At 47.9% G+C, this 1,153,433-nt stretch overlaps 5 protein-coding genes and 1 pseudogene across 6 annotated transcripts; 4 read left to right on the top strand and 2 right to left on the bottom strand.

Moving 5' to 3' along the window:
• Positions 1–9,614: 9,614 nt before the first annotated feature.
• Positions 9,615–31,034, bottom strand: LOC147715135 (cerebellin-1-like). Its single transcript, XM_086920412.1, has 3 exons — positions 30,716–31,034; positions 30,049–30,168; positions 9,615–10,900 (listed from the first exon to the last, which is right to left on the bottom strand). Exons 1-3 carry the CDS (start codon positions 31,001–31,003, stop codon positions 10,703–10,705), a joined length of 606 nt encoding a protein of 201 aa, XP_086776538.1. The 5' UTR covers positions 31,004–31,034; the 3' UTR covers positions 9,615–10,702.
• A 15,465-nt stretch (positions 31,035–46,499) lies between these two features.
• LOC147715134 (homeobox protein notochord-like) lies at positions 46,500–51,605 on the top strand. The gene is made up of 6 exons (XM_086919766.1): positions 46,500–46,531; positions 47,255–47,352; positions 48,961–49,164; positions 50,025–50,033; positions 50,298–50,500; positions 51,381–51,605. The coding sequence occupies exons 1-6, from the start codon at positions 46,500–46,502 to the stop codon at positions 51,603–51,605; spliced, it is 771 nt and encodes a 256-aa protein (XP_086775892.1).
• A 58,780-nt stretch (positions 51,606–110,385) lies between these two features.
• Positions 110,386–110,634, top strand: LOC147715133 (centromere protein X pseudogene; annotated as a pseudogene).
• A 371,421-nt stretch (positions 110,635–482,055) lies between these two features.
• Positions 482,056–893,665, top strand: LOC147715132 (NEDD4-binding protein 1-like). Its single transcript, XM_086923616.1, has 7 exons — positions 482,056–483,325; positions 576,489–578,323; positions 664,122–664,252; positions 774,119–774,215; positions 848,429–848,536; positions 849,962–850,063; positions 892,253–893,665. Exons 1-7 carry the CDS (start codon positions 483,062–483,064, stop codon positions 892,557–892,559), a joined length of 2,844 nt encoding a protein of 947 aa, XP_086779742.1. The 5' UTR covers positions 482,056–483,061; the 3' UTR covers positions 892,560–893,665.
• Positions 893,565–992,172, bottom strand: LOC147715131 (epimerase family protein SDR39U1-like). The gene is made up of 6 exons (XM_086923617.1): positions 992,112–992,172; positions 974,205–974,311; positions 972,956–973,038; positions 937,844–937,965; positions 915,210–915,362; positions 893,565–894,482 (listed from the first exon to the last, which is right to left on the bottom strand). Exons 1-6 carry the CDS (start codon positions 992,125–992,127, stop codon positions 894,073–894,075), a joined length of 891 nt encoding a protein of 296 aa, XP_086779743.1. The 5' UTR covers positions 992,128–992,172; the 3' UTR covers positions 893,565–894,072.
• Positions 992,173–992,661: 489 nt separating this feature from the next.
• On the top strand, positions 992,662–1,153,118 carry EMC4 (ER membrane protein complex subunit 4). 2 transcript variants are annotated; one of them, XM_086920410.1, is made up of 6 exons: positions 992,662–992,753; positions 1,015,988–1,016,082; positions 1,030,488–1,030,602; positions 1,101,189–1,101,342; positions 1,102,393–1,102,553; positions 1,152,789–1,153,118. In XM_086920410.1, the coding sequence occupies exons 2-6, from the start codon at positions 1,015,997–1,015,999 to the stop codon at positions 1,152,822–1,152,824; spliced, it is 552 nt and encodes a 183-aa protein (XP_086776536.1). In that variant the 5' UTR covers positions 992,662–992,753; positions 1,015,988–1,015,996; the 3' UTR covers positions 1,152,825–1,153,118. The 2 variants fall into 2 exon arrangements, with proteins under 2 accessions (XP_086776536.1, XP_086776537.1); XM_086920411.1 differs by having other exon boundaries at positions 992,706–992,824.
• Positions 1,153,119–1,153,433: the final 315 nt, after the last annotated feature.

Below are 1,153,433 nucleotides of genomic sequence, written 5' to 3'. Positions count from 1 at the left end.
AGGGATCAAACAGTCCTCTTCAACAAGTCAGCTAGCCAAGTCAGGTTCAATTAGTAAGGAAGACTGATAGGAACTAGAGTTGGCTCTAGGAGCTCGCACACCAAGATCCACAAGCTGTGGCAGTAATCGCTCTCACAGGTACAAAGAAGTTTGATATGACCAGGTCAAGGCATGATGGAAACTCTGTCATAATTACTTAGATTTCTCCCATGCCTCAAGAGTTGGGAAAATGCAACTGCATGAGTTGTAGATTGTTCTTCACTGACCTCTCCCAATGAGGCGCCTCCTCTGAGGGTAGATGTACTCTGAGGTAGGTCTTGTACCCACTGGAGACTCAGCTAGTTGTACAATAATGGGAAAGGACAGCAGTTGGCTCATCACCGGTCTGGGTAGGGCACTGTGTCCCTGACATTAATCTTTATGCTCTGTTGATAATGTTTAATTCTTCCTACATAGCTCCTTCTTAGGCCTTGTCTAGGCAGCGCTTGCGCTGTCTCTTTGAGATATGCGAATTCAGGTATGGACTTTAAGCTCCATCCATTTTCCGTCCATCTTTCAATTGGCGCCTGTTACTGTCCTTTGTAAATGGTGGCTTTTTATTTTTTAATAGGCTTAGTACTCCCTCCTTAGTACCTCCCTCTCTTCTGTTGTTATCTCCCATGACGACAGCCCCTCTTACATGTGTACTTACTCTCTAGGTTTCACTAACGGTTAGTGAGCACTATTTAGTTAATGTCTTGCTGAAGCAGGCATGACATACTGTCCTGCTTCTGCAACTGTGACGCTACAGAGGAGGCATTTTTTTCAAATCTGCTTTACTGTGAAAATTACAAAGTAAAGCTTTTTTTCTATTTATTTAGTTTATTAGTAGCTTTAAAGTCAGCCCCTAGCGTTTTTTGTTTGATTAAAATGTGCATCACGGCACACTTTAGCTTCACACGTTTAAAGCTAAACCTTGGCATGCCGCGATTGCTACAAAAGTAAAGAAATAGAAAAATAAGCGGACGGCCACCGCATTTCTTTACTTTTGTAGCAATCTCACATGACGCTATTGCTACAAAAATAAATAGATTTTTAAAAAGGCAGGCGGACGCTGCATTTCTTTTCCATTTATTTACTTTATAGCAATTGCAGCACGCCGCACTTTAGCTTTAAACATCTAAAGCATTGCAGGATGTGATTGGTTCAAAAATTAATAAATATTGTACCCTACCCTTAAAACTTGTATTAGTATATGTTAACTTGACCCTAAAGCAAGCCCAAAACGAGCCATGGAATAAAAAATGTTTCTGTCACTTCAAAAAAGCTGGGTCTATTATAAAAATACCGGCAGTTTCCCTTTCCCAAACGCTAGGACATTATATTCATTTGTAAGGGCGGTTGTGGTGAAGTGAGATCCGCTCCCTTGTAGTTTTATTTCACAACACTCGGTCACCTTCTGCCCCGCCCTCCCACTCTTCCTGACACACAGCAACCTTTCGCCATATAAATAGTCAAACATGGACCCAATTAAACACAAAACGATCACACACTCTTTTCAAAAGCCTCGTTGTTACACACTTGTCTGGCGTCAAAGATGTCGCTTGGTCAGGTGATCCAGGCTTTCGAGTTAAATGTTTTTTGGGTCCTCAGTCACTAAGGGTGTACTTTTTAAACTAATCTTTCCGTATGTTTTGTAGCCTACCACGTCCTGCCTTCCTAGCTGTGACTCATGATGGCCAATTCTATGGCAAGAGCAAAGGGTCAAAAACAAAGAGCCATGACTGAGGTGCAAAGTGCATTGCTTGCTGAATTGTAAACAATGTTTTGTGATGCAAGGCTGTTCCCAGAGCTTCATATCTTTGGAAGTAAGAATGAATAAGAAAGAATATATCATTTTGTTTAGACTTGAGGTGATTGAGTATGTGGTGTGGTTGATCACATTCAAAAGGTGTTTATTGAGCTGGTGACACAGAGGCTTGTTTATTTTAATTGATTTTAACGTGTCTCCTTTCAAGGCGTAGTCTAAAGGCTGCATTTGTATTCCAAACACAGCTTTGAGATTCATTTTGTCAATAGGGCTTTGTTTGGGGAGTGGCCGACCAGCTGAAGGCCTGCTGCCCCCAGGGGCCTTTGGGACCCCGGGAGGGGTGGGGGGGGGGAAGGTATAGCCAGCACCGTACGTGGGCTGGGTGCCTTTTTGGGCTGGGGGCAGGCTTGGGCTAGTTTTGGGCTGGCTTGGCTGCCTTGGGCTGGGGGGGGGGGGGGGGGGGGTAAAACCGGACATTTTGTGTCACTGGCCACCATTTTGGTGGCAGTGACACAGCAGCCGGGCTGGGATCTGTACACAAGTGTTTTTCCCCGCCCGCCCACCCTATTTTCATGTGGTCTGTTTTTGCGTGGGGGGGTTCCTTGGGCGAGGTGGTGGCCAGGGGGTTTTCCTGTGTGAGGGTTTTTTTGGAGGGGTTTTCTTGGGAGCCGGTGCATCAGGGGGGTTGTTGTTTTAAGGGTTCTCGTGTCGCTGGAGCAGGTGATGGTGTCCTGGACGACACGAGGCGTTTTTTCCTAGTCTATGGGGGTACAAGGTAGGAGGCCTGGGGTGTTTTTGACAGGGGGGGGGGGGAGATTACATATGACAAGTTATTTAGTCAGGTAGTCAGGCATTGTGTAGTTGGTCATTTGTGGTTAAGTTGTTCTTGGGAGAACCATTTTAGGGGTGGGGGGCTGTTAGGTAGTTCATATTTAGTGAGGTCTAGTTTTGTACGGCACAGGCCAAGGGTTTTGTGTTTGTAAAGTGCACCTGCTTCCAATAAAGCGGTCCTTATATTGTGTCTGTGGTCGGTGCTTTCCCCCCCCCCCTCCTCTCCCGATGGGCCCCAAAGACGAGCTCTCTACTGAAAACTGTTATGACCTCCGATTACGGGTTATTCCGCAGGTTTTCATCGGGGGGACTTCTGGATTCGATGGTTATGTCTTCTCTAAGACCTTTGAGAGGAAAGGCAATCATAATATAAGACGACAGTTGTTAAAATCATCCTCGTCCACAGAGGTTTTTTTAGGTCTCCTCTACAGATAGTGTTTAGCTTTCTTACAAGGTTCATGTTTTCTAACACATTCATATTTTATGCTTTTGGTCAGCATTGTCATCCTTTGGCATGCTAAGTGTCATTCATATTTCAGTTTGCTTCCTCCCACCACATTATGAAGCTGTGGTCCAATACAATGAAACTACTGACAGTTTTCACATTGAGTTGTGCACTTCCACTAGCAATTGGTACACTGCAGTGCAAGTGCTGATGGACAGTCCCTTTCATTTCATGTTTAGTTTACAAAAAAACACATGCACTTGTGATGGGCTATGTTTTTCAAACATACTCATGCCATGTTTAGCCAGCAGCACTTTTTCTGACCTTTAAACCCTTAATGCCTGCAATGTATAATTGTAAATATATATACAAAATATGCATTTCTACAATGAAGGCTTGACAAGGACAGAAATATAAGCTTTGACAATGCTTGATTCAAATGGGGCTTGAATTGGCATTGTACTTAGCCAACTTTTTAGCTCTGGGTTGGAGGGGAAATAAAGCTAAACAAACAACAATGGTGCATTTTTAAAAAGCAAGCTAACAAAAATCTCTCTTCCAATACAAACAAATAGAAACGTATGCTCGGCTGCTATTTTTCTCTTTATAATTGCATTAAGGGTGCAGTACCTTATGTGGCTAATAGAAGTCCCCTAACAACTCCACATGGACACCAAATAACAGCTTGTGGTACTGCATCCTTGATCCTTGGAATTGCTTTGATTACTTATGCTACTGATGAGATATTTTTTGATAAAAAAAATTAATCTAACAATGTTTTTCATTTGCAACACCAATAGCTCAAACTGTCACTAATGCAAGATCTATTGCATTGCAAATGCCTGTTTCCTTCGTGCAGCTGGGATGTGGGTAAAGGCAGGTCCTTGTTGTAGGGATACTTCAATACTCCACTGCTCCTTATGTCTAGCTTCTTCCCTCAAGCACTTCTGGGCTGCTGCAGGACATTTGGGTCTGTTTCTGACCAGAGAAAATGGCAAGCTACCAAGACACCAGCGCTGGAGCTCAGAAGTCTGTTCTAGTTTACAGCTGTAGACCACCTTGACATGGCTGATAAGAAAGCACTGGAACACCAGTCTTGGCATGCCATTCTATAGTGGTAATATGCTGGCAGACACACCTCTGGACTCCAGAGCTCCTCTATGTTGAAGGGTAAGCCTTCTTTCAGGAACTGGGTTTGATGTCTCAGTTCTCAACTTCTCACTGGTTACTCTGCCTCATGCTTTTGTAATGCAGATTTGGCAGGCAGGGGGTTGCCGGGTGTTTACTGACAGTGAATTGTGAGACAATGGCACAAACAAAACTGGGCTTCCCTGACTTGGCGGATGAACCTCTGGGGGAAAAATTAAGCAGGAGAGGGCAGAGACTGTTTTTATACCTTATAGGTTCTTCTGTCACCCTCTGTCCTTTCACAGACCCCTGTTTTACTACGAGGAACTCTTAGAAATGTCGTAGAGGCTACCTACCATTCTCCTCAATGTGTGGCAGGCTCTCTCCATCCCTTGCTTTGTCAGCCACTCTTGCAAAGGGGTTCCAAAATGGATTCCTCTGCCCCTGCAGTTACACACACTCGATGCTCACTCTGATACACACCCACCGAGCAAGTGTCTATGCAACATCCACACCTCAAACAGAAGAGGTCAGTAGGCCACACTCCAGTCAGGTAACATGAAAAATGCTGGTTCTTATATATGTGATCAAGTGCTGCCACCGTTCTCAGGATTCCTCAACCCAACAAGAGGGCAATAGTCATTCTCGACAAAGTAGGGATCCAGTTGGTGTTCCCCTCCAAGCCAAAGAACTCCACACTTTGTCTCAGAGCTTGCCACAGGCCCTGAGTGTACGCGTGGGATGACGCTTGTGTGCAAGTAGGAAAAATAAATCATCATAAGGGTCATTAATCTTGCGATGGTGGACCCTAGGCCAGGGCAGACACTCTACACAGCCACAGTGGACATTCTCGCCCCAATATCTCCTGTATATGCTCACTTATCCTGCTATAACAGGTCCTCTGTCTCTGCTAAGTAGGAGAAATGGGAGGCAGCCGGAGAGAGGAGGTCGGAGAGGAAAAGAGAAAGGTATAGCAAGAAAGGGAATGCAGATGTCGGAGGAAGGTAGGAGTATGTGGTACTGAAATCTATAAGGTAGAGATGGAGACAATGAGGTAGCCTGAAAGAAAAATACAGAGGCAGAAAGATGAAGATGTAAGAGAGAAAAAACACCAGCTAAATATTTAAAGTGAGTTAAAGAGATGGGGTGAAGGAAGTGTACACCTCCGGGTTATGTACAGATAGAGGTGAGGTAGAGGTATGGGCTACAAAGGTAGATAAGTGAATAAGCGAGTGAAGCGTAGAGACATGTAAGCTAGAAAATGATATCGGTTACATTGAGATGCACCAAGAAAAGAGATCTAGAAACACTGGTCAGGTAAAGACAGTAGTGAAGAAGAGAGAAAAATAGATAGGAGGGGGGGGGGGGAGTAGAAAGAGAAATGAAGTGTAAAGAGAAAAGAGCAGATGCAGAGAGATGATGATGTGAAAGATTAATGAAGAAGAGGTAGAAAGGGGGAGTAAGAGACTGTTGTGGTAAAAACAGAGACATGAGGTAGAGAGCTGTAGAAAGAGAATGGAGCTAGAGAGAGATGTGATAGAACGAGAGATGAAATAGAGAAGCGGTAAGGATAAAGATGAGAGAGAGTGCAAAGGTAGAGGAAAGGAGATAAAGGGAAACAAAGAGGTAGTATGAAAGAATCAAAGTAATGCGAGAACAGAGGTGAAGTGTTTGCAATCAGGAGACTGCCTTAGGGAGCGAACCCTTCCTCAAAATTCAACCTCTCTTGGTCTAGAAGGAGTTGGTACAATCTAGGCCTTCAAAAGATTGTTTACTTTCTGCTCAGGCTGCCATCTATGATTGCTCACCCTATTGTTATCTCGGTCATTGGGCATAAAATGTAGACCAGGAGGCCCTCTTCCTGCCCTGTTCAGGCTGCATGACTGCTGCAACTTTGGTTGTCCTTCCATCTGTTATTTCACCTATTGGGTGTGATGTACCTTATGTTGCATTATCTTCACCTTGCACGTTACCATTTGAATTATCGGGTGTTTTATGATTACACACTGTTGGTGTAAACTCACACAGGGCTCTTTTGCCCCTATGGCCAGGCTAGGTCTATGCACATTCCTGTTTTGACATCCCTACATCCAGCAGATACTAGTGCACAAAACATCAGGCCATCTTGTGCATACATCTATCTGTAACAAAGAGAGCAAGGATCTCGGGTGTCCACACAGTGCAGATGCACCTTTTAATTAGGTATCACTGCACTCCCCTCTGAGTAACCAGGCACAAACAGATACAACTCAGTACCTTAGATACAGACACTGCCCAAAGCGGCTAAGCTGCTCCCTGTGCTGGGCATCACCAGGCTCAAGCAGCATGAAAAGGCTGGACCACGAGTGGTTGAGGCGGAGAAGAATGAGAGATGAGGTAGCAAGAGATGGGAGACTTAAAGAGGAGCATTAGCTAGAGGTGGACATTGGTGAGGTTGAGAAAGAGCTGACAGAGGTTTAGAGAGGTGAGGTCTAGCGAGAGAGAGACGAGGGGAGAGAAGTGACGTAGAAAGAGTATATATGCAGGGAGCAGAGATGGGAACAGCAGTGAGATGCAGAGAGTGGGGTGAGGGAGAGAGGTGATGTAGAGGGGGTAGAGAGGTGGAGCCAGGTGCAGAGTGGTAGAAAGGCAGGTGAGGTGGGGTAGAGAGGGCTGTAAGTAGGGAGAGCGGAGGTAGAGTGAGTTGAGCTGGGGGGGGGGGGTAGTTACATAAAAATACAAGGATAGTTAGAGATAAAAAGAAAAAGGTGAAGCAGAATAAGTGAAGTAAAGAGAAAGACATGAGACAGAAAGATTTAAAAAAAATGTAATTGCAACCAAGTACTGGAGAAAGCACATAGTTGAGGGCAGGCCATAAAAAACACCGCTTGATGTAGACCTCCGACTACACACACCAATTAATACAAACTAATGTAACACGTAAAATCAAACATATACATTAAAGTGGCATATTATGCATACCCACACAGCTAATCGTCCAATTCAAACAATAGGAAGCCAGGCTCTGTCAGTGACGGAATCCTGGCACCCATGGTGTGTAAGTAAGTACCCGAAATCCAACAGCGCCTAGAGGCCATCATAGCAAAATACACACTACACAAATCTCTGTCACATAACATAACTCATCCTCTGTCTTCTGTGCGCCTTGATAACCATAAAAGTCTATTTTCCTTGTTGACAGACACTTCACAGCATAACCCCCAGCCTAGACATTTCCTCATGTATCAGCCTTTGTGGGAGTTGACAACGAATGATCAACATACATTCAGAAGCCTCCACTCCCCCCCCCCGCTCTACACAAAGTTTAAGGACCGCTAGTGGCCCTATGAAGAGCCCCGTTGCTGTTCAGCTCCACAGGTCGAATGCTTTCAATCATGCACCTCTCACAAGTACCAAACCCGCATCGAAAATCTTCTTAAGTGCAAATGGTGATTGATTTCACAGTGTGTGTTGTACAAAGATTGACTCGTCTAACAAGCAACTCTAAGCGGCAATGCGATGATGTGTCTTCTGTGTAAGAACCACTCTGTACCCGGCAGGAACCTGGTGGCGATGCTTGCCCTCACACCAACCAGCGCTTCTGTGGAAGCGCACCAGCTCTACATACAGTAACCGTAGTGCTGTGTCCCGAGTTACGGGTACAACATGTGCTTAAGGTGGTGGGCGTATGATGTGACATGTTGCGTGGATTGATCAGTAGATGTGGTGGGTTGTTGGTGGCGTGTGGTGGCTCACGAGGGAGCGGGGTTTGAAAGCGAGGGAGGAGCGAGTGGTTGAGGATGGAAACCGAGCAGGAGCCGAGGCAGGGGGTGAAGGCAGATCATTGTTAGATGTGAAGGGAGTTACACCTACTAGCACAGTGTTGCTGTCATCTTAATACGTAGGCCCCTACACACAGTGATCTTTTGCCACTACAAAGGTCCTTCTGACCATGGAAACCATCTAGTTCTTTCAGTGACTAGCCATGCTGCTCACCCAAAGGCCAAACTGTTTAATGCCGATTAGCCTGATGGCCAACCAGTTCACTTGGCTAACAAAGCTAGTGGACGCTTCTTACAAGCCATTGACTTCATTCTCTGATCAACGTACTCATCGCCTCCCCGCCACTTCTCACAGACTTCAAGATCTGATTGCCCCCTCCCCCCTTGTCTAGACAGTGCACCCATCTTCTAAAGGATAGAAACACATTACTTGAAGGAACAATCCATTTATTGATGAAGCGTACAGTTATTTTGGCAATTAATTCACTGGATGAACAGCCAGTTCCAGCACCCAACTCAAACAACTGACTAGGCTACTGCAAACTGGTTTGATGGGTCACCACCGGGCACAACACGTACCTACCATTTAGTTCGTCCATCCACAAGCTTTTTTTGCTGGTGAAACCATCACATTAAATAAAGAGTGTACTGGTTGGTAAACTATACAGCTTACGGGTTGACCATCCTATGAGACCAACTACTTTATCTGTTGATCTCTAACTCTACCTAGAAGCTCGTTCGGTGCCCTACCTGTTCTTGTCTTGTTGACCAAGGCCATTAATGTGATGGGAGAACCAGTTCCTTTCATTGGTCGGCGTCCATTTAATTTATATGGATAGTCAGTTTGTAGGGTTGGCCAAGAAGCACATTAGAATGACAAGCAAGCTTGTTGAGATAGGCAACAAATGCAAGTTTGCAGCAATGTCCAATCATGTACTCTTGATAACTGGCGAAAGAAGGTCCAAGTTTAAGCCTGCCTGTGGAGTAAACAATCTACCTGCCAATCTCTGTACACTTTGTTCGCTCAATGAAGGTGTGCGATGAACATGGTCACTGCTAGTACTGCAATCTGTTATTTCCTGGGGAATCAAGGTCTGAACACAGGCACCACATGGGATGCAGAATTCAGTCTTGATACTCAAACAGGGGAAACGTATTCTCTTCTTACTAGGTGAAACTCAATATTACTACTTTTCATATGCCAAGAAATCAACACTGTAGAAGTCATGGTGCTTGTTATGGCAAAGCCCTTGTTACGCTGCATCACCCTTTGATTCAGCCTCGATGCCTACATACCAAATAAAATGACTCCATAAAGAACATCAGGGCACAAATTCTTGGCCTAAAAAGAGCTGCTGTTTCTGCATCAACTCAGATGTCTAGGATGGACTGTCTGTACTGTCAAAAATCCCTTGCAAGAGTGTATGCCTACTGGTGTCAACCATTTGGAGTTACTCAGAACCAAATGCAAGACCAAAAAACACAGATGCTTCGCTGCCTCAGTCTATGCCTCTGGAACACCTTCACCAGTGATGCGCAACATCTCCCGTCTGATGCACTTCAGACCAAATCTGAAAAAAAACACTTACTCTGAAACCCTAATGTTTGCCACCACACAACTCCCCAATGAAATGTCCCCTCCCTACAGGATAATGAAATGATTACGGCCTGCAAGCTCCATGGCTAGATGTCGAAACGTTTCTCCACCATTCTTAGTTCGGTGCTGGCATTGCCTTTGTTGTAATTCTCACTTGTCTCGTGTTTCTCCCATGGCAGAAAACGTTGACACCTCTTTGCACAAACATTGCTGGTTGCTTTTTTCAAAGGTTCTGAGACACAATTAAGGCTTGGAGTGCACACTGCACAAGCAAAATTAACATACGCTTTCACATAATGACCAGGAGAAGTGTAGAATGAGGATCCTACTACAATGGCAAAGAATTTGCCCCAACTGTTTTATAGGTTTATCAGTGGTGCTTGCTCTGGTGGTTGAATATCCGCAGTTTCTCCGTAGAGCAGTGACTAATCTATGAACCATACCAGCAGGGTGTCAAATCAATGGCTGTCCACCATGGAATCCAACATGTTCGTGGGCAATGCAACCGGTCAGTGTGTCCATCCACAATCTTTCAATGACTAAGCCAACATTTGTCTGAAGTCAGCCAATAAACCACCAGGCATCCACGAATAACAGTGGTTGACCATGTCATTAGACTGCAAATCAGGTAGGTAAGGAGTGATGGAAGCCTTTTTGTATAGAAAGAATGACCGGCAAATCTAAGCAGCTCAGATCTAGATTGTAAAAGGGCGTGCGTGAACCTATGTGTTTATCTGACCTACCAGTCAGTGAAAGGTATGGCTCACATCAATCCATAACTTAATATTTACTATTTAGTTTCTCCTCTTGGAGAGCGACTTCATTTCAAGATGTACGCGTTGTGGATGAGATAGTTCCATCCCTGGCAAAGAAGTTGCACAATGTCTTAGACAACCTAAAAACACTGACATTTCAGATCCTTCTTTTAAAGGACACATCAGGTGTTTCTATCAGTTTTCATCCACAGACCAGCAACTAAACATTCATTTGTAACAAAGAGCAGTGTTTCATGATGGATACGTGGACGGAGGTGCCCACCGTCCCCCATTTCTGCTTTTTGTGTGATGTTTCTTCCTTCTGAGCTTCCTTGCTCATCCTTCTTGGGGGCTGACCCTCTCGCCCCCTCAGTGTTGGTCCTTTGTCCAATTTGATCAGAGGGGAAAGACCAGGAATCCTGAGAAGGTGGAGTACTTCCAGCCTCCCATCAGGTTTCCCCTCTCCAGCTTTAGGTAGACCTCGTCTCCCTTCTCCATGTGCACCAGTGCAGAGTTGGTGGCAGCTTCCCTGGTGACATCCTTATCGCCAGCGAAGGCAGAGATAACTGGGAAGCCGTTCAGCATTAGACTCACCTGTGGGCAAAAAATCACAATTGAGCATATAGGAAGTCTTATGAGCTGATGCATCCTATAGATTCATTTCTTTAGTTATTTTGTATTTTTACATAGTGCAAACCACAGAGGCAAGTTCAACTAAGCCCAAAACAATCTACATTAAGTAACTAGAAATGGCAACAACCACAAGAGGCAAGTTTAATCAGAAGACAATGTAGCAACAGAAAGGATAATCCATATAGCTGCAGCAAATAATGGGAAAACGGTACTCTTGCCCTATAACGTTGTACCATTTCTGAATAGGTTCTTTAAGTACGGTTGACATTTTATGAAGTGCATGCTGAAGCAAGCGTGCATATAGTATAATGTGCACATCAATATTTTTGGTCTATAGGGACCTCATTAAAATTGTCTGGGTAACATACAATCCTCATTTGTGATTCATTTCGATTATTAGTGTTGTTTACTGTTTTAACATTCTTGTTTAAACTACATATGAAATAATGACTTACGTTATAGTTACCACACCAACAGTTTTGTAAGCAATGAACACTGTTATGTAGTGGTTTATTTGTGCATATACCACTATATAAAAGTGTTCATAGATTACTATAATGTTGGTGTGATAACTACTGCTAAGGGAGGTGTGAGAAATTGGGTTGCTGGTTGAGGGGGGTGAACCTTACTCAAGCAACATTCACAATTCCTGTCAGGGTGAACCACAAAAAGTCACTAAATTAACCTGGGCTTAACCCTCTGCTAGGTTGGCACAAAAGCAGCCATGCTTAACTTAGATGTAATGTGTTAAGTGTTTATGCAGCACTTAAAGTGTAATAAAGTGAAAACACAATGCAAGAAAAAATCCACACCAATTTAGAATAATAGAGTAAAAATGAACACATTGTTTGACACAAAAATAATATAGAAATGCAATTTTCAATCTCAGATTTCCAATATTATAGGTTTGGTTAAAAATAGTGCTTAAAAGCACAGAGCACCAACTGCGGTTAACTGGTCGTGCTGGACCAGGACAAAGTCACAAGTTCAGGCCAACTGTGATAGAATGCGGGCTGAACACAGGCACCAGGTTAGGCCTGCTGAGAATTGTAGCTTATGTCCTTGATGTGGGGCATTGCGGCACATAGTGGCGGTTCCGAGCAGCGATAGGGCGCCCTCTGTTGAGTTGTGTTGCGCTGCATAGGTTTCGATTAGGAGCTGCGAGGGCTACGATGTGACGTCTGCATCAATTTGCATTACACTAAGTCGGTTCTGATGAGGAACTGCAAGGGTTGCGATGCGATGTCCTGCGTCGAGTTACATCGCGCTACATTAGTTCAAAGCACCTTTAATCCCACTTCCTAGGGTCCAGGGCTGGAAAAGCACCACTTGGGGGGTCAGGACTCCCAGCAGGCAGATATCAGGTGCAGGGTTTAAAGGGACTCGAGCTTGTTGTATTCCTTTAGCTTCAGAACAGGAGACCAGCACACTAGCCCTTGGAGTCACTCTTGTGTTCCTGGGATTAAGATGCAGTTTCAGACCTTCTTCCTGAGGCAGTGGGGCAGCAAAGCAGTCCTTGCAGCAGTGCAGCAGGACAACAGAGCAGCTGGCCTGTACTTCTTGCAGCAGACCAGCAGGGCAGCAGAGCAATCCTTCTTCTGAGTATTCCACAGATCCAGACGTGATCTGAAAAGTTGAATCGGAGGGTCCAAAATGTATACTTGATGCCCAGTTTAAAGTGGGAGAAGCCTCTACAGAGGTGTCTGCAATTTATTGTATTCCGGTCCTGTTCCTAGTCTGTCTGGGGGCACAATAGGCTAGTGTGAAGTCCTTTGTGTGTGAGCTGAGCCAGTGCATGTGAAGTGCAAGTGTGTTAGGTGACAGCTGCGCCAGCCCACCATCCTATCAGAGATGGCCCATCCTGCCATCATCCAGACCCTCTATTGTTATGCTGTCTGGAGGAAAACACAAAGCCAAATGCCAACTACACCTAGTCATGTGGCCCAGGAACAGGCTCCAGGCACCAAATGGTTAGGACAAGAAAATGGCAACTTTCCAAAGGTGGCATTAGCAGAATTGTGACTTAAAATCAGACGTTATCTTTAAAAAGGGGTTTAAATGACAATTCCTCAGACACCAAACATGACTTTCCAACCTGCTCCCAATCAAACGTCATCACTTATTAACTGTAATAAAGTAACCCAATGTTATCCTATAGGTGAGGTAGGCCTTGCAGTAGTGAAAAACGAATTTAAGAGTTTTTCACTACAACGACATGTAAAAGTTAAAAGTACACATCCACATGTTTAAATACAGTGCACCCTGCCCTATGGGCTGTTTAGGACCTACCCTAGGGGTGACCTATATGTAGTAAAAGGAAGAGTCAGGCCTGGCAAAGGATTGATTTTGCTTGGTCAAAGTTGCAGTTTAAAACTGCACAACACAGAAAACAATGGCAAGCCTGAGACAAGTTTAAAGGGCTACTTCAGTGGGTGACACAATCAGTGCTGCAGGCCTACTATTAGCATTTCATTTACAGGCCAAGGGTACATGTAGTACCACTTTACTACGGGCTTCCAAGTAAATTAGATGTACTAATTCGGTGTAAGCCAATGCTACAGTGTTTAAAGGAGAGAGCACAAGCACTTTAGCACTGGTTAGCAGTGGATAAGTGTGCAGAGTCCTAAGGCCAACAAAAAGGGCTTCAGCAAAAACAGGAGTAATAAGGCAAATAGTTTGATGGAAGACCACCCTAAGGCTGACAGGTCTAACATTTCCTCCCCCCAGCTGGCAGTAGGGACATTTACCCAACCTCCTGGCGGTTCTCATCACTAAGACGGAAGAACCTGGAGAGACCATCAGTATTAGTGTGTTCTGCCCCAGGGCGGTATTCCATGGTATAGTCCATTCCCTGCACTGAGATGGAACACCTCAACAGTTTGAGATTTTCCCCCCTCATTTGCATGAGCCATATGAGGAGCCTGTGGTCTATCTGAACCCAGAAGTAAGTTCAAAAATAGGTCTGGCCACCGCTTCTCTAGTGCCCAGACCACAGCAAAAGCCTCCCTGCTGATTCACACTTCACCTCTGGTGCGGAGAAGTAACCTTCTACTTACGAAGGCTACAAGTTGGTCTAGGCCCTCCTCTTTTAACTGTGCTAAGACAGCCACTATGCCATGCTCTAAAGCGTGTGTCTGCACAATGTATTCCTTTAGAGAAATCATGAGCCTTGAGTACAAGTGCTGTACATATGATCAACATTTTGGGCTACTTCTTGAAAGTCAGCTCATTTAAAGGGGCAACAACAGTGCCATATCCCTTAACAATCCTGTAATATCCTGTGAGACCCAGGAAAGCCCTCACTTCAGGCTGACTTTTGGGGTTTGCCAGGCCAGGATGGTGTCAATCTTGGCCTGGAGGGGCTGTACTTTGCCCCCGACCACCATGTGGAACAGATGTACCGAGTTCCATGTCCTATCTGGCTAACTGTACTCACTCCTCTGACGCACCTCTGAAAAGAGAATGTTTTCAGTTTACGTGTTTCACAATATCTTTCACTAAGCTAATATAGTTCCATGATGCTTTTTACTTAGCTGACATTTTCCTCTCGGCTGCCCTTTTTCGATGGTGTGTTTTTTGCAAAGCTGACCTTTCCCTAAGATGACATTTTGCTAGGCTGATATTTTTCAGTGTCTTTGTACTGACGCTGACTAGATTCTATGATGTCTTTTATCAAGGTGATTTTTTTAATTATATATTTTTAATATGGCGCCTTTTTCTATGATGGATTTTCATCTATATCAGGATGTTCACGGTATGTCGCTTTCTTGTCTACAACCTGAGCGATAGTCTTTTTGTAAATGAGTTTTTACAGTTTATGCATTGTTTCATTGAATATTTTTTTTGCATTTCTTTTTTTTTTATTTCAATATTTTTTGTATTGTTTTTACAACATATAACATATAACATATAATCATCAACGCATTGTCATGACCGTATTTTTATAAGGGTTTCGTGCTGACCTCTGTGTGCCGTCACAAGCCTCAGAGGACCTGCTCCTGGTGCCTGTATAAAGGGCTGGTATTCTACCCAGTCAAAGCACGAGGTAGCACAGAAGAATAGGAGGCTGGGGTGCTTGAAAAGACAAACAAAAGAAGATGGCAGAGAAGAGGACGCTTTCCATCAACTGGAAAAGGGCACCACCACTCTCGAGGCCAATTACTGTCAACATGAAGACACGAGATGCATATATAGGTGAGTGGCTTTAGTGCAAAACAGGAAGATCAATTCAGAAATAGAAACATTAGCAATTAGTAGATGGACCTGCTGGAGCCAACCACAGAGTCAGATGGCTGCTCCATAAACCTTTCATCCAGCTGTAACCTTGGGGCTTTTCCACTGTCATACAGAAGTATGCCGCATGGGTGGGTGGCCCTGGCAGAATCAATCCTCCATTTGCCTCGCCAATGTGGGGTGAACCTGTGCTGACCGGTGCTGAGCCCCTCTCGTCCCAGTACATTCTGTGCCACATGGTACTGCCTGGAGCTGATGGGCTGGCTCGTAACATATTCTGGACTAGCGTTCTCTTCTCCATCAAGCAACCGAGAAAGGCTCTGCTATCAACGATTTTGAGAGACAACTTCATGCTTAGCCGAATTGAGGTTAGGGAACTATGCCATCTGAGTCGTGAAATCACAGATATGAAGGGGCAGTCGAGTAGAGACAACATCACCTACACGGTGTTCCCAAACAGCTTGAGATTTTTGATGTGATAACATTTTTGAAAGCTTTTCTGTCTCGCCCGGGGCCGGACTGGCCATAGCGGGCACCGGGAGATTCCCCGGTGGGCCGCCAGGGTAGGGGCTGGTTGTTGAAGCTGCAATTCACTAAATCACTTGGCTTTCAGAGGGCCTGTAGGTTGTAATCACAAGGCCCCCGGATATCTGACAGCATGAGGCCGGTGATAGCGTGGGCGTGGTGTCATCAACACTTCTCTGCCATGTAGCAATCTGTTAAAAAGAAGGCGGAACCCTCCACGTATGACAGAAAGCCTATCCATACTAATACCGACTTCTCTCGTGATACGGATCGAAAGAGGAACCAGGTCCTTCTAATAATGGCACCAGGCTCCCTCAACGGAACATCAAAGCTGAAGCAACTAGCTCTGAGGTTTCCTTACAGATACCGTTTCTCTTGCATCTTGCATTTAATAACTCGATAGACCCCAGCCCGTTAATTTTCAAAGTTTTAACGTATTATCATAGGTCATTTCAACATTATAGTGTTCATAACATTGTAATCCTTATGCGTTATGCAAGCAAGTTACATCATAGACCATCTTATGTCGACTCTTTTTATTCATACTACGCACGCTATTAGGGGGCTTTTAAATCCACTAATTATTGTTAAAAACAGGTGGGTTTTGTAAAAATAGGTTGCTTTAGAAAGAAAAATGTTGTCCTTTTCTATTTACAGATCTTCTTTGTACACGTACCTCTAACCGAGCCCTAGCAGGAGGGCAAAATGAATAGAGAAGCATACGATGATGGGCACTGGAACTATGCGACTCTGCGGTTATAGTATTTTCATCATAATCATGGGTTTGCAGCTTTGCTGCATAGTTCATCATCTGCATAATTTGCTGATTTTAACAAAGAAATCTTGTTTTCAGCTCAACCAGACCAAAAGTTACTAAAACAAAACCACATGAGTTGATGTGCAGAGGCAGGCCAGCTTTCATTGCAGATTGCTATTTTTAGATGTTAAAAGCTATATTTAGATGTTGAATGCTATATTCAGGTGTTAAACTGATATGCATGGAATCTGTGCCCATACAGTGTTAACATGTAATAAAAGAAGGCAAAGGCACAATATGTTGTGCAGTTGCATTGCACAGCATATTGTGCCTTTGCCTTCTTTTATCGCATTTTAGTCTACCTGCACAATAATTTGGTCCACACCTGCTACATAATTTCAGTGACCCTGCATACGATGTGCTAATGGGCTTGAATCTATTGAGTTTGTTAGGACAATTCCCTATTTATATGCAAATAAATGCATAAGAATACTAAACGTAGTGGCAGCAAACACCAGAGAATAGCCCGCTCCACTCTTGAACGCAACCCTTATAATTAGGGTATTGCGCTACCTGATGTCTGGTCCTATTATTGGGCAGCACGCCTGGTGGCCCTGAACAACTGGCTCTTTGCACCCCAAGATCATTCCACTTATAGGCTGGAGCAGAAGAGATTGCGAAAATTGTGCCGGTCACCCAGGTGGCGATGGAGGCCTGGTGAAAAGCTGCCGGCCGCATAGGCTGGATTGGCAAGCTGACACGGAGACCCCGCTTTGGGAGGGAGCATAGCTGAAGGAGATCGGGAAACTAAGAGGGTTACAGAACCTGGGATGAACTGGGGATCTCGCGGGTGGGAGAACTCCTTGAAAGCAGCGAGTTGATAGCATTCGCATTGACCCAATGTGATTACTCCATGCACACTAACCAATTTCTGAAATACGCCCACCTGCGCCATGCCTGGAGGGCAGAGGGCATAGCGATACAGGTTCTTTCTGAGTTTTCCCAACTTGAGGGACGGTTTCTACAGGATGAGCTGCCTTCTAAGGCTATATCCCTCACATATAAAACGCTCAATAATCATGCCAGACATACTGCTCAAACTGCGAGAGAGGTGGGGTCTAGAGAAAGGGAAACTGGAAGACGTGGACTGGGTGGCGGCCCTGATGCATCCAAGGGAAGTGGCGATAAATCCAATCAGTAGAACCTAAGATACGATTTAAAAAAAAGATTTTAGTGAAAATAGTGACAAAAAGCACCAAGCACCAACTAGGGGTTTCTGGTCCTGCTGGACCAAGTTAAAATCATACTTTCAGACTCACAGCGGTGGAGCACAGATCGGATGCAGTCTCAAGGTTGGGTCTGCTGAAGTTTACCACCTCAAATCCGTGCCAAGTTCCATTCGCGTTGGAAGGGGCTGCGAGAAGCAGGGTAAGCACTGCAGGAGGTTGTCGGCATAGGGCGAAGATCAGGTCAGAGTCCCGGGCAGGTGGTGTTGGAGCTTCATGTTGGCGATCCCCTGCTAGCCGTCAATGCTGTAGCACAATGAGGCAGCTGCCAGAGCTAAGCTTTGAATTGCAGTGAGAGCGGTGAAGTCTTGGTGCGAATGGGCCCTTATGCTGGCGTGAAGACCCCAAAAGTTTCAATTCAGCTCTCTGAGCCACACCAAGGGTCCGGGACTTGAAAGGCACCACTTAGGCGTCAGGAATTTACTGCAGGTGGGTCCAGGGTCTGGTGCGGGATGTTGGGGAGGGGAGCCTATTATATTCCTGAGGCTCAGATCAGGAGGCCAGCAGACTAGCCATTGGAGTCACTCTAGTGTTCTGGGTTTAAAGATGAAGTTGCAGGTCTAATTCTCTGTTCACCCAGGCAAGAGCGCAGTGAGCAGCAGGTGAACACAGCAGGGCAGCAGTTCCTTCACAGCAGCAGTTCAGCAGAGTGGCAGTCCTTTCAGCAGTTCAGCTGTCATTTTTCCTGGCAGAGTGTCCACAGGCCCAGAATTTTACTGAAGAGTTGGTGGCTCAGGTCCAGAATGTATACCCAATTGTGCCTTTAAAGTGGGGGAGAAGCTTCTAGATGTTTCACTCTGAAGTACCCAGACATCCCACGTCTTCCCTGTCCTCGCTCCAGACTAACTACAGGGGATATGCAGCCAGTTAGGATTTTAAATTAGGATTCCAGAGACACCAAACATGGACTGATTACCTATTTCCATTTGAAAATTGCAGGCATAAGATGTAACAATGTAACTCAAATGTTATACTATGGAGAGATAGATCTTGAAGCAGTGAAAACCTAATGTAAGAGTTTTCACTATCAGAACATGTAAACCTTAATAGTACATGTTCTACTTTTCAAATACATTGCAACCTGCCATCTGGGCTGTCTGGGGCCTACACTTAAGGTGACTTATATTTATTGAAAAGGAATATTTGGGTCTTACTTTACTTTGTCAAGTTGAAATGGCTATTTAAAACTGCACACACACAGGCTCCAGTGGCTGACCTGAGATATTTAAAGGACTACTTAAGTGGATGACACAATCAGTGCAGCAGGCCTGCTAGTAGTATTTAATTTACAGGCCCTGGGTGCATTTAGCACCACCTTACAAGGGACTTATAAGTTAATTAAATATACCAATTGGGGAATGAGCCAATGGTACCATGTTTTAATGAGGGAGCACATGCACTTTACACTGGTTAGCAGTGGTACAGTGTGCAGAGTCTTAAAGCAAGCAAAAACAAGATCAGCAAAAAGTTGAGGGCAAAGGCAAACCATTTGGGGGTGACCCTTCAGACATGGCCACGAACAACAATAGGCAATAGAAGTCAAACTTTCTCCGAACAGGAGGCCCTAAAACCTGTCTGGCCCGGGGCCCAAAGAATTCTCAGGCTGCCACTGCACAGGCGAATGGCATCAACAGAGTTTTTGAGTCTCTTGTGCAGGATAAGTAAAAGTACCATTCTCCCCTGAAAGATCAAGCCTCTGAATGGCATGCCTGTGTTCAGTCAGCAATATGAACTTTCTGATGTCTTTTCCAGATTTGGCTCTGTGTGTTCGTTGTTATAACAGATGCTATGCCTGTTGTGCTTGTCTGTTTTCTCATGCCTAATGTCCTTTGACTTAGCGGTGTGGTGCACTAACTTCTGCTATTATTCTACTATCCCGTGAACGCCCTTCCTCAGGGTCCTTCTTTTGAGTGCCATCGGTTGTCCAGGCTGCCTACCCAGGCCATCTCATTATTCATTGTGGTTATACTTCTTGACCTTTTGCACCCCATGCACCCCACATATTCCCTGGGTGCTGGCTGTTGTACATGTTGTCTATTTGGACCCACTGATCCCTCTGTCCCTGTTTCACCTTCTTGGTACCCCTACATGTATAATATTTTCCTGATATGCCCGAGGAACCCATCAGACAACAATTTGGGATCTGGTCTGCAGTGTAGAGTTTTGTAGTTTGCTGTTGATAATCTGAGCATTGTTTCATTACTTATGTGGACACATAATGCCATAAATGCAGCACTCTCACACTTTGATCTCTCTCCCCTAGACCATCTCTATGGTGCAAGCATTGCACGAACCACATATTTCTTTACCACTGTCTGGGCGGGGGTTTCTTCACTCCGTCACACCACTTTGCACTGTCCAGTACTATTTCTGACATGCCTGGTTACGTGGAAGTCTCCCTAGTCTGCTGGAATGTCTTCTAGGTCATCCAGTGCCCGACCCATGCTCGTATTTCATTAAACGTCAATGGCATGTCTATCTTTGCTAAAAGGATAATGGTTGTACACTACTTTAATGACAAAAGGGCAGATATAGCATTAATGTGAAAGACCCACCTCCTGACCAAGGAGGCAGACAAGCTAAAAAGGAATTGGATAGGCAGGGTGATCAGTGAATGCTGACTGTATAAGTTCTGCAGTACAAAAAGGGGTGGTGATGGACGCCATAAGTGTGGCAGGGTATGCTCGGACGTGAGTCCCTTGCTCACTTTGCCACTGGATTCAAGCAAGCCGGGCTGAAGACGGCTGGAATACCAGAAACCGATCCTCGGAGGCTTGTTTCCGGTCCAGGGAAGACATGGCTTGGCAGTTCGGGCTGGACTGTTCCCATGAGGCACAGGGTCAGACTGATTTGCATATAGGCATGTCTGAACTGGGGTGGCAGAGTGGGCTAAAGAACGGTAATGGATTAAACCCAGATCTTTTGACTGGGTGTGAGTGTTTGATTGATTCAGATGCTCCGTCCATCACCATCCTCTTTTGTACCGACTGTATAAGTTCTGGCAGTGCTGCATTGATGATGGGCTCCAGTCTTTCTAGGATGTGTGAAGTAGTGATATTGATTCATTATACTATCCCTCACTCAATTCTCAACACCAGTACGGACGTCGAGGACAGAGATGACCTAATGAAATTAAGAACAGCTGGACGGAAGTTAGTGCTGGGCTCTGTCTATACCTCCAAAGTTAACAAGGTGAAATTCTTTGTACAACTATCCATATTTCTTCTTGAATTAGGCATGATGCAAACCATAATTGGAGGTGACTGGAATTTGGCTACGGATCCAGTATTGGAGAGGAATGGGGCCTTGGACAAATGCACCATGGCTTACAGACTTTTGCTGTGAGATGTCTTGGCTGTTCACAATTTGATGGAAATATTGTGACTCACACACCTTACACACCCTTCCAACAAAGTGTATACCTTTTCTGTCAACAATCCACTGCACCATATCTGTCATGTGCTCTACCACTTAATGCACAGGAGCAGAACGACATCTAGTCCCAATGTCCGTCTCCAATTTCCCCTGTCATCAATTATATCTAGAATAACGGAGGAAATCAAAGGGAGGAAAGGGGATGGGGATAGAGAAGAGACAGCCAAGCCTTCTTTCTGGTTCTTCTCCCTTTCTTCTTGTACTCCACCACTCACAGTATTTCAGTCCTCGGTGTGTACTTGGGAAATGGAGTGAAGAACTGCATGTAATAGAATGCAACAACCTTACTTTAATAATCTGTAACTTAAAACAGTACTTTTTAATTAAGAAATAAACTACTTAACATATACATTGTTTACATACCCCAAATTGGCTTGACCAATGCCGCTCCTCTTTTATACTCTACTTAAATGCAATGTTAATAGCAGAGAATGCTGCTTCGTGGCTTCTTGGTTTATTGAGATATATTCTTATATATCGATTTTTTCTTTTTATCTTTCTGCAAACGTTAAATAGATATAGTTGTTTAATTGTAACCTTTCCTTTTCATGTCTTCCTGGAAATGGAATTGCGACTGAAGGAAAGAAGATTGGAAATATACAAAGACTCCGGAACACGGGAATCTGGTAAGTATTTGCTTTTTATCTAAAATCCTGTCTTATAAGCGAACATTTAAGCCACTCACTTCACTAAACTAAATATACTCCTCACTACAAATGCCACTTAACATTGCTGGAATTCTTATGTGCTGGGAATTTCTTTTGAGAGAAAGGTAAGGCGAGTAACCCCCACTAACTACTAGTGCTGATTCTGATAGTTTATTTCCAAAAGACATGCGTAGGAATAGGATGCTAATCCCTCTCGAGGATTGTAACCTCACCCACTAAATAACAGACAAGGAAGTTTTATTGAATACCTCACTGGGTAAACTGAGAGCAGAGACTATAAGCAAAGACACTCTCTCTAGTTGTCAGACTATGAAACTATGAATTACTAGGAAAACCTTACTTGGTCAACTCAGGACTGAGACACTACTCTCAAAGCACCTGGAAACTCAAACGCGACGGAAACTAAATGTCGAAACACATGACGAACTACTGTGACTGACTTTTCGCGCCGTATGCTGGAAAAGACTCCTCCTCAGAGATTTCAGGTGAAGGGCAAGGTTCTAAGGGAAAGGGAGAGCCCACCGAACATTCCATCACTGTTTTCAGGTTTGCAATACTAGAATGCTGCACTGGAAGCCGCTTTTTGGTGGCCTTCCTGTTACTTTTTAGCCTCAATTGTGCATGTTTCTTTGTTTTAAAGGGTGTTTTCAATGAAATTATATTTAATGACCTTCTACCCTTACTGGGATGCTGAGGGGTTATGACAATATCCTGCATTGACTATTTTCTCATACAGGGCCACCTCACCTCCTCCATCTGACACTCTGGTTGAGATCTTGCCTGGAGGCTTATCTACGCACTTCCCAGTCCATATGGACATTTACTCTAGGTCATATTACTCTTTCATTTGAACAGAAAATGGTAGTGGGTCTATTGAACAATTGGCTCTAGTATGTGTCTGCAAAGGTAGGCATGAACTAAGTCAAAAAGTTGAGCATCTTTCCTGTGTGGAAAAATACCCATCAGTTGTCGATCCTGGGCGCCCTGTTCATCATTTGGGTTTCCTTCACACCGGGAAGGTAGGTTTAAGGCCCATAATAATGATGGAAATGGAAACCTTTTTCTTGTTCTCATATTTCAGGGTAAGGATGGACAACTCAGGAGCAGTGCATATGTGAAGTGAAAGGGTGTGAACTGTGATTGTGAACAGATAAAATTAGGTAAAAGAAAGCCAAACAGACTTTAATAAACACCTTTCTATTCCTAGTGTAAAAAAGCGTGCGATACTAGTGGTTTTAACAAATAGCCACTACACTTTATAAAGTGTAGTGTCAAACTCGAGACGAAGACGGGGTCCTTCATTCTCTCACATCAGGTAATGGAGTTGGCTCTATCCTAGGGGCATTCTTGACTATACACCTACATACATGCTAGGTAAACTTAGGTACATCTAGTTAGGGCTTGCATCGTAGGAGTACGCATTATCACTGTCATGTACTTATATGCCTGCATATATTTACAGTTTTATCACTATGGTAGAATTCTACCTTTTATTTACTCGTTTTGTGTTTGTAATTGTATATATCTGTTTCTGTCTCATGGTTGTTGCAGCACGTGTATTTTATACTTGGATAATGATGGTTCAATAAATACTTATTGCAAACATCTACACTGTTTATTCTGTATATCTCTCTGAGACAAGTGAGCACGAGTGACTGAGCAAAAAGTACTGTACTGTTTCACGATCCCTGAGGGTTCAGGGTTGTCATGTTCAATAGCTGCTAGAAACAAATCGCTCCTCTGTAAGGTTGTGGGGCTTATAGTGGCACTGTGAGCTAGCTGGTTTACAGACTATCATATCATATGGGATGTCTGGAATCAGTCTGGACACCAATATCTCAGTTTATGTTGTCTAAACATGCAGTTCCTATATAGAGTTGTGGGAACTACATGACAGTAGTAGAACATACATCATGACTCCTTGACACCGATACTCTGTTCAGTGAAAAGGCAGCCTGGGGGTGTCAGCTAATGTGTGGCTTGAAGTTGTCTAGGAGGAAATCCTCTGAGGAGCACCTCAGATTGGACTGCAACATCCTTTCACTGAACTCTGATTATGGAACAAATCACACCCTTGTCCGATTATAGAACCAGTCCCACCCTTCTCAAGTGGGAAAAGTAAACAAATAAGTTTGCTCTTAATGCTTTCCATAACATCACAACTGAAAGGCCTCTGGTGAGACTCAAACACAGACACTATGTGCAAAGGTAGGAATTGTGCTAGTGTACCAGCCACTGCAGTCTGAGGCTAAACTAGCCGTATGCATGATTCGAGATGCTTAGGGCCATTTGCTAATACACCCAGAGAATATCTCAGTCACTTTTGACTCTTTCTATTAGAACTGTGCAACTTCACAAAGAGTAAAGATTGGGGGGAGGAACTCTTGAGAGGTGAGATCACCATAGACGAGATTAAGGGAGCGGTTTCTGCTTGCCGACCTGTACATCCTTGGGGAAAGACAGCTTCCCTAGAGAATTCTTTAGCACTTGAAAGGTGTAATTGTTTCTTTATTATATAAGGTCTGTAAGGGAAGCAATGAGTTCTGGATCCTTTGGATCTATATCTAACAGAGTTATCATAAAACTTATACCCAAGAGGGGAAGAACTTGATGAATAGCAGGAGCTACAGGCCCAACTCCCTCAATGAAGTAGATGCGAAGATAATACTGCCCAAAATCCTAGCTCCCAAACTAGAATAAAGTCACCCCTTCCATTATTCACAGTTCACAGGTGGCATTTGTCACAGGACACTCCTCTGTGAATAACCTGAAGGCACTTGCTTGTTTGTGCAGGGAATCCAAGGACCTACAGGAGGATGTGCTCCCTCTCTCCCTAAAAGCTCAAAAAGTGTCTGATCAAGGGAAGTGGGGATTCTTCTTAAAAGTCCTGGACAACTTCTTTTAGGCAGGATTTAATTTCATGAGTCTTATACCCGTAGCTGTCACTAAACTGCAAAGACAATATGGCTTATGGCTCCGTCCTATACAAATTGAATGCTGTGTGAGACACGGATGCTCCTTGTCTACACTTCTATTCCTCCTTGCCCTGGAACCTCTAGAGGCCACCACCCATACTGGATCTTAATAAAGGGTGTGCTCTACAGGCCATGACGTATAAACTCTTTCCTTTGTGCTGATAATATTCTCATGATGATTATGGATCCCTATTTGTTGTTTGCTGAACTGATGTCCTTAATTTACTTCTCACAGTTCTCTGGTTGCGAGGTGAACTGGGAACAATGCGAGGTGCTGCCAATCTCCTCCTCTGCCACCAGGACCAGTTTTGTCAGTCTTCCCCTGAAATGGGTCCAAAAGGGCTCACACTGCTTCATATGCCTGGATAGAGACCTCGATGATTGGTCGAGTATAGCGTCCTATCCTTAATAGCTCAGATTGACTATGGGAGGGGGTCCCAGCTTCAATTCTCTTTGTGAGGCAGGGTTCATTAAGATGATGGTCATCTTGAGATATAACTATGTTTTTTGGGATATTGCCCCTTGTGATATGTAAGTTGGTCCTCATTCAAATTGACTTTGATATTTAGTCTTTCATTTGGGGGAATGAGGCTAAAGCCTACTAAATAGCCTGCTCATGTAGAGTCAGATAGCTTATGCCTGGCCCACATGGCATCTTATTTCATCCAACACCTCTTCCTGCAGACTTACTTTGTACCGGTGATCCCTAACCCTCCCCTCTGGGTCTCCATGGAATGGAACATGCTAGGGTGTAAATGCAGCCTTGATGCTGTGTATTAATAAAAATTGCTGCGATTGAAGGTTGACAGTCCCCTTGTGCAGAGTACGCTCCTGCATTGGAAGCTAGTGCATAAACGTCTTAAGCTTGTCCTGTGGTTCCTTGTTCAGGAGCACCACCTTCATGTCTTGGGGTGCATGGCGCTCAGTCAGCTTTACACAGGTCAAGCACCTTATTGAGGATGATTCTCTGAAGCTATTTCTTGTTCTTGAATATGAATATGGCCTCCGTGTTACACAATAATGACGATATAAGCAGATGGTCGTCCATAGTGTGCTTGGTCTATTGAACCAAGACTGATTTACCTTGGACAGAACTTCTCCCTCTAGGAAGGTGGCCTGGTACTTGCTCTTCTAATGAAAGTGAAACTGTGAAGTGCTGTTAAAGCCCTCACACCCTTGGTGGTAGCACCTTGCTCCATGGCTTCTAGGCTCTGCAGTAAACCCCTTAAGGGCATCCTACGTGCCTCAGCACATGCCATCCACGGGCTGAAGAAATATGATCACATCACCCCCATTTTAATGGAACTCCATTGGCATCCCTTACTGGCCCGCACCCTCCTCAAAACCAGCTGCATCATTTACAAAGCCATCACGAACAGTTCCACCACTTATCTAGCAGATAGATAAAGTCAGCATCTCTGGTGGTTCTCGGCACACAAACAGCCAGCAGACTATCTGACTTCCGACTAAGAAAGGAGAAAAAGAAAAAACAAGACACCAGGCCTTTTCGATCTGTGTACCCAGGATCTAGAGCACCATCCCCATGTCCATCAGGACCCCCGCCCCGACGATGCTCTAATTTAGGAAACAGTTGAACACACACCTCATCACAGAATGCTACCACACAATGCATTAACAGTCCTCAAACTAGCTATCTGCTTTTGCTTATTGACTTTAAGCTTTTCCATGACCCTGTACAGTGCTCATCTGTCTTTTGGCTAAAGACACCATATACATGCACACAGGGGCTCGATATCCATTTCAATTTCTCCAGTGCTGACTTACCTGGAAAGGCTGGGAAGGTTTACAGGACTGTTATTGGCCTGTTCAAAGAGCCTCTAGCGACTTACCGCGAGCTACCATTACTAAACTTTCAATCTTGGACCAACTTACTCACTCTTCGTAGTAAACTCCATAGGGAAACCAGACTGAAATGTTTTTATTTCGAAATTTTTCGCAATTCGTATTGATCAGCCCTCCACTTACACAACCTGGGTCTGAGCAATTGCCTCACTCTTGATGCTAGGGGTGCAGACTGCCTGACTGTGATCTCTTCCATGTACTTTGGGGTTACACTAGCAATAAGCAATGCTGGCCTGAGGTATGGTCCACAATGTCCTCTATCGGTGGCATGATACTGACCCCATCGAACTCTCTGCCACATTACATGACATGCCTGACAACATGGCTCCATTCTCTTATAAACGTGAATGTTGGTGACCTCGTGTGCTGCTGCCAAACCAGCTTTTTGTGCCACTGCAGGAAAACCTTGGCTCTGTCCCCTAAAGGAATAGTTGGCCAAGTTGACAAGGACGGTTTACTGTGAGCGTATTATTTATGAAAACAAAAGACCAGACATCTTTCTTAGATGTGTTGTTGGAACCCTTCATTAGGCACTAGTCTGCAGATGCCTTGCCCTAAGCATGCCTCTCGACTTCTCATCCTTCACCCTGCTTTGACTGAGCCATCCGTATTGACTCTCTGTATGGTATGCCATTACCTGCATGCCACCCCTTGCGTTCACTGCCCTCTGATTGGAAACAGTGTGACTGAGGAGAAACCTGATGGCACTGTGGTCGGACGCTGAGGATGTACCTCGCTGCTTGTCTGATATACATGGCTTTGTAGAGCTGCATAGAGGTCTAGTGTCTTACACCGGTCATTGCTATATCTGTGTTGCACTGTTAGCTTCTGGAAACATTCTTTATGAGTATCTTTGCTGAAGACTGATAGCTTGACAATGATTGCGTCCAGATCCAGGTTTGATTCCTGTGTCTTTCAACATGCAAATAAAGAAGTATTCCAACAAAAAGTAGTAGCTGGTAGGCACTAGATAGCATAGCGCTTCATGCTACAGATTAATACACATACCTAGAATCCTAAATACACATTTATGTATATAAATGATATGCCTTATGCGTTGCCTGACCTGACTTGTCTTAAGACAAATCATGGTTTTATATATTAAATATTTTGGGTGGTAGGGGGGATAGACAATATTAACAACAAGACACACTTCTGAGTCTGAGTGGGGGTATATTATGGAGGTATTTATGTTCCATTACAAACCTTACTGGAGGTAAAGATTGTTGCTCCCAGGCCTGCCCATAGAAGGAGACAGGTAGGCAGCTATGATTATCCCAGTTACCTTGGCATTGTGCGCATGCACGTTCCTAACCACGCGTGTCTTTGTGGCTTCCATCTTGGTAAAATTATAAAGACAGATGTAAGAACTGCATGCCTTGCTCCCTCAATGTGAGAAGCTCCAGACTGAAGGATTTGTGGGTTTGTGTGATCTGATCACACACCTGTTCCTCGGGGTTTGTCGCTTTGCATCTCCATATGCTGTCTAGTGCCTATCAGCTACTACTTTTATAGTCCTCAGTCATGCATTGAAAGCATTTGAGGACTCAGCTTGTCCCTGATGTCCTTCCCGCCGCAGAAACCATGCCTAATCTGTGTTCTTAAGGGGGCTGCAGTTAGCATAGACAGCTTCCACCTCCAGCGTTAAGTTGTCACCAGTGCCCTTGTTTGGGAGTGGCAGGAGTAACTTGTGAATCTGCTCAAATTTGAGCAACATCAACTTCATGTTGGGACCTTCCATGCATCACCTTTAGATAGATGCCTAGACACATCAGCCGCAGTTTTATTTCACATGTTTGTCAAGGATGAAGCACTGTGAAGAGAAAGGCAGAAACTCATTCACCAGGGGGCTCTATGCAGGTGTGGCTCTTGTATAATCAAGAGGAGCTTGCATGGTAAATTGATCCAAATCTGGGTTTGGGTGGGATCACAACAGGAACCTACTGTACAGGAGATAAGTTAGTAGCATAGGAATAACATAACTGGGTTCTGAGCAGGCTTGTTGGCTGCTGTGAGACCCTGAGGCAAACTCCATCAGAGGTCTGAGGGAACCTATGTGAGCAGAGACCATGCAGCAGCCAAAGACGCAGACATCCATTAGCTCTACCTTCAAGGTCAGGCCTTATATCGAGGATGGGTGCAGCACCCTTCCTAGAGAAACTGCATACCTCCTGTACATACCACAGTATTATCCACAGTGCCAGACAACTTGAGGTTCTGTCTGTTTTAGTGATGGTATTATACCCAATGCATTGCACCCAGAGGATCTGCCTCGCTTGATGTGACACCGGGCATCAACAATACTCCATCACCAGAGGGTAGGCATGGGCGGAAAATCCGTTCCGCTCGCGGATTTTGCGGATTTTCGGGAAATCCGCAATCCGCGAGATTTGCGAATTTCCTGAAAAATCCGCAAATCCGCGAGCAGCGGATTTTGCTCGCACTGCTCGCACTGTTCGCGTGAGTTCGCGCCCCGCGAATAAGTGCGAAATTGCAGAAATACGATCTAAGCAAAACTGAAAGTAACTACTTACCAGGTTCAAAAGTTCAGGCACATCATTAGTAGCCATTTCCTGTAGTGCTTCCTGAGGGGCCCCTCCAGAGTTCAGTTGCCAGTTGCAACTATTATGTGACCCTGCTCTGAACCTCAGAATAGTTACACATATGCCACAAAGGTCCTGAATTACAGCTAAGGGAGACAAGCAGGAGCCAGGCTGGAAGTTAAAATCCATTAATCAGCCCCTAATTCATTATTGTCAGTTGGGGCAGGGCAGGTGTTGTAACTAATTTTGCAACAATGAAAGCACTTAGCAAGTGCAAAAGATCACTAATCAGGGCGCACTAAGGAAGCAGGTGCCAGCTAAAAAAATATTCTGTGACACATTAATCAGCCCCAAATTAATTCAGGTCACTTGAGGCAGGGAAGGTGTGCTTTGCTTTGCCGAAAATAATGTACACTGGACAACCAGAGGGTGTGGTGATGAAACAGAGGGTGGCATGGGTGGGCCAGAGGGTGGCATGAGTAGTCAGAGAGTGGCAGTGGTGACAGAGAGTGGCAGTGATGAAGAAGAGTGTCCCAAACAGGTTGGACACGTAGAAACAACAAGTTCGCAAAACTTGCGACCCGACAGGTAAGTTCGCAAATTGCGAAATTGTAAAAACCCTCGCGAACTGGCAGAAACACGGGCGAACACAAAAAAAAAAAAAATCCGCAAATTCGCGGGAATTCGCGGATTTTGCGGATTGCGAGTTTGCAAATCCGCAAATTCGCGGATTGCCAATCCGCAAAATCCGCTCATGCCTACCAGAGGGTCTGTCTCCTAAAATATGACACAGGTCCCCCACTAGGTCCCCCACTTCTCCTTACCTGAAGGCTCTGTCTGCTGTAGGTTTTCACCACATTAAAGCTGAAGCTGTATATACCAGTCCATGGGGCCAAGAATTTGCTTTTCTCAATGTCAAAGTTGTGTCCAATGTTGACTAATGCCTAAAAAAAGGAAATAGAGGGTGAGAGAGACTTTAAAAGGACAATTAAATACAGAATCAGGGGAAGAGATAGAAAATGGGATGAAAGAAAAAGGAGGGTGAGCAGTGGAAAAAGGAAGAGAGAGACAGAGACAAGGAGACGAAGATATGATGTAGGAGAATAGGGAGACAAGGAAACTAATTTGTGAGAACTAATAAAAAAAATGGCACGAGGGAAGAAGAAAGTAAGATCTGGATAGGAAATTGAAGATCAAGGATCTACGGAGAGGAACCTGGTAGGGCAAGGAGATGGTGGAGAAGACGAGACAGGGAGGATGAAGTGGAGATAGGGAGGAGGATATAAAATACAGAGAAAGATTAAAATATATAGGAAAGTATATTGGCTGCGACTGAGACTAGATAAGAAGAGACAGGGATGAAGATACAGATGTAGATTGATAAATGATAGAAAGAAGACGGATGAAGATGAAGAGAAATTGGTTTAGATAAATAAGTTGAGCCACATCACTCAAGAGCTGGTGTGAGCCCTTGATATCTCCACTGCTCACCCGGTCAAAAAAGATGACCATGGTCCTGTTGCTCAGCTCAGAAGGCTCCAGGTTGTTGTCCCTTATGGCAGAGAAGGCCACTTTGCCAACTCCAGAGCGGACAGACATGCCGAGAATACTAGTGTTGCCCATTTCACTTGTGGGATCCGAATCACAGACCACCAGACACTTCCCTTCCAGAATAAAAGGATCTGTGCCATTGTGAGCCTGATCCTGTCCCACAACAAAGCCAAAAGCCAACGTGACAGTCACAAGCACATAGAAGGACATCCCGTTCCACTGAGACATTTATCCTGTAAGGCTAGAGAGGTCCTCAGCAGTCAAACCCTGGGGAAACAAGAAGCAGATTATTAGTGAAGGTTGAAGCTAAAGAGAGGAATTGTAGAGATATTTGCTATAAAAATGAAAGAAGCTTGATGTTACGAGCAAGAAGGTAATAGAGAAAGAAGAGAGACCGCTAGCTGTGCAGACTGACAGAAGATTTTTGCTGAGACAGAACAAAGAGCAGGTTTCCGGTATGAAGAGCCAAAGAGGAGCATCTGATTTTGGCTGTTGTTAGGGAAAGATGAAGCGTAGGAGGAAATGTTAGCTGTTGTGAACAACGGTGTTGATCTGGTTGGAGTGATGAAGGAAGGGAAATAGAAGTGTTTGGGGTTGCAAGAAGAGATTTTAGAATTGGCATTAATGATCAACAGTACGATATTGATTTGGATTAAGGGCCTGATTTAGATATTGCCGGACAGGTAACTCAGTCACAACGGTGATGGATATCTCTTCCGCCAAAATATGAATCCCATTTTATCCTATGGGATTTATATTTCGGCAGACGGGATATCCATCACCATTGTGACAGAGTAACCTGTCCGCCAGGATCTAAATCAGACCCTAAGTATTCCACAAAAAGATATAGATTTGTTGGAGTTTAGAGTATTTTTGCTTAGCTAAGTGGATTGAATAAAGAATGTTGAGTTAACTGTGTTGACTCAAATGAGCATCTAGGTTATTTTGTATTGGTTTAAATGATGTACAGGAGAATGTTATGTTGGATGACAAGCTAAACTAAAGTAGGTTAGGTTACTTTAAGCGATGAAAGATAGATTGATGGGTTGTTTGGCTTGATGAAAGAGATGACAGAGCATTGACTTAAGTGATCAACAAGAGGATGTTGAGTTCGGTGAAGTGTTTGCTGAAAGGATGTGGCATTAACTCTTTCCATTAAATGGAGTGTGCAGGGTTGTCTGACCGGATCAAGGAAAAGATTTTGGGTTGGCTGAACTGAATGAAGATGGAATATTGGTTTGGATTGTGAGAAGGTGGCCTGATATGCAGTGCTCACTATTCTAGTGAACACTATGTATCAGTCCAACAACCCTTATTGATGATTGGTTGTAAGTCAACCTTATAGACCAGCTATCCTAGTAGCGTGGATACGAGCAGTCTAAGGCTAAAGACTCGAGAGGGCGTGTTAAGCCAGCTGTTATACCACACATATACCCCTTGAACACCAAGTGAAAGGACACCACACAAGTGTTATGAAAATAAACAGTGTATTTATTAGAATCACAACAGCCCTGTACTCTTTATGAGGACAGGGTACTAAGCACAAACAAAACTCTTATGAAAATACTTAAGTTAGCACAGTATATACAAATGCCCGAGGGGCACGGAAAACCATATACTCTGAAAGTGGAATGCGAAATTACTAGCAGGTAAGTACAGTACTAATAGGCTTTGGAATCGCTAGGACTTGACTATAGAATCGTTAGATTACTTCTAGGAGACCCAGGGGACTCGGGTGCAGAGTGTGCACTCTCACGCGTGATGCGGGACAAAGTCTATGGTAGCTAGTAAATGCAAAGTTAGTGTTCTCGGGCGAACCCGACCTGGTAGGAGGAAAACGAAAGTGGATTCTGACCCTTGGATAGTGAGGCTATGCTGGGGCACCGAAATGCCGAAGTTACCTAGCCCAGGGGCTGCAGCTGCATAGGTCTCAAAAGACGTCGGGAATCCTCGTAGACGGACCAGGAGCCTGGAAGAAAGATGCTGGCAGGCGACCAGTTGAAGAGAGTTCGAAGTGATCCAAGCCTGGATCTTGAAGAGAGATGACACCTGAAAGCAGAGGGGACCAAGTTCGTGACTACTAGCCAGTAGTCAGGTGGCACCAGGAGGGCACCGGATGGTAGTCACCTCGACCAGGTGAGTGGGCGACGCTGGGCTCTGCTGATCTCACGGACCAGGAGGCGTTGTCGGCGACCAGGATGGAGGAGCGAGCTGTCCCACGATGGATGAAGCTGTCGGCGTCACTGGACCCAGGATTGAGCAACAAAGCCTTGGCAAATTCAAGCCCACGCGGTGGACCTAAAATGGCGTCTTGAGTGGACCAGGAGGGTCCGGGGTGCTTCTCTTTTGGAAGGAAGCAAGGGCCAGTCTGGAGCAACCAGACTAGCAGCAGTGATGTCGTCGGGCGTCGTTCAGAAGGCCACAAGCCAGCGGGCTAGTAGCCAAACAACGCGGTGAGCAGCAAAAAGCAGAAGGGCCCCACGCAGATCGTGGAGATGCTGGGAGGCTGATCTTCGGTGCTGGAGCTGCTCAGGGTCGGGGCTTCTCGGACCCCAAAGCACTCACCAGAGGGTTGCTCGGCGGGCTTGCTGTAAAGAGGTCGTGCAGTCTTGGCGATCGTCGGTCCCTCGAGGTCTAGTCGCACTCACGGTTCTCAGCTTGGCTGTAGAGGTGAGTAGAGGTCAGAGGTGCCAGGGAAGCCGTGTCTCGTCGTGCTGGGTCGTCGGATTCCTGAGGAAGGACTTGCAGCAGACCGCAGTGTTCTTGATGGTGCCTGCGGATGCAGGGTGACTACTCCTTAGCCACAAGGGAGACTCTTGAAGAAGAAATCTTGATGTCCTTTCGCAGAAAGTCGTGTCTTGATTCCAAAGATGATCTAATTTGAACAGGGGGCCCGCTCCTATCTTTATACTAAGAAAAGGGGCTGACCCGGTGACTAGGTCCTGCCTATGGGTGGGACTAGGAGGGGGGTGGTTACACCCCTCTCCCATGCCGGACTTTCCCCAGGCCAGGGGCTGGTGTGCCCCTGGAACTGGTTCTGACCGGCCTACTGTTAAAAGCTAGGCTGCAAACGTCAACATTATCGGCGCCATCTTGCCTCCCTTTTTTTGAGCCCATTCGTGCACGTAAGCGGCAGCCATTTTGAGCACTATGGCCTCCCTGCCCCTCGCTGATAGCTAGCGCGCCTCTCTCTCTCTCTCCTAACCTCGCAGGCATCCCCCGCACGCTGACAACCCCCCCGCTCTCACATGCCTTGGGTCATAAACCCCTCTTCGGCGCAGCTCTGCCTCGGAATCCCATCCTGTTCCCAGCGCGACACCTCCCTTCATTCCTTTCATGGTCCCAGGTCCTTTGATACAAACCCCCTTTTCCTGTGTGCCCGTTTGTCTTCCTCGTTCCCAGACCACCACCTGTCCCTGCGGATACTGTTTATTGCCCCCCCCGTACAGTAGGAAGCTCCCCCCATTAAAGGACCCTCAAATTGATCAAAGCCCCCACCCTATGAGATCCGATCAACCCCACACATTCCGTGAGTCGGCGGAATGTCCAGCTGCGCGATAATCATCACCTGTTGTGACCGGGGTGGGACTTCAACTGTAAATGTGTGTGGGAACGGGCCTGAAGGGGAGATTCCGAGGATATCCTTTCATACTTCAAAGCATTGCAAGAATGTGTTACATGCAATAAAGATCATAAACTTGTGTATAAGAGGCCAGGCCTCAGAGATGCGGTTAGAGCACCTCGAGAAGATACCCTGCTGTCTGATTTTGATGTGTTCTGCTCCGTCGGAATAAAACTTCTGTTTCCTGCCTTCCAGTCTCCAGCGCCTGCCTCTTTGTTTGGTAAACTTGAGTGGGTATAGAGGCGGCTAACGCCGGGCAACTTCGAAAAAGGTCTTCTGCCTGTACCTTTTTCAACAATTGGCGCCCAATATGGGGCCCATCAGTGACAAGTGGATCCAGTGGGAGAGGTCCTGACGACAGAGTGAACGACTGCAACGATCGGGAGTGCACCTGTCCGATAGACCCTCGTCTGACAGCCGATCATCCGAACTTCACTGGTTCCGAACAGACCTCTCTCGAGTGATCTACGGTCCTGACTGGGAACCATCAGGAGTGCCGCGAGGAATACGAAGAATAGAGGACGACCGGGCGCTGGATTCGGAAGACAAGAAACTGTCCATGCGGTCCGGGTAAGGTCGTGTAAACACGACGAACTGCGAAATGATTGTTTGATTGTTTGGAAAATACTAGTATTACTCTTTGATTGATTTATTTGGAGATTCGCTGTCTGCAAACGGAGAAACAACAGGCTCTCTCTTTGCAAACAGTGAAGGATAGGTAACGCAGCCGCCGTGCCTATTTTTCTCCCCCACTGATTAATTGATTGAACCCGAACTACTGTTCGCGGATTGCTTTCTGGAGATTCTCTGTCTACAAACAGGAAAGAACAGGTTCCCTCTTTGCAGGTAGTGAAAGGGTAGGGAACGCAGACCTTTGCGTGCCTATTTAATTCTCCCCACTGATTGTTTGATTGACCGAGCATTGACTGTTTGATATTGGTTCTTGAGGTATTCACCGCCTGCAAACAACGTAGAATAGAAATATTCTGTCTAGTCTTTGCACGCAGTGATAAGATAGGTAGTGCTGACTTTTGTCCCCATTGATCCGTCATGCCTGTCTTCTCCCCACTGATTGGTAGCCTGTTTAGCCCGGACCGCTTATTAGAGATGAACCATCCGGCTCCACTGGAGGGCACCCCTAATAAGGACATGTTCATGAAACATGGATTGATCGCTATAGCCTATAGCAAGCTGTGGCATAAATATACGCAAAAGGATCGAGAAAGTCAGTGGCCACTGATAGGATCCTTCGATGATGATAAAGTGAACGCGCTAGAAACAGCCCTTGGTAAAAACAAGACAACGCCCACTATGCTTGATAGTTTCGGCATGTGGCGCAAAGAAACTGAACAACGTAAAAAGAAAACTGAGAGTAGGTTGGGAAAAGAGCTGCGAAAAGCAGCCCACCTAGCTGCTCAGAAACTAGAAGAAGAGATAAAAGAAAGAGAGGAAGCCAAACAGAAACTAGAAATAGAAACATCAAACCAGTGTCCGGTTAGAACGCCCCCTACGCTCTATCCTGAATTACCCTCGAAACAACGAACCAACGATGATCTGCTGTTAGGTCCTCCGATCATCTACATGCCCCCTCCATATGCCCCTTCCCAACTCTTAGCACAGCACCCACCACCCCCAGGCACAAACGAGAGTAGTGCCACAGCTTCGGCCCCCACGGCCTCTGTGCCGGCCGAACTCCTTGTATTAGATACTACACAAACAACAACGTTAGGCGACCCTGAGACCCGAAGGGCCGGTTCCGCTAGAACAAGCAGACTAAGCAAAGATGAGCGAGCAGGGATTGACAAGATAGCAAGGACACTGGTAGAAAGAAAGGAAGATGAAGAGTATATCACAGATATGTTTAACTCGTATACAGGAAGTCACCAACGACATTTTACCGTTCAACTGTGTTACCATGTCCTAAACGCATACGAGGACCGATATCGAGACAAAGGTCCCGGGAGCCTAAGGACTCTGTACCGAAAGGTCGATATCGGGGATGAGGGCGAGTGTGATGTGACGGACCTCCTTATGCGTACGTTTGAGGTTTTCCGCCACCTCACTGAACAAGAATCGGAAACTAAAACAACGACATCCGTAGTGACCGAACCACAAACTGGGCAATCTAACGCCATGATGCCGATACGAGAAGCTGCCCCTTACTGGGTTCCTCCACGAGGTGAAGGGACTAACGATGATGCAAACCACAAAGATGCAAAAGGAAGGGTAGTGTACAACTGGGTCTACCAGCCGTGGGACCGGCAAGAGATTCTGACATTCCGGAAATCTCTGCCTGATCTACTTAAAAACCCCACTGCCTTCTATACTGAGTTAGCTACAGCCCTAGGTTCAACGATTATGACCCTGGCTGACATCGACTTGTTTTTCGGGTTATGTCTACCAGCTGATGTGTGGAAGCAAATCCGGAAGGTCGACCACCTTGAGCTGTTTGGACATACCTGGTCACAACTCGATGGCATCGACAAACAACGAGAACCCGGACAAAAGCCTTTGAAACCCATTTTAGACCTACCAGATAAAATCGTCCAGAAATTAAAAACCCTAATTCCAGAAAAGAAAGTGGACTGGTCGATAGTAACGGCCTGTCGCCAGAAACCCCAGGAGGATGTATCGGACTACTTCTCCCGGTTCGAAACGGTGTTCTCCGATTACAGCGGCCAGGACATGACCACTGCAACCGGACACCATCTGTTTGTCCAGAATTATGTTAAGGGTCTGTCACCAGAGGTCTCCCAGAAACTGCAGGCCAGCGAGAGTAGTTGTGCAGCCTCCAAACCTACGGCTATCCTCCAAATGGCCCAATATTACGAACATCAGAAAAACGAAATAGATAGAGCCACAGAGAAAAAGAAGAAAGATTTGAAAGAGAGGGTGATGATCGCACAACTGCAAGGGGTGACTATAGGACGTGACCAATACAGGGGAAACTATCAGATGAACGTCCCTAAGACTGCACCTCCCAAGGACCGTACTTCGACTCCCCACATTGGACGTACAGACATTAGAGAGGACCAGTGCGCTTTCTGTAAAGGAACCGGCCATTGGAAATCCCAATGCCCGATCCTTTTGGAAATAATCAGAAACAAAGACTCCAAGGACATAGCAAATGGACCGAGAAATAAGGGACAGCAGCGAGGGCCCTCAAATGACACGACTAATGACAGATCAGGCAGACCAAATACATTTGATCGACCCAGACAGAACCAATGCCAGCAATCGGACTATGATGACGCCCACGACTTTGCATAGGACTGCCAAGGGCAAGGGAGGGATCCAGTCGAGCTCTATGTTGACCAGCAAGGCCCTTACATCACTGCTAAGGTCTTGGGTACAAAGTCTCCATTTCTGGTAGACACTGGCGCAATACGTAGTGCGTTATCTAAACGACTGATTCCAAGGGCACCCTTGTCTGGCTCACTCATAACATCGACAGGTTTCGATGGAACGCCCTCCACTAACCCTTTGTCCGCCCCGATCCTCTTCGACTTAGAGAACAACACTACTGACACCACGTTTTTGCTTTCCTCCAATAGCCCTGACGCCATTATGGGACTTGACTTATTGAAACACTTCCGAGCGACAATTAGATGTTCTCAAGACGGAGTTCGAGTTTTCCTTTACGACAATCCCGTCCTGCTTAGACATTGCCCTCCCCGACGCATGTTTTCCATCACTGACGCTGACATATCCCCGCTTGACACTCTGCCTCCGCATCTGTGGGCCAAGACGGATTCGGACGTAGGGCGCATGATGATTGACCCAGTGCACATTACTGTCCGACCAGACGCAACACTCCCAAAACTTCCACAATATCGGATATCACCCGAGGGCGAGAAGGCATTGGTAAAGATTATTCAGTCACTGATAGACGCAGAAGTGGTAGAGGAAGTGGTTAGCAACGTTTGCAACAGCCCTATCTTGCCCATCATCAAGAAACAGGGAGAGGGAGATGAGAAAGCATACCGCTTTATCATTGACCTTCGAGAGATCAACAAAGTGGTGGTACCCCAGTACCCCGTGGTCTCAGACATCACCACCATCCTGACTTTGATTCCTTCTACTGCCACCACCTTCACTGTCATTGACCTAAAAAACGCATTCTTTTCCATTCCCATCCACCCAGACAGCCGATATCTCTTCGGCTTCACCCTAAAAGCCCGCTCATATAGATTCTGCCGAGCACCCCAGGGCTACACAGAAAGCCCTAGCATCTACAGCCAGGCCCTCAAGAGACAACTGGATCAAGTCCAGTTACCCGATGGAGTGGTGTTAGTGCAATATGTCGATGACATCCTTTTGGCAGCCGACACCACTCCATTAGCAGTTTCAGCCACCATTCAACTCCTGCATTTCCTTGCGGAAAACGGCCACAAGGTCTCCAAGAAAAAGTTGCAATTCTGCCAACCCCAGGTCACTTACTTAGGCCACCTTTTGTCCAAAGACGGAAGGAAACTCACTCCCGACCGGATCCAAACCATTCTCGAAACACCTGTCCCTAAGACTCAGAAACAGGTTCGCTCCCTACTAGGCCTCACCTCCTTCTGCCGACAGTGGTTGCCAAACTTTAGCCTCATTGTGAAACCGCTGCTTTCTCTGCTAGCCAAAGACGTCCCCTTCCCACTCCCTTGGACCCCTGAATGCCAAACCTCCTTCACGGAACTACGAGATGCCCTTTGTTCGGCCCCTGTCCTAGGTACCCCCGATTACACAAAGCCCTTCTCCCTTTACACTCACGAAAGGGAGGGGTGCGCTTTATCTGTCCTGACCCAGTCCATTGGCCCAAAGCAACGACCGTGCGCTTACTTCTCTGCCACTCTTGACCCTGTAGCCAGAGCCCTGCCTGCCTGCCTTCGAGCTGTAGCTGCCGCTGCAATCTCTATCCGACAGAGTGAGGGGATCGTGCTCTCGAATCCCCTCACGGTACTGGTACCCCATGCGGTTGACACCCTCCTGAACCAAACCAAGACGCAACACCTGACGAGTGCACGACTGACTGGATACGAATTGACTTTGCTTGCACCCCATATCACCCTGAAAAGATGCACCACACTGAACCCAGCAACTCTGTTACCCTTACCAGAGAACGATCCCAACGTGCACCCTGTACATGACTGCGTGACTCTTACGGACGAACAGACTAGAAGTAGGGTTGACCTCAGAGACACAGCTTTTCCTGACCCTGACGGAGAGCTGTGGGTGGACGGTTCTTGCATCAAACTCCCCGATGGCACCACTTCAGCTGCCTATGCGGTCACCACGGCTCGAACTGTAGTCGAGACAGCCCGCATCACGCAACGATCTGCCCAGGCAGCGGAACTGATTGCCCTGACACGAGCCTGCATTCTAGCAGCAGGAACCATAGCGAACATTTACACTGACAGCCAGTACGCCTTCGGGGTGGTTCACCATTTTGGGCTCCTTTGGAGAGAAAGGGGATTCTTGACCTCACACGGCACCCCCATCTTGCATGGAGATCTAGTCTCCGCCTTGATCGAAGCTGTCCTTCTCCCCAAGAGGCTTGCGGTCATTAAATGCCAGGCACACAAGAGGGTGACGGACATTATTGGACAGGGGAATGCACTAGCCGACATCACTGCCCGAACGACAGCCGAAAATAGGACGACAACACGTATGTACGTGACCAGGTCACAAGCAGAAAAATGGACTGACACTAGGGACACTATTAGAGACATTCGAATGGCTAGCACACAACACGAACTAACTGAATGGACACGGGTGGGATTAAAAGATGACGAAGGCTGCTGGCGGACAAAAGACACAAACAAATGGTTGCTACCTGACTCGTACCTGATTCCCATACTGACTATGGCACACTCCCCTGCCCACATAGGATCAGCCCCCATGATTGAACTTGTCTCCAGAGTTTGGCACAATGATAAAATCACAGACTCTGCCAAACGTCTGGTCCAACAATGCTTGATATGCCTGCAACACAACCCCGGGAAAGGAACTGTAGTACCCCAGGGAGGGTTTGGGGTCCCAAATCATCCGTTTGAAGTCCTGCAGATGGACTACATCCAGCTAGACAGATGCCAAGGCCTGAAATATGTACTTGTAGTAGTATGCGCATTTAGCAAGTGGGTGGAAGCATACCCAACCCGTGACAACACTGCTATGGCCACTGCAAAAGTACTATTAAAGGCATTTTTCCCTCGCTACGGCCTTTGTCGTATTTTATGGAGCGACAATGGCCCCCACTTCATAGCCGAAGTCATCCAGCTCATCATAAAGGGGCTGGGCATCAAGCAGAAGTTCCACGCAGTTTTCCACCCCCAGTCTGCGGGTCTCGTTGAGCGACACAATGCCACCCTAAAGCTCAAATTGGCCAAGATAGTGGCTACCACGGGTCTGAAATGGCCAGACGCCCTCCCACTGGCATTGCTATCGATGCGTTCCACCCCCACCAAACACCACTTGACACCTTACGAAGTTGTTTTTGGTCGACCCATGAGTGTCTGGTCTGCACCGAAACCAACTTCCATTCATGACGTCCCGGACGTCCTAATGTCTGATTATCTGTATAAATTGACTGAAACTCTGTCTGTCATTCATCAGCAGGTGCAGCAGGCCATCCCCGATGCTTCCAGGGGTCCGGGTCACGCCATCCAACCTGGAGATTTCGTGCTGATCCGGAATTTTCAGCGAACGAAAAGTCTGGAACCCAGGTGGACGGGCCCCTGGCAAGTGCTGCTCACCACCCGGACGGCTCTTCGTGTGGAGGGGAAACGGCACTGGCTGCACGCGCACCACTGCAAGAAGGTCTCCTCGACCTTGACCACAACAGAAAACATCGACAACCAAGAAGAGCTCCTGAACAAGGACCGACCGTCTTTAGCCTGCTATCCTGATTCCGAAGCCCTTGAACTTGCAAAATTCTCTGATCCTACTGTGCCATCCAGAGAAGGGTATTTCCTGCGACGAAAAGGAGGGAGCTTCGGCTAAGTAGACCACAGACTAAGTTAAATCTCAGAACGGTGACCTAAACACCACCAAGGGTCACCCGGAGAGACGCTAAACGAAGTCTGTGGTTCTGCCCGCTACCGAGCACCTTGAAGATGATGGAAGCGCCAAATAAGAAGGTGATGGAAGCAACAGGAAATACCCACTACAGAAACCCGAGAGCAGACAGGCTCCACAGCTCAAAGACAATTGCACTTTTCATCACGATCCTTTTCTGCTTTCTCCTCATGACCACGCTCTGGATTGTGGAAGAAAATGCACCTGCTCATGAAACATTCCTGACCACTGCTCAGCCTACCACCATGAAGGAACATTACCTGATTTCGCTCTCTCCTCAACTCAGAGAGAGGCGAAAGGAATTTTGGAATAACTCCTTTGTACAGTTGCTGCACCAGCACAATCTTGCCACCAACGCCACCAACTGTTGGATCTGTGGGTTGCTACCTCACGCCACTGGACACTCGATACCATTCATCCCTTCACCCTTCTCAGTTCACGGCTCTTGCCTTGCTTGGCTGATCCTCCTGCAAGAAAGCTATAAGGACAATGCCACCTCCAGCAAAACTGTAACGCATTTCTTCCACGAGGTCTGGCGAAACAAAACAAAGACACACTTCTGCCCGCAGACCTCCAACGACTCAATCCACATGGACATCCCTGCTAAAGAACGAATTGAAATGCAGGTGTTCAACAATCCAACCAGACCCACCTTCTCCTACCTGCGGAAACGAACGGCTGCCACTCTGACTGTGGCCCTGTCAGTCATCAACGTCACAGGCCACATGTGCATAGAAGGGCTTGGGACACAGCTGGTAGGCCGCAGTGCTTGCCGTTTTACCAGAACTTTGGACTCCACTGATCCACCTTCCTTTGTGTCGTCCCCAAATTTGTATTTCGTCTGCGGCACAAAAGCTTACACCTGGCTCCCCAAAGGCTGGGGGGGCACTTGTTTCATCTCCTTCATCCTTCCTCCGACTTATGTGGCTCCAGCGAATCATCATAGACAAAAACGAGCCAAGGACATTGAACAAGCCGACTCAACAGGAGCGCAGTTCCTCGATGCTATGAAGGGACTTGTTCCACTCTGGGGCCCGATGGCAAACAGCCGTGCCATCCGACATCTGACCCAGGCAGTTGAGACAACAATGAACATCACAGCTGGTATCCTTGCTAACAACACCGCCGAACTTCAAGCGGTCCGCTTGGTGGCCCTTCAGAACCGCCTTGTCCTAGATGTGGTTCTTGCGGACCGTGGTGGAGCATGCCGCATTATTGGGTCCAGCTGCTGTACATACATACCGGACAACTCACCCTCAGTGTATAAGGCCATCGAACATCTTCACAGACTCTCTTCAGAAGTCCACCAGGAACAGGAAGAATGGTCGCTTGGTGGTTGGTTCTGGAACACCGTTAAGAACTGGGGCTGGAGACTGTTCACCATTATCCTGATTCCTGTAGTTGTAATATGCGGTCTATGCTTAGGAATTCAATGTCTGCCACCTCTGTGTTCACTATGTGCAAATTGTATTTGCCCTAAGACTGTGGACTTTGGAAACGAACGCATGGGAGCATTATATGATGCCGAGGTTAGGAATTTGATGAAGATTGACATTGAGTAGGCAAGTTGGCTAGATATGTTGAAAAGGGAGGACTGTTAAAAGCTAGGCTGCAAACGTCAACATTATCGGCGCCATCTTGCCCCCCTTTTTTTGAGCCCATTCGTGCGCGTAAGCGGCAGCCATTTTGAGCACTATGGCCTCCCTGCCCCTCGCTGATAGCTAGCGCGCCTCTCTCTCTCTCTCCTAACCTCGCAGGCATCCCCCGCACGCTGACAACCCCCCGCTCTCACATGCCTTGGGTCATAAACCCCTCTTCGGCGCAGCTCTGCCTCGGAATCCCATCCTGTTCCCAGCGCGACACCTCCCTTCATTCCTTTCATGGTCCCAGGTCCTTTGATACAAACCCCCTTTTCCTGTGTGCCCGTTTGTCTTCCTCGTTCCCAGACCACCACCTGGCCCTGCGGATACTGTTTATTGCCCCCCCCCGTACAGTAGGAAGCTCCCCCCATTAAAGGACCCTCAAATTGATCAAAGCCCCCACCCTATGAGATCCGATCAACCCCACACATTCCGTGAGTCGGCGGAATGTCCAGCTGCGCGATAATCATCACCTGTTGTGACCGGGGTGGGACTTCAACTGTAAATGTGTGTGGGAACGGGCCTGAAGGGGAGATTCCGAGGATATCCTTTCATACTTCAAAGCATTGCAAGAATGTGTTACATGCAATAAAGATCATAAACTTGTGTATAAGAGGCCAGGCCTCAGAGATGCGGTTAGAGCACCTCAAGAAGATACCCTGTTGTCTGATTTTGATGTGTTCTGCTCCGTCGGAATAAAACTTCTGTTTCCTGCCTTCCAGTCTCCAGCGCCTGCCTCTTTGTTTGGTAAACTTGAGTGGGTATAGAGGCGGCTAACGCCGGGCAACTTCGAAAAAGGTCTTCTGCCTGTACCTTTTTCAACACTATGCGTAGTGAGCACCGGGGTGCCACTCAGCAGTCACCTTCCTGTAAAGCCCTGCCTACCCAGGATACACAAAACCCTGTCTGGGACGGTGCTAGCACCGCCCTCGACAGGAAACCCTTTGTCCAGGCTCCCCTCGCTGGAAGGACTCCCAGCTGCAGGGGGTCAGACTCGTGTCTGTGGTGGCAGCATCCATTTTGTGGAGCTGAGGCTTCGTTTAACTTTAACCGGGGTTCACAGTTACATACATGTCGTGTCCCTCTAGAAGGGTGGAATGCTAACCCCGTCACCAGAATTGGCGAGGGGTTAGTATTCCAATTCGTATGACACCTTACTCGACATGTTTTGATAAAGCAATACCAAAGATAGCATTTAACCGCGAGGATTATAATGCACTTAAGAGTATATGGTATGCGTTATCATGGAACAGCTATTAGGACTTGGTTCCGCAAGCTGCAGACAGGCTCAGCTCATGCCAGAGCACCATCTCACACGATTCCAAGCACTCTGCCTTCAGGATTGTCAAGGCCTGCCATAGGAGTGACTGATAGGAATCTGTGTGTCCATTTTTAGGGTTAGATATAGGTATACTATATCTACAGCAAAGGGTGATTACACGACTTTGCCCCAGCTGTCATGCAGCCAGTTGTGTCAAATTTAGATGGCCATCCAGGGGTGGCATAATACATGCTTCAGCCCCTGGTAGGCCCTGGGTACACCTATGCCCTGAGTTACAGGGTCTGATAAGGTGGCCCAGTACCAATTGGAAATGTACCTAAGGTACATGGAATCCATTTTAGAGAGAGAGCAGTAGGCCTGGGGTCCTGATTGGCAGGGTCCCAGGTCGACTATGTCAAAAACCAGCTAAAACACAGGGCAAAAAGTTGGGGGCAACTATAGTCAGGAGGTACCTTCCTACATGGATGGACTCACCAATATGAGTAGGTTTGGTTAATTGGCTGAAGTTGAGGATCTTGGAGTGATGAAATAGTGGGGTGTTGATCTGAGTCATGATGAAGAGTATATATGGTCGGTATGTCTGATGAAGTTGGAGATGTTGGGTTGGCTGGAAGGATCAAGCATGTCGAATCAATAAGTGGTCCTGTTATATCATCAACATACATAAGCATTCCTCCCAAACTGGCTGATGTAGCTTGACCATCTTCACCTAGGGCCATTGTTGAGAATGCCCTTGAAAGAATCCTATAGGTTAAATGTAAAACATGAGGATAGGTTGGTGTGAACCAGGTTTAACAAAATCTCGACATGAAGGAGGTGGGGTTGGAGTGATGAAAGAAATTGTCATAGCTATAGTGGGATGAGGGTCCAATGTGGGGTTCTGGAGTTTACAGATTTGAAACCCAGGAGAACAGACTGAGTTTTTCATTGTTTCAATATGGATAAAATCACCCTACTTGAGCTGGCTGCGGATGACACCTCATATTTGATGGCTTAGGCACAATTTAAGGTGTGGTTATTAGTTATTTTATTATCGTGACTATTATAATTACAATTAATATGTATTATTGTTGTTTTGGTTATTTTTTGTATTGCTATTGATGTCCTCATTATTATTAATTCTATTTTGCAGGGATTCCAAATGGCACTGTTATACACAACAGGTCCCCTATCCCAGTTGGTGACTGCTAAATAGAACTTGGTGCCCTCTATTCTGTAGTATGCAGGTGAAGGCCTATAAAGTACTTCTCTTTGTGCATGGCTAGGCTAGTGTTGCCTCAGCCAGGTATCCTTGTTGCTGACTCTCATGCAGGTTTCACTGGAGGTTTATTGTCCTCTTGGGCTGGTCATCTCCAAAACAGAGTTAGTACTAACAGGAGGGTCAGCTAATCCCGGGAGTTCCAGTTTTTGGACCTTCGTTCTAGGCACTCCACCTTGCCCTGTCAATTTGGTGAAGAGCCTTGGGGTAATCATATCTAGTGACCTATCCATGAGACCTCAAATCAATGCAGTTACATCTTCCTGCTTTTTCCATCTACGCAGGATCTGCAAAATCCGCAGATTCCTTACGACTGAGGCTCTCATACTGGTCATCGTGGCTCTTACTCTCATACTGGCATCGTTACCTCCCGTATTGACTATGCTAACTCTCTCTATGTTGGAATTCCTGCCTACCACCGTCACCGGCTTCAGCTGGTTCAAAATCAGGCGGCGAGACTGATTTTTCAACAGCCCAAACACCAGCATGTCTCGCCCCTGCTGAGGAAATTGCACTGGCTCCCAGTGGCTTCCCGTTGTATTTTTAAGTTGGGCTGTACTGTCTTTAAGGCCCTTCTTGCTCTCGCTCCGGCCTTCACTTCCTCCAGCCTCAAACGTCACATTCCCTTAAGAAACCTCCGGTCTACTGCTCACAATCTCTTAATCATCCCCAGGTATAAACGCAAAAAGCATGGTGGCTCGTGCTTTTCATTTCTTGCCCCTGCACTGTGGAATTCCCTTCCTATCTCACTCCGACTCTGCCCCAACTATCTCTGCTTTCGTAAATTACTTAAAACCCATCTTTTCTCAAATAGCTTTTAATTAATCATGTTGTCTGTCCCTCCGCTGTTGTTTATGAGCGCCATGAAACCATTTGGTGACCGTGCGCGGGAAAAGTGATTTTTACATAACATAACATAGTATCTACAGCCTGTAGGCAGTCTGTGATGTATTCCTTACAGTGTTATCAGCCTGTTAGTCCTAAACTGCCTTTCTTGTTCTTCTCGTCTTTTGATGGCTAACTGGTCATCTTCCTGGTGGTACGTACTGCCTGTGTATATGTTTTCATTTTGCAATTTGGATTACCAGCCCACTGGTAGTAAAGGATTGGTCCTTCATTCTGATGCCAACTTGCTGCCAACCCTGCTAAAGTTCTCGCGGCCTTGACACCAGTCAAGTGGACATTAACCTCTCCATTATGCAAGATCTACAGCTTCCAAGTCATGGTAAAATAGCTACTAACAAACAAGAGGCGAGCCGTCTACACTACACAAGGAAAGGTGGGGCCGACATCGGCCCTGCCGCAGGTTAGGCGAGTACCACCGGCCCGCACCCGCTACCCGCTAGCGCTGTTGGGGCGCACACCCATCGCGTCACCCTGACACGGCTGGGCGTGACTCAGCGTAAATTGCATCCCGGGTCCCGAAGTGACCTGGAAGTGATTGAATCACTTCCGGGTCACGATGGAACAAAGGCCAGGCCGGTTAGATCCGGCCTGGCCGAAGAGGGGTTAAAAGGCCGTGGAGCGCTGGAGTCCGCCTCTTTGACTCCGCGCGCCATGGCCTGCCCCTCCAGCCTCTAGGAGGCTGTAATTCTTTTTCTTGTTTTTTCCCTTGCAGGTCTTCGCGATCGGGGCAGCGTATCGTCGCAAGACGTGGCCACTCGTGGAGTTTCGCAAATGAATGGGCAGTGCAGCTGGATCGGGGTGTGCGGCACGGTAAGCCGGAGAGTGAGCCCAAAAGAAGTTGGGCGTTTCCGGGAGAACTGTGCCGAGCGGGGACAACGTCATTGCAGCATGGAGCCCGGGTGTGGGCATGACGCTGGGGCTAAAAGGTGAACCGTGGTGCCGTGTTTGCTCTGCGTGGGTGTTGTTTCCATGCAGGTGACACATAGGGGCTTTCACCGTGCACCGGATCACGGAGCCATAGAGCCTCAAACTGGAGTCGGCTGGTAGGTTCGAGCCCCCGCGAACGCTTTCTCTTTTAAAAGCCATCACTTTCAAGGAACTCGAATGTTTCGGCACATGTTGTGCCTGCCCTGTTCCGTGGGGAAACCGGTTAGCGCTATATGCCTCTTCATGATTAGAGAAAGCGCATTCAGAGCATCTGGCTGTTATCAACTTTGAGCATCAGTTAATTGAGGGAGCGGACCTGGTCTTAATTTTTTTGTGGTAGTGTACAAACTGACACTGTAGTGTCTGCGTCGCTTACTTAGGCTACATGTACACTGGCATGACTGTCTGTGCTTTGACTACTGGAGCAGGAAAGAGTCAGTTTCACTTGCTGCACTCACTTGGTGGGTGCAACATTGGTGTTTTTAAATTATTGTACAGGCATTCTTTAACTTCCATGTGTATTCAATTCAGCTTCCATTTGAAAGTTTCTACCATTCCGGTTTAAACAAGGATTCCGAAAGACGGGGCAATCCATTCTATAAACCAATTAGGTGTAGCTAGAGGCACGTAGGCGGCCTAGGTCAGGTCACCCGTGCCGACAGCCTGCCCTGCTTTTTAGGTTTTGCCTGGGGCCGGAGCTCCTACTCCGCCCAGGAGAAATCTTATGTCCCTACAGTGTGGGGCTTAGTCCCGCCTCTGCTTCCATTGGCTAGCTCCATAAATGGAGGCTAGCCATTGGAACAGAGATCTGTCCGTCATAGCCGGACCAGATTTGTGGGCGTTCCCGAGATTTTTTCGCTCTCCGCCTCTGCTGCGATGTCATCATCGCGGCCGTGGGCGGGGTTTATTTTTGTTTTTGTCGAGGTTGCTTTTCGTCATTCCGCCGCCGAAGGAAGTCCAGGTGAGTGCTTTCCGTGTGTTCCCGCAACCCCCTCCAACGGAGGAAGCCTTCCCGACCACCCCCCCGCTGTCCGTTCCCGCTCCCCCCCTGTCCGTGTGCTTCTCCCCGTTCCCGCCCCCCTCCCGCTGTCCGTGTGCCCCCCGCTGTCCGTGTGCCTCCCTCCAGCGTTGTGGGGTTCACCGTGGAGCGTGTTGTGGTTGTTTATGAGTGCCAGGCCTGGAGTTCGTGGTGAGTTGTGGGTTTACATTAGTGCTAAGGCCAGGATTTAACTACGTTGCGTCCCAGTGCCAAGGATGCAGACTAGAGTGATTGTAGTCGAGTACGAAGGTCAGGACTAGGGTCTGTGGTGACTCTTCTGTTTTTATCGGGGTGGTCGTGAAGTTGTGTTTTTTCCTCAGTGCTCGAACGCGGGTCCGCGGTGAGTTGTGATTTTGCCCCAGCGCCATGACTCGTGCCTGTCGTGATAGTTTTAGATGTTGTGTCAGCCCTCGAGTTGCGATCTGAGTGGCGTTGTTGTGCGTTGGTTTCAGTGCCGCAGCCGATGCCACCCTGGACCCATCAACTGCAGGCCAAAGCCCCCCAGCCTGGGAAATCCTTCACCATCGAGGCCCTGCTGGGCAGAGCGGACCCGCCTGCGCCGCAAGCCAGGGCCAGTCCTGCCTGCTGGGGCTGGGAGGAGAGCTGGCTCCCCAGAGCCCCTGTCCTGCAGCCGCAGCCGCTCTACCCCTCCCGGAGCGCTCTACAGCACAGGTGAGGCCCGGCCCGACTTCGCTCTGGTGCTCTCGCGTGTCATCTTTCACTCCACCCTGCCTGTCCTTTTGTATCACTAACGTGTCCACCCTGCCTGTCCTGCTGTCTCACGAACGTGTCCACCCCACTGTCCACCCTGCCTGTCCTGTCTCACCAACGTGTCCACCCTGCCTGTCCTGTCTCACCAACGTGTCCACCCTGCCTGTCCTGCTGTCTCACGAACTTGTCCACCCCACTGTCCACCCTGCCTGTCCTGCTGTCTCACTAACGTGTCCACCCTGCCTATCCTGCTATGTCACTAACTTGTCCACCCTGCCTGTCCTTCTGTCTCGCTAACGTGTCCACCCTGCCTGTCCTGTTGTCTCACTAACGTGTCCACCCCAATGTCCACTCTGCCTGTCCTGCTGTCCCCCGAAAGTGTCCACCCTGCCTGTCCTGTTGTCTCACTAACGTGTCCACCTCAATGTCCACCCTGCCTGTCCTGCTTTCTCACTAACGTGTCCACCCCACTGTCCTGCTGTCTCACTAACGTGTCCACCCTGCCTGTCCTTCTGTCTCACTAACGTGTCCACCCTGCCTGTCCTGCTGTCTCACGAACGTGTCCACCCTGCCTGTCCTCTGTCTCACTAACGTGTCCACCCTGCCTGTCCTCTGTCTCACTAACGTGTCCACCCTGCCTGTCCTCTGTCTCACTAACGTGGCCTACCCGCTCTCGTCACCCCTCACTCTTGGACCTCGCGCCCGTGCCCTTCCTCAACCCTGGGTGCCCTTTCACCTCTGACCGCTGTCCTCAGCCTCGTGCCGGTGTGCTTAACCCCCACCATGCCTGCTGCCCCCTCTGCAGTGCCTCCTCGTTTAATAGTAATTCCCTATTTTGGAGCGCTGCCTGTGCACGTTATAGCTCCTATAATACTATTTGTGTGTACGGGGTAAACGTGTCTGTCCTTAGGTGTGTCCGTCCGCAGTGTTCTGATCTCTGCGTGCCTGCTCTTTACATATGGCTTTCTTGACCTTACTCCGGCCGCCTGTACGTGGTGATAGTTTGTGGTGATCTGGTGTGGGATGCCGAGCGCGCCCCTGCTGCCAGTCATGCGTGCTCTCTTCTGTCTCTCACCAGCCTCTCTCTTTCCCACAGGACACCCCGTGCCCCAGTACTGCTACCCGGCCCTGAGCTCCAGGGCCGGCAAGTGCAAGCGGATCCGCACCATCTTTAGCCCCGAGCAGCTCTCCCGCCTGGAGCAGGAGTTCTCCCGCCAGCAGTACATGGTGGGCAGCGAGAGATTCCTGCTGGCGGCGTCCCTGCGACTGAGCGAGGCGCAGGTGAGTGGCTCGGGCACGCACACACACACACCTGTCTACCCCGCCCATAAACTCACTGACACACATGCAAACACACACACAACTGACAGCCCTGCTCCTGGACCCACTGACACACATGCACACACCTGTCAACCCCGCCCATAAACTCACTGACACACATGCAAACACACGCACAACTGTCAGCCCCGCCCGTGGTCCCACTGACACACGTGCATTTATTGAAACATACAAACACCAGTCAACACCACCCGTGAACCCACTGACATGACATGCATACATGAATATAATGTATATACTCGCACCCAGCTGTTAACCCGGCCCTTGAACTCACTGACACATTTGCACACGTGCACACACGTGCATACATTCATACATACACGAGTCAGCCCTGCTCATGCGCCCACTGACACACGCGCAAACATTCATACACACAATCACCGATCATCCCCTCCTTTTACAACTACTAACTCGGGGGTCGCGGCGTACATGCACCTGCTGCAGAGGTACAAACATGTGCGTCCCGCTTTCAGGAAGCAATTACCATGCCATGGTGACTCTAGTGATTAATGATCCTGTTAGAAAGAGAGCGCCTCGTTTCCACTAGTGGCAGGTTCTCTCCCCGCATGCCTGCTGCAAAGAACAGATCTGTGTTTTATGGGGACAACTGAGCGGATTAGTAAAGCCAGGCTCTACCAGTGCTTTGAAAGAAATGCATGTGCGAGGGGCTATGGCGGGGTGAGGGAATCCGAGGAGGTCATTGGGGGGGGGGCTGAGTTCATCACATCTCATGTGTTGCTTCGAGGTGCTGTGCAGCGCGCCCACCAGGGGCTTGGAAGCCCCTCTGGTCAGTGTCTAACCCCTCCTCTCCTCTCCTCCGCAGGTCAAGGTGTGGTTCCAGAACAGGCGCATCAAGTGGCGCAAGCAGGGCGTGGAGCAGCAGCAGGCCACGCTGGCCATGCTGGGCCTGGCACCCCCTCAGGGAGACCCGGAGGACCCCCGCACAGACACCTCGGAGGACGAGCTGGCCCGGCAGAGGGCCCGGGGCCACAGCTCGGACGACTCCGACTGCGAGCTGGACGACACGCTCTCCCAGAACTCCGTGTAGAGAAGCGCTTGGACAGGCTGGCACCGCCGATCACAGGCTCGCACCGCAGCTCACAGGCTCCCGGACCGGCTGGCACCGCCGATCACAGGCTCGCACCGCAGATCACAGGCTCCCGGACCGGCTGCCACCGCAGTTTACAGGCGTCTGGACAGGCTGGCACCGCAGCTCACAGACTGAGTCCTGAAAAGACTGGCACCGTAGCTCACAGACTGAGTCCTGAAAAGACTGGCATCGCAGCTCACAGACTGAGTCCTGGACCGATTGGCACCGCAGCTTACAGACTCCTGGACAGGCTGGCTCTGCATCTTACAGAGCCCAGGACAGGTTGGCACCGCAGCTTACAGTCTCCTGGATAGGCTGGCACCGCAGCTTACAGAGCCCAGGACAGGCTGGCACCGCAGTTTACAGTCTCCTGGATAGGCTGGCACCGCAGCTTACAGAGCCCAGGACAGGCTGGCACCGCAGTTTACAGTCTCCTGGATAGGCTGGCAGCTTACCGACTCTTGGACAGGCTGGTGCCGCAGTTTACAACCTCTGGGACAGACACTGTCACCCCAGTTTACAGACTATTGAGTGGACCCTTCCACCCCACCTTGCATGCTCTTGAGAAGGTCCAATCACCGCAGCTTACAGATGAGCTGGGATCACTACATACACGTCAGGTCAAATAACGACCATAGACCTCCCTCTGGCAATGGGGCCTTATTGACTGCTTAAGGCCCACACCGAGTGTCCCTCTCGACTGCCTTGAACGGCTCTCTGCGGCATTGGCGAATAACTGATTCTCACTCTCCCTCATTCCCTACCCCGTGGCACGCACAACGAATGCACTTTAATATTGCATATTTTTTGCAAAGCAAAAATGTGTTGAAAGATAATTGTTTTAAAATAAAACACCTTTTATACTGAACTGTGACTGCCGGTGGTGACTGGGGGTTGTGGGGCGTAATCTCACCGTTCGGTGCCTGGCATGGGTCATGTGGCACCTCCATTCAGGTGCTGTGCTTTATTCCCCTGGACTTGTTGTTCTTGGGGTTATTTCTAGGTCAAGTGGACTTGCAGGCCTCAGCATTCCAAGGGCTTCACAACCAGGACTGACGGAATGTGCCACATATGGGGGGTGAGGGCGGGGTCACTTGGTGGCCACAGCAGCAGGTTAAGTCTCCCAGGTGGTTGCAGCTACTCTTGACGGCTGTAGGGGGCGCTCAACACTTCTGGGGGGCTGACCATTGTGATTAGCAGCCGGGAGCTATCGACCCTGATTAAACGAAACACAGCATGAACACTTTGTACCTGGGGGAGCCTAGAAGACAATGGCGCCTGCTCCACTTCCCAGAGGCGGCGCTAGTGAAAGGCTAGGGACAATTGCCCCCCAGATGATTGCAGTACCAGCCGAATCCAGAGTACAGGCGTCTTTTTAAAGTCGGAGGCCATTTGATACCTGCCTTGAGGCCAATCACGAGTCTACCATGAAACATTAAAACATCTGAAAAGAGGTAACATGGTGGGACTTTCCCTTCATTATCCATCCCTGCTTTTCGAGTAAAATTGAGTAAAGTCTTGCCCCTTAAACAATTATTGGGTGACGGCGATTCCCGCGCAGTGCACGTGACGTGGGGCACATGCCGTATTGAGGGAGTAGTTGTAAAGAATTGTATTTGTTTTTTAAAAGCGGATGAACAGTGTTCTACAGTGCCGGCGCCTAGTGAAGCTTTAAGAAAATGTAGGGTAGCGTTTGGAAATACAAAACTGGAGTTTCGTAGCACTGCATGTCAAAAGTGTTGCTGTTACTGAAGTGAACGATCATGTCCACTTTTGGAAGAAGAATGATAGACTGACAGTCTCGCTGTGATTTAAGTCTGTGGGCTGCAGGTTGCGCGAAGATGTCGCAGTGAGCGTTTCATCCACCGGATTTATTTGACAAATCGATGATGTCACTTAAGGCGATGCAGGGGCCCCTCGAGCATGACTGAGTAATATGGCCCCTGCGTGCCAGGCTTTTATCAAGATTTGTAAGTTTAGGCGCTTCGCACTGTTTAAGAAAAGACTTGAAAAGAGGGTGGTAAACTGGTAATCTAGAGAAAAACGTTTGTAAAATAAACACTGTGTAAGTACTCGTCTCACATGAATTTTCCTTCGGGCGCCCGTTCCCTTTTAGTATCCGCCCTAAGTCACAAACTCATTTAAAGTTCTTCTCTAGATGTGCGCTTTACTAGGTGCCTGCAATTTGTCCTGTAGCTCATCCTGTACTGGTAGTGTCAGCCCATCGATGCACACAGTCCACCTTCTCCGCTGTGTGACCACACGACTTTCATGTTTTTTATATAGCACTTCTACTATTTCTATAAGCACTAGACCTTAGTAAAGTCTTCCATTTTGCCCGTTCTTCTATATTTGAAAACACCAACGATCTCACCCGCTGTCTACACATGAGGGATCCCGAGTGTGTGCGTGTGTGATTGCTCCAGTGTGTGCGTGCATGTGACTGCTCCAGAGTGTGTGTGTGTGTGACTGCTCCTGGGTGTGTGTGTGTGTGTGTGACTGCTCCAGGGTGTGTGTGTATGTGACTGCTCCAGTGTGTGTGTGCGTGTGTGACTGCTCCAGTGTGTGCGTGCATGCGACTGCTCCAGAGTGTGTGTGACTGCTCCTGGGTGTGTGTGTGTGTGACTGCTCCAGGGTGTGTGTGTATGTGACTGCTCCAGAGTGTGTGTGTATATGACTGCTCCAGAGTGTGTGTGTGTATGTGACTGCTCCAGATTGTGTGTGTGTGTGTGTGACTGCTCCAGTGTGTGTGTGAATGTGACTGCTCCAGTGTGTGTGTGTGTGACTGCTCCAGTGTGTGTGTGTGTGTGTGTGACTGCTCCAGTGGGTGTGTGTATGTGACTGCTCTGGTTGTGTGTGTGGCTGGCTCTGGGTGTGTGTGGCTGGCTCTGGGTGTGTGTGGCTGGCTCTGGGTGTGTGTGGCTGGCTCTGGGTGTGTGTGTGGGTGGTAGTAATTGCTGTCTGCTGAGCTCGTCCGTAGGGTACAATAGTTCTCACATTTGCGAGAGATTAAGCTATTGGCAATGTAAATGACAATGCCATTTATTTATCTGTTTTCAAAACCAACACATACATACAAGTTTTGTCATTTACAATGCCAATAGCTCTAACTTCTCCAAAGGCGAAACTGTTGCATTGTAAATGCTTGTTACTAGATTTGTATGCTCTGTAAGTTTTGCTTACCGGCACACGTTGTTTAGTACTTGTGCTTTAAAAATATCTCTCCATCTCTTAAGGCAGGGCTTTTAGTGGGCCTGGTCTCCCAGGTGCTGAGCACGGGCAGTTTGTTGTAGAAAGGGGGAGGGGGCTTGAAACGGTACTCTGTCGGGCCCCCGGACTGCAGGCACATCATGTGCGGGTGCTCACACTGCTCACCTTCACTAGTGGAAAAGTTACGGCGTGAAGGCATGCCAAGTGAGCGTTGTAGTGGGAGGGAAATCCTTTAAGGAGTAATTTTGTCTCCGGATTTTCACTTTCTTTTTGCAACCTAGGAGCAGCAATATTGTCGTGGTGTCCCCAGGGCGTCAAATGTTAGCTTTTACAATATTATATACAAGCCATGGTTGCTGCTTATTTATCTTATGCAACGAATAGCCATTGTCAAAGACAATAGTCCTGACTTATAGGTATGATACTTGTAATATATATCTTGGCATAATGACAGAAAAAACTACAAGTTGTGCGGCACACTATGCTAAGCACGGATGTTAGCCACGCTCCTTTGAGACTCAAGCAGAAACCCATGAAGGGATGAGAATATTTCATTTAAAGACAAATAACACCGTTGTGGGCCTAGTAATGAATTCAATTTGATGTATATCTGCAGGAAGTAAGCCTTTACATCAAAAAGTAAGTACCAGCAGCTGGATTCATATGAGATTTACCACTGTTGTAGGTAAGCGCTTTACCATATGTGTGCTATGTTAGAAAGAGGCCACATGCCCGCGTCCTCTTGCTCCTTTCCTGGAAAGTGAAGGACATTGAATCTTCAATGTGACATTCACAGGCCTATTTTAAAAAGAGCTGATTTTTATATGAAAGATCTTATTTCCTGGAATGTTATGAGGATCCACTCTTCTTGTCAGAAGGGTGCCGGAAGTAACATGTCATTGTACAGCCTTCTGTTCATTAATGCAGGAGCGATAATAATGTGAAATACATAAGGGGATACATGTTGAGAAATTTGAAGGCCTCTCCTTAACATTAGTGTAACCTTGGCTAGACTGATTATTCCATTTGCTTGTGATCTACATTTGACCTCTGATCCCCTTTTACACAGTGTTTTCGATTCTGAAATGGGACACACTTAGGTATGGTGAATATAAGTTGTGATGTGCATTTTAGGAGGGAAATACAAGCACATCAGTGAAGGAGTTTCAGCTATATTAGGCTAAGGATTCCTGAGTGCAAATCATGGTGTGCTGTGAATTGTAGTAAACAGATAGGATGCAGCCATTTTCATTGCTGGCTTGGTTTGCATGTCAAAGGTGCTATGCGCGATGCTCATACCTTCTGGCCTTTGTGCTGTGAATTGTAATCAACAGATAGGATGCAGACATTTTCATGGCTGGCTTGGTTTGCAGGTCAAAGGGGGCTATGCACGGAGGAGGGGCTTAACACTATTGATCATGTCCGTCTTGGCATGACTACATCGCATGATATGCAGGAGTAAGGTAGGAGACCTCTTAATCTCCCCGTGCTTATTTATTTATTTATTTTTGACATTTTCTATTGCGCAAACAATTACCCGGAGGTGTCTCGGCGCATGTGTGGGCTAGCAGGACAGCAACAACAGAATTCACTGGTTAAACAGCCATGTCTTTAAGAGCCTCCGGAAGCTCATCAGGTTAAGGGCGTTTTTGATACTTAGTGGCAGAAGGTTCCAGAGTTTTGGTGTGGCAACCAGAAAACGTCTGTCTCCCCAAGTTGCCGTTCTTGTGCGAGGTACCGGTAGGAGGCAGGTATTAGCAGATCTCAGCAGCCTTTTAGGGGTGTACAGCTGAAATGCCTCAGTCAGAAACTTGGGTCCGATGCCGTGCACTGCCTTATAGGCAATGCAGAGGGCCTTGAATTTAATTCGGCTCTCTACTCGAAGCCAATGAAGCTGGCGAATGGCGAGAGTGGTAGGCTGGCGGCGAGGAATGTCTAGGAGGATTCTAGCAGCCGCGTTCTGTATAGACTGTAGCTTAGACAGCACAAGTTTCTGGGAGTTGAGAAAGAGGGCATTTCCGTAGTCAGTTTTGGAGAAAACCAAGGTAGTGACTAGGGTCTTCCCAGCTGAGATGACATACAGATGTGTCCTCATTTTATGCGATTAGGATATGTTATGGGCTCTCAGCATATTGCCTTAATTCAGCTATGCTGGATTTACAACGCTCCGAGTTCCTTAGCTTCAGGTCAGCCAGCCCTGGAAAAGAGCAGACACATTATTACACTAATTGTAAGCGCTCTTATTCCAAAATAAGACATCAATGTTACGCGTGTAAGGAAAATGGTACTGGGATTAGCGGGGGGAATCTTTAAGAAGGGCACTGAAAGAGCTCCAATTTATACTCCATACCTTCCTTAAGTAACCATGAATGCGCTATTGATTCATTGTAGATACGGCATATGCCCTCAATGGAAATTTTTGTTATAAGGAACAAGGGAACCCAAAATAGCAATCGGTCTGGGACCTTTGGGAGTGTATAATGTTTCTAAAGACAATGGTCCCAAACATTAACAAGGATGGAAGAAACCAAATGAATATAGACCAAGATTGAAATCTATAATTGCTGTCCAACCGGACAGGTTTTAATAGCATGTATAGTTATATGTAACCAGGTTGTTGAACAATTTCCAAGCGGGACACAACCTGTGTCCAACTATCACATATGTGAAAACATATGACGTACATATAAGTGAGAGGCAAAGGAGGGCAGTCTGCGAGTTATTCAGAGTTACAACAGACAATTGATATAAAAGTACACTTTGTGTGATTTTTTCAATTAAGCATTTAAATCATCAAGTGTATGCTGTCGACGACGTTTCGATCCCTAATTAATATGGGATCATCATCAGGACATATTAATACATGCCTAGAATAATAGTAACAGTTGCCCAACATGTAAAAACACATATAAATTACATATACAACATTGGGAAATAAACGGGGAGGGTAGGGGGAAAAAAGGAACATACATACACGTTAGAAACATTATTATTGTACTTTAAAAATGTCTGACTCAGTTCCGGGGTGAAAGAGTGGAACATCTACACATCCCAAGTGAGCCTGAAGGATTAACGACGCAGTGACGTGAACCAGTTGGTGAAGGCAGTGAACCCGGAGATTAGGATGGTGTGTCTTGGTGAAAACAACCAAACGATGAACTGTGAGGCCATTAGTTAAGAGATCGAGTGGAGACATTGTGGTGCTGTGACCGAGTGAGTGCGGCGATCTGTCTGGGTGCTATGGATATTGCAACCCATACGGTGAGTTCAGGAACCATGCCGGCGAGAATTATTAGATAGAATGAAGGGATATATAGTGAGATAAAAACGGAATGCTTTGATTCAGACATAGTGCCGAGAGGTCAACAATTATAACCGTGAGTTGACATAGTAGTGATGTGAATTCTACCAAGTGTGGAATCGATTCGTCGCTGAATACGAGGAACATATCTCGATGTTGAGCAAGAAGACAGTGTTGTCTATTGGTGCATGGCACTGACGCCTATGCATATAGTGACCTAATGGGAAGAAACGGTAATTTGATCCCGTCCTTCATCGTGACCTGAGCGGAGAAGTAACCAAAGGTGAAGCTTACCGCTGAAGCGTTCCAAGGGTGGAGAACAAATCATGGACGGTAAAACTCCTATAAGTGAAAAGGAGCTATCAGTTTAGGACTCGTGATTAGTGAGGATCAGCCGGAAAGAAATTGCGGACAAAGGCTTTCCCGCATTCCGGTCTGGAGCCGGGTGGGGGGGACGGATGGTTCCTGCGTGATAAAGCAAGGGCTGAATTGTAGCGCAATTGTCGGTTGGAAAACCGAAAACAAGTTAAAAATAGTGACAAGCATTCACTTATAGGAGTTTTACCATCCATGATTTGTTCTCCACCCTTGGAACGCTTCAGCGGTAAGCTTCACCTTTGGTTACTTCTCCGCTCAGGTCACGATGAAGGACGGGATCTAATTACCGTTTCTTCCCATTAGGTCACTATATGCATAGGCGTCTGTGCCATGCACCAATAGACGACACCGTCTTCTTGCTCAACATCGAGGTAGGTTCCTCGCATTCAGCGACAACTCCATTCCACACTTGGTAGAATTCACATCACTACTATGTCAACTCACGGTTATAATTGTTGACCTCTTGGCACTATGTCTGAATCAAAGCATTCCGTTTTTATCTCACTATATATCCCTTCATTCTATCTAATAATTCTCGCCGGCATGGTTCCTGAACTCACCGTATGGATTGCAATATCCATAGCACCCAGACAGATCGCCGCACTCACTTGGTCACAGCACCACAATGTCTCCACTCGATCTCTTAACTAATGGCCTCACAGTTTCTCATTTGGTTGTTTTCACCAAGACACACCGACCTAATCTCCGGGTTCACTGCCTTCACCAACTGGTTCACGTCACTGCGTCGTTAATCCTTCAGGCTCACTTGGGATGGATAGATGTTCCACTCTTTCACCCCGGAACTGAGTCAGACATTTTTAAAGTACAATAATAATGTTTCTAACGTGTATGTATTTTCCTTTTTTCCCCAACCCTCCCCGTTTATTTCCCAATGTTGTATATGTAATTTATATGTGTTTTTACGTGTTTGGCAACTGTTACTATTATTCTAGGCATGTATTAATATGTCCTGATGATGATCCCATATTAGTTAGGGATCGAAACGTCGTCGACAGCATACACTTGATGATTTAAATGCTTTATTGAAAAAATCACACAAAGTGTACTTTTATGTCAATTGTCTGTTGTAACTCTGAATAACTCGCAGACTGCCCTCCCTTGCCTCTCACTTATATGTACGTCATATGTTTTCACATATGTGATAGTTGGACACAGGTTGTGTCCCGCTTGGAAATTGTTCAACAACCTGCTTACATATAACTATAGATGCTATTAAAACCTGTCCAGTTGGACAGCAAATATAGATTTTAATCTTGGTCTATATTCATTTGGTTTCTTCCATCCTTGTTAATGTTTGGGACCATTGTCTTTAGAAACTAAATGGAAATTATAGCAGTAACCAGGTTTACAGTTTTTATGGAGTTATAAGGGGGGGTGCCATGGCCTGTAAGCCAAATGCTGCTAGAGGGCTTGCACCACCCGAAGGGGTGTACTGACCTATCACTGTAGGGTCAGCTCACGAAGTTAGTGAATTGCCAAAAAATGGCCCATATCTCTTTGCTTTACATATAGGTTACCTCTGGGGCAGGCTCCAGGTTTTAACAAGGGGTCGTTACTTACTGAGGGAGGTATGCTTAGCATATTACAGCAATTTCTTTACATGGTGGGGAGGTCAGGCCTACTTGGCAATGGCCTCGGGGAGGGTCACTCAGGTACACTCTCAGCACTGACGACGTCTAAGCAGTACACCCCAGGCCCTGTTGTCATACCTTCAAAGGTATCCCGGCGCGCAGTTGCGGCGGTACATAGGAATTTGGGGCCTGTGTCTAAAGCCCTAGGCACCATGTGCTGGTACACGTAAGCTTTTGGTGGGTGTCATGTCACACAGATACGCTCATACACGTATTTGTTGACAGACTTCGGGAATACCAATAGCATTGGCCTGGCAAGAAATGTGCTTGGCTGCAGCATACCTTTTAGTAACCATGAATGCGCTATTTCACTGCACTTCACACTTTGTACTGTCCTTAAGTAATCATGAAGGTGCTATTGCATTCACTGTAGACTCCAGGTCTATTCTTTAAAGAAGGTCATACTACCAGGCTCTCTCACTGTAACCCTAATTGAAATGCTCCGCATGTGACACAAATGATGCTATACTACACACTCGCAGTTGCAAGTTTGATGCAATGCTGCTGGTGCTAATCTTAGCTAAGGCTTAGCATGTGACAGTAATGTAATAAGGGCATGTGGACTGAATCTTTCATCAGGAAGCCAGAAACACAAATCGTTTGTGTTTGTTTTTTCATTTATGTATGACCGGATCCATGGCGGGTACCTGAGAAGTGCTCCACACCCAGTGCTTAATTTGTAAAATTTGAAGTGCAGGTTCTCAAATCTTTGTCAGAGACCACACCCCCAGCCTCTAATGATAAGCTCGAAGGGCTCACGTGATTGCCTTTTGGTTTTGAAGCTACGAAAGCCTTTTTTTCTTTTTTTTTTATCTATGCTTTGCTTGCAGGCCAGCCCAACAGACAATCAACCACATTGTTTCATTAAAAAAGGCTGAGTAGGCACATATTTGATGTAGTGCTCACTGTAGTCACTTGTGGGGGTCTGTCAATTAAACCACTTTTGAATTGTAAACAGATGAGATTCTCGGATCCACGAGGCCACTGTGAACCCCCAGAACAAAGGCCAGAAGCATGCCTCGTGTGTTTTTCTTGTTTGTTAAAGCTTTTATTAACGATTAAATGTGCCCGACCAGACATACAGTAAAAAGGAAAAGAACAAGCATGATTCTACTCATCTGAACTCTCCTAACAGCTCTCTAGAGGCTAGCAGGAAAAATGTGCCGTCCAAGACATTCTGTGAAGTACGAAAATAGACAATGAGCAAGGTTACGTAATTTGCGCAGGTGCCAGGCTATTTTTGCATCAACATTTGCCCCAAAATAGAAAACACCAATGCAAAAACGACATTAGTAAGGAATGATGCATGTTAAAGCCGAAGTGCCAATGTCATTTTAGGGGAGTGCTTGGTTGGAAGAGTGTTAAGTTGTAGTGTAACTCTGCGGGAAGTGTTTTGGTGTTGTGAGTGACCAACGTGATGCGCTTAACTTGTTGTAATAAGGGGTCATTTTGTACTAGAGACTAGCTCAAATCCCAGCAGATTTAAAACAGAATATCAGTGGAAACCCGAGAAGGTTGGAAACTAGGCGGAAATAATAAAAAGAGGGACAGCTTTTATTGGAAAATGTTACATAGGTTACCAATTTTTGCTTGGTGCACTTCTATTATTTGTGTGGCCTTTTTAGCGCTTTCAGTGCCTGCTTGGAGTGCACGCAGCAAGGGGAAGACACGCATTTACAAAAAGACTGAGGTGGGAGAGAGACAGGAAGGAAGGGAGACAGAATCTGGGGGACAGAGAGAGCGAGAGATAAAGAGCGATGGAAAAGGCAGCCGAAGCGAGGCAGAGAAAGACAGGGAGCGACAGAAAGATGAGATTTTGTGTAGTGACTGGAGACTGTGGCGTACGATACACAATAGATCTCATGTGATGTCAGAGAAGGCCGTCCATCTACAGCGCATGTTTGGCATGTCACCCTTGGAAAGGTGTATGAGCGCTTTAAGGGGGTGGGTTCTGCCGGCAGCCGGTGCCCAGCACTTACTAAGCAATAAATAGAGTGAGCGAGGTCCCTACCCCACTGTGTCTTCAATGTTTCTCCACTAAGAATGGAAATCTAGATGGTGCCAATGGTTCTAGCTGTGCTGTAAAGCACTCCCGATGCTGTGCTTTAGCCTTTACAGCATGGCTTCAAAAGACGCTTTGTTTTCCAATCCTAGTTGGATTTGTGAACAAAAATGAATAATAAAAAAAAGCATGGGTAAGGGTAAGAAAGGCGAGAGGGATGGGGAGCGGAATTACGGAGGGCTGGGGAAGCAATACAGGTGAGCAGGGAAGCAGCACAGAGGATTGGGAAGAAACACGTAGGGCGAATAGGGTGACCCACTGGCATTGGTGCAAATTCAGGACGGTGAGTGTAAAAATTCAGGACAAAGGGTCAAAATTCAGGACACAAATTCAGGACAGGAGGTCAAAATTCAGAACAAAACTTCAAGACAATAGGTTCGTTTTACAAACACATCAGAGGCCGCGCAATAGTATATAAGTAAGCCCAGCCATTTCCAAACATATTCAACCATTTGCAAACCTATCCATCATGTATCCTTCCATCTATCATTTCACTCATCCATCCCTTCATCCATCCCCTCATCCATCCTTTCACTCATCCTCCATTATCCATCCATCCATCCATCCATCCTTTCACCCTATCCATCTGTACACTTATCCATCCACTCTTCATCCCATCCATCCATTCACTCATCCATTCAGCCATTTTCCCCCTTCACCAATCCAGCCATCCTTTCACTTACTAATCCTTCCATCCATCCACTATTTTAGTCATCCATCCATCCTCCCTTTCTCTCTCCATCGACCCTTTCACTTAGCCATCCATCCTTCCTTCCATCCATCCATCCATCCACCCATCCATCCATCTACTCATGAATCCATCCATTGACCCTATCATTCATCCATCTATCATTTCACTCCTTCAAACATCTATTCATCCTTTTGTCCATCTACCCTCCCTTTCACTCACTCATCCATCCTTACATCCACCCTTTCACTCATACGTCCATTCATTCACCCTTGCACTTATCAATCCATCAATCCATCGATCATTTCACTCATCCACCTACCCACCCATAATCCACCCAACCATCCACCCACCATCCACTCACCCACTCATCCATCCTTTCACCCACCCACCATCCAATCCACTCATCCATCTTTTCACCCACCCACTATCCACCCACCCACTCATTCATCCATCCATCCTTTCACCCACCCACTCATCATCCATTCATCCTTTCACCCACCCACTCATCATCCATCCATTCATCCTTTCACCCACCCACTCATCATCCATCCATCCTTTCACCCACCGACTCTCCATCCATCCATCCTTTCACCCCCCAATCATCCATCCATCCATCCATCTCCTCATCCATCCATCCTTCCCCTCCATCCATCCATCCTTCCCCTCCATCCATCCATCCATCCTTCCCCTCATCCATCCATCCTTCCCCTCCATCCATCCATCCATCCATCCTTCTCCTCATCCATCATCCTTCCCCTCATCCATCTTTCCCCTCATCCATCATCCAGCTACCCTTCCACCCATACATCACGCTATTTACATTTTCTCTCCATCCTTCCCCTCACTCATCAATCCATTTATCCTCTCTCATTATCCATTTATTCAATCTTTCGTTCATACATTCACCCTTTCACTAATCCATCCAGCCATTCACCCATCCCTTCACTTACTTACTCGCCGACCTTTCCATATTAATTTTGAGCTGAGCCCTTTTGAGAAGAGGCCCATCAAGAACTTCACCCTCGCTGCAGGGGCCATTCCAGGACTGGGACAGAAGCCACCCAGGGCGGAGACAGAATCCACCACAGGGGGGACAAGAGCCATCACAGGTGGGGGTGGACTGGAGCCACAACATGGGGGGACAGGAGCCATCACTGAGGGGAGGGCAGGAGCCATCACAGGAGAGGGAACAGGATCCACCAGGGTGGGCACAGGGGTGGGCATGCAGTATTCTAGTATCATTTTGGGCTCCTCGCCCCCTCCTGCACAAGACAACGAGAAGACAGGCTCTCTGTCCAAAATGCCATCCCCCACTGTGATGTACAGTACTTACAGGAGATACTCTAAGAGAATTGATTTAACTGATTGTCCTCCATACTTTGTTAATCAGTGTGGGTGCGATTGTGCCATTTCTTTATTTTCTTACATTATAGACTGCATGTTTGAAGAACCGAGGTTTGCTTACAATTTAGTGACAGTAATTACGCTCTGTGAAGAGAACAACGTGCTGCCTCGGTGTAATCAGGGGTGTAATCTGGCCGAGTCTCAGATGTTTGGGGCCCTGGGTAGAAATGGACCGTGTGAGCCCCCCTCTAAATAGCAGAGACATGACACATTCAGGGCTGTTTGCATGTGAATAGATGTCGCTGCTCCTGAAGCTGCAGCCCCTCCCTCTCAGTCACCTTCGAAGCACCTCTTAACAGGTCATCAAGGGATGGAGGTGTGAGGGTTGCCATACTGCTTGAACCTCCCACTTTCAAGAAGGAAAGAACAATGGCCCAATCCTTTTCAGGCAACGCAGTGAGAATCTGGAACTCGTTTCCGCCTGAGCTCCGGACCACCGCCTCCTCCCAGGCCTTCAAAAGGGACCTCAAAGTTCTCCTCCTCCAGAGACACCTCCAAAAGTAATTCACGTCCTCTTGCTATTCGGAGGAAGACTTCCCACTACTGATATTTTCTACTTTCCATGACCATGGGAGTGCCTTCCCAGTGTTTTCCTGTGGTGGGAGTGTCTGCCTTTTTGCAGTATTCTCCATGTACTTGTGTTCGGTGCCCTTTTTGTAACATGCACACAACACTTTGCCCTTGTAACACACGGTTGCTACCTCTCACATGTTTTTACCTTTGATACTTGCACAAGTGCCACCTTGCCTACGTAACGCCTGTTCTTGTGCCTAGCACTTATTGCAGTATTATACCTCAAATTATACTCTGTTTTCTCTTATAACTGCCCACTTGTCACTTTTCCTCTTGTGCACTTTTGACTACCTCATGTATTTTTGGTTGTTCACAATTTTTACTACCTCAAGTATTTTGTTTGCTCACAATTGTCACTATTACCTTTACTACCTCATGTATTTTTGGTTGCTCACAATTTTTACTACCTCAAGTATTTTGTTTGCTCACAATTGTCATTATTACCTTTACTACCTCATGTATTTTTGGTTGCTCACAATTTTTACTACCTCATGTTTTTTGTTTGCTCACAATTGTCACTATTACCTTATGTAAGTAACGTATGTTTTAGTAATCTGCTCTTCTGTAATGTTTCTCATTATGTTTCATTTCTGTTCCTAATGTGAAGCGCTCTGACGCCTTCGGGTAAAGTCCGCGCTATATAAAAATGCATAAATAAAATAAATAAATAAATAAATAAATAAATCCCGCTGTGCCTCTCCATTGCTGCTGAGTATCTGAGGAGCTTTGGTGCAGCATCGGAGTGAAGAAGGGAGGTGGGTGCAAGCCGTGCCGGCTTTAGGGTGAGGCAACCGGTGCCCTGTTAAAATGACGGACAAATGGCGTCCGTTAGAGATTCCTTCACGGACAACGGACAGACGGCCGAAATTACGGACTGTCCGTGAAATTTACGGACGGTTGGTCACCCTAAGGGCGAAGGTGGAGGTGGTGAACTTGGAGAGAGGAACGTGGTTACATGGAGGCAGCAACAGGCAAGAGAGCGCAGGGTGGAGCTGGGGTGCAGAAGCACACAGGTTCACAACTCGGTGGTATAAGCACACAAGCAGGGTATCACATGAAAGGGAGTGAGAAGCACAGAACAAGGGCAGCGAAAGGCCAACACGAGCAAGTGCAGCGGGGTGGGAAGAGCTGTACACAATCAATTAATCGATCAGTACACCAAAACACAATGCGCCCGCGGCCCCTCTTTTCTAAATGCACTTATTGGGGACCAATTCAGCGGGACCGGACGTGGGTGGCCACGCCGTGGGAGCGGGACTGAGACTCTGTGCACTGCCGGCTCCTGCGCAGCTTTATTAACTTTTTCATTGATTAGGGTTTACTTAGGCCTGCCAGGAGGCCCTGTCTCACCTGGTGCAGCTGGCTAACTCAAGGCTGAAGTCTCCCACCCAACGTCCTCCGGCCGCCTGCCTGGTCACTCACTCTGTAGTAGTGAGTGCAGTCAACGGCCCTTAAAAGAACCTGCACGATGGAGAACATGGTGTGGGGATACTGAGGCGTGGCACTAACTGTGAAAATGCATGCGCAGTGCGCACGCTGCCGCGCACGGACCCAACGCCGAGAACCAAAATCCAGCCCTGCCCAACGGTGTCCCGCCCACTGGGCCAGCGGCGACACTAGTTGCATCAACATTCGTGCCACGCCCACGAGCCGACTCAGCCGAGCAAGATCAGAGAGAAAATAATCTGATCAGAGAGCTTGAAGAAGTTAGTGAAGTGAGAGTGACAATATTGCAGACAGTGTCTCGGGAGTCACTGCAAACAAGTAAATTACGAGTATTATAAATTAATTATGTGCAGTGCACTAGCGTGTGTAGACCCGGCCCTGATAATTAGGTGCCGGTGCTAAGCACCGGAAAGCACCGGCACAAATTAAGCACTGTCCACACCGCAACAACTGCAAGGGGTGGACAGCCAAGGGGGACCTGTACATCCGGAATGGGAGTGGCAAGTAACGGCATCCAATGTGATGGGCGATCGATCAAGGGCTCAAGAGGTGCCAACACTGGGTTAATTGTTTATCGGTGTGTTAACCATAGATTGTGCTAGCCGCAGTAATGTAGCAGTATGTTGCTTCACATAATATGGCAGTATGTTCCTTTTCGGGAAACAGTATTTCTACCGTAAAGGCGCCTGTGCTCGCGGGTGCCACCGTGGTCATGGTGGTATATCAGTAGGGTACCAATTGGTGGTGCCAGGCTTAGTAATGTGGCAGTACACAGGGGTGTGCCTTGCCAGCTTGGCCAAACCCAGGAGTAATAGGTGTATGCAACACCTCAGCACCCCTTGTCGGGAAGCAGTACTCTGCCTTTACAGCGCCCGAGCCCCCAGTTGCCAACGTAGTAGGCATACACGGAACATTTCCCAGAAGCGTAGTGGTCTGGTGTAGGTGGTTCAAGGTCTTCACGATATGCCAGTGGGCGATTTTGGGGGCCTGTGGTTCCCCGGGTAGCCTTGCAATTGCACCAATAGTGGGTGTCAGTGTCGGGAGTGCCGTGTCTTGTCGGGCGCAGCAGGATGCCATCAATTAGCCCCATCTGGTGGCCCCATGGCGGCAGGTCCAATTTCCATGGATAAGACAGCCCTAGCATATCTATCACGTACTTGGGAGGGGGTGTGAAAGGAACAGGTACACCGGGATGCCTGGGTAGAAGTGGGGGGTGACATGTCTGTGCCCGGGGTACACCCTGGCGCAGACATTCCAGAGCTTCCGATAGGGGAAGCGAGTCTGTGAGGCCATTGTGCCACTTGAAGAAAATACCTAGTAACAAAAAACAGTGAGGCTAGCCAGGGCTTGCTACTTACAGACCATAGCCCAGGGGTGCATCTGGGGGGAGTCATGCTTCTTAAAAGACGGCGTCCATTTGTCCACAAAGGGGGATGAAACCATTGCAGAGAATCTTCTTGCCTAGTTAGTGGTGTATAGGGACAAGGCATGACCTTGCAGTTGGGTGGTAGGGCCCGATAGTCAGACTACAAAAAATATAATGGCTAGGTTTATGAATTGTAAGGATAGGGCATGACCTTTCAGTGTAGGAGGGTGGGGGGGTTCCAGATAGTTGGTGAACTACGCTGGCCTGTGGCGGTAAGGTCATGATTGGTGAGCAGTTAATTTAAAGTCCTTAGGGGGCGGCGCAATTCTTCAATGGGGTCGCCCAAACTGAGGGACAAGTGTTATCTCCTAGAACTCGAGGGGCAGTTACAACCTGTTGGCTACATGGGTGCGGGGGAGGGGAGAGTCACGCTTTCTCTAAGCTGGTTGGCTACCCCGCACGTGCACAATGACGCCAGTAAACGGCGCAGAGATGCAAGGGCCCCCTTTAATGGAGTTAATAGGGCGTACGGGGGTAACCGGGGGGCGGAAATACCCTCACGGTAAGCGTGCCCTCTGCGCATGCGCACTTCAACAGAAGGGCGTGGTTAATCGGACGTACAGTGGTAACCGGGGGGAGAAGTACCCTCACGGTAAACGGGCCCTCTGCGCATGCGCACTTCGACCGAAGGTCGTGGTTCATCGGGCATACGGGGGTAACTGTGGGAGAAGTACACTCACTGTAAACGGGCCCTCTGCACATAGGAACTCCTTCAGGAGGGCGTGGTTTAGTGATAAGGATCTGACACCAGTTATTGACCTTGCCGTAGGCCCAAATAGGATCCGCAGAAAAGAATTATTGTATAATGTGATTGATATGTTAGTTTTGGATAGAAAATACTTTGTACTAGAAGTATGTTAAGGTTATCCATCTGATATCTGTATATATCAATTGTAACGTTTTCTGCGTAATTGTGTAAATATTGTTTATTTCAATTTTTGTTTTATTTTATATGTTTTAATAAATACGGCAGAGGGATCGTAAGAAATCCCTCTCATGTCCTGGTTAATAATGTTTGTTAACGGAAGGGAGGGGGGTCCTCCAGCAGTCCCTGACCATAAGGAAAGACGGGCCGACATCTGCCCCGCTGCAGGTATGGCGGGGCACACCGGCCCCCACCATCTACCCGCTAGCGCTGTTGGGGCGCGCCCCCATCGCGACATCATGGCGTGGCTGGGCGCGCCTCAGCGTAGATTGCATCCCGGGTCCTGGAGTGACCCGGAAGTGATTGAATCACTTCCAGGTCACCATGGAACAAAGGCCAGGCCGGTTAGATCCGACCTGGTCGAAGAAGGGTTAAAAGGCCGTGGAGCGCAGGTGTCTGCCTCTTTGACTCCCCGCACCGCGGCCTGCCCGTCCAGCCTCTAAGAGGCTGTGATTCTTTTTCCCCACCCCATCCCCTGAAGCAGATGATTGGTATTGTGTGTTATGAAGGTTTTTGCAGTTTTTTCCACTAATGTTTATGATGACAAGAGTGTCTGACTAATACGTTTCTGTTCCTTCGAACTTTCTCCCGTTTACAGGTCATCAATCGTCGTATTTATTGCTATTCCTTGATCAGACAGTAAGGTCATGATTGGTGAGCAGTTAATTTAAGGTCCTTAGGCGGCGGCGCCATTCTTGAATGGGGTAGCCCAAACAGAGGGACAAGTGGAATCTCCTAGAACTCCAGGGACAGTTACAGCCTGTTGGATACATGGGTGCGGGGGAGGGGAGAGTCACGCTTTCTCTAGGCTGGTTGGCCCAACCGCACGTGCACAATGACGCCATTAAACGGTGCAGCTATGCAAGGGCCCCCTTTAATGGAGTTAATAGGGCGTACTGGGGTAACTGGGGGGAGAAGTACCCTCACCGTAAACGGGCCATCTGCGCATGCGCCCTTCGACAGAAGGGCGTGGTTAATCTGGCATACAGGGGTAACTGGGGGGAGAAGTACCCTCGCAGTATATGGTCCCTCTGCGCATGCGCACTCCTTCAGGAGGCTGTGGTTTAGTGATAAGGAGCTGACACCAGTTATTGACCTTCCGTAGGCCCAAATAGGATACGCAGAAAATAATTATTGTATAATGTGATTGATATGTTAGTTTCGAATAGGAAATACCTTGTACTAGAAGTATGTTAAGGTTAGCCATCTGATATCTGTATATATCAATTGTAACGTTTTCTGCGTAATTGTGTAAATATTGTTTATTTCAATTTTTGATTTATTTTGTATGTTTTAATAAATACGGCCGGGGGTCCTAAGACCCCCTGCTTTCCAAAGAAATCCCTCTCATGTTCTGGTTAATAATGTTTGTTAACGGAAGGGGGGGGGGTCCTCCGGCAGTCCCTGACCATACCACTGTCCCTGATAATGCTGGCGAGAGAGTCTTCGAGTTGGTTTCAGTGATGGAAGAGCGGGTGTTGGGGTGAGGTAAAGGAGAGGATGTTGGATTGAGGTGAAGGATGCGATGTTGGAGTTATGAAAGTGGGTGATTTAAAAGATGATTAAGAACATATTGGGGAACATGATGAAGAGGAGGGTGTCCGGGCGGGGGGCAGTGTCCAAAGTGTTAGGATGGCCTGGAGGGGGGTTATTTAAAAAGGAGATTTTTTTTAATCAGACATCTGGACTCGATGCTCTTTGCATAAGGTAACCAGACGATTGTGTGGCGTGAAGGACACATTTTCAGCCCTTGCCGTTAACAAACTATTACTTTCTTCTGGATTGACCCACCGGCCAATAATATTGGGAAAACGGAAAACGTTTTCCTGGAGCGTGATGTCCGTGATGTTACTGAGTGTTCTGGTAGCCTCACACCTGCATGGTAAGTAGGGGTTGTTGTGGGCTGGTGAATGATGGGTGTTGACTGGTTGAGAAGCTAAAGAGGGCTCGAGGCGGATGAGGCTGCCAGAGAGAGGACTGATAATAATAAAGTCTATTGCTAATGGATTGGACAAGGCTGGGGTGAACACCCTCTCCCCTCTTTATGGATACCTCCCAAACTCAACACAAATTACAGGGGACAATTGACTGCAAGTCCATCGTGAATCAGAGGGTGAAGTCCCACGAGGTCCTGGTTGTGCAGCAGCCTGTAGAGCTCATCTCCCTTGGTGGCCTTGGTAGCGAGATGGATGCGTCGCCGGCACGGTCCTCATAGCACAAAGAGTCGCTCTTTGTGGGGTTGTGTTAAAGATGGTCACAGGTGACCTGTGGGCAGTGGTGCGGTTGGGAGGGGGACGATCAGTGTCCCCCTTCGCTAGGTGTCCACTTTCTGCCCTGTGCCCGTACCTGCCCCATACAACGCCTACACAGCCGGAGGCTGGTGGTAGCTTGTGCGGACGGTGGGTGGCACGCGGCCGTGCCAGAACATTCTTCTGAAAGGGGTTTGTACTCTCTTTTATTTACTTTTATGTATTAATTTTTGTACCTTGCAGGCCTTTATGCGGTGTTTTTCTGCACATTGGAAACGATAGTGTTGTTTGCGTGGGTTGCCATGGAAACAGGTTCTTCTGCTGCGCCGATTGTGTTCAGCCTTGATCCCTTGCAACCCGGGCCCCGCTTCCTGCGCAGAGGGAAGTGCACAATGGAGAGCAGGCACTTCAGGGAGAAGCGTCATTAATCATCAGCACTCTCTATAGACTCCAAGGGCTGCGCGGGAGCTGGCGAAATAAATAATACACGCACGACTCATCGCCGACACGCACCACAGGTACAGCACAGCAGGCACAACGGTGCAAGCTTCTCTCACAAACAGGCCAGGCCCAGCAGAGGTAGCACAGCTGTGAACTTCCCTAACACACGCAAGAGTATCACCATGGCTGGGAACATTCCTTCAGTCTGCTAAAAAGTGCAAACAGATGGCAGCAGCAGTGCAAGCTTCCCACAAACAGAGAAAGGGTTCGGCGCAGCCACGACGCACAGTTGTGCCAGGCATGGGCAGCAGGAGTGTAAGCTTCATATACACAGGAATGGGCACACCACAGCCCTCGCACACAAAACAACCACACACAGGCAGCAGTGCAAGCTTCCCACACACAGAGAAAGGGCACAGCACAGCCCTCGCACACAAAACAACCACGCACAGGCAGCAATGCAAGCTTCCCACACACAGAGAAAGGGTACGGCGCAGCCACGACGCACAGTAGTGCCAGGCATGGGCAGCAGGAGTGTAAGCTTCATATACACAGAGAATGGGCACACCACAGCCCTTACACTCAAAACAACCACACACAGGCAGCAGTGCAAGCTTCCCACACACAGAGAAAGGGCACAGCACAGCCCTTGCACACAAAACGCACAGGCAGCAATGCAAGCTTCCCACACACAGAGAAAGGGTACGGCGCAGCCACGACGCACAGTAGTGCCAGGCATGGGCAGCAGGAGTGTAAGCTTCATATACACAGGAATGGGCACACCACAGCCCTCGCACACAAAACAACCACACACAGGCAGCAGTGCAAGCTTCCCACACACAGAGAAAGGGCACAGCACAGCCCTCGCACACAAAACAACCACGCACAGGCAGCAATGCAAGCTTCCCACACACAGAGAAAGGGTTCGGCGCAGCCACGACGCACAGCAGTGCCAGGCATGGGCAGCAGGAGTGTAAGCTTCATATACACAGAGAATGGGCACACCACAGCCCTTACACTCAAAACAACCACACACAGGCAGCAGTGCAAGCTTCCCACACACAGAGAAAGGGCACAGCACAGCCCTCGCACATAAAACGCACAGGCAGCAATGCAAGCTTCCCACACACAGAGAAAGGGTACGGCGCAGCCACGACGCACAGTAGTGCCAGGCATGGGCAGCAGGAGTGTAAGCTTCATAACACAGTGAATGGGCACAACACAGCCCTCGCACATAAAACGCACAGGCAGCAATGCAAGCTTCCCACACACAGAGAAAGGGTACGGCACAGCCACAACGCACAGTAGTGCCAGGCATGGGCAGCAGGAGTGTAAGCTTCATAACACAGTGAATGGGCACAACACAGCCCTCGCACATAAAACGCACAGGCAGCAATGCAAGCTTCCCACACACAGAGAAAGGGTACGGCACAGCCACAACGCACAGTAGTGCCAGGCATGGGCAGCAGGAGTGTAAGCTTCATAACACAGTGAATGGGCACAACACAGCCCTCGCACATAAAACGCACAGGCAGCAATGCAAGCTTCCCACACACAGAGAAAGGGTACGGCGCAGCCACGACGCACAGTAGTGCCAGGCATAGGAAGCAGGAGTGTAAGCTTCATAACATAGTGACTGGGCACAATACAGCCCTTGCACACAAATTGCACAGGCAGGATTGCAAGCTTCCCACATGCAGAGAAAGGGTACGGCACATCCATGACGCACAGTAGTGCCAGGCATGGGCAGCAGGAGTGTAAGCTTCATCACAGAGAATGGGCACAACAGAGCCCTCGCACACGAAATAACCACGCACACGCAGCAGTGCAAGCTTCCCACACACAGAAAGGGTACGGGGCAGCCACGACGCACAGCAGTGACAGGCATGGGCAGCAGGAGTTTAAGCTTCATAACACAGAGAAAGGGCAGGGCACAGCCCTCACACACAAATCGCACAGGCAGCAGTGCAAGCTTCCCACACACAGAAAAGGTACAGCGCAGCCATCACACACAGTACTGGCAGGCATGGGCAGCAGGAGTGTAAGCTTCATATACACAGAGAAAGGGCACAGCACAGCCCTTGCACACAAACCGCAAAGGCAGGATTGCAAGCTTCTCACACACAGAGAAAGGTTACGTACGGCGCTCCCTCTTTTCTCGTCGGAGCTGCGTGATATGCCTGTTGGAGTACCGCAGGCTTAACTTTTCTGCCTTACTTTATTCAACATCTAGCATACTCCTCTAGCGCTTCTTGCGGAGGCCTTGGGAGCCAAAAAATTTAATATGTTGAAGACACCCAGCTACGCTTTTGATGGGACTGTAAGGAGACCCTCCAGGATTTCGTGATTTCGCTGTATGCTGCGGAATCGGCACTTACGTAAAAATGCAGCGCTTTTTACAAAAGTCCAGCGAAATTGGCACTTTTGTAAAAATGCGCGATTTTTACAAAAGTACCCGCGAAATCGGCACTTTTGTAATTGCATGCGAAATCCAGATATCTTCAGACTCCCCTTCTATTGGCCCTCAGACAGGAATTTCCGGCCACAGAGACCAAGCTGAACCGTCTTCTAATTCACAGATTCTTATTTACAGGAACATTAGTAAAGGTTGGATATCCCTATGATTTTCCTTACAATGTTCGTTTTTCGAGGTTCACAAAGTTGCACAAATCTGTGCTTATAATACTCGCTAGAGTTTACCTCCTGAGCACAATGTTCAGGAATAAAAAATATGGCGCAAATGGGCAGTCTCCGAATGTAATGTTTTGGCCCTTTTTCTCGACTTAGAAAGTACATGAGGAGAACTCCCTTCATTTTCAGTTGCTGAGACTACTGGTGCACCTGGCCTATTTCACACTCTATGGTCACACTTACAACACTATTTTTAGCATTACAATGGGCAAATTCAGTTTGAAATGCCAGAATAAATGTTTGGGAAGACTCAAAAAGTTTTATAGGAGACCATCACATTCCATTCACTCACCTCTCTAAGCTATCCTGGATGCACCCATAACCCCAACCTAAAGTTTCAAACTTAGGACTGCGAGGATCCTGCTCTATTGGCATATTTGTATTTATTTGCGAGGACCCAGGTATATTGTGGTTTTCTCAGTAATATTGTGGGTATTTACAGATGGAAAATGCCACAAATTATATGTGTATTACAGTGTGCGGTGGGCTCTGGGGGCATAAATTGCAAAATAAAGTGCCGCAAAATGCAGCTAAATTTCCATATTTGTGCCGCTAAATTACCATATTTGTGCCGCTAAATTTGCTAATCCATGCCGCTATATCCTGGGGGGGGGGTCTGTGTAAGACAGGGTTGTCTGGTGAAAATATTAGAACCTGCCTGGCAGCGATCCTCCTGTGGCTAACGTTTCATCAGCTCAAATGCAATGCAGAAACAACAGAGCTGTTATGTTTTTTGGAACTAAGGCACAGGAACCATGGCAATCCTAGCCAGTGGATGTGTCCTTTCAAGGGCACCAAGCGAAGTTGGTGAAGAACCTAGGTATTAAAATGGATGAAGACCCCCCATTCTCATTGCAGGTGAACACAGTAGTAGGATCCTGCTTCGGTCTACTACATGTCTGAAGAAAGTTTCTTCATTTTTTGTCCTTCTCAGCCAAGAAACAGGTGATACAGGTGTTGGTGTCATCTAGGCTGGATTATGGCAATGCCTTGCATCTAGGCCTGCCGGACTGCCTTAGTACCAAACGGCAGGTGGTCTGAAATGCGGCAGCATGTACACTCCTCAGTTTGCCTCTGAAAACACACGTGTTGCAACATCTGAAGACACTACATTGGCTCCCTAAAAAGAGAGAATCTTATTTAAGACTCTAGTCCTGATTCATAAAAGCCTTAATTTGACAGGTGCCGAATATCTCAGGCACACATACATTTTTATGCTACCTTCAGATGCCTTTGGTCAGCTAAAGCCTTCTTAGCCGAAACGCCTAAGTTTAGGCATGCTAGGACTGGTGGTAGATCTTTTTCCTTCTTAGGTCTGTCAGCTTGGAACAAACTTCTCTCTAAGATTCATAGCCTTCCAAATATGTCTCATTTCAGGAAGATTAAAGACTTGGTTGTTTAACCAAGCCTAAGTTGAGTAGGCCTTTTACGTGTGGGCAGAGGTGCAGGGTTCCAGGTCACTCCTTGGAGTAACAATGCACTTTACAAATGCCTATTCATTCATTCATTCATTCATTCATTCATTCATTCATTCATTCATTCATTCATTCATTCATCAGCAGCAGCATAATCTTCATATACACAAAGAAGAGGCACAGCAAAGCCATCACACACAGTACTGCCAAGCAAGGCCGGACTGGTCGTACTGGGCGTCGGGCATTTCCCCTGGAGGCTGGAAGGGTGAGGGAGCGCTTTTGTTACTGGGGGATGGTTTTGTAGCAGTGCGGTAGTTTTAAAAGCACTGCAGAGTTCCTTGTATACCCAACAGTTTTCTGGGAACAATAGAAGTACCAAGATAACTCTGATGATTAATGTACCTGCTAAAGAGGGATTGGAGTTGTGTCTAGTGGTAGTTTTGATTCATCCAAGGTAGCCCTGAGGGTTAATATGCCTGTTGCAAAGAGCGTGTACATGCTGATCGCATACCAGTATTTTATGTACATAAATCAGTTGTTTACCTCTTTGGTCACTAAGATTATTTTGTTATTGTGCAGTTCATAAATTGCAATCGTAATCTGGGTTAGAAAGTTATTTTTTTTCCCCTGTCTTTTATTGGTGCAGAGAAAGAATATTAAATACAAAATATCGAGTTGCACAAATATCGAGATATTAATATCGTGGGTCAGGAATATCGACAGCAAGAATATTGTGGTCAAGAATATTGACGTAAGATAAGAAATATCATTTTTTAAAATATCGAAGTGTTAAATATCGTTTGCAAAACTAGTTGTAAAAAATATTGTCTTTTTATTATTGTTATGTATTTTAGTAAACATTTTATAAGTATGTCATGTATGTTTTTTTGTATAAGATTTGTTTGTATTTTTAATATATGTGTTACATTTTTTGTAGTTATTAATTGTTTTTATTTGAATGTTGCGCTTTTAGTCCCGTAGCGGGTTGTGGGAATATAGGGGAGTAGGGTGGGAAGTAATTTAATTATATTTAATGTATTGATTAATTGGTATTTATTAATATTTGTTTAATTGAGATGTTATAGTGTTAAATGTGTGCATTAATTTATTATTAATTAATTAATAATTGGCTGTGAATTAATTTTAATTATTTAATTGGTAATTAATTATGGTAATTGTGTAATTATTTTAGGTGTGAGTTGTGGAGTTTACAGGTGTAAATGGTGTGAAGAAATGTATTTTTAATTTATGAATCAATAATTGGTTGGTAATTAATTTTAATTAATTAATTTGTAATTAATTTTGGTAATTGTGTAATTAATTATATTTGTGTGTGGTAGTTTTTATAGGTGGAAAGAGTGGGAAGGGTGAGGAGTAACATTTTTTTCATTGATGAATTAATAATTATTTGTTAATAATTTTAATTAATTAATTGGTAATTAATTTTGGTAATTGCACAATTATTTTTATGTGTGTGTTGTGGTGTTTATAAGAGTAAAGGGTGGGAAGTAATTTGTGTATAAATAATATATATAGTTGGTAATTAATGTTAATTATTTGATATTTATTTTGGGTAAATGTTTATTTTTTAGTGTTTTGTTTTTATTTTTAAAGTAGTAAAAGGTGGGTATTAAAGAACATTTTGTTAATTAATTATTAGTTGTGAATAGTTATAGTTTTTCTCTTTAAAAAATAATATATAATTGTGTTTTATTATTTTATAGTTTAACTTAGATGTGTGTTGTGTTGTGTTGTGATAATAGAGTGTTAACGCTTGTGTACTCAATGAATGTGTTTTTTACATTTTAGTATGGTTAGACAAAAAGCTCTCCTTCTCCACCCAGGCCATCAAGTTGTCCGCCACCTGTTTTGGCCTACTCAGAACCTTGAGGAAGGTCCACCCATTTCTGCCTCTAGAGGCCAAAAAAGTGGCAGTACAAGGCCTCATTCAGTCCCGCCTGGACTCAAACAATGCTCTATACGTAGGGGCCCCTGAGATGACCCTCCGGAAGCTGCAGGTGGTACAAAACTGCGCTGCACATACCTTACTCCAGATTCCGCGAACCCAGTCAGCCAGACCTGGACTGAAAAGCCTGCACTGGTTGCCAGTGAGGCAAAGAGTGGCATTTAAGGCGCTGTGTATTGCGCATCGGGCCTTTTGGAAGACGGGATCAGCAATCAATAACAACCTTGTCATCCCCTACCACCCAAACAGGAACCTTCGGTCTACAGAGGCTTTCCTGGCAGTTGTTCCTAGAGTGAAGAGAGCCAGGACTGGGGGTAGGCTGTTCTCGTTGAACACCGCCAAGCTCTGGAATGCTCTGCCCCTCTCACTTCGGTCCAACCCTGACCTGCTCTCATTCCGGAAAAAGCTGAAAACACTACTGTTCGCCAAACCCTCCTAGTCCTAATCTCCCCTGTTCCGTCACATTTCTGCTTCAACTCAGCGCTTGGACGCCCGTGGGCAGCAACCGCGCTTAATAAATTTATTTTCATTTCATTTCATTTCATTCAAGATTTTTTGTTAAATGTATTATTAATTATGTTAATTATTGAAATACGTGTAATTAAAAATGTTGACGTGTTTTGTTATTTGTGTGGTTTTATAGGGTATGAAATAAAATAAATACATTTATGTTTTTAATATTTTTTTTAGTTTAATATTTGCTACTTTTAAATAATTATTGTTTATTAATGTAATTATTAATTTTTTTTAATGTTATTTGTAGGTTTTTGTTATATGTAATTATTATTATTATATGTGTTCTTTTTATAGGTTTAATAGATTTAAATGTATATATTTTAAATATTTATTTTATTATTATGATATTTTAAATGTTGTAATATTTTTTCAACTGTTTAAGTGGTATTAGTAGTTTTTGTTTCTCTGATATCCAACACTTTCCCCCAATGCTTCACTCACTGGAGTGGGAATAGTAATCATTACCTCTTCGCTATCCAGCACTTTCCCTACTGTTGCATTCACTGGACTGGAAATATACATTTTTACTCCTTCACTATCAGGACGTTCTCTAATGTCACACTCACTGGAGTGGGAATGAAAATCTTTACCCCTCCGCTATCCAACACTTATCCTACTGTTTTATTGAATGGAGTGGGAATAGTAATATTTACCCCATCGCTATCCAACACGTGCGCTACTGTTGCATTCTTTGGAGTGAGAATAGTAATTTTTACACCTCCGCTATCCAATACTTTCCCTACTATTGCACTCACTGGAGTGGGACTAGTAATTTTTGCCCCTCCGCTTTCCAAAACTTTCCCTACTTTTGCACTCTTTGGAGTGAGAATAGTAATTTTTACCTCTTTGCTATCCAACACTTTCCCTACTGTTGCACTTCCTGGAGTGGGAGTAGTAATTTTTACCCCTCCGCTAGCCAACATTTTCCCTACTGTTTTACTCACTGGAGTTGGAACAGTAAATGTAATTCCTCCGCTATCCAACGCTTACCCTACTTTTGCACTCACTGGAGCAGCAATAGTCACTTTTACGCCTCCACTAGCCAACACTTTCCCTACTGTTGCACTCTTTGGAGTGGGATCAGTAATTTTTACCCTTCCGCTATCCAACACTTTCCCTACTGTTGCATTTACTGTAGTGGGAATAGTCATTTTACCCCTCTGCTATCCAACATTTTTGCTACTGTTGCACTCACTGGAGTTAGAATAGTAAATTTAATTCCTTCGCTATCCAACACTTACCCTACTTTTGCACTTACTAGAGTGGGAATAGTAATTTTTACCCCTCCGCTATCCAACACTTTCCCTAATGTTGCACTCTTTGGAGTGGGAATAGAAATTTTGACCCCACCTCTATCCAACACTTTCCCTACCATTGCACTCTTTGGAGTGGGGACAGTATTTTTTCCCCTCCGCTATCCAACACTTTCCCTACAATTACACTTAGGGGCCGATTCTGATCTCGGTCGGAAGGGCTCCGAATCGGGTTTGGGATTAGCAGGTCGGATTCGGAGGTTGAATTTCCGTCCAGTTCGTACACGGGTCCGGACGACGAAGTACGATGCGGACAAGTGTGAAATCTCCGTCCGAATCATTTCCGGGTCCAAACTCCTTCGTACGACCCGGCCGTAAGCTTACCGTGGCGCGCAATGGAGGCGAATTCCGACCGAGCCAGTACGATGCTCGATTCAGACAGCTGGATCGAGTCAGAGCTTCCGGCTCCCAATAGCTCCCGGAGCTGGACTTTGGGGGTCCGCATCGGACCCCCGTTACCCGCAGCCTTACAGCTCGGATACAGGGGGAGACCCATGGGTCTCCCCAACACAGGGATGTATGGTGCGGATGGCACTGGCGCGTACCCACTGTAGGGGGCGCACTTGTCCGGAACATACCCATTCAGTCAATGGAAGCCCATGTACGCTTTGTACGACCGGCTCCCATTGACTTCAATGGGAGTCCGACCGAAACGGGTCCGACAGTGTACGGCCGCATCGTACTCGCTCGGTGGGACCGCAGGAGTCCGGGTCGGTCGGAAAACACCCCGGATCCGGCTCGGTCAGAGTGATTTCCGACTCAGATCGGAATCGGCACCTTATTGTATTGGGAAATGTTAGTTACAATTTTTTTTATAGTTTAATGTATTAATTTATCATATAATGATTTTATTTTATTTTAAATTATTGATATACATATTACTTTTTATATAATTTTAAAGTTTAAAAATTAAATAAAGATAATAGTAAATAAATTATTTTTAAGTAAATATATATATGTATAAATTATTTTTGTGTGTTTATATTTTTTAAAGTAAGTTTATTTCTTATATTTGTTTCAAATGTATATTAAATTTAATTTATTTAGTTAAAAATAATATTATTATTTAATATATTTAATATATATTATTTTATTTTATATATATTTTTTATCAATATTTTTTACAACTATATTTTTTACCTCGATAGTTTGGAGTCGATATTTTTGTACTTACCTGTTAAGGTATTGAAGTCAATATTTTTGTAGTCGATATTTTTAACTCGATATTTAGAACATCGATGTTTGTGACATTGATATCCTATCAGTGAACCTCTTTTATTATCCATATTTTCCTAAAAATAGTTTGTTTGGGAAGAAATAAATTCTCATTAGTAAAGTCAACCCTAACCACTGTGTTACATTCTGAATCCTGATTTGTGATTCCCTTGACCATCGCTCTTAAAAAATGCAGACCAGTATGTATGACGTGAATCCTACACCTTGTAGTCACCTTTGCCTTATGTAAAGTTTTCTATACACTGATTTGCACACATATGATTCATTGTCTCTGTATGTGTGTGTGATATAAAATACTCCATAAAAAATGTGAGGAACCGTCGCACACCTAAATGGATAATCTAATCCAACTTCATCCAAAGGAAGAATAGTTCGGGTGCTGCAGATGTTCACCTCCTGTTCGTAGAGGTGCAAAATGAGTCTACAGAAAAGGAACCCTTCCCCGGGAAAGGTTAAAATCTGAAGCACTCCTATTGGCGATGCGAATCGCTGTTTCAAAAAATTCAATGTAAGCAAGTTTGCTAATTAAGGAAAATCCAAAATGTATTCATGAATATGTCATTTCATATTTTTGCATAGGAAAATAGTAAGTCATCAGAGGATCAATGTGTATTAATCCATTCCAATCGGAAATACGAAAAACTTTTCTAAATGGTTGATTCATAAACACATTGAAGACACGTTGAGAATATGGCCCCAATGCATTTCGAGCAGTGGCTTTTCTTCAGGGGGAACTTTCTGGTGGAATAAAGAATATGAACCAAATATATCGCTGTCCAAGCGGAATGCCTTAACCAAAATGGTCAAACATTTCAATACCGGGGGCATTTACCTGATAGGATCTCGCCGCCACTGCCTCTGAGTCACTAGGCACTCTGCCGCATTTTGCCGACTTCACCGGGACCACAATACCCGGCAGCACATGCGGCGCACACGCCACGAACGCGACCAGTAAGCACCAGGAGGCGCTTAAAAGGCTTACAGGGCTCCCGCGTCGCAGGACGTGCGCGGGCAGCGCCCGGCAAAGCCTGGGCCAAGGGCGGGCCCGTCCTTGCCCGGAGGAGGCAGGCTGGGCCATCTCCCTTGGCTTGAAAATTGTGCCCAGAGGAATGTAATAGGAGCTGAGGGGTTTTGAACAGGGGTCTGGCAGAGAAGAAGCAGGAGAGAACATCCACCACAACTGTAGGTGCTACTATTTAATCTGCTTATTTAAGTTGTCCCTCCGGGCTTGTTGTCATTTCCAGCATCAAGAAAGCCCCCACAAATTCAGCTGACACTATAAATTTGAGCATGGGCAAACAAACTGTAAAGGCTTTATGCCATGCCCCCCTTGTTCCACCCCTCCACTTCTCCCTCAGACATCAACATCGATCGGATGCTACAAAGGGCGATAGGAGTGGTGGCCACAGAAATTCAGCCGTCTGAGCGCAGACTGTCTATAACTCCGGACCTTCTCCTGATTTAACCTTTCCCTTCCCCTTAAAAGGGGTGACAGTATACAAAGCCAGGTCTCTCCGTCTAAGTCACCTGCTCCAACCATAGGAGCAACATGCAAGGCAACTACCAGAAATAGAGGGCGCACCAAACCCCCGCTAATTCTAATGTGGCCAATCATTATCCTCAACCTAAGAATGTGGGGGGCAAAAAGAGGGATAATAAACAATAGAACCGCTAGGTCGGTAGGAGCCGACCAGAGTGTCTGGGAGCCTCCAATTCAAATGGATTTGACGCTTCCTGCATGGGCTGCTTCATTTTCTAATGCATTATTCAATCAAATCAGCGGGCTTCTAAAAGAAGAATTTGCCCTAATCCATGCCCGTCTGGACAGTATGACTAAGATCTGCACATGCATAGACATGGTACAACCAAATCCACTACTCCCAGACAACATACAAGGGAGAACTATGGCTCCAGCTTTGTGTACTAGTTTGAGAAATAAAGCTGCTGAGAAAAGTAGAGGGGAAGGTCTTACAGCCCATATTGCAGATACAGGGTCAGCAACCTCTAGCAACACAACAGCTCGCACTACATAGGCTAAGGCATTGGGTCTCATTGGCCGAAAGGAGATTCCTGCAGCCCCTACTCCTCAAGGTCACCGAGGCCAAGAGCTCCCTTCCAATAATCTGTCCCCTGCAAGCGTACCATATGTATTAGTCCTTGCTGGTGTGCCCTCCCTGGGTCAAGATAAAACAGAAACTCACTTGGAACTTAAAAATAAATGTCTTCATTTGCTCGCTAGACAATATCGATTTTCTTATGCCAATGCAGTTGACATTTTGATGACCCGAAGGGTGAAGTGGATTGGCAACCGGGCTAAAGACATTAGTGGGGACAGTGTAGTTGTCAACTTCAGGAACCCCCATTTGGTACAACAAGTCTTATATCTGAGCAATGGGGGCTCTACCATCAGACTCCTTCCCCTCACTTATTTCTATAATCATGGTTTTGCTTGTGGTCCAGGGGTCGGTCTATGTTATGGCACTAGGGAGTGGCCTTGACATCGACCTGGGAGGGGTCAGGTGGAAGGCATGCAACGGCGACAACCTTTCAACTTACCCCTCTTTAACAGATTTGAGAGTCTGGAGGAGGTGGACTGACTTTTGATCTCAGGGTCTCCATGCATTAACGCTGGGCCAGCAATGCTCGAAGGCAACATAGGGAGGGCAGCGGGAAAATCGAAGACTGTCATTGATAGTGGAAGGGTAGCGCACAAGATCCCATCTACCTTTTTAGCAGATTCTTATAAGCCCGTTAAACTCAGCTGAAAGCTTCGTAGAAAACGCAGTGCACTTTGGTCCTCCTTTCACTCAAAATTCTGTAATTGATCTTGTAGTCCCTCCAACGAGGGAATTAGTTATAAAGGCTTCAGCCGACAATCAGTCCACCCTCCATAGAACGAAGATACTATCCTGGAATGTGGCTGGTATTAAAAATAAATTACATTGTCCAGAATGGGGAGTTTTTGTAGAGTCCTGTGATATATGCTTATTTCAGGAAACATGGGCCACAGACCACCCCGTTCGTAGAGGCTTCGCATCTTTCAATATCCCTGCCATTGCTGGAACTATGGGCAGGCCCTCAGGCGGACTTAGCACTTGGGTGGGATGCCATCTGAGTTGTGACGTTAGGCAAGTGGATTCACACAGTCCAGATATCCTTTGCCTAATATTATTCTTTTCTAATAACCGCACATTTAAAAAAATTATTATTTACTCTAGGCCTGTAAAGACGGGCAAGGAGTCCCCTGTACTTGCACATTTAGAAGATCTCCTCACGGATATTCCTGTGGACGCTGCTCTGGGAGGCGATCTGAATTGTCAGTTTGAGCCCCTACTGGAATTTGAGGATTCGGTCGGTGCAGAAGAGGATGAGATATGGGCTATTCCTGAGTCCAGTATCCCTCAGATTAGGGCATGGTCCCCCTTAGCTCTTCAAATCAAAGCTCTAACTTTCAGATATTCACTGACCACTGTGTTACATTCTGAATCCTGATTTTGGGATTCCCTTGACCAAACACTCCTAAAAAATGCGGACCAGTATGTATGACGTGAATCCTACACCTTGTAGTCACCTTTGTCTTATGTAACGTTTTCTATACACTGATTTGCACACATATAATTCATTGTCTCTGTTTGTGTGTGTGTTATAAAATGCTCCGACAATATACACTGGTATGAGAGGCGCATCAAACAAATGAAATACATGTGAGAGAGGGGCTCTGGAGAGGCAAGAGGCTCTGTTGGAGGGTGGCAGTGTGGAAATCATTGAAGAGCCCTAATAAAGTTTACGGTATCCTGGTGGCCTGTAAGGTCATCATTTACTATGCTTTAAAAACTAATACAACTGAATAATCAAAAATGTGTTGTAGAAATCACCATTTTTGCCAGCAGCAGCATTAGCTTCATATACGCAGAGGAAGGGCGCAGCACAGCCCTTGCACACAAAACAACCATGCACAGGCAGCAGTGCAAGCTTCCCACACACAGAGACAGGGCACAAGGCAGCCATCACATACAGAACTGCCAGGCATAGGCAGCAGCAGTGTAAGCTTCCCTCAGTCATGAAAGGCCATCACTTAGCAAGGCAAGTTTCTTCACCTTGAGAAAAGGTACAAACAGATGGCAGCAGCATTGCAAGCTTCCCTTACACAGAAAAAGGTCACAGCGCAGTCATCACACACACAACTGCCAGGCACAGGCAGCAGCAGTGTACGCTTTGTTTACAGATAGAAGGGGCACAGCTGCAGCACACAGAACTGCCTGGCACAGGCAGCAGTGTAAACTTCCCTCAGTCATGCAAGGCAAGGTTTCTTCACCTCGAGAAAAGGTGAAAATAGATAGCAACAACAGTGCAAGCTTCCCTCACTTAGAGAAAAGGCACACCACTGCACTCACACACATAACTGCCAGGCACAAGTAGCAGCAGTGTAAAGACATCCGACAATGGTGGAATGTTCTAATTCCCCTCCGAGCACCAAGGGCGGCTTTAGGTTCATGGTGGCCCTGGGCAGGGAGCGTAGGTAGGGGGCCCCGTAAGAGGGGGTCCGGGCGGGCCGGAGCCCTCCCGAGCTCAGGAAGGTGTTTCAATCAAAACGGCTGCCAAATCCCGGCCAGGGGCCGCCACGCAAATATGTATCAATCCGCAGAGGATTATTATATTAAGGATATATATTGGCGTGGCGGCCCCTGGGGTTTGGCGGCCCTGTGCAGGTGCACAGCTTGCACGTGCCTAAAGCCGCCCCTGCAGCACAGAGAACTGTAATCCAGGCCCTTGTAACTTCAAGGCTTGATTACGGTAATGTCCTTTATTTGGGAGCTGATAAATCGACCATCCAGAGGCTACAGCGGGTGCAAAACACAGTAGCAAGGCTTCTTAAGCACCTGCCGGATTATACCTCTTTTTCAGGGATTCGTTGAGACTTACACTGGCTGACCGTGTCGAATCGGGTCAAGTTTAAGGCTCTGTGCTATATGTTTAGAATCAAAACAGGCTTGGCCCCTAAATACCTGCAGGACCTGCTGCAGGTTTACCATCCCTCCCGCCCCGTGCGTTCCGCTCAACATATCCGGTTCGTGCTTCCAACAGTCAGATTGACAGCATGAGAAGCCGGTCTTTTTCTTACCTTGGATGGACTCTGGAATTCCTTGCCAGCCTCCCGCGAGATGAAACCTCTTTTCTCGCTTTCCATAAGGGATAGAAAACCTGGCTGTTTTAATTAGCTTTTCGTGTAATTCCCTCTCTCTCTTCCTACCCTTGCCTGGTGGCGGGAAACCCCTAGTAGTAACTGAGCTCCCTACAAATTTTGAAATAATAATAATAATGGTAATATAGACCCTCTGCCTCGGGCTATAGCAGTTGTTAAAGGCCCTTTCCCTCCTCGTTGTAGGCCCTTGCGTGTGGCTCAGGCCTATTACTCCGGATCTGTCCCTTCAATAACTAGTAATATCCTCTTCACTGGGCTATAGTGCTACTGTAATGCAGACTTCCATCACCCTCAAAAGCACATACAAGCTCCCATTAAACCGATGCCCGGTACAGTGCAGAGAGCTAACCACTCGTGTTCCCATAACAAACACACAACAGGCATAGGAAGGAACTCGTTCAACTCAGGCAGCAATAGGGCAAGCTTCCCACACACACACAGACACACAAAAATACAACAGAGATATGTGAAAAACCATCTCGTAGAAACCCGTGGTGTGATGCTTTTCACCCTTGGTAAAAAGCTGGCACTAAAATAAATGGTAATTCGTGGCATATTATGGTTATCCATGGTACAATAATGACTATCTCAGGTGAAATGGGGGTAATTCTTGGCATGTTTAGGGCATTAAGCACGTGGTGGTGCCCGTTTCTTATATAATGCAGGTTGTAATTCCTGCCATAATGTGGGCATTCATGGCAAACGTGGCCTAGAGACAGAGCTGACAACTTTGGAACCTCGAGACCGGGGTTCTACTCCCATCTTCTGCCCCTGACTGAAATCATGGGAATCCTAGCTAGTCACTTTGTGTAATTCAGTTGTGAATGTGTAATTAAAATATGTAACCTTTCCACTTGACGGACATGATTTTATATTGTCTCTTAACCTTCCCAAATAGATTAATGTACAGGGTTCCATTTCTTATCAGCTTACAAACATGCAGGCTCCCAGTGAAATAGTGGTTATTCTTGGCATACTCTGGGCATCCATTGCACTTAGTATTGCAGGCCATGGCAAATGGCAGCATTTCCTGGCATACTGTGGCTACCAATAATGTGAAAAGGCTGGTCTTGGCATAATGGTGATAATTCCTGGCAGACTATTGGCACCCGCAGCATGATGAGGCTCACCCTGAGTATTCAGCTGGCCCTCTCACAATGGTAGTATTTCATGGCACAGCATTGGCATCCACGGAGATGATGACACTATCTGTGTGCTGCATTACTACAGGACAGTACCTGAAGAAAGTGAACAACTGCCATTTGGACACCAAATATTTATCTACTGAAAACAAAAAGCTGGCAATTTAGGACCCACATTTTGTTTTTTCATCAGCTGAGGTATTGCCACATAGCTAAGTGCTCAATGGTCGAGGATCAAAGTTCAGGTGGCAACTCAGCCATGGTGTGCTTAAAGTCTGGCAGACACCAGTAGACGGGTCCATCACCAACCAGATCAGAGTGCCACTACGTTGCCACCAGAGGTTCAGAACCAGGTTCAGCTTGCTGCTGTCTACCGCCCCAGGTGACTGGGTGATTGGGGAGGACATTACTTGAGCAGTTTTCCCAACCTATGTGCCACTCCCTCGTGTTTTAGTATGAAGGACAGAGTTGACTATTTTTAAAGTCATTCCAAGGTTCTATTTCCAAATAAGGTGCGCGTAGGTGCCACATTATGAATGAAGGAAGGGGGGAAGACAGCTCGGCTGTACCCTGCTGCCACAGGTACCGGTACTATACCATCACACTATCAGCCAGTGCTTAATTTCAGCCGGTGGTTTCCGGTGCTCGGCACCGGCACTTAATAATCAACACCGGCATTTATGACAGTCTGCCACATATGAGGCTGTGTGAGGCTGGCCTCTGTCGTACCGCAGGCCTTGCCTAAAGTCAGCAGAGAATTGCGGCTGACGCGACTCCATCAGGATGCCACATCAAGACCCGCTTCACTGCTGCAGAGGCCAACATACACCCGCTACCCAGTTATGCAGACAACACGCCCAGGGCCAGACACTGCTCCAGATCTGCTCACTAGCCCTGCCCTGCCTGTTGTCAGGCGGCCCACAGTGAGTACCGGCCTGGGCTCTGAATTGCCTGCTGCCATCGTTCCAGCGATAAAGGACAGCTCAGAACTCCTTCCTTCCTCGACCTGATGTGCAGAAATGCACACTAGAGAGAGCCATTGGGAAGCAAAGAACAAGCATACAAGCATTGGCACATCCAACTCTGCAGAAGCTCACTTTAGACTCAGGAAGGCCCAAGCAAACAAGTATTGGCGTGCATAACCGGGGGCGGTCCGAAGCAATCAACACTTGCCAAGTAGTAGCCCTTCACCCTTATGAAGCACATCATGGCTGATGAAGCAAATGCAACACAACCTCAGCAGAAGTTCACGACAAACCACACGCTCACAGGGGTGTTGCCTCCATTCAGTGAACTTGTAGACCCAGCAACAGCGTCTCCTCGCTGGAAGACCTGGATAGGAAGGCTTGACAAATACTTTATTGCAACAAGGGAGATGGACGGAGCCATCAAAAAATCCTTACTACTCAATTATGCAGGAGAATAAATATACAAATTATTCAAACTTCTGCCCAATACTGCCCCCGCCACAGACTATGACACAGCAGTTAGAGCGCTCAATGCTCATTTTGACCCCCAACTGAACCCAGACTTTGAGCGTTTTTAACTGCACCAGACCTGTCAGCAAGAGGGAGAGTCAATTGATGCATTCTACACAAAGTTGCACGAGTTGGCAAGTACATGTACCGCAGATGACCAGCTAAAAGAAATTTGAGCACTAGTGATCCAGGGGTGTCGTAACAAGACCCTACAAAACCTCTTCCTGAGACAACCGAACATTAGTCTCAATGACATTTTGATTTTGGCAAGAACCTGTCCGCAACCGGAGCTAACAAAATGGATTTAGCCATCACCCAGACACCAGAGAAAGGCACAGCCGTTAAAGTACAGCTGGAAGATACCGTCTGCAGAAAGAGTAAATCTGAGACTGACGAAATGCAAAAATCTCCACCGCAAGGCCTCAGTGCGGATATTGCAGTTGTGAAGAACACCCAATAAACAAATGCCTGGTCCAAGGCTGTACCTGCTCCAATTGCGGCATCAGCAACCACTTTGCATCTGTCTGTCGGAAGACCAGGAGCAAAAACTCCACAGGAAACAGACTACCAGTGAGAATGGTACGTCAACTTTCCCTAACAAACCTAGAAATGCAGGTCAACACCAAGCCTTCTCAGCAGCAGAGTTGTTGGCTCAAAGATTCTTCTCCCAATGAAGAGGAAGAGGAGGCCTTTCTCATTTTCTTCACGAGAGAACTAAAATGACATCGGAGGCCACAGCCTACGTGCGTCATCCGCATTCCTGGATCTGAACAAAAAGCCATCATCGACACAAGGCCTCAGTCAACGTGGTGGTGGGAGTCCATCCATACAACTGCCTTTTACCAAGGCCCCAATTGGCCACCTCACACACCAAAATCTATGCATACAGAAGTTCCTCGCCCCTACCCCACCGCGGACGCATGTTTGTGCAAGTACAATCCACTGACCAAGAAGTCACAATGACCTTCCATGTCATAGACCAGGAGGCTGACACCCTAGTAGGGCGCCACTATGCGGAAGATTTGGGCCTGGTGTCATTTGTCAGAAGCGTAAAGGCACATCAAGTCGACGACCTACTAGATCAGTTCCCAGGACTTTTCAGCTGACTTAGATGCCTCAAGTCCCCACCAGTCAAACGACACATAGACCCCACAGTCACACCACTGGCACTATATCACAGCCGCATTTTGTTCCATCTCCAGCCCTTAATTTAACAAGAGCTCAAAAAACTCAAGAAGCAAGGAGTGATTGAGAAAGTGGTCGGACCAACTCCTTGGGTCTCCCCAATGGTAATAGCAGAAAAGCCAAAGCAACCAAGGAAGATACGCCTGTGTATCGACATGCAGCTCCTGAACTGTGCCATTAAGCACAAACGCCACATGACACCAACCATGGATGATATCATAGCAGATGTGAACGACTCGCTGTGGTTTTCCAAATTGGATCTAAATGCCAGATATCACCAGCTACTCCTGGCCGAAGAAAGCAGATATATCACCACTTTCAGTGTTGCGTGTTTATCTAGGTTCCTGATCGATACTGCGACCTTATGCCCCTATTCGGCTATAAATCCATTTATTCCCTATATTGGCATAACCGTTCAAGTGCGATATTCAGAAAGTCATCTCTGGCCTCACACGAACAGAGCCACATTCCAGAATAGTTCTCTGCCACTTCCTTTGCAACCAATTAGTGCAATGACAGAGCAGAAGTCACTATCTGATATTCCTAGATTAACACTCCGAGTTCTTCAACAAGATAAAAACTCAGCAAACCTGGAAATCCCCGCTTGCTGTGTTTTGATTAGTAATGGAACTCTAATGAGCAACTGATAGCTATCACTTCCTAGTGACATCTTTAATTGACGTCTTATGTCCAGCAAACTTGCGTCAAACCAGGCACCTGTCAGGTATAAATATTACCAACGTTGCCTTAAGCAATTGCTGTTGTGTAGCCTGTTGCTGCAGCCTGCTACCCTTTTGCTAGCTGTTGTATGCTGTTTGCACCCTGCTGCTGCAGCCTGTTGCCCCGCTGCTGTTGGTGAAGCTACTGATACCATTATCGCTGCTAAAGCGCGAACGATGGTGTGGTGAGCTTAGGAGCTGAACAGCTGTCCCTCTGCGAAGAGCCCAGCAGATGCCAAGCTGCCCGCGGACGCTGTCCCCCCTCCTCCTCTCGACGCGCTGAACAGAGAAATCCAGCTCCAGCGCTTCTAGTCTGCCCTTGCGGGTGACTGGGATACCGAGTTCCCCCTGAAGGAAATACCAGACTTCCATCATTCTATTCAGAGGTATGGTGTTGACTAAACCCTTAGAAGAGAATTCTTGAAGCAAACCTTGGCAAAACCAACTTAACTTAAAGCTACTTACTTACTCCCCTTCCACGTGTTAGGCTTAGGTCAGGCACACTGGGGTAGGCTTAGTTAGAAGCACCAGTTGAGTATTTTAGCCTAATGTATATATGACTGTATATATGTTTTATTACTTTTAAACCATTGTATGGCTAAGAAACCATATCAATGCTTTTACAGTATTATTTCGCAATCCTTATCTTACTGTACATACTTTTTATAATAACAAGTCTTGCAATTGTGGCAATACATTTCTCTTGTACGAGAAGAAAGACTGTTCAATAAATGTTAACCCTTTATTGACAAAACGCCCGTCTCTCTATTCTCTACATCTCGTGAAAGTAAACTGCACTAATCTGACTGAGTGAAATACATGTCTATTGTTTCACACGACCCTAGAGATTGACTCTTGATCTGAGGAGCAAAGTTGTCATGTTGCACGGTTGTTGGAAAGCTGAATCCCTTCTTGTCTGTGCCAGGGAAGCTGATCACTTCCTATACAGAGAAGAAAGTTTCCAGTGACCTCTGAGCTAGTTGGTAACACACCCAATTAAGTTTAGCATAGTCAGTGGAGGCCTGGAATATCCGCAGTTCCACCTCGATACTACTGTTTATGTTATTCCAATGCGCAGGGCCTAGTGGGAAACTAGGAACTACACTACATGGCGCCCAAACGTTTGGTAAGGCGATAAACTAACGCAAGACGTTAGAGTAACTCAGTCGTGCATATTTCACACAGACCCCTTTCTCCCGTAAATACTCCAATAGATGTCTGGAGTGGGTGAAAGGTTAAAATCCGCCCGACCTTAGTAGGAAGAGATTCCTATGTAAAGCTCTGGTTTATTCAACGTTGAAGGATACAGTGTTCCAAAATATTGTGCACCTAATCTTTGTCTCCTTGGAGACCAACTCTGCAAAGCCTGCATTTATAAAAAATGACAGACAGTGAAGAAGAAAGGGAAGCAGTTAGACTGGCATCCCTACTAATAGAGGAGGACTCGAGTCTCCTACAGACTGACCCGGATGCTATTAACATCCCGGTCCACTTAAGAAAATCTATAACTTTAAAACTTATAGAAAACGGACTGACACCACAAGGTGGTACAGTAATTTTCGTGATAGAGGCTCACGAGTATCGGCAGACAGAGGTATTCTATTCATGGATAAACTTTCCAGCGGCAAACGCTACAACAAAAGAGTTTCACTATTACAAAATAGAGGAACCTCCGGAAGAGTACGCTCCTTTCGAGGAGATTGAAATTCCACTTAAATTCCAAGAGCACCTGCTCTGGTTTAATGGCGCCCTAAAACATAATGATCACATTACCAGGCTCGGTCCACTAGGTAGACCAGGAGCAACGTGGCCGGTTCTAGCCAGCTACACACCACATCCGGACATTGGAAAAATGTCAAGGGAAGATCTCTTAGTTAACATAGGAGAATTAACAAAAGCATATAGAGAGTTAGTAAAATTATCTAAAAATAATTTAAACACTCCTAAAAAGAGCTGGGATGGAAATAAACAATCCACTCCCAAGGAAAAAGTTTTCCAGTCCAGAGGAAGGTCTCCTCGACGGAGGGAAAGAACTCCGACTCGAGAACGCCAGTCTCCCCAGAGGGAGCCCTCTGAGAAAAGATATAACCTTAGAAATAGGGATAATCTGAAAAAACCTGATAGATATCAAAGTATTGATACACGTCCCTTTCGATCTTTTCCACAGAATTCGGAAAGAAGAGGACGGTCAGACCCAGGAGAGCACACCAAGTCCAAAGACAAGGAACCTGCTCAGAGTAAAAAATCTCAATTTCAGAAAAAGAAGGTAGCCAGTATTAGAGTAATCAACCATGCCGAGAATACTGAGGACACAGTTGAAAAACGGGGAGTGGGCATTGACAATGTTGGACAGTGCAGCAGAAATCAGTATAGCGCGCAAGATCTTGATGAGTCAACTGGAGACAGTGGACACGAATGAATACATTCAGGTTGAAACTGCCGACACCAGACTTAGCGAGCCCCATAAAATATACGAAATAACATTGCGTATAGAGGGTGATAAGACTAGGAAAATAAGAGGTCTATTTTGGGATAAGCTCTCAAAAGGCTATGATATTCTGTTAGCTGAAAAAGATTGGCCCCCAGAGTTTGTCAGGGAGTGCCCTCGTGGCGAAGAAGTGATTATGCCTGCCTTCTCGAATCACATTCCGATTCACAAAAAATATACATATGCAAGGAAATGGGCAGTGGCCCAGGCACCTGCATTATATAAAAATCATGTAGGATGGGATGAGGACTCAACTCCTCATAAAATCCAATTAAAAAGTGAACCAACTGCCCAACGGCAGTATCCCATTAAGCAAGAAGCTAAAAAACAAGTCAGGGAGATCTTAGATCAACTTGAATACCAGGGGGTGATTGAAACATGCACCTCTCAAATGAACAATCCTTTGTTTCCTGTCTCCAAGCCAGACAATTCATATTGTCTAGTTTTGGACTACAGACACCTTAATACATGTTGTAAAACTTTTGCAGTACAAAACTCGCATAGTGCAGCCCTAATGAATAACATAGTTAGGAAAAAATACAAAACGACATTAGACATATCTAATGGTTTCTTTTGTCAAAACATTGCACCAGAAAGCAGATATTTGACCGCTTTCTCTGCATTTGGGTCGCAGAAAAAATTCTGTCGACTCCCACAGGGGTTCAAGAACAGCCCAGGACTATTCTCAGCTAGGGTAACAGAGTTACTACAAATATATGATGATGAGGCATTATCTTACGTAGATGATATCTATCTCACAGACGACGACTTGGATACTCACTTGAAAAGAGTGAACACCATTATACTTGGGTTCGCAGCAGAGGGTTACAAATTCAACTTTAAAAAGTCTCAAATTGCCCATCTGACAGTACTATTTTTAGGGTACGAATTATCAAGTGAAGGGAAAAGCCTAGCGGACAACTTCTTAGAGAAGTGCGCTGTATTACAAGCTCCGAAAACGCTGAAGAATTTACAATCCATTCTAGGTTTTCTGAATTTCGGAAGAACTTACATTCTAAATTACGCAGAGAGGGTTAAACCTCTCTGCGAACTAATTAAACCTGATTTTAAACAAATCAATTGGACTCAAAAACACACAGAAATTTTGAGATCACTGCAAACAGACATGTTAGCAAAAACAAAATTAGATACACGTGACAACACACGTGATCTTGTAATCCGAGTCATCCCAGGAGGATGCGGATTCACATACCTGACCTCTAATGAGGGAGAAAAGGTACCAATTTCAATGAAATCTCACTTGTACACACAAGCAGAAAAAACATTCAGTCACACAGAAAGAAGTGTGAAAGCAGTGCAAATCGCATTAGCAAATGAACGAGAACTAGCACACGGCAAAAGGATTAATATCCTCACAGCGGAATCCGCCTTCGAGGCGCTATTCAGCCCAGTAAACTTGCCTACAGTGTCACTGGATCCGAAATGGATACAGTATGTAGATTCTCTAGGAGCGGAAGATGTGAAATACTATTTCGCCCCGCAATTCAAAGAACTGAATGATTTAGAATATGAAGAAGGATATCCTCTGCCAATCGAACTTCTGCCTCTCCCACAATACGCATGTATAATCTATACAGATGGATTTTTACAGCATTTCAACGTAGAGAGCAAATCCTACGATGCAGCCTGTGCGATAATTAAAGGTCGTTGGCTGTGCGGTAAATTCAGACCGAAAGTAACAAAAACTGAATCTGTAAGAAACTGTTCGGTTCAGAGAACTGAAATCAGATGTTTAAAGATGGCGCTCGAAAATGCAGAACGTGAATTCCCGACACTTATAGTGTGCGATTCTCATTTTTGCATCAACTCTTACAACAATAAGCTGCAGAGGTGGATTGAAAACGACTACAAAGATGACACAGGTGCCACAATAAAGCATAAATTGCTCTGGAAACAAGTAGCTCTTTTACACAAAGAACTACAAAAGACTCACGTGATTCACGCACAGAGTCTTCGACGTGATGGCGTTCACGTTGCAGGGAATTAATTGGCTAATACAGCCATAGTGGAAGCAACTAAACCAGCTTCCGTAGCCACAAAAAAAGCGTACAGATAAATACATTGACGGGGAAACCATGCTGGCAGTAAAAACGACCGTAAAAGTCGACTGTGCAGCACTACCCGTAAACTATCCACTCAATTATGCATACGTAATCGATGCAAACTCCGTTCCTTTTGCTCGAATCCCTGGAGTGGGGGACAGAGTGATTCCAAACACGAACAGGAGAATATTTTTAATAGCAGACGCACACATGGGTTTGGGTCCTAGGCACAGAGAGATCAAGGAATCACTGACTGAATTACAATCAGTATACTGGTGGCCGGGAATGAGTGTAGAACACCAAATATATGCAAACAACTGTGAAAACTGCAATAGGGATCGCAGTAGTGAACCATGCTACCGGCTACCGATCAGAAACAGCGTAACGCTGCCTACACCCCATCCTGCGTCCTATTAAAAGTTAAGGCTAAACACACTTAAATAATGTAGCCTCCTGCGCTCGGCTGACGCTAGAACTGTTATAAGAGAGGTCTGCAGGTCCATATCGGCATATACGCAATTACCACGTTCCATTCTGACCAGGGCCCTGCTTTCAGCTCACGAGCTTATAAGGAGGCCATGGCTAGCATGGGAATTGGGTTGCGGTATTCTTGTCCGTCGCACCCCGAAGGGAATAGTGTGGTTGAAAGAAAAAACCGGGACATAAAGCGATCTATAACAGCGAAGGTATTAGGTTCAGGCGCTGGGTGGGTCAAACATTTAATAAGTGTCCAGACTAGTCTTAATAACTTGCCAAGAAATTCTCTAAAAGGTTTCAGCCCATACGAACTATTGTTCGGAATTAGAATGAACGTTCAGGACCTCGATAGTCAGATGTCAGTGGTACAAGAAAAAACAACAGACTTTGACATCAAAGATCGTTTGGCTGTTTTACAGGAACTGAATGAAACAAGAAAATCCTTAAGCAACATAAAGTTAAAGCAACAGCCAGATACCACTGACGAGGCACCACAAGCAACAGCCCCAGCAAGGCCTGTCTGGATTCCAAAGATTGGGGATCTAGTCAGAGAAAAGATCGCGGTGAAGAAGGAATTTGGGCCTTCTTACAGAAAAGCAGTACCTGTCTTAGCAGTCACCGGAACAAGATCAGTTGTACTACCGCCCCTTGCTGGTAAAAAGGAGAACAGAGTCGTGTCCATCGACCTGGTAAAACCACAAGCATGTGGCCTATAATCAACAGTAGGCCCAGTGGACTCCCAAGAAACAACAGAATACCCAAACTTGCAACAATCCAAGAGGTTCAAACTGAAAGACTAATCACATTCGATCAGCCTGCAGTGCACAGAGAAGGACTATGCAATAATGCCATGGAACTCGTGCCTCTTGAGACACAGATTGAAACAGTTCGTCAAGAAACAACACCAGTCTACACTAATGTGGCATCAGAAAATGCTACCGAAAGACAGATTGAAAGAACAATCCCATCAATTGACAGAACTGCCTCTGGTTATTTCATCAACTTCGACAACTTCTCTGAAGATCAAAACGACCCCGAAGTGATGCCAGAAACAAAAAAGACTTTTAAAGAAAAAGCAACGGAACTCTTTCATCAACTAAAGGAAATCTACCTTATTTCACCTTGGTTAGAGTTCTGGTTCGGTCTAGGTGTGTTTTTCCTCCTGCTTTGGCTCATCATGGTACTTTGTTTGGGAAAATTCATTGAGGGAAAATATATTGCAATGGACACAGCAAGTCAGAACATCAACCTAGTCCTGAAACCACACAGATCATCCCATGTGAAGAAAAGAGAACTGTCAACAGTAAATGTCACAGCAATTCCAATACCTGGTGGGGTAGTATGGGAGAAAACAGACTATGAAATATATGGTCCGGTCGAAATCCTGAAGTATCCTCATCAACTGAAGGTTTCCTTGAGTGACTTTGTAACACCTAGTACATTCTCTGATGATTGGGACTTTAAAAGTATTAATGACATGATGTCTGATTTAGTAATGTCAGCTAGATTCACAGATCATGATTATTTACAAGGTTCATCTAGTTATGAGCAGTTATTCTGTTACACACTCTGGTGATCATTACTTGCATAAATCTGCACAGCCTAGAAATGTTTTTATGTATAATCAATGGGAACATTGTGCTACACCACCTAAAAGCAGTTCTAAAGCATTTTTTGAGAAATTCAAATACTTCTCAGGGTTTAACACTAGTGATGCAGAAACATTTTATTACAAACTGTTAGATAAAACAGGAATGAAAACAATGCTGACAAATTCTAAATTGATATATTCAGAAGCATTTTATGATAAAATGATGACATTTGGTTTTTATTATTGGAAAAATAACATTGAAACGAAAACAATTTGGGGTACAAAAGATTGGCAGGTACAAGGCATTGAAGCACTATTTAGAACCTGCATGATACCAGAACAAATGTTGTTTTTAAATGACACAATACACCAAACATCCTGTCTTGGCCTAGCTAAGATCAAAGACCTTAAAACACCGTCTATTCCAAAGCCAATACCTGAAAATACAACTGCGGATATTGAGTTAGACGTTAAACAAATTTTACATTTTAACAGAACACATCCTGATTGGAAAAAGTGGTTAATCTGGCCTACTGACACAAACAGCTGTCAAGATAGATTCCTGAATAAAACACAGGGGTTAAAAATGACCAGACTAGACCCGAGATATTCCCAGAGACAACATCCAGGGATAATAACAACATACAGTGTAGGGAAACTCTGCCTTGAATGGCTAACATCATCCACACTGGCTGAAATTAAGCAACACTTGTCTTTACTAAAAGATGGTGCTGATTTGCGCGATTTCATTCTTGGACCACGCAAACAGGGTCAAAAGCGATTCATAGCGACCGGTATCTATGCTGCGTACAACGAGGCTTGGAAAGTCACACAAATTGAAACAGCAGAAAAAATACGAGAAATTGATCGTATTAATTTGGAAAAATCACTTTCTGTAGTAGACAATGGGTTAATGACTCTGTCTTCCAGAATATATTCGTTGGACAATATTGTATCCTCTGCCTTTGATGTGATAGATAGAGACTTGCTAATGTTACAACATGGCCAATCTCAATTACGTTCTATTATACAATTAGGCTGGACGCTGCAAAATCTTCGTTCAGGCTATGTGCCTTGGCGTTTAATCAACACAACGTCATTATTTTCCATTTTTAACCTTACTGATAAACAGATCAGTTTGGCACAGAAAGGAGCAGACTATACAATCCTGAGCATCGAAAAACTTGAGAGATTACCATTGACAATGTCAGAGAGTCCTGTCATTGAATGGATAATACACGGAATTATCACTATTCCGATAACAACTTTCCGATTTAAAAAATGCCTTGAGTACATACCTGCTGGCCAGTATGAACAATTGGGTAAAGGATATGTAAAATCAGAATGGAAATTACCATACACATATTCTTGCTATAGTGACAGCGACAAAAATGTATTTCTTAGTGGTGTCAACTGTAAACATTCACTAAGCGGTATACTTTTGTGTCAGGGTATTAATTTACACGGAGCATGTGATGGAAATTCTAACAACCTTTCATGCCACCAGCTAGTCACACCTGCAACTCAGATAGAGCCCTTCTTTATGCAACTCGCAAACGGGAGTTACATTCTTAGAACGGATCACAGATGTTGTGGCCTTGTGCCAGGGAAAAGTTATCTAGTAAGCGTAACATCCATGGTCAAATGCTGTATGCAAGCATTGTTCCCGAGTGGGCCTGCAGACACAGTGACTCCCATCTGGCCTCGTCTGAATCTCTATTCTATACGAATTGATACTTGAAGCAAAATCTCAAAATAAAAAACCACGAAAGTTCACTTTTCCCAGACACTTATTAGTTGATCTAACATTCATTTCATTAATTAAAAAACATATACAGGAGTTTATCTTACTAAACGTTAATTCAGCTAGTATTAATACGGTATGGGACACCTGTAAGTGTAGTATTAGGGGGTTTGTCCAGCAGTATGTATTCAGGCTCAATGCAGAAAGCCGCAATAAGAATAAAAATATGACATTTAAATTATTAGACCTGGAAGCGCAACTGGCTGAAGCAACATTGCACTCAAAAAATAATATTGAGCTGCTTAGAGCACATTTGGCGGAATTACAAGCCGGACTTAAAAAAACGTTGAGAGAAAGGTATGTAGTAAAACTACAAAAATACAAATTAGATCAATACGAAGGCGGCGATTGTATTGGAAAAATATTGGCCTTTAAAACTGCGGATAGAAAAGCGAAAACCAAAATTAAGGAAATAATTGGATCAGATTCAGTGATATATGGACGAGAGGATCAAATACTAAATCAATTTGTCAAATTTTACCAACAACTATACACTCCAGAGGAGATACCAAATAAAATAGAGATAGTAAAATATCTTGATCAATACTTAGGACCACCGCGAGCGTTAAACTTTGAAGTAATCCAACAATTAAACTCTAATATTACTACTGAGGAGATAAAACTTGCTATTGACCATCTACCAGTTGGAAAGGCGGTCGGTGAAGATAGTATACCAGGTGAACTTTATAAACTATGCTCTCAAGAATTGTTACCATTACTACAAAAGGTAATTAATTCAATTATTGTTTCTAAACAAGCACCTTCCTCATGGAAAATTGCCAAAATTATATTTTTTCTGAAAAAGGGAAAACATGAAAAAGAGTGTGGTTCGTATCGGCCCATATCTCTACTTAACTCTGACGTGAAAATTTTTGCTAAAATTTTAGCTAATCGGTTAGCTCCCTATATGCCTGATATTGTCAACCCTCAACAGCATGGCTTTGTAGTGGGTAGAGATACCACTTTGCATGTAAATACTTCAATAACAGCTTTTGATGTAGCAGAAACCACAAACACCCCACTCGGTATGATAATGTTAGATGCTGAAAAAGCATTCGATCGAGTGGGGTGGGAATATCTGTGGACAGTATTAAGCAAAATGGGTATAAATGGCTCCTACTTAGATTGGGTTAGGTCAATTTATGACGAACCACGGGCGGTGATTAGTTATGGAGACATAGACTCTGCTAATTTTAACATAGCAAGAGGTACAAGACAGGGATGCCCTCTTTCCCCACTATTGTTCGCCCTTTCTTTAGAACCTTTTTTAAATGCTTTAAATGACCAAATTAATATAATACCAGCACACCATGGGGATATAACTCTCAAATTAACCGCCTTCGCGGATGATATAGCAATATATACATCGGATGTTAATAAAGCTATGCCAGCAATTGTAAAAGAAGCACAAAATTATGGGAAAATCTCTGGGTATAAACTAAATGTCAACAAAACCCAAATTATACTCAATTATACCCCGGCTACATGTACTTATGAAACCCGCAAAGAAGCCGTATACTTAGGTATTAAACTTACTGCTAAAGTGGGGAAAATTGTGGAACTAAACTATGAGTCATTCCTTAAAGAAACCGCTGCTAGCTTTAAAAAATGGCATAAGATACCCTTGAGTCTGTTAGGGAGACTTAATCTGATTAAGATGAAAATTTTACCCAAGTTGCTGTATTTGTGTAGAGCCATACCGTTACAACCAAATAAGCTTGTTTTTAGAAAGTTGGATGGCATTTGTAGTAGTTTTATCTGGGGGTATAAAAAGGCACGAAGGGCGGTTAAATTCTTGACACTACCAATTTCTAAAGGGGGACTTACCTTTCCGAATTTTAATCTTTATTTTCTAGCTACCTTTCTTTTACGCATTAGGAGCTTATTAAAAAATACTCCTTCTTTATTTTTCCATCAGTATATGTTGGGGGCTGACGCCAATCAATTTCTATTACGGGTCCACGATCCAAACTACTTTAAAAGAGTAAAATTTAAGACTGCAAAGCATGCTATAAGAATCTGGGACAAAATTCTGCACATTAGTAATAGCTCATTCTACAACGCTGAACTTAGACTATGGAACAATCCTGGCCTTCCGGGTATATTTTCGGACGGTTTGGGGAATCGGTGGATAAGACAGGATATAAATACACTAGGAGACCTTTACGGTACTAATGGTTTGATTGATTTTGAGAACTTAAAAATTACAAACGGGCTTACGGATGATATGCACTTTAAATATAGACAATTGAGAGATTTTTTCTGTAATAAATTGAGAATAACGGAAGTCAAACAATCTGATATTCTTGAGGGTATTTACTCTGATAAAACTAAATCGTTAATCAAATTGGGATATCAATGGCTCATTAAGGATAAGGGAGAAAATACAACTCAAATCGCAGCCAAATGGTCCCGTAGACTAAATCAAAACATAAATTCAGTACAGATCGGAAGTGCCTTAACTCATCTAAGTGATATAGTTCATTCTTCTAATCTTAAAATGCAACTATATAGGACAATCACTGAGCTGTACTATACGCCACAAAGAATATCCAGCTGGGCGCAAGGTAACTCGATATCAGATAAATCTATGTGTGTTAAATGTAATACTGCTGCGGCTGGAATTGAACACATGTTATTCTCTTGTCCAGCACTCTCCAATTTCTGGAATCGAATATCCTATCATCTTCGATTTAACCAGATAAATTCACCGGATCTTACAGTACAAATGGTTTTACTAGACATCCAAGATAGTAACTGTCTCAATAAGGATCTTTTAACGATTTTGTTAGCATGTGCTAGATTAATAGTAGCTAGGGTATGGATATCTAAAGAACCCCCTAAAGTTGCGGATTGGCTATTATTGGTTCACGAAATTAGAACTATGGAGTTTTCTTTAGCTAAACTTAGAGGTCCAAAAGCCCTTCTGAGAAAAGAAAGGATATGGAAGCATTTCTTTGAAGGCCAAGTAAGGTAATTAGGCCTATACTTACTTTGTTCTTTTTGCTTTAGTAGTTCATTACTCCAAGGGTAGAGCTAACATGAAGTTTAGCTTGCATTTTACTTTGTATTGTTTCCTCTCATCTATTCTATGTCTGTATCAAATGTATATGTATGTTTAGTATGGAATTGAAATGCAATGATTTTTGTCACTTCTTGCAACAATAAAAATGTTTAAAAAAAAAAAAAAGATACTTTAAGCAAAATGAAGTCTGTGCTTTTGCAGACAACAGTGCCTATAACGTCATCAAAAGAGACGTATGATCTTCTAGTTGCAAGGACAGCTACTGAAGTTCATGAACTTTTATCAACAAATTGCCCCGTGCATTTCGTAGAAATGCTCAGCCAACTCCTTAACATGTCTAGTGCCACAAGCATCCCAGGCATATTTAAGACAGTCTTTACGGGACTGCTAACACCTTTTCAGGCAATTTTGGGAATCGTTCCTAATTTTGTACACTCTGGGGCCGATCAGGATAGCGGTTTTTCCGCATCCTCGGGGCCGGCGGAAGCCACCGCCGGCCCCGAGGATGCGGAAAAACCGCAGCGGACTGACCAAGGACCCACCGCCACATTAGGATGGCTGGTGGGTCCTGGTTTCCGTCCGCAGCTTTTCCGCCGCGGTTGGCTTACAACCGCGGCGGAAAAGCTCTAATATGGTGACGGTGTCTCTCAGACACCGTCCACCATATTAGGATGGGCAGTGAATTATGCTTTTCCGCGGCGCGTTTCCCGCCGTGGAAAAGCATACGGAACTTCACTGCGGGGGCCCGTTGCGGGCCCCCTAGGTGAAGGGGGGGTGGGGGGTGCACATGGGGGGTACCTATGGTACCCCCCTGCATTTGCATGCAGAAAGCGGCAGGCACCGCACGGTGCCTGCCTCTTTCTGCATGCAAAAGCAATGCGTGCATTTTTAACAATGCCGCGGGTGCAGCTTGAAGCTGCACCTGCCGCAATGTTATAAATAGAGGATGTGACCGCCAGGGTGGCGGTCACATCCTAATTGCACAGGAGGGAACTCCGCATGCCATGCGGAGGTTCCCTCCTGCTCTGGGGTCGCGGACGGACGCAAGTCCGTCCGCGATCCTGATCGGCCCCTCTGTTTTTGGCGGCATACCATTATTTTTGGGACTCGTTGCAGGGATTTTATTTTTGACCCTCCTGCTTCGTTATGGCAAGCCGAAACTCAGACATAGCTCCCATGGGAATGGAAGAGACAATCCTAGCAATGCGCTACCGGGACAGGATAACTAACGTCCTCGGATTGGCCAGGCTGAGAGAACTAAACATGACCTGGTTCCTTTCATTCAGACCTATATGGCAGAACTGTATCTTACCGGTACTTAGATGTATGCTATGCGGAGATGAATGCGTGTTGGACATCTGTCTTTCACTTCCATCAGCAGTACCAATGGACGTCGATACTTTGCTCAGTCCAATAACGGCTCACGCATTGTGTTGTCCCCAGCGGCTACCAATCCTGATGACGGCATTCGTTGAGACTCCTGTACTACGACTAGGTGGTAACAGTGGAGCGAGTGACAAAAGCAACATCACCCAGGTACGACCTTCTGTGAGCATTGCTGCTCCCGACTATGATGACAGCGATCATTCTCACACCTGCCAAGTTACAGCGCTATCGAATTTGGTTGAACTGTCACCTGATTTTGTAGACCAATTCTTTGAGAGCCTGTCTGATACGATGTTCTCACCCGTACAGAAACAATAACTTTTGAGAAGCTTTCCGACACACAGCGTTCCCATGAACTCTGAATTCGGCCTTCAGTTTTGATCAACAAAAACTGCTAAAAGCGTTGGAACTCTATTTCCCCGTTCAAGCATTAATTTTTTTGAATTGGACATTTTTAATATTGACCTTTTTTTGGCACGAACAATTCTTTGCTTAAGGTAAAAACTATTCTTAGAGAACAGAAGCTTCAAACTTCTATTTCTAAACACATCTAGAGACATAACAAACTTACATCAGCCTCTAGCACATTTATTGCAATGCATTTATATGTGATGATTTATCTCGCCCTTCTTCTGTTTCAGAGATACTTCATGTGTAATTCTTTTTGCATAATCGTTCATTGATTTCATATGCAATAATTTTTGAATGATTTCTATGCTTCAAAAAAACGTACAGTACCTAAATTTCACGTATTACATTATACGCCTATTTCGAATGCATTTATGTATTTTGGGGTGGGCAATGTTACACATGCATCCTATTGCTCTAGTTTTAGTAATTTGAACATGGACATGAAAACGTGGAGTGGGTGTTGCGTGTTTATCTAGGTTCCTGATCGATACTGCGACCTTATGCCCCTATTCGGCTATAAATCCATTTATTCCCTATATTGGCATAACCGTTCAAGTGCGATATTCAGAAAGTCATCTCTGGCCTCACACGAACAGAGCCACATTCCAGAATAGTTCTCTGCCACTTCCTTTGCAACCAATTAGTGCAATGACAGAGCAGAAGTCACTATCTGATATTCCTAGATTAACACTCCGAGTTCTTCAACAAGATAAAAACTCAGCAAACCTGGAAATCCCCGCTTGCTGTGTTTTGATTAGTAATGGAACTCTAATGAGCAACTGATAGCTATCACTTCCTAGTGACATCTTTAATTGACGTCTTATGTCCAGCAAACTTGCGTCAAACCAGGCACCTGTCAGGTATAAATATTACCAACGTTGCCTTAGGCAATTGCTGTTGTGTAGCCTGTTGCTGCAGCCTGCTACCCTGTTGCTAGCTGTTGTATGCTGTATGCACCCTGCTGCTGCAGCCTGCTGCCCCGCTGCTGTTGGTGAAGCTACTGATACCATTATCGCTGCTAAAGCGCGAACGATGGTGTGGTGAGCTTAGGAGCTGAACAGCCGTCCCTCTGCGAAGAGCCCAGCAGATGCCAAGCTGCCCGCGAACGCTGTCCCCCCTCCTCCTCTCGACGCGCTGAACAGAGAAATCCAGCTCCAGCGCTTCTAGTCTGCCCTCGCGGGTGACTGGGATACCGAGTTCCCCCTGAAGGAAATACCAGACTTCCATCATTCTATTCAGAGGTATGGTGTTGACTAAACCCTTAGAAGAGAATTCTTGAAGCAAACCTTGGCAAAACCAACTTAACTTAAAGCTACTTACTTACTCCCCTTCCACGTGTTAGGCTTAGGTCAGGCACACTGGGGTAGGCTTAGTTAGAAGCACCAGTTGAGTATTTTAGCCTAATGTATATATGACTGTATATATGTTTTATTACTTTTAAACCATTGTATGGCTAAGAAACCATATCAATGCTTTTACAGTATTATTTCGCAATCCTTATCTTACTGTACGTACTTTTTATAATAACAAGTCTTGCAATTGTGGCAATACATTTCTCTTGTACGAGAAGAAAGACTGTTCAATAAATGTTAACCCTTTATTGACAAAACGCCCGTCTCTCTATTCTCTACATCTCGTGAAAGTAAACTGCACTAATCTGACTGAGTGAAATACATGTCTATTGTTTCACACGACCCTAGAGATTGACTCTTGATCTGAGGAGCAAAGTTGTCATGTTGCACGGTTGTTGGAAAGCTGAATCCCTTCTTGTCTGTGCCAGGGAAGCTGATCACTTCCTATACAGAGAAGAAAGTTTCCAGTGACCTCTGAGCTAGTTGGTAACACACCCAATTAAGTTTAGCATAGTCAGTGGAGGCCTGGAATATCCGCAGTTCCACGTCGATACTACTGTTTATGTTATTCCAATGCGCAGGGCCTAGTGGGAAACTAGGAACTACACTACATCAGCACCCATCTAGGTTTACGCAGGTACAAACAGCTGAACTTCGGGGTATCATCAGCAGCCAAAGTATTTCAGAATGCAATACGTGAGACACTGTCCGGACTACCTGTCATCATGAATGTCAGTGACAACATTCTCATCCACTCAGCAAAGGCAGCCAAACACCACAAACACCTCAGCGCCACCTTGAAACACCAATGGGAACAGGGGGTCACGCTGCACAAGGAAAAATGCTCATTCTTCCAATCATCCATCAAATTCTTCGATTATGTATTCAATCAAGATGGAATCCAGGTTGATTCCTGGAAATCACATGCCATTAAGCAAACACAGGCACCGACGACCGTCTCAGAAGTGAGGAGCTCCCTTGGCATGGACACGTACTGTGGTAGATTTATTCCAGACCTTGCCACCCTAGTGGAACCTCAGAGAGCCTTGACAAAGGCAGATGCCAAGTGGGCGTGGTGTCAGAAGGAAGAGGACGCGTTCCAGAAAATCCAAGATGCGCTGCTTGATACCACCCCCAGGGCATACTTTAATCCGGACAAGCCTTCAGAACTGCTGGTAGATACCAGCCCTGTGGGGCTCGGGGCAGTACTTACTCAGGAACACGAACCTGGCTGGTGTGCGACACTGATATTCGTCAGCAAGGGACTGATGCAGATGGAAGCACAGTACTTTCAGATCGAGAGAGAGGTCTTGGTGATCAAGTGGGCTTGCGGACACTTTCACCTGTATCTGAGCGGACAACCGTTTAAAGTAATTACCGATCACCAGCCTCTCATCCCGCTGTTTGGGGATCCGCACTGCATCGACCACGGAGGATTGAGAGATGGGCCATCCAGTTACAGCACTACCAGATGGAGGTGGTGTATCGACCTGGAGCCAAAAATCCCATTGATTTTCTCTCTCGACATCTGGTGGCACTAGATTACCTGCGCTATTTATGCCGTTGAAGAGTATGTTGATATAATTTTGCAAGCTGCCTGTCCCAAGGTCTTAAGTCTGGGTGGCATCGAAGAAGCAGCCAGAACCGATCCAGTACTCAGCCATGTGAAAGCTGCTGTCCAAAAGGGTACATGGAGGGACTTCCTGCAAGATGCCAATAACTGACCCAGCAAAGACAAGGAGAGATTGACAGAAATGTGGAAGGTAAGGGACTAGTTCAGCACCACACTAGACGTACTCCTCTTCCAAGGACCCCGTATAGTAAATCCAGCTGCCTTACAACACCACTTGACGCTGTTGGTGCATGGAGGACATCGAGGTACCATGAAGATGAAATCCTGCATGAGAGAAAAGGTGTGGTTTCCGGGACTCGAAGCCATGGTCAAATAGGTTGTCTGGAAGTACCAGGTTTGCCAACTGACAAGCTGGCGTGAGAAGCCAGCACCTATAATCACAGAGGATCCGTGCACCATTCTGAGGTCCAAGCTGAGTCAGGATTTTGGGAGATTTCCTGGTGGAAGGGCCATGATGGTCCTGAGAGACAGTTACTCCAAGTAGTTGAGGTGGTTGAGTCAACAGTGTTTATGCACATAGCCCCTGTCCTTGAGAAGACGTTGGCCAAGTTTGGTCTGCTGTCCGAAATCAAGACGAACAATGGGCCCCCTTTCTACGGGGTAGAGTTCGGGGACCTCCTCAAACACTTAGGAATACATCACTGCTGCATCGCCCCTGGGTGGCCTCAAGCCAACGTGAGGCTGAAAGATTCATGTGCGCCCTAAACAAATCTCTCTGAATTGCAGTTGGTGAGCAAGCCAATCCAGAATGCCTCCTCCAGATGTTTGTCCTTGAGTGTCAAGGAACTCCACACTACACCACCCAACAAGCTCTGTGGACTCTGATGTTTATTGTATCCCACTGAGATACCGTCCCAACGTATCTATGCTAGGCACCACCACCCCATGACATCCATGAAGCACAAGTTTGGCACTCATGGCGCAACAGCCACATGAGGCAATAGTATGGTCGATCCTGCCAGGAGACCAACTAGTGATCAGAGATCGCAAGCCAGGATAGAAATTCAGGACACCCTATTAGCCAGGGGTCTGGATCATGCTGAGGAGCGATGGGACCATGGTGACAGCCAGGAAAGGTGGGGAGACTGTTGCCAGGAAAATCTCCTGGTTCAAAAGGGTTGATATCACGCCCCAACAGGAGGATCAGTCAGACAATGATGATGAAACCGACCAGCCACATCCTGAAGGTGATGATTGTTTGGCCAGTGAAATGGACCAGACCCGTGGGAGAAGACAGGGCGCCGAATGATAGCACACAAGCCGATTCATCACTGAAAGCCTGCCGAGTAGGAGCTAACACCAACAGTACCACTTTTGACCCAAACCTCCACCAAGCCAAAAGTGTGAAGACATTGTGTGCTGCCTAACATAAACATGAGTATTCAAGACTGAGTTGGGAAGGGATGTAGCAGGTCAGTGGTCCTGCTTCATCTGTCCTGACTCCCTACCTGGAACTACGCCAATCGCATCCTACTGCCAGGCTTGGTCAGAGGCTATAATATCAATGGGCATAGACTGTATATGATCTATTGCCACACCTGACACACTCCCGTGCGTGTACGTTATTTGTGGAGTGCGTGTGAGGCCTGCCCATCCAGGGGCCTGCACTGACCCCTTCATATCAGGTTCAAGTCTCGGAATCAGCTCAACAGCCTGTGATTCTGGGCAAATCAATTAATCTCCTTGTACCACCAGTAACTGGTGCTCATGTAATGCGTACCAATACCTTTGGGTCGAGTTCGCGCTACATTATATATATACATATATACATATACATATATATATGCTCCCAACGAAATCCTGCAGTAATCCCGATCACATCCACCTCACGGGGCCGGCGCTGAGCAGACGGGCGCAGGACCCATCATACATGATGCAATTTGCTAGCACCACCGCGCTAGCAAGAACGCCCGCACTCTAGGGTAAATCCTTATCCGCACTCTAGGGTAAATCCTTATCAGTTTATTGTAGCTGAGGTATTTTGACAGCTCGGGTCTTTGTCAAAGCAGACAACAGTGTTGAATAGTGCCCTATTTACTATAAAAAACAAAGCATGCCTGATGCAAAGACATAGATTTCATCATATATTTCCTGCATGTATTAAAGTCCAAAGGAAAGACTTATTTAAAAAACTATTTGTAAAAATAAAATAAAATCAACTAAATTAAATTATCAAATGTCGTTGATTGCCTCTCAATATCAGATTACAAAGCAATGTTGGATGATGGCTATGGGCATAAAGAATGCTGTTCCCTGCAGGATGATTCAGAACATAGAACATTAGCATTCGGAGTACTTTGCTCAGACTGAGCATTAGTAAGTCACTTGACTTTATTGTGCAGTCATGACTCTGGCTGTGTCTATTTTGCAATGTATTAAAATCTATTTCAGGTACATAAGCTATGTTACAATGAGGATTATAGAATGTTGTGTGAGTATCACTTTTGCTTATTTCATAATGAGAACATTGCTTTGTAATGTCATATTGAGAGGCACTCAACAACATTCAATACTTTAATGTAATTGATATTATTTTTACAAATAGTTTTTTAAATAAGTTGCATTGAATCATAATGGACACACTAAACAAAATGTGCGGAGTCACAGGGAAACGGGTCAGGTGGAGGTTTGACTACAGGCGTCCCTTCTTCCCACTGGACTCATGAGGCCTATTTATGGTCTCTCTCATGATTTTTTAAATTTAAGCAGACCAATTAGGTTCTGTATAATTTTTTGTTTTCACACATTTTGTTTATTGTGTCCATTATGAGTCAGTGGGAGCATTCCCCCTTTTTGGTCCTGAAGAAAAGCCTTGGGATAGGGCTTGAAACTAGTAGAGCAGGGAAACGGTGGGTCATATACCTTCAGCGTTTCCCGGCATCCCCAGATTTTAACATATCAACTAGGGGAGTGAATAAAGTTATTTTTCCCCCTAGTTAGATATTTTTAATGTATAAGTAACCCACTCCATAATTCCAATCAACATAGGTGTATAGGAACATTTGTTTGTGAAGTGCTCCCACTGCTTTGCAGGTCGTAGCACGCCCCTGTCCGTAGAAGGTCAGGGATAACCCCTATGATGAAGCATGCCACCATGGGGCAACCCTGGTGGGTGAGGGTTATTTAAAAGAAAATGTTCTTTTCCCGTCCTACAAGAAGGTTGTATCTCCATTCTTCTCTAGCAGGAGGGACTCTTTTTATTCAATGTACATGCTGTACAATGCCTGTACCTTGTGTGCGCTTGTGTTTGTGTACAGTTATATTGTGTGTTAATTAGTATCCAACTAGATCATATTGACAGCAACCTCAGAAAAATGAACATTTAAGTTGGCCATCTCAAGATCCATGCTCACTCTTTGGTGGTTACATGGAGATATTTACCACAGGTTCATAACCCAGTGAACTATTTACCAAAATAGCAAGTTTTTAACTACAGGTTTCACAAAAAGCTCTGTAAAATGATGGAACTCGCTATCCAGAGTTAATCAAACTGTGGGGCGCGCCCCCCTGGTGGGGGTGAGACGCCATCTGGGGGGGGGGGCGCACTCCACCATAAAATGTCACCTTTCATTGTATCCCACGGGAGAGGCAGAGTGGAGCTGCAGGGGCCCTAAGAAGGGGTGAAGACCATCAAAGCCTCATTAGCAAGCAAAATGTCTTTAAAAGACCTGTGAAGAGACGGCAGAACAGCAGGTGAAAAGGAGGGCAGACTATTCAGAAGTAATGTTGAAATATCCTACCTTCATTTGGTGACATAAACATCCAATTAGCAGGGAGTATAGGAGTCTCGAAGACCTTTCCGGTTTTTTATATAGGCGCAATAAAATACATTTGTTGGCAAGAAACTTTGGTGCGTGAGGAGGAGCGGAGACTAACGAAACCGGAGATGGAGGGCGAAAACGAAGAGGGGCCCAAGTTCAAAAAGTTGACCGTGAATAAGATACTACAGCTCAATTTCAAAGATGATAAAATTCGAGTCAGTAATGACGCACTGCTTCTGATGTCTGAGATGCTGAAAGTTTTCGTCCGAGAGGCAGTCGCTCGGGCAGCAAGACAGGCTGAAGCAGAGGAGGTGCCAATTGTTGACATTGAACATCTGGAGAAGGTGCTACCGCACCTGCTTCTGGATTTTTAAGGACATAGCACTTCTTTATTCTATGGCAGTGCTTCATTTCACCTTGTTCTCCAGGGTTCAGCCTTCGCGGTGTTCCAAAGTGCCTGTTGTGTCCAGAAGGGCTGCCGCTACAGGAAGAGTGAGCCAGAATGAAACCTCCCCTCCCCGCCCTATACCACATCAGGTAGAACCACCCATTGGTTCATATCCCTTTCACGTTGGAAAGAGGCTCACGTGGGTGTTGTTTTGCTGCCTGATCCATACTGCCCTGCAAGTTCCAGCTCAGCGCCTCTCGGACACACTTAAACCAGCTGAATACTACTCTTTTATCCACACTGCCCTGCATTGAGGCCACCAAGTGACCCTTCTATTCCCTCTGCCCTCTCAGCGCAGAGCGTCCCTTACTCGCTTGCTGTGCCACTTGCTGCTTCACTCCAAATTGCCCTCTTTTAAGTTAGCTCACCGTCCATTCCCAATTTGGGCCAGTCCAGACCTCCCCTCCCCTCTTCTGGTCGCATACTGTCCTGCTTTTTTTCCGCACAAAGCCACAGACTTCCTCTTTGTCCTTTTAAGCTTGCAGCCATGCTTGCTCTTCAGCACAGTATTTCTTAATAAATGTCTTATGTCCCCCCCCAAAAAAAGACCTATGAAGTACTCGAGTGCGGCTGTGTGTGCGCCTGCAAAGCTGTCTCATCCCGGGCTGCCACCCACAGACGCAGGAGGGGGGGAAGAGGGAAAGTCCTTTAAGTCCAATGGGCGTTGCGCGCCTGTTCTTCACTCATTTCAAATGGGGCTTTTGGAATAGAGAACAGCAGCCAATTAGCACATAGGAATGTCACCACTGACGTGCCACCAATGAAGTGGACAGCACCATAGATGGCAGGAAGTGCCGCGAAATTTGCGTGCACAAAGCTCCTGCATACTACTACCTTTTGGCAGTGTGGCACTTCTTCACTCCTGCTGTTTACCCTCCGTGCTGCCTCGCTGTGAAGGATTATGCCTCTGAGTATTTTAAAATCACCAACAGGTAAGTCAGATCTGAAGAGAAAGCAAACAGACAGTCCTTCATAGGGCATTTGCTTGCCTGAAAGTAGTTGTTCACTTTCGGTTTCACAGCATAGTGAACATCGCATACTCCCTGTCTCCTATTTTTGACTGTCTCACTTAATGTCTGCCTCTTTCTTTAGTTCCCTTGTTTATTTATTTGGGAGTTTTATAAGCCCCTGCCAGTAAACGTTTGGTTACTTCACTGGGCAGTATTGATTTAAGCCTGGCACCCTCAGGCATAAAACACCCTAATTAAAGCCCCCCACAACATCCATTTCACAATAGGCAGAGGCTTTGCACCTTCAGGTTTAGCACCCTACTCTAACCTCAGCATCCTAGTCCCTCACCTAGATACGGTGCAGGGTTATCCTTTTCAGAGGGGCACCTCCAAATACAGCCCCTTTCTCCAATCTTCACACTCCTGGGACAGACTTGGCATCTTGCGTAAGAGCACCCATAAATACAGCAACATACTAAAATGTACCCCCCAGAAGGTTGAGGAGCTACGTCAGCAAGCAAGATGGCTGCTTAGGCTCCCGGCTCCCTCGACCCTCGTAACCCGCCGCGATATCCTGCATGCTATCCTGACTTAACGCCTAGTCTCTGTGTGCATGAACTGTCCCGCACTCCGATGGTGGAATCCGGAAACTTTTATCAGCTTGTTTGACGGAGTTACATCGAGTGTAAGTTTGCGGCCTGCTCCAGCGATGAAGCCGGGGCCTGGAGTACTTTCACAGCCGGGCTGTAGTGCAACAACATCGGCCAGGAGACTCAGGCTGGGCCCGGTCGACCGGAGTGGAGGCTTTGTTTCAGCCCGGATTTGGTGGCGATCGTCTTCAGTGCTCAGTATCGACGGAGGAGTGAGTCTGCGTGCTGCTATCTGCAGGTGGGGGCCCCCGTCCCGCGGCCCCGGTTTGCTCCCGCCGGGGTTCGGTGGTTCGGGGTCACTGGCCTGCGGCCTTAACTGGGTTGACCGTGGTTGCGAACAAAGACTGGTCACCCTTCGCAATTGCACGTTCGAGATCCTGTCTATCCCCCTCGTGGGTGCCGGAATCACCCGGGGAGGTGATAGTGATTGATACCGAACACAAGATTATGGATCGTACGGTGCATGAGCCATCGCTGCCGTTAATATTGGCAGAACTTTGGGCATTCCGCTCACATGTGGATACTTTGCTGAGCAAGTTGGACTCACGTCTATCTGACATTCTCCTGGTGGAACCGGGCCCGGCCTTATTGTTGAAACGGGATTCTGCAGCCATTCAAAACGCGGCCATTTTGACTCCGTGCGAGGACCCCGTGAAGAAAAGAGTAATGCAATCATCAGATGGTGCCCTGGTGGACTGTGTTCCCGAGGATGGCATGGTATTGCTGAACTTTTCACCACTGCCGGCTTTGGAGATATCGTCAGGCGTTCCCCTCCCTGTGACTTTCCATCTCTTTTGTGGTCATCTTCTCCTTTCCTGGCGACGCTACGACTCCTGTTCAAGACACATTGGGACTGTTCATCTCAGAGGGAGAGTTTGTCTGCATCTACGGTTCTTGAGGACTCACTGCCTGCTGGTAGCCATGGGCTGATCTCTGCTGACTCTTCTCTTCTCTATTGTTTCTTTGTGTGCCTCAGGGTCTCGCTGGAAGGGGTTTGTGTTTTTGTTCGGAAGGGTCAAGGTTAAGATCGGCTGGATCGGGATGGGTTGGCATGGCTTTTACTAGTGTTGGACCTGCAACTGTTTGCTCTAAGAGGCTGAGCGGTGTCTCACGGTACCCTCTAATTTCTCTACATTGCTGTCATAAGATTATCTTTTACTGATAGGGGGTGGCTGTTTCAAGCGGGGGGTCTAAAGGGGCTGGGAGCCCACATGGATATGCCCTCCTCCGCTCTTCTTTTTCCTACCTTTGGGGTTTTAGTTGTTAGGGGCGACAGACACGCTGCTAGTGGGGCCAGGCTGTAGCCATTTGCAGGGGTGCAGGGTAGAGGGCTGAAGGGGAGGGGTTTTATTTTGCCTTTTTTATTTTCTATGGCCTTCCTTCTTTTTCTTTCTTCTTGTAGGGTCAGTATAACTACGAATCATTCGGATTCTTATCGTATGCTTGTACTTCGTGCTTTCGCTTTTATGATATCTTGTTTTGTGGGTGGGCAGGCCTCGAGTATTGGCGCAACATGGAAATGTATATTGTGTGTTCTTTTGTATCGACCTATATGCTCCTGCGCCGAATCCCCATTATAGTGGTCATTATATGTATATCCTATTTTTACCCTGCCCCCGCTTCTTCTGTTTGATTGTATGGCACCTGATCCTCTCTTATATAATATAAAATGGAACCTCTGTCTTATCCTGAACTCCGACTATGCATTCCAATACAAGCTTTACTCTGAATCGCTGCCGGACCTGTGGGTTGTCGGCTGATGAGCTGTGTCGTATTGTGATACTGACGAATGTTAATTTGTCTAGCGGCCGGCCCCCGCGGTTGTAGGCCCATGCTTGTATTTCTACTGAATGCTAAAATAAAGGCTTTCAAAAAAAAAAATGTACCCCCAGGGGCACCCTTCTCCATGTGGTATACAGAAGTGTGGCTCAATGCTTAGAGCGGCAGACCTTGATGCAGAACGCTGGCCAGGGACCAGGGTTCGATTCCCGCCTCGGCGGGTTCGGGCTTAAATTCCTCTGACCGGATATTCTTGCCTCAGTGCCGATTCTAAGCATGGGTCACACGCTGCAACTCTGGGCAATAGCTTGCTTAGTCTCCACAAAGGCCCCCTGATACACAAGGGATGCCTGGTTTCACCATGGGATGCCCAGGAGTGGACACCCCACAAGGAAAAGCCAGGAGGGGTTCCCTTGTGGTAGGAGTACAAGCGCCGGGATGCCTCCGGGTCACTGTTCGCGCTATACAAATACGCCACATTTACATTTACATTTTACATTTTAAGCACAGCAGCTGGGATATTAACCTTCTAGGTCACACATCCCAGACACTGGGTATCCTTTGGCCTATTGTTCTATTTTCAAACTTGCACCCTTCAGAAGCAAATCGCTAGCATTATGATAAAAATGCAGGGTCTAGGGTACTACAGAAGTAGGAAGTTCCTTTTCATCGGCTGTGAAGGAGAAAGCCTTCAGCCTCAAAGTCTATTCCAGTGATGAACTTGTACCAATCACTACCCCAGAGGAGCAACCTGCTTCACCTGATCCCAGAACTCCTGGCCACTACCATTGTCCCAAAGAAGACACCTGCCTCACTCCCAGGTCCAGGGAACAGGGACATCTTAAGGATTTGGGGGGGGGGGGGCATATTCAGAACAGCTTTGAATTTATGATCCAGTTTCAGCTCTTTCATGCCCTCTTCGATCTGGTCACTGACCGTGCACTGGCACACTGGTCCAAATTCCAAATGTGTTGACATTTCATATTCAGGGATAGTGACGTGTGTATGCAATATTGTAACACAGCGGCAGCTCACTAATATCACTGCAAATAATCTCTGTGACACCCTCCCATTTCTTGTGGATGCAGTGCTGTTTTTTTCTAAAATAAACTTTTCTATGGGTGTTGCATGAAACTTAAACACATTTGTCTGCAAAATGTCTTTAGTACACTCTCACACATCACCACAGTAAAAATAAATTAACGGAAAATGCTATTTAAAACAATCTGTTTAAGAATGATTCAAGATAGTCAGGGTAAGACTCTCTCCAGAACAAAGCTGGCTCTATCTGGGGTCCATATAATATTTTCATCAGAAGGTAGGGAGGAGGAATTGGTGTCTAGTCTGTTCCCCAGGGTAGTATTATTTATCATAAGTGGACTAAGACACTTGTAACTGCGTTACACACAGTCTTGTAGATAACCCTCATAAATGCTATGTATTAAGGTGATGCGGTTTATCTTGATTCTCCGCCCACATAGGCGTTATGGCATTTATCATTGGGTCATCTATTGTGCTGTATGCCTACCTCAAGCCTGAGGTCAACTCTGGAGTAGCGCAGTAGTGTCCATAGAAAAGGTGAAGCCACATAGGAGGGTTAATATTAAGAAACACACCTACATCAAAAATTCACTTTATTCTAGGGCGGATGTGGTATGTTGTTAAAAATAACATATGGGTATACAATTGGACCAAGTTACTGGGTCCTTGTATATCACTTAAAGACAAACTGTCAACATGTTTCTGCTCCCCTTGGCCCAGCCGGGTCTATGGAGCATTCGTCAGGACAAATACACATTAAAAGTTATACTCACACTCTTTTAGTGTGGTATGTCAGTGGTTCAAATTCTACTCACTGTTGTTAGATTCTGAAGGTTCTATTAAACCTAGAAAAGAAATCGGAATTATATACATATATTATAAACAATTAAAAATTAAAAAATAGTATTTCCATTGCTCAGTGGCTAGTACACCCTGTTTGTATACAGCAATTAATCGCACTTTACTATTATTTACGGTGCGGGAACATTTTTCATTATTCCTTCGATAAGTTTTAGCAATAATGGGAGACTGTTTGGCGAATTACTCTATCTGGGGTCCCCCTTAAAGGCTGGGGCACTGGGCCAGAGCCCACGTTGCCTATGTCTTAAAACGTCTCTGCTAGGGAAGACACCTGCTACATACAACCTGTGTATCAAATAAACGGTAAACAGACAAAATATCGAATACAAAATATCGAATGGACATAATATCGAGTACAAAATATAGGCTGGACAGAATATCGAATGGACAGAATATAGACATCAAAAATATCGTTTTGAAGGTAAGTAATGTAATATCGAATTTTAAAATATAGATAGTCAAAATATCGAAGTACATAATATAGGTTAATAAAAATATCGAACATTTAATATTATCGATTTTTTATAGTGTATTTTATGTGTTAAAAGTGTTTATTTATGTTATAATGTAATATAGTTAATGAATTTAATGTTATTTAAATTTTGCGTAATTTAATTCTGTAGCGGGTTGTGGGTTTATAGGGGAATAGGGTGGGAAGTAATTTAATAATAATTAATTAAATATGTAAATTTATTTATTGGTATTTGTTTATAATTAATTGTTAATTAATTTTTATTTTGTAAATAATTACATTTTAATTGACAATTAACTTTATTTAATTGATTAATTGATAATTATGTTAATTTAACTAATTTATTTTCTGTAGTGGGTTGTGGGTTTATAGGGGAATAGGGTGGGAAGTGATTTAATTATAACTAATTACATATGTTAATTTTTTGGGGTATTTATTAGATTTTAATTGTTAAGTAAGTTTTTAATTACAAATTAATTAATTGTTAATTTGTAATTAATTAGTATTACTAGATAACTAATTGTAATGATTAAATTAAATTAGTATTTGTAATTAATTAATTTTTATATTATATTAAATTGGTAATTACTTTTAAGTAATGTTTTAATAGATATTAATATATATATATTTTTAAATAATATATGAAGTATCTACTTTCCCTACTGTTGCACTCTTTGGAGTGGGAATAGTAATTTATACCCCTACGCTATCCAACGCTTTCCCTACTGTTGCACTCTTTGGAGTGGGAATAGTAATTTTTACACCTACGCTGTCCAACGCTTTCCCTACTGTTGCACTCTCTGGAGTGGGAATAGTAATTTTTACCCCTACGCTATCCAACGCTTTCCCTACTGTTGCAGTCTCTGGAGTGGTAATAGTAATTTTTACTCCTACGCTATCCAACGCTTACCCTACTGTTACACTCACTGGCTTTGGAATAGTAATTTAAACCCCTACGCTATCCAACGCTTTCCCTACTGTAGTACTCGCTGGAGTGGGAATAGTAATTTTTACCCATACGTTATCCAACGCTTTTCCTACTGTTGCACTCACTGGAGTGGGAATAGTAATTTTTACCCCTACGCTATCCAACGCTTTCCCTACTGCTGCACTCACTGGAGTTGGAATAGTAATTTTTACACCTACGCTGTCCAACGCTTTCCCTACTGTTGCAGTCTCTGGAGTGGTAATAGTAATTTTTACTCCTACGCTATCCAACGCTTACCCTACTGTTACACTCTCTGGAGTGGTAATAGTAATTTTTACCCCTACGCTATCCAATGTTTTCCCTACTGTTGCACTCGCTGGAGTGGGAATAGTAATTTTTACCCATACGTTATCCAACGCTTTTCCTACTGTTGCACTCACTGGAGTGGGAATAGTAATTTTTACCCCTACGCTATCCAACGCTTTCCCTACTGCTGCACTCACTGGAGTTGGAATAGTAATTTTAACCCCTACGCTATCCAACGCTTTCCCTACTGTTGCACTCTCTGGAGTGGGAATAGTAATTTTTACACCTACGCTATCCAACACTTTACCTACTGTTGCACTCACTGGAGTCGTTACAGTAAATGTAACCCTTTCGCTATCCTACGGTAAAAATATTGTATATGTTTTGTAAATAATATGTATATATATATATATATATATATATATATATATATATATATATATATATATATATATATATCAAGTCAAAAGAGGGTGCCCTCGTGAGGAGGTCTCTCTGGAAGAGGTTACAGCACACCAAGGCCGGCAGCAGCAATGACAGGATACCTTCGTGCCTCCAAGGCCAAACGCGTTTCGAGCGGTCTATCCGCTCTTCATCAGTGGCAAAAATGTAAATGCAAATGCAGCTTTTTCAAATCCAAGTTTTTTATTTAAAAGTCCCGCCCCAAATAGGCGCTAGGCATTCTGGTCATTATAGTCCACAATGTGAGTGCCAAGGACTCTGGATTCATGTATAAACTCCAGTGAGTGTCACATATTGCATATTGTCCCAAGTGGGTTGAGGTGCACGAAGATATACTGCCCAGCTCCCAATAAAGTCCCGGACAGCGAGGCCCCCTTCCCTCCACGCAGTGCCGCGGTTGCAAGCACGTAGGATCCGCTCAGAAGCGGCGGGACCTCCTCGCGGCCGGACGAGCCGCATTACATCAAGTCAAAAGAGGGTGCCCTCGTGAGGAGGTCTCTCTGGAAGAGGTTACAGCACACCAAGGCCGGCAGCAGCAATGACAGGATACCTTCGTGCCTCCAAGGCCAAACGCGTTTCGAGCGGTCTATCCGCTCTTCATCAGTGGCAAAAATGTAAATGCAAATGCAGCTTTTTCAAATCCAAGTTTTTTATTTAAAAGTCCCGCCCCAAATAGGCGCTAGGCATTCTGGTCATTATAGTCCACAATGTGAGTGCCAAGGACTCTGGATTCATGTATAAACTCCAGTGAGTGTCACATATTGCATATTGTCCCAAGTGGGTTGAGGTGCACGAAGATATACTGCACCTAATATATATGTATTAAAAAAATGTTTTAAAGATACATTAATTATTTCTCAATTTTACGTTTATTTAAGTATTTTAAATATGTTTAAATTAATTTAATTTATTATTATATTACTTTTAATTTACTTTTAAGACATTAAAAAAATTCGATATTTTGACAGTCTATATTTTTTACACTCGATATTTTGGAGTTGATATTTTTGTACTTACCTGTTTGAAGATAGGAAGTCGATATTTTTGCAGTCGATATTTTGACCTCGATATCTTGTCCTCTCGATATTTTGTCTGTCGATGTTCTGTCAGTGATCCCAAGTGCAGCAGCAGTGCAAGAATTCAACACACGTATTAGAGGTGAGTACAGCAAGTGCAGCAGCGGTGCAAGAATTCAACACGCAGGAGACTTGTATAAGACAAGTGTAGCAGCAGTCCAAGAATTTCGCACTTGCAGGAGAGGTGCATGCAACAAGTGCAGCAGCTGTGCAAGAATTCCACACACGTATGAGAGGTACGTACAGCAAGTGAAGGAGCGGTGCAAGAATTCTACACACCTAGGAGAGGTACATAAGGCAAGTGTAGCAGCAGTCCAGGAATTCCCCACTCACAGGAGAGGTGCATACAGCAAGTGTAGCAGTGGTGCGAGAATTCCACACACGCAGGAGAGGTGCATCCAGCAAGTGTAGCAGCACTGAAAGTATTCCACACATGCAGGACAGGAGTGTACAGCAAATGCAGCAGTGGTGCAAGAATTCCACATATGCAGGAGGTGCGAACAGCAAGTGCAGGAGCAGTGCAAGAATTCCACACACACAGGAGAGGTGCGTACAACAATAGTAGCAGTGCAAGAATTCCACACATACAGGAGATGTGCATACAGCAAGTGCAGGAGCTATGCAAGAATTCAACACACACAGGAGAGGTGCATACAACAATAGCAGGAGCAGTGCAAGAATTCCACACACACAGGAGAGGTGCATACAGCAAGTGCAAGAGCAGTGCAAGAATTCCACACACACAGGAGAGGTGCGTACAACAATAGCAGGAGCAGTGCAAGAATTCCCCACACACAGGAGATGTGTGTACAGCAAGTGCAGCAGCTGTGCAAGAATTCCACACACACGAGCGGTGCATACGGCAAGTGTAGGCGCAGTGCAAAATATTCCATAAACACACAGGAGAGGTGCGTACAGCATGTGTAGGAGCGATGCAAGAATTCCATGCACACAAGAGAGGGCAAGAATTCCATGCACACAAGAGAGGTGCCTTCAGCAAATGTAGGAGCGGTGCAAGAATTTCACACACACAGGAGAGGTGCATAAAGCAATTGCAGCAGTAGTGCAAGACTTCCACACACAAGTAAAACCTGAGCTCCACATCCTTCCAAAAGGACTGCTCCACGTCTTTTCCTTGCAAACAATCTACAGGCATGGTAGGACTAACAACCACCCTCAAGGGACCTGAGACCACCCCCATTCAATGGGAACCTGCACCACCTTATGCTGGCATCCTAACTTGTCCACAGCAACTACTTGGTGGAATGCCCTGGAAACTAGGAAGTCGGGAAGTCCCGCAAAACAGTACCTATAGAAATGCAGGGCATCAAGGACCTCTCGTTGAGCTCCGAAGAGCCGGCAGGCGTTGGTTCCGGAGGTCAGTGCAGGAGTCATCAGGCCCTTGAAGTCACATACGTGGCAGATCGAACTCTTCGCAGTTGAAGTCTGGAGCGCTGGTGTCGGGGCTGCAGTGCGAAGTGCAGCGGTGCGGCCTGCGGTGCTCTGAAGTCACGGTGCAAACAGTGACAGTTGTACAGCAGTGTTGGTGAGACCAGGGCTGCGGTGCAAACTGATGCAGTGCTCATCACGGTGCTGTTAGGTCACGGTGCAAGTAGCGGCATCATCGTTGCTGAAGCACTTTGTCGGCTGACGATGGCGTCTGGATCAGTTGGCTACGGTTGTGGTGCGGGATGAGGGCCGTGCATTGTGCAACTTACGAGCGGTACCCCGAAACCACGATGCTGCAGTGGCATCGATGTCGGCATTGAGCGGCAGCGTCTGGGATACCATAGCGGCAGCATGAAGTGTAGCGGTGTGAAGTGCAGTGCCCACAGGTCGCCGTACAAGCAGCGGATTGGTGGTGGCAGCAGACGTCGTCGTCGGTGAGACCAGGGTTGCAGTGCAAAGTGCAGCGGTGCCCTCTGCGGTGTTTTGAGGACATGGAGCCGGCATCAGCATTGTTACAAAGTATCTCTCATTCTATCCTATAGGACAGATAACCTTTCAATAGTGAAAAACAAAATACAGTGTATTTCACTATCAGGACATGTCATACACACCAGTACATGTCCTTTCACACACAGTTCATCCGGCCCATAGGGGTGCCTTGGGCCTACTTTAGGGGTGACTGCAGGCCAACTAGTAGCATTTGATTTACAGGCCCCTGCACTTTCAGTGCACTTTACTAGGGACTTACCAGTAAATCAAACATACCAATCATGGAAACTCCAATACATAACATAATTTACAGTAGGGGCACTTGCACTTTAACACTGAACAGCAGTGAGAAAGTCTGCAGATACACTAAACTAGCAAAAACAGAGTCAAAACCATGAGGTCAAAAAGACAGGGGAAATACGCCAAAAGATGCCAGGTCTAACACATGTCCCCTGGAGTTCTCTTCATTACGGCGGAAGCACATGGACAGACCATCAGCGTTGGCGTGTTCTGTGTCAGGGCGGTGTTCCACAGTAAAGTCCATTGCCAGTGGGGAGATTCACCACCTCAACAGTTTTGGGTCCTCACCCCTCATCTGCATTAACCATCTAAGGGGTCTGTGGTCCATCTGAACTCTGAGGTAGAGTCTTAGCTTCTTCAGTGCCCAGACCACAGCAAAAGCTTCTCACCCTATGGCACTCCACTTCATCTCTGTCCCCTGGGGAGTTGTCTTCTGCTAAGGAAGACTAGAGGCTGGTTTAGGCCCTCTTCGTTCAGTTGTAAGAGCATCGCTTTCACACCATGCTCCGAAGTGTCAGTATGCAGTCTGCATGACGAATTCCTTGAGCACAGGCGCCAAGCACATGGCTGCCTTCAGGGCGTCAAAAGCTGTCTGGCAGGCATCAGTCCAGATCACCTTCCTGGGCTACTTCCTGTATGTCAGCTCAGTCAAGGGAACAACAATGGTGCCATATCCCTGGACACATCTCCTATAATAATATGTGATACCTAAGAAGGCTCTCACCTCTGTCTGGGTCTTGGGGGGCTCCCAAGCCAGAAAGGTGTCAATCTTAGGCTGTAGGAGCCCCATCTGGCCGCTACCTACCTGGTGTTCTAAGTATCACCACAGAGCCCTGCCTGATTTGATACTTACTGGCCTGGATTGTGAAGCCCGCCTTCTGCAGAGCCTTCCCCACTTCCCAGAGATGTTGCAAGTGATCTTCCCAGTTTGAACTGAACACTGAAATGTCGTCCAGGTAGGCAGCACTGAAATTCTCCAGTCCAGCCAACACCTGGTTGACCAATCTCTGAAAGGTTGCAGAGGCATTCTTAATCCAAAGTCCATCAGCTGGAACTGGTAGTGCCCCTCTGGGGTTGAGAATGCTGACCTCTCATTGGCTACGTCAGTTGAGGCAATCTGCCAGTATCCATATGTCAGATCAAACATGCTGAGGAACTTGGCAGCTCCCAACCGATCTATGAGCTCATCAGCTCTGGGGATGGGGTGTGCGTCAGTCCTGGTGACAGCATTGAGCTCACCATAGTCCACACAGAACTGCAGTTCAGGAGTGGCACAGGGTGCAGCAGCCGTTGGGGCCAAGACGACTGGGCTGGCCCAAGGACTGTTGGAGGGCTCTTTCACCCCTAACTCCAGCATCTTAGAGACCTCCTATTTCATGCTAGCTCTGACCCTGTCAGTCAGTCTGTAAATCTTGTGTCCACATCATGGGTACACCAATGGGTGACACCTGGGGTCAGGGAGAAGAGGGTGGCAAACTGCTCCAATAACTGGCAACAGTCATTCTGCTGTTCTGGAGTCAGTGTAGGGAAGAGGATCCCACCTTTCACTGACCCATCATGCTCCTTGGCAGACAGAAGGCCAGGCAGAGGCTCACTCTCCTACTCAACCCCATCATCTGTCGCCAAGAGCATGCTCACTTTGGACCTCTCAAAGTGCGGTTTGAGGCGGTTCACATGGAGGACCCTAAAAGAGTTCCTGGGAGTCTGCAAATTCGCCATGTAAGTGACGTTACTTTTGCACTCCACCATCTCAAAAAGCATTTCATCTCTTCTTGCTGGCTTATAAGTTCGCCTGAACAAGTTTCCTGAAGCAGGCACTATGAATTCTGAAGGCCAGCATGTAGCTATATACATCCTGGGGAGTTTACTGGGAGCTATTTCCCAGCCTTCCTTCACCAAACTGAGAGGACCTCTAAAAGGGTGCCCATACAGAAGCTCAAAGGGACTGAAACCTAAAGACTTTTGTGGTACCTCCCTGTATGCAAAGAGAAGGCACGGTAAGAGAATGTCCCACTTACGCCTTATGGGTTCTATTAGACACTTGATCATGCCTTTTAGCATTTGGTTGAACCTTTCTACCAACCCATTACCTTTGGGGTGTTAAGGAGTGGTGAACTTGTAAGTTACACCACACTCCTCCCACAAGAATGTCAAATACTTCAATAGGAAATTGGTACCCTGGTCAGATACTACCTCTCTGGGGAACCCCACATGGGAAAAGATCCTCATTAAAGCCTGGCCCACCACTGGCGCCGTTGTTGTCCTGATAGGGATAGCCTCCGGGTAACGGGTGGCATGGTCCACCAAGACCAGGATATACCTGTTGCCCATTGCAGTCTTGGGGACCAGTGGCCCCACAATGTCCATCCCTACCCTTTCAAAAGGGGTGCCTACAACCAGAAAACATTGAAGAGGAGCCTTACACTTCCTCCCACTCTTTCCACTTGCCTGACAAGTTTGGCAAGACCTACAAAGTGTGTCTGACTGCCTTCACATTTGAGGCCAAAGGAAGTGGGTTACAATCCTGTCAACAGTCTTCTCCTGCCCCAAATGTCCTGCAAAAAAGCACGTCATGAGCCAGACCCAGTAGAAAGGTCCTGAAGCGCTGGGGTACCACCAGCACACGGGCTGACCCAGGCTCCACAAACTTAGGCTGGCTGTATAGGAGGCCATTCTCCCAGTAGATCAAGTGTGATCCAGACTGATCACCAGCTGCCTGGTTTGCAGCCTGTTTAGGAAAAACCCTCTATAGAAAAGCATTCCTTCTGCTCCCTGCAGAATTCCTCCCTGGTGGGACTCCCTTCTTGGTGCCAATGGGTCAGCTCAGATAAGTCCCCCAGTTCAGCCACTTGCTCTTCTGTAGGTACCGAGGCATCCCCTTCAAGGTCAGCCTCCTCCCGGACCCTGGGAACCTTAAGGGTGGGTTTCCCGCACCCACTTCCTTTCCTATTGGCAGGCACCTGAGCCACTGGTTCAGGGACATGGTACTTCTGATCACCCTTACTGTTGCCATGGACTGAGTGGTCATGCATTCCCACTCTGACAACCCAAGCATCTCCAAGTGAGACCTGAGTTCCACGTCCTTCCACAAGGACTGCCCCAGGTCATTACCTAGCAGACAATCTACAGGCATGGTAGGGCTCACAACCACCTTCAAGGAACCTGAGACCCCCTCATTCAAAGGGATCCTGTGCCACCTTACACTGGCACTCTGAGTTGTCCACAGCAAATACTTGGTGGAATGCCCCGGGGAATACTTGCTCCTCGGAGACCAGGTACACCGGACTGAGGTCACACTGGCTCCAGAATCTCTGAGAGCCTCTACCCTTCTCCCATTGATGGTAACCCCAGGCACTGTACTTCTTATTGTGTGCAGGTACCTGATTTCCTGGGACTATCTCACTTTCCCCTAGTGAGACAACAGTAATTTCTGGGGGATCGCCACCCTCCTCTGGGTACCCCTCCTTCCCAAACGCTGCACTAGCGAAAACCTTGGACTGCCCACCAGTGGGAAGCTGCACCTTTTTGGGGCACTTTGGATCCCCCTTTCAGTGACCCACCCAATCACAGGCATTGCACTTGGGAGGACCAGTTTCTGCAGGCTTCCCTTAAGAGACCCCTGGTTTCTTATCTCCGGGAGGATGGAAACCTTTACCCTGGGTTCTAGTTTGGGGACCTTTTTAGAACTTCAGTGATTTACCCTTGTCCCGCCCACTCTCCTGCTCTGGATCCTGCACACCTTTGGCAGATTCTCCCCATTCACCTTCTTCTAGACCCTGGTGGTACTCACCCAGCAGTCCGCCTCTTTAGCAAGCTTCCTGGAGTTAGTCAGTTTACTATCAGTCAAATGCTGGCACAGCTCTGCAAAACATAGAAACATACATTGCGTAGGTGCTCCTATGCTATCAAATTGTAGAGCCCCTGAAAATCTGTCACATACCTGTTCTTCACCGAACCATCCAGTGACCTACAAAAAAGAATCTACACATTCCAACCAAGTGTGTGCATCAGGTAATGTAATTCTGAAGGGTTTTTAGTCAGGGAAAAGGGAGAAAGGGCACACTGCTAAATGTGGATGCAAATAGGTCTGGAATCTTGGGTAGGAATGTGGTGCAGAAAGGGTGAGGAGATAAGCCCTGTAACCCCCGAATTGTGTGTTAGCAAAGGCCAACACACTAGAAATTAGCAACGGGATACCCTTGCACACAACAGTTACATATGACACAATAAGTCTGTGTAGACACTTGTACATTTAAAAACAAAGCCTGTGGATAAACAAGAAATTCATGATATGGTTTGTAAGAAATGCAGTGTTTTAATGTTCTTTAGAGCAATCCAGCCGACACGTGTTTCGTCGCAAGTGGGATTGTTCTCCTGCGACTCCTCAGGGCTATGATGAATTGAAAAGTCTCAAGGGAAGTCGCTCTGCAGGTGATAATTCCGACCCGACAGGGCCCAGGACTCAAATGGCAAGATGCACATGCTGTAGTAGAGGGATCAGTTCAAAGGTTGAGTCAAATGTGTCCCTGGGTCCTGGAGGAATGGGTTGCCCAAGCGTACACGTCAGTGAAAATATATTCGTTCACCGTCAGAAATAAAAGCTATCGGATTCTGTCAATTTGAAAATGCATCTGAGTTTTCATAACGTCTGTGAAAGTGGCGTTTACGGGAGCGGATAATTCCTTGTAATAATCGCGCTGTTTCAAAAGGGAGACTTGTGTGTGTTCAAGACTGCAATCGTCCCGTGTTCCGGATACGGACTTATCGTGTCATATGTAACTGTTGTGTGCAAAGGTATCCCGTTGCTAATTTCAAGTGTGTGCATCACTTTTCCTACTAAACCTAAACTGATCCCTGTACCTGTCCGGAGTGTGACCATACCGGGCTAGAAGAGTCTCCTTCATGTCATCGTAGGTGAGGTTAAACCCCTTATCCAAAGCCACTAAAGTGTCCCTCCCCTCTTCTGGTAAAAGAGGCCACAATCCTGCTCCCCAATTCTTTTCATGAACCCCATTCATGTGTATAGCTGCCTCATAACCCTGAAAACACCTTTGATTATCATCACCCCTCTTGTACTCCTTGCCTAGATTTTTAGGACTGTGCACTATCCTATCTGAGTGCACTGAGGAATTGCTGCCACCATCTGTGCGGGATCTACTCCTCTGATCTAGCTCCTTTACTCTACGCTCATGGTCTAGCATCATCCTTTTCTCTTCCATTGTCAACTTGAGCCTCTCCAGTTCCATTGCTTCTCTCCTTGCTTCTCGCCTGTCCTCCAGGTCCTCAGGGGAAAAACCACTGCTGACAGACCTATGGGGTGCCCCCTTCTTAAATGCACATCAACACTTGGAATAGACTTCTCCGCCTCAATACTAAGATCTCCAGATTCCTCACCAGCATGTCTGGCTGCTACCCAGGCCCTCGTTGCATTTTGTAGCTTCTCCTTTCTGGTGAGGCCTCTCATTTGGCCTTTAAGATTTTTGCAAATAACCTTCAACTCCTTTACGTTGTAGGTTTCCACCCTTTCCTCCACAAAAGGATACTTCCAGGGATGCAACTGATGATGCAATAGAAAGTTCAAGTTTCCAACAAATGGCTAGTTCAACAATAAAGCAAAAAAGAAACAGTATGTGGTACGTAATGTCTGCAGTATAATAGTAGTGCACACCAATCACTGTAGGTCAAGTGCAAATGCAAGTCCTATCCCACTGTTGCCACCAATGTTAGAAATGGGGGTATCAAGTTGACAGGTTGTTACCCTGTCCATGTAGCGACCCTTCTTCCTAGTCAGGATAAAGGCTGGTACACCACTGAAATAACCCCTGCTCAACCCCTTGGTAGCTTCTCATGAGCAGTCGGGCTTATCTCAGAGGCAGTGTGTAAAGCATTTGCACATGACCAACAGTAATACAGTGAAAACATTACAAAAGGACACCATACCAGTTTTAGAAAAATAACCAATATTTTATCTGTGCAAACAAGACCAAAAATGTTAAAAATCCACTATACAGTTCTCAGAAATCTCAATAATCAAAAATAGACTTAAAATACAGCTCCTTGAAGTCGATACCTCCATCAGTGGCTATCACGGCGTCGTGAACAACAAGTCCAAACAGTCCTGGCTGACAGCGGTTTTGCGGGTCAGCTACGGTGTCAGGAAGACCCTCAAAACAGTAACTTTAGAAATGCAGGGTGTCAGCAACCTCTCCTTGAGCTCTGCAGAACCGGCGTCGGCAGACGTCTGTTTCTGAGATCAGTGCAGGAGTTGTCGGGTCCTTGAAGCCGCGCGCGTTGCAGATCGAACTCCTTGTAGTTAATGTCTGGAGCTCCAACATCAGCAGGCATTGGGGCTGTGGTGCAAAATGCAGCGGTGCAGTGTGCGGTACCCTCAGGTCGCGATGCAGGCAGTGGCTCCGTGATGGTCGTCCAGTAGTGCCGGTGAGACCAGGGCTGCGGTGCGAACTGATGCGGTGCTCGTCGGGGTGCTGGGAGGTCACGGTGCAAGCAGTGTCGTCATCATTGCTGAAGCACTGTCATCAGCTGACGAATTGGAATCAATGGTGCCGGCATCAGTAGGCCGAGGCTGCGGTGTGGGGTGAGGGCAGTGCATCGTGTAACTTACGAGCAGTGCCCTCAAACCACGGTGCAAGCAGCAGCTTACGTATATTTTTTTAATGGAGTTTTATATAGCGCAAACTTGGCCCGAAGGTATTGGGTATCAGATCGCTTTACATGAGCACCAATTGCATTATATGAGGACACATTCATTTTTGTTAGGCACGAGGAGATTACGTGATGTGCCCAGAATCACAGGATGTTGCGCGTCCTTGCCGCGACTCAAACCCGGTTCTGCAGATTTGAGGTTGACCGCCCTAGCTGTTAGGCCAAGTCCTCTCCTGTCCAGCTTTGATGTCGGCATGGAGATGTGGCATTGTGGATACCAGGGGGGTGGCATGAAGCAAGGCGGTGTGAAGTGCGGTGCCCACAGGTCATGGTGCAGGCACTGGCCTGGTGACTGCAGTGGGCAGCGTCATTGGTGAGACCAGGATTGCTGTGCCCTCTGTGGTGCCTTCAGGACACAGAGCCAGCAGCGGAATCGTTGATGACGTTGAGTTGCTTTTTCTTCTGTTGCAACACAAACACACAGTCCCCAGTGCTGGTAGCCGATGAACTAGAAGTCTTAGCTGTTTCTGAGGCTTCTTGAACAGGGGGCAAGCTCTAACTCAAGCCCTTTGAGAAACTCAAATAAAAAAGTTGCAGAAAGTTCAGTCCAGTCTTTTCTCTGACCAAGACAGAAGCAACTACTGTCGGCCAACACAGCAAAGCGCACAGCAAAGTGGTAGTTCCTCCTCACAGCTTCTCCAGCTCATTTTCTTGGCAGGTTTCTGAGTCACAAAGAGTTCTAAAGTTCTGGGGTGTGGGCCCCGGTATTTATACCACATTTCCCTTTGTTCTCTTGTGGCAGAGAGTGTCTGTGCTCAGTCCAAACCAGTTCTGTCCACTCTGGCCCAGCATCCTGACAGGAGGTGGAGACATGATTGTCCAAGGCAGACCAGACCTATTCAGGTGCAAGAAAATCTCCTCCCACTACTCTAAATGCAGCCCAGGTCTATTCAGCATAGCCGTGACTCATCCAGGCGAGGCAGGGCACACCTCAACCCTACAGTGGCTGTCTGAAGAGAAGGCACATCCCCAGCCCATGTCATTCCAAAGCCACACAGTCAATCCACAACCCAGAAGAGGCACATAAGATGATTAAGCAAGAAAAAACCTACTTTCTAAAAGTGGTATTTTCAAACGCGCAACATAAAAATCATCTTTACTAAAAGATGCATATTTACATTCTGAGTTCAGGCATACTAAACTCCATTTCTCTTTCCTGTTCCAATACGAAGTTATACTTGTAAGATGTTACAGGGTATCTCCTATTCTATTCTATGGGACAGATAGCCTTTCAATAGTGAAAAACAAAATATACTGTATTTCACCATCAGGACATGTCTCACACACACCAGTACATGTCCTACCTTTCACATACCCTGCACCTGGCCCATAGGGGTACCTTGGTCCTACCTTAGGGGTGACTTACATGCAATAAAAGGGAAGGTTAGGGCTTGGCATGTGGGTGCACTTGTCAAGTCGACATGGCAGTGAAAACTGCACGCAGACACTGCAGTGGCAGGTCTGAGATACCTTTTCAGGGCTACTTCTGTAGGTGGCACAATCATTGCTGCAGGCCCACCAGTAGCATTTGATTTACAGGCCCTAGCACTCTCAGTGCACTCTACTAGGGACGTACCAGTAAATCAAACATACCAATCATGAAAACACCAATCCATAACATAATTTACAGTAGGAGCACTTGCATTTTAAATCTGAACAGCAGTGAGAAAGTGCACAGAGACACTAAACCAGTAAAAACAGAGTCAAAACCATGAGGTCACAAAGCAAAAAGACTGGGAAACACACAAAAAGATGCAGGGTCTAACAGGTTCATACAGCAAGTGTAGCAGCGGTACAAGCATGCCAAACACACAGGAGTGGTGCCTAAAGCAAGTGTAGGAGCGGTGCAAGAATTCTACGGACACAGAAGGGGTGCATACAGCAAATGTCGGAGCAGTGCAATAATTCCATACACACAGGAGAGGTGCGTACAGCAAGTGTAGCTGCAGTGCAATCACTTTGCACACACAGGAAATGTGCATAAATCAGAATTCCACAGATACAGGAAAGTTGCTAACACCAGAGTCAGCAGCAGTAGAAGAATTCCACACGCAGGAGAGATGCATAGAGCAAATGTAGCAGCAGTGCAAGAATTCCACACACATGGGAGAGGCACATACAGCAAGTGTAGCAGCACTGCAAGAATTACACACAAACACACAGGAGAGTTGCATTCAGCACGTGTAGCAGCAGTGCAAGAATTCAGCACACACACAGGTGAATACAGCGTGTGTAGGAGCGCTTCAAGAATTTCACACACACAGCAGAGGTGCAAGAATTCCGGACACAAAGAGCAGCATACTGTCCCAGCAACATTAGTGAAAGATTTCCATAGGCCAAAGAAAACTGCATACAGAAAACGCAACAGCAGTGCAAGAATTCTGCACACACTTGGAAGCTATGTACAACCTGTGCAGCAAGGGTATAGATCATCTGCATACATAGGAAAGGGGCACAAAGCGTGTGCAGCAGCAGTGCAAGAATTCCACACACAGAGGAGATCCACACAGCATGTGCAGAAGTAGAGCATAATCTACCCAGACAAGGAGCATGTAGGGTGAGCAGCAGCAGTGCTAGAATTCACACGCACGTGTATGTACATTCAGCCAGAATAACAGCAGTGCAAACATTCTGCATATCTGCATACAAAGGAATGGAGCATTCACCATAGACAGGTGTCATGGAAGAATGCTGCACAAACAGGAAACGTTTAAACAAAACAAGGGAACCCTTAAGGTATAGTATAGGGACCTTGGGCATTATGTTTTTACAAACTAGCACCACTAGCACCACTGCAAGTATGACAGTCCAGGGTGGACTGTCATACTTGCAGTGGTGCCGTCGCACCTTCGCAATAGCCTTTGTGCTCCTCCGCTAATCTTAGCGTCAGAGTCATGTATCCGGTAACATAAATTGCCACATGGACTCCCAATAACTGAGAGCACAGACTGGATGATCGAGTTCAGATCCATCCGGAACTGTCAGCCTCGGACTCACCCCCGCTAGGAAAGCCTCAACAGGTCACAATTAAATGTGATGAAAAGGTTTTTAAAAAACTGCTTATGTTCAAGACAACAATAAGGTCAACCTTTGTCCTGATGATGATGCCTTCATTTTTATAGGCATCGAAACGCCGTCGACTTGTAAAACCCATATGCAAAAAAATCTTTATATGTAACTTTCTATTGCAATGGAGTGTTCTCTTGATACCTAATGTCTGCCCTACTGAAGTACTAGTACGCAGACCTATTTGCCTGCTTTGTCTAATATTGTCTCTTTGTTGTTTTGTCTTGCATGTTAAGGGTCACGGCTGTGCCCGCTTGACATTCTCCCCTAGAAATACTTTTTATTTCTGCACATATTGAAAAATAAATCCTGTCCGGACGGACAGAAGTCATATTACTTATCAAGTATATGCTCATTTTTATGTATATTGACTTCATATAGGGACCACTGTTCTTTGTAAAAGCACAAACAGGAAAGGCATACAGACCCCAAAAAGCATCAGTACAGCACAAATACACTGCAGCACAAGCAGCCGTACAGGTACAGTCAGACTGGATATTCACTTCCTGAAGCTGCTGAGGAAGATCTTCAAATGGCTCCAGAGCAACACCAGCAAAACAATCACCCACGAGCTCATCTCCAGCAAACTGGACTATGGGAATCACCAAGGAACTTACCAGAAGACTACAGCTCATAAAGAATGCAACAGGCAGACTCATCTTCAAACTTCCTGGTAGTGCTCACATCACACAAAACCTCAGAGAACTCCACTGGCTCCTTATACACAGACACGGCCAGTTCATGCTCCTCACCCTCGAAGCACAACATAACAAAGGACTGGACTGCCTAAACAATCGCATCTCCTTCCACCAACCATTCAGACACTTCCGTTCAGCCAGACTGCCCCTCGCACACATCCCGCGCATTCACAGAAATAGAGCCTGAGGTTGATCTTTCTCATACATCGCACTAAAGTGTGGAACGACCTCTCATCGCACATCAGAACCTCCTCCTCTCTTCTTGAAACGAGCAAGAAGCTGAAGACATGGCTCTTTGAGGAACACACCTTTGGGCAAGGTCCATATGCACAGGGTCAGACTGGGGCAAACTATAGTCCATGCAGCAACGAATAAAAGTGGTCCCCATTGGCAAACCTGGTATCTAAAAAAGTGCCCCACATTTGTAGGTTAGGACAGTTTTAGAATGTATGGGTATTTTGCCAGGTATGGGGGACTGCATGCATTTGTGTTTGCTGCAGGCAATGTTTGACGTAATATCATGAAAATCAAGTTAAAACTGTCCCACCTGGCCATAAAACCAGTGCACACACTGCTAAAAATACTGGCCCATACACTGATCTGTCAGACCAGCCCATCAGGCACTGCATGATTGTCCCAAAGGACAGTCCAGTCCTGCTGCTAAACACCAGGATACTCTCACAGGTGATAGCACGCCATACCTGCAGACTCACACGGTGCCACAGTGTGACACACGATATTGGCTCCCATCATATAGTATCCCAGAGAGGAGCCGATATCACATGCTGGCAAGAAAAACTAGCTGAAAACATTTGTAAATAGTGGTTTTCCAGCTCGTTTTCTGAGGCTTTGAACTGCAGACGTCCATTTAGGGGCGTGAAAACACTCCAGGACATTGGCACCAATCTCAGCAAGCTTTTTTTGGTGGGGTGGAGGGGTGTTTGAGGCGGGGTGGAGTTCAAAAGTACCCCATAGGTACTTGGCAAAAAGCCCCGCCCCTGTCAAGGCCCCAACCCCGCTTCACACAGTGAGATTGTTCTTCAAGTTTTCAGGTATGAAATACAGCAAAATATTAGCAGTGAAACCTTCCTACACACAGCGAATGATGCAGCACAGCAATGTTCCTATGCACAAAACATGCTGGAGTGCTGCAAGGTTCCTACACAGTGCATGCTGCAGCTCTGCACAAGATACCTACACACAGAGCATGCAGCAGCACTGCAGGGTTATTACACAGGCAGCATACAGCAGCACTGCAAGGTTCCTACACACAGAAAATGCAGCAGCACTGCAAGATTCCTACACACAGAGGACCTGATTCACAAAGGTAAAGTGAGACGAAAGTCTAACTTTACGACGTTTGGTATTCACAAACGGCATTTACTTCTTGTAAAGGCCCTTTGTGAATACCAAAAGTTGAACTTTACGACTTTTGGTATTCACAAAGGGCATTTACGTGTTGTAAAGTTAGACTTTCGTCTCACTTTGCTTTTGTGAATCGGGCCCAGAGCATGCAGCAGCACTGCAAAGTCCCTACACACAGAGCGTGCAGCAGCTCTGCAAGGTTCCTACACACAAAGTGTGCAGCAGCACTGCAAGGTTCCTACACACAGAGCATGCAGCAGCACTGCAAGGCTCCTACACACAGAGCATGCAGCAGCACTGCAAGGTTCCTACACACAGAGCGTGCAGCAGCACTGCAAGCCTCCTACACACAAAGCGTGCAGCAGCACTGCAAGGTTCCTACACACAGAGCATGCAGCAGCACTGCAAGGTTCCTACACACAGAGCGTGCAGCAGCACTGCAAGCCTCCTACACACAGAGCGTGCAGCAGCACTGCAAGCCTCCTACACACAAAGCGTGCAGCAGCACTGCAAGGTTCCTACACACAGCATGCAGCAGCACAGCAAGGTTCCTACACACAAAGCGCTCAGCAGCACTGCAAGGTTCCTACACACAGAGCATGCAGCAGCACTACAAGGTTCCTACCTACAGTATATGCTGCAGCACTGCAAGGTTCTTACACACAAAGCGTGCAGCAGCACTGCAAGGTTCCTACACACAGCATGCAGCAGCACAGCAAGGTTCCTACACACAAAGCGTGCAGCAGCACTGCAAGGCTCCTACACACAGAGCATGCTGCAGCACTGCAAGGTTCCTACACAAAAAGCGTGCAGCAGCACTGCAAGGTTCCTACACAGAGAACATGCTGCAGCACTGCAAGGTTCCTACACACAGATATGCTGCTGGAGCACTGCAAGGGTCCTACACACAGAGCATAAAGCAGCGCTGCAAGGCTCCTACACACAGAGCATGCAGCAGCACTGCAAGGTTCCTACACACAAAGCGTGCAGCAGCACTGCAAGGTTCCTACACACAGAGCATGCAGCAGCACTGCAAGGTTCCTACACACAAAGCGTGCAGCAGCACTGCAAGGCTCCTACACACAGAGCATGCAGCAGCACTACAAGGTTCCTACACACAAAGCGTGCAGCAGCACTGCAAGGTTCCTACACAGAGAACATGCTGCAGCACTGCAAGGTTCCTACACACAGATATGCTGCTAGAGCACTGCAAGGGTTCTACACACAGAGCATAAAGCAGCACTGCAAGGTGCCTACACACAGAGCATGCAGCAGCACTGCAAGGTTCCTACACACAAAGCGCGCAGCAGCACTGCAAGGTTCCTACACACAGAGCATGCAGCAGCACTGCAAGGTTCCTATACACAGTGCATGCTTAAGTACTGCAAGGCTCCTACACTCAGAGCATGCTGGAGGACTGCTAGGTTCCTACACACAGAGCATGCAGCAGCACTGCAAGGTTCCTACCTACAGTATATGCTGCAGCACTGCAAGGTTCCTACACACAGAGCGTGCTGGAGGACTGCTAGGTTCCTACACACAAAGCATGCAGCAGCACTGCAAGGTTCCTACCTACAGTATATGCTGCAGCACTGCAAGGTTCCTACACACAGAGCGTGCTGCAGCTCTGCAAGGTTCCTACACACTGAACATAATGCCGCACAGCAAGGTTCCTACACACAGAGCATGCAGCCGCACAGCAAGGTTCCTACACACAGAGCATGCAGCAGCACTGCAGGGTGTCTCCCCACAGAGCATGCTGCAGCGCTACAAGGTTCCTACACATAGAGCATGCATCAGCACTGCAAGGTTCCTAAACACAGAGCATGCAGCACCACAGCAAGGTTCTTACACGCAGAGCATGCAACAGCACTGCAGGGTGCCTCCCCACAGAGCATGCTGCAGCACTGCAAGGTTCCTACACACAGAGCATGCAGCCGCACTGCAATGCTCCTACACACAGAGCATGCAGCAGCACTGCAAGGTTCTTACACACAAAGCGTGCAGCAGCACTGCAAGGTTCCTACACACAGAGCATGCAGCACCACAGCAAGGTTCTTACACACAGAGCATGCAACAGCACTGCAGGGTGACTCCCCACAGAGCATGCTGCAGCACTGCAAGGTGCCTACCCATAGAGCATGCACAGCACTGCAAGGTTCCTACACACAGAGTATGCAGCAGCACTGCAAGGTTCCTACACACAGAGCATGCAGCACCACAGCAAGGTTCTTACACACAGAGCATGCAACAGCACTGCAGGGTGCCTCCCCACAGAGCATGCTGCAGCACTGCAAGGTGCCTACCCATAGAGCATGCAGCAGCACTGCAAGGTTCCTACACACAAAGCGTGCAGCAGCACTGCAAGGTTCCTACACACAGAGCATGCAGCCGCACTGCAAGGTTCCTGCACACAGATATGCTGCTGGAGCACTGCAAGGTTCCTACACACAGGGCATGCTGCAGCACTGCGAGGTTCCTACACACAGATGTGCTGCTGGAGCACTGCAAGGTTCCTACTCACAAGGCATGCAGCAGCACTGCAAGGTGCCTACCCATAGAGCATGCACAGCACTGCAAGGTTCCTACACACAGAGTATGCAGCAGCACTGAAAGTTTACTACACACAGATCTTGCTGCAGCACTGCAAGGTTCCTACCCACAGAGCATGCGGCACTGCAAGGTTCCTACACACAGATATGCTGCTGGAGCACTGCAAGGTGCCTACCCAGAGAGAATGCTGCAGCACTGCAGGGTGCCTATGCAGTATACCTGGCACAGCGTGCTGACGAGGAGTCCGCTAGAAGGGTCCATTGACTCTTACCCCTCAGCCGTGCACTCTTTAGCAGTTGGTCTTTTCTCTTCGGTGCCGGCATCTACCTCTGCTGCCTCCTCCCTCCGTCCACGTGCTTGCTCTCCGATGTGATATTCTTTCACCCGCCAACCGGTCTCCGCGGGCTCCTACTTTCACCTCCTCTGGCTGGTCTCCTAAGCCTGGCGCTGATCATCACCAGCGGGCGAACTCTGCTGCTTTCTCCTTTCATCAGCTCGTGGCCGGAGGCTGCTGTTTCCTCACTGCACACAGCGGCTTGTTCAGTATACCTCCTTATATCACCAAGAGATGGTCCCCATCTACTGTCTCCCACTTTCACCCATCAGTAGACGGTATTTGTTCCCTACATCAATCCACTTGATGTTGTCTCCTCCTTTCATCTTCCGGCGTATCATTGAACGCCCACCTTTCGGCAGCCGTATTTAGACTGTGTTCTTTTTTGCCATTCATCCACCGGTGGATGGTCTCTTCTGGTTCCTTTCGCCAACCAGTAACCGACCTTTGCTGTCTCCTCCTTTCATCCGTGGGTCAAGCGAGCATATACACCCTTCACATCCGCTGCATTGTCTTGTCTTCCACCCTCTCCCTTTAGGCCACTCTTTCACTCTGCATCCACCGCCTGTGTTGCGGTTTGACTTCAACACACACTTCGCTATCACTAGTTTTCCCCTTAAATCTTCCCCCTCGATCTCCTTTTCTCAGACCCTTCTGCCGTCCCCACTGTACCTGTTTCCTCCCTTGCAACTCTTCCCCCTCACTGTTCCCTCTCTCTGGCTGGATGCCTCAGCGCGTTACTCCCCGCCTCTTCCCGCCTCCCTTGTCCCTCCTCACCCGCCTTCACTCTCTTACTCTGTGCTCCCCTCCTCTGTTTATGCTCCATACCCCATATGTTCTCCCCCTCCCTTCTTTTCTCCCCCTTTCCCTCGCGTTCTCACATGCTATATATCCACTGCCTCTCCACTAGTTTCTCCCCCACCTCTCTTCCCAAAGCTCTCTCCTTTTAGTTCTCCTTTTATCCTGTGCGCCCTATGTTCTCACGTCACCACCACTTTGTTGTATTCCCTTCCCTCTCCTTTTATCTACCCTACACCCCCCTCTCTTTCTGTCTTACTTTCTGTCTTTGTGCTAGGGGGCATTCTCGCTGGTGTGGAGGAGGGTGGGGGGAGGGCGGGTGACGGGGGATGTATTGTCTTTCCAGCACAGGTTTAGCCAAGAGATCACCTCTTAGATAGCCCCTCCTTTGCAAGCAGTATTTCAGAAGCATTGCTCAGTTGGATAATGCGGCGGCAGCTGAGATCTGTAAATAACTTTCAGGCCCCGTTCTGGTCGCCGTTGGCCACGTCTTTCAACAGTCGAGACACTGACCTGCCAAAATTCCTTGTCCAGAAGGCAGGACGTCTCCGTGACGTATGCGTTCACGGCTCATATTATTTACAGTCATGACCGGTCCTCACCCAGGAATCACCAGTGGTACGGTTGTCTCCAGCTAGGCCACCTGTTTATGGAGCCCTGAAGCGAGTTTGTGGTTCACGGCAGGAAGGGGACTGCAGAGGAAGCAAGACTTGTTCATATACATTTTATTTACCAGAGCACGAGGGTTTTTGAAGATCAGTGAACAGCTCCGCACTCACCTGTCTCAGTGCAACGTAGGGCCAGAAATCAGCGATCCGTTCAGACCAGCGCATGCGTGGAGGTCAGAGGTCAGAGTCCAGCGCACGGGAGGAGGTCAGAGACCAGAGCATGGGTGGAGGTCAGAAGCCAGAGCATGGGTGGAGGTCAGAGACCAGAGCATGGGCTAGGGGTCAGAGACCAGAGCATGGGTGGAGGTCAGAGACCAGAGCATGGGTGGAGGTCAGAAGCCAGAGCATGGGTGGAGGTCAGAGACCGGAGCATGGGTGGAGGCCAGAGACCAGAGCATGGGTGGAGGTCAGAAGCCAGAGCATGGGTGGAGGTCAGAGACCGGAGCATGGGTGGAGGCCAGAGACCAGAGCATGGGTGGAGGTCTGAGTACAGAGCATGGGTGGAGGTCAGAGACCAGAGCATGGGTGGAGGTCAGAAGCAAGAGCATGGGTGGAGGTCAGAGACCGGAGCATGGGTGGAGGCCAGAGACCAGAGCATGGGTGGAGGTCTGAGTACAGAGCATGGGTGGAGGTCAGAGACCAGAGCATGGGTGGAGGCTAGAGACCAGAGCATGGGTGGAGGTCAGAGACCTGAACCTGGGTGGGGGTTAGAGACCAGAGCATGGGTGGAGGCCAGAGTCCAGAGCATGGGTAGAGGTCAGAGACCAAGCATGGGTGGAGGTCTGAGACCAGAGCATGCGTGGAGGTCAGAGACCAGAGCATGGGTGGAGGCCAGAGACCAGAGCATGGGTGGAGGTCTGAGACCAGAGCATGCGTGGAGGTCAGTGGTCAGAGCATGGGTGGAGGTTAGAGACCAATGCATGGGTGGAGGCTAGAGACCAGAGCATGGGTGGAGGCCAGAGACCAGAGCATGGGTAGAGACCAGAGCACGGGTGGAGGTTAGAGACCAGAGCATGGCTGGAGGCCAGAGACCAGAGCATGGGTGGAGGTCAGAGACCAGAGCATGGGTGGAGGCCATAGACCAGAGCATGGGTGGAGGCCATAGACCTGAGCATGGGTGGAGGCCATAGACCTGAGCATGGGTGGGGATCAGTGACCACAGCATGGGTGGAGGTCAGAAACCAGAGCATGGGTGGAGTTCAGAAACCAGAGCATGGGGGAGGTCATAGACCAGAGAATTGGATGGGGGTCATAGTCCAGAGCATGGGTGGAGGCCAGAGCACGGGTGGAGGTTAGAGACCAGAGCATGAGTGGAGATCAGAGACCAGAGCATGGGTGGAGGTCAGAGACCAGAGCATGGGTGGAGGTCAGAGACCAGAGCATGGGTGGAGGTCTGAGACCAGAGCATGGGTGGAGGCTAGAGACCAGAGCATGGGTGGAGGTCTGAGACCAGAGCATGGGTGGAGGTCAGAGACCTGAGCCTGGGTGGGGGTCAGAGACCAAGCATGGGTGGAGGTCTGAGACCAGAGCATGCGTGGAGGTCAGTGGTCAGAGCATGGGTGGAGGTTAGAGACCAACGCATGGGTGGAGGCTAGAGACCAGAGCATGGGTGGAGGCCAGAGACCAGAGCATGGGTGGAGGCTAGAGACCAGAGCATGAGTGGAGATCAGAGTCCAGAGCATGGGTGGAGGCTAGAGTCCAGAGCATGGGTGGAGGCTAGAGTCCAGAGCATGGGTGGAGGTCAGAGACTGGAGCATGGCTGGAGGCCAGAGACCAGAGCATGGGTGGAGGTCAGAGACCAGAGCATGGGTGGAGGCCATAGACCTGAGCATGGGTGGGGATCAGTGACCACAGCATGGGTGGAGGTCAGAAACCAGAGCATGGGTGGAGTTCAGAAACCAGAGCATGGGGGAGGTCATAGACCAGAGAATTGGGTGGGGGTCATAGTCCAGAGCATGGGTGGAGGCTAGAGACCAGAGCATGGGTAGAGACCAGAGCACGGGTGGAGGTTAGAGACCAGAGCATGGGTGGAGGTCAGAGACCAGAGCATGGGCTGGCGGTCAGAGACCAGAGCATGGGTGGAGGCTAGAGTCCAGAGCATGGGTGGAAGTCAGAGACCAGAGCATGGGTGGACGCTAGAGTCCAGAGCATGGGTGGAGGTCAGAGTTCAGAGCATGGGTGGAGGCCAGAGTCCAGAGCATGGGTGGAGGTCAGAGTCCAGAGCATGGGTGGAGGTCAGAGACCAGAGCATGGGTGGAGGCCAGAGACTACAGCATGGGTGGAGGTCAGAGACCAGAGCATGAGTGGAGATCAGAGTCCAGAGCATGGGTGGAGGTCAGAGACCGGAGCATTTGTGGAGGCTAGAGTCCAGCGCATGGGTGGAGGTCAGAGGCCAGAGCATGGGTGAAGGCTAGAGACCAGAGCATGGGTGGAGGCCAGCGACCGGAGCATGGGTGGAGGCTAGAGACCTGAGCATGGGTGGAGGCCAGAGACCAGAGCATGGGCTGGTGGTCAGAGACCTAAGCATGGGTGGGGGTCAGAGACCAGAGCATGGGTGGAGTTCAGAAACCAGAGCATGGGGGGAGGTCATAGACCAGAGCATTGGTTGGGGGTCATAGACCAGAGCATGTGTGGACGTTAGAGACAAGTGCATGGGTGGAGGCTAGAGACCAGAGCATGGGTGGTGGTTAGAGAACAGAGCATGGGTGGAGGTCAGAGACCAGAGCATGGGTGGAGGTCAGATCCCAGAGCATGGGCTGGGGGTCAGAGACCTAAGCATGGGTGTGGGTCAGATACCAGAGCATAGGTGGAGGCTAGAGTCCAGAGCATGGGTGGAGGTCAGAGTCCAGAGCATGGGTGGAGGTCAGAGACCAGAGCATGGGTGGAGGTCTGAGACCAGAGCATGGGTGGAGGTCTGAGACCAGAACATGGGTGGAGGCTAGAGTCCAGAGCATGGGTGGAGGTCTGAGACCAGAGCATGGGTGGAAGCTAGAGTCCAGAGCATGGGTGGAGGTCAGAGACCAGAGCATGGGCGGAGATCAGAGACCAGAGCATGGGTGGAGGTCAGAGACCTGAGCCTCGGTGGGGGTCAGAGACCAGAGCATGGGTGGAGGTCAGAGGCCAGAGCATGGGTGGAGGCTAGAGACCAGAGCATGGGTAGAGACCAGAGCACGGGTGGAGGTTAGAGACCAGAGCATGAGTGGAGATCAGAGACCAGAGCATGGGTGGAGGTCAGAGTCCAGAGCATGGGTGGAGGCTAGAGTCCAGAGCATGGGTGGAGGTCAGAGACCAGGGCATGGCTGGAGGCCAGAGACCAGAGCATGGGGGGAGGTCAGAGACCAGAGCATGGGTGGAGGCCATATACCTGAGCATGGGTGGGGATCAGAGACCACAGCATGGGTGGCGGTCAGAAACCAGAGCGTAGGTGGAGGTCATAGACCACAGCATTGGGTGGGGGTCATAGTCCGGAGCATGGGTGGAGACTAGAGACCAGAGCATGGGTAGAGGTCAGAGACCAGAGCATGGGTGGAGGTCAGAGACTAGAGAATGGGTGGAGGTCAGAGACCAGAGCATGGGCTGGGGGTCAGAGACCAGAGCATGGGTGGAGGCTAGAGTCCAGAGCAAGGGTGGAGGTCAGAGACCAGAGCATGGGTGGAGGCTAGAGTCCAGAGCATGGGTGGAGGTCAGAGTTCAGAGCATGGGTGGAGTTCAGAGACCAGAGCATGGGTGGAGGCCAGAGTCCAGAGCATGGGTGGAGGTCAGAGTCCAGAGCATGGGTGGAGGTCAGAGCCCAGAGCATGGGTGGAGGTCAGAGACCAGAGCATGGATGGAGGCCAGAGACCACAGCATGGGTGGAGGTCAGAGACCTGAGCCTGGGTGGGGGTCAGAGACCAGAGCATGGGTGGAGGTCAGAGGCCAGAGCATGAGTGGAGGTCAGAGACCAGAGCATGGGTGGAGGTCAGAGGCCAGAGCATGGGTGAAGGTTAGAGACCAGAGCATGGGTGGAGGCTAAAGACCAGAGCATCGGTGGAGACCAGAGACCAGAGCACGGGTGGAGGTTAGAGATCAGAGCATGAGTGGAGATCAGAGACCAGATCATGGGTGGAGGTCAGAGTCCAGAGCATGGGTGGAGGCTAGAGTCCCGAGCATGGGTGGAGGCCATAGACCTGAGCATGGGTGGGATCAGAGACCACAGCATGGGTGGAGGTCAGAAACCAGAGCATAGGTGGAGGTCATAGACCACAGCATTGGGTGGGGTTCGTAGTCCAGAGCATGGGTGGAGGCTAGAGACCAGAGCATGGGTGGAGGTCAGAGACCAGAGCATGGGTGGAGGTCAGAGACCAGAGCATGGGTGGAGGTCAGAGACCAGAGCATGGGCTGGGGGTCAGAGACCAGAGCATGGGTGGAGGCTAGAGTCCAGAGCATGGGTGGAGGTCAGAGACCAGAGCATGGGCGGAGATCAGAGACCAGAGCATGGGTGGAGGTCAAAGTCCAGAGCATGGGTGGAGGCTAGAGTCCAGAGCATGGGTGGAGGTCAGAGACCAGAGCATGGGTGGAGGCTAGAGACCAGAGCATGGGTGGAGGCCAGAGACCAGAGCATGGGTGGAGGCCAGAGACCAGAGCATGGGTGGAGGCCAGCGACCAGCGCATGGGTGGAGGCTAGAGACCAGAGCATGGGTGGAGGCCAGAGACCAGAGCATGGGCTGGTGGTCAGAGACCCAAGCATGGGTGGGGGTCAGAGACCAGAGCATGGGTGGAGTTCAGAAACCAGAGCATGGGGGGAGGTCATAGACCAGAGCATTGGTTGGGGGTCATAGACCAGAGCATGGGTGGAGGTTAGAGACAAGTGCATGGGTGGAGGCTAGAGACCAGAGATTGGGTGGTGGTCAGAGAACAGAGCATGGGTGGAGGTCATAGACCAGAGCATGGGTGGAGGTCAGAGACCAGAGCATGGGCTGAGGGTCAGAGACCTGAGCATGGGTCGGGGTCAGAGACCAGAGCATGGGTGGAGGCTAGAGACCAGAGCATGGGTGGAGGTCAGAGACCAGAGCATGGGTGGAGGTCAGAGACCAGAGCATGGGTGGAGGCTAGAGACCAGAGCATGGGTGGAGGTCAGAGACCAGAGCATGGCTGGAGGCCAGAGACTAGAGCATGGGGGGAGGTCAGAGACCAGAGCATGGGTGGAGGCCATATACCTGAGCATGGGTGGGGATCAGAGACCACAGCATGGGTGGCGGTCAGAAACCAGAGCGTAGGTGGAGGTCATAGACCACAGCATTGGGTGGGGGTCATAGTCCGGAGCATGGGTGGAGACAGAGACCAGAGCATGGGTAGAGGTCAGAGACCAGAGCATGGGTGGAGGCCAGAGTCCAGAGCATGGGTGGAGGTCAGAGTCCAGAGCTTGGGTGGAGGTCAGAGCCCAGAGCATGGGTGGAGGTCAGAGACCAGAGCATGGATGGAGGCCAGAGACCACAGCATGGGTGGAGGTCAGAGACCTGAGCCTGGGTGGGGGTCAGAGACCAGAACCTGGGTGGAGGTCAGAGACCGGAGCATGGGTGGAGGCCAGAGACCAGAGCATGGGTGGAGGTCTGAGTACAGAGCATGGGTGGAGGTCAGAGACCAGAGCATGGGTGGAGGTCAGAGACCAGAGCATGGGTGGAGGTCTGAGACCAGAGCATGGGTGGAGGCTAGAGACCAGAGCATGGGTGGAGGCCATAGACCAGAGCATGGGTGGAGGCCATAGACCTGAGCATGGGTGGAGGCCATAGACCTGAGCATGGGTGGGGATCAGTGACCACAGCATGGGTGGAGGTCAGAAACCAGAGCATGGGTGGAGTTCAGAAACCAGAGCATGGGGGAGGTCATAGACCAGAGAATTGGATGGGGGTCATAGTCCAGAGCATGGGTGGAGGCCAGAGCACGGGTGGAGGTTAGAGACCAGAGCATGAGTGGAGATCAGAGACCAGAGCATGGGTGGAGGTCAGAGACCAGAGCATGGGTGGAGGTCAGAGACCAGAGCATGGGTGGAGGTCTGAGACCAGAGCATGGGTGGAGGCTAGAGACCAGAGCATGGGTGGAGGTCTGAGACCAGAGCATGGGTGGAGGCTAGAGACCAGAGCATGGGTGGAGGTCAGAGACCTGAGCCTGGGTGGGGGTCAGAGACCAAGCATGGGTGGAGGTCTGAGACCAGAGCATGCGTGGAGGTCAGTGGTCAGAGCATGGGTGGAGGTTAGAGACCAACGCATGGGTGGAGGCTAGAGACCAGAGCATGGGTGGAGGCCAGAGACCAGAGCATGGGTGGAGGTTAGAGACCAGAGCATGAGTGGAGATCAGAGTCCAGAGCATGGGTGGAGGCTAGAGTCCAGAGCATGGGTGGAGGCTAGAGTCCAGAGCATGGGTGGAGGTCAGAGACTAGAGCATGGCTGGAGGCCAGAGACCAGAGCATGGGTGGAGGTCAGAGACCAGAGCATGGGTGGAGGCCATAGACCTGAGCATGGGTGGGGATCAGTGACCACAGCATGGGTGGAGGTCAGAAACCAGAGCATGGGTGGAGTTCAGAAACCAGAGCATGGGGGAGGTCATAGACCAGAGAATTGGGTGGGGGTCATAGTTCAGAGCATGGGTGGAGGCTAGAGACCAGAGCATGGGTAGAGACCAGAGCACGGGTGGAGGTTAGAGACCAGAGCATGGGTGGAGGTCAGAGACCAGAGCATGGGTGGAGGTCAGAGACCAGAGCATGGGCTGGGGGTCAGAGACCAGAGCATGGGTGGAGGCTAGAGTCCAGAGCATGGGTGGAAGTCAGAGACCAGAGCATGGGTGGACGCTAGAGTCCAGAGCATGGGTGGAGGTCAGAGTTCAGAGCATGGGTGGAGGCCAGAGTCCAGAGCATGGGTGGGGGTCAGAGTCCAGAGCATGGGTGGAGGTCAGAGACCAGAGCATGGGTGGAGGCCAGAGACTACAGCATGGGTGGAGGTCAGAGACCAGAGCATGAGTGGAGATCAGAGTCCAGAGCATGGGTGGAGGTCAGAGACCGGAGCATGGGTGGAGGCTAGAGTCCAGCGCATGGGTGGAGGTCAGAGACCAGAACATGGGTGGAGGTCAGAGACCGGAGCATGGGTGGAGGCCAGAGACCAGAGCATGGGTGGAGGTCTGAGTACAGAGCATGGGTGGAGGTCAGAGACCAGAGCATGGGTGGAGGTCAGAGACCAGAGCATGGGTGGAGGTCTGAGACCAGAGCATGGGTGGAGGCTAGAGACCAGAGCATGGGTGGAGGCCATAGACCAGAGCATGGGTGGAGGCCATAGACCTGAGCATGGGTGGAGGCCATAGACCTGAGCATGGGTGGGGATCAGTGACCACAGCATGGGTGGAGGTCAGAAGCCAGAGCATGGGTGGAGGTCAGAGACCGGAGCATGGGTGGAGGCCAGAGACCAGAGCATGGGTGGAGGTCTGAGTACAGAGCATGGGTGGAGGTCAGAGACCAGAGCATGGGTGGAGGTCAGAGACCAGAGCATGGGTGGAGGTCTGAGACCAGAGCATGGGTGGAGGCTAGAGACCAGAGCATGGGTGGAGGTCAGAGACCTGAACCTGGGTGGGGGTCAGAGACCAAGCATGGGTGGAGGTCTGAGACCAGAGCATGCGTGGAGGTCAGAGACCAGAGCATGGGTGGAGGCCAGAGACCAGAGCATGGGTGGAGGTCTGAGACCAGAGCATGCGTGGAGGTCAGTGGTCAGAGCATGGGTGGAGGTTAGAGACCAATGCATGGGTGGAGGCTAGAGACCAGAGCATGGGTGGAGGCCAGAGACCAGAGCATGGGTAGAGACCAGAGCACGGGTGGAGGTTAGAGACCAGAGCATGGCTGGAGGCCAGAGACCAGAGCATGGGTGGAGGTCAGAGACCAGAGCATGGGTGGAGGCCATAGACCAGAGCATGGGTGGAGGCCATAGACCTGAGCATGGGTGGAGGCCATAGACCTGAGCATGGGTGGGGATCAGTGACCACAGCATGGGTGGAGGTCAGAAACCAGAGCATGGGTGGAGTTCAGAAACCAGAGCATGGGGGAGGTCATAGACCAGAGAATTGGATGGGGGTCATAGTCCAGAGCATGGGTGGAGGCCAGAGCACGGGTGGAGGTTAGAGACCAGAGCATGAGTGGAGATCAGAGACCAGAGCATGGGTGGAGGTCAGAGACCAGAGCATGGGTGGAGGTCAGAGACCAGAGCATGGGTGGAGGTCTGAGACCAGAGCATGGGTGGAGGCTAGAGACCAGAGCATGGGTGGAGGTCTGAGACCAGAGCATGGGTGGAGGCTAGAGACCAGAGCATGGGTGGAGGTCAGAGACCTGAGCCTGGGTGGGGGTCAGAGACCAAGCATGGGTGGAGGTCTGAGACCAGAGCATGCGTGGAGGTCAGTGGTCAGAGCATGGGTGGAGGTTAGAGACCAACGCATGGGTGGAGGCTAGAGACCAGAGCATGGGTGGAGGCCAGAGACCAGAGCATGGGTGGAGGTTAGAGACCAGAGCATGAGTGGAGATCAGAGTCCAGAGCATGGGTGGAGGCTAGAGTCCAGAGCATGGGTGGAGGCTAGAGTCCAGAGCATGGGTGGAGGTCAGAGACTAGAGCATGGCTGGAGGCCAGAGACCAGAGCATGGGTGGAGGTCAGAGACCAGAGCATGGGTGGAGGCCATAGACCTGAGCATGGGTGGGGATCAGTGACCACAGCATGGGTGGAGGTCAGAAACCAGAGCATGGGTGGAGTTCAGAAACCAGAGCATGGGGGAGGTCATAGACCAGAGAATTGGGTGGGGGTCATAGTTCAGAGCATGGGTGGAGGCTAGAGACCAGAGCATGGGTAGAGACCAGAGCACGGGTGGAGGTTAGAGACCAGAGCATGGGTGGAGGTCAGAGACCAGAGCATGGGTGGAGGTCAGAGACCAGAGCATGGGCTGGGGGTCAGAGACCAGAGCATGGGTGGAGGCTAGAGTCCAGAGCATGGGTGGAAGTCAGAGACCAGAGCATGGGTGGACGCTAGAGTCCAGAGCATGGGTGGAGGTCAGAGTTCAGAGCATGGGTGGAGGCCAGAGTCCAGAGCATGGGTGGGGGTCAGAGTCCAGAGCATGGGTGGAGGTCAGAGACCAGAGCATGGGTGGAGGCCAGAGACTACAGCATGGGTGGAGGTCAGAGACCAGAGCATGAGTGGAGATCAGAGTCCAGAGCATGGGTGGAGGTCAGAGACCGGAGCATGGGTGGAGGCTAGAGTCCAGCGCATGGGTGGAGGTCAGAGACCAGAACATGGGTGGAGGTCAGAGACCGGAGCATGGGTGGAGGCCAGAGACCAGAGCATGGGTGGAGGTCTGAGTACAGAGCATGGGTGGAGGTCAGAGACCAGAGCATGGGTGGAGGTCAGAGACCAGAGCATGGGTGGAGGTCTGAGACCAGAGCATGGGTGGAGGCTAGAGACCAGAGCATGGGTGGAGGCCATAGACCAGAGCATGGGTGGAGGCCATAGACCTGAGCATGGGTGGAGGCCATAGACCTGAGCATGGGTGGGGATCAGTGACCACAGCATGGGTGGAGGTCAGAAGCCAGAGCATGGGTGGAGGTCAGAGACCGGAGCATGGGTGGAGGCCAGAGACCAGAGCATGGGTGGAGGTCTGAGTACAGAGCATGGGTGGAGGTCAGAGACCAGAGCATGGGTGGAGGTCAGAGACCAGAGCATGGGTGGAGGTCTGAGACCAGAGCATGGGTGGAGGCTAGAGACCAGAGCATGGGTGGAGGTCAGAGACCTGAACCTGGGTGGGGGTCAGAGACCAAGCATGGGTGGAGGTCTGAGACCAGAGCATGCGTGGAGGTCAGAGACCAGAGCATGGGTGGAGGCCAGAGACCAGAGCATGGGTGGAGGTCTGAGACCAGAGCATGCGTGGAGGTCAGTGGTCAGAGCATGGGTGGAGGTTAGAGACCAATGCATGGGTGGAGGCTAGAGACCAGAGCATGGGTGGAGGCCAGAGACCAGAGCATGGGTAGAGACCAGAGCACGGGTGGAGGTTAGAGACCAGAGCATGGCTGGAGGCCAGAGACCAGAGCATGGGTGGAGGTCAGAGACCAGAGCATGGGTGGAGGCCATAGACCAGAGCATGGGTGGAGGCCATAGACCTGAGCATGGGTGGAGGCCATAGACCTGAGCATGGGTGGGGATCAGTGACCACAGCATGGGTGGAGGTCAGAAACCAGAGCATGGGTGGAGTTCAGAAACCAGAGCATGGGGGAGGTCATAGACCAGAGAATTGGATGGGGGTCATAGTCCAGAGCATGGGTGGAGGCCAGAGCACGGGTGGAGGTTAGAGACCAGAGCATGAGTGGAGATCAGAGACCAGAGCATGGGTGGAGGTCAGAGACCAGAGCATGGGTGGAGGTCAGAGACCAGAGCATGGGTGGAGGTCTGAGACCAGAGCATGGGTGGAGGCTAGAGACCAGAGCATGGGTGGAGGTCTGAGACCAGAGCATGGGTGGAGGCTAGAGACCAGAGCATGGGTGGAGGTCAGAGACCTGAGCCTGGGTGGGGGTCAGAGACCAAGCATGGGTGGAGGTCTGAGACCAGAGCATGCGTGGAGGTCAGTGGTCAGAGCATGGGTGGAGGTTAGAGACCAACGCATGGGTGGAGGCTAGAGACAAGAGCATGGGTGGAGGCCAGAGACCAGAGCATGGGTGGAGGTTAGAGACCAGAGCATGAGTGGAGATCAGAGTCCAGAGCATGGGTGGAGGCTAGAGTCCAGAGCATGGGTGGAGGCTAGAGTCCAGAGCATGGGTGGAGGTCAGAGACTGGAGCATGGCTGGAGGCCAGAGACCAGAGCATGGGTGGAGGTCAGAGACCAGAGCATGGGTGGAGGCCATAGACCTGAGCATGGGTGGGGATCAGTGACCACAGCATGGGTGGAGGTCAGAAACCAGAGCATGGGTGGAGTTCAGAAACCAGAGCATGGGGGAGGTCATAGACCAGAGAATTGGGTGGGGGTCATAGTCCAGAGCATGGGTGGAGGCTAGAGACCAGAGCATGGGTAGAGACCAGAGCACGGGTGGAGGTTAGAGACCAGAGCATGGGTGGAGGTCAGAGACCAGAGCATGGGTGGAGGTCAGAGACCAGAGCATGGGCTGGGGGTCAGAGACCAGAGCATGGGTGGAGGCTAGAGTCCAGAGCATGGGTGGAAGTCAGAGACCAGAGCATGGGTGGACGCTAGAGTCCAGAGCATGGGTGGAGGTCAGAGTTCAGAGCATGGGTGGAGGCCAGAGTCCAGAGCATGGGTGGAGGTCAGAGTCCAGAGCATGGGTGGAGGTCAGAGACCAGAGCATGGGTGGAGGCCAGAGACTACAGCATGGGTGGAGGTCAGAGACCAGAGCATGAGTGGAGATCAGAGTCCAGAGCATGGGTGGAGGTCAGAGACCGGAGCATGGGTGGAGGCTAGAGTCCAGCGCATGGGTGGAGGTCAGAGGCCAGAGCATGGGTGGAGGCTAGAGACCAGAGCATGGGTGGAGGCCAGCGACCGGAGCATGGGTGGAGGCTAGAGACCTGAGCATGGGTGGAAACCAGAGACCAGAGCATGGGCTGGTGGTCAGAGACCTAAGCATGGGTGGGGGTCAGAGACCAGAGCATGGGTGGAGTTCAGAAACCAGAGCATGGGGGGAGGTCATAGACCAGAGCATTGGTTGGGGGTCATAGACCAGAGCATGGGTGGACGTTAGAGACAAGTGCATGGGTGGAGGCTAGAGACCAGAGCATGGGTGGTGGTTAGAGAACAGAGCATGGGTGGAGGTCAGAGATCAGAGCATGGGTGGAGGTCAGATCCCAGAGCATGGGCTGGGGGTCAGAGACCTAAGCATGGGTGTGGGTCAGATACCAGAGCATAGGTGGAGGCTAGAGTCCAGAGCATGGGTGGAGGTCAGAGTCCAGAGCATGGGTGGAGGTCAGAGACCAGAGCATGGGTGGAGGTCTGAGACCAGAGCATGGGTGGAGGTCTGAGACCAGAACATGGGTGGAGGCTAGAGTCCAGAGCATGGGTGGAGGTCTGAGACCAGAGCATGGGTGGAAGCTAGAGTCCAGAGCATGGGTGGAGGTCAGAGACCAGAGCATGGGCGGAGATCAGAGACCAGAGCATGGGTGGAGGTCAGAGACCTGAGCCTCGGTGGGGGTCAGAGACCAGAGCATGGGTGGAGGTCAGAGGCCAGAGCATGGGTGGAGGCTAGAGACCAGAGCATGGGTAGAGACCAGAGCACGGGTGGAGGTTAGAGACCAGAGCATGAGTGGAGATCAGAGACCAGAGCATGGGTGGAGGTCAGAGTCCAGAGCATGGGTGGAGGCTAGAGTCCAGAGCATGGGTGGAGGTCAGAGACCAGGGCATGGCTGGAGGCCAGAGACCAGAGCATGGGGGGAGGTCAGAGACCAGAGCATGGGTGGAGGCCATATACCTGAGCATGGGTGGGGATCAGAGACCACAGCATGGGTGGCGGTCAGAAACCAGAGCGTAGGTGGAGGTCATAGACCACAGCATTGGGTGGGGGTCATAGTCCGGAGCATGGGTGGAGACTAGAGACCAGAGCATGGGTAGAGGTCAGAGACCAGAGCATGGGTGGAGGTCAGAGACTAGAGAATGGGTGGAGGTCAGAGACCAGAGCATGGGCTGGGGGTCAGAGACCAGAGCATGGGTGGAGGCTAGAGTCCAGAGCAAGGGTGGAGGTCAGAGACCAGAGCATGGGTGGAGGCTAGAGTCCAGAGCATGGGTGGAGGTCAGAGTTCAGAGCATGGGTGGAGGTCAGAGACCAGAGCATGGGTGGAGGCCAGAGTCCAGAGCATGGGTGGAGGTCAGAGTCCAGAGCATGGGTGGAGGTCAGAGCCCAGAGCATGGGTGGAGGTCAGAGACCAGAGCATGGATGGAGGCCAGAGACCACAGCATGGGTGGAGGTCAGAGACCTGAGCCTGGGTGGGGGTCAGAGACCAGAGCATGGGTGGAGGTCAGAGGCCAGAGCATGAGTGGAGGTCAGAGACCAGAGCATGGGTGGAGGTCAGAGGCCAGAGCATGGGTGAAGGTTAGAGACCAGAGCATGGGTGGAGGCTAAAGACCAGAGCATCGGTGGAGACCAGAGACCAGAGCACGGGTGGAGGTTAGAGATCAGAGCATGAGTGGAGATCAGAGACCAGAGCATGGGTGGAGGTCAGAGTCCAGAGCATGGGTGGAGGCTAGAGTCCCGAGCATGGGTGGAGGTCAGAGACCAGGGCATGAGTGGAGATCAGAGACCAGAGCATGGGTGGAGGTCAGAGTCCAGAGCATGGGTGGAGGCTAGAGTCCCGAGCATGGGTGGAGGTCAGAGACCGGAGCATTGGTGGAGGCTAGAGTCCAGCGCATGGGTGGAGGTCAGAGACCAGAACATGGGTGGAGGTCAGAGACCGGAGCATGGGTGGAGGCCAGAGACCAGAGCATGGGTGGAGGTCTGAGTACAGAGCATGGGTGGAGGTCAGAGACCAGAGCATGGGTGGAGGTCAGAGACCAGAGCATGGGTGGAGGTCTGAGACCAGAGCATGGGTGGAGGCTAGAGACCAGAGCATGGGTGGAGGCCATAGACCAGAGCATGGGTGGAGGCCATAGACCTGAGCATGGGTGGAGGCCATAGACCTGAGCATGGGTGGGGATCAGTGACCACAGCATGGGTGGAGGTCAGAAGCCAGAGCATGGGTGGAGGTCAGAGACCGGAGCATGGGTGGAGGCCAGAGACCAGAGCATGGGTGGAGGTCTGAGTACAGAGCATGGGTGGAGGTCAGAGACCAGAGCATGGGTGGAGGTCAGAGACCAGAGCATGGGTGGAGGTCTGAGACCAGAGCATGGGTGGAGGCTAGAGACCAGAGCATGGGTGGAGGTCAGAGACCTGAACCTGGGTGGGGGTCAGAGACCAAGCATGGGTGGAGGTCTGAGACCAGAGCATGCGTGGAGGTCAGAGACCAGAGCATGGGTGGAGGCCAGAGACCAGAGCATGGGTGGAGGTCTGAGACCAGAGCATGCGTGGAGGTCAGTGGTCAGAGCATGGGTGGAGGTTAGAGACCAATGCATGGGTGGAGGCTAGAGACCAGAGCATGGGTGGAGGCCAGAGACCAGAGCATGGGTAGAGACCAGAGCACGGGTGGAGGTTAGAGACCAGAGCATGGCTGGAGGCCAGAGACCAGAGCATGGGTGGAGGTCAGAGACCAGAGCATGGGTGGAGGCCATAGACCAGAGCATGGGTGGAGGCCATAGACCCTAGCATGGGTGGAGGCCATAGACCTGAGCATGGGTGGGGATCAGTGACCACAGCATGGGTGGAGGTCAGAAACCAGAGCATGGGTGGAGTTCAGAAACCAGAGCATGGGGGAGGTCATAGACCAGAGAATTGGATGGGGGTCATAGTCCAGAGCATGGGTGGAGGCCAGAGCACGGGTGGAGGTTAGAGACCAGAGCATGAGTGGATATCAGAGACCAGAGCATGGGTGGAGGTCAGAGACCAGAGCATGGGTGGAGGTCAGAGACCAGAGCATGGGTGGAGGTCTGAGACCAGAGCATGGGTGGAGGCTAGAGACCAGAGCATGGGTGGAGGTCTGAGACCAGAGCATGGGTGGAGGCTAGAGACCAGAGCATGGGTGGAGGTCAGAGACCTGAGCCTGGGTGGGGGTCAGAGACCAAGCATGGGTGGAGGTCTGAGACCAGAGCATGCGTGGAGGTCAGTGGTCAGAGCATGGGTGGAGGTTAGAGACCAACGCATGGGTGGAGGCTAGAGACAAGAGCATGGGTGGAGGCCAGAGACCAGAGCATGGGTGGAGGTTAGAGACCAGAGCATGAGTGGAGATCAGAGTCCAGAGCATGGGTGGAGGCTAGAGTCCAGAGCATGGGTGGAGGCTAGAGTCCAGAGCATGGGTGGAGGTCAGAGACTGGAGCATGGCTGGAGGCCAGAGACCAGAGCATGGGTGGAGGTCAGAGACCAGAGCATGGGTGGAGGCCATAGACCTGAGCATGGGTGGGGATCAGTGACCACAGCATGGGTGGAGGTCAGAAACCAGAGCATGGGTGGAGTTCAGAAACCAGAGCATGGGGGAGGTCATAGACCAGAGAATTGGGTGGGGGTCATAGTCCAGAGCATGGGTGGAGGCTAGAGACCAGAGCATGGGTAGAGACCAGAGCACGGGTGGAGGTTAGAGACCAGAGCATGGGTGGAGGTCAGAGACCAGAGCATGGGTGGAGGTCAGAGACCAGAGCATGGGCTGGGGGTCAGAGACCAGAGCATGGGTGGAGGCTAGAGTCCAGAGCATGGGTGGAAGTCAGAGACCAGAGCATGGGTGGACGCTAGAGTCCAGAGCATGGGTGGAGGTCAGAGTTCAGAGCATGGGTGGAGGCCAGAGTCCAGAGCATGGGTGGAGGTCAGAGTCCAGAGCATGGGTGGAGGTCAGAGACCAGAGCATGGGTGGAGGCCAGAGACTACAGCATGGGTGGAGGTCAGAGACCAGAGCATGAGTGGAGATCAGAGTCCAGAGCATGGGTGGAGGTCAGAGACCGGAGCATGGGTGGAGGCTAGAGTCCAGCGCATGGATGGAGGTCAGAGGCCAGAGCATGGGTGGAGGCTAGAGACCAGAGCATGGGTGGAGGCCAGCGACCGGAGCATGGGTGGAGGCTAGAGACCTGAGCATGGGTGGAGGCCAGAGACCAGAGCATGGGCTGGTGGTCAGAGACCTAAGCATGGGTGGGGGTCAGAGACCAGAGCATGGGTGGAGTTCAGAAACCAGAGCATGGGGGGAGGTCATAGACCAGAGCATTGGTTGGGGGTCATAGACCAGAGCATGGGTGGACGTTAGAGACAAGTGCATGGGTGGAGGCTAGAGACCAGAGCATGGGTGGTGGTTAGAGAACAGAGCATGGGTGGAGGTCAGAGATCAGAGCATGGGTGGAGGTCAGATCCCAGAGCATGGGCTGGGGGTCAGAGACCTAAGCATGGGTGTGGGTCACATACCAGAGCATAGGTGGAGGCTAGAGTCCAGAGCATGGGTGGAGGTCAGAGTCCAGAGCATGGGTGGAGGTCAGAGACCAGAGCATGGGTGGAGGTCTGAGACCAGAGCATGGGTGGAGGTCTGAGACCAGAACATGGGTGGAGGCTAGAGTCCAGAGCATGGGTGGAGGTCTGAGACCAGAGCATGGGTGGAAGCTAGAGTCCAGAGCATGGGTGGAGGTCAGAGACCAGAGCATGGGCGGAGATCAGAGACCAGAGCATGGGTGGAGGTCAGAGACCTGAGCCTCGGTGGGGGTCAGAGACCAGAGCATGGGTGGAGGTCAGAGGCCAGAGCATGGGTGGAGGCTAGAGACCAGAGCATGGGTAGAGACCAGAGCACGGGTGGAGGTTAGAGACCAGAGCATGAGTGGAGATCAGAGACCAGAGCATGGGTGGAGGTCAGAGTCCAGAGCATGGGTGGAGGCTAGAGTCCAGAGCATGGGTGGAGGTCAGAGACCAGGGCATGGCTGGAGGCCAGAGACCAGAGCATGGGGGGAGGTCAGAGACCAGAGCATGGGTGGAGGCCATATACCTGAGCATGGGTGGGGATCAGAGACCACAGCATGGGTGGCGGTCAGAAACCAGAGCGTAGGTGGAGGTCATAGACCACAGCATTGGGTGGGGGTCATAGTCCGGAGCATGGGTGGAGACTAGAGACCAGAGCATGGGTAGAGGTCAGAGACCAGAGCATGGGTGGAGGTCAGAGACTAGAGAATGGGTGGAGGTCAGAGACCAGAGCATGGGCTGGGGGTCAGAGACCAGAGCATGGGTGGAGGCTAGAGTCCAGAGCAAGGGTGGAGGTCAGAGACCAGAGCATGGGTGGAGGCTAGAGTCCAGAGCATGGGTGGAGGTCAGAGTTCAGAGCATGGGTGGAGGTCAGAGACCAGAGCATGGGTGGAGGCCAGAGTCCAGAGCATGGGTGGAGGTCAGAGTCCAGAGCATGGGTGGAGGTCAGAGCCCAGAGCATGGGTGGAGGTCAGAGACCAGAGCATGGATGGAGGCCAGAGACCACAGCATGGGTGGAGGTCAGAGACCTGAGCCTGGGTGGGGGTCAGAGACCAGAGCATGGGTGGAGGTCAGAGGCCAGAGCATGAGTGGAGGTCAGAGACCAGAGCATGGGTGGAGGTCAGAGGCCAGAGCATGGGTGAAGGTTAGAGACCAGAGCATGGGTGGAGGCTAAAGACCAGAGCATCGGTGGAGACCAGAGACCAGAGCACGGGTGGAGGTTAGAGATCAGAGCATGAGTGGAGATCAGAGACCAGAGCATGGGTGGAGGTCAGAGTCCAGAGCATGGGTGGAGGCTAGAGTCCCGAGCATGGGTGGAGGTCAGAGACCAGGGCATGGCTGGAGGCCAGAGACCAGAGCATGGGTGGAGGTCAGAGACCAGAGCATGGGTGGAGGCCATAGACCTGAGCATGGGTGGCATCAGAGACCACAGCATGGGTGGAGGTCAGAAACCAGAGCATAGGTGGAGGTCATAGACCACAGCATTGGGTGGGGGTCGTAGTCCAGAGCATGGGTGGAGGCTAGAGACCAGAGCATGGGTGGAGGTCAGAGACCAGAGCATGGGTGGAGGTCAGAGACCAGAGCATGGGTGGAGGTCAGAGACCAGAGCATGGGCTGGGGGTCAGAGACCAGAGCATGGGTGGAGGCTAGAGTCCAGAGCATGGGTGGAGGTCAGAGACCAGAGCATGGGCGGAGATCAGAGACCAGAGCATGGGTGGAGGTCAAAGTCCAGAGCATGGGTGGAGGCTAGAGTCCAGAGCATGGGTGGAGGTCAGAGACCAGAGCATGGGTGGAGGCTTGAGACCAGAGCATGGGTGGAGGCCAGAGACCAGAGCATGGGTGGAGGCCAGCGACCAGCGCATGGGTGGAGGCTAGAGACCAGAGCATGGGTGGAGGCCAGGGACCAGAGCATGGGCTGGTGGTCAGAGACCCAAGCATGGGTGGGGGTCAGAGACCAGAGCATGGGTGGAGTTCAGAAACCAGAGCATGGGGGGAGGTCATAGACCAGAGCCTTGGTTGGGGGTCATAGACCAGAGCATGGGTGGAGGTTAGAGACAAGTGCATGGGTGGAGGCTAGAGACCAGAGATTGGGTGGTGGTCAGAGAACAGAGCATGGGTGGAGGTCAGAGACCAGAGCATGGGTGGAGGTCAGAGACCAGAGCATGGGCTGAGGGTCAGAGACCAGAGCATGGGTGGAGGCTAGAGACCAGAGCATGGGTGGAGGTCAGAGACCAGAGCATGGGTGGAGGTCAGAGACCAGAGCATGGGTGGAGGCTAGAGACCAGAGCATGGGTGGAGGTCAGAGACCAGAGCATGGCTGGAGGCCAGAGACTAGAGCATGGGGGGAGGTCAGAGACCAGAGCATGGGTGGAGGCCATATACCTGAGCATGGGTGGGGATCAGAGACCACAGCATGGGTGGCGGTCAGAAACCAGAGCGTAGGTGGAGGTCATAGACCACAGCATTGGGTGGGGGTCATAGTCCGGAGCATGGGTGGAGACAGAGACTAGAGCATGGGTAGAGGTCAGAGACCAGAGCATGGGTGGAGGCCAGAGTCCAGAGCATGGGTGGAGGTCAGAGTCCAGAGCTTGGGTGGAGGTCAGAGCCCAGAGCATGGGTGGAGGTCAGAGACCAGAGCATGGATGGAGGCCAGAGACCACAGCATGGGTGGAGGTCAGAGACCTGAGCCTGGGTGGGGGTCAGAGACCAGAACATGGGTGGAGGTCAGAGACCGGAGCATGGGTGGAGGCCAGAGACCAGAGCATGGGTGGAGGTCTGAGTACAGAGCATGGGTGGAGGTCAGAGACCAGAGCATGGGTGGAGGTCAGAGACCAGAGCATGGGTGGAGGTCTGAGACCAGAGCATGGGTGGAGGCTAGAGACCAGAGCATGGGTGGAGGCCATAGACCAGAGCATGGGTGGAGGCCATAGACCTGAGCATGGGTGGAGGCCATAGACCTGAGCATGGGTGGGGATCAGTGACCACAGCATGGGTGGAGGTCAGAAACCAGAGCATGGGTGGAGTTCAGAAACCAGAGCATGGGGGAGGTCATAGACCAGAGAATTGGATGGGGGTCATAGTCCAGAGCATGGGTGGAGGCCAGAGCACGGGTGGAGGTTAGAGACCAGAGCATGAGTGGAGATCAGAGACCAGAGCATGGGTGGAGGTCAGAGACCAGAGCATGGGTGGAGGTCTGAGACCAGAGCATGGGTGGAGGCTAGAGACCAGAGCATGGGTGGAGGTCTGAGACCAGAGCATGGGTGGAGGCTAGAGACCAGAGCATGGGTGGAGGTCAGAGACCTGAGCCTGGGTGGGGGTCAGAGACCAAGCATGGGTGGAGGTCTGAGACCAGAGCATGCGTGGAGGTCAGTGGTCAGAGCATGGGTGGAGGTTAGAGACCAACGCATGGGTGGAGGCTAGAGACCAGAGCATGGGTGGAGGCCAGAGACCAGAGCATGGGTGGAGGTTAGAGACCAGAGCATGAGTGGAGATCAGAGTCCAGAGCATGGGTGGAGGCTAGAGTCCAGAGCATGGGTGGAGGCTAGAGTCCAGAGCATGGGTGGAGGTCAGAGACTAGAGCATGGCTGGAGGCCAGAGACCAGAGCATGGGTGGAGGTCAGAGACCAGAGCATGGGTGGAGGCCATAGACCTGAGCATGGGTGGGGATCAGTGACCACAGCATGGGTGGAGGTCAGAAACCAGAGCATGGGTGGAGTTCAGAAACCAGAGCATGGGGGAGGTCATAGACCAGAGAATTGGGTGGGGGTCATAGTTCAGAGCATGGGTGGAGGCTAGAGACCAGAGCATGGGTAGAGACCAGAGCACGGGTGGAGGTTAGAGACCAGAGCATGGGTGGAGGTCAGAGACCAGAGCATGGGTGGAGGTCAGAGACCAGAGCATGGGCTGGGGGTCAGAGACCAGAGCATGGGTGGAGGTCAGAGACCAGAGCATGGGTGGAGGTCTGAGACCAGAGCATGGGTGGAGGCTAGAGACCAGAGCATGGGTGGAGGCCATAGACCAGAGCATGGGTGGAGGCCATAGACCTGAGCATGGGTGGAGGCCATAGACCTGAGCATGGGTGGGGATCAGTGACCACAGCATGGGTGGAGGTCAGAAACCAGAGCATGGGTGGAGTTCAGAAACCAGAGCATGGGGGAGGTCATAGACCAGAGAATTGGATGGGGGTCATAGTCCAGAGCATGGGTGGAGGCCAGAGCACGGGTGGAGGTTAGAGACCAGAGCATGAGTGGAGATCAGAGACCAGAGCATGGGTGGAGGTCAGAGACCAGAGCATGGGTGGAGGTCTGAGACCAGAGCATGGGTGGAGGCTAGAGACCAGAGCATGGGTGGAGGTCTGAGACCAGAGCATGGGTGGAGGCTAGAGACCAGAGCATGGGTGGAGGTCAGAGACCTGAGCCTGGGTGGGGGTCAGAGACCAAGCATGGGTGGAGGTCTGAGACCAGAGCATGCGTGGAGGTCAGTGGTCAGAGCATGGGTGGAGGTTAGAGACCAACGCATGGGTGGAGGCTAGAGACCAGAGCATGGGTGGAGGCCAGAGACCAGAGCATGGGTGGAGGTTAGAGACCAGAGCATGAGTGGAGATCAGAGTCCAGAGCATGGGTGGAGGCTAGAGTCCAGAGCATGGGTGGAGGCTAGAGTCCAGAGCATGGGTGGAGGTCAGAGACTAGAGCATGGCTGGAGGCCAGAGACCAGAGCATGGGTGGAGGTCAGAGACCAGAGCATGGGTGGAGGCCATAGACCTGAGCATGGGTGGGGATCAGTGACCACAGCATGGGTGGAGGTCAGAAACCAGAGCATGGGTGGAGTTCAGAAACCAGAGCATGGGGGAGGTCATAGACCAGAGAATTGGGTGGGGGTCATAGTTCAGAGCATGGGTGGAGGCTAGAGACCAGAGCATGGGTAGAGACCAGAGCACGGGTGGAGGTTAGAGACCAGAGCATGGGTGGAGGTCAGAGACCAGAGCATGGGTGGAGGTCAGAGACCAGAGCATGGGCTGGGGGTCAGAGACCAGAGCATGGGTGGAGGCTAGAGTCCAGAGCATGGGTGGAAGTCAGAGACCAGAGCATGGGTGGACGCTAGAGTCCAGAGCATGGGTGGAGGTCAGAGTTCAGAGCATGGGTGGAGGCCAGAGTCCAGAGCATGGGTGGAGGTCAGAGTCCAGAGCATGGGTGGAGGTCAGAGACCAGAGCATGGGTGGAGGCCAGAGACTACAGCATGGGTGGAGGTCAGAGACCAGAGCATGAGTGGAGATCAGAGTCCAGAGCATGGGTGGAGGTCAGAGACCGGAGCATGGGTGGAGGCTAGAGTCCAGCGCATGGGTGGAGGTCAGAGACCAGAACATGGGTGGAGGTCAGAGACCGGAGCATGGGTGGAGGCCAGAGACCAGAGCATGGGTGGAGGTCTGAGTACAGAGCATGGGTGGAGGTCAGAGACCAGAGCATGGGTGGAGGTCAGAGACCAGAGCATGGGTGGAGGTCTGAGACCAGAGCATGGGTGGAGGCTAGAGACCAGAGCATGGGTGGAGGCCATAGACCAGAGCATGGGTGGAGGCCATAGACCTGAGCATGGGTGGAGGCCATAGACCTGAGCATGGGTGGGGATCAGTGACCACAGCATGGGTGGAGGTCAGAAGCCAGAGCATGGGTGGAGGTCAGAGACCGGAGCATGGGTGGAGGCCAGAGACCAGAGCATGGGTGGAGGTCTGAGTACAGAGCATGGGTGGAGGTCAGAGACCAGAGCATGGGTGGAGGTCAGAGACCAGAGCATGGGTGGAGGTCTGAGACCAGAGCATGGGTGGAGGCTAGAGACCAGAGCATGGGTGGAGGTCTGAGACCAGAGCATGGGTGGAGGCTAGAGACCAGAGCATGGGTGGAGGTCAGAGACCTGAGCCTGGGTGGGGGTCAGAGACCAAGCATGGGTGGAGGTCTGAGACCAGAGCATGCGTGGAGGTCAGTGGTCAGAGCATGGGTGGAGGTTAGAGACCAACGCATGGGTGGAGGCTAGAGACCAGAGCATGGGTGGAGGCCAGAGACCAGAGCATGGGTGGAGGTTAGAGACCAGAGCATGAGTGGAGATCAGAGTCCAGAGCATGGGTGGAGGCTAGAGTCCAGAGCATGGGTGGAGGCTAGAGTCCAGAGCATGGGTGGAGGTCAGAGACTAGAGCATGGCTGGAGGCCAGAGACCAGAGCATGGGTGGAGGTCAGAGACCAGAGCATGGGTGGAGGCCATAGACCTGAGCATGGGTGGGGATCAGTGACCACAGCATGGGTGGAGGTCAGAAACCAGAGCATGGGTGGAGTTCAGAAACCAGAGCATGGGGGAGGTCATAGACCAGAGAATTGGGTGGGGGTCATAGTTCAGAGCATGGGTGGAGGCTAGAGACCAGAGCATGGGTAGAGACCAGAGCACGGGTGGAGGTTAGAGACCAGAGCATGGGTGGAGGTCAGAGACCAGAGCATGGGTGGAGGTCAGAGACCAGAGCATGGGCTGGGGGTCAGAGACCAGAGCATGGGTGGAGGTCAGAGACCAGAGCATGGGTGGAGGTCTGAGACCAGAGCATGGGTGGAGGCTAGAGACCAGAGCATGGGTGGAGGCCATAGACCAGAGCATGGGTGGAGGCCATAGACCTGAGCATGGGTGGAGGCCATAGACCTGAGCATGGGTGGGGATCAGTGACCACAGCATGGGTGGAGGTCAGAAACCAGAGCATGGGTGGAGTTCAGAAACCAGAGCATGGGGGAGGTCATAGACCAGAGAATTGGATGGGGGTCATAGTCCAGAGCATGGGTGGAGGCCAGAGCACGGGTGGAGGTTAGAGACCAGAGCATGAGTGGAGATCAGAGACCAGAGCATGGGTGGAGGTCAGAGACCAGAGCATGGGTGGAGGTCTGAGACCAGAGCATGGGTGGAGGCTAGAGACCAGAGCATGGGTGGAGGTCTGAGACCAGAGCATGGGTGGAGGCTAGAGACCAGAGCATGGGTGGAGGTCAGAGACCTGAGCCTGGGTGGGGGTCAGAGACCAAGCATGGGTGGAGGTCTGAGACCAGAGCATGCGTGGAGGTCAGTGGTCAGAGCATGGGTGGAGGTTAGAGACCAACGCATGGGTGGAGGCTAGAGACCAGAGCATGGGTGGAGGCCAGAGACCAGAGCATGGGTGGAGGTTAGAGACCAGAGCATGAGTGGAGATCAGAGTCCAGAGCATGGGTGGAGGCTAGAGTCCAGAGCATGGGTGGAGGCTAGAGTCCAGAGCATGGGTGGAGGTCAGAGACTAGAGCATGGCTGGAGGCCAGAGACCAGAGCATGGGTGGAGGTCAGAGACCAGAGCATGGGTGGAGGCCATAGACCTGAGCATGGGTGGGGATCAGTGACCACAGCATGGGTGGAGGTCAGAAACCAGAGCATGGGTGGAGTTCAGAAACCAGAGCATGGGGGAGGTCATAGACCAGAGAATTGGGTGGGGGTCATAGTTCAGAGCATGGGTGGAGGCTAGAGACCAGAGCATGGGTAGAGACCAGAGCACGGGTGGAGGTTAGAGACCAGAGCATGGGTGGAGGTCAGAGACCAGAGCATGGGTGGAGGTCAGAGACCAGAGCATGGGCTGGGGGTCAGAGACCAGAGCATGGGTGGAGGCTAGAGTCCAGAGCATGGGTGGAAGTCAGAGACCAGAGCATGGGTGGACGCTAGAGTCCAGAGCATGGGTGGAGGTCAGAGTTCAGAGCATGGGTGGAGGCCAGAGTCCAGAGCATGGGTGGAGGTCAGAGTCCAGAGCATGGGTGGAGGTCAGAGACCAGAGCATGGGTGGAGGCCAGAGACTACAGCATGGGTGGAGGTCAGAGACCAGAGCATGAGTGGAGATCAGAGTCCAGAGCATGGGTGGAGGTCAGAGACCGGAGCATGGGTGGAGGCTAGAGTCCAGCGCATGGGTGGAGGTCAGAGACCAGAACATGGGTGGAGGTCAGAGACCGGAGCATGGGTGGAGGCCAGAGACCAGAGCATGGGTGGAGGTCTGAGTACAGAGCATGGGTGGAGGTCAGAGACCAGAGCATGGGTGGAGGTCAGAGACCAGAGCATGGGTGGAGGTCTGAGACCAGAGCATGGGTGGAGGCTAGAGACCAGAGCATGGGTGGAGGTCTGAGACCAGAGCATGGGTGGAGGCTAGAGACCAGAGCATGGGTGGAGGTCAGAGACCTGAGCCTGGGTGGGGGTCAGAGACCAAGCATGGGTGGAGGTCTGAGACCAGAGCATGCGTGGAGGTCAGTGGTCAGAGCATGGGTGGAGGTTAGAGACCAACGCATGGGTGGAGGCTAGAGACCAGAGCATGGGTGGAGGCCAGAGACCAGAGCATGGGTGGAGGTTAGAGACCAGAGCATGAGTGGAGATCAGAGTCCAGAGCATGGGTGGAGGCTAGAGTCCAGAGCATGGGTGGAGGCTAGAGTCCAGAGCATGGGTGGAGGTCAGAGACTAGAGCATGGCTGGAGGCCAGAGACCAGAGCATGGGTGGAGGTCAGAGACCAGAGCATGGGTGGAGGCCATAGACCTGAGCATGGGTGGGGATCAGTGACCACAGCATGGGTGGAGGTCAGAAACCAGAGCATGGGTGGAGTTCAGAAACCAGAGCATGGGGGAGGTCATAGACCAGAGAATTGGGTGGGGGTCATAGTTCAGAGCATGGGTGGAGGCTAGAGACCAGAGCATGGGTAGAGACCAGAGCACGGGTGGAGGTTAGAGACCAGAGCATGGGTGGAGGTCAGAGACCAGAGCATGGGTGGAGGTCAGAGACCAGAGCATGGGCTGGGGGTCAGAGACCAGAGCATGGGTGGAGGTCAGAGACCAGAGCATGGGTGGAGGTCTGAGACCAGAGCATGGGTGGAGGCTAGAGACCAGAGCATGGGTGGAGGCCATAGACCAGAGCATGGGTGGAGGCCATAGACCTGAGCATGGGTGGAGGCCATAGACCTGAGCATGGGTGGGGATCAGTGACCACAGCATGGGTGGAGGTCAGAAACCAGAGCATGGGTGGAGTTCAGAAACCAGAGCATGGGGGAGGTCATAGACCAGAGAATTGGATGGGGGTCATAGTCCAGAGCATGGGTGGAGGCCAGAGCACGGGTGGAGGTTAGAGACCAGAGCATGAGTGGAGATCAGAGACCAGAGCATGGGTGGAGGTCAGAGACCAGAGCATGGGTGGAGGTCTGAGACCAGAGCATGGGTGGAGGCTAGAGACCAGAGCATGGGTGGAGGTCTGAGACCAGAGCATGGGTGGAGGCTAGAGACCAGAGCATGGGTGGAGGTCAGAGACCTGAGCCTGGGTGGGGGTCAGAGACCAAGCATGGGTGGAGGTCTGAGACCAGAGCATGCGTGGAGGTCAGTGGTCAGAGCATGGGTGGAGGTTAGAGACCAACGCATGGGTGGAGGCTAGAGACCAGAGCATGGGTGGAGGCCAGAGACCAGAGCATGGGTGGAGGTTAGAGACCAGAGCATGAGTGGAGATCAGAGTCCAGAGCATGGGTGGAGGCTAGAGTCCAGAGCATGGGTGGAGGCTAGAGTCCAGAGCATGGGTGGAGGTCAGAGACTAGAGCATGGCTGGAGGCCAGAGACCAGAGCATGGGTGGAGGTCAGAGACCAGAGCATGGGTGGAGGCCATAGACCTGAGCATGGGTGGGGATCAGTGACCACAGCATGGGTGGAGGTCAGAAACCAGAGCATGGGTGGAGTTCAGAAACCAGAGCATGGGGGAGGTCATAGACCAGAGAATTGGGTGGGGGTCATAGTTCAGAGCATGGGTGGAGGCTAGAGACCAGAGCATGGGTAGAGACCAGAGCACGGGTGGAGGTTAGAGACCAGAGCATGGGTGGAGGTCAGAGACCAGAGCATGGGTGGAGGTCAGAGACCAGAGCATGGGCTGGGGGTCAGAGACCAGAGCATGGGTGGAGGCTAGAGTCCAGAGCATGGGTGGAAGTCAGAGACCAGAGCATGGGTGGACGCTAGAGTCCAGAGCATGGGTGGAGGTCAGAGTTCAGAGCATGGGTGGAGGCCAGAGTCCAGAGCATGGGTGGAGGTCAGAGTCCAGAGCATGGGTGGAGGTCAGAGACCAGAGCATGGGTGGAGGCCAGAGACTACAGCATGGGTGGAGGTCAGAGACCAGAGCATGAGTGGAGATCAGAGTCCAGAGCATGGGTGGAGGTCAGAGACCGGAGCATGGGTGGAGGCTAGAGTCCAGCGCATGGGTGGAGGTCAGAGACCAGAACATGGGTGGAGGTCAGAGACCGGAGCATGGGTGGAGGCCAGAGACCAGAGCATGGGTGGAGGTCTGAGTACAGAGCATGGGTGGAGGTCAGAGACCAGAGCATGGGTGGAGGTCAGAGACCAGAGCATGGGTGGAGGTCTGAGACCAGAGCATGGGTGGAGGCTAGAGACCAGAGCATGGGTGGAGGCCATAGACCAGAGCATGGGTGGAGGCCATAGACCTGAGCATGGGTGGAGGCCATAGACCTGAGCATGGGTGGGGATCAGTGACCACAGCATGGGTGGAGGTCAGAAGCCAGAGCATGGGTGGAGGTCAGAGACCGGAGCATGGGTGGAGGCCAGAGACCAGAGCATGGGTGGAGGTCTGAGTACAGAGCATGGGTGGAGGTCAGAGACCAGAGCATGGGTGGAGGTCAGAGACCAGAGCATGGGTGGAGGTCTGAGACCAGAGCATGGGTGGAGGCTAGAGACCAGAGCATGGGTGGAGGTCAGAGACCTGAACCTGGGTGGGGGTCAGAGACCAAGCATGGGTGGAGGTCTGAGACCAGAGCATGCGTGGAGGTCAGAGACCAGAGCATGGGTGGAGGCCAGAGACCAGAGCATGGGTGGAGGTCTGAGACCAGAGCATGCGTGGAGGTCAGTGGTCAGAGCATGGGTGGAGGTTAGAGACCAATGCATGGGTGGAGGCTAGAGACCAGAGCATGGGTGGAGGCCAGAGACCAGAGCATGGGTAGAGACCAGAGCACGGGTGGAGGTTAGAGACCAGAGCATGGCTGGAGGCCAGAGACCAGAGCATGGGTGGAGGTCAGAGACCAGAGCATGGGTGGAGGCCATAGACCAGAGCATGGGTGGAGGCCATAGACCTGAGCATGGGTGGAGGCCATAGACCTGAGCATGGGTGGGGATCAGTGACCACAGCATGGGTGGAGGTCAGAAACCAAAGCATGGGTGGAGTTCAGAAACCAGAGCATGGGGGAGGTCATAGACCAGAGAATTGGATGGGGGTCATAGTCCAGAGCATGGGTGGAGGCCAGAGCACGGGTGGAGGTTAGAGACCAGAGCATGAGTGGAGATCAGAGACCAGAGCATGGGTGGAGGTCAGAGACCAGAGCATGGGTGGAGGTCAGAGACCAGAGCATGGGTGGAGGTCTGAGACCAGAGCATGGGTGGAGGCTAGAGACCAGAGCATGGGTGGAGGTCTGAGACCAGAGCATGCGTGGAGGTCAGTGGTCAGAGCATGGGTGGAGGTTAGAGACCAATGCATGGGTGGAGGCTAGAGACCAGAGCATGGGTGGAGGCCAGAGACCAGAGCATGGGTAGAGACCAGAGCACGGGTGGAGGTTAGAGACCAGAGCATGGCTGGAGGCCAGAGACCAGAGCATGGGTGGAGGTCAGAGACCAGAGCATGGGTGGAGGCCATAGACCAGAGCATGGGTGGAGGCCATAGACCTGAGCATGGGTGGAGGCCATAGACCTGAGCATGGGTGGGGATCAGTGACCACAGCATGGGTGGAGGTCAGAAACCAAAGCATGGGTGGAGTTCAGAAACCAGAGCATGGGGGAGGTCATAGACCAGAGAATTGGATGGGGGTCATAGTCCAGAGCATGGGTGGAGGCCAGAGCACGGGTGGAGGTTAGAGACCAGAGCATGAGTGGAGATCAGAGACCAGAGCATGGGTGGAGGTCAGAGACCAGAGCATGGGTGGAGGTCAGAGACCAGAGCATGGGTGGAGGTCTGAGACCAGAGCATGGGTGGAGGCTAGAGACCAGAGCATGGGTGGAGGTCTGAGACCAGAGCATGGGTGGAGGCTAGAGACCAGAGCATGGGTGGAGGTCAGAGACCTGAGCCTGGGTGGGGGTCAGAGACCAAGCATGGGTGGAGGTCTGAGACCAGAGCATGCGTGGAGGTCAGTGGTCAGAGCATGGGTGGAGGTTAGAGACCAACGCATGGGTGGAGGCTAGAGACAAGAGCATGGGTGGAGGCCAGAGACCAGAGCATGGGTGGAGGTTAGAGACCAGAGCATGAGTGGAGATCAGAGTCCAGAGCATGGGTGGAGGCTAGAGTCCAGAGCATGGGTGGAGGCTAGAGTCCAGAGCATGGGTGGAGGTCAGAGACTGGAGCATGGCTGGAGGCCAGAGACCAGAGCATGGGTGGAGGTCAGAGACCAGAGCATGGGTGGAGGCCATAGACCTGAGCATGGGTGGGGATCAGTGACCACAGCATGGGTGGAGGTCAGAAACCAGAGCATGGGTGGAGTTCAGAAACCAGAGCATGGGGGAGGTCATAGACCAGAGAATTGGGTGGGGGTCATAGTCCAGAGCATGGGTGGAGGCTAGAGACCAGAGCATGGGTAGAGACCAGAGCACGGGTGGAGGTTAGAGACCAGAGCATGGGTGGAGGTCAGAGACCAGAGCATGGGTGGAGGTCAGAGACCAGAGCATGGGCTGGGGGTCAGAGACCAGAGCATGGGTGGAGGCTAGAGTCCAGAGCATGGGTGGAAGTCAGAGACCAGAGCATGGGTGGACGCTAGAGTCCAGAGCATGGGTGGAGGTCAGAGTTCAGAGCATGGGTGGAGGCCAGAGTCCAGAGCATGGGTGGAGGTCAGAGTCCAGAGCATGGGTGGAGGTCAGAGACCAGAGCATGGGTGGAGGCCAGAGACTACAGCATGGGTGGAGGTCAGAGACCAGAGCATGAGTGGAGATCAGAGTCCAGAGCATGGGTGGAGGTCAGAGACCGGAGCATGGGTGGAGGCTAGAGTCCAGCGCATGGGTGGAGGTCAGAGGCCAGAGCATGGGTGGAGGCTAGAGACCAGAGCATGGGTGGAGGCCAGCGACCGGAGCATGGGTGGAGGCTAGAGACCTGAGCATGGGTGGAGGCCAGAGACCAGAGCATGGGCTGGTGGTCAGAGACCTAAGCATGGGTGGGGGTCAGAGACCAGAGCATGGGTGGAGTTCAGAAACCAGAGCATGGGGGGAGGTCATAGACCAGAGCATTGGTTGGGGGTCATAGACCAGAGCATGGGTGGACGTTAGAGACAAGTGCATGGGTGGAGGCTAGAGACCAGAGCATGGGTGGTGGTTAGAGAACAGAGCATGGGTGGAGGTCAGAGATCAGAGCATGGGTGGAGGTCAGATCCCAGAGCATGGGCTGGGGGTCAGAGACCTAAGCATGGGTGTGGGTCAGATACCAGAGCATAGGTGGAGGCTAGAGTCCAGAGCATGGGTGGAGGTCAGAGTCCAGAGCATGGGTGGAGGTCAGAGACCAGAGCATGGGTGGAGGTCTGAGACCAGAGCATGGGTGGAGGTCTGAGACCAGAACATGGGTGGAGGCTAGAGTCCAGAGCATGGGTGGAGGTCTGAGACCAGAGCATGGGTGGAAGCTAGAGTCCAGAGCATGGGTGGAGGTCAGAGACCAGAGCATGGGCGGAGATCAGAGACCAGAGCATGGGTGGAGGTCAGAGACCTGAGCCTCGGTGGGGGTCAGAGACCAGAGCATGGGTGGAGGTCAGAGGCCAGAGCATGGGTGGAGGCTAGAGACCAGAGCATGGGTAGAGACCAGAGCACGGGTGGAGGTTAGAGACCAGAGCATGAGTGGAGATCAGAGACCAGAGCATGGGTGGAGGTCAGAGTCCAGAGCATGGGTGGAGGCTAGAGTCCAGAGCATGGGTGGAGGTCAGAGACCAGGGCATGGCTGGAGGCCAGAGACCAGAGCATGGGGGGAGGTCAGAGACCAGAGCATGGGTGGAGGCCATATACCTGAGCATGGGTGGGGATCAGAGACCACAGCATGGGTGGCGGTCAGAAACCAGAGCGTAGGTGGAGGTCATAGACCACAGCATTGGGTGGGGGTCATAGTCCGGAGCATGGGTGGAGACTAGAGACCAGAGCATGGGTAGAGGTCAGAGACCAGAGCATGGGTGGAGGTCAGAGACTAGAGAATGGGTGGAGGTCAGAGACCAGAGCATGGGCTGGGGGTCAGAGACCAGAGCATGGGTGGAGGCTAGAGTCCAGAGCAAGGGTGGAGGTCAGAGACCAGAGCATGGGTGGAGGCTAGAGTCCAGAGCATGGGTGGAGGTCAGAGTTCAGAGCATGGGTGGAGGTCAGAGACCAGAGCATGGGTGGAGGCCAGAGTCCAGAGCATGGGTGGAGGTCAGAGTCCAGAGCATGGGTGGAGGTCAGAGCCCAGAGCATGGGTGGAGGTCAGAGACCAGAGCATGGATGGAGGCCAGAGACCACAGCATGGGTGGAGGTCAGAGACCTGAGCCTGGGTGGGGGTCAGAGACCAGAGCATGGGTGGAGGTCAGAGGCCAGAGCATGAGTGGAGGTCAGAGGCCAGAGCATGGGTGAAGGTTAGAGACCAGAGCATGGGTGGAGGCTAAAGACCAGAGCATCGGTGGAGACCAGAGACCAGAGCACGGGTGGAGGTTAGAGATCAGAGCATGAGTGGAGATCAGAGACCAGAGCATGGGTGGAGGTCAGAGTCCAGAGCATGGGTGGAGGCTAGAGTCCCGAGCATGGGTGGAGGTCAGAGACCAGGGCATGAGTGGAGATCAGAGACCAGAGCATGGGTGGAGGTCAGAGTCCAGAGCATGGGTGGAGGCTAGAGTCCCGAGCATGGGTGGAGGTCAGAGACCGGAGCATGGGTGGAGGCTAGAGTCCAGCGCATGGGTGGAGGTCAGAGACCAGAACATGGGTGGAGGTCAGAGACCGGAGCATGGGTGGAGGCCAGAGACCAGAGCATGGGTGGAGGTCTGAGTACAGAGCATGGGTGGAGGTCAGAGACCAGAGCATGGGTGGAGGTCAGAGACCAGAGCATGGGTGGAGGTCTGAGACCAGAGCATGGGTGGAGGCTAGAGACCAGAGCATGGGTGGAGGCCATAGACCAGAGCATGGGTGGAGGCCATAGACCTGAGCATGGGTGGAGGCCATAGACCTGAGCATGGGTGGGGATCAGTGACCACAGCATGGGTGGAGGTCAGAAGCCAGAGCATGGGTGGAGGTCAGAGACCGGAGCATGGGTGGAGGCCAGAGACCAGAGCATGGGTGGAGGTCTGAGTACAGAGCATGGGTGGAGGTCAGAGACCAGAGCATGGGTGGAGGTCAGAGACCAGAGCATGGGTGGAGGTCTGAGACCAGAGCATGGGTGGAGGCTAGAGACCAGAGCATGGGTGGAGGTCAGAGACCTGAACCTGGGTGGGGGTCAGAGACCAAGCATGGGTGGAGGTCTGAGACCAGAGCATGCGTGGAGGTCAGAGACCAGAGCATGGGTGGAGGCCAGAGACCAGAGCATGGGTGGAGGTCTGAGACCAGAGCATGCGTGGAGGTCAGTGGTCAGAGCATGGGTGGAGGTTAGAGACCAATGCATGGGTGGAGGCTAGAGACCAGAGCATGGGTGGAGGCCAGAGACCAGAGCATGGGTAGAGACCAGAGCACGGGTGGAGGTTAGAGACCAGAGCATGGCTGGAGGCCAGAGACCAGAGCATGGGTGGAGGTCAGAGACCAGAGCATGGGTGGAGGCCATAGACCAGAGCATGGGTGGAGGCCATAGACCTGAGCATGGGTGGAGGCCATAGACCTGAGCATGGGTGGGGATCAGTGACCACAGCATGGGTGGAGGTCAGAAACCAGAGCATGGGTGGAGTTCAGAAACCAGAGCATGGGGGAGGTCATAGACCAGAGAATTGGATGGGGGTCATAGTCCAGAGCATGGGTGGAGGCCAGAGCACGGGTGGAGGTTAGAGACCAGAGCATGAGTGGAGATCAGAGACCAGAGCATGGGTGGAGGTCAGAGACCAGAGCATGGGTGGAGGTCAGAGACCAGAGCATGGGTGGAGGTCTGAGACCAGAGCATGGGTGGAGGCTAGAGACCAGAGCATGGGTGGAGGTCTGAGACCAGAGCATGGGTGGAGGCTAGAGACCAGAGCATGGGTGGAGGTCAGAGACCTGAGCCTGGGTGGGGGTCAGAGACCAAGCATGGGTGGAGGTCTGAGACCAGAGCATGCGTGGAGGTCAGTGGTCAGAGCATGGGTGGAGGTTAGAGACCAACGCATGGGTGGAGGCTAGAGACAAGAGCATGGGTGGAGGCCAGAGACCAGAGCATGGGTGGAGGTTAGAGACCAGAGCATGAGTGGAGATCAGAGTCCAGAGCATGGGTGGAGGCTAGAGTCCAGAGCATGGGTGGAGGCTAGAGTCCAGAGCATGGGTGGAGGTCAGAGACTGGAGCATGGCTGGAGGCCAGAGACCAGAGCATGGGTGGAGGTCAGAGACCAGAGCATGGGTGGAGGCCATAGACCTGAGCATGGGTGGGGATCAGTGACCACAGCATGGGTGGAGGTCAGAAACCAGAGCATGGGTGGAGTTCAGAAACCAGAGCATGGGGGAGGTCATAGACCAGAGAATTGGGTGGGGGTCATAGTCCAGAGCATGGGTGGAGGCTAGAGACCAGAGCATGGGTAGAGACCAGAGCACGGGTGGAGGTTAGAGACCAGAGCATGGGTGGAGGTCAGAGACCAGAGCATGGGTGGAGGTCAGAGACCAGAGCATGGGCTGGGGGTCAGAGACCAGAGCATGGGTGGAGGCTAGAGTCCAGAGCATGGGTGGAAGTCAGAGACCAGAGCATGGGTGGACGCTAGAGTCCAGAGCATGGGTGGAGGTCAGAGTTCAGAGCATGGGTGGAGGCCAGAGTCCAGAGCATGGGTGGAGGTCAGAGTCCAGAGCATGGGTGGAGGTCAGAGACCAGAGCATGGGTGGAGGCCAGAGACTACAGCATGGGTGGAGGTCAGAGACCAGAGCATGAGTGGAGATCAGAGTCCAGAGCATGGGTGGAGGTCAGAGACCGGAGCATGGGTGGAGGCTAGAGTCCAGCGCATGGATGGAGGTCAGAGGCCAGAGCATGGGTGGAGGCTAGAGACCAGAGCATGGGTGGAGGCCAGCGACCGGAGCATGGGTGGAGGCTAGAGACCTGAGCATGGGTGGAGGCCAGAGACCAGAGCATGGGCTGGTGGTCAGAGACCTAAGCATGGGTGGGGGTCAGAGACCAGAGCATGGGTGGAGTTCAGAAACCAGAGCATGGGGGGAGGTCATAGACCAGAGCATTGGTTGGGGGTCATAGACCAGAGCATGGGTGGACGTTAGAGACAAGTGCATGGGTGGAGGCTAGAGACCAGAGCATGGGTGGTGGTTAGAGAACAGAGCATGGGTGGAGGTCAGAGATCAGAGCATGGGTGGAGGTCAGATCCCAGAGCATGGGCTGGGGGTCAGAGACCTAAGCATGGGTGTGGGTCAGATACCAGAGCATAGGTGGAGGCTAGAGTCCAGAGCATGGGTGGAGGTCAGAGTCCAGAGCATGGGTGGAGGTCAGAGACCAGAGCATGGGTGGAGGTCTGAGACCAGAGCATGGGTGGAGGTCTGAGACCAGAACATGGGTGGAGGCTAGAGTCCAGAGCATGGGTGGAGGTCTGAGACCAGAGCATGGGTGGAAGCTAGAGTCCAGAGCATGGGTGGAGGTCAGAGACCAGAGCATGGGCGGAGATCAGAGACCAGAGCATGGGTGGAGGTCAGAGACCTGTGCCTCGGTGGGGGTCAGAGACCAGAGCATGGGTGGAGGTCAGAGGCCAGAGCATGGGTGGAGGCTAGAGACCAGAGCATGGGTAGAGACCAGAGCACGGGTGGAGGTTAGAGACCAGAGCATGAGTGGAGATCAGAGACCAGAGCATGGGTGGAGGTCAGAGTCCAGAGCATGGGTGGAGGCTAGAGTCCAGAGCATGGGTGGAGGTCAGAGACCAGGGCATGGCTGGAGGCCAGAGACCAGAGCATGGGGGGAGGTCAGAGACCAGAGCATGGGTGGAGGCCATATACCTGAGCATGGGTGGGGATCAGAGACCACAGCATGGGTGGCGGTCAGAAACCAGAGCGTAGGTGGAGGTCATAGACCACAGCATTGGGTGGGGGTCATAGTCCGGAGCATGGGTGGAGACTAGAGACCAGAGCATGGGTAGAGGTCAGAGACCAGAGCATGGGTGGAGGTCAGAGACTAGAGAATGGGTGGAGGTCAGAGACCAGAGCATGGGCTGGGGGTCAGAGACCAGAGCATGGGTGGAGGCTAGAGTCCAGAGCAAGGGTGGAGGTCAGAGACCAGAGCATGGGTGGAGGCTAGAGTCCAGAGCATGGGTGGAGGTCAGAGTTCAGAGCATGGGTGGAGGTCAGAGACCAGAGCATGGGTGGAGGCCAGAGTCCAGAGCATGGGTGGAGGTCAGAGTCCAGAGCATGGGTGGAGGTCAGAGCCCAGAGCATGGGTGGAGGTCAGAGACCAGAGCATGGATGGAGGCCAGAGACCACAGCATGGGTGGAGGTCAGAGACCTGAGCCTGGGTGGGGGTCAGAGACCAGAGCATGGGTGGAGGTCAGAGGCCAGAGCATGAGTGGAGGTCAGAGACCAGAGCATGGGTGGAGGTCAGAGGCCAGAGCATGGGTGAAGGTTAGAGACCAGAGCATGGGTGGAGGCTAAAGACCAGAGCATCGGTGGAGACCAGAGACCAGAGCACGGGTGGAGGTTAGAGATCAGAGCATGAGTGGAGATCAGAGACCAGAGCATGGGTGGAGGTCAGAGTCCAGAGCATGGGTGGAGGCTAGAGTCCCGAGCATGGGTGGAGGTCAGAGACCAGGGCATGGCTGGAGGCCAGAGACCAGAGCATGGGTGGAGGTCAGAGACCAGAGCATGGGTGGAGGCCATAGACCTGAGCATGGGTGGCATCAGAGACCACAGCATGGGTGGAGGTCAGAAACCAGAGCATAGGTGGAGGTCATAGACCACAGCATTGGGTGGGGGTCGTAGTCCAGAGCATGGGTGGAGGCTAGAGACCAGAGCATGGGTGGAGGTCAGAGACCAGAGCATGGGTGGAGGTCAGAGACCAGAGCATGGGTGGAGGTCAGAGACCAGAGCATGGGCTGGGGGTCAGAGACCAGAGCATGGGTGGAGGCTAGAGTCCAGAGCATGGGTGGAGGTCAGAGACCAGAGCATGGGCGGAGATCAGAGACCAGAGCATGGGTGGAGGTCAAAGTCCAGAGCATGGGTGGAGGCTAGAGTCCAGAGCATGGGTGGAGGTCAGAGACCAGAGCATGGGTGGAGGCTTGAGACCAGAGCATGGGTGGAGGCCAGAGACCAGAGCATGGGTGGAGGCCAGCGACCAGCGCATGGGTGGAGGCTAGAGACCAGAGCATGGGTGGAGGCCAGGGACCAGAGCATGGGCTGGTGGTCAGAGACCCAAGCATGGGTGGGGGTCAGAGACCAGAGCATGGGTGGAGTTCAGAAACCAGAGCATGGGGGGAGGTCATAGACCAGAGCCTTGGTTGGGGGTCATAGACCAGAGCATGGGTGGAGGTTAGAGACAAGTGCATGGGTGGAGGCTAGAGACCAGAGATTGGGTGGTGGTCAGAGAACAGAGCATGGGTGGAGGTCAGAGACCAGAGCATGGGTGGAGGTCAGAGACCAGAGCATGGGCTGAGGGTCAGAGACCTGAGCATGGGTCGGGGTCAGAGACCAGAGCATGGGTGGAGGCTAGAGACCAGAGCATGGGTGGAGGTCAGAGACCAGAGCATGGGTGGAGGTCAGAGACCAGAGCATGGGTGGAGGCTAGAGACCAGAGCATGGGTGGAGGTCAGAGACCAGAGCATGGCTGGAGGCCAGAGACTAGAGCATGGGGGGAGGTCAGAGACCAGAGCATGGGTGGAGGCCATATACCTGAGCATGGGTGGGGATCAGAGACCACAGCATGGGTGGCGGTCAGAAACCAGAGCGTAGGTGGAGGTCATAGACCACAGCATTGGGTGGGGGTCATAGTCCGGAGCATGGGTGGAGACAGAGACTAGAGCATGGGTAGAGGTCAGAGACCAGAGCATGGGTGGAGGCCAGAGTCCAGAGCATGGGTGGAGGTCAGAGTCCAGAGCTTGGGTGGAGGTCAGAGCCCAGAGCATGGGTGGAGGTCAGAGACCAGAGCATGGATGGAGGCCAGAGACCACAGCATGGGTGGAGGTCAGAGACCTGAGCCTGGGTGGGGGTCAGAGACCAGAACATGGGTGGAGGTCAGAGACCGGAGCATGGGTGGAGGCCAGAGACCAGAGCATGGGTGGAGGTCTGAGTACAGAGCATGGGTGGAGGTCAGAGACCAGAGCATGGGTGGAGGTCAGAGACCAGAGCATGGGTGGAGGTCTGAGACCAGAGCATGGGTGGAGGCTAGAGACCAGAGCATGGGTGGAGGCCATAGACCAGAGCATGGGTGGAGGCCATAGACCTGAGCATGGGTGGAGGCCATAGACCTGAGCATGGGTGGGGATCAGTGACCACAGCATGGGTGGAGGTCAGAAACCAGAGCATGGGTGGAGTTCAGAAACCAGAGCATGGGGGAGGTCATAGACCAGAGAATTGGATGGGGGTCATAGTCCAGAGCATGGGTGGAGGCCAGAGCACGGGTGGAGGTTAGAGACCAGAGCATGAGTGGAGATCAGAGACCAGAGCATGGGTGGAGGTCAGAGACCAGAGCATGGGTGGAGGTCTGAGACCAGAGCATGGGTGGAGGCTAGAGACCAGAGCATGGGTGGAGGTCTGAGACCAGAGCATGGGTGGAGGCTAGAGACCAGAGCATGGGTGGAGGTCAGAGACCTGAGCCTGGGTGGGGGTCAGAGACCAAGCATGGGTGGAGGTCTGAGACCAGAGCATGCGTGGAGGTCAGTGGTCAGAGCATGGGTGGAGGTTAGAGACCAACGCATGGGTGGAGGCTAGAGACCAGAGCATGGGTGGAGGCCAGAGACCAGAGCATGGGTGGAGGTTAGAGACCAGAGCATGAGTGGAGATCAGAGTCCAGAGCATGGGTGGAGGCTAGAGTCCAGAGCATGGGTGGAGGCTAGAGTCCAGAGCATGGGTGGAGGTCAGAGACTAGAGCATGGCTGGAGGCCAGAGACCAGAGCATGGGTGGAGGTCAGAGACCAGAGCATGGGTGGAGGCCATAGACCTGAGCATGGGTGGGGATCAGTGACCACAGCATGGGTGGAGGTCAGAAACCAGAGCATGGGTGGAGTTCAGAAACCAGAGCATGGGGGAGGTCATAGACCAGAGAATTGGGTGGGGGTCATAGTTCAGAGCATGGGTGGAGGCTAGAGACCAGAGCATGGGTAGAGACCAGAGCACGGGTGGAGGTTAGAGACCAGAGCATGGGTGGAGGTCAGAGACCAGAGCATGGGTGGAGGTCAGAGACCAGAGCATGGGCTGGGGGTCAGAGACCAGAGCATGGGTGGAGGTCAGAGACCAGAGCATGGGTGGAGGTCTGAGACCAGAGCATGGGTGGAGGCTAGAGACCAGAGCATGGGTGGAGGCCATAGACCAGAGCATGGGTGGAGGCCATAGACCTGAGCATGGGTGGAGGCCATAGACCTGAGCATGGGTGGGGATCAGTGACCACAGCATGGGTGGAGGTCAGAAACCAGAGCATGGGTGGAGTTCAGAAACCAGAGCATGGGGGAGGTCATAGACCAGAGAATTGGATGGGGGTCATAGTCCAGAGCATGGGTGGAGGCCAGAGCACGGGTGGAGGTTAGAGACCAGAGCATGAGTGGAGATCAGAGACCAGAGCATGGGTGGAGGTCAGAGACCAGAGCATGGGTGGAGGTCTGAGACCAGAGCATGGGTGGAGGCTAGAGACCAGAGCATGGGTGGAGGTCTGAGACCAGAGCATGGGTGGAGGCTAGAGACCAGAGCATGGGTGGAGGTCAGAGACCTGAGCCTGGGTGGGGGTCAGAGACCAAGCATGGGTGGAGGTCTGAGACCAGAGCATGCGTGGAGGTCAGTGGTCAGAGCATGGGTGGAGGTTAGAGACCAACGCATGGGTGGAGGCTAGAGACCAGAGCATGGGTGGAGGCCAGAGACCAGAGCATGGGTGGAGGTTAGAGACCAGAGCATGAGTGGAGATCAGAGTCCAGAGCATGAGTGGAGGCTAGAGTCCAGAGCATGGGTGGAGGCTAGAGTCCAGAGCATGGGTGGAGGTCAGAGACTAGAGCATGGCTGGAGGCCAGAGACCAGAGCATGGGTGGAGGTCAGAGACCAGAGCATGGGTGGAGGCCATAGACCTGAGCATGGGTGGGGATCAGTGACCACAGCATGGGTGGAGGTCAGAAACCAGAGCATGGGTGGAGTTCAGAAACCAGAGCATGGGGGAGGTCATAGACCAGAGAATTGGGTGGGGGTCATAGTTCAGAGCATGGGTGGAGGCTAGAGACCAGAGCATGGGTAGAGACCAGAGCACGGGTGGAGGTTAGAGACCAGAGCATGGGTGGAGGTCAGAGACCAGAGCATGGGTGGAGGTCAGAGACCAGAGCATGGGCTGGGGGTCAGAGACCAGAGCATGGGTGGAGGCTAGAGTCCAGAGCATGGGTGGAAGTCAGAGACCAGAGCATGGGTGGACGCTAGAGTCCAGAGCATGGGTGGAGGTCAGAGTTCAGAGCATGGGTGGAGGCCAGAGTCCAGAGCATGGGTGGAGGTCAGAGTCCAGAGCATGGGTGGAGGTCAGAGACCAGAGCATGGGTGGAGGCCAGAGACTACAGCATGGGTGGAGGTCAGAGACCAGAGCATGAGTGGAGATCAGAGTCCAGAGCATGGGTGGAGGTCAGAGACCGGAGCATGGGTGGAGGCTAGAGTCCAGCGCATGGGTGGAGGTCAGAGACCAGAACATGGGTGGAGGTCAGAGACCGGAGCATGGGTGGAGGCCAGAGACCAGAGCATGGGTGGAGGTCTGAGTACAGAGCATGGGTGGAGGTCAGAGACCAGAGCATGGGTGGAGGTCAGAGACCAGAGCATGGGTGGAGGTCTGAGACCAGAGCATGGGTGGAGGCTAGAGACCAGAGCATGGGTGGAGGCCATAGACCAGAGCATGGGTGGAGGCCATAGACCTGAGCATGGGTGGAGGCCATAGACCTGAGCATGGGTGGGGATCAGTGACCACAGCATGGGTGGAGGTCAGAAGCCAGAGCATGGGTGGAGGTCAGAGACCGGAGCATGGGTGGAGGCCAGAGACCAGAGCATGGGTGGAGGTCTGAGTACAGAGCATGGGTGGAGGTCAGAGACCAGAGCATGGGTGGAGGTCAGAGACCAGAGCATGGGTGGAGGTCTGAGACCAGAGCATGGGTGGAGGCTAGAGACCAGAGCATGGGTGGAGGTCAGAGACCTGAACCTGGGTGGGGGTCAGAGACCAAGCATGGGTGGAGGTCTGAGACCAGAGCATGCGTGGAGGTCAGAGACCAGAGCATGGGTGGAGGCCAGAGACCAGAGCATGGGTGGAGGTCTGAGACCAGAGCATGCGTGGAGGTCAGTGGTCAGAGCATGGGTGGAGGTTAGAGACCAATGCATGGGTGGAGGCTAGAGACCAGAGCATGGGTGGAGGCCAGAGACCAGAGCATGGGTAGAGACCAGAGCACGGGTGGAGGTTAGAGACCAGAGCATGGCTGGAGGCCAGAGACCAGAGCATGGGTGGAGGTCAGAGACCAGAGCATGGGTGGAGGCCATAGACCAGAGCATGGGTGGAGGCCATAGACCTGAGCATGGGTGGAGGCCATAGACCTGAGCATGGGTGGGGATCAGTGACCACAGCATGGGTGGAGGTCAGAAACCAAAGCATGGGTGGAGTTCAGAAACCAGAGCATGGGGGAGGTCATAGACCAGAGAATTGGATGGGGGTCATAGTCCAGAGCATGGGTGGAGGCCAGAGCACGGGTGGAGGTTAGAGACCAGAGCATGAGTGGAGATCAGAGACCAGAGCATGGGTGGAGGTCAGAGACCAGAGCATGGGTGGAGGTCAGAGACCAGAGCATGGGTGGAGGTCTGAGACCAGAGCATGGGTGGAGGCTAGAGACCAGAGCATGGGTGGAGGTCTGAGACCAGAGCATGGGTGGAGGCTAGAGACCAGAGCATGGGTGGAGGTCAGAGACCTGAGCCTGGGTGGGGGTCAGAGACCAAGCATGGGTGGAGGTCTGAGACCAGAGCATGCGTGGAGGTCAGTGGTCAGAGCATGGGTGGAGGTTAGAGACCAACGCATGGGTGGAGGCTAGAGACAAGAGCATGGGTGGAGGCCAGAGACCAGAGCATGGGTGGAGGTTAGAGACCAGAGCATGAGTGGAGATCAGAGTCCAGAGCATGGGTGGAGGCTAGAGTCCAGAGCATGGGTGGAGGCTAGAGTCCAGAGCATGGGTGGAGGTCAGAGACTGGAGCATGGCTGGAGGCCAGAGACCAGAGCATGGGTGGAGGTCAGAGACCAGAGCATGGGTGGAGGCCATAGACCTGAGCATGGGTGGGGATCAGTGACCACAGCATGGGTGGAGGTCAGAAACCAGAGCATGGGTGGAGTTCAGAAACCAGAGCATGGGGGAGGTCATAGACCAGAGAATTGGGTGGGGGTCATAGTCCAGAGCATGGGTGGAGGCTAGAGACCAGAGCATGGGTAGAGACCAGAGCACGGGTGGAGGTTAGAGACCAGAGCATGGGTGGAGGTCAGAGACCAGAGCATGGGTGGAGGTCAGAGACCAGAGCATGGGCTGGGGGTCAGAGACCAGAGCATGGGTGGAGGCTAGAGTCCAGAGCATGGGTGGAAGTCAGAGACCAGAGCATGGGTGGACGCTAGAGTCCAGAGCATGGGTGGAGGTCAGAGTTCAGAGCATGGGTGGAGGCCAGAGTCCAGAGCATGGGTGGAGGTCAGAGTCCAGAGCATGGGTGGAGGTCAGAGACCAGAGCATGGGTGGAGGCCAGAGACTACAGCATGGGTGGAGGTCAGAGACCAGAGCATGAGTGGAGATCAGAGTCCAGAGCATGGGTGGAGGTCAGAGACCGGAGCATGGGTGGAGGCTAGAGTCCAGCGCATGGGTGGAGGTCAGAGGCCAGAGCATGGGTGGAGGCTAGAGACCAGAGCATGGGTGGAGGCCAGCGACCGGAGCATGGGTGGAGGCTAGAGACCTGAGCATGGGTGGAGGCCAGAGACCAGAGCATGGGCTGGTGGTCAGAGACCTAAGCATGGGTGGGGGTCAGAGACCAGAGCATGGGTGGAGTTCAGAAACCAGAGCATGGGGGGAGGTCATAGACCAGAGCATTGGTTGGGGGTCATAGACCAGAGCATGGGTGGACGTTAGAGACAAGTGCATGGGTGGAGGCTAGAGACCAGAGCATGGGTGGTGGTTAGAGAACAGAGCATGGGTGGAGGTCAGAGATCAGAGCATGGGTGGAGGTCAGATCCCAGAGCATGGGCTGGGGGTCAGAGACCTAAGCATGGGTGTGGGTCAGATACCAGAGCATAGGTGGAGGCTAGAGTCCAGAGCATGGGTGGAGGTCAGAGTCCAGAGCATGGGTGGAGGTCAGAGACCAGAGCATGGGTGGAGGTCTGAGACCAGAGCATGGGTGGAGGTCTGAGACCAGAACATGGGTGGAGGCTAGAGTCCAGAGCATGGGTGGAGGTCTGAGACCAGAGCATGGGTGGAAGCTAGAGTCCAGAGCATGGGTGGAGGTCAGAGACCAGAGCATGGGCGGAGATCAGAGACCAGAGCATGGGTGGAGGTCAGAGACCTGAGCCTCGGTGGGGGTCAGAGACCAGAGCATGGGTGGAGGTCAGAGGCCAGAGCATGGGTGGAGGCTAGAGACCAGAGCATGGGTAGAGACCAGAGCACGGGTGGAGGTTAGAGACCAGAGCATGAGTGGAGATCAGAGACCAGAGCATGGGTGGAGGTCAGAGTCCAGAGCATGGGTGGAGGCTAGAGTCCAGAGCATGGGTGGAGGTCAGAGACCAGGGCATGGCTGGAGGCCAGAGACCAGAGCATGGGGGGAGGTCAGAGACCAGAGCATGGGTGGAGGCCATATACCTGAGCATGGGTGGGGATCAGAGACCACAGCATGGGTGGCGGTCAGAAACCAGAGCGTAGGTGGAGGTCATAGACCACAGCATTGGGTGGGGGTCATAGTCCGGAGCATGGGTGGAGACTAGAGACCAGAGCATGGGTAGAGGTCAGAGACCAGAGCATGGGTGGAGGTCAGAGACTAGAGAATGGGTGGAGGTCAGAGACCAGAGCATGGGCTGGGGGTCAGAGACCAGAGCATGGGTGGAGGCTAGAGTCCAGAGCAAGGGTGGAGGTCAGAGACCAGAGCATGGGTGGAGGCTAGAGTCCAGAGCATGGGTGGAGGTCAGAGTTCAGAGCATGGGTGGAGGTCAGAGACCAGAGCATGGGTGGAGGCCAGAGTCCAGAGCATGGGTGGAGGTCAGAGTCCAGAGCATGGGTGGAGGTCAGAGACCAGAGCATGGATGGAGGCCAGAGACCACAGCATGGGTGGAGGTCAGAGACCTGAGCCTGGGTGGGGGTCAGAGACCAGAGCATGGGTGGAGGTCAGAGGCCAGAGCATGAGTGGAGGTCAGAGACCAGAGCATGGGTGGAGGTCAGAGGCCAGAGCATGGGTGAAGGTTAGAGACCAGAGCATGGGTGGAGGCTAAAGACCAGAGCATCGGTGGAGACCAGAGACCAGAGCACGGGTGGAGGTTAGAGATCAGAGCATGAGTGGAGATCAGAGACCAGAGCATGGGTGGAGGTCAGAGTCCAGAGCATGGGTGGAGGCTAGAGTCCCGAGCATGGGTGGAGGTCAGAGACCAGGGCATGAGTGGAGATCAGAGACCAGAGCATGGGTGGAGGTCAGAGTCCAGAGCATGGGTGGAGGCTAGAGTCCCGAGCATGGGTGGAGGTCAGAGACCGGAGCATTGGTGGAGGCTAGAGTCCAGCGCATGGGTGGAGGTCAGAGACCAGAACATGGGTGGAGGTCAGAGACCGGAGCATGGGTGGAGGCCAGAGACCAGAGCATGGGTGGAGGTCTGAGTACAGAGCATGGGTGGAGGTCAGAGACCAGAGCATGGGTGGAGGTCAGAGACCAGAGCATGGGTGGAGGTCTGAGACCAGAGCATGGGTGGAGGCTAGAGACCAGAGCATGGGTGGAGGCCATAGACCAGAGCATGGGTGGAGGCCATAGACCTGAGCATGGGTGGAGGCCATAGACCTGAGCATGGGTGGGGATCAGTGACCACAGCATGGGTGGAGGTCAGAAGCCAGAGCATGGGTGGAGGTCAGAGACCGGAGCATGGGTGGAGGCCAGAGACCAGAGCATGGGTGGAGGTCTGAGTACAGAGCATGGGTGGAGGTCAGAGACCAGAGCATGGGTGGAGGTCAGAGACCAGAGCATGGGTGGAGGTCTGAGACCAGAGCATGGGTGGAGGCTAGAGACCAGAGCATGGGTGGAGGTCAGAGACCTGAACCTGGGTGGGGGTCAGAGACCAAGCATGGGTGGAGGTCTGAGACCAGAGCATGCGTGGAGGTCAGAGACCAGAGCATGGGTGGAGGCCAGAGACCAGAGCATGGGTGGAGGTCTGAGACCAGAGCATGCGTGGAGGTCAGTGGTCAGAGCATGGGTGGAGGTTAGAGACCAATGCATGGGTGGAGGCTAGAGACCAGAGCATGGGTGGAGGCCAGAGACCAGAGCATGGGTAGAGACCAGAGCACGGGTGGAGGTTAGAGACCAGAGCATGGCTGGAGGCCAGAGACCAGAGCATGGGTGGAGGTCAGAGACCAGAGCATGGGTGGAGGCCATAGACCAGAGCATGGGTGGAGGCCATAGACCCTAGCATGGGTGGAGGCCATAGACCTGAGCATGGGTGGGGATCAGTGACCACAGCATGGGTGGAGGTCAGAAACCAGAGCATGGGTGGAGTTCAGAAACCAGAGCATGGGGGAGGTCATAGACCAGAGAATTGGATGGGGGTCATAGTCCAGAGCATGGGTGGAGGCCAGAGCACGGGTGGAGGTTAGAGACCAGAGCATGAGTGGATATCAGAGACCAGAGCATGGGTGGAGGTCAGAGACCAGAGCATGGGTGGAGGTCAGAGACCAGAGCATGGGTGGAGGTCTGAGACCAGAGCATGGGTGGAGGCTAGAGACCAGAGCATGGGTGGAGGTCTGAGACCAGAGCATGGGTGGAGGCTAGAGACCAGAGCATGGGTGGAGGTCAGAGACCTGAGCCTGGGTGGGGGTCAGAGACCAAGCATGGGTGGAGGTCTGAGACCAGAGCATGCGTGGAGGTCAGTGGTCAGAGCATGGGTGGAGGTTAGAGACCAACGCATGGGTGGAGGCTAGAGACAAGAGCATGGGTGGAGGCCAGAGACCAGAGCATGGGTGGAGGTTAGAGACCAGAGCATGAGTGGAGATCAGAGTCCAGAGCATGGGTGGAGGCTAGAGTCCAGAGCATGGGTGGAGGCTAGAGTCCAGAGCATGGGTGGAGGTCAGAGACTGGAGCATGGCTGGAGGCCAGAGACCAGAGCATGGGTGGAGGTCAGAGACCAGAGCATGGGTGGAGGCCATAGACCTGAGCATGGGTGGGGATCAGTGACCACAGCATGGGTGGAGGTCAGAAACCAGAGCATGGGTGGAGTTCAGAAACCAGAGCATGGGGGAGGTCATAGACCAGAGAATTGGGTGGGGGTCATAGTCCAGAGCATGGGTGGAGGCTAGAGACCAGAGCATGGGTAGAGACCAGAGCACGGGTGGAGGTTAGAGACCAGAGCATGGGTGGAGGTCAGAGACCAGAGCATGGGTGGAGGTCAGAGACCAGAGCATGGGCTGGGGGTCAGAGACCAGAGCATGGGTGGAGGCTAGAGTCCAGAGCATGGGTGGAAGTCAGAGACCAGAGCATGGGTGGACGCTAGAGTCCAGAGCATGGGTGGAGGTCAGAGTTCAGAGCATGGGTGGAGGCCAGAGTCCAGAGCATGGGTGGAGGTCAGAGTCCAGAGCATGGGTGGAGGTCAGAGACCAGAGCATGGGTGGAGGCCAGAGACTACAGCATGGGTGGAGGTCAGAGACCAGAGCATGAGTGGAGATCAGAGTCCAGAGCATGGGTGGAGGTCAGAGACCGGAGCATGGGTGGAGGCTAGAGTCCAGCGCATGGATGGAGGTCAGAGGCCAGAGCATGGGTGGAGGCTAGAGACCAGAGCATGGGTGGAGGCCAGCGACCGGAGCATGGGTGGAGGCTAGAGACCTGAGCATGGGTGGAGGCCAGAGACCAGAGCATGGGCTGGTGGTCAGAGACCTAAGCATGGGTGGGGGTCAGAGACCAGAGCATGGGTGGAGTTCAGAAACCAGAGCATGGGGGGAGGTCATAGACCAGAGCATTGGTTGGGGGTCATAGACCAGAGCATGGGTGGACGTTAGAGACAAGTGCATGGGTGGAGGCTAGAGACCAGAGCATGGGTGGTGGTTAGAGAACAGAGCATGGGTGGAGGTCAGAGATCAGAGCATGGGTGGAGGTCAGATCCCAGAGCATGGGCTGGGGGTCAGAGACCTAAGCATGGGTGTGGGTCACATACCAGAGCATAGGTGGAGGCTAGAGTCCAGAGCATGGGTGGAGGTCAGAGTCCAGAGCATGGGTGGAGGTCAGAGACCAGAGCATGGGTGGAGGTCTGAGACCAGAGCATGGGTGGAGGTCTGAGACCAGAACATGGGTGGAGGCTAGAGTCCAGAGCATGGGTGGAGGTCTGAGACCAGAGCATGGGTGGAAGCTAGAGTCCAGAGCATGGGTGGAGGTCAGAGACCAGAGCATGGGCGGAGATCAGAGACCAGAGCATGGGTGGAGGTCAGAGACCTGAGCCTCGGTGGGGGTCAGAGACCAGAGCATGGGTGGAGGTCAGAGGCCAGAGCATGGGTGGAGGCTAGAGACCAGAGCATGGGTAGAGACCAGAGCACGGGTGGAGGTTAGAGACCAGAGCATGAGTGGAGATCAGAGACCAGAGCATGGGTGGAGGTCAGAGTCCAGAGCATGGGTGGAGGCTAGAGTCCAGAGCATGGGTGGAGGTCAGAGACCAGGGCATGGCTGGAGGCCAGAGACCAGAGCATGGGGGGAGGTCAGAGACCAGAGCATGGGTGGAGGCCATATACCTGAGCATGGGTGGGGATCAGAGACCACAGCATGGGTGGCGGTCAGAAACCAGAGCGTAGGTGGAGGTCATAGACCACAGCATTGGGTGGGGGTCATAGTCCGGAGCATGGGTGGAGACTAGAGACCAGAGCATGGGTAGAGGTCAGAGACCAGAGCATGGGTGGAGGTCAGAGACTAGAGAATGGGTGGAGGTCAGAGACCAGAGCATGGGCTGGGGGTCAGAGACCAGAGCATGGGTGGAGGCTAGAGTCCAGAGCAAGGGTGGAGGTCAGAGACCAGAGCATGGGTGGAGGCTAGAGTCCAGAGCATGGGTGGAGGTCAGAGTTCAGAGCATGGGTGGAGGTCAGAGACCAGAGCATGGGTGGAGGCCAGAGTCCAGAGCATGGGTGGAGGTCAGAGTCCAGAGCATGGGTGGAGGTCAGAGCCCAGAGCATGGGTGGAGGTCAGAGACCAGAGCATGGATGGAGGCCAGAGACCACAGCATGGGTGGAGGTCAGAGACCTGAGCCTGGGTGGGGGTCAGAGACCAGAGCATGGGTGGAGGTCAGAGGCCAGAGCATGAGTGGAGGTCAGAGACCAGAGCATGGGTGGAGGTCAGAGGCCAGAGCATGGGTGAAGGTTAGAGACCAGAGCATGGGTGGAGGCTAAAGACCAGAGCATCGGTGGAGACCAGAGACCAGAGCACGGGTGGAGGTTAGAGATCAGAGCATGAGTGGAGATCAGAGACCAGAGCATGGGTGGAGGTCAGAGTCCAGAGCATGGGTGGAGGCTAGAGTCCCGAGCATGGGTGGAGGTCAGAGACCAGGGCATGGCTGGAGGCCAGAGACCAGAGCATGGGTGGAGGTCAGAGACCAGAGCATGGGTGGAGGCCATAGACCTGAGCATGGGTGGCATCAGAGACCACAGCATGGGTGGAGGTCAGAAACCAGAGCATAGGTGGAGGTCATAGACCACAGCATTGGGTGGGGGTCGTAGTCCAGAGCATGGGTGGAGGCTAGAGACCAGAGCATGGGTGGAGGTCAGAGACCAGAGCATGGGTGGAGGTCAGAGACCAGAGCATGGGTGGAGGTCAGAGACCAGAGCATGGGCTGGGGGTCAGAGACCAGAGCATGGGTGGAGGCTAGAGTCCAGAGCATGGGTGGAGGTCAGAGACCAGAGCATGGGCGGAGATCAGAGACCAGAGCATGGGTGGAGGTCAAAGTCCAGAGCATGGGTGGAGGCTAGAGTCCAGAGCATGGGTGGAGGTCAGAGACCAGAGCATGGGTGGAGGCTTGAGACCAGAGCATGGGTGGAGGCCAGAGACCAGAGCATGGGTGGAGGCCAGCGACCAGCGCATGGGTGGAGGCTAGAGACCAGAGCATGGGTGGAGGCCAGGGACCAGAGCATGGGCTGGTGGTCAGAGACCCAAGCATGGGTGGGGGTCAGAGACCAGAGCATGGGTGGAGTTCAGAAACCAGAGCATGGGGGGAGGTCATAGACCAGAGCCTTGGTTGGGGGTCATAGACCAGAGCATGGGTGGAGGTTAGAGACAAGTGCATGGGTGGAGGCTAGAGACCAGAGATTGGGTGGTGGTCAGAGAACAGAGCATGGGTGGAGGTCAGAGACCAGAGCATGGGTGGAGGTCAGAGACCAGAGCATGGGCTGAGGGTCAGAGACCAGAGCATGGGTGGAGGCTAGAGACCAGAGCATGGGTGGAGGTCAGAGACCAGAGCATGGGTGGAGGTCAGAGACCAGAGCATGGGTGGAGGCTAGAGACCAGAGCATGGGTGGAGGTCAGAGACCAGAGCATGGCTGGAGGCCAGAGACTAGAGCATGGGGGGAGGTCAGAGACCAGAGCATGGGTGGAGGCCATATACCTGAGCATGGGTGGGGATCAGAGACCACAGCATGGGTGGCGGTCAGAAACCAGAGCGTAGGTGGAGGTCATAGACCACAGCATTGGGTGGGGGTCATAGTCCGGAGCATGGGTGGAGACAGAGACTAGAGCATGGGTAGAGGTCAGAGACCAGAGCATGGGTGGAGGCCAGAGTCCAGAGCATGGGTGGAGGTCAGAGTCCAGAGCTTGGGTGGAGGTCAGAGCCCAGAGCATGGGTGGAGGTCAGAGACCAGAGCATGGATGGAGGCCAGAGACCACAGCATGGGTGGAGGTCAGAGACCTGAGCCTGGGTGGGGGTCAGAGACCAGAACATGGGTGGAGGTCAGAGACCGGAGCATGGGTGGAGGCCAGAGACCAGAGCATGGGTGGAGGTCTGAGTACAGAGCATGGGTGGAGGTCAGAGACCAGAGCATGGGTGGAGGTCAGAGACCAGAGCATGGGTGGAGGTCTGAGACCAGAGCATGGGTGGAGGCTAGAGACCAGAGCATGGGTGGAGGCCATAGACCAGAGCATGGGTGGAGGCCATAGACCTGAGCATGGGTGGAGGCCATAGACCTGAGCATGGGTGGGGATCAGTGACCACAGCATGGGTGGAGGTCAGAAACCAGAGCATGGGTGGAGTTCAGAAACCAGAGCATGGGGGAGGTCATAGACCAGAGAATTGGATGGGGGTCATAGTCCAGAGCATGGGTGGAGGCCAGAGCACGGGTGGAGGTTAGAGACCAGAGCATGAGTGGAGATCAGAGACCAGAGCATGGGTGGAGGTCAGAGACCAGAGCATGGGTGGAGGTCTGAGACCAGAGCATGGGTGGAGGCTAGAGACCAGAGCATGGGTGGAGGTCTGAGACCAGAGCATGGGTGGAGGCTAGAGACCAGAGCATGGGTGGAGGTCAGAGACCTGAGCCTGGGTGGGGGTCAGAGACCAAGCATGGGTGGAGGTCTGAGACCAGAGCATGCGTGGAGGTCAGTGGTCAGAGCATGGGTGGAGGTTAGAGACCAACGCATGGGTGGAGGCTAGAGACCAGAGCATGGGTGGAGGCCAGAGACCAGAGCATGGGTGGAGGTTAGAGACCAGAGCATGAGTGGAGATCAGAGTCCAGAGCATGGGTGGAGGCTAGAGTCCAGAGCATGGGTGGAGGCTAGAGTCCAGAGCATGGGTGGAGGTCAGAGACTAGAGCATGGCTGGAGGCCAGAGACCAGAGCATGGGTGGAGGTCAGAGACCAGAGCATGGGTGGAGGCCATAGACCTGAGCATGGGTGGGGATCAGTGACCACAGCATGGGTGGAGGTCAGAAACCAGAGCATGGGTGGAGTTCAGAAACCAGAGCATGGGGGAGGTCATAGACCAGAGAATTGGGTGGGGGTCATAGTTCAGAGCATGGGTGGAGGCTAGAGACCAGAGCATGGGTAGAGACCAGAGCACGGGTGGAGGTTAGAGACCAGAGCATGGGTGGAGGTCAGAGACCAGAGCATGGGTGGAGGTCAGAGACCAGAGCATGGGCTGGGGGTCAGAGACCAGAGCATGGGTGGAGGTCAGAGACCAGAGCATGGGTGGAGGTCTGAGACCAGAGCATGGGTGGAGGCTAGAGACCAGAGCATGGGTGGAGGCCATAGACCAGAGCATGGGTGGAGGCCATAGACCTGAGCATGGGTGGAGGCCATAGACCTGAGCATGGGTGGGGATCAGTGACCACAGCATGGGTGGAGGTCAGAAACCAGAGCATGGGTGGAGTTCAGAAACCAGAGCATGGGGGAGGTCATAGACCAGAGAATTGGATGGGGGTCATAGTCCAGAGCATGGGTGGAGGCCAGAGCACGGGTGGAGGTTAGAGACCAGAGCATGAGTGGAGATCAGAGACCAGAGCATGGGTGGAGGTCAGAGACCAGAGCATGGGTGGAGGTCTGAGACCAGAGCATGGGTGGAGGCTAGAGACCAGAGCATGGGTGGAGGTCTGAGACCAGAGCATGGGTGGAGGCTAGAGACCAGAGCATGGGTGGAGGTCAGAGACCTGAGCCTGGGTGGGGGTCAGAGACCAAGCATGGGTGGAGGTCTGAGACCAGAGCATGCGTGGAGGTCAGTGGTCAGAGCATGGGTGGAGGTTAGAGACCAACGCATGGGTGGAGGCTAGAGACCAGAGCATGGGTGGAGGCCAGAGACCAGAGCATGGGTGGAGGTTAGAGACCAGAGCATGAGTGGAGATCAGAGTCCAGAGCATGGGTGGAGGCTAGAGTCCAGAGCATGGGTGGAGGCTAGAGTCCAGAGCATGGGTGGAGGTCAGAGACTAGAGCATGGCTGGAGGCCAGAGACCAGAGCATGGGTGGAGGTCAGAGACCAGAGCATGGGTGGAGGCCATAGACCTGAGCATGGGTGGGGATCAGTGACCACAGCATGGGTGGAGGTCAGAAACCAGAGCATGGGTGGAGTTCAGAAACCAGAGCATGGGGGAGGTCATAGACCAGAGAATTGGGTGGGGGTCATAGTTCAGAGCATGGGTGGAGGCTAGAGACCAGAGCATGGGTAGAGACCAGAGCACGGGTGGAGGTTAGAGACCAGAGCATGGGTGGAGGTCAGAGACCAGAGCATGGGTGGAGGTCAGAGACCAGAGCATGGGCTGGGGGTCAGAGACCAGAGCATGGGTGGAGGCTAGAGTCCAGAGCATGGGTGGAAGTCAGAGACCAGAGCATGGGTGGACGCTAGAGTCCAGAGCATGGGTGGAGGTCAGAGTTCAGAGCATGGGTGGAGGCCAGAGTCCAGAGCATGGGTGGAGGTCAGAGTCCAGAGCATGGGTGGAGGTCAGAGACCAGAGCATGGGTGGAGGCCAGAGACTACAGCATGGGTGGAGGTCAGAGACCAGAGCATGAGTGGAGATCAGAGTCCAGAGCATGGGTGGAGGTCAGAGACCGGAGCATGGGTGGAGGCTAGAGTCCAGCGCATGGGTGGAGGTCAGAGACCAGAACATGGGTGGAGGTCAGAGACCGGAGCATGGGTGGAGGCCAGAGACCAGAGCATGGGTGGAGGTTTGAGTACAGAGCATGGGTGGAGGTCAGAGACCAGAGCATGGGTGGAGGTCAGAGACCAGAGCATGGGTGGAGGTCTGAGACCAGAGCATGGGTGGAGGCTAGAGACCAGAGCATGGGTGGAGGCCATAGACCAGAGCATGGGTGGAGGCCATAGACCTGAGCATGGGTGGAGGCCATAGACCTGAGCATGGGTGGGGATCAGTGACCACAGCATGGGTGGAGGTCAGAAGCCAGAGCATGGGTGGAGGTCAGAGACCGGAGCATGGGTGGAGGCCAGAGACCAGAGCATGGGTGGAGGTCTGAGTACAGAGCATGGGTGGAGGTCAGAGACCAGAGCATGGGTGGAGGTCAGAGACCAGAGCATGGGTGGAGGTCTGAGACCAGAGCATGGGTGGAGGCTAGAGACCAGAGCATGGGTGGAGGTCAGAGACCTGAACCTGGGTGGGGGTCAGAGACCAAGCATGGGTGGAGGTCTGAGACCAGAGCATGCGTGGAGGTCAGAGACCAGAGCATGGGTGGAGGCCAGAGACCAGAGCATGGGTGGAGGTCTGAGACCAGAGCATGCGTGGAGGTCAGTGGTCAGAGCATGGGTGGAGGTTAGAGACCAATGCATGGGTGGAGGCTAGAGACCAGAGCATGGGTGGAGGCCAGAGACCAGAGCATGGGTAGAGACCAGAGCACGGGTGGAGGTTAGAGACCAGAGCATGGCTGGAGGCCAGAGACCAGAGCATGGGTGGAGGTCAGAGACCAGAGCATGGGTGGAGGCCATAGACCAGAGCATGGGTGGAGGCCATAGACCTGAGCATGGGTGGAGGCCATAGACCTGAGCATGGGTGGGGATCAGTGACCACAGCATGGGTGGAGGTCAGAAACCAAAGCATGGGTGGAGTTCAGAAACCAGAGCATGGGGGAGGTCATAGACCAGAGAATTGGATGGGGGTCATAGTCCAGAGCATGGGTGGAGGCCAGAGCACGGGTGGAGGTTAGAGACCAGAGCATGAGTGGAGATCAGAGACCAGAGCATGGGTGGAGGTCAGAGACCAGAGCATGGGTGGAGGTCAGAGACCAGAGCATGGGTGGAGGTCTGAGACCAGAGCATGGGTGGAGGCTAGAGACCAGAGCATGGGTGGAGGTCTGAGACCAGAGCATGGGTGGAGGCTAGAGACCAGAGCATGGGTGGAGGTCAGAGACCTGAGCCTGGGTGGGGGTCAGAGACCAAGCATGGGTGGAGGTCTGAGACCAGAGCATGCGTGGAGGTCAGTGGTCAGAGCATGGGTGGAGGTTAGAGACCAACGCATGGGTGGAGGCTAGAGACAAGAGCATGGGTGGAGGCCAGAGACCAGAGCATGGGTGGAGGTTAGAGACCAGAGCATGAGTGGAGATCAGAGTCCAGAGCATGGGTGGAGGCTAGAGTCCAGAGCATGGGTGGAGGCTAGAGTCCAGAGCATGGGTGGAGGTCAGAGACTGGAGCATGGCTGGAGGCCAGAGACCAGAGCATGGGTGGAGGTCAGAGACCAGAGCATGGGTGGAGGCCATAGACCTGAGCATGGGTGGGGATCAGTGACCACAGCATGGGTGGAGGTCAGAAACCAGAGCATGGGTGGAGTTCAGAAACCAGAGCATGGGGGAGGTCATAGACCAGAGAATTGGGTGGGGGTCATAGTCCAGAGCATGGGTGGAGGCTAGAGACCAGAGCATGGGTAGAGACCAGAGCACGGGTGGAGGTTAGAGACCAGAGCATGGGTGGAGGTCAGAGACCAGAGCATGGGTGGAGGTCAGAGACCAGAGCATGGGCTGGGGGTCAGAGACCAGAGCATGGGTGGAGGCTAGAGTCCAGAGCATGGGTGGAAGTCAGAGACCAGAGCATGGGTGGACGCTAGAGTCCAGAGCATGGGTGGAGGTCAGAGTTCAGAGCATGGGTGGAGGCCAGAGTCCAGAGCATGGGTGGAGGTCAGAGTCCAGAGCATGGGTGGAGGTCAGAGACCAGAGCATGGGTGGAGGCCAGAGACTACAGCATGGGTGGAGGTCAGAGACCAGAGCATGAGTGGAGATCAGAGTCCAGAGCATGGGTGGAGGTCAGAGACCGGAGCATGGGTGGAGGCTAGAGTCCAGCGCATGGGTGGAGGTCAGAGGCCAGAGCATGGGTGGAGGCTAGAGACCAGAGCATGGGTGGAGGCCAGCGACCGGAGCATGGGTGGAGGCTAGAGACCTGAGCATGGGTGGAGGCCAGAGACCAGAGCATGGGCTGGTGGTCAGAGACCTAAGCATGGGTGGGGGTCAGAGACCAGAGCATGGGTGGAGTTCAGAAACCAGAGCATGGGGGGAGGTCATAGACCAGAGCATTGGTTGGGGGTCATAGACCAGAGCATGGGTGGACGTTAGAGACAAGTGCATGGGTGGAGGCTAGAGACCAGAGCATGGGTGGTGGTTAGAGAACAGAGCATGGGTGGAGGTCAGAGATCAGAGCATGGGTGGAGGTCAGATCCCAGAGCATGGGCTGGGGGTCAGAGACCTAAGCATGGGTGTGGGTCAGATACCAGAGCATAGGTGGAGGCTAGAGTCCAGAGCATGGGTGGAGGTCAGAGTCCAGAGCATGGGTGGAGGTCAGAGACCAGAGCATGGGTGGAGGTCTGAGACCAGAGCATGGGTGGAGGTCTGAGACCAGAACATGGGTGGAGGCTAGAGTCCAGAGCATGGGTGGAGGTCTGAGACCAGAGCATGGGTGGAAGCTAGAGTCCAGAGCATGGGTGGAGGTCAGAGACCAGAGCATGGGCGGAGATCAGAGACCAGAGCATGGGTGGAGGTCAGAGACCTGAGCCTCGGTGGGGGTCAGAGACCAGAGCATGGGTGGAGGTCAGAGGCCAGAGCATGGGTGGAGGCTAGAGACCAGAGCATGGGTAGAGACCAGAGCACGGGTGGAGGTTAGAGACCAGAGCATGAGTGGAGATCAGAGACCAGAGCATGGGTGGAGGTCAGAGTCCAGAGCATGGGTGGAGGCTAGAGTCCAGAGCATGGGTGGAGGTCAGAGACCAGGGCATGGCTGGAGGCCAGAGACCAGAGCATGGGGGGAGGTCAGAGACCAGAGCATGGGTGGAGGCCATATACCTGAGCATGGGTGGGGATCAGAGACCACAGCATGGGTGGCGGTCAGAAACCAGAGCGTAGGTGGAGGTCATAGACCACAGCATTGGGTGGGGGTCATAGTCCGGAGCATGGGTGGAGACTAGAGACCAGAGCATGGGTAGAGGTCAGAGACCAGAGCATGGGTGGAGGTCAGAGACTAGAGAATGGGTGGAGGTCAGAGACCAGAGCATGGGCTGGGGGTCAGAGACCAGAGCATGGGTGGAGGCTAGAGTCCAGAGCAAGGGTGGAGGTCAGAGACCAGAGCATGGGTGGAGGCTAGAGTCCAGAGCATGGGTGGAGGTCAGAGTTCAGAGCATGGGTGGAGGTCAGAGACCAGAGCATGGGTGGAGGCCAGAGTCCAGAGCATGGGTGGAGGTCAGAGTCCAGAGCATGGGTGGAGGTCAGAGCCCAGAGCATGGGTGGAGGTCAGAGACCAGAGCATGGATGGAGGCCAGAGACCACAGCATGGGTGGAGGTCAGAGACCTGAGCCTGGGTGGGGGTCAGAGACCAGAGCATGGGTGGAGGTCAGAGGCCAGAGCATGAGTGGAGGTCAGAGGCCAGAGCATGGGTGAAGGTTAGAGACCAGAGCATGGGTGGAGGCTAAAGACCAGAGCATCGGTGGAGACCAGAGACCAGAGCACGGGTGGAGGTTAGAGATCAGAGCATGAGTGGAGATCAGAGACCAGAGCATGGGTGGAGGTCAGAGTCCAGAGCATGGGTGGAGGCTAGAGTCCCGAGCATGGGTGGAGGTCAGAGACCAGGGCATGAGTGGAGATCAGAGACCAGAGCATGGGTGGAGGTCAGAGTCCAGAGCATGGGTGGAGGCTAGAGTCCCGAGCATGGGTGGAGGTCAGAGACCGGAGCATGGGTGGAGGCTAGAGTCCAGCGCATGGGTGGAGGTCAGAGACCAGAACATGGGTGGAGGTCAGAGACCGGAGCATGGGTGGAGGCCAGAGACCAGAGCATGGGTGGAGGTCTGAGTACAGAGCATGGGTGGAGGTCAGAGACCAGAGCATGGGTGGAGGTCAGAGACCAGAGCATGGGTGGAGGTCTGAGACCAGAGCATGGGTGGAGGCTAGAGACCAGAGCATGGGTGGAGGCCATAGACCAGAGCATGGGTGGAGGCCATAGACCTGAGCATGGGTGGAGGCCATAGACCTGAGCATGGGTGGGGATCAGTGACCACAGCATGGGTGGAGGTCAGAAGCCAGAGCATGGGTGGAGGTCAGAGACCGGAGCATGGGTGGAGGCCAGAGACCAGAGCATGGGTGGAGGTCTGAGTACAGAGCATGGGTGGAGGTCAGAGACCAGAGCATGGGTGGAGGTCAGAGACCAGAGCATGGGTGGAGGTCTGAGACCAGAGCATGGGTGGAGGCTAGAGACCAGAGCATGGGTGGAGGTCAGAGACCTGAACCTGGGTGGGGGTCAGAGACCAAGCATGGGTGGAGGTCTGAGACCAGAGCATGCGTGGAGGTCAGAGACCAGAGCATGGGTGGAGGCCAGAGACCAGAGCATGGGTGGAGGTCTGAGACCAGAGCATGCGTGGAGGTCAGTGGTCAGAGCATGGGTGGAGGTTAGAGACCAATGCATGGGTGGAGGCTAGAGACCAGAGCATGGGTGGAGGCCAGAGACCAGAGCATGGGTAGAGACCAGAGCACGGGTGGAGGTTAGAGACCAGAGCATGGCTGGAGGCCAGAGACCAGAGCATGGGTGGAGGTCAGAGACCAGAGCATGGGTGGAGGCCATAGACCAGAGCATGGGTGGAGGCCATAGACCTGAGCATGGGTGGAGGCCATAGACCTGAGCATGGGTGGGGATCAGTGACCACAGCATGGGTGGAGGTCAGAAACCAGAGCATGGGTGGAGTTCAGAAACCAGAGCATGGGGGAGGTCATAGACCAGAGAATTGGATGGGGGTCATAGTCCAGAGCATGGGTGGAGGCCAGAGCACGGGTGGAGGTTAGAGACCAGAGCATGAGTGGAGATCAGAGACCAGAGCATGGGTGGAGGTCAGAGACCAGAGCATGGGTGGAGGTCAGAGACCAGAGCATGGGTGGAGGTCTGAGACCAGAGCATGGGTGGAGGCTAGAGACCAGAGCATGGGTGGAGGTCTGAGACCAGAGCATGGGTGGAGGCTAGAGACCAGAGCATGGGTGGAGGTCAGAGACCTGAGCCTGGGTGGGGGTCAGAGACCAAGCATGGGTGGAGGTCTGAGACCAGAGCATGCGTGGAGGTCAGTGGTCAGAGCATGGGTGGAGGTTAGAGACCAACGCATGGGTGGAGGCTAGAGACAAGAGCATGGGTGGAGGCCAGAGACCAGAGCATGGGTGGAGGTTAGAGACCAGAGCATGAGTGGAGATCAGAGTCCAGAGCATGGGTGGAGGCTAGAGTCCAGAGCATGGGTGGAGGCTAGAGTCCAGAGCATGGGTGGAGGTCAGAGACTGGAGCATGGCTGGAGGCCAGAGACCAGAGCATGGGTGGAGGTCAGAGACCAGAGCATGGGTGGAGGCCATAGACCTGAGCATGGGTGGGGATCAGTGACCACAGCATGGGTGGAGGTCAGAAACCAGAGCATGGGTGGAGTTCAGAAACCAGAGCATGGGGGAGGTCATAGACCAGAGAATTGGGTGGGGGTCATAGTCCAGAGCATGGGTGGAGGCTAGAGACCAGAGCATGGGTAGAGACCAGAGCACGGGTGGAGGTTAGAGACCAGAGCATGGGTGGAGGTCAGAGACCAGAGCATGGGTGGAGGTCAGAGACCAGAGCATGGGCTGGGGGTCAGAGACCAGAGCATGGGTGGAGGCTAGAGTCCAGAGCATGGGTGGAAGTCAGAGACCAGAGCATGGGTGGACGCTAGAGTCCAGAGCATGGGTGGAGGTCAGAGTTCAGAGCATGGGTGGAGGCCAGAGTCCAGAGCATGGGTGGAGGTCAGAGTCCAGAGCATGGGTGGAGGTCAGAGACCAGAGCATGGGTGGAGGCCAGAGACTACAGCATGGGTGGAGGTCAGAGACCAGAGCATGAGTGGAGATCAGAGTCCAGAGCATGGGTGGAGGTCAGAGACCGGAGCATGGGTGGAGGCTAGAGTCCAGCGCATGGATGGAGGTCAGAGGCCAGAGCATGGGTGGAGGCTAGAGACCAGAGCATGGGTGGAGGCCAGCGACCGGAGCATGGGTGGAGGCTAGAGACCTGAGCATGGGTGGAGGCCAGAGACCAGAGCATGGGCTGGTGGTCAGAGACCTAAGCATGGGTGGGGGTCAGAGACCAGAGCATGGGTGGAGTTCAGAAACCAGAGCATGGGGGGAGGTCATAGACCAGAGCATTGGTTGGGGGTCATAGACCAGAGCATGGGTGGACGTTAGAGACAAGTGCATGGGTGGAGGCTAGAGACCAGAGCATGGGTGGTGGTTAGAGAACAGAGCATGGGTGGAGGTCAGAGATCAGAGCATGGGTGGAGGTCAGATCCCAGAGCATGGGCTGGGGGTCAGAGACCTAAGCATGGGTGTGGGTCAGATACCAGAGCATAGGTGGAGGCTAGAGTCCAGAGCATGGGTGGAGGTCAGAGTCCAGAGCATGGGTGGAGGTCAGAGACCAGAGCATGGGTGGAGGTCTGAGACCAGAGCATGGGTGGAGGTCTGAGACCAGAACATGGGTGGAGGCTAGAGTCCAGAGCATGGGTGGAGGTCTGAGACCAGAGCATGGGTGGAAGCTAGAGTCCAGAGCATGGGTGGAGGTCAGAGACCAGAGCATGGGCGGAGATCAGAGACCAGAGCATGGGTGGAGGTCAGAGACCTGTGCCTCGGTGGGGGTCAGAGACCAGAGCATGGGTGGAGGTCAGAGGCCAGAGCATGGGTGGAGGCTAGAGACCAGAGCATGGGTAGAGACCAGAGCACGGGTGGAGGTTAGAGACCAGAGCATGAGTGGAGATCAGAGACCAGAGCATGGGTGGAGGTCAGAGTCCAGAGCATGGGTGGAGGCTAGAGTCCAGAGCATGGGTGGAGGTCAGAGACCAGGGCATGGCTGGAGGCCAGAGACCAGAGCATGGGGGGAGGTCAGAGACCAGAGCATGGGTGGAGGCCATATACCTGAGCATGGGTGGGGATCAGAGACCACAGCATGGGTGGCGGTCAGAAACCAGAGCGTAGGTGGAGGTCATAGACCACAGCATTGGGTGGGGGTCATAGTCCGGAGCATGGGTGGAGACTAGAGACCAGAGCATGGGTAGAGGTCAGAGACCAGAGCATGGGTGGAGGTCAGAGACTAGAGAATGGGTGGAGGTCAGAGACCAGAGCATGGGCTGGGGGTCAGAGACCAGAGCATGGGTGGAGGCTAGAGTCCAGAGCAAGGGTGGAGGTCAGAGACCAGAGCATGGGTGGAGGCTAGAGTCCAGAGCATGGGTGGAGGTCAGAGTTCAGAGCATGGGTGGAGGTCAGAGACCAGAGCATGGGTGGAGGCCAGAGTCCAGAGCATGGGTGGAGGTCAGAGTCCAGAGCATGGGTGGAGGTCAGAGCCCAGAGCATGGGTGGAGGTCAGAGACCAGAGCATGGATGGAGGCCAGAGACCACAGCATGGGTGGAGGTCAGAGACCTGAGCCTGGGTGGGGGTCAGAGACCAGAGCATGGGTGGAGGTCAGAGGCCAGAGCATGAGTGGAGGTCAGAGACCAGAGCATGGGTGGAGGTCAGAGGCCAGAGCATGGGTGAAGGTTAGAGACCAGAGCATGGGTGGAGGCTAAAGACCAGAGCATCGGTGGAGACCAGAGACCAGAGCACGGGTGGAGGTTAGAGATCAGAGCATGAGTGGAGATCAGAGACCAGAGCATGGGTGGAGGTCAGAGTCCAGAGCATGGGTGGAGGCTAGAGTCCCGAGCATGGGTGGAGGTCAGAGACCAGGGCATGGCTGGAGGCCAGAGACCAGAGCATGGGTGGAGGTCAGAGACCAGAGCATGGGTGGAGGCCATAGACCTGAGCATGGGTGGCATCAGAGACCACAGCATGGGTGGAGGTCAGAAACCAGAGCATAGGTGGAGGTCATAGACCACAGCATTGGGTGGGGGTCGTAGTCCAGAGCATGGGTGGAGGCTAGAGACCAGAGCATGGGTGGAGGTCAGAGACCAGAGCATGGGTGGAGGTCAGAGACCAGAGCATGGGTGGAGGTCAGAGACCAGAGCATGGGCTGGGGGTCAGAGACCAGAGCATGGGTGGAGGCTAGAGTCCAGAGCATGGGTGGAGGTCAGAGACCAGAGCATGGGCGGAGATCAGAGACCAGAGCATGGGTGGAGGTCAAAGTCCAGAGCATGGGTGGAGGCTAGAGTCCAGAGCATGGGTGGAGGTCAGAGACCAGAGCATGGGTGGAGGCTTGAGACCAGAGCATGGGTGGAGGCCAGAGACCAGAGCATGGGTGGAGGCCAGCGACCAGCGCATGGGTGGAGGCTAGAGACCAGAGCATGGGTGGAGGCCAGGGACCAGAGCATGGGCTGGTGGTCAGAGACCCAAGCATGGGTGGGGGTCAGAGACCAGAGCATGGGTGGAGTTCAGAAACCAGAGCATGGGGGGAGGTCATAGACCAGAGCCTTGGTTGGGGGTCATAGACCAGAGCATGGGTGGAGGTTAGAGACAAGTGCATGGGTGGAGGCTAGAGACCAGAGATTGGGTGGTGGTCAGAGAACAGAGCATGGGTGGAGGTCAGAGACCAGAGCATGGGTGGAGGTCAGAGACCAGAGCATGGGCTGAGGGTCAGAGACCTGAGCATGGGTCGGGGTCAGAGACCAGAGCATGGGTGGAGGCTAGAGACCAGAGCATGGGTGGAGGTCAGAGACCAGAGCATGGGTGGAGGTCAGAGACCAGAGCATGGGTGGAGGCTAGAGACCAGAGCATGGGTGGAGGTCAGAGACCAGAGCATGGCTGGAGGCCAGAGACTAGAGCATGGGGGGAGGTCAGAGACCAGAGCATGGGTGGAGGCCATATACCTGAGCATGGGTGGGGATCAGAGACCACAGCATGGGTGGCGGTCAGAAACCAGAGCGTAGGTGGAGGTCATAGACCACAGCATTGGGTGGGGGTCATAGTCCGGAGCATGGGTGGAGACAGAGACTAGAGCATGGGTAGAGGTCAGAGACCAGAGCATGGGTGGAGGCCAGAGTCCAGAGCATGGGTGGAGGTCAGAGTCCAGAGCTTGGGTGGAGGTCAGAGCCCAGAGCATGGGTGGAGGTCAGAGACCAGAGCATGGATGGAGGCCAGAGACCACAGCATGGGTGGAGGTCAGAGACCTGAGCCTGGGTGGGGGTCAGAGACCAGAACATGGGTGGAGGTCAGAGACCGGAGCATGGGTGGAGGCCAGAGACCAGAGCATGGGTGGAGGTCTGAGTACAGAGCATGGGTGGAGGTCAGAGACCAGAGCATGGGTGGAGGTCAGAGACCAGAGCATGGGTGGAGGTCTGAGACCAGAGCATGGGTGGAGGCTAGAGACCAGAGCATGGGTGGAGGCCATAGACCAGAGCATGGGTGGAGGCCATAGACCTGAGCATGGGTGGAGGCCATAGACCTGAGCATGGGTGGGGATCAGTGACCACAGCATGGGTGGAGGTCAGAAACCAGAGCATGGGTGGAGTTCAGAAACCAGAGCATGGGGGAGGTCATAGACCAGAGAATTGGATGGGGGTCATAGTCCAGAGCATGGGTGGAGGCCAGAGCACGGGTGGAGGTTAGAGACCAGAGCATGAGTGGAGATCAGAGACCAGAGCATGGGTGGAGGTCAGAGACCAGAGCATGGGTGGAGGTCTGAGACCAGAGCATGGGTGGAGGCTAGAGACCAGAGCATGGGTGGAGGTCTGAGACCAGAGCATGGGTGGAGGCTAGAGACCAGAGCATGGGTGGAGGTCAGAGACCTGAGCCTGGGTGGGGGTCAGAGACCAAGCATGGGTGGAGGTCTGAGACCAGAGCATGCGTGGAGGTCAGTGGTCAGAGCATGGGTGGAGGTTAGAGACCAACGCATGGGTGGAGGCTAGAGACCAGAGCATGGGTGGAGGCCAGAGACCAGAGCATGGGTGGAGGTTAGAGACCAGAGCATGAGTGGAGATCAGAGTCCAGAGCATGGGTGGAGGCTAGAGTCCAGAGCATGGGTGGAGGCTAGAGTCCAGAGCATGGGTGGAGGTCAGAGACTAGAGCATGGCTGGAGGCCAGAGACCAGAGCATGGGTGGAGGTCAGAGACCAGAGCATGGGTGGAGGCCATAGACCTGAGCATGGGTGGGGATCAGTGACCACAGCATGGGTGGAGGTCAGAAACCAGAGCATGGGTGGAGTTCAGAAACCAGAGCATGGGGGAGGTCATAGACCAGAGAATTGGGTGGGGGTCATAGTTCAGAGCATGGGTGGAGGCTAGAGACCAGAGCATGGGTAGAGACCAGAGCACGGGTGGAGGTTAGAGACCAGAGCATGGGTGGAGGTCAGAGACCAGAGCATGGGTGGAGGTCAGAGACCAGAGCATGGGCTGGGGGTCAGAGACCAGAGCATGGGTGGAGGTCAGAGACCAGAGCATGGGTGGAGGTCTGAGACCAGAGCATGGGTGGAGGCTAGAGACCAGAGCATGGGTGGAGGCCATAGACCAGAGCATGGGTGGAGGCCATAGACCTGAGCATGGGTGGAGGCCATAGACCTGAGCATGGGTGGGGATCAGTGACCACAGCATGGGTGGAGGTCAGAAACCAGAGCATGGGTGGAGTTCAGAAACCAGAGCATGGGGGAGGTCATAGACCAGAGAATTGGATGGGGGTCATAGTCCAGAGCATGGGTGGAGGCCAGAGCACGGGTGGAGGTTAGAGACCAGAGCATGAGTGGAGATCAGAGACCAGAGCATGGGTGGAGGTCAGAGACCAGAGCATGGGTGGAGGTCTGAGACCAGAGCATGGGTGGAGGCTAGAGACCAGAGCATGGGTGGAGGTCTGAGACCAGAGCATGGGTGGAGGCTAGAGACCAGAGCATGGGTGGAGGTCAGAGACCTGAGCCTGGGTGGGGGTCAGAGACCAAGCATGGGTGGAGGTCTGAGACCAGAGCATGCGTGGAGGTCAGTGGTCAGAGCATGGGTGGAGGTTAGAGACCAACGCATGGGTGGAGGCTAGAGACCAGAGCATGGGTGGAGGCCAGAGACCAGAGCATGGGTGGAGGTTAGAGACCAGAGCATGAGTGGAGATCAGAGTCCAGAGCATGAGTGGAGGCTAGAGTCCAGAGCATGGGTGGAGGCTAGAGTCCAGAGCATGGGTGGAGGTCAGAGACTAGAGCATGGCTGGAGGCCAGAGACCAGAGCATGGGTGGAGGTCAGAGACCAGAGCATGGGTGGAGGCCATAGACCTGAGCATGGGTGGGGATCAGTGACCACAGCATGGGTGGAGGTCAGAAACCAGAGCATGGGTGGAGTTCAGAAACCAGAGCATGGGGGAGGTCATAGACCAGAGAATTGGGTGGGGGTCATAGTTCAGAGCATGGGTGGAGGCTAGAGACCAGAGCATGGGTAGAGACCAGAGCACGGGTGGAGGTTAGAGACCAGAGCATGGGTGGAGGTCAGAGACCAGAGCATGGGTGGAGGTCAGAGACCAGAGCATGGGCTGGGGGTCAGAGACCAGAGCATGGGTGGAGGCTAGAGTCCAGAGCATGGGTGGAAGTCAGAGACCAGAGCATGGGTGGACGCTAGAGTCCAGAGCATGGGTGGAGGTCAGAGTTCAGAGCATGGGTGGAGGCCAGAGTCCAGAGCATGGGTGGAGGTCAGAGTCCAGAGCATGGGTGGAGGTCAGAGACCAGAGCATGGGTGGAGGCCAGAGACTACAGCATGGGTGGAGGTCAGAGACCAGAGCATGAGTGGAGATCAGAGTCCAGAGCATGGGTGGAGGTCAGAGACCGGAGCATGGGTGGAGGCTAGAGTCCAGCGCATGGGTGGAGGTCAGAGACCAGAACATGGGTGGAGGTCAGAGACCGGAGCATGGGTGGAGGCCAGAGACCAGAGCATGGGTGGAGGTCTGAGTACAGAGCATGGGTGGAGGTCAGAGACCAGAGCATGGGTGGAGGTCAGAGACCAGAGCATGGGTGGAGGTCTGAGACCAGAGCATGGGTGGAGGCTAGAGACCAGAGCATGGGTGGAGGCCATAGACCAGAGCATGGGTGGAGGCCATAGACCTGAGCATGGGTGGAGGCCATAGACCTGAGCATGGGTGGGGATCAGTGACCACAGCATGGGTGGAGGTCAGAAGCCAGAGCATGGGTGGAGGTCAGAGACCGGAGCATGGGTGGAGGCCAGAGACCAGAGCATGGGTGGAGGTCTGAGTACAGAGCATGGGTGGAGGTCAGAGACCAGAGCATGGGTGGAGGTCAGAGACCAGAGCATGGGTGGAGGTCTGAGACCAGAGCATGGGTGGAGGCTAGAGACCAGAGCATGGGTGGAGGTCAGAGACCTGAACCTGGGTGGGGGTCAGAGACCAAGCATGGGTGGAGGTCTGAGACCAGAGCATGCGTGGAGGTCAGAGACCAGAGCATGGGTGGAGGCCAGAGACCAGAGCATGGGTGGAGGTCTGAGACCAGAGCATGCGTGGAGGTCAGTGGTCAGAGCATGGGTGGAGGTTAGAGACCAATGCATGGGTGGAGGCTAGAGACCAGAGCATGGGTGGAGGCCAGAGACCAGAGCATGGGTAGAGACCAGAGCACGGGTGGAGGTTAGAGACCAGAGCATGGCTGGAGGCCAGAGACCAGAGCATGGGTGGAGGTCAGAGACCAGAGCATGGGTGGAGGCCATAGACCAGAGCATGGGTGGAGGCCATAGACCTGAGCATGGGTGGAGGCCATAGACCTGAGCATGGGTGGGGATCAGTGACCACAGCATGGGTGGAGGTCAGAAACCAAAGCATGGGTGGAGTTCAGAAACCAGAGCATGGGGGAGGTCATAGACCAGAGAATTGGATGGGGGTCATAGTCCAGAGCATGGGTGGAGGCCAGAGCACGGGTGGAGGTTAGAGACCAGAGCATGAGTGGAGATCAGAGACCAGAGCATGGGTGGAGGTCAGAGACCAGAGCATGGGTGGAGGTCAGAGACCAGAGCATGGGTGGAGGTCTGAGACCAGAGCATGGGTGGAGGCTAGAGACCAGAGCATGGGTGGAGGTCTGAGACCAGAGCATGGGTGGAGGCTAGAGACCAGAGCATGGGTGGAGGTCAGAGACCTGAGCCTGGGTGGGGGTCAGAGACCAAGCATGGGTGGAGGTCTGAGACCAGAGCATGCGTGGAGGTCAGTGGTCAGAGCATGGGTGGAGGTTAGAGACCAACGCATGGGTGGAGGCTAGAGACAAGAGCATGGGTGGAGGCCAGAGACCAGAGCATGGGTGGAGGTTAGAGACCAGAGCATGAGTGGAGATCAGAGTCCAGAGCATGGGTGGAGGCTAGAGTCCAGAGCATGGGTGGAGGCTAGAGTCCAGAGCATGGGTGGAGGTCAGAGACTGGAGCATGGCTGGAGGCCAGAGACCAGAGCATGGGTGGAGGTCAGAGACCAGAGCATGGGTGGAGGCCATAGACCTGAGCATGGGTGGGGATCAGTGACCACAGCATGGGTGGAGGTCAGAAACCAGAGCATGGGTGGAGTTCAGAAACCAGAGCATGGGGGAGGTCATAGACCAGAGAATTGGGTGGGGGTCATAGTCCAGAGCATGGGTGGAGGCTAGAGACCAGAGCATGGGTAGAGACCAGAGCACGGGTGGAGGTTAGAGACCAGAGCATGGGTGGAGGTCAGAGACCAGAGCATGGGTGGAGGTCAGAGACCAGAGCATGGGCTGGGGGTCAGAGACCAGAGCATGGGTGGAGGCTAGAGTCCAGAGCATGGGTGGAAGTCAGAGACCAGAGCATGGGTGGACGCTAGAGTCCAGAGCATGGGTGGAGGTCAGAGTTCAGAGCATGGGTGGAGGCCAGAGTCCAGAGCATGGGTGGAGGTCAGAGTCCAGAGCATGGGTGGAGGTCAGAGACCAGAGCATGGGTGGAGGCCAGAGACTACAGCATGGGTGGAGGTCAGAGACCAGAGCATGAGTGGAGATCAGAGTCCAGAGCATGGGTGGAGGTCAGAGACCGGAGCATGGGTGGAGGCTAGAGTCCAGCGCATGGGTGGAGGTCAGAGGCCAGAGCATGGGTGGAGGCTAGAGACCAGAGCATGGGTGGAGGCCAGCGACCGGAGCATGGGTGGAGGCTAGAGACCTGAGCATGGGTGGAGGCCAGAGACCAGAGCATGGGCTGGTGGTCAGAGACCTAAGCATGGGTGGGGGTCAGAGACCAGAGCATGGGTGGAGTTCAGAAACCAGAGCATGGGGGGAGGTCATAGACCAGAGCATTGGTTGGGGGTCATAGACCAGAGCATGGGTGGACGTTAGAGACAAGTGTATGGGTGGAGGCTAGAGACCAGAGCATGGGTGGTGGTTAGAGAACAGAGCATGGGTGGAGGTCAGAGATCAGAGCATGGGTGGAGGTCAGATCCCAGAGCATGGGCTGGGGGTCAGAGACCTAAGCATGGGTGTGGGTCAGATACCAGAGCATAGGTGGAGGCTAGAGTCCAGAGCATGGGTGGAGGTCAGAGTCCAGAGCATGGGTGGAGGTCAGAGACCAGAGCATGGGTGGAGGTCTGAGACCAGAGCATGGGTGGAGGTCTGAGACCAGAACATGGGTGGAGGCTAGAGTCCAGAGCATGGGTGGAGGTCTGAGACCAGAGCATGGGTGGAAGCTAGAGTCCAGAGCATGGGTGGAGGTCAGAGACCAGAGCATGGGCGGAGATCAGAGACCAGAGCATGGGTGGAGGTCAGAGACCTGAGCCTCGGTGGGGGTCAGAGACCAGAGCATGGGTGGAGGTCAGAGGCCAGAGCATGGGTGGAGGCTAGAGACCAGAGCATGGGTAGAGACCAGAGCACGGGTGGAGGTTAGAGACCAGAGCATGAGTGGAGATCAGAGACCAGAGCATGGGTGGAGGTCAGAGTCCAGAGCATGGGTGGAGGCTAGAGTCCAGAGCATGGGTGGAGGTCAGAGACCAGGGCATGGCTGGAGGCCAGAGACCAGAGCATGGGGGGAGGTCAGAGACCAGAGCATGGGTGGAGGCCATATACCTGAGCATGGGTGGGGATCAGAGACCACAGCATGGGTGGCGGTCAGAAACCAGAGCGTAGGTGGAGGTCATAGACCACAGCATTGGGTGGGGGTCATAGTCCGGAGCATGGGTGGAGACTAGAGACCAGAGCATGGGTAGAGGTCAGAGACCAGAGCATGGGTGGAGGTCAGAGACTAGAGAATGGGTGGAGGTCAGAGACCAGAGCATGGGCTGGGGGTCAGAGACCAGAGCATGGGTGGAGGCTAGAGTCCAGAGCAAGGGTGGAGGTCAGAGACCAGAGCATGGGTGGAGGCTAGAGTCCAGAGCATGGGTGGAGGTCAGAGTTCAGAGCATGGGTGGAGGTCAGAGACCAGAGCATGGGTGGAGGCCAGAGTCCAGAGCATGGGTGGAGGTCAGAGTCCAGAGCATGGGTGGAGGTCAGAGCCCAGAGCATGGGTGGAGGTCAGAGACCAGAGCATGGATGGAGGCCAGAGACCACAGCATGGGTGGAGGTCAGAGACCTGAGCCTGGGTGGGGGTCAGAGACCAGAGCATGGGTGGAGGTCAGAGGCCAGAGCATGAGTGGAGGTCAGAGGCCAGAGCATGGGTGAAGGTTAGAGACCAGAGCATGGGTGGAGGCTAAAGACCAGAGCATCGGTGGAGACCAGAGACCAGAGCACGGGTGGAGGTTAGAGATCAGAGCATGAGTGGAGATCAGAGACCAGAGCATGGGTGGAGGTCAGAGTCCAGAGCATGGGTGGAGGCTAGAGTCCCGAGCATGGGTGGAGGTCAGAGACCAGGGCATGAGTGGAGATCAGAGACCAGAGCATGGGTGGAGGTCAGAGTCCAGAGCATGGGTGGAGGCTAGAGTCCCGAGCATGGGTGGAGGTCAGAGACCGGAGCATGGGTGGAGGCTAGAGTCCAGCGCATGGGTGGAGGTCAGAGACCAGAACATGGGTGGAGGTCAGAGACCGGAGCATGGGTGGAGGCCAGAGACCAGAGCATGGGTGGAGGTCTGAGTACAGAGCATGGGTGGAGGTCAGAGACCAGAGCATGGGTGGAGGTCAGAGACCAGAGCATGGGTGGAGGTCTGAGACCAGAGCATGGGTGGAGGCTAGAGACCAGAGCATGGGTGGAGGCCATAGACCAGAGCATGGGTGGAGGCCATAGACCTGAGCATGGGTGGAGGCCATAGACCTGAGCATGGGTGGGGATCAGTGACCACAGCATGGGTGGAGGTCAGAAGCCAGAGCATGGGTGGAGGTCAGAGACCGGAGCATGGGTGGAGGCCAGAGACCAGAGCATGGGTGGAGGTCTGAGTACAGAGCATGGGTGGAGGTCAGAGACCAGAGCATGGGTGGAGGTCAGAGACCAGAGCATGGGTGGAGGTCTGAGACCAGAGCATGGGTGGAGGCTAGAGACCAGAGCATGGGTGGAGGTCAGAGACCTGAACCTGGGTGGGGGTCAGAGACCAAGCATGGGTGGAGGTCTGAGACCAGAGCATGCGTGGAGGTCAGAGACCAGAGCATGGGTGGAGGCCAGAGACCAGAGCATGGGTGGAGGTCTGAGACCAGAGCATGCGTGGAGGTCAGTGGTCAGAGCATGGGTGGAGGTTAGAGACCAATGCATGGGTGGAGGCTAGAGACCAGAGCATGGGTGGAGGCCAGAGACCAGAGCATGGGTAGAGACCAGAGCACGGGTGGAGGTTAGAGACCAGAGCATGGCTGGAGGCCAGAGACCAGAGCATGGGTGGAGGTCAGAGACCAGAGCATGGGTGGAGGCCATAGACCAGAGCATGGGTGGAGGCCATAGACCTGAGCATGGGTGGAGGCCATAGACCTGAGCATGGGTGGGGATCAGTGACCACAGCATGGGTGGAGGTCAGAAACCAGAGCATGGGTGGAGTTCAGAAACCAGAGCATGGGGGAGGTCATAGACCAGAGAATTGGATGGGGGTCATAGTCCAGAGCATGGGTGGAGGCCAGAGCACGGGTGGAGGTTAGAGACCAGAGCATGAGTGGAGATCAGAGACCAGAGCATGGGTGGAGGTCAGAGACCAGAGCATGGGTGGAGGTCAGAGACCAGAGCATGGGTGGAGGTCTGAGACCAGAGCATGGGTGGAGGCTAGAGACCAGAGCATGGGTGGAGGTCTGAGACCAGAGCATGGGTGGAGGCTAGAGACCAGAGCATGGGTGGAGGTCAGAGACCTGAGCCTGGGTGGGGGTCAGAGACCAAGCATGGGTGGAGGTCTGAGACCAGAGCATGCGTGGAGGTCAGTGGTCAGAGCATGGGTGGAGGTTAGAGACCAACGCATGGGTGGAGGCTAGAGACAAGAGCATGGGTGGAGGCCAGAGACCAGAGCATGGGTGGAGGTTAGAGACCAGAGCATGAGTGGAGATCAGAGTCCAGAGCATGGGTGGAGGCTAGAGTCCAGAGCATGGGTGGAGGCTAGAGTCCAGAGCATGGGTGGAGGTCAGAGACTGGAGCATGGCTGGAGGCCAGAGACCAGAGCATGGGTGGAGGTCAGAGACCAGAGCATGGGTGGAGGCCATAGACCTGAGCATGGGTGGGGATCAGTGACCACAGCATGGGTGGAGGTCAGAAACCAGAGCATGGGTGGAGTTCAGAAACCAGAGCATGGGGGAGGTCATAGACCAGAGAATTGGGTGGGGGTCATAGTCCAGAGCATGGGTGGAGGCTAGAGACCAGAGCATGGGTAGAGACCAGAGCACGGGTGGAGGTTAGAGACCAGAGCATGGGTGGAGGTCAGAGACCAGAGCATGGGTGGAGGTCAGAGACCAGAGCATGGGCTGGGGGTCAGAGACCAGAGCATGGGTGGAGGCTAGAGTCCAGAGCATGGGTGGAAGTCAGAGACCAGAGCATGGGTGGACGCTAGAGTCCAGAGCATGGGTGGAGGTCAGAGTTCAGAGCATGGGTGGAGGCCAGAGTCCAGAGCATGGGTGGAGGTCAGAGTCCAGAGCATGGGTGGAGGTCAGAGACCAGAGCATGGGTGGAGGCCAGAGACTACAGCATGGGTGGAGGTCAGAGACCAGAGCATGAGTGGAGATCAGAGTCCAGAGCATGGGTGGAGGTCAGAGACCGGAGCATGGGTGGAGGCTAGAGTCCAGCGCATGGATGGAGGTCAGAGGCCAGAGCATGGGTGGAGGCTAGAGACCAGAGCATGGGTGGAGGCCAGCGACCGGAGCATGGGTGGAGGCTAGAGACCTGAGCATGGGTGGAGGCCAGAGACCAGAGCATGGGCTGGTGGTCAGAGACCTAAGCATGGGTGGGGGTCAGAGACCAGAGCATGGGTGGAGTTCAGAAACCAGAGCATGGGGGGAGGTCATAGACCAGAGCATTGGTTGGGGGTCATAGACCAGAGCATGGGTGGACGTTAGAGACAAGTGCATGGGTGGAGGCTAGAGACCAGAGCATGGGTGGTGGTTAGAGAACAGAGCATGGGTGGAGGTCAGAGATCAGAGCATGGGTGGAGGTCAGATCCCAGAGCATGGGCTGGGGGTCAGAGACCTAAGCATGGGTGTGGGTCAGATACCAGAGCATAGGTGGAGGCTAGAGTCCAGAGCATGGGTGGAGGTCAGAGTCCAGAGCATGGGTGGAGGTCAGAGACCAGAGCATGGGTGGAGGTCTGAGACCAGAGCATGGGTGGAGGTCTGAGACCAGAACATGGGTGGAGGCTAGAGTCCAGAGCATGGGTGGAGGTCTGAGACCAGAGCATGGGTGGAAGCTAGAGTCCAGAGCATGGGTGGAGGTCAGAGACCAGAGCATGGGCGGAGATCAGAGACCAGAGCATGGGTGGAGGTCAGAGACCTGAGCCTCGGTGGGGGTCAGAGACCAGAGCATGGGTGGAGGTCAGAGGCCAGAGCATGGGTGGAGGCTAGAGACCAGAGCATGGGTAGAGACCAGAGCACGGGTGGAGGTTAGAGACCAGAGCATGAGTGGAGATCAGAGACCAGAGCATGGGTGGAGGTCAGAGTCCAGAGCATGGGTGGAGGCTAGAGTCCAGAGCATGGGTGGAGGTCAGAGACCAGGGCATGGCTGGAGGCCAGAGACCAGAGCATGGGGGGAGGTCAGAGACCAGAGCATGGGTGGAGGCCATATACCTGAGCATGGGTGGGGATCAGAGACCACAGCATGGGTGGCGGTCAGAAACCAGAGCGTAGGTGGAGGTCATAGACCACAGCATTGGGTGGGGGTCATAGTCCGGAGCATGGGTGGAGACTAGAGACCAGAGCATGGGTAGAGGTCAGAGACCAGAGCATGGGTGGAGGTCAGAGACTAGAGAATGGGTGGAGGTCAGAGACCAGAGCATGGGCTGGGGGTCAGAGACCAGAGCATGGGTGGAGGCTAGAGTCCAGAGCAAGGGTGGAGGTCAGAGACCAGAGCATGGGTGGAGGCTAGAGTCCAGAGCATGGGTGGAGGTCAGAGTTCAGAGCATGGGTGGAGGTCAGAGACCAGAGCATGGGTGGAGGCCAGAGTCCAGAGCATGGGTGGAGGTCAGAGTCCAGAGCATGGGTGGAGGTCAGAGCCCAGAGCATGGGTGGAGGTCAGAGACCAGAGCATGGATGGAGGCCAGAGACCACAGCATGGGTGGAGGTCAGAGACCTGAGCCTGGGTGGGGGTCAGAGACCAGAGCATGGGTGGAGGTCAGAGGCCAGAGCATGAGTGGAGGTCAGAGACCAGAGCATGGGTGGAGGTCAGAGGCCAGAGCATGGGTGAAGGTTAGAGACCAGAGCATGGGTGGAGGCTAAAGACCAGAGCATCGGTGGAGACCAGAGACCAGAGCACGGGTGGAGGTTAGAGATCAGAGCATGAGTGGAGATCAGAGACCAGAGCATGGGTGGAGGTCAGAGTCCAGAGCATGGGTGGAGGCTAGAGTCCCGAGCATGGGTGGAGGTCAGAGACCAGGGCATGGCTGGAGGCCAGAGACCAGAGCATGGGTGGAGGTCAGAGACCAGAGCATGGGTGGAGGCCATAGACCTGAGCATGGGTGGCATCAGAGACCACAGCATGGGTGGAGGTCAGAAACCAGAGCATAGGTGGAGGTCATAGACCACAGCATTGGGTGGGGGTCGTAGTCCAGAGCATGGGTGGAGGCTAGAGACCAGAGCATGGGTGGAGGTCAGAGACCAGAGCATGGGTGGAGGTCAGAGACCAGAGCATGGGTGGAGGTCAGAGACCAGAGCATGGGCTGGGGGTCAGAGACCAGAGCATGGGTGGAGGCTAGAGTCCAGAGCATGGGTGGAGGTCAGAGACCAGAGCATGGGCGGAGATCAGAGACCAGAGCATGGGTGGAGGTCAAAGTCCAGAGCATGGGTGGAGGCTAGAGTCCAGAGCATGGGTGGAGGTCAGAGACCAGAGCATGGGTGGAGGCTTGAGACCAGAGCATGGGTGGAGGCCAGAGACCAGAGCATGGGTGGAGGCCAGCGACCAGCGCATGGGTGGAGGCTAGAGACCAGAGCATGGGTGGAGGCCAGGGACCAGAGCATGGGCTGGTGGTCAGAGACCCAAGCATGGGTGGGGGTCAGAGACCAGAGCATGGGTGGAGTTCAGAAACCAGAGCATGGGGGGAGGTCATAGACCAGAGCCTTGGTTGGGGGTCATAGACCAGAGCATGGGTGGAGGTTAGAGACAAGTGCATGGGTGGAGGCTAGAGACCAGAGATTGGGTGGTGGTCAGAGAACAGAGCATGGGTGGAGGTCAGAGACCAGAGCATGGGTGGAGGTCAGAGACCAGAGCATGGGCTGAGGGTCAGAGACCTGAGCATGGGTCGGGGTCAGAGACCAGAGCATGGGTGGAGGCTAGAGACCAGAGCATGGGTGGAGGTCAGAGACCAGAGCATGGGTGGAGGTCAGAGACCAGAGCATGGGTGGAGGCTAGAGACCAGAGCATGGGTGGAGGTCAGAGACCAGAGCATGGCTGGAGGCCAGAGACTAGAGCATGGGGGGAGGTCAGAGACCAGAGCATGGGTGGAGGCCATATACCTGAGCATGGGTGGGGATCAGAGACCACAGCATGGGTGGCGGTCAGAAACCAGAGCGTAGGTGGAGGTCATAGACCACAGCATTGGGTGGGGGTCATAGTCCGGAGCATGGGTGGAGACAGAGACTAGAGCATGGGTAGAGGTCAGAGACCAGAGCATGGGTGGAGGCCAGAGTCCAGAGCATGGGTGGAGGTCAGAGTCCAGAGCTTGGGTGGAGGTCAGAGCCCAGAGCATGGGTGGAGGTCAGAGACCAGAGCATGGATGGAGGCCAGAGACCACAGCATGGGTGGAGGTCAGAGACCTGAGCCTGGGTGGGGGTCAGAGACCAGAACATGGGTGGAGGTCAGAGACCGGAGCATGGGTGGAGGCCAGAGACCAGAGCATGGGTGGAGGTCTGAGTACAGAGCATGGGTGGAGGTCAGAGACCAGAGCATGGGTGGAGGTCAGAGACCAGAGCATGGGTGGAGGTCTGAGACCAGAGCATGGGTGGAGGCTAGAGACCAGAGCATGGGTGGAGGCCATAGACCAGAGCATGGGTGGAGGCCATAGACCTGAGCATGGGTGGAGGCCATAGACCTGAGCATGGGTGGGGATCAGTGACCACAGCATGGGTGGAGGTCAGAAACCAGAGCATGGGTGGAGTTCAGAAACCAGAGCATGGGGGAGGTCATAGACCAGAGAATTGGATGGGGGTCATAGTCCAGAGCATGGGTGGAGGCCAGAGCACGGGTGGAGGTTAGAGACCAGAGCATGAGTGGAGATCAGAGACCAGAGCATGGGTGGAGGTCAGAGACCAGAGCATGGGTGGAGGTCAGAGACCAGAGCATGGGTGGAGGTCTGAGACCAGAGCATGGGTGGAGGCTAGAGACCAGAGCATGGGTGGAGGTCTGAGACCAGAGCATGGGTGGAGGCTAGAGACCAGAGCATGGGTGGAGGTCAGAGACCTGAGCCTGGGTGGGGGTCAGAGACCAAGCATGGGTGGAGGTCTGAGACCAGAGCATGCGTGGAGGTCAGTGGTCAGAGCATGGGTGGAGGTTAGAGACCAACGCATGGGTGGAGGCTAGAGACCAGAGCATGGGTGGAGGCCAGAGACCAGAGCATGGGTGGAGGTTAGAGACCAGAGCATGAGTGGAGATCAGAGTCCAGAGCATGGGTGGAGGCTAGAGTCCAGAGCATGGGTGGAGGCTAGAGTCCAGAGCATGGGTGGAGGTCAGAGACTAGAGCATGGCTGGAGGCCAGAGACCAGAGCATGGGTGGAGGTCAGAGACCAGAGCATGGGTGGAGGCCATAGACCTGAGCATGGGTGGGGATCAGTGACCACAGCATGGGTGGAGGTCAGAAACCAGAGCATGGGTGGAGTTCAGAAACCAGAGCATGGGGGAGGTCATAGACCAGAGAATTGGGTGGGGGTCATAGTTCAGAGCATGGGTGGAGGCTAGAGACCAGAGCATGGGTAGAGACCAGAGCACGGGTGGAGGTTAGAGACCAGAGCATGGGTGGAGGTCAGAGACCAGAGCATGGGTGGAGGTCAGAGACCAGAGCATGGGCTGGGGGTCAGAGACCAGAGCATGGGTGGAGGCTAGAGTCCAGAGCATGGGTGGAAGTCAGAGACCAGAGCATGGGTGGACGCTAGAGTCCAGAGCATGGGTGGAGGTCAGAGTTCAGAGCATGGGTGGAGGCCAGAGTCCAGAGCATGGGTGGAGGTCAGAGTCCAGAGCATGGGTGGAGGTCAGAGACCAGAGCATGGGTGGAGGCCAGAGACTACAGCATGGGTGGAGGTCAGAGACCAGAGCATGAGTGGAGATCAGAGTCCAGAGCATGGGTGGAGGTCAGAGACCGGAGCATGGGTGGAGGCTAGAGTCCAGCGCATGGGTGGAGGTCAGAGACCAGAACATGGGTGGAGGTCAGAGACCGGAGCATGGGTGGAGGCCAGAGACCAGAGCATGGGTGGAGGTCTGAGTACAGAGCATGGGTGGAGGTCAGAGACCAGAGCATGGGTGGAGGTCAGAGACCAGAGCATGGGTGGAGGTCTGAGACCAGAGCATGGGTGGAGGCTAGAGACCAGAGCATGGGTGGAGGCCATAGACCAGAGCATGGGTGGAGGCCATAGACCTGAGCATGGGTGGAGGCCATAGACCTGAGCATGGGTGGGGATCAGTGACCACAGCATGGGTGGAGGTCAGAAACCAGAGCATGGGTGGAGTTCAGAAACCAGAGCATGGGGGAGGTCATAGACCAGAGAATTGGATGGGGGTCATAGTCCAGAGCATGGGTGGAGGCCAGAGCACGGGTGGAGGTTAGAGACCAGAGCATGAGTGGAGATCAGAGACCAGAGCATGGGTGGAGGTCAGAGACCAGAGCATGGGTGGAGGTCAGAGACCAGAGCATGGGTGGAGGTCTGAGACCAGAGCATGGGTCGAGGCTAGAGACCAGAGCATGGGTGGAGGTCTGAGACCAGAGCATGGGTGGAGGCTAGAGACCAGAGCATGGGTGGAGGTCAGAGACCTGAGCCTGGGTGGGGGTCAGAGACCAAGCATGGGTGGAGGTCTGAGACCAGAGCATGCGTGGAGGTCAGTGGTCAGAGCATGGGTGGAGGTTAGAGACCAACGCATGGGTGGAGGCTAGAGACCAGAGCATGGGTGGAGGCCAGAGACCAGAGCATGGGTGGAGGTTAGAGACCAGAGCATGAGTGGAGATCAGAGTCCAGAGCATGGGTGGAGGCTAGAGTCCAGAGCATGGGTGGAGGCTAGAGTCCAGAGCATGGGTGGAGGTCAGAGACTAGAGCATGGCTGGAGGCCAGAGACCAGAGCATGGGTGGAGGTCAGAGACCAGAGCATGGGTGGAGGCCATAGACCTGAGCATGGGTGGGGATCAGTGACCACAGCATGGGTGGAGGTCAGAAACCAGAGCATGGGTGGAGTTCAGAAACCAGAGCATGGGGGAGGTCATAGACCAGAGAATTGGGTGGGGGTCATAGTTCAGAGCATGGGTGGAGGCTAGAGACCAGAGCATGGGTAGAGACCAGAGCACGGGTGGAGGTTAGAGACCAGAGCATGGGTGGAGGTCAGAGATCAGAGCATGGGTGGAGGTCAGAGACCAGAGCATGGGCTGGGGGTCAGAGACCAGAGCATGGGTGGAGGCTAGAGTCCAGAGCATGGGTGGAAGTCAGAGACCAGAGCATGGGTGGACGCTAGAGTCCAGAGCATGGGTGGAGGTCAGAGTTCAGAGCATGGGTGGAGGCCAGAGTCCAGAGCATGGGTGGAGGTCAGAGTCCAGAGCATGGGTGGAGGTCAGAGACCAGAGCATGGGTGGAGGCCAGAGACTACAGCATGGGTGGAGGTCAGAGACCAGAGCATGAGTGGAGATCAGAGTCCAGAGCATGGGTGGAGGTCAGAGACCGAAGCATGGGTGGAGGCTAGAGTCCAGCGCATGGGTGGAGGTCAGAGGCCAGAGCATGGGTGGAGGCTAGAGACCAGAGCATGGGTGGAGGCCAGCGACCGGAGCATGGGTGGAGGCTAGAGACCTGAGCATGGGTGGAGGCCAGAGACCAGAGCATGGGCTGGTGGTCAGAGACCTAAGCATGGGTGGGGGTCAGAGACCAGAGCATGGGTGGAGGTCAGATCCCAGAGCATGGGTGGAGGTCTGAGACCAGAGCATGGGTGGAGGTCTGAGACCAGAACATGGGTGGAGGCTAGAGTCCAGAGCATGGGTGGAGGTCTGAGACCAGAGCATGGGTGGAAGCTAGAGTCCAGAGCATGGGTGGAGGTCAGAGACCAGAGCATGGGCGGAGATCAGAGACCAGAGCATGGGTGGAGGTCAGAGACCTGAGCCTCGGTGGGGGTCAGAGACCAGAGCATGGGTGGAGGTCAGAGGCCAGAGCATGGGTGGAGGCTAGAGACCAGAGCATGGGTAGAGACCAGAGCACGGGTGGAGGTTAGAGACCAGAGCATGAGTGGAGATCAGAGACCAGAGCATGGGTGGAGGTCAGAGTCCAGACCATGGGTGGAGGCTAGAGTCCAGAGCATGGGTGGAGGTCAGAGACCAGGGCATGGCTGGAGGCCAGAGACCAGAGCATGGGGGGAGGTCAGAGACCAGAGCATGGGTGGAGGCCATATACCTGAGCATGGGTGGGGATCAGAGACCACAGCATGGGTGGCGGTCAGAAACCAGAGCGTAGGTGGAGGTCATAGACCACAGCATTGGGTGGGGGTCATAGTCCGGAGCATGGGTGGAGACTAGAGACCAGAGCATGGGTAGAGGTCAGAGACCAGAGCATGGGTGGAGGTCAGAGACTAGAGAATGGGTGGAGGTCAGAGACCAGAGCATGGGCTGGGGGTCAGAGACCAGAGCATGGGTGGAGGCTAGAGTCCAGAGCAAGGGTGGAGGTCAGAGACCAGAGCATGGGTGGAGGCTAGAGTCCAGAGCATGGGTGGAGGTCAGAGTTCAGAGCATGGGTGGAGGTCAGAGACCAGAGCATGGGTGGAGGCCAGAGTCCAGAGCATGGGTGGAGGTCAGAGCCCAGAGCATGGGTGGAGGTCAGAGACCAGAGCATGGATGGAGGCCAGAGACCACAGCATGGGTGGAGGTCAGAGACCTGAGCCTGGGTGGGGGTCAGAGACCAGAGCATGGGTGGAGGTCAGAGGCCAGAGCATGAGTGGAGGTCAGAGACCAGAGCATGGGTGGAGGTCAGAGGCCAGAGCATGGGTGAAGGTTAGAGACCAGAGCATGGGTGGAGGCTAAAGACCAGAGCATCGGTGGAGACCAGAGACCAGAGCACGGGTGGAGGTTAGAGATCAGAGCATGAGTGGAGATCAGAGACCAGAGCATGGGTGGAGGTCAGAGTCCAGAGCATGGGTGGAGGCTAGAGTCCCGAGCATGGGTGGAGGTCAGAGACCAGGGCATGGCTGGAGGCCAGAGACCAGAGCATGGGTGGAGGTCAGAGACCAGAGCATGGGTGGAGGCCATAGACCTGAGCATGGGTGGGATCAGAGACCACAGCATGGGTGGAGGTCAGAAACCAGAGCATAGGTGGAGGTCATAGACCACAGCATTGGGTGGGGTTCGTAGTCCAGAGCATGGGTGGAGGCTAGAGACCAGAGCATGGGTGGAGTTCAGAGACCAGAGCATGGGTGGAGGTAAGAGACCAGAGCATGGGTGGAGGTCAGAGACCAGAGCATGGGCTGGGGGTCAGAGACCAGAGCATGGGTGGAGGCTAGAGTCCAGAGCATGGGTGGAGGTCAGAGACCAGAGCATGGGCGGAGATCAGAGACCAGAGCATGGGTGGAGGTCAAAGTCCAGAGCATGGGTGGAGGCTAGAGTCCAGAGCATGGGTGGAGGTCAGAGACCAGAGCATGGGTGGAGGCTAGAGACCAGAGCATGGGTGGAGGCCAGAGACCAGAGCATGGGTGGAGGCCAGCGACCAGCGCATGGGTGGAGGCTAGAGACCAGAGCATGGGTGGAGGCCAGAGACCAGAGCATGGGCTGGTGGTCAGAGACCCAAGCATGGGTGGGGGTCAGAGACCAGAGCATGGGTGGAGTTCAGAAACCAGAGCATGGGGGGAGGTCATAGACCAGAGCATTGGTTGGGGGTCATAGACCAGAGCATGGGTGGAGGTTAGAGACAAGTGCATGGGTGGAGGCTAGAGACCAGAGATTGGGTGGTGGTCAGAGAACAGAGCATGGGTGGCGGTCAGAGACCAGAGCATGGGTGGAGGTCAGAGACAAGAGCATGGGCTGAGGGTCAGAGACCTGAGCATGGGTCGGGGTCAGAGACCAGAGCATGGGTGGAGGCTAGAGACCAGAGCATGGGTGGAGGTCAGAGACCAGAGCATGGGTGGAGGTCAGAGACCAGAGCATGGGTGGAGGCTAGAGACCAGAGCATGGGTGGAGGTCAGAGACCAGAGCATGGCTGGAGGCCAGAGACTAGAGCATGGGGGGAGGTCAGAGACCAGAGCATGGGTGGAGGCCATATACCTGAGCATGAGTGGGGATCAGAGACCACAGCATGGGTGGCGGTCAGAAACCAGAGCGTAGGTGGAGGTCATAGACCACAGCATTGGGTGGGGGTCATAGTCCGGAGCATGGGTGGAGACAGAGACCAGAGCATGGGTAGAGGTCAGAGACCAGAGCATGGGTGGAGGCCAGAGTCCAGAGCATGGGTGGAGGTCGGAGTCCAGAGCATGGGTGGAGGTCAGAGCCCAGAGCATGGGTGGAGGTCAGAGACCAGAGCATGGATGGAGGCCAGAGACCACAGCATGGGTGGAGGTCAGAGACCTGAGCCTGGGTGGGGGTCAGAGACCAGAACATGGGTGGAGGTCAGAGGCCAGAGCATGAGTGGAGGTCAGAGACCAGAGCATGGGTGGAGGTCAGAGGCCAGAGCATGAGTGGAGGTCAGAGACCAGAGCATGGGTGGAGGTCAGAGGCCAGAGCGTGGGTGAAGGTTAGAGACCAGAGCATGGGTGGAGGCTAAAGACCAGAGCATCGGTGGAGACCAGAGACCAGAGCACGGGTGGAGGTTAGAGATCAGAGCATGAGTGGAGATCAGAGACCAGAGCATGGGTGGAGGTCAGAGTCCAGAGCATGGGTGGAGGTCAGAGACCAGAGCATGGGCTGGGGGTCAGAGACCAGAGCATGGGTGGAGGCTAGAGTCCAGAGCATGGGTGGAGGCCAGAGACCAGAGCATGGGCTGGTGGTCAGAGACCCAAGCATGGGTGGGGGTCAGAGACCAGAGCATGGGTGGAGTTCAGAAACCAGAGCATGGGGGGAGGTCATAGACCAGAGCATTGGTTGGGGGTCATAGACCAGAGCATGGGTGGAGGTTAGAGACATGTGCATGGGTGGAGGCTAGAGACCAGAGATTGGGTGGTGGTCAGAGAACAGAGCATGGGTGGAGGTCAGAGACCAGAGCATGGGTGGAGGTCAGAGACCAGAGCATGGGCTGAGGGTCAGAGACCTGAGCATGGGTCGGGGTCAGAGACCAGAGCATGGGTGGAGGCTAGAGTCCAGAGAATGGGTGGAGGTCAGAGTCCAAAGCATGGGTGGAGGTCAGAGACCAGAGCATGGCTGGAGGCCAGAGACCAGAGCATGGGTGGAGGTCAGAGACCAGAGCATGGGTGGAGGCCATAGACCTGAGCATGGGTGGGATCAGAGACCACAGCATGGGTGGAGGTCAGAAACCAGAGCATAGGTAGAGGTCATAGACCACAGCATTGGGTGGGGGTCGTAGTCCAGAGCATGTGTGGAGGCTAGAGACCAGAGCATGGGTGGAGGTCAGAGACCAGAGCATGGGTGGAGGTCAGAGACCAGAGCATGGGCTGGGGGTCAGAGACCAGAGCATGGGTGGGGGCTAGAGTCCAGAGCATGGGTGGAGGTCAGAGACCAGAGCATGGGCGGAGATCATAGACCAGAGCATGGGTGGAGGTCAAAGTCCAGAGCATGGGTGAAGGCTAGAGTCCAGAGCATGGGTGGAGGTCAGAGACCAGAGCATGGGTGGAGGCTAGAGACCAGAGCATGGGTGGAGGCCAGAGACCAGAGCATGGGTGGAGGCCAGCGACCAGCGCATGGGTGGAGGCTAGAGACCAGAGCATGGGTGGAGGCCAGAGACCAGAGCATGGGCTGGTGGTCAGAGACCCAAGCATGGGTGGGGGTCAGAGACCAGAGCATGGGTGGAGTTCAGAAACCAGAGCATGGGGGGAGGTCATAGACCAGAGCATTGGTTGGGGGTCATAGACCAGAGCATGGGTGGAGGTTAGAGACAAGTGCATGGGTGGAGGCTAGAGACCAGAGATTGGGTGGTGGTCGGAGAACAGAGCATGGGTGGAGGTCAGAGACCAGAGCATGGGTGGAGGTCAGAGACCAGAGCATGGGCTGAGGGTCAGAGACCTGAGCATGGGTCGGGGTCAGAATCCAGAGCATGGGTGGAGGCTAGAGTCCAGAGCATGGGTGGAGGTCAGAGTCCAAAGCATGGGTGGAGGTCAGAGACCAGAGCATGGGTGGAAGCTAGAGTCCAGAGCATGGGTGGAGGTCAGAGTCTAGAGCATGGGTGGAGGTCAGAGACCAGAGCATGGGTGGAGGCTAGAGTCCAGAGCATGGGTGGAGGTCAGAGACCAAAGCAAGGGTGGAGGCTAGAGACCAGAGCATGTGTGGAGGTCAGAGACCAGAGCATGGGCTGGGGGTCAGAGACCTGAGCGTGGGTGGGGGGCAGAGACCAGAGCATGGGTGGAGGCTAGAGTCCAGAGCATGGGTGGAGGTCAGAGTCCAGAGCATGGGTGGAGGTCAGAGACCAGAGCATGGGTGGAAGCTAGAGTCCAGAGCATGGGTGGAGGTCAGAGTCTAGAGCATGGGTGGAGGTCAGAGTCCAGAGAATGGGTGGAGGTCAGAGACCAGAGCATAGATGGAGATCTGAGACCAGAGCATGGGTGGAGGTCTGAGACCAGAGCATGGGGGGAGGCTAGAGACCAGAGCATGGGTGGAGGTCAGAGACCTGAGCCTCGGTGGGGGTCAGAGACCAGAGCATGGGTGGAGGTCAGAGGCCAGAGCATGAGTGGAGGTCAGAGACCAGAGCATGGGTGGAGGTCAGAGGCCAGAGCATGGGTGGAAGTTAGAGACCAGAGCATAGGTGGAGGCTAGAGACAAGAGCATGGGTGGAGGAGAGAGACCAGAGCATGGGTGAAGGCTAGAGACCAGAGCATGGGTGGAGGTCAAAGACCAGAGCATGGGTGGAGGTCAGGGACCAGAGCATGGGTGGAGGTCAGAGACCAGAGCATGGGTGGGGGTCAGAGACCAGAGCATGGGTGGGGGTCAGAGACAAGAGCATGGGTGGAGGTCATAGACCAGAGCATTGGGTGGGGGTCATAGACCAGAGCACGGGTGAAGGTTAGAGACAAGTGCATGGGTGGAGGTCAGAGACCAGAGCATGGGTGGAGATCTGAGACCAGAGCATGGGTGGAGGCTAGAGACCAGAGCATGGGTGGAGGTCTGAGACCAAGGCATGGGGGGAGGCTAGAGACCAGAGCATGGGTGGAGGTCAGAGACCTGAGCCTGGGTGGGGGTCAGAGACCAGAGCATGGGTGGAGGTCAGAGGCCAGAGCATCAGTGGAGGTCAGAGACCAGCGCATGGCTGGAGGTCAGAGGCCAGAGCATGGGTGGAGGCTAGAGACCGGAGCATGGGTGGAGGTCAGGGACCAGAGCATGGGTGGAGGTCAGAGACCAGAGCATGGGTGGGGTCCGAGACCAGAGCATGGGTGGGGGTCAGAGACAAGAGCATGGGTGGAGGTCATAGACCAGAGCATTGGGTGGGGGTCATAGACCAGACCACGGGTGAAGGTTAGAGACAAGTGCATGGGTGGAGGTCAGAGACCAGAGCATGGGTGGAGGTTAGAGACCAGCTCCTCAGATGGAGGTCAGAGGCCAGCGCATGGGTGGAGGTCAGAGGCCAGCGGATAGGTGAAGGTCAGCACATGGGTGGAGGTCAGAGGCCAGTTCAACAGATGACAGTCAGAGACCAGAGCCTGGGTGGAGGTCAGAGACCAACCCATTGGTCGAGGTCAGAGACCAGAGCATGGGTGGAGGTCAGAGACCAGAGCATGGGTGGAGGTCAGAGACCAGAGCATGGGTGGAGGTCAGAGACAAGAGCATGGGTGGAGGTCAGAGACCTGAGCATGAGTGGGGGTCAGACACCTGAGCATAGGTGGAGGTCAGAGACCAGAGCATGGGTGGAGGATAGAGTCCAGAGCATGGGTGGAGGTCAGAGACCAGAGCATGGGCGGAGATCAGAGACCAGAGCATGGGTGGAGGTCAAAGTCCAGAGCATGGGTGGAGGCTAGAGTCCAGAGCATGGGTGGAGGTCAGAGACCAGAGCATGGGTGGAGGCTAGAGACCAGAGCATGGGTGGAGGCCAGAGACCAGAGCATGGGTGGAGGCCAGCGACCAGCGCATGGGTGGAGGCTAGAGACCAGAGCATGGGTGGAGGCCAGAGACCAGAGCATGGGCTGGTGGTCAGAGACCCAAGCATGGGTGGGGGTCAGAGACCAGAGCATGGGTGGAGTTCAGAAACCAGAGCAAGGGGGGAGGTCATAGACCAGAGCATTGGTTGGGGGTCATAGACCAGAGCATGGGTGGAGGTTAGAGACATGTGCATGGGTGGAGGCTAGAGACCAGAGATTGGGTGGTGGTCAGAGAACAGAGCATGGGTGGAGGTCAGAGACCAGAGCATGGGTGGAGGTCAGAGACCAGAGCATGGGCTGAGGGTCAGAGACCTGAGCATGGGTCGGGGTCAGAGACCAGAGCATGGGTGGAGGCTAGAGTCCAGAGAATGGGTGGAGGTCAGAGTCCAAAGCATGGGTGGAGGTCAGAGACCGGAGCATGGCTGGAGGCCAGAGACCAGAGCATGGGTGGAGGTCAGAGACCAGAGCATGGGTGGAGGCCATAGACCTGAGCATGGGTGGGATCAGAGACCACAGCATGGGTGGAGGTCAGAAACCAGAGCATAGGTGGAGGTCATAGACCACAGCATTGGGTGGGGGTCGTAGTCCAGAGCATGGGTGGAGGCTAGAGACCAGAGCATGGGTGGAGGTCAGAGACCAGAGCATGGGTGGAGGTCAGAGACCAGAGCATGGGTGGAGGTCAGAGACCAGAGCATGGGCTGGGGGTCAGAGACCAGAGCATGGGTGGGGGCTAGAGTCCAGAGCATGGGTGGAGGTCAGAGACCAGAGCATGGGCGGCGATCAGAGACCAGAGCATGGGTGGAGGTCAAAGTCCAGAGCATGGGTGGAGGCTAGAGTCCAGAGCATGGGTGGAGGTCAGAGACCAGAGCATGGGTGGAGGTCAGAGACCAGAGCATGGGTGGAGGCCAGAGACCAGAGCATGGGTGGAGGCCAGCGACCAGCGCATGGGTGGAGGCTAGAGACCAGAGCATGGGTGGAGGCCAGAGACCAGAGCATGGGCTGGTGGTCAGAGACCCAAGCATGGGTGGGGGTCAGAGACCAGAGCATGGGTGGAGTTCAGAAACCAGAGCATGGGGGGAGGTCATAGACCAGAGCATTGGTTGGGGGTCATAGACCAGAGCATGGTTGGAGGTTAGAGACAAGTGCATGGGTGGAGGCTAGAGACCAGAGATTGGGTGGTGGTCAGAGAACAGAGCATGGGTGGAGGTCAGAGACCAGAGCATGGGTGGAGGTCAGAGACCAGAGCATGGGCTGAGGGTCAGAGACCTGAGCATGGGTCGGGGTCAGAGACCAGAGCATGGGTGGAGGCTAGAGTCCAGAGCATGGTTGGAGGTCAGAGTCCAAAGCATGGGTGGAGGTCAGAGACCAGAGCATGGGTGGAAGCTAGAGTCCAGAGCATGGGTGGAGGTCAGAGTCTAGAGCATGGGTGGAGGTCAGAGACCAGAGCATGGGTGGAGGCTAGAGTCCAGAGCATGGGTGGAGGTCAGAGACCAAAGCATGGGTGGAGGCTAGAGACCAGAGCATGTGTGGAGGTCAGAGACCAGAGCATGGGCTGGGGGTCAGAGACCTGAGCGTGGGTGGGGGTCAGAGACCAGAGCATGGGTGGAGGCTAGAGTCCAGAGCATGGGTGGAGGTCAGAGTCCAGAGCATGGGTGGAGGTCAGAGACCAGAGCATGGGTGGAAGCTAGAGTCCAGAGCATGGGTGGAGGTCAGAGTCTAGAGCATGGGTGGAGGTCAGAGTCCAGAGAATGGGTGGAGGTCAGAGACCAGAGCATGGATGGAGATCTGAGACCAGAGCATGGGTGGAGGTCTGAGACCAGAGCATGGGTGGAGGCTAGAGACCAGAGCATGGGTGGAGGTCAGAGACCTGAGCCTGGGTGGGGGTCAGAGACCAGAGCATGGGTGGAGGTCAGAGGCCAGAGCATGAGTGGAGGTCAGAGACCAGAGCATGGGTGGAGGTTAGAGGCCAGAGCATGGGTGGAGGTTAGAGACCAGAGCATAGGTGGAGGCTAGAGACAAGAGCATGGGTGGAGGAGAGAGACCAGAGCATGGGTGAAGGCTAGAGACCAGAGCATGGGTGGAGGTCAAAGACCAGAGCATGGGTGGAGGTCAGGGACCAGAGCATGGGTGGAGGTCAGAGACCAGAGCATGGGTGGGGGTCAGAGACCAGAGCATGGGTGGGGGTCAGAGACAAGAGCATGGGTGGAGGTCATAGACCAGAGCATTGGGTGGGGGTCATAGACCAGAGCACGGGTGAAGGTTAGAGACAAGTGCATGGGTGGAGGTCAGAGACCAGAGCATGGGTGGAGATCTGAGACCAGAGCATGGGTGGAGGCTAGAGACCAGAGCATGGGTGGAGGTCTGAGACCAAGGCATGGGGGGAGGCTAGAGACCAGAGCATGGGTGTAGGTCAGAGACCTGAGCCTGGGTGGGGGTCAGAGACCAGAGCATGGGTGGAGGTCAGAGGCCAGAGCATCAGTGGAGGTCAGAGACCAGAGCATGGGTGGAGGTCAGAGGCCAGAGCATGGGTGGAGGTTAGAGACCGGAGCATGGGTGGAGGTCAGAGACCAGAGCATGGGTGGGGTCCGAGACCAGAGCATGGGTGGAAGCTAGAGTCCAGAGCATGGGTGGAGGTCAGAGTCTAGAGCATGGGTGGAGGTCAGAGTCCAGAGAATGGGTGGAGGTCAGAGACCAGAGCATGGATGGAGATCTGAGACCAGAGCATGGGTGGAGGTCTGAGACCAGAGCATGGGTGGAGGCTAGAGACCAGAGCATGGGTGGAGGTCAGAGACCTGAGCCTGGGTGGGGGTCAGAGACCAGAGCATGGGTGGAGGTCAGAGGCCAGAGCATGAGTGGAGGTCAGAGACCAGAGCATGGGTGGAGGTTAGAGGCCAGAGCATGGGTGGAGGTTAGAGACCAGAGCATAGGTGGAGGCTAGAGACAAGAGCATGGGTGGAGGAGAGAGACCAGAGCATGGGTGAAGGCTAGAGACCAGAGCATGGGTGGAGGTCAAAGACCAGAGCATGGGTGGAGGTCAGGGACCAGAGCATGGGTGGAGGTCAGAGACCAGAGCATGGGTGGGGGTCAGAGACCAGAGCATGGGTGGGGGTCAGAGACAAGAGCATGGGTGGAGGTCATAGACCAGAGCATTGGGTGGGGGTCATAGACCAGAGCACGGGTGAAGGTTAGAGACAAGTGCATGGGTGGAGGTCAGAGACCAGAGCATGGGTGGAGATCTGAGACCAGAGCATGGGTGGAGGCTAGAGACCAGAGCATGGGTGGAGGTCTGAGACCAAGGCATGGGGGGAGGCTAGAGACCAGAGCATGGGTGGAGGTCAGAGACCTGAGCCTGGGTGGGGGTCAGAGACCAGAGCATGGGTGGAGGTCAGAGGCCAGAGCATCAGTGGAGGTCAGAGACCAGAGCATGGGTGGAGGTCAGAGGCCAGAGCATGGGTGGAGGTTAGAGACCGGAGCATGGGTGGAGGTCAGAGACCAGAGCATGGGTGGGGTCCGAGACCAGAGCATGGGTGGGGGTCAGAGACAAGAGCATGGGTGGAGGTCATAGACCAGAGCATTGGGTGGGGGTCATAGACCAGAGCACGGGTGAAGGTTAGAGACAAGTGCATGGGTGGAGGTCAGAGACCAGAGCATGGGTGGAGGTTAGAGACCAGCTCCTCAGATGGAGGTCAGAGGCCAGCGCATGGGTGGAGGTCAGAGGCCACCGGATAGGTGAAGGTCAGCACATGGGTGGAGGTCAGAGGCCAGTTCAACAGATGACAGTCAGAGACCAGAGCCTGGGTGGAGGTCAGAGACCAACCCATTGGTCGAGGTCAGAGACCAGAGCATGGGTGGAGGTCAGAGACCAGAGCATGGGTGGAGGTCAGAGACCAGAGCATGGGTGGAGGTCAGAGACAAGAGCATGGGTGGAGGTCAGAGACCTGAGCATGAGTGGGGGTCAGACACCTGAGCATAGGTGGAGGTCAGAGACCAGAGCATGAGTGGAGGTCATAGACCAGAGCATTGGGTGGAGGTTAGAGACCAGAGCATGGGTGGAGGTCAGAGACCAAAGCATGGGTGGAGGCTAGAGACCAGAGCATGGGTGGAGGTCAGAGACCAGAGCATGGGTAGAGGTCAGAGACCAGAGCATGGGTGGAGGCTAGAGACCAGAGCATGGGTGGAGGTCAGAGAACAGAGCATGGGAGGAGGTCAGAGACCAGAGCATTGGTGGAGGCTAGAGACCAGAGCATGGGTGGAGGTCAGAGACCAGAGCATGGGTGGAGGTCAGAGACCAGAGCATGGGTGGAGGCTAGAGACCAGAGCATGGGTGGAGGCTAGAGACCAGAGCATGTGTGGAGGTCAGAGACCAGAGCATGGGCTGGGGGTCAGAGACCTGAGCATGGGTGGGGGTCAGAGACCAGAGCATGAGTGGAGGCTAGAGTCCAGAGCATGGGTGGAGGTCAGAGTCCAGAGCATGGGTGGAGGTCAGAGACCAGAGCATGGGTGGAAGCTAGAGTCCAGAGCATAGATGGAGATCTGAGACCAGAGCATGGGTGGAGGTCTGAGACCAGAGCATGGGGGGAGGCTAGAGACCAGAGCATGGGTGGAGGTCAGAGACCTGAGCCTGGGTGGGGGTCAGAGACCAGAGCATGGGTGGAGGTCAGAGGCCAGAGCATGAGTGGAGGTCAGAGACCAGAGCATGGGTGGAGGTCAGAGGCCAGAGCATGGGTGGAAGTTAGAGACCAGAGCATAGGTGGAGGCTAGAGACAAGAGCATGGGTGGAGGAGAGAGACCAGAGCATGGGTGAAGGCTAGAGACCAGAGCATGGGTGGAGGTCAAAGACCAGAGCATGGGTGGAGGTCAGGGACCAGAGCATGGGTGGAGGTCAGAGACCAGAGCATAGGTGGGGGTCAGAGACCAGAGCATGGGTGGGGGTCAGAGACAAGAGCATGGGTGGAGGTCATAGACCAGAGCATTGGGTGGGGGTCATAGACCAGAGCACGGGTGAAGGTTAGAGACAAGTGCATGGGTGGAGGTCAGAGACCAGAGCATGGGTGGAGATCTGAGACCAGAGCATGGGTGGAGGCTAGAGACCAGAGCATGGGTGGAGGTCTGAGACCAAGGCATGGGGGGAGGCTAGAGACCAGAGCATGGGTGGAGGTCAGAGACCTGAGCCTGGGTGGGGGTCAGAGACCAGAGCATGGGTGGAGGTCAGAGGCCAGAGCATCAGTGGAGGTCAGAGACCAGCGCATGGCTGGAGGTCAGAGGCCAGAGCATGGGTGGAGGCTAGAGACCGGAGCATGGGTGGAGGTCAGGGACCAGAGCATGGGTGGAGGTCAGAGACCAGAGCATGGGTGGGGTCCGAGACCAGAGCATGGGTGGGGGTCAGAGACAAGAGCATGGGTGGAGGTCATAGACCAGAGCATTGGGTGGGGGTCATAGACCAGACCACGGGTGAAGGTTAGAGACAAGTGCATGGGTGGAGGTCAGAGACCAGAGCATGGGTGGAGGTTAGAGACCAGCTCCTCAGATGGAGGTCAGAGGCCAGCGCATGGGTGGAGGTCAGAGGCCAGCGGATAGGTGAAGGTCAGCACATGGGTGGAGGTCAGAGGCCAGTTCAACAGATGACAGTCAGAGACCAGAGCCTGGGTGGAGGTCAGAGACCAACCCATTGGTCGAGGTCAGAGACCAGAGCATGGGTGGAGGTCGGAGACCAGAGCATGGGTGGAGGTCAGAGACCAGAGCATGTGTGGAGGTCAGAGACGAGAGCATGGGTGGAGGTCAGAGACCTGAGCATGAGTGGGGGTCAGACACCTGAGCATAGGTGGAGGTCAGAGACCAGAGCATGGGTGGAGGATAGAGTCCAGAGCATGGGTGGAGGTCAGAGACCAGAGCATGGGCGGAGATCAGAGACCAGAGCATGGGTGGAGGTCAAAGTCCAGAGCATGGGTGGAGGCTAGAGTCCAGAGCATGGGTGGAGGTCAGAGACCAGAGCATGGGTGGAGGCTAGAGACCAGAGCATGGGTGGAGGCCAGAGACCAGAGCATGGGTGGAGGCCAGCGACCAGCGCATGGGTGGAGGCTAGAGACCAGAGCATGGGTGGAGGCCAGAGACCAGAGCATGGGCTGGTGGTCAGAGACCCAAGCATGGGTGGGGGTCAGAGACCAGAGCATGGGTGGAGTTCAGAAACCAGAGCATGGGGGGAGGTCATAGACCAGAGCATTGGTTGGGGGTCATAGACCAGAGCATGGGTGGAGGTTAGAGACATGTGCATGGGTGGAGGCTAGAGACCAGAGATTGGGTGGTGGTCAGAGAACAGAGGATGGGTGGAGGTCAGAGACCAGAGCATGGGTGGAGGTCAGAGACCAGAGCATGGGCTGAGGGTCAGAGACCTGAGCATGGGTCGGGGTCAGAGACCAGAGCATGGGTGGAGGCTAGAGTCCAGAGAATGGGTGGAGGTCAGAGTCCAAATCATGGGTGGAGGTCAGAGACCAGAGCATGGCTGGAGGCCAGAGACCAGAGCATGGGTGGAGGTCAGAGACCAGAGCATGGGTGGAGGCCATAGACCTGAGCATGGGTGGGATCAGAGACCACAGCATGGGTGGAGGTCAGAAACCAGAGCATAGGTGGAGGTCATAGACCACAGCATTGGGTGGGGGTCGTAGTCCAGAGCATGGGTGGAGGCTAGAGACCAGAGCATGGGTGGAGGTCAGAGACCAGAGCATGGGTGGAGGTCAGAGACCAGAGCATGGGTGGAGGTCAGAGACCAGAGCATGGGCTGGGGGTCAGAGACCAGATCATGGGTGGGGGCTAGAGTCCAGAGCATGGGTGGAGGTCAGAGACCAGAGCATGGGCAGCGATCAGAGACCAGAGCATAGGTGGAGGTCAAAGTCCAGAGCATGGGTGGAGGCTAGAGTCCAGAGCATGGGTGGAGGTCAGAGACCAGAGCATGGGTGGAGGCTAGAGACCAGAGCATGGGTGGAGGCCAGAGACCAGAGCATGGGTGGAGGCCAGCGACCAGCGCGTGGGTGGAGGCTAGAGACCAGAGCATGGGTGGAGGCCAGAGACCAGAGCATGGGCTGGTGGTCAGAGACCCAAGCATGGGTGGGGGTCAGAGACCAGAGCATGGGTGAAGTTCAGAAACCAGAGCATGGGGGGAGGTCATAGACCAGAGCATTGGTTGGGGGTCATAGACCAGAGCATGGTTGGAGGTTAGAGACAAGTGCATGGGTGGAGGCTAGAGACCAGAGATTGGGTGGTGGTCAGAGAACAGAGCATGGGTGGAAGCTAGAGTCCAGAGCATGGGTGGAGGTCAGAGTCTAGAGCATGGGTGGAGGTCAGAGACCAGAGCATGGGTGGAGGCTAGAGTCCAGAGCATGGGTGGAGGTCACAGACCAAAGCATGGGTGGAGGCTAGAGACCAGAGCATGTGTGGAGGTCAGAGACCAGAGCATGGGCTGGGGGTCAGAGACCTGAGCGTGGGTGGGGGTCAGAGACCAGAGCATGGGTGGAGGCTAGAGTCCAGAGCATGGGTGGAGGTCAGAGTCCAGAGCATGGGTGGAGGTCAGAGACCAGAGCATGGGTGGAAGCTAGAGTCCAGAGCATGGGTGGAGGTCAGAGTCTAGAGCATGGGTGGAGGTCAGAGTCCAGAGAATGGGTGGAGGTCAGAGACCAGAGCATGGATGGAGATCTGAGACCAGAGCATGGGTGGAGGTCTGAGACCAGAGCATGGGTGGAGGCTAGAGACCAGAGCATGGGTGGAGGTCAGAGACCTGAGCCTGGGTGGGGGTCAGAGACCAGAGCATGGGTGGAGGTCAGAGGCCAGAGCATGAGTGGAGGTCAGAGACCAGAGCATGGGTGGAGGTTAGAGGCCAGAGCATGGGTGGAGGTTAGAGACCAGAGCATAGGTGGAGGCTAGAGACAAGAGCATGGGTGGAGGAGAGAGACCAGAGCATGGGTGAAGGCTAGAGACCAGAGCATGGGTGGAGGTCAAAGAACAGAGCATGGGTGGAGGTCAGGGACCAGAGCATGGGTGGAGGTCAGAGACCAGAGCATGGGTGGGGGTCAGAGACCAGAGCATGGGTGGGGGTCAGAGACAAGAGCATGGGTGGAGGTCATAGACCAGAGCATTTCAGTGGGGGTCATAGACCAGAGCACGGGTGAAGGTTAGAGACAAGTGCATGGGTGGAGGTCAGAGACCAGAGCATGGGTGGAGATCTGAGACCAGAGCATGGGTGGAGGCTAGAGACCAGAGCATGGGTGGAGGTCTGAGACCAAGGCATGGGGGGAGGCTAGAGACCAGAGCATGGGTGGAGGTCAGAGACCTGAGCCTGGGTGGGGGTCAGAGACCAGAGCATGGGTGGAGGTCAGAGGCCAGAGCATCAGTGGAGGTCAGAGACCAGAGCATGGGTGGAGGTCAGAGGCCAGAGCATGGGTGGAGGTTAGAGACCGGAGCATGGGTGGAGGTCAGAGACCAGAGCATGGGTGGGGTCCGAGACCAGAGCATGGGTGGGGGTCAGAGACAAGAGCATGGGTGGAGGTCATAGACCAGAGCATTTGGTGGGGGTCATAGACCAGAGCACGGGTGAAGGTTAGAGACAAGTGCATGGGTGGAGGTCAGAGACCAGAGCATGGGTGGAGGTTAGAGACCAGCTCCTCAGATGGAGGTCAGAGGCCAGCGCATGGGTGGAGGTCAGAGGCCAGCGGATAGGTGAAGGTCAGCACATGGGTGGAGGTCAGAGGCCAGTTCAACAGATGACAGTCAGAGACCAGAGCCTGGGTGGAGGTCAGAGACCAACCCATTGGTCGAGGTCAGAGACCAGAGCATGGGTGGAGGTCAGAGACCAGAGCATGGGTGGAGGTCAGAGACCAGAGCATGGGTGGAGGTCAGAGACAAGAGCATGGGTGGAGGTCAGAGACCTGAGCATGAGTGGGGGTCAGACACCTGAGCATAGGTGGAGGTCAGAGACCAGAGCATGAGTGGAGGTCATAGACCAGAGCATTGGGTGGAGGTTAGAGACCAGAGCATGGGTGGAGGTCAGAGACCAAAGCATGGGTGGAGGCTAGAGACCAGAGCATGGGTGGAGGTCAGAGACCAGAGCATGGGTAGAGGTCAGAGACCAGAGCATGGGTGGAGGCTAGAGACCAGAGCATGGGTGGAGGTCAGAGAACAGAGCATGGGAGGAGGTCAGAGACCAGAGCATTGGTGGAGGCTAGAGACCAGAGCATGGGTGGAGGTCAGAGACCAGAGCATGGGTGGAGGTCAGAGACCAGAGCATGGGTGGAGGCTAGAGACCAGAGCATGGGTGGAGGTCAGAGACCCGAGCATGGGTGGGGTCAGGGACCAGAGCATGGGTGGAGGTCAGAGCCCAGAGCATGAGAGGAGGTCATAGACCAGAGCATTGGGTGGGGGTCATAGACCAGAGCATGGTTGGAGGTGAGAGACAAGTGCATGGGTGGAGGTCAGAGACCAGAGTATGGGTGGAGGTTAAAGACCAGAGCATGGGCTGGGGGTCAGAGACCAGAGCATGGCCTGAAGGTCAGAGACCAGAGCATGGATGGAGGTCAGAGACCAGAGCATAGGTAGAGGTCAGAGACCAGAGCATGGGTGGAGATCAGAGACCAGCTCAGCAGATGGAGGTCAGAGACCAGAGCATCGCCTGAGAGTCAGAGACCAGAGCATGGATGGAGGTCAGAGACCAGAGTATGGGTAGAGGTCAGAGACCAGAGTATGGGTAGAGGTCAGAGACCAGAGCATGGGTGGAGATCAGAGCCCAGCTCTGCAGGTGGAGATCAGAGACCAAGCATGGGTGGAGGTCAGAGACCAGAGCATGGGTGGAGGCTAGTACCAGAGCATGGGTGGAGGTCAGAGACCAGAACATGGGTGGGGGTCAGAGACCAGAGCATGGGTGGGGGTCAGAGACAAGAGCATGGGTGGAGGTCATAGACCAGAGCATTGGGTGGGGGTCATAGACCAGAGCACGGGTGAAGGTTAGAGACAAGTGCATGGGTGGAGGTCAGAGACCAGAGCATGGGTGGAGATCTGAGACCAGAGCATGGGTGGAGGCTAGAGACCAGAGCATGGGTGGAGGTCTGAGACCAAGGCATGGGGGGAGGCTAGAGACAGAGCATGGGTCGAGGACAGAGACCTGAGCCTGGGTGGGGGTCAGAGACCAGAGCATTGGTGGAGGTCAGAGGCCAGAGCATCAGTGGAGGTCAGAGACCAGAGCATGGGTGGAGGTCAGAGGCCAGAGCATGGGTGGAGGTTAGAGACCGGAGCATAGGTGGAGGCTAGAGACAAGAGCATGGGTGGAGGCCAGAGACCAGAGCATGGGTGAAGGCTAGAGACCAGAGCATGGGTGGAGGTCAAAGACCAGAGCATGGGTGGAGGTCAGGGACCAGAGCATGGGTGGAGGTCAGAGACCAGAGCATGGGTGGGGTCCGAGACCAGAGCATGGGTGGGGGTCAGAGACAAGAGCATGGGTGGAGGTCATAGACCAGAGCATTGGGTGGGGGTCATAGACCAGAGCACGGGTGAAGGTTAGAGACAAGTGCATGGGTGGAGGTCAGAGACCAGAGCATGGGTGGAGGTTAGAGACCAGCTCCTCAGATGGAGGTCAGAGGCCAGCGCATGGGTGGAGGTCAGAGGCCAGCGGATAGGTGAAGGTCAGCACATGGGTGGAGGTCAGAGGCCAGTTCAACAGATGACAGTCAGAGACCAGAGCCTGGGTGGGGGTCAGAGACCAACCCATTGGTGGAGGTCAGAGACCAGAGCATGGGTGGAGGTCAGAGACCAGAGCATGGGTGGAGGTCAGAGACCAGAGCATGGGTGGAGGTCAGAGACGAGAGCATGGGTGGAGGTCAGAGACCTGAGCATGAGTGGGGGTCAGACACCTGAGCATAGGTGGAGGTCAGAGACCAGAGCATGAGTGGAGGTCATAGACCAGAGCATTGGGTGGAGGTTAGAGACCAGAGCATGGGTGGAGGTCAGAGACCAAAGCATGGGTGGAGGCTAGAGACCAGAGCATGGGTGGAGGTCAGAGACCAGAGCATGGGTGGAGGTCAGAGACCAGAGCATGGGTGGAGGTCAGAGAACAGAGCATGGGTGGAGGTCAGAGACCAGAGCATGGGTGGAGGCTAGAGACCAGAGCATGGGTGGAGGTCAGAGACCAGAGCATGGGTGGAGGTCAGAGACCAGAGCATGGGTGAAGGCTAGAGACCAGAGCATGGGTGGAGGTCAGAGACCCGAGCATGGGTGGGGTCAGGGACCAGAGCATGGGTGGAGGTCAGAGCCCAGAGCATGAGAGGAGGTCATAGACCAGAGCATTGGGTGGGGGTCATAGACCAGAGCATGGTTGGAGGTGAGAGACAAGTGCATGGGTGGAGGTCAGAGACCAGAGTATGGGTGGAGGTTAAAGACCAGAGCATGGGCTGGGGGTCAGAGACCAGAGCATGGCCTGAAGGTCAGAGACCAGAGCATGGATGGAGGTCAGAGACCAGAGCATAGGTAGAGGTCAGAGACCAGAGCATGGGTGGAGATCAGAGACCAGCTCAGCAGATGGAGGTCAGAGACCAGAGCATCGCCTGAGAGTCAGAGACCAGAGCATGGATGGAGGTCAGAGACCAGAGTATGGGTAGAGGTCAGAGACCAGAGCATGGGTGGAGGTCAGAGCCCAGCTCAGCAGGTGGAGGTCAGAGACCAAGCATGGGTGGAGGTCAGAGACCAGAGCATGGGTGGAGGCTAGTACCAGAGCATGGGTGGAGGTCAGAGAACAGGGCATGGGTGGAGGCTAGTACCAGAGCATGGGTGGAGGTCAGAGAACAGGGCATGGGTGGAGGCTTGAGACCAGAGCATGGGCAGAGGTCAGAGACCTGAGCATGGGTGGGGGTCAGAGACCAGAGCATGAGTGGAGGTCATAGACCAGAGAATTGGGTGGGGTTCATAGACCAGAGCATGGGTGGAGGTGAGAGACAAGTGCATGGGTGGAGGCTAGAGACCAGAACATGGGTGGAGGTCAGAGAACAGAGCATGGGAGGAGGTCAGAGACCAGAGCATTGGTGGAGGCTAGAGACCAGAGCATGGGTGGAGGTCAGAGACCAGGGTATGAGTGGAGGTTAGAGACCAGCTAATCAGATGGAGGTCAGAAGCAAGTGCATGGGTGGAGGTCAGGGGCCAGCAGATGGGGGAAGGTCAGCACATGGGTGGAGGTTAGAGGCCAGATCAACAGGTGACAGTCAGAGACAGAACCTGGGTGGAGGTCAGAGACCAAAGCATGTGTGGAGGTCAGAGACCAGAGCATGGGTGGAGGTCAGGAACCAGTGCATGGGTGGAGGTCAGGAACCAGTGCATGAGCTAGGGGTCAGAGACCAGAGCATGGGTGGAGGTCAGAGACCAGAGCTTGGGCTGGGAGTCAGAGACAAGAGCATGGGCTGGAGGTCCAATACCAGAGCATGGGCTGGAGGTCCAATACCAGAGCATGGGTGGAGGTCAGAGACCAGAGCATGGGCTGAGGGTCAGAGACCAGAGCATGGATGGAGGTCAGAGACCAGAGCATGGCCTGGGGGTCAGAGACCAGAGCATGGATGGAGGTCAGAGACCAAAGCATGGGTGGAGGTCAGAGACCAGAGCATGGGTGGAGTTCAGAGACCAGAGCATGAGCTAGGGTCAGAGACCACAGCATGGGGGGAGGTCAGAGACCAGAGCATGGGCTGCGGGTCAGAGACCAGAGCATGGGCTGGAGGTCAGAGACCAGAGCCTGGGAGGAGGTCAGAGACCAGAGCATGGGCTAGGGGTCAGAGACCAGAGCATGGGTGGAGGTCAGAGACCAGAGCGTGGGCTGGGGGTCAGAGACCAGAGCATGGAGTGGAGGGCAGAGACCAGAGTATGGCCGGAGGTTAGAGACCAGCTCAATGAATTGAGGTTAGTGGCCAGACCCGGACTGGCCGTTGCGGGCACCGGGCAATCCCTCGGTGCGCCACAAGGGTGGGGTTCGGTTTTGGGCCCCTGGGGACCGTTTTTGTTGCAGGGCCGTTTTTGCAGAATCGAATTGGCCCTGTAACAAAATCGGCCAAAAACCGGCCTGGCAAAGAGCTCGGCGGCAACCCCAAACCCTGGGTGGGGTGGGGGGAAGGGGGCCAGCCAAGCACTTTGCCAGGGCCGGTTTTGGTTCCCAGTCCGGCCCTGTTAGTGGCCAGCAGATGGGTGAAGGTCAGAGGTCAGCTCATCAGCTGGAGGTCCGAGACCAGCGCATGAGTGGAGGTCAGAGACCAGAGCATGGGTGGAGGTCATAGACCAGAGCACGGGTGAAGGTTAGAGACAAGTGCATGGGTGGAGGTCAGAGACCAGAGCATGGGTGGAGATCTGAGACCAGAGCATGGGTGGAGGCTAGAGACCAGAGCATGGGTGGAGGTCTGAGACCAAGGCATGGGGGGAGGCTAGAGACCAGAGCATGGGTGGAGGTCAGAGACCTGAGCCTGGGTGGGGGTCAGAGACCAGAGCATGGGTGGAGGTCAGAGGCCAGAGCATCAGTGGAGGTCAGAGACCAGCGCATGGCTGGAGGTCAGAGGCCAGAGCATGGGTGGAGGCTAGAGACCGGAGCATGGGTGGAGGTCAGGGACCAGAGCATGGGTGGAGGTCAGAGACCAGAGCATGGGTGGGGTCCGAGACCAGAGCATGGGTGGGGGTCAGAGACAAGAGCATGGGTGGAGGTCATAGACCAGAGCATTGGGTGGGGGTCATAGACCAGACCACGGGTGAAGGTTAGAGACAAGTGCATGGGTGGAGGTCAGAGACCAGAGCATGGGTGGAGGTTAGAGACCAGCTCCTCAGATGGAGGTCAGAGGCCAGCGCATGGGTGGAGGTCAGAGGCCAGCGGATAGGTGAAGGTCAGCACATGGGTGGAGGTCAGAGGCCAGTTCAACAGATGACAGTCAGAGACCAGAGCCTGGGTGGAGGTCAGAGACCAACCCATTGGTCGAGGTCAGAGACCAGAGCATGGGTGGAGGTCAGAGACCAGAGCATGGGTGGAGGTCAGAGACCAGAGCATGGGTGGAGGTCAGAGACGAGAGCATGGGTGGAGGTCAGAGACCTGAGCATGAGTGGGGGTCAGACACCTGAGCATAGGTGGAGGTCAGAGACCAGAGCATGGGTGGAGGATAGAGTCCGGAGCATGGGTGGAGGTCAGAGACCAGAGCATGGGCGGAGATCAGAGACCAGAGCATGGGTGGAGGTCAAAGTCCAGAGCATGGGTGGAGGCTAGAGTCCAGAGCATGGGTGGAGGTCAGAGACCAGAGCATGGGTGGAGGCTAGAGACCAGAGCATGGGTGGAGGCCAGAGACCAGAGCATGGGTGGAGGCCAGCGACCAGCGCATGGGTGGAGGCTAAAGACCAGAGCATGGGTGGAGGCCAGAGACCAGAGCATGGGCTGGTGGTCAGAGACCCAAGCATGGGTGGGGGTCAGAGACCAGAGCATGGGTGGAGTTCAGAAACCAGAGCATGGGGGGAGGTCATAGACCAGAGCATTGGTTGGGGGTCATAGACCAGAGCATGGGTGGAGGTTAGAGACATGTGCATGGGTGGAGGCTAGAGACCAGAGATTGGGTGGTGGTCAGAGAACAGAGGATGGGTGGAGGTCAGAGACCAGAGCATGGGTGGAGGTCAGAGACCAGAGCATGGGCTGAGGGTCAGAGACCTGAGCATGGGTCGGGGTCAGAGACCAGAGCATGGGTGGAGGCTAGAGTCCAGAGAATGGGTGGAGGTCAGAGTCCAAATCATGGGTGGAGGTCAGAGACCAGAGCATGGCTGGAGGCCAGAGACCAGAGCATGGGTGGAGGTCAGAGACCAGAGCATGGGTGGAGGCCATAGACCTGAGCATGGGTGGGATCAGAGACCACAGCATGGGTGGAGGTCAGAAACCAGAGCATAGGTGGAGGTCATAGACCACAGCATTGGGTGGGGGTCGTAGTCCAGAGCATGGGTGGAGGCTAGAGACCAGAGCATGGGTGGAGGTCAGAGACCAGAGCATGGGTGGAGGTCAGAGACCAGAGCATGGGTGGAGGTCAGAGACCAGAGCAGGGGCTGGGGGTCAGAGACCAGAGCATGGGTGGGGGCTAGAGTCCAGAGCATGGGTGGAGGTCAGAGACCAGAGCATGGGCAGCGATCAGAGACCAGAGCATGGGTGGAGGTCAAAGTCCAGAGCATGGGTGGAGGCTAGAGTCCAGAGCATGGGTGGAGGTCAGAGACCAGAGCATGGGTGGAGGCTAGAGACCAGAGCATGGGTGGAGGCCAGAGACCAGAGCATGGGTGGAGGCCAGCGACCAGCGCATGGGTGGAGGCTAGAGACCAGAGCATGGGTGGAGGCCAGAGACCAGAGCATGGGCTGGTGGTCAGAGACCCAAGCATGGGTGGGGGTCAGAGACCAGAGCATGGGTGAAGTTCAGAAACCAGAGCATGGGGGGAGGTCATAGACCAGAGCATTGGTTGGGGGTCATAGACCAGAGCATGGTTGGAGGTTAGAGACAAGTGCATGGGTGGAGGCTAGAGACCAGAGATTGGGTGGTGGTCAGAGAACAGAGCATGGGTGGAGGTCAGAGACCAGAGCATGGGTGGAGGTCAGAGACCAGAGCATGGGCTGAGGGTCAGAGACCTGAGCATGGGTCGGGGTCAGAGACCAGAGCATGGGTGGAGGCTAGAGTCCAGAGCATGGGTGGAGGTCAGAGTCCAAAGCATGGGTGGAGGTCAGAGACCAGAGCATGGGTGGAAGCTAGAGTCCAGAGCATGGGTGGAGGTCAGAGTCTAGAGCATGGGTGGAGGTCAGAGACCAGAGCATGGGTGGAGGCTAGAGTCCAGAGCATGGGTGGAGGTCACAGACCAAAGCATGGGTGGAGGCTAGAGACCAGAGCATGTGTGGAGGTCAGAGACCAGAGCATGGGCTGGGGGTCAGAGACCTGAGCGTGGGTGGGGGTCAGAGACCAGAGCATGGGTGGAGGCTAGAGTCCAGAGCATGGGTGGAGGTCAGAGTCCAGAGCATGGGTGGAGGTCAGAGACCAGAGCATGGGTGGAAGCTAGAGTCCAGAGCATGGGTGGAGGTCAGAGTCTAGAGCATGGGTGGAGGTCAGAGTCCAGAGAATGGGTGGAGGTCAGAGACCAGAGCATGGATGGAGATCTGAGACCAGAGCATGGGTGGAGGTCTGAGACCAGAGCATGGGTGGAGGCTAGAGACCAGAGCATGGGTGGAGGTCAGAGACCTGAGCCTGGGTGGGGGTCAGAGACCAGAGCATGGGTGGAGGTCAGAGGCCAGAGCATGAGTGGAGGTCAGAGACCAGAGCATGGGTGGAGGTTAGAGGCCAGAGCATGGGTGGAGGTTAGAGACCAGAGCATAGGTGGAGGCTAGAGACAAGAGCATGGGTGGAGGAGAGAGACCAGAGCATGGGTGAAGGCTAGAGACCAGAGCATGGGTGGAGGTCAAAGACCAGAGCATGGGTGGAGGTCAGGGACCAGAGCATGGGTGGAGGTCAGAGACCAGAGCATGGGTGGGGGTCAGAGACCAGAGCATGGGTGGGGGTCAGAGACAAGAGCATGGGTGGAGGTCATAGACCAGAGCATTTCAGTGGGGGTCATAGACCAGAGCACGGGTGAAGGTTAGAGACAAGTGCATGGGTGGAGGTCAGAGACCAGAGCATGGGTGGAGATCTGAGACCAGAGCATGGGTGGAGGCTAGAGACCAGAGCATGGGTGGAGGTCTGAGACCAAGGCATGGGGGGAGGCTAGAGACCAGAGCATGGGTGGAGGTCAGAGACCTGAGCCTGGGTGGGGGTCAGAGACCAGAGCATGGGTGGAGGTCAGAGGCCAGAGCATCAGTGGAGGTCAGAGACCAGAGCATGGGTGGAGGTCAGAGGCCAGAGCATGGGTGGAGGTTAGAGACCGGAGCATGGGTGGAGGTCAGAGACCAGAGCATGGGTGGGGTCCGAGACCAGAGCATGGGTGGGGGTCAGAGACAAGAGCATGGGTGGAGGTCATAGACCAGAGCATTTGGTGGGGGTCATAGACCAGAGCACGGGTGAAGGTTAGAGACAAGTGCATGGGTGGAGGTCAGAGACCAGAGCATGGGTGGAGGTTAGAGACCAGCTCCTCAGATGGAGGTCAGAGGCCAGCGCATGGGTGGAGGTCAGAGGCCAGCGGATAGGTGAAGGTCAGCACATGGGTGGAGGTCAGAGGCCAGTTCAACAGATGACAGTCAGAGACCAGAGCCTGGGTGGAGGTCAGAGACCAACCCATTGGTCGAGGTCAGAGACCAGAGCATGGGTGGAGGTCAGAGACCAGAGCATGGGTGGAGGTCAGAGACCAGAGCATGGGTGGAGGTCAGAGACAAGAGCATGGGTGGAGGTCAGAGACCTGAGCATGAGTGGGGGTCAGACACCTGAGCATAGGTGGAGGTCAGAGACCAGAGCATGAGTGGAGGTCATAGACCAGAGCATTGGGTGGAGGTTAGAGACCAGAGCATGGGTGGAGGTCAGAGACCAAAGCATGGGTGGAGGCTAGAGACCAGAGCATGGGTGGAGGTCAGAGACCAGAGCATGGGTAGAGGTCAGAGACCAGAGCATGGGTGGAGGCTAGAGACCAGAGCATGGGTGGAGGTCAGAGAACAGAGCATGGGAGGAGGTCAGAGACCAGAGCATTGGTGGAGGCTAGAGACCAGAGCATGGGTGGAGGTCAGAGACCAGAGCATGGGTGGAGGTCAGAGACCAGAGCATGGGTGGAGGCTAGAGACCAGAGCATGGGTGGAGGTCAGAGACCCGAGCATGGGTGGGGTCAGGGACCAGAGCATGGGTGGAGGTCAGAGCCCAGAGCATGAGAGGAGGTCATAGACCAGAGCATTGGGTGGGGGTCATAGACCAGAGCATGGTTGGAGGTGAGAGACAAGTGCATGGGTGGAGGTCAGAGACCAGAGTATGGGTGGAGGTTAAAGACCAGAGCATGGGCTGGGGGTCAGAGACCAGAGCATGGCCTGAAGGTCAGAGACCAGAGCATGGATGGAGGTCAGAGACCAGAGCATAGGTAGAGGTCAGAGACCAGAGCATGGGTGGAGATCAGAGACCAGCTCAGCAGATGGAGGTCAGAGACCAGAGCATCGCCTGAGAGTCAGAGACCAGAGCATGGATGGAGGTCAGAGACCAGAGTATGGGTAGAGGTCAGAGACCAGAGTATGGGTAGAGGTCAGAGACCAGAGCATGGGTGGAGGTCAGAGCCCAGCTCAGCAGGTGGAGATCAGAGACCAAGCATGGGTGGAGGTCAGAGACCAGAGCATGGGTGGAGGCTAGTACCAGAGCATGGGTGGAGGTCAGAGACCAGAACATGGGTGGGGGTCAGAGACCAGAGCATGGGTGGGGGTCAGAGACAAGAGCATGGGTGGAGGTCATAGACCAGAGCATTGGGTGGGGGTCATAGACCAGAGCACGGGTGAAGGTTAGAGACAAGTGCATGGGTGGAGGTCAGAGACCAGAGCATGGGTGGAGATCTGAGACCAGAGCATGGGTGGAGGCTAGAGACCAGAGCATGGGTGGAGGTCTGAGACCAAGGCATGGGGGGAGGCTAGAGACAGAGCATGGGTGGAGGACAGAGACCTGAGCCTGGGTGGGGGTCAGAGACCAGAGCATTGGTGGAGGTCAGAGGCCAGAGCATCAGTGGAGGTCAGAGACCAGAGCATGGGTGGAGGTCAGAGGCCAGAGCATGGGTGGAGGTTAGAGACCGGAGCATAGGTGGAGGCTAGAGACAAGAGCATGGGTGGAGGCCAGAGACCAGAGCATGGGTGAAGGCTAGAGACCAGAGCATGGGTGGAGGTCAAAGACCAGAGCATGGGTGGAGGTCAGGGACCAGAGCATGGGTGGAGGTCAGAGACCAGAGCATGGGTGGGGTCCGAGACCAGAGCATGGGTGGGGGTCAGAGACAAGAGCATGGGTGGAGGTCATAGACCAGAGCATTGGGTGGGGGTCATAGACCAGAGCACGGGTGAAGGTTAGAGACAAGTGCATGGGTGGAGGTCAGAGACCAGAGCATGGGTGGAGGTTAGAGACCAGCTCCTCAGATGGAGGTCAGAGGCCAGCGCATGGGTGGAGGTCAGAGGCCAGCGGATAGGTGAAGGTCAGCACATGGGTGGAGGTCAGAGGCCAGTTCAACAGATGACAGTCAGAGACCAGAGCCTGGGTGGGGGTCAGAGACCAACCCATTGGTGGAGGTCAGAGACCAGAGCATGGGTGGAGGTCAGAGACCAGAGCATGGGTGGAGGTCAGAGACCAGAGCATGGGTGGAGGTCAGAGACGAGAGCATGGGTGGAGGTCAGAGACCTGAGCATGAGTGGGGGTCAGACACCTGAGCATAGGTGGAGGTCAGAGACCAGAGCATGAGTGGAGGTCATAGACCAGAGCATTGGGTGGAGGTTAGAGACCAGAGCATGGGTGGAGGTCAGAGACCAAAGCATGGGTGGAGGCTAGAGACCAGAGCATGGGTGGAGGTCAGAGACCAGAGCATGGGTGGAGGTCAGAGACCAGAGCATGGGTGGAGGTCAGAGAACAGAGCATGGGTGGAGGTCAGAGACCAGAGCATGGGTGGAGGCTAGAGACCAGAGCATGGGTGGAGGTCAGAGACCAGAGCATGGGTGGAGGTCAGAGACCAGAGCATGGGTGAAGGCTAGAGACCAGAGCATGGGTGGAGGTCAGAGACCCGAGCATGGGTGGGGTCAGGGACCAGAGCATGGGTGGAGGTCAGAGCCCAGAGCATGAGAGGAGGTCATAGACCAGAGCATTGGGTGGGGGTCATAGACCAGAGCATGGTTGGAGGTGAGAGACAAGTGCATGGGTGGAGGTCAGAGACCAGAGTATGGGTGGAGGTTAAAGACCAGAGCATGGGCTGGGGGTCAGAGACCAGAGCATGGCCTGAAGGTCAGAGACCAGAGCATGGATGGAGGTCAGAGACCAGAGCATAGGTAGAGGTCAGAGACCAGAGCATGGGTGGAGATCAGAGACCAGCTCAGCAGATGGAGGTCAGAGACCAGAGCATCGCCTGAGAGTCAGAGACCAGAGCATGGATGGAGGTCAGAGACCAGAGTATGGGTAGAGGTCAGAGACCAGAGCATGGGTGGAGGTCAGAGCCCAGCTCAGCAGGTGGAGGTCAGAGACCAAGCATGGGTGGAGGTCAGAGACCAGAGCATGGGTGGAGGCTAGTACCAGAGCATGGGTGGAGGTCAGAGAACAGGGCATGGGTGGAGGCTAGTACCAGAGCATGGGTGGAGGTCAGAGAACAGGGCATGGGTGGAGGCTTGAGACCAGAGCATGGGCAGAGGTCAGAGACCTGAGCATGGGTGGGGGTCAGAGACCAGAGCATGAGTGGAGGTCATAGACCAGAGAATTGGGTGGGGTTCATAGACCAGAGCATGGGTGGAGGTGAGAGACAAGTGCATGGGTGGAGGCTAGAGACCAGAACATGGGTGGAGGTCAGAGACCAGAGCATGGGAGGAGGTCAGAGACCAGAGCATTGGTGGAGGCTAGAGACCAGAGCATGGGTGGAGGTCAGAGACCAGGGTATGAGTGGAGGTTAGAGACCAGCTAATCAGATGGAGGTCAGAAGCAAGTGCATGGGTGGAGGTCAGGGGCCAGCAGATGGGGGAAGGTCAGCACATGGGTGGAGGTTAGAGGCGTTATCAACAGGTGACAGTCAGAGACAGAACCTGGGTGGAGGTCAGAGACCAAAGCATGTGTGGAGGTCAGAGACCAGAGCATGGGTGGAGGTCAGGAACCAGTGCATGGGTGGAGGTCAGGAACCAGTGCATGAGCTAGGGGTCAGAGACCAGAGCATGGGTGGAGGTCAGAGACCAGAGCTTGGGCTGGGAGTCAGAGACAAGAGCATGGGCTGGAGGTCCAATACCAGAGCATGGGCTGGAGGTCCAATACCAGAGCATGGGTGGAGGTCAGAGACCAGAGCATGGGCTGAGGGTCAGAGACCAGAGCATGGATGGAGGTCAGAGACCAGAGCATGGCCTGGGGGTCAGAGACCAGAGCATGGATGGAGGTCAGAGACCAAAGCATGGGTGGAGGTCAGAGACCAGAGCATGGGTGGAGTTCAGAGACCAGAGCATGAGCTAGGGTCAGAGACCACAGCATGGGGGAGGTCAGAGACCAGAGCATGGGCTGCGGGTCAGAGACCAGAGCATGGGCTGGAGGTCAGAGACCAGAGCCTGGGAGGAGGTCAGAGACCAGAGCATGGGCTAGGGGTCAGAGACCAGAGCATGGGTGGAGGTCAGAGACCAGAGCGTGGGCTGGGGGTAAGAGACCAGAGCATGGAGTGGAGGGCAGAGACCAGAGTATGGCCGGAGGTTAGAGACCAGCTCAATGAATTGAGGTTAGTGGCCAGACCCGGACTGGCCGTTGCGGGCACCGGGCAATCCCTCGGTGCGCCACAAGGGTGGGGGTCGGTTTTGGGCCCCTGGGGACCGTTTTTGTTGCAGGGCCGTTTTTGCAGAATCGAATTGGCCCTGTAACAAAATCGGCCAAAAACCGGCCTGGCAAAGAGCTCGGCGGCAACCCCAAACCCTGGGTGGGGTGGGGGGAAGGGGGCCAGCCAAGCACTTTGCCAGGGCCGGTTTTGGTTCCCAGTCCGGCCCTGTTAGTGGCCAGCAGATGGGTGAAGGTCAGAGGTCAGCTCATCAGCTGGAGGTCCGAGACCAGCGCATAAGTGGAGGTCAGAGACCAGAGCATGGGTGGAGGTCATATACCAGAGCATGGGTGGAGGCTATATTCCAGAACATGGGTGGAGGTCAGAGACCAGAGCATGGGTGGAGGCTAGAGACCAGAGCATGGGTGGAGGTCAGAGACCAGAGCAGGGGTGGAGGCTAGAGACCAGACCATGGATGGATGTCAGAGACCAGAGCATTGGTGAAGGCTAGAGACCAGAGCATGGGTGAAGGTCAGAGACCAGATCATGGGTGGCGGTCAGAGACCAGAGCATGGGTGGAGGCTAGAGACTACAGCATCGGTGGAGGTCAGAGACCAGAGCATGGGTGGAGGTCAGAGACCAGAGCATGGGTGGAGGTCAGAGACAAGAGCATGGGTGGAGGTCATATACCAGAGCATGGGTGGAGGCTATATTCCAGAACATGGGTGGAGGTCAGAGACCAGAGCATGGGTGGAGGCTAGAGACCAGAGCATGGGTGGAGGTCAGAGACCAGAGCATGGGTGGAGGCTAGAGACCAGAGCATGGATGGATGTCAGAGACCAGAGCATGTCAAGTCAAGTCAAGTCAGAGAATTTATATAGCGCGCTACATACCCAGAGGGTCTCAAGGCGCTTGAGGAGGGGTGGGGAATTACTTGTCAAATATCCACGTTTTAAGTTGCTTTCTGAATGCTAGGTGGTTCTGGGTAAGGCGAAGGTAAGTGGGAAGTGAGTTCCAGGTTTTAGCTGCCAGGTAGGAGAAGGATCTACCTCCCATGGTGGTTTTGTTGATGCGAGGTACAGTGGCAAGGGCTTGGTTGGATGATCGTAGCTGGCGGGAGGGGGTGTAGAAGGACAGCCGTGTGTTGAGGCATTCTGGTCCGATTTCGTAGAGTGCTTTGTGTGCGTGGGTTAGGAGCCGGAAAGTGATCCTCTTATTGACGGGAAGCCAGTGGAGGTTTTTCAGGTGACTAGAGATATGTTCTTTACGCGGGATGTCTAATATGAGCCTGGCTGAGGCGTTTTGGATTCGTTGGAGTTTTTTCTGGAGTTTAGCGGTAGTACCGGCGTAGAGGGTGTTTCCATAGTCCAGTCGGCTCGTGACCAGAGCGTGGGTGACCGTTTTCCTAGTTTCGGTGGGGATCCAACGAAATGTTTTTTTGAGCATGCGAAGAATGTTGAAGCAGGATGAAGAGACGGCGTTGACTTGTCTGTTCATCGAAAGTGAGGAATCCAGGATGACGCCCAGGTTCCGTGCGTGGTTTGTCGGGATGGGTGCTTTTCCAAGGGCTTCTGGCCACCAAGAGTCGTCCCATGCAGAGGGGGAGGTACGTAAGATGAGGACTTCTGTTTTATCTGAGTTCAGTTTCAGACGGCTGTGTTTCATCCATTCGGCTACTTCTTTCATTCCTTCGTGTAGGTTAGTTTTGGCGGTGCTAGGGTCATTGGTGAGTGATAGGATCAGTTGAGTGTCATCCGCGTAGGAGATGATGTTGAGGTTGTGTTGGCGGGCGATGGCCGCGAGGGGGCTCATGTAAACGTTGAAAAGGGTGGGGCTGAGTGAAGATCCTTGTGGTACGCCGCAGATGACTTCAGTGGCCTCTGACTTGAATGGTGGAAGGCGGACTCTCTGGGTTCTTCCGGTGAGGAACGAGGTGATCCATTCTAGTGCTTTTCCTTGGATTCCGATGTTTCTGAGGCGCTGTAGAAGGGTGCTATGGCAGACTGTGTCGAAGGCTGCGGAGAGGTCGAGGAGGATGAGGGCGACTGTGTCTCCATTGTCCAGTAGAGTTCGAATGTCGTCTGTTGCTGCGATGAGGGCGGTCTCCGAGCTGTGTTTTGCTCGGAAGCCGGACTGTGAGGAGTCGAGGGATTTGTTGGCTTCGAGGAAGGCGGCGAGCTGGTTGTTGACAGCTTTCTCGATGACTTTGGCCGGGAATGGAAGGAGCGAGATGGGGCGGTAGTTTTTGAGTTCGGTGGGGTCCGCTGTGGGTTTTTTCAGAAGGGCGCTGAGTTCAGCGTGTTTCCAGCTTTCCGGGAAGGTGGCGGAGTTGAGGGAGCAGTTGATGACGTCTCGGAGGTGCGGTGCTATGATGGAGTCTGCTTTGTTGAAGATGTGGTGAGTGCATGGGTCTGTGGGGGATCCTGAGTGGATGGAGTTCATCAGGCGGATGGTGTCCTCAGTGGAGATTGGGTTCCAGTCATTAAGGATGTTCGAGGGGGGTGAAGGTCCAGCAGATGGTTGGGTGGGTTGGTCTCCGGGTTGGTTGTAGAAGCTGTTGTGGATGTCTGCAATTTTGTTGTGGAAGAATGAGGCTAGGGAGTCGCAGAGGGCTTAAGAGGGGGTGATGTCGTTAGAGTTGGTCGAGGGATTGGTAAATTCCTTGACGATGTAGAAGAGTTCCTTGCTGTTGTGGGCGTTGTTATCTAGTCGGTCCTTGAAGGCGGTTTTCTTGGCCTTTCGGATCAGTTGGTGGTGTATGCGGGTGGCGTTTTTGAAGGCGTCCTTGGTGCTGGTGGTTGGGTCTTTTTTCCAGGCCTTCTCAAGGGAGCGGCAGAGTTTCTTGGATTTCTTAAGATCATCGTTGAACCAGGAGGCCTTCTTGCTGCCAAGTTTGCTTTGTCGTTTTTTCAGTGGTGCTAGGATGTCGGCGCTGTTGGATAACCATAGGGTGAGGTTGGTGGCGGCTTGGTCGGGGTTTGAGGAGTGGGCTGGGGGGTTTAGAAGAAGCGATGAGGAGATCTGGTCGATGGTGATTTTGTTCCAGTTTCTTTGCAGAGTTGGTTGGGGGTGGTTGTTGGGTTTGGGATTGTTGTAGGTAAAGTGAACGCAGCTGTGGTCAGTCCAGAGGAGAGCCGTAGTGTGGCTGAAGGAGACATGATTGCTGGAGGTGAAGATAGGGTCGAGTGTGTGACCTGCGATGTGGGTGGGGGAAGTGACCAGTTGTTTAAGTCCGAGGTTGGCGAGGTTGTCCAAAAGGGTGGTGGAGTTGTGGTCGTTGTTCTTTTCAAGGTGAAAATTGAGGTCTCCCAGAAGGATGTAATCTTTGGAGGGGAGCGCGTGTGGAGTGATGAAGTCCGTGATGTCCTCACTAAATTGTGCACGGGGTCCTGGAGGTCTGTAAAGGAGGGTGCTTCTGAGTGTGGTCTTGGGGTCGATGTGGATCTGGAAGTGAAGGTGTTCAGAGTTGGCGAGATTGACGTCAGAGCTGGTTGAGATGTGGATGGATTTCTTATGGACGATAGCGATTCCTCCTCCTGTGTGGCCGGTACGGTCCTTGCGTATGATCTTATAATCTTCTGGGATGGCAATGGTGATGTCTGGGGCGGAAGAGGCGTTCATCCATGTTTCTGTTAGGAAGGCGACGTCCGGAGAGATGGTGTCTAGTAGATTCCATAGGTCAATGGCGTGCCTGTGGACCGATCGGGTGTTGAGCAAGATGCATTGTAGGTGGTTGGGGACGGGAATCTGTGGTGTGATCGTAGCGGAGTTGTAGTCGGTGCCGATGAATTTGCAGGAGTTGCATGAGAAAGGTCCATGGGTGTGTCCAGGAGCGGCTTGGGCGCAGTTGGGGGAGCGGCCGGGGTTAAGGGCTAGGAGGGTGGTGGCATCGTAGGTAATGCGGGAGGGCTGAGCAAGGCGAGGGCCAGGGGGTCTGGCGCTGGGCGCGGTCCAGGCGCGGACGGGCGTAGACGGGCTTACCTTTGGCGCACCTTCGGCGCGAATGGGGCGCGATCACTGCGCGTAAACGCTGCGCGCGGGAGCAACTGTCATATATGGATAGTGGAGGGGGAGGGGCGAGGGCGGCTCAGCTGGGAGGCGGGGCGGGCTACAGAGGACGACAACAACAAACAAAATGGAGGCGGAGGGGTGAGCACAGCAGAGCGCTTGGGGGAAAACGCGCAATCAGCGTGAAAGTAACACAGGCAATTCAAAAGAGCATACAAGCAAAGCGGCAACCAAGGCAGACAGCAGGCAATAAATATGAGGCAGTTTAGATTACAAAGCGCTGCACAACGATACCAAATGTCGCCAGGGACACTGGGGAGCGACCACTCAGCCCAAAAGCGAAGAGCGAGTCACAGCGCTTCCAGGTAAGGGAGCGCTGTTTGTAGTCTGTGGGAGTGCGGCTCAGCTGGGAGGCGGGGCGGGCTACAGAGGACGACAACAACAAACAAAATGGAGGCGGAGGGGTGAGCACAGCAGAGCGCTTGGGGGAAAACGCGCAATCAGCGTGAAAGTAACACAGGCAATTCAAAAGTGCATACAAGCAAAGCGGCAACCAAGGCAGACAGCAGGCAATAAATATGAGGCAGTTTAGATTACAAAGCGCTGCACAATGATACCAAATGTCGCCAGGGACACTGGGGAGCGACCACTCAGCCCAAAAGCGAAGAGCGAGTCACAGCGCTTCCAGGTAAGGGAGCGCTGTTTGTAGTCTGTGGGAGGGCGGCTCAGCTGGGAGGCGGGGCGGGCTACAGAGGACGACAACAACAAACAAAATGGAGGCGGAGAGGTGAGCACAGCAGAGCGCTTGGGGGAAAACGCGCAATCAGCGTGAAAGTAACACAGGCAATTCAAAAGTGCATACAAGCAAAGCGGCAACCAAGGCAGACAGCAGGCGATAAATATGAGGCAGTTTAGATTACAAAGCGCTGCACAACGATACCAAATGTCGCCAGGGACACTGGGGAGCGACCACTCAGCCCAAAAGCGAAGAGCGAGTCACAGCGCTTCCAGGTAAGGGAGCGCTGTTTGTAGTCTGTGGGAGGGCAGCTCAGCTGGGAGGCGGGGCGGGCTACAGAGGACGACAACAACAAACAAAATGGAGGCGGAGGGGTGAGCACAGCAGAGCGCTTGGGGGAAAACGCGCAATCAGCGTGAAAGTAACACAGGCAATTCAAAAGTGCATACAAGCAAAGCGGCAACCAAGGCAGACAGCAGGCAATAAATATGAGGCAGTTTAGATTACAAAGCGCTGCACAACGATACCAAATGTCGCCAGGGACACTGGGGAGCGACCACTCAGCCCAAAAGCGAAGAGCGAGTCACAGCGCTTCCAGGTAAGGGAGCGCTGTTTGTAGTCTGTGGGAGGGCGGCTCAGCTGGGAGGCGGGGCGGGCTACAGAGGATGACAACAACAAACAAAATGGAGGCGGAGGGGTGAGCACAGCAGAGCGCTTGGGGAAGGCTAGAGACCAGAGCATGGGTGAAGGTCAGAGACCAGATCATGGGTGGCGGTCAGAGACCAGAGCATGGGTGGAGGCTAGAGACCACAGCATCGGTGGAGGTCAGAGACCAGAGCATGGGTGGAGGTCAGAGACCAGAGCATGGGTGGAGGTCAGAGACAAGAGCATGGGTGGGGTTCATAGACCAGAGCATGGGTGGATGTTAGAGACAAGTGCATGGGTGGAGTTCAGAGCATGGGTGGAGGTCAGAGACTAGAGCATAGGTGGAGGTCATAGACCAGAGCATGGACTGGAGGTCAGAGACCAGCTCAGCATGTGGAGGTCAGAGACCAGAGCATGGGTGGAGCTCAGAGACCAGAGCATCGGCTGGGGGTCAGAGACCAGAGCATTGGTGGAGGTTAGAGACCAGGTGTTCGGCGCACCCTTCCCTTATTCAACAGATTGCCAGACCGTGTACTTACGGTTCGGCACACTTACAGCCTTATGTGTAAGTAAAAAAATATTTGAAAGAGATAGAGCAGAATATATGATGCACAGTTATATACTTTCTTCACTGTGAGCAATTTGCTCCACTCATCGTGTATCGGCTCTCCATGGTTCAAGGGTGGGAGAACTTGAACTTTTACACATTCTACATGTCACGGTAATCTGTTGAATCAGGGAAGGGTGCGCCTTAGCGTGCGTAGACCTCCCGGTTCATACACTTGGTCCTGACGAAAACCTTGCACTGTCATTTTTTTAAAGGTGAAACATGTTGACCACATTTTCACAGAACCACTGATACTTCCTGGTCAATTAAGCCAATATAAGTATCTCACTTGGTTTTAACTGTGTCTCGTGACTCCAAATTAAAACTTTAGGGAGTACAACAAAGACATCTTTAACTCACTCACTTACAACACTGTCAGACTTTCAAAAAACCTAGCTCTGCTGTAGTTACAGGCGTCGAAGCACACCCAAGTGGCACTCGGTCACTTGAGTGGACCCCGATCATGAAGCTTGTCTCCAACTAGGTTGGTGAGTGAGGGGTTTCTTAAATAAAGAAAGAATCCTTTCTTTACTGTATCTCTCTCCACTTCTATAAAATCACTTGGACGCTGTGTCCTGGGGATACTCCCTCTTTAGGTGAAATTGTAAAATAATGTTTTTCATTAAACATAGTATACTAGAAGGGTCTATAAAGGATCCCTCAAACATGTGTGAAACTTCCTCTGACTCAAATAACACAAATCTTTCAAGAATATGATATCTAAAGACCACTGACACAGCGCAACCATTAACTTGTTTTAAATATAAGCAGGTATGGCGCTGTCGATGTGCTGTCCGATCGTCTGTATTTTCTTTACTGAAGAAGAGATTTGTTTTCAGTGGCGTTAGGAATGGATTGGTCTGGCAAGGAATTGAGGCAGTGGTTGTCTTTCTTTCTGCCTCTGTTAATGGTTTCATTGATGGTGTTGGTATAGTACTTTGCTTATGCTGATGCGATGAGCTGTCTGCTTGCTGTTGAGCAGAGAGACTTCATTGTCAAGAGGTCCTCCGGAGTTCTGTTTTTCTTCCATTTTCTTTCCTGTAAATTGGATGGATCCCTTATTGTCAGCAAAGCCTTTATAGTAAAAGGATGCTGAAGGCTTTGACTTGCTCTTGCTTGTTGTAATTAGGGTGTGGAAGTTGACTGGGTGAGAGATGAGTTCAAGATTTTGTTGTCTATGAAGAAGTCTTTGAAGGATCCAAAGGTTTGGTCTTCTCTTTTGTGTTGACCTTGGTTTGTTGGTAGGACACTGAGCATGGAGATATGGATGGCACAGTGGTGTGGATGGTTTGCATTGGATTGTTGATGTTGAGTAGACAAAGTTGAGGATGTGGCCTTTGCAGTGTGTTAGTCTTGGGACAAACTTTAGTACATTAAGTATATCGATGAGGTCAAGGACGGTGTCCATTGTTTTTATTTTAGCTTGTGTTGTCTCAGAGTTTTAAGTCACCCTGTAGGGTATGGATACTTGCAAACATTTTCTGAAGGGCCAAAAAGTTCGATGTGTGATGTCACCGAGGCGTGCACTGATGCCAGCAGCGTGGCAGCCAGGGGCAGGGGAAGTGGAAGTGGAAGGTGGGCATAGGGGAAGCGGCACATGTAATCTAGTGTTTGAATTGCACCTGAGATCAATCCCGGCTTCCTCACTTGACCAATTGTGTGATCCTAGGCAATTGTTTTATTTCAATCGGCTACTTTTTTCTTCAGTATCGCATACAAGAGGACTTAAAAATACAATACTTCAGGATATGCCCTGTACAAAACCTTCTCTTGTGTTTGATTTAATAAACTATAATGTTAGCTATATGTATTAGTAACACAGGCCAGTCAGAGGGTGCACATAACAACTGACTTGACTCTTAATTCACTATTGGCATTGTTGCAGGGTGGGGAAGGCATGCATGTTTCTAAATTCCTGTTTGAAAACTGTCAATTAAAAAAAAAAACACTTATGAATTCACTGATTTATGCCCGATGTACTAAGGTGAAGCAATTTTGGATGTTAATGAAATTAAAAAATTTGAACTTTGAATTGACATTATCAAATTTTTACAAGTTTGTTGCAGGATGGCTTCAAAAACAAGCATTGGTAATGCATCAGTTTCGCCCATCTAACGAATAAAGAGCTGTTTTCATCAATCATCGTCCGGGAGAAAGAAAGAGCTCCCTGACAGATAACACATGAGTGGAGAAGATGTGGTGCTGCGGCCAGAGCTGTTGTCTCGAGAACTGAGGAACCCGATTCGAGTATCTGCAGTGCAGCATGACATCCTGTGATTTTATGCAAATCACGTAATCTCTCCAGGTGATAAATTGTAATATAAATATGCTGCAAGAGTAGAAGGCAAAACTTTATGAAAATATATTTCCACCAATGTGGATGTTAACTATTTCGGCAGGGCAAAACTGATAAGAGAAGCAGACGAGGAACAAGCATTGGTAAATGCAGGAAACATGCTACAGCCAATAGAAATGGAGGAAAGCTAAGTGGCACACACATGAACCAATGAGAAGCCAGGAAAGAGAGGAGGCGGGATTCTTAAAAACAATAGATTTCTCAAGCACTGCGAAAGCAATGTGCAGGCGAAACCTAATGAAGGTGTTCTTAAAGTTAAGTGGTACAGGACACCTTTTGTGCTCTTTTTTATTTTTTACTTTAGTACGCCTGTAAATAAGTGCTTGATATTTATTTAATATCTTATATAAATGTTAGTGCTTTGTAAAGTAAAGAACAGCCTAGTGCTGCTGTTCTACTGGGGGCAGCATGTAAAGGTCAGGAGAGTCACATGGGGCTCCTGTGCCATACTTTATGTATCACTGCTGTAGGGTGTTGTGGCCATTTCAGATGGATGAGGTGGTGAGGAGAACCGTCAAAAAAATCCTTTTTCTGCCTGGTATTTCTGTAGATGAGGTGGAAGGTGGCGGTCTAAGGTGAAGAATGTGGGAATTGTCATCTCAGCAGCTCCACGAAGTTGAGTGCTACTTGTCTGCCATGGGTGCAGGACCTGGAGGACTTATGGATGGCAGCAAGGTCTCCTCCCATCTTTTGTGCATGGACCGCACGGTGGATCCTGTGGCCTGTAGGAAGAAAGACGTCTGAGATATGCAAAGACGTGGGTATGAGCCATGTTTCTGTGATGAAGAGGGTGTCAAGCTTGTGGTAAGTGATCAGGGCTGCGATGTTTAGTGCATGGAGTACTGCAGAGCGACTGTTAATTAGCAAGAGTTGGAATATGTGTTCTGTAGTTTGAGGGTATGTGGTAGACCGTGGGATGTGTAAGAGGTGGGTCTATGTGTTGTTTGAATGCTATGCGAATGTCTAGGTCATCTCTACTGGTGGGGATTGGCAGCATCAGGTGCTGGTGATGCACATGATTGTATCTTACCTTGTATGTTTCACTGGAACAAGGGTTCTGGCACAAGGCCCTGTCTGCCCTCACAATAACTCAGCACAGAGAGCTCTCAGAGCAGCTCAGCACAGGGGCGAGCACAGACTGAACTCAAAGAGATCTCGGAACAGCCCAGAACACGAGCTCTCGGAGCAGCTCACACAGGATCCCTCGGAGTATATCAGCTCCCAGAGATCTCAGGGACACCAGCAGAGAAGCTCCCAGAGCAGCTCAGTAAAGGACCTCTCAGTGACTGAGCTCAGGGGCTCTAATAGTAGCTCAGCAAAGGATCTCTCACAGCAGCGTGGCACAGGAGCTCTCACAGCAGCACAGAACAGGAGCTCTCACTCTCAGCACAGGAGCTCTCACACTCATCACAGGAGCTCTCTCTCATAGCAGCTCATCACAGGAGCACTCTCTCAAATCAGCTCATCACAGGAGCTCTCACAGCAGATCAGCACAGGAGCTCCCACAGCAGCTCATCACAGGAGCTCTCACAGCAGCTCATTGGAGGAGCTCTCTCTCAAAGCAGCTCATCACAGGAGCTCTCACAGCAGCTCATTACAGGAGCTCCCTCTCAAAGCAGCTCATCACAGGAGCTCTCACGGCAGCTCATCATAGGACCTCTCTCTCAAAGCAGCTCTTCGCAGGAGCTCTCACAGCAGATGATCACAGGACCTCTCACAGCCGCTCATCACAGGAGCTCTCACGGCAGCTCATCACAGGACCTCTCACAGCGGCTCACCACAGGATCTCTCACAGCGGCTCATCACAGGAGCTCTCACTATGGCTCATCACAGGAGCTCTCACAGCAGCTCATCACAGGAGCTCTCTCTCAAAGCAGCTCAACACAGGAGCTCTCACGGCAGCTCATTACAGGAGCTCTCTCTCAAAGCAGCTCATCACAGGAGCTCTCACAGCAGCTCATCACAGGAGCTCTCACAGCGGCTCATCACAGGAGCTCTCACAGCAGCTCATCACAGGAGCTCTCTCTCAAAGCAGCTCAACACAGGAGCTCTCACGGCACCTCATCACAGGAGCTCTCACTGTGGCTCACCACAGGAGCTCTCACAGCAGCTCATCACAGGAGCTCTCACTGTGGCTCATCACAGGAGCTCTCTCTCAAAGCAGCTCAACACAGGAGCTCTCACGGCACCTCATCACAGGACCTCTAACAGCGGCTCACCACAGGAGCTCTCACAGCAGCTCATCACAGGAGCTCTCACTGTGGCTCATCACAGGACCTCTCACAGCAGCTCATCACAGGACCTCTCACAGCGGCTCACCACAGGATCTCTCACAGCAGCTCATCACAGGACCTCTCACAGCACCTCATCACAGGACCTCTAACAGCGGCTCACCACAGGAGCTCTCACAGCAGCTCATCACAGGAGCTCTCACTGTGGCTCATCACAGGACCTCTCACAGCAGCTCATCACAGGAGCTCTCTCTCAACGCAGCTCAACACAGGAGCTCTCACGGCACCTCATCACAGGAGCTCTCTCTCAAAGCAGCTCATCACAGGAGCTCTCACAGCAGCTCATTACAGGAGCTCTCTCTCAAAGCAGCTCATCACGTGAGCTCTCACAGCAGCTCATCACAGGAGCTCTCTCTCAAAGCAGCTCATCACAGGAGCTCTCACAGCAGCTCATTACAGGAGCTCTCTCTCAAAGCAGCTCATCACGTGAGCTCTCACAGCAGCTCATCACGTGAGCTCTCACAGCAGCTCATCACAGGAGCTCTCACAGCGGTTCATCACAGGAGCTCTCACTGTGGCTCATCACAGAAGCTCTCACTGTGGCTCATCACAGGAGCTCTCACTGTGGCTCATCACAGGAGCTTTCGCAGCTGCTGAACCTCACAGCAGTTATTACTTTTTTAAAGGTCTCTGCGATGTCGCCTCGGGCCTCATAGGTGGGGTCATCATTAATAGATCCGAAGGGATGCAGCATCTCTGCAGATCAGGGCTGTTCTGGCGCGACCCGCAGATGGTACAGTACAGAGCCGGTCACCTCCACACGGCTCCGTCGGGAGCCCGCCCTTTCAGTATCAACACCCTTCCCAACCCCACACTCTCCACCGCTGACAGCGCAGCACTAGCGAGAAAGGGGCGCTGGGTACCTACCTACTAGAGATGCAGGGAGAAGAAGATGCTGTTTGTTACCATGGGGGTGCGCGAGGAGGAGGCAGGGCTCACGGCAGCCAGAGCCTCGAGTGGGCGATGATGCCTCTCCCCCAATAATAATGGCACTATTTAGCGCGCGCCACTCTGAGTGTTGCATATATATTGTTTATGATACACTATCTGTTCAAGTGTGAAGTTGTAGACAAGGCATTTAACCAGAAGAGAAGGCGCAAGGAGGCATAAGCTCCATAAAGAAATAGATATCCCCCCAGTGCCTTGAGACCCTCACGGGAGAGTGGCGCGCTTTAAAACCCTTGATTGATTGACTGATAATATGCAGTGAAGTAGGGGAAAAAAGTAGGGGAATTAGAGGGTGGCAATAACCTGAGGGTTGAGCCAGTGGGTGGAGTCAGAGGTGTGGCCAGAAAGAGCAAATCATCCCAATTTTTTGTATTTATTTGGCATGTCACAGACCAATTACAGCGTATTACATTATTTGGCAAATGGGCAAAATATCGATTCCAAAATATAGACAAACCAAAATATCGAGTCCAAAATATAGAATGGACAAAATATCGAATGGACAGAATATAGACATCAAAAATATCATTTTGAAGGTAAGTAATGTAATATCAATTTTAAAAATATAGACAGTCAAAATATCGAAGTACATAATATAGTTTATTAAAAATATCGAATTTTTAATAATATTCAATTATTTAAAGTGTTTTTTAATGTTAGTATATGTGTGAAAAGTGTATACATGTTTGTAATTTATTTTAAGTAATTAATTTTATGTTATTTAATTATTGTGTAATTTAATTCTGTAGCGGGTTGTGGGTTTATAGGGGAATAGGGTTAATTAAGCAAACCTTATGCAGAAGGTGCAGCGATGTGGCATCTCATTAAAAATGTGAATCTCACACTGAAGGTGCAGTGAAGTAGCATTGCCTTAAATAAGTGAATCTTATGCATAAGTTGCAGTGATGTGGAATCTCGTTAAAAATGTGAACCTCCCACTGTAGGTGCAGTGAGGTAGCATTGCATTAAATAAGCGAACCTCATGCAGAAGGTGCAGCAAGGTAGCATCTCATTAACAATGTGAATCTCACACGTAGGGGCAGTGAGGAGCATTGCATTAAATAAGCAAATCTAACTCAGATGGTGCAACGAGGTCATATTTCATTAACATTGTGAATCTAGCACTGAAGGTGCAGTGAGGTAGCATTGCATTAAATAAGCAAATCTCATGAAGAAGGTGCAGTGATGTGGCATCTTGTTAAAAAAGTGACTTATAGTGTGTGTGCAGTGATCTAGCATTGCATTAAATAAGCAAGCCTTATGCTGAAGGTGCAGTGATGTGGCATCTTGTTAAATATCTGAATATTATAGTGTAGATGTAGTGAGGTAGCATTGAATTAAATAAGCAAACCTTATGCAGAAGGTGCAGCGATGTGGCACCTTGTTAAAAATGTGAATCTCACACTGAAAGTGTAGTGAGGTAGTGTAAGACCTGGCACCATTGCGTGGGTATTCAGTGCTACAGTGCAAGTGCTCCCTATTGTAAATTGATGTATGGATTAGTGATTCCATGTTTGGCTGCTTTGGTTTACTTGTCAGACCCTAGTCTAGTGCACTGAGAGTGCCAGGGTGTGTAATCCAAATACTGCTGGTGGGCATGCAGGAATGCTTGTGCCACCAACAGAAGCAGCCTTGTAAAATGTGTCTAAGGTCTGCCATTGCAGAGCCTGCATGCAGTCTGGTACTCTCATGCTGACTGGGCAAGTGCACCCACTTCTCAGTCCCTAAACCTTCCCTTTTCTTCATATTAGTCACCCCTATTGAAGGCCCAAGGGCAGGGTGCATTGTACGTATAAGGTAGGGCAAGCCCTGATGTGTGTGGCATGTCCTCATAGTGAATTACAGCCATTTTCGTTTTTCACTATTGCAAGGCTACCTGTTCTCCATAGGCCAGAATGGGCTGTTAGAATTGTTACATTTTATAATCCTAACAGGCTCAGAGAACATGGTAGAAATTCGAGTTTAGTATGCCTGAACTCAGAATAATAAAATACATCTTTTAGTGAAGTTTATTTTAATATTCTGTGTTTGCAAATACCACTTTTCGAAAGTAGGTATTTGCTTGTCTAACTATTCGAACCTGCCTCTGCTAGTTTGTGTATTCCTATGTCTCGTTTTGTGAGTGACAGGGCTGGGGAATTCCAGGAGACAGGCTGAGTCACCCAGTGGTGAATAGAGAGATCTGCATCCAGATGGGAGGGAGGAGTTTACCTGAACCTTGAATAGCTTGCCTCCTGCTGAAGCCTCAGGGACAACAGACTTCACCCCCCAGCTCCCCAGAGTTCTTTTGGAAGTGCCTGCTGCTGTTTTGGGCCTTCTGAGGAACTGCGTGTCGCAAGGAGCTGGATGCGCGACTCAACGAGAATTAGCGTGTCGCCGTCGCTGTGCCTGCCGTCGCACCTCCGGAGAAAGGAGGGTGTCGCTGGAATTGTCGTACTGCATTGTATCGGAGAGAAGCGTGCCGCAACGAAGAGGAAGCGTGTCGCCATCGCTGCTGCTGCCGTTGCAACTCCGAAGAAGGAGGGTGTCACCGCTGAAGCTGTTGCACTGCACCACATCAGGAAAAGAATCTCGCAACGAGGTCGGAGCGTGTCGGCGTCGCTGTGCCTGCCGTCGCAACTACAGAGAAGGAGGGTGTCGCCACTGGAACTGTCGCACTGCACCGCATCGATCAAGAGCACCTCGCATCCCCGAGAAGCGCACCGCCGTCGGAGCTGCTGCCGTCGCATCTTGGATGTCGCCGCTGTAATTGTCGCATCGAGCGGAAGCTTCACGCATCGTGGAGAAGAGCGTCGCCGCCGGAGCTGTTGCTGTCGCATCGTAAGGGTGTCGCCGCTGCAGTCCACGAATCGAACCGAGAGCTTCTCGCATCTCCAAGCAGCGTGCTGCATCTGCAAGATCTTCACGTCTTAATTTCTTTGCACCTAACTTTGCTGCATTTTCCATGGCTGCGACATTGCATGTCGTGGAAGCGCAACGCAACTTAAGGTACATTGACGCAGAGTGTCGCATCTAAGAACTGAACTGAACTAAGCTTAATCTACCATCTGAAAGTAATCATAGTGTGTATTTTTATCGTTTATGGTCTTGTGGTAACTCTATATAAAGTCTACTTATTTTTTATATAAAACCTGTGTGGTGTCCATTTGTAGTGTTGTCACTGTGTTACTGTATGTGGTCACAACTGCTTAACTTACAACCCCTCTTGAAATAAGCTTTGCCTATTCACGCCACCCAACCTAGAGGGTGAGCACGGGTTATTTTAGGTGTGTAATCCCCTTTCCCTGACTAGAGGAGATGATCCCTCTTTGTCACAAGTACCTACCTGTGCCAACTAGAGACCCCCACATTTAACAGGTAGCCTTGCATTAAATAAGCAAATCTAATGCAATCTCACACTGTAGGGGCAGTGAGGTAACATTGTATTAAATAAGCAAACCTTATGCAGAAGGTGCAGCCGTGTGGCATTTCGTTAAATATGTGAATCTCACACTGACATGCAGATGGGGCATCGAGGTAGCATCTCATTAACAATGTAAATCTCACACTGTAGGGGCAGTGAGGTAGCACTGCATTAAATAGGCAAATCTCATAAAGAAGGTGCAGCGATGTGGCATCTTTTTTAAATTGATGTGAATCTCATAGTGTGTGTGCAGTGAGGTAGCATTGCATTGAATAAGCACATCTTATGCAGAAGTTGCAGTAATATGGCTTCTCGTTAAAAAGTTGAACCGCACCCTGTAGGCGCAGTGAGGTAGTATTGTATTAAATAAGCAAACCTTATGCAGAAGGTGCAGTGATGTAGCATCTCGTTAAAAATGTGTATCTCACACCGAAGGTGCAGTGAGGTAGCATTGCATTAAATAAACAAATCTTAAGCAGAAGGTGCAGAGAGGTAGCATCTCATTAACAAAATTCCCTATCCCAAAAATGTCTGCCTTTGCTGTATGTGTGGCGCTAGCAATACCCACCTCATCACTTCATCTATCTTGCCTGACCTTTGTATCCAGTGAAAAACTTCATGTAAAATGTTACTAAATAGCAACCTTGTGAAGATTTTTGTTTTATTCTGATCTACAAGTTAACAATCAAAACCACATACATTAGTTTCTTTTGATTGTAAAGTACCCTTGTGTATTTGTGAAATGGGGTGGATGAAGCAAACTGATTACCCTGCAAGCTGAGCGTCCTCCCATCGCACACCCATCTGTGGCTTGAGGGGTGTGAGGGTGAGGGGTGTGAGGGTGAGGGGTGTGAGGGTGAGGGGTGTGAGTGTGAGGGGTGTGAGGGTGAGGGGGTGTGAGGGTGAGGGGGTGTGAGGGTGAGGGGGTGTGAGTGTGTGTGATGGTGAGGGTGAGTGAGGAGGTGTGAGGCTGAGTGTGTGTGATGGTGTGTGAGGGTGAGGGTGTGTGAGGGTGAGTGATGGTGTGTGAGGATGAGTGAGGGAGTATGAGTGTGTGGGTGTGTGACGGTGTGTGAGGGTGAGGGTGTGTCAGGGTGAGTTATGGAGTGTGAGGGTGTGTGAGTGGGTGAGTGTGAGAGTTAGGGTGTGTGAGGGTGACAGAGGTTGTGTGAGGGTGAGGGGATGAGGGTAAGGGTGTGTGAGGGTGAGGGGTGTTGATGGTGAGAGGTTGCCAGGGTGAGAGTGGGCAAGTGTGTGTGAGGGTGTGTGATGTTGAGTGTGTGAGGTGTAGTGAGGGTGAGAGTGTTGTGAGGGGTGTGAAGGTGTGAGGAGAGCGAGGGTGTGTGAGGGTGAGGGGTTGTGAGGGTGAAGGGGTGTGAGTGAGTGTGAGTGAGGGGGTGTGAGGGTGTAGGTGTGTGACGGTGTGTGAGGGTGAGGGTGTGTGAGGGTGAGTGAGGGAGTCTAAGGGTGTGTGAGTGGGTGAGGATGAGAGTTATGGAGTGTGAGGGTGTGTGAGTGGGTGAGTGTGAGAGTTAGGGTGTGTGAGGGTGACAGAGGTTGTGTGAGGGTGAGGGGATGAGGGTAAGGGTGTGTGAGGGTGAGGGGTGTTGATGGTGAGAGGTTGCCAGGGTGAGAGTGGGCAAGTGTGTGTGAGGGTGTGTGATGTTGAGTGTGTGAGGTGTAGTGAGGGTGAGAGTGTTGTGAGGGGTGTGAAGGTGTGAGGAGAGCGAGGGTGTGTGAGGGTGAGGGGTTGTGAGGGTGAGGGGGTGTGAGTGAGTGTGAGTGAGGGGGTGTGAGGGTGTAGGTGTGTGACGGTGTGTGAGGGTGAGGGTGTGTGAGGGTGAGTGAGGGAGTCTAAGGGTGTGTGAGTGGGTGAGGGTGAGAGTTAGGGTGTGTGAGGGTGAGGGTGTGAGGGTTACTGAGGGTGTCTGAGGGTGAGGGGATGAGTGTAAGGGTGTGTGAGGGTGAGGGGTGTTGATGGTTAGAGGGTGCGAGGGTGAGGGGGTGAGTGTATGTGAGGGTGTGTGAGGTGTAGTGAGTGTGAGATTGTTGTGAGGGGTGTGAGGGGAGTGAGGGTGTGTGAGGGTGAGGGGGTGTGAGGGTGAGGGAGTGTGAGTGTGTGTGAGAGTGAGGGTGAGTGAGGGGGTGTGAGGCTGAGGGTGTGTGACGGTGTGTGAGGGTGAGTGATGGCGAGTGAGGGTGTGTTAGGCTGAGGGTTTGTGACGGTGTGTGAGGCTGAGGGTGTGTGAGGGTGAGTGAGGGTCAGTGAGGGTGAGTGAGGGGGTGTGAGGGTGTGGGTGTGTGACGGTGTGTGAGGGTGAGGGTGTGTTAGTGTGAGTGAGGCAGTCTGAGGGTGTGTGAGTGGGTGAGGGTGAGAGTTAGGGTGTGTGAGGGTGAGGGTGTGACTGAGGGTGTGTGAGGGTGAGGGGATGAGGGTAAGTGTGTGTGAGGGGTGTTGATGGTGAGAGTGTGCGAGGGTGAGGGGGCTGAGTGTGTGTGAGGGTGTGTGAGGGTGAGGGTGTGAGGTGTAGTGAGTGTGAGAGGGTTGTGAGGGGTGTGAGGGTGTGAGTGGAGCGAAAGTGTGTGAGGGTGAGGGGGTGTGAGGGTGAGTGAGGGAGTATGAGTGTGTGGGTGTGTGACGGTGTGTGAGGGTGTGAGGGTGAGGGGGTGTGAGGGTGAGGGGGTGTGAGTGTGTGTGATGGTGAGGGTCATTCACAATGGGGGACATTAAAAAGGCAAGTATGTCTTCATAATCTACAAGTTGAGTTTAATGTAACTTTCCCATGAAGTCGGTGGTGTCCTTGATGTAAGTCCTAAAGTACATAAACACCCCACGAAGCCACCTTGTAGACCGATAGTGTCAGCGGGTGGAAGTCCACACGAACCTAAAGGTAAAAACCTAGATCGATTTCTATAAACAAGTGTTATGTCAATGAGCACAAAGGTGTTCCTTATGGAGCTTTTAGAATTTACATTATTACAATATTACGATTATTGAAATCTAGTGGTAGAGATTGAAACCGCACATCCGGCATAATGACACACCCACTGAACCCGATAACGGAGAGAGACGCGACATACGCGCTGAACGGAAGACAGCGGTAACCTTAAAATCCAACAGCGTAGTAATGTTGGTAATGGTGCGCCTTTAATAGTATTACCATTTCTTTAAACACCGCTAAGCACCAACGCGGCTCAACAAAGATCATGTTACCAACAGGAGTGTAATTTTCACATAACTTTATTTATCGCGGCTATCCTACCGCGAGTATAGTCCGTTTTCACTGATCATTGAAATCTAGCGTTAGAGATTTAAACCGCACATCCGGCATAATGACACACCCACTGAACCCGATAACGGAGAGAGACGCGACATACGCGCTGAACGGAAGACAGCGGTAACCTTAAAATCCAACAGCGTAGTAATGTTGCGCCTTTAATAGTATTACCATTTCTTTAAACACCGCTAAGCACCAACGCGGCTCAACAAAGATCCTGTTACCAACAGGAGTGTAATTTTAAATAATTCACGGAACGCATAGAGCACATTTTGTCGCTTATGGATTTGAACAGGAGTAACTTCTACCGTTGCACTGCTTGTCATCAAAGATGAGCATAATATTTAACGTATAGGTTAACGTTTGTATATAGTTTTGAACCACTCACGGAGCACAGAGCACTTCTTAGTCGCTTACGGACCTGGAAAGTAAACAAGACGGAGGGAAGGCAGCGAAGGGGAGGGGGGAGGAGAAATGCGACATGGCAGGCAGGGGAGGGGGCGGAGCGACAGAGGGAAGGCACAGAAGGGGGGGAGGAGAAATTCGACTTGGCGGGCAGGGGAGGGGGTGGAGCGGGGAGAGGGTGTGAAAGCAGCAGGGGCCTTTGAAGTGAAGCTAAGCTTCACTTCAAAGGTGTGGGAGGAGTGCGGCTGAGGGAACAGACGGTGATTTGATGATGTGCATGCGCATTTTAGGTCAAACCCACGGGCACAGCACCAAAACGCCCAGTTAGGTAAAGTCTGTTTAAGACGCTATAGTCTCGCTCTGCTCAATGCGCTTGCGCATTGAGAGGCGAGACCTAAGAAGTATTGAGACTATACTACTTATCAATAAACATCACAAACCCTGACTACAGGCTTGTACATCATTAAGGGAGAGACACCTCAGGAACCCCCATTGAGTCAAATCCATTACAGGATTAACAACTCTTATGGAGAAGGTGCAGCGAGGTAGCTTCTCATTAACAAGCATTTGCAAGGCAATAGGTCTCGCATTTACGCGAGTTTAAGCTATTGGCATTGTAAATGACAATGCTTTCTATTAATGTTTTGAAAAACCAAAACATAAATAAAAGGCTTTGTCATTTACAAGGCCAATAGCTCAAACTCACGTACATGCAAGACCTATTGCATTGCAAATGCAAGGCATCACGGACAACGGGAGGGGGGACGGGGAGGGAAAAGGCACAGACAGCGGGTGGGCTCTCTGGGAGGAAGTAGACACAGACAATGGGGGAGGGCAGTGGAGGGTAAACAAGGCACAACAACGGGAGGGGGGGTAAAGAAAACACCATAGCACGTTGTGCCTGCAGTAAAAAAAGTGAATAAAAAAAAAATAGTGCTCACAGTCTAAATAACACGTACCATGTAACAACCGAAGTAAAGGGGCCAATCGCCATGGGAGGTGACAAATGAAGAGGAGGCTGTACTAAGGAGGGACAAACAAGCCTATTTTCGAATCAGAAGCCAGCATTTACGACAGACAATGACACAAGCCAATGGCAAATATGGGCAGAGAGGGGGAGGGGCTTCTATTTGCTACTCCACCACAACAAGTCTTGTAGAGCAGCACATGTGCACTGGCTCTAGGCTCGACCTAAAAATGTGAAACTCACACTGAAGGTGCAGTGAGGTAGCATTGCATTAAATAAGCGCAGTTTTGCCCAGCGAAATGAGGGAGGGTTTGGGGTCCCTGGAATAGTTACCGTGGAGATATTTGTGTTCCTCCAGTTGTTCGGGAAGAAGCGGTAGTGCATGAGTCCCTGTGATCCCTAATTTTAATTCTGTGTGTATTATTTTGTAGTATGGAAATGTATATATGACAAATGTGATAGCGGTATATGTCACCCGATGCCTTCTTTCTTTTTTTTGGTCTGTTAATAAAAATATATTTTGTTTTAAATAAGCGCAGTTTACGCGGACGGTACAGCATAGTAGCATCTCATTAAAAATTTGAATCTCAAAGTGTAGGTGCAGTGAGGTAGGATTGCAATAAATAAGCTAATCTTATGCAGAAGGTGCTGTGAGGTAGCATCTCATTGAAATGTAAATTTCGTACTGACGGTGCAGTGAATTAGCATTGCATTTAAAAACGAATCTTATCCAGAAGGAGCAGCGAGGTAGCATCTCATTAAAAATATGAATCTCATACTGGAAGTTCAGTGAGGTACCACTAAATTGAATAAGTAAACTGTATGCAGAAGCTGTAGTGAAGAAGCATTTCATCAAAAATCTGACTCTCATACTGTAGGTGTAGTGAGGTAGTATTACATGAAATAAGCAACTCTTATTTAGTAGGTGCAGCGAAGTGGCATCGCAGTAAATAAGTCAATCTCTAAATCTCATGCAGAACATGCAGTGAGGTAGCATTGTATTGAATAAGTGAATCCCTGACTCTCGTGCCTAAGGTGCAGTGAGGTAGCATCTCATTAAAAATGTGAATCTCATAGTGTAGGTGCAGTGAGGTAGCATCTCATTAAAAATGTGAATCTCATAGTGTAGGTGCAGTGAGGTAGCATTGCATTAAACAAGTGAATCTTATCCAGAAGGTGCAGCGAGGTGGCATCTCATTAAAAATATGAATCTCATACTGAAACAGCAGTGAGTTACCATTGTATTATAAAAGCAAATCTTATGGAGAAGCTGCAGCGCGGTAGCATCTCATTAAAAATCAGTGAGGTAGCATTGTATTAAATAAGTGAATCCTTGAACCTTGTGCAGATGGTGCAGTGAGATGGCATCTCATTAAAATGTGAATCTCATACTGTAGGTGCAGTGAGGTAGCATTGCATTAAATTAGCAAATCTTATGCAGAAGGAGCAGTGAAGTAGCATCTCATTAAAAAAGGGAATCTCATACTGAAGGTGCAGTGAGGTAGGACTGTATTAAATAAGCACATCTTATACAGAAGAGGCAGCGAGGTAGCAGCTCATTAAAAATTTGAATCTCATAATAAAGGTGCACTGAGGAGGCATTTAATTAAATAAGCAAATCTTATGAAGAGGGGGCAGCGAGGTGGCATCGCAATAAATAAGTATATCTCTGAATCTCATGCAGAATGTGGTGTGAGGTAACATTGTATTAAGTAAGTGAATCCCAGATTCTCATGCAGAAGGTGCAACGAAGTAGCAACTCATTAAAATGTGAATCTCATACTGAAGGTGCAGTGAGGCAGCATTGCATTACATAAGCTGCTCTTATGTAGAAAGTGCAATGAGGCCGCATCTCAATAAATAAGTGAATCAATACATCTCATGCTGAATGTGCAGCGAGGTAGCAACACGTAAAACATGTGAATCTCATACTGAAGGTGTAGTCAGGTAACATTGCATTAAATAAGCAAATCTTAAGCAGAAGGTGCAGTGAGCTGGCCTCGCAATAAATAGGGGACACTCTAAATGTCAAGCCGAAGGTGCAGTGAGGTAGCATTGTATTTAATTAGTGAATCCCAGATTCTCATGCAGAAGGTGCAGGGAAGAAACATCTCAATAAAAATGTGAATCTTATACTGAAGGTGCAGTGAGGTATTTTTGCATTAAGTAAGCAAATCTTATGCAGAAGGTGCAGTGAGGTGGCATCACAATAAATAAGTAAATCTCTAAATCTCATGCAGAATTTGCAGGAAAGTAGAATCTCATTAAAAATATGAATCTCATACTGAAGGTACAGTCAGGTAGCATTGTATTAAATAAGTACATCTTATGCAGAAGGTGCAGCCAGGTAGCAGCTCGTTAAAATGCGAATCTCACACTGTAGGTGCCGTGAGGTAGCATTGCATTAAATAAGCGAATCTCATGCAGAAGGTGCAGCGAGGTAGCGTCTCATCCCATGCGGAACTGTGTAAATTGACCTTTATTCTGTTCCCTTACCGCACCTAAATATTCATGTTTTATCTTGAAATCATCACTGGATTGATTTAAGTCTGCAATCCTTCATATTAATTTCTTTTCACAAAACTCAGCAGGGATTTAAAACAATATTTAAGTTCTATGGCGCAACTTTGTCTTCCCCAGTGTGAGAATGAAAATGATTAAGGTTTGCAGTGGTGACGGGAAGCGTAAGAAACACAGCGATCCTTAGCGTCTATGTGAGTGAGTGGGAAAAATAAAGTGTGTGTGGAAGAAAGGAGGCATGACAGAGAGATGCGTGAAGGAGAGGGGGCAGAGTTGAAGATAGGTGTAGGTGAGTGAAGGAGGAGGAAGTAATAGAGTATGTGAGAAGGGCAAGAGGGCTTTGCGAGGGAAAGGAGATTTCAAAGAGCAGATGATGATACGTGTGTGTATGTGCGAGGGGAGTTTTTCAGTGAGAGAGCATCTTAGAGAGAAAGTCTGGGAGAGAGAGTTGGATGAGAATAGTACGTGGGAAAGAGAGGAGGATCTTAGAATCTGCAAGAAGAAGCCAAGACTAGAAGATAAGCAATGTGAGGGAAGAAGATATGAGAGACTATGGTGAGATAACTGCCAGGGAGATTACAGAGTAGGATGTGTGTGGGTGGTGAGCATGAGGAAATAGAAAGGGAAAGGGGGAGGGGGAGGGGGAGAGACAACAGGGTGTCAGAGGATGGAGAGAGATGAAGTGTGCAATTGAAAGGTATGAGACAGGAGGATGAGAGAGGAGAATATGTTAAGCAGAGAAGTTGCTAGATCTTGAAAAATTAGCTGAAAACAAATATAGAATACAAATAATAACAGTATACCTTACAATTTACAGTAGCAATACAATTTGATGTCAGCATTTATCCAGTCAAGAACCACGCATGACCAAGCAGAGACGCTTGATAGCTGTAATCAATTTGCATAACCTTTCAATTGAATTTATGTTTGAGTCCTCATGCCCATCCCACCCTGGAATACCCATACTCTGTGGTCAATTCTGGGCAACTGATACTAGACATTAATTCCCAAACCAGATCCATTCTTTTCACTTCTTAGACCTCCTGTGTGGGGTCTGCAGGGGTCAAAAGCCTGGCCACCACATCCTTTTTCCAAAAACTACCAGCCCCCAGTGGCCTATTGTGACGCTCTAAATTGCTCATGCAAGCCCTGTTATGTGAAATTGCAAGAGGTAAAGTTCAACAAGAGCATTAATAACCAACTAGAGCTATACCAACCCAGCCATAAGGCAGCAATGACCACCATCATTCATCCACTGCCCTACATCCACAGTGAAAGTAACAGTGCCTTGATGAAGACATGTCCCCAAATGAACCCCATCTCTGTGGAATATTGCAAGGTATGATATTCACGTCTCCAGACCACTTATCAAGGTGGCAAAGCTAGAATTTAACCTCCGACCCAATACATTCGGAGCCCTGTGGTGCACCTCCCTAACCCGATACCTCCTTAGAATTGTGGCCAACCACAAAAACAGGTCAAACACAAAGAGATGATGAACGGTGTGCTGAAACTTTTCAAACACTCACCCCCAGTCACAGATCTGGGTTGAATCCATCATCATTCTGTAGCTCACTTTTCCACCCCAGTTCAGACACAGCTATATGCAAATCAGTCTTGACCGTGTGCCTCATGGAAACAGTCGAGCCCGAACTGCCAATCCATGTCTTCCCTGGACCAGAAACAAGCATCCTGGGACTGGTTTCGGGCTAACAGCCCTCATCAGCCAGGCTAGCTTGAATCCAGAGGCAAAGTGAGCAAGGGACTCACGTATGGGCATACCCCGCCACTGAAACTTTTCAAACACTCACGCCCAGTCACCAAGAAACCAGGGCATATGGACAGACACTTTGTAAGACACTACATTGTTTTAAAATTCAATTCAGAATCTTCCTCCCTAGAGGAGTCCACCATGTTGATACCTCCTAAATGAAACATTACCACATCCGGACCCCTCGCTCTCATTACTGTCCCTTGCAGCTGACTCAGACAGGACCCTACAATGTTGAACCTATGGTATTGCAAGCCTGGCCTGTGCCTTTCCATTCTCCTTTCTCACCTGACCTCTGCAAAACATAGAATTTTAATTTGCCTATTTTCTGCTCGTTCAATGTTATATTGGATTATATGTAAATTGTTACACAAAAATGAATAAAATATGTCTTGCCCAGAGCCCAAAAACTCTTTAAATGAGAGTCAGAGATAGGGGAAGGCAAAGAGAGGGGGAATGTTTCTCTTGGGGAAATCACCAAAGTTACGCTAGAGTAAGAGAAAGGTCACTTTACGGGGGAATGTGGGGGTCCTAGACCATTCCCAACCTTTGCCTATGCCTTAAAACATCTCTGATGGCCAAACACCAAACAAAAACAGCCGTCATCACAAAAAACTAGGCTTTAGGGTTCACAAGAAACTAGTAGTAGTGTACGAAAAAGAAATCCAACCGGGTTGGGTCAGGCATACCACTTGTAACAATCTAACTCTTATCTACCAATCATCCTGATTTCCTGAGATTTAATCCCGCCCCTGCAGCTGTGGTTGCTGCCACCATCTAACAAGAGAGTGGGTGAAACATCTGGAGTGGATTGCATACTCTCTTTAACACCAACAAGCACACTCTAGCTAATTCAAAGTGAGTCCAATGAATGAAGCTTTCATCAATAAACAAAGGCGGTGTTTGCATTTCCATTTAATCCTTTAAAATTGCAATGCATCAAGAAGGCTAAAAAGAGGCCGTCCTCAGTCTGAGCCAATGTTCTTACCCTCTGATGGGTTTTGATCTCCTATGCAGCACTCTTAGCTTACATGATCTGGTCCCAAAATGGCGTCTTTCCTTTCTAAGGCTCCCTGAAAGTTACTTTGGGCTTTTGCCATTAATTACTCAATGCTGAATGATTGCATAAATGGCCTGAGTAAAAGCTAATTTGAAGAGTGACACCTAAAGACATAGAAGCATGCCACAGGCATACTGTCAATAACAAGCATTTGCAATGCAATCAGTCTTGCCTTTGGGACCTTATATGTATTTAGCTAGGCAGCACATTAGCCTGGGTGCTGAAACATCTACAGTTCTTTAACATGGAGGGAAAGTAAGCACCAAACTGCGTGACATGCCATGGATGGGAACACATGTAGAGAAATATTGCCTTTCAGCTGGAAATGGTATAGTCCAAAGCTCAGTTTTTAATATTAAATTAGGGCCTTTGGTGGTCCTATCACTGAAAATACAAGATTTGAAAAAAACATTATTGTCTATTGGTGCTTGTGGAAGACAATTTCTACGGACTGGAATTTAGAAAATGCTAAAGTGATTCTGGTATTTTACTGACCTCTGCTGGTCGTTTTCTATCAAGAAAGTTAAATATAGGCAGTTGTCAGAAAAATGAAAAGAAGAAGGTCTCTCAGCAGATAGCAATTCTGGTATTTTACTGACCTCTACAGGTCGTTTTCTATCAAGAAAGGTAAATAGAGGCAGTTGAACAAGCAGAAAGCAATTCTGGTATATTACTGAACTTTGCTGGTCGGTTTCTATCGAGACGGTTAAATAGAGGCAGTTGAACAGAAAAAAGTCCCTAAGTGGAAGCAGACAAGTCCTAGGGTTGATCTCCAGAACCCACAAAGTACATACACATATAAGTATATACTAAAGTATATATAAGAGGTCTCAAATGCTTGACCTAAAAAGGGGTCATTTCTGAAAATCAGTTGGCCTTTTCTTGTTTTTTGGGGCATTATCCAAGCAGTTCCAACCAAAGCTTTCCTCACTATAGAATTACCTCAATTATTAGGCTTCGAGGCTGCTTGGCAAAGAATGCAATCACTGCCAAGGGCGTATGTCCATGGGCAGCAGAGCACCCTGCCACTCTCATGTGCCCCATGCATGCTTTACCCACCTTCAGTGAGGACACATGTTTGATACCCTCTATTACAGAAAATGTACTACTGGAACCCGAAGCCTCTCATAGGCTTTCTTAGTCTTAGTGGCTACGAATGCTATCCTGAGCCCTGGTAAACTGGAGCACCAAGATCCCAGAGCTTTTCATGGAAAGTTACCATGTTCTTCACCTCCACTGTATGAAAATCCCTGCATCCATCCCTGCACCTTAGGACAAGTTAGAACATCAGCAGCATTATTCAGTGGCATCCGGACCCAATGCTGTCTTCTTTCAAATAAGTGAGCATCAGCTTCAGTGGCATCAGCACCCAGTGTTGCCTTCGTTCAAATAAGTGAGCACCAGCCTCTTAAGCAAGCTCAAACCCAGCCGACAAGATGGCACCTCTTGGAGATAGCGCTTAGCTACCACAAATCCTATCGTGCCATCAGACCTAAGTAGGGCACTGCAGTATAGAGTCGCTCCTTCAAGGTGTGTAAGCCAAACAATATTAGGAATAACTCCAGAAAAGTGCCATTCTTGACTAACTCAAAGTCATGTAAAGTGCCAGGCTAACAGCAGGCACACCAGCCTCTGCCAAGTATTTCACCAAAACCAACATTGCCCTCACAATTGGTGCATATATTTAATTCCTCCCTGTCTTCAGGAGCCAAACACCGAATCACTCTGCGTTGGGAGTCACCCAGAAAGCTCCTCCAGATTTTCAAATGTTCGCATATTTTGGAAGATAATTGAGACTGGTGATGCTCATCTTTCAGGTAAGGCATTGCCTAAGCAATGGACTTGGATGATGTGTAACCCAGAGGAATGACCCGCAATGAGAAATTCATTTTCTCGCCCTATTGTATGGTCGCCTTTGTGGTCCCCAAGCAGCTTTCTATGGCAGTCCTAAAATTCTCCACCTTGTTTAAGCGACGTCGGCACACATCCAGTACTGAGGCTGGACGCATGGTTTTATTTGTAGCAAAGGAAGCTTCCAGCAGTTTGAGTCATGTTCAATCGGGTAAAGTTGCTGAAGGCCCAAACGCCTATCTCGGCCACCACCAGACCAAAACGCAGATGCAACCAGATGACGTGCTTTCGGCTCTCCTGCTCCAATGAAAAGGGTCATGAGGAAACCCCACCATCCCTGCTGCCAGAAGGGAGGTGTTTAACACTTCAAGCAGCCAATGTTTTATCATTATTAGAGAGGGGTGATATTTAAAAATGTGCTTTTAACTAGGGAAGCATTTGACTTCCCCATACTAAAACATTTGTAAGGCTCTGATAATGCACCTTATACTTACTTAAACATTCCACCACTAGGCCAGTACCGGGAAAAGAGCAGAACTCTTATTAAAGTGCCCTTCCATTTTCACTTCCGCCATGATCAAAGGTCTCCAGTGCACATGCGTTCTACACTGCAACCTTCAAAGCTCTCCCAAAAATGGAAGATAGTGGCATATACAGGATCTACAGGAAGTGACAGCAGCAAGACTGCAGGATATGACAACAGTAGGGAGAGACCACTATCTTGCGGAGATTTAAGCAAAGAAAGCTATTGATACAGTCAATATGTTCAACACATTAGTTGCTGCTTCAATTTTCTTTTAATTTATGACTTCACATATGACTGGCGAGAAAACAGCCCAAAAGAAATATCTCATACAACACTCACTTCAGCCGAAGCGGGTGCTCTTTATTTGCAACCAAGATAGATGAAAATTTGAAAAATATACAAAATAAACATTTGCTGTGTAATGACACTATTTTCATATACATTAGGAAAAAGATTGTGACTTATGTGACCCCAGTGGAGTGACCATAACAAACAGGTGAGTGAAGCTAAAGTGACAGTTTTTAAAACAAGGAATTGGTTCTTGGAATGAAAAGGATGTCCATTAAGATTTCAGAATGAATCATGTTCTCAAGAGAATATTCTACTGTTCTAGACTATCCTTTGTAAATGTTGACGACGTTTTGACCCCCTCTTGTCTCTTCAGGACGGAGATTCTGGAGACCAAGGCACTAGATTAATGCCATATGTGCAATAATATAAAGTCATCCAACGTCAAGGAATCAATTGTGGGTGCAGTCTCAAGTAGCCTTCCAAGACTGTCCTAGATAGGAGTTCCCATAATAATGAAGGCATAGTGTGCACTTGCTTCTGTAATCTGATTAGATGTATGGCAACGTATGAGAGTAATCGATTGTCCCTCTATATATGATAGCAATGATATATATCTAAAGCCAGTATGCTAGGTAAGTCCTGCATACGCTTCTAATTAGGCATTCAATGGATGACCGCCATGTAAGGAATCAGCTTCAAAAGGGGTAGAATTCTATCCCTCTTGGCAGTATCTAAAACTGATGAAAAGCGATCTGTGCGGTTCTTGAGAGTGAGCTGCAACACACATGGAAAGAGAAAAACCCCTCTTGGGATTGTTTCAGTGCAGAGAGTTGCCCCTTCTTGCTCAAAATCAATCCTGTATGCAATGCAGACACCCTTGCACCAAGGTGCAATGGTGCCTGTGTTGGCACTAGGCAGCAAATTGTGTGCCAGCGCTGTGAAAGAGGACAGGAACGAACCGTATTTCATAAATACGGTGCATTCCTGCCCTTTCACATTGGCGTAGGGCAGAGCAGCAAGGAGACTTGCGGTGCTACCCTATGCCAATTCCCCATAAATGAGGCGCTATGTGGGGCACACGAAGAAAACGGCTGCCTCTTGTTTTGGAATCCTCCGGGCTTTGCGACCAGTTCTGAAGTTCTTCGACCCCCGCACCCGGCAGTTGGTAATACAGGCGACTGTTATATCGCGTCTGGATTACGCCAGCTCTCTCCTGGTGGAGGTTAACCTGGCCGAAGTCACCCGCCTCCAACGCGTGCAGAACGCTGCCGCCAGAGCTATTGTTGGTCTTCCTAGATCCTGCCCTGTTTCCAGCACTTTGAAAGCGCTGCACTGGCTGCCAGTGAGGGCCAGAATCCAATTCAAGGTACTGTGCCTAGCCTTCAAAATTCTAAAGGGTCCGGCTCACCAAATCCTTACGGACCTCCTGTCTTGGTACGTCCCCACCCGGCCTCTGAGATCTCTGGGTCAAGCGCTTACTATCACCCCCCGATATAAGCTGTGCCGTGTTGGTGGCCGTTCCTTCCGGGTCAAGGCAGCCGAACTGTGGAACTCCCTCCCGGTGGAAATTCGGCTGTTGGAGGATCTCCTTTCCTTTCGTAAAGCAACCAAAACGTTTTTATTTTAATCCTGGTTTCTTCTTTTAGTTGTTGGTTCCTTTCTTTTAGCTGTTGTGTTTCTTGTGGCTGTTGCGTGTTTCCTTGCCATGTGCCAGGACGCCCCTTAGCTGGAGCAGCTGTGCGCAGTACAAATGCACGTAACATAACATAACATAACATAACATGTTTCTTGTAATGCTGCACTGGTTCTGTAAGGAACCAAAACTTGCACTGCTGCTGCTGGAAGCTTTGTCTGTTCTGCCTGAGGGAAGCTTGCAGTGCTGCTGCTGGAAGCTTTGTCTGTTCTGCCTGAGGGAAGCTTGCAGTGCTGCTGCTTTGCAGTGCCACTTATATGTGCAAGGATTATTTCCACTGCTATTGGACTAAGTGTACCTGTTCTTAAAGGAAGTAAAGATTGCACTGTTAATGCTTGTTAGATCTATTCTGTTAGCATCGCTTGCTTGCGGCCCACTTCTTGCATGTGTTTCATCTCTTTACTTCCTTCGCTGCTACCTGTCCTGCCCCTGTTCTTTGTGTTAGGGAGGCTTCAACTGCAGCTGCCCATACTCAGGGCCACTAGAATTATGCGATTGTACGGCTGCTGCAATTTTCGCATGATTATAGATTTGTCGTATTTGCCACATAATCCATCATCTGCAGCATAATTTATTTTTATTTATATCTGTTATAATCTGCAGATTTTAACAGGAAAAAATGTGTTGCTATCTTAAATGGTTTAAAAGTTACTAAAAGCGCAGCAACACATGTTCTAACGCAGTGGAAGGAAACTTGACTGGGCAGCTTTATGTTGCTTATTGCTATATTTCGGTGTTAAACTGGTACTAATGAGGTGCAACAAATGCTCAGACTATGTTTACCAAGTTAAAAAATGACGAAATAATAAAGTAATACTATTAGAAAACGTGCTGCATTAGGCCACATAATTTGCCTTTTCTTGCTGAAGAATTTACTCAACCCTGCATCTGTTTGGCATCTTTTTGGGGCAGTGTAAATTGCACTTTATGTGTAAGCCTGCCGTCTTTCCAAACGACCAGTCAAAGACAGCGTTTGTCATGTCCTATTTGGGGGGCAACGCTGCCACTTGGTCCTTTCTGTTGATAGAAAGGAACGACCCTGTTCTGTTGCATTTTGATAACTTTTGTGAAGAGATGAGGAAACTTTTTGATAGGAAGGCTCATTCGTTGTCATTAGGTAGGGAACTTATTACATTGAGACAAGGAACACAAGACCTTTTAACCTATATCACTAATTTCAATCGATTGGTTAGAGAGACTGAGTGACCATTGAAGAAGCGTACTTCATTGTTCTATCAAGGACTGCGCAGTGAATTAAAAAATGTCTTGGCACAGGTTGTTCATATGCCTGACAATTGTGATGAACTTATAGATCTTACAGTCCAGTTGGATCACCGTTTATTAGAGAGGAAAGGAGACAAACAGCGCGGTGATTCTAGACTTTTGTTTACTAGACCACGTCCGATGACAGACGAACATACCACCTCATCAGATGGCACAGAGCCTATGCAAGTAGGAGGTATATGTGGTCCCCTTAGCACAGAAGAAAGGCCAAGAAGGAGGCAGCTGAAGCTGTGCATGTCTTGTGGTAAAGCTGGTCATTTTATTAAGAACTGCACTGCCAAAACCAAGTTCCCCTATAAAGAAAAGCCAGAAGGGAAGAAGATGCCTGTGGTGGGATGGATGGAAGAGCCGGCGGAAAACTAAAGTCCTCAAACTTGATGGAGACTCCTTGTTTGAGGTTGGAGAACAATGAGGTCTCTACCGCTTTGATCAACACCATTCAAAATTCTGTGGCTCACATGAATGTGTGTGTAACCTTGGAAGTGTCTACAGGAAAGGTCGAAATGGTTCATGCACTATTGGATTGTGGAGCCACTGGGAATTTTATTGACCAGAAGTATGCTCATGAATTGGGAATTTCCTGTATCCGGAAGTTAAGGCCTGAACCTGTAAAGGCAGTAGATGGCACAGAGCTGACTTCTGGACCGGTGTGTTATCACACTCACCCTATTCCTATGCAGATGGGATTAACACATTTTGAACATATTCAATTTGATCTTATCGATGCTCCGAATTTTAAATTAAAATTAGGCATGGCATGGCTAACTATGCACGATCCACATGTGCAGTGGGCAGCGAGGACCATCGATATGAATTCTTCATTTTGTGCTGAGAATTGTACAAAAGAAAGTAACAGACCAAGACCAACCAAGTTTAAACAGGACAATCTAGCAGCGCTATTGGCATTGGGTTGCAGAGAGAAGAGTGTGTGTCTAGTCTCTTCCTTACCTGACATTTATTCTTCATTCGCGGATGTATTCAACGAACAAGAAGCGAGCAGACTGCCTCCTCATAGGGCGTATGATTGCGTTATTGATTTGGAACCTGGAGCAAGCATCCCATGTAGTAGAATATATGCTCTTACCAAAGCAGAGAACGCATATTTGCAGATGTATTTACAGAAGATGTTGGCCTCTGGGTTCATACGCCCTTCTACTTCACCTGCATCTTCGCCGCTTTTTTTTATTCCGAAACGGGAAGGCGGCTTGAGGGCGTGCATTGACTTCCGAGCGATTAATAAGGTTACAAAGAAGAACAGGTATCCTCTCCCCTTGATACCGGTGTTGTTGGATCAGTTAAAAGGAGCCAAGGTGTTCACTAAATTGGATCTAAGAGGAGCATATCACCTGGTAAGGATTAAAAGGGGGGATGAGAGGAAAACAGCTTTCCGTACAAGATATGGGTTGTACGAATACCGAGTTATGCCTTTCGGCCTGTGCAATGCCCCCGCCGCCTTCCAGTTTTTTATGGATGACGTGCTAAGAGGATTGCTGGATGTATCCTGTATCGTCTATATTGATGATATATTAATATACTCCCAGACGGAAGATCAGCATGTACAAGACGTGAAGGCTGTGTTACAACGTCTGCAGCAACATACGCTGTTTGCCAAGCTTGAGAAGAGTTTGTTTCACACCAGAGAGGTGGAGTTTTTGGGGTATGTAATCGGCCCAGGGGGCAAATGTATGGATCAAAAGAAAATCGAGGCTATTATCGAGTGGCAATCTCCTACAAGTTTGAAAAGTCTGCAAAGCTTCCTTGGGTTCTCCAATTTTTATAGGAGATTCATCCAGGGATTTTCTTCCATTATACAACCCATGACGTTGCTCTTGCGAAAGGGAACTCCATTTCTTTGGAATGATATAGCGGAAGCAGCCTTTCAAACGTTGAAAAGGTGTTTTACTAGTGCTCCTATTCTGCGACATCCTGACCCGGACCAACCATTTGTGTTAGAGACAGATGCTTCGTACTATGCGTTGGGTGGAGTTCTTTCCCAATGGCACCCTGAGACTGGGCAAATTCATCCAGTTGCTTACTATTCGAAGAAGTTGTCTCCCTCAGAAATCAACTATAGCATCACCGACAAAGAATTGCTCGCAATAAAACGAGCATGCGAAGAATGGAGACACCATTTGATGGGGGCCAAACACACAGTCGAGATTTTTACGGACCATCGTAATCTCCTGTTTTTAAAAAGTGCGAAGGCCTTAACTCCTAGGCAACTTCAATGGTCCCTGTTTTTTGCCGATTTTGATTTTTTTATCAAATACAGACCGGGACCCCAGAATGGGAAGGCGGATGCCTTGTCTAGACCGGAGTCTAATACTGATTCCCTTTTGATGAATGACGATCCTCCTTCTATTTTACACAAAGCTCTGTTCCAGTCCGATCCGGTAGCTGTGATAACAACTGAAAGCTTCTTGGATGAGGTGAAAGAACAATGCGACGTCATTGATGTACAAGCACGGTTGGCTGAGGATCCTGATCATTTCTGTACGAAAGAAGATTTGCTATTTTATGATAAGCAGCTCTACATTCCAGCGGGTCCGTTACGGCTGTTAGTACTACAGTGGACTCATGACTCACCATTAGGGGGCCATCTGGGGCAACAAAAGACATTGCAGAATTTGTCTCGCTTTTTTTGGTGGGTGTCGATGAAGAAGGACACAATGGAATATGTCACTGAATGCTCTGTTTGTGCTCAAGCCAAAACCAGCCATCAATCCCCTGAAGGGTTATTACGGCCAATCCCTGTGCCCCCTGCACCTTGGCACACGGTTTCTATGGATTTTATCGTAGAAATGCCTATCTCCAGAAGTTATACCACCATTCTTGTTGTCATCGATCATTTAACAAAGATGGGGCATTTTGTAGCACTGAGTAAATTACCAACCTCAGGAGAATTAGCTACTATATTCTTGCAACATGTGGTAAGATTACATGGACTACCTTCGATCCTGATTACTGACAGGGGTACGCAATTTACATCTAGGTTTTGGAAGGCTCTTTGCACCAGCATGAACATCGACGCTCGTCTGTCTACGAGTTATCACCCTCAAACAGACGGTAAAACTCAGAGGTTGAACTAAACCTTGGAACAATATCTTAGATGTTTTACCATCCAACATAGTGAAGAATGGAGTACGCTATTATGGACTGTCGAATTTGCATACAATAATGCCACTCACTCTTCCTTGGGTTGTTCCCCCTTCTTTTGCCTAAATGGATATCACCCTAATATGTTGCCCATGACACAACCAATCACTTCCTCCCATCCTACAATACAGGGTCACCATGAACATCTTAGAACTGTCCTGAAGGAAGCTAAGCAACATCTGAGCGAATCTCGAGATAGAGACAAACGTTATGCTGACAGAAAGAGACATGAAGAGCCTTCCTATCAAATAGGGGACAAGGTGTGGCTTAGTACAAAACACTTGAAGTTTATGGGAAATACTAGATTGCAGCCTAAATTTGTAGGGCCTTATGCTATCCAAAGTATTATTAATCCTGTGGCGATGAGATTCGCTCTTCCTTCTTCCTGGCACATTCATCCTGTGTTCCACGTTTCATTATTGAAACCTTGTAATCCTGGTGCTAGGTTGTCTTCAAAACCTTGCCCCTTTGTAATAGAAGGTGAGCTGGAGTATGAGGTGAGGGCTGTCCTTGATTCCAAGTGTATGAGAGGGAGGGTCCTGTACCTGGTGGATTGGAAAGGGTTTGGCCCTGAGGATCGTTCCTGGGAACCCCGTTCCAATCTGCGCTGCCCGGCATTGCTGCGGCGTTTCCGCACACGGTTTCCAGGAAAGCCAGGTGGACCGCCGGGACATCGGTCATAGTGAGGGGGTTCTGTCACAATCTGCCCTGTATGTGTGATGTATGCCTTTTGGACTACATGTCCCAGAAGTCACAGGGCCAGTATTCCCCAATCTGTTTTCTCTTTCTATGGTACAAAAGCGCTGTCTGCCTTTACACGGGTGCTTGTCACCTGATTATTGTGCACTCCGGCAGGGACTCGTGTTTTGTGATAATCCAGATTCTTGGAGTCGTTTCTCCTTCTTTTGCTGGAGCGCGTGCCGCGCTGGATTTTGGAGCTCTTACGAGCAGGAAAACTGAAGCCCTCTGAGTGCAGGAGACTTTCGACAGTTACGCGTGTATTCAGAAAACGCGAAGACCGGATTGTTATGGAGGCGTTTGTTTGTGCCTACTATGGACACGGGACTGTAGTTAGAAACGCTCATGCCGTGCGGGATTAGTTAGGCTTGTGGAGATGATTGTTTGCGCCTACAACGGATACGGGACTGTAGTTAGAAACGCGCATGCCACGCTGGATTAGTTAGGCTTGTTTTGCCTCACTTGAACGTGTGTTCACGGAGAACACTGCATTTCTTGGAAGTCAGGAATATGGCCACCATTATTCAAGACGCTAATTTCTGCTGCCATACAGTTTGAAGGATTGGGTTCAGATAAGTACTTTAGCGAATGACATTGTGGCCATAACCTCTCCTTACAGTAATTACGAACTACTTCTAGAAGTAGAATTACTTTGGTGTTTTTTCTTTTCTATTTGATTTATTTTTCTATTTTTGTGGTTTATATTATGTGCAACAGCTGCAGTGTCCAAAAGTAAGTGTTCCTGCACACATAGTTTGATTGTTATACAACGGAAGAGGGTGTATGTGTGCATGACCTGTTCTCTTGTCCTTGCAGGGTTCCTGGGTAGGAAGGAGTGCTTCTTAACGTCTTCTACAACCAGACCTGCTGATTTACACTGCATCTATTTTATGTTTTTTTTATCCACTTTTTCCCCTTCCCCCGGCTGTGATACACTTGTTGGTGTTGTTTACATTTCTCGCAAGAGGTGTTTCACATCAGGGGAGGTAGGAAACAAGCATCAGAAATCGCTCCTGCTGTATCCGGATTTATGAGGTCAGTTACCTTCTGATCAGTATATGACAGTGGGTGAGGGAGAGAGGGTTTGTGAGGGTGAGAGGGTGGGTGAGAGGGTGAGGTGGGTGTGAGGTTGAGGGGATGTGAGGGTGAGGGGGTGTGAGGGAGAGGGGGTGTGAGGGTGAGGGGGTGTGAGGGTGAGGGTGTGAGGGAGGGTGAGGGTGAGTGTGTAAAGGTGAGGGGGTGTGGGGGTGTGAGGGGGTGAGGGTGATGGGGTGTGAGGATGAGGGGATGTGTGAGGGTGAGGGTGAGAGGGTTGTGAGGTTGAGGGGGTGTGGGTGTGAGGGTGAGTTAGGGTGTGTGAGGGTGTGTGAGGGTGAGGGGGTGGGGGTGAGGGTTTGTGAGGGTGAGGGTGTGAGGGTGAGGGGGTGTGAAGGTGAGGGTGTGTGAGGGTGAGCAGTGTGAGGGTGAGGGAGTGTGAGGGTGAGAGGGTGTGTGAGGGTGAGAAGGTGTGTGAGGGTGAGAGGGTGTGTGAGGGTGAGAGGGTGAGCAAGGGTGAGGGTGTGTGAGGGTAAGGGTGTGTGAGGGTGAGGGTGTTTGAGGGTGAGGGGGTTTGAGAGTGATGGGGTGTGAGGGTGAGGGGGTGTGTGAGGGTGAGGGGGTGAGGGTGAGGGGGGTGTGAGGGTGAGGGGGTGTGGGGGTGTGAGGGAGTGTGAGGGGGAGGGGGTGTGAGGTGTGTGTGAGGGTGAGGGTGTGAGGGGGAGGGGGAGGGGGTGTGAGGGTGAGGGGGTGTGAGGGTGAGGGTGGGTGAGAGGGTGTGTGAGGGTGAGAGGATGTGTGAGGGTGAGAGGGTGGGTGAGGGTGGGTGAGAGGGGGAGTGAGGGTGATGGGGTGTGTGAGGGTGAGGGGGTGTGAGGGTGAGGGGGAGGGGGAGAGGGTGTGAGGATGAGGGGGTGTGAGGGTGAGGGTGTGAGGGAGGGTGAGGGGATGTGAGGGTGAGGGGGTATGTGAGGGTGAGAAGGTGTGTGAGGGTGAGAGGGTGTGTGAGGGTGAGAGGGTGTGTGAGGGTGAGAGTGTGAGTGAGGGTGAGGGTGTGTGAGGGTGAGGGTGAGCAAGGGTGAGGGTGTGTGAGGGTAAGGGTGTGTGAGGGTGAGGGGGTATGAGGGTGAGGGGGTTTGAGAGTGAGGGGGTGTGAGGGTGAGGGTGTGTGTGAGGGTGAGGGGGTGTGAGGGTGAGGGGGTGTGGGGGGGTGAGGGGGTGAGGGTGAGGGGTGTGAGGGTGAGGGGGTGTGAGGGGGTGTGTGAGGGTGAGGGTGTGAGGGGGTGTGAGGGTGAGGGGGTATGAGGGTGAGGGTGGGTGAGAGGCTGTGTGAAGGTGAGGGTGTGAGGGTGTGTGAGGGTGAGAGGGTGGGCGAGGGTGGGTGAGAGGGGGAGTGAAGGTGAGGGGGTGTGTGAAGGTAATGGGGTTGTGAGGGTGAGGGGGTATGAAGGTGAGGTTGAGGGGGTGTGAGGGTGAGGAGGTGTGAGGGTGTGAGGGAGGGTGAGGGGATGTGAGGGTGAGGGGGTGTGAGGGTGAGGGGGTGTGAGGGAGGGTAAGGGGATGTGAGGGTGAGGGGATGTAAGGGTGAGGGGGTGTGAGGGTGAGGGGGTGTGAGGGTGTGTGAGGGTGGGGGTGTATGAGGGTGAGTGTGTGTGAGGGTGAGTGTGTGTGAGAGTGTGAGGGTGAGTGAGGGTGAGAGGGCTGTGAGGTTGAGGGGGTGTGGGTGTGAGGGTGAGTTAGGGTGTGTGAGGGTGTGTGAGGTTGAGGGGGTGATGGTGAGGGTTTGTGAGGATGAGGGTGTGAGGGTGAGGGGGTGTGAAGGTGAGGGTGTGTGAGGGTGAGGGTGTGTGAGAGTGAGCAAGGGTGAGGGGGTGTGAGGGTAAGGGTGTGTGAGGGTGAGGGGGTTTGAGAGTGAGGGGGTGTGAGGGTGAGGGGGCAAGGGTGAGGGGGTGTGAGGGTGAGTGGGTGTGGGGGTGTGAGGGTGTGAGGGTGAGGGGGTTTGAGGGTGAGGGTGGGTGAGAGGGTGTGTGAGGGTGAGGGTAAGAGGATGTGTGAGGGTGAGAGGGTGGGTGAGAGGGGGAGTGAGGGTGAGGGGTGTGTTCGGGTGATGGGGTGTGTGAGGGTGAGGGGGTGTGAGGGTGAGGGTGGGTGAGAGGGTGTGTGAGGGTGAGGGTAAGAGTATGTGTGAGGGTGAGAGGGTGGGTGAGAGGGGGAGTGAGGGTGAGGGGTGTGTGAGGGTGATGGGGTGTGTGAGGGTGAGGGGGTGTGAGGGTGGGGGTGAGGGGGTGTGAGGATGATGGGGTGTGAGGGTGAGGGTTAAGGGAGGGTGAGGGGATGTGAGGGTGAAGGGGTGTGAGGAGGTGTGAGGGAGGGTGAGGGGATGTGAGGGTGAGGGGATGTAAGGGTGAGGGGTGTGAGGGCGAGGGGGTGTGAGGGTGTGTGAGAGTGTGTGAGGGCGTGTGAGGGTGGGGGTGTATGAGGGTGAGGGTGTGTGAGGGTGAGTGTGTGTGAGGGTGAGGGTGTGAGGGTGAGTGAGGGTGAGAGGGTTGTGAGGTTGAGGGAGTGTGGGTGTGAGGGTGAGTTAGGGTGTGTGAGGGTGAGGGTGTGAGGGTGAGGGGGGTGTGAGGGTGAGGGGGTGAGGGTTGTGAAGGTGAGAAGGTGTGAGGGGGAGGGTGAGGGTGGGTGAGAGGTTGTGTGAGGGGGAGGGGGAGAGGGTGTGTGAGAGTGAGAGGGTGTATGAGGGTGAGAGGGTGTGTGAGGGTGAGAGGGTGGGTGAGAGGGTGAATGAGGGTGAGGGGGTGTGTGAGGGTGAGGGGGGTGTGAGGGTGAGGGGGTGCGTGGGTGAGGGTGTGAGGGAGGGTGAGGGGATGTGAGGATGAGGGGGCGTGAGGGGGTGTGAGGGTGAGTTGATGTAAGGATGAGGGGTGTGAGGGTGAGGGGGTGTGAGGGTGAGGGTGTGAGGGTGTGTGAGAGTGTGTGAGGGTGTTTGAGGTTGTTTGAGGGTGTGTGAGGGTGTGTGTGTGTGTGTGTGTGTGAGGGTGAGGGTGTGTGAGGGTGAGTGGGTTGTGAGGGTGAGGGGGGTGAAGGGTGAGGGTGAGTGAGGGTGTGTTAGGGTGTGTGAGGGTGAGGGTGAGGGTTTGTGAGGGTGATGGGTGAGGGTGAGGGGGTGTGAGTGTGAGGGTGTGAGGGTGTGTGAGGGTGAGGAGGTGTGAGGGTAAGAGGATGTGTGAGGGTGAGAGGGTGGGTGAGACGGGGAGTGAGGGTGAGGGGTGTGTTAGGGTGATGGGGTGTGTGAGGGTGAGGGGGTGTGAGGGTGAGGGTGGGTGAGAGGGTGTGTGAGGGTGAGGGTAAGAGGATGTGTGAGGGTGAGAGGGTGGGTGAGAGGGGGAGTGAGGGTGAGGGGTGTGTGAGGGTGATGGGGTGTGTGAGGGTGAGGGGGTGTGAGGGTGGGGGTGAGGGGGTGTGAGGATGATGGGGTGTGAGGGTGAGGGTTGAGGGAGGGTGAGGGGATGTGAGGGTGAAGGGGTGTGAGGAGGTGTGAGGGAGGGTGAGGGGATGTGAGGGTGAGGGGATGTAAGGGTGAGGGGTGTGAGGGCGAGGGGGTGTGAGGGTGTGTGAGAGTGTGTGAGGGCGTGTGAGGGTGGGGTTGTATGAGGGTGAGGGTGTGTGAGGGTGAGTGTGTGTGAGGGTGAGGGTGTGAGGGTGAGTGAGGGTGAGAGGGTTGTGAGGTTGTGGGAGTGTGGGTGTGAGGGTGAGTTAGGGTGTGTGAGGGTGAGGGTGTGAGGGTGAGGGGGGGTGTGAGGGTGAGGGGGTGAGGGTTGTGAAGGTGAGAAGGTGTGAGGGGGAGGGGGAGGGTGGGTGAGAGGTTGTGTGAGGGGGAGGGGGAGAGGGTGTGTGAGAGTGAGAGGGTGTATGAGGGTGAGAGGGTGTGTGAGGGTGAGAGGGTGGGTGAGAGGGTGAATGAGGGTGAGGGGGTGTGTGAGGGTGAGGGGGGTGTGAGGGTGAGGGGGTGCGTGGGTGAGGGTGTGAGGGAGGGTGAGGGGATATGAGGATGAGGGGGCGTGAGGGGGTGTGAGGGTGAGTTGATGTAAGGATGAGGGGTGTGAGGGTGAGGGGGTGTGAGGGTGAGGGTGTGAGGGTGTGTGAGAGTGTGTGAGGGTGTTTGAGGTTGTTTGAGGGTGTGTGAGGGTGTGTGTGTGTGTGTGTGTGTGTGAGGGTGAGGGTGTGTGAGGGTGAGTGGGTTGTGAGGGTGAGGGGGTGAAGGGTGAGGGTGAGTGAGGGTGTGTTAGGGTGTGTGAGGGTGAGGGTGAGGGTTTGTGAGGGTGATGGGTGAGGGTGAGGGGGTGTGAGTGTGAGGGTGTGAGGGTGTGTGAGGGTGAGGAGGTGTGAGGGTGGGGGTATGTGAGGGTCCGAAGTAAATGGTGGCAGGGCAGACATCATAAGACAGAGAGAAACACAAATGTTAAGATAACAGTGCTCGAAGGGGTTTTGAGAAGGTGGAAATGGGATTAAAGGAGAAAGGATGAAAAGGTAAGTAGGAAAGAGGCCAGAAAGGAGACACAAAGGAGTGGAGTGTGTGGCGGAAACAGGGAAAAGCAGAAAAGAATGAAGATGGATCAGAGAGGGTGAAGTAGGGTCACATGCGGGAGAAGGAACACTCGTTAGGAGAGTGTAATGAGGGTGATGCTAGAGAGAACAAACAAGAGGACACGAGTGTGCAGAAAAAATTACTATTTTGCACTGGCTCGTTTGTGTAAAGCTCCTGAATACCATCTGGTGCTTGTGCGCTGTGTATGACTCATAAGTAAGCAAAGATTCTGCATTGCCTGTAGCCCAGTACTGAACCAACCCCTGCAGCTGCTTCTTAATTCCCTGCAATCGCATGCAGATGTGCCAGGGCACACCAAAAACAAGCTCTGGCATTGCGCGGAGGGGGGCGGAGGAGCGGCTTCCTTTGAAGTCTGTTGGGGGGGCGGGGAGCGGCTTCCTAAGAAGTCTGAAGCCGAGGCATGGTGTGGGATGTGGCTGGCGATGTGCACACGCCTGCCTCACATGAACTGTACCTAATCTGCAGTTTGGGGAGACTTTTTGGAAGCCTTACTATAAATCTCGCCCACCATCCCTACGGGATGGCATAGGCTCGACCTAATGAACGTGTTGCCAGTGTTATTCCAGTGTTATTCACACGCTGTTACAAGAGTTTCTCTCCTTCGTCTGGGCGGAAAAGAGGTCCGGGTCAACAGAAAACTGAGCTATAGGCCCCCGAGGGAAGGGAGGCCTTGGAATACCAAACTTCTACTGCTACTATCAATCTACACAGCTCCGAATCCTGCTGGAATGGTCCCGTAGTAAATCCAAAAAAATCAGCGTGTAGGGCCCACTGGCCTTCAAGAGCCTTCATTCAGAGCATTTCCTTCATAGCAAATCCGGAAATTGAAAGCTACCATTACCAACAGGTGCGACATTGGGTCATGCAACCTCCAATTCGTCCTAGCGTCCAAAGGCCCCCACTCCCTATGAAAAATGGTTGCTTTCCAAAACCTCTAACAAAGCCTCATTACCAAGCTATACAATCTTTTACGCCCCCCGGAGCCAACTTCCAAATCCCCAGGACAGAGACGCTAGGAATCAGAATTGAGACGTACTCTAACACAAAGTGAATGGGGTGATATTTTCCATTGTGCATGACACACAGCTCACAATGCTTCTAGCACTGAAACGGTGACCAAGATTGCTAATTATTGGTATCTCACATCCCGCAGACTACACAAAGGCAATCCAGCTTGTAAGCACGACATTTGGCGAAACTGTGGGTCTCTGGGCACACTAACTCATCTGTTGTGGAATTGTCCCACACTCACACCCTACTGGACGCAGGTCCTCGATGACATTCACAACCACTTTGATACACAATTGCCTCACTTTCCAGCATATGTCATTTTGGGCCTACCCAATGCACTTACATTTCCACTTAAATGGTGCAAAGGTAGACAAATAGGTCTAGCTCTGGGCACGCATGGGGCTCAGATCGGATCACCACCTATTAAGGGTGGTCATACAGAATGTGGAATGTGCTAGGCATGGAACGCATATCCCTTTCACTACTGAACATGGGGCCACCCTTCCAAGACCTTTGGCACCCTTTCCTTGTTGAGCTCGGTGCTTCGTGAGCTTACCTTCTCTAAATACCCACACCTTCTACGGCTTATGGAGCCTCCTACTGGCCCTCCTACCGCTACATTGACGAGCCAGAGCCTCACAGGGGTCCACCACCCCCTTCCTTTTTCCTCAACATGGTTTCCTGGGGGGAGGGGTTTGGGAAGGGTTGGGGAGGGGGAGTGATAGTTGGGAGTGGAGGTTGGGGTTTCAGTGTTATCATGAGAATGAATATATTTACATGCCTTTGTCACCAAATGCTGCTGTTTGATATATTTAATAAAAAGATTTAAACCTAAAATTGTTAAATCTACTCTTCTACTGCAGACTTTGGACTAGGTAAATCTTTGTTAAATAAAAAAGGTGAATTAGTTAGTGTCACACTCTTTTAATTCTTTTAAACTGCTTTTTAGCTTTCTCAATGTATTTTTGTAATTGCAGTTTGTTCTTGTCAAGTATCTTTTTCCCAACAATGCTCACTGTGGTGGTATCATGAAGGTTCAAGCAGTTCAGATTTCACATCACACAACTCATCTATTGTGGCATTCACTACTTTGTACACGTAGTAGGACCACTCAGTTGCTGAATATCTTTGACAAGGCACTCTTGCTTTTTTTGATCTTCTCAGTTTCTGTTGATCTCCTTCTGTATCACTTTCATCACTTGACTCTGTGGGTAGTTGATGAAATCTGATTGACTGATATGCTCTTTCTCAGACTTTCTTGATTACAGTTCTGTGGCCATTATATTCTATGGGTGACTCTTCTCATTTCAGTGCTTGTTCCTTCACCCGGATCTTTTGACTGTACAGGTGTTGCCTCAGTATCATTTCCAAGTTGAGGGTCAGTCTCTGCTTCTCTTTCATTAGATACTTCAATGCTACTGAGTGAAACAACTGGCACTTGGATTTGTGTTGCAGTTTGCAAATCTCCACCACTTTCTTCTCGTTGCTGGTGCCGTGATCTCAAAATCACTGCTATTTGTGCCCTCACAACTAGTGGTGGTGCATTCACCAGTGCTCTTCGTTCAGGTTCAAAGGGCACAATTTCTTCTTCTGGATTTCTCACTTTCTTGGTGAGAGGGGTGTGCACCCAATTTGGAACTCCAGCACGCTTAACAGCAGTGTTGGTCACCAAAATTACTTAGAAAGGGCCTCTCCATCTTGGTTCCAAACAACTCTTCTGAACGTGCTTCTTGATCATACCCAATCACCAAGATTGGGGTACTGTTCTTTATGCTGATCTTTAGTCACAGTTGAAACCTGGCAAGAAACAGAACATACTATTTCAGCCAGCCCTTTGCAGTAATCAAGTATCATATCATCCACTCTAACGTGAGTTATTGGTGTTGTATGTCCTGCACTCAATAATACTGGCTGTTTGTAATTTGGGACTGTATATTATATTGTCTTCTCTAATCACTTCAGTCGTATAATGCATCCTTGTATGTTTAACAAAAAGGTCTGTTAAAAAAAGTATCATATCATCCACAATGTTAACAAGTGCATGTGCAGATAAGCTGGCAGCCTCACTGCACGTCCCATCAGTATTTCATGCCGCAATACTGCAGTCTTCCTATTAGGGATACTTTGAATACTCATCAGCACCAAAAGTAAAGAATTTAGCCATTTCAGTGATGTTGGAGCACAGAGTTTAGCTAGCCGAGACTTGATATTCCCATTGAGTTGTTTTACTATTGCTCAATCTGTAATGCTGTGCAATTCATCTTCATGAGCTTATTTTTAAAGTGGGTCCCCGTACCTGATTCTAGAGAAACCAGCATTCCATACCTGGATATCAGATCTCGCAATAACAGTTTTGCTAAAGTGAGACTGCAATTTCTAATGGCTGGGTACTCAAGAAGAAACATACTATGACAGGGACTTTTCTCAGCCCGTTGCAGGCAGGCATGTTGATAAAGTCCATCCATGCATTCATATGTTGACATGTCACACCTCTATGACACACTTCTTCTGCCAATGTCCTAAACTTTGGGTTCTACCAGTTCTGTCTAAAGAGTCGTATCATAGAGCCCCTTCCTAGGTGTGTGTATCCATGAAGGTATTGTGTCATTGGGAACAGAAAACTATCAGGTAACACTGGTCTCCCATCAGCTGACATCCAGATGTCATTCGTGTTTTTCTTAGAACCTACTCTGATCCAACTTTGTTGTTCTCCTTCTGAAACAGTTTCCTGTACTCTTTTCAACTCATCCCAAGTATCTGTCAGTATCATCAACATAGAAAATTAAGTGCCTCCTCAGACTCATATGCTGAAGTTCCATTAAGTGCCCAGGCTAGCAGGGCACAATACCATGCAACTGAATCAGCATACCTATTTCCCATGGCAATGTAACTGTTACCATTTTTATGTGCTGCACATTTAATAAGTGCAGTTTTTTGTGAAGGCAAGTGGAGAGCTTCCAACAAGTCCTCACATGTATTCCATTCCTAATTGGAGTTGTTGAAGAGGTCATAAAACCTCTTTGTGACCACAATTGCCCAAAATCATGGACAACACCAATGACTTTCTGTAAATATACTCACTGTCATTTTAGCAGTTAAACTGCAAGCTCTGGTAAGAGCAATTCATTCTGAAACGTGTACAGAGGTAACCCTTGAAGCCATGAAGCTTTGATAGAATAATTTATTGTGCACACAGTGTAAGCTGCTGTCAGGATACCTTCATTGTTTCTCAGACATGAGCCATCCACAAACATTACATAGTTGGGCTCATTCAGGGGTTCATCCTTGATATCAGGTCTAGGCTTTGTGCATAAATCCATAACATCTAGGCAATCATGTTCAACTTCATCACAAACAGTGTCATTTACAGGCACTAACGTAGATAGGTTCAAAACTTGATATCTTTTTAGCACAACATTTTTGGATGACTAAATCTTCTACTCCTATTTCGTGAATCTATTATGAGTCATGTATTGGGTCTTGGTTTGTGTCAATATTAATTTGACAGAGTGAGGGGCTATTAAATTTAAAGGTATCCCATCATTACCCCTGTTCTTAACCCTCTTTGTTAATATACCCATCCCACTTACTAATGCCTTCTTTACACTATTGAGGGGTCTGCTTACCTGATTTAGACCGCGGATAGCATGAGACACTCTAATACTTCCTTACGACCGGGATGAGTTTGCAGTCCCAGATTTTCACCTTTACTATTTGGTTGCAGAGGCTCAGTTTGCCCGTCACTGGTTCCATCCGGAGGCCCGCATACCATACACTGAACAAGAAAGTGACTTAGCAGCTCCCACCCCCCTGGGGGCACTGTTTCCACAGGGTATACCACTTGACCCAAACGATATACAACCCCTATCTACCATATTCTGGGCCTGGCGTAGACTTAGTCGAATGTCGGATACTGGCTCCGTGTACTCCCCAGATCTACCACTACAACAAAACCCCTTTCTGCCACTCATATCCGAGACGGTGGTACAATGTACACTTAACAAATTAAAGCTGTGTACCCTTGGTTCCCTATTCCCAGATGGACAGGCAGTAACCATGACGGATATATTGACACACTCTGAACTGATGTATATGAATACATTAGTATTAAATAGACTGCTCGGACACTCTCTCTGGCACTCCTACGTTCCCATCCCTGCCTCTGGAATTTACACCACTCATTCTACTTGTAACTGACAAAGAAGGGGACCACCTGGTCACTAAGTTGTACCAAGCGTGTTTGGAACTTAAAACAGGCCCCGGGACAGGGTGGTGAGACAGCGATGGGAGGAAGACCTGAGGAAGCCACTAACTGATAACGAATGGACCTGTTGTCATGAACAGATACAAAGGGTATCTTCCAACCATAGGCATAAACTCCTCCATTTCAAGTTCATACATAGGGCATAGATCATGCCGCAGCAACTGACCAAATATGACTCCACTAAACCTTCCAACTGCCCCAAATGCCAGGCCTTGTAAGTGGACTTTGCCCATATGACTTGGACATGCCCAAGGATAGCCACATTTTGCGTTGACGTATTCCAGACGATCTCTGACGATATCTCCATGATGCTTCCCCCTCTCCAAAACTGGCCTTTCTGGGAACAGTCCGTGCTACAAAACTGTGCCACTGCAGGTACGTCGCCATAGCACTGTTGCAAGTGAAAAGGGAAATTGCTATTCACTGGGGAACAAAAATATTCCCACGAAAAATATATGGCTCCGAAGCCTATCGTATTGTGATATGCAAACCGAAATATATGCAACACTTCAACCCGGACTTCAGGGCCCAAGGATATATGGGATATTAATCGCCGTTACCTGCAGCAGATACAGAAGCCCTCCCCAACTTCCTCTCCCGGGCACCAGCTGGCATCTAGAGGACCCACATCCTCCACTCCCATAGGCCCAAACACTGTGTTGGCACCCTAGTGCGACAAACACTTGTACTCAAGATTGATAGGGCATAGATAGTTCTTTGGTTTTGCAATTCCCCACGGAACAATACAATATAGCTGTTTCCCCTCCAGCTTGATAGGCACATTGCATTGAAAGAGAACACATAAGAAGAGACCTCCCCACTTTGCTCCTGCCCTAGAAATCATTTTTATGTTAGATATTTGATTTAGGTTGAACATCAATATTTGAACAATGACACTGTGTAAGGAAACACTGCAGATAATGACAACTGTGATTGTATGTAAGTTTATCACTTCATTTAATAAAAAATGTATAAAATAAAAAAAAATATCCCATCACTCTGCTCTCACTCTTTTCCAGACTAGTGCTCCCTGCGGCAACAGCTTTAAGACAGCTGGGTAGTCCTGCTGCAACAGGGTCAAAGGTAGTCGAGAAGTATGCCACAGGCTATTTGAGCATCCCCATTCATCTGCGTAAACACTGAGAGAGTGCAGCCCTCACTCTCACTGCAAAACATTTTAACTCCTTACTGTAATCTGGCATTCCTAGTGCTGGAGCACAACAACATTTTTCTTTCAGCTCTAGGAAAGCTTTCAAACATTTGTTGTCCCAAGGAAGCAGATCAGACACATTTTTGTGCGTCAGCCTCAGTAAAGGCTTTGCCACTAGGGAAGTGTTTGGTATCCACTGTCTACAGTAGTCAACCATTCCCAGAAACATTCGGACCTCGAGGTGGATTTATCTGAAGAATTGCTTCCACTCTCTCCGGTGACACCCTTCTAGCTCCTTTCTCAATGATGTGTCCTAGATATTGAACTTATTTTTGACAGTACTGAAGTTCACTTGGAGACACTTTGGGGGCCATTATGATGTAGGGCGGATCGCCAACCGACGGTGCCGATCCACCCAACATCTTTCCCCGATGCCAGCCATTTACCCCCCCCCCCGCCCTATTAGAATGGCGGGGATCAAAGTGGCGGACGGAAAGACTGTCCGCCGCTTTACCGCCGGCCGTTACTAAAGCCTGCTGTGCTCTCCTGGCACATAATATGAAAGTGGTGCCTAGCAGGCACCGCCCTCCATATTATGATATGTACGGATTTGTGCCTTTCCAAGGCGGCAATGTTGCCATGGAAAAGCATGCAGTCTTTGATAATGGGGCACTGCAGCACGCCCCCCTGGGTGTTGAGGGGTGCACATGGGTGGGTACCTATGGTACCCCCCTACATTTGCATGCAGATGGTAGCAGGCATCGCGCGGTGCCTGTCACGTTGTGCATGCAAATGCACAACATGCATTTTTTACATTGCGGCAGGTGCTGCTTACAGCACCGTCCGCTGCAATGTAAAAAATGTGGGATGCGACTGCCATGGTGGCGGTCGCACCCTGATTGGCATGGCGGGACCGCCGCACCTATGGTGTCGGTCCCGTTTGCCATTGCAGTGTCCCCCCACCATCGTAATGATGCCCTTTATGCCATTTTCAGCAGGTGATTCAATAACGCAATGGTATCTTGCTTACAAACTTCTCGTGTAACTGATGCGACAAGTAGGTCATCATTATATTGCAGAGGGATCACTGAAAGAATATCGGCGGACAGAATATCGACCTACACAAATATCGACGCTGGAATATCGAAGGTAAGTATATCGACACCCTATCTACAACATTGTAAGTACAAAAATATCGAGAGAGAAAATATCGATGTTAAAAATATCGTCAGTAAAAATATCGGGTTTTTTTCTGTAAAAAAAAAGTAAAATTAAATAAATAATACTTATAAATAAAATAAACATATTTAAACATATTTAATAATGTTTAAAATTAATAAATAATACATATTTAATAATAAACTTTAATTAAAAATATACATACTATATATAATATATACTTACTGAATAATAATTTGTAATAATTATTTTAATTACTTATAAATTATTAAAAAATATTATGAACTACAAATACATATAAACACATAAAATAAAACATAAATAAATATAAATACTTATATTTAATAAATTTAAAAAATTTAATATACTTTCAATATTTTTAAAGTTAATTAAATACATTATCTAAAAAAAGTATATTAAATACATAAATAAATAAAACTACTATTTAAAGTCCCAAAAAAACTACAATGCTGAAAACATTGGATAGCGTAGAACATAAAATTACTATTCCCACTCCAGTGAGTGCAACAGTAAGGAAAGCGTTAAATAGCGTAGGGGTAAAAATTACTATTCCCAAAGCAGAGAGTGCAACAGTAGGGAAAGCGTTGGATAGCGGAGGGGTAAAAATTACTATTCCCACTCCAGAAAGTGCAACAGTAGGGAAAGCGTTGGATAGCGTATGGGTAAAAATTACTATTCGCACTCCAGTGAGTGCAACAGTAGGGAAAGCGTTGGATAGCGTAGGGGTAAAAATGTATATTCCCACTCCAGAGAGTGCAACCATAGGGAAAGCGTTGGATAGCGTAGGGGTGTAAAGTACTATTCCCACTCCAGAGAGTGCAATAGTAGGGAAAGCGTTGGATAGCGTAGGGGTAAAATTTACTATTCCCACTCCATAGAGTGCAACAGTAGGGAAAGCGTTGGATAGCGTAGTGGTAAAAATTGCTATTCCCACTCCAGAGAGTGCAACAGTAGGGAAAGCGTTGGATAGCGTAGGGGTAAAAATTACTATTCCCACTCCAGTGAGTGCAACAGTAGGGAAAGCGCTGGATAGCGTAGGGGTAAAAATTACTATTCCCACTCCAGAGACTGCAACAGTAGGGAAAGCATTGGATAGCGTAGGAGTAAAAATTACTATTCCCACTCCAGTGAGTACAACAGTAGGGAAAGTAAATACTTCATATATGAATAAAAATAAATTAAATATTAATACCAATTACAAATTAATTAAAAGTAATTACCAATTTAATGTAATATAATAATTAATCAATTATAAATACATATACAAATTAATTATTAAAAATAATTACCTATTAATACAAATTAATTACCAATTACCAATTAATTAATTAACAATTGAAAAATAATTAGCAATTAATTCAAAATAAATACCAAATAAATACATTTTTTTAATTAATTACAATTAAATTACTTCCCACCCTATTCCCCTATAAACCCACAACCAGCTACAGAAAATTAAATTAATTAAATTAAAATAATTATCAATTAATAAATTAATAAAAATTAATTACCAATTATAATGAAATTACTTACCAATTAAAAATTAATTAGCAATTAATTCAAGATAAATACCAAAAAATAAATTAAAACATTTAATTAATTATAATTAAATTACTTCCTACCCTATTCCCCTATAAACCCACAACCCGCTACAGAAAATAAATTAATAAAATTAACATAATTATCAAGTAATCAATTAATAAAAATTAATTACCAATTATATTTTAATTTATTACCAATTACAAATTAATTAACAATTAATTCAAAATAATGACCAATAAATAAATTAAAATATTTAATTAATTATAATTAAATTACTTCCCACCCTATTCCGATATAAACCCACAACCCGCTACAGAATTATATTATGCAAAAATTAAATACCATAAAATGTATTATTTAAAATAAATTATAAAATACACACACACTTTTCACACATATACTAACATAAAAAAACACTCTAAAAAATTCGATATTATTAAAAGATCGATATTAACTTACTTACCTCAGATTCTATATTTTTGTTGACTATATTCTGTCCATTCGATATTTTGTCCATTCTATATTTTGAATTCGATATTACTGCAATTCAATTCGATATTTTTGTTGACTATATTCTGTCCATTCGATATTTTGTCCATTCTATATTTTTTATTTGATATTACTGCAATTCTATATTTTTTACTCGATATTTTGAGTGTATACCATTGCACAGGTACTGATCTGTAGGGCATCTGTAGTAGCTCTAAATTCTTTTTCAAGATCAGATTGAAGATAGACGACTCTCCCTGTACTCTTGTGGGACTCAGCACCATGCCAAAACTCTAGGAAAGCCTGGCAAAAATTAATGACGGTAAAACTTTCTGCAGCACACAGCATTTTAAATAGTATTGTGGTTGGATTTGGTATCATTGGGTAACATGAGACAACTATTTCGTTAATCTTCCTAAAATCTTGGACGATCCTTTACTTTCCATTGGGTTCCTGTAAACCACGATCGGAGAGTTACATGGACTCCCAATCAATTCCCTCAAAATGTCTTTTTTTATCATGTCTTCTATTACATTACAGGCATGATTCCGGCATTTTTTTCTGGCGTCAAATGGTATGGTGGTGTTCTTGGTTACACTGCATTTGCCTTTAAAGTAATTAGGAGAAGCTCTAACAGGATAAATACTTTCCGGACAGCCATCACACAGGAAGTGTTGGGTCTGAAAGGGTTACATCTGCATACTGATAGTCTTACTGGGCTGGGAGAGAGGGAGGCGGGAGCACGTACATTTGTATAGGCTGTGTCCTGCCCTCACACAAAGGACTGATTTACCCCCTACTGATGTCTGGAGCCAGGCCTGGGTTGAAACGGACTGTTGTGCACTCCTACAAGTTTTGTGACGTCACCCCCTACATCAAAGACATTGTGGAGTATGGGTAGAGTGGCCCTGACCCCATATGTTTCATATAGGGTTTTCGCGCCGGGAAACCCTTTGTGGGTAGCTGTTGCTCGTAACAAATGCACTAAATAAAAAATAAAAAAATATGTTCAGTTCACTTGGGGGTCCTGAGGAAACTCTGCACCTAGGAGGAGCTACACTGTCAGGAGGGACTGCCACTTTGCCACTGGTCAGCTGTGTTGAGCTGCTACAAGCTGATTGCTAAGATGCCAGGAGGGACTGCCACTTTGCACTTGTCTCTGCTGTGTTACCATGCTGCCTGCTACCTCTGCAGTGAGAGAGGAAGGATCCTACCCTCTACAATCTATATCCCCCAGTACTCCAAGGGCTTGTTGGCTGGCCTCTAGGTTTTCTCAGAGGTCCCCGGGACATCAAGGACCTTATGTTTTCTACTGCTTTGTTATTGGTACATAAGCATGCCTGGTCACTGTCAGAGGACCCAAATGTGGTGCTTTAATTGAGCCCTGCACCGCACTCACAGTATTGGGACTGCCTCGTAGGCACTAAGCACTCCCGTTTTCATCTTCAGTCACACTGAAAGCTGCGCGGCTTAAAAATCCCTGCTTAATTGTGTCCCAAAGCGCTGCTGCACCAAAAACAGCCCAAGGGGAAGCACCGTGTTGTCAAGGAACCCTGTGGCTACTGACGCCACGGCAGCCCTCATCACGTGGTTTTGTCCTCAACTGCCACTGCAAGCATCATTGTTATGTTATGTTATGTTATGTGTTATGTTAAAAAATGTTGTACCGCGCACGTTCACCGAAACGGTTTCTTGGCGCTCATAACAGATAGGGGGGGCACGGCCAGGAGTTTCACTCATAAGCAGCTGTAAAAAGGAACGTCTTCAGTGACCTACGAAAGCATTCATAGGGGAGACAGTGACGGAAGGAGGAAGGGAGGGAGTTCCAAAAGGTGGGGGCTAGGAAAGAAAACCGGAGACCACCATGTTTCTTACGTTGAATTTGAGGGATACACATTGAAGCCTCCCCCTGCATCTGGCCTGACTGGTAAGAGTGTTTGAATCCAGGAACTACAGGCTGACGACGCTGCCGTCAGCTAGTAGCAGGCACTGGTATTCGTGGACCAACACTGATCTCTGGCAGGGCCCGACTGTTCGTAATGGGCAACGGCATTACCCCGGTGGGCTGCCAGGGTGGAGGCCGGTTTTGGACCCCTGAGGGGCCGTTTTTGTTACCGGGGCTGGTTTTGCAGGATAGCTTCAATACCAGACCCCTGTCACAAAAGCAGCTGCAGTGTTTTCCATGCCCTCCCCTCCCGCCTGCCAGGGCCGGTTTCTGTTCCCAGTCCGTCCCTCATCTATGGGCCCATTCCTTGCAGCCCATGTCCACCGCTGTCAATCCTGCTACCCTGGTCAGGACCCTGGGGACTTGCCATGAAACAGGCTAGCGTTGCTAACATTGGGAGCATTACATTCCCCCCATCCGCGGGGCATGAGGCCCACATTGCTGCACTGGCCAGAAGAAGCCTGGGTAGAAAGGTACTGGGTTGCTGCGGCTGCACCGCGAGTTCACAGGCAGCAGGCTTTGTGAATTGGTGGTCTTTCACATGCCCCCTCCCCCACTGGATTCTACAATGCGTGTGTGCCCCCGCTTGTGCACGCACCTTGGGTGCTGCATCTCATTTTACTAGTCGCTGCACCACGCATTCATGTGCGGCTTCATCTGGCTATTTTAAAGACAGGGGACCCACTGAGGCTTCCTCATAGATACTGCAATGTGTACCCCCAACCCCCACTTATACAGCTAGAATGTACCTAGGGGCACTTGTGCTGTGATTCGGTACTACAGGACGGATCCTCAACGGAGTCTCTGGTAAAATGTTGCATGTAGGAAATCCCTTTAAGTATCATATTACATGGATTAGGCACGCAGTTGCCTCTGAGCCCTTTGCTTGTTCCTTAATTACTGCATCTCTACTAATAGGAGGAGAGGTGGGCCTATGTCTGTGTTTTCCCTCTGAAATAGTATGCTTTACTGTTACATGCCACGCACTAATGTTTTGTGATGTACAACATTTTAGACTTTGGCAGTACCACGATAATGAGTAAGGTCACAAAGTGTGTCACATATGGCCAGATGTAGGAGCCCTAATACCGGTCGGAAACGGCCGATTTCAGCCGTTTACGACCGGTATTAGGGTTTTCAGATGTAGGGGGCTGAAAAATACAGAATCGGTATATTTACCGAATCGGAAAAATTACCTAATCGGTAAATTACAGAATCGGTAAAATACCGATTCTGTAATTACAAATGTAGGTGGCACAGTTTACAGTGCCACAGGCCTTTCAGATTCGGTATTTTACCACCCAATCCAATTGGGTGGTAAAATACCGAATCCATGTGTACATGCACACCTATGCCATGTGACAGACAGACATGCCCTTAGGGCTTGTCTGCGTGCCACATGGCACACATGCCTGTATTTGGGGTGCTAGAGGGTGTCAAAGTGACACCACCTGCACCCTTGCTGGAATCGGTATTTACCAAATCGGTAAATATCGATTCGGTAATGCCCATTCATTCCTATGGGCTTCAATACCCATAGGAATCAATGGGCATTACCGAATCGGTATTTACAGAATCCGTAAATACCGAATCTTAACGATTCGGTATTTACCGATTCTGTAATACCTACACCCCCCCCCCTCTCTATTTTACCACTTCTTAAATACCAAATCGGTAAAATTCGGTATTTAAGAAGTGGTAAAATAAAATTACCTACATCTATCCCAAAGTGTGCATAATGTGCCCAGTTGTCGCTTCATGTTTTTCTGGTGACGTGATGATTTACGTGCTGTTTCCTAAACTGCAGCATTTTCATGCCCTGGTAGTATAATGTATAGCATTCTAATTACTGCATGGTCAGGATAATGATTATCACCTCAGTATTTGCATAATATGCACAGTTTTCATGATTATGTCGTTTTAGTCTATGTTATATATACAATATATAGTATATTTGTATATATTTCTTGTGTGGAATCTCTTTTGTGGTGTATTCATTGTGTTACTGGTGTGAGTGTGTTACACAAGAGCTTTAAAACATTGGCCTCGATGATAAGCCTGCCTGCTCTGAGCTAAGCTACAAGAGGGTGAGTAAAGGCTATCCTTGGTGTGTAACTGACTTGCCCTGACTAGAGTGGTAGGTTCTGCCAGGCTTAGCTGCATACCCTAGTCACGCCATAAACCCAATTTTTAACAGCTGGTCTCAACCCTAGTGAACTGAGATACAAAAATCCCAGTGACATTCTCATCCAGATATTCTCTTCCACTGTGCTGCTGAAACAGCTGCAACAACTGCTCATAGAATCATGTACTGATTCTTTTGTTTCTTGTGAAGTTCCTATGATTTTTAACCTATCATGATCTTTTGGGGGCACTTTGCCTTTCAGGAAAGTAATCACTACCTCATATTTCTCAATAAGTACACAAGATGGTGCACTATTCTTGTTGGCTCTTCACATGGCCATTGTATAGCAATTTTACATTTAGCCCACAAATCACTTGGCACTACAAGATCGAAAAATGTATTTAAATCCATCCACAGCACTTTTAAAATATTTACGAATCGATCAACTTGTGTGTACCACTGCACAGGTTTGTTAATTTTGGCAAATTGTTCATAAAACCTGCAAGAGCACCTCTGCTCCAAGACAAATGAACATATACTCCTTCATCATTTTAATTATTTTCCCCTGTTAACTTAGGATGGTTCTTTTCTTGTTTTGTTTTCTTGGCCATTTGTACTCTAATTTTTCAAAATCGCTCCATTTACAAATGCATTTTTATTAATTCTGTAATGTGTAAACGCATTTCTGGAGAACGCATTGCTTCAATTGCTTTATCAACTAATTGAATCCTGTAACGTCTCTGCAAATGATAAATTTTAGTAAGATCAAACTCATGTGTAATTGCAACTCATCCTGTAATTTCTTTACATAGGTAAATCAATTCTTCCTCTTGATATAAATTCAAATGCTCTAAATCTCGACATCCCCTAGTGATTTCTTATAGTTACATTTTTAATTTGGGAATATTTGGTGGCTTCTCTTTCTCAGGCTCTGTGCTACCCATCTGCTCAGTGTTCTCTGTCTTTTGAATCACTGTAGCTTCATCAAATCATGGTGGACAAATTCCTTCCTCAAACAAATTTGTTTCCTCTGGGGCTATGGATTTTGTAAAAACAATACTTCCCTCATCTCTTAATACTTGGACCGCCTAAAGTGATCTCCATGCATCAATCTGTGAATTCTGAGAAGTTGGAATGAATCCTGACATAGGTAAACCTCGTTTAGCTCCTTGAACCACTGCAGTCAGGTACAAATTTACTGGGCCATTTGTAATGCTATTGGTGGAATTTGCGCCAGACCAGTCATAAAAGATGTAGTCATCAGAGGAGGAATAGAAATTTGTGGCTGAGCAACACGTGGTGGGGCAATCTGAGGTATTTGAAGGAGTCTTTCAACTTGCACTACATTGGCTTCTACAGGGACAGTAGCTATTGTACTGCTTGTAATGGTATCATTACCAACACTAACTGATGGGGTTGGACAAGGCAGGAGTTCTGCAGCTAACATTTCCTCTAAAATATCATCTTCTGATTCACTATCTGTCTCACATTCCTTTTCCTTTTTCTCTTCCATGTGCAAATCAGTCTTCAATGTGCCTCATGGGAACAGTCCAGTCCGAACTGCTAAGCCAGATCCTCTCTGCACTGGAAACAAGCATCCTGGGACCGGTTTCAAACGGGGGTGGCGTGGTGAGCAAAAGAACGATGGATTAAACCCAGATCCTTGTGACTGGGGGTGAATGTTCCCATTGTTCAGCATCCCGTCCATCATTTGTTCCTTTTACTTTTGTCACCCTAAGTGGGAAGGGTATGCCCAGACGTGGGTTTCGTGCTCACTGTGCCACTGGATTCAAGCTAGCCTGGCTGAGTTCTGGCTGGACAGTTCCCATGAGGGGCAGGGTCAAGACTGAGCAAAAGAAAGATTGATTAAACCCAGATCCTTGTGACTTGGGGTGAATGTTTGCATTGTTCAGAATTCTGTCCATCATTTGTTCCTTTTGCTTTACTCCACTTTATGCCACTTCACTCTACAACGCTGTTTGCTATGCCATTCCACTATACATAACTATACCCTACCTCACTCCACTGTATGCTATTCCACTCTATGTCACTGCACCATACGCCACTCCAATCCACATTATTCCACTGTATGCCACCCTACTCAATGCCACTTCACTCTATGCCACTTGACACTCAGCTATTCCACTGTATGTCACTCCACTCTATACAACTCCACTCCACGCCACTCCACTGTACACCGCTCAACAACACTGTACTCAGTTTATCAACATTCTACCCCCCTCCACTCTACCACATTATACTACACTCTATAGAACTTCATTGTACAACAATGTACTCCTTTCAATACAAGTGTACAGCACTGTACTTTACTCGATACAACTGTACCCACTCTACACAACTTCCTCTATGCTGCTCCACCCCACTTTACTATATTCTACTTTATGAGACATGACTCCATTCTATTCCACTGTACGTCACTACTGCACTCTATGTCGCTCCACTCTACCATACTGTGTATTTTAAGTTTTGTTTGTTGTATAGAAAAAATAAATAGAGTTACAGTAATTTAAAGGTGATGATTAAATTGTAAATTTAAGGTATAACTGTAACTTTAGCATCTCTGATGTTTGTGTGGTTTACATTTGGTTTGTATAGAAAGAATAAATAACGTTTTCCTTCTATAACAAAGAATTGACCTTGGTTTTTCCATTGAATAGATACATATGTATAATATACATACATATAGTGGCTTTTGATCAGTTTTCTTCAACCAATGGTCCATTTATATGTCACTTTATTCTCAAACTACTTCAGCGTATACCATAGGGCAATGGGTCAGCCCACTTCTCCCATTTGCTTGCCTCATTGTGAGTGATGGCATTTTGCTTGTGCACAGCTGCCTCTCAGGTAGTTCACTTCAATAACAGTGCTTTTTGGGAGGCTGCTAGATGGTTGTTTATCTTGAGATGATATATGGTAACTTACAAGAATTGGCTTTGTTAAAGATGTTGTTGTATTTATCTGTTTACAGTGGTGAAGAATAAAGTGACCACAAAACAACATGAACTAGAATGGCACCTTGAGCACTTTACAGCTCCATGGACTTAAGACCAACCTAACAGGGCTGCACTTATTATAATGCACAAACTTGGAAGATGTTTTCCACCCTGCCCCGTTGCAGGCTACACAACACCAAGAGCTTTAACTACAATCTGCTCACTAAGAGAGTTTCTAAACTATATAACCATTGGTTAATATTTGTTTTTATGTCCATATTACATATTCTTCCTCATTCAAGTTGAATGTAAATGTAACCTTTAGGATGCTATTAACATGATTTCCTGTTCAAGAGGGCTCCAAACCAGGCACTATTGATGTGGAGGTTACATCAAAATGCCAAGGCTAAGGAAATGCACTGGCCCTGGCACTAGCGTGATTCCCTTTTTTCCTGTTTCAGGTTAGCGCCAAGCTGTTTTTATTTTAGTATTGACGCATGACAAGCTGATGTCATTACTGTAAAAGTGAAAGTGTAAGCTACTTTTAATTGCATCAGTCTCAGGACCATATCTTGGTCCCCTGAGCACTGATTCTAATGGGAGAGGTATTGTTGGAAAGAGAAGAATCTCCCCCTTTCCAAAGGCAATTCTCTCTGTAGTAGATTCCTGCTTGGGGATCGAACTCAGAGCGGGATTCCCAATCAGGGTTGCACGCCACTAGAGCCAAGGAGTTATTTTTATGAGGAGGGGTGCAGGTCCTTGGGCAAGGGTCAAAGCCCCTCCCACCCAAGCCCCCAATCTGCCTTCCAGTGCATCAATGAGTTTCAGTGGGTAACAGATAGCACAACCACCTTCTTCAGGACAAACAGATATCTCCCACATAACATATATGTAAAAACAGTTCGCTCCAATTAAGGGTTAGAGGAGTAAGAGGGCTCCTTAAGAGATCTTGTGGATCTTCACTGATCTCTCGATGTGCTGACATGAGATGCAGTCTCTGTATTAAGAAGGTACAGAGAACTCGGGTGTATTGGCGAAGCGGGATAGACTCTTGATAAAGAAGAGTGTTCAGAGCATACGGGTGACTGGAAAAAAATTGCATTTAATGTAATGATCATGAGGATCTACCAGATCTCTTAAAGAACCTTCTTACGGGGGAAGGAGCTACGCGGGCATCCAAGATGGTCGCGTGAGCAGAGAGCTCCCGAGACCCGCGCCGCCCTTCTTGATCTATCCTTCTGATATCCTGGTTACTTCGATGGGCTGTTGAAGTACTACTCGTACTGGTGCTGCTACACTTTTCTGGGCCGAGATCGGACTTCGGGAACCCATTCTACGTCGTCCTAAGTTTTCTGGCCTAGCCCCGGACGGGACCGGGGACTCTGCTGCTTTGGATGGCCGAGCAGTAATTCAACAACAACGGTCGCCTGGCATTTGCTCTACCGGTGGTGTCGCCACTTTCACTTTCGGTTTCCGTTTCTCTGTCGAATTGATTGCCGAGGATCTGATCTGCATTCCTGGCTCCGGTGGTCTAACCTGCTGTACGTCCGATCAAGCCTTGGGCCGGCGATCTGTGAATTTTTCGCGAAAGTGTGGCTTTGGAGTCCAGTGGGTCGCTGCCATCTTATCGCGACCGGGAAGACCCAACGAGGTGCCGATTCTAACATGGCGATGAAGCCCGAGCTGGAGAAGCGCAGGAAAGTCACCAACCGTGGGGGATCAGTCCAGACTAACGTGATAGATCGTTATACTCAGCCAAGAGGCTCCCCCAGTGCTGCTGGCCGCAGTACTGAGGACACGAGGACGGACCTGATGACTGCATCGGAGGTGTCCCTTCAAGATCTAATGGCCGCCATCTCAGGACTCAAGGCGGATATGGGTCAACAATACGAGGCCATCGCACCCAAGATAGACACGGTGGTGGTCGATGTCACCCTTATTCGAGCCGACCTGGCTAAAACAAATGAGAGGGTCAAGGAATAGGACCTTAAGGCTACCAGTCTGGTTACTGATATGGCGGAAGCACAATCGGAGATCGGGAATCTCCGGTTATCGCATGATCTCTTGACCAGACGTATGAAGGAGTACGATAACCGGGCCCGACGGAACAACATTCGCCTGGTCGGGGTGCCGGAGGACAGTGGTGCTGCTTCGATCGATTTACTGGTCGAGGAGTTGATTGTTGGCAAACTTGCTCCCGCAGGTCTTAGTAAGTTCTTTACGGTGGAGCGGGCGTACCGCTTCCCAGGTGGACAAGTCAAACCGGGGGCACCCCCGAGGCCTATTATTGCTAGGCTATTTCACTTTTGGGACAGGGACGCCATCCTTCAGGCTTCTCGTAGGCATGGCCCGCTGAAATTTGAGAACAGCTCCATTTCCATCTACCCTGATTTTACTCCTCAGGTGCAGCGGCAACGATCGGGATTCCTGGGAGTGAAACGTCGCCTGAGAGACTTGGGACTCAAATATGCGATGCTGTTCCCCGCTCGTCTACGTATCGAGTACAGGGAACGTGCTTTCTTTTTTGATCAACCGGACAGTGTTAGTGACTGACTGGATTCATTGCCGAAGGACGACGCCGAGAGCGGAGGCCCCGGGGGCGCGGACGGAGGTGCATCGGCACAGGAATGACTTTGGGCCCTGAGGTCCGATTCTGGGTTGTAACTATCTGCAGAGTATTTTTATACGCTTTCACTTTTTAGCCCAGGGGTGGGGCGGGTTGGGATAGTCTCTCCCTTCCTCCTCAGGGGTTCTTTGTGTAGATTTTTGGAAGGGGCGACAGGCACACTGCAGTTTGGGGTGGCTTATGAGTCAGCAGGGGTGCAGGGTGGGGGGTGTTGTAACGGGTTCTTGGTTGGGGGGTGGGGGGAGGAGTTTTGGCTGTTTTTGTGTTCTATGTTCTTTCTCACATGGTACTTTATCGCTTACACATATCCTTGTTCTGAGGTTTTGGGAGGAGGTGGTATGGGAGTCATACTGGAATGGGGGGGTGACATGAAAGTGCTGTCTTGGAACGTTAATGGTTTGGGAGATAGGATTAAACGTGGTATTGTGCTTCAATTTATTAGACGCCATTCCCCTGATGTTGTTTTACTCCAGGAGACCCACTTGATAGGGAATGCTTGTAAAGCTCTTGACCGCCGAGGTTACCGACTTGTGGCTCACGCTGGATTTACATCCGGTTCCCGGGGGGTTGGCATAATGGTGAAATCCTCTTTGGCCCTTGCAATTGATGACGTCACCCTCGATGATCGGGGTCGATATGCTGCTGTCTCGGGGAGATGGGAGGGGAGGCTGGTTGTAATTGTTGCTGTCTATATTACCCCGGGACTGCAGGCTACCACTTATGCTGACCTTGGTAGGGCTCTTCTAGGGTTCCCAGATGGTCTCCTGATCATGGGTGGGGATTTTAATTCGGTAATATCTGGCGAGTGTGATCGGCTGCCCCCCAGGGTTCTACCATCGTCCCAGATGTGGCTGACTGACTTGCTTGAGACCTTTGGGCTGGTGTATGTTTGGCGGATGTTGCACCCCACGCAAACTCAGTACACTTTTCACTCCGGTGCTCATGGTAGCCTCTCGAGGATTGATTATTTTTTTATGTCAACTGCCAATTCCTCCTTGGTTAGTGGGATTTGACATCTCCCTAGGGGTATCTCTGACCATTCCCCTCTGTTACTTGAGGTCTCGGTGGGCGGCTTTTCTGGCTGTATGGTCCCTCCTATTCCTCCCTGGCACTTTGGGAATCCTCAGCTTCGCTCAAACTTGGTTAAGGCGATCGATTGTTATTTTGATGAGAATGTGGGATCGGTCGCCTCCCCTACGACTCTGTGGGAGGCCTTCAAAACTGTCATAAGGGCTCCGCATTGTCCCTTATTGCTGCTGATAGGAAGGCGAGGAGGGAAGCTGTGTCAGCTCTTGAGGCCGAAATAACAGAGCTCGAAACTGAGTTGGGTAGTGATGATACACCTGCACTTTTACACTCCCTGGAGCTGAAACAGGCAGAGTATAGAGCCCTGGTCACTGACGCTGCTAAGGTGATGCGTATGAATCAGTTAGGTCGTCTATATGATGTGGGTGATAAAGCTAGTAAGCTCCTGGCGTGGTTGGATAAGGCTGATAGATTGAATCGTGTGGTGCCAGAAATAATTTGTGAAACGGGTGAGAGTGTGACTGACCCGGGTGAGATTGTTGAATGTTTTGTGGACCATTTCCGAACGGTATATAGATCTGTGAGTGACCGTGATGAGGCTGACTCCTGTTTGCTTTTGCGCGACATCACACTGCCTTGTGTGTCGGAGGAGGACAGATTGGCCCTAGAGGCACCGATCACGGTGGATGAGATTGCTGTCGCCATTAGGTCCTTGCGATCGGGCAAAGCAATGGGGCCCAACGGTTTGCCTATCGAACTCTACAAACTGCGACCGGACAAAATGGCTGCCCATTTGCGTACTATGTTTATTGATGCGTTCGAAGCGGGCCTCCTTCCCCCCGAACAGCGCTTGGCTACCATAGTGGTCATTCACAAGGATGGCAAACCTCGTGACCGATGCGCCTCGTATCGCCCCATTTCTTTGCTCAACGCTGAGCCTAAGATTCTGGCCAAGGTTCTGGCTAATCGTCTATTGTCAGTGATCTGTGACTTGATCCATCCGGATCAGTCCGGTTTTATTCCCCATCGGAATACTGCTCTCAATCTTCGTAGGCTCCACAGCGTCCTCGCGAGAGCTGAGACCCTCTCTGAACCCGCAGTGGTGGCGTCCCTGGACGCCACAATGGCTTTTGACACCATTGAGTGGCCGTACTTATGGGCTGCCCTTTCTAAGTTTGGTTTTGGTCCTGGTTTCATTGCATGGGTGCGGCTCCTATATGAGCAGCCATTAGCCCAGGTTGTAGTAAACGGCAGAGCTTCTGAATCGTTTCCATTGGGACGTGGCACCCGTCAGGGGTGTCCACTCTCTCCACTTCTTTTCGCATTGGCGTTGGAACCCCTCGCAGCGTGGCTCCGCTGGGAGCCCTCGATAAAAGGGATCCAGTTGACACCGGATCTGGAGGATCGCGTCTCGCTATACGCAGACGATATCCTTCTTTATTTCACTTCACCTCAGAAGTCACTCAATGTGCTCTTCGATGTTCTCACCTCCTTTGGGAAGAACTCCGGGCTTGTTATTAACTGGACCAAATCATGTGTCTATGTTATAGCGGGGGTACTGCCTCCGCTACCTCGTAGATTCCCGATTCAAGTGGCTGCGGACGTCTTTAAATATTTGGGCATTTTTATTTCTATGGACTCCTCCGTGCGTTATGACCGTAATCTCTATGCTCCTCTTCGTCGCCTCAAGCAGGATGTACGAAGGTGGCGTGATTTGCCTTTATCTCCGCTGGGACGAGCAGCACTTTTTTAAAATGATGTCCCTCCCCAGGTTTTTATATGCCCTACAGAATTTCTTCAATCCTGTTCCTTCCCGTTATTTCCGTGAGGTTGAAGGCCTTCAGAGGCAGTTAATTTGGGACGGACGGGCCCGTATCTCCCTATCAAAACTCACGCTTCCATGGTACGATGGCGGTATAGCTCTGCCTGATATCAGGTGTTATTATTGGGCCTCGCAATTAAGTGCGATCAACCATGTGACGTATTCTCCAGGGCCCACTCCCGCTTTCGCCATGGATAAACTCTTGCTGCCGGGCGGCAACTTCAACAGAGCTTTATATTCGAAGCCACCACTCCGGCTTCTGACTGGCCCGACGAAGTGTGCCGTGCGTGCCTGCAAGGACGCGACTGTGGCTACTGGTTGGAGTGATAGATTGACGCGCATGACCCCGCTGTATGATTCTGAAAGGCTGGGTAACCTGTGGCGTACGAAAGGGCTTGATAGATGGGATATGATTGGTATTAGCAAGGTGGAGGATCTTTGGGCCAAAGGCACAGTCAAATCCTTTGAGGCCCTGAAGTTAGAATATCAACTGGGCGACAGGGAATATTTCCGCTACCTTCAGGTACGGCACGCCCTGCTCTCAACCTTTCCCCCTGGGACGGAAATTCCCCAGTCGTCCCCGCTGGAAGACCGTATTCTGGATGGCCATGTCCCGGATAGTACGATTTCTTTAATCTACAAAAAGCTCATTAACACCAGGGCGGACCTTCTGGTGAAACTTTGAGCCTCATGGGTGGCGGATGGCCTCGAATTGGATGACGAAGACTGGCAAATGGCGATTTCCTCTCCCAAGGAGGTGGCCATCCCGGCTCGGCTACGCTTTGTACAACTAAAGATCCTCCACCGAGTGTATGTGACTGGTGTGCGTCTGGTACGGATGGGGCTCGCGACTGATGGATTGTGTAGGCGTGGCTGTGGAATGAACTGCACCTTTCTTCATATTTTGTGGGAATGTCCGGTTAAATTCGCCTTTTGGTCTAGGGTGCATGATGTGATGGGGCGAGTTACTGAGGTCTCCCTCCTTCCTGAGGCGCGACGCTGCCTGCTTAATGTGTGGGAACCCACGGACTGTACGACCGCTCAGACCTTCTGTGTCACCCTAGGCAACATGATTGCTAAACGAGACATAGCGCAACTTTGGGGCTCCCACAGACCACCGGGAGTAAGTGCCTGGAAAGATAACATGGACTGGTGCATGTTTCGGGAAAAGACAGTCTATGAGGCCCGAGGTCCTCCTAAGAAATGGGGTAGAATCTGGGCACAGTGGAACGAATACCGGGGAGACATTTGTACCCCACCACTTGATTATACTGAGCCTATTCCCTCATCCCCGTAATTAATATTCCCTTAGAATAGCATCCCTTTCTTTTTAACATCCCTTTCACTGTCTCCCTGCCCCTTGCAGAACTGGTTCCATTCTTATATATTGATTTCCCCCGTCCCTTCCCTCCCATGAACTGGATATTGTTACTACCATGTGAATGTCTTTGTTGTTTGTTTGACTTTTGACAAAATTACAAAATTGAACCTTCCTTATCCTTTATATGATGTTTATACCGCTGCACCGTACTGAATCGACTTTTGTCCTTTCCGCAGCGCAATGAGGCTTGTAATTCACTTTGATGTCATAGCGGCCGGCCCGATCGGGTTGTAGGCAGACGCTGTGTACTGTGCATTTGTTTAATAAAGGTTTTCAAAAAAAAAAAAAGAACCTTCTTACTCCTCTAACCCTTTATGATTTTGAGACTACACAAGAGCTATATCTGTGGGTCTTGCATGATTCATCGCTATACAAAAGCTAAACAGAAGGTAAACAAATCCAGAATTTTGGATATTGGAGCGATCTGTTTTTACACACATGTTTTGTGGGAGATATCTGTTTGTCCTGAAGAAGGTGGTTGTACTGTAGTGTGGGCTGGGCTTTGTTATTCACACTACTAAGTTAGCATAGGCTTATTAGAAGTTTAGACGCCATTTTTCCTATTTGTTGCTTTTGCACACGACACTGCATATGACTGTTGTTGTAAGTTAGGCTGTGTGAAATGCTTCACATGAGAATGGTTTGTTTTCAGCATCCCTAGACTTACATCGTGACTCTAGTCTGCACACTGAGTGCTAAAGCCTCCAAGGTTATCATAACAAGGTTGCTGTTGTTCGAGCTGATCGGCTCACGTTCTAGCCATAGCATATATGCAGCTGCAAGCCAACGTGATTCTGGCGCCTTTAATATCACACTGTAAGCATCCTTTCAGGCACTTGGGAGTAGCCCATTTTTCCAGAGAGACAGAGAGCTTTTGCAGATCCTGATGTGATTCACACCTGCTAATCTTGGAGGTATGGGGCCCCCTAAACAAGCTTAAGAGACCTTCTATATTTTATAAAACATAGTTCCTTTATTTATTAGGCGCTAAAATATCTATTTTCACCATCATTGTAATATGATTTCTCCTTTTGTGTTTTATAGAATTATAACAATACTGATCAAAAAAATTTCTAATCATATGTCTGCTTATGCTTATGCTTATGGCGGAGTGACCAGGAAATGGGGGGCTTCAGATAAACAAGCTTTCGCGGATACACTGGCCAGTTCAGTACCCACCTTTAACTCAGATGTTAACTCCATGGAAGCGAATATCTCCACTTGGTTACAGTCAGCCTGTAATACTCACGCCCCACTTACTAAGTTCACCCTTGCTCGTCATTCCGACTCCCAAAAATGGTTCTCTGCTGAGCTAAAAAAACAGAAACTTGAGCTCCGCCAAAAAGAAAGGAAATGGAGGTCTTGCTTCTCCTTGGAAGACAAACTCCAGTTTTCATTAGCTCATAAAGAATACAAAACTGCTATTCTGGGAGCTAAAGCAGCTTATTTTTCTCAAAGAATATCAGACGCCCAGAATAAGTTGAAGGAAATTTTTTCAATAGTCAATGACCTATGTAATTCCGAGAGAACCCTTCCATTCCAGACACCAACCCAAGATTTATGTGATTCCCTGAATAACTTTTTCCTGTAAAAGATCTCCAACATCAAAGCCAGTATTCCAATTCCAATTTCATTGCATAGAGAATCCCTGGATAATCTGATAATTAATGTATCCACTCTGGATCATCTTCCCACTATTTGCCCTTTGACTTTGACCTTTCCAGATTTTCTGACTCGTGTCAAATCTGGCTCCCCTAATGACTGCTGCTCCCCATATCATGAGGGACGTTCTTTCCAACCGAATGTATGATGTTACAACACATACTTTTACAACGCATACCATCACACCACATTTTTTACAACGTAAATACCATTACAACGCATACCTTAGCTACGCATACCATTACAACGCAAAATAAGTAAAACACTCTAAAAGTGCCATCACAACGCAATACAATACTCCGCATACTATTACTACGCATATTTAAAAAAAAAAAAAATGTTTAGTAACCTTAAACCTGACACGGGATGCAGGGAAAAAAGGGGTTTTGGGTGGGGTAGAGTATTAAAACGGTAAACCCAACTAAGCATATATTTTTAATAAAACAAGCATTAAAAACATAATTAATACTCTGGCATTAAAATTAATACTTGGGAATTAAAATTAATACTCGAGTAAAAATTAAGTAAACATAATATTTTTAAGACAGAAACAGAGCACATAAAGTTTCAATAAAATAAAGTAAATAAAATAACTACATAATATATGCCATCTTTCATAATAAAGAAACGAGAAAAAAAACGAGCCACCATTTTCTAACCTTGCTGATGCTGGAGTCCTACAACAGTTTTTATGAAACGAAATCAAACATTCTGCAAACAAAATGGAGGACTCATCTCAAAAGAACACATGATATAGACACTTTTTAACCAATAAATTAAATTATACATTCTCACATCAAATTAATCACCCCAAAAAAACAATTAAAATGAGTATTTTTATGTAAATAATGGTTTTACACACCAAAAATTATAAATACAGCTGATCCACCATTTTGAAGTCAGTGGTCAGATGACTACGAGCGAGAGCAGATGCATTTTACGCCACTGCTAACGTTACAACAGAAACACCAGAGAACAATTTCCTTACAACGTAATACAAAAAAACAAGTAAATAAGATATACTTAAGTTTTATTATTTTAACAAAAAACAACCTACTTTTATCAAATATATTAATACACAGAAATTATTTGTGCAGTTTCAGACAAACTTGGTAGTGAAATAATTTTAGAGCCAAACATATCAAAGCACAAGAAAAAATTTATAGTAAGTGCATAAATATTGAAAATTATATTATCGAATAATTTTTTGCAAAATCAAAGTCACATTATAATAAAGGATTGTTTTCAGTATAATATTTCTGAAAATGTTTGAATTGGAAAACAAATTATAAACCACATTACCATTAATAAACAGAAAGAAATAAAGCTTTTTTTTAAATATTTTAATGAAAAACTATTCCATCTCGGGAGAAGATGGCGGCCGGATAGCCAGTCCGGTCGTGAGCTCCCTGTTTGCTCCACCAAAAATTGCGCTTAATCTGAGGAGAAAGCATTAAAAAGTTCCAGGAGATGCCTGCTGGCGCTAAACTAACCCAGATCTCATTAGCAATATTAGTCTAAAACTTAATCTAAAAAGTTCTACTGCCAGGACCCAAGACTCGAGACCTGGGATCTCTCTCGGTAGCAAAGAGGTTTTGAGCTGCCTTCGGCAATCCCATCAAACTCGCCAAGATTAGAAAACCACCCTCATCAGTAAAAAAGACAGCGCTCGCATCCTCGAAACCCGAATAACAAAGTCGGAAATAACAAGACTACAAAGCTACGAGCAGCGTTCGGGCAATGCAACAAGCCACAAAGCTTTACTCATCAGAGAAAGTCGCTGCACCCGGGCGAAAATAAGCACCCGCTGAATAGTGCGCTCAGGGCTTATGCAGGACTGTGGGAGGCGGCGTTGATTGCTCAGAGGAATTGCCGGAGAGCAGTGGTGAAGATCTTGTTCCTCTTCCGGGGCAGGGAAGACGGCGCGAGCACAAGCAGAGGAAAAAGAGAATCTGAAATATGCGGAGCTACCCTTGAGCTGAGTGAAGGAAAAAGACCTACTAAACATTACACAGATGGTGTGGAAACCACAAAGCCTACACAGAGATTTACAGAGCAGCACATGAGCAGGGTAAGCAGGGGCTACGGAGGGAAAGGTGTGGAAGGGGTCAAGGGTAGAGGAGGATGAGAAAAGGCAGCTTCTAAAGTCAGGGTCACCCCCCCTTCTTTGAGGTCATTTTTTAAAATACAACAAGTGCAGCAACAGGCTCAGAATCAACAGCAGGAACAAGGACAGAGGCAGCAGGCAAAATCTGTGGTACAGACAAGTATGGAGAACTTTACAGGTCCAAGTCCTTCAGTCAGTACAGTATTGAACAGAATCGCCAGGAAACCCCACATATAGCCCAGCAGATAATCCAAGCCAGAGCTTGACTGACCTTTTCCTAGAAAAAATGTTGGAAGAAATGAGGTCAAAGTTCGCAATCTCAGAAGGTAACCAAAACAAGATTCAAGACGCTTGTGAAATACTAGATACTAAACTCAATGCTCTAGGAGACAGAGTAACAGCGGTAGAAGCTACAGTAGACTCACTAAGTAAGAAAGTGGACTCAAATCAAAAAGAGATTAGAACCCTGAGGGCACAGGACAAAAACATCAACGAAAAAATCGAGGCGTTAGAAAATCAAGCCAGAAGGAACAATCTCAGAATCCTGAGTGTACCAGAGGGCCGAGAAGGTACAGACATTAAGAAGTTTACTGTCTTACTCCTCGAAGAACATTTCCCTTGGTGCAAAGCACTCGGGCTAGAGGAAGATATTCAGAGGGTTCATCGAGAGCCTTTTGGGAGAAATAAAGAAAGGAAAACCCTGAGGAAAATATTAATCAATTTCAGAACATACACTCTTAAAGAGAAGATTCTAAGTGAAGCCTTGAAAACAGGGTCATACAACAAAGATGATTGGTCCTTTAGAATTCGTTCCGACATTGCCAAAGTAACCCAAGACAGGCAGTGGAAGCTGGGGCAGCTAATGTCGGAGTTAAAGTCCCTTGGGGCTTCAGTTCAGATGAAATTTCCAGCCTCTCTCAGGATTATGTGGAGGAATAAGATGCATAATATTAGGGATCCGAGAGAAGTCGAACAGTTCCTGGAACAAATGCGCGACCAAATGCATGACCAAACGCATGACTAATTATATCTGAACAAAACAAGTAAAGGAAAAATGTTTAATTAATGACAGAGAGACAAACACGGAGCTCAAAGTGGGCTATTAATACAGCCCAAAGAAGAAAGAAGGGAGGCTTCTCCAGGGAGGGAAATTTTTTAACTTGCACAAAATAAAAAAGAAAAGGTAAATTAAAAATATGACAAACACTCGGTAACCCAGGAAAAGGGGGCGCTCTGCAAATTAGGGTAATTAGGATTCACAATATACTTATCGGTGCTCAAAGGAAGGGTGTGGTCACCAACACCCCACACAACCTGAAGAAGGTCTACTGAACAAACTGGTTCTCCTGAGCACTCACAGTTTATATAAGCACAATACACAACAATGTCCTCAATATATCCAAAGCAGTTGCTGGTGTGCAATCCAAATGATGTATCACAAAAGGGGGGTATCCTCCAAATCATAAGACCTTTATTGTCCTTCAATTAAAGCTTCTCCACATTCCATGTACAGATATCATACGATATATTCAGCCAGAATGTGGAGAAGCTTTAATTGAAGGACAATAAAGGTCTTATGATTTGGAGGATACTCCCCTTTTGTGATACATCATTTGGATTGCACACCAGCAACTGCTTTGGATATATTGAGGACATTGTTGTGTATTGTGCTTATATAAACTGTGAGTGCTCAGGAGAACCAGTAAATTAAAAATATGCACTTGGGTTGGGAGCAAGTTAGGGGAAAAAACAAAAAAATATGTCCTCAATACGATACAAGAAAAAGGGGGGAGTCGGTGGCTGGTAGATTGAACTGGGAAGGTCTGACAAAAACTAAAAGAAAATGAAAAAAGATCCGAAGTTCGTGAATATAATTTTGTGGAATGTTAATGGCCTACGAACTAAGAGTAGAAGAAGGAGAATACTTGAGTATTTGAAGACAATAGACAGCGAAATTATAATACTACAAGAAACTCATCTTCTAAAAAAGGAGTGGGAAGATATTATAAAGATACTATACTGGGTGGACACCTATGTTTGTACAGACCAAGACTGTGTTATCAAGGGGATTGCCATCCTATTTAAAAAATCTCTTAAAGCAAGAGTGGAATCGGCGGAAACTGTAATATACAGTAATCTATTCACGATTGCAGGTTATTATGGCCAAATACGGACGACCCACCTCCCCTACAAAATCTATATATACGCAACTACTCTCTGTCTCCTCCCCGATAATGTTAGGAGGGGATTTTAACATTATCCTCGATCCAAAGGTGGATCGTCTCCCCCGAAAAAAAAACAAGCTTGCCAAAAATGAGGGAATGGTTGGGGTATTGCATAAAAGATCTGAGTCTAGCGGACATCTGGAAGGAGAAAGGAGATAAGAATATAACTTTACATTTCAGAATAAAAAACCTGGCCTACAATCCAGAATTGACTACTTTCTGGTGGACCAGTGTTTAGTAGAAAGAACACAGAAGGTGGAACATATTCCAGCACACCTTTCCGATCATTCAGCTGTTCAAATTACAATGCAACTTAATGATAACACCTTAGGATCAAGGTGGACAATTGATCGCACCATCTTTTCAGACCCTCAGATTATTGAGCAGCTTAACCACATCCGCGCTAGTGGAGTTCTCCTCCTGTGCTCAGATTTTGATGATCCCATTATTCATGACGAGCTGGGCTCGTCATCAGTGTGCGAGGAGGCTACACCATGACGAGCCCAGCTCATCATGAGCCTGGAAGGGGTTAAGCAAGAGACTGAGTTTTACTTTGAAAACAATAAAGCTGGTGTCTCAATACAAATTGCATGGGATGCGTATAAGACAGTAATCAGGGGTAAGATTCTTAGCCTAGCAGGGCATAAATCTAGGAGGACAAAACAGGAGATCTACCAATTAGAAAGCAACATTAAATCACTCGATTTACAGATATCAGCAGAAATAACATCTTCTAGAAAAGGGCTTTTGGAGGCAGACAGATCAAAACAAAGAGAACAATTCAACTTAATGATAACACCTTAGGATCAAGGTGGACAATTGATCGCACCATCTTTTCAGACCCTCAGAATATTGAGCAGCTTAAGCAAGAGACTGAGTTTTACTTTGAAAACAAGAAAGCTGGTGTCTCAATACAAATTGCATGGGATGCGTGTAAGGCAGTAATCAGGGGTAAGATTCTTAGCCTGGCAGGGCATAAATCTAGGAGGACAAAACAGGAGATCTACCAATTAGAAAGCAACATTAAATCACTTGATTTACAGATATCAGCAGAAATAACATCTTCTAGAAAAGGGCTTTTGGAGGCAGACAGATTAAAACAAAGAGAATTTCTAACAGAAATTCTAGAAGACAGGGTAAGAGAAAAATGGGAAGCCAGCAAGCTGGCCCACTATGAATACGGGGAAGGATGTGAGAAGATGCTAGCATGGAAAACCAAGACGGACCAGTTTAGAAATAAAATTGCCAGCATCAATCCCCGTAAATCTACGAGTCCCAGCTCAGATGATGCTGTAATAAGACAAGAGTTTACAGCTTTCTTTGCAGATCTCTATACTGAAGATGGTAATCCAACAAGAGAAGAAATAAAGCTTTTTCTGGACGCTCAGGACCTCCCAACCCTATCCATTGTGGGGAGAGAAGAACTAAATGCAGAAATCACAAATAAAGAAGTGGAAGAAGCTAAAAAAAAGCCTGAAGAGAGGAAAAGCAGCAGGCCCAGACTCTCTTCCGAACGAGTTCTTTATAAGGCTGAGAGATTCTCTGGTTCCATCATTAACAGCTCTTTTAAATATAATCTTCATAGAAAAAGGTGAACTTCCAGACTCCTGGAACGGCGCTACCATATCTATCCTCCTAAAATCGGGCAAAAACCCCAGAAAATGCGAATCTTATCGCCCAATCTCTATCTTGAATTGTGATCCAAATATATATACGCAAATTATGGCAAAAAGATTGGGGCGACTAGCCGGCTCATTGATCAACATTGACCAAAAAGGCTTTGTGCTAGGAAGACATTTACAAGATCTAACACATGAACTTATCGGGGCAATTGATCTAGCTATTAATGAAAATCTTCCCCTATCCATAATCACCATTGACGCAGCCAAAGTGTTTGATAGGGTTAATTGGGCATACTTAAACGAAGTCTTGGAAAAATTTAATCTGGGTGAAAATTTCCAGGGGATGGTCAAACGGATTTACAGCTTTCCCAGGGCCAACATTTTAATCAATGGAAACCTTACTGAAAATATACAAATAAAAAGAGGAACAAGACAGGGGTGCCCCCTTTCCCCCCTACTTTTCAATTTATATATTGAACCTGTGGCAGACAGACTTAGAAATCATCCTTCTATATCTCCTTTCTCATACCAAGGTTGGCACAAAAAGGTCGCTTTATATGCAGATGATCTTATGATCTTTACTAGGGACCTGAATGGATCCATTAGTGCAATAGAAGACACACTGCACAATTTCGGGAACATTTCCGGCTATCAAATCAACCAGTCTAAAACGGAAACCATGAGCTGGAACGAATATACCAACAGTCCCTATAATAAGGAGAAAATTAGATACTTGGGTATCGATCTTGTCAAAGACCTAGACAAAGTGGCACAAATAAATTATCCACAGGATTGAAGGGGATGTAAGAAAGTTGCTAAAGGTATGGGGGCCTACCACTTACGCTGCTTGGAAAGTCTAATATAGTCAAAATGTCAATCATCCCAAAATTTACTTTTGCCTTCAGTGTCATCCCGCTAGAATTTAAAAGAGATACAATAAAGAAAATCCAGGGGGAACTTACAAGCTTTATCTGGTCTTCGAAAGGATCCAGAATCGCGTGGAGCAAACTAAGAAGGAAAAAAGAGCACGGGGGATTGCCAGTCCAGATCTCCTAGAGTACTACAGAGCTTTCCAACTTAAATTTAGTAGGCCTCTTTTGAACACGCTTGATAATTACCCGCAATATCTCCAAGCAATGACTACGGAACCAGTCACTTCCTTCATAAATTCGGTCATCTGAAATATTTTTAAAAAGTGAAGCTAAAGACTAAAATCTGCTGCAAAATATGGTATCACATAAGGAATACTCTTGATATACAATATTTCAGCGAACTAGCCCCAATATGGGAGTCATCAGGCACACCTGACTGCCTTAAAGACAGTCTTGCACTCCCCTTGAAAATAGCTGGGATAGAGAAGTGGGGTCAACTAATGTCGCAGAACTGGGAGCAGTTATCATTAACAACAAATGCATCTTTAGCAAAATTCAAATTTTACCAACTTTCAAGCTAGGCAAAATCACTGAAAGAAAACAAAAAGGGAAATCTAACTCTAGAGACTGAGATGAGGAAGAAGGAACCCTTTCATAAAGAAATTTCCCATTGGTACTGGGCCCTCATTTCAGCAGGATAGAAGGATTTCCAGATTCCGGAGAGAACCTGGGGGCAAGAACTGCTGACGCTGGATATAAAAAAAACTTGACAAGTATCTATGGATAAATGTTGGTCTATTGTAACATCTGCTGCCCTAAAGAGGAATCATTTATTTACCACTCACAGAGCCTACTGGACGCTGAGGTGGCTTTTCAAGTTCAACGGGGCCAAAGTGAAGAACTGCCCAAAGTGTGGACTGGAAAAAGCAAATGATCTACACATGTTTCGGCCGTGCCCTCATCTCAATGGTTTCTGGAATGAAGTGGGTAAGACACTAAGGGGTCGATTCTGATTCTGGAAAAAATGCTCCGAATAGCTGTTCGTAGCGTTTTTCCCATACGATTCGTACCCTACCACGTCCCCCGCATGTACGACGAAGTACGATTCGTACCGGGAGCAGGACTCCGTATGAATCGTACAAAGACCGTACGATTCAAATCTCAGCACGATTCTCCCTCGGATCCCGCTGTACGCAACATCCGTACGGTTTGCGGCTGGTTTTTCCGACCCAGCAAGTACGATTCGTGTCGGGTACGCACCGTACGACCCTTTTCCTATGACAGCCAAAAACAGCCGTAAAAGCAGAGTTCGCCTCTAAACAGGTACAGAACGACCCCCCACGTATGGTGCGTACCCCCCATGATCGCCGGGGTACGGTGCATACCCCTGCAATCATGGGGGGTACGCACCGTTTCCCACAATCATGGGGCGTACGGACCATACCCCATGTTCGCAGGGTGTACGCACCGTACACCCTGAGATTGCAGGGGTACGATGCGTACACCCCATGATCGCAGGGGTACGCACCGTACCCCGCGATCATGGGGCGTACGGACCATACGGTATGTATGTGATTGTGTGCTTTTCCGTATGAGTCACGTTGACCGTACGAATCGCGTCCTCATAACACGTTCTGGATCGTACTCGTCGGGTCGTACGGCTTGTGTACGAGTCGTACGGTTCACGGTTACAGCCTTGCTATACGTACGGATCGCGATGATTCGGACGGATTCATGAAATACGGATCGTACTACGCGACTCGGACAAACAGGATACAATTTGTACGGAGAGGGCTCCGGATGCGAATCGTACGGACGTTTTTTCTCCCAAATCGGAATCGACCCCTAAATGAGGCACTAGGAAGACACCTGACTGTAAGTATTGATGTAGTTATTTTTGGGGTAGTGGGTTCTAATTTTCCAGAAAAACTATCAATAAAACAAGAGAATCTGCTCTTTTTATTGATTTTATTGGCTAGAAGAGAGATTTGTGTTAAGTGTGTAAGCCCGGTTCCACCTCTTCATGGAGAATGGTTGACCTCGATATTAAGAACATACAAATTGGATAGAAAAAGGGTACCTAGTTAAAAGTATAATTTTTGGGAGATATGGGAAGACTATCAAACTAGCTAACGCTCTCAAGCCAGTTAAATGCTATAACCTACTGGTCATGGTCTGCTCACTACTTCAATGTCCAATGATTATGCAATGGCAATAATAGACCAGGCAAAAGCCTGTTCGAGTAGCCAGGATGGCTAGCTCAACCCCCTCAGAGAAAGTTATTGAAATAGTAATGGAAATAAGGGGATTCCATCTTCTCTTAACTCATAGGGAAACTGCCCAGACAAAGTATGCGAATTAGGGGCAGGGAAGGACCAGGACAAAGAGAAAAGGGGCCCGACAACTCCTTACTAAAACTATTGCACAATGAGGACAAAAAAAAAACATGAAAAACTATTCCAGAAATGTACTAAACCAATTGAGATTCTGTAGTAAAAACATTTATGAAGAAAAATAAACATTAAAAATTTTTTTTTAAGAAAACCTACAAATTAAGGAATAATATTTAAAAAAAATAACTACCTAATTATTGGATATTCTGTAACAGATATTGGACTGAAAGATCACCTGCAAATCGACCGTGAAGAGAAAACTGCAGAAGATTTCCTTCTAAACAAAAAACCATCTTCCATACTTCCAAAGACCAAACTTTAAGGTAAATATATTTCAATTTTTTTTTAAATGTAATGTAACCCATATTCACAAGAAAGAGTAACACCTGTCGATAAAATATGTTCTGCATTTTGGATAATAAAAATATAATACGAACAATTTTGAAATAAAACGTCAATTAATAACAAAACTGTCAAACAATATATCCATGAAAAGCACCTTTTCTTTTTTCCCCAAAAAAGGGAATTATTAATTAGAAAATTAACAGTCTATAAAAAAGAATTCTACAGATATCGTCCTTACACATCAAAGCTGCACCTGAAGAACATCTTCATAAATAAAAGCCCCAGCAGTAGGACATCGAAAAAGCAAACGTAAAGGTAAATATATTTTGTAAAAATGAAATGTTAGAAAAGGAACTATTATTTACCAGATAGAATAAAACCTTTAATTGAACTTTGAACTGCCTTTTGTGTTTAAAAAGAGTAATTTGACTTTCTTGTCAAAAAAGGTTTTCATCTCCAAAATGTCATGCATACTAACCATGAAATGAAGCATTTTTTAAAACAATAAAATAGGGAATTAATCATGTATAAATCAACAGCCTATACTTTTCTTATTCTACTACAGATATCTTCAAAAATAACTCTAAAACAGACACTGCAAAAAAACAACCTACAGACAACTAACTATCCAAAGAACAAACTCCATCTTAAATACAACTTAAAGTTAAAGAACAAGGTAAATATAATAGAGCCATGTTTTTCAAACAAATCAAATCCTTTTTCTTCAAATATAGTAAATGGAAACTAGTAAATCAAATGAAATTGCACAATATTGATAACATTTTAACAGTAATTATTTTCAACACCTTTTCCATTACTTTTTTTCATTTCAGAACATGTCAACTGATAAAGCAGCCAAATACATATCCAGAAGCAAAGGAAACCAACTCCTACAGCATGCAGGGTATATTTATTGCAAGGAGAGAATTTCAGAACCAAGGAGACATTGGAGGTGCGTGTAATACTACTCATCCCATTGCAAAGGCAGAGCGGTAACTCTGGGTGACACAGTTGTTAAAACATCTGAGCACAACCACTCTGCCTCTGCAATGAAGATTGAAGTTAGAGTAACTATTAACGAAATGAAGGATATTACAAGCAACTCCAATGACTCCTCTGGTTCTATTTTGAGGGAGGTTGCTCAGCATGTCCCTAGTCACGTTGCTAGCAGTATGCCCATTATACCTAATCTGAAACGAATTATGCAACATAAAAAACAGGCAAGTAATCCACAAAGAGTTAGACCACAAACATTCTCTGACATTCTGATTCCTCCTGAACTCTCTCTTTCTATTTCTAACGAACCTTTCATCCTGCATGACAACCAAAACCCTCAAAAACAAATAATTATCTTTAGCACACCCCGTAATCTAGCCAAGTTAGAGAATAATGATATTTGGATGATGGATGGGACGTTTAAAAGCACGCCCCATCCTTTCACCCAAATATACACTATTCATGCAAAAATTAACCATACAGCAGTGCCCCTAGTTTACAGTTTGCTACCAGATAAACAATCCACAACCTACACAGAACTTTTAACAGTGGTTAAATCTAAAACATCGAACAAAAGTCCTAGGAAATTTATTATTGATTTTGAATTCGCAATGATAAATGTTATTACCAAAACGTACACGGATACCCAAATTCAGGGATGTTTTTTCCATTTTTCCCAGGCATTTTGGCGTAAGATACAAAAAACATCCCTTGTTGTAGATTACGTATCAGATAGCAAATTGCAATTCGAATTAAAAAAACTAACAGCACTTTGCTTTGTTCCTCCTGATAGTGTAGACGAGTACTACACTGCAATTACAGAATCTGATTTTTTTTTTACAACAAATGAAGAAAAATCGGCACCCCTGTTAAATTATTTCGAAGACACATGGATTGGACATCTAAGCAGGTCGGGTCACAGGAGGAAGCCACTTTTCCATGTGGAGTGGTGGAACTGCTGCACGAGCTGCTTAGAAGGAGAAGCAAAGACAAACAATGCCATAGAGAGATGGCACAACTACTTCAACCACACAATTGGAAAACCACACCCTAACTTTTATCAGTTTTTGGAAACTTTGAGGAAGGAGCAAAGTTTCCAAGAAATGAGAATGTCACAAGCATTAACAGGTAGTCTGAACACACGCATCTCTAAAAGATCAAAATAAATGTATGAACGACTATTGGCTACATTACAACAATTTTCGTTGTGTGCGGCTTCCGACTACCTGCACAATGTTGCACACATACTCCATTACTAATACACCCTACACTATTACTTTCCTGTTTTGCCCTAAATTAAATTTCCACATATTAAAATTGCCATTTTTTAAAACATTTTTTTTTAATTTAAAGTCAGGTCACCTTAACTTAGATCCCTTCTTTTTTCATCCATTTTCTTCTTTAATCCAATCCAAAACCATGCTTGATTTTTATTCCAATTTTAGAATCCAGAACAAACCCCCCCAAAATCTTCTTTTTCTAAATCTTTTTTTTAATCCCATTTCATAAAAAAGGTACTCCTTTTGAAAAGATCGATTTGCAACACCAAATCCAAGGAAGTAATTCTTCTGTTATGTTATGTTATGTTATTGACTTTTGTACAGCGCATGAATCACCCGGGGGCATCTCAGCGCTTGTACCTGGGGAGGACCTCTGGAGGAATGGAAGTAGATTCACAGGAGAAAGGTGGCTTTAGAACAAGAAAGTTTTCAGTAGTTTCCGGAAGGGTTGGAGAGATGTTGATTTACACAACACCTCCTGTAACGAGTCCCAGTATTTAGGGGCGACATATGAGAAAGCCCTGCCTCCTGTGCGGCTCAGGCGAATACGAGGGACCCTAAGGAAGGCCTGAGAGTAAGATCTGAGGTTACGTTCTGATGCGTACTTGTGCAACTTCTCTTGTAGGTAACGGGGTCCCTCCCCTTTGAGAGCCTTAAAAGAGAGACAGCAGGTCTTAAAAAGGACTCTCTTTTTCACTGGAAGCCAGTGAAGTTCTCTAAGTAAGGGAAGGGATGGGGATCCTGGGGGGCAGTTCAAGACCATCCTGTCTGCCGTATTTTGTATAACCTGCAGTTTCGCTAGCGCTGTGTCTCTAACTTTGGCCAATAGTGCATTCCCGTAATCGAGTTTGCTCATAACCAGAGGTGGACAAGGGTTCTCCGATGTTCTAATGGAAGGTAGGGGAGAGTTTTTCGTAACAGCCGGAGGCTGTAGCAGCATGACCCTGCAATGGATTTGATGTTGTCTTTCATGGAAGGTTTATGATCCAGTTGAATACCCAAGGATTTAACTGGGGAGGAGGAGGTAGGGGCCTCGCCCAACTCTACTGGCCACCAGTCGGTTTACCAGTAGTGGGCGGCTTTACCTAGGAGCATCAGCTCTGTTTTCCCAGGGTTGAGCTGGAGGCATCTTTCCTGCATCCACTCCGAGATAGCCAACATTCCTCTTGAGAACCGGGATTTCTCAACCACATGGTTTGAGCCTATCGGGAATAACAGTTGGGTATCATCGGCGTATGATACAATCTCAAAGCCGAAAGGTTGCACAATTTTTGCTAGGGGGGGGCATATAAACATTAAAAAGCGTTGGGCTCAGACACGAGCCTTGAGGAACGCCTTTCTCTAGCAGGAATTCTTTAGATGTAAAAGTACCTAGAGAGGTAGTTTGGCATCTATCCGTAAGGAAGATCTTTAGCCATTTCAGGGCCATGCCTCCGATACCACAATCCTGTAGTCTGTCGGCTAGCAATGGATGAGATTTAGTATCAAAAGCCACCGAGAGAACTAATAAAGTCAGAATCATAGAGCCACCGGCGTCAAGCGTAAGACGTAAAGAGTCAGTACAGCCAAAATGGCTGTTTCTGTGCTGTAGCCGGGGCGTAAGCCAGACTGGGACGGAGCTAAGAAGTTGTTCCGTTCCAGGTACTGGCTAAGTTGTTTATTTATAGATGATTCTAATGTTTTTCCCAGAAGTGGTAACAAGGATATCGGTCTGTAATTCCCCAACACCTGTGGGTCTGCTGATGTTTTCTTCAGTATGGGGCGGACATGTGCTTCCTTCCAGGTGAAGGGAATATGGCGGAATGGATGGAAGAATTAAAAATGTGTTGTATTAATGGGGCACATGTAGGGGAGAGCAATGCCATTATGCTTGGGGGCAAAGGTATGTTGGGGAGCCAGATTTCGCAGCCCAAACTAAATTTTCAGTCTCCTCAATCGAAATGTCAGCAAACTGGTTTAAGCGGCCCGTAGTAGATGTCAGACGGTTGTCTTCGGACAGAGTGCGGTCCGAGATGGTTGAATTCATCGTTGAGAAATTGGAATAGATTGCAGCTATTTTATCATGAAAAAAATTTGCTATTGAGTCACACAATAGTTGAGATTGAGGAGGTGTCTGTCTACATGCGGGGGGAGGAGAAATCCTTAACTATATTAAAAAGAGTCTTGGCCGAGTTTTCCGCTTGTTCTATTTGGGTGCGGAGGTGAGAGCATCTAGCTCCTTTAATTGATTTATGATAATGCAATAGGGAGGATTTAAAAGCTTGTTTATCTAGACTGTTATTTGTCCTCCTCCAGTGTCGTTCTAACGCTTTGCATCGAGACTTTTCGTTTTGTAGGTCTCCTGAATACCAGAAGTCATGGTGTTTTTCTCTGGTATAATCACATCAAGAATTTTTACCAGAATGGTGTTAAACGTATCCAGCAATTCTGTGGGATCCTGCTGGGAATTTCCTAGGTCCGCCCATAATTGGTTAAAAGTAATATCAAAGGACTCCAGAGTGAGTTTTTTCCAGGGCCTAATTTTTCTCTGGTTCGATGAGTTTGCGGGGGTCCGGAGAGCCACTTTAGCCTGGAACTGGAGAGAAAATTGGATCATAAAATTATCTGTCCAGACCAAGGGGAGTGAGGGAGATACTCTAACTCCATCAGAGTTGGAGAAGATAAGATCTAGTGAGTGGCCAGCATTATGTGTTGGACCACTTACCCTTTGTGATAAACCTATATCACTCAAGGAGGAGATAAGTTGTAGGACTTCCGGGTTTGTTATATTTTCCCCATGAAAGTTAAAATCCCCCAATAGCGTAAAATTACTCGAGGCCAATACAAGGGTAGCAATATGTTCCGTCAAATAGTTGGTGAAATTTGTGTTTGGGCCTGGGGGCCGATATAGTAATGCCCCGTCCCAAGTTGTTGGAGGGAGAGAAGGAAACTCTAAAAATGCCCAATTCCATAATGGCGTCACTCAACGTAGACAGCCATTTCACTTTCAAATGACTCTTGAAGGCAATCCATATGCCACCTCCAGCTTTCTTTGTTCTATTTAGGTAAATAAATTTGTAGTCTGCGCTGATGGCTAGTGTAATAGCGGGGAGATTGGTAGATGTTAGCCATGTTTCGGTGAAGAAACATAGGTCAGGGGAGTGCGAGGAAATGAGGTCCCAGATCTCAAAACGGTGTTTTACCAACGATCTGACATTACATAGGATATAATGTAATCCATTTCCCTGTTGGGTTCGAAAGTATCTTCTACTCTCAAAATATCGATGACACAATCCATCTTCTTCCTGTACTCAAAATCAGCAATCCTTCAAAAACCATTTACTAAGATTGGTATCCATCTTAAAAAAAAGCCCCAAAAAACATTCCATAGATGTGTTCCTCGATTCCAAATTGACTCCACGAAAAACGATCCATTTTGTCCTCTCCAAATCCAATGTTCGTAAATCGATCTTCTTCTGTATCCGATTTTTCGAAAGTAAACAATTTTCCAAAAAAACATCCAAATTGTTTAACTATTTTTTTAAGTAAATAAAAACAAACATTGCTTTTTTTTTCAAATGATAGTGAAATAAACACGTGACCCGACGAGGACATAAACTAACAATATGATCGGGGACATTGCTGAAACATAAATCCAAACTTTAATTTCACTAATCTAAAACTACAACTTCTCTCCTTGCAATAAATATCACTCTATACATGTATTACTTTAAATTACAACTTATAAAACTTTCCTACCTGAGCGCTGGTCTCCTTGCTTCTGCTCTGTCCAGCGACGCTTCTCAATATGGCTGCCTACGTGATTGACGTTCACGCGTATACGTCATCTCAAGCTGCAAACAAAGAAAAAGGACCATTTTTTTAAACTTTATTTATTAAAACAGTATACTAAAAATATATTTTATAATTTAAAACAGTATTGAAAAAATTTTGATAAATGTTCAAAAAATAATAAAATTATTTTCTTTTATTAAATAAATATTTTTAAATAAAACTTACAAAAACTGTGTTGTATTCCATTTTTTAATATATTAATTTTCATGTACAATGTTCAAATGTAATTTTACAAAAGTAAATCTTTATAAAATATTAATTTTACTCTCCAACAAGCTTCCTATTTCATAGACGCGACATTCAAGTAGTCAGCTATGAAAATAAAAGAAGGACATAACTTTACATTGAAAGCTATGTAAAACCGTGGGAACTAATATTAAAATAATTTTTTTTTGTAAAATGTTTATTAAAATAATTTTTACAATTTTTTACAGACAGCAATTTAAGTTAAAAATAATCAATTAGTAAAGAAAAGATTCCAAAAAATGTTTTTTAATTTACCATTCAATATTAAACAATTTTACAATTTATTTTAGAGGTGTGTAAATGGAGGGTAAATTTAGGATGGTTTGGGGGTATAAATTACTATTCTAACTCCAGGGGGGTGTAATAGTAGGGTAAGTGCTGGATAGTGTAGGGGTTAAAATTACTATTCTAACTCTGTGGGGGGGTGTAATAGTAGGATAAGTGCTGGATAGTGTAGGGGTTAAAATTACTATTCTAACTCCAGGGGGGTGTAATATTAGGGTAAGTGCTGGATAGTGCAGGGGTCAAACTTACTATTCTAACTCCAGAGGGGTGTAATAGTAGGGTAAGTGCTGGATAGTGTAGGGGTTAAAATTACTATTCTAACTCAAGGGGGGTGTAATAGTAGGGTAAGTGCTGGATAGTGTAGGGGTTAAAATTACTATTCTAACTCCAGGGGGGTGTAATAGTAGGGTAAGTGCTGGATAGTGTAGGGGTTAAAATTACTTTTCTAACTCCAGGGGGCTGTAATAGTACTGTAAGTGCTGGATAGTGTAGGGGTTAAAATTACTATTCTAACTCCAGGGGGGTGTAATAGTAGGGTAAGTGCAGGATAGATTAGGGGGTTTCAAATAATTAATACTCGGGTATTAACATTAATACTCGAGAGCATTTATTATAATAAATTAAATTATAATTACTTTACTTTCATTAATTTAAAATTAAATTAATATTATTTTAAATAAATACTTACCCATACTTATGTTGTAATGGCATGCGTTGTAATAGCATCTGCGTTGTAATGGCATGCGTTGTAAAAGCATGCGTTGCAATGGATCCTGCGTTGTAAAAGTTTAGTTGTAATGGTAGTGCGTTGTAAAAGTTGCGTTGTTATGGTTGTTTCCCTTCCAACCTACCTCACAGCGTGTTACCCTTTCTTAACGAATCTCTCACGCAGGGTAGGGTCCCTTCTGCTTTTAGGAATGCTATTGTTGTCCCTCTACTTAAAAAGCCGGGGGCTGATCCTTTGAACCCCTAGAATTAAAAGCCTATCTCTCTCCTCCCTTTCCTTGCTAAGATCTTAGAGGCTCATGTGACTAAGAGCCTCTCCAACTTTATCGAACAGACAGAATATCTAGAGCCGCACCAAGCTGGCTTTCGTCCCGCCCACTCTACTGAGGCTGTGATTCTGGCTATGATGGATACTATGAGAGCCAATGCGGACAAAGGTGGCCCTTAGGCTCTGGTGCTACTAGATCTGTCGGCCGCGTTTGACACTGTCGACCATAAAATCTTGTTGGACCGTGTCAGGCAGGTTCTGCCTACAACTGGATTAAATCCTTTCTTGAGGGAAGAACCCAAGCTGTTCGCCTTGCTTCTTTCACCGCTCCCGAGCTTGCAGCTTCATGTGGAGTCCCACAGGGTTCGTCCCTTTCCCCATTCCTGTTCAATCTTTATCTCTGGCCTTTGATTCATTCCTTAAAAAACATGAAGGTTACTACCTTTAACTATGCGGACGACCTCCAGCTGGTTTTTACCCTGGACAGTTCCTCTGAATCCATCCTTCAATTCCAAACCACTATGCTCCATATTCAGAGCTGGATGGACTTAAATCATCTGAAACTCAACCCTGGCAAGACTGAATTAATCTTGCCTGGGAAGAGCGAACTCTCCTTGGGCCCTCATTATTGGCCGGTGGAATTGGGTCCCTCTCCTGTCCCCTCTTCATCGGTAGAAATTCTTGGGGTCATCATTAACGCTGACCTCTCTCTCAGAGGCCAAGTGGGGCAGTGGTCTCATCCTGCCTATTTCAGCTGTGCAGGATCAGGAAAATTGCCCACTTGCTTACCCACTCTGCCCTGATACAGGTTGTGATTGCTTTGGTACTGTCCCACCTAGACTTTTCCAATTCCATCTACCTGGCCTTCGCTTGTGCCTACTCAAGCGCCTCCAACTGGTACAAAATCAGGCTGCTAGGTTAGTCCACAAGCAACCTAGATGGCTTTCTGCTAGAGCTCTGTTGGATAAACTTCATTGGCTGCCTATTGCCCAATGCATTGCCTTTAAGTCAGGATGTATAATCTTTAAAGCCCTGTACGGTAGTAGCCCCAAATTCATCAGCTGCCTAATAGTAAGGCACCCTCCTCTTCGCAACCTACAGTCCACCCATTTTCATCTCCGGTCTATTCCTACCTTCAAGCTCAGACACCAGGGAGGGCTTAGGTTCGCCTACCTCGCCCCAAAACTCTGGAACTCCTTGCCATCAGCAATTCGGATGAGCAACAATCTCCTGGGGTTCAGAAGATTGCCTAAGACCTGGCTGTACGAGCAAGCTCTTGTGTAACTTCCCCTTGATGTGACATCTGCCTAATCAGCACCATGAAACCTCAGGGTGACCGTGCGCTATAAATTCCTATTAAGATTAAGATAAGATATGTTAGCAAAGATACTGCATCTTAGAGCACGTCGTTAAAATAAATATTTTAACCTTTCCATGTCTCTTTTTTACTCCTGTTGTGGACTGGTATGAGAGTATAACGAAATAGTGTTCTTGCTTCCCACCATTCCTAAGTATAACCTAAGTCGCATATTCTGGGTTGTGTAATCATTGGTTCCTTTGCTATAGGATGAAGAGCTAATGTGACACTGATGCTAGCTGGTTAGGGTTTCTAGGCACTGAGGTGAGTTTTTTGGTACACCACAATTCATTGAGGTCCTGGGTCTCTGTGCACAGTTCTGTGTAGGAGCAGAATCCCTGTGACATGGCGCACCTCACATTGTGGTCTTATTGTGAGACTCTCGAGTAGTGCTTATATCAGTCCACGACCCTCTCACTATTGTTTCCGGTTGACAGTGGTGACGGATAAACCTACCTATAGTTAAATAGGTATTTTCAAGCTTGATATTTTAAAAATGGTTTCTATTGAATTACTACCCGGTTGTGCTATTTCATTGCATTGTTCTTTTTTCTTTCTGTGTCATTATGGCCGTTTACATCCCTCAGAATAGTAGGATGGTGGTCCGTAATCATTTTCAAGGCTATAACGTCGCCTTGGAAGGCATGGCAGTCGTTTTTGTTGTGAGTGCTGATGCGGCTTACCCGTTTGAGCTTTTCTACTCATGGGTTACGTTTCCTGCGGTTAATGCAGATACCAATTTGTACTTACACTCCCACTGCCGTGCCTCTGGTGTATACTCCATATAGGACACAGGAGATTCTGATTTCTGCTTGGCAGCATCGCATTTGGTTTGCTGCGCCCTACCCCACCCTCTAACAGCAATTAGATTAGGTCCTTTGTCCATTCCAGGCGCTTCTTGGCCTGTTTTGGCTGGATTTACCCCGCACCCACGTGCATGGGAATGTCCCTTACTTGAATTGAGGCGCCTTTATACCTCTGCAGTAGCGGTTATTAGGGCTTTGGTTCATTACACTTCCCGCAACATAACAGGCGGGGGCCCTGGTGTTTCGGCGCATCCAGTTGGGCCAAACGTGTTGAAGCTTAGTCCAGTTATGGTTAATACAGTTATGGGAAAGCAGCCCCAAGATAAGGATGAAATGCCTTTTTGGCTTGCCGAGAAGTTTGACCAACTGGAGGCAGTATTTCCTAATACGACTCCTGTGGAGAAACACAGGATTCTTACAATTATTTTTCAGAAAGACTTAGGCCCCGATGTAGGTAAATTAGAAATACCGACTCTAAATTACCGAATTTTACCGATTCGGTAATTTAGAGTAGGTATTTCTAATGTAGGTACCAATTCGGTAAATTTTACCGAATCTGTAAAATTCGGTATTTACCGATTCGGTAAATACCGAATCGGTATTTGCTATTGATTCCTATGGGCCTTGAAGCCCATAGGATTCAATATCAAATACCGATTCGGTATTTACCGAATCTGTAAAACCCGATTTTTGCAAGGGTTCAGGGGGTGTCACTTTGACACCCTCTGGCACCCATGTTTTAGGCTCTCGTGCAATGTGGCACACATACATGCCCTAAGGGCATGTATGTGTGCCACATGGCACAGGTGTACATGCACAGATGTGCATGTACACCTGAATCGGTATTTTACCATGCAATTGTATTGCATGGTAAAATACCGAATCTTGGAGCCCAGTAGCAATGTAAATATTGCTACCTACATTGCAATGACACATATTCGGTAATTTTACCGGTCGGAATTTTTACCGAATCGGTAAAATATACAGAATCGGTAAATTTACCGATTCTGTAATTTTACTAATTCAGTAAAATTACCGAATTGGTAAAATCACCGATTATGTGCCATTTTTCATCCCCTACATCTCCATGGCTATTTACCGATCGGTAGCGGCCAAAATCGGCCGTTACCGGCCGGTAAATGGCCAAAAATCGAGACCTACATCTGGCCCTTAGTACCTAAAGTGACTGACTGTACCACATGGGGTATGATTTTTGCGGCAGTCTATATGAGATGCTTCGGCAACCCGTCAATGTCTGTCCTACCCTTGGTCATTAAGCCTGTTCAGGATGAGCACGGACCGGAAGCGGCTGTTGAATTGGGAATGAGACTCTTTGGAGTGTTATACGTAGTTTCCGATCTTGTCCTTGCTAATGTTAAGGGAGATGCAGTAAGCTTCCAGGTGTCGAATGCTTTGCGCGATGTCCCCGATGCAGAGAAACCCCGTCAGTTACCGAGAATAATCATGGCGGCTTATAAGACCGTTGGCCGTAATAGTTTAGGTATTAAGCCTTTTGCCAAGGCAGCGCAAAAGCAAACACAGGTGTTGGAGTCTGACAAAGATGATCGCCCCACATGTCTTAAACAGACTTGGACTAAAAATAAAAAACAGGGGAAAAAGCAACAGAAACATGGGTCCCATTCCAGCTCGCCAATAGCTGTGTCTACTGAGCGCACTTATGAATTGCGCGACCGCGCTACGATTAAGTCACCTGATCACTTTCAGGTTTCTGAACAACGTTCTCCTCGCTCTTTGCAGGATTCATCGGTCTCACCCACCGTTGGAGGAGATGGCGGCCGGGGAGGGGTGCGAAGCAAGACCCACACAATAAGACTGACTGTAAAGGCAAGCAGGACGACTCTTCACGTCAGAGACCCCATTTCCAAAAGAAGAAAGTTGCTACTGTAACAGCGAGATATGCCACAGATAGTGAGAACGCAGCTTCGGAATCTGACATGGGCGCTGACGATGTTGGACAGCACGGCGGAGATTACTATAGTATGAGAGGCCCTGCGTCCACTACTGAAGCTGACAGCGACTGACACATTTGTTGTAGTTGAGACAGCTGACACTAGAGTGGGTCCCCCTGAAAAACTGGTTTAAATTGTCCTTTTAATTGAAGGTGACATACAACGTACCATAAAAGGGTTATTTTGGGAAAATCTAACTATTACCTATGACATTTTGTTGGCGGAGGTCAACTGGCCCCACCTTTTGTTTTAGCAGCTCCGCAAGGAGAGGAGGTGAAACTCACTAGTTTTGTGCACACCGTGCCTAAGGAGCAAGCCATGCATTTTGCAGAAGATTGGGCTAAGGCGCTTGCGCCGGCTTTGTACCGTACTCACTGTGGTTGGGACAAATTTTACCCCAGACATGAGATTCCCTTACGGTCTATGCCACAGCCTCAACTCCAATAAGCCATGCGGCGTTAAGTGAAAGCACCCGTTGCAGAGATCCTTGAACAATTGGAATATCAAGGTGTAATTGAAACGTGTGTGTCTCCGATGAATAACCCTCTTTTTACTGTGCTAAGCCTGATGGCTCGTACCGTTTGGTATTGGATTACCGCCACCTGAACTCCCACTGTTGTACGTGTGCGGTATAGAATACTCACAGTTGGGCTCTTGTGGATAGTCTTGTGCGCAAAAGGTTTAAAACCACACTAGACATATCCAATGGCTTCTTTGCCCACAATCTGTCCCATATTAGTAGTCAATGGACAGCTTTTACCAGCGGTGACAAACAACGCCAATTCCGATGTTTGGCTTTGTGCTATAAAAACAGTCCAGGCGTCTTTGCCGCCCGCATAGGCTCTCCTTTAGAGGGGCTCAACCCAGATGCCTGCTCTTATGTGGATGCAAAAGGGGATGATGGACGGAGCGTTTGACCCAATCAAACACTCACCCCCAGTCAACTGATTTGGGTATAATCCATCACCATTCTTTAGCCCACTCAGCCACCTCAGTTCAGACATGGCCATATGCAAATCAGTCTGACCCTGTGCCTCATGGGAACAGTCCAGACCGAACTGCCAAGCCATGTCTTCCCTGGACCGGAAACAAGCATCCTGGGACCGGTTTCGGATTCATAATCCTCATCAGCCAGGCTATCTTGAATCCAGTGGCCAAGTGAGCAAGGGACTCACGTCTGAGCATACCTTGCCAACTTAGCGCGAATAAAGCGATGCAAAAGGGGATGATGAATGGAGCGTTTGAGTCACTCAAACACTCACCCCCAGTCAACTGGTCTGGGTTTAATCCATCACCATTCTTTAGCCCACTCAGCCACCCCAGGTCAGACATGGCCATATGCAAATCAGTCTGACCCTGTGCCTCATGGGAACAGTCCAGACCGAACTGCCAAGCCATGTCTTCCCTGGACCGGAAACAAGCATCCTGGGACCGGTTTCGGATTCATAATCCTCATCAGCCAGGCTATCTTGAATCCAGTGGCCAAGTGAGCAAGGGACTCACGTCTGAGCATACCCTGCCAACTTAGGGCGAACAAAGCGATTCAAAAGGGGATGATGGACGGATCATTTGAGCCAATCTAACACTCATCCCCAGTCAACTGATCTGGGTTTAATCCATCACCATCCTTTAGCCCACTCAGCCACCCCAGTTCAGACATGGCCATATGCAAATCAGTCTGACCATGTGCCTCATGGGAACAGTCCAGCCCGAACTGCCAAGCCATGTCTTCCCTGGACCGGAAACAAGCATCCTGGGACCAGTTTCGGATTCATAATCCTCATCAGCCAGGCTATCTTGAATCCAGTGGCCAAGTGAGCAAGGGACTCACGTCTGAGCATACCCTGCCAACTTAGGGCGAACAAAGCGATGCAAAAGGGGATGATGGATGGAGTGTTTGAGCCAATCAAACACTCACACCCAGTCAACTGATCTGGGTTTAATCCATCACCATTCTTTAGCCCACTCAGCCACCCCAGTTCAGACATGGCCATATGCAAATCAGTCTGACCCTGTGCCTCATGGGAACAGTCCAGCCCGAACTGCCAAGCCATGTCTTCCTGGACCAAAAACAAGCATTGTGGGACCGGTTTCGGATTCATAATCCTCATCAGCCAGGCTATCTTGAATCCAGTGGCCAAGTGAGCAAGGGACTCACGTCTGAGCATACCCTGCCAACTTAGGGCGAACAAAGCGATGCAAAAGGGGATGATGGACGGAGCGTTTGAGCCAATCAAACACTCACCCCCAGTCAACTGATTTGGGTTTAATCCATCACCATTCTTTAGCCCACTCAGCCACCCCAGTTTAGACATGGCCATATGCAAATCAGTCCGACCCTGTGCCTCATGGGAATAGTCCAGCCCGAACTGCCAAGCCATGTCTTCCCTGGACCGGAAACAAGCATCCTGGGACCGGTTTCGGATTCATAATCCTCATCAGCCAGGCTATCTTGAATCCAGTGGCCAAGTGAGCAAGGGACTCACGTCTGAGCATACCCTGCCAACTTAGGGCGAACAAAGCGATGCAAAAGGGGATGATGGATGGAGCATTTGAGCCAATCAAACACTCACCCCCAGTCAACTGATTTGGGTTTAATCCATCACCATTCTTTAGCCCACTCAGCCACCCCAGTTTAGACATGGCCATATGCAAATCAGTCCGGAACTGTGCCTCATGGGAATAGTCCAGCCTGAACTGCCAAGCCATGTCTTCCCTGGACCGGAAACAAGCATCCTGGGACCGGTTTCGGATTCATAATCCTCATCAGCTAGGCTATCTTGAATCCAGTGGCCAAGTGAGCAAGGGACTCACGTCTGAGCATAACCTGCCAACTTAGGGCGAACAAAGCGATGCAAAAGGGGATGATGGACGTGGCGTTTGAGCCAATCAAACACTCACCCCCAGTCAACTGATCTGGATTTAATCCATCACCATTCTTTAGCCCACTCAGCCACCCCAGTTCAGACATGGCCATATGCAAATCAGTCTGACCCTGTGACTCATGGTAACAGTCCAGCCCGAACTGCCAAGCCATGTCTTCCCTGCTCTTATGTGGATGACATTCTCACAGACAACGCATTATGGCCGCATCTGTGTTGTGTTGACCGCATTATTTACTGTTTTGCAGACTTCGGATATAAATTCAACTTTGCGAAATCACACATTGCAGAATACACAGTGTTGTTCTTTGGCTATGAGCTCTACAATGAAGGTCGAGGTTTGGCTCCTCACTTCCTGGAGAAATGCGCACAGCTGCGCGCTCCTACAACACTGAAAAAACAACAATCTCTACTGGGCTTTTTTAATTTCAGGCGTACTTATATTCCCGATTATGCCCAGCGTATCAAGCCTATTTATGCTTTGTTACAACCTACTTTCTCCAAATTGTGCTGGCTGCCTGAACATTCAGCCATTTTGCAATCTTTGCAGGCTGATCTTCTAGAATCCAAATTCTTGTTGACTCGTGATAACCACACCAACCTGGTGATAAGAATCGTGCCAGGGGTGGTGGGTTTCATGTACCTCACTTTTAATGAGGGTGACACAGTCCCTATCGCTTACAAGTCACACTTGTACACTTCGGCTCAGTTGCGGTTTTCCACTATGGAAAAAGTTTTGACAGCAGTGCAAATGGCGATTCTTAAGGAACGTGCACTGTCGCAGGGAAAACACATTTTGGTTGTCACTCCGTATCCTGCCTTGGAGGCAGTGACGGAAGCCAGTGTACCAAATTCAAAAGCTTTGCACCTGAGGTGGATACAATGGGCCACGTCCTTGACATCTCCGGATGTCACGTTCATTTTTGATTCCTCTCTGCAGACTCAGGAGTTTTTGCAGTATGAATTTGTTCATCCTTCTCCTCTGACCATGCGGCCAGATTGATGATGACATCTTGGCAGCTATTGCCGCAACAGAGAAGGGAGGTAATTACCCGAAAGGCTTCCCTTCTAAATACTCTTATTATTTAAGTCCTGAATAAGTTCCTTATGTGAGAATTAACGACGTTGGTGGCAGGTTGATTCCCAACACGGACCGCAGGCAGACTTTGATTACAGCAGCTCACGAGGGCATGGCCTCAGTGCATTTCCATTGTATCATTTACACTGACGAATCTGCGCAAGCGGCTACGGATTCAAAGCACGCATATTCTTCAGCCTGCGCAATAGTGGTTGGTACTATGATGGATGGTGAATTCAAGTCCGATGTTGTGCATACACAGACATTAGGGGACTGTACCGTCCAATTGGCAGAGCTTCGTGCTCTGATGCTTGCATTGAAGTACGCAGATCCCAGTGTGACTACTCTTATTGTAATTGACTCTTACTACTGTGTTCAGTCATACAATGACAATTTATCCTTCTTGACTAAAAATGACTATCGTGACTCCAAAGGTCGCACAATAAAACATAAAATGATCTGGGTTTGAGTGGCTGAGCTTAAAGAGAGGCTCCCACTCGTCTTTGTAATTCATACTTTTGGTCACCAGCGTGTTGGAGTTCACGCTGTTAGCAATAGTCTTGCCTATGAAACGGCCAAGATGGCAGTTGCAGCATACTCAGTAGCAGCAGTTACACGTTCCAAAAGTAAGATTGATGATGACATCTTGGCAGCTATTGCCGCAACAGAGAAGGGAGGTAATTACCCGAAAGGCTTCCCTTCTAAATACTCTTATTATTTAAGTCCTGAATAAGTTCCTTATGTGAGAATTAACGACGTTGGTGGCAGGTTGATTCCCAACACGGACCGCAGGCAGACTTTGATTACAGCAGCTCACGAGGGCATGGCCTCAGTGCATTTCCATTGTATCATTTACACTGACGAATCTGCGCAAGCGGCTACGGATTCAAAGCACGCATATTCTTCAGCCTGCGCAATAGTGGTTGGTACTATGATGGATGGTGAATTCAAGTCCGATGTTGTGCATACACAGACATTAGGGGACTGTACCGTCCAATTGGCAGAGCTTCGTGCTCTGATGCTTGCATTGAAGTACGCAGATCCCAGTGTGACTACTCTTATTGTAATTGACTCTTACTACTGTGTTCAGTCATACAATGACAATTTATCCTTCTTGACTAAAAATGACTATCGTGACTCCAAAGGTCGCACAATAAAACATAAAATGATCTGGGTTTGAGTGGCTGAGCTTAAAGAGAGGCTCCCACTCGTCTTTGTAATTCATACTTTTGGTCACCAGCGTGTTGGAGTTCACGCTGTTAGCAATAGTCTTGCCTATGAAACGGCCAAGATGGCAGTTGCAGCATACTCAGTAGCAGCAGTTACACGTTCCAAAAGTAAGATTGATGATGACATCTTGGCAGCTATTGCCGCAACAGAGAAGGGAGGTAATTACCCGAAAGGCTTCCCTTCTAAATACTCTTATTATTTAAGTCCTGAATAAGTTCCTTATGTGAGAATTAACGACGTTGGTGGCAGGTTGATTCCCAACACGGACCGCAGGCAGACTTTGATTACAGCAGCTCACGAGGGCATGGCCTCAGTGCATTTCCATTGTATCATTTACACTGACGAATCTGCGCAAGCGGCTACGGATTCAAAGCACGCATATTCTTCAGCCTGCGCAATAGTGGTTGGTACTATGATGGATGGTGAATTCAAGTCCGATGTTGTGCATACACAGACATTAGGGGACTGTACCGTCCAATTGGCAGAGCTTCGTGCTCTGATGCTTGCATTGAAGTACGCAGATCCCAGTGTGACTACTCTTATTGTAATTGACTCTTACTACTGTGTTCAGTCATACAATGACAATTTATCCTTCTTGACTAAAAATGACTATCGTGACTCCAAAGGTCGCACAATAAAACATAAAATGATCTGGGTTTGAGTGGCTGAGCTTAAAGAGAGGCTCCCACTCGTCTTTGTAATTCATACTTTTGGTCACCAGCGTGTTGGAGTTCACGCTGTTAGCAATAGTCTTGCCTATGAAACGGCCAAGATGGCAGTTGCAGCATACTCAGTAGCAGCAGTTACACGTTCCAAAAGTAAGATTGATGATGACATCTTGGCAGCTATTGCCGCAACAGAGAAGGGAGGTAATTACCCGAAAGGCTTCCCTTCTAAATACTCTTATTATTTAAGTCCTGAATAAGTTCCTTATGTGAGAATTAACGACGTTGGTGGCAGGTTGATTCCCAACACGGACCGCAGGCAGACTTTGATTACAGCAGCTCACGAGGGCATGGCCTCAGTGCATGCCGGCGTGTCAGCTACTGTTTCTCTCCTACAGCAGCGTTACTGGTGGCGCAGATTGTACAAACAAACGTGTGATTATGTCCTTCATTCTGACATTTGCTAGCAGATTAAACCTTCTACTGCTACACGCCAGCCCCAGACACAGTTGTACATATCTAATAAACCACTTGCTGGTGTTTATTTAGATCACTGCGGTCCTTTCTCCTCTAATACTACGTATGAGTACATCTTAGTTGCAGCTGATTTGTGCACACGCTTTGTGTGGTTGTAGCCACAACGGAGTGCTGATTCTCGAACTGTCTTAAGGGATTTGCGTGTCTTTGTGGGAATTTTTGCATGTGGTACCTTCCATTCGGACCAGGGTCCAGCGTTTGCCTCTAAGGCATACAAGGATGCCATGCGTTCTTTGGGAGTTCAAGTCAAATTTTCGTCTCCATATCAGCCTGAGGGCAACAGTGTTGTGGAGTGGATGAACTGTGACTTAAAGCAATCCTTGACAGCTAGGGTATTAGGTACAGGCCGGAACTGGCTCACCCACCTCAATAGCGTTCAGCATGCACTTAATAATCTCCCTAGAAGGTCGCTGGGTGGGCAGACCCCATACGAAACGCTCTTTGGCATCATAATGTTTGTTACGGACCTTGAGGGTCTAGACATGGGCCTCATTCTTTGACGTAGATGAACATGGTAATGTTTTACAGAACCTACAAAAGACCAGAGAGAGTCTTGCAAAGGAACATTTGCCCTCCACTTCTGTTGCTGCTTTGCAGATATCGGTAGTTGGCTGGCTACCCCGAGTTGGTGAACTCGTCCAAGAAAAGGTCGCAAACAAGAAGGAGTTTGGTCCCTCATATCGTGCTCCAGTTCCTGTGCTTGGCGTGCAGGGTACAAGAACAGTCATTTTACCACCACTTCCTGGCCGATTCTTCTTAGTATGACACCTGCGGTCTCTTGTCCAGCTATGGTGCGAAGCTCTGTTTTGGTGCCTGTTTTGGCTCCGACACCTGCTGCCAGACCTGATGTTGCCATCGAGATGACTACAGTTACAAATCCTTTATTGAATCCTACTGCTGATGATCATTTTGATGTTACTGAGTACGCCTATCCCACAGACTTATCTATGCCGGATTTAGAGATTTGTGTGGCTAATCAATCACGTTTTTCATTTGATACTAACTCTACCACATCAAAGTCCCCTTCAAAAGTTTTGATTTTTGCTGTTTGGTTTAAAAATCATTGTTTTTAATTCCCCCCATGGACTTAAATTTGGCTGGTGCTTTTTTCAATTTTTTTATACATGTCCATTGGATTTGTTGTGTATTTTTTCTGTTTTGTGAATGGACACTATGTTAAAGAAAGAACTACAATTAGACTAATTGCTGGAACTTTGGCACCCCACTCCACATCACACAGAATGAAGAGGGACCAGACTTTTGTGAATATCACTGCTTGGCCTGTCTTTGATGGGATAGTATAGGATGCTGTAAAATTTCAAATCCACGGACCCACAGAGGTTATTAATGTCCCTAATGTACTTCGTGTTTCAATGGGGGATGTGGTTAAACAAAATATTCACTCTGATGATTGGGACGTCCAAGCCGTAGAGGCTTTGTTTTCCGATTTGAAATATCATGCTGCCTTTGATGCTGAAGATTTGTACTTAGATTCTGCTCATTATGAAGATTTGTACTGTTACCAACACTATGGCAATCATTTTCTGCACAAAACAAACACATTTAGAAATCTGGTTAATTATACACAATGGGAACATTGTCCCGCTCCTGTTAAAGGCTGCTCCAAAACTCTTTTGAAAAAGTTTTCATACTTTACTGATTCTAATCAATCAAATCCTGATGCATTTTAATTTAGGATGACTGAGAAGTCCTCTTCCAAGGTTAGACTCACCCACACGAAACTATTGTATTCGAAGTCCTTTATCGAGCAATTAGCTGTAGGGGGCTATGAGCTGTGGAGAGATACTATTGATCTTAAATCTGTTTGGGGTTCTAAAAGTTGGCAAGTGCAAAGCACTGAGGCTTTGCATCGTGCATGTCTCATCTCGAACCATACAAACAAAGCTGAGCTCTCGCAACTACATGTGTGGTCACAAAACAGGGTACAATGACCAAATTAGAAAAAGAAGCGCAGAAGCAGGTTCTTTGGTGTATATCTTCTTGTCACAGCAAGATGTAGTTTTATTTCCTCCAGACTTGAGAAATGTAACATTCGCCGACACGTGTTTCGTCGTGTACGGTTGAGTCAACACGACTCCTCAGGGCTTCAACTCCATTTCCAATTGTAAGGTTGGAGTAAGTCTGGGTCTTGTAATCTCTGTTCTGGCACTAAGTAATCTGTATGACTAAGTTATAGTCAATACTATTGAGAGAATGAACCAGTAGGAATATAAGGGTGGTGAGTCTCTCGTTTGGTGTACGTACACGAGAGACGACCGCCGGGAACCAACAGAGGAGGGATTGCCTACAGCGGCATACCGCCGTAGAGGAGACGCACCCGTTTCCGTCTTGTGGCACATCAGTAGAATCCCCTCCCGGCTTTCCGCTTGACACCAAAGCGTGACCCAGCGCCTAACTCGAGACTCATCACCACCAGTGGGAAGTGATCATCCAACAAACGAGAGACTCACCACCCTTATATTCCTACTGGTTCATTCTCTCAATAGTATTGACTATAACTTAGTCATACAGATTACTTAGTGCCAGAACAGAGATTACAAGACCCAGACTTACTCCAACCTTACAATTGGAAATGGAGTTGAAGCCCTGAGGAGTCGTGTTGACTCAACCGTACACGACGAAACACGTGTCGGCGAATGTTACATTTCTCAAGTCTGGAGGAAATAAAACTACATCTTGCTGTGACAAGAAGATATACACCAAAGAACCTGCTTCTGCGCTTCTTTTTCTAATTTGGTCATTGTACCCTGTTTTGTTACCACACATGTAGTTGCGAGAGCTCAGCTTTGTTCATTTGCTTTGTCTTTTGACTTGTTTGGACGGTTAAGGGTGTTTGCCGTCTGCTCTTCACGCACTACACAACGATATTTCATGTTTTTTTCACACACTGTAACGTTCAAACCTAGGCAGCGCGCCCCCGGAGTCCGAATTTTCTAAAAACCCCTTTGTACAGTACTCATCTCGAACCATATGTTGTTTCTGAATTTGACTATTTCACAAACCACCTGCTTTGGATTGGCTACATCTAAAAAATTAAATGCTCACTCTATTCCTGATTTGGGAGAATACTTCAATTGGAATAGTCAGACAAGTGGGTGCATTAGTGATTTACAGGCTCTGTTACATAATTCATCCTGTAACATTTCCAGTTTGGATCCCAAAGGTTGGCTATTATGGCAAAAAAGTGCTTATTCATGCCAGCATGGTTTTCTAGGTTTGACCCCTGGCTATACACAAGTTTGGGTTGATATCCATTTTGCAAAAGGACATTCAGTCACTACCTACTCTGTAGGCAAGCTATGTCAGTCCTGGCTCAAACATTCCACCTTAGCATCAGTTAAACTCCATTTGTCCAAACTGACTGACACTTTTAACTTGAATGACTTTGTAAAAGGTCCTGCAAAAGGCAGGGCCAAAAGATGGATCTATGCAGTTTACAACGAAGTTTGGAAGCTGTCCCAAATTGAAGCTGCTTCTAGGTTACGTGCTATTAATCAAGCTAATTTAGAAAAAGTGCTTGCAGTTGTATATAATAGCATTAACACACTTTCATCCCGAATTCACACATTAGATAATATTGGTTCCTCTGTTGTTGATATTGTGCAAGATGAAGTCTCATTTTTGTACCATGGTCAAAATCAATTGCGTTCTATTATGCAGTTTGCATGTACTTTACAAACGTTACAGGCTGGAAAGGTGCCTCGGGACTATATGAACACTTCTTCCCTGTTCTTACCATTGAATCTGGCTGTTAAACAACAATTTATGTTGATGAAAGATGCCGCGTATTCACTTTTGCATATTGAAAAGTTAGAACCCTTACCATTTTCTGTGGGCGAGACAAATTCTGCAGTTTGGCTTATTCATGGGTTAATAATGCTCCCTTTCCCGCTGTTTAAATTTGAAGCATGCATGAAACACTATGCCATAGGCAGATATGAACCATTAGGTGGCGCATATCTCCATGAAGTTTGGTCTCTTCCGTTCACCTATAGGTGTCTGAGGGAGGAAAAAGAAGTTTCTTTAAAAGGTGAAGATCGCATATCCACACCCGATCACTCATTGGTCTGTAGGAATATACAATTGCACGGTTCTTGCAACCAGGAAGCACCGAATTTAGCGTGCATTTTAAAAGGTACACCCACCCTGGCTATTACACCTACTTTCACGTTATTAGCAAACAGTAGTTATTTACTTTTAAGTAATGAAGATTGCTGTGGTATGCTGGCAGGAATTCCGTACATCGTGACTGTTTCCCAACGTGTTGTCTGCTGTAAGAATGTACTGTTTCCTCCTCCACATGGGAAGCTCGATGTATCATCTGACCTTGAAAGCAGAGTTCAACAAGATGAGTCGAATAAGAGCGCTTTTGTCTCAAAAGTAAGTCTCCCTTACATCTGCCCGTGAAACATTCGTCCTTCACGTGGCTAATACTCATACTGAGGTACACGCTTTATTAAACACAGATCTCCCCCTGCATTTTAGGGCATTGATTCACACAATCTTTAATGCCTCTTCGACCATAGGCTTGGCACACTTTTTTAAAGTAGTAAGTTTTGGCCTTGTCACTTCATTCCAGACTATATTTGGTGTGATACCGGCATTTTTTCATTCTATTTTTCCAGCATCTTTGGCGGTTTACCGTTAATTCTCGCCTTAGCTTCCGGTGTACTGCTGTTAATTTGCTTGCTGCAAAATGGTAAGACCTTCTGTGCCCCACAACAGTCTGCTCCTGCTCCGTAACCGGATGCTTGAATACTATGGATCGCTACCTCTGGCGACTCTGAGTGTGGCGTATGGTTTATCTTTCCGGTTTTCGTATTTTACATGCGTGCAGCCAGTTTTCCACTGCTTGGATTGCAGATTTGAATGGGCTCTGGATTCGTGACTCTGCCACACAGTGTCTCCTAACCCGGATTATGATCCACTAATGAGTCCCTTAGTTGCTCATGAACTAGATTGATCTGGAGTCGGGATTATGGCCTGCGCAGCGGCTCATGGGGTCCTGGGCAATTGGAACATATGGACTGCAGCCTATGACTTTCTGGCACGCAGTTATCTCGAAGAACATCCGAGTTGTCCTCTGATGGTGCTAGAGGCTCCGGCTGTTGAGGAACATGTGTGTTCTTTTCCATTGTTAAATTGGATGGCTGAAATGTTCATTGACGAAAACAACGACTTACTGTTGGAGGCGGTTGCAACGTACTGTGCCTATGTTGGATTGAAGTTACAACTTTTTATGCTTCATAGACACGTATTGGTATGATGACCTTTTTACTTTTTAATTTTTTTTCATTAACTCTACAAGTTACAATGTGTTTTGACACTATACATTCCTATTGGGTTTTAAAAAACAATTTTTGGTTACTAATTCACTATCCACTTTGGCGAACTTTTGAACTTGGTTCTGTCTCATTTGATCTTGAACTCTGCGTTCTAAAAATTGCCCCCACTATTGTGCGTTCTCCGATCAAGGGAGGGTGTAGTGTGGGCTGGGCCTTGTTATTCACACTGCTAAGTGAGCATAGGCTTATTAGAAGTTTAAACACCAGTTTTCCTCTTTGCTGCTTTTGCACACAACACTGAATATAACTGTTGTGGAAAGTTAGGCTGCGTGAAATGCTTCACATGAGAATGGTTTGTTTTCAGCATCCCTAGACTTACATAGTGACTCTAGTCTGCACACTGAGTGCTAAAGACTCCAAGGTTATCATAACAAGGTAGCTGTTGTTTGAACTGATCGGCTCACGTTCTAGCCATAACATATATGCAGCTTCAATCCAACGTGATTCTGGCGCCTTTAATATCAAACTGTAAGCATGATTTCAGACACTTGGAAGAAGCCCGTTTTTCCAGAGAGACAGAGAGCTTTTGCAGATCCAGATGTGATTCACACCTGCTGATCTTGGAGGTATGGGGTCACCCAAACAAGCCTAAGAGACCTTCTATATTTTATAAAACATAGTTCCTAGCTAGGGAGGGTGATTTATTATGAGCTATAATACCTATTTTCACCATCATTGTAATATGATTTCTACTTTTGTGTTTTATGGAATTGTAACTATGCTGATCATATTATTTCTAATCATATGTCTGCTTATGTTAGCATAAATACTGCATCTTGGAGCACGTTGTTAAAATAAATATTTTAACCTTTCTATGTCTCTTTTTTACTCCTGTTGTGTACTGGTATGAGAGTATAACGAAAGAGTGTTCTTGCTTCCCACCGTTCCTGAGTATAACCTAAGTCGCATGTTCTGGGTTGTCTAATCATTGGTTCCTTTGCTATAGGACGAAGAGCTAATGTGACACCGATGCTAGCTGGTTAGGGTTTCTAGGTACTGAGGTGAGTTTTTTGGTACACCACAATTCACTGAGGTCCTGGGTCTCTGTGCACAGTTCTGTGTAGGAGCAGAATCCCTGTGACAGTACTGTATGTTACAACAAAAGAAGAGATGTCCGGTCAAATAGATGTGTGTGCTATACTAGAAACTAAAGAAAAAGTGGGATCATATAGTAACCACAAGAAATAACACAGGGGTGATAAACTCCCATCAGCCCACCCTTTTGGCGGAATATCATCATGTGGGATACAGATAGTAAATCCAAACCTCGCCCAACCCATCAGTCGATGGTGCAAAGATGGATATCTGAGGTGGAACTCTAGCCACAGTGTTGTTCAAATGGTGCTGATGATGTGCAGTGCTGTGAGGATGTGTGTGAAATTATAAAATTGGCTACTAGGGCAAAAAGTCAAGTTTAATAAGGATTGTCCTAGTGTCAAAATTAAAATGACGCCTGATAATCTGAAAGTATAACTATATTCTGGCGCTGTGCAGGGAGGTCAACATGTTTCAGCCGAGCGGAACAAACTGTCCAGCTTTCTTCAGGACCCAGGATGAATAGCTACTGCAAAAAGTGAAAGTAAGAAAAGGGTTACTGTGCATAAAATGTTCAATTATTCCTACCAGGAACTTGGGTCCCCAATGTAATCTGGTGGGAATGAATTAGTTGTCCTTTCCTAGAAGGGAAAAAAAGGAGACAATGCACAAAGTTTGCATACATATATCCCAAAATAACATAAAGAGACAGTACAGACAACACACACAAAAACGAAGAGGAACCTTTCTTCGTTAAGCAGAAGGCTATAGTCCTTCTGTTTCTCAAATTCTGTTAGATTAGATAGTTTTATTTGATATCTTACTCACCCAGCATTATGTGGGAAATAACCTCACCTCGCCCGGCAACCGCTCGGGAATATGAGGCCCCGCTCTGTTATGCAAAAATGAAAATAAGGACACAGTCAATACCTTGTTTGTTGTATCCAGCTAGATTGCTATATCATTTTTACTTTAAAATACCCAGTTGTTGGGGGCGTGGCCAAGATGGCGGCGTGAGCAGACGTGCTTTGTCGGAGCTCCCGCCGCCGGCCGTTCTCCATAGCGCTTCTCTCAGCAAAAGCCCGGACCCGAGCACTTCCCCGGCGGGCTGAGGCCGGCATTGCTGCGGGGGACTGCTGGACAGCTGTGTGGGCGATTCCCGAGGTAGAACCCCGGCTGGGCCCGGCCCGGTGATCTGGCGGCACGGACGGCCTGAGCGCGGAACGACAGCGAGGCCGCGAGGGGCGGAGCCTGCAGGCCGAGTCACGGACGTCTGTGCCCGGCCGCTGCGTCGGTGAGCCCGGCCCGCGCGACCAAGCGCGAGGCCCCCGCGACCATCTGACGGGGGCTTCTGCGGGCTCGCCACGCGGACCTACTGCAGCCTGACTGGTGGCGCCTGGTGGCGGACTCGGCCTGGGTCGGGTGGACGACCCGTGACACGGAGGTGAGGAGAGGCGGCGAGGGAGGCCCCCACCCCCCAGCCCGGCGGACCCCCCCCCACGTGGGCTCACCGGGAGTCGGCAGGGACCGGCAGACACCCCCACGGTCCTGTCCGCTGGCAGCGAGACGCGTCGGCAGGCCGAGACACCGGAAAGCACACTCAGCCGACACGGGGTCGGTTGGCAAGGTCCACAGCAGTCACCCATCCCTGCCTGCGGTACTACCCGGTCCCTAGCTGCATCTGCGCACCTGGGCCTTCGGCGGAGGAGGTGGTGACAGGTCGGTGCGGGGGGTGCGGAGAGGCGCCATAAGAGCTACGCACGTGGTGGGACAGCGCGAGGGCCCTCATCCTGACCGGGCACTGAAGACGCCCACACGAGCAGCCAAGCCCCCCCCGGCCACAACCCCCACGGAGGTGAGCGGACCCCCCTCGCCGCGAAGAGGCCTCAACGACCACTCTGGGCTCTCGCCCCCAGAACAGTACATCGTGGTGTGCCGCGGGCGCCATCTTGGGTGGCCTCCCACCCGGCCCGTCCAGCGCTCTCCGTCCTGCCCTCCACAGCCGGTGCTCCTGCTCCTGTCACGCGGCCCCTATACCTGGCTATAGCCTTGTGGAGCGTCCCACGGCCCCCCTGACCCGGCCACGGGCTTGTAGAGAGGCCGCGTCACACTGCTCCCCCGGAGTGGTGGAAGATTGAGGGGATCGCGGGGGAGCCACTCACGCGGCACTGGTCGTCCCGGGGTCGGAGCGGTGCCCACCAAGATTGAAGACCGGTCTGCGGCCAGCGGAAGGTGTCACCGGCGGACGCAGCTGGGGTCTCGGGGACGACATGTCCGGCGGAAGGCCCAGGAAAGATCGCACTATCAAGGATCTCTTCACCCCCCCCACCGTGGGGAAGCGGACTGGCCCCGGGGGGTCAAACCCCCGAGGCGACACGGACAAGCAGACGGTGGACCTACCACCCCCAGGGGGGGCAGACCCCGAGGCTCCAGTCACGCGGTCCTTTCTGGAGTCCCTGTTCACGGGGCTGAGGGAAGACATCCACGCCCTAAAGAAGGAGCTCCAGGATGAGATCAAGGAGGTCCGCCGCGACACCGACGCCATAGGGGAGAGAGTTGCAGACCTGGAATCGAAGAGCGCCACCCGGGACGCCGAAATAGAGGCCCTACGGCAGGAGTTGGCCCGCATTCACGACCAGCAGGTGGATCTCCAGACTCATGCTGAAGATTTGGAGAACCGCTCCCGGCGGCATAATATCAGGATCCGAGGAGTGAAAATGGCCCCGGACACGGAAGACCTCTTTCGGTTCACGCAGGGCCTCTTCAACCACATCTTGGGCCGACAGGCGGATGCCCCCCTGCGACTGGATAGAGCCCACCGAACGGGCCCGCCGAGAGCCGATGCAACGCACCCCCCAGACATCTTGGTGTGCGTGCAGGACTTCAGGACGAAAGAGGAGATCCTGAACAAGGCACGCCGCATGGACAGGATTATCTTCGGCGACCATGCACCAGCGCTCTACCAGGATCTGGCTGCACTCACCCTCGAGAAACGGCGCATTTTTCGGCCAGTGACAGCGGAACTGAGGCAGCGCAACATTTCCTACAGCTGGGGGCACCCCTTCCGCTTAGTCTTTCGGCTCGGCAATATCCTTCACCAGCCACGCACCCTCAGGGACGCTTGCCGCGTGCTGGGCCTGGAGGAACCGGTGGTCGACGATGAGTCACCGGGAGACAAGGCTCCTGCTGAGTCCGGCCCGGGCCGCTGGCAGCAGCAACGACGCAGACGCAGACCGAAACGCCCCGCGGCGACCGAGATAGAAGAGGGCCAGAGGGCCGCGGTGGAGACGGTGGCGCAAGGCCTGGCGCCGTCGAACAACAACTGAACGCTGGGAGAGCGACACACCGGTTCCACAAGCCATGATGGGTCCGGGCTAACCTAGTCCGGCGGCGGGGGCGCGTGCAGAGCGCTCCTGGGTCTTCCCTGATGGTGACTTTGTCTTTTCGTCTGTGGCGGAGTGCTTCGAGCAGGCCGACCTGCTCGCGACGCCGCCACGGCCCCCACTCTACGGACTTACCTTACCACGGGTCCAGTGGCCATGAGTCTGGACCTGGGACAATCTTGGACTATGTTTCTTTACCAGTTGGGGAGATGGACGGGGTAGGGGGGGGGGTACCGGGAGTTGGATGGGAACTGTTTGCACTACGTGAGGGGGGGTTCCGGGTGGGGGGGTTGCTCCGATTGCTCCGGTTGAGCGGGGACCAGGGGGGACAGCTTGAGTTGGGGGGGTCCTGGGGAGTGAAGGGGGAGGGGCGGGGGGGTTCTCCTTGTCCAGAACGTTCGGTCGCCGAGGGTTGCCCTACCGCAGCCCCTAGCGCAGCGACTTCCACGACCCGTGGGCCCACACTCACGGCCACCGGGCAGGCTTGGCTTCCCTCGTACGATCCCAGATATGTCACGACACCTCATAGTGCTTACGCTTAATGTGCGGGGCCTCAACAGCCCGAACAAACGCAGGGCGATCTTATCCTATCTCGAGCGCTCCAAGGCGGACATCTGCCTCCTCCAGGAAACACACCTAGTGCGCAGCGACCAGCATAGACTCAAATCCCGCGCGTTCCCGTGGCAGTTCTTTTCCTCTTCCCCGAAGAAGTCTGCGGGGGTGGCGATCCTAGTGGCTAAATCCTTTGAGGGGAAAGTCCTCCAGAAAGAAGCCGAAGTTAGAGGGCGGCTCCTACTCTACAGCTTCCAACTCGCGGGTCACACCCTGCTTGTGGGCTCAGTCTATGGTCCGAATGAAGGCCAAGAAAAGTTCCTGCACACAGCCCTGGAGACGATCACAGCCACCACACACACCCACTTGCTGCTAGGGGGGGACCTCAACCTAGTCTTTCATAACACGGTGGATCGCTCGGGACAGAGATCGGGTCAAGTAGGGGCGCTCACAGCGGCGGGTCACGCGCACCTGGCGGACCTGGGCCTCATCGACCTCTGGCGGCACACGCACCCCCAGGTCACCGCCTACACGTACTACTCGGCCGCTCATAAGACGTATGCGCGGCTAGACTATTTCCTGGGCTCTTCGCAGCTAGCGCTACATGTGGAGAGCGTGGAGATACTGCCGGCCTCGCTCTCAGACCACTGCCCAGTGGTGGCGACACTTCGGGTGGGTGCCATGCCGGCACCTCAACGGCACTGGAGACTGCGGGACGGTCTCTTACAGCTGCCTGACACCCAGACCAGACTCACATTGGCGATCGACCGCTTTCTGGAGCACAACGCAAACGACGATACCTCCAAGGCGACCCAGTGGGCGGCCCTTAAGGCGGTCTTGCGCGGGGAAATCATTTCCATTGCCACGGCCAACAACAAGGAGAGGGAACTGAAACGTGCCGAGCTCTCCCAGCGCGTGGCGGAATTAGAACAGATGCACCAGCGCACGGGGGCGTCCAGGGCATGGCGTCAACTGTGCGCCGAGCGGAAAATGCTGGCGGCCTTGGATCAAGATGTGGCGGAATACGCCGCGATGCGCCTCAAACACGTTTACTATACCGGTGGCGACCGTTGCGGGAAACTGCTGGCGAGTAGACTTCGTGCGCAGACTCAGAGGCAGCAGGTGAACTCTCTCCGGTTGCCCAGTGGCGACCTGGTCACGGAGAACGCGGCGATTGCGACGGCGTTTGGGGATTACTATGCGGCGCTCTACGACGCGGATCACCTGGACCCTGACACCAGCCCAGCCTATCTGCGAGGCGCGGACCTCCCCGCCCTCACCCAAGCCCAGGCGGACTTCCTGGAGCGGCCCATAGGCCTGGAAGAGGTCATTTCGGCCATTGCCCGCCTAAAAGTCGGGAAATCCCCGGGACCCGACGGCTATACCGCGGCGTTCTACAAGACCTTTTGCCAGCGACTTGCCCCCCTCTTGCGTGACCTATTCAACACATTCGACACGCCTGGTGCCATACATCCGGATCTGCTGGAGGCGTCTATCTCTGTCATTCCCAAACCGGGTCGCGACCCGGCACTCTGCGGCTCCTACAGACCCATATCGCTACTGAACATAGACCTGAAACTTTACACTGGCATACTCGCGAGCCGCATCGCCCCCTATATGCAACAACTGATAGACCCCGACCAAGCGGGCTTTATCCCCCAACGGCAGACCAGCGACAACACTAAGCGGGTGCTACACCTCATTGAGGCCGGATCACGCACTAAACCCGGCTGCATGCTGCTCACCATCGATGCGGAGAAAGCCTTCGACAGAGTGCACTGGCCGTACCTTGACCAGGTCCTCCGCCACTTCGGCTTTGGGGAGAAACTTCGCCACTGCATCTTCAACTGCTACCGCCGGCCCAACGCCGCGGTGCGCGTGAACGGTCACACCTCCCCGAGGTTCGACATTGGCGGAGGCACGCGCCAGGGCTGCCCGCTGTCACCGCTCTTGTTCGCATTGTACATGGAGCCGATGGCTCAGAGGGTGTGGCAACATGCTCTCATCTCCGGTATTAAATTTGGGGCCGACACGCACACAATCAGCCTATACGCCGATGACGTCCTGCTGTCCCTCACTGACCCGATGCGGTCCCTGCGCGCTCTCTTTGTGGAGCTACACACCTTCGCCCTGGCCTCGGGCTTCAAAATCAACGAAGCCAAATCTGAGGCCTTGAACATCTCCCTGAGCCCGGAGGTGGTGGACGAGATTAAATCGGAATTCCAATTCCAATGGTCGGACGCTACCGTCCCTTATCTGGGCGTTCGCCTAGCTCCTACTGTCCGTGGCACCGCGCGAGCCAACTATGAGGCCCTCACCCGCAAACTCCGGGAGCAACTCCGGCGTTGGAAGCCGCTTACGCTATCGTGGTTGGGCAGAATTGCCGCGGTCAAAATGACACTGCTACCGCAGATTCTGTACCTGTTCCAGACGCTTCCTCTGAACCCCCCGGCGGGTTGGCTCCAACAGACTCAGTCGGAATTGTCACGGTTTATCTGGAACGGCCGACGACCCAGATTCAAGCATACTCTCGCCACCCTACCCCCCGCGAACGGGGGCGTCGGCGTGCCGGACCTTACGCTGTACTTCCAGGCAACACAGCTACGCACCTTTGTGGAGTGGTTCCAGCTGGAGTCCGGTAAGCACTGGCTCTTCCTGGACCAGGCAGTGGCCGGCCGCACGCTCCAAGGCGTGCCCTTCCTTCCGCGCCGACACCGTCCCCCTAACCTGTACGCCTCTGAAATCACCAGCACCGCCCTGCGAGTGTGGGATAGGGTAGCTGTGGCCAAGGGGCTGACCACCTTCCCCTCGCCCATGACCCCCATCTTTGCGAACCCAGACTTCACGCCAGGCTTGGACACCAGCGCGTTCACGACGTGGCGGACGACACCCTGCCGCGCGGCGGGACACATGTTCGACACCAAGGGCATTCTGCCGTTCCGGCAGGTCAAAGCAGACTACGGTGTGGCCGAATCGGAACGCTTGCAGTACCTACAGGTGCGCCACTGGGTGCTCCACCCCTCGGTCCAACCCGGAGCCCAACGGCCCCTCACACCTTACGAACGATGGCTGCTGACGCGCACCTCGGATAAGAAGTTGATATCGGACCTCTATCAGCAGCTGCTCCTCGCGCAAGCACACACCTACAATGCAGGCCAAGTCCGGTGGGAGAGGGACCTGGGGAGGCAGCTCACTAGGAAGGAATGGGAGGGGGTGTATCATAGAGCCAGACACTCGGCGCACCACACCGGCCTTACCGAGACTTTAACGAAGGTAGCAACATACTGGTACCACACCCCTGAGAGACTACACCACTGGGATGCTCGGATCAGTGACAGATGCTGGAGGGGATGTGGGGAACTGGGGACGCTGGAACACCTGCTGTGGAGCTGTAAGGCGCTGCGCCCCTACTGGGACCCTATCCTGGATCTTATAGATGCGCACCTAGACACACAACTGCCGCGCTTCCCAGCGTACATCCTGCTAGGCCTCCCAAACGCACTCATGTATCCTCTGAAATCCTGGCGCGGGCGCCTGATTGCACTTGCGCTTGGGGCTGCGGTCCAAAACATTGTGGCACACTGGAGGGCGACCCAAGCTCCGCAACAACTGGGGTGGCTTCATAGACTATGGGCGATCCTGGGGATGGAGAAACTATCGCTGGCAGCGTCAGGGAGGGGGGCGGACTTTGCGGAACTCTGGCGCCCATTCCTCGCCTTGCTCACCGGGGAGTTTCGGGAGGTGAGCTGCCCGCGCTACCTGCGTCTGCTACGCTTAGCCGAAACACCTCTCCCGGATCCCAGAACACATACCCGCAAGCGCACGGACCCCACACGAGTGGCGTCCGCTGACTGTTGAGAGTGACTCGCGACCTAGAGCTGGATCCCGGACATGGACAAGGAGAAGGGTGGGCTGGGGTGGGGTGGGTGGTGGGGTTGTTTACAGTTCTTTGTTCCTCGTGTTTTTTCACAATGCACTTGCACTGACCAGCTTGCACCGTATAGCACCTCTTAAGACGCGGCCGGCCCAATGGGTTGTAGGCGGCTTGCTGTGTTAATGAAATACTGTCCCCGCTGGCCCTATGGTGGGTACCCGCGGGGTCACCGACCCCGGCCTCCCTAGAACAGTGGCGGCCCTTGCAGAAGTACCTGAGGTGCATTTGTTTTTTGCATATGCTCAATAAAATATTTAATACATAAAATACCCAGTTGTTACTTAAGGACCTTCCCTCTATGATCAAAGAGGCTGAATCTTAGCAGTGAGGTCGCTAGTGGCATGGAATGATCTGCCTCCTTAACGATCAACAATTTAACTATGGCAAAGGGCACCTAAGTGACACATAATGGGGATAAGTTAAAAATAGCAGAAATCCCCATGCCTCCATGCTCGTAAAATGAGGAAAGAATTGCTCAAAAAGTAGCTGGCTGGAAAGCTCGAAGCTCTATTCGTGTAGACCAACATCCTCGAGAAAGCCCCGGACCTACCTATCCGTCGGTACCCCTCTCTGACGTCCGAGAGGAAGTGGAGGTACCATAGGGCACAACAACCGAGAGGCTCTTCTGGACAGGCGGCCTGAGAAACCTCCACTGGACAGGCTTACCTTTGTCAGCACATTCAGTGTCCTCTCCAATAAAATTCAAAAAACAGTACGGAGACATTGGGGAATCTTAAATGTAGCAGACACCAATGTACCACTTCCCCTATTCTCCTTCAAGAGAGCACCCAGTCTACGTGACAGTTTGGTCCATAGAAGATCAAGAGTACAAATCATGGACAGTACCACCACACTTTGGAACCTGCCACCTGTCCAGGGCCACTATCCTTGTGGCTCCTGTAGTGTCTGTCCACAGACGTACAAAACAGACAGAGTGGATCTAGGAATGGGAGCTGGTCAGCATTCCTGACCAGTGACCAGTGGACTAAGAGTAAAGCCCTACCTTTCCTGCATTTTCCCCTCGCCGCAGTTGCATTTGTGATCTGTGCACGGCCGCTGAGCAGGGAAATACTACATTTCCCAGCATCCTCTGCTCCAGGAAGCCCAACGGGACCACGCCCACAACGCGCCTGGTGGCGCTAAAAGCGCGAGAGTCTGCCGGTGGAGCGGGGCACTATCTAGCATTCCTGACCAGTGACCAGTGGATTAAAAGTAAAGCCCTACCTTTCCTGCGTTTTCCCCTCGCCGCCGTTGCATTTGTGATCTGTGCACGGCCGCTGAGCAGGGAATACTACATTTCCCAGCATTTTCGGCTCCAGGAAGCCCAACGGGACCATGCCCACAACGCGCTTGGTGGCGCTGAAAGCGCGAGAGTCTGCCGGTGGAGCGGGGCACTATGCAGCATTCCTGACCAGTGACCAGTGGACTAAGAGTAAAGCCCTACTTTTCCTGCGTTTTCCCCTCGCCGCCGTTGCATTTGTGATCTGTGCACGGCCGCTGAGCAGGGGAATACTACATTTTCCAGTATCCTCGGCTCCAGGAAGCCCAACGGGACCACGCCCACAACGCGCCTGGTGGCGCTAAAAGCGCGAGAGTCTACCCGCGTAGCGGGAGCGCGTGGGAGCGCCGGGCGAAGCCCGGGCCAAGGGCGGGCCTCGACTATGGCCGTCCAGGACCGGACAAGGCCGGGCTGGGCCACCCCCCTTGGCTCCATTTCCATAAGGACACAAGAATAGTAAGCACTGTATTGACATTCTAATCTACTGGGACTGTTTATTCGCATAGTGGGAGCTCTCACTTTTGATATTACCACTGCTCAAATTTTGTATAGCAGGCTTAATCTCTTAGAGGTCATTTGTTAATATTACAACCTTGGGTCAGCCTCAGTGTTGCCTGTGGACATAAGACAGATAATGCCTACTATCACAACCAATGGGACAAAAGCTCAGGTGGGAGGGGGCTTCAGAGGGACCTTGGACGCTTTTCTAATAAAAGCCGTCACGACACTGGATCGAGAAATTTCTGCTGCTGAGAGCCGCTTGTCATTTGAACTCCAGAAAAACAAGAGATCCTCACTGGGCTCAATAATGTTATCAAAGTGCCCATCTATACATAGTACGCAATCCAATGAAAATACTGCCACTTCAGACACTGGTATTCCCCTATTATTCCAAGACCACCAGCCCTCGCAGATATCAATCGGCGGAATCCCGGACGAAGTGGTTAATTTGGATCCCTCCCTAGAATTTTCCCTGGAGGAACCCTCCTTGTTACAGCTCCCCAAACCCACTCCTAACAGCTTAAAGAGCAAAACACCACTCACAAAGCCACTCATGGGAACCTCACAGAAAAGGAAGAGAAGGGGAACCGTCCATCGGGGGAAGAGACCCAAAGTATCTAGAATCTCCGAAAATTCAAATTCAAATGAGGGGGGGACCATAGCAGACAAAAAGAATCAACCAAGGGAAAAGTTAAAATCACAGGACAACACACACCTGTTTAAACCCCACTCCCCACAGAAAGCTCAACAGGACAAAAGCTTGGATAAGATGGAGCATCTAGTAAGGTCACTACTTTTGCCAGTAACAGAAAGGGTAAAAAGAATTGCCAGCAATCTAAGCACCTTAGTTGAAACTACTGCCTCAAACACCAAAGCTTTAGAAGAACTATTAACACTCACAACGGCTCACACCAATAGTGGCCATACCCTGAGTAATACCAATGGCATCTCCAAGGGGGACACAATCACACTTTCATGCCCTACCTTACTTAGGAAGACAGCTGAGAAGCCATTAACTGTAGGCGGGAGAGCCCCTAAATCCCCCAAGAATTTAAGTGTAGAGGGGTGAATATACCACCTAGAGCAAAGAAAGTCACAACTGAGGAGTCAGGAAACATGCCGACAAAGAGTAGAGGGCCAGACGACCCCACCGCCAAACAACATCCAGTCTCTAAGGAGAATGATATAATTGCACATACTGAAAAAGCCCACTTCACAGACAGAGATTTAAAAAGTACAGATCGTCATATAGATCTGCCTCCAGAGGCGGCTTTGTACTTTATCGTTCTCACAGCGGTGCCCGAACTCATGGAAGGCAGGAGGGAAGGCTACCATGAATTAAAGAATAAAGCAGTCCATTGGCTTAGCAACAACAGACCACTGCCCCCCAACTTAGATGGGGAGATATTACATGTGAGAAGGCTGGCCTGGGTGGGACAGAGACCCAAGGACTTAGCAGGAGACATTATAATTATCAACTTCAGAGATCCCAGAGTCACCACCTACATAACTGATTGGTATCTAGAGCGGGGAGGTAGTGGTATATCGACAAGGGATCTGAGCTACTTCTACCCACAGCCTCTAGTGACACAATGGGGAAGACGAGATACGATACTTATAACAACTTTAAAACTGCCAAAGCTCCTTTCACAAGGAATACACACATGAACCACTGGGAAATGACACACAAAGGGCGTAGGGGTACAGAAAGAACAGACAGCCTATGGGGCGGAAGCTTACAGCGTGCACCACTCACCCCACACACCTCACACTGGTCTATCCTCCTACGGAACAGATTTAATGTATTTTCGGGATTGGATGATCTTGATTGACAGGCCATGAAACCCCCGGAGGAACACTCAATTAGTCCAGTAACCCCCCCCAACTAAAATCCCTTGCCAGCCCATAAGGGACGACACTCACGGTGCCACTGAGGATTTACATGCACCACATGAAATGTCCACAATTAGTAAAACAGTGGTGGAAGCAGTAGAAGAAGTAGGGGACACTCACCATCTGAGTACATCAAACATGGCATTTACTAACTTCCTATTTGTCCCCCAGACAGTGAAGGACCTTTCCCCATCAAAGGAAAGTAGGTCAAGAGCAAACCCCCTTACAAAAACTATAGGGCCCAAGTTGAACGATTCCTTTCACAGTCTCCTTACCTGGAATGTAGCGGGTTTGTCAACCAAGGTCTCCCAGCAATCATGGCTAGACGTTTTCAAGAATCATAGTATAGTCTGCTTACAGTAAACCTAAACGATAGAGGAAATTCACATTATAGGCTTTCAAACTTTTCACTCACCAGCACTTGCTAGTAATCAAGGCCGGAATAAAGGAGGTCTCTGTATTTATGTTGCAACTACTGAGGACATAAACGTTAGCAAGTTTCTAAGCACAGTGTTTTATCAGATATTGGTCTTCAGAGGGTACCACTCATTTAATGTAATGTTAATAAATCTGTATAATAATGTACCTCCCAATATGTTAGAGCCTATATTTTACAGCCAGTTAGTAGGAGAGAAAGTGATAATCTGGGTCTGTGATTTTAATTGTACTGTCTGCCCTTATTCTGCAACTGGTTTGTGCGGCCTGGCTGACTATAGGGAAGACAGTCCAACCCATTTTGCCCACACTAAATTAGGCAATATCTTTAACAACATCACCTTCCACCTTAACTTGTCCTTTGTGAATGAGCTATGCAGCACGATCGTCCCTTTCCAACCGACTTTTAACGGACGGGGGTGCAACTCTACTATTGATTTTACTTTAATGTCCTCGGCCCGCGCGGGTTGCGTGTTCACTTGGGAAACTGGCACGGCTTTTTTTGGCGACCACTACCCCATATCTTTTACACTAAAAAGAAGGGGGGTGTTAAGACCATCAAAGAAGGATCTTAATTATACACCAAAGGTCAAACTAAGCACTACTAACGGCTATGTCGTTAAATGGGAGACGGTTGAGCCCGTTGGGTTCTTAAGAAATCTAATTTCTTCATCTCTTAAAGACATTTTGATATGTCTGACAGCTGACGAAATGCCCGACAAGGTTATGGCTTCTTTTTCTAAAATCCAATTAGCGGTGAAGAACCTCCTATTTAGAGAACATAGACGAGTCGCTAATAAAGCGTAAGGATGGTTTGATAGTAAATGCACCAAAGCATTAACATCCTTAAAAAAGGCACTACAAAACAAACCCAAAAATCAAGAATTAATTTGGCATGCCAGAAGAGTATATAAAATGACTATTAAGACCAGGAAAGACACTTTAAAGAGGGAAGCCTGGACATCCCTACGGGAGGCCTCACAACAGCGCGACAACACGGCCTTCTGGAAAGTGATAAACACCCCATACCTGCAAAGCAGAGTGGAGGACTTCATAGATGTAGCTATACCAGGGGACACATGGGTGACCCATTTTAGATAGCTTTATAACAGACCGATCGATGGGCACAGTCCGTTCACTTCTAAAGATAGCATACCAGCATCTAGCGAAACTGACGATTTAAGCGTATTTCGCCTAGATATAACCTTTAGCTGCCAAGAGGTCATTATAGCCATTACAGAAAGCTCCTCCGGCAAGGCCCCCGGACCCGACGGCGTCCCGATCGACGTATATAAGACAGAGATGGATCTCTGGGTCCCTTTACTCACGAACGTACTAAATAAGTCCAACCAACATGGATTCATTCCATCTTGGCTAGACGCCATCGTCGTGCCAATATTTAAGAAGGGCAATAGAAATGACCCCACCTGTTACAGGCCAATCTCGCTCTTAGACGCATTGATGAAAGTAGCCGGCAGAATCATCCTAAATAGGATACAAAGTTGGGAGGAGGAAAATCAGGTTATATCCAATCTGCAGTATGGCTTCAGAGCCGGGAAAGGGACGGTGGAACAGTGTTTGAATTTGGCCTTAATCACCGCCAAATACACACAGGCGAGGAGCAGAAAATTATGCATCACCTTTGTAGAACTCAGTTCCGCCTTCGACTCTGTGGACCATGAACTTCTATGGAAAAACTGTTCGACCTGGGCATCAATGGCCAAATTCTTACCTTTATTAAAGAAATATATATAAGGATGCAGGAGCCAGGGTGAGATTTGGCTGTCAGGGGGAATGCTCGGATAAATTTCCCATCCGGAGGGGAGTTAGACAGGGGTGCATACTAGCACCACTGTTGTTCACTATTTATGTCAAGTCTATCGGCCAACACCTAAGCGCTTTCCAACACGACTACCCCTCTATAAACAGGTCACCTATCCCAATACTACTGTATGCCGACGACGCGGCAATAATGTCACGGACCAGAATCGGTCCACAGCGGGCAGTGGTCGAATTCACTAGCTTTATGAGGGACAGAGGCTTAAAAGTAAATATCCCTAAAACGTACACAATGTCCTGTGGCCGTGGGTTAAGAAAGGTATTCCGTCCCATCTTTCTAGAATGCCAAAGTATCGAAACTACAGACAGATTTAGTTACCTAGGTGTAACGTTTGATAGGAGGGGGAGCTGGCATTCGGCAGTAGCTGCCAGGAAATTAGCCTTCACTCGGTCCATTGGCGCTTTGAGTAATTTCTCAGCCAAAATAGGGGTGAAACCCGCGAAGTAATTGATACACATCTATAAGGCCAAATGTGTTCCTACCACCACATATGGGACTGGGCTATGGGGGATAGAAAACGCCCAGATGTTACAAGTTTGTGAGAATCAGTTTATCTGTCATCTACTTGGCGTTTCTAAATTCACAACAACTTATATGACTCACATAGAAGTAGGTCTTCCTTATATCTGTGACATCATTAAGATCTCCCCCTTATTGTTGTGGCACAAGGCCTGGGTGACTGAAGAGACCGCTTTAAATAGAGAGGTAATAACAGATTGTCTCGCAGTGGACGAAAATGTAATTTATGCAGTCTCAAGCTTTTCAAAACTTGAGGTAATGGGGTTGTGAGGGTGAGGGGGTATGAAGGTGAGGTTGAGGGGGTGTGAGGGTGAGGAGGTGTGAGGGTGTGAGGGAGGGTGAGGGGATGTGAGGGTGAGGGGGTGTGAGGGTGAGGGGGTGTGAGGGAGGGTAAGGGGATGTGAGGGTGAGGGGATGTAAGGGTGAGGGGGTGTGAGGGTGAGGGGGTGTGAGGGTGTGTGAGGGTGGGGGTGTATGAGGGTGAGTGTGTGTGAGGGTGAGTGTGTGTGAGAGTGTGAGGGTGAGTGAGGGTGAGAGGGCTGTGAGGTTGAGGGGGTGTGGGTGTGAGGGTGAGTTAGGGTGTGTGAGGGTGTGTGAGGTTGAGGGGGTGATGGTGAGGGTTTGTGAGGATGAGGGTGTGAGGGTGAGGGGGTGTGAAGGTGAGGGTGTGTGAGGGTGAGGGTGTGTGAGGGTGAGCAAGGGTGAGGGGGTGTGAGGGTAAGGGTGTGTGAGGGTGAGGGGGTTTGAGAGTGAGGGGGTGTGAGGGTGAGGGGGCAAGGGTGAGGGGGTGTGAGGGTGAGTGGGTGTGGGGGTGTGAGGGTGTGAGGGTGAGGGGGTTTGAGGGTGAGGGTGGGTGAGAGGGTGTGTGAGGGCGAGGGTAAGAGGACGTGTGAGGGTGAGAGGGTGGGTGAGAGGGGGAGTGAGGGTGAGGGGTGTGTTAGGGTGATGGGGTGTGTGAGGGTGAGGGGGTGTGAGGGTGAGGGTGGGTGAGAGGGTGTGTGAGGGTGAGGGTAAGAGGATGTGTGAGGGTGAGAGGGTGGGTGAGAGGGGGAGTGAGGGTGAGGGGTGTGTGAGGGTGATGGGGTGTGTGAGGGTGAGGGGGTGTGAGGGTGGGGGTGAGGGGGTGTGAGGATGATGGGGTGTGAGGGTGAGGGTTGAGGGAGGGTGAGGGGATGTGAGGGTGAAGGGGTGTGAGGAGGTGTGAGGGAGGGTGAGGGGATGTGAGGGTGAGGGGATGTAAGGGTGAGGGGTGTGAGGGCGAGGGGGTGTGAGGGTGTGTGAGAGTGTGTGAGGGCGTGTGAGGGTGGGGGTGTATGAGGGTGAGGGTGTGTGAGGGTGAGTGTGTGTGAGGGTGAGGGTGTGAGGGTGAGTGAGGGTGAGAGGGTTGTGAGGTTGAGGGAGTGTGGGTGTGAGGGTGAGTTAGGGTGTGTGAGGGTGAGGGTGTGAGGGTGAGGGGGGGTGTGAGGGTGAGGGGGTGAGGGTTGTGAAGGTGAGAAGGTGTGAGGGGGAGGGTGAGGGTGGGTGAGAGGTTGTGTGAGGGGGAGGGGGAGAGGGTGTGTGAGAGTGAGAGGGTGTATGAGGGTGAGAGGGTGTGTGAGGGTGAGAGGGTGGGTGAGAGGGTGAGTGAGGGTGAGGGGGTGTGTGAGGGTGAGGGGGGTGTGAGGGTGAGGGGGTGCGTGGGTGAGGGTGTGAGGGAGGGTGAGGGGATGTGAGGATGAGGGGGCGTGAGGGGGTGTGAGGGTGAGTTGATGTAAGGATGAGGGGTGTGAGGGTGAGGGGGTGTGAGGGTGAGGGTGTGAGGGTGTGTGAGAGTGTGTGAGGGTGTTTGAGGTTGTTTGAGGGTGTGTGAGGGTGTGTGTGTGTGTGTGTGAGGGTGAGGGTGTGTGAGGGTGAGTGGGTTGTGAGGGTGAGGGGGGTGAAGGGTGAGGGTGAGTGAGGGTGTGTTAGGGTGTGTGAGGGTGAGGGTGAGGGTTTGTGAGGGTGATGGGTGAGGGTGAGGGGGTGTGAGTGTGAGGGTGTGAGGGTGTGTGAGGGTGAGGAGGTGTGAGGGTGAGGGTAAGAGGATGTGTGAGGGTGAGAGGGTGGGTGAGAGGGGGAGTGAGGGTGAGGGGTGTGTTAGGGTGATGGGGTGTGTGAGGGTGAGGGGGTGTGAGGGTGAGGGTGGGTGAGAGGGTGTGTGAGGGTGAGGGTAAGAGGATGTGTGAGGGTGAGAGGGTGGGTGAGAGGGGGAGTGAGGGTGAGGGGTGTGTGAGGGTGATGGGGTGTGTGAGGGTGAGGGGGTGTGAGGGTGGGGGTGAGGGGTGTGAGGATGATGGGGTGTGAGGGTGAGGGTTGAGGGAGGGTGAGGGGATGTGAGGGTGAAGGGGTGTGAGGAGGTGTGAGGGAGGGTGAGGGGATGTGAGGGTGAGGGGATGTAAGGGTGAGGGGTGTGAAGGCGAGGGGGTGTGAGGGTGTGTGAGAGTGTGTGAGGGCGTGTGAGAGTGGGGGTGTATGAGGGTGAGGGTGTGTGAGGGTGAGTGAGGGTGAGGGTGTGAGGGTGAGTGAGGGTGAGAGGGTTGTGAGGTTGAGGGAGTGTGGGTGTGAGGGTGAGTTAGGGTGTGTGAGGGTGAGGGTGTGAGGGTGAGGGGGGTGTGAGGGTGAGAGGGTGAGGGTTGTGAAGGTGAGAAGGTGTGAGGGGGAGGGGGAGGGTGGGTGAGAGGTTGTGTGAGGGGGAGGGGGAGAGGGTGTGTGAGAGTGAGAGGGTGTATGAGGGTGAGAGGGTGTGTGAGGGTGAGAGGGTGGGTGAGAGGGTGAGTGAGGGTGAGGGGGTGTGTGAGGGTGAGGGGGGTGTGAGGGTGAGGGGGTGCGTGGGTGAGGGTGTGAGGGAGGGTGAGGGGATGTGAGGATGAGGGGGCGTGAGGGGGTGTGAGAGTGAGTTGATGTAAGGATGAGGGGTGTGAGGGTGAGGGGGTGTGAGGGTGAGGGTGTGAGGGTGTGTGAGAGTGTGTGAGGGTGTTTGAGGTTGTTTGAGGGTGTGTGAGGGTGTGTGTGTGTGTGTGTGTGAGGGTGAGGGTGTGTGAGGGTGAGTGGGTTGTGAGGGTGAGGGGGGTGAGGGGGGTGAAGGGTGAGGGTGAGTGAGGGTGTGTTAGGGTGTGTGAGGGTGAGGGTGAGGGTTTGTGAGGGTGATGGGTGAGGGTGAGGGGGTGTGAGTGTGAGGGTGTGAGGGTGTGTGAGGGTGAGGAGGTGTGAGGGTGGGGGTATGTGAGGGTCCGAAGTAAATGGTGGCAGGGCAGACATCATAAGACAGAGAGAAACACAAATGTTAAGATAACAGTGCTCGAAGGGGTTTTGAGAAGGTGGAAATGGGATTAAAGGAGAAAGGATGAAAAGGTAAGTAGAAAAGAGGCCAGAAAGGAGACACAAAGGAGTGGAGTGTGTGGCGGAAACAGGGAAAAGCAGAAAAGAATGAAGATGGATCAGAGAGGGTGGAAGTAGGGTCACATGCGGGAGAAGGAACACTCGTTAGGAGAGTGTAATGAGGGTGATGCTAGAGAGAACAAACAAGAGGACACGAGTGTGCAGAAAAAATTACTATTTTGCACTGGCTCATTTGTGTAAAGCTCCTGAATACCATCTGGTGCTTGTGCGCTGTGTATGACTCATAAGTAAGCAAAGATTCTGCATTGCCTGTAGCCCAGTACTGAACCAACCCCTGCAGCTGCTTCTTAATTCCCTGCAATCGCATGCAGATGTGCCAGGGCACACCAAAAACAAGCTCTGGCATTGCGCGGAGGGGGGCGGAGGAGCGGCTTCCTTTGAAGTCTGTTGGGGGGGCGGGGGAGCGGCTTCCTAAGAAGTCTGAAGCCGAGGCATGGTGTGGGATGTGGCTGGCGATGTGCACACGCCTGCCTCACATGAACTGTACCTAATCTGCAGTTTGGGGAGACTTTTTGGAAGCCTTACTATAAATCTCGCCCACCATCCCTACGGGATGGCATAGGCTCGACCTAATGAACGTGTTGCCAGTGTTATTCCAGTGTTATTCACACGCTGTTACAAGAGTTTCTCTCCTTCGTCTGGGCGGAAAAGAGGTCCGGGTCAACAGAAAACTGAGCTATAGGCCCCCGAGGGAAGGGAGGCCTTGGAATACCAAACTTCTACTGCTACTATCAATCTACACAGCTCCGAATCCTGCTGGAATGGTCCCGTAGTAAATCCAAAAAAATCAGCGTGTAGGGCCCACTGGCCTTCAAGAGCCTTCATTCAGAGCATTTCCTTCATAGCAAATCCGGAAATTGAAAGCTACCATTACCAACAGGTGCGACATTGGGTCATGCAACCTCCAATTCGTCCTAGCGTCCAAAGGCCCCCACTCCCTATGAAAAATGGTTGCTTTCCAAAACCTCTAACAAAGCCTCATTACCAAGCTATACAATCTTTTACGCCCCCCGGAGCCAACTTCCAAATCCCCAGGACAGAGACGCTAGGAATCAGAATTGAGACGTACTCTAACACAAAGTGAATGGGGTGATATTTTCCATTGTGCATGACACACAGCTCACAATGCTTCTAGCACTGAAACGGTGACCAAGATTGCTAATTATTGGTATCTCACATCCCGCAGACTACACAAAGGCAATCCAGCTTGTAAGCACGACATTTGGCGAAACTGTGGGTCTCTGGGCACACTAACTCATCTGTTGTGGAATTGTCCCACACTCACACCCTACTGGACGCAGGTCCTCGATGACATTCACAACCACTTTGATACACAATTGCCTCACTTTCCAGCATATGTCATTTTGGGCCTACCCAATGCACTTACATTTCCACTTAAATGGTGCAAAGGTAGACAAATAGGTCTAGCTCTGGGCACGCATGGGGCTCAGATCGGATCACCACCTATTAAGGGTGGTCATACAGAATGTGGAATGTGCTAGGCATGGAACGCATATCCCTTTCACTACTGAACATGGGGCCACCCTTCCAAGACCTTTGGCACCCTTTCCTTGTTGAGCTTGGTGCTTCGTGAACTTACCTCCTCTAAATACCCACACCTTCTACGGCTTATGGAGCCTCCTACTGGCCCTCCTACCGCTACATTGACGAGCCAGAGCCTCACAGGGGTCCACCACCCCCTTCCTTTTTCCTCAACATGGTTTCCTGGGGGGAGGGGTTTGGGAAGGGTTGGGGAGGGGGAGTGATAGTTGGGAGTGGAGGTTGGGGTTTCAGTGTTATCATGAGAATGAATATATTTACATGCCTTTGTCACCAAATGCTGCTGTTTGATATATTCAATAAAAAGATTTAAACCTAAAATTGTTAAATCTACTCTTCTACTGCAGACTTTGGACTAGGTAAATCTTTGTTAAATAAAAAAGGTGAATTAGTTAGTGTCACACTCTTTTAATTCTTTTAAACTGCTTTTTAGCTTTCTCAATGTATTTTTGTAATTGCAGTTTGTTCTTGTCAAGTATCTTTTTCCCAACAATGCTCACTGTGGTGGTATCATGAAGGTTCAAGCAGTTCAGATTTCACATCACACAACTCATCTATTGTGGCATTCACTACTTTGTACACGTAGTAGGACCACTCAGTTGCTGAATATCTTTGACAAGGCACTCTTGCTTTTTTTGATCTTCTCAGTTTCTGTTGATCTCCTTCTGTATCACTTTCATCACTTGACTCTGTGGGTAGTTGATGAAATCTGATTGACTGATATGCTCTTTCTCAGACTTTCTTGATTACAGTTCTGTGGCCATTATATTCTATGGGTGACTCTTCTCATTTCAGTGCTTGTTCCTTCACCCGGATCTTTTGACTGTACAGGTGTTGCCTCAGTATCATTTCCAAGTTGAGGGTCAGTCTCTGCTTCTCTTTCATTAGATACTTCAATGCTACTGAGTGAAACAACTGGCACTTGGATTTGTGTTGCAGTTTGCAAATCTCCACCACTTTCTTCTCGTTGCTGGTGCCGTGATCTCAAAATCACTGCTATTTGTGCGCTCACAACTAGTGGTGGTGCATTCACCAGTGCTCTTCGTTCAGGTTCAAAGGGCACAATTTCTTCTTCTGGATTTCTCACTTTCTTGGTGAGAGGGGTGTGCACCCAATTTGGAACTCCAGCACACTTAACAGCAGTGTTGGTCACCAAAATTACTTAGAAAGGGCCTCTCCATCTTGGTTCCAAACAACTCTTCTGAACGTGCTTCTTGATCATACCCAATCACCAAGATTGGGTTTGTGGTACTGTTCTTTATGCTGATCTTTAGTCACAGTTGAAACCTGGCAAGAAACAGAACATACTATTTCAGCCAGCCCTTTGCAGTAATCAAGTATCATATCATCCACTCTAACGTGAGTTATTGGTGTTGTATGTCCTGCACTCAATAATACTGGCTGTTTGTAATTTGGGACTGTATATTATATTGTCTTCTCTAATCACTTCAGTCGTATAATGCATCCTTGTATGTTTAACAAAAAGGTCTGTTAAAAAAAGTATCATATCATCCACAATGTTAACAAGTGCATGTGCAGATAAGCTGGCAGCCTCACTGCACGTCCCATCAGTATTTCATGCCGCAATACTGCAGTCTTCCTATTTGGGATACTTTGAATACTCATCAGCACCAAAAGTAAAGAATTTAGCCATTTCAGTGATGTTGGAGCACAGAGTTTAGCTAGCCGAGACTTGATATTCCCATTGAGTTGTTTTACTATTGCTCAATCTGTAATGCTGTGCAATTCATCTTAATGAGCTTATTTTTAAAGTGGGTCCCCGTACCTGATTCTAGAGAAACCAGCATTCCATACCTGGATATCAGATCTCGCAATAACAGTTTTGCTAAAGTGAGACTGCAATTTCTAATGGCTGGGTACTCAAGAAGAAACATACTATGACAGAGACTTTTCTCAGCCCGTTGCAGGCAGGCATGTTGATAAAGTCCATCCATGCATTCATATGTTGACATGTCACACCTCTATGACACACTTCTTCTGCCAATGTCCTAAACTTTGGGTTCTACCAGTTCTGTCTAAAGAGTCGTATCATAGAGCCCCTTCCTAGGTGTGTGTATCCGTGAAGGTATTGTGTCATTGGGAACAGAAAACTATCAGGTAACACTGGTCTCCCATCAGCTGACATCCAGATGTCATTCGTGTTTTTCTTAGAACCTACTCTGATCCAACTTTGTTGTTCTCCTTCTGAAACAGTTTCCTGTACTCTTTTCAACTCATCCCAAGTATCTGTCAGTATCATCAACATAGAAAATTAAGTGCCTCCTCAGACTCATATGCTGAAGTTCCATTAAGTGCCCAGGCTAGCAGGGCACAATACCATGCAACTGAATCAGCATACCTATTTCCCATGGCAATGTAACTGTTACCATTTTTATGTGCTGCACATTTAATAAGTGCTGTTTTTTGTGAAGGCAAGTGGAGAGCTTCCAACAAGTCCTCACATGTATTCCATTCCTAATTGGAGTTGTTGAAGAGGTCATAAAACCTCTTTGTGACCACAATTGCCCAAAATCATGGACAACACCAATGACTTTCTGTAAATATACTCACTGTCATTTTAGCAGTTAAACTGCAAGCTCTGGTAAGAGCAATTCATTCTGAAACGTGTACAGAGGTAACCCTTGAAGCCATGAAGCTTTGATAGAATAATTTATTGTGCACACAGTGTAAGCTGCTGTCAGGATACCTTCATTGTTTCTCAGACATGAGCCATCCACAAACATTACATAGTTGGGCTCATTCAGGGGTTCATCCTTGATATCAGGTCTAGGCTTTGTGCATAAATCCATAACATCTAGGCAATCATGTTCAACTTCATCACAAACAGTGTCATTTACAGGCACTAACGTAGATAGGTTCAAAACTTGATATCTTTTTAGCACAACATTTTTGGATGACTAAATCTTCTACTCCTATTTCGTGAGTCTATTATGAGTCATGTATTGGGTCTTGGTTTGTGTCAATATTAATTTGACAGAGTGAGGGGCTATTAAATTTAAAGGTATCCCATCATTACCCCGGTTCTTAACCCTCTTTGTTAATATACCCATCCCACTTACTAATGCCTTCTTTACACTATTGAGGGGTCTGCTTACCTGATTTAGACCGCGGATAGCATGAGACACTCTAATACTTCCTTACGACCGGGATGAGTTTGCAGTCCCAGATTTTCACCTTTACTATTTGGTTGCAGAGGCTCAGTTTGCCCGTCACTGGTTCCATCCGGAGGCCCGCATACCATACACTGAACAAGAAAGTGACTTAGCAGCTCCCACCCCCCTGGGGGCACTGTTTCCACAGGGTATACCACTTGACCCAAACGATATACAACCCCTATCTACCATATTCTGGGCCTGGCGTAGACTTAGTCGAATGTCGGATACTGGCTCCGTGTACTCCCCAGATCTACCACTACAACAAAACCCCTTTCTGCCACTCATATCCGAGACGGTGGTACAATGTACACTTAACAAATTAAAGCTGTGTACCCTTGGTTCCCTATTCCCAGATGGACAGGCAGTAACCATGACGGATATATTGACACACTCTGAACTGATGTATATGGATACATTAGTATTAAATAGACTGCTCGGACACTCTCTCTGGCACTCCTACGTTCCCATCCCTGCCTCTGGAATTTACACCACTCATTCTACTTGTAACTGACAAAGAAGGGGACCACCTGGTCACTAAGTTGTACCAAGCGTGTTTGGAACTTAAAACAGGCCCCGGGACAGGGTGGTGAGACAGCGATGGGAGGAAGACCTGAGGAAGCCACTAACTGATAACGAATGGACCTGTTGTCATGAACAGATACAAAGGGTATCTTCCAACCATAGGCATAAACTCCTCCATTTCAAGTTCATACATAGGGCATAGATCATGCCGCAGCAACTGACCAAATATGACTCCACTAAACCTTCCAACTGCCCCAAATGCCAGGCCTTGTAAGTGGACTTTGCCCATATGACTTGGACATGCCCAAGGACAGCCACATTTTGGGTTGACGTATTCCAGACGATCTCTGACGATATCTCCATGATGCTTCCCCCTCTCCAAAACTGGCCTTTCTGGGAACAGTCAGTGCTACAAAACTGTGCCACTGCAGGTACGTCGCCATAGCACTGTTGCAAGTGAAAAGGGAAATTGCTATTCACTGGGGAACAAAAATATTCCCACGAAAAATATATGGCTCCGAAGCCTATCGTATTGTGATATGCAAACCGAAATATATGCAACACTTCAACCCGGACTTCAGGGCCCAAGGATATATGGGATATTAATCGCCGTTACCTGCAGCAGATACAGAAGCCCTCCCCAACTTCCTCTCCCGGGCACCAGCTGGCATCTAGAGGACCCACATCCTCCACTCCCATAGGCCCAAACACTGTGTTGGCACCCTAGTGCGACAAACACTTGTACTCAAGATTGATAGGGCATAGATAGTTCTTGGGTTTTGCAATTCCCCACGGAACAATACAATATAGCTGTTTCCCCTCCAGCTTGATAGGCACATTGCATTGAAAGAGAACACATAAGAAGAGACCTCCCCACTTTGCTCCTGCCCTAGAAATCATTTTTATGTTAGATATTTGATTTAGGTTGAACATCAATATTTGAACAATGACACTGTGTAAGGAAACACTGCAGATAATGACACCTGTGATTGTATGTAAGTTTATCACTTCATTTAATAAAAAATGTATAAAATAAAAAAATATCCCATCACTCTGCTCTCACTCTTTTCCAGACTAGTGCTCCCTGCGGCAACAGCTTTAAGACAGCTGGGTAGTCCTGCTGCAACAGGGTCAAAGGTAGTCGAGAAGTATGCCACAGGCTATTTGAGCATCCCCATTCATCTGCGTAAACACTGAGAGAGTGCAGCCCTCACTCTCACTGCAAAACATTTTAACTCCTTTCTGTAATCTGGCATTCCTAGTGCTGGAGCACAACAACATTTTTCTTTCAGCTCTAGGAAAGCTTTCAAACATTTGTTGTCCCAAGGAAGCAGATCAGACACATTTTTGTGCGTCAGCCTCAGTAAAGGCTTTGCCACTAGGGAAGTGTTTGGTATCCACTGTCTACAGTAGTCAACCATTCCCAGAAACATTCGGACCTCGAGGTGGATTTATCTGAAGAATTGCTTCCACTCTCTCCGGTGACACCCTTCTAGCTCCTTTCTCAATGATGTGTCCTAGATATTGAACTTATTTTTGACAGTACTGCGGTTCACTTGGAGACACTTTGGGGGCCATTATGATGTAGGGCGGATCGCCAACCGACGGTGCCGATCCACCCAACATCTTTCCCCGATGCCAGCCATTTACCCCCCCCCGCCCTATTAGAATGGCGGGGATCAAAGTGGCGGATGGAAAGACTGTCCGCCGCTTTACCGCAGGCCGTTACTAAAGCCTGCTGTGCTCTCCTGGCACATAATATGAGAGTGGTGCCTAGCAGGCACCGCCCTCCATATTATGATATGTACGGATTTGTGCCTTTCCAAGGCGGCAATGTTGCCATGGAAAAGCATGCAGTCTTTGATAATGGGGCACTGCAGCACGCCCCCCTGGGTGTTGAGGGGTGCACATGGGTGGGTACCTATGGTACCCCCCTACATTTGCATGCAGATGGTAGCAGGCATCGCGCGGTGCCTGTCACGTTGTGCATGCAAATGCACAACATGCATTTTTTACATTGCGGCAGGTGCTGCTTACAGCACCGTCCGCTGCAATGTAAAAAATGTGGGATGCGACTGCCATGGTGGCGGTCGCACCCTGATTGGCATGGCGGGACCGCCGCACCTATGGTGTCGGTCCCGTTTGCCATTGCAGTGTCCCCCCACCATCGTAATGATGCCCTTTATGCCATTCTCAGCCAGGTGATTCAATAACGCAATGGTATCTTGCTTACAAACTTCTCGTGTAACTGATGCGACAAGTAGGTCATCATTATATTGCAGAGGGATCACTGAAAGAATATCGGCGGACAGAATATCGACCTACACAAATATCGACGCTGGAATATCGAAGGTAAGTATATCGACACCCTATCTACAACATTGTAAGTACAAAAATATCGAGAGAGAAGATATCGATGTTAAAAATATCGTCAGTAAAAATATCGGGTTTTTTTCTGTAAAAAAAAAGTAAAATTAAATAAATAATACTTATAAATAAAATAAACATATTTAAACATATTTAATAATGTTTAAAATGAATAAATAATACATATTTAATAATAAACTTTAATTAAAAATATACATACTATATATAATATATACTTACTGAATAATAATTTGTAATAATTATTTTAATTACTTATAAATTATTAAAAAATATTATGAATTACAAATACATATAAACACATAAAATAAAACATAAATAAATATAAATACTTATATTTAATAAATTTAAAAAATTTAATATACTTTCAATATTTTTAAAGTTAAATAAATACATTATCTAAAAAAAGTATATTAAATACATAAATAAATAAAACTACTATTTAAAGTCCCAAAAAAACTACAATGCTGAAAACATTGGATAGCGTAGAACATAAAATTACTATTCCCACTCCAGTGAGTGCAACAGTAAGGAAAGCGTTAAATAGCGTAGGGGTAAAAATTACTATTCCCAAAGCAGAGAGTGCAACAGTAGGGAAAGCGTTGGATAGCGGAGGGGTAAAAATTACTATTCCCACTCCAGAAAGTGCAACAGTAGGGAAAGCGTTGGATAGCGTAGGGGTAAAAATTACCATTCGCACTCCAGTGAGTGCAACAGTAGGGAAAGCGTTGGATAGCGTAGGGGTAAAAATGTATATTCCCACTCCAGAGAGTGCAACCGTAGGGAAAGCGTTGGATAGCGTAGGGGTCTAAAGTACTATTCCCACTCCAGAGAGTGCAATAGTAGGGAAAGCGTTGGATAGCGTAGGGGTAAAATTTACTATTCCCACTCCATAGAGTGCAACAGTAGGGAAAGCGTTGGATAGCGTAGTGGTAAAAATTGCTATTCCCACTCCAGAGAGTGCAACAGTAGGGAAAGCGTTGGATAGCGTAGGGGTAAAAATTACTATTCCCACTCCAGTGAGTGCAACAGTAGGGAAAGCGCTGGATAGCGTAGGGGTAAAAATTACTATTCCCACTCCAGAGAGTGCAACAGTAGGGAAAGCATTGGATAGCGTAGGAGTAAAAATTACTATTCCCACTCCAGTGAGTACAACAGTAGGGAAAGTAAATACTTCATATATGAATAAAAATAAATTAAATATTAATACCAATTACAAATTAATTAAAAGTAATTACCAATTTAATGTAATATAATAATTAATCAATTATAAATGCATATACAAATTAATTATTAAAAATAATTACCTATTAATACAAATTAATTACCAATTACCAATTAATTAATTAACAATTGAAAAATAATTAGCAATTAATTCAAAATAAATACCAAATAAATACATTTTTTTAATTAATTACAATTAAATTACTTCCCACCCTATTCCCCTATAAACCCACAATTAGCTACAGAAAATTAAATTAATTAAATTAAAATAATTATCAATTAATAAATTAATAAAAATTAATTACCAATTATAATGAAATTACTTACCAATTAAAAATTCATTAGCAATTAATTCAAGATAAATACCAAAAAATAAATTAAAACATTTAATTAATTATAATTAAATTACTTCCTACCCTATTCCCCTATAAACCCACAACCCGCTACAGAAAATAAATTAATAAAATTAACATAATTATCAAGTAATCAATTAATAAAAATTAATTACCAATTATATTTTAATTTATTACCAATTACAAATTAATTAACAATTAATTCAAAATAATGACCAATAAATAAATTAAAATATTTAATTAATTATAATTAAATTACTTCCCACCCTATTCCGATATAAACCCACAACCCGCTACAGAATTATATTATGCAAAAATTAAATACCATAATATGTATTATTTAAAATAAATTATAAAATACACATACACTTTTCACACATATACTAACATAAAAAAACACTCTAAAAAATTCGATATTATTAAAAGATCGATATTAACTTACTTACCTCAGATTCTATATTTTTGTTGACTATATTCTGTCCATTCGATATTTTGTCCATTCTATATTTTGAATTCGATATTACTGCAATTCAATTCGATATTTTTGTTGACTATATTCTGTCCATTCGATATTTTGTCCATTCTATATTTTTTATTTGATATTACTGCAATTCTATATTTTTTACTCGATATTTTGAGTGTATACCATTGCACAGGTACTGATCTGTAGGGCATCTGTAGTAGCTCTAAATTCTTTTTCAAGATCAGATTGAAGATAGACGACTCTCCCTGTACCCTTGTGGGACTCAGCACCATGCCAAAACTCTAGGAAAGCCTGGCAAAAATTAATGACGGTAAAACTTTCTGCAGCACACAGCATTTTAAATAGTATTGTGGTTGGATTTGGTATCATTGGGTAACATGAGACAACTATTTCGTTAATCTTCCTAAAATCTTGGACGATCCTTTACTTTCCATTGGGTTCCTGTAAACCACGATCGGAGAGTTACATGGACTCCCAATCAATTCCCTCAAAATGTCTTTTTTTATCATGTCTTCTATTACATTACAGGCATGATTCCGGCATTTTTTTCTGGCGTCAAATGGTATGGTGGTGTTCTTGGTTACACTGCATTTGCCTTTAAAGTAATTAGGAGAAGCTCTAACAGGATAAATACTTTCCGGACAGCCATCACACAGGAAGTGTTGGGTCTGAAAGGGTTACATCTGCATACTGATAGTCTTACTGGGCTGGGAGAGAGGGAGGCGGGAGCACGTACATTTGTATAGGCTGTGTCCTGCCCTCACACAAAGGACTGATTTACCCCCTACTGATGTCTGGAGCCAGGCCTGGGTTGAAACGGACTGTTGTGCACTCCTACAAGTTTTGTGACGTCACCCCCTACATCAAAGACATTGTGGAGTATGGGTAGAGTGGCCCTGACCCCATATGTTTCATATAGGGTTTTCGCGCCGGGAAACCCTTTGTGGGTAGCTGTTGCTCGTAACAAATGCACTAAATAAAAAATTAAAAAATATGTTCAGTTCACTTGGGGGTCCTGAGGAAACTCTGCACCTAGGAGGAGCTACACTGTCAGGAGGGACTGCCACTTTGCCACTGGTCAGCTGTGTTGAGCTGCTACAAGCTGATTGCTAAGTTGCCAGGAGGGACTGCCACTTTGCACTTGTCTCTGCTGTGTTACCATGCTGCCTGCTACCTCTGCAGTGAGAGAGGAAGGATCCTACCCTCTACAATCTATATCCCCCAGTACTCCAAGGGCTTGTTGGCTGGCCTCTAGGTTTTCTCAGAGGTCCCCGGGACATCAAGGACCTTATGTTTTCTACTGCTTTGTTATTGGTACAGAAGCATGCCTGGTCACTGTCAGAGGACCCAAATGTGGTGCTTTAATTGAGCCCTGCACCGCACTCACAGTATTGGGACTGCCTCGTAGGCACTAAGCACTCCCGTTTTCATCTTCAGTCACACTGAAAGCTGCGCGGCTTAAAAATCCCTGCTTAATTGTGTCCCAAAGCGCTGCTGCACCAAAAACAGCCCAAGGGGAAGCACCGTGTTGTCAAGGAACCCTGTGGCTACTGACGCCACGGCAGCCCTCATCACGTGGTTTTGTCCTCGACTGCCACTGCAAGCATCATTGTTATGTTATTTTATGTTATGTTATGTGTTATGTTAAAAAATGTTGTACCGCGCACGTTCACCGAAACGGTTTCTTGGCGCTCATAACAGATAGGGCGGGCACGGCCAGGAGTTTCACTCATAAGCAGCTGTAAAAAGGAACGTCTTCAGTGACCTACGAAAGCATTCATAGGGGAGACAGTGACGGAAGGAGGAAGGGAGGGAGTTCCAAAAGGTGGGGGCTAGGAAAGAAAACCGGAGACCACCATGTTTCTTACGTTGAATTTGAGGGATACACATTGAAGCCTCCCCCTGCATCTGGCCTGACTGGTAAGAGTGTTTGAATCCAGGAACTACAGGCTGACGACGCTGCCGTCAGCTAGTAGCAGGCACTGGTATTCGTGGACCAACACTGATCTCTGGCAGGGCCGGACTGTTCGTAATGGGCAACGGCATTTCCCCGGTGGGCTGCCAGGGTGGAGGCCGGTTTTGGACCCCTGAGGGGCCGTTTTTGTTACCGGGGCTGGTTTTGCAGGATAGCTTCAATACCAGACCCCTGTCACAAAAGCAGCTGCAGTGTTTTCCATGCCCTCCCCTCCCGCCTGCCAGGGCCGGTTTCTGTTCCCAGTCCGTCCCTCATCTATGGGCCCATTCCTTGCAGCCCATGTCCACCGCTGTCAATCCTGCTACCCTGGTCAGGACCCTGGGGACTTGCCATGAAACAGGCTAGCGTTGCTAACATTGGGAGCATTACATTCCCCCCATCCGCGGGGCATGAGGCCCACATTGCTGCACTGGCCAGAAGAAGCCTGGGTAGAAAGGTACTGGGTTGCTGCGGCTGCACCGCGAGTTCACAGGCAGCAGGCTTTGTGAATTGGTGGTCTTTCACATGCCCCCTCCCCCACTGGATTCTACAATGCGTGTGTGCCCCCGCTTGTGCACGCACCTTGGGTGCTGCACCTCATTTTACTAGTCGCTGCACCACGCATTCATGTGCGGCTTCATCTGGCTATTTTAAAGACAGGGGACCCACTGAGGCTTTCTCATAGATACTGCAATGTGTACCCCCAACCCCCACTTATACAGCTAGAATGTACCTAGGGGCACTTGTGCTGTGATTCGGTACTACAGGACGGATCCTCAACGGAGTCTCTGGTAAAATGTTGCATGTAGGAAATCCCTTTAAGTATCATATTACATGGATTAGGCACGCAGTTGCCTCTGAGCCCTTTGCTTGTTCCTTAATTACTGCATCTCTACTAATAGGAGGAGAGGTGGGCCTATGTCTGTGTTTTCCCTCTGAAATAGTATGCTTTACTGTTACATGCCACGCACTAATGTTTTGTGATGTACAACATTTTAGACTTTGGCAGTACCACGATAATGAGTAAGGTCACAAAGTGTGTCACATATGGCCAGATGTAGGAGCCCTAATACCGGTCGGAAACGGCCGATTTCAGCCGTTTACGACCGGTATTAGGGTTTTCAGATGTAGGGGGCTGAAAAATACAGAATCGGTATATTTACCGAATCGGAAAAATTACCTAATCGGTAAATTACAGAATCGGTAAAATACCGATTCTGTAATTACAAATGTAGGTGGCACAGTTTACAGTGCCACAGGCCTTTCAGATTCGGTATTTTACCACCCAATCCAATTGGGTGGTAAAATACCGAATCCATGTGTACATGCACACCTATGCCATGTGACAGACAGACATGCCCTTAGGGCTTGTCTGCGTGCCACATGGCACACATGCCTGTATTTGGGGTGCTAGAGGGTGTCAAAGTGACACCACCTGCACCCTTGCTGGAATCGGTATTTACCAAATCGGTAAATATCGATTCGGTAATGCCCATTGATTCCTATGGGCTTCAATACCCATAGGAATCAATGGGCATTACCGAATCGGTATTTACAGAATCCGTAAATACCGAATCTTAACGATTCGGTATTTACCGATTCTGTAATACCTACACCCCCCCCCCCCCTCTATTTTACCACTTCTTAAATACCAAATCGGTAAAATTCGGTATTTAAGAAGTGGTAAAATAAAATTACCTACATCTATCCCAAAGTGTGCATAATGTGCCCAGTTGTCGCTTCATGTTTTTCTGGTGACGTGATGATTTACGTGCTGTTTCCTAAACTGCAGCATTTTCATGCCCTGGTAGTATAATGTATAGCATTCTAATTACTGCATGGTCAGGATAATGATTATCACCTCAGTATTTGCATAATATGCACAGTTTTCATGATTATGTCGTTTTAGTCTATGTTATATATACAATATATAGTATATTTGTATATATTTCTTGTGTGGAATCTCTTTTGTGGTGTATTCATTGTGTTACTGGTGTGAGTGTGTTACACAAGAGCTTTAAAACATTGGCCTCGATGATAAGCCTGCCTGCTCTGAGCTAAGCTACAAGAGGGTGAGTAAAGGCTATCCTTGGTGTGTAACTGACTTGCCCTGACTAGAGTGGTAGGTTCTGCCAGGCTTAGCTGCATACCCTAGTCACGCCATAAACCCAATTTTTAACAGCTGGTCTCAACCCTAGTGAACTGAGATACAAAAATCCCAGTGACATTCTCATCCAGATATTCTCTTCCACTGTGCTGCTGAAACAGCTGCAACAACTGCTCATAGAATCATGTACTGATTCTTTTGTTTCTTGTGAAGTTCCTATGATTTTTAACCTATCATGATCTTTTGGGGGCACTTTGCCTTTCAGGAAAGTAATCACTACCTCATATTTCTCAATAAGTACACAAGATGGTGCACTAATCTTCTTGGCTCTTCACATGGCCATTGTATAGCAATTTTACATTTAGCCCACAAATCACTTGGCACTACAAGATCGAAAAATGTATTTAAATCAATCCACAGCACTTTTAAAATATTTACGAATCGATCAACTTGTGTGTACCACTGCACAGGTTTGTTAATTTTGGCAAATTGTTCATAAAACCTGCAAGAGCACCTCTGCTCCAAGACAAATGAACATATACTCCTTCATCATTTTAATTATTTTCCCCTGTTAACTTAGGATGGTTCTTTTCTTGTTTTGTTTTCTTGGCCATTTGTACTCTAATTTTTCAAAATCGCTCCATTTACAAATGCATTTTTATTAATTCTGTAATGTGTAAACGCATTTCTGGAGAACGCATTGCTTCAATTGCTTTATCAACTAATTGAATCCTGTAACGTCTCTGCAAATGATAAATTTTAGTAAGATCAAACTCATGTGTAATTGCAACTCATCCTGTAATTTCTTTACATAGGTAAATCAATTCTTCCTCTTGATATAAATTCAAATGCTCTAAATCTCGACATCCCCTAGTGATTTCTTATAGTTACATTTTTAATTTGGGAATATTTGGTGGCTTCTCTTTCTCAGGCTCTGTGCTACCCATCTGCTCAGTGTTCTCTGTCTTTTGAATCACTGTAGCTTCATCAAATCATGGTGGACAAATTCCTTCCTCAAACAAATTTGTTTCCTCTGGGGCTATGGATTTTGTAAAAACAATACTTCCCTCATCTCTTAATACTTGGACCGCCTAAAGTGATCTCCATGCATCAATCTGTGAATTCTGAGAAGTTGGAATGAATCCTGACATAGGTAAACCTCGTTTAGCTCCTTGAACCACTGCAGTCAGGTACAAATTTACTGGGCCATTTGTAATGCTATTGGTGGAATTTGCGCCAGACCAGTCATAAAAGATGTAGTCATCAGAGGAGGAATAGAAATTTGTGGCTGAGCAACACGTGGTGGGGCAATCTGAGGTATTTGAAGGAGTCTTTCAACTTGCACTACATTGGCTTCTACAGGGACAGTAGCTATTGTACTGCTTGTAATGGTATCATTACCAACACTAACTGATGGGGTTGGACAAGGCAGGAGTTCTGCAGCTAACATTTCCTCTAAAATATCATCTTCTGATTCACTATCTGTCTCACATTCCTTTTCCTTTTTCTCTTCCATGTGCAAATCAGTCTTCAATGTGCCTCATGGGAACAGTCCAGTCCGAACTGCTAAGCCAGATCCTCTCTGCACTGGAAACAAGCATCCTGGGACCGGTTTCAAACGGGGGTGGCGTGGTGAGCAAAAGAACGATGGATTAAACCCAGATCCTTGTGACTGGGGGTGAATGTTCCCATTGTTCAGCATCCCGTCCATCATTTGTTCCTTTTACTTTTGTCACCCTAAGTGGGAAGGGTATGCCCAGACGTGGGTTTCGTGCTCACTGTGCCACTGGATTCAAGCTAGCCTGGCTGAGTTCTGGCTGGACAGTTCCCATGAGGGGCAGGGTCAAGACTGAGCAAAAGAAAGATTGATTAAACCCAGATCCTTGTGACTTGGGGTGAATGTTTGCATTGTTCAGAATTCTGTCCATCATTTGTTCCTTTTGCTTTACTCCACTTTATGCCACTTCACTCTACAACGCTGTTTGCTATGCCATTCCACTATACATAACTATACCCTACCTCACTCCACTGTATGCTATTCCACTCTATGTCACTGCACCATACGCCACTCCAATCCACATTATTCCACTGTATGCCACCCTACTCAATGCCACTTCACTCTATGCCACTTGACACTCAGCTATTCCACTGTATGTCACTCCACTCTATACAACTCCACTCCACGCCACTCCACTGTACACCGCTCAACAACACTGTACTCAGTTTATCAACATTCTACCCCCCTCCACTCTACCACATTATACTACACTCTATAGAACTTCATTGTACAACAATGTACTCCTTTCAATACAAGTGTACAGCACTGTACTTTACTCGATACAACTGTACCCACTCTACACAACTTCCTCTATGCTGCTCCACCCCACTTTACTATATTCTACTTTATGAGACATGACTCCATTCTATTCCACTGTACGTCACTACTGCACTCTATGTCGCTCCACTCTACCATACTGTGTATTTTAAGTTTTGTTTGTTGTATAGAAAAAATAAATAGAGTTACAGTAATTTAAAGGTGATGATTAAATTGTAAATTTAAGGTATAACTGTAACTTTAGCATCTCTGATGTTTGTGTGGTTTACATTTGGTTTGTATAGAAAGAATAAATAACGTTTTCCTTCTATAACAAAGAATTGACCTTGGTTTTTCCATTGAATAGATACATATGTATAATATACATACATATAGTGGCTTTTGATCAGTTTTCTTCAACCAATGGTCCATTTATATGTCACTTTATTCTCAAACTACTTCAGCGTATACCATAGGGCAATGGGTCAGCCCACTTCTCCCATTTGCTTGCCTCATTGTGAGTGATGGCATTTTGCTTGTGCACAGCTGCCTCTCAGGTAGTTCACTTCAATAACAGTGCTTTTTGGGAGGCTGCTAGATGTTTGTTTATCTTGAGATGATATATGGTAACTTACAAGAATTGGCTTTGTTAAAGATGTTGTTGTATTTATCTGTTTACAGTGGTGAAGAATAAAGTGACCACAAAACAACATGAACTAGAATGGCACCTTGAGCACTTTACAGCTCCATGGACTTAAGACCAACCTAACAGGGCTGCACTTATTATAATGCACAAACTTGGAAGATGTTTTCCACCCTGCCCCGTTGCAGGCTACACAACACCAAGAGCTTTAACTACAATCTGCTCACTAAGAGAGTTTCTAAACTATATAACCATTGGTTAATATTTGTTTTTATGTCCATATTACATATTCTTCCTCATTCAAGTTGAATGTAAATGTAACCTTTAGGATGCTATTAACATGATTTCCTCTTCAAGAGGGCTCCAAACCAGGCACTATTGATGTGGAGGTTACATCAAAATGCCAAGGCTAAGGAAATGCACTGGCCCTGGCACTAGCGTGATTCCCTTTTTTCCTGTTTCAGGTTAGCGCCAATTAGTATTGACGCATGACAAGCTGATGTCATTACTGTAAAAGTGAAAGTGTAAGCTACTTTTAATTGCATCAGTCTCAGGACCATATCTTGGTCCCCTGAGCACTGATTCTAATGGGAGAGGTATTGTTGGAAAGAGAAGAATCTCCCCCTTTCCAAAGGCAATTCTCTCTGTAGTAGATTCCTGCTTGGGGATCGAACTCAGAGCGGGATTCCCAATCAGGGTTGCACGCCACTAGAGCCAAGGAGTTATTTTTATGAGGAGGGGTGCAGGTCCTTGGGCAAGGGTCAAAGCCCCTCCCACCCAAGCCCCCAATCTGCCTTCCAGTGCGTCAATGAGTTTCAGTGGGTAACAGATAGCACAACCACCTTCTTCAGGACAAACAGATATCTCCCACATAACATATATGTAAAAACAGTTCGCTCCAATTAAGGGTTAGAGGAGTAAGAGGGCTCCTTAAGAGATCTTGTGGATCTTCACTGATCTCTCGATGTGCTGACATGAGATGCAGTCTCTGTATTAAGAAGGTACAGAGAACTCGGGTGTATTGGCGAAGCGGGATAGACTCTTGATAAAGAAGAGTGTTCAGAGCATACGGGTGACTGGAAAAAAATTGCATTTAATGTAATGATCATGAGGATCTACCAGATCTCTTAAAGAACCTTCTTACGGGGGAAGGAGCTACGCGAGCATCCAAGATGGTCGCGTGAGCAGAGAGCTCCCGAGACCCGCGCCGCCCTTCTTGATCTATCCTTCTGATATCCTGGTTACTTCGATGGGCTGTTGAAGTACTACTCGTACTGGTGCTGCTACACTTTTCTGGGCCGAGATCGGACTTCGGGAACCCATTCTACGTCGTCCTAAGTTTTCTGGCCTAGCCCCGGACGGGACCGGGGACTCTGCTGCTTTGGATGGCCGAGCAGTAATTCAACAACAACGGTCGCCTGGCATTTGCTCTACCGGTGGTGTCGCCACTTTCACTTTCGGTTTCCGTTTCTCTGTCGAATTGATTGCCGAGGATCTGATCTGCATTCCTGGCTCCGGTGGTCTAACCTGCTGTACGTCCGATCAAGCCTTGGGCCGGCGATCTGTGAATTTTTCGCGAAAGTGTGGCTTTGGAGTCCAGTGGGTCGCTGCCATCTTATCGCGACCGGGAAGACCCAACGAGGTGCCGATTCTAACATGGCGATGAAGCCCGAGCTGGAGAAGCGCAGGAAAGTCACCAACCGTGGGGGATCAGTCCAGACTAACGTGATAGATCATTATACTCAGCCAAGAGGCTCCCCCAGTGCTGCTGGCCGCAGTACTGAGGACACGAGGACGGACCTGATGACTGCATCGGAGGTGTCCCTTCAAGATCTAATGGCCGCCATCTCAGGACTCAAGGCGGATATGGGTCAACAATACGAGGCCATCGCACCCAAGATAGACACGGTGGTGGTCGATGTCACCCTTATTCGAGCCGACCTGGCTAAAACAAATGAGAGGGTCAAGGAATAGGACCTTAAGGCTACCAGTCTGGTTACTGATATGGCGGAAGCACAATCGGAGATCGGGAATCTCCGGTTATCGCATGATCTCTTGACCAGACGTATGAAGGAGTACGATAACCGGGCCCGACGGAACAACATTCGCCTGGTCGGGGTGCCGGAGGACAGTGGTGCTGCTTCGATCGATTTACTGGTCGAGGAGTTGATTGTTGGCAAACTTGCTCCCGCAGGTCTTAGTAAGTTCTTTACGGTGGAGCGGGCGTACCGCTTCCCAGGTGGACAAGTCAAACCGGGGGCACCCCCGAGGCCTATTATTGCTAGGCTATTTCACTTTTGGGACAGGGACGCCATCCTTCAGGCTTCTCGTAGGCATGGCCCGCTGAAATTTGAGAACAGCTCCATTTCCATCTACCCTGATTTTACTCCTCAGGTGCAGCGGCAACGATCGGGATTCCTGGGAGTGAAACGTCGCCTGAGAGACTTGGGACTCAAATATGCGATGCTGTTCCCCGCTCGTCTACGTATCGAGTACAGGGAACGTGCTTTCTTTTTTGATCAACCGGACAGTGTTAGTGACTGACTGGATTCATTGCCGAAGGACGACGCCGAGAGCGGAGGCCCCGGGGGCGCGGACGGAGGTGCATCGGCACAGGAATGATTTTGGGCCCTGAGGTGCGATTCTGGGTTGTAACTATCTGCAGAGTATTTTTATACGCTTTCACTTTTTGGCCCAGGGGTGGGGCGGGTTGGGATAGTCTCTCCCTTCCTCCTCAGGGGTTCTTTGTGTAGATTTTTGGAAGGGGCGACAGGCACACTGCAGTTTGGGGTGGCTTATGAGTCAGCAGGGGTGCAGGGTGGGGGGTGTTGTAACGGGTTCTTGGTTGGGGGGTGGGGGGAGGAGTTTTGGCTGTTTTTGTGTTCTATGTTCTTTCTCACATGGTACTTTATCGCTTACACATATCCTTGTTCTGAGGTTTTGGGAGGAGGTGGTATGGGAGTCATACTGGAATGGGGGGGTGACATGAAAGTGCTGTCTTGGAACGTTAATGGTTTGGGAGATAGGATTAAACGTGGTATTGTGCTTCAATTTATTAGACGCCATTCCCCTGATGTTGTTTTACTCCAGGAGACCCACTTGATAGGGAATGCTTGTAAAGCTCTTGACCGCCGAGGTTACCGACTTGTGGCTCACGCTGGATTTACATCCGGTTCCCGGGGGGTTGGCATAATGGTGAAATCCTCTTTGGCCCTTGCAATTGATGACGTCACCCTCGATGATCGGGGTCGATATGCTGCTGTCTCGGGGAGATGGGAGGGGAGGCTGGTTGTAATTGTTGCTGTCTATATTACCCCGGGACTGCAGGCTACCACTTATGCTGACCTTGGTAGGGCTCTTCTAGGGTTCCCAGATGGTCTCCTGATCATGGGTGGGGATTTTAATTCGGTAATATCTGGCGAGTGTGATCGGCTGCCCCCCAGGGTTCTACCATCGTCCCAGATGTGGCTGACTGACTTGCTTGAGACCTTTGGGCTGGTGTATGTTTGGCGGATGTTGCACCCCACGCAAACTCAGTACACTTTTCACTCCGGTGCTCATGGTAGCCTCTCGAGGATTGATTATTTTTTTATGTCAACTGCCAATTCCTCCTTGGTTAGTGGGATTTGACATCTCCCTAGGGGTATCTCTGACCATTCCCCTCTGTTACTTGAGGTCTCGGTGGGCGGCTTTTCTGGCTGTATGGTCCCTCCTATTCCTCCCTGGCACTTTGGGAATCCTCAGCTTCGCTCAAACTTGGTTAAGGCGATCGATTGTTATTTTGATGAGAATGTGGGATCGGTCGCCTCCCCTACGACTCTGTGGGAGGCCTTCAAAACTGTCATAAGGGCTCCGCATTGTCCCTTATTGCTGCTGATAGGAAGGCGAGGAGGGAAGCTGTGTCAGCTCTTGAGGCCGAAATAACAGAGCTCGAAACTGAGTTGGGTAGTGATGATACACCTGCACTTTTACACTCCCTGGAGCTGAAACAGGCAGAGTATAGAGCCCTGGTCACTGACGCTGCTAAGGTGATGCGTATGAATCAGTTAGGTCGTCTATATGATGTGGGTGATAAAGCTAGTAAGCTCCTGGCGTGGTTGGATAAGGCTGATAGATTGAATCGTGTGGTGCCAGAAATAATTTGTGAAACGGGTGAGAGTGTGACTGACCCGGGTGAGATTGTTGAATGTTTTGTGGACCATTTCCGAACGGTATATAGATCTGTGAGTGACCGTGATGAGGCTGACTCCTGTTTGCTTTTGCGCGACATCACACTGCCTTGTGTGTCGGAGGAGGACAGATTGGCCCTAGAGGCACCGATCACGGTGGATGAGATTGCTGTCGCCATTAGGTCCTTGCGATCGGGCAAAGCAATGGGGCCCAACGGTTTGCCTATCGAACTCTACAAACTGCGACCGGACAAAATGGCTGCCCATTTGCGTACTATGTTTATTGATGCGTTCGAAGCGGGCCTCCTTCCCCCCGAACAGCGCTTGGCTACCATAGTGGTCATTCACAAGGATGGCAAACCTCGTGACCGATGCGCCTCGTATCGCCCCATTTCTTTGCTCAACGCTGAGCCTAAGATTCTGGCCAAGGTTCTGGCTAATCGTCTATTGTCAGTGATCTGTGACTTGATCCATCCGGATCAGTCCGGTTTTATTCCCCATCGGAATACTGCTCTCAATCTTCGTAGGCTCCACAGCGTCCTCGCGAGAGCTGAGACCCTCTCTGAACCCGCAGTGGTGGCGTCCCTGGACGCCACAATGGCTTTTGACACCATTGAGTGGCCGTACTTATGGGCTGCCCTTTCTAAGTTTGGTTTTGGTCCTGGTTTCATTGCATGGGTGCGGCTCCTATATGAGCAGCCATTAGCCCAGGTTGTAGTAAACGGCAGAGCTTCTGAATCGTTTCCATTGGGACGTGGCACCCGTCAGGGGTGTCCACTCTCTCCACTTCTTTTCGCATTGGCGTTGGAACCCCTCGCAGCGTGGCTCCGCTGGGAGCCCTCGATAAAAGGGATCCAGTTGACACCGGATCTGGAGGATCGCGTCTCGCTATACGCAGACGATATCCTTCTTTATTTCACTTCACCTCAGAAGTCACTCAATGTGCTCTTCGATGTTCTCACCTCCTTTGGGAAGAACTCCGGGCTTGTTATTAACTGGACCAAATCATGTGTCTATGTTATAGTGGGGGTACTGCCTCCGCTACCTCGTAGATTCCCGATTCAAGTGGCTGCGGACGTCTTTAAATATTTGGGCATTTTTATTTCTATGGACTCCTCCGTGCGTTATGACCGTAATCTCTATGCTCCTCTTCGTCGCCTCAAGCAGGATGTACAAAGGTGGCGTGATTTGCCTTTATCTCCGCTGGGACGAGCAGCACTTTTTTAAAATGATGTCCCTCCCCAGGTTTTTATATGCCCTACAGAATTTCTTCAATCCTGTTCCTTCCCGTTATTTCCGTGAGGTTGAAGGCCTTCAGAGGCAGTTAATTTGGGACGGACGGGCCCGTATCTCCCTATCAAAACTCACGCTTCCATGGTACGATGGCGGTATAGCTCTGCCTGATATCAGGCGTTATTATTGGGCCTCGCAATTAAGTGCGATCAACCATGTGACGTATTCTCCAGGGCCCACTCCCGCTTTCGCCATGGATAAACTCTTGCTGCCGGGCGGCAACTTCAACAGAGCTTTATATTCGAAGCCACCACTCCGGCTTCTGACTGGCCCGACGAAGTGTGCCGTGCGTGCCTGCAAGGACGCGACTGTGGCTACTGGTTGGAGTGATAGATTGACGCGCATGACCCCGCTGTATGATTCTGAAAGGCTGGGTAACCTGTGGCGTACGAAAGGGCTTGATAGATGGGATATGATTGGTATTAGCAAGGTGGAGGATCTTTGGGCCAAAGGCACAGTCAAATCCTTTGAGGCCCTGAAGTTAGAATATCAACTGGGCGACAGGGAATATTTCCGCTACCTTCAGGTACGGCACGCCCTGCTCTCAACCTTTCCCCCTGGGACGGAAATTCCCCAGTCGTCCCCGCTGGAAGACCGTATTCTGGATGGCCATGTCCCGGATAGTACGATTTCTTTAATCTACAAAAAGCTCATTAACACCAGGGCGGACCTTCTGGTGAAACTTTGAGCCTCATGGGTGGCGGATGGCCTCGAATTGGATGACGAAGACTGGCAAATGGCGATTTCCTCTCCCAAGGAGGTGGCCATCCCGGCTCGGCTACGCTTTGTACAACTAAAGATCCTCCACCGAGTGTATGTGACTGGTGTGCGTCTGGTACGGATGGGGCTCGCGACTGATGGATTGTGTAGGCGTGGCTGTGGAATGAACTGCACCTTTCTTCATATTTTGTGGGAATGTCCGGTTAAATTCGCCTTTTGGTCTAGGGTGCATGATGTGATGGGGCGAGTTACTGAGGTCTCCCTCCTTCCTGAGGCGCGACGCTGCCTGCTTAATGTGTGGGAACCCACGGACTGTACGACCGCTCAGACCTTCTGTGTCACCCTAGGCAACATGATTGCTAAACGAGACATAGCGCAACTTTGGGGCTCCCACAGACCACCGGGAGTAAGTGCCTGGAAAGATAACATGGACTGGTGCATGTTTCGGGAAAAGACAGTCTATGAGGCCCGAGGTCCTCCTAAGAAATGGGGTAGAATCTGGGCACAGTGGAACGAATACCGGGGAGACATTTGTACCCCACCACTTGATTATACTGAGCCTATTCCCTCATCCCCGTAATTAATGTTCCCTTAGAATAGCATCCCTTTCTTTTTAACATCCCTTTCACTGTCTCCCTGCCCCTTGCAGAACTGGTTCCATTCTTATATATTGATTTCCCCCGTCCCTTCCCTCCCATGAACTGGATATTGTTACTACCATGTGAATGTCTTTGTTGTTTGTTTGACTTTTGACAAAATTACAAAATTGAACCTTCCTTATCCTTTATATGATGTTTATACCGCTGCACCGTACTGAATCGACTTTTGTCCTTTCCGCAGCGCAATGAGGCTTGTAATTCACTTTGATGTCATAGCGGCCGGCCCGATCGGGTTGTAGGCAGACGCTGTGTACTGTGCATTTGTTTAATAAAGGTTTTCAAAAAAAAAAAAAGAACCTTCTTACTCCTCTAACCCTTTATGATTTTGAGACTACACAAGAGCTATATCTGTGGGTCTTGCATGATTCATCGCTATACAAAAGCTAAACAGAAGGTAAACAAATCCAGAATTTTGGATATTGGAGCGATCTGTTTTTACACACATGTTTTGTGGGAGATATCTGTTTGTCCTGAAGAAGGTGGTTGTACTGTAGTGTGGGCTGGGCTTTGTTATTCACACTACTAAGTTAGCATAGGCTTATTAGAAGTTTAGACGCCATTTTTCCTATTTGTTGCTTTTGCACACGACACTGCATATGACTGTTGTTGTAAGTTAGGCTGTGTGAAATGCTTCACATGAGAATGGTTTGTTTTCAGCATCCCTAGACTTACATCGTGACTCTAGTCTGCACACTGAGTGCTAAAGCCTCCAAGGTTATCATAACAAGGTTGCTGTTGTTCGAGCTGATCGGCTCACGTTCTAGCCATAGCATATATGCAGCTGCAAGCCAACGTGATTCTGGCGCCTTTAATATCACACTGTAAGCATCCTTTCAGGCACTTGGGAGTAGCCCATTTTTCCAGAGAGACAGAGAGCTTTTGCAGATCCTGATGTGATTCACACCTGCTAATCTTGGAGGTATGGGGCCCCCTAAACAAGCTTAAGAGACCTTCTATATTTTATAAAACATAGTTCCTTTATTTATTAGGCGCTAAAATATCTATTTTCACCATCATTGTAATATGATTTCTCCTTTTGTGTTTTATAGAATTATAACAATACTGATCAAAAAATTTTCTAATCATATGTCTGCTTATGCTTATGCTTATGGCGGAGTGACCAGGAAATGGGGGGCTTCAGATAAACAAGCTTTCGCGGATACACTGGCCAGTTCAGTACCCACCTTTAACTCAGATGTTAACTCCATGGAAGCGAATATCTCCACTTGGTTACAGTCAGCCTGTAATACTCACGCCCCACTTACTAAGTTCACCCTTGCTCGTCATTCCGACTCCCAAAAATGGTTCTCTGCTGAGCTAAAAAAACAGAAACTTGAGCTCCGCCAAAAAGAAAGGAAATGGAGGTCTTGCTTCTCCTTGGAAGACAACTTCCAGTTTTCATTAGCTCATAAAGAATACAAAACTGCTATTCTGGGAGCTAAAGCAGCTTATTTTTCTCAAAGAATATCAGACGCCCAGAATAAGTTGAAGGAAATTTTTTCAATAGTCAATGACCTATGTAATTCCGAGAGAACCCTTCCATTCCAGACACCAACCCAAGATTTATGTGATTCCCTGAATAACTTTTTCCTGTAAAAGATCTCCAACATCAAAGCCAGTATTCCAATTCCAATTTCATTGCATAGAGAATCCCTGGATAATCTGATAATTAATGTATCCACTCTGGATCATCTTCCCACTATTTGCCCTTTGACTTTGACCTTTCCAGATTTTCTGACTCGTGTCAAATCTGGCTCCCCTAATGACTGCTGCTCCCCATATCATGAGGGACGTTCTTTCCAACCGAATGTATGATGTTACAACACATACTTTTACAACGCATACCATCACACCACATTTTTTACAACGTAAATACCATTACAACGCATACCTTAGCTACGCATACCATTACAACGCAAAATAAGTAAAACACTCTAAAAGTGCCATCACAACGCAATACAATACTCCGCATACTATTACTACGCATATTTAAAAAAAAAAAAAATGTTTAGTAACCTTAAACCTGACACGGGATGCAGGGAAAAAAGGGGTTTTGGGTGGGGTAGAGTATTAAAACGGTAAACCCAACTAAGCATATATTTTTAATAAAACAAGCATTAAAAACATAATTAATACTCTGGCATTAAAATTAATACTTGGGAATTAAAATTAATACTCGAGTAAAAATTAAGTAAACATAATATTTTTAAGACAGAAACAGAGCACATAAAGTTTCAATAAAATAAAGTAAATAAAATAACTACATAATATATGCCATCTTTCATAATAAAGAAACGAGAAAAAAAACGAGCCACCATTTTCTAACCTTGCTGATGCTGGAGTCCTACAACAGTTTTTATGAAACGAAATCAAACATTCTGCAAACAAAATGGAGGACTCATCTCAAAAGAACACATGATATAGACACTTTTTAACCAATAAATTAAATTATACATTCTCACATCAAATTAATCACCCCAAAAAAACAATTAAAATGAGTATTTTTATGTAAATAATGGTTTTACACACCAAAAATTATAAATACAGCTGATCCACCATTTTGAAGTCAGTGGTCAGATGACTACGAGCGAGAGCAGATGCATTTTACGCCACTGCTAACGTTACAACAGAAACACCAGAGAACAATTTCCTTACAACTTAATACAAAAAAACAAGTAAATAAGATATACTTAAGTTTTATTATTTTAACAAAAAACAACCTACTTTTATCAAATATATTAATACACAGAAATTATTTGTGCAGTTTCAGACAAACTTGGTAGTGAAATAATTTTAGAGCCAAACATATCAAAGCACAAGAAAAAATTTATAGTAAGTGCATAAATATTGAAAATTATATTATCGAATAATTTTTTGCAAAATCAAAGTCACATTATAATAAAGGATTGTTTTCAGTATAATATTTCTGAAAATGTTTGAATTGGAAAACAAATTATAAACCACATTACCATTAATAAACAGAAAGAAATAAAGCTTTTTTTTAAATATTTTAATGAAAAACTATTCCATCTCGGGAGAAGATGGCGGCCGGATAGCCAGTCCGGTCGTGAGCTCCCTGTTTGCTCCACCAAAAATTGCGCTTAATCTGAGGAGAAAGCATTAAAAAGTTCCAGGAGATGCCTGCTGGCGCTAAACTAACCCAGATCTCATTAGCAATATTAGTCTAAAACTTAATCTAAAAAGTTCTACTGCCAGGACCCAAGACTCGAGACCTGGGATCTCTCTCGGTAGCAAAGAGGTTTTGAGCTGCCTTCGGCAATCCCATCAAACTCGCCAAGATTAGAAAACCACCCTCATCAGTAAAAAAGACAGCGCTCGCATCCTCGAAACCCGAATAACAAAGTCGGAAATAACAAGACTACAAAGCTACGAGCAGCGTTCGGGCAATGCAACAAGCCACAAAGCTTTACTCATCGGAGAAAGTCGCTGCACCCGGGCGAAAATAAGCACCCGCTGAATAGTGCGCTCAGGGCTTATGCAGGACTGTGGGAGGCGGCGTTGATTGCTCAGAGGAATTGCCGGAGAGCAGTGGTGAAGATCTTGTTCCTCTTCCGGGGCAGGGAAGACGGCGCGAGCACAAGCAGAGGAAAAAGAGAATCTGAAATATGCGGAGCTACCCTTGAGCTGAGTGAAGGAAAAAGACCTACTAAACATTACACAGATGGTGTGGAAACCACAAAGCCTACACAGAGATTTACAGAGCAGCACATGAGCAGGGTAAGCAGGGGCTACGGAGGGAAAGGTGTGGAAGGGGTCAAGGGTAGAGGAGGATGAGAAAAGGCAGCTTCTAAAGTCAGGGTCACCCCCCCTTCTTTGAGGTCATTTTTTAAAATACAACAAGTGCAGCAACAGGCTCAGAATCAACAGCAGGAACAAGGACAGAGGCAGCAGGCAAAATCTGTGGTACAGACAAGTATGGAGAACTTTACAGGTCCAAGTCCTTCAGTCAGTACAGTATTGAACAGAATCGCCAGGAAACCCCACATATAGCCCAGCAGATAATCCAAGCCAGAGCTTGACTGACCTTTTCCTAGAAAAAATGTTGGAAGAAATGAGGTCAAAGTTCGCAATCTCAGAAGGTAACCAAAACAAGATTCAAGACGCTTGTGAAATACTAGATACTAAACTCAATGCTCTAGGAGACAGAGTAACAGCGGTAGAAGCTACAGTAGACTCACTAAGTAAGAAAGTGGACTCAAATCAAAAAGAGATTAGAACCCTGAGGGCACAGGACAAAAACATCAACGAAAAAATCGAGGCGTTAGAAAATCAAGCCAGAAGGAACAATCTCAGAATCCTGAGTGTACCAGAGGGCCGAGAAGGTACAGACATTAAGAAGTTTACTGTCTTACTCCTCGAAGAACATTTCCCTTGGTGCAAAGCACTCGGGCTAGAGGAAGATATTCAGAGGGTTCATCGAGAGCCTTTTGGGAGAAATAAAGAAAGGAAAACCCTGAGGAAAATATTAATCAATTTCAGAACATACACTCTTAAAGAGAAGATTCTAAGTGAAGCCTTGAAAACAGGGTCATACAACAAAGATGATTGGTCCTTTAGAATTCGTTCCGACATTGCCAAAGTAACCCAAGACAGGCAGTGGAAGCTGGGGCAGCTAATGTCGGAGTTAAAGTCCCTTGGGGCTTCAGTTCAGATGAAATTTCCAGCCTCTCTCAGGATTATGTGGAGGAATAAGATGCATAATATTAGGGATCCGAGAGAAGTCGAACAGTTCCTGGAACAAATGCGCGACCAAATGCATGACCAAACGCATGACTAATTATATCTGAACAAAACAAGTAAAGGAAAAATGTTTAATTAATGACAGAGAGACAAACACGGAGCTCAAAGTGGGCTATTAATACAGCCCAAAGAAGAAAGAAGGGAGGCTTCTCCAGGGAGGGAAATTTTTTAACTTGCACAAAATAAAAAAGAAAAGGTAAATTAAAAATATGACAAACACTCGGTAACCCAGGAAAAGGGGGCGCTCTGCAAATTAGGGTAATTAGGATTCACAATATACTTATCGGTGCTCAAAGGAAGGGTGTGGTCACCAACACCCCACACAACCTGAAGAAGGTCTACTGAACAAACTGGTTCTCCTGAGCACTCACAGTTTATATAAGCACAATACACAACAATGTCCTCAATATATCCAAAGCAGTTGCTGGTGTGCAATCCAAATGATGTATCACAAAAGGGGGGTATCCTCCAAATCATAAGACCTTTATTGTCCTTCAATTAAAGCTTCTCCACATTCCATGTACAGATATCATACGATATATTCAGCCAGAATGTGGAGAAGCTTTAATTGAAGGACAATAAAGGTCTTATGATTTGGAGGATACTCCCCTTTTGTGATACATCATTTGGATTGCACACCAGCAACTGCTTTGGATATATTGAGGACATTGTTGTGTATTGTGCTTATATAAACTGTGAGTGCTCAGGAGAACCAGTAAATTAAAAATATGCACTTGGGTTGGGAGCAAGTTAGGGGAAAAAACAAAAAAATATGTCCTCAATACGATACAAGAAAAAGGGGGGAGTCGGTGGCTGGTAGATTGAACTGGGAAGGTCTGACAAAAACTAAAAGAAAATGAAAAAAGATCCGAAGTTCGTGAATATAATTTTGTGGAATGTTAATGGCCTACGAACTAAGAGTAGAAGAAGGAGAATACTTGAGTATTTGAAGACAATAGACAGCGAAATTATAATACTACAAGAAACTCATCTTCTAAAAAAGGAGTGGGAAGATATTATAAAGATACTATACTGGGTGGACACCTATGTTTGTACAGACCAAGACTGTGTTATCAAGGGGATTGCCATCCTATTTAAAAAATCTCTTAAAGCAAGAGTGGAATCGGCGGAAACTGTAATATACAGTAATCTATTCACGATTGCAGGTTATTATGGCCAAATACGGACGACCCACCTCCCCTACAAAATCTATATATACGCAACTACTCTCTGTCTCCTCCCCGATAATGTTAGGAGGGGATTTTAACATTATCCTCGATCCAAAGGTGGATCGTCTCCCCCGAAAAAAAAAACAAGCTTGCCAAAAATGAGGGAATGGTTGGGGTATTGCATAAAAGATCTGAGTCTAGCGGACATCTGGAAGGAGAAAGGAGATAAGAATATAACTTTACATTTCAGAATAAAAAACCTGGCCTACAATCCAGAATTGACTACTTTCTGGTGGACCAGTGTTTAGTAGAAAGAACACAGAAGGTGGAACATATTCCAGCACACCTTTCCGATCATTCAGCTGTTCAAATTACAATGCAACTTAATGATAACACCTTAGGATCAAGGTGGACAATTGATCGCACCATCTTTTCAGACCCTCAGATTATTGAGCAGCTTAACCACATCCGCGCTAGTGGAATTCTCCTCCTGTGCTCAGATTTTGATGATCCCATTATTCATGCAGAGCTGGGCTCGTCATCAGTGTGCGAGGAGGCTACACCATGACGAGCCCAGCTCATCATGAGCCTGGAAGGGGTTAAGCAAGAGACTGAGTTTTACTTTGAAAACAATAAAGCTGGTGTCTCAATACAAATTGCATGGGATGCGTATAAGACAGTAATCAGGGGTAAGATTCTTAGCCTAGCAGGGCATAAATCTAGGAGGACAAAACAGGAGATCTACCAATTAGAAAGCAACATTAAATCACTCGATTTACAGATATCAGCAGAAATAACATCTTCTAGAAAAGGGCTTTTGGAGGCAGACAGATCAAAACAAAGAGAACAATTCAACTTAATGATAACACCTTAGGATCAAGGTGGACAATTGATCGCACCATCTTTTCAGACCCTCAGAATATTGAGCAGCTTAAGCAAGAGACTGAGTTTTACTTTGAAAACAAGAAAGCTGGTGTCTCAATACAAATTGCATGGGATGCGTGTAAGGCAGTAATCAGGGGTAAGATTCTTAGCCTGGCAGGGCATAAATCTAGGAGGACAAAACAGGAGATCTACCAATTAGAAAGCAACATTAAATCACTTGATTTACAGATATCAGCAGAAATAACATCTTCTAGAAAAGGGCTTTTGGAGGCAGACAGATTAAAACAAAGAGAATTTCTAACAGAAATTCTAGAAGACAGGGTAAGAGAAAAATGGGAAGCCAGCAAGCTGGCCCACTATGAATACGGGGAAGGATGTGAGAAGATGCTAGCATGGAAAACCAAGACGGACCAGTTTAGAAATAAAATTGCCAGCATCAATCCCGGTAAATCTACGAGTCCCAGCTCAGATGATGCTGTAATAAGACAAGAGTTTACAGCTTTCTTTGCAGATCTCTATACTGAAGATGGTAATCCAACAAGAGAAGAAATAAAGCTTTTTCTGGACGCTCAGGACCTCCCAACCCTATCCATTGTGGGGAGAGAAGAACTAAATGCAGAAATCACAAATAAAGAAGTGGAAGAAGCTAAAAAAAAGCCTGAAGAGAGGAAAAGCAGCAGGCCCAGACTCTCTTCCGAACGAGTTCTTTATAAGGCTGAGAGATTCTCTGGTTCCATCATTAACAGCTCTTTTAAATATAATCTTCATAGAAAAAGGTGAACTTCCAGACTCCTGGAACGGCGCTACCATATCTATCTCCTAAAATCGGGCAAAAACCCCAGAAAATGCGAATCTTATCGCCCAATCTCTATCTTGAATTGTGATCCAAATATATATACGCAAATTATGGCAAAAAGATTGGGGCGACTAGCCGGCTCATTGATCAACATTGACCAAAAAGGCTTTGTGCTAGGAAGACATTTACAAGATCTAACACATGAACTTATCGGGGCAATTGATCTAGCTATTAATGAAAATCTTCCCCTATCCATAATCACCATTGACGCAGCCAAAGTGTTTGATAGGGTTAATTGGGCATACTTAAACGAAGTCTTGGAAAAATTTAATCTGAGTGAAAATTTCCAGGGGATGGTCAAACGGATTTACAGCTTTCCCAGGGCCAACATTTTAATCAATGGAAACCTTACTGAAAATATACAAATAAAAAGAGGAACAAGACAGGGGTGCCCCCTTTCCCCCCTACTTTTCAATTTATATATTGAACCTGTGGCAGACAGACTTAGAAATCATCCTTCTATATCTCCTTTCTCATACCAAGGTTGGCACAAAAAGGTCGCTTTATATGCAGATGATCTTATGATCTTTACTAGGGACCTGAATGGATCCATTAGTGCAATAGAAGACACACTGCACAATTTCGGGAACATTTCCGGCTATCAAATCAACCAGTCTAAAACGGAAACCATGAGCTGGAACGAATATACCAACAGTCCCTATAATAAGGAGAAAATTAGATACTTGGGTATCGATCTTGTCAAAGACCTAGACAAAGTGGCACAAATAAATTATCCACAGGATTGAAGGGGATGTAAGAAAGTTGCTAAAGGTATGGGGGCCTACCACTTACGCTGCTTGGAAAGTCTAATATAGTCAAAATGTCAATCATCCCAAAATTTACTTTTGCCTTCAGTGTCATCCCGCTAGAATTTAAGAGAGATACAATAAAGAAAATCCAGGGGGAACTTACAAGCTTTATCTGGTCTTCGAAAGGATCCAGAATCGCGTGGAGCAAACTAAGAAGGAAAAAAGAGCACGGGGGATTGCCAGTCCAGATCTCCTAGAGTACTACAGAGCTTTCCAACTTAAATTTAGTAGGCCTCTTTTGAACACGCTTGATAATTACCCGCAATATCTCCAAGCAATGACTACGGAACCAGTCACTTCCTTCATAAATTCGGTCATCTGAAATATTTTTAAAAAGTGAAGCTAAAGACTAAAATCTGCTGCAAAATATGGTATCACATAAGGAATACTCTTGATATACAATATTTCAGCGAACTAGCCCCAATATGGGAGTCATCAGGCACACCTGACTGCCTTAAAGACAGTCTTGCACTCCCCTTGAAAATAGCTGGGATAGAGAAGTGGGGTCAACTAATGTCGCAGAACTGGGAGCAGTTATCATTAACAACAAATGCATCTTTAGCAAAATTCAAATTTTACCAACTTTCAAGCTAGGCAAAATCACTGAAAGAAAACAAAAAGGGAAATCTAACTCTAGAGACTGAGATGAGGAAGAAGGAACCCTTTCATAAAGAAATTTCCCATTGGTACTGGGCCCTCATTTCAGCAGGATAGAAGGATTTCCAGATTCCGGAGAGAACCTGGGGGCAAGAACTGCTGACGCTGGATATAAAAAAAACTTGACAAGTATCTATGGATAAATGTTGGTCTATTGTAACATCTGCTGCCCTAAAGAGGAATCATTTATTTACCACTCACAGAGCCTACTGGACGCTGAGGTGGCTTTTCAAGTTCAACGGGGCCAAAGTGAAGAACTGCCCAAAGTGTGGACTGGAAAAAGCAAATGATCTACACATGTTTCGGCAGTGCCCTCATCTCAATGGTTTCTGGAATGAAGTGGGTAAGACACTAAGGGGTCGATTCTGATTCTGGAAAAAATGCTCCGAATAGCTGTTCGTAGCGTTTTTCCCATACGATTCGTACCCTACCACGTCCCCCGCATGTACGACGAAGTACGATTCGTACCGGGAGCAGGACTCCGTATGAATCGTACAAAGACCGTACGATTCAAATCTCAGCACGATTCTCCCTCGGATCCCGCTGTACGCAACATCCGTACGGTTCGCGGCTGGTTTTTCCGACCCAGCAAGTACGATTCGTGTCGGGTACGCACCGTACGACCCTTTTCCTATGACAGCCAAAAACAGCCGTAAAAGCAGAGTTCGCCTCTAAACAGGTACAGAACGACCCCCCACGTATGGTGCGTACCCCCCATGATCGCCGGGGTACGGTGCGTACCCCTGCAATCATGGGGGGTACGCACCGTACCCCACAATCATGGGGCGTACGGACCATACCCCATGTTCGCAGGGTGTACGCACCGTACACCCTGAGATTGCAGGGGTACGATGCGTACACCCCATGATCGCAGGGGTACGCACCGTACCCCGCGATCATGGGGCGTACGGACCATACGGTATGTATGTGATTGTGTGCTTTTCCGTATGAGTCACGTTGACCGTACGAATCGCGTCCTCATAACACGTTCTGGATCGTACTCGTCGGGTCGTACGGCTTGTGTACGAGTCGTACGGTTCACGGTTACAGCCTTGCTATACGTACGGATCGCGATGATTCGGACGGATTCATGAAATACGGATCGTACTACGCGACTCGGACAAACGGGATACAATTTGTACGGAGAGGGCTCCGGATGCGAATCGTACGGACGTTTTTTCTCCCAAATCGGAATCGACCCCTAAATGAGGCACTAGGAAGACACCTGACTGTAAGTATTGATGTAGTTATTTTTGGGGTAGTGGGTTCTAATTTTCCAGAAAAACTATCAATAAAACAAGAGAATCTGCTCTTTTTATTGATTTTATTGGCTAGAAGAGAGATTTGTGTTAAGTGTGTAAGCCCGGTTCCACCTCTTCATGGAGAATGGTTGACCTCGATATTAAGAACATACAAATTGGATAGAAAAAGGGTACCTAGTTAAAAGTATAATTTTTGGGAGATATGGGAAGACTATCAAACTAGCTAACGCTCTCAAGCCAGTTAAATGCTATAACCTACTGGTCATGGTCTGCTCACTACTTCAATGTCCAATGATTATGCAATGGCAATAATAGACCAGGCAAAAGCCTGTTCGAGTAGCCAGGATGGCTAGCTCAACCCCCTCAGAGAAAGTTATTGAAATAGTAATGGAAATAAGGGGATTCCATCTTCTCTTAACTCATAGGGAAACTGCCCAGACAAAGTATGCGAATTAGGGGCAGGGAAGGACCAGGACAAAGAGAAAAGGGGCCCGACAACTCCTTACTAAAACTATTGCACAATGAGGACAAAAAAAAAACATGAAAAACTATTCCAGAATTGTACTAAACCAATTGAGATTCTGTAGTAAAAACATTTATGAAGAAAAATAAACATTAAAAAATTTTTTTTAAGAAAACCTACAAATTAAGGAATAATATTTAAAAAAAATAACTACCTAATTATTGGATATTCTGTAACAGATATTGGACTGAAAGATCACCTGCAAATCGACCGTGAAGAGAAAACTGCAGAAGATTTCCTTCTAAACAAAAAACCATCTTCCATACTTCCAAAGACCAAACTTTAAGGTAAATATATTTCAATTTTTTTTTAAATGTAATGTAACCCATATTCACAAGAAAGAGTAACACCTGTCGATAAAATATGTTCTGCATTTTGGATAATAAAAATATAATACGAACAATTTTGAAATAAAACGTCAATTAATAACAAAACTGTCAAACAATATATCCATGAAAAGCACCTTTTCTTTTTTCCCAAAAAAAGGGAATTATTAATTAGAAAATTAACAGTCTATAAAAAAGAATTCTACAGATATCGTCCTTACACATCAAAGCTGCACCTGAAGAACATCTTCATAAATAAAAGCCCCAGCAGTAGGACATCGAAAAAGCAAACGTAAAGGTAAATATATTTTGTAAAAATGAAATGTTAGAAAAGGAACTATTATTTACCAGATAGAATAAAACCTTTAATTGAACTTTGAACTGCCTTTTGTGTTTAAAAAGAGTAATTTGACTTTCTTGTCAAAAAAGGTTTTCATCTCCAAAATGTCATGCATACTAACCATGAAATGAAGCATTTTTTAAAACAATAAAATAGGGAATTAATCATGTATAAATCAACAGCCTATACTTTTCTTATTCTACTACAGATATCTTCAAAAATAACTCTAAAACAGACACTGCAAAAAAACAACCTACAGACAACTAACTATCCAAAGAACAAACTCCATCTTAAATACAACTTAAAGTTAAAGAACAAGGTAAATATAATAGAGCCATGTTTTTCAAACAAATCAAATCCTTTTTCTTCAAATATAGTAAATGGAAACTAGTAAATCAAATGAAATTGCACAATATTGATAACATTTTAACAGTAATTATTTTCAACACCTTTTCCATTACTTTTTTTCATTTCAGAACATGTCAACTGATAAAGCAGCCAAATACATATCCAGAAGCAAAGGAAACCAACTCCTACAGCATGCAGGGTATATTTATTGCAAGGAGAGAATTTCAGAACCAAGGAGACATTGGAGGTGCGTGTAATACTACTCATCCCATTGCAAAGGCAGAGCGGTAACTCTGGGTGACACAGTTGTTAAAACATCTGAGCACAACCACTCTGCCTCTGCAATGAAGATTGAAGTTAGAGTAACTATTAACGAAATGAAGGATATTACAAGCAACTCCAATGACTCCTCTGGTTCTATTTTGAGGGAGGTTGCTCAGCATGTCCCTAGTCACGTTGCTAGCAGTATGCCCATTATACCTAATCTGAAACGAATTATGCAACATAAAAAACAGGCAAGTAATCCACAAAGAGTTAGACCACAAACATTCTCTGACATTCTGATTCCTCCTGAACTCTCTCTTTCTATTTCTAACGAACCTTTCATCCTGCATGACAACCAAAACCCTCAAAAACAAATAATTATCTTTAGCACACCCCGTAATCTAGCCAAGTTAGAGAATAATGATATTTGGATGATGGATGGGACGTTTAAAAGCACGCCCCATCCTTTCACCCAAATATACACTATTCATGCAAAAATTAACCATACAGCAGTGCCCCTAGTTTACAGTTTGCTACCAGATAAACAATCCACAACCTACACAGAACTTTTAACAGTGGTTAAATCTAAAACATCGAACAAAAGTCCTAGGAAATTTATTATTGATTTTGAATTCGCAATGATAAATGTTATTACCAAAACGTACACGGATACCCAAATTCAGGGATGTTTTTTCCATTTTTCCCAGGCATTTTGGCGTAAGATACAAAAAACATCCCTTGTTGTAGATTACGTATCAGATAGCAAATTGCAATTCGAATTAAAAAAACTAACAGCACTTTGCTTTGTTCCTCCTGATAGTGTAGACGAGTACTACACTGCAATTACAGAATCTGATTTTTTTTTTACAACAAATGAAGAAAAATCGGCACCCCTGTTAAATTATTTCGAAGACACATGGATTGGACATCTAAGCAGGTCGGGTCACAGGAGGAAGCCACTTTTCCATGTGGAGTGGTGGAACTGCTGCACGAGCTGCTTAGAAGGAGAAGCAAAGACAAACAATGCCATAGAGAGATGGCACAACTACTTCAACCACACAATTGGAAAACCACACCCTAACTTTTATCAGTTTTTGGAAACTTTGAGGAAGGAGCAAAGTTTCCAAGAAATGAGAATGTCACAAGCATTAACAGGTAGTCTGAACACACGCATCTCTAAAAGATCAAAATAAATGTATGAACGACTATTGGCTACATTACAACAATTTTCGTTGTGTGCGGCTTCCGACTACCTGCACAATGTTGCACACATACTCCATTACTAATACACCCTACACTATTACTTTCCTGTTTTGCCCTAAATTAAATTTCCACATATTAAAATTGGCATTTTTTAAAACATTTTTTTTTAATTTAAAGTCAGGTCACCTTAACTTAGATCCCTTCTTTTTTCATCCATTTTCTTCTTTAATCCAATCCAAAACCATGCTTGATTTTTATTCCAATTTTAGAATCCAGAACAAACCCCCCCAAAATCTTCTTTTTCTAAATCTTTTTTTTAATCCCATTTCATAAAAAAGGTACTCCTTTTGAAAAGATCGATTTGCAACACCAAATCCAAGGAAGTAATTCTTCTGTTATGTTATGTTATGTTATTGACTTTTGTACAGCGCATGAATCACCCGGGGGCATCTCAGCGCTTGTACCTGGGGAGGACCTCTGGAGGAATGGAAGTAGATTCACAGGAGAAAGGTGGCTTTAGAACAAGAAAGTTTTCAGTAGTTTCCGGAAGGGTTGGAGAGATGTTGATTTACACAACACCTCCTGTAACGAGTCCCAGTATTTAGGGGCGACATATGAGAAAGCCCTGCCTCCTGTGCGGCTCAGGCGAATACGAGGGACCCTAAGGAAGGCCTGAGAGTAAGATCTGAGGTTACGTTCTGATGCGTACTTGTGCAACTTCTCTTGTAGGTAACGGGGTCCCTCCCCTTTGAGAGCCTTAAAAGAGAGACAGCAGGTCTTAAAAAGGACTCTCTTTTTCACTGGAAGCCAGTGAAGTTCTCTAAGTAAGGGAAGGGATGGGGATCCTGGGGGGCAGTTCAAGACCATCCTGTCTGCCGTATTTTGTATAACCTGCAGTTTCGCTAGCGCTGTGTCTCTAACTTTGGCCAATAGTGCATTCCCGTAATCGAGTTTGCTCATAACCAGAGGTGGACAAGGGTTCTCCGATGTTCTAATGGAAGGTAGGGGAGAGTTTTTCGTAACAGCCGGAGGCTGTAGCAGCATGACCCTGCAATGGATTTGATGTTGTCTTTCATGGAAGGTTTATGATCCAGTTGAATACCCAAGGATTTAACTGGGGAGGAGGAGGTAGGGGCCTCGCCCAACTCTACTGGCCACCAGTCGGTTTACCAGTAGTGGGCGGCTTTACCTAGGAGCATCAGCTCTGTTTTCCCAGGGTTGAGCTGGAGGCATCTTTCCTGCATCCACTCCGAGATAGCCAACATTCCTCTTGAGAACCGGGATTTCTCAACCACATGGTTTGAGCCTATCGGGAATAACAGTTGGGTATCATCGGCGTATGATACAATCTCAAAGCCGAAAGGTTGCACAATTTTTGCTAGGGGGGGGCATATAAACATTAAAAAGCGTTGGGCTCAGACACGAGCCTTGAGGAACGCCTTTCTCTAGCAGGAATTCTTTAGATGTAAAAGTACCTAGAGAGGTAGTTTGGCATCTATCCGTAAGGAAGATCTTTAGCCATTTCAGGGCCATGCCTCCGATACCACAATCCTGTAGTCTGTCGGCTAGCAATGGATGAGATTTAGTATCAAAAGCCACCGAGAGAACTAATAAAGTCAGAATCATAGAGCCACCGGCGTCAAGCGTAAGACGTAAAGAGTCAGTACAGCCAAAATGGCTGTTTCTGTGCTGTAGCCGGGGCGTAAGCCAGACTGGGACGGAGCTAAGAAGTTGTTCCGTTCCAGGTACTGGCTAAGTTGTTTATTTATAGATGATTCTAATGTTTTTCCCAGAAGTGGTAACAAGGATATCGGTCTGTAATTCCCCAACACCTGTGGGTCTGCTGATGTTTTCTTCAGTATGGGGCGGACATGTGCTTCCTTCCAGGTGAAGGGAATATGGCGGAATGGATGGAAGAATTAAAAATGTGTTGTATTAATGGGGCACATGTAGGGGAGAGCAATGCCATTATGCTTGGGGGCAAAGGTATGTTGGGGAGCCAGATTTCGCAGCCCAAACTAAATTTTCAGTCTCCTCAATCGAAATGTCAGCAAACTGGTTTAAGCGGCCCGTAGTAGATGTCAGACGGTTGTCTTCGGACAGAGTGCGGTCCGAGATGGTTGAATTCATCGTTGAGAAATTGGAATAGATTGCAGCTATTTTATCATGAAAAAAATTTGCTATTGAGTCACACAATAGTTGAGATTGAGGAGGTGTCTGTCTGTCTACATGCGGGGGGAGGAGAAATCCTTAACTATATTAAAAAGAGTCTTGGCCGGGGCGTGGCCAACTGCCGAGCATGGCGGCAGCTTAACCCGGGAGCTCCGCTAGGCACTCCGGCCCGCACACTAATCCGAATACCCATCCGTGTATCGACCTGCCTGAAGGGGTGAAATCGGCCCCGGGAACCGAGCGGCACAGAACGAACCGCTCCCAGCGAAAATCCGACGCCGGGAAGTGCCCCATCCGTCGATGGGGAGGCGAGGCCTGCAGCGACTCAACAGCACCGGCCCTGGGTTCGGAGGCGAGCCGACCGGAAGCGCACCTCACCCGGCCGGGAGGGGACGGAACTAGCCGGCGACCGGTGCTCCTTGATTGGCAATGAGCTCCGCCTCGGCGCTCACACAACGTTGCACCTGAGGGCGCCCTTCGCCCAAGACTCCAGTAGAAGCAAGGTCAGTGGGGGCCCCGCACACCATCGAGGAAGCGCCCCAACGAAAGCGGCGCGAGTAGGCGGACGGCGCCTGGATCGGCGCGGTCCCCCCACATCACAAAATATCACCCCGGACTGCCATTAGTCAGAGGGGCTGCCCACACCGTAGTGGCACCAGCCCCCGGAGGCACATTGCGACCTTAACGCGCAGCGGCGCGCTCCACGTGGAGGAGTGAAAGAATACGGAGTCAGAGACCTATGCGCGCCGCCATTAACACAGCGGGAATCTCTCCACTGCTTCCAAAGGCAGCCACAGACCGGCCGCACCACGGGCTGAGACGAGTCTAAACCCTGCACCTTTAACCGGCTGCATCAACGACACACAGCGGGGGGAAGGCCTGCATAGACACTGGTAACGCTAGCAAGCCATCATGGCGGGCAAGAACACGAGGAGCATGTCTGCGACGCAATCAAAGCTGGACAAGTTTGCTTACGCCCACACCAGTCATTCGCAAGGGCCTGGTCGGCACTCAGCCGGAGCTTCCTCTGACACCAACGGGACTGGAAAAGTCACACTGGAGGCCATCATGAGAACCCTCACAGACGTCCAAGCAACGGTCGGCACAATCTCCACGGAAGTGACCCTGCTGCGAGCAGATTTCAAGAAAATATCGGAGAGGGTGGCCCAAGTAGAGGTGGTCACGAAATCACTTATTGAGGACACCTCGGACCTGCAGGTGGCAATGGAACGACTAGAAAAAAACACCAAACAACTTCAAGAAAAGCTGGACGACCAGGAAGGACGCTCAAGAAGAAACAACGTCCGTATTCTAGGCCTTCCGGAATCGGAGGGGAAAGGGGCCATGGACCTGTATATAGAGGACCTTATCAAGACAAAACTGCAGCCTAAAGGGCTATCAGCCTTCTTCTCCGTTGAAAGGGCTCATCGAGTCCCCGGGGGTACACCCCAACCAGGGGCCACACCGCGACCGGTGCTGGCCAGACTCTTCAACTATAGAGACAGGGACGCCATTTTGCAAGCGGCCAGGGTGGCGCCGCCGGTGAAGATCCTGAACTCCACGCTGGCGTTCTTCCCGGACTACACGGCCGAGGTGGCCAGGCGTCGAAAATCCTTCAATGCAGTCAAAAAGACTCTGAGAGACAGGGAACTACCCTACTCGATGCTGTTCCCCGCTAAACTGCGGATTGTGGCCGAGGGGAGGACGTGGTTCTTCGACAATCCTGAAGTAGCGCGAGAATGGCTGGACGGCTGGAGACCGGCGGGCAAGCCTCAACGCCCGCGCAAAGACCGCCAAGATCACCGTAAGGAGAGAACACCGGAACGCCGCACGCCCAGCCCGGCCACTGAACAGGGCGCAGCCGGGGGACTGGACTCCGATCTTGAAAGAGATCCCTTTGATTCGGGACAGCCTAACAGGGGATGAATGACTACGCTGGAAGCATCAAGCATTGATCACTACACTTGGGACCTTGGGCCGATGGAACCGAGTAGGGCGGGTTCTGGCCGGTGCCTGTAGGGGACTCACCAACCCCACAAGCAAGTAAGACTAGATAGGGGGGGGGAATCAAGCACTCTGCCAAGTTGGGGATGCGGGCGGGAATTCGTCCGTGGTGCAGGGGAGCAGGGAGGGGGTGGTGGGTTGGGAGTTCTGAAGTTCGAGTTCAAGTTAAGTTACACGGTCATCACAATTGCGATCTCACAGGGCATGAATACACCACACACTATGGGTGGCGTGCACCGCCTCCGCACTCTGGCACCCTTCTCCTCCTGACAATGGAGACCTCGGTTCAATCATACACATGGCACAGCATAATCAAGCTACACCAGCGATGGGTACCCAGGCGACGACTGCAGTGCCCCCACTGAAGCTCCTTACTTGGAATGTCAGAGGGTTGGGAGACAAAATAAAAAGGGGTTTGGTGCTGCAAACAGTTAAGCGTGCTCGGTCAGACCTGGTACTGCTGCAAGAATCACATTTAGCGGGAACCACCTGTAAAGCCCTGAACAGGCGTGGATACACCATGGCGGTACATTCCGAATTCACCTCGGGTTCCAGGGGCACTGGGATCCTCCTCAGGAACAGCTCCCCCTTCCTGGTCACTAGCAGCAAGACGGATGACCAGGGCAGGTTTGCAGCACTCTCAGGCCAATGGGAGGGAAGGGCCTTGAATGTGGTATCAGTCTACATCCCCCCTGCACTGCACGCTACGGCCCTCCCGGCGCTTAGCCGATTCCTTATTGATCTCCCCGAGGGAGATGTGATCATGGGGGGGGATTTCAATGCCATCGCGGACCCTCTACTAGATACTTTTCCCCAGCGAGCTCGCCAGAGAGGAGCCGCAGCACTCCCGGGCTTTTTATCTGCTATGGGCCTCACAGATGTCTGGCGTCACCTGAACCCGACAGCGCAGCATTACACACATTTCTCCGCACCACACAACACCCTCTCCCGAATTGACTACTTTTTCATTCTGGGGGTTGGAATGAGCTCTGTGGATAGTGTTGACATTATGCCGCGGGGAATTTCTGATCACTCCCCGGTCTCCCTTCACATTTCCACTAAGGAGTGTAGGCGGGGTAGGATATACCCGATCTATCCCACTTATCTGCAAGTCCCTGGTATCAAAAAGAAGCTCAAGTCAACCACCACACACTATTTCAAGGAGAACACTGGGTCGGTCGCCTCACCTTCAATTCTGTGGGAGGCATATAAGACGGTCCTCAGAGGGGCGTCCATATCTGCCATTACTGGGCATAAGAGGGAATCCAGGGCTACACTGGCCAATTTGGAAGCTGCCTTACACACGGCGAACACTGCACATATGACAGACCCCACTCCGGAGACACTCCATGCACTACAGCTTCGCCAGCAGCAACATCAGGCGCACCTTACAGTGATCACAAAGGGACACCTCGCGAGTACAGCGCACAGAATCTATGACGTGGGAGATAAGGCAGGGAAGATGCTAGCGTGGCTAGACAAGCGGGGTGGCAGCAACAAAGGGATTCACGGACTCTATGATACGAGCGGCGTGCTGCGAACTCACCCAGAGCACATAGTCCAGACTCTAGCCTGCCACTTCCAGAACATCTACACACCGACACGGCTGGTCACTGAACGGGAGGCCTTAGATTCACTTCGCAACATCCATGTCCCGGTGCTCTCACCAGAAGCACAGCAGGAACTAGACGCAGACCTGACTGTAGGAGAGGTCCAATTGGCAATACAGGCGCTACAATCCGGCAAAGCCTTAGGCCCGAACGGGATTCCTGTGGAGTGGTACAAGGCGATGGACTCAGTCCTGGCCAAGCCCCTCCTTGATATGTTTAACGACAGCCTACAGAAGACGCTGCTCCCACTAGATCAACGCACAGCCACCATTGTGGCCATCCCAAAACCGTCCAAACCACCAACCGATTGTACCTCATACCGACCCATCTCACTGCTCAATACAGAAGCGAAGGTCCTGGCGAAACTTCTGGCCAGCCGCCTCACCAAACATCTCACTACGCTGATACACCCTGACCAATCGGGCTTTATGCCACATAGGAGCACGGCACTTAATCTGCGAAGGGTGCACGGGGTGTTGGCAAGGGCGCATCTCCTTCAGGAACAGACAGTGATACTTTCCTTAGATGCTAAAATGGCATTTGATTTGGTTGAGTGGGAATACCTCTTTGCTGTACTAACCCGCATGGGCTTCGGGCCCCTATATATGGCGTGGGTGCGATTACTATACACCCGGCCGATGGCGCAGGTAGTAGCGAACGGGCATATATCCTCAACCTTTCCACTAGGAAGGGGAACGAGGCAGGGATGCCCACTATCGCCCCTGTTGTTTGCGATAGTGCTAGAACCACTGGCAATCCTGCTACGAGCGACGCCGTTGTTTAGAGGGATCACGTGGGGCGACGGGTGGGAGGACAGGGTCTCCCTCTACGCCGACGACATGTTGGTATACATGACTGACCCGACTGCAGGGGTGCCCGCCCTGCTGGAGATCTGCGATGAACATGGTAAAGCATCCGGGTATACCCTGAATTGGGCCAAGACGGTGCTCTATGTGCTTGCCGGCCAGGCCCCGGTGTTGCCGGCGACCTGCCCTCTTACAGTGACCACCTCTTCCTTCAAGTACCTAGGTATTTATGTGACGAGAGATGCTAAACAGTTCTATGTCGAAAATTTGCAACCGCCTCTGCAGAGGTTGCGTGCAGATGTCCAGTATTGGGCTACGCTGCCGCTGACCCTCCTAGGGCGCGCGGCTCTCTACAAAATGATGGCTCTCCCGAGGTTTCTGTATGTACTAGAGAACTCCCCATATGTGGTTAGCCCGCAATACTTCCGGCGAGTGGCAGCGCTGGTCTCCAGCCTGCTGTGGAATAACGGGCCGGCACGTATAGCGCAGGCGAAACTAGTGAAGAGTTGGTACGAGGGGGGTGTTGCACTACCTGATCTCCAATTATATTACTGGGCGGCACAGCTTACAATAATTAATCACTGGATTCACGTTTCCAGAAGCGATCCCGCATACAAAGCAGACTGGTCGCAACTGGGGACGGCTGACATGCTGTCAGTACTGTACAATCGCCAGAAGGTAAAGACCCTGCTGGGCCCAACATTCCACACTGCGACACTCTGGCACATGGCGCAGACCCGCCTGGGATGGAAAGGGAAAATCACTAAGCTGACGCCCCTTTGGGACACCAAGGCACTGGGCACACTTAGGGCCTGTAAAGGCTTTGCGAGATGGGATGACATAGGAATCTCAGTAGTTGGAGACCTCTGGGACAAGGGCACGGTTGTTCCCTTCCAGCACCTCCAGCAACAATACGGCCTAGGGCCCACTGAAACATTCCGCTATGTACAGATTCGACATGCACTATTGCGCGCAATCCCACCAGACACGGCACTCCCAGAGTCCTCACCCCTTGAGGATAGACTGCTCACCGAATACATGGAACAAAAAGCGACCTCGCTCACGTATAAGAAATTAATTAATAACACGCCTGATCCCACACTCAAGCTTAGGGAGAAATGGGTAGCTGAGCTAGATGATATGGATGAAACGGAGTGGAATGAGGCATTGGCCTCCCCGAGGGAGGTGGGCATATCAGCTAGGTTCCGCCTGATACAGCTCAAGGTGCTACACCGCACCTACTACACCTGCACACTGCTACACAGAATACAAAGGGCGCAGCACCCATACTGCCTTAGGGGATGCGGGGAGGAGGGGACTCTCCTACACACGTTTTGGGAATGTCCACGCATAAGGGAACTATGGCGCCAAATTATGCGCACAGTCTCTCAAGCCATGAATGTGTCTGTCCTTCCGGAACCTCGCAGGTGCCTGCTGAACATTTGGGAACCTACGGACTTGAACAGGTACGAACAATTGTGGGTCACCCTCGCAATGACGGTGGCCAAACGAGACATTGCACAGAGGTGGGGTGCTCCGGAGTTACCTACGGTGACGGGATGGGTAAGAAATATGGACCTTCTCATGATTAAGGAAAGGGCAGTGTATGTGTTGAGAGCCTGCCCTCGTAAATGGAACCGGGTATGGCTGAAGTGGAACGCTTATAGAGGTGACCCATGTGAAGCTTTGCCAGAGGGTGAGGACTCGGATTCGGAGGAGGAGGAAGACTAGTGGCTGTAGAGGGATACTGTGAACGAGGGAGGGACCAGGGGGAGTGATGCACGCACTGACACTCTAAACGAATTGCTGATTTGTTAACCTGTGAGATGGTATAGCAGAACATACGCAGACTCTGATGTAGTGATGACAGTTGTTTGGTTTTATGAGTAATTTTCTTTATTCTTATGAGTACCCGCTCATGCGCTGTAAGAGACAAATCAGCCTTCTGCCATGGAACTGTGTGGGCGGGGAGGAATTTAGAGGAAGGGAAGACGCTGGGCATGGTGCGGCATATATCTGTTTATTAACTTTTGACTATCAGGCCCTGCATGAACACGGTAACTGTTACTATACTCTATGTTGCATACTATCCCCACCCGGGGAACTAGCTACTGTTCTGTTACGGCAATTACAAATGTCATACTGCTATTTCTTCTAAATTCCTGACAATAAAGAATTTAAAAAAAAAAAAAAAGAGTCTTGGCCGAGTTTTCCGCTTGTTCTATTTGGGTGCGGAGGTGAGAGCATCTAGCTCCTTTAATTGATTTATGATAATGCAATAGGGAGGATTTAAAAGCTTGTTTATCTAGACTGTTATTTGTCCTCCTCCAGTGTCGTTCTAACGCTTTGCATCGAGACTTTTCGTTTTGTAGGTCTCCTGAATACCAGAAGTCATGGTGTTTTTCTCTGGTATAATCACATCAAGAATTTTTACCAGAATGGTGTTAAACGTATCCAGCAATTCTGTGGGATCCTGCTGGGAATTTCCTAGGTCCGCCCATAATTGGTTAAAAGTAATATCAAAGGACTCCAGAGTGAGTTTTTTCCAGGGCCTAATTTTTCTCTGGTTCGATGAGTTTGCGGGGGTCCGGAGAGCCACTTTAGCCTGGAACTGGAGAGAAAATTGGATCATAAAATTATCTGTCCAGACCAAGGGGAGTGAGGGAGATACTCTTACTCCATCAGAGTTGGAGAAGATAAGATCTAGTGAGTGGCCAGCATTATGTGTTGGACCACTTACCCTTTGTGATAAACCTATATCACTCAAGGAGGAGATAAGTTGTAGGACTTCCGGGTTTGTTATATTTTCCCCATGAAAGTTAAAATCCCCCAATAGCGTAAAATTACTCGAGGCCAATACAAGGGTAGCAATATGTTCCGTCAAATAGTTGGTGAAATTTGTGTTTGGGCCTGGGGGCCGATATAGTAATGCCCCGTCCCAAGTTGTTGGAGGGAGAGAAGGAAACTCTAAAAATGCCCAATTCCATAATGGCGTCACTCAACGTAGACAGCCATTTCACTTTCAAATGACTCTTGAAGGCAATCCATATGCCACCTCCAGCTTTCTTTGTTCTATTTAGGTAAATAAATTTGTAGTCTGCGCTGATGGCTAGTGTAATAGCGGGGAGATTGGTAGATGTTAGCCATGTTTCGGTGAAGAAACATAGGTCAGGGGAGTGCGAGGAAATGAGGTCCCAGATCTCAAAACGGTGTTTTACCAACGATCTGACATTACATAGGATATAATGTAATCCATTTCCCTGTTGGGTTCGAAAGTATCTTCTACTCTCAAAATATCGATGACACAATCCATCTTCTTCCTGTACTCAAAATCAGCAATCCTTCAAAAACCATTTACTAAGATTGGTATCCATCTTAAAAAAAAGCCCCAAAAAACATTCCATAGATGTGTTCCTCGATTCCAAATTGACTCCACGAAAAACGATCCATTTTGTCCTCTCCAAATCCAATGTTCGTAAATCGATCTTCTTCTGTATCCGATTTTTCGAAAGTAAACAATTTTCCAAAAAAACATCCAAATTGTTTAACTATTTTTTTAAGTAAATAAAAACAAACATTGCTTTTTTTTTCAAATGATAGTGAAATAAACACGTGACCCGACGAGGACATAAACTAACAATATGATCGGGGACATTGCTGAAACATAAATCCAAACTTTAATTTCACTAATCTAAAACTACAACTTCTCTCCTTGCAATAAATATCACTCTATACATGTATTACTTTAAATTACAACTTATAAAACTTTCCTACCTGAGCGCTGGTCTCCTTGCTTCTGCTCTGTCCAGCGACGCTTCTCAATATGGCTGCCTACGTGATTGACGTTCACGCGTATACGTCATCTCAAGCTGCAAACAAAGAAAAAGGACCATTTTTTTAAACTTTATTTATTAAAACAGTATACTAAAAATATATTTTATAATTTAAAACAGTATTGAAAAAATTTTGATAAATGTTCAAAAAATAATAAAATTATTTTCTTTTATTAAATAAATATTTTTAAATAAAACTTACAAAAACTGTGTTGTATTCCATTTTTTAATATATTAATTTTCATGTACAATGTTCAAATGTAATTTTACAAAAGTAAATCTTTATAAAATATTAATTTTACTCTCCAACAAGCTTCCTATTTCATAGACGCGACATTCAAGTAGTCAGCTATGAAAATAAAAGAAGGACATAACTTTACATTGAAAGCTATGTAAAACCGTGGGAACTAATATTAAAATAATTTTTTTTTGTAAAATGTTTATTAAAATAATTTTTACAATTTTTTACAGACAGCAATTTAAGTTAAAAATAATCAATTAGTAAAGAAAAGATTCCAAAAAATGTTTTTTAATTTACCATTCAATATTAAACAATTTTACAATTTATTTTAGAGGTGTGTAAATGGAGGGTAAATTTAGGATGGTCTGGGGGTATAAATTACTATTCTAACTCCAGGGGGGTGTAATAGTAGGGTAAGTGCTGGATAGTGTAGGGGTTAAAATTACTATTCTAACTCTGTGGGGGGGTGTAATAGTAGGATAAGTGCTGGATAGTGTAGGGGTTAAAATTACTATTCTAACTCCAGGGGGGTGTAATATTAGGGTAAGTGCTGGATAGTGCAGGGGTCAAACTTACTATTCTAACTCCAGAGGGGTGTAATAGTAGGGTAAGTGCTGGATAGTGTAGGGGTTAAAATTACTATTCTAACTCAAGGGGGGTGTAATAGTAGGGTAAGTGCTGGATAGTGTAGGGGTTAAAATTACTATTCTAACTCCAGGGGGGTGTAATAGTAGGGTAAGTGCTGGATAGTGTAGGGGTTAAAATTACTTTTCTAACTCCAGGGGGCTGTAATAGTACTGTAAGTGCTGGATAGTGTAGGGGTTAAAATTACTATTCTAACTCCAGGGGGGTGTAATAGTAGGGTAAGTGCAGGATAGAGTAGGGGGTTTCAAATAATTAATACTCGGGTATTAACATTAATACTCGAGAGCATTTATTATAATAAATTAAATTATAATTACTTTACTTTCATTAATTTAAAATTAAATTAATATTATTTTAAATAAATACTTACCCATACTTATGTTGTAATGGCATGCGTTGTAATAGCATCTGCGTTGTAATGGCATGCGTTGTAAAAGCATGCGTTGCAATGGATCCTGCGTTGTAAAAGTTTAGTTGTAATGGTAGTGCGTTGTAAAAGTTGCGTTGTTATGGTTGTTTCCCTTCCAACCTACCTCACAGCGTGTTACCCTTTCTTAACGAATCTCTCACGCAGGGTAGGGTCCCTTCTGCTTTTAGGAATGCTATTGTTGTCCCTCTACTTAAAAAGCCGGGGGCTGATCCTTTGAACCCCTAGAATTAAAAGCCTATCTCTCTCCTCCCTTTCCTTGCTAAGATCTTAGAGGCTCATGTGACTAAGAGCCTCTCCAACTTTATCGAACAGACAGAATATCTAGAGCCGCACCAAGCTGGCTTTCGTCCCGCCCACTCTACTGAGGCTGTGATTCTGGCTATGATGGATACTATGAGAGCCAATGCGGACAAAGGTGGCCCTTAGGCTCTGGTGCTACTAGATCTGTCGGCCGCGTTTGACACTGTCGACCATAAAATCTTGTTGGACCGTGTCAGGCAGGTTCTGCCTACAACTGGATTAAATCCTTTCTTGAGGGAAGAACCCAAGCTGTTCGCCTTGCTTCTTTCACCGCTCCCGAGCTTGCAGCTTCATGTGGAGTCCCACAGGGTTCGTCCCTTTCCCCATTCCTGTTCAATCTTTATCTCCGGCCTTTGATTCATTCCTTAAAAAACATGAAGGTTACTACCTTTAACTATGCGGACGACCTCCAGCTGGTTTTTACCCTGGACAGTTCCTCTGAATCCATCCTTCAATTCCAAACCACTATGCTCCATATTCAGAGCTGGATGGACTTAAATCATCTGAAACTCAACCCTGGCAAGACTGAATTAATCTTGCCTGGGAAGAGCGAACTCTCCTTGGGCCCTCATTATTGGCCGGTGGAATTGGGTCCCTCTCCTGTCCCCTCTTCATCGGTAGAAATTCTTGGGGTCATCATTAACGCTGACCTCTCTCTCAGAGGCCAAGTGGGGCAGTGGTGTCATCCTGCCTATTTCAGCTGTGCAGGATCAGGAAAATTGCCCACTTGCTTACCCACTCTGCCCTGATACAGGTTGTGATTGCTTTGGTACTGTCCCACCTAGACTTTTCCAATTCCATCTACCTGGCCTTCGCTTGTGCCTACTCAAGCGCCTCCAACTGGTACAAAATCAGGCTGCTAGGTTAGTCCACAAGCAACCTAGATGGCTTTCTGCTAGAGCTCTGTTGGATAAACTTCATTGGCTGCCTATTGCCCAATGCATTGCCTTTAAGTCAGGATGTATAATCTTTAAAGCCCTGTACGGTAGTAGCCCCAAATTCATCAGCTGCCTAATAGTAAGGCACCCTCCTCTTCGCAACCTACAGTCCACCCATTTTCATCTCCGGTCTATTCCTACCTTCAAGCTCAGACACCAGGGAGGGCTTAGGTTCGCCTACCTCGCCCCAAAACTCTGGAACTCCTTGCCATCAGCAATTCGGATGAGCAACAATCTCCTGGGGTTCAGAAGATTGCCTAAGACCTGGCTGTACGAGCAAGCTCTTGTGTAACTTCCCCTTGATGTGACATCTGCCTAATCAGCACCATGAAACCTCAGGGTGACCGTGCGCTATAAATTCCTATTAAGATTAAGATAAGATATGTTAGCAAAGATACTGCATCTTAGAGCACGTCGTTAAAATAAATATTTTAACCTTTCCATGTCTCTTTTTTACTCCTGTTGTGGACTGGTATGAGAGTATAACGAAATAGTGTTCTTGCTTCCCACCATTCCTAAGTATAACCTAACTCGCATATTCTGGGTTGTGTAATCATTGGTTCCTTTGCTATAGGATGAAGAGCTAATGTGACACTGATGCTAGCTGGTTAGGGTTTCTAGGCACTGAGGTGAGTTTTTTGGTACACCACAATTCACTGAGGTCCTGGGTCTCTGTGCACAGTTCTGTGTAGGAGCAGAATCCCTGTGACATGGCGCACCTCACATTGTGGTCTTATTGTGAGACTCTCGAGTAGTGCTTATATCAGTCCACGACCCTCTCACTATTGTTTCCGGTTGACAGTGGTGACGGATAAACCTACCTATAGTTAAATAGGTATTTTCAAGCTTGATATTTTAAAAATGGTTTCTATTGAATTACTACCCGGTTGTGCTATTTCATTGCATTGTTCTTTTTTCTTTCTGTGTCATTATGGCCGTTTACATCCCTCAGAATAGTAGGATGGTGGTCCGTAATCATTTTCAAGGCTATAACGTCGCCTTGGAAGGCATGGCAGTCGTTTTTGTTGTGAGTGCTGATGCGGCTTACCCGTTTGAGCTTTTCTACTCATGGGTTACGTTTCCTGCGGTTAATGCAGATACCAATTTGTACTTACACTCCCACTGCCGTGCCTCTGGTGTATACTCCATATAGGACACAGGAGATTCTGATTTCTGCTTGGCAGCATCGCATTTGGTTTGCTGCGCCCTACCCCACCCTCTAACAGCAATTAGATTAGGTCCTTTGTCCATTCCAGGCGCTTCTTGGCCTGTTTTGGCTGGATTTACCCCGCACCCACGTGCATGGGAATGTCCCTTACTTGAATTGAGGCGCCTTTATACCTCTGCAGTAGCGGTTATTAGGGCTTTGGTTCATTACACTTCCCGCAACATGCCAGGCGGGGGCCCTGGTGTTTCGGCGCATCCAGTTGGGCCAAACGTGTTGAAGCTTAGTCCAGTTATGGTTAATACAGTTATGGGAAAGCAGCCCCAAGATAAGGATGAAATGCCTTTTTGGCTTGCCGAGAAGTTTGACCAACTGGAGGCAGTATTTCCTAATACGACTCCTGTGGAGAAACACAGGATTCTTACAATTATTTTTCAGAAAGACTTAGGCCCCGATGTAGGTAAATTAGAAATACCGACTCTAAATTACCGAATTTTACCGATTCGGTAATTTAGAGTAGGTATTTCTAATGTAGGTACCAATTCGGTAAATTTTACCGAATCTGTAAAATTCGGTATTTACCGATTCGGTAAATACCGAATCGGTATTTGCTATTGATTCCTATGGGCCTTGAAGCCCATAGGATTCAATATCAAATACCGATTCGGTATTTACCGAATCTGTAAAACCCGATTTTTGCAAGGGTTCAGGGGGTGTCACTTTGACACCCTCTGGCACCCATGTTTTAGGCTCTCGTGCAATGTGGCACACATACATGCCCTAAGGGCATGTATGTGTGCCACATGGCACAGGTGTACATGCACAGATGTGCATGTACACCTGAATCGGTATTTTACCATGCAATTGTATTGCATGGTAAAATACCGAATCTTGGAGCCCAGTAGCAATGTAAATATTGCTACCTACATTGCAATGACACATATTCGGTAATTTTACCGGTCGGAATTTTTACTGAATCGGTAAAATATACAGAATCGGTAAATTTACCGATTCTGTAATTTTACTGATTCAGTAAAATTACCGAATTGGTAAAATCACCGATTATGTGCCATTTTTCATCCCCTACATCTCCATGGCTATTTACCGATCGGTAGCGGCCAAAATCGGCCGTTACCGGCCGGTAAATGGCCAAAAATCGAGACCTACATCTGGCCCTTAGTACCTAAAGTGACTGACTGTACCACATGGGGTATGATTTTTGCGGCAGTCTATATGAGATGCTTCGGCAACCCGTCAATGTCTGTCCTACCCTTGGTCATTAAGCCTGTTCAGGATGAGCACGGACCGGACGCGGCTGTTGAATTGGGAATGAGACTCTTTGGAGTGTTATACGTAGTTTCCGATCTTGTCCTTGCTAATGTTAAGGGAGATGCAGTAAGCTTCCAGGTGTCGAATGCTTTGCGCGATGTCCCCGATGCAGAGAAACCCCGTCAGTTACCGAGAATAATCATGGCGGCTTATAAGACCGTTGGCCGTAATAGTTTAGGTATTAAGCCTTTTGCCAAGGCAGCGCAAAAGCAAACACAGGTGTTGGAGTCTGACAAAGATGATCGCCCCACATGTCTTAAACAGACTTGGACTAAAAATAAAAAACAGGGGAAAAAGCAACAGAAACATGGGTCCCATTCCAGCTCGCCAATAGCTGTGTCTACTGAGCGCACTTATGAATTGCGCGACCGCGCTACGATTAAGTCACCTGATCACTTTCAGGTTTCTGAACAACGTTCTCCTCGCTCTTTGCAGGATTCATCGGTCTCACCCACCGTTGGAGGAGATGGCGGCCGGGGAGGGGTGCGAAGCAAGACCCACACAATAAGACTGACTGTAAAGGCAAGCAGGACGACTCTTCACGTCAGAGACCCCATTTCCAAAAGAAGAAAGTTGCTACTGTAACAGCGAGATATGCCACAGATAGTGAGAACGCAGCTTCGGAATCTGACATGGGCGCTGACGATGTTGGACAGCACGGCGGAGATTACTATAGTATGAGAGGCCCTGCGTCCACTACTGAAGCTGACAGCGACTGACACATTTGTTGTAGTTGAGACAGCTGACACTAGAGTGGGTCCCCCTGAAAAACTTGTTTAAATTGTCCTTTTAATTGAAGGTGACATACAACGTACCATAAAAGGGTTATTTTGGGAAAATCTAACTATTACCTATGACATTTTGTTGGCGGAGGTCAACTGGCCCCACCTTTTGTTTTAGCAGCTCCGCAAGGAGAGGAGGTGAAACTCACTAGTTTTGTGCAGACCGTGCCTAAGGAGCAAGCCATGCATTTTGCAGAAGATTGGGCTAAGGCGCTTGCGCCGGCTTTGTACCGTACTCACTGTGGTTGGGACAAATTTTACCCCAGACATGAGATTCCCTTACGGTCTATGCCACAGCCTCAACTCCAATAAGCCATGCGGCGTTAAGTGAAAGCTCCCGTTGCAGAGATCCTTGAACAATTGGAATATCAAGGTGTAATTGAAACGTGTGTGTCTCCGATGAATAACCCTCTTTTTACTGTGCTAAGCCTGATGGCTCGTACCGTTTGGTATTGGATTACCGCCACCTGAACTCCCACTGTTGTACGTGTGCGGTATAGAATACTCACAGTTGGGCTCTTGTGGATAGTCTTGTGCGCAAAAGGTTTAAAACCACACTAGACATATCCAATGGCTTCTTTGCCCACAATCTGTCCCATATTAGTAGTCAATGGACAGCTTTTACCAGCGGTGACAAACAACGCCAATTCCGATGTTTGGCTTTGTGCTATAAAAACAGTCCAGGCGTCTTTGCCGCCCGCATAGGCTCTCCTTTAGAGGGGCTCAACCCAGATGCCTGCTCTTATGTGGATGCAAAAGGGGATGATGGACGGAGCGTTTGACCCAATCAAACACTCACCCCCAGTCAACTGATTTGGGTATAATCCATCACCATTCTTTAGCCCACTCAGCCACCTCAGTTCAGACATGGCCATATGCAAATCAGTCTGACCCTGTGCCTCATGGGAACAGTCCAGACCGAACTGCCAAGCCATGTCTTCCCTGGACCGGAAACAAGCATCCTGGGACCGGTTTCGGATTCATAATCCTCATCAGCCAGGCTATCTTGAATCCAGTGGCCAAGTGAGCAAGGGACTCACGTCTGAGCATACCTTGCCAACTTAGCGCGAATAAAGCGATGCAAAAGGGGATGATGAATGGAGCGTTTGAGTCACTCAAATACTCACCCCCAGTCAACTGGTCTGGGTTTAATCCATCACCATTCTTTAGCCCACTCAGCCACCCCAGGTCAGACATGGCCATATGCAAATCAGTCTGACCCTGTGCCTCATGGGAACAGTCCAGACCGAACTGCCAAGCCATGTCTTCCCTGGACCGGAAACAAGCATCCTGGGACCGGTTTCGGATTCATAATCCTCATCAGCCAGGCTATCTTGAATCCAGTGGCCAAGTGAGCAAGGGACTCACGTCTGAGCATACCCTGCCAACTTAGGGCGAACAAAGCGATTCAAAAGGGGATGATGGACGGATCATTTGAGCCAATCTAACACTCATCCCCAGTCAACTGATCTGGGTTTAATCCATCACCATCCTTTAGCCCACTCAGCCACCCCAGTTCAGACATGGCCATATGCAAATCAGTCTGACCATGTGCCTCATGGGAACAGTCCAGCCGGAAACTGCCAAGCCATGTCTTCCCTGGACCGGAAACAAGCATCCTGGGACCAGTTTCGGATTCATAATCCTCATCAGCCAGGCTATCTTGAATCCAGTGGCCAAGTGAGCAAGGGACTCACGTCTGAGCATACCCTGCCAACTTAGGGCGAACAAAGCGATGCAAAAGGGGATGATGGATGGAGTGTTTGAGCCAATCAAACACTCACACCCAGTCAACTGATCTGGGTTTAATCCATCACCATTCTTTAGCCCACTCAGCCACCCCAGTTCAGACATGGCCATATGCAAATCAGTCTGACCCTGTGCCTCATGGGAACAGTCCAGCCCGAACTGCCAAGCCATGTCTTCCTGGACCAAAAACAAGCATCGTGGGACCGGTTTCGGATTCATAATCCTCATCAGCCAGGCTATCTTGAATCCAGTGGCCAAGTGAGCAAGGGACTCACGTCTGAGCATACCCTGCCAACTTAGGGCGAACAAAGCGATGCAAAAGGGGATGATGGACGGAGCGTTTGAGCCAATCAAACACTCACCCCCAGTCAACTGATTTGGGTTTAATCCATCACCATTCTTTAGCCCACTCAGCCACCCCAGTTTAGACATGGCCATATGCAAATCAGTCCGACCCTGTGCCTCATGGGAATAGTCCAGCCCGAACTGCCAAGCCATGTCTTCCCTGGACCGGAAACAAGCATCCTGGGACCGGTTTCGGATTCATAATCCTCATCAGCCAGGCTATCTTGAATCCAGTGGCCAAGTGAGCAAGGGACTCACGTCTGAGCATACCCTGCCAACTTAGGGCGAACAAAGCGATGCAAAAGGGGATGATGGATGGAGCGTTTGAGCCAATCAAACACTCACCCCCAGTCAACTGATTTGGGTTTAATCCATCACCATTCTTTAGCCCACTCAGCCACCCCAGTTTAGACATGGCCATATGCAAATCAGTCCGGAACTGTGCCTCATGGGAATAGTCCAGCCCGAACTGCCAAGCCATGTCTTCCCTGGACCGGAAACAAGCATCCTGGGACCGGTTTCGGATTCATAATCCTCATCAGCTAGGCTATCTTGAATCCAGTGGCCAAGTGAGCAAGGGACTCACGTCTGAGCATAACCTGCCAACTTAGGGCGAACAAAGCGATGCAAAAGGGGATGATGGACGTGGCGTTTGAGCCAATCAAACACTCACCCCCAGTCAACTGATCTGGATTTAATCCATCACCATTCTTTAGCCCACTCAGCCACCCCAGTTCAGACATGGCCATATGCAAATCAGTCTGACCCTGTGACTCATGGTAACAGTCCAGCCCGAACTGCCAAGCCATGTCTTCCCTGCTCTTATGTGGATGACATTCTCACAGACAACGCATTATGGCCGCATCTGTGTTGTGTTGACCGCATTATTTACTGTTTTGCAGACTTCAGATATAAATTCAACTTTGCGAAATCACACATTGCAGAATACACAGTGTTGTTCTTTGGCTATGAGCTCTACAATGAAGGTCGAGGTTTGGCTCCTCACTTCCTGGAGAAATGCGCACAGCTGCGCGCTCCTACAACACTGAAAAAACAACAATCTCTACTGGGCTTTTTTAATTTCAGGCGTACTTATATTCCCGATTATGCCCAGCGTATCAAGCCTATTTATGCTTTGTTACAACCTACTTTCTCCAAATTGTGCTGGCTGCCTGAACATTCAGCCATTTTGCAATCTTTGCAGGCTGATCTTCTAGAATCCAAATTCTTGTTGACTCGTGATAACCACACCAACCTGGTGATAAGAATCGTGCCAGGGGCGGTGGGTTTCATGTACCTCACTTTTAATGAGGGTGACACAGTCCCTATCGCTTACAAGTCACACTTGTACACTTCGGCTCAGTTGCGGTTTTCCACTATGGAAAAAGTTTTGACAGCAGTGCAAATGGCGATTCTTAAGGAACGTGCACTGTCGCAGGGAAAACACATTTTGGTTGTCACTCCGTATCCTGCCTTGGAGGCAGTGACGGAAGCCAGTGTACCAAATTCAAAAGCTTTGCACCTGAGGTGGATACAATGGGCCACGTCCTTGACATCTCCGGATGTCACGTTCATTTTTGATTCCTCTCTGCAGACTCAGGAGTTTTTGCAGTATGAATTTGTTCATCCTTCTCCTCTGACCATGCGGCCATTTGAGGATTTCCATTGTATCATTTACACTGACGAATCTGCGCAAGCGGCTACGGATTCAAAGCACGCATATTCTTCAGCCTGCGCAATAGTGGTTGGTACTATGATGGATGGTGAATTCAAGTCCGATGTTGTGCATACACAGACATTAGGGGACTGTACCGTCCAATTGGCAGAGCTTCGTGCTCTGATGCTTGCATTGAAGTACGCAGATCCCAGTGTGACTACTCTTATTGTAATTGACTCTTACTACTGTGTTCAGTCATACAATGACAATTTATCCTTCTTGACTAAAAATGACTATCGTGACTCCAAAGGTCGCACAATAAAACATAAAATGATCTGGGTTTGAGTGGCTGAGCTTAAAGAGAGGCTCCCACTCGTCTTTGTAATTCATACTTTTGGTCACCAGCGTGTTGGAGTTCACGCTGTTAGCAATAGTCTTGCCTATGAAACGGCCAAGATGGCAGTTGCAGCATACTCAGTAGCAGCAGTTACACGTTCCAAAAGTAAGATTGATGATGACATCTTGGCAGCTATTGCCGCAACAGAGAAGGGAGGTAATTACCCGAAAGGCTTCCCTTCTAAATACTCTTATTATTTAAGTCCTGAATAAGTTCCTTATGTGAGAATTAACGACGTTGGTGGCAGGTTGATTCCCAACACGGACCGCAGGCAGACTTTGATTACAGCAGCTCACGAGGGCATGGCCTCAGTGCATGCCGGCGTGTCAGCTACTGTTTCTCTCCTACAGCAGCGTTACTGGTGGCGCAGATTGTACAAACAAACGTGTGATTATGTCCTTCATTCTGACATTTGCTAGCAGATTAAACCTTCTACTGCTACACGCCAGCCCCAGACACAGTTGTACATATCTAATAAACCACTTGCTGGTGTTTATTTAGATCACTGCGGTCCTTTCTCCTCTAATACTACGTATGAGTACATCTTAGTTGCAGCTGATTTGTGCACACGCTTTGTGTGGTTGTAGCCACAACGGAGTGCTGATTCTCGAACTGTCTTAAGGGATTTGCGTGTCTTTGTGGGAATTTTTGCATGTGGTACCTTCCATTCGGACCAGGGTCCAGCGTTTGCCTCTAAGGCATACAAGGATGCCATGCGTTCTTTGGGAGTTCAAGTCAAATTTTCGTCTCCATATCAGCCTGAGGGCAACAGTGTTGTGGAGTGGATGAACTGTGACTTAAAGCAATCCTTGACAGCTAGGGTATTAGGTACAGGCCGGAACTGGCTCACCCACCTCAATAGCGTTCAGCATGCACTTAATAATCTCCCTAGAAGGTCGCTGGGTGGGCAGACCCCATACGAAACGCTCTTTGGCATCATAATGTTTGTTACGGACCTTGAGGGTCTAGACATGGGCCTCATTCTTTGACGTAGATGAACATGGTAATGTTTTACAGAACCTACAAAAGACCAGAGAGAGTCTTGCAAAGGAACATTTGCCCTCCACTTCTGTTGCTGCTTTGCAGATATCGGTAGTTGGCTGGCTACCCCGAGTTGGTGAACTCGTCCAAGAAAAGGTCGCAAACAAGAAGGAGTTTGGTCCCTCATATCGTGCTCCAGTTCCTGTGCTTGGCGTGCAGGGTACAAGAACAGTCATTTTACCACCACTTCCTGGCCGATTCTTCTTAGTATGACACCTGCGGTCTCTTGTCCAGCTATGGTGCGAAGCTCTGTTTTGGTGCCTGTTTTGGCTCCGACACCTGCTGCCAGACCTGATGTTGCCATCGAGATGACTACAGTTACAAATCCTTTATTGAATCCTACTGCTGATGATCATTTTGATGTTACTGAGTACGCCTATCCCACAGACTTATCTATGCCGGATTTAGAGATTTGTGTGGCTAATCAATCACGTTTTTCATTTGATACTAACTCTACCACATCAAAGTCCCCTTCAAAAGTTTTGATTTTTGCTGTTTGGTTTAAAAATCATTGTTTTTAATTCCCCCCCTGGACTTAAATTTGGCTGGTGCTTTTTTCAATTTTTTTATACATGTCCATTGGATTTGTTGTGTATTTTTTCTGTTTTGTGAATGGACACTATGTTAAAGAAAGAACTACAATTAGACTAATTGCTGGAACTTTGGCACCCCACTCCACATCACACAGAATGAAGAGGGACCAGACTTTTGTGAATATCACTGCTTGGCCTGTCTTTGATGGGATAGTATAGGATGCTGTAAAATTTCAAATCCACGGACCCACAGAGGTTATTAATGTCCCTAATGTACTTCGTGTTTCAATGGGGGATGTGGTTAAACAAAATATTCACTCTGATGATTGGGACGTCCAAGCCGTAGAGGCTTTGTTTTCCGATTTGAAATATCATGCTGCCTTTGATGCTGAAGATTTGTACTTAGATTCTGCTCATTATGAAGATTTGTACTGTTACCAACACTATGGCAATCATTTTCTGCACAAAACAAACACATTTAGAAATCTGGTTAATTATACACAATGGGAACATTGTCCCGCTCCTGTTAAAGGCTGCTCCAAAACTCTTTTGAAAAAGTTTTCATACTTTACTGATTCTAATCAATCAAATCCTGATACATTTTAATTTAGGATGACTGAGAAGTCCTCTTCCAAGGTTAGACTCACCCACACGAAACTATTGTATTCGAAGTCCTTTATCGAGCAATTAGCTGTAGGGGGCTATGAGCTGTGGAGAGATACTATTGATCTTAAATCTGTTTGGGGTTCTAAAAGTTGGCAAGTGCAAAGCACTGAGGCTTTGCATCGTGCATGTCTCATCTCGAACCATACAAACAAAGCTGAGCTCTCGCAACTACATGTGTGGTCACAAAACAGGGTACAATGACCAAATTAGAAAAAGAAGCGCAGAAGCAGGTTCTTTGGTGTATATCTTCTTGTCACAGCAAGATGTAGTTTTATTTCCTCCAGACTTGAGAAATGTAACATTCGCCGACACGTGTTTCGTCGTGTACGGTTGAGTCAACACGACTCCTCAGGGCTTCAACTCCATTTCCAATTGTAAGGTTGGAGTAAGTCTGGGTCTTGTAATCTCTGTTCTGGCACTAAGTAATCTGTATGACTAAGTTATAGTCAATACTATTGAGAGAATGAACCAGTAGGAATATAAGGGTGGTGAGTCTCTCGTTTGGTGTACGTACACGAGAGACGACCGCCGGGAACCAACAGAGGAGGGATTGCCTACAGCGGCATACCGCCGTAGAGGAGACGCACCCGTTTCCGTCTTGTGGCACATCAGTAGAATCCCCTCCCGGCTTTCCGCTTGACACCAAAGCGTGACCCAGCGCCTAACTCGAGACTCATCACCACCAGTGGGAAGTGATCATCCAACAAACGAGAGACTCACCACCCTTATATTCCTACTGGTTCATTCTCTCAATAGTATTGACTATAACTTAGTCATACAGATTACTTAGTGCCAGAACAGAGATTACAAGACCCAGACTTACTCCAACCTTACAATTGGAAATGGAGTTGAAGCCCTGAGGAGTCGTGTTGACTCAACCGTACACGACGAAACACGTGTCGGCGAATGTTACATTTCTCAAGTCTGGAGGAAATAAAACTACATCTTGCTGTGACAAGAAGATATACACCAAAGAACCTGCTTCTGCGCTTCTTTTTCTAATTTGGTCATTGTACCCTGTTTTGTTACCACACATGTAGTTGCGAGAGCTCAGCTTTGTTCATTTGCTTTGTCTTTTGACTTGTTTGGACAGTTAAGGGTGTTTGCCGTCTGCTCTTCACGCACTACACAACGATATTTCATGTTTTTTTCACACACTGTAACGTTCAAACCTAGGCAGCGCGCCCCCGGAGTCCGAATTTTCTAAAAACCCCTTTGTACAGTACTCATCTCGAACCATATGTTGTTTCTGAATTTGACTATTTCACAAACCACCTGCTTTGGATTGGCTACATCTAAAAAATTAAATGCTCACTCTATTCCTGATTTGGGAGAATACTTCAATTGGAATAGTCAGACAAGTGGGTGCATTAGTGATTTACAGGCTCTGTTACATAATTCATCCTTTAACATTTCCAGTTTGGATCCCAAAGGTTGGCTATTATGGCAAAAAAGTGCTTATTCATGCCAGCATGGTTTTCTAGGTTTGACCCCTGGCTATACACAAGTTTGGGTTGATATCCATTTTGCAAAAGGACATTCAGTCACTACCTACTCTATAGGCAAGCTATGTCAGTCCTGGCTCAAACATTCCACCTTAGCATCAGTTAAACTCCATTTGTCCAAACTGACTGACACTTTTAACTTGAATGACTTTGTAAAAGGTCCTGCAAAAGGCAGGGCCAAAAGATGGATCTATGCAGTTTACAACGAAGTTTGGAAGCTGTCCCAAATTGAAGCTGCTTCTAGGTTACGTGCTATTAATCAAGCTAATTTAGAAAAAGTGCTTGCAGTTGTATATAATAGCATTAACACACTTTCATCCCGAATTCACACATTAGATAATATTGGTTCCTCTGTTGTTGATATTGTGCAAGATGAAGTCTCATTTTTGTACCATGGTCAAAATCAATTGCGTTCTATTATGCAGTTTGCATGTACTTTACAAACGTTACAGGCTGGAAAGGTGCCTCGGGACTATATGAACACTTCTTCCCTGTTCTTACCATTGAATCTGGCTGTTAAACAACAATTTATGTTGATGAAAGATGCCGCGTATTCACTTTTGCATATTGAAAAGTTAGAACCCTTACCATTTTCTGTGGGCGAGACAAATTCTGCAGTTTGGCTTATTCATGGGTTAATAATGCTCCCTTTCCCGCTGTTTAAATTTGAAGCATGCATGAAACACTATGCCATAGGCAGATATGAACCATTAGGTGGCGCATATCTCCATGAAGTTTGGTCTCTTCCGTTCACCTATAGGTGTCTGAGGGAGGAAAAAGAAGTTTCTTTAAAAGGTGAAGATCGCATATCCACACCCGATCACTCATTGGTCTGTAGGAATATACAATTGCACGGTTCTTGCAACCAGGAAGCACCGAATTTAGCGTGCATTTTAAAAGGTACACCCACCCTGGCTATTACACCTACTTTCACGTTATTAGCAAACAGTAGTTATTTACTTTTAAGTAATGAAGATTGCTGTGGTATGCTGGCAGGAATTCCGTACATCGTGACTGTTTCCCAACGTGTTGTCTGCTGTAAGAATGTACTGTTTCCTCCTCCACATGGGAAGCTCGATGTATCATCTGACCTTGAAAGCAGAGTTCAACAAGATGAGTCGAATAAGAGCGCTTTTGTCTCAAAAGTAAGTCTCCCTTACATCTGCCCGTGAAACATTCGTCCTTCACGTGGCTAATACTCATACTGAGGTACACGCTTTATTAAACACAGATCTCCCCCTGCATTTTAGGGCATTGATTCACACAATCTTTAATGCCTCTTCGACCATAGGCTTGGCACACTTTTTTAAAGTAGTAAGTTTTGGCCTTGTCACTTCATTCCAGACTATATTTGGTGTGATACCGGCATTTTTTCATTCTATTTTTCCAGCATCTTTGGCGGTTTACCGTTAATTCTCGCCTTAGCTTCCGGTGTACTGCTGTTAATTTGCTTGCTGCAAAATGGTAAGACCTTCTGTGCCCCACAACAGTCTGCTCCTGCTCCGTAACCGGATGCTTGAATACTATGGATCGCTACCTCTGGCGACTCTGAGTGTGGCGTATGGTTTATCTTTCCGGTTTTCGTATTTTACATGCGTGCAGCCAGTTTTCCACTGCTTGGATTGCAGATTTGAATGGGCTCTGGATTCGTGACTCTGCCACACAGTGTCTCCTAACCCGGATTATGATCCACTAATGAGTCCCTTAGTTGCTCATGAACTAGATTGATCTGGAGTCGGGATTATGGCCTGCGCAGCGGCTCATGGGGTCCTGGGCAATTGGAACATATGGACTGCAGCCTATGACTTTCTGGCACGCAGTTATCTCGAAGAACATCCGAGTTGTCCTCTGATGGTGCTAGAGGCTCCGGCTGTTGAGGAACATGTGTGTTCTTTTCCATTGTTAAATTGGATGGCTGAAATGTTCATTGACGAAAACAACGACTTACTGTTGGAGGCGGTTGCAACGTACTGTGCCTATGTTGGATTGAAGTTACAACTTTTTATGCTTCATAGACACGTATTGGTATGATGACCTTTTTACTTTTTAATTTTTTTTCATTAACTCTACAAGTTACAATGTGTTTTGACACTATACATTCCTATTGGATTTTAAAAAACAATTTTTGGTTACTAATTCACTATCCACTTTGGCGAACTTTTGAACTTGGTTCTGTCTCATTTGATCTTGAACTCTGCGTTCTAAAAATTGCCCCCACTATTGTGCGTTCTCCGATCAAGGGAGGGTGTAGTGTGGGCTGGGCCTTGTTATTCACACTGCTAAGTGAGCATAGGCTTATTAGAAGTTTAAACACCAGTTTTCCTCTTTGCTGCTTTTGCACACAACACTGAATATAACTGTTGTGGAAAGTTAGGCTGCGTGAAATGCTTCACATGAGAATGGTTTGTTTTCAGCATCCCTAGACTTACATAGTGACTCTAGTCTGCACACTGAGTGCTAAAGACTCCAAGGTTATCATAACAAGGTAGCTGTTGTTTGAACTGATCGGCTCACGTTCTAGCCATAACATATATGCAGCTTCAATCCAACGTGATTCTGGCGCCTTTAATATCAAACTGTAAGCATGATTTCAGACACTTGGAAGAAGCCCGTTTTTCCAGAGAGACAGAGACTTTTGCAGATCCAGATGTGATTCACACCTGCTGATCTTGGAGGTATGGGGTCACCCAAACAAGCCTAAGAGACCTTCTATATTTTATAAAACATAGTTCCTAGCTAGGGAGGGTGATTTATTATGAGCTATAATACCTATTTTCACCATCATTGTAATATGATTTCTACTTTTGTGTTTTATGGAATTGTAACTATGCTGATCATATTATTTCTAATCATATGTCTGCTTATGTTAGCATAAATACTGCATCTTGGAGCACGTTGTTAAAATAAATATTTTAACCTTTCTATGTCTCTTTTTTACTCCTGTTGTGTACTGGTATGAGAGTATAACGAAAGAGTGTTCTTGCTTCCCACCGTTCCTGAGTATAACCTAAGTCGCATGTTCTGGGTTGTCTAATCATTGGTTCCTTTGCTATAGGACGAAGAGCTAATGTGACACCGATGCTAGCTGGTTAGGGTTTCTAGGTACTGAGGTGAGTTTTTTGGTACACCACAATTCACTGAGGTCCTGGGTCTCTGTGCACAGTTCTGTGTAGGAGCAGAATCCCTGTGACAGTACTGTATGTTACAACAAAAGAAGAGATGTCCGGTCAAATAGATGTGTGTGCTATACTAAAAACTAAAGAAAAAGTGGGATCATATAGTAACCACAAGAAATAACACAGGGGTGATAAACTCCCATCAGCCCACCCTTTTGGCGGAATATCATCATGTGGGATACAGATAGTAAATCCAAACCTCGCCCAACCCATCAGTCGATGGTGCAAAGATGGATATCTGAGGTGGAACTCTAGCCACAGTGTTGTTCAAATGGTGCTGATGATGTGCAGTGCTGTGAGGATGTGTGTGAAATTATAAAATTGGCTACTAGGGCAAAAAGTCAAGTTTAATAAGGATTGTCCTAGTGTCAAAATTAAAATGACGCCTGATAATCTGAAAGTATAACTATATTCTGGCGCTGTGCAGGGAGGTCAACATGTTTCAGCCGAGCGGAACAAACTGTCCAGCTTTCTTCAGGACCCAGGATGAATAGCTACTGCAAAAAGTGAAAGTAAGAAAAGGGTTACTGTGCATAAAATGTTCAATTATTCCTACCAGGAACTTGGGTCCCCAATGTAATCTGGTGGGAATGAATTAGTTGTCCTTTCCTAGAAGGGAAAAAAAGGAGACAATGCACAAAGTTTGCATACATATATCCCAAAATAACATAAAGAGACAGTACAGACAACACACACAAAAACGAAGAGGAACCTTTCTTCGTTAAGCAGAAGGCTATAGTCCTTCTGTTTCTCAAATTCTATTCGATTAGATAGTTTTATTTGATATCTTACTCACCCAGCATTATGTGGGAAATAACCTCACCTCGCCCGGCAACCGCTCGGGAATATGAGGCCCCGCTCTGTTATGCAAAAATGAAAATAAGGACACAGTCAATACCTTGTTTGTTGTATCCAGCTAGATTGCTATATCATTTTTACTTTAAAATACCCAGTTGTTACTTAATGACCTTCCCTCTATGATCAAAGAGGCTGAATCTTAGCAGTGAGGTCGCTAGTGGCATGGAATGATCTGCCTCCTTAACGATCAACAATTTAACTATGGCAAAGGGCACCTAAGTGACACATAATGGGGATAAGTTAAAAATAGCAGAAATCCCCATGCCTCCATGCTCGTAAAATGAGGAAAGAATTGCTCAAAAAGTAGCTGGCTGGAAAGCTCGAAGCTCTATTCGTGTAGACCAACATCCTCGAGAAAGCCCCGGACCTACCTATCCGTCGGTACCCCTCTCTGACGTCCGAGAGGAAGTGGAGGTACCGTAGGGCACAACAACCGAGAGGCTCTTCTGGACAGGCCGCCTGAGAAACCTCCACTGGACAGGCTTACCTTTGTCAGCACATTCAGTGTCCTCTCCAATAAAATTCAAAAAACAGTACGGAGACATTGGGGAATCTTAAATGTAGCAGACACCAATGTACCACTTCCCCTATTCTCCTTCAAGAGAGCACCCAGTCTACGTGACAGTTTGGTCCATAGAAGATCAAGAGTACAAATCATGGACAGTACCACCACACTTTGGAACCTGCCACCTGTCCAGGGCCACTATCCTTGTGGCTCCTGTAGTGTCTGTCCACAGACGTACAAAACAGACAGAGTGGATCTAGGAATGGGAGCTGGTCAGCATTCCTGACCAGTGACCAGTGGACTAAGAGTAAAGCCCTACCTTTCCTGCATTTTCCCCTCGCCGCAGTTGCATTTGTGATCTGTGCACGGCCGCTGAGCAGGGAAATACTACATTTCCCAGCATCCTCGGCTCCAGGAAGCCCAACAGGACCACGCCCACAACGCGCCTGGTGGCGCTAAAAGCGCGAGAGTCTGCCGGTGGAGCGGGGCACTATCTAGCATTCCTGACCAGTGACCAGTGGATTAAAAGTAAAGCCCTACCTTTCCTGCGTTTTCCCCTCGCCGCCGTTGCATTTGTGATCTGTGCACGGCCGCTGAGCGGGGAATACTACATTTCCCAGCATTTTCGGCTCCAGGAAGCCCAACGGGACCATGCCCACAACGCGCTTGGTGGCGCTGAAAGCGCGAGAGTCTGCCGGTGGAGCGGGGCACTATGCAGCATTCCTGACCAGTGACCAGTGGACTAAGAGTAAAGCCCTACTTTTCCTGCGTTTTCCCCTCGCCGCCGTTGCATTTGTGATCTGTGCACGGCCGCTGAGCAGGGGAATACTACATTTTCCAGTATCCTCGGCTCCAGGAAGCCCAACGGGACCACGCCCACAACGCGCCTGGTGGCGCTAAAAGCGCGAGAGTCTACCCGCGTAGCGGGAGCGCGTGGGAGCGCCGGGCGAAGCCCGGGCCAAGGGCGGGCCCCGACTATGGCCGTCCAGGACCGGACAAGGCCGGGCTGGGCCACCCCCCTTGGCTCCATTTCCATAAGGACACAAGAATAGTAAGCACTGTATTGACATTCTAATCTACTGGGACTGTTTATTCGCATAGTGGGAGCTCTCACTTTTGATATTACCACTGCTCAAATTTTGTATAGCAGGCTTAATCTCTTAGAGGTCATTTGTTAATATTACAACCTTGGGTCAGCCTCAGTGTTGCCTGTGGACATAAGACAGATAATGCCTACTATCACAACCAATGGGACAAAAGCTCAGGTGGGAGGGGGCTTCAGAGGGACCTTGGACGCTTTTCTAATAAAAGCCGTCACGACACTGGATCGAGAAATTTCTGCTGCTGAGAGCCGCTTGTCATTTGAACTCCAGAAAAACAAGAGATCCTCACTGGGCTCAATAATGTTATCAAAGTGCCCATCTATACATAGTACGCAATCCAATGAAAATACTGCCACTTCAGACACTGGTATTCCCCTATTATTCCAAGACCACCAGCCCTCGCAGATATCAATCGGCGGAATCCCGGACGAAGTGGTTAATTTGGATCCCTCCCTAGAATTTTCCCTGGAGGAACCCTCCTTGTTACAGCTCCCCAAACCCACTCCTAACAGCTTAAAAAGCAAAACACCACTCACAAAGCCACTCATGGGAACCTCACAGAAAAGGAAGAGAAGGGGAACCGTCCATCGGGGGAAGAGACCCAAAGTATCTAGAATCTCCGAAAATTCAAATTCAAATGAGGGGGGGACCATAGCAGACAAAAAGAATCAACCAAGGGAAAAGTTAAAATCACAGGACAACACACACCTGTTTAAACCCCACTCCCCACAGAAAGCTCAACAGGACAAAAGCTTGGATAAGATGGAGCATCTAGTAAGGTCACTACTTTTGCCAGTAACAGAAAGGGTAAAAAGAATTGCCAGCAATCTAAGCACCTTAGTTGAAACTACTGCCTCAAACACCAAAGCTTTAGAAGAACTATTAACACTCACAACGGCTCACACCAATAGTGGCCATACCCTGAGTAATACCAATGGCATCTCCAAGGGGGACACAATCACACTTTCATGCCCTACCTTACTTAGGAAGACAGCTGAGAAGCCATTAACTGTAGGCGGGAGAGCCCCTAAATCCCCCAAGAATTTAAGTGTAGAGGGGTGAATATACCACCTAGAGCAAAGAAAGTCACAACTGAGGAGTCAGGGAACATGCCGACAAAGAGTAGAGGGCCAGACGACCCCACCGCCAAACAACATCCAGTCTCTAAGGAGAATGATATAATTGCACATACTGAAAAAGCCCACTTCACAGACAGAGATTTAAAAAGTACAGATCGTCATATAGATCTGCCTCCAGAGGCGGCTTTGTACTTTATCGTTCTCACAGCGGTGCCCGAACTCATGGAAGGCAGGAGGGAAGGCTACCATGAATTAAAGAATAAAGCAGTCCATTGGCTTAGCAACAACAGACCACTGCCCCCCAACTTAGATGGGGAGATATTACATGTGAGAAGGCTGGCCTGGGTGGGACAGAGACCCAAGGACTTAGCAGGAGACATTATAATTATCAACTTCAGAGATCCCAGAGTCACCACCTACATAACTGATTGGTATCTAGAGCGGGGAGGTAGTGGTATATCGACAAGGGATCTGAGCTACTTCTACCCACAGCCTCTAGTGACACAATGGGGAAGACGAGATACGATACTTATAACAACTTTAAAACTGCCAAAGCTCCTTTCACAAGGAATACACACATGAACCACTGGGAAATGACACACAAAGGGCGTAGGGGTACAGAAAGAACAGACAGCCTATGGGGCGGAAGCTTACAGCGTGCACCACTCACCCCACACACCTCACACTGGTCTATCCTCCTACGGAACAGATTTAATGTATTTTCGGGATTGGATGATCTTGATTGACAGGCCATGAAACCCCCGGAGGAACACTCAATTAGTCCAGTAACCCCCCCCCAACTAAAATCCCTTGCCAGCCCATAAGGGACGACACTCACGGTGCCACTGAGGATTTACATGCACCACATGAAATGTCCACAATTAGTAAAACAGTGGTGGAAGCAGTAGAAGAAGTAGGGGACACTCACCATCTGAGTACATCAAACATGGCATTTACTAACTTCCTATTTGTCCCCCAGACAGTGAAGGACCTTTCCCCATCAAAGGAAAGTAGGTCAAGAGCAAACCCCCTTACAAAAACTATAGGGCCCAAGTTGAACGATTCCTTTCACAGTCTCCTTACCTGGAATGTAGCGGGTTTGTCAACCAAGGTCTCCCAGCAATCATGGCTAGACGTTTTCAAGAATCATAGTATAGTCTGCTTACAGTAAACCTAAACGATAGAGGAAATTCACATTATAGGCTTTCAAACTTTTCACTCACCAGCACTTGCTAGTAATCAAGGCCGGAATAAAGGAGGTCTCTGTATTTATGTTGCAACTACTGAGGACATAAACGTTAGCAAGTTTCTAAGCACAGTGTTTTATCAGATATTGGTCTTCAGAGGGTACCACTCATTTAATGTAATGTTAATAAATCTGTATAATAATGTACCTCCCAATATGTTAGAGCCTATATTTTACAGCCAGTTAGTAGGAGAGAAAGTGATAATCTGGGTCTGTGATTTTAATTGTACTGTCTGCCCTTATTCTGCAACTGGTTTGTGCGGCCTGGCTGACTATAGGGAAGACAGTCCAACCCATTTTGCCCACACTAAATTAGGCAATATCTTTAACAACATCACCTTCCACCTTAACTTGTCCTTTGTGAATGAGCTATGCAGCACGATCGTCCCTTTCCAACCGACTTTTAACGGACGGGGGTGCAACTCTACTATTGATTTTACTTTAATGTCCTCGGCCCGCGCGGGTTGCGTGTTCACTTGGGAAACTGGCACGGCTTTTTTTGGCGACCACTACCCCATATCTTTTACACTAAAAAGAAGGGGGGTGTTAAGACCATCAAAGAAGGATCTTAATTATACACCAAAGGTCAAACTAAGCACTACTAACGGCTATGTCGTTAAATGGGAGACGGTTGAGCCCGTTGGGTTCTTAAGAAATCTAATTTCTTCATCTCTTAAAGACATTTTGATATGTCTGACAGCTGACGAAATGCCCGACAAGGTTATGGCTTCTTTTTCTAAAATCCAATTAGCGGTGAAGAACCTCCTATTTAGAGAACATAGACGAGTCGCTAATAAAGCGTAAGGATGGTTTGATAGTAAATGCACCAAAGCATTAACATCCTTAAAAAAGGCACTACAAAACAAACCCAAAAATCAAGAATTAATTTGGCATGCCAGAAGAGTATATAAAATGACTATTAAGACCAGGAAAGACACTTTAAAGAGGGAAGCCTGGACATCCCTACGGGAGGCCTCACAACAGCGCGACAACACGGCCTTCTGGAAAGTGATAAACACCCCATACCTGCAAAGCAGAGTGGAGGACTTCATAGATGTAGCTATACCAGGGGACACATGGGTGACCCATTTTAGATAGCTTTATAACAGACCGATCGATGGGCACAGTCCGTTCACTTCTAAAGATAGCATACCAGCATCTAGCGAAACTGACGATTTAAGCGTATTTCGCCTAGATATAACCTTTAGCTGCCAAGAGGTCATTATAGCCATTACAGAAAGCTCCTCCGGCAAGGCCCCCGGACCCGACGGCGTCCCGATCGACGTATATAAGACAGAGATGGATCTCTGGGTCCCTTTACTCACGAACGTACTAAATAAGTCCAACCAACATGGATTCATTCCATCTTGGCTAGACGCCATCGTCGTGCCAATATTTAAGAAGGGCAATAGAAATGACCCCACCTGTTACAGGCCAATCTCGCTCTTAGACGCATTGATGAAAGTAGCCGGCAGAATCATCCTAAATAGGATACAAAGTTGGGAGGAGGAAAATCAGGTTATATCCAATCTGCAGTATGGCTTCAGAGCCGGGAAAGGGACGGTGGAACAGTGTTTGAATTTGGCCTTAATCACCGCCAAATACACACAGGCGAGGAGCAGAAAATTATGCATCACCTTTGTAGAACTCAGTTCCGCCTTCGACTCTGTGGACCATGAACTTCTATGGAAAAACTGTTCGACCTGGGCATCAATGGCCAAATTCTTACCTTTATTAAAGAAATATATATAAGGATGCAGGAGCCAGGGTGAGATGTGGCTGTCAGGGGGAATGCTCTGATAAATTTCCCATCCGGAGGGGAGTTAGACAGGGGTGCATACTAGCACCCCTGTTGTTCACTATTTATGTCAAGTCTATCGGCCAACACCTAAGCGCTTTCCAACACGACTACCCCTCTATAAACAGGTCACCTATCCCAATACTACTGTATGCCGACGACGCGGCAATAATGTCACGGACCAGAATCGGTCCACAGCGGGCAGTGGTCGAATTCACTAGCTTTATGAGGGACAGAGGCTTAAAAGTAAATATCCCTAAAATGTACACAATGTCCTGTGGCCGTGGGTTAAGAAAGGTATTCCGTCCCATCTTTCTAGAATGCCAAAGTATCGAAACTACAGACAGATTTAGTTACCTAGGTGTAACGTTTGATAGGAGGGGGAGCTGGCATTCGGCAGTAGCTGCCAGGAAATTAGCCTTCACTCGGTCCATTGGCGCTTTGAGTAATTTCTCAGCCAAAATAGGGGTGAAACCCGCGAAGTAATTGATACACATCTATAAGGCCAAATGTGTTCCTACCACCACATATGGGACTGGGCTATGGGGGATAGAAAACGCCCAGATGTTACAAGTTTGTGAGAATCAGTTTATCTGTCATCTACTTGGCGTTTCTAAATTCACAACAACTTATATGACTCACATAGAAGTAGGTCTTCCTTATATCTGTGACATCATTAAGATCTCCCCCTTATTGTTGTGGCACAAGGCCTGGGTGACTGAAGAGACCGCTTTAAATAGAGAGGTAATAACAGATTGTCTCGCAGTGGACGGGCTGCCAACATCAGATGGCTATCCTATGTGAAAAACACCTTCACGAAGATAGGTCATCCTGAATTCTTTGATAACCCGCCTAGCATGGAAGGGATATCAAGAGGTGCGTTGAAAAAGATGGCCCTTGATCACCTGGCAACTGACAGATAGAACCTTGAGAAAAAGAAACACACATCTTTCAGTTATCAGGAAATTACTCAACACGAGGGCCTTCAACATTATCTTACATTAGACCTAAGTCCCTATGCCCGTATGTTGCTGACCCGACTGAGATTGGGTACTTTCTTCCGCCTGGTCACATTTCCCACCTGCAACGACTGGTCCACTGAAAATCAATCTTGCCCGTGCGATGACACCTCAACGCAATCTAATATACATTGTGTGCTGTTTTGTACTTTCTATAAAAGACCGCGTAGGGCCCTTCTGATACCTGTCCTCAAAGCATGGGAGATTTGTACCTGTAGACTAGCATATATGAAACTTCAACAGTTAGAAGATGAAAATGTAATTTATGCAGTCTCAAGCTTTTCAAAACTTGTTATTAAATTTAGAAACACTATGTAAAGCCCTCATTTTTAACTTGTGTCGGTTAAAATATTATGCATTAATGAATTAAGTTTTAAACTACCTTTTTAAATATACACTTTTACGTGTTAACTCATGATGTTTTTTTTTAATAACCGATCGACCAAGCTTATTCTAATTATTACGGATTACACCTTGTTTTTATAAAAATGTATATATTGTATTTTTGAGCTTTTATGATTTTATTCTGAAAATCGAATAAAGCTTGTTTTCATTTGATTGATTTGAAGTCAGCAGTCTGGATTAACTGTGATACAATAATTGTCATTTAAAGTGAATGTGATTATGCAAATTGGGAATATTAAAGATCTTATTCTGTGGTGATCAGTGTGGCATTGCACTTTGAGTGGATTGAGGCTGAGAAACCAAGTGTTAAATTGAGTTTGAGAATGCAGATACCTGAATGAATTGGTGTATTTCTGATTGACTCTCAAGGGGAGATTTTTTGACTTGATAATAATTAAAAATAAATGCAGACACATCACCAAAATAGTGTAGTCTGAATTGACGTCCTTTCACCATATCTGTTCATAAGGAAACGTCTGGGGCATACACCTTGACGCACATAATCTAAGTCAGACATTCCTAAACTTATGTCAGAAATTCCAATGTCTGAAAGGATTTAGTATATAGGGGCTGACACTTGACCACTTGTATGGAAAGGTCCTGCTCCCAGATTATTGAACGACATTCTGCCAGAGATGGTCTCACCTACTGCCAGCGCACTTCGAAGATGCTACATCTCGCCTGATGCTGATAAAGCCGAGTCCTGAAGGAAGGTCACTACTGCAGCACGTTAGCCATTTGTAGGGAACACTGCCTTCAAGCTCCCGCTGATAATGTCAGCTCTTACTGCCAACAAGGCATGCAGTGCGTTGCTTCTCCCTAAGAAACTCTAGGATACAAGTTGGTCTACTCTCCATGCATGCACCATACCAATACAACTACAAGGCTTCCTGCAAAACAGGACTTGGGTGAGAGCGCTTCTAACAGCACAGCAGAAGTCACAATAGTGCATCATATTCTTTCGAGATTTATGAATGCAATATCCAACTGATGACTTTACACAAATTGAGACTCAAGATACACACTAAAATCCTCCTGACAGGGTTTATAATTTAAATACACAAATTAAAGGAGATACACCATGGATGGATTCAGCAGACCCAGTCAGAGCTGTCACACTTTATTTGGCAGGTGCTCAAGCCATGGTTCAAGCGGGCGGTGGCAGTCCTCCCCCCGGAGCAGGGAGGGATTGGCATACTGGATTTGCAGCTCTACTTTTATGCAGTGCAGCTCAGCTACTTGGTAGAAAGGCAGCGCCTGGAATCCAAAACACACTGGTTGTTCCAGGACCAGGCAGTTGCAGGCATGCCCTTGCAAGGTATCTCCTTCCTTCAGAAGAAGCACAGACCACCCAACCTCTATGCATCTTACATCACGGGCACAATATTGGAGGCTTGGGACCGGACCGCTACCACTCACGAGCTGATGGCATGTCCCTCCCCCCTGACCCAACTCTTTACTAACCCTGACTTCACTCCAGGACTGGATCCCAAAGCCTTTGCGGATTGGCGCCTCTCCCAGTGCCGGTCCCTGGGACATCTATTCGACCTGGAGGGCATCATACCGTTCCCACAACTCAGAGTAGATTATGGCATCCCAGAGAACGACAAAATGCATTACTTACAACTCAGACACTGGGCACTTCAGCCACAAATTAAACCTGGAGCTCAGTACTTCTTAACCCCTTATGAGAAGTGGCTGATTACCCGATCCCCGGATAAAAACTAATCTCTGATTTGTTTAAGCACCTTTTAGCAGCTTCCACCCACACATAAAATGCTGGGAGGGTACGTTGGGAGTGAGAGCTAGGTAGGACCCTTTCCCATAAAGAATGGAGCGACATATACTACAGTGCCCGACACTCTGCATACCACACAGGGCTCACTGAGACACTGACCAAGGTTGCCACCTACTGGTATTATACACCGGAACGCCTCCACTGCTTCGACCCTCACATTAGCGACCGGTGCTGGAGGGAGTGTGGGGAGCTGGGCACCTTAGAGCACCTATTGTGGAGCTGCGATCGCATCCAACCATATTGGGCTACAATTCTCGACGACATAGATTCTCATCTTGATACACAACTCCCACGTTTCCCAGCTTACATACTCCTGGGGCTGCCCAACCCATTGATGTACCCTCTGAAATCCATGAGAGGCTGCCTTATCGCCATTGCCCTGGGGGCAGCCACCCAAAACATACTTGCACATTGGCGCTCCCCACAGGCTCCCCCACACTCGGGATGGCTACAAAGGCTCTGGATGGTGCAGGGGAAGGAGAAATTATCTCTTACATTAGCGGGTAGGGGGACGAATTTCCAGAGCTGTGGCGCCCCTTCTTGACTCTGCTTACTGCGGAATTCAGGGAATTGTCCAGTCCCCGATATCTAAGGCTCCTCCGTTTGGCAGACACGCAGATCCCTGAGAAGCGCAACCCCCGGCAGCCACGTGGATTTGCACAAGGCTGGCATTATTCCCCCTTTCTGTTCCCTTTTTACTTTTAATGGTTTGTGGACAGGGGGTGGGGGAGGTGGATTTGGGGGGGTATTTTGTCCTTGGATCCCCTTCCCTTCTCTGGGAGTTTTTTTCTGTAGACCCGCTCCTAGCATTTACTCAGTAATGTTTACTTCGCTGACTAATAATGTCTGTACCGCACTGTCTTTCAAGAGCAGGAGGTCCTGTTCTCCTTTCTATGCTTGAAAACCAATAAAGAGATTTAAACCATAAAGCCGGAAGCAAAACATGGAATAAAAGCAATAGTAGATCAGTTGCAATACCAGGGCAATGTGGGTAAGAAAAGATGGGGGGATCCACTCAAGCCGGATCCCTCCTTCGACTCCCCAGGGTGTCTAGATTTCAAAACATGTATGGGTGTGGTAGGCTACTCAGAGTGGCGGCTGATCTAGGGCCCAAATTCTGCTGCTACCCACATTACAAAAAAAGTGTTGATTTTGCTGGGTGAATTGTGATGTCTCCAGTTTCGGGGTGTTTTGTTTTGCAGGCAGTAGGTCCAGCCAAACAGTGGTGCCATTTTATCAGGAGACATGTGGGAACTCTGAATAATAGAACATTTGTTATTGCCAATTTATTTCTCTGCATGTTTGCCTTCCAGTGTGCAAGAAAGAACACATTTTGGAACATGCTATCTGAATCACATGATAGTGTGGCTAACCCAGAATTCAGACCCCAAACCCCAAATAACCACTGTTCCTAAACTCAGTTTCTTGTGCACATTTCAAAGATACATAGATTTCCTCCATACCCTTTTTTCATTAGCGTTTACCATATGAATTTCTGCATAGTGGGTACACAATGAAAAATCATAACCTGTAGCTCAGTTGTTGGCCCGGAGTTTTGTGTGTTATACAAAACCTATACCCCTCTATATCCTTAAGGCCAGAAGGGTCTGATAGCGCAATGATATATTGCTTTTGTATATCAGCCATTGACATAAAGATACAGATGAAAATGTTGTCACCAATTTCTGTTCTTTCACTATCATTGAGGGATCCACATATATGACCTCTGCTGAATTTGAAATGTTGTCTACTTTTCAGAAATGTGTAGCTTTCTGTGATCACCCAAGGGTTTCACACACCAGAAACTGCACGTAAAACACTGTGGTTAAAATGATTTTGATAAAACCCTGGCTCCTGAAAAATGAGAAGAAGGTGATACTAGCACAGCAATCATTTCATTGATGCTATTTAAAAATATATATATATGCTTTCTAGCAGTTCACTTAAACACAGATATCCTTTAGAATCTCTAAGATGCTGGAAAAAAGGATGCTCATTTGGCGAGGATACCTCTTGTTGAAAACATTTATGAAAATGTAAGTGCAAGCTACCCCGAACATTTTTAAAACAAGCATTAGAGATGCAATAGATCTTGCATTTTTTTAGTTAGATCTATTGGCATAGCTCAACAGCTACCAGACAAAAATTGCCACTTTGCAGGTGCCGAGCAGAGCATTGCTCCGTGAAACAGCCTAAAAGTCTATAACGATGTTGATAGCCTACAAAATAAAAAGGCAGATAACGATGACCAGGAACAACCTAAGACGTATTGGGATTGGGAAAGCAAACAAACATTGAGTGAAATCGCTTGGGTATGACCCAAGCACGCAAAGGCGGGAGAATCAGACCCAATGCATCAATAAACAAGCATTTACAATGCAATGGTCTCGGCAATATTATAGGTAGAGCTATTGGAATTGCTCATTATTTTTTTTATCTTTTTTGTATCCCTAAATAAATGGCATTGTCATTTGTATTGGCATTAGCTTTGTTTTTTGCATATGTGATACCTATTGCATTAGCAGAGAGAGAGTGAGGTAGTGAGATAGAGAGAGCGAGTGAGGTATTGAAAGAGAGAGAGAGTGAGGTAGTGAGAGAGAGTGAGGTAGATAGAGAGTGAGGTAGTGAGGGAGAGGGATGTTGTGAGGTAGTGTGATATAAGCATAGAGTGATGTGATGTCGTGACATAGAGAAAGAGGTAGTGAAAGAGAGTGAAAGTGAGTTAGTGAGATAGAAAGAGTGAGGTAGTGAGATAGAGTGATTGAGGTAGTGAGTTAGAGAAAGAGAGTGACGTGAGCTAGAGAGTGAGGTAGTGAGAGAGTGAGGTAGTGATGTTTTCAGAGAGAGAAGTTGTGAGATAGTGAGGTAGTGAGATAGTGAGGTAGTGAGATAGAGTGGAGTAGTGAGGTAGAGAGTTATGTAGTGAGAGATAGGTAGATAGAGAGTGAGGTAGTGAGAGACAGAGAAAGTGAGGTAGTTAAAGAGTGAGGTAGAGGGATGTTCTGAGGTAGTGAGATAGAAACAGTGAGTGAGTTTGTGAGGTAGTGAGATAGAGAGAGTGAGGTAGTGAGAGAGTGAGGTAGATAGAGTGAGGTAGTGAGACAGAGAGAGTGAGGTAGTGAAAGAGTGAGTTAGTGATGGAGAGTGATTTTTGGTGGTAGGGAGATAGAAACAATGAGTGATGTTGTGACGTAGTGAGATAGAGAAGGATTGAGGTAGTGTAAGAGAGAGTGAAAGTGACTTAGTGAGATAGAAAGAGAGAGAGTTAGTGAGATAGAGAGTGACGTAGTGAGTTGGAGAGAGAGAGTGAACTTGTGAGCTAGTGAGATAGAGAGTGAGTCAGCGAGAGAGTGTTGTAGTTATTTTTTGAGTGTGACTTATGTTATAGTTACGTAGTGAGAGTGATATCGAAATAGAGTGATGTTATGGAGAGTTAGTGAGAGAGTGAGATAGTTTTATAGATATAATTTGAGTAGTGATGTAGTTCTTTTTGTTTTGTGGGAGAGTGAAGTAGATATAGAGTGAGGTAGTGAGAGATAGAGAGAGTGAGGTAGTGAAAGAATGAGGTAGTGAGGGTGAGAGTTGTTGTGCTGTATTGAGATAGAAACAGAGCGATGTTGTGAAGTAGTGAGCTAGAGAGAGAGTGAGGTAGTGTATGAGAGAGTGAAAGTGAGTTAGTGTATTTGAGAGAGAAAGAGTGCGGTAGTGAGAGAGAGAGAGTGAAGTGTTGAGTTAGAGAGAGAGTGAAGTTGTGGGGTAGTGAGAGAGTGATGTAGTGAACTTTAGAGAGAGTGTGTCGTGATATAGTGAGAGATAGTGAGATAGAAATAGAGTGAGGTAGTATATAGAGAGAGTGTGAGGTAGTGAGATAGATAGAGAGAGTGAAGTTGTGGTAGTGAAAGAGTGTTGTAGTGAATTTGAGAGAGCGTGTCGTGATATAGTGAGGCAGTGAGAGTGAGATAGTGAGATGATAATAGATAGAGGGAGGTAGTGATGTAGAGAGAGTGAGGTAGTGAGATAGAGAGAGTGAAGTTGTGAAGTAGTGTGTTAGAGAGATAGTTACTGTGGTAGTGATATTGTGATGCTGTGAGAAAAAGAGAGTTGAGTAGTGAGGTAGAGATTGAGGTAGAGAGAGAGTGAATGAGAGATAGTGTAGTAGTGTGTGAGGTAGTGAGAGAGATAGTGAGTTAGTGAAAGAGAGAGTGAGGTAGTGAGAGAGAGTGAGGTAGTAAGAGAGAGAGTTTGAAGGGACGGTATAGTGGAGCTGAGGAGAGAGTGAAGGGATGGTGCAGTGAGAGGCTGAGGAGAGTGCATCAGTGAAGGGACGGTACCGTAAGAGGCTGAGGAGAGAGTGCAGCAGTGAGTGATGGTGCAGTGGAGGAGTGAGGGCTGCAGCCTGGATGGGAGGCGGGGCTGAGCAGAGAATGCAGCAATGAAGGGATGATGCAATGGGGGCTGAGCAGAGTGCGTCAGTGAAGGGATGGTGCAGGGAGAGGCTGAGGAGAGTGCAGCAGTGAAGGGACGATGCAATGGGGGGCTGATCAGAGAGTGCATGAGTGAAGGGACAGTGCAGGGAGAGGCTGAGGAGAGTGCAGCAGTGAAGGGACGATGCAATGGGAGGCTGAGCAGAGTGTGTATCACTGAATGGACGGTGCAGGGAGAGGCTGAGCAGAGAGTGCAGCAGTGAAGGGAGGGTGCAGAGTGCAACAGTGAAGGGACGGTATAGTGGAGCTGAGGAGAGAGTGAAGGGATGGTGCAGTGAGTGGCTGAGGAGAGGGCATCAGTGAAGGGACGGTACCGTAAGAGGCTGAGGAGAGAGTGCAGCAGTGAGTGATGGTGCAGTGGAGGAGTGAGGGCTGCAGCCTGGATGGGGGGGCTGAGCAGAGAGTGCAGCAATGAAGGGACGATGCAATGGGGGGCTGAGCAGAGTGCGTCAGTAAAGGGATGGTGCAGGGAGAGGCTGAGGAGAGTGCAGCAGTGAAGGGACGATGCAATGGGGGGCTGAGCAGAGAGTGCATCAGTGAAGGGACGGTACAAGGAGAGGCTGAGGAGAGTGCATCAGTGAAGGGACAGTGCAGGGAGAGGCTGAGGAGAGAGCATCAGTGAAGGGACAGTGCAGGGAGAGGCTGAGGAGAGAGTGCATCAGTGAAGGGACAGTGCAGGGAGAGGCTGAGCAGAGTGCAGCAGTGAAGGGACGGTGCAGGGAGAGACTGAGGAGAGTGCAGCAGTAAAAGGACGGTGCAGTGGGGGACTGAGCAGAGTGCAGCAATAAAAGGACGGTGCAGAGGGGGGCTGAGCAGAGAGTGCAGCAGTGAAGGGACGGTGCAGTGGGACTGAGGAGAGAGTGTAGCAGTGAAGGGATAATGCAGTGAGAGGCTGAGGAGAGTGCAGCAGGGAAGGGACGGTGCAGTGGGGATGAGGAGTGAGTGCAGCAGTGAGGTGACGGTGCAGTTAGTGGCTGAGGAGAGTGTAGCAGTGAAGGGACTGTGCAAGGAGAGGCTAAGGAGAGAGTGCAGCAATAAAGGGACGGTGCAGGGAGAGGCTGAGGAGAGAGTGCATCAGTGAAGGGATGGTGCAGGGAGAGGCTGAGGAGAGTGCACCAGTGAAGGGACGGTGCAGGGAAAGGCTGAGGAGAGTGCACCAGTGAAGGGACGGTGCAGGGAGAGGCTGAGGAGAGTGCACCAGTGAAGGGACGATGCAACGGGGGGCTGAGCAGAGAGTGCATGAGTGAAGGGACGGTGCAGGGAGAGGCTGAAGAGAGTGCAGCAGTGAAGGGATGATGCAATGGGAAGCTGAGCAGAGAGTGCATCAATGAATGGACGGTGCAGGGAGAGGCTGAGCAGAGAGTGCAGCAGTGAAGGGACGGTGCAATGGGGGGGCTGAGCAGAGATGTGAGATAGTAATAGAGTGAGGTAGTGATGTAGAGAGAGTGAGGTAGTGAGATAGAGAGAGTGAAGTTGTGAAGTTGTGTGTTAGAGAGATACTTACTGTGGTAGTGATATTGTGATGCTGTGAGAAAGAGAGAGTTGAGTAGTGAGGTAGAGATTGGGGTAGAGAGAGAGTGAATGAGAGATAGTGTAGTAGTGTGAGAGATAGTGAGGTAGTGAGAGAGATAGTGAGTTAGTGAGAGAGATAGTGAGTTAGTGAGAGATAGTGAGTTAGTGAGAGATAGTGAGGTAGTGAGAGAGATAGTGAGGTAGTGAGAGAGATAGTGAGGTAGTGAGAGAGAGAGTGAGGTAGTGAGAGAGAGTGAGTTAGTGAAAGAGAGAGTGAGTTAGTGAATGAGAGAGAGTGAGGTAGTGAATGAGAGAGAGTGAGGTCGTGAGAGAGAGAGTTCGAAGGGACAGTATAGTGGAGCTGAGGAGAGAGTGAAGGGATGGTGCAGTGAGAGGCTGAGGAGAGTGCATCAGTGAAGGGACGGTACCGTAAGAGGCTGAGGAGAGAGTGCAGCAGTGAGAGATGGTGCAGTGGAGGAGTGAGGGCTGCAGCCTGGATGGGGGGCGGGGCTGAGCAGAGAGTGCAGCAATTAAGGGACGATGCAATGGGGGGCTGAGCAGAGAGTGCGTCAGTGAAGGGATGGTGCAGGGAGAGGCTGAGGAGAGTGCAGCAGTGAAGAGACGATGCAATTGGGGGCTGAGCAGAGAATGCAGCAGTGAAGGGACGGTGCAGTGGGACTGAGGAGAAAGTGTAGCAGTGAAGGGATAATGCAGTGAGAGGCTGAGGAGAGTGCAGCAGTGAGTGGCTGAGGAGATTCCATCAGTGAAGGGACGGTACCGTAAGAGGCTGAGGAGAGTGTGCAGCAGTAAGTGATGGTGCAGTGGAGGAGTGAGGGCTGCAGCCTGGATGGGGGGGGGGCTGAGCAGAGAGTGCAGCAATGAAGGGACAATGCAATGGGGGGCTGAGCAGAGAGTGCGTCAGTAAAGGGATGATGCAGGGAGAGGCTGAGGAGAGTGCAGCAGTGAAGGGACGATGCAATGGAGGGCTGAGCAGAGAGTGCATCAGTGAAGGGACAGTGCAGGGAGAGGCTGAGGAGAGAGTACATCAGTGAAGGGCTGGTGCAGGGAGAGGCTGAGGAGAGTGCAGCAGTGAAGGGATGATGCAATGGGAGGCTGAGCAGAGAGTGTATCAGTGAATGGACGGTGCAGGGAGAGGCTGAGCAGAGAGTGCAGCAGTGAAGGGAGGTGCAGAGTGCAACAGTGAAGGGACGGTATAGTGGAGCTGAGGAGAGAGTGAAGGGATGGTGCAGGGAGAGGCTGAGGAGAGTGCAGCAGTGAAGGGACGATGCAATGGGGGGCTAAGCAGAGAGTGCATCAGTGAAGGGACGGTGCAATGAGAGGCTGAGGAGAGTGCATCAGTGAAGGGACAGTGCAGGGAGAGGCTGAGGAGAGAGTGCATCAGTGAAGGGACAGTGCAGGGAGAAGCTGAGCACAGTGCAGCAGTGAAGGGACGGTGCAGGGAGAGGCTGAGCAGAGTGCAGCAGTAAAAGGACGGTGCAGTGGGGGGCTGAGCAGAGAGTGCAGCAGTGAAGGGATAAAGCAGTGAGAGGCTGAGGAGAGTGCAGCAGTGAAGGGGCGGTGCAGTGGGGATGAGGAGTGAGTGCAGCAGTGAAGTGACGGTGCAGTGAGAGGCTGAGGAGAGTGCAGCAGTGAAGTGAATTGTTTAACAGAAACCGTAAACGAAAAAGTAACATTACATTACAAACAAAAAAATTATCCATAAAGCAGCTCTTACCTGTATAACTCCCTTGAAGCGAACAACACAAAATGGCTACCGGAAATGCGTGCCCCACCCAAACGTCGGAAATACCGGAAAGGAAAAGAAAAACACTTTCGTCAAAAGTACAAAATGAAACCAAAAAAAACCAAAAGCACTTTCGTCAAAAGTGCAAAGAATTTAAAAAATGTTGAAGTATACTGCACATAGACTCGACCTTCTTCGTTACTTATTTTTCTCTCTAGCACACACACACCACACCCTCTGGGCGCTACAAAATCAGTCACAGCCTATTTCCAAAGTGTCCGTGTGGTATCCGGAGTGTAGCTCACACCACTCTAGGGGAACATACTGAACTCTGTGAGCTACAAATTAGCAGCCTAAGGCCACAATAGTATTGTCAGCAGGGCAGTCTGGGAAGAGCACAGACTCTCAGTGGAACACAGCCTCCATGGGCGCACAGAAACCACGGGGAGCATGCACAAGGAGCATCCGTGTGAGATGTACATTCTAATAGTCTAAACGCAGCTTGTTTGCAATGCTATTTATGTATATTCTTTTTTAAACAATTCAATGGGACTCGTTTAATGCTTTTAAGAAGTATGAAAAACTAAGTCTTTCCTGGCGGGATTTTAACTTGTGAACTGCAAGTTGCACCTAAAACTCTAAAGCAGGTGCATCAACCCACTGAGCAAGCATAGGGCATAATTCAAATCGTTGTACAAGGACCTCATTCCTGATATAAGAATGCCCTTGCACCCAGAGAACTTAGCGCATCTGGAAAATGTCAGGGAACAGAGACATCCCTCTGAGAACACGAGGGGAGGCGGTATGTTAATGTCTGGGTGCGGTGCTTCCTTCGAGCAATCAAAAGGGCTGTCTGGAAAGAAGTGTATTGCATTGTGATTGAAGAGGTGTGAATTCCGTGTGAAGTGGACGTGAAGGCCTGTCCCCCACTGTGCCCTGGAGACGCGCTGGCGATGGGCGCTCTACTGTGCTACAACATACACCCACCCTCCACCCATATCTCCAGTCCTCTACAGCAAAGGTACATGGGCCTTTCCTGCCTAATACTACATGCCTTTCTACGAACACTTGTTTTGTTTGGGCATTGACTACAAGGGTCGTACATACTTGTGCGTGCAGTAAAAACAATATGCAAGTGCAGTGCAAATTATTATCGAATAAAATTGCAGTATCATGCAAGCGTGTTATATAAATATGCAGTCTACCTTAATTTTTGTTTTTCACGGCTTCGTTACTTACATATAAATGATGCTAGTAAGTACATCAACATGAGGTACATCTGACTTGAAAAACCAAAGAAAACGTAATTACATTAACCGCAGTCTTGCAAGCATAACAGTAGGAATACAATTGGAAAAAGTAGCTCTAAAATAAAGAGTACACCAAATTTGTAAAAAATGTTGTGGATTTCTCTTACCAATATGTCGCTCTGCACGTAGCTGTGTAGCCCTATGATAATTTGAAGTCGGAACACGTCCCTGATGTTAAAAAGACTTTAAAGATAACTTACCTTATACATGCCCTTACACAGAGCTGAAGCAATGAGTACGCAAGTTGTGGGCCAGGTAGACCTGTAACTGAAAAAAATAAGATTATAAAAGCAATCAGAGCGCACAGGACACAGACACACCGGAAGAAGGGGGCCATACACGGCGGGATGACGATAACACGGAGAAAGCCAGACAGCGACAACTGCAAACACAGCTCACAAGACACGGGCACACCGGGAACACAAGTGATAGAAACAAAACACAGAAACAGAAAAATGTAAGCAAGAAAGACAATATAGCTTATTTGACTGTTTGTGCATCACGGAGAGAGCGCTACGGCCACTACTGGAAAGGGAGGTCACAGGACACAGGCACACCGGGAAAAGAGGTCATAAAACAAACAGAAAAAGAGAGAATGGGAAAGATAAAAAAACAAGCATTTACAATGCAATGGTTTCGCCTTTGTTAAAGTTAGAGCTATTGGCATTGCTCTTGACATTATTTTTATTTATGTATTTTTTAACATAAATAAATGGCATTGTCATTTACAATGCCACTAGCTTTATCTCTCGCAAATGACACACACAGAGCCCCCCCACACACACAGCCACACAAAGCTCCCCACACACACAGCCGCACAAAGCTCCCCACACACACAGCCGCACAAAGCTCCCCACACACACAGCCACACAAAGCTCCCCACACACACAGCCACACAAAGCTCCCCACACACACAGCCACACAAACCTCCCCACACACACAGCCACACAGAGCCCTCCACACACACCCACATGGCACAAGCAGGCAACAGGGGCACACTGAGGCACAAGCAGGCAACAGGGGCACACGGACGCACAAGCAGGCAACAGGGGCACACTGAGGCACAAGCAGGCAACAGGGGCACACGGAGGCACAAGCAGGCAACAGGGGCACACGGAGGCACAAGCAGGCAACAGGGGCACAAGCAGGCAACAAGGGCACACGGAGGCACAAGCAGGCAACAGGGGCACACGGAGGCACAAGCAGGCAACAGGGGCGCACAAGCAGGCAACAGGGGCACGAAAACTGAGGCACAAGCAGGCGACAGGGGCACACGGAGGCACAAGCAGGCAACAGGGGCACACGGAGGCACAAGCAGGCAACAGGGGCGCACAAGCAGGCAACAGGGGCACGAAAACTGAGGCACAAACAGGCGACAGGGGCACACGGAGGCACAAGCAGGCAACAGGGGCACACGGAGGCACAAGCAGGCAACAGGGTCAGGAAAACAAGCACAAGCAGGCAAAAGGGTCACAAGCAGGAATTGTAATTTAGACGGGGCTGAAGTGGAGAACGGTCAGTAGGGAAGTAGTGTGGCTGGTGCAGTGGTACCAAGTGGTACCAATTATTCTGCAATTGACACTTGCTTTATTCCCACCTTTCTGTTTACAGACTACACTCCGAGCTACTGTAGTGGCAGTATCCTCTGAGCTCGTGTCGCAGAGCTGCCAGGTGGCGCAATGTATATTCAAGAGCACGTATGGGCCCCTATGTATAATATAGTCTCGGCGTGAAAGCAGCAAAATACAAAAAATATGTATGATTACAGCTTTACAGATGAACAGCAGTAAAGATGCATGATTAGAAATAGTGAGTTTAAACTACTAGTGTGAACTTTTTGGGTGTGTTCCTGCCTAATCAAATATATGAAGAATGCTACCTTTTTTTACTGGATCTGTACTATAAATGTATTAAAATGTGTTTTATTGGAATACAAATAGCTTAATTAAATCCCTCCTTCAGAAACAAAAAGAGTAGCTTTGGGTTCAAAAAGTATAAAACGAGCGTCTTCGCTAATTTCCATACTGCGCACTTAAAATATTCCCAGGTGAGTGACAAGAGAAGGCTAGCCCGGCTCGGAAAAGGGCACAGAGCCCCCTTTCTCTTTCTATCTCTGCATCTCCTGCCGAGCACCACGCCCTGCCCCGGCGGCCGCTCCACCCCCCACCTCCTAATGAGAAGAAAGTCCCTCGCACATTCCCGCATGACAATGGGGGTCCCTGGCGAAACGCGCCCTCGCCCCTCACCGGCGGGAAGCCACGCAGAGAGGCGTTTGTTTTTCTAAGCCCTATTTGTTTTTTTTCCAACATACACCGGCCTTTCAGCAGCCTGGGGCTTTCTCTCGAAGTAGTGGGGCAGGGAAGCAAGCACAGCGAGGGGGCAGGGAACTAAAAGTAAAATACTAAAAATAAAATATTCCATGTCGCAATTAAAGTTACCATCACCCAGTCACTCGTTAATGACTGTAAAAACAGCATCATCGCCTATGTACTAAAGGGAGGAGTAAAGAACCTCAGGATGCCCTTCAGTGTAAAAGTCTTCATTGGCTTAGGGTGCAGGTGAGCCTTACTTTTGTTTGAGAAAATGATTTGAGCAGGCCCTGTCCCGTCCTGATGCTCTATTCATTAGGTAAAGACAGGCACCAAGAAACAAGTTAAAATAATACAATAAGATGCACACATGCCACATCAAAATGTTGCTATGATATTTTTCATCTTGGGGTACATGATTCATAAGCTGGACTTTAGTGCACCCAATAAGTACCATAAAGAGAGAGATAAGGGGCCTAAGATAGAACGTCAAAGGCTTCATTAAACTGGAAGGTTTAAAAAATGTTGCTAAAATGTATGTGTTCTTGCTGTTTTCTGCAATCCTGTGGTAGGCATGCCACAGAACAACTGTTGTACTAAAACTGTTTTGCCCCCAAAGCTGCAACGTGCTCTGCCAGAGTCCTTGGATTTGGAGTGTGCATATCTTTTCATCCCTTTGTTGTCCAAAATATACTGGGGTGCGGGGGGTTGCAAAGATTGTGTATAAGGGAATAGCGAGCAAGGAAAGAGGACTTTCTCTCGGAGATAAATAACAGGGCAAGTGTTATGAAAAGCTTCCTGTTTATGGCAAAGTTGAAGTTCATCACAATTCCAATGTTCTTCACCTTGGAGGCCATATAAAATCCCCAAGAGGTACACACCATGTAAATAGTAATAACTGGGAAAGTTCTGAGGAGTTTGTATGCCGCTGGCAGCATTCTTGTATCCACCATAAAGGAGTCATGGATGGTCAGAGACTCAAACAGTTGCATAAGCACCTGTTGGCACATCAGCCTCAAATTCCAGACAACATGAACTAAATGTTAAGTTGCTCTGAGAACCAGAACATTTAACAGACCCTGATATCAAACAAAACAACCTAGGTCTGGACTATAGTCTCTATTAACATTAGGAAATTCCTTCCTGGATTGCAACTAGTAGCAACCTGCATGAGTCTCAATCTGAGACCTTAGCTCTCAAATCTCCTAAAAAGGCATCAGTACTTGCATGAGCATTGAAATGATTCTCTACAATTAACATATTTTGGGGCTGAGCAGCATGTAGGGGCATAAAAATTCACTTTCATCTTAGCTGACGGACAGCACCACCACAGTAGAAATATTTCCTACAAAGTTTAGAATGGACTCCAACCGTCATCAACAACTGATGGAATGCAAAAGCGCACAGCAGAATGCACCCAACATACGAATCCTCAAGGCAGCCATTGCCAGGCTCACACGTTCACCAGGTGAACATCCAGGGTGAATTAAGAGATCACAATAAATAGTACAAAGAAACAGCACAATGACATTAAGAACAGTTCGCTGTGGTCCTGCAATGAGCAATTTCCACTGCCAGCTGGCAGAAATAAGACCTGGGCAAAGGGGGGGGGTGACTTCCAGCTTTCAGGACTCTCTCCAATAGGAGAAGGCATTTAAATACACAAGTAGGGCTTTCCTCAACTACACAAAGCTGAGCTTCTCCCACTCCACCATCAGTACCGCCAGCGTATGCAGCTGCCAGACTCATTCCTCCAATAAATATTACTTTTTATGTCAAACTTAAACACTGTAAATACATCTTTCTCTGTACTTTAACAGACATGCACGAAGCCCGGGGTCAAGCATCTGAAAGTAGTTGTGCAAACATCTGCACTCGACTGGCACAAAGCCACGTCCTACTTCTGGACTGAAGGATTATTAAGGCAGCTTTGTGTTGTTGGATCTGTAATCTAACAGGCTGCGACAGGGGTCTACAGTGGAAGTCTGGACTGTCCCGATATAGCAATATGTACATGGACTGTGAGCATCTATACCTGTCTGGTCAAATACAGACTCTCTTACATGTCCGTACAATTGCACCATCACTATGCACACGTACACAAAACTTTTTAGACCAGGCAGAGTAACAAAACGGACAACTGACTTGTGTACTAGCAATTCTGCCACGGACTCAAAAACAGAACCCGAGCCCACGAGCGTCTGCCCAACTAGATCCGAAACCCTATGGTCTAGTATAATAAAGAGTAGTTTCAGGTTTTTTTTAGGATTATTGAAGGAGTAAAGCTCAATTACATGTTCCTCTGCCCACAGAGGCACGCCAATGAAACAATGAAACTCACAAGAAAACCTCACAGACTTCTAATGATTGCAACTTATTTACACTTAAAGGTCTTTAAATGATACGCTGCACCTTCCCCACAATAAAAAATATACACACATATATAGTTTGACAAGCATACGGGGCCTTCAAAGGGGACGTGCAGTGAAGGGAAGAAAGTAAACAGTTTTGTTTACCTTCTCCTGCATCAGTGACAATCACCACAAATAGACATTCTAAAATATTGCTGTTTGATGACGTCTGCTTGGATTTTTGCGGCATATTGTGACAACACTGATTGTACTGACCCATATAAAAGCCAACAAATCTCTTTAATACCTTGATATACAGGGTTGGCTACCTGTCTTAGGGACTACCACTGCATTATGCTCGCAGGAAGTAGGTGGGGAAATGAGGCATGAGAAATGTGTATGGTAGGCAATGAAGAAAACCCCATCTACAAATGCACAGTCCTTTTCCTTTGTTCCAGTGGTTGGACATTGTTCGTTGTACCCCCCGCACTGACTCTTGACAAACTGTTTCTTGTTCGCCCCGCGCACAATTCCCAAGGGTCTCACTGTTGGATTCTGGGAAATGAAGTCCCTCTACACAACGGGACTCAACGCAGGTGTGGAAATTGGCTGAAAGGGGGAGGAGCGTACCTGCTCCAACAAGGTACATGGGGGTTGAACTCACCACTATGCTGTGAATGCACAGTTGGGACGCTTTGGGCGCTGAGGAAGGCAGTGGTCTGCCGAAATGCATTCGCCAGTTTTTTCATTAAAGTTGCTTCCAACTGTATCCTCCTGGGTCTCTGCCTCGTTCCTTTGGAGGGAGTTTTGTGTTCATATATATATATGTGTGTGTGTGTGTGTGTGTGTGTGTGTACGTGTGTGTGTGTGTGTACGTGTGTGTGTGTGTACGTGTGTGTGTGTGTGTGTGTGTGTGTGTGTGTGTACGTGTGTGTGTGTACGTGTGTACGTGTGTGTGTGTACGTGTGTGTGTGTGTGTGTACGTGTGTGTGTACGTGTGTGTGTGTGTGTGTGTGTGTGTGTGTGTGTGTATATGTGGATTCTGTATGGCGAGAACCTAACCAAAAGGCAGCACAGCTCTGTACAGTGTCAAAGGCAAGCAGTCACTATTCCAAAATGACAGCTTTTTTGGCAACCCGAGATCAGCATCTGACAACAGATCACTCCCATGTCCTTCCACAAAACGGATGCCAATGGAAAAACTCTGAGAACATGTGATCCACAACATTTGGAACAGTTTGAACCGGATTTGTAGACAACAAAAAAAGATTGTTCTAAGCTCAAAAGGAAACTCAAGAATGTCCTATGCCAGGCCTTCTCTGGACTCACTCCTGGACCTTCTGACCCCTGGATTTGTGTCAGCTGAGCCGAACTTCCCTACCAACTCTGGGACAATCTCAGTCGATGTCAACAAAGAGGCTACTTATATCCGCCACTTACAACAGGAGCTTCAAGGCAGTCTTCCAGAAACTGAGCTTATGTGCTTTTCTCAAAGGGGGGGCTTTGAGGGTATCGGGTGTGTTTCTGCAACGCTAAATCTGATCCACTCCTTAAAAAGAGCAGCAATGGCGATTCTGCCAGAAACCTCTGGCCACCATGGGGACATCAAAACACAATGCAGTTTCGTGATGCATGCACTGCACAAGCAGTAGACAAAAGTTTACACCTGCTGTTTGTAGACACCCCAGGGGGCTGGACAGAATAGCATGCGAGGCCCGCCCTGTAGACTGCACTCTGTAGCAATCTCTAATGCAAGATTACTGATGGAACAGTTTGTGCCTCAGTTATACGGACAGTGATTTTCAAGACCAGCTTATCCAGCACAAAGCACCACGCAACAAACTGGTGCCGCCTCACAGCTCTGCTCTTTATAACACAGACACATCACGTTAGACAAAGCAGGTCTCACTTTCAATCAGCTGTTTTTTCGCCAACATCTGGGAATGGCCTCCAGAGTCGTTAACCAAAGTTTGTATTGCCTGCAGCGTCGAAAATGGTCTAGAAAGATGGTTTTAGAAAAAGGCACATCGCCACTGAGTGGCTGTCAGAACCTGGTGAGCCTGGTAGAACATGGTGGGGTCAATGCGGTTCCCAGTAAACCAAAGTCACAACTGGTCCTAACCGGTACTGCCTTGGCTGCACAAGTAGAGGGGTGGAATAATCTGCAGGAATTCAATATGGACGCCTGCGCTCATGCATTCCAAGTATTTTTGCTAAAACAAAGGTGTACTTGCTGCATGGCTTCACAGAGGTGTCCGGAATACCCTATGTGGTACCAAATTTGGGGCACTTGAATTTTTTGGAACTCACAATTGGCTCATTACAAGCTACAACCATTAAAATTCGCCACACAGCCCCGAAAACGCGAGCCTCCTATTCGCCTACGTGAACACACAATCACTGAAATTAAAATGTAAAACTGCCGGCCCTCTCTATCCTAGAACACCCGTATGCTACCAAAAAAGTGCCGTTATACTAGTAATATACGTGCATCACCTCTTCTGAAAAGTGCTGGTACTCTCAAATTATAGAAGTGCCTGCCTGTCCATCGTAAGCAATGTGTGTTACTAACACTGCCGCTGCAGGGTGTAAATACTACACATGGTTTTTCCCTGTAGGGTGTCAGAAGATAAGTCTGTTGTACTATCCTGTGTACAAGTTACTGCTGGTGCTGTCTTACAAGAAACCCTGCTGCTGCCCCTGTGAAAGCTTGAACTGTAGATGTGTGCTAGTCTGCACTTGTACAGCGCTCTCGACGCAGCAGCAAGAGAAACATCTGGAGAGAGGAAGCCAGCTCCCAACAAGCAAACAGCACTTAACCCGGGACATAGGGCAGCAACGAGCCAGGTCACTGCCCTCTGTCCTTGGGACAGACAGAGAGCCGCCTGCACTTGGAAAGCCCTTCCAACCTACTGGGAACAAGAGCGAGTGGTCTTAGGTTACGAATGTTCTTAGGTCTGACAAAGAACGTATAATGCAAGCCTTTGCCTACTTGAGACACGATGCTCTATTAGAGACGGGCCCATGTGGAACAGCAGGGCTGAAAGAGGCACGCCAAGCGCGTGAGCTTACCCCATGGTCCTGCCTTCGGAAGCAGCCGGACCAGCTTGCAGCTCTGCCCAACTTTCTTTTCCTGAAGTCTCGAAGAGCCGCTGCGAGCGAAGTGAAAGCGAGTCACTTCCTGAAACAGCACGCCCGCCTCCGCGAGCTCCGAAGGGGTGGCCTCTGCCTGTCGTGACATCAAGGCAGACAGGGCGCACCTCGCCGCTGCCGAGGCTGCCTCATGGTGGGAGGCCGTCTTAAAGGAACATTGTCATTTCCACCGAGGTCAGTATCTGCAGGAACACACTGATGCTTCAGTATGAAGAAAGAAACCTTTGTTTAATTTCCCACACCAGGAAACAAGCGGGAGGGGGAGCAAGGGAGGTGCCGGCAATGCCGGACCAGACACGGGGGCGTTCCCGGCGTCCCGTGACGTCGGCAAAAGCCAAAGAATGTCGGGAACGCCCCCGTGTCTGGTCCGGCATTGACGGACAGGCCCCTCGTCCAATGGCAAGGCTCCGTTTACGGAGCCAGCCAATCAACGACGAGGGCCGAACCAAAGCACCCTACGGTTCTCAACAGGATTTCGCCTGCGCGGAAAAGCTGCGCAGAGCGCAGCTTCCGCTAGGCGAAACCTAAAAAGGCTTACGTAATGCTCCTTGCACCACGGAGAAAGAGGGACGACCTCTACTGCAAACGGAGCTCCTGACGTCGGAAATACCTCCTTCACAAGGGGCACACCTGCAACCGAAACAAAAAAAAAAAGAAATATCTGAATTGTTTGATAAACAGTAAACGAAAAAGTAACATTACATTAGAAACAAAAAAATTATCCATAAAGCAGCTCTTACCTGTATAACTCCCTTGAAGCACATGACATACATTCGTTCCAAGCAGAAAAAAACAGCACACATACACAAACAGAAAGGAACAGACAGCCTCAGCACAAAGCGTGTTCATGTTGTATAAACAAAGGCACATACACGCATGCACAAAGTTTCATAAGCACACAGTCCAGTTTTACTCAAATGCGCACTCACGTGGATACAGGCATAGTTACTAAAGTTAAACACGCCACCACACGCACACTTACGCTCCTCCATGTTTGCACATAACTCACAGACACGGTCTAAAAAAGGCATGCTCACAGGTTCGCTCTCCCCCTATCATTTTTATTCAATCATAAGCTGAGGAAAGGAATCTTGAGGAGTCCTGCCTACAAGATACATGGGAAATGTGACACTTTCCTTTACCCGTTTTTGACTCCAGTGAATTTTGCAGGCATGGCAGCCCTTCTTAACCCACACAGGGTCGCGCTCAGTGCACAATCGCACAAACACGCCGACGTGCACTTACCACATGACATACATCCGTTCCAAGCAGAAACAAACAGCACACAAACAGAAAGGAACAGACAGCCTCAGCACAAAGCGTATTCATGTGGTATAAACAAAGGCACATACAGGCATGCACAAAGTTTCATAAGCACACAGTCCAGTTTTACTCAAATGCGCACTCACGTGGATACAGGCATAGTTACTAAAGTTAAACACGCCACCACACGCACTTACGCTCCTCCATGTTTGCACATAACTCACAGATGGTAGGAGTTCTATATTTGTTTTATTTGGTAACCAAAGCTTTGCAGACGTGACGAAAAGTAATGTATGTACAAGTGTGCGTTTGGTGTGCTGTTGCTTCAGCCCGTTATTTTTGGCTGCTCTATTATGCTCAATTGTACACATGGCGTTAAAGTTTGAAGCTAAAAAAAAAAGGAATACATAACTTTGAAATGTATTGTGAAACTAGGAGGGGTGGGTGCGGTGTCAGTTGCTGGCTACAGCGGAGCGTGAGAGAAGGGGTGACATTTTGCCAGCATTAGAATTTTGCTGAGCTGAGAGGTGTGAGACCCATGCACTGTAGTCAGTGAGAGCGCAAGAGGCAGTGTGCTCCCTTTGGGACTCGCATCCTCAATCCTTCTTGGGCCTACATTTGAAAATGGAGCCTCTGGGTGCCATTGCCAAACGTTTAATGACGTTGTTTTGCAGCACACAGCGGGGGTGTTCCTTTCCACATAATATAGTCGCAAAGACAATGGGCGAGCTTTGTAAACACGAGGGCCTGACAGCTGTACTTTTAACCCATGCGCCTTAGGAGGGTCCCCGACCCTGAGAGGTTCGCCTATACCCATGCACACTTTGTGGCCTGGCAGTAGCCCCCCATTTCCACTCCGCGTGTACCCTCGCCCCAAGTGGTGCTGTCTCTCACACAAGGAGTGCAGAGGTCGGCCTGGGTGTGATCCAACAGGGTGCCCAGGAGGACACACGACTCGTGAAATGCGCACTGATTACCACATGAATGAAGGCCGCGGAGCCGCCGGCGGTGGCTGAAGGGGGCACAATGCCCTTGGACAGCACTGTCCTAACCTGCTCTGGTACCTAACAGGGAGCCATTCTGCCCGAACACCAGCACTGCCTCCGCTCCCTTCTGCTGATAAAAAGCAGCCTCCCCATGAGGGACGGATGCCCGGCTGTCTGTAGGCCATGCTCCATCATTTTAACAAAGAAAAAAAAAGCTTACTGTAAATAACTCCGGGACGTTGAACATGTGTTCGGGGAGGGCCGCTGGCTCGGGAGGTGGTACTTTCCTCAGCGGGGAGGGCCGCTGCTGCCCGGGCTCCGTGTGCGATCCTGCAAAGCGGGGCCTATTAATTCCCCCAGCCCTAAAGAAACAGCTTAGGATCGTCTGTCTCAACTGAATGGCTCTGACAAATCTGTGCCTGCAGCAGCCCGTGTTAGGAGAGCCAATGGCGGACACAAGCCAGGCACGGCCTGGCTCCGACTCCAGGGCTCGGCAAGGGGCCGGGGACGGACGCGCCGAGGGTCCCTTTGTGCCGGGCCACGCTACGCTGTGTGTCACGATGCCAGGGAGGGAACCCGGACAGAGGTATGACTCGGTCTGCGGGCGGAGGGAGGGGGGTAAGCGGGACGGAGGAAAGCTGCGGGCAAGAGGACAGCGAGACAAAATGGCGCGAGGCTGAATGCGGGAGGGAGGGGTGGGGGCCGGGGAGCGGCAGAGCACGACGGAGGAGAGCTGCAGCAGAGGGAGGGGGGGGGAGGCGAGAGCACAACGGAGGAGGGCAGAGGGAGGGGGGAGGCGAGCGGAGTCGTGCAGCTCTTAAAAGCAGCATGGAAAGGATGCGTGCATCTACGAAAACACGACCACGTCTCTCCGAGGCAAGGAGACAATGCCTCGGAGAAACACACGGCCATTTTCGGATTCGGGGGCGTGTTTTTGCGCCCTGAGTGACAGACGACGTCACAGGGCTAAAGAATGCAAAAAATCACGCCCCCGAATCCGAAAAAGACGGAGCTTCTTTGGAGGGACGGCTCTCTCCTTCCTTTTAGGAAGCCAGCCAATGGGAGATGAGACGAAAAGAGAGGTGGGATAAAGGAGCCACTCTAAGTAGCATTAATTCTCCTGACTTCCGGTCTTGGCCTTCGGCCAAGCCTACAGTCCCTCGACCTAAAAAACAGTATTTCTAAATGGCACATCAATGAACAAATGGCAATTAATGGGCATGCCAAAAGCCGATAGAGGAGATAACAACAGGTCTTGCAGACAGCGAATGCGCGCTCCTAGGCTCGACCTAAAAAGGGCTTAGCATGGGGGTGGGAGTGCAGCCCTAACAGTCAAGTGGTGAATTGGGAATGTCAGAGCAGCACAAAGAATTAACTTGCAGTGGATGCTGGGTGGGCCCATCAAACAGGTTTGTTGTGTTTCTCTGGCCCAGGACACAGTTTAAAAGCCTTAGCAACTACTACTTTGAGGTCTAAATGTTTTGTTTATTTAGGACATGTTACAAAGGCAAATTAAGAAATACAGCCACCTAGACTTTCATCTGCTTCTGTTTATCTATCATGGTGGAACAATCTTGAATTGCTGGGGTTTAAATACTTGCTCACAACTTTTCTACTAGTCATGTGATGTCTTTCTTTGGAAATTATGTTCAATGGGGAGGGAAGGGGCAAAGTCAGACTCACTCATGTCAGACTTACTGAGAAATAAAATACAAATTGTGAAATATCTGCAAACGTTATTGATGGTAATGTGTAAATGTTAGTTGATATTCTTTGACAAAGATGAGGGTTGTGCACATTTTTTGTGGAGGGGTTATGTATGTTCTCTGTTGTATTTTCTTGCATGATTTAGATAGTTGTGTATACAATATCAAAGCTTGTGGGATGAAAGTTAAATGCTAGCTGCTGGCATTTAGTTTGAATGACAAACTCTGCCTTCCATAAACAGTAAATTGTGCACAATTAAATTGGGTAATATTTGTTTACTTGATGACATTTGCGGGCAATTCTTATCCTATGGCGAAGAAGATTGGTGTCCTTATGTTAACATTTTTCTTGGTGGGGCCCATAGACGTTTGTGATGATAAATGTGCGCTTGTGTTGCTTGTTAGTTTTGGAGTACTTCTGTTTTTATTATCAATAGCCCTTGCTAGATATAATCTCTGAAAGTGATACGTGCAATGTATGTTGTTCAATGATGTTTAAGTTTAAGTTTCTGTTTTCTGATGACTGTATGCTTTTTATTTGATTGCATTGTGTGATGTATATATGTATTTTAAATCTATTTTGTGGCATGTGTTCTTTGTGTGTGTATTTTCTAGCATTTAATGATGCAAGTGTACGGCCTATTTTGAGAAGACTATGCATTTAATACTTTTTGTGATTAAATGTGTTTACCAGTAATTTGTGGCAACAATGACGTGCACTTGACACTTTATTATGATGTCAATAACTTGCATTTTGTGAAAGAGGTAACCTTCAATAGTGTTTCTTTCCCAGTAGTGACATGTAGGTTTTGTCGGTTTTGAGTGTATTCTATACCATGATGATGTATATTTTTTTTGTGTCAGTGCATTGTTTCTGCATGCCCAATGTAAGGGCCAGACCTATTTGCTTTGCTAATGCTTGTTCCAGCGTGCTTTTCTCCAAAATATCAGCAGATACCACCATGTTAAGATTTTAATTCTTCCCTAGATAGAGAGACTCTAGGACAGTGATACCCAAAGTACTGCTCAGGGGCCGCTTGCGGCCCCCTTGACCTTAACATGTGGCCCGATGAAAAGCAGCATGGGCTGCTGTTTACCTGCTGCGCACTAATATTCCGAATAAAATGTTAAATAAACAGGGAAGCATTTATTTGCCGGTTAACTGAAGTAACTATGTTTTGCACCACTTAACTTTAGAAACACCTTTATTTTTAAAGAAATCCTGCAACAAATGTGTAAAAATTGACAATTTTTCTTCAAAATTCAAAAAAGTGTACTTCATTAACATGCATAAGCGTTTTAACATTCCACTGCATTGAGAGGTATTTTTTTTAAGTGATAGTTTTCAAACATGAATTTCGAAACATTTATGCTTCCCACCCCACCCTGGCAGCAATGCCAATAGGGAACTAAGGGCCAGATGTAGGTAAAATCAAATTTGCAAATCCTTAATAGCGAATTTTACCGATTCGCTATTAAGGACTCGCAAAATTGAATGCAGGTAGGAATTGCTAAAATATTAGCGAATCCTTAATATTCCTTAATAACGAATCGCTAATTGAGATTCGCTAATAAGGAATACCTACCCATTCATTCCTATGGGCTTGGAGGCCCATAGGAATGAATGGGAAGATATTCTCCATTTGCGATTCGCTATGAGTAAATCGCAAATAGCAGGTACTATTTAAAGGGTGCCAGGGTGTTAAAAGGACACCCTGTTGCACCCCTGAAATGTACATGTGTGCACATGTGGCGCACATACATGCCCTAAGGGCATGGATATGTGCTAAATGGCACTTTAAAAGAAGCAAAAAAGTGCTTTTTTAAAGGAAATCGCTAATTACCACCAATTCAAAGTTGGTGGTAATTAGCAATTCTTTAAGGCTAAAGTGCACTTTCTTTTGTGCTACTTACATTGCATTTAAGGAATCGCAATTTCCAATTCCTTACATGCAAGAGCAAAATTAGGAATCGCAATTTTGCAATTCCTTATTTTGCTAGTAGGTTTAAACTCACCTTCATTGCTCGCAGCCAAATAGCGATCGTGAATTTCAGCGTTAGCGCTCGCTATTTGGCCACCTACATCTGGCTCTAAGAGGCAAGTCAGTTGTCATGTGCACCTTCTAGGTGGCCTGGGTTGCTAATATTACATTATAATTAAGGCTTTCGGTTTTTCGATTTTACAGGTAAATACAGACAGAAAACAATGTGTTTCCTGTCTGTATTTTTTTTTAAAGCGGGAAAATACAGAAAATCGTGCTTCTTCTGAGAGACTCTCCATGCTGTTTTTCATGAATTCCAGGCAACAGCTGAGCAGATAGACATCATGTAGAGTTAAAAAACAGGATGAGATTTCCTTAAATACAAGTATGTGTTAACATATAGTTGTAGTATAACTCTAATATGTATCTGTGAGTGAAGTCTTTTGTTATACTGGCAGCTTAATTACCTAAAACATGACATGCATCCATTCATGAGTGCACGTTCAAAAGTTAAATAAACGTGGAAATATACCATTTTACAGCTCCGTTTATTTTCAAAACACAAAATAAATGGGATAAACACCAATGAGATGGCCAAAAAGTAAACATGGATAAATACTGACGGAAATGTTAAAAAAATAAATACCATAAAATTTGATTCTGATTGTAACCTGCAGTGTTCTTATCTTATGTTTTACCAACTGTAATGAGTCCTAGCCCTTTCCTTATTTTTATCAATTAGAAATCCCATTAGTCTGTTATGCACTTGCCTCCTTTTTATTGGCCGCTGTTAGAACTCGCAAGGTTTTTAGTACATTTCCTATTAATTCCTAAAAACTATTGTTTGAACTGATCACACTTGTTTTTAATTTATGATTGCAGCTATTCAATTCTGATTGTAACCTGCACTGTTCTTATATTATGTTTTACCAACTGTAATGAAATATTTCCTATTCATGTACTTTTATGCATTTTGAGGTGCGAAATAAAGTTGATGATGAAATACCATAAAAACGGGAGCCCTAATTATAATCAAACACAGGAGAAGGTTTTCTATAGCGCACATTCTGACCTCATGTATTTGAATGTCCTCCTATATGTCATGATGAAGAAAAAGGAGGCAAGGTGTTAAAAAAATGGCTAGAATCACACAGTCTGGTCAAGGGAAAGACGGGATTAATCCCAGGTATTCTGGTTTTTCACATTATGCAATTCAGCCACTAGATATATATGCTTCACTTCCCCTACGACCAGCGTAGACAATCCCTGACACACCCGAACGCCCTACCGCCACCCTGCTGGTATCAGTGCGGTCCCCGGCCACATCACAGACCATGCTTTGTGGCCCCATGGCAAAAATTTGCAAGTACTCATGCTCTAGGAGGAGGATTTGAGGGAGATCAAGGACACTGCAATCAGCTCGTCTTGAAACCCTGAGGTCTCGGTGAGCGTGCATCATGATGCTGTACTGGCACCGGGGAACAATGCGTGCCAGTGTGGCTAACGCAGGCTCACACTGCCAAACTTACAGTTGCTGCACAAGCCGCCCTCTCGGGGAACAACAGAGTTGGCCCTCGTAGTGTTGGGCATGCGTGATGCTATGTGCTTACGTCACCGTCTCTCCTGTTATAATGATTTTGAGTGCGTCCTGGTTACACGAGTTGTGAAATAAAAAGGGTTTGTCCGTGCCTTAAAGGCATTCTATGCTGTACCTCCAGTACCTGCCTGTTACACATCCAGTGCAAGTAAGCAGGTGCCTCAGGCCTCAACACTACAGCTCTCAGGAAGACAGGACAGAAAAGGTGAGACCAAGGCTCCCACACTGACAAACAGGCTGACTATTTCCATGTTGCTATAATACAACCTTTCTGGTAGGGGCTGCAGATGCCTATAAAATACACACAAAGTGAAGGAGTCACAGGAAAAATTCAATTTCAAGAGAGAACCATTGAAAGAAAGGTTATGTTTGAGACTCACAGAAACAGTGGAGGAGAGATACACAGAAAGAGAAATGGTAAAAGAGAAACCCAGAGAAAGATTTAGAGACCCGCAGAAAGAGAAAGGTCTAGAAACAGATTCATAAAAAGAGAAGGGGATTAGGAAACACACAGAGATTATGAAACAGACAGACATGCATAAAGGGTAATCGAGTAAGTCACAGAAAGAGTAAAGAGAAGATCCCTAGACTGAATGAGTAAACATATAATAACGTGGAAATTCCAGACACCATTATTTTATAAAAACATATAGAAAATCTGGTCTTTAATGCAAATGTTGCAAGCACACATATTTCAATAAACGGCCCAGTACACAGCTGTCAGCATACACTATGTTGAATGATTATTTCTTGCCTTTCTTTTCTCGTTTTGAGCATGGATTTAATAAATCTTCCAAGAATTAGTCGAAAATCTCTCAGCAAAAAGAAGCCCAAATAACAGTACTTGAAGCCCGAATAAATGAGTAGTAGTTAGTAATATGAATTCTATGGCAGGACAGAAGGATTAAGATTATGCTTTCTCAATTTCTTTACTACTCAATAGCAGCCAATAAGAAAAAAGTAAACAATTCACAAAACTACACATCCCATGAGGCTTTGAACCACGTCTCCTTATTCAACGGATCTATGACGTTACAACGCGTTATTTTACAACGCGGACCGTTACAACGCAATTTTTACAACGCAGGTACCATTACAATGCATGCCATTACAACGCATGTCATTACATAGCAGATACTATTACAACGCATGCCATTACAACGTAAGTATAGGTAAGTATATCTTTTTAAAAAAATGTAATTAAGTTAATTTAATTAATTTAAATTAATAAATATAATTTAAACATTTTTAAAACAGTAATTTATTTAATTTAATTTAATTATTGTAATTTAATTAATAATAAAATTGTAATAAATGTAATTTATTTAATTTAATTTAATTAATGTAATTTAATTTATTTATAAATAGTAAATAATATAATTTAAATTATTACAATAAAAATAATTTAAATTATTGTAAAATAATAACTAACATAATTTAAATAAATATAATTAATGTAATTTAATTAATTTATAAAATGTAAATAATATTATTTAATTATAATAAATTAAATAAATAAAAAAAGGAATTAATGTAATTTTATTTAAGTAATGTAATTGAATTAATATTATAATTGTAAATATTGTAATTAATTTAATTTAATTTAATTTAATTAATTTAATTAATTTAATTTATTTAAAGTCGTAATACCCCTGTACCCCAAAAACAAAACCCAGCCCTAAAACTTAAAAATACCCCTGCACCCCAAAAACCAAACCCAGCCCTAAAACCTAAAAATACCCCTGTACCCCAAAAACCAAACTCAGCCCTAAAACCTAAAAATACCCCTGTACCCCAAAAACCAAACTCAGCCCTAAAACCTAAAAATACCCCTGTACCCCAAAAACCAAACTCAGCCCTAAAACCTAAAAATACCCCTGTACCCCAAAAACCAAACCCAGCCCTAAAACCTAAAAATACCCCTGTACCCCAAAAACCAAACCCAGCCCTAAAACCTAAAAATACCCCTGTACCCCAAAAACCAAACCTAGCCCTAAAACCTAAAAATACCCCTGTACCCCAAAAACCAAACCTAGCCCTAAAACCTAAAAATACCCCTGTACCCCATAACCCAAACCTAGCCCTGAACCCTAAAAATACCCAAAAACCCAAAACATATACCTCAGTACCCCAAAACATATACTCCTATACTCATACTTATTTTTTTTAAATTACTTAAATTAATATATATGATTAATTTGATAAAAATACATAAATTAATATTTTAATTTTTTTGTAATATTAATTAAATTAATAAAATAATGTAAAATAAAATGTAAAAAAAATTATATACTTACCTATACTTACGATGTAATGGCATGCGTTGTAATAGTATCTGCTATGTAATGACATGCGTTGTAATGGCATGCATTGTAATGGTACCTGCGTTGTAAAAGTTGCGATGTAATGGTAGTGCGTTGTAAAAGTTGCGTTGTAACGGTGCAATACCTTATTCAACCAATAACATGAGAGGTTAACATATAAGATAATGAGGCATCATCTTGGCTTCCTGATTCTTTGCTGCTCCACAGTCAAGTAAGTGCCTCATTATTGTGCTCAGTTATTTCTGATTCTCATGTGTTTGTTATACATTATGCTTTTTTTTTATTATAGATTGATGTATGCTATACTCATTTAATGCTTTCATAATATTTAGAGCTCGCCAGCCGCGCTGCGACTTTACGCGCGATCGTGCTTTACTTTGCCCCTTAGTTTCCAGTGCGTGTGGCGCTGTGTTAGGCAGGTGTTTTCCTTCCGTATTTTGGACTTTCCAGCCCGCTTATGCCTACTTTTAATTTCCCTTGTTTCTCCTTCTGCGAGTCGTCATAAGTACGCGCGCTCGGGGATTGGGCCTCCCTCTGAGAGCGAGACGCACGCTGGAATCCTGGCCGGGACACCTGCGTGCGTATAGAGAGCCTGCATGCGTCTGTGCACGTGTGCAGCTCCTCATGACTCTGCTGGGACAGACGCCGATCCCGGGTAGCTTTTCAGGGACACACGCAGCTGCAGTTGGGGAAAGCCGGTACCGACCTAATAACTCTCGACGATTTCAACATTCCTTAGCGCGCTGTGCACCAATGAACCCCTGAGAGCCCAGTGAGTGGGGAAAGTTCATTTTTGGCAGACCCTGTGCTGAATAGGCGACTAGGGTCTATACCCTCCATTAGTCCTATCAGCAAGGGTTATTTTAGATATGTTTTTGGCACATTGTGGCTCCCACTGCCCCAGCTTACTCCTAACCGACGCCCGTGTTCTGGAGAGTACAGGGTTGTAAAATTGAGCTTCTCTCTTGAGAAAGTTTTGATTCATATATATTATGCATATATATTTTGAATTGTGTCGGATTGCGAAGTTTATGAAGAAGAGGTAGCTGCGTTTGATGGGAATGACGATGCTGTTTATTACTATGAAGATCCTATGGACGCTATCATTGACAAGAAACGTGATACCAAACTAGATAAGGTACTCTCCTCTGCTTTGCTGCCTATCTCCCAGCGTTTAGAGCAGCTTCTTGGAAATACTCCCGCCCCTTCTGACGGTCAGACCCCATCCTGCCTCCCTGAATTCGAGCCACCCAGACTTCCCTGGCCTCATGTAAAAGTATATTCTTAATTGCGCACTTCAAAAGATCATGCCATAGGGGACATGAAGGCCCCCCTCTCCCTCTCATACTTTTTCTATTCCCCATACTATAGCCACAGATACGGACACTGACTACTCCCACGAATCAAGGCCCCAGAAACGTGCCAGGAAGCGCAAACACACCTCTCCCCCCGCCCAACCATCCCCTTTTTCATTTGATCCCTCTGACATTGTACATCCCCGTTCCTCTGATTGGGCTCCTGCCCCGGCAGTGGCTGATTATATATGCAAGTTCACTTGTGCAAAAGTTTTGACTAAGACGTTAGGGCCCGTCTAAAATCTGAATGCCCTCGTCCCGACTTGGCACACAAGGTGACTGTTACCCCTGACATAGACTCTTCCATGACAACTTTCCTGAAAAAATACAAGAAAGACCCTAAGAAGGGCACTGACCGCGCCCTCAGAGTGTGTCAAGATAAACTACTTGACGTCACTAAGGCCCCTTTCAAAAATCCTCGAATTAGCTTTGCAAGCTCAAAAGACTGAGGTGGCTATTCACCCAGAAGTCCTGGCGGGCTGGACCCAAAGAGCGATTTGTCTCCTGGTGAATGCTAACTGTGCCCTCTCCTCTGAACGGCGTAAGTCTGTCCTTTTACGTATTGATCCGCAATTGACTAAAGCGGCCATCTAGCCCCCCCCTCCTCTCACTCTGCGATCTGGTTTCAGGACCTACAGCGCCATGATGCTCCTTCCGGAGCGAACGTCACGCTCTATAAATACCCCTCCAAATATCCAAAAATATCCAAATTGGTGGAGTTGGCGGCTGCCGAACCAGGTCCTTTAGCGGAAGAACAGCTTTTTGGAGAGAAGTTTGTCAAGGATATTGCCACGTTCGGCAGTATCTTTGCATCCTTGGACAAGTCATAATCATCACTGAAAAGAGTCTTCCTTCGGTCTCTGGCAGGGCTGGTCACGGCAGGGGGCGATAGACCGGCCCGTATTCCAATTCAAGTCCCCAGCGAGGTTTCGCACCCAGGCGCAGAGGGTATACCCAAGAGCCAGAACAAGCAGGCTTCTACCCTTCCAGGTCCCAAAGGTTTTGCAGCCGCTTCAACAGAGGTGTCAACAGGGGCTAGAACAATTTCGACCCCCAATCTTCAGGTAGGTTCACTTCCTTTTCCATCGCTTCACCTGGGGGGCAGATTGGTACATTTTGTGATTTACTGGATACAATTGACCACAGATGCCTGGGTCATTCACACTGTTCAAGATTACCAGATAGAACTATTAGACTTCCCGGACCAGGCGGTTCTCCCTCGACCCCTCTTTTTTTCCCTATAAGAACAAGTTTTTATAGACTCCGAGCTGCAAGAGCTTTTGGCCAAGTGAGCTATTGCCGTAAGATCCTTCATTCCCAGAGGATTTTGCAGCAACGTTTTCCTGGTGCAAAAGAAGGGAGGAGGTCAGAGATTAGTGTTAAACCTCAGAGAGTTCAATCCGTTTGTGGTGTACAGACACTTCAAGATGGAGGGCATCCATCTGTTGCGAGATCTTCTCTTAGAAAACGATTTGATGGTACGGCTAGACCTAAAAGATGCCTACCTCACGGTCCCCATTTGCCTTCCCAACAGAGGTTTCTCTAATTCTCTTGGAAAGGGCAATGGTACAGGTATCTATCCCTTCCTTTCGGGCATTCGTCCGCACCTTGGGTTTTCAGCAAACTGCTGAGGCCGGTGGTCACACAGCTGCGGGAGATGGGGGTTCGTTTTGATCATCTATCTCGAAGGCATGTTGATTATGGCACAGGATCAGAGCCTCCCTCTCTCACACTTGAGGTGGACGACCTCTCTCCTGCAGGACTTAAGCTTTGTAATAAACCTCAAGAAATCCATGACCATCCCGAGTCACAGATGGAGTTTCTTGGGTTTCAGATCAATTCAGTCAGTGCGCAGCTTCTCTTACCCAGGGCCAAGATCAAATCTATAAAAAGAGAGATCCATGCAACCCTGTCAAAGCAACTCCTCTCGTTGCTGGTTTTGATGAGGATTGTGGGCTTTCTGGCCTCCTCAATTCAAGCCATTTTTCCAGGTCCCCTTCATTATCGGGCCCTACAACGACTAAAAATGTACTATCTTCAGAAATGTTACTCATACGTGTGGAAATTGAAGAAATTGATGTACATAAACAGCATTCATTTCCCTTCTTCTCCCACTCCTCTCCCTGTGAGCACCATGAAAACCGTAAATTATTGACCGTATCACTCTGCCAGTAAGAGCCCGTACCCGTATGCATATGTACAGCCATTCTAGGCACCCTGGCCTTTTGCCCATTGAAATCCCCGGCTTCCCTCCTGCGCGTATCTCATGCATAGACCATGAAACCCTCTCCCTCTGCGCGACCCTGCCGTGAAAGGCAACCCTTCTGCTAGACCCGCACAAACCCCCCCTTCCCTCTTGAAAAGGCATCCTTCGCCTTAGCTGACATAGCCCTCCCCAGTTGCACCTGACTGCCCCCGCTCTCTCACGTACGGGTCATAAGATCTCTCTCTCTCTCTCTCTCTCTCTCTCTGTGACTCTGTCCCTGTGTCCACCCTGGCTCCCCCTCCCTTCTCCTCACATGGGCAAGTCATAAACCTTCTTCTTCTGCAAGACCCTGTCCTTGGGAGCCACGGCCGCGCCTGACCAACACCTCCTTTCCTTCCATGAATGCCCCTCTGTTGACAAGCCTTCCCTCCGCGCTCGATTGTCCACACGGCATGAATACCACTCCTTTGATGACCCCTTCCCCCGAGTCCGGCTGACCACACATGTCCGAGGCCATCGCCTGAGCCAGGAGATACCATTTACTGCCCTTATTGTATGAAGTCACTCCTCTTCAAAGGACCCACTATTGATCCTGGCCACCCCACCCCCTGGGCTATGATCAGGCGCACACATCCTAAACAGTTGACGGAACACTCAGCTGCGTGATTGCCCTCCCCTCTTATCAGCAGGTCAAGGGTCCCTATTGTGAACATATATGGGGTAGGATTGACACGAGGATTATAGGGATGTCTTTTCTTTTGCGTCACACTGCCCTGATTGTAATGTCGAGTGTTTTGTAGGGTATAAAAGAAGGAGTCTCAGCTCACTTGTTAGAGCAACTCCCGAAAGACACTGTGCTTTGTGTCCGAAATGACTGGCTCTCCTCATGAGAAATAAACTCTGTTCTTGATTCCTGCTTCCAGCGCCCGTCTCTTTATTTGGTAACTGTTCACCATGGGAACTAAGAGACGGTTTGCGCCAGCGGCCTGGGCATCGGTAGTAATCTGGGCTCCTGTTTTACAATTGGCGTCCCAACGCGGGGTCCATCAGTGACATAAGGTTCGGTAAGAGAGATCCAGACGAAGAAGTGAACATCTAAAATGATCGGAGTATACCTGCCTTGAGAGGGCCCTCGCCCGGCTGCCGATCGAAAGAACTTCACCAATTCTGAACGGACCTCTCTTGAGTGACCTATTGTCCTGACTGGAATCCCACAGGAATGCTACACGGAGTAAGAGAACGATCGGGCGCTGGAGGAGGAACACGAAGAACTGTCCGTATGGTCCGGTCCGGGTAAGATTAAGTAGGGTGTTTTTACGCCTGATTGGTAGGGTGGTTCTATCCACCTGATTGATTGATTGATTGTATTGGAATCGGTATTTGTATACTGATATTGTTGGTATTGGTTCATTTAGCTTTGAATGCTACTTGACATATTGGTTCTCTTCTGGAGAACGAGACATTCTCTGTTTGCAAACAGCGGCGAATAGGAACGTCGTCCCTCTTTGCAGATAGAGAAGGGTAGGTAATGCAGACTTTTGTCCCCGTTGTAATCCGTCATGCCTACTTTTCTCCCCACTGATTGTTTGAAATCGATTAATAATCGATTATTGCTCTTTGAGATCTTCCCTGTCTACAAACTGAGACGAGTAGAAATATTCTGTCTTCCTTTCTGGATAGCGAAGGGCAGGTAATGCAGACGTTTGTCCCCGTTGTAATCCGTCATGCCTGTTTTTCTCCCCACTGATTGATTGGTTGCCTGGACATTGTTGTTCCAGGAATTGTTTCGTTTGAGGTATTTTCTGCCTGCAAACAACGTGGAATAGAAATATTCTATCTAGTCTTTGCAAGTAGTAAAGGGTAGGTTATGCCCCTTTGTGAATTCGTCAGTCCTACCCACTCCCCACTGATTGGTTATTTGGGGGGTAGCTCGCATGGTCCGCCCAGGAGACTACCCTTATGGAGGACATATGCTCCGCGCTTATGGGCCATTTAGTGGAAGTAGATCATCTGGTCCGTCCAGGAGGCTACCCTAGTAAGTGGAAGTACATCGCTTGGTCCGTCCAGGATGATACCCTAATGAAGGAATATATGTTCCCCTTTTGATCGATAATCTCGTTCCACCCCGGACCATTTATTGGAGGGAACTCGCCTGGTCCGTCCAGAAGTACCCCCTAGTGAAAAGGACACATAAAAATATGAAGTGATCACCGTTCCCTACTAACAGAAAAACTTTAGCTCGAAACACGCTAAGGAAAAGAAGGAAAAATAAAATGAAATCAGGCTAAGTCAGTAACCCCCTGATGAGCTTTTGACTTTACTAAAAATAAGAAACATTAGAAATAGTTCGTAATAAGAAATATAAAATGGCGAAAAATTGACAGCAAAGACAGCCACGAGGTAGTTAGACTCCACTGCCTACTCCTGCTCCAAACATGTCTGCCTCATTTGCCCACCACGCCCAAATAACGGTCACATGAAATAGAAACAATTCAATAGGTACCTACCCCCACTCCGGAAGCTCCCGAAGTGCAACAGGTCCGCGGTTACGCCCATCCGGAAGGCGAGGCCTCGAGGCATGCGGGGCTCGCCTGGCCGCGGTCAGAAGGAGACGCTGTTGGGCAGGCGGCCCAAAGAATAATAGGGACCTCTCCACCTTTCCCTCTTCTGCCGCCCTGCAGGCCACGGGGAGAGAGGGGGCTGTCTTGCCTCGGCCGCCGACCACCCCTCTCTCTCACCTAATCCGGCTTTCGTCGAAGGCCGAAGCCAAAGCGAGGATGGCGGCATTTCTTTGTGCTATAATGGCCGCAACTACACCCAACGCCCGGATAGTTGCAGGTAGTCCCGCCACATGTCAAGGGGGGGATGTCCTGCCTCAGCCACCGACCCCCCCCCATCTTCAATGGCTGGCACGGCCCATACCGAAGCGCTGGAGCCGGAGAACGGCGCGGGGTCGCTGGAAGGGGGAGGTGACGCGAACGAGCCTCCCCCACCTCCCTCCAGGTGGAGGCTTCCAGCGACACCCCAATGCTCTTACTTAAAGAGGGTCAACATCGAAAAGCGGTCTTTTGCCCAGGACGGGCACACGCCCCATGCCTTCTCTCCTCAACTTTGAAGATTCTATGAGAGCCGGGGGGCACCCCGATCCCTCCACATGGGCGCCCCCGTCCCCCTCACTGGGAACCGCGACATCGACGCACTCCTGCCAGCGCCAGCTTCAGTTTGGAAATGGCTAAAATGCAGCCACGGCACAGACTTGTTCAGTTCCGGTGGAACACCAGGATGACCCGGTAGGAAAAATTGTTGCCGCCCTCCCCACCCTTTGACTATTGTTAGACTGTTACCACATTGTGCAAAAACTTTTTGAACTACCAACGGAAGGTTTTGGTCCAACCACGAGTCATTGGAAACACTCTGACTGTGCTGGAACTCGCCTGACCCCACCCGAAAATGGCGCCGACACAAAATGAGACTTTTTAAATAAACTTTGTTGCATCCTGACCGCACAGCTTTTTGTCCCGAGATATGTATGCAGTCTTTGGATAGTGAAAGTAGATATGAAGGATATTGAGTATGTGCTCGGACAATGAACTGACTTAGAGTGGGTACTGATTATGATTTGGAAAATGAATTGGTGTAATTTAGATAATGAATGAGCATTGGATAATGAATTTATGAATTAATTAAAAACTGAATTGCTGACATGCATCATGCTTGCTCTGTAGGGAAGTTTGATACGACTTTATTGCACTGCTGCACTTTATGCACTGAACTGCCACCAACTTCGTTCTTCTTATGTACAGTTTTCAACCTGCTCCGTGGCCGTCCACTGGGTTGTAGGCCTGTATTTATACATCAACGCTTTTTATTAAAAGTATTTTGAAAAAGAAAGCATAGTTGTAGCGGTTGCATTAATGAGTTCTGAATGTTTTGCTACTGTGAGCAAAGAATAAGTATGATGAAAGATGAAGGTTAAAAAGGACCAGATATTTAGCAGCTACATTATGTGTCACAGGCAGCCGGAAAAGTGTTTTAGACGCCCTTAAAACGACACCACTGAAATACCACCTGACCGCCACCCTTGCACCCAACAAAAGGGGTTGCGACCAAGTAACTCATATAGATACGCGGATCGTCAATGATTATCTATCTGACATTACTGGTCCCTCTGGGCTTAAACGCCGAGATGGTAACGAAATGCAGTACGTGGAGATAGGTCGAGTATATGGTAGGTAAAAACATTTTCGGACTACTGCATGCTGATGTGCTTTGAATGCTGCCCCCCCACCCCTTCTTTCTCCTCCCTTCTGCAGGTCACGTCAGAACGTCGGCTGAAGTGTGGGAGAGCGATGGTCAAACCACCGACGAAAGGGGAAGGAGGGAATATGTGCATAGTCCTTATAACGATAAGTTTCTTAAAAGACGTAGACTTAAACCTGACTGTTCCTCCTTAGAACATAGCGAATGGGAGGATGGACTGACATAGAAACTGGACGGGTACTGTATGACGAAAATTGACTAGAAATAACACGTTAGACAATGTAACTAGACGTTTGACTAGGTAGGGAAAGAACAAAGAAAAATATGTGGGTAAGGGGTGCCACGGCACCACCCGTCTGGGAAGTTAGAAATGTTGCTAATGTTCAAAATGCGCTGCCCCCTTTCTCACACTCTTATAGATATAGCCAAGCTGTCCGACTGTTCTCCCGATCAATACTTGCCGTTGCCTCAGCCCGGAGAACTTCCCACCAAAGGAAGGAACTGATAAATGGTTTAAGATCCAACCATGGGTAAATAGCGCGACCAGGTTAAATTCTGATCGACTAACCGAGGTGTAAGTATTGGCAATTGAGAACGCTCGCAGAAATAACTGGCGAGAATGAGAAGGAGGGAAGGGTAGAAAGAGCTAAGCACGTAGATAAATAGGATAGTAAAGATACATAGGATATAATATGGATTTTGTTGGCCACCTGTTGTTTTCTGTTTTGTCGTGAATGTCTTATATATATGTAAATGCATGTGCTGTCTTCCTTGTCTGAGTTTGTGTGTATGTAATGTACGGATTTATGTCTTCCCTCTGTCTGTATTTACGTGTTACCTGACCTTTGCTGTTCTATGTTGTGAGCGCACTAAATGACCTATTTTCGTACACGTCTTCTCTCTCTCACCACCCCCTTATCTCTCCCTCTCTCTACATGTCATACGTGTACCGAATGGATCGTTTAGATTGCGGACGACTCTCACTCTCTATGAGAGTCTCCCTATTTTCTATCCCTCTTTGTGGTAAAATTGTGCCCCACCGGCACCAGTCTGATTGGATACTTATTGAACGCAAAGGTGTTCAGCGAAATTGACCGAAACTAAAATGATTGTATCTCACCATATTACTGCCTCTCCTTTCTGCAAAATGAATGAACTTGAATTGGCTGAGAAGGAAAGGACAGGTAAGACGACTAAGGTCCCCCAGATCTGGCCATTTATAGGGGAACTGTATGTCAATGGCACCTCATTTCTGTTCTTCAAGAGACGAACGCCAACGTCTAGATTGACCCCCAAACGCCCAGATTGCCCCACCCCCTTCTTCACCCAAGCGCGAGCGCCCGATGCATCCCCGCCCCATTTTGATAGACCCCAGTTGCTGTCCCGGAAATAAACATGATGACCATGGGTAACTGTCGTCCCTCGAGAGAACCTTGTTTTACCTGACTATCGATGATGACACCCCCGCCCTGTTTGAAAAGGTTAGCCAGCCTTGAAGGGAAATGCTCCGAAATGTTGAATAATGGTGAAATGCGCAGTTGTTGTCAAACTCATTTATCCTCACTTGAGTTATAGATAGGACAATGAATAAAGATAGCATGAACTCAGTAGGAATACCGACATATGCACTGCCTGGTAATAGACCTCTGACTGTGACCAATGAGCGTATCTCCCAAATGCGCAGGATTGAGGGAGGAATTCACATGCGTAGATGTCTTCTTCTGCCAGTTCTCTAAAAAGTTGTTTTTTTTACCTATTCAAAGATTCACGATTACCAGGAGAAGGGTCAGACGTGACGTACAGCCTGGCTGCAGACCTTGAGACACGTGTGACCTCGACCAAAGGTGGAGCTGCAGAGCGACAAGATACGGGACGAGACCGCAATTTCAACGTGGAAAATGAAAAATGATGGGCCGCCTTGAAGCCCTTCGTCTGCTAACCCACGTGTGCCTGGAGTCTCTGTCCCCCTTCTTTGGGCCCGATTGATGGGCCTGCCTGCTTGTTATCCTTTGCTCCCTTGGTCCCTTTTGTGTGTCCCAGGAACTCTGACCCAACTCCGCTCTCTCTCCTATCGACTATTTGAACCACACTCACCCTCTTTTCCACGTGACTTTTTGCCAAAAGGAAGAACTGCATTCAAGTGGGAATAGGGTGTTGCCACGGAAATACAGGTGCCGAGCATAAGGCGCCGCCAAACGGATTGTTTAGGGAACAGGACTGTGGTCTAACAGCAGAGGACTGACCGCACCCTGCAACGCGTAAGGATAGAACCGAGCTGGACCTATAGCTCCACCGCCGGTGCTCAACAGCGCCAACAAAAGTACACGGACTAGAGCCTACCAGTGATGGCTCACTGATAAAAAGACACTGTGGCGAAGAGATCTTGTGTATTGAACTGAACTCCGCTCTCAACTACTTGGTCAAAACTGTTCATTGGTCACATTTTTTAAGTCAGAAACGTTTATGCTATGTAGTGCGCTTAATTGTTAGGAACTCAACGAAATGCAATTTCCTATGTGCTGCATTCTGCCCATCACCTCAACTGTCTATGATTGTAAGCCAAATGTTAGTATCAACGAATGCTAATTCTTCAACGATGCCTGTCTATCTGTAACCCCATCAATTGCAAAAATGAACGCTGTAATGTAAAAAGGGGCGACTGTGGAAATTGAAGAAATTGATGTACATAAACAGCATTCATTTCCCTTCTTCTCCCACTCCTCTCCCTGTGAGCACCATGAAAACCGTAAATTATTGACCGTATCACTCTGCCAGTAAGAGCCCGTACCCGTATGCATATGTACAGCCATTCTAGGCACCCTGGCCTTTTGCCCATTGAAATCCCCGGCTTCCCTCCTGCGCGTATCTCATGCATAGACTATGAAACCCTCTCCCTCTGCGCGACCCTGCCGTGAAAGGCAACCCTTCTGCTAGACCCGCACAAACCCCCCCTTCCCTCTTGAAGAGGCATCCTTCGCCTTAGCTGACATAGCCCTCCCCAGTTGCACCTGACTGCCCCCGCTCTCTCACGTACGGGTCATAAGATCTCTCTCTCTCTCTCTCTCTCTCTCTGTGACTCTGTCCCTGTGTCCACCCTGGCTCCCCCTCCCTTCTCCTCACATGGGCAAGTCATAAACCTTCTTCTTCTGCAAGACCCTGTCCTTGGGAGCCACGGCCGCGCCTGACCAACACCTCCTTTCCTTCCATGAATGCCCCTCTGTTGACAAGCCTTCCCTCCGCGCTCGATTGTCCACGCGGCATGAATACCACTCCTTTGATGACCCCTTCCCCCGAGTCCGGCTGACCACACATGTCCGAGGCCCTCGCCTGAGCCACGAGATACCATTTACTGCCCTTATTGTATGAAGTCACTCCTCTTCAAAGGACCCACTATTGATCCTGGCCACCCCACCCCCTGGGCTATGATCAGGCGCACACATCCTAAACAGTTGACGGAACACTCAGCTGCGTGATTGCCCTCCCCTCTTATCAGCAGGTCAAGGGTCCCTATTGTGAACATATATGGGGTAGGATTGACACGAGGATTATAGGGATGTCTTTTCTTTTGCGTCACACTGCCCTGATTGTAATGTCGAGTGTTTTGTAGGGTATAAAAGAAGGAGTCTCAGCTCACTTGTTAGAGCAACTCCCGAAAGACACTGTGCTTCGTGTCCGAAATGACTGGCTCTCCTCATGAGAAATAAACTCTGTTCTTGATTCCTGCTTCCAGCGCCCGTCTCTTTATTTGGTAACTGTTCACCATGGGAACTAAGAGACGGTTTGCGCCAGCGGCCTGGGCATCGGTAGTAATCTGGGCTCCTGTTTTACATACGGTCACCTTATTCCCCTGTAGCCTGAAGCTCGAGAGGAGCTCCGATGGTGGCTAGATCACATGGATGCTTGGAATGGCAAGGCCATTTTCGGCGCCTCTCTGGACGTCGTCATAGAGTTCGATGCCAGCCGATGGGGTTGGAGATTTTTCCACCGGCGGACAATGGTCCACCGACGAACTGAAATTACACATCAATTGTCTGGAGCTGCTGGCGGGCTCCTTTGCCATTCGGTCGATTTCCCCCCTGAAACACAATTGTTGCATCCTTCTCAGGATGGACAATGTGTTAGCAGTCCGTTATATCAATCGCCTGGGAGAGACGAAATCCCGTCTCTTGTCGATCATTGTGAGGAATTTTGGCATTTCTGCCTGGATCAGAACATAAGTGTAATGGCGGAATATCTGCCCGGCAAGTTGAATCAGGTGGTGGATTGGAACTCCAGGCTCCTCCGGGACTTCAGCGATTGGAGACTCCATCAATCGATTATAAATAAGCTGATTAATATATATTTTTAGATGCCAAAAGGAAAGTAATACATACAGTATAACCGGAGTTATCAATTTTCAAGCAATAAATAAATCAATACTCTGCAATATGAAAAACATTAACTTTGTGGTCAATGGTAAAAACACAGTCACTCAAGGTGGCACAATAAGTGCTACAGTTCTGGTACCCTTTTACATCCTGCCCTGGGTACCACTAGTTCCATTTACTAGGGCCTTACAGAGGTATAAAAGTACTTAGCAATTAAGTGCACCAATTCACATTTACAGTTTGAGGGAAAGAGCACTGGTGCTGGGCCTGGTTAGCAGGACCTATCACACTTTCAGATCAATAGTCACAGCATCTAACAGCAAAATGTGGGGGGATGACCACCTAAAAAAGGCACTTTACAAAAGGATCCCCCCTACGAAACGTGATGAGCACTAACCTCCGGCTTGGTAGCTCTCTTCGTCTAAGTAGATGAAACTGGAAAGGCCATCTCCATTGTCATGGTCATTCCCTGGTATGTGTTCCACTATAAAGTCCATCCCCTGTAGGGAAATGGACCACCTCAACAATTTGGGGTTCTCTCCTCTCATCTGCATCAACCACCTGAGAGGCCTGTGGTCAGTTTGAACTAGAAGGTGAGGGCCATCAAGTAGGGTCTCATCTTCTTCGGGTACCAAACCACATGCAAAGGATTCTATTTCAATCAATCAATCAATCAGTCATTGGTAAAGCGCACTACATACCCGCGAGGGTCCCAAGGCGCTGGGGGGGCTGGGGGGGGAGGGGCGCTACTGATGGAACAGCCAGGTCTTGAGTATCTTCCTGAAGGTCAGCAGGTCTTGGGTCTGTCGTAGGCTCAGTGGGAGGGTGTTCCATGTCTTGGCAGCGAGGTGGTAGATGGATCTTCCGCCGGTGGTTGCTCTTGGGAAGCCCGGGTATGTGGCGAGTGAGAGGTCGGTGGAGCGTAGCTGGCGGTTGGGGATATAGGAGGAAAGTCGTCTGTTGAGATAGACTGGGCCGGTCTTGTGGAGTGCCTTGTGTGCATGGATGAGGAGCTTGAAGGATATCCTCTTGCTGACGGGGAGCCAGTGCAGGTTTCTCAGGTGGGGGGTGAAGTGGTCGTGGCATGGTACGTCGATGATCAGTCGTGCCTAGGCGTTTTGGATGTGTTGCAGTCGTTTGATGAGCTTGGTTGGGGCTCCCACGTAGAGGGCATTTCCGTAGTCGAGTCTGCTGCTGATGAGGGCCTGGTGGACTATCTTTCTTGTATCTGTCGGGATCCATCTGTAGAGCTTGCAGAGCATGCGGAGGGTGTTGAAAGGAGGAGGAGACGACGTTGACTTGCTTGCTCATTGAGAGCGTTGAGTCGAGGATGATTCCCAGGTTGCGTGCCTGGTCAGTGGGTGTCGGGGCTGCCCCCAGTGACGTCAGCCACCAGGAGTCATCCCAGGCTGAAGGGTTGGTGCCGAGGATGAGGACCTCCGTCTTGTCTGAGTTCCGCTTCAGAAGGCTGATCTTCATCCAGTCGGTGACGGCCTTCATTCCTTCGTGGAGGTTGGCTTTGGTGGTGATAGGGTCATTGGTGAGGGAGAGCATCTGTTGAGTGTCGTTGGCATAGGAGATTATGTTGAGGTCGTGCTGTCGGGCTACGTGTGCGAGCGGGGCCATGTAAATATTGAACAGTGTTGGGCTGAGGGAGGATCCCTGGGGTACGCCGCAGATGATCTCGGAGGCTTCGGATAGGAATGGGGGAGGCGGACACTCTGAGTTCTGCCGAAGAGGAAGGAGGTGGTCCATTCCAGAGCCTTGTCTCGGATCACTGTTGCGTGGAGGCGTGCGCGTAGTGTGCGTCGGCAGACGGTGTCGAAGGTGGCGGGGAGGTCTAGGAGGATGAGTGCTGCAGTCTCACCGCTGTCCAGCAAGGTCCCTATGTCGTCGGTGGCGGCGATAAGGGCGGTCTCGGTGCTGTGGTTGCTGTGAAACCCTGACTGGGAAGGGTCCAGGATTCTGTTTTCTTCGAGGTATCGGGTTAGCTGTCTGTTGGCAATCTTCTCAATGACCTTGACCGGGAACGGGAGCAGAGAGATGGGCCAGTAGTTCTTGAGATCTCTTGGGTCTGCTTTGGGTTTTTTGAGTAGGGCGTTGGTCTCGGCGTGTTTCCAGCTCTCTGGGAAGGTTGCGGTCTCGAGGGAGAAATTGAAGATGTTGCACAGTTGGAGTGCTATGGAGCTGCTTGCTTTGTTGAGGACGTGGTACAGGAATGGGTCTGACGAAGAGCCGGAGTGGATTGTGCTCATGGTCTTGATGGTGTCATCGATGCTCACGCTGGCCCAGGCTAGCAGGGGGTCGTGGTCGATGGTGTGCACGGAGTCTGTTGTATTGCTGTCTGTTGGGGCTGTCTGGGTGTTGAAGCTGTCGTAGATGTCTGCTATCTTGCGGTGGAAGAAAGTGGTGAGGGAGTTGCACAGGGCTTGCGACGGCGGGATGTCCTTGGTGTTGGAGTTGGGATTAGGGAGTTCCTTAACGATGTTGAAGAGTTCCTTGCTGTTGTGTGCGTTGTTGTCGAGGCGGTCTTTGAAGGAGGTCCTTTGGCAGCCCTGATGAGGTGGTGGTGGTTGCGGATGGCGTCCTTGTGTGCTGCGTGGCTGTCTGGAGTCTGTTCACTGTGCCATTTCAAATCTAGTTTCCGGCAAGCTTGCATGGAGGCTAGGAGTTCTGGGGTGAACCAGCTGGCCCTCTTGCTGGTGTCTCTGTGGGGGGTTTCTTCAGCGGGGCGAGGGTGTTGGTGCAGTCATTGATCCAGATCCTGAGGCTGTGGGCAGCGGCGTCGGTGTTGGAGGGTTCGGTGGGCGGGTGGTCTGAGAGCGAGGTTTGCACGTAGTTGGTCTTCGGTGATTTTGCTCTAGCAACGGCGGGGGATCTGTTGGGTGAGGTGGTGTGTGGTGGGTTTCTGGAAGGTGAAGTGGATGAAGCGGTGGTTGGTCGAAGAGTTCGGTGGTGTGGTTAAAGGAGACATGCTGGCTTGAGGAGAAGACGGGGTCGAGCGTGTGGCGGCGAGTTGCCTCAGTCCTAGGTTGGCGAGGTTGGCGATCAGGGTTGTGGAGTTGCTGTTGTTGTTGTTCTCAAGGTAAAAGTTCAGGTCTCTGAGGAGGTTGTAGTCGGTGGAGGTCAGAGCATGCGTGCTGATGAAGTCGGCGATGGAGTCGCTGAACTGGGGGTGGGGTATCTCAGTGGCACTCCAACGCTGCTCTTTATGGAGAAGTCACCTGCTGATGTAGGCTACTGGCTGATCTTGGTCTTCATCGTTGGCTGTGCTAACACAGCCTGAATCCTATGTTCAGAAGGGTGTGTTTGACGAATGAACTGTTCCCCAGAGTCTGCTACTTTTAAGACAGGTGCTGAACACATGGCTGCCTTCAAAGTATCAAAAGCATTTTGAAGGCTTTGGTCCAAATTACATTCTTGGGTTGCTTCTTTGATGTCTGCTCAGTGAAAGGGGCCACAATGGTACCAAACCATTTCACATACCTCCTACAGAAGTGTGGCTCAATGGTTAGAGCGGCAGACCCTGAAGCAGAGGTCTGGCCTGGGACCAGGGTTCAATTCCCGCCTCGGCGGGTCTTGGGCTCAATTTCCTCAGACCTGATCATTCTCGCCTTGGTGCCTATTCTAATCATGGGTCCAACTCTGGGCAATAGCTTGCTTAATCTCCACAACGGCCCCAACAGCCCTGGGATGCCTGGCTTCACCTTGGGGGTGCCCAGGAGTGGACATTTCACAGGGAAAAGCCAGGAAGTGTTCCACAGCGGTATGCGTACAGCGCCAGGAAACTCCAGTTGTGGTATAAGTGCGCTTCACAAGTACAAATTCATTTCATTACATTAACCTGTCAGGCTAAGGAATGCCGTGACCTGAGTCTATGTCTTGGGAGGTTTCCAGTCCAGAATGGTCTGGATATTGGGTTGAAGAGGTCTAACTTGGCCTCCACCTGCAAGGGCCTGAGCAGACCCTAGAACTCTGTCCTAATTGGCACTTACAGGCCTTCATAGTGAGGCCTGCAAAACTTCTCTTAGGTGGACCAGGTGGAGCAAAAGAGAACTCTATTCACCAAACTTTGAAAAGTGGGAGGCACATTCTTTAAGCCAAAGGGCATCACTTTGAACTGAAAGTGACCCTCTGGGGTGGAGAATGCAGATCTCTGCTTGGCTCTCTGGGTCAGTCAATTCTGTCTGTACCCTGAGGTTAAATCAAAGGTACTGAGAAACTTGGCTGACCATAGCTTATCAATAAGCTCATCAATAAGCTAATTTGCTCTTGGAATGGGGAGAGTATCAGTCTTGGTCACTACATTCAACCCTCTTTAGTCCACACAAAATCTTATTTTGACCTTGTCATCAGTACCACTGGGCTAGCCCAGAGACTGTTAGAGGGTTCCATCACCCCAAGTTCTAGCATCTTGTCGAATTCCGTTTTGATGCATGCCTTGACTTGATCAGACAGTTTATAGATTTTGTTCTTGGCAGGGAGGCTGTCACCGGTGTCCACACCATGGGTAAGCCATGTTGTTTGACCAGGGGTCAAGGAAAAGAGCTCTTCAACTGGCTGAGAACTTTTCTACAGGTAACTTGCTGCTGTAAAGTGAGTTTGTCAGAAAATTCAACACCCTCCTCTTCAACATCTTTTGGGTTTGTGGACAATAAATCAGGGAGAGGTTCACTCTCATCCTACTGATCTGCATCGGTGACCTCGAGCATGGTCATATCAGCTCTGTCCTTTTGAGGTTTCAGGCAATTTAAATTAAGTACTCTGCGAGGACTCCAAGGGGTGCCTAAGTCAACCAAGTAGGTGACTTCCCCTTTATTTTCCAAAACTAGATAGGGTGTCCTGGAGGGCCCAGGAAGCCACAGCCTCCAACACCCACACCAACTGTCCTGGTTGGTACTCCACCAAGCCTGCATTCTTGTCATACCAGGCTGTTCGAGCAGTGGGGGGACCCCCCCCCCCCCCAGCGCCTTGAGACCCTACGGGTATGTAGCGCGCTCTATAAGTGTCACTGATTGATTGATTGATTGATTTCACAGGCTCCGGGCTGGCATGAAGATTCTTGTTTGCTTTCTTCATGTACTCAGCCATGTGTGACCGTAGGCCTAGTACATAGTCCACTATGTCCTGTTTGGGTTACTTGGAAGGCTTCTCCCAACTGTCCCTCACTAGACTTAGAGGACCCCTTACAGGGCGCCCAGACAGAAGTTCAAAGGGGCTGAATCCAACCCCCTTCTAAGGACCCAACCTGAATGCAAATAGGAGGCATGGCAATAAGACATCACATCTTCTTCTAAGTTTGTCTGGGAGTTCCATGACCATGCCCTTAATGGTCTTGTTGAATCTCCAAGATATTTGTCTGGGGACTAGAGGGGTGGTGATTTGTAACTCACACCACATTCATTCCACATAGCTTTGAGGTATGTGGACATGAAATTGGTTCCCCTGTCAGATACCACTTCCTTAGGAACCCAACCCTGGTGAAGATGCCATGGAGGGCTTTAGCCATTGCAGAAGCAGTTGCAGTCCTAAGAGGGCTTGCCTCTAGATACTTAGTAGCATGATCCACTACTACTAGAATAAATCTGTTTCCAGATGCAGTAGGAGGATCAAAGGGATCAACCATGTCAATCCCTACCCTCTTAAAGTATGTCCCAACCACAGGCAGTGATATTAAGGGAGCCTTTTACGGTGAGCCTGTCTTGCCACTGGCCTGACAGGTTGGACAGGAGCGAGAAAACTAATTCACCTTCTCTGACATTTGGGGCTAATAGAAATGGCCCTCTAACAGGTCCCAAGTCCTTGACTGACCAAGATGTCCAGCAAGGGGAATGCCAGCTTTCTGCCTGAGGCTCTTAAGGGTTGGGCAAGTCCGTTGCTCCTGACAAAGTTCCTCTATTGAGGATCCCTCTGCACTGAGGAGTTCTGCCAGGTCATGCCAGCCTTCCTCAGTTGGAGTTCCCTCTTCAGGCATCAGGTCCTCCTCCAGCCCAGAGTTCTCCCCCAATCCTGTTAGTTCTTAGAGGTTTGGTCAGCAGTCTTCTTTCCCTTCCTCTTGCTCTTAAAGTGCTTGACCAGAGTTTCAGGCTCCAGCTCTTTACCTTTACCATGCTGTGCAGCCTGTGCCTTCTTTGTCACACACAACCACTCAGGGAGACCCAGCATTTCTGCTGGAGGCCTCTTTTCTACTTCTGCCCATGCAGAGGTCTCCAAGTCATTGCCTAACAGACACTGTACTGGTATTGTAAGAGACACAACCACCTGTTTCTGGCCAGTAACTTCTCTCCACTCTAAGATCACCAAAACCATTGGATGAAGCTTAGTCTCATTATCAGTGTTGGTAATCTGGTGACTGACACCAGGCATCATTTAATCTGGAGAAACCAGTCTGGCTGCTACCATTGTAACACTGGCACCTGTATCCCTCAGAGCCTCTACTTAAGTCCCATTGATTTAGGCCCATTGTTTGTACTTCTCCAATGCTAGAGCTCAGACTGCCACTGTCTCAATGTCCACCCCGCACAGGAAAACCATGTTGTCTCGGTGTGCCGTCTTGACCCTCTAGAGTACACTTCTACTCCCATCCCAACACTAGCAATACCCTTGGATTCTTCACAGAGGAGGACTTCTTGACGCATATTGTGGTGCTGGGGGGGTTCTCAGGGTAGGTGACCACAGCACAGTGAGGGTGGGCATATGGTCTGGGAGCAAGGGGATGGATTGGGCGAAGGGGACAGAGGAGCGAATGGTGATGTCAGAGGGTGCATGATATGTTCTTGGGGTATGAGGGGGTAGGAGGATATATTGAGGGGAAAAGAAGAGTTTACAAAGGGAGGTGGGGCTTAGGAGGTCATATTTGTATTAATGAGGTTTATTTATTTAGTTTTGTAAGGCACATCGCCTAGGTGATGTTATGATGAATTTCCAGACCTGTTCTATTAAAGCGGCCTTTGGCCCGTGATATAAGGTTTGGAGTGTCTTATTGGTGTGCTGTCTTTCCTGATTACACTCCATCCTTCATGCCCTTGAAGCCTGCTCTAAAGTACAAACAATACTGTCTGTATCACATACTTTGTCTTTTACAACTCTGCATCGTTCTCTGTTTTACTTTCACATATCATGAAGCGGCTAGGGTGATCATATCCTCCCGTGGGCCTAATGCTAATTAAAGTTCCAGGTAGACAGGGAGGTTCCATAGGCATATCCTAGTCCTTCCCTGAAGGTGGTGAACTAGTTCAGGGAGAATGCATCATGCTAGTTGAAGGTGTCACGCATGCCATGGAGCCAAAACATCTGCACTCTCCTTCTCAATCTCTGCATCACTTCACCAAAGTCCTGAACCCGGGATTCACACAATTTGTCTGCACCTACTTTATTTTTTTCCATTTCTAGCGCTGTTCACACAGAATCTTGAAGCAGGGGGCGACTCCTGTGCTGTGTATTTACAAAAGAAATATAAAAGTGTAAGTACTCTTTAGGTTCTCATTTGCTAGCGAGAAGTGCCGGCACCCTTCTTTTAACAAGCATTTGCAATGCAATTGGTCTCGCATTACTGAAAGTTTTAGCTATTGGCGTGCAAATAATAATACAACGTCAATAGCCCAACTTTCAGTAATGCAAGACCTATTGTATTGCAAATACTTGTTTTTTTACTATTATTTTTCCACCACCGATGTGACCCAGTGCCCCCCCCCCCCCCTTCCCTGTGCGCAGCCAATGTTAATAGCACACGGCGTAATAAAAAAGATAGGCACACAGCTCACAATACGAGCAGGGAACATGAACATGAAACTAATAAAAACAAGATTTACAGGCCTGTTTTTATTTGTGCGGGGGGGGGAACTGTGCAATCAGAGAGACTTCCAATACCACCTGCAGAAACAAAATAAACAAGAACATATGTAGGTTCGCAGAACGGGGAGAAAATAGTCACTCTGCCCTGCATGAAGGGAAACAAAAAAGTTTGCTTTTGAAGCTAGCGATGTGCCTTAGCTCACAGAGCTGCTGACTTTGTTCCTGGGGAACCGGGCTCCAGTCTCACCATCAGTGGTTTGCCAGACTTGTGACTCAGTGCCCTCCAAAGAGTTATATTCATTGGTTGAAGTGCATCAGAGCTGCCGATTCGGGACCTGGGGATCAGTGTTCTAGACTCAGCGTTGGCTCATCATCCTGTGAATCTGGGCAAATCACTTAATCGACCCGTGTCCGCATTATATATAATTGTACACATTTTCATTTAATACATAAATCTGCGATCTCTGAGATTACTTGTGAGATGCAGTAATGTAAGTTAACCATAAGAAAAAAGGAGCAGTGACCTTGGAGGGGTGGTGGGGGCTGCAGCAGGGCTATGGGAGGTGTGAGGGAGAGGCACAGGGAGGTCATGTCCCTTCGAAGCAGTGTTGTGGGAGGGGTGAGGGGGAGGTAAAGGGGCAGCAAGCAAATGAAGCAACTGAAGTTTAATTGCACAAATAAATAGAACAGTTAAGGAGCAATGAGGCAGGGCATGTAAAACAAGGGTTCTCTAAGTATAAATAACCTGTACAGTAAGAACACATACAAGAGGGGCAGTCCTCATGGGAGGATACAAAATTCCAAAAGGAGGGACTGCTAAGTGTACTCACCAATTTATTTATTTATTTATTTATTTATTATAGAGTTTTGTATAGCGCGAACAAGACCCGTGGGTATCAGAGCGCTTCACATAGGGTAGGTGGAAAACATAACATATATATTGACAGTAAAAAGAATCACAGATATGAGGTAGATGAGATGCAATCATTCTTGACACATGTGCCAGTGTGATCAAAGTGAGTTGCAGCTCCAATTGTATCAAAAGCAAAGTATATACACATAGGTGAGGTAGATAGTTATAAGTCCCTGAGGGATGCGGTTATAAGGTCATTTAAAGATACCGTTTGGAGGTAAGTTTTGGGCCGTTTCATAACCTAGAATTAGCAAATCTTTATAATATTGATTATACTTCGCCTTTCTGATGTCATAAATGTTCTGAAGTCAAGCAGCAATAGATCAGGGCAGTGATCGATGTTCTTCTCTATTTATTGTATTTGTTCATCAAAAGGCTCTTCACTTCCCGCTTGAATGCTGCCACATTTTTGATCTTCCGAATGGTTGGAGGGAGTGAATTCCAGATTCTGGGGGCAGCTCCTGAGAATGCTCTGTCATAGGTTTTTTTCTTTCTGAAAATGGCTGGTCGTAATAGCAACTCCTCAGCGCTTCTGGCTGGTCGGTTACCTCCAGACAGCTGAATTTTCTTGGCTAGGTATCCAGGGGTGTTGTAGTGGAGCGCTTTATGAGTGATACAGGCTATCTTCATTTGGATTCTGGCTTCGTAAGGTAGCCAGTTTAAGGCTTTCAAGTGAGGGGATATATGATCATATTTCCTAGATCCAGTGATAAGTCTTGCCGCGGCGTTGAGGCAGGCTTTTAGTGGGGCTGTGGATGTTTTTGGTAGGCCAGCTAAGGTGGTGCAGCCATATTCAATCCTAGAGATAACCAAGGATTGGATTGCCAGTTTGAGATCTGGCTCTGAGATGAATGGTTTCAGTTTTCTTAAGTAGTTCAGGTGGAAGCGGGCATTTTTAGCCATTGAGTTAATGTGGGCTTTCATGTCTAGATTCTCGTCTAGAGTTATTCCAAGCGATCTTACCAATGAAAAGCCAGCATTTCTAAAGGACAGCAAGAGTAACCAATGAAAAAGATGGGTGTTTTTTCAAGCCCATATCCCAGATACAGCAAGAAACAGTGCAAGCCCTGCTTAGGCAAGACCTAATAAAAAGCATTGCACCCTAAAAATGCTGGTACTCTCCCTATCAAAATAACGTTTTTCTGGTTGCCTGTAGTAATAATCCAGGAATACTTTTGAAGTGAAATAGTTGTTTATTGATAACGTCTTCCAGATAACAGGAGAAGCTCTGAACAAGTCCTCAGCTACACTTCATCTGACCTACATTCTCTGCCACTAAAGGAATACAGAATATACTAACACTCACTCTATAGAATATATTAATGCTCTACATTCTACAATGTAATTATACTCAAGGCTAAACACATTACTACATTGCCCCATTACTACTTTGCCCCTTTAAAACACTTCGCCTATTTTATTTCCCTGGCCCCTACATCAGATCCGAACAGAGTAAACTCACACCTCCCTACAAACCCAGCGCCAGCCCGAGCTCCACCCACAACGATGACGTAAAGGCTGGGAATTCCCCACTTGACCACGTGACAACGGGCGAGGCGGGTATTGGTTAATCGATTGCTACTGAGAAGTGAGTAGCTAGACAGGCAACAGCAGCCAAACACGAGAAACTGTGGTGCCAAGGGCGCCATCGAGGGGCCCCCAGGGCTCACACCCCCGGTGTACATGAGTGGTGGGCAGGACACCCACCCTCGTTCAGCGGCGCTGAGGCCCTAAGGGAGCGAGCGCTGAAATACCAGGTCCCGCTCCAGAGCTTTTGCTTTCATTTCGGCTGTTGGGTTTTTCCGGTTACTCGTCTGTCTCCATTTTTTGAGGGGGGGTCCTAGTATTTTCTAAAGTTGCTTCAGGGTGCTGAAAACAAATGGGAATATTCACGATGAAGCATGCCGCTTGAATTCATTGCGTCCGAGCATGAAAAAGCGGACAAATTCCGAGCGGCAGTAATATTCTTTCACGGGGTAGGACGTTGTGGGTTCTCGGGGATTTTTTTGCGGGTGGTGGGTGCTATTTATGTAGCTGGGCTTGTCTTGTCTGCGGTGCATGCAGTCGCTTCAATGGTTCTAGGGTCATGTGCATTTTCCCAGCATGTGTCCACAACAAGAGAATTTTTTGTGGAAAAGGGAAATTTTCGAAGAACTTCTCGAAATGAATGACATTTTAAACAGAGCGCCCACGGAAATCTGTATTATCGGTGATCGAAAATTAAGGATAGTTCAATATAGATGTTGGCAAGTAACAACTGACCACCCCTGAACCCCAGTACAGGAAATATGAATTTTTTTTGGTGTAGTGAAGCATACAAACGTCCAAAAGAGATTGATTTTTTTTCTGTTCTAAATAATTGTATTCTGTCACTTAATTTTTTTTGTTAAATGTTAAAATCAAGTCTTTCATATTTTTAGTCGCATCATGCTAGTTCTGGATTGCTGGCCATGGTGGATTTTTGGGCGAGCGAGAGCCAAATGACGTATGAACTAGACTTGAACAGTAAAGCTTTTAAATGTGTGGACATTTTTTTACTTTTATTTCATATTTTATGAAAAATAACTTTTTGGGGATGTCCAGTGACTGAACAAGATTGTACGACTGAAATCAGACATTTCGAATGGCATGTATTGGATAAGAAACCCAAGAAAAATTGGAACGATGTTTCACCCAGTGAAGGAGAACCGACCACTGGCGCTGGATGACTTTGCCATACCTAGTGTGCAGGAGGGCCTGGTAAGGGAGCACAGAGGCCACATTGAGGCCCTTTTTGGGGTGCAGTTGGATGTCTTGGGGGTGCTGGGCCGGCCTTTGGCTCCTGGGGAGACGGATCCCCAGCAGATCTGGCTGCAGCTGCAGGGTCCACAGGAAGATCTGAACAAAGCCAAGGTATGTAACATGAATTTTTGGAATGATTTAATCTGGGATTTATTGCTTTGTTTTTTTATATGGAACTATATCCCAGGAAAACCGGTGACAATGATTTGAATGGGAAACTGAACACTAGTATGTCTTGAAGCAATACTACCATATATCGTTGATGTGAAATATCCCAGGGAGAGAGCGTACTGACCGCATCCAAAGTAAGTGGGGTTTCCATTAGATGTTACCCCTGGTTTTGGTTCATCTTGTTGTACTTTATATTTATGCTGCTCAGCACTTACCATTTTAATATTTAATTTACACTCTAAAGAATTTATAATCTTGCTTATGGGTGGGCCAAAAATGCAGGTTTTTCCATGGGGATTAGGTCTCATGATCCTTTTTCATGATCCACTTTCTTGAGCAGTGTTAGGCGGGGGCAGAGGTCCGAGCCACTAGGCTTTCCACTTGACTCTAGCAGTCCCTGGACTGGTGCCCATGCATCCCTGTCACAGAAAAGCGGTTTTCCGCCAAAAATCCCCATGGAATCTGTTCCTCATGGAAGCTACTAGGAACTCCCCCCCCCCCCCCCCCCCCCCCCTCACCACAATGCTGCCACCTGAAAACAGTAGGTAAGAAATCTTCGAATTCATTTCTAAATTGGGAAATCTATGGATGATACCTGATGGCTACTCATGTGTTATTGTTGTAAATGGCGGCCTGGAGCCGGGTATAATTCAGGTTGCTTTATTCATGATAGACAAGTCTTCAAGATGTTATTATAAAGATATAAGGAAGACCCACCAAGAGTGACCAGCTTGTCACTCAGCCTGCCTGGTTCCAACTGCCGGTTGTCACCAGGCTAAGCCCCAAACACTCCATGATGTCACCAAAGGTTCTAGTGGTGACATCATGTGAATGACCAGGAAATCCCACAGGCAGAAAAGAGACAGGCTAAATACAACAGTTATAGTCCTGGAATGCTATGAAGGGGTTCTGGTGCAATGTCTGTAAACCAAGAGGTTGAAGGGTGAGTGGTCTATAACTGGCGCAAGAATGTCTAGATGAATTTATATGGCAATAAAAGCAGTGGTTACTTAATACTTTTTTTTTTTAAAGCAAAACCTCCAGTTCAGGCTTAGCTATGCACCAGTTCCTTGTTATCGGATTGCAAGAGCAAATGACGTACAAGGGCATTTTATTCTTCATGGTCATTTTATTAGCTCACGGCTCTCCATCTTCCCAAAAATTATTTTCATTATTCCTAATCTTATCTACTTCTAACAACCTTGATTGTTTTTATATTTTCCAGAAGTTTAGGTGAAAGTAGATCGAACTATGTGGGCAGGAAATTGGCTGTATCATCTCATTAAAGTGTGGGCTTCATGCGCATGGGTTTGGCAGTGGAGTAGAGCTGTTCCTGTCCTAAAAGAACAAATGGTTAATAACCCCCTTTTCCTGGAATAAGAGTGTGCTAGGAAATTCGTGGGTAGGAACGCAAGGTGGCTTCCTGATGGGTACAAATTTGGTGAAATTAATTGTTCGGAGTTGTGAAAGTTTTTGAGCAATGACCATGTCAAGGGGGCATGGATGCCATACTGGAAAAGCAGGTGGTTGCTTCATTAAGTTTCCCAGGTCTTCTGAACTTTACTGTGAAATACGTGGCTAACTAGTTTAAAAGCTCCTATGATGTGTCAATTTTCCAGCCATCGCCACTGGAGATACTAATGTTTTTATCTTTAAATATATTACCCTAGTGGCTTGAAGAAATGAGTATGACCTTGCTTAATGTAACTGGTGCTCCTGAAGTGCGCCCCATCTGCTCCTAATAAAACTGCACAAGTAAAAGAATCTTTGCTGAATCCCAGATAGGCAAGGCACAAGCAGCAGGCACTCCCTAGAGAAAGGCAGTCTACGTTCAAACAGTACCAACAATTTTAAAGTATAGAACACACCACCGTAAAACTCCCAAACCAATTTAGGACACCAATATAACCAGTTAAGGGGAATTGGATATATTGATTTTTTTATACTTTTTAGACAAAAAGTCAAGCACTCTAGAAAGTCATCCGTTTGTGGTGGTGCAATTTCAGGCCAACCCCAATCCAGTGGAGATTGATTACACCTAGCGGGTTGTCCCCGTCCTGGTCCGACTTTATCTCCAACTGGTGGGAAGATGTTTCTGGTCAATTCCGCAGCCCCTAGCTCCTCAGGGAAGGCTTCTGGGCCCCAGGTCTATCTCCAGCCAGGACTCTTGCATGGTCCAGTCCTCTTTAGACAGCTAGGGCCTCCTTGAGTCAGGAGTGCTTCTGCTGTTTTGTCTTCCTGAACCAGATTAACGGGAGGCCAATCACTTGACCAATGAACAGCAATTCCAGTCCACAGTTGCAAACAGGATTTCACAAGTCCTTGAATCTTTGTGAACCCTATTCTTCCAACAGGAGCTAAGACTCAGGAGTCGGGTTTCTTCTTCCAGCAGGTCCACCTTCTTCAGATGAAGCCTTCCAACTTACAGTAATGATCTGAGGAGGTGGTGGTGGAAGTGCCAGATTTAACCTGTGATATAGCCAGTGATTGGAAGAATTCTACCTCCCAGTCCTAACACTTTTCTTTTAGTCCTCCGCCTTCTTTTGCTGTACTTCTTCTTTGACATACTGTGAAATTAACAAGGAGCCCCTGTCTAAAGATGCTGAGACCCAGCTGCAACCAGGCGGCCTGTCTTTAGCTTCTAGTCATTCCCTTACCCAACAGAGTCGAAACAGTTTTTCCGTTTTATTGGCTGAAAGCCTAACTGTCTAGGAGGATCCTGGGGATGAATACAAGACCTTCTTAGCCTTTCCAAGTCAAAAGACAAAGTGCTAAATCTACTCTTTGTTCTGCTGACTGTTCCTGTCCTCTTCTAGATAGCTAATCCCTGCTGAGTGGTCAGCAGTTACCACCCGTTGACATTTCCTAGACCCAGAGGCAAGCCATTATTCTCTGAACCAAAGTTGTTTACTCTCCCAGCCACAGATGAGTGTTCCAGCTACAGAACGGCGGAAAACCAATTCTACCACCTAAAACACTTCAGGTGTGATAGGTGGTAGAATTTGTTTTCCCTTCTGTGACTGAGGATGTGCTGTCTAGGAGGATCCTATGAATTATTAGGAGAAGCCCTCCCTGGCATCTCTAAGTTAAAAGAGGTAGTGGTAAAGCTGCCCTTTGTTCTGCCAAAAGCTTCTGTCGCATCTTAGAGAGCTAATACCTGCTAAGTGGTCAACAGTTAAGACCCATTGACCTTTACTAGGCCCAGAAGCAAACCATTGTCCTCTGAGTCAGTGTTGTGAACTCTCCCTGGCCACTGATGTGTATTCCAGCTCTAGCAGTATAATGAGTGGCAGAACTGGATTACCAAGTTACTTTTCTATTTACGTTATCAAAAAATCCGACTTGACCAAAAAAATCAGAATTTAAAAATTAAGCAGGAAATAACTTTGTAGAATTTTTCTAGCCCTTTCCTAAGAGGAGGTGGATTTTAATCCCTCCTAGGCTTTAGAAATGCTATCCTGATCTATAAAGTGAAGTAGCTTTTGGGTTCATTTCGCAGTGAAGGGACACACAAATCTCCGTATGTAGTGTATCCTATTTTTATAAATTAGCACCCTTCCCTGTGAGCCTACAAGGCATGCTTTAGGGGTAAGTTGGGGATATATAATATATATTATTTTTTCCGTCATTGCAAAGGCATTTTTTTCTGCCAGATGTCACTGCATTTAAACTGCAGTATAGCCAGAGCACAGTCATGCTCCTCACAGTAACATTTCTGTCATAGATGTAAGTTGTGTAAATATATTACATTCACTTTGTCATGCCATAGGTGAACTTAAAATACCATATACATTGGACTTATAGGGTAGCTAAATAGTCCAAATACGGACTTTCATCGTACAGCACATATTTTAGAGGGGATCCACACTTTAATAGTGTTTAAAAGAAGTATAATGCACATAGTACTAAATTCAGCAATTCCAGACATGCAAAAAGTGGGGGACCACAATAACAATGGGGTCATTTCTCATAGAAGCATCCTCTCTTTTGGTAGCAAGTGGAAGAAAGTCAAACCTGAATCCACACAGCCTAAAGCTGTAGAGGTTGTAAAACTGATCCATATACTCTGTTCAGTTTCTTCTGGACCTGAGATTTAGAAAGGCCTGCATTAGTCTAGAGCCCCTTTTGGCCAGACAGGAATGACTATTCTAAAAGCTGATCTACTGATATTCTTGAGGGCTGGATCTAGGTTGTGTCAGAAACTAAATTACACTTTACCTGTCAGCATGCATACATAGTACCAGCTCCTGAACTGTTTGCTTTTTATGTGGTTGACCTAGAGTATTTTAGAGATTGTTGCAATGAGCACAGGGACTGAGAACCAGACATGCTAGGGGGTTTCTAAGTGTGCTGCTAAATGGCACCTCTCATTTTGAGATAATACCAAAAGGATATTTTGGACTGAGCTCTAGTGTTGTGCTGCAATGGCAGCCTGGGCCATTAATCCACAATGTTAGGCTCCATTGATAACCCAGGGAGAGGCCTTGGCACAGCATTTGTAGGAGTGATGAGTCTGTTAACTACTCACATCCCTTACTGGGCAAGTCACTAACTGTCCTTGACAAGATGTCCATTGGGACTTGGGGAGTGTGTTGAGAGGTTTACATCTTCGTGGAGTGAGACCTGGCACTCCTCGGGAAGACAGATGACAAACCTGTATTTTAAAGAAGAGGTTGCCCAGAAGAAAGGATTGCTTCACTAGGTGTCGTGAAATACAGGTTTATTGACAAAGCTTTATACGACTACAGCTCTTTCAGGCGAGCTTTAACTGTAAGAATTTGGCCTCTAGAACATGGCTGGTCCATTTCCAAAGAAAGACTGCAAGGATAGCTTATGGGGCGAGAGTTTATGAAAATTGCTTGACTGGCATTCCTTGTGACCTAATGGCATAAGCGAGAGTACAAGAACTACTGTCAGGAAGCCAGCGAGCACTGTTAAAATCCCAGTGGTCTGCTTTTGTATAGTCCTTGCATTTGTTCAAACACCACCATAGGTCCACACATCAACAGATACCTACAAACACAGGCTTAGGCGTGTTATGCATCCATTCAAACAGATCAACAGAAATATTTATGGACTTTGTCAAGTTTGAATCGGTTTCTAATAAACCTTACAAACTCGGAATTTATATACAATATAGGCCCACATTCATATAGGTCAAAACACATAGCCCCTCATTTGTGTCTGATAATATAAAAACATGAAAAAGTATACTTAGCATCATAAAGTAGTATGGTTCAGCTTTTCAGTAAGGATTTAAAACATCTGGCGTCAGTCTTTAAACTACTACAATCAAAGCATCTGGTGTTTAATGGTGGAGACATCACTCTCTGACTACTTAGCTGTCTCTCAGAGCCCTGCAGTTTTATTATATTCCTTTTGTACGCTTCATGTAATGGAGAGCAGCATTTTCGTGCACAATATTGTGTTCTCTGGGAGTGGAGACTACAATGTGTAGTGTAACAAGTACAACACAGTGCCTTTTCAAAGTGCACAAATCTAGCATCAGTTGGCTGAACACGCACTTTAGCTTGTTCCTGATTGGCTGGGGCACTATCATCTTGAAACCAGATAGAAGATATATTGGGGAGGGTAGAGACTGATGGCTCTTCGATTAAATTAGCAAAATTCTCCCTGGGCTTGCTTTATTTGCCAAGTCTCAAGCTACTACTTCCTAGTTGGACCTTTCTTTGTGGTCCATTGAACGAACAGTGTTCACAATTGTTTTGCCATTCAAGGAGGAAAAAAAGGGTGATGCTGTTTGTTTTATTCTTTAAGGATGGAGATTCTCCATGAAGGTTTCTACCTAGCTGTTCAAGTTTGGGTTCTTTAGTTGTTGACCTACTACTATATCTCACTCACCCCTGACAACCGTCAAGTAGTAAGAACAGGATTATTCTGATCCACAATGTGCTTTTGTTTATCTGCCCAGTGTAGTTGATTTTGGAGGATATTTCCCTTCTGCCTGAAAATGTCTTGATCCTGATTTGCCTTCATTTAGCTTTTAGTTCCCAAAGAATCTGCTAAATCCCAACATGGAGTAAGGTGTATATGGGAAATCGGGACTCTCCTTACCATTGTCATCCCACGGCAGAACAGAGCTTCTCCTTTGGTTGAGTCCCTGGTAGCCAGAAAGGATCCAAGGAGGGCTCTGTTCCACTTGTGCAGTTTCCAGCACTACGTTCCAGTTCATCAGGAGTGTTGTTAGGTTTGTGTTCCAAGGTAGATAATATTCAGCTTTTCAATCCTGTGATCGCATATCCACATGTCTTGAGAAACACCACTTAAGACTTTATGATATGTGCTCAAATCAACATTGGTCTGTTATAATTGCTTCAGAACCTAGAGAAGAAAACCTGCTACTAATCGATAAAGGTGTCAGCAAAGAAATAGATAAAACTAAGCCACAGTTTATGAAACTGGATTTTGCCTCCTTCTAACCAATTTCTGGACACAGCTGTATCGCAGTGCGGTCTATACCAATTTGTGCACATTGGATGGGTTTGGCATAGTTTGTTCAAGCCTCTCTCTCGAAAATAAAAAATGCAGCGCCGTTGGTAAACATTTGAGGATGAAGCTAGTAGTCCGAATGTATATCTTGCATAGCCCTCCTCATTAGATTTAACAGCCAAGAAGGATGTATGTATTCCCATGAGCACTCCTCTTGGCCATTAGCTTGGGCCAGCTGTGCTTTGAGGTGCAATATAAACTACAGTTATGGTTTATTCTCGTAATATAGAGGCCCTCACCATTGCATCCTCCGATTCCATAGTCTGCAAGCTCTGGAAGGAGCTACAATAGATCTAAATATTGAAAAGGGGTTGACAAGGAGGCATGAAGCCTTTGTAGTACCAAGATGAGAGAGAAGCACATGCTCTTATTTTTTTAAATCTATTTTCTGTTGCTTACTGTCTTAAATGTATTTTACAGTCTAAGCAAAGCCCTATGTCATGCCCCTGCCTTGTTCACAAATGTTGTTGTTTTCTAAGAGTGGGAGTTAGATGGAGAGTGGGGTGACCAGGCTCTCAAAACATTGGATATATCTTTTGATATATCTGCAGCATTCAAGACCTACATCACTGGTTTTTGGGTTTAGGTAATTTACGATTCTACTATTCTACGTGTATTTTGCCAAGAAAAGATTGACCTGCTGTCTACCAACTATATGTGCATGGAAACTTGTCAAACCATTGCCAAATGGCATGATAAGACTAGCTTCCTACAAACCTGATTAAGGTGCTGTTGTCAGCTGTCACTGACTGCAGGTGCAAAACCTTTATGTGCAACTTGGATATTCCCTCAGCCCGATTCATCGGTTCTCGCAGCCATTTGATCCTTGTTTCACCAAGCTGGTTCTTCTGTTTGCTCAGCGCCAAGATGCTCCTTTCGGAGCGATTAGTTGCGCTATACAAATCCCAATAAATATCAAAAATATCAAAGCATTCATCGTTTAGCCCACTCAACAACTTGATGTTTTTAGGTCTCAGCTAAGCGCGCGGAAGCGCGTTCTCGCCGAGAACCTTTTGTGCCGTGTCTGCTTTCCAGGAGACAATCCTGACCGTGCGCATCGCCTTGGAGGCGATTTGAAACTGTCACGCGCACGCGCGCTGTGGCCAGCCGCTGTCGCCTGGCAAGCTCGAAACACCACACACGCATGCGCATACACATGAGCGCCCATGCACGCACGCACGCACATACATACAGAGACAAACACCCCCACACATATACACACACGCTCCCACACACACACGAGTGCACCCAGCCCCCCCCGCCGCCGCACACATGCGCATACACACAAGCACACACACACGAGTGCACCGAGACCACCCCCCCAGCCCTTTTCAACTTACCGGGCCAATTTTGGGGGACTCCGCTCTCCGCACGTGGCAGGCACCGGGCATGTGCAACACTTGCGCTACCTCCTTCTGGCGGCCCCGGGGCTCTCCACCGCTCACAGGAGCCCCGGTCCGCGAGACGCTTTCACTCCGCCTGCCTCCTCTTTCGATCCGGACGCGGCCCCGCCCCCGTCACAGGCGACTTTGCCTGACTTCCGGTGAGGCTGCGCATCGTTTGTGGCGCTTCAACTCTGTGCCTTCAAAATACCCCCTCATTCTCCCTCCCATTGTCCGTGCCTCTCCCACCCACGCGTTCTCCCTTCTGACGTCTGTGCTGTCTCTCTGCCCACCTCTATCATCCTCCCTCCCGTTGTCCATGCCTTCTCTGCCTGCCCTCCCGTTGTCCGTGATGTTATTTCTTTTATTTTGTATGTTTTTATTTGTTTTCTTTATTTTCTTTCTATGGCTTTAAATGACTTCCTATATATGCCATGGCCCAAAGATAGTGGGTTGCTAGGGGGAGGTGGTAGAGATGCTGTCACGCCTCATGGGTCTGGCACTGCCAATGCCGATGCATTGTAAGCACGACGTGTATTATTTCGGCTACCGAATGTGGCTTTCACCGAGCTTCACACAGAAATCCTTTGAATTGCTGCCAAATGCTGCAGCGTGGCAACACCCAAAAACCCACCAAGGGCCACGACAGAGAGCAGTCAAAAGGACCGAGGACAAGCGGAAGGCGAGAAAGAGCATTCATATTATTTCACAGTGTTTCAAACCAGCCTCTGTATGTGAACTGTAATCATGGGGAGGCTGTGAAACACTGTGCACGGTGGAACCTGACAGCACAGGCCAACAACGTCTTATTCATCTTTTCAATATCACACTGGCCTCCCACTGAAAAGATCATAATGGCATAACCAGCTGCTTACAGCTATGTCAAGGGACAATGCGCGTATCTAGATTTCATTGGATATTCCCAAATGTCGCTCTGCTTTTCCAGGCTTAAGAAAATAATGCTGGGCTCATGAGTGAGTAACAGTGACTTACTTGGAGTACTCTGAAATTCTTTTTTTTTCTTTTCTTTTTTTGGTTGTGGGGAGGGGGTGATTGGATTTGTGATGTAGTTCCCCGTTTATACGAAAAGGTGACTAGCCTAACTAAGCTGGTGAACAAATGAATGATAGCATAGCACTAGTGAACTTGGGGTCAAAAGCGTTTGCGAAGATGCTGCTAACATGGTCGCTAAAACAGATTGATCAAAAATCCATCGTAAGTAAGAGACCGGGTTTTTGCTGGATGCTTTATGATGCGCAGTTGAACAATAGCCTGCTTCTTTATTAGTTAGCCATGAAGGCACTGAAGAAGGAAAATCCACTGCATTTCTTAGGTCTTGCATGTGCGAGTTATTGTATATAACAAGGGACCTGAAGCAAGCTCATTGCTTGCATTCGTTGGCTTCATTGTCACTCTTATTATTTGTAGCATTCTAATTGGCCAGCGCGTGAAGGCTTCACTTCCTCTTCTTTCAGCAGGAGCATGGACCAAGTACTGACCTAAGTATACGTATTAGTGCTTCTCCTCCTACCTCGTTGTCCATGTTGCTTCTTTCCCTCCCACCAGCATTGTCCTTGATGCTGCTTTCCCCTCCTACCACCTTATCCATGTTGCTTCTTTCCCTGCCACCCCATTGTCTGTGTTGCTTCTTTCCTCTACCATTCCTCTTTGTCCATGCTACGTCTTCCCCTCCTACCCCTCACCCTCCTGTTGTCCGTACTACCCATCCCCACCGCCATTAGAAAAAAATTATATAACACAGCCAGTGCTGTCCTGTTGCCCTTTCCCTTCCACCCTGTCTGTTACTATCAGTATTGTTCAGAATCCTGTTGTCCGTGTTGCCACACGCACCTGCCATAAGAAAAAAAACATATTCAAAAGGAGTTGGTGACCCAATAAACCCTTGCAAGCATCCTAGGACCGGTTTCTGGCTATCAGCCATCTTCAGCCAGGATAGCTTGACTCCAGTAGCTTAGTGAGCAAGGGACCCACGTTTGGGCATATACCCTTCCCCTGAGGCACAGGGTCCAGGCTGATTTGCATATGGCCATGTCTGAACTGGGGTGGTGTGGAGTGCAAGAAAACTATGGATTTAGGCCCAGATCTCTGTACTGGGGTGAATGTATGACATTGTTTTGCATTCTGTCCATCAACTGTTGTGTTGGGCTCTGTGTGTGTGGGTGGCTCTGTGTGGGTAGCTTTTTTTGTAGGTGGCTCTATGTGTGGGTGGCTCTGTGTGTGTGTGGGTGGCTCTGTGTGTGTGGGGGTGGCTCTATGAATGACTGTGAGTGGCTCTGTGTGGGTGGCTCTGTATGTGTGTGTGGGTGGCTTTGTGTGTGTGGGTGCAAATGCAATAGGTCTCGCATTTGCGAGAGAAAAAGCTATTGGCATTGTAAATGACAATGCCATTTATTTATATGTTTTAAAAACAAAAACATTAATAAAAATAATGTCATGAGCAATGCCAATAGCTCTAACTTTAACAATGCTGAGACCATTGCATTGCAAATACTTGTTTATTTCAGAGGGCAGTCCAGAAATAATCTGTGTTGAGTACTGCCCTGCCTCTGTTGCCCACAGAGGGGTTTCACCTGTAACTTTCTGACAAAGATGTTCAATATCAGGTGAGAACCGACATTTGCCAACAGTAAAGCCGCCAATCAGCTTTCGGGAAGTGGGAGAGATTCATCCTTTCTAATGAGCGATCAGTCTCCCTTTCCTTCAGCAAACCAGATAGAGGGGCTCAAAGGTCTCTTTCTTGTCAGTAGACACTAAAAGTAATCATGTTTGGCACAGTCATGATGTTTACATAGCCAGTTCACACGAAACTGTAACTTTGCTTACATGTGTACACTTTATCTAATTAGCTCCCTATATACATTGAGAACCTAGGGAGGTTCTGAATGGGATGTCAAAGAAGGAAGCAAAAGGGTATTGACCTTTTGTTTAGAAACCCCTCACTCACCAACCTGGTTAGTGACATGCTTCATCATCGGGGTCCACCCAAATGGCCGAGTGCCATCCGGGTGTGCTGTAACACCTGACTACAGTGGAGCTGGTTTTTGGGTGTGGAGTGCAAGCAAAAGTAATGTTAAAAATTGTCCTGGTGTGACTTATAGAAAAAACTTTATTCAAAAGCTACTGGACAATGATAAAAACAAAGTGTAGATACTGATAGGTGATAATGACCAGTAGTATCTATGTGTGTGTATAAAAAATGGGTCTACATGTTTCAACCTGTAATTGGTAATCCCAGGTTTTCGTCAGGACCAAAATAGGAAAATGGTTGGTGTACACACACTAACGTGTACCCAGACCTAAATTCCTACAAACTTGCTGCAAAATTGTGCAGCAGGTTGCCTCAAACCCAAGCGGGTGAGGAAAAAGCAGAGAAACCTGTTGAAGGAAAATGAAAACAATCGCAAACAAATAGTATACATGCCTGTAACGTAGTGTAGGTTCTCATAATTCTGCATGTTTCATGCGAATCCCATTTGTAAATTGAATAGTAATCAATAGTGTGCCAGGGACGTGGATACTGGCGAGGGTAATAGCTGGTATCAGGTGCGTGTACTGGCCATATCATGGTAGTTGGTGGTACTAAATTGTAGCCATCAATCCATGCTCACTCATTCACACAGATCAATAAACGTGTGCCTGGTGGCTGGGAAATAGTATTAGATGTGTCACTTGCACACAGAAAATTATTCGTAGCGTGACTACTTCAACTCACTCAGACATCGGTGAGTTAAAATGAACATGCATGCATATATAAATCGATGTATCCAAGTCTTAAGACATCTGTCGAGGGGGGATCTTTCTATATTCAAGGGTCTCAATTGCTCCAGGGGGCAGAGGGAGGCTTGTTCAAGAGGAAACCTAATCTGAGGTTGAAAAAAAATGGAAAAATGCCGTGAATAAAATGGAGGGGTAGAAAGGCTCCAAAGGGCCCATGGACGCTTTGAAAGTTTTCACCCTCGACCCCTCAGGGAAAACCTCCCTTACGGACAATATTTGACACTCCGACGTAACTGCAGCAATACCCCTGACTATTGCAACCAAGCGGCTGAATTGACTGAGAAGCTCACAGCCAGAGGGTATCCCAAAAAGATCATCACGAAATGCCAAAAACGAGCCAGAAACCAACCAAGGGAAGCTCTACTAGAAGAAAAAGTGAGTAGCAATGACAATACTATACCACTGACTTGTGGCACAACTTTCAATGCCATATCTAACCAAATGAGCAGATGCGTGAATAAACATTGGTCTATATTGAACACTGGATATTTGCATTGGGAGAAACCCTTATTCTCTTTTAAGAAATCACACAGCCTGAAGGATATGTTGGTAAACACCAGACCCAAAGTGGCCATTGATAACGTTTCTTTCAAAGGTTCTTTTTTGGTGATACTCCTCTTTTGTTTATACCATATCTCAGTCCTGGGGACAAGGAGTACCTTCGCTCACTACGGTGAAAAATCCCTCACTCTCTCTTTTGTTGCTACGTCACTATATACATTGCCCTGGCCAGGACACATTCACTGATTTTATTTATTTATTGATATGTATAAATATATATTTTTTTATTTTCATTTTTCACTGTCATGATCTAGATGTGAGGTGCACTCTGTAGTGGTAATATTTTGGGTAAATGCAAAAAGAACACATGATGAACGGGATGCTGAAAAAATCAAATATTCACCCCTAGTCATAGATCTGGGTTAAATCAATAATTGTTTTACTTGCCACGCCATTTCAGATTGAACCCAGCTATATGCAAATCAGTCTTGACCCCAAACTGGAGCCCAAACATCCAGGCCAGGTCCTCCCTGGACCGGAAACAAGCTTCCTGGGACCGGTTTTGGGGTATCACCTCATATCAGCCAGGCTCGCTTGAATCCGGTGGCATATTGAGCACAGGACTGGGATTTACCAGAAATAAAAGTTGCAATTCCTGGCCTCCTCCACCACCACCTCATAATCGAGAAGATTATTCCCAAGGGTGCTTCCTAACCCAAACAGCCATAACCCCCTTGTTCAAAGTACCTCCATTCCCTGCCAGTACAACACGCACTCAAACTCATAGAGCTCCAAGAGTTTTGACAAATGTCTCATTCAACAATTGAATCACTAGTTTAAAGGTATTAACACGGAATCTTGTGGTAGGATTCACTGTGAAATGGAAATAAATAATTTCTAGTTACTCGGTCAAATACCACTGCTGCCTCAGCCCCAACCAAGGAGCATATCTGGAAATCATTAGAAACTTCCAATCTTCTCAAGCATGATATTTTTGACTGGTAACCACCAGGTTAATTATGATGTGATGATGTCCTAAATGTAAGGTAAATATGAAATAAGGGCAGACTGTAAAGTTCTTCAAGTTTAAGTACGCAACAAAGTGATGGATGGAATGATATATTTATTCTCACTGCCACTGGTAATTTCTCTGGGCCTTGACTCAATTAATATCAGTCACTGGTAATTTCTCAGGGCATCCCAGCCCATTGTTGTTTTGCACATCACACCACCACAGTTTGGACTGAACCATATGCAAATCAGTCTCAACCCTGCTCCAATAGGAGCAGTCTAGCCTGAACTGCAAGCCCAGTGCCTCCCTGAGCCAGAACACAAGCAACCCAAGGCCAGTTTCGCCTTGATTGGGACACATTAGTCTGGTGCAGCTTGGCTCCAGTGTTACATTGAGCAAGTGATTATTGGAATGCATAAATTCATGTCGGCCAGGGAAGCATCCCGGTCCATTGGTATTTTCCTTACCATGCCACCTTAGTTTTGACCCACCCCTGTGCAAATCACTCTCAACCCTGCTCCAGTGCAAACAGTCCACCCTGAACAACCAGGCCACGTCCTCCCTGAACTGGAACACAAGCAACGCAGCAGGCCTGCAAGGCATCAGCAGGACAAGTGGCAGACCAAGTGAAAATATAATTGAAGTCAAAGACTCCAGGAAATCTGCAGTCTTCTATACCCCTTCACCTACCAAACATTTCTACAGCGAACTATATTTCAGCATAGTAAGCAGGCCATCAGCTCTACCTCTGTACATACTCAGTGCATTTGTAAATAAACGACTTCCCATGTTTGGTCCACAAACTCCCTCGCTCACTCACTCCCTATTGTACAAATAGTTAACTTGGTTTCCTCCAGAGCTTGCACAGGCATTGCTGCTATTGTTGTCTCCTGCACAGCCTGCTCCAAGTATCTTTCCTGTTGCACTGTAGTTAAGGAACAGAAAGTCATTTAACCTATCACACTCAGCAGTTTGCTGTATCTGCAATCCTGGCACCTAGGGGTATATTGTTTTAACCTTGGGGAAGTGGGCCTTGATTTGTATGTACTACAGCCATGCATGGCACAGGTGAGTTAAAAACAGAATCCTGTGTAGACGAATTGGAAATGACTGGAAAGTATTCAATGACTGGCAAGTGTTCTTTCATTCTTTTGCATCCATTACTTTTTTTCTTTGAATGATATAGAGTCTCATTGTGTGGGACCAGTTTATTATTCAGGGCACTGAGCCCCGCACTCATGCTTTCATGGCTCAGTAAGGACGAAATACATCTGAGGCGGCTTGTCTTCCAGTAGCAAAAGGACGTTGTCAAGCAGTTCATGCTAGGTTGTGTTTTGTGATAGGGTGCCGACAGATTTGTGTATGGTTGGCCCATTTTAGCAATGGTACAGACAAGCTAAGAGAGGCAGTGTAGTGGAAAAGCGTGCAGAGGAATTGCCACTTCTTAAGAACCAATGGTTCAAATGTTACCTCCTCCTTTCTTGTGTTACCGCCTGTCTGGGAAGTTTGGCTCTTTGAAAACTGCATTGCTCACGCTGAATGTTTGGATGGCTTTTAATGCAAGAGTGAGAGGCGTCAAGTTCCTTTGTGAAAAAACAGAAACTCAAGATTGGCACTTTCCGATACTATCACACATTTCAAATTAGTACACATTGGAACTCAGACTTTCTGCAGAACCGTAACTGAAAATATAGGGCATTTGATGACTCACACAGCAAGTTATGGATGATTTATTTTCTTGTACGTATCTAAACTTAGTGTTGCATTGTATGCAGCTTCTAAACAGTCAAATATTTTATCATTCAGTGTTCAAAAGAGGAGATGTGTTCATCCAGGTAGTTTCAGTATTAGGCTTTCTCCTTCTCATGGTGTTATTTAGAGTCTATTGAGACTATAAAAACGAGTGAAAATGTGCTCAAATTGAAAGGTGAGATAATACTCGTGCAAGACTCGTTTGTGCTTGTCGTTATGCCCAATATTTATAAGGGTTAAATCTTTCTATTATTTTCAAAAATACAGCTGCCAGCGTGGACTGTGAAATCTCTATCTTTTAGCGTGCCCTATTTTTAAACACTGGACTCAATCTGGTGCACATTTGCACACAGACCCGAGAACACCTGTGTTTTTTAAATGTGCCACCTTTCCTAAAGAATGGGACTGTCACACAGGTGCTAATCTCCCTATACATTTGAAAAGTTGAACTATTCTTCAGAAAAAAACAATGTTTTGGGAACCAAGAGCAATCTTTTGATGGAAGTTGTTGCATTCTGCAGTAATATGAAGATGGTGCGATTTCCAGTTAAGGGGCACTCCGTTGATAGAAGCAGAGTGACTACAGACATCAGCCCCTCACTATCCGTATTCATTCTGCCAGTAGGTTACCTTTTTCTTGAGACACCCATAAGTGCATGTGTTGTTCCAGCCACAGGTTGAGTTGGATAGTGGAAAGCATTCTAACGGAAAAGCTGCAATATGTTTCCAGAGAACAGCATTTAGGGAATTCGTGCAACTGCTAGGATAAAAATTAAATGTTTGCCATAATCAGGTATAACTCTGACAACAAACACTTTTCAAGGAGCACCGGTGAAAAAATATGTACTTGACACGTGATCCACTGTGCTTTTGCACTTCACTTCTACACATTAAATATGGGGTTGTCCCTACCCACTCCCACCGTGAAACACACTGCTTCCTGCCTCTGAGAGGAAGACGTTTACAAGCGTTTCTAGGGTGAGAAATATCTGCAAGTGCATGTGAATGGCAATGCATTTAGGGATGTGTGCATATTTGCCTACCCTTGCAGGCAGAACCACCCAGAAACCTGCACCTAACCCTAAAGTTGAGATCAGGAAATTCCACCAGACTTGCAGATTTGTGAAGGATGAAGTCCTCCAATCCCGATTCTGTGAATCAGGTTTTGGTACGTCCCTTGAAATTATTATTATTATTTTTTGCTCTTAATTACACAAAGGTTTTGCGATTTGGTCACTTAAGTTACAAATGAGAGAACTGTTTATTTCATGACTGAAAAATGCTGTCATGCTAGTTTCCGAGTCTCGTTTCTTCTTACATAGTGGTAGAGGGGTTCCTTTTTCCTTTGACAGGTAAAAAACTTTTTTGAGCACCAACTTTGTAAGCACTCCTTGTTTAGTTCTAATTTTAGTCTTCCTTTCACTTGTTTAAATATTTTTTTTGTGTGTTTAGGAAATTGGAGATTTTCTGGCCACAGGTCAAAGATTCAAGTTTGCAATTCCATCCCTGATTAGTGTCTCCCTGCAAAACATTGATGGTGCTACATGGTACTTCCACATGTTCCAGTGAATCTTTGTTTCAGTTACAAATACAGTAAAAAACTATTCTGGTCATAAACTCTTTTCCAATTTCTTTATTTTATTTCACCAAATATGTTTCTTATCAGTCTTCTAGCAGATAGTCCATTAGGTTATCGCACTCATTTCAGACACTGACATTTAATACTTCCAAGCTTTTCAGGCAAGTGAAAGCCCTTTTTCAGGAGATTATTTTGTATGTACTTTACTCATTCTAGTCCGTACTAATGCCCACCTCCCTATTTGACTGCCCGGGTCTAATTTTTAAAATAATTAATTGACATTGATTGTGAATCTTTATTGACCAAATTTGTATCTGCTTTCTGGCAACTTTGCTAGCCTGATTAACTCGTTTATACTTTTGTGAATTTGTAACTCATGTAGAGTGTTTGTTATGTTCACTTTATTTATATAGTGCGTTAATGCCCAGGGGCGTCCAAGCGCTGATTGTTTGAGATTGCGAGTGTGATCACGACTGCCGGACGAGTTACCATGATTTAAACAGGAAGGTCTTTCCAGCTTTCCTAAAAGATAAAAGGTTGGGTTCATTTTTAGGTCTCGCTGAAAGCCATCCCGTCAGGGATGCTTTGACGAGATTAAAGTAAGGACGTTCAAAAGTTCACCCAAAGGCGGATTGCCTACAGTGCATGTGAGCCAGGCGCGTGCACATAGCACACCAGTGAGCCTTGGCATCAGACTTCAAAGGAATCCGCTCCCTGCGCCCGCATCAGACTTCAAAGGAATCCGCTCCCCCGCCCCCCAACGACGAGAGCTTGTTTGGGGGCGCAGTATGACCACAGTAGCCGCTCCATGGATATCGGCTTCATTTTTGGTCTTAAGTTGTAAACCGCACCCGGCGGCATTCGGAACGAGTACAGAGCACTTCCTTTTTTGGGGCAGTATGGCCGCAGCAGTCGCTTCATGGACATGGCTTTATCATGGCTGATTACGTTTTAAACAGTACCCGGTGATAGTTGCTGCGCTAACCACTGCTTTCTGAACGCAATGTCCATGAAGCAGGTTACCTTAAGTGTATGTTTTTTGATGGAGGATGACTGTGGCACCTGCTTCACGGACACTGCTCTTTATCTCCTGGCTTATTAATGAATTTGAAACCGCACCTTTGATGGTTGCGGCGGTTAGAGCAACAGTCTCATTATTGGAATTGTATTATGGTGGCTGCTTTGAGAGACCGCACGTTGTAGTTTTTTATTTGTTATTTCGGTCTTCATTACATTACAAAAATACTGTTTTCTACTTTATCAGCACGGCACACTCTTAACGGATGCCGCGCTTTATCTGTCATCATTTTGCCCACTTTGGGAGTCCGTGTGCCTTTGAAAAATATTTTCAACATGATTCCAGAACACTGTCAAGCGTCTTTATGGCACTTATTTTACAAATTTTTTAAATTTAGTACGTCCCCACCTTTAGCTCACTCCCAGCCTCAGAAGTCCAGCTGAGCTTCTGCTTATTCGCTTCAAGATTGGGCCATTTGTGCTGTACTGATCGGAGGTGCTGTGCCCCCCCACCCACCCACCACACACACACACACACACACACACACCGTTTAGCGGCCTACACAGCGCTTCATACCACCATTTTGTTGTGAAGTGCCCTTAAAAAAACGACTTTCAATCGATCAATTAAATTACACTTTGTAATCAACCTCCCAAGGATGAAACGCAGATTTGTCCTGTCAGTGATGGCAGTGAGCGCTTGACTCGCTACCTGGAAGTGTTGCTACAAAATTCGCTTTATAGAGGGGTGTAAGGCCTCTGTGAACGATCTATCTGCGTTCCTTTTGTGTGAGGGAGCTGTCAAACTTGACCCGCTTCACCTTCAGAGCGCCTGAATTGAGCGAGGCTGTCCGCAAGGCGCAAGAGCGTAGCTGGCTTCGGTTTCGGGGGTAATTTCTCAATAGCACACCCGCCGCCCGTCATCCTGAAATCACATGAGTTATTAGCTGGCACTGCAGGGTCTCTCGGATCACATTCCAAGCTTGTGCTCTAGCCCCACGAGTCCAATCACTTGACGATGTCCCGTCTCTCCCCCTACCCTCAAGCCCACTTTCCTTTCTTCAGTTCATATATTTTTGCTTGTTCTCTCTTGTGCTCAGTCCCTGTGCTCCACACCTTGCTTAGCCACTTACCCTTATGTTATTCGCTCATCATGCCTACTTGTTTATCCTGCACTCTGTGGTAAATATTTTAGTAATTTACCTTGATCGGAATTTCTATAATATCAATAAGGTCAAGCATGAAAAGCAGAGTCCGTGGTGGATAGAATTCAGGGTCTTTATTCAGTAACTCGAGTTAAGAGAAAGCTCCGTCACCTAAGGAGGCTCGGGAATAGTCTCTACTTTAATCAATGAAAACATGGCATTTATACATTCTTGACATAGAAAAGAGGAAGGAGCTTCCCTTTAGCAAATTTCAGTTACTCATGTTGTAATTATACAGAAGTCATGGCAGAAACGACGTAACTGTGTCATAATCGTGAGGAAGTCACGGTAGAAGCAGAGTGTTGAGAAATAACCCTAGGCTGGTTCCTTAGATAAGAGAGAGAGAGAGAGAGAGAGATGGTCGTGACAGGATGTCTGTTGTCATGTCTTAGCAAACGGGGGCTTATTTCTCGGAATCGGCCCGACCATAAGAGTGTGTGGTTACAACGGGGCTCGTTTCTCGGAATCGGCCTGACCATAAGAATGTATGGTTGTAGTTAGAGGAAGAAGTGCGTTGTGTGCAACCTTACGTTTATGACCCCGGGTTTTTTAGTTACCAACATGATGAGCCCGGGACGTGAAAGAGAGGGTGTATAATGGGACATAAATAACGAAAATATCAATTTTCCACATTCCCTCCTTGTCCCGTAATATACCCTTTTAAGATTGTCTTTCTTAATCTACGTCTATGTTCATTAGGTTGTCCACTTGTTCCTGTAACATGATCTTTTCCTTCTCTTTCTTTCTAGTTTGGGGTCTGGGAATGCAGGTAGTGAGACAGAAACTACAGAGTGCTGGGCCACACTGAATACAGAGGCAACAGGTTAAGAGAACGGCTAGAGCAAGACCTATTATCGTAAGTGCCCTCCATCCCCATGAGGACAGGAGGCCCCAGAGCCATCCCGTCAGGGACCAGGCAGCAGTGTCTGTATCTAGTTTCCTGGAAAGTACATGAAGGCGGGAAATAGCAGAATACACCGAGGGTGCATTATCTGGAATATATATACAACAGCTGGACCCGATCAGTTCACATACACCACCACGGTCGGCCAATATAATATCTAGAACCATGCGGTTCTGCAACGTCATGAGTCTGTCGGCAGCCATCTCAGCTGTGATGTTGCTTAATGCACCAGCTGTTTCGTTTATGGCTCCCTGGACTATACGAGTCAGTTGTCTTATGTGGCGGCTGTTGATCATGGGCCCCCAGTAAGGGATGATTCCTTTAAAGAAATCGCCAGCCTCTTGGTCCGCTGTATCTTCAGCATCTATGGCCCCCCTTCGCCGTCTATTAATTACGGTCGGAGGGACACTTAGATGGTAATCTGCTGGGGCGGTGTAGGTAGGGGGGAGGAGAAATGCAATGTAGCACTTTCCGGACCAGCCTTGGGGTAGCCACGTACGTGCGTGAGGTCCACAGATAAAATAGGTGTTGGGGGCAGTGGCCATCGTTGGGAAATTTAGGTCAGGTAAGGTGTATGTCTTATTACACTCACTGTCTCCCATTTTCTGACCCTTGCCCTTTCCTCTTACACAGAATAGGCCCTTATGGGAACCAGCCCATCCTCCCTGTTCTGTCTGTCTCTTTTGGACTGAAAACGTTTCCCTAAAGGAGGCAGTGTCGTTAAAGAGGGAATAACTGGTATTTTCATTATTATCTGCTCGTCCCCATGTCGCGGTGAAATTTACCGGGCGGTGATCAGTAAGTCATCGACATATTGTAACAATGTCGTATTGGAGGGCAGAACAATGTCGTCCAACTGTCTTTTAAGTGCCTGACTGTAAATACTGGGACTTTCTGTATATCCTTGGGGAGCTCTTGTGAAACAGAAACTACGACCTTGTAGTGAGAATCCGAAAAGGTACTGACTGTCTGGATGAATGGGTATACTGAAGAAAGCATTTTTAAGGTCAATAACGGTAAAATGTGTGGCATGAGGATCTATAGCTGTTAGCAGAGTACTGATGTCTGAGACCACAGGGTATTGTGGTACCACACATTTATCGAGCTCACGTAAGTCAACCATAAGTCTGTAAACTGGTGGTGCACCGTCATCTGTTTTCTTTCGTACTGGCAAAACTGGCGAATTACATATGTTGGAAGGTACCTCTCTGACTACTCCTTTTTGTATCAGGTCATCGATAATCTGAATAAGGGCTTGTTCCACATCTGGAGGTATCTTGTATTGTCGGACACGAGGTAGGACAACACCTTCCTTCAATGTGACTATGTGTGGTGTAATATCCATGAATCCTACGTCAGTTGGATCAGTAGCCCATAATGTAGCAGGAATGTCCCTTAATCTGACATCTAACTCTCGTGTGGTGAAATGACCTTTGAAATCTCGGAGGAATAGTCGGATCCCTTCCGGGGAACAGCATATCACAGCACCCAGCTCCTTTAATGTCTGGATGCCAAGTACATTTTCGGGACAGGACTTAGTAAGTACCAAATCGGTGGAAGGTGTAACAGGGCCAACCTGAAGTGACACTGGTTCAGAAACTTTGTTGATGACTGGTGTACCTGAAAAACCCAAGGAAATACTATTTGAGCCAGAGAGGGGTACCTTGGGAACTTCTTTGTGTTTGTACTGTCGTCCTACTGGCCCCGGTGTCAATCAGAAATTTTGTTTCTTTACCTAGGAGCTTAGCATGTACATAGGGACCCTTTTGGTCAACCGGGATCAGTGGACGACTATCGTGTTCCTCCCTGCTGTCTCATGAAATCGTGGGGAATTCAGGATAGGATGATACGGGTTACTGATAGAGTTGTGTGGCCAATTTAGTATCAGTTGGGGAAGTTGATGTTGGAGCAGAGGGACGAGTGGTATAGGTGCGAGGTTGTGTCTTTCCAGTAGCAATATTGTGTTGTACAACTGGACAGCCACATACAAAGTGGCCAGGCTTTTTGCAATAATTGCATGTAACCCTTTCTTGTGATACTGGAGGTTGCTTATGGGTCTGAGGAATTGTATTGGTCTGTGCTACCAATACCTTCATTTTAGTATCTTTTGTCCTTCTTTTCTCCTGTTCCTGTTCGTCCCTAATCCTGTTCTGATGGTACTGGAGCATCTGAAGTGCTTGTGAAGGGGAACTTGCTTGCCAAGTGCTTTCAAATATTTATTTTAAAAAAAAATCTTTTTATTGACAAGAAAAATCAAACAATACAAAACACAAACATCGACCAGGGTGTATCGGGTGATCGTTGTTACATATAGATGGATGCATACTTCCCATTAGTTACAGCAAAGGATAAAGGAGAGGTAATCGAGTCTAGGTGTCTTCCTGGTCAATGTTAGTAGGTTCCAATTCCGGAGTTTCACAGATATCCCCACAGTAAGCATTCCAGGTTCCCCAGATTTTGACCCATTTGCGGGGACGCCCCCTGGACACATACAGTGATTTCTCACGAAACATGCACCAGTCTAGGTCTTCCATCCATTTCCCCACTCGAGGCGCCTGAGAGGCACCCCAGAGCTGTGCTATATTTCGTTTAGCGATCATACAGGCCAGAGCCACCCAGACCTTGCCATGACTTGGTAGGTCCGTGGGCTCCCACACATTCAGCAGACATCTCCTGGCCTCCAACTCAACTCTCACTCCCCACACTTCGCTCATCTTTGAATGTATCTTGGTCCACAAATCACGAACCCCCGCACACTCCCACAATATGTGTATGAACGTCCCCTGCAGCCCACACCCTCTTCGGCAAGCAGCAGAGCCAGCTAAACCCATCCTCTGAAGTCTCCGGCCCTTGATATATGATCTATGTAAAATCCTAAGTTGTACCAGCCAGAGCCTCATGGGTACCGCTACTTCTCGGGGGACGCCACTGCCTCCTGCCAATCCTCGTCGTCGAGGACAAAGCCGTCGGCAACCCACTGACCACGCAGTGATACCAAGGGGTCCTCGGTGTGGTTGACCAATTTGCTGTATATCAATGAGATTGCCCTGGTGGGCAGTAGACCGTCCAGCAAACGATCCTCCAGTGGAGAGGCCACCGGTGGTGTCTCGCCTCTGGGGATGACAGCACGCAGGGCATGACTGATTTGAAGGTACCAAAACTGTTCTGACTCATTCAACTGATACTTGGTCTGTAGTTCCTTGAATGTCAGCACCCTGTCTTTGCCCCACACATCTCTGATCTGCGTTATGCCTATCAGATCCCATCGGTCAAATCCCCTGGTCTTCCAGAGCATCCGTAGTTTCTCAGAGCTCCACAAGGGGGTCGCCAACGTTAGCCGGTCAGACCAAGCGAGCTCTCTGTTGGCTTCATGCCATATTCTAGTGGAAATCGAAGGAGGCCCCACCAATGGGAATCGCCCACGCTTCGCATAGAGAACCCGGGTGTATTCCCCCCTCCCCCCCCCCCCCGGTACTTGACCACGGTCCATTGCGTATCTGGGATCTGCCGGTGAGCCGTAAATGGCATGATTTATAGGGGCCAACTGGGACACCGAATAATATTTACAGCCGTTGGGCAACCCAATGCCTCCGTCATACCACGGCAGCATTAATTTTGACAAAGCGATGCGCGGTCTCCCCTCCCACAGAAGACTACGCTGAAGCGACTCGATCTCGCCAAAGTATGATTGCGGCACAGGGTCAACGGAGTTTTGCAGTACATAAAGAAACCGTGGGAGAGCCATCATCTTTAAGAGGACAGCCCGGCTCAATAGAGAAAGCGAGAGTGTCTTCCACCTCGCAACATCCGAGCGAAGTCTAGCTAGGGGGGGCAGCAGATTGAGCCCGTAGCGCACCTTGGGATCGATGGAGATCTGGATCCCCAGGTAGCGAAAGCTGACTGATTCCAGGTCTCACAGGGCAATTCTTGGGCACTCTAGGTGGAACTCCACTCAATACAAAGAGGACAGACTTCGACCAATTATGGCAAATCCGGAGTACCTGCCGAAGAAGGCCAGAATATCCATAAAGACAATAAGGGAACTGCGTGGGGTGGTGAGATATAATAGAATATCGTCCGCATAAAGCGATATCTTGTCCTCCCCTTCCGCAGTCCAACGCAACCCATGGATTGAGCGGTCCCATCGCACCCAGGCCACGAGCGGCTCCAGAGCAAGAGCAAAAAGAAGGGGTGAGAGGGGGCAACCCTGTCGCGTTCCCCGTCCGAGAGAGAAGTCGCATGACCTGTGATTGTTCACGACCACGCGGGACAGGGGGGCTGAATACAAAAGACGGACCCATCCAATGAGAACGGGGCCAAATCCTAGCTTTGCCAAAACCGGGCCATGGTGGCGTCTAGAGACAACAGAACCTCTGGCTCATGGATGCGAGACGCGCCCGCTACCACACCGTGTAGTCTGCGGAGATTAAGTGCGGTGTTACGCCTAGGCATAAACCCAGACTGATCCGGGTGGATCAAAGTCGAGATAACTTTCACTAAACGGGCGGCAAGCAGTTTCGCCAAGATCTTGGGCTCGGCATTCAGCAAGGATATAGAGCAGTACGAGGAGCAGTCCAGTCTGGGCTTACCCTCCTTGTAGATGACTACGATGTTGGCAACTCTTTGATCATAGGGTAACACCCCTTGTTCACGGCTTTCCATGTACATTTCCCGCAAGTACGGGGCCAGTCGGTCTGCATGTGGCTTAAACAACTCTATGGGGAGGCCATTGGGATCCGAGGCCTTACCAGAATGTACCCCTCTAATAGCCATTGCCACCTCATCATAGGTGAGGGCAGAATCAAGCAGCTGTCTATTGTCATCCGACAGAGTAGGCATCGGTATGTCACGGATCATATCAGCCTCTGTAAACGTCCCTGCAGCGGTATATACTTCCTCGTAGTGTAGCGCAAATTCCTTCACTATGGACTGAGGATCCGACGTGGCCGCCGAACCTACATTAAGCTCCGGCACCAGTCGAGACCCCCAATCACCCTTTTCCAGCCAGGCAATCAACTTCCCCGCCTTGTCGCCATGCTCATAAATCCTACTTTGTGTGGAGGCGTGCTGTGCCTTTGCGCCATCCCGTGTCATTGATTTGTATTCGTCTCGGAGGAGCCCGAGGCGATGGCTCGCCCCAGGATCGCTCCCAGAAGAAGCCACTATTTCCAAGTCCACAAGCTCCGCCTCCACTCTATCTAGTTCTTCCCTCCTCTTTTTTTTCTGCCCGGAGACAAGGGAGAGGGCCTCTCCTCTCACTACAGTCTTATACGCCTCCCAGAGGGAGCATTTCGACGTAACCAACCCTTCGTTTTCACGAAAATACCTATCCGTGGCACGTTTCAGTCCCCTCTTTACCACCGGGTCTTTTAAATGCCATGCACATATTGGAGCAATTCTACCACTATCACCCTGTCCCAAACACAGCCGAAGCCAGATCGGCGAGTGGTCGGAGATCCCCCGCGCCAAGTGTGCCACTTCATGTATCGAAGCCGCCTGGGCCGCTGGCAAGAGAACGTGGTCAATTCTAGAGAAAGAATGGTGTGCCGCATACTCAGTGGTGCTCGGGTGTCTGAGACGCCAAGCATCCAACAGTCCTGACACAGAAACAAAGTCAGTGAGCCACCTACGTGATGGCAACAGCACACGAGAGGGGAGCCTATCCAATTCGCCATCCATGACCGCGTTGAAGTCACCACCCAGTACCATAATTCCAACGGGTAGTGTGAGGAACAGCCGACCCAGGTCACGGAATGTGTCGGCCTGCAGTGCCGGGGGGACATAAACAGACACTAATGTAACAGTCCTACCCTCCCACATACCCGATATGCCAACATAATGACCACGATTGTCAGACCAGGTAGATCGGATCGTGAAGGGGAAGGAGTTCTTCACCAGAATGCCCACCCCCCTCGAGCCAGAGGTAAAGCCAGCATGTGCAGTGAGCTTGTATCCGCCCCTATGTAACGCCATACATCTCTTTCCCATAAGATGCGTTTCCTGCAGCAGAACAACATCAGGCGTATGCCTTCTTATGAACTGACTAACCATAGTACGTTTGATCTTATCACCCAGACCATTCACATTCCAACTGAGAACGGAAAACCCCAGGCCCTGTCTAGAGGAAGCCATTTATCTTGCAATACGACAGGATATCCGAGGGCACCCTTAGCAATCCCTGGTCACTGAAGACGTACAAATAAAAACATAAAAATCCCCAACATCCAAACCCCCGAGCCCCCACCCTGCACCCCTGCATGTAGCAAATGCACATCCCCAACTCGCAGTGTGCCTGTCGCCCCCCAGTAACTGTTATCTAAAAGTAGAAAAACGGAGGAGGACCTTACAACAGGCCGCCCGTCCCCACAACCCCAAACCGACCACTGTCCCCCCCAGCCGCAATGTTAACATGATGATAGTTCAAAGCAGAAATGAACAAAGGAGGGGGGGGGATAGAAGGAACATCCCCCACCAGACCCCTGCGCCAATAATAGGATCAGAGCGAAATTACAGTCTCAGATAATATTCTACTCTTCACTGTCCTTTCGGGCCTGTGGCCCAGGGTCCGATCCCTCAACTCGATCCAACCAGTCGGCCGCCACCTCCGGATTGTCGAAGAACCAAGTCTTTTCATCATGTTCGATCCTCAAGCGGGCGGGATATAAAATCGAGTATTTCATGCCTTTGTCTCTCAGCCGCCGCTTGACGGAAATGAAGCCTTGTCGTCTCTGTACCATCTGCGTAAAGTCCGGAAAAAACAACAGTGAATCGTTCTCATAGGCCAGCGGCCCAGCAGATCTCGCCGATTGCAAAATGGCATCTCTGTCGCAGCAATTCAGGACCCGGGCGATGATGGGACGCGGAGGCGCCCCGACCTTCGGGCGGCCTCCGGGGATCCTATGCGCCCTCTCCACCGTGAAGAAATTGCTGAGGCCCTTCGGCTTTAGATGTTTTAGGATTAAGTCCTCGACAAAGAGGTCCGGGGTCGCCCCTTCGGATTTTTCCGGGTCCCCCAAAATGCGGACATTGTTGCGGCGGGCCCGACCCTCGTACTCATCGAGTTTCCAGTCCATCTGATTTTGGGCCGCCTTAAGATCCTGCACTTCACTCTGGAGCTCAGAGACGTCCTCGAGGAGGCTTTTCGTCTTGACCTCAAGATTCTTGACCTTCTCTGTAGTTTTGGTGATGTCTGCCCGAATGAGACCCATCTCGATCGTGACAGTATCCAGTTTAGTGTCCATCTTTCCCAAAGAGGATTGGACCCCAGGTATGGCTGTCATTAAGTCTTTCATAGTAGGGTCTCCGTCGGCCGAGTCACCATTAGTGCCTCCGACCGGGGGTCGCTTCATTTTGACTGGGGACCCCTTAGAGATGGCGTATTTGTCAATACGGTCGACTGGACCTGTCGCATGGATTTCGAGGTCTTCTGCTGCGTCTTCTCAGAGTCCCTCGCCGCCATCTCAATCGCAAAGGCAGGGGAAACCCACCACTCCTCAGTCGAGAGTAGGCAAATCCTGCGATGATATGATTCCGAGCCAAGTTGTGAGGCCTGCGTCGTCACAACTGCCAGTCGAGTGCGACAAATTAGGATCCGACCGGCGACTTCTGGTCTCGGAGGCTGATGTTGTCTCACTCCGCCACGGGTGGCTCCGCACTTGAGCCCCCAGACCTCAGGTCTACAGGCCCCAATCTTCTCGGCGACCATAGTAGGTTGCTATGGCTACCAAATGAGCCAGAATTTCACCTAGCGACTCAGGTGCTGGTCCCACACCCGATGGTGGGGATGGGGCTTAGGATATATATGCCGGATAGTCGGTCAAGATGTGGCGACCGGCGGAGCCGACGCTCAAGCGGCCATCTTGGTCGCTGGCTCGGCTCCTCCCCCTCTCTTTCACCTTTTAATACTCTATTTTTGATCATAGGTAAGGCATTTTCTACAAATTTTGAGACAAACAATCGACTATAGGCGTCTCCACCTGAGGAGAGACCGCTATTGATAAGAAAACATTTCTCTAATCTTGTATAATAGTCCCCTATATCCTCATCTGGTTTTTGTTTGCATGCAGAGATAGCATCCCAATCTTCTTTTTTAGTGGCCAACAACTGGGAGAGTATTTTCGGGAGAAGGCGAGGGAGTTCCAGAACTCGAGGTCCCAGGCCTTGTCCAGGATCACGGGTATTTTCTTCTGTCTCCAAAGCTGCCCATGCTACCCTTTTCCCTTCAACCTCCCAATCCTTTCCCTTTCGTTTGTCGTATGTTCCTTGAGGCAGTAGGACTTTGAGGAGAATATTGAGATCCTTATAAGCAAAGGAACCCATTTGAAGAATATCCTTGAGTTCCCTATGGAATCCCGTAGGATCTTTTTCATGAGAAGGGACCATTTTCTTCATTTCTAATATCTCTAGTTTTGTCAAGGGAGTATAGACAAATGTTTGTAACTTTCCTGTAGAATCTACGACAGGGTGTACTTCTCGGAGGGGAAATCGACCTTGGCCGTACTGAGGGGGATTTGAGTCATAAACATCAGAAAGGTATTGGACATAGCGGTGTTGCTGATCCAGGAAAATGTTGAGGAATTCTTGTCCCCTTGCCACCCACCTCCCTTCTAGACAGTCTCGTAAGAGAGGATGTAACTTTTTGGGCGGGTAGCCAGTGTCTTCGTATAATGTAATGAGGTTTTGCACCATATAGATGCTGGCTAGTCTTTGAGATGTCATAGGGAGCGATAAAAACATTTGGGCGACTGTCAGGGCCGTATATAGAGTATTGGGACACCCAATGGGTGCTTGATCGAGCGAGTTCTTTTTCTTGTGCGGTGAGTGGAGGTTCGTCGTCCATCCAATCTTCCAGGGCTTCTTGTGTTTGTTGGAACGATCTATCTGAAGAAACTGACAATTTCTTAGTCTTATTCCCGAGTTGTCCGCTACCTTGGGAACGAGGGATACGGGAACGTACTGCTCCTTGAAAAGTAGTTCCTTCTTCCCTGTCTTCGTCTGTACCCTCATTCTCGGTCTCCTGGGTAGGGGCATTTTTCTGGTGTGAATCGAAAACCTTACTGGTAAAGAGAGGGATGAAGAGATCTATTTCTTTTATTTTATTATAACTTCCTGCTACCATTGCTTGATCTAGCTGAAGAAGGTCGTTGGGAACCTTTTTCCCACCACTTGAGATCATACGGATGAAACGGGTAATAATAAATCGTGAGAGGCATTTCCTATGAGCGATAGGTCTATTTTTAATAGCCTCTAGTAGGGCTTCTAAATTTTCTCCTGTTCGGAGAGCCTCGTAAATTTTATTCAGACAATTTGTGATATTTGGTACCTCCTGTATGCTTTCTAGAGCTTCCCGTAAGCGGTAGGAGACATCTGCTTGTGGACCTTCCCCTGGAGTTGGGTCGTACCCACATTCTAACATAGGTAGAACACCACCCGAAGTGTCAGGGATGGGTTCCGTCTGGGTAACTACTCGTCTGGCCGCTATTTGATTAGTATAAGCAAGAGGTGGTTCCATTAATTAGGTGGTAATGAAGTCTTCGGGCACAGAAGGAACCTTAGGACGTGGAGGTGCTGTGGGAATATTAGGGTCTGAACTATCATCGGACCCTGTCTTTTGCGTGAGGACGGGATATATACTCGTCACGGAGGCCGAGACCTCCCTTTTCTTTTGTTCGAAATTAATATCATCATTCTGATCCTGTTACTTTCTTCTGACATTCTCTTTGCTTTATCCACTTTCCCTTGCTTTTTCTGTTCCCTTCGATGTGCTTCCTTTCGCCATATTTCGACACTCTCTAACATCGAGGGTCTTGCTTTCTTTTCCCAACATTTCTTTTCAAATGCCATGATACAATTTAAATCCCATGTGCCACTCTTTGGCCATCTGATCGCAAATTTCTAAATCTTGAGTGTAATCTTCCCAAAGATCTAAGTACAAGATGGCACCAATTCCATATTTCGTATACATGAAGTAACTAGGAGTATCCTTCGGGGGGACTGGTACATGTTGTTCCAGTAACCCCTTCCGGGTACCCAGTTTACACAATTTAGAAAACAAAGGCATTGCGTCAAAAAATTTACACTTGATAACTTGATATACCCTGAGTATCGGAGTACAAACATACCGTTTTCTAGAAACCTAGAACCCGTCTTGACCGTGTTCTGAAAATCAGAACCCGTCTTGATACACCCCCAGCAGTACTCATCGAGGTGCAGAGAACTTGAAGACCTTGAAGATCTGGTCACTGGTTACGCAGCGCTCTTGATCAGGGACTTGTCGGGGTTTTGAAGACCTCAGACTCGGCAACTTCACAAGGTTCGGGCTCTGGGTCGAGACTTCCGCTGTCGTCCTCACCGCCTCGTGTGGATGGTCAGACCGCGGCACAGCCTCTCCTTGGCACGAAGGAGTTCATGCAGGAACACTCTGCATTGTGCACTTATGAAGTCCGTCGGTGTCTGGAGAGACAGGTTCGGGTCCGCATCACTGGCGCGTGGGGAGAAATGGAAGTACTTGTTCGGGCGCCAATTTACTGTGGTAAATATTTTAGTAATTTACCTTGATTGAAATTTCTATAATATCAATAAGGTCAAGCATGAAGAGCAGAGTCCGTGGTGGTTAGAATTCAGGGTCTTTATTCAGTAACTTGAGTTAAGGGAGTGCTCCGTCACCTAAGGAGGCTCTGGAATAGTCTCTACTTTAATCAATGAAAACATGGCATTTATACATTCTTGACATAGAAAAGAGGAAGGAGCTTCCCTTTTAATTTCAGTTACTCATGTTGTAATTATACAGAAGTCATGGCAGAAGCGACGTAACTGTGTCATATTCGTGAGGAAGTCACGGTAGAAGCAGAGTGTTGAGAAATAACCCTAGGCTGGTTCCTTAGATAAGACAGAGAGAGAGAGATGGTCGTGACAGGATGTCTGTTGTCATGTCTTAGCAAACGGGGGCTTATTTCTCAGAATCGGCCCGACCATAAGAGTGTGTGGTTACAACGGGGCTCGTTTCTCGGAATCGGCCTGACCATAAGAATGTATGGTTGTAGTTAGAGGAAGAAGTGCGTTGTGTGCAACCTTACGTTTATGTGCCCGGGTTTTTTAGTTACCAACATGATGAGCTCGGGACGTGAAAGAGAGGGTGTATAATGGGACATAAATAATGAAAAATATCCATTTTCCACAACTCTGTCCTAACAGTTATCCTTATGTTTTTCACTTTCTGCCTATCATCTGCCCCGTACTTTGTCCTAACATTTATTATAATATGAGTGCTCATGATTAACTAGAGCTCTTAACAGAATGCAGCGCAAGGACATTTCTAATAAACGTGTTTACCAGATGCAGAATGGATTACGGTTGCCTGACGGCGCTTTGTTAAAAGACTTCTCAGTTTAAACACATGCTGGCGCGAGAGCGAAGTAAAGCCATAAAGAAACTTCCTTGTGCGTTGATCCATGTTGTTAGGATATCAGGTTTTTAGTATGGGGCTTGTTATCCAGTGTGTCAGTCCAATTACTATATCCGGCAAGCTAGTCCAGCTAGCACAATAAAAAAAAACACATGACAACTCCCAGAACGTATAAAGTTGTCAGTCCAAAACGTAGGTCGTAAAAAGATGTACTAACGAAACAGAGCAAAGAGGCCCTCTGACGTAGTTTGCGTTTTTCTGTGGCATATTGTTACTCTTTTAAACACCTTACTTCCATTACTGCAAGAGTTCAGTAACAATCAGATTTGCCTTGTCGACGAATTAGTTTTTAGGTCTTGCACCTGGCGATTACAGCGCTTTGCGCTGTCTCGCCTGCGAGACCTATAGTTACCGGCTATGCTTTCAAGGAGACAGGAGATGGGCACGCACATCCTCAGGAATCAGATCAGGTTGCGCGCCCATTGCTCCTGTGAAGAGCATGCCGAATCGGATCAGGATGCGTGCACAGACAGACAAACACACACACACCCTCCCCCCCCCCCCCCACTCACCGGGCTCTTTCCGCTGCTACAGGCTCCGCCGCATCACCTCACACGCTGCTCTTCCTGGAGAGTAAAGGTACAGCCTACCACGCTGGTTGTTACGTCGGCCCGCGCGCGCGCACCCAGCGTTCTTATTAGCCAGGGGACCGTCATTCAGAAAGGTGACAATTCGCTGCTAGTTCAATTATTGTTTGGTAAAGAACAGTGGCTTATATTCCTGCTTGGAATTTGGTCTCGAGTCTGGTATGTGACTTTCACAAGCTAAATGTTACCAAATTATTGTTTGCCTGCGCTGAGATAACTGCTTCCCTATTGCCAATGATAACGCTGGTTATTTATATTTTTCGGTTTCTCGCTTCTGCTTTCTTTTGATTAGTAAGGGTTACAATCTTACCAGAAAGTCCCGGCGCAGGACATGAAAGTGGTTGCCAGTTTGGCAATGTAAGACTGGTTTAGGCAGCCACGCTGACTGAGCTAAGAGGTCAAACGCAGACAGTGCTGCTGATTAAAATAAGATAAAAAAACAAACCAACAAACAAAAAATACAGAAACCTCCATTTAGTGACATTGCTTGGGCAGGGCGGCGTGTATTATTTTCATGTCATTTTAGGAAATGTTTACGGTGTGTTTTTATTCCAGTCCCATCTATCCGTTACGATCTTGGTACCAAATGTGTTTTTTTAACCATTTTTTGAGCGGCCTAGCACATGCCTTTTGACGTCGGATTCTTTCACTGGGGGGCTCTTGTCCCTTAAATGTCCTTTTCAGCAGCTTCTCAGGCCGTGTCACAAGGGTGCGTAATTCTACACACTTTGTGACACCAGCGATTTGGCCTTGAACTTTGGCAGAGATGTGTTAATCTTCTTTTTTTTTTACTCCGTATGCCCTTAATCCGGCATTTATTTTTTGGGGGGGAGGGGTTCGCTTGCGCCCGGAACCTGTCAGCGGTGCATACCCGATGGCACGGCTGCTCTTTAAAGGTCTTGGGAGTTCGGCTATTCCTTGTAACCATGGCACCACTACATCTGTTAAGGGATTTATGGCTTGGTTGATAGGGAAGAAAGGGGCGGGGCGCTGGGGGAGGGTAGGGGTGGGAGTGGGGGGTTTGGCTCCATAAACCCAGATCCACGGATTGAGATGGGACCGGGGCGCTCCACTAAACCCTAAGCCCAGCGCCCTATCAGATAAACGGGGCGAGGATTAGGCGAGGCCGCACTACAAAGTGCTCCGTGGTGGCTCCCTTTCTGAGGGCGAGATGCGGGGCAGATTGTGAAGCTGTTACCCTGAAGGCTGCTGCCCCCCCACCCCCCTTCCCCGGGGCCTGTCCGTGTGAAGGGCGCCACAGGGAGGCTCGCGCCTGTGGTCGAGTTTGTACCATTTCCAGCATCTCATGGGGGGATGGAGAAATAAACTAGATTAGCAATGGAAGCCATGAACACCTGTCTTTTAAGGAGATATAGCGATGGGGGAGGGGGATGGAGAGTAATACCAGACATAACTGTACCCCACAGACTTTGTTTTGGTTATTAGGCAGAGTGACCTCGGTGTACAGCGCTGGGTGGGGTCAGTAATATCTCCCAAACAGCCTTGGTCCAGCCCGGGAGAAGCCACAGTGAATGTCCACTTTCGTCTCCCAAAGGGCAAGGCAAGGTTATCGTGTTTTGTGGCTTCTCGGTTTGGGCGAAGGATTCTGGGAGACAGATTCGTGGATATATGAATAGGTGAGGGACAAGTCACAGAAATGTCATTTTTTTTTATTACTTGGAATCTTCTCTAGGCCATATATTTGTCCCCTCAATACTGGTTTCATGTGTTTGATTCTTCAATGCAATGTGCTGTTGTGTATACCAATTGCGGCTCTTGAAGAATGCTAATACCTCAGGTGGACATATCATGATATATCGATATGACTCAACACTAAACAATATGTAATGAACCCAAAATATCCACAGACCGCTTTGATTCCGGTCTATGCAAATCTAAGAAATGTAAACTTTTGGAAAGTGCTTCCATACACATTATAGGAATGCACACTACAAATATTCTTAACAGATGAGCACTGTGCTGCATGTGGGGTATGGCTGGGAGCACGAGGTCAGGCAGGGTAAGGCTAACAGCACAATGTGCTACAATCAGCTTGTGGCGTACCCACTTGTGGCGTCCGCACTTGTGGCGTCCGCAGTGTTAACAAGCATTTACAATGCAATAGGTCTCGCATTATTAAAGTTTGAGCTATTGGCATTGTAAATGACAATGCCTTTTATTCATTTGTTTTTAAAACCTGCAATCTGTGCATCAACACGCACTTTGAACGTATACTCCTTGCTTACTTTTTTACGCACTGACGCAAAGGAATAAAAGGCATTGTCATTTACAAGGCCAATAGCTCAAAACTTTAATAATGCGAGACCCTATTGCATTGTAAATGCTTGTTATATTATAACCAAAAGCAATTTGAACAATTTTAAGGTTTAGCAAAGTTCATTGCTGATTTGCCATTGAAATGGGGCGACGTATTTTTAGGCTCATCACAGCAGCACTACACTCTTCTGCTACCCCCCTTCTCGGTCTTCTCGGTCTTCTTCCCAGTGGCGTTGCCAATGTATTATAGGCTTTTTACACATTTGTTGCCTCAACAGTGCGTATTCTGTTCCCTTTGCCACGCACTTTCCTTGCCACTTAGCCTCAAATTTTAATCACCGTCCCTGCCTCACTTTCTTGTGCCACTTATCCTCATGTTTTTTAGCTCGCTTTATCTGTCCCTTTGTCCTGCACTTTTTGCTGCCACCCAGCCTTATATTCTGGACAGCCCATGTCCTTCCCTCTGCCTTCACTCTATCCTTCCACCAATCATCATGTTTATGCCTCCCCATAGCTTTCTTATTATCACGCACTTTGTACTGCCATCTGTCCTCATGCTTTTGGCTCCCCGTTCCTGTCCCTTTTTCGCACCATAAGCCTTCCATTCTGTCCTGCCACCTATGCTTGTGTTCTTTATTAGCTGTACTTTTCCTTCTGCCACGCACTACACACTCTTTAACTAGCCACTCAGCCTCATACTCTTTATCCACTGTCCCTGTGTCTCTGGCTCGCACTTTCTCGTGCCACTTATCCTCATGTTTTTAGCTCGCCCTATCTGTCCCTTTGTCCTGCACTATTTGCTGTCACCCAGCCTTATATTCTGGACAGCCCATGCCCTTCCCTCTGCCTTCACTCTATCCTTCCACCTATCATCATGTTTATGCCTCCCCATAGCTTTCTTATTATCACGCACGTTGTACTGCCATCTGTTCTCATGCTTTTGGCTCCACGTGCCTGTCCCTTTTTCGCACCATAAGCCTTCCATTCTGTCCTGCCACCTATGCTCGTGTTCTTTATTAGCTGTACTTTTCCTTCTGCCACGCACTACACACTCTTTAACTTGCCACTCAGCCTCATACTCTTTATTCACTGTCCCTGTGTCTCTAGCTGGCACTTTCTCGTGCCACTTATGCTCATGTTTTTTAGCTCGCTGTAGTGACCTCATTAGGACGAAGAAGCAGGAAGCAGAGAGTAGTTGTAGGCAAGAACAAGTATCCAATCCGGAGAGAGAAGGAATGCATGCAGCTCCAGTAAAGGTACATCAAGAATACACAAGATCCACCAGTTACTGTTGCCCAGCATCCAAACATTCCAATTGCATATATGACATTCCAATTAAAGGAGCATGCCATCACTACACATCCTCCTTCTTAATAAAAGAAACAGAAAGAACATAAAAATCATAAAAATCATAAATAAACTATAAAGAATTCATAACGCTCTGAACCCAACAATTTACACACTAAAAATTAATTTTAGTAAATTCTGCATCTTCCTGAGTGAACGGAACTGAACATGTGAGAACAGAACATGTGAACTCATCTTCCTGAGTGAACAGAACAGAACATGTGAGAACAGAACAAATGAACTCACCCCCAACCATCCCTCCTTTCCAAATTCCGAACACAATTAACTTGAAGATGACTAACATCAGACTTAGAAAGAGGTAAATCATCTTCATCCTGAACATAAGTAACTATTTTTTCCCTTAGAAAACTTCTTATTTTTTCAGTGCAAAGTCTTGAGGAATGACCCACAAATTCGCACTCTATACACTTTGCATGCTTAGCAGAGCACCTCTCAAGAGTAGCGGCATGTGAATAACTCCTACACTTAAAATCACTAAATTTCTTATTTGCACCACCCTCACTAAATTTCTTTCTTTCACTACCCTCCCACTCCTTCCTAACACAAAAGTCACCATTTCCTGCCTCCAACTTATCTTTATACCCTGCTTTCTTCTCAACTACCTTGGTAACTAATCCCTTCTCCATCTTGTTATCCTGCGACAAAGATACTCTTGCACATCGGTCAGACTCAAATTAAACACTCAACTAATCACAACGTGAAAGAAAAGTTAATGAATAAAACCACTTCGTGAATGATGAACCAGAAAATATAACTACTTCGTGAATGAAACGTCAGTAAATAAACTACTCCTTCTTGAAATTAAAACACCTCATGAAATTAAGAGACTCAAATAACCACAACGTGACATTAAAACGTTCACCACGTGGATGATGAATTAGTAAATAAACAAACACTTCAGGAACTTCATAAACTAACACCTCAAGAATTTCCTAAACTTCCTGAAACCTCTGCTACATACATTCCCCCTCCCCTTTTTATGTAACGCTTCATGAGCCTCGTGAACTTTCTTCTGCTAGCATGTCTCTTGTACCATTAGAGAAAAAGAGAATATGACCATATCAAGTAAAAAGAGAAAATTGTAACTTGAGTGCTGTGCGCACCAGCGGTGAGCACTTTCCTGCTTGAAGGTTGTTCGTACCAGCGCAAAGTACTTCACAAATAAGCAGTAAATAAAACCCACTTCAGGAAAAACAAAAGAATCCTTCCTTTTCTTCCAGTAATGTGGAGTATAATGTTCGAAGATTGTGCGCACTGGTGCAAAGTACTTCACCTCCGTAGACAAATCCAATGAAAACGATGGAAAGACGGGACTGAAATGCTCGGCAATGGTTACTATGGTAACAGAAGTGAAAACAAAATTAAGATGGCCGCCCTGCGTGAAGCTAACGTGGTGATGTCACCACGCTACCCAGCATGCCTTGCGCACAGGTGATGACGTTAACTTTGTATACGAGTGGAATCCGAAGGCTTGGGAGACTCCAGAAGCTATGGGGCCGGCGCTCTATGGCTCGAGGCAAGTGTCCACGGGAACAAGCAGTTGGGCGGTTAAACCTCAAAGGCAAACACTTCGTACCACCGCTTCACGACACAGTCAAAAAGCCCCGAAAATGCTTCGAAACGTTGCCAAAATTAGTCTCCGTCCCAAAACTGTCCACAAAACTTTCCTCTTCACGTAGCAAATACAAAACGTTTACACTGCTTTCTCCGATCCCGCAATAAAATTTCCTTTCTTTTCTCTCTTTTTTTTTTAATCATATGACGATATGCACACGTAGATTTCGGTAATTGGGCCACAACGATTATCTGGATGCACCAATCCAAAACGTGAATCTCTCCTAGATGGGTTCAAAATAGTCCGGTACTCACGATTGAAAATTCGGTGATTTCAACGATAAGCATTCAAATCGCGCTGTGCCCAGGCTCGTCGCCAAATCTGTAGTGACCTCATTAGGACGAAGAAGCAGGAAGCAGAGAGTAGTTGTAGGCAAGAACAAGTATCCAATCCGGAGAGAGAAGGAATGCATGCAGCTCCAGTAAAGGTACATCAAGAATACACAAGATCCACCAGTTACTGTTGCCCAGCATCCAAACATTCCAATTGCATATATGACATTCCAATTAAAGGAACATGCCATCACTACACTCGCCCTATTTGCTGCCACCTAGCCTTATATTCTGGACAGCCCATGCCCTTCCCCTGCCTTCACTCTATATTGCCAGCTATCCTCATACTATTGCCTGCCCATGGCTTTCTTATTATCACGCAATGTGTACTGCCATCTGTCCTCATGTTCTTGGCTCTACGTGCCTGTCCCTTTTTCACACCGTTCGCTTCACATTCTGTCCTGCCGCTTATGCCTGTTTTCTTTATTAGCTGTACTTTTCCCTCTGCCACGCACTCTATCCTGATACCTTTCCTTATGTTCTCTCTAATGTCTTTCGCGCACTGGGACGCTAACACTTCATGAGCTCACTTAAACATTACCAAGATAGCTCCCGCAAAGGCGCCCTTTCTGTAAATGTTGTGTATCGCAAAAAACAACGATGTGTGTACTGGTGGCCTTCAGTCCTTTCCTTCAATGTCTACAACACGAGTAAAGAGAGGGGGTTAATAAAGTGCACTTGAGTAACTAAAAATGTAACCAGGACGCATCGCAAAAACAACTTGCCTATAAATATAATCTAGGGTTGCTAACTTGCTTGCGCCTTACTCTATGCTGTTAGGACATCATGTTTCTACTATGGGCTTGTTATCCGGTGTGTCTGTTCTATTACTTTATCTGACATGCTAGTCCAGCTGGTTCAATAAAAAACAAGCATTTGCAATGCAATAGGTCTCTCATTTGTGAGAGTTGGAGCTATTAGCATTGTAAATGACAATGCCGTTTATTCATTTGTTTTGAAAACCTGCAAGCAGTGCATAAACACCCACTTTGTACGTATAGTCCTTGCTTACGAGAAGCAAGGCTGTCAGTGAAAGAGACTGCCAGCTTTGCTTCTCATAAGCAAGGAATATAAGTACAAATTGTCAACTAATTTTGCTAGTGTAGAGTGGTCCTGAATGGATGAAAAGGTGTAGCCCAGAATCCATTTTATCTCTTCCGTGGCTGAAAAAATGGCAGCAGCGTGCAAAACAAAATTTCAGGGTTTAAAATTTTAAAAAAACTTTGTTAATTTTCTTAATTATCCATTTGATATTAACATGACTAAAAATGCAACATAGCTTTGATGCCGTATTTCAGAAGGCAAACATCATTCAATCCGTTTTCTTCACATTATATCTTCAAACTTCAAGCTAACGGACTTTAATGTATAGAAGTTCACATCCATAACTTTATTTCAACCTAGACAGTCCACTTCTTCTCCCCTGACATTGGCATAGCCTCCGCATCACTCCGCATGTGCCTTGAATGTTGACCTCTCACCCTCCAAGGAGCTATCTATTTAGATATCTAATGGCCCATTTTGGTCATTCGGATTTGGTGAGTGACCATATCCTCCCAGATCCTGTTCTGCCTGCTTGCTAGCCTTATCTCACGTAGGCAATTTTGTTCTGCTATAATCCATGCATACAAGGCGGCAGTCCAGGATTAGTATCTGTGCGCTGCAGAGGAAAGACTATATGGTGATTCATTCAATATATCTTGCTTCACTATGTTCATTCTCAATGTAGTAGACTGCCATCTTTCTAGTTGTCATTCCTATGTTGCATAACCTACTGCAATTCTGAGCATGTGATCAACCTAATTGAATGGCCACGTAGGTTACGCTGCATAGGAATGACAACTATATAAATGAAGACAAGAATTGGCGAACACCGCAGTACAATTCCTGCAAAAAGACCTCCACCAAACTGACAGCCAGCTACATTAAGAAAGAACATACTGAAAGCGTGATATATTGGACTGTAGTAGCAAAATTGTCACATAACGAAAACATGACGGAAACACTTTTGGAAAAGGAACAGCATGGGTGCATAAGTTAAAGACCTCCAAAACTGGCATCGACTTAAAAATTCTGTGGAACCAGCTACATTCCCCTTTCTCCTAAATGAGTTTCTGACAAATAGAATATGATGATGGGTTAGTCCAAACATCCCCACACTGAGTTGACACTCTTCCATCCCTAAGGAACTTTCATACTACTGGCTCTACCCCTGTAGACGCAATATAGAAATAGAAATATCTGAATTCTGACACTTCACTCCTTTTAGATGCAAGAATGACATCTGCCTATCCCTAAATAACTTCCACAGTACTGGTTCCATCCCTGTAAACATGATGTAGAAGTGTCTCAATTCCGGCACTCCAGTCTTTTTTAGTGCACAAATATGAACTACATCTAGCAAAGGCAGACACATCAGGTAATTAAACAAACAAGAATGGTAACATGGATAAGGGGCGCACAGCTGTGAGTATTGCTAATGTTAAAGTTCTAACTAGTTCCAAACGATTGCTACTAGGCTGGAAAGGAAGGTTACCAAACTTCCTTAATTATCCTGGACAAGTCCAAGATGTAAAACTAAATCTGTATCCCTGCCGAGCAATCTAATATCAAATTACTATATTCAGAAACATCAGATGTGATATTTTATCAAAATTCAAATGACAAGTGTAAGAACAAGAGTCCAAATTCTCATCCAATAGGTAGTCAGACACCCGAATCTTGAAGTACGATGATCCGTATTTTAATTCCAAATTTCAAAGTTCAATCCAAATTCTCAAGTTCTTTGTTCAAAAACCGTATTTTATTCCAGATTTCAAAGTTCATTCCAGATTCTCAAAATCAAATCCCAAATTTCACAAGTTTCAAAAGAGCATTCACTGCAGCCAATGCTCTTGCAGGATTCTCGACAGGTTTTTTTAAAACTCGACTTTCATAGACACAGACAGGATGTTGCAAGGTGAAAGTATTATGTGGTATTGCAGTGGTGCCTTACCATATAATACTAGCACATTACACAAAGATGGACTCTTTCGTACACCTTCTCTGTCCAGGTAGGATGCCAAAGAGCAGGCAGGCTACTTGAAGGAACATGTGTTAAGCTTTTCACATCACCAACATGGACGATAAGGAATTGACACAACTCAAGAGAAATTCTGCACCAGTTTGTATGATTTTTATATATTTTTAGGTTTAAAGCATTTTTATTAAGACAAAAAAACATGGGGGAGGGGAATAGGAGGTTAAGGTTACATACAGCACAATAAAGGAAGAAATGCATCTCAGGAGCGTTGGCGGAAAGTAGTCCGGTGGTCCAGAAGAAAAATACAGCAAATGTGAGGCAAATAAACAATCTGTGAGACCCTCGCGTGCACCTCAACACCCCATCTAAAGCCGAGCGCGGATAGCCATCAGCGACTCATCAAAGCACAACCCGGTCCCTCCGATCCCCCCACCCCCAGTAAAAGAAGGAGAAAGAAAACAACACCCCAACTCCCCCGTCCAATGGCCCTGTACTAGGATAACCCGCCCCAATCAGCCCACACCCCATCCCCTAAGATCCCGTCCCCCGTGCAGTCTAATCCACCGGGGTCGTCGGTGGCGTCAGCCTAAGAAGTCGAAGGTACCTCGGGCAGGTGAGCTCCCGGAATTCCGTGGACAGTAGTGCTAGGAAGGGTTGCCATAGCTCCTCAAATTGATCTACATCCCCAGCCACCGTAAGCGACATCTTCTCCATTCCCAACACCTGCCAGAGCCTATGCAACCAACCCGTAATGGAGGGGACAGTGGTGGTGCGCCAGTGGACAAGAATGTTCTGGACCGCTGAGCCCAGCGCAATTGCAATCTGTCTACCCCTGCGGGACTTCAACGGATACATTAGATCATTGGGAAGGCCTAACAAAACATACGCTGGGAAGCGCGGCAGCTCAATCTCAAAGTGCTTATCCACCTCATCCAAAACCTCCTTCCAATAAGCGGTCAGCACCGGGCAAGCCCAAAGAATGTGTGAGAGGGTACCCTCCTGTCCGCATCCCCGCCAGCACCCCTTGTCAGTGTGTTTATGCATTCTACAGCCTCTCCGGGGTGTAGTACCAATAAGTAGACACCTTAGTAAAAGTCTCCGTAAGTCCCGTGTGATATGCAGAGTGCCGCCCCCGATATGCAATTTTGTCCCACTCCTTATGGCTGAGTGTCCTACCCAATTCTCTGTGCCAGCGCTCCCTCCCCGGGTTATAATAGTGGAACGTCGGAGGCTGAAGGAATTTATACAAATCGGTAATCAGCTTGGCATCCGAGGTCCGAGTCACCAACCACCGCTCATACGGTGTGATTTGGCGAGCAGCGGTGTCGCGGACCTGGGGTTGGAGAGCCCAGTGTCGGACCTGCATATAGCGCAGTCTGTCCGTCTCCGTCAGGCCGAATTCCTGCCGAAGTTGTTGAAAAGGAATCACGCCTTCCGGCCCGTAGATCTGGAAAAGCGCCCTACAGCCCGCGCTCACCCAATGGGAAAAGGCTCCCGGCTCCATCCCTGGGGAGAAGTCCGGGTTACCCACTATGGGTGTGAACGGCGAGGGGAAGGTGGTCAGGTCATGAACCTCCCAAACTGCATCCCACACCCTCAGGGGGACCCGTGTAACAAAAGAGGCGTAGCGATTAGCAGGGCGATGCGCGCGGCGTAAGAACGGAACCTCCGGGAGGGTGCGGGCCGCCACCGCCTGGTCTTGAAAAAGCCAGTGTTTGTCGGACTCCCACCTGCTCCACTCCACCAAGTATCGCAGTTGCGCCGCCTGAAAGTATTTACGGAGGTTCGGGATACCAAGACCCCCCGCCTCCGGAGCAAGCGTGGAGAGGACCCTCTTCATCCGCGGCTTTCGGCCTTGCCAAACGAAGCGGGAGATGTCAGCCTGCGTTTGTCTTATCCAACCCACAGGGGGTTGGAGAGGCAGAGCGCGAAAGAGGTACAGAATCTGGAGCAGCACCGTCATCTTAACCGCCGCGATGCGACCCAGCCAAGACAGAAGGCCCTTGCTCCAGCGGCCAAGTTCCTCCTTGATCTTCCTGCCGAGGGAAGTGTAATTGGCTGTCACCATCTCAGGCAGTGTGGGCGCCAGCAGGATCCCCAGGTATGGCACCGTAGACGAGGACCACTGCATGGGGAAAAGGCGCTGAAGGTCCCTCCTGGTATCCGCCGCCAGGGACACATCCAACGCCACCGACTTGCTCATATTCATTTTGAAGCCGGCCACACGCGCAAAGGCGTCCAGTTCCTGGACGCAAGCAGGGAGCGACCTCCTGGGGTCGTCTAGGGTCAGCAAGACATCGTCCGCGTAGAGGCTGACCGTGTGGACATATTGGCCCATCTTGACCCCAATAGCGTCCGGGTTGTTGCGAATCCTCTGAGCAAACGGCTCCATGTAGAGGGCAAACAGAAGCGGCGAGAGGGGGCAACCCTGTCTCGTACCGCGTTCGATGGCAAAACTACCGGAGCTACACCCATTGACCCGCACCGACGCCGAAGGACGTTTGTAACAGTTGAAGACCATGGTGCGGAACTTCTCACCGATACCCAGTTTCCTGAGAACCAGCTCGAGGTACGGCCAATGAACTCTGTCGAAGGCCTTCTCCGCATCAACTGATAGCAGCATCCGCTCCCCCGGGATCCGCGAGGCCTTCTCTAGTACATGCGTCACCCTCTTGGTGTTGTCAACCGTCTGTCTACCGGGTACGAAGCCAGCCTGGTCCGCCTCCACCAGTCCTGGTAGGTGTAGACCAAGCCTGGACGCTAAAATCCCCGTATATAACTTGAGGTCGACATTTAAGAGCGAGATGTGCTTGTACGAACCACACAAGGCCCGGTCTTTCCCGGATTTCGGGATGACCGATACCGTTGCGTTCAGGAGGTCCGGTGGGATGGCGCCAGGCTCGGAGAATGAATTAAACATGCGAGCCAGGATTGGGGCCACAGCGGTGCAAAAGGTCTTATAAAACAAGGATGTGTAGCCATCCGGGCCCGGGGCCTTACCATGCTTCAGTCGCGCTATAGCGGAGATTACTTCCTCAACATGGATGTCTCTCTCCAGATGGTCCGCCTGGGCGGGATCCAGCACCGGGAGGGCCACTGACTCCAAATAGTCCTCGGCGTCTCGCGGCGAGGAGGGCTCCCCAGCATACAGCGCTTCGTAGAAGCTGCGAAAAGATTCCGCCACCTCTGCGTCACCAGAAACAACAACCCCGTCCGTGCCTACCAGTTCCTTCACGACACTACGCTGCTGTGCGACCCGGAGCCGGTGGGTTAGGAGCTTACCACACCTGTCCCCCCCTGAGTAGAAGGCATGCTTCAGGCGTAAAGCGGCATACTCCGCCCTATCAAGATCCAGTGCCGACAGGAGCTTCCTCGCCGCCTTCAATTGCCTCCAAACTCTCGGAGCCCCTGTGCGGCGATGGACCTGTTCAAGCTCCCGGACCTGCGCGGTCAGTTCGTCCCTCTTACGTTGCCGTTCCTTATTTTCGGCTGAGGAGATAGAAATAAATTCCCCCCGGAGGACCGCCTTTAAAGCCGCCCACTGCGTTGCTTGGGACGTGTCGGAGTTGCCATTATGAATCAGATAATCCTGTATGACCTCCCCTATGCGCTTCACCACAGACTTTTTATGTAAAAGAGTATCGCGAAGACGCCATGTCCCCCGAGAGGGAGAAGCCACCGGCCACTTGAAAACGCCGGAAACTGGTGCATGGTCGGACAGAGACAGGACCCCAATGTCCGCCGCTGTGGCGGCAGTGCACATTGGCCCACTCACCAGGAGGTAATCCAGCCGCGAGTAGGTGCGGTGCGCATGGGAAAAGTAGGAGTAGTCCCTATCAGTGGGGTGCATAGAACGCCAGAGGTCGTGCAAATCCATCTCCACAATCCGATCCTTCACCGCGCGGGAAAGTTCCCCCGTCTGCGGGGAGCGTTGCGCCGACCTGTCCATAGCAGAGTCGAAAACAATGTTAAGGTCTCCCCCCAGGATAACATGGCGGTCGGGAGAGGCAGTGACGTCTACCAACACTGAGTCCAGGAAACGATCCTGGTGATCATTCGGGCTATAAACTGAGCCAACCGTAAAAGCTATTCCCCCTAGGCGCATGCGATATGCCAGGAGCCTCCCCTTCTGTTCAGCATACTTGTACAGAACCTCTCCTCTAAAGGAGCTCGCTAAAAGAATGGCTACTCCCGCAGTCTTGTTCGCCGCCGAGGAGAAGAACTGAGTGGGGAACTTGGCAGAGCGCAGCCTATGGCAATCCCGGGACAGCAAATGAGTTTCCTGCAGGAGGCATATATCCGCCTGTGTCCCCTCCAGCAATGATAGGATCGCCCTTCGCTTCACGGGGTTATTCAGACCCTTAACATTAAGGGTCACTACCTTTAAGGACGGCATTCCACCCGGGGATCAGAAACGCTATGTAGCAAGCAAGGGATCAGCGGGCGGGGCGCATGGGGCAGGCGCGCGGGAAAGGCCAGGACAGGCCAAGCGTGGGCATGGACAACATCGGACAGGACCTCCCCAACAACAAAACAACCCTTACACCCTCCCAAAACACACCCATGGCAACTAGCCAAATACAAACTTAAACGCCCCATTGTCTCAGTCAAGCCCCAAAAACGGGCAAGTCCGTAGGAAAAAGCAAAGTGGACGTTCAGCCACTCACCTCCATCCGCTCCCCCCGACCCCCCGGCCCCAAACCCAGCATCGTAGAAGCTAAGAACATCTCCCCCCGGAGTGAGTTTAGGCCGTCATGGCCACGCCGTTGGAGTCGGCCAAGTCCCTGGCCGCCGCCCTCAAAGCATCAGCCATGTCCGCCCTGATAGTAGGGGAATCAGGACGCCCTGCACTCGCTGGCGACTGTCTCCTCGTTGACCTCCGTCGGCTCCGTCTCTCTGGGCGCCTCCACGACGGTGTAGCTCCGTCCTCCTCCGTAGCCGTGAGCCCCAGGACCCCACAGATGTCTTGTAGGGAGCGCAGCTGGTGCAGCACCCCGTTCCACCTAAAGATCAGACGGAAAGGGTGTCCCCACGAGTAAGGCGTCTCGTGTTCGCGCAGAAAGTCAGTGGCAATCCTGAAGGACCTGCGCTTCTGCAGCGTGATGGCGGACAGGTCTTGGTAGAGCGCTACAGGCCGCTCCCTGAAAGTTAGAGGCTGCTTCTTTCGGGCCTCCGCCATGATGCGTTCTTTCAGCGGGAAGTGGAGCAAGAATGCCAAAATGTCTGGTGGGGGCGCCGATGACTGACGCTGTCGACCAACCCTATGCGCTCTGTCAATGCGGACAGGGAAGGCTGCATCTTCCCCCAGGATCTCTCGGAACAAGTCCTGCAGATAGGCCACCAAGTCGGACCCTCGTCCGCGGATGGGACACCACGCACCCGGATGTTGTTCCGCCGGGACCTGTTCTCAAGGTCTTCAGAGTGGGCCTGGAGCTCAACACATTGCTCCCGGAGGCGGAGAACGTCCTGTTGAAGATGGACTATCTCTTCATCCCGGCGCTGGGCCGCCGTCTCTACTGTTTCAACTCGCTCGCCGAGGCCCTTCACCTCCCTGCGTACCTCACGGACCTCACTGGCCACTTCCCTCTTCAGCGTTTGAAAGTCTTCCTTGAGGGAGCTAAACAGTTCCTCCATAAAGGACCTCGTGACCGGCGGTTCGCCCCCAGTCGCATCCGCCGAGGCCCGGGAGGATGCCGGCGACGGCTGTGTTCTGTCCCGCAGCTGCTGGGCCCTGCCAAGCATATCCGGCAGGGTACGGTCCCCCTTCCTCGAGCCGCCTCTCCCAGTCATCGTATTCGCTGCAGTGGACGAGCGGGCTCAGGTCCGGCCGCATCAGGGTTGCCCAGTCGCCGGCGAGCGCCAGATGTGGGGACCGCTCTGCAAGCAGGGGTGCTGCGTCACAAGCGACAAAATGGCGGACCAGTCCGGGCACCGCCAGTTGCGGCGCCCAGTCGGGGCGGGGATCGGAAGCCATAGCAGGGGTCCCCCTTCAGCACGTCCCACAGGAAGTTAGTGTAGTAGCGGAGGCGACAGCAAGCACCCGCCAGCCAAGGGCATCGATGGAGGCTACCAACACCAGTCCTTCGGGGACAAGATGGCGGCAGGGCGGGGCCGGGTAGAGCGGCCCGGGCTGGCGACACCGCCGGGGCCCCCCCGGAACACAGCAGTCAGAGAAGTTCCACAGCCAATGTCACACAGATTCACAGAAGTGCCCGAGTGGGCCGATCCCAGCGTTGAGGCCCCCGGTTGTCGTTCACGGGGCCGGGGCCCGCACAGCGCAGTGTGTCGCCGTCGCTAGTCGGGGGGCCAAAGCGCAAATCTCAAATCCAAAGTCTTCCGTGCCGCCAAGACCCCGCCCGTAGGGCTCCGCTATCCTCCGGCACGCGGCGGGTCCGATCCCCTCCGGATCGTCAGCTTTCAGCACCAGGCCCAGCCGAGGCGTCTGGACAGCACTGCAGTTCGCTCCGCCTCCCAGGCTCTCCTCCATCCCTCGATCTTTGACCAAACTTTTGAAGTGCTTCCTCCGAGGCGATTAGGGCCAAAGTGACATCAATGTGCGCGCCAAGTTCTCCGCCACACTCCTCTCACTCGCTGAGCATCAGCGGGGGAGAGAAGCGCAAGAAAGGGGCTCGAGCTGAGCCGGGCCGGAGGAGCTACGGGAGGAAGCGTCCGCTCACCCCGCCATCTTGGCCACGCCCCCCTTTATATATTTTTAGACACCAAAACGAAATTGATATATACAGGATAACTAGAGTTATCAATTGTAAAACATTAAATAAATCAGTACTTTGCAGTGTAGAAAAACATTAATGTTGCAGTGAATGGGAAAACACATGTATGCAATCAGCATTTACTTAGAGAGTGAGTTGACCTGAACCCCTCAAATTTAAGGTCTCATGAGTCCCTAGACCAGTTCACACTAGCTACCACAATTTTACCTAGCTCAGGGCAGAAGGGTGCACAGGTCCACTTTAGCTGTCAATCAGGCTCTCAGTCTTTAAATGGTTACCTTGGCAAAAAGGTGCTTGCGGGTCGTGTTGAGCAAAAACCTTTGGAACTAAAGCAAGGAGCTGTCCCTGGACCAGGAGTCTCCAGGCAGATCAGCTCTACCTGGCTCGGCGGACTCAGGTGCAGGGGTGCTCTTGGGTATCTGTGGTGCTGACCGGCGTGCCAAGAAAGTGTGAAAACAAATGCAGAATCTTTACAATAAAGCCACAAGGGGATTGGTAATTCTTGCAATTGGATCTCTCCATTTGAAGTGTCGAGTAAAGCAGGTAGTTTTCGTATTTACTTGAAGCAAGCCTTGGTAGGTGCATGCACTGCAGTTGAGGACATTTTCTTCCAGAGGACATGGGGAACAGTGTAGAAAGCGGAGCCTCGCTGAGGGTCGGGACTACAGTTCCTAAAAGACACCTGTCCAGTGACTTGGAGCGGCCACGCTCGATTGCTCAGTGGACAGTACTTCAAAGTCGTGGATTTAGCTGTTTGTGCCTGCCGACTAGTTCGCCTACTACTCTACAGGTGATCGTGTCGGCCACAATAGTGTCCAGGTTAGACTATGGCAATACCCTTTATATTGGGCTTCCTGAGAAATTTATCAGCAAGCTGCAGGTGATCATGAACCACGCAGCAAGGCTGATTTTGTAGGCTCCCTAGAAGGGCGCATGCCACCCAGCTGCTGCTTAGGTTGCATTGGCTCCCGGTCAAAGAGAAAGCCAAGTTCAAGGGCCTTTGCATTGCCCACAAAGCCATCTATGGCCACGCTCCTGGCTATATTAAAGAGCTCCTGATGAAATATGCACTGGGACACATACTTCGATCGTCCACGGCGGGCCTTTTGGCCCCCTCACGAGCCAGAATGGCATCTAAAAGTGGCAGAACCTTCTCTGTTTTAATACCCCAACTCTGAAATGAATTGCCGGAGAACCTCCGCAAGGAACCCGCCCTCTCAAGACTTAACTGTTTAGGGAAGCCCTGGCCATAGTCTAATACATTAATTTGGGAGCTCATCGGGGATGGTAGAAGGTACCTGAGATTTCTCTACAACGCTAAGAGACCTGTAGGTGATCATGCGCTATATAAGCTATAATTAACATAATGTAACATAGTTCTTCTAGCCCAAGGGAGTTCTTGTTAAGTTTTGAGTTAGCAGAGGGTTTCACCTTCCTTTTGGAATCAGTCTCTTGTATTCGTCGAGTCACAATCCAGCGGGTGCAGGGTGGCTGCTACAGATGCAGAGCTTAGAACCTCTCTTCGTGGAGTCCTGCCTTGTGGAAACGGGTCTATTTTTCTTATTGTGTCCAATCTAAGGTTCTGGTGTCTGGAGTGCCGTTTGGACTTAGAGGGTTTTAGTGGGCATGAGAAATCTTAGCCAATGGGCATCCAGTCCTGTGGTCAATCCGCCCGAATAGTGACCATATCTGGTGGGAGTATGTCACTAAAATTAGGCAGAACCACCTCCTTTTAGCATAAATTCAAGATGGACAAAGCCATCCTCGACTGTACACCTCAGCTACGACACCCTAGGGGTGTGGTCAGCCGTCTGGAGAGTACGCCTCCTGAATAGCTAATTTCCCACCAGCCCGTGAAAAACCTTTTCTGGGGAATACGTTTTATCCTCGAGCGGGAGTCTTTGTTCCATGGTCCTGGTGAAGCCTTTGAGGCTCATCGCCATGATGGTTCATTTGCTAGCCTTCCTGTGTGGGCGGAGTATTTGTCTCCTGCACATACAGGTTTTTGTCTGTGGCCTCTCGGAGTAGCACACACTTCCCAGCATGAGATCAAACTTCTGCCTTGGCAGCAAACCCTCGGAAGTCTGCCAATGTTTCGGAATTCTGGTTTAACTTGTTGGGCACTGTCTAAAATGCCACTTGGGTACATACTGTTAAGCCTCAACACCATCATGTCGGGATTAAAAAGCACAGTATTTGGTACCAAACTAAAAGAAAATTGACTGTTCCATAATGGAGATGGGCAACTAGGGTATGTCCAGTGTCCAGCCCATGTAATCCTATGGAGTTTTGGTCACTTGCGGTAGAATTACATTTAAACTTCTACCACAGGACAAAATATGCTTGCACATACATTTCCACGCATATAATATAATGCACCCTTCCTCTTGGGCTATAGGAGGCCTGCCTTAGGGATGACTGACCTATATTAAATGCAGTGAGGTGAACCTCTCACACATGGTGTGTTCAGGGTCGAACTCTAGTAAGCAAGCTGTTTGTGCAAACAAACCTGCAACCTTTAGTTTTACTCTGGTCACACAGGGTGGAAAAATAAGTGCTGCAGCCCTGGTGCCCCTTTTACATCCCTGCCCTGGGTGCCACTGGTACCTTATACTAGGGCCTTACAGGGGTGTAAATGTATTTGGCAATTGGGTGTACCAATTCACATATGCAGTTTAAGGGAAAGAGCATTGGTGCTGGGGCCTGGTCGGCAGTACCCAGCACACTTTCAGATCAATTACCACAGCATCTAGCAGAAAAAAGTGGGGCGATGACCATGTAGAAATGGCTCTTTACAACACATGACAAGCCAGGAGAGTACAGGCAGACTTAAATAGGTAACAAAGAGGCATGCTAACCTTCACTACTTGAGTATGGTGCCTGGCCTCACCGGATTTGGCTACAGCGATTGTCCACTTTCTTTCCCTTATACTGGGCGCTGACTGCTACCTTACTCTTTATATGCGTCTTAATCACCGCTGATAGCAACATGTGAACAGTGTGTGACTACAGGGGCATGCATGCTGCTCCCTTTGTGGTAGGGTGATATTCCAAACTTGGGTAAGTTAAGAAATCTGTGTGAATGGAGGTGCTTGCACCTCATGTATGTGAAAGTGCCTTTTTTTTCACGGGTGACGCATGGTTTGCTAAATTATTTTCAGGCATAATGGAACACAAACTATGTGTAACACTACAAACAGTTAAAATGAGTGAACTAAGTTGTTCATAGCATAGTCTGCTTGACCGCATGATTTTGATATCACTACAGTCTGTTGTGCACAGAGTGACACCTCCTGGTAGATGACCGCTTATACCACCACCATTTATTCTGGGAAGCGAATAATGATTGCTTTGTTACTTTCCTGATGGTCACTCTAAGGTCTAATCAAATATCTCATTAGGAATTCTTCTCTTTTAGGAACCAAGATCCTACAATTAGGCGAGTAATGACTCAACGTGCATGCATATTAATCTTGCATGCTTTACTCAAAGTGAATGATTGTGTTGCTCGGTCAAATGAAACAATTACGTCTTGACAAAAGCCCATGCTCCGTATATCACCACCTCCTTTTGTACCGCTTTGTTCGCCATAAGTTGGCAGGGTATGCTCAGACGTGAGTCCCTTGCTCACTGTGCCACTGGATTCAAGCAAGCCTGGCTGAAGACGGCTGTAATGCCAGAAACCAGGCCTAGGAAGCTTGAATCTGGTCCAGGGAAGGCATGGCTTGGCAGTTCGGGCTGGACTGTTCCCATGAGGCACAGGGTCAGACGGATTTGCATATGGCCATGTCTGAACTGGGGTGGCAGAGTGGGCTAAAGAACGGTGATGGATTAAACCCAGATATCTTGACTGGGTGTGAGTGTTTGATTGGTTCAGATGCTCCGTTCATCACCACCCCCTTTTGTACCGCTTTGTTCGCCATAGGTTGGCAGGGTATGCTCGGACGTGAGTCCCTTGCTCACTTTGCCACTGGATTCAAGCAAGCCTGGCTGAAGACGGCTTTAATGCCAGAAACCGGTCCTAGGAAGCTTGTTTCCGGTCCAGGGAAGGCATGGCTTGGCAGTTCGGGCTGGACTGTTCCCATGAGGCACAGGGTCAGACTGATTTGCATATGGCCATGTCTGAAGTGGGATGGCAGAGTGGGCTAAAGAACGGTGATGGATTAAACCCAGATCTCTTGACTGGGTGTGAGTGTTTGATTGGTTCAGATGCTCCGTCCATCCCTTTTGTACCGCTACATACTGTAATAGCCTGGCAATATAATGCATTGTGAATCTGGCAACTCCAGACCGCCTAGTTCCCTATCAAGCTTCAGAGTCTTCAGGCTAACCCTTCTTCTCTTGTCAGCCGCACTGATGAGATGCGTAGGCTATTCAATTACAAAAAGGTCGACCGTGTTGTCATGCAAATAAAGTTCTAAAGGATATGAAGGTATCAAAGGAGACATACCATTTTCCTAACTGCTGTTCTGCCCGCATCAGAGACCTGCAAGTTATTCCAAATTTTTATTGATAACCATAGCCCTTGAAAGACTCTACCAACATTGCATAACGGAGGTTATGCAATCTGAATGCCCAGGTATTGTAATTTCCAGAGCTCTGATGGTAACTGTATCGAAGCAACTTGTCAAGTCTCTTCCAACTAGTCCAGCCTCTGGAAAAGTAATGTTTTTGGTTCACAATAAGCTTGGTGCCTGCAGCAAGACAAGAATTTAAACTGTAGTTGTTTTAAGTAGATGAGATTATCAACTCACAGTCCGGCTTCAGAGCCAACCACAGCACCGAGACCGCCCTCATCGCCCTCATCGCAGCCACAGACAACATCAGATCCATGCTCGACAATGGAGAAACGGCGGCCCTCATCCTCCTGGACCTATCCAGTGCATTTGACACTGTCTGCCACCGCACCCTAGTTAGCGCCTCAACAACACCGGAATCCAAGAAAAGGCACTGGAATGGATCATCTCGTTTCTCACCGGAAGAACCCAGAGAGTCCGCCTCCCCCCGTTCAGATCAGAGGCCACCGAAGTCATCTGCGGTGTACCACAGGGATCATCACTCAGCCCCACTCTCTTCAACATCTACACGAGCCCCCTCGCAGCCATCGCACGCCAACACAACCTCAACATCATCTCCTACGCCGACGACACCCAGCTGATCCTCTCCCTCACCAACGACCCCGCCAGAACCAGCCTACACGAAGGGATGAAAGATGTCGCCGACTGGATGAAGAACAGCCGCCTGAAACTGAACTCAGACAAGACGGAAGTCCTCATCCAGGGATCATCACCCTCCGCCTGGGACGACTCCTGGTGGGCCCCCCCCTGGGCTCCACTCCCAAGCCAACGGACCACGCACGCAACCTGGGCTTCATCCTGGACTCCTCCCTCTCGATGACCAGACAAGTCAATGCCGTCTCATCATCACGCTTCAACACCCTGCGCATGCTCCGTAAGATCTTCCGATGGATCTCCACCGAAACCAGGAAGACGGTCACCCAGGCACTCGTCACCAGCCGACTCGACTACGGAAACATCCTCTACGCCGGAACCACAGCCAAACTTCAGAAAAGGCTCCAACGCATCCAGAACGCCTCCGCACGACTCGTCCTGGACATCCCCAGACACAGCCACATCTCTGGCCACCTTAGAGACCTGCACTGGCTCCCCGTCAACAAGAGGATCACGTTCAGACTCCTCACCCACGCACACAAAGCTCTCCACGACCTGGGCCCCAGGTACCTCAACAACCGACTGACCTTCTACACGCCCACCTGCCTGCTACGATCAACCAACCTCGCCCTCGCCACCGTTCCACGCATCCGCAGAGCCACCGCCGGAGGAAGATCCTTCTCCTGCCTGGCAGCCAATTCATGGAACTCCCTCCCCACCCACCTTTGGCGAACTCAGGACCATCTCGCCTTCAGGAAGCAACTCAAGACCTGGCTTTCCGAGGAGTAACGGACCACTCCCCCCCCCCCCCCCCCCCCCCAGCGCCTTGAGACCCTCCCGGGTGAGTTGCACACTTTACAAATGCTATGATTGATTGATCGATTGATCTGTATACATTGAAACTATGTATACAGTATTTCTGACCTGCATTCTCCACTCTGACAGTTAACTCCTTAAATGTATCACCAGTGCTTCCATTGCCAAGACAAACAGCAGAGGGGAAGGGGTAATCCCTGTCTAGTACCTTTTCTCTGGGTCACACCTCACTAACACCAGTTCCCAGTCCACACCTGTGCTTTAGTATTAATATACAATAGTTTTACTCAATCGGTGAACTGGGGTCCAAACCCCATCCAACTGGCAACCCCCCATAGAGCCTCCCTGTTGAGGGTATCAAATACGTTCTCAACGTCGAGCTCCACAAGAGTGTAATCCATTTACACACCTTGGACCATATGCATCACAAGGGAGAGCCTCCGCAAATTGATGTGCATGCCCCATCCTAGAATAAAGCCAGATTGATCATCATTGATCAAGGACGTCAATACCCGGTGTAAGCGGGCAGCCAGCACCTTAGATAGGACATTCATGCAAGTGTTAATCATGGACTGGGCCTATGTGAGTCTGGGTTCATAGAGTCCTTGCCTGGCTTCAGGCATGAATTTATGGCATTATGGCCTCTTCCAGAGACCGGAGGAGTATACCACCTTCTTAGCTTTATTCAACATTTCGTATAACCTGTTGATAATCTGAGTGGCATAGGTTGTTATGTCCTGTAATTTGTGTGCAGAGGCAAAGTAATATGAGTAAATATCTCTGACGTGTTGACCTTCTTTTCATTCTTCAGGAAGAACCCGAGGACGACCCTATTGAAGGAAGCTGTGACTTATAAGTGGCTCCTTCTGTTGAAGGACTGATCCTCACCTGCTGTCCATTCCTTTCATTCATGTGGTCTTCAGTGCAGTTCAAATACATTTAACTTGCATGATGTGATGTTCAACTCAATACATTCAAATAAAAAGAATGTTTTAAAAGTGAGTGACTGATTTAGAATTTGGCGGACAGGGTACTCCATCGTAATGCAAAGAATACCCTGTCCGCCAAACACCCGTCCGGCCGCCTCCTTTAGAAACAAATGAACCTTAAGTAATCTGTTGACTGGGCCCCTATTGACTGAGTAGGGGCCCTGTCATTACACTGCCTGCCCGTTTGAGGGTGGACGGTATAATGTATATTTTTTCCCTGTCCGTCACTGCCAGGTAGCCCATCAATGTTGCAGAGGTAATGTTCTCCGTGCTCCTGATGAACTGTACTCCACCTGCCAAACTCTAAATCAGCCCTAATTATCTTAAAAGTGTAAAGTAATCTTCAATAATCACTAGTTCTCAAGAGTTGCATCTGCCGCCTAAGAATACAACCTGGGTGTCCTTGATAAAGAAGAACGTTAATTGGAGAAAAATCGTGATAGTGGGAACACTTTAATTCAGAGTACTTGTTTTCACGTTGGATATATTGATGATTCTTATGGCGCTCGCAGCAATTCTAAAATTGCCTTTTGCAGGGCCATATTGTTTACATTTAATAACAAAGCTTGACTTTTGTAGTTTACCTACATCCCGTGCTACATTGAAGGCAAAGTGATTCTTTCTAGAATTAACCTACAGCCTCGTAGCACAATTTTTCCATAGAATACTATGCGGGAAACTAGTGCTTTTGATACATGGAGTGTTGTATAAAAAGAATACAGGAATGTTCTTGTTTGACAGGCTGAGAGCCTGGTAATGAACTGGCAGTGTCAACCACTCAACTGATCATCACTTCAAGGAAAAGGGTAACTTAACCTTTGAAGTGACTCAGTTACTTGTCAATTGTAGGGCATATTCCATTCTCGGTGTCTGGTTATTACTGTTGCTTAGTGGCAGTGCTGCAAATTGCTTAAAAAACTTAAATGTTTGCATGCCAGTGCCTCATACATTTATATGAGGCATGGATGTGTATGCTAATCTTTTCCCTTCTCTAGAAAAGAAAAGTAGCTAAAGTGTGTGTTTTTGTCCGAGAGGTCCATGGGAGGGTTTGAATAATGATCTAAAATTAATCGAATTGTCCTGAAGTTTCTTTTGTCCAACCTTTGTTATGTTAAGTTATGTTAAAATGGCTTTTGTAGAGCGCGCGGCTACTCAAAAAGAGTGTCCCGGCGCTTTTATTTAAGGTAGGCTGCAGTATACTAACATAACACATTAAAAGAGAAAATGTCACAAACAGAAAAAAAGACAACAAGCAAAAAAAAGGCCTACTGGGTGAACAACCAGGTTTTGAGGTCCTTTCTAAAAGCTAGTAAGCTGGTGGCTCCCCGAAGTGTAAGAGCCAGAGAGTTCCACAGCTGTGGCGCCAGTAGTCCAAAGGAGCGACCTCCCACGCGCGCTCTCTTCACTCGCGGGACAGTCGCCAAAAACAGGGATTCTGACCTCAGAGAGCGAGCCGGTCGGTAGAAGGAAAGTCTCCTTTGGAGGTACTTTGCTCCCGTCGCATGGAGGGCCTTGTATGTCAAGGTCAAGGCCTTAAAGGCGATCCGCTTGCGGACAGGGACCCAGTGCAGAGTCTGGAGCAAGCCCCCGGCACTGGCGCGTCTGTTCAATCCAAAAATCGCTCTCGCCGCAGCATTCTGCACAACTTGGAGCCGCTGTAGCAGGTACTCTGGAAGGCCCAGGTACAGAATGTTAGAATAATCCAACCTGGAGCCTGGAGCCTTTAGGCTCTGAGTTGCTCTCATTCTTAATATTGTACTAGATTCGTTAGAAGTTATAAATGAAAAAGAAGGCAGATGCATTAAGTACCTTACACCTGGACAAATGTATTGAGAAAAATATATAACCAAATTTGCCAACATTCAGGGAGGAAACCTCTGGAACGTAACGTTGACAGAATGTATTTAGCCACCCGGTATATGTCTCTGACAAAGGCTTGCTTGTAGGGTGCTGTCTTTGCTATGGTGTGGCTTGTCATGTAATCATGGTACACCCTCATGCAAAGTGTATGAATAGGGGATACACAACTTAATCAATTTGACAAAGGTGGCCTCATCAGCAGCTCGGATTGAACAATAGAACTGTGCTCTTGTCCTGTAGAGGTGAATGTGCAAAGCAAATCTGGCATCCAAATTAGGTATTGCTAGCTTGGCTGAGGAGGCATGTTTGTTTGTTATCAAGAGGGCAGCAATGAGTGCAAACCAGAACCATTGTTCACCCTACACTGTCCCCAGAAACCCAAATGATCAGCAGAGTGTTTGATCCAGTGCTGATAAACTGGTTGCTTGGGGATACAGGAGCAAAACAAGGAAAGGAGGAGAATCAGCTTGGTTAGTAGGAAGTCTCACAGGTGAATCCAAAGGCTAGGAGACATAAAAAGGAATACTTAACAGTGAATATGTAGGTTGGGAATGTAGCACAAAGAACATGAATGATAAACTCACCTGCCATAGGCTGGTTGGGTGCTCCGGTCTGAAGAGGAGCTCAAATGACATCCGTGAGAATTTGGACTCTGCAGGAAATATAAAGGAGAGAAGAGAGAAGGAGCAAAGCAGCAGAAAGCCTGCAAATTTAAGGAAGCAAAGAAGGCAAAACCAATAAAGGTGCACAATACAGGGTGGCAGGGTGGCAACTTTACGATAGCGAGAAAACCCACCATCTCATAGTGTTGCCAGGCTAAGGGTGATATTCCTTGTGGCCTTTTATACTGTCTTTGCCTTGCATAACCTGGAAGTGACACCATGACATGATATTAATATTGTGCAAGTTGAAGTAAAGCAATGTTTGTTGTGCAAACTATCTCAATGCAAGGTAGCTGTTGGACAGAACCTTACATCATTGTTACCACTTAGACCAGCCACTTTGTTTTCCCGCTGTGGTGGTCTCAAGTGCAGAAAACAGCTTTTTTTGGCACAGCTACTGCACACGGAACACACCCCCAGGCAATTCCTGTTCCCCAGAGACTCCACTGCCCCAAACGTTAATAAATTTCTTTTCTCAGAAACAGCTGTCAGTAAGTGGCCATGCTCCTCATTATACTATACTGTGATTGACGCTGTATCTCCACACATGGATGATGCAAGGAGAATATGATCTCCTTCAAAAACCTCCGGTAAATATGTGGTGTGAGTTATGGAATGTTAGTTTGAATTCCTAATTGTAATAATGTAATCTGGATCCGATGATGGTAGAGATGGCAACTCATCTACCTTCCTGTGCCATGGGTGGGTGGATCAGTCGCGGCGTAAGATGAAGCTTCAGGTAGTGAATATGGAGGATGGCATGGGGGAACTACCCTTGTACACAATGCTTGCAAAAAACTCTTGAACCACTAGATGACAAAGTGTCACTGGTTACCAAGTGGTCTGCTGTTTGGTAGATGGTCAGTACATTGTTTAGAGAAGCAAAGGTCTTTCCCAGGCTGTAATCCAGAGTTGCATCAATAAACTGTACTTTCTTGGATGACGCCAAACTTGTTAGTTCACTGCAAATCATAGATTGAAAATTGTCCTATGAGGTTGGTAAGAATGAATGTATGTTCTGGAAATTACTACAAAGAATAGCCTTAGAATGCTGCTGTAAAAAAACAGATAGGCTTGGTTCATGGATTTCAATAGGATGAAAGGTGATTTTATATTGATGTGCAACTTGCTAAATACAATAAATGTTTGTTTGTCTGTACTGGACCTTACCAATGGCATTGACGACATGGCTGCATAACTTGTTAGTTTTTGGATTACAAATAAAATATATATATATTTTTAGGTCGAGGACCGTAGGCTGCGCTTGCGCAGTCTCGGTCAGAGATTAAATTTTTACCAGAATGGGGGCTTGAACCTGCCCCTCTTCTCCATTGGCTGGCTTCGTAAATGCTGGCCAGCCATTGGAGGAGAGGGGCGTCACTCCCTTTAAGCCCCGTCTTTTCCCGATTCGGGGTGTTTTTTTCTCTTCTTTCTCTCTCTGACGTCATCGGGAGAGAGCACGCCCCTCATCACGCTGCCTGCACGCTCAAGTCAGCTCTCTGATTGGTGTTCCTTATTACCAATCAGAGGGCAGACTGGCACGTGCAGGCAGCGTGAGCAGACTCTGCTCCCAGACCCATGGCTCGGCTCGTCGCCGTCTACTTTTGATTAGGAGGCTTGACTGCAGCAGGGCAAAGCAGGAACCTAAACGGTAAGAAGCACCCGTGCTTCCCCCCCTCGTTGCTTGTGCTTGCTCCCCTGCCCCGTTGCTTGTGCTCGCTGTCCTGCCCCCCTTGCTGTCCTGCCGTTGCTTGTGCTTGCTCCCCTGCCCCCCCTTGTTGCTCGTGCTTGCTGTCCTCCCACCCCTCGTTGCTTGTGCTTGCTCCCCTGCCCCCCGTTGCTTGTGCTTGCTGTCCTGCCCCCCTTGTTGCTCGTGCTTGCTCTCCCCCCCTCGTTGCTTGTGCTTGCTCCCCTGCCCCCTGTTGCTTGTGCTCGCTGTCCTGCCCCCCTTGCTGTCCTGCCGTTGCTTGTGCTTGCTCCCCTGCCCCCCCTTGTTGCTCGTGCTTGCTGTCCTCCCACCCCTCGTTGCTTGTGCTTGCTCCCCTGCCCCCGTTGCTCATGCTTGCTGGCCTCACCCCCTTTGCTTGTTCTTCCTCCCCTGCCCCCATTGCTTGTGCTCGCTGTCCTCCCCCCTCGTTGCTTGTGCTTGCTCTCCTGCCCCCTGTTGCTTGTGCTTGCTGTCCTGCCCCCCCTCGTTGCTTGTGCTTGCTCCCCAGCCCCCCGTTGCTTGTGCTCGCAGTCCTGTCCCCCCTTGCTGTCCTGCCGTTGCTTGTGCTTGCTCCTCTGGCCCCCGTTGCTCGTGCTTGCTGTCCTGCCCCCCCTCGTTGCTCATGCTTGCTGTCCTCCCCCCTCGTTGCTTGTGCTTGCTTCCCTGCCCCCGTTGCTTGTGCTCGCTGTCCTGCCTCCCTTGCTGTCCTGCCCCCCTCGTTGCTCGTGCTTGTTGTCCTCCCCCCATTGCTTGTGCCTGCTCCCCTGCCCCCCATTGCTTTTGCTCGCTGTCCTGCCCCCCTTGCTGTCCTGCCGTTGCTTGTGCTTGCTCCCCTGCCCCCTCGTTGCTTGTGCTTGCTGTCCTGTCCCCCTTGCTGTCCTGCCCCCCTCGTTGCTCATGCTAGCTGCCTTCCCCCTCGTTGCTTGTGCTTGCTCCTCTGCCCCCGTTGCTTGTGCTCGCAGTTTTGTCCCCCCTTGCTGTCCTGCCGTTGCTTGTGCTTGCTCCTCTGGCCCCTATTGCTTGTGCTTGCTCCCCTGCCCCCGTTTCTTGTGCTCGCTGTCCTGCCCCCCCTTGCTGTCCTGCCCCCCTCGTTGCTCGTGCTTGCTGTCCTCCCCCGTTGCTTGTGCTTGCTCCCCTGCCCCGCATTGCTTGTGCTCGCTATCCTGCCCCCCTTGCTGTCCTGCCGTTGCTTGTGCTTGCTCCCCTGCCCCATTTGCTCGTGCTTGCTGTCCTCCCCCCTCATTGCTTGTGCTTGCTCTACTGCCCCCCGTTGCTTGTGCTCGCTGTCCTACCCCCCCTTGCTGTCCTACCCCCCTTGCTGTCCTGCCCCCCTCGTTGCTTGTGCTTGCTACCCCCCCCTCATTGCTCGTGCTTGCTCCCCTACCCCCTCGTTGCTCGTGCTTGCTGTCCTGCCCCCTCGTTGCTCGTGCTTGCTGTCCTGCCCCCTCGTTGCTCGTGCTTGCTGTCCTGCCCCCCTCATTGCTTGTGCTTGCTCCCCTGCCCTCCCGTTGCTCGTGCTTGCTGTCCTGCCCCCTTCGTTGCTTGTGCTTGCTGTCCCCCCTCGTTGCTTGTACTTTATCCCCTGCCCCGTTGCTTGTGCTCGCTGTCCTGCCCCCACTTTCTGTCCTGCCCCCCTTGTTGCTCGTGCTTGCTGTCCTCCCCCCCCCCTCGTTGCTTGTGCTTGCTCCCCTGCCCCCTTTGCTTGTGTTTGCTGTCCTGCCCCCCTTGCTGTCCTGCCGTTGCTTGTGCTTGCTCCCCTGCCCCCGTTGCACGTGCTTGCTGTCCTGCCCCCCTCGTTGCTCGTGCTTGCTGTCCTCCCCCTCGTTGCTTGTGCTTGCTCCCCTGCCCCTGTTGCTTGTGCTCGCTGTCCTGTCCCCCCCTTGCTGTCCTGCCCCCCCTCGTTCCTCGTGCTTGCTGTCCTCCCCCCCTCGTTCCTCGTGCTTGCTGTCCTCCCCCCCTCGTTCCTCGTGCTTGCTGTCCTCCCCCCCTCGTTCCTCGTGCTTGCTGTCCTCCCTCCCTCGTTGCTTGTGCTTGCTGTCCTCCCCCCCGTTGCTTGTGCTTGCTCCCCTGCCCCCGTTGCTCATGCTTGCTGTTCTCCCCCCTCGTTGCTCGTGCTTGCTGTCCTCCCCCCTCGTTGCTTGTGCTTGCTCCCCTGCCCCCATTGCTTGTGCTCACTGTCCTGCCCCCCTCGTTGCTCATGCTAGCTGTCTTTCCCCCTCGTTGCTTGTGCTTGCTCCCCTGCCCCCCTGTTGTTTGTGCTCGCAGTCCTACCCCCCTTGCTGTCCTACTGTTGTTTGTGCTTGCTCCCCTGCCCCCGTTGCTTGTGCTTGCTGTTCTCCCCCACCTCGTTGCTCGTGCTTGCTGTCCCCCCGCCGTTGCTTGTGCTTGCTGTCCTGTTGTGCTTGCTGTCCTCTCCCCTCGTTGCTTGTGCTTGCTCCCCTGCCCCGTAGCTTGTGCTCGCTCCCCTGCCCCCGTTGCTTGTGCTCGCTGTCCTGCCTCCCCTTAATGTCCTCCCCCCTCGTTGCTCGTGCTTGCTGTCCTGCCCCCCCTCGTTGCTTGTGCTTGCTCCCCTGCCGCCCGTGCTTGCTGTCTTGCCCCCCCCATTGCAGGTGCTCGCTGTCTTGTGCTTGCTGTCCTGCCCCCCTCGTTGCTTGTGCTTGCTGTTCTGCCCCCCCCCCGTTGCTCGTGCTTGCTGTCCTCCCCTCTGTTGCTTGTGCTTGCCGCCCTGCCCCCTCGTTGCTTGTGCTTGCTCTCCTACCCTGCTATTGGCATTGTAAATGATAATGCCATTTATTTATGTATTTATTTTTTTAAACATAAATAAAAATGTCATGAGCAATGACAATAGCTCGAACTTTTAAAATGCAGAGACCATTGCATTGTAAATGCTTTTTTAAAAGGTGGTATGAGTCAGGATGAGACTGGACTCTGCTCCCTCCGTTGATGCTGCTCTAATGACACAGCTGTCAATGTAGGGGCAGTAGTGGACATTTAGCAGCTACACAGAGTTAATCACCAGAGACTGACAAAGGATACTGCATTACTTAATGGCTACTTGCAAACTAGTAGGATTAATTATATCTTTTTTTTATAAACTCTGGAATACTTTAACAATGTTGATAGAATGTTGCTGAAGACATAATGACACCTATAATGCCAAATGTCAGAAATATTGTTTATGATACAAGCATTTCTGATTTCAGCGAATCTAGGGGCTTTCCCAAACATATACTCCCTAAATAGTAGGGAACAATTGTAAATGTACATGTAAATGTAAAATGTAAATGTAAATGTAAATGTACATGTATTTATATAGCGCAAATCGCCCACATCGCAGGCATCTATGCGCTTGCTTAGGGAACCCGTCCTGGTATTCCCCTGTGAGATAGCCCCAGCAGGGTATCCCAAGGTGAAAGCCAGGCATCCCGCCGCGAGGGGCCGTTGTGGAGATTAAGCAAGCTATTGCCCAGAGTCGCAGAGTGTGAACCCGTGAGTCGAGTAGGCACCGGAGCGAGAATTATCGAGTCCGTGGAATTATTGAGCCCAACCCCCGTCGAGGCGGGGAATTGAACCCTGGTCCAGGGCCGATCTCAGCTTCCGGGTCTGCCGCCAATTGGCTGCCTTACTCGTATACTCCCGTTTTAGAATGCTCAGAGGTCAAGTAGAGGCAATATTCCTCATATCATATGCTAGGTATGCAGAGAGCCGTTATTCCGGTTCAAATTATGTTTCAGGAGAAGACGTTGTCTTATTTGTATACTACTACCTCGGTAGCTAACCAGAGAGTATTATTTTCTGCAGTGTTGTCTGATAGTCCAACCAGCTGCTCTGAATGATCTATTGGGGAATGAAGACACTGTAGCTGAAGAGTGCCTCTGGACAGCTGTGAAATTGCATAAAATTAGGTTTGAATTATATTGAAACAATTATTTCAAGTACTGTGGTTCTTGCGTTATAAAGGTGTCATAGTTGCTGAATCGCAAGCTCATGAGGCAGCCGATCCCTTTGAAGCTTGGGCACACTACTCCTTGAGCTACTTTGACTCAAGAAAGAGATCTCTCTCTCTCTCTCTCTCTCTCTCTCTCTCTCTCTCTCTCTCTCTCTCTCTCTCTCTCTCTCTCTCTCTCTCTCTCTCTCTCTCTCTCTCTTCTCTCTCCCTCTCCCTCACATATATATTCATTCCCAACTGTCTCTGGTACAAAGCTTCTGTACCTCACTGACCTTAGAGTAGAGTTCCGCACCCACCAAGCAGGTATGTTGCTGTCCAACAACAAGGTTGTGCTGAATGCTACGAGTGCCGGTGCCCACAATCTGGTAAGTTGCTTCAGTACCCAAACCAGTTGAAAGGAGTTTGCACCGAGGTTGCAGTTATTGTCGCCCTGCAGTTCTTACTGCTTGAGGGTTCCTCAGGCCAATCGCAAAACCATCCACCCACGCAAGTTCGATGTTCACCCGGGTCACAGTGGTGAACAAGCCGTGCAGCTGCAGTCTCTTTAAACTGTGTCAGTGTTCTTTTGGTTGTTGCTCAGTGGTGCAGGTCTCAGCACATTTTGCAGCTGCAGTGTTGATTTTAAATACATGGGAGCCCTTACAGCACCCTGTCCTTCAGAGCACATCTTCTTTGTGCAAGGACATCTCCAGTGCCCCTCATGGAAAAATAGTGTTTCCAGGTTACTGGTCCCAAATCTGGCAGGGGGAGGTGTCTGTCAGCACTCCAATCCAAGAGCTCAGAGGAATCACCTGGTCTTCACTGGTGTGAAACTTCAGGCTTGTGGTCAGAAAAACTACACTGATTGGAAGCTTCGGTCCCATCTACCCTAGGTTGCTGGTAGTCCAGCAGTGCAGTTCTGTGACCAGTTTTGTAACTGTTTTTTCCCCATCTGCTCTTTTGCTTTTTATACTCAAAATGGTCCAGCTATGGTCTCTGTCACAAGTGAGAGCAGGAAAACTGGTAATCTTTCCTCGGGAGTAATGCAAAACGAGCACAGAAGGCAAAGTAGGCCACCCTATTTAAGTACTTGTTATTCTGTGGGGGTTTGGGGAATAGCTTTCCTCAGAACAATGAGCCAGGAAGAGTTAGGGGGGAATGACTATGCTTAAAGGTGTCTTCTTTCTCCTTTCTTAAGACTCCTCTACCTGACCCACTACAAAGTACCCATAGAATGTTGTAGTAAGAAGCCATGCAATTCACATCTGCTTTGTGATTGATCATTTTGGGTACCTCTGATATATCACCAGCACAAAATGGAGCCCACTGTGGTCACACCTACGTGTCAATATGCTCTTCTTGTGCATCTTCTACACATGCATGTGATGTACACGCTCACCGCATCCATATCCCACCTGGATGAGTGAAGTCCTGTTTGAAGGGCACTGGCAGAACAATTGTAAAAACACAGGAGAGGCCATTAGGCCCTTCTCCCTAGTAGGCGATGGATAAAAAGGCCCGTCCTGCTACTATAATCATTTCACTGTTCACCACGGTCAGTCTAATACAGTCTGTTGAAGTGGCTGTAATCATAGCCATCCTAACGAGTGTGCACTTGGTGTGCTTTCGGACTACAGAGCACCTTTCTGGGTCTCACTTAAAATTCTGGAATGGCCTAAGCACACACTTGTGATTGTTGTGTCTGCTGAGCTAGTGTAAAAGCACTTCAACTTGCTGTGCAGAACTCAAGACATCCAAGGTACCTTTCTTCTTCCCAACAACAGTGATCAAACAAGGCATCAGTTCGAGAAGGGATTTCAGATGTAGATTTGTGATGAGGAACCTGTTGGCTCTTGTAGTCCGATACTGCACTGCCCCTGCAATATCAGCCAAGATCACCTCCTTAATTGGAATCTGAAGGAAGTTCCCCATTGATATTTTCCCTCTGGACTCTAAATGATCTCTCCTAAATCTCTTATTCGATCTTCTGGATAAGTTTACATTTTTTCTCCAAAGTTTTTGTAGACCCCTGTCCCAGATTCTAGGTTTCTAGTCATGCAAATGGTTTCTAGCATTCCTGTTTTCTTTTCTATACTGGGGATTATTCCATGTTCTGATTTATTACTTCTAGTTGTGATCTGATTTTAACACAATTTTTCTTTTTTTTAGGTCTTGCATAGGCAGCGCTTTTGCTGTCTCTTCGAGACATGCTGTATTCAAGAAATGGGCATATACTCTGCACACTTTCCACCCATCTTTTTGATTGGCTGCTCTCCCTGTCCTTTGTAAATGGTTGCTTTTCATTGGTCAGTAGGCTTAGTAGTCCCTCCTTTTTCTTGTAACCTCCCATGACGACATCCCCTGTTACATGTATTGTTACTCCCTGGGTTACAGTCTCAGAGCACAATTTTCTTAAAGGGCTTCAGGCAGGAAACGGGCTTGGTCCTAAGCAAGGCTGGCAGTCGTTACTTTACTCACTAGCACATCTCACATTTATATGAGACCTTCTATAAAGTTCCCTTCATCAGCTCCACACAGAGTACATCCTAATCCTTAATGAAAATAATCATTCTTTTGTCGCATTTCAAAGCTTCTAATTGTATATGCGGACATAGCTATTTGAATGTACTCTTGGTACTGTCTTGCATGCATTGCATTACTGGTAGGGTGGATTTACCATATTTTCGAAAGGGTGCAGTACCATATGTGGCCAAAAGAGGTCCCATGGGAGATGGCTAGGAAATATTTTTGGGCATTTATAATGCCAATTACTTCAACTTCAACAAATGCGAAACCGACAGCATTTCCAATGCAGTAGGTCTAACATTTGTTAAAGTTAGAGCTTTTGGCATTGAAAATTACAATGTTTTTTACTTTTGCTTTTTTATACCATTGGCAATAGTGCTATGTAAATATAATAACTCACCTGGAAATAAAAAAACGAAAGTAAAAAATAATATTTTTAACACCAACAGCTTTAACAAATGCCAGACTAATTGCATTGCAAATGTTTGTTCTTTTTAGTATTTGTTGTTGTAAAGCAGTGAGAATAATTGTCTGAGATTTTTGTCTTTGTGATCTGGTTCCTTTTACTTTCCCTTTTCGATGGGTCTTATATCTTCCCAATACAAATGCCTCAAATACAGATACCTAATTCTGCTGATTCATTAGGGGATAATATATCACATTCAGAGTCCTTATCGGTGTATGATCCAAACACTAAAACTTAGTCTAGTGATCCACTGCCTGATTTAACTCTACTTCTTTAACCCGTTGTATTTCCAGGTGTAGCTTCTTCAATCCCTGGAGGCAAAACGAGTAAGAAAAGTAATATCCAGAGAAGTTTGGAGTCTTTTTAATCTTTGTTGACTGTCATTTTCGAAGAACTTGCTTGGCTTTTTAACACTTCTAGAACTTAGGTGTACTCACAGGAAGTACTTTCTCAGACGCCTTTGACTGTGTGTGTGTGTGTGTGTGTGTGTGTGTGTGTGTGTGTGTGTGTGTGTGTGTGTGTGTGTGTGTGTGTGTGTGTGTGTGTGTGTGTGTGTGTGTGTGTGTGTGTGTGTGTGTGTGGTGTAATTGGAGACTTTGGTACCACAGCTCTCCTCTAGAAAGTATGTGGTTTGGTGTTCCTTTTGTCTTGCTTGGAGCCACCTATCTTTGAGGAAGAGGAACATGTAGATGCTGCTCTTCCTTTTGTCTTTTAACATCGGAGTTCCCATCTGATGTTGGGACTAACTCAAACTGATAGTCTTCTCCTTGTGTGTCGCCCTTTTACGTATCGGATGCCCCATCACCGCCTAGGCCTTCTAATATTATATTGCATCATTCCATTGTACCTAATCAGACTGGGTTTTCGACTCGTATCACCCTGAAAGAATGATAATCTAGCTGGGGGCATTAAGGATTTCTCAGCCCTGGAACACATTGGCTATCAGGATTGATCTAAAGTCTGAGATTATAACAAAATGCATTGGCCCTGTACATTGGCCATTTTCAAAAGGGCATATGCATCTCAAATTGGTACCCAACGACATGTTGAAAGTGCCTTCCAGGGAAGGATTATAAGGTATGCTTTTACCTTTCTAACAGAGTGGGTAGACAACATTGGGGTCTAAGTGACCAGTGGGTAATGAATTAATTTAGTTAAAGACCATGCATGGTGTTACTTGCTATGTAATGGTTCTTCCGAATATACTGAACTTCACCACACATTTACCCCATTTATGTTCAGCACTGCTCAATGTCTTAGGAGGAGGATTCCCAGGACACTTATTTTCGATTCCTCCTCGGAGTATACACACTTTTCTTTTAACCATCATCCAAAAAGCAGGCCTAATACCATGCCGAAGCCCAGCCCCAGTAGATGAGCGTGAGAGGAAGGGACAGCCTCTGCACAACTCCTTCTGAAACGGCTTTAGCTCCTTAGGGTAGGGTAGAATATTGCACTGGTGGGACAGCAGTACAGTAATGGACCTCACCCAGGTGAGGAGCATGGTAGCGCACTGTAGAGCATGTCTGAGGGGATCAGTTTTCATTCCCACAGGGGCATGCAGGAACTGGCAGAACAGAAAGCTCACGGACTTACCAGGTGAGTGATTGACTCTGGGCGCTGCACACTCTTGCCTCCCCTCCCCCGATCATGAGTTAGAGCATTGCTGGGGGTCACAAGAGCCTCAGTGCCACCCTTCCATCACTTCTACAGGACTCCTATCTGGGGGTATGTTCATATAATATTTGCTGATGCATAAAAAGCTTCACTCTGTTCCATATGTACTTATTTACTGACGCTGTGCTACATGAGACTGAGCTTCATCTGGTCAATCTCTGGGTACTATTAAATAACAACAAGAGAGGTAGGGCATAGACACTTCTGTACCCCGGTTTAGTATATAATAATCAACAAAGGAGTGACTGTGATACTAAAAAAATAAAAATGTGGTAATTTGAAAATTTGTTGGAGCTAAGCTCCGCTGTGCGCCGCACGCGTGATCAATGCTCACACGCGTGTGGCGTACACAGTGGAGTAGTCTCGGAATCCCTAAATATCCCCAAAAGGCTGTCCTCAACTAGGGACGAGTCCAGGGGCTTGTTGGTCACCCAGCTATGGGTGGGAAGGGAAAAGTCCCTACTTTCACACAATCACATTTAGTCACTTCCTAATTTGGTACTGTTACACTCACCACATCCTGCTCCGCTGTAACCAGGCGTCGTAGCACGCTGGGGAGACACTCGGTCACCCCAGCGGGGACCCGATGATGAAGCATGTCACCAACTAGTGGTGAGTGAGGGTCCTTCAAAAAAAGTAGGGACTTTTCCCTTCCCACCCATAGCTGGGTGACCAACAAGCCCCTAGACTCGTCCCTAGTTGAGGACAGCCGTTTGGAGATATTTAGGGATTCCAAGACTACTCCACTGTGTACGCCACACGCGTGTGAGCATTGATCACGCGTGCGGCGCACAGCGGAGCTTAGCTCCAACAAATTTTCAAATTACCACATTTTTATTTTTTTAGTATCACAGTCACTCCTTTGTTGATTATTATAGAATCTCTGGGTACATCTGCAGAGAGAACTACAATGTCCTCCTTAGGCCAGTGGACTTCTCAGCTGGACTTAATGCATTGAAGACTGCTTGACGGAGCAGATACTGACAAGATGATTGTTGCTCCCGTATGAATCTGTGCCTAAAGCCTGCCTACCCAGTGATTGCTAGATCCCAATACCATATGCTCATGTCACCCTCTATGCACTTAGATGTGCTCTATGGAGCTATTATATGCAGTGTGCCTTTTGCAATCATATGTATCATTCCCTCAAACCTAGCCTGCTTCTCTGGGGTGAGCTAGACCTTAGATATGGCACACTCTTGTTGCCCATTTGCCTGGTCTCGTGAGAGTGTATTCTGGGGGGACTCATCAGTATACAGAGACTTTTACGTGGTCTTACCTTCTGGCACTAAGCAATATGAGAAGGGTTACTTTTAAACAGTCACTGGCCACTCGCCCAGGGTATATCTCCTGGGAGGAAAATGAGGCTCCCTGAAAGCACTGGATTGCTTTCAGGGCTTAGTACCCAGAGGTGAGCTTAAGAGAACCAAAGCTGGCCACACCAGCACACTCCTATAACCCACATCTAAAGTCTCTGTGCAGACTTAGCTGCTAGAAGTGAAGCTTTTGCCGCAAGGCACATGCTGTTTTGTGCCTGAGTGACTGTGCGGTTGGCGAATCCGCCACCTCGAGCCAGGGAAGACCCGACTGCTGAATCAACAACTCACCCATTCCAGGAGATATGAGGCCCTGACTCAATCTGTGGTTCAATCTGCTTCCACGGGCCTGTGTCCTGAAGAGAGCCACTGGCTCAAGACCACTGCACACCTGCCGCTGGACACTGCTGTGCAGCCCGCTTCTGCACGGAAACAGCAGGGCAGATGCATGACCCTTCTGCGACCGCGTGTCTTCAGCCACCACGGGAGGGCTAAGACTAAAGCGCTGGGTGTTGGGAGAGGCTTACCACAAACCTGAATTGTTGGTGAGACAAACACTGAGAGACTAACAGCCAGATTCATGAAGCAAAATTGCGATCGCAATAGCTGCGAATCAGCAATTGCAATCGCAATTTGAAGAAAAGGAATTCACAATAGTGAAAAGTGTAAAATAGCGAATTCGCTAAAGAAAAATTGCGAGTTCGCAAAGTAATTCGCAGAATCCTGGAAGAAGCCCTTTAGCGAATCGGAAAGTGCGAGAAACTATGGATTCTGCGAATTAATTTGCGTAATCGCTAAATAATCGCAATCGCTATTCAAGAAAATTCGCAAAATGCGAAAAACCCGAAAATCGCTATTAGCGACGCGCAATTTAAGGAGAACCCAAACCAGGTGGTAACCATTAAGGAAAAAAAATTAAAACTCAACAAACTACCCACAGGTGCAGGCCTGACCAAACACACTTAAGGATACGCAGCTGGAGCATGAGAACTCTCACAATGCCAGGACTCTACATGGTGGTCAGGCGGCGAAGGCTTCAGCGAGCAGCATGGAACAGACGCAGGATACAGGAGCGAATATTTCTCCAGCGGATCACCCTACTGGGCCAAACTGCGGAGCAAATCTACTCCAAGTACCGCATGAATGGGGCAATGATCACTAAGCTGATCCGGGACCTAGACCCCCTGATGCAGCACCCAACAAGGAGGACCAATGCCGTGCCCACCCATGTACATGTCTTGTGCAGCCTGCACCTCCTGGCTTCTGGAAGCTTCCAGGGGATAGTTGCATATGCAGAAGGGATCTCCCAGAGCACCATGTCCCGCTGCCTAAGGAGTTTCCAGGATGCTATGCTGACCCGGCTACACCACTACATCTCATTCCCAACCAGCCAACAGGACTTGAATGAGACCAAGCTTCAATTCTACAACGTTGCGCAATTCCCACATGTTATAGGATGCATTGACTGTACCCACATCTGCCCACCAGCACAAACGGAATACATGTACCGCAACCTCAAGTCCTACCACTCCCTCAATATCCAGATAGTGTGCAACGCTAAGACTTTCATCACGGACATAGTGGCACAATACCCGGGGAGCACACATGACTCCTTCATATTCCGGCACAGCGGCATTCACATACGACTGGCCAGGGGAGACTTTGGCGAAGGACTCCTACTAGGTGAGTACACATGCCCCCAAATAGTACACTGTGATCATGTAGCTGCGCAGAACAGGCACTCACCCTCTGCTCCTTTCATTCAGGTGACAGCGCCTACAGTCTCCGTGATTACCTTCTCACACCATACCTCAACCTTGCCACACCACAGCAACGGCGTTACAATGCTGCACACATCCGCACTAGAAATTGCATTGAGAGGACATTTGGCCTTTTGAAGAGCCGCTTCCGCATACTGCACAAGACTGGTGGGGCCCTCAAATACGAGCCTGAGGTCTGCTGCCGCATCGTGGCTGTGTGTGCAATACTCCACAATATTGCTACCAAGCGCAGGATACCTGTAGAGATATCAGGCAGTGAGTCGGAAGGGGACAACCGCTTACCTGAACACGCGCGTCATACATGCGGTGAAAATCCTGATGAAGGACACAGACGCCGCAACCAAATCACAATGTTTCTAGTGCACCCACTCCCCTCACCCAACACTTCACTCATGCATGATAATTGAAATAATGACATGAGTCTGATGTGCTGTTATTGAATAAATGTTATTGTTGTGTTCACAATAATATAGCATTATTTTCAAAAGATACATTTGAGGTGTATTGCGTCATACATCTCCTGATTTGTTAGAGGGCATGCTTTTCTCATCAGCATGTCCCTGCATGATGAGCAAAAATGTTAATGGCGCCTCCGGCCCTAGGCTCCAATTCGCCTCTCCACATCTTACTCCGGATTTGCCCGTGCTGCCGCAGTGGGCCTGCTGTTATGGCGGGCAACTCTAACCGGTGGCAAAGACAGGCTGCTGTGGCTACATGTCCCCTCACTAACGTCATCCCCTCCTGCCTGGCCGTAGCCAGTTGCCTGCAGAGCCTGAACTGCAGTGGTTGCCTGCTCAAGTGCCCGTGCCACGTCCTGGCAACATTGGACCATCTGTATTTGCATGGCCCATGATCTTCGGGACAGCTGGGATGTTGCGTTGCCAATTATATAATTGGAGCGCGTGTATGCCGAGAGGCGGGTGAGGTCCCGCTGGGTGAGCATGGCCTCAGTGTTTGCCTCCACTGCTGTGGTCATTCGCTCCATCCGGCCGGACAGCTGGCCAACATTCCTGGCTGTATTGTGCAGCTGCAGATGTATTGCTGCAAGGTGTCGTGCCTGTTGTTGGTGGACGCGCAGCATGCGGCGCTCAATTGAAAGACCCGACACACGCACAGTCACCCCCCTCCTGCCGCCGCGCGGTGTAGTTTGGCGCCGCTCCCTGACCTGTCCGCTGGACTGGGTGGGCACAGTAGGTGTGCGTTGTGTTGGTGGCCTGGCGGCTGCTGGTGTTGCCGATGCCACTGGCATGGGTCTCGCAGTTGGCGGTTGTGTTGCGCCTGTTGCCGCTGGCGTTGCAGGTGGTGGTAAGGCTGCTGGCGCAGGTGCTTGCCCTGATGGACCGGGATGTGTGGATGGATGTGCGTCACCCTCAGAATCCTCATGATTCTCATCAATTTGCAGCCCCTCACTGTCGCTGCTGGTATCTTCAGCGCCACCTGTGATGTAAAGTGGACGTTGATTAATAAAATGTATCTTGCACATGGAAGGTTGCTACATGCATGCAGGCTAGCATTCCCTGACTGGCTGTTGGATTGACTCTATTAGGACATATCTGGCTGTATGGGGCAGAATGTAAATTGTGGTCTGACTACATGTCCCACAATGCAATAGGGATTTTCTGGTGTGCATGGGCTGCATGACTGGGGTTTCTAATGGGTAGCTCTAGGGTCATGTGCATTGTTAGGGGACAGGGTCACAGTCGCATGGCACTTACCTTGGCTTTCTTGGGTGGGACGGGAGGAGTCCAGCTGGGTTACCCCCACACATGCCTCAGGTTGCAAAGTGTCCTCAACGAGGTCCTCCAATGGGGTGTTGGGAGGGACTGTTGGCTCTCCTCTCCTGTTGCAACACGCTCACCCAGCCTCTTGGCGATCCTCTTCTTGGCACGACCTCGGAGGTCATACCACCTCTTCTTGAGATCGTCGATTGATCGCTGGGTGACTCCAACAGAATTGACTTTTGCGCGTACGCGCAACCGAATTCGCCGTTTGTCGGCCTCTGGCACCCTCCTGGAGTCCTTCCCGAACAGTCTGTCATGATCTCTACAGACTCCCTCAATCAGATGTTCAAGCTCCAGTTCGGAGAATTTAATTTTTCTCTTTCCCCCTGTGGAACTGGTCCCTGCTGCTTCCTGTGACATTGCTGCAGTGGGGTGGGTGTATCCTGTATCAAAGCTGGAGGTGGTTTAGAGTGGAGTTCTGGGCAGTGCTGCTTCCAAATCAGCCTCAGTATTCAGAATGAGGGAGGAAACTGCCTGCTTCCTGGTTGTGATGTCATCACTGTGCTCGAAATGCGACTTCCCGTTTTTGCGATCTCGCTATTAGCGAGATCGCAATTTGCGATCTCGCTAATAGCGAGATCGGAATTTCAACACGGAAATTGTCCGATTTACCGATTATTCTGCGATTTGGGGGAAATCGCAATCGGCTTTTGCAGCCGAATGCGAATCGATATTTTTTCTCGCAGAATTTCATGAATCCCATTATGCGAATTCTAAATTGCGATTCGGTATTTCTCGCAATTTAGAATTCGCAGAAAATGGGTTTCATGAATCTGGGGGTAAGTGCCTATCAGACCTAAAGAAGGGCGGGGGGCCAGGGCTCCACCTGTGTTAAAGCCTCCATTGGAGTACCTTAGACTATGAGAGGTGGAAGTGGTCATAAAGGCAGTAGTCCCGCAGCAGAGACTTCGAGTACAAGATGCTTTTTGGGTAGAATTAAGTTCCACTGTGTACTAAAGTACTTCATTTTTACAGAGATAATCACTAGGCTGCCTAGTCACGTTATTGCACTGCTGGGTATCTGGTAGATGCTGAGACTTTTGTTCACCCCCACTAACCTCCCGGAGAAGCCTTTGGCTGCTAGTCATCTCTACCAATGGCCCAGCTTGCAGAACTACTGTCATCGGATGCGCCCCTGGCCAGTAGAGGTAGGTGACAACAGCCCTGCGTGTCCAATGGCACCCTGAACTGTGTCTGATGGCCACTATGTTGATCACTTTGGACTTTTGAAATAAGACATTTTATGAACTCCCTCGGCACTACCATTAAGGGCGCAACTAATCTGATGTGCGGCAAGGCAGACGGTTGCTCTCCAACCTCTGCCGAGCTACTGCAACAGACAAGGACTGAATATGACCTAGCTACTGAAAGAGAATGCCTGGAATCAGTCACACCACAGAGGGCTCACACAGAATACCCACTGGAAGATGCAGCTGGTGGCAAAAGGGGCAGAAGCTCATATCCAGCTGTCCACTTAAGGCATGACATGCCCCCGTTCTTGTGCCCTACTGGTACCAGATGTGACTGTGTGCATAGGATATGCAGATTCAGGGCAGTGGCTAACCACTGAGCTGACCACGTGCAAGGAAGTGCCTGGCCAGTATGAGCACAGGTGCCCCCTCAAGTGACTGCATTAATGCTAAAGGAAATCTGAATTTGAAACTGGAGCTGTACGTTGTTGGGTTACTGTTCTTCTCTTGCAGCTCGATGGTCTTCTTTGAGTGAAACAGGACGTTTCTTCAACTCCAGGCATACTTTTCTTTTTACTGTTGCTCCATTTTTAGGTCTTGCCTACGACGAACGCACTGAAAGCGCGTTCTCGCAGCGAGAACTATAGTCGGCGTCTCAGCAGTCTGAGAACGACGAAGGGAGACAAGACCTGGCCGCGCGCAGCGTTTCCCCATAGGATAACGTGCGCGCGGCCAGGTCATGCCTCCACAGCATGCCATGGCAGACCGGATCCCGTCGCGCGCCTCTCTGGAATGCAGGGGGAGTCTGCATACCAGCGCGCGGCGCTGATAAACAGGCAAGAGGCGCGTGTCGGAATCCGACTCTGCCAGGTTGCACGCGCTTTGCGGCACGGCATTTACTTTCGCTTTTCTTGTTTAGTACGGTCAACAATGCGAAACATTTGGCAAACTATTGATCTGTGCTCCACCTATTAGGCCCGCGGACAACTCGCCTCTTCTTGGTACTTGTTTATAAGTGTGTTATCCTGCAGTGTGACAGCATGGGTAGAGAAGCGAGTTTGGAATTAAAAGTCCACTTGCTACGAAACCACTAATTTCTTTCTGCCTCAAATTAAGTCGGAAAAACCCAGCGCTACTGCTGCAGCGCCGTGAGTTCCTAGTAAAGACGGTTTATTTTAGGAAGTTAACCGACGTTTCATCGAAAGAAAGTGTTGCTCTTTTAATAATTGCACACACGCCGGATGTGCTTGCAGCAAGTATGTTGCTTACGTTCATGCATTCTCCTGATTCCTGCTGGGGATGGCATATCAGAATAGATGGGGACACTTGCAATTTTAGTTTCCCCGTTCAGCGAGTGTGTCTCATCGCCGGAGCTGGGAGGTGTGCGGGGGATTTCAGGAGCCACGGCCGTGGGCTAGTTTTAATTTCAGTCATTGAATCATATTTATTGAACTGTGCCCTTATTTATAATGATGATGTTCCCGTGTTACTTGTTATTAAAGCATGTTTACTCCTGAGACGTGCCGGTAGTCTCCTGTTAAACGTAGCGCAGCAGTGCTGAGAAGTGCACGTGACCCTTTCCCTTTCACGTGAAAGAAGTGTAGGCACTCAGCACTGTGCAGGTCATGCCTGTTTAAAGCAGTGGGCGACGGGACAAGGTGACATGTAAATGATGGTGCATGGGGACACGAGGGCGTGGCTAATGACGATGTTCCCGTGTTACTTGTTATTAAAGCATGTTTACTCCTGAGAAGTGCACGTGACCCTTTCCCTTTCCCGTGAAAGAATAGTAGGCACTCAGCACTATGCAGGTCATGCCTGTTTAAAGCAGTGGGCGACGGGGCAAGGTGACATGTAAATGATGGTGCATGGGGACACGAGGGCGTGGCTTTGAACTCACTTGCAATTTTAGTTTCGGCAGTAAGAATGAGGGCTCTATAGCTGAACTGGTTGTTGCCTGGCCATAGATGAAAACAAGTAACGGTGCGAATGCATGGCCTACCTAAAACACAGTTTAGCGATGTGTGTTTAAAACCCGGGAGAGTAGAGGGGCCTATCTGTGCCAGGCCATCTAGGGCGTTTCCAGTGCTAGGGAATGCAGCGCGGTCCATCAGCTGCAGCGAGTGCTTCCGGTAGTGAAGAAAAGAGTTCTTTCTTATCACAGTCCTGGCACGCGTGCTCGTGACCCCGCAAGACCCGGGCAGAACTTCAGCCTGCCCTCAGGGATAATGGTTTGAGATCTACCAGCTCTGGTGCCAAGATGGGGGGGGGTCTCTAGGCATGGCCCATGCATGTGCAGAGACGCTAAGCCTGTGATACGCGCGCATGTGCTCGCGAGGAGGTCCCCTGTCTGTGTCTCTCGTAGGTCGCACAGTGGTACTTGCTTGAACTCCGCCCATTTTAGGCTGGCACTGGCAGCTACAAGAGCACTGCAGTAGGGCTGGCCAGTCACACCTCCACAGTTGCACAGGCCCTCGCGGGTTTGGTTGATGCTTGTGCTCTACATACAGTGACTGCACTGGGTGCAGTGCTTTCGACGGAGACCAGAGAAGCTTTGCAGAGCCAGGGCACATCGAGGGTGATGGTGCCCATGACAGTTGCTGATATGACACCTCCCTGCAGGTCAGTGACCTCCTCTCCAGCTAAATAAACGTCACTAACTGAATGAGCCCTTTCCTACCTCCTCATCTCACTTGCTGACCCCTCCCTTTCACCGTAACTCAGTGGTTTTCTCTCTAAGGGTCACTTGTCTAATGGCCTCACTGCCTTTCACTGACCCTCACAGAACCTTTGCTTCTCAGAGCTCCCCTACCACTCAGACCTTTCCTTCTTGCCTGCAGGTCACTGATATCCCCACTTGCCAGGCTACTACTCTTTAACTCACCTCAACCTTTGCAGATCACTGAGCCCCCTCCCCCACCACCCCGCCTTCCCCCATCTCCTTATTGGAGGTAGGTCACCGATTTCTGCACTTCTCTCCGCCGGTTTCCAGAGTACCAAAAGAGTGAATCATGCCTAGATCTTTATGAACAAGGTCCATAGATTGTGAAAACAGACCCGGTCTGCAGAAACATTTATGCTTTCATTTTCTTAGTCTACGCTTGACACAGGTTCTCTTCAGCTTAGTTTGCCTCCCAGCTGCTTCATCCCTCTCTGCACCGATCCTTGTCACTTTCAGATACTGTTATTGGTTACATTTTTGGGCGGCCTTCATTGCCCCCCAGCCGGCGTTCAGTTTGAACAACTGATCGGGTACAGGCCAGAACATGATACCAATATTAAAGCACAAGTATTAATAGAAATATTTCTACCCATCTAAAGTCCGCACAGGCGAGGTACTAACAAAAAACGGCACATGTGTGAGGGCAAAAAAGGACCACAGTCTGCCCCCGAGTCAAACCATGCATCAGTTGTGCAAGCAAGCAGTTCACAATACGGCTTTTCTTCTCAGCACCTTTTATTGCCACACAAAAAACCCAAGCATTTTCAATTAAATATGTCTCGCATTTGTGAGAGTTTGAGCTATTGGCATTGTAAATGACAAGGCTTTTTATTTATGTATTTTGAAAGCCTGCATTTGCGTGTAAATATGCACTTTGTACTTCTAGTCCTTGCTTACGTAATGCACGGCTGGCTGTAAAACAGGCACAGTTACTGACAGCCTTGCTTCTCGTAAGCAACTACTACTATAAGTACAAAGTGTGTGTGTATGCACTGATTGCATGTTTTCAAAACACAATGAATAAAAGGCATCGTCATTTACAATGCCAAAAGCTCAAACTCTCACAAATGCGAGACCTATTGCATTTCAAATGCTTGTATCTTACTGGATCCCATATACAAAACTGTAGCCCTCAATGTAAGCCCCCTGTTCTCCTTATGGGTAATGGGTGGTCCATACAACCCCAGCCTACCTGGTCAAAGTTCTTGTTTAGTGTGTGCTAACTGAACCCAGTTACATTTCTTGGTTATAGACATTTTTTTATCTAGGTAAGCATTGTAACTGTACTGAAGTATGACATTTGCTTGTTCTTGATTTGGACTTACTTATCTCATTTTCCCACCCCCTCTTCCCTTACCCTGTCCCTCTGTAACTTGGTCCCTTCCCGCATCTTACAAAGCTGAAGGGTACTTTCGTTGCCACTGACTGCCTTAGCCTTTCTGTTTCAGGGACTGTGAATGGTGGTATTTGTGAAGCAGTAGCAAGCATTGGCATGTATTAAACCACCTTGCCTAAGACAACCTTTCACTGGCAGTAAGCACCAAGGGTGAGTTTAGATGTGGATGTATCGGGCCATGCTTAATCTTTACTCATCACTCTGGTGCTAGTAGTGCCTGTTGTCTCAGTACCGTCCAGCTATCTCTCTACTTACACACATTTGGTACATCACCAGATTAAAACACCAGCATTAAACATGCCAGACTCTTGAAGGACTGGGTTCTTTTGGACCCAGCGGTGCCAGGGCACAACACCTGAAACCTTCGTGGGTAACCTGCTCCGGCGTACAAGTCACAGAGACACGGGACACTTCCTTCGGCGTCAAAGAGTCAAGGTTTATTTACTGCAGGGAACACAGAAGTCACAGGAAGTACATCGAGTGTAGTTCGGGGAGACTGCTTCAAATTGTATTTGTGGATCGCTCCTTTTATACAGTTTTTACCCATAGGATAACATGAGACACAATAGTTTACAACCTGGTTCCCACAAGTCGCTTTCAGAGGGGTCGCTTTGGTCACTTTGAAACACACAAGGTCCGGAACATAAGTGCGGAAACATTTGGCGGTTCCCAACTGTAAAAACCCATCTTCCCATCATTAGCAAATTCCAATCAGCAGTAAAGTAGATCGAAATAGGAACAAAGACAGGTGCAGAGGAAGACGGAGACAGTGGGGAGATTGGAAAGGGTGTAAAAAGGGGAGGTATCGAGAAGCACGAGATACAGGCATCAAAGGGACGTGCCTAATGAGATGCACGGCTGAGACAATAAGCCCGTGCGGCAAGATGAGCCTCGAGCGGCGCCATCTGCCTTACAGTAGCAACCCCCTCATCATAAAGACACTTACAAAGAACATGTGTCTTCCGCCATATCTTGGAAGTCCCAGGGTCGCGAAGCGGACAGCGTCCGTTCGCTGGCTACTTGAGGGCAAGAGACAAAATGGATGCCGTATCTAAGATGGAACCCGTGGGTACAGATGAGAAACCCACATAACAAACGAACGGTTTAAGTTAGCACAGCGAAACTGCGCACACTTACTAAACTCGTCATTTGCGGTTCATAGATACTAGACTCGACCATATTCGTGCGAGTTAAAAACACCACTTACAATTGTCACGGAACCTCAGACGCTCCTTTTGCCCTCATGTAGGCAAGCACTAGTCGGAATCATATTCGATATTCATCAGACCATCAAGATGTCGTTGTAGCATAGCTCTGTCCGATCGAGTCCCCTTGGTAACAGATGGTTGTCTCATACACGTCGTAGCACAGAGGCCACATAAGGCAGGACCACACTGCACACAAAGGCAACACGTGAACAGGAACACTACCACAACCCCGATGATCATCAGAATCTTCCAACCCCAAGTCGACACCAGGCCCCAAAACCAACCAAGTAGCGTCCAATCCCCTACATCCACGTGTATGGATTCGGAGATCTTATGCAACTTCGAGATGGCTTGATAGACAGTAGGAGCATTATCTGGAATGAAAATGCAACAGCTCGAATGGATCACTTTACATACCCCACCGCGATCTGCTAAGACAACATCTAAAACCATACGGTTTTGTAATGTCATAAGTCTCTCCGCCTGAAGTTCTGTGGTGATATTACCAAGGGCACTGGCAGTAATGTTAGCTGTCGATTCTACCACTCGAGTCAAATGTCTCAGGTTCCTACTATTAACCATAGGTCCCCAAAACGGGAGGAAACCCTTGAAAAAGTCTCCTGCCTCTTGACCGGCAGTATCTTCTTCGCTAATTACGCCTCGTACTACTCTAGTCTTATGATAATCGGCATCTACAGTGAACGTCGGAGGCAACAGATTTGCAACGAAACATGAGCCCATGAAGTCTGCGGGCAACCATGTGTATGCACGATCATGACAGATAAAGTATGTACCCTTGGCAGCCAGAAACACAGGGGTCGGGGACATTGGCAGAACGTAACTTTCAGTGCAAGCACTTACTCCAAGTGAGGCTTGCGAACCACGACCCACAAGACAAAGATTACCAGTGTGGGGTACGACCCATATTGGAGACGAGCTTTGAAGCTGCTTTTCATTAGTGAACATACTATATTCCCCTCTACTTAGGACCCTATAGGCTTGTACCTCTTCCTTAGGGATGAGAAAAGCATCATGGATCTCATCTTCCATGTCCGCTATTGCCATTGATAGCACCCACTGATACGAGGTAGGACCAGGTTTGGGGGAACGTTGTTCTGGAGTGGGGTGGAAACCCAGTGCACTTCGAAGCATTGTTTGGAATGCTCGAGCTGACCCTTGGGAACTATACGGTAACACCAGATATGGAATTCCCTTACCCGTAGTATGTGGCATCAACCCACACACCCAACAATTAGTAGTGTTAACCACTAACTGATGCTGATGGAGGAGCTGGATAAAGGAATTATTGCGGAATTCTACACGTCTAGCCTGTTCGTGTTCTGGTAGCAGGTGAAAGGAATGAGGAGAAACAGTAGAAGTAAGGTTAGGGTAAGGAGTAGGAGTAGGGGTAGGAAGTAAGAAGCAAGACATAGTGTAATACACCCCACCCGCCAAAAATGCAGAAGCAGTCAAAAACAATACAAATAATTGGAATACAAAACATTTAGTACGACTAAGTTTCTGCAGCTGGACTCTATACGCCTGAGCTCCCTCCAAATCATTCAGCTTCGAAAATGCCATTTCCCTACGACCGTCCGCAACGTTTCTTGACGCACTTCGTTCTGTGCAGCAATAGTCAATCCCCAGGAGTTCCTAGGAACCGACGGCCTTTAACCTAGCGTCAAGACCTACTGTCCAGAAGGAAGTACGCGCGCGGCCCTACGGCCTTCAATACACAATATGTATTTATTAGCACAATCTTTCTCCGCTGTGGAAGGAAAAAAAGATACAAAGGAAAAGCTTGATATATATACAAAACAATTCAATGATACGATTGTTCAAAATTGATCATGGGAAACGAGGATATTGCAGTTATCAATTTCAGCAAAGCAAGAAAATTTTATTTGTCCTTAGTATGAGATCTCAAAGAATATCGATGTTTCCCGGGACGTGTCTGCTCTTCAAACAAAGGATCCGTTGAAGAGACAGCGTCCTGCTGATCAGTTCGTTGGTCTGGTCTTGAGTCTTTTGCTGACAAATGTTCAACAATGGCTTTCTGCTGCGCTGAGGGTTCTCCAACAAGCTGTGCGTCGCTAAAAGGTACAAACGCCGGCAATGTTTCTGTTTCAGTTGACGCAATGCCTTTCCTCACCCACGGGTCTGCCGACAAAGGAATAGGGACTCGTTTACAATGGGTAGCATGTACCCAATTCTTCCGCCCCTCAAGACGAACGGCAGTCCTCGTGGCCAGGAGCACCTGGTAAGGTCCGGTGAAACGGGGGTCCAGATTCTTCTTGCGTGAAAAATTACGGGTAACTACCCAATCTCCGGGCTGGAGCTGGTGGCCTGGACCCTCCGTCTGCGTCGGCAAGGCGTCGTAAACCTGTTGATGAATTAACCTCAGTTTAGCAGTCAAGTCATGTAAGTAGTCAATCAACATCGGAAACTCAAGATCAGAGAATACACCTGGCCTAGGAACCCCCCACACATTCGCAGGACGGCCGAACACTATTTCATAGGGGCTAAGCCCTATTCGGGAGTGTACAGTCGCCCTAGTTGACAGTAATGCTAGAGGCAAAGCATCAGGCCACGACAGTCCAGTCGTAGCTTGAATCTTCGCTAGCTTCAGTTTAAGGGTGCCATTGTACCCTTCAACCAATCCAGCTGACTGGGGATGATTGGCGCTATGGAATTTCTGATTAATTCCAAGGCCCTTACACACACTCTTCATCACACTTCCAACAAACTCACTTCCGTTATCTGACCACACGACTCTAGGCATTCCATACCGAGGAAAGTATTCCTTCAGTAGGATTTTCGCAGTAGACAAAGCAGTATTGTCTTTGAGGGGATAGGCCTCGATCCATCGGGAGAATGCGCAAACCACAACCAAAACATATTTTAGGTTATTGCATCGCTCCATATGGATGAAGTCCAATTGGATCACCTCAAAGGGATACGAAGGAGGAGCAAAACTGCCAGGGGGAGTTGGGGTTCCTTTGCCAGGATTGTACATTATACACACCATACAATTCTTCACCAAACGTTCAGCACACTTTGTAATTCCATCATTCTTCCACACATCAGCCAACAACTTGCAAATACCTTTCGCGCTAATATGTGCTAACCCATGTGCCATTTGCACAACGGCCAGTACATACGCATCAGGCAACATCCATCTTTTCTGATCTGACAAATCGATCCAGCAACCATTCGCATCCAACCTTCCCGTACTTTCTTTCCACTTCATCTTTTCAGTATCGGTGGCCTCATTCTGAATCGCTTTCACACTCTCTATAGTATTTTCACACATACTTGATTCTGCAGGCCACCTAACCGAACTCGTCACATACATTCGAGTGCTAAGGTTCCGGGCAGTCTCCTTAGCAATCTCGTCTGCAAACGCGTTACCACGACCAACATCATCCGTCACTTTACGATGCGCACTACACTTAACAATTGCAACTTGAGCAGGCAAAGTCAATGCATCCAAAAGATCGTTCACAAGCTGGCCATGCTGTATTTTCGTGCCGTGCGACGTTAAGAAACCACGCTCTCGCCACAATCGTCCAAAACTATGCGCTACACCGAAAGCATACTGACTATCGGTGTACACATTCACACGTTTACCTTTTGCTAATACACATGCTCTAGTAAGAGCAATTAGCTCTGCAGCTTGGGCAGAGTTCTGATTCAATCTCGCAGTCTCAACAACAGTATTCAACGTCACAACAGCATAAGCAGTAGTCACATCACCATTCGGCAACTTAAAACATGACCCATCCACATACAGGATGCCATCCGGATCTTCCAATGGGGTGTTTTTAAGGTCCACTCGACCTTTTGTTTCCTCTTCTGTCCGCAAGTAACAGTCATGTTCTGTTACTGCATCTGACTCTGCACTAATTGGTAACAAAGTTGCCGGATTTAGGACATTACAACGTTTTATCTGGATATGGCTTGCCAAGAGCGTCAATTCGTACCCAGACAACCTCGCACTCGTCAAGTGCTGAGTTTTCGTACGATTCAACAGAGTATCGACTGCATGCGGAACCATCACCGTAAGCATATTGTCCATGACCAATCCTGCTGATTGTCGGATGGAGACCGCAGCTGCCGCAGTTGCTCTCAAACAACTCGGCAATGCTCTAGCTACTGGGTCTAAGGTCGAGGAAAAATATGCACATGGACGTTGCTTACCACCAAAAGGTTGCGTTAAAACACTCAAAGCACAACCTTCCCTCTCGTGAACATATAACGTGAACGGTTTACTGTAATCAGGGGTACCTAACACAGGAGCCGAACACAATGAATCACGTAAGTCAGAAAAACTTTTCTGACATTCTTCCGTCCATGGTAAAGGAGTTGAAACATCCTTGCACGTAAGAGCCACCAATGGTTTCGCTAGCAATGAAAAATTAGGAATCCACTGCCTACAGTACGACGTGATACCTAGAAAGGCACGCACATCTCTTTGGGTTTGTGGCACAGCCATTCGTGCAATCGCTGCAATTCTCTCTGGGGTCAATCTCCTTCCCTCCTTTGACAATAAGTGACCTAGATAGGTTACTTCTTGACAACAATATTGGAGTTTAGAAGGTGACACCTTGTGATTTAACTCACAGAGATGTTGCAGCAACGACACTGTAGCAATTTTGCAAATGTCCTGAGTATCAGCAGCCACCAATAAGTCGTCGACGTATTGTATTAAAGCCGCACCAACCGGCAACTTAAACGCATCTAGTTGACCCTTCAAAGCTTGACTGTAAATCGATGGACTTTCACAGTAGCCCTGAGGAGCGCGTTTGAACCGGAAGCTACGTCCACCAAGAGAGAAACCGAAAAGGTCCCTGCTTTCTTCGGCAATCGGGATGCTGAAAAACGCATTTTTCAAATCAATCACCGAAAACCATGATGCAGTAGCTGGAATCAGAGTCAGTAGCGCCGTGATGTCAGGCACAACAGGGAATTGAGGAACCACAATTTTATTCACCTCCCGTAAATCGATAACAAAACGATAAACAGGCGGTTTGGTAGGATCAGTACGTTTAAGAATGGGCAGTACAGGACTATTGCACACGTTTCCCCGAGTCTCTTCAATAACATCTTTCTCGATCAAATCATAGATGATCGCTAACAAAGCTCGTTCACCATCAAGGGAGATACGATATTGGGGAATACGTGGCAATCGCACATTCGATTTCAACTGAACAACATAAGGGGAGATATCAAGTAGGCCCACATCATTTGGACCCGTCGCCCACAAAGACGCAGGAAGAGAATCCAATTCCGGTGGAAGCTTATCGAGGGACAAATACATGGGAGAGACTACTCTCTCTCCTAACGTAAGCTTTACACCCGCAGGAGAACAATACAAAGTTGCATACAAACGTTTAAGCAAATCCAGACCCAAAAGATTTTCGCCACAACCAGTGGTCAAAATCAATGGAGCTTCGAGCTCACAAGGCCCAATTTTAAGGGGCAAAGGGCGCGAAACTGGATTGCTAACGGGGGCGCCAGAGAATCCAACGGAAACATTTGTTAAGCCAGACAAAGGTGCGCCAGGGAGTTTCGAATGCATGATAGAACTTTTCGCTGCACCAGTGTCCAACAGAAAAGGCTCAACGACGCCCGATGTAGCAACTGCGACGTAAGGCCCTCTCTGATCAACCGGAACCGATACCACTCCCTCTCCTTGTCTTTGGCTGTCCTAGTAATTACTATCGTCAGTTCCCTGATCGACGTAATAATCGTCTACATTATACTGCGCAGATCGTCCTTGCGATGATCCACGTTGATCGAAACAGTTATTAGAATTTGATGAATTGTCAGAACGGTCGTTCTGAGCACCACGACCTCTACCACGTGATGCGTTCTGTGAACCACCACGACCTCCTCTAGACGAAGTACCACTAGTACGGTCATTTAAAGCAGGACAATTGAATTTAATGTGTCCCTCCTGTCTACAATAAGCACATTGATTATACCCTAACGAAGATCTTTGGAAAGAGGAATCATTACGTGACTGCGATCGATTCGATTGCGACTGTGATCTATTCTGCTGAGGCGCATTCTGATTAGAACGCGGCGGATATGCTTGTTGCAACAACACTTTAGTTTTTAGTTCTTTCGTCTTTTTATCGGCACGGTCATTTTCCTCTTTTTTTCTCTATTTTCATAATATTGTGCCGTAGCCAATATCTGAGCTGAGGTAGAAACAGCCCACGCACTTTCTGAATTTTTCAATTTATGGCTCAAGTCGGGCAATAAGTTCGATACGAATTTATCCACAAACAACCTCTGTCCACCCTCAGTACCCATATCCTGTCCACTATGGTCAACGAACGTTTCCTCGAACCTCGTAAAGAAGTCTGAAACACTCTCATCTTTCTTCTGCTTACAAGCTGACAACTTGTCCCAATTTACCCTCATAGCTGGCATAAGCGTTTTCATTAATGTAATGATTCGCTGGGGGAGAAGTTCAATCAACTGATCGGGTTTAGTAGCAGCCACTTGTCCAGCGTCTGCCGCTGTAATAGCAGCCCAATCACCACCTAATTCATTCGCGTGATCTTGGTGACGAATCTTAGCCCATACCGGTTGCGGTACGACATTGCCAAACAACATGTCGATATCGGCCAGATTCATTATCGTAGCATCCACAAGCTGCGATAATTCTTTGTAATACCCCGCAGGATTTTTGCGAGGATCAGGCAAAGTTTGTTTCACCTGAAGCACTTCCGATCGTTTCCATGGGAGGTGTATCCACACTCTCTGGAAATGTGCCGGTACTGGAGCATTAGCATTAGTATTATCAGCGGGTACCCAAACCGGCGGAACTTCACGCATAGGATATTGGCCAGACCCATCTCCTTTCTCAATGTCCTCAACGAACAATGCATGAGGAATAGGAGCGGGACGAAGAGATAGCAACCGCTCAATAGCACGTCGGACATTAGTGTCGACTATCAGTCCAGTTGCGAACTGAAGCCGAAGTTCAGACAGGGCGGACAGCACCTCGTCAGGCGCAAAGGCCACTATCTGATCATGTAAGAACTTGCACATTTCATCAAACACATACCTCTGAGTTGGTATGTTGAATTGATCAAACGTTTCGAGGACAACACGTGGTGGATGTCTAACAGGGTTTATCATCCAACCCATCGCCATATTGTATAGCGCAACACGTTCTCTATTACCAGGAAGCTGGCTACGTCTCTGAGGACCATCAGAACCAGCAGACCCAAAAACAGGTCCGAGCGACTGGAAGAAGTTTGTCGCGAGGGGAGAATCACGATTACGAGTAGAGGGAGAAGAGTAGGACACAGGACTAACAAGAGAAGGAGTAGAAACATTAGCAACAACAGGGGTTAACAACACAGGAGCAGTAGCGTGAGCAGTAGCGGGAACAGGAGTATGTGGAAGCGGAGGAGCAGTAGGAATAGAACCAGGCAAAGGAGCAGGAACAGGCGGAAGAGCGGGTGCAGGTTGAGGAACTGGTGGAGGAATAACAGGTGGAAGAACAGGTACGGCAGGGACCACAGGAGCTGCGATACCCTGTACGTACGGAGGTGGCGACTTCATAAGATAGGACATTAAAGAATCCTCAACTACCTCTTCCTTCTTATCCGACTCCGTAGGCAAAGCAGGATAGCATTTGTCTATGGACATACGCTGTAGCCTCTCAAACACTTCTTTATCCTTATCCTCCTTATCACGCTGAAACTGCTCAGCTTTCTTCACTATGGTAGCAACATTATCTCGCTCACTACGTTTATTTTGCCTGATTTCTTTCTGTCGGGCTTCTTTGCGCCACAACCGAAAGGCATCAAACATGGCCGGCCTTGATTTGCGTTTGAACAACTTTATTTCTAAATTATCTAAGATCGACGCTTCGAAGCTACCGTGAGGAGGCCAACGAAGATCGCCGTCTTTCTTTGTATATTTTATCCAATAATCGTTAAAAGCAATCGGGCCTAGCCCATGTTTGCTATATAAATCATAAGTAGGAGTTCCAACCGGAGGTATCGGACACGAGTCCTCCAGCAGGGAATCCGCACCACAAGGTCTAAAGCAACTGAACAAAGTACTGCGACCAGGCATCTTGCACACTAGCCGAGTTTCACAAACTTCAAGGGTTACGGGATTTCGGGATTTACCAAGTCCCAGTAAGGACAAAACCCTCGGTCTTTGGCGGCTGCAGTCGTCAAACAAATACAACAACAACAAAGTACGCTTAGCAAAGTGTCACCGACAAAAACACTCACACAGCGTGTACAACAAAAACAAACACTAGTGTTTACAACAAAGACACTCGCTAAAGTGTCTACAACCAAGAACTCTGGGAGCGACCCACAAATACTTAACTCAAAGAACAATGGCGTCCTCAGGAAGGCCCGTCAATCGTCTCGCTATACCAAGGTCTACGCCAGGCGCCAAAACAGGTCTACAGTCAGGGCAGCAGTCCGTCACAGCCGTTAGGAGGCGGGAATCTTCGCGGGAAAAGTCTTCGGGCCACTTATTTCGACAACAGGATCGATGAAGCGGGGTGCACCTTCCCTCGGAGATTTCACACGAAGTTCCTCACGATCGTCGGGCTTGGACCGGTACCACTGATGCAGCCCCACGTTGGGCGCCAACTGAAGGACTGGGTTCTTTTGGACCCAGCGGTGCCAGGGCACAACACCTGAAACCTTCGTGGGTAACCTGCTCCGGCGTACAAGTCACAGAGACACGGGACACTTCCTTCGGCGTCAAAGAGTCAAGGTTTATTTACTGCAGGGAACACAGAAGTCACAGGAAGTACATCGAGTGTAGTTCGGGGAGACTGCTTCAAATTGTATTTGTGGATCGCTCCTTTTATACAGTTTTTACCCATAGGATAACATGAGACACAATAGTTTACAACCTGGTTCCCACAAGTCGCTTTCAGAGGGGTCGCTTTGGTCACTTTGAAACACACAAGGTCCGGAACATAAGTGCGGAAACATTTGGCGGTTCCCAACTGTAAAAACCCATCTTCCCATCATTAGCAAATTCCAATCAGCAGTAAAGTAGATCGAAATAGGAACAAAGACAGGTGCAGAGGAAGACGGAGACAGTGGGGAGATTGGAAAGGGTGTAAAAAGGGGAGGTATCGAGAAGCACGAGATACAGGCATCAAAGGGACGTGCCTAATGAGATGCACGGCTGAGACAATAAGCCCGTGCGGCAAGATGAGCCTCGAGCGGCGCCATCTGCCTTACAGTAGCAACCCCCTCATCATAAAGACACTTACAAAGAACATGTGTCTTCCGCCATATCTTGGAAGTCCCAGGGTCGCGAAGCGGACAGCGTCCGTTCGCTGGCTACTTGAGGGCAAGAGACAAAATGGATGCCGTATCTAAGATGGAACCCGTGGGTACAGATGAGAAACCCACATAACAAACGAACGGTTTAAGTTAGCACAGCGAAACTGCGCACACTTACTAAACTCGTCATTTGCGGTTCATAGATACTAGACTCGACCATATTCGTGCGAGTTAAAAACACCACTTACAATTGTCACGGAACCTCACTCTGACATGTGTTGACGATGATGATGATTGTAAAAGTGAGTTTCATAAAGTTGTACGCCCGTCATAGAATATCTTTCCATATTCACCAGGTTGCATTAGGCTTTATCTCTTGAGACTTGATGCTACCACCTGGCAGTAACAGTGTTTCGCTTTAATAACCTTGTCGATGCCACCCATTAAACGTTTTCTCCTCATCGGGGGCTCAGGACATGAAGCAAGTTCTAGGTAGGGGGGTAAAAATAATATCTCTATAAATACAGGATTTTAGAAGAGAAATTGTTTCTGGTTCAAGCAGTCTTTTGTTGAAGGATAAAATAACTGCATGACAGTTAAATAGGTATCTAAAGTTCATCGGAGACTTATGGCAGCCAGACTGCAGTCATAGCCTGCAGTGGGCTACGCTTGTGGTAGAAGTTTGAGTGTTACTTCTCTCTTCTTGGTAAGTTCTGGCACAGAGTACAGGTTTGTCTGAACAGAGAAGCATTGAAACAAAAGCTTCTCATGTCCAAAGTCCTAGCTGATACTGCTTATGAGGGGTTCATTGCTTGATATGTTAAGCAATTATTCCATGCCCTCAACAGCAAGAAAATAATCCTAAGGCCCAGCAGAGCGACCTGTTATGCAAACATAGCAATTGAGGTGCAACAAATGCACTTCTTCATTAAATATCACTGGTAGCATAGCCACCCTGCTTTACCTAATAGCTTGCTGGCAGCAATTGAGCTACTTATGATAGCGCCATTCCAGTCGGAAATGGCGGCCCCCGACGCACACTGGGTAGAAAAAATTCCTTTAAACTTGTAGTTTTTTTCCCCAAGATAAAGTTTTATTTGTAACGTTGAATGTTGTAATCCTTAGTCTTTCACATATTTCATAAATCAAATTTATAATTGGCCCAATGCATTTCGGGCAATGCTGCCCTTCTTCAGGGGAATTGATGTTCTACAAAAAGATGAAACACAACTGTAATATATTCGTAATACATTGCATGTCAAAAATCATAATCGTACTAATAGTGTGTTATAACACCTATACACAGGCATGTTTGAATGAACTTGCATCAGTAAACAATGACTTCATGAAACGTAAAGACGCATTCTCATAAGTGTACACAAGATGTTACTTGTCTTCCGGTGGTGTATACCCACACTACTTATCAACAGTACAGAAAAACAAAGTACAAGAAAGAAATGAATAACCCCATCTCATGCCGTCAATGTTAAGCAACAACAGTGTCTTAAAATTGTAAAAGAAACGAAACAACCAGTCTTCTACGAGTGAATCTAAGAAAAAAATGAGCCAAACATACCTTCCTCAATCATACATGTTTTTATTTTCCTTTAGAAAGCTTAGAAACTACACAGTGTCCGTTCTTAGTTTCTCATCCCAACTCATCACTTCCGGGCCGGGAAGGTTACACGTCCGACTCCGGTTTAAAACCTCGCCAAGCACAACTTCTTCAAACACACAGCAGGAAGACCATGGTGTTTTCAGGAAACGCCAGACTTTAGGTGAGTGTTCAGCAACTTCACATCTTGTTGAATTGCGAGTCTATTCTTGTTTGATATCGGCGCATAATACTGAACCGACATGGTTCTTTTTTCAGAGCAAAATTTATTGACCCGAGCAAAACACAGATCACGCCCTAACCTGATGGTGGCTTTCTACATTTCCAGGTACGACCATTACGGTAACTACCGACTTTACACACATTTTCCGATAGACCGATTTTTAAAAAAAACACTGTTTCATTTACCACAGGTTAGCTGTCTTGGGCTTACGTGCACCGACTTAATACTGACTATACACTTCCTTCTACGAGGAAGGTATGTTTGGCTCATTTTTTTCTTAGATTCACTCGTAGAAGATTCTTAGAGTGACTGGTTGTTTTGTTTCTTTTACAATTTTAAGACACTGTTGTTGCTTAACATTGAAGGCATGAGATGGGGTTATTCATTTCTTTCTTGTACTTTGTTTTTCTGTACTGTTGATAAGTAGTGTGGGTATACACCACCGGAAGACAAGTAACATCTTGTGTACACTTATGAGAATGCGTCTTTACGTTTCATGAAGTCATTGTTTACTGATGTAAGTTCATTCAAACATGCCTGTGTATAGGTGTTATAACACACTATTAGTACGATTATGATTTTTGACATGCAATGTATCACAAATATATTACAGTTGTGTTTCATCTTTTTGTAGAACATCAATGCCCCTGAAGAAGGGCAGCATTGCCCGAAATGCATTGGGCCAATTATAAATTTGATTTATGAAATATGTGAAAGACTAAGGATTACAACATTCAACGTTACAAATGAAACTTTATTTTGGGGAAAAAAACTACAAGTTTAAAGGAATTTTTTCTACCCAGTGTGCGTCGGGGGCCGCCATTCCCGACTGGAATGGCGCTATCATAAGCTTCGCTTCCACCTCCAAGACTCAGAAGGAGGTACCCAGGCAGCACCTAATCACTTGCTCGTATCTCTTCACCTTCAATTTAACAAATCTTCGTGTGCGAGAAGGTTCAGTTCTCATTTCATTAAGCAATTGAGCTACCCCATATTTCCAGAAAAGAATCATAGTATTCATAGTAATCATAGTAGTATTACCACTTTTCCCCAAATTCCACTATTATATCAAGTGAGCTACCCCTCTTCGTCAAATAATCATGTTTTACTATGTACACTACCCCTTTTCACCAAGGACATCAGAGACACAGCAAGCACTAATGTCATGGAGGTCTCAAAGTAACAGGGCGATATGTAGGCCTAATTTTGCAACTGGGACACCTCATTATGATTACCCTGCCCTGCCATCCACGCCTGCTGTAGTGGCGTGCTTAGTCAAAGTGGAGCAGTTTAGGCTGAGGTGTCCAATTCTTTTTAGGTCGAGCGACCTATCTCAATGCGCATGCGCATTGAGCGGGAGCTCGATATATAGGGGCTTAAACAGAGCTTACCGAGATCAGGCGATTTCCAGGCGATTTCTTGCAGTGCATGTGAAAGCACGTGCACAATGCCACCAGCCGCTTGCCTCACATTACCACATCAAAGGCGGCCGCGTCTCAGGCCCCTGCTGCTTCACACCCTCATGCCGCTCTCCCCGCTCCGCCCCCTCCCCTGCCCGCCGTGTCGCATTTCTCCTCGTACTTTATTCACGGCCGGCCGGCCGTACTTTCTCCCTCTCCCCATCTCCCCCCTCTGCCTGCTCTCCTCTCTCTCTCCCTCCCCCCTCTCTCCCCTCCGTCCTTCGCACTCGCATGCTCAAAACATGACATTTAACTGTCACATTGGCAAAGATTCTATGAACCTACAGCAAGATATCTTCTGTTTATCAAATGTTGGCTATGTACATGCGAATGTCAATTAAAAAAAATACTAAAAGTAGCCAAAGTGACAGAATAAATTATTTCAGCCAAGATGATCTCACAAGAAAGGCCACTTCTATTGCTCGTAGCTCCTTAAATGTTTCCTATTTATTGCAGAGGCTAATGGAAACGCAGTGAGTTCAAATTACGAAACGTAGACAGGGTTCTTGGCATGGTGTTTACTTTCTGATCTGCACTGCTTCTTGACCACTCGGGCCATGAGTATTAAGGGCAGATCTCTAAGTAAACAAACAGTAAGCCAGAGGTAACAACACCTGGTAACCCTGACGAATCTCAATTGTCGTCTATTTATGAACACAATCAGACTTTGAGATATTAATCGCATAATTGAAAGGTGCAATTTATATTTGAGGAAGGTCATGATTACGTGCCACAGGCAATACAGTGGAGAGAATGTGTATGGTGTATAGCCGTTTGAACTAAAACCGACTTCTGTGCAGGCATGTGCTTAAGAACAAGAAAGCAAAGTGGAAATGCATACTGCGAGTTAGAAGAGTGAAGAACTTACCCGTCTCATTCTCCCATTGGACATGATGTCTGCAATTCCTTTCGCTGCATCGTTTTTCTCTGTAACACAGAGGACTTTACGAATCTGAACTCTGCGGACCTGCAACATGGCGGATGACTGACAGATCCTACTTCTACACTTAGATAAAAATCTAAACCCATAGGAGGCTAAAATTGCGGGCTGAAAAATCATCCCTTACTTAGGGGGGCGCTGCCAACTCCCACTGACTTCATGTCATATAGTACCTCTGCTCAATCATAAATGATTCCTGATTCCTAAAACTCCCTCTTTTAGCTTATATTGCATAGTACGCTTATGGTAGCGTAGTGTACACCTCTATATCAAAATGGGATTAATTACTTTTGACCTGTCATTGCTTTCAAGTATTTAAATATTTGTGAACTGCAGCCATTCTAATTCAGTACTAACAGTCAATTCCGTCATCTTCTTGGGTCTCCATATCAGAGATGCACTGGTATTTTCACTAACACGGGCACTTGTCACCACTGCCCGCGGCTGTTACCTGCAGCACTAGATACAGAGGGGCAGCAAAGTTCAGGGCATACCCAGACACACACAACTACCCAAAATGTATTAAGGAGCGCCCCTCGTCCCAGCACACTATAACCTCAATTCTCGCAGTCACAAAAAGCGGGTAACTCTTCCTATTCCAAAACAAGGCATGCGCAACCCACCATCTACAACCCTTACATTAACATCGGTCAGTGATTGGTACAAAATAAGTACCGCTCTGTATATAATAAAAATGTCATGCCACATCCACCACCACATCCACCACCACATTCACCGCATCCACCACCACCACATCCACCGCATCCACCACAACCACATCCACCGCATCCACCACTGCATCCACCATCACCACCACATCCACCATCACCTCCACATCCACCATGACATCCACCACCGCATCTACCACCACATCCACTGCCACCACATCCACCGCCACCACATCCTTCGCATCCACCACCGCATCCACCACCGCAGCCACCACCACATCCACCACCACCACCACATCCACCACCACATCCACCATCACCTCAACATCCACCATGACATCTACCGCCACATCCACCGCCACATCCACCACCACATCCACCACCACCTCCACCACCACCACATCCACCACCACATCCACCACCACATCCACCACCACATCCTTGGGCCTAGAGAGTGAGCTACAGATCAACAGCCAAGGTTTTCTTCTGTGTCCCCTGTAGCAGGTTAGAGGGGAATTTTTAGAGCTGGGGGAGGGAAGAGGACTACTAGCGTTCCTCGCATTATTCGATAACTATAGATGGCACTCTCATGTTTCAGCCTTATTATAATGTCCAAAATATATTGCCATACTAACACTGCTATTTATGTTGCAGATTTACATCAAGGGCCTTTGCACTCCGGAGATTGACTACGTCCTGTCGTATCCAAAAGACTTGCATTGCATCTTCCTCGGGTCCGAAGGACTATTCCTAAATGGCCTGGTCTGGGCTACCTGCGCCAGCATCTCTGTGAATGCACACGGTTCGGTGAAGATCTTGGGCCTGGCTGAGTCTGTGGTAATGGCCCAGAGCCTCATCCAAGAGTTTGTTGATCGCTATCTGAAAAACCTCCCCCTACTCGAGGAGCATGAAGTGTGTGTCAAGCGAAGGTTTAAACAGCTAGTGGAGACCCACCATGATAAGCACAGTATGGACCTTCTGATTCTGCCTAGCGCTGTCAAGGAGGTTCTTCTGGATCTGGTGCAGGGTGTGTGTGCCCCAGCATGCAGGCTGGGGTCTGAAACACCTTTCAGTGGCAGGAGGGACAGCTGCAACCTTCCGGAAAACAGTACTCCGACACAGCCTCAATTGCAAGGCAACCAACTGTTCTTAGGCAGTAAAAGGAATAGCACGTCCCGTTCCCCTGATAGACTGGATAGCTTTGTTGGCAACCTTGATATGAAAAACCCAGCAAGGTCTGAGGAGGCAGTTGACCAGCCACAACTAAGGCAGGTGTTGCGCAAGAGAGCTTCAAGACCTATTCCTGAATTCAAACCTAGCTCATTTGATGGTTTGGATCCACAGCTGAACACTCCTGAGGGTCATCACCTAAAAACAATGGCAGGAAAAGATGCAGAGAGTATACAGTCACATAGAGAATTGAATTGTTTGCAAGACAATTTTCCTGTGAGGCAAAGACCTAGTTCATTAGTAGGCCTTGGGGAGAGTATAGTATTGGGCGGTGACACAGCACAGCCCTTTAATTTATTGGAGCATCCTTGGAGTTCTAGCAATGACAAAAAGAAAGAAAATGATTGTAAAATGGATCTGGGAAAGGAAGATCCAGACAGTGTCGTCCTGTCCTCTGGCACGGAGAAAGAGTTCAACATGATGGTCAACTTCTTCCAGACCATGGGTTATCCGGAGGAGAAAATCAGAAGAGTGTTGTCCACGGAAGGGTTCCAAGAACCGTCGCGAATCCTTGACCTCTTGCAGTCAGATCAACTGTGTCATACACCCAGGGGTCCCAAGCGAGATCTTCGCAGTGAGGTTGAAGAAGCAGAACACAACTCTCCTGTGGCCTCCCCCTCAACTACTGGAGATGAATACACCACTGAAGAGGAGTACATTCTGGAAGTGATCAAGTCAGCGGCCAAGAACTGTGGCTACTCCCCCAGTGAGATCACAGAAATCCAGGAGGGAGCCCCAATGGCAAATTTGTTGATTAAATTAAACCAGAGAAAGGAGGAGAAAAGTAGCTGTAAGTTAACCATGGTATCAGCTACTTCTGCTCTACGTGAAGATGATGCAGATCTTCAGCGAGAGCTCTTCCCACCTTCTGATCGTGGCAGTCCACCACTGAGGAACAATCACCAGGCTCAGTGTGAGAGCAGTACTTATGGCTCACTTCAAGAAGAGCCTAACCTTAACGCCTCTGGCCTTTCAAAAGTCTGTATGAACCCGAACCAAGAAAAGTTGGAACTAGGGCCTTTTTATCCAAACACACCTTTGGAAGATATCGACCCTGGGGTTCTCACACTAGAAGCAATGGGTGCAGAAAATATTGTTGGGGTTCCACCATCTGGGGGAAAAGATGCTTTTTCTCTTGTAACTGGCACACAGCGATTCAAAGAAGTGATGGATAAACCATTCCAACTGAACCTGAAGAATGAGCCGGGAAAGGACCACCTGCGGCATATCATCATCGATGGGAGCAATGTCGCCATGATGTGAGTAGGAATGAAAAATTGTGAGTATGTGCAGAGATAACACTTCTAAGTGCAAAATTGCTGCACACGCATCCAGTCAGTCCTAGTGTTTGGCACCTCCTCCCAATTTAGTAGTGGAATTCGCACACAGCTTTGCCAGTGCACCATTATCCCGTACGTTAGTAAACTATGCTATTCTTGTAATGGGACATCCCTAGATCTCTGTTAGTTTTCATTTGTCTTGGTCCTCTCCAAAATGCTTTTCCAGTACTGTAACCCACATACAGCTCTTCCAATACACCACAGTCATCATCTTCAGCTCACCTGTTTTACCAGTAATGATCCACACCCAGTTCTGCCAATTGATCACTACAAGAAAGTTTTGATTTTGCTATAGGCACAAAGGTGAATATTATACTTGTAGTTTTGGTTTAATATAATGAGCATGCAGAAGTTAAACATGAACAACAAAGGAATCCTACCCAGATCCCCAACAGGAGAGTGTAGCCGATAACAGAAACTGTAACAATGACCAATCAATGCTTGCATTTTGATGGGTATAAATGTTTATATGTGACCAGTAAGGATCGAGAACAAGGTGACCAGAAAGCATACTGCTTCCCTGCCTTTTGAAAGCTCTTCTGACTTAGGTCTACTGAATGTTGAAAGAGAGTCAGTTAGAACCTTCTTTAAGGCAGTAAAAACAGGGAGGGAGCCATACAATGTACATCATCCCCCCAAAAATATTATTTTGCTTGCTCAAAGCCAGAGGAATGATACAATAGATTTGATGTGATTGACTCGCCGCAAATTTATAAGACCGGGGACTCGGTCCCCATTTTCTCATCAGTAAAAAATAAAGATATTAGTTGGTAGGGCAGGGACCCCCCTGACACTCATGGGGGTGGGTAGTAGGAGGGGACGACTCAGAGTCAGACCAAACTGATCACGATTTAGGGGTTTGAAGGTGCGGCAAACCTCCAATGTCTTCTCCTTTTTTTCATGTATATTTTTTGGAGTACCACGGTACTTCCACGCCACTCCCCCGCCACTGGGGTACAAGGTTCCAACTCATGGTACAGTGCAAATATCCCTGCAGTACAGTTGTGGCAGACGAGAGAAAAAGCTCCATTGGGCACTTTGAAGGCCATATTTCCTAAAAATGTTGGTGCCACAGGAACTCCTCAGTACCTGTCGTGCAGATATACTTAGCTTTTTATCTCCTTCAGGCCTAACCGGAGCACCTCCTTAAAATGATAATTTCTCGTTATCGGCTGTACAGGTTTGCATCAAATTGCAAAAAGCACCCTTTCTCAGTAAATGTATAACTATCTGCCAAAATTGGGGTAATTACGTTCAACTGTTTTTTCTGTATCCGAGAGCAGATTTCCCAACTGGAAATAACTTGGGAAATAAACTTTTTGGGGCAACCCCTCTTTATGTTGGCCTCCGCTTGAGGGATCATCACAAAACTTTACATAAAGGAGTCGAGGTAGATGAACTTTTCTTTTGTGAAGATTTCTGAAACCGCACCCTAGTTATTAGTAAAACAAAAAAAACGCATATCTACAGTAACACTAACGACTGCCACTGTGTAATATAAGAGTGTATGTGTGAGTGTGTGTGTGTATATGTGTATATATATATAACCTTCAACCACACTTCTCTTCCTCTGAGAATCAGCCGCACCTTTTCACCATATCCCACAAAGTTGCACAACACCATCAAGCTGCTCAATATTATTTTGTTTTCATTTGCAAACAGCCGGCATAGGCAGCCAACGTGTTTCGGATTGCGCCTTCAACTGGGCAATCACATTTCCCACAACCAACGTGAATATAAAGGTAGTCCTTCATGTTTCGCGCTTCCTCTTAAAATATCAACTAGACTGGGATAAATATGCAATTGGGACTCAGTATGACAGCCATGATGGTTACCGATCGTATATACGGTACACTGCAATGTTCAGTTTATGTTGCATACCTGCATAAATATTTCATAATATAGTGCAAGATTTCATGTAACTCATTAAAAAAGGGGACAAGATAGTTATATATATATATATATATATATATATATATATATATATATATATAGATAGATAGATATAGTTACCCTCATATAAAAGCTTTGTTATAAAGTGCGTATTTTCATCTAGTATATATGTTTGGTATGTATATTATGTACAGTGGTGCAAACCAAGCAGATTAAAGTGCTTCAGTGCTATAAATCAAATGAACCATGGGTAAAAATAATTCGTCATTTTCCACAATCTGTTTATAACGAAATATGCAAAGAAATCTATATGTATAATTCATTCTTTCCTGAATTTTCAGAAATGGTGCAAAATACGCTAAAGTGCAATAGATCGCATAGTTATCTTACATGTCAACAGGGTGATTGTATACCAAATACTGTTTTGGAATGCATCTGATTAATACATCAGATGTATATGCCGGACTGCCTCAGTCGGAGTGTAATGAACATGAACCCTCTCATCGCCCTTATCGCTCCAATATCCTCAGCGTACATATACATTACATAGACGTTTTTCAACCAGTTAATCATATTATGCTCACAAAGTCTGTGGGTTCCTACAGATGTACATGCAATTCTGCGTCCAAATCGTACCCCCATGGTTTCTCTGTATCCAACAAGACAATCATCTTGGATTCACAGCGCTGCAGTTCCAGCTCTCTATTACCTTGTTGGGGTGAGCTTTAATATGTTTAATGCCATATTATTGTAGGCTACTCAGATCTCCTTGATGCACCTCCCAAAAATGTTGGACCATTGGATATATTCTATCCTGATGTTTAATGGGCCTTCTGTTTTGTAAAATCCAGACCATGACCGTATTCACTGTACTCCCAACATACCGCGTTTTACGACCACATTCTAAAATATATACAACAAAGTCTGTCTCACATGAGATTCTTTCCTTGACGTTCCTCATAAATGTGTCTATATGTAGGTGTATGTATATGACCTACTGGTGGTCTCCAGTTCGTAGTTCTAGTTAGGACCTAGTTTGCATAGGAACAGCGTTCATTTGCCAAAAACGTTGGCGTTGTTTGCCGAATCCTCACAAATGTTTCAAAACTAGTTTGATGCTCACTTCAGCTGCTGTCTTGAAAGTTTAGAGGTGATCTGTCCAAGTGGGGGCCGAGAAAAAGGGGGTGGTCCAAAAAAACATTTCCCCCATGTTCATTTCCATAGAAACTTTAGCTACGTCTACAGCCCAAAGTGCTGAACATAATTACGCCAAATTTGGCAGAAAGGTAACTGTTGGTCCAGAAAGCGAATTTTTTGTGATTTGGTGTAAATCCATTCAGTATTTTTTGAAATATTGAAGAAAATCCAAATTTGTATATATAAGGATGAAGAGGATCCACGACCCCTCACACTCTCATGCTGAGATCTGATTGGCTGCCAATACTTCAAACCAGGAAGTGTTGGCCACTATCTTGGGACTCAGCTTGAAACGATTGCCTAAAAAAAACTGTAAAAAAATAAATTAAAAAAAGGGGGGGGTAGAGTAGGATTACCCAGGCTGGGCCTCTTGTGGGGGAGGGGTCGCACCAAGGCCCCGCAGAGCCAGAAAAACATTGCTGTTTTTTCTGCGGGATCCAGCTGAAATGTTTTTTTTAAAAATGTAGTTCGGGCTCCAGCGTTTCGTTAATTATAGGCCCCCGGTTGAGCGAGGTCTGGAAGCATTTTATTAATAAGGGAGGGGTGCACGCCCCTCCCTTCTAGGGCTTAATATTGCACCGGGGACCACCTCCTCCCCAGGGCTTTACAATGAATAGATAGGGTTTGAGCAGACGCTCCCCCCATTCCCCCCGCAGCCCCGGGGGCCGCCACCTTCCCGGGGCCTTGCTTTCAACTAATGCAGGGTGCCATGCTGCCCCTCCCCCCGCAGCCCCAGGGACCGCCACCTCCTTGGAGCTTTGGTAAAATTGAATGTGTGGAGGTTGTGCTGCTCCGGGGACCACCACCTCCCCGGGGCAAAATTCAAGAAAGGAGAGAGGCCGTGCTGCCCCCCTCCTGGAGCCAATAATGACCCTGTGTTGCGCCACCCCCAAGGGCTGGCTCCTGCTATGTTCTGGGTGCCTACCCCGGGATATAGCTGTTAGCTCTGACTTGGCAGGAGCTTTAACAGATCCTGCCAAGTCAGAGCAAACACTCTGCTGCCAGCGAGTGGGAACTGTGTTCCCTTTTGCTGTGGTGTTCTCTGTTTCCCTGCCTGAAGATTTGCAGGGAGACAAGAGACAATTGCTTTGACATACAAGGAGCTGCATGTTTAGCAGCTCCCTCCATGTCAAAGCAATGCCGGGGTCCCCTTCAGTGGTGATTGAGGGGGTTCCCAGGGCCAAAATCTGCCCGGGAGGGGAACTGTGTTGCCCCCCACCCTTATTCGCTTATATTTTTTAAACTAAAAAAGGCCGGGCCCTCGGAGATGGAGTCCCGGAGCTGGAATGGGCCTGGGAGGAGGGCTGCTCGGCCCCTTTCCCTTTAATTTAAAAATATATATATTTCTAAAAGGCCTGGGAACGGGGTCTCTAGGGCTGAAATCTGCCAGGGGGGGGCTTCATGTCTCCCCTCCCCTTTCAGAAAAAGGCTGGCCCTGGGGAATAGAGCACCCCTCCTATTATAAATGGGGCAGAAAAAATGCCAGACAGGCATGTTACCAGAGACCTCGCCGCCTTTCACCACCACTCTGCAAACACACCTCCTGGCGCACAACTGATTGGGGGATGAAGTCCCCTTGACTGCATAGGGTCCTGGGGGTCAACACGCCTTCATGTTACTCCCAGTAAGTCACACACAGGAGTATTACTGAGCAATCTTTGTAGGCCATGCCCTCTTTCTCCATCACTCTGCAAACGCACCACCTGGCGCTCTACTGGTTGCGGGATGAAGTCCTCTTGGATGCTGAGGGACCTTGGGGGCCAAGATGCCTTCCTGTTACCTCCATTAAGCCCCATACCTTGCTATAACTAGTTTGAAAAACAAAGGTTACCGGAAGGTTACAGTTGGGAAATAACATTTAAAAAAACATAGTAATTCAATGAAAAATCCAAAGGTTACAGGGATGTTATAGTTAGGCTCAGATTTCAGTTGTACAAAAGCAGTGAAATTCAGCAGTTCTAGTTACCTTGACTAACTATAACTTACGCCCCTGAAATGCACTGCTTATGACCCCACGTATTACACCACTCATGACATGGTCAGTGATAACACTCATGATATCTTAAATGACAACCACTCGCCCACCCACTCAGACCCCCATATAAAATTTACGTGCGCCCACTCACATAAACCTTCACAGACCCATACCAGTACTCACACACCCACTCACTACTCCTTAGAACCACTCGCACACCTACCAGTCACTCACTCAGGGATGTGGAATTCCTATAGCCCGACTCCCGGGACATATTGTTTGGGGTCAAGGAGCAACACCTTTTCAAGTGTATTTTGTCCTAGGGACAAGTAGGCCCAACCCCCTACAGCACAAACCCTTTGGCTGCCAGTTTACAGTATCACTTTATGGATTAGGAAAGGGCAATGTCTGCAGTTAAGGTAATATTTGTGTCCATGTGTTTAATGCTGTTCAAGCTTGTATTTATGGTTCATTAATGCAAAGCCTTTATTATTAGGGTGAGCACTAAAAGTAAACCCTGTAAGCTCGGCCTGCACTACTGACGGTGGTTTCAGTATAAATGTGTATACACGTTTTCAAAGTTTAGTAATATCAGGCTATGTATAATGCTCCCAGAATGCTCTCTGATTATATGCAAATATTTGCCGAAGCTTCAAAGCAAGAGTGATGATTATATGCTTTCAAAATAAAATGTTTTAAAAAAAAATGCAAGTAGGAAAAAAAACATTTTGCTAATGTAAGATTTTAGGTACCATATCTTTGCAGCATCATTTAGCAACATGTTGATGTATGCTTGTATTTCCCCAAAAATATTCATAATGGAATATCAGTGTAACCAGTTTAACCCCTTCCATGCTCATGACGAGCTCAGCTCGTCATGAGGCACAGTGGAGCTGTGCTTATGACGAGCTGAGCTCGCCATGAACAATGGGTTGGATGAGGATCCAGCACCGGAGGGGAAAACCCTTAGCAGCCAAGGTGTTAAATAAGATTACCGGAAACAAAAATAAACAAGCATTAGCAAAGCCAGTAGGTCTGAAATTGGTGGTCAGCCTTTTGGTTTTGTCAATGCGTGACTTGTTCAGGCATGGTTTTTGTAAGCCCGTATCCGTGTGGGAGCTGCTGGGCCCTCACCATTCTAACAAGCATTGGCAAAAGCAAAAATTGTTTTTGGTCTCAAAAAGCACACATTGCCACAGCAGTTCCGGGCACTGAACAAAACTACTTTGTGTGCCAATATGCTCCTTGTCAAAGAGCAGAATACTGTCACTGACAGTAAAGCCATCTCATAGACGGAGAGAAAAAGAGAGCGACAAAGAGACAGAATTTTATTAAACACAATAGGTCATGGTTAACGCCAGGCCTAATTAGAAGCCCAATTATTAACGAAAGTCTCAAAAGTGCATCCTTGGTATATATTCTTGCATTAAGTGCATATATACAGTTTCCATGAATTCACAAGAATTTACAGAAGTAGGCCAAGAAATAGTACTACTAAAAAATATTTGTGAACTGCATTTTAGCATGAGCACATGTGCCTGTGTAGATTGGCTCATGTGAAAATCTTAATGTTTCAAGTTAGCGCCAGGAAACTAATGGTGTCAGTGCGCTTCATAAATATCACTTAAGATAAGATAAGTTCACTTTTCCTCTAACCACTTTTTTCCCAACCCTGGAAGAAGTTTTATGTCTGTGACTGTCAGGAGTAAATTTCCAACCTTTTTCAGTACGGGAAAATATTAGAAAAGAGTTGGTGCAAACCCAACATGCACGTTAGTAGGTTTGCACAGACTCAAAAGGGAATTCCAACCCTTGAACTATTTCTTACCAATACCTTCAGCCCAGTATGTAGACCTGCAGAAACGTGGCAGCATAAGGGAATTGCTTGGAATGCAACCCTACTATGGTACGAGCCCTGGCATAATTAGAGAGGTTATATCAGAACTCTTATGTAATGAGATTGCCGCCGTAATTTGTCGCCGCATTACATGGCACAAAAGGGACAAGTGGATTTTGTTACAGGTCAAGTAGATTTATGAAGCAACCTGCCCTAAGGACAAGTAGATATTTTATTAAATTCGACACCCCTGCTTACTCATACAGCCAGTCTCATAGCCACACACTCACTGATAGAGCTACTCACACACCCACTTATTTACCTAGTCACTCACCCATTCACCCACACAGCCTCCCAGCACAGCCACTCACTCATTAATACAAGCATTCACCCACCCACACAACCACTTACCTACCCATACACACATTCATGCAAGCACTCACACATCTACTCACTCACCCATACAGCCATTCACACACTTACTCTCTAATACAGACACACACTAACTCACTTTACCTAACTTCCACTCAAACACCCACTCACTCACCCATACAGCCATGTACACTGCAAGTTATTCACTCATACAGCCATTCAGACACCCCCTCACTCACCCATACAGTCACTCTACAACCACTTGCCCACCAATGGTGCCACTCACACCTTCACTCACCCATACAATCAATGACTCACCCACCCACTCACTCACCAATACAGCCACTCGCACAGCATCTCACTCACCCACAAGCTACTCACACACCCATACACACAAGAATACAGTCACACAGTCGCCACACATAATATATGTTAGAAGTAGTATCACTTGATAGTAGTATACTAATTTAACTTTAGTAGTAGGTTAGTACATATATATTTAACACCCATAAACTCTTTAAAAACACTTACTCGCTTGATGTCATAAGTTATATAATTTGATAAATCATCATTGATGTCACTGACCATGTTATGGGTGATGTAATAAATGAGATCAAAAGCAGTTATAGTAAGCTTAGGTAACTGTAACGGCTGAAATTCTCCTGTTTTGTACGAGTAAAATCTGAGCATAACTATAATGTCCCTATATTCTTTGTTTTTTTCAGTACAGGGCTCAATGTAAAACTCAAAATGCTCTATTACTGGTAGTGTGGGCAAGCAGCCTTAGGCCTAACACCGAGGAGTGTAAGACAATTATTACACAACAGTGATCAATAATGGACACACGACTCAGAAGGAGATCCAGACCAATTTTAGAAAAATATACTTTGTTTGTATTTTATTTTAAGAACACGATCTTCCTAATAAGGTATTTATTGAAAGGAATAGTTTGATATCAAACACTCCTGTGTTCAGTGAAGCCATCATGGTGCTGTGGTACTCGAGTTGTTTAGTTTCCAGCCGATGTACGCTCTATGGCTTCAATGGCACTTACAATATTAGGAAATATTGTAGGGGCATATCTGCTCATGCAGATTTGCTCTCACCTGTGGTATAGTGCAATCCTGCCTTAGGGTTGTGTGGCTAGCTAGAGGGGTGACGTACCTGTGCCTTCAGACTGTTAGATGGCATGGTACCCAGGCAGGGTGCCATGTCAACTTTGTCGTTTTCTCCATCACAGGGGCAGTGACATGGTTCCAGTGAGGGGGGATTCAAAGGGACCCTGTTCAGCTCCCAGGCCCTAGATACCCAGGGTGCCATTTACTAGGGACTCAAAGGGGGCAGAATTACCAATTGGGTTTATTTTTAAGGACAATGCACTGGCACAGGGGACCTGGCTGGCAGGGACCATGTGCAGTACAATTAAAACCACATCATAACCAGGCAAAAAGTGGGGTGCTAACTATGCAAAAGAGGCACACTCTCACTGAAATCCAGAAAAACCTGAAGCTACTTGCAGCCTTTCTCAGATGCACACTGACTGGCATGTATTTTTATTCTTCCATTTTGCTGCGAGTACTTAAATGCTTATAGTGACTTTCCATGAATATACAAGGACTGGAGTTATAAAAGTAAATGACATGATACCTCCCATTTCCTGAGTTTCAACGAAAACATAGAAATACAGGTACCCCTGAAGGGCATAGACTAGGAGTCTCCAACCTTTTCTGTAGTGAGAGCTACTTCTGAGTTGTGAAAATTATCATGAGCTATTGAAGGCTATGCAGCTTGCGCATTGTTATCAGACATCCTCATGCCCAGCTCGATTGACTTTAAGCCTAACGTCCAGAGGACCAGGTACTATGGTTAGAACAAAATACTTTGTCTAGCACTATAACAGGACTGCCACATGTCAGTGAGAGTATAGTATTTGGGGATGTATGAACATGTGTGCACATGAATGGGATAAATGTGTATGGTTGACGGAGAGCCTATGTCGAGTTCCATCCGCCGCGTTCTCCAGATAAGAAGTGAAAAGTGGGTGCCTTCGAATAAACTGCACATTTAAGATTCATGTCTGTGGAGGGGTGAGAGCCCCCTCTGCACATCTCCGGCTCATCTGCAACCGACACAGAAAAGTTCCAGCAGACTTTATGGCGGACACGTTAAAGAAGGAGTTATTGCCCCAAACAGGAGAGAAATCGCTCGGAAAGTGAGTGGGAAGACGAGACAAGGCGCTCAGTGCAAGACACGTAGAAGCAGTGAGGCGGGAAGGAACCGAAAGGGTTAAACGCAGAGGCAAGGAGCGCCGGACAGCTACAGCAGCGGTGAGGGGGCTCCTTTCCCCTTGCTCGCACGGGACCCACAGTTTTGCGGAGGTCCGGGACCGGCCGCCATCTTGGGCTGGGTCTGTGGCGCTGGCCGGCGCCGCGGCAGAGGAGGGCCTCGACTGGCGTGCGGCGGGATCTGGGAACGGAGGCCTGGCTGTCAGACTTGCCATCCAGGGGACGGAGCATCGGACCATCGCGCTGTCGTGCACGGAGATGGAATAAAGATATTCCCGAGGTTTGAAATATCGTTGATGTTGTTGCTGGGATCAGCGTACAGTGGGTTGAAATTGGCAGCTCTCGGGTGATCCGACTTCTGAAGCTTATTTAAGGCCATCTATGACCCATGATCCCCTACAATGCTGACACCATGAACTGATCACTTTGTCCACTCTCCGGTGAGGTATTTATGCCTTTTTTCAGCCCGAATGAGTGTTTCTTGGCATTTTATTCTTGAAAGTGCAGCCTGACCCTAAAATGGCGGCTTCTAATTCTCTTTGATGCCCGTATGACTGTTATTAAGTCTGGTGTGCTGCGAGTCATGGAACACACGGGGAAACATGAAACCTGTCTTGCCTGCTTTATGGACTGAGGAATAAATAATTTGGAGCAGGCCAATACCAACTTGCTGGCGATCTGTTGAGAATTGATGCATGACCCTGTAATGACTGCCAGGCTACGACGATATGAATCGAACACTAAGGGGGCGTGGCTTGGATGCCGAGCGGACTGGCGGCGTGAGCCCGGAGCTCCGCTCCCGATCCCCGCTTTTATCCTGAAAAACAGCACGAAATCCACCCTAAAGTGCATCATTCGATCACTAAAGGACACCTGAACATCAAGGTACCCCTGAGCGACGGACTCAAGGTGCCCACGGCGCTCATCGGCTCGAGTGAAGAACAAAGTAGCGCCAAGGAGACGATGGCACAAGATGGCGACCGGAGCTGGCGCTCGAGACCCCAGATGGCGAAGTCCCCATAGCGCCTCTTTGGGGGACGGCCTGAGACGGAGGGGTTGTCGCCTGAGCCCGCTTGATTTTTCCATCGCGCTGTGAGCAGTGGAGCTTACCGAGCCTGCAGTTTGAGTAGGTCGGGTCTCCTACGGACAAAGGTTGAGGAGCGCAAGATGGCGGCCGCCCTGGCACCGAAGGACCGTGGAGAGCTCCACGCCTGGCAGTAGAGCGGGAAGACGGGAACGTCCTGACTCAAAGGCGTGCTGGGCACGCATCCGGACATATCCTGAGAGAGACCCCTGACTCCACGGCGGCAGAGTGGGAAGCGCCATCCCCAAGTTGTCGCCCTACGGAGGGGTCGAGGTGTGGGCCTGGCCGCCGAAGCGACACCAGCGGGAAGGATACGGGCTTGGAAGATCGAGTGACTCCGGGACGACATTGACTGGAGCCAACGGAGGCCGCACCGGTGAACTGAGCCCCACTCTCCCTGAGGGGCCTGGCGGCCGGGGGTCAGAGCTGGCTTGATCCTGCTGGTGGCGGAGCGCGGGCCTATACAGCCACGTTGGTCGGGTTGTGGCGCTCCCTGCCGATCTCAGACATTGGAAAGTCGGGGCCGAGCGGGCGTTGAAGGTGCCCTCGACTGACCAGATAGAGAGAGTATTGCGGTTGCTCCCCCCCCCCCCCCCCTTTTCTCCAGTGAACGGAATGGGGAAACCTAGGGGAAAAGTGGAGGAGGCTGCGAGCTCGGGAGCGGCGGAAGGCCCACCACAATCCCCGACGGACCTGCAGCAGATGCAAAATTGCATCTTGGAAGCCAAGTGGCGACGGGCCTGAGCGTGCGACAGCTCGGAGGCGGAGGGCCTAGTTACTGGCTCAGAAGCAAAACAATCGGACTTGAACAGTGTTAAGGGCCCGGACGTCACGCCACAGACGTCGGGAGGCCTTATGGATGAATGATACTGGAGATGCCCCATGTCGGGATGGTAAGGTGCCTGGGGTGTACCTTAGCTGGCAAATGGCGATGACAAATGGCGATGAACACTGAGAGAGGGATGGAACTCTGGACTCGCATGGGGGGATCATGGGTTGGGGGTAATGGGACTAGGTTGACCACCTTCGGAGCCGAGCAACGCCTTTCGGGCCTATAGGCCACCGTAGTGTGGACTGCGGTTTAGTCGGGTTGTTGGGGGTAGGACGCTAGGTCCTCAACAAGTTTGGATGGGATATGCGCTTGCTAGGCTGGGCCCTGTTCTGGGGGGGAGGGCGCTTAGAGTAGTTGGGGGGCGCTCGAGGCGGGGTGGGTGGGGACGGGGGTTTTGTTGCGTTGGGACTGGGGGGGGTGAGTGTGACCCTGTGTGCCGGGCTGGACACAGTTACTGGACTTTGCAGTGCATCATGGGATTATGGCTAATAATGGACATGTGAAGTGCTTAACTTGGAATGTGAGGGGTCTGCACACGATGGCACAGAGGCATAAAAAGCAGATTGGCAAATTAGTGACACGGACATCTACTTTCTGGATGTCCACATCAAAATCACCCCCCAAGGCTTGGTTACAGACCTCCACAGGAAAAGCACAGACCGTAACAATTCCCTACATTTTTCCAGTTTTCACCAAGGTTCCCTGAAGAAGCACCTGCCCTTTTCTCAAATGTTGCGCGTCAAACGCATTGTATCGGATGAAACCACATATGACACGCGTATCAAGGAAATGCACAACCGGTACCGCGACCGAGGTTACCCTGAGAACATTCTTTGTGAAGCACAGACCCGAGTGGCCAAAATCTCTAGGAAGGACAGCCTACTTAAAACCAACAAGGAGACAGAACAACGCATGGTGTTAGTCTCTAAGTTTTCTACAGCCAGCTCCTCATACAAAAGAATCATATTTAAGCATTGGCCTATACTACAGATGGAACCTGATTTCCGGGGCATCTTCGAGAAACTGCCAATATTTGCTCATACCAGAAGCAGGAACATTAAAGAGATTCTTTCTAAACCTACAGAAACTTCTAAACATCACCGCGGAACTCAACCTTGCCTAAACTGCAACCACTGCAACAGTGTCATTAAAGGCAACCGTATCCGGCACCCTATGAAAGGTCACAAGATCAAACTTCAAGTTGACGCCACATGTGACTCCACGAACTTGATCTACGCCTTAAAATGCCCCTGTGGCAAATTATATGTTGGCAAAACAGAACGCAAAATAAAGACACGTCTAAACGAACATAAGTCCAACATACGGTTGAAACTGGAGAAATCTATTATTGCCATGCACTTTGTTGATTCACGCCACACCATCGCACAACTGAAATTCATTGTACTAGAAATCATTCCCAAAAGGGAAGGTATTGACAATCACAAACTACTGTTAAAAAGAGAACTTGAATGGATCTATTGTTTACAGACCGTGAAGCCTCATGGTCTTAATGACCGCATTGAATATAGTTGTTACCTCTAAAGTATTGATTATGCATTGCTTAACTGTTTTACTGTGCTCCTTGTTCTACCTACCTACCCCCCTTCTTCACACCTCATGCACTTCAGGTGAGCCTTCTGATTGTTCACCCCATTCCAAGATGGCCGCACCACTTTCTTCACTAGTCTCCCATGATCTGAGTCCTTTGTTTAATGCATGAGTCCCTCGACGCTTTCCAAACGCACCATATTAATCACTCCCATTCACGAACACACAAGACAGCGACCTGACAACCGTATGGACAGCGGTCCTCGCTACGCGTTACCATGAAGTAAGTCCCCCCGTGATTTTAGAGTTATGTTAAGCGTTCGCTGCACACCTGTTTTTACTACGTTAACTGCACGCGGTAAATCTCCCCGACACATCCCATTCCTTCACATCTAAAAACCGAGCACCATTTAGCTCACTTGGTTAACGTTCATATCCACACTCCCTTCACTTTAAGCACGAGTAAATCCCTACGTCTTACCCACAGCCGTGAAACCTTCCCCTCACCCATTTCCGTTTTGCCTTCCTCCACAGCGCTCCGTGACCAAGGGCATCCCGCCCGAAATGCATTGGAGAAAAAGTTCATATGTTAACTTCTATGGATGTACGCTGTTTTCTGATATGCTGCTAATATCAGTCTAAAGACATTGGATAAATGTACTAAAAATAAATATATTAAACTTCTACCTAAGTAGTGAATCATATCATTGATCACCCTCGGAGTGCCTCATCAGGGGATGTATTGGCAGTTTCTGCATACACAACCTATCTCACAGAGGCATAAAATACATGCATACTTGGTCCGGAGAGGGGTGCAGATAGCGCTGCTGCAGGAAACGCATCTGACGAAACAGGAAGGTATAGCGCTACAGCGAAGATGGAGGGGACAATTATTTCACACCACATATTCCGCATTCGCCAGGGGGGGTGCTGATTTGGGTGCGGGCGGGGACTCCTTTTCAAGTCAAGAAGCACATCATAGACCCGGAGGGTAGGTTCGTAGCAGTGGAAGGGAAACTAAAAGGCAAGGATATAGCGCTCTGCAGTGTGTATGCGCCTAACATAGACCAGGCGTCCTTTTTTACCAAACTTTCTGGCGCTCTGGCAGGGTTCTTAGCTGGCCCCATCATAATGGGAGGGATTTCAACTCGGTGACTGATGTGGAGCTGGATAGATCTCATCCTCCACTAGGGACGTCTCCCATGCACCGTCTAGCGAAGCGTAGGGTGCATTGGCAGGAGAGTTGGGAACTCCAAGATGCCTGGCGGGTGCATCGCCCAACAGTGAGGGATTATTCCTTCTACTCTGGGCTGCACAACCTCCATGTCCGCTTGGACACCTTCTTGTGCTCCTCACAGGTGTTACCGGCGGTTTCCAACTCGGAATACCTGGCACGCACGATCTCAGACCACAATCCCCTACTGCTGACCCTCAATTGGATGTCTGAGACATCGCGGGTCTCGACGTGGCAACTGAGGCCGGACACGCTGGATGACTTGGTGTTCAGGGAGGCGCTGGGGGGCCGGATCACGTGCTACTTCGAGGAGAATGAGGGCACGGCATCGACTAGAGCATATGAGTGGGACGCCTTTAAGACAGTTGTCAGGGGCCATTGTATAGGGAAGTACACGGGGGCTCGCAGATCTTGTTAGACGATCTGGAAAGAGCAGAAACAACTTTGCGTGCCGCTGAGAAGGAGCGCCCCAACCGCCCGGAGTTACCATGGACGATGAGTGCTGCCAAAGAGGCGGTGGCTGTGGAGATGGAACGGCTTTGCTGTTTCGACCATAAATCCTACTTGGCAAGGGCTCACGCGGAGGGGGATAAAGCGGGGACGCTGCTGGCCTGGTTGGCCAACCCCACAAGACAGAGCCACCCTATTTTAGCCATCGAAGGGGAGGACGGTCTAGATCGCCACACCCAGGCGGAGATTTTGGAGCGCTTCCGCTCGTACTACGAGACGCTCTATGTGAGCGCGCTCGAGGGGCGGGAGACTGAGATAGCCGCTTTCCTGGAGGGCCTGCAGCTGCCGCGCTTGGAACCAGAACAGGCGGAGGCTCTGGGCAGGGGCATAGAACTGGGCGAGATAAGGAGCGCGGTGAAGAAGATGGCCCGAAACAAAACTCTGGGTCTGGATGGGCTTCCTGTCGAATTCTATAGCAAGTATATTGATCAATTGGCCCCGTGGCTTCAGTCGGTGTACAATGAGGCTAAGGCTCGGGGGGGGGGCTGCCTGCATCCATGTGCGAGGCGCTCATGATTCCGCTTTTGAAGCAAGGTAGAGAGAGCAAACACCCAGCCTCCTACAGGCCACTGTCCATGCTGACGGTGGACTACAAAATCCTGAGTACCATCTTGGCGTCCAGGTTACTGCAGCACATGACGATGTTGGTCCACAGTGACCAGTCTGGCTTCATTCCCGCCCGCAACACGACTGCTAACATACGTCGATTGATACGCCTGCTGGGGGAACCGTGGCCGCCACGCATACGCCGGTGGTCCTGTCGATCGCTATAGAAAAAGCATTCGACAGCCTGGAGTGGGAATTCCTATACAAGGTTATGCAACACTTCGGCCTCGGGGACGGGTATATACGTTGGACGAAAGTCCTATACGCCTCGGCGGTTGCACGGGTGTGGGTGGGCCCCCTTGTGTCGGACCCGTACCCAGTTGGTCGAGGCACTAGGCAGGGATGTTCCCTATCTCCCCTGCTGTTCGCTTTAACGAACAAACCTTTTGCGGCGGAAGTCAGGAAGGGGCTTTCTTTCACGGGCTTGACTTATCGGGGACAACCACACCTTATCTCACTATACGCTGACGATCTTCTGTTATATCTGGAAAACCAGAGGGAGGCACTGGAGGGGGCGGAGAGACTCCTGGTGGCCTTTGGCAGACTGTCTGGGCTGCAGGTGAATTGGCCTAAATCATACCTATTCCCGTTACGTCACGGTGAACCGGCACCTATTATCCGAACACAGCTGGCCTGGGCGCCAGATTGCTTGAAGTATCTGGGAGTGTACATATACCACAAGGCTATGGACCTGCTGGAGGGCAACGTGAGTCACTGTATACGGGCGCTACGTGGTAATATGACCTTCTGGTCTACTCTCCCGCTGTCGGTCACGGGACGCATATCCCCGGTGAAAATGATAGCCCTGCCGCGCCTCCTTTATTACTTCCGCACGCTGCCTGTCTGGATACCCAGGTCGACCTTCCGGCAGCCGAGATCTTTATTGATCTCCTTCCTCTGGGGTACGGGCAGGCGCAGAATTGCTTGGACAACGCTGCTCCGGCCGAAAGATGAGGGGAGCCTGGCAGTCCCTGACTTTGAGTTATATTATCTGGCGGCGCAGCTGCAGACCTTCACGCAGGAGGTGGCGCGGGCGTACCGAGTACCAGAGGAGGACAGGGAGGCGGGCACCCCCCGCCATGTACTAGCGTTCATCACTTTACAGCAGAAGTTGCTCCTTAGGGATCTGTCGCTAGAGCAGACGTACAGACTCTGCTGGAACCGGGCGCAGAAACGGGCCGGGGTGCGACGCATGTATGCGCCTGAGATACCCCTCGGTGTGATAACGGCACTCCTGCATGGGGGCGACTGGTCGAGGCTACAGGGATGGGAAGAGGCAGGACTGCAGATACTGGGAGACCTATATGAGAACGGGGAACTGATCCCCTACCAAACGCTGCAGGACCGCTTCGACCTTCCGAGGGGGACTTTCTAATGCACGCAGCTATAACACGCGCGATGCAGACACACTGAGGGGAGGGGTCTCAAGAGCCCCCGACCTCAATGGCTTGTCAATACACAATGATGGCGGCCGGTACGTACAAAGCGGTGACGTGCCTCTATTCGTGAATGTTACGCGAAACGTTGCAACCCCTAACCACGCTGAAAGAGGCTTGGGAGCTGGAACTGGGGACTGAGATCCCCGATTCCACATGGGCGCAGATAGTGCGACGGGAGAGAGAGTACAAGGAACGCCCGTTTTCAGCTAATTCACTTCTATGTGCTGCATAGGGCCTATCTCACACCCAGGAGGATTGAAAAGTACTTCGGAGTGGCGGATGCGGCGTGCCCCAGGTGCAACACGATGGGGGCAGACCTGGGCCATATGCTTTGGGATTGCGCACATTTGCGGGACTACTGGAGGGAGGTTATTGAGACCTTGAATACGGTTACCGACCGGGAATTACAAATCTCCAAGGCTGTGGGCTTGTTACACTGGTTCCCGCATACACCCAAGAATAGGATCTCAAGCAAGTTTGTGGATATGGGTCTGCTCTTAGCTAAGAGAGAACTGACGTGGAACTGGGAGTCGAAACAATGCCCAACGCTGCGAAGGTGGACCAATGAAATGCATAAATGGGCTGCGAGCGAAAGCACGCTCAGGTATCAATTGGCCCGCCGCAGATCAGACGACAGGGCCCTGGAAGCGGCCATGGAATGGGAGATGCTAGTGCAGGCTCTCAGGGACAGCACGCTAGAAGATGACAGCCTCTCTGAGTCGAGTGTAGTAGTACCCAATCACTAACCAGTTGCACATTCCCAACACGACATCGCCAGTCCTGATTGCACACACACAGGTACTTTAAGGCAGAGTTTAGGCGTAGGGTCTAGCACTTGGGGGGGGGGATTCAGTTGGGGTAGGTGGGGAGTTGGGCAGAAGGGAGGGGAGCTGGGGGGGGAGGGGTGGTTGGAGGGACGAGGGGTGAAAATGAAACAGTAGTCATATGTGCATGATGGCAAGCAGGTTGACCTACTGACTGACGCCGCCCGACCCCCGGGTTGTGGGCTAAATGGCTGTGTTTACCGTAACACTGAAGGAGGTCGGACGAGGCGGTGCCCGTGCGGTTGAAACATTTGTACATATGTGAAATGCACCTTTTCCTTCAATAAAAACTGCTGAGGGTGGGTCTTTGAGCATCTGATTAGGGCCTGGTGGAGCTACCATAATGCTAATGAGGAAATGGGATATGGACTACCCCCCACCCCCCGCCATCACCTACCCATCCGGTCCTTGGGCAGATTTTCCCCCCATCTCTGCGTCGTATAACTCGAGTAAATTCATCTCTACATCGTATAACTCGAGTAAACTGCACCAGCGCTCTACCTTGCCCTAGTGCACCATTGGGAGCGGCTGCCCGGCGCCAAGTTGGCGGCCACCGCTTTGTCCCTCCGGCTTCTTTTCGCCTCCACCGAGTAACAGAGGCACCGGGTGGAAGCGGCAGTGGAGTGAGCGTAGTGGGAGGGGCGGACTATAGTCGGAGAGGCCATTCTTTAAAGTGAAAGGAGCATCGATTTTTGACGCCGGAGTTCCCTCGTTCGTGTTTACGGTGTCTTAAGGTAGCGGCGAGTGGCTGATGTGAGGCCGAAGCTGGGCAGCGACCGGAGCATCCGCGTGGAGAAGGAGGGTCCACCGGTGCTGAGGGAAAAGACATGACTGCAGAACCCATGAGGTAAACCGGGCGTGGGTGAGTGATAAAGTCATAGCTGCAAATCTACTGCTTTGGCCAAGTTTAGCTAAATGGTTGTCGGAAACAGATACAAATACATTGCAATGGTGTCTGCTGCCGCCTGAACTGGTCATGGTTGTCATACTTGTCATGATCAACCCCCATTGCAGTCCAAACTCAGTGGGAAGCCCTGCCCCGGCGCTCTCCAAGATGACACTCGCCCCACCTGCGGGGGTTGGGAGCCCCGCACCTCCAGTGAGAGCTGCGCAGCAAGTAGTGCCAGCTACACCGTTTAGGCCTTTTTCAGCTGCGTAGCAAGTAGTGCCAGCTGCTTCGTTTAGGCCTTTTCACAGCTGCGCAGCAAGTAGTGCCAGCTGCATCATTTAGGCCGTTCACAGATGTGCAGCAAGTTAATCTGTTTCCATCTGCATGGTTTTTACCCTTTTCAACTGCACTGCTATTAGTGCCAGCTGCACCTTTTTAAGTTACTTTTCCGTGGGGACAGGTCCGATTAAGTTGGAGTCCAGCTGCAGGGACAGCACCATTGACACTATGGTTTCAGGGCATTTGAGTCCCCCTCTGAGATGGCCACTCAGCCAGGGAGTCTGCAAGGTTTATAGGGCGCCAGGCCTGTACATATATGTTAGTGCTAGAAAATGCTGTTCATGTATTTTGTTTTCCGCTCCCAGTTTTGAGCACCTCTTCAGGTGGTCTTAAGATGATGAGGCTGTTGTGCATACTTAAGCTTTGCTAGTCCGGGCGGCACTCTAGTTCTGATATCTTCACCTTAACGTCTGGATTATGTGCCCCTTTATGCCCTTTTAGTCTCTTCTCCACCGCTTTCCCAGTAACACTTTCCTCTCATCCCCCTCACCGTCCTCCGTCACATTTTTCCATCATGGCCACCCCTCGAGTTAAGGTTGGAACAAATTGCTACAAAATCATGTATCCTACCAGCCTGACTAAAGCTGCAACAAAACGTTTGAAGCACAATACTATTGAACGTTTCCCGGACTCCCTCTTTGTTGATCATTTTCACAATAGTCTTTTTGGGAGGCTCAAAAATGATTTCATTTTCTTCACTCACGACTCCTCCTCTTGGACCACCAGCTTTTACAATTCCCTTAACGTCACCTCCTCCTCTTCTATCCCTCATGGGAAACAGCTAAAAATCTCCCCCTCCACGCGTTTCAACGGTTACCTCACTATCTCACTCTATAACAACGGTACTGTCTTTTTTTTTTTTTTTTTTTTTGAAGACGTTTATTATTGTAAAAGAAAAAGTGCAGTACATATAGCAGAACAACGGTACTGTCATGATCCAAGGCAATGACACCTGTCTCTCGCTCTTTGACCACCTCTTCCCCTCCCTACTCCCCTCCTCTGCGCCCGGGTTTTCCCCCGACTCTCCTTCCAGCTCCACCCATTACTCCCTCTCTCCTCCCCTGACCCCCCTACACTCCAATTGGTTGCACTCTCGAGAATCACAGGTCGGCCCTCTTCCCGCCCCCTCCCCTGTGACCTCCTCTCCTATTCCTCCCCCCTCACAATATGCCCCCTCCCACTTCACTTCAGCCTCACCGCTAGCTAATGCGCTCCTCGTTCAATCTGCATCTTCCTGGTACTCTTTTCTCATCCCCCATTTTCCTTCCAGTCACCCCCCTTTTTAGTCCACCTCTCCTCCAACCTTCTCCCCCAGTGATCTTTCCCTACACTCCCCTTATCCCTTCTTCCATACCTCCTGTCCACCTCCCCCTCCCCTCGTTATTCACCTGGATTTCGCCTCCATCCCACTGCATCTCTCTCCGCCCTCCCACTCCTCCAGCAATACTATGCTACTCCCTTCCCCCCCTGGTAACCCTGTCCACTTCCCTCCCTCGGGTCCAACAGTACCACTTCCTTTCCCCAACTTCCCTTTCTCTCAACCCCCCCCCCCCCCCCCACTCTCCCAGATGCCCATTCCCTCACTGCCTCCTCTCCTACCTGACATGCCCTCCACAACCACCTCACCTCTTTTCCTCCCAAACCTCATTCATTCCTATGACTCCACCCAGTCCTCCCCTCTCCTTCTTCCCTACCGCTGTGTTCCGCACCCTTCTCCCCCTAAACCTATCCCTAATTCCTCTCCTTCTTGCAACACCAACAAAGGCAACTCTCCCTTAACCTCTGATTCATTAACTCCCGCTCTCAACCTCCACCTTTCCCCACTTTTGAACCTTACACCCCAACTCACCTCCTATCCCCCCACCTCTCCCTGCCTTCCACCACCAATTCCACCCCCACCTGTCTCCATCGATCCACCCAACCTTCCGTGCTCTGCATTACTTTTGCTGGAAAATAAGCTAGGTTCCCTTATCACAACCATCTTCCAGCTCACAGCTGCAATTTCACTTCTAACCTCTAAGATTTCCACCTTTCCTTTCACCCCCTCTCCTTCCCAACTTCCCACGAGATGCACCTCGCCCTCTCACCTCAACTTAGCCAAGCTCAATCAGTCGTCTGCAAACCTTGTTAACTCGCTCAAGCCTTTGAATGCCGCCCTTCCTCAACCTGCATGCCCTAGCAACCCTACTATCTACACTATTCCAACCATCTCCTCTGTCAGAACCAAGCATCTACCTAAACCCTCCCGAGCACCCCCTTATAAACACAACATCCCGATCACCCTTCAGTGCCCAAGAGCCCCCGTCACCAAAACAGTCCTGACAGAGCTGCGCTGTCTGCTCCACAACTGCAGATCTGCAGTAAAACACAAACTTGAAATCTCAGATACCATCACCTACCACAATATTGACATGCTCTTCCTCACAGAGACCTGGTTCAAAGATACCTTGCATTCTACGTTTGATCTCCTATTACCTACAGGCTACTCTATACTTAGGAACAACAGAACTGAAAACATGGGGGGAGGTGTTGCAGTCATCTTTAGAAACTCCCTTCAACTTAAGGCCTCTCCCATCAGCTCCTTCGACACCTTTGAATGCCTTTCATTGGAGCTACAAGTGCACCACCGTTCACCCCTTAGATTCCATGTCACCTACCGCCCGTCTCGTAGTGGCCCTTCGTTTTTGGAGGAACTCACTGACTTCATCAGTGACCAATGTTCGCAAAGTGACAATCAGACCCTCGTGGGTGACTTCAATCTCCACTGGGGCTCACCGCAAGACTCCTCCGCAAACTCCCTGGCCACCTTCCTCTCTGTTAACGACCTCATCCAACACTGCACAGAATAAACACACTCGAAGGGCTCAATCCTGGACCTTGTTATTTCTAAAGCAGGCATGCTTTCCATCACTACCCCTATTCACGTAGACTGGTCTGACCACCTCCTCATTCCATTCTCTATTCAACTATCACACGCTATAACACTTGGCCAACCCAAGAGGGCTATCTCCTGGTTCCGTGATGTTAAAAATATTGATGTCGGTCCCCTCTGTGAATCAGCTCTGTTATCACTTCCAAGGCTAGACCCGAACCTTGATGTTGACGATCTCACCTCCCAATGCCTCACAGTTCTTGCAGATGAAATCAATAACGTCACTCCACTCAAAAGCAAAAGGTTAAGGCCCACCCCCTCAGCTCCTTGGTTCAACAAATCCCTCTATGAAGAAAGAAAGCAGCTAAGATTCCTGGAGAAACAATGGAAGCAAGTGCCCTCCACCGATAACTTGTCCACGCTTCGCTACGCAAGAACCACAAACACATCTTCCTTGGGAAAGCGGCGCACTTCAAAACCCTCCTTGACTCAGCCAAAAAAAAGACCTAAAAACTATTTGATCTCATCAAGAGTCCTGACTGCTCTCCCCCTTCCTCCAAGCTGGTGGATTCTGCAAAGAGAGCAGCGGATTTCGCTATATTCTTCGACGAAAAAGTGAAATCACTTGTGGATCAGGTCGCTCATCCTACCCCTCCAGAGGAGTGCAAATCCTCAGCCATTTGGCAAAACTTTGACCCCATATCTGAAGATGCCCTTCTCAAGTGCATCCGCGAAACAAAGTCCTCCAACCATCATCTGGACCCCATCCCCAGTGCCATTGCCATTGACTTTTATACCCTTTCCCTCTCCTACTGGACCACTCTGGTCAACCTCTCCCTCTATCTAGGCTCCCTTCCGGTCTCCTTCAAAACTGGGCAGCTCACACCGCTTCTTAAAAAACCAACTGCTGATGCGTCTGACCTCAACAACTTCCGCCCCATCACTAACGTACCTTTTCTTGCGAAGATTACAGAAAGATGCGTAACGAAACAACTCTCTCGTCATATCAAGGACAATGATCTTCTTGACAATTTCCAGTCTGGCTTCATTCAAAACTGCATCACTGAAACAGCCCTACTGCAAGTGGTTGATGACGCGCTGAGGATCCTCGACTCGCGGGGGTCCTGTCTTCTAATTCTCCTTGACCTTTCTGCAGCCTTTGACACTGTCAATCACAACACCCTTCTCAACATTCTTAAACAGAGAATAGGCATGGAGGGCACTGTGCTTAAATGGTTTGCCTCCTTCCTCTCTGATAGATCACAAATGATCAAAATAGCGAACAGTCTTTCATCTCCTGTGGCGGTAGGTCAAGGTGTTCCTCAAGGCTCTATACTTGCACCCACACTGTTCAACCTCTATTTAGAACAACTAGGAAATCTCCTAAGTAAATCTGGGATCCACTATCATCTCTATGCTGACGACACTCAAATCTACCTCAAGGTTGCCTCCACTCACGATCTCTCTATCCTATGCTCCACTCTCGACTCCATTCATAACTGGATGTTTACTCATCAACTGATTCTGAATCCCTCCAAAACCGAATTCCTCCTCTTCTCCTCTTCAATCTCTCCTTCCCCGGTGCAGTCATGGATGGATCAGTTGAATCTACTGAACACTAAACCCATCATTGCCGACAGCGCAAAATCCCTGGGTGTCATTCTCGACAAAAAACTCAATTTAACCCCCCACATCAATTCCATTGAAAAGTCTGCTCGATACCATCTGCGCCTTCTGTGGGGGATCCGTCGCTTCTTCCCGGAGCAGGACCTTATAACCCTGGTGCAATCGCTGATCCTCTCCAGACTTGACTACTGCAATTCTCTTCTTACTGGCCTCCTCAAATCCCACCTGTCCCCCCTTAAATCTGTTTTCCATTCAGCAGCTCGTTTCATTTATGGGGCCAAAAGAAGCGACCACTTCACACCGATTTTATCCACCCTCCGCTGGCTTCCAATCGAGGCTAGAGCTATCTGCAAAACTGCTTGTATCGCCCGCAAAGCCTTGCACTCCTCCTCGCTACCTGGCGAATAAACTGAAACTCTCTGGAGGCTCTAGACCATCACGTAATGCGGAAAATCTTCTGCTTGAACTTCCCACCTTCAAGAAGGAAAGAACGATGGCACAATCCTTTTCAGGAAACGCAGTGAGAATCTGGAACTCCCTTCCGCCGCAGCTCCGGACCACCACCTCCTCCCAGACCTTCAAAACTAACCTCAAAGCTCTCCTCCTTCAAAGACACTTCCAAATGTAATCCATGCCCTCTCTATTTTCTGAAGGAAGCCCTTCCACTATAGAAAAATTCTACTGTACATGACTATGGAAGTGTCTTCCCAGTGTGTTCTTGTGGTGTGAGAGTCTACCATTTATTGCGGTATTATCTTTCTACCTGTATTTGGCACTCGTGTGGAACATGCACCCGTCACTTTTTCTTGTATCACACTGTTTCCTACCTCTTACATTTGTTTAATTCCCATACCTGCACAAGTGCCACCATGGCCTACGTAACGTTGTTCGTATGCTTGAGGGCCCTCCATATATTGCAGTATTATACCTCTGTTTACTTTGTACGCTTTTGTAACCTGCACACGTCACTTTTTCCTCCTGTAATGCACCGTTTGCTACCTCTTGTACTTAGTTGTTTCACGATTGTCACTTTTGTAATGCACCGTTTGCTACCTCTTATATTTTGTTGGCTCGCGATTGTCATTATTGCTTCATTTAATATAAAGTTTGCTTTTGTATTTTGTTCATTTGTAATGTTCTCATGTATCAGTTCTGTTCCTATTGTGAAGCGCTCTGACACCTTCGGGTAAAGTCCGCGCTATATAAAAATGCAAAAAATAAATAAATAAATACTTGTGGCGCAGAAATACCTTTTGTCATATGTGGCACCGTTACATGTGTAATACAAACCTATAGCCATTATCTGAAAGAAACAGGTTAGTATTAGATTCCTTGCCTTAGAATATCCCCACGCGTCAGTCTGGATCCGGAAACTTTTGCGTAGCAGTACCCCTGCGCGTCGGTAGGCGTCGTCTGCAGGCGTCCCCTGCGGCTCCGCGTCCGTCGTCGGCGTCGTGCGCCGTGATGACGTCGCTGGAGTATATAGACGCCGCCTCCGCGCGTTGACGTCAGTTCTTCTTTTTTGCGCGCCAGTTAGTGCAGATCCGAAGAGCAGTACTCCGGTCTTTGACCAAAGTTTGACCTGTGCATGTCTTTTAAAAAAAAATATAGCATGCAATTAGTGCAAGGCGGGTGATTGTCTCACCTTGTTTGGTCGATTGCCTAGGGACAGCGGGAGCGAGCTTTAACCCCACCTGTTTCCAATTATTGCGTTGGCGGTAATTGCAAACAGATGGTGCACACGTTTATTCTTGTTAAACTCTTCGCTTGTTTTCCCTGTTACTGCTGTCACTTTTAGTCTCCTCACGAGCGCCCGAACACCCTATGGGTATATGTACATTTTACAAGTTCGGATTACATAACATTTTCAAATCGCACCTCATTAAATACTGGCGTGTGCAGCATATGTTGTGATGTTAGGCCTGTTATATAGTTTGCATTCTTTCCGTGTAATTGTCTGCCTGTTGTACACTTTAACCACGTGGAACTTAAAGCTGTAAATCCTCTTCCTGGGTGATATAAAAGTGTTTCGCTCAGAGTCGAAGTTGCCTCCGAAGTTCACTAATATCTGCAATAAAGGAAAAGCAGAGCACACGGAGAAGAGTTAGGATGTGAGAACCCACCTGTCACAGCCAGAACAGCGAACACTGACTGACATTCACTACATTTTCAGTGATGGATTCACACTGCAGCTTTGTACAAAGACGGGCGGCGAGCACTACATGAACAAGATATTAGCGTGTATTTTTAGATATGGAAATGTCTGGGTTGCTGCTGGTGTGTCATCGTGAAGCAACAAGCGCAACCACAGCATCACTCGGTGCCACCACAGCATCACTCAGCGCCACCGCAGCATCACTCAGCGCCACCGCAGCATCACTCAGCGCCACCGCAGCATCACTCAGCGCCACCGCAGCATCACTCAGCGCCACCGCAGCATCACTCAGCGCCTCCACAGCATCTCTTAGCGCCTCCACAGCATCACTCAAGCGCCTCCACAGCATCACTCAAGCGCCTCCACAGCATCACTCAAGCGCCTCCACAGCATCACTCAAGCGCCACCACAGCATCACTCGGTGCCACCACAGCATCACTCGGTGCCACCACAGCATCACTCGGTGCCACCACAGCATCACTCGGTGTCACCACAGCATCACTCGGTGTCACCACAGCATCACTCGGTGTCACCACAGCATCACGCGGTGCCACCACAGCATCAGTCGGCGCCACCACAGCATCAGTCGGCGCCACCACAGCATCAGCCGGCGCCACCACAGCATCAGTCGGCGCCACCACCGCATCAGTCGGCGCCACCACCGCATCAGTCGGCGCCACCTCCGCATCAGTCGGCGCCACCTCCGCATCAGTCGGCGCCACCTCCGCATCAGTCGGCGCCACCTCCGCATCAGTCGGCGCCACCTCCGCATCAGTCGGCGCCACCACCGCATCAGTCGGCGCCACCACCGCATCAGTCGGCGCCACCACCGCATCAGTCGGCGCCACCACCGCATCAGTCGGCGCCACCACCGCATCAGTCGGCGCCACCACCGCATCACTCAGCGCCACCACCGCATCACTCAGCGCCACCACAGCATCACTCAGCGCCACCACAGCATCACTCAGCGCCACACCAGCATCACTGGCATTTGTTCATTCTGCCCTAGCGTCCGTCCACTGCTCGTGTTCTAATTAAATGACTGTTTTACAACCTCCACTCCCCCGTTATTTATATCCCGCTCCCCCATAACAAAAGAAATTATAACAAGCATGAGAACAGGCAGGAAGAAGTTGCCAGTAGTGCAACTACAAAAAACTAGAAGACATTTTTTTTAATGTTAAAATCATTTTTTTATCATATTGTTCAGTTGTATAGAATTGTCTTGGTTTGTATAAAAGTAACAAAAATGCTTAACACTTTTTATTATAGCTTTTCAGCATGATGCACAGCAGCCACAATGCTCTACAACATAGCCAATAGTTCTGGCTAAACACGCAAGGTCCCAAAGGCGAGACCTATTGGCTATGCCAATGCTTGTTTTAAATGGGAGCAATTTAAAGTGCAGAAAAAGTTCTGCAAAAATGTCATATGTCACATTTTTCGGCACTTTAAATTTATTCCACTTAAAATAATGGCTGTATTTTCCAGTTATAAATTTGGCACAGTGTTTACCAGCCATTGGGAGCAAGATGCCTGCTGTGTGTAGAGGTGACACTTTCAAATGGCAGAAAATTGAACTGAAGAGTTAACTTTGTTTAAATGGATTCCATAAAACCCATCATTTAAATCTAGTCCCATTTCTAAGTGTCACATTTACAAACACCCGGTATCTTGCTCCCAGTGTCCTGTAAACCAGGTACCATATTTATAACAGAAAAATAAACCCAGTGGAAAAAAAACATTAAGACTTAATGTCTCATAGAAATACTTTTTTTTATTTCACATTTCTCCCATTTAAAATAGAGGACCCTTAATTTTCAGTTATAAATATGGCATATTGTCTACTGGCTACTGGGAGCAAGGTGCCTGCTGTTTGTAAAGGTGACACTTTGAAATTGGAGAAAATTTTAATGAAGAGTTAACTTAATCATTAAGGTAACATTTCATTTTCATGTTATGCTCTTTAAAAGCACTCAGAAACATATTTTGTTCTCACACTCCAATATTGAGTTGACAAGGACTTATTTAAGAGTTGAATACCTCAGTGCTTCAGTTCTTCACCTCTGTGTCCTGGGTCATAAATCTGAATCCAGCACTGCTGGTTATCTAGTCCTGCTATCTGCAACCTGAAGATAATAATGCAAAATAAAAACACAGCTTTCCTTAACCTTATGGTTTAAATCTCTTTATTACAATTTTCATCATAGCAACAACTTAAGCGACATAGCCTGTGGAGCACAGGAAGCTTTACATACATTAATCTAACTTGCCCTGAACACCCCCCTCCCGCCCCACCCCAGACCCTGGCGGCCTTAAACCGGCTATTGACGATTGTAGTATGTTCCCCCCACCCCGCCATGCCCCGTCTCAATGTTTTGGAGTAGGAATCGTAGGGGCTTCCGAAAGGCGCAGTAAGCAAAGATACTTGGGGCAGGTAAGTTCTCGGAATTCTGACGTCAGGAGATTCAGAAATGGTTTCCATCGTTTTTGAAACGATGTGCTTTTATTTAATAGTGTTAAGTTCACTAATTCCATTCCTATGTTGTACCACAGTCTATGCAGCCAACCTTGGTATGTCTGGATGTGATCTGTCCCCGAGTGCGAGAGTATGTTCTGAAATGATTCTAGACTAATCTGCCTGCTTTATGAGATTTTAATGGTAAGGTAAGGGTGTTGGGAAGATCCAGGATGATATAGGCAGGGAATATCAGAAGTTCTGTGTCCAGATAAATGTTGATATCGTTTAGGACCCTTGTTCAGTATGGGGCTATTACCGGGCAGTCCCATTAAATGTGTAGTAAGGTGCCTGGGAGACCGCACTTCCGCCAGCAGTCCGGGTATTTGCATGGTGCGTAAGTATGGAGTCTGATTGGAAGAAGGTACCAATATGTTAAAATCTTTGTCACTGTTTCAATACCTGTTATATTACGGGCGGTGTGCCTAGCACAATAGTGGATATCTACCTATTCCTTCGGATTCAGTTCCCACCCGAGCTCGGACTCTCATCGGAGTTGGCCTTCCGTTTTAGTAGGTGTGCTCCGCGGACCCAGAAGTTTATATATCTGTGATTAAACATGAGTTTGTAGGGGTTTAGAGCAACCAGTGTTCATAGTGCGTGAGGTGTCTCTGTGCCCCTGGGTGAACTGTCTGTTGCATCACCCAATGGGGTATTTGTGTGTAGTGCCATCGCTCACTTTCAGGAATCCCTGATTCTACCCGGAGGGTTTCAAATTGGATAGGACCCTTCATGTCGAACAAGTGTCCGATTTATCTACATCCTGGCTGATTCCAACAGTGAAATGCTGTGTTGTTTAGGGCCAGTGTAAACTCGGGGCTCGCTAGTTTATCCCAAGCAATTAGTGCTGGTTTGGTGATAGAGGACAGGTAGATGTTAGTAGGTCGGGCATTTTTAGGGAGGAAGGGGATCCTCCATAGAGATTTTCCTGCTAGGGCCCTTTCCATAAACAACCAGTGTTATTCTGATTCTGCGCAGGACCATTCTACAAAAATTCTCAACTGTGTAGCCTGATAATATCGTTTTAGATCTGGGACACCCAACCCTCCTTCGAGCGGGCTGCGATAGGCGATGTCTCTATGGAGGCGAGGACGCTTATCTGCCTAGATGAAGCGATTCACCTAGTCATGGAGAGTGTGGAGCGTGCCCCGAGGAGAATCTACTGGGAGGGCTTGGAACATAGACAAGATCTGGAGAAGGATCGTCATTTTTTTTTGCCAAAATTCTCCCCAGCCAAGAGAGGGAGCAGTGTCTCCAGCGGCGAAGGTCACTGCATATTTGGCGAAAGAGGGTGCAGTAGTTGAGAGGCCGTCGTGGGAATCTTGGGGACAATTTGAAGTCCCAGATACGAAAGATGTGATGGTGCCCTACAGAGAGGGAATTTCTGCTTGAGGGTGTCCAACGTTTGGGACTGCAGAGTTGTGCTCGAGGCTTGTGATTTATGAATGTTCATTTTGAAACCAGCTGCCTGGCTGAACGATTCCAATTCTTTAAGGAAAGCTGGTAAAGAGGTGGAAGGATTCTCCAGTGTCGCTAAAATGTCATCTGCATACAGACTGACTGTGTGGTGATCTTCGCCAAATCCCTGTTATTACTGGATTGGATCAAACTCTGTGAGCCATGGGTTCCATGTACAATGCAAAGAGTAACGGGGACAGGGGGCAGCCCTGTCTCGTCCCCCTGGAAATAGGGAAGGGTGTGGACGTGTGCCAGTTAACCCGAATCGAGGCGGTAGGACGATCGTAGGCCCTAAAGATCCAGCTTCTAAATCTGTGTCCAAGGCCAAAGTGCTCTAGTGCGGCCTCGAGTTTTGGCCAGTGCACTCTATTGAATGCCTTCTCGGCATCCCCCGCTAGGAGCATTCGCTCCTGTGTATGTCTTTCCGCCTTGTCTATGAGATGGAAAACCCTGCGCATATTGTCTCTGCATTGAAGTTGGGTGACAAATCTGGCCTGACCCGAGTCGATAAGGACCGGGCGAAGCGAGTTTAGGTGGGACGCCAAGATACCCATAAAGATTTTATCGTCCACATTTAATAGTGAAATCGGTCTGTAAGACGGGCATTGTGTTTTGTCCTTCCCTGGCTTTGGGATCACCTCTATCAATGTCATCTGCATCGAAGGGGGGAGAGCTGCTCATCTACCCAGCTCGTTAAATAGCAGACTGAGAAGGGTTGCGAGGGTTTTACAGAAGGTCTTATAAAGTATGGCTGGGAAGCCATCCGGGCCGCGGGATTTAGATGTCTGTAAGCGGGCAATGCCAGAAATGACTTCCTTGATTTGAATAGGGCTAGCTAAGTCGTCCCTCTGTTCTCCGGTAAGGTAAGGACTGATGTGTGCATACCCCGGAGATGGACTTGAATGTTTTCCTACTGAAGGTTTTGAGCTTTATAGAGTTCTTTATAGTACTCTTGGAAGGCCTCCGTAATCTGGGGGTCCTCAGTCAGTACCTGGCCCTTAGAGTCTGTGACCTCTTAGATTCTGTGCTCCTGCAGGGTGTTGGCAAGGAGACCCCACACCTATCCCTCCCAACATAGTATTGATGTTTAAGACGGATTGCTGCGTATTCCGCTCTATCTGAGTCAAGGCCGGCCAATTGAGGTCTGGCGGCTTCCAGCTAGCTCCATACCCTGTGGGCATCTGTCCTTTTACGAATGCGTTCAAGTTCTACTACTTGAGTGGCAAGCTGGTGGCGCTTGTCCCGATGGGTTTTATTTTTGTCTGCCGAGATGGCATTAATTCCCCTCTAATCACAGCTTTTAGGGCGTCCCAGAGTATGGAAGTGGACATACCTGGATATCATTTGTGGCTAGTTACTGGTCTATGGCATTAGAGATCTCTTGTATATTTAGTGGTTGTTGAAGGAGTTTAACCCGCAAACGCCATGTACTAACTCCGGGTTGCGTTTAGGGGTCTCTAAAGTGATTATTTCCTTAACTTTAAAAAAAAATGTGACCCTGTGTTTTTTTTATTGTCTTAAGGCAGTGAGCTATTCTGATGGTGGCAATGATTTATAGGTAACTCGCGGACAAACTGGTTGGCTACACCTGGCATAGACGAGGAAGATTGAAATCACTGGCTGTGATTGAGGCAGAAAATGCAGCGAGAGATTGCTCCTTAGAGGGGCCAATGTGAGGATCTGTCAATGTCAAACTTGCACCAGGGAATGATGCCATCTGTCAGAAAGGTTGCCTTGTCCACTACATCATGAACACCGGAAGAGTGAATACTGGGACTCTTGCATGACAAACATGAACTAATCGGAACATAGTGAAAACATGTCATTCCGACAGGGTAGTTACTGTCATTAACAGAAAAGAAAGGAAGGTGTTTGTCAGGTATACGGGGATCAGAATGCACTCTACAACCAAAATCAAATTGATGTTTTTATTCTTAGCAAGGAAAAAGGCGTTAAGACCATCAGAAAACTGCAAACAGCAAGAAAAGAGGCCTTAACTGATCGCTATTGAGGCAGTTTAATTCAGACTGCAAATGTTGGTCATCGTTAAAGTTTCTTTGATTTGCCTTTTGAGTATTTATGTATTGTAAATAAAAGCAAGACTGAGTGCGTAATAGGAACCTTCAGTCTTGCCATAAAAGCATCTTCTGCTTTTTAGGTCTTGCCTAAGACAGCACATTGCTGTATGTTGGGCGGCATTTTGTTAGCTGAAAGTGGGCTTAAAGCCCACCCATTGGTTACCATTGATTGGCTTCATTATCACTCTCATTTGCTTGCTTCTTATCTGTCAGCTTCCGTAGGCTTTCCTTCCTCTTATTTTGTTTTTACCTCCTCTGGAGCATGAGCACACAATTTGTGTTCTTCCACTGCTCATTTTTCAGGTGCTACTTTTTAGGTCGAGTGTAAGCATACGACCTCTTGTATACTTTAGTATACATATATCTCTGTGGGCCAAATGCCATTACTTGCTTCTCATTTGTTTGTTTCAATGTCCTTAAAAGTCCTTGCTTACTAGTGGTCAGTCCTGCCTCTTTGTCCCTCCTTTTTCCTCCAAGGAGCAGGGACTTAGTACAATATCATTACACTTTGTCCTGTTGATCTGGTCGTGGGGGGGACAATTTTTTTATGTTTTCAACCTCTTGTTACACAGTGGGTGCTCAGAGTTAACTGCTACATTTTATTTGAGCATTCACGTCTTGCCCTTCCTGTCCGAAGCCAGCAGCAGCCAGCCATGCTTTCTAGCTACTGCAGCTCTAAATCATGTAAAACGTTAAACCAAAACTTAAACACATCTTGAAATGATACTTTAATATGCATGTTGCGTGTGTTTTTTCCTCCCTTCCAAACTTGGCTGCTCGCTGAGGATAGATAGATAGATATTTTTAATTGCACAATTAATTATAATCATTGTAATTCTTACAAAAATAGAAGATAAAAAGACACTTTCAACTCTCTATTTAAAAGAAAAAAAACGCAAGTTCATGTCTGACACAGTAAAGGTTCATGGGTGGTATCTGCCGGTAGCATTAGATTAATCTTAGTCATGAATTTCACAAAGCGGGCGGCCATTTGTGCTGATTCCCCTTCATACATTCCTAAGGCTTCGCACATTAAGAATTTTCCAGATGGGGCGCAGCCAGTAAGTTCGAAGGGGGAGTAAAGTTCTGCAAATACACAGAACATGCATTACATTTTCTTCCCCATTGTTGCAATAGCGACACTGGAAGACATATCTGCCTTGTACCTCCTTCCATAATTGTACCCCACCAGGGGGATTTGCCCAAAACGTTGTCTCATTAACTGATGTTTCACTAATGGGCTCATGGAAGATGACATGTAGTGTGGTAGGCTTTTGAGGTCACAAAGTTTTGACGCCCAGCTGCCATGAGATAGCTTTTTCACGGATATTGCATTGTGTTCCATTGATAGTATTTTTGCTTGTTTGGTCCGGGCTTTGGTGGCAACCCCTATGAGCTTGCCCATAAATCATGGGCTTCTAAAGCGTCCATGTAGAATGTTGAAAATGTGTTCCAAGAAGTGCTGGGGTTATTTAACAATGACCAGATGCAACTCTTTAGTGTCGAGGTTTGTGCTATATTAGTTTTTGCACAATAGGCAATGAATCTAGCTTTCATGATCCAGTTTTGGGAAAACAAGCGGAACTCCATGCAGATTTGGGCATGAGAGGTCGAATTGGGTAGGTGAAACACTCTACGAAAACAGGCTGATTGCATTCTGTCCAACCAAGTGAACCTTTTATCTTTAAAAGTAGTAGCACCAAAGGCTATTGTAGTTAGAAATTTGGCATCTATCACTCTAATTAGTGGAGTGAAGTCAGGAGAATGGAGTGCTTTCTTAGTTCGTAGGAAGGCCCCCCTCCAGGCTGCGGACCACACTTTGCATTGCCGCGATTTGCAGACCCGAGCTTCCTCTGTGGTCTATCCAGACTCCAAGATATTTATAAGTGGTGACTACCTCAATAGCTCTCCCAGCAATGTACCAGGGATGCTGTCTCGGTCGGCTTCTCGAGACTATCATCACCTTTGTTTTGGAGACATTAATCTTCAGTGCATTGGTTTCACAATATGCTGCCAAGGAATCAAAAAGTCGTTGAAGGCCCGCCTGTGTTTGATCAAGTAGAATCGTATCATCTGCGTATTGCATTGAATGGATTTTAACAGATGGCTGAGTAGTTGGAAGTTTCTCCTCATCAGTTTTGCACGGAGGCCAAAATCTTTCCTTCTGGAAAAATGTTCCATTTAAAATGTGCATTTAAATGTATTACATTAAATACAAGCAGAACAAGAACACAGGGCCAGCACAAGGGCTGTGTGATCGCACTGGATACTGAGTTTCCAAGTTTATTTTGCTTTTAAAAGCACTCAACACATTCCTGGCCTCCTGTAATTTCCAGACAATTAAAATGTCAAGATAACTCCCGTGATTAATGTTCTTGCTGGAGAGATCAGAGTTGTCTAGTGGAAGAAATTTTAACTCATTGCAAGGTAGCCAGAGGGTTAATATGCTAGCTGCGAAGAAAGCGTACTATGCCAATTACAAAGCACATAAAATGTTAATAGGTCAATGGGTTACTGCTCTTCTGTCACTTGCCGCTTATAAGTTAAAATCCTAACAGAACAGTGAATTTATAACGGTCATCAAAGAACTGCATGCCCTGCATGTTTTGAGGAGATATTAAAGTTGCAAAAAGGGTTCATCTGGATGGAATGTGATACTTTTTATTTTAGAGAACCCCCAACTATGGTGTTCTGTCTTCAATTCTAAGTTTGTGCTTCTGGGGCTCAAGCACTCTTGCAATGCTGCCTGTCAATATGCATGACTTGTGACTCCTACTCCCTGTAGTCCCCTGTGTAGTGTAACATTTCCTTTAAACTAATTTATACACTTATGATTGATTATCTCTGTGTAAGTTGTGTGGGATGCAAAGTGCTCTGACACCCTACACTGGTATGTGTGATGCTTTATAACTAATTAAATGTATCTGAACATTAGTGGTTATGGAGCCTTAATCCCTTCCATGCTCATGACGAGCTCAGCTCGTCATGCAGTACACTGCTTGTGTGCTCATGACGAGCTGAGCTCGTCATCATCCATGGAATTTCACAATTTCCAGCACAGGAGGGGAATTGCTGTAGCAGTCAAGGTGTTAAGGGGCACTGTTAAAGAATGGTGGTTAGGGAATCCGCATCACTCAGCCTTACCTCAACATCACTGTCTCAGCATCAACACAGCACTACCTCCCCATCAGTGCACCACCAGTGGATCACCACTCCGCTTCAGTGCAGCACCACTTTAACATCAGCACTGCACAGCACTATCTCAGCATCAGTGCACCACCTCCAACGCATCCCCACCTCGGCATCAGCACACCACTACCTCAGCACAGCACCAACTCAACATCACTCAGCACCTTCAGACTGGCAGTAAAAGAGGCGCAGTTGCTGCCAGCTTTGCATCTTGTAAGCAAGGACTATAAGTACTAAGTGCATGTTTATGCACCTCCTTGCATGTTTTCAAAACACATAAATCAAAGGCATTGACATTTACAATGCCAACAGCTTAAACTCTCGCAAATGTGAGACCAATTGCATGGCAAATGCTTGTTTCTTTTGTCTAAGCACTCTAGGAGAGTACATGTGTTTTCCAGCTCATGTACTCCTCCCCCTCTGTGTCCCTGTTTCGTGCCCTTTTTAATTTTTATGTTCTTTCTTCTTCCCTGCACACTTTCTTTTGCTGTTCTTGCTTCCTCTCCAGCCCCTTGTTTTTTCACTTTCCTAGCCCCTGCTGCCCACCTTCCATTGTTAGTGTGTTTCCGCATCTCTTCCCACTTGCGGTTGTTTGCGTGCTTCCCATTCCATTCCCGCCTACGTGGGAATGGATGGGGATGTCTGTTCTTCTCTAGCCCTACCCGTCGTCCATTGTCCGTTTGATTCGCCAGCACCTCCCCACCCTCTGTTGTCAGCTTGCTGCCCCAGCCTCTCTCCTACCCACCCTCAATGGTTAGCTTGCTGCCCAACCCCTCCCACTCACCCTCTATTTTCAGCTTGCTTCACCCACCCCCTCCTGTCCACCCTCCAATGTCCGCTTACTCTCCCACAGCCATTTTCCATGGGCTACCGGAGCCCGTCCCAATCTCCTGCCATTGTCCGCTTGCTACCCTAGCAAGATGTGCTCCACTATTGCCAGCTCGTCCGATCTTCGCTGCCTGTGTGCTCCAAGCCCCTCCCACAAAACCTCAGCTGTTAGTTTGCTCCCCAGTCCCTGCAGGCGACCCTCTGTTGTCCGCTTGCTCCTCCAGCTCCTCCTGCCCACCCTCCATTTTCAGCTTGCTTCCCTATCCCCTCCCTCCTTCCCACCCACCATTTTCAGCTAGCTGCCACATCCCCTCCAGCCCACCCTGCATTGTTGGCTTGCTTCCCTGGTGGCTCCAAACTACCCACTGTCAGCTTGCTTCCACAGCTCCTCCTTCCCACCGTGAATTGTCCATTTACTTCCGTAGCAGCTCCCGCCCATTCTCCATTGCCTGTTTCCCTCCCCAGCCCCTACCGCCCATCATCCTTTTGCTTTCCTATTCCCTCTTGCTTGTCTTCTCCCCTCACCCGGATCCCTCATTCCTGCCATTTCTCTGTGTTGCCTTGTGCCCAGCCTACTCCATCATTTATATGTTTTTTTAATATAGAAAAGGTGCATTAGCGCTGCTTAAGAAATTGGATTATTGCTTGGGGTGGGTGACTTATCTGCCTCAAGGAATAATCACAACCGTTTTCAGGGTGAACCGTCAAAGTCAGTTGCGTAATGTGACGTCAACCCAGTGGTAGCTATGACACGGAGCAGAAAGACTTCACTTTGGTCACTCTGTAAAATATTTATGCGGTATCAAACAGTAGTAAAGGGAAAATGCATAACACTAAACATAAAATAAAAATCCCTAACTAAATTAGAAATCTAAAGTAACATTTAATAAACAAAATGACACAAATCCAATAAGGGGAATGGAAGATATGAGTTTTTACATTTTTAAGTAGAATTAGTGCCAAATAAGCGCTAGGCAACAATGATGGCCTATGGTTTTGGTAGATTGGGACCTAGGTGCAATTTGACGCTTGAGTGCAAGTTATATACACCAGGAAGTTTCATCCAGGTCAAAGAGTTTACCTTCTAACTTATTCTTTTAATGCCCAGTCCCTTACAGGAGTAAACTTTGAAAGCTCCCCAGGACCTCAGGGGAGGCACTTAGAGACTCACAGGTTGTCAGGCAGAGGGCAACAGCAGGGTACAGTCTAGGTCCTGTTGCAACTGGTCATCTGGGTACTTTGAGGAAAATGCATCTTGCAGCTTGTCTGTCTCCTGGTAGCCACACAGCAGGTTAGCCAACTGGCCCTTGGAGTTCATTTTATGCCAATCAAATCTGTGATAGTGACAATCCAGCGAAGAGCATTTTCTCAATACTCTCTAGCCTTAAATCTCAGTAGACCGCCGCTGGGCCGACTATCAAGTCCAATGAGCAGTGTGAGGACCTTGCCACCTTCTTTGTTAGGAAGGTGGCCAACATTTACAAGTCCTTTCCGACTGCACATAGTAATGTGCAGGTGGCACCTTAGTTGCCTTTCTGCCAATCCCTGCCGAGCAGCTGCTGGCATTGTGCAGTAAAATTAAGTCCGGATCCCCTGCAGACACTCTCAAACCAGACCAATTTAGGAAAGTGCTTCCTGCAATCATATCTTCTTTGGACCAGGTGATAAATGGGTCCCTTGCCTTGGCAACCGTGCCCAGGGCATGGAAACAGGCCAAGGTGATATCCCCTGCTCAAAAAACCTTCTCTAGACCTTGCTAAACCAGAGAACTACCGCCCTATTTCCTTGCTCCCTTGGGCGGCAAAGATCACGGAGGCATATGTCAACTCCCTCCTGTCGGACTTTCTGACCATGAACAACAAGCTGGACCCCTCCCAGAATGGCTTCGACCAGGTCACAGCATGGAGTCCACGCTCCTGGCTGTGACAGAACATCTCTGGTCAGCACTGGAAGCTGGGCGAACGTCGGCACTGATTCTATTGAATCTAAGTTTGACACAGTGTCCCATGCCATAATGCTGCGACGCCTGGAGGAGGCAGGAATTATTGGGCCGGCCCTGGAGTGGCTTACCTCATTCCTTCATGAGAAGTCATTTGTGGTATCGGTCCCCCCGTAAGCCTCAGGTGAACACCCCATCAAACATGGGGTGCCACAGGGTTCCTCCCTCAGCTCCCTGTTATTTAACCTCTACGTACAACCCCTGGCTGCAGTGACTAAGAGCAGAGGACTGACCATGGTTTCCTACGCCGACAATACACAGTTGGTAGTGGCGCTCTCGAACGACGCTGAGCGGGACGCCCTTAAATCCGAGGTATTGCTGGTGGGGAAGGACCATGGTCAGTGGAGTGAACTCTGGTGACCCGCAAGCCTTGGTATTGCCCCCTCCACCCTCCCCCAAGCAGGTTGTGGAAAATCTGGGGGTGTGGCTGGACTCGTCCCTCAGCTTCTGAGTTCAAACCAAAAAGGTGGCAGGGACTTGCTTCGGACTACTGCGGGGGCTTAGGCCCCTATTGGATTTCTTTGATGCACCCACACGTCAGGTCATCATTCAGGCGTCTGTAATGTCAAGATTGGACAATGCCTGCTCTCTGTATCTGGGGCCCAATAAGTCGGACATTCTGAGGCTACAAAGGGCACAGAATGTGGCAGGAAGAGCACTTCTTCATTTGCGCAGGTCCTGCCTGGTGTCTGACGCCATTAGTCATCTACACTACCTGCCCGTGGCCAGGCGAATTGAATTCAAGGCTCTATGCATCTCTTTCAAAGCCTTGAAATGTACCACTCCATGTATCCTGGCCAATCTCCTCTCGCAATATGTTACCTCACAACACCTTCGCTCACAGGGTCAACACCTGGTAGTGGTCCCCAGGACACGGAGAGTCCGTGCTGGAGGCTGCTCTTTAGCAGTATGGCGGCCCTCCTCTGGAACGCACTTCCTGCACATATCTGTGGCCTCAACAACTACCTAGAATTTAGGATGGTCATTAAAACTCTGCTGTCAGCGCCTGGACGCCCCTTTGCCGGGGCTGCAGCTGCGCTTTACAAGTTGTGGTAACATCACATAACATTTCTTTGCCCCGAGTACACGATGGAGCAGGTCCAGTCATTCAGGGCTCTTGTTAGGTTACAAACAGCAGGTCTAGTCTTATTCTGAACTTCCACAAGTCCAGAAAGTGTTCTGAAGTGGGTGCCTGGAGATGCCCCATTCCTGCCTTTTTCAGTAATTTCAGTTTGTCTTGCTGCAAACTGGCCAAAAATGCAGTATGTCCGGGCATTTTCAAGATGGCACAAGTTTTCGGCCGCACTAAACGTGGGCTCTGAGAGCTGGGGATGTGTGTGGGGTGTGTACTATGGTAATCCCAGTGTCCTCCCACACCTAACAATACAATACAGGTTTGAGCAGTAACTGTACGCAAAACAAACCCAGAAACATAAATCTGGTAGGTCAAAAGCAGGGTCCTCCAGCAACTATACAATGGATACACAAGAATTGTCTCAACATCCTATTCTCTCCCTTACAAGTGTGTCTTAAATGTTATGTGTACATTCAGAAACAAAAGTATAGTGAGACAAAAGCAGGGTACTTTAGCAACTAGATGATGGATACTCAAGAATTATCTTGGCATCCAGTTTTCTCCTTCCAAGTGTGCCCTATGTGTTAGATGTGAACCCAGCACTCCTGTCAAGCGGAATTTGACACTCAAGCAGGATTTGGCACTGTTGTGTCAAAAAGGATGCCAACAGCTCCCACCTGCATATTCTGGGAGATTTTTGGCTACCAATTCAGGTCAGCCTGTTTGCTCCTGAGATGCAGTTCGTACCCTTTTCACAACTATATGAAGGCTAATCACTGGCTCGGAGAAACTGGAAAGCAAATACAAATTGGCCTCAAGGAACTTGAGCCAGGGAAATTGTTACTTTCTAAAAGATATTTTTCCTTAATATTTATTTTGAAAGATCAGTTTTCATCCTTTAATTGATTTTAATACCTATCAAAACAGTTAACTATTTTTGTATTTGGTCCCTTTCCTGAAATACAGTTTTAGCATTTTAATCTGAACTCTGGTAATCTACCTGGGATAGCTAGGCCTGCCACAGTGAAAAAAGCTTTTAACTGCTAGTCCCTATAAGGAAGTGTAAACATTAAATATGTGCATATCATACTTTTGAATACCTTGCTCCCTTCTTTCTTGGTTACAAGGCCTACATGGGGTGACTTATTAATATTTAAAAGGGAGGTCTTTACCTGTCAAAACTGAGTTCTTTAAACAGGGTGCACTGCATGTTTTGCACTGTTACAGTCAGGCTACAGTGGTAGGCCTGAATCCATGTTTTCACTGCCACTATAGTAGGTGGAACAATAGGTGCTGCAGTCCACTAGTGGCATTTAACTTTCAGGCCCTTTGGTTCGAGGCATGTGGGCTGCTGAATTCATATCTGTGCATAGATCGCCGCCTAGTGTTGGGTCCAGATGATTGCACATTGTTGTCCTGGAAGAGTCTTCGAAGTATCACGAGATAGGTGGCTCCTCCTTCGGACTACAGTGCGCATGGGCATCCTCTCCATCCCCAGATTGTTTTTCTCCGCCATTGGGTTCGGATGTACTTTCCTACTCTCTAAGTTCGGAATCTAGAAAAACTCTTATAAAGGCCAAAAGGCCTTCGGATCCGTCGGTATTGTCCAGCGCTCGGTGCCGACACACTTTTTACAACTTTGTTGCACTCTAGACGTCGATTCGGGCCGTGAGGCCTTCTCTACACCACGTGGACCGACCGTCGATGGAACGAAGTCCATTCAAGTTCTGCCCTCAGTGCAACTCGAAGTTCCCGCACACAGACTAGCATCCAGTGTGCAATAAATGCCTATCTCCAGATCACAATGAAGATAGTTGCCTAGCCTGTGCTCAGTTCTGATCCAAAAAGACTATTCAGAATAGACTGGTCGCGAGGCAAGAAATGCAACGGTCGGCGCCGGAACCCGATAACATCTTCGATGACGAAGAAGATCTAGCGAGCGCCGAAGACTCGGATCAAGACGTACAATACTCAGAGCCCGACTCCGATTATTACCCCGAAGAGGGAGAACTAATCGTCGATCTCGAGGACTATGATCAGGACATCGTAGCAGTTGAAGACGACTCCGATGACGACCAGGGGCGAATCGTGAGTACACTACACCTCTATCAGAGACTCTGGTCAAGGCATCGCCAGCAGGCCTTAGCCAAGATCAACATCCTCGTTCTACAGCCCCGCCATACCGCCCGGCTAAGAACATATCAAAAGGGCCCTCTGAGACACGTCAGACGACATCGGTTCCATCAAAACCGAAACTAATCGACAATACAGTCTTCGGACCGAATTACGTCGAACCGACGGTCACGAAGCCGAAAGGCGCCGAACCGAAGGCAACAGTACCACTACATCCTTCGAAAACAAAAACTGTCGAGTCGACATCGAAGATCAAAGCAGTCGAGTCGAACTCAAAAACAAAGGCCGTCGAGTCAACCTCAAAGCCGAAACACGTCGAATCGACACCTAAACAAAAGCATGTCGAATCGACCCCCAAGAAGCACGTCGAACCGAGCAAATCAGCCTCAGTTATCGACAAGGGGAAAAAAACAGTCGACGACAGAACAAGGCCTACGCCCAAAACTATTGTCGAACCGAAAGCGAAACCGAAGGTGGACGAAAGGAAATCGGTCGAGCCGAAGCCCATCGAACCGAAGAAGGGCGTCGAGCCAAAGAAGCAGGCTCCAAAACAACCTAAAGACATTGTCGAAACAACAAAACCTATCGAACTGACAAAACCACTCGGTCCGAAACCGGTTGTGAAGCCAGCCAAAGACGTTCAACCAACAAAACCCGTTGAAAAACAGCCTAAAGCGGTACAACCACCTAAAAAGGTCGAAGCTCCGAAAAGCGTCGAGCCAAACAGACAAAAACCAATAGTTACTGCACCCAAACCAAGGACTGTGGAAGAAGAACTTATTCACCCAGATCCCTCCACAGAAGACCAGTCAAAACTCTACATTGACCCAAAAACGGGTAAAGTGACTGTTTATACTAAAAAGAAAAGACCTCTGCCAACTGAAGAGCTTTCCAAAATCCCACTGAAGAAAAAGAGACTGTGCTACCTCTCCTATGTTCTTTGAACCTTTCACTCCGGCTATGCCTACTACTCCCTTTGTCCCATCCTCACCTACACGCTCTGACTACAACCCTAATAAAGATCAGGACGCAGATGTGGGTTTTGGTTTTCCACAAAACCCACTTTCCGAGCCAAACACACAACCATGGGGTGGAGAAGGGGAACCAGACACTGAAGGGATTCTGCCCATTACAGACCCTGCAGTATACCCTACTAAGCCATCACCCACAGAGGATACAGTAGCATTTAATTCGCTACTAGATAGAGCAGCAACCTACCACAATGTAGAGATGCACTCTGATGCTATTGAGGAAGACTACCTCTTTGATACACTGACTACATCTGAGAGGCACGTAAAAACACTCCCAATGTTAAAAGGGGTATTTAAATATGCAAGTGACATTTTTAAGGTCACTGCTAGAGCACGGGTCATAAACCCTAGAATTGAAAAAAAATACAGGGCTGCACCTATAGATCCTACATACATCAAAGGGCAGCTACCCCTGGATTCCTTAGTAGCATCCAACGCACGTAAACGTGCAAACTCCCAGACTACTGGAGAGGCAGCTCCTCCAGACAAGGAGTCTAAAATCTTTGAGGCATCAGGCAAAAGAGTGGCGGCTCAGGCAGTAAACTCCTGGAGAATAGCCAATAACCAGGCCTTGCTGGCCAGATATGATAGGGCGCACTACGACAGTTTAGAAGAACTTCTACAACACTTACCTGATCCCTACAAACAGCAGGCGGATGAACTTATACAAGAGGGAAAGCTCATCACCAATGCTTCCATTAAGTGTGCCCTAGACGCGGCAGACACAGCTGCCAGGTCCATCAATACAAGCGTGCTGCTACGGCGCCGCGCATGGCTTCGTACATCAGGCTTTAAGAATGAAGTCCAGTCTACTATTCTTAATCAGCCAATTAACTCGGACTTCTTATTTGATCCAGCAGTTGATTCAATTCTGGTCAAAATGGAAAAAGGTGCGGAAACCGCAAAGTCTATGGGAACTCTCCAGGCCCAACAACACCGGGGCTCCTTTCGGCGCTCCAATTATAGAGGAGGAGCACGAGGAACATCACAGCAATCCTCCAACTACAAGACTAACACACAATCCACATATAACAAAAACACCAGTAGGGGTGGTTATAGAGGAAACAATACCAAGGGAAGAGGTCGTGGAGGCAATGCAAATAGATCCTCCACTAACACAAAGCAGTGACTTCTCGACACTACCCCCCGACCACATAACACCAGTCGGGGGAAGACTACAACAATTTCTGCCAGTCTGGTTAAATATCACCACAGACAAGTGGGTCAGGCAAATTATCCACCATGGCTATTGCCTAGAGCTCACATCAACTCCATTCAACATTCCACCTGTGCACCGTCCTATGTCACAGGAACATATAACGCTACTTCAGCAAGAGGTCATCAGTATGCTGGAAAAGGGGGCCATAGAACCAGTCCCACTACAACATCAGGGAACAGGAGTATAGTCTCTATACTTCCTAATTCCAAAGAAGGACGGGTCTCTCAGGCCAATATTGGACCTCAGGCCCCTCAACCTGTACATTTTGTCAGAGCATTTTCACATGCTCACTCTCCAGCAAGTCTTACCATTGCTTCGCAAGGGAGACTTCCTAGCAACCTTGGATCTCAAAGATGCATACTTTCATATACCAATACACCCTGCTCACAGAAAGTATTTGAGGTTCACCATTCAAGGACAACACTACCAGTTCAAAGTCCTACCATTTGGAGTAACAACAGCTCCAAGGGCGTTCACCAAATGTCTAGCTACAGTGGCAGCACATCTCAGAAGGCAACACATTCATGTGCACCTTTATCTGGTCGACTGGCTAATACACGCGCCAACAGCCCAGCAATGTGCCGACCACATGTCAAAGACCATACACCTACTGCACAGTTTAGGATTCTCACTAAACTACCCAAAGTCACATCTACAACCCTCCCACGTACAACAGTACCTGGGAGCAACAATAGATACACTGGCAGCAAAAGCATATCCCAACACAGCACGGGTCCAGGGAATGCAGACGCTCATACAAAAATTCAAAGCCCAACACTCACTACCAGCATGAGTGTTTGTGCAGCTAATAGGCATGATGGCCTTGTGCATATTCATAGTACCTCACGCCAGGCTACATACATATGCGCCCGCTACAAGAATGCCTAGCAAGGCAGTGGAACCAGGCTCAAGGGCAACTAAAAGACCTAGTGTTGGTGACCAGTCGTGCATACAACTCTCTGCATTGGTGGAATCCAAAAAACCTTTGCAAAGGACGACTGTTCCAAGAGCCTGTCCCACAAATAGTGTTAACAGCGGACACATCCCTAGTAGGATGGGGAGCCCATGTCCTACACTAGTTAAGTCAAAAGGCTTTATTTCGATAAAAATTATCATAAAAGCTTCAAGTAAAAAAATATACACAAATTCATTTGGTAATGAAAAAAGTACAACAAATTGATTACATTAAAGTTTAAAAACCATACTTTTTCGTTAAAAGAAGCGTATCATAAAGGTTTAAGTTAAAAAAGGATTAAACATTTTCTTTAAGCCTTTTGCTCCTAATGCGCCAGGCCCACATGTCCTACACTACACAGTACAGGGATTCTGGACTGTACAGCAGAAGAAAATGCATATCAACCTACTAGAGTTGATAGCCATCTTTCTAGCCCTAAAAGCTTTCCCAACACACTTGCGCAACAAAGCTGTGTTGATCCGGACGGACAACATGACAGCTATGTATTACATGAAAAAGCAGGGAGGAACACACTCACCACAGCTGTCGCACCCGGCTCAAGCGATGTGGAAATGGGCCATTCAGAGAAACATTTTTCTCATGGCAGAACACCTCCCAGGCAAGGACAACCAAGTTGCAGACCTATTAAGCAGGCACAGCCAACAGATGCACAAATGGAAAATTCACCCCAAAGTGCTCCAACCATTCTTCCGGAAGTGGGGACACCCGGAAATAGATCTGTTTGCCACAAGCGAAAACGTGAAATGCCAATACTTTGCCGCCAGGTTCCCACATCCGCAGTCGCAAGGCAATGCGATATGGATGAACTGGTCAGGCAAATTTGCGTACGCTTTTCCCCCAGCTCCATTAGTACCGCTAGTGGCACGCAAAATGCGCCAACATTCGCTGACACTAATCCTAGTTGCTCCCACATGGGCAAGGCAACCATGGTACACAACGTTCCTAGAACTGTCAGTGGTACCTCAGCAAAGACTGCGACTCACACCCAGTCTTCTCACCCAGAACCATGGTGAAATCCAACACCCAGATCCGCAACAGCTGAACCTAGCGATCTGGCTCCTGAAGTCCTAGAGTTTGGATACCTCAACTTGCCTCCAGATTGCATGAATATCATCAAAGAGGCAAGGAACCCCACTACCAGAGCATGCTATGCAGCGAAGTGGAAACGTTTCGTCATTTACTGTAATAACAATGACATTAACCCACTTGATGCTTCCATTCAAAACATCATTTGCTACCTATTGCACCTACAGTGGTGCAATTTAGCCTTTTCATCCATCAGAATACACCTAGCTGCGTTAGCGGCATATCTGCAAAACAGGCAACACCTTTCACTTTTCAGGGTGCCGGCAATTAAAGCGTTTATGGAAGGACTTAAACGCATAGTTCCTCCAAGACACCCACCTTCACCAGTCTGGAATCTAAACGTTGTCTTAACCAGACTAATGGGACCACCATTTGAACCACTGCACTCATGCGAACTACAATTTCTTACTTGGAAAGTGGCTTTCCTTATTGCCATTAATTCGCTGAGAAGAGTTAGTGAGCTGCAAGCCCTAACTATTCAAGAGCCATTCATTCAAATACACGCAAATAGAGTAGTTCTTAGAACAAACCCTAAATTCATGCCAAAGGTGGTATCCCATTTCCATATAAATCAAACTATAGAACTGCCAGTGTTCTTTCAGAACCCACAGACAGCAGCAGAGAGGGCCTTGCATACCCTAGACAAAAGAGCTTTGCTATATTACATAGACAGAACTAAAACATTTCGGAAAACAAAACAATTGTTTGTTGCCTTCTCAGCACAACACAAGGGTAACCCTATTTCAAAATCAGGTATAGCCAGATGGATAGTTAGGTGCATCCAAATATGTTATCTAAAGGAAAAACGCACCTTAACAGTTCACCCTAGAGCACATTCCACACGCAAGATAGGGGCATCCATGGCTTTCCTGGGAAATATTCCTTTACACGAAATTTGTAGAGCAGCCACATGGTCAACCACACATACATTTACAAAACACTATTGTGTAGATGTACATTCCAAACAGCAAGCAGCTGTGGGACAGGCTGTTCTCAAAACTCTTTTCCAGACTGCTGCAGCTGACACAGGTGGCCACCGCTAAGGGAGATACTGCTATACATTCTATGCACAGATATGAATTCAGCAGCCCACATGCCTCGAACGGAATATGCTACTTACCAGTATGCATCTGTTCTTGGCATGTAGGGCTGCTGACATTCATATCGCCCGCCCACCTCCCCCGTGCCTGTCGCAACTGCAGCATTCACTCTTTGCATGGACATCTCTTACTGTACTATACTCCATCTCTGTCACAATGGCGAAAAACAATCTGGGGATGGAGAGGATGCCCATGCGCACTGTAGTCCGAAGGAGGAGCCACCTATCTCGTGATACTTCGAAGACTCTTCCAGGACAACAATGTGCAATCATCCGGACCCAACACTAGGCGGCGATCTATGCACAGATATGAATGTCAGCAGCCCTACATGCCAAGAACAGATGCATACTGGTAAGTAGCATATTTCTTACATCCTGTAAAATAAACCACAGACTTATAGGTAAGTTAAATGTACCAATCGAAAATGTGCCTGTTCTAACCTTCTTTAAGGGAATTCCTGGCTATTTACTAGTGGTTAGCAGGGGTAAAGTGCACAGAGTTCTAAAGCCAGCAAAAAGATAGGGTCCAGCAAAAGGCAAAAAGTACAGAGTGACCTTGCACAAAAGGCAGATTTTTTACACACTGGCCACATCATATCGCATTTTAAAATACATTTTAGCCATGCTGCACAGCAGCTGCACTTTTTTACACATTACCAAAGCCAATAGCTCTCATAAGCGAGATCTGTTAGCTTTTTCAATGATCGTTCAGTGCTGTGATCCACAGAGAGCACTACCAGTGCACTACAGTTGTCACCTCCAACACTCCACATTCTTCTAGCACTGGAATCCACAAATGTCTCTAACTCCCGTCGGCACCTTAATTACTGTTTTTCATTCCAGCACTGGGTTCATATCCCCATTGCACCTCTGTTGTGATGCAACTCTTTGATACTCCGGCTTGTAATTATTAAATAGCTTCACGGGGCGATAGTGGAAGAAACAACTGTCTGGGACCATTAGCAGTGAGGGGTAGCGGAAATCATAGAAGGGTCGATGACGATTAGATATCTGAAATGGGTCACTTGGAGAAAGAGCTACAAATGACCATCTTTTATGGGCTATTCCCCAGACTTTTTGTTGTCTGTAGCTGAACCCTGTTTTGTTGGCATTAGGTCTATGTGCATTTACCTCTGCTAATCAGAGGTAAAGTGCTTGTGCTTTACCTTTCAAGTATAGTGAAATTGGCATTCAAATAAATTAGCACAATTAATTGACTGAAGTCCCTAGCGTATGGTAATATATATAATTATGGTCTGTAAATGAAATGGTACAAGTAGGCTGATTGTGCCACCTGCTAAAGTAACACTGAAAAACATCTCGGGACTGCCATTGCAACAGATAGTGTGCTTTTAAACTGCCATTTCGACCTAGCAAAAAAAAACTGTTGCCAGGCCTAAACCCCCCTTTTTATGTCTCGCGCCTGCTTCCGCAGCAAGAGACCTCTTGAGGGGGGTTTGAAAATTGACCTAAGAATCGCTCACGCTCGTGCGTGGGCTTTTCCTTTTGGCCTACACTATTGGCCTTTGCGTGCGTCTTTTTATAAAAGACAGCATGTAATTGGCAAAATGCGGGCACATTGCTCCGCCTATGGCCTATTGGTGTCTGTTACGAGCACCTTCCGTCATGTGGTTTCAATTATCGGGCCCAGACATGGGTGCGATAACTGAAACCACATGTCTCGCTGTGGCGCGCACGCTCACCACTCGCGAGCTTCTTTGTTTGGGATCCATTTCCCAGGGAGGCAACTAAATGAAAGAAGGAAAGAGTGGTGGGCTGCTCGCGCGCACCACTCGCGGGCTGGTTTTCTGATTTATGTACCAAACTGTGCTTTTGGGGATGGTCGTAAAATACATAAATTGTGACAGTACACTTTCACAATTTATGCAAGAACTGAAGTTTTTAATAAAACTTCCTCACCTACGCCAGAGTCACTTTCTTCCAAAAACGAAATAGCAATTTCCGAACTGGTTCTCGGGCGTGGGCCGCTAGGCACCACTTTGCGTTAACTTCAGTAACACTACAGACACACGAGGCACGGGTATTCAAAAGCTCCCCACGCCAAATGTTAATTGGGTTTTGCTCGTGTTTTTAAACATGGCTACCCCAAGGAAATGCCCACTGGCTTCCTCCAGGGCTAAATACTTCAGGAACTGACCGGTCTGGATGAAAACGAATTCCTCTAGCGGGATTAGCATTTGCTGATGCAGGGGCAGCAACACCCACGTTCGAAACGTAAAAGAAAGCCCCTTCCATGCAAATGCCCTTCTTCACCTTTCAGCTCTGAAGTGAAACTGATTTATTTTCCATTACTAGGGTTTATTCTGGTGGGGGCCCTATCACTAAGAATACGTAGCACTTACTACCTTTGCCCAGGCGCAGACTAACGCGTCACTGGTGTGTTCCTGGATCACCCCATCCAAGGGTGTGTAAACCGGTATGCGATTTAGCTTGCATCATTGTAAACTAAAGCGCGCGTTTCGCCATAGCTTCAAAAGTAAAGAAATAGAAAAAAGTGTTTTCTATTTCTTAACTTTGGAAACCATTGTGGCACCCGCGCTTTAGCTCACCGTTTGCAGGCTAAAGCGCGGGTGCCACAAAGGTCTCGTGTTTGAGACAGTTTGAGCTATTGGCATTGTCATTTACAATGGAAATGGCTCAAACGCTTGCAAATGCGAAATCTATTGCTTCGTAAATGCTTGTATTGCACCCGACTGGCTGTGCAGCGTTTTGACTATGCAGAATGTGAAATACTCGGACTCTGAACTTTTATCTGGTCAGAGTTGCCGAGATAACAATTAATGACTCGTATTCTGCCTGTTCTAAGGCTTTATCCCAAAGAGGTGGGCTCCTGCCATGGGTCTCATTGGGCCTGCTAAATGACGCGTTAATGTGCAGTCTAACCCTCCATCCTCCCCTTGTACTTTCCTCTGCTGCTGTACTCTGGCTGGAGCGTTACCCCAGAGCTGTAAAATAAATATATTGAAATGCACACGTCACTTTTGTACACGTCATCACACACATGGTGCAGGGTTTCATAATGTGAGAAATTCACTCGGAATGCTGCAGTGACCTTTGAGGGCGTGACCTGCCAGCAGCTCTCAGGCCCCCTCCGATCTGGGTATGTCCGCCCTCGTTTAACTTCACACATTTTCACAGAGGGCATTGGCGCAGCTGCAGCCTCGGAGCTGCCAGATAGCCAGGGCAGGGACTGATACACAGTCAGCACCTCCTAGAGGACGCCAGACCTGGAGACCCGAGTAAACACGGGGAGCCTTGAAGTCCTCACCGGCAGAGTTGAAGGCCCTCGCTTTTCGACCGGTGAGCTGGGCTTTTACTCGTTCTAATATTAAATACAAAAAAACTGTAATTACTTACATCAAACGAAACTCCTGATCCTCGCCAAGCTAACAAAATGCAGTGTGTATTTGCGCCGTATTTACTTTGAAGTAAAAAAAAAAGGCTCTGTGCATCAAAATGATTACATTAAACTTGTAGCTTTTCAAAAACACATTGATGGATGAGCTACAGAAGTAGGGGAGTAATTTTGTCACAACTACTCTGCCAAACACCCGGTTCCGGTTCAAGTATTTCCCGAGCTGCAGCAAAATGACATGTTGTCATTTGGATGCTCCTAACAAGCCAACAGAGAGGTCCTTTGTTACAACATTGCACCATCTTGTGGTCGTCTATGGTGTCGTCCAAGGCAGCTAATTCCAGTGCAACGCATCGCTATCCTATTTGATCTCCACTTCATTTGTCCACTGTTGTTCTACTAACAATGACCGGTTCTCAGTTTCCTTTAGTTTATCACTGCACCTGCTCATTCCTGTGTCTGAGGCAAGCACTTCCCATGTCTTTGGGGAAAGACGAGGTGAGTCTGTGTTTTGCTTGTTTACTTCTTCTCACAGCCCTTTTGGATTTAATAAGCTAGGGTTATGTTGCATAATACACTACCTTTGAACAATAGTGTGAAAGTATATGTTTTCAAAACTTGCAAGGGTGAGTGTTTGAAAACACATCAATAAAAGGCATTGTCATTTACAATGCCAATAACTCCAACTCTCCGCAAATGTGAGTCCTATTGCATTGCAAATGCTTGTTAATACTTATAAGGTACATGATATTTAAAAGGTAGGACATATGTACTTAGATTTTACGTAGAAAAACACTGGGTTACATGAATACCCCTTATAATGCATAAATTTAGTTTAGAACTAGTTAGAAAAATGATTCAAGGACTCGTTAGAAAAGGAGTTTAAAACCCAACCTAATGGTGCAGTCTTATTTTAAATTACAATTTTGAAAATGCACGTTTTAGAGAGTTGTCATTTTCCTGCCTAAGCCAAATGTGCCTTTCTGCCAGGGTCACCTAGTTGTTAATGGCTTTCCTGTGGTGTAACGTGTATTCTCCGAGGCAGCGTACAAAGGGCCTGGGCGTGGAGAGGTGAGGTGAGGGTCTTCATAACAGGATGGCTGGGAAGGAGCTGTCCCCTGTTATGTTGTGTATTTCTTTAATAGTAGAATTCAGAAAGGTGATTGCACCTAGATTCCTCGGATATTAGTATGTATTGCGGTCTGTTATTAGTACTTGTTCATGGAGGAGGTTGCAGTCACCTGGGTTGCCAAAAAGACTTAAAATTACCTTCCATCTTTGCCTCATCGAGTGAATTTACATAACTTGTATGTGCCCTGATTGCACCACAAAGGGTAACCTGGCGGCTGTACCCATCTCTTCATGATTTCTGAAGAATCCGACCCCGTCACTGACAGATTCACCTCACAGATGGGCCTCCCTGCCCTTTGTCTCATTAGCTAGGCTGGAGGCAAACCCAGGAGAAAGGAGAGGACTGATCAGAACTAGTATTAGAGCTGGACAAAGGGGTGTCCCCCACCCACAGGCTGGCACTGGGTATAAAAGTGGCATCCCGAACCTGAAATCAGAACACACCTGTATCCATGCAGACTCAGAAGGATTGCCTTGCTGTCTGAAGGCTGAAGAAAGCCTGGACGTGCTTGCCTTATACCTAACACCCTAGAAGTGCCTCAAAGGGTCAGTTGACTGACACATGTGAACCACAGCGATACAACAAGTTCCAGAGCCCTTTCTTTCCTGCTTCCCAGCTGACTAAACCCAACTGAACCTGTTCCGGTCTCCTATGCTGGCCTCTGTGGGAGTGAGCCCTGACCCCCAAGTGCTGTCCTCAAGGTCCTGGACTCTTGGCTGGAGTCAGAGTGCTCTTCTCCCTGCCTGATGATTTCACCGTACCTGCCTGACTCCGTGTGAAGCGGTCGCTCCACCCTTCCTCCTGGATCCATAGCGCTGCTTCTGGTATCGTAGCGCTGCTCTCCCACCACTGCCATAATTGAAATTATACTAATTGGATCTGCACCCGCTCTGTTGCGTAGCGCTCAGCATTACTCTGTTTGCTCGATTACGTGAACTGTGATTTCTCCGCATTGCTTGGCCTGATTAGCATATTGCATTTAGGAACGCTCCGCATTGCTTTCATTTTATTTAAACTGATATTGTGCCCGTGTCCCACCGCCAGCTCGCATTACCCGGTCCTGTTGTTGTCTCCCCGTCCATTTTGTTGTGCCTGCAGCCCGTCCCTCCCCCTACGCTCCCGCCTCCCAGCTCCCCCTCCCACGCTCCACCCCCTCCACTTCTGCATTAATGTCAGATGGACCTACGCGCAGCGTTCACGCGCAGCGATCGCGCCCCATGCGCGCCGAAGGTGCGCCAAAGGTAAGCCCGTCTACGCCCGTCGGCGCCTGGACCGCGCCCAGCGCCAGACCCCCTGGTTCCCGTACCACCCACCCCCCCCGCATTACATACGACGCCTCCACCCTCTTAGCACTAAACCCCAGCCGACTCCCCAACTGCGCCCAAGCCGCACCTGGACACACCCATGGACCCTTCACTTGCAACTCCTGCAAGTATGACGGCACCAAGACCAACTCCACATCCACAAACACCAAACAGAGATCTGACCCCAACCACCTTAAATGCATCCTGCTCAACACCCGCTCGGTCCACAAACACGCCATCGACCTTTGGAATCTACTAGACACCATTTCTCCGGACGTCGCCTTCCTAACAGAAACTTGGATGAACGCCTCCTCAGCTCCAGACATCACCATAGCCATCCCGGAAGACTACAAGATCATCCGAAAGGACCGCACCAAGCAAACAGGAGGAGGCATCGCCATCGTCCATAAGAATTCCATCCGCATCTCAACCAGCTCAGACGTCAACCTCTCTAGCGCCGAACACCTTCACTTCCAGATCCACACCGACCCCAAGACCACACTCAGAGGCACACTCCTCTACAGACCACCTTGAAGGACTGGGTTCTTTAAGACCCAGCGGTGCCAGGGCACAACACCTGAAACCTTCGTGGGTAACCTGCTCCGGCGTACGAATCACAGAGACACGGGACACTTCCTTCGGCGTCAACGATTCAAGGTTTATTTACTGCAGGGAACACAGATATCACGGCAAGTACAACTCGTGCAACTTGGGGAGACTGCTTCAAATTGGTTCTGTGGATCGCTTCTTTTATACAGTTTTCACCCATAGGACAACATGGTACACAAAGGTTTACAACCCGGTTCCCACCATTATCCCCCAGAGGGGTCGCTTTGGTCACTTTGATACACATAAGGTCCGGAACATAAGTGCGGAAACATTTGGCGGTTCCCAACTGTAAAAGCCCATCTTCCCAACATTAGTGCATTCCAATCGGCAGTAAAACAGATCGAAATAGGAACAAAGACAGGTGCAGAGGAAGACGGAGACAGTGGGGAGATCGGAAAGGGTGTAAAAGGGGAGGTGTCGAGAAACACGAGATACAGGCATCAAAGGGACGTGCCTAATGAGATGCACAGCTGAGACAATAAACCGGCCCGGCGAGATGAGCCTCGAGCGGGGCCATCTGCCTTACAGTATCATCCCCCTCGTCATAAAGACACTTACAAAGAACATGTGTCTTCCGCAAATATCTTGGGAGTCCCAGGGTCGCGAAGCGGACAGCGTCCGTTCGCTGGCTACGTGAGGGCAAGAGACAAAATGGATGCCGTATCTAAAATGGAACCCGTGGGTACAGATGAAAAACCCACATAACAAACGAACGGTTTAAGTTAGCACAGCGAAACTGCGCACACTTACTAAACTCGTCATTTGCGGTTCATAGATACCAGACTCGACCATATTCGTGCGAGTCGAAAACACCACTTACAATTGTCACGGAACCTCAGACGCTCCTTTTGCCCTCATGTAGGCAAGCACTAGTCGGAATCATATTCGATATTCATCAGACCATCGAGATGTTGCTGTAGCATAGCTCTGTCCAACCGAGTCCCCTTGGTAACAGTTGGCTGTCTCATACACGTTGTAGCACAGAGGCCACATAAGGCAGGACCGCACTGCACACAAAGGCAACACGTGAACAGGAACGCCACAACGACTCCGATGATCATCAGAATCTTCCAACCCCAAGTCGACATCAGGCCCCAAAACCATCCAAGTAGCGTCCAATCCCCTACATCCACGTGTATGGATTCGGAGATCTTATGCAACTTCGAGATGGCTTGATAGACAGTCGGAGCGTTATCTGGAATGAAAATGCAGCAGCTCGAATGGATCACCTTACATACCCCACCTCGATCTGCTAAGATGACATCTAAAACCATACGGTTTTGCAACGTCATAAGTCTATCCGCCTGAAGTTCAGTGGTGATATTACCAAGGGCACTGGCAGTAATATTAGCAGTCGATTCTACCACTCGAGTCAACTGTCTCACGTTCCTACTATTAACCATAGGTCCCCAGAACGGGAGGAAACCCTTGAAAAAGTCTCCTGCCTCTTGACCGGCAGTATCCTCTTCGCTAATTACGCCTCGCACAACTCTAGTCTTATGATAATCGGCATCTACAGTGAACGTCGGAGGCAACAGATTTGCAATGAAGCATGAGCCCATGAAGTCAGCGGGCAACCATGCGTATGCACGATCATGGCAGATAAAGTATGTACCCTTGGCAGCCAGAAACACAGGGGACGAGAACATCGGCAGAATGTAATTTTCAGTGCAAGCACTCGCTCCAAGTCGGGCTTGCGATCTTCGGCCACGACCCATGAGACAAAAATTACCAATGTGGGGTACGACCCATATCGGAGGCGAGCTTTTAAGCTGCTTTTCACTGGTGAACACACTATATTCGCCTCTACTTAGGACCCTATAGGCTTGTACCTCTTCTTCAGGAATAAGCGAGGGATCATAGATATCGCTATCTAGGTCCTCTATTGCTATCGACAAAGGTTTTTGATACGAGGTAGGACCAGAGTAGGGAGAACGTGGTTCTCGAATGGGGTGGAAACCCAGTGCGCTTCGAAACATTGTCTGAAATGCTCGAGCAGACCCTTGGGAACTATACGGTAACACCAGATATGGGATTCCCTTATCCGTAGTATGTGGCATCAACCCACACACCCAACAATTAGTAGTGTTAACCACTAACTGATGTTGATGAAGGAGCTGAATAAAGGAATTATTGCGGAATTCTACACGTCTAGCCTGTTCGTGTTCAGGTAGGATATGAAAAGAATGAGGAGAAGCAGTGGAGGTAAGTTTAGGGTCAGGAGTAGGAGTAGGTGTAGCAGAAGGTAAGAAGTAAGACATCGTGTAATACACCCCACCCGCCAATAATGCAGAAGCAGTCAAAAACAATACAAATAATTGGAATATAAAACATTTGGTGCGACTGAGTTGCTGCAGCTCGAATCTATGAGCCTGAGCTCCTTCCAAATCCGTCAACTTCGAGAATGCCATTCCCTATGACCGTCCGCAACGTTTCTTGACGCACTTCGTTCTGTGTAGCAATAGTCAATCCCTAGGAGTTCCCAGGAACCGACGGCCTTTAACCTAGCGTCAAGACCTACTATCCAGAAGGAAGTACGCGCGCGGCCCTACGGCCTTTAACGCACAATATATATGCAAAACAATGTCTCTCAGCTGTGGAAGTAAAAAGTATAAGGAATAAAGCTCAATGTATATATACAAAAGAATTACAATGGTACAAATGTTCAAAACTGATCACGGAAAACGGGATAATGCAGTTGTCAATACAGCAAAGCAGGATCTTTTATTAGTCTTTAGTGCTAGATCGCAAAAAGTATCGGGTTTTCCCAGGACGTGTCTGTTCGTCAAGCAAAGGTTCCGTTGAAGGGACAGCGTCCTGTTGATCAGCTGAATGTTCTGGTCTTGAGTCTTTTGCTGACAAATGTTCAACAGTGTCTTTCTGCTGCACTGAGGATTCTCCGATAGGTTGTGCGTCGCTAAAAGGTACAAACGCCGGCAATCCTTCGGTTTCAGTTGATGCAATGCCTTTCCTCACCCACGAGTCTGCTGGCAACGGGATAGGGACTTTCTTGGTGTGGGTGGCGTGCACCCAATTCTTTCGCCCCTCAAGACGAACTGCAGTTCTCGTGGCAAGGAGGACCTGGTAGGGTCCGGTGAACCTCGGGTCCAAGTTGTTCTTGCGTGAAAAGTTCCGCGTCACCACCCAATCTCCGGGCTGGAGCTGGTGGCCTGGACCTTCCGTCCGCGTCGGCAATGCTTCGTGAACCTGTTGGTGAATTAACCTCAGTTTAGCAGTCAAGTCATGAAGATAATCGATCAACATTGGATACTCAAGATCACAGAAAATACCTGGCCTAGGAACCCCCCACACATTCGCAGGACGGCCGAACACTATTTCATAGGGACTAAGCCCTACTCGGGAGTGTACAGTCGCCCTAGTTGACAATAATGCTAAGGGTAAAGCGTCAGGCCACGAAAGACCAGTCGTAGCCTGAATCTTTGCTAACTTTAGTTTAAGGGTGCCGTTATACCCTTCAACCAAACCAGCTGACTGGGGATGATTGGCGCTGTGGAATTTCTGATTAATTCCAAGGCCCTTACACACACTCTTCATCACACTACCCACAAACTCACTTCCGTTATCTGACCACACGACTCTAGGCATTCCATACCGAGGAAAATATTCCTTCAGCAGGATTTTCGCAGTAGACAAAGCAGTATTGTCTTTGAGAGGATAGGCCTCGATCCATCGGGAGAATGCGCAAACCACGACTAAAACGTATTTCAGGTTATTGCATCGCTCCATATGGATGAAGTCCAATTGGATCACCTCAAAGGGACATGAAGGGGGAGCAAAACTGCCAGGAGGAGTTGGGGTTCCCTTGCCAGGATTGTACATCATGCACACCATACAATTCTTCACCAAACGTTCAGCACATTTCGTGATACCATCATTCTTCCACACAGGAGACAACAATTTACAAATACCTTTCGCGCTAATATGTGCTAACCCATGCGCCATTGTCACAACGGCCAGCACATACGCATCCGGTAACATCCATCTTTTCTGATCAGACAAATCAATCCAACAACCATTCGCATCCAACTTTCCCGTACTTTCTTTCCACTTCGTCTTTTCAGTGTCGGTGGCCTCATTCTGAATTGCTTTCACACTCTCAATAGTGTCCTCACACATGCTCGATTCTGTAGGCCACCTAACCGAACTCGTCACATACATTCGAGTGCTAAGGTTCCGGGCAGTCTCCTTAGCAGTCTCATCCGCAAACGCATTACCACGACCAACATCATCCGTCACCTTACGATGCGCACTACATTTAACAATCGCTACTTGTGTAGGCAACGTAAGTGCATCCAAAAGATCATTCACAAGCTGGCCATGTTGAATCTTCGTACCATGCGACGTCAAGAAACCTCTCTCTCTCCACAACCGTCCAAAACTATGCGCGACGCCAAATGCATATTGGCTGTCGGTAAACACATTCACACGTTTCCCTTTCGCTAACACACACGCTCTAGTGAGAGCGATCAGCTCTGCAGCTTGGGCAGAATTCTGATTTAATCTTGCAGTCTCAACAACAGTATTCAACGTTACAACAGCATAAGCAGTAGTCACATCGCCATTCGGCAACTTAAAACATGACCCATCCACATACAGCGTACCATCCGGATCTTCCAGTGGGGTGTTTTTAAGGTCCACTCGACCTTTCGTTTCTTCTTCAGTCCTCAAGTAACAATCATGTTCTGCTACTTCATCTGACTCTGTGCTAATTGGTAACAAAGTTGCCGGGTTCAGAACATTACAACGTTTTATTTGAATGTGACTTGCCAACAGCGTCAACTCGTACCCAGACAACCTTGCACTCGTCAAGTGCTGAGTTTTCGCACGATTCAAAAGAGTATCGACCGCATGCGGAACCATCACCGTAAGCATATTATCCATGACCAATCCTGCTGATTGTCGGATGGAGACCGCGGCTGCCGCTGTTGCTCTCAAACAACTCGGCAATGCTCTAGCTACCGGGTCCAAGGTCAAGGAAAAATATGCACATGGACGTTGCTTACCACCAAAAGGTTGCGTTAAGACACTCAAAGCACAACCTTCTCTCTCATGAACATATAATGTAAACGGCTTGCTATAGTCAGGAGTACCTAACACAGGAGCCGAACACAATGAATCACGTAATTCAGAAAAACTTTTCTGACATTCTTCCGTCCATGGTAAAGGAGTCGAAACATCCTTGCACGTAAGAGCCACTAATGGTTTCGCTAGCAATGAAAAATTTGGAATCCATTGCCTGCAGTACGACGTGATACCTAGAAAGGCACGCACATCTCTTTGGGTTGTTGGCACAGCCATGCGCGCAATTGCTGCAATTCTCTCTGGGGTCAACCGCCTTCCCTCCCTTGACAATAAGTGACCTAGATAGGTTACTTCTTGACAACAATATTGGAGTTTAGAAGGGGACACCTTATGATTCAACTCACAGAGATGTTGCAGCAGCGACACCGTAGCAATTTTGCAAATGTCCTGAGTATCAGCAGCCACCAATAAGTCGTCGACGTATTGGATTAAGGCCGCACCGACCGGCAACCTAAACGCATCCAGTTGACCCTTCAAGGCTTGACTGTAAATTGATGGACTTTCACAGTAGCCCTGAGGAGCGCATTTAAACCGGAAGCTGCGTCCACCAAGAGAGAAACCGAAAAGGTCTCTGCTCTCTTCTGCAATTGGGATGCTGAAAAACGCATTTTTCAAGTCAATCACCGAAAACCACGATGCAGAAGCTGGAATCAGAGTCAGTAATGCCGTGATGTCAGGCACAACAGGAAATTGAGGAACCACAATTTTATTCACCTCCCGTAAATCGATAACAAAGCGATAAACAGGTGGTTTCGAAGGATCAGTACGTTTAAGAATGGGCAGTACAGGACTGTTGCACACGTTTCCCCGTGTTTCTTCAATAACGTCTTTCTCGATCAAATCATAAATGATCGCTAACAGTGCTCGTTCACCATCAAGAGAGATACGATATTGGGGAATACGTGGCAACCGCACATTAGATTTCAACTGAACGACATAAGGCGAGATATCAAGTAGGCCCACATCGTTGGGACCTGTTGCCCACAAAGACGCAGGAAGAGAACTCAATTCCGGTGGGAGCTTATCGAGCGACAAGTACATGGGAGAGACAACCCTCTCTCCCAACGTAAGCTTCACACCCGCAGGAGAACAATACAAAGTCGCATACAAACGTTTGAGCAAATCCAGGCCCAAAAGATTTTCACCACAGCCAGTAGTCAAAATCAACGGAGCTTCTAGCTCACAAGGCCCAATTTTAAGGGGCAAAGGGCGCGAAACTGGATTGCTAACAGGGGCGCCAGAGAATCCAACGGAAACATTTGTTAAGCCAGACAAAGGTGCGCCAGGGAGTTTCGAATGCTTAATGGAACTTTTTGCTGCACCAGTGTCCAACAGAAAAGGCTCAACGACGCCCGATGTAGCAACTGCGACGTAAGGCCCTCTCTGATCAACCGGAACTGATACCACTCCCTCTCCTTGTCTTTGGCTGTCCTAGTAATTACTGTCGTCAGTTCCCTGATCGACGTAATAATCGTCTACATTGTACTGCGCAGATCGTCCTTGCGACGATCCACGTTGATCAAAACAATTATCGGAATTTGATGAGTTATCTGAACGATCATTCTGAGCACCACGACCTCTACCACGTGATGTCTGCTGCGAACCACCACGACCTCCTCTAGATGAGTTACCACTGTTACGTTCGTTTAGAGCAGGACAATTACATTTAATGTGACCCTCTTGTCTACAATAAGCACATTGATTGTACCCTAGCGAGGATCTTTGGGAAGAGAAGTCATTACGAGTTTGGGATCGGTTCGATTGCGGCTGCGGTCTATTTTGTTGCGAATTATTCTGATTCGAACGTGGAGGATACGCTTGCTGAAGCAGCACTTTAGTTTTTAGCTCTTTCGTCTTTTTATCAGCACGGTCGCTTTCCTCTTTCTCTCTATTCTCATAATATTGTGCCGTAGCCAATATCTGAGCTGAAGTAGAAACGGCCCATGCACTTTCTGAATTCTTTAATTTATTGCTCAAATCGGGCAGCAAGTTCGAAATAAATTTATCCACGAACAACCTTTGACCACCCTCCGTGCTCATATCCTGACCACTATGGTCAATGAATGCTTCCTCGAACCTCGTAAAGAAGTCGGAAACACTCTCGTCCTTCTTTTGCTTACAAGCTGACAATTTGTCCCAATTTACTCTCATAGCTGGCATAAGAGTTTTCATTAATGTTATAATTCTTTGAGGAAGATCAACAATCAGCTGGTCGGGTTTAGCAGCAGCCGTTTGTCCGGCATCTGCCGCTACAATGGCCGCCCAAGCACCACCTAATTCATTTGGATGGTTTTCATGACGAATCTTAGCCCATACCGGCTGCGGTACGACATTGCCGAACAACATATCGATATCGGCAAGATTCATTACCGTAGCATCTACGAGCTGCGATAATTCTTTGTAATACCCTGTAGGATTCTTGCGTGGGTCAGGCAAAGATTGCTTCACCTGTAACACTTCTGAGCGTTTCCATGGGAGATGTATCCATACTCTCTGGAAAAACGGCAGGATCGGAGGGTTAGCTGCAGGATTACCTGGCATCCAAACTGGCGGAACATCACGCATAGGAAACTGACCAGACTCATCTGGCTGTCTTTCAATATCCTCAACAAACAAGGCTTGAGGTATAGGAGTGGGACGAAAAGATAGCAACCGTTCAACGGCTCGTCGAACGTTGGTATCCACTATCAGTCCAGCCGAAAACTGAAGCTGCAAATCAGACAACGCGGTCAGCACCTCGTCAGGTGCGTCGGCCGATATCTGATCACGAAGGACCTTGCACATTTCCTCAAACACAAATCTCTGGGTTGGTATATTGAACTGACAAAACGTGTCGAGTACAATACGTGGTGGATTTCTAAGGGGGTGCGTCATCCAACCCATCGCCATATTATAGAGCGAAGCACGTTCCCTGTTACCAGGAAGCTGACTACGTCTCTGAGGACCATCTGAACCAGCGGACCCAAGAACAGGTCCGAGCGAATGAAAGAAACTAGCCGCAAGAGGAGAATTACGACTACGAGTAGAGGGAGAAGTATAGGACACAGGACTAACAAGTGAAGGAGTAGAAACAGAAGCAACAGCAGGAGTTAATAGAGCAGGAGCAGTAGCGTGAGCAGGAGTATGTGGAAGCGGAGGAGCAGTAGGAATAGCAACAGACGAAGGAGCAGGAACAGTCGGAAGAACGGGTGCAGGTTGAGGAACAGGCAGAGGAAGAATAGGTGCAGGAACAGGTACAGGGGGAATCACAGTGGCTGTGGTACCCTGTACGTACAGAGGTGGCGATTTCATAAGATAGGACATTAAAGGATCCTCAACTGCCTCATCCTTCTTTTCCGACTCCGTAGGCAGAGTAGGATAGCACTTATCTATAGTCATACGCTGTAATCTGTCAAACACTTCCTTTTCCCTAACCTCCTTATCATGCTGAAACTGCTCTGCTTTCTTTACAATGGTACCAGCACTATCTCTCTGATTTCGCTTAGTCTGTCTGATTTCTTTCTGTCGGGCTTCTTTACGCCACAACCGAAAGGCATCAAACATGGCCGGCCTTGACTTTTTCGCGAACAATTTAACCTCTAGATTATCTAAGATCGGGACCTCGAAGCTACCATGTGGTGGCCAGCGAAGGTCACCGTCCTTCTTCGTGTATTTGATCCAGTATTCATTAAAGGTAATCGGGCCTAGCCCATGTTTGCTGTACAGTTCATAAGTGGGAGTTCCAACCGGAGGTATCGGACACGAGTCCTCCAGTCGGGAATCCGTACCACAAGGTCTGAAAAAACTAAACAAAGTACTACGACCAGGCATCTTGCACACTAGCCGAGTTTCACAAACTTCAAGGGTTACGGGATTTACCAAGTCCCAGCAAAGAACAAAACCCTCGGTTTTTGGCGGCTGCAGTCGTCAAACAACACAACAAAGTACGCTAGCAAAGTGTCACCGACAAAAACACTCACACAGCGTCAACAACAAAAACACTCGCTAAAGTGTCAACAACCAAGAACTCTGGGAGCGACCCACAAATACTTAACTCAAAGATCGATGGCGTCTCCAGGAAGGCCCGTCAATCGTCTCACTATACCAAGGTCTACGCCAGGCGCCAAAACAGGTCTACAGTCAGGGCAGCAGTCCGTCGCAGCCGTCAGGAGGCGGGAATCTTCGCGGGAAAAGTCTTCGGGCCACTTGTTTCGACAACAGGATCGATGAAGCGGAGTGCACCTTCCCTCGGAGATTTCACACGAAGTTCCTCACGATCGTCGGGCTTGGACCGGTACCACTGATGCAGCCCTACGTTGGGCGCCAACTGAAGGACTGGGTTCTTTAAGACCCAGCGGTGCCAGGGCACAACACCTGAAACCTTCGTGGGTAACCTGCTCCGGAAGTACGAATCACAGAGACACGGGACACTTCCTTCGGCGTCAACGATTCAAGGTTTATTTACTGCAGGGAACACAGATATCACGGCAAGTACAACTCGTGCAACTTGGGGAGACTGCTTCAAATTGGTTCTGTGGATCGCTTCTTTTATACAGTTTTCACCCATAGGACAACATGGTACACAAAGGTTTACAACCCGGTTCCCACCATTATCCCCCAGAGGGGTCGCTTTGGTCACTTTGATACACATAAGGTCCGGAACATAAGTGCGGAAACATTTGGCGGTTCCCAACTGTAAAAGCCCATCTTCCCAACATTAGTGCATTCCAATCGGCAGTAAAACAGATCGAAATAGGAACAAAGACAGGTGCAGAGGAAGACGGAGACAGTGGGGAGATCGGAAAGGGTGTAAAAGGGGAGGTGTCGAGAAACACGAGATACAGGCATCAAAGGGACGTGCCTAATGAGATGCACGGCTGAGACAATAAACCGGCCCGGCGAGATGAGCCTCGAGCGGGGCCATCTGCCTTACAGTATCATCCCCCTCGTCATAAAGACACTTACAAAGAACATGTGTCTTCCGCAAATATCTTGGGAGTCCCAGGGTCGCGAAGCGGACAGCGTCCGTTCGCTGGCTACGTGAGGGCAAGAGACAAAATGGATGCCGTATCTAAAATGGAACCCGTGGGTACAGATGAAAAACCCACATAACAAACGAACGGTTTAAGTTAGCACAGCGAAACTGCGCACACTTACTAAACTCGTCATTTGCGGTTCATAGATACCAGACTCGACCATATTCGTGCGAGTCGAAAACACCACTTACAATTGTCACGGAACCTCAACCAGGACCCCGTGCACAATTCTGTGAAGACATCACTGACTTCATCACCCCTCACGCCCTCCCCTCCGAGGACTACATTCTACTGGAAGACCTCAATTTTCACCTGGAAAAGAACAACGACAGCAACACCACCACCCTTCTGGACAATCTCGCCAACCTCGGACTCAAACAACTAGTTAACACCCCCACCCACTGCGCAGGACACACACTCGACCCTATCTTCACCTCCAGCAAGCACATCTCCTTCAGTCTCACCACAGCTCTCCATTGGACGGACCACAGCTGCGTTCACTTCACCACAATCCACAATCCACAACCACCCTCAACCCACTCTGCGAAGAAACTGGAACAAAATCACCATCGAACAGATCTCCACATCGCTTCTTCAAAACCCCCCAGCCTATTCGTCGAACCCTAACCAAGCAGCCATCAACCTCACACAATGGCTAACTCACAGCGCCGACAACCTAGCACCCTTGAAAAAACGCCAAATCAAACTAGGAAGCAAAAACGCCCCCTGGTTCAACGATGAGCTTAAGAAATCCAAGAAACTCTGTCGCTCCCTCGAGAAGGCCTGGAAAAAAGACCCAAACACCAGCACCAGGGACGCCTTCAAAAACGCCACCCGCATACACCACCAACTGATCCGGACAGCCAAGAAAGCCGCATTCAAAGACAGACTAGACAACAACGCCCACAACAGCAAGGAATTATTCAACATCGTCAAAGAGTTTACCAACCCCACTGCCAACTCCAACGACATCACTCCCTCTCAAACCCTTTGCGACTCCTTAGCCTCGTTCTTCCACGACAAAATAGCAGACATCCACAACAGCTTCAACAACCAACCCAAAGACCAACCCACCCAACCTTCTTCCGAACCTTCACCCCCCTTGAACATCCTTAATGACTGGAACCCAATCTCCACCGAGGACACCATCCGCCTGATGAACTCCATCCACTCAGGATCCCCCACAGACCCATGCCCTCCCCACATCTTCAACAAAGCGGACTCCATCATAGCACCACACCTCTGAGACGTCATCAACTGCTCCCTCAACTCCGCCACCTTCCCGGAAAGTTGGAAACACGCCGAACTCAGCGCCCTTCTAAAACAAGCACTGGCGTTGCCAATAGGTCTCGCAGTAGGAAAGTTGGAGCTATTACAATTGCAAATAACAATGCCTTTTATTTTTGTTTTCATTTTAAAAACATAAAGGGCTTTGTCATTTACAAAACCAATAGCTCCAACTTTCCTACCGCGAGACCTATTGTGCACTGCACAGTGTGGGTGAAAGTGGCACTGCGTGTGTGTGAGTGGCTTTGAGTGAGTTGCGTTGCGTGGGTGAGTGGCGTTGCATGTGTGAATGTTGTTGCGTGGGTGAATGGTGTTGCGTGTGTGAGTTGCGTTGCGTGGGTGAGAGTGGCGTTGCGTGTGTGAGAGTGGGCTTGCGTGGGTGTGAGTGGCGTTGTGTGTCTGAAAGTGGCACTGCGTGGGTGTGAGTGGATTTGCGTGTGTGAGTGGCGTTGCGTGTGTGAGTGGCGTTGCGTGGATGAGTGGCGTTGCGTGGGTGAGTGGCGTTGCGTGGATGAGTGGGGTTGCGTGGGTGAGTGGTGTTGCTTGGGTGAGTGGTGTTGCTTGGGTGAGTGGTGTTGCTTGGGTGAGTGGTGTTGCTTGGGTGAGTGGCGTTGCTTGGGTGAGTGGCGTTGCTTGGGTGAGTGTGGCATTGCGTGGGTGATAGTGGGCTTGCGTGGGTGTGAGTGGCGTTGCGTGTCTGAAAGTGGTGCTGTGTGGGTGAAAGTGGCACTGCGTGGGTGTGAGTGGCTTTGCGTGAGTGAGTGAGTGAGTGGCGTTGCGTGGGTGAGTGTGGTGATGCGTGGATGATAGTGGGCTTGCGTGGGTGTGAGTGGCGTTGCGTGTCTGTAAGTGTTGCTGTGTGGGTGAAAGTGGCACAGAGCTTTTGCCATGCCTTAAAACGTGGCCCACCACACCAAGCAGGTAATGCTAATATTATGGCTACTCCCACAAGGCGCAGTTCATGAAAGGACTAGCAGTTTGAAACTAGATGATGTGTCTCGGGGTTCAATATTTCAGTCCCACCCTAGACCCCTCAAATAGAAACCAAAAAAAGTTCTACAGTATCTATATTGCCATGGTAACCGGAGTTAAAGCATGTATGTATAAACATTTGAAATGGTATAACATTTCCCAATAAGACCGGAAAAGAGCCGAGACTATAAGACTATTGTGTAAACCTAAATATCGTGCCTTTAATCATTGCCCGATTTTTCTGTAACACCTCAAATAACGTGCTATGATTGTGGAACCTCTTGAGTGCCAGAGACTGGCAGCATCGCAGTAGTACTTCTGTCTCAAGGAAACAAAAGTCTGGCCTTTTGGAGCGCACTGAGCCTCGCACGTGAAGGATCGTTACATCTTTACAATCAGGTGAGACTTTAAGAGCACCTGAAGTGAGCAGCCGAAAGTGCCCGTGCACTGATCACTTCGAATGCGCCCCTAATTTCGATTCAAATACCTTGCCACGATTACACTTGCAGACGGCTTTCTTATGACTATCGGAATCCAGATGCCGTTTAAAAAGAACAGCTGGCAAATGAAAATGCATGTGCATTTAGGAGTTTAAAAAATTCCGCTCCTGCTCAAAAGCCACGGCAGTGGCAGCCTCCTGTCGACGGTGCAGGCGGCTGGATCTCCCTCTGAGCCTTCCCATCATTTTGGTTACGTTTTTCCGCTCCGATTCAGCGCCTTCGGGTCTTTTTACGAGTAACTGACCCTGCCTAATCCATCTTTCAGGTAGGCAGGCGGAAAAGATATGTAATTAGTGGTCTGCGGGGAGGGGGAGAGAAGGGAAAACCGAGCGAGAGGGGAGAACATGGAAATTGGTGGAGAGCTTAGTACAGAAACCGAGAAAAGAGTACGGAGAAGACAGACAACGAAACAAAGATGTGAAGAGGAGAGAACAAGAGGCAATCTAGACTACGTTGGAAGGAAAAATAAGTAAAGTGATGGAACAGCAGATGCAGACAAAGTGAGTGGAATCACAGGGGAGGAAAACAAAAAGGAGTGGGAAATAAACAGTCACGAGGATAAAAGGAACTGGCAAGAAGTCGAAGGAGGGGAAATTAGAGACAAATAGAAGGAAAAAGATGCATGGGAGTAGAGACAAAGAGAAGGAAAACGATGCATGGGAGTGAAGAAAAGAATGAAGTGGTGAGAAGAGAGTGAAGTGGTGAGAAGAGAGGGAAGTGATGAGAAGAGAGAAATGAGATACACAGATAAAAGTCGAGACAGGGAGATGCGAGAGAAAGCAGAGATGCAGAGGTGAAGAGATTGGGGTCAAAGGCGAGACGTGGAGGGGGAAAGAACTGGAGCGGGGAAACAGGCGTGGAGCTGGAGAGAGGCAACGGCAACAAGCATTGAATAAAAAAAATTAATAAAAACAAGCGTTGGCAAAGCAGGCAAGTCTTCCGTGCTGAAAGTGAAACCAGCCCTCGGCATTGCTGTGGTGGTGGGGGGGGGGGGGGGGGGGAAGGGGGTGCGGGGTAGAGGCAAGCAGGGAACAGATGGCCTGGGCGTGAAGCAGGAGGCGGGGCAGTGCTGGGGAAGCCTGTGGGAGGGTGATTGATGACTTTGATGTGGGGAGGGAGGAGAGCCTTTTGCGAGCCTGCAGGAGAAATGCTGCCGATGCGCGTGCATGTTTAATCACGTGGTTCACGTGAACTGCATCAAAACCGCGGGGCTGAAAGCCCGTGGTTTGAAGAAGATTTTCGCCACTTGAATTCTCGCTCCGCTCGATGCGCTTGCGCACATCGATAGGTCGCAAGACCTAAAAACCCACAGCTGACCCCGCCGAACTCAAAAACTACCTTCCCATCTCGCTCCTTCCATTCCCGGTCAAAGTCATCGAGAAAGCAATCAACAACCAGCTCGCCGCCTTCCTCGAAACCAACAATTCCCTCGACTCCTCACAGTCCGGCTTCCGAGCCAAACACAGCACTGAGACCGCACTCATCGCAGCAACAGACGACATTCGAACACTACTGGACATGGAGACACAGTCGCCCTCATCCTCCTCGACCTCTCCGCAGCCTTCGACACAGTCTGTCATAGTACCCTGTTACAACGCCTCAGAAACATCGGAATCTAAGGAAAAGCTCTGGAATGGATCACCTCGTTCCTTGCCGGAAGAACTCAGAGAGTCCGCCTATCCACCGTTCAAGTCAGAGGCCTCTGAAGTCATCTGTGGCGTGCCACAAGGATCCTCACTCAGCCCCACCCTCTTCAACGTATACATGAGCCCCCTCGCGACCATCGCACGCCAACACAACCTCAACATCATCTCCTACGCTGACGACACTCAACTCATCCTCTCACTCACCAATGACCCTAACACCGCCAAAACCAACCTACATCAAGGAATGAAAGAAGTAGCAGAGTGGATGAAGCTCAGCCGTCTGAAACTGAATTCAGACAAAACAGAAGTCCTTATCTTAGGTACCTCCCCCTCCGCATGGGACGACTCTTGGTGGCCAGCGGCCCTTGAAAAAGCACCCATCCCGACGGACCACACACGGAACCTGGGCGTCATCCTGGACTCCTCACTCTTGATGACCAGACAAGTCAACGCCGTTTCATCATCTTGCTTCAACATTCTTCGCATGCTCAAAAAAACATTTCGCTGGATCCCCACCGAAACTAGAAAAACGGTCACCCACGCACTGGTTACAAGCCACCTGGACTACGGAAACACCCTATACGCCGGTACCACCGCAAAACTTCAGAAAAAACTCCAACGCATCCAGAACGCATCAGCCAGACTCATACTAGACATCCCGCGTAAAGATCACATTTCTAATCACCTGAAAGACCTCCATTGGCTCCCTGTCAATAAGAGGATAACATTCCGCCTCCTCACCCACGCACACAAAGCACTTTACGAACTTGGACCCGAATGCCTCAACACACGAGTTTCCTTCTACACCCCAACACGCCAGCTACGCTCTTCCAACCAAGCCCTTGCTGCTGTTCCACGCATCAACAAAACCACCATGGGAGGAAGATCCTTCTCCTACCTGGCGGCTAAAACCTGGAATTCACTCCCCATTCACCTCCGCCTCACTCAAAACCACCTAGCATTCAGAAAGCAACTTAAAACCTGGATATTCGACAAGTAATTCCCCTCCCTCCTCAAGCGCCTTGACACCCTCCGGGTATGTAGCGCGCTATACAAATTACTTGACTTGACTTGACTTGACTTGACCGTATCCAACGCAGAGCCCCACAGCACCTAACTGAAGACTCACTGGATGCAACGCAGCAGGATACAGAGCCCCCCAGAAGTGCACCATGCAGTTCCTGACTGAAAGCCTCACCAGATCCAGCGCTGAGCAGCGTAGAGACGTGTAGAGCCGTACTGCACCATCATTACATTAAAGCCGGTAGGAAATCTTCCAGCGGGACGAACCTGGTCCTGTAACCAGCCCTGGTCCATTGCAGTTGACCTGAACTTGTGATTTTTTCTTGGTCTAGCATGGCTAGTTACCAGCAGTCATTGCTTTATAAAGTCTTATAAACGTACAACTCCGGTTCTATTGATAAGGTTTTTGGTATTTTGGTGTGATTTAATTTTTTTATGTACTTAATGTTTCTAAATTGGTTTGGGTTTTTTATGTTCTGTTTTAACTTCATTACATTGCCTCTAAATTAGGCCTGTTAAGTGCAGGTTTATTTACCGACACCGCCATTTAATTTAACCCCCGCTTTAGGTTACTGACTGGGGTGTTCCTGTTGCATGCCAAGGCAGGCTCCTTGGGAATCTTTACCATAAATGGTTACGCGTAGGTTTATTTAGCGACTTTCATGGCTCGCCCTCACAAGTATTGTGATTATTATTTTAAGTGGGTTCTCACCCACTGCAACCAATAATCCAATTTCACACAGAGAGAGTCTGAAGAATATGAAGTGTGTAGTGTATTAGGCACGAGGAAGACAGTATTAATCAGAGGACAGAATATTAAGGTAGGAAACCTTGAGCAGTAAGTGAGGGGTCAGGAGCAAAAGGGGAAGTGACGGACTAATGTATGTAGTGGTCATTGTGTGTCTGGTAGTCTGGTATGTAGCTGTAGTGGGTCTGGTTTAAATCTTTTTATTGAACAATGCAGGAAACAAGCGTGCATTAAAACGGGCCACACAGAGCCCACCGTAGATACTAAGTGCATTGATATTCCAAGGAGCAGCAAATAACAGATACAATCCCGCCCACCACCCTGAGAGAAGGAAGAGAAGAAAAAGGAAGAAAACACAGAGAGAACCTCCCCCCTCCCCCCCCCAGTCCATTACTTCTGTACGGCGCTGTCGTTCATAGAACTAGGCCAGCCTATGTGGAGGGGTCCGGGGCAGTTAGGCGCAAGAGGTGTAAGTATCTAAGGCAAGACAGCTCTCGGAAGTCTTCAGCAAGCAGAGCGAGGAATGGCTGTAAAAGATCACTGAAGGAAGAGCCTTTCCCGACCAGGGTAAGAGGAATCTTTTCGATGCCCAGCATATGCCACAATTGCTGATGCCACCCTGTATGTGCAGGAATTCGAGGGGAACTCCAATGAATTGATATGTTCTGAATGGCTGTGCCTAGTGCTATGGCTATCTGCTTCTCTCGCTCAGCTTTCAAAGGGTAGATGAGCGGAGTTGGCACCCCCAACAGACCTATTCAGGAAGCCTAGGGAGTTCCGTGTCTAGGTGCTTGACAGCCTCGTCCAGTAAGCCGGGAGATGTTTGCATTCCGATTAAAGGTGAACCAGTGTGCCACTCTTCCCACACCCTCTCCAACAGTCGGGGCTCTGTGTAGCGTCAGCTTGGTGGAGTCTCCCTGGGGTATAGTACTAGTAATAGACAAGCTTGGTGAATGTTTCAGTTAGGCCTACATGCGTTGCGGTGTGGCGCGCCCTGTAGCATGCACCCTCCCACTCCTTGGAACTAAGACTACGCCCAAGATCCCTCTCCCAACGCGCGCGTCCCGCATGATATGTGTGGGTATATCGGGACTACGGCACCTTGTACAGATCCGAGATCAGCTTCTTGTCCGAAGACCCCTCCCTTTCCATCTCATCACCCTCTAACCCCTGCTGGCAACATCAAAAAAACCATCATCTGGGTGAGGCAGCTAAGCTATCGGCGATGGTGATTTAGGTGAGCTGGTGGAGGTCCGGGGGATGTTTGTGTTCAGGGCCAGTCCCTGCTCATCCAGGTACTGACCAGTGAACACAAAAGAGACCCCTTGCTGCCTCATTTAATTCACTGCCATCAGCAAGGGCGCCACATTTCTCTCCGCCCAGGCCACCTTAGGAAAGGCTGGTTCTGAGGTAGCTTACACCTGCAAGGGAGGCGCAATGAGCCTAGACACAGTTTCGTTCTAGTTTGCCTGGGCTGCAGTTTTTTTGTCGGGACATTTTTTTTATCCCAAATTCACATTCTGGGCAGTAAATTCGGGTTTCATATTATTCGTTGTTCGAAACGTTTTTTTTGTTTTCCCAGTGGTCGGATACTGTGAGTAGCAAAATCCCTTCATTGGCCTTTCGCAGTCTGGCGCTGTCAGCATGAGCTGCAAACGACAGCCAGGCATGTTCTGTACATGGGGGCTGGGAAAGGGGTGCTGCGCCATAGATGATGCCCTGCACAAAGAAACCTGTCTACTTTTAATGATGATGAGGAGCAGGACCGGTTCTAGCGGGTGGACCGGGTGGGCCAGGCCCACCAATACCTGAGCCTGACCCACCTAAACATGAACCTGTTCCTGGCAGTGTCGTCTCGAAGGCCAGAAGTAAATGGCCACTTTCTTTTACAACGTTCAGTTTTTCTTCCTATGAGCTGCGTAATTGGGCGTGGGCTCTCACAGGCACGCCCAATCACGCATCGCCTTTTAGAAAGTGGGCTGTGTCCCTCCCCACTCGTGCTGCCCACTCGTGCAGGTACGATTGGGTCACGGGAAGGGGACAAATCCTTTCTTTGGCACCGGGCAACCTTAAGTGTAACCTTAACCGTTCTGCTGCCTGGATATTTCCTTTTCTATTCCTCGCTGGAAAAAAAGTTTGTTTATCCTGATTCACCTTTCCTGGCCCTGCAGCTGCTTATCAGATTGGCTGTGACGAGGAACCAGCAGGTAAGAGAATGTGTGGCTATTTGTTCTTCTTTTTCAAATCAGGGAAGGCCCACCATGACACATACTTTATGCATTCTTCATTTACAATAAAAAATGTCCAGATAACTCTGGTGATTAATAATCCTGCTGGAGAGCAATCCTTTGTTTGTTGGTATCTTTGAAATGCAGATAAACTGTATTTTATGTGGATAGCCCAGTGGGTTACTCCTTTGTCACAGAGATTCTTGTGTTACTTGCAGTTCAGAAGTTACAATCCTATCATAGAGCTGCAGGCAAACCTCTAGGGTATAGTTAGAAAGTATTTTTAGGTCGAAGCCTGCATTGCAGGGCATTCCCTGCTGCAGGCAAAGAGATATTGTGAGCAGGGGATTTCAGTATGGCGTGAAGCCACGCCCCTTTTTTCCATTGGCAGGCCTCTGGAAACGGAGGCCTTCCATTGGAAAAAGCTCCTATTTAGCAGATTTGTCTGCTCTGGATCCCGCCTCTCGAGGACTCCATGACCTGCCTTACGGTAGCACGACAATATTTTTAGAAATATTGCCTTGGCAACCATGAGGCAGGTCAGGGAGTCCTGGATGGGCGGGATTCAGTATCCTGTTCCCGCTCCTTTTTTTTTATTTTGTGTGCATGCGCTTTTCGTCATTGTTGCATTGCAGTGGATGGACCCTCCTTGTTATTGGTTATTCTCTTGTACTTTTTTCACTTCCTGCCGGGGACAACAACCTATAGAGCATTCAGCAGCACTTTGTGCAATAGATTTGGGTGGTATGGTAGCACCTGCCCTTCCTGTCTTCCAATGAGCGACCCAGGAGTGGGTGCGGGGGGCAAAGTGTTGTAACTGCGTCACCGCCTCGTCCGCCTAGTTTTGCGTTTGTGCCGTCATTTCAGCCCCTCACTCGTGGTTGAACTGCGAGGGACAGGCTGTTGGCGATGCATGAATCACAAGGGCCGACCTTGGGCTGCCAGAGCCGAGAGACGAGGTAAGGAGAGAAACTGAGGCATGAAAGGGGGATGGAGGTGTGAAGACTGAGGAAGGGGCCGGGAGGAGGGGGGCTGATTAATAGAATTTAAGGGGGAAGAAGAGTGCAGATCACACCTGGAGCAGCAAGAGACACCAGGGAGGGAAGAAGAGAAGCATGGAGGGGAGAAGAGAAGCATAGAAGGCGGAATGGAGGTGTGAGGCCTGAGGGAGGGGCGGGGGCTGATGAAAAGAAATGAAGGGAGAGGACGAAACCGTACAGGAATAAAAGGAGAAAGGGAGACGGTGTGAAAAAGGAACATGGGGGAGAGGTCGTACAAAAAAAATAGAGCAGGATTGCGAAGTGAAAATAAGAGTCTGGGGGAGGACGGAGGACCAAGAGGAGGAAAGTAACGGAGAACATGAAGGGGGAGGGAAGGAGGAGGGGTGTAAAAAGAATAACACCGCCCGACGCGGAGAAATGGAATAAGTGGGGGAACAACAGGGCCATGGACTGAGAGGAAGGAAAGGAACGGAAAAGAAGGGAGTGGGGATGAACGCGAGGAGGAGGTAAAGAGAGGTGAAAAGATGAGTAAAGGAGGGTCTGGGGAGAGAGAAGCACGTGTACGAGGGTCACTCCATGATGCATGCACTTCCACTAGTGTGTAACCGTCGAAAGCATTGGAAACAGGAGGGGAAGGGTACAGCTACCCAACGGAAGGCCACGCTGTATCGACACCGAAAGGATGAGGGGCTGAGCTGACCCTGTTGGGATTCAAAGTATTCGGCTTCAGACTCGACCCAGAAACGAGAAGTAAGCGGAAGTGGCTGAAGGGAAATGATTGAGACTGAGGGGTGGGGATGATGAGAGATGGGGGCAGAGATGCTGTGGAGGTGCACAAGTGAAGGGATGAAAGCAGACGTGCCAATAGACCCGATTCAGCCGGGAGACTCCAGATTTTTCGAGCCCAAATGGTTTCCTTTTAACTATCTCATACATTATCCCTATTTCAATTTCACAATCTCCCACTTCCCTGTCCTAAAATGTTGGCATGTATCTGAAAGGGAGGACCCAGAAGGGAAATAAAGAAGTGCTGAAGCGAGGAGAGTGAAGAAAGGGGGAGTGGAGGGGGTGAAGGAGTTCCGAGGAATTGACAAAGATGGGCAGATGAGGAGGCGTGGGGGCTGAGGAGGAGAGCAGGGGTGTGACGGATGAAAGCCTGGAATGAAAGGCCTGGGGGGAAGTAGCAGGACGCGGTAAGGCATGGGCGCCCACCCCTTTCCAAAAGGCCCCATCTGTATCGACTCTCTTTATTTCTGTTTGCAAACGTCTCTTCTCTCAGCCGCCCTCTACACCCTTCTCTGCCTATCGGGCACAGCTTAAGGAGTTGGGAGCCTGGGGCAAATGCATTTTTTCCCCTATAACAATGTTATATTGTTTTTTAATGTACTGGCAAAACCAAGGGTACGCATCATCATTCTAATATAGGCAATATATATTTCAACTGGTTAGTCAATTCCATTCCCGACAATTTGGTTGCATTGTACAGGTCGGAATTAGCAGAAAATAGGTATTACATACACGTCCCCTTCTTGGGGCTACACGACAGGATTTATATGGTTACCTCATCATAAGACACTTCCATTTACTTACCGCGAAAATATATTTCTTGGCTAGTTATTAACGCTGTATATGGTGATATTTAACGCAACACGCCATCCCTGTCAAATGTTAACCCAGTCCAAGTGTTTTCTTTGTATTCTGGGATATGTACAAGTCCCGGAATTCAAATACAGAAACGTAGACTGACACAGACATCACACAGGAGCAGGGAATCGCAAAATTCTGTATTTCATACATGGGTGTTTATAATATAGCATTAACTCACCCCATGTCAGAATTGTTTGGGGCTTGGGTGTAATAATTTGGTCTCCTGGCTGGAAAATAATACGAGTTTCCCATGATAATTTCCCACCAAAAAAATAGATAATTTGTGCCATTTTTAACTCCTTTTTAGGTCTCGACTCTAGATGGTGCGCATGCGCTGCCTCGCACCGACGCTACCTGTGAATCTGGGCAAATCACTTAAACACCCCGTGCCTAACAAAAATGAATGATTCCTCATGTAACGCATGTATGCACCCACCACCCTAACCACCACCACCACCATCACCACCCTACTCACCACCCCTACCCACCACCTCTATGCATCGCCACCACCACCCTACCAACCACCACCACCCTACCCACCACCATCACCCTGCCCACCACCTCCACCCTACCCACCACCAAACCCACCACCAAACCCACCACCACCCACCCCCCCACCCACCACCCCTACCCGCCACCCCTACCCGCCACCCCTACCCGCCACCCCTACCCACCACCCCTACCCACCGCCACCCTACCCATCACCCTACCCATCACCCTACCCACCACCACCCTATCAACCAACCCTACCCACCACCACCACCCTACACATCACCACCCTACCCAGCACCACCACACCCACTACCACCACCCTACCACCATACCCACCACCCCTACCCACCACCCCTACCCACCACCCTACCCACCATCCCTACCCACCACCAACCCTACCCACCACCCTTACCCACCGCCACCCTCCACCCCTACCCACCGCCACCCTACCCACTGCAACTATACCCACCAGCATCCTACCCACCACCACCAGTAGTAGGTGGTGGAGTAGGAGCAGTAGTAGGAGTAGTAGGTGGTGGGATAGGAATAGTAGGAGGAGTAGTAGGTGGTGGAGTAGGAGTAGTAGGTGGTGGAGTAGTAGGTGGTAGAGTAGGAGTAGTTAGAGTAGTAGGTGGTGGAGTAGGAATAGGAGTAGTAGTAGAAGTAGTATGTGGTGGAGTAGGAGTAGGAGGTGGAGGAGTAGAAGTAGGAGTAGGTGGAGGAATAGGAGTAGGTGGACGAGTAGGAGTAGTAGTTGGAATAGTAGTAGGTGGTGTAGGAGTGTAGGAGTAGTAGGTGGTGGAGTAGAAGTAGTAGGTGGTGGAGTATGAGTAATAATAGTAGTAGGTGGTGGAGTAGTAGTAGGTGGTGTAGTAGGTGGTGTTGTAGGAGTAGGTGGTGGAGTAGTAGGTGATGGAGTAGGAGAAGGAGTAATAGTAGGTGGTGGAGTAGGAGGTGGAGTAGGAGTAGTAGGCTGAGTGGGAGTAGTAGGAGTAGTAGTAGCAGTAGTAGGTGGTGGAGTAAAAGTAGTAGGTGGTGGAGTAGGAGTAGTAGGTGGTGGAGTAGGAGTAGTAGGTGGTGGAGTGGGAGTAGTAGGAGTAGTAGTAGGTGGTGGAGTAGGAGTAGTAGTAGGTGGTGGAGTAGGAGTAGTAGGTGGTGGAGTGGGAGTAGTAGGAGTAGTAGTAGGTGAGTAGGTGGTGGAGTAGTAGGTGGTGGAGTAGGAGTAGTAGTAGGTGGTGGAGTAGTGGGTGGTGGAGTAGGAGTACTAAGAGTAGTAGTAGGTGGTGGAGTAGTAGGTGGTGGAGTAGTAGTAGTAGTAGGTGGTGGAGTATTTGCAGTAGGTGGAGTAGGAGTAGTAGTAATAGGTGGAGTAGTAGTTGGTAGAGTAGGAGTAGTAGGTGGTGGAGTAGGAGTAGTAGGTGGTGGAGTGGGAGTAGTAGGAGTAGTAGTAGGTGGTGGAGTAGGAGTAGTAGTAGGTAGTGGAGTAGGAGTAGTAGTAGGTGGTGGAGTAGTGGGTGGTGGAGTAGGAGTACTAAGAGTAGTAGTAGGTGGCGGAGTAGTAGGTGGTGGAGTAGTAGTAGGTGGTGGAGTATTTGCAGTAGGTGGAGTAGGAGTAGTAGTAGTAGGTGGAGTAGTAGTTGGTAGAGTAGGAGTAGTAGGTGGTGGAGTAGGAGTAGTAGGTGGTGTAGGAGTAGTGGGAGTAAGAGTAGTAGCTGATGTAGTAGGAGTAGGTGGCGGAGTAGGAGTAGGTGGTGGAGTAGTAGTAGGTGGTGGAGTAGGAGTGGGAGTAGGTGGTGGAGTAGTAGGAGTAGTGGGTGGTGGAATAGGAGTAGTAGGAGTAGTAATATTAGGTGGTGGAGTAGGAGGTGGTGGAGTAGGAGTAGTAGTAGTAGGTGTAGTCGTAGGAGTAGTAGTAGGAGTAGTAGTAGGTTGTGGAGTAGTAGTAGTAGTAGGTGGTGGAGTAGTAGTAGTAGTAGGTGGTGGAGTAGTAGTACTAGTAGTAGGTGCTGGAGTAGTAGTAGGTGCTGGAGTAGGAGTAGTAGGTGTAGTAGTAGTAGTAGTAGTAATAGAAGGTGGTGGAGTAGGAGTAGCAGTAATAGGAGTAGTAGTAGGTGCTGGAGTAGTAGTAGGTGCTGGAGTAGGAGTAGTAGGTGTAGTAGGAGTAGTAGTAGTGGGTGGTGGAGGAGTAGGTGGTGTAGGAGTAGTAGGCAGAGTAGTAGGTGGTGGAGTAGTAGTAGTAGGGGGTGGAGTAATAGTAGTAGTAGCAGTAGATGGTGGAGTAGTAGTAGATGGTGGAGTAGTAGTAGGTGGTGGAGTAGGAGTAGTAGGTGGTGGAGTAGGAGTAGTAGTAGGTGGTGGAGTAGTAGCAGGCGGACTAGTAGATGGTGGAGTAGGAGGAGGAGTAGAAGTAGTAGGAGTGGGTGGTGGAGTAGGAGTAGTAAGTGGTGGAGTAGGTGGAGTAGAAGTGGTGGAGATGGAGTAGTAGTTGTAGGTGGTGAAGTAGGAATAGTAGGTGGTGGAGTAGTAGGTGGTGGAGTAGTAGGTGGTGGAGTAGGAGGTGTTGGAGTAGGTGATGGAGTAGGAGTAGGTGGTAGAGGAGGAGGAGTAGTAGGTGGTGGAGGTGGAGTAGTAGTCGGTGGTGGATTAGTAGGTGGTGGAGTAGGAGTAGTAGTAGGTGGAGTAGTAGTAGTAGGTGGAGTATTACTAGGTGTAGTAGTACTAGGTGTAGTAGGTGGAGTAGTAGTAGGTGGAGTAGGAGAAGTAGTAGTAGGAGTAGTAGGTGGTGGTGAAGTAGGAGTAGTAGGTGGTGGAGTAGTAGGTGGTGGAGTAGTAGGTGGTGGAGTAGTAGTAGGTGGTGGAGTAGGAGTAGTAGGTGGTGGAGTAGGAGTAGTAGGTGGTGGAGTAGGAGTAGTAGGTCAAGTCAAGTCAAGTCATAAAATGTATATAGCGCACTACATACCCAGAGGGTCTCAAGGCGCTTAGGGAGGGGAGGAGGATTACTTGTCAAATATCCACGTTTTAAGTTGCTTTCTGAATGCTAGGTGGTTCTGGGTAAGGCGAAGGTAAGTGGGAAGTGAGTTCCATGTTTTAGCCGCCAGGTATGAGAAGGATCTACCTCCCATGGTGGTCTTGTTGATGCGAGGTACAGTGGCGAGGGCTTGGCTGGAGGATCGTAGTTGGCATTCTGGTCCGATTTCGTAGAGTGCCTTGTGTGCGTGGGTCAGAAGTCGGAAAGTGATCCTCTTATTGACGGGTAGCCAGTGGAGGTTTTTCAGGTGACCAGAGATGTGTTCGTTACGCGGGATGTCTAATATGATCCTGGCTGAGGCGTTTTGGATTTGTTGGAGTTTTTTCTGGAGTATAGCGGTAGTACCTGCGTAGAGGGTGTTTCCGTAGTCCAGACGGCTCGTGACCAGAGCGTGGGTGACTGTTTTTCTGGTTTCGGTGGGGATCCAGCGAAATTTTTTTTGAGCATGCGAAGGATGTTGAAGCAGGATGATGAGACGGCGTTGACTTGTCTGGTCATTGAGAGTGAGGAGTCCAGGATGACGCCCAGGTTCCGTGCGTGGTCCGTCGGGATGGGTGCTTTTCCAAGGGCTTCCGGCCACCAAGAGTCGTCTCATGCAGAGGGGGATGTACCTAATATGAGGACTTCTGTTTTATCCGAGTTCAGTTTCAGACGGCTGTGTTTCATCCATTCGGCAACTTCTTTCATTCCTTCGTGTAGGTTAGTTTTGGCGGTGCTAGGGTCATTGGTGAGTGAAAGGATCAGTTGAGTGTCATCCGCGTAGGAGATGATTTTGAGGTTGTGTTGGCGGGCGATGGCCGCGAGGGGGCTCATGTATACGTTGAAGAGGGTGGGACTGAGTGAGGATCCTTGTGGTACGCCACAGATGACTTCAGTGGCCTCGGACTTGAATGGTGGAAGGCGGACTCTCTGGAGTAGGAGTAGTAGGTGGTGGAGTAGGAGTAGTAGGTGGTGGAGTAGGAGTAGTAGGTGGTGGAGTAGGAGTAGTAGGTGGTGGAGTAGGAGTAGAAGGTGGTAGAGTAGGAGTAGTAGGTGGTGGAGTAATAGTAGGAGTAATAGTAGTAGGTGGTGGAGTATGAGTATTAGGTGGTGGAGTAGTAGCAGGTGGTGGACTAGTAGATGGTGGAGTAGGAGGAGGAGTAGTAGTAGTAGGAGTGGATGGTGGAGTAGGAGTAGTAGGTGGTGGAGTATGAGTAGTGGTAGTAGATGGTGTAGTAGGAGTAGGTGGTGGTGGAGTAGTAGGTGGTGGTGGAGTTGTAGGTGGTGGTGGAGTAGTAGGTGGTGGTGGAGTAGGAGTAGTAGGTGGTAGAGTAGAAGTAGGAGTAGTAGGTGGTAGAGTAGTAGTAGGAGTAGGAGGTGGTGGAGTAGGAGTAGTAGGTGGTGGAGGAGTAGCATTAGGAGTAGTAGTAGTAGATGGTGTAGTAAGAGTAGTAGGTGGTGAAGTAGGAATAGTAGATGGTGGAGTAGGAGTAGTAGGTGGAGTAGGAGTAGTAGGTAGTGGAGGAGCAGTAGGTAGTGGAGGAGTAGTAGTAGGACTAGTAGTAGGTGGTGGAGTAGGAGTAGTAGGTGGTGGGGTAGTAGGAGTAGTAGGTGGTGGAGTAGGAGTAGTAATTGGCATTTCTTACAAAGCCCTTGGACTATACCCTTTCCTGCTGAAAGGCAATATTTTTCTCCATATGTTCCTATACCTGGCTTGTCACGCAGTTTGGTGCTTGCTTGCCCTCTATGTTAAACAAGCATTTGCAATGCAATAGGTCTCGCAGTTACGCAAGTTTGAGCTATTGGCATTGTAAATGTATATGCGTTTTATTTATATATTTATAAATTTAAAACAAAACCCAAAATAAAAGGCCTAGCCATTTACAATACTACCCTAATTCCCTTACCTTTTATCTGCATATCTTCCTCTTCATTCTAATCTAAATACTCCATCAGTACAACACATCTTACTCACAAACATATACAATATATGTTGCCCTCTACCAAACACATGTAGTTTACAGTTAGACACAATAAGTCTTTATATATCACATTAGGCCATTTACTACTATCTTTTTACTTTTATTTAAAATTACAATTCATTTTCATTATGTTTTACAAAATAAAAACAACACACAAAAAACAATGTCATTTACAATATCAATAGCTCTAAATAATGTCACTGCGAGACCTATTGCATTTTTAATGTTTGTTTTTTCTGGCGTTGTGATATAGTTAGAACTTCCCAGGTTTTTCATTATTCTAATGTTGCTCAAAAGAGTTAGTTTGGGCAGATATACATTTTTATTAGTAAAGCCAACCCCCAAGCACTGAAGTCCTGAGTTTGTGTTTCTCCAGACTAAACCCTCTTAAAATATTCTGCCCACCAGTATAGATGACGTGTGATTTCTACATCCTGTAATCCTCATTGGTTTATGTGACATTCCCTGTAGACTGATTTACGTGCTTATATGATTCATTGTCTCTGCATAATGTGTGCGTGATGTAAAGTACTGTGATAACCCTACACTACGAGTAGCGCTATACAACAAAAGAAATGCAGATGAGAGAGGGGCTATGGAGAGATGAAGGGCACTGGTGGAGGGTGGTAGTAAGGGAATCAGAGAAGGAGGTAATTGGGGGAGGGGCTGCAGAGAGATGAGGGGCACTGGCGGAGGGTGGCAGTAAGGGAGTCCGAGGAGGAGGTCATGAGGAGGAGGGGCTATGGAGAGATGAGGGACACTGATGGAGAGTGGTAGTGAGGGAATCCGAGGAGGAGGTCAATGGGTGGGCTAAGGAGAGATGAGGGGCGCTCGAGGAAGGTGGTAGTGAGGGAGTCTGAACAGGAGGTCATGAGGGGAAGGGGCTACGGAGAGATGAGGGGCACTGGTGGAGCGTGTTAGTGAGGGAGTCTGCAGAGGAGGTCATGAGGGGGAGGAGCTGCGGAGAGATGAGGGGCACTGGCGATGGGTAGCAGTGGGGGAATCCGAGGAGGTCATGAGGGGGAGAGGCTATGGAGAGATGAGGGGCACTGGTGGAGCGTGTTAGTGAGGGAGTCTGCAGAGGAGGTCATGAGGGGGAGGAGCTGCGGAGAGATGAGGGGCACTGGCGATGGGTAGCAGTGGGGGAATCCGAGGAGGTCATGAGGGGGAGAGGCTATGGAGAGATGAGGGGCACTGGTGGAGCGTGTTAGTGAGGGAGTCTGCAGAGGAGGTCATGAGGGGGAGGAGCTGCGGAGAGATGAGGGGCACTGGCGATGGGTAGCAGTGGGGGAATCCGAGGAGGTCATGAGGGGAGAGGCTATGGAGAGATGAGGGGCACTGGTGGAGGGCGGTAGTGGGGGAGTCTGAGGAGGTCATGAGGGGGAGAGGCTATGGAGAGAGGAGGGGCACTGGTGGAGGGCGGTAGTGAGGGAGTCTGAGGAGGTCATGAGGGGGAGAGGCTATGGAGAGAGGAGGGGCACTGGTAGAGGGCGGTAGTGAGGGAGTCTGAGAGGAGGTCATGAGGGGGGAGAGGCTATGGAGAGAGGAGGGGCACTGGTGGAGGGCGGTAGTGAGGAAATCCGAGGAGGTCATGAGGGAGATCCGAGAAGTGTCACTTGCCTGATACTCTCACCCTTGGCCCACCCAAATAAAAATTTCTGGAGCCGGGCCTGTTAAGGAGGAATTTGATTGCGTGCAGTGAAACAAGCCTTTAATGGAGCCGACACTGCAGTGGCTTGCTAATGTTAATGTCCTGGGAGCACAGAGGGGCCGGGGAACTCGAGCATGGTAGCTGCGTTTTGAAAGTATACTTCGCCCGCGTCCGAGTGTCTGTTCTAGTGTGTTAGACAAGTACTCAAGGGTGCCTTCATGCCTGAACTACATGGGTTTGAAAAACAAATCCCGTGTCTAGGCAAACTCAGGTGCAGGTTTAGGGGTTCCGCATAAACAGAAGCGTCTTTCTTTTTTGGCTTGTCATTTGATACCAGCACCGCCGTTTGATTTTAGGGGGTATTTTTGAAAGTAAGTCCCACCGCATAGACTCAAGCCTCCGGTTACTGGCTGGGCTCTCCTGTTGTGTTCAGGCTTAGCATTCAGAGGGAGGCACCATGGGCATCTTTCTAATGAGCGGCTTTTATCCTCCTCCTCTGCTCGCGTTGCAGTACCAGCCCACTAGGCATTCAGCATCTCAGCGGCACTACGAGTCCCTTTCCAGCTTTGCATCAGGACTCTTTCAATCCGACATGTTGAGACCCTTCATGCACATTAGGCAGCGTGTGTCTCTGGAGCCCATCCGTCTGCTCACTTCCTGTCCACCACTGACCCTCACAACAGGCACAGTTTCTGCCTTTACCAACAGAAGCCCACTCCAAACTTTTCACACACAAAAACTCCTATTCCCTCGGGAATGATAAAACGTATACATTTTTTTTTTCAGAACAAAATTTTATTGTTTTCTTAAGAGAGATTGCAAGTAAACCACAGTACTCCGAACACCGGAGGGGCTGTGAGCATATAATCAAAATGCACAGAGTAGCAATCAATACATTAGTTCAAAGAAGCATAATTACTACAACTCTCCTAACCCCGAACTCGTATTAACTACCCCCTCCCGGATCCCACCCTAACCCCTCGCACGATGTCCTCACAGGTCTAGGAAAGAAAATAATTATGAAACAGGTAATGAATACTCTCCCAGGTTCTAAATGTATCTGTCATGCATCCACATCACGCTGTGCTGGCGGCTCAGCCACAATCCCCTGTATTCCGCCCATCTCTTCCATATTTTTTAGTGCTTCCTGGGGCAACCTCGGGCCTCAAACACTGGACGCTCCAGCCCCATACAGTAGTCTAATCCCTTTTTCCATACTCCCACCGGGGGGGTGGGCGGCCTAGGGTCCTTCCAGGCGCGGGCCACATCGCTCTTTGCCAAAGTAAGGCCAAGAAACAGTAAATGTCGTTTATATATGTTGCCACCCACTTGTTTCATTACATGAAGAAGGCTCAGCTGCGGCGTACGGGGGAGCTCCCAACCCAATACTTCAGACAAACAGTCCCAAACACCTGACCAGAATCTCTCCAGTGCTCCACAGGACCATACTGTATGCAGGAAGGTGCCCACCGCCCGACCACATCTCAGGCATTCAGGGGACGCAATCAACCCCGCCCGCCACAGCCTCTCTCTAGTATAGTAAGCTCTATGTAGATATTTAAATTGGATAAATCTTAATCGGACGGCCACGCCGCACCTCTAGGGGCAGCAAGGGCCTCCTGCCAATCCTCTTCTTCTAACTCTCCCACATCTCCCTCCCATGTGGTCCGCAACTTATCAAGGTAGGGGGAACAATGTGTAAGCAATGATTGGTAGATGCAGGATATTTTCTTATCCTCCAATTCTCCCATGAATACCTTAGCTTCCAGAGGGCTGAATTCAGGTAGGGAATCTAGTCCCTCCAGGGCAGGGGAGATGGCATGTCGGAACTGCAAATATTTAAAGAACTGGGTTTGGGGCATATTATATTCGTCCCTCAGCCCTTGGAATGATTTTAGGGTCGTGCCTTTCATTACATGGCCCAACGCTGAGATTCCTATCGCGTCCCAGCCGCGGAACCCCTGCAAGGACGCCAGAGCCGGTAAACGACCGTTCTGCCACAATGGAGTCTCCTCGGTCAGTCTGTTCCACCATCCCATGCGATCAAGCGCCTGTCGCCAGATCCAGAAGACCACCTGTGTCACCACCGGAAGTTTCTTCCTCTTTCCAGCAGAGTACAATATTGTATGTAGGGTGTCCGTCTCCATCAGATACCTCTCCAGGGGGTACGCTGGATCTCCCCGATCCCCATATCACCACTCATTCAATACCAATAAGTGAAACATATACATTTTGAGGTTTCGATCCTTTACTGGCAGGGAGCTACTTGTGCTTGTCAAGTAAACACTGCTGAAGAGTCTGCGGAGGAACAAAATAGCTGTGGTACAGCTTCGCAGCTCTTAAGAACTACTGACCTGGGGTAGATACATGAACACCAGAAGTCGTCATCAGATTTTATGCTGCTGGGCATTTCTGTGCACTGAGCTAGTCTCTTTGATGGTCCAGTGACACTGTGTCACCAGGCTCGCCGGCCTACCAGAAGTGACGTATACCCTTTAGCCCATGATGACATCACATGAGTGACTCATGAGTGACTCCACATGGCCGTTGTCTCTTCGCCTTCCAGTGACAATACTGAAAGCAACATCATGATAGTTGATCAGATAACCTCACAGAATATGCGAGTGCATGGCCTCGGAGGAAGTTACATAGTGCAACCTTTGACTCTGATTACATCATAGGAAGTGATGCTTCTTTTGAGCTGTCAATCTTACCTCTGCTCACAGTTCAACATTACTCCATTATGCCTTCAGAATCCCAAGGTCAAGACCAACACCATTCCTGCTGCTCTTGGGAGGAGTCAAGCGCATGTTTGACAAAAACGTTTTCATACATCTCTGAAGCAGATACTTATCCCCAAGGTGAATATCATGACATAAAATCACTTTTAAAGTGCTCCCACATGTAGTTTTAAGATCAGTGCCCCTAGATACAGTTGAGATCACTATGTATCCCAAAGTACATTTGCTGAAAAAACTGCCAGAAAGTGTTATGCCATTGATATGAAATATTGTCCAAGTAGATCTTGACGCAGGTGCACGCCCATTACAGAGATTTCACTACATTGATGCACAGTTACATAGAAGGCACTACAACGAAAGTACCCCTACTGAAAATACCAGTAGTGAATATATCACTACATTGAATAACACCACTATAAAGGTAAGTGTTAGGGTTCGTTTATCAAAGTGGTTGGCGTAGCTTTAGGTTTAGGGTTACGATTAGGTCTGTGGTTAGGCTGAGGGGGTAATGTTGTGTTAAGGACTAGGGCAGAGTTTTCAGTATTAGTCCAACCCCAAATACTGTATCAGGGTGTAGGCTTAACTTTGTGTTCAGTGTCCGGCATTAGGGTTAGATTTGGGGTTAAAGCTTGAGTTAGGATCGGAATTAGGCTTTTGATGAAGTTTAGGATTATAGTGTGATTAAGTGTTGGAGTGAAGTTACATTGTGTGATTCAATATTAGTCTTAGGTTAGTGTTCGGATTAAGATTGTACACGTATTCAATATAGTGGCATGCTCAATTCTGCTAGTTTCCATGTAGTGGTATTTCAGAGATGTTGAGACATTCACCTGTACCTCATGATCAATTAGTTGATAGTACCATATAAATTATAATACAGGCTCAAATTGTCATATAATGTAAGTGTTTCTTTACCCAACAGGTACAATCTGTCCAAGGCAGCCGCTAGCTCCCTTCCAATTCTTTTACAGTTTATTTTACACATAAAAATAGCATCACAAATACTGGTCCATTGTCAAAATTTACACATTAATATTTCAAAAATTGTATTCTGATAGATATTATTTGTACCTTAGAGTTGTTAACCTTAACTTTCCTGCCAGATTTCTTTGAAGAGGGAATTGGAAAAGTGAAGTCTCTTCATCATTCCTTAAGGCATAGCCGTGATCCTTCTTGCAGCTCTGTCCACACCTGCCTGCCAATTCTCAGCACCTGCCTTCCCGTCCATGTCTCCCTCTTAGGCTTTGCTGTGTCATACAGAGGTCCCCCTGTCCTCCCATCAGTTGCTATGCCTCCCCTCCTCGGCCCCCCCTTTGGCCACGTCTTCCTTGTGTCTCGAATTGTGGAAGCAGACCAGGATGATACTCATGGCTGCATGACAACTGTAGCCACCATTATGGAGCAGCTTTGTTACAAATGTGTAGAAGCCGCCTGAGAGCCTTTTTGTATCTGTTTAACTGACTAGGAATGGATGAGGACCAGCAACTTTGTTTAAATGGGAGAAAATAAAATCACCTAGTCAGTGCAACATGATCTCCCTCAGCCAGTGCTATCTCATAACACACAATAATGGGGAGCTGAAAGGACTGCCCACTAGTAATAGACTTAACCATCTCAGAAGCACGTGTTCTATGTCTCATCTGGCTCTCAAGGGTGTGATGAGGCATTGAGTTCCACAGAAAAAGTGAACCAGAGCACAGTTTAAGTAGTTGGTGTTTAGAGGAAACTTTTGGCTGCAAAGTGTAACACTGATCCCCATTATGAGACCAAAAATACAGGTTTTGGGAAAGAAGGTTTCCCCTGCTCGGAGTTAGCACCCCCTTAACCCTCATGTCGTTTTTCTAGGCCTCTGCCTCCAGGCATCAGGCATGAGCAACATTTCTCTTCTTGATGGGTCTTAAACTAAGAGCAGACTATATAGGGAATAAGGCACAGTTGGGGTCTCCATAGATATGTTTGGAATGAGGTGCAAGATGCTGAAAATGGAAGGGGGGTTATACCCCTGTTGGATTAGCCTAATTTGACAATTTGCTTTTCCCTTTTCCAGACATGGCTTGGGTCGCTTCTTTTCCTGCCGTGGCATTGCCATTGCGGTTCAGCACTTCTGGGACCAAGGCCACCGCCACGTGACAGTATTTGTACCACAGTGGAGGATGAAGAAGGACCCCAAGGTGAAAGGTAAGGATTCAGAAGGTGAAAGGGAAGGGTCCTCTAAGGCGAATGTTCTTCAGGTGAATAAAAAACAATATAAAGGGTTAAAGGAACCCTCAAGGAAGGAACAATAAGGTGAATGTAGAGGGACTGTAAGATAAAAAGGTAGTGGCCCCATTATTGAAGGGGAAAGGGTCCTACATTGAAAGGAAAGAAATGAGAAGGTAAAAGTAGAACAGCAAACAAGGTGAAAGGAGGGACTGCCATAAAGTGATATGGGAGGAGCTGAAAATGAAAGGATAGGGAACCCAAGATGAACAGTGAGGAACCCCAACGTGACAGGTGAGAAACCCCAATATCCAGGGTGAGAAACTCCCAGGTCACAGGTAGGAGATACCCCAAGATATGTGGTGAGGGACCACAAGGTGAGTGGGAGGAACCCTCCTACAATGCAGGATGTCCAGGATAAGAGGACACGATCCATGTTGGTCTATTAGTGTGTTCACCATTGACTATCTGACATGCTTCATCCTCTTTGGAAGGGGTAGAGAGGAGGAAACCCAGAGCCAGTAATATTATTATTGCACCAAAGGTGAAGTAATGTTCCAGTGCCCTCCATTCCCCTCACCGTTGGGCATGGAGGGTCAAGTGGTAAAATTTGCCACTTAAAGTGTGTTCGAGGCATGTGGGCTGCTGAATTCATATCTGTGCATAGATCGCCGCCTAGTGTTGGGTCCGGATGATCGCACATTGTTGTCCTGGAAGAGTCTTCGAAGTATCACGAGATAGGTGGCTCCTCCCCTGGACTACAGTGCGCTTGGGCATCGACTCCATCCTCAGATTGTTTTTTTCCGCCATTGGGTTTGGATGTATATTGGTTCACTCTAGTCGGAATCGATATAAAACTTTCTTAAGGCCAAAAGGCCTTTAGTTTTTCTCGTCTGTATAGTTTTGCGTTCGGTGCCCGATTCTTCTGGCTCAGTTCCGACCCGGATTCCAGAAAGCCACGTGCTTTCGACGCTGAAGGCCCAGTCGACGCCAAAGACCTTATCGACGGACCATCATGGACCGGAGTCCATTCAAGAGATGTCCCGTGTGTAACTCCAAATATCCCCACATCGATGTCCACCCGGTGTGCAACAAGTGTCTGTCGCCGGATCATGATGAAGCCAGCTGCATTACTTGTTCAAGATTTCGATCCAAGAAGACTCTTGTGCATCGTCGCGCTGTACGCCAGGAGGCCCAGCAGACTGCACCGGCGCCTGTGAACATATTCGATGCCGGGGATGATGAGGGAGCTGACCGGGAAGTTAGTGAGAGCCTGTTGAATCCCGCGTCGGAGGTCGACTACAACTACGACGCGGACGTTGAAATGCTTGAAGCGGAAGAAGTCGTCGACGAGGTAGGAGACGACGATGGGGCCTTTTGGGCCATGGAAGATAGCTCGAGCGAAGAACTCAAACTGACATTGGGGCCGAAACGCTTCAAAAGGCTCAGGTCGAGGGATCGCCACTAGGCCTTACCCAAGATCTTCCAGTAGGTTCTACGGCCCTGCCTTCGGGCTCGGCTACGGACATTGCTATTGAGCCGCACCCTGCGAAATCGAAACCGAAAGTGAAGACACCGGTCTCGACGCAAGTGAAAGCACTGGTGCCCCCCTCGAAACCAAAACTGCGTATTGCTTTGGTCGGATCAAAGCCCTCGGACCTGTCGGCACCGACTAAGCAAAAGGGCGTTGTCGATCCGAAGAAACAGCTCAAGGGCATCGAGACTAAGTCTGGCACGCCGAAGACAAAGGTCAAGACAGTCGAACCGAGCAAATCGGCGCCGAAGACGGTCGACACCGACAAAGGGCTCGGTGACCCGAAGGTTCTCGAGACTCCGCGTCGACAAGACAAGGCCAAGAGCGGCCCAACCCACGAGTCCACGTCTAGTGGTGCCTCGAAAGATTACGTCGACTCGACGCAGCCATCCGCCGCTTTCTCCAAGCAAGTGGCGGACTCCCTGAAGCGCATCAAGGACAAGGCCTCAAGTGTCGGGCCAAAAGATCCTCCACCTTCGAAGCCTGTCGATAAACCTCAGAAAGCCTCGACTCCAATTCACTTCACGTTGCCGCCGAAAGTGGCGCCGAAGGCTTTCACCCCTAGGATGGTCACCAACGTGCCCGAGAAGGTGTCCTCGGTGCCGAAGTCGACGACGGTGCTTACGGCCGTAAAGCATCGACAATCTTCGTTGGAAGAACAGCAAGAACATTTTATCGATGCCGAAACAGGCAGACTTTCCCTTCATAAGCGGAAAATTGCCCCGGAACAGCCAATGGAGTCCTATAAAATTCCACTGAAGAAAAAGGATTCCACTTCCACTCCTGTTCTTGTGGAACCGATTTCTCCACGTGGCCATCATGTCTCACCCACTTATTCAGATGTGGACACTGGGGAAGGTGATGATGATGAGGACAGCTATCCTGTCTACACTGAGCCAGATGATACAAATGAACCCTGGGCAGCTGGTGCTGACCCAGGTGATCCTCACTCTACCCCAGACACTCAGATGTATGCGGTAAAAACGTTGCCTACAGAGGATTCAGCTGCGTTTAATGCCCTCATTGAAAGGGCGGCTAAGAATCATGACGTCCAGCTCCATGCTGACCCCATTGAAGTGGGCTTTCTTTTTGGCACCTTTTCCGTCTCAGAGAGGACTGTTAAGACTATGCCTATTTTGAAGGGTGTCTTGAAGCATGCTGGGGAGATCTTCAAACACCTAAGGAATCTAAGGTGTTTGAGGCATCAGGGAAAAGGGTGGAAGCTTAAGCGGCCAATATCTGGCGCATTTCAAATACACAAGCACTTCTAGCAAGGTATGACAGGGCACACTATGACACACTGGAGACTCTGTTGCAGCACCTGCCAGACGAATACAAAGAGGCAGCTGAAATGCTCATCCAAGAGGGGAAGCTGATATCCAATGCTTCTATTAAATGTGCACTGGACGCGGCAGACACCGCGGCCAGAGCTATCAACACTAGTGTCATGCTGAGACGACATGCCTGGCTCAGAATCTCAGGATTTAAGCCGTAGATACAGACCACCATTCTTAATCAGACAGTAAACCCTGATCATCTATTTGGTCCAGAGGTGGACACCACCTTGGAGAAGATCAAAAAGTACACTGAAACTGCTAAGTCTTTGGGGGCTCTGCAGTCCCAGCAGTTCAGGGGTGGTTCTTTTCGTCGCTCAAGCACTAGAGGTGTTTCCAGAGGCCAGCTCTCCCAAACCACACAGTACTATAAAGGCAACACGCAGACCACATGCACCAAACAAAGTCGAGGTGGATATCGTGGAAACAGCGCCAAAGGCAGAGGTCGTGGAAACAACAACTCCAGATCCTCCACCACTAACAAACAGTGACGCCTTGTCACTGCCCCCCGACCACGCAACACCGGTCGGGAGAAGACTTCAACAGTTCCTGTCAGTCTGGAAGTCCATCACCACAGACAGGTGGGTCACCCAGCTTATACAGTACGGTTTTTGTCTGGAGTTAACATCCACTCCACCCAACATACCCCCAAGACACCGTCCTATGTCCGCCGAGCATTTGCACTTATTGCAGCAGGAGGTCCTCGTCATGCTCGTGCCTGCGGAAGAAAGGGGCACAGGAGTTTAATCCCTGTACTTCTTGATACCAAAAAAGGACGGGTCCCTCAGACCCATACTGGACCTCAGACCCCTCAATCAGTACATTCTGTCGGAGCACTTTCACATGCTAACACTGCAGCAAGTCCTACCGTTGCTCAGTCAGGGAGATTTTCTCGCAACTTTAGATCTGAAAGATGCGTATTTTCATTTTCCGCTGCACCCGTCACACAAAAAATACCTCAGGTTCACCATCCAAAATCAACATTACCAGTTCAAGGTTCTACCTTTCGGAGTCACCAGGGCACCCAGGGTGTTTACAAAGTGCCTGGCAACAGTGGCAGCACACCTACGGAGACAGAACATTCACGCCTACCCTTATCTGGACGACTGGCTAATCCAGGCAAAGTCGGCCCAGCAGTGTGCCGCCCACATGTCCCACACCATTCACCTTCTTCACGATCTGGGATTCTCACTGAATTACCCAAAGTCCCACCTGCAACCTGCCCACATACGGCAGTATCTGGGTGCGACGATAAACACTCTGGCAGCCACAGCGCAGCCAAATTCAGTGAGGGTCAGCAGCATTCAATCGCTGATACAAAAATTCAGACCTCAACACTCGCTTCCAGCGCGAGTGTTCATGCAGTTGATAGGCATGATGGCCTCCTGCATCTCCATAGTCCCGTACGCGAGACTACATATGCGTCCGCTTCAGGAGTGCTTAGCACGTCAGTGGACTCAGGCTCACGGACAGTTGAAAAACCTAGTGTTGGTGAGCGGTCGGGCATACAACTCTCTGCATTGGTGGAATGCACAAAACCTTTGCAAGGGACGACCGTTCCAAGAGCCTGTGCCACAGATCATCCTGACGACGGACGCTTCTCTCCAGGGATGGGGAGCTCATGTACTCCACTACACAGTGCAGGGACTATGGACACCGCAGCAAAGGAAGTGCACATCAATGTTCTAGAACTGATGGCGATCTTCATGGCACTAAAAGCCTTCAAAGTACATCTGTGCAACAAAGTCGTGTTGATCCGGACGGACAACATGACGGCCATGTACTACATTCAGAAGCAGGGAGGTACACACTCTCCACATCTTCCTCATGGCAGAACACCTCCCGGGCAAGGACAATCAGATGGCGGACCTGCTCAGCAGGTACAGCCACCAAATGTACGAGTGGGAGATGCATCCATCAGTACTCCACCCGTACTTCCAAAGGTGGGGTCTTCCAGAGATAGACCTGTTCGCCACAAAGAAGAACGCAAAATGCCGAAGCTTTGCCGCCAGGTTTCCACACCCACAATCGCAAGGCAATGCGATATGGATGAACTGGTCAGGCAAATTTGCGTACGCTTTTCCCCTAGCACCTCTAATACCGCTGGTGGCACGCAAGCTGAAGCAGCACTCAATGACTCTCATCCTGGTTGCTCCAACGTGGGCTCGCCAACCATGGTACACCACATTTCTAGAACTGTCCGTGGTACCGCATCAAAGGCTGCGCCTCACACCCAGGCTTTTGACGCAGAGCCATGTCGACATTCAGCATCCAGATCCGCAACAGCTCAACCTGGCGATCTGGCTCCTGAAGTCTTAGAGTTTGGCTACCTCAACTTACCTCCTGACTGTATGGACATCATCCGGGAGGCAAGAAAGCCCACCACCAGAGCATGCTATGCGGCGAAGTGGAAGCGGTTTGTCATTTATTGTGCAGACCACAACATTAACCCGCTGGATGCATCTATTCAAAACATCATTTGTTATCTCTTACATCTGTACAAATGTAATCTGGCCTATGCTTCCATTCGTATACATTTATCCGCAATGGCTGCTTATCTCCAAAACAGACAGCACCTCTAACTTTTCAGGGTGCCTGCCATTAAGGCCTTTCTGGAAGGACTCAAACGTGTCAGTCCTCCACGGACGCCACCAGCTCCAGAGTGGAACCTCAATGTGGTCCTCACCAGGCTGATGGGTCCCCCTTTTGACCCACTGCATTCCTGCGAGATTCAATTCTTGACATGGAAAGTGGCTTTCCTTCTAGCGATTACGTCGCTACGACGAGTTAGTGAACTCCAGGCACTAACTATCCAGGAGCCATTTATTCAAATTCATTCTAACAGGGTGGTGCTTCGCACTAACCCTAAATTCCTTCCTAAGGTAGTGTCTCGGTTCCATATCAACCAAACTATAGAACTACCGGTGTTCTTCCAAAATCCAGAGTCACTTGCGGAGAGAATGCTCCACACACTTGACGTCAAAAGGGCCCTAATGTACTACATTGATAGGACCAAAGATTTTAGGAAGACTAAACAACTGTTTGTTGCCTTTGCGCCACAACACAAAGGTAACCCCATTTCCAAGGCTGGTATAGCCAGGTGGATCGTTAAATGTATTCAGATCTGCTATCAGAAAGCCAAGCGCACTCTCACCATTCCACCAAGGGCCCACTCCACTAGAAAGTTGGGGGCCTCCATGGCTTTCCTTGGAAATATTCCTTTGGAAGACATATGTAGAGCAGCCACATGGTCTACCCCACACACATTTACAAAACATTACTGTGTAGATATGCACTCCAAACAGCAGGCAGCTGTAGGGCAGGCTGTTCTAAAAACACTTTTCCAAACTGCTGCAGCTGGCACGGGCGGCCGCCGTTAATGGAGGGACTGCTATGTATTCTATGCACAGATATGAATTCAGCAGCCCACATGCCTCGAAACGAATATGCTACTTACCAGTATGCATCTGTTCTTGGCATGTAGGGCTGCTGACATTCATATCGCCCGCCCTCCTCCCCAGCGCCTGTAGCGGCTGCAGCATTCACACATACTTCTAGCATGGTCATCATTCACTTAGTTTCACTCCATCTTGGCCACAATGGCTAAAAACAATCTGAGGATGGAGTCGATGCCCATGCGCACTGTAGTCCAGGGGAGGAGCCACCTATCTCGTGATACTTCGAAGACTCTTCCAGGACAACAATGTGCGATCATCCGGACCCAACACTAGGTGGCGATCTATGCACAGATATGAATGTCAGCAGCCCTACATGCCAAGAACAGATGCATACTGGTAAGTAGCATATTCGTTATAATCTTGCGTCTCCTAGTTCTGTCATACAAATGAAAAAAAAAGTCCTGCAGTAACACCCAATAATCAATAATATTTCCTAATAAGTTTCATTTTAACAACTCTTTCAAAATATTCAACAATAACAATTCCCCTGGTGCCTCTCACAGAAACACTTACCCGGTACCTCACATAGAGACACCCCACACCATATAGTAATGTCTCAACAACTGTTATGCCCAGACGTGGGTCCCTTGCGCACTTTCCCACTGGATTCAAGCTAGCCTGGCTGATGAAGGCTGATTAGCCAGAAACTGGTCCCAGGATGCTTGTTTCAGGTCCAGGGAAGACGTGGCTTGGCAGTTCTGGCTGGACTGTTCCCATGAGGCACAGGGTCAGACTGATTTGCGTATGGCCATGTCTGACCTGGGGTGGCGGAGTGAGCTAAAGAATGATGATGGATTAAACCCAGATCAGTTGACTGAGGGTGAGTGCTTGCAATGTTCAACACTCCCTCCATCATCTCCTTTGGTTTTGCTTTTAACAACTGTTACAGCAGCAAGCATCTGTGTGCTGCCCAATGCCCTCTTTTCCCACTCTCTCACCATCATGGTCTTGACTTGAGACACTTCATTAGTCCTTGAGGGTTGTCTCTCGCCATTGTAGTCCTTGATTTTCAACTCTTCCTGTAGCTTTAATTTCTACTTCTTTATCCACCTGCACGTTTCCCTTCTCTTGAGTAAATAATTTCCTGTAGCTTTACTTTATCTCTCCTCTTTCAACTCTCCCTCTCTTGCCTCAAAGCTTTTATTTACTTCACACCACCACTCATCCAGAAGTGCTCACTTTCACTTTCATCTGTGAGTCCGCAACATTTAATTTTCCCTCTGACAGCAGAGGCTCCCTTTCTTACCTCGCAGCACTCTTGTCCCAAAATGCAATCTCTCAAAGTCTGAACTACCCACCCCTAATCAATGCCCTAGCCTAAAAAATACTTATCCAGAAACCTCATGGATGCCACAAATCGCTTATGAGGGCTATTCAGGGTGCCCAAATACTTTATTATTTTCTAGTGCATCATGACAACCACCCCTCACAACCAAGAATTTGGCATCTCCATAGCCACAATTTTCACTGAAAATATGCTAAAACTCAGTGAAAAAATACTCCTTTTGCTAGCCCGGTGCCACCAGGCCCCTCCAATTCAATTGCAGCTCCTCTTTTGACAAACTCAACCTGGAAGAATCCGTAGCCCTATTAAAGAGGCCATGCCCTAGCAAAGACTCTGGACACCTTGGCTCTTCCTAAACCACTCCACGTACTTGGAAGCCTTGCAGAGCCTAAGACATTCATCATCATGAGCTCTTAACAATAAGGCAAAGTGCTGTGAACACGTACACACTCATTGATCGCAATCTTGTCAAAAAAGTTATCTCACCGATCTAACTCCAGCAAGTACTCTCCTATTGTGGGTCTCCACTGGAGCTCAAAAATCATCGTAAAACGATCACCTCACAATTCTAAACTTGCATAGAAAGCTCACACTATCCTAAACACAAATCTTTTTGGTTCAAACTTAAATATGGTGTAGAAAGGACGCTGAGACAACATCTAGGACAAACTGCTAGATCTAGTAGACCATGACTCCCTAAGATATACTGATTGTTCTTGACCTCTCCACCCTTTTCAATACTGTCGACCACAACATTTTTGTGTGCTTCTTCCATTCAATTGTACACATCACCAACCATACTCTAAGAAGGTTCAAATCATTCCTCTCTCATCAGTTCCAAAACTTCAGACTGGGGGACCTGTCTTCAGTGCCAATCAGGTGAAATGTGGAGTACCACAAAGACTCCATCTCTCTCCCTTCCATTTCTTTCTTTTCCCTTTCTCTTTCCCACCCCAATCAATATTTATGTGAAGCCCCTCCTTTACCACCAGCGACCACCAAATCTACTCTTCCATCTCTTTTCTGATTAAAGACTGATTTACCTACAAGTCACAGGAAACCAAATGGAATTCACTAATGTGAGAGAAGGCCACACAGCAATAGAATCTTGTATTATTCAGACCAGTCTACAATTAAATTGTTCAAAGACAGAAATAATAGTGCAAATGTCTACCCAATTCCTGAAAAACGTAAATCATGTTGCCCTCCTCCAAACTAAAGTTTGGAAATTAGACTTTATCTAGAGGCTGCTGAGCTCAGTCTCAGTTCCCAGATAGGATTGTTGCTTAAAGAAACTTCTTGCAAATGAAGCTGCTCAGAAAGAAACCCTGACTTCATATCAACAAAAGAGCACCCTGTGAGGGCAATAGTAAATGTGTAACTTCATATTCATCAGTCTATTCTTACGAAATTAAGAGATGACTAAACACAGCCATTCACCCCATTTTCGGACAACAAACATCAACCCAATCACATAGCAATTTAAAATACAACACAGTGATCATATTTGTAGAGCACACGTTCACTTCTGACTAGTTTCTTGGCACTATTGACAGGTAATGGATGTGTATTGTTACCCAACTCAATGACACTCATTGTATTAACCACCGAAAGAGGCCTGCCCCCTCTTTCCTCTCTGTTATGCTTGTACTACTTCTTCCACCCGCATTTCGTCATACAGTATTCTCCTTTTCCTCCTACCTCTTTGTGCAGCTCTCCAGTTTCCATTTCACAACTTCTCCTCAAAAACTCTACTTTTCAGTCCATTTTGGTCCCCTCAATCACCTCTCCTCTCAAAGCTTCCTGCCACTTCCTCCCATCTTTCAACTTGAACTTCTGTCATGGCCTCTTCACCTGCATCCTGGTCTTACCTGTCTTGCAGCAACTCTTCCATATTACCCTTCTCTCTACAGCTCTCTCTTTTACCCTTGCTGCTGCAACTGTCCATTTCCCCTCCTTTCTCCCAGTTACTTTTCTTTTTACTTTTCCTCTTCCTCACTTTTTTAGTTGCCGCTTACCTTACTCTTTTTTACCTTTCCATCTGTAGGTTTATTTTTCCCCTCTTTTCAATTCCTGGTGTTATCCAGCTCACATTTTACTTAGCCCTTCCGTAGCATCCTTCTCCCTCTTACTTCCTTTTACACCTGCAAATTTCCATTCCACCACTCATTTATCTTTCTACAGCTTACTTCTCTTGATTCCTCCCTTGCAGCTTCTCTCTCTTTCTCACCTCTCTTCCTTTTTTTTTTAAAATATATTTTTATTGCAGAATTATAAACCACAGGATACAATTAATCAGCCAGTTCACTCGTGATATCCCCCCGTCCAATAAGAAATCCCAGTCGTACACAGCCATTCAGCCCGCATCCCGGAGGCCGGGCGGCATATTACTTCGTTCAATAGGAAAACATCACGGTGCACGTCCCATAGGGACCATGGTTGAAATGTCGTTTTGCGTATCTGCTTTTACCCCCCCACCCACAACATCACTCCCGTCAGCCAACCCAGTGATAATCAGTGGTACCGCCCTTGTCGGGACCTGCCCTAGGCGCTATGGGTTGTCACACCTGGCCGCTCTACCCAACCATTCCACACTCCACACAGTACCCACCGTCCTAGTAGATCCAAGGTGCCCTAACGAGCAACCATCTAATGGCTTCCGGCCCACCCCAAACTCCCGTCAACCAGCCCCCCCCAAAGCCCCCCCTCCCCTGGCAACTGCTAAGGTGTGTGCCTCGTCCTGTCGAATTGGATGGATCCACTACAGTGCGTGGTACCATACTTCTGTGTTCGCCCCGCGGTGTCCATCGGCTTAGTCCTCACCATCCTCATCCTCTACCAAAGAATTACGCAAAGCCTGTACCACTAACTCCCATGCACGCGCCGCATCCAATGCCTTCTCATTCCCCAACTTTACAGCTTGCTTCATCCGGAGCACACTCTCGCAGTCAGACCACCGCAGCAGCTCATTCTTCCATCTACGCAGTGAAGGGCCCCCCCTGGACTTCCAATGCCATGATATTTCCCTCTGCGCCAATATCAGACCCAGGTCTATGAATTTGCTTGTCACCTTGGTATGTTTAGTGTGCGGGAACCAGAGCAGCAGGCACGCCGCCATGTCGAATTCCACCTCCCTGTCAGTCACTTCATTCAGGAGTTCCCCTACCTCCGCCCAATAGGTCCCCAGGTGTGAGCACCCCCAAAACAAATGGTCCATGTCCGCTCCCAGAGACGAACACCGTGGGCATCGGGCATCCGGCACCTGAAAGTACCGCTGTAATTTCTCAGGAGTTAAATAAGCCCTATGAAGCACGTAGAAATGTACCTGCTGGAAGCGCGCATTTCTAGTGCCCTTCCACGTGCGCCGCAGGATGTGGCCCCATGCCGTATCCGGTATGGGTCGGCCTACGCTCACCTCCCATTTAGCCTTGAGCCCTTGGAGTGGTTCCAATCCCTCATTCAGCATCCTATTATGGAGGCACGTCACAGCTTTGAACGTACCAGCCGCCATCACCACATATTGGCACGCCATAGTCGTCGTGGGTTCCATGAGCCCCCCTTTCCAGTGCTTCTGTATGGCAGCCACCACTGCCGCGTGTAGGAGGAATCCCCCATCAGGCAGCCCGAACTGGTCCCGGAGCACTTCGAACGGCGCCAAAGCCCCGTCTATGTACAAGTCGCCCACTACCTGCAGTCCCGCCTCTCCCCAATCCAGCAACGGGGACCAATCTCCCCCGTGCGGCAAAGCCGTCAGCATCCCGATCGGGATCTCCGGTGCATAAGGCCGCGATGCCCTCGCTCTCCGAAGGCTCCTCTGCCAGCACAGCCGGAGCGTCCGCTCTTCCATGGTGAGGGCCCGTAACTCGAGCCTCTGTTGCATAATGATGTAGGACAGCACGTGGCGTTGTATCCCCCGATCCCGGTCCTCTTCTGGACCCCGAAACACCCTAGCTACGTTCTGTGTAAGGACCTGCAACTGCGCCGCAAGATAATACAGCTCGAGGTCGGGCACAGCCATGCCCCCCTCTTGCTTGGGGCGAAGTAGCGTGCTCAGGGCCACTCTACGGCGGCCATGCCCCCATAGGAAGCCAATTATCATTGACCGCAGTTCTCTAAATACCCCCTGGGGAATCCAGACAGGCAGCGTTCGGAAATAATAGAGGAAGCGGGGGAGCGCCACCATTTTCAACAGTGCAATCCTGCCCAGAACCGTCAGCGGGAGGGTCGACCAGAAAGACAAGCTGCCCCGCAGTGCCCGGACACAGCGACCAATGTTGCCCTCCAATAGGTCCGCAGTCGCGCGGTAGATGCGAACACCCAAATAGGTGATACAAGAGGGCTCCCATACCACACCCAAATCGCTGCCAGGGACTGGCTATCCCGCTCGCAGCGGGAACACACAAGTCTTCGTCCAATTGACCTTAAGGCCCGACAGCCGGCCGAACTCAGACAACAAATCCATCGCTCCGACCAACGCCCCCGAGGTGTCAGCCAGGTACAGGAGCAAGTCATCCGCATATAGCGATATATAATGCCACTGCCCGCCGCTGACTATCCCCGCGTACCGGTCACCTGATCTCGCATGGACCGCCAAGGGTTCCATCGCCAGAGCAAACAATAGGGGGGAGAGAGAGCATCCCTGTCGTGTGCCCCTGCCCACCGGGTATGCCGCAGACACCAGGCAGCCCAAACGCACTCTCGCCGTTGCCGAGGTATATAAGACCCTCGTCCACCTTCGGAACCCCTCGCCCATGCCAAACCTCTCTAACACTCCATCCAGGAAAGACCATTCCAAACTATCAAAGGCCTTCTCGATGTCCACAGACAGGACCGCCGGAGCTCCCTCCCCGTCCAAGATGGCGTCCATTATTCCCACCAGGCGGCGGATATTCAGCGCCGTGCTCCTCGTGGGTATAAACCCGGCCTGGTCCTTGTGTACCAGGCCCGTCGTATGTGGGGCCAGCCTGGTGGCAAGGATTCGGCTCAGGATCTTATAATCCACTGTCAGCATGGATAGCGGGCGATAAGACCTCACATCCGCGGCATCCCGGCCAGGCTTTAGGAGCGGTACAATTAAGGCCTCCCGCATGGACCCAGGCAATGCCCCCGTCTCGAAAGCTTCCGTATATACCACCAGCAGCCTGGGAGCCAAGCTGTCCACATATTGTTGATAAAATTCAATCGGCAGTCCGTCCACCCCGGGCGTCTTGTTGCGGGCCATATGTTTGATGGCCACCCGTATTTCCGTGAGCGTGATCGGGCTACCCAGCTCCTTCGCGTCTTCCTCGTCCAGGACCGGAAGCTGCCTCTCCCCCAGGTATTCCGCGATGTCCTGAACCCCCACTCCCAGCTGACTCTGGTATAATTCCTCATAATACCCCCTAAAACGTTCCAATACCGCAGCCTGGGAGTACACCATTTCTCCCTGCGCATTATTAATGCTGAGGATCGGGCAGCCCCTAAGTTCCGGGTTAGCTAGTCTGGCCAAGAGGGTACCCACCTTGTCTCTTTCTGCATGTGCCCTGATGATATACTGCCTGTAGTCATAGCACCTTAAACGTTCCGTCTCGGTGGCAACCACTTCCTTCGCTTCCAACAACTGGGCCTGTAAATCTGGCCTAGCCGGCCTGCGGCGCTCCAAGTCCCTCAAAGTTTCTTCCGCTTTCATTAGGTCGTTCAACACAGTCGTGCGAGCATTCGAGAACCTACCCAAACACACCCCTCTCACCACCACTTTCATTGCATCCCATTCAGTGGACCTACTCGCAGCCGTACCCTCATTCACTCCGAAATAACTATCAATGCCTTGCCGAACCGCGTCGCTGAACACTGAGTCCTCAAGCGTCTCCGGCCGAAGCCGCCATGTTGGTATCACTGAGCGCTCTCTCTGCCACTGAATGTGCACCAATAGGGGGTTATGATCGGAGATAGTCCTAGCCAGGTACTCCGCATGGGAAATCAATGGGGCTAGGGATCCACCGCAGAGCACCGAATCAATCCTGACATGCAGATCATGGAGAGCAGAATAAAAGGAATAATCCCTGGCTCCCCTGTGCCGCTCCCTCCAGACATCCAGCAACCCCCATCGTTCCTGCCAGTCCTTCCTGTGCGCGGCCAGCCTGCGCACCGGGGAGTCCACTAGGGGGGGATGGGACCTGTCCAGAGCTACATCCGTGATCGAATTGAAGTCCCCCCCTAACACTATCGGACCCGCCAGGAAAGAGGCCAAGGACCCCGAGAGGCTATCAAAGTATCGAGCTTGGTCAGTGTTCGGTGCGTAGACACAGCAGAAAACCACATCCCGTCCATATAACCTCGCCTCCACCGCCACAAACCGGCCATCCGGATCCACTACTTGGTTCAGCACTTGAAAGGGTATCCCCGCCCTCACCCAGATCAACACCCCCCTGGCATACGCTGAGTAAGTGGTGCCGAACACCTGGCCCGCCATCTTTTCTGCAAGGCAGCGCACTCTTTTTTGGTGAGATGAGTCTCCTGGAGCATAGCAATCTGAACCCCCCTGCGTACTAGATATGCATGTACTTTGTGACGTTTCACCATAGTCCGCAGCCCCCGGACATTCCACGTCAGGCATTTCAAATTAGGTAATGTCCCCATTCCAACTTCGTACAGTCCGATTCAAATAACGAAGGATCATAGCCCCCCAATGCAGTTGCCCCCCCCCCCGAACATTCCCAAAACTGAAACACTTCCCAAACCCCACTCCCCAGGACAGAGCACACGAACCCAATGGCCGCCCCCATCCAAACCTAGAACCAACGTCGCACACTCTTACCCTGTGGTCTCCACCACAGTCGGCCTTAAGGGCCCAAGGGGGGTGAGTCACCGCCGACCCCAGCTAGCGGAGCCCGCGCCCCGCGCCTTCATCCCCTCCGAAGCACACAGCTCCCCCTCCCGGCAACCCGCCCTCCATCAACAGGATACCACCCTACCATGAAGTCTCGATCTAGTCCCAAGTCTATCTCAGCCGCAGAGAATACCATCCGATGTCTGTGGGGTCACTATCGGCCCCTTCGAGCTTTCCGCCTCTGAAAGTTCCTCTCCCGTCCTGCTGCCTTCCCCTCCCGAATCCGTTTCTGCCCGTTCACTGTTCTGTCGCGACCCTGTAATGGCCGCCGTCGCTGCGAGCGCATCCCTCTTCTCCGCCTCCATTTGAGCCTCCCGTTTCTCCCGCTGGCGCCTGTTGCGGGATCTGATGCGTTGTGACTGCCTCACCCGGGGCTGCTTAGGTTGTTCTCGCCTACTTTTATGCGATCTGTCCGTCCCCGCTCTATATGACTCCAGCCATTGCCAAACTTCGTCCGGAGTCTGAAAAAAGTGCGTAGAGCCATCCATGATGATCCGCAGCTTAGCCGGGTAGAGCAAGGAGTACTGGATGCCTTCCTCCCTGAGCTCCTTCTTCACCGCGAGGAACGATGCCCTGTTCTTCTGGACCGCTTGAGTGTAATCCGGGAAGATCGTAACCTTACTGTTCTCCACCTCATACGGGCCCGACATCCTGGCCCGCTGGATGAGGAGATCCCGGTCCTTGTAGTGGAGGAGCCGCACCACCATCGGTCGGGGGGGGCGGCCAAGCCCCGGCGGGCGAGCAGGCACCCGGTGAGCTCGCTCCAGGGTGAAAAAAGGAGTAAGCCCCTCCGGCGCTACCACAGTGCAGAACCAGTTCTCCATATAGGCCACCGCATCCTCCCCCTCAATCCGTTCCGGCAGGCCTACGACCCGCACGTTGTTCCGTCTATTGCGGTCTTCGGCATCCTCCGCCCTCCGCTCCAGTGAGTCCAATCGGGCCAAAATGTCCGTGATCCTGTGCTCCGCGGTCACCACCGATGGCTTCAGGTCCAGCAACAGTTGGTCATGGTCCTTGACCCTGTCCGCCAGCTTCGCGTGATCCGCGCGTAGCAGCCCCAGCCCCAGGCCTGTGGCCACTTGGGCAATGTCATTGTGCAATGCTTCCTTGGTGGAGGTGATCGCATCAAGTATGGCATCCAAACGCCGGTTCAGCCGCTGTTCTTGGTCAAGCTCCGGGGAGGGACTCTCGCTCAGCCGAGTTGATGTCGCCGAGTCCCCCTCGCGACTCCCGGGCATCGGCCCTCCGATCGCCGCCATGCCAGGGTGCTGCGTCACAGGTCCAGTCGCCCGTTTTGCGTCGACGCCCGTGTTTCCGCGCCAGTCTCCGGGCACCGGGCAGTGCAATGTCCCCACCGACACTCTCAGGAGCAATGGCCAGGTAGACGGGCTCCGTTCCGTCACCCCCCTCCGAAGCCTGAGGGGGGAAGGATGAGTCTTAGGGCGGTGGCCAACGAAGGTCCCCAAGCTCCTGGGTGAATCAGGTCAGCGTCCCCTGGTCTCAGGACACAGCACCGCCGATCCTAGTGCCTCGGGCAGCCGAGTGCAGGTTCTCTTGCCACTCGGCGACAACTTGGCTCAGGGCTGGAGTTCGGGGCCGTCCGACCTCCTCGCCGCCATTTTCTTCGCACCCTCGGCAACACCTCGGCCGCCTCTTCTCTCGATCTTCTCGGGGCCAGCAGTCCCCCAGCGACTCTCCGATGATGCCCAGCTGTCCCCTTACACTTCAGAGGGCAGGAACGTCGTCTTCGGGTCGCCTAGGGTCCCGAAAACAGGAGAATTAGCGGGATTCCGCGCGGAGCTGCGAGCTCACGCCGCCATCCTGATCGGCGTCCAAGCCACGCCCCTTTCTCACCTCTCTTCCTTCAGCTTTATCTTGCCCTCTCATCTCAACCCTTGCAGCCTTCTGTCGTCCTGTCACCTCCACTTATGCAGCGGTCCCTCCTATCGCTCATCCCTTGTCCTGCAGCTTACTTCTCTTGTCTCTCCACAATCTTCTTTCTCTTGTCTTCTAACCTACTCCTGTAATATCTTCTTTCAGCTTTCCTTACCCTCTACTTGTAATTTAATTTCCCCTCTCCTGCTGATGTTTACATTTTCCACGCTACAGAAGTTGGGCTGGCAATACAGGGCCCAGGCAGGATGTGTGCTGGGGGCTGCTTTACTTTCTGATGGGTCTGAGGGGACCTCAGTCCTCCCAGCCCTGTAAGCATCCCTGAGGGAGTGGCTCACAGTTCTTTCATAGGTATATAAATAATTGTATTATTGAAAATGACACTGAAGTATTTTAGTATTTAATGAATTTATCTCATAGTAAAATGAATAGTTCGTCTAATACTTGTGACAACATTTAAAGGCGGTTCTTGAGGAGAATTTCTTGTGGGAGGCCAAGATGGCTGCGAATATCTTGGACTGTGAAGTTTGTGAATGCTAGATGTTGGTATGGATCACAGTTTCACCACTACTAGGTGAGCTAAAGCTAGTGAAATATGTAAGAAAGGAGTGAAGTATCAGTGAGAAAGGAATGAGGTATCCATGATGATGCTGGAAATTGGCAGTGATGGTCTTCAAGGTGCGTTTTGAAGGAGCTTCCCTTCGTCCTCCTTGCTTGCAATAATGATGAATGCTTAGTGAAGCATGAGTCCGCAGCACCAGCAGTGGCAACCGAGCCTTCCCTGAGTTGGGCTTCCTATGGCGTTCAAATAGCGCCAGAGACTGGAAGAGTCGGGACAGAACTGGTGGGGCTCTCATCCGCAGAATTGCTGTGGTTTGTCTGGACCTGTAGTGGTTCTTAAAGACGATCCTGTGCTCTTGTAGGTGGCACACATCAGAGAGAGCACACACTTTGAGATGCACGGTTGCTGCCCTACTTCTATCATGGTCAGCTTCCTCACTTCACTTGGCTGGCTAGCGTGCTTGGCGGACCTTTCATGCAGGGTTTCTCATTAACCATATTTATTATGTGACAACAACCGATCTAAAGTTGATTCTTTGAGTGCAGACTTGAGCTTCAACTGGTTGCTTTGAAATATTGGCGGAAAGAAGAGAAAGAGGATTTTTTAAAGGTGAAAGCCCCTACAGATGACGGGCCAAAAAGAGGTGATATAGGGTTTCCAAATAAAGCAAACCTAAGTGAGCGTGAATTAATGCTTCACGCGGTAAAGTGGTTCAGACAAAGTCCCTATTGAAGCAGTGATGAAAGCAGTAGCAAGCTAGGTGGAAAGATTGGAAATGTGTGTGGAGCAATTTGAGTGGGAAGTTGCCTTTACTGAGGTCAAAATGCAGGCCTTGGAGGGCAAGGAAATATTAGGTGATTATGCAACTTACTAAGACTGTGTGTTGAATTGCATTTTGGAAATTGATGCTTTACTGGAGTCCATTAATGAACAACAGAAGAGTACAAATGTATGCATTGTGTGTGTTCTTTCCTTGATCACTCCAGAATTGCTCCTCCCTTGATGAAACACCTTTTGCTTTGCCGAATGGAAATATGAGAGGAAGATTCTGAGTCGTTCATACACCGAGTGTTTCTGATAGAGACTTCTAGCCACAGATTCCTCACCTTTGAATATTCTCAAGGCATCAGCCTGGATATGGAAACTTTTCAGCAGAACCTCTGCACATCGTCCAGTGCAGCTGCACACTGAAGCCGCTTCGCTCTGGTAATGATATGTAGAGCCCATAGGTGCTACCCCTGCATGCTGACGTCCGTTACCTTCCTTCCTTACCACAAAACGCAGATCCGGAGCTCTCTTTTTGTCTCTGAGATATTTTACCTCACATTTGTAATCAGTGTGCAAGGGATGTCACCCTTCAAAACAACAGGTTTTAAGTCTTGTAGAAACTGGTGCAAACAAATGTCTGTGACAGACCCTCAACAGGTATGTCTATGGTGTATGGTGTCTGGTGCCGGGCCACAACTCTAAACCCTTCAGTGACTAGGCTTCAGTGAACCTGAATGCCATCAGGGACTGTGAAACAAAGCTGTACGTCGCCAAGCATGAAAAGATTACTCGCCAGGACTGCCCCAAGTTGTGACCCGTACCCAAAATCCGATCCTGTTCCCACTTGAAAATGCCATTCTAGAGGACGATCTTTGTCTTGGTCAAAATTGTTATCCAAGTCGAAAAAGAAACACAAGAAATTGAAGCAGGATTCCACTCCTTTGCGCCTCTCTTATTCGCCTAAGCAGGCGCAGAGGCTACACCTCTGGATCTTGCCCCGGAAGTCTTCTGACTTAAGAGCCAATTCCATATCTGGTTCCAGCATAACCTGAGTTTCTGGGGCCAACTGCCATGCCACATCCGATCAAAGAGTTCCGTGGAGTCATGCTCCGGCTGCTTACCGACTCGCTTTGGCGAACCTTCGGGCCCCAAGCAGCCAAAAGACTTACCCATCTGGGTTACCGCCAGTGGGTTCAGCAACAGCGCCAGTAGGACCCTTCAAGCCTGTTTTTTCTTCCTGCTCGAGTCCAACCCCGCTTTAAGCGACATGACCTACGCCGGCCCCAGGCATTTCGACGCTAGTGCCGATGCCACATGAGGAAGTCCTGATATCTGTTTTCATCGCTGAGTTGTCGCTGGTCCATTCACTTCCCCCACTTGATTTACCACCGCCAAAAGGGAGAAAACACACTTTGCATTCCCTTTTTGTAAATGACTCATACAGTGACTATAACCCAGGTGATGAGTTTGCTCAACCCTACCAGGATGTTAATTGGTACAAGGACTTCCAGGATGCTAGTGGTGTTGATACCTCCCTGGAAACAGGTCTCATCTCACCCCCTGGACCAGCCGCAGGGGAATCTACTTCCTATGCCATGGTGATGCATAGGGTGGCAAAAGTGCTTGACCTCCAGCTCCCCACCTTTGAGGTTAAAACCAGTGTCTTGACAGAAGTCCATCGTCCATCTAACGAGGCACTTGTGGATACCTTTTTGGGGTCTTGGGCCAAATCTTAGTCTGGCCCCCCAGTCAGTCGACAAATTGCCAAGCATCATCACCCTGCTCTTGGCGACCCTGCTTTTCTCTCACAGCACACTTCAGCCAAAAGCTTGGTGGTGCAAGCCTCCACGAGCTGATCTAATCCCAACACATATCCTACCACTTCCCCTGACAGGGAATCTAAGCAGGTGGAAACTTTTGGCAAACATGAACGTTCGAGGCATATGAGCTGCAGATTACACACTGTGCATAGATGTCCACCTAGTGTTGGGCCCGGATGTTTGCAGTTTGTTTTTGTTGTAGAAAAGTCTTAGGAAGTCACAGGATAGGCGACTTCTCCTTTGGATCATACTGCGCATGGGCATCGGCTCCATCCCCAGATTGTTTTTTTCCGCCACCTGGCTCGGATCGGTTTCCAGCGCTCCGTGTTGGAACCTATTTCCTTTAGCGTGCTATCCTCACCAGCTTCGCCGATATAGTTTCGAACGCGTTTCCAGTCGATGCTACTCTTCAACTTTGAAGTCTTCGATTCCGGTCGTCGACGAAGGCCTTCGGGCCCACCTAAGCCTCAACTTCCTGCTCATGGAAAGGACTCCATTTAAAAAGTGTCCTCAATGTCGGTCGAACTTTCCCCACACCGACCTTCATGAGGTGTGTAACCTTTGCCTCTCTCCGGAGCACGAGGCCAAAGACTGTTCAGCTTGTGCCTCCTTCCGCTCCAAAAAGACGATCCGGGACCGAAGAGCTAGGAGAACAATGGCTCGTTCATCAGCCTTGATTCCAGACGACATCTTCCAAGAGGGCGTCGACGTCCCAGAACAACATGGCGTCGACAGCAATTCTGTGGCCGAAGATTCCGAAGTTGAGGACATCACTCCAGCACGATGGGTCGTAAGTAAAACCGTCGACCCCAACCCTTCCTGGACACATTAAAAAAAAAAGCATTGGTCACACCTTCATCCTCGGGTGCACACCGGGACACTGCTTCCTCGGGCTCGAGTCTGTCTGCCCACGGTGCCGGCGCACACCTAGCGGCACAGAAAAATATATCATCTGTCGCCACGCCGACATCAAAACAATCGGCACCGAAGCCTACTGCTAGTCCCTCTGCACCGAAACCCAAATCGGACCCAAGCAAACACGCTTCGGATTCGAAAAAATCATCGGATCCGAAAAATCCACCGGAACCGAAAAAAACGTCGGATCCCAAAACTCCATCGGAGCCGAAACATTCATCGGAGCCGAAACAGGCACCGGAGCCAAAAAAGACTCCGGCTAAAGACACTTCTAAACAACACGTTTCAAAGCCAAACAAAGCTCCCAGTTCGGTGCCAAGAACTCCCTCCGCACCAAAAGATCGGCCACCTGCAGAGGACCTATTTCATCCAGACCCTGCACAAAAGACTCTTGTTAAGGATCCAACCACTGGTCGACTAACTCTTAGTTGAAAAAAACGACCACTGGATACACCTGCACCGGCTCCTCATCCAAAGAAAAAGAACATTGCTACCTCTTGAAGAACCGGGGTTTAACCCAGCGGTGTCAGGGGCACGCCTAAGATCTTCGAGTTCACCTGTCTTGGTATACAGAGACACGGAATACTTTTGGATGGCATCAGAGACCAAGTTTATTAGCTGCAGCTAGTAACAGTAATCCTAGAAATACATCACAGTGTAAATTCTCAGGAGACTGCTCATTTTACTAAGGCGAGACGTCTCCTTTTATACCCAATATTCACATTATGAATTTACAACCACTGCACAAAATTCTAGCCAATAAGGTACATTTTCAAACAAAGTGTCACATAACAAAAACTCAATTTACAATATCCCAACCCAAAAGTTAATTATTAGGAATGTCCCAAATTCAATCTCCACAAGCCGGACAAACCTATAATTGAAGGCATAACCCATGTAATGAAGAAACATAAAAAAAGAAACGGTAACAGATGCTGAACAAGAGAAGGCATGAGCAAGGAAACTAAAAGTTAACGATGTCCTGAACATTGATTGGCAATCTCAGACAAAGATCGATCAGGGAAATTGGCTTTGCGAGGTCAGTTTCAGGTGAAGAGGTCAGTTTCTTACCGTTCATTTCAGAGTAAAAAAGAAACCTAGTTAATGTATACTTGAACTAAGAAGGCCAGGCCACTTGATTCGCCAGGCTACCTTCACAGGCCTACGTGAGGGCAATTACAGAACCTCAGTCCCTCCTTTTGCCATTACGTAGGCAATAACCTAAGACTCATGTTAATCTGAATCTAGGTCAATATCGATATTCATTAGGTCATCAAGGTGTTGCTGTAGCATCATCTTATTATTCTCTACTTCTCTCGGGACAGGTCTCTGAACACACATAGTAGCACAAAGACTACAAACGGCGGGACCACACTGGATGCAAAGACAAAAAGAGAAAAAGGATGGTTATAACCATACCAAGCAATGTCAGAATCTTCCATCCCCATTTGGACAGCAGTCCCCAAAACCATCCCGTCAATGACCAGTCTCCTTCGTCTACATGGATAGACTCAGAGATTTTATACAACCTAGAGATGGCTTGGTACACTGTAGGGGCATTAACTTGTTTTGTAAACACAGCAACTGGATCCAATCAATTTACATACTCCTCCTCGATCTGCAAGTATGATGTCTAATACCATACGGTTCTGCAAAGTCATAAGGCGGTCCGCTTGAAGCTCAGCTGTAACATTACTAAGAGCACCTGCTGTCTCATTAATAGTAGCTTCAACAACGCGGACAAGCTGTCGAATATGCCTACAATTGATCATAGGACCCCAAAAGGGCAGGAAGCCCTTGAAGAAATCTCCTACTTCGTGTGCTGCACTATCTTCCTGATTGAAGACACCTCTACCATATCTCATTCTATGATAGTCTGAAGCAGTAGTGTATGTAGGGGGAAGTAGAAACGCTACATAACACGTTCCTGAAAAATCAGGTGGCAACCATGCGTAGGCTCTGTCATGACAAACAAAGTATGTGCCTTTAGCTGGCACAAACGGTGGAGAAGTCCGAGATGAATAGACATAGGTTTGAGCACACACACTCTTACCTAGCTGAGCTTTCGGATTCCGACCATTACCTTGCAAACAAAAATGGCCTCGGTGGGGTACAATTCAAATAGGGGGAGACCTTTTTCGTCTCTCCTTCTCTGTCAAACTGGTACTATATCCAGTCATGTTCCAACCAACGTAAGCCTGCACCTCATCCTTAGGGATAGCAATATATGCATCAATATCTCGAATCATAGCTACTATTCCCCTTATTAAGGCACTATTGCTCGAGTTATCTTTAAGGGAACGTAAGGGGCGTACCTCATTTGCGTAGATAAACATGGTCTGAAAGGCCCACACAGACCCATTAAAAGAAAAAGGCAAAACCAAATATGGCAAATTTTTATCTGTCGTATGAGGCATAAGACCGCAAACCCAACAATTAGTGGTATTTACTACTAACTGATGCTGATGCAACAACTGTATAAACGAGTTGTTGACAAATTCTGATCTCCTTGTTCTGTTCATGTTCAGGCAACGTATAAAACTGGTGCAAAGAAACAGTAGTGAAAGAAAGCATAGGTTGGGAGGTGGGTGCAGATGTCTGTTGTGTAGCATAGACAGTCCAACCCACACAAGCTAATGTGATACTTAAAAAATTCAAAAAGCACAGTATTTTAAAACATTTGCTATGTATCAATGTGCAAAATCTTGCCTTTAGATCTATTCTCTCAACATCTCTTTCAGTTACAACAGACTCCATCCTCTAACGTGCTGCTCGCGGCAATTTTCCTTCTTCACTCAAGTGTGCGGCCCGGCGTCCTAGACATCCCTCGAACCGCAGACCTTTCGTCAATACACGGGCCACCCCTTAAGTCTTATACCGCGACCCTGCAGCTGAACCCGGATGGTGGTTCGAAAAAGAAAAAGAAAAATAGTCTCTTGTCTGAAAGTGTAATTCACAAAAAAATTCAGATTTTATTTGTCCTTTTTAGACTTTAAGTTGTAGCGTTCTTTACCAGGCACAGTTTGATCCTGAAAGAGTGTTTCTGGGTGCGTAGTATCAAGTCTCAAACACGGCGGCACAGCTTCTTGCAAAACTTCATCATCCGCACGTTCTGACTGAGTCCATTCCAGATATGCATCTCTAAAAGGTACAAATCTCGGAACCCTTTCACTTTCGGAATCAGCAACACCTTCCCGGACCCACTTATCGTACGGTAAGGGCAAAGGTATCTTCTTGCAATGGGTACCATGTACCCAGTTTTTCTTGCTGAACACCTTAATAGCAGTCCGAGTTGATAACAGGACTTGGTATGGACTGGTCCATCTTGGTTCCAAGTTCTTTGACCTCTGGAAATTCCTGATTAGAACCCAGTCGCCATTTTGAATCGTGTGGCCTGCGTCTACAGAAACTGAAGGCAAAGTTTCATGGACCTGTTAGTGAAGAACACACAATTTAGCAGTCAAATCATGTAAGTAGTCAACCAACATAGGGTACTCAATATCACTGTACTTCTTAGGCCTCAGCACACCCCAGACATTCTCCGGGCGTCCCAAAACAATCATGTATGGGCTAAGTCCCACGCGAGAATGTACTGTTGTTCTTGTGGACAAAAGTGCCAATGGTAAAGTATCGGGCCATGTAAGACCAGAGCTTGCTTGCACCTTGGCCAACTTCAGCTTCAGAGTGCCATTATAGCACTCGACCAGGCCTGCTGACTGGGGGTGATTCGCAGCGTGAAATTTCTGTTTGATACCCAGACCCGCACATACTTTCTTCATAATCTGACCCACAAATTCACTTCCATTATCACTCCATACCATCCTCGGCAAGCCATATCTGGGAAAGAATTCTTTGAGCAAAACCTTGGCTGTAGACAAGGCCGTATTATCCTTTAGGGGGTAGGCCTCTATCCATCCGGAAAAGGCACAAACAACCACAAGGACATACTTCAAGTTATTGCATATTTCCATATGAATATAGTCTATCTGCAATCAACAAAGAGATGCCAGTACTGTACTTGAATTCAATATTTTGATAAATTGAGTAACAATCCTCAATTCAAAAAGACCAATGAATCAGTCTACAATCTTATGAGTATTTCTTTTTATTTTGAATTTCTTTTATATATATTTTTTTCGGTTTGAGAAAATGCTTTTAAACGAACAATTTTTTCACAAAAGAAGAGACTTGTAAGGTGTATACAAAAACATCGAATATGTACAAAAACAACAACAACAATTTATCACAACTCAAATCCTATATGTATTGTTTTGCAAAACGTTTGGGGGACACATTAAACATTCAAAAAGACTACACTTAGTGCACTTAGAGACATAGACACACAAGACAAGACAATTTGACAATGATATGCCAAGGATTCACCGTTCTAATGTAAATGTAAACGCCCTGTTTTTAATAAAGTTTTTTGTTGAACCACAGGTGCGGATACTAGTGCTTAGTACAAGATTTGTTCAAGCTTATTTTATGCAGTAGACCATCCAATAATTCAATTTTTAAGTTTTTAGTCATGAAAAGATTGGTCTAATGAGAAAACGATGATTTTTCAAAAGGACAGGGGTCGGCGCGTTTCGAATCCCTTATGTGACAGGGATTCTCATCAGGACCATGTGGGCTCAATCTAAAAAATAAATGAATAAACATTCTGTCAGTCATGCTGGGTAACACTCAACTTCAACAGTCACACACTCTCTCAGATCATACCTGTGTTTTAAATTTCAGTAGTCGGTCTCCCACAAGATGGTTTGCTCATGTAGCTGTAATGTATAAATTTGAATGAGCATGATTAAAGTCAATTTGCCAAAGAAGCAAATCAAATTGATGGTGTACACCAATCTGAGTACTTACATGAATCGGCGATGTGACCACGTGGTCAGATTTATTCACTTTCTTCAAACGATTCTGAAAAGAAGGGAAAAGATGTCTTTTTAACTTTGGCACTGTGAAAATACACGTGTGGGCATATTTATAAGCTTAGAGGGCCGGGTGGTAGGCGTTTGCTATGTGAGTGCCGAGGGTCACCAATTAGGCGTGTTGTCGTGCCCGTATCGTTTCACGGAGGGAAAGGGGGTAACTAATTAAAAATGGCACTTCAGTATTCCGCGAACAATGGCAGCGTGTGGAACTACGGATTCCCGAGTACGTCCGAGTTATGCAATCTAGTTACGCGGAGAGTAATCTTACCGGTATTAGTTGTACGAGTCTCCTCCATACGCATCCACGTCCATTACTCAGGCGCGTTTGTGTTAGTTCCGGTTGACCCGGTTGTTGAAATGAGTTAGGACTCGCTGCTTGGGTTGATGGGATTTGTAGTTTGTTGGCCCAATGAGGCAGTATTTGTGCAAAATGTATGTTTGGTCCTTATATGTGCCGTATTCAGCGTAACACAAGTCAGATGAATTAGGAGCATTTTCGGTCGCTCAATCTCAAAAAGGAATTGACATGCTGTTTTTTTGTGACGCTGTCGCTAATTCAAATCAGACAAGTTGAGAATCACATATGGTTTTTTATAGATCGCATGTTAGAAGGAAAGTGTCGAAGAGTCTGTGGATTCACTGACTTTGTGGGAGAACAGACGACTCTGTTTATAAGTTGTAAAGTTCCGACATTTCATTTAAGCCTCGAGTGGCTGAGTTGAATTTCAGGATCAACATTGCTTCTCGTTGTTTGAGTTTGGCCTCTAAATCTCCACCCCTCTGGTCGTGCTCTAACTTCGAGATGACAGTCCATCTAAAATCGAGGTCCCCATGTGACTCATCGATCCAATGTTGTACAAGAGGTGCTGTGGTGATTTTTCTCTTTATTCTAGATTTATGTTGAGAAATTCTCTGTCTGATTTCCTGATTTGTTTTTCCTATGTATAATTTGGCACATGGGCATAGGATGGCGTAGATCAAGTTCTTGGATTTACAATTTGTGAATGCATTGTGCTTCCATGAGATTCCTTCGTGTTGGAATACATTCCCTTCGATTGTAGAGTTGCAGCACAGGCATGTGCCACACTTTTTGTGTCCTGTGACGGGTGGTAAATTGACAAACTCACGTATTGTAGGTGCCTTCTTGACAGGGACAGCTGCCCTGATTACTTGGTTAGCAATGCTCTTGTCCTTTTTAAAGGCAAAAAGTGGTTTGGCGTTTAACTGTATGTCAACATCTTTTATCAGATGCCAGTTCTGATGAATGACCTTTTTGAGAAAGTTAGATGAGGCTCCGAATGTGGTAACACACACTGTGCGCTCAAGTTTTTTCTTTTCTTTCTTCCTCAATAATTCTTCTCGTGGTGTCCACCACGCGCGTTTTATTGCTTGTTTGATCAATTTAGACGGATAACCTCGATCCAAAAGTCTCTCGGAGAGCACGTTAGCATGATGCATATACTCGTCTTTGAATGAACAATTTCGACGTATACGGAGAAATTGGCCTATTGGTAAGTTTTCTTTCAGACTGCGCGGGTGGTTACTTGAAAAGTGTAAGGATTTATTGCGGTCAGTCTCTTTTCTGAAGAGAGTAGTCACTAACTGTCCATTTGTACAATAGACTTCCACATCTAGAAAGGAAAGTCTTGTGGGTGATGACTGAATGCTGAATTTAATATCCTTTGTGCGATTATTTAGCCATCCATGGAAGTTCCGTTGTGCCTGACCATGTGAAAAAAATGTCGTCAATGAAACAAACCCAACCCCCTATCCATTGGGAGAAGGGGTTGTTGTTATATACGTGTCTGTCTTCGTATTCACTCATGAAAAGTATGGCAAGCTCTGGGGCAAAGGGACAGCCCATGGCTACTCCCTTTATTTGTAGAAAGAAATCCTCATGGAATTTAAAGTAATTTTTAGTCAATTGAATTCATTGAGTTTTGCAGAAAAATCCGTCTGATTGCATTTTTTTCAGGCAAAGAAACAATGTCGCAAACAGAAACCACGGGTTTAAAGAGGAAATCTACCTTTTGTCCACCAAATACGATCAGACCCAACGACTGAATTCCAGAGAGAACTTGAGAAAATACTACAGGATGGTTTTGAACAAGGTTTTCTGGGTAAACAAGAATTCAACTATTTGGTTAATAAACACCCAAGAACTCCCTTGTTCTATGTACTTCCAAAGGTACATAAGAATGCCAAATCGCCCCCGGGACGCCCCATAATATCGGGGTGTGATTCACTTTTTGAACCCATCTCCAAGTTTATCGACTTCTTCCTCAAACCGTTCACATTGACAGTACAATCTTTTTTGAGAGATACCTCAGATTTTCTGTGTAAATTGCAACGATTACCATTTACTGAAGGCCGGGATTTATTAGTCAGCATGGATATAGTTTCACTATATACTCAAATCCCCCAAGACCAGGCTCTGGAAGTGGTGGAAATCGTCTTGGACAAAAGAGATCGTCCAGCAAGAATTCCCACGGACTTCATTTTGAAACTGGCTAGAATGGCTTTGACTAAAAATTACTATAAATTCCATGAGGATTTCTTTCTACAAATAAAGGGAGTAGCCATGGGCTGTCCCTTTGCCCCAGAGCTTGCCATACTTTTCATGAGTGAATACGAAGACAGACACGTATATAACAACAACCCCTTCTCACAATGGATAGGGGGTTGGGTTCGTTTCATTGACGACATTTTTTTCACATGGTCAGGCACAACGGAACAACTAGCTGACTTCCATGGATGGCTAAATAATCGCACAAAGGATATTAAATTCAGCATTCAGTCATCACCCACAAGACTTTCCTTTCTAGATGTGGAAGTCTATTGTACAAATGGACAGTTAGTGACTACTCTCTTCAGAAAAGAGACTGACCGCAATAAATCCTTACACTTTTCAAGTAACCACCCGCGCAGTCTGAAAGAAAACTTACCAATAGGCCAATTTCTCCGTATACGTCGAAATTGTTCATTCAAAGACGAGTATATGCATCATGCTAACGTGCTCTCCGAGAGACTTTTGGATCGAGGTTATCCGTCTAAATTGATCAAACAAGCAATAAAACGCGCGTGGTGGACACCACGAGAAGAATTATTGAGGAAGAAAGAAAAGAAAAAACTTGAGCGCACAGTGTGTGTTACCACATTCGGAGCCTCATCTAACTTTCTCAAAAAGGTCATTCATCAGAACTGGCATCTGATAAAAGATGTTGACATACAGTTAAACGCCAAACCACTTTTTGCCTTTAAAAAGGACAAGAGCATTGCGAACCAAGTAATCAGGGCAGCTGTCCCTGTCAAGAAGGCACCTACAATACGTGAGTTTGTCAATTTACCACCCGTCACAGGACACAAAAAGTGTGGCACATGCCTGTGCTGCAAATCTACAATCGAAGGGAATGTATTCCAACACGAAGGAATCTCATGGAAGCACAATGCTTTCACAAATTGTAAATCCAAGAACTTGATCTACGCCATCCTATGCCCATGTGCCAAATTATACATAGGAAAAACAAATCAGGAAATCAGACAGAGAATTTCTCAACATAAATCTAGAATAAAGAGAAAAATCACCACAGCACCTCTTGTACAACATTGGATCGATGAGTCACATGGGGACCTCGATTTTAGATGGACGGTCATCTCGAAGTTAGAGCACGACCAGAGGGGTGGAGATTTAGAGGCCAAACTCAAACAACGAGAAGCAATGTTGATCCTGAAATTCAACTCAGCCACTCGAGGCTTAAATGAAATTTCGGAACTTTACAACTTATAAACAGAGTCGTCTGTTGTGCCATTTTTAATTAGTTACCCCCTTTCCCTCCGTGAAACGATACGGGCACGACAACATGCCTAATTGGTGACCCTCGGCACTCACATAGCAAACGCCTACCACCCGGCCCTCTAAGCTTATAAATATGCCCACACGTGTATTTTCACAGTGCCAAAGTTAAAAAGACATCTTTTCCCTTCTTTTCAGAATCGTTTGAAGAACGTGAATAAATCTGACCACGTGGTCACATCGCCGATTCATGTAAGTACTCAGATTGTACTCAGATTGGTGTACACCATCAATTTGATTTGCTTCTTTGGCATATTGACTTTAATCATGCTCATTCAAATTTATACATTACAGCTACATGAGCAAACCATCTTGTGGGAGACCGACTACTGAAATTTAAAACACAGGTATGATCTGAGAGAGTGTGTGACTGTTTGAAGTTGAGTGTTACCCAGCATGACTGACAGAATGTTTATTCATTTATTTTTTAGATTGAGCCCACATGGTCCTGATGAGAATCCCTGTCACATAAGGGATTCGAAACGCGTCGATCCCTGTCCTTTTGAAAAATCATCGTTTTCTCATTAGACCAATCTTTTCATGACTAAAAACTTAAACATTGAATTATTGGATGGTCTACTGCATAAAATAAGCGTGAACAAATCTTGTACTAAGCACTAGTATCCGCACCTGTGGTTCAACAACAAACTTTATTAAAAACAGGGCGTTTACATTTACTTTAGAACGGTGAATCCTTGGCATATCATTGTCAAATTGTCTTGTCTTGTGTGTCTATGTCTCTAAGTGCACTAAGTGTAGTCTTTTTGAATGTTTAATGTGTCCCCCAAACGTTTTGCAAAACAATACATATAGGATTTGAGTTGTGATAAATTGTTGTTGTTGTTTTTGTACATATTCGATGTTTTTGTATTAAGCATGGGCGGAAAATCCGTTTCGCTCGCGGATTTTGCGGATTTTCGGGAAATTCGCAATCTGCGAGATTCGCGAATCTCCCGCAAAATCCGCAAATCCGCGAGCAGCGGATTTTGCTCGCACTGTTCGCGTGAGTTCGCGGCTTCCCAGTACAACTTCGCGCCCCGCGAATAAGTGCTAAATTGCAGAAATACGATCTTAGCAAAACTGAAACTACTTACCAGGTTCAAAAGTTCAGGCTCATCATTAGTAGCCATTTCCTGTAGTGCTTCCTGAGGGGCCCCTCCAGAGTTCAGTTGCCAGTTGCAACTATTATGTGACCCTGCTCTGAACCTCAGAATAGTTACACATATGCCACAAAGGTCCTGAATTACAGCTAAGGGAGACAAGCAGGAGCCAGGCTGGAAGTTAAAATCCATTAATCAGCCCCTAATTCATTATTGTCAGTTGGGGCAGGGCAGGTGTTGTAACTAATTTTGCAACAATGAAAGCACTTAGCAAGTGCAAAAGATCACAAATCAGAAAGCACTAAGGAAGCAGGTGCCAGCTAAAAAAATATTCTGTGACACATTAATCAGCCCCAAATTAATTCAGGTCACTTGAGGCAGGGAAGGTGTGCTTTGCTTTGCCGAAAATAATGTACACTGGAGAGCCAGAGGGTGTGGTGATGAAACAGAGGGTGGCATGGGTGGGCCAGAGGGTGGCATGAGTAGTCAGAGAGTGGCAGTGGTGACAGAGAGTGGCAGTGATGAAGAAGAGTGGCAGTGATGAAGAAGAGTGTCCCAAACAGGCTGGACACGTAGAAACAACAAGTTCGCAAAACTTGCGACCCGACAGGTAAGTTCGCAAATTGCGAAATTGTAAAAACCCTCGCGAACTGGCAAACACGGACGAACACAAAAAAAAAAAAATCGCGGGAATTCGCGGATTTTGCGGATTGCGAGTTCGCAAATCCGCAAAATTCGCGAACGCGAGATTCGCAAAATTCGCCCATGCTTATTTTGTATACACCTTACAAGTCTATCTCTTTTGTGAAAAAATTGTTAGTTTAAAAGCATTTTCTCAAACCGAAAAAAATATATATAAAAGAAATTCAAAATAAAAAGAAATACTCATAAGATTGTAGACTGATTCATTGGTCTTTTTGAATTGAGGATTGTTACTCAATTTATCAAAATATTGAATTCAAGTACAGTACTGGCATCTCTTTGTTGATTGTTATATTGGCGCACCCTTACTGCTTTAGCCAGAACCCTTATTGTTGCCACTTATAGTCTATCTGCAGCACCTCAAACGGATCTGTTGGAGGAGCAAAATGACCCGCTGGAGTTGGGGTTCCCTTTCCAGGATTATGCATCAAGCAAATCATGCAGTGTTTAACCAAATTCTCAGCACACTCTGGAATTCCACCATTCTGCCATACCGGAGCCAACAACTTACATATCCCTTTTGAACTAATGTGAGCCAACCCATGAGCCATAGTAACCACTGGAAGCGCATATGCATCCGGCAACAACCATCGCTGGTGCTCTCAACTCAACTCAACAGCCTGTTGAATCCAACATTCCCGTACTCTCTCTCTCCCCACATACTCAATTCTTTCTCAGTAGCTTCTGCCTGAATCATCTTCACACTTTCTGTTGTATCTTCACACATTCCTCGTTCCGCAACCCATCTGGCAGGACCTGCAACATACATCCGACTCGTCACATCTTTCGCCGTTTCTCTCGCTACTTCATCTGCAAACTCATTCCCTCGACCCACATAATCCGTAACCTTCTTATGAGCACTACACTTCACTATCGCAATTTGGGTCGGCAAAGTAAGTGATTCAAGAAGTTCTCACTAATTGTCCATGCTGAATTTTCGTACCATGGGAAGTAAAAAATCCACTCTCTTTCCACAAGCGACCAAAACTGTGAGCCACGCCAAATGCGTATTGGCAATCAGTATAAACATTCACTCTCTTTCCTTTTGACAACACACACGCTCTTGTCAATGCTATCAACTCCGCTGCTTGCGCTGAATTCTGTGCAATATGTGCTGTTTCAACAATCTTGTGCAAAGTTGTGACAACATATGCGGCAGTCGTCTCTCCATTCGGAAGCTTAAAGCACGAACCATCTACCCATAGGGTACCATCAGGATTCGAAAGAGGAGTATCTTTCAGATCAACTCTACCCTTCGTTTCCTCCTCTGTCCGGAGAAAACAGCCATGCTGTTCCTGAGCGTCTGTCTCTACAAAAATCGGCAACAATGTAGCTGGATTCAATGTGTTGCACCGCTTGATGTGCACATGACTAGCAAAAAGCGCCAACTCATAACCTGACAAACGCGCACTGGTAAGATGTTGAGTCTTGGTTCTATTCAATAGGGTATCCACTGCATGTAGGACCATCGCAATCAATGTATTATCCAATACCAAACCAGCAGACTGTCGGATAGAAACATCCGCTGCCGCTGTAGCTCTTAGACAACTAGGCAACGCCCTAGCTACCGGATCTAAAGTAGCTGAAAAATACGCACATGGGCGCTGCTTGTCTCCAAATTGTTGGGTCAACACTGGCAATGCACAACCTTCTCTCTCGTGTACACAAAGTGTAAAAGGTTTACTGTAGTCGGGGGTACCCAACACCGGAGCAGAACACAATGCATCATCTTAATTCAGAAAAACTCTTCTGACATTCGTAAGACCAAGGAAGAGGGTGTGGTGTGTCCTTAAGAGTAAGTGCCAACAAAGGTTTCGCTAGCAAAGAAAAATTCGAAATCCACTGTCTACAATACGAGGTGATACCTAAGAAGGCACGCACCTCTCTGTGTGCATGGCACAGTCATTTGGGCAATCGCTTGAATACGCTCTGGGGTCAATCGCCTTCCCTCCTTCGACAAAAGATGACCTAAGTAGGTCACTTCTTGGTGGCAATACTAAAACTTCGAAGGTGACACTTTATGATGAAGGTCAGACAGGTGTCGCAATAAAGAAAGAGTAACTTCTTTACAAATCTCTTCGTCATCAGCAGCAACCAACAGATCATCAACATACTGGATAAGAGTAGCACCAGAAGGCAATTCAAGAGTATCAAGCTGAGTTTTCAAAGCCTGACTATAAATGGAGGGACTCTCACAATAAACTTGAGGAGCGCGCTTAAACCGGAAACTGCGGCCTCCTAAAGAGAAGCCAAAAATATCCCTACTTTCCTCAGCAATCAGAATACTGAAGAACGTGTTCTTCAGATCAATAACAGAAAACCAAGCAGCTGAGGCAGGGGTCATAGTCAATAAAACAGTAATGTCTGGGACAACAGGAAACTGTGGCACAACGATCTTATTGACCTCTCGAAGGTCGATCACAAACCGATACACAGGTGGCTGAGAAGAGTCAGTACGCTCAAGGACAGGCAGAACAGGACTGTTACACACATTACCTCTCGTTTCTTCAAGCACACCTTTCTCAACCAAATCATAGATAATCGCTAAAAGAGCCATCACTGGAAATTTTGTACTGAGGAATGCGAGGTAATTTTGCATTCGACTTAAGGGTAACAACTTAGGGTGGAATCTGCAAGAGACCAACATCATTGGGACCTGTAGCCCAAAGTGTATCAGGGAGAGAACGCAGTTCCAGTGGAAGGCGATCTTTAGACGGATACACCGGGGAAATCACTTTCTTACCCACCGTAAGATGTACTCCCGAAGGAGAACAATGTAATGTCGCATGCAATCTTTTCAACAAGTCCAAACCCAACAGATTCTCGCCACAGCCAGTGGTTAGAATAAGGGGAGCCTCCAATTCACAGGGACCAATAGAAAGGGGTAAAGGACAAGAAACCGGGTTACGAACTGGGGTGCCAGAAAATCCTACTGAAACATTGGTCAAGCCAGACAAAGGTGCTCCGGGGAGTTTAGAGTGCATGATAGAACTCTTTGCTGCACCAGTATCCAAAAGAAAAGGTTCTGCCACACCTGATGTAATCACTTCAACATAGGGTCCACTCTGGTCTACTGGAACTGACACTACTCCCTCCCTTTGTCCATGACTGTCCTAACTATCATTAAAACCAGCACTCTCACTTCCAACATAATAATCATCAGTGTAGTACTGAGCGGACTGGACTGTCGGAACATTCTGTTGGTCAAAATAATTCATAGAATTCTGAGGGGAAAAGGAACGTTCATTCTGGGGAAACGTACCACGTCCCCTACCCCTAGGTACTTGTTGGAAACCACCACGACCTCTCAGACCAGACATACCATTTGCACGCTGTAGCAAGATCGGGCAACTATTCTTGAATTTACCTTCTTTACAATAAGCACACTGATTAGGGCCTAGTGGGATACGCGAAGCAAAAGACTCAGGCTTCTGCAATAGTTTCTGAAACTGTGGAGGTTGCTGAAACTGGGAAGGTTGCTGAAACTGACGCTGATTAGGGCGAGGGGGATAAGCCTGCTGCAGAAGAATTTTCGTTTTAAATTCTCTAGTCTGCTTCTCTACTTTATCCTTCTCATCTTTATCTCTATTCTCATAGTATTGTGCAGTAGCCAATATCTGGGCCGAAGAAGAAACAGCCCATGAACTCTCAGAGTCCTTTAACTTATTAGAAAGTTCAGGAAGTAAATTAAAAACAAACTTATCTACAAACAACCTCTGACCACCTTCTGTACTCATGTCCTGACCACTATGATCAATGAATGTTTCCTCAAACCTAGTGAAGAAATCGGACACACTCTCGTCTTTCTTTTGTTTGCATCCCGCTAATTTGTCCCAATTCACCCGCAGAGGAGGCATCTTAGTTTTCATTAAATTAATAATCCTACCAGGTAGTTCTACAACTAAGGGTTCAGGTTTGGCACCTCCTACCTGCCGACCATCTGCAGCAGTAATATTAACCCATGTATCTCCTAACTCTGGCGCATGATCCTCGTGACGGATCTTCGCCCACAAGGGTTAAGGAACTACATTACCCATCAACATATCGATGTCAGCTAAATTCATAACACACGCATCAACTCTCTGAGACAACTCCTTATAATAACCAGCAGGATTTTTACGGGGGTCAGGCAAGGTCTGCTTAAGAGCCAGGACCTCAGCTCTCTTCCAAGGGACATGCACCCACAATCTCTGAAAATGAGCCGGTGCAGCTGCATCAGCCACAACTGCCTCTCTCCATACAGGGGGAACCTCTCTCATAGGATACTGTTTCACTTTTCTCCTAATAGAAGGGTCAGGTTCGAACAATGACTGAGGTGGAAGTCTAGACCTAAAAGTAAGTGTCTCTGCCGCTTCCTCAACATCGGAATCCACTATCGTCCCTTTAGCAAATTCAGACTGAACATTAAGCAATTCCAGTGGAATAGAACCCAACTCATTATCTTCCCACTCCTGATGAAGGAAGGTACACATTACATCAAACCTCCCTACCTCGAGACCTTAGGTCTCGACCCCTGCGCACATTTGCCAATGGGATATACCCAACTGTAATAAACAATCTCTATTAAATCATACAATTTGTTTTTACTGCGTAGTTGAACATTTATTTTGACACCATAAATATTCACTTCTTGTACTTTATGTTAAATCATGAAGCTTATATTACATACAGTACTTATCATGCAATCATTAATTTGTTACAATTTAAATTCTGACAATGTTCTTCTGTGTTCATTTCAAGATGCTCTATGCATTTCGGGTCTCACAGGACCCTTCATCAGGAGCAAGTGCCATCTACAAAAACAATAATGCACAGCAATGAGCTTTATATAGCAACTGGGGTCAACAATGTAGCAATTGAAAAAACAGAGCAACATGCTTACTAGTGATATGTGTGCGACTCAATGCAAAAGTGTGTGGAACCCAAACCATCACCTCCGTGTTTTTACTAAAACCACAACATAATGCCAGCTTACTTGATACTTTCTAAGCAACGCACGTAGTACTTGAAAAATTGAAAAAAACATCTATGAAAGAAACACAGTCTGTTAAAAAAAATAATTCCTAAAAGCGTGTGACAACTCTGCCTTCTGGACTTACCAAAAGGCTTCAAGGAAATTAAATCCTGATGGCTGACAATCCGTAGTTAACGACTCGATCAAAATGACCGCGTTTCAAATCCCTACAACAACAGAAATGGGCAAAATATCTAATTAGACACCCTTCCACAGCGCCGTTGTCAAACTCTCTTACAAAATCACTCGCTGTCTAGATCTCTTGAGATCTTACCGATTCTCTTGGGAGCCAAGCTCTCAACTCCGCTAGACATTTCTTCCAAGTGCAAGCAACTCCGCAAACTCCGCATCCGCGAGAACGCTGTTACAGACAAGTAGAATTGTGAACACTAACAATGGACTACCTTTCTGAGTGAAAAGCGGCCGCCATAGTTAAAGGGTGAAAACTACTCTACTGCGGAGATCTGTGAGATATATGTAGTTCAAAACTGAATAAAATACATACTGGGGATACTACCAAACCTAAACGTTCATAGAATACTCGGCAAAAGTGAAAATGTTTTTAAAAAACCAAGTGATGTGAATAATATTTGACGCAGTGACTCAGAAGCCGAGGCATGGACCTCTAAATAAAAAACCAACCTATTGGCTCAACAAAACTAGTGATGTGAAAAATGTGAAAATGCAAGCATGTTTAAGCAAAACATAATGCTCAATATAACATCCTAGACATATCTACAATATATATACATGTGTACAGATCAACAGTTGACCACAATAATGAGCAAAGTTACAGAAAACAAGATAGATCTATCCTTTCATTTAATCCTTTCGGTTCTTGGGTACCCAGCTTTTTTATCCAAAATATTTCTCGCTGGAGGAGGGATCTGGTGCGATCCACTCCTTCACGGAGAACTACCTGTTCTAGCACTGAGAATTTTAATTGAGATATACTGTGCCTCTCGTTAGTCCAATGGGATGCTAGATTGCTTTTCATATTTTTATTCCTTATTGTACTCTTATGTTCAGAAATTCGCACTTTAATTTTTCTTTCTGTCTTGCCTACGTAGACTTTCCCGCAGGGACATTTTATGTAGTATATCAGGTTCATAGAATTGCAATCTGAATTGTGGTGTAATTTAATCTCTTTTCCTGACAGGGGATGATGTATGGTGTTGCCAATGATAACGTTACTGCAGTGCACACAGTTTGTGCATTTTTTCATTCCTCTGTTCACTGATGTGTCTTTTTTGTGGGTTGAGAATTTCAAAATCTCTTTAAGGTTTTTGGACCTTGTGAATGCAAAAAGTGGTTTAACATCATATAAACCTTGAAAATCTGTTTCCTTTTCCAACAGAACCCAATGTCGGTTGATGATATTCTTGATTTTTTGGGTGCTGGTATTGAATTTGGAGACAAATAGATGCCTTTCTTTTTTGTCCTTCGATTTCTGAATTAACAAATTTTTGCGTTCCATAGCATGAATGCGTTTGTTTGCTTGTTCTATAATATTAGGCGGATAACCTCTTTGTTCATACTTTTTTGCTTGAACAGTCAATTGGACTTCCAGATCACTTTTGTCAGAGCATATGCGCTTCAATCTCATAAATTGTGAGAAAGGAAGGTTCTTCTTTAAACTTGGAGGATGAAAACTTTCATATTTTAAAGCATTGTTAACATCTAACAAAAGAAGGGTTGGAGCAAGATGCCTGCACCTGTCGTAGTCAATGACACTTGAGTAGTATGATGGTGCTTGAGAAACCTAGGAACACAACCCTATAAGTTCCTTTCATTCGCTACTTTGAATCCGTGCTTTTCGCTTCAGCGGGTCACCATGCCGTCCCCAAGTCCTTTCTAAATACTCGTAGGACATGACCGATCTCTCACAAGTTTTTCAAGCATATTAAGAACTCGCCAGCTCATACTGCATACCATAAGACGGATGTTTGAGCCCTGAAGAAGTCTCATTTGTAGAGACGAAATGCGTTGGCTAGAAAAAAAGAAAAAAAGAAAATCCATTGTGAATTGGATCATTTTTCTACTGTGAAATCAAAATAAAGGATTGAAAATATACGATTGCCAAGCTCGGACCTGTTCATTTGATACGGATGCTTACCACTGTTCTAAAGGACATTATTTGTAATTGTACTTTGTAGATGGGTGCTGATTCCACAGCTTTTGTTCATTGTTAACATCTGTATCCTTTCTGAAGAGAGTTGTGATTAATTTTTTGTCTTCAATTTTAAGCAGGACATCCAAAAAAGATATTTGACGATCACTTATGTCATAAGTGAATTGTATGTTTTCATCATATGTATTCAATTGTAGAAGTTTTCTCTCAAGGTTTTGTCTGTCTCCTGTCCAAATAATGAAAATGTCGTCTATGAACCTGCAAAACAGTTTGGTAGAAATTTGCCATTCTTGATCATTGAAAATATTGTCAGACTCAAATTTAGCCATGTAGGTATTGGCGTACGCCGGTGCCCCAGAAAAGCCCATTGAAGTTCCTTTCTGTTGCAGGAAAAATTGATCGTTCCACAAAAAATAACTATGGAACAGGCAAAAATGCAAGATTTCCAATATAAAAATTTTATCTGCTTTGATGTCAGTTTGTTGGAGTAATGCCCATTCTACTGCCTCTATTCCCGCTAAATCGGGAATGGAGGTGTAAAGTGACTTGACGTCCACAGTGCATAACAACAAATTCTCAGTATAGGTGATTTCTTCAATTTTATTCAAAAAATCAGTCGTATCTTTAACGTATGAGCGCCATTTTTGTACAAATGGCTGAAGAAAAGTGTCTATGTATTGGCCTAAGGGTTCAAAAATGGTTCCACATCCAGTGACGATTGGCCTCATGGGAGGATTCTGCAGGTCTTCATGGATCTTGGGAAGCATGTATAGTTTGGGTTGCCTTGGTAGATCTATGGTTAAGAACTGGCGTGTGGAAGCTGAAATAACTCCTGCATCAAAAGCTTTTTCTAAGATCATATTCAGGGTGACTTTAAGGTCATTGATGGGATCATCCTCTAAACGCAAATATGTTGAAGTATCCAGCACATGTTCGTTCACCTTATCCTTGTAAAAAGTCGCCTGCATAACAACAATGGCTCCTCCTTTGTTCGCCTTTTGTATTACCAATTGGTCATTTTTTTGAAGATTCAATAGTGTCCGTCTGCCATGAAATGACACGTTCTTTTTCTTTGTTTTATGTAAATTTAGTTGGTGCAAATCATGTAAAACAGTCTTCTCAAATGCATCCAGTACCTTGTGTGATACTGGAGCTTGGAATTTGGATTTGGGCTTAAATTCCATAAATTCAGATTCTGGTTTTTGGGTTTGTTCTGTGAATACATTGTTGAAAAAATGTTTCAGACGAAGAATCCTCATTAATTTGTAGAAAGCTACCTCTATCTCCAAAATGTTGGTGTCATATGTTGGTACAAAGCTTAGGCCTTTGTTGAGAATATTAATTTGTTGGCTTGTGATTGGTTTCTTAGAGATGTTAACAACTAAGTTTGTCTTTGGCTTCTCAGCCGACCTTTTACGGATGCTTCTTCTTGTTTTTCTTGACCTTTTGATGAACTGGGTGTTTGGCTTGCATCTGTTGCCTGGGGTAAAAAATCCTTTGATTTAGATGTTCCTTCTCCACATTTTGATAAAGGATCTTTTGTGCCGATTTTGTCACTCATTTGAGTCTTCGCTGGGGGTCTGCTGTCTATGACCTCAGAATCAGAAACGCTACTTTCTTCTGATGTGGTGGTATTAGTTGGTGGCTTCATCCTTTGATAAGACCGTCTTTGGGCGTAAACCTCGGCCCAGGTGTACACCTCATTTAATTTATAATCCAAGGTGTCCCTTTTGTATTTTCGAAGTTTCCCTTCTTGTACTTCTTTTGCATGTTTTTCTAGGCGAATTTGTAATTCTTCTAGTTCCTTGTCAAAATCTGTACGTTCCATTCTTTCCGAGAGGTTTTGTTTTATCTCATTAATTTCAGCTGATAGTTCTTCTATTACTCTAGCCAATTCCTCCACCAGAAGTAAAATCGGATCTAAAGAGCACTTGTTTAAAATAGAATACCATTTTTCCATAAAGTCTTTGTTGAGATGAAATCTGTATATCATGGGTTTAATCGCCATCCTTAGGCCACGTGGGATTCTCTTTGCTCTGTGGTACTGAATCAAAGTACTCGCATGTAGTTTTTGACGCAATTCTCTTTTAACCAGGAACTCCAGTTGTTTTAGCTGCTGCATTACCGTGCTACCTTGTACATTGGATGTTTTTACTTCACTGATGAGTGAATAGATATCCGAAGCCTGTTCCACTGTGTATGCTAAAGTATTAGCTATGATTGCCATGATTGGGTGCTATCTCGTGTATGTAGACAAAAACTGAAACTTTTTAAAGGAATTAGAGATGCACTACCTTCTGTTAAGCTTAATGCTAACTAGTTTTATCTGAATTCAGAAAATTTTATTTTTAAAACATATTTGAGTTATTCGGCGTGCTGCACGGGTGACACGTTTGTCCTTGCCGTTTCAAAACATGAACCTCCCTACTGTTGATCTGTACACATGTATATATATTGTAGATATGTCTAGGATGTTATATTGAGCATTATGTTATGTTTTGCTTAAACATGCTTGCATTTTCACATTTTTCACATCACTAGTTTTGTTGAGCCAATAGGTTGTTTTTTTATTTAGAGGTCCATGCCTCGGCTTCTGAGCCACTGCGTCGAATATTATTCACATCACTTGTTTTTTTAAAAACATTTTCACTCAGAAAGGTAGTCCATTGTTAGTGTTCACAATTCTACTTGTCTGTAACAGCGTTCTCGCGGATGCGGAGTTCGCGGAGTTGCTTGCACTTGGAAGAACGGTCTAGCGGAGTTGAGAGCTTGGCTCCCAAGAGAATCGGTAAGATCTCAAGAGATCTAGACAGCGAGTGATTTTGTAAGAGAGTTTGACAACGGCGCTGTGGAAGGGTGTCTAATTAGATATTTTGCCCATTTCTGTTGTTGTAGGGATTTGAAACGCGGTCGTTTTGATCGAGTTGTTAACTACGGATTGTCAGCCATCAGGATTTGATTTCCTTGAAGCCTTTTGGTAAGTCCAGAAGGCAGAGTTGTCACACGCTTTTAGGAATTATTTTTTTTAACAGACTGTGTTTCTTTCATAGATGTTTTTTTCAATTTTTCAGGTACTACGTGCTTTGCTTAGAAAGTATCAAGTAAGCTGGCATTATGTTGTGGTTTTAGTAAAAACACGGAGGTGATGGTTTGGGTTCCACACACTTTTGCATTGAGTCGCACACATCACTAGTAAGCATGTTGCTCTGTTTTTTCAATTGCTACATTGTCGACCCCAGTTGCTATATAAAGCTCATTGCTGTGCATTATTGTTTTTGTAGATGGCACTTGCTCCTGATGAAGGGTCCTGTGAGACCCGAAATGCATAGAGCATCTTGAAATGAACGCAGAAGAACATTGTCAGAATTTAAATTGTAACGAATTAATGATTGCATGATATGTACTGTATGTAATATAAGCTTCATGATTTAACATAAAGTACAAGAAGTGAATATTTATGGTGTCAAAATAAATGTTCAACTACGCAGTAAAAACAAATTGTATGATTTAATAGAGTGTTTATTACAGTTGGGTATATCCCATTGGCAAATGTGCGCAGGGGTCGAGACCTAAGGTCTCGAGGTAGGGAGGTTCATGTTTTGACACGGCAAGGACAAACGTGTCACCCGTGCAGCACGCCGAATAACTCAAATATGTTTTAAAAATAAAATTTTCTGAATTCAGATAAAACTAGTTAGCATTAAGCTTAACAGAAGATAGTGCATCTCTAATTCCTTTAAAAAACACATGACATCAAAAACATACCTTTGTTTTGGTGCCTCCCACTGTAGGAAGATATCCATAACCACTTGTGGACTGTACTTGGAGGTATTCGAAACCCATCTACGAGCAAGGAGATCTAACACTGCCCGCTCTTCGGGACCAGGGAGCTGTCTACGTCTCTGCTTACGTTCAGAAACAGGGGTCATATTCAGTGACCCAAAGAAAGGAGACAAAAGACTAGTGACAGTCTCAGTCATTTGTTGCCGAGCAGAAGGAGAAGTTGACATGAGGACAGGAGACAAAGTGTTTTGAGGTGACAGAGACGTAGGGACTGAAATAAGAGAAGTCCAAGATAAAGGAGTATAAGGCAAAGGAGTTTGAGGCAAGGCTGGTGGCAAGGCTGGCGGCCCTGGAGGGGGTTGCGCCGGGGGAGGAAGAGCCACCTGTGAAGCAACGGGTGGCTGAACGACAACAAGGGGTGCAACAACTGGAGGTAACGGAGGTGCAGTAGCACCCTGCACATAAGGTGGTGGTGATCTCAGTAAATGTGACATCAAAGCATCCTTTTCAGGGTCTATAGTCACATTTGAAAGGGGAGGTGGCAAAGCTGGGTAACATTTGTCAATGGCCATGCAATGTTGTCTATCTGACACTTCAATCGCATGATCTTCTTCATCTTCCTTAAACTGCCTAGCAGCTTGCATTACCGATATATTACTTTCCTTCCTATCTCTCTTAGCTTGCTTAATTTCTCGCTGTTTGACTTCCTTACGCCAAAGGCGGAAAGAGTCAAACATCGCCGGCCGGGCTTTTTTCTTAAATAGCGCAACTTCTAGGTTATCTAAAACATCTGATTCAAAACTACCATGTTGGGGCCATCGTAAAACACCATCTTTCCTTGTATAACGGACCCATACTTCATTAAAGGTAATGGGACCTACACCATGCTTTGAATAGAGCTCATAAGTTGGAGTTCCAACCGGAGGTATCGGACACGAGTCCCCCAATCAGGAATCCCTATTACAACTACAACAAAACCATTTCCTAAATTTTCTAAAACCAGGCATCTTTTAGCTCACTAGTCTTGCTTCAAACTTCAAGGGGTTATCAAAGAAATGATACACTCGCAAATATACGAACCCCTCTGCTTCGACTATTGCAATGGGCGAATCAAAACCAAGAAACAAAACAAAGTCGTGGGAGCGACCCACTTATACTTAACCAAAATGTCTGTCACGCCACCAGAAGACCGTCTAACGTCTCGCTTAACAAATCATCACAAGAGGGTCCAAGACAGGGCGACAGTCAGGGCAGCAGTCCTTCGCAGCCGTCGGAAAGGGGAAGCATCGCAGAAAAAACCTTCGGTCCACGTCAACATGCAGGGGTTGATGAAGTGGCGGCCGTCCTCTGGAATTTCCTCACGGGGCTCCTCGCAATCTTCGGGCTTGGACCAGTACAGCTGAAGTCTCCCCGCGTTGGGCGCCAGTTGAAGAACCGGGGTTTAACCCAGCGGCGTCAGGGGTACGCCTAAGATCTTCGAGTTCACCTGTCTTGGTATACAGAGACACAGAATACTTCAGGATGGCATCAGAGACCAAGTTTATTAGCTGCAGCTAGTAACAGTGATCCTAGAAATACATCACGGTGTAAATTCTCAGGAGACTGCTCATTTTACTAAGGCGAGACGTCTCCTTTTATACCCAATATTCACATTATAAATGTACACCCATTGCACAAAATTCTAGCCAATAAGGTACATTTTCAAACAAAGTGTCAAATAACAAAAACTCAATTTACAGTATTCCAACCCAAAAGTTAATTATTAGGAATGTCCCAAATTCAATCTCCACAAGCCGGACAAACCTATAATTGAAGGAATAACCCATGTAATAAAGAAACATAAAAAGAGAAACGGTAACAGATGCTGAACAAGATAAGGCATGTGCAAAGAAACTAAAAGTTAACGATTTCCTGAACATTGATTGTCAATCTCAGACAAAGATCGATCAGGGAAATTGGCTTTGCGAGGTCAGTTTCAGGTGTAGAGGTCAGTTTCTTACAGTTCATTTCAGAGTCAAAAAGAAACCTAGTTAATGTATACATGAACTAAGAAGGCCAGGCCACTTTATTCGCCAGGCTACCTTCACAGGCCTACGTGAGGGCAACACAAAATGGTGGCACATAACAAAATGGAGTCAGACTCGAGAATTACAGAACCTCACTCTCCTCTAAGAATCCCCTCCCCTACTCCTCCACCTATGCCATCACCACCTGCTCCCTTATTACAGCACTCCCCTACATCTTCTGTCATACCAGATGATGACAACAGGGATGATAGCTCTGACGATACAAGGGGTGGTGCAGATGATCCCTCTATTCCTCCAGGCTCACCTGACCCATGGGATGATTACAACACCCCAGACGTCCCTAATGTCCCTCAAGACGACATATATCCCTATAGGCCTTCCCCACACTATGGGATTTATTCAGCTAGTACACAAGGCTGCACCATACCATGGGGTGGACATGCACACTGACCCTGTAGATGAAGACTTCCTAATGGATACTTTTTTTTTTTTTTATTATTTTATTTTTGTTTGTGCCTTCACATGGTATACAGTAACGTACATTAGACCTACGGTGCAGCGTCAACATTCAGCTGCCATAATCATTAGAGCAACTTTTTTATATTTTACCCCCCCCAACTTCAACTTGCTACTTTCAGGGTTAACTCCACGATTCCTAGCATTGGTTTATATCAACATCAGAGTGCCCAAATGCAACTATCAGGTCTCGGTTCAGATATACATTTCAGTAAGTTCATCTACTGGCAAGTTCCCAGGGCCCTGTAACATTCACTGCCTCCACATTTCACACCCCCCTCCCTCCCATCAATCCAGACCTTCGTCATCCTCTGAGCTGTCCCCATCCTCCTCCTCGGGCAGGGGCTCACAGAGGTCTCCCCTATATGTGTTCCAGGGTGACCAAATCCCGTTCCATTTGCGAGGATTATGTCTCTGCTGATATACTGCCCGCTCGGTCAGCATAATCACATCCATATTTCTGCACCATTGCGCCAGTGTCGGTGTTTCCTGTGCCCCCCAGTTTTTCGCGATGTCACGCTTTGCCAACATCACACCTATGACCACCCACCTCTTCGCATGCAGTGAAAGATCTGTTGGTCCCCACACATTCAGGAGACAAACCCTAGGGTCCGGTGCAAATGGGTTCTGGAGGGTCTGACCGATCGTGCGCGTGACACGCCGCCAGTAATCCTGTATAGGTGGACATGTCCATAAAGTGTGGTATAGCGTACCCTCCTCCCCGCAGTTCCTCAGGCAATGTGGGTGTTCTGCTCTATGTATTTTATACAGTGTTGTGCGGGTGTAGTAGACCCTGTGTAGCACTTTGAACTGGATCAGTCTGAATCGAGTGGAAATACCCGCCTCCCTGGGCGAAGCCAGGGCTGCGTTCCAGTCTGCTTCATCTAGGTCCCCTATCTCGTCCTCCCAGTACTCCTTTAGCTTCCCCAGGGGGTCCGGCAGGTTATTCATGAGTTTCCGGTAAGTGAGGGAGGTTGCACCGGCCTCCATGTAGTCTGTAAGCAATCGGTCCTCTAACGGAGCCGACTCCGGAAGCGTCGCACCAGGTTCTAGCACCGACAGGAGTGCGTGCCTGATTTGAATGTACCTGTATGTTTCGGTCTCCGCAAGGCTGTATTGTTCCCTTAGGGCCGTGAAGGAGAGCACACCCTCTCTGGTCCATAGATCGCCCACCGTGGAGATCCCAATGTTGTCCCATTGGTCGAATCCCTTGGAGCTGCGCAGGTTGCCGAGGGCCTTGGCGTCCCATAGTGGCGTGAGTCTGGTGATCACTCCCTCCCATCCCAGCCGTCTCTGAGCTTTGTGCCATAAGGCTACAGTGTGTTTGGTAGGCCCCTCTAACTTCCTCACCATCCCTTTGTTATAGAGTGGGGCTAGCAGGGTGGACAGGCCTAGTTGGTGTCTATCTGCCCTGAACGCTGGGTCGTCTTGCGCTGCGTGGATCCATTGGTTAATCACCTTAAGGTGAGCTGCCCAGTAATATAGTTCAAGGTTGGGGAGGGCTATCCCACCGCTATACCAGTCTCTGGTTAGTTTCAACTGTGCGACCCGGGCCGGTTTGTCTCCCCACAAAAGAGTGGACAGTTGCGCCGAGACGTGGCGGAAGAACGACACGGGAACCACTGCCGGCGTGTTTTCCAGAACATAAAGGAAGCGAGGGAGCGCCAGCATCTTAAAGAGTGCCGCTCTACCTAGCAGTGTTAAGGGGAGATTTTTCCAAAGGCGCACGTCAGCCTTCAATCTGTCCAGCTGGGGCTTAAGATTCAGGTCAATGAAGGTCGAGTGCTCCCTTGTAATCCGTATCCCTAGGTATTTAAAGGTGACGTGTTCTACGAGTAATTGGCAATCTGCAGGCAAGACTGGAAGGTCGCCCTGTATCATAAAGATCACGGATTTGGACCAATTGAGTTTATAGCCCGAGGCCGTACCGTGGCTTTCACATATTGCCAGTAAGACCGGGATACTGTTCGTGAGGTCCATGAGGTAGACGAGCATGTCGTCGGCATATAGGGAAACCCTATCTTCGCCTCCACCTTCCCATTGTATACCTTTCAGCAGCTGGGTGGTTCTGAGGATCGTGGCCAAGGGTTCTAGCACTAAGGCGAACAGTAGTGGCGAGAGAGGGCACCCCTGTCTCGTGCCCCTTGCCAGCGGAAACTCCCTCGATATGTGTCCGTTCGCGGTTACTCTTGCCATGGGTTCGGTGTATAGCAGTCTGACCCACGCTATGAACGTTGGGCCGATACCAATATGTTCCAGGACTGCAAAGAGATAGCGCCACTCCACCATATCAAATGCCATTTTGGCATCTAGCGACAGTACCGCTGCCGCTTCCTCCAACTGCGGGGCTCGGGCCAATACCCCATGCAGCCGTCGCAAGTTCAGCGCCGTACTTCGGTGTGGCATAAAGCCCGATTGGTCCGGGTGTATAAGGTGCGCCAGATGGGGCAGTAGCCTGGTGGCCAACAGTTTCGCCAGGATTTTACTCTCGGCGTTAAGGAGGGAGATCGGGCGATATGATTCGCACTCCTCAGGGGGTTTGCCGGGCTTAGGTATTGCGACTATTGTGGCCGTGCGTTGATCAGGGGGCAGTCGTCCCCGTTCCCGGCACTCCTGAAACATATCGAGCAATGGTGCGGACAGTGTCTCGGACATGAGTTTGTACCATTCTATTGGCACACCATTGGGGCCCAGTGCTTTCCCGGGGTGTATTGCTGCTATGGCTGTCTGTAGTTCTTCCTCTGTCAGGTCGGAGTCAAGCTCGTCCCGTTGGTCTGGGGAGAGAGTGCGGGTCGGCACTCCCACAAGGGAGCTTTCTGCCATTTCCCGTGTGACCTCATAGTCAGGGGAGTATACGGAGTGGAAATGGTCTGCTAGGAGTTCCACTATGCGTGCCGGACTGGTTTGTACCTCACCCTTAGAGTCCCTCAGTTGCAATATCGCCCGCTGGCCTCCCCGCGCCCTTTCCAACCATGCCAGGAGCTTCCCAGCCTTATCGCCTATGTCGTACACCCTGCTCGCCGTTGCGGACATATTGTCTCGCACACTGCGGCGCAGAAAGTCGGTGTGACTCTGCTGGGCCAGTCGGAGTGTGTGCTGGGTGTCTCCAGTCGGGTTCCCCTCGTGTTCTCGTGTTGCCTTATCTAGTTGTTCCTCTAGGTCCGTTAGCTCCTGACGTTGTGTGCGTCTGTGCTGTGCGATCACCGAGATCGCCTGTCCGCGGAGGACTGTCTTGTAGGCCTCCCACAGAACAGTAGGCGACTCCACCGACCCCACGTTCTCTGCAAGGTAGGACCGTGTGCTTTTCCTCAGGGCCCTGGTTACGCCCGGTTCTCTAAGGTAACCCGGGTAAATAGGGTAAAGTCGTCTGCGGGTTTTTTCCTGACTGGACAGTCAGTGTAAGCGGGGAGTGGTCAGAGATCCCTCTTGGCCTAATTTGGGAATCAGTGAAAGCGAGGAGACCTCCCCCCAACGTCAGGAAATAGTCTATCCGCGACAGGCTGTCGTGAACTGCTGAATGGTATGTATATTGCCGATCATCTGGGTGTAGTCGCCTCCACACATCCACTAAGCCCTGCGCTTCCATGAAGTCGTGCAATTTGGAGGGCCCTGGTGTTCGCGTGCGCGTCGGGTGGCGGTCTAGGGAGTCCTGTGCCACCCCATTGAAATCCCCCCCCACAACGAGATCCCCTTCAGGAAGATCTAACAAGAATTTCCCTAGTTCCGGGAAAGCTATGGTGTGTAGCGCTGGTGGGATGTAAACTGAGACCACATTCAGTGGCTTCCCCTCCCACTGGCCGTGTATCGCTGCAAAGCGCCCCTGTGTGTCTGTTGCCGTTGATTGGACTATGAACCTGGATGAGCGATGGATTAATATCCCGGAGCCTCGGGACCCCTTTGTGAATCCAGAGTGAACTATCATGCTATAGCCTTTTCTGTCTAGGGCCTTCGTAGCTGTGCCGGTGAGGTGCGTCTCTTGTAGTAGGACCAGGGCGGGGTGCAGTCTCTTTATATTTTGCAGGACCAGCCCACGTTTAATCTTGTCGCCTAGGCCCCTCACGTTCCAGGACATGAGGTGTAGCGGGGACGTCTGCCCTACATTAGTGTCCTCCCCCATCCCGTGTGGGTGTACGGCCTGTAAGTTTACGCTCGTGGACGACCAGGAGGTCTGTGCAGTGACCCTGTGTGTTGCAGTGTGACAATACCATCCTATATTCGTGTGCCCCATTGTAGCTATCCTGCCCCTGCGTAGAAACTAAAAACCAAAACCCCCTTCTACCCCCAACTCCCCCCCTCCCTGCCCCCCTGCTCAACGGACTCAGAACTGCCCGCCCCCCCAACTCAGCAGAGTGCCTGATCCCGCCCCGTAACATAGTACTTGCTCGCTGGGGTGAAGGTTTCTCCGTGGTCAGCGGCCCCCTTCTTCAGCTGCGGAGGCCTTTCCGCCCAGTGTCCAAGGCGGCGTTGCCTGTTCACATCATCTTCCGTTCAGTCGGACCGTGGCTGCGACTTATTGATCCCCGTCTGCATTGTCCTCCTGATGGTCGGATAAAGGGGAATGTATCTCTGCATCTTCGTCGTTGGCTTGTGAGCCCTGTCGGGAGCCAGCTGTACGGTGTTTGTTCTGTCTATTTGAGCGACGAGGGCCCGCCGCTCTCCAACCCTCCAGCCAATCCTGCGCCACCTCCGGGGATTCAAAAAACCAAGTCTTGTTGTCCGCCACGACCCGAAGCTTGGCCGGGAAGAGCATCGAGTACGGGATTTCTCTGGCTCTGAGTTCTTTTTTGACCTCAAAAAAGGTTCGCCTCCTCCTCGCCACTTCGGCCGTGTAATCAGGAAAGAATGCCAGCGTCGCATTCTGGATCTTAATGGGGGGCGAGTTCCTTGCCGCTTGTAAGATGGCGTCCCGATCCCTGAAATTGAAGAGCCTCGCTATGATCGGTCTGGGGTTAGCTCCTGTCTTGTGGCGTCCCCCCGGTACCCGGTGCGCCCTTTCTACTGTGAAAAAGGCGGAGAGTCCTTTGGGCTTCAGGGTGTCTTTGATCAAACTCTCCACATATAGGTCCATCGCCCTCGTGTCTTCCGATTCTGGCACACCAATAATACGGATGTTGTTCCGCCTCGAGCGTCCTTCCTGGTCATCGAGCTTGTCGCGTAGTTCTTTGTTCTCCTTCGAGATGCGTTCCATACTAATCTGGAGTTCCGAGACGTCCTCGACCAGGGACTTGGTCACAACCTCCATATTGTTCACCTTCTCCGTCATTTTATGGAAGTCCGCCCTTATTAGTGTGATCTCGGCCGAGATCGACCCCACCGTGGCCTGGACTTGCGTGAGGGCCCGCATGACGTCATCAATGGTCGCTTTCTTGCCTCCGGTCACTTCGGTTGTCTTGCTCGCTTGTGCTTTGGCGTCCTGTGAGGGGGAGGGGGAGCCGGGTTTGTCATAGGCAAAGCGGTCCAGGCGTGATTGTGTCGCCCCGCCTTTATGCCCCTTGCCAGCCATCCTGGAATCGCCTGGGCCAAGCTATCTCCCTCCGCCGGCTACCGGGGGGTCGTCCCTGGGCCCCCGCTGTGGTTATGGGGGTAAGAGTGGCCCCCGTGAGGTGTCCCAGTAGGTCTGCGGAACTGAACGGGCCTCCGGTGTGTGGTGGCCGGCCGGGCCACGGATTCATTAACGGGGCGCGCAACCAATTGTCGCCGCCCCGGAGGACTCTCTCTGTTCCCTTCCAGCACCGCGTACAGCGTCCCTGGCTCGCCGGGGCTTCTTGCTCGGCTCCCCTGGTGACGATGGGGGGCCCGGGTTGTTCCCAGATAGGTCCTTCCGCTGTGTGGACGGGTGCCCCGCGCAAATGCTCCGCTGGTTCTTGGGCGGGGGTGCCCTCGGGTCTGTGTCGCCTTGCCAGGCGCTCCGATCGGCCAGGGGGGGGCCGCCGTGCAGACACTGAGGCAGCGCGGTTCCTTCGCTGCCAGACTCTGCGCTCTGGCCGCCGCTGCTGAAGATGGCGGCGTCAGCTCCCCCCGTCGTCGCTTTGGGCGCCGGATTCCGTCCTCACCGGGCGTCCCCCTCACCTCAGCCGAGTCTCCCGTCAGGCAAATCGGCTCCCCGAGGTCCGGTGACGGGGGCTGTAAGGCTCGGTCTCTGTTCACCCCGTCGCTCTCCGTGGTCGGGTGTTTCCGGCGGATGGCTGCCTGACCCAGGACACTTCCTGTCGGTGCGCCGCTCACTGTGCCTCCCGGTCCGGACGTCGCCCACAGGCCCGCTCGGGGCGCTGACAACAACTGTGGTTCCCGACCTCGGATTGAGGTCCAGCGATTCCGAACTGCCGCCGCCTGGTCCTGGGCTTCGCTGCCTTCCCGCCTGGGAAGTTTTGTTAACGGATAGATGTGCGGATTTAATTGGGAGCCGCCTCAATCACGGAGCTCTCCTTCTAGGCTGCCGCCATCATCGGCTGCTAGCCACGCCCCCCCCTAATGGATACTTTTGATGATTCGCAAAGATCCTCGTCAATTTTACCCATGCTTAAGGGAGTTATTAAGCATGCTCCTGAAGTCTTCAAAGACCCAGTTAGAATGCGGGTCATCAACCCATGCATAGAGAAGAATTATAAAGCTGTCCTTCAGATCCAGCATATATTAAAAGCCCAGTACCATTAGACTCTCTTGTGGTCTCTAATGCACGCAAAAGAGCAAATTCACAAACATCAGGTGAACCTCCCCCACCAGATAAAGAGTCTAAGCTCCTTGATGCATCAGGTAAAAGGACGGCGTCTCAGGCAGCAAACATGTGAATACGCAAGCATTATTGGCACGGTATGACAGGGCACATTATGATGAATTAGAATCATTAATGCAGCACCTCCCTGATAGATATAAAGATAGAGCAAATAAGCTTATCCAAGAGGGAAAAAATATTACAAACACCTCTATTCGTTGTGCATTAGATGCAGCAGACACTGCCTCAAGAGCAATTAACACTAGTGTTTTGCTGCGTAGACACGCCTGGCTACATATTTCAGGGTTCAAACCTGAAGTCCAAAGTGCCATACTTAACCAGCCCTTTGATGAGCAACACTTATTCCGACCTAATGTAGACGTATCCCTTGAAAATATGAAGAAGGATAGAGATACAGCCAAATCTATGGGAATCCTGGAGTTGCAGGCTCCCAAACGCTCATTTTGCCGCTCATCTTACAGAGGCGCCACAAAGCCCCCACACAATCCACCTATAGTAGGGGCTACCAAAGGGGTGGTTACAGAGGTAACAACAATAAGGGCAGAGGGAAAAACAACAACTCCCGCTCTGCCTCCACCCCTGCCCAATGACTTCCCTCCCCTTCCCCCGCCCCATTCCACTCCTGTCGGGGGAAGACTACAACAATACCTACCAGCCTGGGAAAACATCACATCAGACAGGTGGGTGCTACAAATAATTCAGTCAGGTTACTGTCTCGAACAAACTTCTACCCCCCCAAACATACCACCCCGACAGCATCCAATGTCACAAGAACATCTGATACTGCTCAGATAAGAGGTTCTATCCCTCCTGCAGAAAAATGCAATAGAAATAGTTCCAATGCATCAGAAAAATAAAGGAGTATACTCCCTGTATTTCTTAATCCCAAAGAAGGACGGATAGCTAAGGCCTATCCTAGACCTCAGACCCCTAAACCTGTACATACAGTCAGACCACTTTCATATGGTCACACTCCAACAGGTCCTTCCGCAGCTTTTACATGACGACTTCCTTGTCACTCTGTATCTCCAGGACGCCTACTTCCACATTCCTATCCACACAGCGCACAGAAAATATCTCAGATTTGTACTAGACGGTCAGCACTACCAATTCAAAGTACTCCCATTCGGAGTCACAACAGCACCAAGGGTGTTTACCAAATGCCTAGGAGTAGTTGCAGCACACTTAAGAAGACCTCATATTCACAGCTTTCCATATCTAGACGACTGGCTCATAAAGCCAACTCATACAGCCAGTGTGTACAACACACTCACGCCACAATTCAACTGCTCCACGACTTGGGATTCACAGTAAATCACACCAAGTCACATCTGCAAACATCACATGTACAACAATATCTGAGCGCTACAATAAACACCCAATTAACACTAGCGTATCCCTCTCCAGCCAGGATAACAAGTGTACAAACTCTCCTAACAAAATTCAAACTGCAACACTCGCTTCCAGCTCGAGTGTTCATGCAGCTCATAGGAATGATGGCATCTTGCATATTCATAGTACCTCACGCAAGACTACAAATGCGTCCACTTCAAGAGTGATTAGCACGACAATGGAACCAGGCTCACTGTCAATTAACAGACCTAGTGTTGGTAGACAGTCAGATTTATTGTTCTTTGCAATGGTGGAACACCAAAAACCTTTCAAAAGGCTGACCGTTTCTAGAGCCAGTTTTCAAATAGTCATAACAGCAGACGCATCGCTCTCCGGCTGGGGAGCTCACCTACTGCATCACAACATGCAAGGCAGGTGGACACCGCAACAAAGGTTACTCCACATCAACCACTTGGAGTTACTAGCTTTATTTCTAGCCCTGAGAGCATTTCAAAAGCAAGTGTCAGGGAAAGCTGTCTTAGTCCGCACGGACAATATGACAGCAATATATTACATAAACAAGGGGGACACATTCTCTACAGCTCTCTCAGTTAGCGCAGCAGATATGGAGATGGGCTATACCACTAAAGATCTTCCTCTTAGCCCAACATGTTCCAGGAGTACAAAACACCATGGCAGATCTGCTAAGTCGACAGACACAGCTGATCCGCAAGTGGGAACTTCATCCGCAAGTTCTTCAACCGTTCTTTCAACTGTGGGGACAACTTCAGATAGACCTCTTCGCCACCCATGAAAATGCAAAATGCCCAAACTGCGCCGCCAGATATCCACACCCACTGTCCAAAGGCAATGCGATATGGATGAACTGGAACGGAAAATTTGCGTACGCTTTTCCTCCTCTCCCACTACTTCCGTTAGTGGTACGCAAACTACAGCAACATTCCCTAACACTGATTCTAGTTGCTCCATCTTGGGCCAAACAACCGTGGTACACCACGCTGCTGCAACTTTCTGTGGTACCACACCAGAAACTAAGCCTATCTCCACGCCTATTAACACAGAACCATGGAGAGATCAGACACCCAGACCCAGCGCAGTTCAACCTTGCCATCTAGCTCCTGAAGTCCTAGAGCTTGGTTACCTTGACCTCCCTCCAGACTGTATGAACATTATTAAAGAAGCTAGATGTCCCACCACTAGAGCAAGGTTATGCAGCTAAGTGGAAACGGTTCGTAATATACTGTCAAAACAACCACATCATCCTTTAGATGTGTCTATTGAACACATCATAGGATACCTATTACACCTTTAAAAGTGTAATTTAGCGTATACGTCCATCAGACTGCACCTTGCGGCCATTGCAGCATACTTACAAAATAGACAACATCTATCTCTTTTCAGAGTACTACATGTCATAAAGGCTTCCATGGAAGGACTCAAAAGAATAATCTCTCCCAGAACACCACCTTCACCAGTGTGGAACTTAAACATTGTTCTCACACAGTTAATGCGACTCCCCTTTGAACCGTTTCATAAATGTGAATCGCAATTCCTAACTTTGAAAGTAGCTTTCCTAGTAGCTATTACTTCTCTCAGAAGAGTTAGTGAACTACAAGTATTTACCATTCAAGAACCCTTTCTGCAAATGCATCATAATGAAGTGGTTCTACGTACTAATCCTAAATTCCTTCCAAAAGTCATTTCACCCTTCCATCTGAATCAGTCTGTTGAGCTGCCCATATTTTTCTTGCAGCCACAAACAGTCGCAGAAAGAGCTCTTCACACCTTGGATGTCAAAAGAGCTTTGCTTTACTAGATTGATAGGACACAAACCTTTTGTAAAACCAAACAACTTTTTGTGTCTTTTTCACTTCCACATAAAGGTAACACCATATCAAAATCTGGGATAGCTAGGTGGATTGTTAAATGCTTACAAATCTGTTACCACAAAGCTAAACGTAAGTTATCTATTCCTCCCAAAGCCCATTCTACAAGAAAAATATGGGCTTCAATGGAATTTTTGGGGAACATTCCCCTAGATGATATATGCAAAGCAGCTACATGGTCTACACCGCACATATTCACAAAACACTATTGTGTAGATGTGCAAACTAAACAACAAGCAACTGTGGGCCAGGCTGTACTAAAAACCCTGTTTCAAACAACTGCAACAGATACTGGTGGTCGCCGCTAAAGGTGGGTACTGCTATATAATCTATGCACAGTGTGTAATCTGCAGCTCATATGTCTCGAATGGAAAATGCTACTTACCAGTATGCATCTGTTCTTGGCATGTAGAGCTGTAGAGCTACAGAGTTACACACGCCCACCTGCCTCCCCAGCTACCTTTATCTGTTCCAGTATTATCTTAATTAGATACAAATTACATGGACAGCACTACTTTCACTTCCCTAATGGCGAAAAACAATCTGGGGATGAGCCGACGCCCATGCGCAGTATGATCTAAAGGAGGAGTCACCTATCCTGTGACTTCCAAAGACTTTTCTACAACAAAAACAAACTGCAAACATCCGGGCCCAACACTAGGTGGCCATCTATTCACAGTGTGTAACTCTGCAGCTCTACATGCCAAGAACAGATGTATACTGGTAAGTAGCATTTTCCTTTCTTCCACCAGTCTGACCCTCCTATTTGTTAATGCCAGCTACTTGTTGGGACGCTATTCCTACACCCTTTGGGATTCGGTGGCACATGTCCTTTCTGGTCTGAAGATTTTCAAACTGTTCTTGGTCAGGTGATTCAAGATGGTTGTGATGCGGCCAAGTTCACTCTTCGTTGTGGTTTGGACACCACCACTTCTATCGGGTGGGTCATAGGCACCAGGGTTGCCATTCACTGCCAAGCATGCCTGCTATTGACTGGGTTCTCAGCCAATCTCTATCCCTCCATGATGGGCATGCCCTTCAACAGGACCCGCCAGCTCGGGGACAAGTCTGGGTCCTTTCTAGAGCATTTTAAGGAGAACAAAGCTACTGCTTGCTCTTTTATGGTTTTAGCAGAGATGCCTCATGCAGCCAGCCTGTGCAAGGATTCCAGCAGTTGTGTTCAAGGCCAAGGTGCCCACCACCCCTGCGGCCAAGGTCAATGGGCTGCCCAGTCTACTTCACCCCCTGCAGCCCCACCTGCCAAATATCTTTGCCTTTACATAAGCCAGAATCGCTGGCAGTGTCCAGCAATTCGAACCAGGTTGGGCGGCAATAACATCCGACATGTGGGTTCTGCAAATTGTTTGCTTTGGCTATGCCTTACCGTTCCTTTCTTTCCTGTTTGCACCTTCCACCATCTCCTCAATGACTGACAAATGCATGTCTCTCCATTTTGCAGTAGAAAGTGCAAGCACTTTCAGTCAAAGGACCTATCCAGAGCGTGAATGGGCCAGAAATAGGTTACGTTTGGTATTCCCCCTACTTTCTGGTGCCCAAGGAAGATGGTGGCCTTACTCTGGAATGAGAAATTCAAAATGCTCACCTTGTCCCAGGTCTGGACTGTTCTCTACCCTGGAAACTGGATGGTGGCGTTGACCTGCAGGATGCCAATTTACATATAACAGTCATTTACCTCCCACTGACTCTACCTACAGTTTGTGGTGGGGAAGTCGACCTACAGTGACAAGGGAGAAAAACATTTAAAAAAAAGAAAAACACTTAGCTTGAGTTCGCCGCATCACCAATGAGGCGAGCGCAAGGTAAGTGTTTTTTTTCTTTTTTGTACATTTTTTATTCTCCTTCGTTGTCATATATCGACTCTTCCTACCCCACCGCTCTTACCTGCACCGGCAGCAGCTGCGAAAGTAATGGCTGTGTTGATGGCACACCTTCAGAGGTCAGGGATGGCAGTCCTTCCCTACCTCAACTACTGGCTGTTGAAAGCAGGCTCTCCCTAGGCAGTCGTTAGCCACCTCCAGACTGCAGTGAACCTCCTATTATCTGTGGGGTTCACTGTCAACATGCTGAAGTAACACCTGACTCCTTCTCAGATGCTCCCTTTGAACGTAGCCATTTTGGACATTGCCTGGAGTTCAGGACATTTAGGCGATGATCCCGATCTTTTTGACCTCAGTCCTGGATTTCAGTGAGATCGACTCTGCAGCTACTGGAGCTGATTGCTGCCTGCATCCTGCTGGTCAAAAATGCCAGGTGGCATATTTAAGCTCTGTAGTGAGAGCTAAAGACCTACTTACTTACTTATGCCTACTTACCCTCCTGGGGTATAAGTTATCAACTAATACACTCCAGCGACCTGTCCTGGGCTTTTCTTTCAATCTGACTTCAGGTGTAACCCATCTTCTTGCAGTCAGCCTCGAGCCCTCATGCCAGACCTTCCTCTTTTGCTTGAGGGTTCCAGGTCATGTCTTGCCTGATGGTGTTTGATGCAGGTTTGTGGAGGGTGTGACCTATCCAGCTCCACTGCCTTAGGTCTTTGTAGCTGATGGTTTTTGTTCAGCAGATTTGGTGAATTCTCCTCAGTCAGTTGTTAATGAAGGTCTGGACTTTGGTGGTGGTAGTCAATGTTGTCCTCCAGGTTTCTGCTCCATACAGTAGGACCGATTTAAAGATTATAAAGCTTGGTTTGCAGCAGTAGATCCTTGGAACTCCAGATATTCTTTAGCTGAATGAAAGCAACTCTTGCTTTGCAGATTCTTGCCTCGACTTTGGCGTATGTGCCGCCCTGCTTTTCGGTGACACTGCCAAGGTAGAGAAAGGCCTCAACGTCTTCCAGTACATTTCCTGCAAGAGTAACTGCAGTTGTTCTGGCAGTGTTAACCTTCAGTATCTTGGTTTTTTCCTTGGGAATGTTGAGGTCAAATTGTGCTGATGTGGCTGCAATGTTGTATGTCTTCTTTTGCATCTGCACATGGGTATGGGATAGTAGGGCCAGGTGGTTTGCAAAGTCCAGTGTGTCGAGCTGCGTCCAAGATGTCCACTGGATCCCATTTCTTCTTGCTGTGGATGTCTTAATGATCCAGTTGATGGCCAGCAGGAAGAAAAAAGGCAAGAGCAAACAACCCTTGCAGACTCAGGTCCTCACTTGGAAGACTTCTGTGAGTTGTATTCCATGGACTATTTTGCATGTCATTCCCTCATAAGAGTTCCTGATAATTATTATTATTATTATTCAATCTTTATTTCGGCCATTTGGCCATAAAAGATAAACAGTAAAACATATACAATCACAGTAAATCAACATGTATAATCAATCAATACACACTTAAACAGTAAAAACCTTGGAATTACATGTTGCTAAAAAATGCCTTAAAAACTATGAATCTTAAAATTAAGAGGGAGCCTGCGTCTTTAAAATACGGTTGCGGGTGTGCCAGACATTAATGAGAAATTTTGCCAGTGCGAACACAGTTGGGCCTGTAACATCAGATTTTAAGATCCTATACATTGGGGCATACTCCCTACAACCCATGTTTCTAATCAGTGGAAGGAGCCAGTATTTCCTCGCAACCCTGTAAGCTGGGCAAAAGAGGACCACGTGTAAATCAGTTTCCTCCGCGGCATCACAGGCCGGACACTGCTTGGTGGTGGGAGGTGATGACCAGGAGCTGGTGAAAGATCGAAGAGGCAATGTGCCAGATCTCCATTGGAGAAACAGCTTCCTGGCCAGCACAGGGGAAATGGCATCTAAAGCCCCCTCAAACCTGTATAAGTCCTTACTTTGTGCAAATACAGAGGATAGTGACCCTTCACCCTGGCTATCTAGGGCCCTAGCTAATTTTTGTTCATGATATGCATTGGCCAGGGATCTCTTAGAAATGTTTAGTGCGGCATTAGCAGGATCAGTCCATAGGTCAGAGAACCCCATTTTCATACAAATATTTTGGATGTATTTAATCCAGGGGATCCGAAGCGCTTTCGGTGGGTCAATAGTTCCATCAATTCCGCCCTATAGGCTGCAAGATCGTTGCTACTCCACAGCCTACGCCAGAAGGCTATGGGTCTCAAACCTATTTCATCGGCTATTGGTCATAGACCCAGATCCAACCTCATGGGGAGGAGCGGGGTGCTGGGCGGAAGTGCGACTATCTGTCTGATGAAATTATTCTCCGTTAAGGACAGACTACGACAGGATGTGTGTCCCCACAGTTCCGCCCCATACATAGTTTCACCCCTGGCCTGCACCTTGTAGATCTGGATAAGCGACCCCAGCGGACGGTATGAGGAGCCATTCATCATCCGGGCGATGCCCCCTGTTTGTACCAATTTAAGGTTCGCCCTGCTCTGGTGAGATCCCCAAGACATGGTTTCATTGAGAGTCACACCGAGGTATTCGAAGGTGGAGACTCTCTCGAGCCGTGCGGCTCCCAATAGCGGGTTCGGCCGCAGTTTTTGACTTGGGTTCAAAACCATAAACTTGGTTTTAGCCGCGTTAATTTCTAACCCCCTGTCAGTGCAGAAGGCCACGAATGAATCGAGGATCCTCTGTATCCCCATAGGGGTTTTAGACAGCAGCAGGGTGTCATCTGCAAACATAATTGCAGGCACCCTGCTGCCATTCAGTTTGGGGGCGTCGGTATAGTCGATGGCATTCAGGTGGGCGATTACCCCGTTGACGAAGAGGCAAAACAGGGTCGGTGCCAGCACACAACCCTGCCTTATCCCTCGGTCAACGGGGAATCTATCCGTAAGTGCCCCGGACCTCCCACACCTCACTCGAGCATAGTTGTTGTGGTGCAGTCTCTGTAAGATTAATAGGATGTCCGGGGGGACGCCCATCTCTGCCAGGACGCTCCAGAGTTTCCCTCTGGGCACCACGTCAAAGGCGGCCCGTAAATCCACAAAAATTGTGTAGAGACTGCCGCCCTCGAATATTGCTGCCCTCCAATAGATGATGTTCAATCTAAAAACCTGGTCCACTGAAGAAACTCCCTTCCTAAATCCCGCCTGGTAGGGGCTGAGAACACCCACCTCTTCCGCCCAGTCCTGGAGCCGATTCAACAATACCCTGCCAAACAGTTTCTGTGCTACATCAATTAAACTGATGGGTCTGTAGTTGGCTGGGAGGAGAGGCGAGCCCTTTTTGAATATGGGCACCACCTCCGCCCCCAGCCAAGTACTAGGGATTTCCATGCCGCTAAGAACTCCGTTAAACAGAGCGGCAAGGTAGGGGGCCCAAACAATGGGCTCCTGTTTAAACAGGTCCCCGGGTAGGCCATCCAATCCTGGCGCTTTCCCGAGGTGAGTCCTGCTATAGCTGCAGTGACCTCGCCCAGAGTTATTGGATCCCCCTCATAATCTGGCCAACCAGCCCCAGTCTCAGTGATAGATTCTCCCGGCTCAGAGCTGTAGAGGGACTGAAAATGTGCCTGCCACACCCCTGGAGCGATGTTTGGCTCAATTGCTGACTGGAGATTTTCCGACCCCCCCACTCACTATCCTCCAAAACTGTTGATGGTCTTTGATCGCTAGGGCCTTAGTAAGTTCTTCCCATTGATTTTCCTCCCATTCAGCTTTAGCGTGGGCAACAAGTTTTTTATAGGCCCGTCTACTTTCTCTTAGCTTATCCCCCCTAGACCCTCCTTGATAGATCTAAGGAGTTCCCCCTTTGCCCTTCTGCTGGCTGTGTTGTACCATGAGGATTTGCATTCCCCCCCCCCCCCCTACTTGAAGTCCGTGTGTTACTAAAGAGGTTAGGGGCGACCGCTTTTATGAGGTCCTCATGGGCCTTATATAATTTAGCCTGGGAGTCTTTATTATTCACCCCGGTATCCAAGTCCCCCACAGTTTCCAAGATGGGAATTATCCCGTCATAGAGCCTAGGAAGTTTCTCCTTACTTGCGACCAGATGCTCCCACCTGATTCTTCTCCTGTTGTTTTCCAGGAGAAGTTCAGGTTTGCTCCCCTCCAAAGACATCGTGGGAGTCTGGAGACCAGGGTGAATAAGATCAAGCTCAAGTGCATTATGGTCACTATCTAACCTTTCCGTTACCCTAAAGTCCCGGATGGTTGGCCACTTCACTATTTGGACCAAGACATAATCCAAGCGAGACTCTCTTCCCACTCTATTATAGGTGGTTCTGCTGGGTATGTCAGATCTCATTCGCCCATTACAGGCTCTGATTCCAAACTTTAGGGTGAGGGCTGTGATTTGTAATGCAAGGGGAGTCCATGCCTTTGAGGGGGGGGCTTCTACCGGGGGCACTGACCATCTAGCCTCTTCTTTCATTGGGAACCCCTCCAGAAGACCTGGCAATGGCTCAAAGTGAGAATTAAAATCCCCTCCCACTACATAGGATAAGTCACTTGATAGCTCAGATAGATAGTTCGTGAGTTCATCTATGGTAGGTGATTCCTTGGCAATTCCAACTGGTCTGGAATAAATGTTAATTAATACAAGTTTAGCTTGGTTTGGCCAGGATAGTAAAACCACAAGAATATCATCGGAGGTGGCCGGTAACCGTATTGCCTCACAGCCTAGGTGAGATGCAACCCAGGTTGTGAGCCCGCCTGACGGGCGACCTTTGCCCTCCCACCTAGCTGGGATAAAAAATGACTGGTAATCTTGGTGCCCATAGTCTTCTCTTGCCCAGGTTTCCTGAAACATACAAACGTCTCCAGTCTCGATGTAATTTGCCTAGTCTTGATCGGCCAGTTTGTTAGCTAGTCCGGCAACATTCCACCAGATTAATCTCAAGTGTTCAGGGGTGTCAATTGCCGTGCCAGAAGAGTGGGCGGAGACGGTTTCAGATGTTGGATCAGTCGGTGCATCAGGAACATTGCCAACAATAAGGCCAGATGGCTCAGGGGGGCTGCAGGAGCCATTGACCAGAGTCACAGGGTTGTTAGTGGGCAGTCAGTCAACCCCGTCCAGACCGTTCAAGCAGTTAAAGCGGTTAAAATGGAAATAGGGTATTATTACAAATTTATCTGGCACACCGTTGTGGCAGAGGAGTTTCTCTGTCCACACTGTCGTATTCCTTCTCATAGTCCATGAAGTTGACACAGGTTGTGAGGGGTGAGAGGGGTGGGGGGAGTTTTGTAGTTTAGTCTGTATAGGATCTACCATTGCGGATGCCAGCTTGCTGATCTTGCAACTGAGCATCAACTTTTTCCTTTATTCTGTTCAGGATGACTGTTGAAAACTTTTTTCCCCCGGAGTTTTATATAGCGTGAACTTGACCTGAAGGTATCCGAGCACTTTACATTAGCACCAGTTGCATCACAGACACTCATTAATTTTGTTAGGCACAGGGAGATTAAGTGATTTTCCCAGAATCACAGGATGTTGAGTGTCCCTTGCCAAGACTCGAACCCTGTTACCCAGCTACGAGGTTGACCACTCTAGCCGTTAGGGTACTTTGCCTGGGGTCGGTAGAAGAGTTACCCCTCTGCGGTTTACGCAGTTGCTCAGGTCACATATCCTTCCTGTCTGACAACACCTTTTCCTCTTCCCAGAGCCTTCCAATTATGGGGTAGAGCATGTCTACTTATGGTTCAATGTCTCCCTTTAGTGCCTCTGCAGGAATATTGTCTGGTCCTGCTGCATTTCCATTTCTCAGATGTTTGATGGCTTGCCATATTTCTTCCTTGGTAGGTCTGCTGCAGTCGATTGGCAAGTCTTGGTGGAGGCTGCAGCACGGGCTCGTTCTGCAGTACTTAAAGTGCTCCACCCGTCTTCGTTGTTGGCCTTCGTTAATCATGATTGTCTACCCAGCTTTGCCTTTAACAGGTCTTTCTGGCTTGCTTTTCTTTGATCTTCTCCCACTGACTTTCTACTGGCTCTGTTAGACCTCTAGTTCTTGCAGGACTTGAAACTTGTTACTGAGGGTGACTGAGTCTTTATTTTGTTTCATTGCATCTTTGAGGAGGGTGCTGTTGTATCACTGGTGTTCGTTTATCGTGCCATCCATGATTACTTCAGCTTTAGCTTTAGCCTGGCCACGACAAGGTGATGGTCCGACACCATGTCCGCTCCTGTCATCACTTTCACATCCTGCAGGCACCTCCAAGAACTTCTTGGCAATGCAGCCATGGTCAATCTGATTCCCTGTTGAATGGTCTGGTGATACCCAAGTTGCCTTCTGTATTCTTTTGTGTGGGAAGACACAACCGCCTATCACCAGACTGTTCAGGGCACAAAGATCTACCATCCTTTCACCATTCTCCATCATGTTGTCAAGGCCATGGATGCTAATGACTTCTCCTGACTTCTCCATACACAGTGTTGTTGCTTCAATTCTTGGCATTGATGTCACCCATCAGTATAGTGATGCCTTTCTCTAGGCATTTGTCATGGGAGGACTACAGTCTGTTGTAAAATTGTTCTTTTAGCTCTTCTTTGCTGGCATTTGTAGGTGCATAGCACTGGTTAACATTCATATTGATCCTCTTTTTTTGTGTACAGAAGGTTGCTGTGCTATTTCTGGGCCTGTGGGCTTCCCATCCAATCAGAACTCTGTTGGTTGCTGGTGTTAGCATGAGTGCTACTCTGGACTATGTGGGGTGTTCTCTTCCTCCTGTTCAGAATGCAGCAGCATTCCACCTATAACCAGTCTTTTCTGTCAGGAAGGACTTTGTCCATCTGGTCTTGCTGATTCAAAGCAGGGCAGAGTTGTATTTTTTCACCTCCGCTGCCACAAGATAGGCCGTCTTGACTATCTTGTAAATGGTCCTCACGTTCCATGTCCTGATGGTGATGGTCTTGGTTGAAAGAAGGTAGATCGGTTTTGTGGTTTCCAGGGATCTCTGGCTTTCACCACATGGGTAATAGCTCTCCCTGAAGGAGATTCCTCTCTCCCCAAGCCTGGGATGTCTTTTGGTAGGCGTTTCTGTAGCTAGGATATTTTTCCCATGCTGGAGTAGCTAGCCCCATGCATAATCCTCCTCCTTATGCAGCTGGGCTTGGGACCAGCCATAGCGGAGGTATCTAAAGTCCTACTGGGCCCAAATTCAAGGGGTCCTCTCCCACCATGTTCATATTTCGGATCTGCAGTGGTGGTTGCTGGATCGCAGTAGGGTCTGCAGCAGACCCTTCTGTCTACCCTACCCAGCGGTGACCGCTGCAATGCTTCTGGATTGTGGCGGCCACCTGGGAGAAGTGAAGGTCAGAGGCCTCTGGTCTCCGGCAAAGTCCTGGCTCCATATCAGTCTCCTGAAGCTAAGGGCCATCTGCCTGGCGTTGCGAGCCTTCCTCCAGTCCATCTATCAAAGGGAGGCTGCTACAGGTGCTCAGACCCTGTGCCTGGAGGCCTTGCGCTTCTTGAAATAGCTGGACTGCTGATTAATTTTCCTGGTGGTGACTCACCTGGCAGGATCATTTAATGGCAGGGTGGACAAGCTCAGCTGTCAACACCTTGTTGATCACAAAAGGTAGTTACACCTGGAGGGGGTGAGGTCTCTTCTGTGAATGGGGAGAACTGTGGTTCTCCAACGTCGACAACAGTGTCAGCACTTCTGCAGGCGTCTCTTGCTCGGTGGTACGTGCCGACGCTAGTAGACTTTGGAATTTCTGTAAGCCTTTCTGCCAATGCCACTTCTGCCTGAGTTCACAAGAAAATCAGGACTAACCGGGCCCAAGTCATCCTAGTGGCTCCTGGTTTAGCACTGAGAGTGTGATATCCAGAACTCATGGGCTTGAGCATATGCTCTCCGATCAGGCTGCCCCTCCTGGAAGACCTGCTGGCTCTGCTGGCCTTCACAATCTCCATTTTCATGCTTGGCGATTCAGCAGTTACAGCCGAACAACTTCGACCGCAGGTGGTCGATGTCTTCTTGTGAGCCCTCAACAGAAACATTATTCGCCTGTCATTGAGACAAATTTGTGCTTTGATGTTGCATACCAGATTAACCCCGTCCAGGCAAGTTACGTGACATTCATTTTTTTGATTTGTGTCTTATTTGGCATGGTTTTGCTTTGAACGTGGTTAAATGTTAACTTTCTGGTTTCTTACGCTTGCTAGATCAGCAATCTTTGTTTAAATGACCAGTTGTGATGTGATTTTTTTAAAGGGCTACAATATATGCACTCTCCTTTTGTGAAGCCCTAATGGGGCCTTAACCTGGTCCCCATTTATTTGATATGCACTCGTCCGAACCGCTTCCCAGCTGCCCTTCTTGGCTCCTTACCATCAAGACTTTTCCTCTCGCCATCACCACAGCACGGCATGTAAGTGAACTCCAGGCTCTCTGTGTTAGACCACCATAGATCATATTTTTCCCAGAAAATCTGGTTCTTCTTACTCTGACATCCTTTCTGCCGTTGCACGTTGGTCAAGTTTGTCAAGCCATCAACCTGCCTTTGTTCTATGCTCCGCCTCACCCCTGTAAGGAGGAGGATAGACTCCATCACCTGGACCGCAAGATGCACTGAACTTCTACAAAATCGTACCAAAGAGCACCAGGTGAACGATCGGTTCTTTGTGAGGTTGGTTGAAGGAAAAAAAGCCCCTTTCCTGGACATATGCCAGGCCACCACGTGGTTTCCCTCCATATGTTCACAAAGCACTATTGTCCGGACTGTCGAGAGGTGCAAAGTTCCTGGATCCAGTCTGACGCCTGCAGAATATTTAAAAGGCGATAAATCTGTGGCTAGATAGTCTCTACCAGAAAGAGTGTTACCAAAGTTAAGTAACGTGTTCATCGTTTGCGTTTCTCTGATAGGCAGAATGGTTCAGCTGTTGATGTCTCAGCCGTGACTGTCCTTAATTCTTTTGAGAAGTAAGAAGGGGCTTGCAGTCATTCTTCTGTAAAAAAAATTAGTGGAGTGGAAGGGTAACCATGTACTTCTCTTCCCAGATTTGTGTCTGGAAACTTTGGCTAGGGGGAGAGCCCTGCTTAGGATCAAGAAGGACTTTATTTCAAGAGGTCTTCAGGTTTCTTTGAAGGTGACACATGAGGGGAATAAACATACTTTTGAACAGGTAGTAACAACTAAATCTTTCATAAAGAATGAGAACTGAGACTGAAGATTAAGCCTGCTATGTGCTGTGGAGCTAGTTGTTTTTAGCGTCGGGCTATAGACAGCTCTAGCTGTCTGTTTTGATTTATTTATATATTTGAGTGCATTTTCTCAGTATTAAACATACTAACAATCAACATAACATTATATTATTATAATTGATGGGTTTCAGACTCAGCGAGCTGTCTTGATTCATGGCAGCACGTAGTTTAGGTGGCTAAAATAATTTTCTGCTAAACAATTTTGCATTCGTGGAATAATGCTGCCACCATGTGGATATTTTGTGTATTACAGGCAAGTCAGATACATTGGCTCCATAATTGCTTGGTTTTTGTTGATCCTGGGAAGTTTGAACGCTTCATGTAGGAGCTGTGCTGTCTTTAGCCCATTTTTAGTGCCTAACCAATAAGTGTGCGAAAAGTGGGTCTGGTGGATGGATTTTCCAGGTGATGTTCTTAGGCACTCATTTCTTGAATTGTATTTTTGCTGTCTCTCTTTGCTATCAGTTTGATCCTAGTGAGCAGAGCCATTTTTCATGATAGGTTTTGTCTTCAGTGTTTGGCTGTTACATGCCTTATCTTATATTGCAGTGTTTTTGAGTGTCATTGGCACTTCTGATGTGTAATGAATTTCCAAAAGAAAGGTGTTTAAGTACCTTCTATCCCCTCCATAGTTCTCCTCCCAGAGAGGATTCAGATCACTTGCTACCCTGACTTGTTCTTTGAAATCTTGGACTAGTATTAAACGATTGTCCATTGTTTTTTTTAGCTTCCCATCATGGTAATCCAGCCTCTTGCCTCTCCCTTTGTTGCTTTCCCTCCCCACCTTCATTTCTGTTGCACCCTTCTCCTTCAATTCTTGGCGCTCTCCCTTCCACTTTTACCCCACAGCTGTTCACTTGCACACACTTCAGTTCTGGGAGCTATCTCTCCCACTTTCCATGTAGTTTCCTTTCTCTCGTCACCTCTCCTTAAGCAGGTTTACCTCTCCTGCCTGTCACACTACTCTCTTCTCTCTCTCATTTTGAAGTTTACATTCTCTCATCTCCCTCACAATTCCCAAGGGGGCATGTATTCACCTGCAGCTTCCTTTCACATATTACCCCTCTTATTCTTCACCTCTTTATATCCAGTTTCTGTATTTTCTTACTCATTCCTACATTTCTTTCCCCTGTCATTATGGTTATCCCTAACCACTTCACTTTCAGCCCCATTTTCCTCCATTTTCCCCATGCTTCTCTACCTCCCACTTGCTCGTCCTTATCATTATCTTCCTTTCATGCTTACAGCATTCTCTCCATCTTCTCCTGCAACTTCCTTTCAACTCTCCCCATCAAGTTTGCCTGCCCCTCCCTCTTTCGCCTGCTCATGAAGTTTCCAGTACCCCTCACATCACCCCATGCAGCTCTCCCCTCCATTCCATGTTTCAATTCCCAGTTCACTTCCACCTGTTCCCCTGCACCCTTTGCTCTCTTCAAACCTTTACCTGACCCCCTGTAGCTATCTCCCTGCCTCTCACCTTTTTACTTCTAGCTCTTTTTTCCTTAGCCTATTCCACTTCCACTCTCCCTCAACCCTTTTGCATCTCTTTTTGAAGCTCTTTCTCAACAGTCCAAGATCCGATCAGTCCTGTCTAGTTCCATCGCAACCCTGCAGGGTAGGGTGCAACAGTCTGTGGCTTCTGAGTCATTCCCCCCTTCCCCTCACTCAACAATAGTAATACATAGGATAATACAATCTACACAGCTGCATATAAACTTGCCAGCTCTCATGCAAGTCTATCTACATGGTTAAAAGTTCTAGGCAAGCTAACAAATGCCTTTTCAATGGAAAGTAAATCTCAACCATATCTACACAGTGGCAAGTGCTGCTATATAATGCAGATTTTCCACAGTTTTAATGTAAAGAAAATCATGATTTTATTAAAGGCACGGAGGCTAATATTATGCATCATCTTTTATTACTACTCAAACACAGCAGCAACATCATTGAATCAGAACATATATGTGCATTTATGCATGTGTGTGTGTGTGTGTGTATATATATATATATATATATATATATATATCTATACTACTATTATAAAGAGAGAACACAAACCTTTGAGCCAGGTAAACTACAAAAGTAATGCACCAATCACTACACCCAATACACCATTTGAAAGGGGAGATATAGCAGAAGGACATAGGCTATTCATGTCTACAACATATACATTAAAAAAGCAAAAACGCCAAAAGTGTCAAAGTAGTCCCTTGGGGGCGTGGTTGTGTGTAAGAACCTGGCCGTGGGCGTCTCAAACAACAAATGTGGGCGTTTACAGGGCCATGCCTTCACAACACACTTACATTGCACACATAGACCGGAAATGCGCTTTCACGGAATTTATATGCAGACCGAAAGAGCAAATGCACACTTACATTGCACACATACACCGGAAATGCACTTTCACGGAATTTATAGCGCATAATATGCAGACCGAGAGAGGAAATGCACTTTCACTAAATTTATAACAAACAGTTGCAAATCCCAAAACATACATCGGAAATGCACTTTCAATCTATTTATGTATACACAGACAGCGCGGAATGACAAATGTAGTAAAAGACACACATTCCTTGCAGTTACCCAGACGTCTTCGTCCCATTACATTAAAAATCGGGCGTGCCTTTCATCCACGAAGACTCTACAATTACGTCAAGCAGGGGGCAGGGTTAATCAGACAGTACACCAATCACAAGGCAGCAAAAAAAACATACACGGGACTTTGGATACAAAATATAACAACTCTTTAACCATTGGCCACGAACGTCATAAGGGGGAGGAAACAGGAAGAAAACAAGCCGACATCGAGTGCACAATTAGTTTGCCCCAGAACCACACTTCCGTTAGATGGAATTGCCTCCTGGTAGCACAGCAAACAGTCCGGGGACACGCAAGGTGTTTATTTCATTTACGTAATTGTGAAGTAGTGTTTAATAGATGTGCTTAGTAGGTTACTCCTGCTTAAGATCATAAAAAAGTGAAATGCAGTCTGCAAAGTGCAAATTCTCCCTCGCTTCCCCCTAATTGTTTTTCACACGTCTTCATTATTTTACATTTCATTCTCTTACATATCCATCCTTTCTTTCCCTCCCACGGCCAGTATTTCCACTTGGATGCATTTTATTTGTTTTGTTTTTACAATCTAAGATATTGGCTGGAAACAGAGATTGGTTTCCTTGAACTCTCACTAGCTTATGGCGAGGTGCCAGTAAACAAATGAACATAAAAAGGTGATTGCAGTTGTGCGTCAAGGAGCTTTACCAGATATATTTGGCAGTTTCAGAGCATTTTGTGTGTTTAAGGGACACAGGCTCAATCAGACAGCGGATAAGTCAGAAACATTTACTTGCAAGGCACACTCTGGAAAGGCAAAACGTGCTTTGATCTCACCTCTTGCCGGAGCCTATAGATAAAACGTAGTTTCTGTATAGCCCGAATACACCCTCCCACTAAACCTCACTATCCTCTGTATGGACATCATTGCTATTTGTATTGATGTTGTGTAATGCCTCAATTGAGACTTCGTGCAGTATGTGTTTAGTATCGTTCCGGGAACCCCTGTGACATTATATAATGTTATATATCTGCTAATCTGGGGTGATTACGTACATGTGGAAGACTTAATTCGGGGGGTAGCGCCCGCATAAAGGACACCGCCGCTTAGTGTTAAAGTTAGAAAAAACCGTTAGACCCTTAAATTGTATGTTTTTACTTTTCTTTATTTCTTTAATGTGCGTGGACCGGCTCACTTTTTTTTTTTATTCATCTTTTCGCAGCGTCCACTTCAGGAACACCGTGCTCTGTTTGTTTGTTTTTCTTTTAACTTTAACACTGAGCGCAGCGCCCGGATAAAGGACACCGCCTTCAATGTTTAACTTAGAAAGAAAAAAAACAACCAAAAACTGAGGCTCGGGATTAACCTAACGAGTCAAATGGGGGAAAAGTGGACTTCACTGGAGCCAGATGCCCAGTCCCGGTCAGGGACTGGGAGGGATCCGGCTATCCACGCTGAGTAGGAGCACAGGCGGCCAGGACTCCCGCTGGCCCCTTCAGGAGGTGCTGCGCTCGGGAGTGGCCACGCTGCATGTTGCAGTGCCCGTTAAAGAACAGCCACTTAATGCCTATTGCCTCAATTACATACCCTAATTGCATTAGCCCGAGTAAATTTTTAGCCAACTCAATGACCCAGTGAGGCGCGGCCTCATTGTTTAATGGGTAGAACATTACGAGGAAGAAACGCACTGTGAGACAGTGTTAGATACGGATGAACACGTGCCCTGCAGGGGCAGACCTGGGAGCATGCAGTCACCCGTTCAGCATGTTGCCTCCACTGGTCCTACACTGTATGTGTTACCCGCCATTGCGATGTCTCGCTGCGCATTAGGCGTTCAGTGGCCGCGCTGCACAAGGACAGCATCCACATATAACCCCGCCGTGGTCTGGAGTCTGCATGCGGATATCAAGGCTGTCCACCGGTGCATCTGCACACTGTCTTTGCGAGACAATTTATGAATAAAAAAAAAAGTAGTCCCGGGGAAGTAGCGCCGGCCAAGACGTGCGTGATGACATCGGGAGTGCAGGGAGGAGCGGCGTTCAGGAGCAAGAGGAAGAGCGCCCGACATGAGCGCGGGGAGGAGCTGCGGACAGGCGGGGAGGAGCGGCGAGCGAACAAGCGGTGAGGAGCGGCGAGAAGCGGAGGAGAAGCGGAAGAGCAGTGGAGCGGTAAACTCAGCAGCGCGGGGAGGAGCGGCGGATGAGGTAAGTGCGCACCAAGGGACCGGCGGGGGCCATGAACACTGAGTGCTCAAAAAGCATTTTCCTCAAAGTCGGGACGTCGGGGGAAACAAAGCGTGGGCAGAAGCGGCCAGGACCTACGACGGGCGGGGGCCATGAACACTGAGTGCTCAGAAAGCCTTTTCCACAAAGTCGGGACGTCGGGGGAAACAAAGCGTGGGCAGAAGCGGCCAGGACCTACGACGGGCGGGGGCCATGAACACTGAGTGCTCAGAAAGCCTTTTCCACAAAGTCGGGACGTCGGGGAAAACAAAGCATGGGCAGAAGCGGACAGGACCAACAAAACGGCCGCTCTGCTGCGCCTCTCCTGCTGCGATGCTGCCCCCAGCCCCTTCCGCCCCGGGCAACGCCGGGACGGGCTGCTAGTATATATATAAGGACACAGTACCAATACCAAAGTTTCACTGTGCCATACTCATTTCGGGCTGGATAAAATAAATAAAATGGTAACTGCAGTTTACGTTTTTTTCCTGTCATTTGCCGGTGAACAAGGGCGTCCAGCCCGAAACGCATATGGCACGGTGAAACTTTGGCACTGTGTCCTTGCTGTACCAACTGCATCCTCACCTGTGGATTATTTCCAACACGAGAGGCCTTTTCCACATGGTGCATACTTTGTTGGAATTTTAAATCGGCTGGCTCCAGTCGAGGAAGAGGCCCGCCGCGGAAAGGCGGATCGAGAGACCGCGATCACGTGGTACTCGGCGGTGACTTGGTTTTCCAGTTGATGGTAATAATAATGGTATTGGGACTACACGGACAGTGCAGCCAAACCCACTTGGGATTTTATTGACATTATTAAGGGAAAAATTCGAAGTCCACTAAGGTAATACTTACCTGCAGAACTACAGATAACAGAATGCCTTGCCAAGAGGGCGGGGCTATAAGTTCAATAAAACGGTAACTGCAGTTCCAAGTTTGTTTCCTGTAATTTGCCGGTGAACAAGGGCGTCCAGCCCGAAAAGCGTACGGCACAGTGAAACTTTGGCACTGTGTCCTAGCTGTACCAACTGCATCTTCAACTTGGGAATATTTACAACACGAAAGGCCTTTTCCACTTTTTTGTATGCGCACGATGGTTAAATATGTTTTGCATTATTTCTCGAAGTCATTTCATGACAAATAACCATTTTAAGATGGTGCTTACGGTCTGTGAATTAAGTCCGTTCATTTTCCTGAAATTGTAAATCGGAAATTAAATGTTGACATAATTATAAAACATGACGGAACAACCGTTTGTGCAAACAGTTGGAAAAAAGGCACGAGCCGAAACGCTTCCTGGTCGGTTGTCACAGTGAATAAAGTACCGAGTTTCACCCCTTTACAGAGTGGGGTCTCTTCAATTTTGTGAGATTTGGAACATCATTAATGTTGTGGTACCACCGCCCCAAGTAACAGACTGGCACCCGTTCCTGAGCGCTCACTGCGCCAACTGGTGGACTTGAGCTGGATATGGATATATATATATATATATATCATATATATATATATATATATATATATATATATATATATATATATATATATATATATATATATATATATATATATATATATATATATATATAATGCACACACACACACCATGAGGCGGATTGGAAACAGCAGGGGTTAAAAGTTAAGTAAATAATAAAGTTAAGTTAACTGTAAAAACAGTTATGTTTCTGGCTCAGATATGTAAAAGCACTGAAATCTGCCATTTATGTTTGAGAACATACTCAACACACGTCATAACTCACGTCCCACTGCCATGAACAAAACACCTATTTGCCAATGGCCCAGATGCACTAAAACCATTAACTTGAGAACATGACAACCGTGAGATGTGTTGTGCATTCATAAACATAACTGCCAAATTTCGCTCTTGTTATATATATAATAAACGCACAAACAGGAGGCAACATGCAATTTTAAATATTTACATTAATAGATATAACCCACCAGATCATGACGGATTTCCATTCCTAGGAGTTAAATGTTGTGCACGTTAGACCCAGACAGCGCTTCAGTTTCTAACTATACTTAACCTTGCCACCTCTAACTTGCTTCCTTAGAACAGAACACCTAAGAGAAGGCTAAGCCTAATATTTTACATAAAACGTAGCAACTTTTTACTGATCTGGGATCATTGGGATTTTCCGTGATAGTTTAAATAGTCAAGCAGCCACAGCTACATGGTGTAAATGGTACTAGAAACCTTTCTGCATGTGTATAAGAGGCAATCCTCTAACTCTTGTTTTCAGAAAATAAGTGAAAAGACTGAAGGCTTGAAGTGAGTGAAATCTTGTAAAATTGATATGTTTCTGGTCTTTTTGTTACAATAGTGATCCATATGTGTGCTGGCAGCTACCATTGTAAATGCAAGTATAGAAATGTATGTATTAATTATTATTATTATTATTATTATTTATTATTATTAATGGAGTTTTGTTAAGCGCATACTACCCGGAGGCCTCGTAGCGCTATACGAGGTATATGTGGTATTTTTTAGATTTTCTACTTGGAGCAGGTACAGCAGAGGCAAATAACAGAATACTTCTCAGCATAATTATGGGAATACAATACATGGATGGAATCCTGTTTGTGATGTTGAGGTAATACAAACTTCTGTACCTTCCCCTTGCTCACGGGTTTCTGTAATCCTTGACTTCTGATCTAGCATGTGGCATTGATTAGGCACAAGTGCAGTACACTCTGGCACCTTCAAGGCATATATCCACCCAACAGATCATTTCCCTTTTCAATTCTTGTGATTATTCACTACCAGTCTTTGTTCATGCAGGTCTGTTACTCAGTCTCTCATGGTCGAACAGTTCTCCAGACCTGTGGTTACCCACTACTTTTAGTTGCAGATCGGGCAGGTATGGGACTGTTACGTGTAGCGGTCCTCCGCATATGGCAGCTGCGTCTCAGCTAAGGTGTCTTCAGCAGCTGTGGTCTCCCTAATAAGGGTGGAGAAGTGTGGCTCAATGGTTAGAGCGGCAGACCCTGATGCAGAGGTCTGGCCAGGGACCAGGGTTCAATTCCCGCCTCAGCGGGTCTTGGGCTCAATTTCCTCGGACCTGATAGTTCTCGCCTCGGTGCCTATACTAATCATGGGTCCCACTCTGCAACTCTGGGCAATAGCTTGCTTAATCTCCACATGGCCCAACAGCGCTGGGATGCCTGGCTTCACCTGGGGGGTGCCCAGGAGTGGACATTTCACAGGGAAAAGCCAGGAAGGGTTCCACATCGGTATGCGTACAGCACCAGGAAACCCTGGTTGGGGTATAAGTGTGCTTTACAAGTACAAATTCAGATAGCACACTGGTATGACAGGTGAAGCCATTATGCTACTCTTGATCTCATTGATGGCTTTGGCTGTTGTGGACTCGAAGCTCACCTCAGCATTGTCAGAGCATTATGGGTCCGATGTCAGTAGCAATAGCACGAGTCTCTTAATCACTGTAGACTGCCTATCTCACTCGGTGCTTGATTTTTGCAGAAGGCTTCGTGGGGTTCACTTCCAGAACCAGTTAGGGCACATGGGTACCTCTTCCACATACAGGTCGATATGGGCTTTGCTATACTGCAGTATCTTGCACTGTCCTCAAAGACATGAACATGCTGGGCTTCCCCTCCTGGACAGTTTCTCCTCTAGCAGGGTCATGCACATTCCTTCCCTTTCTCAGCAGGCAGATACACTTCTTGGGTCTAGGCAGACCCTCAGCTCATCCAGCAGAATAGGCAAACTTCTGTTGATGTCCTCTCATCTCTGGGAGACTAGCTGTCATGCAGGCAACGGCCCTAGTCATATAGCACTTCTTTGAGTAATGTGCAGACCATTCCCTACCTAGGTCATTAAGAATTTGGAACTGGACAAGGTGTGGTTGGATCTCAATTTTTTAGACATTTTCCTGACTGCAGATGTGGGTCTACTATCAAAGTTTTCAGAACCTGGCTGTGGTGGTTATCTTTCAAATGTCCATTTTTGGCTGTTCCCCAGCCCAGTCTTTGTGCTATGTAGCGGCTATTACAGCCAGTAACAATGATGCTGACCAAGTAGGAGTATCCAAAACAGGGCACAATGAAGTGTGAGCTCCCTGCAGCTGGCCGTCATCAGTCTTCCTAGTCTGTTATCCGTGACCTACATAAGGGCAGGCCCTGCCTAGAAACATCCTCACCTTGTGCAACAGAAAGCTACTGTCCTAGCCCTCACCTCTATCAACTACCAAATGGCATTGCTCAGGAAGGACTAATCAGTCCCCTTTGCGATCAAGGTCCACATTGAATATCTAAGTGGAGACCTATCTCCGCCCTTTTTCACGTCAGTGTCTGTATATCTACCCTCCAGCTGCAGGAATAAAGCCAGTAAGCTTCCACTGTCTGGGGAAGCTGCATACCCCTGCTTCACCCGCCCTCTTCATCCCAGTGCTCATACTTTCTCCTCACAGAATCTTACTACCATACATCTGCTGCACACCCACTGCCCATACATGCATTCGTCACACTCTTCGTCAGAACTTTATGTGAGACGGGTCAGTAGGCTGTCCTCTCTCTGCCACAGAGAAAAAGGCTCTGGTCCAATTTCTGACATTACTGATTCACATAACCTCACTGGGATGCTTCATCCACCTTTGTGTCTCACCCTATACATGAAGGTTAGTCCTTTGCTCCGTATGAAGGCACAATTGGTGTCCCTTACAAAGTCACATAATAGGTTCTGGGCCTCGCATTAGGCCTCTGTGCACACCCTGGATTAGCACGATGCCATGGGCAAATAAAAAGTTAAGATACCAGTTTCACAAACAGTCAAGCACTCGGGGCAGGGATATATGCCTGCTCACCATGCAGGGGACATTCCCGTCCCAGGAATATCTATGAGCTTAAAAATCCCTGCATGCAAAGTGTTATCAGCTGGCTGGCTGGAGGTGTATTGCATGAAAAGTAATGGTACACACGAGCTAAGAAGCAATGGACTGGAATGCAGCTCAGAATGATTACCAGTGGCTGAGGCTAGTTCAAGCTTCCCATCCATCATATTTTGTGCTGTCGAAGTAAGTCTCCCTAAGTAAGTGTCCAGGCAGGAGCTAGGTTTGTTGTGTCTTAGGACTGAAGCAGCACCTCGTGATTCAGACCCAGTAAGGTAATTGCTTGGTTTGCGCTTTCTTGTTTCCCACTCAGAGGAGATGTGACCTATCAGTTCCAGCTTGATTGGCCCTCATTGGGTGCAGTCTGTGGTGCAAGACTGAGTTCCATATGTTGATCCTTGAATGTTATGGCACAGAAAGCTAAAACATTCTGAACGGGAATGAGATCCAAAGCATCTACTAGTTGCTGAGATTAATCAATACATATCACCCATCCTTTTCTGTGATCACATCAAATAGCACCGCTCTGCACCAAAGAACACAGTACAGGTACAGTATGAGCGGCACAGTACAAACTTCACTAATATACATAGAAAATGTGCAACCTGGGCAACACCAGGACACAGTGCCCTAATTGCACATTGTGCAATGACAGAGAGAAAGCGACCTTGCGACGTCCTGGCAAAATTCCACTCCTTAAAGTCAAGGAGGCAGTCCTTCAGGCGGCCAGATTGAAAGATTCTGTCTCATTCCAGAGCCATACACGTACCATCTTCCAGGATGTATCACCAGCTACTCTTGCACGGCGGCAACTTCGGAGGCCTGTCACCACTAAGCCTGCGCGAAGACAAAATCAGATACCGCTGGACTTATCCTTTGGGTCTCTCCTTTGAATATCAGAACAAACGGCGCCACATCACAGACTTGCAGGAGGGAATGAGATGTTGGGTCTTCCTTCGGTAGAGGACGATCCCTGCAGGGTAAAGCTGGAGAGTCTTCTTGGTGTTCGACTTAGGCTTCAGCCTGGTCTACTGAATCATGAAGAGGACGACGCTAAACATCAATTACCTGGACGCAGAGCTATGTGTTTGTGACTAACTATACCATCCATCCCTGGTGAAAGCTCTGGTGGCACCTGTGGACGCACTCCAGAGATTGCCGCTGCCTTGAGGTATCGCGACACTGATGCGTGTGCACCTTCATTTATCCCCTACTATTCGGGTATCAACTGCGTATATGACTGGTGCTAAAGTTCTCCGGAGGGGAGGATTTACTGGGGGAGACCTCCCGCCCCATCGGGGGAATCTATTGCTGACCGATGTTCGTGCTTGCTCCAGTGAGTTTGCGGTAGGGGCCTGCATCTACCGGGTGAGCCAGGAACATTGTTCCCTTGAGCCCCGCTGCGGCCCCTGCCTTTATTACCCCGGACACTCTTTATTCAGGGATAGGCTCTACAACGACACTGGGAGCTTAAAGTAAGATCGAGACTGTCTTCCCTTGCATTGTGGTAGTATGGTTTTCCCTTTTTGGATCTTGCTTTCTTGAGATGCGATCTTGCACTGGGGTCTCACGATTCCTCCTGGGTACTGCTATGTTTGTCGCCCACTTGTTCCTCTTGAGGTCCAGCCGAGCTAACACCTTGGCGCTTCCTGTTTCTACTTCAGCTCCCTTCACCGCTAGCCTGCATTTCAGGTTCGGATGCCCGTTGGAGCGGGCGTGGACCGGGTCCTCGGACCCGAAGTCCTCCATGGTCTCAGAGGTGCCCTTGCGACTCCATGAGGAGACAGAGAATTTTGTTTGTTTTTTGTACTTGATTTCCTTTGTTCTTGTTTCTTGGGGGAGTTTTAGGGGGTGTGGGGTGGGTGGTGGTGGCGGCTTTTTAACTGTTGTTTTTGTGGGGACTGTGTCGCTAGGAGAACATGTTGACTGGGATATAAGACCATGCATTCTTTTGGGGGTTCGATGCCGGGAGATGGTGCGATGTGTGGCTTTACGATGGGGAGGTTGGTAGTTTCTGTCCAATTGCTATGATGCCACTCACAGTTGCAACATGGAACGTCAAGGGCCTTAACTCCCCACAGATGCACCTTAAAGTCTGGAAATACATAATAGATCACCACCTAGATGTGGTGGGGCTCCAAGAGACCCATTTAGCTAGAGCCGAGGACTTGTGGCTTAAACATAAACAATTCCCACTAATCTATAAATCTTCGGCCACCACGAAACATAGGGAAGTGGCTCTTCTGTTCCAGGCAGCCATTCAATTTCAACCCTTGGGGGTGCAAAGCGACAAGGACTGCCGTTGGAGTATGGTCAAGGGTCGCCTACGGGGCAGAATTTTCACTTTTGCTGCTTTGTATGCCCCCAGTGTGGGTCAGACATCTTTCTTACACTCACTCCTGGGAAAGTTGACAGATTTTGTTGAGGGGCCACTGATTCTCATGGGGGATTTCAATTTAATATGGCAGAAGGATCTTGAAAGCACACATTCAAAGCGAGCGGATGCGGGCTCCTTTACCGGGGAGACACAACATTACATACAAAACCTAGGCCTCTAAGACGCATGGCACGTGCTCTATCCCCAGGCCCGTGACTACACGTTCTTATCCCATGTCCATCGTACATATTCCCGGTTGGACTACATCTTCGTCAGTCAGTCGCTTCAGGGCGACTTACAGGGCGCTAAGATCTTTCCCCTATTGGTTTCTGATCACAGCTTGTATTCGATATGACTTCAATGACGGGGGAATGCCACGTCCAATTGGTACTTTCCTCCCTCTCTTGCCCGTGATAGGGACTCCTGCAACAAGTTAAGATCCGCTATTACCGAATTCTTCAAAGTCAATCGTCCGGAGGACACTTAGGAGTTTATTACCTGGGACACTCTAAAGGCGGTCCTCCGGAGCGAATGTATCGCCCTTAATGCTGTCCTAAATAAACAGCGCGCTCGCGAGCGGTAAAAGTTATAATTCGAGCTGTCCAATCTCGAACACTTTCATAAAGCCAACCCTACTAGACAAACACTACGTCAACTCATGGCCCTCAGAGGCAAGCTACGGGCCATCTACACCAACAGGGCAGAATTCACCCTTCTTAAATTAAGATATCTATCCTATACACAAGGCAACAAGGTGGGAAGGCACTTGGCCCAGCATTTGAGGTACAAACGTGAGAGGGAATAGATAGGAGGTATCTGGGACCCATCGGGGACAATAACGCATAAGGACAACGATAAGGCTGCTCTTTTTGGGTCTTTTTATCGGGATCTCTACACCGGTGAAACTTTAGATGGAGTGGCGCAGCAGGAATACCTACAATCGCTTCCGTTGCCTCTGGTCTCTGAAGCATGGAACAACCTCCTTACTGCCCCGATCACCCTTGAGGATATAACCACAGCTATCAAAGCCCTAAAACCTAATAAAACCCTTGGAAGGACGGCTACACTGCTCTTTTTTACAAAACATTTGCCCCTGACCTCTCCCCCATTTGGTAAATCTTTTTAATAAGATGGCGGAGAACGGAACGACTTCTGGCTCCATGTCGGAGGCTGTGATCTTGGTCATACCCAAACCGGGGAAAGATCCCCAGTGCGGCGCCTCATATTGACCAATTGCCCTATTAAACCTAGACGCCAAGCTTTACTCCTCAATTATTGTCAAACAGCTGAATGATCTCATGCCGGTCCTTATCCACCCGGACCAGTCAGGCTTCATTAAAGGCCGCAAAACACACAATAATACCCGCAGAATAGTACACCTTATTGAGAAAGTCAATAGGCGCCACATCCCGGCAGTCCTAGTAGGCCTAGACCCCGAGAAGGCCTTTGATAGGGTTGACTGGGACTTCCTTTTTCGCTCGCTCACAGCATTTGGTTTTGCTCCCAAATTCCTCAGCATGATAAGAGTCAATTATAGCTTCCCTAACTTCAGAGTCACGGTCAACGGGGTTCGCTCCCCTGTCTTCCCACACTCAAGAGGGACTCAACAGGGCTGTCCCCTTTCACCCTTACTTTTTGCCCGTTTGCAAACTGAACTTGAACGCTACGAGCTAGTTTCTGGGTTCAAATTTAATGCGGGGAAGTCTTTCATACTTCATCTCACCCTTTCCACCGGGGCAGCCCTTAGACTTCGATCCCTTACCCCGCTTGCATGGGCCACTTCGGCCATTCAATACTTAAGGGTACAACCGACGCCAAACCTACAGGGCCTCTACGCAGCTTACTTTCCTCCTCTCCTCACGCAGATTCAGGCAGAACTCACTAAATGGAAGCCACTCTTTCTGTCATGGTTAGGGCGCATACACGCAGTGAAGATGACCCTCCTGCCCAAGCTTCTTTATTTATTTCAGGCCCTACCAATTGAACTGGAACGCGATTTCTCTCGGAAAATGAAGACCATGATCTTACGCTTTGTCTGGCAGGGAGGGCGGGCATGCTTCGCTTCGTCGCTCCCGCGCGGAAGGTGGTGTAGGCCTTCCGGATATCCAACTATACTATAAGGCGGCGCAACTGCGTGTTCTGGTAGAATGGTCCCAATGGGACTGCGAGAAACGCCGGCTACATATGGACCGCAGCGTGACAGGTCTGACTATATGGGATCTGGTTTGGCGCCCTCGTAAAAGTAGACCCCCGAAAACATATATTAGTACACCTACATGCACCACACTTAGTTTGGGACACGGTTTCGAGCGATGATAGGTGGGCTTCCTTCCCATCCCCTTTTACTCCAATCCGGCCTTCCCCCCGGCCCTGCATGAGGGGCCTTTTGATGCATGGAAGAGGGGATGTTGTTTAGCCCCGATACACTTATTTCGCGACTCTGAGCCCCTAACTTTTGCAGACTGTCAAAGGGAATTTGAGCTAGAGACCTCTGAAAGGTATCACTACATGCAACTGATGCACTGGGCCCTCTCGTCCCATGTCCGGGACGCTGTCACTCGCCCACTCAAGAAATTTGAGGCCTTTCTCTCGAAAACATCCTCTATGAAAGGAGTGATCTCATTCATCTATACTTTTTTACTTAAGACTTCTCTCTCTCCACGGACCAGATATATGTCCATATGGGAGGATATGATCCAATGTCCGATCTCCGATGAGGAGTGGGCTCACCTCTGGTCCGACATCGCTCGTTTTAATCATTCACGGACCTCAGGGAAGTTCCTCTCAAAACCATGATGGACTGGTACGTGCATCCTTCTAGGCTCCGACAAATCTTCCTCACTACTTTAGATAGGTGTTGGAGGGGTTGTGGACTCTTAGGAGACTTTAAACATATATGGTGGGACTGCCTGACTATTCGCCCTTTTTGGGAGGAAATTTTGGCCAACATAAAGGAAATGCTTGGCTGTCCCATTCCTACCACTATAGTGGGGTCCTTCTGGGGCTTCGTGACCCCTCTCTTGAACACCAGACCCGAGCTGATAAAATGATCATGTGGCTCTGTGTGGGCGCGGCCAAAGTCACCCTGGCAGTGGCCTGGAAGAAGGAGGCTCCAGCTACTTTCCTATGGCATGCTTGTCTTTGAAGACTATTAGCCTGGAGCGTATGGCCGACACCTTCAGCGATGATTATAAGAACTTTGAATTCAAGTGGGGCCCTCTGGTTGCTTTGCTTTCTCAGGTTCTTCCATCTGCAGTCTGTCCCTCCACTGTCAGAGCCCTCCATCTCTTCCAATTTTGACCACGGAACTAGTGCCATTTGCTCTCCAGTTTGTTTTCTTGTCGCCGCCACCACGGGTAGGGTGGGAGGTGGTTATGGGGGGGGTGTTATTTTGGAGTCTCTTGTTCTTATACTGATGCATGGCCCATAACGGGATGATCTCTACTGTGCTGAGTTCTTTCCCTTTCTTACAGCTCTCCGGTTATGTAATCAGGGGACGTTTTGTTCTGGGAGGGCGATATGTCCCAGGCAGACATGTATGAATGCTTACTGTGATTGCACGATGGCTTTTTGCATCCTTGGCCGTTGCACTTAAAGGTACTGGCTCCGGTTGTATAGCAGGTAAACCTTTCACTTGACTTCTTTACTGTGAAGTGAAGCTAACTTTCTTTATTCGCTGTACTCCGCTTTTGTTCTAGATTTTATGCAGGCCTGTTGTTCCCCTGCGTCGGACCATGTGACTAAGCAATTGCTGGTGGTTTTGGATTGTGTCTTTTCAAAAAATGTTAATAAACATATCTTTGACAAAAAAAACAAGGCTGGATTAGTAGCTCATTCCTGGCATTGTATATTTCCAGACCAAGTAGTAGTGCAAGCTTCTGTCACCTGTAAAGAGCAGTACAAACAGCTGCAGTCCAAACGCCCCTCACATACATGTACAGCATTGAATGTTCATAGTGCCGTTAGTGGGATGGCTTCTAGCATTCTCTGCAAAGCTTAGAAACTTATTTAACTAGTCATTGGTGGGTATGAAGTAATCACTGTAAGTATTATGGCTCTTTGCCTCTGTCTTGTCATCGACAGGGACTTGAACGCAGGCTGTAAGTTGAGAGAGTTTCCCCTGCCCACTAGAAATTGCTCTGTCACTTTTGATCTTATTTACTTTGTTTCCTTAATTGTTTCTGCAGTAATTTGGCTTATCTCAGATCTCCCTGTGACCATGAAAAGGGGCCTGTCAGAACCCAGTTCGAAGGGCCACAGGGAGTACTGGGCCCAACCGTAGATGTTGAGGTCTTTTACTCCTGATATCCTGGGGCTCGGCCAACTATGGATCCTAAGCAACTGGGCCAAGTACCTCTTTAGCACTTGACTCTCCGGAATAGCGTGGTCAGAGCAGTCCAACCCTCCCTCAGGGGTGTAGGTAGGTACAAGGGGTGAACACAATCTCACACCTCCCAAATATGTGCAGCAACAGTTATAAATTATTATTCGGCCAAATAATCACTTTTGTGAAAAAATAAGTATTTTTTTACCGGGAATACGACCTTCACAAACAACTTCCACAGTCCCCCTAACGTCAGGGTTTCTTAGACAGTCCCCTGTGTCCCAATCCCTCTTTACTCAAGCGGTAGTGGTTAATCTCCATTCACTATAGGCAACATCCAGGGTCTCCAGAGTTCCACTCTGACTATTTCTTAAAAGACAATAGTGTTCCAGCATCGAAGCACTACCAAGCAAGCAATTTCTCTCGGGCCGACTGGGCTGAACTCAGTCTTACCTGAACCTGCAGTATTGGAGCGACCAGAGTTGCTGAGAGTGCCCCCTTCATGGGTGCTGGAGTGGCAGCTGCTGGTTCAGGTGAGTACACTGCCCTCGACCCAGTCGGGCTGTACTCTGTCGTCCTCAAGTTCCTCCCATTCTGTCATGCAGCCGCAGCGATTGAAGGTTTATCAGGGTTCTCCGAGTTGGGTAAGTTCTTAGGGCTGTCCCATGGTGAGCTGGGCGGTGGTGGTGAGCGGTGGAGTAGTACGAAGGTCCTGTCGCTGTTTCTCTGTCATGGTGCAGGTCCATGGGGTTCCCATGGTAGACTCTGTCCGCTGGTGACGATCCTGACCAGGTCATACTTCTTGCTTGGTCCCGGTGACTGGCATATGTGGTTATGTGTCTCCACTGCACATGGGCTCCGGCCCGATCGGCAGAGCAGATTCCTCTTGACATACGGGATCGCCAGTCCCTCATTGCACACGGGTGGTGAACTGATAGGCACAGTAATGATCACAGTTTACTTCACGGCGGCCCCGCCTGACATACAGTCACCAGTTCCTCACTGCACACGGGCAACAGCCTATTTGGCACTGTGACTATCATGGCTCTCTTCGTGGCAGCCCTCCTCTGGCATACAGGGTTTGCTGACTTGATCCTGCTCATGGTCAACGACCCGATCTGTGTAGCAGCCGGCTCCTCACACCAAGCAAAGGGCCGGATTCCCCACTGGACTTTGCTCCTACCAACGCTCCTCTTTTTCTTAGGGCACATTGGTCTTAGCAAGCAGGCAGGCACTGGTGTTCCAGGCATGTGGTCTTGGATTTCCTGAATGATGTCCCCTCACCCACCTGAGACTCGCAGGTCTTGGCCCCCAGTTTTGGTCACAGTTCTCCACAGGCTCCTTCCTTGTGAACTTTCGAGCACCCTTTAAAGTGTACTAGCTGAGCCTTGCTTTCCCTTCTCCAGTGTGTGCCACCCAGCTTACAGGAATGCAGCAATACACCAAACTGTCTGGGGTTATTCTTCGACCTCCTCTCCTCGTGTTTCACTGGAGTTATCAATGTATTGTACCACCCACCAGGCAGAAATAATGAATGAATGAATGAATGAATGGAAAAGGTTTTATAACGCGCAGACTTAGCCTAGAAAGGGCATCAAGGCGCAAAGGACAGACAAACAAAACAGTCTCAGAAAGCCAAATGCAGGACCCCTAGTACGCCTGGGAGAAGAGCCAGGTCTTTAGAAGCTTACGAAAGACCATCAGAGAGGACTGACTGGACAGTTCTGGGGGGAGGGAGTTCCACAGTTTGGGAGCCAGAGTGGAAAAGGCTCTGCCTCCCCACCTTGCCTTCACAAATCTAGGAACCGAGAGCAGATTCTTGGAGGCTGAGCGGAGAGTTCTTCTGGGCGTATAGACATACAGGAGAGACCTAACACCCTCTGAACCTGAGCCATATACAGCTCTATGGGCCAGGTAAAGGAGTTTGAAGGAGATCCTGGAGTGGATCGGGAGCCAATGGAGATCCGTTCTGGCCTTAGTTACCGAAGCCATCCTCGGCAAGTTCAAGACCATCCTGGCGGCAGCGTTCTTCACCATCTGCAGGCGATGGATGGAGCACTTATTGATGCCGTTATAAAGGGTGTTACAGTTATCAAGCCTGGATGAGACCAAGGCCACTGTTGCTTGTCTCCGAGCTGCATGAGACAGATAAGGGTCGATCTTCCTCAGAGTTCTTATGATGGCACAGCAGGTGGACACCGTTCTGTTGACCTGAGGGTCGAATGAAAGGGCCGGGTCAATCAAGACTCCGAGGTTTCTGGCGGAAAGGGTGGGGTGAGGGCAATCCCCTAGGGCAGCTGGCCACCACTCCTTAGACCACAGGTCCTGATTTCCTCCAAAGGCCATAACCTCAGTCTTTTCCCCGTTTAACTTTAGGAAATTGCGTACCATCCATTGGGAGACTGCCTCCATGCATGCTCTGAATTTGAGGCTGAGTCGCTTGCCGACTGAGTGATGGAAATATGATCTGGGTATCGTCGGCATAAGATAGCACCTCAAATCCGAAAGATCTCATCACCCTAGCAAGTGGGGTAACATAGATGTTAAATAAGAGAGGGCTCAGCGAGGAGCCCTGCGGAACCCCACATTGCACCGAGTGAGATGAAGAAAGAAAGTTGCCCATCTTGACTCTGCTCTCTGTGGTGTAAGAAGGAGGAGAGTAAACTAAGAGCAGAGCCCTCTACCCCGATATCCTCAAGTCTAGAAATCAGGATTGACGGGGAAAGGGTGTCAAAAGCTGCTGTGAGGTCTAACAGCACCAATAGAGTGGAATGTCCCCTATCAACCTCAGAACGGATGTTGTTTATCACGACCTTGAGGGCAGACTCTGTGCTGTGTGCAGCATAGAACCCATGCTGAGAGATGTCAAGTCAAGTCAAGTCAAAACCACTTTATTCGATTAATTAAAATCATAAAAGTATACTAGACATTATAAAACTGTTTAAAACATGTTTAAAAAGTCAATTAATATAATTTCAGTCATAATGACAATTAAAACCCGTTATTAAAAGATAATTACACAATTTCATTTCCATTTGAGCCCAACAATCCATTATTTAAATACATGATTACAAAAATAGTTAGCTTTCAGCGTTAAAAGTCCAATCTTGATCTCCTAATTCTCACAGATGCAGCCAGAAAACTGGCGATACAGTACATAATTACGGGGGCTTCCATCATTTGCAGAAATAGCAATGCGGGCTTATACTGTGTAAATCTCAACTCTTTCAGTATTGGTTTTACAAATCGATTCCGGGGTTCAGAATACAAGAGGCAAAAAAACAAAAAGTGCGCGGTGTCCTGGGCGGACTGGTCATCACATTTACATGGAGTCGAATCCTCAGGCCTACACCAACCTTTCTCATCCCAAAGAACGTATAGATTTGATTGAAATGGAATTTTGTCAGCAACCATCTGTGGAAAAAATTTGTCACCACTGACAAATAAGGAGCCAACTCAAGGGATGTGGTTACCATTACATATGCCCTCACAGAGGGTTTACCTAGCTCATCCGCTTCACGCTCGGCAACACAGAGCCTAGTGAAGTTAGTCTTCACCCACACTAGATCTGCTTTACACAGGGATTCTGGTCTAGCAAAAATCTCAGGGCGTCCTAGCTTCACAGCCAAGGACTCTACATAGGACAACCACTGAATATCCCTCATGTGATCCAGTTTAAGACAATCTTTTATGATCTTATGATTAAGGCTATGGTTCGGATTTAGCCAGAGCTTAATCCATAACAGGATCGGAGCAAGTTTTATCATGTCTGTGATGTATCCCAGACCTAGCTCAAGGTGTAGGGAGTAAGTTGCTGTTGACTGAGGTAGGCCCAGCAGTGACCGCAAGAATTTGTTTTCCTCTGTTTGGATGCGGTCAGGTTTTACAAACCCCCAAATTGCAGCCCCATATCTAGCAATAGAGACTGTCTTGGCTTTGTAAATAGCCAAGATCGCCTCTGTGGGTTTCCCCCTAATCTTTTAGCGAACCCAAAACTGCGGTGGCAGAACTTCTCACCGCATTCGCTTTGGATGTTAGCTGTGGTATCCAGGTACCCCTATGATCAAATACTACACCCAAATAGGTGAAAACCTTTACGCTAGAGATAACCTCGCTGCCATAAAAAAGTTTTTTTCTTTACTTTTAGAACAACCTACTGACATTGTATGGGATTTGCCACTGTTAATCACCAAATCTAGACTGGACATAAAAGTTCCAAAGGAATCAAGCAACTTTTGCAGGGCAATCGGGTTCCTGGCTATCAGCACCGCGTCATCGGCATAGAGGAGCACCGGAATTGGCGTACCCCTCATGCACGGAATATCCTGAGTGACAGCTGTTAGGTTAGCCTCCAATGAATTCACGTATAACGTGAATAACATGGGGGCCAAGATACAGCCTTGGCGCACCCCTCTGCAGGACCTAAAACTCGCTGTACATTTCCCCTCTGTTGTCATCCTAATGGAGGCATTCAGATCTTTATGCAACTCCGCTAGGAAATGCACCAAAGAGCAGTCAAGGTCCATTTTCAAAAGCATAGTCCACAGCCTTGATCTATTAACTAGATCAAAGGCTGTGGATAGGTCCATGAAGCCTAGAAAAATGGATCCCCTTTTTGCCCTCGTGTACTTGGTTATTATGAGGTGAAGATTGAGGCATTGGTCCTCCGTCCTCCTCCCTGCTCTAAAGCCGTATTGTACATCTGTCAGAATATTATTCCTTTTGGCCCAAGATGTTATTCTAGCCAGGACAACCTTCCCTAGAATTTTAATAGAGGAGTCCAACAATGATATAGGCCTATAACATCTTGGGTCTCCCCTCTGACCTTTTTTAAACACTGGGATTATAGTAGCTCTGGACCAAGATTTAGGAAATCCCACAATGGCTGAGGCATTGAAAACTTTAGTTAAGATATCAGCCCAGAACAAAGAATTTGCCTTAAACATATCAGAGGGAACCCCATCAGGGCCCGGGGTACCCTCGATTGCTTTAATGACTTCAACTGTATCAAATCTAACAGGCGCCAAGGGGAGTTCGGACGCAGGGACTTCAAAAGATTCCTGCTCCCTTTTACTACCGTAGATTTTTTCAAAATGACTAAGCCAATCTTCCCCAGGGATGTTAAGTTCCAACACCGCGTTTTGGTCACGAGAGAACAATGGGGTATTAATAATTGACCAAAACTTGGCACTATTTTTTAGGGTAGCTTTGTCCATGAGCTCAGATCAAGCTTCACTCTTTAATTCATTTTTACGTGCTTGGATTGCCCTGGAATAGTCCTTTCTGAGCTGCACCACTAAGACTTTGTCCCTTGGACGCACGTTAAGTGCTTTTTTAAGGGAGTTATGGGCTTTACTGCAGTTATTATCAAACCAGCCCATTACCGGTCTATTTTTAGCTCCCTGGCCTTTAGCTGTTAAGTTCATGGCTACTGTCCGACAAATACCTTCAAAGGAAGTTAAAACCGCCTCACCCTTAGAGAGGGGATTGACACAAATATTTAAATCTTCTGCAGCCATTGATGTTAAGTTAAGGAAAAAATCATCAGGAACTACCTGTCCCCATTTGATCCTTCTCCCCTGATCTTTAGCTTTAACTGATAATACAGCCTGTGGAGTAACAGAAGAATTTAGGAGAGAAAAACCATTAGCTAACTCCATCCCCACGGGGTTGTGATCACTCAATGGCATAGATAAAGCATTATAAAAAATCACATATTTAAGAAGACCTAACGATACAAAAATGTAATCAATTATCGATTCACAGTCCCTTCCAGTATATGTGGCTACTCGTGAACTTTTATCATAAAACTCTGCCTCTTACAGATCATTACTCGTTAATAAGTTTTCAAGAACCTGCCCCTTCTGGGTATGTTCAAAGTGCGGGGGGAAATACTGTCAGGGCCATCTGAGTCGATTAGGTCACAATTTAAACACAATTGTACATTAAAATCACCCAACAAAATAAAATGACAATAAGTGGTTTGCTTTTCCTTATAGGCAATTAAAAAATCTGTTAGCCACACTAAATACACATTAGCAGGGTAGCCATATGGTGAATTATAACAGTTTACGAAGAGTATTTTACAGCCATCAACCAAGGTTACCTCTACAGCAAGGAAATTATGTGTGTCACAATCAACCTTTAAAAGTTTGCCCTTTACATTCACCGAGACCAACATCAAAAGGCCCCCTCTATTCCGTCCCGCTGTAGAGGGCAAAGCAGGTACAAAAAATGAAGTAAAGCCATCCAGCCAAAAATCGCATTCCATGTCCCAAGTCTCTTGCATGGCGACAATGTCATATAGCTTTACAAAATTTAACTAGTTTATTTTATTTTATTTTATTTTAATTTCTTCTATAGCGCAGGAATCAATCCCGTAAGGGTATCTCTGCGCTTTGCCAACTGAGAGGTATTAGATAGAGCAGCCTAGGGATTATATGGGTGGAAATGCTTCTAGGAAAAGAAGGGTTTTTAGTGCCTTTCTGAAGGACAAGTGATTTATGGGGGTTCTTAGGTTAATGGGAAGATTGTTCCAGAGGGCAGGACCAACAGCGGAGAAAGCACGGTCTCCATGCCTAGTCTTCTTTGTGTTAGGAGGTTTTAACAGGGCTTGGTTGCAGGAGCGGAGGGACCTGCTGGGCTGGTACAGTTCAAGAGACTGGGCTAGATATTTAGGACTTGCTCCATACAGACATTTATGTACCGTGCAACAGATCTTGAAGTGGATGCGCTGTCGTATGGGAAGCCAGTGCAGTTCTTTCAGCAAGGGCTTAGAAGGAGTCCTGGCAGGTGCACCCATGACCAGTCTGGCTGCCGTATTCTGGACCACCTGTAAACGGCCTACTGCATCCGTATTGGCTAATGTCAGCAGGCCGTTACAGTAATCCAGACGGCTGGTTACCAAGGCGTGTACAAGTGTCTTTCTACATGTGGCAGGAAGAAAAGGAAAGACACGCCTGAGTAGACCAATGGTGTGAAAACATAGACCCGCAATGTAGTTGGTATGTTCTTTCATGGTCAGTTTTTGACCCAACTTCACTCCAAGATTTTTAACATGTGATTTGGGTACAGGTACTGGGCCAAGGTCGAGTGGCCACCAGTCAGGGGTCCAAAGGATACTTGCTTTGCCAAAGAGCAAGACCTCAGTTTTTGTTACATTACACTGGAGGCAGTTCCTCGCCATCCAGTGTGACACTGCTCTCATACCCTCAGCAAAATTCCCCTTGATTTTAGGGTCAAGGGAGCTGAAAGGGTAGAGGAGCCGAGTGTCATCAGCGTAGGAAACCGGTATGAACCCGTATTTCCGCACAATCTCAGCAAGGGGGGCCACATAGACATTGAACAATGTAGGGCTAAGGCATGAGCCCTGTGGCACCCCCTTCGTGAGCCCCCTTGAGATGGAACGAAAGGGGCCCAGGCTGGTGGATTGTGATCTCCCGGTGAGGAAACTCTCCAACCAGGATAGTGCTACGCCTCCGATTCCTATTCCCCGCAACCGGTTCAGTAGGGTGTTATGAGACACGGTATCGAAGGCTGCGGACAGGTCCAACAGCACTAGAATCATGGAGCCCCCTCTGTCTTGTGACATTTTGATCTGGTCTGTCACAGAGAGGAGGGCTGATTCAGTGCTGTGGTTGGGCCTGAATCCAGATTGGGATTGGTCCAGGCCCCCTGTCGCTTCGATGAAATTGGAAAGGGTGGTGTTGACGTGCTTCTCTGCCAGTTTGCTGATGAGAGGGAGGAGAGAAATCGGGCGAAGGTTGGAGAGTGTAGACCAGGGCAAGGTGGAATTTTTGCGAATAGGGTTCACTACCGCTTCCTTCCAGGCAGATGGGAGTTGGCCTTTGGCAAAAGACAGGTTAAGTAGGTTCTGAATATGAGGACCCAATAGCCCGATTAGCGGGGAGATGAATTTAGCTGGTATCAGATCAGTGGGAGAACCAGATTTAGTTTGGTTAATAAGAGTGATCAGGTCCTTAATGGTTATTTTAGGGATGTCCAGAAGAGTTTCTCCAGAAGTCAGTTGCGGGGCAGTTTCAGGGACCTCAGTTCCCAGGGTGTATGAGACTATAGTGATTTTTTTATATATTGCTTCAATTTTATCCTTTAGTTGGGGTCTCCTCTCTTGGGCCGTAGACCAGCAATATTCCAACTTAACAGCTTGACCTTATCCCCCTTGTCGGGGGTACCCAATACCGGTTTATATCCATCATTAGCAGAAGAAGGTACAGGAGCCATAGGGGCAGAGTCCACTATAACTTCATCAACCATACCCTCTCCGGCCCCCCGTCAATCGCACATCTCAAGTCCTGAGAGTGCGTCAAACCTGTTATGTGTTGTGATATGAGGTCCAAATCTAAAGAAGTTCTCCCTACCTAGTCCCTGACTTTGACAAGTGGACCGAGGCCCAAACGGCGTAAAGGGACTCAATCCTCACCTAGGGGTGGGGGCTCCTGTAAGATGATTATAAAAATATCCCAAAGGGCGCACACAGATGCTGTTGTCATCATTAGTCATCGAGGCTGCCCTTAACAGGACTGTGGCCATGTGTTGAGGATATTTAAAATTTACTATCACGCAATCCCCGTTACAGGTTTTGCATGTGGGACCAATCCAGTTTGCCCTCCTTGTTGTGATAATTTCTACTGCATATTTTGTAGGAAAACCACAATTTGAGCTCAACCAAGAAACAACTTTATTTTTGAGGGAATCATGTGACTCCTCGGGTGGCTCAACCGAGAGCGAGTTTTGAGGCGGGACATTTGTCAGTACAATTACATAGGGGGCACAATCCCGGGGTAAATTAATAAAATTGCTTCTCCTACTTGGGGCGGTAATCGGAATGGTTACAGGCCCTGGCTTTGGGTGTACCACTGACCTAACTGGTGGGAGAGGGGGTGGAACTGAAGGACTGGAGGATTCTGAGTCAACTCTGATAGACTGTTGTGAGGCATGAGTTAGTTTAACCATCTTGGCTACCTTCTCCCACCACTCTCTGGGGGATCTATTCTAGTTGAGGGGGGTGGGGGGTTAACCTTATCTATATGGGCTAACTGTTTCACTAGCAATCCTCCTAGTGTTTTTACCTCAGCGGTAACAATATCCAGTTTGCACACTAGAGGTTGGAGAGATTCCTCAAGTTTTGATTCAAATTTGGCTTCTAAAGTACGAATTAACAAGCCAAACTGCTCTGGGCTCAGGATTATATATGCCTCTTTCTTACCCTCCAGGGGCGCAGTTGACTCCGGGGAGGTGTGGTTATCTGGCAAATGAGTATCTACCCTTCTTTTATGAGTATGCCTTCCCCCCCTTTTACTTTGCTGCTTCCTGCAGGTTCTAACGGGTCTAGTGTTTTTATGGGCAGGTACCACCTCCTCTTCCGAATCCGAGAGAGACTTGTCAAGGACTTCTATGTCTAGAGCCCGGTGAATCAGAGCTTCACATGTGTTGACTACCTCGGGCCCTATATCGGTGACAAATTCAGTCTCTGGAGGAACCTCCAGTGGGGAAGGACCCTCTATGGATTGATCCTGATCTGATAGATTACCTCTACCCAAGGAAGCCCTTCTATCATTATTGATCTTATTTACCATTTTTACTAGAAAGTTGTCAATGGGGCCCGCCCCCACAGTAGCCTTGTCTTTCTTTGACCCCGACATAAGTACAAGTATACTTTGATGAGAACTGGCCTATTCAAAGACTAGCCAATGGGCTCAACACCCAAAGTTAACTGATTAATGGTGCAGCAGTCACAATTAGTCCTTCAGCAATTCCAGTCACTTTACCGTGGAGATGAGGGTCGCCGGATAATTTTGCACAGGGTCTCTGGCCCAGCCCTGCCTCTTCCTGCCCCTGACGGCCACAGACGGCCCGCCCTCTGCCCGGGCTCAGCCCGCACGCGTCCCCTCGCTTTTCTAGCGCCTCCAGGCGCAGTGGTGATGTCAGGATCGCGCCGAATATGCCGGGGCACCTGGGAATTGTAGTTCCCGCCCTAGCGGCACTCCGGTTGCCGGTGTTGCTGCCTTGATGTTTTCTGGCAGGAAGGTGCAAGTGCCATTCCCCTCACGGCCAGCGGACACAGGAAATTGCCAGGTAAGTTGAAACTTGTGCCCCCACAAAGTGCTTGGCCCTCCTCGCTTTTCTAGCGCCTCCGGGCACAGTGGTGATGTCAGGATCGCGCCGAATACGCCGGGGCACCTGGGAATAGTAGTTCCCGCCCTCGCGGCGCTCCGGTTGCCGGTGTTGCTGCCTTGATGTTTTCTGGCAGGAAGGTGCAAGTGCCGTTCCCCTCACGGCCAGCGGACACAGGAAATTGCCAGGTAAGTTGAAACTTGTGCCCCCACAGAGTGCTTGGCCCTCCTCGCTTTTCTAGCGCCTCCGGGCGCAGTGGTGATGTCAGGATCGCGCCGAATACGCCGGGGCACCTGGGAATTGTAGTTCCCGCCCTCGCGGCGCTCCGGTTGCCGGTGTTGCTGCCTTGATGTTTTCTGGCAGGAAGGTGCAAGTGCCGTTCCGCTCACGGCCAGCGGACACAGGAAATTGCCAGGTAAGTTGAAACTTGTGATGTCAAGCAGGTTAGAGTTCTCCATGAAGATGGAGAGATTGCGATTGAGGTGAGCCTCAAGTATCTTGGCCGGGGCTGGAAGAAAGGAGATGGGTCGATAGTTTTTTAAGACTCCCGGATCCAGAGAGGCCTTTTTGAGCAAAGGTTTGACGACAGCAATTTTCCACGATAGCGGAAACGTTCCCTCACTAATAACCAAGTTCATGACCTCAAGTAAGGGTGGGAAAACAACCCGTCTACAGGTCTTCAGGGTTCTTAAAGGACAAGGGTCCAGAGGCGAGGATGACTTAATGTCATCAAGAAGATGATTTAGATCTTCCAGGGTCAGAAGAGGGAAACTAGTGAGGCGCATTTTGGAGTTGACTTCAACAGCCTCAGCTTGGCAGGGGGAAGGCAAAGGAGGGAAAGGTGTTGAGTTAGCATCCAACTCCAAATTGAGAGATTCAAGAGAATTGTAAATATCAGCGATTTTTAGAGTGAAAAAAGCTTGCGATATTATTGCAAAGTTCCTGCGTCTCAATGGTGGGGTCAGCAGCTTTAGGTGCCGATAGAGTATCGATTATTTTGAACAGGTCTCTAGATGATTTTAGGGATGCAGTAAGGTTTGTGAAGTAACTCCTTTTTTCCTCCACTATAGCCTTCTTGTAATCCCTCAACAGTGATTTGTGTAGGGCTTTTCCCGTAGCGTCAGGATGAACGTGCCAGACCCTTTCCTGTTGCATACATTTCTGTCGCAAAAGCCTGAGGCGGTCAGAGTACCAGGGCCGCGAAGGACTTTTACGGGCTGAGTAATGCTGTTTTGCCGGTGCTAGCGTGTCTATTGCGTTGGATAAGGCATTAGACAAGCCTAGTGCTGCAGTGTTGGGATCAGACAGAGAGAGAGAGCTGAAAGCATTCATAAATGATGCAAGAGTAGCATCCTTGATCTCTCCGTAATTCCTTCTGACCTCCCATAGATTGCTCTTGGAGTGGTTAGGTGGCGGAGGATTGGCATTAAGATGAAAAGGCACTGCCCAATGATCAGACCAAGTCAAGGGGATAGGTGTTCCAGTCGTTAGTCTGGCATCATTAGTAAAAATGCCATCCAGCGTATGGCCAGCAGAGTGAGTGGGGCTGTCAACCAGTTGAACCTGACCGCACGCGGCTAGACCTTCCACTAGTACCGCAGTATCTTTGACCTCAGCAGCCTCTAAATGAAAATTGAAATCGCCCAAGATGCTTAGATTGAGCTTATCACTGAAGGTCTCTAAAAGTGTAAGAATGTTTTGAGAGAAGGTGATGCTAGGGCCAGGGGGTCTATAACAAAGAATACCTGAAAAGGATGCTGAACGGGTGAAATTGATAGAGAAATACATTGCCTGAAAATTGTCAGAGGTAGAAGAAAGAGGCTCAGTACGGCAGCTAAAAACATCTCCAAATAAAATTCCCAGCCCACCACCCCTACGACGGGCCCTATCCATCCTAGTGAGGGTGTAGCCCTCAGGAACGGCCTCCACCAAATCCGGGCCTGCGGAGTCTGAGCCCCAGGTTTCCGTTATAAAAACGCAGGGGGGTTTCCTTTGCGAGACAAAATCGTTGAAAGCAACGTTATTTCGGACCAGTGACCTAGCGTTCAAAAGCAGGCCTGCCTCCTTTAAAGGGTTTTCTCCGGGCTTAACTCGGCCGAGTTGTACCTTGTTTCTGGTAAAGTGCCGAGATCTTACTGCTCTTGGAGTCCCCCTACAACACTGCATATTACAGAGGTGATCCGGAGACAGGGTAAAAGGGCATGCCCTAGGAGAGGGCATAACAGAGAGCAAAAAAGAACGAGTATATAACTCACAGTCTGGCTGAAGTGGAAATCATGGCCCAGCCCGCCTGGCCCCTGGCGCATCCTCAGCGCGGACGGGTGCAGACGGGCTTAATTTAGGCGCAACTTCGGCGCGCGCACGCTGTGCGCGGAGAAAATCATCCTGGTTAAATAGGTCTGATCCAGAGTCTGGCGTCCCACCTGATCAACACCAGCCAATGGGAGCGGGGACCAGCTGTTTGTCGACGTGCCCTCCACGCAAACGGAAACACCCGCGGTGGAACAGGGCACAAGGCAGGGGAGGCAACAAACGGTAAGGAGACAGCAAACTAGTAATCAGTCTGAAAACCCAGAGATAAAGAGTAAAGTGCAGTTATAATTATTAAAAACACAGCAGTATTTTTAATACTGCTCAGTAAATGCAAATAACATTCACACACTGCACAGTACTACATCCTTCATGTTTTGTACCACTCACAGGCATACATGCATATACCATGCACACATTGCACAGTACTTTATTATCCCTGTATTGTCCCATTCACAGACAAATAAATATACACCCAGGAAATGTACTCAATATAAATGTACTGTGCAGCACTATGTCCTTCAACTACTGTGCCTCTCACAGGATAGACACACTCAGCACATGCATACAGCATGCACAAAGGGTACTGTACTGCATTATCCCTGTATTATGCCATTCACAGGCACTTCTTTTCCCAGCACAGCTACACTACACATGCACTGTAGTGCGATGTAGGCCAAGGGTGAATTAAGCACACAGCAGTGGAACTTTAAATGAATGAGGCTGTAGGCTTCACTCCGGGGACACAGGTAAAGAGAACCTGTTCACTCCCACTGATCGCTATATGGTATGCTGCCAGCACTGCACTCATGCTTCTTAACTCATTGTGAAGACACTAGCCTCTGACCACTATGGGGGTAGTTCATTGGACACCCCTCCTGCTCCAACAAGACCGCAATCTGTGAAACAGGAAGATGTCATGGCGCACATGCATGAGCTGCCATTATCTATGACAACAAAAATCAGTATTAGGGCTTCAGACATCAGTACAGTTGGGGCGCTCAGGGCAAGGGTTCATGTCCATATCATGTGGAGGGACTTTCCTGCTCCAATAGGGCCCTAGTTCTGTAATGGCGAGGACTTCTACTTTCACAGCCAACCCAAACTGGATATGCCCCTCCTCCCTGAATTCCTGTTCCAATTTTTCTTAGGCTGCCTCAACCTCTTCAACCTAGTAGGTCACCTCTTCCCCTGCACTCTAGTTGGATGTTCTCAATACTTGGAAACACCAAGACTTGAGTCTTATGCAGTTGTGCAAATCACACAAAGTCAGCCTACTTCTATTCCCATTGAATCCGATGAAGAACTGTAAAGACTGATCAGAATACCAGATGCAGATCGAGCCACCTTTAAATGTGAACGAGAGACACACACAAAAAGCCCCCTGTTCCCTTGCCACCACCACCGACACAATTATTGCTATTGTTTTCAGAACCACATGAGTTAGGTGCTACTGCAGACGCATTGAATTGCTAAGTACCTCTCTTTTAGATACTTAACTGTTGGTCAAACAGTGGAGACTTCAAAGAGTCTTAAAACTCTAAAATGAGAACTGCACAAGTCAGCAAAAGGTTTTGGTAGTTGGGTGCAAAGTTGGGGGGGGCGCATATTTTTTTAGGTTTAAAGTATTTTATTCATTCAGTGTGACACATCCAAACTTATATACAGCAGTATAAGATCAGCAAATGAAAAGGAGCAAAAGTCCGGCATGTCACAACATTTTAGCACAAACATTCCCCACCACCCCAACGCCCAATGCCCCACCCAACTCCCCCCTCCACCCGCCCCACCCCCCCCACTGTCCAGTGCGCTACTAACGTGCAGCCTATCTCCCGAGGCTAGAGGTAATTGGGGAGGAGGAACTCATCCCTCTCACTGATCTGGCGCTGGCGGGCTGGTAAGCCGCAGGAGGCGGAGGTACCTCGGACTGGTGAGCTCCCTGAACTCTGTGAGCAGCAAAGAGTGAAATGGTTGCCACAGTTCATTAAATTGCTTTACATCCCCAGCCACCACCAAAGACAATTTCTCCATCCCCAGCACATGCCAAAGTCTGTGGAGCCAGCTCGTTATCGTGGGTACTGTGTCTGTACGCCAATGTATCAAGATATTCTGAACAGCAGAGCCGAGTGCAATGGCAATCTGTCTGCCTCTTCTGGACTTGAGGGGATACATTAAAGCATTTGGGAGTCCTAGCAGGGTATATGCTGGGAAGCGCGGGAGCTCTATGGCGAAATGAGTCAATTTCATCCAGCACTTCCTTCCAGTAGTCAGTTAAGAGAGGACAGTCCCAGAGAATGTGCGTGAGCGTGCCCCGATGTCCGCACCCCCGCCAGCATGTGTCCGTCTTACTATGGTCGAACTCATGAATCCGCTCAGGCGTATAATACCAGTAAGTAGACACTTTAGTAAAAGTATCTGTGAGGCCCATATGATAGGCTGAATGGCGCGCCCTATAAGATATGTGATCCCATTCCTTGGGGCTCAGTGTCCTCCCAAGCTCCCGTTCCCATCTAACCCTCCCTGGATTGTGGAAGTGTGTGGAGGGTAGTTGCAAAAACTTATACAGGTCCGAGATTAGTTTCAAGTCCGATGTACGGGACAACAGCCATCTCTCACACGGTGGTGAGGTCATACCTAAGGCTGGTCGCATCCCAAACCCGCAAAGGTACCCTAGTAATGAAGGATGCGTAAAGATTCTTAGGCCGATGAGTCCGGTGCAGGAACGGTATCTCCTGCAGAGGCCGCCCCGCCACCGCTTGGTCCTGGAAAAGCCAATGCTTATCCGACTCCCACCTGCACCATTCGACCAAGTACCTCAATTGCGTCGCCTGAAAGTATTTCCGGAAGTCTGGAATGCCCAAGCCTCCAGCGTCCGGAGACAAAAGAGAAAGGGTCCTGCGTAGCCTAGGCTTTTTCCCCTGCCAAATGAAACGGGCTACGTCCGACTGCAATTGCTGTATCCACCCCTTCGGCGGCAGCAACGGCAGGGCCCTGAATAAGTAGAGCACTTGTGGCAAAATCGTCATCTTAACGGCAGCAATCCTACCCAACCAGGAAAGGATGCCGCGATTCCAGCGGCCTAGCTCGGCCTTGATCTTGGCACCCAAGGCCAGGTAGTTGGCTGAGACCATGGCTGGCAACGTAGGGGCAATCTGAATCCCTAAATACGGTATCGCCTCCGAGGACCAAAGTAACGGGAACCTGTTCTGCAAGTACGCCTTGGTATCAGGCGCCAGGGATATATCCAAAGCCACCGACTTCCCCATATTTACTTTAAAGCCCGAGACTGTGCCGAATGCCGCCAATTCTTCCATACAGGCCGGAAGTGATGTCCGGGGTGTAGCCAATGTGAAGATGACATCATCAGCGTAGAGACTAACCGATGGGTAAAGCCACCCATCTGTATCCCCTCCACCGCCGGTCGAGTCCGCACCCGCTGAGCGAGCGGCTCCATGTAGAGAGCGAAGAGCAAGGGTGAGAGTGGACAGCCCTGCCTTGTGCCTCTCTCAATGGGGAAGGCTGCGGAGGTATGGCCGTTAACCCGGACCACCGCTGAGGGCTCCTTATAGCAGTTGAGGATCATAGAGCGAAACCGTTCTCCAATACCCGCCTTCACCAGCACTTGTTCCAAGAAGGGCCAATGCATGCGGTCGAACGCCTTTTCTGCGTCGACCGTGAGCATCATCCGCTCAGCCGGAATCCGGGATGCCTTTTCCAGCAGGTGGACCACCCGTTTTGTATTATCCACCGTCTGCCGTCCCGGAACAAAGCCCGCCTGATCTGGATCGACAAGGCCGGGCAGATGAGGCGCCAGGCGGCTTGCCAAGATCCCAGTATAAAGTTTCAGGTCGACATTTAGAAGAGATATCGGCCTATAAGATTCACAGTGTTTGTCTTTCCCCGGTTTGGGGATGACCGTGACGGAAGCCCTCAAGAGATCAGGCGGGATGGCTCCAGGTTCCACGAAGGAGTTGAAAAGGCGGGCGAGGATTGGGGCTAACGACCCGCAGAACGTCTTATAGAAGAGGGCCGAGTATCCATCCGGGCCTGGTGCTTTGCCGTGCTTAAGTCTGGCAATGGCTGTCACTACTTCCTCTATGCTAATGTCCCTGTTTAGGTGGTCCACCTGTAGCGGGTCCAAGGAGGGCAAAGTGATCGAGTCCAGGTAGGAGGTCATAGCCGGCACGTCCGGCGGGTCACCCGCATAGAGGTTGCCGTAGAACTCTCGGAACGCGGCCGAGATGCTGGCGTCATCAGTCACTATACCGCCCATAGGGTCAGAGAGTTCTTTCACCAACTGGCTCTGCCTAGTGGCCCGGAGTCTATTGGCCAAAAGTTTGCCACAGCGATCCCCCCCAGTATAAAAAGCATGGCGTAGTCGAAGGGCTGCATATTACGCCCGGTCCACATCTAAGGCGGCAAGAAGTTTCCTTGCTTCTTTAAGCTGCCGCCAAATCCTCGGGCCCCAGTTCTGCGGTGAATAAACTCCAATTACCGGACCCTGTCAGTAAGCTCTTCCCTCTTTATCTTGCGCTCCCTATTTTCGGCCGCAGAGATCGATAAGAACTCTCCCCGGAGGACCGCCTTCAAAGCTGCCCACTGGGTGGCTCTGGTAGTATCTGTATTGTCATTGTGCGCTAAATATTCACGAAGTACCTGCTCAATACGGTCCGTTACCGGTTTCCTGTGGAGCAGAGTATCCCGGAGGCGCCAGACCCTCGCCGGGGCGGCAGACGGTGGCAAGCAGAATGATGCCTCAACAGGGGCGTGATCCGACAGGGAAATAACCCCCATGTCTACGGTAGACGCAAGGGCCTGCACCGGGGAGGTGACCAGGAGGTGATCAAGCCTCGCGTAGGTCTTGTGCGCGTGGGAGTAGTACGAGTAATCCCTGTCCACGGGATGCTTATGACGCCAAAGGGCCTGGAGGTCCACCTCCGCAAGTCACGCTTTGCAACCAGCTGAGAATTCCCCGACTTGCGGGGAGTGCTGAGCCGATCTGTCGACTAACGAATCAAAGACCATGTTGAGGTCGCCCCCGAGGATAACATGCCTATCCGGTGAGGCTGAAATCTCTTCCACCGCAGACTGCAAGAACCGCTCCTGTTTATCATTAGGACTATAAAGGGAGCCTATCGTGAATATCATGCCCCCCACCCGAAACCTATGTGCCAACATCCTCCCTTTAATTTCTGCGAATTTATGGATGTGCTCCCCCCTGAAGTGTCGAGCCACTAGAATCGCTACCCCGGCTGTCTTGGTAGTACCTGAAGAAAAGAACTGCGTCGGAAATTTACAAGAGCGTAGCCTATGTGTGTCCTGTGGTAACAAGTGGGTTTCTTGAAGGAGGCAAATGTCCGCTTGGGTGTTCTCCAACCGGGAAAGCACCGCTCGCCGCTTAACGGGATTGTTCAGACCCCTGACATTCAAGGTCACTATTTTAAAGGAATGAGGAGGCATAGGAAGAAATGTATGTAAAGGTGCAAGCGTCCTGCTTGGTGAATACCGTGGGTGAGCATACTCCCCCAAACTCAAACAGCAAGTCGGTCACCCACCAACAGTATGCAACGCCTCTCCCCCTTGCGCAGGGCGGCCCAGTACCAACCACCAGCCCCAGTGCGACCAATTCACCCACCACCCACGCGCCAAACCTACAGACCCCCTCCCCATGCTCCAACCCATCGTCACAAAGCAAAGCAAAATGGAGAAACTCAGGCAAAGCAACATTTCCTAGCACAGCGCACTGGACAACTTCTTTCCCCACACCCAACTCCCACGAACCCTCCCGGTACCCCAACACCCCAAAACAACCCCTTCCAAACCCCAAACACTGTCCCCGTCCCTCCAAAAAAAGAGTCAAGGAAACCATTGTCCAAGTCCCGCCCAAAAAGGCAAGTCTATGGGAAAGTCTTGAAAGTGGACGTCCAGCCACAACACCACCCCCGCTCCCCCCCACCCCCCCAGGCCCCCAAACCTGCAGCTCAAAAAAGAAGAAGCGATGTCGATCTCCCCCCGGAAAATTCCTAGGCGGTCAAAGCAACCTTTTCTGTCGCCGTTTCTCTAGCGACCTCCCGCACAGCATTATCCATCTCAGCCCGGATAGTAGACGAGTCCGGTCTCACCGAAGAAGTCGAAGACCTGCGGCCAGGGATCGATTGCCAGCAATCCCTGGTTATCCGGCGACGACATGGAGTGGGGCCCTCTTCGTCAGTTGCCGTGATGCCCAATACAGTACAGGTGTCCTGAAGGGAGCGCAGCTGATGCAATATTCCGTTCCAGCGTAAGATAATACGGAAAGGGTGGCCCAAGAATATTGAATGTCATGCTCCCGCAAGAAATCAGTCACAATTTTAAAAGACTTGCGTTTCTGTAGGGTGACCACTGAAAGATCTTGAAAGAGGGCCACCCTATGGCTTCTGAACTCCAAGGAGGGCTTAGTGCGAGCTACTCTTAGAATCCTTTCTTTCAGGGGATAGTCCGGCAGGAAAGCCAGAAGATCAGTGGGAGGCGCCGGAGCTCTACGTCGTGGGCCCACTCTATGTGCCCTATCGATCCTGAGAGTAAAGTCTGCCGGCTCAACCAGGACTTCCCGAAACAGATCCTGCAAGTAGGCGGCCGCTTCTTCCCCCTCTTCTCCGAGCGGAACGCCCCGGACCCTGATGTTGTTCCTCCGGGAACGGTTCTCGAGATCCTCCACATGGGATTGTAGATCAATCTGCTGGTCCCGGAGCCTAATCACTTCCTGCTGAAGCTTTGTGAGTTCCTCGTCCCGGGCATGTCCCGCTTCTTCCACAGATGAGACCCTTTCTCCTAGGCCATCAACCTCTCTCCGGACCTCTCGCACCTCCCCCGCTACTTCCTGCTTGAGAGTCTGGAAGTCATCCCGTAGGGAGCTAAAGAGCGACTCAAGGAATGACCTAGTAACTGGTGGCTCCCCTCCGCTCGCCCCCTGTGAACTGCTAGACTGTCCACGGTCTTGCCGAGCATTGCTCCTGTTCAGCATCTCCGGCAGGGTGCGGTCACCCTTCCTGTTCCCCCTGTTGCCGGCCATTTTGGGCGCCGAATAAGAGTGTTCAATCCTCACCAGCGATAGTAGCGTTCACAACACCACTTAGCTACCCGCTGTGTGACCGCCCTGACCGAAAAGGCCGCACGTCGCTCCTGTAGTGCAGGCCAACACCCGTTCTCCACCGCTCCGTGCTCTCCGGGCGGCGACTCCTGCCCACTCCACCTCAGTGCCAAACCGGCAGGATGTAGCTTCCAGGTCAAAATGGCGTCCACGCTCCGTGGCACGCTGCCTCGCAAGCAGCCCCCGAGCGGACCCCAATCCGTTCACAACAAGGGAGCCAACAGGTCCCCGCGGGCAGTTGCTGCAAAGGCTTCTGAGACCCCACTGGGCCCGAGTTGCACCACCAGGCGCCCACCACTTCCTGTCCGGTTTCAGCGGGTGGGACGATCTCGTGCCCCGAGCCAGGCCGGGCTAGGCCTCCGAAATCCTCGGCACCAGTCCCATCCACGGCTGTAAATCGGCCGTTCGTCTTGGCGGGGCCCCAGATTCTCACCGCTCCGGTCGCTTTCGTTCAGCGCCACAGTCAGCGGCTCCGCACTGCAGTAGGGGGCGAACCCGAGCTGGTCTCCGCTCCCCTCTAGGCCACGCCAGCGGCCTTCCCACAGCGCCTCAGGCTCGAGTTCGCTCGCAGGGCGGACCCAACGGCACTTCCGGTCGGGCCGCAGCTTTCGGAAGTCGCGGCTCGGCTTCCCAGTCCGCCAACAGTGCCTTCTAGCGCGCAGATTTCCCTCCCAGCAAGGTCCACTAGTTCTCCACTACACCCGCCGTCGCCAGCCAGCGGCGATGGGGGGAGATCAGCGATAAATAAGACGCTGAGGGGCCTGGGCCGGAGGAGCTCGCCGAGGTCGCGTCCGTCTACTCCGCCATCTTGGCCACGCCCCCCGGGGGGCGCATATTTTGACGCTAGCATGGTGCAGCATGAATGTCATTGGCTGGCACAGCTCTTGCAAATGGGCTTCCAGGGTGGTGTACCCTCAGGGGAACAATACAGCACATGGCTCGGAGCCAACAAAGGTTCAGGGGAACCATTACAGAAGAGCAACACAATTTGTGCAGAACACAAGGAGATGATAGCCTGAAGAGGGTGAGGATGGCCTTGGTAGCCGGCGTCCTCTGTAGGACCAGGCGTCGTAGACTTCTTGACACTCTGCATTCTCTCACTTTGTGTAGAAGTTAACTTGAAGAAATGCTGTCCGTATTCAACAAGCCTGGATGGGCTGTGCAGCTACAACAAGTTTCTGATCTTGGCAGCACTTTGCTTTCAGAATACCGCATGGCAGCACATGGAATCGCTTGGCCTGGAAATCTGGTCTTGAAAGAAGGCAACTTCTCAGAACACCTGGCAGTCTTGCCTCTACTTTTCAGATTACAGCAGCAGCAGGCCATTTCCTTAGTGCTGGAGTAGACTCCTACGTGTCCGGGGAGACAGCCAAGGTTCCTGCCCCTGGTGTAACCATTTCTTCTTGCCGGTGACGGAGAATCCTGAAGTAAAAAAGTGAACTCTGAGGTGACAACTGGCCACTCAAGTTCAAAGTGACCCCAAACCTTTTAAGGGAAAATACATTACAATAAAGTGCATCTTTCTTGCTGGTGCTGTACAATGCAATGTAAACCAGCTACCAAAATGTGCACTGGTGCTCTGGTTTCTTTGGGGGTGGCAGACATCACATGTCCACTGTGGTGTGTGTGTTAGATGTCTACGCCCTATAACCAGTATGGCCATGTTTTCAACAGGTTCTAGGCACAGGATGCGGGGAGTAAGCAGGCTATCTCCTTGTAAAGTAGGGTTGCTGTTTACATACATGCTCTTGGCCACAGTCCTTAGTTCAAGTGACTCTTCTCTCAGACCACAAGATGACAGATGGAACTACCTTGTTTTATGAAAAGACACATAGAAATCTTTTTGCTCATGGTTGTGAATCCAGAGTAAAAGATATAGACTTTGCTTAAAGTAGCAATAGCGAGTAGACCACACAGGGGGACGTTCAGGGAGCACTTCAATATCAGACATATTAAACCTATGAAGTGTAGCTGGAAGGTCCAAACTCAGTCACCCCACCCGTGAGGTGTCCGTATCTACCTCACGATCACACCTAACACTCGGGAAATTGGATAGTCAGTCATAATGGGTACACTGATTTAAACGGGGGGATAGTAGGCATTCCACCCACCCTGGGTTGCAAGTAAAAGGGTCTGCATCCTACGAATATATATCAGCTGTCACTATTAGTCTGTCATGGTCTGGTAGTGGGGACGGTAGTCAACCATGATCGAAGCAGTGTTACTCTAGGTGGGGCACTACAGTCCTAGAGACTGGGTTCATGCTCTTGGGTAAAGAGCAACAACCTAAAACAGGCAGGCATGACACCAGTCCCCTGCTCACAAAAACACAATGCATCGATCAGATGATGAAATGAGGTGGCACTTGTTCGGTCACGGATGACGGGCAGCCCTCCCCTGGCCTTGTCTGTCTCTGGAATATATCTGTGTTGTTTACCCTCCTGAAGCTGAGCCTATGCACAGCAACTTAACAGAGGAGACAAGGGCTAGTGAAAGAGAATACTGCACCGTACCCTCAGGGGCTCTACCCAGCAGTGGGTCACCCAAAACTGTAGCTCCTTGGGAAAACACATTCTGCCTTCTCCCAGTGCAGAGGCCCCATTCTCTGTGCAACAACAAATGCGTTTTTCAGTGTGAGCCCTGGGGGGTCTGCAGCTAATCGCCCAGCTGTCCCTCCCAACTTTTTTTACTGCCTTACTAAAAAACAATTCAGCAATGCCTTTATATATGAAATAGCGGTAGGAAAGCTCAAAGCCAGAGCTGGTGAAGCAAGCTTATACAATGTTTTAATTTTTTGTACATAATATTAATACATTGTCCAGGGCCCAATGTAAAAATAATGTGGTTAGAAGCAATGGTACTAATAAATCTGCATCCACAGCGTCATCTGCACTGCAAAACTATTGTTTACTGCTGTGCAAAATTATACACATGGAAAAAAAGATGTTATTAAAATACATGTAGCGCTGCCAAAGGTTGAATACTGTTTCTTGCCATTGTTGAGAGAGGGCAGCGGCCTTTACCCATTTGATGCATCACCTCTTTTTTTTTCCTTCTTCTGAGTTTTATATAGCACGAGCTTGACCCGAAGGTATCAGAGCGCTTTACATGAGCACCAGTTGCGTTAAACAAGGACACATTCATTTATGTTAGGCACAAGAAGATTAAGTGGTTTGCCAGAATCGCAGGATGCTAGGCGTCCTTGCCGAGACTCGAACTCGGTTCCCCAGATTTGAGGTCGACCGCCCTGACCATTAGGCCACATCCTCTCCCCATCCTCTCTTGATAAGAATGGCCCCTCTCCATACTCCACAACGGTGATAAATAGCATATTACACAAAAAGTGTATATTGGTAGCATCGGTAGAAAGGGCAGACTTGTGGCCATTTTCTACAGACAGTAAATATTTATTTAGCTATATATCATGCGTGTTTGTTTTTGCACACACATGTAGAGTGGGAGACTCACCAGAGTCTGTGAGCTGGCCAAGAATAAAATTGGTGCCAAGTTTGCCTGCGACTGTACCATGTAATGTTGTTATCTGACATGCCGATTGAACACAGCTGTATAATGTATGAGAACATGAGCAAAATTAATAAAAAGATTTATAAAAAACAAAAAAGAATACAATTGGTGCATTTGTGGTCGGTATCCGCCATCCTTAATGTACATGAGTAACTGGAAATGCTGTTTCGTGTGCAGTGTGGTGGTTGTATTACTAACTGTGGACATTGTGGTTTCAGTTTTTTTTCTGCAGGAATAGTTTATATATCAGAGCAGGGGATACTGTTTTGAGGTGTGGCATTTCCCTAAATGCAAACCATATTTCTGTAGATAAAACCCTTCAACGTGAAAGCAGGGTTAATAAAGAAAACTGGCATATGGGAGGATTAGAGACATGTATGGTTAGTAGGTTAGTCATATTATTGCAACAATCACATCTGAAAATGGTCAAGACACAGAGCTTATACCTGCTGCTATTTTTTACAATGGCAGATTCTCCTGCTTCACCTTGAATTCCTCAGTGAATCTACAGCCTTTTACTAATTCCCCATTTTGCACTTCCGTCCTTTAAATCCACTGTTTTCTTACTTATGTTTAAAAAAAAGAAAACATTGCAGCGGTTTCCCTTTCCGGATCTTTAACAATTTCTTCTCTTCTGTTCAGCTTTGTGTCAGTCACCAACGGAACCGTGTTTCTTCAGGCATTTAACTTAATTGTTATTCCTATGTGTAGTGGCAAGCAGAGATGCTATCTGTAGATAAAATAGTTGCATTTCCAATATTTATTGTACGCTTATATTAGTTTATCCATGCTGAGTTCGGGTGACATTATACCGAAGTTGTTTTCCATTATGCCTCGGGTATTTCCTACTGTGACAGTTACTTTATGACTTGTGTGGAGATATTTCATCATCAGTAGTTATAACATTTTTAGGTCTCTCCTCTCAATGCGCATGCGCATTGAGCAGAGCGAGACTATAGGGGCTTAAATAAGCTTTACCTAGACTGGCGATTGACTGGCGATTTGATGCTGTGCCCGTGCGCTTTTAGGTCAATACACAAGCGCATTGACCTAAAATGCACGTGCACAGCATCAAATCGCCATCTGTTCCCCAGTAGCACTCCTCCCACACCTTTGAAGTGAAGCTTAGCTTCACTTCAAAGGCCCCTGCTGCTTCACACCCTCATCGCGCTCTCCCCGCTCCACCCCCTCCCCTGCCCGCCGTGTTGCATTTCTCCTCCCCCCTCCCCTTCTCTTCCTTCCGTCTTGTTTTCCTAGCACCCTCCCACCCGCCACCCCCACCCCCCTGTCCACTACCAGCCTCCACTGAATGCTCCGAATTTTTGTACCAGTCTCAGTTTTCATAACATACGTGGTGGCGGGAAGAGGGAATGGCATGCTGGCTTATATTTTTACATATTCTAAAATTTCCAAGTAACGGAAAATGTGTAGTATTGAAGCCCAACTTCACTCAGTTTTGCTCCTTTTTTGTATGTAAACAACTGAGAATTAAGCACAGATGTTGTGATTTTTTTTTATAAAGATATATATATATATATATATGCGTCGAGTCCTAAATACATTTTACACACCGAGCACGTGTCCTTTCACTACTGTTTCCCCCCTTAGCGTGCTTCTGATTTCAAGAGGCAGTTTTCATTCTAGCAGTTGCATCATGTCATGTGATGATGTGTGCAACGTAATGTGCGGTTTTCGCACCTAAAAATAAGACGAGGTCGAAGGTAGCTCTCTGAAAGGGACGGGGGAGTTTTGCTCGGTCATTTTCGTTAACCAATCAGCCTTTTAACATCAAATGGCCAGGGCGTTTTTCTTCATTTCCTGCTATTGTCTCATTTCTCCTCCCCCCTCCCCTTCCTTCCCTCCGTCTTGTTTTCCTAGCACCCTCCCACCCCCAACACCCTGTCCCCTACCAGCCTCCACTGACTGCTCCGATTTTTTATACCAGTCTTAGTTTTCATAACATACGTGGTGGCGGGGAAGAGGGAATGGCAAGCTGGCTTATATTTTTACATATTCTAAAATTTCCAAGTAACGGACAATGTGTAGTATTGAAGCCCAACTTCACTCAGTTTTGCTCCTTTTTTGTATGTAAACAACTGAGAATTAAGCACAGATGTTGTGATTTTTAAAAAAAATATATATACGCATCGAGTCCTAAATACATTTTACACACCGATCACGTGTCCTTTCACTACTGTTTCCCCCCTTAGCGTGCTTCTGATTTCAAGAGGCAGTTTTCATTCTAGCAGTTGCATCATGTCATGTGATGCTGTGTGCAACGTAATGTGCGGTTTTCGCACCTAAATATAAGACGAGGTCGAAGGTAGCTCTCTGAAAGGGACGGGTGAGTTTTGCTTGGTCATTTTCGTTAACCAATCAGCCTTTTAACATCAAATGGCCAGGGCGTTTTTCTTCATTTCCTGCTATTGTCTGGATTGTTTCTAGGTTTCAGTAACTGTACTTGTCAAAGGTACAGGTAGTATTTTTTTCTTACTAAAGTTTTGGAAAATACATACATGAGGCAAAAGCTAGCGCTTATGAGTTATGCGTAAGAGCATTTTCTTGGCAAGTAAACAAGCCTACCACTATGGCTCGAGCGAAATAAGTGCAGACTGGCCAAATGTGTGGCAAGGTCTCGAGTAACATTTCTGATTTTATGTTGAATGATAGTTTTGAAAACGGCCATGATGTTAATGGTAAAATAAACCAGGGCACGTGTAGCCAGCCTGCTCTTATGAAGAGTGCAGTCACGTTGATAACCTTGGCAGATTGCTGGCAAATTACATTTGTCCGAAGCCAGCCATAGTATGGTGTGTGCTTCCCCCAGGTACTATGTACAAGGCTTTTCGGTGGGATTGACACCGTAATGTGAAGACATGTTTGTGTAATAAGCCTGTCGATCATCTGCGTCAGTTGTTGATGGCAACTTCTGCTGTGCTTAACTAAATCATGTGGTTTGTATATCAGCCTTAATTAGCTTCATGTGAAATGGCTAGAATGAAACTGGAGTTCTTTTACTTCTGCTTGTCACACCACTTAATGTAGTAGTACTCTGTGCTGCAGGTAAACCACAGATGTGGCCTAACGACCAGAGCTGCCATCTATGTCATGTAAATACAAAACATGTTGCATTACAAATGCTATAGGTGTCGCATTCGCGAAAGTTATAACTATTGGCATTGTAAATGACGAAGCTATCAATTTAGCTATTTTAAAAACCAACACATAAATAAAATATTTTTCATTTAGAAGACCAATAGCTACAACTTTTCTAATGCGAGACCTATTGCATTTCCAATGCTTGTTTATGTAATGACTGCTAACACTTCCTGGTCTGTGAGTCTGTAAGATGGATGTGACCTACCTCTTTAAGCTCTTTCTGTAGCCTGAGCACTGCACTGCTGTAAAAACCTGTAGGAGTGGCCTTACTCCGCAGTCAGTGGCTTTAACTTGTCAGACCTGCTCTTTTTCCCCCAGCCTACTTCCAAGTAGAAATTACTGTACTGGCATAATATCATTGTTAAGCGGGCGGAAATATTATGGAGAATCTACTTGGAAGAGAAAGGATGGAAAAAGTAAGGGTATTTTCGAGTTTAACTAGAGGTGAATATTGATGAACAGTATAAGGGTCTCTGATGGGACCTAAAAATAAGGCAGTAGCCAAAAAGGTATACGTCTTAGCTGTGTAATGTACTCGATACTCAAGACTCCATATTCAACAATACCTGACTTGGATACTCCTCCTAAAACTCCTATTAACAAACGTTGATGATACAACAGCAGTTGACTTGCTTGCTGGAAAATGTCCCTTTCAGTGGATACTTGAAGATACAGCGCAAATTACGTGTTGTCTGTTCTAACGAAGCATGCTTTGAAGGAAAATAAAGAATTGTTACTTTAAGAAAATATTGATACACTGTTAATGCCGATGGTGTATAATTACTGATGTTGTTTGCACTGGTGTAGACATTAAACATTCATTTATTTTAATTAATGTATGAAAAATGGCATTGCCTATATATTGATGTACACGTGGATTTACATGTGACCTAATGGTTCATTTCTAACCTTTTTAGAAGATTCCACTGGAAGTTAAGTGTCAAGTATTCAAAATACCCTTCAAGAACTTAGTGCAATAATAGAAAACCACTATTATGATTCATTATATTTTAGTGCAATACTTGTTATGGGTGTGCAACAGCCCCATTGCTCCCTCTGTCATACTACACATAGAGAGTGGCATCGAAGGTAGCTTAGGATACAAAGAGAAAGAAAGGGAGAGTGAAAGGGCAGAGGCACATATTAAGAGAAACAGTCAGAGAGAGAGAGAGAGCCTCAGGTAGGATAGAAATACATTCTAGTAAAGTGAGAGAGAGTGTGATAAGCAGAAGGTAGAATACCACAAGTTAAACTGAAGGAGAGCGAGAGCACAGATAGAGAGCGAAACATAAAGCAAAATAAGTAAAGATAATCTATTTGATTCATTGAGCTGCAAAATGCCCTATGTGGCCTTAGTTTTCTTTATAGTGTTATGTAGAAAGAACATTCATAGCCATCCTGGGGAGAGTTGGCTCACTGTGCTCAATGACCTCGTATAATAAGTTAGCTGGTAGAAGAATGTTTGCCAGGGCTCTTTTGGGTTCCAGTCAGGTCGGTTTCAAATATTTTCCTGTCTTAGTTTTACTCCCACTCTTTACTTCTTGGTTAATGTAGAAATGTGCAGTAGACCGGCCAGAAAATGTATCTTTGGCCACCACACACCTGAATCTGATTTTGCCTTTTGCCATCATTGTGACACTGCCTTCTGACTTTTCCACACTAATGCCTTACTAGCTTCTTGCCTCCCTCTTGCAGAACAACACTTTCTGACACAGCTGAACCAGCTAAGCCTGCTCTCGTTCACCCCCTCGCGCACTGTAGCTGGCAAGAGGATCGCCTCCTACGATGACAGGTACTGGAGTATGTACAGGCGTCGGAGAGGTTGCTAGTCTGTGTGATGGGTGTCTCAGAGTTATGAATGGAAGAGAGATGAATATGTTGGAAGATGGGTAGAGGTTTATTTATTTTATTTTGAAAGTTTTATATAGCGCGAACAAGATCTTCGCAGATATCAGAGCGCTTTACAGAGGAGGGGAGCATATATACACAGATACATCAATAGTGTTAAAAGTACAGTGTAGTGATATCATAAACAATCAAGTAAGTCAATTTCAAAGTCATACAAAAATGCAAAGGGTTCGAACAAGTAGTACAGATCAGTATCGAGTCTTTGAAGTTGATCCCCAGTAGTGGTTCAGGTGTATTTAGCCATGAGGATCGCTTTTACTTCTTTCTTGAAAAGTATGGTAGAGGGGATGAGCTTGGTTTCAGGGGGGAGCGAGTTCCAAATCCTGGGAGCCATTCCTGAGAAAGAGCGTTTATAGGTTTTTTCCTTGCGGAATCTTTTAGGCTTTAGCAAAAGATTGTTTGTGCCTCTAGTGTTTCTGGAGCCTCCAGAAATCGTCAGCTTCTGAGCGAGGTATCTAGGTGAGCTCAGGTGGACAGCCTTTTGCGTCAAACAAGCGATTTTCAGGTGTATTCTGGCTTCAAAAGGCAGCCAGTTCAGGGATTTGAAGTCAGGGGAAATGTGTGAGTGTTTTTTTGATCCAGTGATAAGTCTCGCTGCGGCGTTTAAAGAGGCTCTTATGGGTGCCGTAGTAGCTAGGGGAGACCGCAGAGGGCGGTGCTGCCGTATTCTATTCGAGGTATGACTAGTGATTGTACCGCAGTTTGGAAGTCTTTATCTGGAAGGAAGGGTTTAAGTTTCCTAAGGGTGTTGATTTGGTAGTTCGCTCCCTTAGTTGCTTTGTTGATGTGTTCCTGCATGCTGAGATTGGTGTCAAGTGTTATGACAAAAGATTTTGCTGAGTCCACGATGGTGGGTTGAACATTGAGTGCCGTTAGGTGTTTAAGCCACATTTGTGCGGTAGTGATCTTCGCGGGAGGTGAGATCAGAAGGAACTCTGTTTTAAGGGCATTGAGTTTGAGATGATTAGCGGCCAGCCAGGATTGGGTGCTTCTGATCGTTGAGTTCAAGAGCGTGATGTCTTTGGGTGATTGTAGTTTGAGTTAAAGTTGGGTGTCATCAGCATACATGTGGAAGTGTACATTGGATTCTTGTAGCAAGGTGGTGAGAGGTTCCATAACTAGGTTGAACAAAGTTGGGGATAGGGAGGATCCTTGTGGTACGCCTAGCGATACAGGTCTTGGCTCGGACATCAAGTTGTTGCTCTTGAATTTCTGCGACCTGTTATGCAGAAAGGACGTGAACCATTTGAGCACAGTTCCAGATAGGCCCATTCTTGTGTTTAGTAGTTCGAGTAAATTCTCATGTTTGACGGTGTCAAATGCGGAGGAGAGATCAAGGAGGATGAGGAGGCAGGTATCGTTATGATCTAGGATTTGAAGGGCATCGTCAATTATGTGAGTCATAGCAGTTTCAGTACTGTGATTTGCTCGGAAGCCTGATTGATGAGAGTTGAGGAGATCAAACTGAGTAATGTGTTTAGTCAATTGTATTTGTGCGCATTTTTCCAGCAGTTAGGCAAGAGTCGGAATGTTGGTAATGGGACGGTAGTTGTTTAGGTCAGAGGGGTTGGCTGTAGGTTTCTTTAGCAAAGGTGTGACTTGTCCAACTTTGAGGGAGTCGGGAATGGTCCCTTGTTGAAGTGAGCTGTTAATGATTTTAGTCCAGAGTGGAAGGAGCGACGGGGTAAGGACTTTGACAGCGTTAGCAGGAAGGGGGTCCGGTCCGTGAGGTGATTGGATGGTTTCAGAGTGCTGAGCAGTCTGCCAATTTCTTCTTCCGTGTAGGTGACAAAGGTTGACCAAGTGGCATTGTTTTTTGGTTTAGTGGGTGCTGTGCAGTGGGGTTTGGGATAGAGGCTTGCGTCCATGAGGAGATCATTCTTTATGTTGTCAGTTTTTTGGTTAAAGAAAGAGGCGAAGTCTTCGCAGGAGGGGGCTTCGCACATAGTGTTGAGAGGTTGGGGTTGTTCTTTGGATTGTGTTCGGATAAGCTCAAAAAGCTTTCTCGGACGATTTTTGGCTTGGTCGAGCTGACGGCTGAAGAAGTCTGATTTTGAGCGTTTTATTTTCCTGAAGTAGGCATTTCTCTTTTTCTTCAGAGTTTTTAGGTTCAGTGCAGAGGGAGCTGATCTCCAGGTGCGCTCTGCCATTCGCATGGCGCGTCTATCGTCATTGAGACTCCCGTCGTACCAGGGATTGGAAATTTTTGCGGAGGCTTTTTTTAGCTGCAAGGGTGCGACTTCATTGATTATTGCGGTCATAGTGTTAAAATAGTGATCAGACAAGGATTGGACGTCCTTAACGCCAATAGGAGGAAGCAGTAAGTTGCAGCTGTTGGGGGGCAGAGAGTTTGAGTTTAGTTTTTTCATGTCTCTTTTCCAGACTTTGGGCCTGGCGGATTGAACAGGGTTGAATTTAACTTTTTCATTGATGAAGAATGTGATAATATGATGGTCTGACCAGTCACAGGGTTGGATAGATTCGAGTTGGATAGAGGCCTCTTTGGAGATGATACGGTCGAGGATAAATCCACATTTTTATAAAGCGCACAATCACCCGTAAGGGTCTCTAGGCGCTGGGGGCCGTCGGGAAGATTAAGCAAGCTATTGCCCAGAGTCACATGGTGCTGGGCTAACCTGCCGCCGGAGCTGGGGATCGAACCGTGATCCACAGATTCCAGCGTCAGTCGCCCTGGCCGCGGCGCCACACCCTTTCTCGTGTGTTGGACTGTTGCAAATTTGAGTGAGGTCAAGGGCGTTAAGGAAATTCTTCAGACCTTTTACCACCGCATCATTATGATCGTTCCAGTGGAGGTTGAAGTCACCAAGGTATATTTGTGTGAGTTTAGTGATAAATTCTTAGACTGCTGAGTAAAGTATTGTAAAGGCAGGTATGGATGAGTGGACTTCGTTGTTGATGTGGAATATAGCTAATAAATAGGAGTGTATGAGGGATTGGATGTGAAAATTAATAGATTAAGAAACCGATAGATCGTTTGGTGAGAGATAAATTAGCATATTAATTTGCATCTGTAAGACAAGATAAATGTATTCATTCATGTCTGGACAAATCAATAAGTGGGTTGAGGATAGGTATAAAGTTTGAGTGACAGACATATCAGGTGGATAAATAGCTAGGCATATAAATGGCTGGGTAGACCAGTTGGGGTTGCTTATATGTACCAGAATATTAAGTACATGGATATATTGGATAAATGGATGTTTAATTGGGTTGATCATTGGGCAACAGTGTCCATTTTAGGAATCATCTAATGGATGAATTGTTAAATAGATCAATGTGATAGTTTTGCAGATAGACCAAGAGATTCATAGATGTGTTAATTGTAAGATTGACTGCTGATGGATTTGTAGTGTAGTTCCTATATTCCCAATAGGCTCTGCGCATTGGAATAATATACTCAGCAGTGTTGACGTAGGACTGAGGTCGACTAGGTCTCTACTGACTATATTAGACTTAAGTTTCGCCAGCTAGCTCAGAGGTCACTAGAAACTTTCTCGAATAAACGAGGAGGGGTCTAACCTCCCTGGATAGACAAGAAGGGATTAGCTTCTGACAACCATATAACATGACAACTTTGCTCTCCCAGAATAAGAGTGTATCTCTAGAGTCGTGTGAAAACAATAGACAGCTATTTCACCCCAGTCAATTGTGCGTGCTTAGTTTCACCAGAGTGCAGAGAAAAGAGAGACGGGCATTTTCAATAAAAGGTGTAATTTATTGAGCAGTCTTCCTTTTTTTTTAAATTTTTTATTTATTTTTGTATGTTTTTATATAGCGCTCGACTACCCGGAGGCATCTCGGCGCTTGCCTTGGGAACCCGTCCTGGCTTTTCCCTGTGAGATAGCCCCTAACGGGCATCCCCAAGGTGAAAGCCAGGCATCCCGCCGCGGGGGGCCGTTGTGGAGATTAAGCAAGCTTAATGCCCAGAGTTGCAGAGTGTGAACCCATGATTAGGTCAGGCACCGAAGCGAGAATTATCGAGTCCGTGGACATTTGAGCTCAAGACCCTGCCGCGTCGGGAATTGAACCCTGGTCCCGGGTCTGACCTCTGCTTCAGGGTCTGCCTGCTCTAACCAGTGAGCCATCCTTCTCATGCAAGAGAAATGAATTGCCACAATTGCAATGCTTAATGTAAAGTAAAGTGCGTACAGTAAAAAGAGGATTATAAAATAATACTGTAAAAGCATTGATATGGTTTCTTAGCCATAAAATACTTTAAAATAGATAAAACCTATACATATATATATACATTGGCTAACGTACTCAACTGGTGCTTCTAACTAAGCCTACCCCGGTGTACCTGACCTAAGCCTAATACGTGGGAAGGAGTAAGTAAGTAGTAGTTTAAGTTAAGTTGGTTTTGCCAAGAATCTGAATCAAGAATTCTCTTTAAGTGTTTAGTCAGCTCCGTACCTTGGTATTTAGAAAGCAGGAGGTCTGGTATCTCTTTGTCAGGACTCGATATCCCAGCAACCCGCGAGGGTGGGCTGGGAACGCCAGAGCTGGATTTTCTCGGCTGGAGAAAAAGACAGCGTCTTTCTCAGCGCGTCAAAGAGGAGGGGCAGCGTCCGTGGGCTCTTGCATCAGCTGGGCTCTCGGGCAAGTTGATACTGCTCTGCTCCAAAATCACCACTGCGTGTTTGCTTAAGGCAACGTTGGTATATTTATACCTGAAAGGTGCCGGGATTGACGTAAGGGTGGACATAAGACGTCAATAAAGATGTCACCAAGAACTGTCCGTTCTTACAGTCATCGCAGGAGTTCTTATTACAAATCAAAACAAAGGCAAATGGGGATTTCCCAGGTTGCTGGAGGTTTGATGCGTTTAGAGAACTCGTTGTGCTTTCTAGGAGTCAGGGGAAGTAGCCTTGCGTAATATGACCGCACGGGCTACTGCTAGATATGGATCAAATTCTTATGCTGTTACAGGGACAATATGGATTATATCCGTGTAGAGGCATAAAATAGGAATATCGATTATAGATTCCTAGATAAAAATACTACACCCACTCCACGATTTAATGTCCATACTTACTAAAACTAAGCAATAGTAAACATTATACAGGTGCATGTGTATTCCAACCCACCCCAAAATACATTTTTTGCATTTGAAATGGTGTATGCGAAATACATGGAAAAGATTATAGGTACTGTACGCTTTTCAAGCAGTGTAATCATTCAGTTAAAAAGGATGCATATATATATATCAGCTGAATGAATTGCGAATTTGACACATGAAATGGCTCTTAATACAGAAAAAAGGTCGAGACCATTTCATCACATATAAATACAGTTGCTGTAAATGTGCTAGAGGCTGAGGTAATGTAATGTCTCTAGAGTTACTAATAATAGAATCTCTGTTCTTTAAGAATAGTTCTACTTTAAGCAGAGTATGTGTGCCAAAAAAGGTAAATATTTTGGAAGTTTGGAAAGAATTTTCGCTTTCAGGGGAAAAAAAATAGTTCCAAATGTTTTCAGTAGCTTTCGTTTATCAAAGCTGAAGGCCAAATTCAGAATTCAGGGAACGCTGTGTGCTAGTTGTTTTTCAAAAGTTATTCTCTCTGTTCAGGGGAGAACATCATTTCAGACAGATGTGCAAAAAAACAGTCGACAGCTTCAGGTGAAAGTTCGACCAAGTTTGAAAATGCCGAAACAGTGCAATTGTCTGCATGATTGCTATCATCGATGTTTGGATCAGCAATGCTCACAGAAGGTCGTACCTGGGTGATGTTGCTCTCATCTCGTACTTCATTCCCACCTAACCGTAGTGATGAAGTCTCAACGAATGCCGTCATCAGGATTGGTAACCGCTGGGGACAACACGATGCATGAGCCGTTACAGGACTTAGCAAAGTATTGATATCCATTGGTACTGCTGATTGTAGTGTAAGACAGGTGTCCAACACGCATTCTTCTCAACATAGCATACATCGAAGCACAGGTAAGATGCAATTTTGCCAGATAGGTCTAAATGAAAGAAACCAGGTCATATTCAGATTTCTCAGCCGGGCTAACCCAAGGACTCTAGTTATGCGGTCCCGATAGCGTATGGCTAGGATAGTTTCTTCCATCGATTCTGGAGTCTTGTCTGCAACTTGGCTTGCCATATCGGAGCAGGAGTATTAAAAATGGAATTCCTGCTACGAGTCCCAAAAGTAGTGGTATGCCGCCAAAGACAGAATGGACAAAATTGGGAAAAATGCTCAGGACTGCTTCGAAGGGTGCTAACAGTCCCGAAAAAATTGTCTTAAATACATGTGCGATCCCACTGGCATCTGACATGTTTAGGATTTGGCTAAGCATTTCTACGAAATGCACCGAGCAATTTGTTGATAAAAGGCTATGTATCTCCGCAGTCGTCCTTACAACCAGAAGATCATACGTTTCTTTTGATGGCGTTATAGGCACAGTTGTCTGCAAAAGAACAGACTTCATTCTGCTTGAAGTATCAATTTGTATAGAAGAAATATTCAAGGGAGGCCAAATCGTCGTCTCCGTATCAGGAGAGGCCTTCGGATACAAAACTTGCATACAGCAAGTGACCATGGAATTAACACTTATGAGATATGCATTCCCTGGCACCAAGCCACAACAGCTGTGATCCGTTATTACAACGTAACTCCCGTTAGAAAGTTGTCTAAAGAATGGCTCTATTTGTGTAGCAGGTGTGCCGTGCTGGTGGCATGAAAGGTTATTTGAAGTCCCCTCACAGGCCCCATGCAAGTTAATACCTTGACACAGAAGTATACCGCTTAGTGATCGTTTACAATTGTTACCACTAAGAAATACATTCTGGTTTTTATTACTGTAACGTGTGTGTATATGGTAATTTCCATGATGACTTAATGTATCCTTTACCCAACTTTTCATACTGGCCTGCTGGTATATACTCTTGGCAATTTTTAAATTGGAAAGTTGTTATCGAAATTGTGATTATTCCATGTATTATCCATTCAATGACAAGTCTTTCTGACATTGTCAATGGTAATCTCTCAAGTTTTTCAATGCTCAGAATCGTATAGTCTGCTCCTTTCTGTGCCAAACGGATTTGTTTATCAGTAAGGTTAAAGATAGAGAACAATGACGTTGTGTTGATTAAACGCCAAGGCACATAGCCTGAACGCAGATTTTGCAACGTCCAGCCAAACTGTACAATAGAACGTAATTGGGACTGACCGTGTTGTAACATTAGTAAGTCCTGCTCTATTATATCAATAGCAGATGATACAATACTGTCCAGTGAATACATTCTGGAGGACAGAGTCATTAACCCATTGTCCACAACTGAAAGTGATTTTTACAAATTAATACAATCAATTTCTCGTATTTTCTCTGCAGTTCCAATTTGCATTAATTTCCAAGCTTCGTTGTATGCCGCGTATATACTGGCCGCTATGAAACGTTTTTGACGCTGTTTGCGTGGTCCCAGTAAGAAATCACGCAAGTCAGCACCATCTTTACGTAAAGTCAAGTGTTGCTTAATTTCAGCCAGTGTGGATTTCTCTAGCCACTCAAGGCATAATTTCCCTACACTGTATGTTGTTAATATCCCTGGATGTTGTCTCTGGGAGTATCTAGGGTCTGGCCTGGTCATTTTCAACCCCTGTGTATTGTTTAGGAATCTATTTTGACAGTTAATTGTGTCTGTGGGCCAGATCAACCATTTTTTCCAATCAGGATTTGTTCTGTTTTGGTGTAAAATGTGGGATACGTCTATCTCAATACCTGTAGTGCTATTACTGTCAGATACTGGTTTAGGAATAGACGGTTTATTCAAGTCTTTAATTTTGGCTAGGCCAAGACAGGATGTTTGTTGAATGGTATCATTCAGGAATATAATTTGTTCTGGGATCATGCAGGCTCTAAATAATGCTTCTAAACCTTGAACCTGCCAATTTTTGGTACCCCAGATGGTCTTTGTTTCAATGTTATCTTTCCAAAAATCAAAACCAAATGTAATCATTTTTTCATAAAATGTTTCTGAATATATCAATGTAGTATTTGTCAACATTGTTTTTAAACCTGTTTTTTTCTGACAGTTTAAAATAAAACGTTTCTGCATCACTTGTGTTAAACCCTGAGAAGTATGAAAATTTCTCATAAAATGTCTTTGAACTGCTTTTTGGTGGAGTTGCACAATGTTCCCATTGATTAAAGTTAAAAACATTTCTCGGTTGAGCAGATTTATGCAAATAATGGTGTGCATAATGGTTGTAGCAGTACATCTGTTCATAATTTGATGAACCCTGTAAGTAATCATGATCTGTAAATTTTGCTGACATTACGAAGTCTGACATCATATTATTTATGCTTTCAAAGTCCTAATCATCAGAGAATGAACTTGGTTTTACAAAGTCACTTAATGAAACCTTGAATTGATGTGGATACTTCAAGAGCTCAACCGGGCCATAGATTTCATAATCTGTTTTGTCCCAAGCTACCCCGCCGGGTATTGGAATGGCTGTGACATTCACTGATGAGAGTTCTCTTTTCTCGATGTGAGATGACTTGTGTGGCTTTAGGACCAAGTTGATGTTCTGGCTTGCTGTGTCCATTGTACTGTAATACATTTTCCTAAAATTAGAACTAGAATTAGACAAAGGAGGAGTATAAGTACGCCTAACACAATCCAGAATTCAATCAATGGTGTATTCAGATAGGTTTCTTTGATTTGATGAAAGAATGCAGTTATTTTGTCTTTAAAAGTTTTTGTTACTGGCGTTTCTTCAGGTTCGCTTGGATCTTCAGAGAAGTCGTCGAAGTTGATGAAATAACCAGATGCAGTTCTGTCAATTGTTTCAATTGCTGCCGAATTTTCCTTTACTTTTGGAATTTTTCTTTCATTTGCATAGTCTGAGGCTACATCATTGTAGACAGGTGTTTCATGATGAACTGTTGTGATTTGGATTTCAAGAGGCACAAGTTCCATTGCGTCATTGCATAGTCCTTTTTCTCTCACTGCAGGTTTATCAAATGTGATTAGTCTCTCAGTTTGAACCTCTTGGATTGTTGCAAATGTTGGCACTCTGCTACTTCTTGAGAGACCACTGGGCCTACTATTTATTATTGGCCACATGATTGTGGTTTTACCACGTCGATGGATACAACTCGGTTCTCCTTTTTACCAGCAAGGGGCGGTAGTACGACAGATCTTGTTCCGTTGATGGCTAAGATAGGTACTGTTTTCTGTAAGAAGGCCCAAATTCTTTCTTCACCGCAATCTTTTCTCTGACCAGATCCCCCAATCTTTGGAATCCAGACAGGACTTGCTGGGACTGGTGGTGCGTCTTCAGTGGCTGTTGGCTGTTGTTTTAACTTTATGTTGCTCAGGGCTTTTCTTGTTTCATTTAAGTCCTGTAAAACAGCCAAACGATCTTTGATATCAAAGCATTTCTTGTCTACCACTGAAACTTGACTATCTAAGTCCTGAATGTGTATTCTAACACCGAACAATAGTTCGTACGGACTGAAACCTTTTAGAGAATTTCTTGGCAGATTGTTAAGACTACGTTGGACACTTGTTAAATGTTTGACCCACCCATCACCCGAACCTAATACCTTTGCTGTTATAGATTGCTTTCTGTCTCGGTTTTTTCTTTCCACAATCCCATTTTCCTCAGGATGGAAGGGACAAGAGTACCGCAATGCGATGCCCATGCTGGTCATGGCCTCCTTATAAGCTCGAGAGCTAAAAGCAGGACCCTGGTCAGAATGTAGCATGCCAATTGCGTATATGCCGATAAAGACTCGCAAATCTTTTATGACAGATCTGGCGTCAGCCGAGCGCTGGGGCCTACATTTTAAGTGAATCTAGTCTTAAATAATATACATTGGGATGCATTTCTCCGGTTTGATTATGCGTATAGATTGCCTTATGCTTTCTAATAGGGGTCCTGGCACTACTCTGGCCGGTTAACACTGCGATCTCTGTTGCAGTCCTCGCAATTTTTTGCAAAATATTGTATATCTACGTTCATCCCCGGACACCAGTATTCTGATTGTAATTCCTTCAGAGATTCCCTGATTTTTTGGTGCCTCAGACCCAACCCCATATGTGCTTCCTGTAGTAAGAAGATTCTCCTGTTCGTGTTTGGAATTACCCTATCCCCCACTCCAGGGTTTCGAGCAAAAGGAACAGAGTTTGCATCAATTATGTATGTATAATTGAGTGGATAGTTCACGGGTAGTGCCGCGCAATCTCCTTTCGAAGACGTTTTTACTGCAAGCATGGTTTCCCCGTCTATGTATTTTTCTGAACGCTTTTTAGTGGCTACGGAAGCCGGTTTAGTTGCTTCCGCTCAGGCTGTGTCAGCCAATGAATTCCCTGCAGCGTGAACGCCATCACGCTGATGACGCGTGTATCACGTGAGTCTTTTGTAGTTCTTTCTGCAAAAGAACTACCTGTTCCCAAAGCTTTTTATGCTTGATTGTGGCACCTGTGTCATCTTTGTAATCGTTTTGAACCCAGTTCTGCAAGTCATTTTTGTAAGATTTTACGCAGAAATGCGAATCACACACTATTAGTGTCGAGAATTCATGATCGGCATTTTCAAGCGCCATCTTTAAAGATCTGGTTTCAGCTCGCTGAGCCGAACAGTTTCTCAATGATTCAGTTTTCGTTATTTTTGGTCTGAATTTACCACAGAGCCAGTGACCTCTAACAATCGCGCACCCTGCATTGTAGGATTTATTATCCATGTCGTAATGTTGTACAAATCTGTCTGTATAGATTATACAAGAGTACTATTGGAGAGGCAGAATTTCGATTGGCAGAGGATATTCTTCTTCAAATTTCAAGTCTTTCAGTTTTTTCCCGTTTGGGTCAAAATAGTATTTCACGTCTTCTGCAGCAATAGAATTTTCCCATTCGATCTATTCTGGATCTAATGCCACTGTTTGTAGATTGACTGGGCTTCTTAATGCCTCAAAGGCAGATTCTGCTGTATAAACAGTTATTCTTCTGCCTTGGGCTAGGGCTCTTTCTTTTGCTACAGCAGTTTGAACCGCATTCACAGTATTTTCTGAAGGACTGAATGTTTTTTCAGTTTGTGTGTACAAGTGTGATTTGGAAGCTATTGGTACCGTTTCTCCCTCGTTAGAGGTCAGGTACATGAATCTGCATCTTCCTGGGATGACTCGGATTACAAGGTTGCGTGTGTTGTCGCGTGTTTCTAATTTTGTTTTATCTAACATGTCTGTTTGCAAAGATCTCAAAATTTCAGTGTGTTTCTGAGTCCAATTGATTGGTTTAAAATCAGGTTTTAATTTTAGAATGTAAGTTCTTCCGAAATTCAGGAAACCTAGTATTGATTGTAAGTTCTTCAGCGATTTTGGTGCTTGGAGTACAGCGCACTTCTCTAAGAAGTTGTCTGCTAGGCTTTTGCCTTCACTTGATAATTCATATCCTAAAAACAGGACAGTTAGATGGGCAATTCGTGACTTTTTAAAGTTGAATTTGTAACCCTCTGCAGCGAACCCAAGTATTATGGTGTTCACTCGTTTCAAGTGAGTATCCAGGTCGTCATCGACATAAGATAATGCCTCATCATCATATATTTGTAGTAACTCTGTTACCCTTGCTGAGAATAATCCTGGGCTATTCTTGAATCCCTGAGGGAGACGACAAAAATTTTCTGCGACCCCATTATTGAGAAAGCGGTCAAATACCTGCTTTCAGGTGCAATGTTTTGACAAAAGAATCCATTAGATATGTCTAACGTTGTTTTGTATTTTTTGGGCACAATGTTATTCATTAGTGCTGCACTGTGTGAGTTTTGTACTGCAAATGTCTTGCAACATGAGTTAAGGTGTCTGTAGTCCAAAACTAGACGATATGAATCGTCTGGCTTGGAGACAGGAAACAAAGGATTGTTCATTTGAGAGGTGCATGTTTCAATCACCCCTTGATATTCAAGTTGATCTAAGATCTCCCTGACTTGTTTTTTAGCTTCTTGCTTAATTGGGTACTGCCTTTGTGCAGTGGGTTGACATTTTAACTGGATTTTGTGAGGAGGGGAGTCCTCATCCCATCCTACATGATTTTTATATAATGCAGGAGCTTGGCCCACTGCCCATTTTCTTGCATATGTGTATTTTTTATAAATTGGGATATGATTAGGGAAGGCAGGCATAATCATTTCTTCGCCACGAGGGCACTCCTTGACAAACTCTGGTGGCCAATCTTTCTCAGCTAACAGAATATCATAGCCTTTTGAGAGTTTTTCCCAAAAGAGACTTTTTCCTTTCCTGGTTTTATCTCCCTCTATACGTAATGTTATTTCATATAGTTTGTGGGACACACTAACTCGTGTGTCTGCAGTTTCCACTTGAATGTACTCATTCGTGTCCACTGTCTCCAGAAGATTCATCAGGGTCTTGTGAGCTATGGTCACTTCTGCTTCGCTGTCTAGCATTGTCTGTGCCCACTCTCCGTTTTGCAGCTGTGTCCTCAGTATCCTCGGCATGTTTGATTACTTTAATACTGGCTACCTTCTTTCTTGGAAATTGTGATTTTTTATTTTGATGAGCAGGTTCCTTGTCTTTGGACTTGACGTGCTCTTCTCTTTGTTCTGAACGTCCTCTTCTTTCCGATTTCTGCGAGGAAGATCGAGAAAGATTTGGTGAGAAAGATCTAGAGGGACGTGTATCAATATCTCGATATCTATCAGGTTTCTTCAAATTATCCCTATTTCTAAGGTTGTATCTTTTCTCAGAGGGCTCACTCTGGGGAGACTTGAGTCCTTGGTCCGGAGATTTTTCTCTCCGCCGAGGAGACCTTCCTCTGGACTGGAATCTTTTTTCTTTGGGAGTGGATTGTTTATTTCCATCCCAGCTCTTTTTTGGAGCGTTTAGATTATTTTTTATAAATACTTTTTCAGGATTTTCTATTAGTTGGGCTTTCACTGGTTTTTTACCCAAACTATCCCTACCTAGTTCTTCATAGCATTTTTCTATGATTCTGGCAAGTTCAATTGGTTGGTCTGTTTATATCTGTTTCTTTCAATTTCTGGCGGATCGCCACAGATGCTGCTTCACCTTTTATGTTGGCTAATAATATAGCCGAGACCTGCTTGAAGTCTTTCAGTAATTTCATACCCAGAGTTAAAGCAGGTTCTGGACCGTATTCATTTTGAATCTGTCCTAGTACATCTGGTATTACCGCCATGGACGGAACACCATGTGTTTTTGTGTAAATGGAAGCAAAGACTGTGCCCCAAGTGTCACAGTCCTCCACATGCGGTGCGATCCCCATTGGGAGACAGTCAGAATTCTGTGTTTTTCAATTGGAGTAGTATTGGGGAATACTGCCTCCACTTGAGTTATTTTTTGTGCTAACCAAAATGGGATTTGTTCCCGTTTTATTGGTACTTTACCAAGACATGATTGTATGTTCTGTGGTGTAATTTTGTTTGTGTTTCCCTGATGAGGGCCAGCTGTGGAATGTTAACAGCTGGTTGGACTGTTGAAGTCCGCATTACATATTGGACTAATTGTCTATGTATTTTAATCAGTGTTTTTAGCTGGGCTAAAAGTTCAGTAACTGACATTTTTTCGATGTCTGGATGAGGTGTGTAGCTGGCTAGAACCGGCCACGTTGCTCCTGGGATCCCTGGTGGACCGAGCCTGGTGATGTGATCATTATGTTTTAGGGCGCCTTTAAACCAGAGCAGGTGCTCCTGGTAATTTAATGGGATTTCAACATCCTCGAAAGGAGTGTAATTCTCCGGAGGTTCCTCTATTTTGTAATAGTGGAAGTCGTGTGTTATTGCGTTTGCTGCTGGAAAGTTTATCCATGTGTAGAATACCTCTGTCTGCCGATATTCATGGGCCTCTACCACAAATATGACTGTACCACCTCGTGATGTCAGTCCATTTTTTATATGTTTAAGAGTTATAGGTCTTCTTATATTTGCCGGGATGAAAATTGCATCCGGGTCATTCTGTTGGAGAGTAGTGTTATCCAACAACGGTTGAGACGCTGTAGCATCTCTTTCCTCGTCTCCGTCAGGCATTTTACTGACAAAGTTTTTTGTTGCAGATCAGGTTTCAAGGAAACAAAGATTAGGTGCACAATATTTTGGAACACTGTATCCTTCAACGTTGAATAAACCAAAAACTATACATAGGAATCTCTTCCTACTAAGTTCCGGCGGATTTTAACCTTTCAACCACTCCAGACGTCTATTGGAGTATATACGGACAAAAGGGTCTGTGTCAAAAAGCACGACTGAGTTACTCTAACGTCTTGCGTTAGTTTTATCGCCTTACCAAACGTTGGGCGCCATGTAGTGTAGTTCCTATATTCCCAATAGGCTCTGCGCATTGGAATAATATACTCAGCAGTGTAGACGTAGGACTGAGGTCGACTAGGTCTCTACTGACTATATTAGATTTAAGTTTCGCCAGCTAGCTCAGAGGTCACTAGAATCTTTCTCGAATAAACGAGGAGGGGTCTAACCTCCCTGGATAGACAAGAATGGATTAGCTTCTGACAACCATATAATAAGACAACTTTGCTCTCCCAGAATAAGAGTGTATCTCTAGAGTCGTGTGAAAACAATAGACCGCTATGTCACTCAGTCAATTGTGCGTACTCAGTTTCACCAGAGTGCAGAGAAAAGAGAGACCGGCGTTTTCAATAAAAGGTGTAATTTATGGAGCAGTCTTCCTTCTCAGAGAAATGAATTGCCACAATTGCAATGCTTAATGTAAAGTAAAGTGCGTACAGTAAAAGGAGGATTATAAGATAATACTGTAAAAGCATTGATATGGTTTCTTAGCCATAAAATACTTTAAAATAGATAAAACCTATACATATATATATATATATACATTGGCTAACGTACTCAACTGGTGCTTCTAACTAAGCCTACTCCGGTGTACCTGACCTAAGCCTAATACGTGGGAAGGAGTAAGTAGTAGTTTAAGTTAAGTTGGTTTTGCCAAGAATCTGAATCAAGAATTCTCTTTAAGGGTTTAGTCAGCTCCGTACCTTGGTATTTAGAAAGCAGGAGGTCTGGTATCTCTTTGTCAGGACTCGATATCCCAGCAACCCGCGAGAGTGGGCTGGGGACGCCGGTGCTGGATTTTCTCGGCTGGAGAGAAAGACAGCGTCTTTCTCAGCACGTCAAAGAGGAGTGGCAGCGTCCGTGGGCTCTCGCATCAGCTGGGCTCTCGGGCAAGTTGATACTGCTCTGCTCCAAAATCACCACCGCGTGTTTGCTTAAGGCAACGTTGGTATATTTATATCTGAAAGGTGCCGGGATTGACGTAAGGGTGGACATAAGACGTCAATAAAGATGTCACCAAGAACTGGCCGTTCTTACAGTCATCGCAGGAGTTCTTATTACAAATCAAAACAAAGGCAAACAGGGATTTCCCAGGTTGCTGGAGGTTTGATGCGTTTAGAGAACTCGTTGTGCTTTCTAGGAGTCAGGGGAAGTAGCCTTGCGTAATATGACCGCACGGGCTACTGCTAGATATGGATCTAATTCTTATGCTGTTACAGGGACATTATGGATTATATCCGTGTAAAGGCATAAAATAGGAATATCGATTATATATTCCTAGATCAAAACACTACAAATTGATGAATAGGTATATTGTTAAATGGGTGGCTCGGTTGGCTGTATTATTAATTGTTGGATGGATTAGTCAATCTGTTACTTGGATGGACTGGTTGTTAGTTTGGTTGATGGATTGCTGGACTGATTGTTGCTTTGATGATCCAGTTTTTTGAAGGAATAGGCCAATGAGTGGACTAATTGGTAGTTGTGTGGATCCACTATTAGATGGAGGGATGGATGACTGTTGAATCTGTAGATTAATAAATGGGTGGACCAAATGTTGTGGATAACTTGTTTACCTAGATTTATATTTTGATTGTTGGATCTGCAGATTGGATGCTTAGCTAGATTATTGTTTTTGAGTAGATAGGTTTTCTTGATAGAGGAATGGATCAATTGTTGGATGGATAGAGGAAGTTTTTGTGCAGCTGTTGGTTAGAAACTTTGACTGGGTAGATGAATGAAACAATTGCTGGACTGGTAGGTGAATGTATAGACTGATTGCTTAACTAACAATGGAAGGTTTGGATAGATTGAGTGGCCAATCAGCTACTGAATAGGTGAATTAATTGTTCAAAGAGTAGGTGGATGATTCAAGCGTTGTATTGTTAAATAAGTAAAATAATAAATTGAGGTTAGAATGATGAATTGATTGATTATTTAATTGCTAGATAGGTTGTGGATCAATTGTGAACAGTTAGCTGCATAAAAGGATGGGTAAATTGTTGAATTGGTTTTTGGATGATCAAACAATTAAGTGGGCAGATGTGCGGTTCGAAAATTGGTTTGATGTATTAAAGGGTTGTTGATGGATCAATTGTTGGAGAAATGGGTCAGTTGTTAGATAGGTAAATTGATTGTGTCATTAGACAAGTGAATCAAGGGGTTAAATAATGGGATGGAACAATGGCTTTATCAGTAGGTGGATGGGTTGATTGCTTAAGTGTAGATGGCGGTTTTGATCAGTTGCTGGATGTGTACTTCAATGCATATAACCGTTGGTGGCAAGGTAGATGTATATATAATTTGGTTGTTGGATGGATAGAGGCATTGTTTGATTATAGCCTACACTCTTTAGTTCGGGCTAAATCGAATGCAATACTCTATTAATACCCAATGTTTGAAGATATATCTCTGTAAGCGTCGGGTGTCTGCAAAAAAGAATGGTTAAGAAAAACTCAAATTGAAAGGAAAATCTAGACAAAAAAATTCTGACACATCTTTCTGACCTCCTTGTTCTTATGGACACATTAATTGGCTCATCATATCACATCACACCATACATCATGAATTTCACTAACCCTACCAAAAATTACAGCAGCTTCCAAGTTAAAGGATGCAAAAGCCCTTTTTAGGTCTCGCTACGGCGAACGCGCGCTAAGCGCGTTCTCGCAGCGAGAACTATAGTCGGCGTCTCAGCTCAAAAACCAGTGTTTCGACAAGACCTGGCCGCGCGCAGCGTTTACCCTTAGGATAACGTTGTGCGCGGCCAGGTCTTTTCTCCACAGCATGGCAGAAAGGACCGGATCGCGTCGCACGGCTCGTGGAATGCAGGGGGAGTTTGCAGAGAGGCGCGCGGCGCTGATAAAAGCGTCGCTGACATGCTCTTTGTTTCTGGTCGCCCTAACCTTGAGCGGCCCCCTCCTTCCTGTTGCTGGAGCAGCTCTGTTTTGTTCTTGTCTTTACTTTCACCGATTTGTTCTGAAGGAAACCCTGTTTGGGGTCTTTGCGGCAGCACCGATCGATGGTTTACGGCAGTATCCCGAAGTCCAGGCACCGCGCGCAGCACTGTATTTCACGGTCCTGCAAAAGACCGTTCAGTTGTCCAAAGCCGCCAAAGTGCGGTGTACAGAGGAACTAACTGTACGGCTGTGCTTGGAGGACTGAAATACGGGACGGGATTAGGGTTCATATGCATGTGTACAAACGTGGAACCCACGGTGGAAGTAGGGTTGCAGGGCTGCTGAAGCTCCCCCACAATAACCATCCTTGTTAACAGTCGGATAGAGGTCAAGTATCAATAGATATGTCTTCTGACAGACTGATGATTTAAAGAGGATTTTGTAAAGTGAATTATGTTGGTGATACGCAAATGAAAATGAAATATTTGCTGAAAGTCGATTTCTACTTTCCATTGTGCGCCGTACAGTTTTACCAGTAAAACGGCATGTATGTGCAAGTTTAGCGGCCATTGCAATGAAACATGTGCTGTCTGTAAATGACAGGGGACTCCCACACCATTCTGTAGTACTTTACTTAAGTGTGTTCCAAAATGCATCACTAACTACCTCCTACTACACGCTCACCCCTCTGCTGAATGGGCATGGCTCATTTGTAACACTTTGTTTTGTGTGACGATTGGATTGTTCACAATCCCTCTGTTCAGAATTGTAACACTGCTGCAACACCACACAATTGTTCCAGCACCACTACATTAACATATGTTCAGAGGGTTGGAGGAGTTGCTTGTGAAGTGAAAATCATAATAGTACCTAAACATGCCTGCCTGGGGCTTGGGAGGTGGGGGCACTAGGGCACATTGAGGACCCCTACCTATGAGGATGCATTTTCCCACTCTTACTTAAACGAGATATGACTTACTACACAGCGATTTTCAAAATATGGACTTCCATCATGTAATATTTAGGTGCCTTCTTCAGACCTTGTTTCGTTTGGGATCATATTTCGAAACTTGTGTGCAAGTGCATGAAGCGACCCTTTCTGATGAAAGAGGCTCTTGAAATAAGGGATATTATTACATTGTTGGTTGTTAAATTGTACTTTAATTGTCTGATAGTACAGTCCCTCTCAAGCACAATACGATAAAATCAGGAGATGGTGCAACGAAGCGGCAGGGACAGAGGATAGAGCTTTGTAAGATTACTTACACATACCTACTAATTCTGCCGTCTTCGAGACCAGTGGTTAGTAGTTTTCCTAACAATATCATGTACCATTTCCACTTTTTTCCCTCACCCTAATTATTTCAAGCATGGAATACTCATTTGATTCCTCAGACCAAGGGCTGTAGAAAGCTCAGAGGTTTAATACATCTCAACCTTTCATCCTTTGGAGCTAGATAACAGGAGTATGAAATAGATTATAATGCCTGTTTTCTTTTAAAACAACAGGAGGCACTTCCATTTCATGTGCGCCTAACAACATGCTCAAAATATGAACATGGGTGAGCGCAATAATTGTTTTCCAAAGCGCTACTAATCAGTAAGGGGTAGCAGGTACTATTTGTAAGCACACCAATGTAAGCAATGCTTTTCAGTGGCTTGCAGTGACCTGTGCTGCGCAGCCCTCTGAACTGTACTCCAGTGACTTTAAAGAAAGGCACGTGACGTAATGAGTCCCAGCGATGAGCCACACAAGTCTGGGATATTGTTTAGTGAGGCCAGAGGGCCATAACTTATGTGAAGCAAGCAGCAGCCTCTCGCTGATCACGGAATGTCACAGCTTTATTCTGAGCCTGTATTCCCCAAATGTTTTATATATACTGAATATGCCGAGGCCTTAAAATATGTTCGACCTCTGTGTGTTTCAGAGGCAGCAACATAATCTCTGTAGTTATGGTTAAGTCACACTTTATATTAAATACCATTTTTATATCTCATGAATATTGAGGGAGCCTAGTTTTTTTTTATTCCATTGTGTTCCATATCCTTATTTCACTATTGCAGGTTCTTTTTAATCACAGCTTTCTCCATTGCTAAGGCTTTCCTATTTTTCTTTCCATCCTTTTTACATTTTCTGTCTTTCTCTCTCTAGCTTTGTGATGAAACACAAGTACCCAAAAATAAGTGTCACGGCCCACACCTGCAACCATCGGCACAAAGTAAACACCTCTAATAACTTCAGTCCCATTTGATAGACAATAAACTAAATTACACAGGTACATAAATCTGAGCTAGGAAGGCTTGCAGGGATTGGTCATAGGAAAAAAAGATGTGGTGAGGCCCTAAAACTACTTGCTAGGCATGATCTTAGACCACATCCATCAGTTAGTGAAGGAATCAGTACTGGACATGTTATAGAGCCCAAGGACAAGCACTATGCACAGTCCTCACTGGGCGTGCTGCAGACTGCTGTCATGCACAGCATACACTAAGGTCTCTGATACTAAGCCAACGTCATGGTTGCATTATCAGTGGCAATGGCTGCAGGTTGTGCATAATAATCACTGAGCAATAGGGGCAGAGTCTATGGTCTTTGCTCTGTGTCCAGATACATGCCCAGTAAGTACTTAATAATGCATACTGGATATAGGAAATGGTTGAGAGCTATACCCTAAGCTCATTACTGCTGGGCCTGGCCACATGCAGAGGCTAGCGAGAACTTCCTGCAGTATTGGGACATAATCTTGGCCGAAGGCCATGACTCGCGCCTTATGTCCAATTGGGAAAGGGATAGGCAAATTATGGGAAGCTTTAAAAGTACATTATTAAGAAACCTAAAACAAATCAAAGAAAAATAATCTACTGAGGAACAATATTGGTGTCTATTATACGATTAGTAATTAAACATGCAATTGGTCTCGCATTTGCAAGAGTTTGAGCTATTTGCATTGGAAATGACAAAGCCTTTTATTTGTGTTTTGAAAATCTGCAAGTGGTGTGTAAACACACATCTTGTACTCATAGCTGCTTATGAGAAACACGGCTGGCAGTAATTAACTGCACCTCTTTTACTGCCAGCCTTGCTTCACGTAAGCAACGACTATAGGTACAAAATGCGTGTTTACGCACCACTTGTAGGTTTTCAAAAGACATAAATAAAAGGCATTGTTATTTACAATGCCAATAGCTCAAACTCTCGCAAATGCGAGACCTATTGCATTGCAAATGCTTGTTGGATAGAGTCGAAAGGAGGACCAATGTGTTTTGAGAGGAATGTGTTTAACTGCCTTGTAGGAAATGATCTCTTAACTGGCAGAATCACCTTCCTAATCTTCTGTAGGAATTCCTTGATCACTTCGATTCTGGAAAAAGGGGGTTTGTGAAGTAAATTTGTGAAGGTTCCTATGGATACACCTTAATCGAAGGAAACAGCTGCCATCAATTATTTTGGCAGTTCGAAGATAAAGGAGCAGTAAATCCTTTCAACGTGTGATGGGTTGATACACTTCTGAGTAGACCAGTTAGATAATCTCTTGCACTTGAATGCGTAGGAAGACTTGGATGGATGGTACTTGCTCAATCTCTGTGACAGAGGAATTTAACTTTGCCACCCTGACTCACTACTGTCTGCCAAATTTAGAGATGACTGCTGGCCCAGAGGTATTGTCTTTACCATGAAAGTAACTACTTTCACAAAGGCTCCCTTAAAGGTAAAATGTTTGATGTGCTTTTGTTCTCCGTTTTGATGTTCATTCACCTTGCTTTTAAATTCTATTTGCTCTTAAGGTGTGGAGATTTAGTTTGATAACTGATGATATCAGTGAAAATGCGTAGATAAACCTCCCTTACCAGTTGATTACAAGGGCATTTTCCGTCATTCCTGCTTGGTAATACCTGGAGGTGAAGTCTGGTGATTTGCTCTACAAAGAGATCTGTTACACGAAACCCCCATTTGCAACATCATAAAGCACTTTATCTTTTGGAGCTCACTTGTGATTTTCTTGGAAGACTGAGTGAGTTTGTGTCCGTATTGTCAGCACTTGGAAGATGGACTGGGATGATCTGAAGGTCTTTGGTCATAATCCATTTCAATATTATTTGCACATTGACGGACAGAACTCTAGACCCTGTTGTTCCCTTCTTATTCAAATAGTGTGTTGTTGTATTGTCCATCTATTCAAGCAGAGTTTGTCCAGAATGCATGAAGAAAACGTGAAAGCTAGGTCGACTCAATACTTGAAGAAAAGACTTGAGAGCCAGGTGGACTTCCTTAGTTTCCAGAGGGTTGGTTCTGGAGGCCACATTCTTTGCACTTGAATGTCACAAATGTCTGCGTCATGAAGTCTTGGTGAGTATGTTCACCTTTCTACATACAGGTTCTCCAATCACCACCACCAGCAAAATGACTGGATGGTAATTTGTGTGTTAGCCGGTCAGTTTTCCCACCTGTCGGAGTACCGTCACCACAAATTGCCTAGGCACTGCTCTAGTGGCATCATGTGGAGTCAAGTATGTTGGACTAGAGAAATACAAGACATCATGGCCTCCGCACCGATTAAATTTGGCATGCTGTCATGTCAGTTGCTTTGTTTTTCGAAGATTGCTACACTTCAGATGGATAGAAGATATTGTCTTCATAGTGTACCCTCTTGCCCCTTGGCTGCTCAACACTGCTCGTAGATGGGTAATGGATTGCACGGGATTAATATTGACTTCTTCTCATTAACCTGTAAGCTTAGACATTGACTCATTTGGATTATATTGACTCATTCGAACATAGGCGAAGAACCATCTGAAGTGTTGAGGCTTTTATGACTCGCTCATCTATGTAAGAGTATACAAATATTCCCTCTTTCTCGGGTATGTGGCCATCGTCTCTATGCATTTAAAAAACTCCAACACAAATACAACTCAAATGGGTGAACTTTGTATTGACCGTGATCATTATCTCATAGACAATTTCGGAACGTTTAATATTATTCTGCTGTTGAAATGAGCAAGTATGCATTCTCAAGGTAAATGGCAAAAATCCAGGCCCCTTTATGTGTTGGGGAAACATTTGGTGGAGGGCCAGTATTCAGAACTTGCTCTTACTTATCGACTTATTTGCCTTTTGTGATCGTGTGACACCCTTATAAATGATTTCTGATGCTATCCCATAACAGAATGTGGGCAGAAGAGGAGTAGGAATAAATTCACTGTTCCTCATACTGGAGGTTTTGCCCTGGCTGGTTATCGTTATGTGTTGCCTTCCACTTTAGGCATTCTACGGTTAAGCATTGTTGATGTGTATGTTGTTGCTGCTGATGCTGTTTGCAGTGGCCAGGAAGAGGTTTAATCTCTGTGCTGGATATAAAAGAGCTCATTAGATTTGACTGCTGTTTTTTTAATTTGTCTTCATGTTTAAAACCCACAACTCTGAGAGTACCCATTTCTGACTTCATAAGTTGTACCTCTTTATTAGCATGTAAGCTAAATTGCATGTTACCAGAATACAATGGATTCAGAAATCGAATTAGAGCTTCAGGCCTATCGTGGCCAAGAAGAAGGTCACATTGAGAGCCCTTTGCAGTAGCTGTGTGCTTCAAGGTACAGAAGAACATTAATCTGTGCTAATGACTCATTTGGACTCCATCATTCCTTCTTTTACAATTTTCTGAAAATCCTCTCGATGCATATGTGATCTTTCTGTGAAGCATTGCAAGAGGTCCCACAGCTACTTATCAAATCTGCCTTGCAAGACAGTTGAGCTGGCAGTTTATATTGCTGTGAAAGATGTTCCTCACATTTTTGTTCTAAGAGAATCATTTATTCTGCTCATCAGGAGGAACTGGAGATATTGGAGCTGTAGCATGATACTTTCTGGCAATAGATACATTCCCTTAGTCTAGTTTTGTATCTGTTGGAAGAAAATAATTCCTGGCAGGTTATACTCCTAAAACCTAGTGGATGCATACTTGGCTGAGGCAATAGTCAATAAAAGGTTTTCTGGGTTCAAAAGGCCTAGAAATAAGGGTGAGAGGGATTTACAATTGGAAAGATAGTGAACAGTCTTAAAATTAACTGAGTTGATCATTGGAGGATGGGTATTGGAATGCTACGTTTTGCTGCCTCTTCGAATAATAAACACTTAATTCAAGGGGTTAATGTCCTCAATTGAAGGGTCTGTTAGTGGGTGAGTATCTTGGGATGCATGATGCAATATAGGTAGAACCAAAATGGATTGTTCTAGGAGTGTGTGGCCTATGTGAAGACTCTGCTATAGGTGTATGTGATCTATGTGATTTCTGTTTGACATGATAAAAACTGTGTCTGGAGTTCCTTGGGGGATGGCAGGTCAGATTGCACAAATGAAACCCTCTTTGGATATGTACTGTAGCCTGTGATGTTGAAGAGTTACAAGTTGCGTTGAACTTAATGGCACTGTCAAACCTCCAGCACCCAATGAATCTGGTTTCGGAGCTGTAGTAGCCTGGTGGGTGATGCCTTGGAGAAACATACCTTCTAAGAGGCAACAGGAACGTTGAGAGGTCCACTCAAAGTATTATCTCCTTACCTGGAGAGCACAAACTAGAATACTCTTCAATCAATCAGTCAATCACGGAGTTTTGAGTGGGCTACTCCCCCTTTAGGGTCTCAATGCGCTGGGTGGGAGAAGAAGGCAGCTCTGGTCAGTCGAAGAACCAGGTCTTGACGGTCTTCCTGAAGATGTGCAGGGTGGGGGCACGTCTGATGTTGATCTGGAGCTTGTTCCAGGTCTTGGCTGCTATGTAGTAGAAGGTTCTTCCATCTGTTCTTGCTCTGCTGATGCGCGGAGGTTTGCCGATGGCGAGAACGTCGTATCTGAGGTTCCTTTTGGGTACACGGAAGGAGATTCTATTGTTGAGATATTGGGGTCCGGTGTTGTGGATGCATTTGTAGGCGTGGGTGAGTATCTTGAAGGTTACTTTCTTCTCGACGGGGAGCCAGTGGAGGTCACGCAGGTGTTGGTAGATGTGCTTGTGTCGGGGGATGCCGAGGATGATTCTGGCTGAGGTGTTCTGTATGGTCTGGAGTTTGCAGGGCAGAGACTTGTTGATCCGGCATAGAGGGCGTTTCCGTAGTCCAGTCTGATGGTTGAGTGCGAGGGTGATGGTCTTCCTTGATTCAGGGGGGATCCATTTGAAAGTCTTTCAGAGGATGCGGAGGGTGTTGAAGCAGGTGGAGGTGATGGTGTTGACCTGCCGGGTCATGGTAAGGGAGGCTTCGAGTATGATGCTGAGGTTTCGGGCATGGTTCGTGGGGTTGGGGGGTTGCCGAGGGTGGTGGGCCACCAGGTGTTGTCCCATGCAGAGGGGGAGGGTCCAAGGACGAGGACCTCAGTCTTCTCCGGGTTGAGCTTCAGGCAGCTGCTGCTCATCCAGGATGTGACATTCTTCATTCCTTCTTGGAAGCTGAGTCTGGTGGTGATGGGCTCCTTGGTTAGGGAGAGGATGAGTTGGGTGTCATTGGCGTAGAATACTATGCTGAGTTTGTGCTGTCTGACGATGGTGGCGAGGGGGGCCATGTAGATGTTGAAGAGCGTGAGGCTGAGTGATGATCCTTGGGGTACTCCGCAGTTGATCTCTGTGGGTTCGGAGAGGAAGGGTGGAAGTCTGATTCTTTGGGTTCTGCCGGTGAGGAAGGAGCGAAGCCAGTCTTGGGCGGTTCCCTGTATGACGGTGTTGTGGCATCTTTTGGTGAGTTTGCTGTGGGAGATGGTGTCATAGGCTGCAGAGAGGTCGAGAAGCCTCATGGCTGCGGTGTGTCCTTGGTCGAGGAGGGTGCGGATGTCGTCTGTGGCAGCGAGTAGAGCGGTCTCAGTGCTGTGGTTGCTGCAGAATCTGAATTGGGAGGGGTTGAGGATGAATTTCGTTAGTTGGGCGTTTACGGTCTTCTCAGTGACTTTGGCCGCGAAGGGGAGGAGGGAGATAGTTGGGTAGCTCATGAGGTCTTTGGGATCTGCTGAAGACTTTTTGAGTAGGGGTCTGACTTCTGCGTGTTTCCAGACGTCTGGAAAGATGCCGGTTTCAAAGGTGGTGGGCGTTGATGGTGCCCCGTAGTTCTGGTGTGATGGTGGCGGCTCTGTGGAAGATGTGCGGGGGCAGGGGTCCGTGGGAGCTCCGGAGTGGATGCCTTTCATGGTCGATGCTGTGTCTTCGGTGGTGTCTGGGATCCAGGAGGAGATGGTGGGCTGGCTTGCGTTGCCGGAGAAGGGGGTGGTTTTGGCGTCAGGTCATTGAAGTTGTCGTAGAGGTCCTTGATTTTCAGATGGAAGTAGGAGCTGAGCTTGTTGCAGAGGTCCTGGGATGGGGTGATGTCCGTGGTTTCGCTGGGGGGAGGGTGGGGGGGGGTTTGGTGAGTTCCTGGATAATGCTGAAGAGTTCCTTAGAGTTGCCGGAGTTGGCGAGGATCTTGTTCTGGATGAAGGTCCATTTGGTGGATCTTATGCGTTGGTGGTATTCTGTCATGGCGGTCTTGTAGGAGGTGTGGTCTTCTGAGGATTTTCTATTTCTCCAGTTCTTCGCAAGACATGTGCAGGTGCGTCTGGATTCTTGGAGGTCGGCTGTGAAACAGGTGGCCTTTCTAGGCTGCTGTTTGTCGGGGTTACGTAGGGGTGCAAGCTCGTCTGCGCAGTTGGGGATCTCGTTTTGATCTCAAAGTGGCTAGGAATCCTCTTGTTATATTGCTGATCTATTCTGCTGAAAGATGTAAGGATCTGCTTGGCACGGAATGGTACCTCAACATTGAAGTGTCTTTCTGTGAAAAATGTTTTGCCTTTTAGACTTTGACCCATGCTTTGACAGTGAACCTATTGCTACCGTACTTGTCCTCGACGTGGAATAGTAGTGTCCCATTTTTTCAGGTTATGTCTTTTTGTCAGAGCTTTCTCTCAGGGAATCTCTAGAACATTTTGATTGAGCTTTAAGAGAAGGAATCCTTTCTCCCTGTTCCTCTGACCTCCGTAAAAGCTGCTTTCTAGCACCTGTGCTGGTCCTCTTCCAGACTACTGAGCTAAATCTTCTGTCTGCCCTTCTAGACTCTCCTGGACAACCTCTGACAATATTCATAATCTGTAGTGGGATGACTTTCTGGGAGCTCATGGGTATCAGTTAGGGCCTTCTTCCTCTCACGGGAAGGACGTTTTACAAACAGTGATAGCATTTGTTAAAGAAATTATATTTTTGTCAGGAAAAGAAGAACTCTACGCATTTGTATTAGGTTTGTGATGGTTATCTGAAGAAAAACGGCTTGGGTTCAGTGATCCAGGAGCCTGCTTCTAAAAGCCAGAAAAAATAACTGATATAACTGCCACTGACAGGATATGATGGTATTCTAGTGCTGTATGATTCCTTAAGGAACAGTGTCACTGTTCTATTTTCTAGGGTTGTAGCCTATACGGCCACAATACCCTGTTCGAGGCATATGAGCTGCAGATTGTACACTATGCATAGATCGCCATCTGGTGTTCGGCTCGGATGGTTGCACTTTGTTGTTTTCGTGGAAGAGTCTTTTGTAGTCACAAGTTAGGTGACTCCTCCCTTGGACGATAGTGCGCATGGGCATTGACTCCATCGTTGGATTGTTTTTTTCTGCCATCGGGTTCGGAATGTAACTTTTGCGTTTCAGTTCCGTGCCGTACTTTCCAAACCTTTTCGATGCCCAAACGATCTACAGCTCAACTGTATTTTTTTCGATCGCGTGGTCTTCGCGCATCTCAACTACTTTATTCCAGTCGTCGACGCGGGCTGCTGTGCCTATGGACACCGTTCGGGCATACAGTTCATGGAAAGGACTCCATTCAAAAAGTGCCCCCAGTGTGGAACTAAATTCCCACACAATGACCATCACAAGGTTTTTGACCTGTGTCTCTTGCCCGAGCGCAACGAGAACAATTGGCAGGCCTGCGCCCTTATTCGATCTAAGAAAACCATCCCTGATCGCCAGGCCCTGCGACACATCATGGCGCAGAGATCAGCTCCGGCACCAGTGGACATCTTTGACGAAGGTCCCGATGTCCCGAAGGAGGATTCTGAGGAGCTGTAAATCGTGTCTGAAGCAGACGAATCAGACGACCACATCACTCCTGGTAAAAGAGTGAGTACAATTTCCCCTATCCCAACTCCACCCGAAAAAATAGAAGGCCCTGGTCAAGACTTCGCCTGCTGACCCCAGTCACGACTGAAAACAAGCTTCAGAAGCCCCGCCTTCCGGTAGCTCAGGACCGAGCAAACCGCATATCAGTGTCCCACAGGCACCTTTGGCACCGAAGGACAGCAACCTACTTCTAAAAAAAAAAAAGTCACCACCGACCACCTCGACACCGAAAGAGAAACCATCGGATCCGAAGCCAAAGCTTCGGAACCGAAAAAGATTTTCGTCTCCATAGCCAAGCCAAAGGACCCCAAACCACCTCCTAAGGCCTCTGAGCAGAATTCTAAACCCCGCTCGGACCTGAAGAAGTCGGTACCGAAAGCAGTTACCGAAGAGGAAGAACTTTTTCGACCGAATCCTGTCGATCCCAAGCAGAAAAAACTCCATATAGACCCCGACACAGGACATGTGGCTACTGTTACACACAACAAGATACGGGATACGGCTTCCTTGTTACGAAAAAACTCATTGCAATTCAATGCCGGAAAGACAGAGGTGATTTATTGTGCAGCATCTAAGATTCCTCCCCCCTTTCCTGACAATTTCTGGCCTTCGGAAACGCCAACGGCAATACAGCCAGTGCAAACACCTCGGAACTTGGGCTTTATATTTGACAGTAGACTTGCGTAGAAGCTCAGGTAATTAAGATGACAACCTCTTGTTTTGCAATTATCCGGTCTCTCTGAAAAAAAATTCCTCTACTCCCTTTTCAGGCTCGGGCTCAAGTTGCACGATGTACAATACTTAGCAGGCTCGATTACTGCAATGCCCTTCTGCTAAATTCTCCTGAATTTGTGCTGGATAGATTGCAGAGAATCCAGTCAGCAGCTGCCAAACTAGTACTGGGTCTTCCTAGAAGAGCTTCGGAATCTGCAGCATCTAGCAACACTCCATTGGCTCCCCTTGAGACAGAGAGTACAATTTAAATCTCACTATCTTGTATTTAAAGCTCTTCATGAGACAGGTCCCCTATCCCTGCATAAAACATTTGGCTGGTACACTCCTTCTAGAAGTCTTCGCTCCTCTTCGGCAAGACTGGTGAGGATACCTAAATTTAGAAGAGTCCGAATGGGAGGTAGAATGTTTGAAGTTGCAGCGGCTAAGCTCTGGAATCGTCTGCCCTGTGAAATCAACCAAATTCAGGAGCTACTCCCTTTCAGAAAAGCCGTTAAGACCTGGCTATTTCCTAAACTCTAGTGCCGCTATACTGTACACACTCTCACTCCTTTGAGCTGTTCAGCGCCAGGATGCCTGCCAGGCCATAGTGCGCTTTATAAGTTCCATAAAATAAATAAATAAAATAAGAGGAAGCTGGCTGCAGTGCCTGTAAAGAAAAAAGACTGTGCCACTTCACCTATAAGACCATCTTCTACTGTTCTAACTCCTAAGCCTGTTCTTCCTCCTAAACCTGTCTCTCCTCCACAACCTCCAAAACTCCCACCTCATTCACCACCACCACAGGATGATGGTGATGATAATTTAGGGGGTGGGGGAGGCAACAATGACCCTTTCACTGACCTTGATGAGGACATGGACACAGCACAGGACGATTGGGACGATTATGATCACCCAATAAATCCCCCAGACCACCCTGGTCACCAGCCATATCCAACAAAACCATCTCCCCGGATGACAATGTTGGCTTTTGGTCAGCTTGTAAATAGAGCTGCTGTCTACCTTGGTGTTCACATGCATTCAGACCCTGCAGAAGAGGATTTACTTCTAGATACCTTCGAACAGTCACAAAAAACTGTCCAAATCCTGCCAATGCTAAAAGGGTCCATTGAACATGCCCCGACATATTCAAAGACCCGGTGAGTGCTAGAATACTCAATCCCAGGATTGACAAAAATATAAACCTTCCCAGATGATCCCACCTACATTAAATGCAGCTGCCCTTAGACTCACTTGCGGTAACTAACGCTAGGAAACGCGCCAACTCTCAAACCTCCGGTGACGCACCACCTCCGGATAAGGAATCTAAGTTGTTAGATGCCCCTGGCAAGAGAGTTGCTGCCCAAGCAGCTAATCACTGGCGCATAGCCAACACCCAAGCATTACTTGCTAGGTATGATAGGGCTCACTATGACCGACTAGAAACCCTTTTACAACATTTACCTGATCAATACAAAACTCAGGCAAATGATTTAATTCAAGAGGGCAAATTAATCACCAACGCATCAATCAAGTGTGCCCTTGATGCAGCAGACACAGCCTCTAGGTCCATTAACACTAGTGTGCTACTCAGACGACATGCCTGGTTTCGCATTTCATGCTTTAAACAGGAGGTAAAAACAACTATCCTCAACCAGCCGTTCAATCAGGAACAACTTTTTTGGACCGGCTGTAGACACCACTCTAGAAAAAATGAAAAAGGACACGGAAACTGCTAAATCCATGGAAGCATTACAGTCTCCATCCAAACATGGGTCCTTTCGTCACTCCTTCTATAGAGGAGCATCTAAAAACATTTGGAGACGCACCGCCTCCTCTCCCTACAAAAACACCACTCAAACATACATTTTAGAGGCGGATATAGGGGAAATAACAACAAAGGGAGAGGCCGAGGTAATAACAAAGCGCCTCCCCCACTAATAAACAGTGATTTCCCTCCACTCCCTCCATACCATTCCACTTCGGTCGGGGGAAGACTCTCACAGTTCCTACCTGTCTGAGATTCCATCACAACAGACAAGTGGGTAAGACAAATATTCCAGTATGGTTACTGCCTGGAACTTACAGCAACCCCGCCCACAATACCACCCAAACCGCGTCCAATGTCCACGGAACACCTCATGCTCTTAAAACAAGAGGTCTCTCACTGCTTTAAAAACACGCAATAGAGCCAGTTCCCTTACAGCTTCAAGGAACAGGGGTTTATTCGCTGTATTTCCTAATCCCGAAAAAGGACGGAGCCCTAAGGCCAATACTCGACCTCAGACCCCTCAATCTCTAAATACAGTCAAATCATTTTCATATGATCACTCCAACAGGTTCTCCCATTGCTGCAACAAGGCGACTTCCTTGCCTCACTAGATCTCAAGGACGCCTACTTCCACATACCCATACACCCTGCTCACAGGAAGTATCTAAGGTTCATAGTGGACTGACAACACTATCAGTTCAAAGTCCTTCCATTCGGGGTGACCACCGCACCCAGAGTGTTCACAAAGTGCCTTGCGGTGGTAGTAGCACAATTAAGAAGACAACAAATCCATGTCTTTCCATATCTCGACGACTGGCTAATAAAAGCCAAGTCATTCAACCAGTGTGTTCATCACACTTATCAAACCCTCCAGCTGCTACTCCACTTGGGATTCACAGTAAACTACAAGTGAAATCTTCAGTCCTCCCACATACATCAGGATCTAGGGGCCACAGTAGACACCTCCAGATCTCTAGCATATCCCAATCCAGCCAGGATAGCCTGTATGCAAGTCCGGATCGCCAAATTTCTACCACAGAACTCCCTCCCAGGAAGGGTATTCATGCAACTCATAGGAATAATGGCCTCTTGTATCTTTATCGTACTTCATGCAAGACTTCAGATATGCCCCTTACAGGAATGCCTCGCACGTCAGTGGAACCAGGCTCAAGGACAACTTACAGATCTGGTGTTGGTGGACAGCCGCACGCACCGCTCTCGCAGTGGTGGAACACAAAACCTGTTCAAAGGGTGGCCGGTCCTCGAGCCAGTTCCACAGATAGTGCTAACAGCAGACACATCATTCACCGGTTGGGGAGCCCATCTCCTAAACCATACAATTCAAGGCAAATGGACCACTCAACAAAAAGTGCTCCATATCAATCACCTAGAATTACTGGCAATATTTCTAGCATAAAATCATAACAAGTACATCTATAGCACAAGACTGTCCTAGTCCGAACGGACAACATGACAGCCATGTGTTATATACAGAAACAAGGAGGCACACATTTTTTGCTGCTGTCCCAGCTCGCACAAAACATTTGGAGGTGGGCCATTCCACAAAACATATACCTGATAGCAGAACATCTTCCAGGAGTTCACAATCAGATTGTGGATCTCCTAAGTTGGCAGACACAGCAGATACACAAATGAGAACTTCATCCTCAAATTCTTCAACCATTTTTCTAAATGTGGGGTCAACCAGACATAGATCTGTTCGCCACGCACGCAAATGCAAATTGCCCAACCTTTGCCGACAGGTTTCCACACCAGGTGTCCAAAGGCAATGCAATATGGATGAACTGGTCCGGCAGATTTGCGTACGCTTTTCCGCCTCTCCCACTGATTCCCCTAGTAGTACGCAAGCTCAGACAACAGTCTCTCAAGATGATCCTCGTGACTCCCACATGGGCACGCCAACCGTAGTTCACTACACTACTGGAACTCTCAGTAGTTCCACACTAAAAACTATGCTTCTCTCCAACATTAACGCAGAACCATGGAGAGATAAGGCACCCCGATCGAGGTCAATTGAATCTAGCGATCTGGCTCCTGAAGTCCTACAGTTCGGTTATCTTAACCTTCCACCGGACTGTATGAACATCATTAAAGAAGCCAGACGCCCTACTACTAGAGCTTGCTATGCAGCAAAATGGAAAAGATTTGTTATCTATTGCAATAACAATCATATTGATCCGCTCGATGCTTCCATCCAGAACATCATTTGCTACTTGCTACACTTGCAAAGATGTAATGCTGCTTATTTACAAAACAGACAACACTTGTCACTATTTAGTGTACCTACAATTAAAGCCTTTATGGAGGGCCTTAAAAGAATAGTTCCTCCCAGACTCCACCCTCTCCAGTGTGGGATTTAAACATTGTTCTTACCAGGCTCATGTGTCCCCTATTTGAACCTCTACATAAATTTGAACTTCAGTTCCTCACATGGAAAGTAGCTTTCCTTGTCGCAATTACCTCTCTCAGAAGGGTAAGTGAAATCCAGGCTTTAACCATACAAGACCCAATCTTACAAATACATCGTAACAAAGTGGTTCTCAGAACAAATCCAAAATTCCTCTCCAAAGTAATCTCTGCTTTTCATCTTAACCAATCAGTTGAGTTACCAGTGTTTTTCCAAAACCCAGACTCTGTGGCAAAGAGAGCTCTTCACACACTAGATGTCAAAAGAGCACAACTTTATTACATTGACAGGACATAACCCTTTCGATAAACAAAACAACTGTTTGTAGCATTCTCTCCACCTCACAAAGGTAACCCCATCTCCAAAGCTGGGATCACCAGGTGGATAGTTAAATGCATTCACATATGCTACTGAAAGGCTAAACGCACATTAACAATTCCTGCTAGAGCGCATTCAAGACGCAAACTAGGGGCTTTCATGGCGTTCTCAGGGAACATTCCCTTAGATGACATATGTAAAGCAGCAACATGGTCTACACCACACACCATCACCAAATACTATTGTGTTGATGTGCAGGCTAAACAACAAGCTTCTGTAGGCCGGGCAGTTCTTAAAACACTGTTTCAAACTACTGCACCAGATACAGGTGACCACGGCTAGGGGAGACACTGCTATACTGTACAGTCTATGCATAGTGTACAATCTGCAGCTCGTATGCCTTGAATGGAAAATGCTACTTACCCGTATGCATCTGTTCTTGGCACGTAGAGCTGCAGGGTTGTACACGCCCACCCGCCTCCCCGGAACATGTTTCCGTTCCAGTATTATCTTAATTAGATACATTCACATGGACATCTCTTACTTCTTACTGACTCCTTCATTTCCCATCATGGCGAAAAACAATTGAACGATGAAGTCGATGTCCATGTGCAATATCGTCCAAGAGAGGAGTCACCTATCTTGTGACTACAAAAGACTATTCCAAGACAACAAAGTGCAAGCATCCGAGACCAACACCAGATGGCGATCTATGCATAGTGTACAACTGCAGCTCTACATGCCAAGAGCAGATGCATACTGGTAAGTAGCATTTTCCTTTCTCTCTTCCCTTCATTTAAAAAGGCTTGTGAAAGAGTTTATTCATAGCATGTGTTGGCTGAAGATACACATACTATGCACACTCCTGCCATCTAGCGTTGGGCTTGGACTTTACAACTTGTTTTTCTCAAAGTCTTTCTATTGCTGATGTAACGTGAAGTCTTCTCCTCTTCAAGAGAATGCGCATGTTCAACAGTTTCATTGTTAGCTTGATTTTTCCCCGCTATCGGGTTCAGACAAACTTTGCCAGAGCTCTGTGCATCTAACTGATTCGTAGCTGGCTCTATTAGACGAAGTATCTTTGCCTTGACATTGCCAGCCTTCGGATCAAAGTTATACAGCGTTCTGGTCGGCTTCTTTGCCAAAGCTCCCGTCTAGGGTCCAAAGAGAATGTTCGGCTCCAGGTGATGGAAAGGAAAAAGGAGATATTATTTAGGAAATGTCTTCAACGGAGAGCTAAATCCGTGTACTCAGACCGGCACAGCGTCTGTAACTTTTTTTTGTAGCCGAAGCATAACGAGTAACACTGCACAGCCTGCAGACTTTTTGAGAATAAAAAGACTCTATGCCCCAGACGTGACCAGCGCCTAGCACATACCATGGAGATGGCGGCGGAAGCTGACTTCTCGGCAGACGAGGAACAACATCTACAGGTCTGCGACGAAGAAGAAAGTGACGTTGTAGGAGAAAGGGGCGACATCTTGTGCAACCGGCACTTCGTTGCGTCCGATGAGTCCAGTCATCAGGAAGACAAATGAGTGATGTCATCAGTGGATCCTCCACAAGGACTGGCCGCATTGGGGTTAGGCCCAGAAGGAGGACGACGCCTAGGGTCGTGAGTACTCAAAGCCCATCAACCCACACTTCCCCACCATCGCCTGGGTGCGCCACAGCCTTCGTGTTCCGGTCGCCACCGAGAGCACTCCTCTGAGCTGAGACAGGATAACACTACACTCCATCCCAATTGGGCTCCAGGCCACAGGGATAAGCACAGAGACAATACGCAGAATTCCTTGATGCCAGCGAAGCCATCAACGCATTCGCAGCCTATGGCTCCAGCAAAGACTTTGACTTCCTTTGGGTTCGACAAAGCCATCGAAGCCTATCAAGTGTACAGCTCGACATACACTTTATCGGAGCTGAGACCTATCTCTATTCCGAAAAAAAGGCTCGAGGCAAAGTCAGATGTCCACTCCTATGCCAAAAAAGTAATCTGCTTCGACCTCCTATGCTCCGACTGAGTATAGGAAGAGACAAACAGAAACACACACTGCTCCAAAGAAAGCGAAGATAGTAACAACCTCTACTACGGAGGAAGGGTTTGAAAACCTACAGGAACTCATGCACAAGAAGAGAGAGAATGCTGATATTCCAGAGCCTCTTCCAAAAAAAAATTATGGAACAGAAGGCCACAAGCCCTATGCCACTCGAATTACTGCGTTTCTACAGCCTATGTCGCAATCATCCATACACTCTGATCTAGACACAAGGCGCCCTAGCCATTACGCACATGACTCAGGCTCACAAGGAGACCCACCCCAAAGTCTAGATCCATGGGCTACATACGGTATTGTATTGCCAGTGACCTCTCAATACCAGCCAAAGCATCACCTCATCATACCATAGTGTTATTCAACGAGCGGCTGAATATCTCAAGGTACAAATGCATACTACAGAGGAAGACACAGATTTTCTGGTTGAGACACTCACTAAGACAGAGCACTCTATGCAATACCTACCTACCTATGTTCGGGTCCATGCTTAAGGTCTCTACAGAGGTTTTTAAAGACCCAGTCAAAACAAAAGCATTGAAAGGAAGTACAAACCTTCACCCACTGACTCACTGTACATCAGGGGACACCTAACCGCTGTCTTCCTCGTGGTGACAACTGCAAGGAAGAGGGCAGATTTCGACGCGCCTCCTTCTGATAAAGAAAGTAAGCGTGTAGATGTAGCAGTGAAAAGGGGGGCAGTGGGACATTCCAATCATTGGCGCATAACTAACTTGGTAGATTATAATCTCGGTATAACCGAGCCATCTGGGACAATATGGAGGACCTAATACAGCATCTCCCAGAACAACGCAGAAAGAGAGAGGAAGACCTAGTTGCAGAGGGTATACAAATCTCCAATGCAGCCATACGCTCTGCTTTGGATGGCACGGACATGGTTGCAAGAGGAATAAATTCCTCCATTCTTCTAGGTAGAAATGCCTGGCTAAACATCTCCGGGGTTCAAACCTGAGGTTCAACAACTCCTCCTTAATATCCCATTTGATGGAGAACATCTCTTCGTCCCAGAGGTGAACTCCCAATTAAAAAGAAAAAAAAAAGAATCAAACTGCAAAATCCATAGGAGCATTGCAGTCCTCTACACCACACCATTAATCCTTTTGGAGGTATCAGGGCAAAAGCCACCAGCCCTGACACTCATACATACCAAAAACAACAGCAGCAATATCACCAGCAAACAGGTAAAAGCTACTACAGTGGAGTTTCAAACAAAGGGGTAGAGATGGAGGTAAAGGAACTCCCACAAAGGAGCCTCTACATCCAAGCAATGACTCACCACACATTTCCCCCGGACACACCAGTCCTTTCAGGGGAAGTCCTACAGCTGTTTCATTACCTGTGTTAAGTTTTTACAGGGTTAAGCCCAAGTAAAAGCTACCCAGCCTGGGTCAAAGGTACAGTACGTTTGCATAAAGTGCATGGAGATCATAAGCAATTCAAAAAGCGAGTATTTAATTTTAGCAGCCACATTGAATGCAATTTTTAGTCAAAGCATTAATTGGTCGATGTGCTCATAGGTGTAGGAGGCATGAAGGGAAGATTAGGGAGGTGGTAGTGAGGAGGTAGGTGAAGGACAGGATAAAGGTGTTTGTGACATAGATACAATACAAAATATGTACAAATAATCCTTTCCAGCCTATAAAAGGTCAGTTAGTTCCTATATACATTGCTCATAGGTACATCTTCAATAGGTACATTTTGATCCTTGAGCATGTGGAGGTTTGAAAAGACGGTCTACGTTTCGACCCCGGCAGGGATGAGGGTTACTGGTTGCCTCTCAGTGGGGTCTTCATCAGGACAGGTGAGCACCTATGGGTAATGAATATGGTTCAGCACCTAATACTGGTGTATGGTGAGATGTTAGTCATAGGTGGGAAAGAATATCACCTACTTGTGAAATAGGATGGACTGGTAGCGTTCAATCCTAGACAGGCTTTCCTGAAGCTCCAGAATCACTGTAAGAGAGACATGCTGTGTGAATGTACATGTCAAGCCAGAATTTCCGTGCCATAGGAAAATCCGAGTGGTGGCATTCTCACATTAGTAAAGATCTAGCTGAGCATGGGGAATCAATCTCCCATTGCTGGCACTGATAAATCCGAAAGAGGTCTGAGGGAGGAAAGGGATAGGAATCCATCAGGTTATGGAGGAAGCGTGCCAGAGTACATCAAATAAGGTTAGACATATTGGGAATTAGAGCTAAGAAAGGTCAATTATAGTTAAACTCAATGGGAAATGGAGCTAAGATGTCCACTGAGGTCAATAAATTAGTGTGCAGTGGAAGGGTTCCATATTTCAGAGGCCAATGTACCTACTGCATGGGGGCGGAAAAAACAAAACAACTCGAATATGTAATGGTTAGGAGATTACCATGACAACAAACGTTAGTGAACAGAGTCAAGTGCGGGTAATCACATGTGTGGAGTGGCAATACTAAGTTAGAAAATGTACACCGAATCGCTTATATTAGAGGCGTTGTATTAGTAGAGGCTTTCCGAACGAACGGCTCGGGGCAGAGTAATCCTGGATTGGGAAGAGCAAAGTTCAAAATAAACAGATGCCACAGGAGACATCCAATAAAATGTGCCTCTGGTGCTGTTGTTAAAAAAGACTTGGTATTTTAACGACCCAAAGTGCAGGCAGGTTAATAAATGTGCACCGAAATGGGTACGTTGTGGGTGTTGTATTTAAAAGGTTACGGTGGCAGTTATACAAGGAAGCGTCTATATGGGGCTTAAACAGTCTTATTGTCCGATCGGGATAACAGGTCTAATCAGGATGACAAGCCCAAAAATCGACATCTTTCTTACCTACATCCGACAGCGTTGGTTTGGAGACTAAGCCTCCTCCCGGTCTCTGACCCGTAATATAGTGAAATCCAAGCCGTGCGTGCACCGCGAGATGCAGCCGCCGGATGGTTGCTAGGGGGCTCGCCAAGCCCTCAGCCAATCGGTGTGTAGGGGGGTGTGTTTGAGCAAGCGAGCAAAGTATCAATCTGTTGATCTGCGTTCATCGTTCGAGTGGAAAGTCGAACGTGAATGGAAATAAAGCCCTCGAGTATGATTCAATAAAAAGGTGGATCAGTTATTGAGAGAACAGTAACGAATGTGTAAATGACGTGTAATATTGAGATATATTCACCCAAGAGGGTTGGCTTGGTAGTTCAAAGAGTATTTAAGGTTAATTCGACAGAATACATGTATACTTGCACAGGGCCGGTCCTAGGATTTGTGGGGCCCTGGGCAGAATAGGAACATGCGAGGCCCCTATAATTCGCATAAGATTTAACCTGACTGGAAGTGACCTCATAGGAGGTAATATCAATTGGACATTAATTATATGGCATTGTTTGAAGCTGCTTTAAAAGAAGCAACTTGCCTAGTTTTGATATAAGTAAAATGGTTAGAAATAGCTTTAAAAATCCTAATAAAATACGTACATAAGTGGAAATACATTACATTAATTTAACCTAGCTATTGTTTTCTTGAATGGGATGAATGAAAATGATATGCAAATCAGGAATTCTGGCACTAAGAGAGCTCCAAAGGAGAGGTGCAGACTTTACTAATGTGGAGAAAAAATAGTTTTAAGTGTTTTTCCCAAAATTGGAGTCATGTCATAGCTCAAGAGGGAGAGAGTCTCAGTCCAGCACAACTAGAAAGGAGAAGGCTCTGTCTCCAATCAGGACCATCTAAAGTTTAGGGTGACACAGGAGTTTGGATGATACTGAGTGTAGGATTCTGGAATGAACAGTATGGAGTGCTTTCGAAAGAAAGGACCCCTTTAATGCAGTGTAGAATGACAAATGGATAGTGCCTTGCAGATGTAGGGTTTCAAATCAAAAACACAGCAGACAGCAGAAAGGTGAGAAGAAATAACATTGCGATGCAGCAGTCTCAGATGAGGAGCCTAGCGCTATCCTGAATGATTTGAAGGGTACTGAATGCGAAAAGGCGGGAAGCCCAAGAGAGAGGGCATAATAATCTAATGAGAAGATAACTGACTGCACGACAGCTTCACTGTAGTGAGAGGGGAGAAAGGGATGATTTTGTGTTGCTTATGGATGTAGTAAAGCAAGTGGATGAAACATGGTTAATCTGTTCCGAATAAAAAAGAGAAGATGCAGGAAAATGAATCGAAGATTTTTTTGCCGACTCCACCAATGTGGGTGATTGACCCAGCTCCACCAGCCACCAAAGAGAGCACCATGTGTTATGAGATCCTTTCAAAATAAGAACCCTTGATTTGCCACTTTAAGGTTTTAGTGAATTTGTCTTCATTCAGAAATCAACTGTTAGCAGGCACATACAAACATATTTTTGGGCAAAGACCATATTGTCAGTGAGGGAAGTGTTGTTTGGGTATCAATATGCACAAGATATCAGCAATAAACCAAATTACTCTGTGAGTAAGACTAACTGGGGATTATATAGATTGAACAATGGAGACCCAATAAATTCCACAAGTCAGAGGTTAGAAACATAATAGAAATAGGTGGTGAGTGGATTGTTTCAGATTTCTCAAATCAGATACAGGTAAACCACACCAAGTGCATACTTAAATCCCAGGTTGCACTAGTTGATTTATAAGCACTGGCTGGGAAACCGTGTCAAATGTGGTACTAACTTTTAGTAGTATTAAGGCTGCTCTAACTCTACGGTCAAGATTCAACCACAAATGATCTGTCTGATACAGCACAAATGCTACTTCAAACTCCGAGTTGTCAGAAGCCGGCACATTGTCAATGAGCAAATTACGTTTCATGAAAGAGATTTGGAAGTGGACTTCTTTTTTCTAGGATTCAAATTTCTCTTGCTGTTTCTGACCCTTCTAACTTCCACCTCTCCCCTCCTGTCTCATCCCGCCCAACCTCTGACATCTTTCAGTGGTCCTGCTTTCTTTCATCCATCTCTCACCAATACTTCTCTCTCCACTCTGCTTATGTTCCCTTGCTGGTTCTGTATCTCTACCACACACCTTATCCATACACTCCCCTTCAACTCTCATCTCTCCTCCAGCCGCATTACTTCTTTCCTTGTTCTGCTTCATTTACACCCACCTCTCCCCTTCCATCCTCCTGGAGCATCTTACCATTTCTTGTTGATGAGGACCCTTTTAAATTCACCTTCCCCTCAATGCTCTACTCTTTTTCTCATCTTTCCCTCAGCTTTCTGTGATTGAATCCGGAAATATAAGACAACTGACTTGCATCTAAAAGAAGCCAAGGGTATTGCTTTTTTGTCAACGGCTGTTTAAGATAAATGAGTAACAACAATACATTATTTTACATTCCCCCTGTAACTGTTTTGACCAATGAGTACCTCCTTCACACACATTTGCAAAGAATACCAACTGCAACTGGAATACGGGACTGTTGCTCAGTGTGCTCTTCAGATTGGCAATGTATTGAATGACCATGTATTCTGGACACCTTTTTGACCCACTGACATGCACAGTGTGAAAGTTGAACTGCCTTCAGCCTCAACTCCAAAGCACTCAACGGTAGCCTGTTATACACACCTGAAGGCGACTCACTACGATGTGTGCCCCATACAAGAGTAAAATGCTGTGAAAAGAAATACAGAAACACACATCCTGGACATAGATAACACTCTTGGGGCATGCAAGATTGAGTAAAGCATGTGAAATATAAACAGGAACAAAATCGCTGTCATGGATTACCCTATCATGCAGTGAGACTGGGTCAGGAAATAGGCCTGGCACAAAAATAAAAGTGGCCCCCATTAGTGAATTAGTTAGCTAGAAAAGTCTCCCATGTTTCAAAATTAGGGCAGTTTTTAACTTGTAGAGACATGCTGTTTACGTTTTTTGTAAGGTATGGGAGGTTGCATAGATTTGATTTTGCTGCAGGCATTGTTTGTTTGAAGATCATGAAAATCAACATTAAAACATGTTCATCTGACCATACAGCAGGCAAACAAACAGCCCAAAAAACAGGTCAAATACTAACCTGGCAGATTAGACCATTACACACTGCCTAATTGCCCTAATGTCCAACCCAGGCACTGTGTTATACAATTATTGTGCTGATACAGGATCATTGTTTTTGTAGGTAAAGTAAAGGACGAGAATATACGGTCCGATAGAGGCCTGTTTCAATGTCGATTTTAATTTACCACCAGGTAAAGACTCGGGGGACCTAGCACACAGAAAGCCCTGCTCCAGCCAATTTTACATTCTGATTGTGCTCCTCTTCCTGCACCTCTTGTCTGGCTGATATCAAACACCTATCTGCTCCCCCCGCCCCCTCTTACTTGATTCCGTATTTTATTCACTCTGTGCTCCCTTTCCCTCGTCCTGGATGAGCTGAGCTGTTTTCAGTGTGAGGCGCCCTCATTATATCTTTTGTTCTGCGCCCTGCGGGTTATCCTGCTTTTTATTCAACCAGGGGCAGGGCGCACTTCACTGGTGAGGGCTCTTGAATGACCTTTCTAATCGCTGCTATCCTCATGTAGATGCAGCGATTAGGCCAAGAGAGACGGACCGGCAGGCAGATATTGATTAAATCTCTAGGGCCTCCTGGGCCACCTGGACTTCCAAACTCTTAAGTATTTGAAAGCGCGAGGCCCCCTGGCTGCGAGGCCCTGGGCAGCCGCCCACGCTGCCCATGCCTAGCGCCGGCCCTGTACTTGCATTCCATGAACATATACCTCCTTGATATTGGAATGGAGTAAGACGCCCAAAATAGGATGACACTATCTTACTACATGTAGAATTATGAGAAACATTTGTGCAACGTAGGTGGATGCAGTAATTGTCGCATACAATGCGGGGATACATATGGTTAATGGGTTTTAGATAAACATACTAGGGTCATAAACAAAATTGGTATTTTACTCACTCAGATCGCACCAGTATTTAGGAAAGGTCATTTGTATTCAAGGGGAGACAAAAGATGTTGTTAAAACATTATACAGTCGAGTCCTTTGGGGGCGTGGCTAGGCGAGCCAGCATGGCGGACATGGCTTAGCTGAGTTCCGTCCAGCCCGTTACATATCCGTCATGTATCCTGTCTTCCTCCACTTACCTGCAGCCTAGAAGGGTTGTCCCTACGACAGCAGCCTGTCGCAACGCTCTGATGGCGGTCTGGGCGGTCCGGAGTGGTCGGAGCTGTGCACGCTGTGCGGTGGGGCCTGGTGCGGTCGGACGAAGCTGGGACATCGATTTTTGCGTGCCCCGGAGGGCAGAGTGTTGGTGGCGCTGAGGTCCGCCTCTGGTTGGGTGGGTCCCCGAGGCAGCGGGACTCGTGGAAGGTGCCCGAGGGGCAAGTCGTACCCACCCCCCATCCCCCTCCCCCCCGGAGTTCTTGCTGGGTGGCGGCCGTGTGACGCTCTGCAGGAGGTGTCTCCCCTCCCTCTTCCCTTGGGGCTCCCGCGTGGTGGGGCCTAGTGCCGCGCGGTGGAGCCGGGAGGTCGAGTTTGGCGCAGCCCGGGAGTGAGCTCCTGACATTGCGTCCGAGGGGAGAGAACGCGTGGCGGTGGGGCTAAGCGGTAGTTGCTCGGGGGCATATCTACCCTGGGGGGGGGGGGGGCCCGGCTGCTCAGCGGAGGCGCGGCTGGACCGGAGTGGAGGGCCTCTTCCTCTGGCCTGCTTTCTCCTCTGGCCTGGGCTGTGGGCCGGGGAGTGTGATCGGTGTGGCCCCCGACCGGCCAGGCGTTCTCTACAGTGGTGCGCTCCACAACTGAGGGGTGGAGTCCGGCATCCACAGAGGGGTGAAGAGCTGCGGCAGTGCCAGTGTGCTGGGCCAGTGGGGTCTCCCTGAGGCCTGGAGCTGTGACCCTGAGGGCGCTGGCCCATGCGACTTCTCACGGCGGTCAGCTCGGGCCGCGGCAGAGAGGAGTGTGGCGCGGGCGCAGGAGCAGTGTCCCAGCGTGAATACTGGCATTCTTCTGGCCTGGAATCCGGTGAGAGGAGCGGGGAGTGCATGATCAAGCGGCCGGGGTTGCTGGACCTCAAATATTGGTTCCCCTCTTGGGCCCTCTGGTGCTGGTCGTCAGGAGAAGGGGCCCTGCAGTGGCTGTGGCGGCTGGACCCTGCGAATAAGTAGGGGCTTTGGGAGTCCAATGGGGGAGGCCCCCCAGCGTGGAGTTTGTGGGGCTGAAGTCTGTTCCCAGGTTTGAGGGCCCTGGCCCGAGGGTACCTTCTATCCGATTGGGAGTGGTCCGGGGGAGCTTCTGTGGTGTCCGTGTGGGACTACGTGTGGACAAGATAACCCTCCCTACCCCGGGTGGATTCCTACCATTGGTGGACATGACGCGGGACAAGTTTAGTGGTGGGGCCACAAAACATGGGCCCATCAACAAGTTTACTGGACCAGACCGGGGGCAGGAGCTGCGGGAGGGCAACAAGACTGCGGGCCGGACAACGCTGCTTTGATGCCAGCCATTACCCAGTCCCGGAATATGCTGGACACCAAAATAGGCGCAGTAGGCTCGGATGGCATGTTATTGCGCCAGGACTTTTTAAATGCTGTGTCCCGCATCACGGAGGCAGAGACCCGGATTGTTTTGGTTGGGCATGAGTCATACAGTCGCGCGAGGTTCCCCGCATTTGCTGTGTGCACACCTGCATGGCCCGGTGCCCGGGCTATGGTCCTGGTCGCTCCCTGATGGCGGATCATGTAGATAAGGCTCTAGGGCCCCGAGGCTCTCTTAGTGTCCTCAGTTGGACTGTGCGGGGAGTCCTAGATAAGATCAGGAAGGGGGCAGTGCTACGGCAGGTGAAGAGGGCTAGAGCCAATGTGTTATTGCTGCAAGAAACCCACCTGCTGGGTACCAAGGCTCTGTGTTTGGAGCGGTATGGGTATCAACAAGTTTTCCATGCAGGCTTTGCTAGGGGCTCCAGGGGGGTGGCCTTATTAGTGCATCGTAGAATCCCTTATGTGCATTCAAAACAGTGGGTTGATACGCAGGGTCGATACTTGTTTAGGGTTGGGTTGGGGAGGAGCCTTTGGTGTTGGTATGTGTGTATGCCCCGCCCCCTGTGCAGTGGCCGCTGGTGGAGAAGTTGTGTTCGAGGCATATGGGCTGCAGATGGTACATTATGAATAGATCGCCATCTGGTGTTGGGCTCGGATGATTGCACTTTGTTTTTCTCTTGGAGAGTCTTTTGTATCTTGGTGACTCCTCCCTTGGTTGGTAGTGCGCATGGGCATCGGCTCCATCCTTAGATTGTTTTTTTCCGCCATCGGGTTCGGATGAAGATCGAGACGCTCCAGATCAACTTCAGAGAAAAGTGATTTATAGGCGCGTATTCCCTTTCCAATTCGACGGTATTGTTATCGAACGCGTTTCATTTCCATTCCGACGCGTTGCAAATTCAAAATCGAAGAAAAAACTTGGATCTACGTCGACGAACAGGAGGCCTTTCTCGACGCAGTCAAGCCCGGAGTCCATGGAAAGGACTCCATTCAAAAAATGTCCAACGTGTGGTGCTAAGTTCCCACACAAGGACCTACACGAGGTGTGCAACCTCTGTCTATCGCCTGAACACGAATCCAGGAACTGCGAAGCCTGCGCAGCATTCTCCTCCAAGCTAACGATTAGAAATCGTCGAGCTCGAAGACACGAGGTTTCCAGAATGCAGTCGGAGGCGATCCCGGAGCTGTTCGGAGACGAGCAAATTGAGGAAGAAGAGGATCAGTCGGGGTCGGAAGGGGACCAGTCGGAGGTTGAAGAACTCAACGAGCAACAAACCGTGAGTGACGACGTCCCCTTACCGAAAAACCGACCCCGTGCGGTAACGACCCCGCCTTCGAGCCCGGTCAAACCGCAGAAAAAAGTTTCCGACGCCCCGCCCTCGGGCCCGGCAACGAAACCGAAACTGAAACCGAAACACTCGGCCTCCCACCATGTCGGATCCGAGAAAAGGGCGACATCGACTTCGACACCGAAGCTACATACAAGGGAAAGCTCGGTATCGAAACATTCCATGTCGAAACATAAACATGATTCGTCGTCCAAGATTCACTCGATACCCAGGAAGTCGGAATCGAGTAGACACTCGGTGCCGAAAACACCGAACACTGACGATCGAAAACATAAGCACCTTTCGGAACCAGGGCCTTCGGTACCGATTCAGGAGCAACAGACCGATCCCAAACAAAAGATCTTGTTTATCGATCCGCAAACTGGCAAAGTAGTGACGAAGAAGAGAAAGAATGAACAGACAGAAGATAAATCTCTTCCTTCAAAAAAGAGAACACTGGGGACAAATACAACTCCTCCTGCTTCTCCTCGACCTAAAGTCACACCCTCTTCTCCTATTCCTCACACTATGCCAAATATTCCTACACCTTCCACACCAAGACCATCTACACCTCAGTCTGATGTAGACAGTGATCTAGGGGAGGGAGAACCTCAAGGGGATGACGAAACCATCCCAGATGAGGATGACCCATGGGAAAATTATGACGTAGGGTCAGATGAGGACAACGACCCAGAGTTATATCCCTCAAAGCCTTCACCACCTGATGATAACACAGGGTTTGTGCAGCTCATTAATAGGGCAGCAAAATATCATAAAGTAGATATACATACAGAACCTCAAATAGAGGATGTCCTGTTAGAGACGCTACCTAATGCACAAAGAACATCAGGTACTCTTCCTATGTTGAAGGGTCTTCTCAGTCACACAGAAGAAATATTCAAAGACCCAGTGAGGGCTAGGGTGTTAAACCCAAGAATTGATAAAAAAATATAAGGCGGCTCCAAAGGATCCAATATTTATTAAAGGGCATGTACCTCTGGACTCGCTGGTGGTCTCAAACGCTCGTAAAAGAGCAAACTCATTATCTACAGGAGAGGCTCCTCCACCTGATAAAGAGTCAAAATTAATAGATGCATCAGGCAAGAGAGTAGCATCACAGGCGGCAAATAGCTGGCGTAGAGCCAATACACAGGCACTATTCGCACGTTATGACAGGGCACATTATGATGAATTAGAAAAACTCATCACACATCTCCCCAAAGAACATCAGAAAAAGGCAGATCAGTTAATACAGGAAGGTAAAATAATAACTAATACTTCCATTAAGTGCGCCCTAGACGCAGCAGACACTGCAGCAAGATCCATCAACACCAGTGTCATGTTAAGGAGACATGCATGGCTTAGAATCTCAGGATTCAAACAGGAAGTACAAACGTCCCTACTGAACAAACCATTTGATCAAAAGACACTGTTTGGTTCAAGCACAGATGAGACCTTAGAAAAGATGAAAAAAGATACAGAAACGGCTAAGTCAATGGGAGCATTGCAACAGCCAACACAAAGAGGTTCCTTTCGTAGATCCACCTATAGAGGGGGCTCAAAGAATACAGGAACAAATCAGCAATCCACCTCTTTCACACCAACATCACCCAGAGGTAATTCAAGAGGCAGTTACAGAGGTAACAACAACAAGGGTAGAGGCCGCAGAAATAATAACAACCACAACGCCTCAACCCCAAAACAGTGACTTCATAGAACTCCCCCCAGACCACATAACACCGGTCGGGGGACGTCTATCACAGTTCCTACCTGTCTGGGAAAACATCACATCAGACAAGTGGGTGAGACAAATTATCCAACATGGTTATTGCCTGGAACTCACAGCTACCCCACCAAACATCCCCCCCAAACAGCGTCCAATGAGTCAAGATCATCTGACATTGTTAAGAGAAGTACTAGCACTTCTACAAAAGCATGCAATAGAGAAGGTCCCAAAAGATCAACAAGGAACAGGAGTATACTCTCTATACTTCCTAATCCCCAAAAAAGACGGGTCCCTAAGACCAATATTAGACCTCAGACCTCTCAATGCTTACATAAATTCGGAGCATTTCCACATGGTCACGCTCCAACAAGTACTCCCTTTACTGAAGAAAGGGGACTTTCTTTCTACACTGGATCTAAAAGACGCTTACTTTCATATCCCAATTCACAAAGCGCACAGAAAATACCTAAGGTTTGTATTAGAAGGACAACACTATCAGTTCAAAGTCCTTCCGTTCGGTGTCACAACAGCACCGAGAGTTTTCACAAAATGCCTAGCTGTGGTGGCAGCACACCTAAGAAGACAACAAATACATGTCTTCCCATACTTGGACGATTGGCTAATAAAGGCCAAGTCAAAAGAAGAATGTCTTCACAACACACAGAAGACAACTCAATTGCTGCACCACCTAGGGTTTACAGTGAACTACAAAAAATCACACCTGCAACCAAACCAGATTCAGCAATACCTGGGGGCTACGATAGACACAGAAAAGGCAATAGCATACCCCAACCCAATCAGGATACAGACAATGGTCGGGTTAATACAAAGATTTCAACCACAACACTCACTACCAGCACCAGTGTTTATGCAACTATTAGGCATGATGTCCTCCTGCATACTGCTAATACCACATGCCAGGCTACAAATGCGTCCACTACAGGAGTGTCTAGCGACACAGTGGAATCAGGCTCAAGGTCAGATTACAGATCTGGTGTTGGTAAACGACCGGACGTATCGCTCTCTGAAGTGGTGGAACACAGAAAACATTTCCAAGGGACGGTCGTTCCTAGAGCCAATTCCACAAGTGATAATAACAGCGGACGCATCGCTCTCCGGATGGGGAGCGCATATGGACAAATACACAGTGCAGGGGAAGTGGAGTATGCAGCAAAAGAAACTGCACATCAACTACCTAGAACTATTAGCAGTATTTCTAGCACTATAAGCTTTCCAAATGCAAATAACAGGCAAGGCAGTCCTGATCAGAACAGACAACATGACTGCAATGTATTATATTCAAAAACAGGGGGGGACACACTCTCTCCAACTATCCAAACTAGCACAGGACATTTGGAGATGGGCCATTCCTCAAAAGATCTATCTGTTAGCAGAACACCTACCAGGAGTTCAAAATCAGATAGCAGACATCCTAAGCAGACAGTCAGAACAAGTACACAAATGGGAGCTGCACGACCAAATACTGCAGCCATTCTTCCAAAAATGGGGGCAACCAGAGATAGATCTGTTTGCCAATCACCAGAACGCAAAATGCAAAAACTTCGCATCCAGGTACCCACACCAACGGTCCCAGGGCAATGCACTATGGATAAATTGGTCCAACAAATTTGCTCACGCGTTCCCTCCTCTACCACTAATTCCGTTACTGGTTCGGAAACTGCAGCAACACTCAATGACAATGATACTAGTGGCACCCACGTGGGAAAGACAGCCGTGGTTCACCACGCTGCTACAACTCTCACAAGTACCACATCAAAAGCTAAGATTATTACCCATGCATCTTACACAGAACCATGGAGAAATAATGCACCCAGATCCCAAACAACTGAACCTAGCGATCTGGCTCCTGAGGTCATAGAGTTTGGATATTTAGATCTACCACCAGAATGTATGGAAATCATTAAACAAGCAAGACGTCCTACCACCAGAGCATGCTATGCAGCAAAATGGAAAAGGTTTGCTATACACTGTAACAGTAAGCACATCAACCCTCTGGACGCATCCACTAAACAAATCATTTGCTATTTACTACACTTGCAGCAATGTAACTTAGCATATACCTCTATCAGAGTTCATCTCGCAGCCATAGCGGCGTACCTACAAAACAGGCAACATCTTTCCCTGTTTAAAATACCAGCAATTAAAGCTTTCATGGAAGGACTCAAAAGAGTCATTCCACCAAGAAGACCACCTTCCCCAGTCTGGAATCTCAACATAGTACTTACCAGACTAATGGGGCCACCCTTTGAACCTATGCATAGGTGTGAAATACAATTCCTCACATGGAAGGTGGCCTTCCTCATAGCTATCACGTCACTTAGAAGAGTAAGTGAGCTGCAGGCCTTTACGATTCAAGAACCATTTATGCAGTTACACCAAAATAAAGTGGTTCTTAGAACAAACCCAAAATTCTTACCAAAGGTAATTTCAGCATTCCACATCAATCAGTCAGTGGAATTACCGGTTTTCTTTCCAAAACCACAGACAGTAGCAGAAAGAGCCCTACATACATTGGATGTTAGAAGGGCCATATTGTACTATATAGAAAGAACACAAACTTTCAGAAAGACAAAACAGCTATTTGTTGCGTTTTCTCCTACACATAAAGGCAATCCCATCTCTAAAGCGGGCATTGCCAGATGGATTGTAAAATGCATTCAAATATGCTACTTAAAAGCAAAGAGAACATTAACTGTTCCTCCTAGAGCTCACTCTACACGTAAACTAGGAGCATCTATGGCATTTTTGGGAAACATTCCACTAGATGACATATGCAAAGCAGCTACCTGGGTTACACCGCACACCTTCACAAAACACTATTGTGTAGATGTGCACACAACACAACAAGCTAGAGTGGGACAAGCAGTATTAAAAACTTTATTTCAGACAGTTGCAACAGACACGGGCGACCACCGCTAGGGAGAGAACTGCTGTATAGTCTATTCATAATGTACCATCTGCAGCCCATATGCCTCGAACGGAATATGCTACTTACCAGTATGCATCTGTTCTTGGCATAGAGGGCTGCAGAGTGGTACATACCCTCCCAGCCTCCCCGGAAACCTGTGTCTGTTCCAACATTATCTTATTTAGATACACTTACATGGGCATTCTTATCTGTATTCTACTATACTACTCCATCTAACCCTACTATGGCAAAACAATCTAAGGATGGAGCCGATGCCCATGCGCACTACCAACCAAGGGAGGAGTCACCAAGATACAAAAGACTCTCCAAGAGAAAAACAAAGTGCAATCATCCGAGCCCAACACCAGATGGCGATCTATTCATAATGTACCACTCTGCAGCCCTCTATGCCAAGAACAGATGCATACTGGTAAGTAGCATATTCCTTACAGTATGGGCAGAAATCCCCGACGCGCTGTCGGTAGTGGGAGGGGATTCGAATGATGTTATGGATGTGCGCAGAGATCAGTGCAGGACCGGGAGCGGCCCGGCTGTAGGTCATTCCACCAAGTTGAGTGATATGATTAACCCCTTCCATGCTCATGACAAGGTCAACTCGTCGTGGGCGTTACCTGCGCTGTGCGTTTGACGAGTTGACCTTGTCATGAACAATGGGGTTCATCAAGGATCAGCACAGGAGGGGAAAACCCCCTAGCAGCCAAGGTGTTAAGGGCTTAGATTGGGTGGACACATGGCGGCACTTGCATGGCAATGTGCGGGAATACACATTTCTCTCAGCTGTCCACAAATCCTTTTCCAGATTGGACTATATCTTTGTCCCTCGAGAGGAGGTTGGTAGGGTGGAGTCGGCGGACATACTTCCGCGTGGGCTCTCGGATCACTCCCCCCACCTCGGTCGATCTCCTTTTGGGCGGGGACGGCAGCCGTTTTGCTGCCGCTTCTCAGTGTGGCGCATGCAACAGGAGGATTACGGGAGACATATGGTTGAGGAAATTGCGGAGTACCTGGTAGAGAATGTGGGGTCCGTCGCCAGTGCCGGGACGCTTTGGGAAGCCCTAAAACCCATGTAACGGGGTTGGACATAGCTTGGTGTGCAGCTGCCCGGAAGAGGCGCAGGGCAGACTTGTTGAGAGCCGAGGCAGAGATAGAAGCGCAGGAACGCCGGGGCCGAGGGCTAGACGGTGGGGCAGCTGCTCCTGGAGCAGCAGTCCTATGCATCTCTTCTGATGGATGAGGCGTGGCAGATATGGCTTGCGACGCGCAGCAGGATATATCAGTGGGAGGACAAATCAAGTACGATGTTGCACCGGCTGTGTCAGGGTGCTTTCCAGGCGCAGACCTTGCCAGGGATACTGGACGGAGCGGGTGCCTTGATTACGGACCCGAGGGAGCTGGCAGAGAGCTTCGCCGCGTATTATGCAGATCTGTATGCCCGAAAGAATGCATACCTGAGGATGTGGTGGACAAGTTTATAGCCGATCTGTGGGGGGCATTAAGTATCTGGGGGTGTTTTTATCTACAGTCTCCTGGGAGCGAAATTTAGTGCCTGTCTGGGACCGGGTTCGGGCGGATCTCAGGACATGGTCCCGTATGTCACTGACGATTTATGGCAGGTCAGCTATTTTTAAAATGATTGCTCTACCCTGGCTATTATACCAACTGCAAAACCATCCATACCCATCCCACCCAAATGGTTCCGGCAGGTAAACTCTGTACTGGGGCAGTTTCTCTGGGAAGGGGCACTGTACGTGTGGCGCTGCGCACCTGCTTTCTATCTACATATTGTGGAGGATTGGCGACGTCCGACATTCTCTCCTATTATCAGGCCTCTCACCTCCTGGTCTTAAACGAGTGGTGGTATGGAGACAGGGGAGACCCGGCGTACGCTCTGGAGCGCTACCTTATTGGGTCTCATACACTGCACACTATTCTTTATACAGCACAGTTGGTGAGGGGACTGCCATCGGCCACACAGGTGGTGTTTTAAATTGACTGGTGAAACACCCCTGTGGCACAATGGGCGGTTACCTGGGCTTGCGACGCTGCAGGGCTTCCGGGGATGGGACAGCATTGGCATCTCGACCTTAGGGGATGTATTGTCTGGTATGATGCTGTAATGGCTGGATTTTCTGTTTAGATGGGATCAGCCCCCAGGGGCCCCTGTGACCCAGCCAAAACGTACTCGCCTTCCGTCCTCAGGACTCCTCTATATCCAGGCACCTGGTACCTACCTGAGGATAGGGAACTCGCAATATACAAGCTCATATTATTAAGAACACCACTAAATCTATAGGGATACTAAGAATACTCACTGATTACTAGGGATATCCATACCCTACACCACACTTATTCACATCAGTTGGTCTCGCGGCCACCCTGACCCAGACCGTTCTACCCTAGGGCAGATCTGACACACAATCTGGTGCGTCTACACACGGGCCTGCAGAACCCAATGCTCCCTTTTCCACGTCAGTGTCCCTCCTGACGCTCTCACTTATTTTAAGCCACAATCTGGTGGATTTACACGACAGTGTCCTTCCTGTCGCTCTCATTAACGCCGCATATCAACGACGACCACATTCCTATGAAACATTATTGGGACGATATCTCAGCAATCTACTTAGGATAAAACTACAATAATGACTTTGGATATGGTTTCAGATTATTATGTATTACCTGCTCTTGGCATCAAAGGTCCACTCACTCCCTATTTATGTGATCACCACCTACCTGATTGGGATTACTCATCCATTCACGCATCTAGTGCTCACCTAGGAGCTTCATTTACCTTCAGTGAACAAGAATAGGGGCTACACACCAGTTTGTTATAAACTGGGGGTTATTTATTACAGTAATATAAACATTAATACATATCTGACAAAGGCTATAGGTAGAACACACCGCTTGAAAGAGAAGAATTACACATAACAGGAACACTCCGCTAAAAAGGGAAAAGATTAAGTGTAGAGTGTAAATGTAACTAATTCAGACTACCTCACCTATTAGAAGGAAGATTTCTCTCTCTGCCTCTGGTGGGATTAGGGCTCTCTCTCTGTCTCTCCCTCCTTCACCACATCACCACGCCTCTGGTTCAGTTGCTCCAGCTGACAGCCTTCTTTGATGCTCTCTGCACTGCTTTTCTCTCTCCTCATCTTCAGCAATCGTCTGCCTTCTTTCTCCATTCAAGAACTGCACTCTATTCTGCAGCTCCCAGCAGACATCCTCTCTCTCTCTCTGCAACTGGCTATTCGGAGCTCCAAGTTGTTCTGGGCTCCCAGCAGTCCTGTGCTCCAAGCTGTTCTGAGCACCACGCTGAACTGCACACCACGCTGCAATGACTTCCAAAACTGAACTGACCACTCCTCCTCTCCTGTAGCTCACTAATATGGATTCCTCTCCCCTCATGGAAATTTCCACAGGAGGGCTGTCTCCCACCGAATTCCTGTGCCAGCTCCCAGGCTTCCACGCAACCGCAGTGCGCCTCTGCATGTTACGTCTGGGCCCAAGAGAAAAACACATTTCTCGGATAAGAAGCAGTCCTAACTGGATTTTCCCTCCAGCACAACAGCCTTAACTGAAAACATTGCCTTTGCCCTAAAAAGCCTCTCTGCTTCCATCAAGATGGAGTCTCTCTAGCTTTAGGCTTGTAGGCCTGAAAGGGGTGAAATGCTCCTTAGCTCTGTCAGAATACCTACATAAACCATACCAATATGTCTAATATGTCAAAGCCAATAGGCAATAGACAGGTTAAAGTCAAGAATAAAGGCATATTAAGCAGCTATCCTCTTCTAGGTCTGGAAAAAAGGCTTAAAAGGGCCAACACAGGCTAAGAATGCCTATACTAGATGCGAGCAAGAATAATGATCTATTATCACTGCTAAATAAAGCCAAAAACCCTGCCATTACAGATGCTTAAGTCCTTTCAGGATCTTTACAAGGAATTTAGTATGCCCCGCTCTCAGTTTTTTAGATACCTTCAGTTCCGTCATGCACTGGCCCCAGCTTAGAGGGTCTGGAGTCCCTCCCTGAGTTTAGCTCCCTGGAAGCGAAGGTGTTCATGGGGGATTTGGAGACGAAGAAGATATCACGCATATACCAGTCACTAGTCACACACTGTTCCAACACACTGCAGAAGCTTCGGGAGACTTGGGAGGAGGACGTGGGAGAATTGGAGGAGGAAGATTGGAGAGAAGCACTGGCAGCCCCCAGGGGTGTAGCCATAGCGATGCGCCTACGCCTCATCCAATTTAAATACTTACATAGTTTACTTCACCAGGGTGCGGCTGTGGCGGGCAGGATTGATTGCCTCACCGGACTGTCTTCGATGTGGTGGGGAGGAGGGGACGTTTAAACATATGGTGTGGAGTTGTGGGTCCCTTGGTCGGTTCTGAAGGGGGGTTCTGGCCTGTTTGTCTGAGGAATGCTAAATTTCCTAGCTAACGTGCAGGAAAGTTTCAATTCTATTAAGGAGGCGGAGGCGAGGATTAGGCTTAAGCTTTCATCACTTTAATTCTCCAGCAGCCTTTCAAAGGTATCAATACATTACAAAAACTTCATTTCCCATAAACACAGGGAAAAATGAACATGAAAAGTGTCCCAACATCATCAGCCAAACATATGACAGGACGCCTTATATCCTCTTCTGCCGGCGATCTATCCTCCTCTTTCTTCCTGCGACCCCTCATGGCCGTCTTCTAAACTATTCTTGCTTGCCCATATCCAAACCTAAGATAAAAGAACATTAGTCAGATGGGAGTACCGACTCAGTGAACCAAAAAACCTCACAATGCCATTGGTCATCAAATGGTAATAGAACCATAACAAACACAGTATCAAACTACAAATGCATCATAAGAGTTACTTACCGTACCTACGAAGAATTCTGGGAGGGTACGAATGAACATCGGGTGGGCTAATCCTCGCCTCCGCCTCCTTAATAGAATTGAAACTTTCCTGCACGTTAGCTAGGAAATTTTGCATTCTATGTCAGGAGTGGAGGCTTCTGATTAGGCTAGTTTAAAGCTTGTCCACCACCAAAGAGCCTAGAGAGACCACCGGCTTAAAGTAAAACCTCTTGAAGGTTGAATCTGAGGACCAGTCCGCCGCATTCAGGATGTCCTTCAGCCGTGCTCCCAGGCTAAAAGCATTGGATGCCATTGCACCCCTCACCGAATGGGCCCCAAAATGGGTAACATCTATACCAGCCTCCTGCATAACCCAACGGATCCATCTGGCAATAGTAGGGGATGAAACCGCCCCATGTGATTTCGTGAACGCAATGAATAACTGCTTGACACCCTGTGGGCGTACGTCTACTGTCGCCACTTCATAGGCTTTAAGCGCTCGTACCACACACAACTTTGGGCCGTCAGGAAAGGCCGGATAGGAGATCAAACGTGAATTGCATTTTGTACGTCTAGAAATATGGAAGGTCACTCCCTCTAGGGTGAAAACCCGGCCTGTGAGATCCAGAGCTCGCACATCCGAAACTCGTCTGCAAGAAATCAAACATAACAACATCGCGAGTTTCACTGAGATTTTCTTCCTGGACAAGTACTTGTTGGAAGGCCACAACTTAAACAGGTTCAGGACCTTGTTCACATCCCATAAAACCGAGTAACGCGGCTCGGGGGGAACCGATAGCCTGATGCCCCTTAAGAGTTTGCATACCAAAGGGTGTTCCCCAATTTGGTGATTATCCACTGGCACGTGGCCCGCCGAAATGGCGGAGCGGAAGGTATTGATTGTAAGGAGCCAAGGCCGTTCCCGCAGGAGTGCCAGGAACCGAAGTCTAGCCCAACCCCTCCCCTCCCATATTGCGGCTAATGACACAAGAACGCAATGGTGATAGGAAGGGAAAGGAGGAAACAAAACAAGGTAAGTAGGGGAAGAGACACTGGACCTCTTGATCGGCTTCCTCTCTGGGTGGAGCTGGTGCTAAAAGGAATGGTTAATTAGCACAACAACAAACCACACACAATAACTACAGTACTTCTCATATATACATATGTCCTGTTACCTGGCGAGAACACAGGGGTGATCTGGATTATCTGTTTTCCTAATGGTCACAATGATTAAGCAGCACGAGACGTCTGTCATAAATAAAAGAATGTAAACAAGGGATACGCCACACACCATAGAGGTAATATATATAGCTGCGCTATCTTACCCCTTGAGAACAAAGTGTTTGCATCGTGGTTAGCAATGGAGCTATTTAGGAGCACAGCAATAATGTGTCTGGAAGAGCAATGTGCGTATGTGTAAAAAACAGCAGAGACCTCACATAAGGAATGTTAAAATAAAGGTGCGCTACAAGCGCGTTGCCAGGTCATCTTCTCCCCAGCACTATGACGAAAGCCAACCTCCAAGTAGAGCAGTCGAGTAGACAAGGTACAGGGATCAAAACATAAATAAATAAAAAGGACAGTACCACCAGGCGGACCACAACTCCCAGAATCCAATGCAAGCACCAACCACCCACACCCTGCAAGGCCGGCCCCCCGACGGAACAATAGTCCGGCCGAGAGACAGATCCGCAGGAGCGCAGGTGAGCGGCCCTCCAAAGACCCTGAGAGGAGACAGCCGGCACTGGGAATAGGTACGAAAACAAAAAGGGGGGAATCGGAACAAAACCGCAATTATTGTAGCAAAGCGGTTTTCCGACGCATAAACCTCTGAGATACGAGGTTCATGGAAGCACAACAAAGCTTCTGTAAATGATATGGGCAAAGGACCTTTAGGAAAAGGATTGCTCGGAAATCCAGGAACGAAAAGGGTCCGATCTGGGCAGACCCTCAACAGGAAACAAGAACGAGACGGGCTATGCGGTAGTGACGCGCCGCAGCTGGCGACGGGGAAACTAGAGCGCGAAGCCCAGAGCAGCTGGGAGATCAGGCTTTAGTATCCTGCCTGATCCCCTCGACATGCGCCATACCACGCGGCCATCTTGGATAGGTCTCGCAATGTCTACCGTACTGTGGAAGGGCTGGCAGGCGTGACATTGATTAAACGATAAGCCAAGCCTTCCTTTGCCAGCGAGGCTAAGAAATTAAGGACATGGACAACATCCGCCCCCACCTGATCCACCTGTCGTCGCAGACACCAACAGCCCCAGCGGGACCAGGCTGATCTGTATCTATTGTTGAGGCTGTCAGCCCAGGATTTCTCAAGTAACGTGACAGCATCCTGCGAAAGGCCCGGGACTTGCCAGCGTCGCCTGTAACCCACCAGGCCATCAGGCGGAGGCTGCCTATGGACAGAAGATGGTGGGGATTCCCCTGAGGATCCTTGAGGAGATCGGGACTCGGGGGTAGAGGGATTGGAAAATCCCAGGAAAGTTCCATCAGAACCGGAAACCAGGCTTGCGACCTCCATATCAGGGTGATTACCACCAGGTCCGCATGCTGTCTCCTCATCTGGGTTGACAACCTCATGATCATTGCAAAGGGGGGAAACGCGTATCCCTGCTCCTTGCTCCAGTCCTGTAAGAACGCATCCACTGCCAGTGCCCCTGGATCCGGACGCCAGCTGTAATAACGACTCAGTTGTGCGTCCAGCCGGAAGGCAAAGAGATCCACTGAGAACGGACCCCATCGGTCCTGAATCCCCTTGAAGACCTGGGGATGAAGTTGCCACAAACTGGTATCCTTCCAGTGGCGAGAGCACCAATCCGCCACTTGATTGGAAGTTCCCGGTAGGTGTTCTGCAGACAGGGATATCTGATTGGACAGACAATATTCCCAAAGATCGCACGCAAGATTGGACAGCGCTTTGGAGCAAGTCCCTCCGAGATGGTTGATGTAACGTACCGCCGCCACATTGTCCATCTTGAGAAGGACGCTACTCTGGATCTTGTCCTTCGTCCAGCACTTCACCGCAAATGAGCCCGCCATCAGCTCCAGACAATTGATATGAAGTGTCTGTTCTGAAGATGACCATCTCCCGCCTGTAGACATGTCGCCACAACGAGCGCCCCAACCTGATCCGCTGGCGTCGGATTCTATGATCAGGTCTGGCTTGGAGCCGAATATGGCTCGGCCGTTCCAAGCCTCCATGTGGTCGACCCACCATTGCAACTCCGTTTGGGCCTCGTCCATGAGGGGAACGACCTGCGAGTAGGTGAGACCCTTCCGCAAGTGGAAGGCTTTGAGACGCTGCAGGGCTCTGTAGTGCAGAGGCCCTGGGAAAATCGCTTGGATCGAGGACGACAGAAGGCCCACCACCCTGGCCAGATGGAGTAACTGGATCGTGGGCCTTGTGAGAGTGCGTCGCAGCTCGTGTCTGATCTTGGACAACTTCCGCGAGGGCAAGGACAGGTTGGCCTCCACGGAGTCGATCATAAACCCCAGGAACTGCATTCTCTGAGCCGGACGGAGGTCGGACTTGGTGCCGTTGAGAACAAACCCCAGCGATTCCAGAAGGGTCACCGCAGTCCGCAACTGGGTCACCAACTTGTGTGGACACTGGCACATCAAAAGTATTTCGTCCAGGTAGATTATTAACCGAAGGCCTTCCGAGCGGAGGCGCTCCACCACTGGTTTCATCACCTTGGTAAAGCACTACGGGGCAGACAGTCCGAAAGGAAGGGAGGTGAATTCGAAAGTCTGGGAGTCCCATTGAAACTGAAGAAAACCTCTGTGGGGGGCGAAGATTGGGATCGTCAGGTAGGCATCCTTCAGGTCCAGGCGGACCATCCAATCCCTTTCCTGAAGTAGATCCCGCAGGAGGTGGATTCCCTCCATTTTGAAGTGGCGATAAATGAGCCACCCATTGAATTCTTTGAGGTCTATCACCAGTCGATATCCCCCATCCTGCTTCTCCACTAAAAAGAGGTTGCTGAGGAATCCCGTGGGTGTAGGGTAGAATAAGCAATCGCTCCTTTCCTCAGTAGTTCTAAAATTTCCCTGTCTATTAGAATCCTCTGATCTCGGGTAAAGGCTATACGGCTGGGTCGACAGTTGACTGGGCTGGCCTGAGAACTCTATTCGGAACCCACAGACGGTTTGTAAAACCCAAGCGTCTGAGGTAAGCAAAGACCAATTGTTAAGAAAACATTGGAGTCTGCCCCCCAACCGCACACCGTGCACCCCTTGTATTCTCACCTCTTTGATTGTTGTATCCGCCGTCTCCTCTGCCTCTGCCACCGTGGCGACGGGGAAAGGTAAAAGTTCCCAAATGTGTCGGGATCTTGATATTGCCCCCTCTGGGACCCGCCTTGCTTGAAGGAGGCTCTGTTCTGGGACCGGCCAGCCGAGCGCCCCCTGCCACGGCTGGATGCTCCAAAAACACGCAGAGTAAATATCCGCTTGATTGGCGTCTGGGCTTTGTCTAAGGAATTGAAAGTATTCACGAATTTACCAAGTTCCTTAACGAAGGGGTCTCCGAAAAGATTCCCTTCCGCAATCGGCCTGCTTCTGAAGTGGCCAGTTCGCCTAATTTGGGGTCTATTTTAATAAGAATGGACCGACGCCTCTCAGTAGAGATCGCCACGTTGGCATTGCCTAGGAAAATAATCGCTCTCTGTGCCCAACCCAAAAGCGTCTCCGGAGAGATCAGGGCACCCGAGGCTTTGGCATCCTCCGCCATATCTAATATTTTTGCCAAAGGCCCCGCAGTGTCCAACAATTTGTCTTGGCACACTCGCCATGAACGTCAATGCCTTTTTTAGGATCTTTGACAAACTTAGTCAAAAAGGTAGTCATCTTGGCGTCAATCTCTGGTGTGACCGCGACCTTACTCTCCAAGGTGGGGCGCGGGCACACCGCCTGAAGGCAACTACGAACCTCCTGATCTAGGGGCTTGCGCAATCTAGATACCATATAGGATGCCACCTTAGGGGCCGGCACCCATTGAGAGGAACGAGGATGCAACAGGTCATCCGGGTTTATCATATCTCCACTCGGTTCCTCCTGAGAGGGTTGGCTGGGGTGGGAGGGGCGACATGAGCGCTCTGGTTCCCCATCACCATCCCCATCTGACGTCTGGGGGACTCATCTGGGTCAATGGTAGCGACAACGTCGGGCACTCCAGAGGGGCCAGCCTGACTCTCCTCCTGTTTACTAGGCGGATGCGCATTTTTAGGCTGAGGGAAGACAACCGGTAAGTCAAGAGTTTGATTCAAATGGAAAGCAGAGATAAACTTTGGTAGAAATTTCAGGTTGCTACGAAGATGTACCTTATCCTGGAAAACCTGAAAGTGAGGCTCTTCTATAGTTGGAGCATGGATTTTTTAAACTTTTGTTAGGGAAGTTATAGCCACGAGGAATGCTACCTTTTAAGAGAGGAACTGCAGAGGATAAGAATGTACAGGCTTCAAATGTGTGGACATTAAAGCTTGTCAGTATGGCATTTAAATTACACGAAGGTACTGGTGGGGCATGTGGTGGAATAGTTCTTTTTAACTCTTACTTTAACGACTGGTATACGAAAAAGTGACTGATGTTTGCAGTTTGGCAGGTAAGCTGCAATGGCTGAAAGGTGCAGTTATATGGAAGTGTAAGCTTAGCATGATTTCTGAAGGTCTAGAAGGTAGCAAACTATCAGATGTACCTTAGAAGCACAAGGGCCTTTATACTGAGCTATACAATAGTGTACAAAATGCTTCTACTAGGCTGCATAACAAGCTGTTGTAGTTGAAGCTCTTACCTCCTCTAGGACAACACATTGAAGGTTGGCAGGGTGTCACTTTGACACCCTGTTGCACCCCTCAATTGTGTATGGGTGCACATGTGGCACACATACATGCCCTAAGGGCATGTATGTCTGCCACATGGCACTGAAATAATTTGCATGAAATTGCTTTTTTGTGGGGTTTGCGTTATTTACCGTCAACTTGTAGTTGGTGGTAAATAATGAATCCTCACATGGGAAAATCACTCATTTAAGTGCTCCCTACATTAGGAATTCGGTAATTTACCGAATCGGTATTTAAGAATTCTGTAATTTATCGATTCCTTAAATTACAGATTCGGTAAATTACCAAATCCTTAGATTAGGCCCCTACATCAGAAAAGCCCAATACCGGTCGGTAACGGCCGAAATTCTGTAATTTCGGCCGTTACCGACCGGTATTAGGCTTCCTACATTTGGCCCCTAGTTTCTATGGAGCAGGCCTTGCACTTAGTGGACTTGTAGTGTCCTACTACCTCCGGTAGGTTCGACATTGTCTGAATTGTTTGTTTAGGTGCGACATCTAGTAACGAGCGTATCACTTGAACTTTGATGTTTTTAGCTTTTTTAAAAGCATGCATGGGAGTTTCTTATACTTTGATGATATCCGAAATCAATCCCCAATGGCCACTGATCCGTTTGATCTCATTGCTTCTAGTGCAGTAGGTAGTGACACATAACATTTTGTCCATGGATGTCGGACGGTGTCTGGGGGTGAGTAAAGTTCCTCGGTCATTATACCATGCTCTCTTTCTTACTCTTTTCACCAACCTCTTTGGATAGCCCCTTTCCAGCAAGCGATTAATCAAGTCATCCGATTCCCTGAAAAAGTCTTCTTTTAATGAGCAGTTTCTTCTGATCCGAAGAAACTGTTCGAAGGGGAGATTATTCCGAAGACCTCTTGTATGATGGCTTGTGTAGCGCAGCAAGGTATTGCGTTCGGCTGGTTTTCTAAAAAGAGTAGCGTAGAGGTGATTGTCTTTAACTTTGATGCTAATATCTAGAAAGTCAATGGTCTGTTTGTCATATTGCATGGTGAACTTAATGTATTCCGACCGGGTGTTCAGCCAGGAGAAAAAACTGTTCAGTTCGTTTTCATCTCCAGTCCAGATCAGGAGGACATCGTCTATATATCTCCTCCATTCAGTGATGTTATTCCTGAATGGGTTATCTGATGAGTATGTTAGTAGTTTCAAACTCGTCCATATAGAGAATTGCCAAGTCTGGGGCAAAGGTAGCCCCCATTGCTACACCTTTGCACTGAGGGAAGAAGTCATTTTGGAAGACAAAAAAGTTTTTAGTCATGGCAACTTCCAGTAAGTCAATTATGAATTTGGTGGGGACATAGGTGGGTTTTGATCTTCTTTCCAATGCTTTCTTCATGGATTCCAAGGCAGGTGTTTGGGGGATACTTGTATAGAGGGAGACTATGTCCATAGTCACCAGCAGTTGGTTGTTCGCCTCAAAGTTCATATTGTCCACTAAATACTCGCTTTTTGAATTGCTTATGATCTATGGTGATATGTTTTTTGGTTTACACTGTGTTGTATATTTGAATTTTTAAACTACTCCGACCACTTTATGCAAACGTACTGTTTCATTACCTGTGGCAGAGATAACATCAGACTAATGGATATAATCCATCATTCATGACAGAGTCTGCCTGGAACTCATCATTCACCCACCAAACGTTTTTCTTCAAAGATGAGCCCTCGACACCTTCACCTTCTCAAAGAGGTGAAAGCTCTGTTATTGAAGGGGCAGTGAGCCTGTCCCACAAAGTCATCAAAGCAAAGGGGTGTATCCTCTACTTTCTGATACCCAAGAAAGATGGGACACTAAGAGCAATACTGGATCTATGACATCTCAGTCTTTACATTCTGTCAGAACATAATTCACATGGTGACACTACAAGATGTAATATCACTGCTACAGGAAGGCAGCTTCATGATGGCGCTCTATCTGAAGGACGCATACTTTTATATACCGATTATTCCTGCACACAGTGGTACCTCAGGTTTCTGGTAAGTGGTTGTCATCACCAGTTGTAAGTTCAGCCTTTTGGTGTGACTACAGCACCAAGAATTTTTACCAAATGTCTAGTAGTGGTGGCAGCACATTTAAGAAGGCACAAAACTCATGTCTTCCATACCTCGCTGAGTTCAAGCACAGAGCACAATCCACCTCTTTCACAAATTGGGGATCACAATAAATGTCACAAAATCCCATTTACAGCCTCTTTAAAAACAGCTGTATTTGAGAGCAATCCTCAATTTGATCTCTGCCACGGCATACCCCAATTCCGAGAGGGTTCTCAATCTCCAGAAACAACTGGCTCTTTTTCAGCCACATAATCGCCTGCCAGTCAGGGTGGTCATGCGTCTTCTGGGCATGATTGTTTTTGTATAGCACTAGTTCCCAGTGCCAGATTATACATGTGCCTATTACAGTAGTGTCTAGCATCTCAGTGGTCACAAGTGAGGAGCGATTTGAAGTATCTAGTGTTTTTCGCCCAGGGTCCATCAGTCCCTGAACTGGATGGGTGCACAGAACATCCAAAAATGAAGACTTTTCGGCCCAGTACCACAAGTGCCTAAACTGCGGATGTCTCACTCATAGGATGGTGCCCAAACATGCAGGATGTCACAGTTCAAGGCCATTGGACTGCTCTTCAATAAAAAATTCCACATCAGTGTGCTGGAGCTTATAGCAATTCAGATGTCTCTGAAATCTTTCCTCTCAATATATCTGGAAAGACTGATCTTCTCCAGACAGAAAATATGATGGCAGTGTACTACATTCAAAAACAAGGAGGGACGCATTCACTACAGCTGACCAGGCTATTTGCCATCACACCCATCTAGCAGTACCTTCTGGGAGTGGACAATTCAGTAGCAGGCCTGTTGAGCAGGACACAGCAACAACTCCACAAGTGGTAACTTCATCACCAAGTCCTCCGCAGTTCCAGCGTTGGGGGACACTGGACGTAGATTTATTTGCTATCGTAGAAAACGCAAAGCACCAAAGCTTTTCCCTTGTGTACCAACATCCACAGTCCATGAGTAATGCTCTTTGGATGAACTGGTCAGGGATATTTGCATACAATTTTCTACCTCTCTCACCCATTCCATATCTGTTCGGGAAATTCAAGCAAGCATCTCTCAAGATGATTCACATAGCTCCCATCTATGCAAGTCATCCGAGGTTCACAATGCTATTAGTTATACCTAGTACCGCCAGAGAAACTCCCTAACATACTGGATCTTCTCACTCATAGCAAGGGCAGGCTCAGGCATCCAAACCCCAAATAACGCAACCTGGCAATCTGGCTCCTGAAGTCGTAGAGTTTGGATACCTACAATTGCCTCCCAAATGTATGGACATTCTAGAGGAGGTAAGAGCTTCAACTACAACAGCTTGTTATGCAGCCTAGTAGAAGCATTTTGTACACTATTGTATAGCTCAGTATAAAGGCCCTTGTGCTTCTAAGGTACATCTGATAGTTTGCTACCTTCTAGACCTTCAGAAATCATGCTAAGCTTACACTTCCATATAACTGCACCTTTCAGCCATTGCAGCTTACCTGCCAAACTGCAAACATCAGTCACTTTTTCGTATACCAGTCGTTAAAGAAAGAGTTAAGAAGAACTATTCCACCACATGCCCCACCATTACCTTCGTGTAATTTAAATGCCATACTGACAAGCTTTAATGTCCACACACTTGAAGCATGTATATTCTTATCCTCTGCAGTTCCTCTCTTAAAAGGTAGCATTCCTCGTGGCTATAACTTCCCTAACAAAAGTTTAAAAAATCCATGCTCTAACTATAGAAGAGCCTCACTTTCAGGTTTTCCAGGATAAGGTACATCTTCGTAGCAACCTGAAATTTCTACCAAAGTTTATCTGTGCTTTCCATTTGAATCAAACTCTTGACTTACCGGTTGTCTTCCCTAAGCCTTACAATGTGACAGAAGTGGCTCTTCATACACTCAAAGTTAAAAGAGCACACATGTATTACATTGAGAGAACTAAACCTTTTAGACAAACACAACAGATTTTTATGGCTTTCTCAAGTCCAAAAAAAGAGCCATCTCTAACGAAGGAATTACAAGCCGGATTGTGAAATGTGCTCTTATTTGTTATATTAAGGCCAAAAGAACACTACGTAACATCTCACGAGCACACTCTGCAAGGAAGACGGGTGCTGCAATGGCTTTCTTGGGAAACATCCGTTTAGCTGACATTTGTAAGGCAGCTACTTGGTCAAATTCACACACATTCATAAAACATTATTGTGTAGATGTTTAGGCCATGCAGCAAGCTTTTGTAGGACAAACAGTCCTATGGACGCTATTTCAAACATCTGCACCATCTCATGACTAGAGCCACCGCAAGAGGAGTACTGCTCTACAGTCTATGCATAGCACGTGTATCTGCAGCCTACACATGCTACGTATGTTACATACCTAGTAAGCATCTATTTTTAGCATTTAAGACTGCAGATTTACATGTCTCCTCTTGCCTCCCCAGCAGGTATGTGGTGGAATCAGATGTACACTTAATGAACACTGTATATATGTAAATGTTTCTTCATGTTACACACCTGTCCAGCAGCAGTTAATAGCTTTACTAGCCCCAACCGCACTCGCCCCCATGGCAAGGGAAACAAGCATTTGCAATGCAATAGGTCTTGCATTTGGGAGAGTTTGAGCTATTGGGATTGTAAATGACAATGTCTTATATGTATGTGTTTTGAAAACCTGCAGATGGTGCGTAAACACGCACTTTGTCCTTCTAGTCGTTGCTTACGAGAAGCAAGGCTGGCAGTAAATGAGGTGCAGTTACAATCTGTGTGAACTGTAGTGGCTATGGGGGTGGGGGATAACACAAGGGGAGGAGTTAAGGACGAGTGGAGTTTGGGGGATGGAGAGATTACATGTGAAATTACAGGCACATTTAACTATTGGGAGCCCAGATCCCAGGTTAGTGGACAACCTAATCACCATAGGGTAAAAGATTGCCTAATCTTGTGTGCTGAGTAAACACTCCGTGTTTTCATCTGCTTATTGGTTACATTATAGTGGAACACAGTTGCAGAAAGACAACTTCCTTTCTAAAGCTCGATTCATGTTGCCTTTGTTTTCTATGTGCGTTTTTTTCCAGAGATGAACTGTTATTTGCCATTATTTAAATTGAACCGATGATTCCAAAATGTATCATATTAATAACTCATTAAAAACATGCACATTTAAGGACCGAGAGGCCAATAGTTGCATCACATTCCTGTCTTGTTTTACTTGAAGGCTTCATACATTTGTGCAAGTAGCGTCACCCTCATTCTGTTAGGCTACACTGAAATAGGGTCTGCTCGCGTAGTGCAGAGAAACTCGACTACTATTAATCAACAGGTTCCAATCATTTACAGGCCAAATGTACATATAACATGAGTATATACAGTATTCTCCAGTGAATACAGCTAAATATTGCACTAAGAAGTGGCGTTGCGTTAGTTATAAGTTTGTTTCCCTGAACATACTCCCTGGAATTTTTGAGTTTATTCCCATCACCGAACCCCAAACGGCTAATTTTTTTAGGAACATTTATATGTAATTCTAAATATGGAGGCTTTAAAATAATTTAGCTGAAAAACGTAATTTGCTTTGACAAAAATAAAGCTACTGCATTCCTTTATAGACACATTAACCCCAGCCCACGCTGTGTATATTGCATTTATGATTTAGAGAATATTCAATTTGTAGCTTGTGGAAAATTAGGATGCAATTTACTGAAATATATATATTTTGGAGATTTTGCTTTCTGTGTGCAAAACGTCTAATTAGAGAAACTTCCAATGTTATTTTCCCTTGCAATTTTGAGCTCTGACAGGTTCCTTTTTACTGACAACTTTTGAGCATTCCCAGAACTTATCGATTCACAAAGTTGTGGGAAGAGAGAGGGGGAATATGTGCTTAGAGATGTTTGAGTTAGTACAGCTGCTCTGCCACAAAATCAAGTGGAAGCTAAGAAAAATAAAGTGCTTGAAACCATGTGGTAAAAATGTACGCTACACTGGAAGAATGCAACAGGGGAATAACTGCGGTAATAAGGAGAAAATGTGTTACTGACATCTGCTGCTTGTGATGAAACAACACTACACAAAAGGCAGCACTGGGCACACTTTACTACACCCTGGGATATTCCGATATGAAAGGAAGCCTCTCGAAGATGGTGGGCGATGCTGGCAATAGCGATGGAGACTAAAGTGGTAATTCATACTCATTTAATCTACAAATGCTATGTATTTGTAAGCCCTTGGCGGGGACGGTTAAGTGTTTTTTTTTTTGCCATAGACGTGGTGACTGACATCTTGGCATACATGCCAACACATCAGAAAAGAAAAGTGGGAGATTTCTAAAAATAAAACCCCGGAGAATGGGGCCTGAATTGGTTAATTTGTTATGCATGGGTTTTGCAAGTGTGCTGCTGCATGAACGGATATTTGAAACGCAAATGCAAATTTTTTTCTTACCTTTTAGAAGCACTGAGAAAGCGCAATGGCAGGCGGAGAGAGCTGATGCAAGTGTTGAGCTCTGACCTGCAGGAGTAAGTGTCTGGCAGTGCATATACCATGTTATACAATACTAGGCAGGCTCTGTCAGCTGAAACCCCCGAGGAATTGGTTTTTGCATGCAGGAGGTGGGAGATTAGGCTTGAAATCGGGCTGTGGCATGTATGTCTCTGTGAACACGTTTTGACCACCCGGCTTGCCTAGAGATCACATCCTAACCAAGCTTAAATGGAAACCGAGATAGGCTGTTTGACGCTCACGCATGCCATTGTGCAAACTATCCTTGTTTATTTTGTGGTGAAGTGACATTTCTGTCTTAAAGGAACTTTGCGCAACAAGTGTCAGCAACAGTAGGAAAGCGGAGGCTTTAACCTGATCAGCCCGTTTTTGTAAGTAGGCTATGTTTAAAATGAAGACTAACAAGTAACAACCTAATCAGCGAATAATGTCAATTGATTAAGTCAAGCTGCAGCTGTTGTGAGCATTGCCGGGATCCAGCAAGAGGGGCGCAGTCATTGGTAGCACGGGAGCCGTCTCAGGGAGCTAACCTCTGCTGCAAAGCTGTGTGCAATCTGAAAACCTATGGTTTAAGAGTGGATTAAAAAATAAAGGTATACCTGCATTGTAACTTGCATGGAGAAAAGTGCTGTCCACATCTCCGCAACAAGGGATCGCCCTTCCCATGCACTCTGGGGGCGGCGTACAAAGTAACAAAAGGAAAGAGGGGGTTAAGGGTGGGTGGATGGTGGGAGGGTGACTGGAACAAGCACAGCCCTTTGAAAAGAAGCCTAAGTATCGTCAGGGGCTACTAAAAAAGCCTAAAAGACACCCAAGCCCTATCTGGAAAAGGAGTTAAAAGAACCATAAACAATAAAGAAAAACACATTCGTTATTTAGTTGTAGGCAGCACATCGTGCTGTACTCTGGCAGGTTCATACAGGCGTAGAGGAGGGGGGGGTGATGTTCGCATGTTGTCTCTTGCATGGAAAGAGGTTCCTATGTAAAAAAAAATCAGTGGGAGGCGCAGGGGTCAGATGAAGCCCCGTGCTTGCTGGGGAAAAGGAAGGCTCACTTTGGCAGATCGCTATAATAAAAATAAAATAAAAAAAACTGACAGAAATGTTATTAGTGAACAGTATTTGACACCGGACTTCTGCAGAGCGGTGCGGGGATCAGATGAATCACGCGCTTGCTGGGGAAAAGGTAGGCTCACTTCGGCCGATCGCCCAAATTGTGTTTTTTTTTTAAAGCGGCAGACATTGATGAGTGCTGTGTACAATAATTAAGTAAATAGCTCTCAGAAATGATAATGAAAGCTCACAAGGTAGGACAAACGTGAAAGGGCCAGTCCTCATGGGAGATAACAACAGAAGACCGGGAGGCACTAAGGAGGGACTAATAAGCCTATTAACAAATCAGAAGCCACCATTTACAAAGGACAATGATGCAAGCCAATAAAAAATATGGGTGTAGAGTGGGCGGAGCTTCAATTCCATACCTCAATACAGCATGTCTCAACGAGACCGTGCAAGCGCTGCCTAGGCGAGACCTAAAAATGAACAATCTTAACAAATTCTCTAGAAAAGGAGGAGATCGCCATCGCATCAGCGATAAAGACTACTTTGAGAAAAACAAGTTGTAAAGCCCGAGTCTAACACTAGATGGCAGGAGTGTGTATAGCACGTGAATCTGCAGCACTAAACGCTATGTATAGACGCTTACAGGTAAGTAACAAACTCCTTTCAGTCACTGTTCTCAATCTAGTGATATTTTTTATTTATTATACTTATTTTTATAGCTAATAAACACAGTTTTGCCAATACTGCTTTAAGATACGATGGTGAAAACACAGATTTTTGTTTTAAATTGTTTTTTATTCATAAGGAGAAGTTTATGGATCCTGTGTGTAGGTTTGACTTTTCCCTGTGTAAGGCTGTCCATTTCGTATGACTATGTATGACGATCCCCTGGAAGAGACCCTATACCCCCCAGAATTGGTATTGAAAATCTGGGATTCAAAAGGCATAACACAAATAATAATAGATTCCAAACCAGAACAACTTGAGTTTGGATTGAGGTATAAATGGATCAATGAATCGATTTCTTGCTTAATATTTGATTATTGCATAGATGGATTGATCAGTTGTTAAAAGGAAGGGTTGATCAGTTGGCAGGTGGATGATTACCTTTTAGACAAAATCAGCTTTTGGATTGATGGGTTGATGGATGGATTTATAGGTTAATATAAATGGAAAATACAGATTTGCAGCCTGCATCACAGGAAAAGGACTCAATCGTTTTGCTTTTGGCAATACAACTTCTAGAGGGAGTTTTAATTAAGTCTGGCTGATGTCTGTGCGACAGAAAGGATGATGGACTTGTTGAGGATGGCAGGGTCGATCACTGTAGGTGGATATGGATGAGTGTATATGGGCAAGATGGGACTGACCTTTTGGTTTCTAAGCAGTAGAACTTGCCCTGACATTGCAGGACATATATCTGCTTGGCACGGCAAATGTAAAGCCATTAGGTTTCTACTACCCATAGGTAGATTTTACTTTACTATGATGGTCGATGTCTATAATGTATGGATAGCAGGTGTATTGCCTTACTTTCGATCCTTTTTGTGTTTATTGGCCTGAAGTGTACTTTGTAAGAGAGGCAGAAAGGCCGTTTGCATCACATTGTGATATGCTGGTGACTCTTTTATTGGTAAGGCTAACTGGACTGTTGTTCCTCAGCTGTGACTAACTATAGGGAGCTCTGTCTGTGCTGACCATGGTGTCCTGATTGCGAAGGTTGGAAAGTGTTATGTAGTTGTTATCTAAACTCACCTCAATGTCCTCGTGCCCTTCTACCGTACCTCATTGTAGAATGCCCTGTGTTCTGTGATCTAGAATGTGAGGTTGACAAGACTTGACCTTTGGTAGTTTCTGTCGGATCGTCGAGGGTCTTGGATGCCAGATTCATCTCTCTGCAATAAATGTTATAAAACCATCTCCTGACTTCCTCGTTTCATCTCAACATTTTTGGCGACGCTTGGTTTTCCTCGACGTATCCTGGAGAGAGTCTTGGTGTCCCTGCGCTGCACGCCTGGTTTCCAGCCTCCGTTGATGATTTTGTTTGAGGTTTAGAGTTTCAACTCCAGCATGGTTTGGCTCTGATGTCCGTTATTTTCCCTGAAGGTACTTTTCCCATCTTAAGTTTATTTTTGGGAATCCATGCCGAGGGATTTGCTGAGTGAGCTTATACGCTCGAGCTCAAGCCAACCGTTGCTGTGCTACGTCATCAACCACTACGTAGCTGGAATGCTTTCTTCTAGCGTGGAACGCACAGCGCAGTATTTGCGTGCTTTGTTTGCGTATTCGTGCGTGTGTCATCACACGTCTCGCTACGGGCGGCCATCTTGGATTTGGCTTGTCTATTTCACTCGTGTTTCGGAGCTGTTTCCTGATGGACCTGCGAGTGAAACAGTTCGATCTCAACTATTTTCTTCCTTAAAACTTCAAGGTATTCCTCCTGTTTTTTTTTTTGCTCTCCTGTGCAGTACGTTCACGGTGATCTGCACACCTTTAGTCTGAACTTGTTTACCTCTTTGAGATTTGATTTCTTCAACACAGTGAACGTTTTCCTTAACTCAATGACGCTTTGCAGTATGCTGTGAATATCCTCTCCGATTTTTGGTTTCTTCAACAAAGTGCCATTTTTCTTGATACAGTGACGCTTTGCAGTGTGGTGTGAATATTACCTTCTGTGCAACACGCTCACGGTGATTTGCACACCTGTCCTTTTTTTTTTTTCTCTTTTTGTTTTACAATGGCTGAGTCCAATTCGAATGTTATCATGCCCCCTTTGTTTCTATCTACTTCTGGTCCTCCTAAGATTATTTGGGAAGATTGGCTATGTATTTTGGAAAATTATATTGTAGCTTTGGATGGGGCAAATTTTTCTCCTGCTAGGAAAAAGGAAATTTCTTTTGAGTGCTTTGGGGAGTGAGGGTCAACGTTTTTTTAAATACCTTCCTGTTGCTATGGGTCCCAATGGACAACCTATGGACAATTAATATTTTGAGGCCATTAAGAGATTAGAAATCCGATTTGCTAAAGAAGTCAATGTTGTTATGGCTAGGTATAAGTTTTATACCCAACCCCAACTTGAGAATGAAAGTATTGATGATTTTATTTCCAGATTGAGAGAACTTTCTGTGAAATGTAGGTTTGACAACATGTGTGCGGAATTTATTCGTGACCAGTTGGTTGTACAATGTAGGAATAAAAAAATTCAGGAGAGACTATGGGCTGCGAAGAATCCCACACTTAAGGAAGCCATAGACTTAGCCAAAGTCATTGAAGAATCACAAATTTGCATTAAGGAAATAAGTCAAAAAGACAGGTCATCTAATGAAATTGCTAGCACCAGTGTTGAAGATGAGTGCGATGTTAATGTAGTCGCAAAAAGAAGAGTGGGACGTTTTTCAGGGAATGTTGCCAAATCTAGAAACAAGGAATGTTCTCATTGTGGTAGTCAGTATCATTCCTCTGATTTAAAAAAATGTTATGCTTTAGATCAGAATTGCAACAAGTGTGGTCGTAAGGGCCATTATTCTCGTATGTGCAAAAGTTCAGAAACTTCTGAGAAGTCTAAATCAAAAGTCAATGTTGTTCAAGAACTTCATATGACCAAAAGAATTCTAGCTTTGGGTGAAGATTTAGATCTCAGTTTGGTCTCTGAAGTTGATTCTCGGAGACTAATTAGACCTCCTGCCAACTTTAATGTTTGCGGCAAGGATGTTTCCCTGATGGTAGATTCTGGCTCTATGTTTACTATCATACCTGAATCTATTTTTAACTCATTGTGGCATGATATTACCTTGTCTATCAAGGATATTAATCCTGTGAGTTATCAGGGCCAACCTATTGACATACTAGGTTTTATGAAAGGTCTCATAAAATGTGGTTCTAGGTGTGTTTAAGGCAAGGTGTATGTATCCAGGGATGGTCCTCCCATTCTTGGGTGGATGCACCAGTTTGACTTAAATATTATTATCAATCCCAGGGCACCTAACCAAATTATGGTTGTTGATGAAGATATTCAGCTTGATCAGATTCTTCAAAATGCCCACAGGGGTTTTGAAGATAGACTAGGTTGTGTAAAGGGGTATATGCATAGAATCATTCTTAAGTCTAATGCATCTCCTGTTCAACACAAACTCAGAAGAGTTCCTTTTGCTGTTAGAGGTAAACTTAAGGATTTGTTGAATGACCTTCTAAACTCTGGTGTGATAGAACCTATTGAAGCTTCAACATGGATTTCTCCGGTCGTTTTGACCCTTAAGGCGGAAGGCCGTTTGAGATTTTGCATTGACTTAAGATCTCTTAATAGAGATATTGTAATGGATACTTTTCCTTTGCCTAATATTAACGAATTATTGCAGTCAATTGGTAATGCTAAATTTTTCTCAAAAATCGACTTAAGGAGTGCATACCATCATATTAAGCTCCACCCTTCTTCCAAAGCACTTACAGCGTTCATCACCTCGGAAGGCACTTTCCAATTTACTCGCATGCCGTTTGGCTTAGCCTCGGCGGCGAGTGTTTTTCAGAGGATGATGAGTGGTTTGTTTAAAGACATCAAAGGGGTCATATTTTTTCAAGATGTCTTAATTTCAGGTAAAACTGTGGAGGAACATAATGCTGTGTTGAAACAAGTACTTTGGAATTTGGAGCACATTGGTGTGACAGTCAACAAAGACAAGTGTAAGTTTTTGACTGAGAAAATCGAATATCTAGGTTACACTGTTTCTAGTAGGGGTTTTACTCCCAAGCATGATTTGTTGTTGGCTATTAGACATGCTCCTCATCCCAAGGACAAGGAGCAATTGCGCTCTTTCTTAGGATTAGTCGAATATTATTCGAAATCTGTGAGATCCTTTGCTGATGTTGTGGAACCTTTGAGATGTTTGTTGTGCAAAGGTGCTAAATTTTGTTGGGCCAAGGAACAACAATTTGCGTTTTCAAGTATAAAGGAGAAGATTTGTCAGGCTGGAATTTTAGCTCCATTCACTTCTAATTGCAAAACTATTTTGACTGTTGATGCTAGCCTTACAGGTTTAGGTGCGGTACTCTCCCAAGTTCATAAGGGGGTGGAGAGAACTATTGCATTCGCTTCACAGACTTTGACACAAACTGAAAGGAATTATTCAGTTATCGAGAAAGAGGCTCTGGCGGCTGCATGGGGTACTGAGCACTTTAGAGTATATCTGTGGGGATCACGTTTTTGTTTGAAAACAGATCATAAACCTCTAATGAAGATTCTATCGGCTGGTGGTGCGGGCAAAGGATCTGCCCTTTTAGCTCGGTTTGCAGCTAGGTTGCAAGAATTTTCCTAGGATGTGGTATTTATTCAAGGATGGAGGAACTCGCAGGCTGATTGTTTATCCAGATTGTCTTTGGATTGGGAAGTTGTTGATAAAGCCTTGGTGGATAAGCTTTCCTCTGAGGAAGCTGTTGTCTGTGTGAATGAGATCAGTGGGACTACTATCAGTACCTTTTCTATGGAACAATGGGTTAAAGAGATGCAAAATGACAAGGTTTTAAAACAAGTTATTGTTCTGATCAGGAATGGTGCTGTTCGGGAAAGTGTGGTTTCAGTCCCTCTAAGGCCGTTTTGGAAGCTGCTGGATGAGCTTTCTGTATGTGGTGAGGAGGTTATTTTGCGTGGTGAGAGGTTTGTGCCTCCGTCTGGTTTGCGTTTTCAAATTTTCAAGAATGCTCATGAGGGGCATCTTGGCCAAGGAATGACTATAAAAAGAGTCAAACAAGAGTTTGGGTGGCCTGCTATGGATGACCAAATTCGTGGTTGGGTTGAAGGGTGTTTGTTATGCAAAGCTAGTGAGAAAAGATTAAGAATTGGTGCTCAAAAGAATTTTGGTCACATCCCTTATCCTGGTAAACCCTGGCATGTTATTTGTCTGGATTTCATTGGACCTATGTCGGATCTTACTATGGATTTCCGCTTTGCTGTTGTCATTGTGGATGTGCATTCTCGATGGCTAATTGTGAAATTTGTCAGGGAAATCACTACCATTTCTACTATTGAAGTCTTGGAGAAAACTTTCTTTGAAGAGGGTGTTCCTCATTCTTTGTTGACGGACAATGGGACACAATTGACCTTCGGTGAGATGCGCTGCTTTCTTGAACGTTGGGGTGTTAAACACTCCTGCACATCTTTGTACAACCCTATGGGTAATGGCATTGTTGAGAGGGCCAATAGATTGGTCAAGGGTAAGTTTTGTTTATTTGCATGCTGAGCTTTAATGTGTTTTTATCTATTTCTTTCATTAGGGAAGAGGATGTGTTATGTAGTTGTTATCTATACTCACCTCAATGTCCTCGTGCCCTTCTACCTTACCTCATTGTAGAACGCCCTGTGTTCTGTGATCTAGAATGTGAGGTTGACAAGACTCGACCTTTGGCTGTTTCTGTCAGATCGTCGAGGGTCTTGGATGCCAGATTCATCTCTCTGCAATAAATGTTATAAAACCATCTCCTGTCTTCCCCGTTTCATCTCAACAGAAAGCAATGTGTTTTCCGCATTATTAGCAGGTGTGAAGGCACTAGCAAGGCAACTCTGTAACTGGGAAAAAGGTAGATCAGTTGGGTTCTCGCCCTGAAGATATATCTATAATGGTGTGATTGCGGTGAGCCAGTAATAATGAGGACAGGGAGAGCTCTTGAGCCCTAATACCTGGAGATAGTTCTGTCTGATAGTACCATGTTTCCTCTCCTCAGGTTCTTACTGCAGTTGGCAGAGAGGACAGAGGGAGTAATCGTGACGAATGACAATTTGCGCGACTGTGCGGAGGAGTCCCCCAAGTGGAAAGACATCATCAAGCACAGGTATGGAAATGAGCATGACCCATTTTCTCTTTCTCTGCCCCTCTCCTGACAGAATAGAATTCACCTCATTCATTTCACAAATGCCACATTTGCCACCCTCCAGAAATTAAGGTTTTTCTCTATTCCATGCCCTCAACAAGTCTTCAGAGCTGTCTCCCCTCTTATATTGGGTGTGGGACTTGCATCGTGCCTCATTTTCTGAATTATAGTTAAAGCCATCTGACGCCTCCCATCTCTCATCCCCCTTTAAACCTCCCACCTCGTCTCCTCTTTTGAGTAGATTCCCCTATTGCTCAGTTTCTATCCCTTACCTTACCACATATTTAGTCTTTGAATGGCTCCTAAGCACAAAAGACGCAATTAACAAACAGTTGAACAAAGATGACAGAGACGACAGGGACTTTTGGAATGTGGTCGTTTGGGTATAGTGCATTAAAGTAATATCTTGTGATTAATGTGTTTGGGGTAGGGGGTGCTAAAGAGCGGGGTAGAGCTAATGATGGGGTTCTATAGTAAAGTTCTTCATGAGTGTTGCAATATGAGAAGAGCGTCAGTAGGAAAGAGCATCAGGACAGTAGATACAGACACCTAGATTTTATTTTATTTATCTACTATCTGACGTATGTCTGAAAAATGTTGGGAGAGCCAGACAACCTCTAGGTGAGCTATGGGTAATTCCTGGGCCCAGTCTTTACCAAGGTCACTAAATGTGAACTCTGTACTGGCAAGAGTAAGTAGGTTTTATGCTCTATCTTAGTCCTGAAAGCGGAGCGTTAAGCAGACTTGGCATCCCCTCTTGATCACTAGGGTGAGACTAGCTCCTTGTGAGTCTGAGCAAGACTAGTCTATACTCTTTTCCGTACAAGGCGATTGTGAGCAGGCATTGGTGTCCTCTCTTGAACTCTATTCTGGGCGACTCTGAGTATGATCTTGGTGTGAATCCAGCTTTGATCATGTCTTGTATGGAGTGATTCATACTCTGGTCACTACAGGTAAAACCAACTCTCTTTGAATGTGTGCAAAGGCCAAAAGTAGCCAGCTTTGGAGATTGTTAGTAGGGCTGTATCCAGTTTAGGCAGTAGCGATGAGATCAACTCTTGGTGAGTCAGTGTTTGGTACAACCAGCCATTCCTATTGCTCAACGATGAGTCTAGCACTGCATGAATGATTCTGAATAGGGTGTGGTCCTTACTGTGATCACTGCCACTAAATAAGCCTCGGCAGGGCACTAGGGTGAGTTCATCTGAGTGAGTCTGAGCTGGGTTTGTACCATTCGCTCATCATTCTGGATATGCTTCATTCGATCTCCTTCAAACCCTTCTGTAATCTATCCTGCCCCCTGCTTCATAAACTGTTTATTTTCACAACTCCACATACATGTCATCTCTGTGGTCTGACCTCTTTTCCCATTCTTCCTCCACCCAGACTTCTGCAGTTCACCTTTGTTGGAGACATTTTCATGATTCCGGATGACCCACTTGGACGGCATGGCCCCTCTCTGGATGAGTTCCTCAGCAAGACTGGTGGGTAAGTATCAGGCTGGTCCAGTGTATCTTGTGCTCCTTCTTTTAGGTAATGTAATTTTCTTTGGAAAGCCCGCAACACTCCTGCTTATACCGTACTACTTAATAAACTGGAATATTTCACTATTTTGTGGCTTTCCTAGAGTCACCTTCTGATCTTGCGTGCAAATCTCAGAAGTCTGTGCACATGTCTGGGATAGGACCGTGTCTCCCCTGTGCGGTACCCAGTCAGGTTTCCTGTTTCATCTATGTGGTTCTGAAATTTCACAATCTCATGATATGAAATCCTATTCATTCACAATGTGTCGTGCACAATTTATTTTATTCCTATATCATTCTGTTTATGTTTCCTTTCCCATTCCCCAATGCATTTTGGACCCTGTTGGGTCCTTCTTCAGAAGATGTCCTGTGAATCAAAAGAAACAAACCTCTATATTTAAATATTCCCAACCATACAACAAAACAGGATATTGTTGTACCCTGTGTAATCTCATTTGGTAGAAGTATGCTAAATCGGATCATGCTATTACAAGCATAGTAATTAATGCATCATGAACTTGTGAATTCATTGACCTCTGTCTCTTCCTTGGTATGTTTTCTCCATTTGTATGTTGATGCTGTTTAATATGGCCTTCCAATAATCTGAAATCAGTGAGAGATAAATAAAGAAATTTAAAAGAGGTATAATAGGGGGGCGTGGCCAACTGCCGAGCATGGCGGCAGCTTGAAGCGGGAGCTCCTCCAGGTTAACCGGCCTGCATCATAAATCCGCACACTGATCCGGTCTTACACCCGCTCGAAGGAGCGACATCGGCTCGGGGAACCGAGCGGCACTGCTAGATCCGATCCTGGTGGCGATCGGCCGCCGGGAACTGCTCCATCCTGCAGCAACGTGCGACGGCCTGCGCCTGCTTGGACGTACCGGCCTGAAATAGCCAGCGAACCCGGGCGGAAGCTCGTCCTCCTCGGCCGGGGCGCTGTGATGCCAGCCGACCACAACCGGACTCTATCACAAGAGGTACTGCCGCACGCCGCCTGCCCGGCGCCCGCTTCTGTATACCCCGAAGGGACTGTGGGGACCTAGGTTAACTGCGGGTGTCATCCGGAGGCAGCGCGATCGCCAGAGACAGCGAGGGTCTCTCGAAGCTCCGGGAGGCGCCATCTTGAGAAGGTCAGGCGGCCGGACGCGCCGTACATGCTGCGGTCTGAACAGGGGGCCCTGCCGTCCCCCCACGCTGCTACCGACCCGAATTACGCCCCGAATCAGCGGGGGGCCAGTTTGAACCCCAATATCCTGGGGAAAGGGAGGCATCGTGTGAGGGCTTTTACAGTGGTGCCCACCTAATGTGCCACTCTGCTGCACAAGCGATCCCATCCTAACGAGGCTACACCACTACGCGGAGGGACTCAGGTATATTCCGCGGGGTGCCTCCTGTGTGGAACAACAGCGACGCAGCGCCTAGCAGCGCTACAGGGAGCGCGAAGGGAAGGAGTGGCAGGGCACTGAGCCGCGCAAGACCGCCTTACGGGCCGGCAGGCCGATCGTCACGGACGCCAGCAGCACCTTGCCTGGGCCCTGTGGAAGGCATACGGTGCCCCCTTGACTCCAGTGGGGCACACAATTGACCGCCTGGCGACCGGAGATACCACGCACCTCATAAGACAAGACCGACCCGGCGACCAAGTGATTTTACTCCCCCCACCAGCACAACAACATGGCGGGCAAGGGTACAAGGAGTGCGTCGACCCAAGCGAAGCTAGATAAGTTTGCGTACAGCCAGAATGGACACTCCCAGAGTGGCGGCCGCCACTCTGCTGGAACAGCCCCAGAAACAGGCGGGACCCCGAAGGTGACCTTAGAGGACGTCATGAAAACCCTTACCGAGGTCCGGACGACAGTGGGCTCCATCTCTTCCGAGGTGACTCTGCTCCGAGCAGACTTCAGGAAAATGGCGGAAAGAGTGTCCCAAGTGGAAGTGGTCACGAAGTCACTCATAGAGGACACCTCAGACCTGCAAGTAGCCATGGAACGCATGGAAAGGGTCACTAAACAGTTGCAGGAGAAACTCGACGATCAGGAAGGGCGTTCCCGGAGAAACAACGTCCGCATCCTGGGCCTGCCGGAATCGGAAGGTAAAGCCGCAATGGATCTGTACGTTGAGGACCTAATCAAAACCCAGCTGAAACCTAAAGGCCTATCACACTTCTTTTCTGTAGAACGGGCACACCGAGTTCCGGGTGGAGCGGCTAAGCCGGGCGCTACCCCGCGACCAGTACTGGCTAGACTGTTCAACTTTAGAGACAGGGACGCAATCCTGCAGGCGGCGAGGGTCTCTCCACCTGTAAAGATTCAAAACTCAACTTTGGCCTTTTTACCGGACTACACGGCAGAGGTGGCTAGGCGAAGGAAATCGTTCACGGATGTGAAGAAGACACTGCGAGACAAGGGCCTTCCATACTCAATGCTATTCCCCGCCAAACTGCGCTTAGTGGCTGAAGGAAAGACGTGGTTCTTTGACACACCTGAGGTAGCTAGAGAATGGCTTGATGGCTGGAGGCAAGTGGGCAAACCCCAACGCCCACACAGAGAAAGGCAACACCAACGCAGCGGAGGGCCGGCAGATCATCCGTCCGGCAGCCCCGCGAACGGGGAAGATGCAACGGAACTGGAATCAGATCTCGAAAGGGATTCACTTGACTCTGGACAACCTGTTCAGGGCTGACTTGAATGGGCTGCAGGTGGGACAGCATGTTTATAGCCCTTGGGACCTTGATGCCGATGGAGCTGAGTAGGGCGGGCATTGGCCGGTGCCTGTAGGGGGCTCACCAACCCCACGAGCAAGTAAGATGAACAGGGATGGGATGAAGCACTCTGCAATGTTGGGGAAGCGGGCGGGAGTTCGTCCGTGGTGCAGGGGAGCAGGGAGGGGGCAGGGGGGGGGGGGCTGTGGGGGGAGTTGTAATGTTATGGTTAATGTTCTCTGTCATCGTCACTTCAGTATGGGCAACGGTACTACACCAGGCCCCACAAGTCATTGCACATATGTCACAATCCACTTCCACACATCAATACCGCTAGATATATACCTGAATGGCCCGTCAGGATCGAGATGCACCCGCTGAGGGCGACCAGCCAGTGACAGGGGTGCCCCCCATGAAACTGCTCACGTGGAACGTTAGGGGCCTGGGGGATAAAATTAAAAGGGGCCTGGTCATCCAAACCGTCAAGCGCCACGGGCCTGACTTGGTAATGTTGCAAGAAACGCACCTGGCTGGATCAACGTGCAAAGCGCTGGACAGACGTGGGTATGCCATGGCGGTACATGCAGAATTCACTACAGGGTCTAGGGGCACTGGGATACTCCTCAAAAAGAACTCCTCCTTCATGGTTAAAAGTCGCAAGACGGACGATCAGGGTCGATTTGCGGCACTGTCTGGCCAGTGGGAAGGGAACGTGGTGTCCGTGTACATCCCCCCGGCACTACACTCAACGGCGCTGCCAGCGCTGGGCCAATTCCTTCTTGACCTCCCTGAGGGAGACATGATCATTGGGGGGGACTTCAATGCCATAACGGACCCCTTACTAGACACCTTTCCCATACGGGACCGACGGAGGGGGACTTCCGCACTTCCTGGTTTCTTGACCGCACTAGGCCTCACAGATGTCTGGCGTTGCCTGAACCCCACAGCGACTCAGTACACACACTACTCCTCTACACACAACAGTCTCTCGCGCATTGACTACTTTTTCTTTTTGGGGGTGGGACTGGGATCAGTAGACAGACTAGAAATCCTGCCCAGAGGTATATCTGACCACTCCCCTGTGTCCCTCCATATTACGTCTAAAGACAGGAAGCGCGCCAGGCTCTATTCAATTTATCCCAACTACTTAACAGTCCCTGGTATCAGGAAGAAGCTTAAAACGGCCACATCGCACTATTTTGTAGAAAATACAGGGACGGTTTCCTCGCCTTCAATACTCTGGGAGGCATACAAAACAGTCCTGCGCGGCGCAGCCATAGCGGCTATTACAGGGCACAAACGAGACGGATGTATGACGTTACTCCGCATACCGTTACAACTACCTACCATTACAACGCGACCATTACAACGCATACCATTACAACGCATAGCGCTTTGGGGTGCTGGATAGTGGTAAGTATAATTTACTATTCTAACTCCAGTCCCCGTGGACCCTAGGGAAGGTGTTGGATAGTAAATTATACTTATTCCCTATCCTAGAGCGCCCCCCAGCGCAATGCGTTGTAATGGTATGCGTTGTAAAAGTCGCGTTGTAATGGTAGTGCGGAGTAAAAAATGCGTTGTAACAGGTGCATACCAAACGAGACTCGAGGCGTGAACTAGCTCAGTTAGAACTGGCACTTAACACTGCACATACCGCCCACATGTCAAACCCCACCCCTGACACTACACATACGTTGCACCTCAGACAACAGCAACACCTGGCCCATCTCACATCGGTCACGAAGGGTCACTTGGCAAGCACCGCACACAGGATATACGATGTGGGGGACAAAGCCGGGAAGATGCTGGCCTGGTTAGACAAGCGGGGTGGAAGCAACAGAGGTATTCAGAGACTCTATACACAGGAAGGTCAGCTGCTGACACACCCTGAGCAAATAGTGCGCACCCTGGCGCGCCATTATCAGGAAATATACACACCGGTTCGGGCAGTCACTGAACGGGAGGCGCTGGCATCGCTCGACAACATTGCAGTCCCCACACTCTCACAAGAAGCGCAACAAGAACTAGACACGGACTTGACAGAAACCGAAATCCAGTTGGCAATACAATCGTTGCAATCTGGCAAGGCGTTAGGACCTAATGGGATACCCGTGGAATGGTACAAAGCATCGGCTCCCTTATTGAGCAAACCCCTGCTGGATATGTATGTTGAGAGAATGAGCAGAGCAGAACTCCCACTGGACCAGCGCACGGCCACTATAGTCGCCATTCCTAAGCCGGCAAAGCCACCGACGCTATGCGCCTCATACCGGCCCATCTCTTTGCTCAACGTGGAAGCGAAAATCCTGGCGAAACTCCTGGCGGGTCGCCTGACCAAACACCTACACACCCTAATACACCCTGATCAATCGGGATTCATGCCGCATAGAAGCACAGCACTGAATCTACGAAGGGTCCATGGTGTCATGGAACGTGCGCATCTCCTTTCAGAGCAGGCGGTCATCTTATCCCTAGACGCCAAAATGGCCTTCGATCTGGTAGAGTGGGAATACCTGTTTGCTGTCCTTGCGCGCATGGGATTCGGCCCGAAATATATCGCATGGGTACGGCTACTATACAAATCGCCGATGGCGCAGGTGGTGGCAAACGGTCGCATTTCACCGACCTTCCCCCTGGGCCGCGGGACCAGACAAGGGTGCCCGCTGTCGCCCCTACTCTTCACGCTAGTACTGGAGCCACTGGCTATCCTGCTTAGAGCAACACCACTATTTCGAGGCCTCGTCTGGGAGGAGGGGTGGGAAGACAAAGTCTCCTTGTATGCGGACGATATGCTGATCTACATGGCTAATCCCAATGAGGGTATTCCTGCCCTGTTGACCCTGTGCGACGAGCACGGGAAAGCGTCAGGCTACACCTTAAACTGGTCCAAATCTATATTCTTCGTCCTCAAAGGCCCGGAGCCATTATTGCGGGATGACTGCCCCCTGCAATTAACGACCGGCTCATTTAAATACTTGGGTATTTTCGTCACCGCTAATGCGGCAGACTTCTACACCGAAAACTTGGGACCGCCTCTGGCACGTCTACGTGCTGACATTAAGTACTGGGCTACCCTGCCGCTCACCCTCCTGGGACGGGCAGCGTTATATAAAATGATGGCGCTCCCTAGATTTCTTTACGTGCTGGAAAATACCCCTTATGTGGTGGCTCCACGCTACTTCCAACAGGTCGCTGCATTGGTGTCTGCTCTGCTGTGGAGTAATGGCCCAGCCCGTATAGCACAGGACAAATTAGTTAAAAGCTGGTATGAAGGGGGAATTGCGCTACCCAATCTTCAATTGTATTACTGGGCGTCCCAACTTAAAATAATCAATCATTGGATCCACGTCCCGCGGGAGGACCCCGCTTACAAGGCGGACTGGTCACAGTTGGGAACAGACGGCATGCTCTCGGTGTTGTATACTCACTCCCAGGTTCGGAAATTAATTGGTCCGACATTACATACAGAGACCCTCTGGCACACGGCACAGGCTCGACTGGGTTGGAAGGGAAAGATCACAATGATGACGCCGTTATGGGACGCAAAAGCACTAGGGAACTTGAGGTCCAGTAGAGGTTTCGCACGGTGGGACCAAATTGGGATTTCTGTAGTGGGAGACCTCTGGGACAAGGGCTCGGTGATAGAGTTCCCACAACTACAACAGCAGTATGGTCTAGGGCCCACTGAGACGTACAGGTATGTGCAAATCCGGCACGCACTACTACACGCAATTCCACCTGACACCGCACTCCCGGAATCGTCCCCACTGGAAGACAGGCTACTGACGGATTTTATGGAGCAAAAGGCAACCTCTCTCACATACAAGAAGCTGGTCAACAACCTGACAGACCCCACGCAGAAACTTAGGGAGAGATGGGTTGGGGAACTGGGTGACATAGACGACACAGAATGGAACGAGGCGCTTGCATCACCAAGAGAAGTGGGTATATCGGCTAGGTTCAGGTTGGTGCAGCTCAAAATTCTACACCGCACGTATTACACCAGGACACTCCTACACAAGATACAGCGGACACCACACCCCTTCTGCCTGAGAGGATGCGGGGAGGAGGGAACTTTACTCCACACACTGTGGGATTGCCCACTAATCCAAAATGTTTGGAGACAAATTATGCGCACAGTCTCCCAGGCCCTTGAGATTTCACTTCTACCTGAGCCCCGTAAATGTCTGTTGAACATTTGGGACCCTACTGATCTGAACAGATATGAACAATTATGGGTCACGTTGGCTGTAACGGTGGCCAAGAGAGACATCGCACAAAAATGGGGTGCTCCGGACTTACCTACGGTGTCTGGGTGGATTAGGAATATGGACCTTCTAATGGTGAAGGAGAGGGCGGTGTACGTACTGCGAGCCTGCCCCCGAAAATGGAATAAAGTATGGATGCCGTGGAATAAATACAGGGGGGAACCATGCACACCTTTGCCGGAAGATGACGACTTAGAGTCGGAGGAAGATGAAGACTAGAAGGGGCGAGCTTGTATGTTGTACTCGGGTTTTGATGTTGGGGTGGAGCGAGAAATTGCTAATGCCTTTGAAAATGTACTGACACTATGCAATGTGCACTGACTAACTGTGCAAGAGTAAGACACTCTAATGAAACGATGACATTAGTTGAGTTTTGTAATGACAGAACATTTCTTCTTTCTGTTAGTTTAAATTGGTAAGAATAGATTGATGCACCGTAACTGGGCAGATTGCGAATAGGAATAGGTTATAATGTCCTGATGAATGAGACTTTATGCGAAATAGCAGCTCTTATTTCTTACATATCCGTAATGTGGAGATAAACACGAACGCTCGAATGTGATATTGAGTATCCGTAGCTTTGATACGACCATGTACTGAAATGAACCTACTGATCACAAATGTTACTGTGAATAACTTTTCTGCCCTCCTGACAATAAAGTATTTTCAAAAAAAAAAAGAGGTATAATAGACTACAAATTTGGGGCTGTTTGCAATTGGGCAGACAGTTATGCCAAGAAAAGGACAGAACAGATCAAACCATGGGGCCATAGGTTGGGGGCTAGGTGCAGGAGGAGGGACATCGACCACACAATCAAAACCCTGAGAAACACCAACCACACACTGCACATAGAGTTCACTGCAAGCTATTGATGGTCAGCTGCCAGCAAAAGCTACCATTGCCAGTTGTTATAACATGTTTTTTTTTAACTCACAAATCCCAGCTCAAAAGTAAAAAAAAGTGATGCAGGAGAGACACACAAAGAAAAAGAAGAATCAGCAAGAAGTCAAAACAAGCATTTAAAATGCAATAGGTCTCACGTTTAAGCTATTGGCATTTGAAGTGACAATGCCTTTTAGTTATGTTTTTTGCAAGCCAACTCCTATTTAAAAGGCATTGTCATTTTTAATGCTAATAGCTCAAACACTCTCAAATGCGTGACCACTTTAATGGTGGCCGCTCCCCTTTGTTTAGACGATTCTCGCCTTATTCAGGTTAAATCAAGCCGCAGCTAAAGAAAGGTGCGCAGCCACAGTGAAACCATGGCATGGGGTGCTTTAACAAAATTAATTTGTTTGTGACGTTGTGATGCCCAGATGCGGGTCCCGTGCTTACTGTGCCACTGGATTCAAGCTAGCTAGGCTGAGAAGGGGTGTGATCCCCTAAACTGGTCCTAGGTTGCTAGTTTCCGGTCTAGGATCTGTCCTGGCAGTTTGGGCTGGACTGTTCCCATGGGGAGCAGGGTCAAGACTGATTTGTTTATGGCTGGGTCTAAAATAGGGTGGTGAGCAAAACAAGGATGGATTAAACCCAGATCTGTGACTGAGTGAATGTTTGATTTGCTCAATATTCCTTCCATAATTTGTTCTTTTTGCTTCCATTACCAACACCAGCATACGATCTCTTGGGAGGCGTTAGTAAGGGAAGCCCCTTGTCCGGTTGCCAGCGTTAGCACACCAGGACTAACTCTGTTTTTCATGCCGCCCAGTGCCATTGCTCAGCTTTTGCAGTTTATGTACGTCTACCTTGAGCATTCCTAGACTTTCTGGATTGTATGCATAGATTTTACACCAACCTTTGTGCTTCCCAGTAAAAGTTGGCAGCCGTCCAGAGCAGCGGAACATAAAGTCGTTGATAGCCACTAAAAAATACAGCATATTGTGTTTAAGGCTGAAAAAATATGGGGAGTTTGTTTACACACTCAAAAAGTCCTTTAAATCCCATAGAAAGACCTCAAAAATACAGTTACTAGGTCTGGCTTCCTGTGGCCAACATAGAAAAGAGACCCTTCTCCAGTGAAGCCGTGATACAATGTAATGCAGCAACACAACGTAGAGGCAGCTTGTCACAAAATACAGGCGGCAGAGAGCAAAGTCCGGCATTCAGACATCATAAAATGCTAGTTCAGTACCTCCTCACGGCCTCCGATTTTCACCGCAGATACAATGTAGGGGCAATGATACAATGTAGAGATTCTCTCCACTGATTCTCAGACTGCTGCAGGACCATAGGTTGGTTCAGTGCCTCCCCAAGCCCTCTGACATCTTTCTGTACCCTAGGGCTCAACCTGCACTGATGCAAGTCTACAATCCGATCACACGTTTGCTCCCACGGGACATACCGTGCACTGCAATGGCAAAAAGCTCAATGAATCAGCCCCGCCGTAAATCAAAAGCCCGGCGTGGTGTCTCCTGAGGTGTACTCCACAGCGTTGAGGGGGAGTAAAAGTTGAAATGATCTGTAAGGTAGTGAGAGAAACTGCTCACAGGAGCTACCGAGCTCCAGTCGCAGTGTTCAAGGTGCTGGCCATTATATTGCCGAAGAGACCCTGAGCTACTCTGCTATGACCCCCAGAGTAGTATTGAGATGGGGCAGATGGCAGCAACTTCTATGGAGTCTCCTGCATTAGTTGCTTCAGGCAATAGTGAACCCCTGCCTAGATCAGGCAATCAATGGCAACCTCAGAGTGTAAGCTCCTACTCCATCTCTCTCGGGTAGGGAAGCAGATGCTAGTGGAAGACCTAAAATGATCAGATTTTGCTGACCTTCAACTGCTTAAGGGAAACAAAAATACTTTTTCCCTATTCACAAGACCCAGTCTGCCCAATATTGTGAGTTGTGGCTTGGAAGAAATAGAGAACTTCAAACCAAAGACGCAAAGAGCGCTGTACATCCTGTCTGAAGCAAAAGCTCAGGAAGCAGAGATCCGAAGGCGTCATCAAAGAGAGGTCTGCTCAAACTCAAATCTTTCTATAAGCTGTGCTTCTTACTCATTAAAAACAGTATTCTATGTTTCAATCTGGGTAACTGGCCAATCACCATCTATGCCCATCTGTGTGCCTTTTAAGGAGAGCAAAGGAGCAGCTATTGACCCAAATAAGGTTGTTCATCTCAGCACTCTGCAAGACACTATCTGCACCCCTTATACATCGGAGATAGAAGAATAAGAGGAGATCTCAACCCATTCATCGACTGCTACAACTACCAAAATCCATGCTCAAGACTATATTAAGAGAAATCTGGGCAGTTGAAGTAATAAGGCGGTGCAAGCTGATAAATTTGAGAATCTTACCCTGAAAGTCTTGTCTATTGAGCAAGAATTCTGTGAATTTGCAGACATTCGTGAAAAAAAAATCGAAAATAAAATTCAGATTTTGGAGGGGTTGCCAACCACTGCAGAATAGAAGACAAAAACTTTGTTTGATCAAATTAAGACGCTTAAACGGAAATGCAAGGCCTTGGAGAACAATTCTCACAGATCCAATCTGCGCATCGTAGGAGTATCCGAGGACTTAGAAACAGCAGGTAGTACTGATCACTCAGAAGCAACTATGATTAGCTGAATTGTCAGACTTATTTCGACTCATGTTCTGGGTAGCCCGCTGGTCAACGGACAAAGCTCTACAGATTTACTCTCTATTGCGCGTGCACATAGCTTCCCAACGAGGTTATATAAGGCAGGGAATTGGCCATGTACCTTCATCACCTATTTTCAGGACTTTAATGTTAAAGAAAAGGCATTCTCGATTGTCAAGGAGCGTAGGAGATTCTCTGTGGCTGAAGGCTATTACTTTTCTATTTTTCCAGACTTGGCCTGGAAGACATTCCAGGATGCGGGAGATGATGGCTCCTATCCCCAGATTTAGGGCGATGAATGTTCAAGTTTCCTTTGGGGGTTCCTCCCTGAAGATTAGCTGGAAAGGGTCCTTTGTCACATTTTCAGAACCAGAGCAAGCTAAACGTTTCTTTGATGTTGAATGGAATGCACACTGATTATTTTTTCTGGCACTGATACACGATAATGGGTATCTTAACTAACTAACTGGGAGGTGGGGTATTAGGGGTTAGACACTTTAACGATGTTGATTTTCCAAAGAGTGTGAGATGATACTCCTATATTTCCTGGATGTCAATTGTGACATTTCAAGAAGAGGGTTGGTTTCCACCCACAGGCCGTGCCGAACCTGGGTTTTTCTGGAAACCTATAGGAGTGTGGGGATGTTGGGGAAGTTGGACAGGGTGAGGTAAAGAGGGGTAGTGATGGGAGGAGGGGAGAGTCGAGGAGTGGGAGAGATAAATGAAAAAAAGAGAGCACAAGCAGGGTTAACACTAGGAAAACCTAACAAGAGTAACATAAGGTTGGCTAAAATTATATCATGCAAGGAAAAGGGGGAAAGAAGAATGCTAAGATATTCTCTGAAGCTTGCCGTATCAAACGGATATTTTGATTCTTCAAGAAATGCATCCTACAAAAAAAAAGGCTATCCACTGTATATCTAAGACTATATCGCACCTAGAATATATCGTCTAGTAAATGCCACATACTGTTCAGGGCAACAGGCAGTCTCTATTATTATTTTTAAAAAGTATTTTAGAGTTTTACAATCTAACGCAGACTTTGAGGGTAGGTTGGCAAGGGTGGATATAATTGATCAACAAAGCAAAATTCACTTTGTTTGGGTAAACTTTTTTTGCATCAAACAATCCACATCCGCGCTTTTTTCCCCAATGTTATTTGAGTTGAGTGATGTTAGCCTACCCATCATAATAACTGGCGACTTTGTGTTTATAAAGTTCAGCTCTTCATACAACCAATGCTCACCAAACAGCCCCACTGGACAGGACTAGAACCCATATATTAGATACGATGGGTAATATAACTTCCTCGATATATGGAGGGAGCAAAATCTGGACGTGTGGTCCGTATTCTTGCATAGATTTTTGTTTGATTAGTGCCTTAATTTTCTAGACTTGTAAAGCTGAGATTTTGCATCTTCTTTATTCTGATCGCTCTGCTAGTGAAATTAAATATATAGGCACTTTTGGTTGCAATATTAATCCACAAGGGTCTTTCTTCTCTATATACTAGATGGCTCTGATTACCTCAAGCATCTGCTCTTATTTACGCAGAAATTTCGTTGCTCAATCAAGAATCGGCTAACCCTTTTGTAATATGGGATTTTCTAAAAGCCTGTATTAGGGGAATCTCTCAATCGTTTATTATTAAGATCTCTAGAGTGGATAGCAAAGGGGAGAAAGTTATTAGGGGCCAATCGTTGCACATGCCACAGGTCTCATCTCGCTCTGTGGCCACTCACATCACATATTTACAAATTATAGGATTCGAAGGCGACATTTCTGCCTTAATATTAGCACGTGCAAATAAAAAAGCCTACCAATCCAAAACTCAAAACTGCAAAATGGGAGAAAAATCAGGGAATCTTGTGGCCTGCCTGTGTCGGGCTGATATGCCGAAAAGTGTGATTAAATAAGTTCAAAACAATCTTCATTAAAGTATTTTGAAGTATACAGCAAAAACCAAATACAACATAATGTAGCAGAAGAAATAAAGGGGAAAAAAAATTAGGTATAAATTCATTATCAGGTCATAACGATGTTTAGGAAAAAGAAAAATGTTACAGCAGCATGAAGCAGTTTAAATTGTGTTTTACACAATACTGGAGTGTATAGATTGCTAGATTTCGAAACTGGAGTAGTAGGTACAGCAACAGTGGGGAAGGTGTGGGATTGAGTTGATGTAAGAAGATCGTGTACAGTGTACAGGATGTATGTGTTTTTCTAGCGCTGGTAGGTGAGATTTGGTTAGCTCGGGTTGTGTTGAATTTCCACAGCCTATGGGTTTGTTTTTTTTTAAATGTGTTTATTGAGTTTACAACACAAAAGCATTACATTCCAACAATCCCCCCTCCCCTGGTCTGACTTTAGTTACAAGTACTGTATGAGCAACAGTGTGACAATCCCCTGTCAGGTGTATACACAGCCTTTCAGCCAACAACCCTCAGATGGGCAGGCGGCAATCGCACTAGAACTGCAAGCATGTACGCCACTGGTCGACACATCCCCCCTTCCTCAGAGGGGGTCCCCCTCGGAGCTACGTCCATGCAGTGTCTGTCCGGCACCCCAGAATGTCAATCCCCCCCCCGCCCCCCCACCATCCACAGTCTAGGGTCCCTGTTCGCCCTCCACGGTATGAGTGTCGCTGCTGCTAGTAAGGTATGTTTGGTATAACCCCCAGAAGTCTTTCGGGCGACTGGTAGGAGGAAACAGTTCGCTGTAGTTTTCAGACTGCGTATAGCAGATCCTGTGCCCAGCGTGTAGGCGTGGGCCTCTCATCCAGCAGCAGGCTACTACACTCCTAGCCATTAGCAGCCCCATGTCCACTAATCGTCGTGCGGCCCTTGGAAGTTTCTTAGTGTATCCCAGGAGAGCCAGTGCAGGGTCAGGTGTAAGTTCTATTTCCACTATTCTACTAATCTCCGTAAAGACCTTATCCCAGAATTCCCATATTTCCGGGCATTGCCATGCCAGGTGGATGAAATTGGCGTCTGAGGCGTGGCATCTCTCACAGTCCGCAGTGTCGCGGAGGCCGTACCTGTGCAGCCACTCCGGTGTGTAGTATACCCTGTTGAGGAACTTGAAATGCACTAGCTGGTGTCTGCCGTTAAGTGATAGCCTCCTACTATTGGTGCAGCAGTATCGCCACATGTCATCATCTATCGTTATCTGTAGGTCAGTCTGCCATGCGAGGCGTGCCTTTGTGTATGTATGTTCCCTGTGTGCCTGTGATATTTTATATAAGTTGGACAACAATTTCTGAGGAGTCTTAGCCTTGATAATAATGAGGATATGGCTGAGCCTCAGGCGGCTCAGCCATATCCTCACCCAGTAATTCTGTAAGCACGCGCCGCACCCTATGGAACTGAAAGCGGATCAGCAGTGGCGCATCGTCTCTGTTATTTGTCGCTTGCTCCCAAGTCTTGGCTATTCCATCTTGGAACAAATCTCCTGCCACTGTAATGCCTATGTTGTGTAGTGCACGTACGACTCCTTTCTCTTTGACAGGGGACAGCCATCTGGCCCAGTCCACTGGCATTATTGGGGTATATAGTAGGGTGCCCCCCGCAACTGTAGGAGATTGTGCCATGCATGATTAGTAGCAGCGATTGAGTCCAATACGCCGGTTCTACGATCCACCGGATTAAAGATCGTGGATGGGATCGAGAGGGGGTTAGCAAAGAGTGTTTCCATTCGGACATGTGGAATAGAGCCATCGCCGTGCAGCCAGATATGCAGGTGTGCAGCCTGTGCCACTCTATAATATAGCTCCAAGTCCGGGGCACTGAGCCCCCCATACTATAAGGTAATGTGAGTACTGTCCACTTGACCCGGGGCTGCTTCCCTGCCCAAGCCAGTTTGATCATGAGCTGAGTTAATGGTTTGAAGAAGGATTTAGGGAGTACCATCGGGAGGGTCATAAACAGGAACCGGAATTTGGGCAACACCACCATCTTCATGATCGATATTCGCCCCAATAGAGAGAGCGGGAGCCTGCACAATGCTGCAACGTCGTCCTCCAGTCTGCTGAAGGCCGTGCCGTAGTTTGCTCTAAACAGTATCTCAGTATCGGTGTGGAGTTGTATTCCTAGGTACCTGACTGTATCAGTGGTCCATTGCAGTGGATATTCCATTTTGATAATCTGCGTGATCGGAGTTAAGGGAAAAGCTAGTGATTTTGCCAAGTTGACCTTCAGGCCCGATAGTGTGCCAAAGCGAACCCCCTCTCTCAGCACGGAGGTCAGGTTGTTTTTTAGGGTCTCGGACATACAGTAAAGTGTCGTCTGCGTACATAGACACCAGTATTTTATATGTGGGGAAGCCAATGCCTTCGTTGCCATGGTACTCTCGAAGTGCGCAGGCTAACGGTTCGGCAACGAGGCGTATAACAGGGGCGAAAGTGGGCACCCCTGTCTAGTGCCTCTACTGATGGGAAAATCGCCGGTCACCAAATTGCCCAGGCGGAGTCTAGCCCTCGGGGAGTTATACAGTGCCCCTGTCATCTGAAGAAATGGTAGCCCCAGGCCCATCCGCTGTAGTACCAAGCGCATGAATGGCCACTCAACGGAGTCAAAAGCTTTTTCCATGTCTAAAAATACAGCCAAAGCTTTCCTGTCCTCCCGTACATGTTGCATCGTGCCCAGGACCGTTCGGATGTTATATGTTAGGTTCCTGCTGGGAATGAAATCGGCCTGTTCAGGGGCCGCCAGCCGAGGCGCCAGAAGCGCCAGACGATTAGCCAGTACTTTAGCAAACAGGTTGGTGTCTACATTTAGTAGGGAAAGCGGCCTATATGAGCTGCATTTGTCCCGAGGTTTGCCTGGTTTTGGTATTGCGACCAGCAATGCCTCCCTCTTGGATTGTGGCATACTGCCCTCCACGCAAACATCATCAAAGAGTGTGGAGAGGTGCGGGAGTAGTTTGTCCTTAAAGGCCTTGTAGAACCCTACAGTAAGGCCGTCTGCACCCGGTGCACTGCCAGCACGCATACCTGTCAAAGTCTCTGTGATATCATCTTTATTTATTTTAACACTTGTTAAGCGCGAACAATTGCCCACAGGCGTCTCGGCGCTGTTCATATGTTTGCTCTCCTGTGCTACTCTATTAAACTTATTAGAGGCTAAATAACCAAGTTTTCAGTTTCTTCCTGAAAGAGATGAGGGTTGGGCAGGATCTTATAGATTGCGGGAGAGTGTTCCACAGCTTTGGGGCCGTGACCAGAAAGCGTCTGTCTCCCCAGTTGACCAGCTTGGTCCGAGGTACCACCAAATCATTCTGTGTTGTTGAACGAAGTGTTCGTGGGGGAGCATAATGAACAAGGTTGTCTCTAAAAAATTGGGGTGCTTGATGATGTAGCGATTTATAGACAATACATAATGTTTTAAATTTAATTCTGTTCCTAACGGGGAGCCAGTGGAAACTTCTTAAGGTCTCGGCTATTGGCTTAAATCTGGGGGTATCTGAAAGAAGTCTGGCTGCAGCGTTTTGAATTGTTTGCATTTTCTTGATGACCCTAACTTGGGCATTGGAAAACAGTCCATTACAGTAATCCAAAGCCGATAGGACCAAGGAACTGACCAAAGTTTTGCCTACATTGTTTGGGAGAAAAGGGAGAATCTTCCTTATCAAGCGTAATTTGAAAAATGCTACACTAGCCGTTTGATTGGCATGGGCCATGAAATTTAGTTTGTCGTCAAAAATGACGCCCAGATTTCTCACTTTTGTGGCTGGTTTTGGCAAAGTTCCAAATGATGAAGGCCACCATGATGGCGACCAGTTGGGGCTGAGATGGCCAAAAGTGACCACCTCCGTTTTCTCAGAGTTTAGTTTCAGACAGTTTGCTGACATCCAATGTCCGATGGCCAGCATACCTGTTCTGAAACTTTCTGCTACTGTTTCCCCATCATGTCTAACTGCCAGGATCAGCTGGGTGTCATCAGCATATGAGGTAAGGTTCATCCCGTGCGCTTTGATGGTTTTTGCGAGGTCCGACACGTAGATATTAAAAAGTGTCGGACTAAGGGATGAACCTTGTGGTACCCCACATGGCAGTGTTAGCTCTGCGGACTTGAATTGACCCAGAGTAACGGCCTGGGTTCTCTCCGCCAAAAAAGATGCTAAAAGATTTTTAGCTAGGCCTTGCACGCCCATCCTTGCGACACGGCTGACCAAGATCTTATGGTCAACCGTGTCGAAGGCGGCCGATAAATCCAAAAGCACCAGAAGTGCTGCACCACCTTGGTCTCTAATTAATCGGATATCATCCGCCGCTTTAATAAGCGCTGTTTCCGTTCCATGAAACTTACGGAAACCGAATTGTGATTCATCGAGCAGATGGTTTTGCTCGATGAATTCCGTAAGTTGAACATTCATGGCTTTTTCTACTATTTTTGCAAGGAGTGGTAGATTAGCTATGGGCCTAAAGTTTTTCAATTCTGTTTTATCTAGGCCAGGTTTTTTTAGGAGAGGTTTTAATAAAGTTTTCTTTAGGTGGGTTGGAAAGATGCCTGTATGAAACATTAAGTTGCATATTTTAGTTATAACTGGAATCACCGTATCCATTAACGGACGGAGGGTGTTCAGGGGACATGGGTCTAAGGCTGATCCAGATTTAATGGTTTTAATGATGTCGTAAATTTGATTCTCTGTAACTTCTGCAAAAGCAGATAGAGTATTACTTGAGAGTGGGGTCATTATCTTTTCTGTGTTTTGACTGTGCCCAAGATTAAATGCAGCGAAAATATCATTCACTTTAGTGAAGAAGAAGGAGGCCAATGAATCACAGAACTCTTGTGAACAGGGGGGATTCAGGTCTGGAACAGATCCCGCCAACTGTTTAGTTATTTCAAATAACTTTTTGAATTTTTAGCGCTTTCGATCTGCTCTGTATAGTACCTTTTTTTAGTTTCGGTGATTAGGAGTTTGTATTGAGTTAAGAGTACTTTGTACATCTTTCTGTTTTCTTGATCATAGTTTTTCCTCCAATGTCTTTCTTTATTTCGACATTGCTGTTTGAGTTTTCTGAGCTCCTCAGTATACCATGGTGCTGAAGGACACCTTCTGTTCCTGGATATTCTTTTGATTGGTACTAGGTTATCAGCTGCCTGGTTCAACCATGCGTGGTATTGTTCAGTGGCAGTACCAGGATCATTAGACAGGGAAGGTTTGGAAGTTTCCAGTGTGTCCCTGAAGTTAGAAATATTAATGTCTTTCCATACTTTAAAAGACTCTGGTATAGGATCTGGTGTTGTGGCAATAGGAGGTTTACCAATATGTATCGTGGCCAGTACCAGATGATGGTCAGTCCAGGTCATTGGCAGGACATCAGTCACTAGTAAATTCTCTAGATTGGTAAATATTCCATCTAGGGTGTGTCCAGCATTATGAGTAGGGCCTTTTACCAGCTGTGTTAGGCCAAAAACCTCCATTTCCGACTGCAGGGAAATGGTATCCTTGTCCTCGCTACAGTCCAAGTGGAAATTAAAGTCTCCTAATAGAGTAGTGGACTTGTCGTTGGCGGAAGCTTCTAGGATGGTAGTGATTTCTGTGAGAAATCCCGACCGAGTTTCAGGCCGTCTGTATAATAAAAAACCTCTAAAATTAAAAGAGGGGGACAAGTAGATGTCAAATTGAAACGCTTCACATGTCTTGGAAGGAGTTGTTGTGATGCGAATTTTAAAAATGTCGCGGGCAATTATAGCAATCCCACCTCCTCTCTTGCCCGTTCTGTCTAACCTGTAGGATTTGAAACCTGTAGGGACGGCTATTGCAAGGTCTGGATCTGAAGTTTTATCCAACCATGTCTCTGTCAGGAACAGTATATCGATGTTCCTGTCAGTGATGACATCTGCTATTTCTTGCCTGTGTTTGGCTAGAGAGCGCACATTGATAAGGGCTATTAAGAAATTTAGTCCTGTCTGTTTAAGGGTATTACCTCTCACAGTGTGATTTAGGAGGGGAATAGCCGTCTGACAATGCTCACAGTATAGTGCGTTTATAGGCGATATAAAATCTGGACTATACCTTGTGCATGCTGCTTTCGCTTGTGGACGGAGGTCGTTCAACAAGGCATGTGAGTAGTGTAGTCGTCGGTCAGCTCCAGTAGAGCCAGGGGTTGTGGCCCTAGGCCCGTGACCGGCGCGGACGGGCGCAGACGGGCTCGCCTTCGGCGCGCCGCCGGCGCGCCCGCTGCGCCCGCCCGCTGCGCGGACGGGAAATGCTGTTGTTTTTATCCATTGGTCGTGTGAGGAGGGTGGGAGGGACGATAGGCTCGACCGTCTCCCTTCCCTTCCCAAGATGGCGGATCCGGTGGGTGGGAGTAAGTGCCCAGCGCCAATCAGGAGCGGACTGTGGTGTGCTCGTGACACAGCCTGGAGCGAAGTGATCTCGCCCGAGGTAAGGATCAAGTAAAAACTGCCCTTAAAATATTTACAAGAGTTAAAATCCCTGATCCTGCAAAACAGCTGTATTATTAGCGTTCAATTTACACGTTGTAACCAAAGAGGCGCAAGGAAGCGCAAATAACCCCGGCTTCCGCCTCAGGGTGAAAACGATCACAGTATCAACAAACAAGACCGAGCATCAAATGAAATGCCCTTAAATAGTCTGGGAGGGCGGGAGGGACGATAGGCTCGACCGTCTCCCTTCCCTTCCCAAGATGGCGGATCCGGTGGGTGGGAGTAAGTGCCCAGCGCCAATCAGGAGCGGGCTGTGGTGTGCTCGTGACACAGCCTGGAGCGAAGTGATCTCGCCCGAGGTAAGGATCAAGTAAAAACTGCCCTTAAAATATTTACAAGAGTTAAAATCCCTGATCCTGCAAAACAGCTGTATTATTAGCGTTCAATTTACACGTTGTAACCAAAGAGGCGCAAGGAAGCGCAAATAACCCCGGCTTCCGCCTCAGGGTGAAAACGATCACAGTATCAACAAACAAGCTTTCTCTATTGGGTGCATCAGGAATTCCCCGTGCGCGTTGGTCAGCGAGGGAATGTCCATATGGTCAAGGTAGTCAGTGATGTCTTCTTCAAGGTCTCCGCTTTTAGACTTATATAGTTCAGCATAATAGGCCGTAAAGACTCTAGCTATGTCTGCTACCTCTGTCATCACCTCTCCATCCTCCGACTTAACCTCAGAAATATGTTGTCGATCCCTTTTCCCGCTGATAACCCTGGCTAGGACTGAGCTGGGTCTCTCCCCCTCCCCGTACGTTCTCTCTATCCCATATGGGTCACTTCTCTATCTGCCTCCTCATGATACTCAGGAGACTTCTGAGTTCCTCATCTACCGTATCGGTCGTTTGTCTACATTGTGTGTCCTCCAGGGCTGCAATCCGTCGCTCAAGGTCCGACAGTCTCTGTCTAATGGACTTGAGTACTCCAGAGTGTTTGGACATTGCTATGCCTCTGATGTATACCTTAAATGTTTCCCAGACGACCTGGAAGCTGTCCACTGAACCCACGTTAGTCTCAAAGAATAAGTCTATAGCTTCTGCCAACTCCCCTCTGAATACCGGGTCCAGAAGCGAGTAAGGGGGGAATCTCCATGTGAAGGGCGGGATGGCCTTGCCTGGTGTGTCCAGCACCAAAAGTACTGGTGAGTGATCTGAGGGGGTCCTGGGAAGTACTTTGCAGTCCCTAATTTGTCCCAACATGGATGCTGATGCCAGCCAGTAATCTATTCTGGTGTGGATCTCATGGAATGCTGAGTAATGGGTATATCCCCCCTGCTCTGGGTGTCTGTGCCGCCACACGTCCTCAAGGCCCAGACAAGTATTGATGCTTCTTAGCGCCAAGGCAGCCATTGAGGGGCGACGGGGAGGGCCAGCAGATCTGTCAAGAGCAGGGTCAAGGACCAGATTAAAGTCCCCACCCCATAGTACACTGTCAGCGTCGTACTGCTTGACTATGTCAGCTAGGGACCGAAAAAAATCTGGGGAATCAAAGTTGGGGCCATAGGATTTGATTACCACCACATCGATGTTGGGTCCTGTGCACCTAGAGACGACATATCTGCCCTCTGTGTCTGCGCGCAGTGGATGGAGGGAAAGGCCAGATTTTGGGTTGACCCAGATTGACACCCCCCTGGCATGCGACGTGTACCCTGCCGCCGCAATGTTATCCTCCAGCCCCCTGCAGCGCAACATACTGCTGGTCATGGGGAGGTGGGTCTCCTGTAACAAAGCGATGTCTATGTGGAGGCGCTGCAAATAGCTAATAGAATGGGTAAGGTTGCCTCCAAAGGAGTTTGTTATCTTAATTAATTTGAGTTAATTATGAAACTGAGTTGAATACAGGAAACTGAATTGTCCTGAGTGAAATGAATTCAAGTAGATTAAAAAACATTCATAGACTTATAACTAATTAGACACAACAAGACTTAACATTGAGACAAAAACAAATAGACGTGTGCATAGGCAAAAGAATGAATTTTATCAAAATTGGGTCATAAAGGGAAATATACAATGCAGAAAGAAATATGCACAACAGGAATACAGGATCAATGTCTGAACACAAATCAAAAATCTCTGTAAAGCCTGTCAGCCGCCTATCCAAAAATAAAGATTTAGCCGAGTTTTCTTTTGGATAAAGCTGGGAGTCGACGTTTCGGTCTTTATGGACAAATCTTCAAGACCATCATCAGGACAGTAGATAGTTAATATTGTAAATCCCTTAGGTTGATAACTTTAGCTCCGTATGATGGAGGAAGCTGATGTGTAAGGCAGAGGCAGCGGTAGATCTATTCGGTCACAAAGGAAATCGTAAATGGGGCTTTATATCTTGATTTGTCGGACCTCACCTTCTAGACGCGCCAGGAAGAACAATTAGGGCTTTCTTCTTCGTGTGTCACTCCTCACAGATTTGTCAAGGGGATCACAATGATCGTCAGGGATGTACGATCTGTTCAAGTCTTCAAAGTGCAAAAGGAAAAATCCGCCGTCTCTCTGCAAGCGGCGGATTTTTCCTTTTGCACTTTGAAGACTTGAACAGATCGTACATCCCTGACGATCATTGTGATCCCCTTGACAAATCTGTGAGGAGTGACACACGAAGAAGAAAGCCCTAATTGTTCTTCCTGGCGCGTCTAGAAGGTGAGGTCCGACAAATCAAGATATAAAGCCCCATTTACGATTTCCTTTGTGACCGAATAGATCTACCGCTGCCTCTGCCTTACACATCAGCTTCCTCCATCATACGGAGCTAAAGTTATCAACCTAAGGGATTTACAATATTAACTATCTACTGTCCTGATGATGGTCTTGAAGATTTGTCCATAAAGACCGAAACGTCGACTCCCAGCTTTATCCAAAAGAAAACTCGGCTAAATCTTTATTTTTGGATAGGCGGCTGACAGGCTTTACAGAGATTTTTGATTTGTGTTCAGACATTGATCCTGTATTCCTGTTGTGCATATTTCTTTCTGCATTGTATATTTCCCTTTATGACCAAATTTTGATAAAATTCATTCTTTTGCCTATACACACGTCTATTTGTTTTTGTCTCAATGTTAAGTCTTGTTGTGTCTAATTAGTTATAAGTCTATGAATGTTTTTTAATCTACTTGAATTCATTTCACTCAGGACAATTCAGTTTCCTGTATTCAACTCAGTGTCATAATTAACTCAAATTAATTAAGATAACAAACTCCTTTGGAGGCAACCTTACCCATTCTATTACGTCTTTACCCAAGCCCCCAAAGGTTTACTGGGTTGCTCACTTTATTTACCACCGCAAATAGCTAATGACATTCCTAACCTTACGATGGTCATTCAGGCCTCGCATATTCCAAGTGAGAGCTCTTAGTTTAGGTGTGCGTGCCTCGTTGCTTACATTGGCCCTGTCAGCCATTAAGATATGGCAGGTGTATATTGAGAGTGGTTGTCAGTTTTGAGCCCAGTGTCCGCAGTATGTCTTGAGTCAGATACCATGCCCCCCGTTGCACCATAAACTTTCCCACCCCAAAAGCCCCACATCCCCCCTCCCACAGCAGACCAACCCCAACACGGCCTCGCATGAGTGTCCCCCTCCCCCCTCGTTCCCAACTGAATCCCCAACTGTGAAATCCCCTTTGGGGCCTTCAAGGTGCATTGCGCGCAGGGGCCGAGGTTGCCAGGCAGCCCTCGATTGTGTTGATTTAAGTCTCTGCCAACGACCCCGCTCCGAATCCCCGCCGCACCCTGCAATTACATCAGCTTGCGTGTATTTACCAACATTGAGTATCAAGAATATCAGTCGTGCCCAAATGGTACCGCCCAGTTACTGTCTCTCGCCATCCGCGGGGCCCCAGCACCCGTCCAGGCATACTAGGAAATAACAGCCCACCTGGGCCCCCCGCCACCAGACTTACAATTCATTTGAGTCTCACCAATAAGTAGGGCGATCGAGGAATCGAGGCTTCTTCAGTGGTGCCCCGCTGACTCTCGGCTCGTAGAGCATGACGGCAGTCCAATGTAATGGTCCCATCTGATTTGGCCCAGTCTATTGCAATCTTGCAGAGATTAGCTTCCCCGCATGGCCGTTGCGTTGCCGCCCTATTCTTGCTCGTCGAGCTGACTTCTTTGATCCTCGCAGTCCACCTGGCCATCAGAGTCAGAGCGACGTGTCTTGGACCATCCTTTCAGTGCCTGCTGGAGTGCTTTTGGGTCTGTAAAGGAATGGGAGTGTCCCTGCCGGTTAACTCGTAGTTTTGCCGGATATAGCATGGCATAATCCAGTCCAAGATCGTGGAGCTGTCTTTTTTATGGGGGCAAAGTGCTTACGTGCCTCTTGCACTCTCGCCGTGAAGTCAGGATATAGGGAGATTTCGGAGCCTTCGAACTGCAATGTCTTCTTGTCTATAGCGGCCCGGAGAGCAGCGTTTCTATCTCTATAATTGAGGAGCTTGGCGATTATGGGACGCGGCGGGGCCCCCGGGCGAGGCCGCGGGCCAAGAGAGCGAATCGCGCGCTCCACTATGTACATTGGTGAAAAAGTTGACTCTCCCAGCAAGGTGACGAGGAGCTGTTCCACAAATTTTTCCATAACGCCGATTTGTGTCGTCTCTGGAATGCCCGTGATGCGTATATTAGAGCGTCTCGACCGCGCCTCCAAATCTTCCGTCTTCTCTTGAAGAGTTTGCATGAGTTTCCCAAGTTTCTTGTGGTCTGTATCCAGTTCCGTTTGCACCTTCTCGACCTCTGTTAGGCGTCGTTTGGACATGTCCATGCGCTCCGTGTGTTTGTCGACGCGCTCCGCCATGCGGTCCATCTGGTAGGTGAGTGAGTCTATTTTGGAGCCGATCAACGCCATGCTGTCCTGTAGGACTTTTTCCATGGCCAGCAGCATATTTTTAATGTCCGAGTAGTCCGTATTCGCCACTCCGCCCACTGCCTATGGGGGTTTGTGGTTGGCAAAATAGTTGTCTAAGGATTCCATATGGGTGTGTGATTTTGTTTCCAATGAGAATGTTGCAGGGCAACATTATCAACGTCTCTGATATGTGACACCCATTTGACATGGGATTGAAAAGAGGGTTTTTGTGTGGTCTTCCAATTTGACGTAATCATTTTTACTGCCACAGACAGCAGGAGATTAAGTAGAAAACGATCAGCAAGGCATTTGATGTTCATATCTAGGAAGCCTTTAAAGCAAAAGGAGAAGTCTCTTTTAGAGTTTATTTTAAATAATTTTGAGATAAAGGACAGAACAGTGTCCCAAAAGAGGCTAACTGATGTGCAGTTAAAAAGTTGGTGGGCGAAGTCTTCCTTTTCCTTATTGCAATTCCAGCAGACAAGGCTCTCTAGAATGTTTAGGGAGTGTAGGCGGCAGGAGTCCAGTAGGTTTTGTGAAACAACCAAAATTTAGTTTGTTAAAATACCGGTGAGATTTTATGGGAGACGACGGATTTCCAAATGGCATCCCATTCAGTCTTAGCTGTGGGAATTGAGCAGTGAGTGTCCCAGTATTCTTATATTCTTGTATTAGCTTTGGATAGTTTAGGCTGTAGTAGTTTGTATAGTTTGGACACTTGGTGTCCGAGACTGTTAAATTTGTTGATGAGGGATGGAAGGGACTGATTATTATAGTGTTGTATATATGTGGTTATGGCCGTTTTCAGTTTGAGGAAGTTGGAAAATTCTTGACTCTAAGTGATATTGTGATTGTAGGTTCGAGAAAGTTAGGGGAAAGTTCCTTGAGCTTAGTTGTTGGGGAGAACAAATACCATGGGTGATCCATGATTGGCAATAGAGGGTCTGTCCTGCATATGTGATGTTCTGGTTGTGTTGGAGAGAGGCTAGCTTTGAGAATTTCCTTTGTGAAGGTAGCTATTTATCAGTTTTCAAAATAGCATGCCTGGTATTTTTTATTATGTATGTATAGTTGGTTAGGAGTTTACAGTTGATTGTGGGCAGGGTCTAATTTTCCTGCGATGGCTCTTTCAACCTCCAGCCAGGGTGGGGGGCTGGGGTTATAGTTATCAGGGGTCTGGAACCAGTAAGTACCTTGTTTGGCTAGAAAAGCTGTCTGATAATTTTGAAAGTTTGTGAGGTTGACACTATCAAATGTGTGGGGCAGGCGTAATTTTTTTAACAAGATTTTTGCTTTTTGTCGTGCCATACGAAATGTGTAATTAACTTATCTAGTTTATGGTGGAAGTCGTCTGAAAGCAGTAAGGGAAGCATGCTAATTAGGTAATTGATTATTGGGGTGATCATCATTTTTATAGTTTCTTTTCGACCCCACCAAGTGATGAATTTGGGCAACCGACTTTCTAGTAAGTCTTGTTTTTTAGGAAGGGTAATTTTTTCTGTTCTGGTTGATGGTGTGTTTCAATCCAAGAAGGTCTTTTGTTTGTGCCATGGATGTTAAGAGATTTGACTTCCGATTTACCCCTGTTCAGTTTGTATCCGGAGACTCCTGAGTATAGGTCATGAGAGCTAGAATGGATACGCTAGGATTATCAGTAACTATTAAGGTATTGTCTTGGACAAACATCTATCTAGTGTTTCGGAAAAGTATAGTTCTCTTATCAATTCTCTTACTAATGACTTGATAATACAGGCTGTTAAATGGACTCATTGCATAGGTGAGGAAGTCACGGAGCCAGAACTCACCCATATTCTTGCGCGATTCTGCAAGATTATTACTCCTATTAGATCGAGAGGTCAGATTTACTGTACACGGTTTGATTTTTATATCAGCCCTACCAAACTGAGCAAATAGTGCAAGAGACCGCACAGCTGCCCACGTTGCGCAGGTGGAGCGGCTGATAATGTTACATGTTAGGTACATATCCAAAACTTAGATCATGTTGGTCCTTGGTACAGTGGTAAATATTTCTTGTACAACCTTCTTTAGGGATAATTACTCCAAAAATTATGCTTTTGGGTATAGGGACTACTGACTGGGTCTTTTATGCCCTTTCTATTGCTAGATAAAATTTTGAAAGGAATTGGAAATCTGCTTTTCTGCCAAAATATGAGAAAAGGTGGAAAGAGTTAATGGAGGTATATGAAATGGAATGCCACATAGAAGATCTATGGTGAAATTCCATAGTATTTTGGGGAATTTGAGAGATTACATAGTGGTAGACTAGAGATTGTTGGTTATTTTACACATGCTGATTGTTTTCAGTTCAATGATTTCATTGAACACTATGAATTGGTTATGATTTATCTAATTAAATATTTATTTTTACTGCTTGTACTCTCAATAATTTAAAAAAAAAAAGGAATTCTGTACACAAAACGTTTTAAAACGCATATTCAGTATGGTGAAACTTATATGAAAACGGAAACAGATCCCACTGAAGAGTTCACAAATATTTAAAAAATAATAATTTGTAAAGGTCAGAAGAAGGCGGACCCATTTCTGAAAAAGTATCTTATACAGGAACACCAACATTCATGTTACCTATGGTTCTAAAAATATCAGCACCCCTTCATTTAGACCAATTCTGTCATCCATAGGATCAGTCCACTAACCTAAAGGGAACATTTGTGGATCACCAACTGCAGCAAAGTATACAATCTAGCCAATCTTACCTCAGAGATGCAACAGATTTTCTAATAAAAATACCGAAACTAGTAACAGAAGGTCTCACCGGAGCAATACTTTGCACGATGGACGTCAAGTCTTTAAATACATCGATCCCTTATAACTTTAGTTTACTGCCATAGAAAATGCATTAATTGTAATTGTAAAGGTTATTTATAGAGCCCATTGTGACCAAAAATTATATCCTAACGCTAAAACCACTATGTAAGGAGACAGCAGAAAAGTGAAAAGCGAGTTGCTACAGAGGAAATAACCAGCTTTTCAGTGACTTCCTATATTTTAGTAGGTCAGAATGAGATCGTAAGGGAGCTGATAGTTTATTCCATATCCGGTCTGCATTGACAATAAAGGTACGTCCTCCTTGTCTGACTTTTTGAAATCTGATTTCATGGACATAGTTGCCTGTAGTAGATCGGAGGTTTCTGCCAGGAGTATATTTTTTTTGTTTATTTTGGAGGGGTGTTAGTCCTTTTTAGGTTTCGCTGGGGGGCGGAGCCGTTAGGCTCCTCCTCCAGAGAAATCTATTGAGTACAGTAAGGCACTATGGAACACGCCCCCCGTCCCATTGGCTCGCTCCATAAATGGAGCCTAGCCATTGGACGAGGGGCCTGTCCATCAATGCCGGACCAGACACGGGGGCGTTCCCGAGATTCTTTGGCTTTGGCGACGTCACGCGACGCCGGGAACGCCCCCGAGTCTGGTCCGGCCGGGCCGTGCTTGCTGCTGTCCTGCCTTGTGTCCCTCCTCTCGCCGTCCCCACGTTTCCCGCCTCCCTCCCGACGTCCGTGTCCTTTCCCGCCCCCCTCGTCCTCTCCCGCCCGCTCCCCTCGTCCTCTCCCGCCCCCCCCCCCCGTGTCCTCACAAATAGTGGTATCCCGGGGGTCAACCGGCAGCTGCTCGGCACCTTGGCCGAGGCACGAAGGGGCTGCGACCGCATTGGTGGCTTTTCGGAGGCTCGTCGGCAGAGGCGCGCTCTGATTGGCCGCTGCAGTGGGCCTGTCCCTGTGAGCTGCGCCGCCGTTGGTTGGAGCCTCGCCGCGTCATCAGGATCTGCCCCGGGAGCCGCGCTGTGAGTGGCTGACTCCGGGGGAACCCTCGACGTCAGCGGAGGCCAGTGGGAGCTGCGACGGGGGCCGTGCCAGAAGCTGGGGGAGATCGCCTTCCACCCCGCACCCGGTATTGACACCGGCTGAAGAGAGGAAGCGCTGGGGGGCTGTGCGCTCGCTCGCCTGCACATTAAATTTAAAGGTTGAGTATCAGCACTTCTCAGAAAGGGTGCAATGCTTTTAGTGAAAGAGTACGGGTACTTCTCAGGTGCTATGAGATGTCGAGTATCCCTGCACTTTTGTATTACTTTTAAAGCACTGGCTCACGTCCCTTCCCACTATCTACCTTGTTTTTATTATTTCATTGCACGGCCCGACCACACGGCCAATGCTTTTCCTGTCTCGTCCTCTCATCCCTCTCGCTAATCAGGTTTCTTTTCCTCTTGTCTCACGAGCCATATGAAAGTTCCACAGAACACTCCAGACATTTCCGCAGTCCTAGCCTTGTACTCTACAGATGTTATCATCAGGTTCTATATTTTTATCCACTGATTAAACAGCTGTTTTCATAACACAAAGTGGTTCCGTTCTGCCCGCTACTAGCGAAACGCAGTGTGCCGTACCCACACACCAACGAGGCACGCTCTTACAAATCCCTCATTTATCTCTAAGACTTACGTTAGGAATACGAACAACTAGACCGAAAGCCCTGGGTGAGTCAACGCTCGGAATGGGACCGACTATGTTTAGTCATGCTGCAGAATCTCGGAAACATTACATAATTACCAACATTATGTCAAAAATTACAATTACTGCTATGTCGTAATTGAGCCCACTCAGTACCGCAGTAGCTGACATGAAAATCACACTCCCGAATACAACCACCCGGGGCGGGGTCAGTCAAGCTGCCTTGCAATAGGGGCATCAACCTCGGCACACGCTCACTCTCGCCCTCCGCGAGCCTGACTACACAGTTTACAATGAACATGGAGGAAGACGGGGAGATAAACGTTTTGTGCCACAAATGGCCCCATACCATGTGGGTGAATTAAGCCATTACTGGCCTCTCAGATTGTAAATGAAACCAGAACCTATAGCCCCCCTTGGCCTCAGAGTGTCTGTCCCTTAACCCCACCAGGCACACCCAGTGGACCGCACCGTTTGCTACCTCTTGTATTTTGTTTGCCCACAATTGTCATTTTTGCCTCATGTAACTTAACGTTTGCTTTTGTAATTTGTTCACTTGTAGTGTTCTTCTCATGCATCAGTTCTGTTCCTATTGTGAAGCGCTCTGACACCTTTGGGTAAAGTCTGCGCTATATAAAAACGCATAAAATAAAATAAATAAAAATCCAAGAGGTTTACTCCACACAGTCTATATGAAAAACGGTAGTTTTGTTTTAGTTTTAGTATGGCAACCATTCGTATGTCTAAAATGTGACAGTCACTCATTTTCTTTTATGGATTAATTTCGGATAGGAGAGAGCTTTAAAAATATCTTGGCGTTCAGTGATGCATTTTAAAGAACACCGAATGTCAGTCATAACCGCAAAACATAGTGCTTTAAGCTGATATATTTGTGTATGAAGTCAATCAATGGTATGCTACTGCCCACAAGGATACCCATTTCAAAAGTTTATATAGCTCGAGGGTAACTGTCACCAAGAACATTTCCCACGCCTCAACAAGACGGATGTGCAACATGACCTGTAGATAATCAGTTTGAATGCCGATAGCTCATTGTTTAATCCCACTGAGGCCGATAGTGACCTCGCCAAATTTTTTAAAGTAAATAGTTATGCCTCGGTTTAGAAACAATGCATCTACAATACTTACTTGTTTAATCTTTTGTTCACAAATATTGTCCTTGCGGTGCCTAGTTTATTCTGCTGGTCTGTGGTGAGTGTTCCCTGCACTCTGCCCGTTCCATGAAACCTCGCTGCGTCATGTTACCCCCGAGCTTCTCGCCTCTCGCCCCTCCCCCACACTACCATCACGCAGCCTAGCAGTGTGCCATGCAGGTAGAGTTGCTAGTTTCTCCTTCTGTCAGCACAGAAAAAAATGTATATCTGAAAAGATGGTGGCCGTACCTCTATGACCCACTGATAGTAACAACGATTGAAATGAAAGTGAAATGCGCAGCTCACAATGGGGCACGGGGGCAGCTCGCTGGGCGCTGCAGCGGGTCCCCGCGGAGCTATGTGGGTGGCTTGAAGTGCTCTTTTGGAATTACAGGTGACCCGGCCCCGCCTCCAACTTGTGAGGGTACATTTAGCTATACACCTACCGCCACCCTGTCGGGCTTCGATATTGCAGTTTCCCGGGCATACACAGAGCTCCAAGGTCGGCGCATTAACCCACCCTACAATTTTACTAGAATTGGAACCTTTAAACGAACCGGCTCGCACAGAGCTCTGCAGTCGGCGGATTAACCTACCGAGATTGGAACAGGCGATCCGCTGAGTACACGTAGAACTCCATTGCCTCACCGCGCTCTCTTAGGGGGACCTAGAACTAACCCACACACGCGTTCCTGCAGATCATGAAGTAACTGTTAAGAGGAGGGGCAGGCTCCCCAAACGTAGCCTCCAGGAATCAAAGTCTTTTGCACCCGAGCTCCACGGTTGAACCGCTGCAGCCTCTTTTGGGTGGCCGTAGTCACCTTCTCTACCCTCCTCCTGGGGCACTATTACACCGCAGAGGACCGCCGACCTCAAAGTTGGGGAACCAGGTTCAAGTCTCGGTGGGGACGCTAAACATCCTGTAATTGTATAAAAAACTGCAAAAAGCACAAATTTCAAATGTTATCGACCTTTGGAGGATGAACATCTATTCGACCATACCACCTAATTCCCCTTCACCCACCCAGCTCTAGAGTCAATGAAAATCGGTTCCTACTCCTTAAAATTTATTACAGCAGGATAGCTTTTTCATCGGGAGGGGAGGCAAAATGATGTAACCAATACAATGGGCTCACAGTGCATTATGTAATACAGTTGTTACAATAAGCGCTACCTCGCGGGCATCTTCTGACTCGGGTTTAGTGAGAACTTTCGGTGACAAAGGGCCCTTGACGCCGCCTCTCTGTGGGCAAAAAGGAGGTTTTCTATCAGTGTACCACAGTTCCGGTAAACTTCTGCAGACAGGCCTATATGTATTTAATACTAAAACATACACAACCAAGCTATGAACAACGGGGGTCACACACTGGAATGCGGTCATATGGCCAAGATCACACAACCTGTCAACTGTAGGCAGACCATGATGGGTGAATGCAAATGTGGTGCGGGGGCCTTTATCTGTACACCTTGTCTGGGTCTAGGTATGTGTGTTTATCGGCATGCGCGCCTGTGTGAGCATTAGTGTGCTTACCCCTGTGTGCCTTTTGTGTAGATTCATGTGTGTATGTCTTTTGTAGTTTGGTGTCTATACATATGTGCGTGGTTTGGAGTTTATGGACGCTGTGAGTTTGTCTTGATGCATGTGGTTCGGCGTGTGTGGCTGGTGTGTGAGTTTTAGCGGTCCAGTGTGTGTGGGTGTATGTAAGGACTAGTGTATAGTTGTTGTGCTTTGGAGAGTTTGATGTGTGTTGTGGTTCAGCGTGACTAGGGAGTGCTAGGGAGTGCAGAGTGACTGCAGAGTGCTAGGGAGTGCTAGGGAGTGTAGAGTGACTGTGGAGTGCAGAGTGACTAGGGAGTGCTAGGGAGTTCAGAGTGCTAGGGAGTGCAGAGTGACTGGGGAGTGCTAGGGAGTGCAGAGTGCTAGGGAGTGCAGAGTGACTAGGGAGTGCTAGGGACTGCAGAGTGACTGCAGAGTGACTGCAAAGTGCTAGGGTGTGCTAGGGAGTGCAGAGTGACTGCAGAGTGCTAGGGAGTGCAGAGTGACTGCAGAGTGCTAGGGAGTGCAGAGTGACTAGGGAGTGCTAGAGAGTGCAGAGTGACTGCAGAGTGCTAGGGAGTGCAGAGTGACTAGGGAGTGCTAGGGAGTGCAGAGTGGCTAGGGAGTGCTATTGAGTGCAGAGTGACTAGGGAGTGCAGAGTGACTAGGGAGTGCAGAGTGAGTAGGCAGTGCTAGTGAGTGCAGAGTGACTAGTGAGTGCTAGGGAGTGGAGAGTGACTAGGGAGTGCTAGGGAGTGGAGAGTGACTGCAGAGTGCTAGGGAGTGCAGAGTGCTAAGGAGTGCTAGGGACTGCAGAGTGACTGCTAGGGAGTGCTAGGGAGTGCTAGGGAGTGCAGAGTGACTGCAGAATGCTAGGGAGTGCTAGGGAGTTCAGAGTGACTGCAGAATGCTAGGGAGTGCTAGGGAGTGCAGAGTGGCTAGGGAGTGCAGAGTGACTAGGGAGTGCAGAGTGCAAGGGAGTGCAGAGTGCTAGGGAGTGCAGAGTGCTAGGGAGTGCGAGTGAGTGCGAGGGAGTGCAGAGTGACTAGGGAGTGCAGAGTGACTAGGGAGTGCAGAGTGACTAGGGAGTGCTAGGGAGTGCAGAGTGCTAGGGAGTGCAGAGTGACTAGGGAGGGCTAGGGAGTGCTAGGGAGTGCAGAGTGACTAGGGAGTGCTAGGGAGTGCAGAGTGACTAGGGAGTGCTAGGGACTGTTGAGTGACTGCAGAGATTAAGCTAATGGCAATGTAAATGACAATGCCATTTATTTATCTGTTTTCAAAACCAACACATAAATACAAATTTTGTCATTTACAATGCCAAAAGCTCTAACTTTTCCAAAGGCGAAACCATTGCATTGTAAATGCTTGTTTTGTAGTGCCTTATAGAAAATACAGAGATATTTAAATGTTATTCTGTGCTTTATAGGCAGCCACTGAAGCTCCTTCAAGGCCTCTGTAGCAGATGAATATCGAGGTCTATTCAGTGATAGCTTAGCAGTGATTGTCTGGATGCGTTCTAGCTTTTTAATAGGTAGTTAGGGGCTTCTAACAACAGGGTGTTGCAGTAGTCCAGCCTACTCAGTATTACCCCTCTGGAAATCAATGATCTGCCTGGCAGATAAAGCAGAGGATATAGCTTCCTAAGGGCCCGGATCAGTGCGAAACATGTCCTGGTAAGTCAGTTCACTTGATTTTCCAGGAACAGACCTTGAACAATGATCACACCTAAATTTCGTACCGCTGCAGGGTTGCCCAGTGCGTTTTCCATGAGTACCGGACAGAAGTTAGGTGATAAGGATACCAGAATTTTGTTAGAAGAACAACAGAGGAGTCCAGTTTTGTTTCCATTCATCTTAAATGAATTTGCGGCCCCCCTGAGATACGGGTGCTGCTCCTGGCCAAAAAGTAAAGAATGAGCTGTTAGCTCTGTCTGTCAGTTACGAAAGCAAGTTTGATTAAAATTGATCAGTTCCCTGAATTCACTTTTAATGACATTTACCATGTCAAAGTCAGAACGTGTTCATTTTAGCATTGACTCGTTTCACACATTACCATAGCTAGTTTGAACAGGAAAACCAGTATTACCTGCAGCTTACCGGAGCATCAATGTGTTGTTGCCCAGCACCAAACTACGCCAATCTATACTTGAAAAACGTTTGAAGAAGACGGTGTGTAGAACAATGTAGCTTGGACAAAACATCTGAAATCTTATAAGTGAATCATTTACATATCCTAATATGGATAGAAACCAAAGAAACATTTGTAAAATCAATAGAAAAATTGAATAACAATGATACCCTGTTTGGTTTCACATATGAAATCAGTGAAACAAAGATTACCTTTCTAGATATACATATAACATTATGCAATGAACATCTCAATACACCAAATCCACTGACAAAAATAATCTTTTGGTTTATAAAAATTCATACCAACCAGCTTTAAAGAAGCATCTTCCATTTTCACAATAATTGCCTAGCAATAGGATCACCTCCAGCTCAGACTTCAGCTCTCAAATGTATGAAGAAGGGAAATTCAAGATGTGTAAAAAATTGAGGAAAATGAAATATCCGGAGATCATAATTCAAAAGGCATCAGGAAAAGGAGAACACAAAGACTTGTTTGGGTCGGGAATACCCCACCACATAAAAGAAAGTGTAAATACTCTAACATTGAATGATGTAACAAACAGAACCAGAATTTAAAGCTATATTTAACAGACCACCATTGTTTGCATATGAACAATCCAGAAGCCTTGCAGGACTATTAAGGGACAAAAAACTAATTCTGGAAACTGAATACAAAGAGACAAGGCCATGTCATAATTGCAGCAATTGCAATAACATCATACAATGTATTGAAGTCACACATCCACTGAAGGGAACCAAAATCAAAACTACTACCACTTGTAACTCCAAAAACTTGATATACATGTTGAAATGCCCATGTGCTTTGATTTATGTGAGCAAGACTGAGCGGAAGATCAAAATAAGATTAATTGAACATAAAAGCAACATAAGAACAAGGAATGAGAAGTTGTTGGTGGTGGCCCACTTCAGTGATCAAAGGCATAAATAACATCAGCCAATTGAGATTTGTTGTATTATAAATAGGTAAAGACAGAGAAGGCATCGATAACCATAAAAAACTTTTTAAAAGAGCATTTGGGAAAAGATAAAACTGGATTTGGTGGCACCGAATGGACTTAATAAACATTTGGAATATACTTGTTACTAATGATTGAATGAATTCTTAAATGTGTCAAGTAATACAAATTGGTAACATGCCTCAATAAACTCGCCACGGTACATGATCTTTAAAAAATTTAAATCATTATTAGAATGCATTAAAAACGATAAAATCATAATATGTAAAAACCAGTTAGATCAAAAGCTTGTGTCATTGTGCACATTTAAGAAAGACCTGAAAGTATTTTGACAACGTAAGTGTTGAATACCGATCTGAATTGAGCATATGAAATATAATGCTAGGATGCAAAACAATTTGTTAGAATGTTTTTCGATATGCTTTGGTAATTGAGAACCATAGGTCAATCAGTTGACAAGTTCATGATGCATTTAAATGTATCGTATTCTGTGCTGATTGTATGATCGAATTCTGGATAAATCTAATGAATGTGTTTAAACCAGGTAAAAGAATTCTATGTTCTGATGTAAGATTTAATTTTTTTAATTCTGTTCTTGTGATTGGTTAATCCGATTCAGGATAAATCTATTGAATGACTTAAACAGAGTAAAATAATGATATGTTTTTCTGTATGATTCAGAAAACCTGGACAGGGATATTGCTTTCTTTTGATTTACAGGACACTCCCTGGCGAAACGGAACACAAACAAAATGTATAAACGAGATATAGAGATAAAATACATTCAGCACACAACAACAAAGGAAGAGGATGTTTTGCAATATCATGTTGAGATTGTGAAACTTCAAAACAAGATTGTTGAAATGGAAAACACAACTTGGTACCGCACAGGTAGTGCCTAAAGAGACAGTGCTATCCCTGACATGTGCATGGACTCCTTTGGCGTAACTTTAAAGGAATAACAAAATAAGGAAAACGTTACTTGTGATGTTAATGGTGCAACTTGTAGTATCATAGATTCACATGCAGTGCATACTCATGCCATCTAGCGTGGGACTTGGAAAGTTAAAAATTATTTTTGTTTGCAGAAGAGGTTTTGGTGTCAAGATGAATTTTGGCACCTCCCATTAAACTCAAAATACACAAGGACAAAGACTGCACTTTAGATTGTTTTATCCCTCAAATGTATGTATATGTATGGGGAAGTAAATTGTTCTAATATATGCTATTGCTATAATCTATAAAAATGTTGACTATGTCCATAAGTCTTATCCTTGGCTCGCTTCTGGGGAGGTGGTTCGGGAGCATGTGAATCTACAGCAATACAGGCTCCAAACTAATTGTCATCTGTAAGTAACAATTCTTTTTTCAGCATGTGTAGCTGAAGACCACATGCTGTGCAAAGACCGAGGAGGAGTATGCAAATCTCTTATGCAGTGGCTTTCAAGCCGTGGCAGATGTTTGTAACAATAGCTTAAGTACACTCTGCCTGATTTGAGCTTCTTGTCAGACAAGAACGTCCACACAATAAATCCCAGTGAATGGATGGAGGCAGCCGTGCTAGTAGAATACTTCCCAAGAACACCATTGTGGCTCCTTTCCTGCCAGCAGTATGTTCTCTGGGTATCTCATCCAGCGTGCCTTAGGCATTGGCATGCCATGGCTGGTTGCATTTAGGAATTTACATCCATAGCCCTGCCTCTGAGATTGAATTGAGAAGATGTGGATGTACAAAAGCAATGTTGTGTGGTTTTCCTAATGGACTGAGGAGGTCGGCAAAGTACTTGATCGTCCGTCAGACAGCTAATGTGTGAAGTAATTTTTCCAATAGTACTTGTGATTGTGGGAGAATGTAAGGTAACTGAACTTGTTGATTTGGTGATACAAGGTTTCTCAAATAATGAAGGTGTGTGCTCAGCACAACTCTTTTACTAACTACATATAGAGTTCTTCAACTGACAAAGCCTGATGTTCACTAGCATTTCTGATCGAGTTAGCCTGCTAACTTCAAAGAGAGAAATTGCAATTGACATTGGCATGTTCCGTTCATGTGAGTGGAAAACAGGTTTATTGTTGGAGTTACCCAATGGTGGAAGCATTCGTTGAGATTTTGAGAGTTTATATCTCATTTGTGAGTTTGATCTTCTGAGATCAACAAAGTTATTGTGCACACCTTGGAGATGCTCCACCAGCAGGTATATCTGATGTATAGCCAAATTGCTTAGACGTGCTTGGACAATTGTGGTGAATGTCACTTTCAGCATCAAATGGGCTGAGCCGACTGTCGACCTTTTTCTGGAGGTGGTGGTTTGTTTAAGGAAATGGGGCTGTTCCTTGTTATGGAGCTGAGGCTGTGACTAGTCATTGGTCTCACAACGGGGGTTGTAGCCCAAACCAAAAGGATCTGGCTTCACACACACCCATTTAAAAAAAAAAAAAAGGGTTTCAAACAAAACCTGTAGCACTCCAACCACTAGATGGCAGGATATATAGTATGCGCATCTAGAATACGTCTATGCAGCAAATCTATTGTTACAGGTCAGTAAATAGTTTTCATTGATCCATTTGCCCTTCCTTACCTCCCTGCATTATCTCAGACACCATTGGTTTGATGGTCTGTAGCATTGTGAGAGGTGGTGGGAGTGCACAGTGTCCCAAGAAGATGCAGGGATGTCGCAGTCTGGTTTTCTCTGTGACAGATGAATCCTGGCAAGACTGGCTGATCCTGCAACACTTAAGAGGGCGGTAATTTGTGTACCTTAACTGAAAAGGTTGTTGACAGTGCTGGTCTGATGCACTATGTGACATACAAATTATTCTTCATAGAGTCTACAGGAAGGCACTCTCGCAAGTGATAAATGCAGAGCTTGCAAGTCATAGATTCATGTGGTCCTGAGTATGTTAAATTGTAATTTGTCTGATGTAGACAAAGATTCTTTTGAAAAGTCTGTGCTTCTCAGTTGCCTGCAGGGCTTTAGTGGATTGCATGAGCTTCTCTCACATATGCAGTGTTCTCCAAGGTTTCTGCATTTGTTTTCATTTTCTTGTCAAATTGTGCCACCTGCTATAGTGCGTGTCGCCGGTCAGCTGGGTTCAGTCATCTGCTCATATGCATTATGCCCCTTGTTTTCCACGCCTCTGCACAGAGCTCATTGGCTACAAATGTCTGAGCTAGGCCGGCGCTGACTTGTTTTTTGATGGTGGACTCAGGGTTTTGGCCTTTGCTTTCAGAGGGTATGCTCCTGGTAATGGGGTTCTCTTTTGGCCTACTTTTTCTGGTCTCTGCCTGCAGTTTTGTATTGTGGTCCCTTTGGCGAGAGACCTGTGTCTAATTGCTATTCCAGTGTTGATTTCCTCCTGATTTTGGCTGCACCTTGGTGCTGTGCTCTGCTACTAGCCTATAAAAGCCCTAAGCTTTGGACGTACAGCTGTCATCTGGTATGATTACAGCTTATGGGTTGCCACACCTTCCTTTTCCTCCTTCAGCGACTCCGACTTGTGTGAGTTTCCGTTGGGTGTAAGCTGGGCCCTGTAGTTTATGCACTTTCTTTTTTACAGTTTCATACCCATTTCAGTTTTGTGTTCACTCCATTTTCTTCCCAGCGGTCTTCTGTTCTACGCGGATATGCATGCTTTACTTCTTTCCTTGGATTTATCCAGTTGAGGAGAATCATTTGTATCTCTTCCTTTCATCACAGTGCGCCTGCTTCTTCCTATTTGTGGATGGACTCTGGTCTTCTTTTTGTTTCACTTGCATTTTCTTTTCTCAGGCTTCCACTGGTCTTGTAGTAAGTCTTGTGTTTTTCCCCTGCTGCATAGTTCATAGTCTGCAAAGAGGTTCTGAGGCAAGCATACCATGTATTAGTAGTTTAACATTACTTCATGCCCAGTTCCCCAGATTCCTTCAACTTTATTGGGACACCCCTGACCTTATAAACTACTCTTTCGTATACCACACACCTGTCCATGTTCCATTAAGTTGTTGTTTGACAATTAGGCTTCCCCATATTTTTATGATGTCCCTCTGTCACTATAAGACCTTGATACACAAACCGCTTCTGGTAACAAGAAACGTATGTTGTTTCCCAGATCCCAAGGATTACATATGGTGCTGATGCATTCATAACTATCCCTATGTTGATTCTAATTCTCTGCATAAATCAGGCCAGTATGTAATGCACCTGCATAGCTTATGAAAAGAATGCCATCATCTCTACATACCCGTCAAGCACATTGCAACACCTGAAACCTCCAAATGTGTACAATTGTTCCCTAGTATAGTATACTCTGAAGTTTTTTGAGCTTGGATGACGTAAAACTAGATTTTGACACTGCTGTAAGGGACTCTTTTCACGATTGGTCTTTTAATATTCCTACATCCCGATTCCATTCAACAGATTTCCATTCTCAGATTCATGAACTCTTTGTGTGTTTTTCAATAAGAAGATGCAGATCAGGGAAACCTTTTTAAACCATATTTTCCCATAGTCTTTTTAAAGATGGGTGTAGATCAAAACCCAAACACGGCTCAAGAATCCGTGCCCAATGAGATAACGTGGCGCGGTAAGATAAGTCAGCTAGCCGTAGAACCCCTTCATTTATTCATGTGGAATCCTTCACGATAGATGAATCATGGATTTCTGATTTATATATCTCAATGCACCATGACTTCTGCATGAACAACGTCTACCCAGGACATGATGGAAGTATAGCCTGGGACCTCTCACCAAGACATAAAGTATGACCTATTATTTGGATAAATGCTAATTAACCATATTCTGATCACATTGTATTTAGCCCTGAAGAAGTCCACTGTGTTGGACGAAATGTGTTGGCTGTCTTATAAACTTGAGCTTTGGAGACAAAGTAAATAAAAAGAGAAGATTGACATACGACATATGATCGTCGCTGAGACTGTGGTCGTCGATGTGGAGACATTGGCTGTCTTTCGTGAAGAAAGCGTCGACGAACTCGTCGTCGATGACTGAGATGGCTTTCTGAAGGTGGGAACTTCCTTTTCAGACGTGACAGATTTTACCTCAGTAGACTTAGTGGCAGTCTTTTTAGGAGGAACGTCTGTAGGGCTAGGGGAAACAACCCTAGGCCTTTTCAATGACATTTTTGAGGAAACTGAAGCCATTTCTCCGTCCTCTGAAGATACTGCATCATCTCTGTTTTTTAGTCTGTTTAACCAGAGGAGCAGTTTTCCTTCCCTGTCTTTAAGTGTCTTTGTAGAAAAAGTTCTACATATTCTACATTCTTTAGAAGAATGATCAGGATAAAGACAATAGAGGCAAGTTTCATGCTTGTCATCGACGTGCAGTCTTTTCTTACCACAGGATGAACAGGCTCTGAAAAGTCCGCTCTTCTGTTGATCAGCCATTGTTGTTATTAGACGAAATATCCAAATTCTGAGAGAAAAGGAGATAAATCCTGGAAACCTGAGGAGAACTCAGGTGGAGACTCCCTAGCACAACGTGCGGTAGAAAATCTGAGAGACTGAGGCTCCTGGCAGGAAGGTTCTAGAGGGAGGTGGTAGCTGATTGGCTACCTTCTAGAGTTTGGTCCTTTTTACAAAAGGACATAGATAGGCTACTAAGGCAAGGCACTTAGGCCTACTTTTCTCTATGTATGTCTATAGGACATTACCTTTCTATTTACCGTGGACTCCCCTCTCGACGACGGGGACTGATTCAGGCATGTGAATCTATGAAAGACACCCATAATACTGGATAATCCACAATTAGATAAAGCAAAACAACCTTCAGTGTCACCTGGAGAGCATTTACAAGAGTTAGTATTCTTATAAATGAATGGAGGGAAGCAATTTGGGAAAGTGAAAACGTTGTTCTTACCTTAAATTCTCTTCCAGAAAGACCTGCCGTCGTCCAGGCACAGACGAGCTTGACTATGGCATGCCTTCACGGCACACGCTGCATGGACGCACCACGCCCATGTTTAAATCTCTGTTGGCGATCAAAATCTAGACCACAGCAATGGGAAGTACAGGAACGCCACCTATGTTGGTGGATAAAAGAAACACTCACAAAATAGCGACTATCCATGCTGAGAAAATAATGCCTTTCCTCTTGTTCTGGCCTTACAAGGGCACTGATCCTCCTTAACCTGAACTATACAGTAGTTATGCATGCCAGAATTTCTTTTTACAATAAAAATTAGCTACCTTGAACTCCTCGCTGAAGACTAGGTAGGTTACTCTAGCACCTTCAGGGTTGGCTGTTTCCTTGGTCAAGGCAGTATTGGCACAGTTCCCAACACCAGAGGCCTCTGCCCGTGTCATTGCTCTGAATCCACCAGGAGCCTGCATTTGTATCACCAAGGATTTCTAGCAGACTTGTTTGGCCACACTCCCTATGACCTCATCATGGAAAGCTGAGACTCCATCTGACCATCTCCCTTGCCTCTTCAAAAGCGACTGCTCTTGATGAGGCCATATACTGGGAAGAACATTAAACTAAGGTACTAGTATTGGAGTGCATGAATGACTGCACCCAACCAAATGGTACTATTTGGTGCTCGTGACTGCCTTGAAGGACTGTGTACCTAGACACCAGCAACCTACACCAGAGATGAGGGCTTGTACGCTTTATGGGTGTTGTCTGTCCTCAACTCTTCCCCCTAAACTAGTCCATCATCTACTGGCCCTCATATAAGCTCATGTCTGAAAAATACTCTGAGTCAACCCCTCAAAGCCTCTTGCCCACATATACCAGACACCCAAATATTGTTTTGAGGAATCCCTTTGCTAAATATATCATGCTTATGGCAATTTTCCTCAAAGTTAAGGTGTCATTCTCCCACACAGAAAAGGAGACAAGCAGCAAGAAAATATCTTGCTCTAGCAGGCCAATGCCATTACAATTTGGGCTAAATGTGTGGAATGTTTGGTGTGCCGCTTTGCTTCCAATTTGTGTCATGAAGTATATGTTTATGCTCAACCTAGTCAAAGAGGTGAGCAGAAAATACTGATGTACCACAGTCTCATTGACACTTCTGTCAGGAACTTGATATGGGAGCACCAAGAAGAATGGATGAAATTATGTGAACTGAAGCCTGGGGGCCATTTTAAAACATCCTTTCCCTCACATTGGAGATCAAAAACCTCTACAGCCCCTCCACTGACCAAGTTCTCAAGCAGTACAAGGTCACATCCAAGTTGTGCCGAACAGATCCAACTCCTCCTTCCAACAGTTGAAGCTTTTCAAGGCCCCTTTCCTTGCCATATCTACATCCTCAAGCCAGGAAAAGGCGGCTCAGACAAATTTTAGGACGTCCAAAGGCTTCCCGGAGTCTATCTCGTTCCTTTATTGGTCTCAAATCAGCACTAATGCATAGGTTCTGTCTGTGGAGGACAGCTAAGCTCCAAGGCTTCCTTGCATGAAGTCCTTTCCATGCGGTCATCTACAAAGCTAAACTAGCTTGCCAAGAATCCCTGGTGCAAAGTCTGACTGTGCTTAAAATTAATATGCTCAGTTAGAACACACATATCAGTGCCCATATCAGTCAGTCAGAGGACCATTGTAGGTTCATAAAGTTAGAAATTGCTTTCCTTCAAACATATGAGGGGTAAACAGCCCACACACAAGGCCTATTGAAACTCTGCGACCCATGTGCCTCTACTTCCGCTAGTATTCCGCTGCTGATAGTAACACTTGAGGCAGTACTCTGTAGATGGAAAAGGATTTGTGAGAATTATGACTTGATCTTCACACCACTATCGTCTGTTGTTGGATGTTCCTCTGAAAGTTGAGCGGCAAAGTATTTAGGGTCTCTGATTTTCCCGCTCAATGCCTGTAATATTCAAGTGTGAATACGAAGATGCTATGCTGCAGAAAAGATGCACACTGAATCAAGTTTTATTGCTAGGTTTTACATGCATATTTAGTAGCATTTTAGATCACTTTGATATACATTGCGATGCGGTTGGGCTGTGTTGCATGATCCTTATTTTAGTTCTGTCTTTCTGATTTGTATTGCAAGCAACTTGAATAGATATTTACCACAATTGTATTGTTTTACAGGACCAAGGTTATCAAGTCCCACTCCTCTGTGAGCCACAGGACGTCTCACACTGTCCCCCGTGCATCCTCGCAGACCGAGATCTTCCACTTGCGTGATCGGAAGGCAGGAGGACTTCCATTAAATGAGAAGATGGCAGAGGAAGAAGTGGAGAGAAGCTTGCCGCGTGGAAAGCGTGAGACTTCCAAGCTTCGCCAGCAACTCCTTCCCATCTTCAAACAGCAGGAGGTGGACTTTGTGCTACAGAATGAACAGTGCGAGCGAGACCTCAATAAGATTTCCGAAATGATACTTAACCTGAAATCATGAATTCCACCAGCCACCTTTTCAGAAGGAAACACCTCTCCTAAGGATTAAGTTCCTCTTACCTAAAGGGGCATCCTACTACCTCCATAGTGCTACATTCAGAAAGCCAATGCTCTTTCTTTGACATTTGCATCCTTTGCTAAGTATATGGGGATGCAGAGCTTTAATACGTTTGATGTGGCATCTAAACTGGCTTTCGATTTTTTAGTGTGGTGCACATCCTGGATTCAGATCGCAGGGCCCAGAAACTGCAGTAAAGTAATGCAGTCAGAATTACATTGGGGCCTCTTTCTGAATACAAGGCCACTAACTTGTGCTGCGTATTTCAGCGTCTAAAAGGAGGCACATTTAGACACGCAGAAAAGAGGCCAGAATCGTGTGAGAAACCACATGTGATGCGACATGCAGAGGTGGATCTCGTGTTGGTGAGGAGTGGCAGCTCTCAGCAAGCATGGAGTCTGTGATACAGACATGGTTAAGAAGATGTAGATACAAAGTTTAGTTCTTACGTAGTGTAGCAAGAGGAATAACACGTGAAGAGGGTGAAATATTAGCCTAAAGATGCAGACAGCACCTCTCCAGCTGCTTCTAAAATGGCTGAACACAGACATTCTCTGGGTCTGAAAATGCTTGAGCAAATGGCAAATAAGGTGCCTGGCAAACGCAAGCAATAATTTTAAGCTGCCACCCTTTCTATTAATGTTAGGTGAAAGGGTACTGTTCTTCAGCCCGACTGCTAAAAAAAGGTATTTGGGTCTTGTAAACTTTGTGACATGCTACTGCAGAAACTGTGATAACAGAACCTATTCTTCTAGATTCCTGAATTCTCTTGAAGTTTCATATTACGTTTTCATGACCTCCGTTGCAATAGCTCGTGGGGACATAGGGGAAATTGTGTGAAAGTTGGGTACGTAACTGAAAATTTCAGCCGCATGAAATTGGTGCAGATGCAGAACAACAAAAAAGGCTCATCATAAAAAAAAAGAAATCCAACTTGATCATAAAACCTCAGATTTTAATGCTGATTTTATTGAAAGAAGCATTCCATTGCATTTTTGTTAAATTGCAAACTGAACTTTAAACATTTTAACATTAAACAACTTTGCGTCAAATTGTGTAGTTTGTCTGTAAAGCGCCTCATATGACATCTCAGGTTAAAGGTTAGTGAGCCTAGCATACATGTTTATTTCAAAAGTAACCAATTTTGTAAATGGTCCTGGGAGAATTCATCATTTTTTAGGACAATATCTGATATGTTGTTGAAACATTCTTATGTGTTTTAGGATTTACAACAGAAGTGGGGAAAACTGACAGGCAATCTGACCAACTCCCTTATCAAGGGTGCTTGGGCTTCCTGCGAAGGGTAAAAGCTCACCAAGTTAATTATTCTGAGAAAAAAGAGAGATCCTTACTGAGATAGCTGCACCCTGCATAGCTTAGGTCCGAGGTGAAAATTGACATTTCTGGAAATCTGGTCAAGCTTCCAGGTAATGTGTCCACAAGTAGTCCATTTTTTTTAGGACACAATGTCTTTAAGGGCAGAGGAAAGATCTGGGAAAGAAAATTTGTAACCAATTGCTAGCGTCCTCTTGGGAATAACCTTCTGACCCTTCAGGAGCATGACACCACGTTCCGTCCCAAAAATAGCATTGACCGCAAACTCTGGAAGAGGGATGCAAGCCGGACGGCTTAGGACCGAGGCAAAGCACTGGGTAAACTCTGCATTTGTGGCTGTGCTCGGGGCCACACCATTTAGAACCCCGTGCACTGCTTCTGTCTCCATGGCATAGGTGATGACTCCAGCCATGTCAGCCACATGGATCCATGGGAAGTACTGGCACCCAGAGCCAATGGGGCCTCCCAGCCCAAAGCGGAATGGCCAGATCATCTGCGAAATGGCACCACCGTCATTACCAAGGATGACACCTATAAGGACGACAAAAAGGTAATGCAACATGTTAGTAAGGAATTTCGGCTGCAGTTGATCAATTCTGCTGTAGGCTCAGGTGGCACAAATTTGGCATGCACGCCTCATTAATTTCCTCCTCCACAATCAGAGACCCTCTTTCCCATTCTGCAGTTTCTCCGCCCCTTCCCCCATTCTCAGCTCATTGACTCATGAATAACTCTTCTAACATTGCATATCTCCTCCATTTGAGCTTACTTTTCTTTTAAAGGCAGTAGTACTAATGAAGACTGTTCACTAGTTAAGACAACTATTTTTGTCATAAAAATACCTGTCCTTAGATTTGAAAGTATCTGATGGGGTCCTGTTTATCTATTCACCTTTGATACATTGTGGAAAATCAGTGGTCCCTACCTCATCGGAAGGGCGGAACAGCCAAGGGTCTCCCACCACCACGCCGGAACGAACAGCATCCCTAGGTCATCGGACTTCCTCTCTTCACCCACAGGATCCGCTAACCCACGAAGACCCGGAACCCGACAAGCCGGATACCGGAAGTGAATTCCCGACTGGTGACCCGGAACCCGACCCATCCGGAAGCGGAAGCGCGTCAACCACACTCCGCCAGGAACATAGAAAAGTCGGGAGAGCAGACAAGACCTGGTTCAGCCCAGCGGACTCGTGGCAGGAGAAAGCGAACGGCGCGGAACCCCCGACGGAGAGCGGAAGGCAGGAGGATGTCGGAGAGAAGGCGGAAAGCGGAGAGGAGAGCGAAGAAGAGGACCTGTGGTCGGAGGACTGGTGGCGACCTCCGGAGGTGGCTGGAGAGCGGCCGCAACTCGGATGAGAGTTGCGGCGGGGCACGTGAGTACGCTCTATCCTTTCTCCGTGTCCCTTTGTAAATATACTGTATATTCCTGTAAAGCCTTGTATATAGAGCCTCACGAGCACCCTACACTATCCCCTTAGATAATAGAAATATCACGAGCACTTTGTATATAACCTCGCACTGATCCCGGGCACCCCCAGTCACTATACCCTTCCCGCTTGCTCATTCGACCCTATCCCCATCTGCCCTTACCACCTCCCCCACGTTCGTTTCCTGGCCCACTCACTCCCGGTGAAGGTGGAAGTACTCGCTAGTCCTCGCTAAACTGGACTAACCCCTTTTTGTACTCTCTCTTACATATCTCCGAGGAGACCCATCACCCGACCGTAACCTGACGACAACAGCCTGCAGAGGATCCCGACCAAGACACCAACCCTACATCAGAACCCACCCGTCTCGACGCTTCCATCCGGACTTTCTTCCCTTTATCTCTGTGGAACAATACTGTGTGTGTCTTACCACTGAATAAATCCGAAAACATAGCTCACTACATCCGGCCTCCCAGCCTGTTATTCCGGTCCGCCCAACCCACAACTCCACATACATAAAGAACATTTCGGTAATTAAACGATATCATTCGCTTTCAAGATCCATCTGCAGGCATCACAATCTGTTGGCAGAGTTGCCTGAGTTGTATTGTGAAAGCAACTATTTACCAAAACAAGTCTAACAGAGGGAAATGAATAGCATCCCGTGCTTTTTTTCCTGTTTAGACAACCACTTTCTTTTGCATTTATTTCTCCTATTTTACCCTTTCCATTTTTTATTCAGTTATATTACACATGATACAAAATCTCTTTATAACCTATAGAATACTTCAATTTGGACATGATTAAACAAACCAGCTCTTTTCCACCTGAAAATGTGAGAAACAGAGAGGCAAAGTGCAGCTTACTTTGTTAGTAGGAGGAAATAACCTAGGAAACAGAGGCTCAACTTTATTCACTACTGCATCAACCACAAATAGATGTTCAGCAATATTATGCTTTCCTTATAATGAAAAATTGTATTTTTCATTATGTTACAAATCTTGCCTCCCCTTTCCACATTACTGGTGTACTGTATTCCGATTTCCTTGTTCCTAACTTGTATTATATCTGGTACTCGACCCCCAGAAAGGGCTACATCCTTCAGTATTAACACGTTTCCAAGTCGTTCCTTCCTCTTAATGCCCAGTCCCTGTTTTCTGAAAGCTCCCCGGGGAGCACCCTTAATATGATGGGCTTTTCCACTACTCTTGCCTTATCTCCAACCATGTTTCGATGCAAGTCCCACTCACATAGTCACAGTTTTCAGTTACCGGACTTACATTTGTCCAATCCCCCAGGATCACTCAGCTTTTTATGCCCTGGAAATCCCACACTTGTGTATTCTGGAGGAGAATAATACCTGGATTACTAACCGGTTATCTTCATTACTTTGATTCCATATTACTCAAATATAGCACTTACGGTGAGGGAACTCACCAAGGTCACAACTACCAAGCACCCTGCCCCGCCCCGTTTTTAAAATAAATAACTCCCTCCCCGTAGAATGGGAATGTAAGCAATAGGATGAGGAATCTGGAATTAGAGTAATGTAGTCTGCCAGTACATAACCCAGGTATTAACTCCTCAGCCATTCCTTACATATTGCAAGAATACCAAAGAACGACAAAGAACAGTGTACAGAATTTATGCAACAGTAAATGTAATATATCAAAATATACATGCATTTTCTAATTACAGTTCTGACCCCCTGAGCTAAATGTAATCTGTAATGATCAACAAAAGTATAATTCGATGTCCAGATTGCTGAAGCACAAGCATCAGCGATGTAAACACCACCCCATTCTGCCCAAGGGCAGCCATCCCCTAGGTCGAACGGTCCTGGAAGGAAATAGGAGGCTCAGCACAGGTTTTTTTTGTAAGGGAAAGAGATTACCTTCTTCATCAATGAAGAAAGTGGAGATGTTTAGCTTTTATTGACCTGGCCCAAGTTAACAAAAAGGAACCACTGAATCTAAATTCAGCCAACATGGACAAGTAGATTTTGACGGCTCCCATCAAATTCAAAAGCGATTCAGAGTTAAAATAAGATGGAATAATAGGAAGACCAATCTCTTGTGATCTGTGAAAAATAGAATTCACCATAGAAATAACATAACATGTATTTACAAAGCGCACTTTCACTCAAGGGTATCTTGGCAGTGAATAACAGATGTTTGTTGTTACCCAACTCTATGGTACTCTTTTTATCGACCTCAGAAGGATGAAAGGCTGAGTGGGCCCACCGGGATTTGAACTTGTGGCAATGAGGTCAAACCCAGGCCCTACAGTGGACGCACTGAGCCACCAGACTTGAAAGGAATTATGGACTAAGCTTTAAAACAATACGGTCATCGAAAATCTTTGGGGGAAGGGAGAGTTACAGCTCAAGTCAGAGAGTTCACCCACCCTTCTGGCTGTGGCTATCGCAACCAAGAAAAACCCCACCTTTAAGGTCAATAATTTTAAGGAAGGTTCTGCCAAGGGCTCAAAAGAAAGACCCTGCAGTATCCAGAGGTAGGAGTCAAACCTGGGACACCAATATTTTCTTCAACAGCATAAACCAATGTCTCCATGGCCAAAAGAGTCCTCAGAATAACCTCTGCCTTCTCCCCCTGAATTCGTGAGGAATCAGAGGGAATGCATACAAAAGCTATTTCGGCACAGGGCATGTTAAGGTGTCCACAGCCTCTGTCTTCTGATCCCTGAACCTTGAAAAAAGAAAGTAAGAAGGACAGTGCGATGATCTGAAAGCAAATCTATTTTAGAATTGACAAAATATCTGAAATACATCCCTTGTAATCCTTAAATTCTGGAAGTATGGAAACACCTGCTTAGCGCGTCTGCTATGGTGTTGAAGTTCCCTTACATATGAACTGGTTTCACAGATGCCAGCTTCTTCTCTGCCTAGTCTGATACTTTAGAACCAATCAATCAAGGAGGGAGAATCCTGTTCCAAACTGGCTGTTTAGGTACAGCATTGCTTCCCCATCGTTTAACCTTCTGGTAGATCCTGGATTGAAACTGCATTGAGTTCTCTCTCCAGTTTGAAGAACTGCATCTTTTGTAATCTCTCCAAAGACCCTGTGCTGAAATGGAGTTTGGCACTGCTCACTAGCCCTTGATGATGGTATCCATTGTCACTCTAACTGGGAGAGTGGAGAAAAAAAAGAGAAATCCATCTCTCCAAATTGAGAGGTTTCAACCACAGAGGGAGACTATCCCTTTGAGATTGTGACAATGGAATAGGATGGTAGAAATTATTTGAGGGCGGATCCCAATGTTGCACAGAATGCAGAGCACAAGAGGACCAAGATGTCGGCAACTCCAAGGGACCACAAACGGAGAGGCTGCCTGTTAAACATTTTGAGATATACATATTCACTGAAAAAAACAAAGGGTAAAATAACGTTATATTTGAGTGAATTTCTCAGTGACATCATTAACATCTTGAAGAAAAAACAATTGAGAGAAATTCAGCAGATGTAGCACTCACTATGACTTGCGTCCCTCCATGCACTGCTTATGACATCACATGACAGCACTCAAAGCATGTTCCGTAACATTACCTATGACCTCATCCAAGCTTTTTTTGTACACATTGCCCTATAAAAGTGTATAGCTTTGGAGCTATAAATCTAAGTACAAAATAACTCTGAAGAATATAAGCCATGATAAATGCCAACACAGGAACAACTCCCTTAGTTGTAGATGGTATGGGTTGTGTACCACATTAACCCTATATCATACACCTCAGGGGCAGAGTAGCTCACATTAACAACCAACCATAGATATATGGAAAACCACAGCGTTCAATCTGTAAACACCTGTTCAGAACAAGCTAAGTTCCCAAAATACTGAATGTCTCTTCCAAAAACAATGCCCTATTCTGGACAGTTTTTATCTGTATCAAACCCTTCCAGTCACCAAACCTATATTGAGAAATTAGTTGATATAAGTAGAGAAGTGAATACTGTAAACTGTTAATTCTGTGGAAAGAGTTTATTCTGTATCAGACGTTTTGCAGACCGTGATACTTTCATGACAAATATACTATAGATTAATAAAATGTATCTACTAAGCGCAGTGTACACTCTGAGCAAAACTTGTCCAAAGAGCGGCCATTCACTTAAAATAGCCAAGATCTGAATGTGCTAAAGATCATACTACCTGCAGCCTTCATACTGTGGTGAAAACCTTACAAATAGCCTATCTTCTGAAGCAAAATAAGCACATGTACATAGGTTGGTACCTTGTGCACATTCTTCTTCGTTAAATAGAAATTGTCATGCTGAGATAATTCTGTCTCCTAACTCAAGGCTGCTTAAAAAGCTTAGTTTGTTGTACCCAGAATCTTTTCCCTGCTGGAAACTTTTTCTGCAGTACCAAAAACCTTCTGTGTAGAACATATTGAACACAATTCAGCTGCCACCTGCTCACTCCTTAATACATAGATTCCTAACGTGTTCAATACCTCTTCACACCTATGGTGCATAAGGAGCACATAGTTTTTGTAAACTTATTAGCTGGACACAGGCTGTACATAATAAGGTAGAAAAATAATATGGTAGTTACCTACGAGCTATTTATGCTGCAAAACAAACATACATAAATCATTGAGGTCATAGAACATGCCCTGAGTGATGTGATATGTGAGGTGACATGCGAGGGCTTCTTGGAATCAATACGGATTCCGAAGCTTTCAGAGGCGGAGTTGAAGCCCCGCCTATCTTTTTCATTCATTTTACACACAGGGTATCCTGCAGGTATGGGGACGCGACAGTCTGATGCTTCCATGGGCAGCTGTCGAAGTGGAGCTGCAGCAGGGTAGCCATGTATCTTGTATCAGCAACTGGCAGGAACCCAATGACCTCTCAGTTCAAACAAGGAACTTAATGTGAGCGTGTGCAAGTGACGCACAACAGCTGTTTGAGGAGCAGGAACAGAGCAGCCCAGTCGCGGAGGAGGGTCGGCTGCCTTCTGCAGTTTAGAAGCGGTGTAAAGTCTTGTACCGGGATAGTTCGGTGGCTTGTCTGTTTCCAGGAAAGGCCTGAGATCTGAAGGTGTTGACCTTCCGGCTCTGTTAGATCATTAGGCTAATGTTACAATGTAGAGGCCTGCGTTCGACCTCGTGATCACAAGTTAAAATTCCGGTGGGTCGGCTCAGTCTTAAATTTTTCTGAGGTCGATAAAATGAGGCCCCGTTCGTTGGGTAATAATAGAGATCTTTAAAAAAAAAGGTTTTACAAATACGTTGACCATCTCCATTTAATCTTGAGCAAATAATTGTTTTTAAATTGCATAATCTGCATAGTTGTAAGTACAGGGGCACAATCCGGACGTGCAATGCACATTAAAAGTGAAGTTAAGGGACACAATATTCCTGTCATGGTGTCTTTTTTATCATTACAATAATGTGAGTAAATTTGTCTAAGAGATTTAAGAATAAAAGTGTCACAGTGCATGCAGTTGTTAAGGGAATCCCAAAGGCTGGTGCAGTACGTCATCGATGGAATTGAATCATCTTGTAACCTTATATATCAAGCCCCAGGGGAGTTGCGTTAATTTTTAGGTCTCGCAACCTATCGATGCGCGCAAGCGAGAATTCAAGTGGCGAAAATCATCGTCAAACCAAGGGCTTTCAGCCCCGCGGTTTTCATGCAGTTCACGTCAATCACATGATTAAACATGCACGCGCATCGGCAGCATTTCTCCTGCAGGCTCGCAAAAGGCTCTCCTCCCTCCCCACATCAAAGTCATCAATCACCCTCCCACAGGCTTCCCCAGCGCTGCCCCGCCCCCTGCTTCACGGCCAGGCCATCTGTTCCCTGCCAGACCTCTCACACCTCCGTCACAGCATGCCTGTGTACTTCAAAGGCTTTCAGTTTCGTCTCCTTTAAAAACTTGTTTAACTTGTTCCCTGCTTGCCTCTCCCCCGCCCCCCCCCCCCCCCCACCACAGCAATGCCGAGGGCTGGTTTCACTTTCAGCATGGAAGACTTGCCTGCTTTGCCAACGCTTGTTATATATTTTTTTGGTTACCTTTTCCAGATTGATGTTCACCATCTTTGAACGGTTTTATTATTATAATTTTTTAAATAGCTGTCATGAGGCATAGCTGCCCATGTGGGAGGATGAATGTGCATGTATACACAATAACGTTGGGGCCGCTGCAGCAGCATGACGCATGTATGTAGATATGTTGTTACTCATGCTTTCATTTACATCTTCTTTATTTGTCTGTGTGGCACAGCACCAGCAAAAGGCATTAACAAAGTCAGAAGACCGGCTAACACCTTTTAAAGGCGATATTTATTGGCTTTGCCGTGCTTGCTAATCAGAGGTCTGCAGTTTTAGATGTGTGATAGTTTAGCTTTCACTTTTTGGTGAATGAATGAATGAATGAAACTGTTCTTATATTGCGCAAACTTAGCCCGGTGGGCGTCAAGGCGCCTAAATCAAATGCAGAAGCTAGGACCCCCCCTCTGCCCTATTCTCTCATAGGTAGGCCCTCTTAAAGAAGCAGATTTTGAGGGCCTTTTTAAATGACTCGATTGAAGGAAGAGTTTTTATTTCAATGGGGATGGAATTCCAAAGCTGCGGGGCAACCACGGAGAAAGCTCTGGCTCCCCATCTAGCAAGTTTGAAGCGGGGCACAACAAGTTGACAGAGTCCCGCAGAGCGAAGGCTTCTTGTAGGGACATAACGCATTAGAAGAGAGCCAATAGCAATTGAGGGACCTTCTTTCAATGCTCTGTAGGCCAGACACAGAATTTTAAAAGAAATTCTGTGTTGCACGGAAAGCCAATGAAGGTTTTTCTTGGCGAAAGTGGCGGAAGAAGTTTTCGGAAGATCCAGGACAAAGCGCGCTGCAGCATTCTGCACAATCTGCTGTCGGTGTATCAGGCTTTTATTGGCTTCCATATACAGAGAGTTACAGTAATCTAACCTCGAGCCCACCAGGGCGACTGCAACTTGTTTACGCGCCTCGGGGAAAAGATACCCGCGGATTTCAGTATCCTGATCACACCCCAGCAGGTGGCCACGGTCCTGTTGACTTGTAGGGACATAGAAAGCGAGGTGTCAAATATTACACCAAGATTTCTGGCAGATTGGGAGGGAGTGGGGCAGATGCCAAGAAAAGAAGGCCACCACTCACTCGACCAGACGTCTTGGTCCTTCCCAAAGATCAACACCTCCGTTTTTTCGCCGTTCAGTTTGAGGGAGTTTATAGTCATCCAGTCTGCCACATACTGCATGCATACCCTGAAACTGGCGGCAGATGTACTGACAGAGGTGTGAGCTAGTGACACCATAATCTGGGTGTCATCTGCGTAGGACACCACCTCCATCCCCTGAGATCTAACTAGTCTTGCCAGGGGGGCCACATAGATATTAAACAGGGTCGGACTTAAGGCCGACCCTTGTGGCACCCCACACTGCAATGACTTGGCAGGGGAGAGGTGGTTCCCAAGCATCACTCTCTGTTCCCTTTCAATCAGAAAGGAATTGAGGAGGCTCAGGGCCGGTCCCATAACACCAGCTTCCCTCAGCCGAGATGTAAGAATGGCGGGGGACAGGGTGTCGAACGCGGCCGTGAGGTCCAACAGAACCAGAACCGTAGTTTGGCCAGAGTCCACTTTGCGTCGGATGTTATCGACCACACAAGTGAGAGCGGAATCTGTGCTGTGGTGTTTTCTGAAACCATGTTGCGTGTTATCAAGGTATTCAGATGAATCGAGAAAGGAGGACAGATGAAAATTCAGATGCGCCTCAAGCATCTTAGCGGGAGCTGGAAGAAGGGAGATCGGCCTAAAGTTTTTCAAAAGGGCCGGATCGAGGGACGGTTTCTTAAGAAGAGGTTTCACAATTGCCTTCTTCCACACAGGGGGGAAAGAACCCTGGGTAATAGCCTTGTTCATAACCTCAAGCATAGGGGGAAGAAGGCTATTTCTACACTCTTTCAGTTTTTTCAGAGGTAGAGGATCAAGGGGGGAGGCCGATTTGGTCCTGTCGAGAAGTAGATTCAGTCCTTCCAGGGATAAAGATGGGAATTCCATGAGTAGGCGGGAGGGATCTTTGCCTAAAGAATCGAGACTGGATATGACAGGTGGGATGCTTTGATCAAGAGCAAGGCAATGGGCTTCCAGAGAGACATGTATGTCGAGAATTTCATTATGAAAAAAGTCAGAGATGTTATTGCACAGTTCTTGCGAGCTGACTACGGGGTCAGGGAGTTGCAGGGAGCATAGGGTGTCGGCAATTTTAAAGAGCTCCCTTGAAGAGGAGAGAGAGCTGGTAAGATTGGAGAAGTATTCCTGCTTCTCTATTACCACTCTCCGTTTATATGCCCGTAGCGCAGACTTGTGAGCCTCTCGATCATTAGAGTCCCAAGATTTCCTCCAGTTTCTCTCACTGCTCCTACATCCTTGTCTCAGAAGTCTAAGCTGATCGGAAAACCAAGGTGCCGTAGGCTTTCGGCGAGCTACATAGCGCAGAGATGAGGGGGCAAGTTGTTCCACTGCATTAGAAATGGAGTCCGTCAGAACTTGGGCTGCCTCTGCTGCGTCTTTTGAAGCTAAAGATTCAGGGGTGGAAACCAGAGGGACGAGAACTTCATCTGAGATATTCCTAAAGTTTCTCCTAAGGGTGAATGGGGAGGTTGTCAAGTTAGCAGAACAGGGGACAGGAACAGAGAGTTCCAATGGCACGGCGAAGTGATCTGTCCAGACCAGTGGTAACGGGGGGCCAGTAGAAAGCCTGTCATCGTTAGAAAATACCCCGTCCAGTATATGCCCAGCCTTGTGGGTGGGGCTATTTACAAGCTGGGCGAGGTCACATGCTCCTAGCGATTCGACTAGTGAGATTGTGTCCTTTGAGTTGATCTCATCTAGGTGAAAATTAAAATCACCCAAGATGGTGAAGGCCGCTTTTCCGAAGTAGGGTTCCAGGATAGTCAATAGTTCTAAAGGGAAACTGGCCCTAGAACCTGGGGGTCTATAAACCAGAATCCCATTAAAGGAGACTGATGGAGAAAGAGTGATACAGAAGTAAAGTGATTCGAAGCGATCTGGAGGAATCGATAATGGTTTGATCACACAGAGAAAGGAAGATTTAAGAAGAATGGCGATGCCTCCTCCTCTGCGCAAGGGTCTATCCTGCCTATAAAGAAAGTAGCCGTCAGGAATGGCCATGAGCAGATCGTGTCCTGAAGTATCTGAAGCCCAGGTCTCCGTAATGAACACCCAGTCCGGCTGTCTGTTATCAACAAAATCGTGAAAAGCGACATTATGCTTAATAAGCGAACGAGCATTAATTAGGAAGCCAGATCTCCGGGGCGAATCAGGCTGTGTAGGCGGGAGATGTGAACTTACAGCGACAGTACTGGAAAATACAAAGGAGGCCGAACAGGCCCAGCATCTGTGGAGGATGTTTTTCATGGTTTACATTCCTTACACAACTCTATTTACCCCGTTCTTCAGGGCAATGCTCAGGAAGGACGCCTCCAGTCGGTGCTTGTGAGGCCTGGGCAAGTTCTAACTTGCTCTGTTAGTAAGAGTCGACGACCAAACGGAACAATGAACAACGCTGCGAAGCGATGCGACCCCTCCGAGGCTTATCTTCAGTCGGTCCTAATGAGTGCCGGTCTTGTCAGATCGTACAGTTATATTATTGTGCCTACAAAATTATGAACTGACGACTTTAGTTTGCAAGTCCCTCCACGATTTTACAAAAGGACTGTGCAGTCGACGTTTTACATTTAGAGTTGGTAGAAGGTGTGGTGTAAAGGTTGCATAGTTTCCTGTGGAACCAGCCGGCCTCCGAAAAGACATTTTCGCCTCTCCCACACGACCCTGCTTGCCTCTCCCCCGCCCCCCCCCCCCCTCCCCCACCACAGCAATGCCGAGGGCTGGTTTCACTTTCAGCATGAAAGACTTGCCTGCTTTGCCAACGCTTGTTATATATTTTTTTTGTTTACCTTTTCCAGATTGATGTTCACCATCTTTGAACGGTTTTATTATTATTATTTTTTAAATAGCTGTCCCTATGTCATGAGGCATAGCTGCCCATGTGGGAGGATGAATGTGCATGTATACACAATAACGTTGGGGCCGCTGCAGCGTCATGACGCATGTATGTAGATATGTTGTTACTCATGCTTTCATTTACATCATTGATTTGGGGCCGTCTTCTTTATTTGTCTGTGTGGCACAGCACCAGCAAAAGGCATTAACAAAGTCAGAAGACCGGCTAACACCTTTTAAAGGCGATATTTATTGGCTTTGCCGTGCTTGCTAATCAGAGGTCTGCAGTTTTAGATGTGTGATGGTTTAGCTTTCACTTCTTGGTGGAGGATGTTTTTCATGGTTTACATTCCTTACACACCTCTATTTACCCCGTTCTTCAGGGCAATGCTCAGGAAGGACGCCTCCAGTCGGTGCTTGTGAGGCCTGGGCAAGTTCTAACTTGCTCTGTTAGTAAGAGTCGACGACCAACCGGAACAATGAACAACGCTGCGAAGCGATGCGACCCCTCCGAGGCTTATCTTCAGTCAGTCCTAATGAGTGCCGGTCTTGTCAGATCGTACAGTTATATTATTGTGCCTACAAAATTATGAACTGGCGACTTTAGTTTGCAAGTCCCTCCACGATTTTACAAAAGGACTGTGCAGTCGACGTTTTACATTTAGAGTTGGTAGAAGGTGTGGTGTAAAGGTTGCATAGTTTCCTGAGGAACCAGCAGGCCTTCGAAAAGACATTTTCGCCTCTCCCACACGACCAAGTTCTCCTTGACACAGTGGTCGAAGTGGGGAAAAAATAGTAGGGGAACTGTGGGCAGAGAATCGGAGGGTGGGAATAACCAGAGTGTTTGGTCAGTAGGTGGAGTCAGGGTTGTGGCTAAAATGCACAAAACATCCCAGTTCCTACGCAACCCCACTCATCCACGCAACGCCACTCATCCACGCAACGCCACTCATCCACGCAACGCCACTCATCCACGCAACGCCGCTCACACACGCAACGCCGCTCACACACGCAACGCCGCTCACACACGCAACGCCGCTCACACACGCAACGCCGCTCACCCACGCACCGCCGCTCACCCACGCAACGCCACTCACCCACGCAACACCACTCACCCACGCAACACCACTCACCCACGCAACACCACTCACCCACGCAACACCACTCACCCACGCAACACCACTCACCCACGCAACACCACTCACCCACGCAACGCCACTCACCCACGCAACGCCACTCACCCACGCAAATCCACTTTTACCCACACAGCACCACTTTTACCCACACAGCACCACTTTTACCCACCCAGCACCACTTTTACCCACACAGCACCACTTTTACCCACACAGCACCACTTTTACCCATACAGCACCACTTTTACCCATACAGCACCACTTTTACCCACACAGCACCACTTTCAGACACACAATGCCACTCACACCCACGCAAGCCCACTCTCACACACGCAACACCACTCTCACCCATGCAATGCCACTCACACATGCAACGCCACTCAAACATGCAACGCCACTCACACATGCAACGCCACTCACACATGCAACGCCACTCACACATGCAACGCCACTCACACATGCAACGCCACTCACACATGCAACGCCACTCACACATGCAACGCCACTCACACATGCAACGCCACTCACACACGCAATGCCACTCACACCCACGCAGTACCACTTTTACCCACACAGCACCACTTTCAGACACACAACGCCACTCACACCCACGCAAGCCCACTCTCACCCACGCAACGCCACTCACCCACGCAACGCCACTCACCCGCGCAACGCCACGCAACGCCACTCACCCACGCAACGCCACTCACACATGCAACGCCACTCACCCACGCGACGCAACTCACTCAAAGACACTCACACACACGCAGTGCCACTTTCACCCACACTGTGCAGTGCACAATAGGTCTCGCAGTAGGAAAGTTGGAGCTATTGGTTTTGTAAATGACAAAGCCCTTTATGTTTTTAAAATGAAAACAAAAATAAAAGGCATTGTTATTTGCAATTGTAATAGCTCCAACTTTCCTACTGCGAGACCTATTGGCAACGCCAGTGCTTGTTTTGTGTGCAGCGAAACGGTAACCAAAGAACTATTAATGAGTCAAGTTACTCTACTTTTTACTGTACTTTGTATCTGAACGCACCCCAAAGTACACTTTTATGGTGGTGTAGTATCACGATTTCATAGTGGAGGTGGGGTCGACAACAGTTTTATCCAAACAGAGAAACTGGTCACATCCCGCACGTACTGCACGTTTAAGGCCAAACACCTCTGACCCTCCCCCACCCCATCAGTATTCACGGTTTGTAAACCACCTCCACCTTACAAAGGCCTGACTCAAACCAATACCCAGACGTGAACGATAACCGTTTATGCTGGCTGTAGTAGGTCTTGAGAAATGTAGAGCCAGAGACTAAATGGTGAGGAGAAAACGGGAAATTAGGTAAATCCCAGATAAAAGGTTAACGGAAGACATGCAATGATGTCCAAAAAACACTGCACGAGAAGTATAGAAATATATATATATATATATAAAATAGTCGAGACCTAAAAAAAAGATTATACAGAAAGGAGGACACAGTGTGGCACGAGCTGTAACTCATCAGAACTGTCAATCGTTGCAGGTTATCCTTTGTATTTTTTCTCTCCTCAAGATACTAGTTTTTAATTAAAATATTTTAATTTGAAGTTACTACTTTCTGTTGCATCTGGGTACATGGAGCTGGAATGTTGTGGGGCTGTGATCTAACAGAGTGATTTGGAATGTGTTCATGCAGTTGTGGGCTGCCTGGCTCCGGGCTGGTTACTACATTTATCTTAATAAAGCTCTTTCATCGTTTGCCAATCTGTGTAACTTTACTTCGTGGAAGAAGGACATTTTAGTGGCGACGAGGATAGAATAAGAGGAATTCGTTTCACCAGCCCGATTCATGAGATCTCACGACGTGTCTAATTATCAGCTTTCCAAGTTGGCAGAGTACGATACCGGAGCCAATTGACGAAGATTGCGGTGTCAATGTGCATGCACATGGTTGTTCTGGCAGGCATGCACATGGTTGTTCTGGCAGGCATGCACATGGTTGTTCTGGCAGGCATGCACATGGTGGTTCTGGCAGGCACACAGTACATGAGAGGGGCCCTGTTTAGAGGTCAGCAAGGTGCAGTGGTCTTATTAATACGCTGAAGTGCGCCGAGTGCTTGTTCATCAGAGCTGGCGGAATGTAAGCTGGTGTCTGTTTGCGTTCCCAACAGTGCCGATGAAACTGAAGCGGCGGTTCGGTCAAAAGTGGGTGGAAGATCTGACTTTTGCCGGCTGTGCTGGCGAAATTGAAGTTACGGGGGAGTTACTAACTGCAGCCAGAATGGAAAATGACTTCATTCTGTGAGCAACTTTAAATATGAAATGGTGCTTACTGGGAGCCTGCCGTTCGGGAAGGGCAGCAAGTTGCTTACAGCGTGTGAAACTGAAGGAGGGCTAAGTGGCTACAGTGCAGTAGAAAGTTATAGAGAAGACTACGTGGTTACAGACACAGGGAAAAACATAGCATCCTGTGGAAGCCATCTATAATTGAGATTACAGACTGAAGGTGGATTTGAGACTACTTTTCTTACATCTTGAATGCAACATCGAGGAAAACGGGGATGACTTTATTTTTGCTAGCTAGGTATTTTTTTCCTGTGTTCAACATCGGGGACAACATTGATAACTTTATGCTTATTAGCTAGTTATTACATTTTTTTAGTTTGGGTTACACTGTGGGCAGTGGATAGGTTATAGTGTTATTAAGCTTTGTATATTTACTGTACTTTTATGAGTGTATTTTGTGAAGTCAGTACGAGTGGGTACTGTATTATTTGTCAGTGTTGTGCAAAAGTTGAGCATAGTCATGTTGACATCCATCCCTCCACCACCTACATTTTTAACTAAACCAGGAGATTCGGTGGTGATGCCTTGGGAGGACTGGTGTGAGGCATTTGAGACATATTTGAAAGCAATAGGGGGTGCAGTTTTCACAGCAAAAGGGAAGGTAGCTATGCTTAAACATACCCCTGGGGTGAGAGTAGGAAGATACTAAAAACATTGCAAGGTGTGAGGAATTTTGAGGATGTTGGGGAAGATAATTTGGATATGGATGAGGATGCGGTTGATGAATTTGTGTGTACAATGAATGCTTTGGAGAACTATTTTTGTCGCAAGATTAGTGTGGTCATAGAGACACACACATTTTTCTCACATGCGCAAAGTGTGGATGAATCTGTGGACCAAAACGTGGCTGAGTTGCAGAATTTAGCTATTTTATATAAATTTAAAGATATGCAGGACGAAATTATAAGGGATCACTTGATTAATCAGACAAATATTGTACAAGAGAAGTTGTGAGCTATGAAGGAACCATCATTAGACAAAGCTATAATGGTAGCTAAGCTGGTTGAAAATAAGTCTAAATACGTGGAGAGTGTGAAAAATTAAAGAATCCAGGAGTAGAAGCAAGACCAATGAGGAAGGGAAGAAGCAGTATTACCAAGGTAATAGGAAAACATGTTTTAGATGTGGTAGTGTGAAACACATTGCTTCGTCTAGCAACTGTCCTGCCATAAGAGTGAAATGTTATAAATGTCAGAAATTGGACATTTTGCAAGAATATGTAAGAGTGGAGGTGGATACGGAAACAGAACAAATGTTGTCAATACAATACATCAAGATTGTGGGGGAAGGCAGGGTGAGGGAAAGTCATCTGACTATGAGTATGAAGTAGAAGTTTTGATGTTACAAGATTGTGTGAGTACCGTAAATAGAGAGAGTCATCTAAATCTGAAGATGAAACCGACGCCCCTAATGTCAAGTGAACATTTGTGGAATGGATTTATGGATGTTGGCAGAATTTATTCCCCATACACACTGATTAACAAGGAGACTTGGGAAAAGGTAGGCCGCATGAGCAAAACCCACATTGAACCAGAAGGATATTGTGGGGACAAATTACCCATCATTGGTTGTTTTCAGGCAGTGGTAGGGCTTCAGGATAGACGCACGGCATGTACGGTGTATGTTGTGGAAAAAGGTAGATTGTTATTAGGCTGGTGGGCACTAGGAATGAAATTAGATCCCAATGGTGTTGAACAGGTGTTAACCACAGTCGGTATGAGGTGGGCAAGTGAATTTCCTAGACTTTTTGGTCAGGAACTAGGATACCTAAAAACATTTGTACATAAAATTATTCTGAAAGAGAACGTAGCGCCTGTTGTACATAAAGCTAGGAGTGTGCCTTTGGCTTTTAGAGCTCCATTGAGGGTGGAATTGGAAAAACTATGAAAAGATCATATTATTGAACCATTTGAAGTGTCAGATTGGTTGAGTTCCATTGAGTTCCATTGTTATTGTGCGCAATCCTAATGGGAAGATCAGAATGTGTGTGGATTTAAGACATTTAAAATAGTAACATCTGGGTTGATTGCCATCCTTTACTGAACATGGGAGAATTATTGTCTGGAGTAACAAGTAGAAAACATTTCTCGATAACAGACTTATCCAGTGCTTATCACCAAGTATTATTGCACAATGATTCTCGTCATTTAACCTCATTTGTTACACCGGAAGGAGCATATTGCTTTATCAGGATGCCTTTTGGCTTGGCGTCTGCTTCTGCTGTCTTTCAGAGTGTAATGCACAGATTGTCGGGAGACTTACATCAAGTTGGGTTTTTTTAAGATAATGTTTTGATCTGGGGTCGGAGCAAATGTGAACATGTGGACATTTTAAGGTGAGTATTGAGAAAGTTAAGTGATGCAGGTTTAACAGTGGAATTGAGTAATGCAAATTTGCTTTGGAAGAGTTGGAATACTTGGGTCATACACTTTCAGCCCAGGGTATCAAGCCCAGATTAAAACTAGTGGAGGCGATTAAGAATGCTCCAAATCCGTTAGACAAAGACCAGTTGTGATCATTTCTGGGACTGGCAGAATTTTATGCAACATTTGTGGATCATTTTGCTGATATTGTATATCCTATGAGAGAAAGAATAAAGAAAGGGAATACTTTCATGTGGTCCACACGTGTCAGACAGCATTTTACGGAATTAAAAATGTATAAGTAAAGCAGTGGCATTATCTCCATTTGACACTCGCGATCAATCCATTAATGCAACTGATCCTAGGATGTGGGGATTGGGAGCAGTGCTTATGCAAAGAGGGAGAAGTGGACATGAAAGAGCAATAGCTTTTGCTTCCAGAACATTGAAGGGTGCAGAACTGAATTACTTAACCCCAGAGACATGGCCTGTTGGTGGGGAATTCAGCACTTGAAATTTTGTGTGGGGTACAGAGTTTGAACTATGAATGGACCACAAACTATTGATTGATGTTTTTACGACTAAAGGTGCAGAAAATGCCACTCCACGCATAGCAAATTGGTTATTCGGTTCCAAGAAAATACATGCAAGGTAAAATACGTACCAGGTGTAAAGAATGTGAATGCTGATTTTTTAGCACGTTTTCCAGTGCAAGGGGGTTGTGACAAGATTGAGGAGGACTAGATGATTGCAGATACAGAGAACATGAGTTTTAAGGCTATTTCGGAACAGGAATCGATTGCCTGCTGCATGAAATATGCAATGGGACAAGGAGGAAGAATTGATGAATTACAAGCATGTTTGGTTTCAATATTCTTGTATTGATGAACTTTTAAGAAGGGCTGACAAGTTAATCGTACCCAAGAGTTTACGTGGGAAACTTTTAGATGCTTTGCATAAAGGATATGGTGCATGTCAGCTATGAAACCTAAAGTGCGGCTAGATTTTTGGTGGCCAGGGGTAGATCGTGAGGTGGAGAGATGGGTGAGGAAATTCCCAATACCTAGGAAGGATTAGTCTAAGTGTCTGAACCTAAAAAGGTACGGAAGGTGTTGAGGTTTTTGGTTATGGTAGAAAATGGAACAAAATGGAATTTGAGGAATGTTGTGAAGTGGGGAAAGGTTTAGTAAGCTCATTTCAATGCTGGGCTGGAGCGTAAATGAATGGTGGTAAATGATGGAGAAAGTGGTCTTTTAAAGGAGAAACATGCAGGAAGAAAACGGAAGTGTGATGCAATTGTGAAATCAAATGACCAAAATCAAGTGTGCAGGAGTTGTCGTAAAAAATATTGCCCAGAAAGTTGAGTGACTTTGTAATTTAATTCTGTTTTGTGCATTTTACTAGAATTATCTAGCATACTTAGAATACATTGTATTTGTACATAGTTTCCCTGGCATTCCACGATAGCAGGTAATTTTTATCTCAGCAAAACTGCTATGTATAATAGTTATTTAAAAATTGTTATTATGGGACATATGTTGCATCTGGGTACATGGGGATGTAATGTTGTAGTGCTGTGATATAACCAAGTGGTTGGGAATGTGGGCAAGTGTTCATGCAAGAACAGTCAGTTGTGGGATGCCTGGCTCCGGGCTGCTTACTGCATCTATCCTAATATAGCTCTTTCCTCATTTGCCAATCTGTGTACCTTTACTTCGTTCAAAAAGGACGTTTTACTTTCGACATTCCTTCATTTATATATAATGTATTTGACCTGTAGAAGTTCTGCAGTGGCACAGCAAAGAGCCCAATAACCATTATGCAAGCAAGGAGAGTGGGCCTCACACCCCTAGGGTTTGGTAGTAAAAAATAATATAAAAACTAGGGCACAGTGTGTCCCACACACCTTTAGGCCCAGGAGCAATCGCACCTGTTGCACTATCAATCAATAAGCCCCTCTACTTTGGTAAAGAGAAGCCTTAAAGCTCATCCCGCTGCAGTCAATGTAAGGCCCTTTCTCTTTCAAGCTAAACGGAAGCTCAAAAGGAAGCTCAGGCTACCTATTTCTGACCTAGCTGCAATGTGTTCAGAGCAGAGGCCGTAAAACTGGACTATGAACACACTGTCAAAATATTGTGTCCACATTTCAGTTCTTATCCCAATATGTTATGTTATGTTATGTTACTGTTTGTTTTGTAGAGCGCTCAGCTGCTCCGAAGAGCGTCCCGGCGCTATAGATCATCACACCAATACCAGCAACTAACAAGCAGCCATAACGGCACCAGAATTCACCAGAACAATTTACAGGGCAAAGAGATAAGTTTTAAGTCCCTTTCTAAAGACAGACAGATTGGAGCATGTTCGCAACGTCAGGGGCAGCGTGTTCCAAAGACGGGGTGCGAGGTAACTAAAGGAACGACCTCCACAACGAGCACGTTTTACTGTCGGCATGATGGCATTGGCCTGTGCAGCTGACCTCAAAGGTCTAGATGGAAGATAGAAATTGACCCTTCTCTGCAGATATCCAGCGCCGAAATTGTGTTAAAAGCTGTAGTTAAGGTCTTAAAGGAGATGCGCTTACGAATCGGCAGCCAATGCAGAGAAACAAGGAGGTTGCCGGCCCTAGCTCTTCTGGTTAGACCAAAGATTGCCCTGGCTGCTGAATTTTGAACTATCTGCAGACGGGTCAGCAGATATTCAGGAAGACCTAGATAGAGGATGTTGGCGTAGTCTAGGCGTGAGCCTATTAGGGCCTGCACCGTGATCTTCTTGTGCTCCAAAGATAGGTATGGCAAAAACTTTCGCAACATCCTTAAGATGGCAAAGCACTTCCCAGTCAGGCCAGCAACCTGGGCTTTGAAGGAAAGGGTGTTATCAACCATCATGCCCAGATTCTTAGCTGTAACAGAATCGCTGGCAGGGGGAAACATGGCCGAAGGCCACCAGTGCTTCCATCTCGGGTCGGCAGGACAACCAAAAAACAATATCTCGGATTTGTCTGAGTTGCATTTGAGGCCGCTTTTCCCGAACCAATCAAACACAAACTCCAGACACTTCTGGATGGCCGCTCCGTCGAAGTCACAGCCCCTGTCACATGTAAACAGGAGCTGTGTATCATCCGCATAGAAGTCGATAAAATTCAATAAAAGCGAGCCGTTTTACTCGCGGAGCACGAGATAAAAGAAGCGTGCTCAGTGCTTCACAAATAGCAATTCAATCTGGTTTAAGTGAAAAGATCTCGCGAGCGCAGTTCCTGGGCTCCTTTTATGTGGTACACTAGAGCGCTCACACCACTCTAGCCCACACTCAAGATGGCCGCCGTGGGCAGAAATGCCTGACCCCGGTCTGAAGCCCTAACGGCAGCTAGAGCCGTGAAAGATTGGCGAAAATGCGTGCAAGTGTCCTAGAAGTATGCTGAATGCATTGCAGAGTGAAAATACAACAGTTTTACAATTCGATAAAATTCAATAAAAGCGAGCCGTTTTACTCGCGGAGCACGAGATAAAAGAAGCGTGCTCAGTGCTTCACAAATAGCAATTCAATCTGGTATTAGTGAAAAGAATATACAAGCTGCTTCTTTAGACAAGCAGTTGTGTTTGATTTTAAACTATACAACATTGGTCAATCCTTTCAAGATGGAGGAATTTAGGGGAGTCTGTTGTTTTTACATTGAGCTTACCAAGAATACCAAACTTACCAGGGTTTACAGTCCGCCCACTGCAACCATTGGGTGGCTTAACTGTCACTCTCATTTGCTTGATTCTTATGCAATGGTTTCCTTGTCCCAGTTTGGTGGGTTTGGCCCACCCCCCAAACCTACAACCTGCAGGCAAGAGCCTATACCCCAAGGCACCCAAAAGCGCAAAGAGGCCATTGAATTGATCAACATTGCATTTCTCTCTCCAGTCCAACTTATGTCCTTCTTTCTTAGCCCCATCCTACATATATTCATGTTTTTACTTTTCTTCTATCCATTCACCACTCACCAGACCGCACGACCACCTGACGTGTAGGGCATTTTAGGTTTGCTGGTATTGTTGCACTGGCCTCCCAGTCTCTGACCAGGCAGGAGAGAAAATCCGAGTCTCCGCCAGGACTGTCCTCTGTATACTCTGCTGTAGGGCTGGGTGGGTAGTAACCTGGGGATGAAAAATGAAAAGAAGCAATTGTTAACAAGCCAGTTCTAGGGAGATAACATGGCGACGGGCATCACCCAGTAACGTAAGAGTGGTGTTGAGTCAAAATGTTTGCTGGAACACACTGGATGGTTAATCTCTCCAACACAGCAAATCCATTCCTCAGCAAAGTAAATAAACTCTAGAATACGCAAAGAAAATTGTCATGGAACATGATTTTCTGATCCGATTAGCATTTCATTTAGCTCAGCATCATGAGCCAAGTGACAATGTGGGAGCTGTGCCTTTAGCTTGAAGGTAGTGCACTTGATTATGCCTATGGGAGGAAGGGGTGCTCATTTAATTCCTTCATTTCAGGAATAGAAGTCCTGCTAGGAGCCTTAGGGTTGGTCCAAAGGGATTGTTAGTTCTGTTTGCAGGAAGAAATTTTGGTAAAGAGTCTGTAGAGTAGTGTTGAGATACTCCTCAGTGGAGTTGTAGAATCCATTACTGGGAGTCTGTGGGTTTGTGAGGAGCATCTTCATCAGTTCAGTGAAGGATTTTGGTTTAAGTGTCTGGGTGTTAGTGAAGAGCTACTCCTATTGCTCAGTTGGGGAGTTCTTGGTTTGAAGCCTGATGGTTAATAAGAGGAACTGCTGAGTGGAATATGTATTGGCGGGCGGTCTGGGGGTCGTTAAGGGCATCTTCTTTGTTTGACTAGTTGAGTTCTTGATTGGAAAATTGGGGTTTGGTGAAGACAGAATTCTGGTTTGGTCCAAAGCAGATGTAGTTCAATGGATGAACTACTAGTATACCTTAGCCATTCAGTTGACGTGGTTTCGAAGATAAATATAGCAGATGAGTTTCAACTTGTTTCAGAATGGTAAGAAATGAATGGACAAGTAAGGGGTGCTGGAGAAGGCAGCAGGCTTATTACTGAACTATTTTTTTTTGTTTTGTTTATTTAAATATTCTCTGGTTCTTATACCGTGTTACACTTCTAGAAATGGAAAACTACCTGCTCCGGTTTTTTTTGGTTCAGATCTGAGGGAGCAGTTAAGAAGTTAGCCCTTTGGAGTAGTAATATTTGTGAGTGAAACACAGTACCTTAAATACGCTTTGTATAAAACGTGGGAGCCAAAACCTGCCCGTTTAGGTAGAACTTAAGTCCTCTAATCAAAAGGCGAGCTGCAACAGACTGGAGAAATTGGGGAGTGTGTGACAACATTGGCATGATCATGGTAATTTACATGTCCCATAATCCAACGTAAACAAGAGCAAAACGATGACTACTTCTGCTGAAGAGGTGAGGCCCATAATAGGTGTTCCTTTACCTCAGTGGAAGAGTTAATAAAAGAGGCTTGGGGCCTGATTACAAGTTGCTCATAATTTTCCGTCACATGCATAAACTCCTGCCTGTTTATGCATGGATCGGAATTATGCATCTTACGGTATTTAACGCATCTTATGACTATCGGATGTGTTAAATACCTCAAGCTTCATTAAATTTCGGCAGGTCAAACATGTTGAAATTTAAAATGGAGGAAATGCTTATGGTTTTACCATAACATGCAGATTTTGGTGCGTTAAACACCAAAATCCACATGTTATTCCCCAATAACTTGTAATAAGTGATATTTGTCGCACCTGCACCTAAACACATAATCAGGGCCTAAGTAAGGTGCCACCTCTCTGTGAAAAAACACTAGGTCAGGAGTTAATATAAGATACAGCATGACGACTTAGATTTAAAATAGTACTGGACCTGATGGCGGTTGTATGCAAAGCATACATTCTAAGTTTGATCGCTGTTTCATGATGCTCCTGTCAGGTTTGCACTAACTTTATGGACAGGATGTAACTGGATTGATGCGGTAATCAACCATTAGTACGTGGCTTTTACACTGCGTACCATTACTTCGCAAGCGTTACAACGCATGCGATGTTACAACGCGTAGCCTTTATTATGCAAGTTGTGACATACGTTGCGTTGTAACATCGCTTGCGAAGCAAAGGCTATAAACATTGTTGTGTGGAAATGGACGTGCTTCCGCTTCCACACAACAACATACACCACTGACGCGGGAAGCCCAGAGAAGAGGAACCATGGTTGAAGGAGAAGAGAGAAACCGAGGAGAGAGAGGTAAGAGGGGCTGTGTAGTATTTAAGTTTTAAGGGTAAGGGGGAGGGTCATGCAGGTGGTAGTCTTTTTGGTTTTAGGGTAGTGTAATTGTGTTTTTGTAGTGTAGGGTAGAATTTTAGGGTTTAGGGTAGTGTTGGGGGGTTGTGCAGGGTAGTGTTTGGAAGTAGGGACAGACCTGGGGGGGTAGGGGCAGGGTAGAGTTATGTTATGTTATGGTATGTTATTTAATCTCTTCTATAGCGCACGGCTACTCCAAAGATCATCCCGGCGCTTTAGCGAAGAGTGCTAAGGACAGAGTGAAAACACAACAACTAAAAACAAAAGGAATCAGAAGAACTCTATTGAGTAAAGAGCCAGGTTTTCAGCTCTTTCCTAAAGACAAGCAGACTGTTGGCCTTTCTTAAGGAGAGAGGCTTATTCCAACCCCGAGAAGCCAGGTATCGAAACGAACGGCCTCCTGTTCTAGTACGCTTGATAGAGGGGACAACGGCTTTGGCCAGGGAAGCTGACCGAAGAGTCCTGCTGGGTAGATAGAAAGACAGACGTTTCCCAATGTACTTAGGACCCACGCGATGAAGGGCTTTAAAAGCTAGGGTCAAAATTTTAAATAAATTCCTCTTGGAGATAGGCAGCCAATGCAGCACTTTGAGCAACTCTGCGGCTTTAGCCCTTCTCGGAAGCCCAAAAATAGCTCTAGCCGCAGAATTCTGCACAACTTGCAGACGGGCCAGAAGATATTTGGGCAGACCCAGATAGAGGGCGTTCGCGTAATCCAAACGCGAACCTATCAGGGCCTGCACAATAGTTTTTTTGTGATGAAGTGACAGCAAAGGAAGAAACTTCCTAAGCATCCTCAGGATGCCAAAACATTTCCCTGATAACCCTATAATCTGGGGTCTGAATGATAGATCACAATCAATCAAAACTCCAAGGTTTTTCGCTTTGAGAGAGACGTCGTCCAGGGGAAACATATCCTGCGGCCACAAAGCCTTCCAGCTGGGATCTGGCATACAACCAAAAAAAAGCAACTCCGATTTATCGGAGTTGCATTTTATACCGTGCCGCTGAAACCATTCGAAGACTGCACCCAGGCAATCCCTAATCCGCATGCCGTCGAACGCCCCACCCCTGCCACAAGTGAACAGAAGCTGGGTATCGTCAGCATAGGATATGATCTGGGCACCAAAGGATTCCGCCACCACCACCAGAGGGGTCATATAGATGTTAAAAAGGGTGGGGCTGAGGATAGAACTCTGAGGAACCCCCAACCCTCAAAGTTTTAGCGTTTAGGGTAGTGTTGTGGGGTCCGTGCAGGGTAGTGTTTTAGTGTAGGGACCGGCTCGGGGGTAGGGGCAGGGTCGTGCTGGGGGGAGTGTTTTAGGTTGTAGTGTAGTGATGTGGTGGTGGTGTAGTGTAGGGTAGTGGTTTAGGGTAGTGCACGGGGGTCGTGCAGGGTAGCGTTTCAGTGTACGGAACGGGCTGAGAGTATGGGCAGAGTCGTGCTGGGGGTAGTGAATTAGGCTTTAGGGTAGTGTTGTGGTGTTTGTATAGTGTAGGGTAGTGTTTTAGGGTTCAGGGCAATGTCGGGGTGTCATGCAGGGTCGTGTTTGGATGTAGGGACAGGACTGGGGGCCGGGAAGGGTTGTGCAAGGGGTAGTGTTGTTGTGTTGTGTAGTGTAGGGTAGTGTTTTAGGGTTTAGGGTAGTGTTAGGATGTCGTGCACATTTGTGTTGTGTAGGGAGCAGACTGGGGGAATGGTGATGATCGTTCAGGGGGTAGTGTATTAGGGTTGAGGGTAGGGGTCTGGTGTTTGTGTAGTGTAGTGTAGTGTTCTAGGGTAGTGCCGGGGGGTCGTGAAGTGTAGTATTATAGTGTAGGTTCCAGGAAGGGGGAAGGTCGTGTAGGGGGTAGTGTATTAGAGTTTAGGGTAGTGTAGTAGTGTTTAAGTAGTGTAGTGTAAGCATGATTTTAGTGTGATGTTTTTAATTAGCATAAACCATAGTACATTTATAACCATTTGCGTTATAAATGCATGCGCAGTTAAAATTTGCGAAGTAATGGTTTATGCTAAGTAAAAACATTGCACTAAAATCGTGCGAAGTAATGGTATGTGAAGTATCGACATGCATTCGATTGATGCTCTTATCTGCCTCTCCCCACTCCTACCAATGACCACAAACACAGAAATATGAGGGCCAAGGGTGGAGGCAGGGAAAGATCAATGGGGCACTACCAGGCACCACGTTGAGGCACTACGTATTTTAATGTCAGACTCCCGCCCACTGTATGTCTGTACCCTCTCTAAATTTTTATCATGGGCCTGGAGCATTAGAAGTAAAAGGCTTAAAGAAAATGTTTAATTCTTTTTTAATCAACCTCCGATGATATGCTTCTTTTATCCGAAAATTAAGATTTTTAAAGTTGAATGTAATTAAATTGTTGTACCTTTCTTTTTCTCTTTTAATGCAAATGAACTTGTGTATTGTTATTGTGAAGCTTTTATGATAATTCTTATCGAAATAAAGCCTTTTTGACTTGACTTGAATGGGGCACAAGACGAAGCTTGTCACTCGACTGGTCAATGAGGTTTGCGGAATGTGGTGAATTGCAAAAAGACAAGAGATATCTTCAGTGTTCTGTTATGCAGAAAACAAATCCACTATATGTAGTTCCAAACGGAACAGGATATTCCTTTAAGCTTCATGCCATCACTACACACACTTTTATAAAGATGGATTATAGTCTCTCCCTGATTATGTAAACTGATATGTGAAATGGTGAACATTTACAAGCTGTAAGTCATTAAGCGTTCACTATACTCCTTGTGGATTGAACCCCAGTTCTAAAAGTCCTGAATTTGTTCACATTCAATACACCTTTAAAGTGTTCACTCTAATTCCTTAGTAGGGTAAACTCCAGCTTCAATTGATCAGAATTAATCATTTGATTCAGGACACTTCTCTGGAATCCACTGGTTCTAGTACTTAAGACTCTCACCAGACACAGGCCTACTACCATGCATGTGCTGCACACTCACTGCAAATACATGTACTCGTCATGCAGATAGAATGTCAACACAAGGATCTGGGGTTCACATACATCTGAAACTTATAAAGGAGGGGTAAGGCACTACCCTCTCCCTGACACAGAGAAAAAGGTCTAGCCATACCACTGTTTAAAAAAAATGTGGGATGCTGCCACTATCGCTTTGTGTCTCTCCCAGGCATGGACAGTATTTATATACCCAGTATGAAGATATTGTTTGTTCGCCTCTTCAAGTCACAGACCAGGTTATGAACCCACATAACCAGGGACAGGGCTAGGCCTCTAAACACACGCTAGATTAGATTGATACCAGGACCAAGGAAAAATGTCAGGGTGTAAGTTTTACATGCAGTTGAGCCAATTAGGGCAGGGACACCTGCCTGTTTACCTAGCAGGGGACATTCCCATCCCAACAGCAAGTAATCGTACCTTCTCTCCTATAACGTATTGAGGTGCAGAGATTCTTTTGTGAGCAGCAAACATGTATAAGTCTCTTTAGCTTTTTTTGTAGAGGTTGTCAATTAAATGTTCTTGCATTGAGGAATGATTGAGGGGAAATATAGTATGATGGACATACTTGCAAAAGAAAGTCAACATGCCAATAGATGAAAGCTATATATTATTGTAAGTTAATTCTGCAAATCACAACGTCTTGGTCCAGTCCTCGTCTGGTGCTAATGTTTGGTATCTCAAATAATGTTCAACCTATGGATTAAATATGGTGGAATAGACAAAGGTACCAACAAACATAGGTTCACAATGTTAGTTCTTGATTCGGATATAAATTTAGCATGTTCTGATAGAACTTTTGACATCAGAAAATAATTTCTACCACTAAAAGTATCTTTCTGTCTGCTGACGGAGTTTTTGTAATTCCAAGATGTCCAGTCGCCTTACAATCATAAAGTCAACTCATAGCTGCTAGCCTTAAATGGTATGCTAAATATACAGCCTTTACATGATATAACAGAAGCCATCTTCTTCGTGTCTATTCTCTTCTTCCATTAACCAGATATCCTTATGTATAGACTGACTTTCTGCATATATCTTAGTCAGAAGTGAATTCATATTCAAGCAAAGGAATGATCAGTTAACACGTTTGAGGAAAAAGTAATAGTAGATCTTTCATTTTCTTTATTTTCATTTGCCAAATACTTTTGTCAGGACTAGGCATTCGACTTTCAATGTACTTGACCTGTGCTCAGACGGACTACAAAAACTGTAAATTCCTGTGATCTGTACATGCGTCTGTAATGCTTTTTGCACCTACGAAACAAAGCCTTTGTAAGAAATTGAATCATTTTTAGCTGGGCGACTGGCCACCTCAAGAAATTATCGCAACTTTTTCATGGTGAACCCTCAAAGTCAATAAAGTAATCTTAGCTCAATCTCCTGGCAACTATGGCACAGAGCAGACAGGCTTAGTTTAGGGCAATTTGTGAATTATTTGTGCAGTACCATAACAGTAATGAAGTTTAAAGACCAAGCTATAAAAATCCCAAACCAAATTAGTAAAATAAAGTAACATTTTATGAAAAAAGACATTAAAACAACAGAATTCTATAAAATAGCAACCACAAATATGAATTTTAACGTTTTAAGCAAAATCAGCACCAAAGCTCTTCAAAGGTCGCAGGATACCGGAAGCTAAGCACAATTTGAGTGTGATACACCTGAGGTGTTTGTGGTTTTACCTTCGGACCAAATCTATTTTTCTAGAAGTCAAAAGTCTTCTTCAGCAAGTTGGAGGTGGTCTTCATAAAGTTGGATAGGCATTGGGCGAGGTACTGCTGAAGCCCCTGGTTTTAGCGGAAAACGTTCCAAGCTGAAGAAATTCAAATTTTGCGCACAGGGAAGTCCACTCATCGCGCACATATTTATAACAACTTTGCCCAGTCAACATTTTTACCTTTGGACTACGTCACTTTAAAGGAGCTCAGAATCCTTGAGTGGGTAAAGGTTGCAACTATAACCAATGTGGAGTTCGCAAGGCTAGATACTTTCTCGCTGAGGGCTCACTGAACTGTATTTGCTGCTGCGGAAAAGTTCAAACCATGATGTTGAAAGGTGGTTTATTAGTAGGTTCAGTTAGGTACCCACAGCTAGTAATACCACCACAATCACAAATAAGGTCCATTCAATTCACAATAAATTATTCCTTGCTCAACCCTTGGAGCATGGCTCACGAGCAGTCAAGCTTAACTTAGGACACAGGTGTGTAAAGTAAACGCACAATAAAAATCCAACACCAATTTATAAAAATAGAGAATATTTTAACTTTAAAATGACACCAAAATGACAAAAATCCAATAAAGGGAACAAAAGATATATGCCCACAAGCATCAAGCGTTTTTGCATTCGCAAACTGCGCGAATCGGAAAAATCGGCGGTTTGCGAATGCAAAAACCTTTTTTGGGCTGCATCATTTTTTTTTCATTTTTCGCAATTTAAGAAATCGCAATTTTTTGCGATTTCTCAAATTGCGATAGCATTTAAGAAATCGCAAATTTTGCGATTTCTTAAATGCTAGGCATGATTTTTTTTAATGTGCAAATTCGCAATTAGGAAGGGGAAAATTACCATGAAGTAAACCTTCATGGTAATTTGCGAAAAGTTTCAAAAATGCAAAAAAATGCATTTTTGAAACTTACATTTTACACACACACATGCCCTTGGGACATGTGTGTGAGTAAAATGTACTTACGTGACATTCCAGGGGTGCAGGGTGGGTCCTTTAGACCCCCCCTGCACCCTTGAAATTGCATTCTCATTTTGCGATTCCTTAATTGCGAATTCGCAAAATGAGAATGCCTTCCCATTGATTCCTATGGGCCTCTAGGCCCATAGGAATCAATGTAAAGCGATTCCTTATTTGCGATTCACAATTAAGGAATCGCAAATAAGGAAAAATAAGAAATCTCAAAAACTTTTGCGAATTTTTAATGCATATGAATTTGCGATTCCTAAATTGCGATTCCTTAATTTTCGCAATTTAGGAATCGCAAATTCCTACAACGATGCATGTGGGGGATAAACTTTTAAAGATTAAATGTAAAAATGTTTTTTCTAGTGCCAAAAAGTGAAAAGCGCCAACTGCGGTTATATGGTCGCGCTTCACTGGGACACAGGTCAGATTCGATGAGTGGTAGGGCCTGGTCAAGTTTTTAACGTCTGACTTAGTCACTTTTTTTGGGTTCTTTTTTCCCCCAACATTCCGTGATCCTCTTCGGCAAGACCGGTTGCAGTTCAAGAAAGGTGGCCTGCTTCAGTGCGATGCCTCAGTGACTGGGGGTCTTGGTCTTCTTCGTCGACAGTGAAGAGTTCCGGAGCTTTCAGCAGGGTAAACCTGGATTTCAGGCCAAGTAGAGGTTCGTCTTGTCGGCTTGACTCTTGGCATCGAGGGCCAATCAACTCTTTTCACAAAAGTTGTCCAAATATTTCCAAACTTCTTGATCTCCTTCCAGAAAGTCTCCTTTGGGTTTATGAGGGTCCACAACATCTGCAAAGAGTCCAGAAGCTCTGAGTTCCCTCTTGGAGGTCTGAGGCTACAATTCCCAAAATGCACCTGTTTAAATCCTTTAAAGTCGAGGTGAAGCTGGTCAGCTGGGCTGGTCTTGGAGGAGTTGATGCAGGTGATTACTTGAAGCTCTTTCCTATCTGTTGCTTTCAGGGAGTCTACTCCTTAATCCCTTGAAGCAAGGCAAAGTCCTCTTTTGTGAAGCCCAGAGTGTGCAAAAAGTGCAGTCCTTCAAAGTGCAGTCCTCTCTTGGTGCAGACCAGAGGTTCAGGAGGGCAGTCCTTCTCTTGATGTTTTCAGGCAGAGCTCTAAGTTGCAGGGCAGCATATTTATTCCAGTCTCTGGGCTGGCAAGAGGGGTGCAGGGTGCCACACTCTGTGATTACAATTTCCTTAGAAGTGTGGCATATGTTTGTCCCGGAGAGCACTTCTTTACAAAAAGCAAATTGGAGAAAATCTCTCCTGGAGGTTCGGGTCTGGCTAACTTTTCCCTACACTCCCTTCCAGCCCCTCTCATAATTCAAGTGTGGGAGCTCCCATCAGTCTGGTGGTGCAGGAAGGGGGTGGGTGGGCCAGGTTCTTGTCCTAACTGTCTTTTTCCCTTTAAAGACCAGTTTGGCTACCCAGCCCCCTTCTTGTCCTGGCATCTGCCGTAACAGATCTCCTCCCACCAGATGGTCTCTTTGTTTCAGCTCAGGCCACGTCACACCTCATTAAAGTAACTTGGCTTAGCCTGTCAAAGGCTGGCCGAATCAGAAGAGGCTGTTACAGGGCTGCTTTAGGTAACTGTAGGAAAGCAAGTTCTATTACTTCTTTCCTGTAATGGCTATATAAATCCAACCGTCGAAAGTTGTTGGATTCATTGTAACTATTATTTTGATACTTTGAATTAATGTTCTAGCTCACTCCTGTCAAAAGGTAGACTTTATTAAAGTTTAATAAAGCCATCCCATGTTGGCCTATGGAGCCAGCCAGCCCACTACAATGGGGAAAACAAGACTGACCGTTTTTCCCTCACCAGGGCACGTAAAACATCTTTCATAATGTCACTGCTTTTCATAACAAGGCACCCGGCCCATGGGGTGCCTAGGGCAGTCATATGTAATACAAATGTTGTTTTAGACATTGGAAGTACTTTTAATTTGGACATAGTCTTATTATAAATGCAGCTGGCAAAGCAGGACTGGTTTTAAAATGGCAGCAGACACCTCAGTAGTGCACTCTTAAGTGCATTAAATCCACTGGAGTCTCTAAACCTACATCCCCTACCATATACTAGGGAAGTATAGGTAGGATTTCAGAACCAATTGCAATTACACCTAATTATGATATATCTTTTAAACAGAGCTCTGGCCCTGAGCCTGGTTAGCAAAGCCCAGGCACAATCGGAGACAAAACCCAGCATCTAGTAGTCCAAATGGGGGCACAAAGTGGCATCTGCAATAAAGACCTGTTTTCTTACACATGACAAACCTTGGTCTTAAAGAATAGAATAGCTTTCCCAGTCATCCGGAAAAGGTATATGGGGTGGTAGGAGAAGTCCAGTTAAACATAGCCAAGGGTCCCGGAACCACTGGAACAGAGCTTCGGGAGTCAAGACTCACTCCAGCAGGGTCCAGGTCAGGTCCAGTTGGTACTCCACTTCTTTCTCTTGTGTACAAGAGGGAGCAGGTACAGTCCTTCAGGGATCCTCTCAGGTCACAATCAGCAAATCCAGTCCTCTTCTGTTCTTCTTCAGGTCCAGAACATTTTAATTTTAAAGAGGATACCTTCGGGTGTCACTTTTACACCTGGCAGTAGCTAGTGGAGGTGGGTGACTCCTGGCTCCTCCATAACCAACGGGGTAAAAGTTCCCAGGGGCTAGCCTTCTCACTTTTACAGCAGTTTGCCCTAAATCCGAGATGGGGAATCTCTTGTCTCCTTGTGCAAAGACCGATTGCCTACTTAGTGGTGTAGCCATGGTAATGAGCAGTGCCCTCCTGCGTGGTCACATCAAACCAGTTTTGGAGCAGCTCCATGCCCCCTCAACTCCCATCCCCACACACAGTTTTTTTTTTTTTTGCCAGTCTGACTAGTAGGGCTAAAGCTGGCACCTTTTCAGGTGTCACCTAGCATACGCTTTTAGTAATTCCATAACATTTGAGCTCTTCTCTTGTGGCATAACAGCAGAAACACTATGTTGGGCATATTGTGTATCCAACTCACCCGTTTTCTGATGTCACTTACCTTCAAAGGGCTGCTTTGACTTTTTTTTTTGGATCAAATTTGTTTTTATTGGGTTCAGCCAAGCAATACAGTACATTTGGTAACACAATATGACCTTGCGCTCCTTTCCCCTCCCGTCGCAGCTCACATACACTGGAATTCTGAACTTCGGGGATGAGTGTCTTGTGTCCATGTAAGTTTTAATGATGGGAGCCTGAGGAAACATTGCAAGCTGGAACCCTTATATCCACGCCCCTCCCTCGACCCTCCCTAACCCCAACTGCCCCAGGTCTCCCCATACCATCCACCCCCCACCCCCCACCCCTCGGTGTGTCCAACCATCGCCAGCGCCTGAGGGGACTCAGTCTAGGCCTTGTGCGTCTCCTCCTCTGTTCCATTACGGAATTCATCTGAGAGTCTGAGGACCCGCAGGTACTTAGGGCATGTGAGCTCTGTGGATTCTTGGGTGAGTAGGGTGAGTATCGGCTGCCATGTTTCTTTAAATGCGTCAGATGATTGTGTGAGCGAAGCTTGGATCCTCTCCATCCCCATGATGTACCACAGTCGGTGCAGCCACCCTGTGTGTGTGGGTTTCCTGGCTGTTCCCCAGAGGGAGAGGATGTGCTGTGTTGCGGCCCCTAGTGCCAGTCCCATTTGCTTCCCTCTGATGGATTTGAGTGGGAACATGAGTCTGTTGGGGAGGCCGAGGATCGTGTATGCCAGGAAACGGGGAAGTTCCGTCTCGAAATATATATCTATGTCTTTGAGCACCCCCTCCCAATATTCCTGCACTTCCACACATTCCCACAGTATGTGTATCATGGTCCCCGTATGTCCGCACCCCCTCCAACATGCGGGATCTCTCCGTGGGTTACTTTGATGTAGGCGTTCCGGTGTTAGGTACCAGTAGTAGGCCACTTTCACCGCCGATTCTTTGCTAGCTGTGTTCCTAGCCGTGTGATGTGCTCTGTAGTATATATCCTGCCACTCTTTGTCAGTGAGTGTTCGTCCCAATTCTTTCTCCCACCTCTTTTGACCTGCAGATCTCATCGCGGGTGGAGGGGGGGCTAAAAGTTTGTAAAGCTCTGTGATGGCTTTCGAATCTGTAGATTTAGTGAGGAGCCATTTCTCATACGGAGTGAGGGGTCGGCCTACTAGGGGTTCCACGTCTTTATGTGTGAGCCAGTGCCTTAGCTGAAAGTATTGAAATCTGTGCGGTCGGTCAATGCCATACTTTTCTTTCATCGTGTCCAGCGTCATAAAGCCCTGTGGGTCAAATAAGTGTCCTGCTGAGCAGCATTCGATTTGCCGCCATTGGGGGAATGAGCCAGGGACCACCCCGGGGGGAAACGCCGGGTTGTCCAGCAGGGGCGTCATTGGTGATGGAAATGATGTCAGGCCTCTGGGGACCGCTACTGCGTCCCACACCTGGAGAAGAGTTCTGGTGATGGGCGATTTTTTAAGATAGGCTGGTCTGTGTGCCCATGTCAGAAAGGGGACCCTCCACAGCGGCACTCCCGCCATCGCCCCATCTTGGAAAAGCCAACGCTTCTCGGAGTGTGTGCGGGACCATTCCAGAAGGTATCTCATCTGTGCCGCATGGAAGTAGCGCTTCAAGTAAGGTACCCCCAGTCCACCCTCCTCTGTCGTTCGTGTGACCAAATTGCGGCGTAGACTGGGACGTTTGTTTGCCCAGATAAACCTTTGTATGGTGTCTTGTAATTTTATAAGCATGCCCAAGGGGGGAGCGACCGCAATGGTTTGGAACAAGTGGAGCACCTTCGGTAACAAGGTCATCTTGACAGCGGCCACTCGGCCCAACCACGAGAGCGGCTGTTGCCGCCATCTAGAAAGGTCTCCCTGTATGCGGGTCAGGAGTTTGGAGTAGTTAAGCTCTACCATTTGGGCTGTGGAGGGAGTCAATTCAATTCCTAGGTATGGCAATGCTGTTTGCACCGCCATCCCCCCTATGTGGAGCGTACTTCTGTGGGCCTGCCTGGTGTTGCTACCCAGGGGGAGAATAACGGATTTCCCCACGTTCATCTTAAATCCAGAGATCGCCCCAAAGCTCTCCATCTCCATCAGGAATGCCGGTATAGACAGTCTAGGGTTTTCTACCGCGACCAGAATGTCGTCAGCATAAAGGCTAATGGTCTGCTCCTCCCCTCCAAATTGGATGCCTGAAATATTTTTGTTATTCCGAATGTGTTGAGTGAATGGCTCTATATATAAGGCAAATAGCAGTGGCGATAGCGGGCAACCCTGCCGAGTGCCTCGCTGAATTTCGAACGGCTTGGAGCATGCCCCATTGACTTTAATCGTCGCCTGGGGAGAGGCGTAGCAGCTGGCCACCCAGGCTCGAAACCTATCCCCTAGTCTGAACCTCGCCAGGGTGTTGTCCATGTATTGCTAGTCCACTCTGTCAAACGCTTTTTCACCGTCGACTGAAAGTAAGGCCGCATCCGAAGCGTTGAAGTGTGCCTTATCTACCACTTGAAAATCAGTCTGAAGGGGTGGCCCCAGGAGTAAGGAACTCCATTGTCTCTTAAGAAGGTAGTTGCCACCTTGAATGTTCGTCTTTTCTGCAGTGTAATCGTGGACAGGTCTTGGAAGAGCTCAGGCTTGTGATCATGGAAGTTAATGGGCCGCAATTGTCTCGCTGCCTTCAAGATGCGCTCTTTCAGGGGGTAGTCCCGCAGGAAAGCCAAAATGTCCGGTGGGGGGGGGGGGGGGGGGGGGGGGGGCGATCGGCGCGCAAGGCCCACCCTTTGGGCTCTGTCAATGCGAATGCCTACGTCCTCACCCAGAACCTCGCGGAACAGATCCTGCAGGTATGCCGTGATGTCCTCCCCCCCTTCAGCTTTAGAAGGCACATTGCGAACCCTTATGTTATTCCGCCTGGAGCGGTTTTCCAAGTCCTCCATTTGTGCCTGTAGGTCTGTTTGTTGTTTATGAAGCCTGATGATTTCTTGTTGCAGGAGTTCCACCTCCCCACTCCTGGATTGCTCTGAATTCTCGACCGCCGCTACCCTTTCTCCAATGTCGTCTATATCCCGCCGTAGTTCGTTGTAGCCGCCTGTCATATCCTGTATTAGGGTCTGAATGTCCTCTCTCAGCAACACAAACAGGTTCTCCATGAACAATTTCATTGCGGGAGCTTCTCCTTCGTCCCCGTCTTTGTCTTGTGGTTGAGACTGTGGCGCCGGTTTGTCTGGGCTTTTCTCCCCCTTGTGTGATCCCTTGGATAGCATTTCTGGGATAGTGCGCCCCCCTCTTCGATTCGTGGAGGACATTGTCGGCGCTCCCTTGTATCACCCTCTGCAAATGGCGGCTGTTAGGTGGAGAACTCGTCGCGATGCTGTGTCGGCTCCGGACCCAACCGGGTGTTCCTCGTTATGTCGGGGGTCAACGCGGGGAACTTCTTTCGAGGCGGGATGCTGCCGTGGTCGATGGCGCGGCCGCTCTCACGTTTGGTGTCCCCGGCACACCGGCCCCAGGCTCGCCGCCTTATGTCCACGCAGGCGGTCTGTTGGGATGTACTCGGCTTTCCTCGCGCCGTGTTGCCTTGGAGTCTACCACCGGGGGCTCGATGTATGCCTCCCGGAGCTGGTCACTTCGTGTCCGGGTCACCTGGCTTCGTCGCCGCTGTTCCTGTCTCCGTCTGCCTGATAGCCGCTCAGGCCCTCACCTTCACCTCCGGCACCCCGCGTGGCCTAGGCCGCTCTCTCGCCCTGCGATCACCGTTCTCTTCCGTAGGGGCCTCGCCGCCCCACCGCCGACATCTCAGCGTGTGCGTTTGACTCCTATCCGTCGGAGCCTCCAAAGTGTTCCCGCTCTCGCCTTGCAGTCGTAGTCGTTGGCTGCCAGGGCCACCGCCACCCTCCACCGCCTGCCTCCGCTATGCCGTCCGGTCGACCTTCACCAGGCCTCGCGATGCACCCCTATCGCTGGGCGGGCCCTGCCTGCTCCGGGGGCTCGATGGCCGCCCCCCGATGTGCCTCCCACACGCACCTAGGCAGCCCGTCTCTCACCTCGTTGTCTCAGGGCCGGTGGCGGGCTGCTGTGGACCTCTCGTTCCGGGCCGGCGGCTTGCTGCGGTGGACGTCTCGATCCGGGCCTCCGGCATGTGTCCCGCAACCAGGCACTGTCCTCTGCTCCGCGGGTCACCAGGCTGGCCGTTTCAGATCTCGGGCCCTGGTCCCCGCTCAGTTCCTATGACCCGCACTGGCCGTTGCTCTCTGGCCCGACCTTCGGCCTGCCGTAGTGCGGGATCTCGGCTGCTCATGTGGGAGGGCCTCGCCTTCTCCGTTCCGCCTGCTGCCAATGGCGGTGGCCGAAGCTCGCGGGGCTGTATCGTAGCCCCCTGCTCCCGCCGTTCTGGTCTGGGTCGATACCGGGTCTCCCCCCGCTGCTTTTGATCGCCTGCAGAGGCGGGGAAGTGCTTCGAAAATACCACCTCTGGGGTTTGGGGCGAGGAGCCTCCGCGGGTTGCGACTGCTCAGGCCGCCATCTTGGCCACGCCCCCCCCCTTGACCTTTTTTTTTTTTAATCGCTTTTGACCATGTTTGTCTTCTCTTTGTGAGGTGGTTGACACAAACCACCCTGTCGTTTTCATGACCGCAAGGTTGGTGTGTAGCGAAGCACTGGAAAACAGTTCAGATCCCACCTTGTCCCTGCTGTTTGGTGGTGCTGAGGCATGAGCAGGTCCACCAATACATCTAGATGCCACTAAGTTTCTGAGATGGTCTGTGGGCTAGCCTTAACATCACAGCCAAAAATAAATATTTGTCACCAGTCCCTCTTTCACCAGCCGGTCCCCTATGGCATTCAATGAATGCCTTGCATTCTTTCTTCGTCTTGCACTCTTTATCTCTGTTTACCTGCGAACAACAGCTATTTCAAGCTGTCACTGATTACAGCAGATTATGCTCAAGTCCTTAGCGAACATTTGAAATATAAGGATTAAAACTTGATAGGACTGTGGATGTCAGGATTCCCGGCCGCTGGTAAATCACTGCCTGCAGCCTGAGTGTATTACGGGAATCAAAACTACAAATCCCATGATCCTTTGAGCGTCGCGCCGGAGTGATGCTATGCGACAGGAAACGCATATAATGAAACAAACAGGAAGACGCGCTGCTGATTATTCGTGTTTGGTGGCGTAGCGTTTTGATTCTGTTTCTCCCGATTCTTTGGGGGAGTGTTAGGCTCTTTGCACTCCAAATCTGTGGATTACCGGCTGGGGCTTTGAAGCGCCCGCATCTCTGGGACCCTGAAACATTCTGTGTGTGCCCCTCCTGTGGATTACCGGCTGGGGCTTTGGAAGCGCCCGCATCTCTGGGACCCTGAAACATTCTGTGTGTGTGTCCCTCCTGTGGATTACCGGCTGGGGCTTTGGAAGCGCCCGCAATCGCTGGGACCCTTACAGCAGGTTTTGTTTGGGGTTCATTCTTGTTCTTGCTGCTGGGAAACTCTGTGTTGTTTACCTGGTAAAACATTAGATTTGACATTTTGCTTATCTTGGTCTTCGGGGTTTTCGAGCGCATGGAGTAATTGCATTTTGTTTCCGAAGGCATGATACACTTTATCCTTTTGTAGATTGGATATCTGCGGAAGTGAAGATTTTCTACTTTCCTTGGGCTGTGCTGCCTTTAGTTTTGGTTCTATACAAACTGCAGTAACTATTTCTAGGGGGAACTTTGTGTTTGAAGAGATCATTATGACTTAGTTGAATAATCATCCACACACACACTGCTGATACATGAAGTAATGTATTACAGAACTTTAGCTGAGGGAATGAATGATAATATTCTGTGAAGGAACAAGAGCGTTATGGTTCTTTCTCTTCAAAGGAGAAGGGTAGAGAGAAACTAAGGTGTCAGAAGACAAGAGGGCAGTCTGGTCTTCCTCATTCCGAATAGGGTAGGTGTGTCCTCATCCTTTTTTCATAATAGCACGGTGGTTATTCCTGGGAAGCAAAGTAATAGTGAGTTTGTCCCTTTTCTTTTGCAGTAGGAAACCTGGGGGATGAGAAGTTGCCCATTCTCTTTACCCGATATATTCAGCATTCCTGTTTAGTTCTTACAGGAGAGAGCCAAATAAATTCTGTGAATTGTGTGTTAGTATAGCAGGTAACAGTGCCACTTATTTCGTGCTTTGTATATTTACAGGTCTCCAGTTCCTCCAGCCCAGCCGTTCCCCTCCGGACCTTTTTTCCCCCGCTTGATCTCCTTAACAGTCTGCGAACACTCAATGCCAGACTTGGGATGATATAGAGGAGGGCCCCTTTACAGCATCAATACAATCCTGGGGATTAGGAACGGAGGATTCTGACAGTGGTTTTGTGATCCTGTATAGTTACAAGGATTGTGCACTTCCCTAGATCACCAATTTGAGGGAATACTATAAGTTCTCTGGGATCGTGTGTTGGCGCCAGTGTTGCTATATTGATATTCTGCCTGTGTTTATACTGCAATTTTTTTACTGTGGATATGCTGTAATAGTAATCTATTCTTTATATAAAAATGTATCTGTGTTAACAACAATACTCTGTTTATGGAATATATGAATGAGTTACTGACGGTTTGAAGTTGGATCATTTTAAAGACCAATATACTACTTATTTAAGTATAAATAATAACCCCAGGAACAATTTGTTTGTAATGTATACTCCAGGGAGTAGGCATAGTTGACGCCGCATCACACACCCCTCCCAGTGCGGCCGGTGTCACCAGGGATAGCTGACAGTACACACTCAACTTATGTCCCTGCCAGTCTTGGCATGGGTCTCCTGCTGGCCTGTCTCCCTCAATTCAAAGCTCCAGAGCTTTTATTTTTCTTCTATGGCACCAAAAGCATACTCTCGGTGTCACTAACTGTCCAGTACCGTGCCTGGTTTGGTCAGCCACTCCGGATTGCAGAGAAGAATTAAGGATATTTCTCTCTCTAGGTCTCCAGAGAAGCACTATAGTGCTCGGAACCTGGCACTCATGTCTCCAAGGTATGGTAACTTCACATTTGGAGCACTTCACAACCCTTCAGAATGTAAATGCCAGAGACTCGCCAGCAGGGAAAGGAAAGTGCTGTAGATCCTAATGTGAGGTACACTGGTTTATGCCGTTTCCTCTCCCTGTAATACCTCAGGTCACTAGTGCTGGGTGTGAGAAAGTGCCATGTTTCTTGCCTTAGTATGCCCCCACTTTTTTCTGAACTGCTGGTGTGCTTTGACTGAGTGTGCCCTGCGTTCCTGCCAACCAGGTACCCAGGGCCTGTGTTCCTTCCCTAAAACTGTGTTGAAACTAAAAACCCAATTGGCATCTCTGGCCACCTGTCAACCCCTAGTAAATGGTACCCTAGGTACCCAGGGCATGGTGACCAGAGAAGACCCCTTAGGGCTGCAGCACTTATTGTGCCACCCTCAGGGGCCCTGTACCTTGGCACCCACAGACTGCCTTTGCAGGCTGAATGCCTAAGTACAGAACTAAACCAAGAGTCGACATGGCACACATCCCTGTGTGCCATGCCCACAGAACCCACTGCCCTAGCATACTTCAGTCACCCCTCTAGCTGGGTGCCCTATGCCAGAGGTGTGGGCACAGGTGCATGAGCCCTGTGCCCCTACAGTACCCAGGGCCATTCCTGGGCACTGTAAGTGCAGTGATGCCATTAAGAGTATATGGTGCTGGGAAGTTGTCATTACGAACTCCACAGCACCATAATGGCTACACTGAAGACTGGCAAGTTTGGTACCAAACTTCTCAGGACATTAAACCCGCACTGATGCCAGTGTGGAATTTAATGTAAAATGCACCAGAGGGCATCTTAGAGATGCCCCTGAAAACCTAATCTACAATCCACGTCTGGGCTGAATGGCTGCAGAGGCTGCCACACAGCAGACATGTTGCTGGACCCCTGTGTGGAGAGCCCCCCGCTCTCCTGGCCCTGCAACAATGCACATCCTGGGCGAGGTGATAGGTCTCCTCCCCCAGGATGGGCAGGGGAAGCTTCAAAGGCATGCCGCCTCTGTGAGCTTTCCCAGACCATTTGCTGTACCCAGCAACCAGCCCCTACCAGTCCTGACCCCCTCTCTGGCGGGAAGACTGGCGGGAAAAACGTCAGGAAGGGGAGTGTGCTAGCCTGTGCAAACCCCACCCCTCAGGTGGGGGAGACGAGGTGAAGCACAACCCCGGGCTCCGGCCATCTTGAAGATGGGGAGCCCTGCCCAATCCCAGCTAGGCTCCTGCCCACCTCCCACAGGAGAGGAGCAGGCTAGGAGGTGTACTCACCCAGGACAGTGACCCATTTGTCCCTGTCCTTGCCCTACCTGTAATGCCCTTAAAGCCCCCTGTGCCTCCCTTTGGGGTACTAACCTGTTCTCCAAGATCCCAACTTACCTCTTGAAGTGCTGGTCGCCCCTGGAGAGTCTCCGTCCCCGAGCCTGCAGCCTTTGTTCCCTTTTGACCTTTCCCATTGGATAACATTGAGCGCCCGACGGCTCAAAAGCCCCCTGCACCCAGCCGCCAGAGGGCCGCTGGCAGTGCCACCTTTGTCCTATCCTACTTCCCCCTTGCCCTGAGCAAGTGACCAGGAGCCCAGCTCTCACAGCTGCGTGGCCTGCTAGCCAGCAGCCACCAACCGAAGGCCCCCTTCCCCTCATTGGATATCATTGGGCCTACCTCAGCACCCGGCTGCCCCTGTGCCGCTGGGATTGAACTAACTGTATTTACCTGACCCTGGGGGCCCCCTGAGTCTATGCTCAGAACCTTAACTTCACCAATCAAGTACTCACCTGGAAACCGGTAACTCACTTACCTGCCATTGGATAACATTGACCAATTTTGACTCGAACATTTTCTAAGTGTGAAGTTTTGAAAACTGAAAATATTCATATAAAATCAGCCAAAGTCCGAATTCCAAAGTACTCACCTGTGATCGGGTAGAAGCCAGTACTGTACCTTTCAGCCCAGTACTGAACCGCAAAAGTAATCCCAACCGGGTTTACTAGTAATCTGTATTTTCTACATAGGAACCCATTGTCTGCTTTTCTATGAAGTTTCTTCTAAGTGTCTACTTTTGAAAACGTGAGATATTCTTTAAAAATCCTACGAAATACTGAAATGCAATTACCAACCTGTTTTAAGTTAAGATCCCAGTGCTGGCCCTAGGAGACCAGTGCTGGATTACAAAAGTAACGCGATCGTACTTTACCTGCATTCTGAATTTTCTCCCATTGAATAACATTGTCAGATTTTCATTAAAAAGTTTCTAAGTGTGAACTTTTAAAACATCTTTATATTCATGAAAATTCACTACAGTAACTAAAACGTTTTTGCTAATCTGGTTTCAGCTCAGACCCCAGGACTGAATCTATGATCTAGTCCTGGACCTACCAAAGTAATCTGCATAGTAATCAACTGTACTTAAATGCAGAAAACCCATTGAGCTCAATGCTGTAGTGTGTTTTAGGATTGTGTTGCTTACTACCAATACTGTATTCACTGTGTGCACAAACTTTATTGCTCCTTTGCAAAGTAATAACATGAGAGTACTCATAACGAGAAAAGTATATTTTTATAACTGTTGGTTCTAAAAATAAAACAACTATATCTGTGGATATAAAAACAATTGGCCTGGATTCAGTCCTTGAGTGTGTGAAACCTTTTGCTGATTAAGTGAGTACAACAAATGCTTTACACGGTCCTCTGGTACTGCCTTACTGCTCGACCAAGCTACCACTTTGGAGAGTAAGGTCAGTTCTGACTTTAGCCTCTGTTATCCCTCTGGGGTTGGTGGACTCTATACACACTGTACTTCATTCTAGTCCAGTATATATAGATTCACTTTCTCACACTGGGACAGAAAAGGTCCCCTGCATGCCTATAGAGTTTCTGCGCTCCTGCCTAGAGTTTCCTATAGAATATATATTTTTTTCACCTACGCACACACAAATTACACGAAAGTGCACAGAGGGCTCCCTACAACACAGAATGACATCCAGACCTAAGCTCTGTGGTTTTGAGTAGAACACCAAATTGCTCTATTTTTCTGAGTGAACCACTTTCAGCTTAGTAGAGTAAACATGCCTTTTTACCCATGTCACTAGAGTGAGGCCTTCTGGCCCACTCATTTTCCACTGCTGTGTGCTTAAGTCACCCATGGCCTACATTAGGATGGATGTAGTGCCCAATGCGTGCCTGTTTCTGCATGGGAGGATGATTGGGTCCCTGTGAGTGGTGCTGTGCATGTAAGAACGTGCTTGTCTGCATGAGCGCTCTGGTATGGATGTGTATCTGTGGGTGATGCCATACATGAAGGACAGCGCATCTCACACAAAGATGCTCTGGGATGGATGGATGGATGTGATGTAGTACAGGACATGGAAGACTGCATGCATGTATTGAATGTGCACACAAGCATGTATGTGTGTGTGTGCTAAGGATACAATACATGGAAGCTTCAGGTTCCTATGACTTGTTGGGACGCATGAGAAGGTGGAAGAGTCCCCAACACAGACTTGTGGATTGCTGCATTCCTGAGAGCTAGGAGGGATACACATACTGGAGGAAGGAAGAGCCAGGCTTGTGAGTAAACTTCAAAGGGGCTATGTGATTCTGTAAGAAGTCACTGGTCAAAGTGGACTGGACACATCTCAGGAAGCAGATTCAGCTGATAAGAGAATCATATAAAGTAGGGCTGGGACCTTTTTAACCTCTTAATAAACATGCATCAGTGAGGTTCACATACAGGAGTTATCCTGTAGTCCCTCCCATGGCCTGTGTTTTGGGTCTATCAAGATTGGAGAGACTCCTACTGTGACAGACTGCTTTCTGCAGAAAGGATAAGACAGAGGAGTGGGTGCTTCAAGGTGAGAACTCCCCCGTAATACGAACTTCAGAGACACTAGTTCACATTTGTGTTTGGAAATGGATTATAAAACAAAAAGTTACAGATTCCCAAATTGTCAAAATGAAGGTGTTCATGATTGAGAAAAGCTCAGCATGACTTCTGCATGTTGTGATCGGGGCTGGAACTGGAGATCTGGCAGTCTCCCAGCTGGGTAGGGGAAAATAACCAAGAGAATGAACACTTGCCGTTGAGCTGGAGCACCAAGTTCTGTCTTATCCGAGACCAATGGAACATGTGAGAAGGACCTTGTCTGGAGGGAGCAAGGTCCAATGAGGATCCTGCCAAATGGTTCCCGGGAAGCAAAGTGAGAGATTCTGGTCCATCTGAATAAGAGCACCAATCAAGTTGGCTACCCATGGGAGCTGTGGGGGCCCACAGAAATGTAATGGGGATAGCTGGAAGTATTTTGAGATGTGTGCCTGTGTTCACCCTAAAACTACTTCCTCCCTGGGAAACCTTGGACTGCAAGACCAGCGCTACCATTGAGAGTCAAGTGCTGAAAGAGTACTTGGTGCTAGTTGCTCAGAGCCCATAGCAGACTGAGCACGGGGACAGCAGGAGTAAAAGGCCTCAACCACAACAGTTGGGCCCAGCAGCTCCCGCTAGCTCCGTGGCTCTCTGATCAGGGTTGTGACAGATGCCAATGCAATTATAGTTAAACAACGTTCTTAGATAATGCGGATAGCCTTACCCACACCGGAGACCAAGACCCACACACGAGGTGGAGTGTCCATTTCGCCGATGGCTCTAGCAAGGATTTTGGTTGTCTTGAGTCTGCTGGAGACAACTTCGTTCTTAAAGTCCTCGTTCCATCTAAAAACAGAGAGAAAAGACTGTGATATTCCATCTTTCTCCCACATCAGGAGCTGAATCCACTTGCTTTGTGTCCTGGAGTAGCATGTCCAAGTCACATGTTCTCCTCCAGGCCTGTCAAGAGACAGACATGCCACAGTTGCCAGGGGGATGTAGATCATTGCTTGCTCTCTTACTCCAGCACTATGTCTATCCTCACTCTATGCAGCCTTTTCCCATCTCTAGGAAACAGGTGTAACCCGGCCCACACCAGCACTGTGCTTACAATACCAGCATTTACAACCAATTACTCGCACACTAGCAATGAGTAAGAGAAGGTAGAATCTATCATTATTCAGGGATGGAAGTGATAGACAACTTTTTAGGTTTGTGGTCATCTGAAGGCATGTGATTGCTGAAGCTATAAATTGGAAGAGTTCAAAGTTAAGACATTAACCCAGCTAAAAGAGACATGTCTTAACATCACTCATAAAACAGGAGATAATCATCTATCACTTTCATGTTTAGTGTGAGGAAATATTATTGGTTAGCAACCCGTAAGGATAAGGAGAGTTTAAGCAAGCAACATAGATACATTGAACATTCATTTGATATTAGTCCCCTTAATGGAGGCTCATTTTGAGTACAAAGTCAATATGCATGAATTGGCGTGCACCTGTTCCATGACCCCGATAAGCTACATAGGCCATGCCTAGGGACTTAAATGGGATAGGAGGTTTAACTGGAAACCAAGAAAGTCACACAAAGCAGGCATCATATGGTCATAAAAGTGATTTTTTTTTTTTTTTACTTTGTCATTTTAAGAAAAACAGTAGGCCACATTATACAGTGATGGAACAGCCGTTATTCAAGGTGAGTATAAAATCCACATTTTCTTTACCAATAGCTACATTGCTCAGTGTCGACCAGAAGTGGCTCCTTTGCTAACTTTTCCCCCAATATTCCATTGCACCATGCAATCATAGTTGGTCCTCTACATAGCGCACTATCATTCAGGCATCCTCGCTCTCACTGCGCTACTGAGTTCTCTCCATACACTCAGGTCCTCTGGCAGTTTAGCATCTTTCCTATTAATTTTCATTTGTACCTCTTCAGCCAGCGCCCATTCCAATACATCCCGACCCCAACTCTCTATCATGGGGGACCGCTGTCCCATTTTTGTGATAGCCACCCTCCGCTGCACCAGGACCATGGCCAATTGTGTAAATTCAAATATCATCTTTCTCTTCTTTGGCCTTTTAATATTGCCCAGGAAGAAGGTCAGTGGGGTTTTAACAGTGGAAGTTTAGTAATAGATGGGCTGGTCTGTTCTTAAGTTTAGCAATTTAATATTTTAGTTGATCGAATAACCTTAACTAGAATAGTCTAAACTGGCAAAAACAAAGATGTTGACCACCATAACTGGAAGTGGGAAAGCAAGACTGAAGAGAAATGTACTTATGAGTAGTTAAAATAAACAGCTTTTTGGGGCGTGGCTTGGCGGGCGAAGATGGCGGTCGCAGCCTTGTAGAGCTCCCGCCGGCCCGGACTTAATTCGATCATTTATCCTGACCCGAGCCCACTGTTGGTGCCCAGTGATTGCTTTCGATCTAGTGAAGTCTCCTGTCTGCTTTGGTGTGTTGATCCTGCAATTCTTCCCTTCCTGTGATCGGAGGGAGGCGGCGGCGGAGTGCGGCCTGGTGGCCGGCCGGAGACCGGGGTCCTCGAGTTTCGCGACGCCTGGTGGCAGCTGCGACCTAGCGGGTGTGGGTGGCATCCGCTACGCCGCCCTTGGCTCATTTCTTCGGCCGCGATCGCCTGGAGATCGGGACGGTGCCAGCGGCTCCTACCCATCGGCTTACCCCCTGAATGGCCAACGAGCGGTGGCGGTGAGGCGTGGCCCCGCGACAGTCTGGAGACGGGGTTCCTTGTGCCCCGAGGCGGCCGGTGATGGACTAGTGGACAGTAGTGGCCTCCGATCTGCCTCTCCTGGCCCGGTCCGCTGGATACGGCTGCCCACAGACCACGGACCCGCAGATTTTTCCTGTTGTACCTTGGACGGCTGCTTGTGGGGACGGTTGCAGGCGCGGCCTGTCCTGCCGGGGTGACGCCGGGACCTCGATTTTCGCGACACCCGATCGCGGCGGCCGGCCCGCATTCCTCCCTGGGGCCTCATCTGGGCCGCCCCGCTCAGGACTTGTGACAGTGCCCGAAGGTTCGAGGGTGGTGTCCGCCCTGCCCAGCGCTTGCCATGACCAGGGACAGAGGAGGTGGCCCGCCTAAACATGGCCCCATCGATAAATTCACCGGGCCGAGTGGTGGCGCCGGGGCGGCCGGTGGCAGCGGCGGCCCCGGGCCGGACAATGCAGCTATACTGGCGGCCATCACCCAATCCCGAGACATGCTCGATGCCAAGATTGGAGCGGTTGGGGCGGATGTCACGCTCCTGCGCCAGGACCTCCGCAACGCGGTGGAGCGGATCGCTGGGGCTGAGACCCGTATCACGGAGACCGAGGCGGACATTAGTGGCCTAAAGAAGCGACTGGCGGAGGTGGAGAGCGTCCAAAAGACACTGGCGGCCCGCGTGGAAGATGCAGAAGGGCGCGCGCGGCGCAACAACCTCCGCTTCATTGGCTTTCCAGAGCAGTGCGAGAAGGACAACATGGAGCGGTTCCTAACCGGGTGGCTGGAGAGCTGGCTCCCCGAAGGGGCACTGTCTACGTGCTTAGTGATTGAGAGGGCCCACAGGGCTCTGACCCAGCGGCCACCGGAGGGTGAGCGCCCACGGCCAGTTATCGCTCGCCTGCTGAACTACCATGACCGGGATGTTATCCTACGGGAGGCGAGGAACAAGGGCTCACTCGCCTTCGAGAATCATACTATCATGATTTTCCCGGACTACACGAAGATGGTGCAGCAACAGAGGCAATCCTTCATGGACGCTAAGGCTAAGCTTAGGGGCCTCAAGCTCCAATACTCGCTCCTGTATCCGGCTCGCCTGCGAGTAATATATCAGTCTCGGACCCATTTCTTCGATTCGCCGGAGGAGGTGTTCCGCTGGACCGATGAGGCGGTGCGACTCCGGCCCCATGCCCAGCCGGGGCTGGACCCGGGCAGGTCTCAGGGATCGTCGCCGGAGCGGACGGATCGCCCGAACAGGAAGGGCCGCCATCGGAGGTCTCGCTCCAAGAAAAGGTCGGCTTCCGCCTGTGCATCGCAATCGGGTGGTGCCAGGGACTCGGAACACTCCGATGCGGGCAGCTGAACATTGCTGGGCCTACACGCACTTTGTATGCTGCATACTGAACTGCTCTGCTCTGGCTGGTGAGACTGTTTCATTCTGTCCTTGATGTGCCAGTCGGTTCCCATGTGAAGACTTCAGTTATTGCCATGGGGACGCAGTGGGGCTCGGAGGGTACCATTTGTGGGCCTCAGACCCTCACGGATGTGAGTGTTGTTGGGGGGGTGGTGTGTGTGTGTCATTGTGGGGTTGTGGGGATCCATTGGTATGGCGGGCCCTGGGTCCTCTGTTTTGGACCCGGGTCTCTCCATGCCGCGACAGATACTTCAATGTTTTCTGAGGTATTGGGGTGGTGGGTGTGGGGCGTGGGGGGGAGTTCTGGTGTTGCACTTGTTGGGGGGGTTCTGGGTTGGGAAGGGGGCGCTGAGTTTGCGGGCTGGGGGGGTGGGTCCACACATGTCTGAGGCTTTGATTCTTGTCGATTTGCGGGTTGCACCGGGGTGGGTGGGAGGGCCAGATTCTGGACTGTATATTGACAATGGATGATACTGCGCTTATGTCTCCTTCAAAGACCCTGCGGGTGGTGACATGGAATGTGCGGGGTATCCTGGATAAGATCAAGCGTGGGGCTGTGCTGCGGAGGGGGAAGAGGGAGATGGTGGATGTACTCCTGCTCCAGGAAACTCACATGCTGGGCTCCAAGGCCCTTAGCCTCCAGAGGTTCGGTTATCAACAGGTCTATCATGCTGGCTTTACGAGGGGATCACGGGGGGTGGCCATATTGATACATCGTAGGGTGGCCTATGTCCATGTGAAGCAATAGATTGATCCTCAGGGCAGGTTTGTCTTTGTTAAAGGCCTACTGGGTTCTGAGCCGGTGGTCTTTGGAAGTGTTTACGCCCCTCCCCCCCTGCAATGGGCATTGTCTGAGCGGCTGTTTGCGTTGTGGGACGAAATCCCCGAGGTCCTGACCGTGGTGGGGGGTGATTGGAATGAGGTCATGGATGTCGGCCTGGACCGCCTGAGGCGAGCGCATGTAGTGTCTGACCCCCCCCCCCCCGCGGCTGCCCCCACCCGATTGTGTGCGACTGTGCGTAGTCTGGGCTGGATTGATGTGTGGCGGCATTTTCATCCCGCAGTGCAGGCCTTCACGTATGTATCGGCGGTGCATGGGTCCTTCTCGAGACTCGACTATTTGTTTGTACCGGGTGCCTGTCTGAGCCGTGTCAGGGACGCCACGATACTCCCCAGGGGCCTCTCGGATCATTCCCCTGTCCTAGCCACCGTGACCCTCCCCACCAAACGGCAACCCTTTCGCTGGCGTATGTCCGCCTGGCAGCTGCAGCGGCCGGAGTACGTGGCGCATTTACGCGAAGAGATCGATCACTTCTGGCGCGAGAACTTGGTGGGGGGTGTCGATGCCATTGTTGTGTGGGAGGCGCTGAAGCCTACGATCCGGGGCATTGATATAGCTTGGTGTGCGGCCGCTCGGCGGGAGCGTCGGGAGGCCATTGTGACTGCCGCGGCCCGCGTGGAGGAGCTGGAGCAGCGTGGTCGACTCGGGGGTGACGAGGGCGTCGTGCGACGGCTCCTGCAGGCCCAGCAGACATATTCCTCGGTCCTGTACGAGGAGGCCCAACAGGCGTGGCTCGCCACGCGCAGCAGGGTGTATCAGTGGGGCGATAAATCCTGCACCATGTTACATAGGCTTTGCCAGGCGACTTTCCAGCCCCTTGAGCTACCCGGCCTTACGGCGGAGGACGGCTCGGTTATGACCGACCCGGGTCGGTTGGCGACTAGCTTTGCCCGCTACTACGAGGCACAATACGCTCCTCGTGACCTCTTGGCGGAGGGCGAGATTGCCTCATACTTGGACGACCTACTCCCGCAGGCAGTCCCGGAGGAGACTAGAATGGCCTTGGAGGCCCCGCTTACGTCCGAGGAACTTGGGGAGGCCCTTGGCCAATTGAATACTGGGAAGGCGCCTGGCCCGAGCGGTTATCCTGCCGAATTTTATAAAAAGTTCCATGTCCAGCTGGGACCCCACTTTCGCAACGCCCTGGAGGCAGCGCGGACTAGAGGCGAGCTGCCACCTGACTGGCGCCATGCCGAGATTGTAGTCTTTTTGAAGCCAGGCAGGGCGCCGGACCGGCACGACTCCTACAGGCCGATCTCCCTCCTCAACATCGAGGCCAAGATTTTGGCGAAAGCCCTGGCGAACCGCCTTCTGCCCCTCATCGCCGACCTGGTCCACCCTGACCAGGCCGGGTTCATGCCGCGCAGGGCCACCCGGCATAATATCCGGCGGGTGCAGGCAGCGATCGACGCCATGGGTGCTAGGGATGAACAGGCCGCACTCCTCCTTGCGGACATGGACCGGGCCTTCGATTCAGTAAGTTGGGCGTATTTGTTCACCTTGTTGGCCCGCCTCAATCTAGGGCCTGTCTTCCTGTCCTATATCCGTCTCCTGTACACCAATGTTACGGCGTCGGTCCGTGTAGCCGGTGCGGTCTCAGGGCGCTTCCAAATCGGACGTGGTACTCGGCAGGGTTGCCCGCTGTCCCCCTATCTGTTCGCCCTGGCCATGGAGCCCCTGGCGTCGCGGATACGAATGGATGCCCATCTACGTGGCTTTGTCTGGAACGATACCCTAACAGATAGGATTGCACTTTACGCGGACGACGTCCTCCTGTTCCTTACCGACCTGCGGCGCTCGGGCCCTCGAGTTTTGGAGATCATGCGGGGGTTTGGCGAAGTCTCGGGGCTCCACCTTAATCTGTCTAAATCGACCCTGTGGATTTTACATGGCGGAGTGGTTGCCGACCCTTGGGCCGCCGACCTGCGCGTGGCGACGGACGGCCTGAAATATCTGGGTGTCTTCCTCTCGACTTCGCGAGTCGTGGCCTGGACACGCAGTGTCTTGCCGGTGTGGGAACGGGTCCAGGCTGATGTCAAAACATGGTCCAGGATGCCCCTTACAATCTTTGGGAGGTCGGCCATCTTTAAGATGGTGGCGCTGCCGAGGCTGTTGTACCAACTCCAACACTTCCCGCACCCTATTGGCATGGAGTGGTTCCGCCAGGTGAACTCTGTGCTGAGCCGCTTCCTGTGGGATGGCGGTGCAGCCAGGGTGGCCCTGAGGACGTGCTTTCTGTCCACGTACTGTGGTGGCTTGGCCACATCCGACCTCCTCTCCTACTACCAGGCGTCACATCTACTTGTCCTCAATGACTGGTGGTACGGGGATAGGAGTGACCCGGCCTATGCCCTGGAGAGACATCTCATGGGAGATCGTACGCTCCACACCATTCTTTATTCGGCCCGTATACGCCGTGGGTTGCCGTCGGTAACTAAAGTGGTTTTTGCAGTGTGGCGGCAGTCTCTGCGCCGCATGGGTTGGTGGGGCAAATTAACAGCTGAAACGCCGCTGTGGCACAACGGTTTGCTCCCGGAACTGGCAGCCCTGGCCGGGTTCGAGGGTTGGGAGGCTATTGGAATTACACAACTGGGCCAGGTCGTATCAGGCGCCACCCTCAAGTCCTTTGAGGAACTCCGTGTGGAGTTCCAGATGCCTCAGTCCCAGTTCTTCCGTTACCTACAGCTGAGGCATGCCCTCGCCCCGAGCATTGCCGGCCTCGACTCCCTGCCGGAGTTCAGTCCGATTGAGGCGAAAGTGTTTATGGGAGACCTGGGAGACAAGAAGGTTTCTAGGATCTATCAGTCACTTGTTACTCACTGCTCATCCACTCTCAGCTCCCTTCGGGAGGCGTGGGAGGTAGACGTGGGCGCCTTGGATGAGGACGATTGGAGGGAGGCGCTGGAGTCCCCGCGCGGCACCGCTATTGCGGTTCGGCTCCGCCTGATACAGTTCAAATACCTGCATCGTGCACCGTGCCTATTATACACGTGAACGTCTGTGGAAGGCTGGATTGATTGCGTCATCGGAGTGCCTGCGCTGTGGGGAAGTGCCTGGCTCCCTGCTGCATACGGTGTGGTCGTGTGGTCGCCTGGCTGGATTCTGGAGGGGTGTATGGAGTTGCCTGGCTGAGGTCCTGGGCTGGGATCTTCCTCGAACCCACCGACTAGGCCTGCTGCACATTATGGAAGGGGTTGGGGGCAACATATATAAGTGTCACCTGTTGCTCCTGGGCCTGGTGGTTGCTAAGCGTGACCTGGCTCGGGCCTGGAAATCTGTGAGGGCCCCCCCCCCCTGTCTGCGTGGAAGGCTGGGCTGGACTACTTTATGGGTCTTGAAAAACCGGTCTTTGAGGCGCGGGGCTGCCCACGCAAACACTTCAAGATCTGGAAGCGGTGGGCCGACTACCGTGGCCTGTCCTTGGAACCCCCGGCGGAGCAGGAGGAGGACATTTGATCGCAGTGACTCTTCTGGCCCGAATGGCAAAAACCTGGTTGCATTATACCTGCTTCTTCTATGTGTATCGTCTTTGTGTTGCTTCTGTACATGTGTGGCGGGGGGGGGGTGTTGGGTGGGGGTGTAGTTGGGGTTGGGATGGGTTGTCAGGGCATTTTTAAAGCTGAGCTTCATTGACACTTGCTTCATGGAATACTATGTATGTCACCATTACATTGATACTGTTGTGGGGATCTTGGTGTGTGATGATACCACATTCTTGATACTCTTTGGCTCAATAAAATTAGTTGTGAAAAAAAAAATAAACAGCTTTTGGCTACCATCCTGATCTGAGTATGCATAGAAAAATGGAGTATGGACAGGACTAGCAAACATTTCTATTTGTTAACATACCCTTTGTGGCCTTTCTTGTAGTCGTGTAGCCTATTGCTACTTCTCGCTTCTGATTTTTTAGGCTTTCCAAATCATCTCTCTGTAAAAACGGTTCTTTCTCTACTATAAGAGATTTGTGAATGTTAAAAACTTGATCTTGAAGGAATCAACTAAGATTGAAAGCTATACATTTAGGATAAAGACTTCAAAAAAACATCCCTGGTTAATGTAAAAAGTATCCAACCTATTACTAACAATGCTTCACCTATTCAATGTCCCCTATTTTATGCATCTACTGTTCTAATTCATTAAAAGCAATTTCTAGTGGCACTCCATTATGGTTTGTACCCTGGTTCTGCTTTTCTCCATCTTATAGCATTATTGCACCCTTCATTTAATGGTATCATCCATTCTATTTCTTCTTTTTTCTCCGACAGAAATCGAAGTTCTAACGAAGTTTGCTTAAGAAAGTTATGCTTTAGAATTAAATTGTTTTGTAAGATACCGACATATTGCCTTTGGTCTACACGCGGGGCTTGTAAGACTTCTCCACTGATTGTTAGGTTATTAACTTACATTAGGTTAGCTAATGAAGTTCATTGCCTTGGAGGCCTTTGGTCTGTGACCACTACTGGATCGGCATTTGTGGAGTCCAGTCCCCTTTGAAGAGGGATGTGATACTGATAATCTGGGGGTGGCTGTGAAAGATCTTGATGTCAGGGTTCTCGTGAAAGAAACCAGGACATCAATATAAGAAAATGAGGATTAAATGATTTTATAGAGAACCAGCTTTCTTAGATATTCAAGTCATCTTTTGCCACATTGGCTTTTAGAATGGTAAATAGAATGTACTACAGGGAGAGCTGGGGAGCTCCACTAGGGACGGAACAATGTGGTCTGACTTCTTCAAAAATCAATTAAGGTAAAGTCATCGATTTTGAATGGAAGCGCTCTTTCTTCAGCACACACTTACACGGACTGTACTGCAGTATTCCAACCAGGATTGCACAAGGTCCCTTTTCCACAACATGAGCTAAAAGCTGGTTCTCTGTCTGGTGGCAGAGGGCTGTTGCATAAAGAAGAGGTTGGGATGGAACCAATCCCCAAACTTTTTCAGTGAGGCCAATTCCTGGGACTGTGGAAATAGGGAGTGTCACGAGGTTGTCAACTAGTACCCATGATCTCTATCAAAGTGTCTCTGATAATAAGACAGCTTCCTTTCATCCAGCAATGTATGCAGCAAATACGGATTTTGTTCTGATATTTGGAGCTGTTCCCCAGAACATCTTAGGCATTTATAAATGAAGTTCTGGATAGTACTCCAGACAGATGTCTTCAGCTACAGAGCGTTTGGTGCCCAAGTGGCCTTACTCTTTAATAAATGCCAAGTAGGACAGTTTTCTGTTCCACGTGATCTTGGAACTCGTGCAAGATTTCAGCTTCCAAGATCTTGCTCAGGAACAAAACATATACAAAAAAGTGATGGATGGAATAGTTTAATCTCAGCCTCTGATAATTACTTGGGTCACATCCCCGTTTATTGATCTTTTGCTCACTATGCCACCTCAGTTTGGACCCAGTCATATGCAAATCAGTCTTGATCCTGCTCCAATGGGAAGTATGGCCTGAAATGCCAGGCCAGGTCCTCCCTGATAGGTAACACAATCAAACCAAGGGCAGTTTCGCCCTAGTTAGGGCTCATCAGCTAGGTATGTGCATACTTCAGGAAATAAATGTGGCTTATAAGGCAGTACTTAGGCTGCTCTTTGTACCAGCTTTAGGTTTTATTCAACACAGTCTTATTATTGAAGGCTCTGAAATAAATGAAGCACACTGGAGTCCAATATCACACAGAGCCTGCCTTAAATTCATATACTTTGAGATAAATCACATACCTTACCTGCCCCCTTGGAGCTTAAACAAAATATATCCATGGCTAGAATCAACATGCCCGAGATGTAGAACCCCGGAAACCAGATCTTTTTTTATACGCTTTGGTCCTTACCCAGTGTTAGCAGACTATTGGATACTACTGATCAACAGCTGATTGATGAGTTGGACTGGCCTGGATATGCTGGAGAGCTGCATGCTACGTTTGTTCCCATGCTCCAGAAACCAAAGGTGAGCAAGAAGTTTATTGCTCATGACTTATTCAACGGAAATAGGCACAAATGCACTGGAATGGAGAGTGCAAATCTGTACATGGAGGTTAAGAACAGAATAGGAAAACCAGAACTGACAGGTTTGCGCCGAACTCAATGGTAGAAAATGTCAAAAATTGGCGGTGTATGCTGTTCAGGAAGACCTGTATATTTAATTTAGGTGGGATGAGAAATCCCAACTACAGAGGAGATGACCTGGCATTAGTGGCCAATTGTATACATATACCCACATCTGCATTTACAGCTCTTTACGATCGCATAACAAAATCAGGACCCCCCTGACACTCCCCATATGAAACCTTGCAATTGTGGGTACACCCTCACTAATACCCACAGCAGAAAAAGCACAATAATAGGCTTCCTTAAATATTCATGTGTTCTTTTCATCTTTTACATACATTCAACTGCTTTCCTCACATTAGGAGTTGACTAGATTACTAGGCACCTGCAAGAGACAAGATTTACTTTGCTATTATGTTTATTTAGTCATTCATATTATGAGGTCTATGTGTACTCCTAAGACTGGCGGGTGACATCACTCTGTAACTCTGGGATTCAGTAGTAGATTGTAACATGATTCAGCACATGATCAGAATCAGTAATATATGTTTTTAAACATTGTGGTCTTATTGCATGCTAATGCCCTCAAAATAAGTTCTGTTGGAAAGATGCACTGAACAATTTGACAGTGGATGGAGCCAAGGAGCAGATGTTGCCTCAATAGTTTTTGCTGGACATAGCCTGAGTGGGAAGTTAGATGCGTTGACCATTCCTACAGCACGAAGTAGCTGGGAGAGGCACATCTTTGAGAAGGAGATGGAGGAAACCTCAGTCGCGAAGTATAAGGTAAGAGGGGGGTATTTTCCAAAGTATAAAGGCTGGTGCTCTGAACTTCTGCTAGAATAGAACGTCCTTTCAGTATTTGGGGGAGGCGCAAGTTAAACATTCTTAATTGCTTCCAATTAAAAGACTCCTCCAAAGATTTCAAACAACTTGCTGTTTTGTTATGTTTCATGGCCGATTACTGCAGTGTAGTAGACCCTGGTCACATGAACCATCATTTGAAAACCCATGATGTGGGCTTTATTAGTTGAGTCAATTCTTTTTTTACATTGTTCAAAGTGAAAAATCCTCCGTTATATCGAAAAGACTTTGCAGTGTTTCTAGTACCCATGCGTCTCATGGAAGCAGATAAGACTGGTCACTCTCGAGCATGCTACCACATGGAATGGAATGGGTGTAAAGTGTCTCTAGCCTTATAGTAACATGATTCTGTAGTTTCTGCTTCCATCTTTGTGTGTGTCTTTCTATACGGTGTGCTGGGGTTGGAATCTTATGGTTCTGTGGGAGGCAAAGCAAGAGGTCACAGTAATAAGCTGTGAGCGAGATACATATCACAATAATGGTATTTTAATGCTCATCAGGTTGTTGGTGAGTACATCATTACTTTCAATTAGTGATGAGATGCTGTCATTCTTGGACTGAAGTTAAAAGTCTTTTTTTCATGGAACACAAATCTACCTGCAACTACCTGGACAATAAATTGGATCACGTGCTTATGAGAAATTTGCAGGCTCCTCTGATGCAACTATTTTGTGTCAAATACTGGTTCTATGTGCGCCATTCCTCGCTTAGGGTCTAGGAGAGAAGAATGCTATTTGTTCCTGTGTTAGGATCTTGTTTTCGATGACTGCCAGAGTGCTCTTCGCCTCATCTCTCCACTCCAACCTAGAGATGCTTCTCTGACTCCTTTGACAGGGAGACCAGAGTCATTACACATACACTGTACCTAATTGTTTTATTGACGCCTGATGCAAGATACATGTGTTTTTGCTCCTAAAAGGCAGTCTGACTCCATTTACTTCAATGGCTTTTGGCAAAATGCATGCAGTCAGCAGTAAAGTTGGAGAGCTTTGTTGAATGAAGTCCAGACAACAAGAGAGCCTTTTCCCCCATCCAGAAGTATTAATGAGGTGATCGGGAAGGTGTGGGTTGGGGGCTGGCCGTACAGGAACTATCATACAGACAGAGGTCACCAGTCACCTCTAGTAGTTAAATGCTTCCATTTGCTGGCATTAATGGACCTACAAAATCAAAGGAACAAGGAGAGCAACAGCGGCCCGGGATAGCCGCACTTCCCTGCTATATTCCTGTATGGTAAACCCAAAGATAGTTTGGGTTGGTGTGCACATACAACTCCTGCACCTGCCGTTGTTGGGTGCCAACTGCTAAACAGAGAGAGAACTACATCAGAATTTGGAGTGGTGCACTACCCAGGTGACCAGTTCAATAAATATGTTCACTTGTAGAGTTGTCTCAAAAATCAATTCTTTAATTTCAAAGTCATCCGACAAATCAAAGTTCCAGCCAAGGTGTTTAGTTCATTAAGCAATGAACTTTTTCAGGGCTCCGTTGAGCCGGTCTTAATTGATACAACCAAGCGAGAGTTCCGCAGGTTGCCAGTAGTTGCATTGTTAAAACAGGTGGGGCCTCCTTGATAAGGGCCAAGATCCATGGTTCTGAGAAAGCAGTAAGCCTGGGTGTGTCCCGATCTGGTTGTATCAATTAAGACAGGCTCAACTGAGCTGGCTTGCACCACGCGCATCACAGGACACAGCTGTAGGATGAACCTTTCTCCTCGCCGTCCCACCGAACAACTATCGCCCTGATGTTGTTCATTTCTTAATGAACGAAACGCGTTGGCTGGAACTTTGTTTTGTCTGACGACTTTGAAAATAAAGAATTGATTTTTGATACAACTCTACAAGTGAACATATTTATTGAACTGATCACCTGGGTAGTGCACCACTCCAAATTCTGGTGTGGACCTACATCAGTTTGTACAAATATCAAACCCTGATCTCAGTCCGAAGATTGGTGCCAAGTGTCAATTGTAATATTTGGGGTAGACATGTGTCGTATCTGTTCTTTGGGTAAGCATCGATCCTCCACATGCTGATTGCCGGTGCAAAGGGTCCTGAGTGTGAAGTCCAGATGAAAGCAATAGAGCTTGTCGAGTGATATCTGACATAAGAGCATGATACAGCAATATAGACAACAGAATCCAGTCTATATGTCAGAAGATTTATTTCCAAGAGCATGACCCACCACATCGGACAGGTCTGATCAATCCTAGCAGCAACAGCATCGAATCTGCTAAAGCTCTGGAACATCATTAACATTCCAAGGGATTAAGAACATTAAAAATACAGTGCGAGCAAATAAAAACAACAACCTAAATAACAAGTAAATAAAGTAACACCTATTATTACAAGAATGCGTAACATGTTATGCACCAGAAATGGCCCAGCCTAAATGGTGCCAATGCAGCAACCCTGCACATTTGCTCTTTGGATCCAACACCACTGCTTTCAACTAGCCAGACAATACTGGACCGTATTCAAGCCACATTCATGACACGAGAAACTTAGAGACTAAAATGTATTCTTAGCATCTCTGTTTGTTAAAAGGGATGCTCTAAATATATATCTGAGACAGCTGCCTTTAAATAAGCAGAAGTGATGTCCCAAATGAACATATGTAATGAAGTATATAAAGAGCACCAAACAATATGATGCAGCTCATACTTTGACCTCCACATATACAACTGTAGAATTCTTGTAATGAAGGCCCTCCGTTGGCTGCAAATTTAAGAAAGGTCATAGTTCAAAACTTTGTCCGTTGTCCACAGGCTCCTGAATTAGTACTTCCAGGCTATGTTCTTACTCTGGTGTACAGTCCTGGGTCATGTGTCTATCTCCTGTTGACTGTGTGAGGAAGTTGCCTCAGTTCTGCCAGAAGAGTTGGAGAGTTCATTGGGAAAATGACTGAGCTTGTATGAACATAGCTCCTAGTGGTGTGTTTTACTTACGACTGATCCAGTAATTTGTTATTACTTAATAAATCTTCTGAAATCTGCTTCTCAGTTTGGACAGTCATTCATTGTAATACGATTAAACCAAACTGTTCGAGCCTTAAAAAGAAACCCACTGCTTGCAGTCTGGCTTCCTCAACTGAGAAACGGTTCAAAGGAAGGCCACAACATTTTCAAAGACCCTCTTTCTTCCATAGCGCCAGAAACGTGAAGGACTTGCTGAGGTCTGGTTCCACCGAGGATTGGCTCACCCCTCTTGCCTCAAGTGCAACCCCCCTCCCCCCTTCCATGGTAGCAATTCAAACACCTAAGACTGTCATTTGTACTTGCTCACTAACAACACGTTATGGCCAGGGCTAACCTTTCTTCCAGATTAAGGATCTACCAATACAAACACAAAGGATGTTCAGAGTCCAGACAAGCCCGTCTCATTGGAGCACAGCTCTGCCATGCTGACTGTTCAGGCCTGCCTGTGCCTCATTTCTATCCACCAAAATGCTCTAAAACTCTCAATAGGCAGCATACAGCTCTCTACAAACTTTAGACAAACGTAATCAATAAAATCAGCAACACAAACACAAAGTGACTTGCACAATTATCCGCAACATCACACAGCATTGTTTTCAGCATCGCAAAGACCCTAATAGGATAAAATCTTATCGTACTTCACCACAGCTTCATCCCAAAAAATCCTAACTTCTCATGCCTTTGTAGCACCCAAGTTCGTTACCACAGTTCCACACAACCCCAAAGGGCAGAAGTAAACTACGTGTGCATCATTAACAGGCCTTGAAAATTAACTATTCCATCTCCAACATCTGCCAAAAAGGTTGGCGATTCAAGAATAACGAATTGGGATCCTACCACTCCTATTTAAGGGTCAGCTTCAAAAACAGAGAATATCTGTCTAGTGAAAAACTAAAGAGATACACTTTCTTTTTTAACACATCGGTTTATTGTTTTTAGAAAACACAGAAGAATAAAAATAAAAGGGCATCCATCACAGCAGCGCACAAATACAGAACATCACGCTCGTATTGCTAGTGACATGATTTTCACGAGTACAGCTTAAATACTTCAAGTACTGCTGTATAGAGAACTTGAAAACCACAAGTTCCATATTTTCTGATGTTTGTGGACGCATTCTCTCAATTTGTTTATTTTCCTCCTCACTTTGCGGCAGTAGGTCATACCTCGAATCCAAACAGGCAGAGGAGGTGGTGCAGGTGACCGCCAATATCTCCTCCCTGTGAATCCCTGCTGGACATAAATACGACTCGCGGCCCCCGCTACGCGGCCGCCGCTCGCAGTCGTGGGATCTGCTCTACATCGTCTTGGTGTTTCTTAAAAAGCCCTAACTCTTGCTCCAAACGGGACTGCTGCTGATTCAAAGGGCTACTGTGATACCTGGAGCTGTTTGACATTTTCTCTGGTGGGCACTTACGGGGCTGCGGGACTGCGAGGCCCAGAGGTCTTTGCGCGTTGACAACCTCGTGCACCTGGTGCCTCTTCCCGCCCCTCCTCCCTGTGAATCCCTGCTGGATATAAATACGAAATAAATATGACTCGCGGCCCCCGCTACGCGGGAGCCGCTCGCTGTCGTAGGATCTGCTCTACATCGTCTTGGTGTTTCTTAAAAAGCCCTAAATCTTGCTCCAAACGGGACTGCTGCTGATTCAAAGGGCTACTGTGATACCTGGAGCTGTTTGACATTTTCTCTGCTGGGCGCTTACGGGGCTGCGAGGCCCAGAGGTCTTTGCGCGTTAACAACCTCGCGCACCTGGTGCCTCTTCCCGCCACCTCCTCCTCCTATTTGAGGCACGCCCTTGACACTACCGCGGGACGCGCACGGGACAAAGCACGGAGCTAAGCCCGGGCAAAGGGCGGGCCGTCTACGGCCGTCCAAGTGCGAACCAGACCGGCAGGGCCACCCCATTTGATCCTAGGTCTGATTATCATATTATTATACTGTCTGTCAATACTACCTATAGATACGGTATATTTTTTGTAATATCTACTCTCGGATTACGGTGGATCTGTCATTATGGTTTTACGTTCAGGGAAAAGTAGATTGGTCACCGTGAACACAAACGCTGGCCTAGTTACGGGCACTCTGGACCAGTTGTTTAAAAGGACTACCAGAATATTAGAGAAGGAAATAGCCCTTACAGAAAAGCGCTTGTCGATTGACCTCGTGACTGGTAAGCGGTCTTCCCTGGGTGCAATTGGGTCTGCCGTAACACCGGCCTATGGCAACGAGTTGGCCCCCTTGGTAGTTACTAGTCCAATCCCCTGTCCACTAGAGGAAGGGTCAGCCGGTTCTGTTAGTGGGACTGTATCGAGCTTAATTGCACTTGGTTCCTTTTCTAGTGATGAAAGCCGCAGAACATCAACACCTATCTTACCTATCCCCCCTATTTCCGTTTCCCTGTTAGAGCAAGTAAAAGATCAGGTAACGGGTGAAGGGAACGAAAATGGTCTTGTGACCCCCAAATCTGGGAAAAAGAAGAGAGGGGGTGGATATAGGAAGGGTAGTGGCTCTAGATTAAGCAGATTACCCAAAACCTTAGGGTTTCCCCACAGTTGGTAGTCGAGCCTAAAATCCTAAACGGTGTTTTAGCCAACAACGTTTCACCCCAGAATCGACAGAACTCTAATGATGATCTTCTGGTTAAGATGGAAACACTAGTAAGGTCATTAATATTGCCCCAGATCAATCGAACAAAGGTAATTAATGAAAAATTGGACCAGTTAGAGGTAATTGCTAAAGGGAACACATCAAAAATGGATATGTTGATTAAAAGCATAAAAAGTAATGAAGCTAGAGTTCACCCCGCTGCACCATTAGTTAAGGCTAAGCCTACTAAAGTTGCTCATTCTGTGGTTAATGTAACTGTTGCAGATCAGAATGCGCAACCAATCTTAGCGGATAACGGCATGGTGAACAGGAAAGCTCCAGGCCCGACAGTACCAATGATGGCTCCCACCAATAAGACTCCTACTTCTAAGCAGGGGCCGAGACCGCCTCTTAGTAATGCACCTCTGGGCAGACAACTGACAAGTAAGAGGCCCCTATGTGTAAATCTTACCCCGGAATCAATTCCCTTTACCATTATTTTAACAGGGGTCCCAGAACTCAGTCCAGAATCCCAAGAATCAGATAGGGAACTCAAGAACAAAGTAATCTTTTGGCTGAATAGGAATAGGCGATTGCCCCCGGGCTCTAATACGGAGATTTTAGGTGTGAGGAGGGTGGCCTGGTTAGGGCATAGCACTAAGGATCTCGAGGGAGATTGTATAATCGTCAACCTTAGAGACCCCTGGGCTGTAGATCATATATGCAGGAAACCACAGTTTGGCCGCTTAGGTGATATTCAATCAATAGGCCTACATTACTTTTACCCTAATGCAAATCCTGGTCTGGTACGTATGTCACAGAACTTCGCTAGGGGCAGACCCTTTGGCACAAATAGATTAGATGGGGTCTTACATCACTTGCCACTAAGAAACAGGTTTGATCCCCTCATGGGTATGGAGGGGGTGGATTGACTCTGGAAGGATTGTATTTCTAATAGGGGGGCTGTAAAGGATATGGATAAGGTCTTGGCTATTAGCCCTACGAAGAGAAGTTATGATGAAGCAGTGGGCCCATGGGGTAAACTGGTTAGCTATACAAGTCAATCTACTAACCCGCTGACTGCTCATATAGTAGCCCATGGTGGAGGGAGAGGTGAAATAGAAATGGTACCGCTGGTTGATGAAAATGTTATCGGATTAAATCAGCGTAGTTCAGAGAATACGAAAAACATCACTCCACCATCTCTTGATGTGGTAATTAATACCATAGGAACAACTCAGGGTGAGAGTGACATGATTCAGCCAAAAGCAACAATCCCTCTGGGTGAAGGAGACAGTCGGGCTGAGGGCAGCTCTTTTCGCCTGATATCCTGGAACATAGCTGGTCTGTCTCGGAGGCTGGAGGATCCGGAGTGGTTAAAATACATTGAATCCTTCGACATACTTTGCTTCCAAGAATCTTTGTGAAGAGTGGACTTTAGCCTGTATGGTTATCAAATGTTTAATGTTCACGCTGAGCCTTCACAAGCAGGAAGAGCTAAAGGCTCATAACAGCTATTTCCGTAAAATATAACCTAATAAAAATGGCCCTATTGATGGAATCTCCCAGGTACCAAATGCTCATGATCAAGGACTTATTTTCAGTACCCCTGCTTTTAATAAATTGGTAATATATTATATTTGATGCCAATGCTACCTCGGTTATTGAAAAACTACAGGATGAGATTGTTAAGGTGACTAACATGTTTTTTCCCCCTTTTTATTATATGGATAGGTGATTCTAATTGTGCTTTGTGTAAGCTCAGTGGGACCAGAGTGTGTGGCCTGATAGATTCAACTGACCAGCCTTTGGCTCACTTTACTCACTCAAAACAGGGGGATGCTCTAAACAATATTATTATTAACGAACTATGTGTCCTGGATATGCCTAGTTTCTCCAGACCAATAGGTATACCCACTTTTCAGGGTACAGGGGGCCGAGTGAGTACAATTGATTTCGCCATGGTCTCTATCAGGTTTGCTCATCTTGTTAAGGATTTTCAGATTGATGTGAATCCTGCTAGCGACCATAACCCTCTAATTGTGAGCTTTGACCCTGTTTTTGAAAGAACCCAAACCCCGGAACAGCCAATAAAATATAGTCAGAACCAGGGGGTTACATTGAGATGGGACAAGGTAGATGTGAGGAAATTGGAGGTGGATATTTTTAAGAAAAACAAGGCAGGGATAGAAGTTTGTTTGACGCCCATCACTGAGCCAGACACAATAATTAAAAATGTTGAAGCACTTTTGGGAAATGTGGCCTCCCACCTCATAAAAACTTTGAAGGGGAAAAAAGAAAGCCGACCAAAATGGTTTGACGCAGAGTGCTCTGCTGCGCAATCAAGTTTAACGAAAGCTTTACATCAAGTACCACGGGACAGAGAGCTTGTTAGAAAATCCAGGAAAATGTACAGAGATGCGATTAATAGGCGAAAATCAGAATTAAGGGCCAAGGCCTGGGAAGATCTGGGGATAGCGGCAGAACTGAGGGATAGTAGGCTCTTTTGGGAGGTAATAAACCGACCATTTTTAAAGCGTGAAGAAAGGGGCAACATGATAGTCCATATACCGGGGGACACCTGGGTAACACATTATGGCAAAATTTTCAACCCAAATGAGGTGTTGCTAACTTCTGATGAGGAGGCTGGAGACTTTAATTTGGAGTCAGCCAAAACACTTAGCCTTTCAATCACCCTCTCAGAGATAGAGATTGCCTTGAGGAAGGGCACTCCATTAAAGGCCCCAGGGCCAGACGCAGTTCCTCTAGATTTCTTTAAACATAATGTGGAGGTGTGGGCACCACTCTTATTAAATGTTTTTAGAGCAATTGTGGTGGGGAGTATCCCAACCTCCTGGCAAGAGGCGGTAGTGGTACCAATTTTTTAAAAAGGCGACAATGGTGACCTGTGCTGCTACAGGCCGATATCTTTAATAGATGCGTCCTGCAAATTGATGGGCAGAGTGATATTGGCACGCCTCGAAACATGGGTAGAATCTGCAGGTATTATTGTGGATTCCCAGTATGGGTTTAGGAGAGGTAAGGGAACCACTGAGCAGTATCTCAATTTGGCATTAATAATGGGTAAGTACGTGAGGGCCAGTCATAGTTGTATCCACTTGGCCTTCATGGACTTATCTTGTGCCTTTGACACTATATGTAGGGGTAAGTTGTGGTAAATGATGGAGACCATGAGGTATGAAGAACCGCTGGTCATCCAGCTTCGTAGACTCCATGCTGCCACATCCGTGAGAGTTAGATTCGGCCTAGGTGGCGAAAAGACAAAATCTAGTCCATCTACCGAAGGTGTTCGCCAGGGATGCATCTTGGCCCCTTTCTTATTCCTGGTATACACTAATGGTCTAGAAAGCTTTTTGTTGGACAGTGGTGTCGATTTCCCCCAGGCTAATGGTAAACGGATACCGATGTTGTCATATGCAGACGACATGGTCTTAATGACCCTCACCGCCAATGGCATGCAGACTTGTCTGAATGCCTTTGAAGTCTTTATGGAAGGTTTAGACCTCAGGGTCAATTTCGCTAAGTCTTTTGCTATGGCTTGCGGTCCGAAAGGGGTAAAATCTCGCAGGCACATGGTGAAGGACTCAATTATTGCGAAAGTTGACAATTTTAACTACCTGGGTAATCTATTTAACAAAAAGCTGAATTTGGACCCCTTAATCTCAACTCGTGTACAAAAGGTTACACAATCGATTGAGGCCCTCTTCCGCTTTTCTAGTAAATTGGGTCAAAGGCCGATTGTAGAATTAATAACTCTATATAAAGCTAAATGCCTTTCTGTCGCAACATTTGGGGCAGGAGTGTGGGGGACCCACAATTGTGACAAGATACAAGTCATGAAAAACAAATGTATAAAGCGTCTCTTATCTGTCCCATCTGGTACCTCAAATAGCTTTTGCCATGGGGAGGTGGGTATTGAGTATGTGAGCGACATTATTCATGTGTCTACTTTGTTGTTATGGTCTAAAGTTTGGCAATCTGAAGAACTGAAATTGACAAAGGAAATCCTGCAAGATTGCCTCAAACTTGACCACTCTATGGAGATCCCATGGCTGCTATATGTTAGGGACCCTTTTTACAAGATTGGGTTGGGGCATATGTTTCAAAATCCTGACATGGGTGGTAAGGATTCCAAGTTGAAAATTAAAAATGCCTATTAAACCAGTTTAGGTATCTTGAGAAATAGTGAGCGGGCACTATATAAGAGGGGTAGGCTGCAGCAGCAGTTTTATCTATCAAATATCATGCACACTCAATGGCGTTTTTATTTGACCAGTTTTCGTCTTAGCTCACTACATTTTCATTTTGCTTTTCCAAACCAAGGGGGTGTGTGAGAGGCTATCCCCTTGTCCCTGCAATGATAGGGTTTCACAAAGTACTCTGCACCTTATTCTTTCCTGTGCTTTGTATAAGGACCCAAGAAATCAGTTTATTAAGCCTGTTTTGTTAACCCTAGGATCCCGTTATTATAAAGAGGGCTATGAGCATTTATTGTCCTTGTCAACTCCAGTGATATGTAGTGCTGTACTTAGTTTCATTAGAGTGGCCCTCGTTATCAGAAATCGATACTGAACAGTATTATGAGTGGTAATCCTCTGTAAAAGACCACTATGTGGATGTGTTATTGAAATGCATATGCACTTTATGGAATGTGTATAAATCTGACCTGTTTGCTTCAAATGTATTGTAATCCCAATATGTAACATGTACTTTGGTTCTTAAGATAACGTTATGTTTTAATATTTTATTGATCTTTTAAATTTGTGTATACTTTTATGATTCTATTCATGAATCGAAATAAAGTTATTTGAATGGAATCGACCGCCAATATCTAGTGATATCTCTCTTGAGCAACAGGTAGAAAATGCCAGCCAACAGCCTTTGGTATTGTGAATTCGCCCAAACCTGCCTGGTCCCCAAATGCTTCACCTTAGGGTCCACAGCATGTATATGGAATAGTTAAACCATGGTGTCATGAACGCTGTCAGTAGGTGAGAGAAGCAGGCCTGACCAAATAATGTGGTATTTGAAAAGTATTTAACTAAAGTAACTCATCCTGAGAAAGTTTATTTTGATACCTTGTTGGTTCTAAAATAAAACAACTATATATGTTTGATATAAAACAATTGGCCTGGAGTTCAGTTCTTGAGTGTGTGAGACCATTTGCTGACTGAGTGTGTACAACAAATGCTTTACACTGTCCTCTGATACTGCCTTACTGCTCGACCAAGCTACCACTTTAGAGATTAAGGTTATATCTACCTTTAGCCTCTGCCAAACCTCTGGGGACTGTGGACTCTGTGCACACTGTACCTTACTTTGGTCCAGTATATACAGAGCCACTTTCTTACATCAATCCATTTGAATTTGTTGATGGGAAGTGATCTCTATTGGGCTATCTTCAAATATGATGTATGACTGATTTGTATAAATGTCAACTCTTCTCCTGTTTCGTAATTGATGTGTGTCAATTGTTTTATCATTGCCACTCTAGGTGGCTCAAACCAATAAAAATGTGTTCATCAAAATAAATTCCATAAAATAATTAATGTATTCATTAAAATAAAGAGGCAATAGGCTCTGCTCATGCGTGGCTGACACACACTATTTGATCCGACAGGTGGGAGAGGTGGGAACGAGTTGTCACCAAAGTATTCAAACTGCCACCCTAGTCATATGGATGCTGCTCCCATTCAGCCTTTTTGGATTAGACGTGTCTGTGGTGAGATGGAGGGAGGGGGGTGTGAGGCGCTGGGTGAAATGTAGACAGGGGAGACATTCCTCACTATCGCGGAGGCACAGGAGGTGATTGCTGTGCGGTAAATTCCTGCAATATGCTAAACTGACGAGCATGGCATGGGATCTCTGGACAGAATTAGATTTCTTGAATAGCCCCAGCTGACGGAAACTCTCAATGATTGTGGACGGCAGGGTCATTGAGGCCCATGGTGACACACATCTATAAGACACTCAAGGCAGATAGAGTCTGGACTGAACCTGCAGCTCGGCAAGCATGGAGGAGGAACTCGCTGCACACCTGACTCATTTGGAATTGATGGAGCATGATTTTTGTAAATAAAATCTGCTCAATGTAATCTGTCCGTAAAAGTGAATTAAACTAATTAGGATGTATTATCTCTAACACATGAAAATAAAGAGTACAACGTGAAAATGTGTAAAGGAAAACTCAACAAGTGTTTCCCCAAAGTAATGAAATTAATATAGATGATAAATATATGTTGGTAGTTGTGAAATATAGGTGAGTAGTAATTAATTAATAATTGAGGATTATCCTGTCTAATTGAATTTGATGTAGGTCTCCTGAAATGCAGAGACACGACAAGCTCGAGAGAAAAGCTTTTATTCTTCCTGAAAGTCTTTATAAATCTTTTAGAAATAATTCTCTTTTTGCTAAAATAATGTAGGTCTTAGAAATGTTAGAGGATGTGCTTCTGTCCTTCGAAAGTTTCAAATGTTTTCCTTAGAATGCAGATATTAGCCTATTTCTGAATAAATATTTTAGGGTTATTCCTGTCTAAGCAAGAGAGGAGATTTTTTTTAGTACAAACTGTTTCATCATTTAGAAACTTATGTATCGAGTATTTCCTTTTCTTTCCTCGAGAACTGATGTAATCCATTAGGACAATAGTCGTTTAGAAATGTGAGTAAAATAGAGCTCAGACGATTGTCACCTGATGGGACTTGTCCAATAGTGACTGAAAGGAAGAGAGAAAATTAAACATTTATTGCAGATCAGAGAGTGAAGTACTAGAAGAGCGTGTGTGAGAAAATGATCATCGGCTCGTTCACAAGATTGGTGACCTGACCCTGCGTCCGTGGTGTGCTGAATACCGTGCTGATCCTTTTACTCTGGTCGGTGTGATTTCCCACAATACCAAAAGGCTTTCCGAATTACTTTGCACATCATCGGCTAGTAATACTGCTTATGCTATACTATACACTTTCGGCCGAGGGGTTAGCTTTTCAGACTGAATGCACGCTGTGCATCAGTAATTCTAGGTTCGTATGAGAAACTGATAATCTTGCATATTTGTATTTGCAATGGTTTTTCTCTCTCTTTCACTCCTCTATACCCTTTTTGTTGATGTATTTTGATATGAGTTGCTTCTTATTGTGAATTTATTCTGTAACATTGGTTCTAAGTGAATATTATAATTTGTGTACTTGCGTTTGACCATTCATATTATGAAATAACAAGAAGAAATAATAAGACAAGAATACTGTCTGTCCTTATTCATGAGTTATTTTGTTATGTTATTGATAATTACTGATATTTCGTTTTTCCTTCATGGTGGGTTCTCATGAGGGAATAGCATTCCGATTTTCATTACTTAGTCCCTTTTAGCTCTACCAAAGATTCATCGGAGTACCTTTGTTACAGCTAACTGTGTGATAATGACTTATGGGCCTGTCAGAGTTACGTTTCGAATTAAAGTGTAACGGTTAATGTGGGACATAAGATGATAAAATCCCTCACCGCTTCCGCTGCATCAGAATTAAGCGTGGCCTGAATACTGGTGAAGAAAGTCTTGTGCAACTCTAGATTTAAATGTGACCACACGGGGGGCGTGGCCAAGATGGCGGGGTGAGCGGACGATTCTTCCCGCAGCTCCTCCGGCCCGAATAGGCCCGAGCCCTTTTTCGTTAGCTTCTCTCCCCCCGCTGACGCTCAGCGGCTGAGAGATGGGCGGCGGAGATCCCAGGGCGCACATTGATACTACTTTGGCCCCGATCGCCCCGGTGGAAGCACGCTAAAAGACCGATTGCCGGACGGAGGAGCGCCTTGGAGGCGGAGCAGAACGGAGCGCTGTCCGGATGCCTCGGCTGGGGCCTGGTGCTGATGTCTAGCGATCTGGAGTGAAGCTCGCCCCGGTGCTTGACGGGGATCGTCAGAGGGGCAGCGGCAGTGTGACTTTGCTGAGCGAGGACCCTGCCGTGTGATCGTGGTGGTGCTTGGACTTGCGGTGGTGGCCTCTCATGTGGCACGGGCCCCGGCCCTGTGGCCAGTGGGCGACAATGCTTACGATCGGAGCCAGATCTACCACTTCTCCTCTCGGATGTATGACGTTACAACGCATACTTTTACTCCGCATACCATTACAACGCGGTATTCAAAACGCATACCATTACAACGCATAGCGCTTTGGGGTGCTGGATAGTGGTAAGTATAATTTACTATTCTAACTCCAGTCCCCGTGGACCCTAGGGAAGGTGTTGGATAGTAAATTAAACTTACCTCTTATTATAGAGCGCCCCCCAGCGCAATGCGTTGTAATGGTATGCGTTGTAATGCCTGCGTTGTAGTGGTAGTGCGTTGTAAAAAATGCGTTGTAACAGGTGCATACCCTTCTCCTCTCTAACTGGACGGCCCTGGAAAGAACTTTCCTCTGTATACCTGGCTCTTAGAGTGGCCCTGGTGGCATCGCCGGGCCTGGTCGATCTTCCCGGCCCCGCCCAACCGCCATCTTGTCTTCACGGCGACGGTGACGCGGCCCTCCTTCAGTGTCGATTGAGGTCGTCCCCTACACCTCTGCTTTTGCACAGCTCTCCCTTCCAGCGGGACGCACCAGCCGGGGTTCCCCTGGCAGGGGTCCCTATTGAAATCTTGGCTGGGCACCGAACAGCTCTCTGTGATCAGACTGGCCCGCCATTTTGTCACCTGTGGCGCAGGTCCCCTATCTGGCCGGGAGTTCCTTCTCGAGGGACTCTACCGAACGTTGGAAGCTCATCGAGGGCCGAGCCTACTCCAGGTGGCCGAAGCCAGTGTTCCTGCTTCAGTTGAGTGCGGCAGCGTACGGGACGAGAATGTCCGGGAAAGGAGGATCGAGGAAGGGGGATCGCACCCTGCCGGACATGCTTAGCAGGGCCCAGCAACAGCGGGACAGGGCGCAACCGTCTCCGGGCTCTTCCCGGGCCGCTGCAGACCAGACCGGGGGTGAGCCCCCCGTCACGAGGTCCTTCATGGAGGAACTGTTCAGCTCGCTTAAAGCAGACTTCCAGACGCTGAAGCAGGAGGTGGCCAGTGAAGTACGCGAGGTCCGCAGTGAGGTGGAGGGCCTTGGTGAGCGGATGGAGACGGTGGAGGTGGCGGCCCAACGTCGGGACGAAGAGATTGTCCATTTGCAACAGGACGTCCTCCGTCTCAGGGAGCAACATGTTGAACTCCAAGCCCATAACGAGGACCTGGAGAACAGGTCGAAGAGGAATAATATACGGGTAAGGGGTGTGCCGTCTGCAGATGAGGGGACATACCTGGTGGGCTACTTGCAGGACTTGTTCCGGGACATTCTAGGAGAGGCCGCGGACTTCCCGATCCACATCGACAGGGCCCACAGAATCGGCCGACAGCGTCAGTCAGCGGCACCTCCGCCGGACATCTTGGCCTACCTCTCTGACTTTCCGATGAAGGAGCGCATCATGTCCGAGGCCCGCAGGAAACAACCACTGACGTTCCGAGAGCGGCCGGTGGCGCTGTATCAGGACCTGTCTGCCATCACGTTGCAGAAGCGCAGGTCCTTCAAGATTGCAACCGACTTCCTGCGCGAGCACGAGACGCCGTACTCCTGGGGGCATCACTTTCGTTTGATATTCCGTTGGAACGGGGTACTGCACCAGCTGCGATCCTTACAGGATGTTTGCGGCGTCTTGGGGCTCACGGCTACCGAAGAGGATGGAGCAACACCGACCTGGAGGCGCTCGGATAGAGGAGGACGACGGCGGTCGGCGAGAAGGAGATCGGCGGCGAGCGCTGGGCGGCCTGACTCGCCCACCATCAGAGCGGACATGGCCATCGCCCTGAGAGAAGCGGCCAGGGACTCGGCCGCCTCGAACGGTGTGGCCTTGACGGCCTAGATTCACTCCGGGGGGAGATGGACATAGCTTCTTCGTTGCCAGGTTTGGGGGTCGGGGGAGGGCCGGGGGGGAGCGGGGAAGGCGAGTGGCCGGACGTCCACTTTTGGTACTTTCTGCAGACTTGTCCGTTTTGGGACTTGACTGGGACAATGGGCTGTTTGTGTTTGAGTTAGAATTTGGCTAGTTGCCATTGGTTTGTTTGGGGTGGGGTTGGGAGTTGTTCAGGGGTTGGGAAGGAACCGTCCGATATTTCCTGTGCTAACGCTTGGTCCTATTTTGCTTATCCTGCGCTGCTGCCCTGCGCCCCTCCCCCGCGACATAGCGTCTCCGGACTCTGTGAGATATGTCGTCCCTGAAGGTGGTGACCCTTAATGTTAAGGGTCTGAATAACCCTGTAAAGCGTAGGGCGATTTTGTCTCTGCTGGAGGGGACACAAGCTGATATATGCCTCCTGCAAGAAACCCACTTGTTGTCCCGCGACTGTCACAGAATGCGCTCTGCCAAGTTCCCCACCCAGTTTTTCTCCTCTGCAGCGTCCAAGACTGCGGGGGTGGCTATTCTGTTGGCGAGCTCCTTCAAGGGGGAAGTGCTGTATAAATTTGCTGAACAGAAGGGGAGGCTTTTGGCATACCGCCTTCGCCTAGGTGGCACATAGTTTACTGTTGGCTCCTTATATAGCCCAAATGATCATCAAGAAAGCTTTTTAGATTCGGTGCTGGTGGATGTAACCGCCTCCCCCGATCGTCATGTTATCCTAGGGGGTGACTTAAATATAGTTTTCGATTCTGCCTTAGATAGGTCAGCGCAGCGATTCCCGCAGACTGGGGAACTTTCCCTGGCTGGGAAGGCCCGAATCACCGACATGGATTTGCATGACCTTTGGCGCACACTCCACCCTACAGATAGGGATTATTCTTATTACTCGCATGCGCACCGGACCTACGCACGGTTGGACTACTTTTTGGTTAGTGGGCCGATGCGTACCGCTGCTACGGCGGCGGACATTGGGGTCCTGACACTGTCTGATCATGCGCCGGTCGTGGGCACGTTTGCGTGGCCGGTGACCTCCCCCTCTCGGGGGGTGTGGCGCCTTAGGGACACCCTTCTGCACAAAAAAACAGTTGTAAAACATATTGAGGAGGCCATACGGGACTACCAGGCACACAACAGTAACTCAGACACCTCATTGGCGACACAGTGGGCGGCGCTGAAGGCGGTCCTCAGGGGGGAATTCATCTCCATCTCCTCGGCAGAAAACAGGGAACGGCAGCGGAAGAGGGAGGAGCTGACTTCCCAGGTCCGGGAGCTCGAACAGGTCCACCGCCGTACGGGTGCCCCAAGGGTTTGGAGGCAGTTGAAGGCTGCCAGGAAGCTCCTGTCGGCGCTGGACATGGACAGGGCGGAATAAGCAGCGTTACGTCTGAAACATGCATTCTACACAGGGGGGGATAGGTGTGGCAAACTCTTGGCACACAGGCTCCGTGTCGCGCAACAGCGTAATGTGGTGAAGGAACTCTTGGGTACAGACGGGGTGGCTGTTTCTGGTGATGCGGCGGTCGCGGAAACTTTTTGTAGTTTCTATGAGGCGCTGTACGCCGGGGAGCCCCCCTCGTCGCGGGAAGCCGTGGAATATCTGGAATCTGTGACCCTTCCGGCGCTAGACCCCGCGCAGGCGGAATATCTTGAGCGCGATATCCACGTCGAGGAGGTGATTTCTGCGATAGCCAGACTTAAGCACGGGAATGCCCCGGGCCCGGACGGTTACACGTCCCTGTTTTACAAAACCTTTTGCCCGGTTGTGGCCCCTATCCTCGCCCGGCTGTTTAACTCCTTCTCCGAATCAGGAGCCATCCCACCAGATCTCCTGAGAGCGACGGTCTCAGTGATCCCGAAGCCTGGGAAGGATCGGGCCTTATTTGGCTCATATAGGCCCATCTCGCTCCTGAATGTCGACCTCAAGTTGTACACGGGGATTCTGGCATCCAGGCTGGCCCTGCACCTCCCGGGTCTGGTCGAGGCCGACCAGGCTGGCTTTGTGCCCGGCAGACAGACTGTCGACAATACTAAGCGAGTGACGCACATTCTGGAGAAGGCTTCGCGGAACTCAGGTGAGCGGATGCTGCTGGCGGTGGATGCCGAGAAAGCCTTCGACAGAGTACATTGGCCTTACCTCGAGCAGGTGCTCAAGAAACTGGGCATCGGTGATAAATTCTGCTCGATGGTTTTCAATTGTTACAGGTACCCATCAGCGACGGTGAGGGTCAATGGGTGCAGCTCCCGTAGCTTTGCAATCGAGCGCGGCACTAGGCAGGGGTGCCCACTTTCCCCACTCCTCTTTGCTCTTTACATGGAGCCGTTTGCCCAGAGGATCCGCCAAAACCCGCCAAAACCCGGATGCAATCGGGATCAAGATGGGGCAGTATGTTCACACGGTCAGTCTTTATGCGGATGATGTCCTGCTGACCCTGGACGATCCCAGGAGGTCCCTTCCCGCCTGCATCCGTGAGTTGGATGCTTTTTCACGAGTGGCTGGCTTCAAAATGAACATGGGCAAGTCGGTGGCTCTTGATGTGTCTCTGGCTGCGGATACTAGACGGGACCTTCAGCGGCTCTTTCCCATGCAGTGGTCATCTTCCCTGGTGCCATACCTGGGGATTCTGCTGGCGCCGACGTTGCCAGAGATGGTAACGGCTAACTACACCTCTCTTAGTAAAAAGATCAAGGAGGAGCTTGGCCGCTGGAGCAAGGGCCTGTTGTCTTGGCTTGGCAGGATTGCTGCGGTCAAGATGACGGTTCTGCCCCAGATCCTATACCTTTTCCGAGCCTTGCCGCTCCAGCCTCCAGTGGGTTGGATCAGGCAGACGCAAGCTGACATCGCACGCTTTGTCTGGCAAGGCCGCAAGCCGCGGATGAAGAGGGTTCTCTCCACGCTTGCCCCGGAGGCGGGGAGCCTTGGTATTCCGGACCTCCGGAAATATTTTCAGGCGGCGCAGCTGCGCTACCTTGTGGAGTAGGTGGGAATCCGATAAGCACTGGCTCTTTCAGGACCAGGCGGTGGCAGGGTGCACCCTCCAGGAAGTTCCATTCTTGCGCAGAGTTCACCGCCCCCCCCCCCAACCTTTACGCTTCCTTTGTCACGCGGGTTCCCCTGAGGGTGTGGGACACAGTCTGCGAGGCTCGGGGACTCACCACGTTCCCCTCGCCATTTACGCCCATAGCGGGTAATCCTGATTTCTCCCCGGGGACAGAGCCGGGCGCTTTCTCCCATTGGAGGGCGGCGGGCTGTCGGGCGCTCTTTCAGATTTATGGTTTGGAGGGGGTGGTCCCCTTTCTTCAACAGGAGTTCCACCTGCCGGAGTCGGATAGGCTGCGATATATGCAGGTCCTGCACTGGGCGCTTCAACCCCAGGTGCGGGACACAGCTGATCATCAGATAACACCATATGAGCGGTGGCTGGTGACCCGCGCCTCCGATGCTAAACTGATCACTGATCTCTACAAGTTCTTACAGCCCCCTCCGTTTCACTACTATAATCCGGGCAGGGAACGATGGCACAGGGAATTAGGTAGGACACTTAGCCATAAGGAGTGGGACCAGATTGCACACCGTGCGAAACACTCAGCATATCACACTGGCCTCACTGAGACATTCACCAAGGTATCCACATACTGGTACTACACCCCAGAGAGACTGCACGAGATGAACAGGCATATCGAGAAGGAGTGCTGGAGAGGTTGTGGTCAGGTGGGGACCCTTTCACATATTCTTTGGGATTGTCCCTTGTTGGCTGCGTATTGGAAGGAGGTTCTTGATGAGGTTGATATGCATTTTGAAATTGAATTACCGCGCTTTCCGGCGTATGTATTGCTGGGCCTTCCTAATGGCCTGATGTATCCGCTGAAGTCCCGCAGGGGCAGGCAAATCGCGATAGCGCTGGGCTCAGCGGTTCAGAACATCCTAATCCACTGGCGCACCACCACGGTCCCCTCCATCACTGGCTGGTTGCACAGGCTCTGGCATGTGCTGGGTATGGAAAAGTTGTCACTCACGGCAGCGGGGGAGATAGACCAATTTGATAAGCTGTGGCAACCCTTTCGTGCGCTTTTAACTACGGAATTTAGGGAACTCACCTGTCCGAGGTACCTCAGGCTTCTAAGGTTGACGCCACCGGTGATTCCAGCAGACTAGGAGGGGTAGCGGGGCTGGGTTCATGGAGGGGAGGGGTGCGGTAGGGGGGCAGGTAGTGTTCTTAGAGGTACATTGGACGGGGGGGTTAGGGGGGGAGTGGGGGTGAGTTGGGGTGTTTGGGGGGGGAGTTTCAGGGGATGGTGGGTTGGGTTTCCTTGTGTTACTGTTTATTATTCTCTGCTTAGACTGATGGTGTTGACTATGCTCAGATTGAAGGTATTGCTTATATTTAGCCCTTTTCAATTGCTGTTGCTTCCTTTTCCACAGCGGACTGGTCCACCGTGACACTCGCAGTATCATGCTCATTTCCTTTGCTTCAATGTATGTAACCCTAACCTCCTGTTCCCTCTCCCTATGTTTTTGTCTTAATAAAATGCTTTAAACCTAAATGTGACCACACGGATTTTAGAAGATGATCAAGGCACCACTGGCTCTATCGAGCTTTTTACTGGTATTAACGCCGTCATCAACTCCAAGCTTACCATCACATCTAAGCATAAGGAAGAACGCCTGCGGGGGTGGTTTAACCCGGCTTGTACCTTTGCCCTAAAGGAATTAAAGTCAGCCTTATCAGCAAAGCCTAGGGATATAAAGAAACCCTAAAACGTAGGAAACTGGAACTCCAACAGGAAGCATGGGATAATTTGACTCTGGCTGCCGAACTGAATAATTGTACCCTGTTTTGGAAAACTGTTAATTCCCCATTCCTCAAAGATGATAAGATCCCCGAATTAACTTCCAATGTTTTGAGGGATGAGTGGATCTTTCATTTTTCCAAAATGTTTGACTCGGATAGTGTATCAAGGGATTTAGGGGATACGTGGCCACATACGCCACTTGATATCACTGTCCAAGAAGTCTTAAATAGCATAAGGGCCAGTAAAGGAGGAAAAGCACAGGGACCAGACGGGGTACCAATTGATATATATAAACTGGTCCCCGAAGTTTGGGGGCCTTTGTTAACTAATATTTTCAACATAGCAGTCTGTACCCCCTACCTGGGAAGAGTCAATCTTAATTCCAATCTTTAAGAAAGGAAACAGAGGGGACGTCAAGAATTATCGTCCAATCTCCTTGTTGGACTCTTCCGTAAAAGTAAGAGTAGAGTGCTCTTAGTAAGGTTGGAAGAATGGGTGGAGGATAATGGCATTTTAGCAGAGAGCCAGTTTGGGTTCAGGAAGGGCCGTGGCACGATTGAGCAGTGTCTAAATTTGGACCTGCTCATCGGTAAATATACTCAGGCAAAGACTGGCACTATTTATCTCTGCTTTGCGGATCTGAGTAGTGCCTTTGACCTGGTGGACCATGGCATTCCCTGGGCAAAGCTTATTGAAATTGGGGCACCCGAGGGTATTGTGCACTTCCTAGCACGTCTTTTGCCAAATTACGTGCTTGCGTCCGTTATGGTCTTAACGGGGAATGCACCACTAAGTTTAAAATCGGGCGGGGAATTAGACAGGGATGTGTGTTGGCTCCACTGCTCTTTACCCTTTTCATCAATGAGATCGATTCTTTTCTCAAATCCTTGGCAGTAGATGCTCCCAAAATAAACGAAAACAGCGTCCCTGTGTTACTTTACGCGGACGAAGCGGTTCTAATCTCACGCACCCCAATCGGCCTTCAACGGCTGATGGATGGCTTTTCGCAATTTATTAAAAGTAGAAAATTTGTGTTAAATAAATCCAAAACCTATGTTATGGAATGCGGGCGAAAGAATAGAAAGAAGCACTTCTCATTCTTTATAGAGGGTCAAAAGGTCCAAGCTGTTGATCATTTTTCCTACTTGGGGGTCACCTTCTCTAGTAATAATAATTGGGCCAATGAGCATAAGAATGTCCGGGCTAAGATGGCGAGGAGTTCTCATGGAATATTCACTATGGCTACAAAACTGGGAGATAGGCGGGTCCACGACATATTAAAAATTTTCCAGTCTCGTTGTGTCTCGATTGCCCTGTATGGAGCGGGCATCTGGAGCCATGCCACGGCAGGGTCTCTTCAGGTCGAGGAGAATGTCTTCTTGAAGAGAGTTCTGTACCTGCCAAGCTCTGTCTCAAATGTTTTAGTGCATAACGAATTGGGTATTTATCATCTTGCCGATTTGATCCTCCTCAGACCTCTGATGCTATGGCGCTCTATTTGGATAAAAGAAGAGACCTCATTGTGTAGAGCCATTATCTCTGATTGCCTTTCTTTGGATCACTATGAAAAGATTCCATGGTTAAAGTATATTGTGGACAATTTCCGTGAGATCTTTAATATTAATATCATTGTGAACCGATGCTGGGCTAATGAGCTGTCTAAAACTGAACTTAAGGGCTGCTTTTTACAACTGCTATCTATATCTACATCAAAACAGTGCTGAACTTTCTTCCTGTGTTCTTTATCATGATTTAAATGAATTTGTGGGTTTTCAACCGTATTTATCACAAGTGACCTGGAAAGCACATTGGTTTGTGTTGGCTAGACTGAGAACTGGAGTAGTCCACCACCTTGTGGCCTTCCCCTCTCTGCATTTACACCCTGTTGGCCCTTGTTCGTGTGATAATACTACCCCGCAAAGCACTGTGCACTTCCTTTTGCTTTCCCAGCTGTACAAATATCTGCGGATTGCCTATCTGAAGCCCTTGTTTGTTAAGTTTGGTGTAAGGACAATACGAGACTCCATGGGCCTGCTTTTTAATTTACATCATCCGGATGTTTGTTTTTATACGGCTACTTTCATTCTCAAATCAATCAATGCTAGGAAAAGTATGCTTTTTTAACCTTTTTTAACTGTTGTATCCTTTGCTCTTTATGGCTGTTGTTTTATATTGTAATCTGTTTTATGCTGTGCTTTTATGGACTTGCTTTTTGTTCCGAATAAAGCCTTATGAAATGAAATGAAATGGGCCCATTTCTATTATGTGCATTAAACGTACTTACCACCAGTCAAACTTAGTAGGATGTTTGTGGGCGGAGAGGTAATCTGTCCCTGATGTGGGGGAGGCGGGAGCTTCTTTCTTGCACATGGCGTGGGAGTGTCTGAGGAAGCAAGATTATTGGCTGCAGGTGGTTGTGAAGCTGAGGGAGGTGACTGCACTGACAATTGAGGAGTCGTCCCATGTATGCCTGCTTGGTATCATTAAATGACCCAGAGTGGGTAAAAAGGCAGTTGGCATAAGTTCTGGCTAAAGAGAGGGTGGCCATAGGATGGCAGGGTACATGAACCCTCTCCAATACACTGTGGTGTAAGGACTTGGACGTGTAGGCAATTCTGGAGGAGGTACACATGAAGCTCAACCGTTGGGATGATAAGTTACAGGAGGACTTAAAAATCTGGGCCACACTACTGGAGAAGCACACGGGTCGGGATGGGGAGGATGAACAGAGAACGCAATCCCAAGGCACGGAATCCTCTAACACACAAGGGCACACCCTGGAGATTATGGGGGCAGCTGCAACTGCTTCGGGATCGAGGTGAGTGATGGGACCTAGGAGAAGGGGGGGCCATAGATTAATCTATGAAGCGTAGCGGGTCCTGATAGTCTACATGTTGGGTGACAAATTATTGTCGAACTGGTGGGACCTCCTGGGGATGAGACTAAGTGGAGGGAGAAATAAGACCAAATTCTTTGATGTGTATCACTGATGATGGAATTGCACAGCGACTGTACCTTTGTCTGTTACTGTTGTTGTTATTGTTTTCCTTTTCATTGGCAGGGATCCACATGCAAATGTATACTACTAACGCAACATTTTGTTTAGCCCTAACCTTGGGCTAATTGCCGAACAATGGGCAATAAAAAGAATGAAATAATTATAATAATAATAATGATATTAATAATAATAATAATGAGGTGATGAATGATTGTAAGGACAGAAGTTATATTTGAACATTGACTTGGAAAAAAGATGAGGCAAGGCTGAAAATTATAAAAATATTCACTCTCATTAAGGATAGTCCAATAATGGAGATACCCAGGACAGGTAATAAAAAGCAACGGTAGGGGAAAAGGAAGATGTAGTTGGAGAGCAAGCTCTGTATGTAGTGTTTATACAGGGGACGGGGACGACTGGGCCCGCCTTGCAGGCCGCGTGTGGCGCGTGATATGTATAAATGTATATCTTTATATATGTAAAGCATAAACTTAGATGGTCTATAAACAAGAATGGAATATGTGCAAGGATCCAAGGAGATGATTCAGAATTGTTTCAAAGGAGAAGAATATAGTGGCAGCCAACTGCTATCCATGAACGATGTAGTGTTAGATGTGCGACCACAGGTCTTGTAGTCTAGACCTTAAATCTCACCTGCGCAGCGGGTTCAGGATGTTCTCTCCAGCCAGGTTGACAACAGCGTCACAGGGAGGCAAGCCATTAGCCTCGAGGTTGCCCTGAAATGAGAAAAGCATGAAGTCACGTCTCATTGGTTCCTCCAGAAAAATAGTGTGACCCACCCGGATTATCATCAGTGCCCCGATACTGGTTATGGAACTTACATGGAAAACATGTGTGGTTTTTTAGGTGTGCATACTACACAGATGAAAGCGTAGTACGAAACCTGTTAATGTTCAACGCGGAGGCATGGGCCAACATACATAGCCCACAAAATTACCTCACAGACCCTAATCTCTTGGCATTATCCCCACGTGTGCTCTCTGTGAGCAATTAAAATGTAAACATCAAAGCTTATCTATACTATGTAAATGTCTGCATATGCAGCAATTACACCACAAACTATGCTAAGCAGCTCCCTTCCATTCCAAATGATCCACATTGACCAAAGTAGGACGGAAACACCGCAGGTCAGCAGTAGTGACGAAGGTTGCAGTCCCATCTGGAATCAAACAAGTCATCCCCAAGCAGACTAATATTCAACAGCAAGGTGTTAAAGTGATAATGCGGTACACAAAACAAAAGTTCCAGTGTGGGAACCTGACACACATTTAAATACAATAAATCAGCAGTGCGTTCAAAGTGAAAATGTCAACGGGGTAAGAAAAAAAACATAATATTTCAGCATTGAATTAATCTGGGCCCTCGGGATCAAGGCCCGCCCTATACATACCGTACATAACATAATTAATCATAAATATTGGCAAACTCTTTACGGAATGGAAGCTTGTTATGCAACAAAACAAACAAGGGTCCGTGCCAGTCAAATGGAAGTCACAAACAGGGCATTGGTAAAGTCTGCTGTATATCATCTGATATGGTTCTCAGCTTCTACGCCTCAAGGTTGACAGGTCAAGGGCGTGAAAAGGGGTTTGGAAGTAGAGAAAATGGAAGGTCGACATACTTATTCAAAGTCACATATAAAACCAGGCTTAACCTCAAATACGTGGAACCCTTCAATATCAAGGGCAAACAAAACTCAGGATTCTACCCATTTAGTTAAATCCCAATAAAATAAAATAAAACCCAGGTAATCCGTTCAGGTTAAGCGTAAATGCACCCCAGGTGACCCAGTGAATCGCTGGGATTCCCTACCCACCAGGCCAGAAGTTCGATAACAGTCATTTCCATTTTGCAGCCTCTTCATTCTTTGCCTGTTTCTTACCCAGGTGATCTGCCCTTCCACAGGCTGGCGGGAGACAATAGTGACCTCATGACCTCTGCTCTTCAGGAGGCGGCTCAAAGAACGGCCCACAAATCCCGTCCCACCACCTGATGAGAAAAAAAAGACAGTGTGTTACATCTGGCTAAACAACTGTGCTGATTTAGTCTACATCACGGGATTCTCGGTGCTGGGTTGTCTGTAAATGTAAATGTAAATGTGGCGTATTTGTATAGCGCGAACAGTGACCCGGAGGCATCCCGGCGCTTGTACTCCTACCACAAGGGAACCCCTCCTGGCTTTTCCTTGTGGGGTGTCCACTCCTGGGCATCCCATGGTGAAACCAGGCATCCCTTGTGTATCAGGGGGCCTTTGTGGAGACTAAGCAAGCTATTGCCCAGAGTTGCAGCGTGGGACCCATGCTTAGAATCGGCACTGAGGCGAGAATATCCGGTCAGAGGAATTTAAGCCCGAAACCCACCGAGGCGGGAATCGAACCCTGGTCCCTGGCCAGCGTTCTGCATCAAGGTCTGCCGCTCTAAGCATTGAGCCACACTTCTCACAGACTCAGTTAGGCCTACGAGGTGTAAGCTGGCGCAAAAATCCCAATGCAAATAGCATTTGGGTTTTTGTGCTCACTCAATACCTGTGCTAGGTGTTCTTTCACCTGGCCATCCTTCACCCTCGATTTCCGGTCCTCTTGAGTTCTCAGTACTCCTTTGAGCACTATAAAGAGCAATTTCCTTTATCTGTCATTTGACCATCTGGGTTTTCGTTTTTTCTTAGTTCCATCATCTACACACTCCTCACACTGTGAAGAACTACTATAGAGTGTCGTAGATGCTGTATTGGACCACTCCACAGATTTAATCTAGAAAGTTTACACAAGTGACTTTATACAGGCCTGTAAATCTGTGCCAGTGGTGCTAACACATTTGAAGCAATTTTATGTCTTTTAATCACAAAGCAAAAGCATTTTTTAACTTTGTACCTTATTTTAAATTGTTTTATGTATGTAAAATCTCTGAAATTAACCTTTAAGGTTCTGAATGCAACGGTTTTAATTAATCATGCATATTAAATTGACTTCCTCACACTGTGCTTTCTTCTGATGTTTGTATTATTGAATTTTGGATGTCCTCTCGTTTTCATCCCCTGATTTCTCCCAATTCCTTTCCTTCCTTGCCCATTACTCTTCCGTGTTTTCGCCTGTTTTTTAACCTTCATACATGTATGCCTATTCCCCTTGCATCAGTATCACAATATTATGCATCACCATATTTCTGTTTTCCGCTTTTCAACACTTATGAAACGTACCCTTTCATTACTTTCTAAGCTTTAGAAATCCTTAGCAAGCTCTTATTTTCTGCCATATTTTCCTATTGGTTTATGGGCCAAGCAGTCCTTTCTCCTTTGCAATCCACACAGAATGCTGTTATCTGCCTAATCACCTGTGTCTCCTGCTTCGCATATCTCACTGAAAACAGGTAGCTTGGCCTTCTTAGTTTGTACCATTTGTCTCATGTCTTTTTCATAACGATAGAGGAACATGCTCCCTCGATATGAATGAGTTCCTGAGTTGATCTCTATGCGTCTTTACAAAATCAATGATTATTCTCCAAACTTGGCCAAAATTGCCAAATCTCTTGGTTTCTTAATAAACTCTAATTTCGATATGAAAACACACATCTAACACAGTTCAGCCAGATCAGCTCTCTCTGAAATAAACCGACCTAAGCAATTACCAAAAGAGACTTATGAACTCTAATTCAAGGTATTGGAATCTCAAAAATGGACTATGGAAATGCACGTCTCAAACCAGCTCAAAAGTGGGATAGCAGTGTGCTTTAAGTGTGTGAAGAGCAAGGTGCTTAAGCCCCTGAACGCACTGTTTTCTGGAGCACGCCTCGTATCAGCCAATTTCCCTTCTGAATATGGAGACTAAATTGCTATCCAAGATCTTGGCAAATCGCCTTTCGCAGGTAACAGAGGTGGTAGTGACTCCGATCAGTGGGGGTTCATGCTGCATAGGTGTACACACCACAATCTCTGGCAGCTCTTTGATTGCCAGGCTCGGCAGCTTCATATTGAGGAACCGGCCTTTCTCTTGGTGTTTGATTCTGTGGAGTGGCCCTAACTGTGGGCTCTTCTTGAGCATATGAGCTTTGGTCCGGAATTCTGGGTTTGGCTCCTGTATCGTGGATCAACGGCGATGGTGGGCCGGCGCGGGGTACTGTCAGATGAGTTCAAGCTGGGTCAGGGTACACTGCTCTTTGCAGTGGCAATGGAAATGCTGGCATCCTGGGTCTGGCGGGATGCACAGTTGTGAGGTATCAGCTGGGATGAGAACTGGGAGGATGTGATCTCCCTGTTCGCAGATGATGTTCTACTTGGCAGAAACAGACGCAAGATGCTGAGGGTTATGGAAATCCTGCACATTTTCTCGCTTTTCTTCTGCATTACGGTTAGCTGGGGTAAATCCATAGCATACCACCTGCCCAGTTAGACGTCACATGGGGCATTGACTCTGGTAGTTGGTGTGGTCTGACCTCAGGTTTACTTACCTGGGAGTAATTGTGACTGATGACTGCAATTTTTCTATAAGGAATGCAGGGCAGATACTACAGAACTTTTGTAGGGACATGGAGCACTTGCTGCGGATGCCCCTGTCCTTACAGGGTAGGGCGGCTCTCTACAAGATGATTAAGCTCCTCAAGTTCCTCTAGGTGGTGCTAAACTCCCTGTTTGAGGTTACGGACCATGTTTTTTGCATACTGGATGCAGAGGTTTGGGCTCTTCACTGGGATGGGGGTGTCCAGAAAATCGCTCTTGGGACATTGGTGTGCCGTCCAGTAGATAGGTGCATTGCCCTTCCAGATTTGCAGTTGTATTACTGGGCGGCGCACTGGTTGCTGATCAAATGCTGCTCGTTTGCAGATCAGGGAGATCCAGTACTGAAGGCTGACCATAGGGTGCTGTGGCTGTATGGCTTCAAGCGATGGATCTACGGGGCAGGGAGAGAGTTGACCCTCTTGAAGCAGACTGCCACTGTGGTGCGTGACCTGGCGGCGTGCGACATGCTGTATGGGCTGGGTGGGTCAGTTAACTCTGCTGTGGTACTTGAGTGCTGGCGGAGCTCTGCAAGGAGCTCACAGGTGCTGGGAGCGGATTGGCATCTCCAAGATAGAGGACCCTTTTTGGTAGCAAGAATTGCCTGACTTTTTCAGACCTGCAGGACCAATACGAGATGCAGGGAGAGAGGGGGCAGTTTCTGTGTTACCTGCAAATTTGAGCTATTTTGAGGCGGAGAATCTCCTGTCCGCAGCACTTAGAAGATGTGAGCCCATTGTAATATCGTACATTGGCTGCTTTGACGGTATGCTGCCTCGTAGTTCTACTCTACACTGCTTAGCAATAAGTGGGCCCGGCTGCAGCAGCTATTTGACACTTGGGAAGGAGATATGGGGGGCCTAGAGGACAATGAGTGGGGCGCGGCCTGTATGTATGCGGGGTAGCTGGCTATCCATCCGTGGTTCCAACTTTTTCAATTAAAGCTGCTGCACAGGGCATATTCCACATGCATCTGGTTGATGGGGAGGTGTGATTCGAATTGTTGCCTGAGGCGTTGTGGGCAGCAGAGTACACTGATACACATGCTTTGGTGGTGCCCACACGGGTAAGGCCCTTCTGGAAAGAGGTCTATGGTAGGCTCTCGGGCAATGGGGGAGGCCCCAGGATGCTTGTTTCAGGTAAGACCTGGCTTGGCAGTTTGAGCCTGGACTGTTCCCATGAGGCACAGGGTCAAGACTGATTTGCATGTGGCTGGCTCTGAACTGAGGTGGTGAAGTGAGATAAATAATGATTCTTGTTGCTGACTTCTTCCTCAGTAAGGCGAGCAAGATTGAAGCAGATCTTAAATCAACCCTAATCGAACTCGCACCCTCTCCTGACTCCTCTTTACCCACGCTGCCATGTCTCTCCCACAAAAATAATGCCTCCTGGAGTCAATTCTCATCCCTCAATAACACTGCCATCCTCACATTCTCTCGACCCTGAAACCTTCTAATCACTTCAATGATCCTCTTCCCCCTAACTTCTTCAAAGAAATGATAGGATCACTAGTCCAGCTCTGGACCAAGATCATCAACGCCTCCCTTCTTAAAGGTGAAATCCACGACTGCCTGAAGACTGGCCTTGTGCTCCCTATTCTCAAAAAACCCACGGCGAACCCTGAAGATCTGAATAACTACCGTCCAATCACAAACATCCATTCCCTTGCAAAACTCCCGGAGAAATGTGTTCATGAACACCTGCACAAACACATTGAGCAATTCCAACTTCTCGGCCAATTACAATCAGGCTTCGGCACAGGCCACAGCACTGAAACGGCCATCACTCATATCTCACTCTGCTTGACCAGAATGAAACATGCCTACTAATACTACTTGATCTCTCATCTGCATTCGACACTGTCAAACATGACAATCTACTTAACCTCCTGGAATGCAGAATGGGGCTCTCAGGCATGATCCTTAAATGGTTTGCCTCTTTTCTCAACAACAAAACGCAGAGAGCCAATCCAATCAAACTCTATCCAACTCCAGCCCCTGCACTCTGGGTGTCCCCCAAGGCTCCTCACTCTCCCTCACACTCTTTCACCTTTTCATTGAACCTCTGACTGTAATCCTCAAAGCATCCAACATAGAACATCACATGTATGCGGATGACACCCAACTGTACATGAAAATAGCCTCCCCCGAAGACATCAAGTCACTCAACGGAACCCTACTCAAAACCCTAAATTGGCTAACCACCAACCCCCTCAAACTAAACGCCCTCAAGACGGAATTCCTCCTCATCTCACCCACTAAGCAAACCCCCACTGTTGTGAAATATCTAAGTAACCTCACCGCTCTCAACTGCACACCACACATAATTGACTCCACAAAATCCCTTATCCCACCCTAACCCAGTGCACGTGATCATAGTCCAGCAACATGAGATAACTTACAAAGGTGGAGCCGGCCAGCGGCCTAGAGTGCGGGATCCACATCCAGCTGTAATGCATCAACAATGTCCACGGGGGGGTCAAGGAGCAGGCCCCGGTAATCCGCCCACCGTTTCCAGATTTTGTAATGTTTACGGGGACATCCCCGGGCTTCAAAAACGGGCTGCTCTAGACCCATGAGAAAATCCAGGCCCGCCCTCCAAGCCCCGAGTGGGGGGGCGCGCTCGCTCTTCCAGGCCTGCGCCAGGTCCCTCTTCGCCACCACCAGCCCCAGCAACAGCAAATGGCGTTTATAAATATTGCCCCCAACATTCTCTAGAACATGAAGAAGGCCCAGCCTGGGGGTACGGGGCAGGTCCCAACCCAACACTTCTGACAGGCAGTCCCAAACCCCAGCCCAGAATCGAGTCAGTCTCTCACAGGACCATACTGTATGAAACAGGGTGCCTTCTTCAGAACCACACCTCAGGCATTCCGGAGACGCGATAAGGCCTGCCCGCCATAGGCGGTGTCTAGTATAATACGCCCGATGGAGGTATTTGAACTGGATGAAGCGAAGGCGGATGGCTATAGCAGCACCTCGGGGAGATTCCAAGGCCTCACGCCAGTCGTCATCATCCAATGGACCAACATCACCCTCCCAAGAGGCCCTCAGCGCTGCGAGTGAAGGGGAACAGTGAGTGACCAGAGAGCGATAAATCTGCGAGACCTTCTTGTCACCTAGGTCTCCCATAAACAATTTAGCCTCGATAGGGCTAAAATCAGGGAGCTGTTCCAGGCCCACCAGACTAGGGGTAAGCGCGTGGCGAAATTGAAGGTAACGGAAAAATTGTGTCTTGGGCATGCTAAATTCGGAGCTAAGTTCCTGAAAGGACTTTAGGGTAGTACCAGAGAGGACATGACCTAGGGACGAGATCCCAATCGCATCCCAGCCGTCAAATCCGGACAGAGACGCCAGCGCCGGTAACAGGCCATTGCGCCACAACGGGGTTTCAGCTGTAAGCCGACCCCACCAGCCCACCCGGTGCAGGGCCCGCCGCCAGACAGCGAAGACCACTTGGGTGACTTGCGGAAGCAGTCGCCTCCGCCTAGCCGAGTACAGCAGGGTGTGGAGGGAGGCGCCACCCATCAGTGAATGCTTAAGGGCATAAGCCGGATCACTACGGTCTCCATACCACCACTCGTTGAGCACAAGGCGATGGGAGGCCTGATAGTAAGATAAAATATCCGCGGCCGCCAAGCCGCCGCAGTAGGTAGAGAGGAAGCATGTGCGCAGCGCCACCCTGGCAGCACCGCCGGCCCACAGAAACCGGCCCAGCACAGAATCAACAGTACGGAACCACTGCGGGTCAACCTGGAAGGGATGATTCTGCAGTTGATATAGCAGACGGGGCAAAGCCACCATCTTGAAGATGGCCGACCGGCCGTAGATATTAAGTGGCATGCGCGACCATGTCTTGACGTCCAGTTGGACCCGATCCCATACCGGCAGGATGTTCCGGTCCCATGCCACTGCTGGCGAGGCAGAGAGGAAGACACCCAGGTACTTCACACCCTCCACAGCCATCTGAAGGGATGCAGCCCAAGGGCAGTCCACTGTGGCACCCCCCAGCACCCACATGGTTGATTTGCGCGGGTTAAGGAAGAGCCCCGATGTCCGACCAAACTCCTGCATCAACTCCAGGACGCGAGGACCCGTACGCTGCAGGTCAGTCATGAAAAATAGCACATCATCCGCATATAAAGCTATGCGGTCCGAGTGATCCGCGCCCCAGACGAAGCCACGGTAGAGCTCATCGCGGCGCACCCTGGCGGCCAGCGGCTCCATGGCCAGCGCGAAAAGGTAAGGGGAGAGCGGACACCCCTGACGCGTGCCCCTGGACACCGGAAAACGAGCAGACGCCGTTCCCGAGATACGTACCGAGGCCGTGATCTCAGTGTAGAGCAGCCTGATATAGGAGAGGAATACCGGGCCGAGATTCAGCAGCGGCAACAGAGCAAAAAGAAAGGTCCAGCTGACCGAATCGAAGGCACTATCAATATCAGCCAGCAGGAGCGCCGCCGGGTCCTCTGAAGACTCAATCGCTTGTATCGCAGCCTGCGCCCGTCGTATATTGTGTCTCGTTGCCCTGCGCGGCATAAAACCCGCCTGATCCGGGTGGACAAGGGCCGAAATGTGTGGGAGTAAGCGGTTCGCCAGCGCCTTCGCCAGGAGCTTGGCCTCGAAGTTGATGAGAGATATGGGGCGATAAGAGTCATGGCGATCGGGGGGCCTACCAGGCTTGAAAAACACCACTATTTCGGCATGACGCCAGTCCGGTGGGAGGCGGCCATGCTCTCGCGCCTGTTCCAGGGCCCGCAAGTAGTGCGGCCCGAGCTGCAGATGGAACTTCTTCTAAAATTCGCTGGGGAAACCGCTCGGCCCCGGCGCCTTGCCTACATTTAACTGACCCAGTGCATCACCCAGCTCCTCAGCCGACAGGGGAAGGTCCAGGGCCTCGCGCACCTCATCAGATACAGCAGATGGGGGAACAGATGCAATATAATCTGCGATAATGGCAGGGGAGAGAGTCTCCCGAGAGGCATATTGGTGCCCATAATAGCGCGCAAAGCTCGTTGCAAGAGTTGCCGGATCTGTAATCGCCACTCCTGCATCATCAACAAGGCCCGGCAGTGTAAGAGGCTGTAGGTTCTGTTGGCACAGCCTATGGAGCATGGTGCAAGACTTGTCGCCCCACTGGTAGACCCGACTACGGGTGGCTAACCACGCCTGACGAGCCTCGTCCAACAGGACCGAGTAATAAGACTGTTGCGCCTGCAGGAGTAGCCGCAGTGACATATCATCGGGTGCCTCACTGTGCCGAGCCTCGAGCTCCTCCACCCGCTCTGCAGCCGCAGCAATGCCTCCCAGCCGAGTCCGGCGAGCCGACGCACACCAAGCAATATCTATGCCCCGCAGGGTGGGTTTCATAGCCTCCCAGACTGTCACCGCATCCATCCCTCCGGTAAGGTTGTCCTGCCAATAATGGGCAATCGCGCTACGCAGATGCTGGGAATAATCAGGGCGCTGCAGATGCCACGCGGACATTCGCCATCGGAAGGGGGAGCGCGCTTTGCACAAGTCAATTTGTACCGCCACTGGGGAGTGATCCGAGAGCCCGCGAGGCCGAATCGCCGCCCCCTTCACCCTGTCAAGGAAGGCCCTCGGGACAAACACACAGTCCAAACGTGAAAGGGAGCCATGGACAGCCGAGACAAAGGTGTACTCCCGCCGTTCCGCATGCAGATGTCTCCATACATCCACCCAGCCCAGACCATCAACCATAGCCCCCAACCGTGTAGGGGAGGATACAAGTGCCACGCCCGGCCTCCTCTGCCGGTCCAAAGCCACATCCATCACATCATTCCAGTCTCCGCCAATCACAGCCATGGAGCGGGGGAACTCAGCCCACAAGGAAAACAAACGTTCAGCTAAGGCCCACTGCAAGGGGGGGGGGGCATACACACAGCCAAACACAACCGGCTCCACCCCGACCTTCCCCTGTACAAAGACAAAACGTCCCTGGGGGTCAAGCCACTGACGCTCATGTACATATGCCAGCCGTCTATGAATAAGAATGGCCACACCCCTGGAGCCCCTGGTAAATCCGGCATGGAACACTTGATGGAAGCCAAAGCGCTGCAAACTCAGGGCTTTTGTACCTAGCATGTGCGTTTCTTGAAGAAGGAGCACATCTGCCAAGTCCCTCTTAGCCCAGCGAAGCACCGCCCCCCGTTTAATCTTGTCCAATAGTCCTCGTACATTCCAGCTAAGAATACGCATGGAGGCGCCATTGGGCGCCAAGTGAGGAACATCAACCATGATCACAATGCTCCCAGCCCCACACACCCCGACCCCCGGCCCACGCCCCAGATCCCACAGTTGCAAAATACACAGAGACCACGTGCACCCCCAGAACCAGAACCCCAGACCCCACAAACCCCGAATCCCCAAACCCTACCACCCCTCCGACCCCGACCCAACTCACAAGCAACCAAACACCCAGGTTCCCCCCACCCCCACCCCCATACCTCAAGGAACAATGAAGTATCTGTCGCGGTATACGGTACTTCAGGCCCAAAACACAGCGCCCAAAGCCAGCCATACCAATGGATCCCAGCTAGTCCCCCCCCGAACTAATCAGGCACACTCCCAGAACCACCCCCCAGTCCCAACAGGAGGAGGCAGCCCAAAGTACGTGCCCTGAACCCCAACAAACATACAGCAGAGTCATAAGTAAAACACCACACGAAAGTCACAGCCCCCGAAGGCCCCGGCATTCGCCAAGAAGAAGTAGTCAATACTGCACCAGCCATTGTATGTCCCACCGACCATAGCTCAGCCTCCGCCAGATACAGTCACATTTAGAAGGCAACCAGCAGACAGTCCCCATGAAGGGCGATCAGGATCCTCCATCAGATTGGTCCGCAGCAGGCTGTGTGTCCCCCAGGAGGGGGTCCCGGGACAGGGACCTCCGCCGGGAGCGGGACTTGCGATGACGTTTCCCTTTGCCAGGCGGGTTGCCAGACGGGTTGCTCCTGTCCTGAGACGAGCCACGCGATGATCCAGAGTGCAGCCCCGGTTGGACGTGAGGTCGGATTCTGACTGTTTCATCGGTCCAGTTGAAGACGGCCTCCGGCGTATCAAAGAAGAGGGTCTTGGAATTGAAGATCACCCGGAGGCGGGCCGGGTAGAGCATCGAGTATTGGATCTTCAGGCCACGCAGCTTGGCCTTGGCATCCAGGAAGGAGTGCCTCTGTTGGTGGACCAGTTTGGTATAGTCCGGGAAGATCATTATTTTATGATTGTCATACAGCAGGGCGTCCTTCATCCGCGCTTCCCGGAGAATGACGTCCCTGTCGTGGAAGTTGAGGAGCCTGGCGATGATCGGGCGGGGCCGTTCCCCGACTGGCTGCTTCTGTGTCAGGGCGCGGTGGGCACGCTCCACTATGAAGCATCGCGACAGGGAGTCCGGTGGTAGCCAGCTCTCCAGCCACCGGGACAGAAAAGCGTCCATAGGCCCATTCTCGCAGTCCTCCGGAAAACCAACGAAGCGCAGATTGTTCCGCCTCGCCCGCCCTTCGGCATCCTCCACACGATGCGCCAGGCCCCGTTGGATCTGTTCCATGTCGGCAATCTTCTTCTTAAGGGTACCAACATCTCCCTCCACCGCCGTGACCCTGGTCTCAGTCGCGGTAATGCGGGCGACTGCATTGCGAAGATCTTGACGCAGCAGCATCACATCGGCCCCCACCGCGCCAATTTTCGCATCCAGCATGTCGCGGGACTGGGTAATGGCCGCCATCAACGCCGCGTTGTCTGGTCCGGCCGGATGACTCCCACCAGCCGCCCCGGCTCCTCCACCATGGCCAGTGAACTTGTCGATGGGTCCTGTCTTAGTGGCGGCCGAGCCCCTCGTCATGGCGGCCGCTCAGACGGTAGAGCAGTGACACGCACCTGTACTAGGGCCGCTTCTCGCAATAGTCCACCAGCTAGGCCCCGGCCGAGACGTCCCGAACACACCAGGACGCTAGAGAGTCCCTCGCCACCGGCCCACAGATCGGGTACAACCCAGGCAATGTCGTCCCGCCAAGGTGTATGAAGTCGTCTTCGCGCCCACCGGCACTCCTGGCACGGCGCAGATATGGGCCACTCTAGTGCAAACCACAAGTTCTCCAACCGCCGCCCCTGGTACCACAGGAGCCGGATAGGACAATTACTCGGGCCAGGCGCCTGTTTAACACCTCAGTTCCCGGGGGGCCCCGCCGTGTCCACTCACCAGGGCTATGGATCCGGGCTGGTGACTCCGGGCGGGGATCACCAAACTAGAGGTCCCAGCTGCACTAAGGCCAGGCAGGCCGCAGATCTTCCGACACCCTTTCCAGTCGCAGGCCCCACCGCAAACACGGTGAGGAAAGGCAGGGGATCTCACTGTAGGTCGTCAGGAGCAGGCAGCCCCGGATCGTGGCCAGCCCAGGCTGCAAAGATCAAGGTCCCGGCTGCGCCCGGGCCACCAGGCCGCCCCTGCCGCTCCGGCCCCTTCGCCACGTCCACACCACCTGTAGGTCCAGCCAGGCCCCGGGAGGATAATCACTGGTCAAAGGTCCAACGTCAGCAGCGACCCCTTCCGGCGCCTCAGCCCCCACAGCGCCGGTCAACAAGAATGGAGGATGCAGCTCCCACCGGCAACGGAGCCGCCGCCAGTCCCAGTGGAGGGCAAGGTGTCTGCCCGCGGTGGGGGGCGCCGCGCCCCCGGAAGGCGGAGGGTGCCGCGGACAGCAGTACCAGAGTGTCCCAAAACCAGCGTGTATGTCCTCGGGCGGGGGCCGCCAAACTCGAGGCCCCGGCTCCGGCGAGGCCAGGCAGGCCGCAGCTCCTCCGAGGCCCCCCCCCGGTCCAGGCCCCCACCGCCGGCAATGGGAGGATCGGCAGGGCACTCCGCTGTGAGCCGCCGACGGCAGGCAGCCCCGGAACGCGGTCAGGGAGCGGCAGCGCCGGCTCCGTGTCAGGTCCCCACGTCGGGGACGCCAAAATTGAGGTCCCGGCTTGTCCGGCGGGCACCAGGCCGCTCGCGGCACTCACTCGCCCCACGGCCGCTGACGGTCTAGGCGCGTTGTCCCCAGCACCGGACGGTTCCCGGTGTCCTCCGCCAACACCACCCTTGATGCGGTGCACTTTTCGGGGTTCAGGGCCAGGATAAGTCCAGGATAATCGGCGGGCCGGCGGGAGCTCTTAGGCAGCCACGTCCGCCATGCTCGCCCGCTAAGCCACGCCGAGGAACATATTTTAACTTTTGAGAAAATAATTTTTAATGTGGTTTCCAAGGAGTGTTGGGTCACTGCAAAATTTGCTCAAAGGAATTTGGGCGTACAGTTTTACATTACTTCTATGAGAAAGATGACATGAAATCTTGTTTTGTATCCTTACTATATTGTTGTGGTTCCAGACTTTGTCTTACTTGGGGGATTGAGGTGCGTTTGTGAAGTATACATGTGGTTGAATTGTTCCTGAAAGGGAAACTTGACTTTAGGCAGTTGTAATGCGGGCCTTATTAGTTGGCTAATAAATTCTGATATATGTAATATGTCCTTTTAATGCAAATATTTGAATCACGAGTTTACTGACAAATATCACTATGTCAAATTTGCGATATTTAGCAGGGGAAATGCCCATCCTTTACCAGAATATATGGATTTTGGTGCAGTAAACACAAAAATCCATGTTATTCCCCAAAAACTCATGATAATTGCACCTGATAAATAACGCACATTTCGGTTTGGGAAACAGCATTTACAACACGGGCTTAAGCATGCGTGCCGTTTACCCGCAAGAGAAAACACTGCTTGCCTTAACCATGCATATGTGTGGTTAAGGCAGTCGGTGTTCTAGCTGTCAGGGTGCATGGGCAGGGAGAGGAACTTAAAGGATCGTGGAATGAAGGACGGGGACGCAGCTTGGTAAGTTGAACTGGGGGAGGTGGGTAGAGGTCTTAGGGGTGGGGGCTGGTTTTAGGGCCTCGGGGGCGGAGCAGCGCGGTGCGTCCATTGGGGCGGGGGGGCTATGCCCCCCCGCCCGCAGCTCCCTCGGCGTCTTTGGACTTAAGTAAACTGAATCAGTTTACTTTAGTTTAAAGACGCCGATGGAGAACTGACAATCATGTCAGTCAACATGACGTTGGACCCCCCACCAGAGTCTGTAGAGGGTGAGCGGTCCGACGTCATTTTGACTGACATGATTGTCAGATCAGGGGCAACAGGCATGCGCTCTTGTGTTGTGCTGCTGAGTGGGGACGGAGGACGAATTTTCACACTGTGCCCACTCATGCGCACTAGTGTCTGCTCTGCTGGAGCATGCCCATTAGGAGAGCGAGGGTTAAGCAAAGGCTCAAACCTCGGTCTCCTAATGAGCAGGCGGGCAAGTAGTAATTGTGCCCTAAGCCAATCCTGGCGCAGGATTGGCGGAGAGGGGTAGCCAGTCCACTCCAGTGCCATTCGTGAAGGCGCCAAGGAGAGCAGAGATGGCGCGGACCGTCCGTGAGGTAAGTTTTCTTTTTTATATTTAATTTCCCGACCCCCTGCGCGACCTCCGACCCCACCCCCCCCCCCCGCGCGATTGCGACTGTCAAAGTAGGTAGTGGCAACAGTCATCCCACTAGACCAATTTCAGGGCATGCAAGGTAGTGTAAGGTGCATACAGTGAGCCATGTGGTGGCAGAAAAGCATACAAAAAGTGTATACTCAGACCAATATTGACGTGAGAAAAAATAATCCAGCCTGATGGATAGAGCGCCTTACCTCTTTCACATACACTGTGCAAATTTCTTTTTCATATCCAGCTTTGCATCAAATGCAGTGGACGTATAAAAGGACTGGGGACAGATAACAAAACATGTTTTGATGGCGCCAATACTTGTCTTGAGGCCAGACCTCACGTGTGCGACCCCCTCACCCCCCCGCAATTGCGCTGGACATTAGGTGTCTGACGGTAGGCGTATGTCAGAAAGTTTTAGATTTACCCCTTTTGTGTTACCTGGGACCCAGGTTGTTGAAATCAGACCTTGACCAAGTGTGATCTGTTGACATTAAACCGTGTATGAATACATTTAAAAAATACGTTTAAAGTTCCCTAATGTACCCATGAAAGACTTGTCTGCTTGTACTATGTTCCCCAGTGTCTGCAGCACTGCTCACGGCATACCTGCCCAGATCATCACCGGGAACTCCCTACAGGGCACTGCTGCTGGGCTATCACTGCACATATCGCAACGCACTTCATTTCCCATTTGAAAGTTATTCACACGCTCGCACCACTCCCTGCTCTAACTGCACGCACACTCAATTGTAAATCCCTATCTTTGCGCCACCCACACAGTGCTTTTTTAGATTTTAGAGACCCCGCCCACAGCACATGAGATACCCGTGAAACGGAAGCGATTACCCGCCAGAGTGATGGTTCACACATGGAAGCAACCAGAGCATGTACCTGGGCAGATGTGATTACCAGTGCACGAGCGCCAACAGGCTGGGTTGGACCGAGGAGTTTACAAATATCCCCACACCAGTACAGTTACCGAGATCCCCCGGTCTGTTCTAGAGCAGCAAACCTGGCACAGACACATGTGGTCGCTGTAACCCTGTGACACGTACATCCCTGTGATGCTGTATTATAGGCACATCCGCCAAAAAGTATCTGCTTATGTGTACTTTCAATTTTATTTCTTAAGAACAACCCCTCGGATTGTCAATGAGGCAACAAAAGAACAAAGCTGCTGTGCTTGGCGCCAGCTGTTTCTAAAACGTTTGTGTGCTCAGCCCTCCATCTTGGAGTATTCAGATCTCTACAAATATTTACACATATGCATGATTAACAAACGTACTAGTTTGATAAATATTTAATTGCAGTCACACTGCAGCTTGTTCTGCATTCGGTAATATTATTTCAGTACCAAGATTATGGTTTACTGTGGATAAGGGTTTTAAAGCTGCAAACGGTGATGTATGCCTTACATTAAAAAAAATCCATTGATAGCACAAAAAGGTTCAAACCGTTTACACAAGGTTTCAAACAGTTCTTCTTTCCCGCCTGATCAGGGAAGGAATGTGGAATCACATTGCGGACCTTATCTGCAAATACTGCTTCCCATTGTCTTTTGGGCCTATTGATCTGGGATTGGGATCTGTGGGATCCCGAATACTGTTGTTGAACTCTGACTTAGTGAAAACACACATGCAGCCTCCCTATTGTCATGCTCCTCTTTAAGAGGCTGGACCCACAAATGGGAACTTGCGGCGGTCAATTGTCAACTGACTAATCCCAGCAGGTTTAGAATTTATGAGGGAATGTCCCTTGTTAAGGAGTTCCTGAAGCTCCTTATGGTGATTCTGAACACTTGTTATTAACCTTCCTGCTTCCTCAAATTTGTATGAAAATGCACCATTTGTCCACTCTTTTTTCAAAAATTTCCCCCCGAATCCTCTATAGTGGGTTCGGGCTCGCTCAATAGCTGCAGTGCAGTAAGACAATAATTTTACGTCCCACCACTTTCACATTTAACCAGCCTCCGCTGGGCGGGGGTCCTGGTGGTTTTTAGGGCACAAGCCAAAATTTAGGACGGGGAGGGGCAGCTTTCAGGGCTGGGGGCAATTTTTAGGGCTTAGGGATGGAGTGCTGGGGTTAGGGTAGTTTTTAGGGCAGGGGGTCGAAAGTAAGGGCTCAGGACTGGAGTGAATAGGTGTTTTTTTTCAGGGCTGGGGCAGTTTTTAAGGCTCAGAGTAGGGGTGCTGGGGTCGGGGTAATTTATTTGGGCTAGTGGGATGATTTTAGGGCTAAGGGTAGGGGGTGAGTCTGGGTAGTTAATAGGGCTGGGGCAGGTAGATTATAACGCAGGAGGGACGAATTTTAAGGCAGAGGGCGCTGGGTGGGATCTTCACACATACCTTGACCAATCATGCCTTTAGAACGAAATTCGTTGTAAAGGCATGCGTGGTAAAGATGCAGTCTTTATAAAGATCACGTGGTTAAGGCATGCATGGTTGTGTCATACAACCCTTCGGTTTTGGTTTATATTATCTAAAAAGGGCCAACTCGTAACGAGGTCCTTAGTTTATTAACATACAAAGTGTTGCAATGTCATATTGTTACATATATACAAAAAGTACATACTTGTTCTAGTTATCATCGCAAGTTATTCCTCTCACTATTGTAGGTATGTTCCTCCCACCTATCATTGTAGAATGGCAGATTTTAACGTTGGAGAAATAATAGAATGTTGAAGGTGTTTAAGTTCTATTGAGAAGAGCTTGGAGTATCATCTTAAACACTTCACATGGTTCCTGTCATCAATACAACACTAAGCAAAGCGGCTCTGCTACTTCAGTGCGGACTTTGCTACCAGCGCGTGCCAAGAGTGGGGCTTCGGAAGTGTGGAGCACGGAGAAGACACTTTTATTTATTTATTTATGCGTTTTTATATAGCGCGGACTTTACCCGAAGGTGTCAGAGTGCTTCACAATAGGAACAGAACTGATACATGAGAACATTACAAGTGCACAAAATACAAAAGCAAACGTTACAATAAATGAAGCAAAAATGACAATCGTGAGCCAACAAAGTACAATAGGTAGCAAACGGTGCATTACAGGAGGAAAAAGTGACGTGTGCAGGTTACAAAAGCATACAAAGTAGACAGAGGTATAATACTGCAATATATGGAGGACATTCAAACACAAGAACAAACGTTACGTGGGCAATGGTGGCACTTGTGCAGGTTTCGAGTACAAACAAATGTAAGAGGTAGAAAACAGTGTGTTACTAGAGAAAGTGACGGATGCATGTTACACACGAGTACCAAACACAGGTAGAAAGATAAAACTGCAATAAATGGCAGACTCTCAAACCACAAGAACACACTGGGAAGACACTTCCATAGTCAAGTAAAGTAGATTTTTCTATAGTGGAAGGGCTTCCTTCAGATAATAGAGAGGGCATGAATTACATTTGGAAGTGTCTTTGAAGGAGGAGAACTTTGAGGTCAGTTTTGAAGGACTGGGAGGAGGTGGTGGTCCGGAGCTGCAGCGGAAGGGAGTTCCAGATTCTCACCGCGTTGCCTGAAAAGGATTGTGCCATTGTTCTTTCCTTCTTGAAAGTGGGTGGTTCAAGCAGAAGATTTTCCGCATTACGTGATGGTCTAGAGCCTCCAGAGAGTTTCCGTTTATTCGCCAGGTAGCGAGGAGAGGAGGAGTGCAAGGCTTTGTGGGTGATACAAGCAGTCTTGTAGATAGCTCTAGCCTTGATTGGAAGCCAGCGGAGGGTGGATAGCATCGGTGTGATGTGGTCGCTTCTTTTGGCCCCATAAATGAAACGAGCTGCTGAATGGAAAACCGATTTAAGGGGGGACAAGTGGGATTTGGGGAGGCCAGTAAGAAGAGAATTGTAGTCAAGTCTGGAGAGGACCAGCGATTGCACCAGGGTTATAAGGTCCTGCTCCGGGAAGAAGCGATGGATTCCCCAAAGAAGGCGCAGATGGTATCGAGCAGACTTTGCAATGGAATTGATGTGGGGGATTAGATTGAGTTTTTTGTCAAGAATGACAACCAGGGATTTTGCGCTATCGGCAATGATGGGTTTAGTGTTAAGTAGATTCAACTAATCCATCCATGATTGCACCGGGGGAGGAGAGATTGAAGAGGAGGAATTCGGTTTTGGAGGGATTCAGAATCAGTTGATTATAAATGGAACAGCAAGAGCAGACATGCCAACAGACAGACCCGCTTCAGGATGCCAAAACGGCTTTATTTTAGCTGTCTCCCCCTGAAGATGCCTATATTGTAATAGGTGTCAATGGGGAAACCCATTCCCCCCATTTTTTCCCCAACCCCCCACTTTCCTGTTGTAATATGTGTGCATGTATGCAGCTCACTGTATAAACTCCAACTATAAAATGCATTGGAGTTGAGCCAATAATAAATTGGGAGAAAGCTAAAGAATATTTTTTTGCGAGAAACACCGGTGTCTGCCGCATAAACAGGAAGTGATGGCGTTCTGTGTGGATTCGAAAAAGAAACTGCAATACTTATTAAGCAGTTTATATAAATCTGCGGGTTACACTGAGTTAAACATCGAGGCATGGAGCTACCACTACAACAAGTTAACAGTTTATAATTTAGAAACTAAAGAAAGCCAGTATTTTTTCTCAACATGACACCACCACACACGCGACCTTCTCTGGCATTTACAGGTACTGAAAACTAATGCTACTCCAAAACCGACAAATGAAGGAGCGCCGATCTCACACTTCTGGTGTTATGCTGTTGACCTACAGGGCACCCTTCCAACTTCATTAAACCCGAGCACCCCTCCTTACCTACTAGTACTCTCATGGTGGAACAACTAGGCGCATGCGCTTAGACAGCCAATCGTTCGCCATAGAGTGCAGCGACAAGTCAAGTATATCACGAGTGCACATGCTGCCCCGCACTAATAAGCGACCTTTTGTAATAAATGTTCAATGCACTCAGTTCTCGATTTCCAACTACCCGCGTACGAAATTATAAGAGAACGCATATAGAAATAGCTTTTCGAACAAAATAAAATAAATAAATAAAGAGTCTAAAACGTGGAACACCCGTGTTGGGCAGTGCTGTTCCTAAAGGGACGCAGGCGCCATTTTAGAACGGGATGTCTTATCATGCATGAACACACTGCATCTGCAGAGTTAAAGGCAGGATTCTCGGCTAATAGTTCAAATCTACGATCGCACTGGGTAAGCCAAGAAGCAGCCCGAATTGCCACTGCTGAGCCCTGGAACTATTTGAGTCTTGCTTTTGAGGGGCAGCATTAACACATCGTTCTGCCTGACCTATCCAATGTGGAAACGGGAAGCACGCCCCTTACAAGATGGCAACGGTTGAAGACGCCCCACAACCTGTCGCTGTGACGTCATCGGGCACGCGCCGTACCTCTCTGGACTAGAGTATCTCCACTGTACCATCGGTAGAAACTGCAGGTGAGACTTAGGGGGATTGCGACGTTGGCTTGTATTGTCACAAGTTGCACCGCATATCATTGACAAACTGGGTGAGTGTAAACTGCATCGTTATATTGGGGTGGTCATTGTGGGCATGAGCCGTAGCAGTGTCTTGTGTCATTGTGTTTATTTATTTTATTTATTTATTTAATGCATTTTTATAAAGCGCGCACTTTACCCTAAGGTGTCGGAGCACTGTACAATAGAACCAGTTACTTTACATGAGAGAACTGTTACAAAAATGGAGCAAACAAAAAGAGCAGGCCATAGAATCAAAACAACGCAGGCAAAAGGAACACAATATCAAACACAACACGCACAGAATGTACAAACAAAAATATAAATATATATGAAAAATTTCCTATGACTAAAAAACTTCCTGGCGAAAAATAGCAGGCTATAGAATCAAAACAACGCAGGCAAAAGGAACACAATATCAAACACAACAAGCACAGAATGTACAAACAAAAATATAAATATATAAGAGAAATTTACCAATGACTAAAGAACTTCCTGGCGGGGTCTGAGAAGGAAGGAGTTAGTTCTGAAAGTGTCTTTGGAATAGAAGAGATTTGAGGTCCGCTTTGAAAATCAGTTCTGAGGAAATGTTACTGTTTTCATGTAATTAATATTATATGCATATATTTAACAATCAGGAGAAGTCTGCATTAGTGTTTTATGACATACTTCCGAAAGGACAGCGCAGTTGGGTCAAAATAATGTCTCTTTGTGCAATTTTACCACGTATGGCATTAGCCAGCGGCTATGAACTGTATCAGTTCTTTCTGACCTAAGGTAGTGGAGAAAAGTGGGACACTAAACGTTTTTAAAAATGAGCAGGCGCTTTCTTTGACCTCGTCCACCAACTTTTCTTCAGCAAATGCCACTGTTGAAGCCCTCTGTTGCAATGGAATTATAAGGTTCTAGAGGGCTTCATATAAAGGCTGGAAAGCCAGAGGGGCAAGACACAACACCATGCCCGTAGCATGGCATTACATTTTATATGCTTTTACCACACATACATTTACAACGAAATTTGTTGTAAATGCATGAAAAAAAAAGCATGTTTTTTTTTTAAATGTTTGGATAAGGTAAGTATGGGTATAGGGGTATATGTTTTTGGGGAACTGAGGTATATGTTTTGGGGTGTTTGGGTTTTTTAAGGGTTCAGATATAGTTTTGGGTTATGGGGTACAGGGGTAGTTTTAGGGTTTAGGGATAGGTATGGGTTTTGGGGTACAGGTGTATTTTTAGGGTTCAGGGCTAGGTTTGGGTTTTGGGGTATAAGGGTATTTTTAGGGTTCAGGGGTAGGTTTGGGTTTTGGGGTACAGGGGTGTTTTAAGGGTTCAGGGCTAGGTTTGGGTTTTGGGGTACAGGGGTATTTTTAGGGTTCAGGGCTAGGTTTGGGTTTTAGGGTACAGGGGTATTTTAGGGTTATGGGGTAGGTTTGGGTTTTGGGGTACAGGGGTATTTTAAGGTTTCAGGGCTAGGTTTGAGTTTTGGGGTACAGGGGTATTTTAGGGTTCAGGGGTAGGTTTGGGTTTTGGGGTACCGGGGTATTTTTAGGGTTCTGGGCTATGTTTGGGTTTTGGGGTACAGGGGTATTTTTAGGGTTCATGGGTAGGTTTGGGTTTTGAGGTACAGAGGTAATTATAGGGTTCAGGGCTATGTTTGGGTTTTGGGGTACAGGGGTATTTTTAGGGTTTAGGGATAGGTTTGGGTTTTGGGGTACAGGGTATATTTTTAGGCTTAAGATGGTTTAGTGTTTTTGGGTGTTGGGGTATTTTAAGGAGTAAGGGTGGGTTATGATTATGGGGTGCAGGGGTATTTAAAGGGAGCAGGGTGGACACCCGGAGCTGGAATGTACAGAACCTGGGAAGAAAAAACAATGAAATATTGGGCACAACGCTCGTTTTTTTTTCCGTAATCCCGCGACCCGCCCACGCCCACGCCCCCAGCACACACCCACAGCACACGATATGAGACATGGCACCTCGACGTTCCCAATAAAAAGGGAGTGCGTCAGGGATGCATCCTGGCCCCTTTTTATTTAATTTATATATTAATATTGTAGCATCTCGTTTAGTGGAGTGTAAACAGGATTACCCCCAAATTGGAGGAAATCCTGTACCAATTCTAATGTATGCGGATGATGCTGTGATTATGGCTAGGACCCAAGTGGGGCTTCAAAGGTTGTTACGGGCCTTCTCAGATTATATGGGGGAGAGAGGTTTGAAAATAAATAGTAGTAAAACCTTTAGTATGTGTTTTTCCAAAAAGAGGACCGCACGGTGCAATATCTCGCTCTCAGGGATAAGAATTGAAACCACAAACACCTTCTCCTATCTGGGAATAATTTTTGACAAAAACGGCACATGGACCGCTGCTGCCAATGCTAGGAAACTTGCATTTGCACGAGCCATTGGAGCAGTTAGAAATTTCGCTGTTAGGCTTGGAGGGCGTCCTGTAAACATACTATTGGACATTTACATATCGAAGTGTATATCTACTGTTATCTAAGGTGCAGGTTCGTGGGGTATTACTGACATAAGTGAGATTCAGTTATGTGAAAACGCCTTTGTGCGATACTTACTTGCAGTACCTAAGTCCACCTCCACGTACGCTTGCCATCAAGAGCTGGGTTTGACGTATATAACTGACCTCATCAAAGCCAGTCCTATATATTTATGGCACATGGTATGGGTCTCTAGGGAGACTGATTTGAATAGGGACGCCATTCTAGATTGTACGAATTTGCAAGGGAGCCATAAAATTGAATGGTTTAAGTACGTGAAGAAATTCCTAACGGATATTGGACATCCGGAATTCTTTGCGAGCCCGCAAACCATGGCAGTGATCCCGAGAAAACAGCTGAAGGAATTGTGTTTAACTTTTTGGGAAAATAAAAGGTGGGATGCGGAGGCCAAGAAAACCTCTGTGATTCAAAACCAACTAATGTTACAGAATGAGGGCATTCAGCATTATCTTGTGTATATAAAAAGTAGCTACACTAGGATGATATTGACACGGTTCAGGGTAGGAAGTATATATAGGCTAGTAACCTTCCCTGTTTTAAACACCTGGTCAAAGTCCTTAATACTGTGTGTGAGAAGTTGGCCCGATATGCAACGTTCGCTATTCTAGCGACCGCTATGTATCGTTCCAACGACCCTTATGGTGTTTGGTTGTAAGTCAACCTATAGACCAGCTATCCTAGTAGCGTGGATACGAGCAGTCTAAGGCTAAAGACTCGAGAGGGCGCGTTAAGCCAGCTGTTTACCACACATGTACCCCTTGAACACCCAGTGAAAGGACACCACACAAGTGTTATGAAAATAAACAGTATATTTATTAAGAATCACAACAGCCCTGTACTCTTTATGAGGACAGGGTACTAAGCACAAACCAAATCTCTTTAGCAAATACTTCAAGTGCACAATTAAAACAAGTGTCCGAGGACACGGAAAGATTAAGGTCTCGGGCGGACCCGATAAGGCAAGTCGGAAGCGAGGGACTCAGGACCCTAGAGTAAGGAGGCTATGCAGGCACCGAAATGCCGAGTTACCTAGCCACGAGGGCTGCGGCTGCACAAGTCTTACAGGCGTCGGGGTCTTCGCTGACGAGCCAGGAGCCGGAAGAAAAGGAGTTGCTGGCCGGCGACCAGTGCTGATTAGTTCGTAGAGATCCAAGCCTGGATCGGAGATTGATGAAACCTGAAAGCAGAGGGGACCAAGTTCGTACTACTAGCCAGTAGTCAGAGGGTACCAGGAAGGCACCGGTTGGCCGTCACCTCGACCAGGTGAGTGGGCGACGCTAGGCTCTGCAGTCTCACGGACCAGGAGGCGTTGTCGGCGACCACGGCGGAGGTGCGAGCTGTCCCACGAAGGATGATGCTGTCGGCGTCGCTGGGCCCAGGATGGGGCAACAAGCCTTGGCAGATCTCAGGGCCACGTGGTGGGCCTAAGATGGCGTCTTGAGTGGACCAGGAGGGTCCGGGGTGCTTCTCGGAAAGATGGAAGCAAGGGCCAGTCTGGAGCAACCAGACCAGCAGTGATGATTCTCGGATGTCGTCACAGAAGGGCACAAGCCAGCGGCTAGTGACCAGACAACGTGCTGAGCAGCGAGCAGAAGGGCCCCACGCAGATCGTGGAGATGCTGGGAGACTGCACTTCGGTGCTGGAGCGGCTCAGGGTCGGGGCTTCTCGGACCCCAGAGCACTCACCAGAGAGTTACCTCGATAGTCGTGCTGGTTTTAAGAGCGTGCAGGTTCTGATGATGGCCGGTCCCTCGAGGTCTCGTCGCACCCACAGATCACAGCTGAGCTGATGACGTGGGTAGAGGTCAGAGGTGCCAGGGAAGCCGGTTCTCGTCGAGCTGGGCCGTCGGATTCCTTGAGGAAGGACTTACAGCAAACCGCAGAGTTCTTAGTTGGTGCCCGCTGATGCAGGGTGACTACTCCTTAGTCACAAGGGAGAAATCTTGAGAAGAGTCTTGAATGTCCTTTCGTAGAAAGTAGTTCTTGAATCAAAGATGATCTAATTTGGAAGGGTCCCCGCTCCGGTCTTTATTCTAAAGAAAGGGGTGGGTACATGACTAGGTCCTGCCCTAAGGGAGGGACCAGAAAGGGGGGTAGTTACACCCCTCTCCCCTGCCGGACTTTCCCCAGGCCAGGGCCGTCGCCCCTGGAACTGGTTCTAACCGGCAGATGCGTAGTGAGCACCGGGGTGCCACTCCGCAGTCACCTTCTCGCCAAAGACCTACCTACCCAGAATACACAAACCCTGTCTGGGACGGTGCGAACACCGCCCTCGACAGGAAACCCTTTGTCCAAGCGCTCCTCGCTGGAAGGACTCCCAGCAGCAGGAGGTCAGACTCGTGTCTGTGGTGGCAGCATCCATTTTGTGGAGCTGAGGCTTCAGTTAACTTTAACCGGGGTTCACAGTTATGTACATGTCGTGTCCCTCTAGAAGGGTGGGATGCTAACCTCATCGCCAGAATTGGTGAGAGGGCAGCACCCCGATTCGTATGACACCTTACTCGACATGCCTGGATAACGCGACACCGGAGTTACCGTTATGGTACGCGTTATCATGGAACGGCCATTGGGTCTTGATTCCGCAAGCTGCAACCGGGCTCGGCTCGGGCCTGAACCTAGCTCACACGAGCCCACGCACTCTGCCTTCAGGATTGTTAAGGCCTGCCATAGGAGTGACTGATAGGAACTCGGGTGTCCATTGTATGGTTAGATATAGAGCTACTATACCTAAAGCGAAGGGTGGTTACACGCCTTCGCCCCAGCTGTCGTGCAGCCAGTTGTGTCAAATTTAGGAGGCCAGCCAGGGGTGGCATAATACATGCTTCAGCCCCCGGCGGCCCTGGGTACACCTATGCCCTGCGTTACGGGGTCTGATAAGGTGGCCCAGTACCAATTGGTAAATGCACCTAGGGTACATATCGTAATTTAGAAAGAGAACAGCCAGGCTGTGGGTCTGATTAGCAGGCCCACAGCCAGAGAAAGTCGTAAACCAGTGAAACAAAAGCAAAAAATCTGGGTGATCATAGGATTGCAGACCCTACTCTCCTACATGACCCCCCCCCCAAACGTCGGAACAATAAGCTAACCTTGACCAGGTGAGTCTTCTTGTTCTAAGTGGAAATATCTGGAGAGCCCATCGGCATTGCCATGATCAGTACCAGGTCTATGTTCCACTGTAAAGTCCATCCCCTGTAGGGAAATGGACCACCTAAGCAGTTTGGGGTTTTCACCCTTCATCTGATTTAGCCACAAGAGGGGCTTATGGTCGGTCTGAATCTTGAAGTGAGTGCCAAACAAGTATGGCCTCAGCTTCTTCAGGGCCCAAACCACAGCAAAGGCCTCCCTCTCAATAGCTGACCAATTCTTCTCTCTAGGGGTCAGCCTTCTGCTTATAAAAGCAATGGGCTGGTCTTGACCATCAAAATTCAGTTGAGAAAGAACAGCTCCCACACCCAACTCAGAAGCATCTGTTTGGACAATGAATGGTTTGGAGTAGTCCGGACTCTTGAGGATAGGCGCCGTGCACATGGCCTGCTTTAGGTCATCGAATGCTTTTTGACAGCTCGCTGTCCACTGAACCTTTTTTGGCATTTTCTTACTTGTCAGTTCGTTTAATGGTGTCACAATGGAACCATAGTTCCTGACAAACTTCCTATAGTAACCAGTCAGGCCCAAGAAAGCTCGAACCTGAGTCTGGGTGGTTGGAGGAGCCCAGTCCCTGATTGACTGTATCTTGCTCTCCAGTGGCTGAACCTGACCTCCACCTACAAGGTGGCCCAGGTATACAACCTGTGTCTGCCCTATCTGGCACTTGGTGGCCTTGATAGTGAGACCTGCTGCTTGCAGTGCCTCTAACGTCTTCCGTCTCGTGGGCCAAGGTAAGTAGGAAACCACGCTGAGACAAGGGTACAACCAGCCTCCTGGTCATGCCAGGCTTGGGGTCTCTTGACTCAGTGTACAGGAGTCCATCTTCCCAGTATACCTTGTGGGTACCTGTGGCGTTCCCAGCAGCCTCAGCAGCAGCCTGCTGTCTGAGGGGTTCAAGAGAAGGGCAGTCTAACTGGTCCTTCCCCAGGTCTTCCCTTGAGGGTCCCCCTGAACCCAAGAATTCAACTTGATCAAGTTCGAATTCCCTAGGCTCAGTTTCCCTCAATTCCTGTAGGTCAGCCTCCTCTGAGACTTGATCCTCGACCTGGGGCAAGGGGGAAGGCGCAGCCTTAACCCTACTGCTCTTCTTCTTGGGAGGTGTCTGGTCCGTTGTTCCAGGATCCAGCACCTGTTCAGTGGGGCATTTCCTGACCTGTGACCTAGTCACAGCGAACACATGTGCTGGCAAACCTAACATTTCCATGTGAGTCCGGTGCTCCACTTCTGACCATTGTGACGACTCCAAATCATTGCCCAACAAACAATCCACTGGGAGGTCTGGACTAACTACAACCTTCTTGTGGCCAGTTACCCCTCCCCAGGAGAAAGCTACAATTGCCATACTGTGATTGGTAGTGACATTGCTTGCATTGGTCACCAGGAATTCTGTACCTGGCATGATCTGTCCAGGGTCCACAAAGTTAGGCGTCACCATGGTGACGCTGGCACAAGTGTCCCTATAGGCCTGAGCCATCTTTCCATTTATGAAAGGCGTCTGTCGGTATTTGCCCAAAGTATTGGGGCTTACGTCAGGGGATACGTCTGCGTCCCCTGTACTGACAAGGACAGCCTGAGTGAGTGTGCCAACTAAGATGTCACGCCCCTCAGAACCCAGGGTTAACCCTACTAAACCCTTGGGAGGCGCACTACCACTGCTGACTGTACTAGGGGGCACAGGTGCCTTAGGGGCTGCAGTGGCAGGAGTCTGCCCTCCTCCTTTCTTGGTGCACTCACTAAACCAGTGAGATTTACTTTTACAGTACTGGCACCATCTTTTGGATTGGCCTTCTTTCTTCTTTTGGGGAGCCTGACCCCCACCCTCTTTGGGTTGTTGGGGACCTGTCGAAGACTTCTGGTCATTTTGTTCCCCTTTAGAATCTTTACCCTTCTGGTCTGCTTTCTTCTGACCACCATGATTCTGGCCCTGGTTCTGTTTAACTCTTGTACGAACCCATCTGTCTGCCTTCTTTCCCAATTCTTGGGGAGAGGTCAGATCCGAGTCGACAAGATGCTGATGCAACAACTGGTTCTGACAATTGTTTAAAATTTGTTCTCTCATCATCAAATTATACAATCCTTGATAATCAGTAACCTTACTGCCAAGCAACCAGCCCTCAAAAGCCTTAGTGGCACAATCGACAAAATCAGACCAATCTTGAGACTGCGTTTTCTGGGTATCCCTGAACAGCACCCTGTACTGCTCAGTGGTTAGGCCGAACCCTTCAACGAGTGTATTTTTCAAGATTTGGTAATTGTTAGCATCCTCCACCCTTGTAGTGAGGAGCTTGTCTCTTCCTTTTCCTTCAAAGGAGAGCCACAAGATAGCTGCCCACTGACTCTGGGGAACACCCTGCACAGTGCAGGCCCTCTCCAAAGCAGTAATCCATTTGTGGATGTCGTCCCCTTGTTTAAAGGGGGGCACTATCTTACCAAGGTGTTTCGTATCGAAACTCTTTTCCCTATTACTAGGTACATTGCTGCCACCAGTGGGGACTGCCCCACTTAACTGTTGCTCTCTAGCAAAGGCAAGCCTCTCTTCGGCCAGGGCAAGTTCTTCCCTTTCAATCCTTAGATTGGCTGCCCTTTCTTTAGCTTCGTACACTCTCCTCTGAGGGGACGTCATCCCTCTCTGAGAAGAGTTGTGAGAGCCATTGGTTTGAAGGGATCTGCCAGAGTCTCTTGACAGAGATCGGGCTCGTCCATTCCCAATGTTAAGCTGACCTGATAGTGGCCCCAGGGGTCCCCCAGTACCGCTATCATGTTTGCTTAAGTTGGACCTGCTTAGTCTGACGACTTCTACCTGTCCCTTATCTGCCTCATCCCCAGAGAGATCCTCATCCTCCTCCACATCTTCGTTCTCAGTTGCGAGGTGGATGAGGTCAGGATCGTCTCGGGTTCCCTCGAGGGGAGGCATGTCTCCTTCTGGATTAGAAGAGCTACGAAGTTTCTCAGCTCTTCTGGCATCATAAGTCTCCAAGAGACCAATCAGAAAGGACGTTGTGGGGTTAGACCCCTGCTGAATCTTCCTGGAGTGACACAGTCGTCTTAACTCCTTGAAGCTCAGCACAGTATATCCTGAAGGGATGACCTGTGGAGGGTCAACTGACACAAGGGGAGACCCAGAGTTTCCTCCTTTGTCCGACATACTGTTTCTAGTGTGGTGTAAGTGATGCACCTACCTACACTACGTGTTTACCTACTGTACCCTTGCTAAGAGTTGTAGCCAAGGTGTGCTAAGCCTTGAGGAGCTACAACAGCTGGTTCAGTAGAACTCAGAGTATTCTAAGCTTTTAGTTATATGTACTAACAGTACTTGTGCGATCTTTCAACAAGATATTCTTAGGATACGTGTGGTAAAACAACAGCAAGCTCAAATCCCAACCGCTGCTCACCAATGTGAGAAGTTGGCCCGATATGCAACGTTCGCTATTCTAGCGACCGCTATGTATCGTTCCAACGACCCTTATGGTGTTTGGTTGTAAGTCAACCTATAGACCAGCTATCCTAGTAGCGTGGATACGAGCAGTCTAAGGCTAAAGACTCGAGAGGGCGCGTTAAGCCAGCTGTTTACCACACATGTACCCCTTGAACACCCAGTGAAAGGACACCACACAAGTGTTATGAAAATAAACAGTATATTTATTAAGAATCACAACAGCCCTGTACTCTTTATGAGGACAGGGTACTAAGCACAAACCAAATCTCTTTAGCAAATACTTCAAGTGCACAATTAAAACAAGTGTCCGAGGACACGGAAAGATTAAGGTCTCGGGCGGACCCGATAAGGCAAGTCGGAAGCGAGGGACTCAGGACCCTAGAGTAAGGAGGCTATGCAGGCACCGAAATGCCGAGTTACCTAGCCACGAGGGCTGCGGCTGCACAAGTCTTACAGGCGTCGGGGTCTTCGCTGACGAGCCAGGAGCCGGAAGAAAAGGAGTTGCTGGCCGGCGACCAGTGCTGATTAGTTCGTAGAGATCCAAGCCTGGATCGGAGATTGATGAAACCTGAAAGCAGAGGGGACCAAGTTCGTACTACTAGCCAGTAGTCAGAGGGTACCAGGAAGGCACCGGTTGGCCGTCACCTCGACCAGGTGAGTGGGCGACGCTAGGCTCTGCAGTCTCACGGACCAGGAGGCGTTGTCGGCGACCACGGCGGAGGTGCGAGCTGTCCCACGAAGGATGATGCTGTCGGCGTCGCTGGGCCCAGGATGGGGCAACAAGCCTTGGCAGATCTCAGGGCCACGTGGTGGGCCTAAGATGGCGTCTTGAGTGGACCAGGAGGGTCCGGGGTGCTTCTCGGAAAGATGGAAGCAAGGGCCAGTCTGGAGCAACCAGACCAGCAGTGATGATTCTCGGATGTCGTCACAGAAGGGCACAAGCCAGCGGCTAGTGACCAGACAACGTGCTGAGCAGCGAGCAGAAGGGCCCCACGCAGATCGTGGAGATGCTGGGAGACTGCACTTCGGTGCTGGAGCGGCTCAGGGTCGGGGCTTCTCGGACCCCAGAGCACTCACCAGAGAGTTACCTCGATAGTCGTGCTGGTTTTAAGAGCGTGCAGGTTCTGATGATGGCCGGTCCCTCGAGGTCTCGTCGCACCCACAGATCACAGCTGAGCTGATGACGTGGGTAGAGGTCAGAGGTGCCAGGGAAGCCGGTTCTCGTCGAGCTGGGCCGTCGGATTCCTTGAGGAAGGACTTACAGCAAACCGCAGAGTTCTTAGTTGGTGCCCGCTGATGCAGGGTGACTACTCCTTAGTCACAAGGGAGAAATCTTGAGAAGAGTCTTGAATGTCCTTTCGTAGAAAGTAGTTCTTGAATCAAAGATGATCTAATTTGGAAGGGTCCCCGCTCCGGTCTTTATTCTAAAGAAAGGGGTGGGTACATGACTAGGTCCTGCCCTAAGGGAGGGACCAGAAAGGGGGGTAGTTACACCCCTCTCCCCTGCCGGACTTTCCCCAGGCCAGGGCCGTCGCCCCTGGAACTGGTTCTAACCGGCAGATGCGTAGTGAGCACCGGGGTGCCACTCCGCAGTCACCTTCTCGCCAAAGCCCTACCTACCCAGAATACACAAACCCTGTCTGGGACGGTGCGAACACCGCCCTCGACAGGAAACCCTTTGTCCAAGCGCTCCTCGCTGGAAGGACTCCCAGCAGCAGGAGGTCAGACTCGTGTCTGTGGTGGCAGCATCCATTTTGTGGAGCTGAGGCTTCAGTTAACTTTAACCGGGGTTCACAGTTATGTACATGTCGTGTCCCTCTAGAAGGGTGGGATGCTAACCTCATCGCCAGAATTGGTGAGAGGGCAGCACCCCGATTCGTATGACACCTTACTCGACATGCCTGGATAACGCGACACCGGAGTTACCGTTATGGTACGCGTTATCATGGAACGGCCATTGGGTCTTGATTCCGCAAGCTGCAACCGGGCTCGGCTCGGGCCTGAACCTAGCTCACACGAGCCCACGCACTCTGCCTTCAGGATTGTTAAGGCCTGCCATAGGAGTGACTGATAGGAACTCGGGTGTCCATTGTATGGTTAGATATAGAGCTACTATACCTAAAGCGAAGGGTTGTTACACGCCTTCGCCCCAGCTGTCGTGCAGCCAGTTGTGTCAAATTTAGGAGGCCAGCCAGGGGTGGCATAATACATGCTTCAGCCCCCGGCGGCCCTGGGTACACCTATGCCCTGCGTTACGGGGTCTGATAAGGTGGCCCAGTACCAATTGGTAAATGCACCTAGGGTACATGTCGTAATTTAGAAAGAGAACAGCCAGGCTGTGGGTCTGATTAGCAGGCCCACAGCCAGAGAAAGTCGTAAACCAGTGAAACAAAAGCAAAAAATCTGGGTGATCATAGGATTGCAGACCCTACTCTCCTACACTGTGCCCATGCAATGGCGTTTCCCACCAATCCTTGATACACTCCATATTGTTTTGTAAATACTACACATTAATTAGAAAGAAGTACTTACTACCACTGCTTAAGAAATGGGGACTTAGGCAATGTAGAATAGTTCTCCTTAGATTACAAATGTTGGGAGACGAGCTGACACTGTATGCAGTATCAACATTTTTAAAGCACCTGTTAAGATTTAGATTAACAATGAACTGATTGATCTTAATCCTATGTATTCAAATCACTCTTCTGTCTATGAATATGGTTTTAATTGACTGAAAAATTCGTGTTTTTTAGCGGTGTTTTAAAAGTATGTAATGTTGTGCTTTTATCGATTCTGAATTTTGAACCGGAATAAAGCTACTTTTGATTTGAGACATGGCATGAAGGGCGGAACGTACCACAATCCCCCCAGCGTTTGTCACGCCCCCCAGCACACGCCCACAGCACAACGCAGACACGCCCACAAGGGACTACTTTGCTAGCACTGTTCTTTTACCTTTTAAATGTATATGGTGGGCTTCTGCATAGCCTATGTCCTTCTGCTGCAACTGCCCTTTCCAAAGCTGTATTGAGTGTTGTGATTGGTGCTGTGGTTCCTGAGATTACCCGCCTCAAAGGTTTGGGCTCTCTCTTTATTATATTAGTATGGATATATCTATATATATATATATATCACACTAATCCCTCCTTGTAGGACAAAGAGGCACACCGACTCAGGATGAATTACTGCATTTCATTTATTGATGGAATTAGCACGAAGGCAATACGGCGTCCTTTCCCAACGTTTCTGCTTCAACAAGCCTTGATCACGGGACGAGTCTCTGACTTTTGAATGACCCACGTGGTTCTTTATACACACTGCAGGCCGTATTCTTTTGCAGAGTACGCAGGGGGAAAACAGACTTCTCACGTTTAAAATGAAGCGCTTAAATATGCGTGTAATCTTCATCATTACTTGTCAATCCCCCAGCGCTAAAACACAGTCAGCCACAAAGCACAGTTCGTTTTTCATATTTTCCACTTTTAGAAATGCATATTCAGCTTGCAGCCTTAGGAGTTCTTTCCATAAGCTCCCAACTCGCCACACACTGGAAACCTTTTCACAGGGAGCAAGCAGGTCCGATTCTAACAAAATAGTCTCACACATGAATTGCCTCGCAAACTGAATCGGAACCTTGAAGGGCGGCCAGTGTGCCTGTCACGAGGCTTCCAGTCCATAAATAACACTAATCTCTCCTTGTGGGACAAAGAGGCACACCGACTCAGGCTGAATTACTGCATTTCATTTATTGATGGAATTAGCACGAAGGCAATACAGCGTCCTTTCCCAACGTTTCTGCTTCAACAAGCCTTGATCACAGGAGGAGTCTCTGACTTTTGACTGACCCACGTGGTTCTTTATACACACTGCAGGCCGTATTCTTTTGCAGAGTGCGCAGGGGGAAAACAGACTTTTCACGTTTAAAATGAAGCGCTTAAATATGCGTGTAATCTTCATCATTACTTGTCAACCCCCCAGCGCTAAAACACAGTCAGCCACAAAGCACAGTTCGTTTTTCATATTTTCCACTTTTAGAAATGCATATTCAGCTCGCAGCCTTAGGAGTTCTTTCCATAAGCTCCCAACTCGCCACACACTGGAAACCTTTTCACAGGACCTGCTTGCTCCCTTGTTGTTGTTGAGCTCATAGCATGGGACTATATGCATTTGTCTTTGTCTCCTTTTTATTGATATTCAATCAATACAGTTAAGTCTAAAAATACAAATGGAAAATCATGAACCTAAAAGTGTTTTCACGCAGTATCCATAATTGCGTAACATGATGTATATACTTTTGTTTGGTTCATGTCAAATTTTTGTTTTACTTTGTAGGTCAACACTACAGAATCATCCTCTTACGTTGGACCTATTATGTTGTTCAGACTTAATGTATTTGTACAGTTAATCCAGAGAGACGCTATCTTTCAGACAATGCTAATTGTCGTTTTCTGACTGTTTAAAAAAATGTATTTGGACTGATAAATATTTACAAATTACTTGATATAATGTAAATACCTATTGTAAATATAGATGGGTTAGCAATGCATTTATGCAGGTATTATGTGGTAAGAAAACAGACTTGTAGTCCACAACACAGTATGTGTTCACTTTTCACTATGTGTGTAGTTTCAATACTCACCTGAGCACAATCAATTAATGTATTTAAGTTGAACTGTTAGAGCAGCGATGTTATGTGAGCAAGGCTACACGCTAGCCGAAACGCGTCATCTTGCCCGACATCTCGCACTTTCTTGTAATGGAGTAAAGTCAATGCAACCAGCAGTGTAAACTGACTCGTGAGTCCGTGTCTCTCTCCATTGGTGGTCACAGGCGCCGGAGCGGTAATTGGATATATATATATATATATATATTCAAACAGAACTCCCAACGCGCCACTCCCAACCTTCAGATCGGCGAAGCGCAAAAGCAGGAGACGGACCACAAAATGGATGGCAGGTCTTTTAATCCAGATTAAGAAGTTAAATGCAGGAAATGCATAACGCGTTTCGGGCTACAAGCCCTTGTTCACATGCATAAGACTGTCTGTCACACTTTTGCTTTTTATAATGCCAGGTGAAAAGTTGGTGCACGCCCCTCCCACACATCATGTGATCATGGACATGGTAAACACACTATGTATTGTAACATATGGAAAACAGGCTGGATAAATAGTATAAATACTAGTGCTTAAACAGTTAAACATTTTCTGTTAACACAAATAAATAAATAAATACACATTATTTCCGGATAAATCAGTTAGTTACTCTGGTTCCTATAGAAAATATCACCAGCAAATACCCATGTGCATCATGGGTTGGGCGGACCCTTCTTCATATATATATTTTTTTCTTTTTTGTTGATTTTATTAGATTTTGCACTTTGCACAGTTAATTAAAACCATTGCAAAGGAGTTGCCTCCGTAACGTGAACATTATGACTTAGTGTAGTAAAAACACTAGGACATACTGTAAAATAGTAATACGTTTTTGAGCAGCAGGGACCATATTGGGAGAGTCAAAGGGGGAAAAGTAGATTTTCCAAGACTCTCACATATTTTCCAGACCTTGCGAGCGTTTGAGTGTCTGTTCATGTAAAGCAAAGTGCAGATGCCTCCAAACATTTATTAATGCCCTTTTTTGATATAATGACTTTAGGAGAACTCTTCTAGGGCCATCTATAACAGGAGAGCAGCACAAAAGATGAAGCCATGATTCGGACCCCCTCCTCTCCACGTGGGGACCATCTGTTAGACGCATAAACATAATGTTTCTGTTGGCCAATGCGTTTAAGCTGTCAAAAAGATATGGTTGCGGTAACCCTGGGAGGTATGACTTATTCAAAGGAAGCAAGCCAGTAGACGATTTTAATGCCCGAAAGTCCATCTGATAGGAGATTTGTCTTGCCTGCTTGTTTGTGGCCCTTTTCCAGACTGCGTAGGGAATAGAGTCTGCTGTTAATGTTAATTCATCAATTTGTAGGGATCGTATGGCCTTCTTTTAAGCGAGCTTTAAGAGTATTATCTGCAGCTTTTAGTACCCTTAGGTAGTACTTCAGGGTATCTGCCTCGCAGATGAAAGATTGTCTTGTGAGGCCCAACTCCAGTCGCTGTCTTGCCCTTTATATATGTTTCGGGAGTTGAAAGATTCTTTTGTAGATAGTCATCTGATGTGGTGGTGGTGGTGGAAGTGGTGGTGAACGTGTTGGATGTGGTGGTGGTGGATGTGGTGAAAGTGGTGGTGGATGTGGTGGTGGATGTGGTGGTTGTGGATGCGGTGGATGTGGTGGTGGATGTGGTGGTTGTGGATGTGGTGGTGGATGTGATGGTGGATGTGGTGGTGTATGTGGTGGTGGATGTGGTGGTGGTGGATGTGGTGGTGGTGGTGGATGTGGTGGTGGTGGTGGATGCAGTGGATGTGGTGGTGGATGCAGTGGATGTGGTGGTGGATGCGGTGGTGGTGGTGGATGCAGTGGTGGTGGTGGATGGGGTGTTGGTGGTGGATGCAGTGGTGGTGGTGGATGGGGTGGTGGATGTAGTGGTGGTGGATGTGGTGGTGTATGTGGTGGTGGTGGTGGATGCGGTGGTGGTGGTGGATGTGGTGGTGGTGGATGTGGTGGTGGTGGATGTGGTGGTGGATGTGGCGGTGGATGTGATGGTGGATGTGGTGGTGGTGGATGCAGTGGATGTGGTGGTGGATGCAGTGGATGTGGTGGTGGATGCGGTGGTGGTGGTGGATGCAGTGGTGGTGGTGGATGGGGTGGTGGTGGTGGATGGGGTGGTGGTGGTGGATGGGGTGGTGGTGGTGGATGGGGTGGTGGTGGTGGATGGGGTGGTGGTGGTGGATGGGGTGGTGGATGTAGTGGTGGTGGATGTGGTGGTGTATGTGGTGGTGGTGGATGCGGTGGTGGATGTGGTGGTGGATGTGGTGTTGGTGGATGCGGTGGTGGTGGATGCGGTGTTGGATGTGGTGGTGGATGCGGTGGTGGTGGATGTGTTGGATGTGGTGTTGGATGTGGTGGTGGATGTGGTGTTGGATGTGGTGTTGGATGTGGTGGTGGATGTGGTGGTGGATGTGGTGGTGGATGTGGTGGTGGATGTGGTGGTGGATGTGGTGGTGGTGGATGTGGTGGTGGTGGAAGCGGTGGATGTGGATGTGGTGGTGGTGGATGTCATGGTGGATGTGGAGGTGATAGTGGATGCAGTGGTGGTGGTGGTGGTGGATGGGGTGGTTGGTGGGTGTGGTGGTGGGTGTGGTGGTGGATGTGGCTGTGGATGTGGCTGTGGATGTGGATGTGGCAGTGGATGTGGCAGTGGATGTGGTGGTGCATGTGGAGGTGGATTTGGAGTTGATGGTGGATGTGGTGGTGGTGGATGTGGTGGTGGTGGTGGTGGATGTGATGGTGGATGTCGTGGTGGATGTGGCGGTGGCTGTGGATGTGGCGGTGGCTGTGGATGTGGCTGTGGCTGTGGATGTGGCTGTGGATGTGGCTGTGGATGTGGCGGTGGATGTGGTGGTGGATGTGGTGGTGGATGTGGTGATGGTGGATGCGGTGGTGGATGTGGTGGTGGATGTGGCGGTGGATGTGGCGGTGGATGTCATGGTGGATGTGGTGGTGGATGTGGTGGTGCATGTGGAGGTGGATTTGGAGTTGATGATGATGTGGTGGTGGATGTGGTGGTGGTGGTGGATGTGGATGTGGTGGTGGATGTGGCGGTGGATGTCATGGTGGATGTGGCGGTGGATGTCATGGTGGATGTGGTGGTGGATGTGGTAGTGGATGTGGCGGTGGATGTGGCGGTGGATGTGGCGGTGGATGTGGCTGTGGATGTGGCGGTGGCTGTGGATGTGGCGGTGGCTGTGGCTGTGGATGTGGCGGTGGATGTGGATGTGATGGTGGATGTGGTGGTGGATTTGGAGTTGATGGTGGATGTGGTGGTGGTGGATGCGGTGGTGGTGGATGATGGGGTGGTGGAATTAGTGGTGGTGGTGGATGATGGGGTGGTGGATATAGTGGTGGGTGTGGTGGTGGGTGTGGGTGTGGCAGTGGATGTAGCGGTGGATGTGGCGGTGGATGTGGCGGTGGATGTGGCGGTGGATGTGGTGGTGGATGTGGTGTTGGATTACATTGAACCCGCATGCATCAAGTGCAGATTATACAATATAAAATAATGATTTATTTTGCGCTTGTAAGCAAGAAAAGCGTTACGTAAGAGTGTCTCAAATGTCAGAAATAGATCCGAGGAATGACCTTTGAAGTGAAGTGTTTATTTACGGTCCAAGACCCCACGTTGATTAGATTAGTCTCGATAGACACAAAAAGGAGAAAAGGAAATGTTTGAGTATTAAACCACGTGAAGAATATGTATCGATCTGCTGTCTGTGGCTAGAGAGAAAGCTTGACGGGGCTGAAGCACCGCGCCAGCCTCTACGCCGACCACTCCAGGGGAATTAGCAGAGTTATATGATCAAAAGATCATCAAATGCTAGGTCTCGATTTGATCACTTTGTGTAAGATGCCCTTAGCTTCTAGCTCATCGACGTCAGAGCCGAACACGAATCAAATACAGCCCACAAAGTCCATATATTACAGTAAAAACACAGTTGAAGGCAAGCAGACATGGGCTGCAGTCTCCAAGGTTGCTTACCCGTCGAATAAACACAGCTCTACACGGGGTAAAATTAGACATTCAGAATAAAAAGAAACAAGGCGGAGGGCATTGCTGTGGGGAGGGGGGAGGAGAAATGCGTCTCGGCCCCAGCAGGGGGCGAGCAGGGAGAGCGGCATTTGAAGTGCACTGTACACGGCCGGCAGGCCGGCCGTGAAACTGAAAGCACGGCCGGCCGGCCGTGAAAGCCTTTGATGACGCAGGGGGTGGAGCGGCACCAAGCTGGGCAACAGATGGCTGACAATTTGATGCTGTGCACGCGCATTTTAGGTCAATGCGCTTGCGCATTGACCTAAAAGCGCACGGGCACAGCACCAAATCGCCAGTTGGGTAGTCTGTTTAAAGCCCTATAGTCTCGCTCTGCTCAATGCGCATGCGCATTGAGAGGCGAGACCTAAAAAACAAAGCTTATACAACTCATCGGTGAACATCTTTAAACGGGATAGCGGTTGATGATGGATAATACGAACGTTACACGTTATAAGAAATAAACAGCAAAACTACTTAGGGGCATCACGCTCGCGAACAGAAGCGACAGACTCAAATGCAGCACATACAAAGGCAATTCTACGAGACGGGTGGGTTTCTATCGCTCGTCTCTTCGAGCACTGCGTCCCAATCCAAGATGGCCACTCGCCTAGAGCCCGATCCGATGAGTAGTTCAGAAGTCCGATTTCCGTGTTTACTAGATAATCGGTGCCGTCACAGTAAGTAGAACTCCCATAGGTATCAATATTTTACGGGGTCCAGCACCCGGTAAACGGGGACCTAACCTCTCGGGCTATAAGGTCCAGTCCCGTTAGTGTAACCAAGAGACCTCAGAGCGAGGCTAGAAACGCACTGCCGTTCAAAATGAGATAGAGAAGAGACTTCAGAGCGAGGCTGGGAACGCAACATTAGAAGTGAGGCAGGTAATCCGGAAGTGGCGAGGCTAAAAGGGTTCCTCGTAGTCGCCTGGAAGAGTGCCTGACGAGAGGTGCGTGTGGATGGGGTTTGTTGGTTGGTGGGTTAAAGATATTTATGGAGCGGTAAAATGAGGCTGGGATAAAAACTCGACCTATGTCAAATCCGAGTTGAAGCTGGAGCGCAGTCTCTTCTCTCCTGAAACTGAGTTGCTTTCGAGGTAGAGTTGGCATCTCATAAATGTTCCTCCGTGAAGCATATTGTCTTGCAAAGCCTCTGGCTTGTCATCGTGCAGAGTGCTTCATGTTTATTTCGGGGCACACACGGTCACCGGGATGTTGCTGGGCGAACATCAATGGAATACATTTAAAAAATCAATATTTCATTGGGAGGTTGCATCGTTAATGACACACTAAAGGGGTTTTGTTTCAGAGATTCATGAAACTGTTCGTTAACTGCCCCTTACCAGATTATAACGTCGTCTGTGTAATGGCCCCAGCATTAGAGGTGGTCCATCCATCCTGCAGTCGATTCACCATAGATGCTCCCTCTCATACCAACATATAACAAGCATTGGAAATGCAATAGGTCTTGCAGCATTAGAGTTAGTGCTTTTAGAATTGTTTATGGGTTTTTTTTGTAAATCTTTAGCATTTTTGTTTCCTGTAGCCAATGCTAAAGAATTAAAAAAAAAGCCATAAACATTTCTAAAAGCTCTAACTCAAATGCTCCGAGACCTATTGCACTGTGTGAGGGTGAGGGTGAGGGTGAGTGAGGGTGAGTGAGGGGTTGAGGGTGAGTGAGGGTGAGGGGTTGAGGGTGAATGAGAGTGAGGGTGAGTGAGGGTGAGTGAGGGTGAGTGAGGGTGAGTGAGGGTGGGTGAGGGTGAGGGTGAGTGAGTGTGAGGGTGAGTGAGGGTGAGTGAGTGTGAGGGTGAGTGAGGGAGTGAGGGTGAGTGAGGGGTTGAGGGGTTGAGGGTGAGTGAGAGTGAGGGTGAGTGAGGGTGAGTGAGGGTGAGTGAGGGTGAGTGAGGGTGAGTGAGGGTGAGTGAGGGTGAGGGTGAGTGAGGGTGAGTGAGTGTGAGGGTGAGTGAGGGAGTGAGGGTGAGTGAGGGGTTGAGGGGTTGAGGGAGGGTGAGTGAAAATAAGAGTAAAATCAGAGCGAGGTATTTATCAGCCATGACTTATTTATGAAGCCTCGTTTTCGTGTGGAGTTAAACATAGCTGTTCTGCACAGCCGTGTCAGGCACTGCCTTAGAAAGTGCGTCACATGACAACGGTCAGAGGAGATTATTTCGTTTTATTCTTTTATGGTGTCTACTGAGAATGTAACACTCTTCGGAGCTGCTGGAGCAGTACCATCACCAGAACAGCGAATTCACATGGGGAATAGATTTATGCAACAAACGGGAGGCCTGGGACAAACGTTACAACAGGTTTCCTGAAGCAGATGCACCACAGAACAGCTTAAAGGCTGAGCCTCAGGCGGTTTTGCAGCAGGCAAGGAAAGCGCATCTGAGCCCAGTTTGGATTCGGAGGAGAGGGTTGGTTGAGAAAGCACACTTAAAAGGCAGCACGCATCTTAAGGTAACCTGACCCGGGAGGAGGGAGGAGAAATGCGTCTCGGCCGGAGCAGGGGGCGGAGCAGGGAGAGCGGGCTTTGAAGCTAAAACATGTCTGCCATGATTAGTTTCCCCCTACTTGACAGCAACATTAGAATAACGCACCGGCCGTTTATCGTGCCTCACCCAAATCATGAAAATAAGAGTAAAATCAGAGCGAGGTATTTATCAGCCATGACTTATTTATGAAGCCTCGTTTTCGTGTGGAGTTAAACATAGCTGTTCTGCACAGCCGTGTCAGGCACTGCCTTAGAAAGTGCGTCACATGACAACGGTCAGAGGAGATTATTTCGTTTTATTCTTTTATGGTGTCTACTGAGAATGTAACACTCTTCTGAGCTGCTGGAGCAGTACCATCACCAGAACAGCGAATTCACATGGGGAATAGATTTATGCAACAAACGGGAGGCCTGGGACAAACGTTACAACAGGTTTCCTGAAGCAGATGCACCACAGAACAGCTTAAAGGCTGAGCCTCAGGCGGTTTTGCAGCAGGCAAGGAAAGCGCATCTGAGCCCAGTTTGGATTCGGAGGAGAGGGTTGGTTGAGAAAGCACACTTAAAAGGCAGCACGCATCTTAAGGTAACCTGACCCAGGAGGGGGGAGGAGGAAGGAGAAATGCGTCTCGGCCGGAGCAGGGAGAGCGGGCTTTGAAATGTAATTGACACGGCCGGCCGGTCGTGAAACTGAAAGCATGGCCGGCCGGCCGTGAAAGCCTTTGATGTGGCAGGGGGAAATGCGAGACGGCGGGGAGGGGGCGGAGCGGGTAAACAAAGACGGACCTGCACGCGCTTTTAAGCTCAATGCGCATGCGCATTGAGCTTAAAAGTCACGGGCACTGCAAGGAATCGCCACGATTCCTTGCAGTGTGGATAAAGAGTAGATAAGTCCCAATACTCTCGCCTTGCTCGATGCGCATGCGCATCGACAGGCGAGACCTAAAAAGGGTTGGCATTAGAGGAGGAAATCTGGAGCTTATAACAGTGTCCTGCAGTTGGTAGTACCACATCCCGCCTTATAAATCTCATAGCATCCTGCGTTCAGTGTACATCTTCAAACTTGTTAAATACATCCTTACTGTCCCATATAAAGATGAATAAGTGTTTAACTAAAAAGCCTGTCCACATATACAGATGGGTATTCGGTGGGAGGAATAATTTCCTTAAGTCTTAGGTCTCCCTCCAGGGAACAAAACTTTTTTTGTGAGTTTTAGGAAAGCTGTAAGTGCAAGGATAATGTGGTGACTTGAGATGTTTCGTATCAGATAAGAGGCCTCTCTTGTTCTAATCTGCTAACCTTCTGCTTATCCGCTATGTCGCCCACCAATTATAGTGTATTACGACATTAACATGTGCATTATAGGATAAATAAAGATCATAAAATTACTGTGAAATTCAAGAATTATTCGTTTTTCCTCCTATAGATGTGTTATGAGATGCATGTTTATGTACAACATCCATTTTATCCGATTTGTTTTAGAAGTTTAAAGTAAAAAAATAAACTCCTGCCTAATTTATAGCTGATGCACCATGATTATGTTTTTATTTGTATGAAGACTTTGTGCTATTTAATTAGTGTGTGTGTGTGGGGGTCTCTGTGTGTTTGTGGGGCTGTGTGTGTGTGTGTGTGGGGGGGGGCTCTGTGTGTGTGTGTGTGTGTGTGGGGGGGGCTCTGTATGGGTGGCTCTGTATGTGTGTGTGGGTGGCTTTGTGTGTGTGGGTGTAAATGCAATAGGTCATGCATTTGCGAGTGATTAACCTATTGGCATTGTAAATGACAATGCTATTTATTTAGCGATTAAGCTATTGGCAATGTAAATGACAATGCCATTTATTTAAGATTAAAAAAAAATGTCATGAGCAATGCCAATAGCTCTACCTTTAATGATGCCGAGACCATTGCATTGCAAATTGTTTAATTTTGTTTTCGTGGTGTTGCATGCCTGTATGTTGCATGTGTTGCAGAAGGAAAGTGGGCTGAGAGTGTTTTTTTCTATCATAGCTGCCACTCCGCTGCCTAGTGTGTCTGCTAATGTGGGTAAGATTATAGGGTTGTGGTGCTGTGTGCTTGAATGTCAGTAAGAGGTTTCTGTGAACCAAAGCTTTGAAGGCAGGAGGATACATTTGGTAACTGTAACTATTCATAACAAGCAATGTAATAGGTCTCGCATTTGCTAGAGTTTAAGCTATTGGCATTGTAAATGACAATGCCTTTTACTGGTCTGTTTTGATAATTAACACCTAAATAAAAGGCATTGTCATTTACAATGCCAATAGCTCAAACTCTTGTAAATGAGAGACCAATTTCATTTCAAAGAAGCGGCCACCATTGTCCCGGGCTGCTTGGAAAGTGAAAGTCCACGTCGCACTGAATATTGCAGGAAAGCATGTCGCTCCTTCAGTAAGAGAAACTCATTAAAGAACATAGTGCTTACAGACTAAATGAGACCCACCATGTAACAACAGGAGTAAAAGGGCCAGTCTTCATGGGAGGTTACAAATGAAGACGAGGTGGTACTAAGGAGGGACTAACAAGCCTATTAACGAATCAGAATCCAGCATTTACAAAGGGCAATGGCACAAGCCAATGAAAAATATGGGCAGAGAGTTGGCGGAGCTTCAAGTCCATACTCAAATACAGCATACATCGCAGAGCAGCGCATGTGCTGCCCAGGCTCGACCTAAACATTTTGATGTCATCTACTTTGCAGGAATTTAACCACAGTGAAAAGTCTTAGAACCATAGGAAAAGGCTGTACTAATGTGCTAGCAATGAGGGCGTATTGTGATTGAGTGAGAAAAATGGGAGTAGAGAGTTGACTGAGGGAAGGGACCCCTCAAGACAAACCTGTTTCATTTGTCACACACTCATTACTAATCTAAATCCTTTTTCCATATTTTGCAGTGCTGAGTGATGGCAGCAGCAACGGGCCTGGTCGCCAATAGGGGCAGACGGTTCAAGTGGGCTATTGAGCTAGGCGGCCCTGGCAGTGGTAGCAGGTAAGCAATTTTGCCCATGTTGTTCTTATCTTAGCTTCAAATCCAAACACAGGTGTAAAGTTAAGGATTTGTTGCTGGGATGGTGGCTGGATATGTTTTTTTTTAAGTCACTGCAGTCCTATATTTTATGCTGTGTTGTCCTACTTAGCTATACCATTAAGTTTATCAAACTGTTGTTTTTTAATGTAATGTTTCTAGCTGGATTGTGCTATTTAGCAGTGTATTATTTTTGAACATGTGTATATTTTACATGTTTTACTGATCCCTGCTCTAAGTTGCCATGTTGATATCCATACATGTCTAATTTTATAGGGGGTCAAGTCATGGGAAATGTAGAATTCTTGGTATCATGTGTTCGACCAGTAACCGTAATAACAATCATTGGCAAAGCCAATAGGTCTCGCCTGTTCAAAATCTATTGGGGTTGTCAATGTTTTTAGCCATATTAAATAGCAGCACTGGCTTCAGTGCAGCATGGCTGAAAGGAACAATAAAGTGCTATGACGCGGTCAACACTGGCTGTGTTATAGAGCTTTTTTCTTTACTATCAGCCATGTTGCAACATGGCTAAGAAGCATTAGCAAAAACAATAGATCTCATATAGGCGAGACCTGTTGGCTATGACAATGTTTGTTTCACACTGTAATAATTCATCCTTTACAGGGTGGTATTTTTTTTTATTGCTCGGTGCAATGGACGAATTGCAGCTAGAAAGAGCGTGCTGCATGTGCACCATCAGGGTCTCTTCAAAACAAGAACCCTGCTTGTCCTTTTTGGATGTTTTGGCTCGTTAAATAATCGCACAATGTTTGTATTTCAGGTTACAGCGCAGTGAGTTAACCTGTCACCGCTTAAACATGCAGTAATATGAAGGTTGCATGTTTGAATCTCTGAAAGGACATCTTAGCCTTTCTACGTCTGAAGTCTACGCCGCTGCTGGGGGCAAGGTCACCTAGGACCAACTGACCAACACCCTCACCCTGAGACCACCCCGACCCCATCGACCCCGACAACGCCGCTACCAACTTCAACCAGTGGATCAACAACTGTGCCAACGCCCTCGCCCCTCTCAAAATCTCCACAACCAACCACACCAACAAAAAAAACGCCTGGTTCACCGAAGACGTCCGGACCTCCAAGCGCACCTGCCGGAAGCTGGAGAAGAAATGGCTCCACGACCGAACACCAGAGAGCCACACAGCCCACAAGAACGCCACCCGCAGACACCACCAACTCATCCGGACCACCAAGAGGACCGCCAAGAGGACCGCCTAGACAACAACACACACAACACCAAAGAGCTCTTCAGCATCGTGAAAGAACTCTCCAACCCCAGTTCCAACACCAACGACATTCCACCATCACAAGACCTGTGCAACTCCCTGGCCACCTTCTTTCACCGCAAGATCACCGACATCCACGACAGCTTCAACTCCGACACCCCGCACCCACCACCGAGACCACCTCCCCCGCGACCTCCACCCGCACCAGCCGCCTGACCGCCTGGTCCAACGTCAGCGACGAAGACACCATCAAAATCATGAACTCCATCCACTCCGGATCCCCATCCGACCCTTGCCACGTTTTCAACAAAGCCAGCACAACCATCGCTCCCCACCTCCGGAAAACAATCAACATCACCTTCGAGACAGCAACCTTCCCGGAAAGCTGGAAGCATGCCGAGATCAACGCCCTTCTGAAGAAACCCAAGGCGGACCCTAAGGACCTCATGAACTTCCGGTCCATCTCCCTACTCCCGTTCCCGGCAAAAGTGACGGAGAAGATTGTCAACAAACAGCTTACCCGCTACCTCGAAGACAACAACATCCTGGACCCTTCCCAATCCGGTTTCCGCAGCAACCACAGCACCGAGACCGCCCTCATCGCCGCCACAGACGACATCAGGATCCTGATGGACAAAGGAGAAACAGCCGTCCTCATCCTCCTGGACCTATCAGTAGCCTTCGACACGGTCTGCCACCGCACCCTATCAGCACGCCTCTATGACGCCGGAATCCAAGAGAAGGCCCTGGCCTGGACCACATCCTTCCTCTCCGGCAGAACCCAGAGCGTCCGCCTCCCACCCTTCCGCTCAAAAACCACTGAGATCATCTGCGGCGTCCCACAGGGATCCTCCCTCAGCCCGACACTGTTCAATATCTACATGGCACTTCTCACCCACGTCGCACGACAACATAACCTCAACATCATCTCCTACGCCGACGACACCCAGCTGATCATATCCCTCACCGAAGACCCCCACACCGCCAAAGCCAACCTCCACAGAGGAATAAAGGCCGTCGCCGACTGGATGAAGGACAGCAGACTGAAGCTGAACTCAGACAACACGGAGGTCCTCATCCTCGGACCCACCCCATCAGCCTGGGACGACTCCTGGTGGCCCACATCGCTAGACACAGCCCCGAAACCCACCGACCACGCACGCAACCTGGGGTTCATCCTCGACTCCGCCCTCTCTATGACCAAGCAAGTCAACGCCATCTCCGCGTCCTGCTTCAACACCCTCCGAATGCTCCGCAGGATCTTCAAATGGATCCCTTCCAACACGAGAAAAACCGTCACCCAGGCCCTCATCACCAGCAGACTCGACTACGGGAACGCCCTCTACTCAGGAACAACAACCAAGCTCCTGAGACGACTACAACGAATCCAGAACGCCTCGGCACGACTGATCCTAGACGTCCCACGACGCAGCCACATCACACCCCACCTGAGAGGCCTACACTGGCTCCCCATCAACAAGAGGCTCACCTTCGAACTCCTCATCCACGCTCACAAAGCACTGCACAACACCAGACCAACATACCTCAATGACCGACTCAGCTTCCACACCCCCATCCGCAGCCTCCGCTCTGGCAACCTCGCCCTCTCCACAGTCCCTCGCATCCAGAAAACCACCACCGGTGGCAGATCCTTCTCCTACCTCGCCGCCAAGACCTGGAACGCTCTCCCTACCAGCCTACGACAGACCCAGGACCTGCTGGCCTTCAGAAGACTTCCCAAGACCTGGCACTTCGATCAGTAGAAGCCCCCGCCCCCCAGCGCCTTGAGCCCCTCACGGGTATGTAGCGCGCTTTAGAAATGCATTGATTGATTGATTGAAGTCATTAAAATGATTGATTACCTCTAACTTTGGTTAAAGAAACACCTTTTATTTACAACTTGTAACAACAAGAACATTTTTGGGGGGGCCAATTCTTCCAGCAATAGTCAGAGTAGAGATGCAGGGGCTCTAGAAGGAGTGGCAAAAACAAAAAAGCCTCATTAAGAAGCAAATTGTGTTTTAAAGACCTGTGAAGTACTCGGGTGCGGCTGTGTGTGTGCCCGGGAAGGTGTCTCAGCCGGGGCTCAAGGGCTGACTAACACGGGGGGCTGAAGCCCTTTCAGCCCAATGGGCGTTGCGTGCCTAATACCCTCCACCAACACAACCCTCCAGCGCAAACTGAAGGATTGTCAACATGAGATGCAGTTTACCTTTGTTTTATTTGACTGATTCAAACCGCCAGTGAGACCCCACACCTTCTACTACATCATTAACTCTCACCCTGCTAACACCAGCTCAGACATGCAGGGAAAGGGGACAACCGGGATACTACACACCTCATTTTCTAACTAACAACGTTAAAAGGTTGTTGTTGGGTGAATGTTTAAGCTAGGCATGTTGGAGATTTAGTGGTTGTGAATGGTAGTCCCTGTGATTTATACACAAAGGAATGGCGTTTTGTTGTGTGTAAGAAAGGATGATATATCTGAGCTGGAGTTGGGAATGCTGAAAGTGAATGATGTGATAGAATGTTGATGTGTTGTGTGGAGTAAAAGCTACGACGTAGGTATAGTTTGAGGAAGGATGGACCCGTTGCAGACCCTACCCGCATGTTAGAGCCTAACAAAGTTCTAACATGTAATAAAGGCCCAGGGCCCAAATATATTAACGCATTTTCCCATGTACACAGAATGGGAAAAATCGTTCTTACATCTGGCTCTTACATGAGTGGCTGTAGGCCCTTTTATGAAGACCCTGCTCTCTAACTTGATTTTTATAAGATTCGAGAGATAGATGTCCCACAGAAGGATTCAGCAGAAAAAAGAGCGCAATATATGAAAAGTATTTGAGGCTCAATTGGGGAGTAGCTCTCCACAGGGAAGATACTCTGGCCTACGTAAATTCCCATACTCCTTCTAGGATACGATACTGGTAGCACTCCAATCGGCATTAGCTCCAGAGGGCACCACTGGCGCTGGTAGCAAAATGTAATCTGCACAGGTACAAACGCGATCGCACAAACTCTGATCTATCCAGTCCTGATGCTCTTGAACACACACTTTGCAATATGTATAACAAGACAATCAAGTGTTTCAAGGTAATGAAGGTGTTTATACTATGGCAGTGAGGCACCACAGGAGGTGACTGAGAACTCCCCCTGTTAGTTGTACCCACCCCCATGTTCAACTTTGAGTTTTTGTATTTCTCGTTTGGTCCATAGATACATGTTATGCAGCTTTCCTACAATGCTCAACAGGGGCTCCCGTGCCCACATAACACACGCATGGGATGGTGATTGTTGTAATGTTTGCAGATTTAGCGGCTGTCAGCCCCCGTTTCGGATCTACTGGGCCGTATTACAAGCGTGTCATTACCGTTGAACCTTGTTCATCCTTCAAACGTAAGGAATGTTTTAACAACACTGTTTTACTTTGAGCAATCTGTACCGAACCTCTAAATAAATAATGGCCAACACCAGCAACGTAATACTAATGCTTGCTTCAAGAAATTAAAGCCACAATTTAAATTCAACGGCACTATCGTTTTTTGTAAAACTCACCGCACGTGCATCGCGTCGCCCGCCACCACCCCTTGTGATTCACATCCCTTGAACAACTATGATACGCCTTTATCCCAATGGTTCCTCCCCATTTTTGTAGTTTCATCCATCGCCGTTTTTTCACCTTAAACCACTGCGCCTTCAACCTTTACTGACATTGCCGTTTTAACACCTTAAACCACTGCGCCCTCAACCTTCACTAACAACTCGGGCAGAAGCCGCATGAGTACTCTGCGACTAGACTCTAGTCCTGAAGCGGATGTCCTCTTCTTTGTGTCACACATCAATTCACCCTCACAGAAGTCACCAATCAGATGCCTAGCAGTTTAGTTTTACTTATCTCTATTTTTTGTATTTTTCTCCCCCCTTTATTCCCTTGTAAATGTTGATACAGTAATGCGATATAGGCAAAATATGTGAATAAGCTTAAGACAACAATGAACTATTCCTTGTCCTGAAGATGATGCTTTATATTGTTGTGAATAGCATTGAAACGTCGTTGACACTAAAAGCACCATATGCAATATGATTTTATAATATTGTAATGATCAATGGTGTGAAAATAGATATTTAAGTCTGTCATAGTGATTACAAACAAACAGACACATCTTATACCCTGCCTTTGGCCATTCTGTTTTTCGTTGGTTTGTCTTGTGTTCTGTGGGTCATGGCTGTGCCCACTTGTCATTTAATGTTTTGAATCGCAATCAACTGAACTTATATAAAAATTAATTATTTTCCGGCTGGACGAAAGACATACGATCTATTTAAGCGTATGATTATTGTGGTTGTCCATTTTTCCTTCCAAAATAGGGACCACTGTTCTCTAAAACATGTTACTGCCCAAGGTCCCTATGGCATACCTTCTGGGTTTCCCTTGTTTTGTATAATAGGTGATTGTTGTGATGACACATAGCAAGTTCCCAGTATCCAAAGCCGCTTGATTTATGTACGGGGGCTCCCCCGTCATTCTTTGACTGAATAGTAGGTTTGCATCTGAAATACATGGACTCTGTCAATCCATTAATGGAAATCTTTGATTAAATGACACTGATGCTACTGAATGCCCTTACTGTATGTACATGTCATACCCCTGTAATGCAACAATACACAATAATTGGAAGCAAATTTCTCCTGAATGACCATAAAAAAAAAACAATAAAAAATCACCAAACAAAAAAATGAAAAGTATTGAACATACAATGTTTAGTGAAACCGATACCCATATAAATCATTCAACAGGATTGTATTGCACAATAATCGGCATCATCTCAACTTAAACATGTGTCAAACATTTGATGAATGTAATATAAAAGCAACTATAAAAAGAAAAAAGAGAACTAAAGGCAGCCAATCTGGCTGACCAAATCAAAATGACAGTCTTAATAATTAGGAAGCTGGTAGTGTGGTAATAAAGTTTTGAAAACACATATTGCGTTTAGAGCAGTCAGTTAGTAAATAACTTATCTCAACCCAATTCACAAAAGGATCCTGTTTTGACAATCACATACAAAGCCATAAAGGCATCAGAGCCGACATATCTTCGGTCCAGAATACACCCCTATTCCACACAACACCTTTTACGGTTAACTTAGGGTAACTTTTTTAGCTGCCCCGAGCTATCGTTTGAAAACTAAAGGTGGAAAAACCATTGCTGGACTAGGAACAAAAGCCTGGAACACATTGCTGCTCCAGCTGAGACTGGCACAATCAGAACTTTTGTTCAGGAAACTGCAAAAAACATAGATTTTCACTGCCCCTGACTACAAGGTGCACTCTCTTATCTGAGCCTCTCTTTTAATTTGACCCCCGCTGATGTATAAAACTGACCTCTTGAAGGGTATCCGCTAGCGCAAAGATGCTCCTTGGAGTGAATGTTGCGCTTTATAAACATTTTCATTCATTCATTTATTAAGGAGACAAGTAATTTAAATGGGGTCTTCATCAGTATTGGAATGGATATGGCTGTATTATGGATGCAGCACCCTAAAAAGACCAAAGAGAAGTAGCAGCACTATCCAGTTAGATTCAAGAAGCCTGTACAAAAACAGTTGAATAAATGAATTTATGTACTAAAGTATATTGGAAAACATTAGTTAATTAATGTTATTTCCAATAAAATTGTGACAAGAAGGTGAAAATACACTTTTCTTTTTCGGTACTGGTAACATAAGCCCTTAGACCGTTAGCGCAGAGGGTGTTTAAGGCTTAGTGTGTTTTGGGACGTAGGGTATTTACTACATAGGGCTCTGGCAGAAGGCATGTAAAGCTGTGTTGGTTGTTTATAGACCCAAACCTACTTTAACCCCTTGCGTGCTTATGGCGGAACCGCGCCGTCATGAGCCACGGGCGGCGCGTGCTCATGACAGCGTGGTTCCGTCATGCTCTTCCGCTACGCCCACGCGGCACTAATACCCCGCCTGTGCGGGTGAATTAATGAGCGGGCGTCCTCATGGCGGAACCACGCGGTCATGAGCACACGCCGCCTGTGACTCATGACGACGTGGTTCCGTCATGAGCACGGAAGTACCACTCTCCCCCCCCCTTCGCCACCCGCGCCGCGGCGGAATTCGCGGCGCAGGGAAGGGGTTAAGGTTGTTCTTCAAACCAGGATTTTTAGGTCGAAACCTTACTGACAGCACTGCTGTCTGGTTTGCTAAAGACATCTTGTGGGCATTTGGAAAGCTTCCCTGGGAATGTATTCTACCCATTGCTTGCCATTGGCTTTGTGGTTTGTAACACATATTTACTTGTTTTCTATTTGCTGGCTTTATTTTTAGGTCTCGGCACATGCGCAGTCTCGCTGGCAAGATTTTATGTTTCTTAGTAGCAAGGGTAAACCCTACCCCTCTTCTCCATTGGCTGACCTCCTAAACGCTGGCCAGCCATTGGAGAAGAGGTCCCAGTGACGATCTAAGACCCGTCTTTTTCAGATTGGGGGGGCCTGTTTTTAACTTTCTTTCTCTCTAGTGACGTTCTCAGTCAAAAACACGCCCCCCAGTCTGAAAAGGACGGGGCTAGGGCTCTGGGTATAGCTCCTCCTGCCCATAAAACACACATAGGCCAGGCTCCGAAGAAATGCCTGAGGCAGGCCGGCGTGGAAACTATATGCACGGCTTAATGCTCATCATGAACAAAGATGAGATGTCCTTCCCCAGTGGTGCATATACATTTCTCACAAATATTAAATATATATAAATCTCCATAAATGTAATCGTTTCATTTAAACATTTTTGTATTGCTTGCGACCATACTAGCATCAAACAAACGACTTAGACGTTTATCATGGATGCATGTTTACCGTAGGCGAGAAGACAAGATCGTTTGGCTTTTCCCTTATTGGTTGCAACCTATCAAACTCCAGTGACGTGGGAGGTTTCTTCAAGGCCCCTCGCATATAACACGTACACTGAGGTACTTGATGTTCTACGTTTTATGCGTGCAAGCAGTCATCACTTTATTCTGTTTCCTCATCCATTCTTGAGTCGGGCCATGCGCTTTCTCCTTGTCAACAGCCGTTGCGCAACCTCGCGTCTCCTCAATAGCAACGTGTCCGAGCGCACGGCCTGTGCGGATGAGAAAACAAGAGCAACCCTAATACCAGAGGAGGGAGGAGGCGGCAGGGTGCAGGCTTCAGAGATCCAGTTAGACCGAGAGAGCTTTACCGGCAGGCCTAGTCTGGGGACTGATACCGGACAGGTGAGAGAGCCCTGGGCAGTGGGTGTGGCAGGGGGGGTCGCAGACTGCAGCGCAGGTAGATACCGTATTCTTTTCTTTGTTGTGATCTCCGTCCTCTCAATAGTGGCGTACAAATTGATCTGACTCCGTCATAACCCTCTTTCTCACTATCTTCAATCCTCTTTGTTGTACCCACCCACGCAACATTGAGGACTGTGTGTTGAGGAGGGGTAAGGGGGAGGATACACAACCTTTCCGGAAAGAGGATCAGTAGTTTCAGCAAGAGTGTAGTTCCCCTCCATGTGCCTTTTACCAGGGAGTTCACTAAGAGCAGGCGTACTACCACAAGAGGAACACAACATTGCGCTAGCCTTGGCCGTTGCAGCAATTATTTGGTCCCTCGACGATGTTGCTAGCACTACCCTCCCAGTTTACCCCCTCCGTCTCGTGCGAAGGGAGCGCAAGCATGTGCCCCCAGCGTGCGCCTGCCGAGGGGTCAGCCCAGAACAGCAGCACGGGACCAGCAACTCCAGCGGCGAGAGCGGTGCGCGCGAGAACCCCCAGGGCGCACCTGTCAGACGGGGGGAGGGGGTGCTGCTGCTGTCACTGAGGGAGCGCTGGCTGCTAGGAAGGTTCCCCAGGAGCGCTGTCCTGCAAGGGGGAGAGTTCGTGGGAGGGGCAGTGTCCTGAAAATCGGAGAGTGAGCGTCAGTGTCAGCAATGCCCTGCAAGAGGGAGACTGAGCGGTCCGAGGGGAGGGAGGGCTGCGTCATCAGTCGAATGCTGCAACACTCTTGAAAGTGCCCCGTCAGTGGAGAGGGCAGTGGGAGAATGCCTGGTCAGTGAGGGAATGGTATGCCACTGGGAAGGGAGTGTGCTAAAAGTGTGATAATGGCCATCAGTGTCCTGCAGGGGGGAGACTGACCTGTCAGTGGGGAGGACAGACAGCTACAAGTAGGAGAATGCCCCTCAGTGTCAGCAGGGGGGAGAATGCCATGCCAGTGGGGAGGGCAGTGTGCTACAAGTTGGAGAATGCCCTAAGTGTCAGCAGTGCCCTGCAAGTGGGAGAATGCCATGCCAGTGGGAGGGCAGTGTGCTATAAGTGGGAGAATGCCGCTCAGTGTCAGCAGTGCCCTGCAGGGGGGAGATTACCTTGGCAGTGGAGGGAGCAGTGTCATCTGTGGAATGCTCCGACAGTGTTGAAAGTGCCCGACAGTGGAGAGAGCAAGAGGGGGAATGCTTGATCAGCGATGGAATGCCATGCCAGTGGGAGGGCAATGTCTTGCAAATCCAAAAAGCAATGCACGATGAATAGCCCGTTGTGATGTTATTATAACATTGCACCTTAACAAAAAAAGATTTCAGAAGGCTGTGTGTGTGGCTGTCTGTGTGTGGCTGTCTGTGTGTGGCTGTCTGTGTGTGGCTGTCTGTGTGTGGCTGTCTGTGTGTGGCTGTCTGTGTGTGGCTGTCTGTGTGTGGCTGTCTGTGTGTGTGTGTGGCTGTCTGTGTGTGTGTGTGGCTGTCTGTGTGTGTGTGTGTGTGGCTGTCTGTGTGTGTGTGTGTGGCTGTCTGTGTGTGTGTGTGGCTGTCTGTCTGTGTGTGTGGCTGTGTGTGTGTGGCTGTGTGTGTGTGGCTGTGTGTGGCTGTCTGTGTGTGGCTGTCTGTGTGTGGCTGTGTGTGTGGCTCTGTGTGTGTGTGGCTCTGTGTGTGTGTGGCTCTGTGTGTGTGTGGCTCTGTTTGTGTGTGTGGCTCTGTGTGTGTGTGTGTGGCTCTGTTTGTGTGTGTGTGTGTGTGTGTGTGGCTCTGTTTGTGTGTGTGGCTCTGTTTGTGTGTGTGGCTCTGTGTGTGTGTGTGGCTCTGTTTGTGTGTGTGTGTGGCTCTGTTTGTGTGGCTCTGTGTGTGTGTGGCTCTGTGTGTGTGGGTGCAAATGCAATAGGTCTCACATTTGCGAGAGATTAAGCTATTGGCATTGTAAATGACAATGCCATTTATTGATCTGTTTTCAAGACCAACATATAAATAAAAATGTTGTCATTTACAATGCCAATAGCTCTAACTTTTCCAAAAGCGTGTTTTTTAGGTTGTCCAGTTTGAGTTTGTCCCTCCCGTGGACCATCCCTTGTTTACTGCACCCTTCTAAACACTCGATTTCTGCAAACAGGCCTTTAAATCTTGTTCTCATCTTGTCATATGTGCTGTGCATTCAAAGACAGAAGTCAAATGTCAGGCTCTTTCTGAGGAGGGAACTTGGTGTTTACTTTTCTTTCTCGGACTTCAGAGTGATAAGATTTATGTGACAATCATGCTGGCCACTGGTGGTGTGCTGGAGGAAGTCTGGAGGATGTTAATTTTTTTCCCTAGCTCATTAATAAAATTGTAATGTCTGTAAATGACCTGTGCAGCTATTTCAGCATATATCAAAATTAGGAAAGCCCAAATGAAGCACATTTTTGGGTAATTCTGAAGTGTGGTGGAAACAAATATTTTAATACAGTCAAAAACAAATCAATACACTAGGTGATGACATTTCCACACATTATCGTTTGTGCACTGTATACCGTTATCAGTGAAACTGTACATTTGTGCAGATCATGGTCGTTTCAACTGCAGATGTGTAGTCTGTAAACGCAATGCACTACCATACCATGCATTCTTCACTTAACGCCATTCCTATTCACTGCACTCTCCTCTACATATCGTCACTCTAAGCCTCTCTACTCTACTCTGCAGCACTCTACTCCACACCAATGCATTCTATGCCATTCTACTCTGCACCACTGCACTCTTCACTGCTGCATTTTACACCACTCTAAACCACTCTACGCTGGCACCACTCTACTCTGGCACCACCCCACTCTGCAAGACTCCACTCTATGCCATGCACTCAACACCAATGCATTCTGCTCTGTAACATTCCACTTTATGCTAGGGCACTCTACGCCAATCCACTCTTATCTACTTTGCACCACTCTACTGTACACCACTGCACTACGTGCCTCTTACTCTACCCTGCACAATTCTTCTCTACAGCACTCCACTCTATTCCATTTCACTCTACTCTGAAACAATAATTTCACTGTACTCTGTAGCAATCTACTCTACCCCACTCTATGCTATTGCACTACAGCAATGCAATCTACGCTGAACCACTCCATGCCACTGTACTCTGCTCCTCTCTACATTACACCACTGCACTCTATGCCACTCTGCTCTAACTACTGGACTCTACACCAATCTACTCTGCAATACTCTACGCTACTCTTTTCTACTGTGCACCACAGTACTCCCCTGATATCTATGCCACTGCACTCTACGCCACACTACTATAGACCAATCAACTCTGACACTACTCCGCAACGCTGCGCTCTCCACCACTAAATTCTACGTCACTCTGCTCAACTGCATAATATGTAAAAGTACTCTGCACCACTGCACACTAACCTGCACCACTCTACTCCACTGCACTCTGTGCCGATGTAGTGTATGCCACTAAACTCTACAACACTCTTCTCTACATCACTCCACTTTGCGTCGCTGCACTCTACGTAATTCCACTCTGCAGCACTCTACTCTGACAGTCAACCTTAGCACACTCTAATCTACTCTGTATCCCTGCACTCTATACCACTCCACTCGTCCATGCATCAGTTGTTCTTTTTTCACTCCACTCTACCCTGCACCACTCCACCTAATTCTATATTACTGTGCAGCACTGCTCTCTCCACCACTCTAATCTGTAGCACTGCACTGTATGCCACTGCACTCTGCACTACTCTAATCTTCGCCTCTCTATTACACTCTACACCAATGTACTGTATGCCACTACACTCTATGCCACTCTACTCTGCATCACTCTACTTTATGCATTCTACCCTGCACCTCTCCATTCTATGCCTTTTCACTCTACACTGCACCACTCCTTCACTGCACTCTCCACCACTAAACTCTACACTGCTCTACTCTGCACTCTATTCTAGTCTATGCCAATCTACTGCTCTCTAAGCCAATACTCTGCACACCACTACACTCTATGCCACTCTACTCTGCATCACTCTACGCCACTGTACTCTGCATCACTCTACTCTATGCTACTGCACTCTACCCTGCACCATTCCACTCAGTGCCACTGCAATTTACCAAGCACCAATCCAATCTACCCTGCTCCGCTCCACTCTTTACTCAAAACTAATGCACTCTACACCTCTCTATGCCACTCTGCACCACTGTACTCTACACCACTGCTCTATCCCACTACACTCTACTCTGCACCACTCTATGCTCTCTAAGCCAAATGCACTCTTCGCCTCTCTACTCTACATCACTGCACTCTATGCCACTCTACTCTGCCGAACTCCACTCTGACACTGCACTCTTCAGCACTCTGCTGTACACCATTGCACTCTACGCCTCTGCAGTCTACGCTGCACCACTCCACTCTATGCCATTGCACTCTACACAACTGTACTCAAAACCAATGCACTCTGCATCAATGTACACAACGCCATTATACTCGACAACACTCTAAGCCACCGCAAATTACTTTAAAACCCTTTGTCACTCTATTCTACTGTGCACCATTGTACTCTGTGCCACTTCTCCTCACTACTCTATGCCACTGTACTCTACGCCAAACCACTGCACTCTACGACACTCTATTCTGCACCACTCAACTCTACGCCACTACATCAATGCACTCTATGCCTCTACATTCTACGCCACTCTAGTCTGCAACATTTCACTCTACGCCACTCTAATCTACTGTGCACCACTGCACTCTACCCCACTGAACTCTATGCCACTCTACACCTCTGCTCTATCCTGTACCACTCCATTTCACTCTTTTCTGAAACAATCTACTCAATGCCACTGCACTCTAGGCCACTCCACTCTACAACACTGCAATTTATGCTGCGCCATTCCTCTTTGTGCCACTCTACTCTCAACCACTCTACTCTGCTCCCCACACTCTACTCTAAACCACTGAACTCTTAGTCACTACAAACTGCTCTGCTCCACCCTACGACACCACAATACTCCACTCTGACACTGTATTCCATTAAATCTACTACTGTCTACGACACTCAACTCTACAACACTCTATTTTATGCTATGCCACTTTGCGACACTCTACTTTGCGACTCTATACACAACTCCCTCTATTCCACTGCATGCCACTTTTTTCCACTGTATTCCATGACAATCTACTCCACTCCACAACACTTTATGCCATTTCACGACACATTATACCAGTCTACTACACTCTATGCCACTCCACTCTACAGCACTTTATGCCACTCCACTCTACAGCACTTTATGCCACTCCACTCTACAGCACTTTATGCCACTCCACTCTACAGCACTTTATGCCACTCAACTCTACAACACTCTGTGCCACTCTACAACACTCTACTCCACTCTGCTATTCCATTGTACTCCACTACTCAACTCTGACACCTACTCTGCTCTATGAACTGCTCCAATCTGCGCAGCTCCTTCTATGCAACTCGACGTTACTTTACGCAAATCAACTATGACATGATGCCAGTCTGCGCCACTCTTTGACACTCTACTCCCTCCACAGTACTCAATGCGACTCCACTCTGAGTCACACAACTCTACAACACTTTATGCCACGCCACTCTACAACATGCCACGCCACTCTCCTCTACACCACTAACTTTTAGCCATGCTGAACAGCAGCTATGCTTGTGTACAACATGGCTAAAACACTTTGGCAAAGCCAGTAGCTCTTTCATAGGTGAGAACTATTGGCTTTGCCAGTGCTTGTTGAATATGAATTTCTGTGGGGATCAGTGACTATGAAGGAAACATCAGGTTTGAAGATTTTGAGTGTCATTGGAGCATATGCTTTTTTCCATTGCAGAGGAAGAGGAGAGCGGGGTGGTGGCCAGGGGGACACGCTGTATCCTGTTGGATATTCTGACAAACAGGTTCCAGACACCAGTGTGCAGGAAACTGACCGGAACCTGGTGGAAAAGGTAAGACTTCAAGTTGATTCGTTGACTTCAGTGATGTGGGGTTCTAGATGGAAAAACTCTGGTATTGGATACAGGCTGGGGGGTATACTCCACTAAATCACCTCACCAGTATTACCCCACTATTATAAGGACTCCATTATATTGTCATCTTCCTTACATCGAATGCCGCAATATAGTTTATTTTTACATCACCAAGTTAGTGTAGCTAAGCATTTATAAGAAGGGATTAATAACAGCAATAAATAAAAATAATGAAACCCGTTTGTTTAATATAGTCACTGGAAAAAAACAGTTACAGGGACATTATAGTTAGGCTGAGATTTCACTCTTACAAAACCAGTGACATTCAACAGTTATAGTTATTTCAGCAAACTATAACTTATACCCTCACTGTGCACTGCTTTATGACCTCACACATTACATCACTTATGTCATGGTCAGTGACATCACTGATGATATCCTCCACAGAACAACTCACACACTCACTCTCCTACACAACCTCCCATACACACACCCACTCACATACCCATTCACAGACCCATAGAAGTACTTGCACAACCATTCACTCATCCATAGAGCCACTCATACACACACCCACTAACTCACCCACCCATACAGCTACTCGTACAACCAGTCACTCACCTATACAGCCACACATTCACCCATACAGCTAATTGCATACCCACTTATTCAATTATACGGCCATTCTCTCATCCACTCACTCACCCATACATCCTCTCAACACAGCCACTCGCTCACCCACCATACAACCACTCACCAACCATTTACATATCCATTCACACATCCATAAAAGCACTGCGACATCTGCTCACTCATCCAAACAGCTGTTCACACAGAACCTCACTCTCCAATACTGCCATTCACACACAAACTCACTTAACCAAACACCCACTCAAACAGCTACTCACTCACCCATACAGCCACTTACACTCCCAGTCACTCACTCATATAGCCATCCAGACACCCACCCACTCACCATTACAGTCACTCACACACCCACTCATACAGACTCCCACTCACCCAACTATACAAGCACTCAACGTGTACATACTCCTCCATCCAGCCAATCACATACACTTATTCTCCAGTACAGCCACTCACAAAACCAGTCAATTAACCAAACACCCACTCACTCAGTCACTCAACCATGCAGCCACGTATGCACCCACTCACCCAGCCACTTAGTCACCCATACAGCCACTCACATACTTATATAACCACTCATCCGTACAGCCACTCACTCACCAATACACTTGCACCTGCTCACTCACAAAGCCAGTCCCACACCCACTCATTTACACATACATACAGCCACTTACTCACCTATACAGCCACACACATCCACTCACTCAACAATGCAGCCAGTCACACCACCACTCCCATACAGATACACACACACACACACACACACACACACACACATACACACACACACACGTGTATTGTCTCAAAAAGCCAATCGGACACATATACAGGAACTCGGACACTTACACATTGATTCACACAGCCACTCACATAATATATGTTAAAATAGTATCACGTAATAGTGCACGAAGTATAGTAATTTAACTTTTGTAGTACCTTAGTATATATGTTTAACACTCAAAAACTTTTTGAAAACACTCGGAATCACTGGATGATGGCATCAGTGATGTCATTTGAGATGTCACGAGTGATGTCACTGACCATGTCATGAGTGATGTAATATGTGAGGTCCTAAGCAGCGCATTTCGGGGGCCTAAGTTATAGGTAGCTTAGGTAACTATAACAGCTGAATTTTACTGGTTTTGTATGAGTGAAATCTGAGCCTAACTATAACGTCCCTGTAACATTTGGTTTTTTTAAGTGAATTTCTAAGTTGTTTTTTTTAACATTAAATAAGGTGCCCATCGCAATGCACAGTGGGGCGTGGGGTTGAACACAGGGCGTGGCCTGGCATTGTGATGCCCCCCACACAAGCTAGCTGTCCCGCCCCCTCTTCCTTGCCATCCATTGTCCAAGTCCATGACTCTGCTCCCTCATTACAGCCGTGTGTGGCTGTTGTTCTGCCACTGTCCTTTCCACCTGCCCTAAACAGTTCGCTTGCTGCCCCATCCACTTCCTCCCTACCCTCTGTTGTCCGAGTCCATGCACCACCCCCTCCCTCCTGCCTTGCATTGTCTGATGTGCTGCCTCTGCCCTCCGTTTAGTTTGATGTCCCTGCCCACTCCTCCTGCCATACGTTGCCCAATTCTATGCCCAATTCTATGCCCCATCATTGCCCTCCTGCTTAGCCTGCTGCCCCATCTCTCCTAACCCTTGCCCTCCGATTTCTTTGTGCAAGTCCCTTCTCCCTGCTTTGCACCCACCATATTCCATTAACCTGCCACCCTCCTATATACTCTGTGTTCTGTTGAGCTGCCACTGCCCCTCCCACCTTTCTAGTACGGTCAGGTGGCTGCCACCTGTCCCTACCATCTCCACCCTGCCTGTCCAAGCTCCATGCCCCTATCCCCTCCCTCCTGTCCTTCATGGTCCATTTTGCTGCAACCCCCTTCTGTCCTTCATGCTCTGTTGTGCTGCAACTGCTCCTCCCCTGCGTGGTCTGTTGTGAAGCACCTTACCCTGCTATCTTTTGTCTGTATCTAGCTCCTGCCCCTCCCTTTTGTCCTTCATGTTTCTTTGTGCATGTCCCTGCCCCTTCCCTCTTGCCCACCATGGTGATTGTGCTCTCACTAACCCTTCCCCTTGCTACTTGCATGGTCTTCTGTGCTTCCACAGCCCCTCCCACCTGCACTGTAATCAATCAATCAATCAATCAATCAAGGCATTTATAGAGCGCACTACTTACCCAGAGGGTCTCAAGGCGCTTGGGGGGGGGGGTTGGGGTTGGGGGGGGGGGGGGGGGGGGGGTTGGGGTGCCGCTATTGCTCGAACAGCCAGGTCTTGAGTTTCTTCCTGAAGGAGAGGTGGTCTTGGGTCAGGCGAAGGGAGGGAGGGTGTTCCAGGTCTTGGCGGCCAGGTAGGAGAAGGACCTTCCTCCTGTTGTCGCTCTTCGGATGCGGGGGACGGCGGCGAGGGCGTGGTTGGTCAATCGGAGGTGGCATTTGGGAGCGTAGAAGTTGAGGCGGTTGTTGAGGTAGCTCGGGCCTTGGTCGTGTAGGGCTTTGTGTGCGTGGGTGAGGAGACGGAAGGTGATTCTCTTGTTGACGGGGAGCCAGTGCAGGTCTCTCAGATGTCCGGAGATGTGGCTGCGTCGGGGGATGTCGAGGATGAGTCTGGCTGAGGCGTTCTGGATCCGCTGGAGTCTCTTCTGGAGCTTGGCGGTGGTTCCGGCGTAGGGGGCGTTGCCGTAGTCCAGTCGGCTGGTGACGAGGGCCTGGGTGACCGTCTTCCTGGTCTCGGTGGGGATACATCGGAAGATCTTCCGTAGCATGCGCAGGATGTTAAAACAGGACGCGGAGACGGCGTTGACTTGTCTGGTCATGGAGAGGGAGGAGTCCAGGATGAAGCCCAGGTTGCGTGCGTGGTCTGTCGGTTTGGGTGCGGTGCCCAGGGCGGGGGGCCACCAGGAGTCGTCCCAGGCGGAGGGCGAGGAGCCCAGGATGAGGACTTCCGTCTTGTCTGAGTTCAGTTTCAGGCGGCTGGTCGTCATCCACTCGGCTACGTCTTTCATCCCTTCGTGGAGGTTGTTTCTGGCGGCGGCGGGGTCGTTGGTTAGGGAGAGGATCAGCTGGGTGTCGTCGGCGTAGGAGATGATGTTGAGGTTGTGTTGGCGTGCGATGGCCGAAAGGGGGCTCATGTAGACGTTGAAGAGGGTGGGGCTGAGCGAGGAGCCCTGAGGAACGCCGCAGATGACTTCCGTGGCTGCAGATCTGAACGGTGGTAGGCGGACTCTCTATGTCCTTCCAGCGAGGAAGGAGATGATCCACTCCAGTGCCTTCTCCTGGATTCCGATGTTGCTGAGGCGCTGCACTAGGGTGCGGTGGCAGACAGTGTTGAACGCCGCGGAGAGGTCTAGGAGGATGAGGGCCGCTGTTTCACCGTTGTCCAGCAGGGCTCGGATGTCATCGGTGGCAGCGATGAGGGAGGTCTCGGTGCTGTGGTTGGCTCGGAAGCCAGACTGTGAGGGGTCGAGGGATCCATTTGTCTCGAGGAAGGCGGCCAGCTGCTTGTTGACGGTCTTCTCGATGACTTTGGCTGGGAACGGGAGGAGCGAGATGGGGCGGTAATTCTTGAGTTCGGTGGGGTCCGCTGTTGGTTTCTTTAGTAGAGCGCTTTGTTCGGCGTGCTTCCAGCTCTCAGGGAAGGTGGCGGTGTCGAAGGAGGTGTTGATGATGTCCCGCAGGTGGGGTGCGATGACAGCGTCGGCCTTGTTGAAGACGTGGTGGGGGCAGGGGTCGGTCGGAGATCCGGAGTGGATATGGTTCATCGTGCAGATGGTGTCTTCTGTGTTGATCTGGGTCCAGGCGCTGAGGGTGGTGGTGGGGGGCGTTGGTGCGGTCGTTGGGAGCGTTGTTTGTGGGCTGAAACTGTTGTGTATGTCAGCGATCTTGTTGTGGAAGTAGGAGGCGAGGGAGTTGCAGAGGTCTTGCGACGGGGTGATGTCGTTGTTTCCGGCGTTGGGGTTGGAGAGCTCTTTCACGATGTTGAAAAGTTCCTTGCAGTTGTGTGCGTTGTTGTCCAGCCGGTCCTTGAATGCTGTTTTCTTGGTGGCGTGGATCAGTTGATGGTGCTTCCGGGTAGTCAGCTTGCTGCCCCCGGCCCCCTCCCACCTTACCTCCATTGTCTGTGTATAGGCCATTATAGTCTCACTGTTGCCCTTCATGGTATGTAGTGTTTCCAGTGCCCATCCTGCCTGCCCTCCATGGTCAGTAGCTGCTCCTGCCCCCTTCCCCTCCGTTTTCCATGTGCAGACCCCCAATCCCCTTCCTCCTGCCTTGTCGTCCGTTGTCGTGCCCCTGCCCCCTCCCTGGTCTGTTATGCTGCAACTGTCCGTCCTGATTGTCCAGTATGGTCAGCGTGCTGTCCTTGCCTCTTTTCCTTCTGCTCTCTGTTGTCCATATGCATGGCACTGCCCACTCCCTATTGCTTTCCATGGTCCGTTGTGCTGCACTGCCGTCCCGCTTGCCCTTTATGGTGTATTGTACTCCTGTCTTGTACGGTCAGTTTGGTGTCACTGCCCATCTCCCTCTTGCCTTCCTAGGGTCTATGTCCCTACCACATTCCTTCTGTCCTCTGTGATCCAATGTACCATCCCTGTCAAAATTTTGAACTTGATAAGATGGAGATTTGGGGGGGGGGGGCCTGGGGAATTAATTTTCCCTATTGACGTACATTGAAAAAGAGGATATTTTAGGTAGGAGACAGAACAAATAAAGCTCTTTCGGGCTAAAAAGCATTGGGAGTTTCCTACCTGAATAAGGTCTGTTCGCATGTATCGGTGTACTGCCAATGCCTCTTCTTCTGCCCTCAATGGTCTTTAAAACTGCCACTGCCTCTTTTGCCTGTACTGCATGTTTGGTCTGTTGCTCCTGTCTCACTTTCTCCTGTACTCCATGGTCAGATGTGTTGCCACTGCTCCTCTCGCCTGCCCAGCGTGGTCAACTTGCACCCTTCTCCATGAGAGGGTACTATTACCATAGAAGTTATGGTTCGAACTCTAAACAACTAAAATGAGGACATATTTTCTGAGTTCTCAAATAGTGATAAAGCACTGTTAAATAATTTGCTATCTTTGTTCCAGTTGATCACTTAATTATATGTTACACTTAAGGGAAAGGATTTGGCGTTACGGCCAGAGCTGCAGACTTTGCAACTGGAGAACCAGGTTGAATTTGGGCATCAGCTCGACATCCTGTGATAGGCAAATCACTTAATCTCCCAATGCCTAAAACCAAAATGAATGTGTCCTTATGTAATGTAACTGATGTTCTTGTAAAGCGCTTCAATTCCTTCAGGTCAAGTCTGTGGTCTATAAAAAGCAAAACAATTGAGTGTTTTGCACACTTCTGTCATTGGGTTATACTTGGGCTACATTTGGGTGACATTTGTACAATATTTAGGCTCTTTTTTTCTCTTGTGGTCATCTTGGGAGAGTTATTGGTTACGAAGCTCCGTAGTTACCGCAATATCCTCAGTAGAAAATGCTTTCAGTTTTCCACTTGAATTCCACCAAGATGTTATTAAGATGTTCCACACTTTTGGCATAAATTCAGAATGTTAGCGCTCTAGTTGCTTATTAGAACACTGTAGTGAAGCATCACCAGGGAGTTAACTGGCTACATGGCTGATTCAATCAACATGGCTGATTCAATCAACATGGCTGATTCAATCAACTTGGCTGATTCAATCAACATGGCTTCAGGTGGCCATACCTTTGTCTTAATTAAGTGTTAGCGCTGTAGTTATTCTTTAGAACAATAGTAGAACAGCTGTTTGAAATACATGATTTTCTGAGAATGTTATACTTCATTTTCATATGACTGAGAAAGACAGTGTGAATGCACAGAAAACATGCTCTCATTTTAGCTTCTGGAGCACCTTCCACAACCTCTATGGGAAAATCGTGAGAAAATAGATCACCTTAGAACACACAATAATCCCTGCAATCAGTATGGTACAGTACCTTCAACAAAGGATTTATATTGTTATGTTATGTTAGGTGAGATTTATAGAGCGCACTGACACCATAAGTTTCCTGGCGCTGAGGGTGCAGGGATTGCAACTAAAATCTGTTATCACACTTTATACGTTCTCCTTTTGTGACTCACAAACCCTGCCATTCACTACAATGCATTTCAATGGGGTGCTATCATGTACATTGGCTCCCAGATGGGTGCTTACTCTTCCTGGTTAAAGTGCTGACAGCCAATCCGCTCCCACCATGAGATCTGTGCTTAGGCTCCGCTCAGATATACAAATTTAGTTTTCCTTTAATATCTCCAAAACTACAGAAGAGACTTACACCAAATAACAAAAGGTGTGATCTCTGGAACAAAATCTATCTCACTGGTGACGACTGGAACGATGTGCTGGATATGGCCTGGTATCGATGGAAGCCGAAGGGTCAGCTGGAGGTCAGACATCCGACTAAATTATATTCCCCAGGGACGAGCCTCGATTGGGTCGACCCCTGGCATAGGCTGCATGGTGCAATGCAGGGTTACACCTATTTTCGGCAGTTCACAACTCCTTCTCCCGCCTGGACTATTTATTTGTTCTAAGAGCATTTTAATTACAGAGTGGTGGCAGCTGACATTCTCCCATGGGGGCTATCAGATCATTCACCAGTGGCCCTTACTATACGGGCCGGTGGGGCCTGTGGGCCCTTCCGGTGGCATCTCTCGACCTGGAATCTCCAAAAGGAGGATTACAGGGAACAGTTGGAGGTGGCTATAGACCAATACTTGACGATCAACATAAGCTTGGTTCGGGGGGGCAGCTACCCTATCGGAAGCTATGAAGCCCACCATTCGTGGGGTGGATATCTCTTTTTGTGTAGCATCCCATAAATCGCGAAGAGAGGCTCTGGTACGGTTGGAGGCCGCTATCCTTGAGCTGGAGGCGTGTAGTAGGGAGGAGGGAGAAAGACAAGCTCGGCGCAAACTGCTGCTAGCGCAACAGGAATACTCTCATATTCTCCTGGATGAGGCTCATCGGGCGTGGCTGGCTACCCGCAACAGGATTTATCAATGAGGCGATAAAGCTGTTGCATAGCCTATGTCAGGGGTCACTTCGCCCCCAAGCTCTTCTGGGCAGTACGGGGCCGGAGGGGCTACCCTTTTCTGATGCGTTGGCTACTGCTGGGAGCTTTGCGGAGTACTATGCTGCCCTGTACGCCCCTACGGAATGCCTATCAGCAGAGGTCATTGGTCGTTTCTTTGATGACCTCCCGCCAAAAGTGCTCTCAGATGCAGTATGAGAGCAGTTGGAATGCCCACTCACCGAGGAAGAATTGGGGGCGGCGTTGGGGGACCTGTGTCCCGGCAGGGCCCCGGGCCCAAATGGCTTCTTGAGTGAATTTTTCAAAAAATATTTCCAACAATTGGGGCCTCACTATTGCAGGGTAGTGGAGGAGGCCAGGGACTGGGGGAGACTACCCAAGGATTGGAGACATGCGGAGGTTGTAGTCTTTCACAAGCCCGGCAGATCACCTGAACACCATGCCTCGTATCATCCCATCTCTCTTCTGAACGTCGAGGCCAATATATTGGCCAAGGCCTTGGCCAATCGGCTCCGACCCTATATAGCCTCTCTCGTACATCCGAATTAGGCTGGGTTTATGCCCCATCGGGCGACCCACCACAATATTCGACGGGCTCATGCTGCGGGAGCTTAGATTCAGGGATTGGGAGTACGGGCATCGCTCTTGCTGGCAGATATGGATAGAACCTTTGATTCTTTGAGCTGGGTCTATTTATTCGCTCTTTTGCGACAATTGAATCTTGGACCCCTATTTCTCATATTTAACCCTGCTGTACACGGACTTAACAGCGTTGGTGAGGGTTGCGGGCTCTGATTCCTCTACATTTCCCATCGGGCGGGGCACCAGACAGGGCTGTCCGCTATCCTTTTATTTATTCGCCTTAGCAATGGAAGCCCTCGCTGCTTGGGTGAGGATGGACGCTCAGGTCTCCGGCTTTGAGTGGGTGTATGGACCGTTTGATCGCATAGCTTTGTATAGTGATGATGTGTTATTCTTTCTCACGAACTTAGATAGGACGGGCCCTCGGCTGCTGCGTATAATGCAGAACTTCGGGGAAACCTCTGGATTATATATGAACCCTCGGAAGTCCACCCTGTGGGTCCTGGGAGACTGGGGCATGCTCGGCTCCTGGGCTTCATCAGTGCAGGTGGTCCATGGGGGACTGAAGTATTTGGGGGTCTATCTGTCCGACTCCCCTGTCACGGCATAGGATCATAATCTTGCACCTGTATGGGACTGAGAACGTGCAGATGTTAAGACCTGGTCTCCCATGCCCTTATCTATTTATGGGTTGGTGGAATAAACTGACTCTGGAGACCTCACTTTGGCATAACGGTGGCCTTCCACAATTGGTGTCCGCACAGGGGTTCCGCGACTGGAATAATATTGGGATTTGTACCTTGGGTGACATTATGCGGGGTCCGATTTTAAAATCTTACCAAAACATTCAGAAGGACTTCCAGATGCCGAAAATTCAATTCTTCTAGTACTTACAGTTCAGGCATGCTTTTGCTCCCAGCCTGGAGTGTTTGGGGTCCCTGCCGGAGGTCAACCCAGTAGAAGCCAAGGTATTTATGGGGGACCTTCATGACCATAAGATCTCTAAAATTTACCAGTTCCTGGTCACACACTGTTACCCCTCACTGCAGCGCTTAAGGGAGGCCTGGGAGGGCGATGAGGGTCAGATGGAAGAGGAAGATTGGCCAGATGCTCTGGCATCTCCGCGAGGGGCCGCCATTGCAACGAGTTTACGGCTCATTCAATTTAGGTACCTCCATAGAGTTTATTATACCAGGGCTAGGCTCTGGAGGGCGGGCTTGGTGGCCTTGCTTTAATCATGAGGATGGGACCCTGTCACATACCATTTGGCACTGTACAGCATTGACAAGGTTTTGAAGAGGGGACCTGACCTGTCTCTCTGAGGTACTGGGGTGGGAGCTCCCCAGTTCGCCGAAGCATGTGATGGAACGGATTGGAGGCAATATCTATAAGCGTAATCTCCTGCTCCTAGGCTTTACCCTGGCGAAGAGGGACATAGCAGGGCCTGGAAGGCAATGGTTGCTCCCTCGCTTTCCGCATGAAAAATGGTCTAGACTTTTGTATGGGCTTGGGGATCCCGGTGTTTGAGGCCAGGGGATGCCCCCGGAAGCATTACTATATATGGAGGTGCTAGGCTGATAATCGGGGCCTAGAACTTGAGCCGCCCCAGGGAGATCGGAGCTGAGATCCAGGGTGACCTCTGAATTTTCAGTTGTTTATTCTTTTTTTTTTCACTGTGTCGCTTTGATTTGGGATTCATTCATGGTCCTTGAGTAGGATAAGTGTTCCTGGTTGGTGAGGTCTTATGTTGTACAATGGTAGCGTTCCAAGAGATATGTTGCTCTGGAAAAGATGGCAGCGTGTGGGGGTGGAGGGGTTGTTGTTTAAGGGTTTGATTTTATTTGTATTGCCTTCATTTTTTCCTTATTTTAACCCCTTCGCTGCTGCCGCGATTTTACCGCTGTGCGGTAAACAAAAGAACAGGCCGGGGCCGTGACGAACCCCAGCCATCATCAGCACACGCCCACCGCAGGGCGAGACGGCTGGGGTTCGTCACCAGCATGGGAGGGGTTAATGAAAAATGGTCAAATTCCATTTTTGTATGTTGTATGGTAGGTGTCTCTGGGGGCTCAGAGTTCTGCGTTTGGCAAATAAAATCTGTTTAAAAAAAAAAAAAAAATCTACCTCCCTGCCAAATATGGTGTATTTCCGTCCAGCGGTTCGGGCTGCAGATATGTCTAAAGACTCTATGGGAATTAACATAGAAAACACCTTTTTTATACACCCACCTCGTTTTTTTCTCAGATCCTCCTTGACAGATCACCTTGAAATTTCCATGCGTAACAAGACCCAACTTTTCATTTCTTTGAGAAAAGTTTGTGAAGATTCATCAAACGGTGCCAAAGTTATAGGCCAAGTCAAAAAATGCTTTTCCTATGGAAAAATGGTCCTAACTAGAACTACCTACTGGCCACCGCCAGGAGGTAATATATATTTATGTATATATTTCACAAGAACCGGTGAAATATTGCAAACATTTCATGGGTCCCTATGAAATAGATGTTTCATTCAAATGACCGCTCACAAACCAGTCTGCAGATGATTAACATTGTCAGGGTCTCTAAGATTATGCGGAAGTGGAGGACTTATGCAGAGCCTTAAGGAATTTACATTGCGGCCATGTCGAGGGGCATAACGACTAATTTAAAGCCACATGTGGAGTTGACATAACTCCTCGGGGGAACAAGTGGCAACCCAGTTGGGGTGAAATTTGAGAACGATGTTTTCTACCTATTGCATGTGAAATGGCGTATTGCACTTAGGAGACTCTATAGTCATTAATGGGAAAAAATATGGGCAGCACTGTTGGGATCTATGTATAATTGACAACCAAAAGATAGCTTCCAAAGACATCGTATTTGACTGAAGACGGCCGCTGTCCCTTCCCGTTTGCCATCTCTAGATCCCCAATAGGAACACACAATGTTATATTTAAAAAATGCTGCTGTCAACATGTCTATTTCACAGGGATGGAAGTAGTGAAAAAGGTAGACGCCAAAACGCATCTAGTTGCAATAATAAATTGACTCTTGACCCTGCGGGTGTTCCGTGTTGTCCTATTGGATTATTTTTATGCTACACATGACTTCCACCCTCACGAAATTCGGAAACAACAGCCCTGAGTTTGACAAGTTACTGGTTGAATCTGTGGATACTGGAAATGTGTACATTGACAGAACCACCACGTTTGACAAAATAAGGTGAATATCCCGTCGACCAGTATCCACAATTATTGAATTGTGGGATGCACTGGCAATTGACCGACTCCTGCAGGTATGTGCCTTAAGGAGTTTACATTGAAGCCGTGGCGAGGGGTATATTGACTAATTTAAAGCAACATGTGGAGTTGACATAACTGCTCGGGGGGGGGGTGGGGAGACAAGTGGCAACCTAGTTGGGGTGAATTTGGGAAGGAGCCTGAATAAATTCAGCCATTAGTGTGGTGACAGGTGAATACTTACCCAGACGTTTTCTGCCTATTGCATGTGAAATGTCTTATTGGATTTATGGGACTCTATTGGCATTAAAGGAAAAAAACATGGGTAGCACTGTTGGGAACTATATATAATTGACTACACAAAGATGGCTGCCAAGGAGATCTTATTTGAATGAGGACAGTAGCAGTCCCTTCCCGTTTGCCACCTCTAGATCCCCCAATAGGCGCGCCAGATGTTACATTTAAAAAATGCTTTTGTCAACATGAAGTAAATTTTACAGGAAAGCATGTGTTGAAAAAGAATCATGCCAAAACGCGTCTACTTCCAATAGTAAATTGACTCTTGACCCCTTGAGTGCTAAGTGTTTGGCCATTTGGATTATTTGTGTGTGCGTGCATATATGTATATGTATATGTATGTGTGTGTATGTGTGTGTGTGTGTGTGTGTGTGTGTGTGTGTATGTATGTGTATATAAGGCTCCCTATTTTTACTGAGTTTCACAGATAAAGAAGAAAGAAAACCATTTAATTTCATGTCTGTACTTATTTTTAAATGTGGGTAGAAACAGAAATTATGTTAACTTTTTAAGTGATTAGGTCTCGGCTAGAAGCGAGCGAAGCTCGCTCTCGCCAGAGACCTTATTGTTAGCGGCTCAGCTTCCCAGGACGACAGCACTGGCCGCGCGCAAGGCGATTTGCGCCGGCCACGCGCACGCGAGCGCGCTGTCCTCCTCGGAAGCTGAGACGCTAGCAATACCTCCCGCTGCTTGCGCATGCGCCGTGCCCAATGGAAGGTTTCGGGCTTACGCATGCGCCGTGCCCATTACTGCAGGACCGGCCGCGGCAGACCCGGGGCTGCGGCCGTCAACGCCGGCTGAACGCGCGGAAGGAACGGGGACTGTAATGCTTGTCATTATTGTTATTGTTATTAAGAGTTCGATACTAAAAGGAGGCAGAAGCAGACGGCCATTACTCCTTCACAGGCCGCGGGTTTGTTTTAAAAGGGACAGAATGACAATGCAGAATATTCTGTTTTGACAAAGATTATTGATTGAAGCCCCCACACAATAGTGCAAAGCTTTACACTCGAGCAGAGCAGGCTTTTCTGTCATGAAGGCATAATGATGTGTTTGCTCTTCCCTGCACTGCGTGGTCTGTATATTTTACAAACACCACAACAGAGATAGATAGAAGCGCTGGCATGCTGGGGAAATGTGTAATTTCGGAAATGGGAGAGGGAAAGTGCTTTGTGTCTGAGATTCCCATGCCGATAGAGAGGCTAAGTATTAAAGCGGCGCAGGGATGCCTCGCCGTGCCCCAGGGGGCTCTCGTTCTGAGCCGAGTGCAGACTGGAGTCTGGGGAGGGTGACAGCAAACAACGACCACAAGACATTTACAGCAGGTCTGTCAGAGAAAGGTTGCAGGGTTTTGGATTCACAATGTTTTCAGTCACAGCCGAGCACTTGGTGAAGCCACTTTCACCCGACAGTGGGCGCTAAAGACCGCTCAAGTCGTGCAGTCCATTTGTGCTACTAACACAAGAACAGGGGGAACTAAAATGTTTATGTTCCTGATGCTAATCACAGGAGGATAGAGAGTATGCCATGCAGCACAGGCACACATTTGCTATAGCATCATTGCTCCATTTCCCGCCAATTTGCTGTTGGATATACTTTTAGACACTACGGCAGATGAGACTTCTTTTTGTTGCACCAACTCCTCCGTTATTAGTGTTTAACAATTTCTTCCAGTAAGGTGGTCGCCTCCACCATCGTAGTGAGTGCAGAGCAGTGAGTGCAGAGCAGTGAGTGCAGAGCAGTGAGTAGTGAGTGCAGAGTAGTGAGTGCAAAGTAGTGAGTGCAGAGTAGTGAGTAGAGAGTGCAGAGTAGAGAGTGCAGAGTAGTGAGTGCAGAGTAGTGAGTGCAGAGTAGTGAGTGCAGAGTAGTGAGTGCAGAGTAGTGAGTGCAGAGTAGTGAGTGCAGAGTAGTGAGTGCAGAGTAGTGAGTGCAGAGTAGTGAGTGCAGAGTAGTGAGTGCAGAGTAGTGAGTGCAGAGTAGTGAGTGCAGAGTAGTGAGTGCAGAGTAGTGAGTGCAGAGTGCAGAGTAGTGAGTACAGAGTGCAGAGTAGTGAGTGCATAGTAGTGAGTGCAGAGTGCAGAGTAGTGAGTACAGAGTGCAGAGTAGTGAGTGCAGAGTAGTGAGTGCAGAGTAGTGAGTGCAGAGTAGTGAGTGCAGAGTAGTGAGTGCAGAGTAGTGAGTGCAGAGTAGTGAGTGCAGAGTAGTGAGTGCAGAGTAGTGAGTGCAGAGTAGTGAGTGCAGAGTAGTGAGTGCAGAGTAGTGAGTGCAGAGTAGTGAGTGCAGAGTAGTGAGTGCAGAGTAGTGAGTGCAGAGTAGTGAGTGCAGAGTAGTGAGTGCAGAGTAGTGAGTGCAGAGTAGTGAGTGCAGAGTAGTGAGTGCAGAGTGCAGAGTAGTGAGTACAGAGTGCAGAGTAGTGAGTGCAGAGTGCAGAGTAGTGAGTGCAGAGTAGTGAGTGCAGAGTGCAGAGTAGTGAGTGCAGAGTGCAGAGTGGTGAGCGTGCAGAGTGGTGAGCGTGCAGAGTGGTGAGCGTGCAGAGTGGTGAGCGTGCAGAGTGGTGAGCGTGCAGAGTGGTGAGCGTGCAGAGTGGTGAGCGTGCAGAGTGGTGAGCGTGCAGAGTGGTGAGCGCGCAGAGTGGTGAGGGCGCAGAGTGGTGAGGGCGCAGAGTGGTGAGGGCGCAGAGTGGTGAGGGCGCAGAGTGGTGAGGGCGCAGAGTGGTGAGGGCGCAGAGTGGTGAGGGCGCAGAGTGGTGAGGGCGCAGAGTGGTGAGGGCGCAGAGTGGTGAGGGCGCAGAGTGGTGAGGGCGCAGAGTGGTGAGGGCGCAGAGTGGTGAGGGCGCAGAGTGGTGAGGGCGCAGAGTGGTGAGGGCGCAGAGTGGTGAGGGCGCAGAGTGGTGAGGGCAGAGCATTGTGTGCTGTTGAGTGCAGAGTGCTGTGTATTGGCAATGTTAATGACAATGCCCATTTATTTGTGATTTAAAGAAAAAAAATGTCATGAGCAATGCCAATAGCTCTACCTTTAATGATGCCGAGACCATTGCATTGCAAATGCTTGTTTTAAATACTGTCAGCCATGACTGTCAGGCCAATAGATGCGCGGATTGACAGGTATAGGCAGTAAAAAATTAAGACATTTTAGTATTGAGGCTTAAACATCAGTAGAGATGCATAAAGGTAATCTTAAAACTTTAATATTTGCGTGTACATATATTGATTTACCATCTACGGGTCTACATATGATTGAACCATGTCAGACACTCAAATAATAGCGTACATTTATTAGTTAAATGCAGAAATATACTAGTTTCAGCTTCATTTTTTCACAAAACCTAAAATAAATACAGATAAAATTAACAAAACAGAAATATGGATAAATGCAGACGGAAATGTAAAAAATATCATAAAACCGAGAGCCAATATATATATATATATATATATATATATAATATATATATACCACTCGTGGAGCAAAACCTCTCTGACACTGTGAAGCCTGTTCCCGCTGTTTCCGCTACAGGAGTAGCACAGCTGATCGACCAAGTACCGCTGGGAGACTGAGACCGCTGCGAGACCGCAGAGGAGGACGAGGCGCCGGCCCCGGGACTGCGAGGACCAGCATACACCATCTCCAGCTGGTCCTCTTCCCGTGAGAGCCGCGCCCCCTTCCAGTGCCCCGCCCCCAGTGAAGCGCTACAACCTCTCGCGGCACCCGCTCCGCGGGTGCCACTCGTGGAGCAAAACCTCTCTGCCACTGTGAAGCCTGTTCCCGCTGTTTCCGCTACAGGAGTAGCACAGCTGATCGACCAAGTACCGCTGGGAGACTGAGACCGCTGCGAGGCCGCAGAGGAGGACGAGGCGCCGGCCCCGGGACTGCGAGGACCAGCATACACCATCTCCAGCTGGTCCTCTTCCCGTGAGAGCCGCGCCCCCTTCCAGTGCCCCGCCCCTAAAAAAACTCCCCACTCTACAAAAGTGCCTCCCGGACCGCGCATCGCGGGACGCGCGCGGGTCGCAGCCCGGGGCGAAGCCCGGGCCAAGGGCGGGCCCGTTGTTGCCCGTTAGTGCCCGATAGAGACCGGACCGGGCCAACTCTCTTTCATTACTGAACCCGCAGCTAGGTAACACCATGCCACCAAAAACAAGGAGCACCACTAATCCAAAATCCAAACATGCACAGGAGGTAGCTCAAGTAACAGGTCCTATCGACCTATTCATTTCGCGGGTTCATGAGACAATAAACCAGAGTATAGCCCTGATGGAAAAGAGAGTATCACTAGATCTTATGAGCGCTAATGCGAAGCGTTCCTCTCTAGGCGCTATAGCAAACGCCACCTCTCCCATCCACCTCAACACACAAAACTGTTCTCTTCCAATGACTCTATCAGTACCAGATTCAAACACAGTACCGTCGGTAGTAAACCTTTCCGATACACAGTCTGAGTCAGATCTCTCCATAACGTTTGACGACTTGGAAACAACCCCTGACCTAGCTGTCTGCCATACTCAGGGGGACGCCCAGCCAAACGAAAACCCGCTCCAACAAGGTGAAAGGGAAGGAGCAATTCCCAAAAAAATTCACTAATCACTGAAGAATTAGTAACCAATATCCCGTGTTCAGAACACGCGACAACCCATTCAAATTCTACAACGTCCCATAGCATACTATTTCCCCCAGTAACCAACCAACCACACAAGGCAATTTCAAATGACCATTTTGAAAACCAATGCAAAACTTGCAGAGTCACCTCGCAAGTCCTTACTACAACGAAAGATCTGTTATTTCAATACCTAAAGCCCATCCAACTCAGCATTAGGAATCTTGAAGCTCAGTTAACCATAATCTCGGCCACCCTTCTAGACACGAACACCCGTATAGAAACAAAGGGTCAGCGGAACATCTCGCAGCCACCTAAAAAACCACATCAAGCACACATACAGAAAACAGCCAAACACACAAACCCAACGTCCCTAGCACAGAAAAACCACAAACAAAACACCACACCTCCTAAATCGGCAGCTAAAGCGCCCCAACCTCAGAGAGAGAAACCTTCTGCCATATCCATTCAGCAAACAGTAAACACAGATCCAGTCATGATAGATACCCCAGGTCCAGCGACAAATACAGACACCAGTAGAGCCTGCTCAGAAAAAAGGCCCGAAACTTTTCCATCGAAACCACTGCCCTCTCAACCGACTCCTAAAAACACATCCAAAAAACCTTCAGCAGCTAGACGCCCTGCCCACTTGCCTCCGGAAGCCACTCCTTACACAATAGTTCTCACAGGTGTACCAGAGCTAACCGATGACACACCTGAAACCGCATGGTCACTTAAAAACAAGGCCATGCAGTGGTTAAGCATCAATAGACCTCTCGAATCCCACCTATCTGGAGGGATCACTACAGCCCGTAGGGTAGCCTGGATAGGCAAAACGACAAAAACAATCCGCGGAGACTGCATCATTGTAACATGCAGAGATCCCTCAACAGTGGACTACATCTGTGCCTGGCCTCAGCTTGACAAAAAAGGGGGGATTGATGCTTGTCATCTCTCCTTCTTCTATCCCCCAGCTAAACAACAACGTAATCCTCCACCCTGGACATGGCACCAGCTCCCTAAAGAACCATGGAACCAGGAGCCATGGTATCAAGTGCCATGGAAACAGATGGAATACTCATATCACTATGTAGGTAGGGGTGGACCGAGAGAAAGGCCTAGAGAACGCCAGAGGCCCTACTGGCAAGAAAGACCCTATAAAACCTACGAAGGATGGCAGGGCCTCTCAACCCAAAACCGTTTTGATTGTCTCGAAATGGTCGACTGACCATTCAGGGACAAATCTAGACATCTCAAACCCGATACTACTTCGCAATTAGTGAATGTTAAGCAGCACCCAATATCTCCAGAGTCTGCACACGTTAGACACGAAACCCCATTGCAGGAACCATTTAATATCTTCTCCACTAAATCCGAAAAACCCACCCATGCCTGCCAGGAAATATCTAATGCTCCAAAAAAAGCTCCGTTTATCATCTTTTCAGCAGAAGCTGACACTAATTCGGGAATGTGCCATCAGCAAGTCGCAGCTATTAAAGTTTCAGTTGAACGTTCCTGTGTCAAACCACGACAAATACCAGGAATCGCGGCTGCTAACAACCCGACAAAACCAGCACACACCGTGACGGAATCCTCAACCTTGAGATTTGCCATCGCTTATTGGAACATTGCAGGCTTAACTACAAAAATAACCTCTTCTTCATGGCTCGATACAGCAAAGAGCCATCAAATTCTGTGCCTGCAAGAGACCTGGTGTACAACACCACTTCACTTAGCGGGCTACAAAACATTTTTCACTCAAGCAGTATCTGGTAGTATGGGCAGACCAAAAGGCGGGCTCACGACCTACATTTCCAATACCCTTCCCCTCACTGTGAAACTGCTAAAGGAAACACCCATCTTTCAAATCATACAAATCACACAGTTAACCGTATCGAAAGGAAATCTACATATATTCATAAATTACTACAATAACTCATGCACTCTGGAATGCTGCTCACACCTAGACGAAATAGTCGCATATTTATCCTCATTCCAAAAAACTAACAATAAATCCACAATCTACCTCATCTGGGGTGGCGACTTTAATCTCACATTGTGCCCAAAGCACAAAAATGGGAATTGCGGGCCTCAGAATGAACTTGGAAATCCCATCCCTCACTTTGTGCACACGCCAGGTGGCAACAAATTAAACGAAACCCTCTTCACCTTAGACCTTGACTTGTCAATGAACTAGTCAATCCGGAGCATGTCTTTCTACCCACCTTTCACGGGCGAGGCTGTCTGTCAACCATCGACTACATTTTAGCCTCAAACTCTTATAAAGGGCAACTAAGTAATTACAAAATTGGGTCTAATCCAATTAGCGACCACTATCCACTTAGTGTGGAAATCCACATGAAACAAGCTGGGATACTCCCCTCAAAAGCTAGTTCCCTTGATCAACAATCGCTGGCTATGAAGAAGCTAAACGGGTACGCAATTAAATGGACAAAGATCGACCCGGAAGAGATGACACAGAGGATTCTCGAAAAAACACACCTCTGGCTAACTAACTGTTTGTCCCCCGAGGCACCCCCAGAATTAATTGTTACCTCTTTTCAAAACATCCAGGAATTAATAAGGGACGAGCTATTCATTAACTCAAAAAATAAGCTCAGACTTCCTACCACGAGATGGTTCGATACCGCCTGTCGGAAGGCCCTTACATCCCTCAAAGAAGCCTTACGCCAGCAACCGAGAGACCCTCAAAAAATTTCCCAACTGAGGAAAATTTACAATACTGCTCGGAAAAATCGTAAAAAACAGATCAAGCAAGATCTATGGCTTCGACTACATGATAGTGCATTAAGGAAAGATAGCACTGCTTTCTTGCAGACCATAAGATCACCTCTCCTGGCCAACATCAGCGACCCTGACCATCTCGATGTGGCAATAACTGAGGACGACTGGGTCTCCCATTTTTCAAAAATCTTCGGAATATCAACAGATGCCGTATCAACAATCAAAACACAGGAACCCGAACTGGCAAAGAGCAACATCTATCCAATCAATCTACGTTTTACCCTAAATGAGGTCAGAAAGGCAATTAAGGCCTCAAAAACAGGCAAGGCCCCCGGCCCAGACGGGGTCCCCATGGACTTGTTCCTACATGACGTCGACTACTGGTCGAAAATAATCACATGGGTCATGGCTGCAGTAGTCTCAACCGGTCTCTTCCACTCTTGGTCAACATCGACACTATTGCCCATCTTCAAAAAAGGGGACCGTAACGACCCTGCGTGCTACAGACCGATTTCCCTTCTGGACTCCACGGGCAAGATTGCAGGTTGAATACTCCTGGACCGACTACAATCTTGGGCCCGGGAGAATAACATCATTACTGACCTGCAATATGGTTTCCAGAAGGGGCTCGGAACGGTGGAACAGGCCCTAAATCTCGTCCTCCTGGCTGGAAAGTACGCGCGCGCTAAAGGAGGCAATACCTGGTCTATGTAGACTTAAGCGCGGCATTCGACTGCGTACAGCATGCAAAGCTCTGGCAGATCCTAGCACACCTCGGAGTGGACCCACCCATACTAGCCTTCTTAAGAGAGTTATACACCAACGCAGAAGGTCGAGTTCGATTTGGCACCGGCGGTGAACTATCACGACCCTTCAAAATCTCAAGAGGAGTAAGGCAGGGATGCGTACTGGCTCCCTTCCTGTTCAACCTATACACAAACGGGCTTGAACAGGCTATGCTGGAAGGGAGCCAGGACCTCCCGCAGATAGATCACCGGCCGATACCTATTCTCCTGTATGCCGACGACTCTGTAATTCTGGCACGGACTTCTAACCAACTCCAGCGGCAGCTTAATAAGTATGGACACACTTGGTCTTAAAGTTAACATCAAAAAAACTTTTACAATGAACATCGGCCCAAGGCCAAGAGTCTCCAAGCCCATACTCATTAACAACAGCAGACTAGAAAAAACACCGGTGTACCCATACTTGGGCATCCTAATGGATGACACAATGACCTGGCGCAAGGCAGTGGAAGCCAGAAATCTTAATTTCCGCCGTGCTACCTCAGCACTAACTGCTTTTTCAAGGAAACTAGGCAAACCAGCCCCAGCGGAACTGTTAACCATATACTATGCAAAATGCCACAGTGTGGCTACTTACGGAGCAGGTATCTGGGGCCACGGATGTATCGACCAACTTCAGGTCACCGAAAACGCCTTTATCAAATACATCCTAGCTCTCCCCAAAAGTTCCCCGATTTCAGCCTCGCACCGGGAGCTTGGCATGGAATATATTATCGACACCATACAATGCCAGCCCATCCTACTGTGGCAGCGAATATGGTGTAACCCTGAAAGTCACATTACCCGTTCCCTTATTACCGACTGTCTTGGCCTAGCGCACTGGCGGAAAATTCCGTGGCTTAATTACATTCATAAATTCTTTGTAGATCTTGACTGTGAGCATTACTTCCTCGAACCACCCTCAATTGAAGACATCTCGAAGAAACAGCTGAAGCAAATATGTATGGGCCATCTAAGGGAACTCCGCAACCAAGCAGAGATCACTAAAACACAAAATGAAAAAACTTGCATACTGCAGACAGGGAAACTCATTCAGCCCTACCTGACATATTTCTTGTCGAACTACGAAAAGTTTTTAATTACAAGACTCCGGTTTGATCTTTTTTACCGTCTGGTCTCATTCCCGGAAATGAAGAACTGGTCCCGTAATTTGATGAGCTGTCCCTGCGATGGAGTTTCTGTACAATCCACGATCCATGTCGTCCTTTTCTGCAAATACTACAGACTAGCAAGAAAAACATGGATCATTCCCATCCTCCGATCTAGCGGACTCAGACAATCGTATCCAGCACTCTCCCATTTACAATCCCCGAAATCCCCGCACGAAGCCAAACTGATAGCAACCTTTCTTAAAACAGTAATATTAACATGTCGCAAAGTTTCTACCTAAATCTGTATTTTTCCAATTCACACAAACTATGCCACCATTTCGAAACTCCTTTTCTATACAGTAATTTAAATGTTGTGATCTTATTTGTTTACTGATTTTATTTTCTGATCTATGTTTAAAAAGTTCTCTTTTTAAAAAATGTACTTTTTATGATTATATAAACCTATAATCGAATAAAAGTTGATGAAATGAAATATATATATATATATATATATTCTCAAAACCATGTGTGCCAAGTTACAACTGCTGCGTCTCCAGACAGTTTTTTTGTTTGCGGAAAAACAAGAAAAATATCCAAAAAATACAAATGAGACTGAAATAACACCAGCATTATTAGTGAGAGACACAGACAGTTTTTTGACTCTGATGAACTTAAATGTGGAAAGAAGCCAAGAGAACCCTCTGGAAATAGCATGCAAACAAGAAGGGGCTGGCCTAAGTGGTAAGAAATCCAAATCTAAATGTTATCCTCAATTAATGCCAGGGAACAAGATTGACCTATTTCAAGAGGCTGTGACTCAAGATCTCTACAAATTAAAAAGTTCAAAATTTAGAGATAATCTAACAAAAATGGAGAGAGAAGCATTGATGGAATTAACCTCTGATAATCAAATTGAAATAAAAATAGCCGATAAAGGCGGAAATATAGTGATATTGGAAAAAAATGCAAATATCACTGAGGCACACCGCCAACTGAGGGATACGGCTTATTATGACAGGCTCAAAAGAAATCCAACAATGGAAGTCAAGGAGATGTTGGATGACAAACTCTTAGAGTGGACAAATAAAGGCTTAATTGATGAAGAGGAAAGAAAATACTTAAGTGATCCATCCAGTCACAGCCACGATGTACTTTCTACCTAAACTCCATAAAGACCAAAAATTACCTCTGGGACGGCCAATTGTATCTGCAAAGGGTTCTCTTTTAGAACCAGTAGCAAATTATATTGACTACTTCTTAAATCCATTTGTAACAGGTTTGGATTCCTACATACAGGATACAAGTGATCTCTTGAGACGATTACAGAACACTCCTTGGCAGGAGTCATATCTATTAGTAATGATGGATGTCATATCCCTTTACACCAATATAGGGAATGACATAGGACTCAACGCGTGCAAGTTTTTCCTACAAGAGAGAAAAATACAATTTGGAGACCATAATCAAATGCTTCTCGACATGATTTCAATATGCCTGACTAAAAATATCTTTGTATTTGGAGACAAAGTGTATCGTGAAAACAGCGGGACAGCTATGGGATTTTCCTTCAGCCCAAGTTATGCCTGCATGGCAATGGGGTGGTGGGAGAAGGAGGTTCCATAGAAGAGCAGTAATGAACATATAATGAACAAAGTCATCAGTTGGATGGGATTTATTTATGACTTATTTATCATTTGGGATGGCAGCAAAGATGAGTTTTTGGAATACTTTGAAATCATCAACAATAGTGTCCCAAATCTCAAGTTCAGCTATGAAATCAGCAATGAACGTATTGTATTTCTAGACACGTAGATCTATGTAAAGGATAATCCAGTACAGGTGGCGCTGCACCGGAAAAACACTGCCACAAATGCCACATTGGAAGCGACAAGCTTTCATCAACAATCCCTGATCTCCAGCATCCCATATGGAGAATTCCTAAGATTCCGACGAATTTGCATCTACATCGGAAAGATTCAAAAGGAGAAAGTACAACAATGGCATAATAACGAAATGTTGGAAGCAAGCAAATGAATAATGATGAGTGTCTAACAAAAAAACTGAAAGATCAAATGGCAACGTCAGAACTTGTGAGACTGATAATGGATTACTCCAATGAAAGTAAGGAAATTGCAAACATTTTGAAAGGAAATTGGAAACTTCTCCAGTTAGATGAAACAACGAAACAAATCATGGGAAAACACCCAACAATAACGTACAGGAGGGCCAAAAACCTGAAAGATCAATTATTATTATTATTATTATAGAGGCTTTTGTAACGCGCTCTGTTACTAAATAGTATAGTATCCTGGCGCGGAAAAAGAAGGGGACAGATCACAGTAAATGCAAAAGAGGGACAGCCATTAGGCATTGGTGTTAAAGAGGTAGGTTTTTAAGCCTTTCCTGAATGCCATGATGGAAGGGGCTGTTCTCAGTTGCAGAGGCAGGGTATTCCAAGCTCTCGCTGCTCTAACAGAAATGGATTGTCCGCCAAGCCTGCTATATTTGAACTTTTATATTTGAACAATTAATCCATAGTCCTTTCAGGAAAACAAAATAAGAGGATACTTGGCTAAAAACAACAGGATTCGTAAAATGTTATGCATGCAAAGTATGCCAAATTGCAAAGCCAACGAAAGAAGTGGAAATGTCTAACAAAAAGATTTGGGAAATCCATGAACTGATCACTTGTAAAACACAATACGTGAATACGTGGTGGAATGTCCATGTCCCTTGAGGTATGTGGGAAGTACTGTATGTGAACTCAAAAAACGAATATTGGAACACATCCGTGCCACGGTACATTCGGGCAGAGCAAATGCGGTGGCTAAACATATGGAGCAATGTCACAAAAATGACTGGAAACAGCTGAAATTCTTTGGAATCGAAACAGTGGCTAAAAATGAGAGAGGCGGAGACAGGGAAAGACTGTTGAGACAGAAGGAATCCCGCCACATCTTGAATTTACGAACAATAACTCTGTATGGGCTAAACCAATCGGAGGAATTATATATTCATTTGTAACAGCTTCTCATGACCTATTGTAAGAAATTGCCCTAAGATGTCTGTGATATGAATGCAAGTTTAAATCTTCGAATTGCCGAAATATGTTGGTTATTTCAATGCAAATATAACCTTGTAGTGAATGATGATGGTGAACACCCACTAGAGGGTAATAAGGAAAAACATTGGCGCTTGCTTTTTGCAATAAATGGTATGAAATATTGGGCCAAACTGTTAGGAAACCCCACTAGAGGGATCAGAAGACCAATACTCCCGTTTGCCGTAAGAACGCAATGGCATTCAAGGTTGAATTAAGTAGCAGACTAGAGGGTTGATAAAGTTTTAATTGAAAAAAGAAAATCAAGTAAAAATAGTAAAAACTACATCTCCCAAAATGCACTAAGGCGCTTGTACCATCTGACAGGAAATTATGTACCATGTATTTGCCTATATGTGATAGTGTGAAGCAAGCGTAAGGTTGATCGTGAGCAAGCGACATGCTGTCCTGAAATGCGTTGATCCTGATTTGCCCTTTGCTGCGTTATGAAATGTAAAGAAAAAAACTGCTAAAAAGCAACCACAGGAGTGCGACCCGTTTGTCCTTCTGCTTGGAGGGATTGTGGAGAAAATTAACAGCAGCGTGGTTCAGCTGCAGGTGACCTCACCCAGACTGATCACTGCCGTAGCGGTGTTTGGAACCGTTTTGGAGATAAATTCCAAACCACGTGTGCCAAGTTACAACTGCTGCTTCTCCAGAACAAAGGGCGCGTCGTCCAAACGGGCTTACTGGGCAAAGTCTGTAATTAATTTTCAAACTCCTTTACCAAAGTATAGGAAGACGACGCCATGTCTTGCATCATAAAGAATTTATTTTCAGACGGCTGCTGGACGCAAGCCTGCAGGTCAGGCGAAACGCATCCAGCAGCCGTCTGAAAATAAATTCTTTATGATGCAATACATGGCCTTGTCTTCCTATACTTTGGTAAAGGAGTTTGAAAAAAAAAATGTGTGTATATATATATATATATATATATATATATTCAATGAAAAAACCATAGGTTATACTCCATATATAGTTAGGAATTAGCATTTACAAAACCTTATTTTACTCGCATAAAACCATTGAAATTCCATATATAGTTAGATGCGCTAACTATATATCGCGCACCCGCAATCCACTGCTGATGATGTCACATATTACATCATTCATGACATGGTTAGTGACATCACTGATGACATCACTGATGACATCTCAAATGACATCACTGATGACAACATCCAGTGACTGTATGTTTCTGTAAAGTTAAAATGTGACTTACATATTGAAGAATGAGTGGATGTATAAGTGTCTGGAAAAAGGATTTAGTAGGTGCATAACTGACTGTATGAGAGAATGATTAAATGTGTCTTAATGAGTGCATGGGTTAGTGACTAAACTATCTTAATTTGTGCATCATTATATCTGTTGTTCTACAAACTGCTGCATGTGTTGATCAGTAGCTATATGAATAACTGTATGGGTTATTGATTGGTTGTCCAAGTATTTGTATGGGACACTGAGTGAGTGTGTATGGGTAGCTGGGAGGTGTGTGACTCTGTACATAGATGTGTAAGTAGTTGATTCACTATATGTATGGGTTCAAAACTGCATGTGGAAACAGCTGTATGGGCGGATGACTGTGTGCATTAGTGTATTAGTGAGTGAATGAATATCTCAGTGCTACATGTCAAAGTAAGTACATATGTAAAACACAGTACATGTGAGAGTTGACATATATAAATAAGTGTGCATAAGAGCCAGTGAATGTGTGAGTGTCTGTATGGATCATTGTGAACTTGTATCAGGGATTGTATAACAGAGTAAATATGTGTTAGTATATGTTTGAATAAATAAGGTGTGTATAACTGTATAGTTGAGGAAATGGAAGTCTGATTGATTGTTTGCATGACTGACTAGGTGTGTGAGTAACTCCATGGATGAGTGACAGTCTGTGACTGTCTGTTTACACTGATTGTATCTAAGGTTATATTAGAGTCTGAAGAGGTTCATGGTATTATCACATGAATGATATCATCAGTGATGTGATCAGTAATGTCAAATGAGATGTTATCAGTGATGTCATCAGTGATGTCATCAGAGATGTCATCAGTGATGTCATCAGTGATGTCATTTGAGATGTCATCAGTGATGTCATTTGAGATGTCATCAGTGATGTCACTAACCATGTCATGAATGATGTAATATGTGACATCATCAGCAGTGGATTGCGGGTGCGCGATATATAGTTAGCGCATCTAACTATATATGGAATTTCAATGGTTTTATGCGAGTAAAATAAGGTTTTGTAAATGCTAATTCCTAACTATATATGGAGTATAACCTATGGTTTTTTCATTGAATTTCAATGGTTTTTTGAAAGCTAATATTTCTATCTGTAAAATGTATTTTTCTTTAAATCATAAAATATATTGTACATTTTTTTTATACAATTTAAAAAAAAAAAAAATTGTTCCGCTCCTAGTCCGCGAACTGGTCAGCTTCCCGTTAGCTGAATTCAAAGCCGCGACTTGGTGCGCGAGCCGGTAATCGCTCCTTAAGCGTGACTGTTACGTTATCATGACGTTTTGCGTTGTCGCGTAATACGTTATCTGACGCGCCAAGTTAGCGGACTCGAAAGCGGATTGGATAGCGGCGCAAAGCGCGAAACGTAAAGACAGCAGGTCATGTGACTCGATAATAACACTTTTCATTAGTTCATTTCACTTTTGGTTTCCTAATGATGTAATACTAGGTCATGTGATCTAAAATTAACACTTTTCATTGGTTTAGAACTTTGGCTTTTCCCAAATGATGAAAACCCCTCCTTCTTTCCTCACTCTGACTTTCATCTTGATGAGAGAAAGACCTTTGTACAATCCAGGGAAATGGCTTCTGTTGTAGCTTCTGGTAGTGTTCCCCCACCACCACCTCCACCTCCTCATGGAAAGAAAGGACCACCAACTCAACCAATCTTTCAAGAAGAGGAAGAGCGGGAAGAGGAGGAAGAGTCTGAATATTTGCCTGAGGAGCCCAGGAGATACAACAGTAAGGGAAATTTCATTTGGCAATTTTTCAAATTTCCACCAGGGCAAAAGAAAGTGAACGCCAGGTATGTCTTTTGCCGAATCTGTGACGAACGTCTTTCTAGAGGCACGGATAAAAAATATAGTTATGGGAATTTCACTATGCACAGACACATGAGCAGGTGGCACCCAAATAACTACAGTGCAGCTCAGCTTCGAGACGAACAACAGAATTCACCAGCAATAGCCAGAAGATCGGTTGTGCCAGAAGTTACGGGACCTGAAGCAAGGGAGCTGATCCCAAATATTCAAATGGACATGGGGGAAGTCAAACAAGTTTGTATGAGGTGCAATCAAACATTATGCTACCGCGAAAGTAGTATAACTCTTATCATTAGAGCCATCAAAAATCATGTATGTCCAAAACGCCCCCAAAAATAAATTCTTCTTTTTTTTGTTGCTCCTGTTGAGCCCTCTTCGATGAATCATTTTTGTTTCCCCCCCTCCCCCCAAAATATAAAAAAAATACAAAATGTTCAGAAAAAAACAAAAAAATATAAAAAATGTTCAGAAAACGAATAAAAAAAATTTAAAACAACAAAAACAAAAAAAAAGTTCTTTTCAGAACTACCTCCCCATTATTAAAAAAAATTGGTAGAATTCTTTGAACTCTGCCAAGCTCTATTTCTATTAGTTCGCTCCCAGTTCGCACTCCGGTACGCGAACTTTGAGCGCACCCCAAAAAATTTTTTTTAAAAAAGGAACAGTAAGTATAAGAAAAGAAAACAGACAGCTATGTTACTATAAAGATAGCTATAGGGAGTAAAGAAAAGATACTGTGACCCGCAATTCACTTCTGATCATATCATATATTACACTATTTTTCACATAGTCAGTGACATCATCAGCAGTGGATTGCAAATAACAGTTTTTTTTGTTTACGTCCTATAGCTGTCTTTTTTGTAACATAACTGTCTGTTTCCTATCCTTAAACTTACTGTTCGTTTTTTTAACGAGATAACAGATATGCCCAATTATTACATCATTCATAACATAGTCAGTGACATCATCAGCAGTGGAATGCAGGTTAAAAAAGTAGAAAACATTTACCTTATAATTCTTGTTAATTTTTAAAGAAAATTTTTCATACATTCAATCTGTAAAAGAGAGAACAAACATTTCCAAAAATATTAAAACATGTATTTAAAAATTAGAAAAAAAAAGGGAAAAGGTTCAAGAAGAAACACTTTTTAAACAACTTTGACACTTATAGAAACCTCTACTTCTCTACGACCCCTACACAATCCTAAATATATTTATTTTCAACAAACAGTATCTTCATGCTGATGAAATGAGGCCTATTTTGAAATATGATGCTTCTTTTGCATTGCTTATGTCTCACAATAGTGATGCCATAACAGCGCAAAAGAGATGTGAAACCATCATAAAATTGTGTCTAACATTTAAAATGATTATTTTAGAATGCAAATAAGATGTGTGCTTTCAAGAGCTTTCTTTGAGGTGAGGCCTCTTTTCTTTTTTTAAAAAAAAACAGTACCCAGAAGTACAGCACTGTAAGCATTAAAATTGACACTTACAGAAGACTCAGCTTACCCATATGTACCTCACATTTCTAAATGTATATCATAAGTACAAAAACCATAACATTAATTATACATGTTAAATGGTTTATTTTTGCTGTTCTCAGAATGTATCAAATTTCACTTAAATCAGTGACTTGAAGGTATTCATCATGTAACAGCGGGGAAAAAAAAACACAATCAAAATGACTGTGTTTAAAAAACCCATACAACCTAAGAAATCTGATTTCAAAACTCCTTAAAATTGACTTACTTTCAATGACGTCGTATGATCTCCTATAAACAGCATCCACTCTGTTGTGCTATAAATATTTTCAGCCCGCCACTTTCTGAAAGAAAACCTCCATCGATACGTAAAATATGTTACATAGAAAAAAAAACTTCTCTCATTCTATCACATGTTTCCACTAGGCCAAATCATGTTGCCGCGATTCGCAAGTCTTATATTTCTTCCAATCAAATCCCGACATTTTCTATTTTCGCAACTTTCAAAAATAAAATATTTGAGATTATTTTCACAATCCTGGACTACTAATATCTTACTCTTCTTTGTCACTCATGTTCTCCTTTTCCTATGACACTGATACTGCTTACTATGAAGCAGACCTACTTGCATCAGGTTTATATAGTTGTATTTTTAATCTAGACAGCATTGCAGACTTACATTCCCTCTACTTAAAATTTTGGTTTTAAAAACACCAGGTAAGAATTTTTAAGGTCAAACGGCAATTTTTTTTTGAAAGTTACAACGGAATCATTACAGAATGACCAGCCGTTTCCAGACTTTAAGTAAGCTGTATAATGTCCTGATGTTGTTGATGGACCTTCATGATAGATAATTGCTACAGTTACAAAAGTCCTCCCTGATATTGACAGCTGAGAAGCCACAAAATTTTTTATTAAAGTTGACAATTTTGATCCATCAGGCCTACATCGTTGGATCATTAAAATGACATACTGGCTATATCTACGTATAAATAATGTTGACATCATATCACATTTACATTGGCTACACTCCATGTTGTGATCCGCTGCATTTACTAGCTTATTAAAGGACACTGATTTACTGTCTGGCAAAGTTAAATATATAAATCTTTCTGAGTCTACACTAGTAGTACTTGATACCATACAGTTCTCGCAGTCATGCTGCCATTGATATGAAAGCCCAAACAGGTGATCTACATCTACACCCTCATCTTGCAATACATCAAGCATATACATTAAAAACTCCTGACAATCTTGCTGATTATTTTCAGAGAAGTCTGTTTGACCTGAACATTCATCTAACAGATAACGAACTTCAGACACACTTTCTACTTTTGTTCGATCAGTGCTACATTTCTCTAACACAGAATTCAACAAGCAGCATAAACTTTGCTCCGAATTGAACACAATCTGTTCTTTTAAACTCTCTAGTGAAAAGAGAACATTAACCACTACATTTGCATAGCAGTTGACACCAGAACTGTTTTCAAATTGAAAACCGACAACATCTTCAACAGAATCCACTTTCTTTCTGCTAACAACTTTCGGTTCATTGACTTTTAGTCTTTTTGCAACAACCTCCCTACTATTACTGATATTTCTACGTTTCTGGCCTACCACACGTTTCTCAAACAAAGGATATTGAGGCAAATGTGGCGCATACTCTCTTCTTAACCTATTGTATTCCTTAACACAATCTAGATCCGCACAAATGTTTGTGACATCACAGTCAATCAAGTACAATCCCGATAAAGTTCTAACTCGTGACAATGCCACATATGCCATACCCTCCTTGAACACAGAACTGCCAATATTCACCAATGCACAGTCTACACTTAAACCTTGCGATTTATGGATTTTCACCGCATATGCCAAGCAAACAGGAAACTGTTTACGGCGAACATATAAGTCTTTAACAAGCAAAAACCTAGCAGAACAACGACCAATTTGCTGTACTTCCTCAATGCCATCAAATTTAATTCTTAAAAATTCGATTCCATCTCTATTTTTGTATTTCTCCAAATCAACAACATTACCCATTGATCCATTTACTAGACCTCTTTCTACATGTAAATTCCTTCTCAAAATGATTCGGCAATTTAAACACACATTCAAAGTCTTTTCAAAACCCGCTGTTTTAGATATAGTCTTCTCTAATGAATCCAATTTTGATTTCAAATTGTCTGAAAAAATAATTGTTGATCCCATGTGCTCTAATTTGTCGATAGCTTCAAGTTTCACAATCTCTTGCTTTTCTAAATTCAACATTTTATTGTTGAAGATGGCACATTCTGCAAGAGTTGGCATGAGACATATCCCGGACTTCTTCTCAGTAATTTTCTGAAAAATATTCTCAGGCACAATCTCTTGTTTGGGATATAAATTTGACAGTAATCGTGCATTTAAAGCTTCTCTCCCATGCTCGGTCACTTTTCCAATTCTAATATCTTGTAGAATATTCTTGTAATCTTCATCCTTTGCCTGACGCATATTTTCATGCAGTTCTGCATAATTGAAGTGTAACCATATATTGACGTTGCCAATGCTCCCTAGGCACTTCCTGGTATCTTCATGTGTGAGTATTTTGAACACAGGTTGACCTTTTACTGGTGTCAGCTGCAGAAGATCTCCGAAAACAATGATGTGTTTGCCACCAAATAACACATCATATTCAGTTTTAAGTACTTCTTGCATTCTCAAATGCACAAAGGCAAGCATGACATTGGAAACCATGCTTACTTCGTCAGTGATAAGTAGTTTCATTTTCCTCAAAACTCTTGAAACTTCACAGCAAGCATCTCCAGATAACTTGTTGTATTGTAATTTGTTGTCATGCTCCACCGGCAGCATCAGTAGACGATGCAAAGTAATACCTTTAATGTTATGTGCTGCCAGTCCAGTAGGAGCGGTGACAACACAAGACAGCGATGACTTGGTCCTTTCCTGCAAATAACAAGAAATTGCTTTAATGAGGAAACTCTTTCCAGTTCCCGCTTCTCCACTCACATACAGTCGGACAGGCTTCAACGACGTACATGAGCACTCTTTCTTCTCATGACTTAATCCGTGCTCAATTTCCTTGGTAACTTCATCATATATTTTCCTCTGCTCAACGTTGAGTTGTTTTTCCAAGTCTTCTAAGTTAACTGAATCCTCCTGAGCATGTGCCATGGCTCTTTCCACTTCATTCATAGCAGTGGCAGCTTCATTTTCGATAATAGGTCCTCCAAGTGCATCTTGACTCAATGAAACAGAACTCTGACTGTCCTGAGAACTGTCTCTGGCAATCTCGGCTGCAATCGTTGCTTCCTGCTCAATTTCCAAAGTTAGCATTTCTTGATATTTAGGAAAAGCAGGACATTCTATGGACTCCTTGGCTGCATTAAAAGAGTCTTCGTAACAGAGGAAATCTCCAAGCAGTTCCTCTTCTGCACGCCAAGGCTTGAAAAGTTGCAAAAGTGCTAAATAGAAAAACTCCTTTCTTTCTGGAGATTCACCACTCAATTTTCGATGGTTTACTAATTGGCATTTTCTTTGCTTGACCAGGCATCCCTCACTTCCAATTACAGCATACACTCCTTTCTCAATATCTTCTTTGATGTTCCTCTTGAATATATAATTTTGGAGAACCTCATATAGACAAACATTCTCAAGGTGACTGCTTCGATTTGGATAATATGTATCCAACATGTTGGTCTTCAAAATGTCGGTACTGTTTGGCTCCTTTTCCGCCAAATACTCAATTTCCCGGACAGGTTTTAGAACTCGATTTCGCGTTGCAGCAAGACCAAGACTCGCCCAAACGATACTCCTAGATTTGGCATAGAGACTTGCTGAAGACAATCGATCTGAACATTCGTAAGCTCCGATTTCTCGATGCGACAACATCTTCAGACTGAAACTATACAACTTCTTGCTGAGGCTCTTTTCATGGGATATGTCCTCCCACATATCCTTCAGTTCTGTCTTTTCTTTTTTGGTGATGTAAGATGTCACATACCGAGCCACAGCCATGCAGTTGTCACCCACAAACTGTATATCCATGTTAGCATTCCACATGGACAAAATCACTGGGTTGTAGTCATTGATGTACTTGGACTCTTCGTTCCTTTTCAAATTGTATGTATTTTTGGGTGATTTCCTCGTCACAATATGTCGTAGTGAAGACATCAAACTGTTCACTTTTCCTTTAGAAATCACCGGCCGTGGAAAGTTGAAACGACATTTGGTGTAGAACTTGTCCTTGTTTCTGAATTTACGACGACAGTACTTTCCACAACGATGGCTTTGGAAACGTAGAACTTGTTCTCTTAGGCTTTTCTTCTCCGTTGCATTTGGAACAGCACACGTAGAATACTGTTCTATGAAATTCATCACTAAGTCATCGGGATCTGTTCCAAATTTAGGAGCATCCTTGATCCACAACAACATATGTATATGAGGAGCACCTCTTGCTTGGTACTCCTTTCTCCAAAAGAAATCCAACACCTCTCCAAGAGGTGGATTCTTCTTATTTGTGATGAAAGACATCATAGCTTCAAATTTATGATTGAAGTACCTGCATACATTCACAGGATCCAAAGAACACAGTTCTCCAGGTGTCTTGAATTCAATGTTTTCAATATTTCCATTTGCTTCTCGTAGAAATTCAAGTAAGTCTTCCCAGCCATACTCGGCACAGCTCAGAGTGAGGAACCATGTCGGAGTTCCTAAGTTCCTCAGCATATATTTTAAATCACCATGACGACGATACCAATACTCATTAGTACCACGCTGACACGCCATGAGATTAATTAAGTGAGAATCCAAAATACTATCTTGGACATTAACTTTATGCATAAAGTCTCTTGCCGAGATATTTCGCATCTGTATACCACTTTTCAAGATGTGGTTCACTGCATATGACAGTCCAGACAGATCGCTTTCAAACAGGAGATGAAACAAATAGGGAATGCATTGACGAAACCTAGGATCTTCTCCATACAATCGTAAAGTCCGGTATTCAGACGCAGGAATTTGATGAGATCGCTCATCATATCTTCCTCCTCGACCTGTGGGAAATAGCTGTGGGAAACACCGAGCTTCCAAACTTTCCTCCCAAACACTAATGGGACTCCCTTTGGCTTGTTTCATTTGAAACAACTCAATAGCATTCCCCATGACTTCCTTGGAATGCAATGGATGAACACTATAATGTTCATATATTTCTTCACTTTTAGAGGCCTCTACTTTCTCAATTTGCCCAGCACACAAATCGCTATCCTCTTCATCACTTACTTCCTCTTCTGCAACATACACATTCTTATAATACTTATTATTTTTCTTCAAATACACTGTTGCCTTTTTGACTTTCCTAACATCCACTAAATCTTGCCATATTTTCTTATTCTTTGTCGGAACCCCATTAACCAAGATAACCAGAGGTTCCTCTTCCACTTCTTCTACTCCAATTGTGTTAATGTTTTTATTCAAATCTAAAGGCAAATAAACAACTCTTCCCTTTAATCCTCTCTGTAAATCTGCTGGAGGCAACTTCCCTGTCTTTGGCTCCATTCTTACAATAGCCTGAAAGGGATGAATACTTTGAATCAAAATAGATTCATAAGTATTTAAATCCTTCAATTCAGAAGGAATCTCAACCAATTCAAGATTATTATGAACTGCCCTAGCAGGCATCTGGTTTTGGTTTAATTTATTACAACAATAAGTACACACACGTTGATCCGATCCCAAATCAAAATAATTTTCTACCATCAAGTATGTGACAAAATCCTTCCATTCACTATTATTTTCCCTTTCACTTTTTGCATATAAATCCACTACCTTAGTCTGATTCTTATAATAAGTACGTCGACAACAAACACAAGTGAAATTAGGCCTCTCACTTGATTTCATCTGAAACGTGGCAATTTCCTTCTGAAAGTTATCTGTACTGTAAACCTGTACATTATCTTCCACATTACTCTCTACTTCAGGGTCAATTTGAACATTCTCATCTTTACTACTAAAGTAACAAAACTCAATTTCTTCACAAATATTCTTCACATCTATTTCAGAACCATGCAAAAGAGCAGCACATAATTGTTTAAGCATAATTGCTGGACTCTTTGCATAATACAACATTCTCACTAATTTTCTCACTTTATTATGATGCACTGCTAGCATCCTGAAATGATGAAAAACACTCTGGCATACTCTCCTGGAAAGACAAGCCAGTGAATGACCACGCAAACCTGTTATTTGTCTCACTCTGCAAGGATCTAAATCTTGCAACAACTTCATTTTCTGCTTCAAACTTTTCTTATTAAATGTCCGTATAAAATCACAAAGCAAATTGATGGAAACCTGTCGCACACTGCAAATAGAACTACACTTCCAAATGTACACAGGAGCCTTAGGACGTCTTCCTAAAACCTCATCACTTAGCGCCTCTTCTGTCTCTGTTGTCACAAGTTTTTCTTTTTCAACTGGACAACCATCCTTCACTTCATAAGCTCGACCACTGATGTCAACTGCATGCACCAAATCATTATCCTGAAAATAACTCTCCTCATTAAAAAATGCCTCAGAACTTGAACTATGCATCCATTCTCCGGAAAAAACTTCACAAAAGTTGCTACGATTTACTACTCTCTTCCATCTACTGTTTGTTTTAAAATCAGAAATTACCTTGCTTAGTTTCCTAATTCTATTGATTACCAAAATAAACAACTTTCGCTTAATTTCAAAAGCATGATCAATAATTTTCTCGACATTTTTCTTCTTCTTATAAAATGCCGCTTTCTGTTTGCATTTCTTAATATTTCTTAATAAATTAACTATTATCCGATTACGGAACATTCGTTGTCGAATGTCCCTAAACTGTTCTTTCCTTCTACTATCATGCACAGAGTTATCTCTTCCTCTACCAGTAACATTTTTCATGGGTCTTTTCTTTCCATTTAAATTACTCTTCTTTTTCTGAACTGAAACATTTGGGCGAGAAATACTTTTTTTACTACAAATATTTTTTAAGAAAGACTTTGTGCTCTTACCCGGAGCTTTCTTGGTGTTTTGATAAGTATTTAGGGAAGAGGACTGCTGCAATAAAACATCACCGTGCTGTCTTTGACGTTTTCGAGCCTTTATAATTCTATTTTTGGTAGGCATTTTCCAAACTATGAAAGAATCTGCAGTTGAATCTGTTGAAAAATATAATAAAAAATGTTAATAACCACTATTACCAAACAGTAAATGAATAACAGTCATCAAAAACTTAATGCCCTTCTTATTATTTAACATAGCAAATCAAGGCATATGACTGAGTATGATGTTATTTTTCTTTTTTAAATGGAAAGCGTTCTTCATGGTGCAAGTTTCTTGTAAATACGCTCCCACCTGCGAAAAGGAACTTAGCAATGCAAAGCTGCTTGGGTCCCCAGTGTCTGTCAACATTCTAAACAGTCCGGAGCGGCCGCCATCTTATCTCTCGGTAGGATCGAGAGAGAAGAAAAGGTGAAAAACGAAGGGGAAATTTAATAAAATGGGGCAAAGTATACCCCAGTTGACCCCCTAGGAATGTTGTTGGAATTTTTTAAAGGGTCCCCTGAGGAAAATAAAAAAATATATATTTTTCACGATAGAACCGCTTCCCAAACACCGAACTGGTCCGCAAACTGCACGAGAATACGCCATTTTGTGCGTCGTTTTAATTAAATTACTAGGAATAAGGAGGTGCGGGAGACGTATCCTATTTCCTTATATTTTCTGAGAGTGGCTGAGGAGTCTCATATATGTTGATACATGTGTTCCAGCGGCTGTGCGTGAGCTTTTTTTAAATTTTTGCTGCGTGACGTCTGTTAACGTTCGATTCGAAGGAAATCAGGAAGTGTTGACCACCAATTTCTCAGTGCGATAAAATCTTTTGAGATATATTATCAAGCCTGTGCGCTAAAATTATCGCTGATAAAGCGGCGACAATGGGCTTGATAATATACTCTGTGAAATTCCAATCGAAGCCCATTTTAGATGTCTTCACATCTAGCATGTACTTCGATTGGAAATCCATAGAGCATATTATCAAGCCCATTATCGCCGCTTTATCGGTCGTTTTCGGCCGATAAAGCGGCGATAATTGAAGCGCACAGGCTTGATAAAATACCACATTGTTATAAATGAATCCTTATTGAGACACAATGTCTGCGCCAATTTGCCTTTTTTACAATGCCACAATTTTGTCGTGCACGGCAGCCATTTTACATGCCAGGCTGGTCTCAGCCTATCACCTAGCCCTGCGAATGTAGGGAAATATTATCAAACCTGTACACTAAAATTATCGTCGCATTATTGGCCGAAAACGGCTGATAAAGCAGCGATAATGGGCTCCATAATATGCTCTGTGGAAATCCAATCGAAGCCCATGTTGGATAACATGGCTAAAAACTACTCAACACCATTGTTTGGACATTATTAACATGGCTATGTAACTCCCATAATCAAAATTTAAATTTGCCAAGCACACTTGTGTTACTGCATGCCAGAATGCTACACCGAATATGCAATTACAATTTCGCAAAGTAACAAAATCTATTTCTATATCACTACAGACAAAGCCACAATTTAAAAACACAGCTTTCTTCATCATTTTCTCCTTAGCGATAAAAAGCGGTAGCAATGCATGAATATCACGCTGAAAAGTCAGCGATATTCATGCATTATCCTGCAAATGCTCTTAGCCATGTTATCCACCTCCTATTGGATAACATGGCTAAGAACTGCTCGCAAATGCGAAAAAAAACGGTCGCAATGCATGAATAACGCTGAAAAGTCAACGATATTCATGCATTATTCAGCAAATGCTCTTAGCCATGTTATCCACCACCCATTGAATAACATGACTAAATACTGCTCAGAGCCCCATGAGGAACGCTTTCCATTTAAAAGAGAAAACATATCATCATAGAAAAGAATCGTTTTTAAACACAGCATATAAATCAATTGTATACCTGCATTCAAGAGGAAATGACTGAAAATGTCCTTGAGACACACGAAAGCGTTTTCTGGAATACCCTAGCACCATTTTTCCGACATTATTAACATGGCTATGTAACTCCCATAATCAAAATCTAAATTTGCCAAGCGCAGGTGAGAACGTATTTACAAGACACTTGCCCCATGAGGAATGCTTTCCATTTAAAAATGAAAAAATAACATCAAAGACACTCAAATGCCTTATAAATATGACCCAAAACAACCTATGAAACTCTAACAGTACATATCCAAAATTTAATTGTTTTCAAAATGGTTTTTAAAAACAACATATCTGTTTCAGCTTACATAAAAGACCATGGAATGCGCTTCATATACAACAATACCTTGAGTTACTACATGCCAGAATCCTACACCGAATATGCAAATACAATTTCTCAAAGTAACAAAATCTATTTCTATATCACTATAGACAAAGCCACAGTTTTAAAAACACAGCTTTCTTCATCATTTTCTCCTTAAATCATTCTATTCTATATCTAAAATAAATAAATCTTTTCTCACCTTAGCAAATACTTTTTGAGTTTTGAAAACAGTCTCAGAAATACACCAAATTGTCTTCAGCAGAAGAAAAAGGATGCACTCCAGAGGCTGCAGCTATTGAAAGCACAGAAATACAGATATTCATTTCACATATCTCTCATATTAGCCAATCATAACTCTTCCCTCACTTTTTTCAAATCAAAACCCTTCCCCCCCTCTGCCCTCTCTGCCTTTTTTTTGCTTAGCAACGACCTCCTGAAAGACCTCTCATGTTTGCAAGTTCACACAACAATGTTTCAATTGAACTCTGAACTCTCAGTGCACCTGCGTATCCAGTGCAATCTTTCATTAAAAGTTTCTTCCTTGACCATTGAAATTACATGTTTCAAGAACACATCCATGCACCCTAACTTTCTGTTTTCAGAAATGGAAATGCGCCAATCACTGCTAATGAATAATTAGCATTGGAAATCCACAGTTTTTTTTCTTTACAAACTCCTACTGTTTCAACTGCCCTTTCATTACCACACTTCATCTGACTGCAGCACAACCTTCTCCCACCATGTTTAACGTCTGGATTGTTGGACATAGTTACATCCACTGGGCTCAAAGGTATGCTGACAACAGAAATTTACACAACCTCAATTTACAGGATGTGGAAATTAAATGGTTGGGCCAAAGAGGATTAAAATGTCACCAATTGATACCATTGGTGAAAACCTTTATGCATTTGCCAAAACCTGACCTCTTAATAGTGCACTGTGGAGGAAATGATTTAGGCACTATGACTGGGGTTGGTCTGGAAATGCTTTTAAAGGACACCTTTGAGCAATTAATGGCACTTTTTCCTCAAACTGCCTTGGTATATTCCAATATATGCCAAAGACAGAAATGGAGGTGGTCCAACCAATTTGGTCCACAAATTGAGAAAGCGAGGAAGCATGTAAACAAATCTGTTTCAGCTTTCATGAGAGACCATGGAATGGGCTCCCTGTACAATAATAACTTGCGTTACTACATGCAAGATATCTACAGAGGAGATGGAGTTCACTTCTCAGATGAGGGCAACAGAATTTTCATTCTGAATTTAAGACTGTGCATTGGTACCTACTTATAAGTACCTAAATGGAACATAAACCCAAAAGCTCTTCTCAGAGCTACCCTTCATCTGATCACTCACAATTAATACTTTTCTCTAACTTATTTCTGTAATTTTCAACAAACTACGCTCAAAGAGCGCTACCCGGTACGCGAACTGGAAGCTAACCGCCCAAAATTATTTTAAAAATGTTTTTTCTCCGCACATATGGTCCTCCTCAGCCACCCTCAGAAAACCTGGGGGGTCAAAATACTTGTACCGTGTCCCCTTCTACCCTTTCTGAACATTATTTAACCTCCATTTTATATGTTAATTCGACCGAAACACAAAATGGTGGACTCCCGTTACGCTTCTAGTTCGCGGACTAAACTGCTTCCCGGGAAGCGGCCCAAAGAAAAGGTGGGAAAGTAATTCAAAGAAAAAGGACTGGAGACACTCTCACCAAATATAGATTAACTCATACTACATAACAATCCCTTTCATTTTCACAAATTTGATTGAAATTCCATTTAGCCATTAAGCCTGTAGACCTCTCTAAATACCTTGAGGTAAATTACTTCACAAAACACATCTGAAGTGTTGGAATTGACAACCAATAAAAATCTTACTTTCATTTTCTACTTTTATTACCTGATATTTGATTGGTTATATACCTGAATATATATAAAGGAAGAGAAGAAAACACAGCCATTTTGACTGCTACTTCTTGTTGTACATCACATTTCAATACTTACCTAAGACTTCAACTTGTTTCTGAAGGTAAGTTGTTATTTTTAAAAATGAAGTATATTGAACACTATAACTTGATATGGTAGACTTTTTCTGATACATATACACTATCCCTCTGTAGTAGTTATGGATTTAGATAGACTTCTCTGTTATAGTTAGGAATGGAGTTAGGCTTCTCTTCGTTAAATTACATACACTTTTTTATAGTCCTATTTCCACTCTGATACTATACACTGCCAAAAGAAAAATTCACTGATAAAAACTACCTATCTAAAATTAATCCCAACAGTGCCCAATCTCTACTAATATATATTTTTTTATTCAAAATTTCAGGCAAAATGGAAGGCGAACAACAAGTTTCATTTTCAATTGAACTGAAGGAGAGCAGCCAAGACAAACTTGATGACTTTATGGATGACAGTAGAGACCACGAACTTCTACAATGTGTTGAAGCAGTAGACAACCTGCTTCAAAATGAAAAACAATTACACCCTATAATAAATTATGACATTTCTGACAATGAAATGTTAGAAAATTTAATAAAGTATGAAACACAATCATAATAAAAAAAATAAATAAATAAAGAAAACAAAAAAAACCAACAAAAACAACAAATATTTAACATACAGTATTAAAAAAATCTATCATTCTTTTATCCTTATAGTACGCTGCCCAGAGCGCTACCCGGTTCGCGTACTAGGAGCTCACCACGCATAAATAATTTTTTTTTTTTTTTTTTTCCCCTGCAGAAACCTTTTACAACCTCCACATAAAACCTAGGGGGTCAGGGAGGATCTACTAGGCCCCCTTATCGAAATTTCCCCCTTTGTTTTGGCCTCCTCTTATCTCTCGATCCTACCGAGAGACAAGATGGCGGCCGCACCGGACTGTTTAGAATGTTGACAGACACCGGAGAGCCAATCAGCTTCGCATCGCAAAGTTCCGATAAGCGAAAAGTACGCGAACCGGATCGCTGCCCGGAGCGCTGTTACAGATATATATCTTGATTTAAACGTTAATTTCTCAAAATCCACTGAAGCACATATATTGAGACCTAGCAAAGGCACATCGGGCTAACAGTCCCTACAATTTTGCCAAGTTTCGTGCAAATCCATTCAGCCGTTCGAGCTAAAAGTGAGGCCAACCGCCCTATGGAAATTAACATGGGAAAAACGCGTTTTGGGACCCCCCTTTTTTCTCAGCCCCCCCTTGACGAAACCCCCCCAAATTTCTAGGAGCTGCTCAGAAACAAAATGTGCCATTTTCCTGAAAATTTCAGCCGATTCCGTCCACAAACGCCAAAGTTATTAGACATAGAATTTTCAGAAATCCCATAGAGAAAAAATCCTAACTATATATACCTACTGGCGACCGCCAGTAGGTAATATATATATATATATATATATATATATATATATGTGTGTATGTATATATATATATATTCACTGAAAAAAACCATAGGTTTCACACCAGTTATAGTTAGGAATTAGCATTTAAAAAACCTATTAAATTCACTGAAAAAAACATAGGTTTCACACCAGTTATAGTTAGCTGCAAATTTTACTGATATAAAACCATTGAAATTCCCACGTTATAGTTAGTCGGACTCACTATAACTTGCGCGTGCAATGCACTGCTGATGACATCACATATTACATCACTCATGACATGGTCAGTGACATCACTCATGACACCATCCTTGTGACATAGTAACAGACCTCCTTTCACTATAATGTAACCCTTGAGACTCATATTCAAAAATAGAAACTGAAATTTTTAAAAAAATGGAGATACCTATATCAGTTACAACAAGCAATTCAGTAATTCCACTATCTATATACACATCCACTCATTCACCAACAGTTCTATATAGTCACTCATACATATACTCACTCATCATATGAAGTGATACACCTATACATCCTGTTACACACCGACATTCATCCAAAAGTTACTCACACACATATTCACACGTGCAAATAAACTATTGGACATCCATTTATTTGAATATAGAGTTATACACACACTTCCACCTTACTTCTATTTAAAATTACACATATTTATTCTCTTAAACAATCACTTATAGAAACACATACTTATTTAAACAGGAACTCTTACAATCTCTTACTCTCACATATACTCACTTATATACATCAATATTCATATATACTAGATTAAAACATATGTAGTTACTGATAAAGACACTAGTGAGACAGTCATTCACTCACTAACAAACACATATAGACACTCATCCACCCATACAGTCCTGTACATATGTTGTCTTCAAAACACATACAAACAAAGAGTCAGTCACTCATGCATCTATGTGCTAAGTAATACCCCCACCAAACCATATAGACACTCATACTGATACTAATAAAAATATCTAATAACCCATATACATACACATGAGTGGATGTGTATTAGATGGTGGTATTACTGAATTGGTTGTTGTATCTGGTATGGGTATATCCACTTTTTTGAAAATATTAGTTTCTATTTTTGAATATGTGTTTCATGGGTTACATTACACTGAAAGGAGGTCTGTCACTGTGTCACAAGGATGGTGTCATCAGTGATGTCATGAGTGATGTCACTGACCATGTCATGAGTGATGTAATATGTGATGTCATCAGCAGTGCATTGCACGCGCAAGTTATAGTGAGTCCGACTAACTATAACGTGGGAATTTCAATGGTTTTATATCAGTAAAATTTGCAGCTAACTATAACTGGTGTGAAACCTATGTTTTTTTCAGTGAATTTAATAGGTTTTTTAAATGCTAATTCCTAACTATAACTGGTGTGAAACCTATGGTTTTTTTCAGTGAATTTCATAGGTTTTTTAAATGCTAATTCCTTACTATAAGTTTCACTTTATAAATAAGACTGTTAGCACTCTAGTTGTTCTTTTTAACACTCTGGTACATTCTGTCATTGGGCTACAGTTGTGCTACATCTAGTTGAATTTTGGGCTACATTTACAATTTTTGATCTCTGGTGGCCATCTTTGGGCTTCATTGGGCTACTTTGGGCTACATTTGGGCTACATTTTGGCTCTAACATATATTAAGCCCAATGTAGCACAATACATATTTTTATAAAGTTAATTTTTTTACAAACCACTTCAGAATAGGGCTACCTGTCTCTACAATTATCCCATTTTTTTTTTTTTAATTTTTGGGGGGAGCGCTCCCAGAGCGCGCCCCGGAGTGCGCCCCGAAAAGCGTATTTCTGAAAAGCGCCCCCGGGCGCGCTCCGGGGAGCGTCTCGTGAGCGCCAATATCGCAAACGAAAACATGATCGTGACGTATCGCGTAGCCGCGACCGCGTGATACGCACGGCGTAAGCGCACCCGGAAGTACTCGAACGAATACGATCGCAAAACGTAAACTTCCGACGCGCTTACGCTGCGCGCCCCCGTGCGCGTAGCGTAAGCGCGTCGGGTCATGTGAGCAGAAAATAACACTTTTCATTGGTTCATAACAGTTTTAGTTTCATAATGATGAAGCCCCTGGTCTTGTGACCTGAAAATAACACTTCTCATTGGTTCAGGACAGTTTTGTTTTCCAAATGATGAAAGCCCCCACCTTTTTTCCTTATTCTGACTTTGTCCTTTGACTGAGGAAGATCTGTTTGGAACTCTCTGTACCTTTTTGTACTTTAAAATGGCTTCAGTAGCAGCAGCAGCAGGTGCATCTCAGCCACCACCACCACCACCACCACCAAGAGGACCAGCTCCAAATTATATTGGTGGTCAAGAACAGGAGGAGGAGGAAGAGGAAGAGGAGGAGGGGAGAAGAAGATGGCTGCCTGAAGAAAACACACCTTATAAACCCAAACCACACTTCATTTGGCAGTTTTTTTCATTCCCAGAGGGGCAAAAAAAGGTGAATGCGCCCAAAGTCACTTGCCTCATCTGCGATGATGAACTTTCACGGGGCAACCCAAATAAGAAATATTCTTTTGGTAACTATACCATGATTCGGCACATGACAAGAAAACATCCAAACAACTACTCTCGCGCAGAGTTCCGGGAACTGGCCAGTAACCTCCCCCAGTCATCAAGGACCCCCTCCCAAAGAAAACAACCCTCTTCCTCGCAACCAGAAACATCTGAGGTGATGCCTACCATTCAGCCAAGATTTGCTGATTTTAAAATTACTTGTAAGGCTTGTGGCAAGCTTATCTCCTATGGGGAACAAAGTGTTAAGCTCATCGTCCTTGCAGGTGATAATCACAAGTGCCCCAAAAAGAAATAATTTTTTGGGTTTTTTGTTTTTTTGCTCCAGTTGAGCCAGTTTCAATTCCCTTTTTTTGTTTCTCCCCCTAAAAAATACAAAAAAAATATAAAACTGTTTTGAAAAGCCAAAAAAAGTTTAAAAAGTTCCAAAAACACAAAAAAAATATAAAACAACAAAAAGAAGAAAAAAAAAAGTTCTTTTAAGAACTACCTCCAATTTCTAAATGAAAACTTCATTTTTTTAAAACTCTGTCATCTTTTTCCCTCATTTTACGCTCCCCGGTGCGCTACCTGGTGCGCGCACCGAGCGCTTCCCCCGCGCAAAACGAAAAAAAAAAAAAAAAATTAAATGCCCCGCGGGGCCCTTTTATAGCCCCCACATCAAACCTAGGGGGTCAAAGGGGTCTATCCCTGACGCCTTATGGTCAGTTCCCACTTTGTTTTAGCCACCTCTTATGTCTCGATTTTACCGAGACACAAGATGGCGACCGCTCTGGACTGTTTGGAATGTTTACAGACACCCGAGAGCCAATCAGCTTTCCATGCGCACCTCGCGTGTCGCGCCTGGAGCGCACTCCGGTGCGCGCACCTGTGCGCTGCTATAGATATATATATTTTTTTGAACCTAAATTACTCAAAATCCACTGGAGCACATATCTTGAGACATAGCAAAGGCACATCGGGCTACCAGTCCCTACAATTTTGCCAAGTTTGGTGGAAATCCATTCAGCCGTTCGGGCTAAAAGTGAAATCGACCGCCCTATGGAAATTAACATGGGGAAAACGCGTTTTGGGACCCCCCTTTTATCTCGGCCCCCGCTTGACGAATCCCCCCCAAACTTTCAGGGAAGGACCGGACCGCCATGAGACCATTTTCCTGAAAATTTCAGGCAGATTCGTCAACCGGCGCCAAAGTTATTCAAAATAGAATGTTGAGATTTAACATTGAAAATTATCCTAACTATAACTACCTACTGGCGACCGCCAGTAGGTAATGTGTGTGTATATATATATATATATATATATATATATGTTCGAGGCATATGGGCTGCAGATGGTACATTATGAATAGATCGCCATCTGGTGTTGGGCTCGGATGATTGCACTTTGTTTTTCTCTTGGAGAGTCTTTTGTATCTTGGTGACTCCTCCTTTGGTTGGTAGTGCGCATGGGCATCGGCTCCATCCTTAGATTGTTTTTTTCCGCCATCGGGTTCGGATGAGGATTGAGACGCTCCCCTTACCTAAAAAACGACCCCGCCTTCGAGCCCGGTCAAACCGCAGAAAAAAGTTTCCAACGCCCCGCCTTCGGGCCCGGCAACGAAACCGAAACTGAAACCGAAACACTCGGTCTCCCACCATGTCGGATCCGAGAAACGGTCGACATCGACTTCGACACCGAAGCTTCATGCAAGGGAAAGCTCGGCATCGAAACATTCCATGTCGAAACAGAAACATGATTCGACGTCGAAGACTCACTCGACACCGAAGAAGTCGGAATCGAGTAAACACTCGGTGCCGAAAACACCGAACATTGACGATCGAAAACAAAAGCACCTTTCGGAACCAAAGCCTTCGGTACCGATACAGGAGCAGCAAACAGATCCCAAACAAAAGATTTTGTTTATCGATCCGCAAACTGGCAAAGTAGTGACGAAGAAGAGGAAGAATGAACAGATGGAAGACAAATCTCTTCCTTCAAAAAAGAGAACACTGGGGACAAATACAACTCCTCCTACTTCTCCTCGACCTAAAGTCACACCCTCTTCTCCTATTCCTCACACTATGCCAAACATTCCTGCACCTTCTACACCAAGACCATCTACACCTCATCCGAGACTGAGGACCCCCGAACATAACCTTTTAGATCCTGGAAGAAGCAGTCCAGAGCAATTCAGTGGATCTAAGAGTCTGAGCTGTGCACATCTACGCAACAGGATAAAGAATGACCTCTAGAAAATTAAGGCAACAACACTGACAAACCGCCTCCTGTATAAACAGGCCTCCACCACCAGCTTTGATCATGCATTTGGTATGAAGTGGATACAGCATTGCTCTGCTTCCTGTAATGATGGCAGACCACCATTCAGCGTGCTAGGTGTATTGTAAACTCTTTCTGTTGGTAACACCCTTGCAGCAAGTGCAGGGCTCACCTTGACTGCGCGCTCAGCAGTCTCTCTCTCGCAGCTCGCCGCCTCATTTCCACGGACGCCCACGCAGGAGATCAATTCCTGCCGGGATGCGCTGGTGGCCGCCATCTTGGGTGAGGAGGGTGTGTGGGTGAGCGGTGCAGCGCTCGGACCAGCACCGCAACTGCCCTATAAAAACTAGTGGGTGGGGAAACCCAATTGATTGGATGTAAGGAGTCAGTCGGACTCCAGGAACTTGCCAGACTCGCGCTGTGTAACGCGCTTGCCACGCATCTTTTAAAGGCTTTTTAAAGCATTTTTTATTTCACTCATTGTGCATGCTTGCGCTTGTCTAACCCCCTTTTGTTATCCAGGGCTCACCTTGACTGCACGCTCAGCAGTCTCTCTCTCGCTCTTGCAGCTCGCCGCCTTATTTCCACGGACGCCCACGCAGGAGATCAATTCCTGCCGGGACGCGCTGGTGGCCTCCATCTTGGGTGAGGAGGGTGTGTGGGTGAGCGGTGCAGCGCTCGGACCAGCACCGCAACTGCCCTATAAAAACTATTGGGTGGGGAAACCCAATTGATTGGATGTAAGGAGTCAGTCGGACTCCAGGAACTCGCCAGACTCGCGCTGTGTAACGCGCTTGCCACGCATCTTTTAAAGGCTTTTTAAAGCATTTTTTTATTTCACTCATTGTGCATGCTTGCGCTTGTCTAACCCCCTTTTGTTATCCAGGGCTCACCTTGACTGCGCGCTCAGCAGTCTCTCTCTCGCTCTTGCAGGTCGCCGCCTCATTTCCACGGACGCCCACGCAGGAGATCAATTCCTGCCGGGACGCGCTGGTGGCCGCCATCTTGGGTGAGGAGGGTGTGTGGGTGAGCGGTGCAGCGCTCGGACCAGCACCGCAACTGCCCTATAAAAACTATTGGGTGGGGAAACCCAATTGATTGGATGTAAGGAGTCAGTCGGACTCCAGGAACTTGCCAGACTCGCGCTGTGTAACGCGCTTGCCACGCATCTTTTAAAGGCTTTTTAAAGCATTTTTTATTTCACTCATTGTGCATGCTTGCGCTTGTCTAACCCCCTTTTGTTATCCAGGGCTCACCTTGACTGCGTGCTCAGCAGTCTCTCTCTCGCTCTTGCAGCTCGCCGCCTCATTTCCACGGACGCCCACGCAGGAGATCAATTCCTGCCGTGACGCGCTGGTGGCCGCCATCTTGGGTGAGGAGGGTGTGTGGGTGAGCGGTGCAGCGCTCGGACCAGCACCGCAACTGCCCTATAAAAACTATTGGGTGGGGAAACCCAATTGATTGGATGTAAGGAGTCAGTCGGACTCCAGGAACTCGCCAGACTCGCGCTGTGTAACGCGCTTGCCACGCATCTTTTAAAGGCTTTTTAAAGCATTTTTTATTTCACTCATTGTGCATGCTTGCGCTTGTCTAACCCCCTTTTGTTATCCAGGGCTCACCTTGACTGCGCGCTCAGCAGTCTCTCTCTCGCTCTTGCAGCTCGCCGCCTCATTTCCACGGACGCCCACGCAGGAGATCAATTCCTGCCGGGACGCGCTGGTGGCCGCCATCTTGGGTGAGGAGGGTGTGTGGGTGAGCGGTGCAGCGCTCGGACCAGCACCGCAACTACCCTATAAAATGGCGCCCCCCTACAGGGAGCGCAGCGGACGGGCGCAGCGGGCACGCCGTCAGCGCGCCGAAGTCGCGCCTAAGTCCAGCCCGTCTGCGCCCGTCCGCGGCCGGATGGGCCCAGGGGCCAGGGACGCTGCTACTTCTATATCCTACTCGCCCTCCGCCCTTAAGTGCCTACATGCCTCGGCTAGCCCTCTTTCCCCCGGCACTTGGACTCGCATTACATCACTCGGCATCGCAGGCATTTCAAGCCCTAATCTTGCGCCGACATCATCACTTATTGCTCCGGCTCCCATCGAGTCGTCAATTCGGGTCCTATACCTAAACACCCGTTCAATGGTCAAGCACCAAGTCGACATCCTGCACTTACTCATATCTGAAAGTCCCGACGTCCTATTGTTATCAGAGACTTGGCTTACTGACGACTCTCTCCCAGACATCCTGGCCACGCTACCCCCGACTACTTTCTGCTGAACTCCAACCGATCAGGGGGTCGCACCGGGGGAGGGGTGGCGGCGGTAATCCGCAAGGATCTCAAGATTATCGCCTCTGCGGCTATGACCCTACCGGAAGTAGACACCCTGGTCCTTAGCCTGGGGACCGAGGTAGGTGCAGTCACTCTTGTGCTATTATATCGTCCCCCCCACTCTATGCCGTCTTTCCCCTCTTCCTTTCTCGATCAGCTGACCAACATTGCTACCTGCTCCCCCCGCACTGTCATCATCGGTGACTTTAATTACTGGTTTCAGCACGAGGACGCTGGCCCACATGCTTCCGAATTGTTCGAGGGTCTCACGAGCCTGAATTTCATCCAACTTGTCAGGTCTGCCACCTATAAGGGTGGCCACATCCTCGATCATATCTGGACCCATGGAGTCACGTCCTCCCGCCCACTAATAACACCTTGTGTGTGGTCGGACCACTGTCTGATCGACACCACATTCTCGGCGGTTGGCCAGATCAAGGTCCCCCTACGGGAGGGTGGCACGGCTCGCAAGTGGAAGGCGGTCGATCCCTCCAAATTACTGGCTCATTTGTCCCAAACTTATCCCCTGCCACCCAAGGACACTGGTACCGATAAGCTCCATGGGCTTGTGGCAGACTGGCTCATCACAGCCAGTGACATCTTTGCCCCCCTCACTAAGTTCCCCCAATCCCGGCACAGTAATTCCCACAAATGGTATACCCCCCACTTAAAAGCTCTCCATTTGGAACTCCGCCAGCTTGAGCGCAAGTGGAGGAGGGACTACTGCCCTTCAAGCAGAGACGCCTATGTGGCTGCCCGCAATAGGTATAAACTCGCCATCTTGGCTGCAAAAAAAAGTATGCCTCAGGTAAAATCCTTTCTGCCCCCTGCCAGTCTAAGGAAATTTTCAAGGTCCTTAACGAATTTACCTCCGACCCCAGGACGCTCCCTACTCAGGCCCCCACACAGGAAGCATGCAATGCCCTTAGCACTTTCTTCATTGAAAAAATCGTATTGATTAAGGACGCCATCCCTGTCACGTCTCCTGGCGCTGGATCTATCTCCACCCCTCACAACACTTCTTCTTTCACACAATTTCCTCTTCTAGACTCTACTTCTCTGGCCACTCTTGCGACCCGCATTAAGTCGGGATCTCCAGATGACTGCTGCTCCCCCTCCATACTCCGGGACATCTGCCACTCTCTACCCGACTGCATTCTTCCCCTGCTAAACTCTTCTCTTTCTTCCGGGACGGTGCCGGGCTCCTTCAAGGAGGCAGTGCTGGTGCCCCTCCTGAAGAAACCGGGGGCTGATCCCGCCGTCCCGGCAAACTACCGTCCTATCTCTCTCTTACCTTTCTTTTCGAAAATCCTGGAAGCCCACGTCACCACCTGTCTCTCACAGTTTATCGAGAGTTCCAACTTTCTTGAGGTCAACCAGGCGGGCTTCAGACCCGGCCACTCTACGGAGACAGTGATCTTGGCCGTGCTGGACGCCCTGAGAGACGGTGTCGACAAGGGTGCCCCCCAGGCCCTGGTATTATTAGATCTGTCAGCCGCCTTCGACACGGTGGATCATAACATCCTTCTCCGCCGTGTCGAGCAGGCTGGCATCCAGGGCCTGGCGTTGGCCTGGGTCAGATCCTTCCTGTCTGGCAGGTCTCAGACCCTTAGCCTGGGCGCCTTCAGGGCTCCCATAGAACACTCGCTCTGCGGGGTCCTCCAGGGTTCTTCCTTGTCCCCTCTTCTTTTCAATCTTTATCTTCGCCCCCTTCTTTTTTCTCTGAGGCAGTGGGACGTTACCGTATTTAATTACGCGGACGACCTGCAACTCATCTTTTCTCTTAATTCCCCCTCTGCTATCCCCAACTTTCAGGCAGCCATGTCCCACATTCTCCAGTGGATGGGCCATAACCAGTTAAAGCTGAACCCCGGTAAGACGGAGCTCCTTCTTCCTGGTAGGAGCGCCAGCTTCTGGGGGCCTCAATTCTGGCCGGCGGAACTGGGCCCCTCTCCCACTCCCGTAGCTTCGGTGAAGAGCCTGGGGGTCACTATCGACTCCGCCCTATCCCTTGGGCCGCAGGTGGGGACCGTGGTTTCGTCCTGTATCTACCAACTGCGCAGGATAAGGAAAGTGGCATACCTTCTTACACCTGATGCCCTCCTGCAGGTTATCATGGCCCTCGTCCTCTCCCGCCTAGATTTTTCTAATGCGATCTACCATGGTCTGCCTAAAACATCGACGGCTAGACTGCAAGTGGTCCAAAATCAGGCGGCGAGATTGGCCTTAGGGATTCCGAAGTGGCAATCCGCCAGGCCCCTCCTTGTCAAACTCCACTGGCTCCCTGTCATCTCTAGGGCAGCCTTCAAGATCGGCTGCCTTATCTTCAAGTCATTAGCTGGCCCCTGCCCCGCCTTTGTGAAATCCCTCATCAGACCCTACTGCCCATCCCGCAATTTGAGATCCTCTCACCTCCACTTCTTGACCGTCCCTTCTTATAAGCTCTGCAGATCTGGAGGCCGGAGATTTGCCTACCTGGCCCCCAAGCTCTGGAACTCTTTCCCCCTCTCTCTTAAAACTTCTAACTCTCTGATTCTTTTTCGTAAATCTCTAAAAACTTGGCTTTTCCCCCAATCTGGCTAGTCTTTCTGTCCCCTCTACTTCCAACCAGCGCCAGGAAACCCATGGTGTCAGTGCGCTTTACAAGCACCCCTTACGATACGATGTAGACAGTGATCCAGGGGAGGGAGAACCTCAAGGGGATGATGAAACTATCCCAGATGAGGATCACCCATGGGAAAATTATAACGTAGGGTCAGATGATGACAACGACCCAGAGTTATATCCCTCAAAGCCTTCACCACCTGATGATAACACAGGGTTTGTACAGCTCATTAATAGGGCAGCAAAATATCATAAGGTAGATATACATACAGAACCTCTAATGGAGGACTTCCTATTAGAGACGCTACCTAATGCACAAAGAACATCAGGTACTCTACCTATGTTGAAGGGTCTTCTCAGTCACACAGAAGAAATATTCAAAGACCCAGTGAGGGCTAGGGTGTTAAACCCAAGAATTGATAAAAAATATAAGGCGGCTCCAAAGGATCCAATATTTATCAAAGGGCAGGTACCTCTGGACTCGCTTGTAGTTTCAAACGCTCGTAAAAGAGCGAACTCATTATCTACAGGAGAGGCTCCTCCACCTGATAAAGAGTCAAAATTAATAGATGCATCAGGCAAGAGAGTAGCATCACAAGCGGCAAATAGCTGGCGTATAGCCAATACACAGGCACTACTTGCACGTTATGACAGGGCACATTATGATGAATTAGAAAAACACATCACACATCTCCCCAAAGAACATCAGAAAAGGGCAGATCAGTTAATACAGGAAGGAAAGATAATAACTAATACTTCCATTAAGTGCGCCCTAGACGCAGCAGACACTGCAGCAAGATCCATCAACACCAGTGTCCTGTTAAGGAGACATGCATGGCTTAGAATCTCAGGATTCAAACAGGAAGTACAAATGTCCTTATTGAACCAACCATTTGATTAAAAAACACTTTTTGGCTCAAGCACAGATGAGACCTTAGAAAAAATGAAAAAAGATACAGAAACGGCTAAGTCAATGGGAGCATTCAACAGCCAACACAAAGAGGTTCCTTTCATAGATCCACCTATAGAGGAGGCTCAAAAAATACAGGAACAAATCAGCAATCCACCTCTTTCACACCTACATCACCCAAAGGTAATTCAAGAGGTAGTTACAGGGGTAACAACAACAAAGGTAGAGGCCGCGGAAATAATAACAACCGCAACGCCTCAACCCCAAAACAGTGACTTGATAGAACTTCCCCCAGACCACATAACACCGGTCGGGGGACGTCTATCACAGTTCCTACCTGTCTAGGAAAACATCACATCAGACAAGTGGGTGAGACAGATTATCCAACATGGTTATTGCCTAGAACTCACAGCTACCCCACCAAACATCCCCCCCAAACAGCGTCCAATGAGTCAAGATCATCTGACATTGTTAAAGGAAGAAGTACTAGCACTGCTACTAAAACATGCAATAGAGAAGGTTCCAAAACATCAACAAGGGACAGGAGTATACTCTCTATACTTCCTAATCCCCAAAAAAGAAGGGTCCCTAAGACCAATCTTAGACCTAAGACCTCTCAATGCATACATAAATTCGGAACATTTCCACATGGTCACGCTCCAACAGGTACTCCCTTTACTGAAGAAAGGGGACTTTCTTTCTACACTGGATCTAAAAGACGCTTACTTTCATATCCCAATTCACAAAGCCCACAGGAAATACCTAAGGTTTGTAGTGGAAGGACAACATTATCAATTCAAAGTCCTTCCGTTCGGGGTCACAACGGCACCAAGAGTGTTCACAAAATGCCTAGCTGTGGTGGCAGCACACCTGAGAAGACACCAAATACATGTCTTCCCATACTTAGACGATTGGTTAATAAAGGCCAAGTCACAAGAAGAATGTCTTCACAACACACAGAAGACAATTCAATTGCTGCACCACCTAGTGTTTACGGTGAACTACAAAAAATCACACCTGCAACCAAACAAGATTCAGCAATACCTGGGGGCTACTATAGACACAGAAAGAGCAATAGCATACCCCAATCCGATCAGGATACAAACAATGGTCGGGTTAATACAAAGATTTCAACCACAACACTCACTACCAGCACGAGTGTTCATGCAACTGTTAGGCATGATGTCCTCCTGCATACTGCTAATACCACATGCCAGACTACAAATGCGTCCACTACAGGAGTGTCTAGCGACACAGTGGAATCAGGCTCAAGGTCAGATTACAGATCTGGTGTTGGTAGACGACCGTACGCATCGCTCTCTGAAGTGGTGGAACACAACAAACATTTCCAAAGGACGGTCGTTCCTAGAACCGATTCCACAAGTGATAATAACAGCGGACGCATCGCTCTCCGGATGGGGAGCGCATATGGACAAATACACAGTGCAGGGAAAGTGGAGTGTGCAGCAAAAGAAACTGCACATTAACTACTTGGAACTATTAGCGATATTTCTAGCACTAAAAGCTTTCCAAATGCAAATAACAAACAAGGCAGTCCTGATCAGAACAGACAACATGACTGCAATGTATTATATTCAAAGACAGGGGGGGACACACTCTCTCCAACTATCCAAACTAGCACAGGACATTTGGAGATGGGCCATTCCTCAAAAGATCTATCTGTTAGCAGAACACCTTCCAGGAGTTCAAAATCAGATAGCAGACATCCTAAGCAGACAGTCAGAACAAGTACACGAATGGGAGCTGCACGACCAAATACTGCAGCCATTCTTCCAAAGATGGGGGCAACCAGAGATAGATCTGTTTGCCATTCATCAGAACGCAAAATGCCAAAACTTCGCATCCAGGTACCCACACCAACGGTCCCAGGGCAATGCACTATGGATAAATTGGTCCAACAGATTTGCTTACGCTTTCCCCCCTCTCCCACTAATTCCGTTAGTGGTTCGGAAACTGCAGCAGCACTCAATGACAATGATACTAGTGGCACCCACGTGGGCAAGACAGCCGTGGTTCACCACGCTACTACAACTCTCACAGGTGCCACATCAAAAGCTAACATTATTACCCATGCACCTTACACAGAACCATGGAGAAATAATGCACCCAGATCCCAAACAATTGAACCTAGCGATCTGGCTCCTGAGGTCATAGAGTTTGGATATTTAGATTTACCACCAGAATGTATGGAAATCATTAAACAAGCAAGGCGTCCTACCACCAGAGCATGCTATGCAGCAAAGTGGAAGAGGTTTGCCATACACTGTAACAGTAAGCACATCAACCCTCTGGACGCATCCACTAAACAGATGATTTGCTATTTACTACACTTGCAGCAATGTAACTTAGCATACACCTCTATCAGAGTTCATCTCGCAGCTATAGCGGCGTACCTACAAAACAGGCAACATCTTTCCCTGTTTAAAGTACCAGCAATTAAAGCTTTCATGGAGGGACTCAAAAGAGTCATTCCACCAAGACGACCACCTTCCCCAGTCTGAAATCTCAACATAGTACTTACCAGACTAATGGGGCCACCATTTGAACCTATGCATAGGTGTGAAATACAATTCCTCACATGGAAGGTGGCCTTCCTCATAGCTATCACGTCACTTAGAAGAGTAAGTGAGTTGCAGGCTTTTACGATTCAAGAACCATTCATGCAGTTACACCAAAATAAAGTGGTTCTTAGACCAAACCCAAAATTCCTACCAAAGGTAATTTCTGCATTCCACATCAATCAGTCAGTGGAATTACCGGTTTTCTTTCCAAAACCACAAACGGTAGCGGAGAGGGCCCTACATACATTGGATGTCAGAAGGGCAATATTGTACTATATAGAAAGAACACAAACTTTCAGAAAGACAAAACAGCTATTTGTTGCGTTTTCTCCTACACATAAGGGCAATCCCATCTCTAAAGCGGGCATTGCCAGATGGATTGTAAAATGTATTCAAATATGCTACTTAAAAGCAAAGAGAACATTAACTGTTCCTCCTAGAGCTCACTCTACACGTAAACTAGGAGCATCTATGGCATTTTTGGGAAACATTCCACTAGATGACATATGCAAAGCAGCTACCTGGGTTACACCGCACACCTTCACAAAGCACTATTGTGTAGATGTGCACACAACACAACAAGCTAGAGTGGGACAAGCTGTATTAAAGACTTTATTTCAGACAGTTGCAACAGACACAGGCGACCACCGCTAGGGAGAGAACTGCTGTATAGTCTATTCATAATGTACCATCTGCAGCCCATATGCCTCGAACGGAATATGCTACTTACCAGTATGCATCTGTTCTTGGCATAGAGGGCTGCAGAGTGGTACATGCCCTCCCAGCCTCCCCGGAAACCTGTGTCTGTTCCAACATTATCTTATTTAGATACACTTACATGGGCATTCCTATCTGTATTCTATCATACTACTCCATCTAACCCTACTATGGCAAAACAATCTAAGGATGGAGCCGATGCCCATGCGCACTACCAACCAAAGGAGGAGTCACCAAGATACAAAAGACTCTCCAAGAGAAAAACAAAGTGCAATCATCCGAGCCCAACACCAGATGGCGATCTATTCATAATGTACAACTCTGCAGCCCTCTATGCCAAGAACAGATGCATACTGGTAAGTAGCATATTCCATATATATCATAGGTTTAACACCAGTTATAGTTAGCTGGACATTTTACTCATACAAAACCATTGAAATTCCCACGTTATAGTTAGTTGGGCTCACTATAACTCGTGCGCCCGCAATCCACTGCTGATGATGTCACATATTACATCATTCATGACATGGTTAGTGACATCACTAATGACATCACTGATGACATCATCCATTTAATAATACGATGCACCTCCTCACACTCTAATCTAACCTTTGATACACCCAGTGTTAAATACAAACTACCATTCCTGAAATTATTGACACACCAATACCAGTAACTACATACGCACTCACTGATTTCTAGGTCTACACACACATCCACTCATTCACCCATACAATCACTCATACATACGGTCACTCATCAATAGAACACTATCATATCCAGTCATATACCTATACAGACACTTACACACTGACACTCATTCACAGAGTTACTCAAACACCTAGTCAGTTATGCAGAGAATCAATCACACTCCCATTTCCACAACTACAAAGTTATACACACTAAACCTTACTTTTTCAAATATATAGTAACACATACTTACTCTCTTTTACAGTCACTGATACAAGTACACATTGAACCATACAGTCACTTACGCAATCACAGGCTCTCATGTATAGTCATTTATATATGGCAACTCTCACATGCACTGTGTTTTACATATGTACCTACTTTGACATGTAGCACTGGGATAGCCATTCACTCACCAACACATCCATGCAGAGAGTCAACCCCCCATACAGCTCTTTCCACATGCACTCTTGAACCCATATACCAAGTGAATCAACTGCTCACATATAATAATAATCACTCTCATACAGTCAGTCACGCACCTACTAAATCCTTCATCCAGACACTCATACATCCACTCATTCTTCAATATGTAAATTATGAACTTTAACTTAATGGTATTTTAACTTTTCAGAAACACACAGACACTGGATGATGTCATCAGTGATGTCATTTGAGATGTCATCAGTGATGTCACTGACCATGTCATGAATGATGTAATATGTGACATCCTCAGCAGTGGATTGCGGGCACGCGAGTTATAGTGAGTCCAACTAACTATAACGTGGGAATTTCAATGGTTTTGTATGAGTAAAATGTCCAGCTAACTATAACTGGTGTTAAACCTATGGTTTTTTCAGTGAATTTCAAAGGTTTTTTAAATGCTAATTCCTAACTATAACAAATGTGAAACCTATGTTTTTTTTTTTAGTGAATTTCAGTGGTTTTTTAAATGCTAATTCCCAACTATGATTGTGAAACCTCAGTTTTTTTCACTGAATTTCAAAGGTTTTTTAAAAGCTAATTCCTTTCTATATCTAGTTTGTAACCTACGATTTCTTTTTTTTATTTGCTGTTATATTATTAATTATTAATAATTAATTTTTGAAATAATATTTTTCCAATTTTTTTTTTTAAATCTTTTTTCCTGGGGCGCTCAGGGTGTGCACACCGGTAAGCTCTCCCGAGAGCGCTATTTCTGCGTCCGTTAAAAAAAATATGTATGAAAAGAATAATAACGCAAGACATTTAGTACCATACTTATAAAAGCAATATTTTTAATTTACGAAATGAAAATGAATTTACATTTCCATAAAGCTATCAAAACGTCACTCAGGCGCGCCGCGTAACGCCCCCGGAAGCGCCTACGTTCGCGGCGCGTAAGCGCCCACGTTCGCGCCGCGTAAGCGCCCCCGGAAGCGCTCCGGTGCGCGCAGCGTAATCGCGTCCAGTCATGTGACCTTAAAATAACTCTTTTCATTGGTTGCTAACAGTTTTTTTTTTTTCCAAAGAATGAAATCCCCACCCATTTCCTTCACTTCTTCTTTCACTTTTGTGACTGAAAGACCTGTTTTTTGCTCTTGGATCTTTCTTGGATTACCATGGATGCCAGAACATCCAGCAGTGATGATGACAGAGAGTCATTTATTGATGAAGAAGTTCCTCCGCCCCGGGTAAAAGAACACTTCATATGGAAGTTTTTTTCCATTCCACATGATCAAAAAAAGTAAATGCTCCAAAGGTGGAGTGCCGGATTTGTCATACCGTCCTCTCACGGGGTGACCCCACCAAAAAATATTCATTTGGGAACTCCACTTTGATTCGCCACGTCGAGAGGAGGCACCCACAGAACTTTGCGCGGGAGAGTGTCAGAGCTCTGGCACAAGAGGCCCCCAGGGATGGTGCCTTTACTTCAACCGGAGGACCAACTACATCGGTGAGGGGGCGACCAGAAGAGCTGATCCCTAACATTCAGCCTGCATTTAATGAAGCCGTAATTAAATGCAAAAAATGTGATCAGCTACTTTGTTATGGGGAACAAAGTGTTATGCTCGTGGTTCGAGCAATAGACAACCACCGCTGCCAACCCCAGTCCTAATTTTGATTATTTTTTTTGCTCCTGTTGAGCAGTTTCCAATTCCCTGTTTTTGTTTCTGTTGAAAAAAAAGGAAAAAAGAAGAAAAAAAAAGTTCTTTTCAGAACTACCTCCAATTCTCATCAAAGAGCTGTATTCTTAAAAAAATGAAAGAGTAACTTAAGTGGAGTGCAGTGAGAGAAGAGAGGAAAATGAGTGAGAAAGCAAAGAAAGCGACGAGAGGGGAAGGTAAGTGAAGAAGGGGGACTGAAAGAAGGTCCGTGTGGGGAACGAGAGTGAGAAGAAGGAGAGTTAACATGGGGAATGTGGATAAGTGAAGAAAATATAGTAAAAGAACGGTGGTGTGGAAGGGTAAGAAAAGAGCAGTGATTTTTAGGAAAGAGTGGAGATACAGACTGGATCATGTCAATTGAGTGTGAGACAAGGTGAGTAAGGCAGTGAAGAAACAGAGAAAGTGAAAAAAAAAGTTAGAGTAGAAGACTGAAGGCCACATTTATGAGGCCATGCGTCACTTTTACGCTGCCAGTGACACTTTTTGTGACGTACCAGTGGTGTAAAAAATGCACCTTGCTGAGTCATATTTACAAAGTGACGCATCTAGGTAGATGCGTCACTTTGTAAACCCCTACGCCACATTATACCTGCGCCAGGCGTAATGTATGAAAAGGGGGCGTATTGACGCAAGAAAGGGTCGTAGAAGTGACGCAGTGAAATCTATGAGATTTCACTGCGTCACTTTTACGACACTGTTGCGTCAAAATCTTGCTCCTGCCTCACAGCAAGCGTAAGACTGGCGCAGGCCCTTTCACAAGGGGTTGGCCCCATATGAAAGGATGCATTGCTGGAGTTGCGTCACTTTTGTGACACACTCCAGCAATGCATCACTTTTACGCTTACAGATACGTCAGAAATACTGATGTATCTGTAACTCCTTGCGACATAATGCGTCCTACATTAAATATGACGCATGAGTAGAAGACTGAAGGCCACATTTATGAGGCCATTCGTCACTTTTACGCCGCCGGTGCGTCACTGTTTGTGACGTACCAGTGGTGTCAAAAATGCACCTTGTTGAGTCATATTTACAAAGTGACGCATCTAGGTAGATGCGTCACTTTGTAAACCCCTACGCCACATTATACCTGCGCCAGGTGTAATGTATGAAAAGGGGGCGTATTGACGCAAGAAAGGGTCGTAGAAGTGACGCAGTGAAATCTCTGAGATTTCACTGCGTCACTTTTACGACACTGTTGCGTCAAAATCTTGCACCTGCCTCACAGCAAGCGTAAGACTGGCGCAGGCCCTTTCACAAGGGGCTGGCCCCATATGAAAGGATGCATTGCTGGAGTTGCGTCACTTTTATGACACACTCCAGCAATGCATCACTTTTACGCTTACAGATACGTCAGAAATACTGACGTATCTGTAACTCCTTGCGACATAATGCGTCATACATTAAATATGACACATGAGTAGAAGACTGAAGGCCACATTTATGAGGCCATGCGTCACTTTTACGCCGCCGGTGCGTCACTTTTTGTGACGTACCAGTGGTGTAAAAAATGCACCTTGTTGAGTCATATTTACAAAGTGACGCATCTAGGTAGATGCGTCACTTGGTAAACCCCTACGCCACATTATACCTGCGCTAGGTGTAATGTATGAAAAGAGGGCGTATTGACGCATGAAAGGGTCGTAGAAGTGACGCAGTGAAATCTATGAGATTTCACTGCGTCACTTTTACGACACCTTTGCGTCAAAATCTTGCGCCTGCCTCACAGCAAGCGTAAGACTGACGCAGGCCCTTTCACATGGGGCTGGCCCATATGAAAGGATGCATTGCTTGAGTTGTATCACTTTTGTGACACACTCCAGCAATGCATCACTTTTACGATTACAGATACGTCAGAAATACTGACGTATCTGTAACTCCTTGCGACATAATGCGTCATACATTAAATATGACGCATGAGAAGAAAATTGAAGGCCTCGTTTATGAAGCCATGCGCCACTTTTACGCCACCGGTGCGTCACTTTTTGTGATGCACCAGTGGTGTAAAGAATGCACCTTGTTGAGTCATATTTACAAAGTGACGCATATAGGTAAATGCGTGACTTTGTAAACCCCTGCGCCACATTATACCTGCGTCAGGTGTAATGTATGCAAAGGGGGCGTATTGACGCAAGAAAGGGTCGTAGACGTGACGCAGTGAAATCTATGAAATTTCACTGCGTCACTTTTCTTGCGCCTGCCTCGCCGGGTGCGCTCCCCGGTACGCGCACCGGTGGGCGCCCGCAGTGCGCCTATAGATATATATGTGTTTTTGAAGTTAATTTTGTAAAAAACGACTTGAGCAATTTTCACCAAACATAGCAAAGGCACATCTGCATTCCAGTCCCTACAATTTTGCCAAGTTTGGCGTAATTCCTTTAAGCGGTTCGGGCTGTAGACTTGTCAGACCGTCCTATGGAAATTAACATGGAGAACACACTTTTTAGGACCCCCTTTTTTCTCAGCCCCCACTTCTCGAATCCCCCCGAAACTTTCAGGGAAGGAGCGCAGCGGAGCTGGCCAAAATTTTGGAAAATTACACACAAATTCCTCAATCTGCGCCAGAGTTATTCCCAATAGAATGTTGCGGATTTCCTATGGTAGCCAATCCTAACTATAACTACCTACTGGCGACCGCAAGTAGGAGATATATATATATATATATATCTATCTATATATATATATATATCTATATATATCTATATATATATATATATATCTATATATCTATATCCACATCCACATCCACAAGTGTGTTTTTGTTGCAGAATGCAGTGCAATAAAAACTCTTATTCACAAGAACTAGCGAAAGATTGAAAATATATCAAAGGGTCCCTTTGAAAAATATATTTCATCCTAGTGACCGCTCCCAAACTAGTCTGCAGATGATTAACATTGTCATGGTCTCTAAAATTATGCAGAAGTGGGGGACTAAATTATACAGCAGGGTTATCTAAAGAATGCACCAGGAAAAGGCAAACTGAGCCCATTATGTAGCACATTGTGTGGTAGTATTATTTTGATTATTTGAGCTACAAACAACATTTTCTGTTGAAAACTGCTAATTATTTGATGAAGTGTCTTAAATAAAAAATTAAGAGATAAATGCTGTGAAGACTGAAACACGTGATCCACTGTCTCTGCCCACTAATCTATCCATGAAAGATTCACAAAACCTAAACATTCTGATTCAAATCAGTGTCTGTTAGTTGCACCTTTTTAGAGAACAGTTTCTACAGAGAATGTTTTTAAAAGCACAGTTTTTTTTCCTAAATCGTCACTTTGTTAACTGCATGATTAAACATTGTTCTTTTTACTGTAGAAAATCAAATGGTGTCGTCCAGTGTTTATATCCCTATATTTAGTAACCATTTATTTTATGGAAAAGTAAATTTTTTTCAAGTCAACCACCCTAAAATAAACATAGAATATGAAAAATACATAATGGATAACATGTACAATATGTCCTTTGTTGCATTTCGGTTTTCGGTGTGTTCTGTGGCATTTACCAGATAAAGGTGTACAGATAGATCTAAGAGGTCGGGGGTAAGAGGCTTAAAGGTTAATAAATATTTAAAATATAATATTTAAAATAAAGTACAATGAACAAGGTTATTATATTGAAAAATAATTAAGAGACTAAAGCACTAAAGTAAGAGATGTAAAAAAGACAAAAAAACATTTAGTTACGAAATATGGACTATCTAAAACATGATGATATAATGGTAAATACTTACCTGGATGCTATTGTAGTACTTGGTATAGTCTGTCGATATATATGACGGCAAGATTAATGATGTGACACACCTGAAACTGAGTCATTGCAAGCCAATATTGAACCCTTGTTTTAAACATTACATCTCTTTTGCAAAAGAAGAAAAAAAAATCCTATGTTTTTAAGACGGGTTGGTGTTTGGTCCTGCCTGCCCCCGGAATGGATTACTCAGTTTACCATAATCTGGGAAAGAATATACAATAATGGCTTCTTCACCATAGGGGTGCCTTTGCTGTTTGTTGGAGGGCTGCTGCTGGTGACACGGACCTTGTTTCCCTGATCTGATTTCCGGCCACTTCTCCACTTCTCGCGCCCCCGCTTCGCAGGAGCCACTCGCTGCCACAGGAACTTTGTTGTTCAAGTCCTGCCGGGGACCCAGAGGACTTGGCTGATACTGCCTGCACCACCCACGCACGGAAAGAGGCGTGACTGCGAGGACCAGCCTGCCCAGCGGCGCTGATCGGCCGCAGCTGGTCCTCTTCCTGCCCCCTCCAGCTCAAAAGATCTAGCTGTGAGCGTATCCGGTGGGTGCCTTTGCTGTTTGTTGGAGCGCTGCTGCTGGCGACACGGACCTTGTTTCCCTGATCTGATTTTCGGCCACTTCGCCACTTCTCGCTGCTCCTGCTTCGCGGGTGCCGCTCGCTGCCACAGGAACTTTGTTGTTCATGTCCTGCCGGGGACCCAGAGGACTTGGCTGATACTGCCTGCACCACCCACACACGGAAAGAGGCGGGACTGCGAGGACCAGCCTGCCCAGCGGCGCTGATCGGCCGCAGCTGGTCCTCTTCCCGTTCCCTCCAGCTCAAAAGATCTAGCTGTGAGCGTATCCGGTGGGTGCCTTTGCTGTTTGTTGGAGGGCTGCTGCTGGCGACAATGACCTTGTTTCCCTGATCTGATTTCCGGCCACTTCGCCACTTCTCGCGGCCCCGCTTCGCAGGAGCCGCTCGCTGCCACAGGAACTTTGTTGTTCACGTCCTGCCGGGGACCCAGAGGACTTGGCTGATACTGCCTGCACCACCCACGCACGGAAAGAGGCGGGACTGAGAGGACCAGTCTGCCCAGCGGCGCTGATCGGCCGCAGCTGGTCCTCTTCCCACCCCCTCCAGCTCAAAAGATCTAGCTGTGAGCGTATCCGGTAGGTGCCTTTGCTGTTTGTTGGAGGGCTGCTGCTGGCGACACAGACCTTGTTTCCCTGATCTGATTTCCGGCCACTTCGCCACTTCTCGCGGCCCCCGCTTCGCAGGAGCCGCTCGCTGCCACAGGAACTTTGTTGTTCACGTCCTGCTTGGGACCCAGAGGACTTGGCTGATACTGCCTGCACCACCCACGCACGGAAAGAGGCGGGACTGCGAGGACCAGCCTGCCCAGTGGCGCTGATCGGCCGCAGCTGGTCCTCTTCCCTCCCCCTCCTGTGCTTCCTCCTTAATAGAAGCCACCTCAACACGCTCGGGACAGAGCACGGGACGGAGCCTGGACAAAGGGCGGACAGTCTTAGACAGTCCGAGACAGGACGCGACTGGACTGGGCCAAGACCTCTGCCCGAAAAACATCGTGAGTCGCGCTACTTTCTACCCTGTTAGACTTTGAAAACTGTTGCAGCATTGTGGATAAATTGAGTTTATGTTTAGTTCGGGACTCTAATTTATTCTTGGGTACTAAACTATTAAGTTGCAAGCGGACTAACATACTAGTATAGGCTGTCATGTCTAAACAAAAGACTCCCACTGTACCTAATAATACCATGGATAATTACCTAGTACAGGTTGTTGCAAAAATTAATAGTGAGAGAAGGTCTTCATTAAGCCTGAGCCAGTTCCCTATTACCACCTTGCCTGAACCTATTCGAGTAGATTTATTGGAGCTGGATACTAGTAATTATGCTTCTGTGTTTGACCAGATCAATAATGACATTCTTGTACAGAATATATCGGCAACTGCAGTGACTGAAAAGGTAGCTGAGGATGACCCAGATTCAGTAGAGGAAAAATCTCCGCCCCCAGTGCCCGCACCTAGAATCACCAGAGGGAGTAATAAGGGCCAACCTAAACGGGGTGGGCTACGTTCGAGCAGAAAAAGACCAGCCTCTCCGCCCAAAAAATGTGTTTCAGACGAAGGAAGGGGGGAGTATATTCTTGGATGATGTCCAGCTCAAGAAACTAGCAAGCATGTTTGACTTAAAGTTGAAGGGCATCATTAAACCATTGGTAGCAAAAATTGATCAATTAACAGAAGAGGTTCACAGACTAGGGGGGCTCCTAAAGAAAACTATAGAGGAGGTGGGAGATATACCGAATCAAGTGGCATGTAGAGTTTCCTTATGTCATCAAAGTAGGTATTTTTAAATCACTAGGATTACTTTCCTTTTCTTTCTTTCATTCTCTGCACTGCAACTTTTTTGCCCTGTCTGCTCACACACTGTCTTCTGTGGGTTGGATGCTCGATCCAAGGGTCCATGATCAGGCAACCTCAGACTTTCGCTGGGGAAAAGCCTAGAGGACACCTTTTCTCCAACAACCCAGATGACGATACTCCACTTTTGAGTGGGCTGATGGGTACTGTTTTCTAGACTCATAGACTTTGTATCTTCTCTATTTCACCTCTTTGACATAATAGTGTCATCTGTTCAAGATCAACGGTGTGATCTGAACACATAGATTGGACACCATCCGGTTCCAATAGTTCTCTTTACCCAGACTTTGAGTACCTCTCGTGTTTTTTTGCATGTAGAGTTGAGCCAAAAAGAGCACCTGTGGGGTCCACGGTGGGGGGTGGTGAGACAACAGTACTTAACCCTCCCCCTATTCATTATCAAGAGGTAGGGGACCATGTACTATCTAAGGATGGTTCCTCAGCAAACTAGCGGGACAAACTACATCGTGTCCAGAGAAAGGCCCAGTAGAGCTCATCGTAGAGTCCTCCCCCCTTGTTTTGGTCTTGGCTAATGTACCACCCCTGAAGCCAGGCCAGATGGAATCTACACTGTCCTTGCTAAGTAAAGCATTACATTGGCTATCTAATAACATGGCAATATCCCCATGGGGTAAGCAGCAGCTAGCGGGGGAATCAGTCATGGCAAGAAGAGTTGATTGGATAGGGAACAGCCCCAAAAGATTTGGGGTTGACTGTGCAGTGTTGCATTTCTCAGGGCCTGATGTACTCCCCAACATCCTGCCAAACTTATTTCCCCCTCAACGTAGAACTGCAGATATAATCCCACTAACTCTTGAATTATTTTATTCTAGAAGAGGAAATGTTCTGAATTCAAGTATACTGAGGACTAAGTGGAATTTGGTGTCAAAGGGAAGGGTTAGGGGTGGCCAAATTAGCGACTGGGGTCCGAGTCTTGAAAATAGGTTCTCAGCACTATCCAATCTTAATGAATGTGATTGACTTGGTTGTGGTGAAAGCACTGAATGTAATGACTCAATAGCGCTTGACGACTTTTGTATTAGCGCTGATAAGGGCAGTTTGGTTACTGCGTCCCTAGTAAGAAGGAGGGGACTACCTAACTCAAATGAAAAAGGGCTAGATAGGGAAGTCCCTGTACTGCTGACTGTGAGCAACTCGGAGAGAAATATTGGTCTTGGGCTCGTAGCTTCTTCTCTCGAACCATTAGACCACCCCCCTATTAATCTAGATCCTGAAGCTGTTTTGGTGTCTGCAAGACTAGACAGGCTGACACCTCCAGGGAAGGCATGTCTAACTACAGATAAGACAAGGCTGACTTTCCTTTCTTGGAATCTCGCCGGAATAGCTAATAAACTCACTTCCCCAGAATGGTGCGACTTTATCGACCAACATGATATTATTTTGTTTCAGGAAACATGGTCATTGAGCCCAGTCTATCGGGTTGGATTTCTTAATTTTTATATCCCAGCTATAAAAAATCCTAAAGGGTGCCCATCTGGAGGCTTGACAATATGGGTACGCCAATCATTACATTGTAAAATCCAACAAAGGACCCTTCCATCATGTGATATATTGCCAGTCAACATCACGTGGGCCAATGGCCAAGGGGTGGCTATTTTCAACATCTATGCCAGGGGGATTGGGGGGGGAATACATCTGAAGTAATATCTGTCCTTGACCAGGAGCTTGAGTTGTTGCCAACTCAGCTATCTATTATAGTAGGGGGTGATATTAACACCACTTTTGAACCTCCTGGACAAGAGGATCAGATTTTGGCCTCAGAGGAGGATAGCAAATGGGGAGTTCCCCAGCTTGAACTGGATATGGTCAAGAGATGGTCTGCTGTGGCCATCCAAATTAGGAGTCTATGCCTAGCAAGGGGACTTAGAGCAGCAAATGGGCGTATCCCATCAGATCATCAAGGGAATAACACATTTGATAATGGAAGGTCAACTAGCCGAATAGACTACTTCCTGGTGGATATCAGGGACTGGCATAGGCTGCAAGATATGATTGTAAAAAGTAGAATTGAAAGTGATCACAATCCGCTCTGCATGGATTTCCAAATTAATTTAGAGATGAGAGAAACAAGTCTTGGGGGTGGCAAGGTGACCTTAGATATAGTTTCCTCAAACAATTAGCGCCATGTAAAATGGGGTAGATTGGTAGAAGACCCTGAGAAGATTGAGGATCTTAAGAGAGTGGTGGCAGAGGAAGTAAACATTCTGAAATTACATAGTAATAAACCAAATTTCCCTGAAATTATGGCAGAGACTTACTCTAATTTTTTTACCAGGCTTCAGGGGTTCTTTTTGAAAACAATATCACAAAGCAGGGCTATGAAAAAGTTACCTAAGCTAGGGTGGTATGACCAATCCTGTAGAATAGCCCGCCAGAATCTTAGTACCGAGCTCAGGTCTAGGAATATTATAGGAGTGAGGAAGGCCACGGATATATATATACAATAGCCCAAAAAAAAGCTAAGAAACAGTGGGACGAAGATCATTGGTGCGACTTGAAATTTGCTTGTGCCGCTAAAGATCACAAGCAATTTTGGGCAATTGTTAAGTGGGACAGAGGAGGGACAGCAGAATCCCCACAAAATAATGTTGCTAAAAACCTGTGGATAGATTTTTTCAAGCCTCAGTATGCCTGTAATTTAGCTGCAGATTGTTATTCCCTACCCCCCATGGTCTTCTACAGCTGCCAAGTATTTACTATAAAAGATGTCAGTATTGCATTAGACTGTGTGACAGGGGGAAGAGCGCCAGGCATGGATGGCATTCCTGCCGATGTGTTTTTAAGTGATCGGGAATCATGGTGTCAGTACTTTTCATGGCTAGCCAACTCTGTGGCCCAGGGTGCACCTATACCCACTTCTTGGAAGGGTGCGGAAATAATTCCAGTTTTTAAAAAGGGTGACAAATCGCTACCCAGTAATTATAGACCCATCAGCCATATAGATTCAGCACAAAAACTGATGGATCGATTAGTGCAGAACAAGCTTCAATCTTGGATAGTTGAAAAAGATATTTTGTCTCCATATCAAGCTGGTTTTCGCCCCTGACAAGCTCAATCGACCAGGTTTTCTACTTTATAGCCCTCTATTGGAGGAATGTGACTTTGATCAATGGCCCGCTTTAAGCTGTATTTGTTGACTTAAAATCAGCTTCTGATTTAGTTCCACGGCCAAAATTATGGAGTGTGCTTGCTGAAGCTGGTATAAGTCCAGAACTGCTAACACTGCTTGTCCGCTTGCATGAAAACAACTACGCCAGAATCAGGTGGGGGGCACAGGGTGAAGTGACTGATCCTTTCCCTGTGGAACGTGGGGTTAGGCAGGGGTGTGTCTTGGCCCCCACATTGTTTTCCATATACATTAATGGTATTGTGGACCACTTAAGAAGGTTCCCCACCGATGCACCAGTGCTAGCAGGGGCTCGTGTGCCAGTCCTCATGTTTGCGGACGATACGTTGATAGTATCACGAACTCCTAGTGGGCTTCAGAAGGCAGTTAATGCATTTGGTGAGTTTTGACAGAACCGCGGTCTAGAGTTGAATACTTCTAAGACCAAGTTTATGTGTATGAACCAACGGAAGTCATTCAAAGGCTCAATTACTTTTAGTGGTACCCCTTTAGAGCAGGTAGAGGCTTTTACATATCTAGGAATATCCCTTCAGGGTAATATGAGATGGAAAAATCATATTGACATGGCAGTCTTAAAATTCCATCAGTTAGCAGGTGTGGTAGCGCTTAAACATAGAGCCTCACTGACTAAACCAATCACCCCTGCTTTAGAAATGTATAACATGAAGGTGATAAGCGCCTCACTGTATGGATCGGAATTATGGGGATTCTCTAATTTGAAGGACTTGTCACTGGCAGAGAATAGGTTCCTGCGGCGCCTAGTTGGGGCACCACAAAATACTCCTACTGTTCCTCTGTTGCTTGATCTTGGCAGGAAAAGTATAGAGGACCTAGCTCACCTACGCCCTCTGTTATATTGGAGACGGATAATGACAACCCCGGAACTAGCTCACTATGCTGCCGCACTAGCGGATATTATCAATGCTGACCGCTTTCATACCATCTTGTGGCTTAAAGAAATACTGGGTCTATTATCCAAGCTGGATCTAGACCACCTATGGGCTAATACCAATGCATCATGTTTTCCATCCAAGACTATTTTGAAGAAAATGTATTGGGACATGGTTCGGTCATCTGCTTTTTGTATTGGATCCAACTCCAAATTAATCCGTCATTTTATTGATATCAAAGAAGTACCATCTTGTGAACCCTACTGGGACATTATCGAAAAGCCACTCGATAGAAAACTGTATTTTCAATTTAGATTTGGAACTCTTCCCCTAAACGCATTTACACAAAATTGGTCTGCGAACCGGGATGAGAAATGCCATTATTGCAAAGATCTAACTGAGAATGTTTCCCATTTACTGTTTGTTTGCCCTCTTTATGACTGCCCACGTCGTAAATGGATAAAACCAGTGTGTCTTAACTTAGGAACACGCAGGCACATAGAGGCGCTTAGAATACTGGAAACAGATTGTACACCCTACCTTGCGATCGCTGTTGCAAAATTTTTAGGATGGGCCTGGACTATCCGCACCCGCACTTTACAACTATCTGATGCAGCCCAATGAATTATTGTCACCATGGTACATGTACTGGAAGTGATAGCATAAAGTGTTTAATGTCTGTTTTAAATATATATGAATTATATGAATTGTAGGTTTAGTTTTTATTGTGTAGTGATAGGATGTAAATTGCTTTTATGACTTGCTGTCGAATAAAGCTTCCGAAATTTAATTTGTAACCATTTATTTTATGGAAAAGTAAATTTTTTCAAGTCAACCACCCTAAAATAAACATAGAATATGAAAAATACATAATGGGTAACATGTATAATATGGTCCTTTGTTGCATTTCGGTTTTCGGTGTGTTCTGGTGGCATTTACCGGATAAAGGTGTACAGATAGATCTAAGAGGTCGGGGTAAGAGGCTTAAAGGTTAATAAATATTTAAAATATATTTAAAATAAAGTACAATGAGCAAGGTTATTATATTGAAAAATAGTTAGAGACTAAAGCACTAAAGTAAGAGATATGTAAAAAAGACAAAAAACATTTAGTTACAAAATATGGACTATCTAAAACATGATGATATAATGGTAAATACTTACCTGGATGCTATTGTAGTACTTGGTATAGTCTGTCGATATATATGATGTCAAAATTAATGATGTGACACACCTGAAACTGAGTCATTGCAAGCCAATATTGTACCCTTGTTTTAAACATTACATCTCTTTTGCAAAAGAAGAAAAAAAATCCTGTGTTTTTAAGACGGGTTGGTGTTTGGTCCTGCCTGTCCCCGGGATGGATTACTCAGTTTACCATAATCTGGGAAAGAATATACAATAATGGCTTCTTCACCATATAGGTATCCAACATGAAGTGCTCGCAGATGCTATGTGGGATACAGATAGCAGATCTCCCCAAAGAGATACCTGCAAAGCTTTTGTGTCTCTAGCGAGTAGGACCCCCCTGCCCATCCAAACCTTCTTCCTTACCTCTTCTCACCCCCCCCCCACCCCCACCTTTTCCTTTGTACTTTTAAAGATAAACTACTTTTTGCTGTTGGAGAAGATGATGCCTGGCTGGACTGATAATGCAGTCTCCTGTCGTATGGCTGCGACATCTCCCCCAGTTATAGAGACAACTGAGCTCTCTCAGTACCCAAGCTGTTGCAAGTTCAATAGAGGCGCCGGTAGTGATGAGTTACAGAAATCACAATGTTCCTGCAGAATGGACTGTGATTGCAATTGGGTAACCCTCCTTGTTTCTCAAGGGGAAGGTTAACAGCAGGATTTGGATTGTCTTTAAGGGGTTGATGAACTTACCGTGCTTCATACACTATCCATCGTGAGTATTTTGTTTGTTTACAGACGTCCAGTTGGCCTTGCAGGCTAAAACCGGCTCTCGAGGAGGCAAAGAGTAAACTTTTTGTCCACATCCGTTTTTGCGCACAGTTTAGTGGTTGTGGTCAATTCCCTAGGCTAGAAATCCTATGGCCTGTGTTAAGATGGTCCAGCTGAGGTCTGTCGAAGGGAGGGTGTGCCTGGGATAACGTCTCTGTCTTTTTTCTAGCGCTGCTGGGACATCGCCCTGGGGCCCCTGAAACAGATACCCATGAACCTATTCATCATGTACATGGCAGGCAACACCATCTCCATCTTCCCCATCATGATGGTCTGCATGATGGCCTGGAGGCCGATCCAAGCGCTCATGGCTGTGTCGGCAAGTGAGTATCCCGGCCTCTTTCTGTTTGAGTGATACAGTCCTGCAGAGTGCCGAAAACAGAGCCCTTCAACTTAACCTGTGGTAGCCAATGCTATGCTAATGTTAGAACACGCACAGCTCTGCCAGTACATCTGAGTCCTGACATGTCCCATCATTTACTGCTCTCTTCTTGTGACATACATGCTGCTCTGCTGATCCACTGTACTGCTAACCTCCATCCCTCAGCTACTCCTGTACAGAGGTCTACACTCCATTGCCAAGGCACATCAACCCTGATCTACAGCCCTCCACGGTATATCAGAACTGGATCCCACACAGAGCTTGGCTGATGCACCTTAGCGCTAATGCACAGCACTCCGTTGGCAATGAAGCAAGAGGAGGCACAGCGCCAGTGGCTGTTTAAAGTATCCCAGTCATGCAGCACTCTGTGCTATTACAGCCCTTAGCTATCACAGTAGCCATCTATACTGACTGCAGCCCCTCCTTCTACTCCGTTCTTTGGCTCCGACAACTCCCCTTTGTCCTCTTCTACAGCACTTCTTCCTGCTCCGTTTCTTTGCTTTGTCTGCACCTCTTTCCATCTCTTCTGCACTTTCTGCTATTCCGTTCCTGGACCCTGACAATACTTCTCCATACTTCCTGCAGGACCACCAGCTATTCCAGCCCTGAGCATTGACAGCCATTCCTGCTACTCTGGTACGGGGCACTGACAGTACCACTCGATGCCGTACTGTCCCTCAGTTTTATCCAGTTCTGGGCTCTGCAGCTACCCCTCTGTCCTTCTTTGCAGAACATTTCCTATTTCGTTCTGAACTCTGACAGTATCCACCTGCCTGCCCTACAGAGCCTCATACTAGCACAGTGCAGGGCTGTGAGAGTACCCAATCTTGCTCTCCAGTGCCTCCTGCTGTTCGTCCGTCCTTGATCTGTCCAGCCTTTCAGTAGTTGATCTTATTCCAATATTGGGTACATCTGGTTTAATCCAAGGCCATGACATTGCCTCTCTAGTTTCTCATTTTAGAGTTCGTTAACTCAGTTTCTCTTTTTCCAGCCTTCAAGATGCTGGAGAGTTCGAACCAGAAGTTCCTGCAGGGCCTGGTGTATCTTATTGGAAATCTCCTGGGACTGGCACTGGCTGTGTATAAGTGTCAGTCCATGGGACTGCTGCCAACACACGCCTCTGACTGGCTAGCCTTCATTGAGCCCCCTGAGGTAAGTAGGATGAGCCTCATGCTGCTATCTCTTCTTTTGTTTCTTAAACACCTGGTCTTCCATCCCCTGGTCAGTGGTCACTGGCAACCTGAAGGATCTGTCTGCGTGACAGAAATGTAAGAAACCCAAAGGGGCCTCGACAGTGACGGCTCATTCCTGTTACAGAGAGTGCTGCCGGGCCATCTGTTATCTGTGCGGTCTCCTGGTAGTGGAATTCAGACAGGAATTCTCATATTGGCTTCTGTAAAATGTGCTCTAAACGTGCTAGAGCAATCTGCCTAGAATAGAGTCTCAGATCTTCCTAACCCGAACTGGCACAGATCCCAGAAGTTGGAAACCTAGTTAGAGGTCTTGTAAGAAAGGTTGGGAAACAGCACCCTAGTTGTTCTATATTGTTGTTACTGCTGTGAAATTCGCGAGTAATTCACCTATCAATTAAATGTGTTCAAATGTTCCCGCCTGGTAAGCTCTGATAACATCAGCATTTTTTAATATAGCTCTATGCTTCCAGTTTGATGCTAAATGTGTAAATAGCTAACAAAAATACATACATTAGTCCAAGTCCGTTGCAAACATAATTACAGCTAAACAGTCAAAGTGATATAGTCCAAATATTTATATAAATTGCATCCTCAGCAGTTAGGGGAGGATGGAAAGATGTTTGATCCATGTGCTCAGTGCTGCCTTACATAGGAGATCTGACGACTGCAGGAATGCAGATGAGTTCAGTCATCTGTTTTGTGAGCCAGTGGCGTTGTTTACATATGGCACGTGATACATTGTGCGGCAGAAAGTTCTATAACACTTTCCATGTAATGACTCAAAATATACGACATTCCTTATCAGATGAGCTTGCGCACTTTTGTAACCTTCCAAAAGAGGAACAGTTTGAGGAAGATAGTCTGGCTGCATCTTTGCACCCTTACCAACATTCTGTGAACAAAAACACAAATGATTTTTGAAATTTCTAAATTAGTTTAAAGAAGGAAAACACTAGCTTAGTGAATAGATACCTGAGAGCTGTACATGTGCTTCATAGCTGTCAAGTGGCACTAGGTGAAGCGTGCACCTTCAACAAGCCCTTTTTTTAAGCCAACAGCATTTCGCATTCAGGAAGTAGTAATTTTGGCTTTAAATTATAAAGAAGAATATTAGACGGTCCAGCTTGCAAAGTGTTATAAGCTGAAAATAAACTAGCTGAGCAATCTATTTTCAAATGACTTGGAATGACCTGGCAGTTACACCAAGCAGGCACTTAGGACAGGTAGGAGAAATAACCTTGGGCACACATTCCAGCATAAGAATACGAAATACAAGGGTACAGCTACACTCTGCTGGTTCCCTCAGATGTGGGAGATAGCAGGGATTGGAATGTAATAAATATCTGTTTGTCAAATGCACAACATGCTTTAGACATCTGCCTGTCCCATTTAGTGAGGTGACGAGCTATGGCAGCATTCCTATTATATCAGAGTGCTTATAATAGTTCCTCTGACAATGCCAGGGCTCATATTACGTCACAGGTTGGATTTTAGCAAGCCTCCGATTATACTACCTTTCTGATTATACATGCCACCGAACATACCAGTGACCTATTTGGGTTAAAATTTGAATATTCACAGACTTGCAGTATAGGCCAGTGTTTTGATAATGGTAGGGTCTAAATATGCCAGCATTTTCATTAAGCGGGAATTCTAATTACAGCTGAGATCTGTTTATACCATTGTTTGAATTGAACTAATTCACTCTTACTTTAGTTCTGGGGAACCGTCTTGTAAATTGTAAATTTACTAAGAAGCATGTACTCATTTTCACAAAATGTTACTGTAAGTAAACCCAGATTATACTGATGGTCCACCGTCTAGGATGCCAGCTGAGGATCAAAGAGTCCACCTGCAGTCTGTCCTTCTCTACATTGTATAATTCTTGATCCTATCACGGTAACTCACTGTGCCTCAGTTCTCCTGTTTGCCATAACTAAGCGCAAACCAAGTGCTGTATCAATGACCGGGCATTTGCATTACACACATTAGTTAACTCTGCAAGGTTGTGTCCCAGTCAAAATATTATGGGCCCAATTCTCAAAGCTATTGATGCATGCAAGTTTGGCTTCCATGAGTAAAAGTTGCTTTGATCTCATAAGAGGTTTTTCACATGAGCAAATGTGCAAATGTTTGCTAGGAGTATGCCTGGAAATTTGCAGCTGTGGCATATTGCCATTTCTATTTCTGAAAACTCATGTGAATTCTTGAAAGTTATAAATCTGCATTAACGCAAGGTCTCAGGGTTGAGTCATGTAGTGTGTTGTGATTTTCTGTAGAAATCGGGCCATTAAAGTATCTTTTTTATGTATTGACCGTAATGCTTTTTTTACAAATTCTCCATCAAACGTTTTATTTAATAATGCTTTAAAGAAATGGTAGTAAAATTCGCCCTTAAAAATCCCTCAATAGTTAAACAAAATGGTTTCTAAACCTTTGTTGACTTTTTTTCAAGTTACAGATATTTTGTAGTACATTATATTTTGTCAAATTGCGCAATAATTTAGCAAAACGGTCTACAACTTTTGTCCATATTGTTTTCAAGTGGCACATATGTTCGTGGCATATTTTATTTTAAAAGCAAATAATGAAAATTTTACTCACTTTTGTGAAGAAAAGTTTTGTTTCCATTAACAGATAGATGCAAGGACTATGCTTTTTTTTTTTTTTTTTTTACAATGTTTATTGGATAGAATTAAAAATGTAAAAGTATATACACAATTTTTTTAACCACAGGGTCATGTGTTTTCTGTACAGTAATTGATCCTTAAATAGCAACAGACGACCATGAACAGGCTAAAGCAACTCAATTTACCAGTCGTGCTTGTTCTACCTCTCTTGTGCCCTGCCAATCCAACCAATGCACCTCAGTTACTTCATTACTACACGTAACTCCAGAACTTATCTGCCTCGTTTCGAACTTTCCATAATTTAGATGCTAAATTTCAACGTGGGCCATTAAACGCAGCCAGGAAACTAAAATGCGTTACTCTCTGCACGACTTTAAGTAGGTACGGTCACCAAAGCTCCAAAAATCTACACCACACCTCCATAAATTAAGGTGAACTGTCATTTAATTTGTATATTAAATATTGAAAGTTTACCAGTTTATGCATTTCTTCCAGCCAGTTATCATATATGTTAAGAACTCGGGACTTCCAGAGATGTAGGATGCTCATTCTAGTCACCGATATGCCCATAGCTGTCCAAATCAATTGTCACGGGTGGAAAATCCAACATGTCGTGCAGAATTGTGATCCTTCATGTCAGTGATATTTGTATGTCACTTACATATTTTCTCTCGCTAGTTCCTATCCCACCTTCGTTTTATCTTTGAACATTCTTATAGTTTGTGCACAATATCGCCTTCCTTCTCCTCTCATCTCCAGCACAATACATTAGCCGTCATTTTTTTCCGTATGTTATTTGTAAGCCTTTCAGTGCCACCTCTGTAAAATTTTGTAGTAAGAGAATTTCAGCCAAGCCTCTCTTAGCAGTTTATCATGATCAGTCATGAACTCTGACCAGTCTACATCGAATTGGGACTCCAGTGTACCCGAGGAAATCCCTTCTTCTTCTTGGTTTATTTTTAACAACAGATAAAACAAACCATGAAACAATTAACCATACTATATTTTCCTTAACCAGTTGGGAAAACTGGTAGTTTTTAACAAACAATACTATTGTCTTACGTCCATGTAGAGCCTTCTTCACATCCTCAACTCGCTTCTTTCTTCGTGCAGCATCCACCTTATCAGCGAAATCCTCAAAATGTGTTTGTGCTTGGCTCCTACACAATAATAACAACTCTTGAAATTTAAGTCCACTTAGAATGTAACAATAAAATACCAGAAAAGCATCTTAAAAAGCAGTAAGAAAATCATTAATTAACACCTTACTGTTGGAAATGGCCCTTTTTGCAGGGTTATCCCCAAACTTTTTGCTTTCTTCCTCCCTTGTTTTTTCTGACCTGTGGTTGTTGGCTATAGGACTCTGGGCCCTTTACCACTGCTGATCAGTACTAAAGTGAATATACTCTCCCTGTAAATTGGTATTGTGGTTGGTTGTCCAGGATTGGCATATTTGTTTTGGTTATACAGGATTGGCATATTTGTTTTACTAGTAGGTCCTTAGTAAAGTCCACTGAGTGTGCCAGGGCTGGTAATTCAAATGCTACTAGTGGGCCTGCAGCACTGATTGTGCCACCCACACGAGTAGCCATAAAATGGTGTCTGAGGCCTGCCACTGCAGTGCCTGTGGTCTGTTGCTAACTGCCATGTTGTCCTGGCCAGTGTACACACTAGCCAGGCCTGACCCTACACTTTTCTTACACATTGGACACCCCTATGGTAGGCCCAAGTTACCCCCCTGGGCAGGGTGCAGTGTATATGAAAGGTAGGACATGTCCTAGTGTGGGTAACATGTCCTGATAGTGAAATATTGCCAATTTCGTTTTTCACAATTGAAAGGCCATCTTTCCTATAGGATAGAATGGGGAATGCTGTGTCCCCTGTGCACCTGCATATCTCCCCATAGGAGCAAAATGGGAAGCTGAAGTCTGGTATCCCTGAACTCAGAGTTTGATAACGCATCTTTTAGGAAAGATGGTTTTTAAATTCTGTGTTTGAAAATAGCACTTTTAGAAAGTGGCTATTTTCCTGTTCAACCTTTCTGTGTGCCTCTGCCTGTTTGTGTATTAACTGTCTGGTTTGTGAGTGACAGGGGCTGAGGGTCTCTCCAGGGGACTGGGTGACTCCGCACCAGGCTGAATAGACCAATCTACATGTAGAGTGGTGGGGAGGAGTAGCACCTGGGTCTGAATAGGGCTGTGCCTGCCTCCCACAATGCTGTCTCCACCTCTTGCGGTGCGTGCGTCTGATGGCCCTGGCCCACAATCACAAAGGAAGAAGGCATGCCCTGGCAAAGGGTACCTAGAACTGGTTTGGACTGGATCCTGGACCCCTCACACATGTAAGAACAAAGACTTTTGGGGTATAAAAGTAAGAGCTGAATCCCCAGTAAAATCAGACTACTTTTTGTCAATAAGAGGAACCCCTGCCAAAGAAGATCAGCTGAAGTAACTGGAAAGGAAGACTGCCCTTGCTATGTGTTGTGGGGCTGACCTACAATTTGCTGTTACTGCTAAGGAAGTGGACAGGGGACATTGCTGTGTCCCCCCCCCCCCCCCCCCCCCCACCTGCTTGAAGGAAGGACTTTGCTGTGTGCTGTGTCCAGGAATAAGTGTCTCCAAGGGCCGAGAAGAGCTGGCCTCCTGTTAAAACTCAGGTACACAAAAGTTTACCCAAGACTCTACTATCAAGAAGGATTCTCAACCAAAGAAGATCAGCTGAAGAAACTGTGGAAAAAGGACTGCCTTTGCTGTGTGATCTGGGGCTGACTTGCAGTTTGCTGTGACTCCTAAGGAGGAGAACTGAAGAACTTTGCTGTGTACCCCACCTGACTACAGAAAGGACGTTGTTGTGTGCTGTGTCCTACCTATCTCCAAGGGCCTGAGAAGAGCTGGCCTCCGGTTGGGAACGCAGAGATAACAAGGTTCCCAAAATGATCTTTAATAACAATCTGAGTAAGTGCTTGGGCGCACAGCCGGTGCCTGTTGCCTTTTGGTGTCTCGGTGTGCAGTCGACATACAAAGAAAACTGCCTGTGACAGGAAGCACGCACTGAGGGCCAGTATCTTTTCACCACCGCCTCCGATCATCAAGCGTGCTGTGTTTCCCCTTTTTAGCCTTCACCGCCGCACCTTGACCTGAGCGCCCGAGGCCGGGTTCACTGAGGAAAAAGGAGCCGCTAGACCGGTTCACCCCTGCTGGCCCAGAGTCTGCTAACGTCATTGCCATTCCGCTCTAAGATTGGTCTCAGCCTTCAGGGATTCCCGCCTCGTCATTACTGTGCTGCGCTGATATTGGTCTCAGCCTTCAGAGATACCCGCCTCGTCATTGCCGTGCCGCACTGCTATTGGTCCCAGCCTCGAGGGCTTCCCCACGCTTGTTCCAGGAAGCAGAGCTTGCCGGGGGCCGGAGAGCATCATAAAGAAGGAACATGCCTCGCTGCAGAAACTCGCTGAACCACACGGACTACCCAACCCCGTGTCTGCCAGCCTAATAGCTCCGATCCCAGAGCGGAGCTTGCGCCCAACGCAGGCCGTGTTAGGTTCTCTAGCTCAGCACTAGTTACTTATGCAGCAGAGACCACGGTAACAGGCAGCGTCCTGCTTACCTTGGAGTAAGGGGCTGCGGGGGCCATATTAAAGATCAGAATCCTGTTGTTGGTACAGAGGGCAGCATTTCAAATACCAGCTGCAGTAACAGAACACCTGTGTGACCTTTAAAAACTGAACTGCTGAGTACCCGCTTTTGGGACTAAAACAAAGACACATTTCTATAGGAGGAGTAATTTAGGTCTGTGCATTTTTGGATGTTTTTTATCTGACCTAAGCTATATAAAAAAGATATTTAAATTTTTTTTTACAACCTGTGTGGTGTACACTTGTGGTGTTTCACTGTGTTACTGTGTGTGTTAGTGCAAATACTTTACACATTGCCTTCGGGATAAGCCTGTATGCTTGTGCCAAGCTACCAAGGGAGTGAGCAGGGGTTTTCAACAGTGTGTACCACCTTACCCTGACTAGAAGTAAGAGTCCCTATTTGGACGAAGGTACTTGCCTATGCCAACTAGAGACCCCCAGATCTAACACTTACTTACTCTTAACAAACTTCATGGGTGGTTATGCAGCAGGCGACATTTTTTTCAAGATTTTGGTTTATGCGATAAAACCTCGCCACTATTTCCTTAATATAATTGTAACTTTCCTTCAAAGGAGCTAGGAATTGTTTTATTCTATGTCTGGATCAGAGGGGAGGATTATGCTAGTTAAAAGCTTATTCACCACTAAAGAGGCTATTTCACCCACAGCTTAAAATATAACCTTTTAAAGAATGACCAGTCATTTGCATTCATTATATTTACCAGGCATATCTCTAGACAGAACATATTAGAACCCATAATACCTGGCCAAGTGTGCCACAACTGAAACATTGTGTATTACGCAACTTACTCACTGTGAGAAGTTGGCCTGGTATATGCTGTCCACTAATTAAAGTGGGCACCTTGCACCAGTCCAAACGACCCTTATTGATGATTAGGTCAAAGGCAACCTTGACAGAAAGCTGTCCTAGTGGTAGCTGTGGAGAGAAGCTTTCAGGCTAAATCTCGAAATAATGTAAAGCTGCTTGTTTTACCAGATTAGGACCGCCTGAATAACCAAATGAAAGGAGAACCACACAAGAGGTATATAAAATATATGTATTTATTATTAAACACTCTCTACTAACCTCTTTATGAGATTAGAGCACAAAGCACACAATATTAAATCACTCGAACAACAGTAAATAGCACAATACACAGTGGGCCCCAGGGGAAGACCAAACCATATACTAAGAAAGTGGTATAACAACAACGACTTAACTAGACACAGTACCTAGTACACGTAGAACCGCTGGGACCCCAAGGAACCACCCAAAGTAGTGACACAGGGGACCCATGGAGGACAAGTGCAGTGTGAGAACACATACGCGAGCTCCGTACAACTCTGAGGGAAAGTCGTAGTTGGAAAATTAGAGATCACGGACACTTCTGAGAGGACTTCAAGCAAACCGTTTGGAACATAGAAGGTTCTAAGTCCAGCACCCTTGTGAGTACCGGAGTACCCGTGTTACCTATCCCAGGGGAGCCGGGTGCCTAGGTGTTAAGTGATGTCGGAAACCTTTGTCGTTTTCAATGGCGTGACTCAAAGAAGTGCTGCTGCCGGGAAGATGAAGTGTCCGGTGGAATCCAAGCCTGGATCCGAGGTGAGAAGAACCTGAAAGCAGAGAGGACAGAGTCTGGGCCACTTCAGGGTGACCAGGGGCTCGGTAGACGAATGCCCACCGATGTTGGGTGCTTCAGGTGAGATGACGGGGAGGTTGACTCTGCAGCCACGGGGACCAGGAGACGTCCACGGTGACCAACGTCCGGAGGTGAGCTATCCCATGAAGGATGTCGAGTGCTGAATGGTCAGTGTCCGGATTGAACACCAACAAGCCTTGGCAAATGCAACCCACGTGGACAGAGGAAAGCGGGTCCGATGTGGACCAGCAAGGTCCAGGAGACTCTCCAAACTATGGGGAGTCAGGGCACGTCTGGAGCAACCAGGGAAACCCAATAGCAATCAAGGTTACCTTCACAGAACCCACAGGCCAACGGACCAGGGATCGCGAAGGGACCTCGAGCAGAATCCAGCCCACGGAAAACTCGTGGAGTGTGGGCCAGAAATCTTCAGTGCAATTACTACTCGGGGTCAGGACTACAAGTAGCCCAAAGCACAGCCTCAAGGATTGCCAAAAAGCATATGCTGCTGCAAAAGTCCTGTTCTTTATACCCAAGGAAGGGGTGGGACAAACTCTGGGGACCTATCTATGGGAGGATCAGGACAACCATGTCCTTTGTTCAGTTTCTCACCAGAGCAGGAGCCAATGGCTCCTGCAACCGGTTTGAACTGGACTATGCACAGGGACACCAAATGTGCCCCCAGTGCAGACTTCAAACACTCCCAGAGGGCACCCACCCAGCCCCAAAACACTAAATCATGTCTGGGAGGTGGTCACACCTCCCTGTGACAGAAAACCTATTGTCAAACCTTCTCCTGCTCGAGATTGACTCAGTAGCAGGAGGGCAGACTCATGTCTGTGGCTGGCAGCATCCATTTTGCGATGCCCAGGTCGAGAAAGCTGGTACCCGGTGTACCGGTGTGTCGCATATGACCCTTTTGGAGGGTGGACTCATACCTCCCCGCCAGTTACTGGCGGGAGGTATGCTTCCAAGGTGTTTGACACCAAACACGACATGTATCCAAGCAGCCGTTTTAAAATTAGCATTTACCGCGAGGGTGTAATGCAATTAAATATATATTGTTGGCTGCATCACAAACAACCCCGGAAAACAGCTTCCGAAGGGTGCAGAGTACCTCTGCACATGCATGGGCACCCTCTCACAATAAACCCAACACCCTGCCATCAGGATTGATAAGGCCTGCCATAGGGGTGACTGATAGGTTTATATGTGCAGTGATTTAGGATAGATATAGTGAACCTATATCTAAGTAAGGGGTGCATGCACCACCTTACACAGGCTGCAGTAGCAGACCTGTGGTGTCAGTTTGAATGGTCTCTCAGGGTGGCACAACACATGCTGCACTTCCTGGGAGGCCTCTGGGGTACCCATGCCCTGGGTACATAGTATACCATATACTAGGTACTGATAAGGGTACCCCAGAGTCCAATCCTGAGTGTACCTAAAGTACATGCAATCAATTTAGAGGATGAAGCAGCTAGGCTGGGATCCTGGATAGCAGGATCCCAGCCAGTCTATGTCGAAAGAGTTAAACATCAGCACAAAGTGGGGGTAACTAGCAGATCATACTCTCCTACACTCACTGTACTATGGTCCATGAAGGAACTACAGAAAAGGGTTTCCTGAGTGAGGTCAAGAACTGATGGACACTAGGGGAAAAAGGTTTCTTTGTCAGGCTGTTAAATTATTTGATACATTTAACCATGCAAGGCTTGGAGTCTCTAAAGGCTGCATATGATACCACCTTAGTGTTGGTTTTTGTCCATTTGTTGATCGTGAAGGTAACTCCATCTAGGGGGAACATCCAACCGGAGATGTTCAGGGTTCCTCACATCTGATACCCATGTGCAAGACATTAATCATAATACTGGTCTATTTCCCTGATTGTTCTTTTCTGGTCAGGAATTTGTTCTGATAGTAAAACAGCAGTAAATCCAACACCCTATTTGCATCCCAATACAGAGTATCGGGGATCCAAAGGATTAAAGAGGCAGATGCCTCTCAGTAACTTGGTACCATTGTGTGCTCACCTATAGGTACTCAATCACCAGCACCTGCCCTACTGAATGGAAGCGTGTACTAACCTGTAAGCTTGACCTTTCATGGCCCGATCTGACAAAAAAAATTAAGACCTGGACAACCTCAGACCGCTCTAGAATCTATGATTAGGTCTGGGGTCTACCTCAAGATTGCTTTTTCTTTCCACTCTACCATATAATTCAGTATAGTTAAGCCACCATTGAATTTCTTCTCTGGTGTCATCGGCTAGGGGATTCTAATGTTTACTTCTAATCACAGATTTACACCTTATGCATTTCCCCAGCCACTAGACTGAATCAGGAAAACTTTAAAGCAATGCTCCTGCGTGCTAGCAGATGACACCGTGAGACTCCTTCCTTCTTCTCTCATCAAAGAGATTGTTCTCCCCCTCCCCCCCCCCCCCCCCCAAAAAGAAACACTCCAGTGTACAATGGACGTCTCTTCCAAAAACAACAGGAGTTAAGCTTTGTGAGGACTGTTGCAAAACAATGTCTGACAGATCCCCACAAGGTGTGCCTCTGATGCTTAGGTTCTTCGCATGTGATGTTGGAACCCAGCTGAACCCGAACGCCATCCAAGAGCGTGAGGCAAAGCTCTATGTGGCCAAACACCAGAAGGCTCTGCGCCGATCCTGCTCTAGATCGAAGTAAAAAGCAAAAACCCATTCCTGTTCCCAAAGTAGTTTCTGGGGCAGTCATTCTCCTGGTCAAAATCTTCAGGTATATCGAAGAAGCCCAAGTGGGACTCAGCTCCTGTCCACCGTTCTAATTTTCCAGAGAAGGGTCGAGGCTGTCGGCGTGCCTCCAGGTACCGCTCCCGTTCCACAGAGGAGCCAGTTCCGTCCCTTGTCCTGATGCACCACAAGTTCCCAGGTCAATCGGTGATGTTGCAGCTGCTAGAGGCCTTTCCAGAGGCATCTTTGGCACTCTTCCAGCTCTCTCTTGTGCACCATCGGGCCCCACCGATGTGCAGCAATTCCTACTCAGGTTACCAAAGGCAGGTTTGCCCTCGCCATTGTGTTGGACCCTTGAACCCTATTAGGAGTCTATGCTAGTGTAAAAATCTGTGCCGGTTCCTTGACCGTTGATGCTGGCGGACGACACACAAACCATTATGGTGTTCGACTCCCAGCCGGCGTCCTCACACCCTCAACCAAGGCCAGATCAAGCTCTTGATGTGCTGCAGCCCCTACTGAATCCATGTGATTCAAGCATGATTCCACTGCTGCCTGCAGACATTGCACCAGCTTTGTTGGCTCGGACTCTGACCAGAACCAGCCTTATGGAGACAAAGTTTGGGATGGAGAAGAGTTTGCCTCACCCTATCATGATAACCGGCATATGGACCTACAGGATGGCAATGGGCTAAACACTTATTCTGGGTGGGTTCTCCCCTTCCCCCAACCACCAACATTTGCAATAGTGATGAGAGCTGCTGAGGTCCTTGATCTAGACTTCCGTACAAGGTGTCCAACAGTTAAAAGTTTGGGGTAACAGGCGTCCACCAGTACAGTGAACTCTTAACACCTTCCCAACCACACTCCCTCAAAGGATGTCAAACATAGTAGACCCATTCAGAAAGCGCATGTTCTCCCCTGCCAGCCTCTCTGTGAGGTTGATCAACACAGACTGTTTGCTAGTTCACTACACCGACGCACTGTGGGACATGGTGAGTGAGATCCTACCTGCAGTCCCAGAAGACCTGTGAGCTTTTTTTTTAGCCCAGACCATTTGAGATGGTCGGGATGTTGCCAGATATGTCATCCACTCAGCCTAGATACCACGAACTGTCTGGGTAAGGCTATAAGAAACCAGCGTGGTGCTTCGATGCAATGCCTGGATGATATCCACTGGCTTTTCGGGAGACATCCAAGTGGCATTGATGGATGTGGCTTCTGACTGTTTCCACATGTTTAGTGAAAAGGCGGATTCAATACTGGAGCGTTTAGAAGCAAGCAGGCCACAACACGCACCGTGGGCCTTTTAGCTCCCATTGGGCAATCCCCCCAACAATTTAGTCCTTTTCGGTGATACGAATGGGACCTGATTTATCTGCAATGTCATACCCACAATCCGCATAACAGAACTTCTCTAGAGGTAAAGGCCTCGGGCCCCATAGACCACAAGCTGGTTGTCAGGAGCAGCGCTCATTCCAAACTTCGGTTCCACTAGCCACAACCTCCCAGCCTCTTTGGCCACACTTTTTGGTGCAGAACACTCTATAAGAGGCAGCCACTTTCTGCAGGGGTGGTAACTCGTTACATCCAACATATGGGTCATGCAGATTGTAAAGTGGGGCCACGCCTGGCATTCCTTTTCAACCCACCACACGTGCCCCCTACATCTGACCACTTATCATAGGACAATATGTACATTTTTTATTCCAGGAAGTGCAGGCTGTTTTGGCCAAAGGAGTCATAGAGGGGGTGTTGACCTTGGAAGCAGGGACTGGGAGCTATTCCTACTACTTCCTTGTTCCGAAGAAGGATGGAGGGTCTAGAGATGCACCCTCTCAATGCCATCTTGCTCAAGGACAAATATAAAATGCTCACCCTGGTGAAGGTTCCCTGTGCCATTGGTCCTGGAGACTGGATGGTAGCGTAATACCCCCATGTTAGACGGGGACCCGGAGGGTCGGCCGAGTACAGGGGGAGAGGCCTCCGGTGAGGACCGTCTCCAGCGATCGTACAGACAAGTAACTTCCCCCCCACAAATGGACACCACACAAGGATGCAATCTGCACACTTTATATAGGATTCTTGAGGCAAGGTTATCAACGATACAGTGGGGGCAGGACACGAGGGTCCTCCCAATTCTAGTCTCTGTAGGGTAAGGGGTAGCGAGACAGTCTTGGTACCGGTCCGGTACAAGGGCGGCCAGAAGGAGCTCACAATCCTCGAGCTCGGCGGTCTGAAAGGTCGGGCCGCGGCAACGCCAGCAGGCTAGGATGAAAAGTCTCGGCAAGGAGGGCCGCGGCAGCGCCAGCAGGCTAGGAAGATGGTTCTTGGTACGAAGGGCCGCGGCAGCGCCAGTAGGCTACGATGATGACTTCTTTGCAGAGGGGCCGCGGCAGCGCCAGCAGGCAAGAGCGATGGTTCACAAGGATGGGCCGCGGCAGCGCCAGCAGGTCCAGACGAAGATGCACGTTGCAGAGGGCCGCGGCAGCGCCAGCAGGCTTCGGAGGTGGTTCACAAGGCAAGGCAAGGCAGCGCCAGCAGTCCGTCAGGGATGAGTTCTTCAAGGTGTCTCTCGACTCCAGGATACAACTGCCTTCCTGCTCTGGAGCTGCCCCAATTATAGGTCTGGCCTCCTTTGATGTCCGGACCCTCGCGCTTGGAGGTCGGGAGGTCCGGGATGAGGGAGTCCAGACACCCAGCAGGGGGGTGGAGCCAGCGCCTGGGGAGACCGGGGGCGATCGGCACCTGGCGGGGGAGAGCCATCGACACTCGTTTCTCCCATTGACCTGCCAAGTGGTCTCTTCACCTCCTGGGTGGATGGTGGTGCCTCGATGTCGGGGCCTGGCCAGGCCCAGGGTTGGGGTCGAGCTGAGGCCACGCGGCCTCGTGGTGCAGTGTCCAAGATGGCGGCTGGGCCGGGGCAAGGGTGCTGACGGGGGCCCGGGACAGCCGATGCCGGGATGTTCGGGAGCAGGCGTCCCGTTGGGGACGGGTTGCTGGTTGCTTCGGTGGGTTGCCGGGGTGGTTCTTCGGGGGACACTGGGAGAGCCGGCGTTCGGGCCTTATCATGCGGGGAGGGAGCGGCCCCTTCCTCCAGGCCTGTCCAGCATGCGTCCCCCCCAGCTGAAGGCAGGGAGAGTCACCCATCCTCTTGGGTACTCTCCTCGCCGAGGCGGAAAAAGCGTGACAGGCCGTCCGCGTTGGCGTGGTCCTGGCCAGGACGATGCTCCACAGTGAAGTCCATCCCCTGCAAGGAGATGGACCATCGCAACAGTTTTGGGTTCTACCCCCGCATCTGCATCAGCCATTGCAGGGGTCGGTGGTCTGTCTGTACCCTGAAATGGGTACCGAAGAGGTAGGGCCGGAGTTTCTTGAGGGCCCATACTATTGCGAAGGCCTCCCGCTCGATGGTGCTCCAGCGCTGTTCTCGAGCCAGTAGGCGTCGGCTGATGAAGGCCACTGGCTGATCGACTCCCTCGGCGTTGAGTTGAGAGAGGACTGCCCCAACGCCATGATCTGAGGCGTCCGTCTGGACTATGAATTCTCTGCTGTAGTCGGGGGCCTGGAGCACAGGGCGGTGCACATGGCGGCCTTCAACTTCTCGAAGGCCGTTTGACAGTCCGAAGTCCAGTTGACGGTTTTGGGGTTTTTCTTGGATGTTAGTTCTGTCCTTTACAAACCGCCGGTAGTATCCGGTGAGCCCTAGGAAGGGCCGGACCTCGGTTTGGGTGACAGGTTTTTGCCAGGACTGGATGGCAGCGATCTTGAGCTGAAGGGGGGCCACCAGACCGCTCCCCACTTGGTGTCCGAGGTAGGTCACAGACCCCTGGCCAATCTGACATTTGCTGGCTTTGATGGTGAGGCCAGCCTGCTGGAGGGCGTGCAGTACTTCTCGGAGGTGGTGAAGGTGGTCTGCCCAGTGGCGACTGTACACAGCGATATCATCCAGGTAGGCGGCGCTGAATTCTTCGAGGCCCGCCAGTACCTGTTTCACCAGTCGTTGGAAGGTAGCTGGAGCGTTTTTCATGCCGAATGGCATCACTTTGAAGTGGTAGTGGCCATCCGGGGTAGAGAAGGCGGATCGTTCTTGGGCCCTGGGGGTGAGGCCGATTTGCCAGTAGCCCGCTGTTAGATCGAAGATGCTCAGGTAGCGGGCAGCCCCCATGCGGTCAACCAGCTCATCCGCCCGGGGGATGGGGTGAGCGTCGGTTCTGGTAACAGCGTTCAGGCCCCGATAGTCTACGCAGAACTGGAGCTCGGGGGCAACGCCCGGGGCGGCAGCCTTGGGGACCAGTACGACTGGGCTGGCCCAGGGGCTGTCGGATGGCTCGATCACTCCTAGGGCAAGCATCTTGGTGACTTCGTTCTGGATGCAGGTGCGCACCCGATCTGGCACTCGGTACGCCCTGTGTCGAATAGGTGGACTATCCCCAGTGTCCACATCGTGAAGGCACCAGGGGGTGACCCCGGGGGTGAGGGAGAACAGGTTCGCAAATTGTAGCAGGAGAGCCCGACAGTCTTGGCGTTGTTCTGGGGACAAGGCATCGGAGAGTCTGACCCCTTCCACTGAGCCATCTTTTTCACGGGTCCTCAGTAGGTCAGGGAGGGGCTCGGAGTCTTCTTCCGTCCCACTATCTGTTGCCATCAGTAGGCTGAGCTCCGAACGTACGAAGTGGGGTTTGAGTCTGTTGGCGTGGAGGACTCGCAGGGGGTTCCGGGAGGACTCCAGGTCTATGAGGTAGGTGACAGGGCCCTTGCGCTCTATCACCTTGAAGGGTCCTGTCCATTTGTCCTGCAGGGCACAGGGTTCGACTGGAGACATCACCCAGACTTGCTGGCCTGGTTCGAACTCGATGGAGGAGGCATGCTGATCGTACCATTTCTTCATGTCTTCCTGACTGGCCTCAAGGTTGGCTTTGGCGAGTTCGCTGAATCGCCGGGTCTGGTTGCGGAGGGTCAGGAGGTACTTATAGACGTCTGGAGGGGTCTTCTGGGAGGCCATCTACCATCCTTCCTTGACCAGGCTGAGGGGGCCCCGGACGGAATGTCCGTACAGGAGCTCAAAGGGACTAAAGCTGAGGGATTTCTGGGGAACTTATCGATAGGCGAAGAGGAGGCACGGGAGCAGCACATCCCATTGGCGACGTAGGGGTTCTTCAAGACCCATGATCATTCCCTTGAGAGTGCGGTTAAACCGCTCGACCAGTCCATTTCCTTGCGGGTGATAAGGGGTCGTGAACCGGTAGGTGACCCCGCACTGTTGCCAGAGAGACCTCATGTACTTTGAGATAAAGTTCGTGCACCTGTCGCTGACGACTTCCCGGGGGAAGCCCACTCGAGAGAAGATCCCCATCAGGGCTCGGCCTACCACGGGTGCTGTCACGGTCCGAAGAGGAATGGCCTCGGGATAGCGGGTGGCGTGGTCCACCAGGACTAGGATGAACCGGTGCCCCTGGGCCGTTCGGGCTTCTAGGGGCCCCACAATGTCTATTCCGACCCGTTCGAACGGGGTGGTGACGACGGGAAAGGGTTGCAAGGATGCTTTAATCTTTCGGCCACTCTTCCCGCTGGCCTGGCAGGTGGGGCAGGCCCGGCAGTGGTTGGAGACATCATTACGCATCTTGGGCCAGTAGAAGTGAGTTACCAGGCGGTTGTATGTTTTGTCTTGCCCCAGGTGCCCGGCAAGGGGGACATCGTGTGCCAAGTTCAAAAGGAAGTCTCTGAAGCGGAGGGGCACCACCAGCACCCGACTGGCCCCTAGCTCAGCAATTCTTTGCTCACTGTAGAGCAGGTCATTGTCCCAATAAATCCAGTGGGCCCCTGCGGTGTCTCCTGCGCTCCGGGCGAGGGCTTGCTGCCGGAGTCCCTCGAGGGAGGGACAGGTCCGCTGCTCTTGTCGGAATTGTTCCTGGGTGGGACCACCCTCTTGACGCCACTGGGCCAGTTCGGGAAGGTCCTGGAGTTGAACGGGCCCTTCTTCGTTTTGCTCTGGGGGATTGGTGCTTAGGGCGGCTCCCTCCGGGACGACCGGGGGAGGAGGTTCTGGCCATTCTGGTTCTTCGGGACTGGAGATGGCGCGGGCGGCCATGGACCGGGTCGTTATGCAGGCCCATTCAGGGAGGCCCAACATCCCCAGGTGCTCTCTTCTTTCGACGGCTGCCCAGGGGGAACTTTCGAGGTCGTTCCCCAGGAGGCAGTCCACTGGGGCATCATCGCGGACAGTCACCTTCAGCATTCCGGACACTCCTCCCCACTCGAAGGGGACACAGGCCATCCGACACAGGCTCTCTGAGTTGTCGGCTGACCGGACAGGGCAAAGGACGTTCGGCAAGATCTGCTCCGGGGTCACCAGATGACAGCGGACTGCCGTCACACTGGCCCCGGTGTCGCGGAGGGCTTCAGCCCGGCGCCCATTAATGTTGACCCACTGGCTGTATTTCTGCGTGTTGGCGGGAAGGGGAGCCCGCGGAATCATGTCTCTTTCCCCTAGGCAGACCAGGGACATGGCGGCTGGTTCCCACTCGGGCTGGTCGGCCTCGTACTCTTCAGAATCTTCTGGGGTTTGCTCTTCTCCCAGGGCGGCGGCAGCGACCTGGCGGGGCATAGGGTTCTGGTTCTTCGGGCAATTAGGGTCGTTGGCGTAGTGGCCGGGTCGCTGGCATCGGTGGCAAGTAACGTTGGCTCGGAACCCTGGACGCATCGGGGGGTTTCCCCTGCCGGCCGGGGGCGGGGCGCTGCTGGCGGGAGCCACCGGGACGGCGTCTCTGCCCCGACCCTGGCCTCCTCCTCCCCCTCGGGGGCGATGGTGTCCTTGGTTGGTTCTGTTTGGCTCGCTGGGCCCGTTTCGGGCAACTCGGGTGCTTTCCCATCGGTCAGCTTCGGCGGCGAGTTGCCGAGGTTCAGTTAGTTTACTGTCGAGGAGGTGCTGCCTGAGCTCGACGAAGCAGTTGTTAGAGAGGTGCTCCCACACAATAAGGTCAAAGAGTTGTTCGTAAGTGGTCCCCTTGCTGCCCTTGATCCACCCCTCGAACGCTCTGCTGAAAAAGTTCACGTACTCCACCCAAGTTGTACCCGGAATCCGTTTGCAGTCGCGGAACCGCTGGCGGTACATCTCAGGCGTGAGTCCGTATCGAGTGAGGAGGGCGGCTTTCATGTGGTCGTAGGAGGCCATCTGATGGTCCGGGAGTTGCAGCAGGGCGTCTCGCCCTTCGTTGACGAACCTCCCCCATAACCCGGCTCCCCAGTCGCTTCGGGGAATCCGGTGGGAGGTCATGGCTACCTCGTAGGCTTTGAACCATTGCTGGATATCGTCAGTCTGGTAATATTCTCTGACGACATCCTTGGGGATGTGGACTTTAGGGTCTGTAGTGGCAGGAGTGTTCGGGCGCTCGGGCACCCAGAGACCTTTATTCTGTTTCCGAAGCTCTATTTCTTTTAGGTTGCGCTCATGTTCGTAGGCTAGTTTTTTCTCTTCTAACTCTCTCTGTTTTTCTTCCCGCTCCTCTCGGAGCCGCAAGTGTTCCAATGTTATTTTTTGTTCCGCCAACTTCAGTTCTCCATCCAACCGAAGTCGAGCCAGCTCCAATTCATGGAGCCTGCTTTTTTCCCGTTCCCGGATCTCCTCTGGGGAGAGACCCGATCTTCTTTCTTCCGTCGGAGTGGGGTTCGTTTCCGGTGCCTCGAGGCTTTGGTTTTGGGGTACGGCCGTACCCGTCTCTGCCCAAGATTCCAGGGCCTTTTTGAAGTCTTCTTTCGTGCTCAGTCCTGTGGTAGCAATGCCTAGTTCTATGCAGAACTACTTTAGTTCTCTGTGGTTATACTCTTCTAATTTCTCCATCTGGAATTTCTCTGTGGTTCCGCTCTCTTTTGTGGTCATTGTGGTTGTGTCGTGGGGTGAGTTACGCTCTGTACGATTACGCATTGGTTCGGATCGCGCCGCTGGCCACCAATGTTAGCCGGGGACCCGGAGGGTCGGCCGAGTACAGGGGGAGAGGCCTCCGGTGAGGACCGTCTCCAGCGATCGTACAGACAAGTAACTTCCCCCCCACAAATGGACACCACACAAGGATGCGATCTGCACACTTTATATAGGATTCTTGAGGCAAGGTTATCAACGATACAGTGGGGGCAGGACACGAGGGTCCTCCCAATTCTAGTCTCTGTAGGGTAAGGGGTAGCAGGACAGTCTTGGTACCGGTCCGGTACAAGGGCGGCCAGAAGGAGCTCACAATCCTCGAGCTCGGCGGTCTGAAAGGTCGGGCCGCGGCAACGCCAGCAGGCTAGGATGAAAAGTCTCGGCAAGGAGGGCCGCGGCAGCGCCAGCAGGCTAGGAAGATGGTTCTCGGTATGGAGGGCCGCGGCAGCGCCAGCAGGCTACGATGATGACTTCTTTGCAGAGGGGCCGCGGCAGCGCCAGCAGGCAAGAGCGATGGTTCACAAGGATGGGCTGCGGCAGCGCCAGCAGGTCCAGACGAAGATGCACGTTGCAGAGGGCTGCTGCAGCGCCAGCAGGCTTCGGAGGTGGTTCACAAGGCAAGGCTGCGGCAGCGCCAGCAGTCCGTCAGGGATGAGTTCTTCAAGGTGTCTCTCGACTCCAGGATACAACTGCCTTCCTGCTCTGGAGCTGCCCCAATTATAGGTCTGGCCTCCTTTGATGTCCGGACCCTCGCGCTTGGAGGTCGGGAGGTCCGGGATGAGGGAGTCCAGACACCCAGCAGGGGGGTGGAGCCAGCGCCCGGGGAGACCGGGAGCGATCGGCAACTGGCGGGGGAGAGCCATCGACACTCGTTTCTCCCATTGACCTGCCAAGTGGTTTCTTCGCCTCCTGGGTGGATGGTGGTGCCTCGATGTCGGGGCCTGGCCAGGCCCAGGGTTGGGGTCGAGCTGAGGCCACGTGGCCTCGTGGTGCAGTGTCCAAGATGGCGGCTGGGCCGGGGCAAGGGTGCTGACGGGGGCCCGGGACAGCCGATGCCGGGATGTTCGGGAGCAGGCGTTGGGGACGGGTTGCGGGTTGCTTCGGTGGGTTGCCGGGGTGGTTCTTCGGGGGACACCGGGAGAGCCGGCGTTCGGGCCTTATCATGCGGGGAGGGAGCGGCCCCTTCCACGAGGCCTGTCCAACACCCCAGTACACTGATTTTCACATCCCCATCTGCAGGTCCAAAGACTCTCTCTGCGGTTCAAGATAGGCCACGAACACTTTCAGTTTAAGCTCACCAGTGCCCCTCAGGTTTGACAAAGGTGATGGTGGTGTTCACTGCCTATCTTTGGAGGTCCTCTGTAGCAGTCTTCTCCTACCCTTATTGACTGGCTGCTGAAGGTGGGCTTGTCACAGTTGGTCATGGACCACCTCCAGACGATGGCGAACCTCTTCACTTGGAGTCATCAATCAACCTACTGAAGTTGCAGCTGGCTCGCAGAGACTCCCCTTCATCAGAGTCCTCTTTCCTCCAGACCAACGAGTATAGGATATTCGGGCTATGAGCCAGATGTTTAAACCTCTGTTCTGAGTCTCAGTGAGGGTGGCTTTCAAGCTTCTTGACCTTCAAGCTTCCTGAATCCTGCTTGCCAACCGTACCAAATGGCCCTTGCATGCTTTGCAGTGGGACCTGAAATCTCTGTGGGACCAGCACCAAGGCAACCTGTCCAATTCCAACTGGACACTGAAAAAAATCTGCAGTGGAGACTGCTTGACCTCAGTTGGACCAGCAGCAGGCCTTGGTGAAGGTCAGGGAACTCTGGTCTCTGGCAGAGACCCACCTCCAAATAAGTTTGTTGAAGTTGTGGCCAATTCTCTTGGCGTTTAAGTTATTCCTGTGCTCTAGTGAGGGACAGCTGATGCAGTTTATCATGGACAACACCATTGCATTGTGGTACTACAACATGTAGGGCTGGTGCATCCTTGGACTTGTGTCAATCACCTAAATGGCTTGGGGATTTACCTGGCCGGTCTTTAAACGGCAAGGTGGACGAACTCTGCAGACCTCGCCTAGTGGATCACGTATGGCATTTACATCCAGAGGTGGCACAGGGCATCTTCTGACGGTGGGAAGAATCCTGACTCTTATCTCTTTGCTAGAGCTGAGAATGCACAATGTCGGCACATTTGTGTGCTGAAGTTCCTCAAGAAGTCTTTCTGTCGGAGACGCATACCATCCAGAGTGGAGTATGGGACTTCTGCATACCTTCCCGCTGCTACCTGATCCCTGGAAAAAAGCTTGCATTAGACCCATCCTAAAGAAGCCTTCCCTTTATCCAATCGAAGTAAAGAACTACCGTCCGATTTCTTGTCTACCCTTAGCGGCAAAACTTTGGAAAAAGCCATTAACTCCGATCTAACAGGCTATCTTATACCAATCACTGTCTAGATTCCACCCAACATGGTTTTCGATCGCGCCACTCTACGGAGTTAGCGATAATCATGGCCTCTGAGGAAATCTGTTTGCTAATTGATGGTGGTGGCAGAGCCGTCCTTATCTTCCTTGACCTATCAGACGCGTTTGATACGGTAAATCACACGGTACTTACACAACGGCTGCAGGCAATAGAAATCAAGGACACTGTGTTAACCCATCTCACTTCATTCCTGACAGCCAGAGAACAGAGGGTGTGCTGGGTCAACGTCAAATCTGATAGATTCTCTCTCCCTTGTGGAGTTCCCTAAGGTTCAGCACTGTCGCCAACCCTATTTAATATTTATGTGACGCCTCTGGCTAAACTAATTAGAGCCCAGGGTTTTTCGCTAGTATCGTATGCCGACGATACACAAATTGTCATTTCCATCTCCGCACACGTGGATACGGTGGCGGGTATATTTCACACTGTCTTGGGCACATTATAGAATGGATGCACAAGAACTATTTTCAATTAAATACGGATAAGACAGAGGTTATGGAATTTGGAAATGGACCTCCTATTTGGAATCAATCATGGTGGCCGGCACTGGCAGGAGCCTGTCCGGTCCCAGTGGAAAAAAGGAGGAATTTAGGATTTCTGTGTGATGTTCCTGCTAAACTTCTCAAGGCAGATTAACTAGGTGACGTCTTCGTGCTTCTTTCTTATAAAAATGTTGCATAAAATCTTGCCATTTACTCCCTTAGAACTGAGGAAAACGGTTGTGGTCGCCCTAATTCTTTCTCGAATTGACTTATGCCACACTCTGTATTTAATGATTCAGAAAAGGGGGTTGTGATGAACAGAGTGTCTGAATTAAGCAGACCACTCTTACCCAGTCCAAAGATCAGGGCTTGATCCATCACCGTTTTTTAGCTCACTGCACCATCCCAGCTCAGAACCTGGCTACATGCAAATTAGTCTGTTCCTGTCCCAGTGCATGATGGGAACAGGGCAAACCAAACTACCAAGCCAATTCTTATACTGGGAAGGAAACAAGCTTCCGGGGAACGGTTTCTGGCATTTCAGCCGTCGTCGGCCCGGCTTGCTTGAATCCTGATGGTGCAATGAGCAAGGGACTCACATCTGAGTATACCCTTCCACGCTTATGGTGGACAAAATGATTCAGAAAAGGGGGTGGTGATGAACAGAGTGTCTGAATTAAGCAGACCACTCTTACCCAGTCCAAAGATCAGGGCTTGATCCATCACAGTTTTTTAGCTCATTGCACCATCCCAGCTCAGAACCTGGCTACATGCAAATTAGTCTGTTCCTGTCCCAGTGCATGATGGGAACAGGGCATCCAAACTACCAAGCCAATTCTTATACTGGGAAGGAAACAAGCTTCCGGGGACCGGTTTCTGGCATTTCAGCCTTCGTCGGCCCGGCTTGCTTGAATCCTGATGGTGCAATGAGCAAGGGACTCACATCTGAGTATACCCTTTCACGCTTATGGTGGACAAAATGATTCAGAAAAGGGGGTGGTGATGAACAGAGTGTCTGAATTAAGCAGACCACTCTTACCCAGTCCAAAGATCAGGGCTTGATCCATCACCGTTTTTTAGCTCACTGCACCATCCCAGCTCAGAACCTGGCTACATGCAAATTAGTCTGTTCCTGTCCCAGTGCATGCATTCAGACACTGTTCATCACCACCCCCTTTTCTGAATCGTTTTTGGCCGCTATAGGTGTGGCAGGGTATACTCAGACATGAGTCCCTTGCTCACTGCACCATCAGGATTCAAGCAAGCCGGGCCGACGACGGCTGAAATGCCAGAAACCGGTCCCCGGTAGCTTGTCTCCTTTCTGGTGAAGAATTGGCTTAGTAGTTTAGTCTGCCCTGTTCCCATGATGCACTGGGCCAGGGACAGACTGATTTGCATATAGCCAGGTTCTGAGCTGGGATGGTGCAGTGAGCTAAATAACGGTGATGGATCAAGCCCTGATCTTTGGACTGGGTAAGAGTGGTCTGCTTAATTCAGACACTCTGTTCATCACCACCCCCTTTTCTGAATCACACTCTGTATTTAGGCGTTGATAAACTTCAACTGTCAAAACTGCAATGTTTGCAAAATGCTGCAGCACAAACTTTGCCCAATATCATATTTCTAGTGTTATTAGGAATCTCCACTGGATTCCAGTTAGGCAGCGAACAGAGTTTAAGTTACTATGCCTGGTGCACAAAGCCTTCTATGGGGAGGGCCAATGAACTTTCAGAAACTATTTCAATGGTACATCCACCTCCTAAATCTCAGATCGGCCAATAAAGCTTTGGTTCGGGTACCTAAAGTCAATAAGGCAAGAGGGGGAGGGAGATGTCTCTCATATTGAGCATCGAAGCTCTGGAATGAGTTACCAGACAATATTAGTCTTCAATCCTCTAGACACCAGTTTAGGATATTGGTTAAAACTTGGCTTTTCCACTCTCAGGAATGACTAGGCGTCTCTTGGTTCACTGCTCTTCTTTGCAACTTCAGCAACAAGACGCCTCGGCATTCATTCACTCTACAAGCTCCTTACTTACTTACCTCTACTGTCCCAAGTTCTGAAGAAGATCGAGGCCCACGTCATTCTAGTGGCTCCGGATTAGGTACGGGAACTTGAACTTCTGAGCTTGAGCAGCCATTTTCCGATCAGGTTACCACTTCAGGAGGTTCTCCTGTTTCAGCAGCAGAGTCTTGCACCTGAGCCTGTGCAAACTGCGCTTCCTTGCGTGGTGATTGAGTGGCAACAGTTGATCCCCCTTTGATTTTCCGCCTATGGTCGTTGGTTTAATTTTGGTTTAAGTTTCCTTCAACTAAATCTGCTTATGCAGGGCGTTGGGACAAATTTGTGTGCAGTGTCTGCCAGTTGGACACACTGGTGTTAAGTACTCAAGATACATTCTTGCCGAAAGTGGCGATACCTTTTCATGTTGGACAAGCCATCACACATCCAACTTTGTTTGGTCTGCCTCATTCCTCAGAAGAGGAAGAAAGACTTCATCATTTAGACCCATGAGGGCATTCAGTTTTTACAATCGCACCAAAGAACATTGAGAGGACAATCGACTTTTTGTGGGGCTCTTTGGCGCGAAGAAGGGCAAGGTGGTGCAGAAACGGACCATCCGTCAATGGATAGTCCTCTGAGTTAGGATCTACTATGCATTGCCTGGAAGCGGGCTCTAGAATGTCTACTCCACCAGGGCCAAGGATGCTGCCACTACTTTGGCACACAGAATGCCAGTCCTGTATATTTGCCAATTATCAAAAAAATCAAGAGCAACCCATATGTCAATGCAAACTGAGTTTCACATATTAACTTGTGATAAGTGTTCACATGGAACTCATTTAAGAAACCAGTTTCATATTATTGCAGACTAATTCCGTGAGATTTAGATAAGGAAAAAAAGACTCAAAGTAAAAATAACATATCTGTTGTAAATTAATGCATACACAACTTTCGTAGCCCAATTATTGTCATAAACTCAATTCAGCCGAACGGAGTAATTTGCAGCGTCCTTCAGGTCTAGGTGCATCGTCTGTCCAGTCCTTCTGAAAAGGATGTTCCTTAACAAGCGATTTCCTTCGATGTTGAAATGGCAGAACCCTAGCTACTAATTGAAGTCCAGAGGCTTATCACAGGCCTTTGCTCCTGCCCTTGTTTTCCACAAGAAAAATGTTACACATGAAGCCTTTTGGATGAGCTACTGAGTGGGAGATGCATCTTTACCCTTCCAGGACCGCTAGCTCCTAATCTATTAGTTGTGGTTGAGGGAATGAAAGCATTATTTGTCTCATGTCGCATACAAACTCTGCTAACCTCTTGCCTTCTCTTAAAAAGAAAAAAACTATAAGGCTTACTATGGTGACTGCTAAAGAAGTTGCTTGCCTCTCTGATGACTCTCTAGTTCTGTGTGTTCTCCACACTCTTGAGGGAAACCATCTTCCAGTGTGGGTCTAGTCCTGCCATTGCCCTCTTTTATAAGCTTGTCCCTTCTATGCACTTTGGTATGTTGGGGGGCCAGTCGAACACCCTGTGTTTTGACATCCCCCTCCCGACTCCTCCTTCTACCCCCAACCCCCCCAAGAACCTTGAGGCCAAAGATTGGATTAATAGAGGCTTGTGCTTTGTCTAGCAAGGTGTAAATCGATCCGAACATCCACAATTCTTACAGGAATGGCTCTCCTAAAAATGCCTCTTGGGCCACTGGTCAGCTTGAGATGTGGCAATGTCCTGTAGGTTCAGGTCGACCTTGATGAGTAGAGAGACTTACACTTCTTGGTTGTGAAGCTGCAGTTTGCCTTGCCCGGGTAGGTAATGGTTCTCTTGGCCCATCTTGACAGGATCTCTGGGGAGATCAGTGTCCCAAAGTCCTTGGCCTCCACGGTCACGTCCAGTTTCTTGGTCAACAAGTTGGCCTTGGCAAGAGCACTGGGAACTGTCAATGCTCTTCTTCAGATACTTGACAAATTCAGCTAGAAACATCACCTGCCAATTGTCACATTTGGCCGTCATCACCACCTTTATGTTATGTTATGTTATATGTTTTTTAAAGCGCACAGCTGCCCCAGCAAAGAGGCGTCCCGGCGCTAACAGATCTAACTGGAACAAAACTCCCCAAAGGGCTCACCAGACAGCAGCCAGGGCTATACTGAAGGGAAGAGGAGGGTTTTAAATGCTTTCCTAAAAATTAACACGTCTTCCATTCCCCGGATATGGGCCGGCAAGGAATTCCATAACTTGGCCGTCATGTATCTAAATGAGTGGCCACCGATGCGGCTGAGTTTGACCCGTGGTACCGTCACCAGATGTTATCCAAGTGAACGTAGGTTTCGGTGAGGGATATATGGTGTCAGAAGGGTGCATAGAAGTTCTGGGCTTCCAAGTTTGACAATCTTAAACCCCAGACACAGAGCCTTAAACTGAATCCGGGCAGAAATTGGAAGCCAGTGTAATCCCTTGATGGTAGATCGGGCCGAGCATCGGCGGGGAGCCCCACCAGCATCCTAGCTGCCAGATTCTGGACTCGTTGGAGTCGTTGAGTTTCAGCTTTGTTGGCCCATAGGAGTAACACACTAGCGTAGTCCAATCGAGACATGATAGTAGATTGAACAATGAGCTGTCGCACTGCTGGCTCAAAGCACTTCAGAAGAGGGTTAAGCCCTCTTAACAAGCCCATACATGTGGCAGCCACTCGCTTAGTGTGGGTCTGAAAGCTAAGCGAAGAGTCCATCCAAACTCCTAGGTTTTTCGCTAAGGTCTTAGGTATAGGCATAGTCCCTAGGGAGTCCGGCCACCAATGCGCATTCCAAAGGGTGGTATCTTTCCCAAACAGCAGGACCTCAGTCTTGGTCGCATTAAGCTGAAGACAGTTATCTGCCATCCATTGGGCCACAGCTGTCAGTCCTTCTCTGAACCTAGTAGCCGATGTAGATGGCCCCTCAGCTAGAGTGATAACAAGCTGGGTATCGTCGGCATATGATGCCATCGTTAGGTCCCAGTTCTTTGCTACAGCCGACAGTGGCTGAACATATAGGTTGAACAGAGACGGGCTTAATGCTGAGCCTTGCGGAACTCCCTGGCCTATTGGATGAATTTGAGAGAGAAAAGGCGGTGCCGATACCCGAAAGGATCTGCCCCTCAGAAATTACCTAAACCATTCCAAAGCATTACCTGTCATAGCTGAGCTTGGGCATTCCTCCCTCAGGCGACCACAAACTGTTCTGTTCAGGGGCCTCCTCAGGTATCACACAGCATAAATAGCCTTTGGGTCCAGCATGTCAGGTGGTTGCTTAGCACTGGGTTCACCTTCCAGCTTATGTGGCTTATGGTCAAGCGTTGGTCACCATGACCGACTTTCATGCATTTCTTGGTCGAAGGCCCTTTGGAAACTATCTATGCGAGTCCCATCATATGAATAAAAGGTAGTAGGGCTGATTTCAGGGCAACCTTGTAGCTGCTCAATGATGGCGCTCACTGGATGTCCAGGTTTGCAAGGCAGAATTTTGGACTGTACCAGGTAGGTCTTTCTGAGCATATCGAAGGCATATCCGTTGTGCTCCTTCCATTTTCGTTTGGCTTTCGCCTTGGTGGAAGTCTGAACCTGCAGCCCCTGAGATTCTGCAGTTCCCAAACTGAGTCATATGTCTACTGAAGGGGTTTTGGGTGGTAAACTGTCGGTAACAGTAGTTGCTTTCCAGGAGCCGTCAGGACATCACTCACTACTCTCTTTACTGCCTCTGAGAGACCCTCATTCCTTGGTATGAGTTTCTCCACACCCTTCTCAGACAACATACCAGTCTCTCTCTGCATGTTGGCACAGTGTGTGTGCGCCTCTTAAATGATAATGTATTACTGCCTTTGCTGTAGCGTGTGTATGTAATATGTATATGTCAACATGTCCAGATCATCTCTTGTTTGTGAGCCAAGAAAGTCTCCTTCCTTACTCACCGGCTTCACACATTTAAGCTTGTTTCACAAAATATTTTTAATATTATTGTTCCAGTCTCTACCATGGTGATGACAGAAGACGTGCTGGGGAGTTTCCTTGCAAATGCTTCAGTCAGTGGTGACGTCTCATGGTTTGAGTGATGGGGGCCCAAATAGATGTCATACCCACTCAGGGTAAAGCTCTGTCATTATGTCACTAACGCCTGCAATCTCGAACTCCATCCTGATGGAGAGATATTGATTTTAATGTATTGGAGTATTGTCTTATCAAACTGGGTAAATTGAGTCCCCAGATTCCCCCTAAAGAAGCACAGCCAATCTGACTCTGCATTTTATTGTTACGTATCAGCATTTCAACTTGAAGGCAAGAAAACTCAACAGGCATCTCATAGCAGAGAATAAATGGGTTGTAACAGACGATGTCTTGGCAAACTCCAGATTTCGACAGGTTGACAACAGAAGGGAACACCAAATTTTGAAATGTCTTGACGATATCTGGTGAGAAAAATAAATAGGGAACATGCTAATAATTCCCAGCTCCATAGATTATTAGATTGTTAATGAAAGCTTTACTTGTAAAACTGCCTGGGATGTAAGCAGGCTTCAGCCTGAAGAACAGTGAACAAGAAACAGCTAAGCAAATTAACACCAGAACTACTGGAGCTGATTTTTCAAGAGATTGAGTGGAAAATATTTTGGGATGCCCGTGCTTCCCACAGGGTGGTCAGTCGACCTCAGGGATATCTTGGAGAGCTAATTGTCCAAAAATAGTTGTATTGACTTTTTAGAGTTTCATTTGCTTAACCTTTTTCTTTTGAAGTGGCTTGGACTAACAGAACGTATCATCGTTTTTAGGTCGAGCATTCGAGACCTCTTGTGTACTTTGGTATACCTCTTGCTTACTTGAATGTGGACACGAGTCGGACGCGCGCTTTTTCAGTGTCAGATTTGTCCTTGTGAGCGTGCTTTTGCTGCTGGCTGTTTGCTGTGAATGTCGGAATCTGACGTGCGCCTTGGGATTTGGTCGTGCGCGTCAGAATCCGACTCTGCCATGCTCTGTAGGTTTCAGTTTCGTTTTGACCATCTGCACGACGCGACCGGGCACATAGTTAGTACCCAGCACTTTCCTTCAGTTGCTGGCGAGGATGCAGTGTCGTGAGACTTGCCGATACTCTCTGAGAATATCGTGATTCTCTCTGCCGAAAAGAGCAGGCCACACTCTGTTCCTGGAAGTTTCTTTGGGAAAATGGAGGTGCGCAGTGCCGGGAGGCTCCCTTCTAGACCTCATTCGGGACAATGCACTCCGGTAAGCGTTCCATGAGCACACACAGGCCACAGCCGCTTTTTCAGTACGGCGGGCTGTGCCTAATAATGCTTGCGGTGCAAACAAGTGGTCGGGGCATGGCCTTTGTCCTGGGGGCCGCTCCAGGAGGCTTCGGGCTCGCTTTTCCCCGCTGAAGGGAGAGAGGGGCACGCAGTGTCTTATTTAGCTCCTTCAGGGGACTGCTGGCAGGACGCTCCTCGCAGGGCACCGAGAGAAGGTGCACAAGTGGCGGGGTTTGCAGTTAGCAATTTTTCGGCAGCGCGTGGGGTGTCACGGGTAGGTTGCTGCGGGGGCATGTGCAGAGGGACAGCCGCAGGGCCTTACCGCTGGACGTTAAAATCTTTGTCCGGTTGTCTTCCGCCCCGACTCCCCCTAATCGTGCTGGCAGCAGGTGTGATACAGGGTGACTCTGGCTCACAGATAGCAGCAGGGCGGCTTGTCGACCTTGAAGTTCCCGGGGCTGCTGCTTTGCATGCGTACCGCACAGGCCTTCCTAGCACTGCGGGCTGTACTCTGCTTTTCCGGCGCTAGATGCATAGGTGCAGAAGTGTGTTCCACATATGCCACTGCAGTAAAGATAACAATGTTTGCTACAAGCCTAATTTGCACTTTATTATCCCGTCGCTGTCTCCTTTCCCAACACTTCCAGAAACTATTCAAACTTATCATACTCGCCCAGACTGGTTGGCTCCCTTCTTTTTCTGATAAAAAAAAGCGTGAATACATTACAATTAGCTTTAAGGCAATTTTACCCTTTCTGTTGGACAGGCCTCGGGGAAGGCCCGCTCCCTCCCCGCATGACTGGGACCGGACCCCTGCTCCTCTTGTATCCCCGACAAGAACAATCCCGGCAACCCGCCGGGGCAACCCACGACCCGTCCACAACGGAACTCCAGCCCCCGAACACGCCAGTATCGGCTGGCCCGGGCCCCAGTCAGCACCACTGCCCCGGCCCAGCCGCCATCTGGACACGACATAACAAGGCCGCGTGGCCTCGGCTCGACCCCAACCCTGGGCCTGGCCAGGCCCCGACATCGAGGCACCACCATCCACCCAGGGGGTGTAGAGACCACTTGGCGGGTCAATGGGAGAAGGAGTGTCAATGGCTCCCCTCCGCCAGGTGTCGATCGCCCCCGGCCTCCCCGGGCGCTGGCTCCACCCCCCTGCTGGGTGTCTGGACTCCCTCATCCCGGACCTCCCGACCTCCAAGTGCGAGGGTCCGGACATCAAAGGAGACCAGACCTATAACTGGGGCAGCTCCAGAGCAGGAAGGCAGTTGTATCTTGGAGTCGAGAGACACCGTGAGGAACTCATCCTTGGAGGCCTGCTGGCGCTGCCACGGCCCTTTCATGTGAACCATCTCCGAAGCCTGCTGGCGCTGCCGCGGCCCTTTCTTGTGAACCATCTCCGAAACCTGCAGGCGCTGCCGCGGCCCTCTCCAACGTGAACTATCGTCCTGGCCTGCTGGCGCTGCCGCGGCCTTTCTCGTCGTGAACAATTGTCCTAGCCTGCTGGCGCTGCCGCGGCCCTCATCGCTGTGAACCATCGTCCTAGCCTGCTGGCGCTGCCGCGGCCCATCTTTGCGGAACCCCAAGCTCTAGGATTGTGAGCTTCCCTCTTGCCGCACCTGTACCGGACCGGTACTAAGACTGTCCCGCTACCCCTTTCCCCTACAGAGACTAGAATTGGGAGGATCCTCGTGTCCTGACCCCACTGTATCGTTTATAACCTTGCCTCAAGATTCTTATATAAAGTGTGTTGAACTCATCCTTGTGTGGTGTCCATCTGTGGGGGGGAAGTTAATTGTCTGTACGATCGCCGGAGGCCTCTCCCCCTGTACTCGGCCGACCCTCCGGGTCCCCGTCTAACATTGGTGGCCAGCGGCGCGATCCGAGCCAACGCATAATCGTAAAGAGAGTAACTCACCCCACGACACACAACCACCATGACAACAAAAGAGAGCGGAACAACGGAAAAATTCCAGATGGAAAAACTAGAAGAATACAGCCACAGAGAACTAAAACAATTCTGCATAGAACTGGGCATTGCTACCACAGGACTGAGCACGAAAGAGGACTTCAAACACGCCCTGGAATCCTGGGCAGAGACGGGTACGGCCGTACCCCAAAACCAAAGCCTCGAGACTACCGGAACAAGCACCGCGCCGACAGAAGAAAGAAGACCGGGTCTCTCACCAGAGGAGGCCCGAGAACGAGAGAAGAGCAGGCTCCACGAATTGGAACTGGCTCGACTTCGCTTAGATGGAGAACTCAAATGGGCGGAACAAAAAATAACTTTGGAACACTTACGGCCTACGAAGTAGCCATGACCTCCCACCGGATTCCCCGGAGCGACTGGGGAGCCGGGTTATGGGGGAGGTTTGTCAACGAAGGGCGAGACGCCCTGCTGACACTCCCGGACCATCAGATGACATCCTACGACCACATGAAAGCCGCCCTCCTCACTCGATACGGACTCACGCCCGAGATGTACCGCCAGAGGTTCCGCGACTGCAAACGGATCCTGGGTACGACTTGGGTAGAGTACGTGAACTTCTTTAGCCGAGCCTTCGAGGGGTGGATCAAGGGCAGCAAGGTGACCACTTACGAGCAACTCTTTGACCTTATTGTATGGGAGCACCTTTCTAACAACTGCTTCGTCGAGCTCAGGCAGCACCTCCTTGACAGTAAACTGACTGAACCTCGGCAACTCGCCGTCGAGGCTGACCGATGGGAAAGCACCCGAGTTCCCCGAAACGGGCCCAGCGAACAGAACGGAGCCACCCAAGGGCTCCATCGCCCCCGAGGGGGGGGAGGAGGCCAGGGTCGGGGCAGAGACACCGTCCTGGTGGCTCCCGCCAGCAACACCCCGCCCCCGGCCGGTAGGGGGAGCCTCCCGATGCGACCAGGTTTCCACGCCAACGTTACCTGCCACCGATGCCAGCGACCCGGCCACTACGCCAATGATCCCAACTGCCCGAAGAACCAGAGCCCTATGCCCCGCCAGGTCGCTGCCGCCGCCCTGGGAGAAGAGCCAACCCAAGAAGACAGTGAAGAGTACGAGCCAGACCAGCCCGAGTGGGAACCAGCCGCCATGTCCCTGGTCTGCCTAGGAGAAAAGAGATCTGATCCCGCGGGCACCCCTTCCCGCCAACACGCAGAAGTACAGCCAGTGGGTCAACATTAATGGGCACCGGGCTAAAGCCCTCCGCGACACCGGGGCCAGTGTGACCGCAGTCCGCTGCCATCTGGTAACCCCGGACCAGATCTTGCCAAATATCCTTTGCCCCGTACGGTCAGCCGACAACTCAGAAAGCCTATGTCGGATGGCCTGCGTCCCCTTCGAGTGGGGAGGAGTATCCGGAATGCTGAAAGTGACTGTCCGCGATGATGCCCCCGTGGACTGCCTCCTGGGGAACGACCTCGAAAGTTCTCCCTGGTCAGCCGTCGAGAGGAGAGAGCACCTGGGGATGCTGGGCCTCCCTGAATGGGTCTGCGTAACGACCCGATCCATGGCCGCCCGCGCCATCCCCAGTCCCGAAGAACCCGAATGGCCAGAGCCTCCTCCCCCGATCGTCCAAGAGGGAGCCACCCTGGAAGCCAGTTCTCCGGAACCCAGCGAAGAAGGACTCGATCGGCTCTGGGACCTTCCCGAACTGGCCCAGTGGCGTCAAGAGGGTGGCCCCACCCAGGAACAATTCCGACAGGAGCAGAGAACATGTCCTTCCCTCGAGGGACTCCGGCAGCAAGCCCTCGCTCAGAGCGCAGGAGACACCTCGGGGGCCCACTGGATTTATTGGGACAATGACCTGCTCTACAGTGAGCAAAGGATTGCTGAGCTGGGGGCCAGCCGGGTGCTGGTGGTTCCCCTCCGCTTCAGAGACTTCCTCTTGAACCTAGCACACAATGTGCCCCTTGCCGGACACCTGGGGCAAGACAAAACGTACAGCCGCCTGGTGACCCACTTCTACTGGCCCAAAATGCGGAATGATGTATCCAACCACTGCCGGGCCTGCCCAACCTGCCAGGCCAGCGGGAAGAGCGGCCGAAAACTCAAAGCACCCTTGCAGCCTTTCCCCATCGTCACCATCCCGTTTGAACGGGTGGGAATAGGCATTGTAGGGCCCCTGGACCCCCGAACAGCACAAGGGCACCGGTTCATCCTGGTCCTGGTGGACCACGCCACCCGCTATCCCGAGGCCATCCCTCTTCGGACCGTGACGGCACCCGTGGTAGGCCGAGCCCTGATGGGGATCTTCTCTCGGGTGGGCTTCCCCCGGGAAGTCGTCAGCGACAGGGGCACGAACTTTATCTCTAAATACATGAAGTCTCTCTGGCAACAGTGCGGGGTCACCTACAAATTCACGACCCCCTATCACCCGCAAGGAAATGGACTGGTCGAGCGGTTTAACCGCACCCTCAAGGGGATGATCATGGGCCTAGAAGAACCACTACATCGCCAATGGGATGTGCTGCTCCCGTGCCTCCTGTTCGACTACCGAGAAGTCCCCCAGAAATCCCTGGGCTTCAGCCCATTCGAACTCCTGTATGGACACCCCGTCCGGGGTCCCCTCAGCCTGGTCAAAGAAGGGTGGGAGGTGGGCCCCCAGAAGACTCCTCCGGATGTATACAAGTATCTCCTGACCCTCCGCAACCAGACCCGGCGATTCAGGGAACTCGCCAAGGCCAACCTTGAAGCCAGTCAGGAGGAAATGAAGAGATGGTATGATCAGCATGCCTCCTCCATCGAGTTCGAGCCGGGACAACAAGTCTGGGTGATGTCCCCGGTTGAACCCTGCGCCCTACAGGACAAATGGACAGGGCCCTTCAAGGTGATAGAGCGCAAGGGTCCCGTCACCTACCTGATCGACATGGAGTCCCCCGGAACCCCCTACGGGTCCTCCACGCCAACAGACTCAAACCCCACTTCGTACGCTCAGAACTCAGCCTCCTGATGGCTACGGATAGTGGGACGGAAGAAGACTCCGAGCCCCTTCCTGACCTGCTGAGGACACTCGAGCAGGACGGCTCAGTGGAAGGGGTCAGACTCTCCGATGCCTTATCCCCAGAGCAACGCCAAGACTGTCGAGATCTCCTGCTACAATTCGCAGACCTGTTTTCCCTCATCCCCGGGGTCACCCCCTGGTGCCTTCACGACGTGGACACCGGGGATAGCCCCCCTATTCGACACAGGGCGTACCGAGTGCCGGATCGAGTGCGCACCTGCATCCAGAACGAAGTCTCCAAAATGCTGGCTCTAGGAGTGATCGAGCCGTCTGACAGCCCCTGGGCCAGCCCAGTCGTACTGGTCCCCAAGGCTGCCGCCCCGGGCGTTGCCCCCGAGCTCCGGTTCTGTGTGGACTATCGGGGCCTGAACGCCGTTACCAGAACCGACGCTCACCCCATCCCCCGGGCGGATGAGCTGATTGACCGCATGGGGGCCGCCCGCTATCTGAGCATCTTCGATCTAACAGCAGGCTACTGGCAGATCGGCCTCACCCCGGGGCCCAAGAGCGATCCGCCTTCTCTACCCCGGATGGACACTACCACTTCAAGGTGATGCCATTCGGCATGAAAAACGCCCCAGCTACCTTCCAGAGACTCGTGAACCAAGTACTGGCGGGCCTCGAAGAATTCAGCGCCGCCTATCTAGACGACATTGCTGTATACAGTCGCCACTGGGCAGACCACCTCCACCACCTCCGGGAGGTCCTGCACGCCCTCCGGCAGGCCGGGCTACCCATCAAGGCCAGCAAATGCCAGATTGGCCAAGGGTCCGTGACCTACCTGGGACACCAAGTGGGGAGCGGTCTGGTGGCCCCCCTCCAGCTCAAGATCGCTGCCATCCAGGCCTGGCAACCACCTGTCACCCAAACCGAGGTCCGAGCCTTCCTGGGGCTCACAGGGTACTACCGGCGCGTTGTAAAGGACTATGGCAGCATTGTGGGGCCCCTCACATCCAAGAAAAACCCCAAAACAGTCAACTGGACTCCGGACTGTCAAGCGGCCTTTGAGAAATTGAAGGCCGTCATGTGCACCGCCCCCGTGTTCCAGGCCCCCGACTACAGCCGGGAATTCATAGTGCAGACGGACGCCTCAGATCATGGCATTGGGGCCGTCCTCTCTCAACTCAACACCGAGGAAGGCGATCAGCCAGTGGCCTTCATCAGCCGACGCCTGCTGGCACGAGAACAGCGCTGGAGCACCATCGAGCGCGAGGCCTTCGCCGTGGTGTGGGCCCTCAAGAAGCTCCGGCCCTATCTCTTCGGTACCCACTTCCGGGTGCAAACAGATCACCGACCCCTGCAATGGCTGATGCAGATGTGGGGAGAGAACCCAAAACTGTTGCGATGGTCCATCTCCCTGCAAGGGATGGACTTCACTGTGGAGCATCGTCCAGGCCAGGACCACGCCAACGCAGACGGCCTGTCACGCTTCTTCCGCCTCGGCGAGGAGAGTACCCAAGAGGATGGGTGACTCTCCCTGCCTTCAGCTGGGGGGGACGCATGTTGGACAGGCCTCGGGGAAGGCCCGCTCCCTCCCCGCATGACGGGGACCGGACCCCTGCTCTCCTTGTATCCCCGACAAGAACAATCCCGGTAACCCGCCGGGGCAACCCACGACCCGTCCACAACGGAACTCCAGCCCCCGAACACGCCAGTATCGGCTGGCCCGGGCCCCAGTCAGCACCACTGCCCCGGCCCAGCCGCCATCTTTGGACACGACATAACAAGGCCGCGTGGCCTCGGCTCGACCCCAACCCTGGGCCTGGCCAGGCCCCGACATCGAGGCACCACCATCCACCCAGGGGGTGAAGAGACCACTTGGCGGGTCAATGGGAGAAGGAGTGTCAATGGCTCCCCTCCGCCAGGTGTCGATCGCCCCCGGCCTCCCCGGGCGCTGGCTCCACCCCCCTGCTGGGTGTCTGGACTCCCTCATCCCGGACCTCCCGACCTCCAAGTGCGAGGGTCCGGACATCAAAGGAGACCAGACCTATAACTGGGGCAGCTCCAGAGCAGGAAGGCAGTTGTATCTTGGAGTCGAGAGACACCGTGAGGAACTCATCCTTGGAGGCCTGCTGGCCCTGCCGCGGCCCTTTCATGTGAACCATCTCCGAAGCCTGCTGGCGCTGCCGCGGCCCTTTCTTGTGAACCATCTCCGAAACCTGCAGGCGCTGCCGCGGCCCTCTCCAACGTGAACTATCGTCCTGGCCTGCTGACGCTGCCGCGGCCTTTCTCGTCGTGCACCATCTTCATAGCCTGCTGGCGCTGCCGCGGCCCTCCTCGTTGTGAATAATCGTCCTAGCCTGCTGGCGCTGCCGCGGCCCTCATCGCTGTGAACCATCGTCCTAGCCTGCTGGCGCTGCCGCGGCCCATCTTTGCGGAACCCCAAGCTCTAGGATTGTGAGCTTCCCTCTTGCCGCACCTGTACCGGACCGGTACTAAGACTGTCCCGCTACCCCTTTCCCCTACAGAGACTAGAATTGGGAGGATCCTCGTGTCCTGACCCCACTGTATCGTTTATAACCTTGCCTCAAGATTCTTATATAAAGTGTGTTGAACTCATCCTTGTGTGGTGTCCATCTGTGGGGGGGAAGTTAATTGTCTGTACGATCGCCGGAGACGGCCCTCGCCGGAGGCCTCTCCCCCTGTACTCGGCCGACCCTCCGGGTCCCCGTCTAACATTGGTGGCCAGCGGCGCGATCCGAGCCAACGCATAATCGTACAGAGAGTAACTCACCCCACGACACACAACCACCATGACAACAAAAGAGAGCGGAACAACGGAAAAATTCCAGATGGAAAAACTAGAAGAATACAGCCACAGAGAACTAAAACAATTCTGCATAGAACTGGGCATTGCTACCACAGGACTGAGCACGAAAGAGGACTTCAAACACGCCCTGGAATCCTGGGCAGAGACGGGTACGGCCGTACCCCAAAACCAAAGCCTCGAGACTACCGGAACAAGCACCGCGCCGACAGAAGAAAGAAGACTGGGTCTCTCACCAGAGGAGGCCCGAGAACGAGAGAAGAGCAGGCTCCACGAATTGGAACTGGCTCGACTTCGCTTAGATGGAGAACTCAAATGGGCGGAACAAATAATAACTTTGGAACACTTACGGCTCCGAGAGGAGCGAGAAGAGAAACAAAGGCAGAGAGAGTTAGAAGAGAAAAAGCTAGCCTACGAGCATGAGCGCAACTTGAAGGAAATAGAGATTCGGAGGCAGAACAAAGATCTCGGGGTCCCCGGGCACCTGAGCCCCCCTGTCACTACGGACCCCAAGGTCCACATCCCTAAGGATGTCGTCAGAGAATATTACCGGAACGATGATATCCAGCAATGGTTCAAAGCCTACGAAGTAGCCATGACCTCCCACCGGATTCCCTGGAGCGACTGGGGAGCCGGGTTATGGGGGAGGTTTGTCAACGAAGGGCGAGACGCCCTGCTGCAACTCCCGGACCATCAGATGACATCCTACGACCACATGAAAGCCGCCCTCCTCACTCGATACGGACTCACGCCCGAGATGTACCGCCAGAGGTTCCGCGACTGCAAACGGATCCCGGGTACGACTTGGGTAGAGTACGTGAACTTCTTTAGCCGAGCCTTCGAGGGGTGGATCAAGGGCAGCAAGGTGACCACTTACGAGCAACTCTTTGACCTTATTGTATGGGAGCACCTTTCTAACAACTGCTTTGTCGAGCTCAGGCAGCACCTCCTTGACAGTAAACTGACTGAACCTCGGCAACTCGCCGTCGAGGCTGACCGATGGGAAAGCACCCGAGTTCCCCGAAACGGGCCCAGCGAACAGAATTGAGCCACCCAAGGGCTCCATCGCCCCCGAGGGGGGGGGAGGAGGCCAGGGTCGGGGCAGAGACACCGTCCCGGTGGCTCCCGCCAGCAACACCCCGCCCCCGGCCGGTAGGGGGAGCCTCCCGATGCGACCAGGTTTCCGCGCCAACGTTACCTGCCACCGATGCCAGCGACCCGGCCACTACGCCAATGATCCCAACTGCCCGAAGAACCAGAGCCCTATGCCCCGCCAGGTCGCTGCCGCCGCCCTGGGAGAAGAGCCAACCCAAGAAGACAGTGAAGAGTACGAGCCAGACCAGCCCGAGTGGGAACCAGCCGCCATGTCCCTGGTCTGCCTAGGAGAAAAGAGATCTGATCCCGCGGGCACCCCTTCCCGCCAACACGCAGAAGTACAGCCAGTGGGTCAACATTAATGGGCACCGGGCTAAAGCCCTCCGCGACACCGGGGCCAGTGTGACCGCAGTCCGCTGCCATCTGGTAACCCCGGACCAGATCTTGCCAAATATCCTTTGCCCCGTACGGTCAGCCGACAACTCAGAAAGCCTATGTCGGATGGCCTGCGTCCCCTTCGAGTGGGGAGGAGTATCCGGAATGCTGAAAGTGACTGTCCGCGATGATGCCCCCGTGGACTGCCTCCTGGGGAACGACCTCGAAAGTTCTCCCTGGTCAGCCGTCGAGAGGAGAGAGCACCTGGGGATGCTGGGCCTCCCTGAATGGGTCTGCGTAACGACCCGATCCATGGCCGCCCGCTCCATCCCCAGTCCCGAAGAACCCGAATGGCCAGAGCCTCCTCCCCCGATCGTCCAAGAGGGAGCCACCCTGGAAGCCAGTTCTCCGGAACCCAGCGAAGAAGGACTCGATCGGCTCTGGGACCTTCCCGAACTGGCCCAGTGGCGTCAAGAGGGTGGCCCCACCCAGGAACAATTCCGACAGGAGCAGAGAACATGTCCTTCCCTCGAGGGACTCCGGCAGCAAGCCCTCGCCCAGAGCGCAGGAGACACCTCGGGGGCCCACTGGATTTATTGGGACAATGACCTGCTCTACAGTGAGCAAAGGATTGCTGAGCTGGGGGCCAGCCGGGTGCTGGTGGTTCCCCTCCGCTTCAGAGACTTCCTCTTGAACCTAGCACACAATGTGCCCCTTGCCGGACACCTGGGGCAAGACAAAATGTACAGCCGCCTGGTGACCCACTTCTACTGGCCCAAAATGCGGAATGATGTATCCAACCACTGCCGGGCCTGCCCAACCTGCCAGGCCAGCGGGAAGAGTGGCCGAAAACTCAAAGCACCCTTGCAGCCTTTCCCCATCGTCACCATCCCGTTTGAACGGGTGGGAATAGGCATTGTAGGGCCCCTGGACCCCCGAACAGCACAAGGGCACCGGTTCATCCTGGTCCTGGTGGACCACGCCACCCACTATCCCGAGGCCATCCCTCTTCGGACCGTGACGGCACCCGTGGTAGGCCGAGCCCTGATGGGGATCTTCTCTCGGGTGGGCTTCCCCCGGGAAGTCGTCAGCGACAGGGGCACGAACTTTATCTCTAAATACATGAAGTCTCTCTGGCAACAGTGCGGGGTCACCTACAAATTCACGACCCCCTATCACCCGCAAGGAAATGGACTGGTCGAGCGGTTTAACCGCACCCTCAAGGGGATGATCATGGGCCTAGAAGAACCACTACATCGCCAATGGGATGTGCTGCTCCCGTGCCTCCTGTTCGCCTACCGAGAAGTCCCCCAGAAATCCCTGGGCTTCAGCCCATTCGAACTCCTGTATGGACACCCCGTCCGGGGTCCCCTCAGCCTGGTCAAAGAAGGGTGGGAGGTGGGCCCCCAGAAGACTCCTCCGGATGTATACAAGTATCTCCTGACCCTCCGCAACCAGACCCGGCGATTCAGGGAACTCGCCAAGGCCAACCTTGAAGCCAGTCAGGAGGACATGAAGAGATGGTATGATCAGCATGCCTCCTCCATCGAGTTCGAGCCGGGACAACAAGTCTGGGTGATGTCCCCGGTTGAACCCTGCGCCCTACAGGACAAATGGACAGGGCCCTTCAAGGTGATAGAGCGCAAGGGTCCCGTCACCTACCTGATCGACATGGAGTCCCCCGGAACCCCCTACGGGTCCTCCACGCCAACAGACTCAAACCCCACTTCGTACGCTCAGAACTCAGCCTCCTGATGGCTACCGATAGTGGGACGGAAGAAGACTCCGAGCCCCTTCCTGACCTGCTGAGGACACTCGAGCAGGAGGGCTCAGTGGAAGGGGTCAGACTCTCCGATGCCTAATCCCCAGAGCAACGCCAAGACTGTCGATCTCCTGCTACAATTCGCAGACCTGTTTTCCCTCATCCCCGGGGTCACCCCCTGGTGCCTTCACGACGTGGACACCGGGGATAGCCCCCCTATTCGACACAGGGCGTACCGAGTGCCGGATCGAGTGCGCACCTGCATCCAGAACGAAGTCTCCAAAATGCTGGCTCTAGGAGTGATCGAGCCGTCTGACAGCCCCTGGGCCAGCCCAGTCGTACTGGTCCCCAAGGCTGCCGCCCCGGGCGTTGCCCCCGAGCTCCGGTTCTGTGTGGACTATCGGGGCCTGAACGCCGTTACCAGAACCGACGCTCACCCCATCCCCCGGGCGGATGAGCTGATTGACCGCATGGGGGCCGCCCGCTATCTGAGCATCTTCGATCTAACAGCAGGCTACTGGCAGATCGGCCTCACCCCGGGGCCCAAGAGCGATCCGCCTTCTCTACCCCGGATGGACACTACCACTTCAAGGTGATGCCATTCGGCATGAAAAACGCCCCAGCTACCTTCCAGAGACTCGTGAACCAAGTACTGGCGGGCCTCGAAGAATTCAGCGCCGCCTATCTAGACGACATTGCTGTATACAGTCGCCACTGGGCAGACCACCTCCACCACCTCCGGGAGGTCCTGCACTCCCTCCGGCAGGCCGGGCTCACCATCAAGGCCAGCAAATGCCAGATTGGCCAAGGGTCCGTGACCTACCTGGGACACCAAGTGGGGAGCGGTCTGGTGGCCCCCCTCCAGCTCAAGATCGCTGCCATCCAGGCCTGGCAACCACCTGTCACCCAAACCGAGGTCCGAGCCTTCCTGGGGCTCACAGGGTACTACCGGCGCGTTGTAAAGGACTATGGCAGCATTGTGGGGCCCCTCACATCCAAGAAAAACCCCAAAACAGTCAACTGGACTCCGGACTGTCAAGCGGCCTTTGAGAAATTGAAGGCCGCCATGTGCACCGCCCCCGTGCTCCAGGCCCCCGACTACAGCCGGGAATTCATAGTGCAGACGGACGCCTCAGATCATGGCATTGGGGCCGTCCTCTCTCAACTCAACACCGAGGAAGTCGATCAGCCAGTGGCCTTCATCAGCCGACGCCTGCTGGCACGAGAACAGCGCTGGAGCACCATCGAGCGCGAGGCCTTCGCCGTGGTGTGGGCCCTCAAGAAGCTCCGGCCCTATCTCTTCGGTACCCACTTCCGGGTGCAAACAGATCACCGACCCCTGCAATGGCTGATGCAGATGTGGGGAGAGAACTCAAAACTGTTGCGATGGTCCATCTCCCTGCAAGGGATGGACTTCACTGTGGAGCATCGTCCAGGCCAGGACCACGCCAACGCAGACGGCCTGTCACGCTTCTTCCGCCTCAGCGAGGAGAGTACCCAAGAGGATGGGTGACTCTCCCTGCCTTCAGCTGGGGGGGACGCATGTTGGACAGGCCTCGGGGAAGGCCCGCTCCCTCCCCGCATGACGGGGACCGGACCCCTGCTCTCCTTGTATCCCCGACAAGAACAATCCCGGTAACCCGCCGGGGCAACCCACGACCCGTCCACAACGGAACTCCAGCCCCCGAACACGCCAGTATCGGCTGGCCCGGGCCCCAGTCAGCACCACTGCCCCGGCCCAGCCGCCATCTTTGGACACGACATAACAAGGCCGCGTGGCCTCGGCTCGACCCCCAACCCTGGGCCTGGCTAGGCCCCGACATCGAGGCACCACCATCCACCCAGGGGGTAAAGAGACCACTTGGCGGGTCAATGGGAGAAGGAGTGTCAATGGCTCCCCTCCGCCAGGTGTCGATCGCCCCGGCCTCCCTGGGCGCTGGCTCCACCCCCCTGCTGGGTGTCTGGACTCCCTCATCCCGGACCTCCAAGTGCGAGGGTCCGGACATCAAAGGAGACCAGACCTATAACTGGGGCAGCTCCAGAGCAGGAAGGCAGTTGTATCTTGGAGTCGAGAGACACCGTGAGGAACTCATCCTTGGAGGCCTGCTGGCGCTGCGGCGGCCCTTTCTTGTGAACCATCTCCGAAGCCTGCTGGCACTGCCGCGGCCCTTTCTTGTGAACCATCTCCGAAGCCTGCTGGCGCTGCCGCGGCCCTTTCTTGTGAACCATCTCCGAAGCCTGCAGGCGCTGCCGCGGCCCTCTCCAACGTGAACCATCGTCCTGGCCTGCTGGTGCTGCCGCGGCCTTTCTCGTCGTGCACCATCTTCATAGCCTGCTGGCGCTGCCGCCGCCCTCCTCGTTGTGAACAATCGTCCTAGCCTGCTGGCGCTGCCGCGGCCCTCATCGCTCTGAACCATCGTCCTAGCCTGCTGGCGCTGCTGCGGCCATCTTTGCGGAACCCCAAGCTCGAGGATTGTGAGCTTCCCTCTTGCCGCACCTGTACCGGACCGGTACTAAGACTGTCCCGCTACCCCTTTCCCCTACAGAGACTAGAATTGGCAGGATCCTCGTGTCCTGACCCCACTGTATCGTTTATCACCTTGCCTCAAGATTCTTATATAAAGTGTGTTGAACTCATCCTTGTGTGGTGTCCATCTGTGGGGGGGGGAGTTACTTGTCTGTACGATCGCCGGAGACGCCCCACCGGAGGCCTCTCCCCCTGTACTCGGCCGACCCTCCGGGTCCCCGTCTAACACTTTCTGATAATCTAAAACATCTTTCGACAAAATGGAGTTGCTTTGTTGTTTTTTTTTGCTTGCTTTGGTGCATTTAATAAATGTATTTATTTATTTTAAAAATATGTTTACAATTTGCTGTTATAGAAATTGAAGTAGAGGATGTGGCATAATAGCCAAAGCCGCTGACTTTAGTGCTGGGGAACAAAGTCCGCATTTCGGGGTCAGCGCAACATCTTGTTTTTTAAATGGCTACTGCATCATGACGTACACGTCATCACACTGGTGTCACTGGAGCGTCTTGACAGATACATGCACATGTTAGATGCTAACGCCAGATACATGCACATGCGAGATGGACATGTGCTTATTTTCTTTGTTTTTTGGGCGTTTTTTGGAAATGCCTCTCGTCATTGGAAAACAAGCACTTATTTTATTTTTGCTCATTCACAACAACATAGGCGAAACAATTAACATAGCTAGAGATCGAGTTGTGCCTTTGGCTAAACCTATTGCACTTGGCAATTATTCATATTACTGCTGCCAAGAAGGACCACGTGAAGTGTGATCAGTTCAGCCCTTTTTTTATACAACAGCTCTTTGCATGCTGCGATTTATTAACCTATACTTGCGCTGTTAACAGTGAAACTACAAGTCCCAGCATGCAGTGTGCTTTTGGCTGTAAAGCTAGACCTGGCTGAGACCTCATGTGTGATATTGGGCAACATTGTAGCTGTGTTAACCTCAGAATCAAGGTGACGCATACAGTGTTAGTATGCAGATTACCACATATGAACACAAATTTTGCTTTATTGCCAAATTTAAGCACCCACAAATTCATCTTTGACTCTTCAATCTGGGTCACCCTCTCACACCCTCACCCCCTCATCCTCACACCCCCTCATCCTCACACCCCCTCATCCTCACCCTCACACACCCTCGCATCCCCTCATCCCCCCCACACCCACACACCCTCACACCTCCTCAACCTCACACCCCCTCACCTACCCTCATCCTCAAACCCCCTCACACACACCCTCACAAACACTCACCCTCTCACACACTCTCATCCCCTCTCACCCTCACACCCCCTCTCCCCCCCTCCCCCCTCACACACCCTCTCAGCCCCCTCACCCTCACTTACCCTATCACCCTCACACACCCTCTCACCCTCACACACCCTCTTACCCTCACACACCCTCTTACCCTCACACACCCTTTTACCCTAACACACCCTCTCACCCTCACACACCCTCTCACCCTCACACACCCCACCCTCACACACACTTTCACCCTCACACACCCCCTCACACACCCTCTTACCCTCACACACCATCTCACCCGCACACCCCCCCCCCTCACCCACCCCCTCACCCACCCCCTCACACCCCTTCAGCCTCACATCCCCTCACCTACCCTCACCCCCTTCACCCTCACACCCCCTCAACCCCCACACCCCCTCAACCCCCACACCCCCTTTCACCCCTCACACCCCCTCACTCATCCCCACAACCCAAACCCCCTCACGCCCCCTCACCCTCACACCCCCTCATCCTCTCACACCCTCAGACCCCCACACCCCCCTCACCCTCACTCACCCTCTCACCCATGCTCACCCACCCTTTCACCCTCACTCTCACACACACCCTCACTCTCACACACACCCTCACCCTCACACACACCCTCACCCCCCCTCACCCTCACACCCCCTCACCCTCACACCCCCTATCACCCCCTGTAGGAAATGGGACCCCCCGCCGGCCAGGGCTTGCGCCACAGCCAGTCAGAGACCGCCACTCCTATGTAAAGTCGACCCCTGCTCACCCTCTAGGTAACGCGTCGTGGGCAGTCAGGCCTATCTCGGAGGACATGTGTGAAGCATTTGCGCACGCACCCACCAACAACAACATCCCGGGCCTCCCACAAAAGGAACTCCACACCAAGTATATATGAAAATAGTCTTTGTATTAAGAAGGACACATAGGAACATCATAGGAACATACACTTTACAATGTGCTCGAGGCACTGCAGGGGTTACAAGGGAAAAGGTACAGGGCAGGGCCAAGGGACCACTGCTAGGAAGGTGCACATGATGGAGTTGGCATTTAGAACATATAACAACTGGGAGTTTCCTCGGACTAGGACTAGAACACATAATCACCAGGAGCTTAGCATTAGAATACGTCACGCCCCGGGGTCTCATAGGACTAGCAATAGAACTCACTCTAACCAGTATAGACATACATGAGGCAAGGTTATACAGGAGGGAAGGAATGGCAAGGTACATAACACAACAGAGGCCCCCATCAGCAGGGCAACACATAATAATTCTCAGCATCACTTGATATGAGTCAGTAGCGCCCCCTAGGCCAGATGGCCTTCCTGGGGCAAGGGCGCCTTAGAGTCTCGATGTCCAGAGTGGGCTGCAAGGGGCCCGGGGCAAACCTAAACGTGGCAGCGGCCCACGAAGTGCTGGGCCGCTTAGGGATTGAACGTAGCCTTGCAGGCTCAGGGGGACAGGGGGGCAATGGTGGAGCCTCTCGCAGGCTCGGCAGGGTCAGGGACACGTGGTGGAGCCTCTCGGGCTCAGGAACACTGGGCGGAGCCTCGCGGGCTCGGAGGGCCAGAGACACATGGTGGAGCTTCCTCAGTGCTCAGGGTCAAGGACACGTTGGAGCCTCCTCGGGGCTCGGGGAATATCTGGGCGGAGCCTCGCGGGCTCGGGGGCCCGGGACACGCGGGGGAGCCTCCTCGGGGCTCAGGGACCAAGCTGCGGGCAGGCGGGGCCCCCCCTCGGGAGACCCGGCATCCCTGGGGCCCCGTGGGCCTCTGAACACATGTCTGCCCACGCGGGAGGGGAGGGGCGGCCACCGGCAATGTGGCCCGATGCCCCGCCTCCCCTCCTGCATCACTCACCGGTCGGCGAGCGCGCCGGTCTCTCTCGCTCTCCGGGGCGCCCTCTCGCTCCTGGGGGTCCCCGGGGGGGAAGCGGCAGTCGTCTTGGGGGACGCAGGGGAGCGGAGTAGGCTCCCGCCACTCCCTGCATGCTCGTCTCTCCGTGTCTGCAGCTCCCCGGGCCGCCGGCCAATCAGAGCGCGGCCCGGGGAAACGTCATCGGGCCAGCCGCCAATCAGAGCGCGGCCCGGGGGCGGGCTTCACGCGGGGTCCCGGGCTGCGGCGGTGAACACAGGTGAAATTGACGAGGGCCAGGCTCCCTCGATGAGGCAGCCAGGAAGGAAATAAAGCGAGGTAGGCACTCGCTGGGGTTGTAGAATCTCGGTAGCCCGGGGCAGACGCCGGGTGGGCACCGGTCTTGTTGAATATAGCGCTCCCCGCGCCAGGGCATGAATGAAGCGCCCCAGGGCGCTAGGACCGCAGGAAAGCGCTCCCACAGGCTAATGGCATGGAAAGCAGAATCCATAGGAAGTCCAGGGAGTCCGTAGGTCAGGAGCAGAGCAGGGCCCAGGGAGGCACGCCCTTCCCCGACCCCAAGCAGCAGCACGACCCAGGCAGGGTCCCAAGCAGGAAGGAGAAGAGGGCCCACCCTCCTTTTATACAGGAGCTCCCTTTGTCTCCAAAAGGGGCAGGCAGGGAGAGAACCAGCTAGAACTGGTTATAAGGAATTTCTTGGTACTGGCCAGGCTAGGGACACTGGACGCACCCCAGGGGGGTGGAGCCAGCCTGGTGGGGGAAGGCCCAGCCGGCTTCAGCCAATCATACGCCAGCACACCTACTGCACACATGCACACATGCACCAAGGTCTAGAAGTGGCACTTCCCTTCTAGTCACCCACATGCCGCATACATCATCTTGTAGCATTCAACCTCACGAGCGCACACATACCAAACTCGACCCGGCACGCCCCACGCATCAGGGACTACCAGAGCCACATACATTCCCCATGCATTCCTATGGGAGGCGGGTCTCTCTCACCACACACACACTCAGAAGGGGGATCACCAGTCCCAGGTCACATATAACAAGCACAAAACTTCAGGGGGGGACCTGCCAGAAGGGCCACGTCCAACACCCCCTCACCCTCTCACACCCCCTCACCCTCACACCCCCTCACCCTCACACCCCCTCACCCTCACACCCCCTCACCCTCACACCCTCACCCTAGCACGCCCTCACTCACACACCCTCACACACCCTCACTCACACACCCTCACACACCCTCACTCTCACACACCCTCACTCTCACACACCCTCACTCACACACCCTCACTCTCACACACCCTCAGACACCCTCTCACACACCCTCACCCTCTCACACCCTCACCCTCTCACACCCTCACCCTCTCACACCCTCACACACTCTCACATACCTCTACCACTCTACCGCCCTCACTCTACCACTCTACCGCCCTCACTCTACCACTCTACCGCCCTCACTCTACCACTCTACCGCCCTCACTCTACCACTCTACCGCCCTCACTCACTCTACCGCCCTCACTCACTCTACCGCCCTCACTCACTCTACCGCCCTCCCTCGCTCTATCTATCTATCGCCCTCCCTCCCTCGCTCTATCTATCTATCGCCCTCCCTCCCTCGCTCTATCTATCTATCGCCCTCCCTCGCTCTATCTATCTATCGCCCTCCCTCACTCGATCTATCTATCGCCCTCCCTCACTCGATCTATCTATCGCCCTCCCTCACTCGATCTATCTATCGCCCTCCCTCACTCGCTCTATCTATCTATCGCCCTCCCTCGCTCTATCTATCTATCGCCCTCCCTCGCTCTATCTATCTATCGCCCTCCCTCACTCGATCTATCTATCGCCCTCCCTCACTCGATCTATCTATCGCCCTCCCTCACTCGATCTATCTATCGCCCTCCCTCTATATCGATAGCCCTCGCCCCCTCTATCTATCGCCCTCGCCCACTCTATCTATCGCCCTCACTCACTCTATCTAGCGCACCACCACAGCATCATTCAGGGGTACCACTGCATCACTCAATACCACCACAGCATCACTCAGGGGCACCACAACATCAATATGCGCTACCACAGCATCACTGAACGCCACAGCATCACTCATCGCCACCACAGTATCAATCTGTGCAACCATTCAACATCAACTGGTTCAAATATGTTCTCTCAATGTTTCAAGCTTTATTACAAATGTCACAAAGGTGTTAATATTTCACTTCTGTTCTTGGATTTTCGTCACAATAAAATACACTGAACATAATCCTCACAAAAGTTATTTACGAAAGTTTAAGCTATTGCCATTATAAATTACAATAACTTTTATTTTAGTATTATGTATTTAAAAAAATTAAGCCATTGTTATTTGTAATAACAATACATCTAAGTCACGTAAATACAAAACATGTTGCATTACAAATGCTATAGGTGTCACATTTGCAAAAGATAAAAGTATTGGCATTGCAAAAGATAAAAGTATTGGCATTGTAAATGACAAAGCTAATAATTTCGCTATTTTCAAAACCAACACATAAATAAAAAATTTGTCATTTACAAGACCAATAGCTCAAACTTTCATAATGCGAGCTATTGCATTGCAAATGCCTGTTGTAGATTGGTGTAATCCTGTTTACATTCTTAGTCTTTGTCCTACGTTTATGACACTATGAAAGATGTACTTTGGAAATGTCTATGGCATGCTAATTGCAACATTTCATTGGTTGGGTGATATACCAAAATATGTTATTCACCGTGCACATTTCGAATGATGTTACTGATGAATACAATAAACAGTAAATTAAGTTTGAGGAAATAATCGATGGACGTGTTAATATTATGAAATCAAAAGTTTAGTTTAAATTCTTTTATCTTTAGCTGGGCGTCATGTACGCAGGCAATAGCTATGCCTGTATGTTCATGCATTACTACTTATAAAAGGCCATCAGCTCATTCTACCAGGGGAAGGCAGTCGTTGTGCCTCTCATCAGAAATACTGATTCCGGAGATTTGATATGAGTTCTTACTGTTACCAGGCGTTATGCCATAGGTTGACTCCGCAACGGGTACCTTTATAGGTCGAATAACCTTGCACAATTTACTTGCGTATTTTTCTTCTGCATGCCGGATTATGCTTCTGGTGTCTTGTCTGGGTGGAGTTTGCTATTCTATTGACCTGTGTGTCATATGGACAAGAAAGAAAAGTAATTTTGTAATCTTTGTTCTGTGTGTTAGACATTTTCTATGAATTCATAGCCTCCACCATTTAGGCTAGGGTAACCACCCCACTCGAGGGGATTACAAACACGGTCTCCAGGCCTGAACGTTTGACCTACAAATCGTCGTTCAGGTGTTAGTCTAATTTTAATGGAAACAAAACACGACCTGAATACCCAGAATGCCTTAGATTGTCACTCAAAAGTCATGAACTTGAAACAGTGTCCGTAGTAACCTGCAGGGAAGTGATCACCCTACTTTAAGCCCAGGTGCTTAAGAATGTGCAGAATATGCATTCCCATGATGTCCAACTTGGATTACAAGTTAGTAATGTTTCCTACTGGTGATTTCGTAGGGGGCCAGCTGAATGTAGTAATTTGATTTACACGAGGTGAACATTGCTCTGCCCCTCTTCAGAAGTGCATACTCGGTGTAGCGTCGAGGTTGGTCCACTCACACCCTTTAATCACTGAGATTAGCTCATTAGTGTGGAGACACTTGTCTCTGAGCAACAGACTCCATGATACCTCGGCATAGGCACTGCTGATGCGAAACATCAACATCACAGCAGTTCAGCTTCCTAGTGTGACGAGCTTGAAGGCAGGCAACCTCAGCAGACACGTTAAAGGGAAGTAGTATTTTCTGACCAACCGTGTCAGGTGGAATGGTGAAATCCACCAGCCAGAAGCAATATTTGTTACTAAGGAAAAGGATGTTAACCGTTCCAACTATTCCTTGAATTAGTAACATAATGCCTTTTGATTGGGTAATTATATATGTAGATCAGGTTGCTAGTTACAGGTTAAGCATGTGGGAAGTTGAGGGATTAAAGTGAGATAATTCTGTTAAGCTACGGGGTGGAAACGTCTTTTGGAATATTTTCTTTGCTTGAGTGTTGCAATGTGGAGGAAGGAGGTTAGGACGTTAACTGGATTGCAGTTCCCAGTGATTTTGAAGTTAATGTAATCTTGTGGGAATAGGACGAAAACGATGGTTATAGGGAGTATTGAGAAGAGACTGTTGTGAGGCCTACTAATGTTCAGGGCAAGGGGGCAAGAAGGATAAGCTGATTACTTGCAGTGTTTGCTCATTTGTTAAATGGGATAGGTTTCTATTTTGGAGAGTTGGTTTAATTGTGGATGCATACACAAACATGGTCTCTGTGAGTGTTAAGACTAGGTAGCAGTCTGACAGTAAGTGGTGGGAAGCCTTTTAGTAGACTACTTTGTACTTGATGGTGTATGTTTATTTGTCCTTCTGAATAAACACCTGTTCATCTCCACTACAAGTTTCCAATCTCCCTTAGATTCAACATTTAAGCAATAAATATGCCATTGTATCATAATGCCCAGTTACATCAGAGGGGTGTTTCACAAGTGGTTGTTGTTTGGCCAGTCAGAGGCACTGACAATTTATACAGTAGAACAGAGCTCTAAAGTTATATTGGCAAAGCCCAAGGTCTCATCCTCGCACCAGTTCCACTTGATAATGCGATCATCATGCATTTCGCTAACTTGTGTTCTCTTAATTTTGTTTCAGCGAATGGAGTACAGTGGTGGAGGAGTAATCCTGTGAACGGAGCATGTTTAAATTATGAAAACCGGTACATCATTTTCGTTCACTTGACATTGTTATTCAAAACAGAAACACTGCCCTTCTTCCCAGGCTAGCCTCATTCCACTTCTGAGCTCCTATTTAATTTCGCCGTTCCAGATGATCATGGTGGAGGTCGATTGCTCTTTCTCCAAGAATGACTGTTGGACTTGCCTTCACTGCATCGCTGTTCATCGGATTAGTAGATTTCATTTCCCTTTGAGATAAATGCCTTCAGCAAAACAAGTTGAAAATAAAGATCTGTTTGTAATATTTTATTTTGTGTGTAATTTCCTTTCCATATTTAATATTTATGCAGTGATTTTCCACAGTGCATGTGTTTAATTTGTCCAGAGAGAAAGAACCTGTGCTTTATCGAGTCTGCCTCCACCATATAGTGTCACAGACCAAGAAAAGGACGACTATTCTTACGGTTCTATCATCAATGATTGGTGTAAAATGCAAACTGAACTGATTCCTGGTCGATTGTCAGTCCTATCTACATTGTCTTAAACACTGGATTAACTTGTGGAACACGTTGTTAGTCTATGCTATGTGATAGAAGATGCACCAGAAAAGATTTGTGGTCCA

The sequence above is a fragment of the Lissotriton vulgaris genome, chromosome 5 (assembly GCF_964263255.1).
Source record: "Lissotriton vulgaris chromosome 5, aLisVul1.2, whole genome shotgun sequence".
Classification (NCBI taxonomy): domain Eukaryota; kingdom Metazoa; phylum Chordata; class Amphibia; order Caudata; family Salamandridae; genus Lissotriton; species Lissotriton vulgaris.
Note: the sequence above shows the minus strand (reverse complement) of the source record. Positions and strands in the feature narration are given on the sequence as shown.

Excerpts from the sequence above, each read along its gene's own strand:
- LOC147715135 (XM_086920412.1), bottom strand. The coding sequence starts at position 31,003 with ATGTCTCAGTGGAACGGGATGTCCTTCTATGTGCTTGTGACTGTCACG. Across the intron at positions 30,169-30,715 it reads TGGTCATCTTTTTTGACCGG|GCATTAGTCAACATTGGACA; the intron begins GTGAGCAGTGGA and ends TCCTTTTTTTAG. Across the intron at positions 10,901-30,048 it reads ACAGCAGACAGAGCCTTCAG|GTGAGTCTAATGCTGAACGG; the intron begins GTAAGGAGAAGT and ends TTTTGCCCACAG.
- LOC147715134 (XM_086919766.1), top strand. The coding sequence starts at position 46,500 with ATGAAACCATTTGGTGACCGTGCGCGGGAAAA. Across the intron at positions 47,353-48,960 it reads GGATCGGGGTGTGCGGCACG|TGCCGCAGCCGATGCCACCC; the intron begins GTAAGCCGGAGA and ends CGTTGGTTTCAG. Across the intron at positions 50,501-51,380 it reads TGCGACTGAGCGAGGCGCAG|GTCAAGGTGTGGTTCCAGAA; the intron begins GTGAGTGGCTCG and ends TCTCCTCCGCAG.
- LOC147715132 (XM_086923616.1), top strand. The coding sequence starts at position 483,062 with ATGTATTGGATAAGAAACCCAAGAAAAATTGGAACGATGTTTCACCCA. Across the intron at positions 578,324-664,121 it reads GGGAGCAATGTCGCCATGAT|ACATGGCTTGGGTCGCTTCT; the intron begins GTGAGTAGGAAT and ends TCCCTTTTCCAG. Across the intron at positions 848,537-849,961 it reads AAAGACATCATCAAGCACAG|ACTTCTGCAGTTCACCTTTG; the intron begins GTATGGAAATGA and ends TCCTCCACCCAG.
- LOC147715131 (XM_086923617.1), bottom strand. Across the intron at positions 915,363-937,843 it reads GGTCTTGGTCTCCGGTGTGG|GTTACTACCCACCCAGCCCT; the intron begins GTAAGGCTATCC and ends TTTCATCCCCAG. Across the intron at positions 894,483-915,209 it reads TCAGGTGGTCGTGCGGTCTG|GTGTCATCCTTGGTAATGAC; the intron begins GTGAGTGGTGAA and ends TCGTCCTTATAG.
- EMC4 (XM_086920410.1), top strand. The coding sequence starts at position 1,015,997 with ATGGCAGCAGCAACGGGCCTGGTCGCCAATAGGGGCAGACGGTTCAAG. Across the intron at positions 1,030,603-1,101,188 it reads ACCGGAACCTGGTGGAAAAG|CGCTGCTGGGACATCGCCCT; the intron begins GTAAGACTTCAA and ends TCTTTTTTCTAG. Across the intron at positions 1,101,343-1,102,392 it reads GCTCATGGCTGTGTCGGCAA|CCTTCAAGATGCTGGAGAGT; the intron begins GTGAGTATCCCG and ends CTCTTTTTCCAG.